Source organism: Schistocerca gregaria, chromosome 2, assembly GCF_023897955.1.
Source record: "Schistocerca gregaria isolate iqSchGreg1 chromosome 2, iqSchGreg1.2, whole genome shotgun sequence".
In the NCBI taxonomy this organism is placed as follows: Eukaryota; Metazoa; Arthropoda; class Insecta; order Orthoptera; family Acrididae; genus Schistocerca; species Schistocerca gregaria.
The window spans coordinates 141,635,746-142,789,178 of record NC_064921.1 but is presented as its reverse complement, the minus strand read 5'-3'; the positions used below and the strand labels follow the sequence as shown (position 1 = coordinate 142,789,178).

The 1,153,433-nt window shown below is 41.7% G+C and overlaps 15 protein-coding genes across 40 annotated transcripts; 11 read left to right on the top strand and 4 right to left on the bottom strand.

The window, feature by feature from the left end:
• The first annotated feature begins 6,114 nt into the window (after positions 1 to 6,114).
• LOC126336542 (uncharacterized) lies at positions 6,115 to 23,645 on the top strand. Its single transcript, XM_050000360.1, has 2 exons — positions 6,115 to 6,189; positions 23,124 to 23,645. The coding sequence occupies exons 1-2, from the start codon at positions 6,151 to 6,153 to the stop codon at positions 23,562 to 23,564; spliced, it is 480 nt and encodes a 159-aa protein (XP_049856317.1). The 5' UTR covers positions 6,115 to 6,150; the 3' UTR covers positions 23,565 to 23,645.
• Positions 23,646 to 96,284: 72,639 nt separating this feature from the next.
• LOC126335678 (proline-rich proteoglycan 2-like) lies at positions 96,285 to 101,518 on the top strand. The gene is made up of 2 exons (XM_049999135.1): positions 96,285 to 96,323; positions 101,150 to 101,518. Exons 1-2 carry the CDS (start codon positions 96,285 to 96,287, stop codon positions 101,516 to 101,518), a joined length of 408 nt encoding a protein of 135 aa, XP_049855092.1.
• A 54,185-nt stretch (positions 101,519 to 155,703) lies between these two features.
• Positions 155,704 to 197,850, bottom strand: LOC126336533 (proline-rich protein 2-like). Of its 4 annotated transcripts, none has more exons than XM_050000347.1 (3): positions 197,797 to 197,850; positions 192,683 to 192,776; positions 155,704 to 156,094 (listed from the first exon to the last, which is right to left on the bottom strand). In XM_050000347.1, the coding sequence occupies exons 1-3, from the start codon at positions 197,833 to 197,835 to the stop codon at positions 155,841 to 155,843; spliced, it is 387 nt and encodes a 128-aa protein (XP_049856304.1). In that variant the 5' UTR covers positions 197,836 to 197,850; the 3' UTR covers positions 155,704 to 155,840. The 4 variants fall into 4 exon arrangements, with proteins under 4 accessions (XP_049856304.1, XP_049856305.1, XP_049856302.1 ...); XM_050000348.1 differs by lacking the exon at positions 192,683 to 192,776 and having other exon boundaries at positions 155,704 to 156,040; positions 156,080 to 156,188; positions 197,797 to 197,844; XM_050000345.1 differs by lacking the exon at positions 192,683 to 192,776 and having other exon boundaries at positions 155,704 to 156,188; positions 197,797 to 197,844.
• Positions 197,851 to 223,923: 26,073 nt separating this feature from the next.
• Positions 223,924 to 703,328, bottom strand: LOC126336538 (proline-rich protein 2-like). 3 transcript variants are annotated; one of them, XR_007564974.1, is made up of 2 exons: positions 703,294 to 703,328; positions 223,924 to 224,366 (listed from the first exon to the last, which is right to left on the bottom strand). XR_007564974.1 is itself a non-coding variant. In XM_050000352.1 (2 exons), exons 1-2 carry the CDS (start codon positions 367,099 to 367,101, stop codon positions 224,058 to 224,060), a joined length of 348 nt encoding a protein of 115 aa, XP_049856309.1. In that variant the 5' UTR covers positions 367,102 to 367,116; the 3' UTR covers positions 223,924 to 224,057. The 3 variants fall into 3 exon arrangements, 2 of the variants coding, with proteins under 2 accessions (XP_049856309.1, XP_049856310.1); XM_050000352.1 differs by lacking the exon at positions 703,294 to 703,328 and adding an exon at positions 367,063 to 367,116; XM_050000353.1 differs by lacking the exons at positions 223,924 to 224,366; positions 703,294 to 703,328 and adding exons at positions 365,598 to 366,051; positions 367,063 to 367,144.
• On the top strand, positions 266,863 to 538,515 carry LOC126336532 (proline-rich protein 2-like). Of its 14 annotated transcripts, none has more exons than XM_050000334.1 (4): positions 266,873 to 266,920; positions 297,860 to 297,983; positions 298,023 to 298,058; positions 355,620 to 355,921. In XM_050000334.1, exons 1-4 carry the CDS (start codon positions 266,882 to 266,884, stop codon positions 355,784 to 355,786), a joined length of 366 nt encoding a protein of 121 aa, XP_049856291.1. In that variant the 5' UTR covers positions 266,873 to 266,881; the 3' UTR covers positions 355,787 to 355,921. The 14 variants fall into 14 exon arrangements, 13 of the variants coding, with proteins under 13 accessions (XP_049856300.1, XP_049856291.1, XP_049856288.1 ...); XM_050000335.1 differs by lacking the exon at positions 266,873 to 266,920 and adding an exon at positions 294,634 to 294,673; XM_050000331.1 differs by lacking the exons at positions 297,860 to 297,983; positions 298,023 to 298,058; positions 355,620 to 355,921 and adding exons at positions 332,771 to 332,912; positions 439,587 to 439,968.
• LOC126336541 (proline-rich protein 2-like) lies at positions 399,786 to 415,340 on the top strand. Of its 3 annotated transcripts, none has more exons than XM_050000357.1 (2): positions 399,786 to 399,864; positions 402,902 to 403,335. In XM_050000357.1, exons 1-2 carry the CDS (start codon positions 399,826 to 399,828, stop codon positions 403,178 to 403,180), a joined length of 318 nt encoding a protein of 105 aa, XP_049856314.1. In that variant the 5' UTR covers positions 399,786 to 399,825; the 3' UTR covers positions 403,181 to 403,335. The 3 variants fall into 3 exon arrangements, with proteins under 3 accessions (XP_049856314.1, XP_049856316.1, XP_049856315.1); XM_050000359.1 differs by lacking the exon at positions 402,902 to 403,335 and adding an exon at positions 414,907 to 415,340 and having other exon boundaries at positions 399,787 to 399,864; XM_050000358.1 differs by lacking the exons at positions 399,786 to 399,864; positions 402,902 to 403,335 and adding exons at positions 411,790 to 411,867; positions 414,907 to 415,340.
• On the top strand, positions 448,884 to 452,409 carry LOC126336540 (proline-rich protein 2-like). The gene is made up of 2 exons (XM_050000356.1): positions 448,884 to 448,933; positions 451,973 to 452,409. The coding sequence occupies exons 1-2, from the start codon at positions 448,895 to 448,897 to the stop codon at positions 452,252 to 452,254; spliced, it is 321 nt and encodes a 106-aa protein (XP_049856313.1). The 5' UTR covers positions 448,884 to 448,894; the 3' UTR covers positions 452,255 to 452,409.
• LOC126336537 (proline-rich protein 2-like) lies at positions 564,516 to 606,252 on the top strand. 2 transcript variants are annotated; one of them, XR_007564973.1, is made up of 3 exons: positions 564,525 to 564,561; positions 599,921 to 600,041; positions 605,306 to 606,252. XR_007564973.1 is itself a non-coding variant. In XM_050000351.1 (2 exons), exons 1-2 carry the CDS (start codon positions 564,523 to 564,525, stop codon positions 580,596 to 580,598), a joined length of 357 nt encoding a protein of 118 aa, XP_049856308.1. In that variant the 5' UTR covers positions 564,516 to 564,522; the 3' UTR covers positions 580,599 to 580,728. The 2 variants fall into 2 exon arrangements, 1 of the variants encoding a protein (XP_049856308.1); XM_050000351.1 differs by lacking the exons at positions 599,921 to 600,041; positions 605,306 to 606,252 and adding an exon at positions 580,281 to 580,728 and having other exon boundaries at positions 564,516 to 564,561.
• LOC126336531 (proline-rich protein 2-like) lies at positions 618,498 to 653,095 on the top strand. Of its 3 annotated transcripts, XM_050000328.1 has the most exons (3): positions 646,800 to 646,849; positions 652,528 to 652,651; positions 652,691 to 653,095. In XM_050000328.1, exons 1-3 carry the CDS (start codon positions 646,811 to 646,813, stop codon positions 652,900 to 652,902), a joined length of 375 nt encoding a protein of 124 aa, XP_049856285.1. In that variant the 5' UTR covers positions 646,800 to 646,810; the 3' UTR covers positions 652,903 to 653,095. The 3 variants fall into 3 exon arrangements, 2 of the variants coding, with proteins under 2 accessions (XP_049856285.1, XP_049856284.1); XR_007564971.1 differs by lacking the exon at positions 646,800 to 646,849 and adding an exon at positions 618,498 to 618,530 and having other exon boundaries at positions 652,528 to 653,095; XM_050000327.1 differs by having other exon boundaries at positions 652,528 to 653,095.
• Positions 691,027 to 750,363, top strand: LOC126336529 (proline-rich protein 2-like). Of its 2 annotated transcripts, none has more exons than XM_050000325.1 (2): positions 691,027 to 691,074; positions 749,815 to 750,363. In XM_050000325.1, exons 1-2 carry the CDS (start codon positions 691,036 to 691,038, stop codon positions 750,205 to 750,207), a joined length of 432 nt encoding a protein of 143 aa, XP_049856282.1. In that variant the 5' UTR covers positions 691,027 to 691,035; the 3' UTR covers positions 750,208 to 750,363. The 2 variants fall into 2 exon arrangements, with proteins under 2 accessions (XP_049856282.1, XP_049856283.1); XM_050000326.1 differs by lacking the exon at positions 691,027 to 691,074 and adding an exon at positions 748,705 to 748,761.
• LOC126336539 (proline-rich protein 2-like) lies at positions 715,965 to 717,626 on the bottom strand. Its single transcript, XM_050000355.1, has 3 exons — positions 717,577 to 717,626; positions 716,336 to 716,528; positions 715,965 to 716,227 (listed from the first exon to the last, which is right to left on the bottom strand). The coding sequence occupies exons 1-3, from the start codon at positions 717,613 to 717,615 to the stop codon at positions 716,127 to 716,129; spliced, it is 333 nt and encodes a 110-aa protein (XP_049856312.1). The 5' UTR covers positions 717,616 to 717,626; the 3' UTR covers positions 715,965 to 716,126.
• A 15,870-nt stretch (positions 750,364 to 766,233) lies between the features above and the next one.
• LOC126336534 (proline-rich protein HaeIII subfamily 1-like) lies at positions 766,234 to 767,800 on the top strand. The gene is made up of 2 exons (XM_050000349.1): positions 766,234 to 766,281; positions 767,321 to 767,800. Exons 1-2 carry the CDS (start codon positions 766,243 to 766,245, stop codon positions 767,642 to 767,644), a joined length of 363 nt encoding a protein of 120 aa, XP_049856306.1. The 5' UTR covers positions 766,234 to 766,242; the 3' UTR covers positions 767,645 to 767,800.
• Positions 767,801 to 782,583: 14,783 nt separating this feature from the next.
• On the top strand, positions 782,584 to 784,262 carry LOC126336535 (proline-rich protein 2-like). The gene is made up of 2 exons (XM_050000350.1): positions 782,584 to 782,639; positions 783,830 to 784,262. The coding sequence occupies exons 1-2, from the start codon at positions 782,601 to 782,603 to the stop codon at positions 784,151 to 784,153; spliced, it is 363 nt and encodes a 120-aa protein (XP_049856307.1). The 5' UTR covers positions 782,584 to 782,600; the 3' UTR covers positions 784,154 to 784,262.
• Positions 784,263 to 831,164: 46,902 nt separating this feature from the next.
• On the bottom strand, positions 831,165 to 905,301 carry LOC126335677 (IQ and ubiquitin-like domain-containing protein). The gene is made up of 4 exons (XM_049999134.1): positions 903,602 to 905,301; positions 889,214 to 889,343; positions 844,106 to 844,288; positions 831,165 to 831,341 (listed from the first exon to the last, which is right to left on the bottom strand). The coding sequence occupies exons 1-4, from the start codon at positions 905,299 to 905,301 to the stop codon at positions 831,165 to 831,167; spliced, it is 2,190 nt and encodes a 729-aa protein (XP_049855091.1).
• Positions 905,302 to 994,019: 88,718 nt separating this feature from the next.
• Positions 994,020 to 1,088,524, top strand: LOC126336528 (AN1-type zinc finger protein 4-like). 2 transcript variants are annotated; one of them, XM_050000323.1, is made up of 5 exons: positions 994,020 to 995,108; positions 1,057,480 to 1,057,681; positions 1,065,490 to 1,065,639; positions 1,076,442 to 1,076,562; positions 1,086,271 to 1,088,524. In XM_050000323.1, the coding sequence occupies exons 1-5, from the start codon at positions 994,946 to 994,948 to the stop codon at positions 1,087,828 to 1,087,830; spliced, it is 2,196 nt and encodes a 731-aa protein (XP_049856280.1). In that variant the 5' UTR covers positions 994,020 to 994,945; the 3' UTR covers positions 1,087,831 to 1,088,524. The 2 variants fall into 2 exon arrangements, with proteins under 2 accessions (XP_049856280.1, XP_049856281.1); XM_050000324.1 differs by having other exon boundaries at positions 994,081 to 995,108; positions 1,086,274 to 1,088,524.
• Positions 1,088,525 to 1,153,433: the final 64,909 nt, after the last annotated feature.

Here is a 1,153,433-nt window from a genome sequence, read left to right as displayed (position 1 = left end):
CCAAGATAACGTTGAAAATCCCCTTTTCATTGTCACTGAGGAGTGGTTTGTTGTGAACAATGCACTGAAGTAGTACTTTGATACAACTTTTTTACTCTACAATTTCGAAGTTTGGCACACTGATACATCTTTTCGTGGTGTTTGCATCCCAAGTTGTACTAAGGTCTGGTTGCTTACTGCTGAACGCCTATCCTCTAGGCGAATGGGTGTTTCATTGAAGATGGCGCCATTGATTTCGGTGGTCAGTTCAGGATGAGCTTGTCAAATTTGGTACAGTATGTCACCAGTCACTCTTCCTGAAGGGTGTCTATACCAGGTTTTGGATTCGATGAGTTACAAGGTTTTCTGTTTTCGCCGTTTCTCATGATAACTAAAGATCTCCTCCTCCTTTACGTTTGGGCATTGTCTAAAATATAAATCAAGTCAACTATTTACTAAAAAATGCACTAAGTACACTTTACACACTTTTCTCACTTTATTTTCGATTCACGTTCAGTGACTGTACCACTTTCACTACTCACGCTTAACTGTGTTTCTATTCACTCACTACACTACTTCTTCGGTTCCACCCTTCGCCACTCAGACTGGCATTCGAAACGCATGACGTGTCTTGGTCTTGCTTTATATACTACTATCAAAGGCTAGCCCCACCAGTGGTGAATTGCATAAAACACAAAAACCTTCGAACCGCCAGAATTTTCCAGAACATTTCACAACATTAGAGAGGGTTCTGGGATATTTCACAATGATCTGGGATGTTCCGGGATGTTTCTGAACATTTTGTAAACTTCCAGAATGTTCCAAACCATCCATGAACATTGTGAAAGATTTCGGAACATTCTGTAATGTTGTGAAATGCTCTCGAATGTCTGGAATGTTCTCAAATACTCTCTAATGTTCTAAAAACATCTAGAGGGCGAAACTTCTCGTCCGTTATATCTTCAAAAGCACGCACTTAAGGTAAAACGGCAACCTTCTTCATGGATGGGTGACAGAGGGCTACCGCACCAAGTAACTCCCGTGATCATACCCGGACTCGTTTCCGAGTTGTGACTGCACACACATTATATACTTTCTTTTATTATAGACATTGGTTTGAACTGATAATGAAATCAAGACGTTAAGATGTCGACAGGCGTTGATATATATCAACGGGGACAGTTGAAAATGTGTGCCCCGACCGGGACTCGAACCCGGGATCTCATGCTTACATGGCAGCCGCTCTATCCATCTGAGTCACCGAGGGCAGAGAGGATAGTGCGACTGCAGGAATTTGTCTCTAGCACGCTCCCCGTGAGACCCACACTCCCAACTTAATGTCCACACACTACATTCGTAGTGCCCCTGCCAATTACACTCGTTAATCGCGGCAGACAATCTTACCGAGTCCCGTAAGAACTCGGGCAATGCGTGTGCATCCAGCACAGGAGGAGGTCAATGGCCGGTTAGCCTTAACTATATGAAGTTGGTATCTGTTCTTTCGGTCATGTCCCAAAGAACAGATACCATCTTCATATAAATTGATTTTGTGCTCTCAGATTTTCACCTTTTCCGTTGTTTATGAAAGAACCTTCAAGGCACTTCCCTTCCGGATGAAAATATGCTCCGAACATGGCTCGACGGGTTCTTCGCCTCATAATCATGGGATTTCTACAGTCGTGAAATCTAGAAGTTACTTCAGCGTTGACACTGTTTTAAATAGTCGTGGAGAATATGTTATTGATGACTAAAGTCTATGTTACTTGTATCAACAAAAACGTATGGAAAAACGAACCTAATGTACCAACCCAATAGTTAAATTTCGAAAACATTTCTGCGCTGACTAGTTTTTCGTTTTAGCACAGTTGTGAAGCAACAGATAATTTAGAACACTGAGAGATGTGTGTTTCAAGCAATAATATCACAACTGCAATGATATTCCACCTAAATAATTTGACAAATAAAGTAAATAAGACAGGTCACCTTACGTACTTCGTCCGTTCGCATATTAGCTATTTTCTCTCCTATTCCTTTCCCAGAATTCAGTGAAGGAGCACTGCCTGTATGTCTCTGCATGCTCCTTAATCTCTGTTGTCTTATTCTCATGATCCCTACATTGGATACACAGTAATTATATATATATATCCTGGAAATTGAAATAAGAACACCGTGAATTCATTGTCCCAGAAAGGGGAAACTTTATTGACACATTCCTGGGGTCAGATACATCACATGATCACACTGACAGAACCACAGGCACATAGACACAGGCAACAGAGCATGCACAATGTCGGCACTGGTACAGTGTATATCTACCTTTCGCAGCAATGCAGGCTGCTATTCTCCTATGGAGACGATCGTAGAGATGCTGGATGTAGTCCGGTTGAACGGCTAGCCATGCCATTTCCACCTGGCGCCTTAGTTGGACCAGCGTTCGTGCTGGACGTGCAGACCGCGTGAGACGACGCTTCATCCAGTCCCAAACATGCTCAATGGGGACAGATCCGGAGATCTTGCTGGCCAGGGTAGTTGACTTACACCTTCTAGAGCACGTCGGGTGGCAAGGGATACATGCGGACGTGCATTGTCCTGTTGGAACAGCAAGTTCCCTTGCCGGTCTAGGAATGGTAGAACGATGGGTTCGATGACGGTTTGGATGTACCGTGCACTATTCAGTGTCCCCTCGACGATCACCAGAGGTGTACGGCCAGTGTAGGAGATCGCTCCCCACACCATGACGCCGGGTGTTGGCCCTGTGTGCCTCGGTCGTGTGCAGTCCTGATTGTGGCGCTCACCTGCACGGCGCCAAACACGCATACGACCATCATTGGCACCAAGGCCCATTCGTCCCTCCATTCACGCCTGTCGCGACACCACTGGAGGCGGGCTGCACGATGTTAGGGCGTGAGCGGAAGACGGCCTAACGGTGTGCGGGACCGTAGCCCAGCTTCATGGAGACGGTTGCGAATGGTCCTCGCCGATACCCCAGGAGCAACAGTGTCCCTAATTTGCTGGGAAGTGGCGGTGCGGTACCCTACGGCACTGCGTAGGATGCTATGGTCTTGGCGTGCATCCGTGCGTCGCTGCGGTCCGGTCCCAGGTCGACGGGCACGTGCACCTTCCGCCGACCACTGGCGACAACATCGATGTACTGTGGAGACCTCACGCCCCACGTGTTGAGCAATTCGGCGGTACGTCCACCCGGCCTCCCGCATGCCCACTATACGCCCTCGCTCAAAGTCTGTCAACTGCACATATGGTTCACGTCCAAGCTGTCGCGGCATGCTCCCAGTGTTAAAGACTGCGATGGAGCTCCGTATGCCACGGCAAACTGGCTGACACTGACGGCGGCGGTGCACAAATGCTGCGCAGCTAGCGTCATTCGACGGCCAACACCGCGGTTCCTGGTGTGTCCGCTGTGCCGTGCGTGTCATCATTGCTTGTACAGCCCTCTCGCAGTGTCCGGAGCAAGTATGGTGGATCTGACACACCGGTGTCAATGTGTTCTTTTTTCCATTTCCAGGAGTGTATATATTAGTTATGGTTCATCGGCCATTTGACCTTCTTCTGTGCGGATGCACAAACAGTGCCCGAACTCTTACGGTAATCGGCAGTAAAGCCGCGAGTAATGAGTATAATAGGCACTGGCTCTATGAATATAGTGCGGAACAATGAGTTGGGAATATGGGTCTCACGGAAGGCGTGCCATAGATAAGTCCCAGCAGTCGCATTATGTGTCGTCGGTGGCTCAGATTGATAGAACGTCTGCCATGTAAGAAGGAGTTCCAAGGTTCGAGTCCCGCTTGGGGAACACATTTTCAACTTCCCCCATTGACTTACATGAACAGCTGTATGCAGCTAAGGGTATTCTTTTAATTGTAAAAAAAAAATATGACTACTTCCTTAATAGCATGTTTGCAAACTAGTGGAATACAGCTGCGACTCTGTGGGGCCTCGATTCAAGGTTCGTTAAGAAGTTTCTTGAGTTGAATGGCGCCAGATGTCTATCTACACGTCACACAGTTTCTGTAACTCACGGCTCCCTGTAGAGTCCTAGATGCGTTTGATCGTCTTAAGAACACATTAATTCGGTGGCCAAGATGTAAACATTAGTTCAGAGACATGCTCCTCAAACCACAGTAGTACGGTTTTGTACCTTGTGACACGGAGAGTTATCTTGAACGAAGATGATGTCGCCGTCGGGAAATACACCGAGCATGAGGAGTTCTAAGTGGTCAGCAACAATGTTCACGTAGTCCACAGTTGTCTTTACGATCAGAAGTCCCATCGAAGGTAGAGCGCTACCTCCTACCTACCATGGACCTGCGTCTGTGGCGCGATGCACGTTACGCGCATCCTTTCGACTGCGCAGTGGTGTTTCCGAACACAACAATCGACCAGGCAGTAATTAGACTAAATTTACAACAAAAATGATTCGTTCAACAGATAATGAAGGTTGCTACTTTTCTGTAAGAATAATGTTTTTCTTGTGGTCTTCAGAGACTGGCTTGATGCAGCTCTCCATGCTACTCTATCCTGTGCAAGCTGCTTCATCACCCAATACGTACTGCAGCCTACGTCCTTCTGAATCTGCTTAGTGTATTCATCTCTTGGTCTCCCTATACGATTTTTACCCTCCACGCTGCTCTCCAATACTAAACTGGTGTCCCTTGATGCCTCAGAACATGCCCTACCAACCGATCCCTTCTTCTAGTCAAGTTGTGCCACAAACTCCTCTTCTCCCCAATTCTCTTCAATACCTCCTCATTAGTTATGTGATCTACCCATCTAATCTTCAGCATTCTTCTGTAGCACAACATTTCGAAAGCTTCTATTCTCTTCTCGTCCGAACTTTTTATGGCCCATGTTTCACTTCCATACATGGCTACACACCATACAAATACTTTCAGAAACAACTTCCTGACACTTAAATCTATACTCGATGTTAATAAATTTCTCTTCTTCAGAAACGCTTTCCTTCCCATTGCCAGTCTACATTCTATTTCTTCTCTACTTCGACCATCATCAGTTATTTTGCTTCACAAATAGCAAAACTCCTTTACTACTTCAAGTGTCTCATTCCCTGAACTAATTCCCTCAGCATCACCCGAGTTAACTCAACTACATTCCATTATCCTCGTTTTGCTTTTGTTGATGTTCATCTTGTATCCTCCTTTCAAGACACTGTCCATTCCGTTCAACTGTTCTTCCAAGTCCTTTGCTGTCTCTGACAGAATTACAATTTCATCGGCGAACCTCAAAGTTTTTATTTCTTCTCCATGGATTATAATACCTACTCGAAAATTTTTATTTTGTTTCCTTTATTGCTTGATCAGTATACAGATTGAATAACATCGGGGAGAGGCTACAACCCCCTCTCACTCCCTTCCCAACCACTGCTTCCCTTTCATGTCCCTCGACTCATGTTACTGCCATCTGGTTTCCATACAAATTATGAATAGCCTTTCGCTCCCTGTAAGTATATGTCGCTTTAATTCTGAGTAATAAATTTTAGCTAGTATTGAGAGTATAGTAAAACTGTGCAATCTTGTTAATTATTCTTTTATTAATAGTGGGTGAACTGTCCATCGTACAACTTTCTGTGGCAGCTTAACTCACTCAGAGCAAAAGAACTCACCTCACTATGGAATTAGGTTTTAGCCAACATTAGATATGTAAAATTCGTATTACTGAACTGAGAGAAATTCTGAGTTTAACGAGTGGAAATTATTAACTAAGGATGGTATATAAAGATAGACAAGAGGCTCCAGTGTGCACCCTGTGAGCAGTCTATGTGGCAACTGAACTATATGATTCGGTTTGAGCATAGAGTAGGTCGTCCAGCTGAACCCAACAAGGACTATTTGCTCACTTTACAGATGTACTTGTGACTAACAGGAAATGACGCAGTTGGCCGTGTCATGCGTGCTCCGCTTTCGTGAGGACAGGGAAGGTGAAGCCGTCGCATTATCAAATGACATGTGCGTATCAAAGAAACAAGAGTGTCTGCTAGTGACAGCCAGAAAATTCCGTGTGACGCAGAGGCGTGAGTTGCGAGAATAACCATTGTAAAACGAGCGTGATTATTTTCATGAAGTCGTGGTAAGAGCACGCAATGTGCAGACCTATAAAAGGTCTACATCTGCAAGAATTCGGCACACATCTAACAGCATGAGGGCCACAGTAGCAGCTCTTGTCTTGTGCCTTGCGGTGAGTAACTTTGTCCGAATGGTTTCGTATAAGCAAAAACTAAAGTAATCGTAATAGTTTTATGTTTCAAGAACGCCTATAAAGGAGTCCTGACATTAGCTCACGTTAGTTTGATACAGCCGAATGTGGTCTCAAAATGTTCAAATGTGTGTGCAATATTATGGGACTTAACTGCTAAGGTCATAAGTCCCGAAGCTTAAATACTACTTAACCTAAATTATCCCAAGGAGAAACACACACACACCCATGCCCGAGGGAGGACTCGAAGCTCAGCAGGGATCAGCAGCTCAGTCCATGACTGCAGTGCCCTAGACCGCTCGGCTAATCCCGCGCGGTGAATGTGTCTCTCAACTCTGGAAAATTATGTGAAGTCAAACATACAAGGTGATTTTGCTAAATGGACATAAACTGCAGGAAACTATTTCTGTAGGATACGGAGGAAAAATTGCATCTGGACATAAGGCTGGAAATTTACATCAAGGGATGTAAAACCACTTGAATGCGGAGATAAAAGATCTGACAGTGTCGGTTTCAGCGACTGAAAGCACACACAGACCACACCAGGAAAGATGGCATGCTCTGTCTTCTGTACTAGTGTGTTAGTGGTACGGTGCCAGCGAACCATGAGCATCGGTTCAGCCCCAACCTGTGGGCGGAGATTATTGGCGACTGCCTCATGCGACGAGGCATCCTTCCATGTCTCACAGGCGACGCAAATCTTCTCTTTCTGTGGGTGACTCGGCCTCCTCTTTTAAAAGATGTGAGTTTGTTGGTACGTAGCTGTTACAAGATGGTACTCCAGTTAACTTCAGCATTTCCGTGCAGAGTCATAGCATCAACGTCTACCCCGCCCACACATTGAGGCTCAACAGGTGCTGATGGTTCGCTGCCATCAAACTATAAAAGTACTTGTACAGACAGGACATATCCACTTGCTTGATCTGTTCTTGTGTGTGCTTTCCATCATTGAAACCTACACTGAGAAACACCTTTTATCTGCACCTTCATGTGGGTCTCGTACTTACCTTGGGACGTATCTCCGTCTCTGTTGCCACATGACATTTTTGCTGCTTATATTTTAAGAGAGAGTTTCCTGTAGTTTGTAGCCAAGTAACAGAATCACCCCGTACCATGGCACTGAAATGTAAATCAAAGTATTTATCTAGAGTTCAGTTCTCTCCAGCTCCTACTGCATTCTTCAGTAATCGATTTCTGATCGGATCAGAATATATTGTTGAATGTATAAAAATTGTTTAATTTCGCCTTAGGGCCTTTACATGTTCCGGTTTCCCATTGGTCCGTCCATCTTGTCCATGTCTTTGTAGACTGACTATCAAACTGGTTTGGCCTTGTTTTATTCAGGCGTTCTTGTACGCACCGAAACTGGTTGTTGGCGTTTTTTTATTCTTTTATCAATGATGCTTTCAACTTTAAGCTATTCACTTATGACTTCGCATAGTTTGGAGTCAAGCAGCGAATAATCTGTTACGATCACAGGAAAAGTAATGCAGGTGGCTATATTTCTTTCAGTACGGTAGATATTTTCCCTCCCGTAAAGAAATGTAGGTACACCAATTATATTCTCTAGCTTACGTAGAGTTTCATCCAATTTATGGACCAGCGTTCGTTGCGTTAAACGTCTAAATCTCCCAAGTATGATACAGGAATCCTGTGAGCTACTATATTTCATGGAAGCCCAAATACAAAAATTTCGAGAGTTCTCAACAAGTTTGCCTATTATTAGGATTCCACCATTGAACAGTATTGTTTAGCTTTGCTTCATAAATGTTTTCACCATATATTCTTTGACGAAGTGGTGCGTCATGATATTCATATTACGAGCTATATATAATTTTCACTATAATTTTTATTCAAACCGTTAATGACATCTGCTTCAATGAGACTAAAGAGCTGTTACTGCCCTTTGACCAGGATACGAGGTGTCTTAAGTAAGTAGCGCTCTTATACGAGGGCTGATCATACAGAATAAGACTTTCTTACAGAGGTTTATTTTCCATTTCAGTGTTTACATGATCTTGTTCAAAGAACTTGCCTACTACTTAAACGCACTTTTCACAGCGTGTGTGCCGGCCGCTGGTGGCCGAGCGCTTCTAGGCGCTTCAGTCTGGAACCACGAGACCGCTGCGGTCGCAGGTTTGAATCCTACCTCGAGCATGGATGTGTGTGAAGTCCTTAGTTAGGTATAAGTAGTTCCAAGTTCTAGGGGACTGATGACCTGAGATGCTAAGTCGCATAGTGCTCAGAGCCATTTTGGAACCATAGCGTGTGTGCCAGTCCTCGTACACATGTCGCATACTATTCCTTGTCTTTCCTTGAGAATCGCCTCGCTCTTATTGAACACTGCTTCAGAGTTCTGAAATCGAATTCCCCAAAGCTTTGCCTTTAGTTATGGGAATAAAAAAATAAGAGTGTACAAGATCGGGGCTATAAGTCGGATGCCGTACCCGGGTAATGTTGAATTGAGCCAGAAACTCCATGACTTGATTTGCGACCTGAGCCAGGGCATTGTCATGATGAAGTCGCTACCCAGTTCGAGAAACTTCTGATCGTTCCACTGCAATACGCTTCCTCGGGTTAGCCAATACTGACGTGTAGTATCGTGCTGTAACCAGTGTGATGGGAAACTGCATGCGGGTGAATCATTCCGTTGCTCACCATTACTTTCCCTGCGGATGGAACAACTTTCGTCTTTTTTGGTATTGGAGAATCTGTGCTGGCTCGTTTTCTCCTCAGGATCATAATGATACAGCCATGACTCACCGGTTTTAGTCGATTCCAGAAAGGCGCCCCTCTATCACTAAAGAGACGCAGCACATCACGGCTTGTCTCCATTCGCACACCCTTTTGTTCGGGAATCAAAAGACTTGCCCTTGACGACGGGCAGTAACACGCGATATGTGATCATGCATAATCGTAAAGACGCTGCCATATGAAATTGCCAACAGTTCACTGAGGTTAAGTAATGTTATCCGCTGATCCTCACGGACGGTCACAGCATCTGTGTTGATGTTGACTTCAGTCACCGCAGAAGCCGAAACGCTAAGCCCACTTGCTTAACACAGACCAATCGGTCTTCTTTGAGGTCCTTGAATCACCTCAATACTGTTGCACGAGGTTGTGCATATTCGCGGTACGTTTGCTACAGCTTAGTGACTGTAGTGAACCTAGAATTTTATTCCGCCGTACTTATCATCTCACGTCTCTCCATTGTTTGGTAAGCGAAATACAAAGAGCATCTACAAACTGGAACACTATACGAGAGTGCTGTCGCCTTTGGATATTATACATAAAAACACACACTTTTCAAATATACGTGGTACAGATAGGCAACTAATATGGAAGCTACAGGAAAAAATGAGTCTCAGTCTTTGCTGATCAGCCATCGTACTAAACAAACACAAAAGAACAATTTATCGCATGATCAGCAGTACCTTAATCTCTACTCATAGTCATGAATTAAGGATAATTGCAGAATGTGGTGCCACACAACGTGGCAGTAGCCCACATGCCACAAAACGTGCTGGCATACTCTCAATCAGGTGGTCGAACAGCTACTGGGTACAGCCTTCCATTCTTGCACCAGTGCCTGTCCGAGCTCCTGAAGTGTCCTAGAGGTTTGAAGACTTACAGCGATACGTCGGCCAAGAGCATCCCAGACGCGCACGACGGGGCTTATTTCTCGAGAACAGGCAGGCTACTATATTCGCCTGATATCTTTTGTTTCAAGGTACTCCTCCACAACGGGAGCTCGGTAGGGCCGTGCGTTATCATCCATCAGGAGGCAAGTGGGACCCACTGCACCCCTGAAAAGGCGGACATGCTGGTGCAAAATGACGTCCCGATACACCTGACCTGATACAGTTCCTCTGTCAAAGTCATGCATGGGTGCACGTGCACCAATCATAATCCCACCCCACACCATCAAACCACGACCTAAATACAGGTACCTTTCAAGGACTTTAAGGGGTTGGTATCTGGTTTCAGGTTCACGCGAGATGAAAATCCGGCGAGAGTCACTGTTCAGACTACACCTGGACTTGTCTGTGAACATAACCTGTGCTACTGTTCCAATGACCATATACTGTGTTCTTGACAATAGGCTTTATAGGCCCTCCTGTGACCAGGATCAGTAGAATGCACCTTGCACATCTCCGGGTGAGTAAACCATCTCTGTTCAGTCGTCTGTAGACTATGTGTCTGGAGACAACTGTCCCAGTGGCTGCAGTAAGGTCCCGAGCAAGGCTACCTTCAGTACTCCGTAACCATCTGCGGGCACTGATGGTGCGATATCGGTCTTGTTGTGGACATCCCGTACTGTAGCGCCAGGACACGTTTCCTGTCTTCTGGAATCGTTGCCATAATCTTGAGATCACACTTTGTGGCACACAGAGGGCCCGTGTTACGACCTGCTGTGTTTGACCAGCCTCCAGTCGCCCTAGTATTCTACCCCTCACAACGTCGTCAATGTGTGTTCTTTGAGCCACTTTCGTCAGCATTAGCACGCCTGAAAATGTCTGCACAGTTACTCGCTGCAGCGTACTCTAACATGCACCAACACACTCCTGCAGATGTAGACTGCTGCCAGCGCCACTGTGAGACGACTGCAGGTCAAATGCACCTCATGGTCATACCCTGAGGTGATTTAAACCCGCAAACCGTCCACCAGAGCGTTGTTTCACCATGTATCAGCATTATCCTTAATTTATGAGCATGAGTGTATCTTACAACATACGTCTCAGTATCATAAGGACCAACCACCTAGCGAAATCTTGGCTTTATTACTGTAGGCACAGGGAAATTCAAATCATTAACTAGTCGATTGTTTTTGTGCATTTAAGTTAGCATTTTTGGTCCAGTGTGAAAGGAATTTGCAATAACTGAGGTGTAATGTAAGAATTCCACAAAGGACAATTATTAGAAACTCATTTGATAAAAACAAAATCTAGAAGTGTCTGTTTTCTTGACGCTTACATCAACGTTCAAGTCATCAGTACTGCCACATAGTCACTAACTTCGCAGTACATCTTGGACATCAGTAGGTCATGATTAAATACTCCATCTTCTCGCTGAGCAATCGTAGTGCTTTATCCATACATTTACAATCCGTATATGAATTTCGAACCCTTTTTGCGTCTTCTACATACAGGAAACGAATCACTACACGTATTTCCTCCTCTAGATTTTAATTAACAGAAGAATTTTGAACAACAACAAACAAAAGCAGACTCTGATAAATACTCCCGTTATAGCGTCTATGGGTAGCCAATCAACGCATATACGCACCACACTTGCGCGTATTGCCAAACACCAGGCTCGGTTGTGTAGAGCTCACTACTTCTTTCTCTTAATTCGTATTTGCTTTATCTTTCCTTCCTTTAAATATTTTTTTCCTTACCAAACAGTGAAGCTGAGGAGTACAAAATTTCAGTACCAACACAGAGGCTGAAGAGATTATCTCCGATCACTCTTCGAAATTATTAGGTAGTATGGATGACATATAATGATCGAAATGTTATCCACAGTTTTACAGAAAGCGCGTTGCACTTATAAGAATCTAGGGTCATGAAGAGAAATAAGTTACTGAGAATTGAGTGAGACATGGCTGTAGACTATGATCGAGGTTTTCGACTGTACACTGAGAAAGCTACCAAGGAAAATTGCAAGTTAAGGTCAAGGTTCAAATGTATTTAACTTTCATGATATTATTATTATTTATTCTTCGTCCAGTGTCAACCTTTTCACATTAGAGTAGCACCTGCGACCTACATCCTCAGTTACATGCTGGATATATTCTAATACCAGCATTGCTCTACAGTTTTTACACTGTACAGCTCGATCTACAACCAAGGAAAATATGTATTGTCGTCCTGTCCCTTCTTGTTGTCAGTGTTTTCACATATTCCTTTCCTCGCCGGTTCGGTGTAGAGCCTCCTAATTTCATACCTTATCAGTCCATCTAATGTTCAACATTCTTCTATAGCACTGTGAAATGTCACCTCGCAGGGTGCGGCTTAACCAGACCAAGCACTTGAAAAGTCTGTCCAAGGTTTTAAGTACACATCATTCACCATTTGACACATTTACTACCATTAAGAAAACGCTATATATACCAAGAGACGCAATTTATGAGATCAGCGACAATTACCTTAAAGACTAATTAAAAAACGAACAACAGTTTCGATACCAACAAGTGTTATACAATAAAACAGCACCTTTTATCAAATTATAGCTCTTTACAGACAATCCCATAAATTGGAGACCTCTAATGTCAAATTACGACCAAATGTTATCGTTTATAACCACAGGCTTGGGAGCATGATAACGGTCTCAAATAAGTTGCATACAATTTTCGATTGCCTTTGATAAGAACGTTACAAAAATTCCCCACTGGGCTGACTCAACATTTAAACAACCATGAAACCGGCGCAAGACCGATCTCAGTTAACAAAGGGCGGCCAGAGTATTCGGCAGAGATAAATCCTTTTAGTACGACGCTTAAGGCACGCAATGTAGATTACATGCCTTTCTTCTTACAAGATATGAGCAGTATCATCAAACTCAAACACAACCCAACAGGGCGATGAATAAAAAACACCTGTTTACATCTGTGCACCACGCTGACGAAATACAGTCAACTTTGGCCCTACCAAGCACAAAGTTGCCAAAGTAAGTGCCGTTACAGTGCCAGAATTAAGAAAGCTAGCGGCAGAGGGAGGGGGGGGAGCTGTCACATTAAATAGACTTCTATCACAAAAGACTGAGCACTCTACAACAGGAGTAGCTTCAAATAGTAGTTTTAAAAAATGTTGCCCAAGTTGAAAAACGCATTACACTGTTAAAACAAGGGGTACCAAACTGGCATAAAATAACTGTCCATTTAGTCACTTAGAATGAGAAAACAGCCGTTTATGTGAAAGAGCTACTAGATTACAATTACATAAGTTCGCGAGTGGCGACCTCCACTCACTGCTTAGGTCTTTCGAATTAGGAAAACAATAGTTACAAGAAACAGTTAATAGATTACAGTTACATAATTTGTCGAGCAGCGGCTACCATGGCGGAGATGGTACTGTCTGGCGTGGTTTGTGGAAGCACAGATGAGAAGACACTACGGTCGAAGAGTCTCATAAGGCGGTATGCCACACTGTCTGTGACGGTGGAACAGACTAAAGGCACTTCTAGGTCCAGGGAACCACTGCACGCTCAACACTGCCTCACTTCTTGTGCTCAGTGAGTAATCACTATAGGAGACATGCATTGAAGTCACATCACAAATAATGAGTGAATAGAAAAATGATTCCAGAAATACTGCCAGGCTTGGACTAAGAACTTAAACAGCTAGAAATTTGCAACTCAGCACGGCTCCCCTACTACACTACTGGCCATTAAAATTGCTACACTAAGCACAAACGCAGATAATAAACGGGTATTCATTGGACAAATATATTATACAAGAACTGACATGTGATTACATTTACATGCAATTTGGGTGCATAGATACTCAGAAATCAGTACCCAGAACAAACACCTCTCGCCGTAATAACGGTCTTGATACGCCTGGGCATTGAGTCAAACAGAGCTATGATGGCGTGTACAGGTACAGCTTCCCATGCAGATTCAACACGATACCACAGTTCATCAACAGTAGTGACTGGAGTTTTGTGGCGAGCCAGTTGCTCGGCCACCATTGACCAGACGTTTTCATTTAGTGAGACATCTGGAGAATGTGCTGGCGAGGCCAGCAGTCTAACACTTTCCGTATCCAGAAAGGCCCGATCAGGACCTACAACATGCGGACGTGCATTACCCTGGTGAAATGTAGGGTTTTGCAGGGATCGAATGAAGGGTAGATTCACATGGCTCTGAGCACTATGGGACTTTTGAGGTCATCAGTCCGCTAGAACTTAGAACTACTTAAACCTAACTAACCTTAGGACATCACACACAACCATGCCCGAGGCAGGATTCGAACCTGCGACTGTAGCGCCTAGAACCGCTCTGAAGGGTAAAGCCACAGATCGTAACACATCTGGAATGTAAAGTCCACAGTTCAAAGTACCGTCAGTGCGAACAAGAGGTGACAGACGTGTAACCAATGGCACCCCATACTATCTAGCCCGGTGATACGCCAGTATGGCGATGACGAATACACGCTTCCAAGGTGCGTTCACCGCGATGTCGCCAAACACGGATGCGACCATCATGATGCTGTCAACAGAACCTGGATTCATCCGAAAACAAATGACGTTTTGCCAGTCGTGCAGACAGGTTCGTCGTTGAGTACACCATCCCGGCGCTCCTGTCTGTGATGCAGCGTCAAGGGTAACCGCACCTATGATCTCCGAGCTGAGAGTCCATGCTCCTGCAAACGTCGTCGAACTGTTCGTGCAGATGGTTGTTGTCTTGCAAACGTCCCCATCTGTTGACTTAGGGATAGAGACGTGGCTGCACGGCCCGTTACAGCCATGCAGATAAGATGCCTGTTATCTCGACTGCTCGTGATACGAGGCCGTTGGCATCCAGCGCGGCGTTCCCTACTACCCTCCCGAATCCACCGATTCCATATTCTGCTAACAATTGTATCTCGACCAACGCGAGCAGCAATGTCACGATACGATAAACCGCAATCGCGATAGGCTACAATCCGACCTTTATCAAAGTCGGAAACGTGATGGTACGTATATCTCCTCCTTACGAGGCATCACAACAACGTTTCACCAGGTAACGGTGGTCAGCTGCTGTTTGTGTATGAGAAATCGGTTGGAAACTTTCCTCGTGTGAGCACGTTGTAGGTGCCGCCACCGGCCCCAACCTTGTGTGAATGCTCTGAAAAGGTAATTATTTGCATATTACAGCATCTTCTTCCTGTCGGTTAAATTTTCTGTATGTAGCACGTCATCTTCGTGGTGTAGCAATTTTAATGGCCAGTAGTGTACATAAACCTAACTAAGCTAAAGACACCACACATGCCCGAGGCAGGATTCAAACCTGCGACCGTAGCAGTCGTGCGGTTCCGGACTGAAGCGCTTAGAACTACTCGGCCACCGCGGTCGGCAAAAGATGATTTCCAGGACTTATTTTCTGCACGATTTCACAGGGAACGAAGAATCACTGAGCCAATTTACTATAGTAACCCGACTCTCCTTTTATGGTGAGTTCTGGGTTCCACACAAAAACTCGGCCTCCTATTTTACGTTTACACTGCATACAGCCACGACTGTAACGCCACGTTCATTTCAGGAAGACTTGCTTGGAGCTCTACCTTCTTCGATTCCGGTGAATAATTTCCGTACTAACCTGTTGTGAAAGGTCATTAATGGACCATAAGTTAGCTGAAGGGTACTTCATCTGATACTGAACACAAAACCGAGCAAGGGTATCGAAAGATCCGACTTCTTTTGAGAACTTCTATGAAACTTTGGAAGTGAAAGCTGGAATGTTATCACTCACAAGAGACCTAGGTAGTCCAAAGGTGGAAAAAATACGTAGAAGGTGGCAAATGGTCAAAGGAGTCATAACCCCACTGCTCGGAATCAACCAGCAGAAACGGGAAAAAACACCAACAATCACCACAACGTACCTATTGCCAGCACGAGTACGAGGGAGGGGTCCTTTCGAAACAGTGAAAAGTTTCGCCATCGGACTATTCTCCCAGGTCTACAGTAAACGCCTCTCAAGCAAATCAGAATTGGGCTTAGCACTCTGCCAACTTTCATACTCCCCACCAATATCGCTATAGAGGTTTTATGAATACCCAAGTTACCACCCATCACTGCACAATGAAAGTACCAGAATACGGGACAGAAAACTTCCATGGGCAAACAAATCTTACGTGCGCTCTCGCTGTGCCAACCATAACTAAGTAGGCCTTTGTTTAGGCTATACCCAGAGATCTGTTCCTTTTGTTATAACCTCCGTTCAATCCTGGAAATTCTAGGGTCAAGATCTTGCTTCCACTTCAAATTAGTAGAGTTCAGAGACCTCCGTCCACACCCCTGTTGTTCAATCCTCGGAGAAACACCCCCCTCCACCCTCCTCTGCACCATGTGATCAAGAACTTCGCCTTATAACATGCGGCTTAAGGCATCCACCACCCTGCTGGGGCCCCCTAATATGGCTGACACTAAAACGAAAAGTGGAAACCCAAATCGCTCAGCGCGCTATTCTCCCAGTTTTGCAGGGATGTGCCAGAAGCCAGCTTAGGGCCTGATTATTCGTCTATAGAAAAGATTTCCTGTGCTCACGATAAAACTTAAATTTTCGAGGGCAAATAGAACTGCCAGTGTTTCCCATTCATAAACGTAATGTTTAGTTTCAGGTGGTAACAAGTTCGTAGAAGCGTACGCTATGGGATGCCGCTCCCCGTTTTGTTCTTACAGAAGAGTAGCCGTTCTTCTACACGTAGAAGCATCCATTTGGATACAAACAGGTGATCAAAGTCGCGGATAGCCAAACCGGGGGTAAAGGCCTCTTTAATTGCCTCAAAGGATGCCTGATGAACCTCGTCCCCAAGGAAAACAAATTCTTTCTTACAAAGGTCAATAAGGGACCCAGGTAACTGACCAAAATTGGAACAAACTTCCGAAAAAAATTGCCATGCCTGTACAATTAGCCACAGCCTTCTTATTTCTGACCGCAGGGATTCTATGGAAATCCTAGGGCGATCCTGATCGATCCTAATACCATAGTCAGAAACTAAATGCCCCAAAAATGATATCTTCCGACATGCCAACGTAATTCTGACTGGTTTGACGGTCAACGCTGCTTCCCTAAGACGCCCCAAAATAGCCTCCAATTGCTTCAAATGATTAGCGAAGGTGGCACTATAAACCACCACATAATCTAGACAGTTATACACACATTTAAAATTCAGATCACCCACAGCACAGTCTAAAAGGTGGTACAAAGCGGCCACACTAATAGACAAGCCAAAATGAACACATAGGTTCCAGTTCTTACAGAAGCTGGTAATATGTTTAGAGTCCTTGGATACCGGGATCTGATAATATACCAGACTAAGATCAAGAACTGTAAAGAACTTGGTCTCAGCAAACCACGTAAAACAATTATATAAATCAGACAAAAGTTCGGATTCTAAAGCAACCTTCTGGTTAACTGATCTATACTCAACCACCGTACTAAACTTCCTACTCTTGACTTTGCGTATTACAAATATGGACGATGCTTACGGTGATATAGGGGGTCTGATCACTCCACCATGTAACGTGCCACCAATCAAGTTCTTTATTTTGTGAGGGGATAGCCTATATCAAGAATGAGATTTTCACTCTACAGCGCAGAGTGCGCTGATGTGCAGGCTGTGGTTAAGCCATGTCTCCGCTATATCCTTTCTTTCAGGAGTGCTAGTTCTGCAAGGTTCGCAGGAGAGCTTCTGTAAAGTTCGGAAGGTGGGAGACGAGATACTGGCAGAAGTAAAGCTGTGGGTACCGGGCGTGAGGCGTGCTTCCGTAGCTCAGATGGTAGAGCACTTGTCCGCGAAAGGCAAAGGTCCCGATTTCGAGTCTCGGTCGGGGACACGGTTTTAATCTGCCAGGAAGTAGCCTTTATCAAGTTTGCCAAACCAGCACCTGATCAGTAAGGATGAACTTCTACTGAATCTTATCCGTTATGCCCAGCTTGTCGGTTAGGATCTGTGGGAAACGACTAAGAAGCTGCATCAGTTATTTTATGCACACATGCCACTGTGAAAGGCTCCGAGAACTCAACTGTAAATCTACATGACCACTTTGTAGTTAACATTTAAGTGCATGACCGAGGGTTCATCAACAACCTTAGGACTATTTCCCTGACGTTCCACTCCCGGACGTCGCATGGGAAACATGGACACTTAATTCCTAACGTACGAGCTATGAATTCTCTTCCTGTATTACGATATCTCCTTATGTAGGGTGGCACCAATAAAATATTTTCGCATTCAGAGGAGAAAGTTGCTGATTGTGAAAAAGTCTCGTCACAACGAAAAACAGCCTTGTTTTAATGATTGCCATGGCAATTGGCTTATCGCGTCTGTGACACACTGTCCCCTGTTTCTCGACGATACAAGATGGGCTGCTCTTCTTTGGACTCCTTCAAAGTCCTTCTCAATCCTGTCTCTTAAGGATCCCATACCCTCACAGCAGTACTCTAACAGAGGACGGACAAGCACAGTGTAGACCTGCTGCACATTCTAAGCCTACAGCCAATAAAACGCAGTGTTTGATTTGCATTCCCCACCATATTATCTACATGATCGTTCAGATATAAGCTGTTAATTGTAATTCCTATGTATATAACTGAACTGACAGATTTTACGTGTGTGTGATTTATCGTGTAACTGATATTTAACGGATTTCTTTTAGTACTCGGGGTATGACTTCGCACTTTTCCATATTCAGAGTCAGTTGCCACTTTTTTCACCATACAGATATCGTGTCTAAGTCATTTTGAAGTTGATAAAGGTAGCCAATTTAGCCCAGCGCACATCAAAACGACTGAATATTGTTTTTAGAGGTAGTGTCACCAACGTCTTTGGGACAGTGTACTGTATGTAATTTACAAACATAATCATTATACTCATTGCCTGTTGAACAGCTCGTCCCGTGTCTAACAGACGTTTCCGACCACTGATTCTATATTCCAAAATACACACTTTACAAATCACTACTTCCTGCATAATTATGACGCTAACGATTCCATAGCACACAATTTTAAACGTGGACATAGATCTTCCATGAGAACGTAATTAAAACATAGAAAGTAATAATTAGCTGGCGATTTATGTGGGAGTAATATGGAACCAGCAACTGTTTCCAATTTTGATACGACTTATGTTTCCATTATTAACTAATTGCCAAGACACTGCAAGCTCATCATCAGATGGAGGTGTCACACGAACGTTATGTGGCCCATATGCAGCTGGAGGCTATAGTCATGGTGATTCCACTGCCTTATACAAGTTTGGCCAAATACATTAACATGCTCTACAGTACACAGATACCACCTCTCAAGATGATAGGCAAGATCAAAACATTTCAGAAATTAAGCCGTTACACTCCAAGCAATAAATTCGTTAACACCAAATCCGACAAACATGACACAGGCAGCTACTAACGCATGGTATATTGACACGGAGATTACCGAACAACCCGAACCGCAGGCTGCCCTAGTCCGCTCCTACTCCACAAATGAAAAACGGACCACCAAATTCATAAACCACCACCTTCCCGCGGGTGGGCAAACGGAGAAGAATGGTGGGACGACCCCAAAACAAGACGTCTGGTGACCTCACCGTGAAAACAAGTAGAATTTAACAAGTAAATGAAACAACATATCACGCATTACTTAACTTCTAATAAACTGCTGTTTCTCGAGAAGACCTGCCGCAGCACCCCCGAATCGCTCTCCCGAACCGTCAGCTGCCAGCCGCTTCAACGGACGCAGGAAGGCGCGCCGATCTCTCGTTTCACGGAGTCGCAGCTCGCACCGGCCAGACCGATGTCGTGTGTTGACTCCTGTCGACTCGTGTCGACCGCGAAGCCACTACCCCTTTCTATACGGCGCGGCCCACTGGACTCACGTGGCGACTTAACATGCGCCGATGCTCAAGACAGACAAGTCATCTTGTGTCTCAGTGCGCGACCGACCGATCGATCCAACCGCCTTGACCATTGCCGGAGCAGACTGGAGGCCTAACGCGCAAAGTCAGATGCAGGAACTAAGCCCTGACCGAGCGACCACTCGCTGAGTTCTCTTACTGGCGTAGTGGAAAGACTCTCATTTTGCCGGCTTTAAAGGTTGATACTAGCACTTCGGACGACAGACAGACACTAACTGCCTAACAAATTCGGACGAGAGACAGGCTAGCAAGCTGGGGACGAGAGACTGACCCAGACTGACTCCAGGCGAGCTCATAGCGCCCCTTAAATGGACGTGAACAGTCTACCTTTCCCCTTTCCCACCATAGGGAGACACTATAGCTGCGATTGCCACAGCGGCGACACCACTAGAAATGGAGGGCGACTGCTTCACGCTACGCGCTGTGGCGCGCTCTTCAAAACGCAATTTTTACCATGGCTCAACCCCCATTTACGTTTGATGCTGAGGTGCTATTCCAGAAGATGGAGAGGTTTGGCCATTCTGTTCATGTATATGGAGGAATTTAAAGTAGGGTAAAGCGGCAGCGAGAATTTGGATCTAGGAGGGGGATGTGCCAGGGTAATCTGTGCAGTTGTGTAAATCACTGTGCCAAGGTAGCTTAGTGGCTAACGCACTTGCTTAGTAAGCTCATATTTCATCGAATAGTTTTGATCGGTCCTTAGTAGTTCCATCCTGAGACCGCACTACACACCAAAGCGCTTACATTATTTCAGTGTGGTTGCAGCCTCACTATATCCTTAGACTATGGTTGAAGCGTTTGAGAATGTTGACTGGAATACTCTCTTTCAAATTCTAGAGGTGTCAGGGGTAAAATACAGGGAGCGAAAGGCTATTTACAATTTGTACAGAAATAAGATGGCAGTTATAAGAGTCGAGGTACATGGAAGGGAAGCAGTGGTTGGGAAGGGAGTGAGACAGGGTTTTAGCCTCTCCCCGATGTTATTCAATCGGTATATTGAGCAAGCAATAAATGAAACAAAACAAAAGTTCAGAGTAAGTATTAAAATCCATGGAGAAGAAATAAAAACTTTGAGGTTCGCCGATGACATCGTAATTTTGTCAGAGACGGCAAAGGACTTGGAAGAGCAGTAGAAGAGAATGGACAGTGTCTTGAAAGGAGGGTATAAGATGAACATCAACAAAAGCAAAACGAGAATAATGGAATGTAGTCGAATTAAGTCGGCTGATGCTGAGGGAATTAGATTAGGGAATGAGACACTTAAAGTAGTAAAGGGGTTTTGCTATTTGGGGAGCAAAATAACTGATGATGGTCGGAGAAGATATAAAATCTAGACTGGCAATGGCAAGGAAAGTGTTTCTGAAGAAGAGAAATTTGTTAACATCGAGTATAGATGTAAGTGTCAGGAAGTTGTTTCTGAAAGTATTTGTATGGAGTGTAGCCATGTATGGAAGTGAAACATGGGCCATAAAAAGTTCGGACGAGAAGAGAATAGAAGCTTTCGAAATGTGGTGCTACAGAAGAATGCTGAAGATTAGATGGGTAGATCACATAACTAATGAGTAGGTATTGAATAGAATTGGGGAGAAGAGGAGTTTGTGGCACAACTTGACTAGATGAAGGGATCGGTTTGTAGGACCTGTTCTGAGGCATCAAGGGATCACAAATATAGCACTGTAAGGCAGCGTGGAGGGTAAAAATCGTAGAGGGAGACCAAGAGATGAATACACTAAGCAGATTCAGAAGGATGTAGGTTGCAGTAGGTACTGGGAGATGCAGAAACTTGCACAGGATAGGGTAGCATGGAGAGCTGCATCAAACCAGTCTCAGGACTGAAGACCAAAGCAACAACAACAACAACAACAACATGGTTGAATCGCCCAGATGGTGACAGCAGTGTCGAGCATTGTCAAGAAAGTTGTCGTGTTGCTCACGGCACAGTAATCTGTAGTTTCGAGTGCGAAATGTATAGGAATCAATGCCCCAAGGAAAAGGGTGGTTTCACTGACGCCCATTATGCCACCTCCTGAGGGCTTTTAGTATCGATTCTGCGAGTCGGTGTGTCTGAAAAGTTGTCCTTGGCAACGCATGAGAAAACCGCGTGATATCAAGGCTGACCTCTACCACAGTCATGGGAACGAGAGGTGAAATGTGGGTAACAGTGGGTATGACCTTCCCGTCGTGTGACACATCTAGATAGCGTTGAGCAGAATTGTTTTGAAATTTGTTGCCAGTCTGAAAACATTAATTCACATTAATCCTCACATGAACTAAGGTGTGACCTTTCTTCTGCATCTATCGACAGTACGCTGTGTGAAGCGTCCTCAAGCGCGAGGGTGTCGTCGATGAGCCCCACGCCTGTGCACCATCACAGAGGACTGTCGTAGGCACCTTAGAGCCAGATTTCAAAGTTAGGCACAGAAATGGGAAGCAATTACAGCGATTCTAAAAAGCGATCCTTAAAATTTTTTACAGTATATACTGTTATGAGGAAATGAAAACAGGTGGTTTTGACGAATTAGCTGAGATAACAGTATATATCTCAGTTATTTTGTCAAAACCGCCTCTTTTCATTTCCTAACTTTGCTTAATGCCACTACCTGCTGCCACGCCGCCATATTGTGCACACTCATTGATACTGACTGCGGTATGTAAATCCTCCGAGGTGGTACAGTTAACTGAATTAGCTACGTTTTGTAATTGCAAACCACTAGCAATAAATACTAATTCTTTTTATGAAATTAGATTCCAGATGAGGTAAGGTGAGTCGTTGGTTGCTCTAATGGAGTTTGCTGAATGTACTGCAGAGTGACCTGGTATATTAGTGAGTTATATCGTGGAGTACATATTGAGGGGCTTTCTGACTGCAATATTCGGTGGAATTCATATTCTGAACTTACGGTCTGATCTTAATTGTTCAAAAAATTGATTTCATATTCGAGGGAGCGCCCTTAATTGCACTACTTAGAGCTAGAAGCAAAGAAGGTACTCAATTTTCTGACAGTTTCTTGGCGAATTATGACTTATTGTTTGGTATATGAACAGTAAGCGATGCAAAATTCATTTCAACTGAGCGTAGTTTATGCATAGTCTATACAAATGTGTGTGTCAGGGACTATTCCGTTAAATATTCTAGGTCAGAAAGAGCTTCCAGTTTGTTTCTGGGGCATAATGTTTCGTATATTACTGCGTATCTTGATTTCTCACGTTTCTAATCATTTTTCAACACACACCTCACAATATGTACCATGATGTACTCCTCCAGACGTTTATCCAAAGTGTGTTCGTTTGTTTACAGGTGTCGAAGTGCACCAGCCAAACAACAGCGCCAGTTCCTCCATCGACTGGTCTGCCGCCCCCTGAGCCGACCGGCACTGACCTGCCGCCGCCAGAACCCACTGGCACTGACCTGCCGCCGCCAGAACCCACTGGCACTGACGCGCCACCGCCAGAACCAACTGGCAGCGAGCAGCCACCACCTCCTCCCAGTACTGAGGCCCCCGCACCTCCCGCAGAGCCGACGACGACGCCTGCACCTCCTCCCCCACAAAGAACCCCTTCTGGTGGAAGCGACCGCCGTCCATCTGGTGACCGATTCGGCTTTGGGCCGGGTTTCGGCACCGGCTTCTTCCCAGGATTCCGCCAGCGCTTCCCTTCTTTCAACACTGGATTCTTCCCAGGATTCAATGGCATATTTCCAGGCCTCAGGCCGGGTTTCTTTCCTGGCTTTGGACGCTAAAGACTATTCCATCGACTACTGAAGTTCTGTACACAATGCTGTTAAAACTTATGAGTCATTAAAGAAGCAATGAAAAATTAACGTACATTATTTCGATCGATCTGTTCTTCTTGAAGCCATATTTTATTAACACTGTCATAAGTGTGATTCCAAGACAACTTAGATGTAAAGAAAAATTTATAAAAGTGATGTGAATTTCGTTTTCAGTTCGTAGCTCCTGATGACAGTGAATAACGATCCGTTCGTTATACATGTGCGGTATCCGTTATTTCTGATATGTCTCAAAGAAAAAGACACAATTTTGATCCACTAGTCACTGTCAATTAAGGCACAAAGGAATTACAGACCTTGGTTGCTAGTGGGTGTTGATTTAAATCAATGGGTCAAGTTGAAATTTTGTGCTAACCGAGATCCAGTGCGAATGCATCTCAGGCTCGAACTGTTCGGGAATTCTTGGGTATTGTGCTTTTGCTCCGCTCAAACAATTAATCGAAAAAGGACCGTATCAGTTCCTGAAACTTTTGATGAAAAAGGAGTTCAGTGAGCAGCAAATATACATTGCTGGTCATTGAAATAGGAACAACATGAAGGATAGTGAATTATTGTGTGTGTACAGTGCAGTACAAAGAATGCATGATTAAAATTATATGCTACTCTCAGGTGCGCAGGGTACAAAATCTATTACAGAGCTGCCACTTCAGGCAGCTACAGTTTTTCTAATCCTTCTGGGTAACTAATCTAACAGCTTCGACGGGCTCTATGCCACAGAGTATCAATCGGATTAGGTAAATGGTGGTTGGTTCCATTCTATCGGCAACGCATGGCCATTGGTCTTAAATGGATGGTGGTGCTGCCCAGGGCACCAATCGCTCTGTATCTAAGTAGATAAGCACAGCAGGGACAAAATTCAGGGTTGCGTTATCTTGATGGAAGATAACGTCACGGGGACCTCGAAGATATGGCAGGACTACTGACCTCAGTACACAATAAATGTAGCAGCACCTGTCCAAATTACCACGTCTGCGAACGAATGGTGATCGTGCCGACTGGCCCCCAATGTAGTTGTGACCAGACGAAACTGCAACTGTCCAGCCATGACTGAGGGGGCCTTGGTTCTTTAATTACTCTGAGAGAAGGCTCATCAGACTGCGGCACATGAAGTATTAGTTCATTACGTTTTCACACGTCTTTGCCACAGCAGCACTGGTTAATTTACAACTGTGACTGACTAGCAAAGCGTCACTTAATGTGCTGATTAACAAACTGTCCCCTTGAGGTAAAATGTTCCACATTTACGAAAGTAAATGTTCCTATCAAGCTGACAATTCGTTGGTCTTGCAGAATGATGTTAACTTCTGCAGTTGAGGTTACGAACTGGGTCAGCTGTTGCATGCTTGACACCATGTTCACCTCAGCGTGAGGGTGCTGGTGTACTGAGGAGGAGGCATGGTGTTCTGGTGTGCCTCCCACTGGCTGTTGAGAATTGCAGCGGGCTCTCGGTATTGTCTGTGGTATTGATTCACGTGGCCGACTTTGGTGTGGCAGCGCGATCTCTGGACGACGTCTCACATAAAGCCACATCAGGTGCTCGGACCTTACGAGAACGCTGAGTATGGCCACGTTCGGTCTCTTAAGAGCATTCAGATGGATACACCTATCACGACTATGTACTCACAACCAGAATTAGTCTGAAAAGACTACGTGGAGCTACTCCTCTGTCGAGTGCCCTCTTGGGCGCACCATTGTCGGCACGCCTCTTTCTGCATTTGTGTCAAGACAGGCCGCAGCGTTGATCGCCATGAAGAAAGTCCGCAGCTCTACAGGAGTCGTCGTGCTCCCCCATGGATAACTATAGTCGACACAGCCTAAGAATATGCCTGGCTGGCAACTAGCAACGATTTTGCCAGCGAAGCGCTAACTGTCACTGGGGAAATCAGTAGCCATCTGCATAGCAGTGACAATAAGACGTTACCATAAAGACGTTTATAAAATCGCGTTATATGCCTGGTTGGGGTAGGCCCGAGACGGGGGTGCAACTGTAATGGGCATCTCAATTGTAACGTCTCAACATAACGACATCTCAATTATATCTTTACTATAACAAACCCATTTGTTGATTCCAACTGCGAGACGTAGCTGTACGATCCTGCTCGACTGAACAAGCAGTATGTCTGTCGTCTCGCGCACTAGTCGAGAGCGAATATGAACAATGTGACCAGCCTTAACCCAGTGATTTGGCACTAACGTCACAGTCTTGGGATCTTGATCAGTAAGAGTGTCAATATCGCAGAATGATAAACCCTAGTTTTGATAGGACTCGACCTAGCTGCTGTCGTACTAAGATGCGTACTGGTTGGCATTTATTCATTGTACATGTGGTATAACATGAGATTCTCACAAACAAACAACATTCAAATGCCGTTCCTTAATCAGAAATCCATACAGTGCTTCTTCGATTGTTATTCCATCCCTTCTCACCCCATGTGGGCAAGAGTGGGATGGGGATGGGCGTGGCCCTGCCAGCGGTACAATCAACCTGTTGTGCAGTCAGTAGGGATATTTTAGCTAGGATGCTAAACACAAAACAAGGAGACGTATTTACAATGAAATGAGAAAAATTCTTTTTTTAGTGTGATAATGATAGAATGGAAATAAATAATGCTGACTTGATAAATTGTTTAAAAAACAATGAAAAATCTGGACAGGCAGCACAGTTAAAAACGCTACAGAACACTTCAAGAAACTAACAGCACTTAGAAAACAATGAACGTGACAGAAGAGATACTGATGGTTAAAAACTCAGCGCTGGTCACTTTCACTAAAATTGGAATCGACCTGCCCTTGGATGGCAGATTGTTGATGATGGGGAAGGGAGTTTATGGAGGAAGATAGGAGAGTGTCACTGATGAGGACTGAGGATTGGTAAGAGGTGGTGATGAGTTAGGAGTCGCTGTTGGGAAATGAGGAAAGGGGATGGGTAGCTGCTATTGGGCTCTATAAATTAGGAACGAAAGGGGGGTTGAGGAGCAAGAGGTGAGAGGGAAAGGAAAGCGCGTGATATGAGGATAAGATGAGGAAGGAGCCCTGGGGTTGAGGGGGGGGGGGGGGGGGGGGGGGAGACTCAGAGTTGGTAGGATGGGTGTATATCAGGACACAGTTCATGGTCTGGGAGAGGGAGACAGTAGAAAGTCTTTGAGAGGGATGTGGAAGGTGTGTTGACGGAGGGTTGGTGGGATTTGTAGGTAGAGGGTTGGTTGCACACTGTGATTGGAGAGAAGAGGGAAAACAATAAGACTGCTGGAGTTTGCGGATGGTGTGGGTCACTAGAAACAGTTCCACAATCTTCAAATGAGTAGATATTCCTTCCATTGCTTCATTTTGCATGCACTCCGTCTCCCGCTCCCCCTTCCCACCGCTTTCGAAGATATTGTCTCAAGTGCCAAAAATGGTGCGGGTGGTAGAGGGGGCGCGTAATCTTGAGTCGGCAATATCTACGTCTTCAAAACACACACGCATTGGCTGAAAATGGATTTCTGTGCATGCACCACAAAGTTGCATCCGCTCTGTACGTATGAACTCGCACGTGATATTTTGTTGTAGATCCTCTCTGAAAAAGTAAATGGTTATTAATGGATCAATGGTTTTATCTGAGAGTGATTTCCAAAGAGAAACTGGGGGAATTTAGCCATTGTGGAACTCTGCAGTCTACTATAAGTTTCGTGTGCGACAAAATTTTTCTTGGCCGTCACCCATTTTAATCAAAATGGGAGAAATTTAATATAAGAACTGAATTAATCACTGAATTGGTAAGTAAAGCTAACATCTTACTTTTAAGATCCAAATGAATATATGGAATGAGCGTTTGGGAACAATTTAGGAACAAACGTTAAATCAAATAATTTATAGCAAGCAGGAGCTTACACTCCAACAAAAAGAATAGGATAATTAGACAAAAGTTTACTAATATAAGGCCTGCTTTTTGCGCTTCAGAAACGCCAGGTGGGATGTATTAAAAACAATCTTACGTGAGGGGAGGGGTTTGTCTGAGAAACAGGCATTACAGATTAACATAGTTTATTAAAATAAAACATCATAATAAAAATTTGCAAAGTAATTATAAACTATGATCTGTCGGTGCATGTTATGTATTTAATTAACTAGCTTATATTACTATTATGCGGAGTGCTGTGGTACACTGTAGTGATAAATGAAATATAAATGTTACTCGCGCATGGGAAAAGTTCACACAAACGTACACGATTCACACACAAGAATAGAGATAAAAAGAATTTTGCCCATCACAGTATGTAAGAGGCTGAGAGGTTCATCCCTATCGCTATGATTAAATTATTCTGGATAACAATTCTATGGAACATTTTCCGGCAAAAAAATTTATCTGCCTCACGTTTCACAGCGAATTAAGCTATGCTCGCGTGAAACACCTGTAAATGCTGTGAACAAAAAAAAAAAAAAAAAAAAAAAAAAAAAAAACAAACCTCGTGAAAGCTTCAAGAACACAAATTCAAACCGTATAGACACAAACAGCAAAACATTATCACGTGGAATAAAGAGTAAAACTTATTCACGATGGTACTGAAATTACAGATGGCGAAATCACCAGCAAGTGGTTTGAAAAAGCTACAAAATCTTAAAATTGAAATGAAATAAAAAGTAGAAAAAATAAAACACAAAAACACGAGAAAATTTCACACTTTCACTCCACTAAGGAGAAGTGAGATAACTATACTCCTGACTATGAAAAATATAAGAATCCGGCTACCGAATTTGGAAATGAACTAGCAGATCAAACGTGTACATCAGTTGGAACAGTTACACCTCATCACACATTAACACGCACTGCAGCGCAAAGTTGCGTTTAAGAGCACCATCTTCACTCACTAAAGGTCCAGTCCCGAGCGACAAGAGTACACTTTCCCTGCAATGCCCTTCCCCCAGGTTGCCGGAAGAGACCAGCGGCGTCCTTTCTGCTAACAGCTTAACTACTGTCGAATGAATACCGAAAGGGTACAAGTCTTCTTGAGTTGACTGAGAAAGATACGTTGGCTACACTGTTGCTGCCACAGCACATATGAGATAAATTCAACATACACACTCAATCAATCGTTCATACAAATGATAAAGAGAGAAAGAAAATTTGGAAGCATAAAATGTGGGTAATGTACATTGGATTGGATGCTTACTGGAGAAGTTGATACTTCAATGTGATTGTGCACCACTGAAGTACAAAACTAAACTATAAATAATTGAGCGCGACAGCACGAAATACACGTTAAATAGTATGAAACCAATCTGGCAGACACGTTTCAACAGAACATGAGCAGCATGTGGCTCGCGAGCAACGATTGGTTGACCAGTGCGCTAAAGTAACGATGCCGTTATATCTGCACAGCTTCTGCCTCAGCAATTGAAAACAGTAGAACACTAACAACTTTTCTTATCTTAAATAAACATTTCAATTGTTGTTACTTCGCTCTTTCTTCTTACCCAATAAATAAATAAATGAATGGATACGTTTATTTAGCTTTACGTAAGCAAGTAAAGTAAATGCAATCGTTCAACTTCCAGTAAATTGTCTTTAAAGAAATAAAAGTCCCTTACCAGTTCAGCCACTAATTAACATGAGGCGCACAACGATCTTAGGTGTCGCCTACAGGATATCTTAAAGCCAACATTTGTACCTAACAATAAATGTACCTTAACTCTCTATCCACCACTTTTCCATTAATAGTACGCTTCTTACTAGTGAACACAATGTAAATATGTAACGTAGCATGTGTGACAGTACAGAGTCCAGTAGCAATAATTTTTTGTCTTTCACACAGAAACGTTTACAAATTTTATCACCGTATTATCAAGGCTCTGCACATGTACTCATAACTTAGTGATCTGTTGAGATATCCATTAATGTCCATAGCTTATTACAATAAAGCTTAAAACAGGTACACAGTTTAGCAACCCCATTAATAATCAAACTTCCTTGACACACACCATTTTAAAAGCTGAAATATTCCTCTGAGTACTCATTGCAGTTTAAATATTTTTCAACATTTAGTTCACCATCATCATATACGTCCGTATACTGGCTAGGAAACAGAAATTATTTCTTAAACGTTACTTCGAGCTTATCCAGTGCTTTAAAGCTACCTTGGTACACCCTGAGAAAGGCCACGTGCAACAGTGGCCGAAACGTGGAAAGTTTTGCACACAGACCCAGAAAAAATTTTACTCTCTGTAACAATGGCTTTGGAAACCTACGTTTGCGTTCCTCCACTATCCCTCTCTTGGCCACAGGTCTAACAAATACTAATGCATCAGATATATTTTCCACAATAGTGAACTGACTGTTATGCTTAAAAGCTGCCACTTGTTTAGTTTCTACATACATTACTTGACTTACATTGTTAAACAGACATTCATTTGCATATTCGGGTACTACTGTTTGACCTACGGGTGTTCTCTTTATAAGGAAATTTGACATTTCTCTACCATCTCTTGTTCAGCTTCCTGGACAATATTTTTTCAGTTGGCGAGTTTCAGGTTTCAACACTTTTCTTGGGAATAGAGGAAGGTCCGTTTCACATATGATGTCTTATTCACAGAGTATGGTTCAAACGGGTTTCTAAGAGGGCCACAGATAAGAATTAATGGCAGGCCGATAACATTCTTCAAGATGGTACCCACAAGACAGGCCAGCACGGTCATAAACAAAGTTTAAAAAAACGCGCGACGTATTTCAGTGAGCTAATAACATGAAATTAACCGCGGGAATGAGGGGGCTTTGTGCATGAACAAACTAAAAACAAAAGATTAATAAAGGTAATATCATCGCAAAGCCACCAAAATAACGAAAATTAACGCAAACGAATACCTCCGCAGTAAAGTGAACGAAAATAAATAAACAGAAAGTAGGAAATTGGAGTCGAATAATTCACTTATCCTACATAGTTCAAACGAACACAGCGATACAAGATGCCCCTCTCACTGGGGAAAAAAAAACCATAAGCGATAAACTGCACACGCGAATTCCTCGTGATAAACTGAAACAAGATATAAACAACACACGAGTGAAATCACACTGTTTGCTGCACCCCTATAATTCAAACAAGGATAACAATAACCGACACCCTCCGCCCAACTACACCCCTGTCAAAAAAAAGAAAATATAAATAAATAAATAAATAAAAAATAAAAATAAAAATCTAGAAATGACAAACAGGAATTCCTTTAAAATATACCGAACGAAAAAAAACGCATTTGGAATCATATATTTGATTTCATCTTTGTAGTTCTGACGACGATGGATGCCAAACACATCCCCGTAAAAAACGACTTTATTGAAAGAACACATAAATTCTCCGAAGTCAATCAAAAGAAAATACAATTTTAAAAAAGCCGAGCCTTACTAAGAAAGAAAATTACCAGATCAAAAACCAAAAAAATAATTACCAATAAATACCACAGACTCGATTCCTTTCAACATAACAATCATTACAAACCGCATCACAAAAGAAGACATCCATCAGAAGCGTAAGCCACTGGTAACAACACGGCCCCTAGGAGAACACGCAGTTTCATATACGCAGTGCATCAACGACAACACATTAGAAAAAAGGGTCAAATATTTGTAAGAACGACATTTTAAATAACTTAACTACTCGTATCACAGACATACCTTTTATGCTACGTACTTATGTTCCTGGCTAACCTAGCCCTCAGCAAACTTGCCACATTACAAAAACAGCCTAATGATTGTGAGAAATAACATGATATCTATAATAACTAATAGTATTAGTAGCAACAGTTTAACTTGTACTGCTTTGTTTCTGCCTATCATTACCCTCGGAAATCGTACCAAATATAGAAACAAGCAACAAAATAATTGTGAGAAAACACAAATCACTATTAGTTTCTCTCAGGTTCCGCCAAAATCACACTCTCGTACATCACGAGATATTTAGAATAAACAGTACATTCTACAAGCATCATAAATTACACTCGTAAGAAAGACAACCACAGATAACTTTTAATAACAGTCCGCTTACATCCTTCGCAACGTAATCTCGTGATGTTACACGGGACGACATGGATCAAAGCAGACATGTGGAATCAGTCCGTGCGCTTGACTTTTTCGATAATCTCCAAGAATCGTTGCATATTGAAGACGCGACCTGCCTCCTAGAGATGTACATTGGTCAGCCAGAAAATTATGACAACCGACCTGCTATCGATATAAACCTGTCGACAGCAGCGTCACCTGACGCGGAATAACTGCTAGTCAGACACATGCACAGTGCATGTAGTATCAGTCAGTGTGCTGTACGTGTGTAGAAAAAGGAAAACGAGCGATCTATTTGAGTTTGACTGTGGACAAATTGTGATGGCCCGCAGGCTCGGCATGAGCTTTCGGAAACTGCATGACTTGTCGGGCGTTCGAGGAGAGCTGTGTTGAGTGTCTTCAACACGTGGCAAAACCAAGGTGAAACCACGTACAGATGGCCATCTCTCCTTGCAGAATTGTCAATGTCAGTGAAATTCGCCACCAGCCGTGTAACTTAAGATGTTATTTTATTTTAGTTTGAAAGCTACCAGTCTCATCATTTCATTATGCGATCTTCGGGCTCCGTATTCGCCTCTCCAAATGAACGAAAATAGGATATGAAGCCATAAATCACTGGACGTCGCGAATCCAGTAGCTACACTAGTACTTCATTCGAAGACTTGATGGAGGGTTGAACATGGGGCCTGAAGATGGCATAATGAAATAAAATAAAGTAACATCTTATGTTACACGGCTGTTGGTGAATTTCATTGCCACTGACAGTTACTTAACCAGCTAATGTACCCTGTCCATAATGAAACAACAGTTTACCTAGTTACAGATGTGGGACTCCATAAGCTGGTCAGACTGATAAAACAGGAAAAGCGGCGAACTGTGGCGGAACTAATATCAGACTTTAATGCTGGTCAGAGTACAAGTGTGTCCGGACACGCAGTGCCCGAATACTCTTAACGATGGGTCTCCACAGCCAACTACTCATGTATAGAGTGACAATTATTGAATTACATGGAAAAAAAGGAAATTATTACAAAGTACAGAGTGAACACACTTTATTTAATATGTAAACGGCACTACAGACATTCGATTTTAGGTTATGACATGTTCAATCCGTCCAACAACAATGGCCATGATGTGGAGCAGACGAATTGCCAATTTCTGCATGACCCACTGAAGTGTCGGAACATCGATGCTGTTGATGACCTCCTAAGTGGCTGTCTTTTGCTCATCAATAGTTTTTGGATTATTGCTGAACACGCCCCACAAAAAGGTATCGCACGTGTTCAGATCCGGAAAATACGTCTGCCAATCGAAGCCCATGCCAGTGGCCACTGGGTACCTCGGTACCGGAATGTGGTCCCCAAAATGTTCCTTCAGGACGTCAAACACTCTACTGCTTCGATGGGGTCGAGCTCCGTCTTGCATGAACCACATCTTGTCGAAATCAGGGTCACTTTGGATGATGGGGATGAAACCATCTTCCAAAACCTTCACATAGAGTTCGGTAGTCACCGTGTCATGAAAGAATATCGCACCACGGACACCCACTGAAGGTGAAGAGATTTCTCGATCTCGAAATGCGGACTCTCAGTTCCCCAAAGGCACCAATTTTGCGTATTGACGAACCCATCCAAATGAATGTCGACTTCGTGACGAAACCAAACCGCTTGCGCATACTAAGTCCCATCGTGCCCTGCGGCCAACCTTGGAATTTTTACGTCCTAAGACAAACCGTTCAGTAGTTATGATGATTTTATTTCATATAGTTCAATAATTCTCACCCTTTCTCTGCCAATGTTAATACCACGACAATGGCAACTACGACTGATATGGGCACGTGCCCAGCGGCTCTAGACTTTGAGGCAGTGGTAGAGCGTTGCATGGTCTTGTGAATACCGATACCTTCTTCGTCATGCCGATGGCAGGGACGAATCAGTCGTCTTCCAGGGAAACAGTTCCTTGACACAAGCACTGCGGAACGAAGACAACTTGCGGACGGGTTCATTATGCTCTGGAGGACATTCGCGAGAGCATCCGTGGGTCCACTGGAGCTCGTGCTACGCACCATGACGTCCAAGCAATATCGTACGCTGGTTGCAGAGGACGTACAGCCCTTCATGACAATCATGTTTCCTGATGGCAGTGGCATTTTTCAACAAGATAATGCGCCATGTCACGAGGCTAGAACTGTGATGGAGTGTTATCTCATGTAGGCTTTCACGGCCGGCGTCTTCATCAGTAAACACTTCCGGGCTAAATTACCGTGGTCGATCTGTAGAACTTCTTCTCCCTGACGTTTCGTTCTCAACTACGGAGAACATCTTCCGAGGTGAGTCGACGACTGGCTGGTAGGAGGTTGGGCCGCCGCTTATATGGAGATCGTAGAGGGCGCCACCGCACGTCACGTGGCGTCGATATGTAGCTATCTTTGGCTATCGTCTGTTCTCTCGATTGCAGGCAATCGATTGTCACGTGATTGATGCAACGTCGACCGGCATATTTTGTCCAATTTCAATCCTTCTTCTTTACGATTGCCTCTCTATACATACGTGTATAATAATGCGACGTCCTCGCTAGCACGCTTGTCTCACCGAATTTTATTTCGTGATCTCCATCATTAAAAACATGTTCCGCTACTGCCGATTTGTCGATATGTCCCAAGCGACAGTTTCTTTTGTGCTCCGTCAAACGTGTATTGATGCTTCTTTTTGTAGTTCCTATGTAAACCCTGCCACAACTACACGGAATTTTATATACCCCTGCGGTGGCTAGGGGGTGACAAGCATCTTTCGTTGATCTTAGGCACTCACTAATTTTCTTAATAGGTCTGAAAGTAGTCTCCACCTGAAAACTTGGCTAGTACTTTCCCAATGCGATCCGTGATGTTATGGATGAAGGGAAGAAATACTTTTCCAGCTGATGGTTGTTGCTGTCTCCTATTTTTAGGCATTTTTCTACTTGGGTGAAGTGCTCGGTTAATCTCGTTTTTCGTATAACCATTTTTCGCAAAAGCCATACGGAAATGATTTAGTTCTTCTTGTAAGTAGCCTGGTTCACAAATATTATTGGCCCTATTCACAAGTGTTTTTATGACCCCCCCCCCTCTTTTGCCTAGGGTGATGGTTTGATTTATTATGGAGGTAGCGATAAGTATGTGTACTTTTCCTGTAAACCTTGTGGCCTAAGGTCCCATCCGCCCGTTTGATAACTGATACATCCAAAAAGTTAAGTTGCCCATTATTCTCTTTTTACATGGTAAATTTGATCTTTGGGTTGATGCTATTTAAGTGCACCAGGAAATCATTCAAGTTCTCTTCCCCATAACTCCATATTACAAAGGTATCATCCACATACCGATACCACTTCGAGGGGCTTTTTGTGGCCGACTGCAGTGCTTGATGTTCAAAATATTCCATGAATAAATTCGCAATTACGGGGCTTAGGGGGCTTCCCATGGCTACCCCATCAATCTGTTCATAAAATTCACCATTGTACTGAAAATAGGTCGAGGATAGACAGTGCTGAATGCCACCAATCGTCTGATAAAACTGTCTTCCATTCCTACAGAAGTTAAAAAGTATCTTTGTAAAACGGAGGCTTATCCTCCGAGATTATATGGATTACCAAAGATACATAAGCCTGATGTTCCTTTGAGACCGATAGTCAGCGCAATTGGAGCTCCTACCCAAGAACTAGCCAGACACCTTGCTTCTTTGTTACAACCTTACATAGGCAAAACTGAGAGTCATATTAAAATCTCTCTACACTTCATTGAGAAACTGAGGGAAATTACTGTGGGTCCGAATGACATCCTTGTCAGTTTTGATATAGTGTCTTTGTTCACTTGGTTCCAGTTGATGAAGCTCTTTCTCATATAGCTGATACGTTCCCTACTGATATAGTGGCCTTGTTCCACAGTGAGTAGCGCAGCCAGCTGACAGCAATCCTTTTTCTCCGTAGCCGGGTTACACTGTTGATAGCCGCTTGGGGTAGCTGAGCGGTGCAAGACACCTTGGCACGGTCCGCGCGGCTCCCTCCGTCGGATGTTCGAGTCCTCCCTCGGGTGTGGGTGTGTGTGTTGTCCTTAGTGTAAGTTAGTTTAAGTTAGATTAAGTAGTGTGTTAGCTTAGGAACCGATGACCTCAGCAGTTTGGTCCCATAAGACCTTACAACAAATTTCCAAACACTGTTGATATTTCCTTTAAAAATAGGGATAGAATCTCACACGGAACAGTTTTACCAGACACCCTTAAACTGTGGATGATAGACAGTTCGTCGACCCTTTCTCTTAACTGAGGAATTCAAAGGTATCCTCAACAACCCATTATTCTGGTTGAGGAGAGATGAATCGTCGGAAGACACGATATTCAATGGAATAATTCTTAATTCGTGTTCTGTGCCTTCTTTTTCCAAATATCTATAAGATTTCGAGGTGTCAGTTATAACTCTGGTGCACTAGCAAAAGCTGATGGAAGTCCTTTTCTTTCATTTTGTGCAGCGCAACTGAAAAGGGAAATTTATATCAGCAGTCTTCTTAGAGAGTGACACGCCAGTCGGCACAGCTCCTCAGATCGTGGATTGGCAACAACCCATACTCACAACAAAACTGTAAACGATTGTCTGCACTGCACAATCAAAGAACTAACACCGCCACGTGAGACTAATAGAACTCGATGCTACACTGGATTTAATCATAACTATAAACAACTTTTTAAGACGTTCCGTTGTCAGCACAGAAAAAATATCGATATTGGGGGGCTCGAGGCAGCGCGTTCGATATGCAGGGTGATTAAAGTTAAAGTTAAACTTTCAAACCGCTGTAGAAACAACAGCACTGGTCAGAATGACATCAAATTGCAATGTAATATTATCGGAGGGGGAAAGGGTATGGCAGAAGAAAAATAAATAGTTACAAAATGTAGCAATAGATGGCTCTGTAAGCATCATAATTTAATTATGGTCGTCTACAAAGGACAAATGAATCAGACAACAATGCCTAAGGTGTTCGTTTGATGCAAACAAACTGTACAACTCAGTGCGCACGGGTGTACAGGTGTGATACCTTTAGTTACGTAAGCCCATCGACCACGGCAAAGTCGTATCACGTCGGATGGGAAAAATCGGTTTTTAATTGTCCTGAGGTCAAAAACTGCACAAGAAGCATCAATCAAAATGAAATCGGATTATTAATTTCCGCGTGACTGGCGTAAAACATGTTCAATATGATGTCCACCGTTTTCTGCAACAAGTAGAAATCGAGAAACAGCATTTCCCACAACTGATCGAAGTGTTTCCGGGGTCACGTTCAGAATGTGTTGCGCGAAGCGTGCCTTCAGTGCTGCTTAGTTTGCAATCGGAACACTGAAAACAACATCTTTCAGACAGCCCCACAGCCCGAAGTCACATGAATTAAGATCAGATGATCAGGACGGCCAGGGTGTAGGGAAATTAAGTCTGATAATTCTACCGCTTCCGAAATGGAGCTTCAGCAACTGCTTAACTGGATTTGCATTGTCGGAGGTACACCATCTTGCACGAAAAAGATCCCGTCCACACATCCACGCTGTTGGAAACCTGGAATGACGTGAGTGCGCAAAAGACACTCATAGTGCTTATCAGTGATGGTACATGTAACAGGACGGAAGCACCTGTCTCTTCGAAAAGACGTGGCTCTATGATAAATGATGCCATAAACCCGCACCACACATAAGCTTCTCAGGATCAAGTGGTACTGGTTGATTTGCGTGTGGATTTCCCGTTGCATCTATTCGACAGTTCTGTGTATTGACATATCCTGTCAGATGGAAGTGGGCTTCGTCTGTCCACAAAATCTTGCACGGCCAGTCGTTGTCCACTTACATGGGAGCGAGAAATACTAAATCAGTCTTCCTGGCAACTCAACTGGACGCAACTCGCGCACATGGGTAATTTTGAATGGAAAGCAAAGAAGGATGTTTGGTAGGATTTTACGCAACGTGCTCACGAGGATGTCCAACGTTGGGACAATTCTCTGTGAGCTACACGACCGCACACCACCCACCACTCGTCTCCTCCTGCACTGTGAAACGTCCCCTTTGAACAATTATACACTCTTGGAAATGGAAAAAAGAACACATTGACACCGGTGTGTCAGACCCACCATACTTGCTCCGGACACTGCGAGAGGGCTGTACAAGCAATGATCACACGCACGGCACAGCGGACACACCAGGAACCGCGGTGTTGGCCGTCGAATGGCGCTAGCTGCGCAGCATTTGTGCACCGCCGCCGTCACTGTCAGCCAGTTTGCCGTGGCATACGGAGCTCCATCGCAGTCTTTAACACTGGTAGCATGCCGCGACAGCGTGGACGTGAACCTTATGTGCAGCTGACGGACTTTGAGCGAGGGCGTATAGTGGGCATGTGGGAGGCCGGGTGGACGTACCGCCGAATTGCTCAACACGTGGGGCGTGGGGTCTCCACAGTACATCGATGTTGTCGCCAGTGGTCGGCGGAAGGTGCACGTGCCCGTCGACCTGGGACCGGACCGCAGCGACGCACGGATGCACGCCAAGACCGTAGGATCCTACGCAGTGCCGTAGGGGACCGCACCGCCATTTCCCAACAAATTAGGGACACTGTTGCTCCTGGGGTATCGGCGAGGACCATTCGCAACCGTCTCCATGAAGCTGGGCTACGGTCCCGCACACCGTTAGGCCGTCTTCCGCTCACGCCCCAACATCGTGCGGCCCGCCTCCAGTGGTGTCGCGACAGGCGTGAATGGAGGGACGAATGGAGACGTGTCGTCTTCAGCGATGAGAGTCGCTTCTGCCTTGGTGCCAATGATGGTCGTATGCGTGTTTGGCGCCGTGCAGGTGAGCGCCACAATCAGGTCTGCATACGAAGGAGGCACACAGGGCCAACACCCGGCACCATGGTGTAGGGAGCGATCTCCTACACTGGCCGTACACCTCTGGTGATCGTCAAGGGGACACTGAATAGTGCACGGTACATCCAAACCGTCATCGAACCCATCGTTCTACCATTCCTAGACCGGCAAGGGAACTTGCTGTTGCAACAGGACAATGCACGTCCGCATGTATCCCGTGCCACCCAACGTGCTCTAGAAGGTGTAAGTCAACTACCCTGGCCAGCAAGATCTCCGGATCTGTCCCCCATTGAGCATGTTTGGGACTGGATGAAGCGTCGTCTCACGCGGTCTGCACGACCAGCACGAACGCTGGTCCAACTGAGGCCCCAGGTGGAAATGGCATGGCAAGCCGTTCCACAGGACTACATCGAGCATCTCTACGATCGTCTCCATGGGAGAATAGCAGCCTGCATTGCTGCGAAAGGTGGATATACACTGTTCTAGTGCCGACATTGTGCATGCTCTGTTGCCTGTGTCTATGTGCCTGTGGTTCTGTCAGTGTGATCATGTGATGTATCTGACCCTAGGAATGTGTCAATAAAGTTTCCCCTTCCTGGGACAATGAATTCACGGTGTTCTTATTTCAATTTACAGGAGTGTACAAGACTATGCTTAAATTGACACCCCTTAGAAAAATTGTAGAAGACTGTTCTGAAACTAACACACAATATTTTTAGCGCAACGCAATCTGACTTTCAAAAATCCCTACCAAAAAAATGGCCCTGACTAACGTTAACGTTAACGTTTCACAAATCGCTTACCTCCCAAAAATCTTGGTTCCTCGAACTACTGCAATACAGCGAGCGCCACTACTGCCAGCTAAATAAAAGATTCAAACTACGGAAGGCACTAACTACTGCTAGGGATAATTAGCAAATGAAAGATTTTAATAGAGAACAAACAATGTATTTACCTTAATATCATCAAAAGTCATTATATATATAGCAGTTCATGACATCCAGTCTTACAAATTTCAAAACTCCGGCATCTCTCTCCCCACATACACCACTGCTGGCGGCTCACCTCCAACTGCGCAACGCTACGCGCTGTTAGCATCCAGCTGCCCAACACTACAATGGCAGACAACAATGCAAACTAGCCACAGACTGCACACAGCACAGCCAGTGATTTTGATACAGAGCGCAACGTTGCGTTACCAATAAGAAAACCTACACAGCCTCCTTACAACTGCTGTGGCCACTGCTTCCACTGACGTCGAATCAATTCGTTTCCTCCCTCTACCAGGTTGCACACCAAAAGAACCCGTCTTTTTGAATTTCCGAATCATTTTCTCCAGACTCACGGCAGTCATCGGCTCAATGCCTTTTCTCAAACCCTTCAGCGTTCGGAACTTCTGCAGAGCGACGTGTGCACAGTCATTAGCCTTGTAATACAGCTTGACGAGCAGAGGGCGATGCTGCATTGAGACAGTCATGGCGAACGTCGCAGATGTGAAAGGAGGAAAAGCCGTAGAGCCGGCGTGCCTATGACGACTTCAATGCGTCGTGCGCACTACATGTGTTTTCTGGAAATCTGTGGTAAGTTCCTATGGGACCAAACTACGAACGTCATCGGTCCCTAGGCTTACACACTACTTAATCTAACTTAAAGTATCTTAGGCCAAGGGCGACACAAACACCCACAACGCCTCCCTCTGTGGACGAGCGGTTCTAGGCGCTTCAGTCCGGAACCGCGCTGCTGCCTGCATGGATGTGTGTGATGTCCTAGGTTCGCAGGAGAGCTTCTATAAAGTTTGGAAGGTAGGAGACGAGATACTGGCAGAAGTAAAGCTGTGAGTACCGGGCGTGAGTCGTGCTTCGGTAGCTCAGATGGTCAGTCGGCTCTCAGCCGTGGGAGCGTGCGGACGGCCCCGCGCGCCGGCCCCGTGCTCCGCTGCAGGTTTGTTTACTTCCGCGTCGTAGCTTTAAGGCTTGTGTCCGTCCACCGTGAACAACATGTCGAACGCTTACCGCCGTGCGGCCCTTAAAGTTTCCTTCCCAGCTGAACATGCGCGACCTCGTGCACATGAAGTTGAATCGTTCCTACGTGAAGAAGTTCGTTTAGACCCTAATCACGTTATCGGAATCCATTTCTCGATCACGAGTAGTGTCGTTCATATTAAAATGACAAACACCGAGGTGTGCGAAGATGTTATTCGCCGCCATACCAATGGACTTAAGATCAAATACTCTGATGGTCACTTCGGAGCAGTAACACTTGAACTCGCAGAGTACGGTCAACGCACGATTAGGGTGTTTGAACTACCATTTGAAGCGCCGAAGGACGTAGTTGTCTCTGCGTTACAACCATACGGTAACGTCATCGGTTACGTAGAGGAAAAATGGCAAACCTTCACGACCTACCATGTCCTTAATGGTGTGCGTCAGGTGAAAATTGAACTGAAAAAACATATACAATCATACCTGACAATTGGCGGTGTGCGAGCCATTGTCATGTACGACGGACAACCCCGAACATGTGCGGGTTGTGGACAAGAAGGCCACGTCAGATCCGCCTGCATGCGACGCCGCCTGATCCAGACGCCGGTCGGCGAGGAAGCGTCCCCAGCGGTGATCACTCAGACCCCTGTCACATATGCCAAGGTTGCCCAGGGAGGTAGCACCTCTACACAGGGTCTTCCTGCTCTGTTGACGTCGTCTGATCAGGCAGATGCAACCGCTCCTGAGATTCCTTCTGAGGTGCCACAGACGCCAGATCCTGACCTGTCGAATCTTCACAGCACTGTGACTGAAAATGCTAATGAGATGGACGTTGATCCGGGAGTGGTACCTACTTCTGCTTTCCTTCAGACTGGTCCGGAGTCAGTCGAAAGCCACCCGCAATCAGACTCGGAACGACCTGTTCGAAAACAAAGGTCGACACGAAAGAGAAAGAAACGTAGCCGTACACCCCCTGATGAATCCATTCTACGGATGGATGCCAGAGATGCAGAACCGAAGATGGGCGACAAACCGCTCTATGATGTCCAAAAGTCTGATGCGAACGACCTGCCACAGGCGACCACTGGCAACGATCACCTCTCCTTACTGGCGCCGTCGCCCCCACAAGTCGACGTTGAAGAAAGTCTGTATGCTGAGCCGAAAACTACGTCTCCGCTCCACATGGATGATGTACACAGTCGGTACCCTACCGCAGTATCAGTCTCCTGGGCAGACGACGTGGAGATCGAAGGGACTGAGGTGGACGGTGCTGATGATGGGGCGCCCCCATCGGTTGCGCCCGCGCCCGCAAACTCTCCACAATAGCAACCTCTTCAGCGGACCGGCAAGATCGACGACCTCTCGCTCCTGAAGAAGCAGCCCCACCTGTGCCTCTGGGACTCCAACAGCAGCATTATCGTGTCGCAACGATTAACCTCGCGACCATTCGTGCGCCCCACAAACTAGCGCTGCTCCGCGATATGATTTATGATGCGGATATTGATATTGCGCTTTTTCAGGAAGTGCATGTCGCCGATTATTCACCACCACATGGCTTCACGGCGCATCTTTCTCCCGCTTCGGACACCGGTAGTGGTGTTGCCATCATCTTACGAGAAGGTCTTCCTGCCGAAGATGTCCTATACCTCCCCTACGACAGAGGTATGGCCCTTACTCTCTTTGGTGTACGCATCGTCAACATTTATGCGCCGTCGGGCTCCAGCTACCGTCGTGAACGCAATGGGTTCTTCGCAGATGAAGTTACACCCCGTTTTATGGGACCACACGAGGACTGGGTCATGGGGTGGAGACTTCAACTGCACCCAGCGACCTCTGGATCAATTGCCGCGTCACTCACCATGCGCAGCTCTGGAAACAGTCGTGACGCGGCTACAATTTGTCGACACGTGGAGACATGTTCACGGTGATCGTTTGGGCTTTACGTACTACACTGCGCACTCCTCTAGGCGACTGGATCGCATCTGCATCTCGCGATCCCTAATTCAACACATACGACAGGCTGAAATCTGGCCTGTTGCTTTCTCAGATCATGAGGCTTACTTCTGTGATGTTGTTCTCACAAGACAGGCAGTCTGGCACGGAGGTGGTTTATGGAAACTGAACACGGCACTTCTTAATTCACCTGACTGTCGACTTCTAATAGAAGACACTTGGATCACATGTAATAGACGCCGTCCCACGTATCCGTCTACCATATCCTGGTGGATCCAATGTCCAAAACCTGCTCTTCGAAAAACTTTGATCCAATATGGCAAAGATGTTGTCGCCTAGAAGAAGAGCACTATGGACTTTTACTACATGATCCTACGAGAATGCTCCACGATGGCAGCCTCCCCTGAGCGCCATACAAGGATGAACCATACTAAGGCCCAAATCTCCAGTCTCATGCGGAGGCATTTTGAAGGAGCGATAGTACAATCTCGTACTGCTGATCGCATGCCTCATGAACATCCGTCGATGTACCATATCATCCAAGAACGCCAAAATCGACGCCGAAAATTGATTCACGTCCTAACAGACCAAGAAGGGCGTCGTTACGTAACCCAATCTGCAATAGGGAATGTGCTTCACGCCCACTACCAGCAGCTCTACGCCGCAATTCCACACTCCCAGAGTTGATCGAGGAAGTCTCACAGCTCAACTTCGGTGGTATCCCAGGAGATGCGGCGATTGATTTGATGTCAGAGGTGACTGATGATGAAGTCCGCGATGCGATCCGGGCAGGAACCATCAATCGCTCCCCAGGTCCCGACGGTCTTCCCCTCGAATTTTATCGCAACTTCCGTGATTTGTTAGAGTCTACCTTCACCTCCATCTGTTGGGAACTGATGTCTCCGGAAGTACCTGTGCCGGACGCTTTCATGGAAGGAATTATTATTCCTGTACATAAACCGCATGGTGGCAACAATATCAGTGATTATCGGCCCCTCACCCTCCTTAACAGTGATATGAAAATCTTCACTCGCCTTTTGGCGGCACGACTTAAAACCGTTGCCCGATATGTTGTGTCGCCAGACCAAGCATCTTTGGGAGGGGATAATAATATCCGCACGGCTTTATGCCGCTACAGGGATATGATCGCCGTTACCCAGGCACAACGCCCCTCTGGGGCACTTGCGTCTTTGGACTTTAGTCAAGCTTTTGATAGGGTTGACCATTCGTTCCTTACGGCCGTTCTCCACCATATGGGTTTCCCAGTCGCCGTTATCACGGTAGTGATGCGCCTTCTGCGGGGTGCCTCTTCCAGGATTATGTACAATGGCAGACTCACTCCTCCGATAAAAATAGGTCGATCCGTACGTCAAGGTTGCCCTCTATCAGCGATTTTGTACACCTTTTCGTTGGAATCCTTGCTATGTGGACTCAGACAACGTTTGGTAGGGTTGTCCATAGATCGATACCGATTCTGTTGCACGTCCTGTGCTGACGATGTAGTCATCTGTTTACGTAATGCCGACGAGGTTCGAGCTGTTTTGACCTGGGTAGCGACTTATGGTGAGGCGTCAGGCAGCTCTTTAAACGTACGTAAGTCACAAGTTATGTTCATTGGCACGGGACTCTCTGTGGAGTGTGTTACACCTCTCACCACCGTTAATACCATTCGCTGTTTGGGAATAGACTTTTCATCTGACCTCCGGCGTTCAGCCGCCATCAACTGCCGACGCCTCACTTTAATGATTAGAGCAGGTCTTATGGACCATCTCCTTCGATCCCTAGATATTCTCAAATGAGCTCGATATGTAAATATATATATAGCGTCCCGAGTTCCCTATGTAGCACAGGTTCTACCTTTCCTGCTTACTGTGGCACCTCGCATGTTGGCAGCGATGGCATCCTTCGTCAGCTCTGGGCTGTTGTTCAAAGTTAACTATGCAACCCTTACTCTTCCCCGTGAACGAGGTGGGATAGGTCTGTTTCACGTGCCGGATAGAGCTCGCACCCTATTTGTCAGCTCCCAGATGACGGTATGGACACGATGCCCAACGAGCCTCACTGGTCTCCTCCTGACGGCATATACGCCGGCGTCACTGTCAGCCCCAGTGATGATCTCGGACGTTCCGGCCCAGTTCCATTATATATGATACTTCTTTCTTGAACTTAGTTATCTACGCGTCACCTTACCAAGACAGCTTTTACTCAAGACAAAGGCAGTATACAATGTCCTCCAATTAGGTCGTCCACCTAACCCGATTGAACAAAAGTTCCCCCAGGTAGACTGGCGTCATGTATGGCGCGCGGTTTTCGCCCGTTACCTTGACACAAATGTTCAATCTGTCTGGTACCTAACTGTCAACGGTAAGCAAATCAATCAATCCCGCCTTCATCGTATCCACCTCGCCCAATCACCTCCCTGTTCCACGTGTGGAGTGCCAGACAATGATGAACATCGATTTGTTTGCGGACCGGCGGCGGAGGTTTGGCACTTGATTCGTCTTATTGTCGCTTTTCTAACGCGGGACATTCCGGATCGGATTACTCCCCTTTCATTATTATTTCCGGATCGTGAATATTTTCCTCGGACAAAGACCAATGCTGTGAATTGGATTCACAGACATGCCATTCACTACCTATTTGGACAAACTGTAGACTCTGTACTCGATTTTTGGACATACCTCAATGACCGTCATTATGTCGTTGACTGTCACCCAAAATACAGAAAATTTTTCTCGAACTTCCTTGGGAGTGCTTTCCACGACCCGCCTCGCAGCTGTAATGTGTTAAGCCAAGAGAGAAGAACGTTTCCTGTTTGAACCAATGAACATTTCTGAACAATTGAACAAAACACATCAATTTCGAGAAGACGTGACTCAACATATTACCAGCGGGGCGCTGAAGGCCTCTGATCAATTACACAACAAAACTAAACAAAAACAAAAAATAATTATAACATAACAACAATAAAAATAAAAATAAAATTCAGAAAAAGGAAGATTTTGTTTTGTTTGTAAGGATAGCCCTAACTTTGATTTCCTATATTTGCCCTGGTATATATTCAGCTCTCTGGGGTAGGTTTAGTCTGGAACCAATGCCTGAAGTAGACCAGATTTTTTTTGGTTATAGGATGAAAAGTGGCGGTGGCACTTGGTTCTTTTTTTAGTTCCATTTTATTGAAGGGTTACCTAAAAAAAGGGAAAAAATATCAAAAAAGGGGTAAAAAAAGATGGTAGAGCACTTGTCCGCGAAAGGCAAAGGTCCCGAGTTCGAGTCTCGGTCGGACACACAGTTTTAATCTGCCAGGAAGTTTCATATCAGCGCACACTCCGCTGCAGAGTGAAAATCTCATTCTGGGTCCTTAGGTAAGTTAGGTTTAAGTAGTTCTAAGTCTAGGAGACTGATGATCTCAGATGTTAAGTCCCATAGTGCTTAGAGTCATTTGAACCATTTTGAACATCCATGCCAGTGGGAGGACTCGAACCTCCGAGCCGCAGCCGCGCGAGCCCTGGCAAGGTGTCTTAGACCGCAAGGCAGGTGTTTTCATTTACGTATTCTGACACATACAGTGCCATCTATTGATCAATTTTTCACAGTATTATTTTTTTCTTTTGTCACACGTTTTCCCCCTTCTACGATAATATTTGACGTCATTCTGACCAGTGGTGTTATTTCTACAGCGTTTTGAAAGTTTAACTTTAATTATAATCACCCTGTATATCGGTCGGAGGCCGGCTGCGTCTCCAATATGAAACGTTTCATTTAAATTACGGCCTCTTCTCGTAATTCACTTGTTTCTATTTGTATTTCAGATTTCAGTTCTTTGTGAAATATATTTTGACCCTCACCTGCTAGTTGTCAACTACAGTTCCTTACACGGAGCATCTAAGGATTCCAATTTAGCACTGTTAAGAGCCTATGTTACTAGTTAACTCTCTAAACATCCTTAGCATAGTACCAAGTTCACTCGGCGCTTCCTCATCCCCATAGTCGCTACCCTTGCCATTAGTTTCCTCCTCTTTGGATCTCACTGATACCTTATCGCTTATATCTTCAACACCAGCATTTCCAATATTTTCTGATGTAGTGTCCCAATTGCCTATTTCGTCCCAGAAAACAACCACTTTCTTCTTGTTATCATCCTTCCCTGCCATGGTTCTTTCGATTAATTATTAAAATACTTTCTTTAAAGAAATTACATCAAATTGTCAGCAATGACGTTGTAGCGCACCGCCGCGTACATCAGGCTGCGACTGGGCTGCGCTCACTACTGACGGGCAGCAACAGTGTGTAGACTCCAGACGTGGCCCACCGGACGTGCAGCAGCCAGACGCGTTGACGGAAGATGTCTCGCGAGCGTTGTTGATAGCGAAGTCGCCATTCGCCGCCACCGTCTGCGGCGCACGTCAGCGATTGGCCGATGATATCTAGAGGCAGTGCAGCATCCTGTCCCGGTTGGTTCTGAACTCACCAGACATGGCAGGGACTCGTTAGTGCTCCTGCGACAAAGAGAGCGAGCTAATGTTATCACAGCCCGTCTTTAGATCGTAGCAGTCAAGACTTCCGTGCCGCCCCAGAGAGCACGCCCTCAAACCACGGACCCGTGTCTGGAGAGTCAGTGGAGTACACCCAGTCTCGCCCAAGGCCTCTGTTGATCCCTCTACTCGCCCACTGCAAGTTGAAATTTCCACAAAATACCAGTCCACTGCCTATACTCCTGTCATCAATGTCGCCGGCGTGGCGTTTCTCCTATCAGTGTGTGTGCAGGTATATTCAAAACTGTCTACTTACACACTTGTAGTCCTCCGTGCGGAATTTTCCAAGAAGTGTTGCCTATCGTTTATCAGGCTACGAACGATATACTATGACGGAAAAAATATTATAATTTTTCCCATAAAGAGGTGGAGGCCATCCACGCCCACACCGGCATGATGGCCAACTCAATAGGTCTACTGCCATCTCTGCATAATGGTTAGTTTTCACTAAAGTGAGGTGTCGTAGGATGTGGGTACTGCGATGTTTGCGTCCGTGTGGTAAAGGTTAACCATTAATACACGCTCTTCTGGAGATAGATTTGGTCGAAGTTGAACGAAGGGTAGCGGTTTGAAGGGCAGAGGGAAAAAAGTGCCAAGGCAAGAGCAAAGGGAAAAAAAAACCTCTGCCATAGTTAGGTCGGGTGGTAAGGGCAGTAGCGGATGTCTTGCTGCCTGCGATAGGTCGTGCAAGAGTAGGCTTTGTTAGTAGTCGGTACCACGCATCTCGATTCCTTTGACATTGTACGGTGGTGTTGCTCGGAGGCTGCCTCTGGGTGCCAGTGTAGAGCTCTCGTTCAGTGTCAGGAACCTGCAACTGTTAGGTTTACTATCGTTTTTGTGTACGATAGGTCATATAGCGGATGCACAGTGTAAGGTGAGGTAGGTGGATTGTTTGTGCGTCAGTGGGAGAGCTCGTCGGTGTCCCTGCTGTGGCCTGTTGCTCGGCGCTAATGGTTCAAATGGCTCTGAGCACTATGGGACTCAACTGCTGTGTTATCAGTCCCCTAGAACTTAGAACTACTTAAACCTAACTAACCTAAGTACATCACACACATCCATGCCCGAGGCAGGATTCGAACCTGCGACCGTAGCAGTCGCACGGTTCCGGACTGCGGGCCTAGAACCGCGTGACCACCGCGGCCGGCTCGGCTCTAATAGCAGCTGGTAATTGCCAGTCAGTGGAAAAAGAAGGAATTACATCACATAAACGGAAGTTGGTAGGTGTGTTTCTGCGACAGAAAGATGATGTCCATTCAGATTTCACACCAGTCGCATATGAATTGCGCTAGTAGTGCCACTATGAGGATGCAAATCAAGTTTGCTTGAAATACATGCCGTATCTGTTGTGAAAATTAGTTACCTCTGAGACTGGACGTGGTGAGTTTCTGTTAGTCAAGAATGGGTTTAAGGCGACAGAAACGACTATATCTACACCCCAATGACTGTGAACGGAGTCATGTAATATGGCTACGAGTAGCTGGATGTTCCATCTGCAATACTGCTGAAAGACTTGGCAGGATGGTCAAGAGAACGTACGGTCGCAAGAAAACCGGAGTCTTGACGGCCACGTGGTGTCACCAAGAGGGAAGACGTTCGTTTTCGGTGTAAGGCTCTGGCCCACCGTACTGCAACTGTAGTAGCAATGTGAGCAGCAGTTGGCAACACAGTGACACAATGAACTGCTACAGATCGGTTATCTCAAGGACAGCTCCGAGCCACACACCATGTAGCGTGCGTAGCACTGGCCTCAAACCACCATTTGTGACTTGAGTGATGTCAGAGAGCTCACTGGAGTGTAGGGTGGAGGGCTGTTCAGTTTTCTGAAGAAAGTTGGTTCTGCCATAGTGCCAGTGACGGCCGTGTGCTGGTTAGAAGGACGCCAATTGGGTGCGTGCAAGTAACCTGTCCGCCTGCTAGACACACTGGACCTATACCTGGAGTTATGGCCTGGGGTGCGATTTCGTACGGCAGCAGGGTCCTTGACTGAAAATTTGTACGTCAATCTGGCTATTCGACTTGTTGTGCTATCATTTATGAACAACACCCCAGGGGATGTTTTCCAGCAGGATACCGCTCGCCCACAGACTGCTGTTGTAACTCAACATCCTCTACAGAGTGTCGACATGTTGCCTTGGCCTGCTCGACAACAGATCTGTTTCCAGTCAAACATATATCGGACGACAACACCAGCGCCATCTACAATCTGCATTAACCGTCCTTGTAGTGACCGACCAAGAGCAACAGGCGTGGAACTCTATCCCACAAACTGACAGCCGGCACCTGGAAAACACAATGCAGGCCCCTTTGCACTCAACATTCTCGCGTTTATGCCGGTTGTTAATGTATCAGCATTTAACATTTACAATGGCTTATCTCACTTTTAGATTAACGTGTTAAAAAAAAATGTTCAAGTGTGTGTGAAATCTTATGGGACTTAACTGCTAAGGTCATCAGTCCCTAAGCTTACACACTACTTAACCTAAATTATCCTAAGGACAAACAAACACACCCATGCCCGAGGGAGGACTCGAACCTCCGCCGAGACCAGCCGCACAGTCCATGACTGCAGCGCCTTAGACAGCTCAGCTAAGATTAACCTGTGATCCACTTAACATGTTACCTAGACAAATGAATTCCCGAAATTTCGTTATCCTACAATAATTTCTTTTTGGTGCAGATATTTTTATTTCCGTCAGTGGATATTGACCGTCGGAGTCTCTTGGCCGCAATATGGATATTTACTGTGGTGACTAGAGCGACGACAAAGGACGAACGTCTACTAAGTTAACGTTAGTGACAAACGAAACTAGTAATTCCACTTACTTTACTCCTCAGCCACATCTTTTTCATGGGCTATTCGTGAGTTTTATACGCAGCCGAAAGTAATCCTTGTTTCCCATAACCCAGGCACACTCCACATATGTCTCTGAGGAATACTGAGAGAGTGTCAGAGGGTTGAACTTTCCCAAGCATCCGCAAACTGTGGAAGTATAGAGACTGGAAGAGGTACAGTTCGTCCCTGTATTCCGATCGGCCCTCTTATTTAATCGGTGATTTGACAGATTTCCACAAACTTTTTACATTCTATGTGTGAGCAGATGACTCACCTGAAGAGACAAGTTCCACAGAATAATTTACAAAATCATTTTGGAATCCTCCTTTCTTCAAAGTGTTATGGGACTTCAAACCTTCTGTTATAACTTTGGTCCCTTCTAACATGAAATGTTAGATGAGAGGCACCAAAGTTCTGTTGTCCCTCGACTATAATCGAACTATGACGTACACTAGTGTCCAAAATTAAAACAACAAACCGCTATTTCTCCGTCATTTGCCTAATTCACAAGACAATCATACACACAGTCAACCAGACGTCCGTACGATCATATTCTGCACGGAAGATGGCATTGCTGTCAACGAACAACCATGCCAACGATGACGTCAGGGCACCTATGAAACGAGGTAGTGTTTGACCGGTAGGCCCACATTCACAGTCGCTGTGTACACTGTCACAGACAGTGCAGGATGGCACATAGAAGATGCCTACGAGACTGTGGTGGAGAGCAAGAGAAAGAAGGGAAGGAGGACAGATGCAAACTGATGTGATCCGATAGCTTAGTGTGAATCGTTCTATTGTTTGTCCGAAGAGGCGACAGTGGATACATATGGAAACTGTATCCCGAAGACAAGGGCAGAGCCGACCCCTTATGGCTTCAGAAGAGAGTACAGTTATTTGGCTGTAAGGGCAGGACAGCACTGCCTTAGTACTACATGACAACTGGCATGTGAGCTCGCAGCATTCACTGGATGCGTTGTATTGAGGCAAACGGTGGGCAGAATTATTGGGCAGAGTGGCCTTTACTGTCGGAGATCTGCTGTATGTCTACCTCTGATGCGTCTTCACAGAAGGAACGTCTACAATGGAGTCATCGATATGCCACCTGGGCGGTCGAACAGTGGACCAATGTTGTTTTCTCAGATGAGGCCCGATTCAGTCTGGGGAGTGATTCTCAATGGATACGCATCTGGAGGGAACATGGAACACGATTTCGGGTCCCAAAGTTTATGGAAAGAGTCCTGTATCGAGAAGGACTTCTAATAATGTGGACGGGGATTATGTTAACCTTTCGAACCACTCTTCTTGAAATTGTATGGGTGAAACTGCAAGGTTTAACTGCTGTCAGACATGGTGACTAGATCTCGGGATCTCATTTGGGGTTATTGCGATGTGCAGTGAGCCCAGATTTCGTACTGATTGACGATAATATTCGGCCTCATAGAACACGGGTGGTGATGTTTTCTTGGAAACGGAAGCTGTTACACGCATGGCGTGGACTGCTCACTCCCTCGATTTGAATCCCATACAGCATGTCTGGAATACACTAGGTAGACTGCTTGCATCACATCAGCCTCTACCAACTACTCTCCGAGATTGCCGGCGGCTCTGCAGGAAGAATAGGTGTTACTGCCTCAACATGAGATTTGATTTGATTTTATTTCTCAACGTGAGACTGATGACGTAATTCAGAGCATTCCCCGTCGTTGTCACGTCTGTAATGCTGCCAAAGGCGGTCACACTCCATACTGAGCAAATTACCCACTTGTCGGAATATGTACGCAAATCCGTCAAGTTGGAAAAAACGAAGAACATTTTCGTCTACCGTTATGCATGTTGCAGTTGTTTACGTTCTGTATTCTTTACATTGTTTCTACTTTACTACCACCTGTTTACACAGTTTGGATCCAAAATTAACCCAAACTTACCAAATTTCCGCTTGTTGCTTAATTTGAGACACCAGTGTATTTCCGGGATTCCCTTTCAGTGCCACCGAAGATCGATGTGTGTTCAATTTGGATTTTTTGTGGTTTTCGTGTGTTGTATTTCCGAGCTGCTATATGCAGTTCGTCTATTTCAACTATCTTGCTCTTCCACCGATAGTAAATCATCTGTGACTATTAGTATACTTATCGACATAACACTGAGTAGTTACAAATGGTGTTTGTCACAGAAGTCAGTTTCAGAAGCGGTCTGCTGTAAGATATAGTCTCTTACCAAACTCGAAACTAAAATAATGCTCTATTCGATGGTCAGTTTACAGTTGTCGAATCATGAAGTTTTTGTCATCGGTGATCTTTTGTGACGGTACGGTTGAAACGGGAAATGAGCATGGACGGCGTTCTTACGTTTCACACAGTTGTCTCCATGACAATCCACTTCATTCCTGAAATCGTCATTTGGCAACAGTCTATTATCCCAACAGAATTCTAAACAAGGTTGCACACTGCAGAATCAAGGAATTACGTTTCGCCAGGTAGGAATATCGGGACTCGAGACTAAAATGCCTTCATTCATTCCTCTTCGCATCCCCAAACGTTATACGATGTATTTCGTTGTGATATACATCGTTCAGAGCCCACGTGTTCAATAGGCTTCTTGAAAACTACCCTCACTACTCATGAAGTTATTAATGTCTTTGACCCAGATGAGACCAAGCGCAACAAGGGCCTAGTATTGAAATCCCCAGAATACGCAGGAAGGATTACTGAGCTGCATTGTACATTTATATGCCTTTTATCTGCACCTGAGTATGTTTTTAAAATCTCATCTTTCACACTTGAATTTTAACTTCAAGTCCTCAGAAATTACTGCTCCATCAAGAAACAAAAGTTCTTCGTTGTTTCACGAATGCTTTTAACGTTCAGTTAACTGTTGTACTGATTAGTAGTCGTCAATTCAGATCACACAGTTCCCTGTTAACACACGAATATCCTATCAACCAAGAAGAATCAATTACCTACTGTAACGTACTTTTAACATACACTCCTGGAAATGGAAAAAAGAACACATTGACACCGGTGTGTCAGACCCACCATACTTGCTCCGGACACTGCGAGAGGGCTGTACAAGCAATGATCACACGCACGGCACAGCGGACACACCAGGAACCGCGGTGTTGGCCGTCGAATGGCGCTAGCTGCGCAGCATTTGTGCACCGCCGCCGTCAGTGTCAGCCAGTTTGCCGTGGCATACGGAGCTCCATCGCAGTCTTTAACACTGGTAGCATGCCGCGACAGCGTGGACGTGAACCTTATGTGCAGCTGACGGACTTTGAGCGAGGGCGTATAGTGGGCATGTGGGAGGCCGGGTGGACGTACCGCCGAATTGCTCAACACGTGGGGCGTGGGGTCTCCACAGTACATCGATGTTGTCGCCAGTGGTCGGCGGAAGGTGCACGTGCCCGTCGACCTGGGACCGGACCGCAGCGACGCACGGATGCACGCCAAGACCGTAGGATCCTACGCAGTGCCGTAGGGGACCGCACCGCCACTTCCCAGCAAATTAGGGACACTGTTGCTCCTGGGATATCGGCGAGGACCATTCGCAACCGTCTCCATGAAGCTGGGCTACGGTCCCGCACACCGTTAGGCCGTCTTCCGCTCACGCCCCAACATCGTGCAGCCCGCCTCCAGTGGTGTCGCGACAGGCGTGAATGGAGGGACGAATGGAGACGTGTCGTCTTCAGCGATAAGAGTCGCTTCTGCCTTGGTGCCAGTGATGGTCGTATGCGTGTTTGGCGCCGTGCAGGTGAGCGTCACAATCAGGACTGCATACGACCGAGGCACACAGGGCCAACACCCGGCATCATGGTGTGGGGAGCGATCTCCTACACTGGCCGTACACCTCTGGTGATCGTCGAGGGGACACTGAATAGTGAACGGTACATCCAAACCGTCATCGAACCCATCGTTCTACCATTCCTAGACCGGCAAGGGAACTTGCTGTTCCAACACGACAATGCACGTCCGCATGTATCCCGTGCCACCCAACGTGCTCTAGAAGGTGTAAGTCAACTACCCTGGCCAGCAAGATCTCCGGATCCGTCCCCCATTGAGCATGTTTGGGACTGGATGAAGCGTCGTCTCACGCGGTCTGCACGACCAGCACGAACGCTGGTCCAACTGGGGCGCCAGGTGGAAATGGCATGGCAAGCCGTTCCACAGGACTACATCCAGCATCTCTACGATCGTCTCCATGGGAGAATAGCAGCCTGCATTGCTGCGAAAGGTGGCTTTACACTGTACTAGTGCCGACATTGTGCATGCTCTGTTGCCTGTGTCTATGTGCCTGTGGTTCTGTCAGTGTGATCATGTGATGTATCTGACCCCAGGAATGTGTCAATAAAGTTTCCCCTTCCTGGGACAATGAATTCACGGTGTTCTTATTTCAATTTCCAGGAGTGTATTTTCCTAGCATCATTATGTGTAGTGCAACTTGTATCCTCCGCGCCTATCCCTTTCAAGTATTTTAAATCAAATCAACATACAGTGCAATACAGAACTGACCTATCATGGCGGGCGGAGTATTATCGCCTTGTCACTGCACAAGCAATCCTGGCTGGGAACCGTATTCCTAGCGGTTCCGGATGCTGCTTGCTGTCGTTAGAATTCTTTCCCGAAGACAATTTTTGGAACAGAACTTGTGACTTCGTTCGATCGCTCAACATAGTTTTTCAGTACATTCTACTATCCTTACTATTCATTAGAGAAGTATTGAAACCGGCCCATCTACACGTTTCTGTGTCTGAACAAGATCAGGTAACGAGTACTGCACCCATCATTTCTGTTCGCAGTTTTATAGTTGTGAATGGTACTATTATTTTCAAATTATGATCTCATGTTAAATACAGTGTTAATAAGGTAAAAAGCTTACTGTTGTTACTTGATATAGTTGTCTCATTCACATTCTTCTTTGTTAATCTTGGATAAAGGTGCAACACGTTCATCCTTAATTGGTGCTGTGTGTGATACCTACAATAATTTCCACAATCAGATCCAAGTGAACCATCTGCAATAATTAAATACATATAAACAACTAAAAGATAAAATAAAAGATAAAAATATCTAGGACGCTCTGGCCCGGATATAAATTCACTGAATGAATCCAAGACTCTAATACATTCATCCACTGTCTCTGATGTGGAAAAAGAAGATGACAGAAAGAGAGCCGAAACATTCCTGGGTTTCAGATCCGCATGTTATGCAAACAACTTTTTTTTATGACTGCCCAAACACGTTTCAACACCTTTGTGCCATCGTCACAGGATATATTTATTCGTTATGTGCGACGCTCTTTATATTACCTTATATGCATAGCTTTTGACAGTTTAGAAGTATTCGTTCTCATTTGCATTCTCATTTGCTAATTTACTCATTTACTGGAAGCAAAGTCCGTTTGCTCCAAAGTATTGAGGATATTCGAATCCCGTCCGAATGGATTAAACTGGTAGCGCGCATCAAAAGAAGTCAATCGAACGTAATGGCTGATCTCGTGGATTTGTCGAAGGCGGAATTTTTTAATAAAAGACAAGAAAATTCAGTCAGACAACGAGCGCGAAGGTGAAAAACAGTACTGGTTCTTGTGGAACTTCACTCGGAAAATTCATTGTTTCACTTTAATAAACACAGTGTTTCTGTTGCTGCTGCGTGTCAAGTCCCTGTTGATAATGTTGACCATGTGTTGCAAACAGCTGATGTAGGTGACGAGGTTCATCCTGTATGCCTAGATTTCTGAGACTGTACCACATTAGCTACCAATAACAAAAATGTGATCGTATGGAGTATCTTCACTGAAGCGTAAATGGCTCAATGAATGTTTGATAAATAGGACCCAGTTCCTTAAGCCCCACGTGGAAACAAGAGTAATGCCTCGAGGAAGTGTCATAGCACCATTAGAACTCTCTGAGTGGCCTCTTTGGCCACTAATCCAAACGTCATGAAACTCAAGTTCCAACCCGCTCACTGTTAAAGTTTGAATAAAAATAATAAGTAATGGTGGCCGTTAACTTCCGCAGCACGAATTCACAATCACACAGACAACGATCTTGTCAAAAAAGGCAGAGAAAAGGAGAGGGCATCAGGGAACCCTATTGACCTTCGGTTCGGAAACCACACCTGATGGCGGAAAAATCAGCATTGATCAACAGTCTAATAGTTCAGACATAGAATTAAGCTCATCAGAATCCAAAACAAAAAATACCAAGAATTGCAGTTCACGTACATCTCCCATCATCAGTAAAAGAAGATGACAAACTAAAAAGTACATGATGGAACTGAATGGGTACCTCAGCACGTAAGGGGATGTGAAATCTAATAATCACAAGGAAATGGAGCACAGACGTGTGAGAGAATACAAGCGCAGCATTAGAAATGAGAAAGAAGGGAGTCTTGTCGACTTCTGCAATAAATTTCACCTGAGAATACCAGATCCACATAAAAATCTCAACAGGAGTTATACTTGGAGACAAGACATAAGAGGATACCAGCGTGATCGCAAAATGGCGGGGCAGAGGTTGCGAAATCTGATACTGGACCGTAAGAAATATCCAGAATAAGGTTTAGTGATGATGAAGAGTTAAGGAATTGTTCCGAAGAATCATGGTACAAGGAAGTGAGATACTGAATTATTGAGGAACGACTTTGTGCGTTCGAAGTGCTCTATCGTAGTAAATACTATCACAAATAACATCATAGTACTAGTAAGTAGTTTAGCGGAGGAGGAATGGACATTTCTAAAAACGGTAATCACAGATGTTGAACTCGTGGATATAGGCGCGAGGAAGGTAACTGTAAAGAGACTGTGGATAACAAGAGAAATGCTTCACCTGATTGAAAAAAAAATGCAAAAAAAGAAAGGAATACAACAATATACGTAACTTTTAAATGCACTCATTAGGAAGTGAGATGAAACTAAACTGAAATCACTGCAGGAAAACGCAATGGTCTCTGAAGGATAATTTTAGCAAACACAGAAGTCAAAAATACTATTGAAAAATTTATTGGAAGATCAGCGACCAAACAACTCAGAATAGACAAATATCTTTTCCTCGAAGGTTCTAAAGCCAGTAAGCGAGTAAAATCTATGGGCCTGGGCACTTGCCATCAGACTTTGTAAAGGAAGTATCCTATATAATTTCGATGATAGCAAACATAAACAATTGCGACAATTCTTGCGCAATCAGGTTAACAGCTTACGCATCCACCTTGCTTCCCTCAACAGAGTACAGATGACTATCAGTAATAATGTTGAAGATCTGCTAAACGACGATCAGGTTTTGATTTATGAAAGGTAAAAGCACGAGAGAGGGAGTTTTGACATTACTTTGATAACTGAAACAAGTTCTAAGAAAATTGAAAATACTTACACATGTTCATTGACCGGAAAATGCTATTGACAACATGAAGTGGTGCAAGATGTTTCAAACCCTCACAAAAATGGGTGTACACTGTAGAGAAAGAGGGATAGTACACGATATGTATAAACCGAAGAGTGACCAATGAGAATAAAGCACCGACAGCAGACTCCACTGTTTAAAAAAATTCGTGACGCAGGGAGGCAATCTTTTTCCTCTGTAGTTCTTCCTTTTCATCGAAGTAGCAATGAGGCGAATAAAAGTTTGGAAATGACATTAAAAGTTATGGTTAATCGATATCAATGATAAGATTCGCTGATGACATTGCCACCCTATGGAATGTGAGCAAGAACTGTAGGACGAGTTGAAGGGGACAAACTGAATCGTAGTTTTTCATAAGTTGTATTACAGAAGAATGTTAAAAATCAACTGAAATGGCAAGACAAAAAGAGTAGGGACAACAAAACACCAGGAAAGAACTGTGTAGGAAACATTAAACAGAAGAAATAGCAAGATGAAATGTGTTAACACATCACGAAACTACTAGAACGATTCGTGGGGGGCAAAAATTGTGTATTGAAATGTGTACATCAAACAACTCAGGACATTTGATGGAGTCGTGTCTGCTACGACGAAGACAATGGTACATGCGGTAGATGATTTGTAAGTTTTTTCATGAATATTTGGAAAACTCTGTCGCAATTTGAACATATTTTAAATTAGTATATGCAGATATTTTCACCACACAGCGTAAGTTATAATGAAAAATTAATGTATCATTCTTTAGGCTGTGTAGAATTTACGAGAGTGTAACATTTAATTTAAACTCATCACTACCGGTCACCGATGACGACAACTATACCAATGCCATCTAACAGTGAATTGTAGGACTATTGGGAACGACTTGAGCTATGCTTGAATTGGCGTGTTGGCATATATCTGTGCCTCTTTAATTCTACGGCAGTTGAGAAATAGAAATTAATAATGAAATTTTATGTCTGCATAATGTGACTAAGAGATGCAGGTATTAATATCTCTGTCTTCTTTTGTTAGACCTGCAGTAGGTAAAGTCTGTAATCAAATTGCATTTCTGTAGGAAATGTATTTTGTTCCGCAATCAATGTACAACACGTACAAATTCTGTAACAATGGAATTCAACAATACTTATTTTCGCTATAAGAGAGCGTAGGATATCGGATGAAATCGTTGCCTTCTTCTTCAAGTATCTAACATTTTTGTTGTCATTAACGTACTCTCCTTGGTGAATGTATTACATATTTTTAACTGTCGGAAGGACCAACCTTCGGTGAAATTAAAAGCAAGGGTGATAAGACTAGAAGTGCAATGCTCATCCCACTGTTAAATATAGAGGAGAAAGCGGATAGGTGGAAAGAGAACATTCAAGACCTCTATTTAATGGAAGACTTGTCTGATGATGTGACAGAGCAAGAGAGAGGAGTCGATAGGGACAAGATAGATATCCAGTATTATAACCAGCATTCAAAATATTTAAAAGAACATTGGAGGACTTAAGATCAAATCAACGCCGAAGTGAAACAACATTCCATCAGAATTTCTAGCATCACTAGAGGAATCGGTAGCAAAATGACTATTAACGATGATGTGCAGAATGTATAAGACTGGCGACAGACATTCAGACTTTCGGAAAAACATGTTCACACAATTTCGAAGGTAGCAAAAGGCGATAAGTGAAAGAATTATCGCATAATCAGATTAGCAGCTGAAACATCTAAGTTGCTGACAAGAATAATATGCAGAAAAATGGAAAAAATAAGTGAGAAATTGTTAGATGTCAATCAGTTTGGCTTTAGGAAAAGTAAAGTGATCACAGAGACTGTTCTGACGTTACGGTTCAAGTGGAAGTAAGACTAAAGAAAAGTCAAGACACATTCATAGGATCTGTCGACCTGGAAAAAGTGTTCAACAATGTCAAATGATGCAAGATGTTCTAAATTATAAGAAAAACAGGGGTAAGCCCTAGGGAAATACGGGTAATATACAACAAGTTCAAGAAACAAGACTGAAAGTAAGAGTGGAAGATCAAGAGCGAAGTGCTCGAATAAAAATATATGCATTGAAGAAGCATTGATGGAAATAAAAGAAAGGTTCAAGAGTGAAATTAAAATTCAAGGTGAAAGGATATCAATGATAGGATTCGATGACGCCATTGCTAACCTGAGTGAAAGTAAAGAAGAATTACAGATTGTGTTGAATGCAATTCATAAGGGTTAAAAGTAAATCGAAGACAGAGGAAAATAAAGAGAAGCAGTAGAAATGAGGACAACGAGAAACTTAACGTCAGGACTGGGAATCACATAGTAAATAAAGTTAAGGAATTCTGCTACTTAGACAGCAAAATAACTCAGGACAGACGGAGCAAGGTGGACATGAAAAGCAGACTAGCACTGGCAAAAAGGGCATTCCTCGTCAAGAGAAGTCTGCCAGTATCACATATATGCCTTGATCTGAGGAAGAAATTTCTGAGAATTCAGCAGTGTACGGTAGTGAAACATGGACTGCAGGAAAAGCGGAACAGAAGAGAATCGAAGCATTTGAGATGTGGTGCTGCACAAGAATGTTGAAAATTAAGCGGACTAACAAGATAAGGAATTATGACGTTCTCTAGACAATCGGCGTCGAAAGTGATATATGGGAAACACTGACAAGAAAAAGGGACAGTATGATAGTACATCTGTTAAGAAATAACGGAATAACTTCCGTGGTACTAGAGGGAGCTGTAGAGGGCAAAAACTGTAGAGGAAGCCAGCCACTGGAATACATTCAGCAAATAATTGAGGACGTAGGTTGCAAATTATAGCCTGAGGTTGGTACAGAAGGGGAATTCGCGGCGGGCCTCATCACCCTAGTCAGAAGACTGAGGAGACTCAAACTTTTATTTTTTAATTTTTTAGGTGTCAGTCTAAAGGATTAATTTATTTTAGAAAATTTACGTTAACTTGTAAGTATGCTGTGTAGGTTTTTATGTTGGTAACGCCACGTAGCGCTCTGTAGGAAAATGACTGGCTGTGCTGTGTGCAGTCTGTTGCTGGTTGGCATTGTTGAAATATTCTCTATTGTAGTGTTGGGCAGTTGGCTGTGAACAGCGCGTAGCATTGCGCAGTTGGAGGTGAGCCGCCAGCACTGGTGGATATGGGGAGAGAGATGGCAGAATTTTTAGAGTTTCCCATCTGGACGTGTGTCCATCAGAAAGAGCAGATTTGTAAGACTGGATATCATGAAATGATATATATATATATATATATATATAAGGTCACATATGTCATCTGGATAATATTGAATATGATCCCGGTTGAGGTAAAAGATTTCAAAACCTGTCCTAGCCCGTGCAGAAAATCTTTACTCAGAACATAAAACGTGTTTTTCTCTCACAAAACGTTAGGTGTGAAATGTTTTTTGCCATATATGGAAACAAGTTTCACCTCACTCTGCAAACCATCATTAGCTTTAGGTTCACTTCCGCTTACAATAAAACCAAGATAAAAAGGTTTACAGTCAAACGCCTTATTCTTAGTTTTACAATTACTTTCAACAGCAGGCCAGTCAGTTACCTTTTCTAATCATACTAACTGTTCAGGCTTACTATACATTACAAATTTGTACAGTAAGTGTTCATTCTCGTACACGTTCACCAAGAGACTCCAGCAGAAACAAATCCTTGCTAAGTAAATTGTTGAAGCTTACTGCTGCTACACAATATTTCGTCAGCAACTTCCTGTTCCTCGAAAAATTTTTAGAAGCTTTGTTATCATTAGATATTCTCTCGATTCTAATATTAATCTGATACACTAATGTTACTACCTTATTGATAGTAACATTACAATATCTATTTGAAAAAAACATTAATTCATTTTTAATCTCATAATGTCTAAATGATTTGATTTGTTCAGCATAAATACCAATTTTGCCACCATAATTAAATTCTATGTTTAACATTTCAGTGAACTGGTCTACCATTTACTCAATTTCCCAAGCCTTATAACAGATGGTCAAATACATTTACAATGAATCCGTTGCTTCTTTGGACGACATTTGCTCATTCTCCTCACCTTAGAAAAATCCAAAATCACTATTTCCTCATCAGCACAATTCTGCATCTGTCCATCACCTACTTTACATAAACACAATGCAAATATGACAATCTGCATGTACAATATTCGAGTGTGATATCAGTGCTTTATCTCCTATAGCCATTTCATTTGACACAAATATCACTAGGTGCCTATGAGTAATTGTAAAACCGGGTCTGTTTTTTACATTTACAGCAACTGTCTTCCTTCAACAATTCTCTTTAACATACATGAATTCTGCCACTAACATGCCCATCCAGATTCTTCAAACAAACTACATTTATGCACACAGTGCATTGTACCTATCAAATTCAGATTCAGAACAGAACAGCATAAATAGCACTTTCAGTGGGTTGTGTTCTTGCAGCTAGTGTTCAGGTATACACAGGACCAAAAGATCGTTAATTTCGTTCTCTAGCAGTATTTGAAATTCATCAGTATTATGTGTTAGCGTTTGCAAATTTTAGTGAAACACTACAAGGTCAACATTTAGGCCTGAAATTTGGGGCTTACTCGCTTTTGCTGCTTCATTTTGATGAGTCTTGGCTTGGTGTGTGGTTCTGAGTTGGGGTCCTTGTTCTTAGGTGTGCAGTTAAGTCCTTGTACAACATACAGGCTGTCTTCAAGCATCTATTGGGTTGCCTAGCAATGGGAGATTCTTCTTTTCTGCGAGTGAATGCCTGCAGGATTGTTGTTTCTCTTTCCTTCAGTTTGAGCTTTTTAGCTGAGTGTTTTTCCATTAAAAACCCACTCATTTTGTCCAGGAGTTTCCCTGTGTCGTTCTCCAGTAGCTGATGGTGACGCTGGGGATATTTTAGTTTCTTCTTCAGTAGGTAATTCTAATGTTAGTGCTACTTTCACATCTTTCTTGGTTTTTTTGTTTGTTTGCATATTTCGTTTGATTCAGTTCACACAGTTGTTGAAGTTTATGATCTTCTGTGACTGGTTTTATCTGTTGTAGAGGATAAGGGGTTTGTTTTAGGAAATATAGTGCGAAATTGTGATTTAGTGTGTTTCAGTGCATGATGCGCAAGCCTCATGGCAGATGGCGGACGAAGGCTGGCTGGCGCGTTTCTGATTGCATACGTCTACACAGCATTTCTTTCCCCTTCGTCACCACATGAAAACCACTTCCTCTCAGGAACCTGTTTACATCTACAATGCTGACTTACTACGCCCCAGCATCACATTTCAAATATTTTATTGTTTCAGTGTAACTCATCAAATCAATATAGAATTGAACAGAGTATGAGAATAACGTTGTTTTTTTTTTTGTATATTAGATCAGCAACACTCTCTGTGAAGTGTTGATTCTTGTTTCTGAAATCATTTGCTCCTAATAATCGTCTTTTGTGAATTTTACGATCTTGTGTTCCACAATATTAAATGGTGAATTTGCTTATATCAGTGAATACGTATCAGAGTCAGAATGCATTTTTTGGTTCAAGAGTCTCACACAAGCCCCTCAAATGACTTCCTGCTAAGAGACTAATTGTTTCGTTCATACCTCCAATAGTCTTTTTCAGCTTTTTTTTGTACTCATACTGTCTTCACCTGCTGTTCTTTGTTGATTTTTCGCGTATTTTACCAAACTGTCACCTACTGCAAACTGTATAATTTCTTTATGATGTGTTTCACTGATTTGTTTACATTTTTCAATGTCTGATTTCTTCCTCATTTCGCGCGTAATTTTGCACTTTTCATTGTAGTCGTTTTTCTGGATAACGAGTCTAAGTTCACTTGCTTTAGATTCCAGCGTTTTGAGCATCTTCAAAAGGCCACAGATTTCTTGTTTAAGTACATCTATAATTTCGGTTTTTCTCGAAACCTATTGCTTTAATTCCACAATATTTTTTGATACACTTACATTACCAGTAAAAGGCTGCTTTCTTTTCGATCTTGTAGCAACTGGACTACGTTTTTTAGTTTCATTGCACATGCACTGCAAGGACTTACACATTTTTGACAGCACTCTTTAGACTTTACACACAAGACACTCTCATTTGCACACAATTTACTGCCTGTTTTTTACCCGTCGCCATTCATATATATATATTGCTTTATAGATCTGATCATGTGTAATATAAATTGTGTCAATTAAAAGTCAAATAGTTTTTATGATAACTATTGAAAGTCAGTGTGAAGATTGATGATCGAACAACTGATAAAAACCAAGCAGGCAGTGTAGTAGGAGAAATGATTCTTGTAAAATTAAGGGAATTTTATTAACGTTGTAGACCTTTTAAGTCTTTTCAATTATAATATTATTTTATGAACGTTTTCTGACTTTTTCATGAAAGAAATATGTGCCAGTAGATTTATCAGTTCAGTTTCACATATCTTGTTCTGTATTTTTGGGTAAGACCCCAGTTTTGTGGAACACAGCTGTTAGAATAGGCTAGATGAGCATAACCTGTATGACCATACATGTTGACAATATTACATTTCACTGACACAGTAGTTTGAAACATAATTACTGCTGTATATACAATAGCACTAGTTACTGTAGTCTTGACTTATTACATTGACTTGTAAAAATGAAATAACTCAGCAGATGTGAAAATAATACAGTTAGGTTAATATTCAATATGAACTCTGTCTGTTATTGACTTCTGAAGTGAAATTCTCTTGGGTTTTGTATACGAGAAACCAAATATTTAACCCTATTTCAGATGTTGAACCTTGAAGTAGAGATGGGAAGTAAGAACGTCAGTTTTATGCATCAGATAGATACCCTTGTTTTAATACACCACTGTGTACAAAAGTTATGATATGATAAAAAATTAATTCTAATTTTATACCCTTAGATATTTAATGTTCTGTGCAAGACCAGATACATGATATCATGTCTTAATATCAGTAGCTAAAAGAATAGCTGTAACTTATTACATGTTAGTTTTCTAATCATAGAACCCATTTTTCTCCTCTAAAACATATACTTTTGTATAGAACAGGTCTTAATCTTCCCTATATAAATAATGATGATGTTCCAGATTGTTATGGTAGAGAATGTGAAGGAAAGTCTGTATGACATTGGAGACTGGAAGAAAATGAGGACTATACTATACCAATGACATGACAAAGTAAAAAAAATAGGGGCGAGAAAGGTAGACAACGAAAAACCATAAGCATGGGTCTGTTCAGAGAAAACAAATATGGTAAAACTGATACCAAAAATCTATTTGTAAGCAACAGAAAGTTCAGTGTAAGCACTGTGTCAGAAACTGTAATGGATATGTTGTCAATTCGATTGATATCTTTATTTACGCACTATAATATTTTGAACTTATAAGAAAATTTGACTGTTACTTGTCCTCTACTTTGATTATTTATGGCACATTAACGTCAGTGATGTCTATGTTACAACTTTTGTTACAAGACTTCATTTTTGTGACACAATCTTACTATCTCTTCCACTTTTTGATATTTTTTGTTGAATCATAAGCAAAATCTTTAATAATTCACAGCATACAGGTAGATGCATCAAATAAAGTTATCTTCGAGACAATTTGGAACCGAATATTATGTCGAATATCAGTGATGCTATCACAGTATTATAAAGCAAGCTAACTGATCGAAAACTGGATAAAATTTAAAAATTATTTTTGGTTTTTATTCTATGTGAACATAAACTCTGATTTGTTTTAATAATTCTTACTGGTTATGGCCAGTGTTGATTAATACACCAGTTCTTGTTCGGTATGTTTCAAATATACCTATTGTATACAACCTTGTAAATCAATATGTTTTTCCTTTGCCTTTTATGGTACGACAAATCACTGTAAAAGTTTTCAAAATTTCATGCATTTGAAATTATTTGTGAAAAGTGTTCCCACCATGTTAAATAATCATTATATAGAACACTAAGTCTCTGTCACACCACATCAGAACAGAAGTCCTTGGCTACAAGGAAGTTATTTCATGAGAAATAATGTGTTTTCATGAAATCTTTGCATTCAAAGTTATATGACATGACTACCTCTCAGGAGACTCATATGGTTCTCAAAATCTCATGCAAATCTTATGTATGAGAGGTACAATTATAACAACCTAATGCTGTCTCATTCTTTTAAACTAAATCATTCGATTCCATATCTTTAGTTGGGGAAACATCGAGTACCACCTTTGGCTGAATACTTGCTATCTTCAATTTCTTCTCAGGAATTCAGTTTTTCGTTACTTATTTGCTGGTTTGCTATTTCACTGCCCGTTTTATAAATTATGAAAATATTTTAGTGTGATATACATAATAAAAAAGAGGTTGGATCCAAAACGGTAATCATTCTGATTTCAATTTCTTTCTGACTCATCACTGTAATAAAAACAAGCAGAATAATATTCCAACAAGACAAAATATGCTTTAATGTAGTAAATTATTACATGAAATCAGATTTATTTCACTGATAATACTCAGATATATATCTGATATTTGTAGACTAACTGGAATTGTTATTCATGTGAGTTGTTACTTGAAAGCTGATTATTGAAAGAAAAAGATACCTGACATATTGCTGTGAAACTGCTAATTACTTATGTCATAATACAGTGAGATGGAACTAATTTATTTGGAACTGTTGTTGAAGCGATCTCAGAGATAGCTAGTATTGAAACAAAGAGTTTTTTTATAAATTGTCGATGTTAAAGTATCATTATCATTTTCAATCATTTCAAAACAAAGAACTAGAGTAACTCATCTCAGATCTTGAAAAAATCGAATCTACTCCTGGACTTCCGAAGCCATTCAAAAAGTAAAGTGCTGATACAGAATAGCCACACAGTGTTATTATTATTCATGCTGCAAAACAGTGATGATTGACTAAAATCCACATTATGACTTTGTTCCATTATTAGATGGACACCTATTGTCTGTGGATGTTATGAGGTCCCTTAGCAAATAAAATGAACATTTTTTAATTTGTTTAGTAACAATGTCGGTAGAAAAAGCTTACACCATTAATGTTCTGTCCAAGTGATATAATAAGATACATCTCAACAGTTCAATATTAATACTTATTTTCCATCTTGTCATAAGATTTATGTTTGTGTACAAGATGCTGGTGCCTGAATGGCTTCTTGGTTTCTAATTGTACTTGTCAACTACTGCTTGAAAATGGCAGAGTAGCCGAAACCGGCCATTGGAGAACTACATAATTTTTACAAAGATGGAAAATGACATTTCAGAAATTTTGTATGACTTTCGTAATTGCCGGACTATGATTGACCATATATTTCACAATACTAATCCAGAAGGATGAACGACGATATCGAACGAAATGTGCGCGCCTAGGACTCATATCTGACCAGTCTTCGGCAGCTAAACAATCACGCATCGAGATGGTTGCCGAAGCTTCCTGTGTCTCATGGTGTCCATGTCACCAAGTGATGTTGCTTTTATCAGGACGAAAAGACGACCTTCACGTTACTACTACTTTTGGACATCGGTTTATGTATGCACGAATCACAGTGTATAGCTCTGCAAATTTGCTGTATGCTTCTTAAAAAATTGTACTCGCTCTAATTCCTACAGGTATACTCAATACATCGACATTTTTACTTCGTATTTTTCTATCAGTCTTTTGACTGGCGTTGCCTGCAACGAATTACTCCCTTGTGGCAACCTCTCCACCTTAGAGATGCACCAAACATCCTTAAAAGTTGGCTTAATATACTCTAATCTCTACCTTCCTCTACTGGTTTCACCCTCTACAGCCCCCTCAAGTAATTCTCAGATAGCTCAATTCACATCCTATCACCCAGCCCTTTTCCTTGTCAATGCTTTCCACGTGTTCCTTTCCTCGGCGATTCTCTGTGAAGCCACATCATTCCTTACCTTATCAGTCCATCTAATTTTCAATATCCGTCTGTAGCACCACGTAACAAAGGCTTCTATGCTCTTCTGTTTTGGTATTCCCACCTTTCCCTAAAATTTACACAAGTTGTCCTGAAAATTTCGCATATCTTGCACCACATAACACGAATCCTATGAATATGTCTTGAGTTTATTTCATAAAACTGTACAACTATATATGAGATAAACATTAAATTAGCTAACTATAACTGTTGTGATCCTACAAGGTAGTAGATGTCCTCTTTCTTGTGTTTCACACCTACATAGTTCTAGGCAGTCATAAAGGTCAGTTAACTGACTGCAGCAGCTGCAGAGCAAACCAGTGAAAATGTATTGTTGATTTATTTACAGGTTATCACTCTAGTTACACAAACAGGCGTCTTTCGCGTGACATATTGACTGAATAACATTCGAACACACCAAAAAATCAAATTATTAAGGATATGGCTATAAACATTGAATTACAGCACCATAGGAAGCCGATTCCTGTAGACATTCAGTGCCCATGTTGCTCCGAAATGACGAACTGTAGCAGGATGATGGTGTATGTGACGAGAGTGGCCGTCGCCGCCGTCAGCAGTCTAGCGTCCACTGTGAACAGCGAGCACGCGCTGAACGCCATCTTGAAGTTCGTCACCTCGTGCGTCAGCTGTTGTAGCTGAGCGGTCACTGGATTCTCTCCTGGAAACATCATATAACGAGATTTACCAGGCTACAAACCGAGATCAATGACATAGGTTTTTTATGAATTACTTACCCAAAAGTAACCTAACTGTGAAAATGTTTGATAAATTATTGAAAGCAGTATATCTTTGACTTTTATTTCCGGCGAACATGCTTAGTTCCTAGCGTTCCCGCTAGGGGGGATGAGTTACTGCAACCGTCATCATTGAGTCATATACTGGCAAAGAGTGTGCACTGTCTTATTTATGGTTCCATGAACCGAAATCCGCTACAACAGTTCAGAGACAAATCTGGGCAAAATATCGCGAGCCGCTACCACAAAGACAAACTGTTACTAACTGATACAATCGTTTCACCGAACCTGTCTGTGTGTCACATACGACACTGGGTCAGTGCCGACCAGTACTCTCTAAAGCAGCAATTGAATTAGTTCGATAGTCTTACTTTTGTAGACTGGATTAGTCAATGAGACCAGCCCAGTTAGAACTGAATACACTTAATGGTACAGTGTGGAAGGTATTATGGAAACGCCTGTCGTTCAAACGACATCCACACTATCATCACAAAGTTATCGTGTACCTCCATAGGTATGTACCAATTTGGATTGGACATGGTGGGATAATATCCTCGCCACAAGGATCATCAGATTTAGCCCCAATGGACTTCTGAATATGAGGCTACAGTAAAAGACAGAGTGTCCATTCCTCCACTTCCAGGAAATGTCGACGAGCTGCGATAGCAGATAACACAAGCAGTTACCACCACACATGAAGATTTGCTTCATAGCATTTAGCAGAAAATTAATTACAGATGGTAGATTTGTTGTGTTACAAAAGGTAGCCAAAATGAACATTCTGAAATAAACTTGAAAATATACCGCATTCACAGCTGTATCAAACGTATCTGTAATTTATTTTCCTTTTTCACAATAATTAAAGGTTACTTTTCTGCAACATATTCACAAACACCCCGTAGATAAGGAAAAGGAGAGAACTTCTAGGTGGATAGTACTGCGAAGGTGACGCTAAAAGCAAAATTATCGCAGGAAATATATTAGATTGACACTTTTAACTAGGTTGCTTGCGTTCATAGCCTCCTATTTTTCGAGACTTATTATTGCATAACATTTTTTGGGCTTTGAGCTTAGTCGTAATGCCGTATTCATTGTCATCAAAATGGTTCATTAGATATGTTGAGCTGTTTCTGGACCGTACCAAGTTCTTAACAACGAGAGTTCTAACATCTGAAGGGATAAACCAATCGAAACTGAACGTAAGCCAGAACGCTAACGGAACACGCAAGGAGACAAGAGAGCAAACCGAGAAAGAGAATACCCCTAAACACACAAACTTGTGCGTGTGGAAGAATACAGTGACCAACAATGAAAACGTTTTGGGCTCAAAAACAGCTGATTGTTATGTACTTCCCTCTGCTGAATTTATGAACAACCACAAAAACGACGAATTAGCTTTATTTTTGGCAATAAAGTAACAAGTCACATTTTCAGAGTCTACATTTTCTGCTAAGGGAACATTTTATTTTTGAATCTGGCACACAGGTCAACTGACAAAACCCAATATCTTCACCCGCTTGTAAGTTGTAAAGATGCATTTTGTTAGTATGAGTGTAAGTTTAATACTGTTTCTCTTTTAATTAGTGCAGAATGTCTGGTGTTTTGAGACTTTTCTGACGTAAAATTTCTTAAAATGCTACGGAAATGCATAAATTCAGTGAATAATTTTCGTTATATTTGGACTGAGTAATTATTCGATCACAGAAACGGAATTTGACACCTCTTGTGAAAACTGTATATTGGCATTATTTTTGTGTGAGAGTAGGGGACCAGGGAAAATCATGGTCTTAATATATATGTTGCAACTCTTGTTCTGTTATGCACCGAAAATAACTGAGAAATAACAGGAAAAAGCGATCTTTGGTTGTTACTATACCTATGGTTTGGAGGGAGCATACCCGCCATATAGATAACTGTTAGTTCTGCATGACTTCACCTATAAAGGCAGGACTCTTGATGAAAGAAAGAAGAACAGTTCAATACCAAAATCTTCCATCTGCAATTCGACCTATTCCACATTCAGATACTTTATCAGTTCCTCCTCTACCCTCAAATTTGGAGGTAGAAATAGAAAATGAGGACAGTGAGGTAGAAGAACCCAAGGAGCTTTACGTCTCCCACTTGCAGGTAAAATCTTAAGAGGTCTGATAAATTTCATCATATTTTAATGGCATGCTACGATAATAGCATTTGATGTAAACGCTTCGAAACCACTATCCCTCGTAATTGCTCGAAAGCAGTTACACGCACGTCACAGTTTGGAGTGACATATTAGGTGCGACAATAGGTTAATGAGATTGATGTGAAAAAAAAAGTTGCTTACAACTTAAGTCAAGTTCAGTGTTGCATCCTTCAAATTAGTTCCCTTCTGATTCCACACACTTTTTCCAGCGCTTCTGCCATTGATGGTAACATTTCTGGAAATCATCTTCTTTAGTATCCTCCAAGACCCTCGTCACAGCTTTTTGGACATTCTGCGTTGTTTGAAAATGGTGTCACTTTACCGCCATTTTGGCTCTTGGAAATAGAAAAAAGTCGTATGTAGCGATATCTGGTGAATAAGGTGGCTGTGGTAGTAGCGAAATTTGTTTTGAGGTTAAAAATTGCTGTACTGACAGAGCAGTATGGCATGACGCATTATCATGATGCAGAATCCAATTATCAGCAATGTTGGCACAGACACAAAGAACTCTTTTACAGAGTCTTTCTAAAAAATTTTTATAGTAATATTGGTTCACTTTACGAACAATTCCCTTCGAATCAAGAAGCACACAAGCATGCATTTCACATGTGAGCTTGTTTTGGTCAACATTTTGAGCACCATTGACATAACCTCCTCTCCAAAAGCCTTCTGAAGCTTACTGTAAGTTGTCGTCGCGTTTTCAGCCAATTTAACGCAAAAATAAATGGCATACCGTTGCACATTATGCGGTTCCATTTCCATGACGAGAAACACAAACACGTGTCAACTTACTACAGCAAAATTCGCGACTGAGCAGTTGCATTGATGTGCCGCTGGGACTAGAGGCAGCTTATAGACCAAGGTCAAAGATATTGTGCCCACACAAGCCTGCAGGGTTGCCACATCCTGCAAAGAAAATCAGTCTCATTACTTTATTGTCGCACCTCGTAAGTGTGTTGCGTTAGTACCAGTAAGTAACTACATAAATCTCCATGGCCTTCAGCGAAACAACTCTACAGTTCCTGCTGTCATCAGTGTTGCAAGCTTAATTTACGACAAAAAATAGGATTTGCAATTGTGCATCCATAAACAACAAATTTCTTGCGAGTGAGATTGTACTGAATAAAATCAGCTTCTCGCTTCCCACCAACGGTGGACATATGAGCATAAAACGTTATTTCTATAACTATCATCCTATGGCACTTCTGCGTAACGTTTTTTTCTTTTTACCTCACTACATCTGCCTTTGGTTTGATGTCGAAATAATGCAGTCATTTCATATGTGTCACTTGCATTACAAGCTCCATCACCATACCTCACGTAGAGGACAAAAAGCTCGATATAAGAAAAAGAAATAGTTTTATATCTGTTGGTTACCTTTTCAATGGAATCAGGTAAATGCACTATGGTCATTAAAATCATCGAATTATATCTGCAATAATAAGATAATGCGATTATATCAGTAAAGAAAGAAGTAACTTGCAAATTTTATGAGTCTTCTCACAACTCATATGCTTATAAATCGTTCTGACACTCTGGTATTACACTCAGATGACGAATGTCATGAGATCCCTCCCAATATCTTATGAGACATTCTTTTGTCCGGTGGACTGCAGCAGCTCGACGTGGCATGGACTCAATAAGTTGTTGGGAGGCCCCTGCAAAAATATTGAGCCATAACTGCTAAAGCGTTGCCAGTGCAGGATTTTGGCACCAACTGAACTATAGACTACATCCCATAAATGTCAAATGGTATCTATGAAGGGTGATCAGGGTGGGCAAATCGTTCGCTTCATTTGTCCAACGCACAATGTTCTTCAAACCATCCATGAACAATTCTGGCCTGGTGACATGGCGCATTGTTATCCATAAAAATTCCATCGTTGTTTGGGAACATGAACTCCACGACTCCCTGGAAATAGCCTCCAAGTAGCAGAGCATTGCCATTTCCAGTCGGTAATCGGTTCAGTTGGACCAGAGCACCCTGTCCATTCAATGTAAACACAGCCCACGCCATTATGGAGTCAGCACCATCACGCACAGTATCTCCTTGACAACGGGGCACGACGGCTTAGCGGGGTTTGCGCCACACTCGAACGTTACCATTAGCTCTTAGCAACCGAAATCGGGACTCATCCGACCAGCCGTGAAGCGTTCAATCGATATGGAGACGTGACCAGGAGAGGCGCTACAGGCGATGTCGTGCTGTGAGCAAAGGTTCTCGGATCGTTCGTCTGGTGCCATAGCCCAGTAACACCAAATTTCGCCGCATGTCCCGCATTGATTTCTGCATTTATTTCAAACAGTGTTGCTTGTCCGTTAGTACACACAGCTCTACACAAGCACTGCTACTGTAAGCCATTAAGTCAGGACCATCGAACACTGCGTTGTCCGTAACTCCTGAAATTTGGTACTCTTGGTGAACTCTAGACACTGTACATCTCAGAATATTGAATTCCCTAACGATTTCCGAGATGGAATGTCCCATGCGTGTAACTTCAACTCCCATTCTGCATTTAAAGTCTCTTAATTCCCGTAGAGCAGCGATGATCAAGTCGGAAACTTTTTCACAAGAATCACCTGAGTACAAATTACGGCTCCGCCGATCCACATCCTTTTATATCTTGTGTAAACACTACTACCGCCCTCTGTACATATGCATATTGCCATCGCATGATTTTCGTCACCTCAGCGTGTGTGAGTGATCGAGCATACAATATTAACAACTAATGAGGACTTCTTCATCACATTTCATGTCACTTTTAGTTTCCCGTGTACTTAACGTATTTACTAACCTACATTCACTTAACGTATTTACTAACCTACATCTAACTGTAGTAGGAGATCCTCAGCAATTTCTGCCGAACGTTTCTCTTCATTTACAGTCATCTGACAAGTAGCTGCCAATGCAACCATTCTACAAAAGATGACAAAAAAGTCGGTGAACAGTGCAATGTCAATCCCATATCTCCTGGGCCCTCCATTATTTTCAAATGTGATAAACAATCTGTGGAAAACTGTTTCAATTGCAGCTGCCATTGAGTTCACTACCATTGCCGTGACTGGAATGCTGTACAAGCAGTTAGCACTGCCCGCTAGCTTCTTTAACCTCCAGTGAGCTATTTGTAGTTGTCTTAAACGTTCATTCATTTCGTACAAGTTGCTGTAAACAGAAGTCGAAAAAACATTGCACCAACGGGGCTTACGGAAGCAAATGTCGCTTACATAAAGAGGTGGTGAGCGAGAAATATTTGGCACGGGTTCACCGTTCAGTGTGTGTTGAAAGAAGTTCGCAAGTTTAGTATTAATGAAACGTAATCTGCGCCTGATAATGAAAACCAGGAACACGAACTGGCTAACGTACAACGCCGTGATTAATTCGGACACAGTGTGCACGGCGAAATCGAGGCCGATGGCAGCCCAAGAGCACGAGTGGGCGACTTGTAACGCAAACACGGACGACACGGTGACGACCGCCCAGATCCTGTCAGCGCGTCGACCAGCCCCAGAGTCCGACTGGAGGAGGCTGTCGATATCCCGCAGCTCGTGGACGAGCGAGATGAAGCGCGGACTGCGGGCGACGAGTGAGCTGACCAGGCAGGAGGTGGCTGCTGCGTGGTTCACCAGCACTCGGAGCATCAGACTTGTGGAACTCGTCCGGAAACGAAGGACAGCGGGGTCTGAGTTGTAGCCAATCACCGCGATGGTCGCCAGCGCCAGTATAAAAACCAGCCAGGCAGCTGAGCATGCGCGGGAGATGCGGCCCAACCACCGCGCACCAGTCTCATGGTACGGCGGCACCCCCAGCGCCAGCGACGCCACGTAAAGTGGACGCAGCGTCTGCAACGGGCTGAACTCGCTCTCCGCTCCCCGTGGTGTAGAGGATGATATCGTCTGAAAAAGAAATAACAGTTTAAAATACACCGGAGAGCCGAAGAAGCTGATACACCTGCATAATATCGTGCAGGGCCCTCTTGAGCATGCAGAAGCGCCGCAGCACCACTTGGCATAGACTCAACTAATGTCCGAAGTAGTGTTGGAGGAAACTGACACCATTAATCCTGCAGGTATGTTCATAAACCCGTAAGAACACGAAGGGGTGGAGATCTCATCTGAACAGCATGTTGCAAGCCATCCAAGATATGCCCAATAACGTTCATGTCTGCAATGTTTGGTGGCCAACAGAAGTGTTTAAACTCAGAAGAGTGTTCCTGGAATCACTCTGTAGCAATTGTGGACGTGTTGGACGTCGTACTGTCATGCTGGAATTGCCCAAGTCCGTCGCAGTGCACAGTGGACATGAATGGATGCAGGTGATTGGACAGGATGCAGCGTACGTGTATCCTGTCAGAGTCGTATCTAGACGAATCAGGGGTCCCACATCACTCCAACTCCATACACCCCACACCATTATGGAACCTCCACCAATTTGAACAGTCACCAGCTGACATGTAGAGTCCTCCGCTGATATGCAGGATCCATGTTGTCTCCATACCAGTACACGTCCGTCTGCTCGATACAATTTGAAACAAGACTCGCCCAACCAGGCAGCGTGTTTCCAGTCATCAACAGTCCAATGCTGGTGTTGACGGACCCAGGCGAGATGTAACGCTTTGCGTCATGCAGTCATCAAGGGTACACGAGTTGGCCTTCGGCTCCAAAAGCCCATATTGAGAAGTTTCGTTGAATGGTCGCACACGACACTGGTTGATGACCTAGCTCTGAAATATGCAGTGACTGCAGACGCGTTGCACTTCGGTCATCCTGAACAATTCTCTTCAGTCGTCGTTGGTCCCGTTCCAGTAGAATCTTTTTCCGGCTGCAGCAATGTCGGATATTTGATGTTTTACCGGATCCGTGACATTCACGGTACACTCGTGAAATGGCGGTACGGGATAATCCCCACTTCATCTAACAAATGCGCCAGACACTTGTTGCCTTATGTAGGTGTTGCCGACCGCAGCGCCTCTTTATATATCTTTGTATTTAAATCCGTGTGCCTACACCAGTTTCTATGGCACTGCAGTGTATGTGAAATAAATTGTGTTTATGACTTTAAATAGCTCACATGGACATATTTCATACCACATGGACATGTAACCTTCAGCATTGACTAGGGAAGGTGAAGATAAAACCCCTACCGAGTTTTTAAATGCTCTACCATCGATTCGCAATTCACAATCATGGAAACAACTGCTGATTGAAACTGGAGATACTCAAAAATTGACGCAAAAACTAGGTTCTTCCATTGTAATTCAGCTAGTGCACAAAATCAGCTATCCTTTTCGCACAGAATATCTTAGAGCTCAGAAGTAAGCTTAACGAGCTGCTTATTTGTGTTGAAGAATTAGAGCTGAGTAAACCAGCTGATGTAATCTTCCACTCTGAGCATCATGTGGCCAGTAGTACAGATGTGTTAAGTGTTAAAGGACTCAAGTTAGCCTCTTACTTCTGTAGAGAAAACATGGAGAAAGGAGGAGTTCTCACATTTTTCAGAAACTGTTTTGGTTTCAAGAATATCTATACTTAATAAATTTTGTTCAGAGCATCACTTACAAGCATGTCCAACATAAGTGCCATTTCACAATAACTCCTTTATAATAGTAAGATTTACAGAATACCTTCAGGGAACTTTAACCTCTTTATAAAATATCTGGAAGTTCTGTTGTCCCATCTCACAGTAAAAAAACAAGGAAATAGTGGTTGCTGATGATTTTAACTTCGGTTTATTGAAATGCTCCATCAGTGAACAGTAATTGCAATCAGTAATACTGTCATTCAATTTAATTTCTACTGCGAATTTTCCAACAAGGTTGCATAAACGCTTTGAGACTACTATTGATAATATCTTTGTAGACAAATCTAGGAAAAAAGTCGTATCACAAAAACGATAGTAAATCACCTTTCTTATCATGACATGTAGCAAATTGTGTTAAATATTGAAATTTCTCAGGATAAACAATACATTAAATAAGTGAAATACTGAGAATGTAGGAGATTGCTCAAAGACATAAACTGGATAGATGTATACAATACTTATGACGCAAATGGAAAATACAAAGCACTTATTAATAAAGTTACTTCCTCTTTTGAAAATTGTTTTCCCTTAAATATAACTCAAATGAAACAGAACTAAAAAAAACCATGGTTTACCCAAGAGATATATATACGATATGGGACAAGAAGGAGACTGTATCTACTATTTAGGAACAGTTATGATGTTAGCATTGCAATGCATTACAAAGAATACAGCAAAATATTGAAGATAATAATACAGAAATCTAAGTAGCTTTATCATGAGAAAAAGTTAACTACATCAGGCAACAGAATAAAAACTATGTGGGATATATTGAAGACAGAGACAGGTCGAGCCAAAAACGAAAAACGAAAGATAGCTCTAAAAATAAATAAGACTTTGGTAACAAGTGTATGTGGTGTTGTAAGCCTTTTAAATAATTACTTTTTTCTAATATGACAACTTGGGGTTATCGGTTATAGGAAACAGTGCAGTGGTGTGTCTAAGACCAGTCCTTAGAAATAACTTCAGTAAAATGGAAACGACACTCCTGTCTCCCAAAGAAGTAGTATCCTTTGTAAAATCCTTAAAATTTAAGTATTCTAGTGGTTATGCTAACATATCAATGAAGTTAATCAATGACTCTCATTCGAGGTAAGTTGTATTTTAAGCTATTTGTGTAATCAATCTCTTATCAGAAGAACATTTCCATACCAGCTAAAATATGCTGAAGTTAGCTCCTTTACAAAGAAGGGGATGAAGAGATACTATCAACCCACGAATAAATCTTACTTTTGCCAACTTTCCAAAAATATTTCGAAAGGTTGTATTTAAGTGTCTCCCTAAGCATCTGACTGCAAATAAAGTATTGTCCAAGTCACAGTTTAGGTTCCTTAAGGGTTCCAATATAGAGAACGCTGTTTACATGTATAGTGAGAAGACATATAATTCATTAGCTAACAAATTAGAGGCTACTAGAATTTTCTATGAGCTTTCAGAAGTCTTTCACTGTGTAAACAACAGGATTCTCTTATGTAAATTATAATATTTTGTTGTCGCTGACAATTCTGCGAAATGGCTCCAGTCTTACCTAACCAACAGGAAATAAAGGTATCATTCAGAAATACATGTGCAGTATGCAGTCAATCTTCATCTGATTCGGAATTAATAACGTGTAGTGTTCCACAACGTTCATTTTGTACCCATTGCTTTTTGTTATGTACATTAATGACCTCTCGTCTGTTACATTGACATATCCAAAGTTTGTTTTGTTTGCAGATGATAGAAAGATTGTGATAAGTAGAAAGTAAAGTACAGACTTAAAAAGGCTGCTAATCAAATTTTCACTGACATTAATGAATGGTTGTAAACTAATCCACTATATTAGCGGCACCACCGTTTAAGGTAGGAAAAACTTATTCGGTGCAATATTTCTAAGTGCACTAGTTAGAGCCAGGTGCAGGCCTGTTGACAGTAAGTTAAACTTACCAGCGGTTGCGAAGTAGAATGGAGGCCACAGGGTCGTAGAACCATTGGAAAGAATAAGTTATAGGCAGTTCTCTCCAGAGATGAGAAAATCAGCAAAGTCTGTTATTTATTACTTACACGTAATTTTTATGATTTTCTACCTGAACACTGTACACTGATGAGCCAACCAAACTGATACACCTGCATGGTGTCGTGTAGTTATCAAGGGTACAACAGTGGGCGTATGGCTCCGAAAGCCCACATCGATGATATTTCACTGAATGGTTAGCACGCTGACACTTGTTGATAACCCAGCACTGAAATCTGCAGCAATTTCCGGATGAGTTGCAGTTCTGTCACGTTGAAGGATTCTCTTCAGTCATCGTTGGTCCAGTTCTTGATATTTTTCCGGGTGCAGCGATGTCGGAGATTTGATTTTTTACCAGATTCCTAATATTCACAGTACATTAGTGAAATGGTCGTACGGGAAAATCCCCACTTGATCGCTACCTCGAAGATGCTGTGTCCAATCGCTCGTGCGGCGACTATAACACTACTTTCAGTCTCACTGAAATCTTGATAACCTGCCGCTATAGCAGCAGTAAACGATCTAACAAACGCGCCAAACACTTGTTACCATACGTAGGTGTTAGCGACCGCGGCGCCGTATTCTGCTTGTTTACATATTTCTGTATTTGAATCCGCATGATTATACCAGTTTCCTTGGCGCTTCAGTGTATAATGTAGAGTCTAAATGGAAGTATTAACGAGTTACTCGTCGATACTGCTGCATTTAAACTTCAGTTTCGAGTGAAAATAATTGTTCCATTTCGTCTAAAAATCTACACTGGCGCATTAGCGGAAAACGGCGAAATTGGGGCAAATCCCTGCAGGTCTTTTCTGGTAAGTCCCCTCAACGTCCGTAATGTGACGACAGTTCTTCAACGATAACCCTCGTAAAAGAAAAAATTCAACACACACTACGTAAGATAGTCTCAGCTGAATACGTAATTCCGCCATCAAAAATAAGGAGTTTGAGGTATCCATCAGGTAAAAAGGTTGAATAATCAGTCAACCAGTTACAAAATTATTTTTACAAACATAATAAATTATTAATAGAAAAATATTTGTGAGGTAAGCGTACTCACTTGTTGCAGCACATGATTGTACATTAGATTACATGAAGCCGAGTGGCTCTTGTTATATATAAAATTGACAAAACAAGAATTAACCCGGGCCATGACTTTAGATAGCTGCCAGATTACATTTGTCGCTTTTCCGTATGAATGCTCACTAGTAAATGCCCACAGGTAGAGGCTCTTGCCAACATAAAATTATTACAGGAGTCACAGGATAAAATATATGGGTAAGTTACGTGTACATCATGCCAGAGACTAAGCCCAACTGTTACAAATACACAGGCTCAAGTGACCAGAACAAATTCAGCTGCATATGGCGCTAAGTACATACGCGTAAGAACTGCGTCTTGCTTGTGTTGAATAACAGTATTTGAAATGAACGTAAGCTGAAATTTCCTCTACAAGGTTAATAAAAATGTAATATATTTACTGGTATACATTACACATAAAATTACTAAATCTTTTACTGACAGAATAATAATTGTACATAAATTCAGCGTGCGGAAGGCAGCAGGTCACTGTTACAAATGCATTGAGAAAGAAGAGCAAATAGAAGCTAAAACAACGTCACTAAAAGACAAAAATTCCCGTTTAACCCTACGGAAGCTTAAGCGATAAGAAAAATGGTGAAGCAGTGCGCGCTATACACATACTATTAATCACAGCATCTCGCTGCCGTTAAATAGCATAAGTTTACTTTAAAGCAATATGACAATTTCTTAAGCGCATCAACAAATGCAAGAAGTTTAGAGGTATACATTAAATGTAAAACTGTAAAACATTTATGAAGCAAAGTGATACTGCACGTAGCTTTTGTGCGCAGAACATAACAGTTACTTACTTCTGTTACCAAAAAGGTGGAGAACATAATAAATGTATAAAGTTACATCGCAACATAAAAAAGAGAATCTTCTGTTTAACTGTACCAATATCATTTTTGGAATATCCGCTATTGGAACATGAGTTGATAAGGCCACGAAAATTAAACCCAGTGTTACAAAATGAAATGACAGGAGCTCAACAGTGAAAAAAAAGTAATTTGAAGAAAACGACATAATCACCGATATTAGCAGATATCGATAAACACGTATTATGACACCGTGAGCAGCGGTTTAAATCAGTCAAGGAAGCGCTTCATCGCGAGTTGCAACTGATCGTTCAAAGTGTTACTGTCTCTCTTAGGAAGATGTTCATAAATTTCAAGTTCTTCTAGTAAATCCAATTTCCAGCCTTTTATTTTCTTACGTAACATTGTGGTTTCTTCTAATTTCATTGTAGAATGCTCTGAAATAAGTAAATGTTGAGAAAATGAAGAATTATGTATATTTCCTCCTTTCCTACCCAATAGGAGACACTTATATCTAACTTCAACAGCTCAGCCTGACTGATCTACATAATAGCTGGGGCAATCTTCACAGACGATTTTATAGACGCCTGAAATTGTGAATTGATCTTGTTGAGTTTTTAATGTGCGTACAAAATTTTTCTTCAAATTTTGTTTGTAGAGAAGGCAACTTTACAACAGTACTTTCTAGTCAGTAGACGCCTATTCCTGTAAGAAATATTACCTAAAAATGCTATCAAAATAACTTACCATTTCCCTCCTCATTACTTTTCGGTTTTTTGTCACCTGCTTTTGAAAATTTTTTGTTTGCGCTTTTGTTGCTAAGTATCTGGTAGACTACATGTTGTTTATAACAAGAAAATTAAATTTACAAAAGAAATTCAAAACAAGTACGGTAACCTAAATTTCCTTGACCTGAAATTAGGCCTACAGAATAGCAGTGTCACTGTCGGTATTCATAGTAAGACAAACTATTCTCATAATATCATTCCATAAGACTCTTCCCACCCACAGGCTCATAAAGTTACGTTTACCATAGAGCAATAAATCGTGTTTTACCAGTGGCACTTTCCCCATACGATTTTATGAATGAAATTAATTTGAATAAAACTATCAGTAACAATAATTTTCATAAACAATAAGAAACCACAATTTTATGTATGGAAATAAAGGGCTGGAAATCGAATTTATTAGAGGAATTTAAAATTTATAAACATCTTCCTAAGAGAGACAGTTGTAACATCCCCTTAGAAAAATTTATGATTGACTGTGCTGATAAACCTCTTACACTATTTGCTTTTCAAACAACTGAGCAAAACTGTACGTACTCAGACATTACTCTCTTTACTTATTCTGATCAACACTAAACTGACACACAATATTTTTAGCGCAACGCAGTCTGACTTTTAATAATCCCTACAAAAGAATGGCCCTGATTAACAATAACCTATACCTTTCATGAATCACTTACCTCACAAAACTCTTCGTTAGTCAAACTACAGCAATACAGCGAGAGCCAATACTGCCAGCTAAATAAAAGATTCTAATTACTGAAGTCACTAACTACTGATAGGCATAGTTAGCAAATGAAAGATTTTGATAGAGAACAAAAACAAACAACGTAGTGTTCAAAAGTCATTATATATATATTCATGACATCGAGTCTAACAAATTTACTGTCTCTGATTGACACACGTCCAGATCACCCACTCTGAAAACTCCGCCATCTCTCTCCCCACATCCACCACTGCCGGCGGTTCACCTCTAACTGCGCAACACTACGCACTGTTAACATCCAGCTGCCCAACACTACAATAGCAAACAACAATGCGAACCAGCCACAGACTGCACTCAGCACAGCCAGTGATTTTCATACAGAGCGCTACGTGGCGTTACCAATATAAAAACCTAAACAGCCTACTTACACGGTAACATTTTGAAGGATAAGTTGCAACTCGCTATCAAGCGCGCCTTGACGGGTTTCAGCCGCTGCTCATGGTCACATTATACGTGTTTACCGATCTCCACTAATATCGGTGAATGCATCATTTTCCTCAAATGACTTTTTTTATGTTGAGCTCCTGACATTTCGAAACACTGGGTTTAATTTTCATGGCCTTATCAACACATGTTCCTATGGCTGATATTTCGGAAATGGTATTGGTACATTTAAACAAAGAATACTCCTATCTATTGTTTATGTTTTCCCCCTTTTTGGTAAAAGAAGTAAGTTTTGAAACTGTTATCTTCTGCACACAAAATCTACGTGCAGTATCACTTTGGTACATAAATGTTTTATTGATATTACATTTAACGTATACCTCTAAAATTGTTGCATTTATTGGTGGGCTTTTATAAGAAATTGTCATGTTACTTTATTGTAAAATTATGCTACTTAACACCAGAAAGATGCAGTGCTTACGTAAATGTATACAGCGCATATTGCTTCACCATCTTCCATATCGCTTACGCTTCTATAGGATAAAGGGAAAGTTTTTTTCTTTTAATGACGTTGTTTGAACTTATATTTGCTCTTCTTTCTCAATGCATTTGTAAAAATGATCTTTTGTAAACAGAACTCTACCATCTACACGATGACTTTAAGTGCAATTATTATTCTGTCAGCGAATGTTTTGGTAATTTTATGCCTAATGTATACCAATAAATCTATTACATTTTTAATGGCCTTGTAGAGGAAATTTCAGCTTACGTTAACGTAAAGTACTGTTATTTAACACAAGGAAGACCCAGTTCTTACGCACATCTACTTAACGCCTACTGCAGCCTAATTAGTCCTGGTCGCTTGCCCCCTATATTTGTAACAGTTTCTGGCATGATGTAAACGTAACTTACGCATATATTTTGTCCTGGGACTTCTGCAACAATTTGATGTTGGCAAGAGCCTCTTCTACCTGTGGACATTTACTAGTGAGCATTCATTCTGAAATAGGATATATGTAATCTGGTTGCGCTCTAAAGCCATGGCTCGGGATAATTCTTGTTTTGTCAATTTTATATATAACAAGAGCCGCTCACCTTCATGTAATCTAATGACCATCATGTGACGTAACAAGTGAGTACGCTTAACTCACAAATATTTTTCTATTAATACTTCGTTAAGTTTGTGAAAGTACTTTTTTTAACTGGTTGTCTATATTTTTCGGGCTAACTCCCTCTGAAGAAGATACTTTTAGAAATGTCGAAACATAGGTCACGGACTATTAAACCCTTGTTTTGCAATTCGTTGGCTGATTTTTAAGCCTGTTCAGATTTACGCAATAACTGTTTCGCAACCTTGTTTAATATCTCTAGCAAAGCACTGTATAGGTGCTTTTATGTCGACACCCAGTATAGGACGAATGGAAGAAGAAACCATGGGAAAAAGAAAGCTTGCTGCTGACAAGGAAAGATGTGCCAAAGAATGAAAAGAGCGCGCCATAGAAACAAAGCGATGGAAATTAGATTTCTTTGTATTAATACCACTGCAGAGTCAGGTTCAGACTTCTCACATCATTGACAGTATCTCAGATATAAATGTGGACTTACTGTTCGGTGATAAAGTGTCTGAAGAAGATGAAGAAGAGGAGCATTGAACTTCAAGGAATAACCAGAGGACCTAACAAAGTACATTATTTACGAGGTAACTGGGTAGCTTAGCCTCAGTAATTAGACACTTTCTGGCTACCCTACTAAAGCTTCTTTCGTGGAGAAGAAAGTTTTAATTTTGTACAAGTATTTTCAATCATTATGTTCAATATTGTGTTGGATAACTTGGCTACAAAGCAGCAATTTCAGAAAGGGTTATTTGGCGTTTATTTACTATGGAGCCATCAATTTTACCCATGTTTATCTCAAATCAAAGATCAGCATGATATGGCTTTACCCCCATTCGTTGGTTAAAACCGTGCAATGTGTCTTTTAGCTAAATTGCAAATTTCTCTGTAATTAATCATGAGAGCTGGTACCCAGATGGGTTATGGGCAACAACCCAACCTGTAACTTTAATTAAAAAATCGCGGGAAAATCTACCGCACGTCGTGCACGATATTCGAAAAACTGAACATTGCGGGGCTTTACTATCACCTACCCCAAGTCGTGGCAGTGAAGAAGTGTCTAATTGTTTGTCGCTTGTATGGAAGCATCCTACGCTCGTGAGGGCTTCTGGCTGAGCTTGATTTCGCAGGCTGACAAAGTCGCAGCATTTTAACATGTCTGCCTCTCGGCCTCCACAGCAAAGCGTAGTCTTTTTTTTTCAATTAACAGTTTGCCATCTTGAAATGTGCGACCTATGTAAATGTTTGTATAATTATTCTAAATAACGGACCCGTATTCAAAACTTCGTATTTATTCAAGTACAAATCCAAAACGAACAAACTTTATATCAATGAAAAGAGGAAGCTTTTTAAGTTTTTTCATAATTTTGGTATCAGTTTTATAAATTTAATAATTTGTAATTAATTAGTTTTCAATAATTATTTGATAATTATAATTTCTGTGATAAATATCATAAACGTTTAATGTCGCCACCGCTGGCTGCACTGCAGTCATCGACGTGGTAGCCAAATTCGTCCCAAACACACGAAAGCGTATCTGCTGCCACTGAGTAGATGGCAGCAGTGATCCGGTTCCGCACATCGTTCAGAGTGGTTGGTAGAGGTGGAACGTATACAGTTTCTTTCACATAACCCCATAAGAAACTGTCGTAGGGTGTGAGATCAGGAGATCTCGGTGGCAAGAAGTGCAGAGGCGAGTCCTCAAGTCCCATGCGACCGATCTAGCGCTGAGGAAGGTAGTCATTTAAAAAGCCTAGTCCATCACGGTGCCAATGGGGCGGAGCTCCATCCTGTTGGAAAATGACGTCATGGGAATCTTCCATAACTCGAGGGAACAGTCATTGTTTCAACATGTCCAGGTACGTGGTTCCCATTACAGATCTTTCAGGAAAGAAAATTGGTCTGTAGACGTTTATACGGGATACGGCACAGAACACGTTTATCTTCGGTGAGTCTCTTCCGTGTTGCAATGGTGAACGTGGATTTTTCAAACTCCACATGCGAGCATTGTGTCTGTTGACTTCATCACTGAAAATTACACGCTGTAGAAATGCATCATCCTCCATCTTTGCTAGCACGTAACCACAAAATGCCAGACGCTTCTCTTTGTCATTGGAGTTGCGAGCCTGCCAAAATCTTTGAAACTTCCTCTTTTCATTGGTATAAGGCTTGTTCGTTTTGGATTTGTACGTGAATAAATATGATTTTTTTGAAAATGGGTCTACCATTATTATAACCTTGTATTCACATTGTCGGCTTCAGCAAGTAGTTGCTATATTCGGAGGTGAAACAGCCACTAAACAAACATATAACAAATAAGTTATCACTTCGAAAGTCATTAAGACTAACCAAAGTATTTCAATGTCTCAACTCTTTTTTACCGTGTGACGATGTAGTGTACGTTCATCGAAACTTTATAGTCTGCTTCATAATGATGGAAGTGCCCAATTACGTTTGTCGTATACGAATATATAGGGCGTCCGAGGAGTAATGGTCAGCATTCAGGGATATGACTGTGTCGGTCATTAGAAGCAAAAGGCTTCATATAGACATATACATTATTTAGAATGGATCCCGCTGCAGAGTGAAAACCTCATTCAAGAGTTATTTTTCAGGTTCCCATTTTTCTTCTGAGTGTGTAGTTCAACAACCTGCGATGGAACAGCAACACTTTGTTGCAGTAGTGCAGCCTAGTGCTACCACCAGCACACGGTGACGTTCTTCACAGATGAATGTCCCACGAGCACGAGTATTACAAAAATCACGGGTGAAAAACTTGTACCCATTTCACATACAGCGTGTCCACAATCTTCACATTGGCGACATTGCTACAAGATTCGAATTTTGTCACTGGTCAAATGACAATCGTCATTTGCTTCCATTAGTACTACTCACTCATGAAGCCTCGTTTACACTAATGGAATGAACAAGACACGTAATAACCATCGATGGTCACAGGAAAACCGACACACTCTACTGGAAACCAATATACAAACTTCTTTTTGGGTCAGTTTTTGGTGCATCATGATCACTAATATGTCATTTTACAGACATCAGAAAATTTTTGCATCACCTTGGTGCGCGAGTTCCGGAACCTCTGCAGAAATTGGAATAGACATCAACATAAACATCATTTCCGCCCTTTTTATTGCTCATGAAGACATTGCATGTTGTACCACCATACAGCGAGACCTTCAGAGGTGGTGGTCCAGAATTCTTTACACAGCGGTACCTCTAATACCCAGTAGCACGTCCTCTTGCATTGATGCATGCCTGTATTCGTCGTGGCATACTATCCACAAGTTTATCAAGGCACTGTTGTTCCAGATTGTTCCACTCCTCAACGGCGATTCGGCGTAGATCCCTCAGAGTGGTTGGTAAATCACGTAGTTCCGTAAACAGCACTTTTCACTCTATCCCAGGTATGTTCGATAGGGTTCATGTCTCGAGGACATATTGGCCACTCTAGTCGAGCGATGTCGTTATCCTGAAGGGAGTCATTCACAAGACGTGCACGACGGGGGCGCGAATTGTCGTACATGGAGACGAATGCCTCGCCAACATGCTGGCGATATGGTTACTCTATCGGTCGGAGAATAGCATTCACATATCGTACAGCCGTTACAGAGCCTTCCACGACCGCCAGCGGCGTACGCCGGCCCAACATAACGCCACCCCAAAACAGCAGGGAACCTCCACCTTGGTGCACTCGCTGGAAAGTGTGTCTAAGGCGTTGCTCCAAACACGTCTCCGACAATTGTCTGTTTGAAGGCATATGCAACACTCATCGGTGAAGAGAATGTGATGCCAATCCTGAGCTGTCCCTTCGGCATTTTTTGGGCCCATCTGTACCGCGTTGCCTTGTGTCGTGTTTGCAAAGATGGACCTCACCATGGACGTCGGTATTGAAGTTGGGCACAGTTGCTCATGAAGACATTGCATGTTGTACCACCATACAGCGAGACCTTCAGAGGTGGTGGTCCAGAATTCTTTACACAGTTTGAGTCGTAACACGACGCCCTGTGCCTCCACGAGAAGCATTATTCAACATGGTGGCGTTGCTGTTAGGGTTGTTCCGAGCCATAATCCGTAGGTAGCGGTCATCCACTGCAGTAGTAGCCCTTGGGCGGCCTGAGTTAGGCATGTCACCGACAGTTCCTATCTCTCTGTATCTCCTCCATGTCCGAACAACATCGCTTTGGTTCACTCCGAGACGCCTGCACACTTCCCTTGTTTAGAGCCCTTTCTGGCACAAAGTAACAACGCGATCGAACCGCGTTATTGACCGTCTAGGCATGGTTGAACTACAGACAATACGAGCCGTGTACTTCCTTCCTGGGGGAATGACTGCAACTGATTAGCTGTCGGACCCCCTCCGTCTGATAGGCGCTGCTCATGCATGGTTGTTCACATCTTTGGGCGGGTTCAGTGACATCTCTGCGCAGTCAAAGGGCTGTGTCTGTGATACATATATCCACAGTCAACGCCTTCAGGAGTTCTGGGAAGTGGGGTGATGCAAAACTTTTTTCTTTGATGTGTGTATAAGAGTTAATGATGGGACAAAATTACTTGCACTTTTTTCGAAAATTCGTGTACTGAACATCCTGCGTACATTCGCTTTCCCACTTCCTGCATGACGGACCCCATGACACATTATGCGGAAGTTACTCTTGCCCTTGAGTTTTGTACAGCAGTGTACTAACGATTAATTCTTATGTTACCGCTTAGATTCTCCTCGAAGGCATCATAACAGTACAAGAATTGGACCTTGCATTTAGCCGTACCGGTGGAAGAAACGATGTTTGTATATTCTTTGAGCTTTCTATTATGAGTTGAAGGAGTGGATGAGAAGAAGAACTGTAACAATGGGCCTCAACGAACTTCTTAGATTCCAGTTGTAATCTGTGGACAAAGGGTTATTCACAATCGTCCCTGATGATCACTCACAAAGATTTATTAATTATCGTGTCTGATGTTCACTCAAGAGAGGCAGAATTAATAGTGTTTTATGTTGTTTTGGAGCTTCCAACAGAAGGTCTTCCAAGTACACAGTATTCAGCAGCAAACCATGTGGCTCAAAGTACGCTGTAACATATCTTTGCTGCTTAATGATGGTTGCTATTATGAGCAGCAGCAACACGTTTCCAGGTTCTGGGCGACGGCAATTATTCTCCTGCCTAGATATAACAGACGAGCCTTCCCTTGAGCCGAATAAATGTGTGGTGGTTTGAGCTGATCCTGCTGGTCTCAAAGGCGAGTTACTTTCATGGGATAGCTGGTGTTTTCTAATACCCTTTGGGAAAGAAATAGCGGGAAGTGTTAAGTATAATATAATAATAATGGCATGTGGCTAGGGCCTCCCGTCGGGTAAAGTGTTCCCCTGGTGCAGGTCTTTCGAGCTGACGCCACTTCGGTGACTTGCGCGCCGATGGGGACGTAATGATGATTAGGACAACACAACACCCAGTCCCTGAGCGGAGAAAATCTCCGACCCAGCCGGGAATCGAACCCGGGCACTTAGGATTGACATTCCACTTTTTTTTTCACTCAGCTACCGGGGGCGGGATTGTTGTTAGTGCCTTACAGCGATTACTATGACCGTTAGCAGGAAATGGCGAATTGCAATGCATATATCCATTTTGTAATAACTTATGACGTCATAATCGCTTAAATACACATAAAATATTCAGTTCACGTTACCAGCATCAACAAGTAGTTGCGATCTTCAGATGTGAGAAATAGGCTGAAAAGCATCGTATATACAGGGTTCCCTGGAAGGAATGGTCAATATTCAGTGACATAATAGGAACGGTCATTTAAAGCAAAATTCTTCGTATGGATATATTCCCCATTCCGAATGGTTTCCGAAGTAGAACTCATTTAATGTGCTTTTTTATTCAATACATTATTAGGTTATACATGGACTCATGTGCAACATGCGTTTTATGATGTGTCAATCGAAGAATACGTATTTTTAGCACATTCATCTCTAAACATTAACGTACACGTCAACACAGTTGTTGTACAGCTCACAATAGTTCTTCGAACGTCCCGCAGCCGATTTCAATGCATTTGTATACTCTTGGGAGAACATGATATGTTGCTTGTCTGAGTGCCTCTGTACGTTCCATGATGGCGGCAGAGTCCGTAGTGCGAACTAAACAGCTCATTTGCGTACCATCTTTACTTTACACACCTCAGACTTCACTCAACCACAGAAATAAAGATCAAATAGTGTGAGGTCTGGCGCACTTTGTGGTCAATTAGCTGTGTTACCATGACCTATCCAGCAATTAGAGTAAGTGAAGTTGAGATGTTCCCTGCCACATCTGCCAAAATATGAAGAGGATACGTCATTCTGGAAATACACTACGGTCCGCGTGGTCAAAGGAACGTCCTCAAGTTGTTCAACTGACTAATTTTCCAAAAAATGTAAGTAATTTTGTCCCGCCTTTCGTTCTTCAAAAACGCTTCGAAATATCAATATGTTACCGATCATGCTGCACCAACCATCGATCGAATAACGATCTTGGAAATCGGTTTCCGACTTGGAGTGTTGGTTTTTCTGCGACCATCGGTGATTATCATGTGTGTATTTAATTCCAGTCCGCGTAAACGTGCCTTCATCAGTGAAGAGTATTAATAGAAACAAACAACGTTTGTAATTTTTCCATTGACGTAATTCGTGTGGCATTGTCGTCAGATTGTGGACATGTTGTATGTGATATTCAGTTTTCCGCGTGTGATATAGACGATCCAGGAGTTCGTGGGACAATCATACGTGCAGCAAGTCGCCGCGTGCTAGTAGTGGGACTACGCTGCACTATTCCAACGACGTGCTGGTGTCTCTTCACAACTTCACAAGTTGTTGAACTACACGCTCAGAAAAAAATGGGACTTTGAAGAAAGCCTGTTTCAAGCAATGTGCTAAAACTTTTGATAAACACCCTGTTGTTGTGGTCTTCATTCCTGAGACTGGTTTGATGCAGCTCTCCATGCTACTCTATCCTGTGCAAGCTTCTTCATCTACCAGTACCTACTGCAACCTACATCCTTCTGAATCTGCTTAGTGTAGTCATCTCTTGGTCTCCCTCTACGATTTTTACCCTCCACGCTGCCCTCCAATAATAAATTGGTGATTCCTTGATGCCTCAGAACATGTCCAACCAACCAATCCCTTCTTCTAGTCAAGTTGTGCCACAAACTTCTCTTCTCCCCAATCCTATTCAGTACTTCCTCATTAGTTATGTGATCTACCCATCTAATCTTCAGCATTCTTCTGTAGCACCACATTTCAAAAGCTTCTATTCTCTTCTTGTCCAAACTATTTATCGTCCATGTTTCATTTCCATACATGGCTACACTACATACAAATACTTTCAGAAACGACTTCCTGACACTTAAATCTATGCTCGATGTTAACAAATTTCTCTTCTTCAGAAACGCTTTCCTTGCCATTGCCAGTCTACATTTTATATCCTCTCTACTTCGACCATCATCAGTTATTTTGCTCCCCAAATAGCAAAACTCCTTTACTACTTTAAGTGTCTCATTTCCTAATCTAATTCCCTCAGCATCACCCGACTTAATTCGACTACAATCCATTATCCTCGTTTTGCTTTTGTTGATGTTCATCTTATATCCTACTTTCAAGACACTGTCCATTCCATTCAACTGCTCTACCCTACGATCAGGAAATCGAAGTGTCAGAAATTGCAGATTGTATTCTTCGATATCAGTTGGAGCACTACCATCGCAGAAGCCGTAAACGTAGCCCATATTTGCAAATTCAGCATTAGTGACATTCTGCGTGTATGACACTTCAGCCAGCACGTGTAGAAACACAGTTAAGCAATAGTTTTCTCTGACACTCTTTCAGTACCTCGCACAACAACACGCCATAGGCAACGATATTATTTGATGGCAGAAAAATATCACGAGCAAAGAGGTTAAAAGCTACGAGAAGGGTCGGGTGAGTAGACGCATATACGCGCCACTAGCCCAAAACAAATGTGTTCCCTCTCGGAAACCATTCGGAACAGGGCATACGTCCATATGAAGCTTTGTGCTTCAGATGAGCCTTCATGTCATATTCCTTAACGTTGACCAATCCTCTTGGCATAATCAGTACAAAGAAACTACCACGAAAGATGCTTTACGTAGTAGCGATGTTGTACCTCTCAAGGTTTACAGGCCAAAGTGCATAAAAGTGCGATATCCTCGTCAGTCAGCAAGGATGTTTGTAAGTCCCTTACCCGTTTCGTCATCTCAGCGCTCCACTCGTAGTTTGTCGACACTCACGGAGAACTGTTATGTGTGTGTTGGGTTCTCAGTGTATCGCTGTTTCCTAGCAACATCATGGACAAGTTCTCCAGTTACAGGAAACATGTCATATTAAAAGCAATTTCCTGATTGCTATCGTCACGGGTTCTCTCTCATCGATTGATGCCGTTCAGCTGCTCGCTTACTTTTTCCCAAACAGAAGATAGGAAGACCCATTTCTCACCTAGTCGGAAAGATTACCGTGCAAGTAATCAGCTCCGAAACATCTTCCTTCAATTTTCGCTTGGACAGTAACTAAACCTTTAAAAATATAATTTTTAACTGTCATATAAATTTGCCGATCTCATTCCTTACTACGAACAAGAGTGGGTGCGTTGTTGGAATTTATTAACCAGTAAACTGAGGTGATGAACGTCGTGGGATAGCGGTACGCACTGTACAAGTGGTGGTAGTATCGCATACACAACGTATAAAACTGCAATGCATTGACGGAGTTGTAAATTGGCTCGGATGATTCGTGTAAACAGGTTTCCGACGTAATCATGGCCTCACAACGAGAATTAACAATCTTTGAACGCGGAATGGTTGTCGGAGCAAGAGGCATGGGACATTCGATTTACGATATCGTTAGGGAATTCAGTACTTCACAGGTCTATAGTGTCAAGAGTGTGCCGAGAATAGCAAATTTCACGCACTATTCCTCATCACCGACAAAGCAGTGGCCGACGCCCTTCTCTTAACGACCGCGAGCAGCAGCGATTGCGTAGTATTGTCAGTGCTGACAGACGAGCAACGCGTAAATAACCACAGAAATTAATGGGGGACGTGCAGTGGAAGTATCCGTTATCACAGTGCAGCGAAATTTGCTGTTAATGGGCTATGGCAGTAGTCGACCAACACAGGTGCGTTGCTAACAGCACGACATCGTCTGCAGCGCCTCTACTAGGCTCGCAGCCGTATCGGTTGGACCCAACACGACAGTAAAACCTTGACCTGATCAGATGAGTCCCGATTTCAGTTGGGAAGAGCTGATGGTTAAGCTTGACTGTGGCGCAGGCCCCAAGAAGCCATGGACCCAAATTGTTAATAAGACACTGTGCGAGCTTGTGGTGTCTCCAAAATGGTGTGGGATAAAAGGAATGTACTGCGTCCTCCGGCCACCCGAACGGATCATTCGCTGGAAATTCTTATGTTCGGCCACTTGGAGACCATTTTCAGCCATTCATCGACTTCAAGTTTCCAAACAATGATGCGGCATTAACCGCGTCACAGTCATTCGCGATTGGTTCAATGACATTCTGGACAATTCAATCGAATGATATGGTCACCCAGATTACCCGAAATAAATCCCATCTAACATATATGGGACATAATCGAGAACTCAGTGCTTGCACAACTTCCTGCACCGGCTACAATTTCGCAATTATGGACTGTTATAGAGGCAGTATGGCCCAATATATTTCTGCAGGGGACTTCCAACGACTTGTTGAGTCCGTGTTATTTTGAGTTGCTGCAATACGCCGGACGAAAGTAGATCCGACACTATATTAAGAGATATCCAATGATCATTGTTACCTAAGTGCAGTTTACGAGCAAAATTTGTCGTTTCCGAAGTGCTCCCACCCTTGGCGTGAAAGCCATGATCAGGCCCATTTGGAAGTCAGATAAATTGCACCGTATCAGCAATAGGACAACGACGGCATCATTTTCTGCGTCCCCCACACACATTTATATACACTATATACACTACTGGCCATTAAAGTTGCTACACCACGAAGATGACGCGCTACAAACGTAAATTTAACCTTCAGGAAGAAGATGCTGTGATATGCAAATGATTAGCTTTTCAGAGCATTCACACAAGGTTGGCGCCGGTGGCGACACCTACAACTTGCTGACATGAGGAAAGTTTCCAACCGATCTCTCATACACAAACAGCAGCTGACCGGCGTTGCCTGGTGAAACGTTGTTGTGATGCCTCTTGTAAGGTGGAGAAATGCATACCATCACGTTTCCGACTTTAATACAGTTAGGATTGTAGCCTTTCGCGATTGCGGTTTATCGTATCGCGACATTGCTGCTCGCGTTGGTCGAGATCCAATGACTGTTAGCAGAATATGGAATCGGTGGTTTCAGGAGGGTAATACGGCCTCGTATCACTAGCAGTCGAGATGACAGGCATGTTATACGCATGGCTGTATCACATCGTGCTGCCACGTCTCGATCCCTGAGGGAACAGATGGAGACGTTTGCAAGACAACAACCATCTGCACGAACAGTTCCACGACGTTTGCAGCAGCATAGGCTATCAGCTCGGAAACCATGGCTGCGGTTATCCATGACGCTTCACCACAGACAGGAGCGACTGCGATGGTGTACTCATCGTCGAACCTGGGTGCACGAATGGCAAAACGTCATTTTTTCTGACGAATCCAGGTTCTGTTTACAGCATCATGAGGGTTGCATCCGTGTTAGGTGACATCGCGGTGAACGCACGTTGGAAGTGTGCATTCGTCATCGTCGTATTGGCGTATCACCCGGCGTGATGATATGGGGTGGCATTGGTTACACGCCTCGGCCACCTCTTGTTCGCATTGACGGTACTTTGAACAGTAGGCGGTACATTTCAGATGTGTTACGACCTGTGGCTCTACCCTTCACTCGTTCCATTCGAAACCCTACATTTGAGCAGGATAACGCACGACCGCGTGTTTCAAGTCCTGTACGGGTCTTTGTGGATACAGAAAATGTTCGACTGCTGCCCTGGCCAGCACATTCTCCAGATCTTTCACCAATTGAAACCGTCTGGTCAATTGTGGCCGAGCAACTGGCTCGTCACAATAGGCCAGTCACTACTCTTGATGAACTGTGGTATTTTGTTAAAGCTGCATGGGCAGCTGTACCTGTACGCACCATACAAGCTCTGTTTGACTCAATGTCTAGGCGTATCAAGGCCGTTATTACGGCCAGAGGTGGATGTTCTGGATACTGATTTCTCAGGATCTATGAGCCTATATTGCGTGAAAATGTAATCACATGTAAGTTCTAGTATAATATATTTGTCCATTTGGTGTAGCAATTTTAATGTCCAGTAGTGTAATTTCCACTACTAACGCTACCACCTGCCGTCTGTGAAAGATTGTCGTTCGTTGACGTCGAACATAGGTGGTGGTCACATTAATGTGACTGAACTTTTGTATCCCAAGGCGGTGAGTGGGTAGGAGCATGAAAAGGTAATGCACGTCGGTACTGCAAATACAGTTAAAGCACTTTTATTAGTGTATAAACATATGCAAGCGTATTACATAACTTTGCCACGTGGTCCGAAGTGTCCCGGCCGTCTGCTCTTAATCAAGTGGGGTGAATTTTCACTGGTGCTCGTAAAGCTGAACAGCGCCTGCTAGAAGGCGCTGTCGTCGTTGTCTGTCGTAGTGCTAACTTAACTGGCACTTAGGCCGTGGCTTCGTTGCTATCCATACCACATGAACCGTGTGCAGAATGGAATAAAGTTTAGAAATGTTAAATATTTCTTTCTTTAAAACAAGGTTTTATAAGTGGTATAAGCCTTTAGAAGTGTGCCCTGCAACCATTAAAGTCGACGATCGCGGACGCCCTACCTTATTATCAGCCGATGAAAAGGTGGAAAAAAAGTAAAAGAGAAGATTATGAAAGATAGCCGAATCACAAGCAGAGAAGTTACTGATGATGTTAACATATTTACTAGCTCATACGACGAACTTTTCCTAGTAATTTCGGATGTGAAATGTGTGACAGTAAAATTTGTTGCAAAATTGTTGAAGTTCGAACAATAACAGAGACGGATGGCATTTGCTGACAGTCACTAGATGAAGTTAATGACAATGGAGAACTACTGAAACATCTCATAACAAGTGTCGAAACATGAGTTATCTAATATGTCTTCCCAATATAAGCATTCTGGAGACTGAAAAATGCTCAACATGTGCGTTCAAATGTAATGGTTACGCTTACTGCCTTCATCGATTTTAACAGCCTAGTCAACAGCGAATCCCTGCCACAAGGTCGAACGATCAATAAGGAGAGCTGCTTACAAGTTCCACACCGTTTGCGGGAATCAATTCGACAAGAAACATTCCAGTTTGTGGCGGAAAAATTCATGACTTTTGTACCATCAGAACTCATCACACTTCGCAGCCTGTTCGTGAACTTTTAGCCAAACAAATTATCCAGTAATGAAAAAGTCTCTTTACGTTCGCTATACATGGACGCACCCAACTTTTTTCTCTTCCTAAAAGAAGGAGACGTTCATGGGCTGTCATTTGACAAGTTTATATGGTTAAGAATATCTCCCTGAGGGAGTTAAAAGCTGTCGTAAAGGTCGGGTTCCCTAAGTGCTTCGAAAATTAGAAAAGGCTCTGGCCTACGCATATAATAAGTAAATGGAGGCTGTTTTCAAGGGGATATTATTGATGTAGGCGAATAAAAACTTTCTTTCAAAAAATGATTCTGCTATTTCCTGACATATCCCATGTGTGCTGTGGACAGCGCCATATGAGATTACTCAGTTCTTTGAGAAGTGGTACTGACACTATCAACTGTCTTTGAATCCTTGTCAATGTTGGTGTCTGCCTAAAGGTAAAATGAAATTCGTACGGAAAGATTCAAGGCTACTTTCTTCGTATTAAGATATATTATCCGATCTCGTTTCAGTCACATCGGGAAATGAAAGAATCCGTCTTCGTACGTGATTACAAGCAACCACATTCAGAATATAGTCCGCTTGAGCAGACCTCGGGAGAAATGTAACTCCATCCTATGTCTGGAGTGCGGATCTTCGGCTGGTCGACTTCCAATAATACAATACCAACAGCCGTTACTTTGGTTTTATTTATTAGGCAACCAGTTTCGACATTACATTGTGTCATCTTCTGGCCTAGGTACATCGAGTAACCCTCGTGTTACAAACCAATGCAGCATTGTTTTTAGGGAGCGGCATGTGGTCAACACACCGTGCCCCCGTCCTTTTTCTGTTTTAGTGACTGGAGCAGCTACTTCTGATCCATTAGCTCCTCAATTGGCATCACAAGGTCTGAGTGCAACCCGCTTGCCAACAGCGCTGAACAGACCAGGACGGTCACCCATCCAAGCGCTTACCAAGACCGACAGCGCTTATCTTCAGTGATCTGGCGCGCACCGGTGTTCGCACTGCGGCAAGGCCGTTTGCACATTCAGAATATGCTTGACAGAAATTCCATATGTGGCGAATTAAAAAAAGTATGCTCTTTTCAACGTAGTGAGGCCGGAACAGTTGTGTTTTGCGTCATCGACCGATTCGCATACCTCGGTTCCATTATTGGAAGGTCACGCACGTTGCATCTTGCGCAGTGCGGGGTATTATAAGACGGTAGCTGCCTGCAGTGGGTGGCATACATCCACCAACATGAGGATAACTCTGGCCGCTCTCGCCCTGTGCCTTGTGGTGAGTAACACCTGCTGAGTACTCCGATAGCCGTGAAATGTTCTACGAGCATTAAGTTCAAATGGTTCAAATGGCTCTGAGCACAGTCCCCTAGAACTTAGAACTACTTAAACCTAACTAACCTAAGGACATCACACACATCCATGCCCGAGGCAGGATCCGAACGTGCAACCGTAGCGGTCACGCGGCTCCAAACTGAAGCGCCTAGAACCGCACGGCCACATCGGCCGGCGAGCATTAAGTGTATTACAATTAGTATTGGTTAGTGTACAACAGAAGGTGTATTGAGCTACACTCTATTAGGAAAGTGTTATTTTACTTGAAAAACTTTTCAGACTTTCGCCAGCCCTGTAATGGAAGTTTAATGTACGCTGACGGAAATAAAAATCGCAACATTATGAAATAATTAATGTAAAGTACATTTGTCTAGGTAACATACATTAGTGATTAACGTTTTAAGATCGCAAGTTAATTAAGGGTGAGAAAAGTCATTGCAAATGTGAGATGCTGGTTCGTTAATAACCAGTGTAACTACCAGAATTTTGAATACAAGCATGCAAATGTTCATGCAATGTGTCGCACAGGTGTCGGAAGTAAGTTTATGGGATGGAGATCCATGCCTGTTGCGCTTGGTCGATTACTACAGGGACGGTTAATTCTAGTTTTAGATGAGGCTGGAGTTGTCGTCTGATGATGTCCCATACGTGCTCGACTGGAGACAGATCTGGTGATCTAGCAAGCCAAGGCAACATGTCGACACTCTTAGATCATTTTGGTTTACAACTGTGGTATGAGAGAGAATGGTATTCTGTTGTAAAATGTCCCCTGGAATGATGTTCATGAATGGCAAGCAACAGATCGAACCGCCAGGCTGACGTACACATTCGCAGCAGTAAGCGATGGATAACCGCAAGAATGCTCCTGCTGTGACACGATATCGCATAGCTGACCATAACTCCAGGTGTAGCTCCAGTGAGTCTGGCATGGGGACAGGTTGGTTTCAGACTGGCCTTCTCCCAACCAACACACGGCCATCACTGGCACCGAGGCAGAACCACCTTCCATTGGTGAACGCAACTGATCAACGCTCCGACCTCCAGCAAACTCTCGCTTGACACCACCGAGGTCAGTATAATGCACCGTACAGGATTCTTGAAGTAATCAATTCGTCACATTTCGTTGTGTCATTGTGCTGTCAACTGCAGTTATTGTTAACAGACGCGGTACGTTGCGCCACATCCATGCACCGAACACGATGGTCTTCCTTCTCGGTAGTGCCACGTGGCCGCCCGGAGCCTGTTCTTATTATGACCGTACTTTCCTGCGATCTCGGCAGCCAGGAGTCATGTGTAGTGGCAACATTCCTGCTAAGTCTTTCTGCAGTATCGCGGAAGGAACATACAGCTTCTCGAAGCCCCACAGCAGGACCTCGTTTCAAACTCAGTGAGCTATTGACAATGGCGCCTTCTCCGTCTTAAAGGCATTCTTGACTACCATCATTTCACCACGCCCAGTCTAAAAGCTAGCTAACACCCACGACCGTTACAGCGCATATTTAAAACAAACATCTTCATAGTGGCGCTACTATTGCCAATCTTAAGCAATTGGCACGAAATATGAATAGACGTTATCTTCCAGATGTAGAAATACGCCCCCCCCCCCCCCATTTTCGTTTTCCTCGTACAAATCTTCTTGATGTTGGGATATTTTTTTTGGTCAGTGTATTTTCTTTTTCGAAATGCTAGAATTCGCTTCATGTGTGCTGCACACCTTTTTTGAAATTACAAAAATTACTCTGGATAATGTGAAAAACCGTTCCAAGGTACAGTACACCATGTGCCTCCAAAATCTTCACATTTAATAATTTCCACTCGATAAAACATTGTCAATACTTAATTTAACAGTCTTATGTGTTACAGTATTACTCTATTACACATCAATAATTAAGAACGAAAATCTAATTAAGAAGAGTTCAAGTTGAAAACATTATCAAGAAAAGTTATTGCCAACAAACACAAATTTCCATTTTCAAGACGAGGAAAATTGTCAAGGCACTAAAGAAACTTATTTCATTTGCAAGTACAATGTATTACATGGCAGAAGACCTCTCGTTTAGAGGTACAAGACGGCGCATCTTGATGAAATAGAAATTAATCAACACGTTGAGTAATTAGATTTTAAAATATGTAGAACTCAGCATAAAACTCTGCAACTGAAAAATTGGCAATATTCATCAAATAGCTTACGTATGCACTAGAGCAGTTAAATATTTAGAGCACGCAATATATACAAACACTGCACAGAACACAATCTCATGTCTCACACAACAAAATCATTTGAAAATGGAGCAAAATATTTATGGTGATCTCTGGAGAGCGTTCCTTAATGTGATTGATTATAAATTCGGTCGCTTGACTGAAACACTATCGATACAATACTATACCGTGGCGGTTGCAAATCGGAAGTTCCAGTTGATGACAACATCTGTGCCGTACAAATCTCGTCTAAGAAATGTGCCTAACATTTCCGATTTGATTATTGAAGTTAATTCATTTATGTTAATTCACTTACGTCGTAACGTTAACAGACAAATTTACATTAACAACGGTCTTGTAGACCTTGTCGTAACACGGTAACATTAAGAGTGCAATGATATTTCCAGTGTTAAACGCAAAGGAGTGAGCGGATAGGTGGAAAGAGTACATTGAAGGAGTCTATGAGCGGGAAGACTTGTCCGATGACGTGATAGAAGGAAAAACAGGATTCATTACAGAAGAGATAAGGGATCAACTACTAGAATCAGAATTTAGAACAGCTTTGGAAGGTTTAAGATCAAATAAGAATAATTTCTGAAATAGTTGGTGGAAGTGAAAGAAAAGGACTGTTCACCTTGGTGTGTAGAATGTTTGATCCTGGTGATATACCATCTGGCTTCCGGCAAAACCTCATTCACACAGTTTCCAAAATTGCAAGAGACGCAAGTGCGAGAATTATCGCACAATCATCTTAACAGCTCATGCGTCTAAGTTGCTGGCAACAATACAACACATAAGACTGGAAAAGAAAACTGAAGATCTGTCAGATGACGGTGAGTTTGGCTTTGGGAAACGTAAAGGCGTCAGAGAGGCAGTTCTGGCGTTGCGGTTGATAATGGAAGCAATACTAAAGAACAATCGAGATACATTCATAGAATTTAACAACCTGGAGAAAGCGTCCGACAGTGTTAAATGGTGAACATGTTCGACATTCTAACAAAAATAGGGGTAAGCTACAGGGGAAGACGGATAATATATCATATGTATAAGAGCCAAGAGCGAATAATAAGAGTGGAAGATCAAGAACGAAGTGTAAGATAGGAGGGATGTAGTCTTTGCTCTTTTCTGTTCAATCCATATATTGAAGAAGCAATGACTCTTTCTGTTCAATCCATACATTAAAGAAGCAATGACGGAAGTAAATGAAATGTTCGAGAATAATTAAAATTCAAATTGAAATTCTATCTATAATGAGATTCGCTGATGACATTTGACAGTAGGACATGCAAGAAGCAAAAGAATATCTTAATAGTACAGCATTATTTATTTTAATCGTTCCAGTGCCTCCCCTACGTAATCTATGGAAGTGTCTTTGGTGTACCTCGTTGTATGTTTGATATTGTTGACAAAAGAAGATGAAGAAACCTACTACCCCCATAGAGACTCGTCCTCTCTAACAGTACCAAATGGATTTCCAAAAATTGATGTCTTCATCTTAAGAAGAGGTTACCAATGCAAATGTTGCTTGCTTTCCCTTCTGTGCCGATGAGAATACAATAGAGGTTTAAAATTGCTTGCAGGGCAGAATCTGGCGAGCATAATACTTACACTAGCGTACTAACTAAATCTACCAAAATATTCTAACGACGCGAATTTAAAAAATGCTTTTCTCCTGACATACTACATTTTAAAAAATGAGTGATCCATTTTTGCTATACAAATTTAAAAATTATTTCTCTACCGAGGTTTTAACGAGCTAATCCTGATTGAACTCTTACACACTATTGTGCATTAGAGACATCGGGGATGCGCTTTTTTAGTACACTGTGCCTTAAATGGATGAGGTTAAACATCGAAGTTCTTTAGGAAAAAAATCTGTTGCTTGTAGGTGGAGCACAAAACAGTTACAGGCATACAGACAAATCTTGAAAATGTATAGAAAAGATTCTAAAGGGAGTACCTTATGAAGATACCTTTCTGACTATGACCCTGTAAAATGTGATAACAAGAGCTGTAGTAGTTACACGTTTCTTTGAATAGAGAACTGATAGTGTTAAGAAACGACTGGTTGTTTTAGACTGTCTATCACTTTCAGATAGGAAAAACTTCTATTCCAGCAGCTCACATTTCCAGTTCATTGTCTTCGAGTGTATTTATGAATCTTTCGTTAGAATTTAGTTTGTTTTTCTCGCTAAATACTGTCATTTATTCCAATAAAACAGCGATGTGTTCTTTGTAAATAATTTATACTTACTTTGAACCGGCCGCGGTGGTCTCGCGGTTAAGGCGCTCAGTCCGGAACCGCGTGACTGCTACGCTCGCAGGTTCGAATCCTGCCTCGGGCATGGATGTGTGTGATGTCCTTAGGTTAGTTAGGTTTAAGTAGTTCTTAGTTCTAGGGGACTGATGACCACAGATGTTGAGTCCCATAGTGCTCAGAGCCATTTTGAACTTACTTTGACAGTTTGCCTCATACAGTAAATTTTAATCTTCTTTTCTGCAAATGTTTATGCAGTTCTACAGTTGATACATATAGGATACATTTTTCTTATAAAAGCCTTCCCATTGTAGACATGCGCATGCCACAGTCAGGAGACGCCGCCAGGTCCTCCGACTGAAAGCCCAGAACCAACTAGTCCACCAGGGACCCCTACAGGAGGACCTCAAACAACTGGCCCACCAGGTCCACCAACTACTGGAGGTCCTGAACCAACTGGACCGCCAGGGACCCCTGCAGGAGGACCTCAAACAACTGGTCCACCAGGTCCACCAACTACTGGAGGTCCTGAACCAACTGGACCACCAGGGACCCCTACAGGTGGACCTCAAACAACTGACCCACCAGGTCCACCACCTACTGATGGACCTGGACCAACTGCCACATCAGGTGTAAGTACTCCATACCCTGATCCAACTTGGCCCACCTGGTACCATTTCTGAAACCACTCTGCCATTTCATGAGGTGGAACATCTTTCACGAGGAAGCACTTCAGAACTCGGCTTAACACGGAATTGGACTCTATATTGTTAGTTTATTGATGAATTTTGTATTTTTGCTTGTAGTTCCTTATTTATTATACAAGCAATGAAGAACCGAAAGTTGTGTCCGTTTATTTCTCGTTTTCACCACTGATTCTTGGTTATGCACTATACTGTATTTCTGAAAATTTGTTGATTTTTCTGGAATTCCAGTTTGTAGCTTTTATGTTGGATATACAAAACTGCAGTGTTATTTATAAGTCGTCGTAACACTCAAATCCAAATCCGAATGCAGGGTCGTCAATGAAATACAACATTTTCCACTGAAAGCTGATTATTACGAACGCCAACATACAGCCAGAACTGAACTGAGCTCCTGGGAAGAATTTGCACTGCAAAATGTACAAGTATTACAAACTATATATATACTAAATAATACTAAATAACAAATAATTGCCAAGGGTCCGGATCGGGCCAGCGACACTAAATACTAAGCCACACTGAGCGCACTGCAGTTTGCTGCGTTGCTCCCTTTGATGGCAAAATACCGACCAGATGTTTCAGAAGCCTCACTACATACGACTACAGCATCCTGGATATAGTCTTGACAGTGGTCCTCTGAACTGCAGAATGGTGGATCCTCACGTTCTGGTCGTGTGGACACATTCTCTCCATCATGATGACCACCACAGGTAGTCCCTCCCGTCGAAGATATGCAAAGTTTCCTTTATGCATATACAGGGTGTTCGGAAATTTCATAGGACTTGTGGAGAGGAATGAGTAAATAATATTTTGAACTGGAACCCATGTAAAAACATGTTGGTAACGTGACCACGTTCACAAGTAACTGACTAGGGGGAAACGGTACACCACTTAATTTACAGTTCCACTCATTAATAGCCAAAGAAATTGCTCGTGTACTCGTTGCCGGAACTTCAACGTGATGCACTAAGGTCTCTTCCAATTCTGGTGTACGGCGTCTCCTTGTAGCACTATACTTGCTGATGATGAAGGTACCCTTCCTCGAAACACTTGCGTACTTGTGGCGAGATGGGTATGTGATGGAGTCGGACGCTGTAGAGAATGAGCCTGATACAGGCGACGGGCAAAACATCCATTACAGTAAGCATCGCCATTCAGAAAGATCATCACGGTGTATTCTGCAAACGTATATTCAACCATGCTTTAACACACAAACACACGGGAATGAGGCTCGAACAACCTGAGAGAGGTAGGATCGACGTCAAGTAACATCAGCCGATCCTAAGTAACCACCACCCACCATGACTATCCTGTTTGCATACGCACCTGGCAATCATGTATTAAAACGGCTGCAGCACAGAAACGGTCTGTATCTGAACATGGGTTCCTATTCATAACTATATGCACTCATTCGCCTCTACAAGTCATATAAGCTTGAAACAGGAATTTCGGAATACCCTGCATGCAGAACAAAGTGCAGTTGTCTGTCTTGTCAAAAGCGTCCAGCTAGCACACCCTCTCACTGTTGTAATCTTACAAGAAAAACAGACCCCGCAATGCAAATTACCATCGTGGACTGGCTTTTGATTTTAGATACTTGTAGAATGTCTCAGGTCCTAATCTCTTCTCCTCTTCTCACCCGACCGCCCCCGGCCTCCTTCCCCACGTATGTGAAATGTGGTGCAATTTGAAACAATCACTTACATCAACACGGAGCTACCATAATTATTACTCACTAAAGCTATAATTGAAAACAAAATTATAGGCAGCAATCTGAATAATGGAAGAGAGTACAAACATTTCATGTTATTTGCATTATACTTCCGTCCAGTATGAAATACAATTTCATTTACAAATTCTCGAAACCTTTTGTCAATTCTCAATAATATTTTCCTGTACAATCTCTAAATAAAAGCATTGTTCAGGTCCACAAGCTCACAGATAAATGTCTCTCTGTTTCAAAAACCTCCAGACCTACAAATCGTAACCTCCAAACTCATAAAATTAATAACAATACTCTTTCATGTACTGAAAGGCCAAAAAATAAATTACATTGGGTTATAATTACAAGATGGCGTTTAACATTTTAAAAGTCTCTCACTCGTACAATGTTTATGTCACTCACCTTCTCAGTTGTAAGTCTGATGACCTCAGATGTTAAGTACCATAGTGCTCAGAGCCATCTGAACAATTTTTTGAGCTTAAATAGGATTTAAATGAAGAGGGATATGTTTTCGGAGGGGACGCTTGGGGGGCTGTGGGTACTGTAAGTAGAATGCTGTGTGTGTATTAGATTAAGGTTAAGATTTAGGAGAAAGTGACAATACCAGCTATAATGGTAACAGACAGTTTAAAGTAACCCCGTTGCCTGAGAATAATTATTACAATCATAATGCTCACGACGGGCAAGGCCCGTGGGAGATAAATTTTGAATGTAATTTACCGTAACAGTGAATGGAAATCAAGGAACAGTGGGAGAAGTAACATTCATAGGCCAAAGTGAAACTAGTGACTGCGTCAGCAGTGACCCGAACTATGGATGTATATCGGCCAGGACTGGAGAAGGAAATTGTCAACCAAACAAATAGCTGGTGGCGAGACTGGGAAAGGTATGGAACAGACAATGTATAGGTATGTATTACTGTGTATAGGTGGAGAAGGAATCATAGACAATTACTGGGGGAGGAGCTGTCTTTCAGAAGTGGAGGTGTGGCATGAATATAAAGTGAAATTACTAACTTAGAGAAGTTGTAAGAGGAACATAAGATACACGTGATTTTAGAGATATGTTGCCCTAGTGATTTAAATTAAGTGGAAGATTGTGAGAAATTTAGGGTATCGAATGGATAAAAAGCAATACTTGTGCCAGTAGAAGAAAATGAGCTTCGGACCTGTGGCAATTTAAGATTTAAGCATGCAGGAAAAGATTCAGTAAATGAGGCAGCTGCAGACTGTGGGATGCCAAGAGGTAGCGAGACAGAAGCATTAGCAGAAGAGAGTGTCGAAGAGAGAATGAAATGGAAAGGACACTGTCATGTTTCAGCCTCGGAAATACAAGTTGGTCTTCGGAGAAGTTTCTAACATATGTGATGATAATGAATGTGGTATTAATGAAAAAATCACAATATTTTGGGATTGGTGATGATAAAATCGTAAATATTGACGAAAATGAGAGAAACAATAGATTAAAGGAGAGATCTGGAACTGGCGATTTACTGATTCCTGAGTAACGAGAGATCCCACAGCAGGTTCACCCTGTTGCTTTTCCCTAGTCTCACAAACGCTTTGTAGTATTCTGCAACGATATTTGATCATATTATATGGTCTGACTGCGATTTCAGTGCTTCTTGGCTGTCTGAATGAATGCAGAGTCCACGATACTTGTAGCATACGCGCGTAATTTGATAGCAAATATTTCCGCATGGAATACAAAGTATAGTTGTCAGCTGCCTTAGAGAGATTGCTCTCTCATCTTCTCTGCATCCTGTAAACCCTGGACTCAGTAACTTTGTTTTGTTTCACGGAAGAATAGTAATTAAATTTAGGAATAAAATGTTGTTGCCGGCCGCGGTGGCAGAGCGGTTCTAGGCACTTCAGTCCGGAACCGCGCGACTGCTGCGGTGGCAGGTTCGAATCTTGCCTCGGACATGGATGTGTGTGATGTCCTTAGGTTAGTTAGGTTAAGTAGTTCTAAGTTCTAGGGGACTGATGAACTCAAATGTTAAGTCCCATAGTGATCAGCGCCATTTGAACCATTTGAACCGAAATTTTGTTAGAAATGGCTGGGACAACGGTAAGTAGAATGTATCCGCCGGGTACGCAGTGGTGGCGTAACCAATTTCAAGACGCAGAAGAACTGAACCACAAGCAGGCACGGAGCTTATTGTCTCGCAGTGTGCGACAGAGAACGTCAGGAATACCTGATTGGGCACTTGACAACGGTGCAGATTTGACACAACACTCTTCTGTAATGTGGATACTTGTAGCAGCTTCACCCAGGGATGGCACAAGAGCACCTTTCACGCTGCAAACTTTCAATAAAAGAACGCTCTCAAGCCCGGAAGTGTAACATTGAACCTGACAAGATCGCGGAATGCCTCAGTGAACGGAAGCACATTCAGTCATCTGCGTAGAGGTAGGGTGACCATACGTCCCGATTAATTGGGATTGTCCCATTTTTTGAGGCTCAAAAATTGGTCTCGACATTTTTTTTTATACAAGCATTTTGTCCCGATTTTCAAGGATTATTTTCAGTCATTTCAAAGTGGCTAAAATATTTTCTGAATGACGATTTTATAAACTATCAATTGAAACCGACATTCTGTACGTTGGTACCCCCTGATAATGTGCAGCTTAAGCACTATAATTGTTGCATACTCTTTATTTTCTTTGCTTTTGCTTGCTATTGTTGTGAGCACTCAGTATCCGTTTCGTGAAGTTCTAGCACGTCGTAGCGATGCCGAAACGAAAAACAAAGTTTTCGGAAGAGCTTCAGAGGAAATTTCCTTGCTTCATTGCTACAGACAATGACTATTCAGGAAAATGTAACGTATGTAACTGTGCTGTATCCGTGTCTCATGGTGATGCTCCAGATCTTAAGTATCATATGGAATCAGAGAAACACAGGAAGAATCTTCGATCGTCAGGACCCTCGCAAAAAAATAACGAGATATTTTGTAACATCAATTACACAGCAACAGAAAAACGTAGCTGCAGCAGAAGGAACCCTGCATTCCAAGTTGTTAAACACCACCAAAACTATCGTTCTAATGACTGCAGTGTTCAACAAAACAAAGAAAATTCCTGATTCTAAGATTGCAGAAAATGTTTCGTGTGGAAGAACAACGTGTGAAGCAGTTATCAACAATGTTATAGCTCCGCATCCCCAGAAACAGGTAATAGCTGCTGTAAACAGTGCAAGATACTTTTGAATACCTACTGATGCTAGCAACCATGGGCATCAGAAAATTTTTCCTCTGATAGTTCACTATTTTTCTGTAAGTGAGGGTGGACTGCAGACGAAATTGCTTGATCTTGATGAATTGGAGAAAGAAAAGTCTGAAACAATTTCCAATTATCTTTCTCATGTTATACAGTCATTCAGTATCATCTCAAAGTGTGTTTGCAATTGGTGCAGACAATACTAACTGTAATTTTGGGGGGTTCATGAAGAAAGAGGGTAATAATGTTTCCACACATCTGAAAGAAAAATTAAAAAACTCTAACATTGTTGGCATAGGTTGTCCAGCACATGTTGTTCATAACACTTTTCAAAGTGCTTGTGATGTTTTACCTGTTGACATTGACTGCATTGTCATGAAGTTGTACAACCAGTCTCATATTTTTTCTATTCGTGTTGCAGAACTCACTGAATTCTGTGAATTTGTTGGTGTCACTTACAAAAATTTACTTTCCTTTACCAAAACAAGGTGGCTTTCATTGTTGCCAGCCATCGAAAGGATCTTTAAAATGTATGAACCTTTGAAATCTCATTTTTTGTCACAGTGCCCTGCAATCTTAAAGAGTTTTTTCAGTGATCCTATATGAATGTTATTTACTTTTTGTACATTCACAAATGAGTGTTTTCCAACAATCCATTCAGAGCACTGAGAAACAGAATAATTCTATATGTGAAGTATCAGCAGTCTTAAATAAAGCTTTGACAAGTCTAAATTCAAGGAAACATGAATATTTTGTACCACTAAGTGTAAAAAAACTGCTGAATGATTGTGATGACCAGCCTGTTAAGAAATTTGACATAGCAGTATCAACGTTTTGTGATGCTTCAGTAGAATATTTATCCTCATTGTTATAGGGAATAGCTGAGTTTTCTGTATTCTAATGGATGATGCTCACAGAACCACCAGAATGGTCAGTAGGTGAAAATACTTTAATGTGGCTAAATGAAAAGGGCATTCTAGTAAATGATAAATAGTTCATACACAGTCATTTGTAAAACAACAAGTGGAAACAGACAATGAACAATGGTATCAGTTGATGGTACATGAAAATGGTGTAGGTTTTGCAGATGTTGCCAGCGTAATGAACAGTTCAGAGAATCGCTTAATATAGCGCGGTACTTCTTTTCACTCCCTGCCCACAATGCAAATGTTGAAAGACTTTCCAGTTTACTATCGTCACAGTGGACAGATGAGAGGAATAGATTTAGAGTGAGGAGCGTTAAATGTATTTTACCGACCTGTTTCATCTTCGAAGAAATATGATTGCAGTGTGGAATCCACAAAACCATAAATTCCTTGTGTTCACTAAGAACTTTTTTGTAATGGTTGTTACTGTATGTCTTTCTACATTCTGTGCTATAAATGTTACATTTCTTAATAAGTAAATTTCTGAAAACTTGAAATGTACTTCTTTCCAGTCTTTCCATTCTTTCTTTGGTTTTGTACACACACACATACATACACACACACACACACACACACACACACACACACAGAAATAGCAGTGAAGGCTACATTTGCAGAGGAAGAAGGTATGTTAGCACTAAAAGTGATATTTAACGAGAAATAAAAATTGTCCCACTTTTTGGCCAAGAAAATGTACGAAAGTCCCACTTTTGTCAGAAGAAAATATGTTCACCCTATATAGAGGGAAATAGGTCATCAACTGCTATAAGGCCCTCACTGCACTCCTGCTGGTTACGACGGTGACTGACTGAAGTTGATGGCCGAGCCAATCTTCCACGAATGAAGAATCGCCCTGCCGGTCTGCGAGCTGTTCAGCTTAGGCGTCGCCGCTCCTGGACAGTACCGCCTTACCAGCTGCATGTTGGCACAACCTCAGGTTGGCCTTCATTACATGCCAGCGGCAACAGGGGCAGGTCTATGTGGGCTTACGCGCCATCTCGACAAGCGGCAACAGGGGCAGCAGATTTATATGGGCTTACTCGCCATCTCGAAACTGGCAACAGGGCCAGTAGATTTCTGTGGCCGAGCTTCACTCAACGGGGGCAACGAGGCTCTGACAGATGTGCACAGCCACGCTCGGCTGCTGCTATGTGACGGCCGCCCCTCCCTCCTACGGCGGGGCCACAGCAATGACGTCAGACAATGCCAGAGCCTGCATCTGCAAATTCCTCGCCGGGTGCTCACGTCCTTCCCTGCTCCTTCTTGTAATGTAGGCTCAGCGTAGCCTCTGCTAGGCAGCACTCTGTAGAAGACAGAGTGATGGTAAAACTCTCATAAATAAATATCTGTCAATTGAATGATGTTTTATTTGCAGCCTGGCGCTCCACGTGGTCCCTTTACTGCACCTCCTTTCGTTATCCTACACTCACATAAGAGGCCGCAAATGGCTCCAAGCACTATGGGACTTAATATCAAAGGTCATCAGTACCCTATACTTACAACTACTTAAACCTAACTAACCTAAGGACATCATACACATCCACGCCCGAGGCAGCATTCGAACCTGCGACTGTAGCACCAGCGCAGTTCAGGACTGAAGCGCCTAGAACCGCTCGGCCACAGCGGCCGGCTAAGAGGTCGCATCTTGTGAGCTCCTACAGTCTGCTTTGATTCGTCAGAGAAGCGGGCTATGTCTCCTGAGCGGTATTGAGAACGTTCTTCCATTTCTCCCAAATTCCAATTGATACGTTTGTTTACTGACACAGCTGGAAGTTGTTATATAGTCAACTGGCCATTCTCCGATCATTGGTATGTTTATCAAATTCAGTACACTGGTGTGGTTGCCAGAGTTGCTAAAGGTTTCCAGTTAGCTTCAGTTTTTAAGCTGTAAGCTGCTGCAATAGCCTCCATTATAACCCAGAGGTGTAACTGGGGCATTTCCAGCACGGTTTTCATCCTAGCAAGACAATTTCTTCAATTTGACAAGGTACTTAACAGCCACATTCTGTTGTGCTTTATTCCCCCATACTTCAGCCCCATAACTAACCATATTCAGTGCTCTTCTAGTGCACATACAGGTAAGAGAACCTTCTGCCCAGGAAGTCTAGTGTGAGGTCCAAGATAGTTCTGCATACACGATTACAGCCAGATACACCGCTTTCCCCTCTACCGGTAGAGTTTTTTGAAAGAGATTCAGATTTCAGTACGTGTCCTGCATAAGCCTCCAAATGAATGGGACTACAACATTTTCCTTTGGAATTACCCTTGGATGATGCTTCCTGCATCAGTTTTGTACAGTGTTCAGTGTACAATGTGCCATTGTTAATGTCACAGTACTGGTAAATTTGACTAACATTACTGCTACTAAACCGTCTGGAAAAACTAACCAATAATATTTACCTCTTGATAAGTTTGTTCCCCCTCTAGGTTGCACAGTATTGGCATCAAATCCTATACTTGTAGACACCCGCCAGTGGCGTAGATCACCATTTTCTCAATCAACATTCTGGCTTCTACCTTTCGTTTACTCAGCGTGGTATTAATCAACCCATATATGGTGACCTAAATGTCGTGCTCTTCTGCAACTCTAACCATGGATGCGAAGGTCGTTTTGGTAAAAGCTTCTTCGATGTCCAGGAAGATGGACAGAGCAAGTTCCTGAATATGTGGTGCTTTTTTCACATTCCCAACAAAGTGATGCTGTTTCATATGATTTGCCTGGTTCGCATGTGTTCTCATGTAGAGGAAACTCAGTAACATCCATTCCCTAACATGCACATAAACCAGTTTTTATAATGTTTTTAGGAGGAAGAAAGACAGAATAGTCGGTTTCATATCATTAACCTTTTACGATCAGTTCTTCCTGACTTCAAACATTGGAAATGACCCCTGCTGATAGGCTGACTGTAAACAGTTTTCTAAGTATGAGATCATAATGGCAGACGTCACTTCAATTTTTGTAAGATTATGAGTTTACCTTTTGTTTTACTGCAAGCGAGAACCTCCCAGGGATTGAATTTTGGTCTGTGTTATCTACCAGGGTGCACTGAGGGAAATGAGTCTTGAGGAGCACATTCAGCATTTTATGTTTGCCATTGTATACTCACCATTCTCCTTTTTTAGAGAGCTGCCAGTATTAATTGGTATTCTAGGGAGAATTTTATGAAATCTGGCTGTGCCCTCTATCTTTTCACAGAATAATTTACAAGATGATAATTCCGGAGATTAATAGCACATTGTTATATGGCAAGGGCCGCCCATTGTTCTTTCCTTCTTAAAGCATTAAAAAAGTTTCTTACAAAAAGTCTTCTTGCTTCCTTCCTTTTCAGTTCCAGGTCATTGTTCTATCAAAGTATAGTACATTCCTGTCAGTACACTTCTGGGTGGTAATATAGTTTCCTAAGTATGAGGTCATAATGGCAAACTCAGACTTGATACATATATTCCGTCAGAAGAACTGAATAAATTCTTCACATTACCTGCATCCACAACTGAACTACAAACCAAAGAGAGACTAATTGATTACTTCCTCGGGGTAAACGACTGTTACGACGAAAAATTCCACCTAGAGAATGTTACTTGCACTAGAGTAAAAAAAGCCATCATGCGTATCAAATCAGCGTCTACTGATGACGACGATGAAACTGGCCCAAATGATGAAACTTCTGATTGTTAAACTACTGCCAACTATCACAGATACCTTCAACCACTCCTTAACCACAAGTGTTTTCCCCGAGGCCTGAAAAATGGCTCTGAGCACTATGGGACTCAACATCTTAGGTCATAAGTCCCCTAGAACTTAGAACTACTTAAACCTAACTAACCTAAGGACATCACACATACCCATGCCCGAGGCAGGATTCGAACCTGCGACCGTAGCAGCCCCGCGGTTCCGGACTGCAGCGCCAGAACGAGGCCTGAAAACAGAGACTACTTAAGCGACTACCTAAAAAGGACGTTGCTGCAGCAACCTCTGATTACTGACCTATTTGCACTTCTCCTGCACTGTCCAAGTATAAATTATACAGTCCATGAACAGCTAACAAACGGCCGAAATACAAATAGCCTACTAGACGAATACAAATCAGGTTTACGTAAAAAAATTGTTCAAATGGCTCTGAGCACTACGGGACTTAACTTCTGAGGTCATCAGTCTCCTAGAACTTAGAACTACTTAAATCTAACTAACCTAAGGACATCACACACATCCATGCCCGAGATAGGATTCGAACATGCGACCGGAGCGGTCACTCGGTTCCAGACTGAAGCCCCTAGAACCGCTCGACCACTGTGGCCGGCGTTTACTTAAAGATCGCAGAACAACATCTGCCTTCCTGAAGGTAACAGATGACCTAAAGCTTGCCGTGGATACGCAAGAGGCAGCTTATATGTGCTTCTTAGACTCTGGCAAAGACATTGCCACTGTCGACTTCGACCAATTACGTGGTAAATATAGCAGCTTAAATTTCGGACATAGCTTGTAACACAACACAGTGTCTAACATAGGAAATTTTCACAGTATTAACGTTGTAAATATTTTGCCAATATTTTCTTCTGAATGAGTACGATTATTATGTCATATACATGCAACATCTAAAACCAGAATTATGTACTAACATGCAGCAAACACGTTGGTCTAGTAGGGCGATTTGACCGTTCGACCGCTACGGTCGCAGGTTCGAATCGTGCCTCGAACATGGATGTGTGTGACGTCCTTATGTTAGTTAGATTTAAGTAATTCTAAGTCTAGGTGACTGATGACCTCAGACGTTAAGTCCCATAGTGCTCAGAGCCATTTGAACCATTTTGAACAAGTAGGGCGATTTGCTGTTGTGAACTGTCGTTGCTAGCGGTATGTAGTGCTGTACGTTGTAATGTATGAAACTTCCTGCAGATTAAAACTATGTGCCCGACCGATGGTCTAACTCGGGACCTTTGCCTTTCGCGGGCAAGTGCTCTATCAACTGAGCTACCCAAGCACGACTCACGCCCTGTCTCACAGCTTTACTTCTGCCAGTATCTCGTCTCCTACCTTCCAAACTTTACAGAAGCTCTCCTGCGAACCTTGCAGAACTCTGGAAACATCCCTCAAGCTGTGGATAAGCCATGTCTCCGCAGTATTCTTTCTTTCAGGAGTGCTAGTTCTGCAAGGTTCGCAGGAGAGCTTCTGTAAAGTTTGGAAGGTAGGAGACGAGATACTGGAAGAAGTAAAGTTGTGAGACTGGTCGTGAGTCGTGCGTGGGTAGCTCAGATGGTAGAGCACTTGCCAGCGAAAGACAAAGGTCCCGAGTTCGAGTCTCGGTCGGGCAAACAGTTTTAATCTGCCAGGAAGTTTCATATCAGCACACACTGCGCTGCAGAATGAAATTCTCATTCAGGAAGAACTTATGTTATGGCCAGGCACAATTATCCTGTTAACCGGGTACAGCAGAAAAACCTTCAAGATGAATTAATATGAAAGAAGAGCGTTTTGGGCCCAAAATTCTTTATTGCAAAGCGAAGCTAAAAACAGCCTGTTGCCATGCACTGTCGATGAGTATTACCTTACGCAACACCACCAGCCACTCGCTGAAGTAAGACCAGACGAGCTTTAATAATTAGAAATGTATCAAGGCTAGCCAGCGTATTAGTTTCACTTTCGAAATAATTACCAACTTAGCCGCGAGGAGTGGTCACACGGTTTGAGGTGCCATGTCACGGACTGTGCGGCCCCTCTGTTTGAGTCCTCCTTCGGGCTTGGGTGTGTGTGTGTTGTTCTTAGCGTAAGTTAGTTCAAGTTAGTTTAAGTAATGTGTAAGTTCTAATGGTTCAAATGGCTCGGAGCACTATGGGACTTAACTTCAGAGGTCATCAGTCCCCTAGAACTTAGAACTACTTAAACCTAACTAAGCTAAGGACATCACACCCATCCATGCCCGAGGCAGGATTCGAACCTGTGACCGTAGCGGTCGCGCGGTTCCAGACTGTAGCGCCTAGAACCGATAGACCACCTCGGCCGGCAGTGTGTAAGTCTAGGGACCGATAACCTCAGCAATTTCAACCCTTACGAATTCACACAAATTTGAATTTTGAATTACCAACTTAACGCTGTGTTACAAGCGCTTAAACCTGAACAATTCAGAAATAGTTTCCTATCCTCTCATTATTAATTGAAACCGAGTGTCACTGTTGACAATAAAACATCTAAATTTGCTGATCTGATTCAATTTTATTAACTGATTTAAAAAACTGAAAGTTATCAAGACTTTAGAAAACCTAATTGAGACTGATAGTTATCGATAATGGACTTCGTTGCTCAGCGAACTTGGAGCATGGGCCACCAAATGCCGGGAAAAGCCAGGCGGTGGTGTTCACGCACATACCCGACGCACTGCCGCAAGTACGGGTCATGGGAGGTCCCATCCCGTGGTCGCGCACAGTAAGATACCTCGGCGTCGCCCTGGACCGACACCTGACCTGGGGTCCACACATCCGGGAGCTGAGGGGCCGAGCGCTCGGACGGATGCGCTCGCTGTATCCACTCCTCAACCGCGCGACGACGCTGCCCCTCGCTGCGGCCTCTCGCACTATCTAGCACTCATCAGGCCGGTGCTGGAGTACGCTGCCGTGGTGTGGGCAAACACGTCATACACGCACCTTCACATGTTGCAACGAGTGCAGAACAAAGCCCTTCGGCTGGCGCTCCACCTGCCAATGGACTACGACACTCGCCTGCTGCACGACATGGGGGGAATCCCGCTGCTGAATCGTCGCTTCCGCGCGCTCGCAACGAATTCCTACGAGTTGGCAAGGACTTTACAAAACCCGCTGACCAGTGGACTGGGAAATCGACCCCACTGACGCCCAGCGACCAGATGGCCTGGCCTGCTGCTGGAATAACCTCCAGGCAGCAAGAGAAGAGGAAGACACTAAAGTGACAACGAGAAGACGAATGTAACAGAGAGGACCACACACCATTTGAGATCTACGGCGCAGGAACAGCAGGCCCTGCTTAACCTACTCCAAACGTGCACTGACTGCACGCGAGTCACGCACGCACGCACGCACTAATACTCAGCCATTATGACTAAGTAATTTCAGTGAGTTTTTAAAGGTTAACGCAGATCAGAATTTTTAATTTCTGTGTTTGATCAATAATTTCTGCTCCCATTTCCAAAATACGTAACACTGTCATGTAAGAGTTAAGCAGTACGTATTCAATGAAAGTTACACTACTGGCCATTTAAATTGCTACACCACGAAGATGACGTGCTACAGACGCGAAATTTAACCTACAGGAAGAAGAAGCTGTGATATGCAAATGATTCAGAGCATCCACACAAGATTGGCCCCGGTAGCGACATGAGGAAAGTTTCAGACCGACTTCTCATACACAGACAGCAGTTGACCGGCGTTGCCTGGTGAAACGTTGTTGTGATGCCTCGTGTAAGGAGGAAAAATGCGTACCATCACGTTTCCGACTTTGATAAAGGTCGGATTGTAGCCTATCGCGATTGCGGTTTATAGTGTCGCGACATTGCTGCTCGCATTGGTCGAGCTCCAATGACTGTTAGCAGAATATGCAATCAGTGGTTTCAGGAGAGTAATATGGAACGCCGTGCTGGATCCCTCGTATCATTAGCTGTCGAGATGACAGGTATATTATCCGCATGGCTGTAACGGATCGTGCAGCCACATCTCGATCCCTGAGTCAACAGATGGGGACGTTTGCAAGACAACAACCATCTGCACGAACAATTCGACGACGTTTGCAGCAGCATCGACTGTCATCTCGGAGACCATGGCTGCGGTTACCCTTGACGCTGCGCCGGCGATGGTGTACTCAACGACGAACCTGTCTGCACGAATGGCAAAACGTCATTTTTTTTCGGATGAATCCAGGTTCTGTTTACAGCATCATAATGGTCGCATCCGTGTTTGGCGACATCGCGAGGAACGCACGTTAGAAGCATGTATTCGTTTTCGCCATATTGGCGTATCACCCGACGTAATGGTATGGGGTGCCGTTGGTTACACGTCTCAATTACCTGCTGTTCACGTTGACGGCACTTCGAACAGTCGACGTTACATTTCAGATGTGTTACGACCCGTGGCTCCACTCTTCATTCGATCCCTGCGAAACCGTACATTTCAACAGGATAATGCACGACTGCATGTTGCAGGTCCTGTACGGGCCTTTCTGGATACAGAAAATGCACATTCTCCAGATCTCTCATCAATTGCAAACGTCTGGTCAATGGTAGCCGAGTAACTGGCTCGTCACCTTTTGATGCTGCACTGGAATGCTGGACGGAGTGGTCACGCCAATTTGGATTCCATCTCGCCGCCTACAGAATTCAAGGTAACGAGCGGCAGCCTTTTTTGTTGTCTTCTGTCGGCGTGAACACGTACCGTGTGATAGATTATTTCCCCAACGCGACGTAGCAACTCTGTCCTACGAAGAAATTTTGTCTGCATTAGATGCATATTTCAAAGAATCAGTCAGTGTAGTTGCGAAAAGGTATACCTTCTTTCGTACAAAACTACGGCAGGTCAGACTAATCGGGAGTGGGTTGCAACCTTGCAAGGCCTTACCAGGGATTGTGCTTTTGAGTGTCAATGTGGACTCCCTTATTCAGATACTTTGGTACGTGATGCAATTCTGATGTTCGTATAAGGGAACAGATTTTGAAACTAGTCAATCCCTCCCTTCAACAAGTGATGGACATATTGGATCGGCAGTACACACCTGACTTTGCTCAGGAATCATTTGAAACTTCGCCAGCAGTGTGTCAGGTTAACCGGCCCGCCGGGCGAGCTGCACGGAGCAGTAAACAGCCCTCGCGCCCGGCCGCGCGCTGCCGCCAGGCTATCAGCCACGTGTACCGCGCCAGCAAGCAAATGCAGTGATCAAATCGTGCCCGCGGTGTGCTACTAAACATTCGCGTGAGAATTGCCCGTCACGCCAAGCTATTTGCTTTTATTGTCATAAAAAAGGAAATGTTCAGAGTGTTTTCCAGAAAAAGCTCAGATCGGAAGCTTAAAATCGTTCCAGGCCCTTTGCTTCGCGCCGGAATCGGAATCGAACCAAGGATACTCAGGCTAGCGAAACTTCGCCCACGAAAATTCATGTAGTTCATTCCACTCCGTCCAGTGCCACTCTCTCTAACAGTGACTGTGTTCGTCCCAAGAATAGAGTGCGTCGACATCGAGGGAACTCTCGTCAACCCGCAAATGATTATGTAAAAGTGTCAGTTCACGTTGCACGAGACAGTCGCTCTTGTCGTCAGCAGGACAATAAACTTTTTGTGGACTTGGACATTAACGGCAAAGTGATACCATTCCGGCTCGATACCGGAGCTGCAGTTTCACTGATCAATCAAGACGCTTACAAACTGCTGGGCACACCTCCGTTGCGTGCCGCAAAATGTTAAGTTAACTAGCTATTCAGGTCAAGACATCCCTGTGTTAGGACAGTGCAGCCTTCTTGCAACATACAAAGGACAAACAAAACTTGTGTCATTTTACGTCCTTCGTTATTCTTCTGCAGTGAACTTGTTTGATTTCGATTCATTTCAGTTGTTTAACTTGTCTATAGTAAATCAGGTCCTATCAGTGAACCAGACTGTGCCTTCAGACAGTGTTTCTCGTCTATGTGAAGAATTTGCAGACATTTTTGCACCGGGCCTCAGTTGCGCTAAAAACTACAATGCACATTTGGAACTGAAAGTAAATGCGCAACCGAAATTTTTCAGGGCGCGCAATGTTCCCCACTTATTGCGTGATGAGGTCGCAAAAACATTACACGATTTGGAATCACAAGGTGTAATTGAACGTGTGCAGGCTTCTCTCTGGGCATCACCCTTAGTAATTTTGCCAAAACCTTCCAGCAAATTGAGACTTTGTGTGGACTTCAAGGCAACAGTGAATCCACAACTAGTGACTGCAACTTTTCCTTTACCCCGCCCGGAAGATCTTTTTGACAAACTGTGCCCGGGTAAATATTTTTCGAAGTTGGACCTAGCAGATGCGTACTTGCAAATACCGGTGGACCAAGAATCCCAGCGCGTTTTGGTGGTTAACACGCATCTTGGTTTGTATCGATTCAAACGACTGCCATTCGGCTGTGCATCCACCCTTGCATTGTTTCAGCAATATCTACAAACTGTTTGTGCGTCGGTCCCTACTGCAGCAAATTATCTGGACGATATTGTGATCTCCGGAAAGACGGAAACAGAACATTTGGCCAATCTCAGAACATTATTTCAGGTCTTGCGACAAAATGGTCTTCGCTTGCGGAAGGACAAATGTGTGTTTTTTGCTCGGGATTTGCCATACCTGGGAGATGTACTCAATGCCCAAGGCATACATCCCAGCCAACGCACCTCTGTACCATACAAGACTTGCTGTCGCCGCAGAACTTGAAGCAGCTACAGAGTGTACTGGAAAAAATCAACTATTATTAGAAATATATTCCGCATGCCTCTTCCATTTCAGCTCCGCTTCATCGCTTACGCCGTAAGGGTGTTCCGTTCGTCTGGACGACGGAATGCGAACGCGCCTTTCGCCAGTTGAAATCGGCGTTGCTTTCCAATACTTGCCTTACGCCATTCGATCCCCAGAAGCCCCTCTTATTGATGGTGGATGCATCGGATTTCGGGATCGGTGCTGTGCTTGCGCACAAAGATGGATCGCACGATCGCCCTATTGCCTTTGCGTCCAAATTGCTCTCGTCTGCTCAAAGAAATTATTCACAGATCGAGAAAGAAGCATTGGCTCTCGTATTTGGTGTTACAAAGTTTCATGATTTCTTGTATGGTCGTCACTCTACCATAATCACAGACCACAAACCTTTGACATCGCTTTTTCATCCGACCAAGCTTGTACCTCCACGTACAGCGCAGAAATTCATTCGCTGGTCTATTTTCCTCTCGCAGTACCACTACGATACCTTGTATCGGTCCACTGCTAAGCACGGAAACGCCGATGCGTTGGCCCACTTGCCTGTTGCTGAGGATAGGGCATTCGATTCCTCCTAACGTGCTTGTATGTTCATTAATGCGGCAACAGATGACGTGGTCGAATCGTTTCTGATTGATTTTCGTCGTGTTGCTGCAGTCACAGCTGCCGACCCTGTCCTTGCTCCCGTTTTGTTGCTACGCAATGGCCCTTGTCAAAGTCACGGATAGGGGACCCGTTGCTTCGCCGATTTTTTGCTCACAAGGAGAGACTTTTTGTACGACGTGGTGTTTAGCTGTTGCGTTCTGATAGTGATCAGTCCAGGGTCGTGGTCCCACGTTCGTTACAGTCCTCTGTCGTACAGCTTCTCCACCAAGGACATTGTGGTATAGTGAGAACGAATCAACTTGCTCGTCAGCACTGTACTTGGTTCGGAATCGATGCCTCGATTACGAATATGTGCTCTTCTTGCATGGTGTGTGCTGAACAACAATCAGCACCACCGCGGAAATTCTTTGCATGGCCAAAAGCCACTTCCCCTTGGCAACGCTTACACATCGATTTTGCTGGTCCATTCTGGAATGCTCGATGGTTCGTTGTCGTAGATTCATTCAGTAATTTTCCTTTTGTTGTCCGGATGTCTTCCACGACGTCATCTGCCAGCATCCTAGCGTTATCGGCTATCTTTTGCGTTGAAGGTCTTCCACAGACTATTGTTTCCGACAATGGCCCACAATTCATGTCCGCAGAATTTCAGTCATTCTGCAAGGCCAATGGTATTCAACATCTGACGTCCGCGCCGTTTTCGCCACAGTCAAACGGTGCCGCTGAACGATTGGTCAGGACTTTCTAGTCACAGATGTTGAAGTTGTAAAAATCGCATTCTCGGGAGGACACGTTATTGCTCTATTTGTCCTAGTATCGCTCTCAGCCCCGAGACGGTCGCTCGCCGTCTGAGTTGCTCCACGGTCGTCCTCATCGAACCTTGATGTCTTTGCTACGTCCGCCCCATCAGATTCCTGTGCAGCGGCAGACACCTGCTTTTGATCCAGGCGACGTTGTCTACTATCGCCACACTCGAAGGGCGCATTCTTCGCTGCCTCGGCAGCGCTATGTATCTGGTTTTTGGGGCCTCTGGTGAGGTGCGCCGGCATCTCTACCAGCTGCACCTCTGTCGTCGCACGGGATCTGCCGCTCGCCGTCTGCTTTCAGCGACGGTGCCGTCCGGTCAGCGCCCCGGGGACCCACCTACTGGCTCGCCTCAGCCCCAGGTGTTACCGACGCTGCCTTCCGTTTTGCCCCATGGCGACGCGCCGCCGCCACCGGAGCAGCCGCCGCCGCCGCCTGTTCTCCCGCCGGCGACGCCCGCAGTGGACGCGTCGCTGCAACCGCCGGGCCCATCCCTGGGTCACGCGCCGCCGATCGCTTCCCGTGACCAGTTGTCCTCCGACATGGAACTCTTGCCCGCTCCGGACCATATGTCGTCTTCGCCCGCTGGGCGCCCCGGCCCGATGGAGGTCGACCCTTCGGCCCCTCCTGTCTCTCTACGGGCGCATACACCGCATGTTGGCGTGCACCCTGGAGCAGGTTTTCAGGCGTTTCCTAGCTCCCCGCGGTCCGAATGGCAGGGTGCGGGAGGCACAGCCTCGCCGGTTGTTAGGCTCCCCACCTCGTCGCATACTTTAACATGCGGTCCTCCCCATGGCGGGCGGAAGCCTTATGCCACAACCGTACGCCGATTTGCGGGGGAGGAATGTGTTGTCACCGCCAGACACCGCACTTGCTAGGTGGTAGCCTTTAAATCGGCCTCGGTCCGGTAGTATACGTCGGACCCGCGTGTCGCCACTATCAGTGATTGCAGACCGAGCGCCGCCACACGGCAGGTCTAGAGAGACTTCCTAGCACTCAGCCCAGTTGTACAGCCGACTTTGCTAGCGATGGTTCACTAACTTCTACGCTCTCATTTGCCGAGACGATAGTTAGCATAGCCTTCAGCTACGTTGTTTCCTACGACCCAGCAAGGCACCATTATCAGTTATTATTGATATTGAATCATGTACTGTCAAGACCGACGTTCGTCATTAATGGATTTAAGTTAAGTATTCCACCAGCTACGTCCGTTTTTCTGAAGTCTAATTTCCTTGCCCTGTTCCAAACCTCACACCAGACTTTCGGCCTCCTCTAGTAACATGGTGTTGTCTCTCCTGCCTACCACAACACAATTTATTTCACAAACTGGGTGCCAAACTATTAACAGTCAAGTGCATATGCTTAGTGCAGTTGGCTTTACTGATTTGACGATTAGATAGATTTCATGTTGCTGTCAGCGAATTTGAATGTGAGCTCGAGTCAGTGTTTTTTGCCCGTTTCCCCCTGACTGTCTTGTTTTAATTATTATGTAAATACTTTCCTAAATTGATTAACAACTACACAATTATGTTGGTTCATACCAGGAGCTAACGACCGTTTACTACAACCATTACGATCTATAATACACCGATGAGCCAAAACATTACGATCATCTGCTTAATACCTTGTTTGGAACGAAATACATCTCTGATTCTGCACATCAGTGTTCCGACAATTTGTTGGTCGGTTTGTGTAGGTATGTGGCATTAGATGTCTATGCACAGGTTATTTGATTCTCGTAAATAAGTGGCCGCTGATTTAGGTACGTGGTGATGGCGTCCTATAGCGACCTAGACGGGTTCCATAGAATTTACATCACACAAAGTTGGTCGCGGAGATATCAACGTGGGGCATGGTAATGCTCCTCGAACCATTGTAGCACGATTCTGGCTCAGAAACACGGGCAATTATACCGCTGAAATATGACATTGCCATCGGGGAAGGCATCAAGCATGAAGGGATGCATGTGGTTCGCACTTGTCAGCGTGTTTTCGATTACCATCACGGATCCCATACAAGCGCAGGAGAATGTTTCCCATAGCATAATACTGATCCCATCACCCTGCGTCCGTGGCGCGCTGCATGTTTTGAGCCGCCATTCACCACGATGACGTCGTTTGTAGAGACGACCATCGACCTAGTGTAACAAAAATGTGATTCACCCGAAGAGCCGACATTTTCCCATTGATCGACGATGTAATCCCGATGCAATTGTAACTGACGAAGTCGTTGGGTTGACATGTGAACTCGTAGGGTGGTTTGTTGCGAAGCTCCATGTTCAACAACCAACGATGAACGGTATGCTCCAAAACACTTTTGCTTACACCATCACTGTGCTCTTTCGATAGAGATGCCACAGATCACCATCTGCCCTACTTTACAGAACAGACAAGCCTCCGAACTCCACATTCTGTGACATTTAGCGCCTAGTGGTAGTTTCAATGTCCTTCCGCCTCTTTTCGTAGATGCTCACGACAGTAGCACGTGGACATTCGACCAGCTTCGTCATTTTCAAAATACTTGTTCACAGGGTCTGCGTAATAATAATCTACCCTTTGTCAAAGTCGGTTATCTCAATGGATTCCTCCATTTGCAGCCCGTATCTTCGCTTCTGTGATCACCCGCCCGTCTGTGCTCCGCCTACATACATTCGTTACCTCTTCATGTGTCCGCAACGCCAGCAGGCGGCATCGAACATCGCGGCTGACAGTGGCCGTAATACTTTTGGCTCTTCAGCAGAAAAATTTTTAATTTCATTTTCCGAAATTTCAGTAACTGCTTGTAGTCAAAGTTCTTTCGGTCGTTGCTGCGGACAAGCACTCGAGCAATAAGGATTCGCTTATAACTAATTCTACATTTTTTATTTACTTTGTTCTTCGGAACCAATGCTTTTTCCCAGAAAACAGGGACAATTATTACAGCTACGGGGAAGTGTAGGTCTGTTATACGGGCAGTGCAATGGTTTTCCTCACATTTGATGTCTCGCCCTAATGCTATGTATTTGGCACCACAAGTTTCAATGCAGGCAGATAGTTTTTGTTTTGTTTCTATTTACAACATGCAACATTAAAATGTATTGTGTGTGTGTGTGTGTGTGTGTGTGTGTGTGTGTGTGTGTGTGCGTGTATTTGTGTGTGTGGGGGGAGGTGTAATGCTTGTGTAATACGAATGATAATGATGATGAGAGAAAGGAGCGCCTGAAATCCGATGCTGGCGCATGTGTAGGACTGATGACCTAAGCAGTTTGGTTCCATAAGATCTTACCACCTTAATACATGTGTAATGTCCGTGTTGTATGTTGAAGACGTGAGATGAGGAAAGATGAAACCTGGAGCCAACACATAGCACTCCTTTGAATAGCACAAGAGCTCAATCAAGCTTACTGTCTCCATCTAACGAATGATCACGGAGCAGTGTCACATACCCTCACTTCATGGGACAGTGTGGAGAGGTTTGCTATTTAAACCAGGACTTTGGCCTAAAGTCGGGTGATCAGGAACCTTACGCCATTACCTCTCCTCCCCTTCTTGGCCAAATACCGGCAGCGAATTTTTTTTCCACGACCACGATTCTAACCAGCTTACCACCGTGTCTAGCACCGCCTCACAAAGGTGCCTAAGGAGGCAAGTGAGGCATCTGAGCATCTGGTGCGGTACTAGGTCCTATATTCCTTTCGTTGTATTTCAGTTATGTGCTATTACTTTTGTCCTACTGCAGATAACACATGTACGCTGATGACCTCTAGTTGTATCTAAATGGAAAACATATAAACCTGAGGACAGACATCCAGAAGTTCAATACTGACCTGCGTGCACTATCAAAACTTGTACCATCTAAAACCCAAGTAGTAGTGGTTGCTCATTCTCGACCCATTAGTCTGAAATATCGTGAATTTGCGTCACGTTTGGCCAACGGCCTTGCCGCAGTGGTAGCACCGGTTCCCGTCAGATCACGGAAGTTAAGCGCTGTCGGGCTGGGCTACCACTTGCATGGGTGACCATCCAGTCCGTCGAGCGCTGTTTGCAAGCGAGGTGTACTCAACCCTTGTGAGGCAAACTGAATAGCTACTCCATGGAGAAGTAGCGGCTCTGGTGTCCGAAACTGACATACGTCTGGGAGAGCAGTGTGCTCACCATATGCCACTCCATATCTGCATCCAGTGACACTTATGGGCTGAGGATGACACGGCAGACGGTCGGTACCGGTGGGCCTTCATGGCCTGTTTGGCAGTAGAGTACGTTTAATTCTAAATGGGACAAAAATCAACTTTTCTGCCTTAGCAAAGAATCTTAGAGTAAGAACAGATGGAATACATGCACCACAAAAAGTTTTGCATCATCCCAGTTCCGAGAACTCCTGAAGATAGACGTTGACTGTGGATATTCTATTACAGACAAAGTTCCTATCACTGTTCAGAGATGTCACTAAACCCGCTCAAAGATGTAAACAACCATGCATAAGCAGCACCTATTAGACGGAGGGGGTCCGACAGCCGAGCAGTTCCAGTCATACCACCACCAAGAAAATACACGGCTCGTGTTGTCTGCAATTCAACCATGCCTAGACCGTCAATACCTCGGTTAGATCGCGTCCACGTTGTTACTTTGTGCCAGGAAGGTCGCTCAACAAGGCAAGTGTCCAGGCGTCTTGGAATGAACCAAAGAGATGATGTTCAGACACGGAAGAGATGACCGCTACCTACGGATTATGGCTCGGAAGAACATTGACAGCAAACGCCACTGTGTTAAATAGTGCTTTTCGGTGCAGCCACAGGACTGTGCGCAATAGGCTGTATGATGCGCAGCTTCTATCCCGACGTCCATGGCGTGGCCCAACTTTGCAACCACGACACCATGCAGTGCTGTACACAGAGGCCCAGCAACATGCCGAATGGACCGTTCAGGATTGGCATTACGTTTTCTTGAGTGATGAGTGTCGCATAAGCCTTCAACCAGACTATCCTCGGAGACGTGTTCGGAGGCAACCCCGTCAGGCTGAACGCCATAGACACTCTGTCCAGCGAGTGCAGCAAGGTGGAGTATTTAGGGTGGCGTTATGTGGAGCCGATGTACGCCCCTGGTGGTCATGGAAGGCGCGGTAACGGCTGTACGATATGTGAATGCCATCCTCCGACCGACAGTGCAACCATATCGGCAGCATATTGGCAAGGCATTCGTCTTCATGGACGACAATTCACTTACCCATCGTGCACATTTTGTGAATGACTTCCTTCAGGATAACGACATCGCTCGAATAGAGTGGCCAACATGTTCTCCAGGCCCGTGAACCCTGTCGAACAAGAATGGGATGGATTCAAAAGGGCTGTTTATGGACGATGTAACCCACCAACTACTCTGAGGGATCTAACCGTATCGCCGTTGAGGAGTGGAACTATCTGGACCAACAGTGCCTTGATGAACTTGTGGATAGTATTCCACGACGAATACAGGCATGCATCAACGCAAGAGGACGTGCTACTGGCTATTAGAGGTACCGGTGCGTACAGCAATCTGGACCATCACCTCTGAACGTCTCACTGTATGGTCGTACAACATGCAATGTGTGGTTTTCATTAGCAATAAAAAGTGCGGAAATGATTTTTATGTTGATCTCTATTCCAATATTCTGCACGGGTTCCGGAACTATCGGAAGCGAGGTGATGCAAAACTTTTTTAAGTTGTGTGCATAAACTGAACGGAACATATAACTGCAGTGTGCAAGAAGGCATCAGCATCTCTCCATGCCCCAAAAAAATACAAAAAGTTCTTCCCTCGTTGCTTTTAAAAGGGAACTAGTGCAAACACTTTTACATTCAATTATAGATCGCAGCGATGTTATATTGTGAGGTCTTTCTCAGGGGCCGGCCGTGGTGGCCGTGTGGTTCTAGGCGCTACAGTCTGGATCCGCGTGACCGCTACGGTCGCAGGTTCGAATCCTGCCTCGGGCATGGATGTGTGTGATGTTCTTAGGTTAATTAGGTTTAGGTAGTTCTAAGCTCTAGGGGACTGATGACCTCAGAAGTTAAGTCCCATAGCGCTCAGAGACATTTCAACCATTATCTTTCTCAGGCAAGCTCACGGTGCCTAGAACTCGTTATGAATGCCTCTGTTATTTCACCATCAAATGCACAATTATTCTGGCTCCCTTCAGACAAATGCAGAGCTTTCCCTACGTTCTGTCTTCTCTACTGTTTTATCAAAGTATGCTGCCCCTCATACTCCACCTCGACTTTGACGCTCTCGTCTGATCACTATGTCAAAAACACCGATTTCCATCACAGCAAAATATATTCTATCCCAGCCCATCTTTCAGCCACTTTCTCGAATTCATTCTCAGTAGCATGAACCCTAATAATCTCCCACTATATGTCAGAGAAATGAATAACACGTCCAGCTTCAGAAGGCAGTTAATGGCATATGTACTAAAGCAAAGAATAACGATCACCCTTGTCCCTGTACACACTCCTTACCCTCGTACCTCCTTCTTTCCAACCAGAACGTCCTCATTTCCCGGTACTCTTAGGTGACGCAGTCTCCTCATATTTCATTTCCCCAGAGTTAAGTATATCAAACATCTATTTTGTACACTTATAAATTCTTTTTATATCTCCTATTATCATTATTGTTATTACTGTAATTATTATTGTTATTGTTACTATTACTATGTTTATTAGTAGAGGCACCAGCAGTGGTAGTAGAAATACTGCCAGTATTAACTTTGTTAGTACATTGTCAGTATTATTTGCTCACATCGTCACTACAAACACTCATATCATTTTAATACTATGTGTCATATTAAAATTGTTATTTATTAGGTAACTATGATGTAAAAAGACTACCGTATATGTCACGTCATGAGGACTGGCATCACAAACAGTTCTTCATGATTCAGCTGTCAGAAGCTGTCTACCATCTCTTCATTTCCAGGATAGAGGGGAACTGTACTTGTAAGAAAGGTAAGCTGAGACAGTACAATTTCCCTTGTGGTACGTTCCTTTCAGTGCTTCATCTTCCTTTCGCTGCTTCATCCTGGTGGTCACTAAGTCCTGGAACAGAACACCATCAGTGGCATGAGGCTTGAAATGCCACCTCTGTGCAACGCAATTATGATCAGTTTTGAGAAACATTGTTGGCTGAGAATAATTATTACGATGGTGATGCCATGTATGGGCAAGGACCAAGGACGTAGATTTTGGAGTAATTGCCATAATAGTGAATGGGAATCGAGGAACAACGGGAGAAAAGATGGTATGAGACGAAGGGAAACAAGAGAACACATCAGAAATGGTCTAAACTGGGGCATGATATCTACCAAGACAGAATAAGGAAATTATTAACCAAAATAATAACGGGTGGTGAGGCTGAAAAATGATTGGAACAGAATATGTACAGGCAAACAATACTGCATATTGCTGGAGAACAAATAGTAGGGAATTATGGGGAGAGGAACTGTGTTCTTCAAGTAGAGGTATGAAAAAGGGCGGTTACTAACTTAGTGCAGTTGTATCAGTACGGGGAGAAGGAGAACAAGAGCACATGGAAAACTGTATCTAGAAGTGATACTCCAGACATGCCCCCACTGACTTAAATGAAGTGGAAGATTGTCAGAAATTTGGACTAAAGAATGAGCAACAAACAATATCAGTGCGAGTAGATATAAATGGGTTGTACAGAAACGGTATGCGGGACTTTTTAAACTTACTGGACTAACGAATGCTAATGCAAATAAGCGAAGTTGGGAATAAATAACTACAATTACCTTGTTGTATAGTAACCGTTTCACTAAACGGTTAAATTACAAAGAAAGATAAAATGAACTGCAAGAAATTTATACCTCGATGGACACAGAGAGCTGAAGGCTCAACTGGCTCGTCCAAGCACCTAGTTCTGACTAACAAAGCAAGCACACTATACATTTGAAATTTCACACGGTAAAATACACTAAAACCCATTAATTACATAGAACATTCAACATAACATAAATTCACTCTAGGGAACACGATTGATTACCGCTGAACAACACAGAAGGAAGGTTTGCGCCATGTGGTGCACAGCATAATGGCAAATTTATCAAATCAGAGGTGAAACCGAATGAATTCAAACGGCAGCAATAAATGAAAACATTGACACGAGAATCTAACCATGCACGCCTACACACTTAGGAATATCTACTGAACGTAATGTCAGCATTCTGGTAGCACAAAGAAAATACCAGAAGACACTTATTAAAATTGATAAATTGCACCATGACCTATCCTGCGTAACCTGTGGATCATAAGATGCACCTGTCATTGTAATAAAAAGTGAACTATACTACTTGAGATTGCCTGAAGACTTAGGCATCTGACTCTAAGCTCAGTGTTAAGCTATCGACCACACTCACCGACTGCCCAGCGTCAAGTGCTTAACTACCAGAGAACAACGAATCTCCACAGGTAAACAGAACAGACCAAAGGGGTTGCTTCCCGTACCAACCAACCCACTGTCGATAAAGATGACTTAGAAGGCACAAACCTCTTTGCTTTGACTGAACACCCAAAGTAATGTCAGCATCACTAGATTGGAAGCCTTTGTACACTAGATGTTCTGGTAGCACAAAGAAAATACCAGAAGACACTTATTAAAATTGGTAAATTGCACCATGACATATTCTGCGTAGACTGTGGATCATATAATGAACCTATCCCTGTAATAAAAAATTGACCATACTGATTACAGCAGGCAGCAAGTCCCATACAACTAGCTACGAATGGAAACATGAAAAATACATTTACACGCACATTCACACAGATTGTAATGAGAAAGATGTAAATCTAGTAGCATAAAATATATTCAATGTAAATCTAATTTAGGGCTTTCATGCGAACAATTAGGTAATTTAAGTATTTTTGTAGTGATTCAGTACACAGAGACCTTTCAGATGAAAATGACAAATTTTGAATCTGTTGCAGTTTCAGACTTAATCATGCAGGAAAATATTCGGTATGGTAATTGGTGCAGTTTATGGATGTCAAGAGGTAGAAAAACAGAAATAGTGTGTCAAAGAGGGAATAAAATCGAAAGGACAGTGTCATTTTTCAGCTCTGGGGGGGAAACTATAGAAACATAAATGATTCGTAAAGTTTGGTTATGAATGGTTAGTGATGGGCAAAGTTTTTTATGCTTGTGATGACTGTGAGAGGGGAAATAAGGGAAAGAATAAAAAATCACAATAATTTGGGACTGGTAGGGAGAAAATCATAAATATTGAAAGAAATGAGAGAAATAATAGAGTAAATGATTGGTATAAAACTCGGGTTTTGGTTCTCAAGGGGAGTTGGAGTGTAGGTATCAGTCTAAGGATATTTGGCAGCATTGAGAGAAGTAATTGGAGAAGAAATGAAATCGCAAATCGGAGGTGGTAGTGTATGAAATTAAGTCAGGATATTCTTTACCAAGCTAGAAACGAACCATATTGAGTCAAAGGGAGAAGTGCAGCAGCTTAAAGAGACGGAGAGTGAGACCAGTAAGGTTATAACAATAGAGGGAATTGATCACTAGGAAACATGTATAGTATGGTTGTTAGATGAAGACACAGATGAATATTTACTATAGAATGGATGAGTGTCTAAGAGAAGCCAGCCGCTAGTGGTCACTGAGGTGTCTGGGACACTGGAAGTGAAATAAGTCAGGAAGCAGTGACCTTGTTTGCATTTATAGTTGGAAAGAAAGAAATTGTGGATATTCTAGTAAGTGGGCTAAAAATTCTTGGAGCTATAGGTAGACTTGGTAAATCAGTTCGGAAAGAGGTATATTTGAATTTTACTATGGGCAGAGGAAGTTAGTAGAGAAGTTTGTCGTGGTGCCAGAGCTTACACTAAATATAATTTCAAGGATCGGTACCATTATTTATTTATTTATTTATATCTTATCTCTAGATGGTAGCTGACATGAGTTGCAATGAAAATGTCTATAACAGTACCTTGTGGTCAAAAGTAGCTTACTAATTATCTCATCAAGTCTGTTCTTCTTAAAAAGGTGGAGATGTGCATCATGTATCTAATGCGATATAATAGTGTTAACTCCATGGAGATGGACAACAGATGTTTCATTGTAAACAATAAGGATGATCGACAATATCGATCCCTCATACTCGGAGACCTGAAGTTTATATGCCCCTACATGGTTTCTGATGGAACTTGAGGTTTCTCGCAATAAAAAGTGTGGAATCAGTGTCATCTAATTAATACCAATCAAAAAATGTGTGACGCTAATATTCATTGACGTGGATTGTATTGGGACTGAACTACCGGAATACACAGTTTTTGTATATGGCATTGTTGAATCAACTTCCAATGTTTTGATACAATATTTTAGATCATTTTACCATGAGTACTGTTCTGCATAATTTTCTTGTTGAGCATAGGTATTTATTTATAGTATTTAGTCGTATTTACTAAAGCAATTAAACAAAAATTCGTTTCGTGAAATAAGCCACCATTTTTAATGTCTTGACCACTACTAATGATTCATACTAGTTAGTAATATAATTTATATAGTTTAGTTTTGCAAGTATTTAAACGTGTAGTTTTAGGACTACATTCCACTGAACAGCGATATCTGTGGAGGTGCGACATTTAGACTGTTACGCTGACAGTAATAAGAATATTGCTGGCACATGTGTGTTTTGGCGGTCACTTTTGTATAGTATAGCATGAGAAGCGGTGGGAAATGTAAAAACGTACACTGAGTAAAATATATTCTTGCGGAACAATATTTGCTGTATAACTGAATCCAGGATATATTTATCTGAAAGGCCTTGGGTTGGCGTCGTGAATAAATGCAGCTATGAAGTGCAGTAACCCATTGCAGCACTTCAAATGTCCACCAAGCTGAATGAGACGAAGCAACATGCACCAGCGATACTGGAGAGCACAAGAGAAAGTAACAAACCGTTGCAACGTTCAAAAAGAATGGCGAGCCCGTACTACCATTTAAAACGTTATACTGTCGCCCGTGGCAACTGCTGTGTTGGACGTCCAAACATGATTTGAAAAGAGCTGCAGGCTGATGCAGTGCACAGCAGAGTGTATGGCATGGGTGATGCGGGGTCAGCAGGACTAAAGCAATTGTGATTGAAGTGTAGAAATATGTAAATATGGGAGATCAATGAGTTTCAAACAGAGCTCCTTTCAGTGAATCATTTCCTGTGTGTTATTACCATATATGGTTATTTTCAAGAGCATTTACTTAAGAGGGTATCAGTGCTCTGTTTAAGCGGAATATTTGATTTGTGTGCGACTTCTTCAATTGTGTATTTTTTGTATAGAGATGATATGCGATTATCTTCGGATGGGCGCTTTCTTTCTGAATCGGTTGTAAAGTGGGACTCTCTTACACAAATAGACATATTTCCCAAACAGCTGGAGAATAGGACTAGCTGATGTTAGAAAAAAAGCGAGGGGAAGTCTGCTGAAGACTGTAGTGATTGTGGAGGTGAAGAATGATGCAATTGCAAAACAGATACAATGAAGGTGATGTGGTGATAGTTTACCACATTATCACTCTGTGAGTACTACATCCAGAAGCAAAAAGCTCTTTTCCATCGAGTCGACATTTTTTGCAACTAGCCTAAGTATCATTGTTTGGAATGTTTCATTTGTTAAACTTTTTGTAGACTAAGTTTGAGTGCTAATCCGACGTCCAAAACAGACCGCACTCGTTAAACCATTTTTTGACTTATGTGTTGAGCGTAAAAATCCATTCTGTTATTTGAAGAAGAAAAGTTAATTTTACTAAACAGATGAATATATGCTGTAAGCATCTGAATACGATATGGCTGAGAATATTCCAGATCTGAGGGAAGGCGCCTAAGAGCTTGAAGTGATGGGGAGCTTTCGCCATCAGTTGAACTGGCCTCGTGCACTGGAACATTCCCTGCTGGCAGCAACACAGTGCCAAGAGTGTGCAGAGAATACCAAATTTTAGACAAAAACCTCTCACCACGGATAAAGCAGTGCTCGACGGACTTGACTTAACGATCGAGAGCAGCGGCGCCTGCGTGCTTTCTTCAGTGCCAACAGACAAGCAACACTGTGTGAAACAACCCCCGATACCAATGTGTGACTCACGACGAACGTACCCATCAGGACAGTGCAGCAAAATTTCGTGTTAATGACCTAAGGCAGCAGACGATCGATGCAAGTGTCTTTGCTAACAGTACGATATCATCTGCAACGTCTCTCCTGGGATCGTGGCCATATCGTTTGGGCCCTAGGTAACTGGAAAACCATCGCCTGGTCAAATGAGTCCCGATTTCACTTGGTAAGAGTTGATGGTAGGGTACGAGTACAGTGCAGACCCCGCTCAGCCATTGACCCATTTTGTCAACAAGGCACTGTGCAACCTGGTGGTGGCTCCTTAATGGCGTGGGTTGTGTTTACGTGGAATGGAGTGGGCTCTCGGGTAAGTTCAGCTACCTGGAGGCCATTTGTAGCCGTTTATGGACTTAATGTCCCCAAACAAAGATGGAATTTTTTCTTATGACATTGCACCATATCAATGGGCCACAATTGTTCGCAGTCGATTTGAAGAATATTCTGTACAGTTCGAGCGAATGTTTTAGTCACCCAGATCGCCCGACATGAATACCATCGAGCATTTGTGGGACATAATCGAGAAATCGGTTCATGCACAAAATCCTACACTTGTACACTTTCGCAATTATGGAGGGTTGTAGAGGCAGAAAGGCTCAGTATTTGTGCAAAGAACTTCCTACGACTTGTTGGGTCCATGCCAGGTCGAGTTGTTGCTCTATCCCATGAAAAAGAGGCCCCATGAGATATGAGGAGGTATCCCATGATTCTGTCATATCAGTGTAAAAACAGACTACTTATAATAGCTATAATTATTAGTCCACGAAGAAAGTAAATAGTAACGTAAAATGTTGTTCAACACACTGTCCTCAGTCGTTACTATAAATATCTGCCCTTATACCCCTAATATCCTATATACAGAAAATTCTGAGAAAAATGTAAGCATTTAACTTCAATGGAATTGATATAAAACATTTCTAAGTATGGTGTCGAGTCACAATGCAAAAGAACTGTTGCTGGAGAAACCAATGTTTCGGCCACAACTACACTGGTCTTCTTCTGAGTCATCACTGCGACCGTCGCCGAAACGTTGGTTTCTCCAGCAAAAGCTTTTCTATTTTTTATTTCTTTTGCATTATGACGCGCCACCATACTCATAAAAATTTTATGCCAACCTGCTTTGGCTGCAGAAGCCTACACAGAAATCTGCCAACACATATAACAGGTGGTCACTTGTAGAAGCTCTGATAAATAGAAAAGAGGCTGCTTGCATTACTAAAGAAATATTCGTACTGACGTTTCTGTACATTGAACTGTACCATTACACTGTGACAATTTTGATTAAAATTGTTCCATTCAGTGTTCGTAGACAAGCGGTTTACTGTCGACATGCTCACGCTCCGGTGGAAAAAAGTTAACCTGTATAAATACTGAGAAAAGATCGAACTGGAGGAAGCAAAAGCATTGCGAGCTGTCATACCAATCAAGCACCTACTAAACTGCTTTGTTCTTTGGAATACATCACTTTATGAGATCCAGTAAGTGCCTGATGAATCTACAGTACACTGTCGTCTTGCAAGGCAGTCAGCAGTATTTTCTTATTAGAACAAAGGCTGAATTTCTAGGTGGTCGGGGGGGGGGGGGGGGAGTGGGGGGAGTGGGGAGGGGGGTATACCGTGAGTATGTTGCTCAGCCTGTAGTCGATTACAATCTACTGTAGCGGCAACTACTCTTAACAGTAACAACAAGCGCAGCCACGTAGAAATATGAAACTCTTGCTTTTATTCCAAAAACTTTCGTTTTCATTTTGCAATAAAACATTGTTCTCTCAGTACATTCTCGTACTAATTCTTTTCACTACAATGTTAAATGCTTCAATATTCACCCATAACTTCTTAGGTATGCCTCCAAACTCAGTCACCAAAATAAACTCCTGGAAATGGAAAAAAGAACACATTGACACCGGTGTGTCAGACCCACCATACTTGCTCCGGACACTGCGAGAGGGCTGTACAAGCAATGATCACACGCACGGCACAGCGGACACACCAGGAACCGCGGTGTTGGCCGTCGAATGGCGCTAGCTACGTAGCATTTGTGCACCGCCGCCGTCAGTGTCAGCCAGTTTGCCGTGGCATACGGAGCTCCATCGCAGTCTTTAACACAGGTAGCATGCCGCGACAGCGTGGACGTGAACCGTATGTGCAGTTGACGGACTTTGAGCGAGGGCGTATAGTGGGAATGCGGGAGGCCGGGTGGACGTACCGCCGAACTGCTCAACACGTGGGGCGTGAGGTATCCATAGTACATCGATGTTGTCGCCAGTGGTCGGCGGAAGGTGCACGTGCCCGTCGACCTGGGACCAGAACGCAGCGACGCACGGATGCACGCCAAGACCGTAGGATCCTACGCAGTGCCGTAGGGGACCGCACAGCCACTTCCCAGCAAATTAGGGACACTGTTGCTCCTGTGGTATCGGCGAGGACCATTCGCAACCGTCTCCATGAAGCTGGGCTACGGTCCCGCACACCGTTAGGCCGTCTTCCGCTCACGCCCCAACATCGTGCAGCCCGCCTCCAGTGGTGTCGCGACAGGCGTGAATGGAGGGACGAATGGAGACGTGTCGTCTTCAGCGATGAGAGTCGCTTCTGCCTTGGTGCCAATGATGGCCGTATGCGTGTTTGGCGCCGTGCAGGTGAGCGCCACAATCAGGACTGCATACGACCGAGGCACACAGGGCCAACACCCGGCATCATGGTGTGGGGAGCGATCTCCTACACTGGAGTACACCTCTAGTGATCGTCGAGGGGACACTGAATAGTGCACGGTACATGCAAACCGTCATCGAACCCATCGTTCTACCATTCCTAGACCGACAAGGGAACTTGCTGTTCCAACAGGACAATGCACGTCCGCATGTATCCCGTGCCACCCAACGTGCTCTAGAAGGTGTAAGTCAACTACCCTGGCCAGCAAGATCTCCGGATCTGTCCCCCATTGAGCATGTTTGGGACTGGATGAAGCATCGTCTCACGCGGTCTGCACGTTCAGCAATAACGCTGGTCCAACAGAGGCGCCAGGTGGAAATGGCATGGCAAGCCGTTCCACAGGACTACATCCAGCATCTCTACGATCGTCTCCATGGGAGAATAGCAACCTGCATTGCTGCGAAAGGTGGATATACACTGTACTAGTGCCGATATTGTGCATGCTCTGTTGCCTGTGTCTATGTGCCTGTGGTTCTGTCAGTGTGATCATGTGATGTATCTGACCCCAGGAATGTGTCAATAAAGTTTCCCCTTCCTGTCACAATGAATTCACGGTGTTCTTATTTCAATTTCCAGGAGTGTACATTGCGCAAAAGAATTAAAGGAACACTCTTATGAAACCGCACTATTTTCCACCATTGCGATAAATAATTTTCTGAATGATGCCTGCATATTTTTCTGTTATAGCACAAAAGCGTGGCACTCTGAAACTTCAGCCTCGGGCTGAGCGACGCTTCTAACTCTAAGGTGTCGAAACATGTGAAAGAAAGGCTAGAGCTCAGAACTTCACGCGAGGTGGTACCCAATTTCTCATTACTCCGTCCCAGTGGTACTGTGGACGTGTCAAACGATGAGAAGGTCATCACATCTCCCTTTACTTACATCTCACCCCATCTCTTGATGTCCCTGCAGTGTTCAGAACCGCAGTGCCCAGCGCTGAAATTACTGAATAAAACATTTCGGACACATCGACGCTCATAATTGACACAGAGAAACCTCACGAGGTGACATAAAGGGCGTGAATGAAACCACCACTTTCCTTGGGGCACACCTTTCGCCATCTCCTGTAGTGTGATCACAGAGGGGTTCAACATTGACATATGCCAGAATAAAACTGCAGAGAGTCCCTCTAAGAGCCCCGCATTTCGGCAACACCGTCAATACCACCACTGCAGCTTTGTTGAACACTTTAAATATGTGCCTGCACAGAGACGATTCTTAACCAAGTCCTAAAGCACGTAGGCATGCAAGCCCTTCAACACACTTCAGAAGCAGGTGCCAGAGCCGCAGCCTAGCACCACTCAGCTGAAGAATGTCGAGGGGTTGCCTGCCAGCAGGCACCTAGCAATTGGTCAAACATTGTCTCTGTGTCACTACATTGGTAAAGTGCTCAACATAGGCGTGTGGGAGGCCATGATTAGTGCACAGGAGGGTGTGAAACAGGAGGACCGAAATAGCATAATCACCTTTAGCTGCTTCAGGTCACGTTCGAATTTCGTTGAATAGTTTTGAACTGTCCCTAGTGATTCGACCACAGCGAAAACTGCAGTTTCACTACACTCCAAAGGCGTCGAGTCACGTTCAGTCATGTTGCAGCTACACGATATCATTAGAGACAGGTTCAGTCGCCCGGGGGAGGGAGGGGTCATCGGTTTTGAACGTTGTCGAGAACATCGTTCTGTTCCAAATCACACCGTAAATTACCGTTTTTGACCGCTAAATGTGTGTAAATGAACGCACCAGGGGAAATGATGGTTTCATTCACTCTCTTTATGCCATATTATTAGACCTTTGTATGTCGATTCTGAGAGTCGGTGTGTCTGAAATGTTTTCTTCAGCCATCCATTAGAAAACCACGTGAACGGTGGACGCCACTGCAGAGACGCCAAGAGAAGGGGTGAGATGTGGGTAAGGCGTGATGTGACGACCTTCCTATAATGTGCCGCGTCCACGGTGGCGTTGTGGTAGAATTATGATGAAATTTTGTTCGAACGTAACATCATTAAAAGACCTTACACCTTACATGAACTTCTGAGTTCAGGCATTTTTTCGCATGTTTCGACACCAAGCTGTACGAAGCATCACCGAGCCCGAAGTTGACGTAGCAGAGCGCCACGCTTGTGCACCATTAGAGAGGAAGCTTGTAAGCACCTTTGCGAAAATCTTAGATCTTCTGCATCTTAATGGGAGCAGATAATGGAGTTTCAGATATGTGACCTTTAATTCTTTTGTGCAGTGTCTTTATCAACCACAATGATAACGTCGATAAGGATAGAGGCTGAAGAAATTAGTTACAGGTTCTGTCACAACCAGGACGTGAGCCCAAGACTTCCGCTTACAAGGCAAATATGCTAAACTCTACATCAGCGTAGCATTGTGGCTTTCCCTAGTCCAAAACTCTTTCTAACAAGAACGTCAATTCATACCTTCAGTCCAAATTCTTCTTCCTAAATCATCGATATCTCCGAGGCTGTCCGTCACTGGAACAGCTCTCCAGCTTCTCTAAGTAACTGTAATTCCATCAGATCAACATTGGCAACTCTTCGGATAAAAGCCTACCCATATGGAAGATCTTCAAATCAGTGTTAAGTGAATGGCCATATGTCTTGTGACACTTGCTGCTGTCTGTTGTAAAGATGGCTACCAGCCACGTAGTGAATACCGTATAAGGTTTCCTGTTACTACTATTATAGTTCTGTAAGACTCCACGAAGGTCTGATACATTGAAATTTCGAACTGTTATCAACATTGTTGCATGTGTATTCTGGTGATTAGCTGAGACATGCAACCAGTGCTCTAGTTCTCCCCATAGATCTCAGCGGCATTGTGCTACAGCTTTTGAGAAGACCACCCTACTAAAGAAAGAAAATGTTCTTCTAATTACGATGAAATATTTCCTGCTGATAGAGAAAATACCCAATTAAAATTTTCCGCAGTGTGAAAACAAGTTTTCGCCTCAAACGTTTCTGTAGACATTGAGATTCATTTCACAGTCCATTACAAATACTGGTCCAGGATCAAATCTCGGAAACCGACATAAGACTAGTTTTATGACACTATAAAAGCTGCCAGTAAATACCGCATCTCAAGATCTGCAATTTCTCCACCCTTCCAGCTGAGTGACACACAAATTACAAATTACCGTGCTCCCTATTAAATGAAATCTTCTTCCACTGTCCCAGAGATCTATTACTAAGTTGTGTCCCCTCACAGTGACGTAGCGTTAATATCATTTTGGTTGGTGGCTTATGGGCAGCAGAACCACAGTAGAAATCTTATCGTTTCTCCATGGATCGTTTCTGTAAAACAGAAGTCCACTGGAACAGATGACATGAGTTTCTGGTGATATCTGTCAGACGAATCTATAAAATCGTTCTTCATATATACTTATGTCAAAGGACAGTGTTCTGTTTTAAAGTCGTTCTATAAGGGCATTGTGTCATTGTTGTTCACACAATTGAACCCACACTAACATATGCTCGGATTCAAAGTCAGACATCATGAAGAACACACTCACGGTGTAGATTCCGTTAGTGTAGTTTCTGAAACTGTTTCTTATGTAATCAAGAACTGAGTGAACTAAGAAGCTTAATGTATGTTTGTTTTAGTTTTGTTTTTCCAACAACTTCTTACATTTTTAAAGATTCATAAACCCAATTAAAACTTCCTTTTGGACAATTGGTTATCTATTACAGGTCACAGAACAGAAAATGTTTGTTGATGGTGTAATGTAATAGTCAAAAACGAATGGAAGGCGATGAAATCTCTTGATGTTTCACAGATAAATTGATACGAATTTTCTGAGTACAAAAACTCAAAAAAGCCCAAGTCTCCCACAAGGTGGCCCTGGTGGGCCACCAGTTGGTTGAGGCTCTCCAGTTGGTTGAGGACCTCCAGTAGGTTGGGCTTTTTGTTCAGGAGCACCAGTGAGTGGGTCAGTTTGCCAGTTGGCTCAGGACCTCCAGTAGGTTGATCTGTTGGTTCAGGACCTCCGGTTGGTGAGCCTGGGGGAACAGTTAGTTGAGGGTCTTCAGATGGTCCAGGAGGGCCGGGTGGAGTCTCCCTGACTGCGTCAAGCTGACACCTGTAGAAGAATTCGGTGCTGTAGGGCTCATCATAGACACAACTGAAATTAAGTAGTTCTCAAAATTCTTTCTGAAGAGAGTAATCGAACAGTGAGTTAGTGGAAATACATCATTAAAATGATGATGTGGCATTATACGACGTCTTTCTTTCCAGTTGAATTTTATGGGTCTATACACAGTACACTACAAATTGGAGTAATTCAACCCCAGTGTTAATTGAGCTGCAAGTAGAATCAGCCATTATTTGTAACTACTGTTGGTCATAGTTTGAAATAAGCACAGACATATGTATTGCTCGAAGCCACAGAGGACAGTTCGGATTTCTAGACTAGAACGAAATGATAGGGAAATGTTACATAACGTTCCTTCGAAAATACTGTGAGAATCACACTCGTTGGACTATCGGACCTTGGAGGGAGAGAAGCAGTAGTCGATATGTTTGAGCCCCTGTTTACATTCCTAAATACAGTAAGAACGAAGCAAGGTTTTCTTGGAAGCAAAATACGTAAATTATAAACAGATTTTAACATACAGATTCGGAAGTGTGCCATTTAGCAGCAGTTCATAGGGAGTGAAACTGTGTTCCTGTAATTTTTTTAATAGGAGTATAAATGGTAAACAAGTTCTTATGAAGTTTTTACAGTATACCTAAAAGTGAGATGTAGTCGTATGACGCAGAATGTTGTGTCATTCTATAACATTGCTGATGAGTAATACCTGAGGAAACGTGTTTAATCGATATAAATTTTCGCAACGTTACGAGTAACTGACTCATGTATCACCCAAGCTGTTGCCTGACACAACTAAATATTGTACCACAGCGTGGTTGCAGAGAGACATTGCCACAAACATGTTACAGATACAATACAGCGTATCACAAAATACACTTCAGGGCATATACGATCGCCTGCAATGGGTATACACACATAAATGTGCTATTGAAGATATATCGAGCATAAACTATGGTGAATCCTCATAGATTACCACTCACCACAAGCCACAGAAGGACAGCTATCATTTTTACCATCATGATGACCGAAGTGTAGCAGCAAGAGTGAGTTCCAGATCTTTTATAAGGCTCACTTTTGCGTCATTTGGATCCGTCGTAAGTCTTCATCAAAATACACGAACAGCGCTTGTAATTTGACTTAAATAATAGATATGGTTGTAAAACAATGGCACAGAGCACAGGTGCGACCTATTCAACACCTTATTGCCACTCATTTTGCCATGGATGGACGTTGGTTTCTTAGGTGTATAATAGTCTAAACACAATAATTTTGAACTGGAGAACCAACTTGTAGCTATGTCACAAGACTTGTTGTTTGTTGACAGAATAGAAATAGTCATTAACATTTCCCACAGTAGTCTCTGTAACCGATTTCCTACCTGTCAGTATGTAATATAGTCATTGGTGATGTGTATCTTCCACAGTATTAATTTCTAGATTAATTGCCACAGTAATAAGAAAGGGTTTGTTAGAAGACAGATTCGCTTATATTTATAACCAGATGATCTTACAGTGTCAATGAATTTACTGGTCTGTGTATTAGAGTTCTACCAGACTAAAATACAATAATTTTGTTTCTCCTTCATTTTTATAGCTGCATCTGCCATCTTAAACGGCTTAGTACGGGTATAAATTACAATTCTTGGTTACAGAGTTGAAATCTTGAAACTCTGATATGAAGAGTAATATGAGGTGATCAAGGGCTAAACTTGCAGTCTGGAGAAGTGTGGCTAAATTCCTGTCTAGTCATACAGATTTCTGTTTCGCTGTTTCCATAAATCAGTTGAAGTCAATGCCAGTATAGTTCGTCTGAAAACAAGACGGCCCATTTGCTTCCTCATCTTTGTCGATTTCAAGCTTGCATTTTGTATCTCATGATGTCTTCGTTAAATGGATGCTAAACTCTAATTTCTAATTCTTTGCGTTTCCAAAAGTACTTTGCTGCCTTCAGGTTGTGGAAGGTAGAGGGAGAGAGAGTGAGGAGGGTGAGGGGACAGGTTGTTCTCTGGGTGGCTGGTGGAGCAGAAGGAAATGCATCCCAGTTATTTATGGTAATACGGAAATCTCTCGATTAACAAATGGTAAAGGAAGTACATACCAGCTGACATCAACTTTTAAGTTTAAGGTTAGCCTCTCTCTATTGTAGGTTTACGATGGTTTGACATACCACAATGGAAAACTTGTAACCAGTGATTAAACTACAAGAAATCCTCGGATTTGTGGGATACGAAATGGATAGAAAATTTAGGAAACAGATCTAAGATGCGGCAAACCGCACAGTGGTGGATTATAGAATTTTGGCCGTGCAATCAGCTTCCTTTAACCTAACGGCATTTACAAAATGGTCCACGCAGTTTCGCAGTAAATTCACTATGAAGAAGAGACACCATCGATATTGGATGCCGACAGTATTTCATGAAAGCTGTATTTTGAGGAAACACTTAAGACACGGGTATCTTTGAGCACAGGATTGGTTGCTAACTTATCGTAATGTAAGATTCTTGCACCTAAAATTTTACTGCTAGGGACTAATACCAAGTAATGCACAGTGGACCTGCTATTGGAGATCTAGCCTCAGTTAGGATCAGTTCTAGATAGAGCTACAAGCAATGCAAATGAGTTTCTGAAAAGCAGCTACAATGCTGTCACGTGCTACGTAAACTGCAAGTCTGGATAAGAGATCGTATTGTATTGAACAGATGGCATAATATTTACAAATGCTAATTTCATTCGACTCGAATCTCGTCTCGAGACAGCTTAGAATGTGTATTACTATAGAGATTACTGTAATTTCAGCCATAAATGAGAACTAGTGGCATTTTGAATTATGTCAACCCTAAAAGCACTAAAAAAAATGAAATGGTGTTTAGGCTGCACTCTATTGAACACACACACACACACACACACACACAGACACACACACACAGTAAAAAAAAAACACTCATATCACAAAGCACAGAACATACATCAGCAGTGGAGTGACAGTCTGTACCGTTACATGCAACTCGGAAAACAGTCCGTAACCGCTTTGTCAGTAGCACGACTACTAAAAGAGACCTCCAGCAGTACTTTAGTAAGACTAACAGTGCCTGTAATGTTCTCAATATACTGTACGTAGAGGATTTATCAAAGAGGCTGGCATAACTAGAATTTTCTTTGAAGGTGCAATTGTTTAGAGAAAGGTTTCTGACAACCGGGTTCCCGGGTTCGATTCCCGGCGGGGTCAGGGATTTTCTCTGCCTCATGATGACTGGGTGTTGTGTGATGTCCTTAGGTTAGTTAGCTTTAAGTAGTTCTAAATTTTAGTGGAGTGATGACAATAGATTTGAACCATTTTTTTGAAAAGGTTTCTGCCTTGCGCGATCATAAACAAAGTCTTGAAAGAAATTTCCACTTGATGTATTGATTAGCAGCTCTCTTTAAATATGGGTAAATGCAGTTATTGGCAACATACGGAGCGCGCCTCATCGTTTAAGGGTTTTATAGTGATAATAGAACGAGCCCCTTACCGTACTGCGGTGGTTTTTGTTGTGACTGACTATTCGCAATTTTTCACAAACACAACTTTTATTGATGTAACTTCACAAGGCTGATGACTGAACATACAAACGAAAGGTAACAATAACGATGCCAGTAAAAGTCTCCTAATTTAGGCAAACAAAATTTCTATTCTTATTTTCCACAAAGGTTCGTGGTAAGACACTCACACACTAGTAACAGTCCAACTCAGGGACGAGGACATAATATTCCACAGTATACAGTACACAGTACACGAGGTCGGCATCCGGCGTGAACTGAACTTCTGGCCTGGTTCTAGCCCCTAAATAGCTGTCTCCAGCCAATCATGTTTTGGCGTAGTGATACTTTCTGCAAGCTGTGGCACGAGCTTTCGTGCAGGAAGTAGGAATGTCTGTTCCCATTATCTTGTATGTAAATAGCCGGTGTTTACCATGGTGCTTTGATACGCCTTGGAATTAGACAACCTCGTCCTCAGTGGTGTAATACTGGTTGCTGGCCCACAGGGGCTACCTTGGCTCCGGTATAACACTCCTCCCCCTTGGAAAAGCTGGTGCGACACAGGCGACCACGAGGGAAAGAGTACCAATATAGCCCGGTGCCATAGGCTGATCTGCAGTTAAGTCCTCCTGAAGGAGGTTGTGGAACCCGGCCGCCAGAGAGTAGGGTGCTGCTTTCTGCACGAGGCAGTTGGAACGCCGCAGTGGTGGCGGTTGCGAGGCGACATCGAGCTGGACAAGCGGGATGGGGACGTCCGCGTCATCCAACCGAGGCGGCGCCGAAGAAGGGCTGGGAAGTGGGTTCAGGGGAAGGTCCCAGAGCTGTCCCAGGTCTGGAGTATGCGACAGCGCTGGGCTATCATCCGGCATCTGCTGGCTATCTCTGGGAAGATCATCCACCAACTGAGGAGAGGGCATCAACATAGGCCCCAAGGAAGGGACTGGCGATGGGAGAGAGCCGGCGTTTGGGCTGCGGCTGCTCCGGCTGCTACCTTGTCTCTGGTAAAACAGTTTTTATTGTCACATCAATACTGACAGCTGTACTGTAGGCGCATCCACAACAGGGGGTTGACTGTGGAGAGAAGAGACAAACATGTGCTTGTAGAAGAGGGGCAGCAGCCTTTTGATTTGCTTTAGGGGCGCAGGTCTGCATGATTGACTGATCAGGTTTCATAAGGTTGGCCAACAAATTTTTTACTTTGGTGGTATGGGGAAAGGCTGAAAGCAAGGGGAAACCACAGCCCCTATTTTTCTTTATGGCATGCAGTTCTACTGCATGGTTAAAGCTTGATGGTATGCTGTTGAGTGATTCGGTAAAATATTTTGGCGGTAAAACACCTATTTGGACCTAGATGTGGTGACTACTCAGGTAGATACTATAATTAAGAAACAAAATTCTGTCATCCTACAGGTTGAAGCGTGGAATGTTACATGTAGGTTAGATAATTCAAAAACGTAAATGGATAGGTGGAAGGTAGGTGTAATGGGAATTGGTGAAGTGCGATGACAGGGAGAACAGGACTTGTGGTCAGGTGAGTAAATGGTTATAAATACAATATCAAGCCGGAGTAAGGCAGGAGTAGTCTAATACTTAATAGGAAAATAGGAAAATGGGTACGTTAGTATGAACAGTGAATGCAGTACCGTTGCCATGACGACACGAAACCAACAGTCATCACAATAGTCTAAATTTCTACGCCTACTATCTCTGCAGACGATGAAGAGATTGGAAGAACATATAAGAGAGATAAAAGAAATTTATTCAAATAGTTACGGGAGAGTAAAATTTCATTATGATGAAGGAAACCCCACCCCTTAGGTTTCCATGCTACAGAAAATTTTTCTATGTAATTTTTTTTACCTTGATATTCTCAAAATTCAGTTGACCTACATAGGAAGTAAGGGTTGATAACGTGCAGCTGTTGTCTATTCAGCTGTTGTTTATTCTGTGTACTATTAGTGAGGTAGTTCAGTTCCTTGCTGTTCACCTCAAGACTCAGAAGCATCTAAACGAACACGTAAATGATTTTTCGAAAAGTTCTGCAAGAAATTTTAGATGAAGATTCTAATTAAGAGAGTGAAAGTTAGGATGAGGATGGTATTACGAAATATGATTCAGATAGGGAAACTGACGTGGACTTTACAGACTATGAAGCAAATGAAGATAAAATAGCTTCAGGTAGTGACCATTAGGATGTGGCTGTGGTCCATTCTGCAAGAAGGTGGGTAATCACACAGACTAGAATACCTATGAAGTTTTTTGCATATATAGCAAGGGGAAGGCAGAGGTAACTTCAGGCGGTGTTTGCCATTCTCCTGGAGAAGCGCTGATATTACTTTTTACACCTGACATGATGAATGTTGTATTAATACATTCAAATAAAGCGGTAGTTAGGCTAAATCTTACTTCTACTTTCGAGAAAGATTTGTATGCCTATATAGAAATACTGATACTTATAGGTGCAAAGAAAGACAGTTCTGTCAATGTACATAATCTCTTGTCAAATCTAATTATTCGGCCTGTTTGTAATGGTATTATGGCAAGAGAAAGTTTCACGAAACTTGTTAGAATCATTAGGTTTGATGACAAAACTACCTGCCAGGAAAGAGATGAAGGAGACAAGTTCACAACAATGACGAAGTGAAAGATAGGTTTCCACTACTGTGCCGGCTGGGGTGGCCGAGCGGTTCTAGGCGCTTCAGTCTGGAACCACGCGACCACTACGGTCGCAGGTTCGAATCCTGCCTCGGGCATGGATGTGTATGATGTCCTTAGGTTAGTTCAAGTAGTTCTAAATTCTAGGGGACTGATGACCTTAGAAGTTAAGTCCCATAGTGCTCAGAGCCATTTGAACCATTTGAACCACTACTGTATAAACATGGAGTGCATCTCACCGTCTGTAAGATGTTCAGCTTGTTACAAGAACGCTACCCCTTCAAAGTATTTATGAAGGAGAACCCTGGCAAGTATGGCATCCTTATGTGCATGATGTCAGATGCAATAGAGAGATATGTTACGAATATGGGACTTTATGCAGGTAAAGAACAGAGTTTGTCCAAGGAAATAGAGTCTAACCAAAGAAGAACGAGGTTCTCCAGCTGCCACTAAAGGTCTGGCATTCCCTGTGAAAAAAGTTGTCAAAATATTACTGTAGACCCGTACTACACATAGATGGATTTGGCGGAAAGGTTATATCAAAACTGCAAAGCTGCTATAGTAGGAACTCTCCAGTCAAACAGGAAGCATATTCCATACATAATGAGAAACATGTCAAATCGAAAGCAATATTTGTCAATGTTCATATTCATGGGACCAACAACAGGTAAGCCACTAGTTACTTTGGCATCATATGTAGTAAAATAAAACAAAATATATTAAAATAAAATAAAAAACCTTGCTGACGTTATCAACAATGCACCAAGGCAAAGGCACTGAAGGAGAGAGGAATAAAACCCACGTAAATACGTGTTAAAATTCTACTACAGGTCGAACTGATCTCATTGATCAAATGGCTGTACAGCGGGAAGAGCGGAACAAAGAGATGGCATCTATCAGTGTTTTACTCTGTCATCGATATCTGTACTATCAATAGAACCACCATATTCATCCAAGTCTGAATGAAAAGAAACAGTATAAAAGGAAACTGTTTGTTGTGCGAGCTGGCTTGGAACTAGTGAAAGCGCAGGTAGCAGAATGAAGTACTGACGCAAGAGGATTACCTAACCAAACATTCAGTTAATGAAAAGTATTCTACAAAAGAAAATCAAAGAAATAACTAGAAATGGATATCAGCTTCCCGCAGGGAAAGGTCGGTGCCTTATTTATGTAAAAGAAGCTAAAACTAAGAAACAGGGGTACAACAATCTAAGTAAACGAAAACAGTATTGCGGACAGTGCCATAATCATTTATGTAACACCCATTCAGAAAGAACTGTGAAGTGTATCTCCTGCCTTCTTGTATAATGTATCCACACATTACTTTTTGTGTTATAATATGCCAATTTTTATTAATTGCAATAATTGTTTACAACTATTAACAATATTTACAGATCACTGTCTTCGGGAAAATACATAAATCTTTTATCAGTAGCTTATTTTAATACCACTGGCCACTGGTTCTTCATCGACTAACCTGTCCTCCCCCCCCCCCCCCTCCGGCATCCACGTTATAAAACAAAAAGGTTAGACGGCATAGGATTAATTAATGGTAGAACGAAGTACGTTGCTTGGACAGTGTAAGTTCATTAAATACAAGGCTACCTTTTAGAGTGCTCAGAGATGTAGAGTTGTCGTCTGTCACGATAGATCGGGACCGTCATTGCTATGGACCCTGCCCCGACATCCCGACAAGACCAAATTTTGTCATTATTTTGAAATATACTCTTGCGAGCTTGGCTCAAGTACTGAACCAACGCCACCTTTTAGTACGACATGCAAGTACAGCCTGAGTTAGTTTTATTTACGTCAACAATTTAATGTTGAGAAGGTCGTCTCACAGATGACGTTCCATGTTGCATATCCTGTAGTGACGATTCAAGCAGCTTCTGGATCTAGCGCCATTGTTCGAGAATATATAAGACTTGTCCGGTAGTAAGGGACTGGGGCTATTTCAGGTGCCTCACGTGGAAGAATAGAGAAGTCTGCGTTTGAATAGCGATTAATAAATGATTCATTCTAACCGTAATACCAACAACGAGTGCAATTTAGTAACGTTTGAAGTTTTGGTGCGGGTATATAGGCAATGAAACATATAGTGACTTCGATGTCTATAGTATTAATGTCTACTGTTTACCGTCCAGTTAAACTTATCATAGCTTACGAAAATGCTAAGGATGGAAAGATAAAGTGTCAGTTAATGGATGATTACACAAAAGAGCGGTCTTTTGTCAAGAAAGGACGTATGGCTCAGGAAGCGTTTTGTGAGATATCTAGCTGTTTTATCTCAGTAACTCAAGGAGGTACAGCAAATGCGAGACATCACATTTCCACCAGGAATAGTACAAATAGATTCGCGGTAGCATCAACATCGAAGCCTTTTTCTACATTCATGGTAAAGGAAGATACCCAGGAAGAATTGCTCGTTGCTGCTGCAGAATGGACAACAGCTTATAAAATTGTCAATCGTCATCAAGCCTTCAGATCTCATCACTGTCCGTTAAACCGAATGCCCCAATGTATCCTGACTTCGAACTTGCCAAAGCTACAGCTACTGTGAAAAATAGTTATCCACCACACTCCGCGTCCAGTTGCATAAAACAATTGTAAGAAGTTTCATTTTAGGCCATAGGCACCGACATCGAACCACATGGATGAAAAGATGTTTCCTTTAGCTGTTCAATACTTTACTGCTGAAACTGACGGAATACAACAGAAACTGTTGAAGTTTAACTCGCTGAGTAATGAAACATCGGAAACAATTGCAAAATTTTGTCTAGACACGTTAAGGTGACTGCAAATTCCATTACATAATAAATAGTTTTTTGTGGAGACAGTGCCAATACCAACTTTGGAGGTCTTTATCGACCGCTACTGGAGGCTAAACTGTCGGCATTGAAATAATCGTCATGAAAATATTTAATTATTTTTCAATATACACCGTAAGGACAGAGAAGCATAAAGAGTTCTACTTACGCGATGATGTCAATCATCAAACTCTTCTATCTCACTCAAAAACAAGATAGCTGTCGTTAATGCCCGTACTTGACATAATTCGTAAGCTTTGGACTCTATTAAAGCAATTTTATGACGTAGAAGACAGGCCAACTAGAATAATTTCAGGTTTTTAAGAAGTCCGATCAGTGAAATTTGCTTCATGTTTCTGATGTCGAACTTGGCTCTGTTTGAAAAAAATATAAAAAGCGTGGGGAAGTATAAAGCCTTGATAATTGAAATGAAAAATACATTAATCAACGCTCAAAGACGTTTCAGTGAAAGGAAGACTGCCAGTTTTATTAGTAAGCAAACGTAGATGAAACTGAACACATTAAAGAATGAGAACCCTAACCAAGAAAAAATCAATTTAACTTCTAAATTTGAGGAAGAATCAATGGCTTTCTATGCCGTAGTATCTGAATGCTTACAGTAATCGGCTATTTCTTGATTGGTTGACGCTATCCGAAACCGTAGACTGGGTGATGACTGAAAACACTATTATAAATACCGTACCTGACTAAAAATGGTATGAAGATTTCAGGCGACCAAATTCTTTTCAGGAACATGTATTACTGAAGCGCTATTTAGAAACCAAGCGTGATTCAGAAGAATGCAAGTCTAAACACTCCGTGGGAGAAAGATCGATTTCCTTTCTGTAGGAAACGGAGAATTATTAACGCAAATGCCAACTGCTAAAATTATCCGAGTATTTCTTTTCTATTCCCGCATACAACAGCACTGTGGAGAGCGTATTTTCGACTATGTGGGCCCAGTGAGCTTATTGAAGATATCGCCTGCTGTTGTGGACTGTGGAATCAATATTACACTGCAAGTTTTTATAAATGCATAAAAAGGGAAAAAAAGACGTGAAAAATATGGCTATGAACTAATCCTGCAGCAACACGTTTCACGTAACTGTGTTCTAAATAAAAATTAATTATATAACTTTTTACTTCATTTCAACACCAACATCCCAGAGCGTTCAGACGAGGTCACAGCTAGATTGGCAACCCTTGTTACAGGTGTAAGTAGGTTGTTTAGGTTTTCATATTGGTAACGCCACATAGCTCTCTGTATGAAAAATCACTGGCTGTGCTGTGCGCAGTCTGTGGCTAGTTTGCATTGTTGTATGCCATTGTAACGTTGGGCAGCTGGATGTTAACAGCGCGTAGCGCTGCGCAGTTGGAGGTAAGCCGCCAGCAGTGGTGGACGTGGGGAAAGAGATGGCGGAGTTTTGAAATTTGTAAGACTGGATGTCATGAACTGCTATATATATTATGACTTTAGATGATATTAATTACATTAATACATTGTTTGTTCTCTATTAAAATCTTTCATTTGTAACTATCCCTATCAGTAGTTAGTGCCTTCCGTAGTTTGAATCTTTTATTTAGCTGGCAGTAGTGGCACTCGCTGTATTGCAGTAGTTCGAATAACCAAGATTTTTGTGACGTAAGTGATGTGTGAAATGTATAGGTTAATGTTAGTCAGGGCCATTATTTGTAGCGATTACTTAAAGTCAGATTGCGTTGCGCTAAAAATATTGTGTGTCAGTTTAAGCACAGTATTGTATAATTTTTCTAAGGGGACATTTCACAGGACCACTACTGTTCTTTGCACTGGGTGGTCAGAAACAGTCTGATAAGCTTATAAGGGTGTTGCAGGTTAGGCTGTACAAGAAATAACTGTTAAGAAAAGAATACGATGCTTTGAACCGCTTTCGAAATAACTAGCGCTGAAGTTAGGCAATCATAGCCGTTGCACGCGCAAATTCAAGCCCCTCACCAGACACAGTATCAGTTGTTTTCATAGCGTAGATAAGAGCGCACGAGATTGCTCAACCTTTGTCTCGGGATAGATCCTTACTACCAACCAACGTCCATATACTGAAGCGCTCTCCTGTTCGGTTTTAGGAAACCAACGAAGACAACGTTGGCGGTACTGTCTCTGGCGCGCCGCTTGAATTTGACCGCGTAGTGGCCTGATTCGCTATTTTGAATGACAGTTGACTCGAAAGAGGCGCGACTTGTCGATTATATTCTTAACAATTACTTCTCAGCACAACGTCTCCTGAAACACATACAATTTTTGCAGAATGTTTCTTACCACACTATATAGTCCGTACATAAATGATTTGTGACAAACAGGGTGGCCAAAAATCTGCGACTTTTTGCTTATAATGCTGTAGTACACGGAAAAGTGTCCTCCTTGATGCATACGGAGGGAGGACGACGGCTCAGATTCGCAACTGCGATCTAGATTTGAGATCCTAGTGATTTATTTAACGCAAGTACTGAGTTGGTTCGTTTCAAAGGGCATGGCAGATAACCATCATTCTTCTGTAATTCATGGTTGTGATCGGTATTTGAAGAACCTGTGGCTGACAAAGACCCTTTTTTCAGGTGCAGTCGCTCGCTTGTTACAGATGAAGTCTTTTGGATCACAAGATTGGGCTTCACCAGGCGTGGGTGCACGGTAGTTGAGAGCTCAAATGTTAACTGCTGAATGGAGCCTCTTAGGGCTATGGCTGACAAAGAAGGAGGACAAATCTAGTGAGCACTTTGGGTACACACCAGAAGGAATTATTTCGGATGTGGAAAGGCTACTTCTGGAGTGGAGCTAACTGCAGTCATGTCGGTAGCAATGATGTGTGTTCCTTTGGAACAGAAGAGAATCTTTCAAGTTTTGGACAGCTAGGTCAAGTGGTAACAACTGGTGTATGTTGCAAAATTCTCGCTTGCGCCACAGCGTGGTGTGGTTTCAGGTGCCCACTACACGCAGGAGCTTGCTACACGGGTATTCAGGGTGATGTGGAATGAACTGGGTCGTTTTGTAGGTTAGAAGGTCTTGGGAAAGTGCAGAAAGGGTTTCAGTTTCATAGGGGTGTAGCAAAACACAGGAAGAGGGTTGGTATAGCAACAATCAATATTTTAGTTATTCACTCTCACAACTGTGTTGCAAAGAACCAGAGCTCAAAGCACTAATAAAAAGCACTGAAGCTTAAATCGTCATAAGTACCGAAAGATGACTAAAGCCGGAGATACGTTCAGCCAAAATTTTTACAAAAGGCTTAACATGTAGTAGAGTAGATTCAATGCAATTGGTGGCGGCGATATTGTTTGTGGTTAGAGGCTGTTTATCCTATAGCGAAACTGAAGTAGATAGTTCCTGTGAGTTGGTATTGACAAAGATTATGCTTAACATCCGAAATAAATTAATAATTGTTTCCTTTTACCGGCACCTAAGTCACATGATACAACTTCTCAACAGTTCAAAGAAAACTTGAGAATCATCACAAGTAGGTACCCTACTCAAAGAATTAAAGTTGTTGGTGACTTCAATCTACCCTCCATCTGTTGGCAAAAATACGTGCTCAAAGACGGTAACAGGTTTAACGGATCGTCAGAAATTGTACTAAATGCTTACCCCGAAAATTATTTTGAGCAGTTGGTTTAGGAGCCCACTCGAAGTGTAAATGGTTGAGAAAATATAATTGACTTCATAGCTACAAACAATTATGAGTAAATAGGGAATGTGATGATGGATATAAGCATTAGTGACTCTTTTTGTGGAGATATAATCACACAAATCGACGTAAGCGTTGAGAAATGTGTTAATTTTGAGAGTCATTGAGTATGTCAACTGTGCTCATAATGTCTTACGGCACAGACTGTCGATGATCGAACTCAGCGCTATATGCCCTTGAGAATTAACGTATTTGCGGCAACGAAAGAAAGTGAGTGGGATTATATTCTCTGTTGATATACCATCCTTGGCACTGGATTAATAATACGGATCATTATGGCCTGATATCCTGGAATAGTAAGACGTGTTACAGGAACGGATCTAATTGTACTGTTACACGGCAGCCTTTACTGAGTTAGAGAATTAAGTTTATTTAAGCGCTGAGGAGTAAACCTTGTGAATAGAAATACGAAAGTGGTTGTTTTGTTAAAGAGAGCTATCGTATAAATAAACATTCACTCAAATGTGAGAAATTTGATCATTTTAACATCGCCACGGGCTATGAGTGTTAGATCGAGACTGCAGGCAGTCCGGTTCCGTCACAATAGGCCATCTATACATTGCACTGTAATTTACTAATATTTTCTCCCTCCAAAACGGAGATGTAACATTCATACATACGGCAGTCTGCTACGAGTGCAGGTGGCCACGCATGTCTAACGCGAGAAATAAACTTAAATAAACTTTTCAGGAGAGTGGCGTGCAACAGCAGCGGCGGAGACTGCAGCTTCGTATCGCAACCACTTGATCGTGAAGGCGGCTTTACGAACTTACATCATACAATTAAACTGATCAAAAATAAGCATAGCTAGACAGTCCTGAAACCTTAGACACATTTAATGGCGCTCATAAATGCATTTAATGGCTCTCTTAAAACTTCTTTGTGAAGCACATTAACATATAATTTAACATTCACGTAACATGTGTTCCTGCTTTAGTATTTCAAGTTCAACATTCATTGCAGTAAATCGTTATTAGCCAACAGTGGGGTATACAAAATCACCTTTCTGATTGTGTATTTTAAATAGTTAAGATAAGATACAGTTTTTAGCCAACAGTGGGTATACAAAATCACCTTTCTGATTGTGACAAATATTACATCGGTAAGTTAGGGAGAGACATAGCAACTAGGCTGGCTGAACATGAACGCAGCTGGAGGTTGCAGAATTCTGACTCTGCAGTTGCTGAGCATGTAGTGAGTGGGGTCACAACTAGCAGCCAGTGCCCCATGTACTTCACTTAGCTAACAAAGGCGATAAACTCAACCTGCTGGAAGCTCTGGAAATTCACAAACTGCTAGCACACAGCCTAGATCTAATCCTTAATGGCCAGACAGCTCTACATTTCTCCTCTCCTAAACTTTATATAATCATGTCTGTTCTTCATTACTTCCCACACTGTCTGTTCCTACATATTCCCATTTTCCTGTATTCATTAAGTTCTTTTGTGTTATTGAAGTTTTCTAAGTATTCCATATTGCCTAGTTTGAATTGTTTAGACTTTATTTTAAGTGGTACTTGTATCACTGTCCATGTTTAACACTTCTTACAGTTGTCTCATCAAATATTGTTTATATTTTACTTGTTTCATTTATTTAATGCAAACTGTTACATAGTCACACGTTTCGATATACTGTGAATCTTAAAATGCAGTACAACCACACTCTAGAAGATTGCATTAACTCCGTATTCCCTCAAACTCCTCCATTTTCCTTCATTTACTTATTTCTGTTTATATTATTGTTATTGCTTAAGTCCCTTATATGTTCTGTACTTAACTGACTTACTATTTTTAATTGGTTTGTGTACACCTCTCCATGTTGTATACCTCATGATGTAGCCTTGTCAAGTACCAATTTTATTTTATTTTATTAATTTTGTTTAGTAACAGAAGATGTTATGTAGGCATGCTATTTCTATTTTATGTTAGAGTTTTTCCTGTATATTCCTTTTTTGTTTATTTAGTGTTAAATTTCTTTCTTTTGCATGGTATTACCACCACTAAGTCAAAGATGTTACTTATTGTACGTTTCTGTTTCAGTCTAGATATGTTACTTCTCTTCCAATGTTGTTTGCAATCATTGGAACTTCTGTGGAAACAATACTCAGTGAATGTCTGAAGATGGCCTTGTAAGCCAAAAACCGGTTACCACAATAAAAAATTAATACTTTAGAACAATATAAAACTGGTGCTTTTCATTTATTATAATGTTCTTCTACCAAGAACCGACGGAAGATCCTGTTAATATGATGAAAATGTAGGTTCTCGATTTCTTGTGAACTGAAATGGTACAGACTTTCTTCTCCAAATAATATACACACTAAGAGTTTAGCTTAATTTTATGGTCGGTATTTTTAATTTATTTTGTAAAAAAATAAATTTACACTGGCTTGCCACAAAATATTAGTTGTAGATATATAACAACCTATCTGTGTTACTTGTTGCTACAGTTGGAGAACATGGGGCAGAAGTCAAGTGTTTGAGATGGCGAGTCTCATGACTAGCGTAATATCTTTGTTGTTGGCTTTGTATTGTATCGTTAATACACTGCACTTATGACATGCCTCAAAATTGCATTTTTATGAGGTTCGAGCCTTCATGGATGTAAATAGTAATAAAATAACTACAGTTTTTGTAATAATGCTGACAACAGTCCTAGTAGTAATGAGGTATAAGGCATCGTCAACTATGACATTCTCTGCAAAAATGTTTCAGGCATATGAGGATCAGAAATCTGGTCCAAATCACGTTGCTCATTCTCTCATTCTGATTCCATGTAAGCCCATAGAGACACTTCTTTAGTAACTCAGAATTAGACCAGTCTCTTAAATTTTACTTTACAATACCCATGACAACAATTGGTAGACAGTAATTATGTACATAAACATGCTTTGATCCTTGGTACATATCATATTTGAACCAAGCGCCTGATCCTTTGAAACATAATCATGTAACGGTTCAAGATCTGTATGCAGAGCGAATTATACTCTTTGAAGTATATCATTCTACTACCACATACACCAAAGCAAATATCTGTCATTTTCTTCTGAAATTACTAAATTTGTATATGTCATTTATAGACAAGAAGAGAAAGAGGTGTGATTGCAGTAAGAATAAATATTTGCACTAGCAAGATAGACAAAGCACGGAACTTGCTTACAGAAGAGAGCTGAAGACACCTAATGACTACGAAAATCATACCAATTACCCTCGAATTCATGAACTGTAGTTAAAATTTCAAACATCATTTCCCACAAATATTCTCTTTCGCTATATAAGGAATATCTTCAAGTCAACTACTAGCTATAACGACCAACAATGTGCTGTATTTGTAGTGCATACTCACATATTTTATAATTGTTTTAATTTTTGTGTTGTAAAAAATGTATTACCTGAAGAATAATTACCATGGCATTGAAATTCTTTCGATAATAGGCGTCAAATGAAACCATCATACCTCTATACAAAATTATCTTTATAGGCCATACAGCATGTTCCATTGATTTAAAATGGCAGGTATAGTAGGGTTTAGGTTACCTGAAACGCTGCAGTATAATAACATATGCTGTGTGCTTAACCATGGCTCCAATAAGGTATTCTGTGCGAGAGAAATGTGCCTTTAAGTATCTGCACATGTTTTAGTTTTCTACTGCTAATATCTTTTCCCTACATACAAATGGGCATCAACACATTCTCATATTCATCATGAAAGACTCGTTTGGAAATTTCTGGAGAGCCAGCCTATAATAATTTGAAACTTTCAACTTGAAGAATTCCTTACTGAAAATTGATCACAAATACACAGTTCTTCTTTAGCCTTTCAAAAACTTTTCAGTGCTCCCAATTTTATATGGATGATTATGTATTACTCATAGCTGCATATTGCTTAGAGAGCCTTCTAGATTATTTCCACGGTACGAAAGATGCATCTGCTCTTTATCTCCTTAATGATTCGCAGTTTGTTATGCTTTTTTTTATTTTTTACCTTTAATGTCGTAACATTTATGTATCCATTCTGCTTCAAAAAGAAAGAATGTCAGTTCAGTGTGATTAAGTTTAGTGATTTCTATTTTTATTGATGATGGTATTCTCAACCAGAACTGACATTCATCTACTTCTACGAGCAGTCTAAAAGAGCTGTGTACCTATACCTTCTGTTATTGCTGCTATCTATGTTACTCTGAGTTCCGGTTAATATTCTTTCCAGAAGATATACTAGGATCTATGAAACATAAATTCCAGATCCCAGATAAATACTTTTGTTAGAAGGCAACTTACTATTAAATACTAATAGGCCCATTAAGTTTAAGAATCACACTATCCAACTAATTATAAACGTGTGCTAATTCACATACATAAAGAAGGGTAAAAAAATGTAAGTGAAAGATGTGCAAATTAATTTCAAAGGAATCACCTTAGATCACAGGGTGCATTACCGAACATCAAAGCCTGAATTTCGTTGAAAGATGAATTTATATTTTTCACCCTGACACACATCAGTCTTATTCTTTTATTACAGAAACTAAATGAGTGAACATGATCAACATTTATTGCCAATTGCTTCAATGAATCATAGAGAAATGTATGCATTCATACAAATTTGATGTAGTTTCCCGCCATTATTTGTTTTTCGTCAGAAATGAATCAATTCATAATGCACACATAGTCCATAACACGGACTCCTTCGGCCATGTACAGTATTTTTTTGAACTGCTAATCATATTTTGAAGAATGTGATGAGGCATGTAATGATTTCTGCATATTGGTATCATGTTTTTGGAGAACTGGTTGTATTTATAGTACACAGTAAATAAATGTTAATGGAGCTTTTTCATTGCTAGTTTAATCAGAATTAATTTTTATGTATCATAAGAACACTTCCATCAATTAATTCGACTAACTTCAACTAGAAAGAGTTGAAATCCTTTAATGTTTCCAGGCGCGCTAATCTTGCATCATTAGAAAACACCACGCCAAATACGGATAGGCGGCGCTGGTGGTCCAGTAGGTTGAGGTCCTCCAGTAGGCTGAGGTTCGCCAGTTGGCTGTGGGCCTCCAGTTGGTTCAGGCCCACCAGTTGGTTGAGGCCCTCCAGTTGGCTGGGGCTCTCCAGTTGGTTGGGGCTCTCCAGTTGGTTCAGGACCTCCAGTTGGTGGACCTGGTGGTCCAGTTGGTTCAGGGCCTCCGGTTGGTTGACCAGTTGGATCAGGACCTCCGGTTGGTGGGCCTGGTGGACCAGTTGGTTGTGGCCCTTCAGTTGGTCCAGGAGGGCCAGTTGGAGTCTCTTGACTGTGGCATGCTGATACCTGTATTGGAGTGTCATATTGTAAACTACATCATATATGTTGATGGCTATTAAGTGGTATTCCTTATGATGGGAGATTGTGCTAATGTAGTTTTGAAACAACGACAATGAATCGCTGAAATTATGACTTGTACTATTAGGAGTGAATCATAATTTGCGTCTGTTTGCTGTGACATGCATCAGAAATCTGTCTTACTGTTTCATTACAGAAAGTGAATGAGTGAACATGATCAACCATTATTGCCTATTGCTTCCAGGACCATATAGAAGCGTATGCATTGGACAAATTTGATGTAGTTTCTTGCAATTATTTGTCTTTGCCAGAAAGGAACTAACTACCGTTATGAAATACTTGATATCCCAGAAAATGTAATAAATAGATATAAAAGAAATAGTTTATAAATTATTTATATATATTCAATGCATTATTTTAAGAAGTGACCTAAAAGTAGTAGTTTAATTTTGTTGTCTTCTCAGCTAAATAACAGTTCCTGAAAAAGGCAGGATATAAATTGCGTATGACAATAATGAAGTCAAGTGTTCCTGAAAATCATGTACCTGTAGATATTCAATATGAACTTAAGTGTTAGTATATACAGGTATTTTCTAAAGCTCTTTGCTTGGAATGTGGCTCTGTACGGAAATGAAACATGGACGATAAGCAGTTCAAACAAGAAGCGAATACAAACTTCGGAAAAGTAGTACTTTAGAATTTTACTGAGGATTAGACGGATAGACCACATAACTATTGATGAGGTACTGAATACAACTGCAGAGACAAGAAATTTATAGCAAATCATTGTTAAAAGAAGGGGTCAGTTAGCAGGACACATCCTGATGGAGCCGTTTGGTAATGGAAGGAAGTTTTGGAGGGGGGGGGGGGGGGATTGTAGTGGGACGCAATGCATAACTTTATTAAGATGGTTCAAACGGGCAGACTTTGCAGTAGTTACACAGAGATGAAGAGGGTTGCTCAGCTTAGAGTAGCGTGGGGAGCTGCGTCAGACCAGTTTCCGACACTTCAAAGGAAGAGAAACGGCGTTGAAATTTAAATAATTTCTTTTTTTTCTGTTTTACAGAAATTATGTGGAAACAATGAGTTGCAAGATATGTGTACAAAATGACGATTCCTACCGGAAGATCAGCGTTGACCCTACAAAGAAGGTGGAGAACAATACAAGGTCGCTTCTGAAGGACGCAGATTTACCGGAGGGTGACGCTAAGAAATTGTTACCCCAAGGTCCGGTACCGCCTAGACTATATGGACTCCCGAAGTTTCACAAAGAGGGGGTACCATTACGCCCCATTGTCGGCAACATCAGGGCACCTACATATTTGTTGGCCAAATACCTGACGGGCATATTAAGTCCTTATGTGGGTAAATGCCTTCATCACATCCGTAATTCCGTAGATGTTGTTAAACGCCTTGATAGTTTCAGGTTGAATAAGGCAGATGTTATGGTGAGTTTTGACGTCGTTTCCTTGTTTACGAGGGTACCCCTGCGAGAGTCACTAGAACTGAGTAGTCAGAAGTTTGACGAGAAGACCACTGACCTTTTTAGGCATGGCTTGACTTCCACTTTTTTCTTTTTAATGGAGAATACTACGAACAAACGGAAGGAGTCGCAATGGGTAGCCCACTCTCACCGGTGGTAGCGAATTTGTACAGGGAGGACTTCGAGGAGGAAGCCCTGTCATCATCCTAATGGAAACCTACTTGCTTTTTCCGTTACGTGAATGACACGTTCGTCATCTGGCCACATGGTATGGATAAACTCCTTGACTTCCTTACACATCTAAACTCCATACACCCCAACATCAAATTCACTATTGAGACTGAAACGGAGCGTAAGTTACCTTTCCTTGACGTCTTGGTCAAGAGAAGGTCTGACGGCACCCTAGGTCATGGGGTGTATCGGAAGACAACGCACACTGATCTGTATTTGCACGCAGGCAGCTGCCACCACCCTGCACAGAGGAATGGGATACTTAAAACTCTAGTACACAGGGCGCGCACTATCTCTGACGCCGAGAGTCTACCCCAGGAATTGGAACATCTGAGAACTGTGTTTCGAAAAAATGGGTACTCAGAGTAGCAGATTTAACGTGCTCTCCGCCCAACCACTACAGCACAACTTGTGCAGACAGATGAAATCACGAGGGAGGAGGTAGGCACTGCGTTTATTCCATATACAGGCGCACTCTCGGGGAAAATCGCCCGCATTTTGAAAAAACACCGGGTCGGAACTGTGTTTTGTCCTCCGAATAAAACTCTTGCACTGGTGTGGAGCGCCAAAGATGACCTCCGTTTGAGGAAGGCCGGCGTGTACCAGATCCCGTGTCAATGTGGCAATTCGTATATTGGTCAGACGATGCGTACCGTCGAGGATCGATGCCGTGAACACCAGAGGCACACTCGACTGATGTACCCGAGCAAGTCGGCGGTCGCTGAACATTGTTAGTCGAAAATCATGCTATGGAGTATGAACGCTCGAGGATTCTGGTGCAGACGTCGAAATACTGGGACAGCGTTGTTAGAGAGGCCATCGAACTTCCTACCAATGACGACCTCATAAACCGTGACTGTGGCTATAATCTTAGCAAGGCTTGGGAATCAGCGATTGGGTTAATCAAGAGTAAATCGCGCAAACGTATAGTTGTGACGACCACGGCGGACAGAGCCATCACACCGACGTCATCACAGACGCCGTCGCAATCTGTTCCACCGCGTGACCGTGGCGCTGGGCGTGGACGGCGGAGGGAGCGCGCCGCGGGCGGAGGATATTTAAATCTGCCGCCGCCGCGACCGAACTCAGTTCCCCCTGAGCAGCCATAGCGTACGGATCTCCGTACCGGCACGTTCACAGGAGCTCGTTGGACACTGTAGACCGGCAGTACACCCGTGGGTATTTTGATTAGCTGTCATGTCAAGTTTTCGACTTTCACATAAAACAACACTTCAGATCTAGGTGTGTTTATTATTTTTACAGACTACCAGTTCTTAGAGAAAAACTCGTCTATGGAATATACAGAACACTTCTGAAGAAATGATGTTAAATTGGCTGTAAAACTTTCTTTGCTGTATGTCAGATATTCTGTGGTATTAGGGAAATGATCAAAAAGCTTTATTGACAGATACTCAGCCCTTTTGCAAGTCACTGACATGTTTAACAATGGATAATATAGGTTATTTCATTCTTCTAGTCTTGTAGGTGTGGATTAAAAGGCGAAAATGTACCGTAGGAGTAGGACACCACTGGCATTCTTACGTTCTGTGTACAAATATAACATATGAAACAAATACTTGTCGTATCCATGGTTTCTGAGGTTACTAAGCTGATTGATGATGCTGCTGATCAAGTCAAATACTCAAGGTGGCAGTGGTGGCAGGCGGGAGTGACATGTGAAGCATAACCTGAAGCACTTGGGAGAAATTCTGAACTGGATTAGTAGTGAGGGCGCCGACTATAAGGAGGTAACTCGTAAAAATGGCACAAAACAACCGACGTTAATGTTCGTGACAGTCTCAGTGCTGTTTCACGTCAAGGCGTTAGATTCGTAACGCAAGACACCAGCGTATGAAAATAATCAAAAAGAACAGACGTCAGTGTCTCATTCCCGACACCACAGTAGATTCTGTTGACACCACAAGTGTCTACACAGGGTTCCAGTTGAATTAGCATCAGGTCATCTTTTACTTACACTGTAGCGTCAATGGAACTGGTAAAAGATTGCGTATTCAAACACAGAGATTTGTAAACAGGTATAATAGGCGCTGCCGTCAGCAACGCCTATACAAGACAACTATTGTCTGGCGCGTGTGTCAGATTGTATTCTGCTGCTACAATGACAGGTTATCGAGATCTAAGTGAGTTTGAAAGTGGTGTTACAGTCGGCGTACCAGCAATGGGACACAGCATCTCCAAGGTAGCGATGTCGTGGGGATATTTCCGCACGACCATTTCACGAGTGTACCGTGAATATCAGAAATCAGGCAAATCATCAAATCTCCGACATCGGGGCAACCGGAAAAAGATCCTGCAAGAACGGCAGCAAAAATAACTGATGAGAATAGTTCTACGTGACAGAAGTACAGTCCTACCGCAGATTGCTGCACATTTCAATGCTGGGCCGTCAGCGTGCGAACCATTCAACGAAATATCATCGATATGGGCTTTCGGAGCCGAACGCCCACTCGTGTACCCTTGACGACTGCACGACACAAAGCTTTACGCCTCGCCTAAGCCTGTTAACTCCGACATTGTACTGTCCATGGTCGAACGAGTCTCGTTTCATATTGTGTCGATCTTATGAACGTGTACGGGTATGGAGAAAACCTCATGAATCCATGGACCTTTGCATGTCAGCAGGAGACAGTTCAAGCTTGTGGAGGCCTGCAATGGCTTTGGGGGTGTGCAATTGAAGTGATATGGGAGCCCTGATACGTCTAGTTTCGACTATGACTTGTGACACTTACGTAAGCATCCTATCTGATCACCTGCATCATGTCCACACTGCATGCCGACGGATTTAGTCAATTCCAACAAAACAATACGACAACCCACATATCCAGAATTTCTACAGAGTGGCTCCGGGGACACTCTTCTGAGTTTAAACACTTCCGAACCCCACAGACATGAACATTATTGAACATATCAAGATGCCTTGCAACGTGTTGCTCAGAAGAGATCTCTACCCCTCGTATTCTTTCGGATTTATGGACAGCCCTGCAGGATTCATGGTTTCAGTTGCTTTCAGCACCACTTCAGACATTAGTCGAGTCCATGCCACGTCGTGTTGCGGCACTTCTGCGTGCTCGCGGGGGCCCTACACGATGTTAGGCAATTTCTTTGGCTCTTAAGAGTAAAATAAGATTGCAATTATATTGCTATGGAATCAGTATCCTTCACAACTTTGCAATGGCACAAGACCTATAGAGATGATGCTGGGTCATTTAACTGAAGTAAAAATCTTAAAAGGATAGGTATGCAGTAAGTCTTTAAGTCATGCAATCCGCTCTTTTCAACATATCTTTCTTTTAATTTCAATGACCTTCAGTGTGGCCTTAATTGTCTATTATGATCAGTAAATCAAAGGGATAGTCTATTGGAGAGAATCAGATTACACCTAGGAAAACATGTTGCTTACGGCAGATTAGGTTCATAAATATTGTAGCACACTGACCATATACGACCATATTAATGTGAGATAGAACGGAGTATTTCAGCAGCATTGCCAGCAGGCTAGCGTAAGATATTCTCACTGTGATAATTCGACAAGGCCGATGCTCTGTAGCGAGGACTCAACAGGACTGCACAAAACTCGCACAGCAAGTGTCGCCGGCCGCGGTGGTCTCGCGGTTCTAGGCGCGCAGGTCGGAACCGTGCGACTGCTACGGTCCCGGGTTCGATTCCTGCCTCGGGCATGGATGTGTGTTCTGTCCTTAGGTTAGTTAGGTTTAAGTAGTTCTAAGTTCTAGTGGACTGATGACCACAGCTGTTAAGTTCCATAGTGCTCAGAGCCAGCAAGTGGCAAGGCAGATTTCCACATTGGTAGTGATAGTGGTGTTTTAGGGTACGTTACTGGTACTGGCGCATATGTACAACAAGTGTGGCACTGCCGACTGTAAGTACCAGACGATTTGCAACAAAATTATTCTCAGGTTGCATGACAAGATTGTGGCAGACAAGGTCGTCACATAGACCTGCAGCAGAAGTCACCAGTTTGAGGGCACAGCGGGGCAACAGCTCTACACACGAAGTCCCTCCCGGGTTTAGTGCCACAGTGCAGCAAGCAATCCCAGGTCTACCTCAGCAGCGAGGCAGACTCCTGCTCAGGATGCAGCTGGTCACTCTCCATGCGTGCCTGCCATCTACCACTGTCGCCTCTAAGCGATGGGCTTTTCCCACTGTGACACAACCGAGGCACCGCACAGGGCCGTAGCAGATACCGACGAGGATATACTCGTGGAAACCGTGCTGCCAGCTTATGTAACGAGGCCACTGGCGCACCGTAGAAACTCTGCGGCAGCATCATGGGGCATGCAGGCAGGCAGCCCAGCAGAATTCAGAGGCAAGACCTCAACTACCTGGTGTCCTACGTAGATGCTACAATAAAGAATTTCTGACCTTCTCTGGGACCTCTTGTGCCCACTCTTCATCTCCATCGCCCCTCCCTACCATGGGGGCGCTCTGTACACTGGCGGAAAGATTTCGTAGAATCAAGAAGGAATTGTGCGACATAAACGCAAGTTGGTAGGCGTGTTTCTACATATGAAAGATGATATCTATTCAAATTTCGCGCCAGTCGCATAAGAGTCACGCTAGTTGCACCAGGAAACGAATGTAAATCAGTCTTATAATTCGACCTGTCGTGCTGCCATTTATAAACGGCAAACCAGGTCGTGTTTTCCAACAGGATAACCCTCACCCACGTACCGCTGTTGTAACTCAATATGGTCTACAGTGAATCGCCATATTGCAGATAAGGCTCCAGTCGAGCACATGTGGGACATCATCGGCTGTCAACTCCAGCATCATCCACAAACAAGATTAACCGTAGATGTATTCACCAACCAAGTGCAACAGGCGTGGTACTCATTACCGCAAACTAACATCCGGCACCTGTACAACAGATCGCATACACGTTTGAACGCTTTCATTCAACATTCTGGCGGCTACACCGATTATTAATATACCAGCATTTCACATTTTCAATGGCTTATCTCGCACCTACGTTAACCCGTGATCTTGTGAAGTTCATCATTTAAATATGTTACCTAGGCAAATATAATCCCGAAATTTCATTACGCTACATTCATTATTTTTTGGTGTTTCGGTTTTTACCGTCAGTACATAATATTTAATTCGTCGTTCTGTTTAACATCACAGTGGAATAAATAAGCAAGCGAACTCGTCCTGGTAACCAGCTTCTAGAATACTGAATAAGATTCTTGCGTCACATGTGGTTAATTGTTCTCTTACTCTACAGCAATACTTTAAGGTTTTGATATATGATGAATTCAATGTTTATCCTCCGGATTAATTGCTGTGTTTTGATTTCCGATATGTACCTGTGTATTATCAGAGTTGTACTACTTAGATCTTAACCTCAACATTAGAGAGGTAAAGAGGCTGACCAAAAGAACATCACTTGAAGATAGGCTTTTGTAATGGATCACATCTGCTGTTCCTGGGAGCCTTTATGGACAGAACAAGCGAAAATTCAACCTCTCTAACGACATGACAAATGGTAACAAACACCTTGCACCCAAAAAGTACTGAGGCTGATTTTATAGCTGACGTACAAGCGATTTAGCGCACTAACCACGGCGGAAACCCTAAAAACTGTGAAACAGAGATACACATTCGACGATTCAGTCGTAAGCAGCCAGTGTTAAGAAGATAGTCGACTCGCGACCGTAATGTGTAGCCAGTGTTGAATCAGGAAACGTAATGGAGCAAGTATAAGTGTTCAAGAAGAGAAGAAAAGAGTGTACAAGGTGTGTGCCATTTGTCTTGACTCCTGAACGAAAACAACGATGCCTGGTCACCTGCCGTGACTAGATTGAAATGAAACACGTGGACAGTTCTTTCTTTGCTGTTATGAAATCAAAGCTATCGCAATATGACTAAACGCAGAAATTCACGTGAAGTGTTAACGATTTGACGCCATAACCGCCATTCAAACCAATGTGACACACCAGTTGAATAACCTCACAAAGACAGATTTCACTGACAGTTGCTCATTGGTGTACGAATGTTCTGTGCGTATTAATCAAGTGGGGAAGAGGAAGTGCATGTAGAACGCCTTAAGAGCTGAAACCACCAACTTAATTTATCTGTACTTTGTACTAATCCATTCTCGAAACTTTCTGGACTGATGTCGTACGATGGTGAGAGAGTGATTGCAGAAGTGACAATGTTAAATATTAGTCCAGTAAGAAGAAATACGATACTTATTTACCAAAATTATCCATTTATAGTTTATAACGATTCACAAGAAGTTGATGAATTTGGTACAATGTCGTAACTCTCTTAACTTGTACGTGTAGAACTAGTATGAATTCGCTAACAGATCCGACGAACTTGCAAATAATTTTCTACACTTAAATTTGATAATACCATCCTACAGGTACCTTTTGAAGCCTACAGTGTTTGCAAGTGAATGTAGAAATAACTACCAGTAAATTTAGGTAGAGCACAAATGTCGATAAAGTCTCGGTCCTTACTACTCACCACAAGACACAGGAGAAGAGCTGCCACTGTCGCCCTCATGGTGATGGAAGTGCTGAGGTGAACCCGTGCTGCAGAACTTTTATAAGGCTCTCCTCTGCGTGATGTGGAGTACTCGTGATTCCGTGACTCTTTAACAAAAGGACTGAGCAGAGACTGCAGTCCAAATGGGACAGTGGAGGATCTGGTTGTATCACAAGGTCACAGAGCACAGCTGCGGCGAACTGAATATCTTATTGTCGCTCAGTTTTTCATCGACAACCCGCTTGTTCCTATGTGGCTGCCTCAAAGAAATAATGGACCAACAAGTCATGACACTTTTTGTGTCTTGGTAGAACAAGAGAGAGGTCGTCTTAATCCGCTCACTCCTACATCGATCTGCTGATTCTCAAAGCCCAAACTAAGTCCTCACTATTTTCCAGTGTATTGATTTGAACAGTATCTGTAACATCGAAAAAGAAAGTGGTCATGCGTTAGCGTGGTTACGTACAACGTTATCTTACATATGTGCATGGTCTGATAATGTGGTATTAACGGTTTAAATGACTAATATACCTGTAGCTGCCCTGTGGAAGCTTATATTTGGAGTAAATCATCAACGCAATTTGTAGGGTAGGCATCCTGAAACTCATAAAGGAAGCACGTTTCTGTGGTTCAGGACTGGGTCATCATTCGGGAGAGTGTGGCCAGCCACATAGAGTTACACTAAGTGATCAATAGTATCCAGACGCCCCAAAAACATACGTTTTTCATATCAGGCGCACTTTGTTCACACTTAGTGCCATGTACTCCATATCAGCGACCTCAGTAGTCATTAGACATCGTGGGAGCGCAGAAAGGAGCACTCTGCGGAACACACGGACTCCGATCGTGGCGACCCGTCAAACCGACGGGAGGCCCTAGTCCCACGACTTGCTATGGCAGCAAGAGTGAAAGAAAATTAAGAAACGTTCACACGGTAGTATCATTGTGTGGTCGTGCTTTTCATGGAGGCAGCTTGCAGCCCTTTTGTTTTGCGTGGCACTATCATAGAGCAGGCCTACATTGATGTTTTAAGCACTTTATTGCTTTCCAATCTTGAAGAGCAATCCAGGGACTGCGACTGCATTTTTCTACCCGATCGAGCACCTGTTCCCAATGCACGCCTGTAGTGGAGTAGTTATACGACAATAACATCCGTGTAAAGAACTGTCCTTCACAGAATCCTTAGATGAATGCTATAGAACATCTTTCGGATGTTTTGGATCCCCGACTTCGTGTCAGGCCTCACCGACCGACATCGATACCTCTCCTCAGCGCAGAACGCCGTGAAGAACGGGCTGCCGTTCCCCAAGACGCCTTCGAGCACCTGACTGAACGTATGCCTGGGAGGGTGGAAGCTGTCATCACGACAAAGGGTGGGCCAAAAGCATATTGAATTCCAGCATTACTGGAGTAGTGCGCGATGAACTTGTAAGTCATTTTCAGCATGTAGTGTATAGGGGAAAATGGGTAATATACAGTATGTACAAAAACTACTAGAGAGCAATAAGACTGGAAGAGCTAGAAAGATGTGCTCGGATTAAATAGTGTGTAAGACAGGGATGTAGTGTTTCACCCCCACTTTTCGATCAGTACAACGAAGAAGCCATGTCGGAAATGAAAGAAAGGTTCAAGAGTGGGATATAAAATTGTAGGTGAAAGGATGTCAATGATGTGAGATTCGCTTCCTGCATTACTGTCTTCAGTGAAGGCGAAGAAGAGTTACAAGATGTGTTAAATGGAGTACAAAATATGGGGAAATGGGAATAGTAGAAACTTAGCTTCATAAATGGAGAACACGAAGCAGACGTAGTTATGTCGAATATGCTCCAAAATCCTGTATCAACCGCTACTGCAGGCTAAACGGTTGATACTGAGATAATGGTTATGAAAATATCTAATTATTTTTTAATATACACGGCAAGAGCAGGTAAGTTCAAAATGGCTCAAATGGCTCTGAGCACTATGGGCCTCAACTGCTGTGGTCATCAATCCCCTAGAACTTAGAACTACTTAAACCTATTTAACCTAAGGACATCACACACATACATGCCCGAGGCAGGTTTTGAACCTGCGACTGTAGCAGTCGCACGGTTCCGGACTGCGCGCCTAGAACCGCGAGACCACCGCGGTCGGCGCAGGTAAGTTCAAAGAGTTCTGTTTACATGTTGATGTCAATCATCAAACTCTTCTATCTTATTCCAAAACACGATGGCTATCGTTAATGCCCGTAGTTGAGATAATTCTTAAGCTTTGGATTCTATTAAACCAATTTTTTAACGTCGAAGACAGGCCACCTGGAATAATTTCAGATTTTTTCAGTAGTACGATCAGTGAAATTTGCTTCATGCTTCTACTGTCCAACTTGGCCCTGTTTGAAAAAAATATAAAAAGCGTGAAGAAGAATAAGATCTTGCTAATTCAAATGAAAAATATATTAATCGGCTCTCAAAGATGTCTTAATGAAGAGGAGACTAACAAATTTATTGCCATGCAAACCAAGATGAATCTGAACAAATTAAAGAATATGTACACGAATCAAGAAATAATCAATTTGAATTCGAAATTTGAGGAAGTGACAATGGCTTTCCATGCCGCAGTATTTGAATGCTTACAGTAATTGGCTATTTCTTGGAATAAATATCAAATATTTGATTGGATGACGCTATCCAAAACTTTAGATTTAGTGATGACTGAAAACACTATCATATATACCTGGCTAAACACGGTATGAAGATTTCTGGCGACCAAATTCTTTTCGGTAACATGTGTATCTGAAGAGCTATTTAGAAACTAAGCGTTATACGGAACAATGCAAGTCCAAACACTCCGTGGAAGGAAGTTGTATTTACTTTCTGTAGGAAACGGAGAATTCTGAACGCAAATGTCAACTGCTAAAATTATGCGAGTGTTTGTTTTCTATTCCCGCACACAACGGCACTGTTGAACGCGTATTTTTATCGGTGTGGACCCAGTGGGCTTATGAAAGATATCGCCTGCTGTCGTGGACTGTGGAATCAATTTTACGGTGCCAGTTTAACTACAAGATTACTTGCATCGAGTTTTTTTATAAATGCGTAAAGAGGTAAAAAGTCGTGAAAAATATGGTTATGAATTAATCCTGAAGCAACAAGTTTCACGTAACTGTGTTCTAAATAAAAATTAACTGTACAGGGTGATTCAAAAAGAATACCACAACTTTAAAAATGTGTATTTAATGAAAGAAACATAATATAACCTTCTGTTATACATCATTACAAAGAGTATTTTTTTTCACTCAAATACAAGTTCAGATATGTTCAATATGGCCCCCTCCAGACACTCGAGCAATATCAACCCGATACTCCAACTCGTTCCACGCTCTCTGTAGCATATCAGGCGTAACAGTTTGGATAGCTGCTGTTATTTCTCGTTTCAAATCATCAATGGTGGCTGGGAGAGGTGGCCGAAACACCATATCATTAACATACCCCCATAAGAAAAAATCGCAGTGGGTAAGATCAGGCCAGTGATGAAGTGCTCTGTCATGGGCTGCCTGGCGGCCGATCCATCGCCTCGGGTAGTTGACGTTCAGACGATAAGGTTTCATAACTAACCTCTTTCGTAGGACTCTCCATACAGTTGACTGTGGAATTTGCAGCTGTCTGCTAGCTCTGCGAGTCGATTTTCCTGGGCTGCGAACAAATGCCTGCTGGATGCGTGCTACATTTTCATCACTCGTTCTCGGCCGTCCAGAACTTTTCCCTTTGCACAAACACCCATTCTCTGTAAACTGTTTATACCAACGTTTAATACACCACCTATCAGGAGGTTTAACACCATACTTCGTTCGAAATGCACGCAGAACAACTGTCGTCGATTCACTTCTGCCGTACTCAATAACACAAAAAGCTTTCTGTTGAGCGGTCGCCATCTTAGCATCAACTGACGCTGACGCCTAGTCAACAGCGCCTCAAGCGAACAAATGTACAACTAAATGAAACTTTATAGCTCTCTTCATTCGCCGACAGATAGTGCTTAGCTCTGCCTTTTGTCCTTGCAGAGTTTTAAATTCCTAAAGTTGTGGTATTCTTTTTTGAATCACCCTGTATTATATAACTTTTTGCTTCGTTTGAATACCAACATCTCAGAGTCTTCCGACGAGATCCCAGCTAGATTGGCAACCCTAGTTATAGGACCACTGCTGTTCTCTGTAGTGGGTGGTCAGAAACAGTCTGATAAGTTTATAAGAGTGCTGCGGGGTAGGATGTACTAGAAAGAATTCGATACGTTGAACCGCTTTCGAGATAACTAGCGCTGAAGTTAGACAATCAGGCCGTTGCACGCGCAAATTCAAGCCGCCCGCCAGACACAATGTCAGATGTTCTCATAGCGTAGATAACAGCGCACGATATTGCTCAATCTTTGATCGGGATAGATCCTTACTACCAAGCCATGTCCCTATACTGAAGCGCCTTCCTGTTCGGTTTTAGGAAACCAACGAAGACAACGTTTGGCGGTACTGTCTCTGGCGCGCCGCTTGAACTTGAGCGCGCAATGGCCTGTCTGGCTATATTCGACGACAGTTGACTCGAAAGAGGCGCGACGTATCGATTTTATTTTTGACAATTACTTCTCAGCGCAACGTCTCCTTTTCAGAATGTTTCTTACCACACTGTATAGTCCTTACATAAATGATCTCTGACAAACAGGGTAAGCAGAAATCTGCGACTTTTTGCTCTTAATGCTGCAGTATAAGGAAAAGTGTCGTCCTTGAACCATACCGAGAGAGGCTGCGCAGTGGTCAACACACGAGACTTGCGTTCCGGAGGACGACGGTTCAAATCCGCATTCGGTTATCCAGGTTTGGGTTTCTCATGGTTTACATAGCGCAAATACTGGGATGGTTCCTTTCAAAGGGCATTGTCCATTTTCATCACCACCCTTCTGTACTCCATGGTTGTCATCAAAATCTGTCAAACAGGTTTTGGGCGCTACCTGTGGCTGACAAAGATCCTTCCAGAGGAAGTCTCTTGACCCACAAGATTGGGCATTCACCAGGGTTGGGAGTACGGTAGTTGAGAGCTCCAATGTCAACTATTTAATGGAGCCTCTTAGGGATATGGCTGACGAAATAGGGGAAGAAATCCAGTAATCACTTTGGGTATGTACCAGGAGGAATTGTTTCGGATGTGGAAAAACTACTTCTGGATAAAATGATCAGCATGGTGTGCAGCCAACTGCAGGTCGTGGCTCATGACGGTAGCAATGATGTGTGTTCCTTTGGATCAGAAGAGATTCTTTCAGGTTTCGGACAGCTAGGTGAAGTGGGAAAGACTGCCTTGCGAGAGGAAGAAAGAGCTGACGATCTGTGGCATCGTCGACAGCAGCGGTATCCTCTGATACATAGCCGAGTGGAGGGTTTGCATCGGAGGATCAGATGGTGTCCACTGCAAGCAGGTGGTTGCGGAATGAACTGGGCTGTTTTGTAGGTTAGAGGGTCTTGGAAAAGTGCAGAACGGACTTCAGCTTCCATGGGGTGTAGAACGAACACGGGAAAAGGGTAGGTACAGCAACAATCAATGTTTTAGTTATTCACTGTCAGAACTGTATTGGAAAGAACCAGAGCTCAAAGCGCTAATAAAAATAACTGAAGCTTAAATCGTCATAAGTACCTAAATCTGACTAAAGCTGGAGATAAGTTCTGCCGAAATTTCTAGTAAGGAAATAACATGTTTGAAAGAGCAGATAAATACAATTGGTGGCGGCGTCTTTGTTGCTGGTTAGAGGTAATTTGTCTTGTAGCGAAATTGAAGTAGATAGTTCCTGTGAGTTGGTATGGATAGAGGTTATACTTAACATGTGAAATAGTTTAATAATTGGTTTCTTTTACTGACGCCCAAGTCACGTGATACAGTTGCTAAACAGTTAAAAAAAAAAAAAAAAAAAGCTTGACTCTCATCATAAGTACCACATTCATACAATTATAGTTGGTGGTGTAGCCATCACCGTCGAATGTAGATGTTGGGGTGCAGTGGAGGAATGTTGGATGTGGTGGAAACTGCCAGGATGTGCCAAATTAAAACTAGGCCATGATCATCAAGTGTTTTATTATTCGCAGCTGCAGTACTGCTTTCCTCTTTGTCTACGTCACAGGGCCCATAGTGCCAAGGACGCCACTTTGCTGTCTGTAAAACAGCTTGGCGCAGAAGGACTAGCTCAGCGGCGTGCCGGCCATGTACAGCCACGGTGTTTTGACGACGCCAGGATGCAGCAGCAGCTGACTCAACGGTCTCCGTCCCCATTGCCTCAGTGCCACTCGTGGGGAGCAACAGGGTGGCCCATTGTGTGCTTTTTGGCATTCTGGTTCAGATCGCAGCGACAACAAGCGCCTGAGATCTGACAGCTAAATCTGCGGCCATCGCCTCAGGATGCCTCCGGCGTGTGTTGGGAGCCAACAAGACTTCCCGCGGTAGCGAGCCGTCGAGTGGCCCGCCGCTGGCTGGCTGGCTGTGGACCCCATGTTGTCCTCAGAGGGTCGAACCAGTGACCCGCCATGGACTGGAACGCTGGCGCTCCATCTGCTGCTATGTGTAGCCGGTGGTGTGACACACCGCACCATCCAGGAGAGCTGCGACACTTCAATGCCCCTTGATCCACGGCTGTGTGCCTCTGTTTTGCTAACACGCTACTCCGAGTCACGTACTCATAGCACCTATGTTGCGCCAGTGGGTCCGTTGTGCCTGTAACTTGCACCATGCAAACTGCTGCGTTTACTCTTTTCAGTGCTCTGCTGTCTCTGTGGCCTCCACTCTACTTTGAAACCGCTGGTCAGCATAACTTGCTGACAACAGGCCCACACTTGGCTGTAACTTGTGCGCTCAGAAATATTGCACCGAATCTAACTTTCCTGTATTTAACGGTGGTGTCACAACATTATTCCCCCCTTCGGAAAGACCCAGTCTACAGTTTGACCTCTAACTACTCTTATACTTCTTTGGCTCGGCATATACTTACGACATATTTACTACTACTATTAGAAAACAGATGTGGTCTAGTTCTATTAAAACACATTACATGAGACAAAACATAAAAATTCCTTACTGCATGACCACTACCCTTAATGTCCGATCAACACCTTACCTACCCGTCTTATGCCCTCGGTATCCAAACCAATGGGATTAAGAGTACCGTCGGTTTTTTCTTGGAATTGGCTCTCCACCTGATTAGAATGAAAACAACACACAACAATGTTAAGGCCGATATGGCATTTGGCACGGAGGTGCTCAGACAATCGTTGCTTATGGTTGCCTTTCCCTGCATTGAGTGACATGCTACACAAGCTGTTTGTCTGATATGTGCACCTCTTTCTTTGAAATGAACTGGTTTACGGATCTCAACAGACCTGGCTCCAGAGTTTGTATTAACAAATTCAGACTGTGCTTTAGCGAAACTCTAAAGTTTCTTCTGGCCAGTACAGCTGTGGCTGTGTGACATACAATTGTTTAACTCCTGAAATTGATGCTGGCAGATGGAAGGTTGGTCCTACTGTGTTATGTGCAGCTCCCCTCGAGCTCTATACGTTTCGCTTCTGAAAATACTCCCTACTCAAAACAACTTGCTGCTACTATCAAATTTCCGTAGGTGGAGAAGATCCAATGGACCCCGACCCATTACAAGCTCAAGTTTGGCTCCACAATGTCCGTTGGACAGTCTATTTCGTTCCTACTGGCTACAAATAACTGGACCGATCACGTATCCTGATTGGTCCTTATCACCCTTGCTGGACATACCATTACCTTTAGTCTTCAAAAAGATTGCTGTCCCCAGCAGACTCACAATACTCGAAAAAACATACAATATATGAAAATACAATGTCTGATTAATCTACGCAAACCCAATGTTACATAACAAGAAAACAAAAAACTACAAATACTCTACTACTTTCTGGGTCGCAAAGCATATTTGTAGTTTTGCTGTACTCTATGTTCGTGGTTTTCCCTGGGCTTAACACCTCTCTTCACTCTCTCTTTCTTCTTCTTCCCTTCCTGTGACATGACTGGAATCACATCCGGACAACCCTTAAATGGGCGCAGCTATCCAATATGTACTATCATTGTTCTAGTTGGCAGCTGAAGCTTAACATTAACGAGGGATGTGGTTTCAACTACTTGGTATGGCCCTTGATACCTCATCACGAACTTCTTCCTTTCCTTTTTGGCATATAGGGACTGCATATTCTATACTGTGGTAAACTTCCTTTCCACTTCACTGCATCTTCCTGCCTTTCCAAAGCCTTCATAATAGCCTTATGTACTCGTTTCCAAACACCCCAAATCGTCCTCGAGAATTGACGCAAAGATTCAATGGCTCTTCATTTCTGTAGCTTCACTAAATCAAACGGTGATGGCATTTTTCGCTTGTACACTATCTCAAACTGAGACAAACCGGTATTTGTATGGACTTTTGCATTGTATGCACATACAATATGCTTTAAATACTCGTCCCACTCATGGTGATAAGAATCCACATAAAAACTCAGCATCTTCCCTACTGTTCTGTGTACCCATTCTGTCCTTCTATTCGCCTGTGGATGCAACACGTTCGTCCTCAGCTTCTTTACATTCGATAATTTACACAGATCCTTCATTTAACCCTATTTGAATTTGGTTCTTGGTCAGTAATTATTGTCTCTGGTAAACCAAACTACAAAATCCAGTTGTTTATTAACGCTTGCACAACCATTGCTGCCTGTTGATTTGGCATAACCACCATCTTGTCATACCTCGAAAAATGGTCTATTATTGTAAGAACGAATCTGTTCGACTGAAAGGTCCTAAGACATCAATTGCCATCATAGGAAATGGACATGTCACCTCCGGAAATCATTGTAGCTGTATCTATTTGCGACTCAAATACGAGCTCTGCGCACATGGTGTACAATTCTTGACATACTTATTCACATCTACTTTCCTACCTCTCCACAAATAGCTCTCCACCACTCGTCTATTCGTCACTCTACTCCCACCATGACCAGATTACATGTAAAGATGTGCTTCTTTCAAAACCTCATCTCTCAGCTTCGCTGGCACTAATACCCTTGGCCCTAACTTCGTTTCCCTGCACAGAAGACCATCATACATATTAAATTGTGGCTATGTCTGATACAATTTACAATTGTTGTCAGCATCCTGTAATTCTTGCCATACTGCTAGGTCATAACCTATGATTTCTACATTTGCCACCTTTCTACTCAGTGCATCCGCATTACCGTGCTTCTTCCCAGGCTTGTGCACCACCTTGTAGTCGAATGCACTAAGCCTTACAGCCCACAGCCCACGTAGCGAGTCTAGTGGATGGACCCTTCAACCCCAACAACCATTTCAACGCAGGATGATCTGTCAACTACCCGAAACCTTCTCCCATATAAATAACATTTAAAATATGTGATTCCATAGATTACTCTAAGCATCTCCTTCTCTCTTGTTGAGTAATTCATTAACGCTGCATTCAACTGCCTAGAAACATAGGCTACAGGATGTTCTTTCCCATAAATTTCATGACTATGAGCACAGCCTAATGCTTGATCCGATGCATCACATGCAAGAATAAATTCGTTTTCAAAATCTGGAAACATAAGAACTGGACTTGATGTTAACATTTCTTTTAGTTTGTCAAAGACTTTTTTACACTCTTCTGTCCACTCAAATTTCACACACTTCCTTAACTATCGCGTCAATGGCTGTGCAATATGTGTAATACACTTCACGAACTTTAGGCAGAAATTACAAATTCCACCGAATGATTACAATTCCTTGTTTCGGCTCCCAAAAATCCCTTACAGGCTGTACCAACCTCAGGTCTGTTCGCACTCCATCCTTACTGCTGATATGACCTAAACATTTCACTTCTTCCAATGCAAACTGACACTTCCCCAGGCTCAACGGCAAACGAGTTGGTCTTAACCGCATGAAGATTTCCCTTAACCCACGTCTATGCTGCTCCATACTACTTGAGAACACTATAATGTCATCCAAATAGACAAGACGCTGCCATGTTTTCAAACCCCTCGGCACACTGTCTAGCAACCTCTGAAACGTTGCCAGAGCGTTTTTCAAACCGAATGGCATTCTGATGTACTGGTAATGGCCTCGGGAGCAGAGAAAGCAGTTTTTGGACGATCCTCTGGAGCCACCTCTAGCTGATGTTAACCATTTGTCAAATCCCATCGTAGGAAAGTACTGGCACTGACGTAAGTGATCCAACGTCTGTGATACGTTTGGAATTGGGTATGCATCCGTTACTGTCTTATTATTGGTGTATCGGTAGTCAAAACAGAACTTGTATTTCCTAGTTCCATCCATAGATTTTTTTAGGCACAACGACTATGCCCGATCCCCAGCAACTATTACTATGCTCCATAATACCGCCCTCAAGCTGCTGATCAATGAAGTCCTCTGCAATCGGCTGCAAATGTCTCGGTGGTTTACGGAAAACAGGTTTGTATCCTATGTTGAACTAATGGAGTTGCCGGTAATGGCCCTCGTGGAAAAAACAAATCTTTAAATTCTCACAACAATTCTTCCATCTGCTCTTTTTCTCTTCCTTTCAAATGCAGTTCTATCGGTAGTTAGTGGTTTATCGCTACACCTACCTCTAGAACACTAGTCCTCGTCATCTGGTACATGGAAATTCGCTACTAAAACTCCTTTTCCCAAATTCGCGTCAACAGCGCTAAAATTATCCACGTTCATGAGGACTACTCGCCTGTCGTTTCCCTCTTACACGGGTACAATAACATATTTCACAAAACAAACTCATGGATCAAAAAATTCATTACGCTCCAATGGTTCAATAACACATACCGTACCCACAAGTAGATTTGGCTCTACACTTACCCAAAGCAACTTCCCAGTGCCACTAAACACACACTTCTGCGAATTAAGCCTTAATGCTAATGTACGCGGGTCAATTGCTTTGTTCTTTACGTTGAACGCCCCTTCGCGACAGCTCCTCATCTACAGCAGTTACCCCTAGCTGAAATAACATTCCACCAAGATCCACAGTTCGTTGTCCATGGACAATTTTGGATGATGCAAGAAACCTACTCCTAGGATCATGTGGTAGCCCTCGCTTACTCGTGGTCCTACCTCCAAGCATGCATCAAATCGGACTCTCCCTATGCGAAAGTCAACTGTCACTTACCCCAAAGGTGTGACCTCCTTATCCCCCACTCCACGCAACCTATAACGTGGTGGTTCTTAACTTCCTTCGTCCCATTAAACTCTTAGTAGCCACTGATACTTGCGCCCTTGTGTCCAACAAATCTTAAACTTTTTAGGTCCTATGGATCCTAACATTGAATATTTCACCTTTACATTCATATTTGTAGCATTTAAAATAAACGGGAGCTGCCTTAGGTGGGTCTCCCTCTGTCGTTTAACGATTGTCCTCCTCTACTAACTCCACTTCTCTGCACTGTTGATTTCCACCCCTTCCTCTGATCTTAGGTGAGTGGGTACATTGCCTCTGCACATGTCCCATACGACCACACTCATAACATTTTATACCAACTGTAAACACTGTTTGTCTATCACGTACCCACACTGGCGCATCCATTTCCTCACATTGGATGGGAAGGTGAATGGCTGAGTACACGCACCTTCCCTGCCGTATGCGTCGGTAACACCCTCAAAAATACATCAAGTGCTCTTTGCTCGGCCTCCTGAAACGTAACACTATTCATTTCATCGCTCTGACCCAACTCGTAAGTATACTCGTTAATTTCTCTTATTCTGTCCGAATATTTCTCTACCGTTCCCCCTGTCTGTTGATGATTGCACTCAACCTCTCCCTAAAAGAGGCTCCTTCAACTTCTTAAACTGTCCTGCCTTCTTTACAGCCTCAGAACACCTTACATATGTCTTTGCTTCACCCATTAATCAAGTCTTGGCTACATGTAACAATTGTTCTTCAGAATAACCATTCATCACAGCTGAAGTTTCTAAGCCCTTCACAAACGAATGCACATCCTCAGATGTCTTGCCGTAAAATGAAATAATCAAACTCACGCAAGCTGGATCAATCACTTGCTGCGGCACCCTAGGCAACAACGATTGATCAGATGCAGTTTCCTGCTCACTCCTAGATTTTAATTCACTTCTCAACTGCATACTGTCTCTATTAACTGTGCTACTTTCTCCAACAAAATCCGTACCGTTTCTGGTTCCGGCTCACCTTGCGTTCTTGACTCTGCCATTGTGTTGCTTTCGTTCCCAGTTAGTCCCCTTTCAACCTATAAAATCCCATAGAAACAAAACATTTAACTACAAATATAAACTGACTTCCGACAGCTCAGTATCTGATCTTACGTTTTAGGTTGAGATAAATAAAACAATACTCAACCCAATACAAAAGTAATTAAATACTACAAAAGAAAAACACCTTACCGCCCCAAACACACTAACACTTGCTGTGGCAACACAAAGGAAGAAAACGCCCTACACTAAAAAAGAAAAATTGGGGGACACTCACCATATTTTGTGACTGTAGAGAAAGCTTTTGACAATGTTGACTGGAATACTCTTTTTCAAATTCTAAAGGTGGCAGGGGTAAAATACAGGGAGCGAAAGGCTATTTATAATTTGTACAGAAACCAGATGGCAGTTATAAGAGTCGAGGGGCATGAAAGGGAAGCAGTGGTTGGGAAAGGAGTGAGACAGGGTTGTAGCCTCTCCCCAATGTTATTCAATCTGTATATTGAGCAAGCAGTAAAGGAAACAAAAGAAAAATTTGGAGTAGGTATTAAAATTCATGGAGACGAAGTAAAAACTTTGAGGTTCGCCGATGACATTGTAATTCTGTCAGAGACGGCAAAGGACTTGGAAGAGCAGTTGAACGGAATGGACAGTGTCTTGAAAGGAGGATATAAGATGAACATTAACAAAAGCAAAACGAGGATAATGGAATGTAGTCAAATTAAATCGGGTGATGCTGAGGGAATTAGATTAGGAAATGAGACACTTAAAGTAGTAAAGGAGTTTTGCTATTTAGGAAGTAAAATAACTGCTGATGGTCGAAGTAGAGAGGATATAAAATGTAGACTGGCAATGGCAAGGAAAGCGTTTCTGAAGAAGAGAAATTTGTTAACATCAAATATAGATTTATGTATCAGGAAGTCGTTTCTGAAAGTATTTGTTTGGAGTGTAGCCATGTATGGAAGTGAAACATGGACGATAACTAGTTTGGACAAGAAGAGAATAGAAGCTTTTGAAATGTGGTGCTACAGAAGAATACTGAAGATAAGGTGGATAGATCACGTAACTAATGAGGAGGTATTGAATAGGATTGGGGAGAAGAGAAGTTTGTGGCACAACTTGACTAGAAGAAGGGATCAGTTGTTAGGACATGTTTTGAGGCATCAAGGGATCACAAATTTAGCATTGGAGGGCAGCGTGGAGGGTAAAAATCGTAGAGGGAGACCGAGAGATGAGTACACTAAGCAGATTCAGAAGGATGTAGGTTGCAGTAGGTACTGGGAGATGAAGCAGCTTGCACAGGATAGAGTAGCATGGAGAGCTGCATCAAACCAGTCTCAGGACTGAAGACAACAACAACAACAACAACAACGCAGGTGTTGGTCTCGAACGTCGTACTGTACAGACGACGCCTGGTATTCTGACACCAAATGTAGCTGTTACTGCGAAATGTAGTTGTTGGGGTGCTGTGGAGGAATGTTGGACATGGATGGAAACTGTCAGTATGCACCGAATTAAAAATCGGCTGTGATCTTCAAGTGTTCTATTATCCCCAGCTACAGTGCCACGTTTCTCTTTGTCTATGCCACAGGGTCCCACGATGTTGAGGATGCAACTTTGCTTTCTGCAGAACAGCTTGGCGCGACCCATGCAACATACTGTAGTGTGACAGCCGTGTACAGCCACAGTGTTTTGATTACGTCAGGATGCGCCGGCAGCCGACACAGCAGCCTCCATCCCCATTGCCACAGCACTGCTCGCTGCAAGCCGCAGGTCGGCACAGTGCCTGTTTCTTTGCCGGCATGGTTAAGATCGTAGCGACAACAAGTGCCCTCGATCCGACAGTCAAATCAGCGACCCTCGCCTTGGGATGCCTCCGGCGTGTGTTGGGAGCCGACAAGACTTCCTACAGTAGCGAGACGTCGAGTGGCCCGCTGCAAGCAGGCTACGGATCCCACGCTGGCCCCAGAGGGTCGAACCAGCGACCCACCGTGGACTGGAATGCTGTCACCCCATCTTCTGTTGTGTGTAGCCTGTGGTGTGACACACCCCGCCATCCAGGAGAGCTGCCACGTTAGAAAATCCGCACCTATTTATACTCGACCGTGCGCCTCTGTTTTGCTGACAAGATGCTCCGAGTCACGTCCTCATAACACCTAGGTTGCTTCAGTGGGCTCCTTCTGCCTGTAACCTGCGCCGTGCAAACTGCTGTGCTGTGCTATAGCCCTCTTGTATCAGCACGCTCTGAACGGAAGCTTATCGATATGCTGTCTGGACCAGAAGACTTACTTTTATTAAGTGCTTTAAGTTGCTTCGCTACACCGAGGATATCTGCTTCTGAGTTAGCATGTTGTTACATCTCCCCGATTCGAATTCTGGAATATTTACTTCGTCTTCTTTTGTGAATGAATTTCGGCAAACTATGTTTAATAACTCCCCTTTCTACATCTACATCCATATCTACATTCCGCAAGTCACCGAACGGTGTGTGGCGGAGGGCACTTTACGTGCCACAGTCATTACCTCCTTTCCTGTTCCAGTCGAGTATGGTTCACGGGAAGAAGACTGCTGGGAAGCCTCTAGAAACTCTCTAATTTTACATTCGTGATCTCCTCGGGAGATATAAGTAGGTGGATGCAATATTTCGATACTTCATCCAGAAACGCACCCTCTCGAAACCTGGACAGCAAGCTACACCGTGATGCAGAGCGCCTCTCTTGCAGAGTTTGCCACATGAGTTTGCTAAACATCTCTGTAACGCTATCATGCTTACCAAATAACTCCGTGTCGAAACGCGCCGCTCTTCTTTGGATCTTCTCTATATCCTCCGTCAACCCCACATGGTATGGATCCCTCACTGATGAGCAATACTCAAGTATAAATCGAACGAGTGTTTTGTAAGCCACCTCCTTTGTTGATCGACTACATTTTCTAAGGACACTCCCAATGAATCTCGACCTGGCACCTACCTTACCAACAATTAAATTTATACAATCATTCCACTTCAAATCGTTCCATACGCATACTGCCAGATATTTTACAGAAATAACTTCTACCAGTGTTTGTTCCACTGTCATATAATCATACAATAAACGATCCTTCTTTCTATGTATTCGCAATACATTACATTTGTCTATGTTAAGGGTCAGTTGCCAGTCCCTGCACCAAGTGCCTATCCGCTGCAGATATTCCTGCACTTTGTTGCAATTTTCTAATGCTGCAACTTTTCTGTATACTAAAGCATCACCCGCGAAAAGCATCATGGAACTTCCGACACTATCTACTAGGTCATTAATATACACTCCTGGAAATGGAAAAAAGAAGATATTGACACCGGTGTGTCAGACCCACCATACTTGCTCCGGACACTGCGAGAGGGCTGTACAAGCAATGATCACACGCACGGCACAGCGGACACACCAGGAACCGCGTAGTTGGCCGTCGAATGGCGCTAGCTGCGCAGCATTTGTGCACCGCCGCCGTCAGTGTCAGCCAGTTTGCCGTGGCATACGGAGCTCCATCGCAGTCTTTAACACTGGTAGCATGCCGCGGCAGCGTGGACGTGAACCGTATGTGCAGTTGACGGACTTTGAGCGAGGGCGTATAGTGGACATGCGGGAGGCCGGGTGGACGTACCGCCGAATTGCTCAACACGTGGGGCGTGAGGTCTCCACAGTACATCGATGTTGTCGCCAGTGGTCGGCGGAAGGTGCACGTGCACGTCGACCTGGGACCGGACCGCAGCGACGCACGGATGCACGCCAAGACCGTAGGATCCTACGCAGTGCCGTAGGGGATTGCACCGCCACTTCCCAGCGAATTAGGCACACTGTTGGTATCGGCGAGGACCATTCGCAACCGTCTCCATGAAGCTGGGCTACGGTACCACACACTGTTAGGCCGTCTTCCGCTCACGCCCCAACATCGTGCAGCCCGCCTCCTGTGGTGTCGCGACAGGCGTGAATGGAGGGACGAATGGAGACGTGTCGTCTTCAGTGATGAGAGTCGTTTCTGCCTTGGTGCCAATGATGGTCGTATGCGTGTTTGGCGCCGTGCAGGTGAGCGCCACAATCAGGACTGCATACGACCGAGGCACACAGGGCCAACACCCGGCATCATGTTGTGGGGAGCGATCTCCTACACTGGCCATACACCTCTGGTGATCGTCGAGGGGACACTGAATAGTGCAAGGTACATCCAAACCGTCATAGAACCCATCGTTCTACCATTCCTAGACCGGCAAGGGAACTTGCTGTTCCAACAGGACAATGCACGTCCGCATGTATCCCGTGCCACCCAACGTGCTCTGAAAGGTGTAAGTCAACTACCCTGGCCAGCAAGATCTCCGGATCTGTCCTCCATTGAGCATGTTTGGGACTGGATGAAGCGTCGTCTCACGCGGTCTGCACGTCCAGCACGAACGCTGGTCCAACTGAGGCGCCAGGTGGAAATGTCATGGCAAGCCGTTCCACAGGACTACATCCAGCATCTCTGCGATCGTCTCCATGGGAGAATAGCAGCCTGCATTGCTGCGAAAGGTGGATCTACACTGTACTAGTGCCGACATTGTGCATGCTCTGTTGCCTGTGTCTATGTGCCTGTGGTTCTGTCAGTGTGATCATGTGATGTATCTGACCCCAGGAATGTGTCAATAAAGTTTCCCCTTCCTGGGACAATGAATTCACGGTGTTCTTATTTCAATTTCCAGGAGTGTATATTGTGAAAAGCAATGGTCCCATAACAGTCCACGCTAGAGGTTACATTAACGTCTGTAGACGTCTCTCCATTGAGAACAACATGCTGTGTTCTGTTTGCTAAAAACTCTTCAATCCAGCCACACACCTCCAGCCACACAGCTGATCTGATATTCCGTAGGCTCTTACTTTGTTTATCAGGCGACAGTGAAGAACTGTATCGAACGCCTTCCGGAAGTCAAGGAAAATGCCATCTATCTGGGAGTCTGTTCCTAATATTTTCTGGGTCTCATGAACAGATAAAGCGATTTGGGTCTCACAAGATCGCTGAATCCATGTTGATTCCTACAGAGTAGATTCTGGGTTTCCAGAAATGACATGGTACGCGAGAAAAAACATGTTCCAAAATTCTACAACAGCTCGATGTCAGAGATATAGGCCTGTAGTTTTGCGCATTTGCTTGACGACCCTTCTTGAAAACTGGAACTACCTGTGCTCTTTTCCAATGATTTGGAACCTTCTGTTGCTCTAGAGACTTGCGGTACACGGCTGTTAGAAGGGAGGCAAGTTCTTTCGCGCACTCTGTGTAGAATCGAATTGGTATCCCGTCAGGTCCAGTGGACTTCGCTCTGTTGAGTGATTTCAGTTATTTTCCTATTCTTTGGACACTTATTTCGATGTCAGCCATTTTTTCGTTCATGCGAGGATTTAGAGAAGGAACTGCAGTGCGGTCTTCCTATGTGAAACAGCTTTGGAAAAAGGTGTTTTGTATTTGAGCTTTACGCGTGTCATCCTCTATTTCAGTGCCATTATCATCCCAGAGTGTCTGGATATGCTGTTTCGATCCACTTACTGATTTAACGTAAGACCAGAACTTCCTAGGATTTTCTGTAAGTCGGTACATAGAATTTTACTTTCGAATTCACTGCACGCTTCACGCATAACCCTCCTTACGCTAACTTTGACATCCTTTAGCTTCCGTTTTTCTAAGAGGGTTTGGCTGCGTTTAAAATTGCAGCGAAGCTCTCTTTGCTTTCGCAGTAGTTTCCTAACTTTGTTGTTGAACCACGGTGGGTTTTTCCCGTTCCTCACAGTTTTACTAGGCACGTACCTGCTAAAACGCGTTTTACGATTGTCTTGAACTTCTTCCATAAACAGTCAACATTGTCAGTGTCGGAACAGAAATTTTCGTTTTTATCTGTTAGGTAGTTAGAAATCTGCCTCCTATTACTCTTGCTAAGCAGATAAATCTTCCTCATTTTTTTATATTCCTATTTAATTCCATATTGAAGGATGCTGCAACGGCCTTATGATATCTGATTCCTTGTTCTGAGCTTACAGAATCGAAAAGTTCGGGTCTGTTTGTTATTAGTAGGTCCAAGATGTTATCTCCACGAGTCGGTTCTCTGTTTAATTGCTGGAGGTAATTTTCGGGTAGTGCACTCAGTATAATATCACTCGATGCTCTGTCCCTACCACCCGTCCTAAACATCTGAGTGTCCCAGTCTATATCTTGTCAATTGAAATCTCCACCTAAGACTATAACATGCTGAGGAAATTTATGTGAAATGTATTCCAGATTTTCTCTCAGTTGTTCTGCCACTAATGTTGCTGAGTCGGGAGGTCGGTAAAACGAACCAATTATTAACCTAGCTCGGTTGTTGAGTATAACCTCCACCCATTATAATTCACAGGAACTATCCACTTCTATTTCACTACAGAATAAACTACTACTAACAGCGGCAAACACGCCACCACCGGTTGCATGCAATTTATCCTTTTTAAACACCGTCTGTGCCTTTGTAAAAATTTCGGCAGAATTTATCTCTGGCTTCAGCCAGCTTTCCGTACCTATAACGATTTCAGCTTCGGTGCTTTCTATCAGCCCTTGAAATTCCTGTACTTTACCAACGCAGCTTAGACAGTTTACAATTACAATACCGATTGCTGCTTGGTCCCCGCACTTTCTGACTTTCCCCCGCACCCTTTTAGGCTGTTGCTCTTTCTGTACTTGCCCGAGGCCATCTAACCTAAACAACCGCCCAGTCCACGCCACACAACCCCTGCTACCCGTGTAGCCACCAGCTGTGTGTAGTGGAAGCCGAAACCCCACCACCCTATATCGCAAGTTGAGGAATCTGCAGCCCACACGGACGCAGAACTGTCTCAGCCTCTGATTCAGACACTCCACTCGGCTCAGCACCAAAGGTCCGCAGTCAGTCCTGTCGACGATGCAGCAGATGGTGAGCTCTGCTTTCATCTGGCTAGCGAGACAGGCAGTCTTCGCCAAATCAGGTAGCCGCCGGAAGCCAGAGAGGATTTCCTCCGATCCATAACGACGTACATCATTGGTGCCGACATGAGCGACCACCTGCAGAGGGGTGCACCCTGTACCCTTCATGGCACCCGGAAGGACCCTTTCCACATTTGAAATGACTCCCCCAGGTATGCAGACGGAGTGCACATTGGTTTTCTTCCCCTCCCTTGCAGCCATATCCCTAAGGGGCATCACTGCGCGCTTGATGTTGGAGCTCCCAACTATCAGTAAGCCTACCCTCTGCGATCGCCCGGATCTTTCAAAGGTTAGATACATTTAATGGCTCTCTTAAATACATTTAATGGCACTCTTAAAACTTCGTCGTGAAGAACATTAACATTTAATTTAACATTCACGTAACATTCGTTCCAACTTTAACATTTCAAGCCCTTTAGTGGTATTGTCATCGGTAATATTACCACTGGTATCGTACAGTGGAGGCCCTGATTGTGTCGTGCAGCTGATGCATCTCTTTGAATTTCTGGCGAACTTTGAGACAGAGTTTCGCTGGAGAAGTTACTAAAAGCATTTCGAGTTGAAGTCTGCACCAAGTTTCGAGATTCAGAAAAACATCGATGGAATTGGAGATTTTGTCTTGTTTTAAATAGGGCGTGATTTTTTTGTTGCAGCGTTCTGACGAGTTTTGTCTACAAAGGGGGATCAGCACTATCTTTTATTAATTTATTTTGTATAAATATCTCAAGTGCCTCCGATACTATTTCTCTACACTGACAAAGTTGGGATGAAGTAGAGGCTGTGTCTTTGGAAGGCGTCAAGCGAATTTTTGTTTGCTTGTTTAAGCAGATATATTCTACCTTTACATTTGATGGATTTGGATGTCGCAGTGTTGTCTCGCTTGTTTATGGTAACAGAAAAATAAAGGGAGATGAATGTTGAACTTGAAATGTTAAAGTTGGAACGAATGTTACGTGAATGTTAAATTAAATGTTAATGTGCATCACAAAGAAGTTTTAAGAGCGCCATTAAATGTATTTAAAAGAGCCATTAAATGTATCTAAGCTTTCAGGACTGCAAGATCCTGGCGGTCGCAGAGGGTGGTCTTACTGGCAGTTGGGAGCTCCAACGTCAGGGGCGTAATGGGCCCCTTAAGGATATGGCTGCAAGAGAGGGGCAGAAAAACAATCTGCACTCCGTGTGCATACCGGGGGGAGTCATTCCAGATGTGGACTGTCTAGCTATGCTTATTTTTAATAAGTTTATTTGTGTGATGTAGGTTCGTAAGGCCGCCGTAACAATCAACTGGTAGCGATACGAAGCTGCAGCCTGCGCCGCTGGTGTTGCACGCCACTCTCCTGAAAAGCTTATTGAAGTTTATTTCTCACATTTCTCACGTTAGACATGCATGGCCGTCTGCACTCGTAGCAGACTCTTGGATGTATGAATGTTACCGTTTCTGTTTTGGAGAGAGAAAATATGAGTAAATTACAGTTCCAATACAAAGGTGGCCTATTCTGACGGAACCGGATTGCATGCAGTCTCCGTCCAACACTCATAAACCCCCGGCGATGAGTGTCCAATCGTTTGCATAAGTAAACCTGAAGCACAAATTTCCATAGTTCTTAAAATGATCAAACTGCTCTCATTTTAATAAATATTTATTCATACGATAGCTCTCTTTAACAAAACAAGCACTTTCGTATTTCTAATTCCGTAACGGCTGCCGTGCAACAATACAACTAGATGCGCTCCCGTATCACGTCTTAGTATTCCCGTATATCAAGCCACAACGACCAGTATTATTAATAAAGTGCCAAGGATGGTATATCAGCAAGGAGTAACATCCCACTCACTTCCTTTTCCTGCCGCAGATACTTTAAATCTCAAGCGCGTACAGTGCGCTAGTTCGATGAACGACAGTCTTTGCCGTAACATACTGTCAACATAGTTCACATACACAATCAGTCTAAAACTTAACACATTTCTCATCCCTTACTTCTATTTGTGTAATTACATCTCCATAATGGTTCAAATGGCTCTGAGCACTATGCGACGTAATTCTGAGGTCATCAGTCACCTAGAACTTAGAACTAATTAAACCTAACTAACATAAAGACCTCACACACATCCATGCCCGATGCAGGATTCGAACCTGCGATCGTAGTGGTCACCTGGTTCAAGACTGTAGCGCCTAGAACCGCACGGCCACTCTGGCCCGCTACATCTCCATAAATAGAGTCATTAATGCTTATATCCATCATGACATTCCCTATTTGCTCAGCATTGTTTGTTGTTAGGAAGTCAAGTATATTTTCACAAACATTTACACTTCGAGTGTGCTCGTGATCGAACTGGTCAAAATAATTTTCGGAGAAAGCGTTTAGTGCAATTTCTGACAAAAACGTATTATCGGCTCTGAATACGTATTTCCAGCAACAAATGAAGCGCAGACTGAAGGCACCACTGTAGCAGCACCACCGTTTAGGATAGGAAAGTTAGATTCGATGCAATATTTCCGAGTGGACAGGTTACAGCCCGGTGTGGGCCTGTTGACAGTAAGTTATGTTGACCAGGAAACAAAATCGTAAAATTATACCCCTACACTACGCCACACCATCATCCCATCATCCCCATCCAGTGTCTGCAATAAGTGGTACACACTACCATATCTAGGTTAGAAATCACAGATTGTAGCCAAAGCACTGCAAGCCTGCAAGTATATGCTTTCCTACTATGTTAAGAACACTACAGACCAGTGCATTTTTAATAGCAAAGATATGATGCAGTTATTAGCCAAAAGCGGGTTGTACAAAATACCTATTACGATTGTAACAAATTTTACGTCAGTGAGTCAGGCAGAGACATAGCAACTAGTCAGGCTGAACATGAACACAGCTGAAGGTTCCAGAATTCTGACTCCAAACTTGCTGAGCATGTACTGAGTGAGGGTCACGACTACCAGCCAGTGCCCCATGTTCTTCCATTAGCAAACAAAGGCAATAAACTCAACCTGCTGGAAGTTCGGGAAATTAACAAACATCTAGCACACATTCCAGATCTAATCCTAAATGACCAGACACATCTCAACACCTCCCTTCTCCTACACTTTATATAATCATCTCTGTTGTTCATTACTTCTAACACTGTCTACTCCTACATGTTCCCATTTCCTTGTATTCATTAAGTTCCTTTGTTTTATTGAAGATTGCTTTTTATTCCATATACACCGTAGTTTCTATTTTTAAGGCTTTCTTTTAACTGACACTTGTATTACAGTCCATGTTTAACACCTTTTACAGTTTTCTCGTCAAATATTGTGCCGGCCGCGGTGGTCTAGCGGTTCTAGGCACTCAGTCCGGAACCGCGCGACTGCTACAGTCGCAGGTTCGAATGCTGCCTAGGGCATGGATGTGTGTGATGTCCTTAGGTCAGTTAGGTTTAAGTAGTTCTAAGTTCTAGGGGACTGATGACCACAGATGTCAAGTCCCATAGTACTCAGAGCCATTTGAACCATCAAATATTGCTTGTAGTGTACTTGGTTCATTTATTTAATGCAAACTGTTGCCCAGCCACAGGTTTGAATATAATGTTAATGTTAAAATGCAGTACCACCACATTCTAAGAGAATGAATTTACTGTATGTTCCCTCAAAGTCCTCCATTTTCCTGCATTTACTTATTTCTGTTTATGTTATTGATATTGCTTAAGTTCCTTAGGTTTTCTGTAATTACGCTGATAATTTTTTCTTCTTTTAATTGGTTTGTGTATCACTATCCATGTTTTTTACCTCCTGATGTAGCCTTGCGAAGTACTAATTTTATTTTATTTTATTAGCATTGTTTAGTACTGGAAAATATTATGCAGGCATGCTGTTCCTATTCTGAGTTAATGTTTCTCCTGTCTACTCCATTTTTATTTATTTACTGTTCAATTTTTTATTTTTTTCATTGTATGACCGCCACACTTTCAAAGATGTTTTAAGCATGTAGATACCGCATAAGTTAATAAGTGCCTGATCCACCATGGTACACAACACACGTCAGAACACTGTTGCAGAAGCAACGAAGAAACCATGCCAAATTCAGAAGAACGCAAAATCACCAAGATTGGCTAAGTTTCACGGAAGCTAGAAATTTAGTGCGGACGTCAATGTGAGATGCTTGTAATAGCTTCCACACTGAAACACTGCCTCAAAATATGGTAGAAAACCCAAAGAGATTCTGGTCGTATGTAAAGTATACCAGAGGCAAGAAACAGTCAATACCGAAACTGCGCGATAGCGATGGAAATGTTACCGATGAAGGTGCCACTAAAGCGGAGTTACTGCATAAAGTTTTCCTTAATTCCTTCACGAAAGAAGACGAGTAGATACTCCAGAATTCGAAACCAGAACAGCGGTTAGCATGAGTGACATAAAAGTAGACATCTTACGTGTTACGAAACAACTCAAATCACTTAAGAGAGGCAAGTCTTCTGGTGCAGAGGGTATACCAATAAGGTTCCTCTCAGAGTATGCAGAAATAATAGCGCCTTTCTTATCAATCATATACAAACTTTCACTTGACGAAAGGTCTGTTCCTAAAGACTGGAAAGTAGCACAGGTCACACAAATACTCAATAAAGGAAATAGGCGTAACCCATTGAATTATCGACCCATATCACTGACCTCAATTTGCAGTACGATTTTGGAGCATATACTGTACTCGACCACTATGAATGACCTTGAAGATAATTGCTTATTTATACAAAACCAACACGGATTCAGAAAATATCGTTCTTGTGCAACACAGCGAGCTCTTTATTCCCATGAGGTAATGAGTGCTGTCGACAAGGGATCTCAGATTGATTCCATATTCCTACATTTCCAGAAGGCTTTTGATACCGTTCCTCACTAGCGACTATTAATCAAATTGCGCGCATATGGAGTATCGTCTTAGTTGTGTGACTGGCTTTGTGATTTCCTCTCAGAGAGGTCACAGTTCGAAGAGATAGACGATAAATCATCGAGTAGAACAAAAGTGATATCTGGCGTTCCGCAAGGTAGTGTCATAGGCCCTATGCTGTTCCTGGTTTACATAAATGATCTAAGTGATAATCTAAGAAGCCTCCTTAGATAGTTTGCAGATGACGCTGTAATCTACAGTCTATTAAAATTATCAGATGGTCAATTCCAATTACCAAATGATCTAGAGAGAATTTCTGTTTGGTGCGAGAAGTGATATTTGTCACTACACAAAGAAAAGTGCAAGGTCATCCACATGGGTATTAAAAGAAATCCGATAAATTTTGGGTATATGATAAATCGTACAAATCTAAGGGCTGTCAATTCGAATAAATACCTTGGAACTACAATTACGAGGTACTTAAATTTGATAGACCACATAGATAATATTGTGGGGAAGGCGAAACAAAGACTGCGCTATGTTGGCAGAACACTTAGAATATGCGACAAATCCACTAAAGAGACAGCCTACACTACACTTTTCCGTCCTCTGCTGGAATATTGCTGAGCGGTGTGGGATCCTCACCACGTAGGATTGATGGACGACATCGAAAAAGTGTGAAGAAGGGCAGCTCGTTTCGTGCTACTGCGCAATAGGGATGAGAGCGTCACTGATATGATACACGAGTTGGGTTGGCAGTCACTGAAACAAAGGTGGTCTCCTTTGCGGCAAGATATATTTACGAAATTTCAATCACCAACTTTCTCTTCCAAATTCGAAAATATTTTATTGACACCCATCTACGTAGGGAGAAATTTCCATCATAACAAAATAAGAGAAATCATAGCTCGAACGGAAAGATCTAAGAGTTTCTCTTTCCCACGCGCTATTCTATATTGGAACTTTGAGAGGTAGTATGAAAATGGTTCGATGAACCCTCTGCCAGGCACTGAAGTGTGAGTTGCAGAGTATTCATGTTAATGTAATTGTAGTTTTTTACTCCTAGTATCTTTCCCCTACACACACAATGGGCTGCATCACATTCTCATATTCATCCTGAAAGCTCGATCGGAAATTTTTGGAGCCGACCTTGTATAACTTGAAACATTCAGCTAGAAGAATTTGTTACTGAAGTTTGATCACAAATTACACAGTTCTTATTCAGCTTTTCAAAAAATTTTCAGTCCACCCAATTTCATATGGATGGCCGTGTATTACTCAGAGCTGCGTACTGCATACAGAGACTTCAAGAATAATTCCACTGTAAAGGAGATGCATCTAGTCATTATCTGCTTAATAACTAGCACTACGTTATCTTTCTTTCTTTTTAATTTTTACTTTTAGTGTCGTAACATTCATGTAGCCATTGTGCTTCAAATAGAACGGAATGGTCAGATAGGTGTGATTTAGTTTAGTGACTTCTATTTTTATTGATGATGGTATCCAGAAACAGTACTGAGGACATTCATCTACTTATGTTGATCAATACTAGTATCTTTATGAATGCAGCTCAAGTTCTCACTAGCAACAGATTCCTTCTAAATGGCAGCCATGTACGAGCAGTCTAAAACATCTACATACTCATCCCTTCTATTATTGCTGTTACCTATGTTACGCTGAGTTCCAGTTAATATTCTTTTCGGAAGGTATGCTAGGATCTACGAAACATAAATTCCAGATCCCAAATAAATATTTTTGTTAAAAGGCAACATATTATTAAATACTAGTACGCCCTTGAAATTTAAGATTCACACTATCCAACTAATTATATACACTCCTGGAAATGGAAAAAAGAACACATTGACACCGGTGTGTCAGACCCACCATACTTGCTCCGGACACTGCGATAGGGCTGTACAAGCAATGATCACACGCACGGCACAGCGGACACACCAGGAACCGCGGTGTTGGCCGTCGAATGGCGCTAGCTGCGCAGCATTTGTGCACCGCCGCCGTCAGTGTCAGCCAGTTTGCCGTGGCATACGGAGCTCCATCGCAGTCTTTAACACTGGTAGCATGCCGCGTCAGCGTGGACGTGAACCGTATGTGCAGTTGACGGACTTTGAGCGAGGGCGTATAGTGGGCATGCGGGAGGCCGGGTGGACGTACCGCCGAATTGCTCAACACGTGGGGCCTGAGGTCTCCACAGTACATCGATGTTGTCGCCAGTGGTCGGCGGAAGGTGCACGTGCCCATCGACCTGGGACCGGACCGCAGCGACGCACGGATGCACGCCAAGACCGTAGGATCCTACGCAGTGCCGTAGGGGACCGCATCGCCACTTCCCAGCAAATTAGGGACACTGTTGCTCCTGGGGTATCGGCGAGGACCATTCGCAACCATCTCCATGAAGCTGGGCTACGGTCCCGCACACCGTTAGGCCGTCTTCCGCTCACGCCCCAACATCGTGCAGCCCGCCTCCAGTGGTATCGCGACAGGCGTGAATGGAGGGACGAATGGAGACGTGTCGTCTTCAGCGATGAGAGTCGCTTCTGCCTTGGTGCCAATGATGGTCGTATGCGTGTTTGGCGCCGTGCAGGTGAGCGCCACAATCAGGACTGCATACGACCGAGGCACACAGGGCCAACACACGGCATCATGGTGTGGGGAGCGATCTCCTACACTGGCCGTACACCTCTGGTGATCGTCGAGGGGACACTGAATAGTGCACGGTACATCCAAACCGTCATCGAACCCATCGTTCTATCATTCCTAGACCGGCAAGGGAACTTGCTGTTCCAACAGGACAATGCACGTCCGCATGTATCCCGTGCCACCCAACGTGCTCTAGAAGGTGTAAGTCAACTACCCTGGCCAGCAAGATCTCCGGATCTGTCCCCCATTGAGCATGTTTGGGACTGGATGAAGCGTCGTCTCACGCGGTCTGCACGTCCAGCACGAACGCTGGTCCAACAGAGGCGCCAGGTGGAAATGGCATGGCAAGCCGTTCCACAGGACTACATCCAGCATCTCTACGATCGTCTCCATGGGAGAATAGCAACCTGCATTGCTGCGAAAGGTGGATATACACTGTACTAGTGCCGACATTGTGCATGCTCTGTTGCCTGTGTCTATGTGCCTGTGGTTCTGTCAGTGTGATCATGTGATGTATCTGACCCCAAGAATGCGTCAATAAAGTTTCCCCTTCCTGGGACAATGAATTCACGTGACGCAACATTGGGCGACTTGCGCGACCACATGATGAGCACAACACACAGCAGCCTGGAATCGAACCCGGGCCCCAATGCGTGGCAATCCAACGAGCTGACCATTCAGCTATTGGGGCGGAGAGGGTAGGAAATATGAAAGCGAATGATGGGCAAATAGGTTTCAAAGGAATCTCCTTAGATCACAAGGTGCATCACAAAACATCAAAGGCTGAATATCGTTTTTTACCCTGACAAACATCAGAAATCAGTCTTACTGTTTTATTACAGGAAATGAATGAGTGAACATGATCAACTATTACTGTCGATTGCTTCAACTAATCATACAGAAAGGTATGCATTGAGGCAAAATTGATGTAGTTTCATACCATTATTTGTTTTTCACCAAAAACGAATCAAATCGTGAATCTTACATAGTCGGTAATACGGACTGCTTTGGCCATGTACAGCATCTTTTGGACCTGCTAATGATGAGGTGAAGAATTTGATGAGGCATGTAACGATTTCTGCATATTGGTATCATACTTTTGAAGAACTGGTAGATTTTACAGTACACAGTAAATAAAATGTTAATGGAGCTTTTTTATTGCTGGTTTAATCAGAAGTAATTTTTTTGTATCATAAGAACACTTCCATCAATTAATTCGGCTAACTTCAAATAGAAGCAGTTGAAATCCTTTAATGTTTCCAGGTGCGCTAATCTTGCATCACTAGAAAACAACACGCCAAATACGGCTAGGCGGCGCTGGTGGTCCAGTAGGTTGAGGTCCTCCAGTAGGCTGAGGTTCGCCAGTTGGCTGGGGGCCTCCAGTTGGTTCAGGCCCACCAGTTGGTTGGGGCCCTCCAGTTGGCTGGGGCTCTCCAGTTGGTTGAGGCTCTGCAGTTGGTTCAGGACCTCCAGTGGGTTGACCAGTTGGGTCAGGACCTCCGGTTGGTGGGCCTGGTGGACCAGTTGGTTGTGGCCCTTCAGTTGGTCCAGGAGGGCCAGGTGGAGTCTCTTGGCTGCGGCATGCTGATACCTGCAGTGGAATGTCGTATTGTAAACTACATCATATATGTAGATGGAAATTAGGTGGTATTCCTTCTGAAGGGAGATTAAGATTCCGGTAATGTAGTTTGGAAACGACGACAATGAATCGCAGAAATTATGACTTGTGACTATTAGGACTGTATCATAAGAGGCATCTTTTTACACTGACACATATCAGAAATCACTCTTAGTGCTTTATTACAGAAACTGAATGAATGAACATGTTCAACCATTACTGATGATTGCTGCAAGTAATCATAAAGAAATGTAAGCATTGATGCCAATCAGGACTGAATCGTCAGATGCGTTTTTTTACCCTGTCACACATTAGAAGTCAATCTTACCGTTTTATTGAAGAAACTGAATGTGTGAAGATGATCAACCACTATTGTCTGTTGCTTCAACGAATCACAAGTAGGCCTATGCATTGATGCAAATTTGATGTAGTTTCTTGCCATTATTTCTTTTTCGCCAGAAACGTAATAACACATAACTACTGTTACGGCATACTTGATATCCCAGAAAACGTAATAAAAAGTCATATAAGAAATAATTAATGAATTATTTATATCTGTCGAAAGCAGTAGCGAAAGAAGGGACCTAAATGTAATTTTTTTGTTTTCTCAGCAAAATAACAGTCGACGAAGAAAAGAGGATATAAATTACGAGGATATAAATTGCGGATATGCAAGATATGTGTGTAATAGTTCTAACAGTAGCGGGAATGTTAAGTTTTCGACCTTCACATGTCACTACACTTAAGAACAAGATGTTTTTATTATATTTACAGACTACCAGCTGTTAGAGAACAATTCGTCTATGGATTATACCGAACAGTTCTGAAGAAATGTGTTAGATTAGCTTTAAAACTAGCTTTGCTGTATGTCAAATATTTTATGATATTAGGGAAATGAGCAGAAATCTTTGTTGACAGATATTCACCTAGTTTCTACGTCACTGGCCTCTTTAATAATCGATAATATAGGTTTCTTTCTTCTAATATTGTACGTATGGATTAAAAGGAGAAATGTACCGTTGGAGTAAGACACCACTTGCATTCTTACGTTCTGGGTGCAAATATGACATATAAAAGTAATAATTGTCGTGTCCATAGAGTTTGGGGTTAATGAGTTGATTGGTGATGCTGTTGATAAAGTCAAATCCTCAAGGTGGCCGTGGTGGCAGGCAGGAGTGACATCTCAAACATAACCCTGCAGCACTTCGAAGAGATTCTGAACTGGATTATTGTCAATGAATAAACGTCACTAGCGGAACTAATAGTGAGGGCGCCGATTACAAGGAGGTAACTCGTAAAAATCTAAGGGATAGTCTATTGGAGAGAAGCAGATTACACCTAGGAAAAGATGTTGCTTACGGAAGACTAGGTTCAAACATACTGTAGCATACACACTATATACGACCATACTAATATGATCAATGACGGTGTTTTTCAGCAGCATTGCCAGCAGGCTAGTGCAGAATATTCTCACTGTGATAATTCGACAAGGCCGATGCACTGTAGCGAGGACTCAATAGGACTGCTCAAAGTCGCGCAGCAAGTGTCAAGGCACATTGGTAGTGATAGTGGTGTTTTATGATACGTTACTGGCACTGGCGCATATGCACAACAAGTGTGCCACTGCCGACTGTAAGTAATGGACGGGTTGTAACGAAATTATTCTCAGTTTTGCATGACAGGCTTGTGGCAGACGAGGTCGTCACATGGACCTGCTGCAGAAGCCACCAGTTTGAAGTCACAGCAGGGCAACAGCTCTACACACGAAGTCCCTCCCGGGTTTAGTGCCACAGCGTAGCAAGCAATCCCAGGTCTACCTCAGCTGCGAGGCAGACTCCTGCTCAGGATGCAGCTGGTCACTCTCCATGCGTGACTGCCACCTTCCACTGTCGCCTCTAAGCGATGGGTATTTCCCACTGTGACACAACCGAGGCACCGCACACGGCCGTAGCAGATACCGACGAGGATATACTTGTGGAAACCGTGCGGCCAGTTTATGTAACGAGTCCACTGGCGCACCGTAGAGGCTCTGCGTCAGCATCATGGGGCATGCACGCAGGCAGCCCAGCAGAAGTCAGAGGCAAGTCGGCCACTAACCTGGTGTGCTACGCAGATGCTTCAATAAAGAAATTTTGACCTTCTCTGGGACATCTTGTGCTCACTCTTCATCTCCATCACCCCTCCCTGCCATGGGGAAGCTATATACAATGACGGAAAAATATCGTAGTATCAAGAAGAAGTTGTACGACATAAACGAAAATTGGTAGGCGTGTTTCTACATCTGAAAGGTGATGTCTCTTCAGATTTCACGCCAGTCGCATAAGAGTCACTCTAGTTGCGCCACTATGAGAATATAAATCAGGTTGCTGGATCCTCCTTCTATGACATTGTAGAAACACTTGGTAGGAATGTAGCCACTGTATATGGTTGCTGGCAGCGGTAGTCACGACAACGTACAGCAGCAAGAGGCACGTGGCTCTACCGAGACGGAAGACAATCGTGTTCGGTGTATGGCTCTGGCGCATCTTACAGCATCTGCAGCATCAATTTCAGCAGCAGCTGGAACCACAGTGACTCAACGAAGTTACAAATCGGGTACTACAATGACAGCTCCGAGGAGACGCCTTGTAACGTGCACTGATCTCAAGCCGCCGCCATTTGCGATTTCCGTAGTGTAAAGAATGAGCTTACTGGATGGCATGGTGAAGGCCAGATGTGTTTTTTGATGAAAGCTGCTTGTGTCTCGGTACCTGTGATGGACGAGATCTCGTTAGAAGGAAGCCAGTTGAGGCCCTGCAACCAACCTGTCTGCATGCTAGACTCTTTTGACCTACGCCTGGAGTTATGGTCTGAGGTACAATCGATTTCGTATGACAAATGGACCACCCTCGCGGTTATCCCACCCAGCCTGACTGCAAAATTGTACGTCAGTGTGATGATTCGACCTGTCGTGCTGCCATTCATAAACGGCAATCCAGGGAGTGTTTTCCAATAGGACAGCACTCACCCATGTACCGCTGTTGTAGCTCAATATGCTGCAGACAAGGCTCCAGTCGAGCACATGTGAGACATCATCGGCTGACAACTCCAGCATCATCCACAAACAAGATTAACCGTCCTTGTATTCACCGACCAAGTGCAACAGGCGTGGAACTCATTACTGAAAACTAACAGCCGGCTCCTGTACAACAGATCGCATTCACGTTTGAATGCTTTCATTCAACATTCTGCCGGCTGCACCGATTATTAATGTACCAGCATTTCACATTTGCAACGGCTTATCTCGCACTTACGTTAACCTGTGATCTTGCAAAGTTTATAATTTAAATATTTTACTTAAGAAATTCTATTCCAGAAACTTCATTACTCTACATTAATTACTTTTTGGTATTTCGGTTTTTCCTGTCAGTATCTAATGTTTGATTCCTCGTTCTGTCTAACATTGGAGTGGAATAAATAAGCAAGAAAACTGGTCCTGGTAACCAACTTTTAGCATACTGGATAATATTCTTGCGTCACATGTGGTACATTGTTCCGTTTCTCTACAGCAGTACTTTAGCGTTTTGATATATGATGTTTTATGAAATCTCATATGCAGCCATATATTATCAGAATTCTACTACTTACGTTTTAACGACAACATGAGTGAGGAAAGGAGACTCAGTCAAATAACATCACTAGAAGGTAGGCTTTTGTATGGGGATCGCTGATGCTGTTTCTACTGAGCGTTTATTGTCAGAACTAGCGAAAATTCAACCTTTCTGATCACATGACAAATGGTACAAACGTATCTGAAACAGATGATAACCAGTATCTTGTACCCTGTCAGTGCACCAGGATACATAAAAAATGTAGATATGTAGACAGAAGCTCATTAGAAGCATTAGAAATTGAGCGCCAGTTCGACACGAGGAAGAAAAAGTGCTGGCATTTTTCTAAGCTCGCCGTGTATCCAAAAAGTTCTGATACTGATTTTATAGCTGACGTATAAGCGAGTTAGCGCAGTAACTACGGTGGCAACCTGAGCAACTGTAAAACACAGATATACATTCGACGAGTCAGTCGTAGACAGCCAGTGTCAAGTACATAGTCGACGTGTGACCGTCATGTATAGCCATTATTGAGTCAGAAATTGCAATGGAGCAACATCTCTTAGTGTTCAATGCATTCTTTAGAATGTCTTGAAGAGAAGGAAAGTATGTACAAGGTTTGTCCCATTCGTCTTAACTCCTGTACGAAAGCGACCATGCTTGGGCACCTACCGTGACTAGCTTGAAATGAAACACTGGGACAGTTCTTTTCTGGAACAAATCATCGCGGGTGTTGAAATTTGGTGTTATGAAACAGAAGCTATCGCAAAACGACAAAATGCAGAAATTCACTTGAAGTGTCAATGGTTTAACGATGCAACCGACATTCAAACCAATGTGACATACCAGTTGAACAACATTACAAAGAGAGATTTCACTGGCAGTTGCTCATGGGTGTATGAATGTTGTGTGCATATTAATCAAGTGGGGAAGAGGAGGGGGGTATGTAGAACAACTTAAGCGTTGCAAACACCAACTTAATTTTTCTGTACTGTGTACTAATCCAATCTCGAAACTGTCTGGAGTAATGTCGTACGATTTAGGAAATCCACCAGCAGTCACATGTGGGTGGTCAAACAGTGATTGCATCAGTCGCCCTGTCCAGTAAGGAGAAAGGTAATAATTATTTACCGAAATTATGCATGCATATTTTATAACTATTCACTCGAAGTTGCTAAATTTGATACCATCTCACAACTCTCATAATTTGTACATGTAGAACTAATACGAAGTCTCTTGCAGATCCAACGAACTTCCTACTAATTTTCTACCCTTAGATTTGAGAATACCATGTTACAGGTACTTTTTGAAGCCTACAGTGTTTGCAAGTGAATGTAGAAATAAGTACCAGTAAAGATACGTAGAGCACAAATGTCGATAAAGTCTCGGTCCTTGCTACTCACCACAAGACACAGGAGAAGAGCTGCCACTGTTGCCCTCATGGTGATGGAAGTGCTGTTGTGACCATGGGCTGCAGAGCTTTTATAAGGCTCGCCTCTGCGTGATGTAGACTACTCGTGATTCCGTGACTCTTTAACAAAAGGACTGAGCAGAGACTGCAGTCCAAATGGGACAGTGGAGGATCTGGTTGTATCGCAAGGTCACAGAGCACAGCTGCGACGAACTGAATATCTTATTGTCGCTCAGTTTTTCATCGACACCCGCTTGTTCGTAGGTGGCTGCCTCAAAGAAATAATGAACCAACGAGGCATGACGAGAGTACTCGTAACGAAACTTTTTGTGTCTTGACAGAACAAGAGAGAGGTCGTCTTAATCCGCACACTCCTCCATCGATCTGCTGATTCTCAAAGCGCAAACTAAGTTCTCACTATTTTCCAGCATGTTAATTTGAAGATCATCGGTGACATCGAAAAAGAAAATGATCATGCGATAGCGGGGGTTTTGAACAACGTTATCTTACATATGTGATTTCATGAAGTATATGCATGGTCTGATACCGTGGTATTAATGGTTCAAATGACTAATATACCTGTAGCTGCCTTGTAGAAGCTTATATTTGAAGTAAATCATCAACGCAATTTGTAGGGTAGGCGTCTTGAAGCTCATAACACAAGCATGTTTCTGTAGTTGTTCAGGACTGGGTCCTCATTTGGGAAAGTGTGGCCGGCCACACAGAGATACACTAACTGATCAAAAGTACCCGGACACTCCCAAAAACATACGTATTTCATATTACGTGCATTGTGCTTCCACCTACTGCCAGGTACTCCTTATCGGCGACCTCAGTAGTCATTAGACGTGACAGAGCAGAATGGGACGCTCTGCGGAACTCACGATCTTCGAACGTAGTCAGGATAATGGGTGTCGCTTGTGTCATACGTATGTAAGCGAGATTTACGCGCTCCTAAACTCCTCTAAGTCCACTGTTTCCGATGTAATAGTGAAGTGGAAAGGAGAAGGGACACGTGCAGCACGAAACGGAGAGGCTGACGTCGGCTGTTGACTGACAAACACCGCCGACAGTTGAAGAGCGTCGTAATGTGTAATGTGAAGACATCTATCCAACTATCACAAAGGAATACCAAACTGCATCAGGATCCACTGTAAGTACTATGACAGTTACACAGAGGTGAGATAAACTTGGATTTCAAGGTCGTGCGCCACACATCACGCCGGTAAATGCCAAACGACGCCTCGCTTGGTGTAAGGAGCGTAAACATTTGACGATTGAACAGTAAACAACGTTGTGTGAAGTGACGAATCACGGTATACAACGTGGCATTCCGATGGCAGGCTGTAGGTATATCGAATGCCCGGTGAGCATCATCTGCCAGAGTGTGTAGCGCCAACAGTAAAATTCGGAAGCGGTGGTGTAATGGTGTTTTTTATGGAGGTGGTTTCCACCCGTTGTTGTTGTGCGTGACACTATCCCACAGCAGGCCTACGTTGTTGCTTTAAGCGCCTTCTTGCTTCCCACTGTTGAAGAGTAATTCGGTAATGTCGACTGCATCTTTCAACACGATCGAGAACCAGTTCATAATCCGCTGCTTGTGGCGGAGTGGTTACACGACAATGGACTGTAATATAATGGACTAGCTTGCAGACAGTCCTGAAATGAACCCTATGGAATATCTTTGAGATGTTTTGGTGGGCCGAATTCGTGCCAGGCCTCACCGCCTGACATCGATACCTCTCCTCAGTGCGCCGCTCCGTGAAGAATGGGCTGCCATTGCCGAAGAAACGTTGCAGCACCTGATTGAAGGTATGCCTGCGAGAATGGAAGCTGTCATCCATACTGCATTCCAGCATTGCCAGTCGAGGGCGCCACTAACTTATAAGTCATTCTCAGCCAGGTGTACGGATACTTTTGACCACATAGTGTATGTCCTCCATGGATGCGATAAAAATGAATGCTGATGTGGATCCTGTGATAAGGGCAAGCCCCAATTTCTGCCCCGAGTTTATACTCATCAGTCTTGTGGTCTGTCCCTAACATGTTCGTTGTGACGTTAGTTGACAATCATTCTTTCCATCCTGAGCCTGAGAAGAGAGATTCCTCTTCATATTTTTATGCTGAACTGGCATTAAAATATCGTGACACCTAGATATATCATTACTAAACTGTATTCCAAAACTATGACTCTAGGAAATCTCTTTCCTGGTGCAAGGAAAATGGCGTAGCCAAGCCCTCTTCGCACATTAGTGCATCATAAATATTCTTCTTGTCTTATCGTTTCAGTCTTTTTGACACCACAGGTAACCCCGTCGAGCATTGTATTTCTACTCCTGCCCATAGAACCTCTTCGTCCTTCTCTTCAGCACTTCTTTCGAGATCGTGGGTATAATTTTGTCCGCTCCACTGGTGACTCCCGGTCGTTCTCCTAGCCTTCTGTGTCATTGATCTCTGGTGCTTTGCAAAATGTATGTACACTTGCCCCTTCAGTTTCCCAACTTCATCCACAATACTTCCTGTGTTTAACAACCTAACTGTTGCTCTCCTCTCGGTTTGTAATACCCACACTGTTTTCGTCATACTACCACATTAATCCCCATCACATATTCTGGGAGTATTAACGTTTTCCTGGTGCAAGTTGCAGGGGAACCCGTTTTCGAAGGCTGCGCCCCCAATGTGATACAATAGAAGCACCCGATCTACAGGTGGCGTCATATATGGTGGGCTGCGAACGTCCCTTCTCTTCACCCTACTGCACGCTCTGTGGGGTATGTCACCGTCGACGGTAAACAATCCTTCTTGTCTCCATGAAGTTCATCTGGCCGACTCTCCGCTTTGCAAGGTGGAGATCATCATCAGTAGATGTCTGGCAACTGGACCAGCGAATTCTGGCTTTCTTCCCACGTGCCTTTCTTGACACATTTACATCACACATGATAGCTTTGTTCCAAGATTATGCGTACTACTGGCAGGCGATGACTCACTGTGTGAAATGGTTCACACAGCGAGTTCACTCAATGAAAGAAAAATACTTCTCTGTAACAAACGAAAACAGCCACTAAAACACAAGGTGATCACTAGAATACAAACTACTTTCTTCTCTCTTACAAACATATGATATCCTCTCGCCCCTCTCGTTTGTTATGTTTAGGTAGAACTAATGGAATATGCATAGTTAGGGGGGCATGTCTGAAGTAGCGTAGATGCACATTTTTTTTTCTTTTAGGGTCAAAGCGGCAGTAGCAAATAGATACGTCATATTCGTAAGTTTCTTTTTAATCAGGGAAAGAGGGAAGACCAGTTGGTATCTGTAACAAAAAAACAGAGAGAAAAGAAAGTGTAGCGCTTGTGACTAGTAATCAAAACTACCTGGGTCCCAGTTGTGACCCTCGCCACTGCTTAAATTTTGAATAAAAATCATCAGCAATGTCAGCCGAAGACTTCTGGCATAAGAAGTCACCCTGGCTCTCTCAATGTCATTGTCAAAGTGGGTGGACGAGTGTATAGAGATCCAGATCAATCTCTTGCCCCATGGGGTAGGAAACCGCGCTAAAAAGGCGGAAGAATAAGGAGCAATCATCGGCATGAGGATGTAGAAAGCAGGGTAAACCACTACAATAAAGACACATAATGTGTATTCACAGTCCATTAGACCTGTAACTGAACAAGTTATCTCTCTGTATGCAAAAGATTCCGCAAAAGCCCCCCATCCTGATCTCCGTGCGAGGACTGTAGCAGGGAGTGACCGTGAGAATAAAACTGAATGACTAATGACAGGTTGACATCCTAAGAGTCGGGATGTAGAATATCAGAAGTCTCAACATGGCAGGGAAGCTAGAAAATCTGAAAAGGGAAATACTAAGGCTCATTCTAGATACAGTGATGTTTAGTGAAGTGGAGAGAAGACATAGGACTTCTGATCAGACGAGTATAGGGTAATATCAACTGCAGCAGAAAATGATATACCTGAAGTAGCTTTCGTTGTCAGTAGGAGGAGAGGCAAAGAGTGATTGCTGTGAACAGTCCAGTGATAGGGTTGGTCTCCACACAATCGAAATCAACTCAACACCGACAACAATGCTCAGGTACACATGGTTCATAATGGTTGAAATGGCTCTGAGCACTACGGGACTTAACATCTGTGGTCATCAGTCCCCTAGAACTTAGAACTACTTAAACCTAACTAACCTAAGGACATCACAAACGTCTTTGCCCGAGCGGTCGCGCGGTTCCAGACTGAAGCGGCTAGAAACGCACGGCCACACCAGCCGGCCGGTACACATGCAGATAGTAAAACTGTATGAGAATATCAAACGGATAATTCAGTACGTCAGAGGAGATGAAATTGCAATAGTCATTGAGGACTGGGATGCGGTTGAAAAGGAAGGCGCAGAAGAAGAAAGTGTTACGGGAGAATGTGGGTTCGATAGTTGAATGAGAGAAGGAAACGACTAATTGAGTTCTGCAATAAAATTCTGCTAGCAATAGCAGAAATTTTTTTTCCTAATCACTACAGGAGTAGTTATACTTGGGTAACACTGGAAGGGATAGAAATACACCAGCCGGAGCTTGGTCAGGCGAACATTTCGTAATCAAATATTGGACTGTAAAGCTTACCAAGGAGCAGATACAGATCCTGATCACAATTTAGTAAAGATGAAAAGTAGGCTGACGTCTAAGAGACTAGCATAGGCAGGAAGAATCAATGCACAGATCAGTAATCAGTGCATCTGTGGAGACAAGTACAGTTGTAGAGGGCATTCACAGAAGCTGCAAAGAAAAAGACAGGTACAAGGAAGATAATTGGGAATAAGCCATTGCTAACTCAGTAAATAGTTCAGTTGATCGACGAAAGAAGGAAGAACAAAAATGTTCGGGTAAATTCGTGGTTACTGAAATACAAGTCACTTAGAGATGAAATAAATAGGAAGTGCAAGTAAGCTAAGGCTAAATGTGAAGAAATCGAAAAAGAAATGATTGCCGGAAGAACCTACTCAGCAAACAGAGAGGCTGAAACGAACTTCAGGGAAATTAAAAGCAAAGGCGGTAACATTAAGAATTCCACGGGAGGACCACTGTCAAGCAAGTGACTCCAAGTGGGAAAATTAAGGCACAAACAGTTAGAAAGCTCAATCATAAAAGCTGCTGACAGGAATAATGTACAAAATAATGGAAAATAAATTTAGGATATGTTAGATGACGATCGGTTTGGCTTTCGAAAAGGCAACGACACCAGAGAGGCAGTTTTGTTGATTATCGCAGCAAGTCCGCGCCCGGTAGCTGAGTGATCAGGGCGACAGAATGCCAACTCTATGAGCCCGAGTTCGATTCCCGGTTGGTTGGTGACTTTCTCCGCTCAGGGGAAGTGGCGTCAAATTGAAAGAATTGCAAAACCGCTGAAGTGTCTACCCTACGGGAGGCTCTTAGTTCCACGACATGCTATGGCAGCAACACTGAAAGAAAAGTAAGAAACGTTCACAGGATGTGTTGATCTGAAAAAAGCGTTCTAAACTGTAAAATGGTACAGAATGTTCGAAATTCTGAGAAAAATGGGAGTGAGGTCCACTATCTGATCACAAGTATCCGAACACCCCCAAAAACATACATTCTTCATATTACGTGCATTGTGCTTCCATCTACTGCCAGGTACACCATATCAGCGACCTCAGTAATCATTACATGGGACAGAGCAGAGTGAGACGCTCCGCGGAACTCACGAACTTCGATGTAGTCAGGACAATGGGTGTCACTTGTGTCATACTTCTGTAAGCGAGATTTACACACTCCTAAACATCCCTAGGGCCACTGTTTCCGATGTGATAGTGAAGTGGAAAGGTCTAATGACTGACAGAGATTGCCAACAGTTGAAGAGGGTCGTAATGTGTAATATGCAGACATCTACCCAGACTACCACAACTGCATCAGGATCCACTATAAGTACTATCACACTTAGGCGGGAAGAGAGAAAACTTGGATTTCAAGGTCGGGCGCCAGCTGATAAGCCACACGTCACACCAGTAAATTACAAACGGTGAAAGTGATCTGCCAGCGTGTGTGGTGCCAACAGTAAAATTCGGAGACGGTGGTGTTATGGTGTGGTGGTGTTTTTCATGGAGGGAGCTTGCGCCTCTTGTTGTTTAGCGTGGCACTATCACAGAGCAAGACTAAATTGATGTTTTAAGCGCCTTCTTGCTTCCCACTGTTGAAGAGCAATTCGGGGATGACGATTGCATCTTTCAACACGATCGAGAACCTGCTTATAACGCACGGACTGTAGCGGAGTTCTTACACGACAGTAACATTCCTGTAATTGACTGGCCTTTACAGAATCCTGAGATTCTATATAGATCATCTTTGGGATGTTTTGGATAGCCGACTTCGTGCTAGGCCTCACCGACCGACACCGATACCTCTCCACCGTGAAGAAACTGCTGCCATTCCCCAAGAAGCCTTAGAGTACCTGATTGAACGTATGCCTTGGAGAGTGGAAGCTGTCACCAAAACTAAGGGTTGGCCAGCACCATACTGAATTCCTACATCACCAACGTGGGGCGTGATGAACTTATAAGTCACTCTCACCGAGGTGTCCGGATACTTTTGATCACATGGTGTGTAAGGGAGGACGTGTAATATACAGTATGTACAAAAACAACAAGGAAACAATATGACTGGAAGAACTAGAAAGATATGCTCGGATTAAATAGGATGTAAGCCAGGGACATAGTCTTTCGCCCCTACTTTTCGATCAGTACAACGAAGAAGCCATGACGGAAATAAAACAAATGTTCAAGAGAGGGATATAAAATTGTAGGTGAAAGGATGTCAATGATGAGGTTCGCTTACTGCATTATGTCTTCAGTGAAGGTGAAGAAGAATTACAAGATGTGTTTGTTGGAGTACAAAATATGGGGAAATAGGAATAGTGGAAACTTAGCATCAGAAATGGAGAACATGAATCAGATGTAGTTAAACAATTCTGCTACATATGCAGCAATATGTCCAATACACTCCACAATCCTGTATCAACCGCTGCTGGAGGCTAAACTGTTGACACTGAAATAATCGTCATGAAAATATTTAATTGTTTTTCAATATACACAGTAAGGACAGATAAGCTGAAAGAGTTCTGCTTACATGTTGATGTCAATCATCAAACTCTTCTATCTCACTTCAAAAGATGACTGTCGTTAATGCTCGTAGTTGAGATAATTCTTAAGATTTGGAGTCTATTAAAACAATTTTTTGACGTCGAAGGCAGGCCACCTAGAATAACTTCAGATTTTTTCAACTTATAACATGTTTCTGCTGTCGAAGTTGGCTCTGTTTGAACAAAATACAAAAAGCAAGGGGAAGAATAAAGTCTTGCTAATTGAAATGAAAAATATATTAATCGGCTCACAAAGATATCTTAATGGAGAGGAGACTAACAATTTTATTGCCATGCAAACCAAGATGAATCTGAACAAATTAAAGAATGAGAACACTAATCAAGAAATAATCAATTTGAATTCGAAATTTGAGAAAGTGACAATGGCTTTCCATGCCATAGTATTTGAACACTTAAAGTAATTGGCTATTTCTTGCAATAAATATGAAATATTTGATTGTATGACGCTGAAACGGTAGATTGGGTGATGACTGAAAACACTATTATGTATATCTGACTAAATACGGTAGGAAGATTTCTGGCGACCAAATTATTTTCAGGAACATATGTATCTGAAGAGCTAGAGTGACGGAAGAAATAGATAATCTAGCCAAAGAACCTAATAAAATACACAATGAAATCAAATTCACAGTAGAACATGAAACACCAGAAGGCATTAACTATCTTAATCTAACAATCTCAAATAAAAATCAGGACCATAAATTTCAAATTTTCGGAATGCCAACAACCACCAATGCTACCATACACAAATCCTCTTGCCATCCAGACCAACATAAAAAAGCATTCTTCAGAAGCATGGTTAATCACATGCATAAAATCCCAATGGACACAAGTGAAAGACAAAAAGAAACAGAAATTATTACATCAATTGCCTCTACCAATGGGTACAACCCTGCAATAATAGATAAACTAATCCATACAGCAGAACTAAATCAACCAACTGCTGAACAACCACCCACAAACAAGAAAACCACATTTGTTAGCCTCCCTTTCCTAGGGAAGATTTCTCACCAAATTGCCAACCTCTTCAAGACATACAACATAAAAATAAGTTTCTTCACCAACAACAATATACAAAATAAAATCATGCACAGCACCAAAACCACTATACAACAATATCAAAAGTCAGGCGTGTACAAGCTTACTTGCAACTCTTGTCAAAGTTTCTACATTAGACAAACTGGTAGAAGCTTCACAACAAGATTTAAAGAACTCATAGATGCACTCCGTCTTAAGAACCTGAACAAGTCCAGCTTTGCCTCACATCTTGCCCAACACAATCATTCTGCAAACAACATAGAACAGAATCTCTGAATACTACATTTTGCCACCAAAGGCACAATACTTGACTTTCTTGAAGAAATTGAAATATTTATCTACACAAATACAGCACCTGACTACCTACTCAATGATTACACTGAAATGAGAAACAATTTTTTTCTTCAAAACTTTGAAGATCTACTAGTTCAAAACAAGTAACCACAGAATGAACCCTCACCAGCTCCCCAACCCCCCTCCCAATAACCCACCCCTTCCCGCTCCTTACATCCTAACCACACCTTTGTCAATGTGATATACTACCACAGAATAACACATGTACCATATCTATAAATGTTAAAGCCCTCCATTTCTAACATAAATCAGTACTTTATACATATTAATTCTAGCTAGAACAAAACGAAGTTCCCTTTACCAATATCCCAGATCACTCTAATGTTAGAATAAAAATAAGTCAACATTTAAATAATTTGGACGTAATTTTTTAAATATTAAATGTACAGCCATACAAACAGCTTTAATCCATTACAATCACTATAATTCTTATACATATACCTTTTATCTAAAATAAACAGAATCTGCTCTTGATAAAACCCCACATCATGTTAATGTAACAACAGAAATAAGCTAACAGTTCATCTGAGGATTTGTTATTAATTTAAATATACAGGTCCTAGTCAGACAGTCAGCTGCACCTCACTGCAGATACAATAACTCTGTATTATTGATTCCTTGGGATTCATGTTAATGCCAAAAATGATAATTGCTATTAAAAATGTATTAAGTAAAAAGATACCTGTAATATACAAGTAGAAATTAAATATCAGATAACCTGAAATTTGCTCTTATAGTAATTTATTTATTTATTATATCTTGTGCTCTCATGTTATCGCCATTCTGATTAAAATACTTGCCCTTATATCGACTTTAACACTTGTAAGGAACAACAAATCACATCTCTATACAAAGTAGTCTAATGCCATATCTCTTTGTCAAGATCTTTGTTACAAGCAACAGTTGTAAAGCGCATGCTGGATGCTGGTAAAGTGTTACTGTCAACTAATATAGTTCGTGTGAAAGTGTTCTGGACATAAAAATGAAGGCAGACAGATACAAAATAACCGCATATACTGTCGCAGAACCAGCACCCAGCTTTATGCTACTACCAGTAATGGTGTAACTTCCCGGATCCTCCTGAAACCATATGAAGATGAATCTGAAAAGGTTCGAAAAGCGATTGATGTAATAAAGCATTACTATTGAAAAAAGTGACTGGTTGCAATTGTGTATAACTTATTTACATTCAATATACAGTCACAGTTCTAAAATATCCGTAATGAATAAGCATAACAGTCTGATAGGCTTATAAGTGTGTTGCAGGATAGGATGTACTAGAAATAACTGTTAAGAAAAGGATAGGATACGTTGCACCGGCTTCGAGGTAATTAGCGCTGAAGATAGCCAGTCAGATCGTTGCACGTGGAAATTCAATCTGTTCGCCGGATACAGTTAGTGTCAGTTGTTCTCATAGCGTCAATAACAGCTCACGAGATTGCTCAACCTTTGATTATTTGGGATGTGGAAAGACTACTTCTGGATAAAATGATCAGCATGGGGTGCAACCAACTGCACATCGTGGCTCATGTAGGTAGCAATGATGTGTGTTCCTTTGGATCAGAAGAGATTCATTCAGCTTTCGGAGGACAGCTAGGTGAAGTGGTACAGGTGTATAGCTTGGGCCATAGAGTGGTGTGGTTTCGGGTACCACATAATAGATTAGGTGTCCACTTGATGCAGGAGGCTGCTACATGGGCATTCAGGGCTGTGTGGAATAAACTGGGTCGTTTTGTACGCAGTTTCATGGGGGTGTAGCAAAACACAGGAATAGGGTTGGTATACCAACAATCAATATTTTAGTTATCCACTCACACAAGTTTGTTCCAAAGAACAAGAGCTCCAAGCGCTAATAAAAAGCACTGAAGCTTAAATCGTCATAAGTACCGAAAGCTGACTGAAGCTTAAGTAGAGCCGATTTTTTTACAAAGGACCTAACATGTAGTGTAGTAGATTAAATACAATTGGTTGGCGGCGATATTGTTGCTGGTTAGAGGTAGATCATTCTGTAGCGAGACAAGTTGATAGTACCTGTGAGTCGGTATTGACAAAGGTTATGCTTAACATCCGAAATAAATTATTAATTGGTTCCTTTTGCCGACACCCAAGTCTCACCATACAGCTGCTGAACAGTTCAAAGAAAACTTGAGTCTCATCACAAGTAGGTACCCTATTCAAACAATTACAGTTGGTGGTGACTTCAATGTGCCCTCCATGTGCTAGCGACAATACGTACTCAAAGTCTGTAATAGGTTTAAATCATCGTCTGAAATTGTACTAAATGCTTTCCAAGAAAATTATTTTGAGCAGTTGGTTTAGGAGCCCACTCGAAATGTAAATGGGTGAGAAAATATGCTTGAATTCTTAGCTACAAACAATTCTGAGTAAGTAGGGAGTGCCATGATGGATATAAGCATTAGTGACACTCTTTGTTGAGATGTAATTACTCAAATCGACGTAAGCGATGAGAAATGTATTAATTTTGAGAGCCATTGTGTATGTCAACTGTGCTGATAATGTGTTACGGCACAGACTGTCGATGGTCGAACTCATCGCTATACGTCCTTCAGAATTATTGTATTTGCGGCATCGAAAGAAAGTGAGTGACGTGATTTTCTTTGTTGATATACCATCCTTGGCACTGGATTAATATTGCTGAGCATTATGGCCTGATATACTGGAATAATAAGACGTGTTACAGAAGCGGATATAACTGTATTGTTGCACGGCAGCCCTTACGGAGTTAGAGAATTAACTTTATTTAACCGCTGACGAGTAAATCTCGTGAATAGAAATAGGAAAGTGGCTGTTTTGTTAAAGAGAGCTATCGTATAAATAAATAATTATTCATAAGTGATCAATTTGATCATTTTAACAACTATGGTAATTTGTGCTTCAGGTTTACATATACACACCATTGGACACTCATCGCCACGTGTTATGAGTGTTAGATCGAGAATGCATGCATTTCGGTTCCGTCACAATAGGCCATCTTTGCACTGGAACTGTAATTTACCAATATTTTTTTCTCCAAAACTGAGACTGTAACATTCATACATCCGACAGTCTGCTGCGAGTGCAGGTGGCCACACATGTTTAACGTGAGAAGTGTGAGAAACTAACTTAGATAAGCTTTTCGAGGGCGTGGCGTGCAATAGCAGCGGCGGTGGCTGCAGCTTCGTATCGCCACCACTTGATCTTTACGGCGGGTTTACAAACTTACATCACACAATTAAACGTATTAAAAATAAGCATAGCTAGACAGTCCTGATAGCTTAGACACATTTAATGGGTCTCTTAAATACATTTAATGGTTCTCTTAAAACTTCTTTCTGCAGCACATTAAAGTTTAATGTGACATTCACGTAACATTCGTTTCAAATTTAACATTTCAAGTTCAACATTCATTGAAGTCAATCGTCATTTAAATTTCTCTCCCATTATTTTTCTGTCGTCATATAAAAGCGAGACTGAACACTGCGGCATCCAAATCCATCAAAAGTATACGCAGAATATATCTGCTTAAACAAGCAAACAAAAATTCGCTTGACGCCGTCCAGAGACACAGCTTCTACATCTTCCCAAAGAGGTCTGCGTTGAGATATAATACCTGAGGCACGTGAGACATTTATACAAAATAAATTAATAAAGGAATGTGCTGATCCCCCATTGAACACCAAACTCGTCAGAACGCTGTTGCAGAAGCGTAAAAAAAAAGCACACCATATTAAAAACAAGACAAAATCTCCAAGTCTGGCGATGTTTTTCTGAAGCTCGAAACTTGGTGCAGACTTCAAAGCGAAATGTTTTTAGTAACTTCCCCAGCGAAACTCTGTTTCAAAATTTGCCAGAAATTCAAAGACATGCATCAGCGGCGCGCCACAATCAGTGCCTCCACTGTGTGATACCAGTGGTAATATTACCGATTACAACACCACTAAAGAGGAGTTTCTAAACACAGTTTACCGAAATTCCTTCACCGAAGAATACGAAGTAAATATTACAGACCTCGAATCGAGGACATCTGACAATATGCTAACTCAGAAGTAGGTATCCTCGGTGTAGCGAAGCAACTTAAAGCACTTAATAAATGCAAGTCTTCTGGTCTAGATAGCATATCGATAAGCTTCCTATTCAGAGCATGCTGGCACAAGAGGTCCATAGCAATTATATACTACCTCACACTCGACGAAAGATCCGTTGCAAAAGATTTAAAGTTTCATACTCCAGAAAGGAAATAAGAGTAAGCCGCTGCATTACACACCCATATCATTGACGTCTATATTCAGTAGGATTTTGGAAAATATGCTGTGTTTGAACATTACGAATTACGTAGAACGGTAACGGAGTATTGACAAACCATCAGGACTGATTCAGAAAATATCGTTCTTGTGGACCACAGCTAGCTCTTTATTCCCTCAAAGTAATCATTGCTGTCGACTTGGGATCTCAAACTGTTTCCATATTTCTAGGCTTCCGGAAGGCTTTTGACACTGTTCCTCACAATAGACTACTAATCAAATTCCGTGGCGATAGGGTATCGCTTCAGTTGTTCTACCTACATACATTATTACCTCTGAGCTAAATCACGGTTCGTAGTAATCGACGGAAACCCATCGAATAGAACTACTGATATCCAGCGTTCCCCAAGGAATTTTTACGGCCCTCTTCTGTTCCTAATCTACATAAACGACTTACGAGATAATCTGAGTAGATGTTTTAGGTTGTTTGCAGCTGATGCTTTTACCGTAAAGTAAAACCATCAGGAGTTCAAAACCACTTACGAAATATCCCAGACACGATAGCTGAATGGTACGACAAGTTGGAACTACCTTTTAGGAAAGAAACGTTTGAGGTCATCCACATGAGTTGGAAAAAAATGAATTAAAATATCGATTACATGATAAATCACACAAAATTAAAGGCTGTCAATTCGACTAAATACATAGGAATTACAATTACAAGCAACTGTAAATTGGATCTATCAGATAGGCAATGTTGTGGGCAAGTCACACCAAACGCTACGTTTTATTGACGGAAAACTTGTAACAGGCCTATTAAAGATACGGCCTACATTATGCTTGTTCGGCCTCTTCTGGAGTACTAGTGTGCTGTATGAGATCATTACCAGACGGGTAAGTTCAACGAAGGCAGTTCTGTTTGTATTATCGCAAAATAGGTGAGAGATTGTCACTGATATGATTTGAGAATTGAGTGGTTATATAAACAAAAGTTTTTTTCGCTGCGGAGAGATCTTATAACGAAATTACACTCTGTGAATCTGAAACTACTTTATTCTCGCCAAACCTACTTAGGGAGAAATAATTATAATAATGGAATAAGAGAAATAAGAGCTCGTAGAAAAAATGCAAATGTTCAAATGGTTCAAGTGGCTCTGAGCACTATGGGACTTAACATCTATGGTCATCAGTCCCCTGAAAGTGTTAATTTTTACCGCACGCTGTTAATGAGTGGAACGGTAGAGAAATACTCTGAAGGTGGTTCGAGGAGCCCTGTGCCAGGCATTTAAGCATTAATTACAGAGTAATCTCGTAGACGTAGATGTAGATGTTTTCTAAATCTACTACGCTTCAAACGTGTGTTTGTTTCCCATAGTCTATCTGCAGAGATTTTATAAGAACGAAAATATTTAATTTTAATTTGATTTTTATAAGACGATGGCAAAACGTTTTCTTCCTCGACAGCATTTTTTCTGGTGTTCCATTCATCCTTTTTATCCAAAGCGGAAGACAACGTCTGTGACGAAATGGTCATTCACTACTGCTGTGATGAACGTTTTTTCTCACTTGTGCAAACATAGTAATCTATTTCAAAGTCTGAAAACATTTTCTCACTGATATGCCAAAACCAGTTATTTCGTGATAGTCGAAGCTGTCTCGCTTCTGTTTTGTTGGATCTCATAATAAGCGGCGAACTTTTCAGTGTGTGGTCAGATTTTGTACGAAACATCTCACCCATAGGATTTGATTGTATAATTGTAGCTTACACTAACTAAGTACTCCAAGCACATATCACAAAGTACAATGTATTAAAATTTTGGATGTGTATAAGGATTTGATTAGATAATGGTAGCTTACACTAACTAAGTACTCCAAGCACATATCACAAAGTACAATGTTTTACAATTTTGGATGTGTTCAAATTTCTAGCTTATGGGTCTGTATGCTAGTTTGTGTAGAAACAGCTACTCCTTATCTGTGGGCGATGAACCAATGACATTTTCCAGATTATATTATTATTTATTAATGCCTTTCACTTATTGTTCTACAATTTCGCTAATATCTTCGAAGTCGCCGCCGTTAACGGGCCCTAGGCTTAAATAATAATGAAAATGTAATAAATGAAAAGCACCAGTTTGCTATTGTTCTACATCATTAATTTTTCATTCTGTTAACCGGTTTTCGCCTTAAAAGACCATCTTCAGACATTTACTGAGTATTGTCACCAAAGAAGTTACAATGTCTGGAAACAACATTGGAAGAGACGTTACTCGTCTAGACTGAAGCAGAAACATACAGTAAGTAACATCATTGACAGTGTGGTGGTAACGCATCGAAAAAGTAAAAAAAAATGGGCAGTACATAAATAAAAATGGAGTAGACAGGAAAAACATTAACGCAAAATAGGAACAGCATGCCTACATAACTGTTTCTATTACTAAACAATACTAATAAAATAAAATAGAATTAGTACTTCACAAGGCTACATCAGGACGTACAAAACATGGAGAGTGATACACAAACCAATTAATACAGAAAACATAACGAGCTTAAGCAATATCAGTAACATAATGTAAGTGCAGGAATATGGAGGAGTTTGAGGGAACATACAGTAAACGCAACCTCTTAGATTGTGGTGGTACTACATTTTAACATTAACAGTATATTCAAAGTTGTGGCTATAACTGTTTGCATTAAATAAATTAAGCAAGTACAATATAAAGAATATTTGATGAGACAACTATAAGAGGTGTTAAAATGGACAGTATACAAGTAGCAGTTGAAAAAAGGCGTTAACGATTGAAACTACAGTCTATATGCAATACATAGAAAACTTCAACAAATCAAAAGAACTTAATGTATACAAGAAAATGGGAATATGTAGGAACACACAGTGTGGGAAGTAATGAACAACAGAGATGATTATATAAAGTTTAGGAGAGGAAGTGAAGAGTTGAGATGTGTCTGGTTATTTAGGATTAGATATGGGTTGAGTGCTAGATGTTTGTTAATTTCCAGAGCCTCCAGCAGGTTGAGTTTATCGCCTTTCTTTGCTAATTGAAGTACATGGGGCACTGGCTGGTAGTTGTGGCCCTCACTCTTTGCATGCTCAGCAAATGCTTAGTCAGAATTCTGCAACCTTCAGATGTGTTCATGTTCAGCCAGACTAGCTGCTATGTCTCTGCCTGACGAACCGATGTAAAATTTGTCAGAATCATAACGTGATTTTGTATACCCTAATGTTGCCGTATAACTGCATCTTATGTTTGGTATTAAAATGCCCTGAGATGTAGTGTTCATAACATATTAGGAAAGCATTTAATTGCAGGCTTTCTGTGCTTTGGCTACAAACTGTGATACCACATCTCGATATGGTAGTGTACACCATTTCTTGCAGATAGTGGATGGGGAAACAGGTGAGGCATAGGGAAGGGGTATAATTTTCCGTTTTTGTTTCCTGTGCAAGACGTAGTCAATAAGAATTGGACTATAGCAATTGGCTGTGACAATAAATTTTATTGTAGCTAACTCTGCTTTAAATTCAGCTCTGGGCTTGGGGATATATATGAGACGGTGTATCATTGAGTGGAAAGCTGCATATTTGTGAGCTATGGTGTGTTGTGAGCAAGGAGTTATTGTTGTGGTTATTGTTGCAGTTTTTCTATAAATTTTGAAATAATGTGTGGGTTTACTGATGTCAATTGTAGGATCTAAGAGGTTTATGGATTTGTTGCCAATCTTCATTGTGAACTGAATATTATTATGTTGACTGTTATTGACCACATCTTGCCCCGGAAACAAAAAAGGAAAGTTATACCCCTCTTCTATGCTCCAACTGCTTCCCCATCCACTGTCTGCAAGAAATGGTGTACACTACCATATCTCGGCAAGGTATCACAGATTGTAGCCAAAGCACTGAAAGCCTGCAAGAGTATGCTTTCCTATTATGGGCTGCGTTGTTTGGGGAAGGTGACCAGATAGCGATGTCATCGGTCTCATCGGATTAGGGAAGGACAGGGGAGGAAGTCGGCCGTGACCCTTCAAAGGAACCATCCCGGCATTTGCCTGGAGCGACTTAGGAAAACCACGGAAGACATAAATCAGGATAGCCGCCCGCAGGATTGAACCGTCGCCCTCCCGAATGCGAATCCAGTGTGCTAACCACTACGCCACCTCGTTCGGTATCCTACTATGTTAAGAACACGTTAGCCCAGTGTATATTTGATAGCAAAGATAAGATACAATTGTAAGGTGTCAGGCAAATCTAACACCTTCCATGAAAACCCTGACATGATAAGCAAATCCAGTAGTATGTCACATAGCTCCGAATAAATCGTGACATTAAATTAACCAAATTAATACGAGTAACGAGTGACCAAATGGAATACCACAGACTAACACAAGAATGCCTAAATGCATGTCGTACCTTCCCACCGTGAGACCGACGCAGTTCCGAGGGGAGAAACGAGAACAGAAGCCGAGAGCAGAACCGTGTTAAGCTAGAAGGCCCTATGATAAGGGACGGACTGGACACCCACGTCGCCAACCTACCTCTAAGACTACCACCGGCACGTTTTAGCGTGAGACTTTTTCGCGTCAAGGACCACCTCTCAGCCCATGTTAAAAGCTAGAGCCCTCCAGAAAAACAGTATAGACCTTACGATAACGCTAAAAGGACCACTACCACCCGCAAGTTTTAGCGTGAGACTTTTTCGTGTGTCTGTTACATTAGGACCACCCTCCAGCCCATGTTAAAAGATAGAGCCCTCCAGAAGAACAGTACAGATCTTACGATAACGCTAAAAGAACCACACCAGCTGCAGGTTTTAGTGTGAGACTTTTTCGCGTCTCTGTTACGTTGCAAACTTTAAAAACATTGCCCCACCACGAAAAGTATAACGTTTCTCATTGGATAGACAGAATTTTTGTAGGCGGACCTTAAGGTTAACATTGAGACCCTGATTGGTCAGATAAAAAACACAGCCAGGTAGTTTTTTTTAACCAACTTCGGTAAATTGTAGTAAGGAGAAGTTAGGGAAGGGTTGCTTCCGAGATGGCGAGGTGAGCGGAGCTGTGCGCCGGCCGCTGCCCCCCTGAAGCTGCCTAAACACCGACAAGGTAATGAACGCACGCGATGCCGCATTTTTGAGTGCATAAGGATTCACTCAGAACTGCAGAAGTGTCATCTGTTAAATCCCCTTTTTGCGTAATAATAGTGTCGATCGTCAATTAAAGCTCATGGTGTTCACATTTGCCACTTGAAGTAAAAATCTGAAACGCGATGATTTCTCTGTTATATAGTTATTGAGAAGCCACATCAGCCACTGTAATTTACTACAAGTTAGGTAAGTAATTAAAGATAATCGAGGGTCACTGTAGACCATTTTGATAGTTTTCTCTTTTGTGAAGCTTAATTAAAACCTAGATTATAGACGTGATATGGCATAGGTCATCCTTCCATCCATTGTAGAACTTGGAAACCCATTCATGGAATATTTGTTCACATTTTTGTTGAACGCAGTTGGTTTTTACCATCCTGTATTAAAACACTTTCTTTTATCAATAGTGCAATTTATAAACAATGTTTTGTGAGTAGAATAAAATTTCCAATGGTAAACTTAACTGCTTTTTCGACGTTATTTTACCAGCTAATTAAAAACAGGAAAGCCTTGAACCCCCTCCACTAAATTTAGTTAGTATTAAGATGCTTTTACGGGGCGTGCAGTGGAGCTGACGCTGAGATCATTAAGTATTTGGTTATATCATCGCTAGTGTCACTGAACTCTTCTGAATTCAACATGTCATGTGTGGTCTGGCGTCTCCTTACCAGCAACAGGTCCCAGGTTCAAATTAGTCAATTCCCTAAAAAAACACGCTCAGAGCGTCGTTGCGCGAAAGTGGTATCGAGACACGATATAGAACAAACAGACACCACCATGAATGTTTAGACAGTTATTAGGCAACAGTGGGTTATACAAAATCACCTATTATGATTGTGACATATTTTACATCAGTGAATCAGTCAAAGACATAGCAACTGCTCTGGCTGAACGTGAATGCATTAGAGCATGTTCCCTCAAACTCCCTTATTTTCCTGCATTTACTTATTTCTGTTTATGTTACTGATATTGCTTAAGTTCCTTATGTTTTCTGTAGTTACAGTGATAATTGTTTCTTGTGTTAATTCTTTGATGACAATACTCAGTAAACGTCTGAAGACGGCCTTGTATGCCGAAGATCGGTTAACACAATGAAAAATTAATACTGTAGAACAATAGAAACTGGTGCTTTCCATTTATTATAGTGGGGGCAGAAGTCAAGTGATTCACTTTGAGATGGCGAATCTCTAGACTAACGTAATATCTTTGTTGTTGCCTTTATATAGTACCGTTAATACACTACGCTTATGACATGCCTGAAAATTGCATTATTATGAAGACCAAGCGTCCATGGATATAAATAGTAACAACATAACTAAAATCTTTTGTAATAATGCGGACAACACACCTACTTGTAATGTGGTATAAGGCAACAACAAGTACGATGTTCTCTGCAAAAACGTTTCAAGCATATGAGGATCAGAAATCTGGTATAAATCACGTTGCTCACTCTCTCATTTTGATTATGTGCAATCCCATGGAGATACTTCTTTAGTAAAACAGAATCAGAGCAATCTCTGAAAATTTACTTTACAATACACATGTCAACATTTGGTAGATAGTAATTATGTGCTATCGTCCTTGGTAACTATCATATTTGAACCAAGCGCCAGTTCCGTTTAAACATAATCCATATAACGGTTCAAGATTTGTAGGCAGAGCATATTACACTCTGTGGAGTATATCATTCTACTCCCACATACAACAAAGCAAATATTATTAATTGTCATGTTCTTCCGAAATCACAAAATCAGTTATATGTCTTTCACAGACGAGGAGAGAAAGAGGAGTGATTGGTGGGAAAAGACATATTTGCACAAGCAAGATACACAAAACACTGAACTTGCTTAAAGGAGGAGAGCTGAAGATTTACCTAATGACTCGGAATTTCAGACATCATTTTTCACAAATATTCTCTTTCGCTATATAAGGAATATTTTCAAGTCAACTACTAGGCATAACGATCAACAATTTGCAGTATTTGTACTGGATATTCACTATTTTATAATTGTTGTAATTTATCTAAAGAATAATTACCATTGCATTGAACTTCTTTTGAGAACAATCGTCAAATGAAACCATCATGTCTCTATACAAAATTACCTTTATAGGTCATACAGTATGTCCATTAATTTACCACGGCCGGTACAGGAGGGTTTGGGTTTCCTGAAAGTGTACAGTATAATACACTACTGGCCATTAAAATAACTACACCAAGAAGAAATGCAGATGATAAACGGGTATTCATTGGACAAACATATTATACTAGAACTGACATGTGATTACATTTTCACGCAATTTATATGCATAGATCCTCAGAAATCAGTACCCAGAACAACCACCTCTGGCCGTAATAACGGCCTTGATACGCCTGGGCATTGAGTCAAACAGAGCTTGGATGGCGTGTACAGGTACAGCTGCCCATGCAGCTTCAACACGGTACCACAGTTCGGCAAGAGTAGTAACTGGCGTATTGTGACGAGCCAGTTGCTCGGCCACCATTGACCAGACGTTTTCAGTTGGTGGGAGATCTGCAGAGTGCGCTGACCAGGGCAGCAGTCGAACATTTTCTGTGTCCAGAACGGCCCGTACAGGACCTGCAACATGCAGTCGTGCATTATCCTGCTGAAATGTAGGGTTTCGCAGGGATCTAAAGAAAGGCAGAGCCACGGGTCGCAACACTTCTGAAATGTAATGTTCACTGTTCAAAGTGCCGTCAAAGTGAACAAGAGGTGACGGAGACGTGTAACCAGTGCCACCCCATATCATCACGCCGGGTTATAAGCCAGTATGGCGATGACGAATACACGTTTCAAATGTGCGTTCACTGCGATGTCGCCAAACACTGATGCTACCATCATGATGCTGTAAACAGAACCTAGATTCATCTGAAAAAATAACTTATGCCATTCGTGCACCCAGGTTCATCGTTGAATGCACCATCGCAGGCGCTCCTGTCAGTGATGCAACGTCAAGGGTAAAAGCAGCCATGGTCTCCGAGATGATAGTCCATGCTGCTGCAAACTTCGTAGAACTGTTCGTGCAGATGGTTGTTGCCTTGCAAACGTCCCCATCGGTTGACTCAGGGATCGAGACGTGGCTGCACGATCAGTTACAGCCATGCGGATAAGATGCCTGTCTTCTCGACTGCTAGTGATGCGAAGCCGTTGGTATCCAGCACGGCGTTCCGTATTACCCTCCTGAACGCACCGATTCCATATTCTGCTAACAGTCATTGGATCAAGACCAACGCGAGCAGCAATGTCGCGATACGATAAACCGCAATCGCGATAGGCTACAATCCGACCTTTATTAAAGTCGGAAACGTGATGGTACGCATTTCTCCTCGTTACACGAGGCATCACAATAACAACTTTCTCTTCAGAATGAGAAAATATTTTGTTTACACCTAACTACGTAGAGAGAAATGATCATCATAATAAAATAAGAGAAAGCAGAGCCTTCCCCACAATATTATCTATGTGGTCTTTCCAGTTTAAGTTGCTCGTAATTTTTATTCACAGTATTTAGTCGAATAGACAGCCCTTAGATTTGTGCGATTTGTCGTATACCCAAAATTTCTTTTAGTAGCCATGTGGATGACGATGAACTTTTCTTTGTTTAGTGCCAATTGTCACTTTTCGCACCAGACAGAAATTCTCTCTAGATCATTTTGTAATTGGAATTGACCGTCTGCTAATTTTACTAGACGGTAAATTACAGAGTCATCTGCAAACTATCTAAGGGGGCTGCTCAGATTATCACGAACGACATCACGAGGCAGAGAAAATCCCTGACCCCGCCGGCAATCGATCCCGGGAACCCGGGCGTGGGAAGCGAAAACGCTACCGCACGACCATGAGATGCGGGCGCAAGTGCACATATATTTTGCAATGCACCAGAGATCAATGACACAGAAGGCCAGGAAAACGACAGGGAGTCACCAGTGGAGCAGACAAGATGATACTTACGATTTCGAAAGAAGGGAGGAAGAGAGGGATGAAGAGGTTCTATGGGCAGGAGTAGAAAACGCAGTTCACGATGGGGCCACCTGTGGTGTCAAAAACACCGAAACAAATAGGAAGGAGGAACATTTCTCATGCACCAATGTGCGAAGAGATTTTGACTACGCCATTTGCCTTGCAGAAGGAAAGAAATTTCATAGAGTCACAGTTTGGAAATACAGTTTAATAATTATATAGCGAGAATTCGGGATATTTTAAAGCCAGTTCAGAATAAAAATATGCAGAGGAATCTGTCTTACGAGGCTGAGGATGGAAAGAATGATACAGAGCTAACATCACAAACAATGTGTTAGGTATAGACCACAAGCTTGCAATGGATAAACTTGGAGCAGAAATTGCGGCTTGTCCTTATCACCGGAACCACATAAGCATTCAGCTTTATCACAACCACGGAATACATACACTATGTGGTCAAAAGTATCCGGACACCTGCATGAAAATGACTTAGAAGGTCATGGCACCCTCATTTGGTAATACTGGAATTCAGTATGGTTGATAGCTTCCATTCTCCCAGGCATACTTTCAATCAGGTGCTGGAAGGTTTTTTCGGGAATGGCAGCCCGTTATGCACGGAGTGCTGCACCGAGGAGAGGTATCGACGTCGGTCGGTGAGGCCTGGCACCAAGTCGGTTTTCCAGAACATCTCAAAGATATTCCATAGGCTTCATTTCAGGATACTGTGCAAGCTAGTCCATTACATTACAATCCATTGTCGTGTAACCACTCCGCCACAGGGCGTGCTTTATGAACGGGTGCCGGATCGTGTTGAGAGATGCAATCGCCATCCCCGAATTGCTCTTCAGCATTGGGATCCAAGAAGGTGCTTAGGTCATTGATGTAGGCCGTTCTGTGATAGTACCATGCAAACCTGGAAAGAAGGGCAGCTCGTTTCGTGTTATTACGCAATAGGGATAAGAGTGTCACTGATATGACACGTGAGTTGGGGTGGCTCCCACTGAAAAAAATGCGGTCTTTTTTGCGGCAAGATCTATTTACGAAATTTCAGTCAGCCACCTACTTAGAGAGATAATCCTTTTTTACCGCCTTTTTTTATAACTAGAAAAATTAAAACAATGATCATCATAATAAAATAAGAGAAATCAGGATTTGAACGGAAAGATTAGGTGTCCCTTTTTCCCACGTGTCATTCGAGAGTGGAATGGCAGAGAAGTAGTATGAAAATGGTTCGATGAACCCTGTGCCAGGCACTTACGTGTGAATTGCAAAGTAACCATGTAGATGTAGATGAAGATGTAGTTTTTTACTGCTAGTATCTTTCCCCTACGTACAAATGGACAGCAGCACGTTCTCATATTATTCATGAAAGCCTCGATCAGAATTTCTGGAGGCCCAACACTGAATGATTTGAAACTTTCAGCTCGAAGAATTTCTTACTGAAGTTTGATCACGAATTACACAGTTTTACTTTAGCCTTTCAAAAATTTTTCAGTCCACCCAATTTTATATGGATGTCCATGTATTACGCAGAGCTGAATACTGCATAGAGAGTCCTCAAGAATATTTCCACTGTAAAAAAGATGCATCTCCTTCATGACTCGCAGTATGTTATGTTTTCTTTTAAATTTTTTACCTTTAATGTCGTAACATTCATGTAGCCATTGTGCTTCAAATAGAACGGAATGGTCAGAGCGGTGTGATTAAGTTTAGTGACTTCTATTTTTATTGATGATGGAATCCTCAAACAGTACTGGGAACATTCATCTACGTATGTTGATGAATATTCGTATCTTGATGAATGCAACTTAAGTTATCACTAGTTACAGGTTCCCTCTAAACGGCAGCACCATCTACGAGCAGTCTAAAACAGCTACATACCTAACACTTCTCTTATTGCTGCTACCTATGTAACACTGAGTTCCGGTTAATATTCTTTTCGGAAGATATGCTAGGATCTACGAAACATAAATTCGAGATAAATATTTTTGTTAGAAGGCAACTTATTGTTAAATACTAGTAGGCCCATTAAATTGAAGAATCACACTATCCAACTAATTATATATGTGTACTAAGTGACATACATAAAGAAGGGCAACAATGGAAAAATTATCCTATGGCGTCAGAGGCCGGGAATTCCCCCAGGCGGGAAGTTCGGGCGCAAAGTGCAAGTCTTATTGAGTGCGACGCCACATTGGGGGACTTCCGCGTCGACAATGGGGATGAAATGAAGATGAGGACAGCACAACTTCCAACGCCGTGGAATCCAACCCAGGCCCCAATGCGTGGTAATCCCCCGAGCTGACCGATGAACTATTGGGGCGGACAGGGTAAAAAAAAATGTAAGTGAAAGATGGGCAAATAGGTTTCAAGTAAATCACCTTAGATCACAAGGTGTATCACAGAATAGCAAAGCCTGAATATCATTTAAAGATAAATTAGTTTTTTTTACCATGACACACATTAGAAATCAGTCTTACTACACTCCTGGAAATGGAAAAAAGAACACATTGACACCGGTGTGTCAGACCCACCATACTTGCTCCGGACACTGCGAGAGGGCTGTACAAGCAATGATCACACGCACGGCACAGCGGACACACCAGGAAGCGCGGTGTTGGTCGTCGAATGGCGCTAGCTGCGCAGCATTTGTGCACCGCCGCCGTCAGTGTCAGCCAGTTTGCCGTGGCATACGGAGCTCCATCGCAGTCTTTAACACTGGTAGCATGCAAAGATAGCGTGGACGTGAACCGTATGTGCAGTTGACGGACTTTGAGCGAGGGCGTATAGTGGGCATGCGGTAGGCCGGGTGGACGTACCGCCGAATTGCTCAACACGTGGGGCGTGAGGTCTCCACAGCACATCGATGTTGTCGCCAGTGGTCAGCGGAAGGTGCACGTGCCTGTCGACCTGGGACCGGACCGCAGCGACGCACGGATGCACGCCAAGACCGTAGGATTCTACGCAGTGCCATAGAGGACCGCACCGCCACTTCCCAGCAAATTAGGGACACTGTTGCTCCTGGGGTATCGGCGAGGACCATTCGCAACCGTCTCCATGAAGCTGGGCTACGGTTCCTCACACGGGGGTGTCGCGACAGGCGTGAATGGAGGGACGAATGGAGATGTGTCGTCTTCAGCGATGAGAGTCGCTTCTGCCTTGGTGCCAATGATGGTCGTATGCGTGTTTGGCGCCGTGCAGATGAGCGCCACAATCAGGACTGCATACGACCGAGGCACACAGGGCCAACACCCGGCATCATGGTGTGGGGAGCGATCTCCTACACTGGCCGTACACCTCTGGTGATCGTCGAGGGGACACTGAATAGTGCACGGTACATCCAAACCGTCATCGAACTCATCGTTCTACCATTCCTAGACCGGCAAGGGAACTTGGTGTTCCAACAGGACAATGCACGTCCGCATGTATCCCGTGCCACCCAATGTGCTCTAGAAGGTGTAAGTCAACTACCCTGGCCAGAAAGATCTCCGGATCTGTCCCCCATTGAGCATGTTTGGGACTGGATGAAGCGTCGTCTCACGCGGTCTGCACGTCCAGCACGAACGCTGGTCCAACTGAGGCGCCAGGTGGAAATGGCATGGCAAGCCGTTCCACAGGACTACATCCAGCATCTCTCCGATCGTCTCCATGGGAGAATAGCAGCCTGCATTGCTGCGAAAGTTGGATATACACTGTACTAGTGACGACATTGTGCATGCTCTGTTGCCTGTGTCTATGTGCCTGTGGTTCTGTCAGTGTGATCATGTGATGTATCTGACCCCAGGAATGTGTCAATATAGTTTCCCCTTCCTGGGACAATGAATTCACGGTGTTCTTATTTCAATTTCCAGGAGTGTATTTTATTACAGAAACTGAATTAGTGAACATGATCAACTATTATTGTCGATTGCTACAACGAACCATAAATAAATTTATGCATTGACTCAAATTTGATGTAGTTTCATGCCATTATTTGTTTTTCAGCAGAAACGAATCAATTCATGAAGCGCACATAGTCGGTAACACGGACTCCTTCGATCATCTACAGCATCATTTGGACCTGCTAACCATGTGGTGACGAATTTGATGAGGCATGTAATGATTTCTGCATGTTGGTATCATATTTTTGGAGAACTGGTTGATTTTACAGTACACAGTAAATAAAACGTTAATGGATCTTTTTCATTGCTGGTTTAATCAGAATTATTTTTTTATCCATCATAAGAACACTTCCATCAATTAATTTGGCTAAATTCAACTAGAAAGAGTTGAAATTATTCAATGTTTCGAGGTGCGCTGATCTTGCATCACTAGAAAACACCACGCCAAATACGGCTAGGCGGCGCCGGTGGTCCTGTAGGTTGAGGTCCTCCAGTAGGCTGAGGTTCGCCAGTTGGCTGGGGGCCTCCAGTTGGTTCTGGCCCACCAGTTGGTTGGGGCCCTCCAGTTGGCTGGGGCTCTCCAGTTGGTTGGGGCTCTCCAGTTGGTTCAGGACCTCCAGTTGGTTGACCAGTTGGGTCAGGACCTCCGGTTGGTGGGCCCGGTGGACCAGTTGGTTGTGGCCCTTCAGTTGGTCCAGGAGGGCCAGGTGGAGTCTCTTGGCTGCGGCATGCTGATACCTGTAGTAGAATGTCATATTGTAAACTATATCATAAATGTAGATGGAAATTAAGTAATGTTCCATCTGAAAGAAGATTAAGATTCCGCTAATGTAGTTTTGAAACAACGACAATGAATTGCCGAAATTATGACTTGTACTATTAGGACTAAATCATCAGACGTGTCCTTTTAAACAACCACACACATCAGAAATCAGTCATTGTTTTATTACAGAAACTGAATGAGTGAAAATGATCAACCATTATTGTTGATTGCTCCAAGCAATCATAAGGAAATGTATGCATTGATGCAAATTTGATGTAGAATCATTCCATTATTTGTGTTGCGGCAGAAAGGAAATAAGAAATAACTATTGTTATGGCATACTTGATATCCCATAAAATGTAATAAATAGTTATAAAAAAAAAAAGTCAATGAGTTACTTATATTTCTGAAAACATTAGTTTAAGAAGTGACCAAAAATTATTCGATTAATTTTGTTGTATTCTTAGAAAAATAACAGTCGCCGACGAGGAGAGGATATAAATTGCGGATGACAATAGTGAAGCCAAGTGTTACTGAAAAACAAAATTGTTGAAATCAAATATGAACTTAAGTGTTAGGATATATTTTCTTAAGGTATTTGGGTGGAATGTAGCCTGTACGGAAATAGCACATGGACTATAAGTAGTTCAAACAGGAAAGAATACAAGCTTCGGAAATGTAGTGCTTTAGAACATAACTGAGGATTATACGGATAGACCGAATAACTATTGAGGAGGTACTGATTGCAGTGGCAGAGACAAGAAATTCACAGCGCATCATTATAAAAAGAAGGGATCAGTTAGTAGGACACATCCTGAGGGGTTAGTTTGGTAATAGAAGGAAGTGTGAAGTATGGTGATGATAGTGGTGGTGGGGATTATAGTGGGAGAGCAACGCATCACTTTATTAAGCTGGTTCAAATGGGTAGAGCTTCCAGTAGTTACACAGAGACGAAGAGGACTGCTCAGGTTATACTAAGCACGGGGAGGTGCGTCAAACCAGTTACCGACGCTTCAAAGGAAGAGAAACGGTGATGAAGAACAACCTTTTTTTCTTTTTTATTACTGAAATTATATGGAAACAATGGAATGCATAATATGTGTACAATAGTTCTAATATCAGCGGGCACGTTAATTTTTCGACCGTCTTACATAACTACCCTTAATAACTAGGTGTTTTTATTATTTTTTACCGACTACCAGTTTTTAGAGAAAAATTCGTCTATGGAATATACAGACCAGTTCTGAATAAACGTTTTTAAATTAGCTTTAAAACTTGCTTTGCTGTATCCAGATATTTTATGGTATTAGGGAAATGATCAGAAACCTTTGTTGACAGATATTCAACTCCTTTCTAAGCCACTGACTTATTTAATAAGGGATAATATAGGTTATTTTTTCCTTCTAGTCTTGTAGGTATGGATTAAAAGGAGAAAATGTGCCGTTGGAGTAAAACACCACTGGCATCCTTACGTTCTGGGTGCAAAATTGACATATAAAAGATAGTTGTCGGATCCATAGTTTCTGGGGTTCCTGAGTTGATTGATGATGCTGTTGATGAAGTCAAATCCTCAAGGTGGCCGAGGTGGCAGGCAGGAGTGACATGTGAAGCATAACCCTGAAGCACCTGGAGCAAATCTGAACTGGATTATTGTCACTGCATAAAGTAGTGAGGGCGCCGACTACAGTGAGGTAACTCGTGAAAATGACACAAAATAGCCGACGTTAATGTTCATGACAGCCTCGGTGCTGTTTCGCCTCTAGGGTTCCAGTTGTAGTAGCATCAGATCATCTTTTACTTACACTGAAGCGCCAAAGAAACTGGCAAATGTTTGCGTATTCAAACACAGAGATATGTAAACAGGTAGAATATGGTTCTGCGGTCGGCAACGCCTATCAAAGACAACAACTGTCTGGCGCAGTTGTCAGATTGGATTCTGCTGCTACAATGGCAGGTTATCAAGATCTAAGTGAGTTTGAATAAGGTGTTATAGTCGGCGCACGAGCAATGGGACACAGAACATCTCCGAGGTAGTGATTAATTATGGATTATACCGTACGACCATTTCACGTGTGTACTGTGAATATCAGGAATCCGGCTTAACATCAAGTCTTCGACCTCGTTGCAGCCGGAAAAAGATCTTGCAAGAACGACAGCAACGGCGACTGAAGAGAATCGCTCTCCGTGACAGAAATGCAGTCCATCCGCAAATTGCTGCACATTTCAATGCTGGGCCGTCAACAAGTGTCAGCGTGCGAACTATACAACGAAATATCATCGATATGTGCTTTCGGAGCCGAACGCCCACTCGTGTACCGTTGATGACTGCACGACACAAAGATTTACTCCTCGCCTAAGCCCGTTAACACCGACATTGAACTGTTGATAGTCGGACGAGTTTCGTTTCATAGTGTATCGAGCTTATGAACGTTCACGGGTATGGAGACAATCTCATGAATCCATGGACCCTGCATATCACCAGGGTACAGCTCAAGCTGGTGGAGGCTCTGTAATGGTTGTGGGCGTGTGCAATTGGGTTGATATTTGACCCCTGATACGTCTAGATTCGACTCCGATTGGTGACGCTTACGTAAGCATCCTATCTGATCACCTGCTTCCACTCATGTCCTCTGTGCATTCCGACGGATTTGGTTAATTCCAACAGAATGATACGACAACCCACATATGCATAATTGCTACAGAGTGGCCCCAGGAACATTCTACTGAGTTTAAACACTTCCACTGGCCACCAAACTCTCCAGACATAAACATTATTGAGCACAGCGGGATGCCTTACAACGTGCTGCTCAGAAGAGATCTCTACCCCCTAGCATTCTCACGGATTTATTGACAGCCCTGCAGGATTTATGATGTCAGTTTCTTTCAGCAACACTTCAGACATTAGTAGTTCCATCACGCTACGTCGTGTTGTGTTGCGGCACTTCTGCGTTCTCACGGAGGCTCTTCAGAGGAAAATGAGATTTCAATAATATTGCTATGGAATCTATATCCGGCCAAATTTGCAACCGCACAAGACCTACAAAGATGACACTGGGTTATTTAACTGAAGCGAAAATCTTAACAGGATAGGTATGGAGTAAAACAGTTTTTATGTCATGCAATTCACTCTTTTCAACATATCGTGCTTTTAACTTCAGTGACCAGTGTGGCCTTCATTCTCTATTATGACCAGTAAATCAAAGGGACAGTCTATTGGAGATAAGCAGATTACACCTAGGAAAAGAGGTTGCTTACGGAAGATTAGATTCATACATACTGCAGCATACTGACCATATATTACCATATTAATGTGAGCTAGAACGGTGTATTTCAGCAGCGTTGTCAGAAGGCTCGCGCAGCATATTCTCACTATGATATTTCAACAAGCTCGTGCAGCAAGTGGCAAGGCATATTTCGACATTGGTAGTGATAGTGGTGTTTTAGTATACGTTACTGGTACTGGCGCATATGCACAACAAGTGTGCCACTGCCGACTCTAAGTAACGGACAGTTTGCTACGAAATTATTGTGTTTTGCATGACAGGATTGTGGCAGACGCGGTCGTCACATGGACCAAGTCAACGGTCTGAGGTCACATCAGGGCAACAGATCTACACTCTAAGTCCCTCCCGGATTTAGTTCCACAGCGCAGCAGGAAATCCCAGGTCTACCGCAGCAGCTCGGCAGAACCCTACTCGGGATGGAGCCAGCCATCTTCCTCTATCGGAGGATGGGCACCTTTAGGAGATTGGCATTTCCCACTGTGACACAAACGAGGCACCGCACAGGGCCGTAGCAGACACCGACGAGGATACACTCGTAGAAACCGTGCGGCCAGTTTATGTAACGAGGCCGCAGGCGCACCGTATAGAGACTGCATCAGCATCGTGTGGCATGCAGGCAGGCATCCCAGCAGGATTCAGAGGCAAGTCGTCCACTGACCTGGTGTGCTACGCAGATGCATCAGTGAAGAATTTTTGATCTTCTCAGGAACGTCTTGTGCTCACTCTTCATCTCCATGACCCCTCCCTGCCATGGGGAAGCTATATGCACCGACGCAAAAATATCGTAGTATCAAGAAGAAGTTGTACGAAACAAACGAAAGTTGGTAGGCGTGTTTTTACATCTGAAGGGTGATGTCTATTCAAATTTCCCGCCAGTCGCATAAGAGTCGCTCTAGTTGCGCCACTATGAGAATATAAATCAGGTTGTTGGATTCTCCTTGTATGACATTGTAGAAAGACTTGGTAGGAATGTAGCCACTGTATATGATTGCTGGCAGCGGTGGTCACGAGAACGTACAGCAGCAAGAGGCACCTGGCTCTACCGAGACGGAAGACAATCGTGTTCGGTGTATGGCTCTAGCGCATCTTACAGCATCTGCAGCATCAATTTGAGCAGCAGCTGGAACCACAGTGACTCAACCAACTGTTACAAATCGGGTACTACAATGATAGCTCCGATTCAGACGCCTTGTAACGTGCATTGATCTCAAGCCGCCACCATTTGCGATTTCCGTAGTGTCAAGAATGAGCTTACTGGAGGGCATGGTGAAGGCCAGATGTGTTTTTTGATGAAAGCTGCTTGTGTCTCGGTACCTGTGATGGTAACCCTCGCGGTTATCCCACCCAGCCTGACCGCAAAATTGTACGTCAGTCTGATGATTCGACCTGTCGTGCTGCCATTCATAAACGGCAATCCAGGGAGTGTTTTCCAATAGGACAGCGGTCACCCATGTACCGCTGTTGTAACTCAATATGCTGCAGACAAAGCTCCAATCGAGCACATGTGGGACATCATCGGCTGACAACTCCAGCATCATCCACAAACAAGATTAACCGTCCTTGTATTCACCGACCAAGTGCAACATGCGTGGTACTCATTACCGGAAACTAACAGCCGGCACCTGTGCAACAGAACGCATTCACGTTTGAATGCCTTCATTCAACGTTCTGGTGGCTTACCGATTATTAATGTACCAGCATTTCACATTTGCAACGGCTTATCTCGTACTTACGTTAACCTGTGATTTTGCAATGTTAATGATTAAAATATGTTACCTAAGCAAATCTGTTCCCGAAATTTCAGTACTCTACATTAATTATTTTTTAGTATTTCGGTTTTTACAGTCAGTATATAACATTTGATACTTCGTTCTGTCTAACATTAGAGTGAGGAAAAGAGACTGACCCAGATAACATCACTTGAAGATACGCTTTTGTAAGGCGATCGCTGATGCTGTTTCTGGTGAGCCTTTATGGTCCGAACTAGCGAAAATTCAACCTCTCTGATGACGTGACAAATTGTAACAAAAGTATCAGAAGCGGGTGATAGCATATATCTTGTACCCTTTCAGTGCACCACAATAGATAAAAAAATGTAGGTATGTAGATGGAAGATCATTAGAAGCATTAGAAATTGAGCGCCAGCTCGACACGAGGAAGAAAAAGTACTGGCATTTTTTTAAGTTCGCCGTGCATCCAAAAAGTTCTGATACTGATTTTATAGCTGACGTATAAGCGAGTTAGCGCATTAACTACGGTGGCAACCTGAACAACTGTAAAACACAGATACACACTCGACGAGTCAGTCGTAGACAGCCAGTGTCAGGTACATGGTCGACGTGTGACCGTAATGTGTAGCCTTTATTGAGTCATAAATTGCAATGGAGCGACATCTCTTAGTGCTCAAGGCATTCTTCAGAATGTCATGAAGAGAAGCAAAGTGTTTACAAGGTTTGTCCCATTCGTCTTGACTCATGAAAGAAAGAGACGATGCCTGGGCACCTGACATGAGTAGCTTAAAATGAAACACAGGGACACTTCTTTTCTGGAACAAATCATAACGGGTCAGGAGATTCGGTGTTATGAATGTTCTTGGGGTATTAATCAAGTGTGGAAGGGGAGGGGTATGTAGAACAACTTAAGCGTAGAAACCACCAACCTAATTTTTCTGTGCTTTATGCTAATCCATTCCCGAAACTTTCTGGACTGATGTCCTTAGATTTAGGAAATGCACAGGCAATCACGTGTAGATGGTCAGACAGTGATTGCAAATGATTTGGTACAATCTCCTAACACTCTTAATTTGTACGTGTAGAACTAATATGAAGTCGCTTACAGATCTGACGAACTTGCAAATAATTTTCTACTCTTAGATTTGAGAATACCATGTTGCAGGTACCTTTTGAAGCCTACAGTGTTTGCAAGCGAATGTAGAAATAAGTACCAGTAAAGAGACGTAGAGCACAAATGTCGATAAAGTCTCGGTCCTTGCTACTCACCACAAGACACAGCAGAAGAGCTGCCACTGTCGCCCTCATGGTGATGGAAGTGCTGAGGTGACCGTGGGCTGCAGAGCTTTTATAAGGCTCGACAACGCCTGATACGGAGTACTCGTGATTCCGTGACTCTTCGACAAAGGGACTTAGCAGAGACTGCAGTCCAAATGCGACAGTGGAGGATCTGGTTGTATCACAAGGTCACAGAGCACAGCTGCGACAAACTGGATATCTTATTGTATTTCATCGACACCCGCTTGTTCGTAGGTGGCTGCCTTAAAGAAATAATGAACCAATAAGTCATGACGGGAGTACTCGTACATGAAACGTTTTGTGTTTTGGCAGAACAACAGGGAAGCCGTCTTAAGCCGCACACTCCTTCATCGACCTGCTGATTCTCAAAGCTCAAACGAAGTCCAGTGTGTTAATTTGGAGATTATCTGTCACATCGAAGCAGAAAGTGGTCAAGCCTTCCCGAGGGGTTTCGTACAACGTTGACTTATATATGTGATTTCAAGAAGTATGTATAGGATCTCGTACCGTGGTATTAACGGTTTAAATGACTAATATACTAGTAGCTGCCTTGTAGAAGCTTATATTTGAAGTAAATCATCAATGCAATTTGTTGTGTAGGCTTCCTGAAACTCATAAAGTAAGCACGTTTCTGTAGTTGTTCAGGACTACGTCCTCATATGGGAGACTGTGGCCAGCCACATGGAGTTAGAGTATGTGATCAAAAGTATCCGGACAGCCCCCAAAACGTACGTATCCATATCAGGCGCATTTTGCTGCCACCTACTGCCATCTGTTCCATATCAGCGACCTCAGTAGTCATTAGACACCGTGAGAGATTAGAATAGGGCAGTCCGCGGAACTCACGGACTCCGCACGTGGCGAATGGTCTACCAGACGGGAGGCCCTAGTACCACGACTTGCTATGGCAGCAAGAGTGAAAGAAAATTAAGAAACGCTCACAGGATGTGTTGATCTGAAAAAAAGCGTTCGAACCCTATAAAAAGGTATAGGATGTTCGAAATTCTTAGAAAAATACGAGTGAGGTACACTGTCTGATCGTAAGTATCCGGACACCCCCCAAAACATACGATTTTCATATTACGTGTATTGTGCTCTCACCTATTGCCAGGTACTTCATATCAGCGACGTCAGTAGTCATTAGACGTGACAGAGCAGAATGAGACTCTCCGTGGATCTCACGAACTTCGAACATATTCAGGTGAATGCGTCTGTGGGCGAGATTTACAAACTCCTAAACATCCATAGATCCACTGCCTCCGATGTGATAGTGAAGTGGAAACATGAAGGGACACGCACAGCACAAAAGCGTACAGGCCGACCTCGTCTGATGACAGAGACCGCCGACCGTTGAAGAGGGTCGTAATGTGTAATACGCAGACATCTATCTATATTATCACAAAGGAATTTCAAACTGCATGAGAATCCACTGCAAGTACTATGACAGTTAGGCGGGAGATGAGAACACTTGTATTTCAAGGTCGGGCGCCTGATCATAAGCCACACATCACTCCGGTAAATGCAAAACGACACGTCGCTTGGCGTTAAGGAGCGTAAACATTGGACGATTGAACAGTGGAATAATGTTGTGTGCAGTGACAAACCACGATATACATTGTGGCGTTCCGATGGCAGGCTGTGGGTATCGCCAATATCCGGTGAACGTCATCTGCCAGTGTATGCAGTACGTAGTAAAATTCGTAGGTTGTGGTGTTAAGGTGTGGTTGTGTTCTTCATGTAGGGGACTTGCACCCCTTGTTGTTTTGCGTGGCACTATCACAGAGCAGGCCTACATTAATGTTTTAAGCGACTGCTTGCTTCCCACTGTTGAACAGCAATTCGGGGATTTCGATTGCATCTTTCAACACGATCGAGAACCTGTTCATAATGCGCGGCCTATGGCGGAGTGGTTACACGAGAATAACATTCCTGCAACGGAACGGCCTGCACAGACACCTGACATGAATTATTTAGGACTTTTTGGAACGCCGACTTGGTGGCAGGCCTCACCAACCGACATCGATACCTCTCCTCAGTGCAGCACTCCGTGAAGAATGGACTGCCATTCACCAAGAAGTCTTCCTGCACCTGACTGAAAGTATGTCCATGAGAATGGATATTGTCATCAAGGACAATGGTGGACCAACACCATATTGAATTTCAACATTACCGATGGAGGACCTACAAAATTGTTAGTATTTTCAGCCACGTGTCCGGATACGTTTGACCACATAATGTACGTCCTCCGTGGTTACGATAAAGATTAATGATGATGTGGTTCCTGTGATAAGAACAAGCCGCAATGTCTGCTCCACGTTTATCCATTTCAAGCTTGTGGTCTGTCCCTAACACGTTCGATGTGTCCTTAGTTCTGAATCATTCTTTCCATCCTCGGCCTCAGAAGACAGATTCCTCTGCATATTTTTATGCTGAACTGACTTTGAAATATCGCGACACCTCGATATATAATTACTAAACTGTATTCCAAAACTATGTCTCCCGGAAATTTCTTTCCTGGTGCAAGGGAAATGGCGTAGCCAAACGCTCTTCGCACATTAGTGCATGAGAAACGTTCCTCTATTCCTTTCGTTTCAGTCTTTGTGGCACCACAGGTAACCCCGTCGTGAATTGCGTTTTCTACTCCTGCCCATAGAACCTCTTCATCCTTCTCTTTCGACTTCCTTTCGGGATCCTCAGTATTATTTTTCTGCTCCATTGGTGACTCCGTGTCGTTTTCCTGGCCTTCTGTGTCATTGTTCTCTCGTGCATTGCAAAATATATGTGCATTTGTCTCCTCAGTTTCCCAACTTCATCCACAATTTCTACCAATATTTCCTGTGTTTAATAACCTAACTGCTTCTTCCCTCTCCCATTGTCATACACACACACTTTTGGTCATGCTATCCACATTCATCCTCATCACATGTTCTGTGAATCTTACACTTTTCGTGTTACAAGTTGCAGTGGAACCCTTGATATAAGGCTGCTCCCTAGTGCGGTGGAATAGAAGCAGCCGATCTATAGGTCGCGTCATATACGGTGGGCTATGATCGCCCCTTGTCTTCACGCTACTGCACGCTCTGTGAGGTGTGTCACTGTCAACGATAAACAATCGTCCTTGTCTCGACAATTTCATCAGGCCGACTCTCCGCATTGCAGGGTGGAGATTACCAGCAGTAGATGTCTAGCAGCTGGTCAGCGAATTCTGGATTTCTTCGCACGTGTCATTCTTGACGGACATACGCCTCAACTCATACCATTGTTCCAAGATTATGCATACTTCTGGTAGGCGAAAACTCACTGCGTGAATTGGTTCACACAGAGAGTTCACTCAAAGAAAGAAAAATTGCTCTCTGTTACAAACATCAACAACCACTAAAACGAAACGTGATCGCTATTATACAAAATACTTCCTGCTCTCTTAAATACATAAGATAACCTCTCGCTTCTTTCCTTTCCACGTTTGTTGTATTTAGGTAGATCTATTGAAATAGGCGTAGTTAGGGGAGGGGAGCATGCCTGAAGTAGCGTGGATATCATTTTTTCTTTTAGGGTCAAAGTGGCTGTAGCAATTAAATACTTCATCTTCGTAAGATTCTTTGTAATCAGGGGAAAAGGGAGGACCAGCTGCCACCTGTAACAAAATAACTGAGAGAAAGAAAAGTGAAGTGCTTTTGACTAGTAATCAAAACTTCCTGGGTCCCAGGTGCGACTCTCGCCACTGCTTAAATTTTGACAAAAAGTCATCAGCAATGGCAGTCGAAAACTTCTGGCATAAGAAGTCACCCTGGTTCTCCCAACGTCATTGTCAAAGTGGGTGAATGAGTGGACCGAGATCCAGAGCAATAACCATCGGCATGAGGCTGTAGAAGGCAGTGCAAACCACTACATTAAAGACACATAACGTGTATCCACTGTACATGAGACCTGTAACTGAACAAGTGTCATGATGATCTCTTTGTAGGCAAAAGATTTCGCAACGGCCCCCCTCTCCGGGAGATGACTGCCGAGAGGAGACCAAGAGAAAAAGACTGAATTACTAATGAGAGGATGACGTTCTAAGAGTCTGGCTGTCGAATATCAGAAATCTCAACATGGCAGGGAAGCTAGAAAATCTGAAACTGGAAATGCTAAGGCTAATTCTAGATACAGTCGTGTTCAGTGAAGTGCATTGGAGCGAAGGCTAGGATTTCTGGTCATAGGGTAATATCAAATACAGCAGATAATAATATACCCAAAGTAGCATTCGTTGTGAATAGGAAGATAGGCAAAGAGTAAGTTGCTGTGAGCAATTCAGTGACAGGTTTGTACTCCTTAGTGTCGACAGCAACTGAACACCGACAACAATGCTCAGATATACATGGAGATAGGAAAACCGTATAAGAATTTCGAATGGATAATTCAATACGTAAAGGGGAGATGAAAGTGCGATCGTCATTGAGGATTGGGAGGCTGTTGAAAGGCAAGAAGCAGAAGAAAACCTTACGGGAGAATGTGGCTTTGATAGTTGAATGGAAGGAGGAAAACGTTAATTGAGTTCTGAGATAAAATTCGGCTAGGAATAACAAAAAAAATTTTCCGAATCGCAAGAGAAGGAGGTATACTTGGAAAAGACTGGAAGGGATAGGCATACTCCAGTCAGTGCATGGTCATGCGAAGATGTCGAAATCAAATATTGGACTGTATGGCGTACCAAAGAGCAGACACAGACAATGATGACAATTTGGTAATGATGAACAGTAGGCTTAAGTTTAAGAGAGTAGCCAGGAAGAATCAATGCACAGCTTAGTAGTCAGTTCAGCTATCGAGGTAAGGACAGTTGTAGTGCGCATTCACACAAGCTGGAAGGAAAAAAAGAGGTACGAGGAAGTCATCTGGCAACAAGCCATGGCTAACACAATAAACAGTTCAGTTAATCGACGAAAGAAGGAAGAACAAAAATATTCCGGCAAATTCGGGGTTACTGAAATACAAGTCACTTAGTGATGAAATAAATAGAAAGTGCAGGGAAGCTAGGGGTAAATGTGAAGAAATCGAAAAAGAAATTATTGTCGGAAGCTCCTACTCAGGATACAGAGAGGCCGAAACGATCTTCAGGGAAATTAAAAGCAAGGACGATAACATTAAGAATGTTATGGGAATACCACTGTCAAGCAAGAGCCAACAAGTGGGAGATTGATCGCACAAGTAGTTAGACAACTCATGTATCCAAGATGCTGGGAGGAATGATACTATAATAATAGAAAAGAGAACGAGGTCGTGTAAGGAGCGTAAACATTGGACGTTTGAACAGTGGAGAAACGGTGTGTGGAGTGATGAATCACGATACTAAATGTGACGAACCGATGGCAGGCTGTGCGTATGGCGAATGCCCGGTAAACGTCATCTGCCAGAGTGTATAGTGCCAATAATAAAATTCACAGGCTGTGGTATTATGGTGTAGTCCTGTTTTTCATGGTGGGAGATTGCACCCCGTGTTGTTTTACATGGTATTACCACAGAACAGGCCCACATTAACGTTTTAAGCACCTCCTGGCAGCCCACTGTTGAAGAGCAATTCGGGGATGGAGATTGCATCTTTCAACACGATCCAGCACCTGTGGCGGTGTGGTTACACGACAATGGACTGTAATGTAGTGGAGTAGCTTGCACAGTGTCGTGAAAAGAATCACATGGAATATCTTTGAAATGTTTTGGGACGCCAACTTCCTGCAAGACCTCACCGACCGACATAGTGCCTCAGTGCTTCAGTACGTGTAGAATTTGCTGCCATTCCCAAAGAAACCTTCCAGCACCTGACAGAAAGTATGCCTGCGAGAATGGAAGCTGTCGTCCATATTCAATTCCAGCATTACCGATCGAGGGTGCCACGAAATGCTAAGCCATTTTCAGGCAGGTGTCCGGATACGTTTGACCACATAGTGGGTGTCCTCCGTGGTTGCGATAAAGTTCAATGCTTATGTGTTCTTGTGATAAGGAGGCGCAGCAATTTCTGCTTCAAGTTTATCCATTTCAAGCTTGTGGTCTGTCCCTAACACTTTGGTTGTGATGTTAACTGCGTATCATTCTTTCCATCCTCAGCCTAAGAAGGGAGATTCCTCTGCATGTTTTTATGCTGAATTGGCTTTGAAATACCGCGATTTCTCGCTATATAATTGCTAAATGGTATTCCCAAACTATGACTCTATGAAATATCCTTCCTTCTGCAAGGCAAATGGCGTAGCCAAGCTCTCTTCACGCATTAGAGCATGAGAAATGTTCCCTTTTCCCTTTTGTTTCGGTGCTTGTGACACCACAGGTAGCCCTGACGTGAACTGTGTTTTCTACTACTGCCCATAGAACTTCTTCGTCCTTCACTTCCACCCTTCTTTCCGCTCCACTGCTCACTCCCTGTCGTATACCTTGTCTTCTGTGTCATTTATCTCTGGTTCAGTGCAAAATATATGTGCACTTGCTTCCTCAGTTTCCCAACTTATCCACAATCTCGACCAATACTTCTTGAGATTAACAATCCAACTCCTACTTGCCTCACGGCTTGTCACTCCAGCTTACTCTCACACTCCTCATCACATATCCTGCGAATCTAACCGTTTTCAGTCTGATTTTCCTCATACAAGTTGCAATGTGATAGAATAGAAGCAGCCCATCTATATGGTGGGCTGCGAACGTCCCTTCTCTTGACACTACTGCGCGCTCCGTGTGGTATGTCACCGTCAACGGTAAACAGTCGTTCTTGCCTCCACAAAGCTCACCTCGCCGACCCTCCGCCTTGCGGAGAGGAGATCACCAGCAGTAGATGTCCAGCGAATTCTGGCTTTCTTCATGCGTGCCACACTTAACACACTTACACCATAAATGCTCTTGGGATAGGCATAGTTAGGGGTACATGTCTAATGTGCCGTTGATGTTACTTTTTCTTTAGGGTCAAAGTGGTGGTGGCAAATAGATACTTCTTCTGCTGTAGTTTCCTTTATAATCAAGAAAAAAGGAAGGCTAGCTGCCATCAGTAATAAATGACACTGTGAGAAGAAAAAAATATAGAGTTTTTAACTAGTAATGAAAAAGTCCTGGATTCCAGATGCGAACTTCTCCGCTACTTAATTTTTTCCTAAAAATCATGAGCAATGGCGGCCGAAGAAATCTGGCATAAGAAGTCACCCTCGTCCTTCCAACGTCATTGTTAAAGAGGGTGGAGGAGCGTACAGAGATACAGGGCACTCTCTCACCCCATGGTGTAGGAGACTGCCCCTAAAAGGCGGAAGAATCAGCAATGTCAGCAATGATCACCGGCATGAGGATGTAGAAAGCAATGAAAACCACTCCTGTAATGGCACGTAACTTGTATCCCTAGTACATGAGACCTGTAACTGAACAAGTGTCATGATGATCTCTCTGCAGGCAGAAGATTTCGCAACGGCCGCCATCCAGATCTCCGGGTGAGGACTGCCGAGAGGAAATGACCGTGAGAAGAAGAGCGAATGACTAATGAGAGATTGACGTTCTAAGAGTCGGGTGTGGAATGTCAGAAGTCGTAACATGGTAGTAAGATAGAAAATCTCAAAATGGAACTGTTAAGGCTCAGTCAAAATACAATGGAGTTTGGTGAAGTGAAGGTGAGAGAAGACAAGGATTTCTAGCCAGACGAGTACAGGGTCATGTCAACAGGACAGAAAATGATATACCGGAAGTAGGTTTCATTTTGAATAGGACGATAGGCAAACAGTTCAGTGATAGGGTTGTTCTCCTCAGAATCGACAGCAAATCAACTCCAGCAACAATGCTGAGGTATACATGGAGATGTCGCAAGCCGAAGGAGAAGAGATAGGAAAACTGTATGAGAATATTGAAGGGGTAATTCAATGTGTAAAGGGAGACGATAATCTAATAGTCATTTAGGAGTGGAATACGGTTGAAGGAGAAGGAGCAGAAGAAAGCTTTACGGTAGAATATGGGATTGGTAGTTCTGCCATAAATATCGGCTAGCAACAGCAAATACACTCCTGGAAAAGGAAAAAAGAACACATTTACACCAGTGTGTCAGACCCACCATACTTGCTCCGGACACTGCGAGAGGGCTGTACAAGCAATGATCACACGCGGGGAACAGCGGACACACCAGGAACCGCGGTGTTGGCCGTCAAATAGCGCTAGATGCGCAGCATTTGTGCACCGCCGCCGTCAGTGTCAGCCAGTTTGCCGTGGCATACGGAGCTCCATCGCAGTCCTTAACACTGGTAGCATGCCGCGACAGCGTGGACGTGAACCGTATGTGCAGTTGACGGACTTTGAGCGAGGGCGTATAGTGGGCATGCGGGAGGCCGGGTGGACGTACCGCAGATTTGCTCAACACGTGGGGCGTGAGGTCTCCACAGTACATCGATGTTGTCGCCAGTGGTCGGCGGAAGGTGCACGTACCCGTAGACCTGGGACCGGACCGCAGCGACGCACGGATGCACGCCAAGACCGTAGGATCCTACGCAGTGCCGTAGGGGACCGCACTGCCACTTCCCAGCAATTTAGGGACACTGTTGCTCCTGGGGTATCGGCGAGGACCATTGGCAACCGTCTCCATGAAGCTGGGCTACGGTCCCGCAAACCGTTAGGCCGTCTTCCGCTCACGCCCCAACATCGTGCAGCCCGCCTCCAGTGGTGTCGCGACAGGCGTGAATGGAGGGACGAATGGAGATGTGTCGTCTTCAGCAATGAGAGTCGCTTCTGCCTTGATGCCAATGATGGTCGTATGCGTGTTTGGCGCCATGCAGGTGAGCGCCAAAATCAGGACTGCATACGACCGAGGCACACAGGGCCAACACCCGGCATCATGGTGTGGGGAGCGATCTCCTACACTGGCCGTACACCTCTGGTGATCGTCGAGGGGACACTGAATAGTGCACGGTACATCCAAACCGTCATCGAACCCATCGTTCTACCATTCCTAGACCGGCAAGGGAACTTGCTGTTCCAACAGGACAATGCTCGTCCGCGTGTATCCCGTGCCACCCAACGTGCTCTAGAAGGCGTAAGTCAACTACCCTGGCCAGCAAGATCTCCGGATCTGTCCCCCATTGAGCATGTTTGGGACTGGATGAAGCGTCGTCTCACGCGGTCTGCACGTCCAGCACGAAGGCTGGTCCAACTGAGGCGCCAGGTGGAAATGGCATGGCAAGCCGTTCCACAGGAGTACATCCAGCATCTCTACGATCGTCTCCATGGGAGAATAGCAGCCTGCATCGCTGCGAAAGGTGGATAAACACTGTACTAGTGCCGACATTGTGCATGCTCTGTTGCCTGTGTCTGTGTGCCTGTGGTTTTGTCAGTGTGATCATCGGATGTATCTGACCCCAGGAATGTGTCAATAAAGTTTCCCCTTCCTGGGACAATGAATTCACGGTGTTCTTATTTCAATTTCCAGGAGTGTAAGTGCTTTCTTCACGAACCACAAGAGGACGAGATGTTCTTGGATAACACCGGCAGATATAGGAAGACTCCAGTTAGAGCAAGGTCAGGCAAAGATTTCGAAATCAAATATTGGACTGTAAGGCGTACCAAGGAGCAGATACAGACCCAGATCACAATTTAGTAATGATAAAGAGTAGTCTGACATTTGAGAGACTAGCCACGAAGAATCAGTGCATAGCTCAGTAGTCAGTTCAGTCTTAGAGGAAAGGGCAGTTATAGAGGGAAATCACAGAAGCTGGAAAAAAAAGATAGGTACAAGGAAGGTCTGTGCGAAGAAGCCATGGCTAACACAAGAAATAGTTCAACTAATCGACGAAAGAAGGAAATACAAAAATATTCCCGGACTTCGGGGATACTGAAATACAAGTCACTTAGGGATGAAGTAAATAGGAACTTCATGGACGATAAGGATAAATGTGAAGAGATCAACAAATAAATGATTGTCGGAAGAACTGACTCATCAAACCGAGAGGACGAAGAGATATTCTGGGAAATTAAAAGAAAAGACGGTAACATTAAGCATGTAGTCGGAATACCACTGTTAAGCAAGAGGCTACGGGTGGGACTACAATCGCACAAGCAGGTAGACAGGTGATGCATCCAAGCTGCGAACAGGAATAATAAAATAATAAATATGTAAAATAACGGAAATAAAATGAGGATCTGTTAGATGGTGATCTGTTTGGCTATAGCGTTCGACTATGAAAAATGACACAAGACGTTCGTAATTCTGAGAAAAATGCTGGTTAGCTATAGGAAAAGACGGGTACCATAAAGTATGTACAAAAACTAAGAGGGAACCGTAAGACTGGAAGAACAAGAAAGTAGTGCACTATTTAAATAGGACGTAAGACAAGGATGTAATATTTCGCCCCTACTCTTCGACCTGTACAAGTAAGGAAATAAATGAAACGTTCAAGAGTGTGATTAAAATTCTAGGTAAAAGGATATCAATGTTAAGATTGCTAATGAGAATACTCTCTTCAGTGAAAGTGAAAAAGAACTACAGGTGGTGTTAAATGGAATGGACAGTCTAACTTGCCGGCCGCGGTGGTCGTGCGGTTCTGGCGCTGCAGCCTGGAACCGCGAGACCGCTACGTTCGCAAGTTCTAATCCTGCCTCGGGCATGGATGTGTGTGATGTTCTTAGGTTGGTTAGGTTCAACTAGTTCCAAGTTATAGGGGACTAATGACCTAAGAAGTTGAATCCCATAGTGCTCAAAGCCATTTCATGACGTGGCAGCAGCTAGAGGTGCCCCGACAGCGGTGCGCTCAACATCAACATGAAGAAGTAGCGCCACGTCGCCCTAATGACGAGTTCCAGTTGTGACGATAGCATCAAGATAGACATATACGTATATGGAGCCACTAAGGAGACATCGTCGTACGCTCCCAAAGACCTGGCGTTATGGTGTGGAGTGTCTCTGAGTGCAGGACACCATAACTTGTGGTTTTCAAAGCTTGTAATTTTGACAGTATGCATGATATTACTAACGTGTTAAGGCTAGTGGCATTTTTCTGCATTTGAGGTCTCCGTGACGCTATTTTTTTAACAATATAAGACAATTAGGCATGTTGCTGTCATCACAGATGGTATTTGACTGTTTCTCTGACCAGCCCATTTCCCAGATAACTAATTCACTGGAAACATCATGTCACGGGTTGCCGTGCCAGAGGCATGCTACCACTCGCCAGCAACTACAATTGGTAAACTCTGACATCTCTGACATACACACTGACAGAAATTAATTCGCGGAACATTAGTCAAGAATGTCTAAGGCAACAAACACGCCATTATCAATACCTCACTGAGTTTGAGCAAGGTCATGTAATAGGGCTACGAGAAGCTGGACGATTCTTCTGCGAGACTGCAGAAAGACTTGGCAGGAATGTAGCCACTGTACATGATTGCTCCGACCGGTGGTCACGAAAATATACATAGTCGCAAGATGACCAGACTCCGGACAGAGAGGCGCCGCTGTAGCCGCGCGGTCACCTTAGCTTAAGTTACTTTAAGTTAGATTAAGTAGTGTGTAAGCCTAGGGAACAATGACTTCAGCAGTTTGGTGCCATAGCAACTTACCACAATCAATCAATCCGGACAAGTAGCTTGACACTACCGAGACGGAAGACCATCATGTTTGGCGTATGGCTCTGACGCATCATACTACGTCTGTAGCAGCAATCTGAGTAAGCAGTTGGCATCACTGTGATACAGCGAAGTTATGAAGCGTTTACTTCAAGGACAGGTCCGAGCCAGACGTCCTGTAGCATGCATTTCATTGACCCCACACCAACGCCATGTGCGATTTCTGTGGTGTCGAGCGAGAGCTCGTGGGAGGGCAGGGCGAAGTGCCAGGGATGGCCGTGTTTTGGTTAGTAGAACTCCAGCTGAGAGTGTGCAACATAATTATCTGGCTACTACACACACTAGAACAACACCGGGACATATGATCTGGCGTGGAGTGCGATTTCATATGGCAGCAGGAGCACTGTTGTTGCTATCCCACACGTCCTCACGGCAAACTCATACCTCAATCTGGTGATTCGGCATTTTGTGCTGCTATTCAGGAACACCATTACAGCTGATATTTTCCAACGGGATAACGCTCATCCATACATTTCTGTTGTAACCCAATATGGTCTACTTGATCGACATATTGCGTTAGCCTGCTTGATCACCAGATCTGTGTCCAATCGATTGCATATGGGACATCATGGAAGGACAACTCCAGCGTCGTCCACAAAATGCGTTAATCATCGCTGTATTGACCGAGAAAGTGCTTCATTCCAGGAACTGAGATGGGGCTCCTTTACAACAGAAAGGATGCACGTTTGTATGCTTGCATTCAATATGTTTGCGGTTACACCAGTTATTAATGTACCAGTATTTCCATTTTGCAATGGATTATCTCACGCTTATATTACCCACTGATATTTCAATGTTAACCACTTAAATATGTTACTTAGACAAATGCATTCATGAAATTTCATCACTCTGCATTAATTATTTTTCGCTGCCTTGATTTTTTTCTGTCCTTGTAACTGATGCAGCATAGAATGACGTATCCTTGTCCTTCATTCAAGTTCTGTTCGATTCGATGCCTAGCTGGAATGAGCAATTGTTACTACCAGAGGTTGCCCTCTACCCACAAAATTTTTCTCTCTGTACGTCTCTAAATCATCTACACTCCTGGAAATGGAAAAAAGAACACACTGACACCGGTGTGCCAGACCCACCATACTTGCTCCGGACACTGCGAGAGGGCTGCACAAGCAAAGATCACACGCACGGCACAGCGGACACACCAGGAACCGCGGTGTTCGCCGTCGAATGGCGCTAGCTGCGCAGCATTTGTGCACCGCCGCCGTCAGTGTCAGCCAGTTTGCCGTGGCATACGGAGCTCCATCGCAGTCTTTAACACTGGTAGCATGCCGCGACAGCGTGGACGTGAACCGTATGTGCAGTTGACGGACTTTGAGCGAGGGCGTATAGTGGGCATGCGGGAGGCCGGGTGGACGTACCGCCGAATTGCTCAACACGTGGGGCGTGAGGTCTCCACAGTACACCGATGTTGTCGCCAGTGGTCGGCGGAAGATGCACGTGCCCGTCGACTTGGGACCGGACCGCAGCCACGCACGGATACACGCCAAGACCGTAGGATCCTACGCAGTGCCGTAGGGGACCGCACTGCCACATCCCAGCAAATTAGGGACACTGTTGCTCCTGGGGTATCGGCGAGGACTATTCGCAGCAGTCTCCATGAAGCTGGGCTACAGTCCCGGACACCGTTAGGCCGTCTTCCGCTCACGCCCCAACATCGTGCAGCCCGCCTCCCGTGGTGTCGCGACAGGCGTGAATGGAGGGACGAATGGAGACGTGTCGTCTTCAGCAATTAGAGTCGCTTCTGCCTTGATGCCAATGATGGTCGTATGCGTGTTTGGCGCCGTGCAGATGAGCGCCACAATCAGGACTGCATACGACCGAGGCACACAGGGCCAACACCCGGCATCATGGTGTGGGGAGCGATCTCCTACACTGGCCGTACACCTCTGGTGATCGTCGAGGGGACACTGAATAGTGCACGGTACATCCAAACCGTCATCTAACCCATCGTTCTACCATTCCTAGACCGGCAAGGGAACTTGCTGTTCCAACAGGACAATGCACGTTCGCATGTATCCCGTGCCACCCAACGTGCTCTAGAAGGTGTAAGTCAACTACCCTGGCCAGCAAGATCTCCGGATCTGTCCCCCATTGAGCATGTTTGGGACTGGATGAAGCGTCGTCTCACGCGGTCTGCACGTCCAGCACGAAGGCTGGTCCAACTGAGGCGCCAGGTGGAAATGGCATGGAAAGCCGTTCCACAGGACTACATCCAGCATCTCTACGATCGTCTCCATGGTAGAATAGCAGCCTGCATTGCAGCGAAAGGTGGATATACACTGTACTAGTGCCGACACTGTGCATGCTCTGTTGCCTGTGTCTATGTGCCTGTGGTTCTGTCAGTGTGATCATGTGATGCATCTGACCCCAGGAATGTGTCAATAAAGTTTCCCTTTCCTGGGACAATGAATTCACGGTGTTCTTATTTCAATTTCCATGAGTGTACAATTTGAATTTCCATTTCTTGTGTGTGTTTTCCTACTAAACTGTATACCATTTAAGTAAAATTTCGTTATATGCTCTCTTCCTGCTCTTGCAGTTTTAATGGCCAGAGTGTATTGTACACGACTGAAAAAACCGGACAACAGAATACACTTGGGCAGAAAAACGTCAGTGACGCAGCATAATCGTGAGAGGTGAAAGATAAGGCGATATGTTACAGAATCGCATCATCCCTAGCCTGGCTGATAAACAGCTGCTGTATGCCGCCCCACCCTTTATTGGTACGCTTGTGAAAGATCTCTTGCGCACATCGTTTAGTGGGGGTCGCGCGCTGAGCCCTCACTCCCAGTGTGCTTGGCCTCCCAGATCCACATATCTCAGTCCGTGCGATTATTGGTTGTGGGGTTACGTGAAGTCGCAAGTCTACCACGATCGTACAGTCTTATTAGGGATGCCGAAGTACAATATTTGATGGCAGTTTTCCACCACATGTTCTGATGTGTATCGTGCTATACACAACATTGTCTCTCTTGTACGGGTATTAGCGATCAATGACGGCCGACATGTAGGGCATTTGTTATAAAGAACATTATATTTTGCTAAAAGTCAATTGTTGGCGGATTATTGGTTTCTCATTTCAAATACCTGTATGTGTATCAATTTTCACCTCTCTACCTTTATTATTCCGTGAAGTATTGAACTGTCAAACTTTAACGGAATTTTGCGCGATCGTCCCATTCTTCTATGTGAGTCAGTGTTTTACTTGGAATCTTTGTAACCAGGCCAGGTGCTGACTGAAACTTGCTTCCGTATTGGAACACATATTCGCATGCCTCAGCTCACAAGAAGGATTGGCAGGTGAGATGAGCAGGTTGCTAAAAGGTTTTGAGCACAAAATTGACCGGTGGATTCCATGCAGCCACTTACAACTACACTGGATTGCGACAGGTTACGCCATTACCTTTGCATGCATATGATCGTAGCTGACGATCAGCCTTAGGCTTCACAAACAATGTCAGAGATTCTTCAAAATGTTTTTTGTCATAACCAAGAAGCACTGTTTTGGCTATTTCCACGAATAGTACTACAAAATTGACAAGTTGAAAGTCAGTGGCTGAAGGCTGTAGTTAACAAAGAAACAAGTTGGTAACATAAAATGAAAATGCTAGGTCTCGTTGCGACTGTCTTGAAGCAATGTTCAACTAAATGTTCAGGTTATCCATCAGTTCATGTGGCGACTGAGGGCGTTGTACGTATCAGTGGTGGACATCGCGGTGTCGGCGTGGGCTGGATATTCAAACTGTCATCGGATGGTCGTGAACTGGTCTAATTACTGTCTGAAAGCGAGGATATGTTTAGATCTATTGTGGAAAGAAGTAGGTCTTCGCGATCCAGGACCTCTTGTGGCGCTGCCAACGCCGCCTAGTAACAAACTATGAAAACTGCCTTGCAGCGTGATGTGGTTGCCTGGCAGTGGGGCAGTCCTCGACACTGGGAAGCATGATGTGTTGTCGACATTCGATATCAATGACACGTGAATGTGGTGTGATGTGAAGCCCCCCTGGTGGGTTAATTCCGGACTGGATGGGCGAATCTCGAGGTTCTGTACATACAGAGCTTTTCTTTTCTCTTCTTTTCTTTTCTTTTGAGTCATCATTCTTCTGATTGGTCTGATGCAGCCCACCACTAACTCATCTCCGGTGCCAACCTCTTTATCTCACAATAGCACTTGTAACCTACGTCCTCAATTATTTGTTGGATGTATTTCAATCTCTGTCTTCCTCTACTGTGTTTGCCCTCTACAGCTCCCTCTAGTACCATGGAAGTAATTCCCTGACGTCTTAACAGCTGTCCTATTATCCTGTCCTTTCTCCTTGACAGTGTTTTCGCGGTATTCCTTCTCTGATTCTGCGCAGAAGCTCCACATTCCTTATCTTATCAGTCCACTTAATTTTCAACATTGGTCTGTAGCACCACGTCTCAAATGCTTCGATTCTCTTCTGTTCCGTTTTTCCCACAGTCCGTGTTTCACTAGCATGTTCCAAACGTGCATTCTCAGAAATATATTTCTCAAATTTAGGCATATGTTTGATATTAGTAGACTTCTCTTGGTCGGGGATGCCCTTTCTTCCAGTGCTAGCTCTTTCACCGTCCGTCACTGTTTATTTTGCTGCCTAGCAACTAGAATTCCTTAACTTCAGCTACTTCGTGGTAAGTACATTCTTGTTTCATTTTCTACTTTTCATTGCTTTCTTCTTTCTGCGATTTACTCTCAATCCACATTCTGTACTCATCAGACAGTTCATTTCATTCAGCTTTCATTTAATTCTCCCTTATTTTCACTCGGGATACCAATGTCATCAACGAATCGTATCATTGGTAACCTTCCACTCTGAATTTAATCCCACTCTTGAAACTTTCCTTTATTTCCATCATTGCTTTTTCGATGTTCAGATTGGATAGTAGAGGCGATAGACTACAGCCCGGTCTTACACCCTTTTTAATCCGAGCACTCTTTCTTGTTCGTCCACTTATATTATACCCTCTTCGGTCTTGTACACATTGTATATTACCCGTCAGTACTTCCAACAATCATTTCTTTTTCGATTTCTTTACATTTCTCCTGCAGTCATTTCATCTTAGCTTCCGCGCGCTGCCTATTCATTTCATTCCTCAGGGAATTTTATTTCAGTGTTCCTGAATTTCCCTGAATATTTTTACACTTCCTTCTTTCATTGCTCAACTGAAGTATTTCTTCTGTTACCCATGATTTCTTCGCAGTCACCTTCATTGTACCTATGTTTTTCTTTCCAACTTCTATGATACCCTTTTTAGAGATGTCCATTGCTCTTCACGTGTACTGCCTACAAAGCTGTTCCTTGTTGCTGTAGGTCTTTGTCCTTTCTCCTTCCTTGTTCCAAGCCCATATTCTCCTGTGCCCCTTGCCCTACAACTGCTTCCATTTCCCCATCTCCCTTAACTTTGTGTACTACCCTTTCCATATCCTCATATAGTTTCTCTATCTCTATCTTCAGCTTGCACCTTCGGTATGTATACCTAAACTATCAACGTTGGTGTTCGTTTGCCACCGATTCTGATAATAACAACCCTATCACTGAACTCTTCACCTTAGCTTCTTATTCATAACGAACCCTACTCCTGTTATACCATTTCCTGCAGTTGTTGATCTTAGCCGATACTCATCTGACCAGAAATCCTTGTGTTCTTTCCATTTCACTTCACTGACCACTACTATATTTATACCGAACCTTTGGATTTCACTTTTCCGACTTTCTAGCACATTCAAACTTCTGACATTACACAATCCGACTCGTAGTACATTATCGTTTCGTTTATTACTCAATGGTTTCCCCATGATCACCTCCTCTTTGGCAGACCTCTCCCGCACATCAGAATTAGGGACTATACCGGAATCTTTTGCCAATCGAGAGATCATTATAACAATTTTTTTCAGTTGCAGCACACATATTCCGTAGATACACATAACGTGTGCTTGATACAGTGATTTATTTATTTTATTTATTTATTTATGCATTTATTTTACCTGGCAAGATTAGGGCCTTCAGGCCCTCTCTTACACCTAACCAGGCATACTCAGATTGAACGAGTTACAGTTACTAAATAACATTAAGAACATTTAACGTATTATGCAGTATTGATGTCAAACGAAAAAAAATTGAGACTATAACAGTAGTACAATGATAGTTATAACAATAAAAATAATTATAACAATCAACGATAATAATGATAATAATAATGATAATAGTAATAATAATAATAATAATAATAGTGACTAAGTATATGAAAGTAAACATACATTTCTTTTGTGAATGTCAGTTAGTTGGGAATTTTCTCGTTATATTCTTGCAGCTTGTGAGTTATTCTCATCGAGCAGAGACATAAGACGATAGAATGGGGTGAAAGAGATATATAAGAGGTAGATAGGTTTGAGGAAGAGAAAAAGAATGGTAAAATTCGAAGCTGTGATGGAGAGAAGAAAGAAAGAGATGTTAGGGGCACAACAATGGTGGCTATACCGTCCCTAATATGTAAGTTTTGAGTTCCCTCTTGAATGTTGAGTAGTTCTGGATAAGACGCAGATCACAGGGGAGTGCGTTCCATAGTCGTATGGCTGAGATGGAGAATGACACGGAGAAAGATTTTGTGTTATGTAAAGGTACAGCCAAGATGATAGACGTATCCGATCTGGTATTGCGATTGTGGAATGCTGATAGATGTTTAATGTGAGAAGATAAGTATTGAGGGCACCAGCGGCTAAGAAATCGATGAAGTAAGCACATCGTGTGGAGATCGCGTGCCTTATGTGGGCGTATCCAACCTAGCTGGGAGTATGAAGGACTGATATGATCATACAACCGAATATTGCACACGTATCTGACGCAAGCATTCATCACTAGCTCGAGGCATCTAGAATTTTCACTATTCGTGCCGTGTTGAACTACATCGCAGTAGTAAAGATTAGGCAAGACTAGTGTTTGGACTAATTTTTGTTTAACATGGGTTGGAAATATTTTTCTAAATTTTTGAATTGCATGTAGGGAGGAGAGCGATTTCCGGCAAGCTGTGACTGTTTGTTCTTCCCAGTTTAGGTGTTCATCCAAGATTATTCCAAGGTCTTTTACTGTTTTTTGGTATGGTAGTTGGGTACCATTGAGGAGTATTTTAGGGACCGTTTCGCGAAAGTACCGGCTGATTAACTTTGGATGAGATATAAGTGTGACCTGGGATTTCTTGGGGTTTAGTTTCAGACCTAGGTTCTGTGCCCATCGAGAAACAGAGCAAAGATCTGCGTTCATACTCGCTACTGCGCCAGCAATGTTTTTGGGGCTTGCACTTATGTACAGTTGGATGTCGTCAGCATATAGATGGTAGCTGCAGGAGTGAATCACTGAAGAAATATCATTAATATACAGTGAGAAGAGTAGTGGACCAAGGACGGAGCCTTGGGGAACTCCAGAGTGCACGCTTTTCCATGATGACTTTTCCGACCCACAAACAACTTGTTGACTTCTGTTTTTGAGGTAGCTGTCGAACCAGTGTATTGCGCTGATTGAGAAATTCAGCTGTTTCATTTTAATTAGTAATATATCGAAGTCAACTGTGTCAAAAGCGTTGCTAAAGTCAAGCAGTGTTAGGATAGTAGCTTCACGTCTGTCCATAGCATGTTTAATGTCATCAGTTACTTTGATTAATGCAGTTGCTGTACTATGGTGCTTTCGAAAGCCTGACTGATATTCGTCATGGATGTTATGAGTTTTGAGGTAATCCGTCAGCTGTTCATGGACGATGTATTCTAGGGCTTTAGATATTGCAGGTAGTATGCTGATCGGCCTGTAGTCACCTGGCGACTTAGGGTTGTCAGTCTTGGGTATAGGCTGGATTAAACTTTGCTTCCACTCAGTAGGATATATACTACTGACAAGAGACAGGTTGAAGATGTCTGTGATAATTGGAATAATAGTGGCTACGACGTTTTTAATCATGCCAATGCTCACTCCATCATTTCCTACTGCCTCGGAAGAGATTCTCATAATTGCCTTGTGTACTGTGCCGGTAGTGACATGTTTTAGGAAAAACTTGTCTCTCAAGAGATTGATATCTTGGGGCTGGTAATTTGTCGCTGCGTGGCAGATTACAGCTGTTGAGAAGAAATCGTTTAATTCTTCTGCAGACGCTTGATAAACAGCGTCATATCTTCGCTTCCCTATACCGAAACTGCGCAGCTTTTTCCACAGTGCAGCAGGTTTTGATATGCCGCATACGACAGAGCGGGCATGTCTGATTTTGGCATTTCTCACGCTTTGCTTCGTTCTGTTTCGGAGTTTCCTATAAGCTTCGTACGCCTCGGGAGTTGGGTTACGCTTGAAGGCCCTGTGTGCAGCATCACGTTTATTCATTAACTGGCGTAATGCAGTGGTGAGCCATGGAGCAGGAGCTCTCTTTACCTTGACAGTGCGTTGAGGAGCATGTTTATCATACAGTGCAATAATTTTGCTACATAATTGCCGATTTTTTCCGTCTAAAGTCGGTTCATTGCTTATATCATGCCAAGGGATGTCTGAGCAATCCTTTTGAAGAGCGTCATGGTTAACATTTTTTAAGTTTCTGTAGGTTACCAAGTGAGATTTTTCTTTGGTAGTATGCACTGAGTAATTTAAGAATATCACGTCATGAGCAGAGAGTCCCGGAGCAGATGTCTGATTGGCGCGGATTATTTTATCTGGTCGCTTTGTTGCTATTATATCTATGAGTGTGTGGCTGTGTGACGTGTGGTGAGTTGGGTCCAGCGGTGTTAAACTCATATCATTGGAGTGGAACAGTCGCCTTAGTTTTTCGGCAGAGGGAGATTTTAACTGTAAGTCGATGTTTGTGTCGCCCATAATGATTATGTGTTCATACTGTGTCACGAGTGAGGACAGGGCAGACTGAAAGGAGGACATGGCACCGACGTTTGGAGGTTTATAGATTACTCCAATTAGCAGTTTCTGATTTGATGTATTTATTTCGAAAAACAAGAACTCTGCTTCTCCTTCGCCCTTTGCATCCGATGTGCATAGTACAGTAGGTGTCAGATCAGAGCGAACATAGGCACCCACACCACCCCCGCGTTGTGTTTCACGATCTGCCCTTAGGAGAGATTTAGATTGCCTTCTGCATCCCTGTGCCGTTGGTCATTGCCGGTTCTTCCGCCTTTATGGGTAGTTTCCCACCGAAGAGCAAAGAGAATTCTCTGCTCCTCAGTCGGCCCCTCCACCCTCGTTGGAATGGTCTTCAACAGGATGAGGGTGACTTCTTATGCTGGAAGTCTTCGGGCGCCAAAGCTGATTATTACCGTATTTACTCGAATCTAAGCCGCACTTTTTTTCCGGTTTTTGCAATCCAAAAAACCGCCTGCGGCTTAGAATCGAGTGCAAAGCAAGCGGAAGTTCTGAAAAAAGTTGGTAGGTGCCGCCACAACTAACTTGTGCCGTCGAATATACGTAGCGCTATACAGGCATGCTTTGTAGGCACAAAGATAAATACTGGCGCCAAAACCTCTGCGTCAGTAAATAATTTTTTTTAAAAAAAAAGGTGGAAGACGAGTTTTTTTTCTCCGCCCCGAGTTTCGAGCACTGCATTGTCATACGTTATCCAACGAAGTAAATACAAATTCCGTATTGTTCATCTTCGAATGTAGCAGACTTTCGATGTACTACAAAAATCCGACTGGCAAGACTGTTTGGGACGTTTGTCAATATGGCCAACTGTACGTTCTGAATTTTGTTCTACCTGTGAGAAGAGATGGTTGCTAATAGGAACCTGATGAAATGTGAATCACATGCAGTATTCTCTTCACCATAAGAATAATACGAATATAAAATTTTTGCCATGTATTGTTTCGTGTTTGCTGCTATCTCATTTAAATCCTGTCTGCCTAATAAACTACGAAAGTAGAGTGAGACAACAGCAAACACGGAAGAATATAGTATCGTGTCATGTTTATATTCGTATTATTCTTATGCCTAATAGTGAGACAGTCAGAAATGAAGCACGGAAACTGATTAGATTTTTAAATCTAATATGACTCAAATTTCTGTGCAGAATTTGATGTACTAAAGAAGGGGCCGCAAAGATTTTCAAACGGAGAAAAATTTTCGCCTAACTCTCGTTCAGAACATGTTCAATCATACGCAGACTATTATTTGGTTCTTGTTGATCATTATCAAAGAAAGCAGCAGTGTAAGTAACGCCGGCCGCGGTGGTCTCGCGGTTCTAGGCGCGCAGTCCGGAACCGTGCGACTGCTATGGTCGCAGGTTCGAATCCTGCCTCGGGCATGGATGTGTGTGATGTCCTTAGGTTAGTTAGGTTTAAGTAGTTCTAAGTTCTAGGGGACTAATGACCACAGCAGTTGAGTCCCATAGTGCTCAGAGCCATTTGAATCACTTGAAGTGTAAGTAACAACAAATAGCAGTGTCTTGCCATTGTTTCGCTAATGAGACGATTCCTCTCTCTCTTTTCTTTTTTTTTTTTTTTTTTTTTTATTGTAAGCGGCGGTAGCGCGCACAAAAGCAAGCCGTGCCGCGAGCGGCGACAGGCCGTAAACACGCACTATCAGAATGCGACAAACAATGCATGACACAGTACAACAATGCATTTTCAGCTTAGAGTGACGTAAACACCTATAACAAAGAAAACGGCACTTATCAGATTAAAGCACCATCAGCAATCGATTCAAACCAGACGAAGCACGTGAAAAAGGAAGGGTACCTGTATAAATACGGACGGACCGCCTGACGCATAGCAATGGTTACCTGGTAAAGCTTAACTGCTAAGCTTACGACTAGAACCAAACTACTGTAGCTGTATCGTCATTCATGCGACCTAAATTGTGTCTCATATTACAATGGACCAACTTTGTTTCGATTTGGAGGTGCTGCCTAAAACTCTTCTCTCTCCTTGAATTTCGAGTCTCAAATCTCAGGTGCGGCTTAGATTCGGGAATTTTTTTTTCCTTTATTTCGAGCGGCTTAGATTCGAGTGCGGCTTAGATTCGAGTAAATACGGTAATCAAAATTTAAGCGGTACAGGTATCGATCCCGAAACCTAGGGCATTTTGATCAAGGACCCTACCCCGAGACCACGGGTGCAGGTAGACTTACCAGCCACTAAACGACACAACAACGTCTTTAAAATATTTCAGAAACTGGATGCAGAAGATAGTTCAGAAATTAAGTAGGAAGAAATACAGGATACCCCAGGCAGATGACAGATACATAGTCTTCAGGGCACACTGTTGGCGCAAAACGATTTATTTTTGAGAAACATGCTGAAGTACTGGAAAACTGGAACGAGGTCTGCGGACCTGGCTATATCGAACAATTTAAGCACAGTACTACGTAGAATTTGAACAAGTATACAGAAGTACTCAATCGTTGTCAAAAGGGCACATGCAGTTTGTTACACAATTGACTGAACAGACCAAGAGGTAAGTCACAGTTAAAATGACTAGAAATATAATTATAAAGAAAGTTCTTCGACAACAGATGCGATGCTTTGTAAGAGCTCGTCATTTGAGTTGCAAGCAACACACTTAAAAATCTTCGCAACTGTCATCACCATTAACTCCGAATACTACTATCTGACAACTCTACTTATCGAAGCCAATATCAGTAGTGTGACGAAGATAATTAACAGCTAAGACGCAGATGAGTGAAGAATTTGTAATGTATGAGGATATTGAGCTAGACATTACATTAGAGTGGAAGGAAATAGCGCATCTACAGAGGTTGTCACTACAGCACTCAGGTTGCAGTAACCAATCTCGCAGCTCGATGAAACCAGCAAATCAATGAGTTAAGCGAGACGAAATCTTCAAAGGTCCCTCAGAATTGGGTACTGTCCGTTGACGCATGGCATACATCGAAGCAACGAGCCCCAGGAATGAAGCTCAAATCACACATTATTATATCATTTCTCATAATCATACAAATATACACGCTTATAACCTTTGATGACAATTTTTGTTTGTTGTAAAGTTATTTTAGTCATACTGTAACTATACTTTCGTGCATAAAATGCAATCTAATGTCGGATGTAATCCTGGAAAATAGGTTCTACACGAAATTCAACTTATGTGGCTTATCATCATGCAGTGTTACCAGTAAGAAGTATTAAAGCATGTAATTTGCAAAAACAGTTCTTATGTTAGAGTTGGGAAGAAATTAATATGAAGATATTGTTATCATCACCATACACCATTTCATCTCCATTCACGGCAATGGTTTCCTTTAGATTTCTTCATGCATTGTGATTTTCAGCTATTTCCATCCATGTTGGTTAAGGATGTTTTCAAAGGTTGCTGGCTCCATATGCAGCCCGATTCTGACTTTGATGTGGCACCTCCAACAATGCGAAACTCTTACTGTCTCCACAGAATACTCACTTTTTTTATGCAGACTGCAGCGTGATCTACCCAATTAACATCCATATCACCTGAAGTAACAGAAGTACGTTATTGCTTTCCAAGTAGGTACTACTTTAGATGTACCAAAACATCTCAGGTAGATGCTATTGGCATTGCTCCTTTCAGGCAAATTGTTTGTTACAATTGTTTAATGAAATTAAGTCTCTCTCTCAAGTTTGGCATTCGTGTTACACATCAGAGCCAAGTAACTGCTTTTTGAAAAGACGCTCACCATTGTCCCCACCTCTGCTTAGAGCCAATACTTTAAGTGTGGTAGATATTCTACCATACGTGCGTGACAGTTTACAAATGTCGTCCTACATTCCTTCATATCAGTTCATAATTTTAAAATTTTTGTGGGGACCAAATGTAATTTCTGAGAAGCTAGTAGTCATAGCATTTTTCTACAGAAAACTCACAAAACGAGTGTACATTATCGAATTTCGTATGTCAGCTCCGTGTGTGCTCTCGGGCCGAATTTCCTATGTAGCAACTAGATTCGTTTCCAACCTTTGAATTTCTTATACTAAGCTTTCTTACAGACAAACAAATGATGAAAATATCAGAAAAATTGGATGACTTATTCAAGTCAACGAACTTCAGAAACAGATCAAGTCAATAAAACGTTGATCCAACTCTGAGCCCACAAGTAAGTTATGCAAGCACCGACAGACTGTGTTGTTGGATGTCCTCCTGATGGATATCGAGCCACATTCTGTCCAATTGGGGCACTGGATCGTCAGAATACTGAGATGGTTGGAGAGCCCTGCCCGTAATGTTCCAAACGTTCTCAGTGGGGAAAGATTCCTTAACTTTGCAGTCCAAGGTAAGGTTTGGCAAAGATGAAGACAAGTGGTAGAAACTCTATGTGCGGCTGGGCATTACCCTGTTGAAATGTAAGCCCAGGATGGCTTCCTATGAAGGGCAACAAAATGGAGTGTAGAATATCGTCGACGCACCACTGTGCTGTAAGGGAGATTCGGATGAAATGAAACGACCCCCGAGACCACCACTTATGGTTATCGGGCCGTATGGCGTGCGATAGATTGGTATCCCACCGCTGTCTGAAGCGCCTCCAAACAAGTCTCCGCTGGTCATCGAAACTCAGTTCGAAGCGGGCCTCATCACTGAAGAAAATTGTATTCCAGTCAGTAAGATTCCAGGCCGAATGTACCTGACACCATTGCATACGGGCTTGTTGGTGTAACGAAGTCCATGGTGGTCGGTGCAAGAGGAGCCGTGAGCTCATTCCCCTTTATTCGAGCAGCCTGTTAATGGTTCCTGTGGCCACTTGACCACCGGTTGCTTGTCGTATGGACGATAATGATGAATCCGAGGCTTTGAGTGCCTCGGTCTTCATGTTCTGTCGTCTCTTTTGGTCAACTGCTTCCTTCTTGACGCTGTGTTCGGCCATGGTTCACTCACTGCCTGCCAACATCGTCGAATAGTGGCATCGCCCCTATTCAAATGTCAAGCGATTCGCCGATTACTCCGACCAAACCAGAAGGCCTCTCCCAGATGCTCATGTCTGCGTACACCGTTAACGTGCCTGTGTGTGAGGCATGGTTAATGTCCAATTCAGCATACGGAATGAAATTTTGCAAAGACATTATGGCCTGATATCAACTAGTCTTTGCCAACTGCACGATGAAACTGCACTGCAACGTCACACATTCATGCATCAGTTGCCAAAGTTTACAATATTGCATATTCCGTCGATATCAGTATGCATATTAATTACTGGCCAACTTCTATATCTCCTTCCTCGTGAACTACTGCTCAATACACATCGAATACGAACAATAGTTACTACTAAGAGAATAAATAACAGTTGAAATTAACATTATTGGACAAATATCGCTTGTGAAGTCTTGAGATTATATACGCTGAAGAGTCAAAGAAACTGGTACACCTGCCTGATATCGTGTAGGGCCCTCGTGAACACGCAGAAGTGCTGCAGCACGACGTGGCATGGACTCGACTAATTTCTGAAGTAGTGCTGGAGGGATCTGACACCATGAATCCTGAAGGCCTGTCCATAAATCCGTAAGAGTACGAGGGGCTGGAGATCTCTTCTGAACAGCACGTTGCAAGCATCCCAAATATGCTCAACAATGTTCATGTCTGGGACTCCTCGCAGCTAGCAGAACAGTTTAAGCTCAGAAGAGTGTTCCTGGAGCTATGCTGTAGCAATTCTGAACGTGTGAGGGGTCACATTGTCCTGCTGGAATAGCCCAAGTCCGTCGGAATACACAATGGACATGAATGGATGCAGGTGATCACCTGGATTCTCATATACGTGTCACTTGTCAGAGTCGTATCTAGACGTATCAGGGTTCCCATATCACTCCTACTGTCCATGAGCCACACCATTACAGAGCCTCAAGCACTTGAACAGGCCCCTGCTGACATGCAGTGTCCATGAATTCATGAGGGAACCTCCATATTCGTAGACGTCCATCTGCTCGATTCAATTTGAAACTAGCCTTGTCCGGCCAGGCAACATGTTTCCCGTCACAACAGTCCCATGTCGCTGTTGACTGGACCAGGCGAAGCGTAAAGATTTGTCTCGTGCAGTCGTCAAGGGTACAGGAGTGGGTCTTCAGTTCTGAAACACTGTATCGGTTATGTTTGGTTGAATGGTTCACACACTGACACTTGTTGATGGCCCAGCATTGAAATCTCCACCAGTTTGCGGAAGGGTTGCACTTCTGTCACGTTGAACGATTCTCTTCAGTCGTGGTTGGTGCAGTTCTTGCAGGACCTTTTTCCGGCCCCATCGATATCGGAGATCTGATGTTTACCCTGGTAACTAACGAAATTTTGTTTACATAGCATACAGTTTCGAAGGAAAACACACACACAAACTCGTGATTCAAATTCTAGAGATGTTTATTTAGGGCGCAAACACATGGAAGTCGCAGGGTATCATGTCCGCGTGGTCAAGCTGATGTTGAAACTGCTCCCAATTGAAGATGGACCGTATATTTCTTGTGACCTTGGAGACGCGTGGATGCGTGTTATCGTGGTGGCGCAGAATAACTCCACCCCCCCCCCCCCCCCCCACAACGAGCAGGCCAGACTGTTTGCTCTTGGGGACTTGTGTAGGCTACGGAGTGTCTCACACTGCAAGTCACTGCTAATGGTTTTTCCGTGCTCGAGAAATTAGATGAGTATCGCACGTCGTTTGACAAGAAAGTCGGTGAGCACCGCCATATCATGAACATGTAAACTGCTTATCTCTTTTTAGTTTTTTGGCGAATAATCAGCATAATTGCTGTTTGTCATATTTAACCACAAATGGCACGCCAGGTTAGCCGACAGCGCTAACGCGCTGCTTCCTGGACTCAGGTTGGCGCGCTGGCCCTTGGTCGACAAGGGCCAGTGTGCCGGCCAGCCTGGATGTGGTTTTAGGTGGCTTTCCACATCCCGCTAGGTGAATAACGGGCTGGTCCCCACATTTCGCCTCAGTTACACGCGTCGTAGACGTTTGCACTATTTCACGATTTTCACTAGGTGCAGACAGATAGAGTACAATGATTCTGTCCCGGGAGGAGGGGGGGGGGGCGGTACAGGGTGGCGGCAGGAGGGGCATCCGGCCACACCTTCAAATTAACATGCCAAATCCGATTTAACCACGCCGACTCTGCGCAAACTGCGGTACAAAGGCGCAAGCGAAAGAATATTTAACCACAAATGTCTTATGTCCTTTACGACGAGCATCTAACACAGTAACTCATTTGTGAAATAATCAGACGTTTGAAGGTGTTTTATATACGGGAGGTAGAGTTCAGCTTCTCGTAGCTGAAACGGCATAATTAATTTCCAGTAAGGTGCTTCAGCGCCCTTCTCGTAGCCCTATTTCACGACCTCGTTCATACTCTGTGAGGTGTTGATAATGGCGTCTTTGTTGTCTTACAGACATTGTTGACGAACATCAACGCACGACGTCCCATCTCAAACGTAACGAATGCTCACGACCACTACAGCTTGCAGTTAAAGCAAATCTGATTCGCATCGTTGTAGTGGAGCTACTGGTGCCACTGGTATGGAACTGGCGTGAAATATCTATAGACAGCATCTGTCAGATGAAGAAGCATGCATGTCTCAAAACTCATTCTTGATACTGCAATTTCTTTCCGCCAGTATATATGTCAGAGTTTATCTATTATAGTTACTGGCTGTCTCAGCACCGAGTGACCAGATTGCAGTGGATGAGGCATCTTGAAAATGCGCTGGTCAGAGAAGCAGTCAAACACCACCTGTCATGACAGCAACATTCAGTGTTGTCTTATGTTGTTAAAATAGCGTCATGGAGTCCTCAGAGGGAGAGAAGTGGCACTAGCCTTAACGCGTTAGTAATGTCGTGCTTGCTGTCAAAATTACCAGCCACGCAAATCGCAAGTCATCGTGTTGTCTGCCCAGAGGTGCTCCATACCATTCCGCCAGGAGTTTGGCACTGTGTGACGATGTAGAATGCGATCTATCAAAATCTATCAACATACGTTCTCCTTGTGGTTTCCGTATAGAGATACTAACTTGATGCTTTCGTCACAACTGGAAGTCTCCATAAGACTGACGTGGTGTCACTCGTCTGTCCGGTTCTGATGTTGAGTGCCCACTGTCGGCACACCTCCTGCTGCTGCCACGTCATTGGAAGCCTCAGCAATATTCGCCCTGCTGCCAGGCACTAGTGCTGTGAGTCTAGACACTTGCCGTGCTGTTTACGAGCCTATTTACCGTCTCAGGCTGCCAGACGTAGCTGCACTGTCTTACACGGTCGACCAACGATGTGCTTGACCTCTCGAGAGCTAGTTGTGTGAAGATGAAGCCGCTGATGTTACGCAATGCGTTCAACGTCTCTCTCCTGAACCGATAGATTCTATATCTGCACTTCAGTCACGGCGTACCGATCATTGCGAGCAGGAATATCGCGGAAAGACAAACTGCAGTTTTGAAATGCCATGATACAACCGCTGTCGAATTCCAACACTTGCTGGTAGACTTTTCACCTTCTTACGAGACGTATGACATTATCTCCATATGAAAAATAAATCTTCAAATCCGGTACCTGGTCCATATGTGTAGAATGCATGCGTTGTTACTCCGACCTACTTTGTGAGTGTCTGCTAAAATGCTTATCATTTGCATATGCAGTTACGTTCACTGTCCAGTCTTGTTAATGTGATCATCTGTCAAAGGCTTAAGTAACTAAATTTTGTGGCGTGAACCAGTGCGAGACAATCGAGCAGAGAACCAATGAGGTTGTGGAAGGAATCGACACGGATGTGCAGCAAGGCTAACTCCATTGTCATGACCAGCTGCGCTAGGTCTCTCAGTTGATCCGTTGTGAATACTACCTGACAGACTAGGTTTCATAGATTCTCGACTGGCAATAAATCCAGGGCCTGTTCTCTTCAGACCACGCACGCACACTGTGAGATGTATGACACATTGCATTGTCCTGCTCGGAGGTGCTATTGTGCGAAGGAAAAACAAAATGCATATAGGGGTGCACATGCACGACAAGGATGTATGCATTTTTGAGATGAGCAATGCAGCATTCCAGTATGAAGAGTTCACTTAGGGAATGCCACGAAAATATTCCTCAGAACATAACGCTCCTTCACCAGGCCGTGACCCTTCGCTTTCAGACATTTCACGCCGTAATATCCAACGGCCATCTGTCCGGTGAAGCATGAAACACGATCATCTGAAAAGGCTACCTGTCACTATTCCAGTTGCAGTACTGGCGTGCAGATTCTAGTCTTCCTCGCAGATGAAGAGGAGTCAGCATGAGTCCATATGGTCGTTGAGGAGACGCTGTTGGATGCCAATGATTCATATAGGCTGTCAGTCGCACGAGAGCTGAAAGTCTATTTGCCGGTACACACCACAGGCTTTGGTCATCCTTGTCATCTACGCTGCCGTCTGACATCTGTGCATGGCTACTGCGAGCTGATGTCGAGCATAGACGGTGATAACACACATATAATTGCAACGAAGAGAGCGTATATGATGTGGCTAATGCACTATACCTATCGCTACTAAATATTCAGTATCAAATCAAAAGTGTCTGGACAGTTATCAGTGGACATTAACATGCGGGGTCTTGACCTCTTCACGTCTTGAATTCTACCTTCAATGAGGTATCTGTAGGTCTGTCGAAGAATGGCCCGTTCTTCCAGAAGAGCCGAAACTGATCTCTGGTCACGAAAGTCCATTTCAGGAATGATACTGGCTTGTGAGATGGTGCATCGTCTGCAAACTCATCCTTGACTGTACACAATAAAACGTGCTGTAAAGTGTGTTCTCATGATACCTGATTCTGCCTCTTTCTAAGTGTAATATGAGTACCACACTTTAACCACTAATAATGCCATCATACTATAACACCTCCGCGCTTCACTGTTGACACGACACACGACGGCAGGTAACTTCGTCCAAGCTTTAGCTAAATACAAATCTTCCATCGGATTTCCACAGAGTATAGTGTGCCTCATCAGTCCAGACCACCTGTTTCCGGTCGTCCACTTTCCAGTAGCGTCGCTCTCTATTGCACCTCAGATGAGGTGCTGCTCGACCACTACATCCCATTCTTTTTAATTCCCTACTGGCAGTCAGTACGCTAGCAGGACTGCTTGAAGAGCTACTGAACTCACGTGCGATTTCAGCCACTCTTGGAGTGCTTGCCGTTCCCTGCCTGTTAGTACGTGAGGCCTGCCTGGTCTCAGTTCGTCTGATGTCGTCTGATGTTATTCTTTCGCGTTTCCACTTCACCATCACATCACAATTGGACCATTTGAGTGCTTTATTAGGATGTAAATGTTACTAAGGTACTCGTTACTCAGGTGACATCTGGTGCCTGGTCCAAATCTGAGGTGACTGAGGTCTTCTGATAGACTCATTCTGCTGTTACTGCTTTTCTGTTGACAAAACAGTACCCCCGCCTTCTTTTATAGTGACAGGTCCGTCTCTCGTGACATTTATTGGTCATTTCTGCGCTACGTAAGGGTGTCCGAGTGCTTTTGTAGAGATAGTATATCTCGTCTGTGATTAGGTGGAATATATAACTGTGAGAAATGAAGAAACAATTATCTATAGGGGACACATCCAACTATGTTCTCTCCCCATAAAATCTTCTGGGAAAAATGTTTATTTTGTCTTGTAAAATATACAAAGAGAGAAAATGAAAGTCGTGATTTAATTTCGTGTCGACCGCGGGATTTCTACTGACATATCTATGACAAGGCTAGCAGGAGGTAGGGAATTGAACGAGTCCTATTGACAAACACTCTCACAGCATTTGCCTTGTTAGTGTCACGGATCCACATACAACGAAATTGTGAAGGACATAAACGTATTTGAACTTCTGCCTCCTTCATATGAGTTTAGTATCTTAATTATTATTTTCTCCCTTTCATAGGCTACCTCGCATAAGAGCATCGAGTCGTCTTTTTCTCAAGAATATGAATTCATGTATACAACATCGTTGGCGTTTTTTACACCTTAAGGTGTGCGTCATGAAACCAGGATCTCCATTGGTATACGCCATCTAGATCTCTATTTCTTAGTAATGATGGCTAGTTTAGATGTGAATAACAATTCAAGAGCGGGCCTAAGTTGTGAAAGGGAAGAATAATGTGCAACTATACACAAGTTACAGGAGTGTAACACTGCATAAATAATATCAACTACAGGGTGTTTCACAAGTTATCTTACACACTTCAAGAGCTTGTAGAGGAGGCTTAGGAAATCTCGTTGTACATAGGAATCCATGTCTGGAAACGGTTAATTCCCATGTTAGAAGGAAAATAACAGCTACACAGTCCACATTATCAGAGTTCTCACTCCTTTGATGTGGCCCTACCACGAATTCCTCTCATGTGCGAACCTTTCCATCTCGGCGTAGCACCTGCATCCTATGTGCAGAGCTATTTTCTAGGTGTATGCCAGTTCTGACTTCCTGTCTTCCTCTACATTTTTTACCCTCTACAGCTCGCTATAGTACTGTTGACTCCTTTTAACACATACAGTAATACTTTTCGCTTTCGCTGAAGACCGTAATGGCATCAGCAAATCTTATCATTGTCATTTAATCCCGTTCTTGAACCTACTTTCTATTTCCGTCATTGCTTCTTCGTTGTACAGATTGGAAACTAGTGGCGAAAAACTACATCCTGCCTTACACCAATTTTACAGTAATCCGTGTACTTCTTTCTTGCTCTTCCAGCCTTATTGTTCCTTCATAGTTTTTGTACATACTGTATGTCACCCGCCTTTTCTAATAGTTCACCCGTATTTGTCTCAGAATTTCGAGATGTTTGTACCATGTTACAATGTCGAACGCTTTTCTCAGGTCAACAGATCCTGTGAACGTCTCTTCATTTTTCTTCAGCCTTGCTGTCATTATCAACTGCAACATCAGAACTGCGTCTCGGTTTCTTTGCTTTTCCTAAACACAAACCGATCGTCATGTAACAGATCCTCATTTTCTTTTCTATTATTTTGTATATTATTCCTGTCAGCAGCTTTGATGCATGAGCTGTTCGATAATTCTCTCACGTGTAGGCTCTTGCTTAACAGTGATATTCCGACTGCATTCTTAATGTTACAGTCTTTGCTTTTAATTTCCCTGAAGGTCGTTTCGGCCTCTCTGTCTGCCGAGTCAGTTCTTCTGACAATCATTTGATTGTCGATTTCTCCACATTTATCCTTAGCTTCCATGCACTTCCTATTCATTTCATCCCTAAGTGACTTGTATTTCAGTAGCCCCGAATTACCCTAAATATTTCTGTAATTCCTTCTTTCGTCGATCAAATGAACTATATCTGTGTTGGTCATAGCTTCTTCGCAGTTACCTTCCTTGTACGCACCTTTTTCTTTCCACCTCCTGTGAATGCACTCTACAACTGTCCTTACCTGTATAACTGAACTGACTACTGAGCTAACAATTGATTTTTTCTGGCTAGTTTCTTAAACGTCAGCCTACTCTTCAAGATCACTAAATTGTGATCTGGATCTTTATCTGCTCCTTGGTATCACTTACAGTACAATATTTGATTTCGTAATCTTCGCCTAACCATGCTTGGTTGGAGTCTTCCTATATATACCGGTTCTGTCAAAATATATCACCTTCTCTTGTGATCTTGAAGAAACAGTTTGCAATTGCTAGCCGAAATGTATTGCAGAACTCATTTAGTAATTCTCCTCTATCATTCAGTTACCAAACCCATATTCTCCCGTAACGTTTCTTCTGCTCCTTCCCCTTTAACCGCATTCCAATCCTCAATGACTATTAGATTTTCATCTCCCTTTTGGTAGTGAATGACGAGTTCAGTTTTCTCATACAGATTTCCTATTTGTTCTCCTTCAGATTACGGCATCTCCACGTGCACCTGAGCGTTGTGGTCGGTGATTATTTGCAGTCAATTCTGATGAGAACGACCCAGTCACTGAACTGTTCCCTATAACACACTCTTTGCTTATCTTCCTATCTCACAACAGATCCTACTTTCGACATATCATTTTCTACTGTAGTTGTTATTACCCTATAATCGTCTGACCAGAAATCTTTGTCTTCTCTCCGTATCACATCACTGAACATCACTGTGTCTAGACTGAACCTTAGAATTTCCTTTTTCAGATTTTGTAGTTTTCCTGTCATGTTCAGACTTCTGACATTCCACACCCCGACATTTAGAACCTTTCATCGGTCATTTAAACTTTTTCTCATGGTCAGCTCCCCCTTGGCAGTCCTCTAATGGAGATCTGGATGGGGGACTGTTCCGGACGTGTCACGATGACACTTAATCAATTACAGGTCTCACGTACTATCGATACACATTATGTGTTTTAATGCAGTGGTTTCCATTGCCTTCTTCATCTTCATGCCGCTGATCATTCCTGATTCTTCCACCTTTTAAGGGCAGTTTTCTACATCATGGGGCAAGAGAGTGCCCTGGATCTCTTTTCTCTCCTCCGCCCTCTTTAACAATGACACTGGCAGGACGAGGGTGTCTTCTTATGCCAGAAGTCTTCGGCTGCCGTTTCTGATGACTTTTATTCAAAATTTAAGCAGTGAGGAGGTTCGCACCTGGAACCCAGGACGTTTTGGTCAATAGTGAAAGCTCTATACTTTCTTCTTCTCACAGTTCTGTTTATTGCAGATGGCAGCTAGTCCTCCTTCTTTTCCTGATTATAATGGTACTACACGGTGGAAGGATCTATTTGCCACCGCCACTTTGACAATAAAAGAAAAAGTAACGTACACGCCACTTCAGACATGTACTCCTAACTACGCCTCTCCCAATAGCTCTACCTAAACAGAACAAAGGTCGTAAGGAAAGGGGCGAGAGGGTGTCATATATTTGTAAGAGAGACGAAGACATTTTTTCCTTCTACTGATCATGTTGCGTTTTTCTTGGTCTGTTAATGTGTGTAAGAGAGGAGACTTTTTTGGTCTTTTTAAGTATCATGTAGCTTTTTTTAGTGAGAAATATATGATCAAACACCGAAAAATGGGGCATCTGACGACATCACCTGCGTTTAGCAGTGACATTCCAGATAGGTGGTTGGTCGTAGGAAGCACTCCAGAGGAAGTTGGAAAAGTACTGCCTGTGTAATGTCCGCGAAAGTCCATTAAACGAGAACGCCTTCCTTGCCAGTTGTAAAATAACACCGTACTGCAAGGGCACGGAACCAACTGACACAGTGATTATTCGTCTGCCTGGTGATTTCCACCCCGCAAAGCGGAGAGTCGGCGAGGTGTTTGCCGTTGACGGTGTGTGCATTAGTGGCAAGATTAGGAACGATCACAGCCCGCCATGTATGGCACCACCCGTAGTTCTGGTGCTTCTATTATATCACATTTGGGGTGCAGCCTTACACCACGGTTGCCCCTGCAACTTGTATATGGAAAAGTCAGACTGGATGGGTCAAGATTCGCAGGATATATGGTGAAGATGAATGTGGACGGAATGACCAAAAGAGCATGGAAAAAATGGGTATGACACCCGAAGAGACAAGTAGCAATTGAGTTGTTAAACTCAGGAAGGATTGGTTAAAACTGAGAATGAAGTTGAAAAACTGAGAAAGCAAATGCACATATATTTTGTAATGCACCAGAGATCAATGACAGAGAAGGGCAGGAAAACGACAGAGAGTCACCAACGTAGCGGATACAATGATACGGAAGATCTCTAAAGGAGGGCGGAAGAGAAGGATGAAGAGGTTCTGGGGCAGAAGTAGAAAACGCAGTTCACGAGGGCCGAACCGAGAGGAAAAGAAGGACATTTCGCATGCACTAATGCGCGAAGAGAGATTTGCTATGCCATTTGCCGTGCACCACGAAACAAACTTCCAGGAGTCATAGTTGTGGAATACAGATTAGAAGGAAAGAACGATTCGCAGTAAACGTCACGACAACGAATGTGTTACAGCCTGACCACAAGCTTGAAATGGATAAACTTGTGGCAGAAATTGTGGCATGTCCTTACCACTTGAAGTAAATCAGCATTCATGATTACGGAAAACATGGAGGACATATGTCTCTATGACTTGACAGGGTTTTTATCCACACTCTTTGCGCAGGTGTGTAAAGTCCTGATGCAATGCAGGACCTTACTTACTTTAAGAGTTTCAAGATGCCTACCCCACAAATTGCATGGTTGATTTACTTCAAATAGTTTCTGCAAGGCAGCTACAGCTATATTAGTCGTTTAAATGGTTCATACCACGGTACCGGAACATACACATACTTCTTGAAATCACATTTGTAAGATAACGTTGTATGTCGCCCCCGCATCACATGGCTATTTTCTTTTTCGACGACGTTTCCTGAAGTTAATAGCTGCATCACGACTTGTTAGTTCATTATTTCTTTGAGGCAGACATCTAGGAACAAGCGGGTGTCGATGAAAAAATTGAGCGACAATAAGATATTCAGTTCGTCGCAGCTGTGCTCTGTGACCTTGTGATACAACCAGATCCTCCACCGTCGCATTTGGACTGCAGTCTCTGTACAGTCCCTTTGTTGAAGAGTCACGGAATCACGAGTACATAGCCCAGTAGCGAGCCTTATAAAAGCTCTGCAGCCCACGCTCACCTCAGCACTTCCATCACCATGAGGGCGACAGTGGCAGCTCTTCTCCTGTGTCTTGTGGTGAGTAGTATGGACTGAGACTTCATCGACATTTGTGCACAACGTATATTTACTGGTACTTGCTTCTGCACCCACTTAAAGCACTGAGTGCTCAAAATGTACCACAAATTTCTGCCTGTAACATGCAATCCTCGAATCTAAGGATTGGAAAATGTTTGCAACTCCGTCGGTTCTGTAAGCGACTTCATATTAGAATTCATATTGAAATTGTATCAAATTCATCAACTTCGTGTGAATCGTTTATAAACTATACACGCATAATATCAGTAAAAAATCTGTATCCTCCTTCTTACTGGATCGATATTTGCGAGGGTAACAGCTGAAATTCGTGTCTGCGCATGAGCACGTTAACACTGGCGGATTTCTTAAATCGTAAAACAACAACCCAAAAAGTTTCGATAATGTATTAGTACAAAGTACAGAATAATTAAGATGGTGGCTTTAATGCTTAAGGGTTCCTACGTACCCCTCCCCCACTTGGTTAAAAGGCACATAACATTCACACACCCATGAGTAACTGTCGGCGAGATCTATCTTTAGCGTGTTGTTCAACTGATGTATCCCATTGGTTTGAAAGTCGGTTATGTCGTCAAAGCGTTAACACTTCACGTGAATGTCTGCACTTTGTCATGCTGCAGTGGCTTCAATTTCATAACACCAAATCTCATCACCCGTCATGATTTGTTCGAGAAAAGAAATGTGCACGTGTTTTATTTCAAGCTAGTCACGACAGGTGACCAGGCATCGTTGCTTTAGTTCATGAGTCAAGACGAGTGGGACAAACCTTGTACACACTTTCCTTCTGTTCAGGACATTCTCAAGACTGCCTTAAACACTTAGAGATGTTGCTCCATTGCGATTTCTGACAAAACAGTGATTATACTGTACGATCGCACGTCGACTGTGTACTTGACACCGCCTACTTACCTGCTTAAACTGATTCGTCGAATGTATGTCTGTGTTTTTTAGTTGTTCGGGTTGCCACTGTTGTTACTGGGCTGATTCGCTTATACGCCAGAAATAAAATCAGTCTAGAAATTTTCTGGATGGTCGGTGAATGTAGAAAAATGACATCAGATTTTCTTCCTCGTATCCAGCTGGTCCTCCATTTCTAGTACTTCTGATGATCTTGCATCTGCATATCTACATGTTTTTATGAATGATTACGGGATATTTGTCATCATCTGTTTCAGCATACGTTTCTCGCCGTTTGTCATGTCATCAGAGAGGCGGAGCTTTCTCTAGTACTGCGCATAAAGGCTGACCTACCAGAACATCAGTAATTCCTTTACAAGAGCCTACTTTCAGGTCTATTGTTGGGTCAATCCTTGTTCTTCACTCATGTTGTGGTACAACTCTGATGATACACAGCTAAATATGAGAATTCATCAAACACAGCGACTAATCACGAAGATAAGAATTGGATTCGTCATGAATCAAAACCCTAAAATATTGCTATAGAGTAATAGAACAAGAGTATTATTTAGTGTACTAGAAGCTCGTTACCGGGAGTAGTTGGCTTGCTTATTTATTCCACTCTGATGGTAGACAGAAAGAGAAATCAAATCTTATACAATCACGAGGAAAACCGCAGCTTCAAAAAATAAATAATGTCGAGTAATGAAATTTCGGGAATAGATCTGCCGAGGTAACATATTTGAATAATTAACATTGCAATATCACAGGTTAACGTAAATGCGAGATAAGGTATTGCAAATATCAAATTTTGGTGATCAGTAACCTGTGTAACGGTTAGATTGTTGAATGCAAACACGCAAACGCGAATGCCTTGTGTTGTACAAATGCCGGATGTCTGTTTCTGGGATGGTGTTCCACGCCTGTTGCACTTCATCAGTCAATACAAGGACATTTAATGCTGTTTATGGACGACGCTAGAGTTGTCGTCCGATAATGTCCCACAAGTGCTCAACTAGAGACAGATCTAGTGATCGAGAAGGCCAAGGCACATGTGGAGGCTGTAAACCATGGTGGATTACAACAGCAGTATATGGACGAGCGTTATCCTTCTGGTAACAGCTGTAGGTTGCAAGTGCTACTCTGAGATGAAGAGGTTAGCACAGGAAAGGAATTCGTGGCGGGACGCATCAAACCAGTCAGTAGACTGATGACAAAAAAAACAGCTGTTTATGAATGGCAGCACTGCAGGTCGAAACACCAAACAGATGTTCATATTTCCACTCAGGATGCGTGGGATGACTAAGAGACCGCTGGTGCTTCCACACAAAGTGCCACTCCACACCACACCATAATTCCAGTTGTAGGTCCCGTGGTTGTAGCATGCCAATAGGTAGGTTGCAATCCCTTGGATGGCCTCCAGCCAACCACCACACAGCGATCACTTGCACCGAGGTGGAACCAGCTTTCATCAGAGATCACACAGACTTTTGCCCTGCCCCTTATGGGCTCTAGGTTGACAACACTGACGTCGCTAATGGCGGTGGTTTGGTGTCAGTCGAGTGGACGCTACAGAGCATCTGCCGCAGACCAGTCCTTCAATTAACTGATTTATAACAGTTCGTTCTATCATTGTGGTGCACATCTGCTGCAGAGATTGCTGCTGCAGATGCAGTACGATGTGCCTGAGCCAGTCATCGTGTACGATGGTCTTCCCTCTCGGTAGTACCACATGGCTCTTCGGCACCCAATCTTCTTGCTACTGTATATTCTCGCGACCATCGCTGCCAGAAATCATGTGCAGTGTCCACATTCCTGTCAAGTCTTTCTGCAATGTCGCGTAAGCAACATCATGCTTCTCGAAGCCCTTTTATATGACCTTGTTCAAAGTCAGTGACGTGTTTCTGGCGAAACACAAATAATGGCATGGTACTAACTCAAATTGGCATCAATGCATACATTTCTTCATGATTACTCGAAGTAATCATCAATAATGGTTGAACACGCTCATTCATTCAGTTCCTGTAATAAAGCAGTAAGACTGATTTCTAAAATGTGTCAGTGTACAAAGGTGCATCTGATGACACAGTCCTAATAGTCACAAGTCATTATTTCTGCGATTCATTGTCTTTGTTTCAAAACCACATTATCTGAATCTTAATCTCCATTCAGAAGGAATACCACTTAATTTCCATCTACATATATGATGTAGTTTACAATGTGACATTCTACTACAGGTATCAGCATGCCGCAGCCAAGAGACTCCACCTGGCCCTCCTGGACCAACTGAAGGGCCACAGCCAACTGGTCCTCCAGGCCCCCCTACCGGAGGTCCTGATCCCACTGGTCAACCAACCGGAGGTCCTGAACCAACTGGAGGTCCTGAACCAACTGGAGAGCCCCAGCCAACTGGAGAGCCCCAACCAACTGGAGGACCACAACCAACTGGTGGGCCTGAACCAACTGGTGAACCTCAGCCTACTGGAGGGCCTCAACCTACTGGACCACCAGGGCCACCTGGCCGTTTTTAGCCTGGTGTTTTTTAGTGATGCAAGATTAGGGCACCTGGAAACTTTAAATGATTTCAACTTTTACTTTTATAGTTGACTTCAACTGCGTTAATTGATGGAAGTGTTCTTATGTGTCATAAAAACCAATTCTGATTAAATCAGCAATGAAAAAGCTCCATTAACGTTTTATTTACTGTGTACTGTAAAAGCAGCCAGTTCTCCAACAATATGGTACCAATAGGTAAAAATCATTACAGGAGTTACTATCGGTTCATACCTCATCAAATTCTTTACCACTTGATATGCAGTTCCAAAAGATGGTGTACGTTGCCTAAGGAGTGCGTGTTACCGACTACATGCACTTCATGAATTGATATGAGCAAATGTCATATTTTCAGGAAACACTCTTGCCATCTATAAAAAGCCGTGTTCAAAGTTTACTGATACATAACCTTTGAACGATATTCAGGCTTTCGTGTTCTATAATTCAACTTGTGACTTATGATGATTTCTTTGAAAAAATATTCCCCTCTTTCAGTTACTTTTTTTTACCTCTTTTTATGCATGAGAATTAGTACACATATGTAATTAGTTCGATAGTGCGAGTCTTAACTTTCATGGGTATCCTATTACTTGATTAATATGTTGCCTTCTAATAAAAATGTTTATCTGGGATCTAGACTTTATATTTCGTAGATCTTAACATATCTCTAAGAACGATTATTAATCGCAACTCAGTGTAACATGAGCAGTAGCAATTGGAACGTTCCAAACGATAGCTAAAGCTTCTAATTCAGTAATGGAATAATTTTTTTCAGATTTTGTTAGCACCCGCCCAGCAAAAGCAATGGTTTTCTGAACAGTAGTGTCATTTTCTATGGCTTCTTGAAATAAATGGGCACCAAGACCGATGTAACAAAAATACGTAACAAACTGCTGAGGATTATGTTGTTCCCATGAAATTTAGCTTCTAATGAACGCTGCCGAAGAAATGTTCAAACCAAAAGGAACTTTCCGACATTGATAACAAAGGCCGAAACAAAGAAATGCTGTGTATTTTCTACATTATGGATGAAGTTCGATCTGATAAAAGCTGGATCTGACATCAATAGAAGACAACACTTTTACACCATTAAAATTTTAAAGAAGTTCCCTCATCGTTTGCGGCCTGTCTGTTTCAGGAATGATGACAGTGTTGATTTGTCTCGAATCTAAGACAAGTCTGATCGATCCATTTTTCTTCCCAACAACACGTAATGAATTGTTGTATGAGCTTACTGCAGGCTCAATAATGCCCTCGTCAAGCATAGATTGTATTTCTGTTCTAACGCGGTCCCTATAATGTGCTAGAATTACGTATGGTCTAACACAAAATTTAGTATGCTCACGAACACGAAATTGGTATTGAAATCCCTTAATTGTTCCTGTTTTGTGAGTAAAAACTGTGGAATGTGCTTGTAAAATCTCAAAAAGGTCCTGCCTATCAGTGTCATTACAGTTCTCAATTGTTTGAATTTTATTCTGAATTAACTCATTGGTATGAAATATGCCGTCGATATCATTCTTGTCAGTACTTGTAGAGTGATTGTTATTGTCTAGTTCTGTCAAAAATTCCGAACTTTTGTCTAACAGAAGGTAAAGTCGATTAATTTCCTCGTCATGGTTTGAGAGCCAATCTTCAAATTTCTAAGCTATTGACATACCTTCTTTCTCTAAACTTATTTCAGCATCGTAAAAGTTTAAGATTGCTTTGTATTCATTTAAAAAGTCTACTCCCAATATAATTTCCATCGACAATAATGGAACAATAAGGAATTTCATAGAGAAGCTGTGGCTTTGACAAAAGAATTCTAAGTTGGTTTGTTGGCGTACATCTACACTTTTCACAACGATTGCACCTTGTAATTTAATCTTACGTAAAGGAAGTGTGGGGCAATCGATCGATTTGTTGCATTTGATAAAGGCTGTTTCACTAATTACTGAAATGGGACTGCCGGAGTGAAGTACTGCCGTAAATTTCACTGTATTTACTGTAATGTGAATCACAGGATATGCACTGTTGTTATGTTTTACGTCGTGTTCCTGGAGTAAGATGTCCCTAATGTCTTCCATTTTTACCTAATTACTAGCCGCGGCAGCTGCGTCGTCAGTTTCATGCGTACGTTTTGTGACTGCCAGCGGTGTGAGTCATTGCCTATTGTCTCTTTGTTGGCGCGCGTCGTTATTGGGATTTGGAGACCTAACTTCTACAAATTCACCTTGTCGAGAGGGCGCTGCGCTGTTTGAATCCCGCCAGTTATGATGAAATTCAGGTCTGTCGTTTGTCGGTAGTTTACATAGTTTCTTTTTTGTCGGTCATGTGGTGGAGAATTTCTCCCGGAGTCGTAACTGCGTGGTGGACCGTTGCGTCTGTCGTTATTCTGTCTCCCTTGATAATAATTATTTGGTTTGCATATTGTCTGTTTCTTTGATTGTCTCTGTGATAGTCATTAATGTTGTGGTTGGCAGGAGAACCAACCGAAAAAGGAGGCCGAAATGCACGCGCCTCAGGTCACGCAGGCTGGAGTGAGGTCTGGAACAAGACAAGGGAATTAGAATTGAGAAAAACGGACGTAGCTGCTGGAATACTTAACTTTAATCCATCAATGGAGAACGTCGCCCTTTATGGTAGATGATTCACAATATCAATAGTACGGATACTGGCGCCTTGCTGGGTCGTAGCAAATAACGTAGCTGAAGGCTATGCTAACTATCGTCTCGGCAAATGAGAGCGTAGAAATCAGTGAACCATCGCTAGCAAAGTCGGCTGTACAACTGGGGCGAGTGCTGGGAAGTCTCTCTAGACCTGCCGTGTGGCGGCGATCGGTCTGCAATCATTGATAGTGGCGACACGCGGGTCCGACGTATACTACCGGACCGCGGCCGATTTAAAGGCTACCACCTAGCAAGTGTGATGTCTGGCGGTGACACCACAATTATCGCGGAGAGGTGATCTTTCCCTGTAATTATTACTACTCTATCAACGGTTGTCATACGGGTGGTGTCATTTTTGGTCACGATTTACCTTGTAAAAATAGCCTTGTCGTGTCCAGGTATTATTTCTTTCATTGAGGAAATGTGACGGATGTGACCTGTAATACTTGTGTTCCTGTTTTCGCGTCCCGCGGTTTCAGTGTCACTTCCAATTCTTGTAACAGTCCCTGAAAAGCTTCAATGTCTTCTTTGCAACATCCTGCCAAAATAACAAGTCGTAAATGTTCAGTCAATTTGATGAAGCAAATGAGGATGAGTTCTGAGGGGCTGTATGGGTTTGACAGCTACTGATTCTTGTGCAACATGTCTTCAAAATATTTCACAAGACTGGAAAATTCAGATTGTTGGAAAAGTTTCATCATTATGATGCTATGTTTTACTTGGTCTTTCTGTGATAGTGAACTAATTTCCTCCATGTGTCTTTCTGAACCAATTTTCAGAGTATCTACTGTGTCCTTTAAGTTTTCCTGAGTTTTTGCAAGTAGCGTAACCGAATCGGTAGATGCAACTGAGTCAATTTTAGCCCGTAAGGTCTCGTGATTTTCATGAACAATAGTTTGCAGTTCTTTTATGGCTGCTTCGTGATTCTGTAATGCATTTTCATGCCCCGAAAAAATAGGTTGAAAATGCTCAAAAATTTGTGTCTTTACGTCATTACAGACTTTCTGACTTTTCGATTCAATGTTATGTAACTCAGTAGTTAAATCTTCACGCGTTTGTTCAAGCGTGGTGTCTAACTTTTGAAGATTTGTTCCACTGTGTCTAACTTTTGAAGATTTTGTTCCATTGTGTCTAACTTTCGAAGATTTTGTTACATTGTGTCTAACTTTTGTAGCTTTTGCTGTGTTTGTCTCTGCTTTGTTCCATCGTGTCTAACTTTTGAAGCTTTGGTCCCATTTGTTGTATTAATTGTAATAACAATGCACTGGTGTCTGAAACATGTTCCTCAGTGCTTTTCAGCAGTGAATTTGCACCGGCAACATTCACATTTTGAAAAGCCGAAAATGTGTCTTGACTTATTTGAGAACACGGTGAGGGACCCAAAAACCAGAATCTACAGTATTTGCGAGATTGTGTCCTGTCATTTCGGATTCCTGAGGCGAGCTGTTGCTGACCGATCGATCGATAATGCTTCCCTGTTCACTAATTGTTTCACTGTCTACACCATTATTTGCAGCCAATTCCATTTCCTTATGCACAATTACGAAATTACTACCTTGAGCATTAGTTAATTCATTACACGGTGGCGCTAACACACTGCTTTCGTCTTCATTGTCATTTCTCAGTTTACTTTGGAGCCTAGTATTACGGTTTCCCCACGCCATTATTCTCACAATATTTCACACGAGAACACAGAAAAGCACAATTTGAAGAGCAAAAATAAGAGAACACATTAACATATCATTAAAAATAATATCTCGTTAATTTGCAAGCGCACCTGCGAAATACTTGGTGCAAATCTACATGCATGCCACAACTGTTTTACTGTACAACAATGAAAAACTACAACTACAAAGGAAATTCTCTCTATAATTACACGCTAGCAATAAGCACTAGCTCCACTAATTACACAAACTACAAGAAAAAATCAGAAGATTCCAGTGTGGTATCCTTTGCTAAGGGTTGACATATGAAACGCCCCCTTAGAAAAATTAATGAATTACTGTGCTGATAAACCTCTGACATTATTGGATTTTCAAATAGCTGAGCAGAACTCAACGTACTCAGACATTTCGCTCTTCCCCTATTCTGATCAACACTAAACTGACACACATTTTTTTTTAGCGCATCGCAATCTGACTTTCAATAATCCCTACAAAAGAATGGCCCTGACTAACATTAACCTATACCTTTCACAAATCACTTACCTCACACAAATCTTCGTTACTCAAACTACTGCAATACAGCGAGCGTCACTACCGCCAGGTAAATAAAAGATTCAGACTACTGCAGGCACTAACTACTGATAGATATAGTTAGCAAATGAAAGATTTTGATAGAGAACAAACAATGTATTCACCTTAATAGTGTTCAAAAGTCATAATATATATAGCAGTTCATGACATCCAGTCTTACAAATTAACTGTCTCTGATGGACACACGTCCAGATCATCTGCTCTCAAAACTGCGCCATTTCTCTCCCCACATCCACCACTGCTGGCGGCTCACCTCCAACTGCGCAACGCTATGCGCTGTTCACAGCCAACTGCCCAACACTACAATAGCAAATTCCAACAGCGCCAACCAGCCACAGACTGCACACAGCACAGCCATTCATTTTCATACAGAGCGCTACAAGGCGTTACCAATATAAAAACCTAAACAGCCTACTTGCACAATGACAAAATGGATGGGTACGAACTTCTTCTTGACTTCTCTGACGTGGTGCAACCATTTACAAGGAACATGTCGCTAATGAGAAATTAAGCCTTTTTTATCAAGATGTAAATAGTAATCAATATGAGTAGATGACTCTCCTCAGTATTGTTTTAGGGTACCATCACCAATAAAATAGAAGTCACTAAACTTAATCATACCGATGTGACCATACCGTTCAGTTTGAATCAGAATGGCTATGTGAATACTACTACATTAAATGTAAAAGGTTAAATAGGAAAGAAAATGAACTGCGAGTCAGGAAATAACAAGCAGATACATCAATCTTTACAGTGAAAATATTCATGAAGGCTCTCTAAGCAGTATGCAGCCCTGAGTAATACATAGCCATCCATTTCAAATTGGGTAAACTGAAATATTTTTGAAAGCCTAAAGAAGAACTTTGTGATTGCTGATTAAATTTCAGTAAGAAATTCTTCACCCATAACGTTTCAATTATTCAAGATTGGTTTTCCAAAAATTTCCGAACTAGCCTTTCGTGATGTATATGCGAATGTACTACTGCCCATTTGTATGTAGGGGCAAGATATTAGCACTACATGAACTTAACGCATGTCCACATATTGAAAGGCTCATTTTTTCTCACATAGCATACTTTAATGTAACACGAAGGGGACCGTTGTCAAGCACAAACAATACGTTATTATACTGCACGCTTTCAGGAGACTCAAACACTGCAAAGCCAGCAATGCTAAATTAATGGACATTTTATATTGTGCTGCATGGCCAGTAATGATAATGTTGTATAGAGAGATGATGGGTTCGTTTGACGCATGTTCTCAAAAGAAATTCAACGCAATGGTAATTATTCTTCAGATAATCCTTTTTAATGTCCTTTTTTGTAAGTAGAAAAATTAAAACACTGATAATATGAGTCAATTGACATGCAGTACAAATAGCAGAAACTGTATGTCATTACCGCTAGTAGTAAACTAAAAGTGTTCCTTATATAGCGAAAGAGAATATTTAGGAAATTATGTTTGAATTTTTAACAACAGTTCATGAATGCTTTGCCTGTCTTGCTTGTGAAAGTATTTCTTTTTCCTCGCATCACTCCTCTTTCTCTCATTGTTTATCTATGACATTGTTGTGTACATAGTTCCGCGTAGTCAGCGCGTACACACCTTTCCCACTAGAGCGCGCCCCGCTAAGCACAACAGCACAGGCGCAGCGCTCGTCCGTCTCCGCACTACGAGATGGTGCTGTCTTAGAGACGGACCAAATTCTGCTTTCGCCGATCCGTGTATTAATATGTCTCGCAGCCAATGAGATTGCTGCTAACGTAGAACCTTTTCTCCTCGCGCAGTGATACCTGAATGTTCAAGGTATTATAACAAGTGTACAGACCTCCGATTAGTCAGTCTGTATTAGTCTGCATTAGTCTGTAGTCAAGTTTCAGTCTGCGCCTAATAAGATTATCATAATCTTGTACATAGCCATGAAGAGAAATGTATAGACACTTTGTCAAGTATCAGAGATATGTGAGAATAAGATTAACGTACCAAGACGAATTGTAAATAGCATCCAGAATCAAGTAAATAATGTTTATGATTTTTATTATTTTAGTAAATGTGTGTGAAAATTAATCAAGTTCTGTTTAAAGTTGGTCACCGTCAATCTGCTATTCTAAGCGTGCAAGTGGCATATCTATCGTCTGACCTAACGGCAGAAGATAAACACGCCACGATAAGACCACGAGACATATTGCTGACACTCGCCTACTTCGTTAGAGCGACAAGTCAAATAATCTGATGGTGTGTGTGCCGCAGGTCTTACAGTACGCACACCACAGACGTATTACTGATTCGTGATTTCAATAGAACATGACACCTAATAATATTCTCTTTAGTGCATATGACACTAGAATAGTATACTTTAAAGCGTATAATGTGCTCCACCTACAAACCTTCAACCATTATATGGATTATGTTTAAATGGGACAGACACTTGTTTGGAATACATTAGGTATCAACGACCAAAGTGTGTATATGCGCTTAACTACCCCTACTAAATATTGTCTTGGGCATTATAAAGTAAATGTTCAGAAATTGGTCTGTCTCTGAGTTACTAAATAAGGGTCTCCAACGGATTACATGGAATCAGAATTAGAGAGTGAAGAACGTGATTTTTACCAGATTTCTGATCCTCATGTACTTGAAACTTATTTTTGCAAAGAACGTCGTAGCTGATATGATCTTATACGTCATTAGGGATAGGAGCGTTGTCAGCATTATTACAAAAAACTGTTGTTATTTTGTTACTGATTACGTTGATAAATGCTTGATCTTCATACAGAAACTATTTTCAGGCATATAATAAGTGCAGTGTACTAACGATACAGTACAAAGGCAACAACAAAGATATTATATTATTCTTGAGGTTCCCCATTTTAAACTGCAACATGTGAGTGCTGTCCCACGTTCGCCAACTGTAGGAAGATGTAACATAGATGGTTTGTTGCATATCTCCAACAAATATTGTATGAGAAGCCTGTGTATATGTACTTTCTAGAAAATAAAATAAAAATACTGTACTTGGAATTAAGCTTAACAAAGGCTAAGTAAATTTTGAGAAGAAGGTCTCTACTATTTCAGGTCACAAGAAGCACAAAAATTAAGTTTTTATTTTTACGTAGGTCCAAGAAACGTTAATGACGGCGACTTCGAAGATATTAGGGAAATTGTGGGATAATAAGGGAAACGCATCAATAAAAAAGAATCTAACCTGGAAAATGTCATTCGTTTATAGCACACAAATAGGGAGTAGCTGGTACTACACAAACTAGCATATCAGCGCATACAAATCTATAAATAGCCAAAATTGTACAACATTGTACTTTGGGATATGTACTCGGAGTACCTAGTCAGTAGTAAGCTACAATAATACAACCAGATCTTGTGTATCAGATGTTTCGCACAAAATCCGTCCACATACTGAAAACACAGCAGCTTTCATGAGGCCCAAGGAAAGAGAAACGAGATAGCTTGGGCTGTCAGGAAATAATTGATCGTGGCACATCACTGAGAAAATGTTTTCGGACTTTGAATTAGGTCATTACGTTTGGACAAATTTAAAGAAAAATACAACATTCATCTCAGCAGCAGTGAACGAGCATCTCATCACAGACGTTATCTCTCGTTAAGGACGAAAAGGAAGGGTGAGACACAGGGAAAAGCTCTGTCGACGAAGCAAAAGTTTTACCGCTGACTCATAAGAATCAGATCTCAACTAAACATTTTCGTTGTTATAAAATCGCAGCAGACAGTCCATGGAAAGCAAATGTACGTTTATAGTATTGTAGATTTAGAAAACATCTACGCGACTAATCTGTAGCTGACAGTTAAGTTCTTGCAATGGATTCCTCAAACCAGCTTCAGAATATTTATCTACCGATCCACTCTTTAACAGCATGTGGGGAAAATGAACACTCACATCTTTCTGTACTAGCATATATTTCTGTTATTCCATCATGATGATCATTTCTTACCTTGTAGGGTTGCGATGATAAAATGGTTTCACACTCTGAGCAGATAACTGGTAATTGTAATTTCGTTATACGATCTGACGGCAACAAAAAACACTTTTGTCTTAATGACCATCAACCTCTGTAATCATATCCGTGACAGTCTGTCCCCTGTTACACGATAATACAGCGCAGCACAGCACTATTCCATCAGTGGACATATAAGCACAGCGTAGGTCGTCTCTTTAGTAGACCTGTTGGGAGGATTCTGTCCATAAAACGTAGTCTTTGGTTTGCTTAACTAAATGGCTCTGTCAACGAATAGCGACGACGGAAGCACCTGCTCAACTGTTAGTGCTGCCACACGCCAACTGTGCGTAGCTGTTGCGCTGATGTCGAGCACAGACAGTGATAACACAGATAACAGTGCATCGAAGAGCGAGTATATAAAGTGTCAAATGTACTATACGAATTGCTAGTAAGTAGACACTATCTAATAAGAAGTATCTGGACATATTTCTGTGGATATTACTATGCTCGATCTTGCCTCTTGACGTCTTGGTCTCTACTTTCATTGAGGTATCTGAATTTCTAGCGAGGAATAGCAGCCAGTTCTTACTCAAGAGCCGCAACCAGTGAAGATAGTGAAGCTGGACGCTGGGGTACGGAGCGGCCCTGATGTTCTAACTCATTTCAAAGTTGTTCCATTTGGATTCAGGTAGGAAGCATTCGCACGGCAGTCCATTTCGGGAATAATGCTGTCTTTTAAGTGGGTCCATCGTGTCCAAACCGAATCTCTACACAATAAACCATGCTTTAAAGTGCGTCCATATGATGCTACATTCAACATTTTCCTAGGCGTAATATGGATACCACAATTATAACCATTAAAAATGCGACCATACTGTAATACCATCTCCTCTGTGCTTCTCTGTTCACACATGCTGGTAGGTAACTTCATCCAGCCCTCCGCCAAGTACAAATCTTCCATCAGATTATCACAGAGTGTAGCATGATTCATCGTTCCAGACCACCTGTTTCCGGTCAGCCACTATCCAGCAGAATCGCTCTGTATGGCGTATGAGGTGCTGCTCGACCATTGCATCCCAACCTTTTCAATTCCCTACTGGCAGTCACTGCACTTGCTGAACTGCTGGTAGCGCTTTTGAACTCACGAGTGAATCCTTGCTTCGATTTCAGGCACTTTTGCAATGCCCGGAGCTCTACTTGCTCTCAGTTTACCCGTGGCTGTTCCTTCTCGTTTCCACTTCAACATCACGTCAAAATTAGTCCATTTGTGCGGTTTATTATGGTTTAAATGTTACTGAGGGATTGGTTACTCAGGTGACATCTGATGCCTGGTCCAAATTTAAAGTGACTGAGCTCTCCCGACCGATGAGATACTTTATCTCGTCTGTGGTTCGGTGGAATATATATCCGTGAGAAATCAGGAAACAGTTATCTGTAGCGGACATATCCAGGAATGTTCTCTCCCCATCAAGTCTTCTGGGAAAGATGTTTATTCTGTCCAGGCAAACATAGTAAGAGAGCAAAATGGAAACTGAGTTTTAATTTCCTGTCGACGACAGGGTCACTGCTAACATAGCTATGGGGAAGGGAATTGGAGTGAGTATTATTGACAATCAGTCTCACAGCATTTGCCTTGAGAGTATCAGGGATCCACAGAAACCGAAATCTTGACGTTCAGAGGGTCTTTGAACCTCGATACCCTTTAATACGAGTCTACTACCTTTATTATTATCTTATCCCTTTCATAGGCTACCTTGCATAAGAGCATCGACACGTTATTTTCTCAAGAATGTGAATCCATCTGTACAAATTCGCTCACGTTTCCTGAAACTTAAAATGGTTCAAATGGCTCTGAGCACTATAGGACTTAACAAGTGAGGTCATCAGTCCCCTAGAACTTAGAATTACTTAAACCTTACTAACCTAAGGACATAACACACATCCATACCCGAGGTAGTATTCGAACCTGCGACCGTAGCGGTCACGCGGTTCCAGACTGAAGCGCCTAGAACCGCTCGGCCACAGCGGCCGGCCGTAAAACTTTAGGTATGCGTCATATAACCACGGTCTCCGTGTATGTACGCCATCTAGATCTCAATTTACTATTGATTGTGACTAATTTAGATCCACTAGCAATTCAGCTTCAGGTAAAAGGGAAAAACGAGCTCGAACTACACAAAAGTTACGGGAGTGGAACACTATAAGTAATGCTACCTACAAGGTGTCTCACAAGTCATCTTACATGCTTCAAGGGCTTGTAGAGGGGACTTAGGAGATATCGTTTTTCATAGGAGTCTATGTACAGAAACGGTTCATTTCCATGTTAGAAGGGAAACAAGAGCTAATCAATCGCACGTCATCAGACTGCTTTCACGTGGCCCCATCACGAATTCCTCTCATCTACCAACAACTCGGACTAGCACTTGCAACCCACGTCCACAGTTATTTTCCAGGTCTATGCCAATTCTCTGTCTTCTTCTACAGTTTATCCCCTGTACAGCTACCTATAGTGCTATGGAAGTCATTCGCTAATGTCTTGACGCATGCTTTACCATCAAGGCGCTCCTTCTTGTCAGTGATTTTCATATAGTCCTTTTATATCCGATTCTGTCCCTTCTTCTTCACATTGTTTCTTTCCTTTCCAATTCTTAATCTTATCAGTGAACTAATTTTCTACATTTTTCTATCGCACCGCATCTCAAATTCTTCGATTCTCTTTTGTTCTGGTTTTTGCACTGTCCATGTTTCACTAGCACACAAAAAGAAAACTTCCTCTTCAAATTAAGGTCTATGTTTGATACTAGTGAACTACTATTGACCAGTGATGCCCTTCTTGCCAGTGCTTGTGTGCTTCTTATATCCTCCTTGGTTCATAGGTCATGAGTTATTTTGTTGCATATCCAGCAGAATTCCTTAACTACGTCTGCTTCGTGCTCTACATTTCTGATGCTAAGTTTCCATTATTCCCATTTCCCCATATTTTGTATTCCATTTAACACATTTTGTAATTCTTCTTCAACTTCACTGAAGACAGTAATGCAATAAGCGAATCTCATCATTGACATCATTTCACCTAGAATTTTATATCCCACTCTTGAACCTTTCTTTTATTTTCGTGATGGCGTATTCGTTGTATAGATCGAAGAGTAGGGGAGAAAAAAAACATCCCTGTCTTACGCCCTATTTAATCCGTACACATCTTTCCAGTTCTTCCAGTCTTATTGTTCCCTCGTAGTTTTTGTACATACTATATACACTCCTGGAAATTGAAATAAGAACACCGTGAATTCTTTGTCCCAGGAAGGGGAAACTTTATTGACACATTCCTGGGGTCAGATACATCACATGACCACACTGACAGAACCACAGGCACATAGACACAGGCAACAGAGCATGCACAATGTCGGCACTAGTACAGTGAATATCCACCTTTCGCAGCAGTGCAGGCTGCTATTCTCCCATGGAGACGATCGTAGAAATGCTGGATGTAGTCCTGTGGAGCGGCTTGCAATGCCATTTCCACCTGGCGCCTCAGTTGGACCAGCGTTCGTGCTGGACGTGCAGACCGCGTGAGACGACGCTTCATCCAGTCCCAAACATGCTCATTGGGCGACAGATCCGGAGATCTTGCTGGCCAGGGTAGTTGACTTACACCTTCTAGAGCACGTTGGGTGGCACGGGATACATGCGGACGTGCATTGTCCTGTTGGAACAGCAAGTTCCCTTGGCGGTCTAGGAATGGTAAAACGATGGGTTCGATGACGGTTTGGATGTACCGTGCACTATTCAGTGTCCCCTCGACGATCACCAGAGGTGTACGGCCAGTGTAGGAGATCGCTCCCCACACCATGATGCCGGGTGTTGGCCCTGTGTGCCTCGGTCGTATGCAGTCCTGATTGTGGCGCTCACCTGCACGGCGCCAAACACGCATACGACCATCATTGGCACCAAGGCAGAAGCGACTCTCATCGTTGAAGACGACACGTCTCCGTTCGAAATTCATGAGTTACGCGGAGCTTCCCATCCTGCTCTGTCACGTCTAATGAATATTGAGGTCGCTGATTTGGAGTATCTGGCAGTAGTTGGAAGCACATTGCACGTAATATGAAAAACGTATGTTCTGGGGGGTGCCCGGATACTAATGATCAGATAGTATACCTCACCCGCATTTTCCTCAGAATTTCGAACATCCTGTAACATTTTACAGTGTCGAACGCTTTTTTTCAGATCAACACATCCGGTGAACGTTTCTTAATTTTCTTTCAGTCTTGCTCCCATAACAAGCCGTGGGACTAGGGCCTACCGTCGAGTTGACCGTTCGCCGGTATTAATGTTTTCGATTTGACGCGACTTCGGCTACTTGCTTGTCGATGGGGAAGAAATGATGATGATTAGGACAAAACAACACCGAGTCCCTGAGCGGATAAATTTTTCGACCAACCAGGAATCGAACTCGGGTCCTTAGGATTAATATTTTGTCTCGCTGAACACTCAATTACCGGGAGCGGATTGCTGCCATAATCTACCGCAACATCAGAACAGCCTCTCTGGTATCGCTGTCTTTTCTAAAGCCAAACCGATCGTCATCTAACATGGCCTTATTTTCTTTTCCATTGTCTTATACATTATTACTGTCAGCAGTTTGGATAAATAGCTTGTCTAAGAGCCTGTGCCTTAATCCTCCCAATTGTATCCTCTTGGTTGACAGTGGTATTCCCATAGCATTCTTAATGTAACCGCCTTTGATTTTAATTTCCCTGAAGATCGTTTCAGCCTCTCTGTTTGTTGAATAGTTTCTTCTGACAATCATTTCTTTTCCGATTTGTTCACATTTATCCTCAGCTTCCCTGCACTTTCTATTTATTTCATCTCTAAGAGACTTGTATTGTAGTAACCGCGAATTTCCCAGAAAATTTTTGCTCTTCCTTTTTCCTCGATCACCTGAACTATTTATTGTGTTAGCAATGGCTTATTCCCAATTGACTTCCTTGTACCTTTATTTTTCTTTCCAGCTTCTGTGAATGCCCTCTACAACTGTCATTACCTCTATAGCTGAACTGACTAGTAAGCTGCGCATTGATTCTTCCTGACCACTCTCTTAAACTTAAGTCTACTGTTCATCATTACTAAATTGTGATCAGTATCTGTGTCTGCTCTTTGGTACGCCTTACAGTCCAGTATTTGATTTCAAACTCTCCACCTGTTCATGCTTTGACTGGAGTATTCCTATACCTTCCAGTCTTTACCAAGCATACATCCTTCTCTTGTGATCCGAATTTTATTGCAGAACTTAGTTAGTCTTTTCTTTCTCTCATTCAAATATCAAGTCCACATTCTCCCGTAAAGTTTTCTTCTGCTCCTTCCCTTTCAACCGCGTCCCAATCCTCAATGACTGTTGCTCTTTCATCTCCATTTACATATTGAGTTATCCGTTCGATATTCTCATACAGTTGTCCTATCTCTATGTATAACTGAGCATTGTTGCCGGTGTTAAGTTGATGTAGATTCTGGGGAGAATAACACTATCATTGAACTTTTCTCATTAACTCTCTCTTTGCCTATCCTCCTCGTCACACCGAATGCTACTTCGGGTATTTCATTTTCTGTTGCAGTTTATATTGCCCTATACTCGTCTGACCAGAAATCCTAGCCTGCTCTCCAATTCATTACACTAAACACCTTTGTATCCAGAATGAGCCTTAGAATGTTAGCCATCTTTATTGCATCAAAATGTTCGAGGACTGAGTAATAAAATTAATGAATTAACTATCTGCGTAGATGAATTAGAGTCTTCAAGCCCAGCTGACATAATATGCCTCTCTGAACATCATGCGACCACTGGTATAGAACTTTTCAGTGTTACATGGTTTAGCTTAGCATCTCACTTTTGTAGATCAGAAATGGAGAAACGAGGAGTTGCCACATTCATCAGGAACTGTCATAAATTTAACAACATAGACATTCATAAATTTTGCCTAGAACAGCATATGGAAGCATGTGCAACAGAAGTAAAATTTCACAAAAATCCTTCATAATATTAAGTGTATATCGAACACATGCAGGTAACTTTAATCTGTTCGTAAACCACCTTGAAGCTGTACTGGCCCATTTAACAACCAAAAACAAAGAAATAGTGGTTTCTGGTGATTTCAATGTAGATTTCCTTAAAGACTCTCCCAATAAGAACTTATCTCAGTTAGTAACACTATCATTCAACTTAATTCCCACTGTAAAGTTCCCCACTAGGGTAGCCAATTGTTCACATACCGCCATTGATAATATCTTTATAGAAAAGTTCAATGACCAAAATTGTATTACAAATTCAATAGTAAATGACCTCTCAGATCATGGCATGCAGTTCATTCTGTTAAATGTTAATACTGAACAGGATATAAAATCTGTTAAATCTGAGCTCAAGAGGGTAATCAATAAGCCAAAAGTTGATTATTTTAGGACACTACTCAGAGACATCCACTGAACTGATGTTAACAGTGCTCATGGCATGAATGAAAAATATAACACTTTTGCTAATAAAGTGCTTACCTTTTCCCAACACTGTTTCCCCCAAAACTTACCAAGGTTGGAGCAAAGTCTACAAAGAAGCCATGGATTACTTAAGGAATAGGGGTATATTGTAAAACAAAAAGAAAACTGTATCTGTCAGTCCGGAACAGTTGTGATGTTGATGCTATAGTGCATTACAAGAAATACTGCAAAATATTAAAGACTTAATATGGACATCAAGGCAAATATATTACAAGGAAAAGATAGTCATATCAAATAACAAAATAAAAACAATATGGGATATAGTGAAGTAGGAGACTGGTAGAACCAGGCATGAAGAGGAACAAATAGCACTAAGAGTAAATGATACATTGGTGCAGTACTTTTTAACGAACATTTTATCACTCTTACTGAAAAGCAGGAGTTGTCAGATTCAGTAGAAGGTGCTATGGAATACCTCAGACTAGATATTTCAAGTTACTTCCATGATATGAATTTGACCCTCACTACCCCAGCAGAAATAAAGTCCATCATAAAATCTTTAAAATCAAAAACATCTAGTGGATGTGAAGAAATATCAACAAAGTTAATTTAAGAATGTGATTCTGATCGAAGTAACATGTTAATCTATCAGTGTAACCAGTCGTTTAATAGTGAAATATTTCCTGAATGGTTGAAATATGCTGAAGTTAAGCCACTGTTTAAGAAGGGAGATAAAGGAACAGCATAAAATTTCCGTCCAACTTCACTGTTGCCAGCAGTCTCAAAAATTTTAGAAAAAGTAATATACAATCTGATTTATAACCATCTTATCTCAAATAACATACTATCAAAGTCACAGTTTCGATTTCTAAAGGGTTCTGATATTTAGAAGGCTATCCACGCTTACAGTGAAAATGTGCTTAATTCATTAGACAAAAAATTACCGGCAACTGGTATATTTTGTGATCTATCAAAGGCATTTGGCTGTGTAAATCACAATATCCTTTTAAATAAATTACAAAATCACAGTGTAACAGAAAATGCTGCAAAATGCTTCAAATCTTATATCTCTGGCAGGAAACAAAGGGTGTTATTAGGAAAGAGACTTGTATCAAGCTATCAGGCATCATCCAAATAGGAACTAATTACATGTAGGGTCCCACAAGGTTCCATTTTGAGGCCCTTACTTTTTCTTGTGAATTGACAGCCTACAAGACGAAAGTATCAGAACACTCTTTGCGGCCAGGATGGAAAGGAAACTGGTTGAATCATTTGAAGGAAGTACAGAGGAAATATATGACTATATAAAATGTTATGTGAAAATCATAGCAACAGAGGTGTTGGGTAAAAAAGATAGAAACCACGACCATGCAGCAGAGTGGTGGTCAGAGGAACTAGAGGTCCAATATACAAGGAAAAAAAGAATGATGTGATGAAAAAAATAAGGATGGCCAAAAATGAAGCATGGGAAAGAACGTGTGCCAAGGTGAATAGCAAATTAGTATTTGGGAGATCAAAAGAAGCATGGTCAGTATTGAAAGGGCTTCGACAGGGTACAAAAAGCAAAACTAATCTCCAACTGATAACACAATAGGAATGGGAAGAGTATTTTCAAGAATTATTAAATGAGGACAGAGAAGAATATCTCGAAGAAGGAACAGGGGAAGATAAAGGACATGAAGATGATGAGATCCAGATTTAAGAAAGTGAAGTACTTCAGGCGTTGAGAACAGGAAAGAATGGTAAATCACTGGGACCAGGCAATATCAATCTGGAGTGTCTGAAATATGGTGGTGACAAAATTGAGAAACTGATAACACAGCTCTTCAACAAAATGATACATGGAGAGTCAATAACCAACGAGATGAACCTAGGTTACAATAATACAATATTTAAGAAAGGGGATCGCAAAATTTGTTCCAACTATCGAGGAATTTGTGTTACGAACACATTAATGAGAATTTTTGCAAAAGTAATTAAAACAAACTGGAAAAAATTTTAGAACCCAAGAAGAATAATGTGGATTCACGGCTGGGAGATCATATGTAGACCATATTTTCACATTACAACAGATTTTGGAGAAACATAGGGAAAAATCAAAAATATAGGATTAATTTTCATAGATCTAGAAAAAGCGTATGACACTGTTCCCAGAAAATTACTTTGGAGAGCACTACATATGGAAAACATAAACCCTTCCTTGATTAAAATAATACAACAGATGTATAAAGATAACATTTGCTAAGTGAAAGTTGGTAATAAACTTTCACAGAAATTTAGAACAAGCAAACGCCTTTTACAGGGCTGTCCCATGTCACCATCATTATTTATAATCTATATAGATATTAGCCTTAGAACATGGTCTTGTAAATGAAACAGTATGGGATTAGAAATAAGAGATGGAGTTTACCTACACCATTTATTATTTGCTGATGATCAAGTAGTCGTAGCACAAGATGGGGAGGATGCTAACTATACTTGCAATCAACTAGCAATAGCATACAAAACTTGGGGTTTGAAGATTAATTACTAAAAAACAGAATACTTCACTAATGATTCAGATGAGCTATACATTGAAGGAAAGAAAATCAAAAAGATAAACACTTTCTGTTATTTGGGATCCATTTTAGAAAACGAGGGAAAATTAGAGTCAGAAATCAAGAAAAGAGTTAGTAGCGGACGGAGGGTCATTGGGATGCTTAACTCAGTCTTATGTAGCAGGAATGTAATGAGCAGAACTAAAAAATTAATGTAGAAATCCATATTAGAGAGTGTGGTTCTGTATGGAACGGAGACCTGGACAATTAACATGAATCACATTAAAAAATTACAAGCTCTAGAGATTGACTTTTGGAGAATATCGGCAAGAATCTCCAGGATAGAAAATATAAGGAACACCGAAGTAATAAGGAGAATGGAAATAAAAGAAAGAATATATGACGTAATGGATAGGAAGAAATTACAGTGGTACGGGCATGTACGACGAATGGAGAAAACCAGAATACCAAAATTGATACTGGAGTGGGAACCGGAGGGGAGAAGAAGAAGAGGACGACCTATGACCATCTGGATCCAAAATGTACAGCACACAATGAGGAGAATGGGCGCAGAGGAAGAAGACACACAAGATCGAAACACCTGGAGAAATATTTTGAGAATATTGTTTAATAACGGTTATAGTTTGTATTGTAATTTCCAAGTAAATTATTATGTTGGAGATAAGCCTCTGTAATGAGGAAAACCTCATAATAATAATAATAAAAGAATACTTTTTCTTGTTTATATTAATGACCTTTCATCAGTAACATTAGCAGATGCACAAGTTCGTTGCAATAAATAGCAAATCAAGAGTAGTCTTAGAAAGATCAGCTAATAAAATATTTGTTGACATTAATCACTGATTCCTAGCCAGTTCTTTGTCACTAAACTTTGAAAAAACACACTACATGCAGTTCAGAACTTGTAAGGGGTGTCCCACGAGTATATGCCTAACATACGATGAGGAGCACATAGAAGAAGTGGACAGTGTTAAATTCTTGGGATTACAGGTTGATAATAAATTAAATTGGGAGGAGCACACCATAGAAATGCTGAAGCGTCTTAACAAATCTCTGTTTGCAATGCGAATTGTGCCAGACATAGAGGGATATAAACATGAAAAAGCTGGCATACTATGCTTACTTTTTTCCATAATGTCATATGGGATTATGTTTTGGGGTTAGTCATCAAGCCAGGCTAAAGTTTTCTGGGCACAGAAACGTGCAGTAAAAGTTATATGTGGTGTGAAGTCAAGAACATCCTGCAGAAGCCTGTTTAGGGAACTAGGGATACTAACTACATGTCCCAATATATTTATTCCTTAATGAAATTTGTCATTAAAAAATATATAACTTTTTCTAAGCAACAGCTCAATTCATGGAATCAGTACTAGAAATAAGAATAATGTTCACAATGATTTAAAGTCACTTAGTCTTGTACAAAAAGGTGAGCATTATTTAGGAACACACTTGTTCAATAACTTGCCAGCAGCCATAGCTTAACAACCAATGAAATTCAGTTTAAAAGAAAACTAAACGATTTATTGGTGGCCAACTCTTTCCATTCCATTGATCAATTTCTCAGTAAAACCAACTAATATAACTTCTGCACAATTTCAGTGCAGTAATGTGTTCATTGTCAATGTGTGTGTGTGTGTGTGTGTGTGTGTGTGTGTGTAAGTACAATCTAACTTCTACACCATTTCTGTGGAGTAATGTGTTCATTGTATTATAGTAGTTGTATTACACGTTTCTTAGCCTATAAAGAAATTTAAAAAAAAATTAATTCAGTGCATTAGTATTTCTAAAATAACTCTCTCATTTACTGTTCATTAAAAAATGGCAATCATTCGACTTGGGACCTGTGGAATGGTACATTAGCTTATTTGTTTTAGTTGTAAATATGTGTCACGTATTGTTGTTTTTCTGATATGTTCTACAACCTGTAGGACTTCCTTACAATGTATAAATTAGAATGAAAGTAAATCTAATGTAATCTCAGGATTTCCTTTTCAGATTTTCTAGCTTCCCTGCCACGTTCAGACTTCTTCAATTCGACAACCCGACTCTTAGAACGTCAACCTCTGATTAGTCATTTTGTCTTTTTCACATGATCACCTCCCCTTGGCAGTCTTCTCCTGGAGATCGGAATGGGGGACTGTTGCGAAGTTTTTTGCCTACAGAGAGATTATCAGGACCCTTGTACAGTTACAGGTCTCATGTACTGTGGATACACACCACGTGTCTTTAATGTAGTGGTTTACACTGCCTTCTAAATGCTCATCAGAATGACTATTGACTATTCTTCCGCCTTTTTGGCGCAGTTTCCTACCCCATGGGGCGAGAGATTGCTCTGGATCTCTGTCTACTCGTCCGCCCACTTTGACAATGACTCTGAGAGAGCCAGGGTGACTTCTTATGACAGAGGTCTTCGGTTGCCATTAATGGGGATTTTTATTTAAAATTTAAGCAGTGGTGAGTTTCGCACATGGGACACAGGACTAGTCAAAAGCGCTACACTTCCTTTTCTCTAAGTTTTTTTCTTACGGATGGCAACTGGTCCTCCCTTTTTCCCTGAATATAAAGGAACTTACGAAGATGCAGTAAGTATGTGCTTTCGCCACTTAGACGCTAAAAGAAAAAAATGACATCTACGCTACTTCAGACATGCCCTCCTAACCACGCATTAGTCCGCCCCGGTAGCTGAGTGGTCAGGGTGACAGACTGTCAATCCTAAGGGCCCAGGTTCCATTCCCGGCTGGGTCGGAGATTTTCTCCGCTCAGGGACTGGGTGTTGTGTTGTCCTAATCATCAACAATTCATCCCCATCGACGCGCAGGTCGCCGAAGAGGTGTCAAATCGAAAGACCTGCACCAGGCGAACGGTCTACCCGACGGGAGGCCCTAGCCACACGACATTTCCAACCACGCATTCTCCAATAGCTCTACCTAATCATAACAGACGAGGAAAGGAGAGGGGTGAGAGGTTACCATATGTTTGTAAGAGAGAAGAAAGTATTTTGTATTCTAGTGGTCCCGTTGCGTTTTAGTGTTTGTTTATGTTTGTAACAGAGAAGAATTTATCTTTCTTTGAGTAAAGTCGCTGTATGAACCATTACACATAATCAGTCTTCGCCTGCCAGTAGTACGTATAATTTTGGAACAAAGGTACGTAGCATTTGAGGCGTAGGTCTGTCAAGAAGGGCACGTGTGAAGGAAGCCAGAATTCGCTGGAGTAGCTACTTTTGTTGATCTCCACCCTGCAAAGCGGAGAGTCTGCCAGATGAACTTGGTCGTGACAAGAACGATTGTTAACCGCTGACGTTGACATACCACACAGAGCGTGCAATAGGGTGAAGACAAGGGACGTTCGCAGCCCACCATATATGACGCCAACTGTAGATCGGGTGATTCTCTTGTATCACATTGGGGTTGCAGCCTTAGACCACGAGTTCCCCTGCAACTTGTACCAGGAAACGGGTAAAATTTGCAGGATACGTGATGAGGATGAATGTGGGTAGTACTACCAGAAGAGTGAGGATACGCCAAGCCGAGAGGAAAGCAGCAGTTAGGTTATTAAACACAGGAAGTGCTGGTCGAAATTGTGGATGAAGTTGGGAAACTGAGGGGGGGGGTGTGCACATATATTTTGCAAAGCACCAGAGATCAATGACACAGAACACCAGGAAAACGGAAGGGAGTCGCCAGTGGAGAGGACAAAATGATACTGACGATCTCGAAAGAAAGACGAAAGAGAAGAATGAAGGGGTTCTATGGACAGAAGTAGAAAACAAAATTCACGACGGTGTTACCTGTGGTGCCAAAAGACCAAAACGAAAGGAAAAGAAAAACATTTCTCATGCTCTAATGTGCGAAGAGAGCTTAGCTACCCCATTTACCTTGCAGCAGGAAAGAAATTTCCAGGAGTAAAAGTTTTGGAATACAGTTAATTATATATCGAGGTGTCGCAATATTTCAATGTCAGTTCAGCATAAATATATGCAGAGGAATCTCTCTTCTGAGGGTGAGTCACATCGAATGTGTTAGGGACAGACCAAGCTTGAAATGGATAAACTTGGAGCAGACATTGCCACTTGTCCTTATCACAGGAACCACATCAGCATTCACCTTTATCGCAACCACGGAGGACATACCCTACATGGTAAAAAGTATCCGGACGCCTGGCTGAAAATAGTAACTAGTTAGTGGCGCCCTCCATCTGTAATGCTGGATTTCAATATGGTGTTGGTCCAACCTTGTTCTTGATGACAGCTTCCATTCTCCCAGGCATACCTTCAATCACGGTCAGGAAGGATTCTTGGGGAATGGCAACCCGTTCCTCACGGAGTGCTGCACTGACAAGAGGTATAGATGTCGCTCGGTGAGGCCTGGCACATCCCAAATAAGTTCTATAGGAATCAGGTCAGGACTGTGTGCAGGTTGGTCCATTACAGGAATGTTATTGTCGAGTAACCACTCCGCCACAGGTTGTGCATTATGGACAGGTTCTCGACATGCCCGAATCGATCTTCAACAATGGGAAGCAAGAATGGGTTTAAAACATCAATGTGGGACTACTTTGTGATAGTGCCACGCAAAACAAGTGGTACAAGTTTCCTCCGTGAAAAACACGACCACACAATAACACCACCGCCTCTGTTGGCACCACACACACAGGCAAACGACGTTCACCGTCCATTCGCCATACCCACAGCCTGCCATCGGATCGCCACATTGTATACCGTGATTTGTCACTCCACACAACGTTGTTCCACTGTTCAATCGTTCAATGTTTACGATCCGTACAACAAGCAAGGCATCATTTGGCATTTACCGGCGTGATGTGTGGCTTATGAGCAGGCGCCCGATCTTGAAATCCAAGTTTTCTCACCTCCCGCCTCAGTATCATAGTCCTTCCAGTGGATCTTGATGCAGTTTGGAATTTCTTTGTGATAGTCTGGATAGATGTCTGCTTATTACACAATACGAACCTCTTCCACTGTCGCTGCTCCCTGTTAATCAACAGATGAGGTCGGCCTGTACGCTTTTGTGCTGCACATATCCGTTCATGTTTCCACTTACTATCACATCAGAGACAGTGGATCTAGGGATGTTTATAAATCTCGCGCACAGTCGTATGACCCAAGTGACACCGACTAACCTGACTATTAGTTCGTGAATTCCACGGAGAATCTCATTCTGCTGTGTCACGTCTAATGACTACTTAGGTCGCTGAGATGGAGTACCTGGCAATAGGTGGAAGCACAATGCACGTAATATGAAAATCGTATGTTTTGGGGGGTGTCCGGATAATTATGATCAGATAGTGTACCTCACCCGCATTTTACTCTGAATTTCGACCATCCTGTACCATTTTATATTTTTGAACTCTTTTTTCAGATCAACACATTCTGTGAGAGTTTTTTTTTTTTCAGTCTTGTTGCCATAGCAAGTCGTGGGACTAGTGTCTCCCGTGTGGTATGCCATTCGGCCCATTCGGAGTCCGTGAATTCCGCGGAGTGCTCCATTTTCTCTCTCACGGTGTCTAATGACTACTGAGGTTGCTGATATGGAGTACATGGCAGTAAGTGTCAGCAAAATGCGTCTGATATGGAAAACGTATATTTTGGGTGTGTCCGGATACTTTTGATCGCGTAGTGTAACTCTATGTGGCTGGCCACACCCTCCCAAATGAGCATTCAGTCCTGAACAACTACGGAAACGCTTTTGCTTTATGAGTTTCAGGATGCCAACCCTACAAATATTATTGAAGATTTACTTCAAATGTAAGATTCTACAATGCAGCTACAGGTATATTTGTCATTTAAATCGTTAATACCACGATACAAGACCATACACGTGCTTCATGAAATTACGTATGTAAGATAACGTTGTACGTCACCCTCAGTAACGCATGACCACTTTCTTTTTCGATGTGACAATCTCCAAATTAACACATTGGACTTAGTTTGAGCTTTGAGAATCAGCAGGTCGATGAAGGAGTGTGCGGCTTAAGACGGCTACTCTCTTCTCGTGTCAAGACACAAAACGTTTCATGTACGAGTACTCCCGTCATGACCTGTTGGTTCACTATTCCTTTGAGGCAGACATCTAGGAACAAGCGGGTGTCGATGAAAAACTGAGCGACAATAAGATATTCAGTTCGTTGCAGCTGTGCTCTGTGACCTTGCGATACAACCAGATCCTCCACTGTCGCATTTGGACTGCAGTCTCTGCTAAGTCCCTTTGTTAAAGAGTAACGGCATCACGAGTACACCACATCACGCAGTGGCGGGCCTTATAAAAGCTCAGCAGCCAATGGTCAAAACAGCACTTCCATCACCATGAGGGTGACAGTGGCAGCTCTTCTCCTGTGTCTTGTGGTGAGTAGTATGGACTGAGACTTTATCGACATTTGTGCACAACGTATCTTTACTGTACTTATTTCTATATTCGCTTGCAAACACTGTATGCTTCAAAATGTACCTGCAACATGGTATCCTCGAATGTAAGGGTGGAATATTATTTGCAACATTTTCGCATCTGTGAGCTACTTCAAGTTAGTTATACACGTAGTAGTTCAGAGAGTGTACGAGATTGTTAAAAGTAATTTCAGTAAATAATCGGCATCTTTCTTCTTACTGGAGAGGGTCACAGCTGCAATCACTGTCTTACCCTTCACACGTGATTACCGGTGGATTTCCTAAATCGTACATCAGTCCAAAACGATTCGACAATAGATTACTACTAAGCACAGAAAAATTAAAATGTTGGTTTCAACGCTCTAGGTGTTCTACATCCCCTTTCCCTGTCCCACCTGATTACAAGGTTCAAAAATGGTTCAAATGGCTCTGAGCACTATGGGACTTAACTTCTGAGGTCATCAGTCCCCTAGAACGTAGAACTACTTAAACCTAACTAACCTAAGGACATCAAACGCATCCATGCCGGAGGAGGATTCGAACCTGCGACGGCAGCGGTCGCATGGTTCCAGACTGTAGCGCCTAGAACCTCTCGGCCACTCCGGCCGGCTGATTACAAGGCACAGAACATTCATACACCCATGAGTAACTGTCAGTTAAGTCTGTCTATGACCAGTTGTTCAACTGAATGTCTGTTATGTCGTCAAATCGTTAAAACTTCACGTCAGTTTCTGCATTTTGTCATTTTGCGATAGCTTTGATTTCATAACACCAAATCTCATCACCTGTGATGACTCGTTCGAGAAAAGAATTGTCCACGTATTTCACTTCAAGCTAGTCACGGCATATGCCCAGGCACCGTTGCTTTCGTTCAGGAGACAACCCGAATGGGACAAACCTTGTACACACTTTCCTTCACTTCAGGACACTCTCAAGAATGGCTTAAACACTACATTGCGATTTCTGACACAACAACGACTACACCGTACGGTCGCACGTTGACTATGAACTTAACAATCCCCGCTTACAACTGACTCGTCGAATGTACATCTATGTTTTTAAGTTGTTCAGGTTGCCGTCGTAGCTACTGCGCTGAATCACTTATATACCAGTGATAAAATAAGTCTTGGAACTTTTTGGATGGACGGTGAACGTCGAAAAATGCAAGCTGATGTTCTTCCTCGTGTCGATCTGGTGCCCCATTTCTAATGGTTCAAATGCTCTTGCATCTCCATATCTACATTTTTTATGAATTCTGGTGCACTGAAACAGTACAGGATATTTGTTATCATCCGTTTCAGTACATGTTTGGTGCAGTTAGTCATGTCATCAGAGAAGTCGAATTTTCACTAGTTCTGACACACCAGACGCAGCATCTGTGATTTCCTTCCAAGAGTCTATTTTCAAGTCATGTTATTTGCTTCAGTCTCCTTTCCACACTTGTGTTGTGGTAAAAATCAGAGTTCTACTACTCTGGTGATACACAGCTATATATGGAAATTCAACAAATATAGCGATTAATAACGAAGATGAATGTTGAACTCATCATATATCGAAACCCTAAAGTATTGCTATAAAGTAACATAACAATTTACCACGTGTGATGCAAGAGCATTATTTAGTGTACTAGAAGTTGGTTACTAGGAAATTTCGCTTTCTTATTTTTTCCTCTCTCATATAAGACAGAAATAGGAATAAAATATTATGTACTTCCGGGGAAAACCGCAACAACAAAAAATTATTAATGTAAAGAAATTTCGGGAATAGATTCACCTACGTGTCATATTTAAATCATTAACATTGCATGATGACATGTCAACGTAAGTGCGAGATAAGCCATTGCAAATGTGAACCGGTGTAACCGTCAGACTGTTGAAGGCAAGCACGCAAAGTTGAATACACTGTGTTGCACAGGTGCGGATGTCAGTTTTTGAGATGAGGCTCCACTCCTGTTGGACTTGGTCAGTGAATACATGGACGGTTAACGCCGTTTTCTGGACTACGCTGGAGGTGCCAGCCGATGATGTCCTATACGTTCTCGACTAGAGATAGATCTGGCGATCGAGAAGGCCAAGGCACATGTGAACACTGTAGAGCATGTTGGGTTACAACAGCAGTAAGTGTACGAGCGCTATCCTTTTGGTAAAAGCTACTCATGAATGGCAGCACTGAAGGTCGAATCACCAAACTGATGTCCATACTTCCAATCAGGGTGCGTAGGAGGACCACGAGACTGCAGGTGCTGCCATACAGAGTGGGAGTCCACACTAGACCATAATTCCAGTTGTAGGTCCCGTATGTGTAGCACATCAATAGATAAGTTGCAGGTTCTCGTATGGCCTGCAACTAACCAACACACAGCGATCACTGGCACCGAAGCGGAACCAGCTTTCATCAGAGATCACAACAAACTTTTGCCCCTCCCCTTATGGGCTCTAGATTAATAACACTAACGTCGCTAATGGCTGTGGTTTGGTGTCAGTCGAGTGGACGCTACAGAGCATCTGCCGCAGACCCGTCCTTGAATTAACCAATTTATAACAGTTCATTCTATCATTGTGGTGCCAACTGCTGCTCAGATTGCTGCTGCAGATGCAGTACGATGTTCCTGAGCCAGACACCGAGCACGATGGTCTTCCCTCTCGATAGTACCACATGGCTCTTCGAATCCCAATTTCTTGCTACTGTATATTCTCACGAACATCGCTTCCAGAAATCATGTGCAGTGCCCACACTCCTGCGTAGTCTTTCTGCAATGTCACGGAAGCAACATCGAGTTTCTCAAAGCACTTTTATTCGACCTTGTTCAAACTCAGTGAAGTGTTTCTGGCGAAACACAAATGACGGCATGGTACTAACTAAAATTGGTATCAATGCATACATTTCGTTTTGCTTACTAGAAGTAATCATCAATAACGTGTGAACACGTTCATTCATTCAGTTTCTGTAATAAAACAGTAAGACTGGATTCTAATAAGTGTCAGTATAAAAAGACGCAGTCCGAATAGTCACACATCATAATTTCTGCGATTCATTGTCTTTGTTTCAAAACTACATTAGCGGAATATTAATCTCCATTCACACGCAACACCACTTAATTTCCATCTACATACATGATTTATTTTACAATATGACATTCTACTACAGGTATCTGCATGCCGCAGCCAAGAGACTCCACCTGGCCCTCCTGGACCAACTGACGGGCCACAAACAACTGGTCCACCAGGCCCACCAACCGGAGGTCCTGATCCAACTGGTCAACCAACTGGAGGTCCTGAACCAACTGGACCACCAGGTCCACCAACTGGAGGTCCTGAACCAACTGGAGAGCCCCAACCAACTGGAGGCCCACAACCAACTGGAGGCCCTGAACCAACTGGAGGGCCCCAACCAACTGGTGAACCACAGCCTGCTGGTGAACCTCAACCTACTGGACAACCAGGGCCGCCTCCCCTGTTTTAGAGTGGTGTTTTCTACTGGCGCAAGTTTAGCGCATCTGGGAACGTTAAAGGATTTCCGCTTTTACCTTTGTAGTTGACTTTGACCGAATTAATTGATGGAAGTGTTCTTATGATTCAAAAATATCAATTCTGATTAAACTAAAATGAAAAAGCTCCATTAACCTTTTTATTTACTGTGTACTGCTAAAAAAAACTATTCTCCAAAAATGTGGTACCAATATGTAAAAATTATTACAGGAGTTGCTATCGGTTCGTACCTCATCAAATTTACCACTTCATTAGCAGTTCCAAAGGATGCTGTATGTGGCCGAATGAGTCCGTGTTTCGGACTAAGTGCACTTCATGAATTGACATGAAGAAATATCATACTTTCAGGAAACACTCTTGTCATCTATAAAAAGCCCTGTTAAAAGTTTACTGATACATAACCTTTGAACGATATTCACACTTTGATGTACAGTAATAAACCTTGTGATCTAAGAAGGTTTCATTGAAACCTATCTACTTCTCCTTCAGTTATAAATTTTTTACCTCTTTTTATCTATGAGTATTAGTAAACGTATATAATTAGTTTGATAGTGTGATTCTTAAATTTCACGGGTATTCTGTTATTTTATTAATAAGTTGCCTTCTACAAAAACATTTGTGTGGGATCTGCACTTTATGTTTCGTAGATAACAGCTTATCTTCTAGAACGAATATTAACCGCAACTCAGCGTAACACCAGCAGTAGCAATGACAGAAGGGACGGGTTCGTGCTGCCAGTTACAGGGAACCTGACGCTAATGAGAAATTAAGCTGCATTAATCAATATATGAGTATTAATCAGTATGAGTAAATGACTAGAAATTGAATTCACTAAACTTAATCATGCTGTATGACCGTTCCGTTCAGTCTGAACAAGAATGGCTGTGTGAATTCTACAACATTAAATGTAAAACATTGAACAGGAAAGAAAACAATCTGAGAGTCATTAGGGAAATAGCGAGTGATTGCATCTTCTTTACAGTGGAAATATTCCTGAAAGTTCTCTCAGCAATATGCAGCTCTGAGAAATACACAGCCATCCATATGAAATTTGGTACATTGAAACATTTTTGAATGTCTAAAGAAGAAATACGTAATTGTTGATTAAACTTCAGTAAGAAATTTCTCAACCATGAAGTTTGTAATTATTCAAGGTTGGTTATCCAAACATTTCCGAACTAGGCTTTTGAAATGCATATGAGAATTTACTGCTGCCCATTTGTATGTAGGAGCAAGATATTAGCACTAGATAAACTTAACGATGTCCACATATTTAAAGGCTCCTTTTTTCTCGCATAGCATAGTTTAATGAAACATGAAGGGGACTATGGTTAAGCACAAACAATTCGTTATTATACTGCCCTCTTTCACGAGACCCAAACACTGCTATATCAGCCATGTTAAATTAATGGATCATATTCTACTGTGCGGCATGGCCTGTAAAGATAAAGTTGCATAGAGAGTTGATGAGTATGTTTGACTCCTGTTCTCAAAAGAAATTCAAGGCAGTGGTAATTATTCTTCAGATAATACTTTTGTAAAACTAGAAAAATTAAAACAATGATAAAATGTGCCAAATTATAGGCAGTACATACACGGCAAATTGTAGGCCGTTATCGCTAGTTAACTTGAAAATGTTCCCCATTTAGGGAAAGAGAATATTTGCGGGAAATGACGTTTGAAATTTTAAGAACAGTTCATGAATTCATTAAGCAGCTTCAGTGCTTTGTCTATCTTGCTTGTGCAAATATTTCTTTTTCTTCCCATCACTCCTCCTTCTCTCAATGTTTATGAAGGACATAATACTCTTTACGTCGTAGTTGACGTTATCTTATACCTCATTAGACCTAGGAGTGTTGTCCACGTTATTACAAACAACTGTCGTTATTTTGTCACTGATTATTTCCATGCAGGCTTGATGTACATACAAAAGCAATTTTCAGGCATGTCATAAGTTCTGTGTACTAACGATACAATACAAAGGCAACAACAAATATATTGCGTTAGTCTTGAGTCTCGTCATCTCAAACTGTCCCACGTGCGCCAACTGTATGAACATGTAACACAGATGGTCTGTTGTATATTTTCAGCTAATATTTTATGAGAAGCCTGCGTAAATACACTTTTTAGAAAATAAATTTAAAATGCCGTACTTAGAATTAAGCTAAATACAAACTATGTATATTATTTTGAAAAGAATGTCTCTTCTATTTCAGTTCACAAGACACACAAAAACTACATTTTCATTATTACCTAGGTCCAGAGACCTTTAATGATGGCAGCTTCGAACATATTAACGAAACTCTGGAACAATAAGTGAAAGACATCAATAAATCATAATATAATCTGGAAAATTTCATTAGTTTATAGCATACAAGCAGGGAGTAGCTCGTACTACACAAACCAGCAAATGAACCCATAACCTATATATTTACAGACAATCAAACTTGTACAACATTTTACTTTGCGATATGTGCTCGGAGAACGTAGTCAGTAGTAAGCTACAATAATACAGCCAAATCTTGTGTATCGCTGACCACACACTGAAAAGTCCGGAGCTTTTATAAGGTCCACGGAAAGAGAAACGAGACAGACAGCTCGGACTGTCAGGAAATAATTCATCGTGGCACATCAGTGAGAAAATGTTTTTGGACTTTGAAATAGGTCATTACGTTTGAACAAGTTTCAAAAAACAGAAAAAAACGTTCATGTCAGCAGCAGTGAAAGAGCGTCTCATCACAGATGTGATCTTTGGTTATGGAGGAAAAGGAAGGGTGAGACATTGGGAAAAACTCTGTCGACATCATGAATCATAATAATCAGATCACAACTATATATATATATTTTTTTTTTGGTCAAGAGTCTACTGACTGGTTTGATGCGGCCCGCCACGAATTCCTCTCCTGTGCTAACCTCTTCAACTCAGAGTAGCACTTGCAACCTGCGTCCTCTATTATTTGCTTGACGTATTCCAATCTCTGTCTTCCTCTACAGTTTTTGCCCTCTACAGCTCCCTCTAGTACCATGGAAGTCATTCCCTCATGTCTTTGCAGATGTCCTATCATCCTGTCCCTTCTCCTTATCAGCGTTTTCCACATATTCCTTTCCTCTCCGATTCTGCGTAGAACCTCCTCATTCCTTACCTTATCAGTCCACCTAATTATCAACATTCGTCTATAGCACCACATCTCAAATGCTTCGATTCTCTTGTGTTCCGGTTTTCCCACAGTCCATGTTTCACTACCATACAATGCTGTACTCCAGACGTACATCCTCAGAAATTTCTTCCTCAAATTAAGGCCGGTATTTGATATTAGTAGACTTCTCTTGGCCAGAAATGCTTTTTTTGCCATAGCGAGTCTGCTTTTGATGTCCTCCTTGCTCCGTCCGTCATTGGTTATTTTACTGCCTAGGTAGTAGAATTCCTTAACTTCATTGACTTCGTGACCATCAATCCTGATGTTAAGTTTCTCGATGTTCTCATTTCTACTACTTCTCATTACCTTCATCTTTCTCCGATTTACTCTCAAACCATACTGTGTACTCATTATACTGTTCATTCCGTTCAGCAGATCATTTAATTCTTCTTCACTTTCACTCAGGATAGCAATGTCATCAGCGAATCGTATCATTGATATCCTTTCACCTTGTATTTTAATTCCACTCTTGAACCTTTCTTTTATTTCCATCATTGCTTCCTCGATGTACAGATTGAAGAGTAGGGGCGAAAGGCTACAGCCTTGTCTTACTCCCTTCTTAATACGAGCACTTCGTTCTTGATCGTCCACTCTTATTATTCCCTCTTGGTTGTTGTACATATCGTATATGACCCGTCTCTCCCTATAGCTTACCCCTACTTTTTTCAGAATCTTGAACAGCTTGCACCATTTTATATTGTCGAACGCTTTTTCCAGGTCGACAAATCCTATAACGTGTCTTGATTTTTCTTTAGCCTTGCTTCCATTATTAGCCGTAACGTCAGAATTGCCTCTCTCGTGCCTTTACTTTGCCTAAAGCCAAACTGATCGTCACCTAGCGCATTCTCAATTTTCTTTTTCATTCTTCTGTATATTATTCTTGTAAGCAGCTTCGATGGATGAGCTGTTAAGCTGATTGTGCGATAATTCTCGCACTTGTCAGCTCTTGCCGTCTTCTGAATTGTGTGGATGATGCTTTTCCGAAAGTCAGATGGTATGTCGCCAGACTCACATTCTACACACCAACGTGAATAGTCGTTTTGTTACCACTTCCCCTAATGATTTTAGAAATTCTGATGGAATGTTATCTATCCCTTCTGCCTTATTTGACCGTAAGTCCTCCAAAGCTCTTTTAAATTCCGATTCTAATACTGGATCCCCTATCTCTTCTAAATCGACTCCTGTTTCTTTTTCTATCACATCAGACAAATATTCACCCTCATAGAGGCTTTCAACGTATTCTTTCCACCTATCTGCTCTCTCCTCCGCATTTAACAGTGGAATTCCCGTTGCACTCATAATGTTACCACCGTTGCTTTTAATGTCACCAAAGGTTGTTTTGACTTTCCTGTATGCTTAGTCTGTCCTTCCGACAATCATATCTTTTTCGATGTCTTCACATTTTTCCTGTAGCCATTTCGTCTTAGCTTCCCTGCACTTCCTATTTATTTCATTCCTCAGCGACTTGTATTTCTGTATTCCTGCTTTTCCCGGAACATGTTTCTACTTCCTCCTTTCATCAATCAACTGAAATATTTCTTCTGTTACCCATGATTTCTTCGCAGCTACCTTCTTTGTACCTATGTTTTCCTTCCCAACTTCTGTGATGGCCCTTTTTAGAGATGTCCAATCCTCTTCAACTGTGTTGCCTACTGCGCTATTCCTTATTGCTGTATCTATAGCGTTAGAGAACTTCAAACTTATCTCGTCATTCCTTAGAACTTCCGTATCCCACTTCTTAGGGTATTGATTCTTCCTGACTAATGTCTTCAACTTCAGCCTACTCTTCATCACTACTATATTGTGATCTGAGTCTATATCTGCTCCTGGGTACGCCTTACAATCCAGTATCTGATTTCGGAATCTCTGTCTGACCATGATGTAATCTAATTGAAATCTTCCCGTATCTCCCGGCCTTTTCCAAGTATACCTCCTCCTCTTGTGATTCTTGAACAGGGTATTCGCTATTACTAGCTGAAACTTGTTACAGAACTCAATTAGTCTTTCTCCTCTTTCATTCCATGTCCCAAGCCCATATTCTCCTGTAACCTTTCCTTCTACACCTTCCCCTACAACTGCATTCCAGTCGCCCATGAGTATTAGATTTTCGTCCCCCTTTACTTACTGCATTACCCTTTCAATATCCTCATACACTTTCTCTATCTGTTCATCTTCAGCTTGCGCCGTCGGCATGTATACCTGAACTATCGTTGTCGGTGTTGGTCTGCTGTCGATTCTGATTAGAACAACCAGGTCACTGAACTGTTCACAGTAACACACCCTCTGCCCTACCTTCCTATTCATAACGAATCCTACACCTGTTTAACCATTTTCTGCTGCTGTTGATATTACCCGATACTCATCTGACCAGAAATCCTTGTCATCCTTCCACTTCACTTCACTGACCCATACAATATCTGGATTGAGCCTTTGCATTTCCCTTTTCAGATTTTCTAGTTTCCCTATCACGTTCAAGCTTCTGACATTCCACGCTCCGACTCGTAGAAAATTATCCTTTCGTTGATTATTCAATCTTTTTCTCATGGTAACCTCCCCCTTGGCAGTCCCCTCCCGCAGATCCGAATGGGGGACTATTCCAGAATCTTTGGCCAATGGAGAGATCATCATGACACTTCTTCAACTACATGCCACATGTCCTGTGGATACACGTTACGTGTCTTTAACGCAGTGGTTTCCATTGCCTTCTGCATCCTCATGTCGTTGATCATTGCTGATTCTTCCGCCTTTAGGGGCAATTTCCTACCCCTAGGACAAGACAGTGCCCTGAACCTCTATCCGCTCCTCCGCCCCCTTTGACAAGGCCGTTGGCAGAATGAGGCTGACTTCTTATGCCGGAAGTCTTCGGCCGCCAATGCTGATTATTTATCAAAATTTAGGCAATGGCGGGGATCGAACCCGTGACCAAAGACGTTTTGATTATAAATCAAAGACGCTACCCCCCCTTTTTTTTTAAAGTCTTATTTTGTTCGCTTTCGTTCATTGCATTTGCTTGGGGCGGACGCCGTAAGACATCTGTTTCAGTTCGTTGATGATCGGTGCACTCAGTTATTTTAATACAGACGGTATCTAAACATCTGACCGAACACGCTGAGATACCGTGCCAGCAACCCCAAGACCACGGGTCAGACAGTCTACTGAAAGGTAAAATACGTCTGTAGTATTGTAGATTTAGAAAACATCCACATCTCCATGTACGTGACTACTGTGTAATTCACGCTTAAGTGTCTGGTAAAGGATTCTTTGAACCACCTTCAGAATATTTCTCTACCGTTCCACTGTTTACCAGCAAGTGGATAAAAAGAATACACACATCTTTCTGAACGAGCTCAGATTTCTGTTGTTCTATCATGATGATCATTGCTCCCTAAGTATGTAGGCGATAATAAAAAAGGTTTCACACTCAGAGGAGAAAACTGGTCATTGTAATTTCGATATAAGATCTCACTGCAACGAAAAACCCTTTTGTCTTAATGACCACCAAACTATTTTATCATATACGTGACAGTCTCTCGCCTGTTTTCCGATACATACAGAACAAAAATAGTCCAGCACAGGACGAGCAAGCACAGCGCAGGCCGTGTCTTTAGTAGAACTGTTACAAGCTTCCTGTCGATAAAACGTAGTCTTTGATTTGCCTAAATAAATGGCTCCACCAATGCATAACAGCAACGGATGCACTGTTATCCTCACAGCCATGACAAGTCTTATATAGCCTCAACTGTTAGTGCTGCCAACTGCCGTCCATGCGTGGCTACTGCTTTGATGTCGAGCATTGATGGCGGTAACACTGATAATAGTGTATCGAAGAGCGAGTATATGAATTGGCAAATGAAAAACACCGCATCGCTACTAAGAATACACTATCTAATCAAAAGTATCTGGACATTCATCAGTGGACATTTATGTGCGGGGTCTTGCCATCTTGACGTCTTGGACTCTACTTTCATTCAGGTATCTGACCTTCTGGCGAGGAATGGCAGCCACTCTTCCTCAAGAATCGCAACCAGTGAAGATAGTGTAGCTGGACGCTGGAGTCTGAAGCGGCCTCCATTTTCTGACTCATGTCAAAGTTGTTCCATTGGATACAGGTCGGAAGTCTTCGCACGCCAGTCCATTTCAGAAATAATACTCTCTTTTAAGCGGGACCATCTACTCCAAACTGAATCTCTACTGTACACAGTAAACGATGCTTTAAAGTGTGTTCATATGATGCCACATCCAAATTTTTCCTAAGAGTAATATTGGTACCAGAAGTGCAACCACAAAAAATGCGACCACACTGTAATACCATCTGCTCTGTGCTTCACCGTTGACACATGATGGTAGGTAACTTCATCCAGCATTTCGCCACATACAAATCTTCCATCATTTTGCAAGAAGGCTCTTTACGTGTATAATATATATACACATTATGCCTTCTGAACACTATTAAGGTAAATACATTGTTTGTTCTCTATCAAAATCTTTCATTTGCCAACTATGCCTATCAGTAGTTAGTGCCTTCAGTAGTTGGAGTCTTTTATTACCTGGCAGTATTGGCGCTCGTTGTATTACAGTAGTTCTAGTAACGAAGATTTTTGTGATAAGTGATTCATGAAAGGTAAAGGTTATTCTTAGTTAAGGCCACTCTTTCGTAGGGATTATTGAAAGTCAGACTGCGTTGCACGAAAATATTGTCTGTCAGTTTAGTGATGATCAGTATAAGTAATGAGAAATCTGTCTATCGACGTCCAGTTTTGCTCAGCTGTTTGAAGATCAAATAACGTAGAAGTTTACCAGCAGAGTCACTTATAATTTTTCTATGGGGAAGTTACAATACGGTCAAATAATGCAGCATGATTCATCGTTCCAGACCACCTGTTTCCAGTCATCAACTATCCAGCAGAGTCGCTCTATATCGCACCACAAATGTGTGGGTTATGAGGTGCTGCTCTGACATTGCACCCCATCCGTTTAAATTCCCTACTGGAAGTCACTGCATTTGCTCAACTGCTGGTAGCGGTTTTGAACTCACGAGTGAATCCTTGCCTCGATTTCAGGCACTTTTGCAATGCTCAGAGTCCTGCCTGGAGTCAGTTTACATGTGGCCGTTTCTTCGCGTTTCCACTTCAACATCACGTCAAAATTAGTCCATTTGGGCGCTTTATTTGGGCGTAACTGTTACTGAGGGATTCGTTACGCAGGTGACGTCTGATGCTTGGTCCACATTTGAAGTGACTGACCTCTCCTGACCCACTCATTCTGCTGTCTGAATGCTTTTGATCAGGTACTATATCTCGGCTGTGCTAATGTAGAATATATAACTGTGTGAAATCAGGAAACAGTTATCTGTAGCGGACATATTCAGAAATGTTCTCTCCCTATAAAGTCTTCTGGGAAAGATGTTTATTCTGTCCAGTCCAACATAGTAAGCGAGAAATTGGAAACTGAGTTTTGATTTCCTGTCGATGACGGGTTCACTACTAACATAGCTATGAGGAAGGGAACTGGACGAGTACTATTGACAATCAGTCTCACAGCATTTGCCTTGCGAGTGTCAGGGATCCACAAGAAGCGATATCTTGACGGTCAGAGGTTATTTGAACTTCGGTCCTCTTTAATACGAGTCTAGTACAATTATTAATATCTTATCCCTCTCATAGGCTACCTTGCATAAGAGCATCGATACGTTATTTTCTCAAGAACGAGAATCCATGTATACAACATCGCTTACGATTCCTAAAACTTAAAATGGTTAAAAAGTGGTTCAAATGGCTCTGAGCACTATGGGACTTAACATCTGAGGTCATCAGTCCCCTAGAACTTAAAACTAATTAAACCTAACGAACCTAAGGACATCACACACATCCATGCCCGAGGGAGGATTCAAACCTGCGACCGTAACGGTTGCGCGGTTCTAGACTGAAGCGCCTAAAACCGCTCCGTCACAGCGGGTGCCCTTAAAACTTAAGGTATGCGTCATGTAACCATGATCTCCTTTTATATAAACCATCTAGATTCCTATTTATTATTAATTGTGAGTAACTTAGATCGACTAGCAATTCAGCCTCGGAGATAAGTTATGAAATGGCAGAAAGAGCTAACTACACAAAAGTTACGGTAGTGTAACACTATAAGTAATGCTACCTAAGGGTGTTTCATAAGTCATCTTACACACTTCAAGAGCTTTTAGAGGGGACTTAGCAGATCTCGTTTTACATAGGAATCAATGTCTGGAAACGGTCGATTACCATGTTAGAAGGAAAATAAGAGTTACTCAGACGCACTTCATCAGAGTTCTCACTGCTTTGATGTGGCCCCACCACAAATTCCTCTAATGTGTCAACCTTTCCATCTCGGACTAGCACTTGCAACCAACGGCCACAGTTATTTTCTTGGTGTATGCCAGTCTCTGGCTTCCTGTCTTCCTCTACAGTTCTTACCCTCTAAAGCTCGCTACAATACTATTGATTCCTTTTAACACATCCTGTAATACTTTTTCACTTTCACTGAAGACAGTAATGGCATCAGCGCATCTTATCATTGTTATACCTTCACCTTGAGTTTTAATCCCGCTCTTGGACCTACCTTTTATTTCCGTCATTGCCTCTTCGCTGTACAGATCGAAAAGTGTAATATGTGTACTTCTTTCTTGGTCTTCCAGTCTTATTGTTCCCTCATAGTTTTTGTACATACTGTATACTACCCATCTTTTCCAATAGTTCACCCATATTTCTCTCATAATTTCGAACATTTTGTACCATGTTAAAATGTCGAACGCTTTTCTCAGGTCAACAGATCCTGTGAACATGTTTTGATTTTCCTTCAGCCTTGCTACCATCATTAGCTGCAACATCAGAATGCCTCTCAGGTTTATTTGCCTTTCCTAAACCCAAACCGATCGTCGTATAACATATCCTCATTTCCTTTTCTATTACTTATTAATCTTGTCAGTAGCATTGATGCATGAGCTGTACGGTAATTCTCCCAATTGTAGACTCTTGCTTAACAGTGATATTACGACTGCATTCTTAATGTTACCGTCTTTGATTTTAATTTCCTTGAAGATCGTTTCGGCCACTCGGTTTGCTGAGTCACTTCTTCAGACAATCATTTGTTTGTGTTTTTCTTCAGATTTATCCTTAGCTTCCATGCACTTCCTATTCATTTTATCCCTAAGTGACTTGTATTTCAGTATCCCCGAATTTCCGTGAATATTTTTGTACTTCTTATGTCGATCAAATGAACTATTTCCGTATTGGCCATACCTTCTTCGCAGTTACCTTCGTTGTACGTAGCCCGCATCTCGTGGTCGTGCGGTAGCGTTCTTCCCACGCCCGGGTTCCCGGGTTCGATTCTCGGCGGGGTCAGAGATTTTCTCTGCCTCGTGATGGCTGGGTGTTGTGTGATGTCCTTAGGTTAGTTAGGTTTAAGTAGTTCTAAATGCTAGGGGACTGATTACCTAAAATGTTAAGTCCCATAGTGCTCAGGGCCATTTGAACCTTTGTTTTTTTTCGGTGTACTTAACTTTTTCTTTCCACCTTCTGTGAATGCCCTCCAAACTGTCCTTACCTCTATAAACGAAGTTACTACTGAGCCATGCATTGAATTTTCGTGCCAAGTTTCTTATACGTCAGCCTATTCTTCAACATCACTAAATTGTGGTCTGGATCCTTATCTTTTCCTTGGTATGACTTACAGTCCAATATTTAATTTCGAAATCTTCGCCTAACCATGCTCTGGCCTGAGTCTTCGTATATATACCGGTCCTGTATAAGTATATCAACTCCACTTGTGATCTTGAAGAAAGTATTTGCAATTGCTAGGCGAAATGCATTGCAGAATTTAATTAGTCACTCTCTCATTCAGTTACCAAACCCATCTTCTCCCGTAACGTTTTCTTCTGCTCCTTCCCCTTTAACTGCTTTCCATTCCTCAATGGCTATTAGATTTTCATCTCCCTTTACATACTGAATGACCTGTTCAATACTCTCATACAGATATCCTATCTCTTCTCCCTCAGCTTTGGGTTTCTCCATGTATACCTGAGCGTTGTCGTCGGTGTTGATTTGCTGTCAGTTCTGATGAGAACGACCCTATCACTGAACTATTCACAATAACATACTCTTTGCTTATCTTCCTATCTCACAACAGATCCTACTTCCGACATATCGTTTTCTACTGCAGTTGTTATTACCCTACACTCGCCTGACCAGAAATCTTTGTCTTCTCTCCGTATCACTTCACTGAACACCACTGTGTCTAGAGTGAGCCTTAGAATTTCCTTTTTCAGATTTTCTAGCTTTTCTATCATGTTCAGACTTCTGACGTTACACACCCCGACTTTTAGAACCTTTCATCGGTTATTCAATCTTTTTTTCATGGTCACCTCCCCCCTTGGCAGTCCTCTCCTTGAGATCTAGATCGGGGACTGTACCGGATTCTTTTGCCTGTGGAGAGTTCATGGTGAAACTTGTTCAGTTACAGGTTTCATGTACTATCGATACTCATTATGTGTCTTTAATGCAGTGGTTTCCATTGCATTCTACATCATCATACCACTAATCATTGCTGATTCTTCCATCTTTTAGGGGCAGTCTCCTACACCATGGGGCAAGAGAGTGCCCTGGATCTCTATTCTCCCCTCCGCCCTCTTTGACAATGACGTTGGCTGATCGAGGGTGACTTCGTATGCCAGAAGTCTTCGGCAGTCATTGCTGATGACTTTTATTCAAAATTTAAGCAGTGGCGAGGTTCGCACCTGAACAGAGGACGTTTTCATCACTAGTTAAAGCTCTATACTTACTAGTTCTGACAGTTTTTTTTTTTTTTTTTTAATTTCAGATGGCAGCTAGTCCTTCTTCTCCTGATTATAATTGGACTACACAGAGGAAGGATCTATTTGCCACAGCCACTTTGACAATAAAAGAAAAAGTAACATACACGCCATTACAGACATGTACTCCTAACTACGCCTCTGGCAATAGCTCTACCTAAACACAACAAAGGTGGTAATAAAAGGGGCGAGAGGTTGTCATATATTTGTAAGAGAGAATAAGGTATTTTTTCTTCTACTGATTATGTTGCGGTTTTTTGTGGTTTATTAATGTTTGTAACAGGGAAGGTCTTTTTTTTCTTTTTAAGTATCATGTTGCCTTTCTTCAGTAAGAAATCCATGACCGTCTTCTCGAAAATAAAAAAGGATCATTGTATCAAACATCGAAAAATGGTGCATCAGACGAGATCACCTGCTTTTTGCTGGTCGTAGGAAGCAATCCAGAGGAAGTTGGAAAAATAATGCCTGTGTAATATCTTGCGTCCGCGAAAGTCTAGAAATCGAGAAAACGTTTCTTGCCAGTTGTAAAATAACACCGTACTGCAAGGGCACGGGACCAATTCACACAGTGAGTATTCGTCTGCCGGTGTTACACGTAATCCTGGAACAAAGGTGTCATGTGTGGTGTAAATCGTGCAAGAGTGGAACGTTTGAGGAAAGTCAGAATTCGCTGGACCAACTGTCAGACATCTACTGCTGGTGATCTCCACCCCGCAAAGCGGAGAGTGGGCGAGGTGGACTTGGTGGAGATCAGAAAGATTCTTTACGTTGACGGGGACATACCAACGGAGCGTGAATTAGTGTCGAGACTAGGATCACAGCCCTCCTTATATGGCACTACCTGTAGTTCTGGTGCTTCTATTCTATCGCATTTGGGGTGCAGAACTAGACCACGAGTGCCCCTGCAACTTTTATGTGGAAAATCAGACGGGAAAGGTCAATATTCGCAGGATATGTGATGAGGACGAATGTGAACAGAATGACCAAAAGAGTATGGGAAAAAATGTGTACGACAAGTCGAGTGCCAAGTAGCAATTGGGTTGTTCAACTCAGGAAGGGTTATTCAAAACTGAGAATGAAGTTGAAAAACTGAGGAGCCAAATGCACATATATTTTGCAATGCACCAGATATTAATGACAGAGAAGGGCAGGAAAACGATAGAGAGACACCAATGTGGAGGACAAAATGATAGGGAAGAACTAGAAAGAAGGGCGGAAGAGAAGGATGAAGAGGTTCCGAGACAGAAGTAGAAAACGCTGAACCGAGAGGAAAAGAAGAATTTTCTCTTGTACTAATGCGCGAAGAGAGATTCGCTATGCCATTTGCTGTGCACCACGAAACAAATTTCCAAGAGTCATAGTTGTGGAATACAGATTAGAAGGAAAGAATTATTCGCAGTAACCGTCATGACAGCAAATTTTTTACAGCCTGACAACAAGCTTGAAATGGATAAACTTGGGGTACAAACTGTGGCGTATCCTTACCACATGAAGTACATCAGCACTCATCATTAAGGCAAACACGGAGGACATATATTTCTATGACTGGCCACGGTTTTTAACCACACTCTTTCCGCAGAACCTTACTTTCTTTAAGAGTTTCAGGATGCCTACCCTACAAATTGCACTGATGATTAACTTCTAATATTTGCTTCTACAAGGCAGCTACAGCTATATTAATTGTTTAAATGGTTCATACTACGGTACGGGCCATACACATACCTCATGAAATCACATTTGTAAGATAACGTTGTATGTCACCTCCTCTATCACATGAATATTTTCTTTTTGGACGAAGTTTCCTGAAGTCTCCACAGATAGCTATTTCGTGACTTGTTAGTTCATTATTTCTTTGAGGCAGACATCTAGTAACAAGCGGGTGTCGATGAAAAAGTGAGCGACAATAAGATATTCAGTTAGTCGCAGCAGTGCTCTGTGACCTTGTGATACAACCAGATTCTCCACCGTCGCATTTGGACTGCAGTCTCTGTACAGTCCCTTGGTTAAAGAGTCACGGAATCACGAGTACTCCACATCACGCAGTGGCGACCCTTACAAAAGCTCTGCAGCCCATGGTCACAACAGCACTTCCATCACCATGAGGGCGACAGTGGCAGCTCTTCTCTTGTGTCTTGTGGTGAGTAGCAAGGACCGAGACTTTATCGACATTTGTGCTCTACGTATCTTTTCAGGTACTTACTTCTACATCCACTTACAAACACTGAATGCTTCTATATGTACCACAATTTTCTGTAACATGCAATTCTAGTATCTAAGGGTTGGAAAGTGTTTGAAAATTTGTCGTTTCTGTAAGCGACTTCGTATTAGATTCACACGTAAAAAAAAATAGAGTTAAGAGATTGTACCAAATTCATCAACATCGTGTGAATCGTTTATAAACTATACATGCATAATATCATTAAATAATCTGCATCCTCCTTCTTAGTGGATCAATATTTGCGAGGGTGACAGCTGAAATCCGTGCCTGACCATCCAGACGTTATTACTGGACGATTTCTTAAATCGTAAAGCATCAGTCCTAAATGTTCCTAGAATGTGTTGGTACAAAGTAGAGAAAAATTAAGACGGTGATATTAATGCTTAAGGTATCCTACGTACGCCTCCCCCACTTGATTACAAGGCACAGAACATTCACACACCCATGAGTAACTATCAGTGAAATCTATCTTTGACGTGTTGTTGAACTGGTGTGTCCCTGTGGTCTGAAAGTCTGTTATCTCGTCAAAGCGTTATCACTCCACGTGAATTTCTGCACTTTATTATTCTACAGTGGGTTTCGATTTCATAACACCAAATCTCATCACCCGTGATGATTTGTTCGAGAAAAGAAATGTCCACGTGTTTCGTTTCAAGCTATTCCCGCCATGTGCCCAGGCATCGTTGCTTTAGTTCATGAGTCAAGACGAGTGGGACAAACCATGTACTCACTTTCCTTCTCTTCAGGACATTCTGAAGAATGCCTTAAACACTTAGAGATGTTGCTCCATTGCGATTTCTGACACAACAGTGATCACACCGTACGGCCGCACGTTGACACCGCCTACTTACCTGCTTAAACTGACTCCTCGAATGTATGTCTGTGTTTTTTAGTTGTTCGGGTTGCCACTGTAGTTACTGGGAAAATTCGCTTGTACGCCAGAAATAAAATCAGTCTCATAATGATCTGGATAGACGGTGAATGTAGAAAAATGAAGTCAGCTTTTCTTCCTCGTGTTGAGCTGGTGCTCCATTTGTAAAGCTTCTAATGATTCTCCATCTGCATATCTACATTTTTTATGAACGATTACAGGATATTTGTTATCATCTGTTTCAACATACGTTTGTCGCCATTTGTCATGTCATCAGAGAGGTTGAAATTTCTCTAGTTCTACGCATAAAGGCTTCCCCAGCAGAACATAAGTAATCCTTTTACAAGAGCCTATTTTCAGGTGATAGTGTTGGGTCACTCCCAGTTCTTCACTTTTGTTATTGTAAAAATCAAAGTAGTACAACTCTGATGATACACAGCTAAACATGAGAATTCAACAAACATAGCGACTAATCACGAAGTTAAGAATTGGATTCATCATGAATCACAACCCTAAAATATTGCTATAGAGTAATAGAACAAGAGTATTGTTTAGTGTACTAGAAGCTCGTTACCGGGAGTAGTTGACTTGCTTATTTATTCCACTCTGATGGTAGACAGAAATGGAAATCAAATCTTATATAAAGACGGAGAAAACCGCAATACCTAAAAGTAATTAACGTCGACTAATGAAATTTCGAGAATAGATCTGCCGAGGTAACTTATTTAAATCATTAACATTGCAATATCACAGATTAACGTAAATACGAGGTAAGATATATCAAATGTTGGTGCATCAATAACCTGTGTAACGGTTAGATTGTTGAATGCAAACACGCAAACGCGAATGCATTGTGTTGTATAAATGCCGGATGTCTGTTTCTGGGATGCGGTTCCACGCCTGTTCACTCGGTCGGTCAATACAAGGACGGTTAATGCTGTTTGTGGATGACGCTAGAGTTGTCGTCCTATGATGTCCCACAAGTGCTCAACTAGAGACAGATCTGGCGATGTCGAAGACCAAGGCATATGTGAACACTGTAGACCGTGGTGGGTTACGACAGCAGTAAGTGGACGAGCGTTATTCTTTTGGTAAAAGCTGTTTATGAATGGCAGCACTTCGGGTCCAAACACCAAGCTAATGTGCATACTTCCACTCAGGTTGTGTGGGATGCCAACGAGACTGCTGGTGCTGCCATAGTGGCAGTCCACAACAGACCATAATTCCAGTTGTAGGTCCCGTGTTTCTAGCACGCCTATAGGTAGGTTGCAGTCCCTTGGATGACCTCCAACTAACCAACACAGAGCGATCACTGGCACCGAAGCGGAACCAGCTTTCATCAGAGATCACAACAAACTTTTGCTCTGCTCCCTTACTGGCCCTCGCTTGACAACACTGATGTCGCAGATGGTTTAGTGTCAGACGAGTGGATGCTACAGAGGGTCTGCCGCAGACCCGTCATGGATTAACCAATTTATAACAGTTATTTCTATCACTGTGGTGCCAACTTCTGCTCAGATTGCTGCTGCCGAGGCAGTGCGATGTTCCTGAGCTAGACACCGAGCACGATGGTCTTCCCTCTCGGTAGTACCACATGGCTCTTCGGAACCCAATCTTCTTGCTACTGTATATTCTCACGACCATCGCTGCCAGAAATCATCTGCAGTGTCCACATTCCTGTCAAGTCTTTCTGCAATGTCACGTAAGCAACATCCTGCTTCTCGAAGCACTTTTATATGACCTTGTTCAAAGTCAGTGACGAGTTTCTGGTGAAACACAAATAATGGCATGGTACTAACTCAAATTGGCATCAATGCATACATTTCTTTATGATTACTTGAAGTAATCATCAATAATGGTTGAACATGTTCATTCATTCAGTTCCTGTAATAAAGCAGTAAGACTGATTTCTAAAATGTGTCAGTGTACAAAGGTGCATCTGATGATACAGTCCTAATAGTCACAAGTGATGATTTCTGCGATTCATTGTCTTTGTTTCAAAAACTACATTAGCAGAATCTTAATCTTCATTCAGAAGGAATACCACTTAATTTCTATCTACATATATGATGTGCTTTACAATATGACATTCTACTACAGGTATCAGCTTGCCGCAGCCAAGAGACTCCGCCTGGCCCTCCTGGACCAACTGAAGGGCCACAACCAACTGGTCCATCAGGGCCACCAACCGAAGGTCTTGATCCAACTGGTCAACCAACTGGAGATCCTGAACCAACTGGACCACCAGGTCCACCAACTGGAGGTCCTGAACCAACTGGTGAACCTCAGCCTACTGGAGGGCCTCAACCTACTGGACCACCAGGGCCACCTGGCCGTTTTTAGCCTGCTGTTTTCTAGTGATGCAAGATTAGCGCACTTGGAATCATTAAATGATTTCAACTGCATTAATTGATGGAAGTGTTATTATGTGTCATAAAAACCAATTCTGATTAAACCAGCAATGAAAAATCTCCATTAACTTTCTATTTACTGCGTACTGCGATAGCAGCCAGTTCTCCAACAATATTGTATCCATATTTAAAAATTATTGCTGCAGTTACTATCGGTTTATACCTCATCAAATTCCTTACCACTTATTTTGTAGTTCCAAAAGATAGTGTACGTTGCCAAAGGATTTCATGTTACTGACTATATGCAGGTCATGAAATGATAAGAGCAAATATCATATTTTCAGGGAACACTCTCGCCATCTATAAAAAGTGCTGTTCAAAGTATACTGATACATAACCTTTGAACGATATTCAGACTTTGTTGTTCTGTAATACAATTTGTGACCTAAGATGATTTGTTTGAAACATATTTTCTCCTCCTTTTTATGTATGAGAGTTAGTACACATATAGAATTAGATCAATAGTGCGCATATTAATTTTCATGGGTCTTCTATTATTTAATTAATATATTGCCTTCTAATAAAAATATTTATCTGGGATCTGGATTTTATGTTTTGTAGATTCTAGCATATCTCCCAGAATGGATATTAACCGCAACTCAGTGTAACAGCAGTAGCATGATGAGAGATTAAGCTCTATTTATCAAGATATAAATAGTAATCAATATGACTAGATAACTCTCCTCACTATTGTTCTAGGATACCATCACCAATAAAATAGAAGTCACTCAACTTAATCATATCGATCTGACCACACCGATCAATATGAAGCAGAATGGCTATGTGAATGCTACAACATTAAATGTAAAAGATTAAGTAGTGTAATACATTGTGGTCTCCTGATCTTGATTGCTTACATATTCTGCCCTCACAATCATATTCCGCACATCAAGATGCTTCATTCAAACCCAAAATCGATTAGATAAACTCAATGTTGTATGAATTCATGTAAACAGTATGCATATAACAATAAATCGCAAGGTTGAAATACTCGAGGCTGGCGTACACACACACATTCATGACACAACAGTCACAAAACCTTTTAGTTCAGGAGAGGCAGGACGCCGGTCCCTTCAGAGAACGAGTAAACCTATCTACGTTGGCGGCAGACTGCGTTTGCCCAAGCGAAAGGGAGAACAACCCCGTGTTCGGCTTAAAAGCAAATTCCGCTACACTGTGTTGGAGCGCCCAGCCTATACATTCTTTACAAACATAGCACACAGTTTCAGAGGTTTTCACAGGGACAAAGCAAACGCCAAACGCCGATGCTACAGTTCTCTGGATTGGTCGCCCTAAACCTAATGTCATTCTCCAGTTTTAGAATAACAATGCTGATTGGCAGACGATGTTCCTTACACCTTGAGCTGAAGATGTAATGGAAGAGACCGAAAGATATACCCCTTCACGTCTGGCGTGAAGAGGGGCCGTTCCATTATCGCTCTTGGAGCGAGGAAACGTAACGAGAGCGAGTGTGCTTGTACGTGTACTCAAAGAGCAAGGAACAAGTCTCTCCTCAGTACTTCACTGGGAGAGCACCTCTGTCGAGAGTGAATCGGAGTGCGACTCTATATTGAGTCCTTGCTATTAAGCGTTGTTCAATATGCTGGCCGCCACACTTATTGTGTGGTGTGAATGGACAGAGTTATAGTTAAACGCCTGTGAGCGAATTTTTGAGTGGCATCACGGTGGATTGGTTATGTGTTCGGTGTACCACGCCAATAGTTAGACTAGGGGCGAATAGGATACCTTGACTACATCAAGGCGTAGGAAGAGTTGGATTGGCGAACGTCAATCCAGATAGAACCAGAGTTATTTTATTTGGCAGCAGAGATCACGCAGTTAACAGTCATCACAGATTACGGTATTGTAGGCTACAACTCTTGCGAGCCCCATATTTCCTCCACAACAGTACACTTCACTGCATTTCACACGTGACAGCCTCGACTGTACCTAGCAACATTCTAATGGATAATTATTCAAGATGAGTAGGTGTGGCTCTCAGCCATTTTGCCAAGTCAATAACAATCTTAAACTTTGTATAGAAATTTCATTGGCGAATCCTATCCTTAAGGGGTAACTTCACATTCCGAAAAAAGTCAAAATAACTTGTTCAGTTCATAACTAAAAGTGCCATTTGATTTCTTATAAATTTTGCAAAAAAAAATAATTTTCGTTACTTTCATGTTTTTCTTACACTGACTAGCGCTACTCCAGTACCCAAGAATCCCATTAGTTATGTAAGAAATTTTGTGAATTTTTGTGTCATTTCCTTACAGCGGACGACTCCAAAAGATATTTATTGCTGATAGTTTTTCAGGCATTTCTCTTTAGAACGTTAGGAGCAACTTTCTGACTTCTGTAGTAGTGTGGGGGTGGAAATTGCATCTTGCAGGAGCCACAGGGTATAGGGTACAACTCAGATTAATCTGTTGCACAGAATGACAGAATAGCAGCCACATGCTCACAATAAGAAACAAAATGAACTGTGTGTCATTAATTAAATACCGAGTAGACGCATCTTTCTTACAACGGAAATATTCTTGACCGCTCTCTAAGCAATATTCTGCTTTAAGTAATACACAGCCATCTATTTCAAATTGGGTAAACTGAAATATTTTTGAAAGTATAAAGAAGAGCTATCTGATTGCTGATTAAACTTCAGTAAAAAAATTCTTCAACCATGACGTTTCAAATTATTGAAGGTTGGTTTTGCAAGAATTTCCGAACTAGCCTTTCGTGATGTATATGAGAATGTACTACTGCCCATTTGTATGTAGGGGCAAAATATAAACTTAATGCATGTCCACATATTTACAGGCTCATTTTTTCTCACATAGCATACTTTAATGTGACATGGAAGGGACCATGCTTAAGCACAAGCAATACATTATTATACTACACTCTTTCAGGAGACCCAAACCCTGCTATAGCAGCCATGTCAAATTAGTGGAACATTTTCTATTGTGCTGCATGGCCTGTAATGATAATGTTGTATAGAGAGATGATGGGTTTGTTTGACGCATTTTCTCAGAAGAAATTCAACGCAATGCTAATTATTCTTCAGATAATCCTTTTTTCATGTCCTTTTTTATAACTAAAAAAATTGAAAACAATAATAAAATGTGTCAATTGACAGACAGTACAAATATCACAATGTGTACGTCATTATCGCTAGTTGTTAACTTGAAAATGTTCCTTATATAGGGAAAGAGAATATTTGTGGGAAATGATGTTTGAATTTTTAACAACATTCATGAATGCTTTGCCTGTCTTTCTCGTGAAAGTATTTCTTTTTCTTCGCATCACTACTCTTTCTCTCATTGTTTATGAATGACATATTACTGATTACATGATTTCGATAGAACATGACACCTAATAATATTCGCTTTGGTGCATATGACACTAGAATGGTATACTCCAAAGCGTATAATGTGCTCTGCCTACAAACCTTTAACAGTTGTATGGATTGTGTTTAAATGGACCAAACACTTGGTTTGAATACAATAGGTACCAATGACCAAAGCATGTATATCCGCTTAATTGCTCCTACTAAATATTGTCATGGCATTATAAAGTAAATTTTCAGAAACTGGTCTGACTCTGAGTTACTACATAAGTGTCTCCAAAGGATTACACGGAATCTGCATTAGAGAGTGAAGAAAGTGATTTTTACCAGATTTTTGATCCTCATGTACTTGAAACTATTTTTGCAAAGAACGTCGTAGTTGATGTGATCTTATACCTCATTCATTAGAGGTAGAAGCCTTGTCCGCATTATTACAAAAAACTGTTGTTAGTTTGTTACTGATTACGTCCATAAACGCTTGATCTTCATACAGAAGCTATTTTCAGGAATATAATAAGTGCAGTGTACTAACGATACAACACAAAGGCAACAACAAAGATTTTATATTATTCTTGAAGCTTGACGTAATGTTAGCGACAGCCTCGGAAAGTGCACAAGTCCTGCCCAATCGCCCCCCTCCACACCAATCCATATCCTAAGCTCCGCCCATGGTCTACCGCATTTTCCAACATCAAAATTGTTCGTATCACAAATATGCTGGTCATAACAAGGGAGAAAATCAGTAGTTAGTTAGAAATACAGTTTTTCCGGTACCATTGTGAAAAGAATTAGAAATATGTTGAAACTTCCTGGCAGATTAAAACTGTGTGTTCGACCGAGACTCGAACTCGGGACCTTTGCCTTTCGCGGGAAAGCGCTCTACCATCTGAGCTACCGAAGCACGACTCACGCCCGGTACTCACAGCTTTACTTCTGCCAGTATCCGCCTCCTACCTTCCAAACTTTACAGAAGCTCTCCTGCGAACCTTGCAGAACTAGCACTCCTGAAAGAAAGGATATTGCGGAGACATGGCGTAGCCACAGCCTGGGGGATGTTTCCAGAATGAGATTTTTCACTCTGCAGCGGAGTGTGCGCTGATATGAAACTTCCTGGCAGACTAAACCTGTGTGTCCGACCGAGACTCGAACTCGGGACACGTTCATCGCTCCCTACATCGGTAATGCTGGAACTCATTATATTGTTGGCCCACCCTTAGTCTTGATGACAGATTCCACTCTCCCAGGCATACATTCAGTCAGGTGCGCGAAGGCTTCTTGGGGAATGGCAGCCCATTCTTCACGGAGTGCTACACTGAGGAGAGGTATCGATGTCGGTCGGTGAAGCATGGCACGAAGTCGGCGATCCAAAACATCCCAAAAGTGTTCTGCCGCATTCGGCTCAGGATTCTGTGAAGGCCAGACCATTATAGGAATGTTATTGTCGTGTAACCACACCACCACAGGCCGTGCGTTGTGAACAGGTGCTCAGAGCCATTTGATTTTTGCACCAGAAATCATAGCCTTCTCTCCAATTCACTTCACTAAGCACCACTGAATCTAGAATGAGCGTTAGCATTTCACTTTTCAGATTTTCTAGCTTCCCTGCCACGTTGAGACTTCTTAAATTCGACAACCCGACTCTTAGAGCTTCAACCTCTGATTAGTCATTCAGTGTTTTTCTCATGGTCACCTTCCTTTAGCAGTCGGAGATCGGGATGGGGGACTGTTGCGAAATATTTTTCCTACACAGAGATCAATAGGACACTTGTTCAGTTACAGGTCTCATGTACTGTGGATACACGTTATGTGTCTTTAATGTAGTGGTTCACACAGCTCCGGCCGCGGTGGTTTCGCGGATCTAGGCGCTCAGTCCGGAACCGCGGGACTGCTACGGTCGCAAGTTCGAATCCTGCCTCGTGCATGGATGTGTGTGATGTCCTTAGGTTAGTTAGGTTTAAGTAGTTCTAAGTTCCAGGGGACTGATGACCACATATGTTAAGTCCCATAGTGCTCAGAGCCATTTGAACCATTTTGTTTAGACTGCCTTCTACATTCTCATGCCGATGATTATTGACTATTCTTCCGCCTTTTAAGCTCAGTTTTCTACGCCATGTGGCGAGAGATTGCTCTGGATCTCTGTCCACTCATCCGCCCACTTCGATAATGAGGTAGAGAGAGCCAGAGTGACTTCTTATGCCAGATGTATACGGCTGTCATTGATGATGATTTTTATTTAAAATTTAAGCAGTGGCGAGGATCGCACCTTTGACCCAGGACGTTTTTATTACTAGTCAAAACGCTACACTTTCTTTTCTTTCAATTTTTTTTGTTACAGATGGAAACTGGTCCTCCATTTTTCCCTGAATATAAAGGAACTTACTAGGATGAAGTAAGTATGTGCTCTCTCCACTTTGACCCTAAAAGAAAAAAATGACATCTACTCTTCTTCAGACATGCCCACCTAACTACGCGTATTCCAATAGCTCTACCTAAACATAACAAACGTGGAAAGGAGAGGGGTGAGAGGATATCATATGTTTGAAAGGGAGAAGAAAGTATTTTCTATTCTAGCGATCACATTACGTTTTAGTGCTTGCTTATGTTTGTAACAGAGAAGAATTTATCTTTCTTTGAGTAATGTCGCTGTGTGAACCATTGCACATAATCAGTCTTCTCCTGCCAGTATTCCGCATAATTTTGGAACAAAGGTATCATTTGAGGCGTAGGTCTATCAAGAAGGGCACGTGTGAAGGAAGCCAGAATTCGCTGGACCAGCTACTGCTGATGATCTCCAAACTGCAAAGCGGAGCGTCGACCAGATAAACTTTGCCGAGACAAGAGCGATTGTTTACCGTTGACGGTGACATACCACACAGAGCGTGCAGTAGGATGAAGACAAGGGACGTTCGCAGCCCACCATATATGACGCCAACTGTAGATCGGGTGATTCTATTGTATCACATTGGGGTTGCAGCCTTAGACCACGAGATCCCCTGCAACTTGTACCAGGAAAAGGGTAAAATTTGCAGGATACGTGATGAGGATGAGTGTGGGTAGTACTACCAAAAGAGTGAGGATATGCCAAGCCGAGAGGAAAGCAGCAGTTGGGTTATTAAACACAGGAAGTGTTGGTCGAAATTGTGGATGAAGTTGGGAAACTGAGGAGGCAAATGCACATATATTGCACTGCACCAGAGGTCAATGACACAGAAGGCCAGGAAACCGGAAGGGAGTCACCAGAGGAGCGGACAAAATGATACTGACGATCTCGAAAGAAGGGCGAAAGAGAAGGATGAGTTGGTTCTACGCGCAGGAGTAGAAAACGCAGTTAACGACAGGGTTACGTGTGGTACCAAAAGACCGAAGCGACAGGAAAAGAAGAACATTTCTCATGCTCTAATGTTCGAAGAGAGCTTAGCTACGCCATTTGTCTTTCACCAGGAAAGAAATTTCAAAGAGTCATAGTTGGAGAATACAATTTAGTAATTATACACTGAAGAATCGCGATATTTTACATCCAGTTCAGCATAAAAATATGCAGAGGAATCTCTGTTCTGAGGCTGAGGATATAAAGAATGATTCCGAACTAACGTCAAAACGAATGTGTCAGTGACACACCAAGTTTGAAATGGATAAACATAAGCAGACATTGCGGCGTGTTCTTATCACAGTAACCACATCAGCATTCATCTTTATCGCAACCACAGAGGACATACACTATGTGGTCAAAAGCATCCGGACACCTGACTGAAAATACTATCAATTTCGTGGCACCCTCCATCGGTAATGCTGGAACTGAATATGGTGTTGGTCCACACTTGGTCTTGATGGCAGCTTCCATTCTCGTAGGCATACATTCAATCAGGTGCAGGAAGTATTCTTGGGGAATGGGAACCCATTCCTCACGGAGTGCTCTACTGATGAGAGGTATACATGTCGGTCGGTGATGCCTGGCACGAAGTCGACGTTCCGAAACATGCCAAATAAGTTCTGTAGGATTCACGTCAGGACCCTGTGCAAGCTGTTCCAATAACAGGAATGTTACTGTCGTGTAACCACTCCGCCACAGGTTGTGCATTGTGAATAGATTCTCGATCAGGTTGAAAGATGCAGTCCACATCCCAGAATTGCTCTTCAATAGAGGGAAGCAAGAAGGCGCTTAAAACATCAATATAGGCCAGCTTTGTGATAGTGCCACGCAAAACAACAAGTGGTGAAAGCCTCCTCCATGAAAAACACCACCGCATCCGAATTTTACTGTTGGCACTACACACTCTGGCAGATGACGTTCACCGGAATTCTCCGTACCCACAGCCTGCCATCGGATCGCCACGTTGTGTACCGTGATTCGTCAATTCACACAACGTTGTCCCACTGTTCAATCGTCTAATGTTTGCGCTGCTTACACCAAGCGAGTTGTCGTTTGGCATTTACCGGCGTGATGTGTGGCTTATGAGCAGGCGCCTGACCTTGAAATCCAAGTTTTCTCACCTCCCGCCTAACTGTCATAGTACTTGCAGTGGATCCTGATCCAGTTTGGAATTCATTTGTGATAGTCTCAAAAGATGTCTGTGTATTACACACTACGACCCTCTTCAACTGTCTTCGGTCTCTGTCAGTCAACAGACGAGGTCGGCCTGTACACTTTATACTGCATGTGTTCGTTCACGTTTCCACTTCACTATCACATCGGAGACAGTGGTCCTAGTGATGTTTGGGAGTATATAAATCATACAGACGTATGACACAAGTGACAACCATTCACCTGACTACATTCGAAGTTCCTCTTTGTTCGAAGTTCGTGAATTCCGCTGAGCGTCCCATTGTGCTGCGTCACGTGTAATGACTACTGAGGTCGCTGAAATGGAGTACCTGGCAGTAGGTGGAAGCAGAAGGCACGTAATATGATAATCGTATGTTTTTTTCGGGGGGGGGGGGGGGGGTGTCCGGATACTTATGATCAGATAGTGTTCCTCACCAGCATCTTCTCAGAATTTTGAAAATCCTGTACCATTTTACGGTGTCGAACGCATTTTTCAGATCGACACAGCCTGTGAACGATTATTAATCTTCTTTCAGTCTTGTTGCCATAGCAAATCGTCTAACTAGGGTCTCCTGTCCGGTAGACCTTTCGTCACTTTCGTAATCAGTAAATTCCGCGGAGTACTCCGTTCTGCTCTCTCACGATGTCTAATGACTACTGAGGTACCTAATATGGAGTACATGGCAGTAAGTGTCAGCAAAATGCGCCTGATATGAAAAACGTATGTTTTGGGGGTGTCCGGATACTTTTGATCACGTAGTGTAACTCTATGGGGCTGGGCACACTCTCCTAAATGCGGACCAAGTCCTGAACAATTACAGAAACGATCTTGCTTTATGAGTTTCAGGATGCCAACCCAACAAATATTATAGATGATTTACTTCAAATATCAGATTATACATGGCAGCTACAGGTATATTTGTCATTTAAATCGTTAATAGCACGGTACAAGACCATGCACATACTTTGTGAATTCACATATGTAAGATAACGTTGTACAAAACACCCGCTAACGTATGAACACTTTCCTTTTCGATGTGATAGATAATCTCCAAATTAACACACTGGACTTAGTTTGAGCTTTGAGAATCAGCAGGTAGATGAAGGAGTGTGGGCTTAAGACGACAACTCTCTTGTTGTGTCAAGACACATAAAGTTTCATGTACGAGTACTCCCGTCATGACCTGTTGGTTCATTATTCCTTTGAGGCAGACATCTAGGAATAAGCGGGTGCCGATAAAAAACTGAGCTACAGTAAGATATTCAGTTCGTCGCACCTGTGCTCTGTGACCTTGTAATACAACCAGATCCCCCACTGTCGCATTTGGACTGCAGTCTCTGCACAGTCTCTTTGTTAAAGAGTCACGGAATCACGAGTACACCACATCACGCAGTGGCGGGCCTTATAAAATCTCAGCACCCAATGGTCAAAACAGCACTTCCATCACCATGAGGGCGACAGTGGCAGCTCTTCTGCTGTGTCTTGTGGTGAGTAGCAAGGACCGAGACTTTATCGACATTTGTGCTCTACGTCTCTTTACTGGTACTTACTTCCACATCCACTTGCAAACACTGTATGCTTGAAATTGTACCACAATTTTCTGTAACATGCAATTCTCGAATCTAAGGGTTCTGTAAGCGACTTCGTATTACATCCACACGTAATAAAAAGAGAGTTATGAGATTGTACCAAATTCATCAACTTCTTGTGAATCGTTTATAAGCTATATATGCATAATAACAGTAAATAATCTGTATCCTCCTTCTTAGTGGATCAATATTTGCGAGGGCAACAGCTGAAATTTGTTATTACAGACGTTATTAATGGATGATTTCTTAAATCGTAAAATATCAGTCCTTAAATTTCCGAGAATGTATTAGTACAAAGTACAGCAAAATTAAGTCGGGGATTTTAATGCTTAAGGTACCCCTTCCCCCTCCCCCACTTGATAACAAGGCACAGAATATTCACACCCCATCTATTTTTGACATGTTGTTCAACTGGTGTGTACCACTGTTTTGAAAGTCGGTTATGTAGTCAAAGCGTTAACACTTCACATGAATTTCTGCACTTTGTCATGTGCGGTAGCTTCGATTTCGTAACACCAAATCTCATCATCCGTAATGATTTTATCAAGAAAACAATTGTCAACGTTTTTCATTTCAAGCTATTCACGCCACGTGCCCAGGCATCGTTGCTTTCGTTCATGATTCAAGACGAATGAGACAAACCTTTTACACACCTTCCTTCTCTTCAGGACACACTTACAGATGTTGCTCCATTGCGATTTCTGACACAACAGTGATTACAATGTACAGTCGCACGTCGACTGTTTACTTGACACCGCCTACTTACCTACTTAAACTGACTCGTCGAATGTATGTCTGTGTTTTTTAGTTGTTCGGGTTGCCACTGTTGTTACTGGGATAATTCGCTTGTACGCAAAATAAAATCAGTGTCGGAATTTTCTGGATGGACGGTGAATGTAGCAAAATTCCATCAGATTTTCTTCCTCGTTTCGAGCTGGTACTCCATTTCTAATGCTTCTAATGATCTTCCATCTCCATTCCTTCAGTTTTATGAATGATTACAGGATATTTATTATCATCTGTTTCAGCATACGTTTGTCGCCGTTCGTCGTGTCTTCAGAGGGATTTAAATTTCTCTAGTTCTGCTCATAAAAGCTGACCTAGTGCAACATGAGTAATCCCTTGACAAGAGCCTATTTTCAAGCTATATTATTCGGTCAATTCTTGTTCTTAACTTATGTTGTGATAAAAACTAGCCGACCGCGGTGGCCATTCGGTTCTAGGCGCTGCAGTTGGGAACTTCGGGACTACTGCGGTCGCAGGTTCGAATCCTACCTCGGGCATGGATGTGTGTGATGGACTTAGGTTAGTTAGGTTTAAGTAGTTCTAGGGAACTGATGATCTAAGACGTTAAGTCCCACAGTGCTCAGAGCCATTTTTTGATAAAAGTCAAAGTAGTACAACCCTGATAATACACAGCTAAATATGAGAATTCAACAAATATAGCGATTAATCACGAAGATAATACTTGGATTCATCATCAATCAAAACCCTAAAATATTGCTATAGTGTAATAGAACAATGTAGCACATGTGACGCAAGAGTATTATTTAGTGTACTAGAAGCTCGTTACCGGGAGTAGTTCGCTTGCTTATTTATTCCACTCTGATGGTAGACAGAAAGAGAAATCAAATCTTTTATAACGACGGGGAAAACCGCAACGTCAAAAAGTAATTAATGTCGAGTAATAAAATTTCGGGGATAGATTTGCCGAGGTAACATATTTAAATCATTAACATTGCAAGATCACAGGTTAACGTAAGTGCGAGATAAGCCACTGAAAACGTGAAATGCTGGTACATCAATAATCGGACTAGCCGCCTGAACGTTGAAGGAAAGCATTCTGACGTGAATACGATCTGTTATACAGCTGCCGGTTGTTAGCTTGCCTTAATGAGTTCCACGCCTGTTGCACTTTGTCGGTGGATACATGGACGGTTAATCTTGTTTGTGGATGATGCTGGAGTTGCCAGCCGATGACGTCCCACATGTGCTCGACTGGAGCCTTATGTGCAGTATGACGACCCACTGTAGACCATATTGAGTTGCAACAGCGGTACATGAGTGGGCGTTATCCCGTTGGATAACACGACCTGGTTTTCCGTTTATAAATGGCAGCACGACAGGTCGAATCATCAGACTGACGTAGAATTTTGCAGTCAGGGTGGGTGGGATAGCCGCGAGGGTGGTCCAATTGTCATACGAAATCGATTGCACCGTACAGTCCAGCATGCAGACAGGTTGGTTGCAGGCCTGCATCTGGCATCCTTCTGACTATGCCCTCCAGTGAGCTCTTTCTTGACACTATGGAAATCGCAAATGAAGGTGGCTTAGGATCAGTGGAATGCACGTTACAAGGCGACTGGCTCGGAGGTGTCATTGAGGTACCCGATTTGTAACAGTTCGTTGAGTCACTGTGCTTCCAGCTGCTACTTAAATCGCTGGTGCAGATGCTGTACGATGCGCCAGCGCCGCACACCGAACACGATGGTCTTCCGTCTCCGTAGAGCCACGTGGCTCTTGCTGCTGTACATTCGCGTGACCATCGCTACCAGCAACCATATACAGTGGCTACAATCCTACCAAGTCTTTCTACAATGTCACAGAAGGAAGATCCAGCAACCTGAATACATCCTTAAACTAGCGCAACCAGCGGGACTCTTATGCGACTGGCGCGAAATTTGAATAGACGTCACCTTTCAGACGTAGAAACACGCCTACCAACTTTCCTTTATGTGGCACAACTCTTTCTTGATACTACAATACAGAGCGTCACCATCGCAGAGAGGGGTGATGGATGTGAAGAATGAGCACAAGAGGTCCCATAGAAAGTCAAAAATTCTTGACTGAAGCATCTGCGTAGCACACCAGGTCAGCGGACGACTTGCCTCTGAATCCTGCTGGGATGCCTGCCTGCATGCCCCACTATGCTGACGCAGAGTCTCTACGTTGCGCCGGCGGCCTGGATACATAAGTTGGCCGCACTGTTTCCGCGAGTGTATGCTTGTCGGTATCTGCTACGGCCCTGTGCGGTGCCTCGTTTGTGTCACAGTGGGAAATGCCCATCGCTTAGAGGCGCCCGTCCTCCGATAGAGGAAGATGGCTGGCACGCATGGAGAGTGACCAGCTGCACCCTGAGCAGGGTTCTGCCTAGCTGCTGCGGTAGACCTGGGATTGCCTGCTGCGCTGTGTTACTAAATCCGGGAGGGACTTAGTGTGTAGATCTGTTGCCCTGCTGTGACCTCAGACCGGTGACTTGGTCCATGTGACGACCGCGTCTGCCACAATCCTGTCATGCAAAACTGACAATAATTTCGTAGCAAACTGTCCGTTACTGAGAGTCGGCAGTGGCACACTTGTTGTGCATATGCGCCAGTACCAGTAACTTATACTAAAACACCACTATCACTGCCAATGTGAAAATCTGCATGCCACTTGCTGCACGAGCTTGTGCAGTCCTGTTGAGTCCTCGCTACAGTGCATCGGCCCTGTCGAATTATCACAGTGAGAATATCCTACGCTAGCCTGCTGGAAATGCTGCTGGAATACACCGTTCTAGCACTCATTAATATGGTCATATAGGGGCAGTATGCTATAGTAAAAATGAACCTAGTCTTCTGTAAGCAACATCTTTTCCTATGTGTAATCTGCTTATTTACAATAGATTATCACTTAGATTTACTGATCATAACAGAGAATAAAGGACACACTGAAGGTCATTGGAGTTAAGAGCAAGATATGTTGAAAAGAGTGGATTGCAGGACATAAAGACTGTTTTACTGCATACCTATCCTGTTAAGATTTTCACTTCAATTAAATAATCCAGCATCGTCTTTATAGGTCTTGTGTTAATCCAAAGTTGTGACGGATATAATTACCATAGAATACAATTGAAATCTCATTTTACTCTGAAGAGCCAAAGAAACTGCCTAAAATCATGTAGGGCCCCAGCGATCACGCAGAAGTGCCACAATACGACAATACGACATGGCATGGATCGACTAATGTCTGAAGTGGTGCTGGAAGGAACACTCACCATGAATCCTGCAGAGCTGTCCATAAATCCGTTATAATACGAGGTGGTAGGAATCTCTTCTCATCCGCACGTTGCAAGGCATCGAGATATGCTCAATAATGTTTATGTCCTTAGAATTTGGTGGCCAGCGGAAGTGTTTAAATTCAGAAGAGCGTTCCTGGAGTCACTCTGTAGCAATTCCACATAAGTGGGTTGTCGTATTGTTCTGCTGGACTTGACGAAATCTCTTTCGGAATACACAGTGGACATGAATGGATGCAAGAGATCAGATAGGACGCTTATATAAATGTCACCAGTCAGAGTTGTATCCACAAGTATCAGGGGTCCCATATCACTCCAGTTGCACACGACCAACACCATTACAGAGCCTCCAACAGCTTGAACCGTCCCATGCTGATATGCAGGGTCCATAGATTCTTGAGGTTGACTCTAAACAAGTACACGTTCATAAGCTCTGTACCGTATGAAACGAGACTCGTCCGAACCATCAACAGTCCAATGTCTGTGTTAACGGGCTTAAGCGAGTCGTAAAGCTTTGTGTCGTACAGTCATCAAGCGTACACGAGTGGGCGTTCGGCTCCGAAAGCCCATATCGATGATATTTCGTTGAATGGTTCATAAGCTGATACTTGTTGACGGCCAAGGATTGAAATCTACATCTACATCTTGCACACGACCAACACCATTACAGAGCCTCCAACAGCTTGAACCGTCCCTTGCTGATATGCAGGGTCCATAGATTCTTGAGGTTGACTCTATACAAGTACACGTTCATAAGCTCTGTACCGTATGAAACGAGACTCGTCCGAACCATCAACAGTCCAATGTCTGTTTTAACGGGCTTAAGCGAGTCGTAAAGCTTTGTGTCGTACAGTCATCAAGCGTACACGAGTGGGCGTTCGGCTCCGAAAGCCCATATCGATGATATTTCGTTGAATGGTTCATAAGCTGATACTTGTTGACGGCCCAGGATTGAAATCTACATCTACATCTACATTCATACTCCGCAAGCCACCCAACGGTGTGTGGCGGAGGGCACTTTACGTGCCACTGTCATTACCCCCCTTTTCTGTTCCAGTCGCATATGGTTCGCGGGAAGAACGACTGTCTGAAAGCCTCCGTGTTTGCTCGAATCTCTCTAATTTTACATTCGTGATTCCACGGGAGGTATAAGTAGGGGGAAGCAATCTGCTGAAGGACTGCACTTCTATCACTTAGAAAGATTCTGTTCGGTCGTTGTTGCTGCCGTTCTTGCAGGATCTTTTTCCGGCTGAAGCGGAGATGGAGATTTGATGTTTTCCCGGATGCCTGATATTCACGGTACACTGGTGAAATGGTCGTACGGGAAAGTCCCTACTTCATCGCTACCTCCTAGATACTGTGTCCCAACGATCGTGCGCCGACTATAACACCACGTTCAAACTCACCTAGATCCTGCTAACCTGCCATTGTAGCAGCAGAAACCAATCTGACAAAGGCGTCAGACACTTGTTGTCTTATATAGGCGTTGCCGAGTGCATCGCCGTATTCTACCTGTTTACACATCACTGTGTTTGAATACGCACACCTTCACCAGTCTGTTTGGCGCTTCAGAGTAAGTAAAAGATGATCTGATGCTACGTCAACTGGAACCCTGTCCAGACATTTGGGGTGTCAATAGAGTCTACTGTGAGAATGAGACAGTAACGTCAGTTCATTTGCTTCTCTTCATACGCCGATGTCTTTCGTTACAGATCAAACTTCTAGACGTGAAACAGCACTGAAACTCTCATGAACGTTAACGTCGGTTGTTTTGTGCCATTTTTACGAGTTACCTCCTTATAGTCGGCGCCTTCACTACTAGTCACGATAGGAATGTTTATTCATTGAAAATAATCTAGTTTATCCGATTTTCTCCAGGTGCTTCTAGGTTATGATTCACATGTCACTCCTGCCTGCCACAAAGGCCACCTTGAGGATTTGACTTCACCAACAGCAACACCAATCAACTCATTAACCCCTAACATTATGGATACGAAAGCTATTACTTTTATATGCCATATTTGCACCCAGAACATAGTGGTGTCAACTCCCAATATACATTTTTCTCCTTTTAATCCATACTTACAAGAGTAGAAGAAAAAATAACTTATATTATCCATTATTAAAGAGGTCAGTGACTTAGAAAGGAATTGAGTATCTGTCAACAAAGATATTTGATCATTTCCCTAATACCATAAAATATTTGAAATACAGAAAAGCAAGTTTTAAAGCTAATTTAACACCATTTCTTCAGAACTGTTCGGTATATTCCATGACGAATTTTTGTCTCAGCACTGGTAGTCTATAAAAATAATAAAAACACCTAGTTCTTCAGCGTAGTTACATGTGAAAGTCGAAAACTTAACATGACCGCTATTGTTAGAACTATTGTGAACGTATTTTGCAACTCATTGTTTCCACATAGCTTCAGTAACAAAAACGGAAAAAAGTTCAAATTTCATCACCGTTTCTCTTCCTTTGAAATTTCAGAAACTGGTTTCATGCAGGACCCTGTGCTGAGCAGTCCTCTTCGTCTCTGTGTAACTACTGGAAGCTCTACGCATTGGAAACACCTTAATAAAGTGATGTGTTGATCTCCCATTACAGTCCCCCCTCGCTCAACACACTTCACACTTCCTTCTATTCCCAACCTGACCCATCAGGATGTGTCCTGCTAACCGATCCCTTCCTTTATTAATGACGTGCTATAAATTTCTTGTCTCTGCATTTGTATTTAGTACCCTCCTCAATAGTTATTCAGTCTATCAGTCTAATCCTCTAATCAAGGTTCTGAAGCAATACTTTTCCTAAGCTTCTGTTCTCTTCCTGTTTGAACTACTTGTCATCCATGTTTCATTTTCGAACAGGGCTCCATACCACACAAATACCTTCAGAAAATATGTCCTAACACAATATCAACAATTTTGTGTGTTTCAGAAACACATGGCTTCACTGTTGTCATCCGCAATTTATATCCTCGCAATTTGTATCCTCTATTCTTCGGCGACTGTTATTTTGCTGAGAAAACAACAAAATTACTTTTAAGTCCCTTCTTAAGCTCACACTTTCAACAAATATAAATAATTCATTATCTTTTTTTATAACTTTATATTACATGTCCTGAGATATCAAGTATGCTGCAACAGTAGTTATTTCTTATTTCGTTTCTGGTGGAAAACAAATAATGGCAAAAAACTACATCAAATTTGTATCAACGCATAAATTTCTTTGTGAATCCTTGAAGCAATAGACATATAATGGTTGATCATGTTTCTGCAGTTTCGGCAAGAAAACGGTAAAACTGATTTCTTATGTGTGTCAGTGTAAAAAAAAAAAAGGCATCTGATGATTCAGTCCTAATAGTACAAGTCATAATTTCTGCTATTCATGGTCGTCATTTCAAAACTACATTAGCGGAATCTTAACCTCCCTTCAGAATGAATACCACTTAATTTCCATCTACATATATGATGTGGATTACAATACGACATTCCACTACAGGTATCAGCATGCCGCAGCCAAGAAACTCCACCTGGCCCTCCTGGACCAACTGAAGGGCCACAACCAACTGGTCCACCAGGTCCACCAACCGGAGGTCCTGATCCAACTGGTCAACCAACTGGAGGTCCTGAACCAACTGGAGGTCCTGAACCAACTGGAGAGCCCCAGCCAACTGGAGGGCCCCAACCAACTGGTGGGCCTGAACCAACTGGAGGCCCCCAGCCAACTGGCGAACCTCAGCCTACTGGAGGAATTCAACCTACTGGACCACCAGCGCCGCCTAGCCGTATTTGGCGTGGTGTTTTCTAGTGATGCAAGATTAGCGCACTTGGAAACATTAAAGGATTTCAACTGCTTCTATTTGAAGTTAGCCGAATTAATTGATGGAAGTGTTCTTATGATACATAAAAATTAATTATGATTAAACCAGCAATGAAAAAGCTCCATTAACACTTATTTACTGTGTACTGTAAAATCAACCAGTTCTCCAAACATATAGTACAATATGCAGAAATCATTACATGCCTCATCAAAATCTTGACCACATCATTAGCAGTTCCGAAAGATGCTGTACATGACTGAAGGAGTCCGTATTACTGACTATGTCAGCTTCATGATTTGATTCGTTTTTGGCGAAAAATAATTACTGGCATGAAACTACATCAAATCTGCATCAATGCATACCTTTCTTTATGATTCCTTGACACAAATCGACAATAATGGTTGATCATGTTCACTCATTCATTTTCTGTAATAAAACAGTAAGACTGATTTAGAATATGTGTCAGAGTAAAAAAATTAATTGATCTTTCAACGATATTCAGGCTTTGATGTTCTGTGATGCACCTTGTAATGTACGTTGACTCCTCTGAAACCTATTTGCCCATCTTTCATTTACATATTATTTACCCTGTCCGCCCCAATAGCTGAACACACCCATATCATTGACGTCGATATGCAGTAGGATTTTGGAAAATATGCTGTGTTTGAAGATTACGAATTACGTCGAAGGTAACGGGGTACTGACAAACCATCAGGACTGATTTAGAAAATATCGTTCTTGTGAAACACAGCTAGCTCTTTATTCTCACGTAGTAGTCAGTGCTGTCAACTTGGGATCTCAAATTGACTCCATATTTCTAGGCTTCCAGATGGCTTTTGACACTGTTCCTCACAAGAGACTACTAATCAAATTCCGTGGCGATAGGGTATCGCTTCAGGTGTTCTACCTAGATACATTATTTCCTCTGAGCTAAATCACGGTTCGTAGTAATCGACGGAAAACCGTCGAATAAAACTACTGATATCCAGCATTCCCCAAGGAATTTTTACTGTTACTAATCTACATAAACGATTTACGAGATAATCGGAGTAGATGTTTTAGGTTGTTTGCAGCTGATGCTTTCATTTACCGTAAAGTAAAACCATCAGGAGTTCAAATCCAATTACAAAATATCTCAGACACGATAGCTGAATGGTACGATAAGTTGGAACTACCTTTTAGGAAAGAAACGTTTGAGGTCATCCACATGAGTTGAAAAATAAATTAATTAAAATATCGATTACATGATAAATCACACAAAATTAAAGGCTGTCAATTCGACTAAATACATAGGAATTACAATTACAAGCAACGGTAAATTGGAGCCATGAGATAGGCAATGTTGTGGGCAAGTCACACCAAACGCTACATTTTATTGACAGAAAACTTGTAACAGGCCTATTAAAGATACGGTATACATTGTGCATGTTCGCCCTCTGCTGGAGTATTAGTGTGCTGTATGAGATTATTACCAGACGGATAAGTTCAAAGAAGGCAGTTCTGTTTGTATTATCGCAAAATAGAGGAGAGATTGTCACTGATATGACTTGAGAATTGAGTGGTTATGTAAACAAAAGTGTTTTTCGTTGCAGAGAGATCTTATAACGAAATTACACTCACCAAATTTCATCTGTGAATCTGAAACTACTTTATTCTCGCCAAACCTACTTAGGGAGAAATAATTATAATAATGGAATAAGAGAAATAAGAGCTCGTAGATAAAATGCAAATGTTCAAATGGTTCAAATGGCTCTGAGCACTATGGGACTTAACATCTGTGGTCATCAGTCCCCTGCAAGTTTTTATTTTTCCCACTCGCTGTTAATGAGTGGAACGGTAGAGAAATACTCTGAAGGTGGTTCGAGGAGCCCTGTGCCACGCATTTAAGCATGAATTACAGAGTAATCTCGTAGACGTAGATGTACATGTTTCCTAAATCTACCACGCTAAAAACGTGTGTTTGTTTCCCATAGTCTATCTACTGAGATTTTATAAGCACGAAAATATTTAATTTTAATTTGATTTTTATAAGATGATGGCAAAACGTTTTCTTCCTCGACAGCATTTTTTCTGGTGTTTCATTCATCCCTTTTATCCATAGCGAAAGATAACGTCTGTGACGAAATGGTCATTCTTTGCTGCTGTGATGAACGTTTTTTCTCACTTGTGCAAACATAGTAACCTATTTCAAAGTCTGAAAACATTTTCTCACTGATATGCCAAAACCAGTTATTTCATGATAGTCGAAGCTGTCTCGCTTCTGTTTTGTTGCACCTCATAATAAGCGGCGAACGTTTCAGTGTGTGGTCAGATTTTGTACGAAACATCTCACCCATAGGATTTGATTGTATAATTGTAGCTTACATTAACTAAGTACTCCAAGCACATATCACAAAGTACAATGTATTACAATTTTTGATGTGTATAAGGATTTGATTGTATAATTGTAGCTTACACTAACTAAGTACTCCAAGCACATATCACAAAGTACAATGTATTACAATTTTGGATGTGTATAAATTTCTAGCTTATGGGTCTTTATGCTAGTTTGTGTAGGAATAGCTGCACCTTATCTGTGTGCGATGAACCAATGACATTTTCCAGATTATATTATTATTTATTGACGCCTTTCACTTATTGTTCTACAATTTCGCTAATATCTTCGAAGTCACCGCCATTAACGGGTCCTAGGCCTAAATAATAATGAAAATGTAATAAATGAAAAGCACCAGTTTGCTATCGTTCTACATCATTAATTTTTCATTCTGTTAACCGGTTTTCACCTTAAAAGGCCATCTTCAGATATTTACTGAGTATTGTCACCAAAGAAGTTACAATGTCTGCAAACAACATTGGAAGAGACGTTACTCGTCTAGACTGAAGCAGAAACATATAGTGAGTAACATCTTTGACAGTGTGGTGGTAATGCATCGAAAAAGTAAAAAAAAAAGAGGCAGTAAATAAGTAAAAATGGAGTAGACAGGAAAAACATTAACGCAAAATAGGAACAGCATGCCTGCATAACTGTTTCTATTACTAAACAATACTAATAAAATAAAATAGAATTAGCGCTTGACAAGGCTACATCAGGACGTACAAAACATGGAGAGTGATACACAAACCAATTAACACAAGAAACAATTATCAATGTAACTACAGAAAACATAAGGAGCTTAAGCAATATCAGTAACATAATATAAGTGCAGGCATATGGAGGAGTTTGAGGGAACATGCAGTAAACGCAACCTCTTAGATTGTTGTGGTACTGCATTTTAACATTAACAGTATATTCAAAGTTGTGGCTATGTAACTGTTTGCATTAATAAATTAACCAAGTACAATATAAAGAATATTTGATGAGACAACTATAAGAGGTGTTAAAATGGACAGTGTACAAGTAGCAGTTGAAAGAAGGCGACGATCGTAGAGATGCTGGATGTGGTCCTGTGGAACGGCTTGCCATGCCATTTCCACCTGGCGCCTCAGTTGGACCAACGTTCGTGCTGGACGTGCACACCGCGTGAGACGACGCTTCATCCAGTCCCAAACATGATCAATGGGGGACAGATCCGGAGATCTTGCTGACCAGGGTAGTTGACTTACACTTTCTAGAGCACGTTGGGTGGCACGGGATACATGAGGACGTGCATTGACCTGTCGGAACAGCAAGTTCCGGTCTAGGAATGGTAGAACGATGGGTTCGACGACGGTTTGGATGTACCACGCACTATTCAGTGTCCCCTCGACGATCACCAGAGGTGTACGGCCAGTGTAGGAGATCGCTCCCCACACCATGATGCCAGGTGTTGGCCCTGTGTGCCTCGGTCGTATGCAGTCCTGATTGTGGCGCTCACCTGCACGGCGCCAAACACGCATACGACCATCATTGGCACCAAGGCAGAAGCGACTCTCATCGCTGAAGACGACACGTCTCCATTAGTCCCTCCATTCACGCCTGTCGCTACACCACTGGAGGCCGGCTGCACGATGTTGGGGCGTGAGCGGAAGACGGCCTAACGGTGTGCGGGACCGTAGCCCAGCTTCATGGAGACGGTTGCGAATGGTCCTCGCCGATACCCCAGGAGCAACAGTGTCCCTAATTTGCTGGGAAGTGGCGGTGCAGTCCCCTACGGCACTGCGTAGGATCCTACGCTCTTGGCGTGCATCCGTGCGTCGCTGCGGTCCGGTCCCAGGTCGACGGGCAAGTCCACCTTCCGCCGACCACTGGCGACAACATCGATGTACTGTGGAGACCTCACGCCCCACGTGTTGAGCAATTCGGCGGTACGTCCACCCGGCCTCCCGCATGCTCACTATACGCGCTCACTCAAAGTCCGTCAACTGCACATACGGTTCACGTCCACGCTGTCGCGGCATGCTACCAGTGTTAAAGACTGCGATGGAGCTCCGTATGCCACGGCAAACTGGCTGACACTGACGGCGGCGGTGCACAAATGCTGCGCAGCTAGCGCCATTCGACGGCCAGCACCGCGGTTCCTGGTGTGTCCGCTGTGCCGTGCATGTGATCATTGCTTGTACAGCCCTCTCGCAGTGTCCGGAGCAAGTATGGTGGGTCTGACACACCGGTGTCAACGTGTTCTTTTTTCCATTTCCAGGAGTGTATTTACTTCGTATTCTTTGGTGAAGGAATTTCGGTAAACTGTGTTTAGTAACTCCCCTTTAGTGGTGTTGTAATCGGTAATATTACCACTGATATCACACAGTGGAGGCACTGATTGTGGCGCGCCGCTGATGCATGTCTTTGAATTTCTGGCAAATTTTGAAACAGAGTTTCGCTGAGGAAGTTACTAAAAGCATTTCGCGTTGAAATCTGGACCGAGTTTCGAGCTTCAGAGAAAGATCGTCAGACTTGGAGATTTTGTCTTGTTTCAAATATGGTGTGCTTTTTTTATGCTTCTGCAACAGCGTTCAGACGAGTCTGGTGTACAATGGGATATCAGCACTGTATTTTATTAATTTATTTTGTATAAATGTCTCAAGGGCCTCAGGTATTATATCTCAACGCTGACCTACACTCCTGGAAATGGAAAAAAGAACACATTGACACCGGTGTGTCAGACCCACCATACTTGCTCCGGACACTGCGAGAGGGCTGTACAAGCAATGATCACACGCACGGCACAGCGGACACAGCAGGAACCACGGTGTTGGCCGTCGAATGGCGCTAGCTGCGCAGCATTTGTGCACCGCCGCCATCAGTGTCAGCCAGTTTGCCGTGGCATACGGAGCTCCATAGCAGTCTTTAACACTGGTAGCATGCCGCGACAGCGTGGACGTGAACCGTATGTGCAGTTGACGGACTTTGAGCGAGGGCGTATAGTGGGCATACGGGAGGCCGGTGGACGTACCGCCGAATTGCTCAACACGTGGGGCGTGAGGTCTCCACAGTACATCGATGTTGTCGCCAGTGGTCGGCGGATGGTGCACGTGCCCGTCGACCTGGGACCGGACCGCAGCGACGCACGGATGCACGCCGAGACCGTAGGATCCTACGCAGTGCCGTAGGGGACCGCACCGCCACTTCCCAGCAAATTAGGGACACTGTTGCTCCTGGGGTATCGGCGAGGACCATTCGCAACCGTCTCCATGAAGCTGGGCTACGGTCCCGCACAACGTTAGGCCGTCTTCCGCTCACGCCCCAACATCGTGCAGCCCACCTCCAGTGGTATCGCGACAGGCGTGAATGGAGGGACGAATGGAGACGTGTCGTCCTCAGCGATGAGAGTCGCTTCTGCCTTGGTGCCAATGATGGTCGTATGCGTGTTTGGCGCCGTGCAGGTGAGCGCCACAATCAGGACTGCATACGACCGAGGTACACAGGGCCAACACCCGGCATCATGGTGTGGGGAGCGATCTCCTACACTGGCCGTACACCTCTGGTGATCGTCGAGGGGACACTGAATAGTGCATGGTACATCCAAACCGTCATCGAACCCATCGTTCTACCATTCCTAGACCGGCAAGGGAACTTGCTGTTCCAATAGGACAATGCACGTCCGCATGTATCCCGTGCCACTCAACGTGCTCTAGAAGGTGTAAGTCAACTACCCTGGTCAGCAAGATCTCCGGATCTGTCCCCCATTGAGCATGTTTGGGACTGGATGAAGCGTCGTCTCACGCGGTGTGCACGTCCAGCACGAACGCTGGTCCAACTGAGGCGCCAGGTGGAAATGGCATGGCAAGCCGTTCCACAGGACTACATCCAGCATCTCTACGATCGTCTCCATGGGAGAATAGCAGCCTGCATTGCTGCGAAAGGTAGATATACACTGTACTAGTGCCGACATTGTGCATGCTCTGTTGCCTGTGTCTATGTGCCTGTGGTTCTGTCAGTGTGATCATGTGATGTATCTGACCCCAGGAATGTGTCAATAAAGTTTCCCCTTCCTGGGACAATGAATTCACGGTGTTCTTATTTCAATTTCCAGGAGTGTATTAGGGAAGAAGTAGAGCCTGTGTCTTTGGAAGGTGTCAAGCGAATGTTTGTTTGCTTGTTTAAGCAAATATATTCTGCGTATACTTTTGATGGATTTGGATGTCGCAGTGTTCAGTCTCGCTTTTATATGACGACAGAAAAATAATGGGAGAGAAATTTAAATGACCATTGACTTCAATGAATGTTGAACTTGAAATGTTAAATTTGGAACGAATGTTACGTGAATGTCACATTAAACTTTAATGTGCTGCAGAAAGAAGTTTTAAGAGAACCATTAAATGTATTTAAGAGACCCATTAAATGTGTCTAAGCTATCAGGACTGTCTAGCTGTGCTTATTTTTAATACGTTTAATTGTGTGATGTAAGTTTGTAAACCCGCCGTAAAGATAAAGTGTTGGCGATACGAAGCTGCAGCCACCGCCGCTGCTATTGCACGCCACGCTCTCGAAAAGCTTATCTAAGTTAGTTTCTCACATTTCTCACGTTAAACATGTGTGGCCACCTGCATTCGTAGCAGACTGTCGGATGTATGAATGTTACCGTCTTTGTTTCGGAGAGAAAAAGCATTGGTAAATTACAGTTCCAGTGCAAAGATGGCCTATTGTGACGGAACCGAAATGCATGCATTCTCGATCTAACACTCACAACACGTGGCGATGAGTGTCCAATGGTGTGTATATGTAACCCTGAAGCACAAATTACCATAGTTGTTAAAATGATCAAATTGATCACTTATGAATAATTATTTATTTATACGATAGCTCTCTTTAACAAAACAACCACTTTCCTATTTCTATTCACGAGATTTACACGTCAGCGCTTAAATAAAGTTAATTCTCTAACTCCGTAAGGGCTGCCGTGCAACAATACAGTTAGATCCGCTCCTGTAACACGTCTTATTATTCCAGTATATCAGGCCATAATGTTTAGCAATATTAATCCAGTGCCAAGGATGGTATATCAACAAAGAAAATCACGTCACTCACTTTCTTTCGATGCCGCAAATACAATAATTCTGAAGGACGTATAGCGATGAGTTCGACCATCGACAGTCTGTGCCGTAACACATTATCAGCACAGTTGACATACACAATGGCTCTCAAAATTAATACATTTCTCATCGCTTACGTCGATTTGAGTAATTACATCTCAACAAAGAGTGTCACTAATGCTTATATCCATCATGGCACTCCCTACTTACTCAGAATTGTTTGTAGCTAAGAAGTCAAGCATATTTTCTCACCCATTTACATTTCGAGTGGGCTCCTAAACCAACTGCTCAAAATAATTTTCTTGGAAAGCATTTAGTACAATTTCAGACGATGATTTAAACCTATTACAGACTTTGAGTACGTATTGTCGCTAGCAGATGGAGGGCACATTGAAGTCACCACCAACTGTAATTGTTTGAATAGGGTACCTACTTGTGATGAGACTCAAGTTTTCTTTGAACTGTTCAGCAGCTGTATGGTGAGATTTGGGTGTCGGCAAAAGGAACCAATTATTAATTTATTTCGGATGTTAAGCATAACCTTTGTCAATACCGACTCACAGGTACTATCAACTTCAGTCTCGCTACAGAATGATCTACCTCTAACCAGCAACAATATCGCCGCCAACCAATTGTATTTAATCTACTACACTACATGTTAGGTCCTTTGTAAAAAATTCGGCTCTACTTAAGCTTCAGTCAGCTTTCGGTACTTATGACGATTTAAGCTTCAGTGCTTTTTATTAGCGCTTGGAGCTCTTGTTCTTTGGAACAAACTTGTGTGAGTGGATAATTAAAATATTGATTGTTGGTATACCAACCCTATTCCTGTGTTTTGCTACACCCCCATGAAACTGCGTACAAAACGACCCAGTTTATTCCACACAGCCCTGAATGCCCATGTAGCAGCCTCCTGCATCAAGTGGACACCTAATCTATTATGTGGTACCCGAAACCACACCATGCTATGACCCAATCGAAAAATTAGCAACCTACACCAGTCTTTACCACTTCACCTACCTGTCCTCCGAAAGCTGAAAGAATCTCTTCTGATCCAAAGGAACACACATCATTGCTACCGACATGAGCCACCATGTGCAGTTGGTTGCACCCCATGCTGATCATTTTATCCAGAAGTAGTCTTTCCACATCCGAAATAATTCCTCCTGGTACATACCCAAAGTGATCACTGGATTTCTTCCCCTATTTCGTCAGCTACAGCCCTAAGAGGCTCCATTAAACAGTTGACATTGGAGCTCTCAACTACCTACACCCACCCCTGGTGAATGCCCAATTTTGTGGGTCGAGAGACTTCCTCTGGCACAGGGCGAGCCACTGCACCTGACAAAGGATCTTTGTCAGCCACAGGTAGCGCCCAAAACCTGTTAGTCAGATGGGGATGACAACCATTGATTACTGAAGGGTGGTGATGAAAATCGAACATGCCCTTTGAAAGGAACCATCCCGGTATTTGTGTTAAGTAAATCAGGAGAAACCAAAATCTTGATCACCGAATGCTGACCTTAACAGTCGTCCTCCCTAATTCAAGTCCCGTGTGTTGACCACTGCGCAGCCTCTATCGGTATGAATCAAGGAGGACACTTCTATATATACTGCAGCATTATCAGCAGAGTCGCAGATTTCTGCTCACCGTATTTGTGAGACATTATTTATATATACAGGGTGGTAAGAAACAGTCTGAAAAGCTAGCAAGGGTGTTTCAGGAGACGTTGTGCTGAGAAGTAATTGTTAAGAATAAAATCGATACGTCGCACCTCTTTCGAGTCAACTGTCATCGAATATAGCCAAGAAGGCCGATTCGCCAGAGACTGTTCCGCCAAACGGTGTCTTCGTTAGTTTCCTAAAACCGAATAGGAGAGCCCTTCAATATATGGACGTGGTAGTAAGGATCGGTCCCGATCAAAGGTTGCGCAATCTCGTGCACTGTTATTGACGCTATGAGAACAACTTAGACTAACTGTATCCGGCGAACAGATTGAATTTCCGCGTGCAACGGTCTGATTGTCTATCTTCAGCGCTAATTACCTCGAAACCGGTGCAACGTATCGTATCCTTTTCTTAACAGTTATTTCTAGTACATCCTATCCTGCAACACACTTATAAGCTTATCAGACTGCTATGCTTATTCATTACGGATATTTTAGAACAGTGACTGTATATTGAATGCCACTTTTTTCAATAATAATGCTTTATTACATGAACCGGTTTTAGAACCTTTTCAGGTTCATCTTCAGATGGTTTCAGGAGGATCCGGGAAGTTACACCATTACTTGTAGTAGCATAATGCTGGGTGCTGGTTCTGCGACAGTATAGGCGGCTTTTTCGTATCTGTCTGCCTCCATTTTTATGTCCAGAACACTTTCACACGAACTATATTAGTCTACACAGTGACACTTTACCAGCATCAAGCATGCGCTTTACAACTGTTGCTTGTAACAAAGATCTTGACAAAGAGGTATGGCATTAGACTACTTTGTATAGAGATGTGATTTGTTGTTCCTTACAAGTGTTAAAGTCGATATAAGGGCAAGTATTTTAATCAGAATGGCGGTAACATGAGAGCACAAGATACAATAAATAAATAAATTACTATAAGAGCAAATTTCAGGTTATCTGATATTTAATTTCTACTTGTATATTACAGGAAGTTTTTTTTATTTAATACATTTTCAATAGCAATTATCGTTTTTGGCATTAACATGAATCCCATGGAATCAATAATACAGAGTTATTGTATCTGCAGTGAGGAGCAGCTGACTGTCTGACTAGGACCTGTATATTTAAATTAATAACAAATTTTCAGATGAACTGTTAGCTTATTTCTGTTATTACATTAACATGGTGTGGGGTATTATCAAGAGCAGATTCTGTTTATTTTAGATAAAAGGTATATGTATAAGAATTATAGTGATTGTAATGGATTAAAGCTGTTTGTATGGCTGTACATTTAATATTTAAAAAATTACGTCCAAATTATTTAAATGTTGACTTATTTTTATTCTAACATTAGAGTGATCTGGAATATTGGTAAAGAGAACATCGTTTTGTTCTAGCTAGAATTAATATGTATAAAGTACTGATTTATGTTAGAAATGGAGGGCTTTAACATTTAGAGATATGGTATATGTGTTATTCTGTGGTAGTATATCACATTGACAAAGGTGTGGTTTAGATGTAAGGAGAGGGAAGGGGTGGTTTATTGGGAGGGGGGTTGGGGAGCCGGTGAGGGTTCGTTGTGTGGTTACTTGTTTTGAACTAGTAGCTCTTCAAAGTTTTGAAGAAAAAATTTGTTTCTCACTTCAGTGTAATCATTGAGTAGGTAGACAGGTGCTGTATTTGTGTAGATAAATATTTCAATTTCTTCAAGAAAGTCAAGTGTTGTGCCTTTGGTGGCAAAATGTAGTATTCAGAGATTCTGTTCTATGTTGTTTGCAGAATGATTGTGTTGGGTAAGATGTGAGGCAAAGCTGGACTTGTTCAGGTTCTTAAGACAGATTGCATCTGTGAGTTCTTTAAATCTTGTTGTGAAGCTTCTACCAGTTTGTCCAATGTAGAAGCTTTGACATGAGTTGCTAGTAAGCTTGTACACACCTGACTTTTGATATTGTTGTATAGTGGTTTTGGTGCTGTGCATTATTTTATTTTGTATTTTGTTGTTGGTGAAGAAACTTATTTTTATCTTGTATGTCTTGAAGGGGTTGGCAATTTGGTGAGAGAACTTCCCTAGGATAGGGAGGCTAACAAATGTGGTTTTCTTCTTTGTGGATGGTTGTTCAGCAATTGGTTGATTTAGTTTTGCTATATGGAATAGTTTATATATTATTGCACGGTTGTACCCATTGGTGGAGGCAATTGATTTAATAATTTGTGTTTCTTTTTGTCTTTCACTTGTGTCCATTGGGATTTTAAGCATGCGATTAACCATGCTTCTGAAGAATCCTTTTTTATGTTGGTCTGAATGGAAAGAGGATTTGTGTTGGTAACATTGGTGGTTGTTGGCATTCCGAAAATTTGAAATTTCTGCTTCTGATTTTTATTTGAGATTGTTAGATCAAGATAGTTAATGCATTCTGGTGTTTCATGTTCTACTGTGAATTTGATTTTATTGTGTATTTTATTAAGTTCTTTGGCTAGATTCTCTTGAAATCCAAGTTTTCTCTCCTCCCGCCTAACTGTGATAGTACTTACAGTGGATCCTGATGCATTTAGGCATTTCTTTGTGGTAGTCTGGGTAGATGTCTGCATATTACACATTACGACTCTCTCTTGAACTGTTGGCAATCTCTGTCAGTCATTGGACCTTGCCACTTCACTATCACATCGGAAACAGTGGCCCTAGGGATGTTTAGGAGTGTGTAAATCTCGCTTACAGAACTATGACACAAGTGACACCCATTCTCCTGAGTACATCGAAGTTCGTGAGTTCCGCGGAGCGTCCCACTCTGCTCTGTCCCATCTAATGATTACTGAGGTCGCTGACATGGAGTACCTGGCAGTAGGTGGAAGCACAATGCAAGTAATATGAAGAACGTATGTGTTGGGGGTGTTCGGATACTTGTGATCAGATAGTGGACCTCACCTCCATTTTTCTCAGAATTACGAACATCCTGTACCATTTTACAGTTTAGAACGCTTTTTTCAGATCAACACATCCTGTGAACGTTTCTTAATTTTCTTTCAGTGTTGCTGCCATGGCAAGTCGTGGGACTAAGAGCCTCCCGTAGGGTAGACACTTCACCGGTTTTGCAATTCTTTCAATTTGACGCCACCTCCCCTGAACGGAGAAAGTCACCGACCAACTGGGAATCGAACTCGGGCTCTTAGAGTAGGCATTCTGTCGCTCTGATCACTCAGCTACCGAGGGCGGACATGCTGCGATAATCAACAAAACTGCCTCTCTGGTGTCGTTGCCTTTTCTAAAGCCAAACCAATCGTCATCTAACATATCCTAATTTTCTGCCCCATCATTTTATACATTATTCCTGTCAGCAGCTTTTATGATTGAGCTTTCTAACTGTTTGTGCCTTAATTTTCCCACTTGGAGTCACTTGCTTGACAGTGGTCCTCTCGTGGAATTCATAATGTTACCGCCTTTGCTTTTAATTTCCCTGAAGATCATTTCAGCCTCTCTGTTTGCTGAGTAGGTTCCGGCAATCATTTCTTTTTTGATTTCTTCACATTTAGCCTTAGCTTACCTGCTCTTCCTATTTACATCATCTCTAAGTGACTTGTATTTAAGTAACCACGAGTTTACCCGAACATTTTTGTTCTTCCTTCTTTCGTCGATCAACTGAACTATTTACTGAGATAGCAATGGCTTACTCCCAATTACCTTCCTTGTACCTATCTTTTTCTTTGCAGCTTCTGTGAATGATCTCTACAACTGTCCTTGTCTCTACAGCTGCACTGATTACTGAGCTGTGCATTGATTCTTCCTGCCTAGGCTAGTCTCTTAAACGTCAGCCTACTGTTCATCTTTACTAAATTGTGATCAAGATCTGTATCTGCTCCTTGGTAAGCTTTACAGTCCAATATTTGATTACGAAATGTTCGCCTGATCATACTCCGGCTGGTGTATTTCTATCCCTTCCAGTGTTTCCCAAGTATAACTACTCCCGTAGTGATTCGGATTTTTTTTTTTTTTTTTTTTTGCTATTGCTAGCAGAATTTTATTGCAGAACTCAATTAGTCGTTTCCTTCTCTCATTCAACTCTCAAACCCACATTCTCCCGTAACACTTTCTTCTTCTGCGCCTTCCCTTTCAACCGCATCCCAGTCCTCAATGACTATTGCAATTTCATCTCCCCTGACGTACTGAATTATCCGTTTGGTATTGTCATACAGTTTTCCTATCTCTATGTGTACCTGCATGCCGGTGTGGCCGTGCGTTTCTAGGCCCTTCAGTCTGGAACAGCGTGACCGCTACGGTCGCAGGTTCGAATCGTGCCTCGGGCATGGATGTGTGTGATATCCTTAGGTTAGCTAGGTTTAAGTAGTTCTAAGTCCTAGGGGACTGATGACCTCAGATGTTAAGTCCCGTAGTACTCAGAGCCATTTGAACCGTTTTGAACCATGTGTACCTGAGCATTGTTCTCGATGTTGAGTTGATGTCGATTGTGTGGAGACCAATCCTATCACTGGACTGTTCACAGTAATCACTCTTTGCCTATCCTCCTACTGAAAACGAAAGCTACTTCCGGTATATCATTTTCTGCTGCAGTTGATATTACCCTATACTCGTCTGACCAGAAGCCCTATGTCTTCTCTCCACTTCACTAAACAGCACTGCATCTACGATGAGCCTTAGTGTTTCCCTTTTCAGATTTTCTAGCTTCCCTGCCATGTTGAGACTTCTGATATTCTACATCCCGACTCTTAGGACGTCAATCTCTCATTAGTCATTCAGTTTTATTCTCATGGTCACTCCCTGCTACAGTCCTCGCACGGAGATCAAGATGGGGGGCTTTTGCGGAATATTTTGCATACAGAGAGATAACTTGTTCAGTTACACGTCTAATGTACTGTGGACACACATTATGTGTCTTTAATGTAGTGGTTTACACTGCTTTCTACATCCTCATGCCGATGATTGCTGCTTATTCTTCCGCCTTTTTAGCGGGATTTCCTACCCCATGGGGCAAGAGATTGATCTGGATCTCTATACACTCGTCCACCCACTTTGAGAATGACGTTGAGAGAGCCAGGGTGACTTCTTATTCTAGAAGTCTTCGGCTGACATTGCTGAAGATTTTTATTCAATATTTAAGCAGTGGCGAGGGTCACAACTGGGACCCAGGTAGTTTTTAATTACTAGTCAAAAGCGCTACACCTTCTTTTCTCTCGGTTTTTTTTTTTTTTTTTTTTTTTTTTTTTTTTGTTGCAGATGGCAGCTGGTCTTCCGTCTTTCACTGATTATAAATAAACTTACGAATATGACGTAGCTATTTGCTACTGCCGCCTTGAGCCTAAAAGAGAAAATGTTCATCTACGATACTTCTGACATGCTCCCCAACTACGCATATTCCAATAGCTCACCTTGCGTTTTAGTGGCTGTTTTCGTTTGTTACAGTGAAGTATTTTTCTTTCATTGAGTGAACTCGCTGTGTGAACCATTTCACACAGTGGGTCATCGCCTGCCAGTAGTACGCATAATCTTGGAACAAAGCTATCGTGTGTGATGTAAATGTGTCAAGAAGCGCACGTGGGAAGAAAGCCAGAATTCGCTGGTCCAGTTGCCAGACATCTACTGATGATGATCTCCACCCTGCAAAGCGGAGAGTCGGCCAGATGAACTTCATGGAGACAAGAAGGATTGTTTACCGTCGACGGTGACATACCCCACAGAGCGTGCATTAGGGTGAAGACAAGGGACGTTCGCAGCCCACCATATATGACGCTACCTGTAGATCGGGTGCTTCTATTGTATCACATTGGGGGCGCAGCCTTCGAACACGGGTTCCCCTGCAACTTGCACCAGGAAAACGTTAATACTCCCAGAATATGTGATGGGGATTAATGTGGTAGTATGACCAAAACAGTGTGGGTATGACAAACCGAGAGGAGAGCAACAGTTAGGTTGTTAAACACAGGAAGTATTGGTCGAAATTGTGGATGAAGTTGGGAAACTGAAGGGGCAAGTGTACATACATTTTGCAAAGCACCAGAGATCAATGACACAGAAGGCTAGGAGAACGACCGGGAGTCACCAGTGGAGCGGCCAAAATTACACCCACGATCTCGAAAGAAGTGCTGAAGAGAAGGACGAAGAGGTTCTATGGGCAGGAGTAGAAAATGCAATGCTCAACGGGGTTACCTGTGGTGTCAAAAAGACTGAAACGATAAGACAAGAAGAATACTTATGATGCACTAATGTGCGAAGAGGGCTTGGCTACGCCATTTTCCTTCCACCAGGAAAGAGATTTCCTAGAGTCATCGTTTTGGAATACGGTTTAGTAATGATATATCTAGGTGTCACGATATTTTAATGCCAGTTCAGCATAAAAATATGAAGAGGAATCTCTCTTCTCAGGCTTAGGATGGAAAGAATGATTCCCAACTAACGTCACAACGAAAATGTTAGGGACAGACCACAAGACTGATGAGTATAAACTTGGGGCAGAAATTGGGGCTTGCCCTTATCGCAGGATCCACATCGACATTCATCTTTATTGCAACCATGGAGGACATACACTATGTGGTCAAAAGTATCCGTACACCTGGCTGAGAATGACTTACAAGTTAGTGGCGCCCTCGACTGGCAATGCTGGAATGCAGTATGGATGACAGCTTCCATTCTCGCAGGTATACCTTCAATAAGGTGCTGCAAGGTTTCTTCGGGATTGGCAGCCCATTCTTCACGGAGCGCTGCACTGAGGAGAGGTATCGATGTCAGGCGGTGAGGCCTGGCACGAATTCGGCGTTCCGAAACATCTCAAAGATATTCCATAGGGTTCATTTCACGACACTCTGCAAGCTAGTCCATTATATTAAGGCACATTGTCGTGTAAACACTCCGCCACAGGCCGTGGATTATGAACTGGTTCTCGATCGTGTTGAAAGATGCAGTCGACATTACCGAATTACTCTTCAACAGTGGGAAGCAAGAAGGCGCTTAAAACAACCATGTAGGCCTGCTGTGTGATAGTGTCACGCAAAACAACAACGGGTGGAAGCCCCCTCCATGAAAAACACCACCACACCATAACACCACCCCCTCTGAAGTTTACTGTTGGCACTACACACTCTGGCAGATGATGCTCACCGGGCATTCGAGATACCTACAGCCTGCAATGGGAATGCGTCGTTTGGCTTTTACTGGCGTGATGTGTGGCTTATAAGCAGGCGCACGACCTTGAAATCCAAGTTTTCTCACCTCCGCCTACCTCTCATAGTACTTGCAGTGGATCCTGATGCAGTTTGGAAATCCTTTGTGATAGTCTTGATAGATGTCTCCAAATTACATATTATGACTCTCTTCAAGTATCTGTCAGTCAACAGCCGAGGTCGGCCTCTCCGCTTTGTGCTGCACGTGTCCCTTCATCTTTCCACTTCACTGTTACATCGGAAACAGTGGACCTAGGGATGTTTAGGAAGGTGTAAATCTCGCTTACAGACGTATGACACAAGTGACACCTATTATCCTGACTACGTTCGAAGTTCGTGAGTTCTGCGGAGCGTCCCATTCTGCTCTGTCACGTCTAATGACTACTGAGGTCGCTTATATGGAGTACCTGGCAGTAGGTGGAAGCACAGTGCACGTAATATGAAAAACGTATGTTTTTCGGAGTGTCCGGATACTTTTGATAGTGTACGTCTGTGTGACGGGAAACACTCTCTCAAATGAGGACCCAGTCCTGAACAACTACACAAACATGCTTGCGTTATGAGCTTCAGGATGCCTACCATACAAATTGCGTTGATGATTTACTTCAAATTTAGCTTCTACGAGGCAGCTACAGGTATATTAGTCATTTAAACCATTAATACCACGGTATCAGACCATGCATATACTTCATGAAATCACATATGTAAGATAACGTTGTTCAAAACCCCCGCTATAGCATGATCATTTTCTTTTTCGATGTCACAGATGATCTTCAAATTAACATGCTGGAAAATAGTGAGAACTTAGTTTGCGCTTTGAGAATCAGCAGATCGATGAAGGAGTGTGTGGATTAAGACGACTTCTCTCTTGTTCTGTCAAGACACAAAAATTTTCGTTACGAATACTCTCGTTATGCCTCATTGGTTCATTCTTTGAGGCAGCCACCTACTAACAAGCGGGTGTCGATGAAAAACTGAGCGACAATAAGATATTCAGGCGTCGCAGCTGTGCTCTGCGACCTTGCGATACAACCAGATCCTCCACTGTCGCATTTGGACTGCAGTCTCTGCTCAGTCCTTTTGTTAAAGAGTCACGGAATCACGAGTACTCTACATCACGCAGAGGCGAGTCTTATAAAAGCTCTGCAGCCCATGGTCACAACAGCACTTCCATCACCATGAGGGCAACAGTGGCAGCTCTTCTCCTTTGTCTTGTGGTGAGTAGCAAGGACCGAGACTTTATCTAAATTTGTGCTCTACCTAAATTTACTGGTACTTATTTCTACATTCATTTGCAAACACTGTAGGCTTCAAAAGGTACCTGTAACATGGTATTCTCAAATCTAAGGGTAGAAAATTAGTAGGAAGTTCGTTGGATCTGTAAGCGACTTCATATTAGTTCTACATGTACAAATTAAGAGCGTTGTGAGATGGTATCAAATTTATCAGCTTCGAGTGAATAGTTATAAAATATGCATGCATAATTTCGGTAAATAATTGTTACCTTTCTCCTTACTGGACTGATGCAATCACTGTCTAACCATCCACATGTGACTGTTGGTGGATTTCCTAAATCGTACGGCATTACTCCAGACAGTTTCGAGAATGGATTAGTACAAAGTACAGAAAAATTAAGTTGTTTTACATACCCCTCCTCTTCCCCACTTGATTAATATGCACACAACATTCATTCACCCATGAGCAACTGTCACTGAAATCTGTCTTTGTAATGTTGTTCAACTGGTGTGCCACATTGGTTTGAATGTCAGTTGTATCGTTAAATCATTAACACTTCACGTGAATTTCTGCATTTTGTCATTTTGCGATAGCTTCTGTTTCATAACACCAAATCTCATCACCTGTGATGACTTGTTCCAGAAAAGAACTGTCCGCGGGTTTCATTTCAAGCTAGTCACGGCAGGTGCCCAAGCATGGTCGCTTTCGTACAGGATTCAAGACGAATGGGACAAACCTTGTACATACTTTCCTTCTCTTCAAGACATTCTGAAGAATGCATTGAAAACTTAGAGATGTTGCTCCATTGCCGTTTCTGACTCAATACTGGCTACACATTACGGTCACACGTCGACTATGAACTTGACACTGGCTGCTTACGACTCGTCGAATGTATATCTGTGATTATTTGTGTTTTTTTCAGTTGTTCATGTAGCCACCGTAGTTACTGCGCCAACTCGCTTGTACGTCAGCAATAAAATCAGTCTCAGAACTATTTTGATGCACGGTGTACTTCCAGCACGTTTTCTTCCTCGTGTCGAGCTGGCGCTCAATTTCTAATGCTTCTAATGAACTGCCGTCTACATATCTACATTTTTTGATGTATCCTGGTGCATTGAAAGGGTACAAGATACTGGTTATCATCTGTTTCAGATACGTTTGTACCATTTGTCATGTGATCAGAAAGGTTGAACTTTCACTAGTTCTGACAATAAACGCTCAACAGAAACAACATCAGCGATCCTCTTACAAAAGCCTATCTTCAAGGGATGTTATTTGAATCAGTCTCTTTTCCTCACTCACGTTGTGGTTAAAACGTAAGTAGTAGAATTCTGATAATATATAGCTGCATATGAGATTTCATAAAACATCATATATCAAAACGCTAAAGTATTGCTGTAGAGAAACGGAACAATGTACCACATATTGTCCAGTATACTAAAAGTTGGTTACCAGGACCAGTTGGCTTCCTTATTTATTCCACTCCAATGTTAGACAGAACGAGGAATCAAACATTATATACTGACAGGAAAAACCGAAATACCAAAAACTAATTAATGTAGAGTAATGTAGTTTCTGGAATAGATTTTCTTAAGTAAAATATTTAAATTATAAAGGTTGCAAGATCACAGGTTAACGTAAGTGCGAGATAATCCATTGCAAATGTGAAATGCTGGTACATTAATTATCGGTATAGCCGGCAGAATGTTGAATGCAAGCATTCAAACGGGAGTGCGATCTGCTGTACAGGTGCCGGCTGTTAGTTTGCGGTAATGAGTTCCACGCCTGTTGCACTTCACTGTAGACCATATTGAGTTACAACAGCGGTACGTGGGTGAGCGTTATCCTGTAGAAAACACGAGCTGGTTTGCCGTTTATAAATGGCAGCACGACAGGTCGAACCATAAGACTGATTTACATTCGTTTCCTGGCGCAACTAGCACGACTCTTATGCGACTGGCGCGAAATTTGAATAGATATCATCTTTCACATGTAGAAACACGCCTACCAACTTTCGTTTATGTCGCACAACACCTTCTTGATATTACGAAAACTCTCCGTCAGTGTATATAGCGCCCCCATGACAGGGAGGGGTGATGGAGATGAAGAGTGAGCACAAGAGGTCCCAGAGAAATTCTTTATTGAAGCATCTGCGTAGCACACCAGGTCAGTGGCCGACTTGCCTCTGACTTCTGCTGGGCTGCCTGCCTGCATGCCCCATGATGCTGACGCAGAGTTTCTACGGTGCGCCAGTGGCCTCGTTACATAAGCTGGCCGCACGGTTTCCACGAGTATATCCTCGTCGTCATCTGTTACGGCCCTGTGCGGTGCCTCGGTTGTGTCACAGTGGGAAAAGCCCATCGCTTGGAGGCGACAGTGGAAGATGGCAGGCACGCATGGAGAGTGACCAGCTGCATCCTGAGCACGAGTCTGCCTCGCTGCTGAGGTAGACCTGGGATTGCTTGCTACGCTGTGGCACAAAACCCGAGAGGGTCTTCGTGTGTAGAGCTGTTGCCCTGCTGTGACCTCAAACTGGTGGCTTCTGCAGCAGGTCCATGTGACGACCTCGTCTGCCACAAGCCTGTCATGCAAAACTGAGGATAATTTCGTTACAACCCGTCCAGTACTTACAGTCGGCAGTGGCAAACCTGTTGTGCATATGCGCCAGTGCCAGTAACGTATCATAAAACACCACTATCACTACCAATGTGCCTTGCCACTTGCTGCGCGACTTTGAGCAGTCCTATTGAGTCCTCGCTACAGTGCATCAGACTTGTCGAATTATCACAGTGAGAATATTCTGCGCTAGCCTGCTGGCAATGCTGCTGAAAAACACGTTTATTGATCACATTAATGTGGTCGTATATGGTCAGTATGCTACAGTATGTACGAAACCTAGTCTTCCGTAAGCAACATCTTCTCCTAGGTGTAATCTACTTCTCTCCAATAGACTATCCCTTAGATTTTTACGAGTTACCTCCTTGTAGTCGGCGCCCTCACTATTAGTCACGATAGTGATGTTTATTCATTGACAATAATCCAGTTCAGAATCTCTCCGAAGTGCTTCAGGGTTATGCTTGAGATGTCACTCCTGCCTGCCACCACGGCCACCTTGAGAATTTGATTTTATCAACAGCATCACCAATCAACTCATTAACCCCAAACTCTATGGATACGATAGTTATTACTTTTATATGTCATATTTGCACCCAGAACGTAAGAATGCAAGTGGTGTCTGACTCCAACGGTACATATCTCCTTTTAATCCATACGTACAATATTAGAAGAAAAAACCTATATTATCCATTATTAAACAGGCCAGTGACTTAGAAACTAGGTGAATATCTGTCAACAACAATTTCTGCTCATTTCCCTAATACCGTAAAATATTTGACATACAGCAAAGCAAGTTTTAAAGCTTATTTAACACATTTCTTCAGAACTGTTCGGTATAATCCATAGACGAATTTTTCTCTAACAACTGGTAGTCTGTAAAAATAATAAAAGATCTTGTTCTTAAGTGTAGTTACATGTGAAGGTCGAAAACTTAACATTCCCGCTACTCTTAGAACTATTACACACATATCTTGCAACTCATTGTTTCCACATTACTGCAGTAATAAAAAAGAAAAAAAATTGTTCAAATTTCATCACCGTTTCACTCCCTTTGAAGTGTCAGAAACTGGTTTGACGCAGGTCGCCTGCAAGTCTAACCTGAGCAGTCCTCTTTGTCTCTGTGTAACTACTGAAAGCTCTACCCATTTGAACCACTTTAACAAAGTGTTGTTGTGCTCTTCGATTACAGTCCCCCCCCCCCCCCCTTCAGTACACTTCACACTTCCTTCTATTGGCAACCTGACCCCTCAGGATGTGTCCTATTCACCGACCCCTACTTTAATAATGAGGTGCTATAAATTTCCTGTCTCTGCAATTGTATTCAGAACCTCCTCAATAGTTATTCAGTCTATCCATCTAATCCTCAGCAAGGTTCTGAAGCAATACTTTTCCGAAGCTTCTGTTCTCTTCCTGTTTGAACTACTTATCACCCATGTTTCTTTTTCGTACTGGGCTAGATGCCACACAAATACATTCAGAAAAATTGTCCATACACTGAAGTTCATATTCGATACCAACAATTTTATGAATTTCAGAAACACATGGCTTCACTATTATCATCCGCAATTTATATCCTCGTAATTTATATCCTCTTTTCTTTGGTGACTGTTATTTTGCTGAGAAAACAACAAAATTACATTTAGGTCCCTTCTTTCGCTACTGCTACAAATATTAATAATTCATTAACTATTTCTTATATAACTTTTTATCACGTTTTCTGGGATATCACGTATGTCGTGACAGTAGTTATTTCTTATTACGTTTCTAGCGAAAAAGAAATAATGGCATGAAACTACATCAAATTTGCATCAATGCATAGGCCTACTTGTGATTCGTTGAAGCAACAGACAACAATGGTTGATCATCTTCACACATTCAGTTCCTTCAATAAAACGGTAAGATTGATTTCTAATGTGTGACAGGGTAAAAAAACGTATCTGACGATTCAGTCCTGATTGGCATCAATGCTTACATTTCTTTATGGTTACTTGCAGCAATCATCAGTAATGTTCATTCATTCAGTTTCTTTAATAAAGCAGTAAGAGTGGTTTCTGATATGTGTCAGTGTACAAAGATGCCTCTTATGATACAGTCCTAATAGTCACAAGTCATAACTTCTGCGATTCATTGTCGTCGTTTCAAAACTACATTAGCGGAATCTTAATCTCCCTTCAGAATGAATACCACTTAATTTCCATCTACATATATGATGTAGTTTACAATACGACATTTCACTACAGGTATCAGCATGCCGCAGCCAAGAGACTCCACCTGGCCCTCCTGGACCAACTGAAGGGCCACAACCAACTGGTCCACCAGGCCCACCAACCGGAGGTCCTGATCCAACTGGTCCACCAACTGGAGGGCCTGAACCAACTGGAGAGCCCCAACCAACTGGAGAGCCCCAGCCAACTGGAGGGCCTCAACCAACTGGTGGGCCTGAACCAACTGGAGGCCCACAGCCAACTGGCGAACCTCAGCCTACTGGAGGACCTCAACCTACTGGACCACCAGCGCCGCCTAGGCGTATTTGGCGTGGTGTTTTCTAGTGATGCAACATTAGCGCACCTGGAAACATTAAAGGATTTCAACTCTTTCTAGTTGAAGTTAGCCGAATTAATTGATGGAAGTGTTCTTATGATACATAAAAATTAATTATGATTAAACCAGCAATGAAAAAGCTCCATTAACATTTTATTCACTGTGTACTGTAAAATCAACCAGTTCTCCAAAAGTATGAGACCAATATGCAACAATCATTACATGCCTCATCAAATTCTTCACCGCATCATTAGCAGTTCCAAAAAATGCTGTACATGGCCGAAGGAGTCCGTATTACCGACAATGTGAGCATCATGAATTAATTCGTTTCTGGCGAAAAACAAATAATGCTGTGAAACTACATCAAATTTGCATCAATGCATACCTTTCTTTATGATTCCTTGAAGGAATCGACAATAATGGTTGATCATGTTCACTCTTTCATTTTCTGTAATAAAACAGTAAGACTTATTTCTAATGTGTGTCAGGGTAAAAAAAAACAGTTGATCTTTCAACGATATTCAGCCTTTGATGTTCTGTGATGCACCTTGTGATCTAAGGAGATTCCTTTGAAATCTATTTGCCCATTATTCGCTTACATATTTTTCCCCCCTCCGTCCCAATAGCTGAACGGTCAGCTCATTGGATTGCCACGCATTGGGGCCCGGGTTCGATACCAGGCTGCTGTGTGTTGTTCTGTCCTCCTCATGTGGAAGTGCAAGTCGCCCAATGTTGCGTCGCACTCAATAAGACCTGGACTTGGCGCCCGAACTTCCCGCCTGGCAACTCCCGGCCACTGAAGCCATACGATCACTTTTTCCATTTTATACTATTATTTATGTATGTGAACTACTATACATATATAATTAGTTGGATAGTGTGATTCTTAAATTTCAAGGGCCTACTAGTATTTAATAATAAGTTGCCTTCTAACAAAAATATATCTATTTGGGATCTGGAATTTATATTTCGCAGACCCTAGCGTATCTTCCGAAAAGAATATTAACAGGAACTCAGCGTAACATAGGTAGCAGCATTCTTAGAAGTGATAGGTATGTAGTTGTTTTACACTGCTTGTAGATGGTGTTCTCATTTAGAAGGAGCCTGTCGCTAGTGAGAACTTAAGCTGCATTCTTCAAGATGCGAATATTTATCAATATAAGTAGATGAATGTCCTCAATACTGTTTGAAGATAACCTCATCAATAAAAATAGAAGTCACTAAACTTAATCACAGCGATCTGACAATTCCGTTCTATTTGAAGCACAATGGCTACATGAATGTTACGGCATTAAAGGTAAAATATTGATAAGGAAGCATAACGTAGTGTGAGTCGTTAAGGACATAATGAGCAGATGCATCTTTTTACAGTGAAAATATTCTTGAAATCTCTCAATGCATTACGCAGCTCTGAGTAGTACCACAACAATAATCCATATAATAATAATAATAATAATAATAATAATAATAATAATAATAATCCAATAATAATAATAATAATAATCCAATAATAATAATAATAATAATAATAATAACAGTTACATTGCAGACCCATCCACAGTCCCTGATACACTTACACAACGAATATCTTATCTCAAACTTAAAGATCAAGCTGACGCAGCAAACCCATCAAAATATCATCTCATAACATGCCTACCAACAATATACAAAATATTAACTTCAGTTATTGCACTGCAATTAATGACACATACAACACAGAACAAAATTATAAATGAAGAACAAAAAGGCTGCTGCAAAGGAGCACATGGATGTAAAGAGCAACTCATAATAGATGCAGAGGTGACGTATCAAGCTACAACTAAACAAAGGTCGCTACACTATGCATACATTGATTACCAAAAAGCTTTTGATAGTGTACCCCACTCATGGTTACTACAGATATTGGAAATATACAAAGGAGATCCTGAATTGATACAGTTCCTAAACATAGTAATGAAAAATTGGAAAACCACACTTAGTATCCAAACAAATTTAAATAATATCACATCACAGCTAATACAGATTAAGTGTGGAATATACCAAGGAGACTCATTAAGACGTTTCTAGTTCTGCCTTGCTCTGAACCCACTATCCAACATGCTAAATAATACAAATTTTGGATATAATATTACTGGAACATACAAACACAAAATCACACATTTGCTATACATGGATCATCTAAAACTACTGGCAGCAACAAATCAACAACTCAACCAATTACTCTAGCTAACAGAATTATTCAGCAATGATATAAATATGGCTTTCGGAACAGACAAATGTAAGAAAAATAGCATAGTCAAGGGAAAACACAATAAACAAGAAGATAACTTATTGGATAAAGACACCGACTGCATAGGAGCGATGGAAAAAAGAGATGCCTATAAATATCTAGGATACAGGCAAAAAATAAGAATAGGTAATACAAATATTAAAGAAGAACTAAAAGAAAAAATAGACAAAGACTAACAAAGATACTGAAAACAGAATTGACAGCAAGAAACAAGACAAAAGCTATAAATACTTATGCTATACCAATATTGACCTATTCATTTGGAGTAGTGAAATGGAGTAACACAGAACTAGAAGCACTCAATACACTAACACGATCACAATGCCACAAATATAGAATACATCACGTACATTCACCAACAGAAAGATTCACATTAAGCAGAAAGGAAGGAGGAAGGAGATTTATAGACGTAAAAAACCTACACTATGGACAGGTAGACAATTTAAGAAAATTTTGTATAGAACGAGCAGAAACTAGCAAAATACACAAAGCAGTCACTCATATAAATACATCAGCTACACCATTGCAGTTTCATAACCACTTCTACAACCCTACAAAACACTACATCGCAAGCACACATATCGTCTAACACAGCCACACACCGATCATGACGCTTCCAACACGTGGCTAAGAAAAGGCAATATATACAGTGCGACGGAAGGGTTCATGATTATAATACAGGATCAAACAATAAACACTAGATGTTACAGCAAGCATATTATTAAAGATCCCAATACCACAACAGATAAATGCACACTTTGCAAACAACAAATAGAAACAGCAGATCACATCACAAGTGGAGGTACAATACTATTAAATACAGAATACCCCAGAAGACATGACAATGTAGTAAAATAATACATCACCAACTTGCCATACATTATAAACTAATAAAATAACACGATCCCATATATAAGTATGCACCACAAAATGAAATACTGGAGAATGATGAATACAAATTATACTGGAACAGAACCATTATAACAGATAAAACAACACCACATAACAAACCTGACATCATACTCACCAATAAAAAGAAGAAATTAACACAACTAATCGAAATATCCATACCCAATACAACAAATATACAGAAGAAAACAGGAGAAAAAAATTGAAAAATACATCAACTGGCTGAGGAAGTCAAGGACATGTGGCATCAGGATAAAGTTGACATTATACCAATTATACTATCAGCTACAGGAGTCATACCACACAATATCCACCAGTACAGCAACGCAATGCAGCTACATCCAAACATATATATACAACTACAGAAATCTGTAATTATTGGTACATGTTAAATTACCCGAAAGTTCCTGAATGGAATGTAACATATACCGTACAGTTAAAAGGAAGTCACGCTTAGTCAAGGTCCGCGTCACTTTCCATTTTTAACCACACATAACGTCTGAGAAAGGAAAGAAATAATAATAATAATCCATATAATAATCCATATAATAATAATCCATGTAAAATTGGGTCGCCTCAAAAATTTTTGGGAGGCTAAAGGAGAACTGTAATTTCTGATCAAACTTCAGTAGGAAATTCTTCAAGCTAAACATTTCAAATTATTCAAGGATGGCTCTACAAAAATTTCCGATCGAGGCTCTGAGCACCATGGGACTTAACTTCTGAAGTCATCAGTCCCCTAGAACTTAGAACTACTTAAACCTAACTAACCTAAGGACATCACACATATCCATGCCGAACCTGCGACCGAAGCGGTCCCGCGGTTCCAGACAGTAGCGCTGAGAACCGCTCGGCCACCCCGGGCGGCGAGGCTTTCATGATGAATGTGAGTATGTGCTGCTGCCAGTTTCTGTGTCGGGGAAAGATACTAGCAGTAAGAAACTAAATCTGCATCTACACGGTTACTCTGCAATTCACATTTAAGTGCCTGGCAGAGGGTTCATCGACCCATTTAACTCTCGAATGGCGAATGGGAAAAAGGAACACCTGATCGTTCCGTTGGAGACTGCGCTTTGTTGGCAGAACATTTTAAAGATGCGACAAACCCACTAAACAGACACCCTACATTACACTTATCCGTGCTCTGCTGGAATATTGCTGAGCGGTGTGGGATCATTACCAGGTACGAGTGACGGAGGACATCGAAAAAGTGCAAAGAAGGGCAGCTCGTTTCGTGTTATCGCGCAATAGGGATGAGAGTGCCACTGATATGATACACGAGTTGGTGGCAGTCACTGAAACAAAGGCGGTTTCTTTGCGGCGAGATCTGTTTACGAAACTTCAATCACCAAGATAATACACTACTGGCCGTTACAATTGCTACACCAAGAAGAAATGCAGATGATAAACGAGTATTCATTGGACAAATATATTATACTAGAACTGACATGTTATTACATTTCTACGCAATTTGGGTACATAGATCCTGAGAAATCAGAAGGCTTTTCATACCGTTCCTCACAATTGACGATTAATCAAACTGCGTTCATATGGAGTATCGTCTCGGTTTTGTGACTGGATTCGTGATTTCCACTCAGAGATGTCACAGTTCCTGGTGATAGACGGTAAATCATCGAGTAGAACAGAAGTGATATCTGGCGTTCCACCAGGTAGTGTAATAGACCCTCTCCTGTTCCTGATTTACATATAAACTACTGTCCATTAAAAATTGCTACACCGCGAAGACGACGTGCTACAGATGCGAAATTTAACCGACAGGAAGAAGATTCTGTGATATGCAAGTGATTAGCTTTTCAGAGCATTCACACAAGGTTGGTGCCGGTGGCGGCACCTACAACGTGCTGACCTGAGGAAAGATTCCAACGGATTTCTCATACTCAAACAGCAGTTGACCGGCCTTGCCTGGTGAAACGTTATTGTGATGCCTCGTGTCAGGAGGAGAAATGCGTACCATCACGTTTCCACTTTGATAAAGGTCGGATTGTAGCATATCGCGATTGCGGTTTATCGTATCGCGACATTTCTGCTCGCGTTGGTCGGGATCCAATGACTGTTACTAGAATATGGGATCGGTGGGTTCAGGAGGGTACGCCGTGCTGTTTCCCAACGGCCTCGTATCACTAGCAGTTGTGTGATGTCCTTAGGTTAGTTAGATGTAAGTAGTTCTAAGTTCTAGGGGACTGATGACCATTGATGTTAATTCCCCTAGTGCTCAGAGCCATTTGAACCATTTTTGAAGAAAAAGTGCCTGATATCGAGGCAAGTATCCACTCGTGAGTTCAAAAGCGCAACCAGCAGTTGAGCAAGCGCAGTAACTGTCAGTAGGGAATTGAAAAGGATGGGATGCAATGGTCGAGCAGCACCTAATACGCCATACATTGGAGGTGCAATATAGAGGGATCCTGCTGGATAGTTGATGACCGGAACAGGTATCTCGAACGATGAATCATGCTACACTCTGTGATAATCTGACGGAAGATTTGTATTTGGCAGAAGGCTGGATGAAGTTACCTGCCATCATCTTTCAGCAGTGAAGCACAAAGCAGATGGTGTTACAGTATGGTCGCATTTTAGTGGTTATACTTCTGGTAGCCATATTACTCTTAGGAAAAGTTTGAATGTGACAGCATATGGACACACGTTAAAGCATGGTTTAATGTGTACAGTAGAGACGCAGTTTGAAGGCGATGGACCCACTTAAACGACAGCATTATTCTTGAAATGGACTGTCATGCGAAGACTTCCTACCTGAACCCAATGGATCAACTTTGAGATGAGTCAGAACATCGAGGCCGCTCCAGACCCCAGCGTCTATCTTTACTATCTTCCCTGTTTTCGTCTCTTGAGGAAGAACGGGCTGCCATTCCTCGCCAAAAATTCAGATACCTCAATGAAAGTAGAGATCAAGCCGTCAAGAAGGCAAGAGCCCGCATGTTAATGTCCATTGATAATTACCCAGATACTTTTGATTAGATAGTTTGCATTTGCCAATTCATATACTCGCTCTTCGATACACTATTATCAGTGTTACCGCCATCAATGCTCGACATCAAAGCAGTAACCACGCACGGACGGCAGGTGGCAGCACTAACAGTTGAGGCCATATAAGACTTGTCATGGCTGTGAGGATAACAGTGCATCCGTTGTTGTTATGCATTAGTGGAGCCATTTATTTAGGCAAACCAAAGACTACGTTTTATTGACAGAAAACTTGTAATAGTTCTGCTAAAGAGACGGCCTTCATTGTGCTTGTTCGTCCTCTGCTGTACTATTGCTGTTCCGTATGCGATCATTACCAGACATATAAGGTCAAAGAAGGGCAGCTTTCTATAATCGGAAAACAGGAGAAAGACTGTCACGGATATGGTAAAAGAGGTTGGTGGTCATTAAGACAATAGTGTTTTTCGTTGCGGACAGATCTTATAACGAAATTACTATCACCAGTTTTCTGCTAAGAGTGTGAAACCATTTTATCATCGCCACCCTAGATAGGAAGAATGATCAACGTGATAGAATAACAGAAATCTGAGCTCGTACAGAAAGATGTTAGTGTTCATTTTTCCCACATGCTGTTAAAGAGTGGATCGGTAATAAATATTCTGAAGGTGGTTCGAAGAATCCATTGCCAGAACCTAACTGTCAATTAAAGATTAGTCGCGTAGATGTAGATGTTTTCTAAATCTACAATACAACAAATGTACATTTTCTCTCCAAGGACTGTCTGCTAAGATTTTATAACAACGAAAATGTTCAGCTGAGATCTGATTTTTATGACTCAGTGGCAAATCTTTTGCTTCGTCGACAGACCTTTTCCCGGTGTCTCAACCCTCCTTTTCCTCTGTAACGAAAGATCACATCTGTGATGAGATGCTCGTTCACTGCTGCTGAGATGAATGTTGTATTTTTGTTAATTTGTTCAAACGTAATGACCTAATTGAAAGTCCGAAAACATTTTCTCAGTGATGTGCTACGATCAATTATTTCCTGATAGTCCGAGGTATCTCGTTTCTCTTTTCTTGGACCTCATAAAAGCTGCAGACTTTTCAATATGTGGACAGATTTTGTGCGAAACATCTGATACGCAAGATTTGGTTGTATTATTGTAGCTTACTACTGACTAGGTTCTCCGAGTACATATCCCAAAGTAGAATGTTGTACAATTTTGGCTGTTTATAAATTTGTATGCGTTGAAATGCTGGTTTGTATAGTACCAGCTACTCCCTATTTGCCGGCCGCGGTGGTCTCGCGGTTCTAGGCGCCCAGTCCGGAACAGTGCGACTGCTACGGTCGCAGGTTCGAATCCTGCCTCGTTCATGGATGTGTGTGATGTCCTTAGGTTAGTTACGTTTAAGTAGTTCTAAGTTCTAGGGGACTAATGACCACAGCAGTTAAGTCCCATAGGGCTCAGATCCATTTGAACCATTTGAACTCCCTATTTGTGCGCTATAAACGAATGACATTTTCATGGTTATATTATTATTTATTGATGCGTTTCCCTTATTATCCGACAATTTCTCTAATATCTTCGAAGTCGCCGTAATTAACGAACCCTGGACATAGGTAATAATGAAAATGTAATTTTTGTGTTTCTTGTTAACTGAAATAGTAGAGACTTTCTTCTCAAAATAATATGCCTAGTTTTTGTTTAGCTTAATTGCAAATACGGTATTTTTAATTTTTTTAGAAAGAATATATACACAGGCTTCTCATAAAATATTAGTTGTAAATATGTAACAATCCATCTGTGATACATCTTCGTACAGTTGGCGAACGTGGGACAGCAGTCAAATGTTTCAGTTTGCAATGGCGAGCCTCCAGAATAATATAATATCTTTGTTGTTGCCTTTGTATTGCATCGTTAGTACACTGCACTCATTATATGCCTCAAAATAACTTCTGCGTGAATATCAAGCGTTCTTGGACGTAATCAGTAACAAAATAACAACAGTTTTTTTGTTATAATGCGGACAACGCTCCTAGCTCTAATGACGTATAAGATCACATCAACTCCGACGTTCTCTGCAAAAATTTTCAAGTATATGAGGATCAGAAATGTGGTAAAAATCACGTTCTTCACTCTCTAATTCTGATTCCGTGTAATCCTTTGAAGACACTTATTTAGTAACTCAGAGTCAGACCAATTTCTGACGCCCATGACAATATTTAGTAGGAGTAATTAAGCGCATATATATGCTTTGGTCGGTGGTACCTATTGTATTCGAACCAAGTGTCTGGTCCATTTAAATATAATCCATATAATGGTTCAAGGTTCGTAGGCAGAGCACATTACACGCTTTGGACTATACCATTCTAGTGTCATAAGCACCAAAGCGAATATTATTAGGTGCCATGTTCCATCGAAATCACGTTATCAGTAATATGTCATGCATAAACAATGAGAGAAAGAGGAGTGACGCGAGGAAAAAGAAATACTTTCACAAGCAAGACAGGCAAAGTATTCATGAACTGTTGTTAAAAATTCAAACATCATTTCCCAAATATTCTCTTTCGCTATATAAGGAACACTTTTTAGTTTACTACTAGCGATAATGACATACAGTTTCTGGTATTTCTACTGCCTGTCAACTGATGCATTTTATCATTGTTTTAATTTTTCTACTTACAAAAAAGGACATTGAAAAGGATTATCTGAAGAATAATTACCATTGCGTTGAATTTCTTTTGAGAACGTGCGTCAAACAAACCCATCATCTCTCAATGCAAACATTATCATTACAGGTCACGGAGCACAATATAAAATGTCCATTATTTTGAAATGGCTCGTATAGCAGGGTTTGTCTCTCCTAACAGAGTGCAGTATAATAATGTATTTCTTGTGCGTAAGCATGGACCCTTCCACGTCACATTAAAGTATGCTATGCGACAAAAAATGAGCCTTAAGTATGTGGACACGCGTTAAGTTTATGTAGTGCTAATATCTTACCCCTACATGCAAAAGGGCAGTAGTACATTCTCATATACATCACGAAAGGCAAGTTCGGAATTTTTGGATAACCATCCTTGAATAATTGAAACGTTATGGATCAGGAATTTCTTACTGAAATTTAATCAGCAATCACAAAGTTCTTCTTTAGCCTTTCAAAAATATTTCAGTTTACCCAATTTGAAATCGATGGCTGAGTATTACTTAGAGGTGCATATTGCTTAGAGAGCCTTCATGAATTTTTCCACTGTAAAGAAGATGTATCTGCTCGATATTTCCTTAGTGACTCGCAGTTCATTATCTTTCCTATTTTATCTTTTACAATTAATGTTGTAGTATTCTGATTCGAATTTAACGGTATGGTCAGATCTGTATGATTAAGTTTTGTGACTTCTATTTTATTGGTGATGGTACCCTAAAATAATACTGAGCAGAGTCATCTACTCCTGTAAATATGATATGTACTCATATCAATTTATGAAGAGCACGTAGTCGGTAACACGTACTCCTTTGGCAACGTACAGCATCTTTTGGAACTGCAAATCAAGTGCTAAAGAATTGGATGAAGTATGAACCGATAGTAACTCCTGTAATGATTTTTACATATTGATATCATATTGTTGGAGAACTGGCTGCTTTTACAGTACACAGTAAATAAATCTCTTGTGTAGCTTTTTCATTGCTGGTTTAATCAGAACTGATTTTTATGAGACATAAGAACACTTCCATCAATTAATACAGTTAAAGTCAAAAAGCTGAAATCATATAACGTTTCCAGGTGCGCTAATCTTGCATCACTTGAAAACACCAGGCTAAAAACTGCCAGCTGGTCCTGGTGGTCCAGTAGGTTGAGGCCCTCCAGTAGGCTGAGGTTCACCAGTTGGTTCAGGGCCACCAGTTGGTTGTGGCCCTCCAGTTGGTTGGGGCTCTCCAGTTGGTTCAGGACCTCCAGTTGGTGGACCTGGTGGTCCAGTTGGTTCAGGACCCCCAGTTGGTTGACCAGTTGGATCAGGACCTCCAGTTGGTGGACCTGGTGGACCAGTTGGTTGTGGCCCCTCAGTTGGTCCAGGAGGGCCAGGTGGAGTCTCTTGGCTGCGGCATGCTGATACCTGTAGTAGAATGTCATATTGTAAACTACATCATATATGTAGATGGAAATTGACTGGTATTCCTTCTGAACGAATACGATTCTGCTAATGTAGTTTTGAAACAAAGACAATGAATCGCAGAAATCATGACTTGTGACCATTAGGACTGTATCATCAGATATTTGTATTGATCGACCAAATGCAACAAATGTGGAACACCATCCCAGAAAAGGTTTGTCCCATTCATCTTGACTCCTCAACGAAAGCAACGATGGCTGGGAACATGACGTGACTAACTTGAAATGAAACACGTGGACAATTCTTTTCTCGACCAAATCATCACGGGTGATGAGATTTTGTGTTATGAAATCGAAGCCACTGCAGAATGACTAAGTGCAGAAATTATCGTGAACTGTTAACGCTTAGACGACATAACCGAATTTCATACCAATGGGACACACCAGTTGAACATGTCAAAGACAGATCTGGCTTACAGTTACTCGTGGGTGTCTTCATGTTCTTTGCCTTGTAATCAAGTAGGGGAGCGTGGAGGGGTAGGTAGGATACCTTAAGCGTTAAAACCACCATCTTACTTTTTCTGAACTTTGTACTAATACATTCTCGAAACTTTTTGGGCTGATGTCTTACGATTTTTGAAATCCGCCAGTGTTAATGTGTGGATGCTCAGACACGGATTTCAGCTGTTACCATCGCAAATATTGAACCAGTAAGAAGGAGGATGCAGATCATTTACTGCATGTATAGTTCATAAACGATTCACACGAAGTTGATGAATTTGGTTCAGTCTCACAGTTCTTTTCATTTGTACGTGTGGAACTTAATATGAAGTTGCTTATAGAAACGACGAAGTTGCAAACACTTTCCAGCCCTTAGATTCGAGAATTGCATGTTACAGGCAGAAAATTGTAGCACATTTTGGAGCATTCAGTGTTTTAAGTGTATGTAGAAGTAAGTACCAATAAAGATACGTGGAGCACAAATTTCGATAAAGCCTCAGTCCTTACTACTCACCACAAGACACAGGAGAAGAGCTGCCACTGTCGCCCTCATGGTGATGGAAGTGCTGAGGGTAACATGGGCTGCAGAGCTTTTATAAGGCTCGCCATCGCCTGATGTGGAGTACTCGTGATTCCGTGACTCTTTAATAAAGGGACTGTGCAGAGACTGCAGTCCAAATGCGACAGTAGAGGATCTGGTTGTATCACAAGGTCACAGATTACAGCTGCGACGAACTAAATATCTAATTGTCGCTCAGCTTTTCATCGACACCCACTTATTCCTAGATGTCTGTTTCAGTGAAATAATGAACCAACAAGTCATGACGTAGCTGTTAGCTGAGGGTTCACGAAATTTCGTCGAAAAAGAAAATATTCATGTGATAGCGGGGGTGACATACAACGTTATCTAACAAATGGGATTTCATGAAGAATGTATATGGTCCGGTACAGCGGTCTGAACGATTTAAACAACTAATATAGCTGTAGCAGCCTTGTAGAGGCATATATTTGAAGTAAATCACCAATGCAATTTGTTGGGTAGGCATTCTGAAACTCTTAAAGGAAGTAAGGTTCTGCAATGGTTCAGGACTGGACCCTCCTTCGGAAAGACTGTGGTTAAAAACCCTGGACAGACAAAGAGACATATGTCCTCCATGTTTTCCGTAATGATGAATGCTGATGTAGTTTATGTGGTAAGGAAATGCCAGAATGTCTACCCCAAGTTTATCCATTTCAAGCTTGTAGTCAGGCTGTCTTCGCGCATTAGAGCGTGAGAACAGTTCTTCTTCCCCTCTCGGTTCTACCCTCGTGGACTGCGTTTTGTACTTCTGCCCCAGAACCTCTTCATCCTTCTCTTCCGCCCTTCTTCCGAGATCTTCCGTATCATTTTGTCCGCTACATTGGTAGCTCTCTGTCGTTTTCCTGCCTCCGTCATTGATCGCTGGTGCAGTGCAAAATATTCTCAGTTTTTCAACATCATTCTCGGTTTTGACCAGTCCTTCCTGAGTTTAACAACTCAATTGCGGACGCAAGACATTACACAGGCAGAACTTTCCCAACTTCCTCTGGAGTGCTTCCCACAACCAGCCGCCTATCTGGAATGTCAATGGAAAAAGCAGTTGATCTCGTCAGATGCCCCATTTTTCGATGTAAAATACTATGATGCTCCTTTATTTTCGCGAAGAGGGTCATGGATTTCTCACTGAAAAGAAGCAACATGATACTTAATAAGACAATAAAATCTCCTCTGATACATACATAAACAAACAAAAAAACGCAACATCATCAGTATAAGAAAAAAATGCCTCTCACCCATTTCCTTACCACCTTTGTTATGTTTAGGTAGAGCTATTGGGAGAGGTGTCGTTAGGAGTACATGTCTGAAGTGGCGTATATGTTACTTTATCTTTTATTGTCAAAGTGGCGGTGGCAAATAGATCCTTCCACCATGTAGTACCATTATAATCAGGAAAAGAAGGAGGACTAGCTGCAATCTGTATTAAACAAAACAGTGAGAAGAAGAAAGTATAGAGCTTTCATTATTGACCAAAACGTCCTGGGTTCCAGGCGTGAAACTCCTCACTACTTAAATTTTGAATAAAAGTCATCAGAAATGGCAGCCGAACACTTCTGGCATAAGAAGACACCCTCGTCCTTCCAGCGTCATTGTCAAAGGGGGAGGAGAAGAGAAAAGAGATCCAGGGCACTCTCTTGCCCCATAGTGTAGGAAACTACCCCTAAAAGGTGGAAGAATCAGCAATGATCAGCGGCATGAAGATGTAGAAGGCAATGGAAACCACTGCATTAAACACACATAACGTGTATCGATATTACATGAGAACTGTACTTGAACAAGTGTCATCATGATCTCTCCATAGACAAAGGATTCAAGAACAGTTCCCCATCCAGATCCCCAGGAGAGGAGTGCCAAGGGGGAGGTGAGAATGAGAAAAAGATCGAATAACCGATGAAAGGTTCTAAAAGTCGGGGTGCGAAATGTCAGAAGTCTGAACATGATAAGAAAGCTAGAAAATCTGAGAAGGGAAATTCTAATGCACAGACTAGACCCAGTCGTATTCAATGAAGTGAAACGGAAAGAAGACAAAGATTTCTGGTCAGACGAGCATAGGGTATTATCAACTGCAACAGAAAATGATGTATCGGAAGTAGGACTTACGGTGAGTAGGAAGATAAGCAAAGAGTGTGTTAATGTGAACAGTGAAGTGATAGGGTCGTTCTCATCAGAATTGACAGCAAATCACACCTACGACAACGTTCAGGTACACATGGAGATGCAGTAAGCTGAAGGAGAAAAGATAGGAAATCTGTATGAGAGAATTGAACTCGTCATTCAGTACTTAAAAGGAGATGAAAATCTAATATTCATTGAAGATAAGAATGCGGTTAAAGGGAAAGGGTCAGAAGCAAACGTTACGGGAGAATATGGGTCTGGTAACTGAATGATAGAGGAGAATAAATAATTTAGTTCTACACTACATTTCGGCTAGCAATTGCAAATTCTTTCTTCAAGAATCACAAGAGAAGGTGATATATTAAGACAGGACCCATATACACTCCTGGAAATTGAAATAAGAACATCGTGAATTCATTGTCCCAGGAAGGGGAAACTTTATTGACACATTCCTGCGGTCAGATACATCACATGATCACACTGACAGAACCACAGGCATATAGACACAGGCAACAGAACATGCACAATGTCGGCACTAGTACAGTGTATATCCACCTTTCGCAACAATGCAGGCTGCTATTCTCCCATGGAGACGATCGTAGAGATGCTGGATGTAGTCCTGTGGAACGGCTTGCCATGCCATTTCCACCTGGCGCCTCAGTTGGACCAGCGTTCGTGCTGGACGTGCAGACCGCGTGAGACGACGCTTCATCCAGTCCCAAACATGCTCAATGGGGGACAGATCCGGAGATCTTGCTGGCCAGGGTAGTTGACTTACACCTTCTAGAGCACGTTGGGTGGCACGAGATACATGCGGACATGCACTGTCCTGTTGGAACAGCAAGTTCCGTTGCCGGTCTAGGGATGGTAGAACGATGGGTTCGATGACGGTTTGGATGTACCGTGCACTATTCAGTGTCCCCTCGACGATCACCAGAGGTGTACGGCCAGTGTAGGAGATCGCTCCCCACACCATGATGCCGGGTGTTGGCCCTGTGTGCCTTGGTCGTATGCAGTCCTGATTGTGGCGCTCACCTGCACGGCGCCAAACACGCCTACGACCATCATTGGCACCAAGGCAGAAGCGACTCTCATCGCTGAAGACTACACGTCTCCATTAGTCCCTCCATTCACGCCTGTCGCGACACCACTGGAGGCGGGCTGCACGATGTTAGGGCGTGAGCGGAAGACGGCCTAACGGTGTGCGGGACCGTAGCCCAGCTTCATGGAGACGGTTGCGAATGGTCCTCGCCGATACCCCAGGAGCAACAGTGTCCCTAATTTGCTGGGAAGTGGCCGTGCGGTCCCCTACGGCACTGCGTAGGATCCTACGGTCTTGGCGTGCATCCGTGCGTCGCTGCGGTCCGGTCCCAGGTCGACGGACACGTGCACCTTCCGCCAACCACTGGCGACAACATCGATGTACTGTGGAGACCTCACGCCCCACGTGTTGAGCAATTCGGCGGTACGTCCACCTGGCCTCCCGCATGCCCACTATACGCCCTCGCTCAAAGTCCGTCAACTGCACATACGGTTCACGTCCACGCTGTCGCGGCATGCTACCAGTGTTAAAGACTGCGATGGAGCTCCGTATTCCACGGCAAACTGGCTGACACTGACGGCGGCGGTGCACAAATGCTGCGCAGCTAGCGCCATTCGACGGCCAACACCGTGGTTCCTGGTGTGTCCGCTGTGCCGTGCGTGTGATCATTGCTTGTACAGCCCTCTCGCAGTGTCCGGAGCAAGTATGGTTGGTCTGACACACCGGTGTCAATGTGTTCTTTTTTCCATTTCCAGGAATGTATATAGGAAGACTCCAACCAGAACATGGTTAGGCGAAGATACAGAAATCAAATATTGGCCTGTAAGTCGTACCAATGAGCAGATAAAGATCCAGATCACAATTCAGTAAAGGTGAAGAGTAGGCTGAAGTTTAAGGGACTAGCCAGAAAAAATCAATTCATAGCTCAGTAGTCAGTTCAGTTATAGAGGTAAGAACAGTTGTAGGGGGAAATCACAGATGGTGGAAAGAAAAACTTACGTACAAGGAAGGTAACTGCGAAGAAGCTATGGCTATTACGGAAATAGTTCACTTGACCGACTTAAGAAGGAAGTACAAAAATATTCACGGAAATTCGGGGATACTGAAATACAAGTCACTTAGGGATGACATGAGTAGGTAATGCATGGAAGCTAAGGATAAATGTGAAGAAATTGACAAACAAATGACTGTCATAAGAACTGACACAGCAAAAAGAGAGGCCGAAACGACGTTCAGGGAAATTAAAAGCAAAGACTGTAACATTAAGAACGCAGTCGGAATATCACTGTTAAGCAAGAGTCTACACGTGAGAGAATTATCGAACAGCTCATGCATCAAACAAAGCTGGGTTTAGGTTTGGGTTTAGGAATGGCAAAGAAACCTGAGAGGCAGTTCTGATGTTGCAGTTGATAATGGCAGCAAGGCTGAAGAAAAATCAAGACACGTTCACAGGATCTGTTGACCTGAGAAAAGCGTGCGACATTGTAACATGGTACAAAATGTTCGAAATTCTGAGAACAATACTGGTGAATTATTGGAAAAGACGTGTACTATACAGTATGTACAAAAACTATGAGGGAACAATAAGACTGGAAGACCAAGAAAGAAGTACACAAATTACTGTATAATTGGTGTAAGGCAGGATGTAGTTTTTCGCCACTAGTTTCCGATCTGTACAACGAAGAAGCAATGACGGAAATAGAAAGTAGGTTCAAGAACGGGATTAAATGACAATGATAAGACTTGCTGACTTCAGTGAAAGCGAAAAGTATTACTGTATGTGTTAAAAGGAGTCAACAGTACTATAGCGAGCTGTAGAGGGTAAAAAATGTACAGGAAGACAGAAAGTAAGAGACTGGCATACACCTAGGAAATAGCTCTGCACGTAGGATGCAGGTGCTACTCTGAGATGGAAAGGAATTCGTGGTGGGGCCACAATAAAGCAGTGAGAACTCTGATGACGTGGACTGTGTAGCTGTTATTTTCCTTCTAACATGGGAATCAACCGTTTCCTGACATGGATTCCTATGTAAAACTAGATTTCCTAAGCCCCTTCTACAAGCTGTTGAAGTGTGTAGGATAACTTGTGAAACACCCTGTAGTTGATATTATTTATACAGTGTTACACTCCTGTAACTTGTGTACAGTTGCACGTGATTCTTCCCTTTCACAACTTAGGCCCGAAATTAAATTGCTATTGACATCTAAACTAGCCATCATTAATAAGATATCTAGATCTTGATGGCGTATACCAATGGAGATGGTTTCATGACGCACACCTTAAGCTGTAAAAAACCTCAACGATGTTGTATATATGGATTCACATTCTTGACAAAAGAACAACTCGATGCTCTTACGCGAGGTAGCCATGAAAGGGAGAAAATAATAATGAAGATACGAAACCCATATTAAGGAGGCCGGAGTTCAAATCAGTTTATGTCCGTCACCTTTTCGTTATGAGTGGATCCCTGACACTCAGAAGGCAAATGCTGTGAGAGTGCTTGTCAATAGGACTCGTTAAATTCCATAGCTCCTGCGAGCCCTATCATAGATTTGTTAGTAGTGACCTGGCGGTCGACAAGAAATTAAATCACAACTTTAATGTTCTCTCTTTGGATGTCTTCCTAGACAAAATAAACATGTTTCCCAGAAGATTTTATGGGGACAGAACATAACTGGATATGTCCCCTGAAGGCAATTGTTTCTTGATTTCTCACAGTTATATATTACACCCCATCACGGACGAGATATACTATCTCTACAAAAGCATTCGGACACCCTTATGAAATGGAGAAATGACCAATAGTTGTCACTAGAGACGGACCTGTCACTACAAAAGAAGGCAGGGGTACTCTTTTGTCAATAGAAAAGCAGTAACAGCAGAAACAGTCGATCAGGACGGCTCAGTCACTTCAGCTTTGGACTAGGAGTAACGATTCCCTTAGTAACATTTACACCCTAATAAAGCGCTCAAATGGTCTCAATGCGATGTGATGGGTGAAGTGTAAACGCGAAGGAATAACAACAAACGAACTGAGACCAGGCAGACCTGACGTACTAACAGGCAGGGAACGGCAAGCACTCCAAGAGTGGCTGAAATCGCATGTGAGTTCAGTAGCTCTTCAAGCAGTCCTGCTAGCGCACTGACTGCCAGTAGGGAATTAAAAAGAATGGGATGTAGTGGTCGAGCAGCACCTCATCTGAGATGCAATAGAGAGCGACGCTACTGGAAAGTGGACGACCGGAAACAGGTGGTCTGGACTGATGAGGCACACTATACTCCGTGGAAATCCGTTGGAAGAATTGTATTTAGCTGAAGCTTGGACGAAGTTACCTGCCGTCATGTGTCGTGTCAACAGTGAAGCGCGGAGGTGATGGTGTTATAGTATGATGGAATTATTAATGGTTAAAGTGTGGTACTCATATTACGCTTAGGAAGAGGCTGAATCAGATATCATGCGAACACACTTTACAGCACGTTTTATTGTGAACAGTCAAGGATCAGTTTGCAGACGATGCACCATATCACAAGCCAGTATCATTCCTGAAATGGACTTTCGTGACCAGTGATCCGTTTCGGCTCTTCTGGAAGAACGGGCTGCCATTCTTCGACAGACATACAGATACCTCATTGAAAGTAGAGATCAATATGTGAAGAGGTCAAGACCCCACATGTTAGTCTACTGATAACTGTCCAGACACTTTTTATTGGATAGTGTATATTTAGTAGCGATGGGTATAGTGCATTAGCCACATCATATACGCTCTCTTCGATGCAATTATATGTGTGTTATCACCGTCTATGCTCGACATCAGCTCGCAGTAGCCATGCACAGATGTCAGACGGCAGCGTAGATGACAAGGATGACCAAAGGCTGTGGTGTGTACCGGCAAATAGACATACAGCTCTCGTGCGACTGACAGCCTATATGAATCATTGGCAACCAACAGCGTCTTCTCAACGACCATATGGACTCATGCTGACTCCTCTTCAATGCGAGGAAGACTAGAATCTGCACGCCAGTACCGCAACTGGAATGGTGACAGGTAGCCTTTTCAGATGATCGTGTTTCATGCTGCAGCGGACAGATGGCCGTTGGATATTATGGCGTGAAAAATGTCTGAAAGCGAAGGGTCACGGCCTGGTGAGGGAGCGTTATGTTCTGAGGAATATTTTCGTGGCATTCCCTAAGTGAACTCTTCATACTGGAATGCTGCATTGCTCATCTCAAAAATGCATACATCCTTGTCCTGCATGTGCACCTCTACATGCATTTTGTTTTTCCTTCGCACAATAGCACCTACATCCACCCACATCCACATGACTACTCTGCAATTCACATTTAAGTGCTTGGCAGAGGGTTCATCGAACCACAATCAGAATATCACTCTACAATTCCACTCCCGAACAGCGAGCGGGAAAAACGAACACCTAAACCTTTCTGTTCGAGCTCTGATTTCTCTTATTTCATTTTGATGATCATTCCTACCTATGTAGGTTGGGCTCAACAAAATATTTTCGCATTCCGAAGAGAAAGTTGGTGACTGAAATTTCGTAAAAAGGTCTCGCCGCGACGAAAAACGTCTATGCTGTAATGACTTCCATCCCAACTCGTGTATCATATCTGCCACACTCTCTCCCCTATAACGCGATAATACAAAACGAGCTGCCCTTTTTTGCACCCTTTCGATGTCCTCCGTCAATCCCACCTGGTAAGGATCCCACACCGCGCAGCAATATTCTAACAGAGGACGAACGAGTGTAGTGTAAGCTGTCTCTTTAGTGGACTTGTTGCATCTTCTAAGTGTCCTGCCAATGAAACGCAACCTTTGGCTCGCCTTCCCGACAATGTTATCTATGTGGTCCTTCCAACTGAAGTTGTTCGTAATTTTAACACCCAGGTACTTAGTTGAATTGACAGCCTTGAGAATTGTACTATTTATCGAGTAATCGAATTCCAACGGATTTCTTTTGGAACTCATGTGGATCATCTCACACTTTTCGTTATTTAGCGTCAACTGCCACCTCACACACCATACAGCAATCTTTTCTAAATCGCTTTGCAGCTGATACAGGTCTTCGGATGACCTTACTAGACGGTAAATTACAGCATCATCTGCGAACAGTCTAAGAGAACTGCTCAGATTGTCACCCAGGTCATTTATATAGATCAGGAACAGTAGAGGTCCCAGGACGCTTCCCTGGGGAACACCTGATATCACTTCAGTTTTACTCGATGATTTGCCGTCTATTACCACGAACTGCGACCTTCCTGACAGGAAATCACGAATCCAGTCGCACAACTGAGACGATACCCCATAGCTCCGCAGCTTGATTAGAAGTCGCTTGTGAGGAACGATGTCAAAAGCATTCTGGAAATCTAGAAATACGGAATACCTACGAGCAGGACAATGCAATGTGTCATACATCTCACAGTGTGCGTGCGTGGTCTGAAGAGAACAAGCCCTGGATTTATTGCCAGTCGAGAATCTATGAAACCTAGTCTGTCAGGTAGTATTCACAACGGATCAACCGAGAGACCTAGCGCAGCTGGTCATGACAATGGAGTTAGCCTTGCTGCACATCCTTGTCGGTTCCTTCCACAACCTCATTGGATCTCTGCTCGATTGTCTCACACTGGTGCATGCCACAAAATTTGGTTACTTAAGCCTTTGACAGATGATCACATTAACAAGACTGGACAGTGAACGTAACTGCATATGCAAATAATAAGCATTTTAGCAGATACTCACAAAGTAGGTCGGGGTAACAATGCATAGATTGTACATATAAGTACAGATTACACAGAGGGATTCTCAGTCAAATACCGGAATTGAAGTTTGATTATTTATAGGGAGATGACGTCATACCTCTCGTAACAAGGGGAAAAGTCTATGAGTATGTGTTTTAATTCGACAGTGGCGGGATTATGGCTTTTCAAACTGCAGTTTGTCGTTAAGCGATATTTCTGCTCGCAATGATCGGGAATCCACGACTGTCATGCAAATATGTAATCTGTGGGCTCAGGAGAGACGCGCCGAACGCATTGCATAACATAAACGGCTTCACACTACTACCTCACGAATGGACAAGCACATCGTTTGGTCGACCGTGTAAGACAGTGCAGCTACGTCTCGCAGCTTGAGACGATAAATAGGCTCGTAAAGAGCACGGCAGGTGTTAATACTCCCAGCACTAGTGCCTGGCAGCAAGGCGACCATTGTTGCGGCTTCCAATGACGTGGCAGAAACGAGATGTACGCCGACATCGGCACTCAACATCAGCACCGGACAGAGGGTAGACACCACGTCACTCTTATGGAGAGTTCCAGTTGTGACGAAAGCATCAATTTAGTCATATCTGTGTACGTAGACACCAAGGAGAACGAATGTTGATTGATTTTGATAGATTGCATTCGACATCGTCATACAGTCCCAAACACCTGGCGTAATGGTATGGAGTATCTCTGGGCAGAGAACACGATGACTTGTGCTTTGCGTGGCTTATAATTTTGACAGCAAGCATGACATTACTAACGTGTTAAGGCTAGTACCATTTCTCTGCCTCTGAGGACTCCATGACGCTATTTTTTAACAACATAAGACAACACTGAATGTTGCTGTCATTACAGGTGGTGTTCGACTGCTTCTCTGACCAGCGCATTTTCAAGATGTCAATCTGGTCACGCGGTACTGAGACAGCAAGTAACTACAATAGATAAACTCTGACATATATACTGACGCAAAGAAATTGCAATATCAAGAATTATTTTTGAGACATGCATGCTTCTTCATTTGACAAATGCTGTCTATCCATATTTCACGCCAGTTCCATACTAGTAGCTCCAGTAGCTCCACTATAACGATGCGAATCAGGTTTGCTTTAATTGCAAGCTGTAGTGGTCGTGAACATTCGTTACGTTTGAGATTGGACGTCGAGCGTTGATGTTCGTCAACAATGTCTGTAAGGCAACAAAGACGCCATTATCAACACCTCACAGAGTATGAACGAGGTCGTGAAATAGGGCTACGAGAAGCTTAATGATCCTTCTGCGATACTACAGAATGACTTGGCAGTAATGTAGCCACTGTACGTGATTACTGGCAGCGGTGGTCGCGACAGTATACGCTCCCAAGATGACGGGGTTCCGCTCGCTAAGTTGCCACTACCGTGACGAAAGACCATCTTGTTGGTCGTATGGCTATGGCGCTTCGTACTACATCTGTAGCAGAAATCTGAGTAGCAGTTGGCACCACTATTACACCACGAACTGCTATAAAGCGATTACTTCAATGACAGCTCCGAGCCAGACGTCCTTTTGCATGCATTCCATTGGCCTCAGACTAGCGCCGTGTGCGATTTCTGACGTGTCAAGCGAGAACTCGTTGTCGGGCAGAGTGAAGTGCGAGTGATGGCCACGTGTTGGCTAGTAGGAGGACAGCTGAGGGCCTGCAAGCTGCCTATCTGTGCCTTACACGCACTGGACCTACACCTGGAGGTATGGTCTGGGGTGGAGTGCCATTTCATATGGCAACAGGAGGTCTGTCGTGATTATCCCACACATCGTCACTGCAAATTCGTCCGTATAGTCTGGTTTACCTGTTGTACTGCTATTCATGAACAGCATTCCAGTGGATATTTTCCAAAGGGGCAACGCTCGTCCACATATCACTGTTGTAACCCAATATTCTCTACATGATTGACATATTGCCTTAGCCTGGTGTATCATCAGATCTGTCTCCAATCGAGCACATATGGGACGTCATCGGACGACAACTCCAGCGACATCCACAAACAGCATTAAGCATCCCTCTACTGACCGACTGGCATAGAACTCCATTCCACAAACTGACATCCGCCCCCTGAACAACACAATGCATGCACGTTTGTATGCTTGCATTCGACATTCTGGCGGTTACACCGTTTATTAATGAACCATATTTTCTCTTGTTTTGTGTCTTATCTGATGCTTAGCTTATTCGAAGAGCTTGCATTGTTAACCAATTAAATAATTTTCGTAGACAAATGCATTCTCAAAATTTCATTCTCTACATTAATTATTTTTCGCCGCTGCGATTTTGTTTTCTGTCCGTGTAGTTGAAGCAGCATAGAATGACGTAACCGTATCTGTCATTCAAGTTCTGTTCGACTCGATGACCAGCTGGACTGAGGAATTGTTAATACCAGAGGTTGCACTCTGTCTACAAAATTTTCCACTCCGTACATCTCCAAATCATTTACAATTTCAGTCAGGAGTTTGTGTGTGTGTTTTTTCCTGTTAAACGGTATGCTATGAAAACTAAATTTCGTTATTTAACCGGTTAAACATCAGATTTCCAACATCGCTGCGGCCGCAAAAAGTTCCTGCAAGAACTGCACCAACCACGACTGAAGAGAATCGTTCAACGTGACAGAAGTGCAACCCTTCCGCAAACTGCTGCAAATTTCAAGGCTGGGCTGTCAACCAGTGTCAGTGTGTGAACCATTCAACCAAACATCACCGATACGATCTTTCAGAACCAAAGGCCCACTTCTGTACCCTTCATGACTGCACGAGACAAAGCTTTACGCCTCGCTTGGTCCAGTCAACACCGACATTGGACTGTTGTGACGGGAAACATGATGCCTGGTCGGACAAGGCTAGTTTCAAATTGAATCGAGCAGATGGACGTCTACGGATATGGAGATACCCTCATGAATTTATGGACACCGCATGTCAGCAGGGGCCTGTTCAAGTGCTTGAGCCTCTGTAATGGTGTGGGTCATGGACAGTAGGAGTGATATGGGAACCCTGATTCGTCTAGATACGACTCTGACAAGTGACACGTATATGAGAATCCAGGTGATCACCTGCATCCATTCATGTCCATTGTGTATTCCGACGGACTTGGGCTATTCCAGCAGGACAATGCGACCCCTCACACGTTCAGAATTGCTACAGCATGGCTCCAGGAACACTCTTCTAAGATTAAACTTTTCTGCTAGCTGCGAAAAGTCCCAGACATGAATATTGTTGAACATATTTGGAATGCTTGCAACGTGCTTTTCAGAAGTGATCTTCAGCTCCTCGTACTCTTACGGATTTATGGACAGGCCTTCAGGATTCATGGTGTCAGATCCCTCCAGCACTACTTCAGAAATTAGTCGAGTCCATGCCACGTCGTATGCAGCACTTCTGCGTGTTCGCGAGGGCCCTACAAGATATCGGGCAGGTGTACCAGTTCCTTTGACTCCTCAGTGTATTTAATCTCAAGACTTCTGAAGCGATATTTGTCCAATAATGTGAATGTCAACTGAGTTAGTAATTCTCTTAGTAGTAACTATTGTCTGTATTCGATGTGTATTGACCAGTAGTTCAGGACGAAGGAGTTATACAAATTGGTCAGCAATTGATATTCACACTGATATCGACGGAATATGCAATATTGTAAACTTTGGCAACTGGTGCATGAATGTGTGACGTTGCAGTGCAATTCCATCGTGCTGTTGGCAAAAACTAGTTGATACCACGGCATAATGTCATTGCAAAATTTCATTCCGTGTGCTGAGTTGGACATTAACCATGCTTCACAGACAGCACGTGAACGATGTACGCAGACATGAGCATCTGGGAGAGGCCTTCTGGTTTCGTCAGAGTAATCGGCGAATCGCTTGACATTTGAGTAGGCGCGATGCCACTATTCGACGATATTGGCAGGCAGTGCGTCAAGAAGGAAACGGTTGACCAAAAGAGACGATGGAACATGAAGACCGAGACACTCAAAGCCCCGGATTCGTCATTATCGTCGATACAACAAGCAACCGGTGCTTCAGTGGCCACAGGAACCATTAACAGGCTACTCGCAAAAAGGGGAATGAGCTCACGGATCCCCTTGCACCGACCACCATGGACTTCGTTAGACCAACAAGCCCGAATGCTGTGGTGTCAGGTACATTCGGCATGGAATCTTATTGACGGGAATATAATTTTCTTGAGTGATGAGGCCCGCTTCGAACTGAGCCCCGAGGACAGGCGAAGACTTGCTTGGAGGCGCTTCAGACAGCGATGGGATACCAATCGATCTCACGCCATACGGCCAGATAACCATAAGTGATGGTCTCCAGAGTCGTTTCATTTCATTCGCGGCTCCCTCACAGGTCAGAGGTGCGTCGACGATATTCTACACTCAGTTTGGTTGCCCGTCATGGGAAGCCATCCTGGGCTTACAGTTTTACAGGATAATGGTGAGGGTCTTCATCCTTGCCAAACCCTACCTTGGCCTGAAAAGTTAACGAATCTTACCCCACTGAGAACGTTTAGAACATTACGGACAGGGCTTTCCAACCATCTCAGTAGTCTGACGATCCAGCGCCCCAATTGGACAGAATATGGCACGATATCCCTCAGGCAGACATCCAACAACACAGTCTGTCGGTGCGTGCATAACTTACTTCTGGGCTCAGAGTTGGACCAACGTGTTATTGACTTGATCTGTTTCTGAAGCTCGTTGACTTGAATAAGTCATCCAATTTTTCTAATATTTTCTTCATTTGCTTGTCTGTAAGAAAGCTTAGTACAAGAAATTCAAAGGTTGGAAATGAATCTAGTTCCTACATAGGAATTTCGGCCCGAGAGCACAAGCATAGCTGGCTTATGAAATTCCATAATGTATCCTAGAAGCTGTGATTCGTGACACTAGTGGTGTGAGTTTTCTGTGGCAAAATGCTATGACTTATAGCTTCTCAAAATTTACATCTGATTTCCACAAAAATTTGATAATCAACAACTGATTTGAAGGAATGTGAGACGACCTTTGTTAACTGTCACGCACGTATGGAAGAATAGCTACCACACTTAAAGGATTTTCTCTATGCAGATGTGGAGACAATGGGTAGCGTCGTTTCAAAAATCAGTTGCTTTGCTCTTTTATGTAACACGAATGCCAAACTTGAAAGAAAGACTTAATTTCATTAAGCAACTGTAACAAACAATTTGCCTGAAAGGAAAATGCCAATAGCATCTATCTGAGATGTTTTGGTACATTTAAAGATGATTTCATAAGTAGCACCTACTTGGAAAGCAATAACGTATTTCTGTTACATCAGGTGATAAGGCTGTTAATTGGGTAGTGTATCCTGTGGGGACAGTGGGAGTTTCGCATTGTTGGAGGTGCCACTTTACAGTGAGAATCGGGCTGTATATGGAGCCAGCAACCTTTGAAAAAATCTATAACCAACACGGATGGAAATAGCTGAAAATCATAATGCGTAAAGAAATCTAAAGGAAAGCATTACCGTGAATGGAGATGAAACGGTTTACGGTGATGATAATAATCTCTTCATATTAATTTCTTCCCAACTGTAACATACGAATTGTTTTTGCAAGTTACATGCTTAAATCCTTGTTACTGGTAACACTCTATGATCGTTTGCCATATAAGTTGGATGTAGTGTGGAACCTATATTCCAGGATTACATCCGACATTAGACTGATTGGTTTTATGCAAGAAAGTATAGTTACAGTATGACTAAAATACGCTTTACAACAAACAAAAATTGTCATCAAAGATTATATTTATCCATATATGTATGATTATGTGAAATTATAGAATAAAATTATAGAATAAATATAGAAATTATAGAATAATTCTTGTGGCTCGTTGCTTCCGTGTATGCCATGAACCAACAGACAGTACCCAATTCTGAGGGAGCATTGAAGATTTCATCTCGCTTAACTCATTAATTTGCTGGTTTCATCTAGCTGTGAGATTGGTTACTGCAATCTGAGCGCTGTAGTGACAACCTCTGTAGATGTGCTACTTCCTTCAACTATAATGTAATGTCTAGCTCAATATCTTCACACATTACAAATTCTTCACTCATCTGTATCTTAGCCCTTACTTATCTTCGTTATACTAGTGATATTAGTTTCGATAAGGACAGTTGTCTGACAGTAGTGTTCGGAGATACTGTTGATTACAACTGCGAAGATTTCTCTTACAAACCACCGTGTCTCTTGTCGAAGAACTTAATCTTTCGTTATAATTAGATTTCTCGTCATTTTAACTGTGACGTACCTCTTGGTCTGTTCAGTCAATTCTGTAACAAACTCCATGTGCCCTTTTGACAACGATTGAGTACTTCTGTATACTTGTTCAAATCCTACTTAGTACTGTGCTTAAATTGTTCGATATAGCCACGTTCGTAGACCTCGTTCCAGTTTTTCAGTACTTCAGCATGTTTCTCAAAAAGAAATCGTTTTGCGCCAACAACATGCCCTGAAGACTATGTATCTGCCATCTGCAATGTGGTATCCTGTCTTTTTCTCCTACTTAATTTCTGAACAATCTTCTGCATCCAGTTTCTGCAATATTTTAAAGAAGTTGTGTAGTTTAGTGACTGGTAAGTCTACCTGCACCCGTGGTCTCGAGATAGTGTCCTTGATCAAGATATCCTCGAGGTAGTGTCCTTGATCAAGATATTCTAGGTTTCGGGATCGAAACCTGCAGCACTTAAATTTTGATTAATAATCAGCACACCCTCATTCGGTTGAAGGAGTCGACAGAGGTACTGGGCATTTTTTTTACTTTGGTGTGGGAAGCGGCCCATAAAGGCGGAAGGATCAGCAGTGATCAACGGCACTGGGGTGCAGAAGGCAGTGCAAATCACTGCATTAAATACACGTAATGTGTATTTACAGGACATGTGAACTGTAACTGAAAAGAGTGCCACGATAACCTTTCCATTGGCAAATGATTAAGGAATAGCCCCGAATTCTGATCTGCGGGAGGGGGGACTGGAATACAGTTGTAGGGCAAGGAGCACAGGAGAATATGGGCTTGGATCAAGGAAGGAGAGAGGAGAAAGATCTACAGCAACAAGGAACAGCTTTGTAGGCAGTACACGCAATGGTCATCTCTAAAAAGGGAAATCATAGAGGTTGGAAAGACAGAAATAGGTACAATGAAGGTGACTGCGAAGAAATCATGGGTAACAGAAGAAATACTTCAGTTGAGCAATGAAAGAAGGAGGTGCAAAAACATTCAGGGGAATTCAGGAACGCAGAAATACAATTCCGTGAGGAATGAAATGGATAGGCAGTAAAGGAAAGCTAAGATGAAATGACTGGAGGAGAAACATAAATAAATCGCAAAATAAATGATTGTTGGAAGTACTGACGGGTAATTTACATTGTGTACAAAAGCCAAGAGGGTATAACATAAGTGGACGACCAAGAAAGAGTGCTCGGATTAAAAAGGGTGTGAGACCGGGATGTAGTCTTTCGCCCCTACGGTCCAATTTGAACATCAAAGAAGCAATGATGTAGATAAAGGAAAGTTTCAGGAGTGGGATTAAAAGTCAGAGTGGAAGGTTATCAATGATATGATTCGCTGATGACATTGGCATCCAGAGCGAAAATAAGGAAGAATTAAATGATCAGCTGAATGAAATGAACTGTCTGATGAGTACAGAATGTGGATTGAGAGTAAATCGGAGAAAGACGAAAGCATCTCTCAGGACTATGCTGCGTCACTGACTTTTTTCTCTCCAGTGTCCTCTGTTGTCCGTTTTTTTCAGTCGTTTTTGGTTTCAATGAAAACCCGTGTCATTTCAAGTATGTTGCCATGTTTTAATTCATTACCTACATTATTCCGTGAGCTTGTGCATTTTCGAATTGAAACTTACCTTTGAGTCACCGTGTACAATACACTCTAGCCATTATTACTGCAAGAGCAGGAAGAGAGCAAATAACAAAATTTTACTTATATACTATACAGTTTAGTAGGACAACACACACACAAACGGGAAATTGAAATTGTAGATTATTTAGAGATGTACTTTGTGGAGAGAGTGCAACATCTGGTAGTAACAAGGTAGTGTCAAGGTGCTGTCCGGATTGATAGATTGTGGTAAGTACCGATCATTGCGAGCAGGAATATCGCGGAACGATAAACTGCAGTTTTGAAATGCCATGATACCACCACTGTCGTATTCCAACACGTGCTGGTAGACTTTTCCCCTTCTAACGAGACGTATGACATCATCTCCATATCACAAATCAATCTTCAAATCGGCATCTGGTCGATATATGTAGAATGTATGCGTTGTTATTCCCACCTACTTTGTGAGTGTGTGCTGAAATGCTTATCATTTCCATATTACGTTAGACTGTTCATTCCATTTAACACCACCTGTAATCATTTTTCACTTTCACTGAAGACAGTAATGTCATAAGCGAATATTAGCATTCATATCCTTTTACCTAGAACTTTAATCACACTCTTGAACGTTTCGTTTATTTGGTTCTCCATTGTACAGATCGAAGAGTAGGGGCGAAAGATAACATCATTGTCTTACACCCTATTCACTTCTTTCTTGTTCTTCCAGTCTTATTGTTCCCTCATAGTTTTTGTACATACTCTATACTACTCGTCTTTTCCTATAACTCAACCGCATATTTCTCAGAATTACGAACGTGCTATGTCATTTTACATCGTCGAACGCTAAAGCCCAACTGATCATCGTCTAACGGATCCTCATTTTCTTTCCCATTATTTTACATATTTGTTATTTTATTATTCCTGTCAGCATCATGGATGCATGAGCTGTCAACATGCTTGTGCGATAGTTGTCCCACTTGTAGGCTATTGCATAACAGTGGTATTCCGACTGCATTCTTTATGTTACCGTCTTTGCTTTTAATTACCCTGAAGATCGCTTCGACCTCTTTGTTTGCTGAGTTAGTTCTTCCGACAAGCATTTATTTTTCGATTTATTAACATTTATCCTTAGCTTCCATGCCTTTCCTATTTATTTCAGCCCTAAGTGTCTTGTATTTCAGTATCCCCAAATTTCCGTGAATATTTTTGTACTTCCTTCTTTCTTCGAACAACTGAACTATTTCTTGTGTTAACCATGGCTTCTTGGCAGAGACCTTCCTTGTACCTATCTGTTTCTTTCCAGCTTCTATGAATTCCCTCTATAACTGTCCTTTCCTCTACAACTGACCTGAATACTACGCTATGCACTGATTCTTCGTGCCTAGTCTCTTAAATGTCAGACTACTCTTTATCATTACCAAATTGTGATCTGCATCTGTATCTGCTCCTTGGTACGCCTTACAGTCCAATATTTGATTTCGAGATCTTTTCCTGACCTTGCTCTAACTGGATTCTTCCCATATCTCCTGGTCTTATCCAAGAACATCTCGTCCTCTTGTGGTATTTGAAGAAAGCACTTATTGGCTGTTGCTAGCAGAAATTTATGGCAGAGCTACCAATCCCATATTCTCCCGTAAAGTTTTCTTCTGCTCCTTCCCATTCAACCGCATTCCAGTCCTCAATGACTAGTAGATTTTCGTCTCCCTTTACACACTGTATTACCCGTTCAATATTCCTATCTCTTCTCCTTTGGCTTGCGACATCTCCATGTATACCTCACCATTGTTGTCGGTGTTGATTTGCTGTCGATTCTGAGGAGAACAAAACTAATACTGAACTGTTTGCCTATCGTCCTATTCACAACGAACCCTACTTCCGGTATATCATTTTCTGTCCAGTTGATATGACCCTGTACTCCTCTGGCTAGAAATCCTTGTCTTCTCTCCAGTTCACTTCACTAAAAACCACTGTATTTATATCGAGCCTTAGTATTTCCATTTTCAGATTTTCTAGCTTACTACCATGTTACGACTTCTGACATTCCACACCCCGACTCTTAGAACGTCAACCTCTCATTGGTCATTGAATATTTTTCTCATGGTCATCTCCCCTCGGCAGTCCTCTTCCGCAGATCTGGATGGGGGACTGCTGCGAAATCTTTTGATTACAGGGAGATCATCATGACACTTGTTCAGTTGCAGGTCTCATGTACTAGGGATACCCATTACGTGTCCTTAGCGCAGTGGCCTCCATTGCCTTCTACATCCTCATGCCGGTGATCGTTGCTGATTCTTCCGCCTTTTAGGGGCAGTCTCCTACACCATGGATCTCCTACACCTGGATCTCTGTCCGCTCCTCCATCCTCTTGAACAATGACGTTGGAAGAACCAGGGTGACTTCCTATGTCAGATTTCTTCGTATCCCTTTGCTGATGATTTTTATTCAAAATTTAAGTAGTGGAGAGGTTCGTATCTGGAATCCAGGACTTTTCCGTTACTAGCCAAAAACTCCATACTTTTTTCTTCTCGCAATTTCTTTTATTATAGATGGTAGATAGCCATTTTTTTTCCTGATTATAAAGGTAACTACAACGGAAGAAGGATCTATTTGCCACCGCTACTTTGACCCTAAAAGAAAAAGTAACATCAACGACACTTCAGACATGTATCGCTAACTACGCCTATCCCAGTAGCTGTACCTAAACATAAGAAGGGTGGAAAGGAAAGGGGCGAAAGGATATCATATGTTTGTAAGAGAGAAGAAAGTATTTCGTATTCTAGTGATCATGTTGCGCTTTAGTAAATGTTTATGTTTGTAACCGAGAATTTTTTTCTTTCTTTGAGTAAACTCGCCTGCCAGTACTATGCATAATCTTGGAACAAAGGTATTATTTGAGGCACAGGTCTGTCAAGAATGGCACGTTTGAAGTAAGCCAGAATTCGCTGGACCAACTACTGCTGATGATCTCCACCTTGCAAAGCGGAGAGTCGGCCAGATGAACTTGGTCGAGACAAGAACGATTGTTAACCATTGACGGTGTCATACCACACAGAGCGTGCAATATGGTGAAGACAAGGCATGTCCGCAGCCCACCACATATGACGCACCCTACAAATTGGCTGCTTCTATTCTATCACACTGGGGAGAAGCCTTATATCAAGGATTCCTCTGCAGCTTGTAGCAAGAAAGGGGTGAGATTCAAGGAATATGTGATGAGGATGAATGTGGGTGGTATGACGAAAAGAGTGTGGGTATGACAAGCCGAGAGGAAAGCAGCAGTTAGGTTACCAAACAGAGAAAGTACTGGTAGAAATTGTGGATAAAGTTGGGAAACTGAGGAGGCAAGTGCGCACACATATTGCAAAGCATCAGAGATCAATGACACAGAAGTGAAGGAAAACGGAAGGGAGTCACCAGTGGAGCGTACAAAATGATACCGACGATGTCGAAAGTAGGGAAGAAGATAAGGACGAAGATGATCTATGGGCAGGAGTAGAAAACGGAATTCACGACGTGGCTACGTGTGGTGCCACAAAGGCCGAAACGAAAGGAAAAGAACCGCCTAGAACCGCTCGACCAAGGAGGCCGCCCGTAAAACTTAAGGTATGCGTCATGTAATCACGATCTCCTTTTATATAAGCCATCTAGATTCCTATTTATTATGAATTGTGAGTAACTTAGATAGACTAGCAATTCAGCCTCGGAGACAAGTTATGAAATGGAAGAATGAGCTAACTACACGAAAGTTACGGTAGTGTAACACTATAAGTAATGCTACATAAGGGTGTTTCACAAGTCATCTTACACACTTCCATAGCTTTTAGAGGGGACTTAGCAGATCTCGTTTTACATAGGAATCAATGTCTGGAAACGGCTGATTACCGTGTTAGAAGGAAAATAAGAGTTACTCAGACGCACTTCATCAGAGTTCTCACTGCTTTGATGTGGCCCCACCACAAATTCCTCTAATGTGTGAACCTCTCCATCTCAGACTAGCACTTGCATCCTACGGCCACAGTTATTTTCTTGGTGTATGCCAGTCTCTGACTTCCTGTCTTCCTCTACAGTTCTTACCCTCTGCAGCTCGCTATAATACTATTGATTCCTTTTAACACATCCTGTAATACTTTTTCACTTTCACTGAAGACAGTAATGGCATCAGCGCATCTTATCATTGTTATACCTTCACCTTGAGTTTTAATCCCGCTCTTGGGCCTACCTTTTATTTCAGTCATTGCCTCTTCGCTGTACAGATCGAAAAGTACGGGCGAAAGACTTCATCCTGACTTACACCCATTTTACAGGAATCTGTGTACTTCTTTCTTGGTCTTCCAGTCTTATTGTTCCCTCATAGTTTTTGTACATACTGTATATTACCCCTCTTTTCCAATAGTTCACTCATATTTTTCTCAGAATTTTGAACATTTTGTACCATGTTACAATGTTTAACGCTTTTCTCAGGTCAACAGATCCTGTGAACGTGTCTTGATTTTCCTTCAGCCTTGCTACCATCATTAGCTGCAACATCAGAATGCCTCTCAAGTTTCTTTGCCTTTCCTAAACCCAAACCGATCGTCATATAACATATCCTCATTTCCTTTTCTATTACTTTGCATATTAATCTTGTCAGTAGCATTGATGCATGAGCTGTACAGTAATTCTCCCAATTGTAGACTCTTGCTTAACAGTGATGTTCCGACTGCATTCTTAATGTTACCGTCTTTGATTTTAATTTCCTTGAAGATCCTTTCGGCCTCTCGGTTTGCTGAGTCACTTCTTCAGACAATCATTTGTTTGTGTTTTTGTTCACATTTATCCTTAGCTTCCATGCACTTCCTATTCATTTTATCCCTAAGTGACTTGTATTTCAGTATCCCCGAATTTCCGTGAATATTTTTGTACTTCTTATGTCGATCAAATGAACTATTTCCGTATTGGCCATACCTTCTTCGCAGTTACCTCCGATGTACGTAGCCCGCATCTCGTGGTCGTGCGGTAGCGTTCTTCCCACGCCCGGGTTAGGTTTAAGTAGTTCTAAGTTCTAGGGGACTGATGAACTAAAATGTTTAGTCCCATAGTGCTCAGGGCCATTGGAACCATTTTTTTTTACGTAACTTTTTCTTTCCACCTTCTGTGAATGCCCTCCACAATTGTCCTTATCTCTATAAATGAAGTGACTACTGAGCCATGCATTGAATTTTCCTGCCCGTTTGTCACTCCATCAGAGAGGTTGAAATTTCTCTAGTTCTGCAAGTACAACATAAGTAAACCCTTTACAAGACCCTATTTTGAAGTGATATTATTGGGTCAATCCTTATTCTTCACTCATGTTGTGGTAATAATCAAAGTAGTGCAACTCTGACGATACACAGCTAAATATGAAAATTCAACAAACAGCGATTAATCACGAATATAAAAATTGGATTCATCATGAATCAAAACCCTAAAATATTGCTATAGAGTTATTGAACAACAATGTAGCACATGTTACGCAACAGCATTATTTAATATACTAGAAGCTCGTTACCATGAGTAGTTCGCTTGCTTATTTATTCCACTCTGACAGTAGACAGCAAGGGAAATCAAATCTTATATACTGACGGGGAAAACCGCATCACCAAAAAACAAATAATGTCGAGTAATGAATTTCAGGAATAGATTTGCCGAGGTAACATAGTTAAATCATTAACATTGCAATAGCACACATTAACGTAAATGCCAGATAAGGTATTTTAATTATCAAATGTTGGGACATCAATAAACGATGTACGGTCAGATTGTTGAACGCAAGCAAGCAAACACGAATGCATTGTCTTGTACAAATGACAGATGTCAGTTTCTGGGATGGGGTTGCACCCCTGTTGCACTTGGTCGGTCAATACAAGGACGGATAATGCTGTTTGTGGACGGCGCTAGAGTTTTCAACCGATGATGTCCCAAGGCACATGTGGACACAGTAGAGTGTAGTGGGTTACAACAGCAATATGTGGACAGCGTTATCCTTTTGGTAAAAGCTGTTTATGGATGGGAGCACTGCAGGTCGAATCACCAACCTGATGTGCATACTTCCAATCAGGGTGTGTGGGAGGACCACGAGACTGCTGGTGGTGCCATACAGAGTGGCACTCCACACAAGACCATAAATCCAGTCTTAGGTCCCGTGTGTCTAGCCCGCCAATAGATAGGTTGCAGGCACTCGGATGGTCTCCAAAACACAGCCATCACTGGCACTGAAGCGCAGCCAGCTTTCATCACAGATCACAACAAACTTTTGCCTTGTCCCCTTGCGGGCTCTCGCTTGACAACACTGACGTCGCAAATGGCGGTGGTTTGGGGTCAGTCGAGTGGACGCTACAGAGGGTCTGCCGCTGACCCGTCCTTGAATTAACCAATTTATAACAGTTCTTTTCATCATTGTGGAGAAAACTTCTGCTCACATTGCTGCTGCCGATGCAGTACGATGTGCCTGAGCTAGACATTGAGCACGATGGTCCTCCCTCGCGGTAGTACCATACGGCTCCTTGGAAACCAATCTTCTTGCTACTGTACATTCTCGCGACCATCTCTGCAAGAAATCATGTGCAGTGTCCACACCCCTGTCAAGTCTTTATGCAATATCACGTAAGCAACATCCAGCTTCTCGAAGCTCTTTTAAACGCCCTTGTTCACACTTGTTTCTGGTGAAACACAAATAATGGCATGGTACCAACCCAAATTGACATCAGTGCATACATTTCTTTATGGTTACTTGAAGTAATCATCAATAATCATTGAACATGTTCATCCACCCAGTTTCTGTAATAAAACAGTAAGACTGATTTCTAATTTGTGTAAGTGTAACAAGATGCATCTGATGATACAGTCCTAATAGTCACAAGTCATGATTTCTGCGATTCATTGTCTTTGTTTCAAAACTACATTGGCAGAATCTTAATCTTCATTCAGAAAGAATTTCTTCATATATGATGTGCTTTACAATGTGACATTCTACTACAGGTATCAGCATGCCGCAGCCAAGAGACTCCACCTGGCCCTCCTGGACCAACTGAAGGGCCACAACCAACTGGTCCACCAGGGCCACCAACCGAAGGTCCTGATCCAACTGGTCAACCAACCGGAGGTCCTGAACCAACTGGACCACCAGGTCCACCAACTGGAGGTCCTGAACCAACTGGAGAGCCCCAACCAACTGGAGGGCCACAACCAACTGGTGAACCTCAGCCTACTGGAGGTCCTCAACCTACTGGACCGCCAGGGCCGCCTGGCCTTTTCTAGCCTGGTGTTTTCTAGTGATGCAAGATTATCGCACCTGGAAACGTTAAAGGATTTCAGCTTTTACTTTTATAGTTGACTTTAACTGCGTTAATTGATGGAAGTTTTCTTACGTGTCATAAAAATCAATTGTGATTAAACCAGCAATGAAAAATCTCCATTAACGTTTTATTTACTGTGTTCTGTATATGCAACAGGTTCTCCAAAAATATGCTACCAATATGTAAAAATTATTACATGAGTTACTATCAAATCATACCTCATGAAATTCTTTACCACATGATTTGTAGTTCCAGAAGATGCTGTACGTTACCGAAGGAGTCGGTGTTACCGACCACGTACACTTCACGAATGGATATGAGCAAATTTATCTTCAGGAAACACTCTTGCCATTTATAAAAAGCCCTCTTCACATTGTACTGATATATAACCTTTGAACGATATTCAGGCTTTGATGTTCTGTAATACAACATGTGACCTGAGATGATTTCTTTGAAATCTATTTTCTCCTCCTTCAGTTCAATACTTTTTCCTCTTTTTACTATGGGAAATGGTACACATATATAATTAGTTCGATAGTGTGAGTCTTCAATTTCATGGGTCTTCTTTTGTTTAATTAATATTTTCCCTTCTAATAAAAATATTTATCTGGGATTTCCGTAGATCCTAGCGTATCTCCCAGAACGAATATTAACCGCAACACAAACCTAGCATATCTCCCAGAACGAATATTAACCGCAACTCAGTGTAACTTCAGCAGTAGCAATGACAGAATGGATGGGAACGAACCTCTTTTTGACTGCTCTTACGTGGTTCAACCATTTACAAGGAACATGTTGCTAATGAGAAATTAAGCTCTATTTATCAAGATATAAATAGTAATCAATATGAGTAGATGACTCTCCTCATTATTGTTTTAGGGTACCATCTCCAATAAACTAGAAGTCACTAAACTTAATCATACCGATATGACCATACAGGGCAGAATGGCTATGTGGATGCTAGTACATTAAATATAAAAATTAAATAGGCAAGAAAATTAACTGCCAGTCATTAAGGAAATAACGAGCAGATGCAATTTCTTTACAGTCGAAATATTCTTGAAGGCTCTCTAGGCAATATGCAGCTCTGAGTAATACACAGCCATCCATTTCAAATTGGGTAAACTGAAATATTTTTGAAAGTCTAAAGAAGAACTATGTGTTTGCTGATTAAACTTCACTAAGAAATTCTTCAACCATGACATTCCAAATTATTCGAGGTTGGTTTTTCCAAAAATTTCCGAACTAGCCTTTCATGATGTATATGAGAATACTCTACTGCCCATTCATATGTAGGTGCAAGATATTAGCACTACATAAACTTAACGCGTGTCCACATATTTAGAGGCTCACTTTTTCTCGCATAGCGTACTTTAATGTGACATGGAAGGGACCAATCTTAAGCACAAGTAATACATTATTATACTGCACTCTTTCAGGAGACCCGAACCCTGCTATGCCAGCCATGTCAAATTAATGGACATTTTATATTGTGCTGCCTGGCCTGTAACGATAATGTTGTATACAGTGATGATGAGTTGGTTTGAGGCATGTTCTCAAAAGAAATTCAACGCAATGGTAGTTATTCTTCAGATAATCCTTTTTTAATCTCCTTTTTTATAACTAGAAGAATTAAAACAATGATAAAATGCGTCAATTGACAGGCAGTACAAATACCATAAATTGTACGTCATTACCGCTAGTACTTAATTTGAGAGTGTACCTTATATAGCGAAAGATAATATTTGTGGGAAATGATGTTTGAATTGTTAACAACACTTCATGAATGCTTTGCCTGTCTTGCTTGTGAAAGTATTTATTTTTCCTCGCATCACTCCTCTTTCTCTCGTTGTTTATGAATGACATATTATTGATTACGTGATTTCGATAGAAAATGACACCTAATAATATTCGCTTTGGTGCATATGACACTAGAATGGTATACTCCAAAGCGTATATAATGTGCACTGCCTACAAACCTTGAACCATTATATGAATTATATTTAAACGGACCAGACACTTGGTTCGAATACAATAGGTACCAACGACCAAAGCATGTATATGCGCTTAATTACTCCTATTAAATATTGTCATGGGCATTGTAAAGTAGATTTTCAGAAACTGCTCTGACTCTGAGTTTCTAAACAAGTGTCTCCAAAGGATTACACGGAATCTGAATTAGAGAGTGAAGAACGTGATTTTTACCAGATTTCTGATCCTAATATACTTGAAACTTTTTTTGCAGAGAACGTCGTAGTTGATATGATCTTATACCTCATTAGAGCTAGGAGCGTAGTCCTCAGTATAACAAAAAACTGTTGTTGTGTTGTTACTGATTACGTCCATGAACGCTTGATCTTCATACAGAAGCTATTTTCAGGCATATAATAAGTGTATGTTATTCTTGAGGCTCGCCATTTAAAACTGAAAAATTTGACTGATGTCCCACGTTCGCCAACTGTACGAAGATCTATCACAGATGGATTGTTACATATTTCCAACTAATATTTTACGAGAAGCTTGTGTATATATACATTCGCCAACTGTAGGAACGTGTAAGACAGATGATTAGTTATATATTTCAAGCTAATATTTTACGAGGAGCTTGTGTATATATACCTGTTAGATAACAAATTAAAAATACCGTACTTGGAATACAGCTAAACAAAAACTAAGTATATTATTTTGAGAAGAAAGTCTCTACTATTTCAGTTCACTAGAAGCACAAAAATTACATTTTCATTATTACCTAAGTCCAGGGAACGTTAATGACAGCGATTTCGAAGATATTAAGGAAATTGTGTGTATTAAGGGAAAGGCATCAATGAATAATAATACAACGAGGAAAATGTCATTCTTTTATAGCACACAAATAGGGAGTAGCTGGTAATACACAAACCAGCATATCAACGCATACAAATTTATGCACTGCCAAAATTGTACAACATTGTGCTTTGGGATAGGTACTCGGAGTACCTAGTCAGTAGTAAGCTACAATAATACAATCAAATCTTGTGTATCAGATGTTTCGCACAAAATCCGACCACACACTGAAAAGTCCGCAACTTTTATGAGGTTCAAGAAAAGAGAAACGAGATAGCTCGGACTGTCAGGAAATAATTGATCGTGCACATCACTGAGAAAATGTTCTCGGACTTTCATTTAGATCAATATGTTTGGTCAAATTACAAAAAAAACAACATTCATCTCAGCAGCGCTTAACGAGCATCTCATCACAGACGTGATCTCTCGTTATGGAGGAAAAGGAAGGATGAGACACCGGGAAAAGTTTTGCCACGTTTGTCATAAGAATCAGATCTCAACAAAAAATTTTCGTTGTTATAAAATCTCTGCAGACAGTCCATGTAAAGCAAATGTACGTTGGTAGTATTGTAGATTTAGAAAACATCTACATCTGCATCTGCGTGACTACTCTGTAATTCACGCTTAAGTGGGTGGTAAAGGATTTTTCGAACTACCTTCAGAATATTTATCTACCGATCCACTCTTTAACAGCATGTGGGAAACTTGAACACTAACATCTTTCTGTACGAGCTCAGATTTCTGTTATTCTATCATGATGATTATTGCCCCCTAAGTATGTTGGCGATAGTAAAAAAGGTTTCACACTCAGAGGAGAAAACTGGTCATTGTCATTTCGTTATAAAATCTTACTGCAACGAAAACCCCTTTTGTCTTAATGACCACCAAACTTTTTTATCATATCCGTGACAGTCTTTCTCCTGTCTTCCGATAGTAGAAAGCTGCCCTTCTTCATGCTTATCTGTCGGGTAAGGATCCCATACAGAGCAAAAAAAGTCCACCAAAGGACGAACAAGCACAGTGAAGGCCGTGTCTTTAGTAGAACTGTTACAAGCTTTCTGTCAATAAAACGTAGTTTTTGGTTTGCCCAAATAAATGGCTCTGCTAGTGCTTAACGACAACGGATGCACTGTTATCCTCGTCGCCCTGACACGCCTTATATACCCTTACCTGCTAGTGCTGCCACCCGCCAACTGTGCGTGGCTACTGAGTTGATGTCAAAGCATTGATGGCGATAACACAGTTAGTAGTGTATGGAAGAGCGAGTATATGAATTGGCAAATGCAAAACACCGCATCGCTACTAAGAATACACTATCTAATCAAAAGTTTCTGGACATTCATCAGTGGACATTTATGTGCGGGGTCTTGCCATCTTGACGTCTTGGACTCTACTGTCATTCAGGTATCTGACCTTCTGGCGAGGAATGGAAGCCGCTCTTCCTCAAGAGTCGCAACCAGTGAAAATAGTGAAGCTGGACGCTGGAGTGTGGAGCGACCTCGATGTTCTGAATCATGTCAAAGTTGTTCCATTGGATACAGGTCGGAAGTCTTCGCACGCCAGTCCATTTCAGAAATACTACTGTCTTTTAAGCCGGACCATCTCCTCCAAACTGAATCTCTACTGTACACAGTAAACGATGCTTTAAAGTGTGTTCATATGATGCCACATCCAACCTTTTCCTAAGCGTAATATTGGTACCAGAAGTGCAACCACAAAAAATGCGACCACACTGTAATACCATCTGCTCTGTGCTTCACCGTTGACACATGATGGTAGGTAACTTCATCCAGCATTTCGCCACATACAAATCTTACATCATTTTGCAAGAAGGCTCTTTACGTGTATAATATATATACACTTTATGACTAATGAACACTATTAAGGTAAATACATTGTTTGTTCTCTATCAAAATCTTTCATTTGCCAACTATGCCTATCAGTAGTTAGTGCCTTCAGTAGTTAGAATCTTTTATTTAGCTGGCAGTATGGCGCTCGTTGTATTGCAGTAGTTTGAGTAACGAAGACTTTTGTGATAAGTGATTCATGAAAGGTAAAGGTTATTCTTAGTTAAGGCCACTCTTTCGTAGGGATTATTGAAAGTCAGACTGCGTTGCACTAAAATATTGTCTGCCAGTTTAGTGATGATCAGTATAAGTAATGAGAAATCTGTCTATCGACGTTCAGTTTTGCTCAGCTGTTTGAAGATCAAATAACGTAGAAGTTTACCAGCAGCGTCACTTATAATTTTTCTATGTGGAAGTTACAATACAGTCAAATATTGCAGCATGATTCATCGTTCCAGACCACCTGTTTCCAGTCATCAACTATCCAGCAGAGTCGCTCTATATCGCACCTCAAATGTGTGGGTTATGAGGTGCTGCTCTGACATTGCACCCCATCCGTTTAAATTCCCTACTGGAAGTCACTGCACTTGCTCAACTGCTGGTAGCGGTTTTCAACTCACGAGTGAATCCTTGTCTCGATTTCAGGCACTTTTGCAATGCTCAGAGTCCTGCCTGGAGTCAGATTACCTGTGGCCGTTTCTTCGCGTTTCCACTCCAACATCACGTCAAAATTAGTCCATTTGGGCGCTTTATTTGGGCGTAACTGTTACTGAGGGATTCGTTACGCAGGTGACGTCTGATGCTTGGTCCACATTTGAAGTGACTGACCTCTCCTGACCCACTCATTCTGCTGTCTGAATGCTTTTCATCAGATACTATATCTCGCCTGTGCTAATGTACAATATATAACTGTGTGAAATCAGGAAACAGTTATCTGTAGCGGACATATTCAGAAATGTTCTGTCCCTATAAAGTCTTCTGGGAAAGATGTTTATTCTGTCCAGTCCAACATAGTAAGCGAGAAATTGGAAACTGAGTTTTGATTTCCTGTCGATGATGGGGTCACATCTAACATAGCTATGAGGAAGGGAACTGGACGAGTACTATTGACAATCAATCTCACAGCATTTGCCTTGCGAGTGTCAGGGATCCACAAGAAGCGATATTTTGACGGTCAGAGGTTATTTGAACTTCGGTCCTCTTTATTACGAGTCTAGTACAATTATTAATATCTTATCCCTCTCATAGGCTACCTTGCATAAGAGCATCGACACGTTATTTTCTCAAGAACAAGAATCCATGTATACAACATCGCTTACGATTCCTAAAACTTAAAATGGTTAAAAAATGGTTCAAATGGCTCTGAGCACTATGGGACTTAACATCTGAGGTCATCAGTCGCTTAGAACTTAAAACTAATTAAACATAACGAACCTAAGGACATCACACACATCCATGCCCGAGGGTGGATTCAAACCTGCGGCCGTAACGGTTGCGCCGTTCTAGACTGAAGCGCCTAAAACCTCTCCGTCACAGCGGGTGCCCTTAAAACATAAGGTATGCGTCATTTAACCATGATCTCCTTTTATATAAGCCATCTAGATTCCTATTTATTATTAATTGTGAGTAACTTAGATCGACTAGCAATTCAGCCTCGGAGATAAGTTATGAAATGGCAGAATGAGCTAACTACAAGAAAGTTACGACAGTGTAACACTATAAGTAATGATACCTAAGGGTGTTTCACAAGTCATCTTACACACTTCAAGAGCTTTTAGAGGGGACTTAGCAGATCTCGTTTTACATAGGAATCAATGTCTGGAACCGGTCGACTACCATGTTAGAAGGAAAATAAGAGTTACTCAGACGCACGTCGTCAGAGTTCTCACTGCTTTGATGTGGCCCCACCACAAATTCCTCTAATGTGTCAACCTTTCCATCTCAGACTAGCACTTGCAACCTACGGCCACAGTTATTTTCTTGGTGTATGCCAGTCTCTGACTTCCTGTCTTCCTCTACAGTTCTTACCCTCTACAGCTCGCTATAATACTATTGATTCTTTTTAACACATCCTGTAATACTTCTTCACTTTCACTGAAGACAGTAATGGCATCAGCGGATCTTATCATTGTTATCCCTTTACCTTGAGTTTTAATCCCGCTCTTTGGCCTACCTTTTACTTCCGTCATTGCTTCTTCGCTGTACAGATCGAAAAGTAGGGGCGAATGACTACATTCTGTCTTGCACCCATTTTACAGGAATCTGTGTACTTCTTTCTTGGTCTTCCAGTCTTATTGTTCCCTCATAGTTTTTGTACATACTGTATATTACCCCTCTTTTCCAATAGTTCACTCATATTTTTCTCAGAATTTTGAACATTTTGTACCATGTTACAATGTTTAACGCTTTTCTCAGGTCATCAGGTCCTGTGAACGTGTTTTGATTTTCCTTCAGCCTTGCTACCATCATTAGCTGCAACATCAGAATGCCTCTCAGGTTTATTTGCCTTTCCTAAACCCAAACCGATCGTCATATAACATATCCTCATTTCCTTTTCTATTACTTTGCATATTAATCTTTTCAGTAGCATTGATGCATGAGCTATACGGTAATTCTCCCAATTGTAGACTCTTGCTTAACAGTGATATTACGACTGCATTCTTAATGTTACCGTCTTTGATTTTAATTTCCTTGAAGATCCTTTCGGCCTCTTGGTTTGCTGAGTCACTTCTTCAGACAATCATTTGTTTGTGTTTTCCTTCAGATTTGTCCTTAGCTTCCATGCACTTCCTATTCATTTTATCCCTAGGTGACTTCTATTTCAGTATCCCCGAATTTCCGTGAATATTTTTGTACTTCTTATGTAGACCAAATAATTTCTGTATTGGCCATAGCTTCTTCGCAATTACCTTTGTTGTATGTTACTTTTTCTTTCCGTCTTCTTTGTATACCCCCCACAACTGTCCTTACCTCTATAAACGAAGTTACTACTGAGCCATGCATTGAATTTTCCTGCCAAGTTTCTTATACGTCAGCCTATTCTTCAACATCACTAAATTGTGATCTGGATCTTTATCTTCTCCTTAGTATGATTTACAGTCCAATACTTGATTTCGAAATATTCGCCTAAAGCATGCTCTGGCCCGAGTCTTCGTATGAAAAACTGAGAAGGCAAATCCACATATATTTTGCAATGTACCAGAGCTCGATGACAGAGAAGGGCAGGAATACGACAGAGAGACACCAATGTAGCGGACTAAATGGTACGGAAGATCTCGAAAGAAGGGCGGAAGAGAAGGATGAAGAGGTTCTGGGGTAGAAACCGCGCTTCACGAGTGCCCAACTGAAGGAAAAGAAGAACATTTCTCACGCTCTAATGCGTGAAGAGAGATTCGCTATGCCATTTGCTATGCCATTTGTTTCAGGATGCCTACCCTAAAAACTGCAGTGATGATTTACTTCAAATATATGCTTCTACAAGGCAGCTACAGCTATAATGGATATTTAAGTGGTTGATAGCGCGGTTCCGGAGCATACACATACTTCATGAAATCACATTTGTAAGATATTGTTGTATGTCACCTCCGCTATCACATTACTATTTTCTTTTTGGACGAAGTTTCCTGAAGTCTCCGCAGATAGCTATGTCGTGACTTGTTGGTTCATTATTTCTTTGAGGCAGACATGTTGTAATAAGCGGGTGTCGATGAAAAAGTGAGAGACAATGAGATATTCAGTTCGTTGAAGCTGTGTTCTGTGACCTTGTGATACAACCAGATTCTCCACCGCCGCATTTGGACTGCAGTCTCTGTACAGTCCCTTTGTTAAAGAGTCACGGAATCACGAGTACTCCACATCACGCAGTGGCGAGCCTTATAAAAGCTCTGCAGCAGATGCTCACCTCAGCACTTCCATCACCATGAGGGCAACAGTGGCAGCTCTTCTCCTGTGTCTTGTGGTGAGTAGTAAGGACTGAGACCTTATCTAAATATGTGCTCTACGTATCTTTACTCGTACTTACTTCCACATCCACTTACAAACACTGAATGCTTCAAAAGTACCACAATTTTCCACCTGTAGCAAGCCATTCTCGAATCTAAGGTTTGGATAGTGTTTGAAAATTTTTGTCGGTTCTTTAAGCGACTTCATATTAGTTCCAGACGTGCAAATACAGACAGTTGTGAGATTGTACCAAATTCATCAACTTAGTGTGTATCGGTTTTGAACTATACATGCATAATATCAGTAAATAATCTGCATCCTATTTCTTACTGGATCAAGATATGCGAGGGTAACAGCCAAAATCCGTGTCTGAGCATCCACACGTTATGACTGGTGGATTTCAAAAATCGTAAAACATCATTCCAATAAGTTTCTAGATTATATTAGTACAAAGTACAGAAGAATTAAGATGGTGGGTTTAATGCTAAAGCATCCAACGTACCCCTCAACCACTTGATTACAAGGCACGTAACATCCACCCACTCATGAATAACTGTCAGCGAGATTTATCTTTGACATATTGTTCAACTGGTGTTTCCCATTGGTTTGAAAGTCGGTTATATCGTCAAAGCGTTAACACTTCACGTAAATTTCTGCACTTTGTCGTTCTGCAGTGGCTTCGATTTCATAACACGCAATCTCATCACCAGTGATGATTTGTCGGACAAGATAACCGTCCACGAGTTTCGTTTCAAGCTAGTCACGGCAGGTGCCCAGACACCGTTGCTTTCGTTCATGAGTCAAGACGTATGGGACAAACCATGTACTCACTTTCCTTCTCTTCAGGACATTCTGAAGAATGCCTTAAACACATAGAGATGTTGCTCCATTGCGATTTCTGACACAACAGTGATTACACCGTACGGCCGCACGTCGACTATTCACTTGACACCGCCTATTTACCTGCTTAAACTGACTCCTCGAATGTATGTCTGTGTTTTTTAGTTGTTCGGGTTGCCACTGTTGTTACTGGGCTGATTCGCTTATACGCCAGCAATAAAATCAGTCTCGGTACTTTCTACATTGTCGGTGAATTAAAAAAATGCCATCAGATTTTCTTCCTCGAGTATAGCTGGTACTCCATTTCTAATGCTTCTAATGGTCTTGTACCTGCGTATCTACATCTTTTATGAAAGATTACAGGATATTTGTTATCATCTGTTTGCAGCATACGTCTGTCGCAGGTTGTCACTCCATCAGAGAGGTTGAAATTTCTCTAGTTCTGCAAGTACAACATAAGTAAACCCTTTACAAGACCCTATTTTGAAGTGATATTATTGGGTTAATCCTTATTCTTCACTCATGTTGTGGTAATAATCAAAGTAGTGCAACTCTGACGACACACAGCTAAATATGAGAATTCAACAAACAGCGATTAATCACGAATATAAAAATTAGATTCATCATGAATCAAAACCCTAAAATATTGCTATAGAGTAATTGAACAACAATGTAGCACATGTTACACAACAGCATTATTTAATATACTAGAAGCTCGTTACCATGAGTAGTTCGCTTGCTTATTTATTCCACTCTGACAGTAGACAGCAAGGGAAATCAAATCTTATATACTGACGGGGAAAACCGCATCACCAAAAACTAAATAATAGCGAGTATTGAATTTCAGGAATAGATTTGCCGAGGTAACATAGATAAATCATTAACATTGCAATAGCACACGTTAACGTAAATGCCAGATAAGGTATTTCAAATATCAAATGTTGGGACATCAATAAGCGATGTAACGGTCAGATTGTTGAATGCAAGCAAGCAAACACGAATGCATTGTCTTGTACAAATGACAGATGTCAGTTTCTGGGATGGGGTTGCACCCCTGTTGCACTTGGTAGGTCAATACAAGGACGGATAATGCTGTTTGTGGAAGGCGCCAGAGTTTCCAACCGATGATGTCCCAAGGCACATGTGGACACTGTAGAGAGTAGTGGGTTACAACAGCAATATGTGGACAGCGTTATCCTTTTGGTAAAAGCTGTTTATGGATGGGAGCACTGCAGGTCGAATCACCAACCTGATGTGCATACTTCCAATCAGGGTGTGTGGGAGGACCACGAGACTGCTGGTGGTGCCATACAGAGTGGCACTCCACACAAGACCATAAATCCAGTCTTAGGTCCCGTGTGTCTAGCCCGCCAATAGATAGGTTGCAGGCACTCGGATGGTCTCCAAAACACAGCCATCACTGGCACTGAGGCGCAGCCAGCTTTCATCACAGATCACAACAAACTTTTGCCTTGTCCCCTTGCGGGCTCTCGCTTTACAACACTGACGTCGCAAATGGCGGTGGTTTAGGGTCAGTCGAGTGGACGCTACAGAGGGCCTGCCACAGACCCGTCCTTGAATTAACCAATTTATAACAGTTCTTTTCATCATTGTGGAGGCAACTTCTGCTCACATTGCTGCTGCCGATGCAGTACGATGTGCCTGAGCTAGACATCGAGCACGATGGTCTTCCCTAGCGGTAGTACCATACGGCTCCTTGGAAACCAATCTTCTTGCTACTGACATTCTCGCGACCATCGCTGCAAGAAATCATGTACAGTGTCCACACCCCTGTCAAGTCTTTCTGCAATATCACGTAAGCAACATCCAGCTTCTCGAAGCTCTTTTAAACGTCCTTGTTCACACTCAGTGACGTGTTTCTGGCGAAACACAAATAATGGCATGGTACCAACCCAAATTGACATCAGTGCATACATTTCTTTATGATTACTTGAAGTAATCATCAATAATCGTTGAACATGTTCATTCACTCAGTTTCTGTAATAAAACAGTAAGACTGATTTCTAATTTGTGTAAGTGTAACAAGATGCATCTGATGATACAGTCCTAACAGTCACAAGTCATGATTTCTGCGATTCATTGTCTTTGTTTCAAAACTACATTAGCTGAATCTTAATCTTCATTCAGAAGGAGTACCACTTAATTTCCATCTTCATATATGATGTGCTTTACAATATGACATTCTACTACAGGTATCAGCATGCCGCAGCCAAGAGACTCCACCTGGCCCTCCTGGACCAACTGAAGGGCCACAGCCAACTGGTCCACCAGGGCCACCAACCGAAGGTCCTGATCCAACTGGTCAACCAACCGGAGGTCCTGAACCAACTGGACCACCAGGTCCACCAACTGGAGGTCCTGAACCAACTGGAGAGCCCCAACCAACTGGAGGGCCACAACCAACTGGTGAACCTCAGCCTACTGGAGGTCCTCAACCTACTGGACCACCAGGGCCGCCTGGCCTTTTCTAGCCTGATGTTTTCTAGTGATGCAAGATTATCGCACCTGGAAACGTTAAAGGATTTCAGCTTTCACTTTTATAGTTGACCTTAACTGCGTTAATTGATGGAAGTGTTCTTATGTGTCATAAAAATCAATTGTGATTAAACCAGCAATGAAAAAGCTCCATTAACGTTTTATTTACTGTGTTCTGTATATGCAACAGGTTCTCCAAAAATATGCTACCAATATGTAAATATTATTACATGAGTTACTATCAGATCATACCTCATGAAATTCTTTACCACATGATTTGCAGTTCCAGAAGATGCTGTATGTTGCCGAAGGAGTCGGTGTTACCGACTAAGTGCACTTCACGAATGGATATGAGCAAATTTATCTTCAGGAAACACTCTTGCCATTTATAAAAAGCCCTCTTCACATTGTACTGATATATAACCTTTGAACGATATTCAGGCTTTGATGTTCTGTAATACAACATGTGACCTGAGATGATTTCTTTGAAATCTATTTTCTCCTCCTTCAGTTACATGTTTTTTCCTGTTTTTATTATGGGAAATGGTACACATATATAATTAGTTCGATAGTGTGAGTCTTCAATTTCATGGGTCTTCTTTTATTTAATTAATATGTTGCCTTCTAATAAAAATATTTATCTGGGATTCCCGTAGATCCTAGCATATCTCCCAGAACGAATATTAACCGCACCTCAAACCTAGCATATCTCCCAGAACGAATATTAACCGCAACTCAGTGTAACTTCAGCAGTAGCAATGACAGAATGGATGGGAACGATCCTCTTTTTGACTGCTCTTACGTGGTGCAACCATTTACAAGGAACATGTCGCTAATGAGAAATTAAGCTCTATTTATCAAGATATAAATAGTAATCAATTTGAGTAGATGACTCTTCTCAGTATTGTTTTAGGGTACCATCACCAATAAAATAGAAGTCACTAAACTTAATCATACCGATATGACCATACGGTTCAGTTTGAAGCAGAATTGCTATGTGGATGCTAGAACATTAAATGTAAAAGATTAAATAGGAAAGAAAATTAACTGCAAATCATTAAGGAAATAACGAGCAGATGCATTTTCTTTATAGTCGAAATATTCTTGAAGGCTCTCTAGACAATATGCAGCTCTGAGTAATACACAGCCATCCATTTCAAATTGGGTAAACTGAAATATTTTTGAAAGTCTAAAGAAGAACTATGTGTTTGCTGATTAAACTTCAGTAAGAAATTCTTCAACCATGATGTTCCAAATTATTTGAGGTTGGTTTTTCCAAAAATTTCCGAACTAGCCTTTCGTTATGTATATGAGAATACTCTACTGCCCATTCATATGTAGGTGCAAGATATTAGCACTACATAAACTTAACGCGTGTCCACATATTTAGAGGCTCACTTTTTCTCGCATAGCGTACTTTAATGTGACATGGAAGGGACCAATCTTAAGCACAAGTAATACATTATTATACTGCACTCTTTCAGGAGACCCGAACCCTGCTATGCCAGCCATGTCAAATTAATGGACATTTTATATTGTGCTGCCTGGCCTGTAACGATAATGTTGTATACAGTGATGATGAGTTGGTTTGAGGCATGTTCTCAAAAGAAATTCAACGCAATGGTAGTTATTCTTCAGATAATCCTTTTTTAATCTCCTTTTTTATAACTAGAAGAATTAAAACAATGATAAAATGCGTCAATTGACAGCCAGTACAAATACCACAAATTTTACGTTATTATCGCTAGTACTTAATTTGAGAGTGTACCTTATATAGCGAAAGATAATATTTGTGGGAAATGATGTTTGAATTATTAACAACACTTCATGAATGCTTTGCCTGTCTTGCTTCTGAAAGTATTTATTTTTCCTCGCATCACTCCTCCTTCTCTCGTTGTTTATGAATGACATATTATTGATTACGTGATTTCGATAGAACATGACACCTAATAATATTCGCTTTGGTGCATATGACACTAGAATGGTATACTCCAAAGCGTATAATGTGCTCTGCCTAGAAACCTTGAACCATTATATGAATTATATTTAAACGGACCAGACACTTGGTTCGAATACAATAGGTACCAACGACCAAAGCATGTATATGCGCTTAATTACTCCTATTAAATATTGTCATGGGCATTGTAAAGTAGATTTTCAGAAACTGCTCTGACTCTGAGTTTCTAAACAAGTGTCTCCAAAGGATTACACGGAATCAGAATTAGAGAGTGAAGAACGTGATTTTTACCAGATTTCTGATCCTAATATACTTGAAACTTTTTTTGCAGAGAACGTCGTAGTTGATATGATCTTATACCTCATTAAAGCTAGGAGCGTTGTCCTCAGTATAACAAAAAACTGTTGTTGTGTTGTTACTGATTACGTCCATGAACGCTTGATCTTCATACAGAAGCTGATTTCAGGCATATAATAAGTGTATATTATTCTTGAGGCTCGCCATTTAAAACTGAAAAATTTGACTGCTGTTCCACGTTCGCCAACTTTACGAAGATCTATCACAGATGGATTCTTACATATTTCCAACTAATATTTTATCAGAAGCCTGTGTATATATACTTTCGCCAACTGTAGGAACATGTAAGACAGATGATTTCTTGTATATTTCAAGCTAATATTTTACGAGAAGCTTGTGTATACATAACTGTTAGATAACAAATTAAAAATACCGTACTTGGAATACAGCTAAACAAAAACTAAGTATATTATTTTGAGAAGAAAGTCTCTACTATTTCAGTTCACTAGAAGCACAAAAATTACATTTTCATTATTACCTAAGTCCAGGGAACGTTAATGACAGCGATTTCGAAGATATTAGGGAAATTGTGGGTACTAAGGGAAAGGCATCAATGAATAATAATATAACGAGGAAAATGTCATTCGTTTATAGCACACAAATAGGGAGTAGCTGGTACTACACAAACCAGCATATCAACGCATACAAATTTATACACTGCCAAAATTGTACAACATTGTGCTTTGGGATAGGTACTCGGAGTACCTAGTCAGTAGTACGCTACAATAATAGAATCAAATCTTGTGTATCAGATGTTTCGCACAAAATCCGACCACACACTGAAAAGTCCGCAACTTTTATGAGGTTCAAGAAAAGAGAAACGAGATAGCTCGGACTGTCAGGAAATAATTGATCGTGCACATCACTGAGAAAATGTTCTCGGACTTTGAATTAGATCATTACGTTTGGACAAACTAAAAAAAAAATACAACATTCATCTCAGCAGCGGTGAACGAGCATCTCATCACAGACGTGATCTATCGTTACGGAGGAAAAGGAAGGATGAGACACCGGGAAAAGTTTTGCTACGTTTATCATAAGAATCAGATCTCATCACACACGTGATCTCTCGTTACGAAGGAAAGGGAAGGATGAGACACCGGGAAAAGTTTTGCTACGTTTGTCATAAGAATCAGATCTCAACAAAAAATTTTCGTTGTTATAAAATCTCTGCAGACAGTCCATGTAAAGCAAATGTACGTTGGTAGTATTGTAGATTTAGAAAACATCTACATCTACATCTGCGTGACTACTCTGTAATTCACGCTTAAGTGGGTGGTAAAGGATTTTTCGAACCACCTTCAGAATATTTATCTACCGATCAACTCTTTAACAGCATGTGGGAAACATGAACACTAACATCTTTCTGTACGAGCTCAGATATCTGTTATTCTATCATGATGATTATTGCTCCCTAAGTATGCTGGCGATAGTAAAAAAGGTTTCACACTCAGAGGAGAAAACTAGTCATTGTCATTTCGTTATAAAATCTCACTGCAACGAAAACCCCTTTTGTCTTAATGACCACCAAACTTATTATCATATCCGTGACAGTCTTTCTCCTGTCTTCCGATAGTAGAAAGCTGCCCTTCTTCATGCTTATCTGTCGGGTAAGGATCCCATACAGAACAAAAATAGTCCACCAAAGGACGAACAAGCACAGTGAAGGCCGTGTCTTTAGTAGAACTGTTACAAGCTTTCTGTCAATAAAACGTAGTTTTTGGTTTGCCCAAATAAATGGCTCTGCTAGTGCTTAACGACAACGGATGCACTGTTATCCTCGTGCCCCTGACACGCCTTATATACCCTTAACTGCTAGTGCTGCCACCCGCCAACTGTGCGTGGCTACTGAGTTGATGTCAAAGCATTGATGGCGATAACACAGATAGTAGTGTATGGAAGAGCGAGTATATGAATTGGCAAATGCAAAACACCGCATCGCTACTAAGAATACACTATCTAATCAAAAGTTTCTGGACATTCATCAGTGGACATTTATGTGCGGGGTCTTGCCATCTTGACGTCTTGGACTCTACTGTCATTCAGGTATCTGACATTCTGGCGAGGAATGGAAGCCGCTCTTCCTCAAGAGTCGCAACCAGTGAAAATAGTGAAGCTGGACGCTGGAGTGTGGAGCGACCTCGATGTTCTGAATCATGTCAAAGTTGTTCCATTGGATACAGGTCGGAAGTCTTCGCACGCCAGTCCATTTCAGAAATACTACTGTCTTTTAAGCCGGACCATCTCCTCCAAACTGAATCTCTACTGTACACAGTAAACGATGCTTTAAAGTGTGTTCATATGATGCCACATCCAACCTTTTCCTAAGCGTAATATTGGTACCAGAAGTGCAACCACAAAAAATGCGACCACACTGTAATACCATCTGCTCTGTGCTTCACCGTTGACACACGATGGTAGGTAACTTCATTCAGTATTTCGCCACATACAAATCTTCCATCATTTTGCAAGAAGGCTCTTTACGTGTATAATATACATACACATTATGACTTCTGAACACTATTAAGGTAAATACATTGTTTGTTCTCTATTAAAATCTTTCATTTGCCAACTATGCCTATCAGTAGTTAGTGCCTTCAGTAGTTAGAATCTTTTATTTAGCTGGCAGTATTGGCGCTCGTTGTATTACAGTAGTTCGAGTAACGAAGATTTTTGTGATAAGTGATTCATGAAAGGTAAAGGTTATTGTTAGTTAAGGCCACTCTTTCGTAGGGATTATTGAAAGTCAGACTGCGTTGCACGAAAATATTGTCTGTCACTTTAGTGATGATCAGTATAAGTAAAGAGAAATCTGTCTATCGACGTCCAGTTTTGCTCAGCTGTTTGAAGATCAAATAACGTAGAAGTTTACCAGCAGAGTCACTTATAATTTTTCTATGGGGAAGTTACAATACGCTCAAATATTGCAGCATGATTCATCGTTCCAGACCACCTGTTTCCAGTCATCAACTATCCAGCAGAGTCGCTCTATATCGCACCACAAATGTGTGGGTTATGAGGTGCTGCTCTGACATTGCACCCCATCCGTTTAAATTCCCTACTGGAAGTCACTGCACTTGCTCAACTGCTGGTAGCGGTTTTCAACTCACGAGTGAATCCTTGCCTCGATTTCAGGCACTTTTGCAATGCTCAGAGTCCAGCTTGGAGTCAGTTTACATGTGGCCGTTTCTTCGCGTTTCCACTTCAACGTCACGTCAAAATTAGTCGATTTGGGCGCTTTATTTGGGCGTAACTGTTACTGAGGGATTCGTTACGCAGGTGACGTCTGATGCTTGGTCCACATTTGAAGTGACTGACCTCTCCTGACCCACTCATTCTGCTGTCTGAATGCTTTTGATCAGGTACTATATCTCGCCTGTGCTTATGTAGAATATATAACCGTGTGAAAACAGGAAACAGTTATCTGTAGCGGACATATCCAGAAATGTTCACTCCCTATAAAGTCTCCTGCGAAAGATGTTTATTCTGTCCAGTCCAACATAGTAAGCGAGAAATTGGAAACTGAGTTTTGATTTCCTGTCGATGACGGGGTCACTACTAACATAGCTATGAGGAAGAGAACTGGACGAGTACTATTGAGAATCAGTCTAACAGCATTTGCCTTGCGAGTGTCAGGGATCCACAAGAAGCGATATCTTGACGGTCAGAGGTTATTTGAACTTCCGTCCTCTTTAATACGAGTCTAGTAATATCTTATCCCTCTCATAGGCTACCTTGCATAAGAGCATCGACACGTTATTTTCTCAAGAACGAGAATCCATGTATACAACATCGCTTACGATTCCTAAAACTTAAAATGGTTAAAAAATGGTTCAAATGGCTCTGAGCACTATGGGACTTAACATCTGAGGTCATCAGTCCCTTAGAACTTAAAACTAATTAAACATAACGAACCTAAGGACATCACACACATCCATGCCCGAGGCAGGATTCAAACCTGCGACCGTAACGGTTGCGCGGTTCCAGACTGAAACGCCTAAAACCGCTCCGCCACAGCGGGCGGCCCTAAAACTTAAGGTATGCGTCATGTAACCATGATCTCCTTTTATATAAGCCATCTAGATTCCTATTTATTATTAATTGTGAGTAATTTAGATCGACTAGCAATTCAGCCGCGGGGATAAGTTATGAAATGGAAGAATGAGCTAACTACACGAAAGTTACGGTAGTGTAACACTATAAGTAATGCTACCTAAGGGTGTTTCACAAGTCATATTACACACTTCAAGAGCTTTTAGAAGGGACTTAGCAGATCTCGTTTTACATAGGAATCAATGTCTGGAAACGGCCGATTACCATGTTAGAAGGAAAATAAGAGTTACTCAGATGCACTTCATCAGAGTTCTCACTGCTTTGATGTGGCCCCACCACAAATTCCTCTAATGTGTGAAGCTCTCCATCTCAGACTAGCACTTGCAACCTACGGCCACAGTTATTTTCTTGGTGTATGCCAGTCTCTGACTTCCTGTCTTCCTCTACAGTTCTTACCATCTACAGCTCGCTATAATACTATTGATTCCTTTTAACACATCCTGTAATACTTTTTCACTTTCACTGAAGACAGTAATGGTATCAGCGCATCTTATCATTGTTATACCTTCACCTTGAGTTTTAATCCCGCTCTTGGGCCTACCTTTTATTTCCGTCATTTCTTCTTCGCTGTACAGATCGAAAAGTAGGGGCGAATGACTACATCCTGTCTTACACCCATTTTATAGGAATATGTGTACTTCTTTCTTGGTCTTCCAGTCTTATTGTTCCCTCATAGTTTTTGTACATACTGTATATTACCCCTCCTTTCCAATAGTTCACTCATATTTTTCTCAGAATTTTGAACATTTTGTACCATGTTACAATGTTTAACGCTTTTCTCAGGTCAACAGATCCTGTGAACGTGTTTTGATTTTCCTTCAGCCTTGCTACCATCATTAGCTGCAACATCAGAATGCCTCTCAGGTTTATTTGCCTTTCCTAAACCCAAACCGATCGTCGTATAACATATCCTCATTTCCTTTTCTATTACTTATTAATCTTGTCAGTAGCATTGATGCATTAGCTGTACGGTAATTCTCCCAATTGTAGACTCTTGCTTAACAGTGATATTACGACTGCATTCTTAATGTTACCGTCTTTGATTTTAATTTCCTTGAAGATCCTTTCGGCCTCTCGGTTTGCTGAGTATCTTCTCCTTAGTATGATTTACAGTCCAATACTTGATTTCGAAATATTCGCCTAAAGCATACTCTGGCACGAGTCTTCGTATGAAAAACTGAGAAGGCAAATCCACATATATTTTGCAATGTACCAGAGATCGATGACAGAGAAGGGCATGAATACGACAGAGAGACACCAATGTAGCGGAATAAATGGTACGGAAGATCTCGAAAGAAGGGCGGAAGAGAAGGATGAAGAGGTTCTGGGGTAGAAACCGCACTTCACGAGGGCCGAACTGAAGGAAAAGAAGAACTTTTCTCACGCTCTAATGCGTGAAGAGAGATTCGTTATGCCATTTGCTGTGCACCACAAAACAAATTTCCAGAGTTATAGTTGTGGAATACGGATTAGAAGGAACGAATGACTCGAAGTAAACGTCACGACAACGAATGTGTTACAGCCTGACCACGAGCTTGGAAAGGATAAACTTGGGGTAGAAATTGTGGAGTGTCCTTACCACAGGAATCACATCAGCACTAATCATTATGGCAAACATGGAGGACATATGTCCGTATGCCTGGCCAGGGATTTTAACCACACTCTTTCCGAAGGAGTGTCCGGTCCTGAACCATTGCTACCTTACATTCCTTAACAGTTTCAGGATGCCTACCCTAAAAACTGCAGTGATGACTTACTTCAAATATATGCTTCTACAAGGCAGCTACAGCTATATTAGACATTTAAATGGTTGATAGCACGGTACCGGAGCATACACATACTTCATGAAATCACATTTGTAAGATATTGTTGTATGTCACCTCCGCTATCACATTACTATTTTCTTTTTGGACGAAGTTTCCTGAAGTCTCCGCAGATAGCTATGTCGTGACTTGTTGGTTCATTATTTCTTTAAGGCAGAAATGTAGTAACAAGCGGGTGTCGATGAAAAAGTGAGAGACAATGAGATATTCAGTTCGTCGCAGCTGTCTTCTGTGACCTTGTGATACAACCAGATTCTCCACCGTCGCATTTGGACTGCAGTCTCTGTACAGTCCCTTTGTTAAAGAGTCACGGAATCACGAGTACTCCACATCACGCAGTGGCGAGCCTTATAAAAGCTCTGCAGCAGATGCTCACCTCAGCACTTCCATCACCATGAGGGCAACAGTGGCAGCTCTTCTCCTGTGTCTTGTGGTGAGTAGTAAGGACTGAGACCTTATCTAAATATGTGCTCTACGTATCTTTACTCGTACTTACTTCCACATCCACTTACAAACACTGAATGCTTCAAAAGTACCACAATTTTCCACCTGTAGCAAGCCATTCTCGAATCTAAGGTTTGGATAGTGTTTGAAAATTTTTGTCGGTTCTTTAAGCGACTTCATATTAGTTCCAGACGTGCAAATAAAGACAGTTGTGAGATTGTACCAAATTCATCAACTTAGTGTGTATCGGTTTTGAACTATACATGCATAATATCAGTAAATAATCTGCATCCTCCTTCTTACTGGATCAATATATGCGAGGGTAACAGCCGAAATCCATGTCTGAGCATCAACACGTTGTGACTGGTGGATTTCAAAAATCGTAAAACATCATTCCAATAAGTTTCTAGATTATATTCGTACAAAGTACAGAAGAATTAAGATGGTGGGTTTAATGCTTAAAGCATCCAACGTACCCCTCAACCACTTGATTACAAGGCACGGAACATCCACACACTCATGAGTAACTGTCAGCGAGATTTATCTTTGACATATTGTTCAACTGGTGTGTCCCATTGGTTTGGAAGTTGGTTATATCGTCAAAGCGTTAACACTTCACGTAAATTTCTGCACTTTGTCGTTCTGCAGTGGCTACGATTTCATTACACGCAATCTCATCACCAGTGATGATTTGTCGGACAAGATAACCGTCCACGAGTTTCGTTTTAAGCTAGTCACGGCAGGTGCCCAGACACCGTTGCTTTCGTTCATGAGTCAAGACGTATGGGACAAACCATGTACTCACTTTCCTTCTCTTCAGGACATTCTGAAGAATGCCTTAAACACATAGAGATGTTGCTCCATTGCGATTTCTGACACAACAGTGATTACACCGTACGGCCGCATGTCGACTATTCACTTGACACCGCCTACTTACCTGCTTAAACTGACTCCTCGAATGTATGTCTATGTTTTTTAGTTGTTCGGGTTGCCACTGGTGTTACTGCGCTGATTCGCTTATACGCCAGCAATATAATCAGACTCAGAGCTTTCTGTATGGTCGGTGAATGTAGAAAAATGCCATCAGATTTTCTTCCTCGAGTATAGCTGGTACTCCATTTCTAATGCTTCTAATGGTCTTGTACCTGCGTATCTACATCTTTTATTAAAGATTACAGGATATTTGTTATCATCTGTTTGCAGCATACGTCTGTCGCCGTTTGTCACTCCATCAGAGAGGTGGAAATTTCTCTAGTTCTGCAAGTACAACATAAGTAAACCCTTTACAAGACCCTATTTGAAGTGATATTATTGGGTCAATCCTTATTCTTCACTCAGGTTGTGGTAATAATCAAAGTAGTGCAACTCTGACGATACACAGCTAAATATGAGAATTCAACAAACAGCGATTAGTCGCGAATATAAAAATTGGATTCATCATGAATCAAAACCCTAAAATATTGCTATAGAGTTATTGAACAACAATGTAGCACATGTTACGCAACAGCATTATTTAATATACTAGAAGCTCGTTACCATGAGTAGTTCGCTTGCTTATTTATTCCACTCTGACAGTAGACAGCAAGGGAAATCAAATCTTATATACTGACGGGGAAAACCGCATCACCAAGAACTAAATAATGTCGAGTAATGAATTTCAGGAATAGATTTGCCGAGGTAACATAGTTAAATCATTAACATTGCAATAGCACACGTTAACGTAAATGCCAGATAAGGTATTTCAAATATCAAATGTTGGGACATCAATAAACGATGTAACGGTCAGATTGTTGAATGCAAGCAAGCAAACACGAATGCATTGTCTTGTACAAATGACAGATGTCAGTTTCTGGGATGGGGTTGCACCCCTGTTGCACTTGGTAGGTCAATACAAGGACGGATAATGCTGTTTGTGGAAGGCGCCAGAGTTTCCAACCGATGATGTCCCAAGGCACATGTGGACACTGTAGAGAGTAGTGGGTTACAACAGCAATATGTGGACAGCGTTATCCTTTTGGTAAAAGCTGTTTATGGATGGGAGCACTGCAGGTCGAATCACCAACCTGATGTGCATACTTCCAATCAGGGTGTGTGGGAGGACCACGAGACTGCTGGTGCTGCCATACAAAGTGCCACTCCATACAAGACCATAAATCCAGTCGTAGGTCCCGTGTGTCTAGCCCGCCAATAGATAGGTTGCAGGCACTCGGATGGTCTCCAAAACACAGCCATCACTGGCACTGAGGCGAAGCCAGCTTTCATCACAGATCACAACAAACTTTTGCCTTGTCCCCTTGCGGGCTCTCGCTTTACAACACTGACGTCGCAAATGGCGGTGGTTTAGGGTCAGTCGAGTGGACGCTACAGAGGGTCTGCCGCTGACCCGACCTTGAATTAACCAATTTATAACAGTTCCTTTCATCATTGTGGTGGCAACTTCTGCTCACATTGCTGCTGCCGATGCAGTACGATGTGCCTGAGCTAGACATCGAGCACGATGGTCTTCTCTAGCGGTAGTACCATACGGCTCCTTGGAAACCAATCTTCTTGCTACTGTACATTCTCGCGACCATCGCTGCAAGAAATCATGTGCAATGTCCACACCCCTGTCAAGTCTTTATGCAATATCACTTAAGCAACATCCAGCTTCTCGAAGCTCTTTTAAACGCCCTTGTTCACACTCAGTGACGTGTTTCTCGTCAAACACAAATAATGGCATGGAACCAACCCAAATTGACATCAGTGCATACATTTCTTTATGATTACTTGAAGTAATCATCAATAATCGTTGAACATGTTCATTCACTCAGTTTCTGTAATAAAACAGTAAGACTGATTTCTAATTTGTGTAAGTGTAACAAGATGCATCTGATGATACAGTCCTAACAGTCCCAATTCATGATTTCTGTGATTCATTGTCTTTGTTTCAAAACTACATTAGCAGAATCTTAATCTTCATTCAGAAGGAATACCACTTAATTTCCATCTTCATATATGATGTGCTTTACAATATGACATTCTACTACAGGTATCAGCATGCCGCAGCCAAGAGACTCCACCTGGCCCTCCTGGACCAACTGAAGGGCCACAACCAACTGGTCCACCAGGGCCACCAACCGAAGGTCCTGATCCAACTGGTCAACCAACCGGAGGTCCTGAACCAACTGGACCACCAGGTCCACCAACTGGAGGTCCTGAACCAACTGGAGAGCCCCAACCAACTGGAGGGCCACAACCAACTGGTGAACCTCAGCCTACTGGAGGTCCTCAACCTACTGGACCACCAGGGCCGCCTGGCCTTTTCTAGCCTGGTGTTTTCTAGTGATGCAAGATTATCGCACCTGGAAACGTTAAAGGATTTCAGCTTTTACTTTTATAGTTGACCTTAACTGCGTTAATTGATGGAAGTGTTCTTATGTGTCATAAAAATCAATTGTGATTAAACCAGCAATGAAAAAGCTCCATTAACGTTTTATTTACTGTGTTCTGTATATGCAATAGGTACTCCTAAAATATGCTACCAATATGTAAAAATTCTTACAAGAGTTACTATCAGATCATACCTCATGAAATTCTTTACCACATGATTTGCAGTTCCAGAAGATGCTGTACGTTGCCTAAGGAGTTGGTGTTACCGACTACGTGCACTTCACGAATGGATATGAGCAAATTTATCTTCAGGAAACACTCTTGCCATTTATAAAAAGCCCTCTTCACATTGTACTGATATACAACCTTTGAACGATATTCAGGCTTTGATGTTCTGTAATACAACATGAGACCTGAGATGATTTCTTTGAAATCTATTTTCTCCTCCTTCAGTTCAATACTTTTTCCTCTTTTTACTATGGGAAATGCTACACATATATGATTAGTTCGATAGTGTGAATCTTCAATTCCATGAGTCTTCTTTTATTTAATTAATATGTTGCCTTCTAATTAAAATATTTATCTGGTATTTCCGTAGATCGTAGCGTATCTCCCAGAACGAATAGTAACCGCAACTCAGTGTAACTTCAGCAGTAGCAATGACAGAATGGATGGGAACGAACCTCTTTTTGACTGCTCTTACGTGGTGCAACCATTTACAAGGAACATGTTGCTAATGAGAAATTAAGCTCTATTTATCAAGATATAAATAGTAATCAATATGAGTAGATGACTCTCCTCAGTATTGTTTTAGGGTACCATCACCAATAAACTAGAAGTCACTAAACTGAATCATACCGATATGACCATACGGGGCAGAATGGCTATGTGGATGCTAGTACATTAAGTATAAAAGATTAAATAGGAAAGAAAATTGACTGCCAATCATTAAGGAAATAACGAACAGATGCATTTCCTTTACAGTCGAAATATTCTTGAAGGCTCTCTAGGCAATGTGCAGCTCTGAGTAATACACAGCCATCCATTTCAAACTTGGTAAACTGAAATATTTTTGAAAGTCTAAAGAAGAACTATGTGTTTGCTGTTTAAACTTCAGTAAGAAATTCTTCAACCATGACATTCCAAATTATTCGAGGTTGGTTTTTCCAAAAATTTCCGAACTAGCCTTTCATGATGTATATGAGAATACTCTACTGCCCATTCATATGTAGGTGCAAGATATTAGCACTACATAAACTTAACGCGTGTCCACATATTTAGAGGCTCACTTTTTCTCACATAGCATACTTTAATGTGACATGGAATGGACCAATCTTAAGCACAAGTAATACATTATTATACTGCACTCTTTCAGGAGACCCAAACCCTGCTATGCGAGCCATGTCAAATTAATGGACATTTTATAATTGCTGTCTGGCCTGTAATGATAATGTTGTATACAGTGATGATGAGTTTGTTTGAGGCACGTTCTCACAAGAGATTCAACGCAGTGGTAGTTATTCTTCAGATAATCCTTTTTTTTCTCCTTTTTTATAACTAGAAGAGTTAAAACAATGATAAAATGCGTCAATTGACAGCCAGTACAAATACCACAAATTGTACGTCATTATCGCTAGTACTTAATTTGAGAGTGTACCTTATATAGCGAAAGATAATATTTGTGGGAAATGATGTTTGAATTATTAACAACACTTCATGAATGCTTTGCCTGTCTTGCTTCTGAAAGTATTTATTTTTCCTCGCATCACTCCTCTTTCTCTCGTTGTTTTGAATGACATATTATTGATTACGTGATTTCGATAGAACATGACACCTAATAATATTCGCTTTGGTGCATATGACACTAGAATGGTATACTCCAAAGCGTATAATGTGCTCTGCCTAGAAACCTTGAACCATTATATGAATTATATTTAAACGGACCAGACACTTGGTTCGAATACAATAGGTACCAACGACCAAAGCATGTATATGCGCTCAATTACTCCTATTAAATATTGTCATGGGCATTGTAAAGTAGATTTTCAGAAACTGCTCTGACTCTGAGTTTCTAAACAAGTGTCTCCAAAGGATTACACGGAATCTGAATTAGAGAGTGAAGAACGTGATTTTTACCAGATTTCTGATCCTAATATACTTGAAACTTTTTTTGCAGAGAACGTCGTAGTTGATATGATCTTATACCTCATTAGAGCTAGGAGCGTTGTCCTCAGTATAACAAAAAACTGTTGTTGTGTTGTTACTGATTACGTCCATGAACGCTTGATCTTCATACAGAAGCTATTTTCAGGCATATAATAAGTGTATGTTATTCTCGAGGCTCGCCATTTAAAACTGAAAAATTTGACTGCTGCCCCACGTTCGCCAACTTTACGAAGATCTATCACACATGGATTGTTACATATTTCCATCTAATATTTTATCAGAAGCCTGTGTATATATACTTTCGCCAACTGTAGGAACATGTAAGACAGATGATTTCTTGTATATTTCAAGCTAATATTTTACGAGAAGCTTGTGTATATATAACTGTTAGATAACAAATTAAAAATACCGTACTTGGAATACAGCTAAACAAAAACTAAGTATATTATTTTGAGAAGAAAGTCTCTACTATTTCAGTTCACTAGAAGCACAAAAATTACATTTTCATTATTACCTAAGTCCAGGGAACGTTAATGACAGCGATTTCGAAGATATTAGGGAAATTGTGGGTACTAAGGGAAAGGCATCAATGAATAATAATATAACGAGGAAAATGTCATTCGTTTATAGCACACAAATAGGGAGTAGCTGGTACTACACAAACCAGCATATCAACGCATACAAATTTATACACTGCCAAAATTGTACAACATTGTGCTTTGGGATAGGTACTCGGAGTACCTAGTCAGTAGTAAGCTACAATAATACAATCAAATCTTGTGTATCAGATGTTTCGCACAAAATCCGACCACACACTGAAAAGTCCGCAACTTTTATGAGGTTCAAGAAAAGAGAAACGAGATAGCTCGGACTGTCAGGAAATAATTGATCGTGCACATCACTGAGAAAATGTTCTCGGACTTTGAATTAGATCATTACGTTTGGACAAACTAAAAAAAAAATACAACATTCATCTCAGCAGCGGTGAACGAGCATCTCATCACAGACGTGATCTCTCGTTACGGAGGGAAAGGAAGGATGAGACACCGGGAAAAGTTTTGCTACGTTTGTCATAAGCATCAGATCTCATCACAGACGTGATCTCTCGTTACGAAGGAAAGGGAAGGATGAGACACCGGGAAAAGTTTTGCTACGTTTGTCATAAGAATCAGATCTCAACAAAAAATTTTCGTTGTTATAAAATCTCTGCAGACAGTCCATGTAAAGCAAATGTACGTTGGTAGTATTGTAGATTTAGAAAACATCTACATCTACATCTGCGTGACTACTCTGTAATTCACGCTTAAGTGGGTGGTAAAGGATTTTTCGAACCACCTTCAGAATATTTATCTACCGATCCACTCTTTAACAGCATGTGGGAAACATGAACACTAACATCTTTCTGTACGAGCTCAGATATCTGTTATTCTATCATGATGATTAATGCTACCTAAGTATGCTGGCGATAGTAAAAAAGGTTTCACACTCAGAGGAGAAAACTGGTCATTGTCATTTCGTTATAAAATCTCACTGCAACGAAAACCCCTTTTGTCTTAATGACCACCAAACTTTTTTATCATATCCGTGACAGTCTTTCTCCTGTCTTCCGATAGTAGAAATCTGCCCTTCTTCATGCTTATCTGTCGGGTAAGGATCCCATACAGAACAAAAATAGTCCACCAAAGGACGAACAAGCACAGTGAAGGCCGTGTCTTTAGTAGAACTGTTACAAGCTTTCTGTCAATAAAACGTAGTTTTTGGTTTGCCCAAATAAATGGCTCTGCTAGTGCTTAACGACAACGGATGCACTGTTATCCTCGTCGCCCTGACACGCCTTATATACCCTTAACTGCTAGGGCTGCCACCCGCCAACTGTGCGTGGCTACTGAGTTGATGTCGAGTATATGAATTGGCAAATGCAAAACACCGCATCGCTACTAAGAATACACTATCTAATCAAAAGTATCTGGACATTCATCAGTGGACATTTATGTGCGGGGTTTTGCCATCTTGACGTCTTGGACTCTACTGTCATTCAGGTATCTGACCTTCTGGCGAGGAATGGAAGGTGCTCTTCCTCAAGAGTCCCAACCAGGGAAAACAGTGAAGCTGGACGCTAGAGTGTGGAGCGACCTCGATGTTCTAAATCCTGTCAAAGTTGTTCCATTGGATACAGGTCGGAAGTCTTCGCACGCCAGTCCATTTCAGAAATAATACTCTCTTTTAAGCGGGACCATCTACTCCAAACTGAATCTCTACTGTACACAGTAAACGATGCTTTAAAGTGTGTTCATATGATGCCACATCCAACCTTTTCCTAAGCGTAATATTGGTACCAGAAGTGCAACCACAAAAAATGCGACCACACTGTAATACCATCTGCTCTGTGCTTCACCGTTGACACACGATGGTAGGTAACTTCATTCAGCATTTCGCCACATACAAATCTTCCATCATTTTGCAAGAAGGCTCTTTACGTGTATAATATACATACACATTATGACTTCTGAACACTATTAAGGTAAATACATTGTTTGTTCTCTATCAAAATCTTTCATTTGCCAACTATGCCTATCAGTAGTTAGTGCCTTCAGTAGTTAGAATCTTTTATTTAGCTGGCAGTATGGCGCTCGTTGTATTGCAGTAGTTCGAGTAAGGAAGATTTTTGTGATAAGTGATTCATGAAAGGTAAAGGTTATTCTTAGTTAAGGCCACTCTTTCGTAGGGATTATTGAAAGTCAGACTGCGTTGCACTAAAATATTGTTTGTCACTTTAGTGATGATCAGTATAAGTAATGAGAAATCTGTCTATCGACGTCCAGTTTTGCTCAGCTGTTTGAAGATCAAATAACGTTGAAGTTTACCAGCAGCGTCACTTATAATTTTTCTATGTGGAAGTTACAATACAGTCAAATATTGCAGCATGATTCATCGTTCCAGACCACCTGTTTGCAGTCATCAACTATCCAGCAGAGTCGCTCTATATCGCACCTCAAATGTGTGGGTTATGAGGTGCTGCTCTGACATTGCACCCCATCCGTTTAAATTCCCTACTGGAAGTCACTGCACTTGCTCAACTGCTGGTAGCGGTTTTGAACTCACGAGTGAATCCTTGCCTCGATTTCAGGCACTTTTGCAATGCTCAGAGTCCTGCCTGGAGTCAGTTTACCTGTGGCCGTTTCTTCGCGTTTCCACTTCAACGTCACGTCAAAATTAGTCCATTTGGGCGCTTTATTTGGGCGTAACTGTTACTGAGGGATTCGTTACGCAGGTGACGTCTGATGCTTGGTCCACATTTGAAGTGACTGACCTCTCCTGACCCACTCATTCTGCTGTCTGAATGCTTTTCATCAGATACTATATCTCGCCTGTGCTAATGTACAATATATAACTGTGTGAAATCAGGAAACAGTTATCTGTAGCGGACATATTCAGAAATGTTCTGTCCCTATAAAGTCTTCTAGGAAAGATGTTTATTCTGTCCAGTCCAACATAGTAAGCGAGAAATTGGAAACTGAGTTTTGATTTCCTGTCGATGATGGGGTCACATCTAACAGAGCTATGAGGAAGGGAACTGGACGAGTACTATTGACAATCAATCTCACAGCATTTGCCTTGCGAGTGTCAGGGATCCACAAGAAGCGATATTTTGACGGTCAGAGGTTATTTGAACTTCGGTCCTCTTTATTACGAGTCTAGTACAATTATTAATATCTTATCCCTCTCATAGGCTACCTTGCATAAGAGCATCGACACGTTATTTTCTCAAGAACAAGAATCCATGTATACAACAAGGCTTACGATTCCTAAAACTTAAAATGGTTAAAAAATGGTTCAAATGGCTCTGAGCACTATGGGACTTAACATCTGAGGTCATCAGTCCCTTAGAACTTAAAACTAATTAAACATAACGAACCTAAGGACATCATACACATCCATGCCCGAGGGTGGATTCAAACCTGCGGCCGTAACGGTTGCGCCGTTCTAGACTGAAGCGCCTAAAACCTCTCCGTCACAGCGGGTGCCCTTAAAACTTATAGTATGCGTCATGTAACCATGATTTCCTTTTATATAAGCCATCTAGATTCCTATTTGTTATTAATTGTGAGTAATTTAGATCGACTAGCAATTCAGCCTCGGAGATAAGTTATGAAATGGCGGAATGAGCTAACTACAAGAAAGTTACGACAGTGTAACACTATAAGTAATGATACCTAAGGGTGTTTCACAAGTCATCTTACACACTTCAAGAGCTTTTAGAGGGGACTTAGCAGATCTCGTTTTACATAGGAATCAATGTCTGGAACCGGTCGACTACCATGTTAGAAGGAAAATAAGAGTTACTCAGACGCACGTCGTCAGAGTTCTCACTGCTTTGATGTGGCCCCACCACAAATTCCTCTAATGTGTCAACCTTTCCATCTCAGACTAGCACTTGCAACCTACGGCCACAGTTATTTTCTTGGTGTATGCCAGTCTCTGACTTCCTGTCTTCCTCTACAGTTCTTACCCTCTACAGCTCGCTATAATACTATTGATTCCTTTTAACACATCCTGTAATACTTTTTCACTTTCACTGAAGACAGTAATGGCATCAGCGCATCTTATCATTGTTATACCTTCACCTTGAGTTTTAATCCCGCTCTTGGGCCTACCTTTTATTTCCGTCATTGCTTCTTCGCTGTACAGATCGAAAAGTAGGGGCGAAAGACTACATCCTGTCTTGCACCCATTTTACAGGAATCTGTGTACTTCTTTCTTGGTCTTCCAGTCTTATTGTGCCCTCATAGTTTTTGTACATACTGTATATTACCCCTCCTTTCCAATAGTTCACTCATATTTTTCTCAGAATTTTGAACATTTTGTACCATGTTACAATGTTTAACGCTTTTCTCAGGTCAACAGATCCTGTGAACGTGTCTTGATTTTCCTTCAGCCTTGCTACCATCATTAGCTGCAACATCAGAATGCCTCTCAGGTTTCTTTGCCTCTCATAAACCCAAACCGATCGTCATATAACATATCCTCATTTCCTTTTCTATTACTTTGCATATTAATCTTGTCAGTAGCATTGATGCATAAGCTGTACGGTAATTCTCCCAATTGTAGACTCTTGCTTAACAGTGATATTACGACTGCATTCTTAATGTTACCGTCTTTGATTTTAATTTCCTTGAAGATCCTTTCGGCATCTCGGTTTGCTGAGTCACTTCTTCAGACAATCATTTGTTTGTGTTTTCCTTCAGATTTATCCTTTGCTTCCATGCCCTTCCTATTCATTTTATCCCTAGGTGACTTCTATTTCAGTATCCCCGAATTTCCGTGTATATTTTTGTTCTTCTTATGTAGACCAAATAATTTCTGCATTGGCCATAGCTTCTTCGCGGTTACCTTTAATGTACGTAACTTTTTCTTTCCGTCTTCTGTGTATACCCTCCACAACTGTCCTTACCTCTTTAAACGAAGCTACTAATGAGCCATGCATTGAATTTTCCTGCCAAGTTTCTTATACGTCAGCCTATTCTTCAACATCACTAAATTGTGATCTGGATCTTTATCTTCTCCTTAGTATGATTTACAGTCCAATACTTGATTTCGAAATATTCGCCTAATGCATGCTCTGGCCGGAGTCTTCGTATGAAAAACTGAAAAGGCAAATCCACATATATTTTGCAATGTACCAGAGATCGATGACAGAAAAGGGCATGAATACGACAGAGAGACACCAATGTAGCGGACTAAATGGTACGGAAGATCTCGAAAGAAGGGCGGAAGAGAAGTATGAAGAGGTTCTGGGATAGAAACCGCACTTCACGAGGGCCGAACTGAAGGAAAAGAAGAACTTTTCTCACGCTCTAATGCGTGAAGAGAGATTCGCTATGCCATTTGCTGTGCACCACAAAACAAATTTCCAGAGTTATAGTTGTGGAATACGGATTAGAAGGAACGAATGACTCGAAGTAAACGTCACGACAACGAATGTGTAACAGCCTTACCACGAGCTTGGAAAGGATAAACTTGGGGTAGAAATTGTGGAGTGCCCTTACCACAGGAATCACATCAGCACTAATCATTATGGCAACCATGGAGGACATATGTCTGTAAGCCTGGCCAGGGTTTTTAACCACACTCTTTCCGAAGCAGGGTCCAGTCCTGAACCATTGCAACCTTACATTCCTTAAGAGTTTCAGGATGCCTACCCTACAAATTGCACTAATGATTTACTTCTAATATTTGCTTCTACAAGGCAGCTACAGCTATATTAGACATTTAAATGGTTGATAGCGCGGTTCCGGAGCATACACATACTTCATGAAATCACATTTGTAAGATATTGTTGTATGTCACCTCCGCTATCACATTACTATTTTCTTTTTGGACGAAGTTTCCTGAAGTCTCCGCAGATAGCTATGTCGTGACTTGTTGGTTCATTATTTCTTTGAGGCAGACATGTTGTAATAAGCGGGTGTCGATGAAAAAGTGAGAGACAATGAGATATTCAGTTCGTTGAAGCTGTGTTCTGTGACCTTGTGATACAACCAGATTCTCCACCGCCGCATTTGGACTGCAGTCTCTGTACAGTCCCTTTGTTAAAGAGTCACGGAATCACGAGTACTCCACATCACGCAGTGGCGAGCCTTATAAAAGCTCTGCAGCAGATGCTCACCTCAGCACTTCCATCACCATGAGGGCAACAGTGGCAGCTCTTCTCCTGTGTCTTGTGGTGAGTAATAAGGACTGAGACCTTATCTGAATATGTGCTCTACGTATCTTTACTGGTACTTACTTCCACATCCACTTACAAACACTGCATGCTTCAAAAGTACCACAATCTTCTACCTGTAGCAAGCCAGTCTCGAATGTAACGTTTGGATAGTGTTTGAAAATTTTTGTCGGTTCTTTAAGCGACTTCATACTAGTTCCAGACGTGCAAATAAAGACAGTTGTGAGATTGTACCAAATTCATCAACTTAGTGTGTATCGTTTTTGAACTATACATGCATAATATCAGTAAATAATCTGCATCCTCCTTCTTACTGGATCAATATATGCGAGGGTAACAGCCGAAATCCGTGTCTGAGCATCCACACGTTATGACTGGTGGATTTCAAAAATCGTAAAACATCATTCCAATAAGTTTCTAGATTATATTAGTACAAAGTACAGAAGAATTAAGATGGTGGGTTTACTGCTTAAAGCATCCAACGTACCCCTCAACCACTTGATTACATGGAACGGAACATCCACACACTCATGAGTAACTGTCAGCGAAATTTATCTTTGACATATTGTTCAACTGGTGTGTCCCATTGGTTTGAAAGTCGGTTATATCGTCAAAGCGTTAACACTTCACGTAAATTTCTGCACTTTGTCGTTCTGCAGTGGCTTCGATTTCATAACATGAAATCTCATCACCAGTGATGATTTGTCCGACAAGATAACCGTCCACGAGTTTCGTTTTAAGCTAGTCACGGCAGGTGCCCAGACACCGTTGCTTTCGTTCATGAGTCAAGACGTATGGGACAAACCATGTACTCACTTTCCTTCTCTTCAGGACATTCTGAAGAATGCCTTAAACACATAGAGATGTTGCTCCATTGTGATTTCTGACACAACAGTGATTGCACCGTTTGGTCGCACGTCGACTACGCACTTGACACCGCCTACTTACCTGCTTAAACTGACTCCTCGAATGTATGTCTGTGTTTTTTAGTTGTTCGGGTTGCCACTGTTGTTACTGGGCTGATTCGCTTATACGCCAGCAATAAAATCAGTCTCGGAACTTTCTGCATGGTCGGTGAATTAAAAAAATGCCATCAGATTTTCTTCCTCGAGTATAGCTGGTACTCCATTTCTAATGCTTCTAATGGTCTTGTACCTGCGTATCTACATCTTTTATGAAAGATTACAGGATATTTGTTATCATCTGTTTGCAGCATACGTCTGTCGCCGTTTGTCACTCCATCAGAGAGGTGGAAATTTCTCTAGTTCTGCAAGTACAACATAAGTAAACCCTTTACAAGACCCTATTTTGAAGTGATATTATTGGGTCAATCCTTATTCTTCACTCATGTTGTGGTAATAATCAAAGTAGTGCAACTCTGACGACACACAGCTAAATATGAGAATTCAACAAACAGCGATTAATCACGAATATAAAAATTGGATTCATCATGAATCAAAACCCTAAAATATTGCTATAGAGTAATTGAACAACAATGTAGCACATGTAACACAACAGCATTATTTAATATACTAGAAGCTCGTTACCATGAGTAGTTCGCTTCCTTATTTTTTCCACTCTGACAGTAGACAGCAAGGGAAATCAAATCTTATATACTGACGGGGAAAACCGCATCACCAAAAACTAAATAATGTCGAGTAATGAATTTCAGGAATAGATTTGCCGAGGTAACATAGATAAATCATTAACATTGCAATAGCACACGTTAACGTAAATGCCAGATAAGGTATTTCAAATATCAAATGTTGGGACACCAATAAGCGATGTAACGGTCAGATTGTTGAATGCAAGCAAGCAAACACGAATGCATTGTCTTGTACAAATGACAGATGTCAGTTTCTGGGATGGGGTCGCACCCCTGTTGCACTTGGTAGGTCAATACAAGGACGGATAATGCTGTTTGTGGACGGCGCTAGAGTTTTCAACCGATGATGTCCCAAGGCACCTGTGGACACTGTAGAGAGTAGTGGGTACAACAGCAATATGTGGACAAGCGTTTTCCTTTTGGTAAAAGCTGTTTATGGATGGGAGCACTGCAGGTCGAATCACCAACCTGATGTGCATACTTCCAATCAGGGTGTGTGGGAGGACCACGAGACTGCTGGTGGTGCCATACAGAGTGGCACTCCACACAAGACCATAAATCCAGTCTTAGGTCCCGTGTGTCTAGCCCGCCAATAGATAGGTTGCAGGCACTCGGATGGTCTCCAAAACACAGCCATCACTGGCACTGAGGCGCAGCCAGCTTTCATCACAGATCACAACAAACTTTTGCCTTGTCCCCTTGCGGGCTCTCGCTTTACAACACTGACGTCGCAAATGGCGGTGGTTTAGGGTCAGTCGAGTGGACGCTACAGAGGGCCTGCCACAGACCCGTCCTTGAATTAACCAATTTATAACAGTTCTTTTCATCATTGTGGAGGCAACTTCTGCTCACATTGCTGCTGCCGATGCAGTACGATGTGCCTGAGCTAGACATCGAGCACGATGGTCTTCCCTCGCGGTAGTACCATACGGCTCCTTGGAAACCAATCTTCTTGCTACTGACATTCTCGCGACCATCGCTGCAAGAAATCATGTACAGTGTCCACACCCCTGTCAAGTCTTTCTGCAATATCACGTAAGCAACATCCAGCTTCTCGAAGCTCTTTTAAACGTCCTTGTTCACACTCAGTGACGTGTTTCTGGCGAAACACAAATAATGGCATGGTACCAACCCAAATTGACATCAGTGCATACATTTCTTTATGATTACTTGAAGTAATCATCAATAATCGTTGAACATGTTCATTCACTCAGTTTCTGTAATAAAACAGTAAGACTGATTTCTAATTTGTGTAAGTGTAACAAGATGCATCTGATGATACAGTCCTAACAGTCACAAGTCATGATTTCTGCGATTCATTGTCTTTGTTTCAAAACTACATTAGCTGAATCTTAATCTTCATTCAGAAGGAGTACCACTTAATTTCCATCTTCATATATGATGTGCTTTACAATATGACATTCTACTACAGGTATCAGCATGCCGCAGCCAAGAGACTCCACCTGGCCCTCCTGGACCAACTGAAGGGCCACAGCCAACTGGTCCACCAGGGCCACCAACCGAAGGTCCTGATCCAACTGGTCAACCAACCGGAGGTCCTGAACCAACTGGACCACCAGGTCCACCAACTGGAGGTCCTGAACCAACTGGAGAGCCCCAACCAACTGGAGGGCCACAACCAACTGGTGAACCTCAGCCTACTGGAGGACCTCAACCTACTGGACCACCAGGGCCGCCTGGCCTTTTCTAGCCTGGTGTTTTCTAGTGATGCAAGATTATCGCACCTGGAAACGTTAAAGGATTTCAGCTTTCACTTTTATAGTTGACCTTAACTGCGTTAATTGATGGAAGTGTTCTTATGTGTCATAAAAATCAATTGTGATTAAACCAGCAATGAAAAAGCTCCATTAACGTTTTATTTACTGTGTTCTGTATATGCAACAGGTTCTCCAAAAATATGCTACCAATATGTAAATATTATTACATGAGTTACTATCAGATCATACCTCATGAAATTCTTTACCGCATGATTTGCAGTTCCAGAAGATGCTGTATGTTGCCGAAGGAGTCGGTGTTACCGACTAAGTGCACTTCACGAATGGATATGAGCGAATTTATCTTCAGGAAACACTCTTGCCATTTATAAAAAGCCCTCTTCACATTGTACTGATATATAACCTTTGAACGATATTCAGGCTTTGATGTTCTGTAATACAACATGTGACCTGAGATGATTTCTTTGAAATCTATTTTCTCCTCCTTCAGTTACATGTTTTTTCCTGTTTTTATTATGGGAAATGGTACACATATATAATTAGTTCGATAGTGTGAGTCTTCAATTTCATGGGTCTTCTTTTATTTAATTAATATGTTGCCTTCTAATAAAAATATTTATCTGGGATTCCCGTAGATCCTAGCATATCTCCCAGAACGAATATTAACCGCACCTCAAACCTAGCATATCTCCCAGAACGAATATTAACCGCAACTCAGTGTAACTTCAGCAGTAGCAATGACAGAATGGATGGGAACGATCCTCTTTTTGACTGCTCTTACGTGGTGCAACCATTTACAAGGAACATGTCGATAATGAGAAATTAAGCTCTATTTATCAAGATATAAATAGTAATCAATTTGAGTAGATGACTCTTCTCAGTATTGTTTTAGGGTACCATCACCAATAAAATAGAAGTCACTAAACTTAATCATACCGATATGACCATACGGTTCAGTTTGAAGCAGAATTGCTATGTGGATGCTAGAACATTAAATGTAAAAGATTAAATAGGAAAGAAAATTAACTGCAAATCATTAAGGAAATAACGAGCAGATGCATTTTCTTTATAGTCGAAATATTCTTGAAGGCTCTCTAGACAATATGCAGCTCTGAGTAATACACAGCCATCCATTTCAAATTGGGTAAACTGAAATATTTTTGAAAGTCTAAAGAAGAACTATGTGTTTGCTGATTAAACTTCAGTAAGAAATTCTTCAACCATGATGTTCCAAATTATTTGAGGTTGGTTTTTCCAAAAATTTCCGAACTAGCCTTTCGTTATGTATATGAGAATACTCTACTGCCCATTCATATGTAGGTGCAAGATATTAGCACTACATAAACTTAACGCCTGTCCACATATTTAGAGGCTCACTTTTTCTCACATAGCATACTTTAATGTGACATGGAAGGGACCAGTCTTATGCACAAGTAATACATTATTATACTGCACTCTTTCAGGAGACCCGAACCCTGCTATGCGAGCCATGTCAAATTAATGGACATTTTATATTGTGCTGTCGGGCCTGTAATGATAATGTTGTATACAGTGATGATGAGTTTGTTTGAGGCATGTTCTCACAAGAGATTCAACGCAATGGTAGTTATTCTTCAGATAATCCTTTTTTAATCTCCTTTTTTATAACTAGAAGAATTAAAACAATGATAAAATGCGTCAATTGACAGCCAGTACAAATACCACAAATTGTACGTTATTATCGCTAGTACTTAATTTGAGAGTGTACCTTATATAGCGAAAGATAATATTTGTGGGAAATGATGTTTGAATTATTAACAACACTTCATGAATGCTTTGCCTGTCTTGCTTGTGAAAGTATTTATTTTTCCTCGCATCACTCCTCCTTCTCTCGTTGTTTATGAATGACATATTATTGATTACGTGATTTCGATAGAACATGACACCTAATAATATTCGCTTTGGTGCATATGACACTAGAACGGTAGACTCCAAAGCGTATATAATGTGCTCTGCCTAGAAACCTTGAACCATTATATGAATTACATTTAAACGGACCAGACACTTGGTTCGAATACAATAGGTACCAACGACCAAAGCATGTATATGCGCTCAATTACTCCTATTAAATATTGTCATGGGCATTGTAAAGTAGATTTTCAGAAACTGCTCTGACTCTGAGTTTCTAAACAAGTGTCTCCAAAGGATTACACGGAATCTGAATTAGAGAGTGAAGAACGTGATTTTTACCAGATTTCTGATCCTAATATACTTGAAACTTTTTTTGCAGAGAACGTCGTAGTTGATATGATCTTATACCTCATTAGAGCTAGGAGCGTTGTCCTCAGTATAACAAAAAACTGTTGTTGTGTTGTTACTGATTACGTCCATGAACGCTTGATCTTCATACAGAAGCTATTTTCAGGCATATAATAAGTGTATGTTACTCTTGAGGCTCGCCATTTAAAACTGAAAAATTTGACTGCTGTCCCACGTTCGCCAACTTTACGAAGATCTATCACACATGGATTCTTACATATTTCCAACTAATATTTTATCAGAAGCCTGCGTATATATAATTTCGCCAACTGTAGGAACATGTAAGATAGATGATTTCTTGTATATTTCAAGCTAATATTTTACGAGAAGCTTGTGTATATATAACTGTTAGATAACAAATTAAAAATACCGTACTTGGAATACAGCTAAACAAAAACTAAGTATATTATTTTGAGAAAAAAGTCTCTACTATTTCAGTTCACTAGAAGCACAAAAATTACATTTTCATTATTACCTAAGTCCAGGGAACGTTAGTGACAGCAATTTCGAAGATATTAGGGAAATTGTTTGTACTAAGAGAAAGGCATCAATGAATAATAATATAACGAGGAAAATGTCATTCGTTTATAGCACACAAATAGGGAGTAGCTGGTACTACACAAACCAGCATATCAACGCATACAAATTTATACACTGCCAGAATTGTACAACATTGTGCTTTGGGATAGGTACTCGGAGTACCTAGTCAGTAGTAAGCTACAATAATACAATTAATCTTGTGTATCAGATGTTTCGCACAAAATCCGACCACACACTGAAAAGTCCGCAACTTTTATGAGGTTCAAGAAAAGAGAAACGAGATAGCTCGGACTGTCAGGAAATAATTGATCGTGTACATCACTGAGAAAATGTTCTCGGACTTTGAATTAGATCATTACGTTTGGACAAACTAAAAAAAAATACAACATTCATCTCAGCAGCGGTGAACGAGCAGCTCATCACAGACGTGATCTCTCGCTACGGAGGAAAAGGAAGGATGAGACACCGGGAAACTTTTGCTACGTTTGTCATAAGAATCAGATCTCATCACAGACGTGATCTCTCGTTACGAAGGAAAGGGAAGGATGAGACACCGGGAAAAGTTTTGCTACGTTTGTCATAAGAATCAGATCTCAACAAAAAATTTTCGTTGTTATAAAATCTCTGCAGACAGTCCATGTAAAGCAAATGTACGTTGGTAGTATTGTAGATTTAGAAAACATCTACATCTACATCTGCGTGACTACTCTGTAATTCACGCTTAAGTGGGTGGTAAAGGATTTTTCGAACCACCTTCAGAATATTTATCTACCGATCAACTCTTTAACAGCATGTGGGAAACATGAACACTAACATCTTTCTGTACGAGCTCAGATATCTGTTATTCTATCATGATGATTATTGCTCCCTAAGTATGCTGGCGATAGTAAAAAAGGTTTCACACTTAGAGGAGAAAACTGGTCATTGTCATTTCGTTATAAAATATCACTGCAACGAAAACCCCTTTTTTCTTAATGACCACCAAACTTTTTTATCATATCCGTGACAGTCTTTCTCCTGTCTTCCGATAGTAGAAAGCTGCCCTTCTTCATGCTTAGCTGTCGGGTAAGAATCCCATACAGAACAAAAATAGTCCACCGAAGGACGAACAAGCACAGTGAAGGCCGTGTCTTTAGTAGAACTGTTACAAGCTTTCTGTCAATAAAACGTAGTTTTTGGTTTGCCCAAATAAATGGCTCTGCTAGTGCTTAACGACAACGGATGCACTGTTATCCTCGTCGCCCTGACACGCCTTATATACCCTTAACTGCTAGTGCTGAGACCCGCCAACTGTGCGTGGCTACTGAGTTGATGTCGAGCATTGGTGGCGATAACACAGATAATAGTGTATGGAAGAGCGAGTATATGAATTGGCAAATGCAAAACACCGTATCGCTACTAAGAATACACTATCTAATCAAAAGTATCTGGACATTCATCAGTGGACATTTATGTGCGGGGTCTTGCCATCTTGACGTCTTGGACTCTACTGTCATTCAGGTATCTGACCTTCTGGCGAGGAATGGAAGCTGCTCTTCCTCAAGAGTCGCAACCAGGGAAAATAAGTGAAGCTGGACGCTGGAGTGTGGAGCGACCTCGATGTTCTGAATCATGTTAAAGTTGTTCCATTGGATACAGGTCGGAAGTCTTCGCACGCCAGTCCACTTCAGAAATAATGCTGTCTTTTAAGCCGGACCATCTCCTCCAAACTGAATCTCTACTGTACACAGTAAACGATGCTTTAAAGTGTGTTCATATGATGCCACATACAACCTTTTCCTAAGCGTAATATTGGTACCAGAAGTGCAACCACAAAAAATGCGACCACACTGTAATACCATCTGCTCTGTGCTTCACCGTTGACACATGATGGTAGGTAACTTCATCCAGCATTTCGCCACATACAAATCTTACATCATTTTGCAAGAAGGCTCTTTACGTGTATAATATATATACACTTTATGACTAATGAACACTATTAAGGTAAATACATTGTTTGTTCTCTATCAAAATCTTTCATTTGCCAACTATGCCTATCAGTAGTTAGTGCCTTCAGTAGTTAGAATCTTTTATTTAGCTTGCAGTATTGGCGCTCGTTGTATTACAGTAGTTCGAGTAACGAAGATTTTTGTGATAAGTGATTCATGAAAGGTAAAGGTTATTGTTAGTTAAGGCCACTCTTTCGTAGGGATTATTGAAAGTCAGACTGCGTTGCACTAAAATATTGTCTGCCAGTTTAGTGATGATCAGTATAAGTAATGAGAAATCTGTCTATCGACGTCCAGTTTTGCTCAGCTGTTTGAAGATCAAATAACGTTGAAGTTTACCAGCAGCGTCACTTATAATTTTTCTATGTGGAAGTTACAATACAGTCAAATATTGCAGCATGATTCATCGTTCCAGACCACCTGTTTCCAGTCATCAACTATCCAGCAGAGTCGCTCTATATCGCACCACAAATGTGTGGGTTATGAGGTGCTGCTCTGACATTGCACATTGCACCCCTACTGGAAGTCACTGCACTTGCTCAACTGCTGGTAGCGGTTTTGAACTCACGAGTGAATCCTTGCCTCGATTTCAGGCACTTTTGCAATGCTCAGAGTCCTGCCTTGAGTCAGTTTACATGTGGCCGTTTCTTCGCGTTTCCACTTCAACATCACGTCAAAATTAGTCCATTTGGGCGCTTTATTTGGGCGTAACCGTTACTAAAGGATTCGTTACGCAGGTGACGTCTGATGCTTGGTCCACATTTGAAGTGACTGACCTCTCCTGACCCACTCATTCTGCTGTCTGAATGCTTTTGATCAGGTACTATATCTCGCCTGTGCTTATGTAGAATATATGACCGTGTGAAATCAGGAAACAGTTATCTGTAGCGGACATATTCAGATATGTTCTCTCCCTATAAAGTCTCCTGCGAAAGATGTTTATTCTGTCCAGTCCAACATAGTAAGCGAGAAATTGGAAACTGAGTTTTAATTTCCTCTCGATGACGGGGTCACTACTAACATAGCTATGAGGAAGGGAACTGGACGAGTACTATTGACAATCAGTCTCACAGCATTTGCCTTACGAGTGTCAGGGATCCACAAGAAGCGATATCTTGACGGTCAGAGGTTATTTGAACTTCCGTCCTCTTTAATACGAGTCTAGTACAATTATTAATATCTTATCCCTCTCATAGGCTACCTTGCATAAGAGCATCGACACGTTATTTTCTCAAGAACGAGAATCCATGTATACAACATCGCTTACGATTCCTAAAACTTAAAATGGTTAAAAAATGGTTCAAATGGGTCTGAGTACTATGGGACTTAACATATGAGGTCATCAGTCCCCTAGAACTTAAAACTAATTAAACCTAACGAACCTAAGGACATCACACACATCCATGCCCGAGGCAGGATTCAAACCTGCGACCGTAACGGTTGCGCGGTTCTAGACAAGCGCCTAAAACCGCTCCGTCACAGCGCGTGCCCTTAAAACTTAAGGTATGCGTCATGTAACCATGATCTCCTTTTGTATAAGGCATCTAGATTCCTATTTATTATTAATTGTGAGTAATTTAGATCGACTAGGAATGAGCGTCGGGGATAAATTATGAAATGGAAGAATGAGCTAACTACACGAAAGTTAAGGTAGTGTAACACTATAAGTAATGCTACCTAAGGCAGTTTCACAAGTCCTCTTACACACTTCAAGAGCTTTTAGAGGGGACTTAGCAGATCTCGTTTTACATAGGAATCAATGTCTGGAAACGGTCGATTACCATGTTAGAAGGGAAATAAGAGTTACTCAGACGCACTTCATCAGAGTTCTCACTGCTTTGATATGGCCCCACCACAAATTCCTCTAATGTGTGAAGCTCTCCATCTCAGACTAGCACTTGCAACCTACGGCCACAGTTATTTTCTTGGTGTATGCCAGTCTCTGACTTCCTGTCTTCCTCTACAGTTCTTACCCTCTACAGCTCGCTATAATACTATTGATTCCTTTTAACACATCCTGTAATACTTTTTCACTTTCACTGAAGACAGTAATGGCATCAGCGGATCTTATCATTGTTATACCTTCACCTTGAGTTTTAATCCCGCTCTTGGGCCTACCTTTTATTTCCGTCATTGCTTCTTCGCTGTACAGATCGAAAAGTAGGGGCGAATGACTACATCCTGTCTTGCACCCATTTTACAGGAATCTGTGTACTTCTTTCTTGGTCTTCCAGTCTTATTGTTCCCTCATAGTTTTTGTACATACTGTATATTACCCCTCCTTTCCAATAGTTCACTCATATTTTTCTCAGAATTTTGAACATTTTGTACCATGTTACAATGTTTAACGCTTTTCTCAAGTCAACAGATACTGTGAACGTGTTTTGATTTTCCTTCAGCCTTGCTACCATCATTAGCTGCAACATCAGAATGCCTCTCAGGTTTATTTGCCTTTCCTAAACCCAAACCGATCGTCATATAACATATCCTCATTTCCTTTTCTATTACTTTGCATATTAACCTTGTCAGTAGCATTGATGCATGAGCTGTACGGTAATTCTCCCAATTGTAGACTCTTGCTTAACAGTGATATTACGACTGCATTCTTAATGTTACCGTCTTTGATTTTAATTTCCTTGAAGATCCTTTCGGCATCTCGGTTTGCTGAGTCACTTCTTCAGACAATCATTTGTTTGTGTTTTCCTTCAGATTTATCCTTTGCTTCCATGCCCTTCCTACTCATTTTATCCCTAGGTGACTTCTATTTCAGTATCCCCGAATTTCCGTGTATATTTTTGTACTTCTTATGTAGACCAAATAATTTCTGTATTGGCCATAGCTTCTTCGCAGTTACCTTTGATGTACGTAACTTTTTCTTTCCGTCTTCTGTGTATACCCTCCACAACTGTCCTTACCTCTATAAACGAAGTTACTAATGAGCCATGCATTGAATTTTCCTGCCAAGTTTCTTATACGTCAGCCTATTCTTCAACTTCACTAAATTGTGATCTGGATCTTTATCTTCTCCTTAGTATGATTTACAGTCCAATACTTGATTTCGAAATATTCGCCTAAAGCATGCTCTGGCCCGAGTCTTCGTATGAAAAACTGAGAAGGCAAATCCACATATATTTTGCAATGTACCAGAGATCTATGACAGAAAAGTGCAGAAATACGACAGAGAGAAACCAATGTAGCGGACTAAATAGTACGGAAGATCTCGAAAGAAGGGCGGAAGAGAAGTATGAAGAGGTTCTGGGGTAGAAACCGCACTTCACGAGGGCCGAACTGAAGGAAAAGAAGAACTTTTCTCACGCTCTAATGCGTGAAGAGAGATTCGCTATGCCATTTGCTGTGCACCACAAAACAAATTTCTAGAGTTATAGTTGTGGAATACGGATTAGAAGGAACGAATGACTCGAAGTAAACGTCACGACAACGAATGTGTAACAGCCTTACCACGAGCTTGGAAAGGATAAACTTGGGGTAGAAATTGTGGAGTGCCCTTACCACAGGAATCACATCAGCACTAATCATTATGGCAACCATGGAGGACATATGTCTGTAAGCCTGGCCAGGGTTTTTAACCACACTCTTTCCGAAGCAGGGTCCAGTCCTGAACCATTGCTACCTTACATTCCTTAAGAGTTTCAGGATGCCTACCCTACAAATTGCACTAATGATTTACTTCTAATATTTGCTTCTACAAGGCAGCTACAGCTATATTAGACATTTAAATGGTTGATAGCACGGTACCGGAGCACACACATACTTCATGAAATCACATTTGTAAGATATTGTTGTATGTCACCTCCGCTATCACATTACTATTTTCTTTTTGGACGAAGTTTCCTGAAGTCTCCGCAGATAGCTATGTCGTGACTTGTTGGTTCATTATTTCTTTGAGGCAGACATGTAGTAACAAGCGGGTGTCGATGAAAAAGTGAGCGACAATGAGATATTTAGTTCGTCGCAGCTGTCTTCTGTGACCTTGTGATACAACCAGATTCTCCACCGTCGCATTTGGACTGCAGTCTCTGTACAGTCCCTTTGTTAAAGAGTCACGGAATCACGAGTACTCCACATCACGCAGTGGCGAGCCTTATAAAAGCTCTGCAGCAGATGCTCACCTCAGCACTTCCATCACCATGAGGGCAACAGTGGCAGCTCTTCTCCTGTGTCTTGTGGTGAGTAATAAGGACTGAGACCTTATCTGAATATGTGCTCTACGTATCTTTACTGGTACTTACTTCCACATCCACTTACAAACACTGCATGCTTCAAAAGTACCACAATCTTCTACCTGTAGCAAGCCAGTCTCGAATGTAACGTTTGGATAGTGTTTGAAAATTTTTGTCGGTTCTTTAAGCGACTTCATACTAGTTCCAGACGTGCAAATAAAGACAGTTGTGAGATTGTACCAAATTCATCAACTTAGTGTGTATCGTTTTTGAACTATACATGCATAATATCAGTAAATAATCTGCATCCTCCTTCTTACTGGATCAATATATGCGAGGGTAACAGCCGAAATCCGTGTCTGAGCATCCACACGTTATGACTGGTGGATTTCAAAAATCGTAAAACATCATTCCAATAAGTTTCTAGATTATATTAGTACAAAGTACAGAAGAATTAAGATGGTGGGTTTACTGCTCAAAGCATCCAACGTACCCCTCAACCACTTGATTACATGGAACGGAACATCCACACACTCATGAGTAACTGTCAGCGAGATTTATCTTTGACATATTGTTCAACTGGTGTGTCCCATTGGTTTGAAAGTCGGTTATATCGTCAAAGCGTTAACACTTCACGTAAATTTCTGCACTTTGTCGTTCTGCAGTGGCTTCGATTTCATAACATGAAATCTCATCACCAGTGATGATTTGTCCGACAAGATAACCGTCCACGAGTTTCGTTTTAAGCTAGTCACGGCAGGTGCCCAGACACCGTTGCTTTCGTTCATGAGTCAAGACGTATGGGACAAACCATGTACTCACTTTCCTTCTCTTCAGGACATTCTGAAGAATGCCTTAAACACATAGAGATGTTGCTCCATTGTGATTTCTGACACAACAGTGATTGCACCGTTTGGTCGCACGTCGACTACGCACTTGACACCGCCTACTTACCTGCTTAAACTGACTCCTCGAATGTATGTCTGTGTTTTTTAGTTGTTCGGGTTGCCACTGTTATTACTGGGCTGATTCGCTTATACGCCAGCAATAAAATCAGTCTCGGAACTTTCTGCATGGTCGGTGAATTAAAAAAATGCCATCAGATTTTCTTCCTCGAGTATAGCTGGTACTCCATTTCTAATGCTTCTAATGGTCTTGTACCTGCGTATCTACATCTTTTATGAAAGATTACAGGATATTTGTTATCATCTGTTTGCAGCATACGTCTGTCGCAGGTTGTCACTCCATCAGAGAGGTTGAAATTTCTCTAGTTCTGCAAGTACAACATAAGTAAACCCTTTACAAGACCCTATTTTGAAGTGATATTATTGGGTCAATCCTTATTCTTCACTCATGTTGTGGTAATAATCAAAGTAGTGCAACTCTGACGACACACAGCTAAATATGAGAATTCAACAAACAGCGATTAATCACGAATATAAAAATTGGATTCATCATGAATCAAAACCCTAAAATATTGCTATAGAGTAATTGAACAACAATGTAGCACATGTTACGCAACAGCATTATTTAATATACTAGAAGCTCGTTACCATGAGTAGTTCACTTGCTTATTTATTCCACTCTGACAGTAGACAGCAAGGGAAATCAAATCTTATATACTGACGGGGAAAACCGCATCACCAAAAACTAAATAATGTCGAGTAATGAAATTCAGGAATAGATTTGCCGAGGTAACATAGTTAAATCATTAACATTGCAATAGCACACGTTAACGTAAATGCCAGATAAGGTATTTCAAATATCAAATGTTGGGACATCAATAAACGATGTAACGGTCAGATTGTTGAATGCAAGCAAGCAAACACGAATGCATTGTCTTGTACAAATGACAGATGTCAGTTTCTGGGATGTGGTTGCACCCCTGATGCACTTGGTCGGTCAATACAAGGACGGATAATGCTGTTTGTGGACGGCGCTAGAGTTTTCAACCGATGATGTCCCAAGGCACCTGTGGACACTGTAGAGAGTAGTGGGTTACAACTGCAATATGTGGACAGCGTTATCCTTTTGGTAAAAGCTGTTTATGGATGGGAGCACTGCAGGTCGAATCACCAACCTGATGTGCATACTTCCAATCAGGGTGTTTGGGAGGACCACGAGACTGCTGGTGCTGCCATACAGAGTGGCACTCCACACAAGACCATAAATCCAGTCGTAGGTCCCGTGTGTCTAGCCCGCCAATAGATAGGTTGCAGGCACTCGGATGGTCTCCAAAACACAGCCATCACTGGCACTGAGGCGAAGCCAGCTTTCATCACAGATCACAACAAACTTTTGCCTTGTCCCCTTGCGGGCTCTCGCTTTACAACACTGACGTCGCAAATGGCGGTGGTTTAGGGTCAGTCGAGTGGACGCTACAGAGGGTCTGCCGCTGACCCGACCTTGAATTAACCAATTTATAACAGTTCCTTTCATCATTGTGGAGGCAACTTCTGCTCACATTGCTGCTGCCGATGCAGTACGATGTGCCTGAGCTAGACATCGAGCACGATGGTCTTCCCTAGCGGTAGTACTATACGGCTCCTTGGAAACCAATCTTCTTGCTACTGTACATTCTCGCGACCATCGCTGCAAGAAATCATGTGCCATGTCCACACCCCTGTCAAGTCTTTATGCAATATCACGTAAGCAACATCCAGCTTCTCGAAGCTCTTTTAAACGCCCTTGTTCACACTCAGTGACGTGTTTCTCGTCAAACACAAATAATGGCATGGAACCAACCCAAATTGACATCAGTGCATACATTTCTTTATGATTACTTGAAGTAATCATCAATAATCGTTGAACATGTTCATTCACTCAGTTTCTGTAATAAAACAGTAAGACTGATTTCTAATTTGTGTAAGTGTAACAAGATGCATCTGATGATACAGTCCTAACAGTCCCAATTCATGATTTCTGTGATTCATTGTCTTTGTTTCAAAACTACATTAGCAGAATCTTAATCTTCATTCAGAATGAATACCACTTAATTTCCATCTTCATATATGATGTGCTTTACAATATGACATTCTACTACAGGTATCAGCATGCCGCAGCCAAGAGACTCCACCCGGCCCTCCTGGACCAACTGAAGGGCCACAACCAACTGGTCCACCAGGGCCACCAACCGAAGGTCCTGATCCAACTGGTCAACCAACCGGAGGTCCTGAACCAACTGGACCACCAGGTCCACCAACTGGAGGTCCTGAACCAACTGGAGAGCCCCAACCAACTGGAGGGCCACAACCAACTGGTGAACCTCAGCCTACTGGAGGTCCTCAACCTACTGGACCGCCAGGGCCACCTGGTGGCCTTTTCTAGCCTGGTGTTTTCTAGTGATGCAAGATTATCGCACCTGGAAACGTTAAAGGATTTCAGCTTTTACTTTTATAGTTGACCTTAACTGCGTTAATTGATGGAAGTGTTCTTATGTGTCATAAAAATCAATTGTGATTAAACCAGCAATGAAAAAGCTCCATTAACGTTTTATTTACTGTGTTCTGTATATGCAACAGGTTCTCCAAAAATATGCTACCAATATGTAAATATTATTACATGAGATACTATCAGATCATACCTCATGAAATTCTTTACCACATGATTTGCAGTTCCAGAAGACGCTGTATGTTGCCGAAGGAGTCGGTGTTACCGACTAAGTGCGCTTCACGAATGGATATGAGCAAATTTATCTTCAGGAAACACTCTTGCCATTTATAAAAAGCCCTCTTCACATTGTACTGATATATAACGTTTGAACGATATTCAGCCTTTGATGTTCTGTAATACAACATGTGACCTGAGATGATTTCTTTGAAATCTATTTTCTCCTCCTTCAGTTCAATACTTTTTCCTCTTTTTACTATAGGAAATGGTACACATATATAATTAGTTCGATCGTGTGAGTCTTCAATTTCATGGGTCTTCTTTTGTTTAATTAATATGTTGCCTTCTAATAAAAATATTTATCTGGGATTTCCGTAGATCCTAGCGTGTCTCCCAGAACGAATATTAACCGCAACTCAAACCTAGCATATCTCCCAGAACGAATATTAACCGATACTCAGTGTAACTTCAGCAGTAGCAATGACAGAATGGATGGGAACGAACCTCTTTTTGACTGCTCTTACGTGGTTCAACCATTTACAAGGAACATGTTGCTTATGAGAAATTAAGCTCTGTTTATCAAGATATAAATAGTAATCAATATGAGTAGATGACTCTCCTCAGTATTGTTTTAGGGTACCATCACCAATAAAATAGAAGTCACTAAACTTAATCATACCGATATGATCATACAGAGCAGAATGACTATGTGGATGCTAGTACATTAAATATAAAAGATTAAATAGGAAAGAAAATTAACTGCCAGTCATTAAGGAAATAACGAGCAGATGCAATTTTTTTACAGTCGAAATATTCTTGAAGGCTCTCTAGGCAATATGCAGCTCTGAGTAATACACAGCCATCCGTTTCAAATTGGGTAAACTGAAATATTTTTGAAAGTCTAAAGAAGAACTATGTGTTTGCTGATTAAACTTCACTAAGAAATTCTTCAACCATGACATTCCAAATTATTCGAGGTTGGTTTTTCCAAAAATTTCCGAACTAGCCTTTCATGATGTATATGAGAATACTCTACTGCCCATTCATATGTAGGTGCAAGATATTAGCACTACATAAACTTAACGCGTGTCCACATATTTAGAGGCTCACTTTTTCTCGCATAGCGTACTTTAATGTGACATGGAAGGGACCAATCTTAAGCACAAGTAATACATTATTATACTGCACTCTTTCAGGAGACCCAAACCCTGCTATGCGAGCCATGTCAAATTAATGGACATTTTATATTGTGCTGTCGGGCCTGTAACGATAATGTTGTATACAGTGATGATGAGTTGGTTTGAGGCATGTTCTCAAAAGAAATTCAACGCAATGGTAGTTATTCTTCAGATAATCCTTTTTTAATCTCCTTTTTTATAACTTGAAGAATTAAAACAATGATAAAATGCGTCAATTGACAGCCAGTACAAATACCATAAATTGTACGTCATTACCGTTAGTACTTAATTTAAGAGTGTACCTTATATAGCGAAAGATAATATTTGTGGGTAATGATGTTTGAATTGTTAACAACACTTCATGAATGCTTTGCCTGTCTTGCTTGTGAAAGTATTTATTTTTCCTCGCATCACTCCTCTTTCTCTCGTTGTTTATGAATGACATATTATTGATTACGTGATTTCGATAGAACATGACACCTAATAATATTCGCTTTGGTGCATATGACACTAGAATGGTAGACTCCAAAGCGTATATAATGTGCTCTGCCTACAAACCTTGAACCATTATATGAATTATATTTAAACGGACCAGACACTTGGTACGAATACAATAGGTGCCAACGACCAAAGCATGTATATGCGCTTAATTACTCCTATTAAATATTGTCATGGGCATTGTAAAGTAAATTTTCAGAAACTGCTCTGACTCTAAGTTTCTAAACAAGTGTCACCAAAGGATTACACGGAATCTGAACTAGAGAGTGAAGAACGTGATTTTTACCAGATTTCTGATCCTAATATACTTGAAACTTTTTTTGCAGAGAACGTCGTAGTTGATATGATCTTATACCTCATTAGAGCTAGGAGCGTTGTCCTCAGTATAACAAAAAACTGTTGTTGTGTTGTTACTGCTTACGTCCATGAACGCTTGATCTTCATACAGAAGCTATTTTCAGGCATATAATAAGTGTATGTTATTCTTGAGGCTCGCCATTTAAAACTGAAAAATTTGACTGCTATCCCACGTTCGCCAACTGTACGAAGATCTATCACAGATGGATTGTTACATATTTCCAACTAATATTTTATGAGAAGCTTGTGTATATATACATTCGCCAACTGTAGGAACGTGTAAGACAGATGATTAGTTATATATTTCAAGCTAATATTTTACGAGAAGCTTGTGTATATATACCTGTTAGATAACAAATTAAAAATACCGTACTTGGAATACAGCTAAACAAAAACTAAGTATATTATTTTGAGAAGAAAGTCTCTACTATTTCAGTTCACTAGAAGCACAAAAATTACATTTTCATTATTACCTAAGTCCAGGGAACGTTAATGACAGCGATTTCGAAGATATTAAGGAAATTGTGTGTATTAAGGGAAATGCATCAATGAATAATAATACAACGAGGAAAATGTCATTCGTTTATAGCACACAAATAGGGAGTAGCTGGTAATACACAAACCAGCATATCAACGCATACAAATTTATACACTGCCAAAATTGTACAACATTGTGCTTTGGGATAGGTACTCGGAGTACCTAGTCAGTAGTAAGCTACAATAATACAATCAAATCTTGTGTATCAGATGTTTCGCACAAAATCCGACCACACACTGAAAAGTCCGCAACTTTTATGAGGTTCAAGAAAAGAGAAACGAGATAGCTCGGACTGTCAGGAAATAATTGATCGTGGCACATCACTGAGAAAATGTTCTCGGACTTTGAATTAGATCATTACGTCTGGACAAACTAAAAAAAAAATACAACATTCATCTCAGCAGCGGTGAACGAGCATCTCATCACAGACGTGATCTCTCGTTACGGAGGAAAAGGAAGGATGAGACACCGGGAAACTTTTGCTACGTTTGTCATAAGAATCAGAGCTCATCACAGACGTGATCTCTCGCTACGGAGGAAAAGGAAGGATGAGACACCGGGAAACTTTTGCTACGTTTGTCATAAGAATCAGATCTCATCACAGACGTGATCTCTCGTTACGAAGGAAAGGGAAGGATGAGACACCGGGAAAAGTTTTGCTACGTTTGTCATAAGAATCAGATCTCAACAAAAAATTTTCGTTGTTATAAAATCTCTGCAGACAGTCCATGTAAAGCAAATGTACGTTGGTAGTATTGTAGATTTAGAAAACATCTACATCTACATCTGCGTGACTACTCTGTAATTCACGCTTAAGTGGGTGGTAAAGGATTTTTCGAACCACCTTCAGAATATTTATCTACCGATCAACTCTTTAACAGCATGTGGGAAACATGAACACTAACATCTTTCTGTACGAGCTCAGATATCTGTTATTCTATCATGATGATTATTGCTCCCTAAGTATGCTGGCGATAGTAAAAAAGGTTTCACACTCAGAGGAGAAAACTGGTCATTGTCATTTCGTTATAAAATCTCACTGCAACGAAAACCCCTTTTGTCTTAATGACCACCAAACTTATTATCATATCCGTGACAGTCTTTCTCCTGTCTTCCGATAGTAGAAAGCTGCCCTTCTTCATGCTTATCTGTCGGGTAAGGATCCCATACAGAACAAAAATAGTCCACCAAAGGACGAACAAGCACAGTGAAGGCCGTGTCTTTAGTAGAACTGTTACAAGCTTTCTGTCAATAAAACGTAGTTTTTGGTTTGCCCAAATAAATGGCTCTGCTAGTGCTTAACGACAACGGATGCACTGTTATCCTCGTCGCCCTGACACGCCTTATATACCCTTAACTGCTAGTGCTGCCACCAGCCAACTGTGCGTGGCTACTGAGTTGATGTCGAGCATTGGTGGCGATAACACAGATAATAGTGTATGGAAGAGCGAGTATATGAATTGGCAAATGCAAAACACCGCATCGCTACTAAGAATACACTATCTAATCAAAAGTATCTGGACATTCATCAGTGGACATTTATGTGCGGGGTCTTGCCATCTTGACGTCTTGGACTCTACTGTCATTCAGGTATCTGACCTTCTGGCGAGGAATGGAAGCCGCTCTTCCTCAAGAGTCGCAACCAGGGAAAATAGTGATGCTGGACGCTGGAGTGTGGAGCGACCTCGATGTTCTAAATCCTGTCAAAGTTGTTCCATTGGATACAGGTCGGAAGTCTTCGCACGCCAGTCCATTTCAGAAATAATACTCTCTTTTAAGCGGGACCATCTACTCCAAACTGAATCTCTACTGTACACAGTAAACGATGCTTTAAAGTGTGTTCATATGATGCCACATACAACCTTTTCCTAAGCGTAATATTGGTACCAGAAGTGCAACCACAAAAAATGCGACCACACTGTAATACCATCTGCTCTGTGCTTCACCGTTGACACACGATGGTAGGTAACTTCATTCAGCATTTCGCCACATACAAATCTTCCATCATTTTGCAAGAAGGCTCTTTACGTGTATAATATACATACACATTATGACTTCTGAACACTATTAAGGTAAATACATTGTTTGTTCTCTATCAAAATCTTTCATTTGCCAACTATGCCTATCAGTAGTTAGTGCCTTCAGAATCTTTTATTTAGCTGGCAGTATGGCGCTCGTTGTATTGCAGTAGTTGGAGTAACGAAGATTTATGTGATAAGTGATTCATGAAAGGTAAAGGTTATTGTTAGTTAAGGCCATTCTTTCGTAGGGATTATTGAAAGTCAGACTGCGTTGCACTAAAATATTGTCTGCCAGTTTAGTGATGATCAGTATAAGTAATGAGAAATCTGTCTATCGACGTCCAGTTTTGGTCAGCTGTTTGAAGATCAAATAACGTTGAAGTTTGCCAGCAGCGTCACTTATAATTTTTCTATGTGGAAGTTACAATACAGTCAAATATTGCAGCATGATTCATCTTTCCAGACCACCTGTTTCCAGTCATCAACTATCCAGCAGAGTCGCTCTATATCGCACCTCAAATGTGTGGGTTATGAGGTGCTGCTCTGACATTGCACCCCATCCGTTTAAATTCCCTACTGGAAGTCACTGCACTTGCTCAACTGCTGGTAGCGGTTTTGAACTCACGAGTGAATCCTTGCCTCGATTTCAGGCACTTTTGCAATGCTCAGAGTCCTGCCTGGAGTCAGTTTACCTGTGGCCGTTTCTTCGCGTTTCCACTTCAACATCACGTCAAAATTAGTCCATTTGGGCGCTTTATTTGGGCGTAACTGTTACTGAGGGATTCGTTACGCAGGTGACGTCTGATGCTTGGTCCACATTTGAAGTGACTGACCTCTCCTGACCCACTCATTCTGCTGTCTGAATGCTTTTGATCAGATACTCTATCTCGCCTGTGCTAATGTAGAATATATAACTGTGTGAAATCAGGAAACAGTTATCTGTAGCGGACATATTCAGAAATGTTCTCTCCCTATAAAGTCTTCTGGGAAAGATGTTTATTCTGTCCAGTCCAACATAGTAAGCGAGAAATTGGAAACTGAGTTTTGATTTCCATTCGATGATGGGGTCACATCTAACATAGCTATGAGGAAGGGAACTGGACGAGTACTATTGACAATCAATCTCACAGCATTTGCCTTACGAGTGTCAGGGATCCACAAGAAGCGATATCTTGACGGTCAGAGGTTATTTGAACTTCGGTCCTCTTTAATACGAGTCTAGTATAATTATTATTATCTTATCCCTCTCACAGGCTACCTTGCATAAGAGCATCGACACGTTATTTTCTCAAGAATTAGAATCCATGTATACAACATCGCTTACCATTCTTAAAACTTGAAATGGATAAAAAATGGTTCAAATGGCTCTGAGCACTATGGGACTTAACATCTGAGGTCATCAGTCCCCTAGAACTTAAAACTAATTAAACCTAACGAACCTAAGGACATCACACACATCCATGCCCGAGGCAGGATTCAAACCTGCGACCGTAACGGTTGCGCCGTTCCAGACTGAAGCGCCTAAAACCGCTCCTCCACAGCGGGCGGCCCTAAAACTTATAGTATGCGTCATGTAACCATGATTTCCTTTTATATAAGCCATCTAGATTCCTATTTGTTATTAATTGTGAGTAATTTAGATCGACTAGCAATTCAGCCTCGGGGATAAGTTATGAAGTGGAAGAATGAGCTAACTACACAAAAGTTACGGTAGTGTAACACTATAAGTCATGCTACCTAAGGGTGTTTCACAAGTCCTCTTACACACTTCAAGAGCTTTTAGAGGGGACTTAGCAGATCTCGTTTTACATAGGAATCAACGTCTGGAAACGGCTGATTACCATGTTAGAAGGAAAATAAGAGTTATTCAGACGCACTTCATCAGAGTTCTCACTGCTTTGATGTGCCCCACCACAAATTCCTCTAATGTGTCAACCTTTCCGTCTCAGACTAGCACTTGCAACCTAGGGCCACAGTTATTTTCTTGGTGTATGCCAGTCTCTGACTTCCTGTCTTCCTCTACAGTTCTTACCCTCTACAGCTTGCTATAATATTATTGATTCCTTTTAACACATCCTGTAATACTTTTTCTCTTTCACTGAAGACAGTAATGGCATCAGCGCATCTTATCATTGTTATACCTTCACCTTGAGTTTTAATCCCGCTCTTGGGCCTACCTTTTATTTCCGTCATTGCTTCTTCGCTGTACAGATCGAAAAGTAGGGGCGAAAGACTACATCCTGTCTTGCACCCATTTTACAGGAATATGTGTACTTCTTTCTTGGTCTTCCAGTCTTATTGTTCCCTCATAGTTTTTGTACATACTGTATATTACCCCTCCTTTCCAATAGTTCACTCATATTTTTCTCAGAATTTTGAACATTTTGTACCATGTTACAACGTTTAACGCTTTTCTCAGGTCAACTGATCCTGTGAACGTGTCTTGATTTTCCTTCAGCCTTGCTACCATCATTAGCTGCAACATCAGAATGCCTCTCAGGTTTATTTGCCTTTCCTAAACCCAAACCGATCGTCGTATAACATATCCTCATTTCCTTTTCTATTACTTTGCATATTAATCTTGTCAGTAGCATTGATGCATAAGCTGTACGGTAATTCTCCCAATTGTAGACTCTTGCTTAACAGTGATATTACGACTGCATTCTTAATGTTACCGTCTTTGATTTTAATTTCCTTGAAGATCCTTTCGGCATCTCGGTTTGCTGAGTCACTTCTTCAGACAATCATTTGTTTGTGTTTTCCTTCAGATTTACCCTTTGCTTCCATGCACTTCCTATTCATTTTATCCCTAGGTGACTTCTATTTCAGTATCCCCGAATTTCCGTGTATATTTTTGTACTTCTTACGTAGACCAAATAATTTCTGCATTGGCCATAGCTTCTTCGCAGTTACCTTTGATGTACGTAACTTTTTCTTTCCGTCTTCTGTGTATACCCTCCACAACTGTCCTTACCTCTATAAACGAAGTTACTACTGAGCCATGCATTGAATTTTCCTGCCAAGTTTCTTATACGTCAGCCTATTCTTCAACATCACTAAATTGTGATCTGGATCTTTATCTTCTCTTTAGTATGATTTAAAGTCCAATACTTGATTTCGAAATATTCGCCTAAAGCTTGCTCTGGCCCGAGTCTTCGTATGAAAAACTGAGAAGGCAAATCCACATATATTTTGCAATGTACCAGAGATCGATGACAGAGAAGGGCAGGAATACGACACAGAGACACCAATGTAGCGGACTAAATGGTACGGAAGATCTCGAAAGAAGGGCGGAAGAGAAGGATGAAGAGGTTCTGGGGTAGAAACCGCACTTCACGAGGGCCGAACTGAAGGAAAAGAAGAACTTTTCTCACGCTCTAATGCGTGAAGAGAGATTCGCTATGCCATTTCCAGTGCACCACAAAACAAATTTCCAGAGTTATAGTTGTGGAATACGGATTAGAAGGAACGAATGACTCGAAGTAAACGTCACGACAACGAATGTGTTACAGCCTGACCACGAGCTTGGAAAGGATAAACTTGGGGTAGAAATTGTGGAGTGTCCTTACCACAGGAATCACATCAGCACTAATCATTATGGCAAACATGGAGGACATATGTCTGTATGCCTGGCCAGGGATTTTAACCACACTCTTTCCGAAGGAGTGTCCGGTCCTGAACCATTGCAACCTTACATTCCTTAACAGTTTCAGGATGCCTACCCTAAAAACTGCAGTGATGATTTACTTCAAATATATGCTTCTACAAGGCAGCTACAGCTATATTAGACATTTAAATGGTTGATAGCACGGTACCGGAGCATACACATACTTCATGAAATCACATTTGTAAGATATTGTTGTATGTCACCTCCGCTATCACATTACTATTTTCTTTTTGGACGAAGTTTCCTGAAGTCTCCGCAGATAGCTATGTCGTGACTTGTTGGTTCATTATTTCTTTGAGGCAGACATGTAGTAACAAGCGGGTGTCGATGAAAAAGTGAGAGACAATGAGATATTCAGTTCGTCGCAGCTGTGTTCTGTGACCTTGTGATACAACCAGATTCTCCACCGTCGCATTTGGACTGCAGTCTCTGTACAGTCCCTTTGTTAAAGAGTCACGGAATCACGAGTACTCCACGTCACGCATTGGCGAGCCTTATAAAAGCTCTGCAGCAGATGCTCACCTCAGCACTTCCATCACCATGAGGGCAACAGTGGCAGCTCTTCTCCTGTGTCTTGTGGTGAGTAGTAAGGACTGAGACCTTATCTAAATATGTGCTCTACGTATCTTTACTGGTACTTACTTCCACATCCACTTACAAACACTGAATGCTTCAAAAGTACCACAATTTTCCACCTGTAGCAAGCCATTCTCGAATCTAACGTTTGGATAGTGTTTGAAAATTTTTGTCGGTTCTTTAAGCGACTTCATATTAGTTCCAGACGTGCAAATAAAGACAGTTGTGAGATTGTACCAAATTCATCAACTTAGTATGTATCGGTTTTGAACTATACATGCATAATACCAGTAAATAATCAGCATCCTCCTTCTTATTGGATCAAGATATGCGAGGGTATCAGCCGAAATCCGTGTCTGAGCATCCACACGTTATGACTGGTGGATTTCAAAAATCGTAAAACATCATTCCAATAAGTTTCTAGATTGTATTAGTACAAAGTACAGAAGAATTAAGATGGTGGCTTCAATGCTTAAAGCATCCAACGTACCCCTCAACCACTTGATTACATGGCACGGAACATCCACACACTCATGAGTAACTGTCAGCGAGATTTATCTTTGACATATTGTTCAACTGGTGTGTCCCATTGGTTTGAAAGTCGGTTATATCGTCAAAGCGTTAACACTTCACGTAAATTTCTGCACTTTGTCGTTCTGCAGTGGCTTCGATTTCATAACACGAAATCTCATCACCAATGATGATTTGTCCGGCAAGATAACCGTCCACGAGTTTCGTTTTAAGCTAGTCACGGCAGGTGCCCAGACACCGTTGCTTTCGTTCATGAGTCAAGACGTATGGGACAAACCATGTACTCACTTTCCTTCTCTTCAGGACATTCTGAAGAATGCCTTAAACACATAGAGATGTTGCTCCATTGCGATTTCTGACACAACAGTGATTACACCGTTTGGTCGCACGTCGACTACGCACTTGACACCGCCTACGTACCTGCTTAAACTGACTCCTCGAATGTATGTCTGTGTTTTTTAGTTGTTCGGGTTGCCACTGTTGTTACTGGGCTGATTCGCTTATACGCCAGCAATAAAATCAGTCTCGGAACTTTCTGCACGGTCGGTGAATTAAAAAAATTCCATCAGATTTTCTTCCTCGAGTATAGCTGGTACTCCATTTCTAATGCTTCTAATGGTCTTGTACCTGCGTATCTACATCTTTTATGAAAGATTACAGGATATTTGTTATCATCTGTTTGCAGCATACGTCTGTCGCCGTTTGTCACTCCATCAGAGAGGTTGAAATTTCTCTAGTTCTGCAAGTACAACATAAGTAAACCCTTTACAAGACCCTGTTTTGAAGTGATATTATTGGGTCAATCCATATTCTTCACTCATGTTGTGGTAATAATCAAAGTAGTGCAACTCTGACGACACACAGCTAAATATGAGAATTCAACAAACAGCGATTAATCACGAATATAAAAATTAGATTCATCATGAATCAAAACCCTAAAATATTGCTATAGAGTAATTGAACAACAATGTAGCACATGTTACACAACAGCATTATTTAATATACTAGAAGCTCGTTACCATGAGTAGTTCGCTTGCTTATTTATTCCACTCTGACAGTAGACAGCAAGGGAAATCAAATCTTATATACTGACGGGGAAAACCGCATCACCAAAAACTAAATAATAGCGAGTATTGAATTTCAGGAATAGATTTGCCGAGGTAACATAGATAAATCATTAACATTGCAATAGCACACGTTAACGTAAATGCCAGATAAGGTATTTCAAATATCAAATGTTGGGACATCAATAAGCGATGTAACGGTCAGATTGTTGAATGCAAGCAAGCAAACACGAATGCATTGTCTTGTACAAATGACAGATGTCAGTTTCTGGGATGGGGTTGCACCCCTGTTGCACTTGGTAGGTCAATACAAGGACGGATAATGCTGTTTGTGGAAGGCGCCAGAGTTTCCAACCGATGATGTCCCAAGGCACATGTGGACACTGTAGAGAGTAGTGGGTTACAACAGCAATATGTGGACAGCGTTATCCTTTTGGTAAAAGCTGTTTATGGATGGGAGCACTGCAGGTCGAATCACCAACCTGATGTGCATACTTCCAATCAGGGTGTGTGGGAGGACCACGAGACTGCTGGTGGTGCCATACAGAGTGGCACTCCACACAAGACCATAAATCCAGTCTTAGGTCCCGTGTGTCTAGCCCGCCAATAGATAGGTTGCAGGCACTCGGATGGTCTCCAAAACACAGCCATCACTGGCACTGAGGCGCAGCCATCTTTCATCACAGATCACAACAAACTTTTGCCTTGTCCCCTTGCGGGCTCTCGCTTTACAACACTGACGTCGCAAATGGCGGTGGTTTAGGGTCAGTCGAGTGGACGCTACAGAGGGTCTGCCGCTGACCCGTCCTTGAATTAACCAATTTATAACAGTTCTTTTCATCATTGTGGAGGCAACTTCTGCTCACATTGCTGCTGCCGATGCAGTACGATGTGCCTGAGCTAGACATCGAGCACGATGGTCTTCCCTAGCGGTAGTACCATACGGCTCCTTGGAAACCAATCTTCTTGCTAATGTACATTCTCGCGACCATCGCTGCAAGAAATCATGTACAGTGTCCACACCCCTGTCAAGTCGTTCTGCAATATCACGTAAGCAACATCCAGCTTCTCGAAGCTCTTTTAAACGTCCTTGTTCACACTCAGTGACGTGTTTCTGGCGAAACACAAATAATGGCATGGTACCAACCCAAATTGACATCAGTGCATACATTTCTTTATGATTACTTGAAGTAATCATCAATAATCGTTGAACATGTTCATTCACTCAGTTTCTGTAATAAAACAGTAAGACTGATTTCTAATTTGTGTAAGTGTAACAAGATGCATCTGATGATACAGTCCTAACAGTCACAAGTCATGATTTCTGCGATTCATTGTCTTTGTTTCAAAACTACATTAGCTGAATCTTAATCTTCATTCAGAAGGAGTACCACTTAATTTCCATCTTCATATATGATGTGCTTTACAATATGACATTCTACTACAGGTATCAGCATGCCGCAGCCAAGAGACTCCACCTGGCCCTCCTGGACCAACTGAAGGGCCACAGCCAACTGGTCCACCAGGGCCACCAACCGAAGGTCCTGATCCAACTGGTCAACCAACCGGAGGTCCTGAACCAACTGGACCACCAGGTCCACCAACTGGAGGTCCTGAACCAACTGGAGAGCCCCAACCAACTGGAGGGCCACAACCAACTGGTGAACCTCAGCCTACTGGAGGTCCTCAACCTACTGGACCGCCAGGGCCACCTGGTGGCCTTTTCTAGCCTGGTGTTTTCTAGTGATGCAAGATTATCGCACCTGGAAACGTTAAAGGATTTCAGCTTTTACTTTTATAGTTGACCTTAACTGCGTTAATTGATGGAAGTTTTCTTACGTGTCATAAAAATCAATTGTGATTAAACCAGCAATGAAAAAGCTCCATTAACGTTTTATTTACTGTGTTCTGTATATGCAACAGGTTCTCCAAAAATATGCTACCAATATGTAAATATTATTACATGAGTTACTATCAGATCATACCTCATGAAATTCTTTACCGCATGATTTGCAGTTCCAGAAGATGCTGTATGTTGCCGAAGGAGTCGGTGTTACCGACTAAGTGCACTTCACGAATGGATATGAGCAAATTTATCTTCAGGAAACACTCTTGCCATTTATAAAAAGCCCTCTTCACATTGTACTGATATATAACCTTTGAACGATATTCAGGCTTTGATGTTCTGTAATACAACATGTGACCTGAGATGATTTCTTTGAAATCTATTTTCTCCTCCTTCAGTTACATGTTTTTTCCTGTTTTTATTATGGGAAATGGTACACATATATAATTAGTTCGATAGTGTGAGTCTTCAATTTCATGGGTCTTCTTTTATTTAATTAATATGTTGCCTTCTAATAAAAATATTTATCTGGGATTCCCGTAGATCCTAGCATATCTCCCAGAACGAATATTAACCGCACCTCAAACCTAGCATATCTCCCAGAACGAATATTAACCGCAACTCAGTGTAACTTCAGCAGTAGCAATGACAGAATGGATGGGAACGATCCTCTTTTTGACTGCTCTTACGTGGTGCAACCATTTACAAGGAACATGTCGCTAATGAGAAATTAAGCTCTATTTATCAAGATATAAATAGTAATCAATTTGAGTAGATGACTCTTCTCAGTATTGTTTTAGGGTACCATCACCAATAAAACAGAAGTCACTAAACTTAATCATACCGATATGACCATACGGGGCAGAATGGCTATGTGGATGCTAGAACATTAAATATAAAAGATTAAATAGGAAAGAAAATTAACTGCGAGTCATTAAGGAAATAACGAGCAGATGCAATTTTTTTACAGTCGAAATATTCTTGAAGGCTCTCTAGGCAATATGCAGCTCTGAGTAATACACAGCCATCCATTTCAAATTGGGTAAACTGAAATATTTTTTAAAGTCTAAAGAAGAACTATGTGTTTACTGATTAAACTTCAGTAACAAATTCTTCAACCATGACGTTCCAAATTATTCGAGGTCGGTTTTTCCGAAAATTTCCGAACTAGCCTTTCGTGATGTATATGAGAATACTCTACTGCCCATTCATATGTAGGTGCAAGATATTAGCACTACATAAACTTAACGCGTGTCCACATATTTAAAGGCTCACTTTTTCTCGCATAGCATACTTTAATGTGACATGGAAGGGACCATTCTTAAGCACAAGTAATACATTATTATACTGCACTCTTTCAGGAGACCCAAACCCTGCTATGCGAGCCATGTCAAATTAATGGACATTTTATATTGTGCTGCCTGGCCTGTAATGATAATGTTGTATACAGTGATGATGAGTTTGTTTGAGGCATGTTCTCAAAAGAAATTCAACGCAATGGTAATTATTCTTCAGATAATCCTTTCCTAATCTCCTTTTTTATAACTAGAAGAATTAAAACAATGATAAAATGCGTCAATTGACAGGCAGTACAAATACCATAAATTGTACGTCATTATTGCTAGTACTTAATTTGAGAGTGTACCTTATATAGCGATAATATTTGTGGGAAATGATGTTTGAATTATTAACAACACTTCATGAATGCTGTGCCTGTCTTGCTTGTGAAGGTATTTATTTTTCCTTGCATCACTCCTCTTTCTCTCGTTGTTTATGAATGACATATTACTGATTACGTGATTTCGATAGAACATGACACCTAATAATATTCGCTTTGGTGCATATGACATTAGAATGGTATACTCCAAAGCATATAATGTGCTCTGCTTACAAACCTTGAACCTTTGTATGAATTATGTACGTGGCTACTGAGTTGATGTCGAGCATTGATGGCGATAACACAGATAATAGTGTATGGAAGTGCGAGTATATGAAGTGTCAACTGCAAAATGCCGCATCGCTACTAAGAATACACTATCTAATGAAAAGTATCTGGACATTTATCAGTGCAGACTGATATATGGGTTCTTGCCTTCTTCACGTCTTGACCTCTGCTTTCATTAAAGTATCTACATTTCTGGCGGAGAATGGCAGCCCGTTCTTCCTCAAGAGCCGCAACTAGTGAAGGTAGTGACGCTAATAGCTGGAGCGGCCTCGACGTTCTGACTCATCTCAAAGTTGTTCCACTGGGTTGAGGTCGGAAAGTCTTGGTACACCACTCCATTTCAGGAACAATTCTGTCATTTAAGCGGGACCATCGTCTCCAAACTGAATCTGTACTGTACACAGTAAACCATGCTTTAACGTGTGTTCATATGATGCCACATTCAACTTTTCCTAATCGTAATATGGGTACCAGAAGTGCAGCCACTAAAAATGCGAACACACTGTAACACCATCTCCTCTGTGCTTCACTGTTGACACATGATGGCAGGTAACTTCATCCAGCATTTCGCCAAATACAAATCTTCCATTATATTGTAAGAAGGCTCTTTAGGTTTTTATGTTCCACCACTGACTGTGCTGTGTGCAGTCTGCGGCTGGTTGGACTCTGTTAGAATATTCGCTAGTATACTGCTGGGCTGTTGGATGTGAACAGCACCTAGCGTTGTGCAGTTGGAAGTGAGGCCCAGCAGTGGTGGATGTGGGGAAAGAGATGCCAGAGTTTTGAGAGCGGACGATTTGGACGTGCGTCCGTCAGAAAAAGGAAATTTGTAAGACTGGATGTCATGAATATCTTTCTGAACACTATTAAGGCAAATACATTGTGTTTCCCTATTAAAATCTTTCATTTGCTAACTATGCCTATCAGTAGTTAGTGCCTTCAGCAGTTAGAATCTTCTATTTAGCTGGCAGTATTGGCGCTCTTTGTATTGCCGTAGTTGGAGTAACGAAGCTTTTTGTGATATGTGATTCATAAAAGATAAAGGTTATTGTTAGTTAGGGCCATTCTTTCGAAGGATTATTGAAATTCAGATTGCGATGCGCTAAAATATTGTGTGTCAGTTTAGTGGTGATCAGTATAAGTAATGAGAAATCTGTCTATCGACTTCCAGTTTTGCTCAGCTGTTTGAAAATCAAATAACGTAGAAATTTACCAGCACTGTCACTTATAATTTTGCTAAGGGGAAGTTACAATACAGTCACATAGTGTAGCATGATTTATCGTTCCAGACCACCTGTTTCCAGTCATCAACTATCCAGCAGAGTCACTCTATATCGCACCTCAAATGTGTGGGTTATGAGTGCTGCTCGGGCATTGCACCCCATCCGTTTAAATTCCCTACTGAAAGCCACTGCACTTGCTCAACTGCTGGTAGCGCTTTTGTACTCACGAGTGAATCCTTGCCTCGATTTCAGGTACTTTTGCAATGCTTGGAGTCCTGCCTGGGCATTTGAAGTGACTAACCTCTCCTGACCCACTCATTCTGCTGTCCGAATGCTGTTGATCAGATACTATACCTCGCATGTGCTTAGGTAGAATACATAACCATGTGAAATCAGGAAACAGTTATCTGTAGCGGACATATCCATAAATGTTCTCTCCCCAAAAAGTCTTCTGAGAAAGATGTTTATTCTGTCCACTCAAACATAGTAAGAGAAACAATGAAAACTGAGTTTTAATCCTGTCGATGACGGGATTACTACTAACATAGCTATGAGGAAGGGAACTGGGCGAGTACTATTGACAATCAGTCTCACAGCATTTGCCTTGAGAGTGTCAGAGATCCACAAAAGTGATATCTTGACGAGCAGAGGGTCATTTCAACTTCGGCCGTCTTTAATACGAGTCTGGTATCATTATTATTATCTTATCCCTCTCATAGGCTACCTTGCATAAGAGCATCGACACGTTATTTTCTCAAGAATGAGAATCCATCCATACAACATACCTCACGATTCCTAAAACTTAAAATGGTTCAAAAATGGTTCAAATAGCTCTGAGCACTATGGGACTTAACATCTGAGGTCATCAGTCCCCTAGAACGTAAAACTAATTAAACCTAACGAACCTAAGGACATCACACACATACATGCCCAAGACAGGATTCGAACCTGCGACCGTAACGGTTGCGCGGTTCCAGATTGAAGCGCCTAGAACAGCTCGGCCACAGCGGCCGGCCCTAAAACTTAACGTACGCGTCATGTTATCACGATCTACTTTTATATAAGCCATCTAGATTTCTATTTATTATTAATTGTGACTAATTTAGATCGACTAGCAATTCAGCCTCGGGGATAAGTTATGAAATGGAAGAATGAGCCAACTACACAAAAGTTACGGTAGTGTAACACTATAAGTAATGCTACCTAAGGGTGTTTCACAAGTCCTCTTACACACTTCAAGAGCTTTTAGAGGGGACTTAGCAGATCTCGTTTTACATAGGAATCAATGTCTGGAAACGGCTGATTACCATGTTAGAAGGAAAATAAGAGTTACTCGGACGCACGTCGTCAGAGTTCTCACTGCTTTGATGTGGCCCCACCACAAATTCCTCTAATGTGTCAACCTTTCCATCTCAGACTAGCACTTGCAACCTACGGCCACAGTTATTTTCTTGGTGTATGCCAGTCTCTGACTTCCTGTCTTCCTCTACAGTTCTTACCCTCTACAGCTCGCTATAATAGTATTGATTCCTTAACACATCCCGTAATTCTTTTTCACTTTCGCTGAAGACAGTAATGGCATCAGCGCTTATTATCATTGTTATCCCTTCACCTTCACTTTTAATCCCGCTCTTGAACCTACCTTTTATTTCAGTCATTGCGTCTTCGTTGTACAGATCGAAAAGCAGGGGCAAAAGACTACTCTTGTCTTACACCCATTTTACAGTAATCTATGTACATTTTTCGTGGTCTTCCAGTCTTAATTTTCCCTCATGGTTTTCGTACATACTGTATATTATCCGTCTTTTCCAATAGTTCACCCGTATTTTTCTCAGAATTTCGAACATTTTGTATCATGTTACAATGTTTAACGCTTTTCTCAGGTCAACAGATCCTGCGAACGTTTCTTGATTTTTCATCAGCCTTGCTGTCACTATCAACTGCAACATCAGAACTGCCTCTGAGGTGTCTTTGCCTTTCCTACACCCAAACCGATCGTCATGTAACAGATCCTCCTTTACTTTTCTATTATTTTGTATATTATTCCTGTCAGCAGCTTTGCTGCAGGAGCTGTGCGATAATTCTCCCACTTGTAGACTCTTGCTTAACAGTGATATTTCGACTCCATTCTTAATGTTGCCGTCTTTGCTTTTAATTTCTCTGAAGATAGTTTCGGCCTGTCTGTTTGCTGAGTGAGTTCTTCAGACTATCATTTGTTTGTCAGTTTCTTCACATTTATCCTTAGCTTCCATGCACCTCCTACTCATTTCAACCCTAAGTGACACGTATTTCAGTATCCCAGATTTACCCTGAAAATTTTTGTACTTCCTTCTTTCGTCGATCAAATGAACTATTTCTGTATTGGCCATAGCTTCTTCGCAGTTACCTTCCTTGTACGTAACATTTTCTTTCCGCCTTCTGTGAACGCCGTCTACAACTGTTCGTTGGTTGTTTTGGGGAAGGCGACCAGACGGCGAGGTCATCGGTCTCATCGCATTAGGGAAGGACGGGGAAGGAAGTCGGCCGTGCCCTTTGAAAGGAACCATCCCAGCATTTGCCTGGAGCGATTTAGGGAAATCACGGAAAACCTAAATCAGTATGGCCGGACGCGGGATTGAACCGTCATCCTCCCGAATGCGAGTCCAGTGTCTAACCACTGCGCCACCTCGCTCGGTAACTGTCCTTAGCTCTATAACAGAACAGACTACTGAGCTACGCAGTGATTTTTCCTGGATACTTTGTTAAACGTCAGCCTACTCTTCAACATTACTAAATTGTGATCTGGATCTTTATCTGCTCCTTGTTACGACTTACAGTCCAATATTCGACTTCGAAATCTTCCACTGACCATGCCCTGGTTGGAGTCTTCCAATATATATACCGGTCCTGTCTAAATATATCACTATTCTTGTGATTCTTGAAGAAAGTATTTGAAACTACTAGCCGAAATGTATTGCAGAACTCAATTAGTCATTCTCATCTTTCATGTTCAGACTTCTGACATTCGACAACCCGACTTTTAGAACCTTTTTCACATGGGCATCTCCCCCCTTAGCAGGACTCTCCTGGAGATCTGGATGGGGGACTGTTCCGGAATCTTTTGCTTATGGAGAGATCATGATGGCACTTGTTCAATTACAGGTCTCATGTACTATCGATACACATTATGTGTCTTTAATGCAGTGGTTTCCATTGCCTCCTGCATCTTCATGCCACTGATCCTTCCTGATTCTACCACCTTAGGCGCAGTTTCCTACTCCATGGGGCAAGAGAGTGCCCTGGATCTCTTTTCTCCCCTCTGCCCTCTTTGACAATGACGTAGGCAGAACGAGGGTGCTTTCTTATCCTAGAAGTCTTCTTCTGCCATTGCTGATTACTTTAATTCAAAATTTAAGCAGTGGCGAAGTTCGCACCTGGAACGCAGGATGTTTTGATCACTAGTTGAAGCTCTATACTTTCTTCTTCCCACAGTTTTGTTTATTACAGATGGCAGCTACTCTTCCTTCTATTCCTGATTATAAAGGGACCTACACGGAGGACGGATGTATTTGCCACCGCCACTTTGACAATAAAAGAAAAAGTAACATACACGCCATTACAGGCATGTACTCCTAACTACGCCTCCCCCCAATAGCTCTACCTAAACATAAAAAAGGTGTTAAGGAAAGGGGCGGGAGGATGTCATATATTTCTAAGAGAGAAGAAGGTATTTTTTTCTTCTACTGATCATGTTGCGTTTGTTAATGTTTGTAACAGATGAGGTTTTATTTTGTCTTTTTAACTATCATGTTGTTTTTTTCAGTGAGAAATCCATGACCGTCTTCTCAAAAATAAAGGAGAATCATGGTATCAAACATAGAAAAATGGTGCATCAAACGAGATCAACTGCTTTTGCAGGGACAAGCCACATAGGTGGCTGGTCGTAGGAAGCACTCCAGAGGAAGTTGGAAAAATATTGCCTGTGTAATGTCTTCCTAAGAAGAGGGATACGGAAGTTCTAAGGAATGACGAGATAAGTTTGAAGTTCTCTAACGCTATAGATGCAGCAATAAGGAATAGCGCAGTAGGCAACACAGTTGAAGAGGAATGGACGTCTCTAAAAAGGGCCATCACAGACGTTGGGAAGGAAAACATAGGTACAAAGACGGTAGCTGCGAAGAAACCATGGGTAACAGAAGAAATACTTCAGTTGATTGATGAAAGGAGGAAGTACAAACATGTTCCAGGAAAATCAGGAATACAGAAATACAAGTCGCAGAGGAATGAAATAAATAGGAAGTGCAGGGAGGCTAAGACGAAATGGCTGCAGGAAAAATGTGAAGACATCGAAAAAGATATGATTGTCGGAAGGACAGACTCAGCATACAGGAAAGTCAAAACAACCTTTGGTGACATTAAAAGCAACGGTGGTAACAGTAAGAGTGCAACGGGAATTCCACTGTTAAATGCAGAGGAGAGAGCAGATAGGTGGAAAGAATACATTGAAAGCCTCTATGAGGGTGAAGATTTGTCTGATGTGATAGAAGAAGAAACAGGAGTCGATTTAGAAGAGATAGGGGATCCAGTATTAGAATCGGAATTTAAAAGAGCTTTGGAGGACTTACGGTCAAATAAGGCAGAAGAGATAGATAACATTCCATCAGAATTTCTAAAATCATTAGGGGAAGTGGCAACAAAACGACTATTCACGTTGGTGTGAAGAATATATGAGTCTGGCGACATACCATCTGACTTTCGGAAAAGCATCATCCACACAATTCCGAAAACGGCAAGAGCTGACAAGTGCGAGAATTATCGCACAATCAGCTTAACAGCTCATGCGTCGAAGCTGCTTACAAGAATAATATACAGAAGAATGGAAAAGAAAATTGAGAATGCGCTAGGTGACGATCAGTTTGGCTTTAGGAAAAGTAAAGGCATGAGAGAGGCAATTCTGACGTTAGGCTAATAATGGAAGCAAGGCAAAATAAAAGTCAAGACACGTTCATAGGATTTGTAGACCTGCAAAAAGCGTTCGACAATATAAAATGGTGTAAGCTGTTCAAGATTCTGAAAAAAGTAGGGGTAAGCTATAGGGAGAGACGGGTCATATACAAAATGTACAACAACCAAGAGGGAATAATAAGAGTGGACGATCTAGAACGAAGTGCTCGTATTAAGAAGGGAGTAAGACAAGGCTGTAGCCTTTCGCCGCTACTCTTCAATCTGTACATCGAGGAAGCAATGATGGAAATAAAAGAAAGGTTCAGGAGTGGAATTAAAATACAAGGTGAAAGGATATCAATGATACGATTCGCTGATGACATTGCTATCTGAGTGAAAGTGAAGAAGAATTAAATGATCTGCTGAACGGAATGAACAGTCTAATGAGTACACAGTATGGTTTGAGAGTAAATCGGAGAAAGACGAAAGTAATGAGAAGTAGTAGAAATGAAGTCAATGAAGTTAAGGAATTCTGCTACCTAGGCAGTAAAATAAGCAATGACGGACGGAGCAAGGAGGACATCAAAAGAAGACTCGCTATGGCAAAAAAGGCATTTCTGGCCAAGAGAAGTCTACTAATATCAAATACCGGCCTTAATTTGAGGAAGAAATTTCTGAGGATGTACGTCTGGAGTACAGCATTGTATGGTAGTGAAACAAGGGACTGTGGGAAAACCGGAACAGAAGAGAATCGAAGCATTTGAGATGTGGTGCTATAGACGAATGTTGAAAATTAGGTGGACTGATAAGGTAAGGAATGAGGAGGTTCTACGCAGAATCGGAGAGGAAAGGAATATGTGGAAAACGCTGATAAGGAGAAGGGACAGGATGATAGGACATCTGCTAAGAGATGAGGGAATGACTTCCATGGTACTAGAGGGAGCTGTAGAGGGCAAAAACTGTAGAGGAAGACAGAGATTGGAATAAGTCAAGCAAATAATTGAGGACCTCGGTTGCAAGTGCTACTCTGAGATGAAAGGTGGGCAGAGGAAAGGAATTCGTGGCGGGCCGCATCAAACCAGTCAGTAGACTGCGTCCGCCAAAGTCTAAAAATCGAGAAAACGTTTCTTGCCAGTTGTAAAATAACACCGTACTGCAAGGGCACGGAACCAATTCACACAGTGAATATTCGTCTACCGGTATTACACGTAATCCTGGAACAAAGGTGTCATGTGTGCTGTAAATTGTGCAAGAGCGGAACGTTTGAGGAAAGCCAGAACTCGCTGGAACAACTGCCAGACATCTACTGCTGGTGATCTCCACCCTGCAAAGCAGAGAGTCGGCGAGGTGAAGTTGGTGGAGAGAAGAACGATTGTTTGCCGTTGACGAAGACATACCAACGGAGCGTGAATTAGTGTCGAGACTAGGATCACAGCCCGCCTTATATGGCACTACCTGTAGTTCTGGTGCTTCTATTCTATCACATTTGGGGTGCAGAACTAGACCACGAGTGCCCCCGCAACTTGTATGTGGAAAATCAGACAGGAAAGGTCAATATTCGCAGGATATGTGATGAAGGCTGAATGTGGACAGAATGACCAAAAGAGTATGGGAAAAAAGGATTAACAAGAGGAAAGCCAAACATCAATTGGGCTGAAAGTTCCTGGCTGTTTACAACTGTGTGCCTGACCGAAACTCGAACTCGGGACCTTTGCCTTTCGCGGGCAAGTGCTCTACCGTCTGAGCTACCTAAGCACGATTCACGCCCGCTCCTCACAGCTGTACTTCTGCCAATATCTCGTCTCCTACCTTCCAAACTCTACAGAAGCTCTCCTCGCAGGAGAGAGCACTTGCCCGCGAAAGCCAAAGGTCCCGAGTTCGAGTCTCGGTCGTGCACACAGTTTTAATCTGCCAGGAAGTTTCATATCAGCGCACACTCCGCTACAGAGTGAAAATCTAATTCAGAAATTGGGTTGTTAAACTCAGGAAGGATTGGTCAAAGCTGAGAATGAAGTTGAAAAACAGAGAAGACAAATGCACATATATTTTGCAATGTACGAGAGATCAATGGCAGAGAAAGAAAGGATAACGACAGAGAGTCACCAATGTAGTGGACAAAATGATACGGAAGATCTAGAAAGAAGGGCGGAAAAGAAGGATGAAGAAGTTCGGGGGCAGAAGTAGAAAACGCAATTCACGAGGGCTGAACCGAGAGAAAAGAAGAACTTTTCTCATGCTCTAATGCGCGAAGAGAGCTTCGCTATGCCATTCGCTATACAGCACGAAACAAATTTCCAGCAGTTGTAGTTGTGGAATACAGATGAGAAGGAACGAATGATTCGCAGTAAATGTTACGACAACGAATGTGTTACAGCCTGACCACCAGCTTGAAATGGATTACCTTAGGGTAGAAATTGTGGCTTGTTCTTACCACAGGAAGCACAACAGCATTCATCATGACGGCAACCATGGAGGCAACCGCACTCTTCTCGAAGGAGGGTCCAGTCCAGAACCATTGTAGAACCTTACTTTCTTTAAGAGTTTCAGGATGCCTGCCCTACAAATTGCACTGATGATTTACTTCTAATATTTGCTTCTACAAGGCAACTACAGCTATACTAGTCGTTTAAATGGTTCATACCAGGGTACCGGACAATACACATACTTCATGTAATCACATTTGTATGATAACGTTGTATGTCACCTTCGCTATGACATTACTATTTTCTTTTTGGACGAAGTTTCCTGAAGTCTACGCAGATAGCTATGTCGTGACTTGTTAGTTCATTATTTCTTTGTGGCAGACATCTAGTAACAAGCGGGTGTCGATGAATAAGTGAGCGACAATAAGATATTCAGTTAGTCGCAGCAGTGCTCTGTGACCTTGTGATTATACCAAATCCCCCACTGTCACATTTGGACGGCAGTCTCTGCTCTGTCCCTTTGTTAAAGAGTCACGGAATCACGAGTACATCACGCAGTGGCGAGCCTTATAAAAGCTCTGCAGCACGGGCTCACCTCAGCACTTCCATCACCATGAGGGCGACAGTGGCAGCTCTTCTGCTGTGTCTTGTGGTGAGTAGTAAGGACTGAGGCTTTATCGAAGTTTGTGCTCTACGTATCTTTACTGGTACTTGCTTCTGCACCCACTTAAAACACTGAGTGCTCAAAATGTACCACAAATTTCTGCCTGTAACATGCAATCCTCGAATCTAAGGGTTGGAAATTGTTTGCAACTCCGTCGGTTCTGTAAGCGACTTCATATTAGTTCCAGACGTGAAACTGTATCAAATTCATCAACTTCGTGTGAATGGTATATAAACTATACACGCATAATGTCAGTAAATAAGCTGTATCCTCCTTCTTACTGGATCGATATTTGTGAGGGTAACAGCTGAAATTCGTGTCTGAGCATGCGCACGTTAAAACTGGCGAATTTCTTAAATCGTAAAACAACAGTGCAAACGTTTCGAGATTGTGTTAGTACAAAGTACAGAAAAATGAAAATGGTTGTTTTAATGCTTAAGGTGTCCTAAGTACCCCTCCCCCACCTATTTACAAGGCACAGAACATCCACACACCCATGAGTAACTGTCAGTGAAATCTATCTTTGACATGTTGTTCAACTGGTGTTTCCCATTGGTTTGAAGGTCGGTTATATCGTCAAAGCGTTAACACTTCACGTGAATTTCTGCACTTTATTATTCTACAGTGGGCTCGATTTCATAACACCAAATCTCATCACCCGTGATGATTTGTTCGAGAAAAGAACTGTCCATGTGTTTCGTTTCAAGCTATTCACGCCATGTGCCCAGGCATCGTTGCTTTAGTTCATGAGTCAAGACTTATGGGACAAACCTTGTACACACTTTCCTTCTGTTCAGGACATTCTCAAGAAGGCCTTAAACACTTAGAGATGTTGCTCCATTGCGATTTCTGACACAACAGTAATTACACCGTTTGGTCGCACGTCGACTATGCACTTGGCACCGCCTACTTACCTGCTTAAACTGACTCGTCGAATGTATGTCTGTGTTTTTTTGTTGTTCCGAAAGCCACTGTAGTTACTGGGCTGAGTCACTTATACGCCAAAAATAAAATCAGTCTCGGAATGGACGGTGAATGTTGAAAAATGCCATCAGATTTTCTTCATCGTGTCGAGCGGGTACTCCATTTCTAATGCTTCTAATGATCTTGCATGTGCATATCTACATTTTTTATGAATGATTACAGGATATTTGTTATCAATTGTTTCAGCATACTTTTGCCGCTGTTTGTCATGCCATCAGAGAGGTTGAAATTTCTCTAGTTTTGCGCGTAAAAGCTGACCTAACATAACATTAGTAATCCCTTTACAAGAGCATATTTTCAAGTGGTATTATTGGGTCAATCCGTGTTCTTCACTGATGTTGTGGTAAAAATCAAAGTACTACAACTCTGATGATACACAGCTAAATATGAGAATTCAACAAACATGGCGACTAATCACGAAGATAAAAATTGGACTCATCATGAATCAAAACCCTAAAATATTGCTATAGAATAATAGAATGATTTAGCACATGTGACGCAAGAGTATTATTTAGTATACTAGAAGCTCATTACCAGGAGTAGTTCGCTTGCTTATTTATTCCACTCTGATAGTAGGCAAAAAGGGAAATCAAATCTTATATACTGACGGGGAAAACCGCAACACCAAAAAATAATTAATATAATGTAATGAAATTTCGGGAATAGATTTGCCTAGGTAGCATATTTAAATCATTAACATTCCAATATCACAGGTCAACGTAAATGCGAGATAAGGTATTGCAAATATCAAATGTTGGTACATCAATAACCGATGTAACGGTCAGATTGTTAAATGCACGCACGCAAACGCGAATCCATTGTGTTGTAGAAATGCCGGATGTCGGTTTCTGGGATGGTGTTCCACGCCTGGACGGTTAATGCTGTTTGAGGACGACGCTAGAGCTGTCATCCGATAATGTTCCATTCGTTCTCGACTAGAGACAGATCTGGCGATCGAGAAGCCCAAGGCACATGTGGACACTGTACACCGTGGTGGGTTACAACAGCAGTATGTGGGGGAGCGTTATCATTTTGGTAAAAGCTGTTTATGGATGGCAGCACTGTAGGTCGAATCACCAAACTAATGTGCATACTTCCAGTCAGGGTGAGTGGGATGACCACGAGACTGCTGGTGATCCTACACAGAGTGGCAGCCTGTATGCGTGGCCGAGCGGTTCTAGGCGCTTCAGTCTGGAACCGTGCGACCTCTATGGTAGCAGGTTCGAATCCTGCCTCGGGCATGGATGTGTGTGATGTCCTTAGGGTAGTTAGGCTTACGTAGTTCTAAGTTCTAGGGGACTGATGACCTCAGATGTTAAGTCCAATAGTGCTCAGAGCCATTTGAAACGTTTTTGAATAGAGTGGCACTCCACACTAGACCATAAATCCAGTCGTAGGTCCAATGTGTGTCTAGCACGCCAATAGATAGGTTGCAGGCCTCCAACTAACCGACACACAGCCATCACTGGCACCGAGGCGGAACCAGCTTTCATCAGAGATCACAACAGACATGTGCCGTGCATCCTTACATATTCTTGCTTGACAACACTGACGTCGGAAGTGGTGGTGGCTTAGGGTCAGGCGAGTGGACGCTACAGAGTGTCTGTCGCAGACACGATTTATAACAGCTCGTTCTATCAATGTGGTGCCAACTGCTGTTCATAATGCTGCTGCAGGTGTAGTACGATGTACCTCAGCCAGACACTGAGCACGACCGTCTTCCCCCTCGGTAGTACCACATGGCTCTTCGGATCCGCATGATACAAGCTCAAATTGGCATCAATGTATACGTTTGCTTAAGATTAATTGAAGAAACCATCTATAACGTTTGAACCAGTTCATTCATTCAGTTTCTGTAAACAGTAAAGCTGGTTTCAAATATGTGTCAAAGTAAGAAAATGCCTCTGATGATACAGTCCTAATATTCACAAGTCAAGATTTCAGCGATTCATTACCGTCGTTTCAAAATTAACATTATCTTAATCTTATTCTTCGTTCAGAAGGAATACCACTTAATTTTCATCTACATATATGATGTAGTTTACAATATAACATTCTACTACAGGTATCAGCATGCCGCAGCCAAGAGACTCCACCTGGCCCTCCTGGACCAACTGAAGGGCCACAACCAACTGGTCCACCAGGCCCACCAACCGGAGGTCCTGATCCAACAGGTCAACCTACTGGAGGTCCTGAACCAACTGGACCACCAGGCCCACCAACTGGAGGGCCTGAACCAACTGGAGAGCCCCAACCAACCGGAGAGCCACAACCAACTGGTGGGCCTGAACCAACTGGAGGGCCCCAACCAACTGGCGAACCTCAGCCTACTGGAGGTCCTCAACCTACTGGACCACCAGGGCCGCCTGGGCGATTTTCATCTGGTGTTTTCTAGTGATGCAAGTTTAGCGCACCTGGAAACGTTAAAGGATTTCAGCTTTTTCTTTCGTAGTTGGCTTCAACTGCATTAATTGATGGAAGTGTTCTTATGTGTCCTATAAATCAATTCTGATTAAATCAGCAATGAAAAAACTTTACTAACGATTTATTTACTGTGAACTGTAAAAGCAACCAGTTCTTTAAAGATATGTTAAATTCATTACATTAGTTACTATCGGTTCATATATCATCAAATTTTTTACCACTTGATTTGCAGTTCCAAAAGATGCTATACATTGCCGAAGGAGTCCGTGTTAGCGGCTAATTGCACTACATGAACTGATATGAGCAAAAATCATACTTTCAGGAAACACTCTTGTCATCTATAAAAAGCCCTGTTCATAGTTAACTAATACATAACCTTTGAACGATATTCAGGCTTTGATGTTCTGTAATACAACTTGTGATCTAAGATGATTTCTTTGACACTTCTTTTCTCCTCCTGCAGTTACATATTTTTTACCTCTTTTTATGTATGAGAATTAGTACACATGTATAATTAGTTTGATATTGTCAGACTTAAGTTTCATAGGTCTTCCATTATTTAATTAATATGTTGCCTTCAAATGAAAATATTTGTCTGGGATCTGGACTATATGTTTCGTAGATCCTAGCATCCCAGAACGAATATTAACCGCAACTCAAACCTAGCATATCTCCCAGAACGAATATTAACCTCAACTCAGTGTAACATCAGCAGTAGCAATGACAGAATGGATGGGTACGTACCTCTTTTTGACTGCTCAAACGCGGTGCAATCATTTACGAGGAACATGTCGCTAATGAAAAATTAAGCTTCATTTATCAAGAGATAAATAGTAATGAATATGAGTAGATGACTGTCCTCAGTATTTTTTTAGGATACCATCACCAATTGAAATAGAACTCACTAAACCTAATAATACCAATGTGACCATTCCGTTCAGTTTGAAGCAGAATGGCTATGTGAATGCTATAACATTAAATGTAAAAGATTAAATAGGAAAGAAAAATGAACTGCGAGTCATTAAGGAAATAACGAGCAGGTACATCTTCTTTACAGTGGACATATTCCTTAAGGCTCTCTAAGCATTATGTAGCTCTGAGTAATACACAGCCATCCATATGAAATTGGGTAGACTCAAAAAAATTTTAAAGTCTTAAGAAGAACTGTGTGATTGGTGATTAAACTTCAGTAAGAAATTCTTCAACAATGACGTTTCAAATTATTCAATGTTGGTTTTCCAAAAATTTCCGAACTAGGCTTTCGAGATGCCTACGAGACTGCACTACTGTACATTTATATGTAGGGGAAAGATTTAGCACTAGATAAACTAACGAATGTGTACATCTTTAAAGGTTTATTTTTCTCGCATAGTATACTTCAACGTAACATGAAGGGGACCATGGCTACGGGCAAACAACACGTTATTATACTGCGCTCTTTCAGGAGACCAAAGCACTAATAGCAGCCATTTTAAATTAATTGAACGTTTTCTATTGTGTTGCATGGCCTGTAAAGATAATTTTGTATAGAGAGACGATGGGTTTCTTTGACGCCTGTTCTCAAAATAAAGTCAACGCAATAATAATTATTCTACAGATTTTACTTATTTAAAATAAGAAAAATTAAAACAATGATGAAATGTGCCAATTGATAGGTAGTACAAATATCGCTAGTTGTAGGTCATTATCGCTAGTAGTTGACTTGAAAATGTTCGTTATATATAAAAAGAGAATATTTCTGGGAAATGATGTTGGAAATATTAACAACAGTTCATGAATTCTTTAAGCAGGTTCCGCGCTTTGTCTCTCTTGTTTGTTCTAACATTTCATTTCCTCCTATCGCTCCTCATTCTCTCCTTGCTTTTGAATTACGTATTATTGAATACGTAATTTCGAGAGAATATGACACCTAATAATATTCGCCTTGGTGCATATGACAGAATAATGGTATACTCCACAGCGTCTAATGTGTTCTGTCTACAAAATTTGAACTGTTATATGGATTATGTTTAAATGGACCAGACACTTGGTTAAAATAGAATAGGTAACAAGAACCAAAGCAATGTATATGAGCATAATTACTGTCTATCAAATATTGTCATTATAAAATAAATTTTCAGAGACTGGTCTCACTCTGAGTTACTAAATAAGTGTCTCCATGAGATTACACGGAATCAGAATGAGGGAGTGAGCAACATGATTTGAACCAGATTTCTAATCCTGATATACTTGAAAGTATTTTGCAGAGAACGTCGTAGTTTATGTTATCTTATACCTCATTAGAGCTAGGGGCGTTGCCCACATTATTACAAACAACTGTCGTTATTTTGTTACTGATTGCTTCCATGGAGGCTTGATCTACATACAAAAGCAATTTTCAGGCATGTCATAAGTGCTGTGTACTAAAGCAAAGGCAACAACAAAGATATTATGTTATTCTTGAGGCTTACCATCTCAAACTGTCCCACGTTCTCCAACTGTAGGAACATGTAACACAGGTGGTTTGTTATATATTTTCAGCTAATATTTTACGAGAAGACTGTGTAAATATACTCTTTAGAAAATAAATTTAAAACGCTGTACTTAGAATTAAGTTAATCATAAACTACGTAAATTATTTTGAAAAGAAAGTGTCTTTTATTTCAGTCCACAAGAAGCATAAAAACTGCATTTTCATTATTACGTAGGTCCAGGGCCCTTTAATGACGGCGACTTCGAAGATATTATCGAAATTGTGGAACAATAAGTGAAAGGCATCAATAAATCAAAATATAATCAGGAAAATGTCATTAGTTTATAGCACACAAATAGGGAGTATCTGTGCTACACAAACCAGCATATGGACATCTAACCTATAAAATTAGACATATAATTGTACAACATTGTACTTTGGGATATGTACTCGGAGTAATTAGTCAGTAGTAAGCTACAATAATACTGCCAAATCATGTTTATCAGATGTTTCGTACAAAATCTGACAACACACTGAAAAGTCCGCAGGTTTTATGAGGTCCAACAAAGGAGAAAAGAGATAGCTCGGACTGTCAAGGGATAATTGATTGTGGCATATCAGTGAGAAAATGTTTTCGCACTTTCAATTAGGTCATTACGTTTGGACAAATTAAAGAAAAAAATACAACATTCAACTCAGCCGCAGTGAACGAGCATCTCATCACAGACGTGATCTTTCGTTCCGGAGGAAAAGGAAGGGTGAGACACCGGAAAAAGCTCTGGCGACTAAGCAAACTTTTTGCAGTTCTTTGAAATCAGATCACCACTAAACATTTTCTTTGTTATAAAATCTCATCAGACAGTCTATGGAAAGGCAAATATAAGTTTGTAATATTGTAGATTCAGAAAACATTTACATCTAAGTGACTACTCTGTAATTCGCGCCAAGTGCCTCGCAAAGGATTCTTCGAACCACCGTCAGAATATTTCTCTACCGTTCCACTCTTTAACAGCGTGTAGGAAAAATGAATACTCACATCTTTCTGTACGAGCTCTGATTTCTGTTATTCCATCACGGTGATCATTTCTCTCTATGTTGGTTTGCGATAATAAAATGGTTTCACACTCAGAGAAGAAAACTGGTCGTTGTAATTTCGTTATAAGATCTCACCACAACGAAAAACACTTTTGTCTTAATGACAGTACAACTCTTGTATCATATCCGTCAAAATCGCTCCCCTATTTTGCGATAATAGAAAAAGAGCTGCCCTTCTTTGACCTTATCTGTCTGGTAAGGATCTCATACAACACAGCAATACCCCCAACAGAGGACGAACAAGCACAGCGGAGGTCGTGTCCTTAATAGGCCTGTAACAGTAAAACCTAGTCTTTGGTTTGACTTCCCCACAACATTACCTATCTGATCGTTCCAGTTTACCGTTGTTTGTAATTGTAATTCCTACGTATTAAGTCGAATTGACAGCCTTTAATTTTGTGTGATTAATCATGTAGTCGAAATTTAAAGAATTTCTTTTTGTACTCATGTGGATGACCTCACACTTTTCTTTACTGAGAGATAGTTGCAACTTTTCGCACCATTCACCTAATTTTGTAGTTGGTTTCGATCTCTTGATGGTTTTACTATACGGTAAATGACAGAATCAGCTGCAAACAACCTAAGAGTTCTGCTCAGATTATCTAGTAAATCGTTTATGTAGATTAGGAACAGCAGAGGGCCTATAACAATTTCTTGGGGAATGCTGGATATCGCTTCTGTTTTACTCGATAATTTTCCGTCGATTCTGCGAAGCGTGATCTTTGTGAGAGGGAATAATGCATCTAGTAGCACAACTGAGGCGATACCGCATCGCCATGCAATTGGATTAGAAGTCTCTTGTGAAGAACGGTGTTAAAACCCTTCAGGAAATCTAGAAATATGCAATCAATTTGAGATCCCCTGTCGACAGCACTGATTACTTCGTGGGAATAAAGAGCTAGTTGTGTTTCACAAGAACGGTATTTTCTGAATCCATCCTTACGATGTGTCAATATCCCGTTACCTCCGACGTAATTCGTAATGTTCGAACACAGCAAATTTTCCAACTGAAAATCGACGTTATTGATATTGGTCTGTAATTCATGAGTATGTAAGTTTCCAGTCTTCTGGTACGGATCTCTCGTCGAGCGAGAGGCTGTATATGATTGCTAATTATGAGTCTATTGTATCAGCATGCTTTGAAAGGAAGCTTATTGGTATCCTATCTGGAACAGAAGAGTTGCCTGTATTAAGTGCTTTAAGCTGCTTCGCTACACCTAGGATATCTACTTCTGAGTTAGCATGTTGACAGTTGTTCTCGATTCGAATTCTGGAATATTAACTTCGTCTTCTTTTATGAAGAAATTTCGGGAAACTCTGTTTAATAACTCCGCTTTTGTGGCGCTGTCACCGGTATTACTACTCTGGTATCGCGCAGTCAACGTACTGATTGTGTCTTGCAGCTGATGCATCTCTTTGCATTTTCTGGAAAATTTTGAGGCAGAGTTTCACTGTGGAAGCTAGTAAAAGCATTTCGAATTGTAGTCCGCACTAAGTTTTGAGCTTCAGTAAAACATCGCCAGTCTTGGTCAGTATTGTTTTAAATATGGCACGCTTCTCGTTGCTTCTGCAACAGTGTTTCAGTTTTGTCTGCAATGGTGGCTTACACAATCTTTTATTAATTTGTTTTTTATAAGTGTCTCAATTGCCTCAGATACTATTTCTCTACATTAACATAGTTGGAAAGAAGTGGACGTTGTGTCTTTGGAAGGCGTCGAGCAAATCTTTATCTGCTTCTTTAAATAGACTTTTTTTTTTATTTGGTGGATTTAGATGTAGCAGTGTTCAGTCTTGTTTTTATATGACGAGAAAAATAAAGGGAGAGGAATTTAAATTCCGATTTACTTCAATAAATATTAAACTTGAAATGTTAAATTGGGGTGAATATTACGTGGGTTAAATGCTAATGTACTTCACAAAGAAGTTTTCCCCCTTAATTAAGAGAGCGTTTAAATGTATCTAAGCTTTCAGGATTGTCCAGCCATGCCTATGTTTAATACGTTTACTTGAATGATGTAGGTTCGTACAGTCGTCGAAATGATCACGTGGTAGCGATTAGAAGCTATGGCCTCCTGAAAAACGTATTTAAGTTTGTTTCTCGTGTTAGACATGAGTAGGCACACACACTTTTATCACACTCTGGGATGTATGAATGTTATCATCTCGGTTTTGGAGGGAAAAATATTGGTAAACTTCAGTTTCAATGCAAAGATGACCTATTTCGAAGAAACCGGAGCGTGGAGGCTCGAACTAACACTTATAACGCAGCAGAGAGAAATGTCTAATCGTGTTCAAATTTTCAAAGTTGGGAAAATGATGAAACTGATCGCCTTTGAATAACCCTTTATTTATACGCTACTTATCTTTAACAAAGCAAGCACTTTCGTATTTCTGTTAACAACATATTACGCCTCAGCGGTAGGTTTTTTTATTTTAACGACGCCGCCACGTAGCGCTCTGTATGAAAATCACTGGCTGTGCCGTGTGCAGTCTGTGGCTGGTTGGCATTGTTGTAATACTCGCCATTGTAGTGTTGGGCAGCGGCAGCTGGATGTGAACAGCGCGTAGCGTTGCGCAGCTGGAGGTGAGCCGCCAGTGGTGGACGTGGGGAGAGAGATGGCGGAGTTTTGAAATTTGTAAGAATGGATGTCATGAACTGCTATATATATTATGACTACCCCACAAAAAAATTTTACAAATTGTTTTGGGCAGTGGCCAATAATGATTTGATAAAATTTTTCATAATTACTATAACAAAGATATCAAATGCACACACTTATTGATACAATGTTGGTCAAAAGCTAAAATTTTCTCACAGCCTAAAGATAGTCCTGATCATTCATCAAAGTAAAATTGCAGTGTTTTTCTCAAAGTCTGAGTAGTGAAAGAAAATGCACATGGAAGTAGTGGATTTCCATGCAGTCTTGAAGAAGTAGTGTTGTCCTTCTAACGGAAAGACAGTGCTGACTCTTGACATGCAGACAGGTAATGGGCCACAACAGAGCAAACCCACAGCAGAGTCAGTCGAAGTTTTAAAGAATATTGGTAGGTAGGTGGTCACAGAGTAGACCCATTGTCGTCCTGGTAGAGATTACGGTATTGGTGGGCCACCAGAGGTGCAGACCCACTGCAGTCCTTGTAGAAATAATGGTATTGGTGGATCATCAAAGGTGTAGACCCACTGTAGTCCTTGTAGAAATAGTGGTATTGGTGAGTCATCAAAGGTGTAGACCCACTGTAGTCCTTGTAGAAATAATGGTATTGTTGAGTCATCAAAGGTGTAGACCCACTGTAGTCCTTGTAGAGATGGCTAGCAGCCAACTGTTGGGACTGTGCAGGTGCACAATCACCATCGAAGAGTCTTGTGACCAATATAGCAAGTCCATAACCACCACTTGTGCACTCACAAAATTTGTTTTTGAAATGTCCTTAGAACCAGAAATGCTGTTATCCAGTCCCTTGCTGAATTATTAACACACGTGCAAACACTATCAGTCCCTACTTCTCACATATTGTCCATATACTATGACCAACAGAAATGTGTGCAGTGAAATGTAACTTACAAGTTACTTAATTTGATGAACAGGTGTCAATTACAATTTTATAACATGAGAGTACAATAACAAAGGTACAAAATATATCATTGAAGAACATAATAGTACAGATAACATTTGCAGTTATACATGCTTTACAAAAGAATCTAAATAACATATACACCAGTGTTACAGGAATTGTGACAGGAGCACATACATAAAAAATCAGAATAAATTTCGAAACATCAACTTCACACATGAGCATTAAAACAGAACAGAATAAATAATTTCTAAACATATTTACAAAGAAAACGACATATTATTCATGCAAATTATATTTGAGGATAACAGTATTTCTCATCATAGTGAATGTAGCTGAATATTAGAAAATTCTACAACATAAGTCTTATCAGATGAACATATAAAGACAGGAAGAACATAAATACACAAGGGTACACAAACACATAGTGGGATAACACAAGGAAAGGGCAGGGTTTGTTTTACTACAGTATTTTGCAAACAAAACTTTCTTTACTTCTCGGAGATCTCCCTTCGTTCTTCATTATTTAAAAAAAGTCCTATCTATACCTGCTTTCTGTACTTTTCTCATATAACCTCTCAGTGCATTTCTTCAAATTCATCGCAACTCATCCTCTTATATAGGTTACCCCCTCTTAAGCTAACTTAAATCTACTGAGCTCAGATGCTTAACTAAGGGACGAGGCAATGCAGCAGCACAAAACAAGTTACACAAACAGCAATGATAAAAAAAATGGAAATTGGCAAAAAAGGCAGCAATATTACAACTAATATAAGGCAATGCGCAGCAAACAAGAAAAATAAATCAGTAATAAAATTGGCTTAACCTAGTAATACAAAGTGACATTCAGTAGCACTATGAATGGCAAACAGCCGCAGCAAATGCTATAACTTATACCTAAACATGACAAAGCTCAAGCAGAAAAAAATGTTACACTAAAGACAAGAATGCAGATAAGGACAATGTCTATTCACATCTTAATGTTTATGCAATTAAAGTGGTGCACCACAAAAACTAATGCCACAACAAATTACCAAGTACTTGAAAAGAAAATTATATATACAGTTACTGTTATTAGTCGCTTCTTATTGCTCTTTCCATTCCAAGAGCTCCTTTTTCGAAGAATGTAGATCATAAAATAATTATTTAATAGATCTGTCGACAGAAAGTGTTCACATTAGCAAATGCATTTAATTTTATAAAACCAATGCTGCAACACAGCTGGAAAACACATATCAAATGAAATAAGCAACTATGGACAAAGCATAAAAATATCATTCAATAGTCATGTGACATTTCATAAGTTAGTATAATTCTCTCAACTCTCGTAGAAAGACGTTTGTTATAATCAGGTGTCAGATGTAAGTATCTTTCTCAGTAATGAGCGTGTAGTATTTGTGGTGCTTTCTACAAAGGAATGTCAATAGCGAGGATAATGGCCTCCTTTTTCTTCACCTGTGCTCTGAAAGGCACACACTAATGGCTTTCTTTTGTCAGGTGGTTGTCGCGCAGCTGGGTGCCCACGACGCATTACGTGCAGGTGGTAACTTAACTGTCTTATCGAAATATTTACGACACCAGTTTCCGCTATACAGTGGCAGTCTCATAAAAAAAAATTCACAGGTCAAGAATTTGCGTTACACATCTGTTGAAACAAAATTCTATTAATATAACAGTGTCCAAAAAGTTTTCGTCGGCATTGTAATACATTCAAGCATTTACATACATTTCATAACTCTTAAAGTACGATTCTTGGTTTTCAACAACCTTTTTCACAAACCAGAGTCCCTAACCACTACTCATTATTCCTTACCTTATTCGTCGACACTTCTTCAATATTTCATCATAACAGATACGTAGCATAATCAAATAACTCATATAGCATCAGCTTATTGATCATAAACATACCGAAACAGCATAATACACATATTCATCGTAATAATAACATCATAACACCTCAGTCAAATCTCAAAATCGTTGTAGCTTCCTCCAATAATGTCAAAACCTAAAAAAAATTCTCTGCTCATGTCAAAAGTGTCATCTACCTCAAACGTACGTTAAAAATCATGATCTCATACCAAATATGTCATTCAAAGCTCTCATAGTATCACAATGGTTCCGAAAAAATATGAACAGTTCACAAAGTACAGACAAAATACAATTTCGTAAGTGTGAAGTTATCCAACTGTGTAATTGCGTAAACATCTGTCACTGACGTAGGATTTGCGTTGGAAGAATAGCCTTGTCATGTCCAGTTATTATTTCGTTCATCGCGGAATTGCGACGGATGTGACCTGTAGTGATTGTTTTCCTGTTTTTACATCCCGCGACTGTCTGTGTCAATTTCTAATTGTTGTAAGAGTCCCTGAAAAGCTTCAATGTCGTCTTTGCAACGCCCTGCCAAAATAATATGCCGTAAATGTTCAGGCAATTTGATTAAGCAAATGCGGATGAGTTCTGACGGGCTGTATGGGTTTGACAGGTACTGATTCTTGTGCAACATGTCTTCAAAATATTTCACAAGACTGGAAAATTCAGATTGTTCGAAATGTTTCATCATCATGATGCCATGTTTTACTCGGTCTTGTATGGCTTGGGACCAATATGCTGAGAGGAAGGCATGGTAAAATTCTCCTTCACTGTGGCGGCAATCGTGAATGACCGATCGCATTCTTACAGCTGGTTCATTCTCTAAGTAGCCACACATAAATTCTAATCTGTGCTCTAGTGACCAGTTGGGAGGAAAACAATGAGAGAATTGATGGATCCACGCTTGTGGATGAATGTCGTTGCCAGAATTCTAAAATGTTTTGAATTTACATGTAGTAATGAACAGCTTACAGTCAAAATCATCGTGTCCGCGGGTCGCATGTCGGTCATTGTTACGTCGTTTCGGCGGTTCCATCTCAAAATTCGGTGTACTTTGCCAATTTCTTTCATAATCTCCAAAGTGCCCCGTGTTATTATTTTGTGGCAGTTCCGTATTTTTATGTCCCTCTTCCCGTATTGGAGTGCGAGTGTCCTCTGAAATACGTAATTCTTGTATTACCTGTGTCAGCTGATCTTGTACTTCCTGGATTTATCTTTGGTGTTGCGTATTAATTTTATTCTGATTTTGTTTGAATTTCCTAATTTGTTCGAACTCTTCTGTGTCATTAAAGACTACCGGTTTTGTGTCATTCAGATTATCATCTACCTTCGTAGATAAATTATTTAGCTGATCCGAAAGTTCAACTACTTTCTCTGATAATGAACTAATGTCCTCCATGTGTCTTTCTGAACCAATTTTCAGAGTATCTACTGTGTCCTTTAAGTTTTCTTGAGTTTTTGCAAGTTGCGTAACCAAATCGGTAGATGCAACTGAGTCAATTTTAGCTTGCAAGGTCTCATGATTTTCATGAACAATAGTTTGCAGTTCTTTTATGGCTGCTTCGTGATTCTGTAATGCATTTTCATGCCGCGAAAAAATAGGTTGGAAATGCTCACAAATTTGTGTTTTTACGTCATTACAGACTTTTTGACATTTCGATTCGATTTTATGTAATTCAGTAGTTAAATCTTCACGTGTTTGTTCAAGCGTATGTTCCACTGAGTCTAACTTTTGAAGCTTTTGCTCCATTGCGTCTAACTTTTGCTGTGCTTGTCTCTGATTTTGTTCCATTGTGTCTAACTTTTGAAGCTTTTGTTGTGTTTGTCTCTGATTTTGTTCCATTGTGTCTAACTTTTGAAGCTTTTGCTGTGTTTGTCTCTGATTTTGTTCCATTGTGTCTAACTTTTGAAGATTTTGTTCCATTGTGTCTAACTTTTGAAGCTTTTGTCCCATTTGTTGCATTAATTGTAATAACAATGCACTGGTGTCTGAAACACGTTCCTTAGTGCTATTCGGCAATGCATTTGAACCGGCAATATTCGCAGTTTGGAAACAGAAAATGTGTCTTGACTTATTTGAGAAAGCGGTGAGGACGCAAAACCTGAATCTACAGTATTTGCAAGAATGTGTCCTGTCATTTCGGAATCCTGAGGCGAGCTGTTGCCGACTGATCGATCGATAATTGTTCCCTGTTCACTACTTATTTCACTGTCTACACCATTGTTTGCAGCCCGCTCCATTTCCCTATGTACAATTACCAAATTACTACTTTGAACATTAGTTAATTCATTACTCGGTGGCGCTAACACACTGCTTTCGTCTTCAGTGTCATTTCTCAGTTTACTTTGGAGCCTAGTATTACGTTTTTCACACGACATTATTGTCACAACATTTCACACGACAACACAGAAAAAAAACAATTTGAAGAGCAAAAATAAGAGAATACATTAACATAGAAAATAATATCTAGTTAATTGCAAGCGCAGCTGCAAAATACTTGGTGCAACTCTACATGCATGCTACAACTGTTGTATTGTACAACAATGAAAGACTACAACTACAAAGGAGATTCTCTCTACAATTACACGCTAGCAATAAACAAAATCTACATTAATTACACAAACTACAAGAAGAAATCAGAAGATTCCAGTGAGGTATCCTTGGCTAAGGGTCGACATATGAAATGCCCCTTAGAAAAATTTATACAAGACTGTGCTTAAACTGACTCACGATATTTTTAGCGCAACGCAATCTGACTTCCAAAAATCCCTACGAAAGAATGACCCTGACTAGCATTAACCTATACGTTTCACAAATCACTCACCTCACAAAAATCTTCGTTACTCAAGCTACTGCAATACAGCGAGCGCCACTACTGCCAGCTAAATAAAAGATTCAAACTACAGAAAGCACTAACTACTGATAGGTATAGTTAGCAAATGAAAGATTTTAATAGAGAACAAACAATGTATTTACCTTAGTAGTCATAATATATATATCACTTCATGACACCAATTCTTACAAATTTCAAAACTCCGCCATCTCTCTACCCACGTCCACCACTGCTGGCGGCTCACCTCCAACTGCGCAACGCTACGCGCTGTAAGCATCCAGCTGCCTCTGCTCAACACTACAATGGCAGACAACAATGCAAACTAAACACACACTGCACACAGCACAGTCAGTGATTTTCATACCGAGCGCTAAGCGGCGTTACCAATAAGAAAACCTAAACAGCCTACTTACACAGGTAACATGTTTCCAGTCACCAACAGTCCAATGTCGGTGCTGACTGGTCCAGGTGAGGCGTAATGCTTTCTGTCGTGCAGCCATCAAAGCTACACGAGTGGGTCTTTTGCTCCGAAAGCCCATGTCGACGATGTTTCGTGGAATGGTCCGTACGCTGACCCTTTTTGAAATCTCCAGCAATTTGCGGTAGGGTTGGACTTCTGTCACGGTGAACGATTATCTTCAGTAGTCGCTCTTGCAGGATCTTTTTCCGGCCACAACGATGTCGGAGATCTGATGTTTTACCAGCTTCCTGATACTCACGGTACACTCGTGAAATGGTTGTACGGGAAAATCCCCACTTCCTCGCTATGCCGCATCGCTGGTGCGTCGACTATGACACCATGGTCAAACTCATCAAACTCACTTAAATCTTGATAAACTGCCACTGTAGCAGCAGTAACCGATCTAACAAATGCGCCAGACACTTGTCTTACATAGGGGTTGCCGACCGCAGCGCCATATTCTGCCTGTTTACATATCTCTGTATATGAATATATGTGCCCAGTTTCTTTGGTGCTTCAGTGTATATCCACTGTTGAATACGCATGCTCAGTTTCTTTGGTGCTTCAGTGTATGAACTCTGGCGATCGTGGACGAGGCGAGCTGAATGAACTGGGATCATGTTATGCTGGAACACAGGAGCAGCATCACCGGTGGGAAACGAACATTGTACCATGAGATGGACCTTCTCATCTATAATGGCCACATAATCCCTGGCAGAATTGCGACCTGTCAGGCCGCGGGACTCATGGAATGCCACAATAAGGCTGCCAAAATTATCACTGAACCAACGCCATGTTTCACTCTTTGGACGCAAACTCGGCCACAGTTAAGAAACAGTGTGAAACAAGGCTCATTCGACCAAATTACTTTTTCGAATAGCTCCATAGTCTAGGTTTTGTGGCTTCGGCAGTAAATTTTCCTGTTATGGGTATTGGCGTCACTGATGTGTTGTTTTGAAATTTCAGCTCGCTCTGCAATTCCTTGCGTATGGAACTTCCATCGCGTTGCTTTGGCGCTGAATGGCTTCGCGAGAGCAATATTCAGTTCTACAGCAGTTGCTCTCCTATTTTTCATCACAGTCCTCTTCAGTAACCATCTGTCACGATCACTCAACAAATGATTTCGTCTGTGTTGTGATTTAAGAATGACGTTTTCCTCTTTCCTTGTATACAGTATAAGTCTTCGATATGAGCATATCTTGAAACACTGAACTTTTCGACTACCATGGTTAAGGAAGCATCTAAAAGACGAGCATCAATAATCTGCCTACTTTCGAAAAAGCTTAGCTACGACTTAGTGCACTCTGAACTGAGCAGAACTCTGTTCTAACTACGATTGATTCAGCATGTTGAGATTTCACGGTTGCCGTTCGTGGTACAGCAGCACAATCTGCAGGCTTAGCTAGCACCAGCATTTATCTCCAATCAGGCATTTCCCGTGGTGATTCTATATTTTAGTACAACCCCTGTATATTTCTTGGAGCACGTTAACCGTGAAAACAACAGGGTTTTTAGAGGAGCTGCGTTTTTCGAACTTCGTAGTCTTTTTTATGTTTGTATTGGTGCTGTAAGGTACAGGATTTTGAAAAAAATAGGACCTAACTTTCAGTTATCATCTGAGTTTTGCTTTAAGGAATATTATTGGTATAGTTGTTGTTTTGGTGGTGGTCTGCATTCTGTAAACTGGTTTAAGTGAGCTCTTCACACTAGTCTATCCTGTGCAGGTCTCTCCCTCTCTGAGTACCTGCTGCAGACTGTAATTAAGCTGTGGTCTCACTCTACAATTTTTACCGTGCTGTTTCATCCAGTACCATTTAGAACATTCATTGATACACAAGGATGTGTTCTATCATCTGATCCCACGTTTTAGTCAAGTTATGCAACAAATATCTTCTTTTCGGTTTTATTCAGCCCTTTCTCATCGTTTATTCGATTTACCCATCTAGACGTAGCATTGTTCTGTAGCACCTATTTTCAAAATCATGTGTTCTCCTCTTGTTTGAGCTTTGAAGTTATGTAAGGCAATGCATCTTGGCAATTTGTTCATAAATTCCTAGGTCAATATCATGAACAGATAAGGTGTTAACCCAGTAGATTATTAATAACTCAATCGATCTAGGGGGGAAAATCACCTAAAACTTGCAACGCAAATATTGCGCATATGGAAAGTGATATTGATGTGCAGTTTTCACGGAATGGATTGGTTATCAGGGACTCCTATTATTAGCCAATAAACAGATTATAGTAATACTTGGAAAGTGTATTTTTTGTGCAAACATACACTTTTCTACCTCCCCCAATGAACCATGGACCTTGCTGTTGGTGGGGAGGCTTGCGTGCCTCAGCGATACAGATAGCCATACCGTAGGTGCCACCACAATGGAGGGGTATCTGTTGAGAGGCCAGACAAACGTGTGGTTCCTGAAGAGGGGCAGCAGCCTTTTCAGTAGTTGCAGGGGCAACAGTCTGGATGATTGACTGATCTGGCCTTGTAACAATAACCAAAACGGCCTTGCTGTGCTGGTATTGTGAACGGCTGAAAGCAAGGGGAAACTACGGCTGTAATCTTTCCTGAGGGCATGCAGCTTTACTGTATGATTAAATGATGATAGTGTCCTCTTGGGTAAAATATTCCGGTGGTAAAGTAGTCCCCCATTCGGATCTCCGGGCGGGGACTACTCAAAAGGATGGCGTTATCAGAAGAAAGAAAACTGGCGATCTACGGATCGGAGCATGGAATGTCAGATCCCTTAATCGGGCAGGTAGGTTAGAAAATTTAAAAAGGGAAATGGACAGGTTAAAGTTAGATATAGTGGGAATTAGTGAAGTTCGGTGGTAGGAGGAACAAGACTTTTGGTCAGGTGACTACAGGGTTATAAACACAAAATCAAATAGGGGTAATGAGGGAGTTGGTTTAATAATGAATAGGAAAATAGGAATGCGGGTAATCTACTACAAACAGCACAGTGAACGCATTATTGTGGCCAAATTAGATACGAAGCCCACACCTACTACAGTAGTACAAGTTTATATGCCAACTAGCTCTGTAGATGACGAAGAAATTGAACAAATGTATGATCAAATAAAAGAAATTATTCAGATAGTGAAGTGTGACGAAAATTTAATAGTCATAGGTGACTGGAATTCGGTAGCAGGAAAAGGGAGAGAAGGAAACGTAGTAGGTGAATATGGACTGGGGCTAAGAAATGAAAGAGGAAGCCGCCTGGTACAATTTTGCACAGAGCACAACTTAATCATAGTTAACACTTGGTTCAAGAACCATAAAAGAAGGCTGTATACATGGAAGAAGCCTGGAGGTATTGACAGGTTTCAGATGGATTATATAATGGTAAGACAGAGATTTAGGAACCAGGTTTTAAATTGTAAGACATTTCCAGGGGCAGATGTGGACTCTGACCACAATCTATTGCTTATGACATGTAGATTAAAACTAAAGAAACTCCAAAAAGGTGGGAATTTAAGGAGATGGGACCTGGATAAACTAAAAGAACCAGAGGTTGTACAGAGTTTCAGGGAAAGCGTAATGGAACAAATGGCAGGAGTGGGGAAAAGAAATACGTTAGACGAAGAATGGGTAGCTTTGAGGGATGAAGTAGTGAAGGCAGCAGAGGATCAAGTAGGTAAAAAGACGAAAGCTAGTAGAAATCCTTGGGTAACAGAAGAAATATTAAATTTAGTTGATGAAAGGAGAAAATATAAAAATGCAGTAAATGAAGCAGGCAAAAAGGAATACATACGTCTCAAAAATGAGATAGACAGGAAGTGCAAAATGGCTAAGCAGCGATGGCTAGAGGACAAATGTAAGGATGTAGGGGCTTATCTCACTAGGGGTAAGATAGATACTGCCTACAGGAAAATTAAAGAGACCTTTGGAGATAAGAGAATCACTTGTATGAACATAAAGAGCTCAGATGGAAACCCAGTTCTAAGCAAAGAAGATAAAGCAGAAAGGTGGACGGAATATATAGAGGGTCTATACAAGGGCGATGTACTTGAGGACAATATTATGGAATTGGAAGAGGATGTAGATGAAGATGAAATGGGAGATACGATACTGCGTGTAGAGTTTGACAGAGCACTGAAAGACCTGAGTCGAAACAAGGCCCCTGGAGTAGACAACATTCCATTGGAACTACTGACGGCCTTGGGAGAGCCAGTCCTTACAAAACTCTACCATCTGGTGAGCAAGATGTATGAGACAGGCGAAATACCCTCAGACTTCAAGAAGAATATAATAATTCCAATCCCAAAGAAAGCAGGTGTTGACAGATGTGAAAATTAGCGAACTATCAGTTTAATAAGTCACAGCTGCAAAATCCTAACATGAATTCTTTACAGACGAATGGAAAAACTAGTAGAAGCTGACCTCGGGGAAGATCAGTTTGGCTTCCGTAGAAATGTTGGAACATGTGAGGCAATACTGACCCTACGACTTATCTTAGAAGGAAGATTAAGGAAAGGCAAACCTACGTTTTTAGCATTTGTAGACTTAGAGAAAGCTTTTGACAATATTGACTGGAATACTCTCCTTCAAATTCTGAAGGTGGCAGGGGTAAAATACAGGGAGAGAAAGGCTATTTACAATTTGTACAGAAACCAGATGGCAGTTATAAGAGTCGAGGGGCATGAAAGGGAAGCAGTGGTTGGGAAGGGAGTGAGACAGAGTTGTAGTCTCTCCCCGATGTTATTCAATCTGTATATTGAGCAAGCAGTAAAGGAAACAAAATAACAATTTGGAGTATGTATTAAAATCCATGGAGAAGAAATAAAAACTTTGAGTTTCGCCGATGACATTGTAATTCTGTCAGAGACAGCAAAGGACTTGGAAGAGCAGTTGAACGGAATGGGTAGTGTCTTGAAAGGAGGATATAAGATGAACATCAACAAAAGCAAAACGAGCATAATGGAATGTAGTCGAGTTAAGTCGGGTGATGCTGAAGGACTTAGATTAGGAAATGAGACACTTAAAGTAGTAAAGGAGTTTTGCTATTAGGGGAGCCAAATAACTGATGATGGTTGAAGTAGAGAGGATATAAAATGTAGACTGGTAATGGCAAGGAAAGCGTTTCTGAAAAAGAGAAATTTGTTAACAAAGAGTATTGATTTAAGTGTCAGGAAGTCATTTCTGAAAGTATTTGGAGTGTAGTCATGTATGGAAGTGAAACATGGACGATAAATAGTTTGGACAAGAAGAGAATAGAAGCTTTCGAAATGTGGTGCTACAGAAGAATGCTGAAGATTAAATGGCTAGATCGCATAACTAATGAGGAAGTATTGAATAGGATTGGGAAGAAGAGAAGTTTGTGGCACAACTTGACCAGAAGAAGGGATCGGTTGGTAGGACATGTTCTGAGGCATCAAAGGATCACCAATTTAGTATTGGAGGGCAGCGTGGAGTGTAAAAATCGTAGAGGGAGACCAAGAGATGAATACAGTAAGCAGATTCAGAAGGACAAGGGTTGCAGTAGGTACTGGGAGATGAAGAAGCTTGCACAGGATAGAGTAGCTTGGAGAGCTGCATCAAACCAGTCTCAGGACTGAAAACCACAACAATAACAACTCCAGGTGTATCATATATATTGTTTAGTTATGAAGCCACATGTACTAATCATGGTCAGGTAAACCGCGGAAACATGCACTATTGGTCTGTACACAAACCGCGCTGATATCGCGAAAAGGAACGTCGGCGTCCGTGGAGTGTAAACGTGTGGTGTGGGATAGTGAACCATCAGCTCATAGACACGTTTTTTATAGACGGAACACTGTTGCAAGTATCGCAGCCTTCTCACAGACCATCTTCCACAGATGCTAGAATACGTTGGCCCTGCAGACTAGGTGGAACCTGGAGCACCAACCTGATGGCTGTGCAGCCCACACTGTAAGACATTCTACTACATTTGTTTCCAAATTGTTGGACTGGAAGCAGAGGCTGGCCCGTTCCTTAGTTTTTACAACTATGGACATTTTTCTGTGGGAAAAGCTGAAAGACGCTGTCTATAAGAACATACCAACCACATCTGATTATATGCAATGACGTATTACTGGAGTCTGCTCGGACATCTCCTCTCAAATGCCAGACTGGAAGCGTGTACTGCCGCTGCTGGTGGCTATTTTGAACACAACATGTGATAGTCAGTTGTCTCGTTATTGGTCAGAATCCACATAACTAGTGTATGCACATGTGTTGTTCTTTAGTGTCTGCTTCCACAGGTCTTGTACAAGTCTCAATCTTCGAACTTTTCAAAATACGATATATCGTAAACGACTCGCAATAGAATCCTGAAACAAACACCACTGACATTCTAATTTACCCTACTTTTAGTGTGTTAATGTCAACAGACATTGTTCCATTTTAAAAGTGCAATCTTGCGCAAAAACTACACTTTCTAAGTATTATTACATGCTGACAATACGAGCCCTTGACTACCACACCGATTCTGTGAAAACCGTATACCAATAGCACTCTCCATTTTCACAATATTAGCCGTATTAGTTTTAGGGGATTCAATCTGTGTATTACGCAATGAGAAAAACTCCACGAAGGTAGTAATTGCTACTCTGGATACCTACAGTTATCAATACGTAAGAATGGGTGGATGTTATTGTAAATCAAAATCAGGTCTGCTGCAGGTCTGAAATCTACTTGGTGCTTCCAGAGAAAGTAAGTAACCCCGATGTTTCCATGATAATAATGAATTGCAGCAAATTTTCAAAATTGCCTCATATCAATCCGTGTTCTGCTAAAGTATATTCATCTTTCAGAATTTATTTCAGAATGTGATTCTCGATAAGCAACTATTGAAAAGTTGACAGATTAAAATTGTGTGCCGGGCCGAGACTTGCCCGCGAAAAGCAAAGGGTCCCGAGTTCGAGTCTCAGTCCGGCACACAGTTTTAATCTGCCAGGTAGTTTCATATCAGCGCACACTCCGCTGCAGAGTGAAAATCTCATTATTGAAAAGTTTCGAGCATACTGAAAGTCTTAAAAGAAACAACTCTAACGAATAAGCCTCGTAGGCTGAAATTTCAGGAACAAGTAAACTTCTCGTTTTTCAGTTATCACAATATTTTAAATTTCTATCATAATGACACGGTAATATTTAAAAGTAACATGAATTCAAGTAGTTACAATTTTTAAACTTGATCATTTTTGTCACCTGCTTCCGTCAGTAAATACTTTTTAATGTGTGTTTCTCGCAGAGATTTTTTTGCGCAACAGCAGATTTGCTTCAAGTTCTACACGTCAAAAATTCTAAGGTTGAGTAAAAAATTAACAAATACTTTTTAATGCTAATTCAATGAAACACGAATTAAAACAGTAACATGAGAATACTATAAATGAGCTGAAGATACTTTAGTGGGCATCATGTAGGCAAAATTGAAGACTTGCTTCAATTAGATATTTGTGCTGTTTCATTAGAAAACACCGCGCCAAAAGCGTCCAGGACCTCCTGCGGGTGGCCCTGGTGGTCCAGTAGGCTGAGGTCCTCCAGTAGGCTGAGGTTCACCGGTGGGCTGGGGCCCTCCAGTTGATTCAGGACCTCCAGTGGGTTGACCTGTTGGCTCAGGGTCTCCAGTTGGCGGGCCAGGTGGTCCAGTTGGTTGTGGTCCTTCGGTTGGTCCAGGAGGACCTGGTGGCGTTTCTTGGCACCTGCATGCTGACACCTGTGACAGGATTGTGTAATACAACTCAGTGTCTGTAGTTAAGATTTACGTAGTTGGAATCTGTGAACAATTAGTTTGTTACTCACTGTGAATCCTGTCAGTCTTTAATTATATGCACTTTTCAGGCACATGTGAATCTGTTTGTAAATACTTATTCTCGACCTTTGAAATAATTGTTGAAGAATGAAGATATCTAAGAAGCAAGATTCTTTTAAAAATGTGTACCCTGTTTTATTAGTTATTTGTATTAACCTGCTGTATGATGACTCAACCATGACTGAATCATCTTTGACAGTGATCTAAGGAAATGGAGAAGAATATGTAAGTTAAGGTACTTATTGGAGACTCGTCAGTAGGCCCTACTCAGCGCAAGGCAGAGGAGAAGGACTGCCACTGTCGCCCTCGTGGTGCTGAAGGATGGTTGAGACCAGGGACTGTCGGCCGTTTGTAAGTCGCACTATTGCGTGACGTACTCCTGTCGTGACCGAGCGACAAAAGGACCGAAAATAGACTTCAATCCTACTGATATGATGCAATATCTGTCTCTCTTCCAAGGTTACAGAATACAGCTGCGGCTGCCTTCACAATGCACGTTTCTTCCGTCTTTGTTTCAATTTGGAATACTATACGGGTAATATTTTGGCAACTGAGTAGCTGATAATTTCATCGTGTGCAGTTTTATATTTATCCTACCTGACGCCGATAGGATTGTAACATTCATTTTTAAGCATATACTTATTACGAAGAAAGTTCTCTAGTTTGTCGTTCTGTAGAATGATGGCAGCTGAAGAAGCTACTTCTTTTGAGTATAGCCGGTCGAAGTGGCCGTGCGGTTCTAGGCGCTACAGTTTGGAACCGCGTGTCCGCTACGGTCACATGTTCGAATCCTGCCTCGGGCATGGATGTGTGTGATGTCCTTAGGTTAGTTAGGTTTAAATAGTTCTAAGTTCTAGGGGACTGATGACCACAGTAGTTACGTCCCATAGTGCTCAGAGCCATTTGAACCATTTTTTTTGAGTATAGTCCATAATAAGTCTAAGACCTCCCACTATACTGTCAAGTAGAATTCCGCGGAGTTTATTTTAAACATTTCATACAGCCTATAAACATTTCATACAGCCTATATTTTTCTTTTTATACAACTTGAGCTGCATAGTGATGGTTTCTGTGGAGCAGAAAGACGCAGCGTGTTGCCTATCCTGGTGTTGTTCTAGGCATATGTTTTACATTTTACATTATGGACGCCTACGCATGTACCTCGTCGTTATTCTACATATACATATACATCTACATCATACTCCGCAAGCCACCTAATGGTGTGTGGCGAAGGGTACTTTCGGTACTACTTTCTGATCCCTCCAACCCTGTTGCACTCGCGAACAGTGCCTGGAAAGAATGGTTGTCGGTAAGCTTCTGTAATGGCTCTAATTTCTCGAATTTTCTCCACGTACTCAATACGCGAGATGTATGTGGGGGAAGTAATATGTTTCCCGACTCCTCCTGAAAAGTGCTGTCCCGGATTTTTAGTAGTAAATCTATCCGTGATGCAGAACGCCTCTCTTGTAACGTCTGCCAATGGAGTTTGATTAGCACCTCCATAACTCTCTATCTCGCTATCTAAACGATCCCGTGACGAAACGCGCCGGTCTTCATTGCATCTTCTCTACCTCTTGTAAAAGTCGTCCCTGACAGGGGTCCGAGATAAATGAACAACGTTTCTTCGCGGAGCATAACGATATAATAAAACAATTTAAACCGTAGTTTAAACATTTTGCAGTTTAAATTATTTTATGCACTGGGCGCAAATACCAGTCATAAAATGAAGATTTCTAAACAGAGCTGAAAGGTTTTACGTTACAGACTTCTTGCATGGTTCTTCTTTTTAACTGTTACATTTCGGTATATTTACGGTTTTGAAGGGAACACTAATTTCTAATGCCAGTAGATTCGAGATAAATAATCCATATAAAGCGTTTCAGCACATCTGCAGAGTAACACCTTCGGTCAAATATTAATTTACCACGCATCCAGTCTATTGACTTGACAGGGCTTTCCTTCTCCTACATTTTTAGCTTCGAATCCGTGATACAGCTTCGGGTTTGTGCATTTATGCTGGCCTTCTGACTGGATTGTCTCTTTCTGGAGCATGAGGGTCCATCATCAGTATCTCAGTCTCCTCTGCATTTACCACTGACTCAGCATTCCACTTTGTTCTGTTTTGATCTGGACTACAGAGAAAGGCTTGATTGCTAATCACTTTAAACTATTCAAAGACTCCATAGCTCCTGTGACGAACACTATCCTTTCTGTATATAGCTGAATTTCATGCCTCTGACCAGGATTGCTTAGGCCCACTAGATTGTAACATACACTGTGACATCTCAAAAATTATGTCAGTTCTTTGCACAGCATCATTCTGTCCTGCGCAATAGCACACACTAATCTGAAGCTCAATTCGATTCTCACTGAGAAATGAATCGAACTAAGAGTTCATGAATTCAGTTCTACTGTCTGATCTAATAGGTTTGACGTTTGCACCAATATTATTTTTACCTATGTTTTAAATTCACAGAAAAAATCTATTGTTTGTTCTCTACTCTTGAGAAAGTAACATAATGTCCTCCTGGAATAATCATCCACCAGTATATACATGTACTCAGCCGCAATGTGCGACTTTTTCTCCGTGATACCCCACAAATCCACCTTCACCAAGCCAATTACCTCAGACGCAAGTTGTTCTCCAGCCTAAGGACATGGAAATTTAGACATTTGCACTTTTCAACAGGTTCAGAATCACAGCACTCCAACTTTATACCTCCAGTTTGTAAACATAACTTATGTAAAACGTGAACTCTCTAACATCAGCAAATCTGCGAGGCTTTAACTGTTCCATTTACTAACTTTAGTAACAATTATAGCACGATCAAAGTTTTTTTGTATATAAATACCATTTGACTGTTCAAATGGTTCAAATGGCTCTAAGCACTATAGGACTTAACATCTTAGGTCAAGAGACCCCTAGGCTTGGAACTACTTAAACCTAACTAACCTAGTGACATCACACACATCCATGCCCGAAACAATATTCGAACCTGCGACCTTAGCAGCAGCGCGGTTCCATACTGATGCCCCTAGAACGGCTCGGCCACAGCGGCCGGCCATTTGACTGTGATCCAGAACAAGGTAGTTCATCAATTTTCAACATTTTATAGCCATCTTTCTCAATGACAACATTTATGCCTTTCTTAACCAAAACAATCAGCAACTCGTAGTCTTGCATAAAGTGGATCCCCGGGTTCGATTCCTGGCTGCGTGCAGAATTTCTCACTGGATATGGAGATCACAGCGTCCCCAGTGAGGTAATAAGAAAACACTTAAAAATAGTATTTATAAAGAAGAGACATTTAAAACTTGAATGACACAGGTCTTTTCTATAATGTACCCGTCATATAATAATTTCTCTATGTAAGTTTCGAGTGCAAAGAAATATAACAAAATGATCTAAAGAGACGACAAAATACGCTCTTTTGTTAATTTTTTAGTCGTCTTCACTTCTCTTGTCTTGGTTGAGTGTAGACGGATATCTTGAGAGTGCTGGCAAATGTAAGCAGATAATATATTGATTTAATATTATTGTGCGCTTTTAATTTGTAAGAGGTGATCCCGATTTCATGTCCGCCTTCCTTGAATTAACCTGTATTCACGTAATTTACAGTTCAGCAATCACAGCGGCCGATGCAGCCAACGACGCCATTACGTGGCGATATTGACTTATGAAAAATTAGCGGAAGCGAAAAACTCGCCCGCTATTACCATGATATTAATTTTTCTCCACAGCCGTCGACGTTGCAGAAAATGCGTAGCTTTAAGATTCTTATTTTCAGTACCATAGCCGAGAGTCAGAGTCAGGACTCCGACTACAATCAATGGTTAACGGAGGTAAGGAAAAATACTCTCGCGCCTGTGTGGGCCGCAATTGTAATTAATAACTAAGGATCTTTTGCTTTAAAGTGAACTGACTATCCGAGGAAATTAATATGAAAAGTTTATTCCAACGTTCAACTTGTATGCTCATGTTTTAAGATTCAGCGTGCCTAACATTCATTAACGTAACAATTAATTTAAGATTGATATTGTTAAAAAGGAGAACTTCACAAAAGCATTTAACCGTAAATCAAAATTTAATGAAATATCATTTTTATTAAGGTCCACCACGTAAGTCGACAACAATCAAAATAATAATAATAATAATAATATATTAAATCACGACGGCCGACGGACGCGAGATTGGCGCCGCGCTTTGGGGCGCGATCAATATGATTCTGTTGTAGTGAATGTAATTAAGTATGTGTCTAATTGTTTTAAAATATTAATGCCTATATGAATTCTTTTACATGTACAACAACAAAACCACACCCTGAGGAGATCTGGAGAAGAAAAAGTGTAGAAAAGAAAAAAGATTACCAGAAAGAAAAATAAAGGTAAGGCCTATTGTGCAAGCATCCTGTGTAGCTCTGTGCGGAATATCGTACCCATATGCACATGAGATACCTTCGGTGAAAAAACAGTAAGTAAAGCGCAAATTAAACTTTGTGTATTTATATGTTTATTTTTGTAGGGGATAATTATTCGTGTGTGTATCAGTGTTAAAGATTCGTCAGTGGCTTAAAGTGAATTTACTTTGGGTAAGATACGACAAGCTAAAGCATCCGTACCAGACGAACAAAATTTTGTTAATATGGAAAGTGAGGGTCATTTGCAATACGCAAACGAATCCCAAGTCACCGCCTCGGGTAACATAATTTCCGGAGCGGGGGCGAGGATCTGTGGATAGTGAATGACGCTCCACAGTAGAATGGGAATAGAGTAACAACTCCACTGCCTGGGCAGGGGGGCCAATCGAGTGCTAGATTAAGCGGGGCACCAGGATACTCACCGCTTGCAGTCCCTTTCGCTGAATTTCTGCGTAGGCTCGAAGAAAGAGATAGGGAAAGAGACGGAAAACTGGCTCAGATGCTACATGAGCAGCAGAAAAAATTAACGCAAATGCTACATGACCAAGGGAAAGAATTTACGCAAAAGCTCAGTGAGCAAGAGCAGCGCAGTGAAGCGAAACTAGATCGTATCCAAAGCGAACTTGCCGAGATGCGGGACGCTTGCAAAGAAATACCCGATCTTGTGCAAAGCTTAGCCAGCGAGATGCAAATATTACAGACATCGCAGGCTAGGCTTGAAGACTATGTCCAGACTTTAACCAACCGCATGGATTAATGTGGAGATAGACGCAAGGAAAAGTATTGACGCATATTTGGAAGTGCAAGCTCAAAAAGTCGACAAAGAATTTAATGAATGGCTAGAAGTAAAGGATCACGAGATATCTGCAAAGATTGAAAGCGACGTAAAAACAGCTGTAGAACAAGCGACTGCGGCCGCGAGTGTAAATGTTGACGCTAGCGCTGCCGCACTACACGCCGAATAAACACAGATCAAATCCCGTGTGACAGCGGAGTTGCCGAATGGGCAACAGGAGGTCGCTCGGAGGCTGCGTTGGAAAGCAATATAAACAGTGGCGGACAGATAATGAATCCAACTCCGTGTACTGATTACTATAGTAACGCAGACGGTATGCAGGGTGCGAGTGCGCAACCGCAGCCTAATGTGAATTATGAGCACGAATAACATGCGATACCGTGCAGCGCACATCACGAAGTAACGAATGTCACAGAATGTAGCATTCAGATGTGCAAAAAAGAGGACAATGTAATAAAACACAGACATTCCAACCCTTCAATAGCGAAAAACGAAATGTCCACCCTGTGGTATTTATTAAGAGCGCTAGGAATGTCTTTCCCAGGACATGGACGGAAAGACAAAGAATACAGTTCGTGGTCTCCTTTATTCACGGTGACGCGGAACTGTGGGCCATCGACGTGTCCGAAAAATGTCTAATGATGCAACAGTTTGGAGGTGCTTTCTTGCAAAAATTCTGGTCCGATAGCCTCCAAGAAAGACTACGAAAGGAGTTGTACAGTCCAGAATTGTACAATCCTAAGATGGGAATGTTGCGCAAATATTTTGAAAAGTATATAAACAAAACCAGTTACTGGGACGAGCCAATGTCCGATAGTGACTTAATCAGATTAATAAAAACGAAGTTGCCCAGTGAAATTAAAAGATATTTCATCAATGTGCCGGAAAACGATATAGAACAATTCATGGAAATAGTGGATTCTGTTGACTTATTGATCGAAGATATGAAAACCGAACACAAGTTGAACCATGCAGGCTGTAATCAACAAAAAGCCGATTACAATGGCAGCCACAGTAATGGTAGTAACTTAGTACCAAATGGTAACAGGAATAGGCAAGAGCAACGGCAATAGAATCGAGGCCCAAACAATGGCAATGGTTACAACGGCAACGGTTATAATCGTCAAAATCGGAAGGGACATCATGATGGACGCATGACTAATGGATATATTGGTAACGGCAATCCGCAATGGCGGAACAACCGAAACCAGTGGCGTGGTTGTAATGAACCGACACCACAGTGACAACAAAACACAGCGCCACAATGGAACGCCAACCCAGATCCATCACAGAACATGTCTGGAAGTTACAACCGACCACCGCAAAACCAGAGCCATACACAATATCAAAATACACCATCGGGGAGGCAGGGCGGCCAACCCAACAGTAGCAACAACAACAACCAGAACCACAATGTGAGGTTAGTGGAAGTGACAGACAACTGTCAACCCACTAATGCTCATCCGTTAAACTCAAGACAGCCACAATACGCTCTCCGTTGTAGGCTGCAGGATGGTGTAGTGATCGCACATTCACGGATGACAGCCATAACCTTTGTATGCTGAGACACAATGAGGGAATAAAAATAGAAATGGAACTTGTAGACATACCGCAGAAATGTAACCGAACCGACAAAAGTGTTGTGCAGGCTGTGTTGCAAGCAGATATGTACGGAGCACCAGTACAGATAATAGTCGATACCGGTGCGTCAACCAATGTCATGAGTGCAAATTTTTACAAGTACTGGAGTCAAAATAATGGAATACCAGTATTGCCAGTGAAGAATTGTCGTGTAACAGGTGCAATAGGTGCACAATCTCATATCATAAAGCAACAGGTGCAAGTCGAGTTTACGGTAGAAAATGAAGCAATGAAAAGCTCGTTCCTAGTAGTTAAGGGATTAGGTGTTGCTTGCATCCTGGGGATGGAATTTTTACGCCAGAGGGACGCAAAAATCGACCTCTTGTGCGAGGAAGTAAGCCTTGTGAATGAGGGTATACGTGTAATTTTGCCCTTGTTGAGGACACGGGTAGTGCACGGTAAATATTGCCGGAGCTTTCAGTCGAGATTCGAAGGAATGCAGGTAATGAATTTATATTCTGACTTAAGTAGAAGACAAGCATATTATAAAGAATTTATTACTGAAGACAAAGAGGAGAAAAGGAAACTGATAGCCATGAATGTCAGGGAGTCAGAACATTTAACTGAAGCACAACAAAACGAATTGACTCAGCTACTTACAGATTATGAGAATGTGTTTTCGGAAAAACCCGGTGTTATCGAGGGCTACACCTATAATATCGAAGTGGTACCTCACGGTACTTTCTGTCACGCAAACTACACCACCCCGTGGTCAAAGAAGGAGGCAGTTACGAAGGAAATAAGAAAAATGCTTGATTAGGGGATAATTGAACCATATGTATCCCCGTACAGCAGTCCGCTCGTTGCCGTAGCGAAAGCGGACGGCAGTATACGTCTCGTGCTTGACGCTCGAGACATTAACAAAATAATTGTACCTGTCAGAAAACGTGGATGAACAGATACAGAAGTTTTATGGAGTTAAATATCTGACCTCTGTCGATATGCGTTCGTCGTATTGGCAAATCCCGCTAACTGAATCATCAAGAAAGTACACTGCCTTTGTGTTTGCCGGCAGAAGTTACCAATTTAAAGTTTTACCATTTGGATTAAATGTTAGTGCAGGTGTCTTCATTGCAGCGCTCGATACAGTATTAGGACCAGATTTGTTGGACCGAGTAACGTTGTGTGCCGATGACTTATTAATAGCTACTCCCGATTGGGAAAGCCACATGGACACGCTGAGATGCGTACTAAAAAGATTTTCTGAGGTAGGCGTAACAGCAAACCTCGCAAAATCCAAATTTGGCAGGGAGAGAATAAAATTTCTTGGTCATATAATATCACCTACAGGTATTGTGCCCGATCCGGAGAAAATGACGGCAATTGAGAACTTCTCTCCTCCTAGAACCAAGAAACAGTTAAAGGCATTTCTGGGTCTAGTGTCATTTTTCAGACAATTCATACCTGACCAGCTTTTAAATGATAATACCCTGTTAAATTGTTAAGAAAGAATACACCCTGGATATGGAATGAACTGTGCCAGCAGTCATTTAAGCAAATACGACAAGCCCTTCTAATTGCTAATCTACTGTCACATCCTGACATGTCAAAGGAATTTTGCCTTGCTACAGACGCTTCCACTGTCGGACTAGGCGCTTGTTTATTCCAAATCGAAGAGGAAGGTGGAAACAAGAACGTAAGAATAATCGGTTTCCGAAGCCGAGTGTTGTCAAGTTGTGAACGATCATATACAGTCACCGAACTCGAAACACTACCAATACTATGGGCCATGAAGAAGTTCAGATACTATGTGTACGGAAAAAATGTAAAAATTTTCTGTGATCATCAGGCCTTTAGTTTTTTGCTGACATGCAAGTTAATGCACGACAGGGTGACTAGGTGGGTGCTTGCTCTGCAGGAATATCAATTTCAAATAAGAAGTTCAGAAACTATGTGTAAGGAAAAAATGTAAAAATTTTCTGTGATCATCAGGCCTTTAGTTTTTTGCTGACATGCAAGTTAATGCACGACAGGGTGACTAGGTGGGTGCTTGCTCTGCAGGAATATCAATTTCAAATAAGAAGTTCAGAAACTATGTGTAAGGAAAAAATGTAAAAATTTTCTGTGATCATCAGGCCTTAAGTTTTTTGCTGACATGCAAGTTAATGCACGACAGGGTGACTAGGTGGGTGCTTGCTCTGCAGGAATATCAATTTCAAATAAGATTTTCAGATACTATGTGTAAGGAAAAAATGTAAAAATTTTCTGTGATCATCAGGCCTTAAGTTTTTTGCTGACATGCAAGTTAATGCACGACAGGGTGACTAGGTGGGTGCTTGCTCTGCAGGAATATCAATTTCAAATAACGCATATAAAAGGTTGTGACAACGTAATGCCTGATGCTTTGTCACGGTTGCCGCAAGGGCTGCCTGAGCTAACAACAATACTAGAACAGGCAACAGAGTACAAAATTTTAGTTATGAAAGACCCTACTTGTCGAAAAAAGTTCCTGCAGGCGTGCAAGCAACTGCCTAGTTTACAGGACGAAGATCACGCCTTGGGAAAACTCAAACAAGAACTCCTAGCTTCGGGTGGAAATCAGATAGGTAGCCATTATTCTGTGCAAAATTGGGTATTATATTACCTGGAAGGATGTTAACAAGGACCTGCGGTGTATCTGTGTACCGGAAGTATTTATCAGTGATTTAATCTGGAACGTGCACCTTTCGTGAGGACACGTGGGCATCGAAAATTCTAGAGCGCTTCTCGCAAGACAATGTCATTTTAAGAATATGATAAGAATAATTCAGAATGTTTCACGGACATGTGTAGTTTGTCATAGGACGAAACCTACAAATCTGCCCACTGTAAGTGAGTTGCACCCTGTTGTTCCTAACAAACCATTACGACTAGTTTCTGTTGACATTCTAGGGCCACTACCCACTAGCAGAGGTGGTGTGAAATATATATTTGCTGTATAGGATGCCTTTTCCAAATTTCTAAAATTGTATCCCGTAAAAGCTTCAACGGTCACACCCCTCATTCAGAAATTACGAACAGATTATTTTGTTAATGTTGGCAAACCACATATCATATTATCCGATAATGCCACCTATTTTACTGGTCTCAAATGAAAAATGTTTCTACAAGAGCAAGGTATTAAACACATTTTTGTAGCTCGATTTCACCCGGAGAGAAGTCTGGTAGAGCGTGCCTTTAAAGCGTTGAACAGGTTCATGAGAACTTACATTCCGAATCGCCACACCAAGTGGGAAGAATACGTTCCGACTTTTGAGGAACTCCACAATAGATTGTGACATTCAGCCACCAGTTATACTCCACGAGAAGTCATGTTTGGAAAGAATGAAACCGACAGCTGGCTGTCACCATTACCAACTGTACCACGACAGGTTGTACCTCAGGAACAAATTACAGCTGAGACTTTAAATAACTTAACGAGGTGCGCGGAGCGTAGAAAGGAGAAGCACGACAAGAAAATAAAGAAGGTAACAGTGTATCAACCAGGTGATTTGGTGCTAATAACGACTCATCCCAAGTCATCTCTGTTAGCGAAAAAGAATAAGAAATGGCAACCGGTGTATGCTGGGCCCTACAAAATCATAGACATACCACATGGATGTAGCTATTTGTTGGGTGACGTAGAATCGGAAGAGATCAAAGGACTCTATCCATACAAAGACTTAAAGAAGTTCGCTCAGTAGAGCAGCGTTTACGTGTATGAGTAGTAGGTTAAGTTTATAGTGTATTTTTTCTGTGAGTAAATGTTCAGATTGTAGTGTAACATTTAAAAACAGTGAGGCACACAAGATTAGCGCGATTCAATTTTGTAGGTGTTAAGGAATAACAGTATTTTTAAGCAATTGCATTTTAAAAGAAAAAATGAACGTAGGTTTAAAAATAATTTACAAATTTCATTTTTAAAAATGCTTTAAAAATATTTTTGAAAAAAAATTCAACAGCATGTAATGATGAAAGAATTTTTCATTAGTGTGTCATGAATATTTTTGAACTGTAGTAGTAATGAAACTTATGAAATTCAATATTATAATGTATATGTTGTTCCATGTATTTATGTCTATACCGATCTTGAAATATGCTCAATCATAATTTACTAAACAACATGAGTGCAGGTTGTACATCACCTAAGGTACCTCATGTGTTGTGGAGAGAAGGTACAAAGCAAATCAGTAAACGCAACTACCGCCAAGCACTGTTAAAATATATTGCCAGCTGCTAAGGCAGAGATTTGCACGAATTTATCGTGTAAACAAAAGTCACAAATCTAACATTAATCTAGGAACTTGCACGCTAGGCCTAGATTATAAAATGTGTACAATAATGCGAGAGGCAAGGCCTGGCTCTGGAGGGCAAGTACGCAATGACTGGGCAGACATGACATGGGGACTTACCTCAGATGAGACGGAAACACAATTGTATAGTCAAAAAATCTGAAGGCAAGTACGACTCTAAGTGGAAAATGAAAAGAGAAAATTACTACAAGAGACTGGTAAAATCCAGCACGAGCCAAATACCAGTACAGACTGAATGAAATACATTAGTGTTTGTGAACTAATCGAAACAGTCACTTTAAGCAGTGTGAAAAACTGTGAAGTGCTAGTATTGAACGTTCAACAGCAGTGAGGACGCCAAACGCCAATATTACGCACGAAAAACTGTGAATTTACTTATAAATGTGAATTGTTAACGTGAAGTGAACCCACAGTCAATATTTTTGGGACAGACTGTAATTTCAGTGAGTACAACAATGCGAGATTGGAATGCGATGCGTGGACTGCTGCAAAACAGCGACCGCAGAAACGGCGAGTGTTTGTGCTAAGCTCGTATTGGGACACTCACCAGTGCCTGCGAGTGCGGCGAAAACATACATAATTTTGTCAAGACAATAACTTACGTGTAATGGAAACAGTATTGCATCAAAACTGCATTCACGGGAGAAGATCCATGTCATGTATGCTGCAGGACAGTGCTAGCTTGACACTCGGAAACTGGCGAAAACTTAACAACAACTGCGACACTAATAAATGCTTCTTTCCCACTAGCGTAACCATCTGCAGCGGGAAACAAATATTACGTTGGTTGTGTGTATGTTTCATTGACTACGTCGGAGATGCGTAGCAGAGCTGACTCCTGCCAACAAGTGCGGGGGGCGGATATCATCCCACTCCATCACGCCCGGCCGAGACAGAAACGCATCGCCAACCGTGCAGCCGATCAGCTGATTCTGACGTTCCGCGACGGCGAGAGACACGCTAGCGTCGAGCGGGCGTTGACCTCTCCGCAGCCGCCGCGAACGCCGAGCACCGAACATACCAACCGGTGCTGTCGCGAGCTATACGTCGGGGCGTAGAGCATCAACGACACCGCAATCAATTGTTATAATGACCTCATTTCTTTGCATAGTACAGCTAAACATTATTCGTAATGTATGCACATCCTGTATTCCAATGACATCCCATAAACAATTAAGTGAAAGTAACCAAAGTAGTTAGTCTGTCGCTCCGCCGAGGTTTTCTCCAGGGTTTCCCTACGGCCGCGCCAACTGGGGACCGAACAGTTGACACCCCTGGGACTTCAAGTACTACAGACTAACTCGTGATTGTATACCTTTGAACACTGCAAAAGTTGCAACTCTAAAAAGAAGCAGCCAAAATGAAACTGATTGTATTCGATGTCCTTTTGTTTCGTATATGACTCTACACGTAAACAATTGTGTCTTATATTGTTATGTAAATAACTTTATCTGTATTACACTTTGTGTACAAAGCACAACAACTTAAACATACGATGTGACATAAGTAAACTGTGAAAGAAAAATCTGCGTGTGGGCACTGTTTACATGAAATAGGAAATATTTATGTCAAAAACACGAACATATTTTATGACATAAACATTTCGGAAGGCAATATAGCGTCCCCAGTGAGGTAATAAGAAAACACTTAAAAAACAGTATTTATGAAGAAGAGACATTTAAAACTTGGATGATACAGGTCTTTTATAATGTACTCGTAAAATAATAATTTCTCTATGTAAGTTTCGAGTGCAAAGAAATATAACAAAATGATCTACAGAGACGACAACATACTCTCTTTTGTTAATTTTTTAGTCGTCTTCACTTCTCTTGTCTTGGTTGTGTGTTGACGGACATCTTGAGAGTGCTGGCAAATGTAAGCATATTTGTATGAGTTAAGCAGATAATATATTGATTTAATATTATTGTGCACTTTTAATTTGTAAGAGGTGATCCCGATTTCATGTCCGCCTTCCTCGAATTAATCTGCATTCAAGTAATTTACAGTTCAACAATCGCAGCGGCCGATGCAACCAACGACGCCATTACGTGGCGATATTGATTTATAAAAAATCAGCGGAAGCGAAAAACTCGCCCGTTATTAACAAAATATTAATTTTTCTCCATAGCCGTCGACGTTGCAGAAAATGCGTAGCTTCAAGATTCTTATTTTCAGTACCATAGCCAAGAGTCAGATCCAGGACTCCGACTACAATACAATGGTTAACGGAGGTAAGGAAAAATACTCTCGCGCCTGTGTGGGGCGCAATTGTAATTAATAACTAAAGATCTTTTGCTTTAAAGTGAACTGACTATCCGAGGAAATTAATATGAAAAGTTTATTCCAATGTTCAACTTGTATGATCATGTTTTAAGATTCAGCGAGTCTAACATTCATTAACGTAACAAATAATTTAAGATTAATATTGTTAAAAAGGAGAACTTCACAAAAGCATTTAACCGTAAATCAAAATTGAATGAAATATCATTTTATTAAGGCCCACCACGTAAGTCGGCAACAATCAAAATAATAATAATAATATATTAAATCACGAATGCCGACGGACGCGAGATTGATGCCCCTAGAACCACTCGGCCACAGCGGCCGTCCATTTGACTGTGATCCAGAACAAGGTAGTTCATCAATTTTCAACATTTTATAGCCATCTTTCTCAATGACAACATTTATGCCTTTCTTAACCAAAACAATCAGCAAATCGTAGTCTTGCATGAAGTGGAGCCCCGGTTTCGACTCCTGGCTGCGTGGAGGATTTCTCACTGGATGTGGAGATGGAGGGGTGTGTGCTCAGCACACTGCTCTCCCAGCCGTGTGTCAGTGTATGAGACCAGAGCCACTACTTCTCGATCAAGTAGCCCCTAAATTTGCCTAATAAGGACTGAGTGCACCTCGCTTCCCAACAGCGCTGGGCAGACTGAATGGTCACCCGTCCAAGTGCTATTCCAGCCCTACAGCTCTTCTCGGGACTGGGCATGTTTATTGACCTCATCATCGTTTCGTCATCATCGATGCGAAAGTCACCAAAGTGGCATCAAATAAATCTTGTACCAGGCAGCCAAACTCTCCACATGGGAATTTATGGCCAAATATGGCATGTGCACCATTCATCTCATTAACTAAAACAGACTGAAAAAACCATTCTGATTGAAGGTATAGCCTACTGGGTGAACTGACAGTAAAACATGGACAAGAATAACTTTTCTGATTGAAGCCATTTTCTACCAGATGAACTGAGAATAAAAGCACTTTATTTTTTTAAAGAAAAATCTACCATTTGACAATCATTAGTTCATTTATTTTACACATCCATTCTCAAGTGTACTTTGAACAGAAAGTTAATAAGGTTTACATATGATATAGTGCAGTGCATAGAAACAATAGTTATTATGTACGTGAAAACATTATTTATATGTCAAAATGTATCTGACCTGTTTGTGACATGTCATTGTCGAAAAGCCGGTCGGAGTGGCCGTGCGTTTCTAGGCGCTACGGTCTGGAACCGCGTGAGCGCTACAGTCGCAGGTTCGAATCCTGCCTCGGGCATGGATGTGTGTGATGTCCTTAGGTTAGTTAGGTTTAAGTAGTTCTAAGTTCTAGGGGACTGATGACCACAGCAGTTAAGTCCCATAGTGCCCAGAGCCATTTGAACCATTGTCGAAAAAACATTTTTGGTCTTATAGCTCAGCTGTCATTATTATATACGAACACATATCGGAGATACAGATGTGGCTGACACTGTGGAAAATGAGCTAATATATTTATGTGACCTGCAATCGTCACTTCTGTTCATCAACTGATGTTGACATAAGAAAAAGCAGAGACAGAGATTATAACAAAGCGACATGACTGTGTGAGCCACTTGATTTTTGCTTTACCCGGACTATTACCTATTACCAAGAAAGGGAAGGTGGATATTTCTTTAGCTAAATACTTAACATGTCACAATAATACACGTTAATAACAGCAACCTAGAAGTATGCATTATAATAATCCACATTCAGAGTGTAAATCATTACAGGTGCACAATACGTTTTTATTTCACAACGGTCGTGTGTCTGCAATATTATAAAATCGTAATTCACTGATTCGTGGAGGCTTCCATAAAAGACGTCACACCTGTGCAACACGTTGCGCGACCCACGTGAAGTGGTAGGATTGCTTCAAAACGGCTTCCTGACCAGAGCTCCTGAATGACATTCGATACCCATTTCTAAAACACAAAAGCCCCCCAAGAGAAGACGACTGTTGGGTCAGAGGCACTACATAGTGCCAGAGGGGGGTGGGGGGGGGGGGGTGGATGACAAGGGGAAAGACAGGTAACAGAGTGTTAGGGTTGTTCATAATGGCTCTGAGCACTATGGGACTCAACTGTTGTGGTCATTAGTCCCCTAGAACGTAGAACTACTTAAACCTAACTAACACACATCCATGCCCGAGGCAGGATTCGAACCTGCGACCGTAGCAGTCGCACGGTTCCGGATTGCGCGCCTAGAACCGCGAGACCACCGCGGCCGGCGTTAGGGTTGTTGGACGGGAAGGAGAAGAGGAGAGTTGAGGTTGGCTGAGAGATGGAACAGATTTGGGAGTATGTTCCATGTTCTGCACTCTTTGATATGTACGCTTTATTAATTTTCAGTTTAGCATGAAACTGATAATGGCTACAAATCGGAAATGATTATAGAGTGAAATTGTAAGTAGGCTTTTTTATTGGTAACGCCGCGGCCACGTAGCGCTCTGTATGAAAATCACTGTCTGTGCCGTATGCAATCTGTGGCTGGTTGGCATTGTTGTAATACTCGCCATTGTAGTGTTGGGCAGCGGCAGCTGGATGCTAACAGCGCCTAGCGTTGCGCAGTTGGAGGTGAGCCGCCAGCAGTGGTGGACGTGGGGAGAGAGATGGAGGAGTTTTGAAATTTGTAAGAATTGGTGTCATGAACTGATATATATATTATGACTATTAAGGTAAATACATTGTTTGTTCTTTATTAAAATCTTTTATTTGCTAACTATGCCTTTCAGTAGTTAGCGCCTTCAGTAGTTTGAATCTTTTGTTTAGCTGGCAGTAGTGGCGCTCGCTATATTGCAGTAGCTTGAGTAACGAAGATTTTTGTGAGGTAAGTGATTTGTGAAAGATATAGGTTAATGTTAGTCAGGGCCATTCTTTCGTAGGGATTTTTGGAAGTCAGATTGCGTTGCGCTAAAAATATTGTGTGTCAGTTTAAGCACAGTCTTGTATAAATTTTTCAAATGGGACGTTTCATATGTCGACCCTTAGCCAAGGATACCTCACTGGAATCTTTTGATTTTTTCTTGTAGTTTGTGTAATTAATGTAGATTTTGTTTATTGCTAGCGCGTAATCATAGAGAGAATTTCCTTTGTAGTTGTAGTCTTTCATTGTTGTACAGTACAACAGTTGTGGCATGCATGTAGTTTTGCACGAAGTATTTCGCAGCTGCGCTTGCAATTAACTAGATATTATTTTCAGTGCTATGTTAATGTGTTCTCTTATTTTTGTTCTTCAAATTGTGTTTTTCTGTGTTGTCATGTGAAAAATTGTGACAATAATGGCGTGTGAAAAACGTAATACTAGGCTCCAAAGTAAACTGAGAAATGACAGTGAAGACGAAAGCAGTGTGTTAGCGCCACCATGTAATGAATTAACTAATGTTCAAAGTAGTAATTTGGTAATTGTGTATAGGGAAATGGAGCGGGTTGCAAATAATGGTGTAGGCAGTGAAACAATTAGTGAACAGGGAAGCCTTATCGATCGATCGGTCGGCAACAGCTCGCCTCAGGATTCCGAAATGACAGGACACAATCTTGCAAATACTGTAGATTCAGATGTTGCGGCCTCACCGTTTTCTCAAATAAATCAAGACACATTTTCTGCTTATAAAAATGCGAATATTGCCGGTTCAAATGCACTGCCGAATAGCACTGAGGAACATGTTTCAGACACCAGTGCACTGTTATTACAGTTAATGCAACAAATGGGACAAAGGCTACAAAAGTTAGACACAACGCTTGAACAAAATCAGAAACAAACGGGACAAAATCTTCAAAAGTTAGACACAATGGAACAAAATCAGAGAAAAACACAGCAAAAGCTTCAAAAGTTAGACACAATGAAACATAATCTTCAAAAGTTAGACACAATGGAACAAAATCAGAGACAAACACAGCAACAGTTGGACACAATGGAACATAATCTTCGGAAGTTAGACACCACACTTGAACAAACACGTGAAGATTTAACTACTGAGTTACATAACATTGAATCGAAATGTCAAAAAATCTGTAATGACGTAAAAACACAAATTTGTGAGCATTTTCAACCTATTTTTTCGCGGCATGAAAACTCATTACAGAATCACGAAGCAACCATAAAAGAATTGCAAACTGTTGTTCGTGAAAATCACGACACCTTGCAAGCTAAAATGGACTCAGTTGCATCCACCGATTCGGTTATGCAACTTGCAAGAACTCAGGAAAACTTAAAGGACACAGTAGATTCGATTTCAACACAAATGGACACTTTGAAACTTGGTTCAGAAAAACACACTGAGGAAATGTGTTCACTATCGGAGAAAGTAGCCGAACTTTCGGATCAGTTCACTAATTTATCTACGAAGGTAGATGATAATCTGAATGACACAAAACCGGTAGTCTTTAATGACACAGAAGAGTTCGAACAAATTAGGAAATTCAAACAAAATCAGAATCAAATTAATACGCAACACCAAAGAGAAATCCGGGAAGTACAAGATCAGCTGACACAGGTAATACAAGAATTACGTATTTCAGAGGACACTCGCACTCCAATACGGGAAGAGGGACATAAAAATACGGAACTGCCACAAAATAACAACACAGGGCACTATGGAGATTATGAAAGAAATTGGCAAAGTACACCGAATTTTGAGATGGAACCGCCGAAACGACGTAACAATGACCGATATGCGACCGGCCGACACGATGATTTTGACTATAAGCTGTTCATTACTACACGTAAATTCAAAACATTTAAGAATTCTGGCAACGACATTCATCCACAAGCGTGGCTCCATCAATTCTCTCATTGTTTTCCTCCCAACTGGTCACTAGAACACAGATTAGAATTTATGTGTGGCTACTTAGAGAATGAACCAGCTGTAAGAATGCGATCGGTCATTCACAACTGCCACAGTGAAGGAGAATTTTACCATGCCTTCCTCTCAGCATATTGGTCCCAAGCCACACAAGACAGAGTAAAACATGGCATCATGATGATGAAACATTTCGAACAATCTGAATTTTCCAGTCTTGTGAAATATTTTGAAGACATGTTGCGCAAGAATCAGTACCTGTTAAACCCATACAGCCCGTCAGAACTCATCCGCATTTGCTTAATCAAATTGCCTGAACATTTACGGCATATTATTTTGGCAGGCCGTTGCAAAGACGACATTGAAGCTTTTCAGGGACTCTTACAAGAATTAGAAATTGACACAGACAGTCGCAGAATGCGAAAACAGGAAAACAATCACTACAGTTCACATCCGTCACAATTCCGTGACGACAGAAACAATAATTGGACACGACAGGTCTATTCTTACAACGCAAATCGTGACTAAAACAGACACCACCCGTATGACAACCACTGGCCTAGTAATAATAATTACAGAGAAAGATCGCATTTCCGTAGTAATGAATATGACAGAGACAATCATGGAAACAGACAATATGGCAACCAGAACTATTATCATCACGGGAGACGGAATAACTTCAGACGCAACGGTCCAGCGCGCAGTTACCATTCAGGGAGAAATTCTCCACCACGTGACCGACAATAAATTAATTACAGAAATTACCGACATGACGACAGACGATATGATCTTAACGACAGACCTGAATTGCATCAGAACTGGCGGGATTCAAACAGGGAAGGGCCCTCTCAGCAGGGTGAATTTGTAGAAGTTAGGTCTCCTAATCCCAATAACGACGCGCGTCAACAAAGAAACAGACAATGACTCGCACCGCAGGCAGCCGCGTGCGCCGGCTGGCTCAGAGAAAAATAACATAAGCTAACCTTGAGCAAAATTCCAGTGTTCCTTACCGACGTAACCACATTATAATTGCGTTGAAGTTGAAACTCTGCGTACTAGGAAGAGTAAAGGTTTACACCACATTTCACATGTAAAACCGTTTATTGAAAGATAATCTGCTTTTTAACTTTGTCTTTGCCATAAAACATTTCACTTCACATTTCTAGTATGCTTTGTCACACTTAGAAACTGTTAACATGCAACAATGTTTTGAAGTTTACTATCCAGTCTAGAACCTACGGAACATATTTAGACAGTATTTACGAGTGCATTGTTATAGTGAACAGACATCACTGTGTTATTTCGTGTGTACATTCTTGCTTGTTAGTTGCACGATTACGTAACGACTATAAGGCTCACATACTTAGAACAGTTACCAGTACCGCTAATGAGATTTTAATGCAACATTATGGTTTACTTGAAAATAATTTCTGGATTTAAAGTACTTTCTGTGAGATACCAGATGACTCAGTAGTTAGTTTATGTGACAGCTACACGATTTTATCACGTCGCTACTAATAAGTGACAATTTACAATGTTGCTTTTGCTCTGTATCTGTTTTATATCTGCACAGTTTTTCTGTATTATTCTGGAAAGTAAAACATGTTTTAGTAGTAACTTTGTGGCATAGCTACAATGAGACAGCCTTTTCTGTAGCACAACAATACGTTACAGTACAGTACTTACTTCATCACGGCAATAAGCGTGGTAACTACGATATCTATATGCAAAGCATTTCACTTTTGTTTATCATAAGGTAAGTACATTGACTTCTGTAGAACTTAGCTTTCGGAGGACAATAACTACGACACTTCCATAGAGATTGTCTTACAGCAAGACGCACATTTAGCACTACAGGACACGCATTAAACTATTTATTTTTCAACATATTTGAATTACAAAGAAAGCTTTCCCTGATACATTTCATTTCATTGCTGTAATCTGTAACACCTGAGGATATAATTACATTAATCCTCAGGGGGGTACACGCTTACTTTGTGGACCATGTGTTTGGCAAGCACAAGGACCCCTAGCTAATATGGTATTTGCTTATACAACTTTACACATCGGTACCATATTTCTCTAACACAGAATTACACAGCTATCTGATTATTTGACAGAGAAACAAACATCTTTTTACTATGTCAGTGACACATGTTTAAGCAATTACGCAGGTGGATAACTTCACATTTATGAAATTGTATTTTGTCTGTACTTTGTGAAATGTTCATATTTTTTCGGAACCATTGTGATACTATGAGAGGTTTGAATGATGTATTTGGTATGGGATCATGATTTTTAAAGTACATTTGAGGTAGATGACACTTTTGACATGAGCAGAGAATTTTTTTAGGTTTTGAAATTATTGGAGGAAGCTAGAACGATTTTGAGAATTTGACTGAGATGTTATGATGTTATTATTACGATGACTATGTGTATTATGATGTTGCGGTATGCTTATGATTAATAAGCTGATGCTATATGAGGAATTTGATTATGCTGTGTATTTACTATGATGAAATATTAAAGAAGTGTCGACGAATATGTATATGTGTAATAAGGTAAGGAATAAAGAGTAGTGGTTACGGACTCTGGTTTGTGAAAAAGGATGCTGGAAACCAAAAATCGTACTTTAAGAGTTATGAAATGTGTGTAAATGCGTAAAGTATCACAGTGTTGTCGAAAATTTTTTGGACGCTGTTAAATTTATAGGATTTTATTTTCTACACATTTGTAACGCAAATTCTCAATTTTTATATGAGACTGCCACTGTAGCGGCAACTGGTGTCATAAATATTTCGATAAGACAGTTAAGTGACTACCTGCATGTAATGCGTCGTGGGCACCCAGCTGCGCGACAACCACCTGACAAAAGAAAGCCATTAGTGTGTGCCTGTCAGAGGCACAGGTGGAGAAAAAAAAAAGAGGCCATTATCCTCGCTATTGAGATTCCTTTGTAGAAAGCATCGCAAATACTACACGCCCAAACTTGAAAACATATGATTACACTGTGGAGCACTTAATTTATGATATTTACTAAAATGCCTAATGAAACAACGAGAAACATTTCATGGCTATTGTCCTGCTAGTTGAGAGAAATGCCATGTGGCATGCTTTATGCATTTATTTACTCATTTTGTTTAATATCTAGTTTCTAACTGCACTGAAGCATTGGTTAAAATAAATTTTATGGATGTACTAATATCAATATTTTATGCCTACAGATCCAGTAAATAATAACTGAATGATGTACTTAAAAAAAACGAAGTAGCACAAAAAGACATTTCCCTTCACAGAAATTGCATACAAATTGTCTTTTCAAGTACACAGTAATATTATTTTACAATAAATTTTTGTGGTGCACCAATTTAATTGCATAGACATTAAGATGTGAATAGACATTGTCCTTATCTGCATTGTTGTCTTTAGTGTAACATTTTTTCTGATTGAGCTTTGTCATGTTTAGGTATAAGTTATAGCATTTGCTGCGGCTGTTTGCCATTCATAGTGCTACTGAATGTCACTTTGTATTACTAGGTTAAGCCAATTTTATTACTGATTTATTTTTCTTGTTTGCTGCGCATTGCCTTATATTAGTTGTAATATTGCTGCCTTTTTTTGCCAATTTCCATTTTTTAACATTGCTGTTTGTGTAAATTGTTTTGTGCTGCTGCATTGCCTCATCCCTTAGTTAAGCATCTGAGCTCAGTAGATTTAAGTTAGCTTAAGAGGGGGGTAGCCTATATGAGAGAATGATTTGCGATGGATTGGAAGAAATGCATTGAGAAGTTATATGAGAAAAGTACAGAAAGCAGGTGTAGATAGGACTTTTTGTAAATAATGAAGAACGAAGGGAGATCTCCGAGAAGCAAAGAAAGTTTTGTTTGCAAAATACTGCAGTAAAACAAACCCTGCCCTTTCCTTGTGTTATCCCACTATGTGTCTGTGTACCCTTGTGAATTTATGTTCTTTCTGTCTTTATATGTTTATCTCATAAGACTTATGTTGCAGAATTTTTCTAATACTAAGCTACATTCACTATGATGAAGAATACTGTTATCCTCAAATATAATTTGCATTAATAACATGTTATTTACCTTGTAAAGATGTTTACACATTATTTATTCTGTTTTGTTCTAATGCTCATTCGTGAAGTTGATGTTTCGCAATTTATTCTGATTTTTTATGTATGTGCTCCTGTCATAATTCCTGTAACACTGATGTATATGTTATTTCGATTCTTTTGTAAAGCCTGTATAACTGCAAATGTTATCTGTACTATTATGTTCTTTAATGATATATTTTGTGCCTTTGTTATTGTATTCTCATGTTATAAAATTGTTATTGACACCAGTTCATCATATTAAGTAACTTGTAAATTACATTTCACTGCACATGTTTCTGTTGGTCATAGTATGTGGACAATATGTAAGAAGTAGCGACTGATAGTGTTTGCACGTGTGTTAATAATTCAGTAAGGGACTGGATAATAGCATTGCTGGTTTTAAGGACATTTCAAAAACAATTTTTGTGAGTGCACAAGTGGTGGTTATGGACTTGCTATATTATCCGCAAGACTCTTCAATGGTGTTTGTGCACCTGCACAGCCAAACAGATGGCTGCTGGCCATTTCTACAAGTACTGCAGTGGGTCTGCACCTCTGGTGGCCCACCAATACCATAATCTCTACCAGGACTACAATGGGTGTACTCTGTGATGACCTACCTAACAATATTCTTTAAAACTTCGACTGACTCTGCTGTGGGTTTGCTCTGTTGTGGCCCATTACCTGTCTGCATGTCAAGAGTCAGCACTGTCTTTCCGTTGGAAGGACAACACTACTTCTTCAAGACTGCATGGAAATCCACTACTTCCGTGTGCATTTTCTTTTACTACTCAGACTTTGAGAAAAATACTGCAATTTTACTTTGATGAATGATCAGGACTGTCTTTATGGACTGTGAGAAAATTTTAGCTTTTGACCAACATTGTATCGATAAGTGTGTGCATTTCATTTCTTTGTTATTGTAATTATGAAAAGAATTTTCAAATCTGTATTGGCCACTGCCCAAAACAACTTGTAAATTTTTTTGTGGGGAGCATGGGGCTATGTAAGTAGGCTGTTTAGGTTTTTTTATTGGTAACGCCGCCGCCACGTAGCTCTCTGTATGAAAATCACTGTCTGTGCCGTGTGCAGTCTGTGGCTGGTTGGCATTGTTGTAATACTCGCCATTGTAGTGTTGGGCAGCGGCAGCTGGATGCTGACAGCGCGTCGCGTTGCGCAGTTGGAGGTGAGCCGCCAGCAGTGGTGGACGTGGGGAGAGATGGCGGAGTTTTGAAATTTGTAAGAATTGGTGTCATGAACTGATATATATATTATGACTACTAAGGTAAATACATTGTTTGTTCTCTATTAAAATCTTTCATTTGCTAACTATACCTATCAGTAGTTAGTGCCTTCCGTAGTTTGAATCTTTTATTTAGCTGGCAGTAGTGGCGCTTGCTGTATTGCAGTAGCTTGAGTAACGAAGATTTTTGTGAGGTAAGTGATTTGTGAGACGTATAGGTTAATGTTAGTCAGGGCCTTTCTTTCGTAGGGATTTTTGGAAGTCAGATTGCGTTGCGCTAAAAATATTGTGAGTCAGTTTAAGCACAGTCTTGTATAATTTTTCTAATGGGACGTTTCAAAATCAATGAACAGTGTACATTCAAATGAAGGAAATTTATTTCAAAAAATTCTATATGACTGTGATAGCCTATTAAGAAAAGATTAATAACATATCCCCTTCGCTTCACTTACTAATTCAACTCTAGCAACATATTTCACAGTCTTCTGTTTGCCATTTTCTGGTCCAAGACCTTGAAACGATCTTTTCCTTGAGGTCATGTGTTATGGTGTTCTGGAATCATTGGTGCACGAGTTCTGGTTGAAAACCGTCGCACCAAGTGCATAAAACAATGACTTGTCTGCTCTTTTGGAAACCTTTGACAATTGTTGCCTCTTTGAGACAGTGGAACTTGATATGTACATACTTCTGCAAATGCAACATGTTATTTTGTTCGTTTTTCCTCCGCCTTACAAGGCTTTGTGAAGAAAACATTATCGCCACCACTTTTGTCTAAATTGGGTAGGATTTCACAGTTTAGCATCTTTGATTTGCAATTTTTCTATTTGAAATTTTCATCCATTATTCTGGACTCAATACTCATCCGCTAAGACAGACAAACTTTTGGTAACAATAACTGAAGAGAACTTCACAAGCCAAGATCGCTAAAAGCGCATTTTACTGGATGACCGGTTCCGAAGGACCTGTGCTGTCATCGTCGGATTTTGTATCCCGCCTGGGCGGGCGAGTAGATAAGGAACAGGAACGGAAAAGGTACTAATCTCTCGGTACTGCAGATACAGTTAAGCACCGTTACTAGTGGATAAACACATGCAGCCCGCATCTTGTGGTCGTGCGGTAGCGTTCTCGCTTCCCACGCGCGGGTTCCCGGGTTCGATTCCCGGCGGGGTCAGGGATTTTCTCTGCCTCGTGATGGCTGGGTGTTGTGTGATGTCCTTAGGTTAGTTAGGTTTAAGTAGTTCTAAGTTCTAGGGGACTAATGACCATAGATGTTAAGTCCCATAGTGCTCAGAGCCATTTGAACCATTTTTGAAACATATGCAAACAGTTTACATAACTTGCAAGGTGGTGCGAAGCTGAAGCGAAGTGTCCTGGCTGGCTGCACCTGATGAAATGGGCTGAAGCAGTCGCGTAGCTAGTGGACCTCGACAGCGCCAGTTAGAGGGCGCTGTCGTCTGTGTCTCTCGTAGTGCCAATCTAGCAGAGAGGCATCGTAGCTGTCGATATCACAGCGGATCTTATGCTTCAAAATATTTTACAATATGTTGTCCATTATTGTTGCAAGTTGCTTCACATTGCATACGGATAAAATATTTAAAAAATTTTAAGGGATAAGTTCCCATGATGACAGTATAGCACTGTGAAACCGATCATCCAAAAGGTTGCTTTCTTTGCAATCCTGCTTTGGAAGTTTTCTTCAGTTGTCATACATTGCAAATCTTCCCCAGACTGACAGTGTCAGGTATATATAAGTTTTGGTAAGGTTGGTTGGTTGGTTTGGGGAAGGAGACCAGACAGCGAGGTCATCGGTCTCTTTTGGTAAGGCTCTCAGTATAATGAGTGCAATTAGTTCCTCATCAACTGGTTTGCTACCCTTTGCAGGTTTTGGCAACAACTAGGATGTCAGTTTTGTAATTCTGATCATTTCCTTAAAATTTGGATAACGTAGTATCCAGCAGAGCTTCCCAGAGTCATCCAGCTAGCTTCATTCTTGCCAGCGACGAGTTTTCCAGGGTGCTACAAGCTTTCTTTGTGTTCGTTGTTTTTTCCACATGTCCATACAGAGATTTATCCACATCCAAAGAAAAAGCGTCCACGAATCTTTATCCTTTTCTGCATTTGTAGCAGTACTTGCAATCATAGAAACAGATGATCTGTTTGCTCCCTTAGCAATTTACACACATCTGAAAATTTCAGAACTTGCACCCATGCCCCATTACAGAATTCAGTAATTTTTCACGCATTACAATTTCTTTGTAAATTTCCATTGTTCTAATCATCCTTGCCTTTTAGTTTGTCCACCACTGAAGTGGTAGTTTCGTTAACCTTAATTTTGAGGACTTTTTTCGAAACCTGAACTTACGGTTACAAAATCACTTAAGTGCTTTTGCTTCCAAAAGACAGAAACAAAATATAACGCATAGATACGGGAGTACAATCACCGATGAGTCTGACAAAGCACTAAACCATAGGAAGTATGAAAAAAAATGTAGTTGTTGATTTATTTATTCCTGTCAGCACGACATACGCAGTTAACGGAACAGATTCTTGTTAATGATGTTATGAATAAATAACAGTTACATCGTGCATTATATTTATATTCACAGATCAGTATTACATACTATCTGCAGGCCAAAAAAGAATTACTAGTACAAAGATAATCCATCGCCTAGTAGATGGTTACTGAAAAGAGAAAATAAGGTTTCAGATTGTCGATATAACAGCATAACTCAGTCACACATTTGATATTTCAGTGACAGTTCACGCCTCAACTACCATCTGCTATCGTTGTTGCACTCATAATGAAGACAGCGTAGTCTGTCAATTAATGTAGACATCGACCAGAATGCAAGCAATACCATTTATTGTATACCTATTTACGATTTGTCGGTGCAGCTACTCCCGTAAACAGCGTCGCCGACAGTCTCCTAGTTTGCACGCCTAGCAGAGTGAGAAAGGCTTTCATGTCATTGACCTGCATCAACGCTAAAATGTTGGGGAGAAATTAAAATAAAATAACGACCTACTGTACACACCTCGACAATATTCTCTAGGAACCTATAGCGAAATTGAAGTAGACAGTTTATGTGAGTTGGTATGGGTAGAAGTCATTATCGGCAACCAGTATAAAGTAATAAAGGGATCCTTTTACCGATTTTACCTGAAAGATTCAAAGAAAACCTGAGTCTGATTTCACATGTACCAGACTCCAATTTATTCTCAATATGTTGGCGAAAATACATCCATAGCAACTGAGAGATTAACACCAAATAAATTAACAAACTACGGAGCTGATCCCCCTTTGTACACAACACAGGCCAGAACACTTGCAGAACCAACGAAAAAAGCATGCCAAATTTGTTGTTGTTGTTGTTTATTATGTTGTGATCTTCCGTCCTGAGACTGGTTTGATGCAGCTATCCATGCTACTCTATCCTGTGCAAGCTTCTTCATCACCCAGTACCTACTGCAGCCTACAACCTTCTGAATCTTGGTCTCCCTCTATTATTTTTACCCTCCACATGGCCCTTCAATACTAAACTGGTGATCCCTTGGTGCCTCAGAACATGTCCTGCCAACCGATCCCTTCTTCTAGTCAAGTTGTGGATTTTAATACCTACTCAAAATTTTTCTTTTGTTTCCTTTACTGCTTGCTAAATATATAGATTGAATAACATCGGGGAGAGGCTACAACCCTATCTCACTCCCTTCCCAATCACTGCTTCCTATTCATGTCCCTCGACTCTTATAACTGCCATCTGGTTTCTGTACAAATTGTAAATATCCTTTCGCTCCCTGTATTTTACCCCTGACACCTTCAGAATTTGAAAAAGAGTCTTCCAGTCAACATTGTCAAAAGCTTTCTCGGAGTCTACAAATGCTAGAAACGTAGGTTTGCCTTTCCTTAATCTCTCTCCTAAGATAAGTCGTAGGATCACTATTGCCTCACGAGATCCAATATTTCAACGGAATCCAAACTGATCTTCGCCGAGGTTGTCTTCTACAAGTTTTTCCATTCGTCTGTAAAGAATTCGAATTAGTATTTTGCAGCTGTAAGTTATTAAACTGATAGTTCGGTAATTTTCACATCTGTCAACACCTGCTTTCTTTGGGATTGGAATTATTCTATTCTTCTTGAAGTCTGAGAGTATTTCTCCTGTCTCATACATTTTGCTCACCCGATGGTAGAGTTTTGTCAGGACTGGCTCTCCTAAGGCTGTCAGTAGTTCTAATGGAATGTTGTCTACTCCAGGGACCTTGTTTCAACTTACGTCTTTCAGTGCTCTATCAAACTCTTCACGCAGTATGATATCTCCCATTTCATCTTCATCTACATCCTCTTCCATTTCCATAATATTGTCCTCAAGTACATCGCCCTTGTATAGACCCTTTATATACTCATTCCACCTTTCTGCTTTCCCTTCTGAGCTTGAAACTGTGATTCCAACTGAGCTCTTGATATTCATACAAGTGGTTCTCTTTTCTCCAAAGGTCTCTATAATTTTCCTGTAGGCAGTATCTATCTTACCCCTAGTGAATAAGCCTCTACATCCTTACATTTGTCCTGTAGCCATCCCTGCTTAGCCATTTTGCACTTCCTGTCGATCTCATTTTTGAGACGTTTGTATTCCTTTTTGCCCGCTTCATTTACTGCATTTTTATATTTTCTCCTTTCATCGATTAAATTCAATATTTCCTCTGTTACCCATGGATTTCCACTAGCCCTCTTCACAACGTAAACGATATGGCAGACAATCGGAGCAGTCGTTTTAGTTTGTTTGCAGATGATGCTGTGTTTATCTTCTAGTAATGTTATGAGAAGATGAAAACAAACTTCAAAACAATTTACATAAGATATCTGTATGATAATAAAACTGGCAATTGTCCCTAAATAATGAAAAGTGTGAGGTCATCCACTTGAGTGCTAAAAGGAATTTATTAAACATCGGTTACACAATAAATCAGTCAAATCCAAAGGCCGTAAATTCAACTAAATACCTACGAATTACAGTCACGAACAGCTTAAATTGGAAAGAACACATAGAAAATGCTGTGAGGAAGGCGAACCAAACACTGTGATTTATTGGCAGCACTAAGGAGATGTAACAGATGTACTAAAGAGACTGCCCATATTCTGCATATCCGTCACCTTCCTGGTACTGCTGTGCAGTGTGAGATTGACGGAGTAGACAGGGAAGAAGAGCACGTTTCGTATTATAGAGAAATAGGGGAGAGAGTGTAACGGATGTGATACAGGATTTCTGGTGGACATCATTAAAACAAAGGCGTTTCTTGCTGGAGCGTGATCTTCTCACGAAATTTCAATCACCAACTTTCTCCTCCGCTTGCCGACATACTGTAATATCCCCACAGCAAATACCCTCTACCACGCACCAATTAATCATTTTCAATCAAACCATCCACATTCATTCACTTTGGAAAAGCTATATGATCTGCTTTTCTCGTAAAATATGCGGCGACAGCTCGTCGACGAAGTATTTTCTAGTGCGTTTATTCTTTGAAATAACAGAGATGCATTTATGCATTCTCCATGGTTGTTAGAGTGGTAACTAGGACAGTTTCTGCAGTATCTGTTGAGGGATTGATGTGTTTCTGAGAAATACATATTCTGCTTTTCTCCTCGCTTACTGTATAGACTTATGTGTGAAGGTGAAGGGATCTTAAAGACAACAGGTACACGTCTATACAGACAAGACATTACACAGAGATAGCGGCTAGCTGCATTTACCATCTATTCTTAGATTAAAGAGACGGCAACTTATTATCCGAACATTTAAAATGTTAAACTACGCAAAAGAAAAAGTTCGGGAAACGATCATCATAATAAAATAGGGAAAATCAGAACTCGCACGATAAAATGGAAATGTTCGATTTTTACGGGCGCTGTTCGAAAGTGGAATAATAGAGCATTATTTTGAATGTAAGTCGATGAACTCTTTGCCAAGCACTTGTGTGTGATTTGCAGAGTATGTATGTAGGTGTAGATGTAGATATAGGATTGAAGTAGCTGATTTGTGTAATGTTGTACTACCTTAATTAGACTGAAGTTAAACTATAGCAGGAAGCCTCGTGACAATGATAGTAGTCGTTATAGCGTTATTTTTGATATCTCAAGAGCACTTTCTGGTTGCATTCTAGCTGAGAACTTTCACAGATAACACTTCATATGCCACGAACTACTCTGAGAAGACCACCTAAATATGAATGTGTGCGAGACTCACGTTTGTCTTTGTTAGAAAATTCTCTGTTTCCTTCTTATACCAAGAGACTGTTCACAGTTATACTTTTCTTTAATTTGCCTCCCGTCACCCACGGTATTTACACAGTAAAAGGAAACCTTCGTTATTCGGGCACTTTTTTCAGGAAAAAAATCTTATCATTCATTTGTGTGAGCAGTATTGAGAAAAGTTTGAAAGAATGAATCAAGGACAACACAACCAAAATTTCTCACAGCACTACTTTTCTTGCCTAATTCGTAGCAGTCGTTATCGTACTTGAGACCTGTATCGAACTTGAGATTTATATGATGTGATTTATCCCTCCAGTACGACGCTCAAAAATGCATGCTGGTGATGATGAGCATCAGTTGTTATCTCAGGTGATAATGGAGGCACGTAAGCAATCTTTGAAATTCAGATACTTAGCGTGTATTTGTGCATGTGTCACTGAATAATCAGGTGCCCTCACTAATGCTTGAGCCTACAGTCTAAGAGAAGGAGTCATGGCAGTCGCCGGCCATAATCATGCATTCCGGTCACTAGACAGTGGAACTATTAAGTGAACGTTGCAAAGCTAAATGTATATTATATAATGGAAATCATTAAGGGTATCCAAGTGGATGAATGTTCCTACACATCGAACAGCTTACAAGGTTATCGACAGGAAAAACAGAATTGAGTGACTCCCAACCGTCTGTACCGTGTCAGGTGGACTGAGGAGTTCGTGAAAGGCCATACACAATTTGCGTGGCTTGTTGATGACTGGTATATCCATCTAGTACTCGGTTAATTTAGTGGGATGCACTTCATGTAAGGCATCTAAAATGCGGATTCTTTCAATTTAATTGAGAGTCTCCCTTCTCAGTTAAGTAGTAGAATAATTAGAGAATTTAAACAGACACAAAGACAAATCCTAAATTAAGGCATTTGCGCAAATACGTTTTTTACTCATTAGTCTTCTGACAGGTGTGACGCAGCTCGCCACGAATTCCTCTCCTGCGCCAACCTTTTCATTTCAGAGTAGCACTTCCAACCTACGTTATCAATTATTTGCTGGATGTATTCTAGTCCCTGTCCTCCCGTACAGTGTTTGCCCTCTACAGCTCCATCTAGTACCAAGGAAGTCATTCCCTGATGTCTTAACATTATGTCATATCATCCTATCTTTTCTACTTGTCAGTGTTTTCCATATATTCCATTCCTCTCTGATTCTGGGCAGAACCTCCTCATTCCTTATCTCAACAGTCCACCTAATTTTCAACATTCGCTTTTATCACAACATCTCAAATGCTTCGATTCTCTTCTGTTCCGGTGTCCCCAAAGTCCGTGTTTCACTACCATACAATGCTGTGCTCCAAGTGTACATTCTCTGAAATTTGTTCCTCAAATTAAAGCCCACATTTGGTATTAGTAGGCTTCTCTTGCTCTTTTTGTCAGTGTTAGTCTGCTTTTGATGTCCTCCTTGTTCCATGCGTCATTGGTTACTTTGCTGCCTAGGTAATAGAATTCCTTAACATCGTCTACTTCGTGACCATCAATCCTGATGTTGAGTTGCTCGCTGTTATCGTTTCTGCTACTTCTCATTACTTTCGGCTTTCTACGATTTACTCTCTCATTAGACTGTTCATTCCATTCAAAAGATGATGTAATTCTTCTTCACCTTTTCAGTGAGGATAGCAGTTGCATCAGCGAATCGTATCATTTGTATGCTTTCAGCTTCAGTTTTAATTCCACTCCTGAACCTATCTTTTATTTCCACCATTGCTTCTTCGATGTACAGATTGAACAGTACAGGCGAAAGACCACATCACTGTCTTAAGCCCTGTCCGAGCACTTCGTTCTTAGGTCGTCCACTCTTACTCTTTCCTCTTGTACATACGATTGTACCCGTCTCTCCCTATAGCTTATCCCAATTTTCTCGGAATTTCGAACATCTTTCATAATTTCACATTGTCGAACGCTTTTTCCAGATCGACAAATCCTATGAACGTGTCTTGATTTTTCTTTAACCGTCCTATTATCAACCGTAACGTCACAATTGCCTCTCTGGTACCATTACCCTTCCTAAAGCCAAACTGATCGTCATGTAACACATCATCAATTGTCATTTCGTACAGCCTAGTTGAATTTAAGAAAAGGAATAAAAAACTGAACTTGTGCGAGTATATCTCGTGCTGTGAAAGGTGTGTGGGTGGGGGAGTGTTTCTGTACAAAGACAGTTCTCTGTTATGTTTACATAGAAAGTTCATCCATCCCCCATCCCGAGGATCGAGAATCTCTACGATTTTTATCAGTTATCGACACTGATATTTTGAAGATATAGATCCGGGAATTCCAAGACTTCTGGGAACGTTTTAAGTCTGAAGTCGAAAAACAAATCAAAAATAAATATTTTTTGAGTGATGCAACTACAAATTAACGAAGTTTTGATTTTTTTTCCTTTACTTATACGGTGAAGCCTTGCTCCTTGCCAAATTTCGTGATTCTAGGCCAACGGAAGTATCCTGTAGGTTTTGAAGAGTGAGTTAGCGAGTATCAAAATACCGGGTGATCAAAAAGTCAGTATAAATTTGAAAACTTAATAAATCACGGAATAATGTAGATAGATAGGTAAAAATTGACACCGAAAAAAAGTCCACAAAATTTCCGACAGATGGCGCTGGACAGTAAAACGTCAGTGACTGCGCATGACAATCGTGTATAAAAGGAGCTGTAATGAGAGAGAGAATCAGATGCGCCAGCAGTCGCAGCACGTTGACGTTACCTGAAAAGGCGCTTTTAGTGAAGCTGTATTATCAGAATGGGGAGTGTGCTAGTTCAGCGTTACGATCCTATCACCATAGGGAGGGGATTCGAACGGGTAAAGGTCCGTTGACAAATGCAGCTGTGGCAAGAATGATTTCGAAGTTCAAAGCCACGGGTTATTTAGACGATAGACCCCGTAGTGGACGACCGAGCACAAGGCGTAATGCTACTGAGACAGTTCAGGAAGATATTGAGACTGTAGAGGGTTCGTCTATGCACGGGGAAGTCAGCGCTCGTGCAGTCGCACGTCGCACCGGCAATCCATACACTATTGTTCAGTTGGCACTGAGGCGTACCCTCCGATGCTATCCGTACAAAATCCATCGGCATCATAAACTGTTACCTGGTTATTTAGTGAAGCGGAGGGCATTTGCGGTGTGGTCGTTTCAAAAGATGGCGGAAGATGACGATTGGTTGAGTAACGTGTCGTGGACCAACGAATATCATTTCACGCTCCGAGGGTCTGTCAACGCCCACAGCTGCAGAATTTGTGCTACCGACAATCCTAGAACTGTCGCGGAAACTCCATTGCACGACGGGAAAGTCACGGTATGGGTTGGATTAATCACATCTACCGTTATCGGGCCTTTTTTATTCGAGGAAATGCGTGATTCTGGTTTTGTAACTGCTACCGTGATGGGTGATAGGTAAGTCGATATGTTACAGAATCGCATCATCCCCAGCCTGGCTGATAAACACCTGCTGGAATGTACGATGTTTATGCAGGATGGCGCTCCACCCTATACTGCTAGACGCGTGAAAGATCTCTTGCGCGCGCCGTTTGGTGATGATAGTGTACTGTCACTCTTGGCCTCCCAGGTCCCTAGACCTAAGTCCGTGCGATTATTGGCTTTGGGGTCACCTGAAGTTGCAAGTGTATTGTGATCGGCCGAGATCTCTAGGGATGCTGAAAGACAACATCCGACGCCAATGTCACACCCTAGCTCCGAACATGCTTTACAGTGCTGTTCACAACATTGTACCTCGACTACAGCTATTGTTGAGGAATGATGGTGGACGTATTGAGCATTTCCTATAAATAACATCATCTTTGCTTTGTCTTACTGTGTTATGCTAATTATTGCTATTCTGATCAGATGAAGCGTCATCTGTCGGACATTTTTTGAATTTTTGTATTTTTTTTGGTTATAATAAAAACCCATGTCATTCCAAGCATGTTTGTCACTTTGTACCTCTCTATCCTCTGTATCTACATTATTCCGCGATTTACTCAGTTTTCAAATATATATTTTTGTACCTCTCTATCCTCTCTATCTACATTATTCCGTGATTTACTCAGTTTTCAAATATATATTGACTTTTTGATCACCCGGTATGTGATGTAAAGGGCCGTATGTTTTGCTCACACTGACTTAGAAGTTTAAGTCAACCTATTTATGAGATAAAGGGATCTTAGTAGACACAGACGGACGGACAGTAAGACAATCAGATAAAAAATAACAAACAAACCTTTGTTTCGTGTAACTGAGATACCAATCAACAAATTTAGGATAACTAAAGGAATTTAGTTGTACTATGAAGCCTTTCGTCGTGCAAAATTTCATGATTACAGGCCAACAGGAATCACTCCATAAGTTTTGAGGCGTAGATTTGCGAGTGTCAAAATATGTGACATAAACGGCCGTATCTTCAGTTTGCATTGTCTTACATGCTTCAATTTCTTACATCGCCGAGGAACCGTAGGCTGGATACGCCCACCCGATCCCCAGAAAAAAGGTTTTAACAAAGACGGAGAGCAAAGTGAGGCTATAAGATTTCCGTTTTTACCGAGTGAGTTACAGAAAACAAAAAAGAGTCATCGATTATCATGGTTGCTGGATTATGGGCTTAGACGTGGCAATCAACGAGATCAAAGTGTGCGTTACTGCAGTAGTTCCCCCCGTCAGGAAGAAGCATCATTAGTAAGGTAGCATTTGATGAATGCATACAGCGTTTCAAAAATGAGTTAGAGAAACGACTGAAAAGCGTATGCCTGCACTGGTGATCAGTAAGAAAGGAGACTTCGTTTGTGTATCCTTGTTTTCGTACGCTACAGGGGTGAGAACGCAATGTGGAAAATAGATGGCTGTGGTGTGCCGCATTCGCTGAGATCCGACGGTAATCTACTCTGTCTTGTTTTTGAGTTTCTGCTGAAGTAACGGTGGATGAGTTGTATGGGATCTTAGATGCTACTTCACGCCGTATGCGGTGACAAGTTGTAAAGATTCTTCCTTGTTGGTAGATGACAAACGACGCCAACTACTTGAATGGTCATGCAAACAGACAGTGTGCTGGAAAGTCTAGCGCTCAGTGGGAGCTATTTCTAAGCCTTGCGCTAACTGAAATACCTCTTCCAACAATGGGTGTGGAACAGATAATGCACTGGATCCAATCTGTTTATCCGGAGACAATCGGACAATAATGTCACATATATGCGGACCCGTATAGAAACTGGAGCCACTGTCGCCATCATATTGCTGGAGCATAGCTGAGAGCAGGGAATGTGAACCTTTCGTCACAGCATTGCGTGATATACTTCTGTCTTGACTATAGAAGAAAGGTACCGGTAGAAGACTTTAAACTTTCTAATGTAACGGAACATCTGCATGTCACCCAAAGCAACATAATACAGCAGCAACTGTCTTACTAGTTGTCGTTTCCTCCTCTCTTTGTTACAAACTGGAAAGGTCAACCGAAACTCATATGGCACCTTAGAATTTAGTACTTCTGAAGTGTGCAATAATTCATAACGGACGTGACTGCTGATGGTGGAATTGTAACATTTACAGATCAGCCTATGCTTAATACAAAGAAAGATATAACATGTGGCATTCTGTTGTAGAGAGATAATAGTCGGCGGAGAGTAGTTGTCATTAAGGCTCTGGTCAGCAAATTGTCAGTTTAAAAATGTAATGATCGTGTGGCATTGATGGCCGGGAGTTCGGCCGCCAGGTTGCAAGTCTTATTTCAGGTGACGTCACATTTGGCGACTTGCCTGTCAGTGATAGCCGGCCACTGCGGCCGAGCGGTTCTAGGCGCTTCAGTCCGGAACCACGCGACCGCTACGGTCGCAGGTTCGAATCCTGCCTCGGGCATGGATGTGTGTGATGTCCTTAGGTTAGTTAGGTTTAAGTAGTTCTAAGATCTAAGGGACTGATAACCTCAGATGTTAAGTCCCATAGTGCTCAAAGCCATTTTTTTTGTCGGTGATAATGAGGACAGCACGACAATCAGTCCACGACCGGAGAAAATCTTCAATCCGGCCGGGAATCGAAACCACGCCCGCTGCATGACAGGCAAGCAAGTTACCACTCAGCTAAGCAGGCAGACATCGTCAATGTGACCTCAGTCAAACCCCGATTCCTCTTCTCTGTTATTCGTGATCCTTGAGCACCTATTTTTGTCCCTAGTGTAATAAAGTACGTAGTCATTCTCAGTGAATCATATCATGATAACTACACTCGATACATGGAAGAGGACAAAGATGGGTTGAAAATGTTATTCCCGTGAAGTATAGCACTGGACCTGTTCCTCTCCAAACCCCGTGGGCGTGACAGACCAGTCTATCACGGAATCGACTGTCAGAGGCGGTATTCCTACCTGCAAATTCTTGGTACGTTTGTATCTTTGTCTGGATTAAAGAGTATTGCATGTAATGGAACTCAGACAGTGCTTTTATTGGTAACACGGGCAGCTACCACAGCTCCCGCGAATAGCTGCATGTAGTTTGGTGTAAACAAAAATGTCGTGACTAGTAAAAATTTGAATACTCCTGACGCACTTCCGTGCAGGAGCCATAAATGTTAGGACGATTAAGGCTAAGCATAAGCTACTTTTACCGCGATAAAGTGATACATGCACAAATATACGCTATTCATTTGAATTCCATAGATTGTATTCATACCTCCATTATCACCTGAGATATCGACAGTCGCTGTTCATCATCCAGCCTGAATTTTCGAGCATCGTACCGGAGGGCTAAATCACATCACTTGAGACATCAAGCAATATAAAGGCTGCTACGAATTAGACAAGGGAAGCAGTACCTTGGGAAAGTACTAAAGAAAAATCTCATGTCCACCAATGAGCCTAGATTGTTTCCCTAGGAAAGATGCAATCACGTACATATTGAGAAATCGCACATGTTCTCATCCGGACAAAGCAAGTGTTAATTTCAAATGTACTGCTATATCACCCATGCATAGTGACCTTCCGCCTAGGACATTGATGAGTTTCAGAAAAAAAATAGTGAAAACACAGAACCTGCTGACCTTCTTTGAACTTTCTCAATGCACCCCATTAATCCTATCTGGTAAGGATTCAACAACTCGCAGAAGTATTATAAAAGAGGACGGACAAGCGTAGAGTAGGTAGTATCTTTGGTCGATCTGTTCTGCCGATAAACTGCAGTCTTTGGTTCGTCTTCCTCACAACATTTTGTATGTTTTCTTTCCAGTTGAAGTTGTTTGTAATTGAGTCGTGCGTCGAAACATTCCACAAAGTCTGGTATTTTTCAACTTCGTGCCTCTCTGGTGGAATCGCTGGTTGTGTAGAATCTCTTTGCCAGACATGCTTGTGATGCAAATGGGGTCCGCGAGGCGGCGTGGCTCGGACAGCGAAAGAGTCGCGAGTTAGCAGCGGCACGAGGAAGGTGACGAGCGGGGCTCTGGGCAAGGAGAGGTCCGTGTATGCGCCGGAAAACGACTTGCCCGCACCTGGAGTGATAGGCGCGGCCTAGTTGTAGTTGCGAGCCGCTGTTTTGGAACTGTAATTTGGAAAGGAGCTCCTCTTTCGCGTGCAAGAGCTCTTCGGTTGCACAATACTGGTTTTGCCTGAAGGAGATCGGTGGTTAAAGCAACTACTGGTGATCTGTACAGCCGTCACTATACTGTCGTTGCGCCATGGTTGCATTGAGTACTGGATAACTCCACGTGAAGCGATTAACTTTATTATTGAGTACTTGCCCATCTGTGTGATTTAGTTGTTCACCATACAAGATTGTAATTGAGTCTGTTCTTGTGCGACGCCATTAGTTCCACTTTTTCGTGACTGCTCATTTGTTTGTTTTAACTTTTTATGTTTCAAAGTTGTCATTGAATTTGCGCTGGTGGGGCCCACTACTTTTATGAATGTGTTCAACCAGTCGTAACTGATTTTTGTTTCAGGTCTTATAGCGCCAATTTAATTATGAGTGTAATGCATTGCCAGGAAGTGTGCCAAAGACGTGTGAAATAACATAAAATGGAAAAATTACGGTCTGTAAACCCACTGACGCAGCAGCGGATGAACTCTAATGCTGCAGATTTACCTTTTGAAACTGAACTATTCATACCTCTTAATTTGGCATTCTTCTGTAGAAGTTTGTACCTAAACTTGTTTGAAACTGTTGGGTGCTCCTGTACAGTAAATGAGCAAATTTTAAACTTTGGCACAAGAAAAGATGGCAAGTACAAAACTTGTGACAAGGTGATCCCGCTGTAATTTGCAGTGTACTTCAAGTGCTTTGTTCAATTGGATTTATCTCAATACTGTTTTTAGAATTGAATTACTGTCAGTTTTGTATCACAAATTTGTTTAAATGTTACTAGACGCATTTTTAAAAAGCCCTGGGCATTGGAACTTTTATCACAAATAGTTATCAATCTTGGTTGAAACTTCTAATTGATATTCTAATTACTTTGGGTTCTTCTTGGACACTACTGTAACACCGGTATTTTGGCCTTGATGTTGCATCAGTGTAAATATTATTAATTGAGAGTAAATCTCGTCATGGGTACCCATTAATCGAAGAAAATACAGGAGTCAGAGAGTATGCTTCCTAATAACTCTTGAATAACAAATGATTGTTAAAAAATTTGTTTCAAAGGATGTCTGAATTCATGTAAGCCAGGCACTTAACCACTCCTTAGTAACTCCCACCACATCAATAATTGAAATTCCAAGTTATTTAGTTGAATGTACGGCCCTTAGATTTCACTGATTTATCGTGTAACCGAAGTTTAACGGATTCCTCTTAGTACTCATTTGGATGAAGTCACGCTTTTAATTAGGATCGACTGTCAATTTTTGCACCATACATATATCTAATTGGTTTTTATCTTATGATGACTTTACTAGACGAAGACGGCTGCTCAGATTGTCTCCAAAATCGTTTATACTGATAACAGACATACGTATAACTTGGTGAACGCCACAAACCACTTCTGTAGTACTCGATTACTTTCCGTCAGTTACTACGAACTGTGACCTCTCTTACAGGAAATCACGAATCCAATTGCATAACGGAGACGATATGAGAGGCATGGTTACGAAAGCTTTCTGGAAGTCTGGAAATACGGAATCAGTTTGAAATCTCAACACTTCTTGTGAGGTAAGAGCTAGTTGTGTTTCACAAGAACGGTGTTTTCTAAATCCGTGTAGACAGTTTGTCAATAGACCGTTCTCTTCGAGGTAATTTAGAATGTTCGAACACAATATATGTTCAAAAATTCTGCTGCATATCGACATTAATGACGTAGGCCTGTAATGTATTGGATTACACCTATTGCCTTTCTTGAATATTGGTGTGACCTACACAACTTTCAAGTCTTTGATTACGAATCTTTCTACGACCGTGCGGATGTTTATGATTGTTAAATATGGAGCTGTTGCATCAGCGTACTCTGAAGGGAACCTAATTCGTATACAGTCTGGATCGGAATACAACCTCTCATTAGGTGATCGAAGTTACTTCATTACTCTTAGGATATCAACTTCTAAGCTGCTCCTGTCGGTAGCTGATCTTGATTAGAATTTTGTAATTTTTACTTCGTCTTCTTTCGTGAAGGAATTTCGGAGGGCTGTGTTTAGTAACTTGGGCTTTAGCAGCACTCTCATCGATAGTATTTCCATTGCTGTCGAGCAGAGAGGGCACTGATTGTGTGTTGCCGCTAGCATACTTTACGTACGACCAGAATCTCTTTACGTTTTCACTCAGCTTTCGAGGCAAAGTTTCGTTGTGGAGTTATAAGCATCTCGCATTGAATTCCATGCTAAATTTCGAACTTCTGTAAAAGATCGCCAATCTTGGGGATTTTACGTTTGTTATATCTGGCATGCTTTTTTCGTTGTTTCTGCGACTGTATCAGACTTGTTTCTTGCACCGAGGAGCATATGCTCCGTCGTTTGTTAATTTATTTGCTATAAATTTCGCAATTTCTGTCGATACCATTTCTTTCAATTCAAGCCACATCTATTCTACACTTAATTTCGAACTAGTGTAGATTATCTCTTAGGAAAGCGTCAAGTGAATTTTTATCTGCTTTTTTTTTAATGGGTGTATTTTTCGATTATTTTTGGAGGTTTTTGGATTTGCGGTATTCAGTCTCGATACGACAACCTTGTATTCACTAATCGCTGTATACATTTTGATGCTCGTTGTTAGCTCAGGGTTATTTGTTGCCAAGAGGTCAAGAGCGTCTTCACAACATTTTCCTATTGGAATGGGATCATACACTAACTGCGTGAAATAGTTTTCAGAGAATGCGTATAACGTAAGTTCGGAAAATGGTTTATGCGTACCTCTGGATTTAAACATATATTTCCACCAACATATCCAGAGTAAGTTGTATGAGTCGGGTACGTGTCTGAAATTAGACTCAAGTTTTCTTTGAACCTTTCAGCTATTCTTTCATTTGAGTTGGAAGGTGAGCAAGAAGATCCACTGATTATTATATTCCGATTGCCAAGAATGACCTCTACCCACAGCAACACACATGCACTATCTACTTCAATTTCGCTACAAGATACTACAGAATCCTTGAGAAAATGTGGCTGTTATTTTATATTGTAGAGGCGTGTATAGTAGACCATTTTTTTGTAATTCCGCTCCAAGATTTTAGCGTTGGACCAGGTTAAGGACATCTAAGCCTTTGTCACTCTACTATTCGTGCAAGCTACAGGACTGTCCCCGAAGACGTTGATGGGAGTAGCTGAACCGACATAAACAGAAACACAGTGAACTGTATTGGTGCTTTCTGATCGCAGTCTCTGTTAATTAGGAGAGAACGCTGTCTTCATAATGTCTCCAACAACGAAAGCAGGTGGTATTTGTGGTGAACGGTCACTGAAATATTTTTTGTGACTGAGTTATGTTGTATGTTGGGTATCTGGACCCTCATTTTATCTTTTCTGTAACCATCTCGTAGGTGATAGATTATTTTTGTACGCATGTTTCTTTTTTCTGCTCTATATACGATATAGTTCTGATAAGTGAATACAGATCTTATGAACGGTATAACTTTATCCATTCAAATCATCATGAACAAAAATCTGTGCCGTTAACTGCATATGTGTGTGCTGGTAGGAATAAATAAATGAACAGCTGTATTTAATTACGAGAGCGCGTTTTTCGTCATACTTGCTGTGGTTTAGTGCTTCGTCAAACTCATCGGTGACAGCACTCCCACGTCTTTTCATTTTATTTTCTTTTATTTGTTTTTTGCTTTTATTTTTTGGAAGAAAAAGCAGTTAAGTCATTTAGTGGCTGTAAACTCTGATTTCCAAAAATGTCCTGAAATTTAAGTTGATGGAATCCGCCACTCCATCGGTAGAAAAACTAAAAGGCAAGGATGATTAGAACAATGGAAATTTGCGATGAAATTCTTATGCGTGAAAATTACTGATCTCTGCAATGGGGCGTGGGTGCAAGTACAGCTATGAAAGCAGAAAAGGATACAGATTCATGGACCCTTCAGCTTTTTCATGTGGATAAATCTTTGTATGCACATATGGAAAACACAACGAAAGCAAAGGAAGCTTGGGAAACGCTGGAAAACTCGTTGCTGGCAAGAATAAAACATGATGGACAACTCTGGGATGCTCGGCTGAATACTATGTTATCAAAATTGTAAGGAAAAAATCACAATTACGTAACTGACATACTGGGTGTAGCCAGAAAACTGTAGAGCATGGGGAAACCAGTTGATGATGGATTAATTGTATTCATTATGCTTAGTGGCTTACTAAAAGTTACATATTCCTGACATTGTCAGACTGAGGACGATTTGCAGTGTATTGTAACTGAAGAATACTTCACAAGGCAGGATTGCTAAAAAAAAGCATCCTATTGGATGACCAGTTTCACAGAGCTATCTTGTCATCATCGTTTCTTATTCCTTAACATTTTTTAAATATATTATCCTCGTGCAACGTGAAGCAACTTGCAACAATAATGGCCAATATATTGTAAAAGATTTAAAGTGTAAGATCCGATGATGATAGCGTAGATCTTTCGGAATCGTTCACCGAGTAAAATGCGTTTTAACCGATCGTGTGAAGTCTTCTTCAGTTATTGTTACCAAAAGTTTGTCTGTCTTGCCGAAGGCGTACATACTCAAGTACAATGGATGAAAATTTCAGGAAAATATCAAAACAAAGATGCTAGATGGAAATATGGAAGACTACCACAACTTAGACAAAGGTGGCAGTGATAATGTTTTCTTCACAAAGCTTTGTAAAATATCACACATAGATTTTAAAATACACAGGGGAAATGACAAAAAAGGATGTTTCATTTCCTGGAAGTATGTACATATGACGCTGGGCTGTCTCTAAAGGCAAGAGTAATCAAAGGAGGACTCCGGGAGGGTAGTTAGGTCATTGTTTCATGCATTTGGACTTACAGATTCTTACCAGAATGATTAGATCATTGATACCAGGGCGTCAGGAAACATGATTTCGAGGAAGGGATTGCTTCAAGATTTTGAACCAGAAAACTGCAAACACATAACTGCGAAGTGTGGTGTTAATACTTGATTAATTAGTGAAGTGGTTGGCTATATCCCCAGAGATGTTATTCTTGCGGACGCCTTAGCAGCTAATTTTTTGCCAGTTTATGTTTTGGTTAATGAAACGAATTGTGAATATGTCATATTTTCCTGGGAGTTCCCTTCTGGGAGTTTGACAACCGGGTGCAAGTCTCTTTACTTGATACTACTTCGTCGGTTTTCGGACCGATGGTAAAGTGATGATGAGGATAACTTACATACTCTGTCCCAAGCAGAGAAAATCCGCCACGGAGCCGGTAATCGAAACCGGTGACCATGACTGGAAATCTATAGCGCTAACCACAAGTCCACGAGTTGCTGACAGTTTTGGTTAACAAAGGTGTAAATACTGTCTTTGATATATATGGATGTAAGATGTTGAAAAGCAATGAGCTTCTTCGTTCTGGATCAGAGCCAAATGTTATTTACAAACTACAAAATTTTGAATCTGTGTAAACTGAGCACTCAGTAGCTGGCAGTGAAACTAGTAACATGGAAGCCTTATAGCGTCGTGGATTTTCTCAGATTAGAGGTGACGATGTTCACAGCGTGGAGGCATAAAGCTGGAGTGTTGCGATTCCGAAAGTGTTAACAAGTGTAAATGTCTAAATTTCGCTGGTAACTACATACATTTGAGGTGCTTGGTTTGGTGAAGATGGATTAAAGGCATACCACTTAGCAAATGTCACACATTCTGGCTAAGTAGCTTTATATATTGTGAATAATTATTCCAGGAGGACGTTCTTTTACTTTATCAAGGATAAGGAACAAATATATGATTTTTTCTGTGAATTTAAAACTTGGACAGTAAACAGGACTGGTGCAAACAACAAATCTATTCGAGCAGACAATGGAAACTGAATTTTTGAACTCTTAATTTGATTAATTTCTCAGACGGAATCGGACTGAGTGCCCTACAGTCCTGGACAGAACAATGTTGTAGAAAGAACTGACAGATTAATTTGTAAGATGGCACAACGCATGTTATTTGATTATTGGACATAGATGTGTGCAATACCGCTGTTTACATAGGGAATAGTGTTCCTCACAGGAGTTATGGAAGGGTAAAGTGTCTTCTTTTTAAATAATTTAAAATTTGTTTGTTTTTCGGTTTCTTTTTTGCGCAGTTTGCGCATATGCAAGTTGCACAGATTGATTTCCGTCTTTTGCTAAGATCAGATACGTTTCGCTTTATTCTAAAGCATCTTCAGTGGTCACTGCAATAACATTTTTTTTTCTCGTACAGTTTGGTTTGCTGTGATCATGCACAGTTTGAATGCTTTACTTACTACCGTAAAGGAAAAACTCATATAGTTACAGTGACAACTGAAGAGCTTTAGAATAAAGCGAAACACATTGGTCTTAATAACACTTTCATTACAGTAGCATAAGACTGAAATTAGCCTATACAACATGCATTTATAAGTGTTCAGTTATTACGTCCCTCTCCATATTCCACCACAAAATTGAACAAAGTAGAATGTTCGGTCAGTGGCAGATGCAGAGAGACTCAGATGCTGCCGATGGAACCTGATGTTTCAGAAAGTGACCATCTATTTCTAAGGTCAGCCCATGTACCCAAACACAGTGGGTCACATATTTTTGGTAAGTGTTTTCCAGTTTGATTGAAGATCCTGTGAATCTGGAGGACGGCATGTTGAGGAGTGAAAGAGGGAACTGGATAAAAGCCATGAAAGAGGAAATAACGTCTTTGCAGAAGAAATGTTTTTGGGAATTTGTGGACCCACCTAAGAGTAAAAGTATAGTAGGATACGAGTGTGAATTTAAGACGAAAAGGAATATACTAAAGGGCGGCACTCAATCATGCTAGCCGTATTAGTAAAAGATTTGGTCAAAAGTTTGGTACAGACAAAGTGGGCTTAGAGCTCTCATTAGTGAAACTGTAAGTATTTATCTTAAGATTAATAACTTTGATGTCTAAGTTATTTTCTATATTGGGACTTGGTGAAAAACATTCTATGAAACAATCAGAGAGTATTATATCAAAATCTGATAAACTAATCAAAACATTTATGATTTTGAAAAAGTGATTTACACATCGGAACGAAAAAGGCAAAAATTCTAGGTTAAGCTGTAAACACTAATGAAGGTTAAGAAATCAGGTAAAAGTTTTGCAGTTGTTACTTTGTATGCTGGTGATTTTTACGTCTTTGTAATAATAGAGTGATTAAAGAGAGGCTGTACCACATGTCATTTGAAGTTAAAAATCTAAGAGAAAAAAAATTGTCAGGTCATGTGCATAAAACTGGGAGGAGCGTAATTTAACATTTGAGCAGAAGACTTATATTGAATATGTTCTGAAACTCTTTAGTATGTTTGATTACACTCCTGCAAAAACACCAATGGAGGCTGGATTATAGGTTTGGGGTGTGCAGGGTGTTAAGGTTCAAGTGCTATGTCATGAACCTGTGGGTTTGCTGTATATCTGTATCAATAGATGGCTAATAGGGGCTATGGTCCCAGTTGTAGCTTACCCCTCTTATGGTTTCCAAGGTACCAAAAATTAGATTATCAATATTTCATACATTTATTGACCGAATTTAAAAATTTTAAATGCTGTGCTATTCCACTCATTCAGATCTATTACCACATCAAAGATTTAATACAATAAGCTAAGTACTACATTTAGAAATTGTGTATAAGGACTGAGGCAGCGTAACTCATGAAGTGCAAAATAGACCAGGTTAAGCCCTGGAGAGTTGAACCACTAGGTTACACTGACCAGCGGCGTATTTCACAAATGCGCTGCTAGAGAACAGCTCTCTCTCTCTCTATTTGGGAGGAAGCCCTGCAAAAGTGTTGATGTTGTTTTCGTGTTAGCTCTGGAGAAAAATCACATTCTCAGCTCTGGTAAGCCGACAAGTGTTATTTAGTAACATTATTTTAGTGTTTAGGCTTAGTTTGCACAATATTAATTCAGTTTTTTTTTTTTTTTTACTGCGGGCTTGATTTCTAAGTATGAAATTAAACTTAAAATGGCCACCGAGTTCGTAACCTGTAGACTGAAGTCATGGTGGTCCATCTTTTTTGTGCACTCAGGAGAGGTTGACCAGTGTTATTTGGAAGAAATGGACCGCTTTTGTTAATGTGGGAGAGATGAAGCGCAATTAAATTTAGCTTAAAGGCATGTGGAATAATCCCACTGAAGATGATACAGTCCCTGACTGGTGCTTAATTGTCGGAAGATACGTCTGTGCTAAGAAATGGTAGAGCAGCACTCACTTATAGGCCAACCAACCACATCGAAGTCCATCAAAAGACCTAGTGATCCCAAGCCCATCAGTAGAGCAGAGTTACCTGCAGAAGTTAAATTCCTTCACTTACACAACTTCAGATACCACTCCTACTCAAACTAAATCTTCAAAACTGACTACTGCTAAGCCACCACAGACATAACTTTTGGAAGAAATATCACCTGTTCATTCTATTGATAAAACCATGAGTTGGAAGAGAAAGGCAACAACTGTATTCTAATGGACAAACTCTGCTGAAAATACTGAAGCTCTAAATAAAAAGAGGAATAAGAAAAGAAAGGAAACAGAAAAAATGTGCAGAAATATCACTAAAGGTACATGCTAGTGATGAGAAAAGGGAAAGAAGAAGCTAAAATAGAAAAATATTGCATAGAACTTACTGTATCCATCAGATGCAGACAATATAGATGATCACGAAAATATCTTTGATGAATGAGGTAAAGGTGAATGTGTTGGGTCTTTTGAAATCTATTACGAAATTAATAAGCATGCCAACTGGATTCAATGTGTTTCTCGTCCACAGTGGTTGCATGAATGTTGTTCAATATTTGGAAATAAATTAATTGTGGTGAGAGAAAGATAGGTTAGTGCTTGCACAAAACCAACAATTCATTAGAGAAGCCAATGTTCAGTCAAGATTTATAATAAAATCATAATATTGCTTAAACTAAAATATTTAGTAATGTAATCTTGTGTTCATTACAAGATATTCTAAATAAAAGTATGTAATTTTGATTAATTCTGTGCTTTTCTGTACCTATTTTTATATGGTCCATCTCTCCCAGTACACTGGTCCATCTCATACACCTATGAGTGAGATGGACAACTCATGTATATTTTCATTTTACCATACTTATTTTAAGCGATTGTGTGTCAATAATATATTGTAGTTAAATAACGTTCTATATTCACACTTCCAGGAGACAAAAAAGCTGAGGACCACACAAATGTTATGCTGAAAAAAAAGTGGTCCAACTCTCACGAACTTACTGTGTATTCAACCAACAAACTTTATGCATGATTTCAAGCCTTTATGAAATTTTTTCTCCTCGACAACACCCCCACCTTCCACACAAAATGTTGAAAGGAGAAAGATTATCGCTTACTACATTTTAGCTTTTTGTGCACTAAATGTGTAGCGCCACGCATGATATTTTAATTTATTACTTGTTTACAGCCAATTTTATCCGTTGTACATATATCACTGAATGTGGCTGCAAAATTGGTTTATTATACGACACATAGTTCGAGAGATATGACACTTTATAGATGAGAGTTTGATCCGTTAATGTATTGGGGGTGTAGTGTTTACTAGTCAATACAAGACCTGACACTTGGTATGCAGCAATTATCTTAATCTACTATAATTGTAAGTATAATATTGTGTATTGCAGGTCAGCAAAACGAGTCCTCCGTTACTGAATGATACTATGAATTATGGATTTATGTTTAACAATGGGGACTACAAAGATAGGCATGTAACTGGCTTTGTTGCTCACATTTTGAAGACGTTTTAACTAGTTGGTTGTCACAATATGGCAGTGCTTTTCTACAGGGGAAAAATATAATTTCCTGGGAGAACACGAAACTGATGGATATTGTCACATCAAGTACTGAAGCTGAATATGCAACTTTAAATTGTGCAGCCAAAAAGGCAGTGTATTTGAGACAGCTAACAGGGAATTGGAATCGACAGCAAACCAACGCCGACGTAAAGGGAGACAAGAATCTAATAGTCCTGAGGGACTGTATTGCGACTGCAGGGGAAGGAGTAGAAGAAAGTGTTCAGGGAGAATACAGTCTAAGTACTAGGGATGGGCGTGGAGAAATACTAATTTTCTGCAACAAATTTTAGCTAGTAATAGTGAATACTCTATTCAACAATCACATAGAAAAGATAGGGAGATATGGAAGAGTTCAGTTAGATTACATCAGGGTCAGGCAGTGGTTTATAAATCAGGTAATTGATTGTAAGACGTACCCTGGAGCAGATATAGACTCAGATAATTTAGTGGTGATGAAGAGTTGGTTTATGTTCAAGAGACTACCCAGGAGGAATAAACGAACAAACCAGTGGGATACGGAAGTAATACGGAATGAAGAAGCATACTTGAAGTTCTATTGGGCTACAGATACTGGGTTAGCTCAATATTCAATTCCATTGAAGAGGAATGGACGTGTCTAAAAAGTCAATCACAGAAACTAGAAAGAAAAACATAGAAACAAAGAAGGTAACTGCGAAGACACCATGGGTAACAGAAGAGACTGATCAAAGAAGAAAGTACAAATATGTTCACAGAAATGCAGGAATACAGAACTACAAGCCACCTAGGAACGAAATAAACACGGAGCTAACGCGAAATGGCTGCATGATAAATGTGAAGAAATCAAAAAAGAAATTATTGTTGGAAGGACTTATTCACCATACAGAAAAGTGAAAACAACCTTCAGTCAAACTAAAAGGTGGGGTGGTTACATTAAGAAAGCAACGGGAATTTCACAGTTAAATGCAAAGGAGAGAGTGGATAGGTGGCTAAAGTAATTGAAGGCCTCTATGAGGGGGAGGACTTTTTTTATGACGCGCTAGAAGAATAAAGAGGAATCGATATAGAAAAGAATGCGGATACAGTATTTCAATCAGAATTTAGAAGAGCTTTGGAAGACGTAAGATCGAATAAGACCTTACGGACAGACAACATTCCATCACAATGTCTAAGATTACTTGGATAGGTGGCAAGATAACGACCACTTACTTTGGTGTGTAGAATGTATGAGTCTGGAGATGTGCCATCGGATTTTCCAAGAAACATCATCCACACATTTACGAAGATTGCAAGAACTGACAAGTGCGAGAATTATTGCACAATCAACCTAACAGCTCATGCAAATAACTTGCTGACACAGATAATATACAGAAGAATGGAAAAGATAATTGAGGGTGGCGATCAGTTTGGCTTTAGCAAATTCTGACGATGCGGTTGATAATGGAAGGAAGACTAAAGAAAAATCAAGACACATTCATAGGATTTGTCGACCTTGAAAAAGAGTTTGACGATGTAAAATGGTGCAAGGTATACAAAATTCTGAAAAAAATCTGAGCGAGCTATACCGAATGCCCGGTAATAGACAACATGCACAAGAAGTAGGAGAGAACAATAAGAGTGTATGACGAATAACGAAGCACACGGATTAAAAAGGATGTAAGAGAAGAATTTAGTCTTTCGCCCTCACTGTATAATTTATAAATCGAAGAAGCAATGATGGAAATAGAAAGTTCCATGAGTGAAACTGAAATTCAAGGTGAAAGGATATCAGTGACGCTATTCGCTAATGATACTGCTATCCATAGTGAAAGTGAAGAAGAATTACAACATCTGTTGAATGGAAGGAACAGTCTAATGAGTGCAGAATATAGATTGAGAGTAAGTCGATGAAAGACGAAAGCAGTGAGAAGTAGCAGAAATGAGAACAGGGCGAAACATAACTTCGTAATCGGGGATCACGAAATGGCACAAGTTCAAGATTTCTGCTGCCTAGGCAGCAAAAAATCCGTGACGTACGTATAGAGGAGAACATAAAAAGAAGACTAGCACTGTTGGAACGCGCTTTTCTGGCCAAGGGAATTATACTGGAAAAGAACATACGCCCTGATGTGAGGAAGGTATTTCTGAAAATGTATCTTTGGTGCAGAGCACTTTATGTTAGTGAAACACTAGCTGTGGGAAAACCGGAATAGAAGAGAATCGAAGCACCTCAGATGTGGTGCTACAGAAGATCGTTATAAATTAGGTGGGCTGTAAGGTATGCAACGAGGAGGTTCAACGCAGAATAAGAGAGGAAAGGAAGATATGGGAAACATTGACAAGAAGAAGGGACAGAACGGCAGGACACCTGTTAAGACATCACAGAATAAGTTCCATAGTACTAGAGGGAGCTGTACAGGGTAAAAACAGTAGTGGAAGACACAGATTGGCATACATCGAGTAGATAATTGAGGATGTAGGTTGTAAGTGCTACTCTGAGGTGAAGAGGTTGGCAAAGGAGAAGAATTCGTGGCGGACGGCATCAAACCAGTCAGAAGACTGATGACGTAAGAAAAAAGTAAAACAAAAACAGTTCATGGCTACCAGAGTCCTATTAGACTGTCAGAAAATTCTGTGTTGCATTCCACATTGAAAAATGTTTGCGCGAAAGGACATTTTATTAGGCAATGGTTCAGTTGACGTGATCCTGCAATAGAAGTGTGATTGTTGTTACATACTTGCAATCAAAGGCAGATCCTACTGATCTTGTTCATATGTTCTCCGAAAAAACCAATGCAAGTTGTGTGAAAAGAAAGATATAACCTGTATTAAATATTTAAAAATAAACGTTTCGGAATTATATCAGTGCTATTGACAATCACTAGAGTAATGGAGCATCCAACGAAATAATTAGTTACTGCACGGTGGGATAGAACTAAGACATAGTAAAAAGTAGGAAGAATATAGAAAAGAAATACTGTTGGATATTGTAGTGAGAGGTCATAGATGAATTATGAACTGCACTCATAAAGACAGAACGACACTCTAGAGAACTTTCTTCATAATAAGAATATGCTTAGAAGTGAATGTTTCATTTCTATCACCGTCAATAAGAATAAAAACTAAAATGCACACGTTAGAATTATGAATTATTTGGCTGCCAGAAATTTCCTGTTTGGTAACCCAAATAGAAAGAAAAATTGCAAGAAACGTAAACTGTGAAGACCGTCGAAGTTATATTCTGTAACGTTGAAAGTCAAACAGATGTTGCATCAGATGAGTAGGTTTCAACTCTATTTTTCTTCCTTTTGTCGCTCGGTCACGACACGAGTACATCACGCAATACTGCAACTTATAAAAGGTCGACATTCCTACTCTCTGTCATCCTTCAGCACCATGAGGGCGACAGTGGCAGCTGTTCTCCTCTGCCTTGCGGTGAGTAGCGTTTACTGACGAGTCTCCAATAAGTATCGTAACTTAGGTAATTTTCACGATTTCGTTATAACAGATCACCGTCCAAGATGATTGAGTCATATTTTCACTATCATTCATCCAGTTCATATAATAACAAAAAATAGGGTATACATTTTAAAAAATCTTGGTTCTTAGACCTCTTCACTCTTCAACAGTTATTTCAGATGTTAGCAACAAGTAGTTACACACAGATAGATATGTATCTGAAAAGTATACATATTTAATGAATGGTAGATCCGACAGAGTGTAACAAACTAATTGTTCACAGATCTTTTTATGTAAGTACATAAATCTTAATTACAGACACTGAGATGCGTTACACAATTCTGTCACAGGTGTCAGCATGCAGGTGCCAAGAAACGCCACCAGGTCCTCCTGTGCCAACTGAGGGGCCACAACCAACTGGACCACCTGGCCCATCAACTGGAGGTCCTGATCCAACAGGTCAACCTACTGGAGGTCCTGAACCAACTGGACCTCCAGGAACACCTACTGGAGGCCCTGAGCCAATTGGCCAACCCACTGGAGGTCCTGAACCAACAGGAGGGCCCCAGCCCACCGGTGAACCTCAGCCTACTGGAGGACCTCAGCCTACTGGACCCCCAGGGCCACCTGCAGGAGGTCCTGGCCGCCTTTGGAGCTGTGTTTTCTAATGAAACATCACAAATATCTTATTGAAACAAGTCTTAAATTTTGCTTACCTAGTGCTCACTAAACTCTCTTCAGCTTATTTATAAAGTATTGTAATGTTACTGTTTTCATTCATGTCTCATTAAATTACAATAAAAAAAGTCTTTGTTAACTTTTTACTCAACCTTAGATTTGTTGAAGTGCAGAGGCTTAAGCAAATCTGTAGATCTGGGAAAATTCACTGCAAGAAACACATTAAAATTAATTTATTGGTGGAAGCACATGACACAAATGATTACATGTAGAAATTTTATTAAATGTCAGTAATTTTTACATATTATCGTGTCATTAAGATAAAAATTCTCTTGGCAGAGTAACAGAAAAATATAAGTACTTTTTTCAGATTTTCAGCCTAGGAAGCTTATACACTAGAATTGTTTCGTCTAAGGTTTTAGGATGCTCGAAACGTTTCACAGGTAGTTTATCGAGATTACATCCTGAAATAAATTCTGAAAAATTAATACACTTTACTAGAATATGGACTGGTTGAAAATTAGTCTTAATTTCTTCTTATAATGGAAACATTATCACTAGATGATTACTTTTCTCTGAAAGTACCAAGGAGATTGAAGGCGTGTAGCAATACTGATTTTGATTTATGATAACATCGACCCAATCTAAAATATTAATAACTGCAAGTGTCCAGAGTAGCTGTTACTACCTCTGTGGAGTTTTTCTTATTGCACAGAGTGAATCACCTAGAGCTTGCACAGCAAACATTGAAGAAACGGAAAGGGCTATTGAAGTGCTTTTGTCGCAGAATGAGATCAAATAGTGAAAGCAGCAGTGCCAAAGAAGCAAAACGACAAAGCCCAGTAGAAAGACTTGAATAACACAGGAGATACTACATTTAACTGACGAAACGTGGATATACAAAAACGCAACACTGGAAGCAGATGAAAGGGAATAAGGACGTCTGAAACACAGATTGAAATGAAGTGTAATATAGCTAAGCAGCAATGGAGGGAGATGTCGCCTATAGGAAAATAAAGAGACCCATGGAGAAAAGAGGAGCTGTTGAAGGAAATTAAGAGCTCAGATGATAAGCCAGTACTAAGCAATGAAGGGAAAGCTGAAAAGTGAAAGCAATATGTAGAAGGATTGTGCAAAGGAGATGAACTTGAAGACAATGTTAAACAAATGGGCAGACGTAAATAAATATGAAATAGAAGATGTGATACTGTCATAATAATTTGAGAGAACACTTAAAAATCTAATTCGAACCAAGGCCCCTGGAGTAAACGACATTCGCTCAGAATTATTGGGAGACTTCGGAGAATGACTGTGACATATAAGGCAGTGAGAATACCTTCTGACTTCAAGAAGACTTTAATACCTCCTATTAAAAAAGTCAGGTGCTGACAGTTGTAAATATTACTGTACTATTAATTTTTTAAGTCATAGTTGGCAAATATTGCTACGAATTATTTACAGAAGACCTTGGAGAAATCAGTTTGGGTTCTGGAGAAATCTGCAAATATGCGAGTCAAAACTGACTCTAAAACTATAGATGCGGGGAAAGCTTCGCACATTCATGATTGGCCAACACTCTGAAATTCTAATGGTGGCATGGATAAAATACAAGGAGCGAAAGGTTTGTCGTAGCTTGTACAGAAACCAGACCGCTTTTATAATAGTCGCAGATCATGGAAAGAGAACAGAAGTTGAGAAGGTTGTGAATAAATTTTGTGGCCTCTCACCAACGTTATTCTAACTGTAAATTGAGCAGTTTGTAATGGCACCAAGGAGAAACCTGAAACGTCAGTTTCAGTTCACGGGGAAGCAGTCAAAACGTGTAGATCTCTCAGACATGGCAGAGGATTTATAAGAACAGAACTCTCGAAATAGTTTGTGAGGTGAAAATCATCAAAAATTAAAAAAAAGGTAAGGGAATTAGTGGAATTAAAATTGAGTGATGCTGGAGGGGTGGGGAATTAAATTAGGAAATAAAACACTAGAAGTAGTAGATGAGTTTTATTATGTGAGCAGTAAAATAAATAGAGAGAGTATCAAAATCAGACGGGCAATATTGAGAAATAGATTTCTGAAAAAGAGGAACCTGTTAGCATCAAATGTTAGTGTAATTATTAGAAAGTCTATTATAAGTGTTTGTCTGGAGAGTAACCTTGTATAGAAATGAAATGTGGATGGTAAATAGTTCAAACAGAAGTAGTATAGATGATTTTGAAAAGAGGTGTTACAGAACAATGCTACATATTGATGGATACATCGAATAAGTAACGAGGAGGTACTGAATAAAACCAAAAAGGGGAGATATTTATCGCACAAGGTGGCTGAAAGAAGGAATCAGATGCATGTCTTGGTGCATTAAGAAATATTCTAAATGGTAAGGAGGGAACAATAGGGGTAAAAATTGTAGAGGGAGACCACAGCTCAACTATAGAATGCAGTGAGTACTCAGAGAAGGAGAGACTTGCACAGGATAGATAAGCTTCGAGAGCTGTTTCAAAACAGTCATCGGATTGCAGATCACAACAACAATAACAACAAATTCCCTAAAAGCAAAACCCAGACGATAACTGAAATTTATACAACATGATTAGGGGAAGTCCTATTTTTTCATAATCCTGTATCTTACAGCGTCAATACAAAGAGAAACTAAAAGCACTATATTCCTAAAATCCATTTAGTTTTCATAATTAACGATCTCCAAAAAATATACGAGTTGGGCAAAAATATGAAAACACCATGAGAAACGCATGTTTGAACACAAATGCAGCTGAGCTGGTATATTTGACCACGAACGCCACATGTGCAATATCCATCATACGTTGTGTCAGTCGTAGTCTGAACAGAGTTCCGTGTAGTAGTGAGCGCATTGTGTCGGAGCAAAGTGAATTCGAAGGTGGGCAAGGGACTGGTGTTCGTATGGTGGGCGCTTCTGTAACCATGGAACGTTTGTTGCCCGGCGGTGATGCTGAACCTGTGATTCAGGATTCCTGTTCACACAACTCGCATCATCCAGCACTGGACGAATTGTCACACTTCTCCTGGTTACCATAGTCTCCAGATCTCAGTATTATGGAGTCTTTGTGGTCCACTGTGGAGAGAAGGATGCGTGATCACTACCGACCTCTATCGTCGTTCGCCTGAAGTTGCCACAGTTTTCCAGTAAGAATTGTATAAAATTCCCTTGACAATCATACCGGACCTGCGCCGTATCAGGATGGTAATGTGTTTTCCCATTATTCGTTCAGTCCCTGTATGACTGATTATAAATACACGGTTATCAGGAATAACTGAAATGATTTCACAGATTTTCTGTAGCTGTACTATTTTACATATTTTTACAGGGCATACTCAAGAAGTTTTTTTTACGTGTTACAAGGGCTCCCTTACTGAATATGCAGGTATCAAGTTGATAATCATGTTCTTTCCACGTTAGATGCTGAAAATCCCTATCAATCTATTCAAAAGCACTGTTAATATGAGCTCGTAGTTCTGGTAGCTGTTTTGGTAGAGTAGGTGAAAAAACTGAAATTTCACATAACCCCACAAAAAAAATCATATGTGGTTAGTCAGGAGGGTATAGAGACCGTCAAATGAATTGCCGATCATCAACCCCACCACGATCGATCCATCGGTTTCTCAGTTGCACCATACTGTTGGTAGATAAAGTCCACATTTAATCGACTGTACCAAAGTTTATTAAAAGGTACCCCCGGTTAACTCAACATTTAAATCTGTAATCAGTGACCACATGAAACCATCGCTTGTGACGACGGTACCGTATTACTAAATGCCCGGCAGTGTGCTAATAGAAAAGTTATTCAGAACTTTACGTCAAGCTATAGCCAATTGAACTTTGATATCAAACTATCATTCTGCAATGAACGAAGAACTAAATGTTATAAGTGTCCACAACAGCAGCAAATATATGTCATGTGTGAGGACAATAATTGTTACCAACGTTAACTATTTGTCATTCCTACGTTTTAAGACATTACTGATAATAATTTGTGTGTGTGTGTGTGTGTGTTTTGCAGTATGTGCTCGACCTCCTCCTGAAGTAATCTAGACTTGCTACGATACACTACATAATCTACTGCAGAGGGCGATGTGAAAATTAATCTCGAACCAGTCTTTGAAACGGACGTGGTTTTTATGAAGTAAAAAGATAACAGTTCGATGTGTCAGATGGTGAAACTAGATTTGCCTCTTTAGGGATTCAAATGAGTCACATAACACAAGAAACTCCACTGAAACCAGTTGAAATGCAAAGTGGGATTGTAGGGATGTCAGATTGAATTCAAGTGCCATTTCCTTACATTGAATATACATCTACATCTACATGATTACTCTGCAATTCACATTTAAGTGCTTGGCAGAGGGTTCATCGAACCACAATCATACTAACTATCTCTCTACCATTCCACTCCCGAACAGTGATCGGGAAAAACGAACAACTAAACCTTTCTGTTCGAGCTCTGATTTCTCGTATTTTATTTTGACGATCATTCCTACATATGTTGGTTGGGCTCAACAAAATATTTTCACATACGGAAGACAAAGTTGGTGACTGAAATTTCGTAAAGAGATCTCGCCGCGACGACAAACGTCTTTGCTTTAATGATTTCCATCCCAACTCGCGTATCATATCTGCCACACTCTCTCCCCTATTACATGATAATACAAAACAGGCTGCCCTTTTTTGCACCCTTTCGATGTTCTCTGTCAATCCCACATGGTAAGGATTCCACACCGCGCAGCAATATTCTAACAGAGGACGAACGAGTGTAGTGTAAGCTCTCTCTTTCGTGGACTTGTTGCATCTTCTAAGTGTCCTGCCAATGAAACGCAACCTTTGGCTCGCCTTCCCCATAATATTATCTATGTGGTCCTTCCAACTGAAGTTGTTCGTAATTTTAACACCCAGGTAATTAGTTGAATTGACAGCCTTGAGAATTGGACTATTGATCGAGTAATCGAATTCCAACGTATTTCTTTTTAAACTCATGTGGATCACCTCACACTTTTCGTTATTTAGCGTCAACTGCCACCTGCCACACCATACAGCAATCTTTTCTAAATCGCTTTGCAACTGATACTGGTCTTCGGATGACCTTACTAGACGGTAAATTACAGCATCATCTACGAACAATCTAAGAGAACTGCTCAGATTGTCACCCAGGTCATTTATATAGATCAGGAACAGCAGAGGTCCCAGGACGCTTCCCTGGGGAACATCTAATATCACTTCAATTTTACTCGATGGTTTGCTGTCTATTTCTACGAACTGCGACCTTCCTGACAGGAAATCACGAATCCAGTCGCACAACTGAGACAATACCCGATAGGCCCGCAGCTTGATTAGAAGTCGCTTGTGAAGGACGGTGTCAAAAGCTTTCCGGAAATCTAGAAATACGGAATCAACTTGAGATCCCCTGTCGATAGCGGCCATTACTTCGTGCAAATAAAGAGCTAGCTTCGTTGCACAGGAACGATGTTTTCTGAAACCATGCTGATTACGTATCAATAGATCGTTCCCTTCGAGGTGATTCATAATGTTTGAATACAGTATATGCTCCAAAACCCTACTGCAAACCGACGTCAATGATATAGGTCTGTAGTTCAATGGATTACTCCTACGACCCTTCTTAAACACTGGTGAGACCTGCGCTATTTTCCAATCTGTACGTACACATATATCGGTGAGCGAGTAGTTGTATATGATTGCTAAGTAGGGTGCTATTGTATCAGCGTAATCTGAAAGGAACCTAATCGGTATACAATCTGGACCTGAAGACTTGCCCGTATCAAGCGATTTGAGTTGCTTCGCAACCCCTAAGGTATCTACTTCTAAGAAACTCATGCTAGCCGATGTTCGTGTTTCAAATTCTGGAATATTCCATTCGTCTTCCCTGGTGAAGGAATTTCGGAAAACTGCGTTCAATAACTCCGCTTTAGCGGCACAATCGTCGGTAACAGTACCATCGGCACTGTGCAGCGAAGGTATTGACTGCGTCTTGCCGCTTGTGTACTTTACATACGACCAGCATTTCTTTGGACTTTCTACCACATTTCGAGACAATGTGTCGTTGTGGAACCTATTAAAGGAATCTCGCATTGAAGTCCGTGCCAAATTTAGCGCGTCTGTAAATTTTAGCCAATCTTGGGATTTCGCGTTCTTCTGAACTTCGCATGGTTTTTCCGTTGCCTCTGCAACAGCGCTGGGACCGGTTTTGTGTACGATGGGGGATCAGTTCCATCTCTTACCAATTTATGAGGTATGAATCTCTCAATTTCTGTTGTTACTATGTCTTTGAATTTGAGTCACACGTCGTCTACATTTGCATAGTCAGTTCGGAAGGAATGGAAATTGTCTCTTAGGAAGGCTTCTAGTGACACTTTGTCCACTTTTTTAAATAAAATTATTTTGCGTTTGTTCCTGATGGATTTGGAAGGAACGGTATTGAGCCTAGCTACAACGACCTTGTGATCACTAATCCCCGTATCAGTCATGATGCTCTCTATTAGCTCTGGATTATTTGTGGCTGAGAGGTCAAGTGTGTTTTCGCAACCATTTACAATTCGCGTGGGTTCGTGGACTAACTGCTCGAAATAATTTTCGGAGAAAGCATTTAGGACAATCTCGGAAGATGTTTTCTGCCTACCACCGGTATTTTTGCCAACATATCGAGGGAAGGTTGAAGTCCCCACCAACCATAACCTTATGACTGGGGTATTTAGTTGTTACGAGACTCAAATTTTCTCTGAACTGTACAGCAACTATATCATCGGAGTCTGGGGGTCGGTAGAAGGAGCCAATTATTAACTTAGTTCGGCTGTTAAGTATAACCTCCACCCATACCTATTCGCACGGAGTATCTACTTCGACTTCACTGCAAGATAAATCACTACTGAGAGACACAAACACTCCACCACCAATTCTGCCTAATCTATCTTTCCTGAACACCGTCTGAGACTTCGTAAAAATTTCTGCAGAACTTATTTCAGGCTTTAGCCAGCTTTCTGTATCTATAATGATTTCAGCTTCTGTGCTTTCTATTAGCGCTTGAAGCTCAGGGACTTTCCCAGCACAACTACAACAATTTACAACTACAATTCCGACTGTTCCTTGATCCAAGCATGTACTGTATTGACCATGCACCCTTTGAGATTGCAGCAAACCCCGTACTTTCCCGAGGCCTTCAGACCTAAAAAACCGCCCAGTCCACTCCACACAGCCTCCGCTACCCGTGTAGCCGGCAACTGAGTGTAGCGAACTCCTGACCTATTCAGCGGAACCCGAAACCCCACCACCCTATGGTGCAAGTCGAGGAATCTGCAGCCCACACGGTTGTAAAACCGTCTGAGCCTCTGATTCAGACCCTCCAACCGGCTCTGCACCGAAGGTCCGCAGTTGGTTCTGTCAACGATGCTGCAGATGGTGAGCTCTGCCTTCATCTCGTAAGCAAGACCGGCAGCCTACACCAAATCAGATAGCCGTTGGAATCCTGAGAGAATTTCCTCAGACCCAAAGCGACACACGTCATTAGTGCCGACATGTTCCACCACCTGCAGCTGGCTATACCCTGTGCTCTTCATGGCATCCGGAAGGACCCTTTCCACATCAGGAATTACTCCATCCGGAATGCACACTTAGTGCACACTGGATTTCTTCCCCTCCTTAGCCGCCATATCCCTAAGGGGCCCCATTACGCGCCTAGCATTGGCGCTCCCAACTACCAGTAAGTCCACCCTCTACGATTGCCTGGACCTTTAAGGCTGAGTATCATCCTCTGAAATAGGGCAGGCAGCTGCATCTGGCTCAGCCAGAGACAGTACCTCAAACCTGTTTGTCAGACGCACCTGGGAGGCTTTCTGATCAGCCTGCCACGCCTCGGAATGACCTCCCAATCGTCCACAGGCAAGGGCTCAGCCCCACTGCGAGCAGCAAGCGGGGCAACCACAGTGGCAGACCGATCTGGGGACAGACGGGACGGTGTTGACATCCCCGTGATACCCAAGTCCGGCTCCCCACAATGGTGCCCATTGGCAACAGCCTGAAGCTGCGCGACCTAAGTCAGCGCTGCCTGAAGCTGTGAGTAAAGGGATGCCAACTCAGCCCTCATCCGAACACAGCAATCACAGTCCCTGTCCATTCTAATCGATGTTGAACAACAGTTACTGAAACACGAGTCCGTGCCTAGATAACGCAAGGGAAACACGCAAAGAATGTATGAACTAACCCGTACAAATGCCTAACGACTGCGCTACAATCTGCCTGAATTTACGATTATAGTAACTAAAACTCGAAATTACACCTCCTATACGAAACTCACAAGCAATTTAAGTAAGAATCTACGAAGTAAACACAGAAAAGAAGTTATACACGTATCTTTCTGCGCTGTTGATGTGCACCAACTGGGAGCTCAGGCCACACAGAATCAGATAGTAATTAATTAAGGAGTAGTTTAAAGCATGAATTACGATCTGGTAATAACGAACAGTATAATAAAATGGACTGTAATAACGAAGAATTGAGAGATAAATTGAATTCAGAGTTAAGTTTGAAAACTGAGTCTATTCATAATGCACTGAGGGATGAAACGAAATCCGACATAGACAGTTTGAATTATAAAACTGAGTCTAATCGTCATGATTTGAAAATCAAAGTAGCGCAACATTTATCTGAATTGCACAACATTTTTAGAACCGAAATCCATGATGTTTACAATGAATTCAAGAAAAATACTGATCTGTTAGTAGAGAATTTTTCAAGAAGAATTGGGAAGGAATCCGAACTCTGCTTTATTCAATTTGACGAAGTAAATCCTGAAAGGTAGAAACAAAAGAACGCCAAGAAGACGATTTGAGCACTAGCATTGTTAACACAGAATGTGGAGCAATCTCTGGTAGTCTGTCGGACACAACTGTGCAACACGTGGTTTCTGTTGATGGCGCTTTCATTGGATGTGGGTAATTTTTCGGTTTTGATCAAGACAAGCTAACACACACATTTGATGTTGTGTTGCCGTATGTGTGGCCTGAGACCAAGAAAATTTCCTTCATTCGAAGTCGTTTGTCTGGATATGCTTTGTGTTGGTCAGTTGATGTTTCACTACGTAATCAAACTTTACTTGAGCTCGAGTCTGATTTTGTGAGTGAATACTAGTCCCACAATAAGCAAAATGACGTACTGAGGCATTCTGGGGTAGAAAGTATAAACCTGGCCATTAATCTATTAAAGAATTCAGTAGGAGGCGGGTTTCGTGTCTGTCGAATTCTACAGAAAAGATGAAACCGAAAATGACAACAATGGGCTAGAATTGTTCTATTTGAAATTGGTATATAGGTTAGAAAATGCAGCTGGAAACAGAATTATGATGACCCTGTGAACGTCAGTGTAAATATATTTGTAACAGAAAGAGATCTTTTTAGCTGTAAACAGATTGAGAAACGTTTGCACGATAAATTTAATAAGTTTCCTGTCCTAAGTAAAATAATAAACCGTATTACAGAGTTAAAATTTTTTTATATAATAGCGAAATGTCTAGTTGATAATGGGAGTGAGACAGTACACTGTCCCAAGCATTCTTTGATCCTATTACCAACAGTTAGGTGAACCAAGGGTAACTGGTTTAAGAATTGTATGAGTTACTGGAAAAATACCTAAAGCAGTAAAGAAAGAAACTTTCATATGAAGGAAAAGATTATACAGGGTGAAAACTATTTAAATGACAAATTCTGGGAGGTTGTAGGGGACATCAAAACAAATATTTTTCCTTAATTTTTTTTTTTCTATGAGGAGTATTTAAACCGGTAGAGGAAGATTCCTCTGGCGACAAATTAATTTTTTTATGACCAACAGGCAACACATTAACACAACCAAATTTCAATTACAGTAGATTTTCAAAAATGCCTCCATTGACACGTAAACAAAGGTTACACCGTCTGTCTGACACGGGCAAAAACCCCAGGAGTATCCTGAATTGTTCCTGCTGCTGCTACTATCCGGGCATCCAGATCTTCTTCTGATGCAACTGGAGTTGCGTAAACAAGGTTGACCATTTCTCCCCACACAAAAAAAGTCCAGAGGGAACATATGTGGGGATTGAGCAGGCCATGGTACAGGACCACCTCTGGCAATCCACGTTTCTGGGAACCGTCGGTCCAGGAATCGACTCACACGATGACTGAAATGTGCCGGCGTCCCGTCATGTTGGAACCACATGCGTTTTCTTGTAGGGAGCGGGGCGTCTTCCAGCAATTCTGGCAATGCTCTGGCGATAAAATTGTAATAGTGCATGCCATTTAATGGCCTAGGTAGCAGATACGGCCCAATTAAACAGTCCCCAAGAACACTGACCCACACATTTACGAAGAACCGCAGTTGATGAGCGCTAGTAACTGTGACTTGTGGGTTATCCTCACTCCAAACATGCGAATTGTGCATGTTGAAGGCTCCATCACTCTCGAACGTTGCTTCATCGGTAAGCAACACAGAGGATAGAAATGTAGGATGCATTTCACACTGTTACAGGTACCACTGCAAAAACTTTGCTCTGGGTGGATAATCAACTGGTTCCAGGTTGTGGCCACACTGTAAGTGAAATGGACGTAACAATTGTTCTCGAAAGGCCTGTTCTTAGATTCGTCTGATTCATCCCCATGTTATGTGCGATTGCACGAGTGCTGATTGAAGGACCCCGCTCCACATGCTGCAAGACAGATTCTTCAAATTGGAGCGTTCTTACCGTGCGACGGCGTCACTGTCCAGGTAACCTGCTAAATGACCCGGTCTCACGCAGACGTTGTTACACAGCAGCAAAGGTCGTATGATGCGGGAAACGGCGATTAGGATATTGTTGTTGATAAACCAGCTGTGCAGCTCGTCCGTTGTGGTGCGCTACGTAGTACGCACCAACCATGTCAGTGTACTCACTCCAGGTGTATAGATCCATTAGTAAACAGAGACAATGCACTACTTCACTGGTGGACTGCAGCTGCCTACAACTGAAGAGCGTAATACGGCCTCTAACAACTGAAGAGCGTAACACGGCCTCCACCAGTTTAAATAATCCTCATAGGAAAAAATGACATTAGGGAAAATTATTCGTTTTGATGTCCCCTACAACATCCCAGAGTTTGTCGGTTTAACTACTTTTCACCCTGTAGATCACCCTTATTCAATTGTGTCAAGTTTAAGTGTGGATATGTTAACTGTCACTGATTTCTTCTCAAAGTAGAACGAAATATTGACTTTGATCACAGACAAGTAGTGTTAAATTCGTCAAACTCTGATGTAATTAAGAAGCATTTCATTGGAAAGCACAATGAAATTGAATCATGGGAAGCATCCATTACAGTCATGAAAAATAGGGGGTACTTGAAGAAAGATATTAAACCACTTAGAATAATAGGTAAATCACATGCAAGTGCGTACAGACTTTAATAAGAAAGAATTGGGACTCAAAAACATAGGGGAATCGAAAAAATTTATAGATAATAGCAATTAACAGACGGTAGGGAATTTGCCAGTCTTTGGCGGACACACAATGTGGCTTATGGTGCAGTCTCAGCTGAGTGAAACTTTATTTTCATTTTCAGGATAATTTCTTCTTATTTTTCTTACCAGTGGAGTAGAGTATGTAGGGAACTCTTTGGCAGATAGTCATTTTGATATATTGTGCTTTCCCGGCTGAATGAAACCTTTTTTCCACTTTTTGGTTTCATTCCTTCGTCTTTTTAACCATTGTTAATAAGATTCGTATTTCTTTATGTATGTATGTCGGCTATTACTACGTAGGGACTTACAATGTGAGATTTATTCACCGTTTCAAACAAAACTAAACTCCTTCCGAACAGGCCATGAAGGCTCAACGCCACCGACCGGTCGCTGTGTCATCCTAACCCCACAGGAGTCACTGCATGCGGATATAGAGGGGAATTTTGATGTACTTTATTTGTGACATAGCAACCCCAAGAGGAGAGTTTGCGTTAGTGGATTTACAATTTTCATTGAAATTCTATGATTTCTAGAAAGGAGAAGAAAAGAGAATGATAAACATGGGAATAAAAGTTGAAAGTAGGATTGGTTGGGAAGTTTGTAAATACTGTGCTTGAAAAGTTATAATAATTTAAGTTTTCTAGAACCTATGAAATGATGTTTCCATGAAGTTTTATTTTAAAAATTGGTAGTTTGTTATTATGAGAGACCATAAAATCTATCCGAATAGAGGCATACGAAATTGAACTATTATTATCTGAAGGATGTATGAGGAAGTGGCATGATGCACATGCCAGAAATGTGTGTAAGTGGGTCAGTAGACAGACGAAAGGAACAGGCAATGTATTATAAGAAAAAAATAGAAATGGAGAATATTTTAGGAGATTTATGTTTATATTTATTTCCCTCATGTCTGAATAAAGTGTTTTAAAAACTCGTACATTCGCTGTAAGGTGAAAGGGCAGCTAAGAAGTAAGAATTAACAAATGGGCAGATAAAATGCGAGCGGGCGGTTGTGACCGAGCGGTTATAGGCGCTTCAGTCCGGAACTGCGCAGGTTCGAATCCTGCATCGGGCATGGATGTGTGTGATGTCCTTAGGTTAGTTAGGTTTAAGTAGTTTTAAGGTTTAGGGGACTGATGACCTCAGATGTTAAGTCTCATAGTGCTCAGCCATTTGAACCATTTGATAAAATGCGTTAAAGAAATGGACATTATTGAGAAAGGCGAATGTAATAAACACAGCTTTCGATAAAGATAATGGCAATGCAAAGAAGCTGCAGACAAAGAAATTATTTCCATAGTAAACAAATCCATATTCTAATTGAGTCATACAAAGATGCGAGCTCACTGCTGTTTTAACTTTACGAAATAAAGAAACTACTGATTTAATAATACAGTGCAAACTACTGATATGTGACAGAGTAAGAAGGTCGATAAGGTCATATTAAAGGTAAGTAAAAATTCTGTAATGAAGAGAATTCGTGACTCAGGCTCAGTAACAAAGTAAAAATATAAATTTATAAAATGACAGCATTCTGAATTTTGAGAACGATGTATTATCAATAGCAGCCTTGAGAAAATACGTAATCGGGAACAGAACCCTTCTTTCCGTTAACGTCTAAAAGAATTATACAGATAAGAAGACAGAGAACGTATATTTTAAATTTATTTTTTCCTCCCGTTGAGTATTCAGAGAACAGAAGCTGAATCTGTGCTATCTCTTTATCAGAGACATGGAGGCCTCAAGCACCTGCAGCCTGTGAGCTATGTGAAGAAAAACTGCGAGGAGAACACTGGACAAAGTGAATTCTCCCCTTCCTTTTCTAAATTAATATAGTGAGGAGAAGGATGCACAAGAGCATGACTTACTCCTCAGTCCAACGTAAGTAGCGCATGGAAGGTCATTATGATGCTCTCCAAACTACCTACGTTTGGTAAAGCAACAATGGAATACTATACTTTGTTTGCGTGAAGGGTTCGTGCTTTTTTCTGGAATATCGACTGAAACAAAATAAACAACAATCAAAAAATTGGAAATAAAAATCTGATTCTACCATATTTATGTATCTATACAACTGTATGTTTATGGTGATTTTTATTTCATTATACAATAGCGTTTTGAGTATACAGTAGTGAATAAGAGAATGCCTAATGATATTAGTAGGATTATGCAGCACTTGCTTCAGGTTTTAACGTTATGTTAAAATTTTATTATGAATTTAAATAGGGCGTAATGTGTGGCAACGTAGCAGTGGTGGCGAGCGAGTGAGATCGGTAATTTCCCATTGCTCTGCCCAAACATAATTTAGCCGCATCTTAAGTGTGAATAGGCACTCAAACAAATCATTGTGCGCTTTACTAAACTAAAATTAACTGTTGAATTAATGTCACACTACTTAGATATATGATGGAACAATATTCCAGTGTTACATATATTGAATTTCAGCATGATCCGCTGACTAGTTTCCACAAAAATCCAGTTTTTAGAAAAATATGCGCAGTAGTTGTGATAGAAAGTTTTACTATTGGAATTAGGTTCAGTTTTAAATAAAAACATACTGTGAAGTTTCTGTGGAATTATCTCTTTTAATTTTCGAGTTGTTAAGTAAAAACTAATTTTTTACTGGGCTTGCTAAAGACTTCATAGATTAACTAGCCCTTTCAAATATGATGAAACTCAAGCACTACGACGGGTTACTGGTAAGTCCTTGGCTTTTCATAGTTAAAATTGATGTAGATCAATTATGATGTTTTTTTTCCATTAAACCTTGCTTGTCCTGTACATTATCTGTGATAGTAATTGTGAAGCAGCAGTACTGGTTTTTATTTTTCTATGCAATTTGAAGCGAACATGGTGCGAAAAAATAGAGGTATCACAGTGAAAGAGAATCGTGCTGTGATAAAGCATCTTTTTACAAAAGAGTACACAGCCGAACAAGTTTCTGATGATACGTCTGGTGTATTGAGTGGTAACTGACCTTCCTATTCAACTATCAAGAATGGAGTTCTGCATTTAAAACAGGGCGTCCGCGAAGGCCAACTCAAGTCACAGTTCTGCAAACGTGGATGGCCATCATTCCATAATCATGGGTAAATGAAATATAACCACTGAAAAGATAGCAGAGACCGTGGGTGTATACAGAGCACGTGTTGACCTTTTTATTCTGGAGATTTTGGACATCAGAAACCTCAAAGCCAAATAGGTTCCCAATTCTCTCATTGGAGACCAAATAATGAACTAGTAGTTGTTTCACAGTCCATTCTGATACAAATTCACCGGGATACTAGGGGATTCTTGGGTCGTCTCGTCACCAAAAACGAGGAATGCAAATACACTTATGATCTAGTGACCAAAGAACAGTCCAAAGTAAGGAGTCACCGTGGTTCCCCATGTCCACTGAAGCTCTGGACACAAATATCAGCAGAAATATCGCTCGCATCCGACTTTTGGAATAAAGATGGAATCCTGTTTATTCACTACTTGCCGCGTGGGATTAGCCGAGCGTCTAAGGCGCTGCAGTCATGGACTGTGCGGCTGGTCCCGGAGGAGGTTCGAGTCCTCCCTCGGGCACGGGTGTGTGTGTTTGTCCATAAAATAATTTAGGTTAAGTGGTGTGTAAGCTCAGGGACTGATGACCTTAGCAGTTAAGTCCCATATGATTTCACACACATTTGAACATTTCGAACATTCATGACTCACAACATAGTAAAACCATCACAGCAAAGTACTTTGTTGACCTTTTCGACAATAACTGTAGCAATAACTTGTCTCCTAACGTCGAGGAAAGCTGAGAAACGGAATCTTATTTCTGCATGTCAATGACCTCCTCACAAGGCAGCCACCACACAGCCAAACTTGGCAGACGTTGTAGAAATGTATACCAGCAGTTTTTCGTTTTGAAAATGTTATTTAGGCTTAAAGTTTCAACTCCTCAGTAACGTACACTAACGACTGGAATACTCCAGACCTTCGCTGCATTGGGGCCTGAAGTAGCTTAAAGTTTTTAAACGTAATGTGTGAGGATGTATACACTCTAAAACTAAAACAACGACGCACCACGAAGGAATTATCCAAATGGGACGGAAATCCCTTGATGTGATATTCATCTACAGACGATCAAATGATTACAATTTCACATAATTTGACTATGTGATCAACAGAAACAGCTCCACAAGCTAAGCACGTCAATAACGCTTTGGTCCACTTCTGGTCCTTACGAAATCATTTATTTGGCTTGGCACTGTTTGACTGAGTTGTTGGAGGTCTTACTGATGGATGTAGTGCCAAATTCCGTCCAGTTGGCGAGTTCTATCCTCAAAGTCCCAAGCTGGTTGGAGGGCGCTGCCCATAACCTCCAAAGTTCTCAAGTGGAGAGAGATCTGTCGACTTTGCTGGCCAGAGTGGGATTTGACAAACTCGAAGACAAGCAGCAGAAAATCTCTCCGTGTGCGAGCGGGTAATGTCTTGCTGAAATATAACTTGAGGACTGTATGAAGGACTCCTGGTTGTCGGTCGGTATGGCGGGTATCGCGGGCGACAGTCAAGTTGGTATCTCACCGCTGAATGGGGCATCTCTAGACACGTATTTGCTTGTCAGCGGTGCTCATATCGAAGCGGAACGCATCACTGACGACAATTCTACTCCAGTCAGAGCGATTGCAGACCAAAGACGTGTCTGGAGACTCCCTGGACAGCGGTGGTTAATTAAGTCCCGAATTGCTTTTTCACCGGTCAGCAAGCTTTTGAAGGCTTCAATAGGAGGTAACTGTTTCTCTAACAGAAAAATTTCATCAATTGCATGCTAGCAAGGAAAGAAATCTGACTTTCTATCAAATTAAACTGCTCACTTCTCATTATCATTATTTTCTGTTGTTCAGTATTACACACAAATGAAAATTATCTCTTTCTGTCACTTCTGTTTGCCTGAAACGGTCTTTGCATATGTGGAAAATACTGGTACAGCTCAAAATCTTTCATTCGTTGCTGTAACTTCAGTGCACATTGAATGCAATACCGTGCGGTTTGGACACACCAATTTCATAAGAAATACAGGACTACAGCAAACATTCGACGTGTGCGTAAATGCAAAATGATAAATTTAATTGTTTGTTGTTTTTTTGGGGGGGTCATGAGTCTACTGACTGGTTTGATGGGGCCCGCCACGAATTCCTCCCCTGTGCTAACCTCTTCATCTCAAAGTAGCACTTGCAACCTACGTCCTCAATTATTTGCTTGACGTATTCCAATCTCTGTCTTCCTCTACAGCTCTCTCTAGTACCATGGAAGTCATTCCCTCATGTCTTAGCAGATGTCCTATCATCCTGTCCCTCCTCCTTACCAGTGTTTTCCACATATTCCTTTCCTCTCCGATTCTGCGTAAAACCTCCTCATTCCTTACCTTATCAGTCCACCTAGTTTTCAACATTCGTCTATAGCACCACATCTCAAATGCTTCGATTCTCTTCTGTTCCGGTTTTCCCACAGTCCATGTTTCACTACCATACCATGCTGTACTCCAGACGTACATCCTCAGAAATTTCTTCCTCAAATTAAGGCCGGTATTTGATATTAGTAGACTTCTCTTGGCCAGAAATGTCTTTTTTGCCATAGCGAGTCTGCTTTTGATGTCCTCCTTGCTCCGTCCGTCATTGGTTATTTTACTGTCTAGGTAGCAGAATTCCTTAATTTCATTGACTTCGTGACCAGCAATCCTGATGTTAAGTTTCTAACTGTTCTCATTTCTACTACATCTCATTACCTTCGTCTTTCTCCGATTTACTCTCAAACCATACTGTGTACTCATTAGATTGTTCATTCCGTTCAGCAGATCATTTAATTCTTCTTCACTTTCACTCGGGATAGCAATGTCATCAGCGAATCGTTTCATTGATATCCTTTCACCTTGTATTTTAATTCCACTCCTGAACCTTTCTTTTATTTCCATTATTGCTTCCTCGATGTAAAGAATGAAGAGTAGGGGCGAAAGGCTACAGCCTTGTCTTACACCCTTCTTAATACGAGCACTTCGTTCTTGATCGTCCACTCTTATTATTCCCTCTTGGTTCTTGTACATATTGTATATGGCCCGTCTCTTCCTATAGCTTACCCCTACTTTTTCAGAATCTCGAACAGCTTGCACCATTTTATATTGTCGAACACTATTTTCCAGATCGACAAATCCTCTGAACGTGCCTTGATTTTTCTTCATCCTTGCTTCCATTATTAGCCGTAACGTCAGAATTGCCTCTCTCGTGCCTTTACTTTTCCTAAAGCCAAACTGATCGTCACCTAGCTCATTCTCAATTTTCTTTTCCATTCTTCTGTATATTATTCTTGTAAGCAGCTTCGATGCATGAGCTGTTAAGCTGATTGTGCGATAGTTCTCGCACTTGTCAGCTCTTGCCGTCTTCGGAATTGTGTGGATGATGCTTTTCCGAAAGTCAGATGGTATGTCGACAGACTCATATATTCTACACACCAACGTGAATAGTCGTTTTGTTGCCACTTCCCCTAATAATTTTAGAAATTTTGATGGAATGTTATCTATCCCTTCTGCCTTATTTGACCGTAAGTCCTCCAAAGCTCTTTTAATTCCGATTCTAATGTGGATCCCCTATCTCTTTTAAATCGACTCCTGTTTCTTCTTCTATCACATCAGTCAAATCTTCTCCCTCATATAGGCTTTCAATGTATTCTTTCCACCTATCTGCTCTCTCCTCTGCATTTAACAGTGGCATTCCCGTTGCACTCTTAATGTTACCACCGTTGCCTTTAATATCACCAAAGGCTGTTTTGACTTTCCTGTATGCTGAGTCTGTCCTTCTGACAATCATATCTTTTTCGATGTCTTCACAGTTTTCCTGCAGCCATTTCGTCTTAGCTTCCCTGCACTTTCTATTTATTTCATTCCTCAGCGACTTGTATTTCTGTATTCCTGATTTTCCCGGAACATGTTTGTACTTCCTCCTTTCATCAATCAACTGAAGTATTTCTTCTGTTATCCATGGTTTCTTCGCAGCTACCTTCTTTGTACCTATGTTTTCCTTCCCAACTTCTGTGATGGGCCTTTTTAGAGATGTTCATACCTCTTCAACTGTACTGCCTACTGCGCTTTTCCCAATTGGTGTATCTATAGCGTTAGAGAACTTCAAACGTATCTCGTCATTCCTTAGAACTTCCGTATCCCACTTCTTTGCGTATTGATTCTTCCTGACTAATGTCTTGAACTTCAGCCTACTCTTCATCACTACTATATTGTGATCTGAGTCTATATCTGCTCCTGGGTACGCCTTACAATCCAGTATCTGATTTCGGAATCTCTGTCTGACCATGATGTAATCTAATTGAAATCTTCCCGTACCTCCCGGCCTTTTCCAAGTATACATCCTCCTCTTGTGATTCTTGAACAGGGTATTCGCTATTACTAGCTGAAACTTGTTACAGAACTCATTTAGTCTTTCTCCTCTTTCATTCCTTGTCCCAAGCCCATATTCTCCTGTAACCTTTTCTTCTACTCCATCCCCTACAACTGCATTCCAGTCGCCCATGACTATTAGATTTTCGTCCCCCTTTACTTACTGCATTACCCTTTCAATATCCTCATACACTTTCTCTATCTGTTCATCTTCAGCTTGCGACGTCGGCATGTATACCTGAACTATCGTTGTCGGTGTTGGTGTGCTGTCGATTCTGATTAGAACAACCCGGTCACTGAACTGTTCACAGTAACACACCCTCTGCCCTACCTTCCTATTCATAACGAATCCTACACCTGTTATACCATTTTCTGCTGCTGGTGGTATTACCCGATACTCATCTGACCAGAAATCCTTGTCATCCTTCCACTTCACTTCACTGACCCCTACTATATCTAGTTGAGCCTTTGCATTTCCCTTTTCAGATTTTCTAGTTTCCCTACCACGTTCAAGCTTCTGACATTCCACGCCCCGACTCGTAGAACATTATCCTTTCGTTGATTATTCAATCTTTTTCTCATGGTAACCTCCCCCTTGGCAGTCCCCTCCCGGAGATCCGAATGGGGGACTATTCCGGAATCTTTTGCCAATGGAGAGATCATCATGACACTTCTTCAGCTACAGGCCACATGTCCTGTGGATACACGTTACGTGTCTTTAATGCAGTGGTTTCCATTGCCTTCTGCATCCTCATGTCGTTGATCATTGCTGATTCTTCCGCCTTTAGGGGCAATTTCCCACCCCTAGGACAAGAGAGTGCCCTGAACCTCTATCCGCTCCTCCGCCCTCTTTGACAAGGCCGTTGGCAGAATGAGGCTGACTTCTTATGCCGGAAGTCTTCGGCCGCCAATGCTGATTATTTATCAAAATTAAGGCAGTGGCGGGGATCGAATCCGTTTTGATTGTGAATCAAAGACGCTACCCCTACACCACGGGTCCTGCTTCTTTGTTGTATAAGACTAATTTTTTTGAACTGTTTCTCTGCTTTGTGGATGATTCTTTTAACTGCCTGAACACTGTGCGCACAAGTGAGTGTGCATCTAACTTTCCATTAGAATAAAACTAGCACATTCACATACAGCAACTGAATGCTGATGAACAGTTATGACACTGGCTACCAAGGAATGAGTTTATGTAATAGCAATGGTATTTATTTATACTAGCGATCCGATACGTCAGTAGACTTATATCTTTCTCACGATGGTACTTCGTGACAGGGTGGTACAACTAGAAATTCTTACTCATCTCTCCTGTCTTCCACATTCATCCATTCATAATGAGAATGCCGTGGATATTTACAGAGACATCTTCATTTTCTTTTTCGAAAATATGAAGACGTCTCAGCTGTTATGGAACGGTATGTTGCCAAAGTTTAATTTGTTTGCATACAGAACACTTAGAAACATGTTGTGCTTCCTTATTTACAAGACAGAATCCGGCTGAATCTAACCACTTATGACAGACATTGTCCTTCGAATTAGTTATTGCACATTTATCTGCTATCACTTTTGGCAGAATTGCGTATAGTTCTGCATAAACACTGTATTTTCATTAACACATAGCTGAACTATGTCCTTTAACAACCAGCCAGAATCTCTCTCTGATAAGTCTCAAGCTTCTGTAACAGCTTATCAATAGCATTACTCAAGCACAACTCGTCACTGATTTCGGACTGTGTTAAAACAGAATTCCTTGTGTTGAAGTACATTTTCTTTATTTCACCAGACTTAGGCAAGATAAAGTGGCAGTCTAGTGGGAAGTTGATTTTAAGATGTTTAGTTGGATGAACTATGTTATGAAAAATGTGAGGATCGCCATCCAAGAAATGTCTAGGTTCTGTAAACACAACCCTGTTAGCTATCACACCTGTACATATTCGATTTCTAAATGCAGACTCAACAGTAACCCACCGAGATCATAGGCTGCATCTAATTTAGTGAATTTTTGTGCTGGTTGACCCATTACTACTAACATGACACCAATACATTTTATTTGGTTCGTCTCAAAGTCAGCAACGCTTTTCATGATGTTCAGCCTACCGAGAGACTTGTACATCTAGAAAAAAGTCTCTGTAGTCCTTCAACTGCTGGTCTGATCAGGTACTAGACGTGTACAGTTAGCAAATTCTGCAGCACTGAGTGATAAACATCCCCGTGTTATAGCAAGTAAGTAAGTTTGGAAAAGACATCATAGTTGCGTTCTTAGATATTCCAAGGTCTGAAAACACAGTAAACTGTCAAATAAATGCAACTCTTGGAGACATATAACTACTATTCATGCAGAAGAAAACAGAAGATTGTAAAAGGTTAAGGCGAAACGACTGCAGGAAAATATGAAGAACTCGAGAAGGAAAGGACTGTCGGAAGAACTGCCTCAGCATACAAAAAAAGAACCTTCGGAGAAATTAAAAACGAGTTTGGTAACATTAAGAGTGCAACGGGAATTCCTCTTTTAGACTCAGAGGAGAGAGTGGATAGGTCGAAAGAGCACATTTAAGGCATCTATGGGGGGGAAGATTGTCTGATGTGATAAAAGAAGAAACAGGAGTCGATATAGACGGGATAGGATATCAAGTATTAGAATCAAAATTTAAAAGATCTTTGGACGACTTAAGACCAAATAAGCGAGAAGGGATAGATAGCATTCCATCAGAATTTCCTAAGTCTTTTGGGGAAGTAGCAACAAAAAAACTATTGATGTTGGTGTGTAAAGAATGTGCGAGACTCGCAATATACCATCAGATTCTCGGGAAAAGCATCTTCCACATAATTCCGAACATGACAAGAGCAGATAGGTGCGAGAATTATCCCACAACCCACATAACACCTCATGCATTCAAACTGCTGACTACAATGATGTGCACAATAATGGAAAAGGAAATTGGGGATATGTTGGATGACGACTAAATTTGCTTTAAGAAAAGCAAAGGCAACAGAGAGGTAATTTTGACACTGCGGTTGGTAATGGAAGCAACAATAAAGAAAAACCAAGAGACGTTCATAAGACTTGTCGATCTGGAAAAGGCATACGACAATCTGAAATGTTGAACGACGTTGTAAATTTTGAGAAAAAAAGGGGTAAGCTAATGGAAAAGACGTACATTACACAATATACAGCGTGGTCCATTGATAGTGACCGGGCCAACTATCTCACGAAATAAGCATCAAACGAAAAAACTACAAAGAACGAAACTCGTCTAGCTTGAAGGGGGAAACCAGATGGCGCTATGGTTGGCCCGCTAAATGGCGCTGCCATAGGTTCAAATGGTTCAAATGGCTCTGAGCACTATGGGACTCATCTTCTGAGGTCATTAGTCCCCTAGAACTTAGAACTAGTTAAACCTAACTAACCTAAGAATATCACACACATCCATGCCCGAGGCAGGAATCGAACCTGCGACCGTAGCGGTCTCGCGGTTCCACACTGCAGCGCCTAGAACCGCACGACCACTTCTGCCGGCGCTGCCATAGGTCAAACGGATATCGACTGTTTTTTTTAAAAATAGGAACCCCCATTTTTTGTACATATTTGTGTAGTACGTAAAGAAGAATGAATGTTTTAGTTGGACCAGTTTTTTCGCATTGGGATAGATGGCGCTGTAATAGTCACAAACGCCCATGGTATCACGTAACACTCCGCCAGTACGGACGGTATTTGCTTCGTGATACACTACCCGTATTAAAATGGACCGTTTACCAACTGCAGAAAATGTCGATATCGTGTTGATGTATGGCTATTGTGATCAAATGCCCAACGGGCGTGTGTTATGTATGCTGCTCGGTATCCTGGACGACATCATCCAAGTGTCCAGTCCGTTCGCCGGATAGTTACGTTATTTAAGGAAACAAGAAGTGTTCAGCCACATGTGAAATGTCAACCACGACCTGCAACAAATGATGATGCCCAAGTAGGTGTTTTAGCTGCTGTCGGGGCTAATCCGCACATCAGTAACAGACAAATAGCGCGAGAATCGGGAATCTCAAAAACGTCGGTGTTGAGAACGCTACATCAACATCGACTGCACCCGTACCACATTTATATGCACCAGGAATTGCATGGCGACGACTTTGAACGTTGTGTACAGTTCTGCCACTGGGCACAAGAGAAATTACGAGACGATGACAGATTATTTGTACGCGTTCTATTTAGCGACGAAGTGTCATTCACCAGCAGCGGTAACGTAAACCGGCATAATATGCACTACTGGGCAACGGAAAATCCGCGATGGCTGCGACAAGTGGAACATCAGCGACCTTGGCGGGTTAATGTTTGGTGCTGCATTATGGGAGGAAGGATAATTGGCCCCCATTTTATCGATGGAAATCTAAATGGTGCAGTGTACGCTGTTTTCCTACGCTCTGTTCTACCGATGTTACTATAAGATGTTTCACTACATGACAGAATGGCGATGTGCTTCCAACATGATGGATGTCCGGGAGATAGCTCGCCTGCGGTTGAAGCGGTATTGAGTAGCATATTTCATAACAGGTGGATTGGTCGTCGAAGCACCATACCATGGCCCGCGCGTTCACCGGATCTCACGTCCTCGGATTTCTTTCTGTGGTGATAGTTGAAGAATATTTGCTATCGTGATCCACCGACAACGCCTGACAACATGCGTCAGCGCATTGTCAATGCATGTGCGAACATTACGGAAGGCGAACCACTCGCTGTTGAGAGGAATGTCTTTACACTTATTGCCAAATGTATTGAGGTTGACGGACATCATTTTCAGCATTTATTGTATTAATGTGGTATTTACAGGTAATCACGCTGTAACAGCATGCGTTCACAGAAATGGTAAATTCACGAAGGTACATGTATCACATTGGAACAACCAAAATAAAGTCTTCAAACGTATCTACGTTCTGTATTTTAATTTTAAAAAAACGTACCTGTCACCAACTGTTCGTCTAAAATTGTGAGCCATATGTTTGTGACTATTACAGCGCCATCTATTACAAAGCGAAAAAAGTGGTCCAACTAAAACATTCATATTTCTTTACGCACTACACGAATATTTAATAAAAAATAGGGGTTCATATTTAAAAAAAATTGCAGTTGATATACGTTTGACCTATGGCAGCGCCATCTAGCGGGCCAACCATAGCGCCATCTGGTTTCCCACTTCATGTTAGACGAGTTTCGTTCTTTGTAGTTTTTTCGTCTGACGCTTATTTCGTGAGATATTTGGCCCGGTCACGATCAGTGGACCACCCTGTATACAAGAACCGAGAGAGAATAATACCCCTGGATGACCAAGAACGATAAAAAATGGTGTAAGACAGGAATGTAGTCTTTCGTCCCTACTCCTCATTCTATACATCGAAGCAGCAATGATGGAAATAAAAGAAAGATTCAAGAGCGGAATTAAAATTCATGATGAAAGGATATCAATGATAAGATTCTCGGATGACATTGCTATACCGTTTGAAAATGAAGAATAATTACAGGACCTCTTGCATGGAATCAAAAGACTAATGAGTGCAGAATATGGATTGACAGTAAATGGAAGAAAGATGAAAGTAATGAGAAGGAGCAGAAATGAGAACAGCGCGAAACTTAACATCGTAATGGGGAATCACGAAGCAGATCAGGTTCAAGGGTTCAGCTACCTACGCAGCAAAATAACCCATGACGAACGAAGCCAGGCGGACTAAAAAGCAGATTGGTACAAGTAAACAGGTATTTCTGGCCGAGAGAATTATACTGATATCAAACACATGCCTTAATTTGAGGAATAAATTTCCGAGAATGTACGGTTGGTGCAGAGCATTGTGTGGTAGTGAAACCTGGACTGTGGGAAAACCGGAACAAAAGAGAATGGAAACATGTAAGATATGGTGTTACAGAGGAAATTAGGTGGGCTGATAACGTATGCAATGAGAAGGTTCAACGCAGAATCAGGGAGCGAAGGAATATATGGGAAACAGTGATAAAAAGAAGGGACAAGCCGATAGGACATCTATTAAGACATCAGGGACTAACTTCCATGGTACTAGAGGGAGCTGTAGAGGACAAAAACTGTAGGGGAGGACAGAGATTGGAATACATGCAGCGAATAATTGAGGACGTTGGAATACTAGGTAAATGCAATGAATCAGCTAAACAGATTTCTTACAAGCACTGGTGAGACGTATCGATTAATATTGCTCAGGTACGCTTGACCAATACCAGTTAGGAGTAACAGGGGATGTTGAACTTAAAAACAGTACGGCATAGGTTCGTGCGCCAGATGGTAGAGCGTCGCGCCAAAAAAACTAAAGGTGCAGACTCTGTAAAATAGAAGCCAGCAGATCCACAAAGATATACAAAATTTCAAGAAACACTCTTAAGTCACGAATGTAGGAATACACTACAACCCCACCCTTCCTCTGACAGGGACCGTGAAAACATGTTTACAGAGTGTAGAGAGGCGTTGATGAAATCAACTTTCTATACAGGAGTGCATCGGAAACCAACTTCAATGTATCTTACTATGAGAAGTAACCTCTGCCAAGTACTTCAAAGTGATTTGCAGAGTATAAATGTAGATGAACATGTAGGCGAAAATGTACCTATAGAAGTGGTTTAATATAAAATGAAAGTGCCTCTATTTTTTAAAAAGAACTTGGGCATTGATTAGATTCTGTTGAAACATCCACTTTGACTGTTATGAAGTTCAGGGAGCATGTATCGAGATAAATAATTATCTCGTATAATAAAATGCTCATAGAGCTAGAGTGATGCAGGAAAGGAGTCGGACTGGACCCTGAGAGAGCATAGTTACATAGCAAAACTTGCTGTGAAAGAACATCTTCTCTCCTTCTCATTCCAGAAATTTCTTCACAATAAGAATACGCACACCCGTAAAGGTCTCTGCGCCATCACACCCTTTTATGTCATACATTAAAAGCGCATTTGCTGTAAAAAATAAAAGCTCGGGTGCCATGCGAGCATAACTGTACGTTTCCACACTGTAGTAAAGAGAGTACGAAAGCTGTTAACACCTTCACAGTTGTGTTCTGTAGCCTCTGGAAGCAACCTGATGTTGCGTTATATCAGCAATATTCAGGTCTATTTTCGAAATCTTTGTTGTACAGTCACGACAGGAGAACGTCACGCAACGCTGTGACACATAAAAGACATGCATTCCCTGATCTCAGCCATCCTTCAGCATCATGAGGGCGACAGTGGCAGCTCTTCTCCTGTGTCTTGTGGTGAGTAGTCGCTACTGAGGCGTGCTCAACAAGTATTGCCACTCTTGCTTCTTTTAATCAAACCATTAGGTATATCAACGAGTAGATATTGTCGTTTAGGCCTTATTGTCACTATTATCGATCACAATTTCATGTCCTTATCACCATGCAAAGATGAATTCTACGAAATTTCATACTGTTCACTTACGAACTAGATACGACTTCTGTGTGTACAGGGTGTTTCAAAAATGACCGGTATATTTGAAACGGCAATAAAAACTAAACGAGCAGCGATAGAAATACACCGTTTGTTGCAATATGCTTGGGACAACAGTACATTTTCAGGCGGACAAACTTTCGAAATTACAGTAGTTACAATTTTCAACAACAGATGGCGCTGCAAGTGATGTGAAAGATATAGAAGACAACGCAGTCTGTGGGTGCGCCATTTTGTATGTCGTCTTTCTGCTGTAAGCGTTTGCTGTTCACAACGTGCAAGTGTGCTGTGGACAACATGGTTTATTCCTTAGAACAGAGGATTTTTCTGGTGTTGGAATTCCACCGCCTAGAACACAGTGTTGTTGCAACAAGACGAAGTTTTCAACGGAGGTTTAATGTAACCAAAGGACCGAAAAGCGATACAATAAAGGATCTGTTTGAAAAATTTCAACGGACTGGGAACGTGACGGATGAACGTGCTGGAAAGGTAGGGCGACCACGTACGGCAACCACAGAGGGCAACGTGCAGCTAGTGCAGCAGGTGATCCATCAGCGGCCTCGGGTTTCCGTTCGCCGTGTTGCAGCTGCGGTCCAAATGACGCCAACGTCCACGTATCGTCTCATGCGCCAGAGTTTACATCTCTATCCATACAAAATTCAAATGCGGCAACCCCTCAGCGCCGCTACCATTGCTGCACGAGAGAACGATATAGTGCACAGGATAGATGACGGCGATATGCATGTGCGCAGCATTTGGTTTACTGACGAAGCTTATTTTTACCTGGACAGCTTCGTCAATAAACAGAACTGGCGCATATGGGGAACCGAAAAGCCCCATGTTGCAGTCCCATCGTCCCTGCATCCTCAAAAAGTACTGGTCTGGGCCGCCATTTCTTCCAAAGGAATCATTGGCCCATTTTTCAGATCCGAAACGATTACTGCATCACGCTATCTGGACATTCTTCGTGAATTTGTGGCGGTACAAACTGCCTTAGACGACACTGCGAACACCTAGTAGTTTATGCAAGATGGTGCCCGGCCACATCGCACAGCCGACGTCTTTAATTTCCTGAATGAATATTTCGATGATCGTGTGGTTGCTTTGGGCAATCCGAAACATACAGGAGGCGGCGTGGATTGGCCTCCCTATTCGCCAGACATGAACCCCTGTGACTTATTTCTGTGGGGACACTTGAAAGACCAGGTGTACCGCCAGAATCCAGAAACAAATGAACAGCTGAAACAGTACATCTCATCTGCATGTGAAGCCATTCCGCCAGACACGTTGTCAAAGGTTTCGGGTAATTTCATTCAAAGACTACGCCATATTATTGCTACGCATGGTGGATATGTGGAAAATATCGTACTATAGTGTGTCCCAGACCGCAGCGCCATCTGTTGTTGACAATTGTAACTACTGTAATTTCGAAAGTTTGTCTGCCTGAAAATGTACTGTTGTCCCAAGAATATTGCAACAAACGCTGCTCGTTTAGTTTGTATTGCCGTTTCAAATATACCGGTCATTTTTGAAACAACCTGTATATGCGACACTTTTAAACTTAGTGGTCCCTTTCAGCTGAAGTACTCGTTTGACTTTCTTGATAGAGGTTTTACGGGCGCTCGGTTATGCCATCAGAAACGGAAGGAATGAAACATTCTTCTTAAAGAATCCGGCAGTAAGAATCACACGCTAAGAGATCTAGCGAGTGGTATAGTTATGTGCACTAGTTATCTGCGTAAAACGAACCATCAAGCAATCGATCTGGTGCATTTTCATGTGCACTCATGAACAGTTGTCTTAGAGGCTTACAATTTTTCCAGTAATAATTATAAAGTATTACGGTTGGGGCGTACGGAATCCGAGAAAACCTCCAACCCTTCTGCCGAGAGCTATAGTTTGTTTCTAACTAGCGGGAATTTTAACAGCAGACTGACGACACGCCGTGCATAGCACAGCAAATATCTTGTCTGTTTAAAGGTGAACAGCAAAATCTGTGGAGCACTTTTACCGTCCTGCCTCTCTACACCCAACACGTCTACCTTTGCTCAGTGTATGTCAAAGCCTACGAGAATGCGATGGAGCCGGCCGTTGTGACCGAGCGGTTCTAGGCGCTTCAGTCTGGAACCGGGCGACCGCTACGGTCGCAGGTTCGAATCCTGCCTCGGGCATGGAAGTGTGTGATGCCCTTAGGTTAGTTAGGTTTAAGTAGTTCTAAGTTCTAGGGGACTGATGACCTCAGATTTAAGTCCCATAGTGTTCAGAGCCATTTTATTTGAATACGATGGACCTAGCAACACCACAGGAGGTGATATGTTTTTAACTATTGCGATGACACTGCTAATTATTCGTACTTGTTGTCATTGTGCCTTTCAGTTCGAAGACTGGTCTGATGCAACTGTGTACGCTAGTGCCCCGTTTCTCAACATGTTTTCTTTTCCTTTGTGTCACACAAGAACGTTTCAGATCCAAGCGACACTCCTACATGCGATTTTTTCCTAGGTACAAAAAAAGCAAACACGTAATGTAAATACAATATATTCCTGAAATTATGAAACGACTGTGAGATACTAATTTTACAAATTTATTACGTGAGAGTTTTTAATAGGAACATATGAACATTTTATCGTCGGAATACTAGAATTGCTACACACCCGACCGTACTTGCGACACACCAGTTTGTCGCGTCACGGAGGTTGGGGGCTGAGAAGCTCTGCGCTAATCTATCCTGCCTAAACCTCATCATCTCTGAAAAACTGCTGCAACCTATATACGTATGAACCTCTTCTCAGCACTCATACCTAGATCACGCTCTACAATTTTTAACCCCTGGCCCCCTTCACCCGCCCCTTCACACACACTTCACTTCAGCAACAAATTCACGATTCCTTAAAGTTTCATGATGTGTACTTCAGCCATTCGCTTCTTTTAGTCGAGATATACCATAAATTTCTTTTCTTTTTCCAATTCGAATCAATGCCTCCTAATTAGTTACCCCATCTACCTATATAATTTTCAGCGTACTCCTGTAGGGTCACATTTCAAGAGTTCCGTTCTTTTTTTATCTAAACTGCTTATCGTCCACATTTCATTTCCACACAAGGCTACACTCCAGACAAATACCTTCAGAAAAGGCTTCCTGGCACTTCGATTTATGTTAGATGTTAACAAATTCCTGTTTTTCGGGAATGCTTCTCTTGTTTTTGCCGGTGTGCTTTTTATATTCTCTCACCTCCGCTCACCATCAGTTAAGTTGTGGCCAAAATAGTGAGACTTGTCTACTACTTTTGTGTCTCTTGTTCCCGTATTATCGTATGATTTAATTCGGCTACATTCCATTATCTTCTTTTACTTTTGTTGACGATCATCTTACAATCACTTTTCAAGACACAATACATTCCGTTCAACATCTGTTCCATGCCTCTTGCAGTCTCTGGCAGAATTAGCAGAATTTGCACATTATCACCAAGCGTCAAAGATTTTTATTTCTTCTCCGTGATATTTAATTCCTTTTTTAGCATTTCTTCTTGGTTTCCTTTACCGCTCGCTCAGTCCACGGTTTCGTTAATACAGGCAATAGACTACAATATTATCAAACTCCCTTATTAACCACTGTTTGGTTTTCATGTTCTTCGACCCTTACAAGTGCGATCTGATTTCTGTACTAGTTGTAAATAAACGTTCACTCCCTGTATTTTATCACTGCTACTTTCAGTGTTTCGAGAAATGTCTTCCACTCGTTAATATCAAAGCTTTAGCTAAGTCTATACATACCAAAAGCTTTAGCCAAGTCTACAAAGGCTTTAAAGGTTGGTTTACTTATTTTAGCCACGTGGAGTGGCCGCACGGTTAGAGGTACCATGTCACGGACTGCGCAGCCCCTCCCGCCGGAAGTTCGAGTCCACCCTCGGGCATGGGTGTGTCTGCTGTTGTTCTTAGCATAAGTTAGTTTATGTAGTCTGTAACTCTAGGGACCGATGACCTCAGCAGCTTGGTCCCTATTAATTCACACGCATTTGAACTTCTTTTAACCTGTGTCATAAGTCGTTTGGTCAGTATAGCATCATATGTTCCGAAATATCTTCAGAACCTGAAACTTCCTGGCAGATTAAAATTGTGTGCCCAACCGAGACTCGAACTCGGGACCGGTCCCGTGTTCGGGTCTCGGTCGGGCACACAGTCTTAATCTGCCAGAAAGTTTCATATCAGCGCACATTCCGCTGCAGAGTGAAAATCTCATTCTGGAAACATCCCCCAGGCTGTGGCTAAGCTATGTCTCCGCAGTATCCTTTCTTTCAGGACTACTAGTTCTGCAAGGTTCGCAGGAGAGCTTCTGTAAATTTTGGAAGGTAGGAGACGAGGTACTGGCAGAAGTAGAGCTGTGAGGAGCAGGCGCGAGTCGTGCTTCGGTAGCTCAGTTGGTAGAGCACTCGGCCGCGGAAAGCAAAGGTCCCGAGTTCGAGTCTCGGTTGGGCACGCTGTTTTAATCTGCCAGGAAGTTTCCTATCAGGGCACACTCCGCTGCAGAGTGAAAATCTCATTCTGGAAATCTTCATAACCTGATTTTTCCTGAGGACGTCTTTTGGCAATTCTTCTGTTCTTCTGTAAATAATTTGAGTCACTATCTTACAATTATAACTTATTAAAGTGATTGGAAATATTCGCACCTGTCAATACCTGTCTTTTTTTTTTGGAATTCCAATTATTGCACTCATATTCAGAAAAAGAAGAACGCCTTGGACGACTAGAGAGCATGACGTTCATTTTCACTGGACGTATACATTAGCATTAGTACGTTCTGCAGAAAGGATTAGCATTTGAAGCATGTCGGCCTGCTGGTTTAAGGTTAACATCGACAGCGCGGCGCAACACAACCAACCGCTAAAATGTGTCTGTCGCTCCCATTGTCGCTGTAAAACAGAAGGTAAGGATATCAGCGTGACTTGAGCAGACGTGCAGATTGCATCACAAACAAATGCCCGAATCGTGTCGTCAAATCAATGAGTTTGAAAGAGGACGCGTTATTGGTATGGGAGAATGTGATGTATCCATCCGCGAAACAGATGGTCGTGTAGGAATCAGTGTTTCGCCAGTGCAACGGGTGTGTAGAGAATGGTTCAAAAATGGCCGTAGAACACGATGATATGGTTAGGCCGCACCACCCAGACCACCACCATGATCGCCACCAAGCCCCTCACCCCCTCGCCCGGAAAGGTCAACACCCTTATCCTAACGGCGTTGCAGGACAGATCTGCGTAATCCTCGGCTCTGGCGCAACTCTGAAACAGTGGAACACATCGTACACTATCAGGGGTGACAGTTCGCTTTTTATTACTTCTCCACCTACCTTTGAGGAATATGGAGAAACATGCTAGACACCAACTGGTGTATGGCACGATGTCACTGCGGACGAATCAAGGTTCTGTTTCTTTTAAAATTACGATCGCATTTTGATTCGCCCCAGACAGGGGGAGCATCATCACAGTGACTGCATTTGCACAAGACATATAGCGCCAATTCAAGGTCTTATGGTGTGGGATGCTATTGGGTATCACCACAAATCATAGCTGGTGCATGTCCACTGTGAATAGTGTGCCCTACGTGAATGACATCCTGCTACCTTTAGCAATACCCTTTCTGTACAACACAGCGGACACCACTTTTCAGCTAGCCAATGCACGACCACATGTTTCTGCATGAACACGTAAAACGTACCTTCTTGGTGTCACGGAATTCAGCCGTTTTCCCTGACCCGCCAGATCACCAGACTCGTCACCAATCGAAACTGTGTGGGACATGGGGAAACGACATACGCAGCGCTGTGAACCAATGCCAACCACCACAAATGAACTTTGGAACCAGGTGAATGAAGCATAGATGACTATACCACAGGATGCCATTCGCACCTCATACGCGCGAATGTCATCACGCATGGAACAATTTATGAGGGCCCATGGCGGACCCTGTGCGTACTAAGCAACACGACATATGCTGAACCGAGGTGACTGACATGCTAATAGTGTCTGCATTACATACTTTATGCGTGTCCTGTGAATATGAATGTCCTCCCTCTAGTCGTTCAAGGTGTTCTGCTTTTTCTGGACACGAGTGTACATTCCTCTGGAAGTCAGGCGATATTTTGTTTACCTCATACGTTTTGCACATCAAATGGATTAGTTTTGTCATGGTTCACTCTCCCAAGTATCTCAATAATTTTAGGGGAATTTCGTACGTATGAAACAAATACTATTTCTCACACTGTACCCTATTATATAAACAGAACAGGACGCACTAAGAGAAAAGCTCGCTGTGGTTAACCATTTTCTTTCTTTTTTTTAGATATTAGAAAACTATTCACTATTTATTACAATGCTTTTCTTCTTGTCGTCAGATTTTCAGTAACTGGAAACAGCTCAATAGCATCCATACGTTGTCAATGCAATAGACAGCCTTAGAGTGACGCATTGTAGCTTTCATAGGTACAGATCACTCCCTGATGCCTTGACATCATGGTGTTATGCGGGAGTCGGCAACGTATTCACTCCTATGGAAGAAGCAGTCCGTTGCATCGCGGCTGGAACGTATTCATTTCTCCGCCAGTAGCTGGCAGGGACTGAGAACTGCCAAGTACATATACGTTTCTCCGCTCTCTCGCGGGATCCGAGAGAAGTTTCAAGGTACGAATCTGTCGTGCACTCTTCTGAGTAGTTACGTACTTCCGTATTATTCAAAAATGACTTACTCTAACCAAGTCAATTAGAGTAGCTTTACTTCTGGTTTTGCGTGTAGAAGGGAATCTGTTTTTAAATGTGAACACTATTTATTGAAACAATATGATACCATTGCTTAGCCTCTTCAATGAGTAAAAATTAAAATTCATTAACTTTACTTTCGACGTCTGTCTTTCAACTGGTTTGGAGCAGTCCACCACGAATCATTCTGCTGTACCAACGTCTTCATTTGAAACTAAGACTTGGAACCAACGTCCCCAGTTACTTCTCGGATATATTCCAATTTCTGTCTTCCCATGCAGTTTATATCTTCTACAGTTCCCTCAGTACCATCGAAGCTGTTCTCAGGCGTCTTAACACATTCTGGCATGCTGTTTGTTCTCCACAATTTCCATATGTTCCCCTCGCTGCCGATTCTGCGGAGAAGCTCCAAATTACTTACCATCCCAGCAGCCCGCATCTCGTGGTCGTGCGGTAGCGTTCTCGCTTCCCACGCCCGGGTTCCCGGGTTCGATTCCCGGCGGGGTCAGGGATTTTCTCTGCCTCGTGATGGCTGGGTGTTGTGTGATGGCCTTAGGTTAGTTAGGTTTAAGTAGTTCTAAGTTCTTGGGGACTGATGACCATAGATGTTAAGTCCCATAGTGTTCAGAGCCATCCCAGTACATACTATTTTCAACATACTTCCACAGCGTCACATCTCAGACGCATCGATTGTCCTTATAAACTAGAAAATTAATACTGCCGGTACCATGTTGCTCATCGTAATATTATTCCAGTTCTTCAAACACGCTGCATATGCCATAAAATGAAACGAAGAACCACAAATTCACATTTCAAGGCCACTTTTTTATTGTTCTCCTTACGTAAATACAAATTCACCCCACAAACAGCGACAATAATACGAAGTTTACAAAAATATTCGTTTCTGACTGTCCATGCTATGTTCACGACTCGATCTCTGTCTGTTAGAGCCATCCGCTACGGCCGAGCGGTTCTAGGCGCTTCAGTCCGGAACCACGCTGCTGCTACGGCCGCAGGTTCGAATCCTGTCTCGGGCATGGAAGTGTGTGATGTCCTTAGGTTAGTTAGGTTTAATTAGTTGTAAGTCAAGCGGACTGATTACCTCAGATATTAAGTCCAATGGAGCTAAGAGCCATTTGAACCATTTGTCTGTTAGATTTCAGAAATGACTGGCAATGATACTTAAGCGCGCAGGAGAGCGAAGCCAAAGTTACTCTCAAAACGTATCAACTACAAAGATACAAGTATAAGACCACACAAACAAAAACTATAGTAACATTACATGCAAAGCATCATACGTGAGGGAGGTTCGCTACTTGCAGTGTTACATTCTCTGTTCCAGTTTTCTCGTAATCTGTGTTTCACGTTCATACCATGCTGTGCCCCCGAAATGTATGGTACACACTAAGAAATTTCTGCCTCAAATTAAGATGAATGTCTGACACTACAGAGTCCGATAGAATTAAAGGATCACTTTTTTCGAAACGACTCCAATTCCTTCCATCGCGACGTATAAGATTTAAATTTGGCTGAAAGGTAACTGCAACCCTCCTCTGTAACGATACAGGAGTGCGAAGCCCTGTGACGTCAACCTCTGGCTCGCAGACGCATCAAACAGCAACACGTGGACCCATGCGAGATATAACTTCATGAGGTGTAAGTTGGGTTATTGATGTCAGATTAGTACCAAATTTTATCACAAATCTTCCCAACGCCACCGTGGACGTGTCACACTATGGGAAGGTCGTCATAGCCCCTCTCACTCACACTTCACACCTTCTTTTGGAGGTTAGAACGGCGACGCCCAGCGCTGAAATCACGTGGCTTTCTTATGTTTCGCCGAAGAAAACATTTCAGACAACCCGCCGCACAGAAACGACATCAAAAGGCCTCTGGGCGTGGCTTAAAGGGCGTTACTGCAATCACCGCTTAATGTAAGGTGTTTATTCTCATTCATTTTGTGGTCGCGCAACGACTGTTCGTGGTGCAACGAGTAACGACGTTCTTGACAATATTTGATACTTCTGATACCCCACAGACGCTTGAAACCTTCTCTAAAAACATCGTGGACCAGCAACAGCCCTTTGGAGTGCAGTGCAGTCCTACCTTTTGCTGTGGTGTGTAGCCTGGAACTACAATAGACCGTTCAAAAGCATTCAACGAAATTTGAACGCGATTCGAAGCAGCAAAGGAAGCATATGCGTTTTCAGTCCTCCTATTTTCCGCGATCCTGTGGCGTGATCTTGCACGGGTGTGACTCTGACGTTTGCGTGAATAAACGGCGAACGGTCCCCGTAAGAGCCCCAGTTCGGTAACATCCTCAGTGCCACCCACACTTTACAAATGTACCTGAACAGAGAAAACCCGTGAGGAGAGTCCTAGACACCTGCAGATAGGCAACAAAGTGACACATCTCAGTTCTGGCATGCCTACTGGCAGGATGTCTATAAACCACTACGAATTTGTACAGTGTACACTGGAATGGCTTCTACTGAATCAACCTCTCCTAAGTGTTACAATCAGTGCAGCAGAGAACTCATGCTGTAGCTTCCGTGACAAAACATCCACTACTGTCAACAGAACAGTTTATTCAGAATTCCGGCGGTGCGGTTCTAGGCGCTGCAGTCTGGAACCGCGAGACCGCTACGGTCGCAGGTTCGAATCCTGCCTCGGGTATGGATGTGTGTGATGTTCTTAGGTTAGTTAGGTTTAACTAGTTCTAAGTTCTAGAGGACTAATGACCTCAGAAGTTGAGTCCCATAGTGCTCAGAGCCATTTGAACCATTTTCAGAATTGCTGCTAAAAGCAATACGTCATGATTTAGTCACGATCCAGAGAACTCTCTCCGTCAGCCAGCAAGTGTGAGAACACAGTTTGTCAACTGTATAATAATTTAACTTCGACCTTCCAGTGCGTGATGAGAGATACATGTCATGCAGTGAAATTGCATGCACCACCTTCGTACTGAGTATTTTAGTAAGAGCCCTATCCTAGACTTTTCCGTTGAGACGTATTTAGCCCCCAGATTAAAAACATTTCAGTTCTCTTTGTCGATAGGTGAAATCTGTTTATTAAAACATAAATGTAGATTATCAGAGTCTTATGAAATATTAATATCTTCTGTGATCCTGTTCGGCATTCACACTATATTGTTTGACGCAGTCGCAACAAACACAGTTACGTACAAATGGCTCTGAGCAATATGGGACTTAACATGTGAGGTCATCAGTCCCCTAGAACTTTGAACTACTTAAACCTAACTAACCTAAGGACATCACACACATCCACACCCGAGGCAGAATTCCAACCTGCGACCGTAGTAGTCGCGAGGTTCCGGACTGAAGCGCCTGGAACCGGACGGCCACAGTTACGTACACTACCTGACCAACAGCATCTGGACACTCCAAAGTAATACGAAATTGACCACTAGGGGTCATGAGAGGCGGCCGCGACAGTATAAAAGGAGGCGAAGAATATTACGTTGTCAGCAGAGAAGCAGTAATAGCAGACTGGGAGGTCACGACAGCTCACTGACTTCGAATATGAAGTAGTCATTGCATATCACTTGAGTAACAAATCCATCAGGGGCACTTGAACCCACTTAAAGCCGTCCAGGTGGAGTGTTGGTGAGGAGACTGTGACGTGCAAACGTGCAGGAGCAACCACAGCAGAGCGGGCGGACCTCGCGTGGTTATGGGCTGGGACCGTCAGCCATTGCGCACGGTGGGTGTACACAGCGATGTGAAATCAGGGTGAGTTACAAAGTCCTACCAGCTGTCAAGATAGCACAATTACGGTGTGTATGGCGTTAAAAGAAATGCGTTAAATGGTTGAGCACCACCTCATAAGCTCAAGAGACAACAGGGACATCACGGTACAGTGTCAAAGTCCAAAGAATATTCGAACAAAAAAACCGAAGATTTAGCGAAATGAGAGAGCAAAGCAATGGTATATAATGAGAACAATACGAGAATAGAGCGAAGACATAACTGAATGCAGAGCCGCGGCGTGGCTAACTTCATGATAAGTCCGCGAGCTCCAGGACTTTCGAGTGGCTCACCGGGGCGAGACGCCATATAAGCCACACATTTCTGTAGCCTGTGTAAAGAGCTACGCTACTGGACATTTGATGACTCGGAAGGAGTGATTCATACTGACGAATCACGCTATTACCTGTGGCAGTCCGATGTAAGCAATTTGGGTTCGACGAATGCTTTGAGAACATACCTCTCATCATGTGTGGTGCCAGCAGTGAAGTAAGTTACAAGTGACATTTTGGTATGGGACTACTTTCCGTGGTTATATGTTCTCCAGATATTGTGCTTTGCAATACGCTAAATGCGTAAGGACATGAATATATTTTATGGCAATGTGTACTGTGTACAGCAGAGGAACAGTTCGGAGGCCTCGATTGATCAGTATGACGATGCACCCCGTCATGAACAAGCATTTGTGAGGCAATGGTTTGTGCACAATAACACTGATGAAATGGACTCGTCTGCTCAAAGTCAGGACCTGAACCCAATGGAATATATTTTTAATGTTAGATCGACTTCTCACTACACACCATCGTCCTACAGCACCACCTTCTGTGAAATGGGCTCTTGAGGAAGACTCAGCCTACCATTCCACAAACATTCAGATACCTCATTCAAAATGTCCCTAGCAGAGTTCAAACCATGATAAAGGCAAAAAATGGTCGCATCTCATACTGTTCTCCACTCATGCCTGTCTAGATACGTTTGTTCTGATTGTGTTTCTGTAGAGCCAGATTTTTTAAAGACCATTCCACTTTATTTATGGACGGAACATGTTACCTATGACGAAAAATTTTGCTTTGAGGGAGTCAACGTTGATAGAACGCTATGTTCAGACCTTACATGGGGAAATTTATGAGAGTTGTAGTTCTTTTTTAAGAACGTAAACTATTTGGCAAACGAGGCTATAACATTCATGGCTCAATGTCAAACATTCATTCAACAGCACATAACTAAAATGCAACCTAAAACGTCTCAGGATGTTCATTCAAATAACGTCATGTTGACGATCATTAACAGCTTCATTATCAAATGGTAGTTGATACCACAAATATTTTATGGTATCACACACATATAATTAATATAACATTGCTTGTTGTTGTTGTTGTTGTTGTTGTTGTCTTCAGTCCTGAGACTGGTTTGATGCAGCTCTCCATGCTACTCTATCCTGTGCAAGCTGCTTCATCTCCCAGTACCTACTGCAACCTACATCCTTCTGAACCTGCTTAGTGTACTCATCTCTCGGTCTCCCTCTACGATTTTTACCCTCCACGCTGCCCTCCAATGCTAAATTTGTGATCCCTTGATGCCTCAAAACATGTCCTACCAACCGATCCCTTCTTCTAGTCAAGTTGTGCCACAAACTTCTCTTCTCCCCAATCCTATTCAATACCTCCTCATTAGTTACGTGATCTATCCACCTTACCTTCAGTATTCTTCTGTAGCACCACATTTCGAAAGCTTCTATTCTCTTCTTGTCCAAACTAGTTATCGTCCATGTTTCACTTCCATACATGGCTACACTCCAAACAAATACTTTCAGAAACGACTTCCTGATACATAAATCTATATTCGATGTTAACAAATTTCTCTTCTTCAGAAACGCTTTCCTTGCCATTGCCAGTCTACATTTTATATCCTCTCTACTTCGACCATCATCAGTTATTTTACTTCCTAAATAGCAAAACTCCTTTACTACTTTAAGTGTCTCATTTCCTAATCTAATTCCCTCAGCATCACCCGATTTAATTTGACTACATTCCATTATCCTCGTTTTGCTTTTGTTAATGTTCATCTTATATCCTCCTTTCAAGACACTGTCCATTCCGTTCAACTGCTCTTCCAAGTCCTTTGCCGTCTCTGACAGAATTACAATGTCAATGGCGAACCTCAAAGTTTTTACTTCGTCTCCATGAATTTTAATACCTACTCCAAATTTTTCTTTTGTTTCCTTTACTGCTTGCTCAATATACAGATTTAATAACATCGGGGAGAGGCTACAACCCTGTCTCACTCCTTTCCCAACCACTGCTTCCCTTTCATGCCCCTCGACTCTTATTACTGCCATCTGGTTTCTGTACAAATTATAAATAGCCTTTCGCTCCCTGTATTTTACCCCTGCCACCTTTAGAATTTGAAAAAGAGTATTCCAGTCAACATTGTCAAAAGCTTTCTCTAAGTCTACAAATGCTAGAAACGTAGGTTTGCCTTTTCTTAATCTTTCTTCTAAGATAAGTCGTAAGGTCAGTATTGCCTCACGTGTTCCAACATTTCGACGGAATCCAAACTGATCCTCCCCGAGGTCTGCATCTACCAGTTTTTCCATTCGTCTGTAAAGAATTCGCGTTAGTATTTTGCAGCCGTGGCTTATTAAACTGATAGTTCGGTAATTTTCACATCTGTCAGCACCTGCTTTCTTTGGGATTGGAATTATTATATTCTTCTTGAAGTCTGAGGGTATTTCGCCTGTCTCATACATCTTGCTCACCAGCTGGTAGAGTTTTGTCATGACTGGCTCTCCCAAGGCCGTCAGTAGTTCTAATGGAATGTTGTCTACTCCGGGGGCCTTGTTTCGACTCAGGTCTTTCAGTGCTCTGTCAAACTCTTCACGCAGTATCGTATCTCCCATTTCGTCTTCATCTACATCCTCTTCTATTTCCATAATATTGTCCTCAAGTACATCGCACTTGTATAAACCTTCTATATACTCCTTCCACCTTTCTGCCTTCTCTTCTTTGCTTAGAACTGGGCTGCCATCTGAGCTCTTGATATTCATACACGTGGTTCTCTTCTCTCCAAAGGTCTCTTTAATTTTCCTGTAGGCAGTATCTATCTTACCCCTAGTGAGAAGCTTCTACATCCTTACATTTGTCCTCTAGCCATCCCTGCTTAGCCATTTTGCACTCCTGTCGATCTCATTTTTGAGACGTTTGTATTCCTTTTTGCCTGCTTCATTTACTGCATTTTTATATTTTCTCCTTTCATCAATTAAATTCAATATTTCTTCTGTTACCCAAGGATTTCTAGCAACCCTCGTCTTTGTACCTACTTTATCCTCTGCTGCCTTCACTACTACATCCCTCAGAGCTACCCATTCTTCTTCTACTGTATTTCTTTCCCCTATTCCTGTCAATTGTTCCCTTATGCTCTCTCTCAAACTCTGTACAACCTCTGGTTCTTTCAGTTTATCCAGGTCCCATCTCCTTAATTTCCCTCATTTTTGCAGTTTCTTCAGTTTTAATCTACAGGTCATAACCAATAGATTGTGGTCAGAGTCCACATCTGCCCCTGGAAATGTCTTACAACTTAAAACCTGGTTCCTAAATCGCTGTCTTACCATTATATAATCTATCTGATACCTTTTAGTATCTCCAGGGTTCTTCCACGTATACAACCTTCTTTCATGATTCTTAAACCAAGTGTTAGCTATGATTAAGTTGTGCTCTGTGCAAAATTCTACTAGGCGGCTTCCTCTTTCATTTCTTAGCCCCAATCCATATTCACCTACTATGTTTCCTTCTCTCCCTTTTCCTACACTCGAATTCCAGTCACCCATTACTCTTAAATTTTCGTCTCCCTTCACTATCTGAATAATATCTTTTATTTCATCATACATTTCTTCAATTTCTTCGTCATCTGCAGAGCTATTTGGCATATAAACTTGTACAACTGTAGTAGGTGTGGGTTTCGTATCTATCTTGGCCACAATAATGCGTTCACTATGCTGTTTGTAGTAGCTTACCCGCATTCCTATTTTCCTATTCATTATTAAACCTACTCCTGCATTACCCCTATTTGATTTTGTGTTTATAACCCTGTAGTCACCTAACCAGAAGTCTTGTTCCTCCTGCCACCGAACTTCACTAATTCCCACTATATCTAACTTTAACCTATCCATTTCCCTTTTTAAATTTTCTAACCTACCTGCCCGATTAAGGGATCTGACATTCCACGCTCCGATCCGTAGAACGCCAGTTTTCTTTCTCCTGATAACGACATCCTCCTGAGTAGTCCCCGCCCGGAGATCCGAATGGGGGACTATTTTACCTCCGGAATATTTTACCCAAGAGGATGCCATCATCATTTAATCATACAGTAAAGCTGCATGTCCACGGGAAAAATTACGGCTGTAGTTTCCCCTTGCTTTCAGCCGTTCGCAGTACCAGCACAGCAAGGCCGTTTTGGTTAATGTTGCAAGGCCAGATCAGTCAATCATCCAGACTGTTGCCCCTGCAACTACTGAAAATGCTGCTGCCCCTCTTCAGGAACCACACGTTTGCCTGGCCTCTCAACAGATACCCCTCCGTTGTGGTTGCACCTACGGTACAGCCATCTGTATCGCTGAGGCACGCAAGCCTCCCCACCAACGGCAACGTCCATGGTTCATGGGGGGAGGAACATTGCTTATGAAAGCAAAATATTACTTTCTTTGAACATCCGTCTGGGCTGGATCCAGACAGTAAACTTTCTGTGAGCTCTACGTTGTACGTGCATAGCTCATTTTGACTAGCACTTGCCCATGAAACGCAAAGATGAAGGCATTGAGTCCCATTCTGACAGAAAATTTAAATCTGTCAGGTACTGTTGAGGATTATTATGCTTGTTATCTAACTGAAACATGATCTAACTCTTGATTATCTGATGCCAAGAACATTAACAAACTAAAATTTCAGAGGGCATATTGTAGACCACAGGGCTCATGTCAACAGACTACATCATTATATTCTGCTGCAGGTGACAGCATGCAGGTGCCAAGAGATTCCACCTGGCCCTCCTGGACCCACCGAAGGGCCACAACCAACTGGCCCACCTGGTCCACCAACCGGAGGTCCTGACCCTACAGGTCAACCTACTGGAGGTCCTGAACCAACTGGACCACCAGGACCACCAACTGGAGGTCCTGAACCAACAGGTCAGCCTACTGGAGGACCTGAACCAACAGGAGGGCCACAACCAACTGGTGAACCACAGCCTACTGGAGGACCGCAGCCCACTGGACAACCAGAGCGGCCTTATGGGGGACCCAGCAACGGTTTCCTCGGTATCTTCTAATTAAACAGCACCAGAATCTCACCTGAAGCATAACTACAGATCTTCCTTCCTTCCTCTTTGGCCACTTAATTTATTGATTTGGATTTTTACTGTTTCTGTTATTTCTCATTAAATTAGCAATGAAAACGTTTTTGTTTAGTTGTTTTGTATTACTGTGACACTGATTGATTCATATCAGGAATGTCTCAGATCAAATCACTGGGAGCAGCTATTGGCATAAAATGTTCGCTGGAAGAATGGATATCATGCACTAAGAAATGGGGAAACACTAACTACCAGCATTTCAAATTCTTTATGTTGTCATAAAAACAGTCTGGACACCAGAACGTCTAGATGAAGAAGCGCCTGCATTCCTACCTTACTACCTACAAGGCTAATTCAATCTAATTCCAATGTGTATTCGTCCTTACTGTTCCCTGTTGTCCTAGGAAGAAGGTGTTGTAGTTATGAGTTGCAAGTAATGAGTTGTTTAGCTATTCTTATGCCTATTCTGTGGTTTGTATAGAGTATGCCTCAGTCTCTTCCAACTTAATTTAGTCGCTAAAATCTAAGGTTAAGCGCAAGTGTTCTGAACAGCAACTGCTAAACTGACAGAGCTGATTTGCTCGAATCCTATCTCTCTTATAATCCCTCCTTCTAAAATGTTCTGTGCTACTGTATTTCAAACAATATTTAAAAACCTCTGAGAGCGAACAAGTTAACACAGTAAACAGAAGATTTCCTTAACTTGTATTTGTCCAAGCATACGAAGACTCATTATAAATAATGTAGGAAGAAACAGAGTCCAACTTTTACTACAGTAACAAGCATGAGTCTTTCTAAACTAAAACATGAACGATGGAGCCAGAGCTGTGACTAGGCAGCGTCTGCACAGCATCAAGTACAGAAGAAGCTTCAAGAGCGAAGGCATATGGGTTCCGCCAACCGTCACATAACGTGGCAGTAGGGAGCGCTCATGGTACGGAGCCGCTGGAAGCGTGGCCCAGTGGACGTGCCGAATCCTGCATGATATCTATCAGGTCCAATGGAAACTTCCGATTCCACTGTCAACTTTGATGCCCACGGAATAGTATCTATATGTGATACCATAGTTTATTCTCATCACCGGCTGACAAGAGTACTGTTTTCAGCTGTTAATAATGGTTATCACCTCCATAACAAATAATAATTCGTATGGTTGCAAAGCATTAACCTGGCGTAATATACTGTAACGTCCTCCTTTTTTTGGATAAAATCGTTGTCTGTTGCACTGGCATAACGAGGACCAGGTAATTCGTCCCCATAAGTCAACGTACTGTTGCTAGTGATATATGGCATCTGACAAGCCCATTTCAGGATATACTGGGGATTATCTATGAATAGTCAGCCTTTCTTTCATTTAGTACACAGGCCATGTTGGCATTATCATATCAAAAAAAAGCCATCCTTGTAACGGGTGAACTGCATGCGCCTCAAGATCTTCCGCGTTTACACGGGATACTCCTAACTCCTACACACAATACTGTGTAATATCACACTTCGACAGCTCACTGCAAGATGGACCATAGCTGAGGCAAGGTAGCGATCCTTCGAGGACGGCAATTCTTGGTCATAGGCACACATTTCAGTCCTTAGTCACTCGTTATTGGATCATCTGGATTAATAATTTGTGCTTGGAAACTGATTAGTCTACGAACATTAAAGCAACTGGACATAACACATTGACCTTCATCGGCCTCCATTTTACCAGTCACATTTCCGTGCTGCTCGGCTGGCATTTGACCGAACAGGCAATGATAGCTGTGTTCTTTCAATCTTACTGGTCCTCACAAACGCACATCTGTGAGCCACGTATACTTGCACAACCGACTGCAGTGTCACTAGTTTGCACGTTGCACAGAAGCACTATGAAAAACAACGTACTCCATGATAGAGAGAATCGATTCACTTTTCCTTGGATTGTTTCTTTACTGTGTTTCTACGTCTACATCTACATCTACATACAAATTTCGCAATCAACCATATGGTGCGCGGTGGAGAGTACTCGTACCACTACTAGTCATTTCCGGTGTTACTCCCAATCAGAGCGAAGGAAAAACAACCGTCTACATGCGTCCGAGAGAGGCGTAATCTCTCTAATCGTGTCTTCGTCGTCCTAACACGAAATGTATGTTGGTGGCTGTAGAGGCTTCCTACAATGAGCCACAATTCCCGGTTTTCTAAATTTTCTCAATTATGCAGCTCCAAAAGAACATAGCCTTATCTCCCGCTGATTCCCATTTTACTTTTCGAACCATCTCCATAATACTTGCATGTTGTTAAAAACTACAGGTGACAGATTAGCAGCCTGCCTCAGGGCCGGTTCTATGACTTCCCTTAATTCGACCATCTGAGGATGGAAAATAGTCTAACAGTACTCAACAACTGGTCGCACTAGCGTGTTACATGTTCGTCCCTTTACAGATTAACCACGCTTTCCTAAAATTCTGCCAATGAAGTGAAATCGTCCATCCGCCTTCCCTACTACAGTCCTTACATGTTCGTCACATTTTATACTGCTTTGTAACGTTACGCCCAGATATTATTTGATCGACGTGATTCTGTCAAGCAGGACACCACTAATGCTGTATCCGATTATTATGGATTCGTATGTCCTATTCATGTGCTTTAACTTGCCTTTTCTACATTTAGAGTTAGCTGCCATTCATCACACCAACTATAAATTTTGTCTAGGTCATCTTGTATTCTCCCACAGTCACTCAAAGACGACACGTTCCCACACACCACATCATCATCAACAAACAGTTCCAGAATGCTGCTTACTGTGTCTTCCAGGTCATTTACCCATACAGAAAATAACAGCGGTTCTATCACACTGTCCTTGGTCACTCCTAACGATACCCTTATCTCTGATGAAACTCCTGGATTCTATTACTTAAGAAGTCGTCGAGTCACTCACATACCTGGGAAACTATTCCTTGTTCATTCGTTAACATTTGGCAGTGTGGCACCGTGTCAAGTGCTCTACGAAAATCAGGAGATATGGAATTCGACTGTTGCTCTTCATCTATGGTTCACTGCCTCTCATGTGAGGAAGGAGCTACAGTTCCCTCTTGTGTTTGAGTTTATATATTGTAACTTTGTCACTTGTAGATAGTGAATGGAGCTATGGACCTTAGAAACTGGACTGCCAAGTGGAGAAATCGGAACATTTTCGATATATTCTTCTGAGTTCACTAGAGGCGAGACAGCAGCAAAGATAACCAGAAACATTTGCGCTATGTTTGGGAATAATACAATTGGACAGAGAACGGCCTGAAAATGGTTTTCTCGTTTTAGGGAGGACCGTTTTGACATTATTGACTCTCCACGTTCAGGATGACCATCGCGGTAAGACGAAGATCGTTTAAACGCATTAATTCACAATGATGCACGTCAGTGTACTCAAGAACTGGCAAGTATGATGAACTCTGATCGGAATGGTTGAGTCCAAACAAAACTGCAACTTCCTGCGCAAAATCCTGGTCACGCCCACAAAATACAATGTTATGTATGTAATGGAACAGCGACGGTATAGTGGACCATGAGTTGCTTCCCCAAGATGTAACCATCATTGCTGACATTTATTATCAGCAAGTGAGACGCCACGCAGACGCAGTCCAAGGTGAACGCCCAGGAAGACTGCATGAAGTAAAGCTACTCCATAATTACGCTCGCCTGCATTCTACGAGACCAATAAAAAACGCTATTCTGGGTTGGGAAGTCATTCTGCACCCATCTTATTCACCTTATCTCGTGACCTCAGGTGTTCTCATGTTCCGCTCTTCATTGAAAAATCTTCAAGAAATTCCCTTTCTGGATCGAAATGCACTCTAACGTGACCAGTTCTTCGTCTGAAAACCACGGGATATCTTCAGACGTGAAATCGAGAAGCCACCCAAGCGCCAGCAGAATGATGTAAATACTGAAGGAGAATGTGTTCTTGATGCCTAACGTATCTGTCATGAGTATCTGTTGTATTTATCAAACTTACGGAAAAACGGTACGAACTTATGCACCGACATAATATATTCGAAATGAGAATACGTTCAAGGATACTGCACGCTGACGCTGAAGCTGAAAAGACGAGCCTATCCTCGACTCGAGGTGGTGCAGTTTAGACAAAATTTGCCATTCCTGCGGTTTCTGTAAAAGAGAGAAAGATATATTACCAGTCTTGTTGATTGGTCCTAGCTGGTGTAACCTGAAAAAGAGAAAGACACACTCTGTTGAGGGATTAGTAAAATTTAATCCCTCAGCAGGTCAGGCGAACGCGTAGTTGGCCTGTGATGAGGTTGTTGGCCCAGTCCACGGATGAGCCGGTTGCGGGAGCGTCCCGTCTTCTCGTAGAACTTCCTGGCGATGGCGCGAAACCTGTCTCGGAGAGGCAGGATCCCGGTGTCCTCGTGGAGTTGGCGCGTCGAGAAGCGCCTCGGAAGATGCACAACAGTCGTCAGGGCGAGTTTCTGCATGCGCTGCAGAGTCACAATGTGAGCATCTGCCGCTTTCCCCCCCGACCACGGCCGCATACTCTAACAGTGGACGAACCAATGTTAGGTAAATGGTGATGCCGTGTTGCGGTGGCAATGACGACTGCGGGTTTAGCAACGGATACAGAGCGCGAAGGCGTCCTATTGCTCTCCCTTTCACATCGAGGATGTGATGCTTCCAGCCTGCGGTCTTGGGTAGCCCCTAGGTATTTCGCCGTTTCACTCCATGCGATAGATTCTCCCATGATTTCGACCGGCGTAAGCCCTGGTGGCAAAAGTCTTCGGATGAAGACGACTGCCTGGCCCTTTGTGCAGTTAAATTTCAGCCACCACTTTGTTGCCCATGAGCCCACGGCGTCGCACCAGCGTTGGAGGCGGTTTCTCAGCACTTGGGCGTTCATGCTGCGAGTGAACAGGGCTGTATCATCAGCGTACAGCGCCAGTTCGACTCCTGCCACTTTCGGCGCGTCGGCAGTGTACAGGGAGTACAGCGAGGGGCCGAGAACCGACCCCCGCGGCGGATACTGCAGGAAACTGATGTTAAAGATATTGGTCTTAATTTTACCCTTTTTATTTACAGGGAGAACCTGCGCTTTTTTCTAGTCTCTTGGGTCTTTGCGCTGGGAGATATTCACGATAAATGCAAGGTACCTAAGGGATCATGGTTGTAGAACACTCATTATGAAACCGAACTGAGATTTCATCAGGAGCTCACGACTTATTTGCTTTCGATTGTTTCTCTACACCAGCGATGGCTATTACTATATCTTCCATACGGGAGTCTGTGCGGTTTTCAAGCGACGGCATGCATGTCCGATTCTCCTGCGTGAACGACTTCTTAAATGCGAAATTTAAAACTCCTATCTTCTACTACCGTAGCAGACTGGTCAACGAGCGATTGGATAGAAACCTTAGAGCCAGTTTGCGATTTTACGTAGGACCAGAATTTTCTCCGGTTCTCGGCAGCATCTATGACGGTGGTAGTTGAAAAGTATCGCTCATCGCTCTTTTTATAAGCGCCGAATTTCCATTAAGTTTTGCCTGTCGTCATTTGCGCCTTTTTAAAAACGAGAGTAGAACAACCTTTGCTTCCTCAGCATTTTTCGAATTTGGTCGTCAAACAAGGGTGGGTCTTCTCCGTCCAACTGGGATGTTAACAACTGTCCGTCTCCTATTTCTAACAGCAATACTCTTGTAGCCTTCTTGATTGGTTTAATAACTTAAGGAGCCAAAGTCGCTATGATGGCATCTTGGTCACTAATCCCTGTCACTACTCTGACCGCGGGTTCCCGGGTTCGATTCCCGGCGAGGTCAGTGATTTTCTCTGCCTCGTTATGACAGGGTGTTGTGTGATGTCCTTACGTTAGTTAGGTTTAAGTAGTTCTAAGTTCTAGGGGACTGATTACCATAGATGTTAAGTCCCATAGTGCTCAGAGCCATTTGAACCAATCTATTCTGACGCCGTAGATTTGGCAGGCCTGCGTGCAGCTACGACGTCTAAAATATTTCCACTACATGTAGACTGTCGAACCACCTGCTCAAGACATTTTTCGATAAACGTGTTCAAAAGAACGTCGCAAGGACTGTTTTTATGTAACCCCTGTAATGAATCCACAGACGTCCATGACTATCCTCGTTAAGTTAAAGTCATCTCCAAATAATACTGCATGGTTTGTGTATTTCTGCATTACTAATCTTAGACCTTCTAAAATCTCTACTATGAACATGATCTGATCGCTGTCTCCGAGTGTTCTCGCGTGTGCACATCAGAGAACCCCCTCAGCCTCTCACCTAGCCTAAACAAGCCTCATGTACAAGTACTCTGCTACCCGAGTAGCTGCTTCCTTTGTGTAGTGCACCCCTGACCTATCACGAAGAGCCCTAAAATTTCCGGCTCGATAAAACAGCTCCAGAAATTTGCAGTCAAGAGTGTCACAGAGCAGCCAAAACCTTTGTTTGTTGAGATCCACACTTGGTTTCAAATCAAAGAACGCCGATCGACTCCGGCAACAATACTGCAAACGTCGAGCTCCACTTGCACCCCACGTACGAGGCCAGCAGCCTTCAGCACCTATACCAAACGCCAGAGTCCAAGCTACACGTGTCGTTTGTGGCAACGTGAGCCACAACCTGCAGACGATTGCACTGTGCACTCACGGTAGCCGCAATATACACCGCATCCACGTCTCGGATGAGGCACCCTAGCAGACATACCGAATGCGTATTGGCTTTCGTTCCTGCCCTGAAAGTTTTTTGCCAAAGTTACTCCATAACACGCCTAATAGTGGAGCTCCTGATATCTAGTAAACCCTCCATTCGTGTGCTCAAACCATGCCCAAGGAGCGGCCACCTGTCCACTCACAGGGCGAATGGGTGAGACCAGCAGTCTACCTCCACATTGGTCCTCTTCCTCGAGCGACGCGAACAGTTTAACACCTGACAGTCACCCTCCTGTGAGAACGGATGAACAGCGTCGGGTACACTGCTAGGTGCCTCGGCAACAGGTTCAAATGGTTCAAATGGCTCTGAGCACTATGGGACTCAACTGCTGTGGTCATTAGTCCCCTAGAACTTAGAACTACTTAAACCTAACTAACCTAAGGACATCACACACATCCATGCCCGAGGCAGGATTCGAACCTGCGACCGTAGCAGTCGCACGGTTCCGGACTGCGCGCCTAGAACCGCGAGACCACCGCGGCCGGCTCGGCAACAGGTCCCGTGAGTGAAACCTGGATATGCAACTTGCTAACCTCCTGACGTGTCACCAATGGAGGCTGACCCCTTATGAGCTGAGATGCTGCTTGTTCAGAAGAAGTGACAACTGCCTGACAAGACTTAGCAATTATCAGAACGCGAGAATTAACCTCTTAAATAGAGAGAATACAGGCACGAAATTTAAGAAAATACTACTAAGAAAGCCGGCCGCTGTGGCCGAGATGTTCTAGGCGCTTCAGTCCGGAACCACGCTGTTGCTGCGGTCGCAGGTTAAAATCCTGCCGCGGGCATGGATGTGTGTGATATCCTTAGGGTAGTTAAGTTTAAGTAGTTCTAAGTCTACGAACTGATGACCTCAGATGTTAAGTCCCATAGTGCTTAGAGCCATTTGAACTACTAAGAAAACACAAAAGAAGCTAGGTATGCAACTTTCCCTTACCAGCTGTGTACCAGGTGACAGTAGGGGCCTGACTGTTTTAGAATTCGAAGACCATACTAGGCTTAGGCTATAAAGTGCAACAAAAGACCAGCATGAAATTCTATAACACAAAGGCGGCTGTTCTCACAAGAATCAACAGCAGACCGACAACGGCAACAAAAATTCAGGTACACAACACTATGTCACAAGCAGAAGATGAAGAGACTGAGAAAGTATACAAGGATATTGAACGCGTAATTCACTATGTAAAAGGAGATGACAATCTCATAATCATCAGCGACTGGAACGTGAAACTAAAGAGTTAGAGAGAAAATGGACTTGGCAGTAGAAATGAGTGAGGAGAACGGCTAATTGATTTTTGCAATGCACTGTTAAAAAGTCGCAGCAGCAGGCGGAATATATGAAAAAGGTCTGGAGATGTGGGAGTTTCTAGCTGGATTGCATCTTCGTCAGACTGAATCTTAGAAAGTGGACTGCGAGTCATGCTCCTGGTCTGTATAAACACAGATCACAATGTAGTGATGATGGAAAGAAGACTCAAGTTTAAGAGAATCTTCCGGGATGGGTAACTCGTGCTCTGAGAAGTGATGAGATCCGTTTGAAGTTCACGAAGGCTTTAGATTAGCTGTCATCATAGTGATTGATCACTTGTGGCCACAATCAAATATTTGTCCGTCCCACAGTTCTCACCCCTATGTTATAATACTATGCATCTAGTAACAAACAGCCGCAGCCAAAAACGAGAACTAACGTTACGATCTTCTTTTCCCGCTCAGAAACAAAAACATACTTACAGAAATAGTAGTATTTCAAGGTGTGCTTAATTTTAATTGACATTCTTGAAATCTGCCGTGAGCTAAGAACAGTTGATCGCTTACCTCAGGGGGCAGAGGAATAAATAGGCTAACACCGCCACTGCAGAATTAGAGATTGTGAGAGGACGAATGTTTTATTGTTATTCTTCTAGTACCGACAATTCACGGGCATGAGCGACTCGTACCAATCACCTACTGTGGAATAAATTTGGACACGGAAGTAACATGGATTTGTGAACGTGCATTACATATATGGTCATCTTCAAATGTGGTATTTATTTGTACAAAAGAACATTAAATTCAAGAAAAACGTCATTCAAAACATCTATGATCGTGTCTCGTATTGGATAAAGCACTTAAATGTGTATATAATTACTATTATTAATTAATTAGCCACGCAGGGTTAGCCGAGCGGTCTAAAGCGCTGCAGTCATGGACTGTGCGGCTGGTCCCGGCAGAGGTTCGAGTCCTCCCTCGGGCATGGGTGTGTGTGTTTGTCCTTAGGATAATTTAGGTTAAGTAGTGTGTAAGCTTAGGAACTGATGGCCTTAACAGTTAAGTCCCATAAGATTTCACACACACACACATACACACACACACACACACACACACACACACAATCAATTAATGGTTCACTAACACATTAGGCAGCTACATGCCACAAATTACGGGTCGCTGAGCGTGGTAGCAATCTGAAACAGAGAACAATCGACATAATTCTGAATGGTGACGACTTTTAACGATTAGCACCTCGGGACAGCAGCGAACGTATCACACCCTTACTATAGCTAACCTACTAGCGGATCATAACATTCCAGTTTATGTAGATTCCGAATAAACGACAATAACAGTGCATATCTGGCCCAAGTCGCCATTCCTCAATGTTATTATCTTCTCTTGAGCAAAAGCGTTTGGCAACCACTGCTGTAGATACTGCAACAATGAATACAACAGTAGGTATTTCAGTTGAAGAGGTACGATCATCTCTAAAATGGTCAGTCACAGAAGCCAGACGGACAAAAATAGGCACAAGGAGGAAACTGCGAACAGACTGTGGGTAACAGAAGAGAGAGATCGACATAAGACGATATACAAATATGTTCAGAAACTAGCAGGAATAAATCGGTATAAATCACTTAGAAATGAAATCGAACTGCATGGAACCATGGAGAAATGGCTGCAGGAAAAATGTGAAGAAATCGAAATGAGATTAGCCATCAGTAGGAACACAATGGAAATTCTGGCTCAAAAATGCACGCCGGCCATTCCTTCGCCAGAGGCAATGCGAGTGTGAGGAGAGTGCATCCTCAGCAAAACCCACACAGAATCGCCAGCAAGCGTAGCCTAGTATTTTTCTTCTATAAATAAATTAAACAGCCGATAAGAGAGTTTCCTACATCAAGCATTCATTTGGGGGGAGGGGGGGGGGGGGTCGTGATATCACTCTTGTCCAGAGATGATGACAACCGTGTTATTCAATGCATATACTTTGCTTATCTGCATGCAGTCAAGTCCTTAAAGATGTAGTCTCTGAAACCTATCACATGATACAATCTATACGACTGTATACGTGCGTGAAGGACATGGAATAGCCTGTCTGCCATGGAAATTAAAACAGACGTTATAGGTATACAGTAGATCACAAGAAAAACATATATATGTAGCCCAATTTATATGGAATGTTATACTGTCGTAATCCAACCCCAAATAATAGTGCACAATAACATTTACATAACACACCTATTACATTTAGGCTACAATTTCACCTTTGTTACACACTTATAACAAGAAAGTCACATTTTCATAATACAGCTACAGCACACTGATTACAACATGATACATCTAGAACATATACATTACGCAATCAGTTTCATAATACGACTACAACATTTAGGTTAGATTTTCAATTTATCTTTTTATGTCTATAACATACAGGTTACAATTTCAGTACTATATTGCAATCTTGTATGATACATTATATGAATTTGTGGTGTCTGTTTTTTCAGAAATGTCCAAAAGAACACACACCACTCAGAATCCGCAGCTGTGACACATGCTATACAAATTGAAGAGAGAGGGGGAGAAAGGAGAAGAAAGAAGGGACTACTGATGTCAGCTGCATCGAGTCTTTATGTGGGACCAGTGCAATGAGTGAAAATGTGGGCCAGAACGGGATTCAAATCTGGGATCTCCTGCTTGCTAAGCAGTTGCTTTAAACACTGTTTATTGTAATTGCCTGGACTATCTCAGCACACCTCTAACCCAACCCACATTCCCACCTCGCACCATCTATCCACAACCCCCATCCATGTCCTCCATGCTTGCTACTTTGAAATTCCTTAAGATGGTGGACTCATTGCCTGACCAGGTGAATCACTCATATGGATGTTTGGTGTGGTCTGCATTTGACATTAGTAGTCCCTTCGCTTTCCTTCCCTTCCTTCCCCCTCCACCTTCTATTTACACAATATGTATCACAGCTGTAGAATTCCGGTATAACTATGTGCAACATCCTTTAGTTGGTTCCTGTGATGTAGTGGGGTAGACAGTTTCCAGAGCTATGAAGAAAGAAAGTGAATGATCACAATCTGGCGACCTACCTTCCCTCACACTTCTAACCTCCATAACCACCCCACTCACCCTGTTACATCTCAGAACGCAGTTTATCCCCTAGTACAACTGTGCTGCACTTAGACACGGTACACACACTTAATAATCATTCTTAATCCACTTTATTTAACAGTAAATTATAACTTTACACTATAAAAAGACTTTATTTCACAATCTACAAGTTTTCCATCTCCTGCAACTTGGAAACTATTAGTCCTAGATAAAAAAATTAACAGGACTTTTTCTTAGGAAATGTAATGTAATTTATATGATATTGTCCAAAGATCATTGTGCACACCACAGTAAGCAATAAGCATCAGTATCAAATGCATTAGTGATGTCTCGCTGCAATCCACAATTACGAATGGGAAATGCTAAAGAAGACACACCCTCTCTCTCAACACTCTCTCAGCACAGCAGCGTCCTCTCACAGAAGTCAATATAGAGGCGAGCACGGAAGCTGTCTGCCCACAACGTGAGCTGAGATGAAGGAGTCAACAGCATCAAGTAAGACTAAAGAGTTATTCAAGTCTCCGATGGAAAGTATCGTAATGTTGAACACTCTACTTCAAAAGAACAGTTCATTAATTAGTGCATCACGTTTTAAATTATCAAGCTCTCCTGTGGCAAAGGATTATATCAAGTTAAGTATATCTTTTTATCATTCACGTAATAAAGTGAACATATATTTGATATGCTGTAGGGCATTTGAACCATCACCCAGAGCAATCAGAGAACCGACAGTTATGGTTACACGATTGTTGTTTTGTCTGGCCACAACAGTTTAATTTCATACTGGCAAACATTTTTCTTAAAAGATGCCGCTTCGAATTATTCAGAAAAGACATAAAAAATGAGCATTAAGCGCGCCTACAGCTGAACGCTTACACCCAATCGGTAGGGATTTTTAGTATGTTGTTCATCACACTCCCTCCTACCAGTGTACAGAAATTTGCGACTAAATAATTTTTTCGACTTTGTTTGGTCTTCGTTGACTAGGCTATTTGGCCAAAAGTGCCAATTTATATTGCTTTGTAGTCTAAACTGTACGCAGCTTGGATCGAATTACTGATAGTCAATTTATAAATACTTCGTTCATGAGCGTTCATACATTTCGCTCTACGTATTGTGCATTATGCTTCATTTTCAAGGATGTACATTTTTGGATTGGGTCCTCCAAACTATGTAATAATCTAATTTGACTTTCAATAGACCCACTTTTTATATTGACATATGGGATGTTATAATTATATTTGTCAGGATTAGACGGAGTTTTAAACCACTTATGCAAAAAACTTTTAATAGCATCATAGGTCTTTTAGGTTGTTACATGATACAATAAGCTATCCATGTTCGTTTAACACTTTTAAACATTGCCTGCTTCAGATTTCGCGATCTAGAAGTTGTAATGGAAACCTACAAACAAAGTGTTATACAAACATGAAATAGCCATTCCAGCAGCTATTGATTTATCAGTAACAACATTAAATCTACTTAATTCATTTGCAAGCTACTTTTCATTAGAATCAACACTGCTCTTGACATTCGGTCTTTCAGTCAAAACAGTATCTACCTTTACTCCTTACTAACTTCACATTATTCATTTTTGCTCATTAGCATAGTTATACCTAAAACACAATTTTTCAAGTATTTGAACAACTTTTTTATCCTTCATCGCATTCATGCAGTTCTCATCAATAATATCGATATACGGTTTCATCCTGGGAGCTTGGCAGAATGACGAGCTGTGGCGAATTTGGCATAGTATAAGCTTATTAACTAGACATTCCTTTAAATTCCTTTAGACAAGAACATGATATTTCTTATAAGGTCATATGGAAATGAGTTGCTTTGGAACCCACAGCTTCTTGGTGCTAGATAGTGGTACATATTTCTCTGGACATGATGTTTAATAAGGGGAAAGTTCATGGAGATTTTCTTGGTACTCAAGATCCACTTATAAACAGCATCCTGTGTCTGAATCATCTGCTATATTCGTTTCACCAAAACCCTCCACAGTCATCCATCCAAAATCAAAGGGTGGTAGGTATTGCAACATTGCTCACCCATACAGATTGTTAACATCAAGATTTATAATAGAAGATTTATCCTTACTATCACTGTAATCAGTCCTGATCCTGTTCTTTGTAACTGCATGTCTATGTGAGTAGTGAACAATACCACCTATGCTGCCATCCTCAACGAATCGTAATTCTTCTACGTCTACAAGAAGTTGCAATTTTATATTAGTAGAATTCAGCAATCATACCAGTCCAGGTTAGGACACATAATAACCCAGATCTAGCTCATATGTTTTAAGGCAGAGTACGTGGAGATTTTCAAACTCATCAGCGAAAAGGAAAACGTCGGTTTTCAAACATAAGTTAGAATAATCTTCTAATGTATTGCATCGAAATAACCTCAACATTTTCTATGCTTTTTTAGTAATCTAATTCTTCGCTTTTTTCACCAGTTATCAAGTTTCTGAATACTTCGATTGGCAGTAACGTTCGTAGCTCGTGCTCAAGTGGCGAGCGTTTTTGCCTCTAGGTCATGGGGTCCCAGGTTCGATTCCCCGCCAGGTTGGAGATTTTCTCTACCTGTGGACTGGGTGTTTGTGTTGTTCTCATCATTTCATCATCATCATTCGTGACAGTGGCTAGATTGGAATGAGTAAAACAATTGGACTGTGTAAAAATTGGGACTTTGTGCAGCCACTGGCAGCGAAGTTCAGCGACCCATAAACCAAACATCATCATCATTGGCTGTAACTGTTCCACTAACCAAATAGATTCATCAGTTACATGCTAATAAGGAATGGTGTTTCCTTATTGAACAATTTAAATAACCTGTCTCCAGGTAAAAACTCTATTGCTACTATCAATTTTTCAGATTTCAAATAACAGTTACCTTTTTCTGGAGGGCGTACCAGAAAGTTCATTGAATCTACAAGCTGAAATTTTGTTCATATAGATTTAGCGAAAGTTTCACTTTTTCCATATTTGCTGCAATCACAGAAATATAATCGCTAGTTTTTTAGTCGTTTCATTATAATTCGTTAGAATGTGAAACACAACTATTTTTGTAATTTAAATTGCAACCGTCACCTGTAGCTTCAAGGATTCTGCCTTTAAAATGACAGAGATCTCTGTATTTCACATCTACACTCCTGGAAATGGAAAAAAGAACACAGTGACACCGGTGTGTCAGACCCACCATACTTGCTCCGGACACTGCGAGAGGGCTGTACAAGCAATGATCACACCCACGGCACAGCGGACACACCAGGAACCGCGGTGTTGGCCGTCGAATGGCGCTAGCTGCGCAGCATTTGTGCACCGCCGCCGTCAGTGTCAGCCAGTTTGCCGTCGCATACGGAGCTCCATCGCAGTCTTTAACACTGGTAGCATGCCGCGACAGCGTGGACGTGAACCGTATGTGCAACTGACGGTATTTGAGCGAGAGCGTATAGTGGGCATGCGGGAGGCCGGGTGGACGTACCGCCGAATTGCTCAACACGTGGGGCGTGAGGTCTCCACAGTACATCGATGTTTTCGCCAGTGGTCGGCGGAAGGTGCACGTGCCCGTCGACCTGGGACCGGACCGCAGCGACGCACGGATGCACGCCAAGACCATAGCATCTTACGCAGTGCCGTAGGGGACCGCACCGCCACTTCCCAGCAAATTAGGGACACTGTTGCTCCTGGGGTATCGGCGAGGACCATTCGCAACCGTCTCCATGAAGCTCGGCTATGGTCCCGCACACCGTTAGTCAGTCTTCCGCTCACGCCCCAACATCGTGCAGCCCGCCTCCAGTGGTGTCGCGACAGGCGTGAATGGAGGGACGAATGGAGACGTGTCGTCTTCAGCGATGAGATTCGCTTCTGCCTTGGTGCCAATGATGGTCGTATGCGTGTTTGGCGCCGTGCAGGTGAGCGCCACAATCAGGACTGCATATGACCGAGGCACACAGGGCCAACACCCGGCATCATGGTGTGGGGAGCGATCTCCTACACTGGCCGTACACCTCTGGTGATCGTCGAGGGGACACTGAATAGTGCACGGTACATCCAAACCGTCATCGAACCCATCGTTCTACCATTCCTAGACCGGCAAGGGAACTTGCTGTTCCAACAGGACAATGCACGTCCGCATGTATCTCGTGCCACCCAACGTGCTCTAGAAGGTGTAAGTCAACTACCCTGGCCACCAAGATCTCCGGATCTGTCCCCCATTGAGCATGTTTGGGACTGGATGAAGCGTCGTCTCACGCGGTCTGCACGTCCAGCACGAACGCTGGTCCAACTGAGGCGCCAGGTGGAAATGGCATGGCAAGCCGTTCCACAGGACTACATCCAGCTTCTCTACGATCGTCTCCATGGGAGAATAGCAGCCTGCATTGCTGCGAAAGGTGGATATACACTGTACTAGTGCCGACATTGTGCATGCTCTGTTGCCTGTGTCTATGTGCCTGTGGTTCTGTCAGTGTGATCATGTGATGTATCTGACCCCAGGAATGTGTCAATAGTTTCCCCTTCCTGGGACAATGAATTCACGGTGTTCTTATTTTAATTTCCAGGAGTGTATTTACATGAAAGTTTCATAGATATGCCATATTTCTGCTGCTCAAAACGCCTCTTCCATACCAATAATCACCTGCTTGTTTTGCAATAAATAATTTTTTTACTCTCAGCAATCTGCTGTCCCTGTAATGCTAAACAAGTGCAGTCAGCTCTTCGGTAGAGCTGCAACTATGAATTTTCGTCACTTTGAATGCAATGTACGTAAAGTGTATTTTTGTGCAATTTGTGCCCATGAATTTAGTTACTAAGAGGTAGTTGCAGCTAGAATTCGATGTCTGCAATAATGACAAATGGTGACATTAATTACTTGTTTGATGAGTCAAATTATATGAACTGTTTCTCTGGCTTTGGTATGATCCTTCTGACTGACTTAAACTGTGTGCAGTCAACCAAGTGTGCATCTTCCTTTTCGCTAGAATGAAAATAGCACAGACAATTCTCATAATATAGCTGAATTCTGATGAACTATTGCTACTAATTGCCATCAGGACAAGGTCCTTTATGTAGTACGAGCAATGCTATGTATCTACATCTACAATGAGGTGACAGAAGTCATGGAATACCTCCTAATATCGTGCGGGACCTCATTTTGCCCAGCGTAGCACAGCAACTCGAAGTGGCATGGTCTCAATACGTCGTTGGGAGTCCCCTGCAAGAAAATACTGAGCAATGCTGCCTCTATAGCCGCTCCTAATTGCGAAAGTATTGCCAGTGCAGGATTTTGTGTAAGAACTGATCTTTCGATTATGTCCCATCAAGGTTCGATGGGATTCATGTCGTTTGATACGGGTGGTCGAATCATTCACTTGAATTGTCCAGAATCTTCTTCAAAACAGTCGTGAACAATTGTGGCCTGGTAACATAGCGCATTGTCATGCATAAAAATTCCATAATTGTTTGGGGGTATGAAGTCCTTACTTACTTACTTAATTCCTTTTATTCCGATGTGGAGCACAGGGCACATATTAGAGCTCTCCATCTGACCCTTTTCGTTGCCATCTTCTTGATGTTACTTCAGTAGTGGTCAACGGCTGCCACCTCAGGTTCAACAGTCCTGCGCCAGGTCGACCATGGTCTGCCTCTTCTCCTTGCTCCTTGTGGGTTCCATTCTAAAGCCTGCTTTGGAATATGTTGCGAGCCTGTTCTCAGGGTATGTCCAATCCATCTCCATTTAGTTTCTTTTACGGTTATCTCTGGTTTTCGTTGTTGGGGGGCGTTGCCATAGATCTTGGTTTCAGATAACATTTGGCCGGCGCACTCCCAGTATAGTCCTCAATCATTTATTAATGGACGTTTGTACTCTTGTTTTAATTTGTGTTGTCACCTTACATGTCTCACACCCGTAAAAGAGAACAGATTTTACATTTGAGTCAAGGATTTTAAGCTTTACCTTTAACAATATTTCGCGAGATGTCCAAACTGGTCACAACAGTGTAAAGGCTCCTTCTGCCTTCTTGATCCTATTTTCGACGTTTTCCGTCGCCCCTCAGTTTTTGGAAACAATACTTCCCCGATACAAAAGCCCTCCACCTGCTCAATCTCCTCTTCTTTCACGGCTAGTGCGTTCTTGTTCTTACTGTTCATCCTAAGCTCTTTAGTCTTTGCCGTGTTTATTTTTAATGCAACTCTGTGAGCTTTTGTTTCCAATTCCTTAAGCTTCTCACTTATGTCCTTGAAAGTGTTGGACAGAAGTCAGATATCGTCCGCAAAGTCCAGGTCCTCCAGGCGATCATATAAAGTCCACTGTATATCTCTCCTTTTCTCTCGGGTTACCTTCTTCAAGACACCATCCAATGTTAGCTAAAACAGCGGTGGTGAAAGCAAACACCCCTGCCTTACTCCAGAATTTAAAATGGATGGTTCTGAGAGATTTCCATCATGTTTCACCTGACAAGTATATTCTCTGTACATCATCTTCACGATACTGATGATCCTTCGAAGTACTCCGTAACTCAGTATTGTTTTCCAGATGGCTTCACGCTGCACCCCATCAAAGGCTTTTTCAACCATGGATTGCTCAATAATGATCCTCAAGGTGTTGATTTGGTCTCTGCATGATTGGCTTTCTCTAAAACCAGCCTGTTTTTTTCCTGTCTTCGTCCCTTCACCGAATGTGTTCCTGTTTCTATGCGTATGAGCGCTGATGACCACGCTGTTTAGCGCCCGTAAACCTCAAACGCGCACACACACACACACACACACACTGTTTTTTTCCTGAGCTTATAATCCATGGGCACTCTGAGACGGTTTAAAACAATCGTTGAAAATATTTTACTGGGTATTGACAAGAGTGTGACGCCACGCCAGTTGTTGCACTCTGTCACGTCTCCTTTCTTGAGTAAATCAATAAGGAATAATTCCCTTCCTCCAATCTTCCGGGATGGTTTCTGAAGTCCATGAATGGCTGCAAATGGTCTCCAAGTAGCCGAAGATAACCATTTCCAATCAATGAAGGGTATATGTCTTGTTCCAACTAAAATTCTGCATTCAAATTCTGTTAATTCCCGTCGTGCGGCTATACTCACGGTGGAAACTATGCACATGAACCACCTAGGTGCAAATGACAGCACTGCCCTTTTGTACAATGTGTACACGATACTATCGCCATCTGTGTAACTGGATTTCCCTGTCCCATGCCTTTTACCATCTCATTCTGAAGCATTACACGAACAGACCCACATAATCTAACGTCGCAAAAACGACGCAAAGCACAAAGATGTGCATTATCTACTTATTTCCTGTAAATTTCTTCAAATCTAAATAACGTATGTAAATTCATTTTGGAAAACGTAATTATTGTTTCATAAATACTATTTCAGAGATATAGCGGCAGTCAGCCTGCGGGTGATTGCGATCGATTGTAATACCTTTTTTTTCTTTAGAAAGTAAGTGGAGACCGTTCCTGCTCGGATCTCTCTCTCTCTTGTCTATTAACATGTAGACTGATAGGACTACTATAGAACCGTTCCTTGCGTATCACTTATTAATCTATCTTTTATGTAGATAAATGTGATGTAAGTGTCATATGTTAGCATTAACACCGTTTGCAATTAATGTAAAGTAGTTAAGTCTCATAAGTTCTCACTTTAACAGCACTCCTAATGCATGGTACATGAACTGTTTTTAGTGTTTTATTGTTAATAGACGCTTAACGGATCGTGCAGTGGAGACGCAATGGCCGAATACAATCAATATTCTGACACTTATTCATTTACAACTTGTTACAGCTCCCCTTCCAGATCATCACGAAGCGTTTTTCAAACTTCAATGCAAGTGCAATGAACCTTAAGTGATTTGGCCAGTCTCCAAGAAATGATTCCATTTCGCCCGTAAATAACAGATACCGGACCAACAATACTGGTGGTGGTATTAAAAGATGTAATCTTTTCTAAATTTTATAGTGTTTGTCTAGAAGTCAGTTTGGCCACTTACAAAGATGCATCTACCATCAACAATGGCTGTCTGGTCCAGTTGAAATTGACGGTTTACTTTCCAGTGATTATTGTTTGTATTTCAGGTCAAATTATCATTCATTTTAGTAATCTTGAGTGAGCAGACGCGTCACTTTGGAGCCCAGCGTGGGCCTCGAAGAAGTAATTATACATGAACTACATATGTTTGTTCTCTTTCTCATGTATCCAATCTGTAGGAGGACTAACTACCCTACAAATCTGATGTTACTGCATACAGAAGGAAATTGCATGTTAAGCGGCACATATCCAAGAAATCAGAAAATCATTCCAATCCTTACACCCTGGGCTGTAAAAAAGGTAAGGGACCCCAGTACTGCAAGCCTGCCTTTGCATTTCGACAACTTCTTCCATAATTCAGGTATTTAATGTATGACTAATTACGTACAGGATCTGTAAAGAATTATTTTCATTGATGTTCATGTACAAGATTTCCTTATAAAGCACTGTTGTATAAGAAGCTTCCAAAATGGTTGTTTTTCACAGCGTGTCAGCAAGATGAACAGTCAACAAATCTGGTGTCTCTATAATTAGGCATCCATCTTGTCTTTCGCAGTTGTAAATTATTTTTGTACAGTGTTTATGTATTTGTTTGTTGATTTCATAAAGTGAGATTATTTCGATAAGTGCAAATAATTTTAACTTCTGTTGTCTACTGTGTGATTATGACAAAAGTCGGAAAGCTTGAAAGCACAGATGCAAAACAGGAAAAACAAAACCAGACTCTAATCAATGGTAACTATGCAGCCGAGCGAACTGAAATATCAGAATCTGGAATAGAAAATGTAAATGCCTTTTTTGAGGGAGCGGATGTGCAATCGCAAATTTGCGAAACTTTCATGTCGCCAGTATAGTTATCTTCCCCATTTGACGATTTGATTGCTAGAATTACTGCGAGTTTCACGCAAATTGTTGAAGAACAAGGTTTAGATATTGCCAGAAAACAATCTGAAAATTTTCTGCAACGAAGTTTAGCTATTGCGAAAGAACTAGAGGACAGAATCGAAAAAACAACTATCTGAAAATTTAAAATAACTAAATATCGCAATCGCGAAACATCAGCGCATAAGATTGGACACAAACTTCGATCCAGTAGTGAAAGATACAATACACGGATAACTACCACGCTGGACGAAATCAAAACAGCAATTTCAAATTTGACAAAGACGTACCGCGAAATACCTCGTCTCGTAAATAAATTATCAGATGATGTCACGGACACAAAACACAAGCAATATAAAATAAGGACTAAAGTCTGGAACCTCGCTAGCGAGATAAATAAGGTGTCTTTTCAGCAGGGTCAGAAGGTGGCACAAAATCTGACTGCTCAGGGAGGAAAATAATATACATCATTAAAGAAATGGGCTTCGAAAAGAGATACTGGAAAAACGGAAAACCCGAAGAAGAAGTACGTGTGGCGGAGCAAGTTATAAGCGCGGAAGTTGTGTTCGAGCCAAGAACTGCAGGCGAAATTATTCGCACGGAACTTCATGAGATGCAGATAATTTTAGAAGAAGATTTCCCCAATGGCACAACAATGTTAATTCTTATGTAACCTATCTCCAACAACAGGTCGAAAGAGTTGTTAACATACCGCGGGACACAATACAGACGACCATGCACATGCCGCAAACATGCGGGAATGTACCAATGTACAACCCACAAGTACAAAATGAAACAGAATCTTATGGTAGACGTACAGGATGCAGTTACGATTCTGCGGGCGCAGCACTGACATTACCAGCCGTGCTTTCGGAAGAAAGCCTTCTTAAGCACAAGCAGCTTCAGTGTTTATTCCAGGAAAAAGTTTCCACGTCCGGTGAAATTTATATGCATGATAATTAGTTTTAAGATCGTATTGCCAAAGACATGGAACGAACGATAGAAAATTCAGTTTGCCGCCTCGTACATGCAGGGCTGAGGTAACGGCAGAAACCTGTTCAACGCATAAACAGTTCTATCACGCATTCTTAAACAGATATTTGTCACCATACATTCAAGCACGTCTAACACGTGAAATATTCAACCCGGAGACTTACAATGCCAAACAAGAAAGTATTCGGAAATATTTTGAAAAGTACATTGGAAAGACACGGTGTTGGGACAATCCCATGTCAGACAAAAAAGTGATAGGAATTTTAAAAGGCTAATTGCCAATCAGAATTCGGGAATAGCTAACAAACACACCCGAAGGCACTTTGCAGAACTTTTTATCTGTGGTGGATTCGCTTGACGTAATTCAGAAAGACATGGGAAGTATGAATGGCAAGTGCGGTTACTTCCCGCAACATCACACGAACCACAACAATGGCAGGAAACAGCAACAGTGCCACACCTACTAGCACAGAAATGACGGCGCGCATGCACAAAGCCAGAACGGTTCCGGATTTGTGCGTCGAAATAAAAACAATAACCACGGGTATCAACCCATGTATCAGAAAAACAGACACACGCAAAATCAGGGATACTGGCAGCAAAACCAAAACCAAAACGGGTTACTTCCCGCAACATCACACGAACCACAACAATGGCAGGAAACAGCAACAGTGCCACACCTACTAGCACAGGAATGACGGCGCGCATGCACAAAGCCAGAACGGTTCCGGATTTGTGCGTCGAAATAAAAACAATAACCACGGGTATCAACCCATGTATCAGAAAAACAGACACTCGCAAAATCAGGGATACTGGCAGCAAAACCAAAACCAAAACGGGAGTCAATGGCAGCCTAATTTTCGGGGCCCACCGCTGGCAAATGTTTCACAGCCGCCTCCCGGCTGGCAAGACTAGAAGACTGGCAGCGTCAAGCCAGATGTAATAACCAACCATTTCAAATATTTGAAGCTACCGGCGAACACCATCAACAACAAAATCTGGCGTCAAACTAAAAGCGATTCTATCCTGCTCCTGGAAATCGGCCACGGAATGGAATGTATAATGAATAATGAGTAATGCTATGACGAACAAGATTCGCTTTAACGAAGGAGCTGGCATAAGGGATGAGTTATATAACGATACAACGTCTAGTACAGAATGTTACGAACAAATTCAGGCAGGAGTAAACCCTGTAGTAGATGGAATACCAACAACCGTCATTACAAACACGGGGGAGAAATTTAATGTATTTGGTTTAAATTTTTTAATAAGACATGTGAGATGAGAAAAGCTCCGACTTTGCCTGTGCAGAATTGTGTTTTATCGGGGGCCATTGGTGCACGGACACAAAGGATTGAAAAGCAGCCTCAGATTGAAGTGTTATCTGAAAACAGAGCTATGGAATGCACATTTTTCACCGTTGAGTCTCGCCTGTTAGGTAGGGAATTTCTAGGCAGGCGGGATGCAAAGGTCGACCTCCGGAGTGGAGCCTACCAAATAAATGTTGGAGGTAAAGAGTTTATTTTGAATTTGTCGCGCACTGAGGCACGGCAGAGCAAATATTGCCAGAACTTTAAATTAAAGGTTAGAGGCAGCAAGGTGTTGCCGGCAGATAGTCATCTTGTTGATTATGAAAATCGCAAGCAAGGCACGAGGAACAGAATACCTTAGCGAACATCAGAAAGCTAAGTTGTCCGATTTGTTATTATCTTGAGGAAACGTGTTTTCTTGTAAACATGGAGTCATAAAAGGATACGTTTAAAAGATGAATGTGGTTCCTCACGAAACATTTTCATGTCAAACTTTCCATTCCGTTGTCAAAAAGGGAGGTAGGTAAACGGGAAGCACAAAAGATGCTTGCCTGGAATTCTATACAAACACCCTTATCACATTCTCGGATGTTCAAAGGTAAACAAGACTAAAGGATTGCACCGCTACCACGATCTGAAAAGATCTATCTAGTAAAGATATATATTTAAGCATTTTGAAAAACTTGTTAATAGTCTGTACCTGCAAAACTATTGTGTGATGAATGCGTGAGTGTGTATTTTACTGTTGCTTTTATCCTATACTATTTTGTGTTGTCAAAAATTGACAAGACACTATTATTTGTAATGTGAAAATGACTGCATGGCTATGCCTTGCTGACGAAGTGTTTAGCAGTAAGCTCAATATCTTAAGTATGAAGCGTCATAATAAAGGAGTTCATTCATGTCATGAACATTAACCTAGATGTAGGTATTTTATTGTTATCAGATGAAAGAATTTAAAACAAACCTGAGACCACTGACAGAAACTCAGTAAACGTCAAACAGTGACAATTCTTTCAATATACAAAAAAGGCGTGCTATGCATGAAAGAAAACCAAACACATCTGTATTATGCAGTTTCCAAGTAAGAGTATTTACATGACAGTGCACAGTATGCACAGAATTTCGTGGTTAGCTTTGAAAGCTAGCAAAAATTAGCTATCGAACAAATGTCTTTAGGACAGAAAATGTATTGCTTGCTTCCCATTTTTGCGTTTTTTGTAAGAGATAAGATGTCATTGTATTTTTCTTTGCATATTTATTGCATTTTTCTCATATGTGTATGTATGAGATGGTATTTAAGTAGGGATGAGCCATACCTTTTTTACGTAAAGGTTGAAATCTCGGTTAGGATTTGATTCTTTGCCATGATCGTTTGAATCATTCGCGTTTTGCTGACGCTTTGTCACTTAAATTTCCGTCTTGTAAAGTTAGAAGCCTCGTGTCACGTAACAGACGCTGCTTCACAAGTGTGGATCCCAATCTTTCACTCTTGAACCAGTTAAATGTTTAACATAGCGAGGCAAGAAAAGGTATCTGAACGTAGGATCATAAACAAAGAACATGAATATATTAAAATCAGAGCAAACAAATTGTCAGTTTTGTAAACTGTAAATATCAACATTTCACAAAGCGAAATAATGCAAGGATGAGACTAAATTCTCTGCAAACAATTGTGTAAGTGAAATTGCACAGAGTAAATAACAGAGAAAAACGCAACTTCGAAGATCAGGAAAAGCTTTCTAAGACATAAGTATCACGACCTACTACCGAAGTGAACAAGCGAGACTAATGTCAACAGCGCAGTACTCACCTTCGGCAAGCAGTTCACGAAGAGACTAATGGTGAAACAGCAAACACAGTAATCTGGTATCGACGGGATGCTAGAAAACACAGACACAATTCATAAAACACTCATACGTATGCAAACGTAGTGTTTCCATACACGTTCGCTGATCTATTTTGCAGCCGACAGCACTGTTGAGTGAGGGATGTACCCGATACTAATTGTTAGTGTGCGATGTTGAGAGCATGTTTTAAATTTACAACCGTTAACGTGAGTGACTGGCTAAATACACACATAAAAAGACACTCGTGCTGCGCACTGTAAATATTATGTTAGCGCAATGTGTGTACCGTGAAAACCGAACTCCAACGGCAGTGAACACACTTCGATTCGTGCCATCTAGCCACGGACACATGCCTTACCAACTTTAGAAAAATGAATAACACAAGTTTAAGCAAACTTATAAATACCTAACATTGAGTGCCCTTTGTGCAGATTAACAGTCAATCAATAATTACTGTACAGTCCAGCTTAACGTTTTGCAGCAACTATCAAACAATTGATACTGCTGTTTCTATGTTTTCCATAAATAGTCTCAGCTGCTGGTGAACGAGATGGCGACACTGCAGCTGCTCGTTTCTTGACAAACCTGCCACGAGAGTCAGATGTCATGGCAATCTGACAGCTGAGCCCGTCATGTGCTTTCGAGGTGCAGATGCAAACATTCCATCAGGAACGGATGGAGCGCCTCTCATACGTTAGCACCAGCACACGTCTGGAGCCGCGGAACGGCAAAATACAACAAACCTTTGCAATTCCATCTAGCAACAGAACAACGAGGGTACTTAGCTTTATACTCATCATATTGTCGAAATTCTACCGCTCCACACCTTCAACCGCCGAACATCAAGACAAAAGCAAACCTTTGTAATTCCATCTAACAGCAGAACAACGAATCTACATAGCATTGTCTCATTCGTGTCATCGAAATTCTCCGGCTCCTCATTTATAACCATCAATCTTAAAGACATCACCAAAATTTTTAAATCCATCCCATTAGGACAACGAGGCTAACAGTGTATAAAATCAAAACCATCGAAATCAACAGAAATCAGCAACAAAAAATAGACTATCAAATAACAAAAATCTACCAAACGTACCAATTTATGTAAAACCTTTATCATTCTACCATATATTGTATGTACTCTGATTTACTGAACTCCGATTTGTATAACTAATATAATGTTTTGTTTACCTATATCTTTGCACATATAATTAGTTTTTGTAATTGACAGTTATATGAATGGTTGTCTGTACAAACAATTTCAAATGCTGAAACGTGTTGTATGAACAACGGTACAGGCAAAAATGAGTCCTTTTTAACTGTAGCAACAAGAACATAAACATTTTTCAAGCTATCTGCCGAATCATTGAAGGCAATTTATTAATCAAATAACTTCGAAGCATTACATGGATAGATTCAAGAAATTTCTTGTTAATTTAACATCGCAAAAACGACGGAAAGCACAAAAATGTACATTTATCTATTTATTCATCGAAAATATCGTCAAATCTAAATATCGTAAGTAAATTACTTTTATGACATGTAGCAATTTTTCACAAATAGTATTTCAGAGGTATAGCGGCAGTCAGCCTGCGGATGAATGGTGAGCTATTGTAATACGTTTTCTTGCTTTAGAAAGTAAGTGAAGAGCGTTCCTGCTCGAATCTCTCGCTCTTGTCTGTTAGCCTTTAGTCTAATAGGACGCACTATAGTTGCGTCCCTGAGGTATCATTTGTGAAGACAAATGTGATGTGTCACGTAGCACCATTTGCAATTAAATTAATGTAAATTAGTTAAGTTTCATGATTTATCTTTTTAACAGTGCTCCTAATAGATGTATGATACATGAAATGTTTTAAATATTTTAGTGTTACAGTCAGCGACTTGTAGCAGCTTAACAAATTGTGGCGTGGAGACACAATGGCCGGATACAATCAGTATTCTGACACTCATTCATTTGTAAACTTGCTACAGCGTCACTGAGATTAATTCCTGATCATCACGAAGCGTTTTGCAAAGTGTAATGCAAGTTAGGAATCTTAAATAATCCTGCAACAGTCCCCAAGCTATGGTTCCATTCCGCCCGTAAATAACAGATACCAGCCCCGCAAGACTGGTGGTGGAGTTAAAAGATGTAATCTTTTCTAAATTTTGTAAAATTTTTCTAGAAGTCAATTTCACCACTAACAAAGATGTACACAACATCAACAATGGCCATCTGCTCCAGTTATTTTTAAGTTTTTATTTCAAGTGATTAATTTCAGTTTCTATTTAAGATCAAATTACCATTTATTTTAGTAATCTTGCCTGAGCAGACACTTGTGGTGTACCTCTACAATTACATTACTGCTTTGCAATTCACAATGAAGAGCCTGGCAGAGAGTTCATCGAACCGCACTCCAAATGTTTCTGTACCATTCCACTCTTGAACGACATGCGTTAAGAACACTTAAACCCGTCCGTGAAAGCTTTCAGTCGTCCTATTTTATTTTGACGATCATTTTTCCCTGTGTAGATGGGCAACAATAAAATATTTTCCCACTGGAGGAGGAATTGCTGACAAATTTTGAGAAATGATCCTGCTGAAAAGAAAAACGTATTTCTTTCACTGATTGCCACCACAACTAGCTTATCGGTTTTCTTTCGACACAATATCATCTACGTGATCGTTCCAATTTAAGTTATTCGTAATTTTAATACCTGCGTATTTAATTGAATTCTGTAGACGCATTAGCACTCTGCAACATCAAAACAGTTACATGATTCCCATGACTGTAGCTTGTGACATACAATGCTTCAACTCAAAATTCTTAATCATTTCTCTTGTCTTCCACAGTGATCCTCTCATAATCTGAATAATGGATTTGGTAGACATTTACAGAGACGCCTTTGTTTTGTTTTTTGAAAATGTGAAGTTTCAGCTTTGTGTGGAACAGAATGTTGGAAAAGTTTAGTTTTTTTACATATAGAATATGTAGAAAGACATTGTGCATGCTTATTTATAGGTCTCAATGCATGTAAAATTGACCACTTAAATCAAGCATCGTCTTTTGACTGGACGTCTATTATTGCATGTCTCTCTGCTACCATTTTTGGCAGTTTCGTGTATAGTTCTGCGTTAAATAATTTATTCTCGTTTACAGTGATACGCAGTTGAACTATTTCCGCCATGTCGAGACAGAATCTCTCTCACGGAGAGTCTCAAGTTTCTTTGAACCGTTATCAGTAACATTGGTCGAGTACCATTCATTACTGCTTTCAGATGGCATAAAACTCTCCCACTTCCAGGCTTCTCACCTGAATGAACTGACCGGTATAATTACGACATGAGATCACTCCTCAGAGGCAAGTGCTCATTAACAATGTCACGCTATGGAATTTAATAAAAACCCGATCTGTTATATAGAGCCCTAAGCACTGTATCCTGAATAGGTCTCAATGAACACCTACTCTTGCACGTGTTTTGTAGGCGCGTCCACAAAACATCCAATGTTGCTTCAGGAGGCCCTGAACGAACTAGCTGCCGACCGACCCATCTCAAACATTATCGACGGATGATATGTGAGGAAAACGGGCAGGCCAGGAAAGCAGGGGTAGCCGTCGTCTTTCGAAGAAGGTTTGTACATGCCTCGTCAGATGCGGCCGGGCGTTGTTCTGCTAAAATACGACATGTGGAACGGCCAGGAGGAGGGTCAGTGCCTCGGGCTATAAGGCTTTCCTCATGTAGCGGTAGCTCTTCAGACTGGCCTCAAGAAACAGGAGGCGAGATCGTGTCTTACAGGCAATGGCGCCCCAAACCATCACTCTTCGAGGTTGTCCAGTATGCTTCTCCTCACTACAGTCTGCCTGACTGCGTTCACCACGACGGCGTGCGTGCCAGCCTGTGTGGCCACCACTGTACGGCAAGTTGAAGCGGGACTTGTCCGATAGCACTACATTGACCATACAGCCCGCTAGTGTCGGCGTTCACGTGCCCATTGCAGTCTGCAGCGTTGGTAGGCTCTGGTCAATGAAAGCTGGTAGGGCGTCCCACCAATCAAGCCCTCAGAAGACGGCGTCGAAGCAGACACATCCACTCCCGTTACAGTATCCCAACGTCGTACGAACACTGTGGACGAATCTGTTCTGTTTGTCACGGTCAAGTGGACAAGATGGTAGTCATCTCACAGTACCCTGTCGGCGCTCTTCTCTTCATTCGTTCCACATACACCTCACTGCTGAAGCACCGTGCCCTGAGCGAGCAGCAGTCTCACGGAACGACAGACTCGCCCCCTCCCTGGGGCCTTCCCGCCCCCCTCCTCTCCCAAGAGACCATTCGTTCTGCTTCCTGCTAATGCGCTCACATGCCGATATTCCAGCCTGTGATATCGGCGATGCACTTGGTTACATGTATCCACTTCGAACGAGGACTCCGCACCGACTGAGCTGTTGGGCCTAAGTTCACGCCATCTCTCTGCCATTTAAATCACTTATTATGGTTTCACAGTTCTACACGTCCGGACCGCAGCGACGCACGGATGCACGCCAAGACCGTAGGATCCTACACAGTGCCGTAGGGGACCGCACCGCCACTTCCCAGCAGATTAGGGACACTGTTGCTCCTGGGGTATCGGCAAGGAGCATTCGCAACCGTCTCCATGAAGCTGGGCTACGGTCCCGCACACCGTTAGGCCGTCTTCCGCTCACGCCCCAACATCGTGCAGCCCTCCTCCAGTGGTGTCGCGACAGGCGTGAATGAAGGGACGAATGGAGACGTGTCGTCTTCAGCGATGAGAGTCGCTTCTGCCTTGGTACCAATGATGGTCGTATGCGTGTTTGGCGCCGTGCACGTGAGCGCCACAATCAGGACTGCATACGACCGAGGCACACAGGGCCAACACCCGGCATCATGGTGTGGGGAGCGATCTCTTACACTGGCCGTACACCTCTGGTGATCGTCGAGGGGACACTGAATAGAGCACGGTACATCCAAACCGTCATCGAACCCATCGTTCTACCATTCCTAGACCGGCAGGGGAACTTGCTGTTCCAACAGGACAATGCACGTCCGCGTGTATCCCGTGCCACCCAACGTGCTCTAGAAGGTGTAAGTCAACTGCCCTGGCCACCAAGATCTCCGGATCTGTCCCCCATTGAGCATGTTTGGGACTGGATGAAGCGTCGTCTCACGCGGTCTGCACGTCCAGCACGAACGCTGGTCCAACTGAGACACCAGGTGGAAATGGCATGGCAAGCCGTTCCACAGGACTACATCCAGCTTCTCTACGATCGTCTCCATGGGAGAATAGCAGCCTGCATTGTTGCGAAAGGTGGATATACACTGTACTAGTGCCGACATTGTGCATGCTCTGTTGCCTGTGTCTATGTGCCTGTGGTTCTGTCAGTGTGATCATGTGATGTATCTGACCCCAGGAATGTGTCAATAAAGTTTCCCCTTCCTGGGACAATGAATTCACGGTGTTCTTATTTCAATTTCCAGGAGTGTATATACCTCCAACTGCGCAACGCTACGCACTGTTAAAATCCAACAGCGCAACACTACAATAGCATAAATTCCAACAATGGAAACCAGCCACAGACTTCACACAGCACAGTCGATGATTTTCATACAGAGCGCTACGTGGCGTTACCAACATAAAATCCTAAACAGCCTACTTACAGAGTGTCTTTCTCGCCTCCAGGTCCGACCTCCAATCCCGAAAGCGTTCAGCAAGAATGTAGTAATGTGAATCTTTTCTCTCGAAAGCCAGAACTCCCTCTTCCTTTAATGCCAAAATCCGAATGCCTAAAAAGTGCTCTCCTGCACGTGGCCAGAGTATTTCGTGCACCTACAATTTCCTATCCAAAAAATTACTAGCCCAAACCAAAAAATTCAAACGGTCACTGGAACACTAAACGAAGTTAAAACACTGAATGAAAATTTTACAGAAATATTTTACTATAAACAATAAGAAACGTCAGTTGAAAACTAAAGCACGAAATTTACTAAACGACTTCAACGCACAGAAAACTCTAAAAAACACAGTAAGCGAACGTTTCCAAAAGCTTATTAAATGATTATTTCGCCATACACGACACGAAACTACTAAATTTAGTAACTGTGTAACATGCACAAATAAGTTTGTCAGTACTTAGTTTTATAGCCGCTACAGCTGTCGTGAACGCCGCAAAATATAAACACGTGGCGTGAGGCTTAGACGAACGACGTATGTACACCCACGAATAATAGACCACTCGAGGCAATAACACAGGAAGAAAGACTGAGATTAATGAAAATCCACTAATAAGTTACTTTTACAGCAAATATTAACACAAATAACTTTAAAATAAGTAACTGAAGACAAACTTTATACAACGTTGGCGAATAATTTCAACGGCAGTCCAGCACACATGACGTCCCACCAAAGACCCAAAACTACTACAGCTAAATTCCAGAGTCCCAGTAGCATAGATTTTTACAATAATTCTGATCGACTGTGTCCATTTAGAATGTAATTTCACCATCCCCAGTAGCAAAGTTTTTACAATAATAATAACTCTAATGGACTGTATGCACATCAAAAAATAATCTGACATGGATGGCTAGAGGCCAACGGCATAAGTTTTTGATGTATTGTATCCTCCTCCAGCGACTCTGTAAAAGGTACTCTCCTAGTCAACTTCTCTACCGCCCTCCTCTGTCCAACAAGATGAACTCAAGACTAACATCACAGGCTGCTACCAATAACAAATTGTGCTTTTCCCACTGGCGGGTTTTTGTCATCATCAGAAAGCAAAAAGGAAAAAAAAGTTCTACTCTTTAGTGTCAACTTAGCGGTCAACAAGCCGTGTAATACAGTCACAGTCGATGGTGTTTTTTGGTGCGCTTTCTAAAGATGCTATCAGCGGCCGGAAATTATGCTTTTGCATTCCCAACAAAATAGCGTTTCTCAGAAGTCCTTCACACCACTGGCAAGTTTTTCTCCTCCTCCTGAGAGAGAGAGATATGTGGGCCAGAGGTTGGACTAGGGGGAATCGTAGGGATCTGATCTGACATCACAACTGCGTCCTGAGATATTGTCCTAGACCCTGGTGATCGACTGATGAGCACAGCAGGTAAGTCCCATAGTTCTCAGAGACAAGAGCCCTGGTGATCTGCGATCCAGCGCCTAGGAACTGCCCATCTGCCCGCACGAAGCCCATTCTCCCATTTTCTCCCTGCCATGAGTTAACTGCGAAGCTTATTAAAGGAATCTGCCATCTGCGCCTCAAGGGAACAACCTCTGTAACAGTCTCTTGCTCCATAGCGCTCTCCTATCCTGAATGCCACAGCGTCCACTCATGCATGAAATTCCAAAAGAAAAGAAAAAGCACAGAAAGATAGTACTACATCTGCCATCATTGTCATATTCGTCCTTGCCGTTCTAAGTACAATTGTCCCATTATACATGTCGTTAGTGTGTTACTGCAGTCCAGTCCTACTTACATGGATGAGATGTGGACAGCCAGAAGAGTTAGTCTCATCTCAAGGTGTAAGAGGCAGTCAACTAGAAATGAGACAGATCGAAAAAAGTAAATAAATTGTGAATATATTGACTTCCAATCAATACCCTCTGAAAAATGATGGTGACTGATTTTATTGTGAATGAAAAATGAAATCAGTAAATTGTAGTTGTAAACTGTAATTGTAGCTTGGGCTCACTGCCTCCTCCAAGCCTATGATTGTTTTTATTCTGAGTCTGAGAGAATTTTCCAAATTCAGATTGATCTGAGGAGGCACTGGAACTAAACCTGTGTCGTTCCACTCCAAAGGCAGTGATGCCAGTTGTACAGCTGTGGAGGTGGTCGATTTTAATGTGTGTGTATGGCAACCTATAAACATGATACTGACGACTGTGTATGAGTGGTGAAATGCAAAAACATTAAATGTGATTCTGTATTTATGTGCAACCAATGCAAATAAATTGAATGTGAAAACATTGTACGATTTCAACTCTAAATATTCCTTTTTGTATCTGGAATTTATGTAATTTCCTATGTCAAATGATGTATGTGAATATCCTCGATCAGGATTGGTTTATTTGTATGCAGTTAATCAAGTGAGCGTCTAATTTCCCTTGGAAAGTAATCATTTTTATATCTAGAGTATTATTGTATTGTGTATGTGGGGAAAAATGTAAAACATTTAATTTTTGTTACTGGCTATGTATGAAAATGGATATTCTATGAGCATGATATAGGATGTGGAAATTGCTGGCGTTATTCTGGACGAGTTAGAAGTTTAACAATACAGAAAGTGCCAGGAAACCAGTCTAAAGTTTTACACTTAGCTCCAAGAGGTCCTTTACAGTATTTAAATAGCACAAATTAACAGCTACTGAAATGAAGCTCATAAAATTACTATGGAATTATTCATAGTCAAGACTCGAGGGATCTGCATCTTTGTATTTATGTATTTAGTTATTCTCACAGGAAGGAAACTTGTTTTGCTTAAAGCAACATGAATAAAATATAGATTTTGAATTGAAGTAATATATGGCACCAACAGCACTTTACAGCTATATTTGACCACTTTTCATAAATCATGTAATAGAGTAAATATTACTCTAAAATACGTATAGAACCTATTAATCAAATCTTAATGTTACTTTGCGATACTCAGAACAGGGCAGAACCTTTTTTTGTTAGCCAACCAGAGAATCAATGCTCTTATATAAAACACAAATGCAGTTTAAAAAGATGTAGCGTGATATACTTCTCTAGGACACAACCTCATACCACATGAATCGAGAGTAACACAGATGAGAACCACCACTAAGATACTCAATTTTGTGAACACAACAAAATTTCTTCAGAAAGACTCTGTTCGAATACTATTTCAGCACAAGGAAAAGGAACCATCTTGAATCGCCTCTACAGAGTTTTCGAATCCACAGAGCCGTCCACTCGCAAGACGGTTCACGTTGGCCTCTGCTAGCGGCTATGTCTTCTTGAACCAGTTAGCTGCAACCGTCACTTCCACGTGGAGTCGTATCGCAAGTCACCGATGTAGCCCATGGCAATAAGCCGCGATTGGTACACATCCCAGTGGTAGAGAGGGAGGACATCCAGTGTTGCATGACCGACACATCATGAATATCTATGTTCCCTCTCCACCCTCTTGCTTCCTTGTTGGCAATCCCTAACTGACCATCTCAGAACGCATGCTTGACTTAGCCACTCGTCAAAGAGGCTGCTTGTAGATCCCACCACTAGTTGCAAGACCTCTCTGAGGTCAATAGTTGTATCCGTTTAGTAACGGTTCAAAAATCTGTAAAAATATTAAATATAAAAACGATGTACAACTCAAGCTCCGAATGTCCCCAGTAGTAGGTAGAATATGTGTGACAGGCTACGCTAAATAATGTGCGTATACGTACGCAATCAACCAAGTCTTTCATTAATTGTCTTTGGAATGTAAGCTTTTTATAGTCCCGGTAGCTGAATCGTCAGCGTGACAGACTGTCAATCCTAAGGACCCGGGTTCGATTCCAGGCTGGGTAGGAGATTTTCTCCGCTCAGGGACTGGGTGTTGTGTTGTCCTAATCATCATCATTTCATCCCCATCGACGCTCAGGTCACCGAAGTGGCGTCAAATCGAAAGACCTGCACCAGGCGAACGGTCTACCCGACGGGAGGCCCTAGCCACACGACATTTCCATTTCCACAGTAAATTTTATATCTAGAGTGCTTTATATTCGGTTTTGCTATCATCAGTGAGGGTGAAGAAGAATTGCTCGGCCCACAGAGTGGATGAAAAGTCAAAGGAGCACTCACAATGCACTGAAATTAAGCTCAAGATAGACGAAAGTAATGAAGAGTAGAGAGAATGAAGTTAACAATCAACATAAAACACAATTAAGGACAAAGAAGTAGACGAAGTATTATCTTGGAAGCAAATTAAGACAAGGGTTAAGACAACAGGGAACAGCTTCCATGTTATAAAAGTGAGGTATAGAGCGCAAGAATTATACATCACAGAAGTAATTAAGAAACTAGGGTGCAAGTGGCACTCTGAAATGAAGAGGATAATACATGAGAGGGACTCGTGGCGGACCATATTAAATCACTCGGAAGTCTGATGACTGAAGTAAAAAAATCAAGCATTGCCATGCCTAAAACGATGGTACAAACACGTTGACATACAAAACAGTTTCCAGTCTTCTTGGACAGAACGGATAAATACAGGTCCTGTGTGGTTTTCAAAAGAATATTATTCTGTTCTTCCTGCAATATAGTTGTACGTTCAAGTGACGATGACGGAGATGGATCACGCACGCTTCTTTTCAAAACAGACTTCAAGGGTGCAATAATATTCAGATCACGTGACAGTGGTGGGCAGGGGAAATGCTCAGTTCATCCTCGTGTTCATAAACCCAGTCCTGGATAATGCAAGATGTGTGAACATGGGCCATGTCACCTTGTCATCACGGGTGAGCGAAAGTAGTCACATAATCCTTGGCTGTATGTCATCTTGCAGAGTAACCATGTGGCCCACGGAATACCACGATATGACTGCCCAAAACATCACAGAACCACCAGCACTTCGGCACCACGCATCAGTGACGCGTGGTTTTGGAATTCCAGTCACTGAGCAGTTCTCTGCTTATGGATTCCCTTCCATGTTTTTTGTGTTAACGGCTTCGTGGGACAGACATTTGGCTCTGCAGTGACATTTAAAGCTATTGCCCCCTTATTTTTCGTCACATTCCTCTTCAATGACCATCCGTCATGATTACAAACACTTTCTTCCATGTCGTGACTTAGCAGATGATGTTTTTATGTTTTCCCCGTATGCAGTGTAACTCTTAGATACGGCGCCTTTCGAAGTACCAAACACTTCGGCTTCTTTTGTTACTAAGGTACTCGCCCAATGGGCATCAATAACTTGGCCACGTTTGAATTCACTTAGCTCCGACATAATACACTCACAACTACGCAGAACATTGTTGTACCCACGACTGACACTTGCAAAGCATTGAGGACATACCATAGATGATGTTCATGATCAAGTACAACTGCGCAACTAGCAGGCTTGGTCAGCATTTGCATTTATGTTCAAACATGGGTTTCTCGCGATGTTTCCATATTTCTGTGCAACCCTCGTACCTTGATGCAACGATTTGTTATGATATGAAATGGAATGATGCCGTAGACTCAACCGTAATTAAATCAGACTGTAGCCTATCGTTAATTGGTAGGATACTAGAAAAACGCAATGAATATGCAAATCACATTGCTTACAAAGCATTCGTACGACTTATCCTAGAATAGTGCTAAAGTATGTGGTACCGATACCCAATAGGAGTGACAGGGACTGATGAACCTAAACAAAGAATGGAATCACGAATTCTCAATGGTTTCTGGGACAGATCGCAGAGCGTCACACCAAAAAGCTAGAACTGCACTCTAGAAGATAGACGCCTACTATTCCTCGAAAGTAGAAAATTTCAAGAAACGCTCTTCAGTCATGAATGTAGGAATATACTACAATCCCTCTGTTTCGCAGTCGTAGGGACGGTGAGGACAAGAGTACATCGTGAACAAAACCATTCATGAAATCATATGCTCCATGCGGTAATGGGACGGCGTCTAATTTCGTCGTAGAGTGAGAACTAACCTCTGCCAGGCACTTCGCAGGGATTAGCATAGTTTAGATATACACTCCTGGAAATAGAAAAAAGAACACAATGACTCCGGTGTGTCAGACCCACCATACTTGCTCCGGACACTGCGAGAAGGCTGTACAAGCAATGATCACACGCACGGCACAGCGAATACACCAGGAACCGCGGTGTTGGCCGTCGAATGGCGCTAGCTACGCAGCATTTGTGCACCGCCGCCGTCAGTGTCAGCCAGTTTGCCGTGGCATACGGAGCTCCATCGCAGTCTTTAACACTGGTAGCATGCCGCGACAGCGTGGACGTGAACCCTATGTGCAGTTGACGGATTTTGAGCGGGGGCGTATAGTGGGCATGCGGGAGGCCGGGTGGACGTACCGCCGAAATGCTCAACACGTGGGGCGTGAGGTCTCCACAGTACATCGATGTTGTCGCCAGTGGTCGGCGGCAGGTGCACGTGCCCGTCGACCTGGGACCGGACCGCAGCGACGCACGGATGCACGCCAAGACCGTAGGATCCTACGCAGTGCCGTAGCGGACCGCACCGCCACTTCCCAGCAAATTAGGGACACTGTTGCTCCTGGGGTATGGGCGAGGACCATTCGCAACCGTCTCCATGAAGCTGGGCTACGGTCCCGCACACCGTTAGGCCGTCTTCCGCTCACGCCCCAACATCGTGCAGCCCGCCTCCAGTGGTGTCGTGACAGGCGTGAATGGAAGGACGAATGGAGATGTGTCGTCTTCAGCGATGAGAGTCGCTTCTGCCTTGGTGCCAATGATGGTCGTATGCGTGTTTGGCGCCGTGCAGGTGAGCGCCACAATCAGGACTGCACATGACCGAGGCACACAGGGCCAACACCCGGCATCATGGTGTGGGGAGCGATCTCCTACACTGGCCGTACACCTCTGGTGATCGTCGAGGGGACACTGAATAGTGCACGGTACATCCAAACCGTCATCGAACCCATCGTTCTACCATTCCTAGACCGGCAAGGGAACTTGCTGTTCCAACAGGACAATGTACGTCCGCATGTATCCCGTGCCACCCAGCGTGCTCTACAAGGTGTAAGTCAACTACCCTGGCCACCAAGATCTCCGGATCTGTCCCCCATTGAGCATGTTTGGGACTGGATGAAGCGTCGTCTCACGCGGTCTGCACGTCCAGCACGAACGCTGGTCCAACTGAGGCGCCAGGTGGAAATGGCATGGCAAGCCGTTCCACAGGACTACATCCAGCATCTCTACGATCGTCTCCATGGGAGAATAGCAGCCTGCATTGCTGCGAAAGGTGGACATACACTGTACTAGTGCCGACATTGTGCATGCTCTGTTGCCTGTGTCTATGAGCCTGTGGTTCTGTCAGTGTGATCATGTGAAGTATCTGACCCCAGGAATGTGTCAATAAAGTTTCCCCTTCCTGGGACAATGAATTCACGGTGTTCTTATTTCAATTTCCAGGAGTGTAGATGAATATCTAGACGAAGTTGTATCTGTTGATGTATTTGAATCTAAAATGCAATAGCCTGTACTCCTTTTTAAAATTAATTTACGTACAATCATCAGACTGTGTTCATATACCCACTGTTACTGTCGTGAAATTAAGGGAGCATGTATTGGAATAAGTAATTAATTCATGTTCCTTGAGGAAGAGTAATTCAGAATAGGAATCTGACTTGGCACTGTATCGCATGGGTTGTACGGCAGATCCTGCTGTCAAACACAACTCATTCGAGAACTTTCTTCACAATAAGAATACCCATACCTGCAAAGAACTCATCTCCATCACACCGTTTTAAGTCATACATTGAAAGTTCGTATGTTGAAATCAATAAATATTTCGGTGCCATGCGAGTATCAACGTACGTTTCCAAATTGTAACGAAGAGAGTACTTAAACTCTTAACACCTCCACGGTTGTATTCTGTAGCCTATGGGCGCATCCAGATGTTGCATTATATCAGTAAGATTCAGGTCTATTTTCGGTAGCATTGTTGTACAGTCACGAAAGGAGAACGTCACGCAACGTTGTTACACATAACAGACCTGCATTCCATGATCTCGGCCGTCCTTCAGCACCATTAGAGCGACCGTGGCAACTTTTCTCCTGTGCCTTGTGGTGTGCAGTCGCTACTGAGGCGTGCTCAACAAGGATGAACGTTCTTGTATTTTTTAATTACACCATTAGGTATACATAATAATTAGAAGTTGTTGGACGTATTCAGAAGAACATATTTCCGACATTATTATTCACTATTTAATGTTCCTATCGCCTTCTTAGCTTACACTTACGTTACACTCAGTGGCCTCTTTCAGCTGAAGCACTCGTTTCAGTTTCTTGATGACAGTAGTTTACTTATTCTCGGTTATGGCATTAGAAATAGGAGGAATTAAAGATTCTCCTTTTAGAACACGGAAGTAAGAAATCACATACTGACAGATACGATGAGTGTTGTCTGCATAAAATTAATCGACCTGGTACCTTTGGATATACGTTCATTTGCAATTGGTTTAGACGTCTATGATTTTACCAATAATAACGATGAAATATATAGAAAACTCTAGTGATAATAGTATTTATAATAATTTGTTGCAGTTCTTGGAACATCACTTTAGCAACCCCCCCCCCCCCCCAATAAATTTCCGTTCAGAGAAATACAGCATTTCAAAAGCATTCACCAGAAAATGTGAGAACTATGTGGGTTGTGCAATTGATCTGAGAACAATAATAGGAACAAACTTTCATAACACTGATAATTACATAATTTACGCAATATAAAATCTTACAGGGAAGCCATCGTTCTCACCAAGTCATTTAGCACAACGCCTGCGCACACCGGTCTGAAGCCTATAGCTATGTCAGAGAGTAAATGTGGAGTGCATATCCAAAGCAGCTATATTACAACGTAATTCGTAATAACACAGGCACTGAAATATCGTATTTATCCGCCGACACCGGGCGAGCGTCTTTCAAGTAAAATATCTCACCCTTACTGGAATACACATAATAGATCTACGAGTACAGGTCGTAGACACATGGTTGACGACATATGGAAGTTTGGGTATGGTTGTGGGTAGTACACGGATAGCCAAACGGTAAAGTGACCACACGCGATTAGCGGGAAATCAGGGTTCGAGTCGCGGTCAGGCACCAACTTTAAGTATAGTCATTCTCTTCTATAGCTAATTGTTGCCTGTGTTCTCAACTGCAAACACATTTAACGTAGTGGAAGTTTTGGTCTTACGTTATGTCATTAAACGGATCAAAGCCATCTGTCCCGACACTGTGTGACCATAATGGCAGTGAAACGGAGGAGAACAATGAGAAGACCGAAATATTAAGCATCTTTTTTCCAAAACTGTTCCACACAGGAAGATCGTCTACTGTAAATCGTGGCACGAACGGCAGAATGGCTAATATCGAAATAAGTGACCATGGGATAGAAAAGAAATTGATATCGCTCAGTGGAAGGAATACCACTGAATCTGATGGAATAAAAATTCGATTCTACATAGAGTATGCGAAAGAACTTGACCCTCTTCCACCAGCTGTGTGCCGTAGGTCTTTGGAGGAGCGAACTGTTCCTGATAACTGGAAAAAAAGCACAGATAATTCCTATTTTCAACATTGGTATCAAATAAACGCACATAACTATAGGCCTGCATCTCTGACTTCAGTCAGTTGTAAGATTTTGGAACATGTTTTATGTCCACGTATTATGATATCTCTGAAGGTGTAAAATCTCCACTGTAGGAACCAACAAGGGTTCCGAGATCAACTATCTTTGAGATCCAATTCTCTGTATTCGTTCACGGGACCCAGAAAGCAGCAGATACAGGTGCGCACGTAGATGCCGTCTTCCATGAGTTCCGAAAGGGATTCGATACAATTCCCCACTGCCACCTAATGAAATAAATATGAGTATACGGAGTATCATACCAACTGTGTGATTGGACTAAAGAGTTTCTAGAAAACGGAACACAGCATTCAGTCTGAATGCAAAGAAGTCTTCAGACGTAAAAGAGCCACATAATGCTATAGGGCCATTACTTTTCGCAATATATACATAACTACGTAACAGATAACGTCGGAAGTTCCATAGGCTTTGCATGCCAATTCTTTTTGTACAGAAAAATCGCGAAGCTATTAAATTGTAGCGAATTGCAGGAAGACCTGTAGAGGATCGGCCCTTGGTGCAGGCCGTGGCAGTTGACACTCATCAACAGACGTAACGTACTGCTCATTCATTGACAGGGAGACCCTTTATTGTACTCGTATTATTACACATTCGCAGAAGAACCACTGTAAACAGTTTCTTCCATAAAACATCTAGGAGTACGCGTACTGAGCGACATGAAATCGAACGAGCATACAAAATTAATTGTAAGTAAGACACAAGCCTGCCTGAGATTCGTTGGGAAAATCCTCAAGAAGTGTATTGCATCAAACAAAGAAAGTAAGTTTCAAAACATTCGACCATTACCTAACCGCTGCTGGTAAGCATGCGGTTCGTAGCAGATAGGGTTGATAGAAGAGCAGCGCATTTCGTTACAGGTTCAATTAGAAGGCAGGAAAGCTTCACAGAGCTAGTCAGCCAACTGCAGTGGCAGAAGCTACAAGACAGGCGTTATGCATCACATTGCACTTTATTGTTGAAGATTCGACAATGTACGTTGCTAGAAGACTCAACAAATATATCGCTTCCTCTCACGTACATCTCGTGAGAAGACAACGAAGATAAAATCAGAGATTCGAGGCCACGCGGAGATAATGTGCGACACTGGAACAGCAAAGCGGGGAAGTGAGAGTGAAGATGTAAATTTAACTGGCGTAAAGAGCGAGTCGGGTGGACAATGGATGGCTGGAAACGAGGATTTGGAGTTATGAGTCACGCTATATCCTGTGGCAATCCGATGACGGCTTCGGATTCGACGAATACCTGTAGAACATTACTCGCCATCATATGTAATGCCAAAAGTGGAGCACGAAGGAGTTGATGAATTATTATGGGGGCATTTTCGTGGTTATGATGTGCATCACTTGTCGCACTGAAGAATACGACAAATTCGGAAGGATATGAACACACTTTATAGCACTGTGTACTATGTGCAGTAGAGCAACTGTCGGTGACGATGATTGATTGTGTCAGCGTGCACATTGTCATAAACGAGTACTTGTGTGCCAGCGGTATGTGTAGAATAACATTCCTGAAATGGGCTGGCCTGCCAAGAGTCCTTACCTGAACCTAATGGAACAATTACTTGATGAGTTAGGTCGACTTCGCTCTAGATCCCAGTGTTCTACCTTCTCTGAAATGGTCTCTTGAGGAAGAATGGGCCTACATTGTATGAAGAATGGTCCTGTTATTCCACAATCGTTAAACACCTCACTGAAAATGTCCCCAGCGGAGATCAAGCCGTGATAAAGGGAAAGGTGGCCAAATCCCATTCATATTATTGTCTACTAATACCTCCAAATATCTTTGATCCGATAGTGTCTGTGTGCAGGCCTAGATTTTTGAAGTCCATTGCACTTAAATGATGTGTGGAAGTTGTTTACCTGTGATGGAAAAATTGCCCTGAGGAAGAAAAAACCGAATTTATGTTCATACCTTGGAGGGTAGAGTGTAAGAGAGTTTTAACTCTTGTTTAAAAGCATAAACGACTTAGGAAACGTAGCTATAATTTCATTACATGTAATACTGTTGACTCAGTGTCAAATGGTCATTACTGAGAGGGTAAAACACGTTTCAGTTCCAGTTCATTCCTCTGTTCTTATACAGAAATACAAAGTTATTCTCAGTATTTACCAAGTCTGTTTAATAATCCAGTCTACAATACATAACTAAAATGCGACCTAAGACTTCTCAGGACACCCTTCCCCATAACATGTTGAGGATCATCAACAGCTTCATTATTCAATGGCAGTCGATACTACAAAAATTGAATGACATGGCACACAGATAATTAATATAACCCAGCGTATGAAATTAATCAAATGATTTATTTTCAAACATCTGCCAGAGCTCGACCAAGAAGCTATAATTTCCGTGAGCTGTGAGGGTGAGTTGTAAGCTATGCCTTCATAGCTCATTCCAGACAATATCATATAATTCTGATGCAGCTGACAGCATGCAGGTGCCAGGAGACTCCTCCTGGCCCTCCTGGACCCACTGAAGGGCCACAACCAACTGGCCCACCTGGTCCACCAACCGGAGGTCCTGACCCAACAGGTCAACCTACAGGAGGTCCTGAACCAATGGTCCTCCTGGACCACCAACTGGAGGCGCTGACCCAACAGGTCAGCCTGCTGGAGGACCTGAACCAACTGGAGGGCCACAACCAACTGGTGAGCCATAGCCTACTGGAGGACCTCAGCCTACTGGAGCACCAGCACCACCTAGCAACATTTTGCTCGGTGTCTTCTAACGAAACAGCACAAGAATCTCACATGAAGCATAACTACAGATCTTCCTTCCTCCTTGGCCACTAAATACACCTTAATTTATTGTTTTGGATTTTTATTGTCACTTTTAGTTTTGTATGTCTCATTAAATCAGCAACTGAAAGCCTTAATTAGGTTGTTTTATTCTGCTGTGAAACTGATGAAGTTATGAGATTGATTGAAATAAAAATGTCACAGATTTAAGTCACTGGCAGCAGGAAATGGCAGAAAGTATTCTTTGGGAGAAGCGCTGGGCTATAAAATGTGCAAACACAAAAGATTACAAATTCGATCATTTTTATCTTATCATGTGATGGAGAGGAACAGGTTTGTACCAGAATTTTACAACAGGGAGAAGTGTATGCGCTGCTGCTAGGGCCTCTTAGGGGCTATAAGACTACAAGGGTAACTCATTTAAGTCCACTGGGTATTTGTCATTCATGTTTCCTGTTCTCCAAGGAAGAAAATGTAGAAAACAGTCAAACAGTTGGCTGTTAGATCTGTGCGCCTATGCTGTGCTATGTATAGAGTATCTATGAATCGCTTCTAACTTAATTTAGCTGGCAAACTCTTGGGTAATACTAACTGCATATTTTCTGAGCAGTAATTGCTACACTGGCAGAGTCACTGTGCCTTTAACCTCTTCTTTTAACATATTCTGTGTTTCTGTATCTCAAACCTCTGAGAATAGTAACAGTAAATTGTGGACTAATATTGCATAAACGTTCCACACAAGAAAGAAACACTCAGATTCGCTTTTATCTTCAGGCATTTCTACCAAAAAGTTTTTGTTAGAATTTAGAATAACAATTTATAGGTCAAGTTAACTATAGGTGCACTGCTATTTCCTACTAGTGTTCACTAAAAACTTTTTTTTGTTTATGACTATTTGATTGGAAGGTAATATTTTCCTCTTTGTGTTTGACAGTCAAATACAGCCAGAAAATCCAATCAGCTGATTAATTTGTATTTTATGTTTTTGCTGTTACTGACTGAGAAAAGAACTTTCAGCATGTGCTGATAATTACTATCGCTTGCATAGCAAGTGAACAACGTTTTTTCGCTTGCAAAATAAGGACCTGCGGGTTTGTGGTAGAATGTCCCTTTTCTGTAATAACATCGTTAACTGTCGCACTGGCAAACGAGACTCAAAGTTTTCTTCCCTATGATTCTGCATATTCGCTGTTTCTCGTGGAAGATGGCTTTTTGCCAAGTCAATTTGAGGCTACACTGGAGATTATCTACGAAGACAACAACGTTTCCTTCGTTTAGTCCACTGGTCATGTTAACGTAATCAAATCAAAAACGTCACTCCTTTGATAATAGATGAACTGTTTGCACCTATTTATACAGCAAGGTAATGAATCTTTCTGTGCACATACTGTATGAGGCAAACAGCGTTTCTATTCCATCGTTGACGGCAATTCTCGGCCATAGGCATACATTGCACTCCTTAGGCACTCCTAAATACATCATCTAGATTACGAGCTGGTGGCTGTAAACTGATAAAGCAGTCTACAAACATTAAAGCATCCGAACTGCAATTAATGACTTTTACTTGCCTATATTCTTCCAATCACCTTCCACTGCACCTCGGCTGACACTTCAGGGTTCGACACCATTTTGCTGCATAGACACTGATGGCTTTGTTCTGTCACTCTGACTGCACCATTCTTGCTCTCCTCATAAACACACAGCTGCGAGATATGTATACTTAAGACAGGCGATTACAGTGCCGCTAGTTTGTTTATAGAATATAACTACAATGGCAAACGAGCCATATACATAGAAAGAAACTCAGCGAGCAATTCAAACAGCAAGGAAGATAACTGTTGTTGGCCAGAACAATGTATGGTAATACCGATTTGCAATGGAACAAGGTGTTACAGGGGAATAATCGTAATGAATAGGAAGGTAAACTTGAGAGCGAGTTACTGTGAACAGTTTAGTGACAGGGTTGTTCTCATCAGAATAGACAGCAGAGCAGCACCTGCAGCAACAGTCTAAGTATACATCCCTACATGATACGCACAAGATGACAGAGAAAATAAATGAACATAATTATCTAAAAGGAGATTCATAATTATGAAATCATGAGGGACTGGAAAATGGTAGTAGAGGAAGAAACTAAAGAAAGTGTTATGGAAGAAAATTGTACCAGAACTGAGAGAGGAGAAAGAAAGTTTCGCAGAGCACGGACTCATTTTACTCTCTCAGTCACAGCCCAGTATTTTAGTACCATAAAAAGCGAAAGATCCAATCACAGAGTATCCTGCATCAAGGATATACTTTGCATGTCTGCATAAGGCCGAGTTAAACATGCGCTCTCTGAAACCTATAAAACAGACTTATTGATTTAGAGATTCTCTGCTAGGCTACAAAGTTTACACGTTCACGTGTTACCTGTAAAAATACGGAGTGCATGACTGTTGTTGAAGAAAGAAGAGTGGGAAGAGATCGTGACTTTAAATTAATTTGTAATTCGTGTCGTTATGAATTTTCATTTTCCTCTTCCAAAAAATAACTGACGCTGGTACCTATGAAAGCAATTTTAGGTTATCATATGTTCTGAGATGCCTTGGACAGGGCAGGGAAGGAGATAATTTATTGTGTGGTTTTCTGAACATGCCTCCACCTCATGCAAGGTTTGAAAACGTAAATAAAAAATGTCTGATGCTGTATGCGATACTGAAAAAGTTTCTATGAAGAACGAAGTGCTGGAATTGGCGGAAATAAACCAAAAAGAAACAAATCCTGGGGTAGATAATCACGACAATCAACCTCCTACAAATGTTACTGACCTGCATTTGTCTATAGATAGGACCTGGATGAAATGGGATCACACATCTCCGTATGGAGTTGCATCTGTTATTGGTATTGACTCGGGTAAAGTTTTAGATGTAGAAATTTTGTCTAAATACTGCCACCAGCGTACAACAAGGAAAATGTCCACCAATGAAGACAGTGAGAAAGAGGGGCAAGAAAAGCATGCAGTAGCATGCTCTAAAAATTTTAGTGGTTCAAGTGGAGGCATGGAGAATGCTGCAGTTGTGAGGATGTTCTCCGGATCTGAGGACCATTATGGTGTTAGGTATACTAAATACCTTGGCGATGGGGACTCCTCTTCATTCAAAGCTTTAACTGATAAAAATCCGTAAAATGCAACAATAGAAAAGCTGGAATGTCTTGACCACATCCAAAAGAGGCTTGGCGGTAGGCTTCGTCGCTTGCTGAAAGAGAAAATAGGTGAAGTACTTGAGGATGGAAAAAACTAGGAGGTAAAGGCAGGTTTACTCTGAAAGAAATTGATTCTCTTCAGTTATTAGATGGGAGAGCTAACAGGAAAAACACACATAGCTTAGAGGCAATGAGGAGTGCTGTGTGGACAATTTTTTTCACAAACTATCCACTGACCAAACACCAGTGCACAATCTGTATCTGGAAGACGATTGATGTAAGTTCAGCAACAGAAATGAGATGTATTCATATAAACACTCATTACCAGAACCTGTTATGAATACAGTTAAGCCAACATACAGGTTTCTTGCAAACCATGATTTATTGAGGAAGTGTCTTCACAGAAAGACACAAAATGCTGGTGAAAGCCTCAATAATTTAATTTGGATTAGATGCTCAGAAGGGACATTCTGTGGACTTCAAGTATTCAAAATAGGTGTCCATGATGCAGCTTTATGTTACAATAACGGAAATAATGGCAGAACTGAAGTGCTGAAGAGAGTTGGTATAGATCCTGGTGTGTTTCCAACAAAAGCATTTTACGAGAGCAGGGCCAAGAAAGCTAACAGATCAGTGTCTTACCTGCAAATACAGGCCAGGCAGATTCAAAGAAGAGAGAGGAGAAACCTGGAGGATGAGGAGTATCAGTATGAAGGATTTTAAAATTGAGGGAAGCTTATTACATGTATAAGTATTAGAAGAAAATCTTTGAACCACATTTTCTTTGTTTTACCATTTTTACGTTATTACAAGCCTTTTCTCAAAAAGTATATGTGCTTATGCTACGAAATTTTCAGAAACTGTTCACAACCTGTTGCTGTCTCCCTGGAACTAAAAAATACGAGATCCTGCAATTACATACTGATCTTAGGATGACTGTATGTAGAAAAAAGTTATTTTGGATTTGCAAAATTTAAAACTGTTAAGGATACAATTTGTACCATAAGTTAATAACCTTAGTTCAATGGTCTTATAACTTTCTCATAACACTACAATAAAATTTTCAGATTAATTATATGATTAGAATTTGAGTTATGACTTTTTATAAAAAAGACAATAAAAATTAAAATTTTAAAATTTCTGGCAAAATATTAATCGTGCATATTTTATAATATTTTTCCTTTAAAACACAGCTCTTTTGCTTTACACATGCAGAATTTTAGATTTGTACATTAATAAATGGTATTTATAATGGTTTTTTAAATAAAGGATTACATTTTCTGTCACATCCCCCCCCCTTAAAAAGGGTGTAAAATAAGGACGTAGATTTTGGCCCCTACTGTTCAGTCTATACAATGAAAAGGGAATGACAGATACAAAAAGGAAGCTTCATGAGCGGGGTTAAAATTCAATCTAAGAGGATAGCAGTGGTAAAATTTGCTGATGAGACTGTTATCAGTGAAAGGGAGGAAGAATTACATATACTAATGAATGGAATGAAGAACGATGTAGACGAAGTTCAGCAATTTTCTTTACATTTGGAGAAAAAATATCAAACGACACACAATGCAATGAGGGTATAAAAAGAAGATTCACAAGCTAAGAGGGCATTCCTATACAAAAGAAGTTTACTAGCATCAAAAACAGCCCTTAATTTTAGAAAGAAATTTCTGAGAATGTACATGCATCCTAATGAATCATAGCTTTTTCATACGCCAGAAGCGAATTATAGTGAGAGAGCCATAGATTGTTCTCTTCATTGTACTTCCTTGTACCTATGTCAGCACCGGCGCAGTGTCGGAATAGTTATTAACGGATTTGACATTCTTAATTTAAGCGACGTCCAGAAGCCCTTCCTGTCGATATCTCATTACCCGTGAGCATGAATATGTGTAACCCCGACCATCTGCATGTAGCGTTGTTCATGTGAAAGTCAGCGAAACTTTTCCAAATGTTTTCTAATCGTGTAACTAAGCGGGACTTGGGTACCAGTCCGGTATTCATCTCGTGCGATGCTGAAAACCGCCTAATGAAACACACTCTGGCTGGCTGTCACATCGACCTTCGACCTTAATTCACCAAGCGAATTCGATCTGGGTCCAGTGCATCTCCTCATCCCAGGAACTGCTCTATGAGGTGGAACCATAGAATGATGTTAAAATATGGGTGACCTGATAAGATAAGGATGAGGAAGTTCTCCAAAGAACAACTGGAAAAATTGACAAGAAGAAGGGATAGAATGATAGGACATTTGTGGAGTAACTTCCATGTTACTAGGCGTGCTGCAGAGGGTAAAAAGCGTGGTAGATGACAGAGGTTGGAGTATACCCAACAAATAATTGAGGATGTGGAGTGAAAGTGCTATTCTCAGATGAAGAGATTGTCACAAGATAGACGGCGGGCTGTATCAAACCAGATAGTGGACAGATGATTCCAAAAAGATAGACTATTGTTTTGAAACAGCTGGTGCCAACGGCGAATGCTTTTTTGAGCTGTAGCAGGTCCAGCGCCGCACCCTTATACTATTGTAACTGGGTTGCATATGTTGAAATGCGGGATGTGAAACGCCTTTTGATGCTGTGCTGTAGCCTTTTGACTCCACGCACGTCGTGTCATCAACGAGCTATTAAAGAGATAATATCTGTAAAATCGTACAGGAATAATACTCCAATTGAACTCACGTAATACTGTTTGTAGACTCATTCAATATTCTTCACACATTAATCAGTGAATAATACATAACCACATACAAATCGTGGTGTGCGCAGAGTGCACTCGATGGTGAACGTTTCATTGGATTACATAGAACACGTATTGGAACCATTAATTTTCCAAAAAGTATTAGATGAACTGGGAAACTTAATTTACTATTAATAGATCTTAATTGTTCATCATTTATACTTTTACATTGAGTTATAACTTTCGTTGTTTTCCAAAAGAAGTTTTCATACAGTTCGCAATAGCGGAAATAAAGATGGAGAATTTTCGTTTCTGTTTTAATGAGAAAGAAATTTGCAATGAAATTTTCAATAATTTACGATGACTTTCATTAGTAATTTCTGTTAGGACGTAACACAAATTGCATGGATAAAATTTCTTGTTGTTCGAGAGCCCTGATAAAGTACAATACACATATACAACGCAAAAACCACCAGGTAGCCCAGAAGGTGGCCAGGGGGCCTAGTTGGCTGAGGTCCTCCGGTGGGTTGAGGTACATTAATTGGCTGGGGCCATCCAGTCGGTTCATAACTTCAAGCAGGTTCACTTGTTAGCTCAGGACATCCCGTTGGAGAGCCTGGTTGTCCAGCTGGTTCAGAACCGCCAGAAGAATGGCTTGTTGGCTCAGGACCTCCAGTTGGTGAGCCACGTGGACCAACAGGTGCAGTGGCCTCCAGTTGGTCTAGGAGGTCCAGGTAGAGTCTCCTGGCTGCGGCATGGTGATACCTGTCTGTCTTTTCAGACGAACGGCTGATGATAATCACTGCTCTCGTCTATTCATACTGAATTTTGCCTATTTCGAGATAATCAGAGAAGCCACGAACATAAAAGCTTCGTTATTCCCACCTAGTAATGTTATCATTTGCAGACAACTCCATTTTAAATATTAGGTAATTATTTACGATATATTTTATGCCAAAAGCTTTGGAAACCATTTCAATTACCATGAGATATTTTTACTTGCTTAAGTGTACGACAACAGTCCATAAACGTTTGCTGAAACTGTTGTCAACTTGATCTGATAAATTTACCTACAGTTGTGCAGACAACCTGTGTAAGTTTTTGTCAATGGACACATATATAAACTAAGGAAAGAAGTCAGAAAATTTCGATTTTTGAAGGAAATTCGTCGAGAACGATTTAAAAGTGCCAGAATTGCCTTAACTAATTTAGCAAGATCTGTAGATTTATAATTCATTTTCACTTTCACTGAGGATCGGAAAGTCATCAGCGAAAGTTATTACTGATATCTTTTTACCCTGAATTTTAATTCCACTTTTGAACCTGTCTTTTATTTCCATTATTACTTCTTGAATGTACAGATTGAGCAGAAGGGGTGATAGCCTGCTTCCCTGTATTACAGCCTTTTTAATACGAGCATTTCTTTCTTGGTCTTCCAATCTTATCGTTCCGTCCTTATTGTTGTACATATTGTGTATTAACCCTCTTTTCCTACAGCTTAGCCTTATTTTTCTCAGAATTCCGAATATCTTGCAGCAGCTAAGATTGTCGATCGCTTCCTCCAGGTCGACAGATCCTATAAACATGTTTTGATTTTTCTTCAGTCTTGCTTCTGCTATCAATCGCAACGTCAGAACAGTCTGTGGGGTGCGTTTACCTAAAGTCAAATTAATCGTCAACTAACAGACTAACAATTTACATTTAAATTATTTTCTATATTATTATTGTAAGCAACTGGCTTGTACGAGCTGTTAAGCTGATTGTGCTATAATCCTCTTGCTTGTCGGCTCTTGCTATGTTCTAAATTGTGTGGATAATGATTTCCCCAAAGTCTGTTGGTATCTCAGCAGTGTCATACCTTCTACACACCAAAGTGAATACTTGTTTTGTTGCCCCTACCCCCAATGATTTTAGAAATTCCAACTGAGCTTTATTTAGCCCTTCTGACTTATTCGATCTCGAGTCGTCCAAAACTCTTTTAAATTCTGATTCTAATACTGGATCCCCTCTCTCTTGCTTGTCGACTCACGTTTCTTTTTCTGTCACGGGCATCAGACAAGTCGCGCACCTCGTACAGGCCATCAATGTCCTCTTTTCACCTATCTGCTCTCTCTTCGGCACTTAACCGCGAATCTCCCACTGCACTCTTAATGTTATCTCCCTTGCTTTTAATTTCACTGAATGTTGCTTTGACTTTACTGTGTGCTGAATCAGTCTCCCCGACAATCGTTTCTTTTTGGATTTCTTCACATTTTCACGAAGACATTTCGATTTAGCTTCCCTGTACTTCCTACTTATTTCATTCCTAAGTGTCTTATATTTATGTACTCCCAGAACATTTTTCTTTCGTCGATCAACAGAAGTATTTTTTGATACCCATGGTTTCTTCACAGTTACCTTCCTTGTACTTATGTTTTTCTTTCACTTAACTGTCTACTGTGCTATTCAGTAAGCGTATCTCTTTGTTCATTAGTATATCTGTATCCCACTTTTTGCTCATTGATTCTTCCCCACTACTCTTTTAAATTTTTATCCTCCTTCTCATCATCATTACTAATTTGTGATTTGAGTTTATATTTGCTCCTTCGTAAGTCTTACAATCCAATATCTGACTTCAAAATCTCTGCCTGACTATGATGCAATGTAACTGAGATCTCCCCGTCTCTCCCAGCCTTTTCCAAATATACCCCCTTGTCTTGTGATTCTTGAATAGTGAGTTCACTTTTACTAGCTGCAATTCATTGCAGAACTCAATTAGTCTTTCTCCCCTCTCACTGATATTACCAATTCCATATTGTCCCGTAATCTTTTCTTCTACTCTTTCCTCTACAATCGTATTCCAGTCCTCCATGACTATTAGATTTTCTTCTTTCTTTACGTACTAAATTACCCGTTCAGTATTCTCATACACTTTCTCTACCTCTTCATCTTTTGATTGCGATGTTGGCATGTACCCTTGAACTATTATTGTCGGTGTCGGTTTGCTGTCAATTCTGGTGAAGACAGCCCTATCGCTGAACTATCATAGCAGCTCACTGTCTGTCCTACCCTCCTATTCATAACGAATCATACTTTGGTAACACAACTTTCTTGTGCTGATGATATTACCCTATACTCGTCTGTCTTCTTTCCACTTCAGTTCACTGATAACCACTATATCTGGATGAAGCCTTTGTAGTTCCCTTTTCAGATTTTCTAGCCTCCCTACCACGTTCAAACTCCACGACCCTACTTGTAGAACGTTACCCCTTCGTTGATTAATCAATCATTTCTCACGGTCACCTCCAGGAGATCTCGGGGGGGGGGGGGAGTAGTTTTTTGTCAATGGATAAATCATCATGATACTTTTTGAATTACACACAGGTCTTGTGGATAGGCGTTATCTGTCTTTAAAGCAATGATGCAGTATGAGCAGAACTGAAGACGATGTCACGGAGGTTAAGACACGCGACTCCAAAATAGGAGGACCGCACTTGAAATTTCATACGTGCCACTGCACTGCGGTTATCCTAAAACACTGACAGTTTTGTTCCACGTCTTTGTCTGTCAAAGTTTGTGCTATGCCTCTAATTTATCTACTTATGAGGGTATGCCCAAAAGCAATGCCTTCTATTTTTTATGTGAAAACTCTCACAGCTTTTTAAACAAAACAAACGTTATTATCATTCGAAGACTTGATCCTTCATGTCTACGTGTTTGGAGCTCTCTGCTGCCAGAAGGCTCCGAATTGTAGCGTGTAACATGGAAGTGTGTAACATAACTATGTCGGTGCGTGAGAAACAGCTTGCTGTAACTGAGTTTCGAATTCCGAAGGTTCTTCACACACTGAGCATCCTCCTCCGGCTTCCGGGTTTCACTGTCATCGATCATCCTCCATTCAGTCCCTATATGCCCCGTCCATTTGATTTAAAAACTTAAAGAACGCCTCCGAGAATTTCATTTTTATAGTAATTACGTGGTGCAAGCAGAAATGAGGTTATGGCTCCGTCAACAAAGTCAGACATTCTACAGTGACGGTATCAACAAAATAGTCTCTAATTGGGAAAAACTGTTTGTCGCCATGGTGATTACGTTGAGTAATAAATACCTCGACGTGGAGAATAAAGATGCAGAATGTTAATAACATTTGTTTCATTTAAGAGTTTCCACATATAAATTCAGAGGCATTACTTTTCTGTACGCCTCTCCATTTATTTGTTTAAACTGGTCAGATTACAGCCTTCAGATCCTTTCTTAGATCGGCCTAAGACTTCACAGCTACAGTATTTTCTTTTTATATCTTAGTTACGTAACAAGTGAAATAAAATTATTGCGATAAATAATGATGAACAGTAATAAAAGAATTTTAAAAAAAATGGATGTATCTAATGATAATGTGTTAACAGTACTGACTAAGAACTGATAACATTAATACTAACAATACTGTGGCTAATACTACTACTGTTTCTGCTGCTGCTAATACGCTCAGCGTCTTTTCACCAGGAGGTGCAGCTGTAAACGTGCTCCTGTAACTCATAATCGTTGATTGTACACCACTGACAAAAGCTAGAAAATTGATGACAAACAACCATGACTCATACAAACAAAGACAAAATTATCGCAGTTGTACCATGCACCCACTCCAAAGTGGCTACCAACCGCACAGATTCTGGTGAGCTTGGACTTTTATAGAAGAGAACAAGTTGGAGTGCTCTGGTAAACTTTCACGTAAAGCACACGCCTACATTGACACTTTCAACGTTCAGACAATTATTCGAGCAGGAAAAATACATAATCTCACAACAGAACTCCGAAGCAGAAAATTCAAATTCTAATCCTACAGGAAACACGTTTCATAGGTACAGAAACTATAGACTACAACGATTTCAAACCAAAAACATCAAAACATCGAAAGACCTGATCGCTCTTTACAAGGAGCCAAAACACCCTTGACGGAATCAATAATGTGGAAATACACTAGAAGGGGCATTTCAAAATTCAGAAGAAATACAGAAGAAATTCCTCAAAGTTCGCAAACAAACATCCAAGTGTTTAAGAGAAAGTAAACGAAAATATGTCATGACTAACTGGAGTCAATTGAAGACAACTTCAAAAATTACGACACACAAGATGTTTACAAGAACTTTCTGAACTTTCTGAAAGGGTACGCATCACAGAACGTCTGTTTCGAAAACAAGATGATAAATTTCCATTGGCAACTAAAGACAATTGCCAAGAACTAACCACATATTTTTCTCTGCTTTTCGAGATAAATTCTCGACAATAAATCCAGAAATGACAACAGAAAATTCGTCACCACCAACACAAGAAGAAAGTTTTACACATATCAAGAAACTTAAAAATGACAAAGCATCAGGACAGGACAGAGCTGTAGCTGAAGTGTTGAATAATTTAGACCTAAACTCACTCAAAGAAATTACACAACAGTAAGAAGCATTCGGCAAATCGAAAAAATCCCGGTGACTGGAAGACTGCTTTAATCCATTTACTAGATAACAAAAGGCAGCAAATCAGATGTAAAAGACTATAGAGGGATCTCTTACTTACCGGTCGCCTAAAAAATCCTGTCAGCTTGTCTCTTGAATAGAGCATAAAAGCAATCAGAGTCCAAATTAACAGAAGATCAACGAGAATCCATACTGAACAGGTCATGCCCAGAATAAATGTTCAACCTCAAAATGCGAGCCCATTGACAAAAACCTCTAGTATGCACATTTGCAGATTTCAAAAAGGCGTACGATTCAGTAGACAGGCCCTCACAACTCCACATTTTAGAACAGAGGGGGACTAGATCCCAAAACACACGAGAACTCATGAAACCGACACTAACTGTCACGAAATCTCAAGTCAAATTTATGGGGAAATCTCAGAACATTTTCACATTCAAACAGGTGTGAGACAAGGAGATGGATTCTCTTCTTCAACGCCGTCCTAGAGAAGGCTATGGAAGGATGGAATAAAACTCAAAAAAAGTGGGTTTTGGATGTAAAATCGCCTCCAAAGAGTAAAAAAAAAAAGAAGCACTTGACTTAGTCCAAAATTTCTACCACAAAAAATCCATATAAAGACAGACCAAAATTTGGTCTTCAAACATAGTCATAAAACCAATAGCCTTCTACGCAAGAGAAACACTGAAGCTTAACAGAAAACGTGAACTTGAAGAAACCAAAAAAGGGGAGACAAAGATCATTATGAAAATTTTAGGAGCAAGACATACCCAGTTCGGTTACAGGCTATAGTCATTCAAAACAGCAGAAAATTTTTTCAAATGCCGAAATTGTTTTAAGAAAGGTGAATGAAATTATTTGCTCCTCGCAACAGACTCCAGAAAACCGACTGACAAAAAGGATACTAGACTACGTAACATCACTTAAGAACTGAACACCTTGGCTGAAATAAGTACGACCTCAACGACGCAAACATAAGACCAACCGACGTTTTAGAAAGTGATATCATGATGACGCTAAGCAGACAAGTTGGAAGTTACACCAGAGCAATCAAAACAAGAAAAGTACAGACCAAAGTGGTCGGAAGAACGTAAACAAGCCTTCTCAGAATGAATGAAAGTCTGTTGGAACAAGAATTATTGCTATTTGCTTACCGCAAAAACACAAACATCCGCCGATAGTGAAAAATGTGTTCTGTGAATTATAAAAGTCTGCATAAACTTAATTTTGCGGTAGTGGAAAACACTTCTTTTAGTTTCACTACGTCTTGAGAAGACGGAGGGCTCTCAAAAACTGAGTACCAACTCAGTTTTTTCTGAAGGTTTCGATGAACTCGAACTTGATAAACACAAATTGACCTTACGGATAAAGCAGAAATTTTTTTAAGTGGACATATGTGGATAAATTCAGTGTCCTCCGCTGGATGCCAGAGTTCTTCATTAACTGGTGATAATTTCCTTTTGTTTGCAGCTTCGGCTTTGTACAGCGTGACAAGGAAAATATAACAGAATATTTAGAGCAGGAATGGCGACTGTGACAAACCTAGACTCTATCTGACGTCAGCAGGCATCATTAAATCAGCGATGAGCGGCACAGAACTCCTTTACACAGTTCAAAAATATTTGTTCAGTTGAAGCCCTGAGACGTAAAACGGCATAAATGCACTGTTTTTCTGGGAATAATTGAGTCTGGCATCGATTTCTTTGCACTGCCTTACACAAAATGAGTTGTGTAAGAAGGTACAAATTTATATTCGAGAACCACTGTAATTGAATGAAAATATGATTGTTGTTGTTGTTGTTGTGGTCTTCAGTCCTGAGACTGGTTTGATGCAGCTCCCCATGCTACTCTATCCTGTGCAAGCTTCTTCATCTCCCAGAACCCACTGCAACCCACATCCTTCTGAATCAGCTTAGTGTATTCATCTCTTGGTCTCCCTCTATGATTTTTACCCTCCACGCTGCCCTCCGATACTAAATTGGTGATCCCTTAATGCCTTAGAACATGTCCTATCAACCGATCCCTCCTTCTAGTCAAGTTGTGCCACAAATTTCTCTTCTCCGCTATTCTATCCAATACTTCCTCATTAGTAATGTGATCTACCCATCGAATCTTCAGCATTCTTCTGTAGCACCACATTGAAAAAAATGTGCAGTTCCTAGACAATGGTTGATTTTGAAGAGTGAGTAAATGGAAAAAGCGCACAGTTTTTGTGTACAGTATTAGTACTGAAACGAAATATCGTTAATTCGCTCATTATTACAAAAATGTATTTTAATGTGTATTCGGTCGACCTAGAACAAATGCATGCCCTAACGTTGAGTAACTCAAAATGCAGGCACGCTGTGTTAATAGAAGTGTCTAAAGAAAGGAACTTCAAACTGAACTTAAGATTCACAAATAGAGATCTGTGAAGTTTTTCTATTAAAAAAAAACGGGATAAGTTAGTAATGCAAGAACATTTTTCTAAGCATTGTACTAATGAAAGCACCAGTTCTAATAACTGAAGTTACTTATTGCCACCAGTTGCAGCTGCACATGTTTGGTATTAATCAAGTATCCGATGGCTATGCCTGCTTGTATTTCTACAATGAACTGGTAGATAAGAAGACCCCAAAACGAAAGTTTCATTACTGCTAGACTTCATTGAAATGATATCAGCACTAATATTAATAATTTTTTTTAAGTGGACATATGTGGAAAAATTAAGTGTATAGTTAGTGACTCACCCCGTATATTACCCATCTTTCCCTATATACAGGGTGATCCACTGATAGTGACCAGGCAAAATATCTCACGAAATAAGCATCAAACGAAAAAACTACAAAGAACGAAACTCGTCTAGCTTGAAGGGGGAAATCGAATGGCGCTATGGTTGGCCCGCTAGATGGCGCAGCCATATGCCAAACGGATATCAACTGCGTTTTTCAAAATAGGAACCCCCATTTTTTATTACTTATTCGTGTAGTACGTAAAGAAACATGAATGTTTTAGTTGGACCACTTTTTTCTCTTTGTGATAGATGGCGCTGTAATAGTCACAAACGTATAAGTACGTGGTATCACGTAACTCTCCCCCAGTGCGGAAGGTATTTGCTTCGTGATACATTACCCGTGTTAATATGGACCGTTTACCAATTGCAGAAAAGGTCGATTCGTGTTGATGTATGGCTATTGTGTTTAAAATGCCCAACGGGCGTGTGCTAGGTATGCTGCTCGGTATCCTGGATGACATCATCCAAGTGTCCGGACCGTTCGCCGTATAGTTACGCTATTTAAGGAAATAGGAAGTGTTCAGCCACATGTGAAACGTCAACCACGACCTGCAACAAATGATGATGCCCAAGTAGGTGTTTTAGCTGTTGTCGCGGCTAATCCGCACATCCGTTGCAGACAAACTGCGCGAGAATCGGGAATCTCAAAAACGTCGATGTTGAGAATGCTACATCAACATCTATTGCATCCGTACCATATTTCTATGCACCCGGAATTGCATGGCGACGATATTGAACGTCGTGTACAGTTCTGCCCCTGAGCACAAGAGAAATTACGGGACGATGACAGATTTTTTGTACGCATTCTATTTAGTGACGAAGTGTCATTCACCAACAGCGGTAACGTAAACCGGCGTAATATGCACTACTGGGCAACGGAAAATCCGCGATGGCTGCGACAAGTGGAACATCAGCGACCTTGGCGGGTTAATGTTTGGTGCTGCATTATGGGAGGAAGGATAATTGGCCCCCATTTTATCGATGGCAATCTAAATGGTGCAATGTATTCTGATTTCCTACGTAATGTTCTATCGATGTTTTACAAGGTATTTCACTGCATGACAGAATGGATGTCCAGCACATAGCTCGCGTCCGGTTGAAGCAGTATTGAATAGCATATTTCATGACAGGTGGATTGGTCGACGAAGCATCATACCATGGCCCGCACGTTCACCGGATCTGACGTCCCCGGATTTCTTTCTGTGGGTAAAGTTGAAGGATATTTGCCATCGTGATCCACCGACAACGCCAGACAACATGCGTCAGCGCATTGTCAATACATATGCGAACATTACGGAAGGCCAACTACTCACTGTTGAGAGGAATGTCGTTACACGTATTGCCGAATGCATTGAGGTTGATGGACATCATTTTGAGCATTCATTGCATTAACGTGGTATTTACAGGCAATCACGCTGTAACAACATGCGTTCTCAGAAATGATAAGTTCACAAAGGTACATGTATCACATTGGAACAACCGAAATAAAATGTTCAAACGTACCTACGTTCTGTATTTTAATTTAAAAATCCTAGCTGTTACCAACTGTTCGTCTAAAATTGTGACCCATATGTTTGTGACTATTACAGCGCAATCTATCACAAAGCGAAAACAGTGATCCAACTAAAACATTCAATTTTCTTTACGTACTACACGAATATGTAATAAAAAATGGGGGTTCCTAATTAAAAGAGCGTAGTTGATATCCGTTTGACCTATGGCAGCGCCATCTAGCGGGCCAACCATAGTGTCATCTGGTTTCCCCCTTCAAGCTAGACAAGTTTAGTTTTTTGTAGTTTTTTTCCGTTTTACGCTTATTTCGTGAGATATTTGGCGCGCTGACGTCCAATAGACCACCCTGTATGTTTTTCTCAGAATTTTGAAGATCTTGTAACGTTTTACATTGTCATATGCATTTTCGAGGTCCACAAATCCTATGTTGTCGTGTGCCTTGGCCCTCAGTAACCGTCTGTATCTGTCCTGTGATCTGCGTATGACTCTGCCCAGTTGCTGGGGTACTAGGCGATGTTTTCTCACAACAGGGCTTGTCAGCAGCGGTGGACGGCGATATAGGGCGGTATTCTGCAAGCAATTGTGAAATTTTCTGGCAGTGGTGTGGACAATTGGAGGTCTGGGTTCATGGAAGATGTGTGAGTGCACTGCTGGACAGAACACAGGTGGAAGGCACTGGCCTGGCCAGTGGAGTGTTACTGGCGCCATCAGACGTGTTGGAGTTAACTGTCAGCTACTTGACCGTTGGAAGAAGCGAGCTTGCTCGGGGAATCGTTGCGTGGCTATTGCGGCAACTTTATAGTGAGTCCTTTTCTTTAACGGACAGTAATTTTGTTCTCAACTAGCCTGTGGTCCATTGCTTCCTTGTTCCCTTCGGATGTAGCTGGTATTTGTGGTCATTTGTTCAATATTCTGTGGTGTGTGGAGGCATTCACCTGTATTTTTCTATGTTTAGCTGACTTTCTGGACATGTAATCACGAATTCTGCAAATGTGGATTGTAAACTATATGTTGATTCCTACCAACCAAGTTTCTGGGCAGTGTTGCTTGGATGAATGTGTACACAAGCCTTCACGTACTATTAAAATTTTTGTGTAATCTTCTTATGTGGTATGGTATTATTCAGTGCTTGTCAGCCATGTTTTCTTCATTCCTGTTTTGCCTTAATTACAACAGTGTTTAATTCTTGCTTATATTTGTGAGTGAGCGCGTTTGTGTGTGTGTGTGTGTGTGTGTGTGTGTGTGTGTGTGTGTGTGTTTTACGGGACAGGTTAGACATTATTTAATACATTGTTTACTGAATTCAATAAAGAGGCCTCACTATATGTTTTGATTGATTTTATGTATTAGTAATGTAAATTCCTCATACATCTGTGTAAAATATACCTGTTTATGCAAGACAGCTAACCATCTGATTCTAGTGAATCCACATTACCTGTTTTAGCTGTTTGTCGAACTGCTCACCTGTGTAAATAATTTATTGTATATTTACGTATATTTGCTCGGTTACTGCAGTTGTTTGCTTGCCGGTAGCCCCAGATATTAAGTGTTTGACTCACTTTGGCTATCTGTATTTCAGTTGTACATTATGGTATCCAGGGGACCTACATCTAGTTTTCCTTATGATGTCTACAGCCGATTCCTTGTAAAACCCGCTTAAGTAAATTTAAGCAATACATCTAGATGCGACTTCTAGTATAAGGTGGCCTCCTGTATGTTCCAGACGTTTTGTCGTGAAGGCCTCACGTGTTTCACGACTTGTACCCGATGTTTTCGTCGTCCTCTTCCTGCCGAGGCAGTGTTTGAACGTACGATTAAGGTCCCTTAAAATGATTACTAACGAGTATCTAGTATTCTTGACCAAATTCCGTGTAAATACTATAGCATCTTTGGCCAGTGTGAAAGTTGTTTGCATGACCATCGGCAGTTGATTCCGTTAGCCTGTGTCGGTCGTAATTGTTACTGTAGTTTTTTGGATGGAAAACATTTATTCACTTAAGGTTGATCAGTGTTGCCATGAGATGGTCTTCAGGGGCGAGGCATCTTACTTCTTAATTAAATTTAATTACTGGGAAGGGCTTCGCCATAGTTCATTGTGCCGTAAGCCGTTTGTGCAGTTGCTCAGCTTAGTTATCGTCCTTGACCTATAATTGTCTGTAATATCAACGACGTATGCCAATTAATAACTCTTGTTGCAACTGCTTAATACTTTAAATTATTTTGATAAGAAAAGGAAGGAGATTTTATTTGAGGTTCAGCAACATTTTAAATTATCGTTTTCCAGCCACGCATATTAACAACTGTATTTACTGGTATGGTGAGCCTTGGGTTTGGTTGTCTTATTTATTAGTGATCAGTGCTCCCATTATTAAATTGTGTATTTTACTAACTGTAAAGTATTCTATTGTTGTTAAACAAAGTTCTGTTTATGTATAAATGCAGTTTAGTTAACACAGCACATTACTACTCTGCTGCCTCTCCCTGCTGCCTCAGTGTCGTCTACTTGCTGAACAGAATCTCACATACCGATTCTAAGGCATAGCATTACCGCATCAGATGGACGCGATCATTTTATTTTAAGCTTCTGCAATCAGGCCTGACACTTCAAGTATTTGCTGAATGTCCTTCTAAGACGCAAGAATTCAACTGTGGAATAACCTGCTTAATACCAGAAGAAACTATCTTATTGTCATCATATTTAAAAATAAGCACACACAAACTTACATCCATCGACTTACACGAAAGAAGTGCGCCCATCATCCAATCAGAAGGGATGTAGACAGTTTAAACGTAGAAATAAATAAACAAGCAAAAAATACAAACTTAAATACAATTTTGTAATAGTATGGTTACATACACTAGCCCATGACATTAACAAGCATTATGCTATCGTAAAACTTAGCTAAACACAGAAATCTGAAAAGAATCAATGGGGAAAAATTGGGATCCTGAGCTAATGAGTAACTGTGAGCTATGTTTGCAGTTTTCTAAAGCCGTCCCCTCAGGGGACGAAGAGCTCGTGACGTCACAGCGTGGAATTCGCGGCCCACGAGAAAGACAGGCCGTGGTACTTACATCACAGTACGTGTCAGTGCAGGTCCTACGAGTGCGAGCACTCGTCTCCGACAGGGATCGATAAGTTGTTTCACATGCGTTTAATATTTTTTGACTCATCGTTGAAGGGCATACAAGCCCTCAATAGCACACGACAAAGTAGGTACCTTTCAAATTACATATTAATTTGCCGTGCGCCCTGCATAGAGCTGAGCGTTCGCGAAGTTTGGCGGACAAGCCGACTAGTGTGACGTCACAAGTTCGTTGCGGTGTCAATATATCTCGTTGCCCTCGTTCCAGGACACTGGGAAGCGTCAGATAAGGAATCTGGCATGTCAGATGTTTTTCCTGTGCTAGAGGAACGTGGCGAATGAGATACGACATCATTTTAAGTCACAAGCAAAACGTAGGGGCCACAATACTGATTGGCGTTAAAGTCGTATTTGGTTGGTTTTCTTTCTCATAGAGTGCTGGCCGGAGGGGCCGAGCGGTTCTAGGCGCTACAGTCTGGAACCGCGCGACTGCTACGGTCGCAGGTTCGAATCCTGCCTCGGGCAAGGATGTGTGTGATGTCCTTAGGTTATTTAGGTTGAAGTAGTTCTAAGTTATAGGGGACATGACCTCAGAAGTTAAGTCCCATAGTGCTTAGAGCCGTTTGAACCATTTGAACTTTCTCATAGAGTACTTGGTAAGAATATAAGCAATTTCACAGCATCAGCAAACGAAGGATCTCTCGAAAAACGGTCGTTTTAGCTGCAATTTTTTATTATAAACTGACAGGAAATTACATAACGATAGGTAAAGGCTTTCTGTAGTTGATGGTTTTAGTGTATAACTAGCGTGCTACGAAAGTATGCCATTTCAACGCTACGTCACAATGATGATCTATCTTTCAGGTAAAATCTGCACATTAAATGTCAAATAACATTTGTAAATACATTCCTTAGAAACTGTGTGTCATCTACGGAAAATCGCTTGCTATGTCGAAGCTATAGCACAGTTGCCAGGGTTCTGTGTTCTGGAATTAAGAAGATAAGGTTACTACATTTGCGCCCAACTTATTCCAAATTTTTTTCACCTTTGGTTTTTTAAAGGATTCTGGGACTTTATTATTAATTGAAGAGAAATTTTGTCTCAATGTCGTTATAATAAATAATGTATTCTTTCTGCAAAGGCCAACGAACGGGCTGGAATGTTTCCCCAGTGATCAGAAATCTTAACATAACTGCCAGTCTATGCCTGAAGCAATCAAAAATTGCATAGTGTATGTTTTTGCTATTATGAAACTTTCTCTAAATTATACACTATGTGTTCAAGAATATCCGGATAACTGCGCCCTCCAACGGTAATGCTGGAATTCAATATGGTGTTGCCCCCCCTTAGCGTTGATGACAGCTTCCACTCTCGCAGGCATATGTTCAATCATGCGCTGGAAGGTTACTTGGGTAATGGAAGCCCCTTCTTCACGGAGGTATCGATGTCTGTCGGTGAGGCCTGGTACGAAGTCGACTTTCCAAAACATCCCAGAAGTATTCTATAGGATTCAGGTCAGGACTCTGTTCTTGCCAGTCCATTATAGAAATGTTACTGTCGTGCACCACTCCACCACAAGCCGTGCATTATGAACAGGTGCTCGATAGTGTTGAAAGATGCAATCTGCATCATGGAATTGCTCTTCAACAGTGGGAAGCAAGAAGGTGCTTAAAACATCAACTTAGGTCTGTGCTGTGATAGTGCCACGCAAAGCAACAAGGGGTACAAGCCCTCTCCATGAAAAACACGACCACACTATAGTACCATCGCCTTAGAATTGTACTGTTGGCACTATGCACGCTGGCAGATGGCGTTCACCGGGCATTCGCCAAACCCACACCCTGCCGTATTGTGTACCGTGATTCGTCACTCTACAGAACGTTTTTCTACTATTCAATCGTCCAATGTTTACGCTCCTTACATGAAGCGGGGCGTCGTTTGGCATTTATTGGCGTGATGTGTGGCTTATGAGCAGCCGCTCGAGCATGAAATCCAAGTTGTCTCACTTCCCGCCTAACTGTCACTGTGCTTGTAGTGGATGATGATGGAGTTTGGAATTCTTGTGTGATGGTCTGGACAGATGTCTGCCTGTTACACATTACGACCCGCTTCAACTGTCGGCGGTCTCCGTCAGCCAACAGACGAAGTCGGCCTGTACGCCTTCGTGTTGTACGTGTCCCTTCACGTTTCCACTTCACTATTACGTCGGAAACAGTGGACCTAGGGATGTTTAGCGATGTGGAAATCTCGCGAACAGACATATGACACAAGTGACATCCAATCACCTGACCACGTTCAAAGTCCTTGAGTTCCACGGAGCGCCCCATTCTGCTCTCTCACGATGTCTAATGACTACTGAGGTCGCTGATATGGAATACTTGGCAGTAGGTGGCAGCACAACGCACATGAAAAATGAAAACCATATGGTTTCTTTGCGGGGGGGGGGGGGGGGGGTCTGGATACTTTTGATCACATAGTGCATGTCTAGGGATGAACTGGCTCATGTTTGTATCTTGGGGTAATTATTTCTGTTTCAATTATGGTGAGCAGCTTCGAAGAGATCTGCTTTTCCGAACGAATTTCCTACGAAACGAATCTCGATTTTGAAACCTATGTGATGAAGTACGTTATTTCATGATGTTTGAAGCCAATGCGACATCGAGAATATGGATGTAACGCATGCGTAAACTGATATTAGACACTACAACAAACACCGACCAAACAGCCTCGGAGGCCCAACGGTACCTACCGGCCTCCGTGTTACCCGCAGTCCGTAGACGTCACCGGGCGGGGATACGGACGGGCATGTGGTCAGCTCTCCGCTCTACCAGCTGTTGTCAGTATTCGTGACGGTGCCGCTACTTCTTAGTAAAGTAGCTCCTCAGTTGCCCTCATAAGGGCTGAGTCCATCCCGCTTGGCAGACCGAACGGTGACCCACTTAAGTGACAGCCAAGCCCGACAGCGCTTAACTTCGGTGACTTGGCGAGAACCGGTGTTACCACTGTGACGAGGCTGTTGGCGACAGTTAACTAATAACTTCTAGCAGTATGTATCTCAGGTCTCTGTACAGCATTATGTAGTTTCCTCTAGTAGCAGTTCTCTATTCAGGCCATCAAAGGGTCGATTATCTTCTTCGCGATTTCCTCGGCTCTTCTTCGACAATCGCTAACAGTGTTAACGCAACTGTTTGGCACGCGGCCCTTTTCATAAAGACACTCCATTGTTTTGCGAGCGTCCACCTCAACGTTAGCCGCCTCATGCCGTATGAGGAGGACTGTAAATACTGTCATATTGAATACTGCAGTAGGCACTTAAATGAAGAAGAATGTACGTCTCTAAAAAGGGCAATCTGAGAGGATGGACACATAAAGAATGGATATGGAAGAAAACTTCGTTAACTGGAGAGATACTTCAATTGACTGATGAAAAAAGTTCAGCAGTACTTTGGAAGACTTGAGATCAAATAAGGCGGAAGAAATACAAAACGTTACCTTGGAATTTCTAACATGTGGGGAGAAGTGACAACCAAACGACTACGCAAGTTGGTTTGCATGGTCTATGATTCTCGAGATATACCATCAGACTTCCGGGAAAATATCAGCCACCAAATAAAGAAGATAAAAATTGGAAATAATTCAGCTACTATCTTGGCCAAACGATGATGAGAGTGGTACTCATCGAAACGCTGCGAAATTTCAGTGCAACCATCTGGATGGACCCCGAGAAGATTTCGTAATAGTATCGTCAGCTTAACAGCTCATGAACCAAAGCTGCTGCCGAGAGTCATACATAGAAGAAAGGCTAATGGAGCAAGGCTTAAGAAGAATCAACAGCGTTCGTAGGATTTATTGACCTAGAGAAAGCGTTCGACAACGTGAAATGGTGCAATGTGTTCGAAATTCTGAGAGATGTAGGAATGAGCTATAGGGGAATATAGGTACTGTACAATATGTACAAAGACCAAGACGGAAGAATAAGAATGGAATACCAAAACCAAGTGCTCAGGTTTAAAGGGGGGTAACACAAGGATGTAGTATCTCGCCGCTACTGTTCGGTCTGTACATCGTAGAAGCCGTGACGGAAGTGAAAGTTTAGCAGTGGGCTTAAAATTCAAGGTGAAAGAATACCGTTGATAAGAATCGCAGATGAAATTGTTGTTCTCAGTACATGTTAAGAATAGTTACAGGCCCTGTTAAACGGAATGTACGTCTAATGAGTACAGACTATACATTAAGGTTTAACCGAAAAAATACGAAATTAATTAGTAGCAACAGAAATGAGATAAGCGATAAATGCAAGTTCAGAATTGTTGCCAATGAAGTAAACGAAGTCAATAAATTCTACTACGGAGAAAGCTTCATAAAATGTGACGGACGAAGCAAGGAGTATGTAAAAATCAGAGTAACACTAAAGTAGATGGCTTTCCTTGCTAAAAGACTCTACTCGTATCCAACATCGGTCTCAATACAAGGAATAGGTCGGTGTGGCCATGCGGTTCTAGGCGCTTCAGTTTGGAAGCGCGTGACCGCTACGGTCTCAGGTTAGTTAGGTTTAAGTAGTTCTAAGATCTAGGGGACTGATGACCTCAGAAGCTAAGTTCCATGGTGCTCAGAGCCATTTGAACGAATACAAGGAACAAATTTGTGAGACTGTGCGTTTGGAGCACAGCATCATATAGATGTGCATCAAGGACTGCGGGAAAACCGGAAAAGAATACAATCGAGGCGTTTGAGATATGTTGCTGTACAAAGATGCTGAAAATTATATGGAATGGTCAGATAATGAATGAGAAGGTCTCCGTAGAATCGATGGAAATAGGAAAATATCTGGACTGAATGTTAAGACATCAGGAAATGACTTCCGTGATACTATCTGGAGGTTTAGAGGGTAAAACTTGTAGAACAAGACAGAATTGAACACATTTCACAGGTAATCGACGAAACAGGTTTAAAGAGCTGATCGCAGATGAAGAGGTTGGCACAACCAGGATTCGAACTAGCTTAGTAGCGGGTTGAGCGAAAGCACACAACCGTGCGTTAGCGATCTCGGCCACGGAGGTGCTTACGTTTCCACTTCGTAACAAAGAGAGGGCGAGAAATGTTAAAACCGTCATAGCTATGTTCTGTACTGTTTGCAGGCACCCAGATGTTGCATTATATGAGTAATATAAAGATCTATTTTCGGTAGCTTTGTTGTACGGTCACGCCAGGAGTACATCACGCAGTGCTGAGATAGATAAAAGGACTGAGTTCCCTGGTCTCGGCCACCTTTCAGCAACATGAGGGCGACAGTGGCAGCTCTGCTCCTGTGCCTTGTGGTGAGTAGTCCTTACTGTAGCATACCCAGTGAGTGTTGTAGCTATAGTATTTTTTAATCACACCTTTAGGTATATATCGTGATTAGGAATTGTCGGCCAATTCTAAGGACATATTTTCATTATTTTTGAACAAGATTTAATATTCTTTTTGGCGTCTTAAGTAGGGACTCGCCAAGTTTTATAATGATCGTAAGGGAACAAGAGTCCCAAGTGCAGTACGATAAATATACACTTATTGGTCCTGGTACGTTGGTTCTATTTTGAACTGCAATTTCCTTAACCTTTAATACAAATGGAGATGAAGGACTTGGCCCATACAGTGACCATTTCATTTCAACATATGTATTTGCATCATAGATAAATCATTAAGAGAATTACAATCATAAATCATATAATAATTTCTTTAAGAAACGCCATTCAGGCAAACTTTATAAACTAATTGTTATATAATACCACAAATGAATTAATCTCTTTAAAAACGTTTCGAAAAACCGCCATTCGGGCTATTTCCACGTAGATTGAAAACCGCCCCTCCCGGGCGAGATATTACCAAACAACTTTACAAAGTTATAGACAGTTTAATCAATAATAACCCAGTTATTTCCCCATCAAAATTGACGTACGCCACTAAGGCTGAATTGCACCGCAATTTTAGAAAACTGTTTCAATTAAGACACATTCTTCTAGATTTTCCTCAAATATTTAAAATATTTAACCCGGGCAACCTTGCAGAGCCACCACAAGTTTTAGAAAACTGCAGTTTGTACAATAACTGAGGACCGAGACTGCGAGGCCGCGACTTGGCCACGAAAGGTGGAGGCGACTGAGTACTTATCTTCGAATTAAGATGTCGACTCCGTTTGTACTTCCACCCCGTTCATAACACCGAAATCGGAACCAAACAGCACACGCGAGCTCAGGCGAAGTACACCTCCCGTACGCCCGCTAGTAATTTAAAAGGGGAGGCTCTGCACTTCGGTGGCCCACTGCTTCCGATCTCTGAAACATAAATCAGAAGGGACAACAGGGAACCAAACAACCCTTCCTTCACCTTAATACTCAAACTTATACAGAAAACTACTTCGATAAAATTGACAATAATAAAACTGATTTCATTCCTTTAAGCAGAACCACGTACACGAATGATGCAAATGGAACTGGCTCATTAAATCCCAAGCATCAAATGGGGCACCTTATGTGGGCCAGCTGAAGTAAGAACAATACTATCAAGGAGCGAAGCACACAATAAGAGGCATGAAATATCACATCACAGTCCTTGCAGCGCTTTGATGCCTCAAGAGCAATCATCCTTATATTTCACTAATCGTTGGTAGGACTTGAATTACTTAACTTGGTGCCAGCTGCTGGATCGATGTAGCGAAGACACCAAACGTTACTTAGTCCGATAGTAACAAGCTATTTTCAAGATTCTTATCTCTCATACTAATATATTTTCCCAAACTTGGAGTGAAAATTTGAAATGTACGTATGTAAAATCAGCCCTTGACTACCAGTACATTGATTCGAAGAAAAACCTCCATTACTAGAGTCAAGTGATTTGAGCAATAATATGTTTTTACCTACCGTGGATTGTAGCAGCAGATAGAAGAGACGTACTGCACGCTGCAACAAACAACTCACCTTTTCAAATCGGAACCACACGGCGCCACACGTGTGACTTTGCTCTGTCACACAGCCTAGAGATTTCGGCGGTTGTACGAAGTCGTGCTGAAAAATAAAACAAACGTTATTAACATTGTACATCTTTACTCTTCATGTCTACATGTTTGCAGCCGTCTGCCGCTAGAGGGCTCCGAATTGTAATGTGTAACATGGCGATATGTAACGTAACTATGTCGGACCGTGGGAAACAGCTTACTGTAATCGATTTTCGAATTCCGAGAATTCGCCAAATGACAGACCATACACGAGTGCTGCGACATCTGCAACAATCCGACGTCTTGGATTCACACTGTCATCGATCATCCTCCATGCCGTCCTGACTTGGCCCCATTCTATTTTCATCTGGTTCCAAAACTTAAACAACGCCTTTGAGTTATGAAGCTGTCCAAGCAGAGGTGAGGCTGTGACTCCGTCAAACTTTGTGTTCGTTACAAGGGTGTCTGAGCTGAGAAAAAATATGTGTACATAAAGAATAAAGATGTAGAATGTTAATAACGTTAGTTTTGTTCACATAAAAAATTCGGAGGCATAACTTTTCAGCACGTCCTCGTACCATTACGATTGGACATGGGCGACTTTTAACTATTGAAATAATACTGTTAATCGTACGTGTTCTTATTGTTGTCATGATTCTATCCTCTGTAAGCGTCTTCGTTTCCGAATAACTGCTCCAAATTTAATCCGTTTGAACCTGTTCACAGTAGTTAGGACTAGTCTCCCTCTATACTTTGTATCCTCCTCCCCCTTCCCCTATTTCCCGCACTCTCAGTTACACAAATCCATGATGCCTCATAATGTATCTTATTATCTGATCCCTTCTTTCAGTTAAGTTGTGCCATAAACTCTTTTCCTCAGATTTGATTAAGTATCGCCTCAGTAGTTGTTCCATCTATCCATCTAACCTTCACCATTCTTCTGCAGCACCAGATTTCAGATGCTTCTATTCTCTTCTAGTATCAACTACCTGTCGTCCACGTTTCCCTTCCGCACAAGGCTACCCTCCAGTCAAATACCTTCAAGAAAGGTTTCCTAACACACATATATGTATTAGATGTTCACAAATTCCACTTACTCTCAAATAATTTTCTTACTGTTGCTAGTCTGCATTTAATATCCTCTCTGTTCCTCCCATTTCCAGTTAAAGTTCTTCCTAAATAACAAAACTCGTTCACTACTTTTAGTGTACCGGCTCCTTACGTAACTCGCCACTAGCGCCTGATTTAATTCGACTACATCCAATTAGTAGGTTCCACCTTTGTTGATCTTTATCTAACACACTATCGGTTCTGTTCAACATCTCATCCGACTCATTTGCCGTCTCTGGCAGAAGTACAGTATCTCAGCAAACCTCTAGTTTTTATTTCTACTCCCTGACTCTTCGATTCTCTTCTTTTCCGGCTTTCCCTCAATCCATGATTCTCTTCGACACAATGCTGTGTTCCAAACGTACATCCTCAGAAATCTCTTTCTCGTATTAAGGCCTATGTTTGATACTAGTAAACTTCTCTTTTCCAGGAATACCCTTTCGGTCAGTGCTTTATACGTCCTTCTATCGTCCGTCAAGAGTTACTATGCTCCCAATGTAGCACTTTAGCGGCCTCAATTTCTATGTTAAATTTATACCATTTCTCCTTACTTTTGTTTTCTTCCGTCTACTCTCAGCCCACGGTGAGTACTCATAACACTCTTCATCAAATTCAACAAACCTTTCAGACTTTCGCTGAGGTATCAATATCATCAGATTATCGTTGATATGCTCTCAACTTGAACTTTGATCACACTCCTGAACTTCCTTTTTTCATTGCAGTTTCTCGATGTATGGATGAACAATAAGGACGAAAGTCTGCATCCCTGTCTAACAACGTTTCTAATCAGATCACTTCGTTCGTGGTATTCCTTTATTACTTTTCCTTCTTGGTTATTGTACACATTATATATTTACATTACCCATCTTTCCCTGTAGCTTACCCCGAATAACATAAAACATTTGCAAATTATTGCTACAGTAGTGTGAATTATGTAGCTATTTTCAGCACACTTCATAGCCTACGTGGAAACTATTAAATAAATTATATGTTCTGAAGCCTATCGCCTACTTGGTACTTCGTCGTTGGAATTTGTTATGTGCAATTAATACCTTAGCTCGTCTCTAAGCACCGTCAGTGGGTTATCAAAATATGAATGGGGGACGTATAAACTGATAAGACATTTCATACGGTACATGGTGAAAGCGTAGTACGAACACATCGAAAATCCATATTAAAGGTAAAATAAAATAGACCATCGTATATTCTATTAGCTAGTGGTCATAAATTCTCATAAAACTTCTGCCAGTCAGTAGTTAATTTGACTACAGTCTGTTACCGTTGTAATTTGTACGGATTACATTTTAATCGCTTCAATAGAATCATCTGCTTGCCGATGTTACTAACGCTAAGGCCCCGAACTGACTTTTCAACTTCCATAAGGAAACATCCAGTTCTTTCAGTAGGACAGGATTTTCAGAATTCCAGTTAAAAGACAAGTTTAGTTAGTAATTTTAAGCGTTATTGCAAGAGTAAAAGTGAAAAACAAAACGTTCATTCAAAATGGGTCAAATGGTTCTGAGCACTATGGGACTTAACTGCTGTGGTCATCAGTCCCCTAGAACTTAGAACTACTTAAACCTAACTAACCTAAGGACATCACACACGTCCATGGCCGAGGCAGGATTCGAACTTACGATCGTAGCAGCAGCGCGGTTCCAGACTGAAGCGCCTAGAACCACTCGGCCACAACGGCCGGCTGAAACGTTCATTAATGTTAAAACTAATCTCGTATAGATATCTCGTAAACTCACTCGTTCGACATCGTTTGGATAAAAAAAAATGTTGAAATGATCTGTGAATCATGAAACAAGCTAACTAACTAGTTCCTTCGAGCACATCAAAGCAAACACGAGCTACAATACATATTAAGGTGATCATTGTCTTACACAATAAACAACTCATTTCCATGTGGAAGGTATCTACACTTCATTCGCAGAGTTAAGTAATTTCAATTTCTCGTTGAAAAGTTGCAAATGTCTTATAAGTTCAGAAATGGTGAAAATATAAGTTCATGAAAGAGTCTTATCATCTGTGATCATACAGAACATTCACATTATAGTGTGTGGGGCAATCGCAATACACACAATTATGTATATCAGTTGTGTTACTTTTTAATCACTGTTCTGCTCTATTGACGAATAGAAGTTTGGATCTATGATACAAAATTTGGCTTTTAGGGAGTAAAACGTTGATGCACTGCATCGCTCATATCTTTACAGAGAAGTGTAAGAAATTTTTAATTCTTGTTTAAAAGTGTAAAATACACGCAAAGGGTAATTTAAATCTCATAACAGGAAATATTGTTTGCTCAAATTAAACGCCCATTTCCAATAGTAGTGAATCACGTTTCAGCGTCAGTTTATTCCTCTATTCCTTTATAGTAATAAGAAATTCTTCTAGGTATCCCCCAAACGATTGAAAATTATATTCGTAGAGTAAATATCTAAAATGCGACATAAAATATACTTAAACAGCGCTTTCCACAATACCAAGTTGAGGATCATTAACGGCTTCGTTATCCATTGGCAATTGATAAGACAAAAGACGTGTCTAACTAAAACATCGAATGACATTCAACACAGATAAATAATATAACACAGCGTATGAAACATAGAAATTACTTGTTTTAAATCTCTGCCAAAGCTCAGTATACTAAAATTTCTATGAGCTGTGACAGTGGGTCTTACAACATGTCTGGATAGCACAGTCGGGCATGCAGTTGCCCACAAAAGGCAAATGTTCTGGGATCGAATCCCGTTGTGGTACACATCTTAAATCTACCAGGATGTTTTTGTCTAATTTGCATCTCATTGTCTGATTGACTGGACTAAAGCACCATAACATGCTAACATTTCACAGAGCATTTTATCTACAGACTATGAGATACATCACACAATTCTGTTGCAGGTGACAGCATGCAGGTGCCAGGAAACTCCACCTGGCCCTCCTGGACCAACTGAGGGGCCACAACCAACTGGACCACCAGGCCCACCAACTGGAGGTCCTGATCCAACAGGTCAACCTACTGGAGGTCCTGAACCAACTGGACCACCAGGCACACCAACGGGAGGTCCTGAACCAACTGGACCACCTGGCCCACCAACTGGAGGTCCTGAACCAACAGGTCAACCTACTGGAGGTCCTCAACCAACTGGAGGTCCTGAACCAACTGGAGGGCCACAACCAACTGGTGAGCCACAACCTACCGGAGGACCTCAACCTACTGGACAACCAGGGCCAGCTTCTGGGAGACCTGGGCGCATTTGGTTTGGTATCTTCTAATGAAACAGCACTAGAGTCTCACTGAAGCATGACTACAGCTCTTCCTTCCTCTTGGCCACTAAAGTCTTTTTAATTTATTGATAAGGATTTTTATTGTTACTTTTGATACGTTATGTTGTTGTTGTTGTGCACAAACAACAACAACAACATATGTTGATTAGTTATGTCTCATTAAATTAAGATTGAAAAACTCTTCGTTTGGTTCTTTTATTTTACTACCACATCGCTAATGTTTTCTGATTGACTCAAAGCGGAAACGTCACAAATACAAAACATCACTAGGAGCTTCAAATGGTACACAGTACTCGCTAGGAAAAGCAGATGTCGCTAATGACGAACTGTGCAAACACTAACGATTGGAACTTGAATTTTTTTTTCAGGATGTCATCATTTGCCTTTACAATACGATATATAAGCCAGAATACCTGAAGAGAAAGACGTGTATGTGTTCCTGCACTATTACTTACAACGCCAATTCAGTCTATGTCTCCTATGTTTTCTTCCTTAGCGTGTCATATTGTCCTAGGTAGAAGCCGTGGAATTTCTGAGTATCAAGTGGTTGGACGTTCACTTGTCACATTCTTACACCTATGCTGCCTTGTGGACAGAGAATGCCTGGATCTCTTCTGAATTAATTAAAATTTCACACTCTCATATAATAGCAACCAGTAGCTCTTCTAAATAGCATTTGCTATACAAATAGAGCCGATGTCCGCGAATCATAGTGAACTTGTAACCCCTTCTTTTAAGACAGTATATTCTCCGCTGCTGTATCTCGAACAACGTTAAAAGTTTGTGAGAAAAGTCAGTAAGAGGGCAATTTTGACTGCTATTGTAATAACATTTCAACAAAACAACAGAAACTGAGGTGTATTTCCAACGTCATGCATTTATCTCATAAACCTTAGAATTACAGTTCATAGACTAAATTAATAGCACTAGCATTATGCTATCTTACATTCGATAGTCTTCAGTATCGATGTTCGTCGTAACACGTATGGTTGCTCATAAATATAAGTAAAGCCAACAAATAGTCATGGAGCTACTGTTATGGGTGTGAAAAATACCACACAAGCAACGCACTTGCTGCTAACAGCTACATTGGTTACAACACTGAAGCGCCAAAGCAACTGCTATAGGCATGCGTATTCAAATACAGGGATACATAAACAGGCAGAAAACGGCGCTGCGGTCGGCAATGCCTATATAAGACAACCAGTGTCTAGCGCAGTTGTCAGTTACTGCTGCTACAAAGCCAGGTTATCAAGATTTAAGTGAGTTTGAATATGGTGTTACAGTCGGCACGTGTGCAATGGGACACAATATCTCCGAGAAAGCGATGAAGTGGGTATTTTCCTGTACGGCCATTTCACTAGTATACCGTGAATATCAGGAATCCGCTAAGACATCAAATCTCCGACATCGCTGCGGCCAGAAAAAGATCCTGCAAGAACAGGACGAACGACGACTGAAGAGAAGCGTTCAGCGTGACAGAAGTGCAACCCTGCCACAGATTGCTGTGGAGTTCAGTGCTGGGCCATCAAGAAGTGTCAGCATGCGAACCATTCGACGAAACATTGCCGATATGGGGTTTCGGAGCCGAAGGCCAACTCGTGTACTCTTGATGCCTATGACACAAAACCTGGGTCAGCACCGACATTGGACTGTGATAACTGGAAACATGTTGATTGGTCGTACAAGTCTCGTTTCAAATTTCATCGAGCGAATGGACGTGTACTGGTATGGAGACAACCTCATGAATCCATGGACCCTGCATGTCAGAAAAGGGGACTATTCAAGCTGGTGGAGGCTCAATAATGGTGTGGGGTGTGTGCAGTTAGAGCGGTATGGTACCTCTGATACGTCTAGCTCAGACTCACAGATGGCACGTACGTAGGCATCCTGCCTGATCACATGCATCCATTCATGTCCATTGCGAATTCCGACGCACTTGGGCAATTCCAGTCGGACAATGCGACACCCCACACGTCCAGAATTGATACAGAGTGGTTCCAGGAACACACTTCTGAGTTTAAACACTTCCGCTGGGCACCAAACTCCCCAGACAAGAGCATGATTGAGCATAAGTGGGTGCCTTGCAACGCGATGTTCAGAAGAGATCTCCACCCCCTTGTACTTTTACGGATTCATGAACAGCCCTGCAGGATTCACGATGCCCTTTCCCTCTACCATTATTTCAGATATTATTGAAGTCCATGCTACGTAGTGTTGCGTTACTCTACTTGCTCGCACGGCTCTGCACGATATTAGTAGGTGTACCAGTATCTTAGGCTCTTCACTGTATAATCAGTAAAACTTTCCAGAAAGGGTAAGTAAAATATAAACCACTGTCACACCACCACCTAACACGAATTTATTATCGAGTATACAGAACATATTTTAGTGAAAATAATGCACATGAGAGAGTCTTTTATCTCTGTGACCTAGTTGAATTTGAACTTAAAGTGCATTTGGAACTGTTCTTCTGATATATTGTCTGGTGATGTATACTGTCTAACAGTTCACCTTCTGTGACGTCTGACGCCACGTCATATAAAACTAGTAATGGCGTCATTTCCTTCACAGCTGTCTGTCTGCTTCAGTTTTTGTATCTGAAAAAATTCTCACTGTTCCGAATAAATTAGTCCATTATAAATGCATTCATAGTCAGTCTTATGTTAGTAATGTGAATTTAATCCTTTTTGGGTCGTACTGTTTTTACAAATGTTTCCTTTACTTTCCTTATATCCTATGATTATTTAGGCTTTATCGTGACGGTTGTAGTTTGTTTCTGCAATGTCTCGATGACATCCTCCCACGGTGCTTTGGAAGTTGTAGTACTCACTACTGCTCCACTTTTTTTGTAGAGTTTTGGTTTTTCAGGCGTATACTTTGTTGTAGTTCAAGTATTCCGAACACTGGTGCAGTTTGGTCCACATCCCCTAAGCTGGAGCTGAGCCATTTCTTTGGAGTTCTCTCTCAAGGTGTGCAGGAGAACTTCTGTGAAGTTTGAGAGGTAACAGAAGAGGTACTATGGGACTTAAAGCTGTGAGGCCAAGTCATAAGTCGTGCTTTGACAGCTCAGTAGGTATAGAGTTTGCACTTGAAAGACTAACATTCCAGGTTCGAATCCTGGTCTGTAACAAAGTTTTAATCTGCAGGTAAGTTCCAGATCATTGTACAGTCCATTAGAGAGTAAAAATTCAGTCACGAAGTTACAGCTGTCAATAATTACGTCTAAAAAAGTCCTTCGAGGCAACCAAAATTTTCAGTTTAGGACGGTATGTTAATGGATAGCTCCGCTGATAACTTGTTTGAAATCGTCCTGAAGCAGTACAAATACACTACTGGCCATTAAAATTGCTACACCAAGAAAAAGTGCAGATGATAAACGCGTATTCATTGGACAAATATATTATACCAGAATTGACTTGTGATTACATTTTCAGGCAATTTGGGTGATTAGATCCTGAGATATCAGTACCCAGAACACCCACCCCTGGCCGTAATAACGGCCTTCATACACCTGGGCATTGAGTCAAACAGAGCTTGTGTACAAGTACAGGTACAATGTACAGCTGCCCATGCAGCTTCAACATGATACCACAGTTCATCAAGAGTAGTGACTGGCGTATTGTGACGAGCCAGTTGCTCGGCCACCATTGACCTGACGTTTTCGATTGGTGAGAGATCTGGAATATTTGCTGGCTAGGGCAGCAGTCGAACATTTTCTGTATCCAGAAAGGCCTGTCCGGGACCTGCTACATGCAGTCGTGCATTATCCTGCTGAAATGTAGGGTTTTGCAGGGATCGAATGAAGGGTAGAGCCACGGTTCGTAACACATCTGAAATGTAACGTCCACTGTTCAAAGTTCCGTCAATGCGAACAAGAGGTGACCGAGACGTGTAACCCAATGGCACCGCATACCATCACTCCGGGTGATACGCCAGTATGGCGATGACGAATACACGCTTCCAATGTGCGTTCACCGCGATGTCGCCAAACAGGGTTGTGACCATCATGATGCTGTAAACAGACCCTGGATTCATCCGAAAAAATGACGTTTTGCCATTCGTGCACCCACGTTCGTCGTTGAGTACACCATTACAGACGCTCCTGTCTGTGTTGCTGCGTCAAGGGTAACCGCAGCCATGGTCTCCGAGCTGATAGTCCATGCTGCTGCAAACGTCGTCGAACTGTTCGTGCAGATGGTTGTTGCCTTGTAAACGTCCCCATCTGTTGACTCAGGGATCGAGACGTGGCTGCACGATCCGTTACAGCCATGCGGATAAGATGCCTGTCATCTCGACTTCTAGTGATGCGAGGCCGTTGGGACCCAGCACGGCGTTCCGTATTACCCTCCTGAACCACCGATTCCATTTTCTGCTAACAGTCATTGGATCTCGACCAACGCGATCAGCAATGTTGCGATACGATAAACCACAATCGCGATAGGCTACAATCCGACCTTTATCAAAGTCGGAAACGTGATGGTACACATTTTTTCTCCTTACACGAGGCATCACAACAACGTTTCACCAGGCAAGGCCGTTCAACTGCTGTGTGTGTATGAGAAATCGGTTGGAAACTTTCCTCATGTCAGAACGTTGTAGGTGTCTCCACCGGCGCCAATCTTGTGTGAATGCTGTGAAAAGCTGATTATTTGCATATCACAGCATCGTCTTCCTGTCAGTTAAATTTCGCGTCTGTACCACGTCATCTTCGTGGTGTAGTAATTTTAATGGCCAGTAGTGTAGTTGTTGCCTGTTATTTAGGAGACGTGACTTGAAACACATCCTACACTCTTGTGATCTCACAGACGTTCTGTGGTAAAAAAACTGGAACTTCTTCCGTAGGTCGTTGGAGGAGCGAAGCAATCTCAGAGTGTGGAAAGAAGCGCAAGGCAACTAAGTGTGTTGTCGCTAGGTATTAAGACATTGCCGTAAACTGAAAATCTCCGGTGTAGGAATCAACGATCCCGTGAAACCACGCTCACTCTGTTGGTCCACGAGACCCAGGAAGCAGTAGTAACGACCGCCTAGGCTGATGTGTTCCTAGACTTCCGAGAGGGATTCGCTAGCGTTCCGCACTGTCACATAATGAACAGTAAGTGAGTGTACGGAATATCAGACCTGCTGCGTGTATTGAATAGTACCTCATAAAAATCTAAACGTAACAATCAGTTTATAACAGCAAGACCGCAGCACTTGATTAAGTAGGTTGTAATAAAGATATCTAGTCTTTCGCCCCTAATGTTAAAACTACAGGGTGGTCCATTGATCGTGACTGGGCCAAATATCTCACAAAATAAGCGCCTAACTAAAAAGCTACAAAGAACGAAACTTGTCTAGCTTCATTGGGGAAACCAGATAGCGCTGTGGTTGGCCCGCTAGATGGGGCTGTCATAGGTCCAACGGTTATGAACTCAGTTTTTTTTTAAATAGGAACCCCCATTTTTATTACATATTCGTGTAGTACGTAAAGAAATATGAATGTTTTAGTTGGACCACTTTTTTCGCTTTGTGGTAGATGGCGCTGTAATAGTCACAAACATATGGCTCGCAATTTTAGACGAACAGTTGGTAACAGGTAGGTTTTTTAAATTAAAATAAAGAACTTAGGTACGTTTGGACATTTTATTTCCATTGTTCCAATGTGATACATGTACCTATGTGAACTTATCATTTCAGAGAACGCATGCTGTTACAGCGTGATTACCAGTAAATACCACATTAATGCAATAAATACTCAAAATGATGTCCGTCAACCTCAATGAATTTGGCAGTACGTGTAACGACATTCCCCTCAACAGCGAGTAGTTCGCCTTCCGTAATGTCCGCACATGCATTGACAATGCGCTGACGCATGTTGTCAGGCGTTGTCGGTGGATCGCGATAGCAAATATCCTACACCTTTCCCCACAGAAAGAAATCCGAGGACATCAGATATGGCGAAAGTGCTTCGACGATCAATCCACCTGTCATGAAATATGCTATTCAGTACCGCCCTCCCATAATGCCGCACCATACATTAACCTGCCAAGGTCGCTAATGTTCCACTTGTCGCAGCCATCGTGGATTTTCCGTTGCCCGATATTGTATATTATGCTGGTTCACGTTTGTGAATGACGCTTCGTCGCTAAATAGAACACGTGCAAAACATCTGTCATCGTCCCGTAATTTCTTTTGTGCCCAGTGGCAGAGCTGTACACGACGTTCAAAGTCGTCGCCATAGAATTCCTGGTGCATAGAAATATGGAACGGGTGCAATCGATGTTGATCTAGCATTCTCAACACCGAAGTTTTTGAGATTCCCGATTGTCGTGAAATTTGTCTGCTACTGATGTGCGGATTAGCCGTGACAGCAGCTAAAACACCTACTTGGACATAATCATTTGTTGCAGGTCCTGGTTGACGTTTCACATGTGGCTGAACACTTCCTGTTTCCTTTAATAACGTAATTATCCGGTGAACGGTCGGGACACTTTTATGATGTCGTCCGGGATACTGAGCAGCATACATGGCACACGCCCGTTGGGCATTTTGATCACAATAGCCATACATCAACACGATATCGACCTTTTACGCAATTGGTAAACGGTCCATTTTAACACGAAACAAATACCGTTCGCACTGGCGGAATGTTACGTGATACCACGTACTTATACGTTTGTGACTATTACAGCGCCATATATGACAAAGCGAAAAAAGTGGTCCAACTAAAACATTTATATTTCTTTACGCACTACACGAATATGTAATAAATAGCGGGTTACTATTGTTAAAAAACCAGTTGTTATCCGTTTGACCTATGGCAGCGCCATCTAGAGGGCCAACCATAGCGCCATCTGGTTTCCCCCTTCAAGCTAGACGAGCTTCGTTCTTCGTAGTTTTTTCGTTTAATGCTTATTTCGTGAGATAATTGGCCCGGTCAAGAAGCAATGAAAAGGAAGGTTTAAGAGTGGGATCGAAATTCAGAGTGAAAATATAAAAATTATAAGATTCGCTTATGACAGGCGTCCTCAGTGAAAGGAAGGAAGAATTACAGAACCTGTTCAAGGGAATGAATAGTATACAGAATACAGAATGTGGATTGATAGTAATTTAAGGGAGTCTGCTACCTTGGAAGCAAAATAAAACAAGAGAGACGAAGCGAGGAGGATAGTTAAAGCAGATTAACACAGCCAAAGACGGCTTTAATATATACCTGGCCATAAGGAATATACTGGTATCAAACATCGGCCTTAATTTGAAGAAGAAATTTCGGAGAGTGTGTATTTGGATCCTCATCTGATGACGACATGGCTCACGTCACGGACATCGCGCTGGACAGTATACTGTGTGACACTGTACCGCAAGTACAGCATGACTCCGCGAAGCAAAGCCCGAAGAACAGGTCTGCACCAGACACAGAGGCCAAACACCGGAAGGAGAAGTACGAAGACCGCTGACGTCATCGCAAACAAGCCTTAGAAGAAATACGTCGTATCAAACAGCTGCTTCAGGAGGATACAGACGATGGTTCTGAGGAAGTATCACCATCTGACTAAACCACCGAGCGACAGCAACAGGTCCTCGTGGAACAGTAAATACGGATTGTGACTCTATGGAATGCCTGCCTATTGATGACACCATTGCTAACGAGGCTCTTCAACCAGTTTAGCGCAGGGAGACCCTTCACCACGGTGCTGCTCAGGCACTGTAACGAGCTGCGCAACCGATACTTGTTACTACAAGCGGAAGTGACACCCCAGCTGGAGCGTCGGCGCAGGAGCTACCCTGTCATTGAAGAGATTTACTTTTAACAGTGTGTACATTCTGAGGTTTGATTAATGTAGCCAATTTTTTTATGCCTCTTTTCGATTTTCTTCTCGACGTTATTTTTGACCGCCGACCTCCTTCGGTCCCAAAGGCGCCAAATATCCACCTATAGCGATTTACAAATGTGCCAACCATATTAAGCTGTGCCGCGACCTTAAGGAACAGATTTCTGGTGGAGGTGTTCGACTTTTGCAAGAATCGACAGTTACCATTTCACACGTGCCAAGATGTCACCAGCAGGGATATGAAGGTTGTAGTCAAAGATTTGCCACCATCGATTACTGTGGAGGAAGTGCACAAAGACCTATAAAAGCAAGACTTTGCCAAAATATTGTAGACCAGTTCAAGCGTAAGACGCAGGGAAAGCCCATCCCACTACCAGTGTACGCTGTGACACTACCAAAAGGAGATAAATTGATACCATATATGGAGTCCGCTATGTGCAGTCGGCGAAAGTGTGGGTGGAGGTTCTGCAACGAACCGTTCCAGTGTAGACGTTCTCAATGTTGAACACACACATCTAATTATTGTTGCCTTCCCGCTCATTGTATTAAATGTGGCTCCACGCACCCCATTACTGAATGCACACTACCTCCAGACTCACCTCCTGGTTGCCAGGGCCCACATGCTGCTTTTTGGGAAGGCTGCAGCGAATTTCAGAAAGCTCTCAAGACGTCCTGCACAACCACAGACGGAACCTCCAACTGTTCCGGACGGTGTAAAAACTTGTAATGTCTGGCATTACTGGCCTCGCTCTCAAAACGCCCCCCCCCCCCCCCCTACTCTCCTCCACCGCCGCAGGGCCAAGTGTGGACTACAGCTACAACACGGGAGGGACGAACGATTGCTTCAGCAATGGAGGGTGTACAGCGTGACACTGGTCGTTCACCAACAAGGGCGTCTCGGGACAAAGATGCGGATGCTGCACTTAATGAAGTGACAAATGGTTCAAATGGCTCTGAGCACTATGGGACTTAACATCTGAGGTCATCAGTCTCCTAGACTTAGAACCACTTCAACCTAACTAACCTAAGGACATCACACAAATCCATGCCAGATGCAGGAGTCGAACCTGCGACCGTAGCCCATAAACAGCCCTTTTCAATCTATCCCACGCATGTTCGATAGTGTTCATGTATGGAGAATATGCAGGCCGCTCTAGTCGAGCGATGTCGTTCTCCTGAAGGAAGTCATTGACAAGATGTGAACTATGGGGGCGCGAATTGTCGTCCACGAAGACGAATACCTCGCCAATATGCTGCCGATTGCTTGCACTATCGGTCGGAGAATGGCGTTCACGTATGGTACAGCCATTACGGCGCCTTCCATGACCACCAGCAGCGTACGTCGGCCCCATATAATGCCACCCCAAAACAGCAGAGAACCTCCACCTTGCTGCACTCGCTGGATAGTGTGTCTAAGGAGTTCAGCCTGACCGTGTTGCCTCAAAACACGTCTCCGACGATTGTCTGGTTGAAGACATGTGCGACACTCATCGGTGAAGAGAACGTGATGCCTATCCTGAGCGGTCCATTCGGCACGTTGCTGTACCCATCTTTATCGCGCTGCATGATGTCGTGGTGGCAAAGATGGACTTCGCCATAGACGTCGGGAGTGAAGTTGAGCGTCATGCAGCCTATTTTGCACAGTTTGAATCGCAACACGACGTCCTTTGGTTGCACGAATAGAATTATTCAACTTGGTGGCGCTGCTGTCAGGGTTCCTTCGTGCCATAATCCCTGGGTAGCGGTCATCCACTGCAGTAGTAGCCCTTGGGGCGTCCTGAGCGAGGCATGTCATCGACAATTCCTATCTCTCTGTATCTACTCCATGTCCGAACAACATCACTTTGGTTCACTGAAAGAAGCCTGGACGCTTCTTGTGAGCCCTTCCTCACACAAAGTAACAACACGGATGCGATCGAACTGCGGTACTGACCGTGTAGCCATGGTTGGAACTACAGACAAAACGAGCCGTGTACCTCCTTTCTCGTAGAATGACTGGAACTGATCGGCTGTCGGACTCCCACCGTGTAATAGGCGTTGCTCGTTTATGGTTGTTTACATCTTTGGGCTGGTTTAGTGACATCTCTGAACGGTCAAAGCGACTGCGTCTGTGATACATTATTCACAGTCAACGTCTATCTTCAAGAGTTTTGGCAACTGGGGTGACGCAAAAGTTTTTTTGATGTGTGTATTACAAGGTTACGGCAGTTTACAACTTGCTTCTAACTTGCTATTTCTACATTGCAAAATATTTGTTAACAGATGATACGCAAGTGTGTAGTAAAGGTCTAAATGTCTTAACAATAGTATTTTGCAGTGAATAATAAACCTGTGATATACTACCTACGTCAAACACTGTGATATTGCGAAGCCTGCTAACACTTCGTTACTCAGTCAGGGCACTATATAAAACTAGTAATGTGTCTACCGAACAATAAATAGTGTTGTAGTCTATGTGTATGACTTACATGATCAGTACTTAAAACTATATACAGATAGAACACAATTTTTTCTTATGTGCATGTTACCTATTATTTACTCCCATAATGTGGTGTATAGAACTCTAGTTGCCATCACTTTAGAAAACGAGTAAATGATAAAAGCAATACACTGCAGGGCACTATTCGGAAGTTTAAGAATGAAAAAAGTGTCTAGAATGAAATACAATGTAAAAATCTACTGTTAGTTATAGTGAAAAAATTTCTGTAACCACCATGGAGTTCTAAAAAGCACCTTAATACCATCTTCTTTAGTGAGGGAGATGTATTTCTGTGCATTCTATTAGATCTGTAAGACAAGCAACATACATATGGTTTTTCTGCATAGTGTTACTCCATACTCCAAAACCATTTCGTTAGCGAGAATATTTATTGTTGATATGAGATAGTTCAGTACAGGCCAAAGTGATGTGACTAGGGCCTCCCATCGTGTAGGCTATTCGCCGGGTGCAAGTCTTTCGATTTGACGCCACTTCGGCGACTTGCGCGTCGCTGGGGATGAAATGATGATGATTAGGACAACACAACACCTAGTCCCTGAGCGGTGAAAATCTCCGACCCAGCTGGGAATCGAACCCGGGCCCTTAGGATTTACATTCTGTCGCTCTGACCACTCAGCTACTGGGGGCCGACCAGGCCAAAGTGCCTTCATACTAGTATTCTTTGGGGAATAAGACGGTGTTTCTTAACACTGTGGAAGACCGTCTCTGTTGATAAAAAATGTTATTTCACAAAGGTTTGTTTTACATTTGTATGGCTTCACACTGAAATCACGAATCATTACTGTTAGTCAATTTTTTTTAAGGAAGTGTTAAGATCACGGTGTAATCGTGTCCATAATATTAACAGTTTATCCATAGTGGCAATATCAGTGGCAGTCTCTGTCCTGGTACAGAATGCTGTTTTATGGTGGTGTATCTCTTTAACGAAAAAGTCTTTTGTACATACATAACTGTGCAGCATTTTGCTAACTCATTCAAAATGTTTACTTATCTTCTATGTCTCTAATGTCTGATCTACTTTGTAAACTAATGTTTGTTAGTTTTTCTTAAGGTTTAGCAAGAAGTACACTGTCTTTGTTCTACTGATTTTCGTTTATTTCATACTGGTTTTCGGATTATTGGGCGATCTTTAGAAAAGAACTGGGTAGTGTCTGAAAGGGACCTAGTTCCTAGGTAACCAAGCATTATATAGACCACTTGCACAGAGTGTTGTGCGTAAAACTTGTTTCTTATCATTGAAATTACATTTTACACAATAGAAAATGTTAAGTACAATAAATAATTAAACTACACAATATTACAAGTCAAATGGTTATAACGCTAAAGTTTGTGAGGTCTAGACATTAGCTGAGATACAGTTAAACTGAGCATCCTTCATTTATGACGTGCAACAAGCATGTATTTTAATATTATACATTAAACTGTAGCCAACTGACAGTAATGTACACAACCTTACAGTATTAAAGGTTATAAGGTTATGACTCCATAATGTGTGAGGTCGTGACATTGGTTGAGAGCTGTCTGAACACTAGTAACTTAAGTTGAGCAGCAAACATGTTTTACATTGTAAATTACATTTATGAAGTGGGCAATATTTAAAACAGCACATCGTTTAAATAAACTATATTATAATACTACAAATTACATTGTTAAAGTTTTTGAGGTAAGGGAGGTAAGGAAGAGGAAATTCTATTGTTTCTTTTTTTATATAGCAGTATGTGCCATTCCGGTGGGTTGTAGGTATGTGGCTGGATGGTTGCGTCATGTGAAGCTGTAAAGTGGGATGTGCTCATCCATAATTTAACATTTAGAATCACCTAGGGATTTTGAGCTAAATAAATCTTTTTTGTCAAAAAATGGTTCAAATGGCTCTAAGCACTATGGGACTTAACATCTGAGGTCATCAGTCCCCTAGACGTAGAACTACTTGAACCTAACTAACCTAAGGACATCACACACATCCATGCCTGAGGCAGGATTCGAACGTGCGGCCGTAGCATCAGCGCGGTTCCAGACTGAAGCGCCTAGAACCGCCCGGCCACAGTGGCCGGCTCTATTTTGTCCTTGCTGTTGAATAAGTTAGAGCTGTGGTGCCTCATACATATAATGAAGTTTTGTAATTGCTTGATTTTATGAATTTTGGATTGTTTGCCAGATTTATTAAGTAAAAGTGGTGTCTGCAAAATATGTTGCAACAAACTGTATATTGCTCAGACTAGTGGGCTGTAACAACTAGACTGACTGAACATGAATGCAGCTGGAGATTACATAAATCAGACTCCACTTTGCTGAACAAGTGCTGAAGGAAGGATACAGATACAAAGTACACACAAAGTAATACATGTAGCAAACACAGGAAGGAAGCTAAGCCTGTTAGAAGGTTCTGATGTAAACAGACCTTCAGCTCAAAATACCCATGTGGTTCTAAATGAAAAATTATAGCTGAGCACATCCCCATTTTCCAGCTTCACATGATACAATCAACCAGCCACATACCCACAACCCACCAGAATGGTACATACTGCTATATAAAATAAAAGAACAATAGAATTTCCTCTTCCTTACCTTCCTTACCTCAAAAAATTCAACAATGTAACTTTTAATAATGTAATATTATGTACTTTAACGATATACTGTGTGTAATTTCGCCCACTAAAAAAATGTAATTTACAATGTAGAACATGTCTGTTGCTCAACATAAGTTATTAGTGTTCAGACAATTCTCAACCAGTTTCACGACCTCACAAACTATGAAATCATCGCCATATAACCTGTAATACTCTAAGATAGTGTATTTTAATATTGTGCTTCTCAGCCAATGTAGAGACCCAACAAACTTTAATTTTATAATCATTTGACCTGTAATATTCTGAAGTTTAATTATTTATTGTCTTTCATATTATCTATTGTGTACAGTATAATTTCGACATTAAAAAAAAAGTTTGACGTATATCACTCCATGCAAGTGGATTCTGTCTTTGCTTATAATGTTTGGTTACCTAAAACTAGGTCCCTTTCAGACACAAGTCAGTTCTTTTCGGAAGATCGTCCAATAAGCCTTAACCTAATATGAAATAAACGAAAATCAGTGGAACAAAAACAGTGTATTTGTTATTCGATCTTAAATACGGAATTGTTTTACCAAGAAGTAACAGAACAATACCTAAATAACATTTATGTGTAGTACTAAATGTCTCAGTAGTTTCGCATTTTGTTACTGGGACACTTAGGATGGTAACAGATGCACAAAAGAGACTGTTTACACTACGCCTACCAGTAACTGAGAGCATTCAGAGTTTTAAAATATGGTATACTGTATACTATGTTATCAAAACAGGAGAAAGTAAAAAAATGCATGTCAACTTGATTAGATGGCCGTGGAGCGCGATTTTGTAAGAATCGAGACGCACAAAGCTCTTTTTAAAATAGTTCAAACTAACACACGCACCTACTATGTACTAACAAACAATGTAATGCAGTCCACCTCTACTGCAATCCATGTCTTTTAGTGTATATAAGGACTGGCTTTGGCAACTAGCATTGTATACATAGGGATGTTCATCTGATTAGATATCTGGAAGAAGAAGAAGGAGGAGGAGGTGTTTTTCTGCAAGCACTTTTAAGATACTCTGGTGGAGTAGGAAATTTGTATCATGGCTGGATGCTACAGAAACCAACCCACACCTGATAGGGTAACCAATAAGAAAGCGAATATCTTTATTAATTTGCACATCCATTTACACACAGAATATGAAAAATCAGCATATGAAAGGAGAATGCAAGATATCGGCACTAATGTAAACACTGATGGAAAAAAGTGACATGTTGTTGTCGTTGCAGAAAACAATGGATTCAAGCATGTGTACATTAGGCGGTATACGAAAAATCTGTTTATAGATTATTATTCCTGTTCTGATATTCTTACGAGAGTGTGGATATATTGTATCAACATGTGGTGGACTGGACATTGTTCATATTGCTGCCCCACAAGCCTTAAGAAATATGTCTGTAACTGTTATTGCTCTCACAAATAATGTTATTCTGCATGCCTTAAGAGACACACCGAGCGAGGTGGCGCAGTGGTTAGACACTGGACTCGCATTCGGGAGGACGTCGATTCAATCCCGCGTCCAGCCATCATGATTTAGGTTTTCCGTGATTTCCTTAAATCACTCCAGGCAAATGCCGGGATAATTCCTTTGAAAGGGCACGGCCGACTTCCTTCTCCTTCTTTGCCTAATCCAATGAGACCGATGACCTCGCTCTCTGGTCTCCTTCCCCAAACAACCCAACCCAACCCCAACCTTAAAGGACATAAGCAAGGCACAAAATAGATTAAGCAGGTACTTATAAAAGAAATTGCCTTCTTAAGTGCAGTTAACGTGAAAAACAGAAAATGGAAGAGATCGAAATAAAATACGAAAACTGGGGTATTTGTTGAAAAAGTTGCCACAAAGCAAAATTATGAACAACTACACGAGAAACAGCTACCAATGGACAAGCGAAGTTTACACGTAATTTAAAAACAAATATGTGGAAAAATCTAGACACGAATAGGGAACGCAAATACTAATGGGCAGTGATCACATGTTTGTGTTCTTGACGAAAATGAACGGTTCATGGGTATACACTGCATTAAAGATTATGTGAAAAAGATACATTCATAAACCTCCATTCCCAATAGAATATGCTTAAAACATTCAGCAAATAAAAATAACTACATGATCTCAGTTAGTGGCAGACGTGGTGTATGGAGTCTCTTTAGCACATTTGTTATATGTGCTAAGTGGTTCAGTAAATAGTACCTCCTACTACTGAGACATGTAGTAACACACATCAGTTTACATGATACTTCGGACGTGAGAGATGTAGAAGATAGACACTTTAGATACCTGCTTACTTTACATAAAATTACAGATACAGCATCACAGATACCAAGGTAGAGTTAGCAGTACGCTTTATAGTTATATATGCCCAAGGGATGTAGCTGCGTTCTTTTTTATTTATTTTATTTTTTTATTGATATACCACAAATCAGCATTCTATTGTAGTTTCAGAAGATGAGGTGCAGATTGACCAGCAGTGAACTCTTACAGTACAGTGGGTTTCCGTTCCTGGAAGTAAGAAAGATATAGCTAGGTTCCTCAGGATGGCGAATTTTTTTGGTAAATTTGTGCTGAATTTTGCACAACTGCTCGCACCACCATATCACCTAAAATGGAAAGTATAACCGTTTATTTGGGGAGGATCACATCATACTTCATTCGATTACTCCGAAAACAGCTCTAGCTAATGCCTGGTCTTGGGAGTCGCTAACATTGAACACAAATTTATATTACAAACTGATGCATTAAGTTCTGATATTGCAGCAGTTCTGCTTCAGGAGTTTCAAAGCGAGAGAAAGCCCAGAGGCATGCTTCAAGTCTCATCTGAGGCGGAAATAACGTATTCAGTTAATGAACTGGAAGGGCTGACAGTCTTGTTTGGCGTCGAGAGAATTAAGATTTATTTGGAGGCTAGTTCTTTCTTATTCGACACAAATAATCATGTGTTGTCTTGAGTTTCGGTACGTGCATAAAAAGTGGGTATATTAGCGAGGTGAGCAGTTCACATATCTGCGTTCTATTCTGAGGTCTGTCATTTTAGGGCGAGTGACAACCACGCTGTCGATATCTTAAGCTGTACATTTGAACAAGAAGAAGAGCCGCGGGAATTTTCGTCTGATTAGATGAACGAATTTTGTGTTGGGGCAATCCGAGGGATGATTAAGTGAAACTGGGGAGCAGCTGGAGACAACATTTTGGGAGCGCATAGGAAGGAGGCTGCTGGATATAACAGGGGTAGGCGTCCCATCAGTCTGCGAGTTGGTAATTTGGTTTATCTAAAAAAAAATTGGGTGCTGAGTAAGGGCACCGAAAGGATTACATCTGAAATGATGCCTCATTACTTGTGTCTGTATGAGATGACCAAGGTACTTTACCCAGCCACATTCCTAGTCCACAATGCATTAAGTGCAAGATTGTCAGAACACATGTCAGCCAACTGAAATTGGTAAAGAAACTGATCCTTAGGAAAAGTCAGAGCGTGGTTCCCCGTCCTCCACTTCTGTTTCTGTTTAAGAAGAGGAGGACTGTGCTGTGCGCTAGCTATCGTTGCGTTTAATAACTTCTCTTACATTTTTATTCTCTTGTACTTTTATTATTCCCAAAAACATCTTACACATTTCGACATTCCGTCAGTTGCGAAGGCTGTTGTTGTTGTGGCCTTAAGTCTCGAGACTGTTTTGATGCAGCTCTCCGTGCTAGTCTATCCCATGCTCCCGTGCAAGCTTCTTCATCTCCATGTAGCTACTGCACCTTACATCCTTCTGAATCTGCTTAGTGTATTCATCTCTTCATCTTCCTCTACGATTTTTACCCTCCACGTTGCCCTCCAATACTAAACGGGTGATCCCTTGATGCCTCAGAACGTATCCTACCAGCGGATCCCTCCTCCAAGTTCTGCCACAAATTCCTCTTCTCCCCAATTCCATTCAGTACCTCCTCATTAGTTACGTGATCTACCCATTTAACCTTCAGCATTCTTCTGTAGCACCACATTTCGAAAGCTTCTATTCTCTTCTTGTTTACACTGTTTATCGTCCATATTTCACTTCCATACATGGCTACACTCAATACAAATACTTTCGGACAAGACTTCGTGACACTTAAATCTATACTCGATGCTAACAAATTTCTCTTATTCAGAAACGCTTTCCTTGCCATATCCAGTCTACCCATTTTATATCCTCTCTACTTCGACCATCATCAGTTATTTTACTCCCCAAATACCAAAATTCATCTACTACTCTAGGTGTCTCATTTGCTAATCTAATTCCCTCACCATCACCTGATTTTATTCGGCTACATTCCATGATCGTTGTTTTGCTTTTGTTGATGTTCATGTTATATCCTCCTGTCAAGACACTGTCCATTCCGTTCAACTGCACTTCCAAGTCCTTCGCTGTCTCTGACAGAATCACAATGTCATCAGCAAACCTCAATTTTTTTATTTCTTCTCCATGGATTTTGTTCCTACTCCAGTTTTTCCCTTTGTTTTCTTTACTGCTTGCTCAACATAAAGGTTGAGTAACATTGAGGATAGGCTACAACCCTGTCTCACTTCCTTCCCAACCACTGCTTCCCCTTCATGCCCCTCGGCTCTTACAACTGCTGCCTGGTTTATTTACAAATTGTAAATAGCCCTTCGTTCCATGTTTTAGTCCCCTGCCACCTTCAGAATCTGAAAGAAAGTATTCCAGTCAACATTGCCAAAATCTTTACCTAAGTCTACAAATGCTAGAAACGTAGGTTTGCCTTTCCTTAATCTGTCTTCTAAGATAAGCCGTAGGATCAGTATTCCCTCTCGTGTTTCAGCATTTCTACGGAATCCAAACTGATCTTCCCCGAGGTCGGCTTCTACCAGTTTTTTCCAATCGTCTATAAAGAATTCGTGTTAGTATTTTGCAGCCGTGACTTATGAAACTGATACTTCGGTAATTGTCACACCTGTCAACACCTGCGTTCTTTGGGATTGGAATTATTATATTCTTCTTAAAGTCTGAGAGTATCTCATACATCTTGCTCACCAGATGGAAGAATTTTGTCATGACTGGCTCTCCCAAGGCTATCAGTAGTTCTAATGGAATGTTGTCTATCCCAGGGCCTTGTTTCGACTTAGGTCTCTCAGAGCTCGGTCAAACTCTTCACGCAGTATCATATCTCACATTTCATCTCCATCTATATCCTCTTCCATTTCTGTAATATTGTCCTCAAGTATATCGCACTTGTATAGATCCTCTATGTACTTCTTTCCACCTTTCTGCTTTCCCTTCTCTGCTTAGAACTGACTTTTCCGTCTGAGCTCTTGATATTCATACAAGTTGATCTCTTTTCTCTAAAGGTCCCTTTAATTTTGTGTAAGCAGTATCTACCTTGCCCCTAGTGATATATGCCTCTACAACCTTACATTTGTTGTCTAGCCATCCTTGCTTAACCATTTTGCACTTCCTGTCAATCTCATTTTTAAGACGATTGTTTTCCTTTTTGCCTGTTTCATTTACTGCATTTTTATATTTTCTCCTTTCACCAGTTAAATTCAATATCTTTTCTGTTACCCGAGGAGTTCTAGTAGCCCTTGTCTTTTTACCTACTTGATACTCTGCTGCCTTCACTATTTCATAGCTACCCATTCTTCTTCTACTGTATTTCTTTCCCCCATTCTTGTCAATTGTTCCCTAATGTTCCCTCTGAAACTCTCTACAACCTCTGGTTCTTTCAACTTATCCAGGTCCCATCTCTCAAAATTCCTTTCTTTTTGCAGTTTCTTCAATTTTAATCTACAGTTCATAAACAATAGATTGTGATCAGAGTCCACATATGCCCCTGGAATTTAAAACCTGGTTCCTAAATCTCTGTCTTACCATTATATAATGTATCTGAAACCTTCCAGTGTCTCCAGGCGTCTTCCTCGTATACAACTTTCTTTCATGATTCTTAAACCATATGTTGTCGATGATTAAGTTACGCTCTGTGCAAAATTATACCAGACGGCTGCCTCTTTCATTCCTAACCCCCTTTCCATGTTCACCTACTACTTTTCCTTCTCTTCCATTTCCTACTATCGAATTCCAGTCCACCATGAGTATTACATTTTCATCTCCCTTTACTATCAGAATAATTTCTTTTATTTCACGATACATTTCTTCACTCTCTTCGTCTTCTGCGGAGCTAGTTGGCATATAAACTTGTACTACTGTGGTAGGTGTGGGCTTCGTGTCTATCTTGGCTGCAATAATATTCACTATCTGATCGTAGTAGCTTACCCGCACTCGTATTCTTTTATTCATTATTAAACCTACTCCTGCATTACCCCTAGTTGATTTTGTAGTTATATCGATATATTCACCTGGTCAGAAGTCTTGTTCGTCTCGCCACCAAACTTCACTAATTCTCACTATATCTAACTTTAACCTATCCATTTCCCTTTTTAAATTTTCTAACCTACCTGCGCGATTAAGGGATCTGACATTCCACGCTCCTATCCATACAACGCCAGTTTCCTTTCTGCTGATAACGCCGTCCTCCTGAGTAGGACCTGCCTGGAGATTAGAATGGGGGACTATTTTACCTCCGGAATATTTTACCCAAGAGGATGGCATCATCATTTAACAGTACAATGAAGCTGCACGCCATCGGGAGAAATTACAGCTGAAGTTTCCCATTGCTTTCAGCCATTCGCAGTGCCGGCACAGCAAGACCGTTTTCGTTGATGTTGCAAAGCCAGATCAATCGTCCAGACTATTGCCCTGCACTACTGGAAAGGCTGCTCCCCCTCTTCAGGAACCATACGTTTGTCTGGCCTCTCAACAGATAAACCTCCATTGTGGTTGCACCTACGGTACGACTGTCTGTAATTACAATGAAATGAACACCCTTAGCTGCTTACAGGCCTTGACGTACGTCAACGGGGACAGATGGAAATGTGTGCCCCGACCGGGACTCGAACCCGGGATCTCTTGCTTACATGGCAGAGCTACCGAGTACACAGAGGATAGCGCGACTGCAGGGATTTACCTCTGGCACGCCTCCCGCGAAACCCACATTCTCAACGTATTGTCCCGCACTACATTCGTAGTGCTCCCGCCCATTATACTCATTACTCGCGGCGCGTTGCCGATTCCCGTAATAGTTCGGGCACTGTTTGTGCATTCGCACAGAAGAAGATAGTCAAGTGGCCGGTGAGCCTTAACTATATATATGTACTAAGATGGTATCTGTTCTTTCAGACATGTCCGAAAGAACAGATACCATCTTAGTATATAGACCACTATATCGCTGAGGCACGCAAGCCTCCCCACCAACGACAAGTATCAGAAGATATGAAAGTATGCTAGATTTCACCATTGATTAGAGACATAGTATGGCGAGCATCGTAGTGCTTTATAGCTTACCAGTGTTCTGTCAATCACATAAAATTGGTCATCAGATACGTTGTATCTCGTTAACATTTTCAATTCCGAGGGGACAGACGATGCCAAGTGGTGTAAATCGCTAGGTGGCACCGGATGCGTGGTAAACGCTGCATATACTTGATTGCAACTACAGTTCATCGTTAAATCGTATAAAATAATTTCGTCAATAAAGAATTCACGGAAATCATTTTGCAGTGTTTCACAAAAACTATCTCTTTACAAAACATTGTGTGACAGATCATTTGTGTGGTGGAAAATACACTCCTGGAAATTGAAATAAGAACACCGTGAATTCATTGTCCCAGGAAGGGAAAACTTTATTGACACATTCCTGGGGTCAGATACATCACATGATCACACTGACAGAACCACAGGCACATAGACACAGGCAACAGAGCATGCACAATGTCGGCACTAGTACAGTGTATATCCACCTTTCGCAGCAATGCAGGCTACTATTCTCCCATGGAGACGATCGTAGAGATGCTGGATGTAGTCCTGTGGAACGGCTTGCCATGCCATTTCCACCTGGCGCCTCAGTTGGACCAGCGTTCGTGCTGGACGTGCAGACCGCGTGAGACGACGCTTCATCCAGTCCCAAACATGCTCAATGGGGGACAGATCCGGAGATCTTGCTGGCCAGGGTAGTTGACTTACACCTTCTAGAGCACGTTGGGTGGCACGGGATACATGCGGACGTGCATTGTCCTGTTTTAACAGCAAGTTCCCTTGCCGGTCTAGGAATGGTAGAAAGATGGGTTCGATGACGGTTTGGATGTACCGTGCACTATTCAGTGTCCCCTCGACGATCACCAGAGGTGTACGGCCAGTGTAGGAGATCGCTCCCCACACCGTGATGCCGGGTGTTGGCCCTGTGTGCCTCGGTCGTATGCAGTCCTGATTGTGGCGCTCACCTGCACGGCGCCAAACACGCATACGACCATCATTGGCACCAAGGCAGAAGCGACTCTCATCGCTGAAGACGACACGTCTCCATTCGTCCCTCCATTCACGCCTGTCGCGACACCACTGGAGGCGGACTGCACGATGTTGGTGCGTGAGCGGAAGACGGCCTAACGGTGTGCGGGACCGTAGCCCAGCTTCATGGAGACGGTTGCGAATGGTCCTCGCCGATACCCCAGGAGCAACAGTGTCCCTAATTTGCTGAGAAGTGGCGGTGCGGTCCCCTACGGCACTGCGTAGGATCCTACGGTCTTGGCGTGCATCCGTGCGTCGCTGCGGTCCGGTCCCAGGTCGACGGGCACGTGCACCTTCCGCCGACCACTGGCGACAACATCGATGTACTGTGGAGACCTCACGCCCCACGTGTTGAGCAATTCGGCGGTACGTCCACCCGGCCTCCCGCATGCCCACTATACGCCCTCGCTCAAAGTCCGTCAACTGCACATACGTTTCACGTCCACGCTGTCGCGGCATGCTACCAGTGTTAAAGACTGCGATGGAGCTCCGTATGCCACGGCAAACTGGCTGACACTGACGGCGGCGGTGCACAAATGCTGCGCAGGTAGCGCCATTCGACGGCCAACACCGCGGTTCCTGGTGTGTCTGCTGTGCCGTGCGTGTGATCATTGCTTGTACAGCCCTCTCGCAGTGTCCGGAGCAAGTATGGTGGGTCTGACACACCGGTGTCAATGTGTTCTTTTTTCCATTTCCAGGAGTGTAGACTGTTACCCTCATGTACTCTAGCGCGCCTCAGCGTCTTCTTCCAACGTGCTATATTCGACCACTCGAAAGATCTGTTATACATTCTTTGGAAGGAAATACCTTTTTGTAAAGCATTGTAAAGTGACGTCCGTAAACTGCTTACAGATGACGTTGTTTTATTCGATGTAACGATGCAAATGTAGTTGTAATCAAATATATGCCATATGTGCCACGTATCCAGTGTCACGTAGGGGTTTAGTCCCCTTGGCTTACAATTTGTCCCTTTGTAGCAGTTGACACTTGTCGCGTGATTGAAAATGCTGAAGAGATACAATGTACCTAATGAACAATTTTATATTATTTACATGACGTTGGTAAACTAGAAATCTATATGCTACTCGTCATACTTTTTCTCGTATCAATGGTGTAATGTAACATACTTTCATATCTTCTGATAGCAATTTTTGTGTTTTATAGTCTTCGAAACTGACGGAATATCGAAACACGTAAGGTGTTTTTGAAATAATAAAAGTGTAATCAAGACATAAGAAAACTTATTAAAAGTGCATCCAAATGGTCGCTTCATCTCAAAGCATTTTCATGCAAATCGCAGCAAATCTTTTCCTTCACTCTTACTTGTCGATCTTTCCGTATCTTGCTGCCTGTTTGAACTGATCGACTATGGTCTTTAGTATTCCCTACAGAGGGTAGCGAGGGCACAGAGTTGTGCTATTTAGACACGTGCTTGGTGTGACGACAGAGTTCAGCTGAGCGTTTAAGGCTTCACATTTGCTATGCATGCTGGTACACGCGCCTCGTAGTGTGTGTGTCAAGTAAAGGGCGGCGTCTGAGAATGTGTGTGTCAAGTAAAGGGCGGCGTCTGTGAATGTCAGTTTTTGAGATGTCGAGGGTATTCTTCACTCAAGCGAGTGTGGGCATGCATTGGGGATGCCCTGTCAACGCAATGAGGTGCATTTGTACGGATCAGCTATCATTCTGGAATATACAGGAGAGTTTAATTCTAGCCAGTACAGTGGCACGTTCTCAGCATTGTGACAAGCCAATAATGGGAGGCATGGCTGTATTTTATGGCTCTGGTAGTCTCTCGCCAAGGTGTTGTTATCGTTAAAGTCGGAGGCAACTGTAATATTCAAACTGTGTGCTGAATAAAGATAAATTTTAAGAGAATTACACATGAGCATGACCAATGTCAGAAGTTGCCTATTTTTATGCAATACACCACCACAATGCATCAGCAAAGCCAGCCATTTGATGATGATAATTTGTCTAGAAGCATCTTAGGATTGGTGGCGGTCTCTAGCTAGAAGGTATGTTTTATCTGTCCCTGGCAATTCATGGCGTGGGTCGGTTATTAAATTTATTAGCATGCATTTATGGGGGCATTTGAAATCTCTTGTCTACACAACCCCGGTACCAAATGTAGAGATTCTTCGAGCATCAGCGCACCCGGGATTCCATGCGACGGAGGGTGGATGCATGTATCCTCGCTAACGGAGGACATTTTGAACATTTTCTGTAACAAAGTGTTTGAAGTCACGCTGGTACGTTCTGTTGCTGTTTCCGGACACATGTCCACATAACATATTTTCTTTCCTTGTTGGCAAGGAATGTTTCCTGAAAGTTTGGCCGCACCTTTTTGTAACATCCTGTATATATATTATGACTTTTGAACATTATTAAGGTAAATACATTGTTTGTTCTCCATCAAAAGCTTTCATTTGCTAACTATGCCTATCAGCAGTTAGTGCCTTCAGCAGTTAGAATCTTTTATTTAGATGGCAGTATAGGCGCACGCTGTATTGCAGTAGTTCGACTAACGAAGATTTTTGTGATGTAAGTGATTCTTGTAAGCTATAGGTTATTGTTATTCATGGCGATTCTTTTGTATTGATTATTGAAAGTCAGATTGCGTTGCAAAAAAAAAAAGTGTCAGTTTATTGTTGATCAGGATAAGTAAGTCTGAGTACGTTCAGTTTTGCTCAGCTGTTTGAAAATCAAATAACGTAAGAGTTTTTCCAGCACAGTCATTCTTAATTTTTCTAAGGGGATGTTTCAACCGCTGTAATAGGACAGAACGAAGGAGACTGCAGCTGTGAGACAGGAAACCGAGAGATACAAAGAGACACTGACAATGAATTGGACTAAATGAGAGAGCGAGAAGGGAAATAGGAGTGGATGATTATTAGCGACTTTTAGCTACGGACTAATCGACATGAGCCAGATCCAGCTAAGAGAACTTGTTGGAATGGGAGGTAAGTAGCATGCTAAAGAGCATGCGGATATATTCGCAAGCCAAAATTTTTGAGAAAAATTAAAGGTGTTGAGGAAGGCATAAAGGTGTTGAGGAAGGCATAATGAGGCAGCTGGTAATCCCCCTTTTTATTCAAATTCTTTTAAGCCTTACAAAGATTGTCATTCCCGTCGGGGTCAGGGATTTTCTCTGCCTCGTGATGACTGGGTGTTGTGTGATGTCCTTAAGTTAGTTAGGTTTAAGTAGTTCTAAGTTCTAGGGGACTGATGACCTCAGAAGTTAAGTCCCATAGTGCTCAGAGCCATTTGAACCATTTGCACTGGTGGCAATGTATGTTAATACTTACAACGAGGGCTGTCGAATGAGAATGGACAATGTGGTCCCAAGCTAGTCATCACAAAACTGAAAATATAAAATTTAGTAATCAGAGTTGGTGGTCTTCGCTTCTACACTATGTTGGACCTTAATAAGAATGATAACAAGGGAAGTTACGTATTACTCAAAAGTCATCACTTACAATGATTCTATGAAGATAAGAATGGAATAAGAAATCTACATCTTTTGAAATTTCGATGGAATCCTGGCTCAAGTGCAATCTTAAGGTCACTAATGAATTATTGGGATTGAAACTGGCCAAAGGATTTTTTTTCACTGTCTTAATGGTCCGAGAAAAATGAAAAATTTCAATACAGAGAATCCTGTCAAGTATCCACCGATGTGTAAATAGGTCATCAATATCTTTGATGGCCCAAGAGTTAATTGAGGTGAAAAAGTGCAATCCTCCGCTTTATATAGAGTTAGGAGCTAATAGATGGTATACTATGTGCCATGAATTGTTTTCCTGTTTCTCAGATAATAATTGAGACATAGAAATAAAATCCTTTGGCAAGTTTCAGTATCAATCTTTCACTGTTGCAAATATCCTGGGGTATAGGTTCCCGCCAAAATTTCGCCGGAAGTAACGACTTATTTTTCCCTTACATCTTTTCAGAAAAGTGGCATTAGAAATGAATTTGAAGATAATACGAAACTTCTCTTCATGCCACGTTAAAAGCTGCTTCGTTTTCCCGAACACAGTACAGTTTACAAAGTCTCTATTATTTTCCCAAAATCGACAAATACTGGTTTCTGTCATGTCCTATTATTAGCACTATTGATCGTCAACACTCAAACTCTCTCCTATAGCCAATTTGTTGAAGGTCCTCCTCATTTGATCGAAAAATTAAAATCTGTCTGGCTGGAGCCAAGAGATATTATAATCAGTTTTGATGTTGTGTCACTACTGTTTACTACCGTTGCTCGGAATGAGGTGCTGTTACAGTAGGAACGTATTTTCACAATGGATATGGCAAGTCTTTTCATAAACGGTTTCACGTCAGCTTACGTTCAGTGGGACAAGAAATCCTATGAGCAAACAGATAGCTTGGATACAGGGAACCAATTAGAGCAGTTACAGCCTTCAGACGGCCAAGAAAGTACTGGTACTGTGTTCAGCTATACATATGAGGCAACAGAGTAAATAATCCTGTAGAACATAAGCTACATAGTGTTTTTCATCTATTATTATCTTGTTCTACCAAGAAGCGACGGAAGGTAGTACACTGCTGTGCAAAATAAAAGCAACAAACAGAAATTTTTCACGAATGCATTTATTTTGCCACAAAACAGTATAAACAGTCGATAGTAAAGTAGAAACAATGTAAATACACTACTGGCAATTAAAATTGCCACACCACGAAGATGACGTGCTATAGACGTGAAATTTACCGACAGGAAGAAGATGCTGTGATATGTAAATGATTATCTTTCCAGAGCATTCGCACAAGTTTGGCGCCGCTGGCGACACCTATAACATGCTGACATGAGGAAAGTTTCCAACCGATTTCTCATACACAAACAGCAGTTGACCGGCGTTGCCTGGTGAAACGTTGTTGTGATGTCTCGGTTAAGGAGGAGAAAAGCGTACCATCACGTTTCCGACTTTAAAAAAAGGTCGGATTGTAGCCTGTCGCGATTGCGGTTTATCGTATCACAACATTGCTGCTCGCGTTGGTCAAGATCCAACGTTTGTTAGCAGACTATGGAATCGGTGGGTTCAGGAGGATAATACGGAACGCCGTGCTGGATCCCAACGGCGCCGTATCACTTTCGGTCGTGATGACAGGCATATTATCCGCATGGCTGTAACGGATCGTGCAGCCGCGTCTTGATCCCTGAGTCAACAGATGGGGACGTTTGCAAGACAACAATCATCTGCACGGACAGTTCGACGACGTTTGCAGCAACATGGACTATCAGCTCGGAGACCATGGCTGCGGTTACCCTTGACGCTGCATCACAGACAGGAGCGCCTGCGATGGTGTACTCAACGACGAACCTGGGTGCACGAATGGCAAAACGTCATTTTTTCGGATGAATCCAGGTTCTGTTTACAGCATCATGATGGTCTCATCCGTGTTTGGCGACATCGCGGTGAACGTACATTGGAAGCGTGTATTCGTCATAGCCATACTGGCGTATCACCCGGCGTAATGGTATGGGGTGCCATTGGTTACACGTCTCGCTCACCTCTTGCTCGCATTCACGGCACTTTTAACAGTGGACGTTACATTTCAGATATGTTACGACCCGTGGCTCTACCCTTCATTCGATCCCTACGAAATCCTACATTTCGGCAGGATAATGCACGACTGCATGTTTCAGGTCCTGCACTGACCTTTCTGGATATAGAAACTGTTCGACTTCTGCCCTGGCCTGCACATTCTCCAGATCTCTCACCAGCTGAAAAGGTCTGGTCAATGGTGGCCGAGCAACTGGCTCGTCACAATACGCCAGTCACTACTCTTGATGAACTGTGGTATCGTGTTGAAGCTGCATGGGCAGCTGTACCTATACACGCCATCAAAGCTCTGTTTGACTCAATGCCCAGGCGTATCAAGGCCGTTTTTACGGTCAGAGGTGGTTGTTCTGGGTACTGATTTCTCAGGATGTATGCAGCCAAATTGCATGAAATCACATCTCAGTTGTAGTATAATATATTTGTCCAATGACTACCCGCTTATCATCTGCTTTTCTTCTTGATGTAGCAATTTTAATGGCCAGTAGTGTAATACTGAACGGAGACAACTATGACATGCATGACGATAGACAAAAATGTTCTTCGTTTTTTCCAACTTAAGGGATTTGCACACACAGTCCGCCATCTGATTAACGTGCTCAGTATGGGGTGTGATCATTTCTGGCATCAATACAGGTCTGACAACGACGGGGAATGCTGTGAACGATGTCATCTGACTGATGTCGAGGCAATAACGCCCATCCTCCCTGCAAAACTGCTCACAACCGTTGGAGAGTGCTTGATGGATGCTGACGGGATGCAGTCCGTCTCGTGCATCCCGGACGCCCGGACGTGTTCCATCGGGTTTAAAACGGGAGAGCAAGCAGATCACGTCATGCGTGCTGCATCTTCCGTTTCCAAGAAAACATCAATCAACCGTACTCTAAGATGACGAGCATTATCGTCCATCAGTATGAAGTCTGGGCCCGCACACCTTGCAACAACCGCGCATGAGGTTCCAAGATCTCGTCACGATCCATGACAGCACTTACACCTTGCTGATTCACCCGTATACTTTCGCGAAGAGGTGTTCGTGTTGTCAACATAATCCTTGCCCACACCATTAGGAATCCTCCCCTATGTGGCCACTCTCCACAATATCTGGATCCCAAAATCGTGTTCAATGTTCCCTCCAGATGCGAATCCGTCGAGAATTACTCTTCATACCACATCGGGACTCATCTGTGGAAACAACAATATCCCATTGTTCGACGGTCCAGGTAGCATGTTGGCGAGTCTACTCTAGACACTCCCTTTCGTGAAGGCATGTCAGAGGTACACAAACAGCATACGTGCGACGATAAAGGCCACTCTGCGGAAGTCTTCTGTATGCCGTTTGCCTCCATATAAGACGTTCAGTGGATGCGGAGAGGTGAGATGCTACTTGCCGTGCAGTATTAAGGCGATACTGTCACGCACTTACAGCCAAATAACGGTCCCCTCTTTCACATGTCACATGTGGTTGCCCCTGCCCTGATCTTTGGGATACAGTTTCAGTCTCTATAAACGTTCGCCACATCCGCGAAACAACATAACGATTCACGATAAGCCATCGGGCCACATCAGTTTGCGACTGGCCAGCTTCATTCTTGCTATGGCCATCCACAGTAGTGAGTATGGTAGGCGTCTTCTCTGTGCCGTTACTACACCGTCTGTGCATGCGTACACAGCGGTTGTGGATGTGGGGCTACCTGGCAAGCACTACCCCGTTTGATAGGTCCCTGACATCTTCGTTGGTGTAGTTGTCGATTGACCGAAATGCAGTCTTCCTTGCAGAACAGTATTGTACGGACACCAGTTGACAGTTCGTTCGATTATATTATGAATTAGACACAGGACGCGGAAATACCGGTTTTTTTGCTTTAATTTCTGGCGCCAGTGTAATCTGGGAAGAAAAACGACATGCAACGAGGTACTCTTGCCTACAACAGGTATGACCAAAAGCACAGCATAAAGAGACAAAAATGACTTAGATCATCACAATTAAAGAAGATCTTTAAAATAAGTTACTGTTGCTCTAGAAAGAGCCTACGCAAAATTTTCAAAACAGTTACAGTTTAACTACCATGAAATCACAAAAAATTACATTTCTGCATATAAGATAAGTTTTTTAATAGATTTATTCACTAATATGAGAAGCTGACATTTCTGAGACAGTGTAACTTAACAGTTATTTACACTCTTGGAAATTGAAATAAGAACACCGTGAATTCATTGTCCCAGGAAGGGGAAACTTTATTAACACATTCCTGGGGTCAGATACATTACATGATCACACTGACAGAACTACAGGCACATAGACACAGGCAACAGAGCATGCACAATGTCGGCACTAGTACAGTGTATATCCACCTTTCGCAGGAATGCAGGCTGCTATTCTCCCATGGAGACGATCGTAGAGAAGCTGGATGTAGTCCTGTGGAACGGCTTGCCATGCCATTTCCACCTGGCGCCTCAGTTGGACCAGCGTTCGTGCTGGACGTGCAGACCGCGGGAGACGACGCTTCATCCACTCCCAAACATGCTCAATGGGGGACAGATCCGGAGATCTTGCTGGCAAGGGTAGTTGACTTACACCTTCTAGAGCACGTTGGGTGGCACGGGATACCTGTTGGAACAGCAAGTTCCTTTGCCGGTCTAGGAATAGTAGAACGATGGGTTCGATGACGGTTTGGATGTACCGTGCACTATTCAGTGTCCCCTCGACGATCACCAGAGGTGTACGGCCAGTGTAGGAGATCGCTCCCCACACCATGATGCCGGGTGTTGGCCCTGTGTGCCTCGGTCGTATGTAGTCCTGATTGTGGCGCTCACCTGCACGGCGCCAAACACGCATACGACCATCATTGGCACCAAGGCAGAAGCGACTCTCATCGCTGAAGACGACACGTCTCCATTCGTCCCTCCATTCACGCCTGTCGCGACACCACTGGAGGCGGGCTGCACGATGTTGGGGCGTGAGCGGAAGACGGCCTAACGGTGTGCGGGACCGTAGCCCAGCTTCACGGAGACGGTTGCGAATGGACCTCGCCGATACACCAGGAGCAACAGTGTCCCTAATTTGCTGGGAAGTGGCGGTGCGGTCCCATACGGCACTGCGTAGGATCCTACGGTCCTGGCGTGCATCCGTGCGTCGCTGCGGTCCGGTCCCAGGTCGACGGACACGTGCACCTTCCGCCGACCACAGGCGACAACATCGATGTACTGTGGAGACCTCACGCCCCACGTGTTGAGCAATTCGGCCGTACGTCCACCCGACCTCCCGCATGCCCACTATACGCCCTCGCTCAATGTCCGTCAGCTGCACATACGGTTCACGTCCACGCTGTCGCGGCATGCTACCAGTGTTAAAGACTGCGATGGAGCTCCGTATGCCACGGCAAACTGGATGACACTGACGTCGGCGGTGCACAAATGCTGCGCAGTTAGCGCCATTCGACGGCCAACACCGCGGTTCCTGGTGTGTCCGCTGTGCCGTGCGTGTGATCATTGCTTGTACAGCCCTCTCGCAGTGTCCGGAGCAAGTATGGTGGGTCTGACACACCGGTGTCAATGTGTTCTTTTTTCCATTTCCAGGAGTGTATTTATCTAACTTTAATATGTTCATTTTACAACTGGAGAATTTAAAATGTGAGAACTATTGTAATTTTAAACTGGTGTCCTAGCGAAAAGAACGATTCTGGTGGACGTAGTGGAGACTTTCAGGCATTTAGTGACCGATTTCCAACATCCAATATGGTAGCACAGGCCAAGGAAACAAAAATCCAATACAAGAGTTTAGCGTCCTGGAGCCTTTATCTGAAGGTTTGGGAGAAAGGACGGAACTCAAGAGAAAAATACTGCGCAGATTCACTGCCAGGAGACGCCCTGGAAAGAGCACTGTCCCGAAATAATATCATCTATTTCTCCTTATTACTGCAAGTTCCCATACCATTAGTAACAGATTTATGACAGTTAAACTATTCAGAAATATAAAACAGAAAAAAATGTGAACGTGACAAAGGAACAGGGAGGCTACATAAATCCGCTAACCCATCCCCAGGGGAGGAAGAACCATAGGGTCGAAGAAAGGAGACACCCACATCGCGTTCCATTATCCGCCGTCTACTCTTGGGCTCGTTTTCTCTGACGGTCTTGCTTTCCGTAACTTCTTGATAGCTGAGAAAAGCCCAGAAATCAGTTGCATTCCAGATTGTAATACTACCCTACGTCTTGTTTTGTGATGTAACGACATCCCTTGGCAACAGTATAATTCAATGAACTGTCTCATGTCCAACCACTGTGGCGGGAACTTTCGTTTCATACCAGTGTTTGAAAACTCACAACTCTATGTGATCGTCTCTGCTAGGGTACCAACATCCTTAAAAGGCCGAATAACATCGTCAAATCTATTTTAATATATGTTTACTGATATAAAATAAACGAATGTCTACATAGTACACCACACTCCACAACGTTTCTCTCCTCTTTGAGCCACCTCCTTGGGCTAATTTTAAGTATTATGGAAAGCGATCGCCGCTACATTCTTCCGTCAGCGCCTGGTAGGTCCAGAGAGTGAGACGAGATTAGCGTCGGTATGCAGTACGGCTAATACTGCATTTCCTCCAGCGAATGAAAAATGAAGGACCTGTCTTATCGCCGGCCGGTGTGGCCGTGCGGTTCTAGGCTCTACAGTCTGGAGCCGAGCTACCGCTACGGTCGCAGGTTAGAATCCTGCCTCTGGCATGGATGTGTGTGATGTACTTAGGTTAGTTAGGTTTAAGTAGTTCTAAGTTCTAGGGGACTAATGACCTCAGAAGTTAAGTCGCATAATGCTCAGAGCCATTTGAATCAACCTGTCTTATACTTTTTTTAGGCTTAGCAGAGTTCCGAAACAGGGTGAGAACTTACTGTGACCAGGAGAAACTGCTTTCGTCCGGCCATAACTGTCGATTCTTTGATTTGTCTGGGAAAAGGTTTATCAAACTAGAACACATGAAAGATTAGTTCATTTTATTACATTAATGAATAAAAGATTTGCATAAATTTGATACACTTCTTTGTCACGTGATTGCTTGATAATTTACAACTGCTATTGGCTATGAAAACATCATCTGATGCACAGATTGACAAACTGTTCTCTCGTAGTACAAAATCTGACATTTACAAAAGATTATTTCAACAGAAACCTGTCACTGCCCTGCACTATGATGGTGACTGTTGTAGCTGGTTTCTAGAACAGCTCTGAGCTCGTGCATGCTGACACTACAGTGATTCTCGTTGCCGCATTCCAACGTTCTGTGAATGGTACCACGATGTTGCACGTGTCATTATGAATATTAAAATCTGAGTCACTGCAGTCAAAAATTGTAAATAAATTACATACCTGCTTTCAACAAAAGTTTCATAACACATTTATGCAGCAATAACACTACATGGGACTTACGAAAGTCTTATACGTTTACCTGTAGGACAGCTCGGGGCAGAATAGGTTAACGGCCATGACGGGATTGAGCTCTTTTCTACACTGGAGAATGCGGACCTACTGTAGTGACATGTAACTACGTCTCTCAATGGACGAGAAGGTGTGGCAGCTATTTTAACTTAGTTTGGAGTATGACTTGTGAGTGATCGACTGTCTTTCACGTTGACAGTTGCGTAATTATAACCATTGGCGAACTTCAACGCAAGTTAATACGTTAACTGTCAACTGAAGACCATTACATAACATGTGATCTTAAAGTACATGCCGTTCGCTGTACAGTAGTTATATAATATTAACAGATTCTTGATGTTAAGAGGGAACTACAGGATGCTGTTGCGAGCACGGCAAAAAAAGAAAGAAGGTGTAAAGAGGTCATATTTTTCAGGACAGAGAAGTCAGTTGCAAAAAAACTGTTTTAGAAAATTGAAGCTAAAAAATATAGCTCTACCCAAAATTAAAAAGGACAAAAGAGAGGAGATGGAATGTTTTAACAAGAATAAAAGAGAGAAGATGATGGAGCAGAGTGAATCAGAGAGACAGGAATTTTAGGTGTCTATTGTGGGGTCTTATGCTACTTTTATAACTAGGACTAGGCCGCATGCCTGAAATGTTTCAATTGGACACATTATTTGTATGCCGGCATAGACATTGAAAATGAAAAAAATTGCAATTTGGGAATACTGTTAGAAAGACTAATAGCTGTAATTTTGATGGTTACTAAGCAGTGAGGATGTTTAAAATTACATTAAAATATTATCTTGTTCTTAACAACGATTTTGTTGAAGATTCCTTTTCCACAGTGTAAACTGTTCGTTAAACAACCTTATATCTTAGTTTTAAGATAATATTCATAATATTTCAACGTTTACGGAATAATTTCACAAAAATTACCCAATCCTATTCGGTACCGCGGTTAATATGCAAGCACTTCTTTGAAAAACATTTTAAAAAATCAGACAATAGCTTTTTAAGTAATTTTCTAGTGAGATACGTTAGAATATACTAAAAGGCGAATTTCTACATAATTAAGAAGTGATTTCTTGGTTGTCTTATTTTTTATAAATTGTTAAACATTAAGTATTCTGTTTAGCCCCGAGTTTCTCTACTTACCTTCAGCCAGCCCCGTCCCTAGTAAAAATGGGAATTTCATCGCATCCCCATGTGTTGGAGTTTTGCGTAACTCTGCTAAACAAATTCAAACCTTAGTTATTTGGCATCATCATTGAAGTAGCGTGTCCATGAGCTGCACACTACACGGAAGACAACTTTGTGTAACACTTTTTATAAGTTTGATGACTGTTCTGCTGAATCTATTGCTGCAGCCCGCAAAAGTTTCATGTGCAAACTGTAAATTTTTAAAGTTTTAATCCAGCCGTAGTCAGGTAGTGGATGCCAGCTCGCCCAATGTGCTAATCAAGTAAGCCATTGGGCGCTACTGTTGGCATTGCGTCAAAACACTCCGGCTTTACGTTGGTATATTACGTGAGAGCCTAGAAATTATTTTCCCCAAAGGCATCCACGCTCAATTACTGCTCCGCATAAAACTCGTCCTTTGTCTGTGTTGCATCATTGTTCACATTCCATCGCATCTGTACTTCACGATAGTATTCTAGGCACACTAGCTGTAAATTTCCGATTCGTTCGCAACCACATCTTGTCAGAGAAACACATGCTGAAGCTTGAACGTCTCTGATAACCGCCTAAATAAAAAAAAAATTGTCGGTTTTCCACCATCAGTAATGCCACTGATCTTACAGTGAATTTCCTGTGAAGCGATTTCATTCATACGACACTCTTTAGTCCTCTTAACCAAACGGATTGCAGCTCCCACTCTGTACAAACCACGAATGTTCTGCTCTCTGCTTCATGTATCCGTATATCACGTCTGCACGTAATTCTTTATCACTTAATTTTCAGACTCCTGTATAACTAAACTGCAAGTGGTGAATTTTCCGTGTAGATATGGCTAACCAACATGAAAACCCAGAGAAATATCTTAACCATGACGATTAGCTTTCACCATAGTTGAAAGGTCTTCTGCCCAACTTTATCCCCTCTTGTTTCGAAAAATGTATTTCATTTACAACCTACCATCGGCTTCTGCATAGCTTTTACTACACTCCATAAGGGAACGACCTCATGAGGACAACATCACATTCTTATATATGCAACTCATCAAAGACTTGGATTATACTCTACTAAGAGGTTACTTTGATAAATTTTATGAGAAATGAAACTCTAATACAGAAAATTTGAAATTTGACACTATACTGCTACAAAGTATAAGAGATTTACATGTACCAATATTGATGTATGCAGATGAAGTTCATAACCCAATGTTATTGCAGATGTGTAATACGTATATCGCACAGCAATATGACTTGAATGTGTAGAGCAAAACAATACGAATTTCGGTTGGTAGGAATGAAAATATAATAATAACCAAAGTTTACCGAAGTTAGCTACTAAATTCACATTGAGTTGAAATGTTTCTCTAAGCGGTGAATCCGGTGTAAGGACGGGTAGAACATGTACAGACAACGTACATGGTAAAAATTGGTTCTGTAACAACAATGATCCCGAACTGATTGTGGTACCGTGTGACCCTTATTACCAGTCATACTGATTTTATCATTTAAGAGTTTATGCACTAGTTGCTCCGAAGCGTTGCTAAGGACAAAACAATACGTGAGAAGGAGAAAGACAGGTCAGTGTACATTGCTTAAATATAATTCCTAAAAAATACAATTTGATAACTTTCAAATTAGCAGTAAAACTAACTGCATTCAGATGAAAAGTTGTTATTACATGCAGAATAGACGTGAATGGAAATTATTAGAAGAAATATAGCCTTTGAGTTGTTGGCTCAGTACTACGTGCTACTGCAGCAACAGTTACATCACGGTTAAAACGTTTTTATACCAGGGACTGTATGGTTCCACTAGAATAGACTACAGACAGGAAAAATTGTATGATTCTCTGACGCATACTACGACTCACTGAAACATGTAATGCGTGGTAACAAAAATCAAATTAGGTAAAATACAGGAAGCGTAGAATTATTTCATTGCACAGGAATTTGAACCACACTCTTCAGAATTGCACGTGCATTGCCTATATCATTGTACCACAATGCCGGCCGGGGTGGCCGAGCGGTTCTAGGCGCTACGGTCTGGAACCTCGTGACCGTTAAGGCCGCAGGTTCGAATCCTGCCTCGGGCATGGATGTGTGTGATGTCCTTAGGTTAGTTAGGATTAAGTAGTTCTAAGTTCTAGGGGACTGATGAACTGAGAAGTTAAGTCCCAAGTGCTGAGAGGCTCAGAGGCATTTGAACAATTTTTTTGCACCACAACGGTAGGCATTCGAGTTTCAGGAAATGCTTTTGGAATGTATTTCATTAGTGCGGCAAGACAAGAAGCGAGTAATTAAATTTACAACAAAGAAATCAAATCATATCACATGATGGTTCCGGGTCGTTGTTTTAAGCTAGCGTTTGATTTAAAAATAATACGAATGAATGCGCACCAGGAACCGCCCTAACAGTTCCCAGCATCTTCTGCGTTCTTCTGAGACGTGACTTCGTGTTCTGTGCAGCATTAGCAAAAGTTATGATTTCATCATATTTTAATACTACGTAATATATTAAAGATATTCGGAGGATATTGTTACTTTTCAGTTACGTTGTCTTATGGTGGGTAGAATGCATATTTTGAAACCTAGTTACACGCCGTGTGGAGCCATACTTCGTGGATGGTGAGCCGTCTTGTACCTGAAAACACGAACAGAATATATTGCGTAATGCACTGAGCTTCTCTAACCCCTTAGTAATTTTCCCTGTCTTAAAAATGGGAACTGTATTACTTACCAATAGCTGCTATTTCTAAATGTTTTCAACATATTAGTGATTTATGACAATTCTTCTTCTCAATGTAATTGATCTTACTGATTATTGGTGTGTAGTATAGTAATAATGTAACACGTAGGATATTAAATAAGATACCGACAAGATTTTCTCGACTGCAACACTTTTAAATTTGAACCGAATATTCGTTCCCAGGTACGTGATTAAACGTTTCCATGTAGAATTTATGTCACGGAAAATAAAACACTGATTGTTCAGATGTGTGTGAATCCGTAAGGGACCAAACTACTTAGGTCATTGGTCCCTACTTAAACTTCATGCTAAGAACAACACACACTCCCCATGCCCGAGGGAGGAGTCGAACCTCCGGCGGGAGGGTCCGCTCAGTCCGTGACATGCCTCAAACACTGCGGCCACACCGTGTGACAAATACTCTTGTTATGGAATTCCTTGACGGGCGAGAGAAAGGTTCAAAGACGGCAAACCTGAGCAAAAATACAGATAAATGCAATTCATCATCAATATCAACGGATATAAATTACATATTCACACAATTATGAGTTTAACATCTATTAACATCGTGAGGCACGTTACATCAAGAGCCACTATAGCCTCTGCAGGCGTCACCGTTCGAAGGTAATTCACCGAACAAACCCAACATTATTACAACGTAAAAAATATACGTAAGGAATGAAAAGAAATCATCGACAACTCGATCTCGTTTTTGTTCTGCTTGGCAACACTGAATAAGTAACGAAAGAGGACGCAACGTGTTAGGACGTCCTCTCCTCGAAAAATTTGTCACCAATTCTTTATTTACAGTCTCTGAAAAGAAAGATACAAACATTCATACAAACTTGTGCTTATTATAATAGGATATTATCACTAAATTATATTATAACTAAATTCCACTTCCACATACATTTTTTCTAAAGGCAAGATGGACAGAAACGTTGGCTTTCTCTGCAACAACCAGGCAAGAAAATACGACGCAGAATGGCGAGAAGAAATGAGATACCGTATAGTTTCCTTAACAGCAAAAGATATAGAGTTCGCTTCCGTTAGGCCGCTTTAGCATAAAAGTCTCCGACCAAATGATTTTTTTATGATTTTAATTAGAAAACGTATTTTTACATAGAAGAAATAAACCGAAATTCACAATACATCAGAGTATTAATATGTTTCTATCGCTATTTTTCATTTCAGTCTTTTCACAATTATGAAGTCTCATAGTGGCAATCTATACATATATGACGTTATAATGACTATGTTATGGCTGTACCTTGGGACAGCTTTTCAAATTATGAAAAACCATACAGCAAAACACATCAAGTGAATACTAAAATTTCAGAATAGGGCCAAAAACTTGTATTGAAGAGAAAATCTAAATGTGTTCCAATGAACAACACTCCGCCCTATTGTAGCACACAGAGCAGGACAGACATGTGGTGTATGAAAGCATGTATTTATGATTTTGTGGGTTCTAATCTACGTTTGAACACTTCCCACTGCCAAAAGTAGGTAATAGTGATAAGTGAAGAACAACAAAATGATTATATGGAGTACTGCCATGTCTGAATCTTCCACTGCTCTCCTAATACGCGAAATATTCCGTATTGCCACCTCATAATACAAATGTAGCAGCTACCTCGTCACTGTTGGATACTCCTTTTCAAAAGTAGGGTTTTCAGGCAGTTAAGACACCTAAGATGAAAAAATGAGCGACAATATGCTGTTCAGTTCGTCGCAGCTGTGCCGTGTGGCCTTTTGATACAAAAAAAAATCTCACTCGGATTGCAGACTCTGTTCGCTTCCTTTGTTGAAGAGTCACGCAATCGCGAGTACTCCACATAAGGCGTTGACGAGCCTTACAAAAGCTCTGCAGCCCGCGCTCACCTCAGCACTTCCATCACCATGAGGGCGACAGTGGCAGCTCTCCTCCTGTGTCTTGTGGTGAGTGGTGTGGGCTTTAGATTGAGAAAATATAAATAGAAACTCGTGCTTCATATAACTCTACTAGTACAGTCACGTCTATACCCTCTGTGGAGACGATTGTAAATCTAAAAACAAGCATTTACTTGTACCGATGTTTATGTTCATAGTATTCTATCCCAAAATATAAATGAGAAAATATGATAATTTACACGCATTTGCGGATGATATAGTAACTCTGATCGTAGTTGTACTCAACACAGATCAGCCGAAAGTGGCAGAACTGAGAGGAGGAAGAAGGTCTAAGGTTTACATGTTCGAAAAATAAATAGAACTTCTTCAAACCAGATGCAGGTTGTCCAGTGAGAGCAATGGTTGAGATACTGCGATTGCACTCAGGACGTAGGCAATCAAATCCCCGTCCAGTCATCCAGCTTTCACTCTCCGTTGTTCTCCTGAATCGCTTAAATCAAATTCCGAGCTGTTTCCGTAGATAAAATTCGGTGGATTCGCTGAAGAAATCCGGGGCTGTGATTCGGCTCTAATGAGCGTGCTATCAACAAGTTGTTAGTCGGTAATCTTCATTTCTTCTTCCTTTCGTTCCGTATGTAACCCGTATCAGATTCTATACAGAATAAACATATTGATGTAACATTTTACGGTAAGTGTGTCAGAGTGTTGTTGACAGCAGTTTCAGCAAACATTTATGACAAGCTCCCATACCTCTCATTGAGGCGAATGTCCTGTATAGCTATAACTGGTTAATTTCGCACTTAACTTTAAGTAATAGGTCTTCATTGGTCATCACGTCTTTGAAAAGTTTGCAGCTGATTTGTAAACAAAATGAGATTAGAGAAGTTCTCATACTCGTTACTTCTCTGCACGATGTTCATGAAGGTCCTCTACAAAGATGTCAAAAGCAATGCCTCATTCCACTTCTCGATACTCTGAAGTGTGAAGTTCCATCCACCTTAAGTCTAAGCTGGCCTTTATAACGAATCATAAGTGGCTCTGTAAGTGGGTACACAGTTGTACCCCTTCTACACAGTTGTTGAATAAAACTACAGTTCTCTGTATACTACCTAGCAAGAAAGCATAGTATGGCTCAAGTGTCCAGCACATACTAGAAACTGCACTGTTTTCGAATAATCTTGCGTTCATAACGTTGCTGCCAACTAGTTTAAAAAAGAATTTATCATGTAGTTTATGGAACACCATTGTACGACAGGTGTCAGCATGCCGCTGCCAGGAGACTCCACCTGGCCCTCCTGGACCAACTGAGGGTCCACAGCCAACCGGGCCACCTGGCCCACCAACTGGAGGCCCTGATCCGACAGGTCAACCTACTGGAGGTCCTGAACCAACTGGACCACCAGGCACACCAACAGGAGGTCCTGAACCAACTGGGCCACATGGCCCACCAACTGGAGGTCCTGAACCAACAGGTCAACCCACTGGAGGTCCTCAACCAACTGGAGGGCCCCAACCAACTGGTGGACCTCAGCCCTACTGAAGGCCCACAGCCTACTGGCCCAACAGGGGCACCAGGACCGCCTTCTGGGGGACTTTGGGGTTTCTGAATTCCTGCACACGCATCTGCAAAACATCAAGACATTTCAGCCATGATACTTACTTTTAACTCTACCTGATTTTACAGATAGAAGTGTTCTGGAAATCGCTTTGTAAAATTATTTCTCATTAAATCAGCATTGAAAAATCTCCATGAATGTTTCCGTCATTTGTAAAGTGTAACGAATAACCTACTAACCCAAAAAATAGTAACTCTTTGAACTTGATGTCAAAAAAGCTGTGACAGTTTCATAAGTCATCCAGTTCTTGACTGTGTAATTAGTTGCATCAGTATGTACTCTATATGATGAAGTGTCCTAATCTTGCACCACGTCAGGCTATGTATAGAAGGATATTTTAGTGTGACATTCAAGTGTAAACATTATAGACCCATTTTCTGATACAATGAGTGCACAAATGAAATTACATGATTTCTCCTGGCGTATGACAGTAGCGCGATCTTAGAGACGATATTTGGCATCTAGCACCAATGTCAAAACCAAACTGAATCGAACAGTTGTCGTATAAGCTCTTGAGATCTATTTCCGTTTCGTCTTAGCGACAAAGATTATGACAGTGATCTGCCATCGCATATATGCTAAATGTGTAATTAAACCTCTCACGAGGGATCGCCAAATGTGACTCCATCTCCTCATAATTTCAATGTGTTCGTGGGACCTAGTATGGTCTATTTTGAAATACATTTTTACAGTTCTGAGTTACGCATACAGAAGTTTAACAACGATTTCAAATAATCAAAGTACCGTACCTCAATTTTCTTAATGAAGTTGTAAAATCTAGTCCACGGATGATTCTACAAAATTAGTGCTTTTACCATAACTACACACAACGACAAAGTGGCGAAGTAGGATTTACATCAGGCGAATTTGGTCGTCGAGGTGACAGTGTCAGTTCACTATAACGCTCGTCAAACCACGGTATGAAGGTTTTGGCTCCGATACACGGAGTATTTTACTGCTGAATGATTATATCGCCGTTGGGGAAGACGTGAACGGCCAAGGGATGCAGTCGGTTTGCAGCTATCAGTGTGTCTTCGATTACTAACACAGGTTTAATGGAAGCACAGGAGAATGTCTCCTGTAGCATCATACTGTTCCCACTCAGCTGTGGGCTGTGTCCCTGATTCGGTGCACGTTTCTAGCCACCGTTCATCTCGATGACGGCATTTGTGGGCACGACCATCGACCTAGTGTAGCAAAAATGTGATTCACCCAGGGAGCCGACACATTTCCATTGAAATACGGTCGAAACCGATGGCCCCGTGTCCATTGCAATCGTTGTTCACTAAGTCGTTGAGTCACTATGTGAACACTTAGGGGTCGTTCGCTGCAGAGCTCCATGCTCGAAAATGTACTACGAACGGTATGCTCTAAAACACTTGTGTGTGCAGCAGTATTGTGCTCTTTCGCCAGAGATGCCACAGGTCACCATCTATCGTATTTTACTGAGCAGACAATCCTCCGAACCCCACATTCTGTGAACAGTCGTGGACGTCCAACTGTTCTTCTACCTCTTTCCCTAGACCCTCATGACAGTAGCACTTGAACATTCGACCCTCAGGCTGTAGCTAATCCATGTCTCTAGAATACCCTTTCTTCCAGGAGTACTAGTTCTGCAAGTTTCGCAGAAGAGCTTCTGTGAAGTTTGGAAGGTAGGAGACGAGGTACTTTCGACTCTAAAGCTCTAGGGAGGGGTTGTGAATCATGCTTGGGTATCTCAATTGGTAGCGCACTTGCCCGCTAAAGGCAAAGGTCCCGAGTTTCAGTGTCGGTCCGGCACACAGATTTAATCCACCAGGGATTTTCATATCAGCGCACACTCCGCTGCAGAGCGAAAATCTCACTCTGGAAACGTTCCTTATTGATTTACACTTTATTTTTTCCCATCAGTCATGGTGCGCCTTTTGACTTACCGTTATAGTATTAAGTGTGCAGTACTCTGGCCTGACAATCACTAGAAGAGTAATCCCTGCACAGTACAGGGCAATTTCCCAACTGCTGTCCTCACGTGTGTCGACGGCCAGGAGTGTGTTCTTCAAGGACAGCCCTGGATGACGTGGTTTCTGTGGAAGGACGATATAAACACCACGTATATTGGCAAGCAATTGGTGCCTTTATGTGCAGAGTATCTATCATCACGAAAATTGAGCTACCAACATAGCAATGTTCGTCTCCACAAGCGGTCTCATACCTTCCATCGTTGAAGTGGGCTTCCAGGCACTCCCAAAAATATCACATTTTCCTGACTTGACCCCATATGATTACCACATATTCGGGTCTATGAAGAAACCTCTACACGGATATCATATTTTGGACTTTCACAAATTTCGGAAAGGTGGTTCGAGAAGGGTTCAAAATGTTTCAAATTGCTTAAGCACTATGGGGCTGAACATCTGAGGTCATCAGTCCCCTAGACTTAGAACTGCTTAAACCTAACTAATTTAAGGGCATCACACGCATACATGCCCGAGGCAGGATTCGAACCTGCGACCGTAGCAGCAGCCAGGTTCAGGACTAAAGCGCCTAGAACCGCTCGGCCACAACGGCCGGCTCGAGGAGGGCCTTCAGAAGTTAAAATGACGAAGTCAGGTGAATACGGTGGATTTGGCAGCACCTAGTAGCCCATTTCAGCGACGGTAGAAGTGGTTTGCCAACTCGTATGGGGACGAGCTTTGTCAACTTGCAAGAGCATATTTAATGAAGATGCGCACTCTCCGCCCACTGCCACTAATCACTCATTAACACCCTCTGTTTTTACACATTCCTTTCACAACAATTTCTCTGGTTTTGATAATGTCACTTTGCATGTAACAAATACGGTTGGGAAAGTGGGTTGTACTGGGTAGGGATTACATGTCTAGTGACTGTCGTGTCAATTATGGTTAGAACGTAGTTCTACTTACTTGTAATAATAGTTGTATCATTATTGTGTAATTGAACTGTGTATCCCATATACACTGATAAGCTAAAACGTTACAACCACTAACCATCGCGACACTGGATGCCCCTGGTGGCGTTATGGGCATGTGAGGAGTTAACAGAAGTACATAAGAGGAGCAGACAGGTACACGGAATCAGCCTGGCGAAGATATGGCCTGGAAATGGGGAAATACATTGAGATAAGCGTCTTTGAAAAAGGTCAGATAATTACTATGGAGAGACTGTGGACGGGTATCCCGAAAACGGTATAGCTGGTCGAATGTTCAAGTGTTACTGTCGTAAGAGTCTACGGAAAGAGATAGAAGGACAGTGAAACTGCCACTAGGAGCTAAAGGGTTGGACGTCGACGACTCTTTACAGAATGTGGGGTTTGGAGACTTCTCCGCTTTGTAACGTAGGATAGCAGGTGACCTGTCCCATCTGTGTCAAAAGAACACAATACTGCTGCACACACTAATGTTTCGGAGCACTCCATTCATGGTACATTGCTGCGCAAGGAGCTCCGCAGTAGACCACCTCTCCGTGTTCACAAGTTGACTCAGCTACGTCGTCAGTAACGATTGCAGAGGACACGGGACCATCGGGTTTGGGCCGTCGGTCTGTGGGAATGTGTCGGCTCTTTGGGTTAATCACATTTTTGCTACACTAGGTCCATCGTCCTCTCCACAAAGGCCGTCATCGAGGTTAACGGCGGCTCGAAAGGTGAATCGCATCACGGACCTAGCCTGATGCAAGCAGTATTATGCTACAGGAAACGTTCTCCTGCGCTTGCATGGGCCCTTCGTTAGTAATCGAAGACACGCTCACAGGTGCGAACTACCTGCATCCCTCCATACTTCACGTCTTCATCAATGGCGATGTCATCCAATTGGTTCAAATGGCTCTGAGCACTATGGGACTTAACATCTCTGGTCATCAGTCCCCTAGAACGTAGAACTACTTAAACCTAACTAACCTAAGGACATCACACAACACCCAGTCATAACGGGGCAAAGAAAATCCCTGACCCCGCCGGGAATCGAACCCGGGCATGGGAAGCGAGAACGCTACGCATGACTACGAGCTGCGGACGGCGATGTCATCATTCAGCAGTAAAATAGTCCATATGTCGCAGCCAGAGCCATCATACAGTAGTTTGAGGAGCATTATAGCGAACTCAGACTGACATCTCGACTACTAAATTTGCCTGATGTAAATCCTATGGAACCCATTTAGATCACTATAGGGCGCCACCACCGCGTATTCAAATCAGCGGCCCGTTATTTACGCGAATTACATGACTTGAGCGTAGACATCAAACGTCACATACCACCAAAAGCCTACCATCCAACTGTCGAATTCCTAATACCCAAAATCAGTAATGTATTTTGTTCCAAAGACGGACAAACAAGCTATTAAGCATTTGATCATAATATTTTGGGTCATAAGTGTAACTTGATATTATTCTATGTTATGTGAATACTTACATAGATATATTTCGCCACTTCGTCGTTGTGAATAGGTACGGTAAAAGCATTGACTCTAAAGAATTATTTTACTCCTTCATTAAGAAAAGTAAGATGATTTTGGTAATTGCAGTCATCGTTAAACTTCTGGAAACGCTGCCATATCTGTATGCTTAACTCTGAACTGTAAAAATGTATTTCAAAATAGACCGTAATAGGCCCCACGAACACATTGAAATAATGAGGAGATGGAGTCAGATTTGGCGATCTCTCGTGAGAGGTTAAATTACATATTTATGTTCTACGCTATGGCAGGTTACTGTCATAATCTTTGTCGCTAAGATGAAACAGAAACGAAATTCAAGAGCATGTCTGACAACTGTTCTATGCAGTTTAGTTTTGACATTCGTACTAGTTGCCAAATATTGTCTCTAAGATCGCGCTACCGTCATACGCCAGGAGAAATCACATAATTTCATTTGTTCACTTATTGTACCAGAAAATAGGTTATAATGTTTACATTTGAATGTTACACTGAAATATCCTTGGATACCTAGCCTGACGTGGTGCAAGATTAGCACATTTCATCATATAGAGTACACACTGAAGTCACTAATTACACAGTCAAGACTGCATAACTTACGAAACTGTCACAGCTTTTTTGACATCAAGTTCATCCCCCTCATAAAGAGTTACTATTTTTTGGGTTAGTAGGTTATTCGTTACACTTTACAAATGACGGAAACATTTATGGAGATTTTTCAATGCTGATTTAATGAGAAATAATTTTACAAAGAGATTTCCAGAACAGGTAGAGTTAATCGCAAATATTACGGCTGAAATGTCTTGATGTTTCGCAGATGCGTGTGTAGGAATTTAGAAACTCCAAAGTCCCCCAGAAGGCGGTCCTGGTGGCCGTGGTGGGCCAGTAGGCTGTGGGCCTTCAGTAGGCTGAGGTCCACCAGTTGGTTGGGGCCCTCCAGTTGGTTGTGGACCTCCAGTTGGTTGACCTTTTGGTTCAGGACCTCCAGTTGGAGGGCCAGGTGGCCCCGTTGGCTCAGGACTTCCAATAGGCTGACCTGTCGGATCAGGACCTCCAGTTGGTGGGCCAGGTGGTCCGGTTGGCTGTGGCCCCTCAGTTGGTCCAGGAGGGCCAGGTGGAGTCTCCTGGCTGCGGCACCTGTAGTACAATGGTGTACTATTAACTACGTGATAAATTCTCTTTTAAATGAGTTGGCAGCAACATTATGAACGCAAGATTATTCGAAAGCAGTGCAGTTTCTGTTATGTCCTAGAAACTGTAATGAGATTAGGCTTTCTCGCTAGGTAGTATACAGAGAACTGTAGTTTTATTCAGCAACTGTGTACCCACTTACGGAGCCTCTTAGGAATCGTTAGAAGGGGCAACTTAGATGTATGGTGGATGCGGCTTCATACTTTCGAGGATCGAGAAACAAGCATCGCTGTTGGCATGACATATTACTTTTGACATCTTCGTAGAGGACCTCCATGCTTATTCTGTATAGAATCTGTTACGGGAAACATACGGAACGAAAGGAAGAAGATAAGAAGATTAACGACTAACAACTTGTCGATAGCACGCTCATTAGAGACGAATCACAACCCCCGATTTCTTCAGCGAATTCGGCGAATGTTATCTAAGGAAACAGCATGACATTTGATTTAAGCGATTCAGTGGAACAATGCAGAGTGAAAGCTGGATGACTGGAGGGGATCTGATCGCCTACGTGCCGAGTGCAGTCCCTGAATCTCAACCACAGCTCTCTCACGTACTGTGAACGGACAACCTGCATCTGGTTTGAGGAAGTTCTATTTATTTTTCGGAAAAATAAATTTTGGACCTGCTTCCTCCTCTGAGTTCTGGTACTTTCAGTTGATCTTTTTCGTGTAGAATTAATATCAGAATTACTATATCCGTGTCATTCTCCATCTCAGCCATACGACTATGGAACGCGCTTCCCTGTGATCTGCGTCTTATCCAGAACCACTCAGCATTCAAGAGGGAACTCAAAACTTACATATTAGGGACGGTATAGCCACCATTGTTGTGCCCCTCTCATCTCTTTCTTTCTCCTCTCCATCACAGCTTCGAATTTTACCATTCTTTTTCTCTTCCTCTAACCTATCTACCTCTTATATATCTCTCTCACCCCATTCTATCGTCTTATGTCTCTGCTCGATGAGAATAACTCACAAGCTGCAAGAATATAACGAGAAAATTCCCAACTAACTGACATTCACAAAAGAAATGTATGTTTAGTTTACTTTCATATACTTAGTCACTATTATTATTATTATTATTATTATTATTGTTATTACTATTATCATTATTATTATCATTATTATTCTTGATTGTTATAATTATTTTTATTGTTATAACTATCATTGTACTTCTGTTATAATCTCAATTTTTTTTGTTTAATATCAATACTGCATAATACGTTAAATGTCCTTAATGTTATTTAGAAACTGTAACTCGTTCAATCTGAGTATGCCTGGTTAGGTGTAAGAGAGGGCCTGAAGGCCCTAATCTTGCCAGGTAAAATAAATGCATAAATAAATATATCATCCGCAAATGCGCGTAAATTATCACGTTTTCTCATTTGACTGCACAGAACTGTGAGGACACTCCCTCGCCCCCCTCCTTCACACGCCTTCCGCATTCCTCATGCCAGACCCTCTTGTCACCGTCAACCACGACCCGCAAACATCGGTCGGCAGCCTCCTCGGGCAATCAACACCTGAACGCACCAACTTGCATATTGCACATGCAAATGTCCAGTCTCTGCCAGCTCACTTCGACGAGTTCAAATACATATTTCAGACTGCTGATATACACGTAATACTTTTGTCAGAGACTTGGCTCAAACCAAGTATTCCTACAACTTCCGTAAACCTAGATGGCTATATCTTTCTCAGGCACGACAGATGCAACAGACGAGGGGGCGGAGTAGGGGCGTACATACGCTCTGATTTGTCACCTACAGTACTACACACATCCGACAACAATGTAGATAAACAAGTGGAATATATGTTCATAGAGATCAAATCGCTTAACAGAAAGTGCTTAATATGTGTCCTTTACAAACCTCCTAAAGTAGGTGGGTTCGCCTGCTTCTAAACTGCCCTCTCTAGTCTCGAATCGTCATATGAACATGTAATTGTAGCAGGTGACACTAACATTAATTTTCTGTGCAATAGTCCTTCCACTGGGAAATTTAAGAGGATGCTTTCTTCCTCAAATATGACGCTATTTCAGCTGGCACCTACTCATCACACGACTACCAGTCACACTTTCATTGATATATTCGCAACGAAATCTCCGAACAGAATAATCCGCACCTCTCAAATATCTGCGCCTGGCATGTCTGCCCATGACATCATTTCCATGACGTATTCACTAGAATGTCCTAGAAAGAAACAAACACTGTCTACATACCGAGATCTCAAACGCATAAATTTGCCTGAACTCGAAACTGAGGCACAAGAAATAGTTTGGGGGATGACCTCTACTCCCCTCATGGACATAAACGACAAACTCCAGGATTTCACTAACAAAATTACTCGACTGTACGACAAATATGCTCCAATAAAGACCAGAAAAGTAAAAAGGCAACCTGCACCATGGCTGACTGATGAACTAAAACAGCTCATGAATCTCAGAGATGCTGCACATCGAGCATACAAGATACACCCTACACCTGAAAATCATGCTGTATACAAGCAGAAACGAAACAAAGTCAGTCAAGCGGTGAGAAACGCTAAGCTCAGACAGGCCCGTACATTAGCTGACAATAGATGCAGGCCAGCTATCCTGTGGAAAAATCTTCGTAGTCTCGGTTTAGGCAAAATAAAAGTTGCAGAAAATCACATGGTCCCAGCTGAAAAACTAAACCGATTCTTCACGTTACCTACAACCAAAATTGTACCGCAAAAAAAAAAAAAAAAACAGAGTATCATTGATTACTTCATGGGGTTGAACGACTGTAGCAAAGAAAAATTCTATCTACAGCACGTCACTTGCAGTACCGTCAAGAAAGCCATAATGCGGATTAGATCAGCAACTACTGGACATGATGGTATCAGTATCCAGATGGTAAAACTTATTATTGACCAACTACTGCCCTCTATAACAGACATTTTCAACGATTCATTAATCACAAGTGTTTTCCCTGAGGCCTGGAAACTGGGACAAATTAAGCCACTGCCTAAAAAGGACATAGCCACAGCACCCTATGACTACCGCCCCATCTGCCTTCTTCCTGCACTATCAAAGGACTTAGAATATATAGTTCATGACCAGCTCACCATCTACCTCACTACTAACAACCTACTAGACGAATACCAATCAGGTTTCCGTAAACATCGAAGCACAACATCTGCTCTGATAAAGGTGACAGATGACCTGAAACTTGCCATGGACAGACAAGAAGCGACTATCATTTGCTTCTTATATTTCAGCAAAGCATTTGATACTGTCGACTTCGACATCTTACTGGCCAAACTTAGCGGTCTAAATTTCTCACCAAGTGCAGTGCAATGGTTTCGCTCATACATGACGTCTCGTCAGCAACGCGTCCTATCTGGGAATATAAAATCACAATGGCGGCAGGTAATGTCAGGCGTTCCCCAAGGCTCAGTATTAGGTCCTATACTCTTCTCTCAGTATGTCAACGATGTGTCATAGGTTCTGACCTATTGCAAGTACCATATGTATGCTGATGACCTTCAGTTGTATTTAAGTGCGAAACCAAGCAATCTCAAGAAAGCTATTGAAAATTTCAATACTGACCTCGATGCACTGTCAAAATGGGCACAGGACATAGGTCTAAGACTAAACCCATCTAAAACACAAGCGGTACTTGTTGATCACTCTAAGCTCATTAGCCCAAAACATCGGGAATCCTTACCACCTCTTATCCTAAATGGAACAAATATTAACTTCTCTCCCTCAGCAAAGAGTTTGGGAGTAATAATAGATGAAAATCTAAATTGGACAGAGCACGTAACTGCAGTGTGCAAAAAAGCATCAGCATCCCTTCATGTCCTACAAAAATATAAAAAACTCTTCCCTTTCGATCTGAAAAAGAAATTAGTACAAACGCTTATACTCCCAATCATTGACTACAGCGATATTATCCTACAAGGCCTCTCTCAGGAAAATTCCCGACGTCTAGAACTGGTCATGAATGCCTGCGTCCGATATATCTGTGATGTTCGACTTTTTGATCACATTTCACCAGCATATGCAAAATTGTCCTGGCTGCGTGCAGACAAACGACGAGATTTCCATACACTCTGTCTCATCTACTGCCTTCTAAATGTAAAATGTCCCTCATATCTCTCCTCGTCCCTAACGCTCATGTCGGAACAACATGACAGAAACACACGTTCCCATTATAATAAAATCCTCTCCGTTCCACTGCATCGCTCAGTCACCTTCTCCAAGTCCTTTACAGTAGAGGGAACCCGACTCTGGAATAACCTTCCTCGTTATGCTAGAGAACTTAAAAACATGTCCAGCTTCAAAAAACAGTTAATGACGTATCTACTTAAGCAACAGTAATGCCTTCCTTTGTAAATGAATGCACTTCACCTCATTACTTCCCTCTTTCCCCCTCCTTAAATCCCCATTCCCCAAAACACGCTAAACTAGTAATAATCTACTTTACACACCAAGATATTATGTACATCTGCACAAACCTTCATTACTATTGCCAATCCTTCTCATGTTTGTCATTATTATTTGATTTTTTTACTGTTATTGTTATTGCTTATTATTGATTTTATCATAATCTGTATGTATAGCACCTGCTGTAAAAATACTGCCAGCATTTAGTTTATTAAGTCTTAGTCATGTTTATCATTACATTTTATTATTGCTTTTATCATAATCTGTATGTATAGCACCTGTTGTAAAAATACTGCCGCATTTACTTAATTACAGGTAGGTCTTAGTCACTACTCTTTATTCATATTGTCACTAGAGTAAGCTGATGTGTGAAATGCTGCATGTGTGGAACACTGGTCCGATGTAAGAGAGGGCCTGATGGCGATAATCTGATCAGGTTAAATAAATAAATAAATAAATAAATATTATGAAGATAAACATCGGTACAGGTAAACACTTGCTTTTACTTATACAGTCGTCTCCAGAAAGGGTGTAGACGTGACTGTACCAGTAAAGTTACATGAAACACTAATTTCTATTTGTATTTTCTCAGTCTACAGCCCACACCACTCACCACAAGACACAGGAGGAGAGCTGTCACTGTCGCCCTCATGGTGATGGAAGTGCTGAGTTGATAGCGGGCCACAGAGCTTTTATAAGGCTCGCCAACGCCTGACGTGGAGTACTCGTAATTTCGTGACTCGAACAAAGGAAGCGAACAGAGTCTGTAATCCGAGTGAGAAAGTGGACGAACTGGTTGTATCACAAGGCTACACGGCACAGCTGCGACTAACTGAACAGCATATTGTCTCTCTTTTTTTTCATCATAGGTGTCTTGACTGTGTGGAAACCCTACTATTGAGCCGGCCTCAGTGGCCGAGCGGTTCTAGGCGCTACAGTCTGGAACCGCGTTACCGCTACGGTCGCAGGTTCGAATCCTGCCTCGGGCATGGATTTGTGTGATGTCCTTAGGTTAGTTAGGTTTACATAGTTCTAAGATCTAGGAGAATGATGACCACAGCAGTTAAGTCCCATAGTGCTCAGAGCCATTTGAAGCCTACTTCTGAAAAGGAGAATCCAACAGTGACGAGGTAATTGTTACGTTTTTATTATAAGGTGGCACTACGAAGTATTTAGCGTTTTCGGAGTGCAGTGGAAGAGTCAAACTTCGTATAATCATTTTGTTGTTCTTCACTTATCATCAGTGTTAATACGTAGATTAGTACTCACAAGATCATAAAAACATGATTTCATGCACCACATGAATGTTCTGCTCAGTGTATTAGAGTAGGGTAGAGTAGGACTGAGCGTTTTACATCGAAGACATTTAGACTTTAACTTCTAGAGAGCCTTGCAAGACCAGTTGTATATATTTTCTTGTTCCATTTATAAATGTTAGAATTCATATGATGAATTTTTCTTAAGTTAGAGACAATATCCCTGACACTAAGTTTTTTCCACGTGGGAAAATCTGTCACAAAGTACGTCCATAACATGTTCATTATAACGCTATTTATGCTAGCCATGAAATGGATATATACGTTCCCCCTTCTGAATGTATGACAGCAAAAAGATTGAAATGAGAAATACCGATAGAAACATATTAATGCACTGATATATTGTGCACTTTTTATTTTGTTTTTCTACGTAAAAATAAGTTTCATAATTAAAATCCTAATAAAACCTTTTCTCAGATACTTTTGTTAAAGTGGCCAAAGGGACAGGAACTCTGTATATCTACTGCTGTAAAACAAATGATGTGGCATGTCACTTCTTCTCGCCATTCTGTGGCGTCTTTTCTTGTCTGGCTGTTGCAGAGTAAGCACACGTTTCTATGTACTTCGCCTTTAGATAAAATATAAGTCGTTTTTTAAATGTGTGATAATATCCCATTAAAATAACCATAACTTTCTATGAATGTTGGTATCTTCCTTTTGCGAGAGTGTAAAGAAGGGATTGGTGACAAATTTTTAGAGGATAGAAGAACGGAAGACGTTACATGTTTTTTCGTTACTTATTCAATATCGCTAAGCAGAACCATTGTGAGATTGGATTTTGTATCATTTCATTTCAATCCTTACGTATATTGTTTACGTAAGAGTCATTTTGGTTGATCGTTCAATTATATTAGAACAATGACATCGGCAGTCACTTCAGTGACTTAATGTTTCGTGCCTCACGATGTTAATAGACGTTAAGCTCCTAATTAGTGAATACGTAACTTAATCTGTTGACAGTAATCATTAATTTCAATTATTTGTTTTTTTTATCAGATTTCCGTCTTTGGACGTCTGCATAATAATCAGTAATTTACTTTTCCGTGAAATACTGGGAAAAGTTTTCATAGTAGTATTAACCCTGACGATTCTCTTGCACTATACATTCTAGACAGAAACGTTTCATCATGTTCCTAGGGACGAACATTCTGTTTATATATATAGTCTATCTGTAAACTCAAGAGCGAGCAGCGCTTTTGGTGGGGGAAGTGCCTTTCCCGGAAGAACCCTGCCACTGGCCTACAAGGCACCTATCTAGCGGTGTAGTTCGGTGTGCAGTAATATACGTCGTTTCTGTTCGTGGGATCTTAGTTGCCAATCGTTGTTTTTGTGTACTCACTGATATACTTCAGTATCCGGAAGTGATGGATAATCGCCATGCATTGCAAGAAAACGTGCAGAATACGTAGGAGATATTTGCGCAGAACGAGCGTTAGATCGTCTCTAACGTTATTACAGCTTGTGTTAAGGAGGCTACACAAAAAGAACTGTTGCCTAATATTACCAGTCCCAATCAAAGGGCTGCAGTTTATGCAAACGTCAGCCTCGCCAAAATAGGACGCATAAGGAAGGAACGCGAAAATAAGGCGCATCCTTTACTGGAAGCGCCGCGAAAAAAACTAATAATTTAGGGAGGAAACCCATCGTTATAGACGGTTTCACAAAATTGGTCATTCAACAAACGAGGAGGACTTTTACATAAACCAAAAAATAATGCCCACATTACGGAAAATACTGGCGTGAAACAAAAAAATACATTTTCGTTGCAGAAAGATGTTTTACACAAGATATTGTGTGAAATGGGATTTACCGGGAAATACTTTTCAGACTTGTTTACGAAGACAATGACAAAAAAAGCAGTACGAATCGAACTAATACAACACACGTAATTATAAATTTCTAGTTACTTTTTAAACACTCTTCGTGTTGCAAGAATTGTTAAGTTTTAATGCAGCCCTTTAAAGAAAACTTCTACCTTTTAGTAGAAACACAAAGTAAGAACAAGCCTTAAATTCTACAGACTGATTGCACTATATCTGGTTCGTCTTACGAATAGAGGACATTCATACGAATAGGTATTCGGTTCTATATTTGTAGTAGAATCCTGACTTCCGTTCTTATGTTAATATTATTTACTCTATAATGTTTTGTGTCGAAGAAGCTATCGTCTTTTGTTTTCCTTATACTCTTAACGCATTTGTCTAAAAATAAACGCAGACGGGACGTGTCTGTACACGGCGTCGCCACAGATTTAAAGGGCGCGCCTCGGCAAGGGACTGTACTACGTTGTGGAACAGCCTGTAGGAGCGCCCTGTGACGTAGCAGGGTAGGCAAAGTGGGGACTCGCGCGCTCGCTCTTCAGTTTCTCGACAGACTAAAAAAGTGTTGCAATCGAAAAAATCTTTCCAATGTCTTATTTAATATCCTACTTCACTACACACCAGTAATCTTTAAGTGAAATCAAATGTTGGAGAACGGTTGTCAAAAACCATTATAGGTTGAAAACATTTAGGAACATAAACCATTGGTAAGTAATATAGTTTCCAATTTGAAGCAAGAAAAGTTATTAAAGCGTTAAAGAAACTGAGTTCATTTGGAAATGTATCGTGTTCTATGATAGGAGACCGTCTTGTGTTTCCAGATACAAGACGGCACACAACCGACGAAGTGTGGCCTAAACGTCCACAAAGTATGTAACTAGGTTTAAAATTATACAGCATTTTACTCACCATAAGACTCTGTAATCGAAAAACTAACACTACCCTCTAAATAACTTCAGTATATTACATAGCACTTAAATATTAAGAAATGGTAATTTTTGCGAATGTTACGAAGAATATAATATCGTGCCTAACAACGTAGAAAATGTAAACTGCTAGGACAGTCCCCAGTGCGCATTACTTCCTATTGTTTTTAAATCAGTCAATGGACTAAAACAACGACCAGGGACCATCACGTGATACTAGGTACATCATAATCGAGACGTAACATTCTCCCCTATGATTCGATTTCATTGCTCCCTTCTCGTTTTAGCCACACTACTGACATCCATTCCAAATGCACACTCCTGGAAATGAAAAAAAGGACACATTGACACCGGTGTGTCAGACCCACCATACTTGCTCCGGACACTGCGAAAGGGCTGTACAAGCAATGATCACACGCACGGCACAGCGAACACACCAGGAACCGCGGTGGTGGCCGTCGAATGGCGCTAACTGCGCAGCATTTGTGCACCGCCGCCGTCAGTGTCAGCCAGTTTGCCGTGGCATACGGAGCTCCATCGCAGTCTTTAACACTGGTAGCATGCCGCGACATCGTGGACGTGAACCGTATGTGCAGTTTACGGACTTTGAGCGAGGGCGTATAGTGGGCATGCGGGAGGCCGGGTGGACGTACCGCCGAATTGCTTAACACGTGGGACGTGAGGTCTCCACAGTACATCGATGTTGTCGCCAGTGGTCGGCGGAAGGTGCACGTGCCCGTCGACCTGGGACCGGACCGCAGCGACGCACGGATGCACGCCAAGACCGTAGGATCCTACGCAGTGCCGTAGGGGACCGCACCGCCACTTCCCAGCAAATTAGGGACACTGTTGCTCCTGGGGTATCGGCGAGGACCATTCGCAACCATCTCCATGAAGCTGGGCTACGGTCCCGCACACCGTTAGGCCGTCTTCCGCTCACGCACCAACATCGTGCAGCCCGTCTCCAGTGGTGTCGCGATAGGCGTGAATGGAGGGACGAATGGAGACGTGTCGTCTTCAGCGATGAGAGTCGCTTCTGCCTTGGTGCCAATGATGGTCGTATGCGTGTTTGGCGCCGTGTAGGTGAGCGCCACAATCAGGACTGCATACGACCGAGGCACACAGGGCCAATACCCGGCATCATGGTGTGGGGAGCGATCTCCTACACTGGCCGTACACCTCTGGTGATCGTCGAGGGGACACTGAATAGTGCACGGTACATCCAAACCGTCATCGAACCCATCGTTCTACCATTCCTAGACCGGCAAGGGAACTTGCTGTTGCAACAGGACAATGCACGTCCTCATGTATCCCGAGCCACCCAACGTGCTCTAGAAGGTGTAAGTCAACTACCCTGGCCAGCAAGATCTCCGGATCTGTCCCCCATTGAGCATGTTTGGGACTGGATGAAGCGTCGTCTCACGCGGTCTGCACGTCCAGTACGAACGCTGGTCCAACTGAGGCGCCAGGTGGAAATGGCATGGCAAGCCGTTCCACAGGACTACATCCAGCATCTCTACGATCGTCTCCATGGGAGAATAGCAGCCTGCATTGCTGCGAAAGGTGGATATACACTGTACTAGTGCCGACATTGTGCATGCTCTGTTGCCTGTGTCTAAGTGCCTGTGGTTCTGTCAGTGTGATCATGTGATGTATCTGACCCCAGGAATGTGACAATAAAGTTTCCCCTTCCTGGGACAATGAATTCACGGTGTTCTTATTTCAGTTTCCAGGAGTGTATTTTGTAGAATTATTTCGTGAAACTCTAATAGCCTAGAGATGTGGTACAATCATATGTGCACTGGACGTGCATTTCTAAGACATAGGGTTCAAGTTGCTGTCCAGTCAGACAGTTCTACGCTTCCTGTATTTTACTTAATTTGATTTTGGTTTCCATGCACTACGTGGTTCACGGAGCGGTCCCCTAGTATCTACATCTACAGCTGGATATATACTCTGCAAATTACCGTGAGATGCGTGGCAGGGGGTACGTCTCATTGTGCCAGTTATTAGGGCTTCTTCCTGTTCCATTCCCGTGTGGAACGCGGGAAGAATGATTGAATCTCTCTTTGGGTGCAGTAATTGTTCTAATCTTATCTTCACTATCCCTATGTGCGAGATACGTAGGACGATGTAATACATTTCTAGAATAATCATTTAAAGCTTGTTTTTGATACTTTGTTAATAGACTTTCTCGGGATAGTTTAGGTCTGTCTTCAAGAGTCTTCCAGTTCAGCTTCTCCAGCATCTCTGTATCCGATCAATATCCCCTGTTAGTCCTATTTGTACGTATCCCACACACTTGAGCAATATTCTAGTATCGATGTCACGAGTGCTTTGAAAACCGTCTCCTTTGTAGATTGACTGCATTTCCCAGTATTCTACCAATAAAAAGAAGTCTACCACCTGCTTTACCCACGACAGATCCTATGTGATCATTCCATTTGATATCCCTACAAAATGTTACAGCCTGGTACTTGTATGATTTTTCCGATTTCAACAGGACTCGTGCTATGTATCACAGAATCACACAAATTTTCATATTGGCTTTTCTTGTGCAATCATCCAGTATCTGCTATTAAAAACGTTTTGACCGTGATGTAATTGTTTCTGTAGTAACACGTAGGAGTAAGACAACTCAAAGCCTATATTTCTTCTGTTCATTTCCATTCACGACGCTGTTAGTTTTACTGCTAAATGTGAAAATTATCTAATTGTATTTTTTAGCAGTTACGTTTATGCCGTGGAGACTGACCCTCATTCTCCTTCCCACGTATTATTTTCTCCTTTGCAAAGCTTCAAAACAACTACTCCGTTAACTCTTAAATGATAAATCAATATTATTGATATGATAATAAGGAGAGGTCACACGATGTAACTTTGTGTTCCCGATCATTGTTGCCACAGAACCTATTATTATCATTTACGTTCTCTGTACATAACCTAACTGTCCTTACACTGCATTCTCCCTTCAGAGAACTATTCCAGTAATTAATGTTCGCTCAATGTGAATTTGGTAGCTGACTACAGTAAACTTTCCTTAGCCTCACATCTTCCTTCTTACAAATGGAAGCTCGTATGGTTTTCCTCTTCTGATTTAAGGATTGGATTGTTTCGGGGAAGAGACCAAACAGCGAGGTTATCGGTCTCATCGGATTAGGGAAGGATGGGGAAGGAAGTCGGCCGTGCCCTTTCAAAGGAACCATCCCAGCATTTGCCTGGAGCGATTTAGGGAAATCACGGAAAACCTAAATCAGGATGGCCGGACGCGGGATTGAACCGTCGTCCTTACGAATGCGAGTCCAGTATGCTACCACTGCGCCACCTCGCTCGGTCTGAATCAAGACCTATTGGTCTGTGATATATGTATTACACATCTGCAACAACAACGAGTCTGAACTGCATCTCCAAGCTTCAATACCGGTACATGTAAATCTATCATACATCGTGGCAGTATCGTGTCAAATTTCACATTTTCTAGATTAGTTTTATTTCTCATAAAATTTGTTTATTGAACTTCTTAGTAGAGTTTAATCCAACTGTTTACTCCGATGAATCAAATATCGGAGAATATGATAGTGTCCTTTTGAGGTCGCCCTTTATGGTGATAGGAGAATGCTACTCAGGAAATGAAATACCTTTTTTCGGAACAAGGGGAGAAAAAGTTCGCGAAGGATCTTTCAAAAGTGGAGAAAGCTAATGTTCGTAGTTAATGTATCCCTCTAGGTTTCACGTATGTTTGACATTCCTAGAGAAAAAATTCATCGCTTCAAATTTAATTACACGAAACCCTTAAAATTAACGCATAAAAAATTATCTCCAAACATGATATACGGATATACGACGTAGACATTAGAGCATGTGTAGTTCGTACAAAATGGGCTCTGCAACCAGTTTGGTTAAGGGGACTGAACGGGGCTGCGTAATCAAATAGCTTCCTAGGAAATTCACTACGAGTACATTGACATTATTGATAGTGGAAATGGACAATTTGTTTTGAACGCGGTTACTAGAGACATTCAAGTTGAAGCATTGGTTTCTACGGCATCAAGCAGAAAGAGTATGTCTGCGAAAGTATCGGAATTTTGTACACTTTTTGTGAAAGGCAAAATCACTTGGCTTTAAGATCTTTATTCCAATAATTAGTTTCGACAGAATCATGCTGTCAATTTGAGACTGGCACTACACTTTGTGTATAATGTTCACTTAGATGTGTCGTCGACGTTTTGAGAACTAAGTGTAAATACATTGAGAAACTCTACAAGGCTCGTCGTTTACTTTTTTAATGTATCTCTACTTGGTTCTCAAAATGTCGACGACACATGTCTGTGAATGTATACGTAAAGTTTAATGTCAATCTGAAGATAAAGACACGATTCCGTCGAAACTAGTAGTTTGGCGTTCACAATATCGGAATTCACACCTAATTTTACTAAAACCTTAGCGTTAAATATAGATATGAAGGAGTGCGGGGTGTCACTTGTGAACAGTCGTGCAGCACAGATAAATGACGGGGTTTATGCAGAGCACTAGGTGAGCGCAGAAGCCTTTCCGGAAAATAACTGCAAGGCTCTCACTTCCTACACCAATGACAAGCTTCGCAGGGAGACCGCGGTGCTTTCAACAGATTCGAAAACCATTTTACTTCAACGAAGCAGTTAAAAGTGGAATCTTTTTTCTCAGCTCTCCTACATATACGGATATAATTTCATGTGTAATACCTACTTTGGAAACAGAAACATACACTAAAACTTGTCGAATAAGAAAGATGTAAGCTAGGCAGCTAGATCACGATGAAGTCTAAATCACAGCGAAGAATTAGGCGACGTATTGAGACAGCAAGGGGTGTGAAATGTACGAAACACCGCTTCATAGCGGACTCCCTCAACAAGTTGAACCACAGTTCACATTGAGGTTTAATTTGACGCAACTAGCGTGATACACTTTCTAAATTCATGAACATACTAATATTTGGTAATTACAGCCATAAAATAACTATGAGTCAGTCATTGGCTCATGGAGTATTGGCAAGAAGGTATCATTTGCAGGAATTCATTGATATATTGACAAAGAGAGGGGTGCCAATACGAACTGCCTATGACGAACTGTTTCAGATAGGACAAAGCCCGGTTTGAACAAGTGTACCGAAGTACTCAAGAAATCCTTGAGAGGTCTCAAAGGAAATATGTAAAATATCTAAGTGAATAGGCAAAAGAATACTGAAAAGGTAAAATAGCTACTCACTTATATAAAATGTTTAAGTACTACACAAGTTTATAACAGCACATGAAGGATAATTCTTTTAGAATATGACCAATCTACGTAATATCACTATGGGATCGGAACTGTGCTTTTACAGTATCCTCAATTGTGATCAACCCAGTGTCTCCCAAATCTATTAAACAACCATTTTAGAACCAGTTTGTCCTTACCCAGAATGAACGAAATCAAACAATACGTAAGGAAGTTGAACACGAACTTAAAATGCAATCTACAACCAGTCACGTGGTTCGACTGACACGTCTATCTGTAGTACAATGTATTGCAAGTCGCAACGCGTATCGTGTCGTACACTGAAGTGACAAAGTAATGGGACAGCGATATCCACATATACAGATGGCGACAGTATCGTGTACACAAGGTGTAAAAGGGCAGTGCATTGGCGGAGCAGCCATTTTTACTCATTTTGAAAATCTTTCCGACATTATGGCAACACGACGGGGATTAGCAGGCTTTGAAAGCCAAATAATAGTTGAAGCTATAGGCACGGGAAATTCCATTTCGTGAATTGCTAGGGAATTCAATATTCCGACGTCCACAGTGTCCAGATTGTGCCGAGAATACCATATCTGAGGCATTACCTCTCATCACGGCAACGTAGTGGCCGACGGCCTTCACTTAACGACTGAGAGCAGTGCCGTTGCCGTAGAGTTGTCAGGGCTAACAGGCGAGCAATATTGCGTGAAACAGCAGCAGAAATCAACTTCGGTCTTACAACGAAGTTATCCATTAGGATAGTACACCGAAATTTCTCGTAAATGGACTGTGGGACCAAACGACCGACATATGGCCCCTGCTGTCAGATGAAACCCGATTTCAGTTGCTAAGAGCTGATGGTAGGGTTAGAGTGTTGCGAAGATCTCCCAAAGCCATGGACGTTGTCAAGTTGTCAACAACTCTTTACATGGACTGGGCTCTCTGGTCCAACTGAACAGATCATTGAGTTTAAATTGCTACATTCAGCTACTTGGAAATCATTTGAAGCCATTCATGAACTTCATTTCCCAAACAAGAATGTAATTTCTATGGATGACAAGGCACCATGTCTCTCGGCCACAAATCTTCGCACTTGATTTGAAGTACATTCTATAGAATTCGAGTGTATAATTTGGGCACCCAGATCCCCCTACATTATCGGACATAATCGAGAGATCAGTTCATGCACAAAATCCTGCACCGCCAGCACTTTCCCAACTACAGGTGCCTATAGTGGTGGAACACGCCCATATTTCTGTAGGGGACTTCCAGCGAATTGTTGAGACCATGCCAGGTCGAGTTGCTGTACAGTGTCGGATAAAAGGAAATCGGACGCGATATTAATAGGTATCTCATGACTTTTGTCACCTCAGTCTATATTGTACATGTCTCTGCGAATGGCGTCTTAGACGGCACAGAAGCAACCCACCACTTCGGAGCACATACCACAGTTCCTGTTGTATCAATCTGACCAGTTTATGTCCACAGTTCGTGGTCTAGTGTCGAGCGTTACTGCCTCTGGATCAGAGGGTCCCAGTTCGATTCCTGGCCAGGTTAGAGATGTCTCTTCTTAGAGACTGGGTGTTTTTGTTGCCTTCATCATTTCATCATCATCATCGTCGTCGTCGTCATCTGTCACAGTGACTGGATTGGACTATGTAAAAAATTGGACTGTGTAAAAGTTAGGACTTCGTGCGGTTGTTGATGACCGCGCTGTTGAGCTCACCACATACCAAACATCATTATCATCTGCCGAGCCTATGAGGTCTGATATCTGTAATGAGGCGCTGCCACCATACGACATTTCGTCGTGGTTTCATCTTGGTTTCGCCACGTGTCGAAGACACACCATAGCACTCCTTGAACACCAACAAGTTGAGCCGTTTCCGAAATGCTCTCGCCGAGCATCCGGGCCATCATAATCTGCCCTCGCTCGAACTCGGATAGATGACATGACGTATCCCTTCTAGATAAGGACAGCACGATCTCTGATACTACGTGAACCGTAGGCCTGTCTGACTCGCAGTCGTTCCTCGCCAGGTGACGCTGCTATCACCTAGACAGGTTTTTTATACACAAATCAAAAAACGTTTCGTATTACCTCGACTCCGAGAGTTCCGGAACCTGTACAGAAAATTGGGATAGAGATAAACATCATTTCTGCCCTTTTTATTGCTCATGAAAACCACACATTGCACGTTGTTCCACCATACAGCGGGTCCATCAGAGGCGCTGGTCCAGATTTCTAAACACACTGGCACCTCTAATACGCAGTAGCACGTCCTCTTGCATACCTGCATTCGTCGTGCCATACTATCCACAAGTTTATCAAGGCACTGTTGGTCTGAATTGTCCCACTCCCCAACGACGATTTGGCATAGATCCATCAGACTGGTTTCTGGGCCACGTCGTCTATAGACAGCCCTTTTCAATCTATCCCACGCATGTACGATAGGTTTCATATCTGGAGAGCATGTTGGCAACTCTAGTCGAGCGATGTCGTTATCCTGAAAGAAGTTATTCACAGGATTGCACGATGGGGGTGCGATTTGTCGTTCATGAAGACGAATGCCTTGCCAATATGATGCCGACATGATTCCGCTGTAAGTTGTAGGATGCCATTCACATATCGTACAGCAATTACGGCGCTTTCCATGACCACCAGCGGCGTACGTTGGACCCACATAACGCCACCCCAAAACAGCAGGGAGCCTCCACCTTGCAGCACTCGCTGGACAGAGTGTCTAAGGTGTTCGGCCTGACCGAGTTGCCTCGAAACACGCGTCAAGTTGAAGGCACACGCGGCACTCATCAGTGAAGAAAACGTGGTGCCAGACCTGAGCTGTCCATTCGGCATGTTGTTTGGCCCATCTGTACCGCGTTGCATGGCGTCGTGGTTGCAAAGATGGACCTCGCCATGCGCGTCATGCAGCATATTTCGCACAGTCTGAGTCGTAACATGACTTCCTGTGCGTCCACGAAAAGCATTATTCAACATGGTGGCGTTACCGTCAGGGTTCCTATTAGACAAAATCCGCTGTTGGCGGTCAGCAACTGCAGTAGTAGACCTTGAGCTTGTCATCGACAGTTCCTGTCTCTCTGTATCTCCTACATGTGCGAATATTTGGGAGTGAATCCACAGACGGGTCTCCTGTTCCAGCATCACTTGATGCATCAGCACCCCCCCCCCTCCATTATTCAGGGTTATACCACTACTTATTTACATATATTTGCCCACTTTGTTATTGTGGATACATATAATAGTCTTAATTCAGAAGAACTTCAGTTCTTCACTAAGAAAATTAAACTACTAAAGAATATCAGAAGTCGTTATTAAGTCTCTGGATACGCTGCTGTGTCTATATGTGTTACTGAGATGCATAAAAATATATTTCAAAATAGACAGTACCTACTCCCCAGTACACACGAAACGTCAGAGGTGATGGAGTCACTGCTGGTGATGACATTTCCTGAGTAGTTATCTAACATACTTACCTGATACTCAATGGCAGGGACACTACCATAACCCACGTAGCTAAAATAAAGCAGAAGTACACTTCTAGAAGATTTATGACGACTATTCAGTGCAGTATTGTTACGACATTGGTGCTAGCTGCCAGTTATTGTCTCTAAACTACCACTTGCGACGTACTCCAATAGACATCGCACAAATTTCTTTTTTCAGTCATTCTACCAGAAAAGACATCTATAACTGGTACAAAGGAATGCCACACTTATATATCTTTGGATTCATAGCCTAGGTGGCGAAGTGCACACTCAATGAGGAATTGGAAAACTTCACAACATATAGCATATTCTGAACTTACACAGAAAGGTTCTGGATGAATTATGAAACTTCTATGCCTGTATTAACCTTACCTTGATCTCAAACTCATTATCCTGCAAAGGGTTTACAGTTTTCGACCCAACAGGCTATATGTTACAGTTTACAGAAGATAGAACATTTATGGGGATTTTTAGGTGCTTATTTAATGACAAAACATTTTACAAAGTGGTTCACAGAACACTTCCATCAGTAATTTCAGATCCAGTTAATTGTAAATATCAAGTCTGAACCCTCTTGATGATTCACAGATGTAATAATGTCAACGATAAGAGTCCACCAAGTCAAAAAAGCCAAAGTCCCCTAGAGAGTGGCCCTGGTGGCCCTGGTGGGCCTGTAGGCTGTGGTTCACCAGTTGGCTGGGGTCCTCCAGTTGGTTCAGGACCTCCAGTAGGGGTGCCTGGTGGTCCAGTTGGTTGAGGACCCCCAGTAGGTGGACCTGTTGGTTCAGGACCTCCAGTAGGGGTGCCTGGTGGTCCAGTTGGTTGAGGACCCCCAGTAGGTGGACCTGTTGGTTCAGGACCTCCAGTAGGTGTGCCTGGTGGACCAGTTGGTTCAGGACCTCCAGTAGGCTGACCTGTTGGATCAGGACCTCCAGTTGGTGGGCCAGGTGGTCCAGTTGGTTGTGGCCCTTCAGTTGGTCCAGGAGGGCCAGGTGGAGTCTCCTGGCTGCAGCATGCTGCCAGCTGTAGTGCAATGGTGTGCTATGTAGTACATCTTGCATTCTCTTTTGGATGAGTTGGTAGTAACAGTATAAATGCAACACTATTCGACAACATTGCAGTTGCTAGTATGTACTAGCAACATGAGTCACATAGGCTTTCTCGCTATTTGGTATACAGAGAAATGTACTCTTACTCAAGAATGTTGAACGTCTCATGGGCCTCTAGGTAGCATAAACTTATACCTGAATGACGAATATCTTGGGGACTGTCATGTGCGCGGAGCACAGAAGTAACTAGTATGAAAGCTTCACTAGTCCCGACAAACTGCGTCAGTTGTAAAAATTTTACAGACTAGGTGAGTAACGACGAAGTGCAAAATCATCCAGTTATGTCTTCTTGTGGGATCTGACAGTTGGGCATAAACGTTTGCTTAAACAGCTATCAACAATAACCTGATATCGCAAAATGTTACTTCGGTATTATTATTCTATATATAATTCGTCGAGGGCACATACACAAACAGAGGAAGAAGGAAAGAAGATTAAAGATTAACAACTTGTTGATAGCGGGATCATTAGAGACGAGGAACAACCTCACATTTTCATGGGAATCCTCCGTATTTTATCAAAGGAAAGAGAGCAACATATGCTGTAATTGGTTCAGGGGGAAAACATAAATCAAATGCTGGATGATCAGCGAGGAATGTGAACGCCACTCTCCCGTACTGATACCCCAAGATCTCAACCTCTGCGCTCGCTCGCACTGTGAACTGACACCCTACAGTCGGTTTGATGGAACTCCACCTTCTCAAGGAAAAAATCAAGTGTAGACTTGCTTCACGTGCTGATGTCTGAATCAAAAAAGTGTCAACAAATGCGTATCATAATAAAGAGTTCCCTTTTATGTGCGAGAACACAATGTTATGAACACAAAAATCTGTACCAATAAATATTCATTCTTACGTCTACAGCTGTCTGTAGATAGGATGTGGACGTGAATGTGCTAGTAATGGAATATGAAGCACAAATTTCTATTTCAATTTTATCTATCTTCAGTCCTCAGTACTCACCAAAAGACACAGGAGGAGAGCTGCCACTGTAGCCCTCATGGTGATGAAAGTGCTGAGGTGAGCGCGGCCCACAGAGCTTTTATAAGGCTCGCCAACGCCTGATGTGGAGTATTCGTGATTCCATGACTCTTCAACAAAGGAACCAAACAGAGACCGCAACCCAAGGCAGACAATGGACGATCTGGTTGTAGCACAAGGCTACAGAACACAGCTGCGACCAACTGAATAGCATGCTGTCGTTTAGTTTTTCGTCGATATATGCATGTCCCACATTGTCAAAACCGTCTGAAAACTTCACTTTTGGAAAGGAAAATCCAACAATGATGACGTAGGTGTTACGTTTATGTTACGAGGAGACAGTATGTCATTATTTGCTTTCTCGGAGAGAAATTGACAAGTCAACCTGGAAAAACTCTGTATAATCGCTTTCCAGGTAGTCGTGGCCTATCCTAACACTCAACTGAAACCAATTGCTAATACTCACACAGTTATAAATATTTCATACCCTGCAAAAATGGATGTTCTGGTCATTGTATTAGAGCAGGGGAGAATGTTGTATTTCGAACTCTGTTTAGACTTCGGCGTCTAGCCAGCCCTGCAATAGAAGCATCATATATATTTTTTATTTTTTTAAGTGATAGCATTCACTTATGTGTACTGCAGTCTCTTTCTGTTACTCGGGCTAAGTAAGTTTATGTTCGAAATGTGAAAAACTGTCCAAAATTAAAGCATAATAATGCAGCTAGGATTAAATACTTTACTCAGATTTGAAAGTCTTCCAGTCGACATAATCATCTAAATAACGCATTTAATAGCCTACGTGTTACATCAGCACCCTACTACATACTGATTATTAGTAAGTGAAGCCAAGTTAAAAAGTATTATAAAAACCCAGGTACAGGTGGAAAACTATTCGAAATAGAAGCTGTTGGCAACTAACACAGATTTCCGTTTTAGAGACGGGAAATTCCTTAATGAAACTCAGTTCAGTTGCAAATATGACGTGTTTCATGCAGGCAAACCATCTTCCATTTCCATATACAAGATGGTGTGCGACCGACGACGTATGGTTTATCCATCTCACATTCTGTAACAAGTTTTAAGAATATATAGCATTTTAATCACTTTAAAACTACGCAACTGAAGATTTAACAACATCCTCCAAATAGTTTCGCTATATGATACATCAGTTACATGTGTAGAAGTCATCATATCTACGAATTCTACACACAACACAACCTGATGTTCCACTACAACAATCCGGGAGACACTCCAGAAACTGCATATGTCGGTTTCTATCACGCATTCCTCCATATATCGTTAAGTCTTTCATTAGATTAAAATATCGACCAGGGAAACATCATACATTCCTAGGTACACTATCCTCCAGGTGCATCACTCTTACCTATGATTCTATTTCATTGTATCAACTCTAATTACTCCCGTCTACTTTTATCGCACCACTAATATCCACTACAAGCGTATGTTGCAGAGTTATTTCCTGAAATTCTGATTCCTAGCAAGGCTGAACAATGATGTAGGCACTAGAGTGCTTTTCTATTGACCAGTCTGACCGGTCTGACAGTTATTGGTTTTCTTTATTTAACCTGTTTCGATTACCGTCAATTTTTTGTGTTCACACAATACATGGCCTCCCTAGTCCGTGACATGGAACCACACGAATGGTCATCTTTGAGAGCCATTCACGTCGAACCATCGAGTAGGTGGTATTATAACGTTTAGACCTTGATGTAATTATTGCTGCAGGAATACTTAATATTAAGAGTACAACTGAGAGGCCGATATTTTCTTAAATTAATTTTCATTGAGGATTATTTTGCATGTGGTATTACCTTTTAATCTGAATGTCTTCGTATTACTGTTGGTATCTGAACTGTATATTGTAACAATTATATTTAACTTGCGGATATTGCTCTTTACTTTGTGTCCTCACATATTATTTGTTCGTTTGTAAAATTTTGGAACAGTCAAACAATGAAATCAATATAGATGTTAGAAAGAAGAGGTTACGTGCTGTTACTGTGATTTGAGTTCATGATCATTCTTGTCACAGAACTTATTTTTATCACATATTTTGAGTGTACATGGCCTAACCATCCTTACACCGTATTCTTCCATTGTACAACCATACCAGAGAATAATAAACAATTAAGAGTGGATTTTGTAGCTGATTGTTGAGAAGTGTGTATTGGGGAAAGTTTGCTTACCTCTTTATCTTTGTTCCTACAAATCGAAAACTATGTGGTGTTTATCTACTCTACCAGTTACTATATGATGATTCCAAGTTTTATTTGCTATATAGTTTCGTAGAGTTCATTCCAACACTTTAGTCTTAGGTATTTGAGAGTAGTGTAATACACTCCTGCAAATTGAAATAAGAACACCGTGAATTCATTGTCCCAGGAAGGGGAAACTTTATTGACACATTCCTGGGGTCAGATACATTACATGATCACACTGACAGAACCACAGGCACATAGACACAGGCAACAGAGCATGCACAATGTCGGCACTAGTACAGTGTATATCCACCTTTCGCAGCAATGCAGGTTGCTATTCTCCAATGGAGACGATCGTAGAGATGCTGGATGTAGTCCTGTGGAACGGCTTGCCATGCCATTTCCACCTGGCGCCTCAGTTGGACCAGCGTTCGTGCTGGACGTGCAGACCGCGTGAGACGACGCTTCATCCAGTCCCAAACATGCTCAATGGGGGACAGATCCGGAGATCTTGCTGGCCAGGGTAGTTGACTTATACCTTCTAGAGCACGTTGGGTGGCACGGGATACATGAGGACGTGCATTGACCTGTTGGAACAGCAAGTTCCCTTGCCGGTCTAGGAATGGTAGAACGATGGGTTCGATGACGGTTTGGATGTACCGTGCACTATTCAGTGTCCCCTCGACGATCACCAGAGGTGTACGGCCAGTGTAGGAGATCGCTCCCCACACCATAATGCCGGGTGTTGGCCCTGTGTGCCTCGGTCGTATGCAGTCCTGATTGTGGCGCTCACCTACTCGGCGCCAAACACGCATACGACCATCATTGGCACCAAGGCAGAAGCGACTCTCATCGCTGAAGACGACACGTCTCCATTCGTCCCTCCATTCACGCCTATCGCGACACCACTGGAGGCGGGCTGCACGATGTTGGTGCGTGAGCGGAAGACGGCCTAACGGTGTGCGGGACCGTAGCCCAGCTTCATGGAGACGGTTGCGAATGGTCCTCGCCGATACCCCAGGAGCAACAGTGTCCCTAATTTGCTGGGAAGTGGCGGTGCGGTCACATACGGCACTGCGTAGGATCCTACGCTCTTGGCGTGCATCCGTGCGTCGCTGCGGTCCGGTCTCAGGTCGACGGGCTCGTGCACCTTCCGCCGACCACTGGCGACAACATCGATGTACTGTGGAGACCTCACGCCCCACGTGTTGAGCAATTCGGCGGTACGTCCACCCGGCCTCCCGCATGCCCACTATACGCCCTCGCTCAAAGTCCGTCAGCTACACATACGGTTCACGTCCACGCTGTCGCGGCATGCTACCAGTGTTAAAGACTGCGGTGGAGCTCCGTATGCCACAGCAAACTGGCTGACACTGACGGCGGCGGTGCACAAATGCTGCGCAGCTAGCGCCAGTCGACGGCCAACACCGCGGTTCCTGGTGTGTCCGCTGTGCCGTGCGTGTGATCATTGCTTGTACAGCCCTCTCGCAGTGTCCGGAGCAAGTATGGTGGGTCTGACACACCGGTGTCAATGTGTTTCTTTTTCCATTTCCAGGAGTGTATCTTCATGAAGTTGTGATTCTCCCTATGGTGAATAGAAGAATGTCACTGAGGAGTAGGTAGTAAATTGTAAACAACAGGGAAAAAATTGGAGGGAAGGAAGTTTCATCTATTGCGAAAGATTACCGTCGAGGTTAGTATATTCATTGGGTTTGAAGGTTGGTTCGTTATATATCTCCGGAAAATCCACTAGTTGCAAATAAACTACATGGAACCCAAAAAATTAAGGGATATACGATGTAGAAAATATTACTTCCGTAGTTTGTAGAAAATGGGCACTGATTAAGAAGAATTAAAGACGCAGAATGAATTTAGTCGCTTTGTCAGAATTTCACTGTAAGGGAACTGTCATTACCGATATTGAAAAGTGGACAATTTTATATGTAGCCTGGCCTTAGTCACACTTTCAACTTGCAGCAAGCGTTTCAAAGAGAGCAGGAGTGTTTACAGGTGGTACGAACATATTATTAGCGAAGCATGTAGATACGAAGAAGTGCGGAGTGACATTTGTGAACAATGAAACAGCACAGTTGAAGAATGAGTTCTATGCACAGGAGGAGGTGACCGCGGAAGCCTTCCAGAAAATGTCTGCAAGGCTCTCACTTGCTATACAGATGGCAAGTTTGGAGGAGACACAGTGATGCATTTTGCAGATCCAAGAAACAGTGTTTTTCAGGGGTTTTCATATTGTGCGACGCTTCCAAGGGGCAAAGCAGAGTTATTGATAGATACGCTATGTTTCCACAGTTCCATGCACAAAAGTTGAATAGTTCTGCAAAATTACTTAAAAATTATGATCACTATTCTCAACTGCTGAATAGCTATTATTAGAGATGGACAAATTCGTTCACCTTTTGGAACTAGAGCACTGGTCGTTCCTCTTTAGGAATTGATCATTTTACTCATTCACTGTGCGGTTGTTCCCGGCGGAGGTTCGAGTCCTCCCTCGGGCATGGGTGTGTGTCCTTAGGATAGTTTAGGTTAAGTAGTGTGTAAGCTTAGGGACTGATGACCTTAGCAGTCAAGTCCCATAAGATTTCACACACATTTGAACATTTGAACTCATTCACTGACTCTTTGTTACGTAATTCTGGATTTTGGGTAGATTTTCAGGAGACAAAAAACACAAGTAACTTAGAAGTGAATATCCTTGGACCAGTGAAGCAACTTTAGTCCCTCAATAAAAGCAAATTGTCTTGTCTAGATTGTGTACTAATTAGTTTCCTTTCAGAATATGCTGATTCGATAACTCTGTACTTAACATACATGTACAAACGCTCGCTTAATGAAGATCTGCCCTCAAAGACTGGAAAGTTGCCGAGGTCACAGCAATATTCAAGAAAGTCAGTAGGGATAATCCACTAAATTACAGGCCCATAATTAATGTCGATATGCAGCAGAAGTATGGAACATATATTGTGTTTGGCCATTATCGATTACCTCCAAGGCAACTGCCTATTGACACATAGTAAACACGAATTTAGAAAAAAAAATCCATCTATCTATTTGAAATCGCTTATGGATACCATTCAGCACTTCGTGTGAGTAAGGAGCTAGCGTTTCAACAACTAGCCCCTTACTCACAGGAAGTGCTGAATGATATCCACAAGCGATTTCAAATTGGTCCCGTATTTCTCGATTTCCTGAAGGCTTTTGTGCCCGTTCAAAGTGTTGTCAGAGTCAGGCCTCAAATGTAACAAAAAGAAGTGTGTATTCTTGCAGACTGAAACTGAGTACTTAGTTCATGTGATCAATTCCCAAGGTGTTCATCCGACACCGTCGCACTTGCACGTTATTCGTGACCTCAGACATCCAAGAAATTTCTCGGGACTGCAATTAGTACTAAGGAAGCTGACCTACTACTTCCGCTTCATTCCCCATGCGCCTCAAACTGGGGCGCTCTTTGATCGTCGTCGACGCAAGATTGTACCTTTCGTGAGGTCCCACGAATGTACATTGCATTTCAGAAATTGAAAGACGCTGTGCTCAGCGAACGTTGTCTAATCAATGTCGCTCTAGGTAAACCAGTGGTCTTGGCCACTGACACTGTCTCATATGGCAATGGCGTGCTAATTTCGCACGGGGTTGGTTGTGTAGACAGACCAATAGCTTTCGGTTCCTAACTTCTCAACAAGGCTCAGAAAAATTTTTCGCGGGTAGAGAAGGACGTACTTGCAATCATTTATGGAGTGACAAAATTTCGCCGAGATCTGAATGGAAGGCAATTCTACTTAGTCACGGCCCACTGCTGCAGTCACTTTTCAACCGACCGATCCTGTTTCAAACCGCACCGCACAGAAACTGCAGTTATGGGCTCTTACTCTCTCGCATTATCAGTACGAGATAATTTAAGGGCCCACATCTCAGGACGACACTGCAGACATGGTCACGCATATTCCCGTGGGACTGCATGCAGACTCTGCCACATCAGAAGCACAACGTTGTCACATTGATGTACAGGAGTTAGATGCTCTTGATCAATTCCCCTCAGATCACAGGTAGGTCGTCCAGGCAACGACAGCAGACCTGGAGTTGCAGATTGTGTTGTGCTACGTCCACACATGCTGGCCTCCCTTAATGAAAAAAAAATAATTAGCCCAATGATTCGCCGATACTTTGCGTGTAGGCAATAATTGTCAGTGCTTCAAGGTTTCTCTTATTACGCACTGAATCAGAACACTTATGTGTGATGATCAGAAGGCTGTCCAGAGACATGTACTCAGCTTGGTTCACCAGGATTACTGGAGCGTCGTCTGCACGTAACAACTAGCTCATAGACACTGCCCTTGGCTTGGCATGGACGCTCAAATATGACGCAGTGCCAAGCTTGTGAGGAAAACCAGGCAGCCCACTCTCAACCATTCTTTGAATGGCCAAAATCAGAGGCACCTGATCAACGCGTTCATATGGACATTGCTTAGCCCTCCTGGAACATTCATTCACTGATTGTCGTCGACGCACATAGCAAGTTTCCTTTTGTTATGCCCATGAACCAAAATCGACACGACTGTTTTTGCAGTCCATATTTTGCATTGAAGGTCTTTCAGAGTTGTTAGACAACGGACCTCAATTTGTATGGGCAGAATTGAAGACTTTTGTGCAAGTAGGGGCATTTGTAACATCACCAGTGCGCATTTTCACCCACATCAAATAGGGAATTGGAGCTTTTAGTGTGCATTTTCAAACAGCAGATGGACAAACTACACATCCACCACACATGGAAACAAGCTTTGTTGCTCTGCTTCTCGTCTTACCGCTCCCAGCCCCGCAAAAGCCCTTCATCAGTGGAGTTGCTTCATGGACAGCACCACCACAAATTGTTTCAACTGCTGCTCCACCCACTCAGGCAATGAATAAAGCTAATCAACAGTTTTTATTTCATAATGAATGGTAGACGGAAGACCTTGCAGCATGGCAATCTTGTAAAGTTATTAGGTAGATCCAAGTTTCTTGACATTGTCTGGATGGTTGGCAGCGGTGGCAGTGCAACAAACTTTGCCTTTGAAATTTTCGTGATCCTGCTGCTGAGTATTCATTTACACATTTGTTGCATGTCCCTATGATGCTGCCTATACTCCATCCGGCGACCTGGGGTTCTGCGTCGGTACTACAAGATTCCTAACACATGGACCCATTGCTGACACCTCATCCAGCACCGAATGGACAACAGACGTCTTCTGGGGATGGACCACTCTGTGTAGCGGACTACCAAATGGTCGCCACCTGTATAACAACACCGTTGGTGTTCAACATCATGAAGATTGCACTCCATTTTCGGATGCGGGAGTGAAGCTACAGACGGGTCTCCTGTTCCCGCATCACTTGATGCATCAGTACCTCCCCCCTGTGAGTTAACGAACATTGCGCTCTCATTTAAAGATATGGGCGATTGGGTCAGCCTACAGCAAATGTGAAACGAACTCTGTCGTCCAGGACCGCGTGCCACAAAGGACTCAGATTCACCACGAGATGGGGAAACACCCAGGCGTCTATTGTCTATTGAGACCTAACCACTGTAGTGTGCGAGTGTGACAAACGAGAACCTACGTCGTAGGGAAACCCAGTAGAATCCGTGTGTGGCCAAGGAGACGTATCAGTGTTAAATATGATGGACCTAAGATCGGCCATAAAGGGAAACAGTTAGGAAAAATATTTAACTCTGTACTAATCCAGGGAATCAAGCCACAGCGATTTTAATCTGCCATCCTCCATAAATTCTCGTGGTGGTCCCAAGAAAACTTGAATATTGGTCTATAATAGTTTAGGATTTACTGTTAAAGTGAAATTCACAAGTTTTGTAACAAACACCAGAATGCTTAAATCTAAACGCTTTAGTCGATCTTAATGCTCGACATTTCATAAAGAAGCGAATCATTAAAATGACAGATGTTGTAAACATCAACTCTGTAACTTTATTTACTTAAGAGATATAGAAAATTTAAATTATCAGTATTTTTAGTTGAGCATCAGATCATCATATCCTCCACACAAAACACATTGAATGATGACAGGATTAATCATTAGGTAATAGAATATTTAGGGCATAATAGTTACTTTTTTCCTTTATTTATTTATCAGAAAGCCCACTGGTGCAAGGCTATTAGCCGTGGCATCAAAACTAAGGAGGAAATGGTGTTGGTTTTATGTAAAAGATTTTGTTGTAGTTGTTGTTGTTGTGGTCTTCAGTCCTGAGATTGGTTTGATGCACCTCTCCATGCTACTCAGTCCTGTGCAAGCTGCTTCATCTTCCAGTTCGTACTGCAGCCTACATCCTTCTGAATCTGCTTAGTGTATTCATCTCTTGGTCTCTCCCTACGATTTTTACCCTCCACGCACCTCTCCAATACTAAACTGGTGATCCCTTGATGTCTCAGATCATTTCATACCAACCGGTCCCTTCTTGTTGCCAAGTTGTGTCACAAACTCCTCTTCTCCCTAATTATATTCAATACCTCCTCATTATTTACGTGATCTACCCATCTAATCTTCAACATTCTTCTGTAGCACCACATTTCGAAAGCTTCTATTCTCTTCTTTTCCAAACTATTTATCGTCCATGTTTCACTTCCATACATCGCTACACACCATACAAATACTTTCAGAAACGACTTCCTGACACTTAAATCTATACTCCATGTTAACAAATTCCTTTTCTTCAGAAACGCTGTCCTTGCCATTGCCAGTCTACATTTTATATCCTCTCTACTTCGGCCATCATCAGTTATTTTTCTGCCCAAATAGCAAAACTCCTTTACTACTTTAAGTGTCTCATTTCCTAGAATAATTCCCTCAGCATCACCTGACTTAATTCGACTACATCCCATTATCCTCGTCTTGCTTTTGTTGATGTTCATCTTAAAGCCTCCTTTCAAGACACTGTCCATTCGTTTCAACTGCTCTTCCAAGTACTTCGCTGTCTCTGACAGAATTACAATGTCATCGGCGAACCTCAAAGTTTTTAATTCTTCCCCATGGATTTTAATACCAACTCCGAATTTTTCTTTTGTTTCCTTTATTGCTTGCTCAATATACAGATTGAATAACATTGGGGAGAGGCTACAACCCTGTCTCACTCCCTTCCCAACCACTGCTTCCCTTTCGTGCCCCTCGACCCTTACATCTGCCATCTAGTTTCTGTTCAAATTGTAAATAGCCTTTTGCTTTCTGTATTTTACCCCTGCCACCGTCAGCATTTGAAAGAGATTCTTCCAGTCAACACTGTCAAAAGCTTTCTCTAACTCTACAAATGCTAGAAACGTAGGTTTGCCTTTCCTTAATCTTTCTTCTCAGATAAGTCGTAAGGTCAGTATTACCTCACGTGTTCCAATATTTCTACGAAATCCAAACTGATCTTCCCCGAGGTCGGCTCCTACCAGTTTTTCCATTCGTCTGTAAAGAATTCGTGTTAGTGTTTTGCAGCCGTGACTTATTAAACTGATAGTTCGGTAATTTTTACATCTGTCAACACCTGCTTTCTTTGGGATTGGAATTACTATATTCTCCTTGAAGTCTGAGGGTATTTAGCCTGTCTCATACACTTTGCTCACCAGATGGTAGAGTGTTGTCAGGACTGGCTCTCCCAAGGCTGTCAGTAGTTATAATGGAATGTTGTCTACTCCCAGGGCCTTATATTGACTCAGGTCTTTCAGTACTCTGTCAAACTCTTCACGCAGTATCATATCTCCCAATTTATCAACATCTACATCCTCTTCCATAATATTGCCGTTAAGTACATCGCCCTTGTATAGACACTCTATATACTCCTTCCACTTTTCTGCTTTGCCTTCTTTGCTTAGAACTGGGTTTCCATCTAAGATCTTGATATTCATGCAGGTGGATCTCTTTTCCCCAAAGGTCTCTTTAATTTTCCTGTAGGCAGTATCTATCTTACCCCTCGTGAGATAAGCCTCTACATCCTTACATTTGTCCTCTAGTCATCCGTGATTAGTCATTTTGCACTTCCTGTCGATCTCATTTTTGAGACGTTTGTATTCCTTTTTGCCTGCTTCATTTTCTGTATTTTTATATTTTCTCCTTTCATCAATTAAGTTCAATATTTCTTCTGTTTCCCAAGGATTTCTACTAGCCCTCGTCTTTTTACTTACTTGATCCTCTGCTGCCTTCACTACTTCGTTCCTCAGAGCTACCCATTCTTCTTCTACTGTACTTCTTTCTCCCATTCCTGTCAATTATTCCCTCATGCTCTCCCTGAAACTCTGTACAACCTCTGGTTTAGTCAGCTTATCCATGTCCCTTCTCCTTAAGTTGCCAACTTTTTGCAGTTTCTTCAGTTTTAATCTACAGTTCATAACCAATAGATTGTGGTCAGAGTCCACATCTGCCCCTGGAAATGTCGTACAATTTAAAATCTGGTTCCTAAATGTCTTACCATTATATAATCTATCTGAAACCTGTCAGTATCTCTAGGCTTCTTCCATGTATACAATCTTCTTTTATGCTTCTTGAACCAAGTGTTAGCTATGATTAAGTTGTGCTCTGTGCAAAATTCTTCCAGGTGGCTTCCTCTTTCATTTCATTACCCTAATCCATATTCACCTACTATGTATCCTTCTCTCCATTTTCCTACTCTCAAATTCCAGTCACCCATGACTATTAAATTTTCATATCCCTTCACTATCTGAATAATTTCTTTTATCTCATCATACATTTCTTCAATTTCTTCGTCATCTGCAGAGCCAGTTGGCATATAAAGTTGTACTACTGTAGTAAGCGTGGGCTTCGTGTCTATCTTGGCCACAATGCGTTCACTATGCTGTTTGTAGTAGCTTACCGGCACTCCTATTTTTTATTCATTATTAAACCGAGTCCTTCATTACCCCTGTTTGATTTTGTATTTATAGCCCTGTATTCACCTGACCAGAAGTCTTGTTCCTCCTGCCACCGAACTTCACAATTCCCACTATATCTAACTTTAACCTATCCATTTCCCTTTTTAAATTTTCTAACCTACCTGCCCGATTAAGGGAGCTGACATTCCACTCTCCGATCCGTAGAACTCCAGTATTCTTTCTCCTGATAACGACATCCTCTTGAGTAGACCCCACCCGGAGATCCGAATAGGGGACTATTTTACCTCCGGAATATTTTACCCAAGAGGACGCCATCATCATTTAACCACACAGTAAAGCTGCATGTCCTCAGGAAAGATTATGGCTGTAGTTTGCCCTTGCTTTCAGCCGTTCGCAGTGCCAGCACAGCAAGGGCATTTTGGTTAGTGTTACAAGGCCAGATCAGACAATCATCCAGACTGTTGTCCCTGCAACTACTGAAATGACTGCTGCTCCTCTTCAGGAAGCACACGTTTGTCTGGCCTCTCAACAGAAACCCCTCCGTTGTGGTTGCACCTACGGTACAGCTATCTGTATCGCTGAGGCACGCAAGCTTTCCCACCAACGGCAAGGTCTATGGTTTATCGTTTATTATTTAATTGATATTACTGTTACTTTGTTATAACGTGAAAGTGGCCAGGCTTTGATTATTTAAATATGTTAAAATGTAAAACAATGTAGAACAAGCAGTAGGCAATCACATGGACAGCTTCAGGAAAGGGAACCGATATAGTCAGTTGAGTGTCGGTGTTCGGCGCGCGGGAAAACGCGGCCGGAGACGGGCAGGGAGGAACAGTTCTGGCGGAGACACCGAAGGGGACAGTTCGAATTGAGTCGCGAAAGCCGACAGTCGGTGTTTAGGCAGCTAGGAAGTGAAACGACTTAGAAAGTTTCACGTTGTGTGGTATCGCGGGACTCAGTCTCTGAGCGGTGAGTAGCCGCACGCCTGATGTGAACTCTAGTTAACGAGGTGGAGTATCGAACTTGTAATTCGCAATGAGACTGTGAATGATCGAACCGTGTGAAATGTATATGCTCTCGAGTGGAACAGTGACTCTAAATACGACCACTTTCGCTATTAGTTTGCTTTCTGAATAAACAATAGTCTAACAAAATCGCAATTATGGGGTCTACATCACTTATGGGTTGTTAATTTAGTTGCCGATATTGTTATTACTGTTATTATATGTTAAGTTAACTTTATATTTCGCAAACTTACCATCAGCCAGAGAATTTGACCAAACGATCACAAGTGTCTAGTTTAGGGTGTGTAATGCGACAGATGCGGTTCAACCCCTAGACGAGTTTAAGCCAAGACATTTCGACGAAGAGGCAGAACGTCTATGAGATGTTAGCTCGCACCCCTGACATAGTTGCAATACCTGACACTACATTATGGTCGTCATGGGGTAAGGGGGGCGGGGGCGGGGGAGGGGGAAGTATTGTGTCCTCCCCAATGGATGTAACTGGGGCTGATGCACTGAAAGCTTGTATCTGGCGCCACGGTCGGCGCTTTTAGTTTCGCCGCCAACCGCAAGTGCGGCCCACTCAATCACTAGCCGCCATCAATCAGATGGAGTTCTGCATCGTGATACGTGGCGGCCACAGGCAGCAAAGGGTTCCTGTCGGGTTGGCGTACGACAGTTCTAATACAGAGTTCACCGTGTTCTCCTGGCTAAGCCTCTTCTTATTTCCAGCTATTATGGGCTATGAAGAAAACTCTGCTCAGACATCATATCTCAGATTTCTAGGAACTGCGTGGGTCGACAGACTGCAGAAATGAGTTTCGCCGAGGGACTACTAAAGTTAAAGACGGTAACTCAGGAAATCACAGATGATGTGGGAGTACCTGCAAACCAATTATAGCGACGGCAGATGTTGTTTTCCGACACATATGGCGGAGGGGGGGGGGTCGTGTTGCAAGTGGAGTTATCGTCTCGGTGCACACTCACCACACATTGCCACCAATCTCCTGCTAATAGCCACAGTGTTTACATCCCCTTTCCACATTAACCGTATTTTGCAGCAACTCCTTGATATTTTCACTCCGTGAAAGAAGATGGAAAATTCGCCAGTACTGTTAGTGGATTGCACTTCTAGTAATTATCCCGCCATATTCGGTTAGACCAAAGTACAACGTACTTGAAACTGTATTCGTGCAGGTATTATTATTTTCTAAATGAGTTGCTCGCGTCTGATAACTTGACATTATTCTGTGTTATACCACTACATATTTACACAAATTTGCCACTTTGTCGTTGTGGATACATATCATAATAGTCTTAATTCAGAAGAATTTCAGTTTTTAATTAACAAAATTAAAACACTAAAGAATATCAGAAGTCGTTATTAAGTCTCTGGATACGCTGCCGTGTCTGTATGTGTTACTGAGATGAAGAAAAATATATTTCAAAAAAAGACGGTACCTACCCCCAAGTACACATGAAAGGTCAGAGGTGATGGAGTCACTGCTGGTGATGACATTTCTGGAGTAGTTATCTAACATACTTACCTGATACACAATGTCAGGGTCTCTACCATAACCCACGTAGCTAAAATGAAGCAGAAGTATACTTCAAGAAGATTTCTGCCGCCTGTTCAGTGCAGTATCGTTTCGACATTGGTGCTAGCTGCCAGTTATTGTCTCTAAAATACCACTTGCGTCATACTCCAACAGACATCACACAAATTTGTTTTTTCAATCATTATTCCAGAAAAGACACCTATAACTGGTACAAAGGAATGCCACACTTATATATCTTCGGATTCAAAGCCTAGGGGGCGTTGTGCTCATCCAATGAGGAATTAGAAGACTTCGCAACATAGAGCACATTCTGAACTTACACTGAAAAGTTCGGGATTAATAATAAAAACGTCTATGTCTGTGTTAACTTTACCTTGATCTCAGGCTCATTGTCCTGGAACGGAGTTACAGTTTTCGATCCAATAGGTTATATGTTACATTTTACAAAAGATGGAAACATTTATGAAGATTTTTAGATGCTCATTTAATGACAAATTTTACAAAGCGATTCACAGAACACTTCCACCAGTAAAGTCAGATCCAGTTAATTGTAAATATCAAGTCTTAACTCACTTGATGTTTCACAGATGTAATAATGACAACCATCAGAGTCCACCAAGTCAAAAAAGCCAAAGTCCCCCAGAGGCTGGCCCTGATGGCCCTGGTGGTCCTGTAGGCTCAGGTTCACCAGTTGGCTGCGGTCCTCCAGTTGGTTCAGGACCTCCAGTAGGTGTGCCTGGTGGTCCAGTTGGTTGAGGACCCCCAGTAGGCGGACCAGTTGGTTCAGGACCTCCAGTAGGCTGACCTGTTGGATCAGGACCTCCAGTTGGTGGGCCAGGTGGGCCAGTTGGTTGTGGCCCTTCAGTTGGTCCAGGAGGGCCAGGTGGAGTCTCCTGGCTGCGGCATGCTGCAACCTTTAGTGCAATGGTGTGCTATGTAGTACATATTGCATTCTCTTTTAGATGAGTTGGTAGTAACAGCATGAATGCAACACTATTCGACAACATTGCAATTGCTAGTATGTACTAGCAACATGAGTGACATAGGCTTTCTCACTATTTGGTATACAGAGAAATGTACTCTTACTCAGTAACTGTTGAACGTCTCATGGACCTCAAGGGAGCGTAGACATAGCGGATATGACGAATATCGTAGATGACTGTCATGTGCAACTAGTATGAAAGCTTCGCTAGACCCAACAAACTGCATCAGGTGAGTAACAAGGAAGTGCAAAATTATCGAGTTATGTCTTCTTGTGGGATTTGACAGCTGGGCATAAACGTTTGCGAAAACGGCTATCAACAACAATCTGCTATACTTACCACAAAATGTTAATTCGCTATCATTATTCTGTATATAATTCGTCGGGGGCACGTTCGCGAACAGAGGAAGAAGAAAAGAATGTTAAAGATTAACAACTTGTTGATAGTGGGTTTATTAGAGACGAAGAAAAACCTCACTGATAGCCCAGTATCTCAACCTCTGCGCTCGCTCGCACTGTGAACTGACAACCTACAGTCGGTTTGATGGAGCTCCACTTTCTCACGGAAAATATAAAGTGTGAACTTGCTTCACGTGCTGATGTATGAATTACTAGAGTGTCTACAAATGCGTAACATAATAAAGTTTTCTCTTTTATATGCCAGAACAGAAAGTTATGAACACAGAATCAGTACCAATAAATATTCATCGTTGCGTCTACAGCCGACTGTAGATAGAATGTTGACGTGAATGTGCTAGTAATGGTATATGAAGCACAAATTTGTATTTGAATTTTATCAGCCTTCAGCCCGCAGTACTTACTACAAGACACAGGAGGAGAGTTGCCACTGTCGCCCTCATGGTGATGAAAGTGCTGAGGTGAGTGTTGGCCACAGAGCTTTTATAAGGCTCGCCAACGTATCATGTGGAGTACTCGTGATTCCGTGACTTTTCAACAAAGGAACCTAACAGAGACTGCAACCCAAATCAGACAATGGACGATCTGGTTGTATCGCAAGGCTACAGAACACAGCTGCGACGGACTGAATAACATATGATTATGTTACGAGTTTGGAAGATGTCACACTTTGCTTATTAGGAGAGCAATTGAAGAGTCATCCTGGAGTAACTTTGTATAATCGTTTTCCAGGCAGTCGTGGCCTAATCTAACACTCCTCTGCAACCTACTGTTAATACGTAGCTCAGTACTAATACAGTCACAAATACTTGATTTCACGCAAAAGTGGATTTGGTCAGTGTGTTACAGCAGAGGAGAGCGTTGTAGTTTTAACTCTATTCAAACTTTGGTCTCTAGCCAGCCCTGCAATTTTAAGCAGTTTATATTATTTTATTCGGTTTTGAAATGACAGCAGTCAGTTATGACACTGCTTTCTTTCTGAAAAAAATTTCCGATGTACAACAAAGCCATGTACCTAGGAAGAAATATTATATTCAGATTTAAATGTGCTGCAGTAGACATAATCTTCTAAATACTGTCTTTAATAATCTACGTACTCTACAACACACCCATTATGAGTAACTGAAATCAAGATAAGTTGTATCAATTACCAGGTACAAGTTGAAAACAATTTGTAATAGACGCTATAGGCAAATAAAACAAATTTCCATTTCCATGCCATGGAAAATTGTTGGTACGTTAAAGAATCTCAGTGAATTTCCAAATATCACGTGTTTCACGATTGCAGACCATCTTCCATTTCCATAAACAAGATGCTGCCCGACCGAGGAAGTCTGGTTTATCCATCTAGACGTTCTGTAACTAGTTTTCAAAATATCCAACATTTTTCTCACCATAAAAGTCTTTAACTGAAGAATTAACAATAACCTTCAATCAGTTTTACCATATGCTATAACACTTACATGTGTAGAACTCGTCATATTTACAAGAGCTACACACAACACAACCTGATGTTTCCCTACAACAAAGCTGTAGAAAAGCCGGAAACTGTATATGGCGGTATTAGCACGCATTCCTTTATAGCTTTTTTAGTCAGACATAACATTAAAACATCGAGCAAGGGAACGACGGACATACTTAGGTACGCCATGCTCCAGATCCAACACTCTTACCTTCAGTTTTGTAAATTTAATTACTCCCCTTTTCTCTTCGAGCCCACTTCTAATATTTTGTAGAGTTATTTCCCGAAATTCTGATTCCTGGCGACGTTGTGCAGTGATATGGCCACTGGAGTGCATATCTAAGGAGTATGGTTCAAATCGTTGTCCACTCCGGCCGTTTTTGTTTTTCTGCATTTAACGTGATTCGATTATCGTCAGTTTTGGTTTCCACACACTACACGGTTCACGACAGTGGCCTTTCTAGTCTATGATAAAGAACTACACAAATGTTCATGTCTGAGAGCCATTCTTGTCGAACCATCCAGTAACTGGTATCATAAAGTTTTGACTATGGTGTAATGATTGTTGTAGTAATAATTAATATTAAAAGAACAACTAAAAGGCTACATTTTCTTAAATTGATATCCCTTGAGGACTATTTTGCATACGGTATTACCTTTTAATGTGAATGCAGTTAGTATTACTGCTGGATGTGGAGATAACTGAATTCTATTTCGTAGCAGATATATTTAACGGTTGACATTGCCCTTTACTCCCAATGTATTATTTCTTCGTTTGTAAAATTTTGGAACAATGAGTCTATATGTTGTTAAATAATGGAACAATGTAAATGTCATAAAGCAGAGGCTACACGCTGTAATTATAATTTGAGATCTCGATAATTTTTTCACAGAACATATATAAGATACTATATTTATTTATTTATTTCTCCGCAATATCCTTTCTTTCAGGAGTGCTAGTTCTGAAAGGTTCACAGGAGAGCTTCTGTAAAGTTTGGAAGGTAGGAGACGAGATACTGGCAGAAGTAAAGCTGTGACAACGGGGCGAGAGTCGTGCTTGGGTAACTCAGATGGTAGAGCACTTGCTCGCGAAAGGCGAAGGTCCCGAGTTCGAGTTTCGGTCCGGCACACAGTTTTAATCTGTCAGGAAGTTTCATATCAGTGCACACTCCGCTGCAGAGTGACAATCTCATTCTGAAACCATACTCCTTGTTGTCGGCCCATATAATGAAGCAGTTGGTGAATTGGGCTGTAATATGCAGGGACTGCACTTCAAGTGCTTTTGCTCCCATTTACAGTTCGACCATAGTACAACATTCTTGCAGTTGTAATGATGTTGGTATTGCTAGTTTGGAAATTAATTTGCGTGCCTTATAAATTATTATTATCCTATGTTATATGAATACTTATCTATCTATACTTTGCCACCTTGTTGGTGTGAGTAAGTATGGTAAAAGGATTGCTTTCAAGAATTATCTACGGATTAGGTTTAACTTCTTCATTTAGAAAACTAAGATTCTTAGGATTATTTGTGGTCACTGTTAATCTTCTGGATATCCTGCTATTCCTGTGTGCTATACTGGGAGGTGTAGAAATGTACTTCAAAATGGACACTACTAAATCCCAAGTACACACAGATGTATAGAGGTGTTGGAGTCACACCTGGCGATCTTTCGTGAGTACTTTAATTATGTATTTATCTGTTAGACGATGGTTGGGTCACTGCCATCAAAAGGGTAAAATGGCTCTGAGCACTATGGGCTTAACATCTGAGGTCAGCAGCCCTTTAGAAATTTGAAGTACTTAAACATAACTAATCTAAGGACATCATACACATCCATGCCCGCTGCAGGATTCGAACTTGCGAACGTAGCGGTCGCGCGGTTCCAGACTGAAGAGCCTAGAACCGCTCAGCCACACTAGCCGGCCACTGCCATCCCAGGAACCAATGATAAACATGCTAACCAAATCGGAATGCTCATAGGTAGCGATAGTCGAAGAAAAACGCAGACCTCTTTGCATCTCTCCAAGCATTGACAAAAGTTGTCTAAACTGCCACAGAGACAGACAAGTGATTTACACTTGCGCCTAGGGACAGGAGAGTCTAGCGCGGACTGTATGAGCTGACGACCGGTTGGACTCGGGTGATCTCGGGTCTGTAGCCAGTAGAGCTCTTCCTGGTGGCAGACATTAAAAGATTATATCAGCCTTTCGGTTAAAAATAGTTCAAATTGTTCTGAGAACTATGGGACTTAACATCTGAGGTCATCAGTCACCTCAACCTTTCGGACTTGAAATTGTTTGATGCATCCAGCGCGAAATTCAAAATTGTATGTTAATAATTCAGGTTTTAAATCTCGTGTATGTTATCACAGTCTTCACATTAGGGTATGGTTTATATTCTCGTTAACCTAGGATAAATTTTTCTTTAAAAAAGTGTTCCAGTTGGTTAATCACAGGAGAACATAGGAAGGGCTATACAAAGAACATAAATTTAGTAGTAAATTCACTTTTATTACAATAACATCGTGACAAAATAGGAAAAATAGACATTTGTCACGTAGAACACAACTTTCAGAGTGGAGAGTTATTCTGGTATCTGTAATTATAACTTGAAGTCTGCTTTAGATTTGTTTCACTTTGTCCCATGTACGGGGTACACTGAAGCAGTTGCTGGGGCACAGTGAGACGAACATGTTTATCATTTCAGCTTGTATCATTTATTTTATTGGAAGCAAAAACACTCATTAGCATAACAATTATTGGACATTATCACTTAAAAAACTACATCTATAACCCGAAAATTATGTAGGCTACTTCGGCATTGATTATAAAAACTTGAGTGATTCACAGTAGCAGAACAAAAATGTCCACAACTACAAATAAATACAAAAGTTAAATAACTTTTTGGAGATGAGCTGTAAAATTTAACTCATATGCCTTTCATGGTTTTCGGGGACTCACCATTGATGCCCTATTCTGGCCCCGTCCAATTACGGGTACTCTACGGGAAAAGTGCAGAATTCATGACGCTAGGCAGGTGTCAACATATGAGACCCACTGGAGCCTGTCTAATGCCTCTGTGATGCTATGATCCCCCTTTGACACCTGTCCAGACTGACTGTAGTAGTCTCTTATATTTGTAGTCCACTGCATAACGATCCCAGGCATTTCATTATATCCATGAGACGTAAAGCTACTACCCATTCTCCTGTTAGTCCAACGCCAATATTCACCACCACAGACTTGTCCACATTTATGCAGCTGTCAGTGGCCATTTCACTCTAAAACCACATGCATATCATTTTCAGTCTACACTAGTAGCACCAAGTCATCCACATACGCTTCGTACTGAAATGTGTGTCCTCGCAAAGTCAATGCTGTCAAGCTGTGATAAAGGCTGAAAAGCAATGGGTAAAGGGACAGTGCATGTAATATCACAAATAGAAGACGCCTTTGCCTGACTTATCTCACTATAACGAGAGATTTCATTATACGTCCATTGACGAGCACTTTGGAGGAAGCACTGTAGAACAGCTGCATCACAACAGTGATAAACGGTCATGAAACCGGATGTGCATCAGGACTTCTGCAAGATAGGTGTGGCTCACTTTATCGAAGGCTTAATCGACGCTAGTGCTCCATGGAAGCTGGAGTTGTGAAATGACGATACTCACCAAGGGCTGTCTGGACGTTGTTTGTTATCTGTGGCAACTAGGGTTTAATCGAGTGATATGACTTCTATATCTACATCTACATCTACATGACTACTCTGCAATTCACATTTAAGTGCTTGGCAGAGGGTTCATCGAACCGCAATCATACTATCTCTCTACTATTCCACTCCCGAACAGCGAGCGGGAAAGACGAACACCTAAACCTTTCTGTTCGAGCTCTGATTTCTCTTATTTTATTTTGATGATCATTCCTACCTATGTAGGTTGGGTTCAACAAAATATTTTCGCATTCGGAAGAGAAAGTTGGTGACTGAAATTTCGTAAAAAGGTCTCGCCGCGACGAAAAACGTCATGCTGTAATGACTTCCATCCCAACTCGTGTATCATATCTGCCACACTCTCTCCCCTATAACGTGATAATACAAAACGAGCTGCCCTTTTTTGCACCCCCTCGATGTCCTCCGTCAATCCCACCTTGTAAGGATCCCACACCGCGCAGCAATATTCTAACAGAGGACGAACGAGTGTAGTGTAAGCTGTCTCTTTAGTGGACCTGTTGCATCTTCTAAGTGTCCTGCCAATGAAACGCAACCTTTGGCTCACCTTCCCGACAATATTATCTATGTGGTCCTTCCAACTGAAGTTGTTCGTAATTTTAACACCCAGGTACTTAGTTGAATTGACAGCCTTGAGAATTGTACTATTTATCGAGTAATCGAATTCCAACGGATTTCTTTTGGAACTCATGTGGATCATCTCACACTTTTCGTTATTTAGCGTCAACTGCCACCTGACACACCATACAGCAATCTTTTCTAAATCGCTTTGCAACTGATACTGGTCTTCGGATGACCTTACTAGACGGTAAATTACAGCATCATCTGCGAACAACCTAAGAGAACTGCTCAGATTGTCACCCAGGTCATTTATATAGATCAGGAACAGTAGAGGTCCCAGGACGTTTCCCTGGGGAACACCTGATATCACTTCAGTTTTACTCGATGATTTGCCGTCTATTACTACGAACTGCGACCTTCCTGACAGGAAATCACGAATCCACTCGCACAACTGAGACGATACCCCATAGCTCCGCAGCTTGATTAGAAGTCGCTTATGAGGAACGGTGTCAAAAGCTTTCCGGAAATCTAGAAATACGGAATCAACTTGAGATCCCCTGTCGATAGCGGCCATTACTTCGTGCGAATAAAGAGCTAACTTGGTGCAATACTCTTCGGTGGCGTGCTGCTAATAGCTTGTGAATATTTTAATGTTGCAATTAAGCAGCGTCAGTGGTCGATAGTTCTATATCTGTGTGTTACCAGAGAATTTGTGAACCAAGATCATCAGCCCCTCCACAAAAGCTGGCGATAAGGTCATGTCAAGTCACATTAAGCCGTGTCAGATAGCAGTCCATCAGGGTGCCATCACATAGCTAAAGGTCCTGTAAAATACCAAAGGGAGGCCATTTGGTCCCAGTGATTTATTCGCCTCCCCTACCAATGCTCTCCACCACGTTTTCCCCTTTAATCTCCTGTGCTACAATCGTATCTGTAACTTCGGTGATGGCCGACACATCGGTATCCAAGTGGAGCGTAATGTCTTACAAATGTCTATTTCTTGTTGCGATGTTAGGTATCTGCCATCATCCGTGTCCATAGCATGTCGTCCTTTCTTTTGGTGGTGATGTCACACATCGACGGGCATTCTCCTGTAACCTGCTCTAGTGTCCGTGTCCTGACCACAGCACATTCCAGATGGCTATAATTTTGGCCCTAGTTCGTTGTTCCTCCACTTGCCACTCCAGAGCAGGAGGCACTTTGTTGGCGCATTTCCGTAGCACATTGAAACAGGAGTCCATCGTGTGACGTCGTCACACTGTCTGCTAACTAGCATATGGCACGGCCTAGTGCCGGTTTGGCACAATCCATTCACCAAAGGAGGGTGGTGGGATACGCCCAGAGGCGCCGTTTGCAAGAGCTCAAAATATATTCAATGTCTTTTCGACAAGCTGTGTCTCTCAAGTTGGCGACGTTTATTTTCCAAGGACTGTGGTTACACCACACCTCCTGCCACTGGAGGGATATCGTACATATTATCGACTTATGGCCAATTTAGCTGTAGGCCACTTTTCCACTTCGAGGATGTCAGCGTTAAGATTGTGTGTAACATATCGCCGGTCGAGACGACTAGTGGAATGGCTCGTCTTATGGATGTATCCAGAACGGAGGTCATGGACATGCTCCCAGGTGTCAACCAAATGAATATTCTGTACTAATATTCGTAGTTCAGGACACGGGACATATCGAGGAAATTGATCTTTCTTTGCAGGTACATAAATAAAATCGCCGCCAGAATAAAATGGTTGTGCTGAACTTGGAAGAGCAGGGCAATTTCCACTGGAAAGAAGTGGCAATGGTCTCATCTCCTGTCTGTATCAGGCGGGGCATAGATGTTGATAAGTGGTTCTTCAAGCCCCTAACCCCTGTCCTGATGATAGGTACAGTAAATCCACTGCCGTTAAGCCTCCTCTGAGAAGTGCTGCTGCGTTGTTCTCAGTTTCAGAGGTGTGTGATGCGTAGGATTCGTACCAGCACATGCTAGGAAATTCGTCACTGTACATTTCTTGTGGGAGGACGATGTCGATGTCTGCTGCTTGAAGCACACCTTTGAGCAAAGACTTCTTAATCTGAGACTGTATGGCATTGATATTATAGAGGTGAGCCCATATGCTTGTCTTCGTTCCATCACATGTTATCGGCCATTGTAGCTTGTGCCATCTGCTTTTGTATTGACATGTTACATGTCCTGCCCGCCGTCGGTGGTTATATTTATAATTTTAGAGGACCGCCCCACCACCGTGTCGCCTTCTACAACCGTTAGCGCGTCACTTTCACAGTCATCAGCCCTGTCTCCTTGGGACAACTTTGCTGTCGGCTGGGTCTTTCCAACCCCACTTGTTTGTTTCGTCTCATCGACTGCCTTGTTTCGGCAGCCAACTGCCGGTAGCTCTGCATTGTCAACCTCTTGAGGTTGCTCTAGATGTTTGCTGCTGTCGGTATGGCGGTGCTCTGGTCGTGAGGTTCGGTACCCTCTGTGAGGTGGCCGCATTTCTCGGCCTTTTCTTAATGGTCGCCCTTCACAGTCGGTCGACGAGGTGAGGCGTCGTTTCTTAGGCTGTTTTGGGAAGCGTTGCTTGCGGTTGTGCGTTTCTATAAGCGAATGTGGGCGTCCGTTTCTGTTGCCACTGCGGTCTGAGATAAAGGCATACATTGGCACTATCCGGTTGTCAAGTCCATTTTCTCTTCCGATCTCTGTATTATAGGTATCGGTGGCTGCCACTTGGCGAGGGGCGTCGCAACTGCAACCAACCTCGCGTCGTTATTCACCGTCGTCGGCTCTTCGAGGGGACTGTCCAGCTGTTGTATGAGGTCACTGTTTACTTGGGCGTCCATCCGTAACACATCTGCACGTGGAGAGGACGTCGCAAGAGGTCAGCTGTCGGTACTTATACAGTTCTCCGTTTGAGACATGCTGAGCAGAAGTGGCCTTCCTGCCCACAACCTGAGCAAGTTTTCGGTTGCCCATCATAAATGACTATCGCTCTTGTGATACGGCACACCTTTCGTGACCTCGATCTGTATTTGTCGAAACTCATTAACTATCGGGTACGTCGTATAGGTTGCCCATTTTTCTGGTATGTGACTGAGCACCTTGCCGTAGGGTTGTGGCGCGGCAACCTCAATGTCAACCGAGATCCTTCTTAATCCAAACCCTAACGATCAATAGCTACCGCTCCAACACGGCGGACAAAATGTTTAAATTTAAGTCTTTGATGTCGCATTCGATATTGCGACGCACTGCGTCGTTGGTCTCTAGATCTAAAAAGCAAGCACTAGCTAAGACTAAGAGCAAATGAATCACAGTGCGTTCGAAGCTTTGCGGAGGAACATAAACAGACGTCCGTACCGTACGATTGCGGACAGGAGACTTGCATGCGTGTCCGAAGCAACTGTGCATTGTACTTCTGAACAGCGCAGGTGGTGGGGTATTGTATTTATCCGCCAACACCGGGCAACCAACTTCCAATTAAAATATTTCCCCTGTACGGGAAGATACATAATGAATATGCGAGTACAGATTGTTCACCCATGGGTGACGACATGAGGAAATTCAGGTATGGCTATGAGTCGTACTTGGACAGCCTAATGGTAAGGTGACCGCGATAAACAGGAAATCCAAGCTCGAGTCCCGGTCTGCCAAAACGTTGTCGTCATTCCATTACATAGCTTAGAGTTGGCCATATTCCACACTGCGAAAATATCTTACGGGTGACAGTGAAAGATAGATCAGATTTGTGTTACGCTTCTGTGCAATGGGTGAGTGATGATAATACCGAAATGGCTGCAAAGTCATCGGCCTTTCTGCTATACACAGGACTGATCGTGAAATTTGTTTTTCGAGCACCATCTAAGATCAGGATACTTTTAGGTTCCGTGTAGGATGATCATGGGTCGCCAAGGTGGGTGTCTAATGTTTTCCTTGCAGTTGAGGCATGTCACATATTGGTGAGACTATCAGTACTGTGGAGGAGAGATGTCCTGAGAATAAGGGCAACACGATTCCAACAGCAGAGCACATTTGCATTACAGAGCATTGGTGCCGGTTATCGTATGGAATGGAACAACACGGGGATTCTGGCACGCATTTCCAGCTATTGGGAAAGAGTTATTATGGAAGCAGTTGGAACTAAATTGGCATGTAACCTTATAAATACAGACAGTAGTTTTCTTTTTTTTAAATTCTGCATGCATTCCTGCACTCTTCCTTGTCAAAAAACAGAGCGACAAAGTTAATGCTACCACGCATGCTCGTTATTAATTTCACTATCTATAACTTCTGACGTCGGTCATCTTTGGTTTGTGATAGCGTTAGTCCTTACAGTGTGTGTGTTTTTTTTTACCCTTCAGCAATTTCCCTGCAAACCGCTGTTTTTAATTCACTTGCACAAACCTTACTTGCTGCTGTTATGCCTTCTCCCGTCGAAATATCGGCGTTTGGCGACAGCGTTACCCGGCTGCATTCGGTAAGTTGTGTGACCTGATGTTTGACTTCATGCGTAAAATACGGAACGTTTTTCAGCTTCTGACTGATCAAAACCTAGTTATATTTCCCTGTAACGAGTGCCACGTCGTCAAAGTTTTGAAAAAAAGGTATTGTTTCTTTTCGCTTCTTAAATTTCGACAATCTCCCATCATATTTGTATAGTTTCCGCTGTTACTGATACAAACCTTCCAATTTTAGTATGGAGTTTCTGAGCTCCTGTGTCGGAAGTCGTTAAATTTCCAAGAAAAAAATTCAAATCCTATCTAGTATCACATTTCAATGCCTAGTTAATTTATACTTCTAGATACTGTAAACTGTTAATTTTGGTTTGACAGATGATGGTTTACTTCCAGTTATTTCGTGCTAGTAATGCCCACATAAACATACGTAAGTTTCAGTAAACGAACATCGTACTTTCTACAACTGCGAGCTTCTCTCAAAAGTGAATGGGGGTCCGAGTTGTCCGCGTTGAGTGTTGAACGGGTTCCGTAATCCGTGACTCCGTTCAGCTTGTCCTGGACTCTCCCTACTTGGTTTGCGGTCACTGGCCTGACACGTCATCCAGCTGCTCTGAGAACACATTCACCTAACGTCATCGAAGTAAACAACCTATCTACACTAGGTAATCAACGAATTTATCCTGTAGAAGTAATTATTTTGCATATCGTCACCTGGTATTGTTCATCTACATCTACCTCTACAAGGCTGCTGTGCAAATCATTCTCAAGTGCCTAGGGGGTTCATCGAAACACCTTCACACTCACTCGCTATTATTCCATTCCCGAAAAGCGCACGTAAAAACCGACACCAACATCTTCTCGTGCGAGATCTGATTTCACCTATTTCATTGTGATGATCGTTCCTCTCTATGTAGTTCGGCGTCAACAAGAAGATTTTTACGTTCGGAGGAGAAAGTTGGTGATTGAAATTTCGTAAAAAGATCCCGACGCAGTCCTGTATATGTCCGTTGCACTCTCTCCACTATTTCTCGATAGTAGAAAACGTGCTGGTCTCCTTTGAACTTTCTCGATATATTCCGTCAATACCAAATGGTAAGGATCCCACATCGAGCAGCAGTACTCCAAAACAGGACGGGCAAGTGCAGTGTAGGCATTCTCTTTCGCAGATCTGTTGCATCTTCTAAGTGATCTGCTAATAAAACACAGTTTTTGGATCACCTTTCCCATAACATCTTCTTTGTGTTCTTTCTAATCGAAGTCGTAATTGTAATTCCTAGGTCTTTAACTGAATGTACGGTCTTTAGATTTGACTGATTTATAGTCTAACCGAAGTTCAATAGATTCCATTTAGAACAAACGTGTATGACCTCACACATTTCATTATTTACGGTCAATTGCTAACTTTCGTGCCATACAGATGTTCTATCTAAATCTTTTTGCAGTTGCCTTTGATAAGTTGACGACTTTACTAGACGATAAACGATAGCAACATGCGAAATAAGATAAGACGGGTGTTCTGATTATCTCTTAAGTCGTTCATATATATAAGGAACAGCAGAGGTCCTCTGGGAATGAGAGACATCACTTCTGGTTTACTCGATGGCTTACCCTTAATTACTACAAACTTTAACCTCTCTGAAAGTATAACAGGAATCCAGTGACACGATGTTCCATAAGCATGCAATTTGATTACAAGCTTCTTGTGAGGTGCGTTGTCAAAAGCCTCATGGACGTTGAGAAATACGGAAAATTTTGAAATCCCTAGTCGATACCACTCAACACTTCGCAAGAACGATGTTTTCTGAATATGTGTTGATTATGTGTCAATAAGCCGTTCTCTTGGAGGTAATTTATAATGTTCAAATAGTATATAAGTTCCAAAATACTACTGCATATCGACGTTAATGATATGCACCAGTAATAATAAATGAAAAGCACCAAATTGGTGCTTTTCATTTATTATTATATTGTTGTTCTACAAGGAACCGACGGAAGATTCTGTTAATATTATATGAACCAGTAATTTAGTGAATAATCCGTATTAATTTTCTTGAATATTGGTGTGACCTGAGAATTCTCCACATTTTGACTACAAGATTGTTAAGTATGGAGCCACTGAACCATCATACTCTGAAAGGAACCTAATTGGTATACATTCTGGACTAGAAGACTTCCCTTTATTGAGTGCCTAGAGTTGCTTCGTTACTCCGTAGAAATCCTCATGTAAGTTACTCATTATTGTTGTTTCCTGCAAATTTATATACCATGAAAAACTAGATAGCAAAGGATAGGTAAACGAGTAAAATGGACAATATCTACAAACGAACGACGACTACTCAACTAATTCCCAAAGATGAACGAGTCTGACCTTCTCCAATAACAGCTGTTCAGCAATTCAGAATTCTAATCACAATTGTTTCACGAAATTCTCAGAACTATATAAATTTGAAGAGAGAACGGTAGAAATATAGTGTGTGTATTAATAACTTAGCTACGCCCCTTCGAAGTGTAGCACAGTTTGAAAACCCCTAATAAAAACTGTTTCTTACACCCGTTGAATGCAAAACGGTCTCCCTCCAAGTAAGCTGTATAGCATTCGAAAGCCTTGCAGACATTTTCCGGAACGCTTCCGCAATCACCTCCTGCCATGTATAGAACTCATTCCTCATCTATGATGATAGATTGTTCACAAATGTCACCCTCCGCTCCTTCATATCTGTATGTAACGCTAATAAAATATGTGTACCGTCTGTAAAAATTCCAGTTCTCATTAAAAAGCATGCCACAGCTACATAAAAGATCATAGTATTTTCAATATATATTTTTCCTCATAGCAAAATTCTGGCGAAGCGACTGAATTCATTATGCACCTTCTACACCCATTAATCACATCGACTAATTTTCTACAAATTACGAATGTCCTCCTTTCAACATCATAAATCCGTGTTTCACATCAGCAGATTAATTTTTATATCTTAATATTTTGGGTTCTATGTAGTTTAATTGGATGTAGTGGATTTTCAGTAGAGATGTAGCAAATTAATCTGCATCCGATATGAATACCTTAACTTTGAAGATTAGCTTTCGCCATAGTTGAAGTTCTTACCGACCACTTTTCGCTTCCAGTTGCTTCGAAAAAGATATTTCATTTCCAATTTACTACACACTGCTGCTGGCATTCTTCTATTAAACAAATAAGGACGACCCCCAACTTCATGAAGCGGGTACGGTATTCCCAAATTCCTAATTTCATAAGAATAAAGGTTGGAGTAAACTCTACAATCCAGAAAACCTGAAATTTGGCACGATCCTGCCACGAAGAATAAAAGCTTTACATGTACCGATATTGCAGTACGGAGGAGATACGCAGGACAGAAGTTAACTGTAGATGTATACTACGTATGGCAACTGGTATTCAATGAGTCGATAAAAATCATATGGTTTTCGATTTGTAGGAACTATGACAGGGAGATATGAAAAATTTTCCTAACGTAAATTTCTCAACAATCAGCTACAAAATCCACTATGAGTTGTAATTATCCACTGGAATGGTTGTCTAAAGGAACTTGCCATGTAAGGACGGTTAGGTCATGTACAGTGAACACATGTAATAAATACATGTTCTGTGTCAAAAATAATCGAGAACTCAAATTAAGATTACAGCATATAGCCTCTGCTTTATGACATTTATATTGTTTCATTATTTAACAACATATACACTCATTATTCCAAAATTTTAAAAACAAAGAAATAATACATGGGGAGTAAAGGTCAATGCCTACCGTTAAATATATCTGCTACGAAATCGAATTCAGTTATCTCCACATCAAGGTCATGTACAGTGAACACATGTAATAAATACATGTTCTGTGTCAAAAATAATCGAGAACTCAAATTAAGATTACAGCATATAGCCTCTGCTTTATGACATTTATATTGTTTCATTATTTAACAACATATACACTCATTGTTCCAAAATTTTAAAAACGAAGAAATAATACATGGGGAGTAAAGGTCAATGCCTACCGTTAAATATATCTGCTACGAAATCGAATTCAGTTATCTCCACATCAGCAGTAGTACTAACTGCATTCAGATTAAAAGGTAATGCCGTATACAAAATAGCCCTCAATGAAAATCAATTTAAAAAATATATAGCCTTTCAGTTGTTCTCTTAATACTAATTATTACTACAGCAACAATTACACCATAGTCAAAACTTTATGATAGCAGCTACTGGATGGTTTGACAAGAATGCCTCGCAAACATGACCATTTGTGTGGCTCTTTATCATAGACTAGAGAGGCCACTACCGTGAACCATGTAGTGTGTGGAAACCAAAACTCACGATAATCGAATGAGGTTAAATGCAGAAAACCAAAAACTGCCGGAGTGGACAACGAGTTGAACCATACTCTTTAGAAATTCACTCCAGTGGGCATTTCAATGTACAACCTCGCTATGATTCAGAATTTCGGGAAATAACTCTACAAAATACATTTGTAATGAATATTAGAAGTGCTGCTATAAGAAAATGGGAGTAATTAAATTTACAAAAATGAAAGTCTGACTAAAGAACATATTAAGGAATGAGTGCAGTTTCCAGCATTTCTATTAGTTTGTTGTAGGGAAACATCAGGTTGTGTTGTGTGTAGTTCTTGTAAATATGACGAGTTCTACACATGTAAGTGTTATATCATATGGTAAAACTGATTGAAGGTTATTGTTATTTCTTGAGTTAAGGACTTTTATGGTGAGGAAAATGTTAGATATTTTGAAAATTAGTTACAGACGTCTAGATGGATAAATCAGACTTCCTTGGTCGTGCACCATCTTGTTTATGGAAACGGAAGATGGTCTGCAATCATGAACCCGTGATACTTGGAAATTCACTGAGATACTTTAACGTACCAACAATTTTCCATGTATCGAAAATGGAAATTTGTTGTATTTGGTTATAGCTTCTATTACCAAACCTTTTCAACTTGTAGCTGGTTCTTGATAACACTTCTCCTTAACTTTATTTCAGTTACTTATAGTTGATGTGTTGTAGAGTATTAACGTAAGACGTAGAATATTAAACATAGTATTTACAAGATTATGTCTACTGCAGCACATGTCAATCTGAATATAATATTTGTTCCTAGGTACATAATTTTGTTGTACCTTGGGACTTTTTTCCACATTTGGAAAAAAAAACTTTATTAGACAGTAACTTTTATAGTTTCAGAAAAGGGAACAGTACACATAAGTGACTGCAGTCATTTCAAAATCGAATAAGAGAATATAAAATACTTCAAATTGCAGGGCTGGCGAGAGACCAAAGTCTGAATACAGTTCCAACTACAACTCTTTCTTCTGCTGCAACACACTGGCCAGAAAATACACTTTTGCGTGAAATGAAGTATTTATGACTGTGTGAGTATTGAGCTACGTATTATCAGTAGGTTGCAGTGTAGTGTTAGATTACGCCACCACTGCCTGGAAAACGATTATACAAAGTTTTTCCGGGTTGACTCTTCAATTGCTCTCCAAATGAGCAAAGTGTGACGTCCTCCCAATTCGTAACATAAACGTAACAGCTACCTCATCATTGGATTTTCCTTTCCGAAAGTAGAATTTTTTGACGCTTTTGACAACCAGGAATTTACAGTTATCTGTTGAAAAATAAGCGACCATATGCTATTCAGTTCGTCTCAGCTGTGTTCTGTAGCCTTGTGATACAACGAGATCGTCCATTGTCTGACTCGGGTTGCGATCTCTGTTCGGTTCCTTTGTTGACGAGTTACGTAATCACGAATACTACACATCAGGCGTTGGCGAGCCTTATAAAAGCTCTGTGGCCCACGTTCACCTCAGCACTTCCATCACCATGAGGGCGACAGTGGCAGTTCTCCTTCTGTGTCTTTTGGTGAGTACTGCTGGCTGAAGATTAATAAAATTCAAATAGAAATTTGTGCTTCATATGCCATTACTAGCACATTCACATCAACATCCTGTCTACAAACAGCTGTAGACGTAAGGATGAGTATTTATTGGTACTGATTTTTGTGTTCATAACATTATGTTCTCGCGTATAAAAGAGAAAACTTTGTTATGATACGCATTTGTTAACACTGTAGCGATTCATATATGAGCACGTGAAGCAAGTCTACACATTATTTTTTCGGTAAGAAAGTAGAGCTCCATCAAACCGACTGTAGGTTGTCAGTTCACATTGCGAGCCAGCGGAGAAGTTGAGATATTGTGGTATCAGTTCGAGAGAGTGCCAAATTCCTCGCTGATAATCCTGCTTTTGCTTTATATTTTACCCCTGAACCACTTACAGCATATGTTGCTCTCTTTCCTTTGACAAAATACGGAGGATTTCCATGAAACTGGGAGGTTGTTCCTCGTCTCTAATGATCCCGCTATCAACAAGTTGTTAATCTTTAATCTTCTTTCCTTCTTCCTCTGTTCGTGTATGTGCCCTCCACGAATTATATATAGAATAATGATAGCGAAGTAACATTTTGCGATAAGTATATCAGATTGTTGTTGATAGCTGTTTTAGCAAGCGTTTATGCCCAGCTGTCAAATCCCACAAGAAGACATAACTGGATATTTTTGCGCTTCCTCGTTACTCACCTCGCCTGTAAAATGTTTGCAAGTGATGTAGTTTGTTGGGACTAGCGAAGCTTTCATACGAGTTACTTCTCTGCTCCGCGCACATGACAGTCCTCTACGATATTCGTCATATCCGGTATAAGTCTATGCTCCCTAGAAGTCCATGAGACATTCAACAGTTCTGGAGTAAGAGTACATTTCTCTGTATACCATATAGGGAGAAAACCTATGTGGCTCATGTTGCTAGTTCAAACTAACAACTGCAATGTTGTCGAATAGTGTTGCATTCATATTGTTACTATCAACTCATCCAAAACAGAATGCAAGATGTACTACATAGCACACCGTTCCCCTACAGGTGGCAGCATGCCACAGCCAGGAGACTCCACCTGGCCCTCCTGGACCAACTGAAGGGCCACAACCAACTGGTCCACCAGGCACACCTACTGGAGGTCCTGAACCAACAGGTCAACCTACTGGGGGTCCTCAACCAACTGGACCACCAGGCCCACCAACTGGAGGTCCTGAACCAACTGGTCCACCTACTGGGGGTCCTCAACCAACTGGACCACCAGGCCCACCAACTGGAGGTCCTGAACCAACTGGTCCACCTACTGGGGGTCCTCAACCAACTGGACCACCGGGCAGCCCTACTGGAGGTCCCGAACCAACTGGAGGTCCCCAGCCAACTGGTGAACCTCAGCCTACAGGCCCACCAGGGCCACCCTCTGGGGGACTTTGGCTTTTTTGAATTGGTGGACTCTGATGGTTGATGTTATTGCATCTGTGAAACATCAAGAGAGTTCAGACTTGATATTTACAATTAACAGAATCTGACTTTACTGATGGAAGTGTTCTGTGAATCGCTTTGTAAAAATTTTTGGCATTAAATGAGCATCTAAAAATCTCCATAAATGTTTCCATCTTCTGTAAAGTGTAACGAATAACCTATTGCGTCGAAAACTGTGACTCCTTTGCTGGATAATGAGTTTGAAATCAAGGTAAAGTTAACACAGACATAGGAGAAGTTTTATAATTCATCCAGAACTTTTCTCTGTAAGTTCAGAATGTGCCCTACATTGCGAAGTCTTCTAATTCCTCATTGAGTGTGCACTTCGCCACGTAGGCTGTGAATCCAAAGATATATAACATTCCTTTGTACCCGTTATAGATGTCTTTTCTGGTAGAATGATTGAAAAAACAAACTTGTGTGATGTCTATAGGAGTACGACGCAACCGTCAGAAAACTTCTAGAAGTGTACGTCTGCTTCATTTTAGCTACGTGGATTATGGTAGAGACCCTGCCATTGTGTATCAGGTAAGTATATTTGATAAATACTCAGGAAATGTGATCACCAGAACTCCATCGCCTCTGACCTGTCATGTGAACTTGAGAGTAGGTATTGTCTATTTTGATATCTACTTTTATGCATCTCAGTAACACATATAGACATGGCAACGTATCCAGAGGCTTAATAACAACTTCTGATATTCTTTGGTATTTCAATTTTCTTCATGAAGAACTGAAATTCTTCTGAATTAAGACTATTATGATAAATAGCCACAACAAAGAGGCAAATATATGTAAATAAGTAGTGGTATAACCCAGAATAATGTCACGTTATGAAGCGCGAGCAACGTATTTAGAAAATAATAATACATGCACAAATACAGTTTCAAGTACGTTGTACTTTGTTCTAACTGTATGTTTCGGGATAATTACTAGAAGTGCAATCCACTCACTGTACCGGCGAATTTTCCGTCCTCTTTCACTCAGTGTAAATATCTAGGACAGGGCTGTAAAATAAAGTTTATATGGAAAGGGGATGTGAACATTGTGAATATTAGCAGGAGATTGGTGATAATGTGCGGCGAGTGTGCACCGAGACGAAAACTGCTCCTGCAACATGACCTATCTCGCCCCTTTATGAGTCGGAAAACAACAGCTGCCGTCGCTAAAATTGGTTTCCATCTACTGTATTTTCCTGACATGGCAACATAAGCTTCAGTAGTCCCTCGTCAATACTCATTTCTGCAGTCTGTCGACTCACTGAAAGGAAAGCTAATCGCAATTCCTAGAAATCTGAGATATGATGTCTGTGCAGAGGTTTCTTCATAACCCCAAATAGTAGGAAATAAGAAAAGATCGAGTCAGGAGAACACGGGCATCCCGTAGTAGAACTGTCTTACGCCAACCCGACAGGGACCCCTTGCTGCCTGTGGGGGCCACGTATCACGAAGCAGAACTAAATCTGATTGACGGCGGTGCGGAGATTGGTTGGGCCACAGTAGCGGTTGGCGGCAAAACTAAAAACGCCAAAAGCGCCGACCGTGGCGTCACACAGGCTCTCAGCGCACCAGCCCCAGTGACGACCATTCCATAATGTAGTGTCAGATATTGCGGCTATGTTGGACATGGGGAAGGGGGAGAGGTGCTGATGCATCATGTAATGTGGGAACAGGAGACCCGTCTCTAGCTTCACTCCTGCATGCGAAAAAGAGAGAGACAGGAACCGTCGATGACATGCCTCGCTCAGGCCGTCCAAGGGGTGCTATTGCAGTGTCTGACCGCTACCTACCCTCATCGTGCACATCTTGTGAGTGACGTCTTTCAGGATAACGACATCGCTCGACAAGAGTGGCCAATACTATCGTCCATGAGTGGGATGGATTGAAAAGAGCTTTTTATAGACGACGTGACCCAGAAACCAGTCTGATGGATCTATGCCAAATCGTCGTTTGGGAGTGGAACAATCTGGACAAAATGTGCCTTTAGAAACTTGTGGATAGTATGCCATGACGAATACAAGCCTGCATCAAATGGTTCAAATGGCTCTGAGCACTATGGGACTCAACTGCTGTGGTCATTAGTCCCCTAGAACTTAGAACTACTTATACCTAACTAACCTAAGGACATCACACACATCCATGCCCGAGGCAGGATTCGAACCTGCGACCGTAGAAGTCGCACGGTTCCGGACTGCGCGCCTAGAACCGCGAGACCACCGCGGCCGGCAAGCCTGCATCAAAGCAAGAGGACGTGCTATTGCGTATTATAGGTACCGGTGTGTTTAGAAATCTGGACCAAAGTCTCTGAAGGGACAACATGCAATGTGTGGTTTTCATGAGCAACAAAAACGGCGGAAATGATGTTGATCTCTATCCCAATTTTCTGTACGGGTTCCGGAATTCTCGGAGTCGAGTATTACAAAACTTTTTTGTTGTGTGTATAAGAAACCTGTCCAGGCGATAGCAGCGTCACCTGGCGAGGAACGACTGCCAGTCAGACAGGCATATGGGTTATGTAGTATCAGAGAGCGTTCTGTCCATATGTAGGAGGGAGAAGTCATGCGACCTATTTGAGTTCGAGCGAGGGCAGACTGTGATGGTCCGGATGCTCGGCGAGGGCATTTCGGAAACTGTACAACCTGTTGGTGTTCAAGGAGTGCTAAAGTATGTCTTGGGGAAACCAAAATGAAACCACGTCCAGATGTCGTGTGACTGGGCGGCAGCACCTCATTACAGATATCGTACCTCATAGGCTGGGCAGATGATAATGATGTTTGGTATGTGGTGAGGTCAACTGCGCGGTCATCAACGCCTGTACAAAGTCCTAATTTTTACACAGACCATTTTTTTACATACTTCAATCTAGTCACTGTCACGAATGTTGATGATGATGATGATGATGATGATGATGAAATGATGAGAACAACACAAACACCCGGCCCTCCGGAACAGAAAATCTCCAACCCTGCCGAGAATCGAACCTAGACCCTTTGATCCAGAAGCAGCAAAATAAAACAGGAACTGTGATACGTGCTTAGCCGTGGTGGGTTCTTTCTGTGCCGTCTAAGGTGCCATTTACAGTGACATATACAGTATAGACTGCGATGACGAAGGTCACAGCATACCTCCAGGTCCGATTTCCGTTTACCCGATACAGTGCAGCAACTCGACGTGGCATGGTCTCAACAAGTCGCTCAAAGTTCCCTGCAGAAATACTGACGCAAACCACCTCAACACCTTCTGTACCTCTCGACTGTGTGCGATAAGCGTTCAATGAGATTCATGTCGGGCGATCTGGGTGCCAAAATCATTCACTCAAATTCTCTATAATGTACTTCAAATCAGCTGCGAAGAATTTTGTCCTAGTGATATAGTGCATTGTCATTCATAAAAATTACATCCTCGTTTGGGAACGTGAAGTTCTTGAATCCCTTCAAATGATCTCCAAGTAGCTGAATGTAACAATTTATAGTCAATGATCTGTTCAGTTTGACCAGAGAGCCCAGTTCATTCCGTGTAAATACAGCTTACACCGATATGGAAGCACAACCATCTTGCACAGTGCCTTGTTCACAACTTGGGTCCATGGAAATGGGAGGTCTTCGCCACTCTCTAAGCCTACCATCTGCTCTTAGCAACTGAAATCGGGTTTCATCTGACCAGACCACGATTTTTCAGTAATCTCTGGTCCATCCGATGTAGTTACGAGCACAGAAGAGGAGCTGTAGGCGTCGTCGTCTACTGGCACAGCCCATTAACGCCAAACTTCGGTGCACTGTCCTGACGGACACGTTCGTTGTAAGATCGACATTGACTTCTTCGGCTGTTTCACGCAATATTGCTCGGCTGTTAGCCCTGACAACTCTACGCCAACGGCACTGCTCTCAGTCGTTAGGTGAAGGCCGTCCGCCACTGCGTTGCCGTGATGAGGGGTAATGCCTCAGATATGGTACTCTCGGCACACTCTGGACACTGTGGATGTCGGAATATTGAATTCCCTAACAATTCACGAAATGGAATGTCCCGTGCGTATAGCTTCAACTATTACTCGGCTTTCAAAGTCTGCTAATTCCCGTCGTGCTGCAATAATGTCGGAAACCTTTTCAAAACGAGTAAAAATGGCAGCTCCCCCAATGCACTGCCCTTTCACACCTTGTGTACACGACACTATCGCCATCTGTATATGTGGATATCGCTGTCCCTTTATTTTGTCTCCTCAGTGTACGATAGGATACGCGTTGCGGCTTGCAATACATTATACTCCAGATACACGAGTCAATCCGACCACGTGACTGCCTGTAGCTTGATTTTTAAGTTCTGTTCAACTTGCTGGCGTGTAGTTTGATTTCCTTCATTCTCGGTAAGGATAATCTGGTTCTAGAATGGTTGTTTAATAGATTAGGGAGAGGCTGGGTTGATTGCAGTTGAGGATACCATAAAATCACAGTTCCTATCCCATAGTGATATTACGTAGATTAGTCGTATTCTGCTCGAATTATCCTTGATGATCTGTTATAGACTTGTGTAGTACTTAAACATTATGTATAAGTGACTAGCTATTTTCCTTTTTCAGTATTCTTTGGCCTCTTCAGTTATGTCAAGGATTTGTTGATTACTCCTGCATACTTGCTCAAACCGGGCTTTGCCATGTCCGAAACCAGTTCGTCGTAGGGTCAGTGACTGACTCATGGTTGTTTTATGGCTGTAATTGCCAAATTTCATATGTTTATAAATTTGGAAGGTGTATCATGCTACTTGCTTCAAATTCAGCTTTAATGTGAATTTCGGTTTAACTTGTACAGGGAGTCCGCTATGAAGCAGTGTTTCATACATTTCACACTCCTTGCTGTCTTCATACGTCGCCTAATTCTTCGCTGTGATTTAGACTTCACCGTCATCTACCTGGCTAACGGACATCTTTCTTATTCGACATGCTTTAGCGTATGACTTTGTTTCTAAAGTACATATCACACCTGACGAATGGAAAAACTAGTAGAAGCCGATCTCGGGGAAGATCAGTTTGTATTACGTAGAAATACTGGAACACGTGAGGCAATACTGACCTTACGACTTATCTTAGAAGAAAGATTAAGGAAAGGGAAACCTACGTTTCTGGCATTTGTAGACTTAGAGAAAGCTTTTGACAATGTTGATTCGAATACTCTCTTTCAAATTCTAAAGGTGGCAGGGGTAAAATACAGGGAGCGAAAGGCTATTTACAATTTGTACAGAAACCAGATGGCAGTTATAAGAGTCGAGGGACATGAAAGGGAAGCAGTGGTCGGGAAGGGAGTAAGACAGGGTTGTAGCCTCTCCCCGATGTTATTCAATCTGTATATTGTGCAAGCAGTAAAGGAAACAAAAGAGCAATTCGGAGTAGGTATTAAAATCCAAGGAGAAGAAATAAAAACATTGAGGTTCGCCGATGACATTGCAATTCTGTCAGAGACAGCAAAGGACTTGGAAGAACAGTTGAATGAAATGGACAGTGTCTTGAAAGGAGGGTATAAGATGAACATCAACAAAAGCTAAACGAGGATAATGGAATGCAGTCAAATTAAGTCGGGTGATGCTGAGGGAATTAGAATAGGAAATGAGACACATAAAGTAGTAAAGGACTTTTGCTATTTGGGGAGCAAATTAACTGATGATGGTCGAAGTAGAGAGGATATTAAAATGTAGACTGGCAATGGCAAGGAAAGCGTTTCTGAAGAAGAGAAATTTGTTGACATCGAGTATAGATTTAAGTGTCAGGAAGTCGTTTCTGAAAGTATTTGTATGGAGTGTAGCCATGTATGGAAGTGAAACATGGACAATAAATAGTTTGGACAAGAAGAGAATAGAAGCTTTCGAAATGTGGTGCTACAGAAGAATGCTGAAGATTAGATGGGTAGATCACATAACTAACGAGGAGGTATTGAATAGGATTGGGAAGAAGAGAAGTTTGTGGCACAACTTGACGAGAAGAAGGGATCGGTTGGTAGGACATGTTCTGAGGCATCAAGGGATCACCAATTTAGTATTGGAGGGCAGCGTGGAGGGTAAAAATCGTAGAGGGAGACCAAGAGATGAATACACTAAGAAGATTCCGAAGGATGTAGGTTGCAGTAGGTACTGGGAGATGAAGAGGCTTGCACAGGATAGAGTAGCATGGAGAGCTGCATCAAACCGGTCTCAGGACTGAAGACCACAACAACAACATATGTAGGAGAGCTGATAAACCAGATTCCACTGTAATTGCTCAGTTTAAGTATAATGGTTACCGAATCTGTTGAAAGCACCGCGATCTCCCAGCGAAGCTTGACTTTGGTGTAGTATGTGAGAGCCTTGCAGTTATTTTCCGGAAAGGCTTCTGTACTCACCTACTGTTCTGCATAAAACCCGTCCGTTATCTGTGCTGCACGATTGTTCACAAGTGACACCACGCATTCCTTCGTATCTATACTTAATGCTAACGTTTCAGAAAATTAGATGTGAATTCCGATATTGCGAACACCAAGACCACTTGATTTTAAAGTCTTTATTCCAACTAATAGTTTCGACTGAATCGTGCCACCATCTTCAGACTGGCATTAAACTCTTCGTACATTCTCACATACATGTGTCGTCGACATACTGAGAACCAAGTTTAAATACATTAATGAACTAAACGACGAACCATGTGGAGTTTCTTAATGTACTTACACTTTGTTCTCAAAATGTCGGCGACACATCTACGTGAACGTTACACACAAAGTGTAGTAGCAATCTGAAATTGACAGCTCGATTCTGTCGATACTAATAATTGGAATAAAGATGTTAAGGACAAGCGATTTTGGCTTTCACAAAAAGTGTACACAATTCCGGTACTTTCACACACGTATTCTTGCTGCTTGATGTCATAGAAACCATTGCTGCAACTTGAATGTCTCTAGTAACCGCGTTCAAAACAAATTGTCCATTTCCACCATCAGTGATGTCAATGTACTCATAGTGAATTTTCTATGATGCAATTTGATTATGCGGCACCTTTCATTCCCCTTAACGAAACTGATTGAAGAGCCCATTTTGTACTAATTTCACATGTTCTAATTTCCGCGTCGTATATCCTTATTTCATGTTTGAAGATAATTTTTTATGCCTTAATTTTCAGGGTTTCGTGTAATTAAATTTCAACTGGTGAATTTTTCATGTATGCATCGTAAACAAGCCTGAAGCCCAGAGGGATACATCAACTCTGACCAATTGCTTTCACCACTGTTGAAAGGTCCTTCGCCCAACTTTTTCTCCCCTTCTTTCGAAAAAGGTATTTCATTTCCAATCTACCATCTACTCCTGAGTAGCATTCTCCTATTCACCAGAAAGGACGACTACATGAGAACGCTATCATGTTCTCATATACTTAAGTCATAGGAGTAAACGGTTGAGTTAAGTTCTACTAAGAGGTTCATTTAGATTTACATGTACCAGTATTGAAGCATGGGATTGGAGCTCAGACCCATTGTTTTTGCAGATGTGTAATACGTATATCACAGAGCAATAGGTCTCAAATCAGAAGCGAAAAACCATACAAATTTCCAGATGTAAGAAGGAAAATGTGAGGCTAAGTAACGTTTAGTGTAGTCAGCTACCAAATTCAAACTGAGCGAAAATTAGTTACTGGAATAGTTCTGTCAAGGAAAAATGCAATGTAAGGACGGTTAGGTCATCTACAGACAAAGTAAATGATAATAATAGGTTCTGTGGCAACAATGATCGGGAACTCAAAGCTACATCGTGTGACCTCTACTTATTATCAATAATGCTGATTTATCATTTAAGAGTTTATGGACTAGTTGTTTCGAAGCTTTGCAAAGGACAAAATCATATGTGAGAAGAGAATGAAGGTCAGTCTCCACGGCATAAATGTAACTGCTAAAAAATACAATTCGTTAATTTTCACATCTAGCAGCAAAACTAACTGCATGTGGATGGAAAGGTGGTATTATATGCAAAACAGTCGTGAATGGAGACGAACAGAATAAATACAGGCTTTGAGTTGTTGTCTTACTCCTACCTGTTACTACAGCAACAATCACATCACGGTCAAAACGTTCTTAATACTAGGTACTACATGATTTCACAAGAGTAGCCGATGTGAAAATTTGTATGATTCTGTGACACATACTACGAGTCACCGTTGGAATCGGACAACTCATACGAATACCAGGCTCTAACACATTGTAGGAATATCAAATGGAATGTTCACATAGGTTCAGTCGTGGGTAAAGCAGGTGGTACACTAAGTTTTATTGGAAGAATACTGGGGAAATGCAATCAATCTACAAAGCTGACGGTTTACAAATCACTCGTGAGATCGGTACAAGAATATTGCTCAAGTGTGTGAGACACATACCAGATAGGACTAACAGGAGACACTGAACGGATACAGAGAAGGCCAGCTGTGTAACACTCATGGGAGAATGTAACAGAGATGCATCTAAGAGCAGGATACTTTTAGGTTCCTTGTAGGACGATCATGGGTCGCCAACGTGTGTGTCAAATGTTTTCCTTGCAGTTGAGGCATGTCACATATTGGTGAGACTATCAGTACTGTGGAGGAGCGATGTCCTGAGAATAAGGGCCGAGAACATTTGCATTACAGAACATTGGAACGGGGATTCTTGCATGCATTTCCAGCTATTGGGATAAAGTTATTATGGAAGCAGTTGCAATTAAATTGGCATGTAACCTTACAGATACAGACAGTAGCTTTCTTTTCTAAATCCTTCATTGAATTCTGTCAAAAAACAGAGCGACAGAGTTAATGCTATCTCGCACGCTGTTTCTTGATTTCTCTATCTATAACTTCTGACGTCTGTCATCCTTGGAACGCGTTTCAGCTTCTGATTGATCAAAACCTGGCTATATTTTTCGGTAACGTTTGCTACGTCGTCAATGTTTTGAAAAAAGTTTATGTATCTTTCGCTTGTTAACTTTCGACGATCTCCCACTATATTTGTGTGTTCCTGAAACAAACCTTCCAATTTTAGTCTGTAGTTTATGAGCTCCTGTGACGGAAGTCGTTAAATTTCCAAGAAAAAATTCTAATCCCAATTTCAAGGCGTAGTTAATTTGTACTCCTAGATGTTGTAAACTGTTAATGTCGGTTTGACAGATGACTGTTTACTACCAGTTATTTCGTGCTAGTAATGCCCACATAAATATACATAAGTATCAGTAAACGAACATCGTACTTTTTCCAACTAAGAGATTCTCTCAAAAGTAAATGGTGGTCCGGGTTGCCCGCGTTGAGTGTTAAACGGGTTCTGTAACCCGTGACTCCATTCAGCTTGTCCTCGCCTCTCCCTGCTTGGTTTGCGGTCACTGGCTTCACACGTCATCCATCTACTCTGAGAACGCATTCAGCTAACGACATCGAAGTAAACTACCTGTCTACATTAGATAATCAATGAATTTATCATGCAGAAGTAATTATTTTGCATATCGTCACCTTTTTTTTTTTTCATCTACATCTACCTCTACAAGGCTGCTCTGCAAATCACACTTAAGTGCCTGAGAGAGGGTTCATCGAACCATCTGCACACTAACTCGCTATTATTTCATTTCCGAAAAGGGCACGTAAATACCGACACCTACATCTTCTCGTGCGAGCTCTGATTTCACCTATTTCATTGTGATGATCGTTCCTCTCTATGTAGGTCGGCGTCAACAAAAAGAATTTTACGTTCGGAGGAGAAAGTTGGTGATTGAAATTTCGTGAGGAGATCCCGACGCAACAAGAAACGCCTTTGTTTTGATGATGTCCACCTGAAGTCCTGTATATGTCCGTTGCACTCTCTCCCCTATTTCTCCGTAGTAGGAAACGTGCTAATCTCCTTTGAACTTTCTTGATATATCCCGGTAATCCCCGCGCAGCAAGATTCGAAAAGAGGACGGACGAGTGTAGTGTAGGCATTCTCTTTAATAGATCTGTTGTACTTTCTAAGTGTTCTTCTAATAAAAAGCAGTTTTTGGATCACCTTCCCCACAGTATCGTCTATGTGTTCTTTCTAATTCAAGTCCTAATTGTATATCCGAGGTCCTTAATTAAATGTACGGCCTTTAGATTTGACTGATTTATTGTGTAACCAAAGTTTAATAGATTCCATTTAGAACAAATGTGTATCACCTCACACTTTTCATTATTTACAGTCAATTGTCAATTTTCAAGCCATACAGATATCCTATCTAAATCTGTTTGCAACTGCTTTTCATCAGTTGACGACTTTACTAGACGATAAACGACTGTATCACGTAAACTAAGACGGCTGTTCCGATTATCTCCTAAATCGTTCATATAGGTAAGGAACGCAGAAGTCCTTATCACTACCTCCGGGAATGAAAAAATCACTTCTGTTTCCCTCGATGACTTACCCTTAATTACTACGAACTGTAACTTCTCTGAAAGTAAACAGGAACCCAGTCGCACAAATGAGATGATGTTTCATAAGCATACATTTTGATTACAAGCCGCTTGTGACGTGCGGTGTCAAAAGCCTCCTGGAAATTAAGAAATACAGAAATATTTTGAATTCCCTTGTCGATAGCACTCAACAATTCACAAGAAAGAAGTTTTCTGAATATATGTTGATTATGGGTCAATAAGCCGTTCTCTTCGAGGTAATTTATAATGTTCAAATACTATATAAGTTCCAAACTACTGCTGCATATCGACGTTAAAGATATGCACCAGTAATTTAGTGAATAAACAGTATTAACTTTATTGAATATTGGTGTGACCTGAGAATTTCAAGTTTTTGATTACATATACTCATCGAGCGAGCGATTGTACACGATTGGGAAGTATGCAGCTACTGAACCATCATACTCTGAAAGGAACCTAATTGGTATACAGTGTAAGGAGTCAGGCAAATCCAACACCTGCCATGAAAACCCTGACATGATAAACAAATCCAGTAGTATGTCACGTAGCTCCGAATAAATCATGACATTAAATTAACCAAAGTAATACGAGTAACGAGTGAGCAAATGGAATACCACAGACTAACACAAGAATGCCTAAATACATATCATACCTTCCCACCGTGAGACAGACGCAGTTCCGAGGGGAGAAACGAGAACAGATGCCGAGAGCAGAACCGTGTTAAGCTAGAAGGCCGTACGATAAGGGACGGCCTGAACACCCACGTTTCCAGCTAACCACTAGGACCACCCCAGCTGCAAGTTTTAGTGTAAGACTTTTTTGCGTCTCTATTACGTCAGGACCACCCCCAGCCCATGTTAAAAGCTAGAGCCCTCCAGAATAACAGTATAGATCTTACGATAACACTAAAGGACCACACAAGCTGCAAATTTTAGCGTGAGAGTTTTTCGCGTCTCTGTTACGTTGCAAACTTTAAAAACATTGCCTCACCACGAAAAGTATAACGTTTCTCATTGGATAGAAAGAATTTTTGTAGGCGGAGCTTAAGGTTAACATTGAGACCCTGATTGGTCAGATGAAAACACAGCCAGATAGTTTTTTTAAAACCAACTTCGGTAAATTGTAGTAAGGAGAAGTTAGGAGAGAGTTGCTTCCGAGACGGCGAGGTGAGCGGAGCTGCGCTGTCCGCCGCCCCCTGGCGAACACCGACAAGGTAATGAACGCACGCGATGCCGCATAACAGCGCATAAAGCTTCACTCAGAACTGCAGAAGTCTCATCTGTTACACCCCGTTTCTGCGTAATACTAGTGTCGATCGTCAATTAAGCTCATGGTGTTCACATTTGCTACTTGAAGTAAAAATCTGAAACGCGATGATTTTTCTGATGCATAGTTATTGAGAAGGCACACCAGCCACTGTAATTTACGACAAGTTAGATAAGTAATTAAAGATATTTGAGGGTCACTGTAGACCATTTTGATAGTTTTCTCTTTTTTGAAACCTAATTTAAACATAGATTATAGATGTGATATGGCATAGGTCGTCCTTCGATCCATTGTAGAACTTGGAAACACATTCAGGGAATATTCGTTCACATTTTTGTTGAACGCATTTAATTTTTACCATCCTGTATTAAAACATTTCCTTTTATCAATATTGCAATTTATAAACAATGTTTTGTCAGTAGAGTGAAATTTCCAATAGTAAACTTAACTCTTTTTCGACGTTATTTTACCAGCTAACTAAAAATAGGAAATCCTTGAACCACTTCCACTAAATTTAGTTAGTATGAAGATTGTTTTACAGGGAGTGCAGTGGAGCTGACGCTGAAATCATTAAGTATTTGGTTATATCATCGCTAGTCTCGCTGAACTCCTCTGAATTCTACATGCCATGTGTGGTCTGGCGTCTCCTTACCAGCAACAGGTCCCAGGTTCAAACTAGTCAATTCCCTAAAAAACACGCTCAGAGCGTCGTTCCCCGAAAGTGGTAGGGAGACACGATATAGAGAAACAGACACCACGCAGAATGTTAGAATAGTCTGGACCAGAAGACTTCCCTTTATTGAGTGTCTGGAGTTCCTTCACTACTCCGAAGAAATCCACATGTAAGTTAGTCATTTTCGTTGTATCCTGCGAATTTATATACCATGCAAAACTAGATAACAAATGATAAGTGAGCGAGTAAAATTGACAATATCTACAAAGGAACGAGGACTACTCAACTAATTCCCAAAGACGAACGGGTCTGACCTTCTCAAATAACAGCTGATAAACAATTCAGAATTCTGATCACAATTGTTTCACGAAATTCTCAGAACTATTCAAATTTGTACAGAGAACTGTAGAAATATAGCGTGTGTATTAATAACATTGCTACGCCCCTTGGAAGTGTGGCACAGTTTGAAAACCCCTGATAAAAACTGTTTCTTACATCCGTTGAATGCAAAACGGTCTCTCTCCAAGCTTAGCATCTGTATAGTATTCTAAAGCCTTGCAGACATTTTCCAGAACGCTAGCGTACTCACCTCCTGCCATGTATAGGACTTATTCTGCATCTTTGCTGATCCAGTGTTCACAAATGTCACCCTCCGCTCATTCGTATCTGTATATAACGCTAATAATATATGTGGACCACTGTAAAAATTCCTGCTCTCATTAAAACGCATGATGCAGCTACATAAAAGATTGTCGAATTTTCAATATTTTTTTTTCCTCATAGTACAATTCTGGCGAAGCGACTAAATTCATTCTGCACCTTCTATTCCGCATAATCACATGGATTAATTCTCTACAAATTACGAATGTCCTCCTTTCAACATCATAAAACCGTGTTTCACATTTTCAGATTAATTTTCATCTCTTAATTTTTTGGGTTTCATGTAGCTTAGTTTGATGTAGTGGATTTTCAGTAGAGATGTAGCAAATTAATCTCCATCCGATGTGAATACCTTAACCTTGACCATTAGCTTTCGCCATAGTTGCCCTCCTTTCATCCCCCTTGCTTCGAAAAAGATATTTCATTTCCACCTTACTACACTCTGCTGTTCGCATTCTTCTATTCACCAAATAGGGACGATCCCCAGCTTCATGAAGAGAGTACGGTATTCCCAAATTCCTAATTTCCTAAGAATAATCGTTGGAGTTAACTCTATGACACTTTATGGAAATAAAACTCTTATCCAGAAACTCTCAAATTTGGGACGATTCTGCCACGAAGCATAAAAGCTTTACATGTACCAATATTGCAGTATGGAGGAGACGTTCAGGAACCAAATTAATTGCAGATGTATACTACGCATGGCAACTGGTATTCAATGCGTCGATAAAAACTAACTAAGATAGGAAGATAAGAAAAGTTTCCTAAATATAAATTTCTCAACAATCAGCTACAAAATACACTATGAGTTGTAATTATCCACTGGAATGGTTGTCTAAAGGAACTTGCCATGTAAGGACGGTTAGGTCATGTACAGTGAACACATGTGATAAATACATGTTCTGTGACAAAAATTCTCAATAACTCGAATTAAAGTTACAGCTTGTAGCCTCTGCTTTATGTCATTTATAATGTTTCATTATTTAACAAAATATAGACTCATTGCTCCAAAATTTTACAAACTAAGAAATAATACGTGGGGATTAATGAGCAATGCTACCGTTAAATATAACGGCTAGGAAATAGAATTCTGTTATCCAAACATCCAGGAGTAATACTAACTGCATTCAGATTAAAATGTAATACCGTATGCAAAATAGCCCGCAATGTAAATCAATTTTAAAAGATATAGCCTTTTAGTTGTTCTCTTAATAATAGTTATTACTACAGCAATAATTACAACAAGGACAAAACTTTATGATACCAAGTACTGGACGGTTCATCATGATTGCCTCTCAAACGTGACCATTTGTGTGGTTCTTTATCATAGACTAGATGGGCCACTACCGTGAACCATGTAGTGTGTGGAAACCAAAATTGACGCTAATCGAAACCGATTAAATGCAGAAAAAACTGCCAGAGTGGACAGCGATTTGAATCATACTCCTTACAAATCACTCTAGTAGCTATATCATTGTACAACCACGCTAGAAATCAGAATTTCGGGAAATAACTCCACAAAATACATTTGTAATGAATATTAGAAGTGCGGCTCAAGGAATAGCGGAGTTATTAAATTTACAAAAATGAAAGTTAGAGTGTCGGATCTAGTGTATAGCGTACCTAAGTATGACTGACGTTCCCTTTCTCGATGTTTTAATCTAATGTCTGAGTAAAGAAACTATTAACGAAATGCGTACTAAAACCGCCATATGCAGTTTCCATTTTTTCTACTCGTTTGTTGTAGGGAAACATCAGGTTGTGCTGTGTGTAGCTCTTGTAAATATGACGAGTTCTGCACATGTACGTGTTATATCATATGGTAAAACTGATTGAAGGTTATTGTTAATTCTTCAGTTAAAGACATTTATGGTGAGGAAAATGTTGGATATTTTGAAAACTAGTTACAGAACGTCTAGATGGATAAATCAGACTTCCTCGGTCGGGCACCATCTTGTTTATAGAAATGGAAGATGGTCTGCAATCATGAACCCGTGATGCTTGGAAATTCACTGAGGTTCTTTAACGTACCAACAATTATCCGTGTCTCCAAAACGGAAATTTATTTTATATGTCTGTAGCTTCTATTACCAAATGTTTTCAACTTGTATCTGGTTCTAGATAATATTTCTTCTTAACTTGATTTTAGTTACTTATAAATGATGTGTTGCAGAATACCAATGTAAGACGTAGATTATTAAACACAGTATTTACAAGAGTATGTCGTCCACTACTGCACATTGAAATTTAAATGTAATATTTCTTCCTAGGTATATTGTTGTACCTTGGGACTTTTCTCCACATTTTGAAAAAACCCTTCTTAGCTAGAGTAATTGTAATAGTTTCAGAAAAGAAAACAGTACACATAAGTGACTGCTCTCACTTCAAAACCGAATGAAAGAACATAAAATCCTTCAAATTACAGGGCTGGCTAGAGACCAAAGTCTGAATAGAGTTCCAACTACAACACTCTCCTCTGCTGTAACACATGGGCCAGACAATCCACCATTGCGTGAAATGAAGTATTTATGACTGTATGAGTACTGAGTTACGTATTAACAATACGTTGCAGTGTAGTGTTAGGTAAGTCCACGACTGCCTGGAAAACGATTATACAAAGTTTTTCCGGGTTGACTCTTCAATTGCTCTCCAAATAAGCAATGTGTGACGTCCTCCCAATTCGTAACATAAACGTAACAACTACCTCATCATTATTGGATATTCCTTTCCGAAAGTAGGATTTTTCGACACTTTTGACAACCACGTTTTTGCAGTTATCTGTGGGAAAATAAGCGACAGTATGCTATTCAGTTCGTCGCAGCTGTGCTCTGTAGCCTTGTGATACAACCAGATCGTCCATTGTCTGACTTGGGTTGCGGTCTCTGTTCGGTTCCTTTGTTGACGAGTCACGGAATCACGAATACTCCACATCAGGCGTTGGAGAGCCTTATAAAAGCTCTGTGGCTCACGTTCACCTCAGCACTTCCATCACCATGAGGGCGACAGTGGCAGCTCTCCTTCTGTGTCTTCTGGTGAGTACTGCGGGTTGAAGATTGATAAAATTCAAATAGAAATTTGTGCTTCATATACCATTACTAACACATTCACGTCTACATCCTACCTACAGACGGCTGTAGACGTAGGGCTGAGTATTTTTTGTGTTCATAACATTCTGTTCTCGCATATAAAAGAGAAAACATTGTTATGATACGCATTTGTGGACACTATAGTGATTCATATATCAGCACGTAACGTAAGTATGCACTTTATTTTCGATAAGAAAGTAGAGCTCCATCTAACCGTCTGTCGGTTGTCAGTTCACAGTGCGAGCAATCGCAGAGGTTGAGATATTGGGGTACCAGTTCGAGAGAAAGGCGTTCAAATTCCTCGCTGATCATCCAGCTTCTGCTTTAGATTTTACCCCTGAACCACTTAAAGCATATGTCGCTCTCTTTCCTTTCATAAAATATGGAGGAATTTCATGAAAATTTGAGGTTGTTACTCATCTCTAATGATCCCGCTATCAACAAGTTGGTAATCTTTAATCTTCTTTCCTTCTTCCACTGTTCGTGTATGTGCCCTCGACGAATAATACATAGAATGATGATAGCGAAGTAACATTTTGCTATAAGTATATCAGATTGTTGTTGTAGCTGTTTTAGCAAGCATTTATGCCAGATGTCAAATCCCACAAGAAGACATAACTGGATATTTTTGCGCTTCCTCGTTACTCACCTCGCCTGTAAAATGTTTGCAACTGATGCAGTTTGTTGGGACTAGCGAAGCTTTCATACTAGTTACTTATCTGCTTCGCGCACATGACAGTCCCCTACGATATTCGTCATACCCGGTATAAGTCTATGCTCCCTAGAAGTCCATGAGACATTCAACAGTTCTTGAGTAAGATTAAATTTCTCTGCATACCAAATAGCAAGAAAACCTATGTGGCTCATGTTGCTACTACATACTAACAACTGCAATGTTGAGAATTGTGTTGCATTCATATTGTTACTGGCAACTCATCCAAAACAGAATGCAAGATGTACTACATAGCACACCATTGCACTACAGGTGGCAGCATGCCGCAGCCAGGAGACTACACCTGGCCCTCCTGGACCAACTGAAGGGCCACAACCAACTGGTCCTCCTGGCCCACCAACTGGAGGTCCTGAACCAACAGGTCAGCCTACTGGAGGTCCTGAACCAACTGGACCACCAGCCACACCTACTGGAGGTCCTGAACCAACTGGTCCACCTACTGGGGGTCCTCAACCAACTGGACCACCAGGCACCCCTACTGGAGGGCCTGAACCAACTGGAGGTCCCCAGCCAACTGGTGAACCTCAGCCTACAGGCCCACCAGGGCCACCCTCTGGTGGAAGTTGGCTTTTTTGACTTGGTGGACTCTGATGGTTGACATTATTGCATCTGTGAAACATCACGAGAATTCAGCCAAGATATTTACAATTAATTGGATCTGACTTTACTGATGGAAGTGTTCTGCGAATCGCTTTGTAAAATTTTTCGTCATTAAATAAGCATCTAAAAATCTCCACAAATGTTTCCATCTTCTGTGAAGTGTAACGAATAACCTATTGGGTCGAAAAATGTAACTCCTTTGCTGGATAATGAGTTTGAGATCAGGGTAAAGTTAACACAGTCATAGGAGAAGTTTTATAATTCATCCAGAACTTTTCTGTGTAAGTTCAGATGTGCTCTATGTTGCGAAGCCTTCTAATTCTTAACTGAGTGTGCACTTCACCACCTAGGTTATGAATCCAAAGATATATAAGTGTGGCATTCCATTGTGCCTGTTATAGATGTCTGTTCTGGTAGATTGATTGAAAAAACAAATTCGTATGTTGGCTATTGGAGTACGATGGAAGTGGTAATTTAGAGACAATAACTGGTAGCTAGCACCAATGTCGAAACGATACTGCACTGAAGAGTCGCCAGCAATCTTCTTCAAGTATACTTCTGCTTCATTTTAGCTACGTGGGTTATGGTAGAGACCCTGCCATTGTTTATCAGGTAAGTATGTTAGATAACTACTCAGGAAATGTCATAACCTTCAGTGACGTCATCACCTCTGACCTTTCATGTGTACTTGGGAGTAGGTACTGCCTATTTTGAAACATATTTTTATACCTCTCAGTGACACATACAGGCACCGCAGCGTATCCAGGGGCTTATTAACGACTTCTGATATTCTTTAGTATTTCAATTTTCTTAATGAAGAACTGAAATTCTTCTGAATGAACACTATTATTATATGTAGCCCCAACAACAATGTGGCAAATATATGTAAATAAGTAGTGGTATAACCCAGAATGCCTGTCGATGACATGCCTCGCTCAGGCCACCCAATTGCTACTACTGCAGTGGCTTACCGCTGCCTACGGATTATGGCTCGGAGGAACGCTGACAGCAACGCCCACCATGTTGAATAATGCTTTTCGTGCAGGCACTGGAAGTCTTGTTACGACTCAAACTGCGCGCAATATGCTGCCTGATTCGCAACTTCACTCTCGACGTCATGGTGAGGTCCATCTTTGCAACCAAGACACCATACAGCGCGTACGGATGGGCCCAACACATGCCGAATGGACTGGCTTCACGTTCTACATCTACATCTACATGACTACTCTGCAATTCACATTTAAGTGCTTGGCAGAGGGTTCATCGAACCACAATCATACTATCTCTCTACTATTCCACTCCCGAACAGCGAGCGGGAAAAACGAACACCTAAACCTTTCTGTTCGAGCTCTGATTTCTCTTATTTTATTTTGATGATCATTCCTACCTATGTAGGTTGGGCTCAACAAGATATTTTCGCATTCGGAAGAGAAAGTTGGTGACTGAAATTTCGTAAAAAGGTCTCGCCGCGACGAAAAACGTCTATGCTGTAATGACTTCCATCCCAACTCGTGTATCATATCTGCCACACTCTCTCCCCTATAACGCGATAATACAAAACGAGCTGCCCTTTTTTGCACCCTTTCGATGTCCTCCGTCAATCCCACCTGGTAAGGATCCCACACCGCGCAGCAATATTCTAACAGAGGACGAACGAGTGTAGTGTAAGCTGTCTCTTTAGTGGACTTGTTGCATCTTCTAAGTGTCCTGCCAATGAAACGCAACCTTTGGCTCGCCTTCCCGACAATATTATCTATGTGGTCCTTCCAACTGAAGTTGTTCGTAATTTTAACACCTAGGTACATAGTTGACTTGACAGCCTTGAGAATTGTACTATTTATCGAGTAATCGAATTCCAACGGATTTCTTTTGGAACTCATGTGGATCATCTCACACTTTTCGTTATTTAGCGTCAACTGCCACCTGACACACCATACAGCAATCTTTTCTAAATCGCTTTGCAACTGATACTGGTCTTCGGATGACCTTACTAGACGGTAAATTACAGCATCATCTGCGAACAACCTAAGAGAACTGCTCAGATTGTCACCCAGGTCATTTATATAGATCAGGAACAGTAGAGGTCCCAGGACGCTTCCCTGGGGAACACCTGATATCACTTCAGTTTTACTCGATGATTTGCCGTCTATTACTACGAACTGCGACCTTCCTGACAGGAAATCACGAATCCAGTCGCACAACTGAGATGATACCCCATAGCTCCGCAGCTTGATTACAAGTCGCTTGTGAGGAACGGTGTCAAAAGCTTTCCGGAAATCTAGAAATACGGAATCAACTTGAGATCCCCTGTCGATAGCGGCCATTACTTCGTGCGAATAAAGAGCTAGCTGCGTTGCACAAGAGTGATGTTTTCTGAAGCCATGCTGATTACGTGTCAATAGATCGTTCCCTTCGAGGTGATTCATAATGTTTGAATACAGTATATGCTCCAAAACCCTACTGCAAACCGACGTCAATGATATAGGTCTGTAGTTAAATGGATTACTCCTACTACCCTTCTTGAACACTGGTGCGACCTGCGCAATTTTCCAATCTGTAGGTACAGATCTATCGGTGAGCGAGCGGTTGTATATGAGTGCTAAGTAGGGAGCTATAGTATCAGCGTAATCTGAAAGGAACCTAATCGGTATACAATCTGGACGTGAAGACTTGCCCGTATCAAGCGATTTGAGTTGCTTTGCAACCCCTAAGGTATCTACTTCTAAGAGACTCATGCTAGCAGATGTTCGTGTTTCAAATTCTGGAATATTCCATTCGTCTTCCCTGGTGAAGGAATTTCGGAAAACTGCGTTCTATAACTCCGCTTTAGCGGCACAGTCGTCGATAACAGTACCATCGGCACTGCGCAGCTTAGGTATTGACTGCGTCTTGCCGCTTGTGTACTTTACATACGACCAGAATTTCTTCGCTATTAAAGGCATCTCGCATCGAAGTACGTGCCAGATTTCGCGCGTCTGTAAATTTTAGCCCATCTTCGGGATTTCGCGTTCTTCTGAACTTCGCATGCTTTTCCCGTTGCCTCTGCAACAGCGTTCGGACCTTTTTTGTGTACCACGGGGGATCCGTTCCATCTCTTACCAATTTATGAGGTATGAATATCTCAATTGCTGTTGCTACTATATCTTTGAATTTGAGCCACATCTCGTCTACATTCGCATAGTCAGTTCGGAAGGAATGGAAATTGTCTTTTAGGAAGGCTTCTAGTGGCACTTTATCCGCTTTTTTAAATAAAATTATTTTGCGTTTGTTTCTGATGGATTTGGAAGAAATGGTATTGAGCCTAGCTACAATGACCTTGTGATCACTAATCCCTGTATCAGTCATGATGCTCTCTATCAGCTCTGGATTGTTTGTGGCCAAGAGGTCAAGTGTGTTTTCGCAACCATTTACAACTCGCGTGGGTTTGTGGACTAACTGCTCGAAATAATTTTCGGAGAATGCATTTAGGACAATCTCGGAAGACGTTTTCTGCCTACCACCGGTTTTGAACAAGTATTTTTGCCAACATACCGAGGGTAGGTTGAAGACCCCACCAACTATAACCGTATGAGTGGGGTATTTATTTGTTACGAGACTCAAACTTTCTCTGAACTGTTCCGCAACTGTATCATCGGAGTCTGGGGGTCGGTAGAAGGAGCCAATTATTAACTTAATTCGGCTGTTAAGTATAACCTCCACCCACACCAATTCGCACAGAGTATCTACTTCGACTTCACTACAAGATAAACCACTACTGACAGACACAAACACTCCACCACCAATTCTGCCTAATCTATCTTTCCTGAACACCGTCTGAGACTTCGTAAAAATTTCTACAGAACTTATTTCAGGCTTTAGCCAGCTTTCTGTACCTATAACGATATCAGCTTCTGTGCTTTCTATTAGCGCTTGAAGCTCAGGGACTTTTCCAGCGCAACTACAACAATTTACAACTATAATTCCGACTGTTCCTTGATCCAAGCACGTCCTGTAATTGCTTCACCGATGAGTGTCGCATATGCCTGCAATGTGACAGTCGTCGGTGACGTGTTTCGAGGCATCCCGTAAAGGCTGAACGCCTCAGACACACTCTCCAGCGAGTGCTGCAAGGTTGAGGTTCTCTGCTGTTATGGGGTGGCGTTATGTGGGGCCGACGTACGCCGCTGGTGGTCACGGAAAGCGCCGTAACGGCTGAACGATATGTGAATGGCATCCTCCGGCAGCATATTGGCGAGGCATTCGCCTTCATGAACGACAGTGCGCGCCCCCATCAAGCACATCCTGTGAATAACTTCTTTCAGGATAACGACATCGCTCGACTAGAGTGGCCAACATGTTCTCCAGATATGAACCCTATCGTACATGCGTGGGATAGATTGAAAAGGGCTGTTTATAGACGACGTGACTCAGAAACCAGTATGATGGATCTATGCCGAATCGTCGTGGGGGAGTGCGACAATCTGGACCAACAGTGCCTTGATTAACTTGTGTATAGTATGCCATGACGAATACAGGTATGCATCAATGCAAGTGGACCAACGCCTCTGAACGTCTCGCTATATGGTGGGGCAACATGTAATGTGTGGTTTCCATGAGCAATAAAAATGGCGGAAATGATGTTGTTCTGTATCCCAGTTTTCTGTACAGCTTCAGGAACTCTCGGAGTCGAGGTAATACAAAAATTTTTTTGATGTGTGTATAAAAAAACGCGTCCAGGCGATCGCACCGTCACCTGGCGAGGAACGACTGCCAGTCAGACAGGAGTACAGTTCATCTAGTATCAGAGAGCGTGCTGTTCATATGTAGGAGGAAGTCATGCGATCTATCAGAGTTCGAGCTAGGGCAGATTGTGATGGTCCGGATGCTCGCAGAGAGCATTTAGGAAACTGCACAACTTGTTGGTGTTCAAGGAGTGCTATGGTGTGTCTTCTACAAGTGGCGAAACGAAGTTGAAACCACGTCCAGATGTCGTGTGGCTGGGAGGCCGCACCTCGTTACAGATATCGGTCCTCATAGGTTGGGCAGATGATAATGATGTTTGGTGTGTGGTGAGCTCATTTGTGCAGTCATCAACGCCCATACAAAGCCCTTATTTTTACACAGTCCAGTTTTTTACATAGTCCAATCTAGTCACTGTCACGGATGATGATGATGATGATGATGATGATGATTAAATGATGAGGACAACACAAACACCCAGTCCCCCGGAAGAGAAAATCTCCAACCCTGCCGGGAATCGAACCTGGACCTGTGATCCAGAGGCAGCAACGCTGGCCACTACATCTCGAGCTGCGAACTTAGACTGAGCAGACTGATAAAATAGGAACTGTGGTACGTGCTGCACCCTGGTGGGTTGCTTCTGTGCCGTCTAATGTGTCATTTACAGTGACACGTACGGTATACACTGAGGTGACGAATGTCATAGGATACCTCCTGTTCCGGTTTCCTTTCACCCGATACGGTGCAACAACTCGACGAGGCATGGTGTCAACAAGTCGCTCAAAGTCCCCTGCAGAAATATTGGTGCAAGGCCCTCAATACCTGTCTGTACCTCTCGATTTTGTCCGCTAAGTGTTCAATGACATTCACGTCCTGAAATCTGGGTTCATTCTCTAGAATGATCTTCTAATCAACTGCGAAGATTTCTGGCCGAGAGACATGGTGCCTTGTCATCCATAGAAATTACATTCTTGTTTGGGAACATGAAGTTCATGAATGGCTTCAAATGATTTCCAAGTAGCAGAATGTAACAATTTACACTCAATGATCTGTTCAGTTGGACCAGATAGCCCAGTTCATTCCATGTAAACACAGCTTACACCGTTATGGAGGCACAACCATCTTGCACAGTGCCTTGTTCACAACTTGGGTCCATGGAAATGGGAGGTCTTCGCCACTCTCTAAGCCTAGCATCTGCTCTTAGCAACTGAAATCGAGTTTCATCTGAGCAGACCACGATTTTACGGTAGTCTCGGGTCCATCTGATATGGTTACGAGCACAGAAGAGGAGCTGTAGGCGTCGTCGTCTGCTGGCAAAGCCCATTAACGCCAAACTTCGGTGCACTGTCCTAACGGATACCTTCGTTGTAAGACCGAGATTGACTTCTTCGGCTGTTTCACGCAATATTGCTCGCCTGTTAGCCCTGACAACTCTACGGCAACGGCACTGCTCTCAGTCGTTGCCGTGATGAGAGGTAATGCCTCAGATATGGTATTCTCGGGACACTCTGGACACTGTTAATGTTGGAATATTGAATTCCCTGGCAATTTACGAAATGGAATTTCCCGTGCGTATAGCTTCAACTATTATTCGGGTTTTAATGTCTGCTAATGACAGCTCCGCTGATGCACTGCTCCTTTAAACCTTGTGTAGACGATACTATCGCCATCTGTGTATGTGGATGTCGCTGTCCCAATACTTTGTCACGTCAGTGTACGATACGATACGCGTTGCGGCTTGCAATACATGATACTACAGACAGAAGAGTTAATCGAACCACGTGACTGCCTGTAGCTTGAGTTTTAAGTTTATGTTCAACTTCCTTGCGTGTCGTTTGATTTCCTTCACTCTCGGTAAGGGTAAACTGCTTCTAAAATCGTGTTTAATAGATTTGGGAGACATTGGGTTGATCACAGTAGAGGATAATATAAAAGCACACTTCCGATCCCGTAGTGATATTACGTAGATCGGTCATATTCTGCTAAAATTATCCTTGATGTGCTGTTATAGACTTGTTTAACACTTAAACATTTTATGTAAGTGACTAGCTATTTTCCCTTCTCAGTATTTTTTGGAATCTTCAGTTAGATCTTTTATATATTTCCTTTGAGACCTGTCAAGGATTTGTTGATTACTCCTACACATTTGCTCAAACCGCGCTTTGTCCTGCCCGAAACCAGTTCGTCGTAGACAGTTCTTTCTGGCCCCCCTCTCTTTCTCAATATATCAATGAATTCCCGCAAACGATTCCTTCTTGTCAATACTCCATGAGCCAATGACTGACTCGTGGTTGTTTTATGGTTGTAATTACCAAATGTTTGTATGTTTTTCAATATAGAAAGCGTATCACGCTCTTTGCTTCAAATTCAGCTTTAATTTGAATTTCGGTTTAACTTGTAGAGGGAGTCCGCTATGAAGCGGTGTTTCGTACATTTCACACCCCTTGCTGTCTTCATACGTCGCCTAATTCTTCGCTGTGATTTAGACTTCACCGTCATCTACCTGGCTAACTTACATCTTTCTTATTCGACATGCTTTAGCGTATGATTTTGTTTCTGAAGTAGATATTACAAATGAAATTATATTCATATATGTAGGAGAGCTGATAAACCAGATTCCACTGTAACTGCTCAGTTTAAGTATAATGGTTACCGAATCTGTTGAAAGTACCGCGGTCTCCCAGCGAAGCTTGACATTGGTGTAGGATGTGAGAGCCTTGCAGTTATTTTCCGGAAAGTCTTCTGTACTCACCTACTGTTCTGCATAAAACCCGTCCGTTATCTGTGCTGCACGATTGTTCACAAGTGACACCACGCATTCCTTCGTATCTATACTTAATGCTAACGTTTCAGAAAAGTGTACACAATTCCGATGCTTTCGACACATGTTCTTCTGCTTGATGTCATAGAAACCCTTGCTGCAACTTGAATGTCTCTAGTAACCGCGTTCAAAACAAATTGTCCATTACCACCATCAGTAGCGTCAATGTACTCATAGTGAATTTCCTATGAAGCGATTTGATTATGCGGCACCTTTCAGTCCCCTTAACGAAACTGATTGAAGAGCCCATTTTGTACGAACTACATATGTTCTAATCTCAGCGTCGTATATCCTTATTTCATGATTGGAGATAATTTTTTATGCCTTAATTTTCAGGGTTTCGTGTAATTCGATTTCAAGTGGTGAATTTTTCGTGTAGGAATCGCAAACAAACGTGAAACCCAGAGGGATACATTAACCATGACTATTAGCTTTCACCACTGTGGAAAGGTCCTTCGCGCAACTTTTTCTCCCTTCGTCCCGAAAAAGGTGCTTTATTTCCAACCTACCATCGACTCCTGAGCAGCGTTCTCCTATTCACCAAAAAGGTCTACCTGAAGAGGACACTATCACATTCTCATATAATTGATTCATGGGAGCAAACAGTTGGATGAAACTCTACTAAGAGGTTCATTTCACAAATTTTATGAGAAAACTCATCTAGAATTGTGAAATTTGACACGATACTGCCACGATGTAAGATAGATTTACATGTACCAGTATTGAAGCATGGGGATGGAGTTCAGACACATTGCTGTTGCATATGTGTAATACGTATATCACACAGCAATAGGTCTCAAATCAGAAGAGAAAAACCATACAAATTTCCATTTCTAAGAGGGAAGATGTGAGGCTAAGGAACGTTTAGTGTAGTGAGCGACCAAGTTCAAACTGAGCGAAAATTAGTTACGGAATAGTTCTCTAATGGGAGAACGCAATGTAAGGACGGTTAGATCATGCATAGACAACATAAATGATAGTAACAGGTTCTGTGGCAACAATAATCGGGAACTCAAGTTAATGTTACATCGTGTGACCTCTACTTATCATCAATAATGCTGATTTATCATTTAAGAGTTTATGGACTAGTTGTTTCGAAGCTTTGCAAAGGACAAAATAATATGTGAGAAGGAGAATGAAGATCAGTCTCCACAGCATAAATCTAAATGCTAAAAAATACAATTCGATAATTTTCACATCTAGCAGCAAAACTAACTACATGTGGATGAAAAGGTGATATTATAATCACAACAGTCGTTAATGGAGACGAACAGAAGAAATATAGGCATTGAGTTGTTATCTCACTCCTTCGTGATACTACAGCAATAATTACATCACGGTCGAAAAGTTTTTAATACTAGATACTGGATGATTTCTTAAGAGTAGCCACTATGAAAATTTGAATGATCCTGTGACACATAATACGAGGCACTGTTGGAATCGGACAGCTCATACGAATACGAGGCTGTAACACTTTGTAGGGATATCAAATGGAATGATCACATAGGTTCAGTCGTGGGTAAAGCAGGTGGTATACTTCGTTTTACTGGAAGAATACTAGGGAAATGCAATCAATGTACAAAGAAGACGCTTTACAAATCACTCGAGAGATCGGTTCTAGAATGTTGCTCAAGTGTGTGAGACACGTACTGGATAGGACAAACAGGGGATATTGAACGGATAGAGAGAAGGGCAGCTGTGTTACACTCATGGGAGAGTGCAACAGAGATGCTGGAGAAACTGAACTGGAAGATTCTTAAAGACAGACGTAAACTATCCCGAGAAAGTCCATTAACAAAGTTTGAAGACCCGACTTTAAATGATTACTCTAGAAGTGTACAACAACCTCCTATCTATCGCTCACATACGGATAATGAAGACAAGATTAGAATAATTACTGCACGCAGTAAGATATTCAATCATTTCTCTCGCGTTCAATACGTGAATGGGACAGGAAGAAACCCTAATAATGGACACAATGAAATGTTCCCCCTGCCATGCACCTCACAGTAATTTGCAGAGCACAAATCCAGATGTAGATGTAGATACTAGGGGACCACTCCGCGAACCATATAGTTTGTGGGAACCGAAATCAGATTAGGTAAAACACAGGAAGGGTAGATCTCTCTAATTGGACAGGGGCTTGAACAACATCTCTTAAGAGCGAACGTCCAGTGCATCCCTAGGCATGTTTCATGAAATAATTCTACAAAATACATTTGGAATGGATATCAGTAGTGTGGCTAAAACAAGAAGGGAGCAAATAAATTTGTAGCAATGAAATCGAATCATAGGGGTTAATGTTGCACCTGGGTTGTTGTTTTAATCTATTATGATTCAAAAACAATATGAAGAAATGCGCACTAGGAACCGCCTTAGCAGTTTCTGTTATCTTCTACGTTGTTGTGACACGTGACATTCTGTTCTGTGCATCATTCGCAAAAATTTCACGGGCCGGGCTAGCCGAGTTCTAGGCGCTACAGTCTGGAACCGCGCGAACGCTACGGTCGCAGGTTCGAATCCCGCCTCGGGCATTGATGTGTGTGATGTCGTTAGGTTAATTAGGTTTAAGTAGTTCTAAGTTCTAGGATACCTATGACCTCGGAAGTTGAGTCCCATAGTGCTCAGAGGCATTTATGCAAAAATTTCGATTTCTTCATATTTAAGTGCTATGCAGTATATTAAAGTTATTTACAGAAGAATGTTGTGCATTTTTAAACGTACCGTGTGGACGTTTAAGCGATACCTCGTCGGTTCTGCGCCGTATTTCATGTGGAAACACAGTATGGTCTCCAACCGCATAACACGATATATCTCCAAGAGCACCGAGTTTCTTTAGCGTTTTGATGATTTCCCTTGTTTTGAAAATGGGAACTGTATTACTTGCCAATAGCTTCTACTCCTAAATGTTTTCAACCTATAACTGGTGTCTGATGACACTTTTCCATAATTTGTTTTCACTTACTGATTACTGGTGTGTAGCGGATAGAATATTAAATAAGAAACTGTAAAGATTGTTTCGACTGCAACATTTTTAAATCTGAACAGAACATTCGTTCCTAGGTACATGATGAAACGTTTCTCACTAGAACTTATATTGCAAGAGAATGGTCTGGGTTAATACTACACTCCTGGAAATTGAAATAAGAACACCGTGAATTCATTGTCCCAGGAAGGGGAAACTTTATTGACACATTCCTGGGGTCAGATTCATCACATGATCACACTGACAGAACCACAGGCACATAGACACAGGCAACAGAGCATGCACAATGTCGGCACTAGTACAGTGTATATCCACCTTTCACAGCAATACAGGCTGCTATTCTCCCATGGAGACGATCGTAGAGATGCTGCATGTAGTCCTGTGGAACGGCTTGCCATACCATTTCCACCTGGCGCCTCACTTGGACCAGCGTTCGTGCTGGACGTGCAGACCGCGTGAGACGACGATTCATCCAGTCCAAAACATGCTCAATGGGGGACAGATCCGGAGATCTTGCTGGCCAGGGTAGTTGACTTACACCATCTAGAGCACGTTGGGTGGCACGGGATACATGCGGACGTGCATTGTCCTGTTGGAACAGCAAGTTCCCTTGCCGGTCTAGGAATGGTAGAACGATGGGTTAGATGACGGTTTGGATGTACTGTGATCGCTCCCCACACCATGATGCCGGGTGTTGGCCCTGTGTGCCTCGGTCGTATGCAGTCCTGATTGTGGCGCTCACCTGCACGGCGCCAAACACGCATACGACCATCATTGGCACCAAGGCAGAAGCGACTCTCATCGCTGAAGACGACACGTCTCCATTCGTCCCTCCATTCACACCTGTCGCGACACCACTGGAGGCGGGCTGCACGATATTGGGGCGTGAGCGGAAGACGGCCTAACGGTGTGCGGGACCGTAGCCCAGCTTCATGGAGACGGTTGCGAATGGTCCTCGCCGATACCCCAGGAGCAACAGTGTCCCTAATTTGCTGGGAAGTGGCGGTGCGGTCCCCTACGGCACTGCGTAGGATCCTACGGTCTTGGTGTGCATCCGTGCGTCGCTGCGGTACGGTCCCAGGTCGACGGGCACGTGCACCTTCCGCCGACCACTGGCGACAACATCGATGTACTGTGGAGACCTCACGCCCCACGTGTTGAGCAATTCGGCGGTACGTCCACCCGGCCTCCCGCATGCCCACTATACGCCCTCGCTCAAAGTCCGTCAACTGCACATACGGTTCACGTCCACGCTGTCGCGGCATGCTATCAGTGTTAAAGACTGCGATGGAGCTCCGTATGCCACGGCAAACTGGCTGACACTGACGGCGGCGGTGCACAAATGCTGCGCAGCTAGCGCCATTCGACGGCCAACACTGCGGTGCCTGGTGTGTCCGCTGTGCCGTGCGTGTGATCATTGCTTGTACAGCCCTCTCGCAGTGTCCGGAGCAAGTATGGTGGGTCTGACACACCGGTGTCAATGTGTTCTTTTTTCCATTTCCAGGAGTGTATTATGAAAACTTTTCCCAGTATGTCACGGAAAAGTAAAATACTGATTATCAATCAAACGTTCAAAGACGGCAAACTGAGCAAAAACATAGATAAATGAAGTTAATGGGTACTGTCAACGGATTAAATTACGTATCCACTGATTAGGAGCTTAAAGTCTATTAATATCGTGAGGCACAAATACATTGCGACCGGTCGGGGTCGCTCGTCAGTGTTGCTGTTAACGACCACACAGAGGCCGCGTCACTCTAGTTGAAAGTCAGTTCCTGAAAGTTCATGATTAAAATTATCGGGAGTTCAGGATATTCAGTCTACTTGCAGAGAATTAGATTAACTCTGTTTTTTTATTGCTATTGAAACACATGAAGTGCCTATCAAGTCCGTATTTAATATGGTGAAACGTCATCATTGAAAGTGGCTGTCTGTACAATAAATATTCACTGTAAAGCAGCCAGAATTTTAGGAAGTCCGACCCGACATATTTTCACGTTCTACCAGTCACAGACCCACAACTATTCGCGAGTTAAACATTCGGTCGTTCCAGTGGTCTTCTTCATAAGAAGTGCTGGCCAAAATATTCCGTACAGGGCACGAAACACGCCACGTGGAGTTTTTGCTACGATCAGAAAGTTCACACGCTCATATCTCTCAAACTATTTAACTTAGAAACACCAAACTTTCATTTAAATGTTCGTCACTCCAGTCGCTTCAGTCACGATATGATCGAACCGAAATTTGCTCACTATTTCCTCATCTTACAGAGTATTTTTAAGGAGCAGTCTAACATCGTGTTATCCGTAGGCCGACTAGCAAGCGACTCCCTCGAGGTATTCTCCTCTCTGCCCACTCCTCTATTCACGCGGGAACAGCTTTGTCTGATTGGCTGTTCATCTAAACGACCAATCAGAACTCACCTTCCTGATCATCCTCGCGGAAAATCTTACCTTATCCATCATTAATTTAATAGTAATTAATTTCGGCAAAACTTCAGTTTCGTGTATCATGTATAATCAAAATAAGCAAAGTGCGAAATGTTCTTCAAACTGATAAATAAACTTACTCCCCCTCCAACTTCCATTCTGGCTGCTTTTATACAAAAGCATGTTCACACAAACATACGTCACCTGAATCTGGTTGCAACATAGCTTTCCCATGGCTCGGATGTTCAAGGTCATTATCACGCACTCACACAACATAATTTAATCAAACAATAATGTTGACCAATTTCTGTATTACGTAATGCTAAGCGACTAAAGTTTGAAACATAAAATTCTAGTTGATTGATTTTTGTGCACTGACGACTTTGTAATGGCTTCAAATGATTATGAAAGTCAATCTGTTATTGTTCCTAACTTGGTTTTAAATAACAGGTTTAGGTTTTAGAACTTTTAGGTAATTCTCTTTATCTCCGGAACTATAATAAATAAAAATCTGAAATTTCGATAGCACCATTCCATTAATAACAAATAAGGCTGTGTACCAAATTTGAACAGAATCGGGTAATGACTAATGTGGATTATTTAGATTCGTAGAGGGTATAAATCTTCGTATCGACTGAATGTTACGCTATGCAGTTCTCACGGCAGGCAGCGTTAGTTCTGCTGTGAGCAGAGCGAAAAAACATAGACATCCTGCACCACCGTACTACACGGCTGCGTGCCTTACTGCAATGAATGTTATCTCGTATTAACTCGCTGCGTTACAACATCAGACTATTGAAGCGATTGCCGATGGTAATTGACCGATCAACCTAAAATGACTCTTACGTAAACAATATACGTAAGGAATGAAATTAAATGATACAATATTCGATCTCACGTTTGTTCTGCTTAGCGATATTGAATAAGTAACGAAAAACCATTTAACGTGTTCGGTTCTTCTATCCTTGAAAAATTTGACACGAATCCTTTCTTTACGGTCTGTGAAAAGAAAGATACAAAATTCATAAAAAGTTATGGTTATTATAATGAGATCTTATTTGGTTTGATACTATGATTATATTATACTTACATACTTAAAAAGGAGTAATCTTTTATCTAAAGCAAAGTGCATAGAAACGTGTGCTTACTCTACTACAGAAAGAGAAGAAAAGACGCCACGAAATGGCGAGAAGAAATGAGATGCCATTTCATTTGTTTTACAGCAATAGATATACAGAGTTCCTATCCCTTTGGCAACTTTATCAAAAATTATTGACCAAACAGTTTTGTTACAGTTTTAATTATGAAACGTATTTGTACACAGAAAAACATATATGCATAATATATCAGAGAATTTATATGTTTCTATTGGTATTTGTCATTTCATGCATTCTATGGTTAAAAAACCACATGGGGCAATGTATATATAAATTTACTGGCTAGCATAAATAAAGTAATAACGAACATGTTATAGTCGTACTTTGTGATAGTTTTTCACACGTGGAAAAAACGTACTGTCCCGGTATATTGTGTGTAACCTAAGAAAAATAATAACACTTAATATCAATGTCAAAAGTTGATGTTAGTGGTAAGTGTTGAGCAACAAAACGAATATGTGGAGTGTAGCGCAGTTTGACTCTTCGGCTGCTCTCGAAAGACGCAAAATATTTCATAGTGCCACCTCATAATACAAACGTAACAGCTACATCGTCACTGGTGAATTCTCCTATTCGAGAGTAGCGTTTCCAGGCATTAACTCACCTATGATGAAAAAATGATCGACAATATGCTGTTCAGTTCGTCGCAGCTGTGCCGTGTGGCCTTGTGATACAACCAGATCCCTCACTACCTCACTCGGATTGCAAACTGTTCGTTTCCTTTGTTCAAGAGTCACGGAACCACAGGTACTCTACATCAGGCGTTGGCGAGCCTTATAAAAGCTCTGCAGCACGGGCTCACCTCAACACTTCCATCACCATGAGGGTGACAGTGGCAGCTCTCCTCCTGTGTCTTGTGGTGAGTAGTAAGGACTGTACATTGTGAAATACAAATAGCAACTCATGCTTCATGTAACTTTACTGCTACAGTCACGACTACACCCTCTGTAGAGGCGGCTGTATATGTAAAAATAAGATTTTACTTGTACCGATGTTTCCGTTCATAATATTCAATTCTGGAATATAAATACGAAAACGTGATAATTTACACGCATTTGGGTATGCTATAGGAATTCCCATCTTAATTCTACAGAACTCAAGGCAACAGAAAGTGGAACTTAGAGAAGGAAGCAACTCTAAAATTTATATTTTCAATAAATGAATAGACCTTCTTCAAACCCGATGCTGGTTGTCCATTGAGAGCTGTGGTTGAGATACTGGGATGGAACTCGGCTCGATGGCGATCATATCCCCATCCGCTCATCTAGGTTTCACTTTGTGTTATTCTGCTGCATTATTTAAATCAAATGTCGCACTGTTTCCTTCGATAAAACTGGGAGTATTCGCTTAATAAATATGGGGTTATGATCCATCGCTCATGAGCGCACCATCGACAAACTGCAAGTCGTTAATCTTCTTGTCTTCTTCATTTCGTTGAATATGTACCCATGAACAGATCCCATACAGAATAAGTATACTGATGTAACATTTTACAATAGGTGTGTGAGAGAGTTGTTGAAAGTTGCTTTAGCAAATATTAACAGCAAGCTGTCATACTCCTCATTGAGGGGAAGTCCCCTGTAGCTATAATGGGTTAATTTTGTACTTCACTTTATATAATAGGTCCTGATTAATTGTCTCTGAAAAGGTTGCAACTGATATGTGTACTAAATGAGATTAGGGAAGATCTCATACATGTTACTTCTCTACATCATGACCACGAAGTTCCTCTACAAAGATGTCAAAAGCAATACGTCATGCCAATACTGATGCTCGTTTCTCCATCCCCTAAAGTATGAAGCTTCATTGACCGCATGTCTAAGCTGGCCTTTATAACGACTCCTAAGTAGCTCCATAAACGGGTACACAGTTGCTTAATAAAACTACAGTTCTCTGTGTACCACCTTGCAAGAAAGCCTAATATGGCACCAGGGTCTAGGGCATGCTAGAATTTGCACTGTTTTCCAATAAGCTTGCTTTCATACTGTTCTTGCCAACACATTCCAAAAAAATGTATCATACAGTTTGTGGCACACCATTGTACTACAGGTGTCAGCATGCCACAGCCAGGAGACTCCGCCTGGCCCTCCTGGACCAACTGAGGGACCACAACCAACCGGACCACCTAGACCACCAACTGGAGGTCCTGATCCGACAGGTCCACCAACTGGACCACCAGGCACACCAACTGGGGGTCCTGAACCTACTGGACCAACTGGCACTCCAACTGGGGGTCCTGAACCAACAGGTCAACCCACTGGAGGTCCTCAACCAACTGGAGGGCCCCAACCAACTGGTGGACCACAGCCTACTGAAGGCCCACAGCCTACTGGTCCACCAGGACCACCGTCTAGGGGACTTTGGGGTTTCTGACTTCCTGTAAACATTTCTGCAAAACATCATTAGATTCCAGCCATGATATTTACGATTAACTCTACCTGATTATACAGATTATTTCTCATTAAATCACAATAGAAAAATCTCCATAAATGTTTCCATTATTTGTAAAGTGTAACGAATAACCTACTGCCAAAAAAATAACTCTTTAGGAGGGGGATGAATTGGATATGAGAGACATAAGTACAGTTTCATAACTCATTCAGTTATGGACTGCGTAATCAGAAACTTCAGTGTGTACTCTATGTGATGAAGTGTCCCAATTCCTTAATGACTGTGCCATGCGCCACTTCAGGCTACGTATCCAAAGATATGTTAGCGTAACATTCAAGTAAAAACATTACAGACTTATTTTCTGGTACAATGAGTGAACAAATGAAATTGTATGACTTCTACTGGCGTATGACGGTAGCGCGACTTTAGAGACAATATTTGGCAGCTAGCACCAGTGTCAAAACTAAACTGCATATAACAGTTGTCAGACATGTATTTCTGTTTCACCATAACGACAACAGTTATGGCAGTGATCTACCATCACATAAAAAAAGAAATATGTAATTTAACTACTCAGGAGGGATTGCCACTTGTGACTCCATCATCTCTTTATTTCAACGTGTTCTTGGGACTTAGTATGGTCTATTTTGAAATACATTTTTACAGTTCTGTGTAACGCATACAGAAATGGTAGGTGATTAAAATTCTTCTGGGTAATATGCCGCGTCATTTCTAAAAAACTAACAACAATAATAAAGCCTACGTTCTTATAGAAATGGTAGGGTTTACATAAGTTTAAAAATGACTCCAAATTATCAAAGCACTTTACTTTTCTTAATGAGGGAGTGATATTTAGTCCATGGACAATTTTTGAAACCCAATGCTGTTACCATACCTACTCACAACGACAAAGTGGCGAAGTATGTCTAGCTAAGTATTCATATAAGATACAATAATATCAAGTCAAATTTATGACCTAAAACAGTATATCACCTGTTTAATAGCTTGTTTGTCCGCCTTTGGAACGAAATACATCGTTCATTGTGCTTATCGGGCATTCGACAGTTTGATGGTAGGGTTGTGGTGGTATGTGACATTTGATGTCTACGCACAAGTCATGTAATTCGCGTAATAACGGGCCGCTCATTTACATACGTGGTGATGGCGGCCGGAAGTTATATAAATCGGTTCTATAGTATTTACGTCAGACGAATTGGTCGTCGAGGTGTCAATGTGAGATCGCTATATTGCGACTCAAATCACTGTAGGACGGTTCTGGTTCCGAGACATGACTAATGATACTGACGAATGATGACATAGCCGCAGGGGAAGACGTGAAGGATGAAGGGATGCAGGTGGTTCGAAGCTGTCAGAGTATCATTGATTATTAACACAGGTCCCATGCAAGTACTGGAGAACATCTCCCAAGGCATAACACTGCTTCCATCAATAAACGTCCGTGAAGCGATGCACTTTTCGAACCGCCATTCACCTTGATGACGGCCTTTGTGGAGAGGACCATCGACCTAGTGTAGCAAAAAAGTGTTCACCCAAAGAGCCGACACGTTCCCACTGACCGACGGTCTAAACCCGATGGTACCGTGACCACTGCAATCGTTACTGATGACGTAATTGAGTCAACATGTGAACACGGAGAGGTGGTCTGCTGTGGAGCTCGATGATCAACAATTTACCATTAACGGTGTGTTCCAAAACATTTTAGCGTGCAGCAGTCTTGTGCTCTTTTGGTTGAGATGGGACAGATCACCATCCATCCTACTTTACAGAGCGGAGCAGTCGTCGACGTCCAACCATTTACGTCCTAGTGGCAGTTTTACTGTCCTTCTATCTCCCTATGACTTTTTCGAGATACTCATCCACAGTCTCTCCACAGTAATAATCTGTCCTTTGTCAAAGACGCTTATCTCAATGGATTTTCCCATTTTCAGGCCATATCTTCGCTAGGGTGATGCCACGTACCTGTCAGCTCCGCTTATGTACTTCTGTTACCGCGTCATTTGCTCGCAACGCCACCAAGAACATCCAACGTCGCGGTAGTTAGTGGTTATAATGTTTTAGCTTATCAGTGTATATGGCATTCACAGTTCAATTACACGATAATAATACCACCATCAATATAGTTCCAAGTATGTAGAACTACAGACTAACCGTAAGTGGTACGACATTTACTAGACATGCAGTCACTACCCAGTAAACCCACTTTCCCAACTGTATTTGCAATGTGCTAAGTGAGATTGCCAAGGACAGTGAAATTTCTTTCGAAGGTGATTGTAAAAACAGCGGGTTTTCATTGGCGATTAGTGGCAGTGGTGGAGAGTGCACACCATCATGAAATGTGCTCTTGCAACATGACGAAGCTTTCCCCTTACGATTCGGGAAACCATGGTTATCATCGATGAAGTGGGCTACTTGATACTGCCACATCCACCGTATTCTCCTGACTTCGTCATTTTAACTTTTGAAGGCGCTCTTTGAAACATGTTTCCGAAGTTCGTGAAAGTCTAAGAAATGATATCCGTATAGAGGTACTTCATAGGTCCAAATATGTGGTAATTAGATTAATTAGATGGGGTCAGGTCACTAAAATGCGATATCTGTGGGAGAGCCTAGAAAACCCACTTCAACGATGGCAGGCATGAGGACGCTTGTGAAGACGAGCATTGGCATGTTGCTAGCTCACTTTTTGTGATGATCGACACTCTCCACATATCGGCATCAATTGCTTGCGAATATCCGTACTGTTTACACCCTCCTTCCATAGAAACCACGTCATACAGGGCTGTCCTTGTAGAAAAGACTCCTGGCCGTCAACACATGTCAGGACAGCATTTGGGAAATTGGCCTGTAATGTGCAGGGATTACTCTTCTAGTGAACTCCTGCCACCTGCTGTCAGACCGAAGTGCTGCACATTTACAAGTGCAATGGTGATTCAAATGGCGCACCATGCCTGATCAGAGAAAATAAAGTATAAATAGATAAGGAACGTTCCTTGTATCTTCGTTTCCCTAATAATTTTTTTTTTAGCCTCGAGAGTATCTCTGTTCAAACCAGTGGAAGTGATATCAGGTGTTCCCCAGGAAAGCGTCCTGGGACCTCTGCTGTTCCTGTTTTATATAAATGACCTGGGTGACAATCTGAGCAGTTCTGTTAGGTTGTTCGCAGATGATGCTGTAATTTACCGTCTAGTAAGGTCATCCGAAGACCAGTATCAGTTGCAAAGCGATTTGGGAAAGATTGCTGTATGGTGCGCCAGGTGGCAGTTGACGCTAAATAACGAAAAGTGTGATCTGATCCACATGAGTTCCAAAAGAAATCCGTTGGAATTCGATTACTCGATAAATAGTACAATTCTCAAGGCTGTCAATTCAACTAAGTACCTGGGTGTTAAAATTACGAACAACTTCAGCTGGAAAGACCACATAGATAACATTGTGGGGAAGGCGAGCCAAAGATTGCGTTTCATTGGCAGGACACTTAGAAGACGCAACAAGTCTACTAAAGAGACAGCTTACACTATACTCGTTCGTCCTCTGTTAGAATATTGCTGCGCGGTGTGGTATCCTTACAAGGTGAGATTGACGGAGGACATCGAAAGGGCGCTAAAAAGGGCAGCTCGTTTTTTATTATCACGTAATAGGGGAGAGAGTGTGGCATATATGATACGCGAGTTGGGATGGAAGTCATTAAAGCAAAGACGTTTTTCGTCGCGGCGAGATCTATTTACGAAATTTCAGTCACCAACTTCCGCTTCCGAATGCGAAAATATTTTGTTGAGCCAAACCTACATAGGTAGGAATGATCATCAAAATAAAATAAGAGAAATCAGAGCTAGAACAGAAAGGTTTAGGTGTTCGTTTTTCCCGCACTGTTCGGGAGTGGAATGGGAGAGAGATAGTATGATTGTGGTTCGATGATCCCTTCGCCAAGCACTTAAATGTGAATTGCAGAGTAATCATGTAGATGTAGATGTAATCGTTCATGAGAAAGGAATATTTTCAGAATATTTCCTCCCTGAAATTTACATGTGGGATTGAAGAATAAAGTGTTAGATGTGCGTCAGTAAGAAACAGAATCATAACATTGTCACCTCTCAAAACTTACCATTGTATGACACAGAACTCAGAATTTCGTTACAATTTCTAGTGTAGCGGCACCACCGTTTAGGATAGGGAAAGTTAGTTTTGTGAAATACTGATAACACAAGTTACAGCCAGGTGTGGGCCAGTTTGCAGTAAGTTACGCATACCAGCTGTTGCCAAGGCAAATAGAGGCCACAGGGGCATAGACCTGCCGGAGAGGGCGCACACAGCAGTTTCCATGGCGAAAGTCACAGGCAGAAGAGGGCGACTGGCCAACCTAAGTGTTACGCATACGTGACTCGGAGCTGCGCGCTTGGCAAAACTGGGGCGCACAGCCAAGTATAAATAGGTGCTGTTTTCTTATGAGATACAATCAAGTATACCAGCTCTCCTGGATGGCGAGGCGTGTCACACCACCGGGCTACATGCAGCAAGAGATGGGGCGACAGCCAGCCAGGGCGGGCCACATTTCGGCTCGCTACTGCAGGCAGTCGTCTCGGCTCCCGACACATGCCAGGGACTTCCGAGGCGCGGGCCGCAGTTACAGACGCTGGATAGCGGGTGCTTGTTGGTCGCCGTGATCTCAGCCACGCCGGCGAGGAGAAGGAAGCAGCTGGCCGCCCGTGGCCCACACCAAACAGCGCTGAGTCGGCAGGGACGCAGACCGCCGAGTGAACCGTGGCATCCTGACGACGACACACTCTGCTGGCGTTCAAGGCCGGCACGACACAGCGTTGTCTTAAACGGGCCGCTGGGACACTTCCTCAACATTGCGGGGACCAATGATGTGGACCGAGGTGAACGGAGCAGTCTAGTGGAAACAAATAAATCATTTGGAAAGTTCTCGCCGAGTTTTAATACAGCACCTCCTGGCACCCATCCACTGCATTTGGTGTCAATATGCCACATTTGGCGTCTGGTACCACAACATGTGTTGTCAGAATAGCGGACGTCGTCTGTCCAGTACGGCGTTTGAGCCCACTGCCTGCAGTACACCCACAAGATGTGGTGAGTGCTGACAAAATTGTTATTTTTAAGTGTTGGACGTTTTCTTTCTTTTTTGTTTTTTCGAGTATGGCTCCTGGCAAGCCCCATTTTTAGATGTTTGCTTGGGAATATTATTTTTTCAGAGTAAGTGTTAGTGTATTTGGGGCATTAAGATTTTTTGTGGCGTTTAATTACTTTTGTATTGGTTTATGATGACCCTGAGTGTGATGATACGGAGCTGTAGGAAGTCAGATTATTCTTGTACTTAATCCCAAAACAAAACGACTAACTAGGAACGAAAGCAACACAATGGCAGAGTCAAGGATGCAAGGTGTGTGGGAACCAGAAGCGGTGCGGATTTTGATGGAAAAGGTAGCACAATTCAAAGCGGACAATACACAGTTGAGAAGTGAATTAACATCTGGAAGTGAGTGAGAAACTGCATCTGATCAGTCGTTGCTGCCTAGGGTGCAGGAGATTGATCCAGCTGCCGTGAATTTAATTATTCCGTTTTCTGGCAAGACATCTGAGGGTGTGCGTTCGTTTGTGGAGGACTTGGAGACTTCTGCGGTGATGAATGGTTGGTCTGATGAGCAGTTGTTACATTTAGCCAAGATTAGATTAATGGGTTGAGCGAAGATATATGTAAGGTGTTCTGAGGCCTTAAGGAAGGCAGGACAGTTTAAGCAGTTAAAGAAAGGGCTTTTACAAATGTACAAGAAACAGAATAGCGCTCGGTACTTTAGGGATAGATTAGGTACAATGACAAAGAGACAGGGGAGACAGTGGAGAAATTTGCAGACAGGACAAGAGAAATTAATGAGTATACTTACGAGTCGGATCAGAGCAATGAAGCAAATAGTGTTTTGTTGCAGGAGGCTGAGCAAAGGGCAACTGTATTTTTGAGAGGGTTACCGGCGCATAGGTCACTGAAAGTGCGTGAAGGGAACCCGAAAGATTTGTATTTGGCCATTCAGCTGCCAATTCAATGTGAGGAAATAGACGTGGGAACAGGGGTATGTGAGAAGCAAACAGTATTTGCAGCGGGTATAAAATGTTATAAGTGTGGTCATATGGGACATGTACAGAGGCAATGTACCCAGTCACCGAGGAATAGAGGAAGAGGTGGAAATCAGCAGCGTGGAGGATGGAGAAGTGGAGTTAGTAGAGGTGGGCAATAGTTAAACGGCAGAGAGGTCCCAAGACCCACTTAAGGGAGCTCCTATTTAATTTCAGTGCTACGAATATGTATGCAGAGGTGGAATGTTCAGTGGTAGGATCTGTAGGAACCAAAAAGTTTGAGATTTTGTTGGACATAGGGGCGCAAGTGTCAGTGGCTACTAAGAATATAATGGGACGAAGGAAGCTTGACCCACCACGCTGTACGTTGCGTGGAGTGGGAGATAAGGAGGTCACACCTTTGGGTCGGTGTCAGTTGACTTTCGCATAGGGAAAGTCCGATTTAATGCATGCATGGAGGTGGTACCACATGATCTTATGAGTAGATTTCCTGCAACAACATCATGAAAAAATTGACCTTGGACAACGAACTGTGGAACTTGGTGGAATGTCATTTCCGCTAGCAGAAACTGTTGTCGATGCAGAGCTGTCGCTAGGGCGTTCAACGTAATGGACAACCCAATTGAACCGCGTACATTAGCATTACGGCTTAGTTAGCATGAGTGTGTGTCTAGTGGCACCGAGAAGTCGCTTTGCGTAAGTGTGGAGTCGAATCTACCTGTGGGTACAGTATGTGTTATTGAATCATTGAATAATAATGAAGATTTGGGTTCGTTGGGTTGTTTTGCGAAACGTAATGTTGTACGCGTACAGGAGGGGAACAACGGACGAGTAGTTCCTTTGAACGTGGATAATTTTAGCGCTGTAGATGCGAATTTTAGGAAAGGAGTTTCAGTAGCAAACCTGGTTGTGCCAGATGACCAAGACTGGTGTTCGAGAGACAGGCAAAGCGACCAACCTCTGACTGCCGATAGAACTGCATTGCGTGACGAAATTAAGCATTTGAAAGGAGACGAGACACTGCTGTGGTTTCAAACCCCTCAGGATACTATATGGAAGAATTATTGTGGGAATTTAAGAATTTGTTTTTTCCACAAGGGCCGTTGCCAGCAACTCCATTAGTTCAACATAGCATACCAACAGGTAATGAAGCACCTGTTTACCGTAAACTATACAGAATACCGAGGTATTTGCAGCAGATTGTGGAGGATTTCATTGATCAGCAGCTTAAGGACAGTATTATAGAGCATAGTAGTAGTTGCTGGGGAGCGGGCATTGTCGTTGTGCCTAAAAAAATCTACGAATGGAACTAAGACATACAGGTTCTGTTGTGACTAACGATACCTCAATAATAGGACAGTAACGGACACATACCCATTCCAAACATATGAGAGACATTGGATCACTTAGGTCAGTGCCAGTACTTTTCTACGATGGATTTGACAAATGGTTGCCATCATTTAGAGGTGGGTTCAGAGGATAGTCCAAAAACTGCTTTCTCTACTTATGGAGGCCATTACCAGTACATCAGAATGCCATTCGGTTTGAAAAACGCTCTGGCAACGTTTCAGGGGCTGCTAGACAGTGTGTTGAGAGATTTGAAACCACCGCAGTGTCTTGTTTATTTGGATGATATTATAGTCTTTTCAAGTAGTATGGAGTAGCATAGACAGCGGTTAAGGGAAGCCTTTATGAGGTTAAGAGCAGCTTGTTTGACATTGAGCCTGGGGAAGTGTCATTTCGCATTAGAAGAAGTAAAATATTTGGGTCATATTATCAGTAAGGGAGGAGTGCGAACAGATCCGAGGTTGGTACAGGCGGTAAGGGATTTTCAGGAATTGAAAACAGTTAAGGAAGTGGAGTCATTCATCGGAATTTGTAATTTCTATCGAAATTTCGTGAAGGGTTTTGCAGATTTAGCACAGCCGCTGACGCGATTGTTACTGAAGGATGTGAAATTTGAGTGGACAGAAGAGCGTCAGAAAACGTTTGACAAACTGAAAGAAGTGTTAACATTAAGTCCGATTCTTGAGTTTCCAGATTTTGAAAAGGACTGTATACTAGCATGCGATGCATCGAATCAAGCATTAGGATGTGTTCTTAGCCAGGAAATTCATGGGAAAGAACATCCTGTAGCCTATGCGTCTAGGCAATTGAATGCAGCAGAGAAGAAATACTCAACAACACAGAGGGAGATGCTTAGCGTAATCTATGGAATCACATATTTTAAATGTTATTTATATGGAAGAAAATTTCGGGCAGTGACAGATGATGCTGCGTTGATGTGGTTGTTGGGGTTGAAGGATCCATATGTACGACGGTCTTCTGTGCAGGGAAACAAAGTTAGGGCCAAGGGTAGTAGTGCCAGCGAAGTTGAGGGATGAGGTTTTAAAGGAAGCACATGATCACGTGTTATCCGGTCATGGAGGGTGTAGAGCGGCTAATAGGAGAGTGGCTGAGAGGTATTAGTGGAGAGGTAGGAAAGGAGATGTGGATCAGTATGTCAAGAATTGAATACAAAGTGCGTAGAGAGCAGATTTGACTCGGAAACAGATACAGCTACAACGATTACCAGAAGCAACATGTCCATTCTCTTTGCTGGGTATTGATGTCTTAGGTCCTTTTAGGCGAACACCATCGGGGAACAGATTCGTTCTGACAATAAAAGACCATTTTTCGAGGTACATGGAGATGGTGGCTATGCCAAATCAACAGCCAGTAATGGTCGTGCAGGCGTTAGAAAACAGCTGCATTTTGAAGTTCGGTGTACCGGAGACAATAATTACTGACCAAGGGACCAACTTCATGTCGTATTTAATGAAAGTAAAGAAGTTGAGGACGAGAGCGTTGCATCCACAGGCGAACGGAAGGACAGAACGGGTACATAGAAGAATCGGGAGGATGATGAGTTTTCATGTGGATTCTCATCACCATCAGTGGGACGGGTTGTTTTTGTTGTGGTCTTCAGTCCTGAGACTGGTTTGATGCAGCTCTCCATGCTACTCTATCCTGTGCAAGCTCCTTCATCTCCCAGTACCTACTGCAACCTACATCCTTCTGAATCTGGTTAGTGTATTCATCGCTTGCTCTCCCTCTACGATTTTTACCCTCCACACTGCCCTCCAATGCTAAATTTGTGATCCCTTGATGCCTCAGGACATGTCCTACCAACCGATCCCTTCTTCTAGTCAAGTTGTGCCACAAACTTCTCTTCTCCCCAATCCTATTCAATACCTCCTCATTACTTACGTGATCTACCCACCTAATCTTCAACATTCTTCTGTAGCACCACATTTCAAAAGCTTCTATTCTCTTCTTGTTCAAACTAGTTATCGTCCATGTTTCACTTCCATACATGGCTACACTCCATACAAATACTTTCAGAAACGACTTCCTGACACTTAAATCTATACCCGATGTTAACAAATTTCTCTTCTTCAGAAATACGGGTATCTAAAGCATATTGTATGCGCATACAATGCAAAAGTCCATACAAATACCGGTTTGTCTCCATATGAGGTAGTGTAGAGTGAAAAATGCCGTCACCGTTTGATTTAGTTAAGCTACAGTAAGAAAGGGCCTATGAATCTGTACGTCAAATCACAAGGACAATTCGGGATGTTTGGAAACGGGTACAAAAGGCGTATACAAAGGCTTTGGAAAGGCAGGAAGACGCCGTAAAGCGGAAAGGAAGTTTACCGCAGTATGAAGTGGGGCAATGGGTAATGCTGTCCAGCCCCTATATGCAAAAGGGGAAAACGAAGAAGTTCCTCACGAGGTATCAAGGGCCATACCAAGTTGTAGAAACCACACCTCCCGTCAATGTTAGGCTTCAGCTGACAACTAGAACGACGATAGTACACGTTGGGCGGCTACCGCCACTTAAGAGTGGCCCGGATGTGATTGTGGATGTGTCGCAGGAAGGAAAGAGGAAGAAAGAGGGAGTGAAGAGAGGCGCTAAGCGCAGAGAAAACCAGTAAGATAGAGTACAGCATGAAGTACCGTATGCTTTGCGATCTAGAAAGTAGTAGAGGATTTGTAGTTTTTTTTTTGTTTTCGTGTCATATATCATTGGGTTTGCGTAGAGTAATCAACCACTGTATTTTCGTACGTGTGTTATCGAGTATTATGAGCCTGCTGGGGCAGCAGTCCTTCCGAAGAGGGAGGAAGGTTGATGGTGATCCCTATCCTCAGGTCGCTGCAAGGGTTTAAAAATGGTTCAATTGGCTCTGAAACGTGTTTATTGCACTAGTTCACGTATGGTAAATTTAAGGATGAAAGTAGTCACACAATTGGCGTTGGGTTAGATCAAAAATAGCGAATTTTGGGAGGAAAATCTGTGAAGCTGCAAACATGGAACGGACGAGCCATTTTTAGCCAGAAGGCAAGGAATAGACTGTCCAGTGGACACTGTGGAGCCAAAATTGAGCTTGCAACGAGTCAGGATGCATTGGATCTTCTCCACCTATAAGAATTTGGTAGTAGTAGAAAGTTGTTTCGAGCAAGGAGTGTTTACGGAAGCAAAACGTATAGAGCTCGAGGGGAGTGGAATTTTAATCAAATGGTTCAAATGTCTCTGAGCACTATGGGACTTAACTGCTGTGGTCATCACTCCCCTAGAACTTAGAACTACTTAAACCTAACTAACGTAAGGACATCACACACATCCATGCCCGAGGCAGGATTCGAACCTGCGACCGTAGCAGTCATGCGGCTCCAGACTGTGGCGCCTAGAACTGCACGACCACTCCGGCCGGCGAATTTTAATCAATGGAACTAAGTGTCACATAATAGGACCAAACTTCCATCTGCCACTGTCAATTTCAGGAGTCACACAATTGAATGTTACGCAGCCACGGCTGTCCTGGCCAGAACCACTTTAGAGTTTTTGCCAAGGCACAATCTGACCTTGTTAACTCAATCTCTGGAGCCATGTCTGTTGAGATCGGTAAACCAGTCCATTTTAAAGCAAGAGGGGCGCATATCATCCTTACAGCTTGTTCAACATGTCGCGCAGTATAGGGAAAGACAATGGCAAATAACGATCATTTTGAACACCTCTGTGCCAAGTGTCATCACAGCTTTGTTATGTGTTGTTTTCTTTCAGAGAGCTAATTCCAAGAGGGAACCACAGGTAGACCAATTCCCAGTGGATTGGATACCGACGATGTGAGACGAGTAGGTAAGGGGTTGGTCGAGAAGTGGTCGTCCAGTAAGGAATTTTTACGTTTTGTTTCTTGTCATGGTTTTAAGAGGGCACTAGACCACATTTAAGTTTTCTAGCAGTAAGGAAATATGCCATAGGTGCCGACCTAAACAAGTTAAGAATTAACCGAAGGTCGACCCGGGGACCGGGTCTTTCTGGAAAGGGGAATAATGTAGTGGCACCACCGTTTAGGATATGGAAAGTTAGATTTGTGCGATGCTCAAAGCACGAGTTACAGCCAGGTACGGGCCGGATTGCAGTAAGTTATGCATACCAGCTGTTGCGAAGGCAAATAAAGGCCACAGGGGCGTAGAACTGCTGGAGAGGGCGCACACAACAGTTTCCATGGCGCAGGTCACAGGCAGAAGAGGGACACTGGCCAACCTAAGTGTTACGTGTATCTGACTAGGAGCAGCGCGCTTGGCAAAACAGAGTTGCACAGCCAAGTATAAACAGGTGTTCTTTTCTTACGAGATTAATTCAAGTGTGACAACTCTCCTGGACGGCGAAGCATGTCACACCATCGGGCTACATGCAGCAACAGATAAGTCGACAGGGTCCCAGTCCACGGTGGGTTGTTGTATCGACCCCCAGAGGCGACGCAGGGTCCGCAATCAGCCAGGGCGTGCCACTCTTCGGCTCACTACCGCAGGCAGTCACTCGGCCTCGGATCCTGACACTCGCCGGAGACTTCAGAGGGCCGCAGATACGAACTCTGGATAGCGGGTGCTTGTTGGTCGCCGTGATCTCAGACACGCTGGCGAGGAGAAGGATGCAGCTGGCCGTCTGCGGCCCTCTCTGAGAAGTGCTGAATTGGCAGGGACACAGACCGCTGAGTCAAATGCAGCATCCTGATGATGACACACTCCGCTGGCGTACAAGGCCGGCACGACACGGCATTGCATTACACAGGCCGCTGGGGTACTTACTCAGCATTGCGGGGCCAAGTGAGGCGGTCTGAGGTGAACTGATCACTCTACGTTTGTATTATGAGGTGACAATAAGAAATATTTTGCATGTTAGGAGAGCGGTGGGAGTGTTAAACTGCGGAGCATTCCATATAATCGTTTTGTTGTGATTAATACTCACAAGATCGTAAATACATGCTTTCATGCACCATATGAGTGTCCTGCTCAGTGTGCTAGAGTAGGTCTGAGTGTTACACACTGGAACAGTTTTAGACTTTCGCATCAATACAATTTTCTGGTCCTAAATTGAAATTGTAGTATTCACTTAATGTGTTTTCGTCAAAAGTAAGGTTTTTCAGAATTGGAGAAGCTATTCCAAGGTATAGCCGTTACATAGTCATTATAACGTGATACATATATACACTCCTGGAAATGGAGAAAAGAACACATTGACACCGGTTGTCAGACCCACCATACTTGCTCCAGACACTGCGAGAGGGCTGTACAAGCAATGATCACACGCACGGCACAGCGGACACACCAGGAACCGCGGTGTTGGCCGTCGAATGGCGCTAGCTGCGCAGCGTTTGTGCAACGCCGCCGTCAGTGTCATCCAGTTTGCCGTGGCATACGGAGCTCCATCGCACTCTTTAACACTGGTAGCATGCCGCGACAGCGTGGACGTGAACCGTATGTGCAGTTGACGGACTTTGAGCGAGGGCGTATAGTGGGCATGCGGGAGGCCGGGTGGACGTACCGCCGAATTGCTCAACACGTGGGGCGTGAGGTCTCCACAGTATATCGATGTTGTCGCCAGTGGTCGGCGGAAGGTGCACGTGCCCGTCGACCTGGGACCGGACCGCAGCGACGCACGGATGCACACCAAGACCGTAGGATCCTACGCAGTGCCGTAGGGGACCGCACCGCCACTTCCCAGCAAATTAGGGACACTGTTGCTCCTGGGGTATCGGCGAGGACCATTCGCAACCGTCTCCATGAAGCTGGGCTACGGTCCCGCACACCGTTAGGCCGTCTTCCGCTCACGCCCCAACATAGTGCAGCCCGTCTCCAGTGGTGTCGCGACAGGCGTGAATGGAGGGACGAATGGAAACGTGTCGTCTTCAGCGATGAGAGTCGCTTCTACCTTGGTGCCAATGATGGTCGTAAGCGTGTTTGTCGCCGTGCAGGTGAGCGCCACAATCAGGACTGCATACGACTGAGGCACACAGGCCCAACACCCGGCATCATGGTGTGGGGAGCGATCTCCTACACTGGCCGTACACCTCTGGTGATCGTCGAGGGGACACTGAATAGTGCACGGTACATCCAAACCGTCATCGAACCCATCGTTCTACCATTCCTAGACCGGCAAGGGAACTTGCTGTTCCAACAGGACAATGCACGTCCGCATGTATCCCATGCCACCCACTGTGCTTTAGAAGGTGTAAGTCAACTACCCTGGCCAGAAAGATCTCCGGATCTGTCCCCCATTGAGCATGTCTGGGACTGGATGAATCGTCGTCTCACGCGGTCTGCACGGCCAGCACGAACGCTGGTCCAACTGAGGCGCCAGGTGGAAATGGCATGGCAAGCCGTTCCACAGGACTACATCCAGCATCTCTACGATCGTCTCCATGGGAGAATAACAGCCTGCATTGCTGCGAAAGGTGGATATACACTGTACTAGTGCCGACATTGTGCTTGCTCTGTTGCCTGTGTCTATGTGCCTCTGGTTGTGTCAGTGTGATCATGTGATGTATCTGACCCCAGGAATGTGTCAATAAAGTTTCCCCTTCCTGGGACAATGAATTCACGGTGTTCTTATTTCAATTTCCAGGAGTGTAGATTGCAGCTCATTGACTACATAATTGTGAAAAGACTTAAATGAAAAATGCCAATAGAAACATATTGATGCTAAGATATATTGGAAATTTTGGTTTTGTTTTCCTATTTAAAAATACATTTTGTAATTAAAATCATAATAAAAACGTTTGATCAGAGACTTCTATGCTAAAGGGTCCAAACGGTAATGAACTCTATATCTTTTGCTGTAAAACAAACTATATGGTATGTGAAACTTCCTGGCAGATTAAAACTGTGTGCCGGACCTAGACTCGAACTCGGGACCTTTCCCTTTCGCGGTCATCTTCTCTACCGACTGAGCAACCCAAGCACGACTCACGACCTCTTCTCAGAGCTTTAGATCCGATAGTACCTCGTTTCCTATCTTTCAAACTTCACAGAAGCCCTTCTGCGAAACTGAAGGCCCACAGCCTACTGGCCCACCAGAGCCACCAGGACCGCCGTCTAGGGGACTTTGGGGTTTCTGGCTTCCTGTACACATTTCTGCAATACATCAAGAGATTCCAGCCGTGATATTTACGATAAACTCTACCTGATATCACTGATGGAAGTGTTCTGGAAATCGCTTTGTAAAATGATTTCTCATTAAATCAGCATCTTAATAAATGTTTCCATCATTTGCAAAGTGTAACGAATAACCTACTAGCCCCCAAAAAATACCAACTCTTTAGGAGGGAGATGACGTCAAAATAGCTATGACAGGCATAAGTACATTTTCGTTGCTCATTCAGTTCTTCACTTCATAATCACTATCTTCTGCATGTACTCTACGTGGTGAAGTGTCGTAATTTCTTTCTGAGTGTGACCTGCACCGCGTCAAGCAATGTGTACAAGGATATGTTAGTGTTATATTCAAGTGTAATCATTATGGACCTACTTTCTGGTACAATGAGTGAACAAATGAAATTGTATGACTTCTAGTGGCGTATGACGGTAGCGCGACTTTAGAGACAATATTTGGCTGCTAGAACCAGTGTCAAAACTGAACTGCATGTAACAGTTGTCAGACATGAATTTCTGTTTCACCATAACGACAACAGTTATGGCAGTGATCTACCATCACATAAAAAAAGAAATATGTAATTTAACTACTCAGGAGGGATTGCCACCTGTGACTCCATCAGTTCTTTATTTCAACGTGTTCTTGGGACTTTGTAAGGTGTCAGGCAAATCTAACACCTTACATGAAAACCCTGACATGATAAGCAAATCCAGTAGTATGTCACATAGCTCCGAATAAATCGTGACATTAAATTAACCAAAGTAATACGAGTAACGAGTGAGCAAATGGAATACCACAGACTAACATAAGAATGCCTAAAAGCATGTCGTACCTTCCCACCGTGAGGCAGACGCAGTTCCGAGGGGAGAAACGAGGACAGAAGCCGAGAGCAGAACCGTGTTGAGCTAGAAGGCCCTATGATAAGGAACGGACGGCCCAGCCTACCTGTACAACTACCACCCGCACGTTTTAGCGTGAGACTTTTTCGCGTCTGATGTATGTCAAGGACCACCCCCAGCCCATGTTAAAAGCTAGAGCCCTCCAGAAAAGCAGTATAGATCTTACGATAACACAAAAAGGGTCACTACCACCAGCAAGTTTTAGCGTGAGACTTTTTCGCGTGTCTGTTACATTAGGACAATCCTCCAGCCCATGTTAAAAGATAGAGCCCTCCAGAAGAACAGTATAGATCTCACGATAACGCTAAAAGGACCACACCACCCGCACGTTTTAGCGTGAGACTTTTTAGCGCCTCTGTTACGTTGCAAACTTTAAAAACATTGCCCCACCACGAAAAGTATAGGGTTTCTCATTGGATAGACAGAATTTTTGTAGGCGGAGCTTAAGGTTAACATTGAGACCCTGATTGGTCAGATGAAAACACAGCCAGATAGTTTTTTTTAAACTAACTTCGGTAAATTGTAGTAAAGAGAAGTTAGAAGAATTGGTTCCGAGACGGCGAGCTGGATGGCTGCTGCGCCGGCCGCTGCCGCCCTGACGCTGCCTAAACACCGACAAGGTAATGAACGCACGCGATGCCGCATATTTGAGCGCATAAAGCTTCACTCAGAACTGCAGAAGTCTCATCTGTTACACCCCTTTTTTGCGTAATACTAATGGTGATCGTTAATTAAAACTCATGGTGTTCACATTTGCCACTTGAAGAACAGATCTGAAACGCGATGATTTTTCTTTTATATAGTTATTGAGAAGCCACATCAGCCACTGTAATTTACGACAAGTTAGATAAGTTATTAAAGATAATTGAGGGTCACTGTAGACCATTTTGACAGTTTTCTCTTTTGTGAAACTTAAATTAAACCTAGATTATAGATGTGATATGGCATAGGTCATCCTTCGATCGATTGTAGAACTTGGAAACCCATTTAGGGAATATTCGTTCACATTTTTGTTGAACACAGTTGGTTTTTACTATCCTGTATTAAAACATTTCCTTTTATCAATAGTGCAATTTATAAACGATGTTTTGTGAGTAGAATAAAATTTCCTTTTTCGACGTTATTTTACGAGCTAACTAAAAATAGGAAAACCTTGAACCATTTCCACTAAATTTAGTTAGTATTAAGATTCTTTTACAGGGAGTGCAGTGGAGCTGACGCTGAGATCATTAAGTATTTGGTTATATCATCGCTAGTCTCACTGAACTCTTCTGAATTCTACATGTCATGTGTGGTCTGGCGTCTCCTTACCAGCAACAGGTCCCAGGTTCAAACTAGTTAATTCCCTAAAAAACACGCTCAGAGCGTCGTTGCGCGAAAGTGGTAGGGCGACGAGATATAGAACAAACAGACACCACCATGAATGTTTAGAACTTAGTATGGTCTAGTTTGAAATACATTTTTACAGTTCTATGTAGCGCACACAGATATGGTAGGGTTTGCATAAGTTTAACAATGACTCCAAATTATCAAAGCATTTTACTTTTCTTAATGAGGGAGTAATATTTAGTCCATGGATAATTCTTCAATCCAATACTTTTACCATACGTACTCACAACGACAAACTGGCGAAGTATATCTATCTCAGTATTCATATAACGCAGAATAATATCAAGGTACACGTATGATCCAAAACATTGCGGCTTGTTTGTCCGTCTTTGGAACGAAATACATCACTGATTCTGTGATTCTGCGTATCAGTCATTCGATAGTTTGATGGTAGGGTTGTGGTGGTATGTGGCATGTGATGTCTACGCACAAGTCTTGTAATTCGCGTACATACCTGGCCGCTGATTTGCATACGCGGTGATGGCAGCCAATAGTGATCTAAATGGATTCCATAGGATTTACATCAGGCGAATTTGATAGTCGAGGTGACATTGGGAGTTTGCTGTAATGCTCCTAATACCACTATATAAAGCTTCTGGTTCCGAGAATAGACAATTGTACTGCTCAATGATGACACTGCCGCTGGGGAAGACGTGAAGGATGAAGGGATGCAAGTGGTTCGCAGCTGACAGTGTGTCTTCGATTACTAACACAGGTCCCATGCAAGCACAGGAGAACGTCTCCCATAGCATAATACTACTCGCAGCAGGCTACTTCCGTGTTGCGATGCACGTTTCGAGCCGCCGTTCACCTCGATGAAGAACTTTGTGGAGGCGACCATCGACCTAGTGTAGTAAAAATGTGATTAACTCAAAGCCGACAAGGTTCCATTGATCGACGGTCGAAACTCGATGGCCTGTGTCCACTGTAATCTTTATTGACGATGTCGTTGGGTCAATATGTGAACACGTAGAGGTGGCCCGCTGCAGAACTCCATGCTCAAGAATGTACCATGAATGTGTGCCTCGAAACACTTGTTTGTACAGCAGTATTGTGATCTTTGGACAGAGATGCGACGGATCACCATCTGTCCAACTTTAGAGAGCACACTAGCCTACGAACCTCACATTCTGTAATATGTCGTGGATGTCGAACCATTTAGCCCATAGTGGCAATTTCACTGTTCTTCTGCCTATTTCCATAGACGTTCACGATAATAAAAATTGAACATTTGACCTGTCGCGCCGTTTTCCAGATACTAGTTCACTCGTTCTCCACAATAATAATCTGCCCTTTGTTAAAGAGGCTTATCTCAATGGAGTTCCCCGTTTGCAGGCCATATCGTCGCTAGGGTGGTGCCACGTACCTGTCTGCTCCGCTTACGTACTTCTGTTACCGCGTCACGTGCCCGCAACGCCACTATAGACATCCACCGTCGCGGTAGTTAGTGGTTATAATGTTTTAGCTTATCAATGTATATGGCATTCACAGTTCAATTATACAATAATAATACCACCATTATTTCAATTCCAAGAAAGTTGTATTACGGTCTAACCGTAAGTAGCACTACAATCACTAGAAATGTAACGCCGAGCAGTGCAACCCTCTTTCCCAACTGCTTTCGTTACGTGAGCAGAAAACATAGAGTGAGATTATCAAGAACAGCGAAGTTTCTGTGGAAGGAGGGCATAAAAACAGCGGCTGTTCATGTATTATTAGTGGCAGTGGGTGGAGAGTGCCGACAGTCACAGCTGTTTACGGATTCATTCAGTTTCCTTATAGCTCAAAGGGCAGAATCTGACGTAAATTCAGTAGAAACTACATCGCCAGTTTTTTTTTTTGTTTTGCAAAGATACAGAAATAAAATGTTAAAGCTTTATTTTCATAGCGGTTTCCTATTTACGTGTTGCTCTCTCCGTGATGAGCAACAGATAAATCATAAGCATACACTTGTGGATTCAAAGTAAAACACGTAATAACATGTACAGAACCATACAGGGGTGGAGGGGTCAAAACGTTTCCAGTCTAACAAATAAAAAATTACTCAAATTTCATAATGGCAGTTTATTTTTCAATATAATACCTGGTCCCCCCTGAACCATGGACCTTGTCGTTAGTGAGGAGGTTTGTGCGTCTCAGGGAAACAGACAGCTGTACCGAAGGTGCAACCACAAGGGAGGGGTATCTGTTGAGAGGCCAGACAAACGTGTGGTTCCTAAAGAGGGGCAGCAGCCTTTTCAGTAGTGGCATGGGCAACAAGTTGGATGATTGACTGACCTGCCCTTGTAACATCAACCTAACGGACTTGCTGTGCTGGCAATGTGTACGGCTGAAAGCAATGGGAAACTACAGCCGTAATTTTTCCCGATGGCATGCACCTTTACTGTGTGGGTTAAATGATAATCGCGTCCCCTCGTGTAAAATGTTCCGGGAGTAAAATAGTCCCCCATTCGGATCTCCGGGCAGGAACAACTCAGGCGGACGTCATTGTCAGGAGAGCCAAAACTGGCGTTCTATGCATCGGATATCCTTTAATTGGGTAGGTAGGTCAGAGACTTTAAAAAAGGGAAATGAATAAGTTAAAGTTAGTTGGAGAGGGATTAAGTGAAATTCGGTGGCAGGAGGAACAAGACTTGTGATCATGTGAATGCAGCATTATAAATACAAAATCAAATAGGGGTACTGCAGGAGGTTTATTAATGAATAAAAAACAGGAGCGCAGGTAAGCTACTACGAACTGCAAAGTGAACGCATTATTGCAGGAAAGATAGACACGTAGTCACGCCTATCACAGTAATACAAGTTTATATGTCCACTAGCTCCGCATATGACGAAGAGATTGAAGAAATGTATGATAGATAAAAAAGATAGTGTTGGGAGACGAAAAGTTAATAGTCATCGGGGACTAGAAATCGATGGCAGGAAAAGGAAGACAAGGTAAATTGGAGTTAAAAATTGGACTGGGGGTAAGCAATGAAAGAGGAAGCCGCTCAGTAGAATTCTGGAGAGAGCATAACTTAATCATAGTTAACATTTAGATTAAGAATCATAAAAGAAGGTTGTATACGTGGAAGAGGCCTTCAGACACTGGAAGGTTTCACATTGTTTATATGTTGGTAAGACAGACATTTAGGAACCAGGTTTTAGCCGGCCTGGGGGGGCCAGCGGTTCTAGGCGCTACAGTCTGGAACCGTGCGACTGCTACGGTCGCAGGTTAGAATCCTGCCGAGGGCATGGATGTGTGTGATGTCCTTAGGTTTTTTAGGTTTGTAGTTCTACGTTCTAGGGCACGAAGACCTCAGAAGTTAAGTCCCATAGTGCTCAGAGCCATTTGAACCATTTGAACCAGGTTTTAATTTGTAAGACATTTCCAGGGGAAGATGTCAACTCTGACCACAACCTATTGGTAATGAACTGTCGATTAAAACTGAAGAAACTGCAAATAGGTGGGAATTTAAGGAGATGGGACTTGGATAAATTGAAAGAATCAGAGGTTGTAGGAATGGGTGGAATGGTGAAATAGTGAAGGCATCAGAGGATCAAGTACGTAAAAAGATGAGGGCTAGCAGAGATCCTCTAGTAACAGAAGAGATGTTGAGTTTAATTGATGAAAAGAAAAAATTTAAAAATGTAGCAAATGAATTAGACAAAAAGGAATACAAACGTCTCAAAAATGAGATCGATAGGAAGTGCAAAATGGCTAAGCAGGGATCACTAGAGGACAAATGTAAGGATGTAGAGGCATATATCATTAGGGGTAAGATAGATACTGCCGACACGAAAATTAAAGAGACATTTGGAGAGAAGTGAAATACTTGTATGTATATCAAGAGTGCACATGAAAAATCAGTGCTAAGAAAAGAAGGGAGATCAGAATGGTCGAAGGAATATGTAGAAGGTCAATACTAGGGCGATGTACTTGAGGACAATAGTATGAAATGGAAGAAGATGTAGATGAAGATGAAATGTGAGATATGATATTGCGTGAAGAATTTAACAATGCACTGAGAGACCTAAGTCGATGCTACGCCCCAAGAGTAGACAGCATTCTACACAACTACTGATAGCGTTGAGAGAGCCAACCCTGACAATGCTATACAATCTGGTGTACAAGTTGTATGAGACGGGCGAAATACCCTCAGACTTGAAGAAGAATATAAAAATGCCAATCCCAAACAACGCAGTTGTTGACCGGTGTGTACATTACCAAACTATCAGTTTGATAAGTCACAGCTGCAAAATACTAAAACGAATTATTCACATCCCCAAAAACTGGTAGAAGCCGACCTCGAGGTTTATCAGTTTGGATTCCATAGAAATGTCGGAACACGTGAGGCAGTACTGACCCTATGACTTATCTTAGAAGATACATTAAGGAAAGGCAAACCTATCTTTCTAGCATTTTTAGATTTAGATTAAGTTTTTGAGACTGTTGATTGTAATCCTCTCTTTCAAATTCTGAAGGTGGCAGAGGTGAAATACAGGGAGTGAATTGCTATTTACAATTTGTACAGAAACCAGGTGGCAGTTATAAGAGTCGAGGGCCATGAAAAGGAAGCAGTGGTTAGGAAGGGAGTGAAACAGGATTGTAGCCTTTCCCCAATGTTATTCAGTCTGTATACTGAGCAAGCAGTAAAGGAAACAAAAGAAAAACATGGGGTAGGAATTAAAATCCACTGAAAAGAAATAAAAACTTTGAGGTTTGCCGATGACATAGCAATTCTGTCAGAGACAACGAAGGACGTGGAAGATCAGTTGAACGGAATAGACAGTATCTTCAATGGAGGACATACGATAAACATCAACAAAAGCCAAACGAGGATAATGGAGTGTAAACGAATTAAATCAGGTGATGCTGAGGGGATTAGATCGGCAAGGAAAGCGTTTCTGAAGAAGAGAAATTTGTTAACATCGAGTGTAGATTCAAGTGTCAGGAAGTCTTTTTCTGGAAGGATTCGTGTGGAGTGTAGCCGTGTATGGAAGTAAAACATGGACGACAAATAGTTTAGTCAAGAAGAGAATAGAAACTTCCGAAATGTTGTGCAACAGAAAAATGCTGAAGATTAGATGGGTAGATCACATAAGGAATGAGGAAGTACTGAACAGAATTGGGGAGAAAGGAATTTGTGGCACAACGTGACTAGAAGAAGGAACCAGTTGGCAGGACATGTTCTGAGGCATCAAGGGATCACCATTGTATTGGAGAGCAGCGTGGAGGGTAAAAATCGTAGAGGGATACCAAGAGATGAATACACTAAGCAGATTCATAAGGATGGAGGGTGCAGTAGTTTTTGGAGATTAAGAAGCTTGCAGAGAATAGAGTAGCGTGGAGTGGTGCTTCAGACCAATCTCTGGACTGAAGACCACAACAACAACATAATCCTCTCGGATAATTTCTGAAAACCATTCAAATATAAGGTCTTCGATTTTAAGTCCAACCAAGCGCTCACAGAATCAATCACTGCATCATCATTGTCAAATTGGCATCCTTTGAGATCTTTTTTTAGATTTGGGAAAAGAAAAACGCCTGATGTAGCCAAATCTGGAGAATATGGCGGATGACGGAACAATTCGAACACGCAGTCTCGCGCAGTTTCCAGTATTGCGAGGGCTCTGGGCGACGGTGCGCTGTCCCGAGCACTAATTTTACGCGCCTTCTTTTATTTATCTCTTCTCTCAAACAACGCAGGAGGGTTCAAAAGTATGAGGCATTGATAGTTACGCCCTTATGCAGGTAATCCACCATAATTACCCTTCTGCATCCAAGAAGACCGATGACTTCATCTTACCGGCTGATTTTTGCACCCAGAATTTCTATGGCTTAGTGGATAAAGGAAGTTTCCAATGTTGCGGCTATTGTTTTGTTGTGAACCCATATTTCATCCATAGTCACATACCTAGCAAGAAAGCTGTCTTCATTCATTTGACATTGTCGGACGGTTTCTTCACAACACTGCACACGCCCCGTCTCTGATGCATGTCTATTGGAACCTACCGAGATGAAAGTTTTCGCATTCCCAAAATATCGACAACAATGTGATGAACACTCCCATGAGAGATTCCAAATGTGCTTTCAATGTACTGCAGCGTTGTTCAACGATCCTGCAAGGTCGTATCATGAATTCCAAACTATAAACTACTATTGCGATTCCGTTCTGAAGCAAGTGTAGGAGGGCGTTCTTGGGGAAGGGGAAGTGCATGGATTATGTTGTTCTGAAATCCTTAAATCAGCGATTCAGGGTACAGAACCGGTCCCTTTCTGAAGCAGGAAAATGGCTTTACTGCTACCATCCGACTCTTACTGACTTTAGCACCCCCTCGGCCTACTGCGTCCGCATGTGTCGCACTGTGTGATCGTGTGCACAGTACACAGGGGTTGACAGCAGTGACTAATTTCTACACTTTTAGATGCTTTAACGCTCCTGTTCAGCAATACACCCCCCTCCCCTCCAAGCTATTAAAAACACTAATCACTAGTTTCGATTTTTTAAGACTTGCTGTAAAACTCACAATGAGAAATATTTTTTTACAAAATACTGTTGCGTTTTAAGAAAATAATTTCTTATGATCACAACAATAAAACCAGAGGCTTTAATCCAAATGACAGGTACTATCGTCTGTCCGCGCGGCAGTGTCACTTTTCTCCGTAGTTCTTATTGATACACAAGTACGTGCTATTCATGACTGTTACGTCATGTTCTCAACTGGTACCAGCTGCAGCTTCTGAACAGTTGCATTGTAGCTGCTCGGCAAACATGTGTCCAATATTAATAAATAAAGCATTTAGCGATGAATTACCAAGAAGGAGTATCGTACACTGGTTGCAGACCACGTACACCCTATAAGCACGATAATGGCCGTTGTCACTAGGCCTGGAGTGTGATGGAGTGGTTCGAGGAACACAGCGGCGAGTTCAAGCTGATGTGCTGCCCCCCCCCCCCCCCCCCCCCCACACACACACACACACCCGCCAGATACGAACCCGACTGAACATAACTGGGATGTGATTGAACGTGGCGTGATAGCTCATCATCCTCTTCCGCGGAGTTTACGGGTGTTAGGTGACTTGTGTGTGCAGATGCGATGCCATCTCCCTCTAGCGATCTACAAAGGCCTCATTACTTCGATGCCACGACGCGTCGCTGCTGTTATCCATGCCGAAGATGGACATACCGACTGTTAGGTGGTCATAGTATTCTGGCTGATCAGTGCAAACAGTATTATTTCTTATTGATGATATCAGCTCCGCAACATTAATTCTCCACGTACTGCCATCTTAACTTTGACAGTTTCAACCAAAAGGGAAAGGGTAAGCATCTGGGCTCCATGAAGCTCGGAATCAAGCGACGATACACCGAGCTTGTAGAGCAATATTCTGAAACGCCTTTACTGTACCACTGAAATAGGACGTTGTGCTGGAGGTGGGAATCTGTTTTCTGTATCCCAGGTAGTAATACTGTTCCCATTGTTTTTCGTTCTTTCAACAATTCTTAAAGCTTGTGAATTCTCTCACGTTGCTCTTCGTACACGCTAACGTGCATCCGTACTGTTGAACAAGAAAAATGCTACCTGTCGTCGGCCGGTAATCGTCTTGGTCCTACATTGTTGAGTAAATTATTTTTCGTTTTCGTCACTGTCACCAGCACCATCTTCCTGTTGACTTTCCCCGTCCTCATCAAGTTTCGCTACATTTCTGTTGTAGACAGAGGGCTCGGTGTGCCTTGCTTATTGTGGCAGCTAGATGTTCCACTGCAGAATCACGGTTGGCTCTAATACATCGTCGTAATTGACAGTCAGTTCAGGACCTGGGGCACGTAGAATTCCTAGGATTACTTTAAGTCATACCGTTAGCCCAAGCAGTGTGTAATTTTACAACATGAGGCAAGAAAACAGTTCACAGCCTTCGCCGTACCAGAAATACATGTTGCGAAAGGAGGTGGTAATTGCTTGTTGTATTTTTACAAGACTGGCAGGAAGAGCTGGAAATAAATAATTAACAGAGACTAAGGATTAAAACTGTCTTCTGGCACCACCTGACGTATGTGCATTTTTCCATGGAGTCAATCCATCAATGCGTTTGCTGCGGTTCAGTGTCTTCCCATTTTAGAGTTCAGAGAAAGATGCCCGTTTCTTTAAAGTATCTTTCAATGTGTACGTGTCTGTCGAGCAAATTGGAATTCTAAATAATACGTTAATTTAAGCGCAAGCGGATGAATCCTTGAGATGTGTCGTCTTCTCGTCTGCTGAGATGTTTCACAAAGTGTGGACAATTCATCCAAAATGCCTTACTTTAGTACAGTTTGAAAGGTTGAATATGTTTACTAATTGGTAAGATTTTGTAGAACCTAGAACCTTCATTAACTAGTTAGATAGACTGACACAATGATTTTGTAAATAGGATATGTATTTAAGTGTTAGGAAGCGTTTACTGAATATGTTTTCTTTTTCTAGAGAGCAGCACACACACTAAGCGAGTGGGAGCTTTTGAAACGTGATGCTACAGAAGAATGGTGAAGATTGGGTAGATCAGATAGCCTTAAGCAGTTGTGCTGAAATGTATTGAGGGGAAAAGAAATTGATGACACAACGTGGCTAAAAGATGTGATCAGTTGATAGGAAACATTCTGGTCCATCAAGGTCTGTCTAGTAAAAGACGAAAGTGTGTGAGGTAGGAATTTTGACAGAGTGAGGCACGTAAGAGAGCCCACCTCCAGAATGAATATATTGCCCTGCGAGTTTCGCCAACTTATAGCACACAATATGGTGAGTTTCTTGACGTTATCAAGTAATCACCGAATTACGAACCGACTTTGCTTTTTTCCCTAATGGAACTATGTGTTTCTTTTCTGTGAAATTTGAAAGGAGCTTCTAATTCACTTCTGCGAATAACATGTAGTGTCAAGGTAACAGCGCCACAAACCAATGTCCCGCCGTCAGGAGATTGATTGGTTGGTTGTTTGGGGGAATAGACCAAACAACGAGGTCATCGGTCTCATCGGATTAGGAAGGACGGGGAAGGAAGTCGGCCGTGCCCTTTCAGAGGAACCGTCCCGGCATTTGCCTAGAGCGATTTAGGTAAATCACGGAAAACCTAAATCAGGATGGCCGGACACGGGATTGAACCGTCGTCCTCCCGAATGCGAGTCCAGTGTGCTAACCACTGCGCCATCTCGCTCGGTGCCGTCAGGAGAAGAGGTCCCACGAACTTCTATACCAAACGTAAGCAAACGCGTAACTGGGATATGGCTCTTGTGTTTACTTGTGCGCTTACAACCTGTCAGTCTGTGTTCTGCTGTTGCGGCAATCAGGTAATTTGCTCGTAAATCTACTGAGACATTCACGATACATACAACAATCAAACAAATTAATATCCTTTATGGCAAACTATTAGAACTGCGGTGCGGTTGTAAGCTAGTAAAGAATGTCCAGATCGTGCCAGTCACTCACCATCTTTCATTTCAAATATTATTACAAAATTCTAGAAGTGTGAAGAGCAAAATATGCCAAGCAGAAAGCGGAACAACTGATGAAAGAAATGAAACCAACATTTCAGCAGCAGTAACCCACTACGTAAATGTAAGAGGCGTCTCGGAAGTACGAAAAGGATCGACCAAACGAGTGTTCTGCGTACACTACATTCCATCGCGTTTCATCCACTTCGCATTTCACTGCATCTACAGCTTTATGGCAGTGTCTTCCAGAATAGGTAACAGTTCTCAGAATGTTATCAATATAAAATGCACAGTGATGCGGCATATCTATTCAAAATTGTGTTTAAGGTTGAAGTATCGATTACAAACTGTGGTCAAGTCAATCTTCGCAATATGCACTAATCTTCAGATGAAAATCCACGCTGATTCAAAAAGTGGTTAAAAACAGCGCTCTTGGCCTGTCAATGTTTGGTGCTTGTTTTCAAGGGCCGCGTCATCTGTCGCTGCTTTATTCATGGAATTCAAACTAAATACACTCCTTTATCTCGAGTTCCTAAGATGTGCTGCTGCTGCAGTTATTGGAAGGCATCCCACTGGACAAAAGGCCATCGGTGTGGTTTCAACATGACGGATCTCTGTCTCATTCGCACATGTAATGACGAGCCCTCTTGAAAGAACATTGGGAGAGAATTGGAAAGGTCATTCAGGAAACGCAAAATAGTCTGCATACTTAAAAAGTTAACACTTCTATACTTTATCTGAGGTCTTTTAGGGAACACACGATACTTCCAAAGGCATGTAGTGCCTTACAACTCGGGCCTGTGTTGCCGTCAGATGAAATTCCTGTTGGATGAATGTGGTAAATGAAATTCAACGTCAGTATTGTTTCTCCAACTTTATAGCATGTAGGGATACTCGAGGTCAATATTTTGAGCACTAGGTATGATAACCGTGATAACAAAAACAAGAACCGTACCTGAGTTACCTATTGATCTACATTTGGTGTAACATGGCAGACGTTTTTGGAACCTATTCTCTTGACGACTGGACAGACGTACGCCGCGCTGTTGACAGTATTCGATCAAACCTCGTACATGTTATGTCGTTGACGTTTTCATAGAAGCTTCGAGCGGTTCTAGGCGCTTCAGTCTGGAACCGCGCGACCACTACGGTCGCAGGTTAGAATCCTGCCTCGGGCATGGCTGTGTGTGATGTCCTTAGGTTAGTTAGGTTTAAGTAGTTCTAAGTTCTAGGGGACTGATGACCTGAGAAGTTAAGTCCCATAGTGCTCAGAGCCATTTGAACCACACCTCCATACATTTATTCATTGCAGAAAAATTTTTGCATCACCCCGGGTCCCAGATCTCCTGAAGATAGATGTTGACTGTGAATGTTGTATCACAGACACTGTCCCTATGACTATTGAGACATGTCACTAAACCCGCTCAAAGGTGTAAACAAACATGCATGAGCAGCGCCTATTATACGGAGGGGGTCCGACAGCCAATCAGTTCCAGTCATTCCTCCAGGAAGGACGTACACGGCTTGTGTTGTCTGTAGTTCAACCATGCCTACACGGTCAATATCGCGGTTCGTTCGCGTCTGCATTGTTACATTGTGCCAGATAGGACTCTCAGCAAGGGAAGTGTCCAGGTGTCTCGGAGTGAAACAAAGCGATGTTCGTCGGACATGGAGGAGATACAGAGAGACAGGAACTGTCTATGAGATGCCTCGGTCAGACCGGCCAAGGGCTACTACCGCAGTGGTTGACCGCTACCTACGGATTATGTCTCGGAAGAACCCTGACAGCAACGCCACCATGTTGAACAATGCATTTCGTGCAGGTACAGGATGTCGTGTTAAGACTCAAACTGTGCACAGTAGGCTGCATGGTGCTCAACTTCACTCCCGACATCCATGGCGACGTACATCTTTACAACCATGACACCATGTAGCGCGGTACAGATGGGCTCAACAATATGCGAATTGACCACACAGGATTGGCATCACGTTCTCTTCACTGATAAGAATCGCATATGTCTTCAGACAGACAATCGTCGGAGACGTGTTTGGAGGTAACCCGGTCAGGCTGAACGCCTTAGACACACTGTCCAGAGAGTGCAGGAAGGTGGAGGTTCCCTGCTGATTTGGGGTGGCATTATGTGGGGCCAACGTACGCTGCTGGTGGTCATGGAAGGCGACGTAACGGCTGTTCGATGCGTGAATGCCATCCTCCGAACAATGGTGCAACCATATCGGCAGCATATTGGCAATGTATTTGTCTTCATGGACGACAATTTGCGCCAATCGTGCACATCTTGTGAATGACTTCCTCCAGGATAACGACATCGCTCGACTAGAGTGGCAGCATGTTCTCCAGACATGCCAGGGATAGATTGAAAAGGGCTGTTTATGGACGACGTGACCCACCAACTACTCTGAGGGATGTACGCCGAATCGCCGTTGAGGAGTGGGACAATCTGGACCAACCAGTGTCTTGACGAACTTGTGGATAGTATGCTACGACGAATACAGGCATGCATCAATGCAAGAGGACGTGCTCCTAGGTAAGCAGGTTCAAGTGGACGTAGGGTTGCAGTAGTTATTCAGAGGTGATAGACTAGAGTGGAGGAACCAGTTTTCGGACTGAAGACCACAACACCAAAGAAATATAGTATGAAACCTTACTGAAAGTCTTTTTTTTACTTTAATTTGTTGCTCTAAGATATTTTGAGAGCATTTAAAAAATTGTTTGTCGTTCTTATCAAGTTTGTCCTTCACAGATAAAGATAACAGTATTAAAACACCGCACATGTTTTTTGGAGAAACGACAATTTAAGATTGTTAACCAGAAACTTTAAAAAACAATGTTTATAAGCCGATATTCGATTATATTTCACCGGGTGGTTATAACTAAAATTTGTCTATTAACACGTTATAAGTGGAAACTAATTACCGTACGAGTACCAAACTTAGTAGCATTAATGTCCAGAATATGGTGTACATGATTACCAGGCGTCACAGCCAACTATGGCCACAAGGTGCCCTGATCAGTCATCGCGATTCATAGTCTCACACGTCTGTGAGTGCACAACGCAGTGCACTTGTTGAAGCGTCAGCATGAGATTGAACAAAAGGAGCAAGGCATTATTGATGAATCTCTACTATCAAAACACTAACGCTGCAGCTGCACTTCAAGAATATCGCCGTCTGAAAGGATTAAAGAGGGGTCTGCTTTCGCTACCCGCGGCGCGGAGCATGATGAAGAAGTTCGTATCAACTTGAGAACTGGGCGTCGCCGTGGGAAGACGCCGACGAACGGTTGAACCACAGGTGGCTGATGAAATCGCTGTTGCTATGGCAGACAACGCTGCTCGCAATTCCTGATCGTCAGGCAGTGCGCATGCTGCGTGACGACAGTTGAATATCCCGTGGTGTACTGTAGGCAAGATGCTTCGAACCATTCTCAAATGGTATCCGTACAAGATCCATATCGTACAGCAGCTGCACCAGAGGACGGACAACGACGTGTCGACTTTGCTCTCCACTTCCTCACAAGGACTGAAGTTGACAAGGACTTGCCCTCAACCCCCCTTCCCCCCATGGATAAACGAAGCTCATTTTTCTCTGACAGTTGAGGTGAATATACAGAATTACCGAATGTGGGGATCTTCACCTCTGGTCACTGTGCATGAAGTTCCTCTGTATGGTGAACGTGTCACCGTATGGTGTGACTTCACGGCTATGTTCACCATTGGCCCATTCTTTTTTGAACACGTTGGCGCTCAAGGACCAAAGACATGCAGTGTGCCTGACCAGCGTTACTGCGATATGGTTCGCCAGCATCTCATACGCGCCCTGCAGCAGAGAGACGTATCGAACTCAACAGTTTTCATGCAAGAAGGGGCCCCTCCGCACATCGCTCGTTAAACTCACTTGCTTCTCCGAAACACATTAGGAAACAACCGAATTATCAGCTGTTTGTTTCCAAACGCTTGGCCGGCACAATCACGTGATCTCACTCCCTGAGATTTCTGTTTGTGGGACTACCTGAAGGACAGGGCTTACCAGGGGAACATTCACACATGTGCTGATCTGAAGGACAGCATATAAAGAGAGATCAACAGGTACTTACGAACATGCTTCGTTCTGCTCTGCAAAATGCAATCCTGCGCTTTCAGATTCTTCTGGACAGTGACGGGCGTCATATTGAACCCATTTTGTAGCAGTAATGGTGCCGGAATATTATAACATGATGTACCGTAGCAGCACATTAAAATTATTTCAGTTGAATTGATTATGATTATTTCTCTTTCCCACGACCTTCACATTAATCCTACGAAGTTTGGTCCTCGAACGGTAATTAGTTTCCGTGTTATAACGTATTTAATAGGAAAAGTTTAATTATAACCATCCGGTATTTACACGAAATGTTTTGACAGTTGCGATTATGGACAATCATCAGCCGCATAATGGAGTAACGACAATGAAAGTTTGTGCCGGATCGGATTCCCCACTTACCGCGAGCGGTCGTCTTACCATTAAGTTAATCCAGCGCGACTCACGTGTCATGTTTGTTTACTCAGTACTCGGCCGTTTAGCGCGCGCCGGCTCAGACGTATACACTGAATAGCCAAAGAAACTGGTGAATCTACCTAATCTCGTGTAGGGCTCCGCGAGCACACAGAAGCTCCGCAACACGTCATGGAATGGATTCGACTGATGTCTGAAGTCGTGCTCGAGGGAAATGAAACCATGAATCCTGCAGGGCTGTCCATAAATCCGCAAGAATATTAGCAGGTGGAGATCTCTTCTGGGCAGTACGTTGTAAGGCATACCAGATATACTCAATAACGTTCATGTCTGCGGAGTTTGGTGCACAGCGGAAGTGTTTAAACTCAGAACAGTGTTCTTGCAGCCACTCTGTAGCAATTCTGGGCGTGTGGGGTATTTCAGTGTGCTACTGGAATTGCCCAAGTGTGTCAGAATGCACAATAGACATGAATGGATGCAGGTGAGCAGACAGGATGCTTACGTACGTGTCATCTGTCAGAGTCGTATCTAGACGTATCAGGGGTCCCATATCACTCCAACTGCACATGCCCCACACCATTACAGAGCCTCCACCAGCTTGAACAATCCCCTGCTGACACGCAGGGTCCATAGATTCATGCGGTTGTCTCCATACCCGTACACATCCATCCACTCGATACAATTTGAGACGAGCCTCGTCCAAGCAGGCAACATGTTTCCAGTCATCAACAGCCCAATGTTGGTGTTGACGGGCCCAGGCGACGCGTAAAGCCTTATGTCGTGCAATCACCAAGAGCACACGACTGGGCCTTCGGCTCCGAAACACTTGTTGATGGCCCAGCATTGAGATCTGCAGCAATATGAGGGAGGGCTGTACTTCTGTACTTCTGGCGCCGTTCTTGCAGGATCTTATTCCGGCCTCAGCGATGTCGGAGACTTGATGTTTTACCAGCATTCCTGATGTTCACGGTACACTCTTGAAATGGTCTAATTTTACAAATGGTTCAAATGACTCTGAGCACTATGGGACTTAACATCTGTGGTCATCAATCCCCTAGAACTTAGAAGTACTTAAACCTAACTAACCTAAGGACATCACACACATCCATGCCCGAGGCACGATTCAAACCTGCGACCGTAGCGGTCACGCAGTTCCAGAATGAAGCGCCTAGAACCACACGGCCACACCGGCCGGCCGATCATCGCTATACTTTTATCCTTTGCAAGCAGTATAGTCTATGTCAAGATCACCAACGATGCAACGTGTTAACGGATCCTTCGGGAAACAAAACAGTGCGCCCGCTTCTCCCACGCTGATGCCTATGTGGGTACTGTGGACGTCAATCGCGCAAGTTTGTGACTCTGTACGATAACGATCTTTGAACTTCCATTTGAACTACCAGCAGCAGAAGTCGATACAGCTCTTCACCCCTACGGCATGGTATAAAGACATTTGCAAAAAATGGACGCAGTTCCGAACATGTTGTTGTTGTTGTTGTGGTATTCAGTCCTGAGACTGGTTTGATGCAGCTCTCCCTGCCACTCTATCCTGTGCAAGCTTCTTCATCTCCCAGTACCTACTGCAACCTACATCCTTCGGAATCTGCTTGGTGTATTCATCTCTTGGTCTCCCTCTACGATTTTTACCCTCCACGCTGCCCTCCAATACTAAATTGGTGATCCTTCGATGTCTCAGAACATGTCCTACCAACTGATCCCTCCTTCTAGTCAAGTTGTGCCACAAGCTCCTCTTCACCCCAATTCTATTCAATACCTCCTCATTAATTATGTGATCAACCCATCTAATCTTCAGCATTCTTCTGTAGCACCACATTTCGAAAGCTTCTATTCTCTTCTTGTCTAAGCTATTTATCGTCCCCGTTTCACTTCCACACATGGCTACACTCCATACAAATACTTTCAGAAACGACTTCCTGACATTTAAATCTATACTCGATGTTAACAAATTTTTCTTCTTCAGAAACCCTTTCCATGCCATTGCCAGTCTACATTTTACATCCTCTCTACTTGGAGCATCATCAGTTATTTTGCTCGCCAAGTAGCAAAACTCCTTTACTACTTTAAGCGTCTCATTTCCTAATCTAATTCCCTCAGCATCACTCGATTTAATTCGACTACATTCCATTATCCGCGTTTCGCTTTTGTTGATGTTCATCTTATACCCTCCTTTCAAGACACTATCCATTCCGTTCAACTGCTCTTCCAAGTTCTTTGCTGTCTTTGACAGAATTACAATGTCATCGGCGAACCTCAAAGTTTTTATTTCTTCTCCAAGGATTTTAATACCTACTCCGAACTTTTCTTTTGTTTCCTTTATTGCTTGCTCAGTATACAGATTGAATAACATTGGGGAGAGGCTACAACCCTGTCTTACTCCCTTCCCAACAATTGCTTCCCTTTCATGTCCCTCGACTCTTATAACTGCCATCTGGTTTCTGTACAAATTGTAAATAGCCTTTCGCTCCCTGTATTTTACCCCTACCACCTTTAGACTTTGAAAGAGAGTATTCGAGTCAACATTGTCAAAAGCTTTCTCTAAGTCTACAAATGCTAGAAACGTAGGTTTCCCTTTCCTTAATCTTTCTTCTATGATGAGTCGTAGGGTCAGTATTGCCTCACGTGTTCCAACATTTCTACGGAATCCAAACTGATCTTCCCCAAGGTCGGCTACTATCAGTTTTTCCATTCTCCTGTAAAGAATTCGCGTCAGTATTTTGCAACTGTGACTTATTAAACTGATAGTTCGGAATTTTCACATCTGTCATCACCTGCTTTCTTTGGGTTTGGGATTATTATATTCTCCTTGAAGTCTGAGTGTATTTCGCCTGTCTCATACATTTTGCTCATCAGATGGTTGAGTTTTGTCAGGACTGGCTCTCCCAAGGTTGTCAGTAGTTCTAATGGAATGTTGTCTACTCCGGGGGCCTTGTTTCGGCTCAGGTCTTTCAGTGCTCTGTCAAACTTTTCACTCAATATCCCCCATTTCATCTTCATCTACATCCTCTTCCATTTCCATAATATTGTCCTCAAGTACATCGCCCTTGTTTAGGCCCTCTAAACACTCCTTTCACCTTTGTCCTTTCCCTTCTTTGCTTAGAACTGGTTTCCATCAAAGCTCTTGATATTCATGCAAGTGGTTCTCCTTTCTCCAAAGGTCTCTTTAATTTTACTGTATGCAGTATCTATCTTACCCCTAGTGAGATAAGCCTCTACATCCTTACATTTGTCCTCTAGCCATCCCTGCTTAGCCATTTTGCACTTGCTGTCGATCTCATTTTTGAGACGTTTGTATTCCTTTTTGTCTGCTTCATTTACTGAATTTTTATATTTTTTCCTTTCATCAATTAAATTCAATATTTCTTCTGTTACCCAAGGGTTTCTACTAGCCCTCGTCTTTTTTACCTACACTCCTGGAGATGGAAAAAAGAACACATTGACACCGGTGTGTCAGACCCACCATACTTGCTCCGGACACTGCGAGAGGGCTATACAAGCAATGATCACACGCACGGCACAGCGGACACACCAGGAACCGCGGTGTTGGCCGTCGAATGGCGCTAGCTGCGCAGCATTTGTGCACCGCCGCCGTCAGTGTCAGCCAGTTTGCCGTGGCATACGGAGCTCCATCGCAGTCTTTAACACTGGTAGCATGCCGCGACAGCGTGGACGTGAACCGTATGTGCAGTTGACGGACTTTGAGCGAGGGCGTATAGTGGGCATGCGGGAGGCCGGGTGGACGTACCGCCGAATTGCTCAACACGTGGGGCGTGAGGTCTCCACAGTATATCGATGTTGTCGCCAGTGGTCGGCGGAAGGTGCACGTGCCCGTCGACCTGGGACCGGACCGCAGCGACGCACGGATGCACGCCAAGACCGTAGGATCCTACGCAGTGCCGTAGGAGGGGACCGCACCGCCACTTCCCAGCAAATTAGGGACACTGTTGCTCCTGGGGTATCGGCGAGGACCATTCGCAACCGTCTCCATGAAGCTGGGCTACGGTCCCGCACACCGTTAGGCCGTCTTCCGCTCACGCCCCAACATCGTGCAGCCCGCCTCCAGTGGTGTCGCGACAGGCGTGAATGGAGGGACGAATGGAGACGTGTCGTCTTCAGCGATGAGAGTCGCTTCTGCCTTGGTGCCAATGATGGTCGCATGCGTGTTTGGCGCCGTGCAGGTGAGCGCCACAATCAGGACTGCATACGACCGAGGCACACAGGGCCAACACCCGGCATCATGGTGTGGGGAGCGATCTCCTACACTGGCCGTACACCTCTGGTGATCGTCGAGGGGACACTGAATAGTGCACGGTACATACAAACCGTCATCGAACCCATCGTTCTACCATTCCTAGACCGGCAAGGGAACTTACTGTTCTAACAGGACAATGCACGTCCGCATGTATCCCGTGCCACCCAACGTGCTCTAGAAGGTGTAAGTCAACTACCCTGGCCAGCAAGATCTCCGGATCTGTCCCCCATTGAGCATGTTTGGGACTGGATGAAGCGTCGTGTCACGCGGTCTGCACGTCCAGCACGAACGCTGGTCCAACTGAGGCGCCAGGTGGAAATGGCATGGCAAGCCGTTCCACAGGACTACATCCAGCATCTCTACGATCGTCTCCATGGGAGAATAGCAGCCTGCATTGCTGCGAAAGGTGGATATACACTGTAGTAGTGCCGACATTGTGCATGCTCTGTTGCCTGTGTCCATGTGCCTGTGGTTCTGTCAGCGTGATCATGTGATGTATCTGACCCCAGGAATGTGTCAATAAAGTTTCCCCTTCCTGGGACAATGAATTCACGGTGTTCTTATTTCAATTTCCAGGAGTGTATTTGATCCTCTGCTGCCTTCACTATTTCATCCCTCAAAGCTACCCATTCTTCTTCTGCCGTATTTCTTTCCCCCATTCCTGTCAATTGTTCCCTTATGCTCTCCCTGAAGCTCTGTACAATCTCTGGTTCTTTCAGTTTATCCAGGTCCCATCTCCTTAAATTCCCACCTTTCCGAGCATACCCTATCCTAAATGGAGTCCGACAGGTACGAACTGAACTTAAAAAAAAACACGTCCCCTCATATTTCCATATCGGCGGTTGCCGTGCCTTCGTCATTTAGGCCTGACAACGAAGGACATGTTCCAGATGCGGGGATGATCCAAATGCATCCAACACCGCATCACGCAACTACCAGCTGCAGACATGGCGCCGCCGTCGCAGCCGATACTGCTTCTCGTGGATTACGTTGCCGCCCTCACGACTGCGCCCGTTTCACTGCAGCATCCAACACTCCCTGATGACCCAACGCAGCATTCTCCCATGCGGCAGAAAGATGAAACACCCGTTCTACGTGTTGCGCACTCCACTCCGACAACGCCGCTCCCGTCGACGGATGACGATGTCCATGACGATGAAACGATGATAGACTCGTTGATCGTGCCAACTGCTGCCTTTTCGCAAGAGCGTCGTGAGTCGCTGCCTTCATCTGACACAGGGGTGCATATAAGAAAGCAACGATCCCCAAAGCGCGGACAGTGAAGGTGCAGAGCAACTTCAGAACCAGTTGAGGGGCAGCCGCCGGAGAACAGGGACTCCACCCGCGAAGATGATGCTCCCACAGAGGCATCCGCCGCCGGCTACAGAGTGGGAACGCAGAATGGGACTGAGGAAGTTTCGTATGTACCCACAGCTCAAGGATCAGACATCGATACGCGAGACGGACTTTGCTCTCCACTTGCTGGAGTGCAGATACCCATCCCGCTTCCCAAGTAGACGGTAGGAGTTGGTTTTGCTATGTGATCAATGGCGGGGAGGAGTAGGGGGGGGGGGGGTGCAGGACTATGACACCACGTAAACTACATCAACAGGAACCGCGCCGATGGCGCCGGCACCTTAGGAACGGTTCCAGCCGAGGAGTTGGTGGAGACCAGTGGTGACGAAATAGCTTGGTCCTCAATAGAAATTTCCGACCTAATGAATAACTTGGCATCCGCAGTTCGACAACAAGCTTATCTTATCGCCACAATTAACCTCAATATGTTTGGAACAACGGTGAAGACCAATCTGCTGCGAGAGATGCTTCATACGTCAGATGTTGACTTTGCTTTATTTGCAAGAAGTGCAACTCCTGTTCCTTCCAGACTTCTGTGGTTGTGCGACATATATGACACCTAGTGATCAGTGGCAATGGTACGGCGTTACTATAATCCGTTCATCATAAAAATAAACCTGATGTAAACAAACACTATTTCAAAAATCGTGTACAGTCACACCATCTGCAGCGTTGTGCTCTGATTGTCGCGCTGTCAATGCGCAGTATGAAAATGACTTGAGGCTGCTTTCTGTTCTGTAGTGAAGCACGCGCGTGTATCACGATTAAAAAGTGCCGAGAAATAGGATGTTCTTAACGTCTTTCATAAATTTACGTAGATAATCAGCTTTGAAATCCCCCCCCCCCTCTCCGGCTGTATACAATGCGCATTGAATGTGTAGCGCAGGTGGTTGCGTAATAGAATAAGAACCAAATGCGATTATCTGTGCGTTGGTTTAAATCTCCCCCTAACCATTATTTTCCTCGTTCAATTTGAAATACCTACATCTCGTAATTATAAAACTCATCTTCATTTTTTTATGAATAATTCCCGTCTTCTCGTTTCTAATTATGTACTGGACGCTAAATTCCTGTTTCCATTTCAAATACAAATTCTTAATTATCGATGTTTTATGAAAGACTGTTCATACAAGTTGTTTAAATTAAGAAAAAATAACAATTCAATTTTTAAGGCAACAGTGAAATCCAAATCCTCTTTATTTGGACTATGCCCATCGTTTTATACCATAGAGGTGGATAAGTATCGAAGAAATATGAAAAAAAAATCATTTTCATAGCATCGAGCACATCATATGAATGCTGCATATTTACATTGGTACTGTACCATTAAAATATGACCCCAGCAAAACTGATTTGGAGACTGTTAAACTGCCAGACGTACTGGAACTAACGCAAGCAGCTTTTTCAGACGTCACTGCCGAACGCTGGCGCGATGTAGAATGGCTCGTCACGAAAGAGGATGAGAAAATGGTGCGCCTGGATGGCTTCGTGGATTCTGTTGTTGATAGGCTCGTTATCAAAGTAGCAGGTGACACTTCCAGAACTGAAATGTATTTCTCGGATTCGGATAATGAAGGAGCTAAGAGATTACCAGACTGTATGTAAGTAATACCTTCAGTGGCTTCAATATTTAACTACACAGTGATGATGATGTTCAGATGTGTGTGAAATCTTATGGGACTTAACTGCTAAGGTCATCAGTCCCTAAGCTTACACACCACTTAACCTAAATTATCCTAAGGACAAACACACACACCCCGGCCCGAGGGAGGACTCGAACCTCCGCCAGGACCTGCCGCACAGTTCATTACTGCAGCGCTTTAGACCGCTCGGCTAATCCCACGCGGTGTTTGAAAGTATATACAACACAACTTTATTTTCGTGAGTCTACGTCGAATTGACTGAATAACCACGAAAAGTCACAATCACAAAGCCAGTAAGAATTTCCTACTGGGGGCAACAAAAGATAACTTCTTAGTTTCCTACAAGAGTCCATGGTAACACACACTTAATTCTAAGTCCTATTTCGATGGCGATGACGTAGTTTTCATGGAGACGCCCTTGAGGTCGGTATTCGGCGTGAACTGACTCCGCTACTGGTTCTAGCCTTTAAATAGTATTGGTCAGCCCATCAGATGTTGGTGTAGTAGTACTTCATGCAGGCCAGCTCTAACTCCCTCTGCAGGAAGTAGTACACGGAATGTCTGTTTCCAAAACAGCCGATGTTCACGCCTTTGGGCCTAGGCAACCCCGGTCCTGTGTCGTGTTAGATGAGTTGCCGGCCCGCAGGGGCTACCTTGGCGACGGCGTAATAACGAGGAAGAGACTCAAAAATGCAAATGGCCCCTGGTGAATTTAAGGATTTGGTAGCTCTCGCCACATTATGTCGCCTCCGAGCTGCTATGATCTCAGTTGACTTCGACCACGCTGTTGACAAAGAGCACCACAAGTGCATTTTTACACTACTGACCATTAAAATTGCTACACCATGAAGATGACGTGCTACAGACGTGAAATTTAACCGACAGGAAGACGGTGTTGAGATATGCAAATGATTAACTTTTCACAGCATTCACACAAGGTTGGCACCGGTGGCGACAACTACGACGTGCTGACATGTGGAAAGTTTCTAACCGATTTCTCATACACAAACAGCAGTTGACCCTCGTTGCCTGGTGAAAAGTTGTGATGCCTCGTGTAAGGAGGAGAAATGCGTACCATCACGTTTCCGACTTTGATAAAGATCGGATTGTAGCCTATCGCGATTGCGGTTTATCGTATCGTGACATTGCTGCTCGCGTTGGTCGAGATCCAATGACTGTTAGCAGAGTACGGAGTCGGTGGGTTCAGGAGGGTAATACGGAACGCCGTGCTGGATCCCAACGGCCTCGTATCACTAGCAACCGAGATGACAGGCATCTTATCCGCATGGCTGTAACGGATCGTGCAGCAACGTCTCGATCCCTGAGTCAACAGATGGGGACGTTTGCAAGACAACAACCATCTGCACATACAGTTCGACGACGTTTGCAGCAGCATGGATAATCAGCTCGGAGACCATGGCTGCGGCTACCCTTGACGCTGCAACCCAGACAGGAGCGCCTACGATGGTGTACTCAACGACGAACCTGGGTGCACGAATGGCGAAACGTAATTTTTTCGGATGAATCCAAGTTCTGTTTACAGCATCATTATGGTCGCATCCGTGTTTGAAGACATCGCGGTGAACGCACATTGGAAGCGTGTATTCGTCATCGCCATACTGGCGTATCACCCGGCGTGATGGTATGGGATGCCATTGGTTACACGTCTCGGTCACCTCTTGTTAGCTTTGACGGCACTTTGAACAGTGGACGCTACATTTCAGATGTGTCACGACCCATGGCTCTACCCTTCATTCGATCCCTACGAAACACTACATTTCAGAAGGATAATGCACGACCGCTTGTTGCAGGTCCTCTACGGGCCATTCTGGATACAGAAAATGTTCGACTGTTGCCCTGGCCAGTACATTCTCCACATCTCTCACCAACTGAAAACGTCTGATCAATGGTGGCCGAGCAACTGGTTCTTCACAATACGCCAGTCATTACTCTTGATGAACTGTGGTATTGTGTTGAAGCTGCATGGGCAGCTGTATCTGTACACGCCATCCAAGCTTTGTTTGACTCAATGCCCAGGCATATCAAGGCCATTATTACGTCCAGGGGTGGTTGTTCTGGGTACTGATTTTTCAGGATCGATGCACCAAAATTTCGTGAAAATGTAATCACATGTCAGTTCTAGTATAATATATTTGTCCAATGGATACCCGTTTATCATCTGCATTTCTTCTTGGTGTATCAATTTTAATTGGCAATAGTATAGTCCACATAATCTTTCCATCTGACTAACTCGACATAATTTTGCGCCTCTTACGCATAACATTATCCCATGTTCTTGTAAGTCGACCTACGGAGGATCTTTTGCATATCTGGCGTTCGGTTTGATAAGGATGCCCACTCTCCATGATTTTTTCGTCATCTTACTTTACCTGCTCATAGGAGGGCTCAAACTCTGACTTTCGATGATTACGTGGAGGGGCCACATCTTCCACTGCAAAGCGTATGCTGATGATTTTCTACTGCTGGTCCGATCAAGTGCTGAGGGGTGTTCCATACTTGAATGGATTAAGCGATATGGATTGGCGGCGAGAAGCCACATGAATGTAGCCAAGTCGGCAACGATGCATATCGGAAGGGACCTGCAGGGGAACTGCGTGGCACCTCTCCCACATATGGATGCAATCAGATATTTCGGTATTTCATTTAAATGAGATGTGTGTCACATGGCTACGACGAACAATTTTCGTCCTCTGCAGGCGACACGCACAAAACTGCACCAGAATCTTCTTCGATTTATGGATCGCCTACAATGTGTCCATTATCTTAACCTTCACGTGGCAAGCAAGTTTATACACATGGCTCAGGTTCTCCCACTACCAGCAGGGATAGCATGCACACTACAGGAGGGTTTTGGGTATTACCTTACTGCTAGATTGCTATTTAAAGTCCGCTGCGACACCCTAACCCTCCCTGCCCGTGAAGATGGACTGTGACTTATAAATGTATGAGTGTAGGCTGCAGCCTCATACTTGTTCATATTAGTGAAACAGTGGACCTGCCAACATACTTCACTTACGAGAAGGCTATTGGAGGAACTAATGGCGGCATCCAACCTTCCACCTGTTACAATTGCTTGCATCACTCCCTCTCTTTCCCATGTCTCGTCATTCATTATCGAATATAGCTACGTGCCCCTGTATCTGTCCACCACTCGAGCTTCGAAGGTTTGAGATGTCTCTCATTTGCTGTCGAGATCCATACCTCGCAATGTGATGAGAGTAAAAACCTGTCCACACTATGGCCTGTGGTGTGGAGAGAAGTCCAACAACCCTTCCTATCTACACGGGGATGACTAACGTGGAACTGTGCAGTCAATTGGAAGTACGTAACGCAACACAGTTTGCACGCTATTGGGCTAACAGATTCTTCCATCTGCCTACAGTGCCACCTCCTATATACTAACGGACACTGTTTCACATGTGGAGCAACGTTTGACATATGGATACTGGTACAGAAGATCCTCGCCTGTTACTTTCATGCCCCGCCTCACACGACAGAGCCGCAGATCCTCTTATGCCCGGAGGATACTTACTTCCTGACCGTAAAGACTCACCCTATCACATGATTTAAAGGCATGTCCATCAATTACTTATTCTGCGATGATGAGGAGATGGTTCTTGATTATTGACAATATTTACAAGATAATCGTTATCAACGACTTTTTGCAAATTATTTGTGCAGTATCATCATCCCCCCCTCCCCCTACACACACACACACACACACACACACACACACACAAACACACAGTTGGGGTGTACTGAGATAAATACGACCCCTGTAGTGGAACGTGACACGAAGCGAAATAGTTATCGACTTGGTACCAATGAACATTGTCCGGAGATGGGAAGCGCATGTGGAATGGAGTGTCGCATTTGTTTTCCATTATTATTTTGATTTACTATGACCGTGTTGTCATTGTTAAGTAATACAACTGTAAGAATTTCCGTACTCTTATTTCTTTTTGATGTTTTGAGTTCATCCATATGTTGAAAGATGGATGCACGAAGTAAATGTGGGTAAAATGTTTATTTCATATTGAGATTATGTTCTTTAATTTGTTTGTAACGCCTTCTTACTAACAGAAACAGTTTCTATTACAATTGTAACCGCAATTTTGGAGCTTAAGAATAAAATAAACAAATTTACAAAAAGATTGTAAAAAATCGTGAGGCGACAGCTCGCGATAAGTGGGAAATCTAGGTTCGAGTTCTAGTCCATCACAAATTTTCAGTGTTGTCATTACATTCTACAGCTCATTTGACATATTCACAACTGGCAATACATTTAATGGCAGTACGTCTCGTGAAATTGGTCAAAAATTGACATTTTCCGATTATTATCTCTCAATAATGTTTTATCTCTCCTGAATAATTTGATGAATCATTTGTCGATTAATTCCAGCAGGAAGTGTAGTTTCTATCATTGCAAACTTAATAGTGCAAGTGTAAAATAATCCAGTCATTCTGCTCTTACTTCCTTAAGTATCTCTATCTCCGGAACTATTCAAATTAGAAGGCTATGGTTTTCATTATTTACTCCTTCAATTCATGTTAATGTTTGTGTTAAGAAGCTGGATGTAGTGTGTAAACAGAAATGGCGATATTTCACATGCATTTTGTGGAGTTACTTTGTGGTTGTAGTGTTTTATAGATTATGAACTGTAACCACTGTGGTTTGGTGCGTTATTATACGTTCTTATGGTGTACCTCTTTCAACATGACGTAAAGAAAGGGCGTTTCTATGGAAATCAGCATACATCTGAATCACAGACACCTGATAAGAACAGGCCCACTAGTGCTTCGAAGAGGAAACTTCGAAAGCATGAGGATTTCTTACTGGAAAAGAACAGCATGTAAACAGTTTACGTTTTATTAGATTTGTGTGTGTTAGGACAAGTTTTATAAGATACTATCTCATGTAAGGTTTTTGGTGGGCAAATTAGCATCTGTGAGGACACATCTGCAAGGACTGGACTTACTAACAAATTTGTTATTCAGTGCAAAGTTTGCAGGCTTTCTACATCATTTTGGACTTCTCAAAAATGCATGAATGACTTGTTTGAGAGCAATGTTAGATTCTTGTATGGAATGTGGTGTACAGGAAAAGGACTGACTTCAGCTCAAGTATTACGTGCAAATCTAAACTTGCCAAACTCACCAACCAGATCAATTATGTACACCGAAGTAATTGGTGAATGTGTCAAATCTGTCACTGTAGCTTCTATGAAAGGTTTTTCTAAAGAAGTAGCATTAAGTAACACAACATATTTACCTGTAGCAGAAGAGAGGCCACACATCTAAAAATTCAGTTGCAAGTGTCACTAGTGTAGACACAGGTAAAATTTTAGAGACACAGGCAAAATTTTAGACATCGAACGGCTCACTAAATACTGCCATCGCCGGCCTGAGCGGCCGTGCGGTTCTAGGCGCTATAGTCTGGAACCGGGCGACCGCTACGGTCGCAAGTTCGAATCCTGCCTCGGGCATGGACGTGTGTGATGTCCTTAGGTTAGTTAGGCGACTGATAACATAAGAAGTTAAGTCGCATAGTGCTCAGAGCCATGTGAACCGAATACTGCCATCAGTGTAAATCAGTTGGCAATGGAACAAGTGAAAGTCATAAATCAAATTGTGCTAAGAATTTTGAGGGAACTAGTGGGGATGTGGAGGTTATTGCAGTTGTTTCTGTGTTCAGACGCTCACAGCAGGAGAGAGGTGTGTGCTACACTGAGTATTTGGGGAGACGGTGATTTGAAGGCTTTAAGATCAGCAGTGGAAAGTCAACCTTATCGTGAAAAGCATATTTTAAAGATTGAATGTGTGGGCCACGTTCAAAAACGGATTGGAACACGCCTTCGACAAGGAAAAGAGAAGATATCAGATGGAAAGACTCTAAATGGTAAAGGAAGACTTACAGAAAAAAACATTGATGGACTCTAGCAATATTATGGAATGGCAACAGGAAACAATACACATGATCTACAAGGGATGAAAAGAGCAGTGTGGGCTACATTCTTCCACAAATTATCCACTGATGATATACGTGTACATGGTCTTTGCTCATCCAGTTCTGACTCATGGTGCAAGTACCGCAAAGCTTTGTAGGAATGAAAACTATATGCTTGGGTGTTTGTAACGCTATGATGAGAAGATCGTAATAAGGGAGGAATTAGGGTACTAGAGCAACTTGGTATTACTCTAGGACCCAACATACTGCAAGCCTCCCAGCTAATGGATCGACTCAGAATTATAAAGGTCCAGCGTGCAGCAGAGGAAATAAATAAAGAAGCAAGAGGCAGTAAAACAAAGGTTTGCAAGGTTATCAAAAAGAGGATCCAGATAATGTTTATTATGGGCCTGGCTCTTTCTAGGAGAACACATGACTCCATATGTGAGTTAACATCAAATGAAAACGTTTAAACTTTATTTCCTGAAAATGACTTTTTTAAAGATTTGACCCATTATCTCATGAACTATTACAGATAACTACATATAATTTTACAAATGGTTCGCCGGCCGCGGTGGCCGTGCGGTTCTGGCGCTGCAGTCCGGAACCGCGGGGCTGCTACGGTCGCAGGTTCGAATCCTGCCTCGGGCATGGGTGTGTGTGATGTCCTTAGGTTAGTTAGGTTTAAGTAGTTCTAAGTTCTAGGGGACTTATGACCTAAGCTGTTGAGTCCCATAGTGCTCAGAGCCATTTGAACAAATGGTTCAAATGACTCTGGGCACTATGAGACTTAACTTCTGAGGTCAAACTAACCTAAGGACATAGCACACATCCATTCCCGAGGCAGGATTCCAACCTGCAACCGTAGCGGTCGCTCGGATCCAGACTGTAGCGCCTAGAACCGCCCGGCCACTCCGGCCGGCTCTAATTTTACACTATGTTACCTCTTAGTATACTGCTGCTGCTGCTTAACCACCAAAGCATTTCTAGCTATAATGGTTTTTTACTTACAGAAGCAAAAGTGAATTTAAAAAATTGAACTTAAATTTTAGAAAATCATAATTAATTAATTATTTGTCTGTATGTTATCATTCTGATTCAGTAATCAGAAAAGGATTCCAACTATACTTTCTAAAATTTTAAATCTCTATCAAAGGTTCTGAGACAATGGATCATCAATATTGGAAACTTAACACTTTAGGCATATTGTGTACGTATCCCCCTTAATGTGTCTATAGTTAATTTTTAGCTTCGACAATGATGACCTTTTCATGACATTTATGTCATTGACCAACATCCGACCTGTCAGTCAGCAAGACTCGGCGGAACCAGAAGCACCTCTGAAGATAATCGCCGTACCTCTGCACTAAGTATCAGGAACAAAACAGTTTCATAGCACGGGACAACATGGAGGATTGACCAAGTAATAAAGAACCCATCGTCAAAGCCTACTCTCATAGTAATAGCTGGGCAAAGAAATGGAAGTAAGAAGTTATTTTGTTTTGTAGAAGCAGGAGAAACTTTGTCAATATTTTCTGCAAACATGACTACTATGAGTATTTCTCCTCCTATTTGAGGCACTCTGCTGGCGAAACTTTTTATCACCACTGGAGGTGCAACTGCCAATATCCGTCTCGGTCACAGAGGTTAGAAATTATTAGATATAGGCTCCCAGGTAGATGCTATTTTCCTAGACTTCCGGAAGGCGTTCGATACAGTTTCGCACTGTCGCCTGATAAACAAAGTAAGAGCCTACGGAATATCACATAAGCTGTGTGGCTGGATTGAAGAGTTTTTAGCAAACAGAACACAGCATGTTGTTATCAATGGAGAGACGTCTACAGACGTTAAAGTAACCTCTGGCGTGCCACAGGGGAGTGTTATGGGACCATTGTTCTTCACAATATATATAAATGACCTAGTAGATAGTGTCCGAAGTTCCATGCGGCTTTCCGCGGATGATGCTGTAGTATACAGAGAAGTTGCAGCATTAGAGAATTGTAGCGAAATGCAGGAAGATCTGCAGCGGATAGGCACTTGGTGTGGGGAGTGGCAACTGATCCTTAACATAGACAAATGTAATGTATTGCGAATACATAGAAAGAAGGATCCTTTATTGTATGATTATATGATAGCGGAACAAACACTGGTAGAAGTTACTTCTGTAAAATATCTGGGAGTATGCGTACAGAACTATTTGAACTGGAATGATCATATTAATTGTTGGTAAGGCGGGTACCAGGTTGAGATTCATTGGGAGAGTCCTTAGAAAATGTAGTCCATCAACAAAGGAGGTGGCTTACAAAACACTCGTTCGACCTATACTTGAGTATTGCTCATCAGTGTGGGATCCGTACCAGATCGGGTTGACGGAGGAGATAGAGAAGATCCAAACAAGAGCGGTGCGTTTCCTCACAGGGTTATTTGGTAACCGTGATAGCGTTACGGAGATGTTTAGCAAACTCAAGTGGCAGACTCTGCAAGAGAGGCGCTCTGTATCGTGGTGTAGCTTGCTCGCCAGGTTTCGAGAGGGTGCGTTTCTGAATGAGGTATCGAATATACTGCTTTCCCCTACTTATACCTACGGTGGAGATCACAAATGTAAAATTAGAGAGATTTGAGCGCGCACGGAGGCTTTCAGACAGTCGTTCTTCCCGCGAACCATACGCGACTGGAACAGAAAAGGGAGGTAATGACAGTGGCACGTAAAGTGCCCACCGCCACACACCTTTGGGTGGCTTGCGGAGTATGAATGTAGATGTATATGTAGATGTTAGTGGCGGCCAGCGGTAGTAAAATGCCGTGGCTACACGCTGGAAGGAAAAGAATGACGTTATTGTGAGTGCGGTATAATTGCGCAGCGTACAGCGAGCAGCAGCGGCGGGCAGCCTAGGGCTGGAAGGCATCGGCGGGTAGCCTAGGGCTGGAAGGCATCGGCCTCCAGTGTGGGCGGGCAGTAGACGACGTCGTCCTGCACCTTCTCCCACGCCCCGCTGTGCCGGAAGCGGCGCTCCGCCTCCGCCAGGTTCCGGAAGCGCTGCCTGGCCAGCAGGTGCCGCACCCGCACGTCCTCCACGAAGCCCGGCTCGTACACCTGCCATGAATAAACACGTACAGTGTTTTCACATGACCGCATCGAGTTTCTAATGATACTGCTCAACGCTAACTCTCGCTGTTTACTAAAAGAAGCAATGCCAGTATTAACTTCATTAGTTCACAGTCAAGATTATTTACTCACATCGTCTCTGGAGACACTCAAATAATTTTAATACTATTTCTCATATTAATGATGCTATTTCTTAGGTAACTGTGAAGGAAGAAAAAGAGCTCCGTATGTGTGAAATTCTTGTCCGACGTGGGCCTGATGCTCCTAATCAGATCAAATGAAATAAATAAATAAACAAATAAATAACCGATGCAATAGTTTAATATACAACATGGTACTTAATGTAATTCATATACAGGATGGAGAAAAATTCTGTGGCGAAATTTGAACGCTGTATAGCTGATGCCAGTAGGAACCAAAATTACTAATGTTGGCCGCGGGATTACCCTGTTGCTGGATACTCTGGACAATGCACGACCGCGAATGCTTTGCCTGCCGGAGACCGCGATGTACCCAAGGCAGCCTTCGCGCTCGGTGGTAGCGCACCAGCCTTCCACTCTGGGACCTGTGGGCGAGTACGCCGGGGTCCCGGCACATCCATTGTAGTTTCCTGGTAAGACGTACTGGGAAGAAACCCGTCAACGGCTGTTAGTGAGCGTACAGGAAGTCTTCCACAAATTATGTCAGCCCTGAAAAGGTCCTTTTTTGTAGCTAGGACATTGTTTACATAAAGCAGGTGCTCGAGCTGGCGACCCTCTGACGCGACAGAAGCTTGGTAACGTCGAACGGTGTTTTGTCGAACTCTTTCAAAGATTCCTGGCATTGCCCTGATGTGATTGGTGGCATGTTTCCACATGGTTCGCGTCCGGATGGGTGAACTAGAACCTTGAAGAATCCCCACAGGAAAAGGCCGATGGCATGAGGTCTGGCGATCACGGTGGCCATGTGCTACGAGCACCTCTGCCGATTACGCGGCCATCGAAGAATTCATTTAAATATCCGCGCACAGCACGCCTGCAATGTGCGGGCGCCCCATCATGCTGCAACCACATTCGTAGCCGTATGTCCAAGGAAACATCTTCCAACAGGCCAGGTAGAGTTTCTTGCAAAAAGTGAAGGTAATATGCCCAGGTAAGTCGAGGACGTAGACGGAACGGCCCAATCAGATGATCACCCACAATGCCTGCCCAAATGTTGAGCGAAAATCATTCCTGGTGTCCGTGGACGTACGTGACATGAGGATTTCCCCTTCCCAATAATGAACGTTTCGAGTGTTGTAAAGGCCATCCCGAGGGAAGTTGCACTCGTCGGTAGACAGCACAATGGCAGGGAAGTCGTGATCTCGTGCAACATGTCGCAAAAACCACCGGCAAAACCCTAGTCTGTGTTCATAGTCCGCCACATGATTATAAGTCTTGGTCAGGGTGGAAACTAAATGGATGCTGGCTGTCATCCTTCAAAACCTCCCAGACTAACCGATGAGTGACCCCTATGTCGTGTCGAACCGCTCGAGTACTTGTCGTAGGTGCTTCCTCGAAGCGCTCGAGAATAGTTCCTTGAAATGGAGCACCCTGTCGTGTTCGAGGTCTTCCAGCATCACTATGATATCCCGCTAACGAGTCTGTTTCGCCAAGTCACCGGGGAATTGCTGTAACCGTCTGTGGCTGTGCGTGACGTCTTGCTGGGTGGCGTTCCTCATACAACCGTCGAGGTTCATGCGCATTACCGTCGGCTAGTCCATAAACAAAGACCATATCAAGTTGTTCTTCAAACGAATACTGCGCCACCATGCTTACTGTATGAGTAAATCACACGAGATGTGTGTGTGCTCCGAAGCGAAGCGAAGCTGATGTGAGGTGGAGACAAACAGCAAGACCTATTCGACACGTGTGCGTATCACGTTGGGGCAGTAACGTGGAGAGAGACGTTTGTATGTGTGAACCGACAACCATAGCGCTGCCCGTCAACCGACGAACGGCAACAGGGCAGTCCCATGGCCAATCGGAGTGCATGGCGTCAAGTTTCCGTTGTTTAAAAATGGTGCGCTGTCGACCTACACAACATTTTCTACTGGCGTCAGCTATCCAGAGTTAAAATTTCGTGACACAATTTTTCTCTAACCTGTATAATTTTCTTTACGCCAGTTTTTATAACTTGCATATCATTTACACCACAAATACATTTCTATCATTACTACACTGACCAAAAAATTGTGGCACCAAAAAATAATTAATGTAGAGTAACGAAATTTCTGGAATACATTTGTGTAGGTAACATATTTAAGTGATTAACATAACTAGATCACAGATTAATGTAAGCGCGAGATAAGGCATTGCAAATATGCAATGCTGGTACATTAATAACAGGTGTAACCACCAGGAGGCTGAATGTAAGTACGCAAACCTACATGCATTGTGTTGTACAAGCGCCGCAGTCAGTTTGAGTAATGGAGTTCCATGTCTGTTGCACTTGCTCAGTCAATATACAAACGGTTAATGCTGTTAGCGGACGACGCTGGAGCTGTCGTCCTATGACGTCTGAACGTGCTCGATTGGAGGCAGATCTGGTCATCGAGCAGGCCAAGGCAACATGTCAACGCTCTGAAGAGCATGCTGGGTTACAACAGCGGTATGTGGTCGAGCGTTATCCTGTTGGAAAACACCCCCTGGAATGCTGTCATAAGTGGCATCTCAACAGGTCGAATCACCAGAGTGACGTACAGTTTCGCAGTCAGGGTACGTGGGATAACCACGAGGGTTCTCCTCCTGTCATACGAAATCTCAACCTAGACCATAACCTCAGATGTGGGTCCAGTGTCTCTAGCTCAGCGACGGGTTGGTTATAGGCCCTCAACTGGCCTCTGTCTAACCAACACGAGGCCATAACTGGCACTGATGCAGAACCAGTTTTCGTCGGAAAACACAACAGACCTCCTCCTGTGTAGTGATCCATGCCATTCATGGAAGAGCATGCATCATGTATGTCAATTGTAGAGCTCAGAATAAAGATGTCCGTGATCGCAATTAGTTTGTAAACATCGGGCCACATACTGTGGGGAAGTACAACCATCAAAAAGTCTTGCATTACCTAGGTTCGGCTAGTTCCGGAACTAGTAAAGAAAAATGGAATATAGATTAACATAAACATCATTTCTGCCCTTTTATTGTTCATGAAAATCACACATTTCTTGTTGTAACGCCATATAGTGAGACCTTCAAAGCAGGTGGTCCACATTGCTGTACACATCGGTACCTCGAATATTCAGTAGCACGACCTCTTGCACTGATGCATGCCTGTATTCTTCGTGGCATACTATCCAATAAGATCAACGTACCAATACCAAAAGAACTTCAGATTGTCAATTGTAAATAGCATCCAGAACCAAGTTAAGTAATTTTTATGATTGTTATTATTTTAATAAATGTGTGTGAAAATTAATCAAATTCTGTTTAAAGTTGGTCACCGTCAATCAGTTACTCTAAGCGTGCAAGTGGCATTTCTATCGTCTGAAGAGTGACAAGTCAAATAATCTGATGGTGTGTATACTGAAGGTCTTACAGTACGCACACCACAAGGTCCATGAACATGTTAAAGATTTGCACATGGACGTAGATAGTTTTCATAAACAGAATGTAAGTTGGTAAAAAATCAGATGTCAGATGCCCAAACGCGCTTAGAAATTTTAGAACAGAGAAGCGACAACGGTGATTTCATGTATTCGCATGAAATACATTCAAGTTTGGAGGAAAAAATACAAGAATTGTTAGATCATACATTTCAGGAGTCTTCACGCACTTTAGAAAACGGGCAGTTTTCCTGGGAGGAAGTCACAAAAACACCAGTGAGTTTAAAAGACTGTGAGACGAATTGGAAAAAGCTAGAAGGAAACAGAGAAAGTCAAGTTAAAGCTACATATTCCGATGCAACAACACTATTAGAGGAATTACAGTTGGGAAGCGAGATGAACTTTTATAAGCATTTTCCAAAGTTTAAACCAGATAGGGAAGTACATCCAGACTATCATCCAGGTTATTATCACAAAAGTGGGATGACTCTACAAAGACAGATTTCGTTTTGAGTTATTTGCTACGGGGCGCTGCTGAGTGGGGCAACGCCCATTCGGAAGAGTTTCCTCGTGGGACGATTTTCAGGAGAAATGACACCATGAATCCTGCAGGGCTATCCATAAGAGTACATGGGGTGATCTCTTCTGAACAGCACGATGCAAGGCATCCCAGATATGCTCAATAACGTTCATGTCTGAGGAGTCTGGTGGCCAGCGGAAGTGTGTAAACTCAGAAGCGTATTCCTGGAGCCACTCCGTACCAATTCTGGACGTCTGGGGCGTCGCGTTGTCCTCCTTCAATTACCGAAGTCCGTTGGAATGCACACTGGACATTAAAGGATGCAGGTAATCAGACAGGATGCTTAGGTACGTGTCACCAGTCAGAGTCGTATCTAGACGTATCAGCAGTCCCATATCATTCCAAATGCACATGCCCATGCCCCACACTTTTATAGAGCCTCCACCACGTTGAACTGTCCCCTACTGACATGCAGGGTCCATGGATTCACGAGTTTGTCTCCATACCCGTACACGTCCATCCGCTCAATACAATTTGAAACAAGAACTCGTCCGACCAGGCTACATGTTTCCAGTCATCAGCAGTCCAATGTCGATGTTTACCGGTCCAGGCGAGGCGTAAAGCTTTATGTCGTGCTGTCATCAAGAGTACACGAGTGGGCCTTCGGCTCCGAAAGCCCATATCGATGATGTTTCGTCGAATGGTTCGCACGCTGACACTTGCTGTTTGCCCAGCACTGAAATCTGAAGCATTTGTGAAAGGGTTGCACTGCTGCCACGATTCGTTTCAGTCGCCGTTGGTGCCGTTCTTGCGCGATCTTTTTTCAGCCGCAGCGACGTCGGAGGTTTCCTGATTTTACCGCATTCCTGACAATCACAGTACACTCGTGAAATGGTCGAACTGGAAAAATCCTCTCTTCATCGCTATCTCGGAGATGCTTTGTCCCATCGCTCGTGCGCCGACTATAACACAACGTTCAAACTCCCTTAAATCTTGGTACACTGCCACTGTAGCAGCAATATCCGATCTAACAATTACGGCAGACACTTGTTTTTTTATATAAGCATTGCCGAACGCAGCACCACATTCTGCCTGCTTGCATATGGTATTTCTGTATTTGAATACGCGTGCCTATACCAGTTTCTTTGGCGGTACAGTGTATTATGTTTAGCATGTAGTTAGTTGTTTGTTTGACATCGCGTCGAGTGGATGTATTCTGTGAAGAAGTGTACTGAAAGTGCAATAAACTCTTGAAAGTATTGAAAAAAACGTGCAAGCTTATTATACTTTACTGAAAGAAGTTGTAAATCTAAACCGATCCCTGGAATTGTTTTTTGCGAGCAGGATCAACTTACTAAATATACTGTTCCCCCTCCCCGCCCCTCTCCCGGATGGTATGAGTAGTAAAGGGCTATCAACAGAATATAAGTAAAATTCTGTTATGATGATGTCAGTTTTAGTTGTCAGATAATCTAATCTTTTCTTCTTATTTGTTTTGAAAGCATGAAGAAATCTGTTGCAAAAAAAAATCAGGGAAAATACTTGTGAGGTTTACTAACTAAAATAATTTTACTAAGTCGTAATTTTCGATGTAGTAAAATAAGAGGCAGGATAGAAATTTTCGCTTGTGATGTTAAGATGGTGGTTCAAAAGAAAGGTATCAAATTCTTTGCAAGAACAGGTTTTTACTCAATAAATCGAACAGATATACGAAATTAATAAGACACTGGTACATATTACTTTCCCACTTAATCGCCATGGTTGCGTAAGCATTTGTTACCAACATTTTGAGGCCGATATAAGAGACAGCAGGGTCTTGATATGAAAGGCATTTCTCAACGTACTCCTGAACGTTCACATCGTTTCTGAAGTGTCAACTGGCCAGATGTATAGTTATCGGTTCGAAGAAATGACATGAAATTCACATCGTTTCTGAAGTGTCAACTGGCCAGATGTATAGTTATCGGTTCGAAGAAATGACATGAAATTCGCTAGGTGCGGGATCAAGGCTTTACGGAGTGTTCAAATACAGACACACTTTTCCAGCAGCAGACGACATTCGGTCAGAACTGTTAAGATCCTTGGGAGAGCCACCCACGACACAATTATTCCATCTTGTGTGCGGCATATATCAGGCAGGCGAAAAAAGCACGGATTTCAAAAACAGCGTAATTGTCATAGAAGGCAGGTGATAATAGATGTGAATATTATCGAACCATTATTTTAATAAGTCATAGTTGCAAAATACTGACACGAGTTATTTGCAGAAGAATAGAAAAGCTAGTGGAATACTACCTTGGGATAGATCAGTTTGTGTTTCGGAGAAATGTAGGAACACATGAAACTGTATTGAACCTACCACTTACCTTAGAAGAAAGACTGGAGATAGGCAAACCTAGCAGACAGCATCTGCAGATTTAGAGTCAGCTTTTGACAGTGTTGACAAGAGTGTTCTCTTTGAAATTGTGACATTAGCAGTGGTAAAATAAAGAGAGCGAAAAGTCATCTATAATTGTATAGAAACCAGAAGCAGTTATAAACAGAAGCAGTTATAAAGCAGGACACGAAAGAGAGGAGTATTTGAGAAGGGAGAGAGATATTGTTATAGCCTCTCACTGATGTTTTCAATCTGAACGTTGAGCAAGCAGTAAAGAAAACGAAGGTGAAATTTGGAAAGGAAATTTACGTTCCGGTAGAAGAAATAAAAACTTTGAGGCTTGCAGATGACACTGTAATTCTGTTATAAGACGGCAAAGGACTCGGAGGAGCAGTTGAACGGGTTGAATGATATCTTGAAAAGACATTATAAGATGAACATCAGTAAAAGCACAACAACAGTAATGGAAAGAACAGGTGATACTGACTGAATTAAGGAAATAAAATACAGACTAACAATATCAAGAAAAGCATTTCTGAAAAAGGGGAACATAAAATTTAAATATTAGGAATTTTTTATGAAGGCGTTGTCTGGAGTATAGTTTTGCACAGAAGTGAAACGTGGAAGATAAGCAGTTCAGACAAGAAGATAATATAAGCTTTTGTCCAAACGGTTACATGACCAGTGTCAATACAAAAGGTGTATTAATTGAGGATGCATTACTTGACCTCACTGTCAAGAAATTCTTAAAATCCGATGATCTGTCATCACATTTTCTGCTGCCATCATGCTGAGCACCAAGACTCCCTATTTTTCGATAGACAGCACCAGAGGCACAGAGTTGGAGAGGCGTAATGTTAGGAAATAAAACGGGTATCTCTCCCACTGCTACTCGCCTCAACGTCACATATAATCATGTCAGGAAGTGGAAACTATTCGTAGCACATAATGCATTCAGAACCTTACATGTAAACAAATGCTGACTGACTGAAAATAAAACAGATGAGTTGCGAGTTAGCTACGTCACATAGCATCCGATGGCAAATGCAACTCATAACTCAGAGGACGTGTTGAAAATGCTATGGTCCTTAAAATGATACCTTGAATGTTGTCCTAAAATACCACGTAGGCAGGAGAGAGCGATCGGTATAAACGCCAGTTATGCGTCCCGAAAATGTTAACATGTTTAATGTCCATCAATTTATTGCCGTCTGCACTGTTTACTATTGACAATTTCAAACAGCTGTGTCTCTGAAACCATTAAAAACAGAACATTCCTCTATATGTTTTTTTAGGATGGTTCAATCTACAACCTCCAAAGATATGAAGACTGGAAATGGAAAACGTTCTAAGTATCGAAATCTCACATTTGTCAGGAGAGTGAGAAAACAGTGTATCTCTGTTTGTACTTAACTGACTTGTATCCACCAGACTGGGAAGGTATTCTGATACTACAGAATTATGCTACTCATCTCACCATCCAAAACAATAATGAGACAAATCAGAAATTAACTACTTTAGTAAGAGCATTCTAAGTGCCGTGTCAAGAAACTGACTACGTCTAAGTGTCAATAAGAAAGTTCTTGTTCTAGGTGCCATCAACACCCAGGCACTATGTTTTACTTGTAATAAAGTAAGTATGGAAACACGGCAGTAATTTTTTAACTGGTAGAACTGCAGTCAAAAAAACCGTTTCTCACGTCTTCTGAATTCTGGAGTTCCCGAGGGAGACACTTGGCACAAAAACCAGGCGCCATCTAATAAGGCATATCTGAAACACTTTCTCCATGATTTGGCACCTGCATTAACTCTAGGAACATGCAATAAGATGCCGAGAACGCAATAGCAGGGAAGAAGAGTTTTGTGAAAAAATGACACTTCGAATGTTTTTCATTGCCAACCTTCATGAAAAACCATGTATATTTACATTTCACTTCACACTGTTGTATTATATGCCTTCTTTTTACTCTTCTCGTAGTATCAATAGGATTTATCAACCACCTGTCTTGTGACACCTAAAGTTATCTTCTTTAGGTTGTCGTCCACTGCTTTGATAAGAATATTGTTATACTGGATATTATTCGGTTACATGTGCAGAAATTTTTATATGTGTTACTTTAACACGTACACACATTAGTGTGCTGGTTGTTTCTTCTCTGTATCGAACAGTCTTCCCATAAACAAGTCGCAAACCTTACGACCTGTTGTTTTCTGCATTCTCGTAACTGCACTTCTAAGTGGACTACACCTGTCAGTATAGACTAACCATTTAGCGGCTACGCATCCACACTTCAACACTTGACTTGCTGCCCAGGAGAAAAATACAATGTCTTCCTCTTGCCACACATACTTGGAGATATTGATCAACCTAAAAATATGACTTGTAATAGCTATAATTATTAGTCTAAAAACGACATAAATATTTATGTAATGCTCTTCACTACACCATCCTCAGTTACCAGTAGAAATATCTGAACTCATACCTTTTACACCCCATATACGCCACCTAAAAGCTGCTTCTAACCACTATTTTCCTGCATCTGGTTGCGACTATTTCCTCTTCATTTGGCAGACCTTGATGACGAAATAGCAGTTGCAGGAAAATAAAGTGAATGAAGTTTTATACCAGTTCTTTGTTAGTTTATATCATAATTCCATCTTTTTCTGTTCATTCTAGTGATCCAGAATACATCATATAGCGTTTCTTAGATTAATGCTCTGTTTCTTGACTTCCAGAAAGCCTTCATCCAGTTTCGTGCCATACTTACACAATATTCGCAAAACTATGTTACTGAACTGAAGACTTATAGAAAATCGTTGTTGATGGAGACAAGTTGGGAGAAGCGAAGGTAATATTTTGTGTAACTCAAGAAAATGTGGTATGCTTGCTTTTGTTCAGCACATATACGGGAAAACAGTTTGCCGAAAAAGTTCCGAGAATGGTTTTATGCATAGCAAATAAGCGACATCAGCGCAGTAATTACGGTGTCAGCTTGAACTAACAACCACAAACAACAGATGTGCATTTGACCAGTCAGTTGCGAACAAGCAGACGCATTGAGTCAACATGGTTGTGTCACGAATCGCAATGAACTGAAGATGCCTAAGTCAAGTACTCGAGATTTCTCCATAATGTTTTGAAGAACAGAATAATGTGTGTGAAGTTTGCCCCACACACCTTGACTATTGAACAAAAAACAACGACGTGTAGATCATTGTTGCAATCTGACTGAAATGTAAAACGTGGACAATTCTTTTCTAGAAAAAAATCATCACGGGTGACGATACTTGATGTTTTCAATATGAACCTGCCATGGATAACAATATATACAACATTTTCAAGAAGGACTTTTCTGACAGTTCCACATGGTTGTATGAACGTTCTTTACGTTGTACTCGTGAAGGGGAGACTATGTAAAAGACATGACGCATTAAAACTAACATCTTAATTTTTTTATAGTAAAGACAGCCCACTCGTTGCAATGGATTTTATAGTCGAATTGACCATGGTTTCGACTCCTAAACTAAGGGAGTCTTCACCAGAATTCTTTACTGTAAAAAATATTTTCACGGTTGCTGCACACAACTATGTTTAAAGTTGTAAAATCTTAAATTTTCTCTATTTATTTATTAATCCAGTCTCGAAACTTTATCGACTGACCTAGCAAATAACGGCTTTACACCTATGCGGCTGTTCGCAGAAGATGTGACTGTATGTACGCGTTGATATCATTAGAAAATTGTTACGAAATGCGAGGAGTCTTACATAAGATCTTCGCCTGGTGGAAGTATTTACTCCTGAACCTCAACATAATTAAACGTAATGCAAGGCACGTAAATAGACGAAAAATGTAAAGTCGTTTGGCTAACGATCGGCAATTACTGTTTGACAAACACTAAGTACTAGTCTGAGTTATGATGATAGGATTGCAGAAAAATCAGCTGTGAGGAAGGTAGCTTACGTATTTAGATCTATCATAAAGAAACTACAAAATTTTAATTCACACATTACCAAGGCGGCTTATAGAATCTTTGTTTGACCAATGCTTAAGTACGGTTCGTCGATCTGGAATTCTTAAGAATTGATTAAAGGATGTATTGAGATTCTAAGAAGAGCTCCACTTTTCGTTAATGGCTCATTCAATAAGTGCGAAAGCGTCACAAAAATGCTCAACAAATTCCAGTGCGAGCTGCTATATCAAAAGCTTTGTGCATCACAGAGAGCTCTATTTTCAATATTCTTAGAGTCCACTTCCCAGTAACAGTCAAAGAGCAAATTACTCCTCCCCCTCCGCAATATGCATGTCATGTAATGATCACGACAGTAAAACTCGTCTCCCTCTACGATTTTTACCCTCCACGCTGCCCACCAATACTAAAGTGGTGATCCCTTGATGCCTCAGAACATGTCCTACAAACCGATCCCTTCTTCTAGTCAAGTTGTGCCACAAGCTCCTCTCCTCCCCAATTCTATTCAATACCTCCTCATTAGTTATATGATATACCCATCCAATCTTCAGCATTCTTCTGTAGCACCACATTTCGAAAGCTTCTATTCTCCTCTTGTCCGAACTATTTATCGTCCATGTTTCACTTCCACACACAGCTACACTCCACACAAATCCTTTAAGAAAAGACTTCCTGACACTTAAATCTATACTCGATGTTAACAAATTTCTCTTCTTCAGAAACGCTTTCCTTGCCATTGCCAGTCTACATTTTATATCCTCTCTACTACGACCATCATCAGTTATTTTGCTCCTCAAATAGCCAAACTCCTTTACTACTTTAAGTGTCTCATTCCCTAAGCTAATTCCCTCAGCATCACCCGAGTTAACTCGACTACATTCCATTACCCTCGTTTTTCTTTTGTTGGTGTTAATCTTGTATCCTCCTTTCAAGACACTGACCATTCCGTTCAACTGCTCTTCCAAGTCCTTTGCTGTCTCTGACAGAATTACAATGTCATCGGCGAACCTCAAGGTTTTTATTTCTTCTCCATGGATTTTAATACCTACTCCGAATTTTTCTTTTGTTTCCTTTACTGCTTGCTCAATATACACATTGAATAACATCGGGGAGAGGCTACAACTCTGTCTCACTCCCTTCCCAACCACTGCTTCCCTTTCATGTTCCTCGACTCTTATAACTGCTGTCTGGTTTCTATACAAATTGTAAATAGCCTTTCGCTCCCTGCAATCTTCAAAATTCGAAAGAGAGTATTCCAGTCAACATTGTCAAAAGCTTTCTCTAAGTCCACAAATGCTAGAAACTTAGGTTTGCCTTTCCTTAATCTAGGTTCTAAGATAAGGCGTAGGGTCAGTATTGCCTCACGTGTTCCAATATGTCTACGGAATCCAAACTGATCTTCCCCAATGTCGGCATCTACCAGTTTTTCCATTTGTCTGTAAAGAATTAGCGTTAGTATTTTGCAGCCGTGACTTATTAAAGTGATAGTCCGTAATGTTCACATTTGTCAACACCTACTTTCTTTGGGATGGGAATTATTATATTCTTCTTGAAGTCTGAGGGTATTTCGCCTGTCTCATACATTTTGCTCACCAGATGGTAGAGTTTTGTCAGGGCGGGCCCTCTCAAGGCTGTCAGCAGTTCTAATCGAATGTTGTCTACTCCCGGGGCTTTGTTTCGACATAGGTCTTTCGGTGCTCTGTCAAACCCTTCACGCAGCATCTCCCATTTCATCTTCATCTACATTCTCTTCCATTTCCATAATATTGCCTACAAGTACCTTGCCCTTGTATAGACCCTTTATATACTTCTTCCACCTTTCTACTTTCCTTTCTTTGCTCAGAACTGGGTTTCCATCTGAGCTCTTTTCTCCAAAGGTCTCTTTAATTTTCCTGTAGGCAGTATCTGTGGAACAGAAATAAGTCACAACGTCGACGTCGCTCGAAATCCTAGCTCCAGAATCATCTCATTTGGTTTCCGCTGTTTGAGAAGAATGAGCTGCCATTCTTCCACGACTTTCAAACATTTCATTAAAAATATACCCTGCAAATTTCAAGCCATCATCAATTGAATTGGAACATGGGCTAACAATATTGACAGCAGAACTCTCCACTATGCACAATGCATTTCTTGTAGAGTCTCGCACTGGAATTTGTTGAGCATTTCTGTAATGCTCTCGCGCCGATTAAACAAATCAGTGACGGCAAGCGGGGCTCTTCTTAGAATCATCTCTATATCTCGCATGAAATGAACTTCTTAATGTTTGCGGTAAACCGCCGTGCCGTAGCTTGTACAGACGCAGATGCAGGTCGAGGACAAACCTTGTGGCTCGTGACGCGCACGTGGGCGCGGGCTTCCGCGTCTGTGAGCAGGACGCAGTTCCAGGGCGCCCAGTCTTTGCCCACGTCCCAGCGAGACATCCGCAGGTCGCGCACGATCTTGTTCTCACTGAGGATGGACCGCGCGTGCCAGATGTTCCTCACCAGGTAGTGGAAGTCGTCCTCCTGCCACACAACGACACCAGCCCTCTCAATATTTTTATCAGTTTAAATATATTACCCTCCATAAGTTTGGAAACACATGCTGCCTACTACAGCAGAGCAAGATGGGAGTGCTATGTGTGAGTTCAAAATGTTCAAATGTGTGTGAAAACTTAGGGACTAAACTGCTAAGGTCATCAGTCCCTAAGCTTACACACTACTTAACCTAAATTATTCTAAGGACAAACACACACACCCATGCCCGAGGGAGGACTCGAACCTCCGCCGGAACCAGCCGCACAGTCTATGACTGCAGCGCCCGAGACCGCTCGGCTAATCCTGCGCGGCTATGTGTGATTTATTGATTGTAATACAGAATAACATGCTCAAAGAACGATTAACAATGATAATATTGGTTAAAAACAGTCTTGGTTGCAATTTTAGTTTTTTTATTTTTCAGCGACGCGTTTCGCCTTATTTAGGCATCTTGAGGTTATCTTTTCTAGATGGACGGGTTATGCAGATCTTGGTGCCTCTCGCGTCCATCTAGCAAAGATAACCTGAAGATGTCTAAATAAGGCGAAACACGTCGTTGAAAAATAAAATTGCAACCAAAACTGTTTTTAACCAATACTGTTAAGCACTGGTTTGCTGTATGCCACATATGGATTGGAAGATTAACAATGATACTTACAGTATTGTACAGATAATTATTGTACATATACATACATATTGCTATTACTGAGCTTTATATAAACTGATTAACTTGTCCAAACAGTTCTACTAAACACGCTAGGTGGCGTCAGTAGCCGCACGACTGTGTAGAGGGACGTTGTTTACAAGTCTGTTCGATTGTAGTTCCGTTTGTATGAAGGTGGAACATGCCGCGAAAGAAGGTAGTACAAATGGACAAATTATTCAAATGGCTCTGAGCACTGTGGGACTTAACATCTGATGTAATCAGTCTCCTAGACTTAGAACTACTTAAACCTAGCTAACCTAAGGACATCACACACATCCGTGCCCGAGGCAGGATTTGAACCTGCAACCGTAGCAGCAGCGCGGTTCCGGGATGAAGCGCCTAGGACAGCTCGGCTACAGCGGCCGGCGAAGGTAGTACACATGCAGCGAAAGTAATAGAAAATTGCCCCAAAATGCCAGATTCATAATTTTTCATGAGTAAAGATAATAATTAGGCACCAGTAAGGCAACACAGTTCGACAAATATCAAAGAAACTGAAGATTTCCGTCAGCAGAGTTGTCAAGGCCATAAAGCGACATCGAGCTACAGGCTCCTACGATATTCGACCTCGCTCAGCAGCAGCCAGGAAAATAGCGGAACACCAGGAAAAGTATTTGATAGTTACTAGTAACGGTAAAGATTCGTAATTGTCCGTGAATTGACTGCAGAACAAAATGCAACTAGGGATACACCAGAGAGTGAGACAACAGTGAGACGCCCCCTGGCCGCCAGGTTTATGTAGCAGCAAGGGCGCCATTGTTGTGGCGCGTGAATGCCTAAGGGATCAAACTGCTGAGGTCATCGGTACCGTTGTTGCAGCCTATTAAGAGGAAGAAAAGATTTAAATAGGCAACAACACACCAACATTGGACAGCAGGGGATTGGGGCAGAGCCTTATTCACTGGTGAATCCAAATTCGAAATACTTGGAAGTACACGCAGTCAGTACCGTTTACCTCATGAACGCTTGAATCCTCAGTGTGTAATTGCAACTGTGAAGCATGGAGGGTGTTGTGTGATGGTATGTGGATCTTTCGGAGGGAAAAATGTTGGACATTTGGTGAAAGTACGTGAAAAAATGAACCAAAAGAATTATCATGCCGCTATCCAGCAACATGTCAAGATATGTGGTTTGCGTCTGGCTGGCAAAGAGTTACTCCTACAGCAAGAAAAATACATTCCGCTTGTGTCATAACTATGTGATACCTCTAGAGGTTCAGAAAAATCTGCTAAACAAGGAACGGCCTCTGTCGCCCGTACTATTGGGTAAGCTGGACAAGAGGATCCGAAAACGGGGACTCATGAGTCAGGTACACTTGTGGGAAGTCCTGCAGCAAGAATGGAGACTAATTCTAACTGAAACGTTGGAAAAATTGACCCAACGCATATCGAGTGTATGTAAGGCAGTGTAAGCGTGGCTGTTTTGGGGAATCTAAAATTTAATAGTTGCATTTACCTATGAATTGTTTGAGCCTCAAAACATTTAGAAAACAATTAAATGCAGTTTTATAATGTATTTTCTTCCCATTGTCCATAGTCCCCTGGTGTTTCCAAACTTATGGAGGGTAGTTTATATACCACGACAGTCATATCTAACATATATGCAATTACTAAAAGTTTGTGATGTGCTCACATGGAACGAAAAAACTTGAAGAGGCCCTGGAACAATTATATTCCATCCATTCTAATTTAAATTCGCAATGGCATTTCAAAAAATGATCAGCTACCTTTCCTAGAGTTGTTGGTTAAGAGAAGACCAGGGAAATCCCTTAGCTCGCTATGAGCTCTAACCCCACGTCTCGAGACATCCATCACAAAGAAATTCGATACTAAAGACAGTTCCACTTTCTGACAAGGAGATCATAACCGGAGAATTACAACACCTATCAATAGCGTTCCAAAGGAATGGGTACTGAGATCGGCAAATTGAGCGATCGTCGCAGTCACAATCAAAAACGCCTGAGAAAAGAGTTGTTAAGACTGGCAAAAAACCTTATGCTGACCCAACATCTGGTAAAAGCGGTAGACTCCTACAGAAACACTATACCCAGCGTACTTCGCTCCAGTCAACATACATGAAAACCTTTACGGGTATTGTTAAAGACACTCGAGGTCTCCAAAAGCCTAGTATGTACGGGATTCCATGCGAATGAGGCATATCTTATATGGGGCACACTATTTGTAGGCTAAAAGAACACCTAGAAGTTAAACATTAGAGCGGATCTCCTTCAAACCAAGAGGGATATAAACTAGGAAACATGGCTATATATATATATATATATATATATATATATATATATATATATATATATATATGTGTGTGTGTGTGTGTGTGTGTGTGTGTGTGTGTGTGTGTGTGTGTGTGTGTATCTTCTCGTTATATAAGAATAATCCTGCTCCTCCTTGTTCTTTTTATTATTCTGGGTGCCTTGGAAAGACATGGTACTGCAAAGTGAGAGTACCACAGAGTAAGATAGTACAGATAGTGAGTATATGGTGTACACCGTAGAAGTGAAATTATGAGAGTGTAAAATTGTAAAAATATGAAGATGAATGTGAAATTTCGTGTGGACGTCAAAGTATGTTGGCAAAAATACTTGTTCAAAACTGGTGGTAGGCAGAAAACGTCTTCCGAGATTGTCCTAAATGCTTTCTCCGAAAATTATTTCGAGCAGTTAGTCCACGAACCCACGCGAATTGTAAATGGTTGCGAAAACACACTTGACCTCTTAGCCACAAACAATCCAGAGCTGATAGAGAGCATCATGACTGATACAGGGATTAGTAATCACAAGGTCATTGTAGCTAGGCTCAATACCATTTCTTCCAAATCCATCAGAAACAAACGCAAAATAATTTTATTTAAAAAAGCGGATAAAGTGCCACTAGAAGCCTTCCTAAAAGACAATTTCCGTTCCTTCCGAACTGACTATGCGAATGTAGACGAGATGTGGCTCAAATTCAAAGATATAGTAGCAACAGCAATTGAGATATTCATACCTCATAAATTGGTAAGAGATGTAACGGATCCCCCGTGGTACACAAAAAAGGTCCGAACGCTGTTGCAGAGGCAACGGAAAAAGCATGCGAAGTTCAGAAGAACGCGAAATCCCGAAGATGGGCTAAAATTTACAGACACGCGAAATTTGGCACGTACTTCGATGCGAGATGCCTTTAATAGGTTCCACAACGAAACATTGTCTCGAAATTTGGTAGAAAATCCGAAGCAATTCTGGTCGTATGTAAAGTACACAAGCGGCAAGACGCAGTCAATACCTTCGCTGCGCAGTGCCGATGGTACTGTTATCGATGACTGTGCCGCTAAAGCGGAGTTATTGAACGCAGTTTTCCGAAATTCCTTCACCAGGGAAGACGAATGGAATATTCCAGAATTTAAAACACGAACATCTGCTAGCATGAGTCTCTTAGAAGTAGATACCTTAGGGGTTGCCAAGCAACTCAAATCGCTTGATACGGGCAAGTCTTCAGGTCCAGATTGTATACCGATTAGGTTCCTTTCAGATTACGCTGATACTATAGCTCCCTACTTAGTACTCATATACAACCGCTCGCTCACCGATAGATCTGTACCTACAGATTGGAAAATTGCGCAGGTCGCACCAGTGTTCAAGAAGGGTAGTAGGAGTAATCCATTTAACTACAGACCTATATCATTGACGTCGGTTTGCAGTAGGGTTTTGGAGCATATACTGTATTCAAAGATTATGAATCACCTCGAAGGGAACGATCTATTGACACGTAATCAGCATGGCTTCAGAAAACATCGCTCTTGTGCAACGCAGCTAGCTCTTTATTCACACGAAGTAATGGCCGCTATCGACAGGGGCTCTCAAGTTGATTCCGTATTTCTAGATTTCCGGAAAGCTTTTGACACCGTTCCTCACAAGCGACTTCTAATCAAGCTGCGGAGCTATGGGGTATCGTCTCAGTTGTGCGACTGGATTCGTGATTTCCTGTCAGGAAGGTCGCAGTTCGTAGTAATAGACGGCAAACCATCGCGTAAAACTGAAGTGATATCAGGTGTTCCCCAAGGAAGCATCCTGGGACCTCTTCTGTTCCTGATCTATATAAATGACCTGGGTGACAATCTGAGCAGTTCTCTTAGACTGTTCGCAGATGATGCTGTAATTTACCGTCTAGTAAGGTCATCCGAAGACCAGTATCAGTTGCAAAGCGATTTAGAAAAGATTGCTGTATGGTGTGTCAGGTGGCAGTTGACGCTAAATAACGAAAAGTGTGAGATGATCCACATGAGTTCCAAAAGAAATCCGTTGGAATTCGATTACTCGATAAATAGTATAATTCTCAAGGCTGTCAATTCAACTAAGTACCTGGGTGTTAAAATTACGAACAACTTCAGTTGGAAGGACCACACAGATAATATTGTCGGGAAGGCGAGCCAAAGGTTACGTTTCATTGGCAGGACACTTAGAAGATGCAACAAGTCCACTAAAGAGACAGCTTACACTACACTCGTTCGTCCTCTGTTAGAATATTGCTGCGCGGTGTGGGATCCTTACCAGGTGGGATTGACGGAGGACATCGAAAGGGTGCAAAAATGGGCAGCTCGTTTTGTATTATCACGTTATAGGGGAGAGAGTGTGGCAGATATGATACACGAGTTGGGATGGAAGTCATTACAGCATAGACGTTTTTCGTCACCAACTTTCTCTTCCGAATGCGAAAATATTTTGTTGAGCCCAACCTACATAGGTAGGAATGATCATCAAAATAAAATAAGAGAAATCAGAGCTCGAACAGAAAGGTTTAGGTGTTCGTTTTTCCCGCTCGCTGTTCGGGAGTGGAATAGTAGAGAGATAGTATGATTGTGGTTCGATGAACTCTCTGCCAAGAACTTAAATGTGAATTGCAGAGTAGTCATGTAGATGTAGATGTATTGTTATTCATGTTTTTATCTCGTATAGTTTACGTTAAGGAAATCTTCGTTTGTTGTTTGATATTTATCTAAGGGTGATAAATTACATTTTTACTAAATTAGATGAGTGGATGTTATGTTATATGCAGAAATGTAATTGACATTATGTACGCCCTGACTAAAAAATGCTGTGTAAATTGTTTCCAGATGGATTAATAAAGAAATAAAAACAGTAGAAGAGAGATGCAAAACATCAGCGGCATCCGACTGAAACAACCAAATAAATCAGTTGTCTCTGTAGACCGCCGAGGACGACCTCGCTCATAACTATGAAATGAAATACTACGAAATCAGTAACGTGACGCAAACGCCATATTTCTGTGACAGTGTAACTAAGAAGTCTATCGAAATGAGGATGTCGTAAAATCTAATAAACACGGATGGATGTTTCAATTTGAATGGAACTTGTGCCTCTATGCCGATCCCTCGGCCATCACATCCACCTGAACTGGGAAATGTTACGAGAGCGTATCCTTCAGTTCATAAGACTTCACGCAAACCTGACGTCGTTTTGAAGTCGTACGCTCTATGGAAGACAAAACGTCCTGACTATCGACTTTCGTAATCGCTCGGTTCACAACACGTGAAGCAAAGAGCGACGTTCAAAACAACAACGCTCACCTCAAGTAGAGAGAACTCAAAGTAACGCTTTGTCTTTAATGCAGGATACGGTAACCTCGAAGCTACAGTGTTTTTAAATGTGTAAAGTTCTGCATTCTTGTGGACTGGGCTGTGAATAGGGGAGAGACTGAAGCATTGTTAACAATTAACCATTTTCCCTAAAACGCCTTCATCAACCCCGAAAGTGAAAGACTTACTGATTTATATATAAAAAGAATTACATAAAAGTAAAAAGCTGAAGCCAGCCAGCACTGAATCCAGTAACGCATATACACTGTGTGATCAAAAGTATCCGGACACCCCCCAAAAACATAGTTCATCATCTTAGGTGCATTGTGCTGCCACCTAGTGCCAGGTAATCCATATCAGCGGCCTCAGTAGTCATTAGACAACGTGAGAGAGCAGAATGGGGTGTTCCGCGGAACTCACGAACGTGGTCAGGTGATTGGGTGTCACTTGTGTCGTATGTCTGTACGCCAGATTTCCACGCTCTTAAACATCCCTAGGTCCACTGTTTCCGATGTGACAGTGAAGTAGAAACGTGAAGGGACACGTACAGCACAAAAGCGTACAGGCCGACCTGGTCTGTTGACTGACAGAGACCGCCGACAGTTGAAGAGGGTCGTAATGCGTAATAGGCAGACATCTATCCAGACCATCACACAGGAATTCCAAACTGCATCAGGGTGTAAGAAGCGTAAACATTGGACGATTGAACAGTGGATAAACGTTGTGTGGAGTGCTGAATCACGGCACACAATGAGTCGAACCGATAGCAGGGTGTAGGTATGGCGAATACCCAGTGAATATCATCTAGCAGCGTGTATAGTACCAACAGTAAAATTCGGAGGCGATGGTGTTATGGTGTGGTCGTGTTTTTCATGGAAGGGGCTTGCACCCCTTGTTGTTTTTCGTGGCCTATCACAGCACAGGCCTACATTGATGTTTTAAGCACCTTCTTGCTTCCCACTGTTGAAGAGCAATTCGGGGATGGCGATTGCATCTTTTAGCACCATCGAGCAACTGTTCATAACGCATGGCCTGTGGCTAAGTGGTTACACGACAGTAACATCCCTTTAATGGACTGGCCTGCACAGAGTCCTGACCTGAATCCTATAGAACCCCTTTTGGATGTTTTGGAATGCCGAATTTGTACAAGGACTCATTGACCGACATCGAAACCTCTCCTCGCTGCAGCAGTCCGTGAATAATGGGCTGGTATTTCCCAAGAAACCTTCCAGCACCTGATTGAACGTAAGCCTGCGAGAGTGGAAGATGTCATCAAGGCTAAGTGTGGGCCAACACCATATTTAATTCCAGCATTACTGATGTAGGGCGCCACGAACGTAAGTAGTTTCACCCTGGTGTCGGGATACTTTTTGATCACATAGTGAATTCATATATACGACAACTTTCATTAAGGTGTCTCAACAAAATAAGTTCATTTTTAGACACTCTGAAAACTAATTTCGTGAGTTGGTTTGTAAGTAGAAAGAGTGGGTAGCCATTCTAGTGGACGACTGAAAGTAGCAACTCACTTATCTTATGTCCAATGAATAAATGCTGTTTCAAAACACCAACACATTGAGGATCTCTCGCAAACACGTTGGTATTGGTAAAATTTGTTGTAACAAAATGATGGAAATGTAGTTCTGGTGGTTAAAGATGTAAGGTGTCAGGCAAATCCAACACCTTCCATGAAAACCCTGACATGATAAGCAAATCCAGTAGTATGTCACATAGCTCGGAATAAGTCGTGACATTAAATTAACTAAAGTAATACGAGTAACGAGTGAGCAAATGGAATACCACAGACTAATACAAGAATGCCTAAATGGATGTCGTACCTTCCCACCGTGAGGCAGACACAGTTCCGAGGGGAGAAACGAGGACAGAAGCCGAGAGCAGAACCGTGCTAAGCTAGAAGGCCCTACGATAAGGGACGGACTGGACACTCACGTCGGCAGCCTACCTCTAAGACTACCACCCGCACGTTTTAGCGTGAGACTTTTCCGCGTCTCTGTTACGTCAAGGACCACCCCCCGGCCCATGTTAAAAGCTAGAGCCCTCCAGAAAAACAGTATAGATCTTACTATAATACAAAAAGGGCCACTACCACCCGCAAGTTTTGGCGTGAGCCTTTTAGCGTGTCTGTTACATTAGGACCACTCCCCAGCCCATGTTAAAAGATAGAGCCCTCCAGAAGAACAGTATAGATCTTACGATAACGCTAAAAGGACCACACCAGCTGCAGGTTTTAGCGTGAGAGTTTTTCGCGTCTCTGTTACGTTGCAAACTTTAAAAACATTGCCCTACCATGAAAAGTATAACGTTTCTCATTGGATAGACAGAATTTTTGTAGGCGGAGCTTAAGGTTAACATTGAGACCCTGATTGGTCAAATGAAAACACAGCCAGATAGTTTTTTTTAAGCAACTTCGGTAAATGTTGTAAGGAGAAGTTAGAAAAGAGTTGCTTCCGAGATGGCGAGGTGAGCGGAGCTGTGCTGCCCACTGCCGCCCTGACGCTGCCTAAACACCGACAAGGTAATGAACGCACGCAATGCCGCATTTTTGAGCGCATAAGGCTTCACTCAGAACTGCAGAAGTCTCATCTGTTACATCCCTTTTCTGCGTAATACTAGTGTCGATCGTAAATTAAAGCTCATGGTGTTCACATTTGCCACTTGAAGTAAAAATCTGAAACGCGATGATTTTTCTGTTATATAGTTATGGAGAAGGCATATCAGCCACTGTAATTTATGACAAGTTAGATAAGTAATTAAAAGTAACTGAGGGTCACAGTAGACCATTTTGATAGTTTTCTCTTTTGTGAAACTTAACTTAAATGTAGATTATAGATGAGATATGGCATAGGTCATCCTTCGATCGATTGTAGAACTTGGAAACCCATTCAGTGAATATTCGTCCACATTTTGTTGAATGCAGTTGTTTTTTACCATCCTGTATTAAAACCCTTCCTTTTATCAATAGTGCAATTTATAAACAATGTTTTGTGAGTAGAATAAAATTTCCAATGGTAAACTTAACTGCTTTTTCGACGTTATTTTACCAGCTAACTAAAAATAGGAAAGCCTTGAACCCCTTCCACTAAATTTAGTTAGTATTAAGATTCTTTTACAGGGAGTGCAGTGGCGCTGACGCTGAGGTCATTAAGTATTTGGTTATATCATCGCTAGTCTCACTGAACTCTTCTGAATTCTACATGTCATGTGTGGTCTGGCGTCTCCTTACCAGCAACAGGTCTCAGGTTCAAACTAGCCAATTCCCTAAAAAACACGCTCAGAGCGTCGTTGCGCGAAAGTGGTAGGGAGACACGATATAGAACAAACAGAAACCACCATGAATGTTTAGAAAGACATAATTTAATTGAAGAGTTTTGTTTAGAAAAGAATTGTCCTAAAAGAACTAGCTCGTGAATTGCGTTTTATACTTTATGGATAGTGGAGACTAATTTACCTTTTAATTCTTTTGTAATTGTGTGTCTTCTCTACGCTTTTTATTCTGAGTGGTAGTTTTTTTTTTACCTGATGATCAACATATTTTGAATATTTGTTTGCATTTACGTGTTTCGTGCTTAGTTTGTAACTACGTGACTATGACTACTCAGTCCTGAGAGAGAGAGAGAGAGAGAGAGAGAGAGAGAGAGAGAGAGACAGAGACAGAGAGAAAGCACTCTTATTTATAGGCAATATGGAATAATACAAAACATACTTTTATTAAATTAATAAAGAAGTTCCAACACCGTTTAGAAACGCGAATGTGAAAAAAATATTCGTAGTGGCAGGATATGAACAAGCTATATGGTTGCATATCACTTCAGAACTACACGCTTAAAACCACTACAGTGCTGTGAACCAATAACATTGGCAGCTTTGTACTAGAACTTACAGCTCATCAAGACTTTAACTGTCGATACGTCAACATGACGTTTTTAGTTATAACAAATCGTAGCAAGAACGAAGTGTTTTTACAAATGTTCAATGTGCCGTTGCCGCGAAACGCAAGTTGAGATGCGAGATTTGTTGTTGTTGTTGTCTTCAGTCCTGAGACTGGTTTGATGCAGCTCTCCATGCTACTCTATCCTGTGCAAGCTGCTTCATCTCCCAGTACCTACTGCAACCTACATCCTTCTGAATCTGCTTAGTGTACTCATCTCTCGGTCTCCCTCTACGATTTTTACCCTCCACGCTGCCCTCCAATGCTAAATTTGTGATCCCTTGATGCCTCAAAACATGTCCTACCAACCGATCCCTTCTTCTAGTCAAGTTGTGCCACAAACTTCTCTTCTCCCCAATCCTATTCAATACCTCCTCATTAGTTACGTGATCTATCCACCTTATCTTCAGTATTCTTCTGTAGCACCACATTTCGAAAGCTTCTATTCTCTTCTTGTCCAAACTAGTTATCGTCCATGTTTCACTTCCATACATGGCTACACTCCAAACAAATACTTTCAGAAACGACTTCCTGATACATAAATCTATATTCGATGTTAACAAATTTCTCTTCTTCAGAAACGCTTTCCTTGCCATTGCCAGTCTACATTTTATATCCTCTCTACTTCGACCATCAGCAGTTATTTTACTTCCTAAATAGCAAAACTCCTTTACTACTTTAAGTGTCTCATTTCCTAATCTAATTCCCTCAGCATCACCCGATTTAATTTGACTACATTCCATTATCCTCGTTTTGCTTTTGTTAATGTTCATCTTATATCCTCCTTTCAAGACACTGTCCATTCCGTTCAACTGCTCTTCCAAGTCCTTTGCCGTCTCTGACAGAATTACAATGTCATCGGCGAACCTCAAAGTTTTTAGTTCGTCTCCATGAATTTTAATACCTACTCCAAATTTTTCTTTTGTTTCCTTTACTGCTTGCTCAATATACAAATTGAATAACATCGGGGAGAGGCTACAACCCTGTCTCACTCCTTTCCCAACCACTGCTTCCCTTTCATGCCCCTCGACTCTTATGACTGCCATCTGGTTTCTGTACAAATTATAAATAGCCTTTCGCTCCCTGTATTTTACCCCTTCCACCTTTAGAATTTGAAAAAGAGTATTCCAGTCAACATTGTCAAAAGCTTTCTCTAAGTCTACAAACGTAGGTTTGCCTTTTCTTAATCTTTCTTCTAAGATAAGTCGTAAGTCAGTATTGCCTCACGTGTTCCAACATTTCGACGGAATCCAAACTGATCCTCCCCGAGGTCTGCATCTACCAGTTTTTCCATTCGTCTGTAAAGAATTCGCGTTAGTATTTTGCAGCCGTGGCTTATTAAACTGATAGTTCGGTAATTTTCACATCTGTCAGCACCTGCTTTCTTTGGGATTGGAATTATTATATTCTTCTTGAAGTCTGAGGGTATTTCGCCTGTCTCATACATCTTGCTCACCAGCTGGTAGAGTTTTCTCAGGACTGGTTGTCCCAAGGCCGTCAGTAGTTCTAATGGAATGTTGTCTACTCCGGGGGCCTTGTTTCGACTCAGGTCTTTCAGTGCTCTGTCAAACTCTTCACGCAGTATCGTATCTCCCATTTCGTCTTCATCTACATCCTCTTCCATTTCCATAATATTGTCCTCAAGTACATCGCCCTTGTATAAACCTTCTATATACTCCTTCCACCTTTCTGCCTTCTCTTCTTTGCTTAGAACTGGGCTGCCATCTGAGCTCTTGATATTCATACACTTGGTTCTCTTCTCTCCAAAGGTCTCTTTAATTTTCCTGTAGGCAGTATGTATCTTACCCCTAGTGAGATAAGCTTCTACATCCTTACATTTGTCCTCCAGCCATCCCTGTTTAGCCATTTTGCACTTCCTGTCGATCTCATTTTTGAGACGTTTGTATGCGAGATTACGGAATCCAATATGGTCTCTCCCACGTCACGTTTGTGCGAATTTTGTGAACTGTGGATTACCGTTGCAAGACGTGCGTTCCACGAGCTACCAGTGCAGACTGTGGAAAACAAAAGAGTATCAAAGGGCGTAGAAGGCGTCGGAAGTCGAATTCATCTATATTAGCGGCGTGAGACCAACAAAGCAGCCTTCTGAATCTACTTACTGTATTCATCTCTTGGTTTCCCTTACGATTTTTACCCCCACACTTCCTCCAGTATTAAATTGATGATCGCTTGATGTCTCAGAATCCGTCCTACCAATCGATCCCTCCTTTTGGTCAAGTTGTGCCACAAATTTCCTGTCTCTCCAATTACATCAGTACCTCTTCATAAGTTACGTGATCGACCCATCTCATCTTCAACATTCTTCTGTAGCACCATATTTCGAAAGACTCTATTCTGTTTTTGCCTAAACTGTTATTCGTCCATGTTTCACTTCCATGCGTGGCAACACAAAGACCTTCGGAAAATACTTTGTAACACTGATATCTACATTCGATGTTAACAAATTTCTGTTCTTCAGAAATGCTTTTCTTCCCATTGCCAGTCTACATTTTATATCCTCTCCACTTCGACCATTATAACTTATTTTGCTGCCAAAATACCACAACTCACCTGCTACGTTAAGGGTTTCGTTTCCTAATCAAATTTTCTGAGCATCGCCGGATTTAATTCGACTACATCCCACTATCCTTGTTTTACTTTTGTTGATGTGCAATGGGATTAAAAACAGAAAAAACTTCAGCACCTTATCTCCGAACACAAGATAGAGTCACTGCTTGTCACAGAAAGGTATCTTAGAACAACAGAAGAATTCCGACTACGAAATGTGATCGGAGACAGAACGGACAGGCAGATCAGGCAGGGTGGCGGAACAGCCATCTTTCTCTCCTAAGTTGTAACTATTAATTCGAAAATTTGAGGGCAAATAAACTACTTTCGCTATACTTAGGATGGATTGCTTGAATGGAAGACTAAGATTTTCCATAAATCGTTACCAACTATGACAAAGCTATTATTGGTGGCGACATTAATGGCGCCGGCCGGTGTGGCCGAGCGGTTCTAGGCGCTTCATTCTGGAACCGCGCGACCGCTACGGTCGCAGGTTCGAATCCTGCCTCGGGCATGGATGTGTGTGATGTCCTTAGGTTAGTTAGGTTTAAGTATTTCTAAGTTCTAGGGACTGATGACCATAGATGTTAAGTCCCATAGTACTCAGAGCCATTTGAACCATTTTTTTAATATATATTAATGGCAAGCACTGATCTAGGAAGTCGCGAAGTGTCAATCCGAAAAGTGTACAGTGCACTGCACTAGAAATGCAGCTGGATTTCGCAATCTTTGGTCCTGAAGAGCCGATACATATCTCAATGGTGACCGATCACCCTCCGGATGTACAGCACATAGTGCTTGCCAAAAACGTAAGACGAGACTGAGAATTCAAAATGTTGAATGATTTCTCGTCGGGTCACTACCCAGTCCACTGTGTAATACATTGATCCACTATGGTTGCATGGAACTGGACCAAGAATTAAACGAACGAAGCCAATAACAACGTTATTCGAGTAACAGCACCTGTCCTATGAGGCAACCGTCGTGATGGGGCAGATTGATACAGCGATTGACTATTCGAGTAACAGCGCCTGTCCTATGAGGCAACCGCCGTGATGGGGCAGATTGATACAGCGATTGACTACTTCCCTACTGTCCCTGATTGAAAAAGTAAAGCTCCAAAAAAAAAATCGTTACTCGAAAATATGGCAGGAAACCCAAAACCCACTACACCACACACAAATGCGTTGGCTACAACGGGATAGATATATTGTGCAATGGAAGTACAAAATGGCCAGTTTCTTGCTGCAAAGTAAAGAAGAATGGGGACTAGTAAGGAAACTACCTGACGAGGAGCCACAGAAATACCCTCTGCGGACTAAGTGACCTCTCTGCGGACACACTGAGCGAAGCAGAGGCGTTGCCACGACATTTGCGGAATAAATATCATTTATACAAGAGCGCCATCCTGTTGCACAAAGACTCGCCACACTATCTGGAGTTAGAACCATTCTCAGGATTGTAAACAATACCAAGGCGCCGGGCCCGGATAAAATATCAAACACGCAACTAAAGAACCTCCCTCGAAAACCACTGGTTTTACAAACCCGGATTTACAACTCCTGCTTACACACTGAATAGTCTACTTGCCGGACAAACATGAGAACGCAAAAGTGATTTCTGAAGAAAAGCGCTTTTATAGCTATCAGCGGCACACATTCAACTTTTTTAAAAACTTTTCGGCTTTTACAACCATCATCACTGAAAGACTAAACAAAAACAGAAAAACGTATGAAGTATATACAGACGAAAAGATTGAAAAAAATTTATTTACATACGTCAAAATCACTGTCAGTACTTACAAAGCAGTGCCTCAGATGACTCAATCACACAGACAGGTTGAGTAAATACTACTGATAGTTAACAGGTGAACGTCATCATCAAAGGCGTATGTAACCAAAGATCACCAATGACTCTAATGCCAAAGAGTGAATTAACACGGAGGTATAGTAAGAGGAGATGGCTCTACAGACTTGAGCTGTACGTTGCTTTGAAGCCGTCGCCGCCATGTTAGATGCATGAAAACAATTAACAGACTACTGCTTACGATTGCTTTCTGTTTCTAATTCTTGTCATGTGCACCTTACAGTTAGGAAATGTTACTGTGCTTTAGTGAATAACACATTGTCAGGGAGGCATTCTCAGACTTGTTTCGTTCATAAACGCATATTTGGCACAGTTACACGACGAATTTCATCTCGTCAATGTAACTGTTTTTCTTTTACGTTTCGGATAAACAAAAACAGAAGTATATAATGTGAAAAAGTTGGTATCGTAGCCCAGCATTTTCCTTAATACAGACTGAGGAAAGCCGGCCGGAGTGGCCATACGGTTCTAGGCACTACAGTCTGGAACCGCGCGACCGCGACGGACGCAGGTTCGAATCCTGCCTCGGGCATGGATGTGTGTGATGTCCTTAGGTTAGTTAGGTTTAAGTAGTTCTAAGGTCTAGGGGACTGATGACCTAAGAATTTAAGTCCCATAGTGCTCAAGGCCATTTGAACCATTTTTGAGACTGACGAAACTTGTTCAGCCTGTGGTCTCTCCCAGAACACGCTGAGAAAATATTTTGCTATGTTTAGTCGGTTTCCAATCTTCCCTTTTAGCAGCGTTCACCCAGAGAGCTTTTAGGGTTGGACTCATACGAAATCTATTGCCAAATGACAGAAATAAAAACATTACAGTAAAAGTAAACAGCGCAATCTAAATTCACATATGTAAAAGAAAATACTGCTTGAAAGAGTCCATCTGTGAAGAAATTTGAGAGTTTACGCTTTAGACTATATTAGAATGATTAGTATAGCTGTAAATGAAGCAAATTCCCATTTTTGATGAAAACGCTTCCAACAAGGGCTAATGTTTGGGGCGACTCAAATGGCGGATGTCGGATTGAAGTTTGTGACGCCATGACTATTCACAACTTATTGTGTGTGTGAAATCTTATGGGACTTAACTGCTACGGCCATCAGTTCCTAAGCTTACACACTTCTTAACCTAAATTATCCTAAGGACAAACACACACACTCATGCCCGAGGGAGAACTCGAACCTCCGCCGGGAACTCTTTTTTTTATACCTCCGCGGTGAAAACATATGACGATCTATAATAGGGTCATTAGAAGAAATCAGAGTGTACAACTGATAACAAGACCAGTGCAATGGTGTGGTTAGTATCAGTATAGCATAAAGGAAACAAGCCTACATGACGCCACTTCGTAAAATACGGCAACCAAATAAATCGTAAAGATTATGCCTTGTAAAATATATTTTTGCGTAGCATAATAAGAAGTCATTGTATAAAGTAATTAAGATCAATCATCTTGTCAACCAAGTAAGGCAATGACATAATCTCATGTTTAAGATACAATATCATACATTACCGAACTATCAGTTTAATAAGTCACGGCTGCAAAATACTAACGCGAATTCTTTACAGGCGAATGGAGAAACTGGTAAATGGCGACCTCGGGGAAGATCAGTTTGGATTCCGTAGAAATATGGGAACACGTGAGGCAATACTGACCCTACGACTTACCTTAGAAGCTAGATTAAGAAAAGGCAAACCTACGTTTATAACATTTGTAGACTTAGAGAAAGCTTTTGACAATGTTGACTGGAATACTATCTTTCAAATTCTGAAGGTGGCAATGGTAAAATACAGGGAGCGAAAGACTATTTACAATTCGTATAGAAACCAGATGGCAGTTATAAGGGTCGAGGGGCACGAAAGGGAAGCAGTAGTTGGGAAGGGAGTGAGACAGAGTTGTAGCCTCGCCCCAATGTTGTTCAGTCTGTAAACTGAGCAAGCTGTAAAGGAAACGAAAGAACACTTCGGAGTAGCTATTAAAATTTGTGGAGAAGAAATAAATACTATGAGGTTCGCCGATGACATTGTAATTCTGTCAAAGACAGCAAAGGACTTGGAAGAGCAGTTGAACGGAATGGACAGTGTCTTGAAAGGATATAAGATGAACTTCAACAAAACCAAAACGAGGACAATGGAACGTAGCCGAATTAAATCGAGTGATGCTGAGGGAATTAGATTAGGAAATGAGACACTTAAAGTAGTAAAGGAGTTTTGCTATTTGGGGAGAAAAATAACTGATGATGGTCGAAGTAGAGAGGATATAAAATGTAGACTGGCAATGGCAAGGAAAGCGTTTCTGAAGAAGAGAAATTTGTTAACATCAAGTTTAGATTTAAGTGTCAGGAAGTCGTTTCTGAAAGTATTTGTATGGAGTGTAGTCATGTATGGAAGTGAAACATGGACGATAAATAGTTTGGACAAGAAGAGAATAGAAGCTTTCGAAATGTGGTGCTACAGAAGAATGCTGAAGATTAGATGGGTAGATCACATAACTAATGAGGAGGTTTTGAATAGAATTGGGGAGAAGAGGAGTTTGTGGCATAACTTGACTAGAAGAAGGGATCGGTTGGTAGGACATGTTCTGAGGCATCAAGGGATCACCAATTTAGTATTGGAGGGCAGCGTGGAGGGTAAAAATCGTAGAGGGAGACCTAGAGATGAATACATTAAGCAGATTCAGAAGGATGTAGGGTGCAGTACGTAATGGGAGATGAAGCCGCTTGCACAGGATAGAGTAGCATGGAGAGCTGCATCAAACCAGTCTCAGGACTGAATACCACAACAACAATATCAAGTGTCATTCTTTGCAGCCAACAAATTGCAAGTAACAAACGTAATAATTTGCACATAGTAACAGTAAATTTTATCGTCAGGTCACACATTAAATGCATAATTGAATCATTATGTAAAAGTCATTAAATTTAAAAAAAATGTGCCATTAACATTGGATACTAGTAACAGTAAGATCAACCAGCGCGTATATAAGACAAAAAGCTGGTTGCAGTTATAGAAGCAAAACACATTAGGGAATTATGTAATATATGGATCTACATAGCTGCATTACAGGTCAATAATAAAACATGAATATAACATAACTTATATCTCGGGCTACAAATGACGTAAAACTTAGACTTTGGGTCACCACAGACATAAAACTTTGACCTCGGGCTAGTGGTGACAAGAGTATGACAGTTTGTAAGTTAAATATGTAGTGCTTACATTTCAGCTAATCATACAAACAGAAACATTTCCACCAAACTGTATACAATTATATCATTTGTACACAGTTGTGTCAACTGTATCAACTAATCATACAAACGGAAAAATATGAATGAAAGCAATCATTTTGTGGTGAAGTTCTTCTTGTTATGTAAGGGTGAAACAAACGTGAAAAAAAGATGTCTTGCATAAAGCGGAATTTCTCATCCCATAAATGAAAGCGTATACAAGATAGATAGACATTAGTGATTTAAGTACAAAAGACGACGATGGACACCACAGCTAACTGCCGCCCAATAAGTCTCATAAGCGGGCTTACCAAAGTATTCGAAAGTATTGTCAAGAAGAGTAATGAAGACCCTCTCACCATAGGTAAAACAATGCATCCAGAAAATTTCGGATTCCAACGAAAGGTCTTCGCAGAAATACACCTGCTACACCTGACTGACTGAACAAATCACCTAGAATTTTAAATTATCTAAGTTAGCTGCCGCCGTCTTCTTGACCACTGAGTGTGCGTTCGACAAAGTCTAGAAAGAGAAGCTACTTAGGCAATTACAGGAGTTCGCTAGTAGACGAGACAGCTACGACCATCTAATCGGCAGCTTTCTTCACAACACACGTTTCGCAGTCCATATCGAAGTACATAGGCCAGGCGTTTAAGCTTTTACCTCCGGTCTACCACAAGCAACAGCGCTGTCTCCTCTCCGTTTACTGTTTGTGTCAACGACACACCCAGGTGTCAACGACTCACAACAGGTGCAGAGCGCCCAGTCCGCGGATGGTAAGGCGTTCTTCTCCAATGGCAGAACCCACATGACCAGCACCCGCCGACTCCAACGACAATCGATTTCACAAGGACTAGTGTTGGAAACACAAAGTTAAGCACAAAGAAGAAAACTGCTGTCTTCTACAGCAAAAAACAACCAAAGTTACGAGACACGTTGCAACAGTAAACGTGAACATACCATAGAGTCCAACTGTCCGGTATTGGGTTTGGAACAACACTTGTCCTTCCTTCCACAAAGTTGTTGAGGAGCTTAGAACTAGATCATGTCAATAGCAAGGAAGTTCATACTCATCTTCCTGAGCGACGAATTAAGGGTGACAGCAAAATTCGACTATATAAGTGTACGCTGTTATCGAAAATACTATATGATAGTTTCGGTAAGAGCCTAACCAGTTAAACTAGAGTCCATGAAATGCATACCATGGATTCTAAAAGGAAACTGGTATTCGAAAATAGCAGACTAAAACCACGTCTCTCGCACGGACATGCGGGACATAACAATACGGAAATGCTCAACAACTCCACATAGCCAGGATAGACCATGTAGGGTAAGTCAGGGTGATATGGTCAACCGGTTGAAATGGTAAATTGGTTTAATTATTTACTGGCTAAGCAGATGTTTCTGTATGTCTGCATGCCAACAGTCTATGATCATCCGTGCAGTGTGCACATGTTGAAAAGCAGCTCCGTTTTAAACACCGTAAGTACTTTGTACAAAACTGTTTTCGATGCTAAATAATTTTATATGCTGCATGCATTTGTAGATGTTACTTCAGGTAGCGTAGTCCACGGGGTATTTTTTGATATATTCTGCCTTCTTATTCTGCTTATGTACTACATAACCTAGAAATCGTTGCGTCTAGTGTTTTGAACTTCTTGCCGTGCAATTCACCGTTTCACCCGTAGAAAATGGGAGAAATGGTCAACTCTGGCAGGGGTGATACGGTGAAGGACTTTTCTTATGTGTTAAGTGTAAAGCTTGTATTTAGCTACATCCCAACCAGGATTTTTGAAAAGTCATGAAATGTTAGCGTTTCCTATCCCATCCGAGAGTAATATTCTGTTTTATCCGTCGTCTCAATACAATCGTTAATTTAAAAATTAGTTTTTATATATTTTTTGCGAGTACAGTTTGGTTTGCCAGTGATTAAGAAAGTAAATGTTCTAACTTCCGCCATTGTTCCAGGCAAAGATGCCTACGTTTTACAAAAGACAAAAAGGATCCAGCCGTGCTGATTGCACAGAGGAGCAACTCAACGATGCCGTAAAAGAGGTACAAAACGGAATGAGCCAAAATAAAGCCTCAAAGCAGTTTCACGTTCCATGGTCAACGCTGAAGAGATGATTAGCAAACGGGTGCTTTACAAAAAAACCTTTGGGTGGGCCGCCTGTACTAACACAAGAATGTGAGAAAAAGTTGGTAAAACATATCATAAAATTACAAAACTTCAGATTTGCACCGACAAGGGCAAAAGTACGTACCATGGCATATAAACTAGCTGAGAAATATAACCAACATCACAAATTTAACAGAGAAAAGGAAATTTCTGGAATGGACTGGCTACATTTATTCTTAAAAAGAAATCCGGAACTCTCAGTCCTCAAATCGGAAGGAGTTTCACAAGCACGGTCAAGGGGTTTAAGTACGAAAAAAGTTTCAGACTATTTTTCATTGCTGCAGAACATCTTGGTAGAGCATAACCTCTTTGATAAGCCGGGAAATATATTCAACGTAGATGAGTCCGGACTTTAGCTGAAAAATAGACCAGGTCACGTGTTGGGAGCAAAGGGGTCTAAGAGCATTCCAGCGATAACATCCGGTGAAAAGGGTGAAACCATATATGTAATCGCTTGCTGCAGTGGAGAGGGCATGTTTTTACCCCCAGCTTGTGGTTTGAAGGGAAAAAAAATGAAAAGTCCGAATACAAGGACGGTATGCCGCCGGGTTCCACGATTTTCATGTCACTAAAGTCGGCGTACGAAACAACTGATATTTTTCTTCTGTGGCTAAGGAACCATTTTGCACCGAGGAAGCCTGAGGAAACATCGTGCTTATATTGGATGGACATAGCTCTCATAGTTCTCATAGCTCGTTAGAGTTTGCAGAAGAAAAAAACATAATTTTGCTCTGTCTACCCAGCCACACCACACACTATCTGCAGCCGCTAGACAGAGCATTTTTTAAAGCTCTGAGATCCTATTATTACAATGCTTGCAATTCGTACATTAAAATGAATCCAAATAGAAACATTTCCAGACCAGTGTTCGGAGGACTGCTTACAAAGGCATGGGTACAAGCAGCTACAACAGAAAATGCAATATTGGGGTTCAGAAGCACAGGAATCATCCCGTTTAATCCTGATGTCATCCCCGAATACGCGTTTTTAACATCAGCTTCAGATCAACATCAGGAAAACAACGAACGACATGAAAACAGACCTACTTCATCTCGACCAAGTTGTTCGCACTGGCAGGAGATACCTAATCCCTCGGAAGAAGCAACTACAGACGTAGATAACGATCAGGGACTTGAACACATACAAGCTTCACCACAACCGGGCTGAACGCAACGGGCTGAAAATCCACAGGAAAACTTACAACCTTCAAATGGCTCTGAGCACTATGGGACTTAACATCAATGGTCATCAGTCCCCTAGAACTTAGAACAACATAAACCTAACTAACCTAAGGACATCACACAACACCCGGTCATCACGAGGCACAGAAAATCCCTGACCCCGCCGGGAATCGAACCCGGGAACTCGGGCGCGGGAAGCGAGAACGCTACCGCACGACCACGAGCTTGCAGCCTTCGTCAGAAGCAACAGATATGACCTCGACAGTTGCAACGGAAGAATCTCAAATAACCCCTGGCAAACTCTTGGACCGTATTTCGCCGATACCTATCCTAGATAAAGTTGCATCTGCAAAGAAGAAGTCCAGAGCTTTAGCTGAGGTTTGGACTTCTCCAGAAAACATTGACAGCCTGCGAAACAGAAAACGACAAAATGAGTCAGTGAAGTGTACAGAAAATGCTAAAAAGAGGACCAAAGGAGAAACCGTAACCAAAGCAAAAACCGTAACCAAAAAGACTACCAAAGGAATTATCAAAAAGAAGCAGCGTAAGAAACGAAAAGCGTCTACCACTGACACCGAATCCGACTCGTCGCTGGATAACCAATTGCAAGACGATGACGACGACGCGAGTGATGAAGAGTGTTGTTGTGTAGAGTGCGGTGAACTGTACAGTTGCACTAAAAAGGATGTGGATTGGATCAAATGTATCAGCTGCCAAAGCTGGCTGCATAAAGACTGTTCTAAACATAAATCTATGCATGACGTATGTGGCAAAAACCAGGGGAAATAAATTCACCATTTCACCCAAACGGCATTCGCCATTTCACTCATATACATGGGTGAAATGGTGAAACTCATAAAAATAAGTTTTTTTTTACCTTTTATAGTGCCTTAAAGAGGATGTGGTACTGTTAATGTGTTACTTATGTATTTTGTAAAAGGAGAGTGTTTTTATTTTGTTCAAATAAACAATTTTCTTGTCTTCTACGAGGCTCAAATTTAGTGTTCACCATATCACCCTGATTTTCCCTACATAGAACTGTCAGGCAACTAGAACAAACGGGCACAACAGATCCACGCCTCTGTCATAGATACGAAGTTCCAAAGCCGTTAACTCAGGTGGTGCAAAACGAATCTTTTAGAACAACAGTGTCAGAGGTAGTCTTCCAAACCCTTCTCTTGCTCCTTCATGTCCCCACCGAAGTGTAAGAAATGAAAACGCTACCGAAGCCTCAACTTATAGGCAAACAAGATGTGAAGGTCGTCAGAAGGCGATTGAACTTCGACAACACACGGAAAAAAACAATAGTTTACTGTGTGGTTGGACTCCAGGTAGCGAATACACATAACACCTCGATTCACGGCACCTGGTTCGGTCGCTGAAATATTGAGCACAAAATGGAAACAGGAACGCAGCTGAACAACCAGAAGTACACCATTAACTAAAGTCCATTATCATGTTCAGAGGCCACGCGATGTTGACTGGCCGTTTTGTCGTTATCTGCCAATGGTGTCACAAGAGACGAGTTTGCAGAGGTAACTCACCTTCTTCCCGACAACAAATGTCAATTTTTCCAAGCCGGAGCAAATGTGCCTCGTCCCTCCACCCCCTTAATTGTTCTTATGAGACTGAGTACATCCAGTTCCAGTCAGCCTACTAGGGAAAGCGAACAGCCATATGGGGAATCGGATACAGCTTCTCGCATGGCACTTGACCGCTCAGCTGATGGCGTGTGAAGAGATCGGGAGGAAGTGTCATTGTGAGACTGAGCAGAATAAGATCGCAAGTATCTCCACAGGAGGAACAACGAAGTGACTATATTTTTTTATTTATTCTCGTATCAGAAACATACATATTATACACAGTTATGACTGTATTAGTTTTGCCCAAAATGTAGCCATTGGAAAAAGTGCAATTTCTGTTCCTTGATAAAATTCATCCTCTATGAAGAAGGCTGGATACAATCGACATTGAAGCATATAATGAACAGTCCGGTCTTCTCTGCAGTCTCACCGAGTATATGTTGATCAGAGTAGCCTTTGATCGGGAAACTCCAGATCTCAGTCTATTCAGGGCCTATCAAGTCGTCCATTTCTCACCATAGCTAAAAACTCTTTTCCAGCTAGAGAGAAGACAGGTCGTAGGCCTAGTTCAACCTAGCTTTGTTGTCAGTGGTCCTAAGAGCTGTCGACGTTCTAAGAAACTCCACCTTGACATCATTCGTAGCCACAATATTTCATTCCCCTTTTTTTTAAAAAAAAAAAGTTCTTAATTGGATTCATATCATATCTAGTTTATCTTCGTTATATATATGCTGGCCATCAAGAGTTTAGATTTGCTATCGTTCCTTTTAAACTCCTCTTATTTTAACATTGTTGTCAAACTCAGTATGTTTTGCTGGCAGCCATTATATCAAAACAGTAGACTACAAAGCTTTTATGGACTGAGTAAGGGGATTTAATGTTGTTGACTGGAAAAGTACTTGAAAGCTAAACCAAGGAACTAGAATAGCTGAAGGTTTGCTTACAATGACTCCTCGTTAAATGCAGAATCTTCTTGTCTTAACGATTGTGCAGAAATTCATTTCTACAGTGCTAAATAAAGAACGACACACCGAGAGAATATCCTGCTTGAACGTTCACTGTAGGAAATAAGTAACGCTATTCTAGATTCACTGTGAAATTTCTTAGCGACATGGATAACGTATTTTGTGAGTAACATTGTCTTTCATTGTACAGCGTAGTACAAAGTAATCTTGGTACTGGAGACAAACGTGAATCATGTCTTCACAAGTGAAATAGAAATCCCTTTACCGTAGAAATGACACACTGTAAAACATGAAGCTGCTATATAATTTATTTTTAATTGTACGACAGATTTAGGTCAGAGTCCATTACCCAGTACATTATGGATAAAGGACAATGTTGTTCAATAGCTACTAGAAAAGAGTCGCTGATCGAAACTGGTCGTCCACTTAAAAGAAAATTATACGGCAGCTCCATTCGTTACAATATCTCATTCTTGCGATTTATCAAAATTGTGAAACACAATCAAAAATGGGTCAAATGACTCTAAGCACTATGAGACTTAACATCTGAGGTCATCAGTCCCCTAGAACTTAGAACTACTTAAACCTAACTAACCAAAGGGCATGACACACATCCATGCCCGAGGCACGATTCGAACTTGCGACCGTAGCAGTCGCGCGGTTCCAAACTGAAGCGCCTAGAACCGCTCGGCCACAGCGGCCGGCTGAAACACAATCGACAAAAGCTATTTTAAATCTGTTTTATACATTAGTAACTATGTGAACAAGTATATTACAAATTTTAGTATGGAATTTATGAACCTAACCTAACCTAACCTAACCGCTTGTAACAGAAATAAAAGTAATTACTTTTGTCTCATCCATGTTTTGCTTCTACTTGTTTTCGAAATTCCTAACATCATGAGTTACACGAGTATTTTGAGAAAGTTTGTCACATGCTCAGTACAGTGCAAAAAAATGTTCAAATGTGTGTGAAATCTTATGGGACTTAACTGCTAAGGTCATCAGTCCCTAAGCTTACACACTACTTAACCTAAATTACCCTAAGGACAAACACACACATCCATGCCAGAGGGAGGACTCGAACCTCCGCCGGGACCAGTCGCACAGTCCATGACTGCAGCGCCTGAGACCGCTCGGCTAATCCCACGCGGCTATACAGTGCACAAACCAAGCTAGACTTTTTAAGAATAGGTGCGCCATCTTCCGCTGTCCGTTCACGTTTAACATTTCTGTCCATATGTGATGCTCTGCAGATTTATTCAAACGACTTGCTAAAAAAATGCCACAGTTACTCGCAGTAGCGTAAGGTGATGTAATTTCTTCAGGTTTCAACCTTCTTCTCGTCTAAGAAAGCACTAGGTGTCAAACTGTCAATATACATCAACTGCAGCAGCTTATGAGTATACTTCTGTGTCATCCTCATTCAGTAAACAGTTGCTGAAAACATCATCTTGTCTTTCTCGAGAAATCGCAGCTGATTCATTGATTCCGAAAATGCTGTTTCTTTTAATTTTTTCTGTGAATTTTTGTTTTATTTTCAGCCTTCAGCAAGAGGTACTCTTCAATCATATGTCGATTTAGTTTCTTTCTGTACCTATTTCTTATCTCGTTAGTAGCAGGTGAAACCTTTCACCATCCCTATTTCTTCAATTCGCATAATTTTCCAAACATCTACGGACCTTAAGATACGAACGATATCCGTTCATGATACTGGCGTTTTTAAATTAATCAGTTTTAATTTAATTCCAGTCAGCCAGCAGAAACATCTGCACTTTTTCTCTTACTGACTTCTCGCTACCCGAATGCCTTTGTCAGTTTTTATATTTTAGACCCAATGGAAATTCAGAATTACGAGGGTCACTACAAAAGAAATGCACACTCTTTTTGCAAAAATACAGTTTTCATTCTGCATGTGCCAAAGTTTTACAGTGTGTATATACATCCTTCCCGCTTGTTTTCAAACTTAGTTCAACCTGTTCCCGTGAGTGGCGCCGTCACAGCATGTCTTCCAGATGGCTGCTACACTTGACATTCGTCAGAAGCAACGTGCTGTCATAGAATTCTTGTGCTGTGAAAACGAGACTGTGGGAAACATCCACAAGAGGTTGAAAAAGGTGTATGGAGTACAGTTAGTAGGTGGGAAAGCAGGTTACGTGATGAAAGCGGGCACGGCAATATTGAGGACTGTCCTCGTAGCGGCAGGCCTCGTACTGCACATACTCCAGACAATGTGCAGAGAGTTAACGAATTGGTGACTGCTGACAGACGCATCACAGTGAACGAATTGTCACGCTACGTTGGGATAGGGGTAGGTAAGTGTTTGCAGAACACTGAAAGTGTTGGCGTTAAAAAAGGTTTGTGCCAGGTGGGTTCCCAAGATGTTGACAGTGGCTCACAAAGAAACAAGAGAAACGGTATGCAGCGAACTTTTGGAACAGTACGATAATGGCGGACATGAATTTCACGGAAGAATTGTGACAGCTGTTGAAACATGGCTCCATAATTTTTCACCAGAGACAAAGAAGCAATCAATGGAGTAGGATCATACAAATTCACCCACGAAAAACAATTCAAAACCACACCTTCTGCTGGAAAAGTTATGGCTGTGGTGCTTTTCGATTCTGAAGGACTCTTGCTTGTGGACATCATGCCAAGTGGAACCACCATAAATCTGATGCATATGTGACGACACTGAAGAAACTTCAAGCTCAACTGAGTTGTGTTCGACCACATCGGCAAAAGCAGAATGTTTTGCTGTTGTATGACAATGCACGGCCACATGTCGGTCAAAAAACCATGGAAGCGATCACAAAACTCGGATGGACAACACTGAAACACCCGCCTTACAGTCCTGACCTGGCTCCATGTTACTAGCAATTGTTCATGAAGTAGCCTCCCCTCCCCCTCCTCCACAGATTAGAGAGTGAGATATGCCTTCTGCTGCTGCTAATCGTCGCAGTACGGTGGTCTGAGGGTCTTCTTCACCGAACGTAGCATATGAACCTCCAAGTCAGGTGTGTGGTCTGCGTGGGGCCTTCCACTGTCAGTCTTCCGAGGTGCAAGGGTAACTGTGTCCCTCAGACGCTATAAAAGCCTGACAAACAGCTTGTCAGAGGGCATTCTGTGCTGTGGATATTTTTCAGCGTAAAGGACACGGGCTCGCAGGCTACGTCCATCTGCTAAACCATCCGCCACTTCTCTTATCCATTGCTAAGAATTGGTGGTAGAGAGAAAATGCAAATGTGCTACACCATTTGTACGTATAACAGCGCAATAACAGTAAATACATAAGTGAATTCGCGTTTGGAAGGAAGTAAAGCACCATGATACGTACCCAGAGTTGACAGTGCTGCATAATAAGGTATACAAACACAACGAAAACTGACACGATTCGAATCACACAAGTGACCGCCGACCAGTTAATGGTAGACAGAGTACTGTGAGTAAGACATTATAAATCCTGCTGACAGATCTGATGAAGCACCAACGCAACGTCTGTGCGAATATCCGCAACCGAGCGTCGTACAGCCCTTCCTATAAACACGTGTTTTTGTCGGGAAGTGCGCGTTTCCGGACCCATGTTTATTGGAGTTATTTTTCTTTTTTGGATGAGTACTACTGCCTCTTAAAGTATTCTACACTTTTTTTAACACCATGAAGGACACATAATCTATCGCGTCGAGAAACAAACTCAGATTGGCGTAAAAAAACCTTGTAAGCTGCAGTGCATGGGCGCGGCGCTATTTTTGTGTATTCTCGCCCTCTTATGCCACCAGCTTAGTCGGTCAGCTGTTTAAAATTATCTTATTTCGTAAATTATGAAAAGAGTTAGTTTGCTTTTCCTCTGCAGCATTAGTTTATTGTGTTAACCGGCTTTCAGCTTATGAGGCCATCATCAGACATTTACTGACTACTGTCGCCAAAGACGTTACAATGTTTATAAACGACATTGGAAAAGAACTTACACATCTACACTGAAGCACAAACGTACAGTAAATGATATCTTTGACAGTGTGGTGGTAATGCAATGAAAAAGTAAAAAGTTGAACAATAAACAAATATAAAGGGAGTAAACAGGAAAACTTTTAACACAAAACTAAAAAAAACGTGCCTGCATAACAGTTTATGTTAATACACAAAATTAATAAAATAAAATAAAATTAATACTTGACAAAGCTACTTCAAGAGGTATGAAACATGGAGAGTGGTATACAAACCAATTAAAAGAAAGAATTACCATTTGTAACTACAGTATATATGAAGAACTTAATCAGTATCAATAAGATAAACAGAAATGAATAAATGTAGGAAGATCGAAGAACATACAGTAAGTATCAGCTTTGAGAGTGTGGTGGTACTGCATTTTAAAAGTAAAAAGTCGAACAATTTACAAATATAAAGGGAGCATACAGGAAAAACATTAACACTATACTCAAAAACTATGCCTATATAACAGGTTGCGTTAAATAAATGAGCAAAGTACAATAAAAACAGTACCTGACGAGACAACTTCAAGAGGTATTAAACCTGGAAAATAAGAACCAATTAAAAGAAATACTTAACAATGGCAACTATATGGCTCACATAGTCAAATTCAATGCAATAAAAGAACCCAATGAATACAGGGAAATTGGGGAATATGTGGGAACATACGTAATTTAAAATTTTTCCTGAGAGCAATGAAGGAAAAACACTTTTGTAAAAATTATGTAAAAGGTAATTACGTTTACTATTCGACCTTAACTTAGCTCTCACTAGCACAGTAGTCTCGTAGTAAGGAGGTCACAAAAACAAAATGATTTAATTTTTAATTTTGCTCTGTTAAAATTCACAAAACTTACAGAAATGTCAATTTTACAGTTTGTAAGTACTAAAACGAGGCACATTTTAGTGAGAAAAATGTGTGAACTTCAAGCGATTAAAACCGACTAGGCCTTTGCCATATGAGGGTGAGAGGATATTCAAAATCTCGTGCGGCGCGCATGCGCTGTAGCCTAAATTCATTTTACAGGCCAATTAGAGGGTTCTTCTGGCTTGACAGACTAAAAGTGTCAAAAAAAAAAAAAATCGTCTCCAGTTCCGCTACGTGACCGCGGTACGTTGTAAACAATTGTGGCGGTTACAAGAAAAGTGGTGTAACTGACAAAAACGCATACTTGGACACATGTGTACCATATGGTAGTGGAAGAATCGATCTATGTGGTTGCAAAGGGATGTAGCTATATGTAGTGATTTGAACTACTTCCTATACGTTATATGAAGAACTACTGAACAAGAAATTAATTTACTCATAGTGAGCTCGAAGAGATGATCTGTATTGATTACTTACGAGAAGAAGAACTTCTGTGCTGAGATCGCTATAAAAAACTTTATTGTAGATAACCAGTTTCGTTAAAACTAAGCTACCGTGTAATAAAATTACAAGAAGTGCTAAAATAGTTAAACAAATAATGTTACGTTAACCCATAGAAGAACCAAATGACAATATACCTTCATAAAGGTTACTATAAACATCCTGTGCCAGTTACTTTTTTTTGACGTCATCGCTAAATAAGCGACAAACATAGTTACTAAAAAGAAAAATAATTTTTTAATGCTTACTGTAAAAATAGAAGTTAGACTCTATCCTAAAAAAGTACTTGTAGTTTTGTAATAATATAACTCAAATATGGTAAATATGATGTGTAGGGTTTCTTTGAAGTGTCCTGTCTTGAAGAAATCATCCAAAATATTTAATAAACATTTCAGAATTACATATGTATGTATATTTGGAATCATGGTTGGTTTTAATTACATATTTGACATTTACTGATAGAATCCATATGTTACAGCGACACATATTGTGATTGTGGTCAGTTCGTCTCACAGGCTGGTTGTTATCAGTCTCGTGGTAACCTGGCAAACATCACATGTTATTACGGGAATGATATTTTGGCGAACTGTGATGAACATAGTAATTTTAATTTTGACGTGCCAATGCATAGCACATTTCATGCTTTATGTACCTGGAAATTCAAGAGAAAGATTTTGTGTGTAATTGACACAAGATGTTTGTAATAACTTTTATGAAGGTATGGTGTCATTTAGTTCTTTTATGGATTAATGTAGCACTATTTGTATAACAGTTTGTAGCACTTCTTATAATTTTATTACGGATCTGAAGAGTCAGCCGGTTATCTGCGACGAAGTTTTTATTGGGATTTCAGCTTAGAAGTTCTTTTTCTCCTAAGTGAATAACAAGTGTTTTGTTTTTGGATCCGTGTTGTGATCAGGTGTTTCGGTACGTTACAATTTGCTGGATTAGAAGCTGTTTTTGCAAAAAAAGCATGAAGAAGAAGAGGAACATATTAATAAAAATGGAGATGATGAACAAACATCATTAAGTTTTGCATTTATATCATTAGGCATGCCTCACTGAAGACCATTTACAAGTTCCTGATTTAAAGCTACTCCTTTACGAAATGTTTTATAAAACTGCCCTCAATTATGACAAGAATTTTGACTTCATTAACTTAAAGACGATCAAACCCAGGATGCCCAAGCTCAGTGACAATGTGGTTGAATGTACTGTCACTACCTGCCATAACAACAGAGAAATATCAGAATCAGCAGCAGTTACTTCAGTTTGTTCTTCTTATTTACCATCCATTCTACATATATTCTACATATATCTTAAGCACAAATAGAAATCGTCTCTTTCCAAATGACCTAGGAGATAATCAGTAAGTAGAAGACCAAACACACAACCGATAATGGCGTCGATAATGGCGTGGTGACATCTGATGATGCTATGTGGGACTTCTGTAACAAACACATAGGCACTTTCTGTATTAAAAACATTTGGGAGTACACGTATGTGTCTATTCTAAGAATTTACTTAGAAATTTATGTTTCTGTATGTAACATTGTTTATTCATTTCCCTTATCGACTCCATTCTATGTATAATCAATAAAAGTTCTGTGTATAGACTAATGTAATTAATGAAAATGATACAGAATATTATATTACATTGTCGTGGTTCATTCAAAACTTGATATTAATGTGATCCAAACGTAAGTAAGGGGAATCTTTGGAGGCAGACAGTTTGAGTGCTAACTAGGTTATTGTTAAAACATGACGGAGCACAACATCTTGAATTTAATTCATTGATCTTTTATGCACAGCTTCATTAATAACAACTGCATATAATGGTTATTGAAGAAACTGTAACAAACGAACATACCGTTTAAAATGCGCTATAAAGTTCGAAGATTTTTTTCACAGAATCATGGTTTTGTCGCTTACTGCCCTTTGCTTTTAACCGCCTCAGTTGTGGTTTACAACCTGCAGACATTATCTTCCACACCAGCCCACGCTTTCGCCAGGCACGTAGCCATAAAATTCATTGACATTGGACAAGTCTAGTTAGTTCCGTAAAAGTACAAAGACTCGGATCGAAGCAAATGACAAACCTTTGCGATTGATTCATTCGATGATGTGCCATGCAGACACAGGCTATCTCAAAACGATTCATAAGGTTTCTAAATCAATTATGATGGAAAATTGGAGGGAGTGTTAATTTTGTACATGGAAACTAAAATTTCATCGTAGCGCTAGTTGTAAGCTGCCAGTTCAAGTGATTGTGTCCGTGTGTATGTCCTTCCCTTCTGCCGACTTTGGATGAATTGAAGAATCGCATACCAGCAGCAGTGAATGCAATAATTTCGGGTACACTCACAAAAGTAAGGGATGAGCTTGACTCTTCGTCTGGATGTTTTTCGTGCTTCCGGTGGAGAACACATTCAATATTTCTGGAAGATAAATGAAAACTTTGATTCCAAACCCAGTTGTAAAAAATATGCCAAGACTGTATGTGCATAGGGGGAAAAGAAAACCTTGTAAAATTGACGTGTTCTTTTGAAAACAAAAACTTTGAAGTCCATTGCCTAAGTTACAATTCACCCGACGTTTTTATCTAAATTCATGAAGAATATACAGTCTTGTGAAATCAGATGAATCTTTTTGAGACACCCTGCGTTTCAGGTGATAGTAACTGTTTCGTTACAATGCTGTGTTTGCATTGCTTTGAAATGCCAGTCATTTATTTACATCAATATATTTGATTTTTGGCAACAGGTTCTTTCTCTGCTAATGAGCACATAGTGCTGCTTGTCGGAGCGGTCTGAGACGCTGCAGTCATGGACTGTGCGGCTGGTCCCGGCGAAGGTTCGAGTCCTCCTTCGGGCATTAGTGTGTGAGTGTGTTTGTCCTTAGGATAATTTAGGTTAAATAGTGTGTAAGCTTAGGGACCGATGACCTTAGCAGTTAAATCCCATAAGATTTCACACACATTTGAACTTTTTTGTGCTGCTTGTTCAACGGCAAATCTGTTAATCACTCCGTATATTAAAATTCGTGTCACAGTATGTGTCCAATAAATGGCGGGAATGGGTTATCCCGGACAATGGGAAAGAGGGCTTTTAGGCGGTCGTATGGCCAGGAACGGTGATGGCGTATGTCTTGCATTCTAGAAAACTGGGACTCGTTGGCTCCGAGTCTATGCAATGTGTAGATTACTAGTGTGGGAATTGCTGGTGTCGGAAGTCAAGATATAACGAACAATGAAGCAACGTTGTTCGATCACATTTTTTACTGAAATCAACAAATTTCCTACAATATTTTCCGATACGATAGGCAAGACTTACAAGGGCGAAGATACGTCCAGTGTTTTTGTGCGCCGTAGAGAATTCAGAGGTAACTAGGAATACTTTGTAGATCAAGAAATCGCTGGGCATGCGACATCGACCCGAACTGATGAAAATGTGGCCCAAGTCAGAGAAATTCTGAACTGTTATCATCGGTTAAATATTCATTTGACAGCGTAAGAGTTGAATTTAGTGGAATCCACAGTGTACTTAATTTTCAATGATGATTGGCATACGTGCAACATGTGTGTGGAAGAAGTGCCAAAGGTTTTTTAAGGGGCATCCGAAGGAACAATGTGTCACGAATTTTCGTGAACTACTGGAATGTTTGGAGATCAGTCCAAATCTTTTGGATGGCGCGACAAAACAGATGTTTCGTACAATCTTGAGACCAAAAGACAAGGTGCTGAGTGTCACATGAGAGAACATTTGGGGATTACTATCCGACGCGTCCGAAGATGGATCGCTGATACCTGAACGCTCCATCAGGACAATGTGTACAGTCACACGTCACCGACTGAGGAGGAGACACTCGCCAAACGCAACGTCGCTCCCTTCTTCAATCATCCTACTACCCAGATGAAACGTGGGACTTAGGGAAAGCAGGAAAAGGTGTGGAAGGGGCCTAATCAGTTAACGTTGGTTGCACAGTTAACACATACACTTTATATAAGGAAATAATTTTTTTAAACAATCATTTTAAAATAATGACAGTAACACAAGCTACACTGGCGGCTGAAGGCCTTATTAAGAAAGAATTCAAAATTATTCGTCGGCTGCAGGCCACAAGCAATAGGAATAATTTAAACAAAATATTATTTTCAAACAATTGACACAATCAGACCAAATAAAAAAAGTGGGAGTGATCCACAGACAGTGCTCCAAGGATCGACCTGAGGAAAGTCCCTATAGCTGCGTAAGCGGGGAGACAGGCAGCCTAGAGTTATGCTCACCTAACAGGATGGCAACTCAAACTAGGGACAATTTAAACGTCGATCATTGCTCCTACAAAATCCACCTAACGTGTGATAACCAGTACAACGATGGAATAAATCAAGCGAGGGCGAAGTGACAGACAGCACTGCGTCTTCATAATCCGGTGTTTAAAACATCGAAAGGCAGAAGAAACCACCACCAACAAAGTAGACAAAAGAAACCACAGTCCACACCGCAATCAAGGAGGCTGTCGAACTACACGTCATACCGGACAGCATCGGCAAGACGAGGAAAAGTACACTGCTGCAAAAATACGCTAACCCCAGGGCAGGTAACTGGGGCGTTAGCGGCCACTAGGCAGTAAAATACCACTGGTTGCATTTCACCAAACAATAACACAAAATTCAAAACTAATACAGGGTGTTTCAAAAATGACCGGTATATTTGAAACGGCAATAAAAACTAAACGAGCAGCGATAGAAATACGCCGTTTGTTGCAATATGCTTGGGACAACAGTACATTTTCAGGCGGACAAACTTTCGAAATTACAGTCGTTACAATTTTCAACAACAGATGGCGCTGCAAGTGATGTGAAAGATATAGAAGACAACGCAGTCTGTGGGTGCGCCATTCTGTACGTCGTCTTTCTGCTGTAAGCGTGTGCTGTTCACAACGTGCAAGTGTGCTGTGGACAACATGGTTTATTCCTTAGAACAGAGGATTTTTCTGGTGTTGGAATTCCACCGCCTAGAACACAGTGTTCTTGCAACAAGACGAAGTTTTCAACGGAGTTTTAATGTAACCAAAGGACCGAAAAGCGATACAATAAAGGATCTGTTTGAAAAATTTCAACGGACTGGGAACGTGACAGATGAACGTGCTGGAAAGGTAGGGCGACCGCGTACGGCAACCACAGAGGGCAACGCGCAGCTAGTGCAGCAGGTGATCCAACAGCGGCCTCGGGTTTCCGTTCGCCGTGTTGCAGCTGCGGTCCAAATGACGCCAACGTACACGTATCGTCTCATGCGCCAGAGTTTACACCTCTATCCATACAAAATTCAAACGCGGCAACCCCTCAGCGCCGCTACCATTGCTGCATGAGACACATTCGCTAACGATATAGTGCACAGGATTGATGACAGCGATATGCATGTGGGCAGCATTTGGTTTACTGACGAAGCTTATTTTTACCTGGACGGATTCGTCAATAAACAGAACTGGCGCATATGGGGAACCGAAAAGCCCCATGTTGCAGTCCCATTGTCCCTACATCCTCAAAAAGTACTGGTCTGGGCCGCCATTTCTTCCAAAGGAATCATTGGCCCATTTTTCAGATCCGAAACGATTACTGCATCACGCTATCTGGATATTCTTCGTGAATTTGTGGCGGTACAAACTGCCTTAGACGACACTGCAAACACCTCGTGGTTTATGCAAGATGGTGCCCGGCTAGATCGCACGGCCGACGTTTTTAATTTCCTGAATGAATATTTCGATGATCGTGTGATTGCTTTGGGCTATCCGAAACATACAGGAGGTGGCGTGGATTGGCCTCCCTATTCGCCAGACATGAACCCCTGTGACTTCTTTCTGTGGGGACACTTGAAAGACCAGGTGTACCGCCAGAATCCAGAAACAATTGAACAGCTGAAGCAGTACATCTCATCTGCATGTGAAGCCATTCCGCCAGACACGTTGCGACGGGTCAGGCTCTTATCGCGCAGTTTCCTTTCCCTGAAAGAAAATCCACCTACCTCGTTTCTTAGGTAGTTGCTGCACTCGCCTCTCCTGATAGCAGCTACTGGAAAAATTGCAGAAAAGCAGTGTTGAAGAAACTGCAATTTAATAGCCGCTCACCGGAGGCCGCGATACATGTTTGCTGAAATACAATCTATGAGCAATCTTCCTAAATAAATTGAGTTATTGGAATGGTAGTAATTGTTTACTCAAACGAGAACGCGAAGTTGGTAATTCTATTTAAGCTCTTTATTGTCTTTAAGCCTGATCATCAGCCCGCTAATCTACATTTGAAGAAAGTTCAGTTCACAATTCTATCCACACTCAAACCCCGCCAGAATTAGCTTTCAAAGTTACGGAATTTACTTAACTGCAACACAGACGATTTTCTAACATACACGTTTGCAGTCGATGTTCAATAATAGTTCGTTTTTTAACGTTAATGCTCGCCATAAGCACTTAGTAAAAGTTTACGAAGTACCGCCACGCTTTTAATTATTAAAGTTACTCGCGTCTTTCGCGGAACGAAAAGTCACAACTCGCTCAAACTCACACTACGCGTTACTGGACTCTTCCAGTCTCAAATCGCACAGTACCGAACCGATGAAGCCGTTTTATGACTTCATTTTACACATTATTCGCGAGGACACATCAAGCATGTCTCTTCTCGATCACAGTTCCTTCGCGACTCCTCATCCACTCGCGACTCACTCTCCTAGTCTGCCAACCGTCCTCGCATCTCATTGGCTCACACATCACACAGCCAATCAGAATTAACTCTTTGGGTGCGCCTCGCGCCAAAATCTAGCACGCACCAGTCATGACTTCTGAATCATTTACGTCATGATTTCTTGTTACACAAAATTTACTGTATAATTTAACAAACCGAAAGGAAAACTAGACTTTACTTTATTTCCAGAAATTATTTAAATACTCGCGAACGTTCTGGCTGCTTGTACAATACCATACACTCTTGGACATCCGACATTCACTAAGATGGGGAACCACTGGCGACTCTGTTCCCACGGTTACATCGTCTGAACACTTGCGAGTTCCAACCTAGATTTTATACACTTGCAAAGAATGGCGAATGTCCCTCTTTCATTCACTCAGGCACACTCATTCACTCTCACCTACTCATATAAAATAACTGTTCACAAAAATTCAAAACATTTATGGTTTTAACAAAGTTATAGGTGAATTTCTAAAAGTAAAATTCTCAAAATAAATACAAAAGCACGGAAGGTGATTTTGTTTCATAGTTGGATGGTCACTGAAGGTGATCTATACATAATGGTATTTATTTAGACTCGAAAATTGTAGAAATTTGCGTTTTCTGTAAGATTTTTCTAATTTCCAAAATATGCAGGTTTCAAAGCTCAAATTTGGATGACTTATTTTTATTCATAACAGAAACTAGTATATTAACTTTTAATTTCCTCAGGTTCCTCAGTTAGAAGTTATTAAAGATGAAAGTTCCACGTTATACACGCGGCTAGTTAGCGCACAGGTCTTACATTCTCACGGTACAGACATGCCATATGGTCGTGACGTCAGACGAACGGACACCGGTAATCTGCCCGCTACAGCACATATGCTAATCTGATGGCTACTTTACAGTCTGTCTACATTTCACAGTAAATATTTGATAGAAAACTGTGCGCTCGCACTAGTTGCGACGCCACACACCTCCTGAGGAAACTAAATTTTTTCATTCATGACAAACTTTTAGTTTTCTAAAAAAATTTCTATTAAAGATTTACTCAAACAGCTATTTAACATTTATAGTTCCTGTACATCAATCATCCACTTATACCTAGGGCTGACGACCTACAAAACATCTTATATCTAAACATGCACTTTTATCATCATTCAAAAAAAATTTTTCAGATTACAAAATTCTATTTACAAATTCCTGAAAGAGAAAACAAACCTAAATACTATCTTGATGTACGTCACACGCACACTAACACTACTATCGCTATGGTGAGCGTCACTTTTTTACCACTTACACTTAAGATTTTGATAGCACTCGTAGTTCGACCGGGTCCTGCTTGGGAGGTCCATTTCAAGTCTCGTGCTACCACCTCTGTTTACTTCGGCGCACCTGAAACATCAGCTGGCCTCAGTTCCCTTTCTAACTGCTACGTCTTAACCTACAGCAGCGATAAATGGCGCTATCTGCTTGACTCTAAAGTCTCATATTTCTGATAAAATTTACTTTACAGTATGTACAATTTTCAAATTTTTTTTTTTTTTTTTTTTTTAAGTGAAAAGTGAATTGACTTTCCTAATGCAGTACCGAAGTGGCACATTTACTCTTTAATTACTTCTTCATCTCATAATCAAACAAGTTATGGTTACATAAGAAATACTAAGAAAAACAATTCCTACAAATAGTTCACAAATACATAATAAATCTCCGCCAGCACTGGTGACTCTCCAGTTCCTGTACAATACACAACAATATAAAATATACACAAAATTATCAATATTACAATTCTGTCTCCAGGCAATCTCCTGTAGTCCTGTATCATAAATTAAACACTGAAAAATACATATTTACTTATTCATTTATCAACACTACAATCCTTATACTAATCTCTACGACAAACTTGGGGAGCTTTGTGTGTCTCTGGTCAAAAATGGAATCGATGTCATGGGTACTTTCCTCATCTCACATATCTGGAGTTACTTCAATTTCTTGTCAACATCAGGTTTTCTCTAGTCACATTCGGGTTTAATTTACAACTCTCATACTCATACTTCACACACTCAGGTTAGTATTTGTTAAAGCGTTTCCTACTAATCTGTGAAACCTCGTTACCCATACTTTCTAACATACATCCACCTCCTGAGTTACCAACGTCGCCTCAGCTCTGTTTACATTCGTAGCCTCACTTCCTTTTGTTTACAAACATCTCCTCTGTTTACCAACAAACGCCACCTCTGGTTACCAACATTAAGCTTTTTATTTACTCACCTTCGTAGCCTCACTTTTTCCTAATATCGAGCTAGCCAAACACTATGCTCATTCTTTCTCCTTTTCTCACATATTTCTCTTCATTTGACAGTCAGTCCTGCTGCACTGTCCCTTTAACTTAACTTCCTTTACCCCTTTGACAGTCAACCTTGTTGCACTGTACCTTTACTCATTTTACCACTAAATCACCTCCTGAGGCTCTGACTTCATTGAACAGACAGTTTTGCTGTACTGCTCCATTTCCTTTCCTAAACATTAGCTTAATGCTACGTCTTAACATATCGTTCTGTTACTTAACAAACAGCTTCAATGTTCGTCACCATATTTTCTGAGGCTCTTACATTTCTTAGTTATTTTACCTTTCTAAGGGCATTACTCACACCTTAGGCCAAACATTTACTTTACTGAGACTTATTACTTATCTGAGGTATCTTAATCCTTTTTGATTTTCTCTTACACTCATTCCTTACGCTTAACCTATACTGCACTGAGGTTCTTTCCTACTCATTACTTAAACACTTTATCACTTAAAAACTACGATAGAGAAGAAGGAAAGACGATAGAATTTTAGTTCTGAATGAAAGAAGAGGTAGGTTGACAATACGGAAAAGAAAGTGGAAGAAATATTGTCAAACGACTCGAGACCTAGTGCTCGTCACGCACTTAGCTCTGCAAAGAGTGCAAAGCTCTCTGAGGTATCTACTCACTCCTGGCCACGTCTCTCTTTAGTAATTTCTCCTCGATCCTATTTCTGACACTCACAAGCTCAGACGGATCCTCTACTTTTTTGCCACCGTACTCATTATAGCCCTCCAAGAATTTCTCTGTTTTACAAATACATATAGGAAAATCATTCTGCTCAGGATCCTCACATAGCTGCTTACCAATGAAAGGTATAGTAATTAGTTTACCCTTAATTTTTACCATAACATCATTGGTAGAAAAATTCACCCATCCTTCATATTTATTCAAAAAGTCAGCCCCCACCAACATGTCTACACTCAGTCCATTTATAACTAAGAAGTTCTGTCTTATTTCTACTTCCTTAAATGCTATGGGTAGAAACACTTCCTGTTTTACTGTCTTCTTAGTCTTACCGGTTGCTACTACAATGTTCAAGCCACTTACTGGCATCTTAACAATCTGTTTACTGTTAGGGAGTTCATTTACCAAGTTCTGGGATACTGCACAGACTTCCGATCCAGTATCTATCAAACATTTAACTGGTTCATTTAATACTCTTAGCTCTACTATCGGTTGCCCTAAGTACTCTTTATTTATTTTGGGTTCTGCTTCCTCCAATAAATCTTGCACAATTTCTCTCCTTTCGAAGCCTGTCTTTTGGGTGGCAATCACATTCACACTTACAGGGTTTATTTCATGCTTATTATCACCCTCAATTCTAGTGGCAGCTCCTATTAGCCTATCCACTATTGCTAAGTCAAAACATTTTTCCAATGTTTCCCCCTCTTTCTCATTAACCTCCTTTTCTACGACCCTATCCAAGGCGTCGTCATTAACCTCTACCTCCTCCTCTAATCTATCCTCTTCTTCGTAACTATCTACAACATCAATTATCTTATCAAGCACAGTCACAACCCTGCCATTATTACTGTTCTCACCCCTATCCGACAGCTCTTCATTAGTTTTACTGTGCATAATGTCTTTCTGATTATTACCCTTATAACTAGTACTTAGTTCTTCAATAAGTGGCTTCTTATGATTATTCTTACAGTTAATTGGTTCATTAACCTCCACTTGACTTAAAGCTACTATCTCTGTCTGTTTTACGTTATCCTCCCTAAATTTTGTAGCAACAACATTTATGTTAGGTGGTCGTTCAGGCTGCTTTCTTATGAATGGTTTTGCCAGCGGATTTAACTTTAAACGCTGTTGCCTACGATCGCCAGCACACTCGTAGACAATTAATGGTTTTCCGAGCGCGGTGCGTCATCACTATGCCTCCAGCTGACCGCCTCACCTCCTGACATCTGTCGGCCGCTGTCATACTGCTCGCGTTCATTGAACCTGTTAACATATGTTCTTCCTCTACCACGTGAACTGCCACGGTATCCGCCGCCTCTCTGAACACCCATCCTATTAATGTTTACATCCGCGCGATTGTCATTCTGCCTAGCAGGCGGGCGATGCTCCCTCCTCATGTTTTCTTCTTCTTTTTGGACGGATTCAACCCTTTCTAAATACTGTACGAACTTGTCAATGTTATCTCGGGGCGCAGATATGATCTTAGTTTTCCAGTTCCACGGTAGCTTATTTTCTACCCCTAATATGATCTGTTCTGTTTCTAACTTATTACTAAGGTAGGACAGAGTTGTTACCCACCTTTGAACAAATCGTTTGATGCCCTCTCTCTTGGGGTCATACTTCTCTCCCGACCAGAACCGATTAAGAACATCCATCTGCTTTCTCTTTCCCCAGTATTCCTCAAAGAACGCTAATTTAAATTCTGACAATTTCGCGTATTTTTCAGAGGCTAAATTCCCCCATACTCTGGCCTCTCCCATCAAATTTGAAGTGATAAAGCCTATCTTTTGTTTATCGCTCCATACTTTCGGCAAAACGTCTTCAAAATCGTTCCAAAATTCTCTGGGGTGCATGTTCTTACTTGGGTCAAATTTTAAAAACTGTCTGTGGGTAACATACGCAACCTCGGTAGATTCAATTATTCCACTGGAAATTATACTACCACTATGGTTAGAAACACACTGTTCTACTTTGGTTAGTCTGCATTCATGCCCACAAAGTTGCTCATTCACACTTTCACTGAAATGGCTTATGTGAGTCTCTAAATTATTGACCTTATTTACAACTTGCTCTCCAAGTTTCTCACACCGAATTTTGGTATCATTTACTTTACATTCTAAGGCGGCATGATTAATTTCATTGGAATTCTCTACCACTTTTATGTGCTCACATACTTTATCTAATTCTGCATCAACATGGGATTTAAATTGCTGTTGATCCTCAGTAACCTGTTCGATTCGTGTCGTCAATTCACTTTGCACTTGAACAATATTTTCTGTACATTCTAGTTTAACCTGCTGTATTTCAACATTTACTTTACTACTGAGCACTGCTAAATCTTGCTTCCAACAGTCTCTGAGATCGGATATTTTGGAATCTAAATCAGCGCCCATTTTAGTCATCTCATTACTTAAATCAGATCCTAATTTAGACATTTTTGAATCCATTTGTGACATATTAGTTTCCAATTTTGATATACTGGAATCCATTTTTGACATACTGGAATCCATCTTACTTGACATATTGGAATCCAACACGTTCATCTTAGTTAATAGATTCATCAGCATACTGGCGACATTATCCTTCGCCCCCTCATTTGCTGATACAATGTCCCTATTAACATTAACTACCGGCATGGGTAACTGTAACTCACTGGGCACTGACATATTTGGATCTGACTCCAAACTATAATTAACATAGGATGAATCAGTCAAACTACTACTGAAATTGGGTTGAGACACGTCTAAACTAAAATTCATGGGGTCATTTTCCCCTGTCTCCATCCCACTATCACAACTTAGTTCCGCCTTTTTGTCACTTGGTTGAAACTCAGCCATTTTTTCTCAGTTTGACTCCACAAACACACAAAGTTTTCAAAAGCACTGTACTTAACTTTGTGCTTCGGCGTGCTGCGTTGCTGCTAGATGAAACTGCGGGTCCGTTCACCATACACTGCAATGCTGTACCAGTTTCCGGGCCCCCGCTCGAATCAGCGCTGCCAACTGCCACTGCTGTCGTCGCCTCTGCGTAGTCTCCGTAGCTCGTCGTCTGCCAGACGCCGTCGTAGACTGCTATTCCAATCGGCGCGTAGTCACCGAAAAATTCTTCCGTTCCGTACAACACATTACAGTTCACGGACACTTTCACTGTCCTTCCTATTCACGTGGCGATATCAATTTGTACGCTACACAGTTCCTACACATAGCGAGCACTTCTGTATTGTCCGGTAATTGTCACTACTGCTTTTTTTTGAAATTCACTGGAATTTACTATTTTTATTTCCCGGCCGATGCACCACTTGCGACGGGTCAGGCTCTTATCGCGCAGTTTCCTTTCCCTGAAAGAAAATCCACCTACCTCGTTTCTTAGGTAGTTGCTGCACTCGCCTCTCCTGATAGCAGCTACTGGAAAAATTGCAGAAAAGCAGTGTTGAAGAAACTGCAATTTAATAGCCGCTCACCGGAGGCCGCGATACATGTTTGCTGAAATACAATCTATGAGCAATCTTCCTAAATAAATTGAGTTATTGGAATGGTAGTAATTGTTTACTCAAACGAGAACGCGAAGTTGGTAATTCTATTTAAGCTCTTTATTGTCTTTAAGCCTGATCATCAGCCCGCTAATCTACATTTGAAGAAAGTTCAGTTCACAATTCTATCCACACTCAAACCCCGCCAGAATTAGCTTTCAAAGTTACGGAATTTACTTAACTGCAACACAGACGATTTTCTAACATACACGTTTGCAGTCGATGTTCAATAATAGTTCGTTTTTTAACGTTAATGCTCGCCATAAGCACTTAGTAAAAGTTTACGAAGTACCGCCACGCTTTTAATTATTAAAGTTACTCGCGTCTTTCGCGGAACGAAAAGTCACAACTCGCTCAAACTCACACTACGCGTTACTGGACTCTTCCAGTCTCAAATCGCACAGTACCGAACCGATGAAGCCGTTTTATGACTTCATTTTACACATTATTCGCGAGGACACATCAAGCATGTCTCTTCTCGATCACAGTTCCTTCGCGACTCCTCATCCACTCGCGACTCACTCTCCTAGTCTGCCAACCGTCCTCGCATCTCATTGGCTCACACATCACACAGCCAATCAGAATTAACTCTTTGGGTGCGCCTCGCGCCAAAATCTAGCACGCACCAGTCATGACTTCTGAATCATTTACGTCATGATTTCTTGTTACACAAAATTTACTGTATAATTTAACAAACCGAAAGGAAAACTAGACTTTACTTTATTTCCAGAAATTATTTAAATACTCGCGAACGTTCTGGCTGCTTGTACAATACCATACACTCTTGGACATCCGACATTCACTAAGATGGGGAACCACTGGCGACTCTGTTCCCACGGTTACATCGTCTGAACACTTGCGAGTTCCAACCTAGATTTTATACACTTGCAAAGAATGGCGAATGTCCCTCTTTCATTCACTCAGGCACACTCATTCACTCTCACCTACTCATATAAAATAACTGTTCACAAAAATTCAAAACATTTATGGTTTTAACAAAGTTATAGGTGAATTTCTAAAAGTAAAATTCTCAAAATAAATACAAAAGCACGGAAGGTGATTTTGTTTCATAGTTGGATGGTCACTGAAGGTGATCTATACATAATGGTATTTATTTAGACTCGAAAATTGTAGAAATTTGCGTTTTCTGTAAGATTTTTCTAATTTCCAAAATATGCAGGTTTCAAAGCTCAAATTTGGATGACTTATTTTTATTCATAACAGAAACTAGTATATTAACTTTTAATTTCCTCAGGTTCCTCAGTTAGAAGTTATTAAAGATGAAAGTTCCACGTTATACACGCGGCTAGTTAGCGCACAGGTCTTACATTCTCACGGTACAGACATGCCATATGGTCGTGACGTCAGACGAACGGACACCGGTAATCTGCCCGCTACAGCACATATGCTAATCTGATGGCTACTTTACAGTCTGTCTACATTTCACAGTAAATATTTGATAGAAAACTGTGCGCTCGCACTAGTTGCGACGCCACAACGTTGTCAAAGGTTTCGGGTAATTTCATTCAGAGACTACGCCATATTATTGCTACGCATGGTGGATATGTGGAAAATATCGTACTATAGAGTTTACCAGACCGCAGCGCCATCTGTTGTTGACAATTGTAACTACTGTAATTTCGAAAGTTTGTCTGCCTGAAAATGTACTGCAGATCCAAGCATATTGCAACAAACGGTGTATTTCTATCGCTGCTCGTTTAGTTTGTATTGCCGTTTCAAATATACCGGTCATTTTTGAAACACCCTATAACAGTCGGTACAAGACGGCTGATAAGAGTCCGCCAACTCGACACGCTCCACTTGCTGCTGTTCGTCTCATGGCGAACCGCGAGCAGCGGCGCATGAACAAATGGCGTGATCACAAAATAGTGGAGGTTTCACTTTTTGATTAATGTTCACTCAACTCAACGTCCTGGGTCCGGTGGACAACAGCCCCTCCATCCGGCATTGGCTGCGTGCCGCCAGCGAGCTCGGCATGTCCTCGCGCTACCAGACCTCTCTGCTGCTCCGTCCCAACCAAACTCCTGACACACTCCACCCGGAAAACACCTCACTCCCTTCCAAAGATAATACGGGTACTAGATATCGTTAAACGCTGCTGCTGCCACTCGTGGACAGACAACGCAAGCAAATGTAGTGGCGCCAGTAACAGAAGAAGAAAACGAGACGCCACTATCCTTATTACGTGATGGCAACCTACCAACGGCAACAACGTGAGCCGCACACGGCTCACCAGATTTAACTATCTCGCAGCTTAAATCAAAATCAGCCAGAAAAAGTACCGTTTCGAGAAGACTGAGGAGGGACCTGTTTACACGACGAGGTTCCCAAGCAATTCCGCCTTGCTCAGTTCCAGGGAAGCTTAAAGAGTGGACGGAACATTGGCAGCGATTTATTAGTGCAGGAGCATCAGATTCTGCAGAATATTAATTTGATACTGTACCTGCATGATGAAGGCCACAGAAGAGAAACACCGGCGACGTTTCTCATCTCTCCGCAAGGCCCGCAGCATGAAGCTGTACGGAGTGAGGTCCGTCCTCGAAAGCGACGCTTTCTCCAACCACCGGCACGACCTGCGACAGCAAGCGACTCACTCCGCAGAAAACGGGCTCCATCGCACTTTAAAAAAAGATAGGTATTTAATGGTAAAACACTTGTATCGACTGCCGAAGTAATTGTATTTTATCATCTCACGAAGCGTTTCGGGGGGAACGCCATCACCGGACCTGTGACGTGAAACGCGGGATAAAAGACAAAATATTGAAAGGGAACATTGCGACAACGTAGCAAAGCGATTAACATGTACATAAAAATCAATACAGAGTATCTTGACACTTACAACGCCACAACACTAGGAGTGCCCAACTGACATCCGCATTTGAACACTGTACACAGAAAACAACTTCAGCAGTAGGTGGCATTATTCACAGCAATGCCTACGACATCAGGCATGATTATTATTTGACAGCACATACCGCTTATCCTCTCCTTCAGCATCTTAACTGTTTCATCCATGACACTAGATGCCTTTACATCATTATCTACACTACTGGCCATTAAAATTACGACGACTGCTACGGTCGCAGGTTCGAATCCTGCCTCGGGCATGGATGTGTGTGATGTCCTTAGGTTAGTTAGGTTTGAGTAGTTCAAAGTTCTAGGGGACTGATGACCACAGCTGATAAGTCCCATAGTGCTCAGAGCCATTTGAACCGTTTTTTGAAAATTACTACACCACGAAGATGACGTGCTACAGACGCGAAATTTAACCGACAGGGAGAAGATGCTGTGATATGCAAATGATTAGCTTTTCAGAGCATTCACACAATGCTGGCGCCGGTGGCGACGCCTACAACGTGCTGACATGAGGAAAGTTTCCAACCGATTTCTCATACACAAATAGCAGTTGACCGGCGTTGCCTGGTGAAACGTTGTTGTGATGCCTCTTGTAAGGAGGAGAAATGCGTACCATCAAGTTTCAGACGTTGATAAAGGTCGGATTGTAGCCTATCACGGTTGCGGTTTATCGTATCGCGACATTGCTGCTCGCGTTAGTAGAGATCCAATGACTGTTAGCAGAATATGGAATCGGTTGGTTCAGGAGGGTAATACGGAACGTCGTGCTGGATCCCAACGGCCTCCTATCACCAACAGTTGAGATGATAGGCATCTTATCCGCATGGCTGTAACGGATCGTGCAGCCACGTCTCTATCCCTCACTCAACAGATGGGGACGTTTGCAAGACAACAATCATCTGCACGAACAGTTCGACGACGTTTGCAGCAGCATGGACTATCAGCTTGGAGACCACGGCTGCAGTTACAGTCGAATCCAGTTTCTGTTTACAGCATCATGATGGTCGCATCCGTGTTTGGCGTCATCGCGGTGAACGCACATTGGAAGCGTGTATTTGTCATTGCCATACTGGCGTATCACTCGGCGTGATGGTATGGAGTGCCATTGGTAACACGTCTCCGTCACCTCTTGTTCGCATTGACGACACTTTGAACAGTGGAGGTACATTTCAGATGTGTGACGACCCGTGGCTCTACCCTTCATTCGATCCGTGCGAAATTCCTACATTTCAGCAGGATAATGCACGACCGCATGTTGCAGGTCCTGTGCGGACCCTTCTGTATACAGAGAATGTTCGACTGCTGCCCTGGCCAGCACATTCTCCAGATCTCTCACCAATTGAAAACGTCTGGTCAATGGTGGCCGAGCAAGTGGCTCGTCACAATACGCCAGTCACTACTCTTGATGAACTGTGGAATCGTGTTGAATCTGCATGGGCAGCTATATCTGTGTACACGCCATCCGAGCTCTGTTTGTCTCAATGCCCAGGCGTATCAAGGCCGTTATTACGGCCAGAGGTGGTTGTTCTGGGTGCTGATTTCTCAGGATCTGTGCACCGAAACTGCGTGAAAATGTAATCACATGTCAGTCTAGTATAATATATTTGTCCAATGAATACCCGTTTATCATCTGCATTTCTTCTTTGTGTAGGAATTTTAATGGCCGGTAGTGTACATACATCCTCCTCAGCCCATCATACGTTGCGTGGCGGAGGATACCCTGTGCCAGTACTAGTCATTTCCCTTTTCTTCCAAACAGAGCGAGCATAATATGACTGTCTTTATGGCTCCGTACAAGCTTTATCTTATCTTCGTGGTCCCTTGGCGAAATGTACATTGGCGGTAATAGGATCGTTCCGAAGTCAACTTCATATGCCGGTTCTCTAAATTCTGTCAGTAGCGTTCTTCGACATGTAAGTCGCCCTCCCTTCGGGGATTCCCATTTGAGTTCCTGTAGTATCTCTGTAACACTTGCTTGTTGGTCAAACGCATCGGTAACAGCCCACCTCTGAATTGCTTCGACGTCTTCGTTTGATACGACCTGGCGAGGATCCCAACCACTCTAGCAGTACTCCAGAATGGGTCGCACTAGTGTTCTATATGCAGTCAGTTTTACAGACAAACCACACTTTCCTAAAACTCTCTCAATAACCTCTACTGGTTCAGAGTTACAGATAGCAGAGATGTATTGTACCCTCATACTGAAATACTCTCAGCTTCCTACATTCAGCTAGAAATACAAAGTACTGAATTATCAGCCCAATATCTTCTGTCATCCCGGAGGGTAGGATCCGTTATTCACTTCTCCTACTGGCATCTCCCATCTGATTGCATCAACGTTGCTGTCCTCATCCAAACTACTCACCGGCAGTTCCTAAATGAGAGGGGGGGGGGGGGGTGGCTTTGTTTACTTCTGTGGGGAATCACTACCTTGGTGTGTGACCCTTGGACATGTAAAAAACCAGTTCGACGACGTACTTATTGCCACGGTTTCGAAGTGTGCCCTGAAAAACCTAGAAAAACAGCAATGGAACACCAACACTATCCGACATGTGCTTAATGTAATTCACTTAATCCACCAATGTGAAAACCGACATAAACATGTCCAATTATTACGTATGAAGGTCCCTCTGGTGTCTCGTATAACGAGTTGGTGAACCACCTAGAGAAACAAATTGTGACTATTGGTCAACCGTCACAAAAAAAAGAACTTTTAAGAAGCATCCCCCCCCCCCCACCCACGCGCCAAAAAAAAGTTTCCACTAATGAAGCTATCTATTTTTTTAAAATAGGCGTCACACCTTTACTTTAATGTGCATCTGGCTAGAACATGACTGTTGTCCTTCACATTTTCATAGGATGAAAATTCAGTACAACGAGCTGAGGTTCCTCATCTCAGCCATGTGACACTTGGGTGTTCGCGTTACGGCAGACAAGCGCGAATTTTTCCCAGGGCTTTGGTCAGAGTTGGAATTTCCCAACATATATCTGTGACAGACCTGTCTCGGCAGCTGTCCACAGCGAACTGTTAGTATTGGCCTGTTTCTGCAAAAACTTTGTATGCAGTTACAAATAAGCCGTAAAGGATTCGTCGTGAGAAGATAATACATGAACTATGTTGAATGTATAAAGTTTATCCCTTTGCGCGTAATGTAATATGGCTATGTTATAAACAATATTGTATACCAAGTCTGTCATTACTCACTTCTCTGGCTGAACGGTTAACGCCAAAGGCCAACAGATAAATTTAAACTATCGTTATTTGACAAATGCTCATTAAAAACTGCGCATATTATTTGGATCCTATATATTCGAATAAAAAATATAATTAATAAAAGGGATGAAATCTGTACTAACAGGTATTAGCTGCGCCACTCAAAGCTGCTGGAATTTGAACATAGGAAAGTGCCACACTTCGGAATAGCTCAGTAAATAAATATCAACCTAAATTGTTAAGAGCAACAGTACACGGCAAAATTAAATTATAAATAGAGTATTATGTATATATAACTTCAAAATGTGGAAGAGAGAGAAGGGACACTTATTACTATTACGAGGAACCACCAATAATTATGGCCTAGTAGCAGGTAATACTTAAATCAAGATCATCAGTCACTAAAACAAATTATAGTACAAAACACTGACCACCTGGCATCACATTTAAAAATTTGTACAAACAGCTCCGAAGCTGCAATCGTAGCTGCTGGAATACGGTGCATGTCGAAATTCAGTCTTGTTGTTAGAAATTTGTAAACGCAGTGACTGATAATCTCTGTGTTTTGTACTATAATTGTAATGATTGATTTTCATGTAAGTGTTACGTCCTACTAGGCCATAAATATCAGTGGTTTCTCTTAACAGTAATAAACGTCGTTACGCATATTTAAAGTTTTAGATTTATTGAACTGTTTATAATTTTGATTTATACAATTCCTATTGCTTTCAAACATTTTGAAGAAATTTATATACTGTGCGATTTCAGTATGTGCCACTTTCCTTCACTTCAAGTGGTCCTCGACAGAAACAGTTTTTGTTCTATATACCAGTGTTTAAAACGGCTCTCTTCTGAACAGCGTTATGGAAACTCTGTGCGTTAAGATATAAATCGGTATGCGTTGGTATATAGAGCAAATACAGTTTCTGACTAGTACCACTTGGAGTCCGAAATTGACCATCTGAAGTATGTGTTTCGAAAGAATGGCTATAGTGCACGGGATAGAAAGGTAGCGTTCTTCAAGAAAAGGAAACGCGAAAATGCTGCACACTCCAGGATGAAACATCGGTTGCGGTTCTTCCTTTCTGTGGCGCTATATCCAGTAAAATAGGAAGAGTCACGGGGTATAAGACCTATCTTTTGCCTCCTAAGAAAATTAAGGAGACGATGCACCCTATTAAGAACAGTCTCGGCGTTCGGGTCCCTGGAACTTATAATACCCCCTGTGAGTGTGGAAGTAATTATATAGGTCAAACCATTTGTATCGTTCCCAACCGCTGTGCAGAACACCAACGGCATATTAAAAATAGAGAACTAGAGAAATCGGCACTTGCGGAACACAGCCTCGCGAACAACCATAACTGTTCGATGAAACAAAAATTTTGTCCCTGCTTCCACATACTGCGATTCTGTTATTAAGGAGGCTTTTGAAATAAGAATGAGCGAGAAGAACTGTAACCGTGATAGCGAGAGAAGCACCAGCTCATAGCAAATATCTAGATAATGTGATGACTGTGGCTTCTGATACTGGACTACCACAGTGCGAATGGACTGAAAACGGCGTAGCGTGTACACACGTTGCTTCTCTCAACTGTGCATACTGTTTCATTTGGCTGCCTTTCAATCATTTCATCAAAGCTCCACATTTGCACCTCTGTGGTGAATAAGGGAAGCACGTACCACGATACAGCAACTCCTATTTCGGAAATTAACTTTATAAATACTGCACGATTTAACAATTTTTTTTTTCAAGCAGATGTTACTTTCTTGGAAATGAACACCTCATTTATGAGTCTCGTGCATGTGCTGATCACAAATGTCTCTTGTTTCTGCGACGACTCCAGCTTCAGTAGTCGTTCGATTCGTTAATCTTCAAATATTAATTGTACACAGATGCAGAGTTTTACCGATAAATGACGGTCATGGGTTGTGTAACAGACCAATATCTGTTTTTTAAAATCAAATTTATTCGCTTTTAGCCCTTCGGACTGAGCTATTTCCATTCTTAGAAAATGTTTTCGTTGGAACACGTGAGTACTTAGGAAACACCAAATTCAAGTGATCTTTCGTCCTCCAAGCTAAAACCCCGGTGCTCCTTCGCTCGTGAGCGACGAGTAAGCGCTATGCAAGACGCAATTTTAGAGGCCTCCGAGTCGTGTTTTAATCAGCAAAAATTAAAGCACATCGTCCAGGAACACGTTGTGAAATACCAGAGCCACATTCGCCTACTGCAACCCAGCAGATCCGCTGTTACAGAACATTGAGTTTCGACGGGTCATTCACTTTCCTACAGACAAACTAAAATTGCTGCCCACAACTTCAAGTTTCATGACTCCATCAATCAGGAATGTGTGGAAATTCGGTCGGCAGAAGGCCTCGTGGTTATTGTTTGAGGTACCTCTGTGACTGTACGGCACTGAGTGAAAATTTCTATCTGCACACCAGAGCAAATGCGTGCAATGAGGAATGTCATTAGCATTCGTCAGCAAAAACTTTTTTACTGACCCCTCGTACTCGTTGCTGATAACTCAGTTGCAAGATTCTTGCCTCAAATTCTGCTCTGTTCTGTCTCTGGTTTTTCTCACATCACGGTTATTTATAACATCACGGTTAGTTATTAGTAAGCAGTAACACAGAATGGGTGAATGTTCCAGTTCGTACCAGAGTGATACACATAGTTGTCTGCTGGTGGTGTGTGGGCGAGGTGACTGGCAAGAGGAGGCACTCACCCAACCCCGCAACCCCCCCCCCCCTCCCCCCGGAATCTAAAATAAAGGGTTTTTATTCATATAATGAGCGAATAACCATTATTTCTACGGATATAGTGAGTTTTTTTGTATCACCTTGAATTTTAGTTCTTGTGGCACGACATGTCACGTAACTGACCAACTTAAATATGTATAAAAAAGGAAATTTTTACGCTCTTCCTCCCTGGAAAAAACTCTGCAGACGCCCATGTGCACACCTAGTGTATAGTGTCTCAGGATGTATTGTACAAAGGCACAATGACGCAACGGACTTCTTTGGTTGCTATGATCATCACAGCACTTTTGTACTTGAACATATACGTCTACGAGAATCGCTGCATTAATACAGTGAGACAGTGCATTCTCGCAGTAAAAGGTATGCTTGAATAGCCGAACCTAAAGAACACGTGTTAAACGGGATGAGTGTCAGTTCAGTAATCGGCACGTTGTACATCACAACATGAGCAAAAGCAAAACAACTGTTTTGAGAATGCCCCGTCAACAATAACTACATACCACCCACTGAAGGTAGAAGTCTTTCAAACAACGTACTTCTCACGTTGAGTGTAATTTGTAAATTGATTCCTAAACAATGTGCAGAAAACAGAATTATCGTGCTTCATATTATGAAGAAAATAAGTTTTATATAACTCAAAGACAGTCAAGTCTGTCTTATGTATACCCTCCCTTGCCTGCTGATGATACTGTAGGCTGAAATTGGTAGCAGAAAATGTTTCGTTTGTCAGCAGCTCCGTCTGCACAAAAATTGTGAAGCATTTTGTAAATATGTTGTGTTTATAAAAGCAGCGATGGGTCAAAGACATTTATAAAAATGTCTTACGCATATCTTTTACACATCATACTACACTACATTTGTGAGAGCTGAAACCTTGAGGCGGAGAGCAAAGGAGTGTCAAAGAGCACCATGAATCCCTAGACACGCTTTCTCTTCAATCATGTCACACATTCCGTATTCTCGCACCAGTAGTTATGTCCTTGTATTTTCTCTATACGACTATCACGAAAGTAACTAGGAGAACAAACCGAATGAATTATTTTGCAACGAGTCCTTGGAAGTCAAAGGTTACTGACATCAAAACACTGAGCAAAAACGCCTTTTCATTGTCTGAATGACTGTCGCTACACGCCGTAATCTTCCTCTATACGAAACAGTGGACTTAGAAACAAAACAAATGACTAAAAAACTGTAAGTTGATTTTTTGGAGTCAGTTATTAATAATATATAATATTTTAGATTTCCTTCTGGGAAACAACTACGTAAAGTACATAATAAAAATTTATTCGGCACAGATCCTTGTAAATATATGGTTTAGAATGAAAACAACCAAGTAGTATTAATTCACTCTGAATTTTCATTGTTCAGAAAACTCTCCAATTTCTTCTCCTCGTATACTGTATAGCAATACTGTTATGTGATCATGTATACGAGCATTATTATTTCCAAGAATCTTTTAGCATGTTTATCGTACAGATAATTCCAATGTTATTTCAGCTCGCATTCTTCTCAACAATTCAAGATTTAAATTTAATTAATTAATTTATAAATTCAAATTAAGGAAAAAAGAAAAAATGTACAAATAAGTTTCTAAAAAAAGAGGTTGCGCCTTTATATGATATCTAGTTTTGCTGAGAAAGAGATGGTATAAATGCTGTAGACCAAAAATCACATTTGCTCTCTAAGTTAAATAAGTCTAGTACCCTGTTGGTTGCCTTGAAGATGAGAGGAACTTTTTCCTTTTCCTATTATCCATTTTGAGTTTGAGCTCCGCCTCTTCGTCAATGGGCCGTTAATACCGTAATCCCCCATCCTACAGTCTGAGAACGTATAGAGCCACAAGAACTAAATTTGACCGCAATTACACAAACTTTATTGTGCCTTAAATCATTGATAGGTATCCACTTAATATTTTCTAGGCAGATAGCTTTGATACTGAAATTGTTTGCATACTTCATTAGTACATGCTAAGTACTTGTTTCTATATTGCTAGCATGAATGTCACCATTTTTTTATTCAACAACCTGTTTGTTTGTATTCTTATTGTAAATTCGGAGTATTCAACTAGTTTTTTATTCACGTATCATTACCATTAATGTTATTTTGTCACTGAAGAAGACAATCTGAAATAAGAAAAAATTTGAACGACTGAGAAAATCTTGTTAGAAAGCAAAAAAAAAAAAATTATCAGGAAAAAGGCAAAATTATAACTTCTCAAAACTGTGTAACCAAAATAAATTATCAGAACCACAATAATTCACATTGCGCTTGGCAACGCTAAATCTGCAATTTTGTAGGATAGTAGACAATCCCTGAGAATTTCGCAAGAAATTAAAATCTATAACCAAAATTACAAGAGGAGGCGATCGACCCCTCTAGCCTCCCTTGGAGACGTCAATGGTGGCAACGGAAGTAAGTTAATAAACTATAGTTTTCTGCATTGTTCGAAGAGTAAAATAATGGCTGATGTGTAGCTAACTTACGCACTCCGTTAACAATGGTTGTAAGCTGGCGTGCTAATATTAATAGTTAGGTTGCGGCTGTCGACATGTGTAAACGTCCTGCTTAAGAAGCGCAATGTGTGTCGCATAACTAACTGAATCACATGTATCTGAGCTGCTGTAGTTGATAAAGTTTACGTAAACATGTCCAAGGTTTACGTGTATTTAGAACTAAGAACATAAATATGACACACGGGTCTCATTTTAACGTCACAGTAAAAATTTAAGGTGAATAATCTGCTACGGTCGACTTTGATAACTGTCGAACTGTAGCCTATCGCTGTTGCGGTTTATCGTATCGCGATATTGCTGCTCGCGTTGGTCGAAATCCAATGACTGTTAGCAGAATATGGAATCGGTGGGTTCAGGAGGGTAATACGGAACGCCATGCTGGATCCCAACGGCCTCGTATCACTAGCAGTCGAGATGACAGGCATCTTATCCACATGGCTGTAACGGATCGTGCAGCCACGTCTAGATTCCTGACTCAACAGATGGGGACGCTTCCACGGCAACAACCATCTGCACGAACAGCTCGACGACGTTTGCAGTAGCATGGACTGTCAGCTCGGAGACCATGGCTGCGGTTACCCTTGACGCTGCATCACAGGCAGGAGCGCCTGCGATGGTGTACTCAACGACGAACCTGGATGCACGAATGGCGAAACGTCATTTTTTCGGATGAATCCAGGTTCTGTTTACAGAATCATGATGGTCGCATCCGTGTTAGCCGACATCACCGTGAACGCACATTGAAAGCGTGTATTCGTCATTGCCGTACTGGCGTATCACCGGCGTGATGGTATGGGGTGCCATTGGTTACACGTCTCGGTCACCTCTTGTTCGCATTGACGGCAATTTGAACAGTGGACGTTGCATTTCAGATGTGTTACGACACATGGCTCTACCCTTCATTGGATCCCTACGAAACCGTACACTTCAGCAGGATAATGCACGGCCGCATGTTGCAGGTCCTGTACGGGCATTTCTGGATACAGAAAATGTTCGACTGCTGACCTGGCCAGCACATTCTCCAGATCTCTCACCAATTGAAAACGTCTGGTCAACAGTGGCCGAGCGACTGGCTAGTCACAATACGCCAGTCACTACCCTTGATGAACTGTGGTATCGTGTTGAAGCTGCATGGGCAGATGATAAAAGGGTATTCGTTGGACAAATATACTAGACCTAACATGTGATTACATTTTCACGCAATTTCGGTGCATAGATCCTGAGAAATCAGTACCCAGAACAACTACCTCTGGCGTAATAACGGCCTAGATACGCTTGGGCATTCAGTCGAACAAAGCTCGGATGGCGTGTACAGGTACAGCTGCCCATGCAGATTCAACACGATACCACAGTTCATCAAGAGTAGTGACTGGCGTATAGTGATGAGCCAGTTGCTCGGCCACCATTGACTAGACGTTTTCAATTGACGAGAGATCTGGAGAATGTGCTGGCCAGGGCTGCAGTCGAAAATTTTCTGTATCCAGAAAGGCCCGTACAACATGCGGTCGTGCATTATCCTGCTCAAATGTACGGTTCCGCAGCGATCGAGTGAAGGGTAGAGCCACGGGTCGTAACACATCTGAAATGTAACGTTCACTGTTCAAAGTGCGGTCCATGCAAACAAGAGGTGACGGAGACGTGTAACCAATGGCACGCCATACCATCACGCCAGGTGATACGCCAGTATGGCGATGACGAATACACGCTTACAATATACGTTCACCGCGATGTCGCCAAACACGGATGGGACCATCATGATGCTGCAAACAGAACCTGGATTCATCGTAAAAAATGACGTTTTGCTATTCGTGCACCCGAGTTCGTCGTTGAGTACACTATCGCAGGTGCTCCTGTCTGTGATGCAGCGTCAAGGGTAACCGCAGCCATGGTCGCCGAGCTGATAGTCCATGCTGCTGCAAACGTCGTTGAACCGTTCGTGCAGATGGTTGTTGTCTTTCAAACGTCCACATCTCTCGACTCAGGGATCTAGACGTGGCTGCATGACCCGTTACAGCCATGCGGATAAGATGCCTGTCATCTCGACTGCTAATGATGTGAGGACGTTGGGATCCAGCACGACGTTCCGTATTACCCTCCTGAACCCACCGATTCCATATTCTGCTAACAATCATTGGATCTCGACCAACGCGAGCAGCAATGTCGCGATACGATAAACCGCAATCGCGACAGGCTACAATCCGATCTTTATCAAAGTCGAAAACTTGATGGTACGCATTTCCTCCTTACACGAGGCATCACAACAACGTCCCATCAGGCAACGCCAGTCAACTGCTGTTTGTGTATGAAAAATCGGTTGGAAACTTCCCTCATGTCAGCACGTTGTAGGTGTCGCCACCGTCGCCAATCTTGTGTAAATTCTCTGAAAAGCTAATCATTTGCATATCACAGCATCATCTTACTGTCGGTTAAATTTAGCGTCTGTAGCACTTCATCTTCGTGGTGTAGCAGTTTTTATGGCCAGTAGTTTATTTCGTATGTAGTTACCGTCGCAGTGAAATAGGTCTTTGTTTTAATGAGTTTCACACCAATTCTCGTGTCATAACCGTGACACTCTTTCCCCTATTTCGCGCCAATACAAAACGAGTTGCCCTTCTTTGAACTTTTTTGATGTGTCCAACACAGCGCAGTACTACTCCAGAGTGGGACGGAGGAGTTTATCGCAAGCAGTTTGTTGAGTAGATTCCTTTCGTCTTCGAAGTGTTCTTCAGATTAAATGCAGTCTTTGGTTCGCCTTCCTCAAAACGTTCTCTTTGTGATGGAAATTGCTCTACCGACTGAGCTGCCCAAGCATTACTCACGACCCACCATCACAGCTTTACTTGCGCCAGTACCTTGCCTCCTAGTTCCCAAACTTCACAGATGTCTTAGTAACTGCAATTTCTAGGATGACTTGACATCCTATAAATTTGTGTAATTTATCATGTAACTGAAATTTAAAAAACTTTCTTTCTGGCATTCGTGTGAGGGATCTCACGCCATTCATTGTTTGAGATCAGTTGCCGCTTTTCACACCATACAAGCATCGTGTTTAAAACATTCTGCAATTAGTTTTCATATTCGGAAGACATCATCATCTGAAAAAGTCTAAGAGAAACTTCTGACAGACTAAGACTGTGTGTCAAACCGAGACTCAAACTCTATAGCTTTGTCTTTCGGGGGAAATTGCTCTATCGATGATAAAGCACAGCTTTACTTCCACCAGTATCTTGTCTCCTGCTTTCCAAACTTCACAGAAGCTCTCCTGCGGAACTTGCAAGATTAGTGCTCCTGGAAGAAAGGATTTTGTGAAGACATGACTTAGCCACAGCTTACTGGATGTTTTCAGTATTGAAAGGGTCGCAGGACAGCTTCTATGAAGTTTGAAATGTGGGAGACGAAATACTGGCGGAAGTAAACCAAAGAGGACTCGTCGCGAGTCGTGCTGGAGCAGCTCATGTGGTAGAGCACTTGCCATCCAAAGCCAAAGGTCCGGAGTTCGAATCTCGAACCTTGCAAGACTAGCGCTCCTGGAAGAAAGGATATTGTGGAGAATGGCTTATCCACAGCCTGGTAGGTGTCTTGCAACGTTCGAAGGAGGGCTTCTATGAAGTTTAAATAAGTGGGAGAAGAGGTACTGCTTTACTTCCGACAGTACCTCGTCTCCCACTTGGGTCGCGCTGGAGTATCTCAGTTGGTAGAGCATTCGCTAGCGACAGGCAAAGGTACTAAGTTCGAATCTTAGTCCAACAAATAGTTTTAATCTGCCAGGAAGTTCATATCAGTGCACACTCCGTTGCAGAGCGAAAACTTCGTTCGGATTGATTTGCTCCTACATACACTACTGGCCATTAAAATTGCTACACCATGAAGATCACGTGCAACAGAAGCGAAATTTAACCAACAGGAAGACGATGCTGTGATATGCAAATGATTAGCTGTTCAGAGCATTCACACTAGGTTGGCAACGTTGGCGACACCTACAACGTGCTGACATGAGGAAAGTTTCCAACCGATTTCTCATACACAAAGAGCAGTTGACCGGCGTTGCCTGGTGAAACGTTGTTGTGATGCCTCGTGTAAGGAGGAGAAATGCGTACCATCACGTTTTCGACTTTGATAAAGATCGGATTGTAGCCTATCGCGATTGCGGTTTATCGTATCGCGACATTGCTGCTCGCGTTGGTGGAGATCCAATGACTGTTAGCAGAATATCGAATCGGTGGGTTCAAGAGGGTAATACAGAACGCCGCGCTGTATCCCAACGACCTCTTATCACTAGCAGTCGAGATGACAGCCATCTTATCCACATGGCTGTAACGGATCGTGCAGCCACGTCTTGATCCCTGAGTCAACAGATGGGGACGTTTGCAAGACAACAACTATCTACACGAACAGTTCGACGACGTTTGCAGCAGCATGGACTATCAGGTCGGAGACCGTGCCAGCGGTTACCCTTGACGCTGCACCACAGACAGGAGCACCTGCGATGGTGTACTCAACGACGAACCTGGATGCACGAATGGCGAAACGTCATTTTTTCGGATGAATCTAGGTTCTGTATACAGCATCATGATGGTCGCAACCGTGTTTGGCGACGTCGCGGCGAACGCACGTTGGAAGCGTGTATTCGTCATCGCCATACTGGCGTATCATCCGGCGTGATGGTATGGGGTGCCATTGGTTAAACGTCTCGGTCACCTCTTGTTCGCATGACGGCACTCTGAACAGTGGACGTTACATTTCAGATATGTTACGACCCGTGGCTCTACCCTTCATTCGATCCCTGTGAAACCCTACAATTCAGCAGGATAATGCACGACCGCATGTTGCAGGTCCTGTACGGGCCTTTCAGGATACAGAAAATGTTCGACTACTGCCCTGGCCAGCACATTCTCCGGATCGCTCACCTCTTGTTCGTATTGCGGCAATTTGAACAGTGGACATTACATTTCAGATGTGTTACGACACATGGCTCTACCCTACATTGGTTCCCTACGAAACCGTACATTTCAGCAGGATAATACAGGACCGCATGTTGCAGGTCCTGTACGGGCATTTCTGGATACAGAAAATGTTCAACTGCTGCCCTGGCCAGCACATTCTCTAGATCTCTCACCAACTGAAAACGTCTGGTCAATAGTGGCCGAGCGACTGGCTCATCACAATACGCCAGTCACTACCCTTGATGAACTGTAGTATCGTGTTGAATCTGCGTGGGCAGCTGTACCTGTGTATACGCCATCCAAGCTCTGTTTGACTCAACGCCCAGGCGTATCGGAGCCGTTATTACGGCCAGAGGTGGTTGTTCTGGGTACTGATTTCTCATTATCTATGCACCCAAATTGTGTGAAAATGTAGTCACATGTCAGTTCTAGTATATATGTCCAGTGAATACTCGTTTATCATCTGCATTTCATCTTGGTGTAGCAACTTTAATGGCCAGTAGTGTAAATGAACAGAATTGACGATAAAATGTGCCACCAACCTGCAGAACTGCAGCTGCTCGTCGCGATTCCCGGGCAGGAACTTCTCCCGCGGCAGCAAGTTCTGGCAGCGCACGCACAGGGAGAGCGAGAACTCCAGCCCCTTGTAGCTGTACTCGAGCGAGTACTTGGCCACCTCCGGGTTGAACTCCGGCGTCTTCATGAGCTGCAGGAAGAGGCTGCGCAGGCGCGCCCTCAGCGCCTCCAGCTGGTCGGTGTTCAGGCCGCGCACCAGCAAGTCGCACTCGCGGTCCACCAGCTCGATGATGTCGTCGACCAGCGGCGGCTCGCGGTGCACCACCAGCGCGTCCTTGACGGCCATCAGCAGGTCGACGCGGCTCTCCAGCGGCGCCTCCTCGCGGCACAGCGCCGAGTACAGCTCCCTCAGCTCCCTCGCCCTCTGGTTGCGCAAAGTGTCCATCGACACCTTCATCCCCTTGTAGCCGGTCCAGGTCATGGGCTCGGCACACCTGTCGATCACTTCCAGCTCCTTTCTGCGCAGCCTCTCCTGCTTCACGGACAGCCTCTGTTTCTCGATCTCGAACAGGTTCTTCACCTCCTTCTCGAGCACCTGCGCGTACTCGGCGCACTTGGTGGCCTGGGCCTTTTGCGACCGTCGGATGCGGTCGACCTCCGCAGACCGCCACTGCTCCACCGCGGAGTACAGCATCTCGAAGTCGGCGCGCCTGCGCGGGAAGGTGCTCTTAACGATGTCCGCCTTCATCCTGGTCTCCCTGGCCTCGACCCGCAGCCTCTCCTGCTCGGCCTCCCTGGCGACGCGCCGGCGCTGTTCCTCGCTGGCCCGACTGATCATCCTCCTGATAAGCCACGCGCGCACGTACCGCTGGATGACGCGCACCTTGCGCTCCAGGTCTCGGCGCCTTTCCTGCTCCTCCGCCGTCACGTATTCCTTCGCCGTCTTGATGACGTCGCCCTTCCAAGGGATGTAGTAATCCCTGCGATAGTTCTGCGTCGCCCTGTCACACACTGTCATCTGCTGCTCGTCTCGCCACCAAGCTGTCTGAGTGTCGCGGTCGTTCTTCTGCTTGTACGGCTTTTGTGGAAAAGGTTGTGTCTGAGAGAAAGCGTGGTGGTATTCGACAGCGGTTTCCTTATGCCGAAAACCACCGAGGAACGGTTTCTTTGCAAGCTTCCAGACAATTATTACTCTCACCTCTTTGAATTCCCCGTATTCCACCTGGACTCTAACTCTAATGATGCGCTTGTTTCTCATTTTCTCTGGAACGTTGCTCAGTAGCACTGGGTAAAAGGGATCCGCTGAAGTAATTTCCATGATAGCAATTTGTGAAGTACTGAGTCCTAGTGACTGTAGCGAGGACTCATCCGATAGCATCTCTCCATTCAATGTCAGAACAATCACGGAAGTTGGAATTTCAAATGCCTCTGATAAAACTTCCTTTACTTTAGAGATTGTAGTTACAGGCCAGAATTCCTCGACGAAGCAAGCCCCAGTTTCCATCATGAATTTAACTGTGACACGATCGAGGTTAGTTGGCTGATAGAAGGAAGACTCTTCTCCAACGTAACGATGTTCCTCAAAAAGTCGCCGGATTTCCTCGAGCGTGGCTTCGCTCCTAGCAGTCGACGTGGTGCTTTCATTTGGGGTACATAGACACTCCCCCTCTTCATCCAAGCTGCTTACATCTTCCGGCAAAGCATCTTCTTCTATTATCACGTCCATCTCCGCTGACTCTTATTAATTTGCAGTTTCTGAATAAAAAGACACTATCAATAATAACAAAAGTATTAAGGTATAAAGCAAAACTGCAGAGTGAATAAAGTCAGCAGGATGGAAAATGTTGAAAAGTGTAAAATATCAGAATAAAATTACAGTTAAACGCAGTCAAGAAAAAGCAAACTGGGATAAGAGATTGCCAATGAGATAACCAAATATCACCAAATGGAGTGACAAGATAAAGCCTACAGGAAATTTAGAGCATTCCAGTTGTAACGTACAGCTGTCTGTAATTATCGGAGATCAAGACACAATGTTACTGAAGCCTAACGAGTAAATGACTACACGGCATAAACAGCACATCGAAGCTCTCTGTAGTGAACAAATATCAAAATTCGACATGTGTTTGAAGTGCTTAAAGATGAAAAGACAACCGGTATTCTTGACATCTCTACAGAATTCACCAAATTACAGGAAAAAGTGTTCAACAAAATTAATGAATGCTATGAAAATATTGTCTTACCAGACGATTTGATAAACAGCAATTTAAAAATATAGCAAAGGCAGTTGACAAAACCAATTACGGAACACTGCATGTCCTTTCTCGTGTCTCTGAAGATATCTCCTTTCTCTTGCCTCTCAAGATACTCCTTAACATACGTAACAAAAGTTCAATAAAAAGAAAAGCCCATCAGTCCATTGTAGCAGAACACTCTGGGTTTAAAATAGCTGCAAGAACAAGAGAAGCAATTACAGACTCGCATCCGACGCTGGAAGGAAGTTCAAAAACGACCAAGTGGTCCCGTTTCTGTTTCTATAATGAGGAAGAGACTTTCGTTTATTTCAACTAGACTAGTGTTTTCTCACTATGGAGAAAACTGGGCCGGTTCAAAAGAATAATTTATAGCTTACATAATAAACGGACCACTAAAACCTGTATGAATGTGATTAAAAATGAGGAAAAAATCAGGAAAGCAGTAAAGTTGGAAATTCCTGTGCCTTCATAGCTGTATAACATGTAGACTGAAGAATCCGTATAAAACAGGAAAGGAAACACAACAAATATTAAATCAAAAAGTACAAATATACACTACATTAAACTTGCTGACACATAGTGATGGTTGCAGATTCAAAATGGAAATTAGCATAAATAAATGACATGCTACCTGATGCACAAAAACAGAAAATTATAGTAATGGTGATTAGGAATCATGGTCAATTGACTAATATTTAGATTAAAGTTCATAGCACTAAAACTAATCAAGTAAAGCCTGCTGATACATTGGCAGTATGATTACAAAAGATAATAGAGATTTCAGGCAAACAAAGAGAATAATAGCACCACCGTACATACATTAACGGCTCAAAAACGTATTTTCACAAGCACACAAATCAATGTGTAAATACGGAAATCCTTCACAGATTCATTTCTACGGGGTAAACATTTATATGGGTGTGAAATCGGGACACTGGAGAAACAATGTAAGACCTGGCAGGAGGTAACAGAAATGTGAATATGGCGGAAAATGACCCATAATTCTGTATAAAAACAATATCTACAAAACTGGGAAAACTACTTGATGTAAAGGAGGTCAGAAGGCAAATAAGAACGATACAGATAAATTTATAGAGACAAGGAAGTTGAAATTCATGGAACGTATGTTTAGCCACAACTTTTTCATAAACGTGTATGAAGGCACGTTATTAGGCAGAATTCAAGAGGACATCCTAGAAAAATGGACTATGAAGACATCACGACCAGAACAAGATGCGCCAAGTATGAGAAGATCAAAAGAGTAGCAAAAGACACAACAGAATGGTTGGTAGTGAATGAATGAAAATAGCTTTCGGTGGAGTACATCAATCGGAACTGACATTACAACTATAAATACACATTGCAAGCATAAACACGAACTTTCATCAGTCATATAGCAGACTACCCAGGAAGCAACCTACGCTAGGACATACACTGAAGCGACAAAGAAACTGGTATAGGCATGCGTATTAAAATACAGAGATATGTAAATAGGTAGAATACGGTGCTGAGGACGGCAACGCCTATATACGAGGACAACAAGTGTCTGTCGCAGTTGTTATATCGGTTTCTGGTGCTACAATGGCAGGTTATCAAGTGTAAGTGAGTATGACCGTGGTGTTATAGTCGGCGCACGAACGATGGGACACAGCATCTTCGATGTAGCGATGAAGTTGGGATTTTTCCATACGACCATTTCACGAGCATACCGTGAATATCAGGATTCCGGTAAAACATCAAATCTCCTACAGCGCTGCAGCCAGAAAAATATCCTGCAAGAAAGGGACCAACGACGACGGAAGAGAATCATTCAACATGACGGAAGTACAACCCTTCCGCAAATTGGTGCAGATTTCAGTGCTGGGCCATCGACAAGTGTCAGCGCGCGAGCCCCTACTCGTGTACCCTTGATGACTGCGCGACACAAAGCCTTACGCCTCGCTTGGGCCCGTCAACATCGTCAGTGGACTGTTGATGACTGGAAACCTGTTGCCTGGTCGGACGAGTCTCGTTTCAAATTGTATCGACTGGATGGACGTGAACGGATCAGCATTTCAGTCCCTGTTGGAGGCTCTGTAATGGTGTGGGACGTATGCAGTTGGAGTGATATGGGACCCCTGATACGTCTAGATACGACTCCGACAGGCGAAGCAAACATAAGCATCCTGTCTCATCACCAGCATTCATTCATGTTCATTTTGCATTCCGATGGACTTGGGCAATTCCAGCAGAACAATGCGACACTCCACACGTCCAGAATTGCTACAGAGTGGCTTCAGGAACACTGTTCTGAGTTTGAGCACTTCCGCTGGTCACCAAACTCCCCAGACATGAACATTATTGATCATTTCTGGCAAGAGATCTCCACCCCTTGTGTCTTACGGATTTAGGGACAGCTCTGCTGGATTCGAAAGGCGTCAGTTTCCTGCAGCACCACTTCAGATATTAGCAGAGTATTGTTGCACTTTTGCGTGCTTGCGGGGGCCCTACACGTTATTAGGCAGGTGCACAAGTGTCTTTGGCTCTTCAGAGTAAATAACAGTTAAATCAAATACGCTGGGACTTAACAAAGTAAGAGCATTGCGCAAGAAGAGTAGCGCATCGTCAGATGAGAATATACGTTATGGGTTTCCTGCAGCCTCAGTTCTGCTGCGGTACGGATAACATATCCACACAGAGTGCGACCGAAATGGTGAGAAAACCTGAACCGTATTCCAAAGTTTAAGTACGCAGGACAGTGCGATTCTTGTGGGTAAAACGTCCAAGCTGCAAGCAGATTCGCTATGGAATTCTGTCGGAAAGTAGACGAAATGGAATGCAGCGTCCAGCACTAACGAAATCGTGCCAACAATACAACTAAGGCCGCACAGACGTGGGTCATGCTGAGCGGGAGTCCAGACCGTCACCATGCGATTCCATCTTTTCGGCAAGCTGAAAGAACATCTGGGCTTTTCCAACGATGAGGACGTCCAGACAGAGATTCTCGAATGGCTCCGTGACAAAGGCGCGGATTGCTGTCGTTAAGGAACTGAATGATTGGTAGGCCGTTCCAACCGTTGTTTACAGAGACTTGGTGACTATGTTGAAAAATACTGTCATGTATCTGTGCCACTGCAAACTGTAGTGCAGCATTAAGTAGAAGTTACTTGGTCTGTCGTTGTTGTTGTGGTCTTCAGTCCAGAGACTGGTTTGATGGAGCTCTCCGTGCTACTCTATCCTGTGCAAGCTTCTTCATCTCCTCAGAACATGTCCTACCAACCGATCCCTTCTTCTAGTCAATCTGTGCCACAAATTTCTCTTTTCCCCAATTCTTTTCAATACCGCCTCATTAGTTACGTGATCTACCCATCTAATCTTCAGCAGCCTTCTGTAGCACCACATTTCGAAAGCTTCTATTCTCTTTTTGTCTAAACTATTTATCGTCCACGTTTCACTTCCATACATGGCTACACTCCATACAAATACTTTCACAAATGACTTCCTGACACTTCAATCTATACTCGATGTTAACAAATTTCTCTTCTTCAGAAACGCTTTCCTTGCCATTGCGAGTCTACATTTTATACCTGCTCTGCTCCAACCATTCTCAGTTATTTTGCTCCCCAAATAGCAAAACTCATTTACTACTTTAAGCATCTCATTTCATAATCTAATTCCCTCAGCATCACCCGATTTAATTCGACTACATTCCATTATCCTTGTTTTGCTTTTGTTGATGTTCATCTTATATCATCCATTCAAGACAGTCCATTCCGTTCAGCTGCTCTTCCAGATCATGTGCTGTCTCTGACAGAATTACAAAGTTTTAATTTCTTCTCCATGGATTTTAATTCCTACTCCGAATTTTTCTTTTGTTTCCTTTACTGCTTGCTCAATATACAGATGGAATGATATCGGGGATTGGCTACAACCCTGTCTCACTCCCTTCCCAACCACTACTTCCCTTTCGTGCCCCTCGACTCTTATTACTGCAATCTGGTTTCTATACAAATTGTAAATAGCCTTTCGCTCCCTGTATTTTACCCCTGCCACCTTCAGAATTTGAAAGAGAGTATTTCAGTCAACATTGTCAAAAGCTTTCTCTAAGTCTACAAATGCTAGAAACATAGGTTTGCCTTTCCTTAATCTATTTTCTAAGATAAGTCGTAGGCTCAGTATTGCCCCACGTGTTCCAACATTTCTATGGAATCCTAACTGATCTTCCCCGAGGTCGGCTTTTACCAGTTTTTCCATTCGTCTGTAAAGAATGCGTGTTAGTATTTTGAAGCCGTGGCTTATTAAGCTGAGAGTTCGGTAATTTTCACATCTGTCAACACATGCTTTCTTTGAGATTGGAATTATTATATTATTCTTGAAGTCTGAGGGTATTTCGCCTGTCATAAAAGCGCGTAATTCACTTTTTGAAGTCACCGCGCATATAAAAAAATCTTAAAACTACACCTTTGTATTACTTCTCCACCCAATCAGATTCAACTATTTCTGATACATCGTAACTTATTGAAAATGTTCCCAGCGGAGGTTCGAGTCCGTCCTCGGGCATGGGTGTGTGTGTTTGTCCTTTGGATAATTTAGGTTAAGTAGCGTGTAAGCTTAGGGACTGATGACCTTAGCAGTTAAGTCCCATAAGATTTCACACAGATTTGAACATTTTGAACTTATTGAAAAATACCCCTTGTATCAAATTCAGCCGCCTTAGAATACTTGCTGAAGTTCGTTGTTTGAGTCAAAGTTTATGGAGCATAGCCACTTTCTCACATGTATAAAGAAGCGTAAATCACATGGGATTAGGTCTGGGCTGTAGAACGCATATTCAAAACAGTCCGTTGGAAAAGACACAACAACTCACGTGCTTGCCGGGCAGAGTATGGCTGAGAACCAAGGTGAACATTCGTCCCTCGAATCTAAAACAAACGACGCCACTGACGCCCAACTCATCACTCATCGTATTCGGTAAAAATACAGAACAGTTTTTGCTACTAAAAATCATTTTTTACGTAAGGCAGGAATTTCAATTGCTGCGCTCATTTTGAACGGTGACTGTATGTCAAAGAAATGCAGTGTGGTTTTCTCGTCAGTACAGCTCGAAGTACACTGACTAACTGCATCAGTCAGTACAGTGACACTACCAAATTCTTGGATAGTTTTGCCGCTAAAATTTATATTTTACATACGTCGAGAATTACAATTCCATTGCCGACCGCGTGTCATATACTGCCAATTCCGTCATTGGATCTACATCTACATCTACATCTACATCCATACTCAGATAGCCACCTGACGGTGTGTGGCGGAGGGCACCTTGAGTACCTCTACCGGTTCTCCCTTCTATTCCAGTCTCGTATTGTTCGTGAAAAGACAGATTGTCGGTATGCCTCTGTGTGGGCTCTAATCTCTCTGATTTTATCCTCTCTTCGCGAGGTATACGTAGGAGGAAGCAATATACTGCTTGGCTCCTCGGTGAAGGTATGTTCTCGAAACTTCAACAAAACCCCGTACCGAGCTACTGAGCATCTCTCCTGCAGAGTCTTCCACTGTAGTTTATCTATCATCTCCGTAACTCTTTCGCGATTACTAAATGATCCTGTAACGAAGCGCGCTGCTCTTCGTTGGATCTTCTCTGTCTCTTCTATCCACCCTATATGGCACGGTTCCCACACTTCTGAGCAGTATTCAAGCAGTGGGCGAACAAGTGTACTGTAACCTACTTCCTTTGTTTTCGGATTGCATTTCCTTAGGATTCTTCCAATGAATCTCAGTCTGGCATCTGCTTTACCGACGATCAACTTTATATGATCATTCCATTTTAAATCACTTCTAATGCCTGCACCAGATAATTTATGGAATTAACTGCTTCCAGTTGCTGACCTGCTATACTGCAGCTAAATGATAAAGGATCTTTCTTTCTATGTATTCGCAGCACATTTCACTTATCTACATTGGTATTCAGTTGCGGCGTTAGGGAGAGGTGTGTCGTCAATTAGCTCCTCAACCGGCATCAAAAGGCTAAGTGCAACCTTCCAATCGTCTCCCCAAGAAAAAATTACCTGGCAGCTACGGAAATCGAACCCAGATCCTCCGCATGGCAGTCAGCTGATAACGTTTTCCACGGAGTTGTTCCTGCAGTTCTGGAAACAAACCGAAGTCTGTTGGGCTCATATCAGGACTGTGTTTGTGGGTACGGAAGTACAGTATTTCCCTTCCATATTTGTCAAGCGTTTCTCTCACTGGTACGACAATAAGCGATCTTGCATTACCGTGTAAGATGGGGACACCTGCTGCAAACATATCAAGGCTTCTTTGATGAATTTTCAGATGCAAGACTTCTCATAGAAAAACCTTGCATTATACGCCTGTTTCCAGCTATGACTCCATTCATGTCATACGCACAGATTATCTTCCGTGTCAGTCTGTTGAAGTCGATGGCCTTCCTCTTCTTGGGTTGTCCTCAGTGCTTACCCGACCTTCAAAGAAACAAGCAGACCATCGTGATGCTGTGCTATCATCCGCTAAACTATTCCCACACGTCTTTCACAAAGCGGTATCAATTTCTGTAGGGTCCTTTCCACGAAGGGATTCGATCTTACTGTAAGAATGCTGTGATCCGACCTGATTCGGTTTCAGGTTCCATTTTAAAACTGATTTACACACGACACAGCCACAAGAACGAGGAAACACATATACCACCGTCGCACCTAAAGTCTCGCTCACAACTGATATGAATTTCAACTTGATCATGCCAACGTAACGCACGCGCAAGCGCAGTGTGTGGGACTTCTGAAATGGCCCGCACAATTATCAAATTTAACGACCATGGAAAAGCGACTATGAAACAGGAACATCAACGAGACCACCTGTTTCACACATTGGTGATACATTTTAAACTCATCTGACGGAGTATGGTAAATAAAAGAAAATATCTAGTAAACTTCCGTTACGGAGTTTGCGCGCTTCCCGATAAGAATTAAAACGAATTGGACATGAGACAGGTCAGCGTTAAAATCGTACGTCATATTTTGTAAGACGGCAAGAACTATGCCCCTTACGTGAAGTCATTAAAGATCACCTAACTCACATTGAGCGAACAGTAGGGCTGAACAAAATGACTGATAAGCACAATGCATCTTGTAGAGGGTATAGTATGGACGTATTGGAATAATTAATGTCGGGTGATGGTTTTAAAGTAATTCACATGACATGAAAACTTTGTGGAAACGAGTCGGTTTCCTGGACGCTAGTTTACCCCAGGGAAGTATTTAGAGTTGACCGTGGCCGGCTGTGGAATGGCGAAGGGAAGCGATAATAGGCAGCTTAAGGCGGCTCAAGCTCTGAGAAAGCGGTAACGCGGCGCGGCCTCCAGCCGCCTTAAGGTGAGTGATAGCATGGGTGGATGACCCCGACCCCATACTGGTGTACCAGGAAGCAGTCGGAGAACTTGTACGCCTGTTGATAAATGTCCGTCGTCCCGTTTTCAGGGAAACATGCGAGAATGCCGCGCAAAGCTACGGTAGAGCGGTCATTACAGGTCAAAATATGCGTGTTCGTGACTATAGCAACTTCACGCTGAATTCACGATCCATAAAGTCTGAAGTAAATCAGAGAAGAGCGACAGAATGAAATACGCCAGCCTCCGATGGAAACGTAGGACCGAGGAATTTGAAGCACTCTCCTGGGAGTCAGAATTCCAGAAAAATTGGTGTTTGTGCAGACGCTAACCTTGATGGGTAGCCTGGGAGGAGCTAAATAGAAGAAGTTGAGAGTAAGGGAAATTTTGTGGGAATTTGTTCACTTCCCAGAGCAGGCATTGGTCGGTGCAGGGAAGCGACGCATAATTAACGCGACTTGCGCTGCAATTGGCGTAAGTGATTTTGCTGGAGGGGAAACCGAGGTGAACAGCGGACTGGGAGAAGTCCCCGTGGAGGTCTTTCGTTCCCAGCTTGCCTAGAGTGCGGACGTGGCGTTCTTTACTCAGCTTGCCTGAGAAAGAGTGAGCATCTCTGCAGTTTAGGACTTAGAAAATGGAACGATTGAGCTTGGAGATAGAAAGTTTTGGTTCAGCTATGTACTGAGCAAGATAGCTAGGAGTGAATAGACGAGGGCAGCCTTCCAGCACCACGAGGTCGGCCGACGTCCACACAACGACGCCGCTCCGCCACGCTGTATTCAGTGATATTGCGCCCGCTCCGGCCAGTGATTAATTTGTTGGATCATGTCGGCAAAGTTTCCATGAGGGTTTCATGGGCCGTGTATTGTAGAGTTCTTCTCGCACTTCGCATTACGCCTGGGTCAGTTGATAGGAATTAATTTTGAGTTATCGCGCTTTACTCCACGCAAACGCAATTTATTACCACTGCCTGATAGGAGAGTCTTGTAATGTGATGATTGAAGGCCAGGAGTTAAAATAAATTTGTGCTAATCGACTGCATCTGTTTTCAATCAAGTAGTTGAAATCCCAAGTCACTTTCTTAATTAATTTTATGTTCAACATTTGCATCTGGTGTTCAATAGCTGAATATAACATCAATGTGCACCCCTTTTTAATTAAAAGTGATCAATTCTGAATAAATTAATGTCAACACTGCCACCGGAGTTCAATCAGGAGTCACAGGGCCTTATTACTTTTCTGCATTATCCGATATTGCGGCAGTTTTGCACTCTCTATTGATATGTTAGTCAATTAGTTGGGGTGAACACACGCCAAAACCAGTTAATGGATGGGTGGGGTGTTACAGTTTTAAAAGAAACAAAATGTAGTGCTCATACCAAAAGACTCTTACATGCATTAAGTGAAAACCAACCATGTAATCAGTACAGTGACTGCTTTCAGTTCACTGAACACGAAAATAAGGACTTCATAGGGAACATGTTTCGACCTAAAAGGCAAGTATATCTGGGTTTAATGTCCCGTCGAAGTCGCGATTGGAGACGGAGCAGGAGCTTCGGGGCTAGAGACGGACCCCAAGGGGTAGAATAGGGAAGGACAGGTCGTGCTCCGTCAGAGGAACTATCCTAGCATTCGCCTTAACTGATTTAAGGAAGTCACAGGAAAACTAGATCTAGACGGTCGGACGAGGATTAGAACCACCGTTCTCCCTAAAACGAGTCCAATGTCTTAACGCTGCGGCACTTCGCTCGGTATTTTTCGATTTGACCAGCCATAAGAAACCGACCTGGTGCAGTAAATCAACATAATTGTGTACAAAGATTTTTAATGGAGAAAGGAGTCATTAAAAGATTTAATGTGCGGTACTGGTTGTGATCTGTTGATCTAATTAGACAACTGAGGCGCTGAGAACCATAAGGGCCTAAACTGCACCGTCGTCGATTTTGAGACTATAGCACATATGCATGCTCCTGGCATCTTTTGATCTTATGGTGAGCCAGCGATATCAGTACTGTAACACAACGCTGTATATATGAACATACGCGAAAAGCTGTCTCACGGATTTCTCTGATGTTAATTCCCATAAATGGCCAAAGCATAAACTTTCTTTACGCTCACTAGCTACGCTAACGTCTATTTCTTCATAAAAGCTGGAAGCTCTTGAAGGAGTGCTCCCACACATAGCCTCATATTCCTTGGTTTCAGTAATCCAGTTCGTAAAACTGACGCTTAGAACTTCAGAACGGTTTCAGCAATCCAGTCCGTAAAACTGACGCTGAGGACTTCAGAATCTTTAAGAGTCTAACGAACCTTATTATCAAACAAAAAGGTGACGTTTCAGAAATTATACACTGATAATTTTCAATAGGTTGTCACGAACTGTTATTTAAAGCAACATATTCTTCATAGGAGTCATGGGAGGGCATCATTTCTTCACGTCAAGTTGAGGGAGGCCAAAAATTGTTATTTCCCCAAGTTTGTAGATGTCTTGCAAAATCTGGTAACCAAATACGTAAACGGAAGGAAAGTATCAACTTTGAAACATACAGGCTTAACAAGAGTAGTTGAAACAGACAGACATAAGAAGACTACTAGATTTCGTGCCTAAAGTGGACAGACAGTTTTATCTGAATCTCAAGCTGGAGAATGTACTTAATGAAAATGATGATAACGCGGATCATGAACTGTTGGGATAGGACATAATTGTGTGTGGTACATTTAGTATGAGTTCTTTACGTTCTGATTTTACACTCCTGGAAATTGAAATAACAACACCGTGAATTCATTGTCCCAGGAAGGGGAAACTTTATTGACACATTCCTGGGCTCAGATACATCACATGATCACACTGACAGAACCACAGCCACATACACACAGGCAACAGAGCATGCACAATGTCGGCACTAGTACAGTGTATATCCACCTTTCGCAGCAATGCAGGCTGCTATTCTCCCATGGAGACGATCGTAGAGATGCTGCATGTAGTCCTGTGGAACGGCTTGCCATGCCATTTCCACCTGGCGCCTCAGTTGGACCAGCGTTCGTGCTGGACGTGCAGACCGCGTGAGACGACGCTTCATCCAGTCCCAAATATGCTCAATGGGGGACAGATCCGGAGATCTTGCTGGCCAGGGTAGTTGACTTACACCTTCTAGAGGACGTTGGGTGGCACGGGATACATGCGGACGTGCATTGTCCTGTTGGAACAGCAAGTTCCCTTGCCGGTCTAGGAATGGTAGAACGATGGGTTCGATGACGGTTTGGGTGTATCGTGCACTATTCAGTGTCCCCTCGACGATCACCAGAGGTGTACGGCCAGTGTAGGAGATCGCTCCCCACACCATGATGCCGGGTGTTGGCCCTGTGTGCCTCGGTCGTATGCAGTCCTGATTGTGGCGCTCACCTGCACGGCGCCAAACACACATACGACCATCATTGGCACCAAGGCATAAGCGACTCTCATCGCTGAAGACGACACGTCTCCATTCGTCCCTCCAGTCACGCCTGTCGCGACACCACTGGAGGCGGGCTGCACGATGTTGGGGCGTGAGCGGAAGACGGCCTAATGGTTTGCGGGACCATAGCCCAGCTTCATGGAGACGGTTGCGAATGGTCCTCGCCGATACCCCAGGAGCAACAGTGTCCCTAATTTGCTGGGAAATGGCGGTGCGGTCCCCTACGGCACTGCGTAGGATCCTACGGTCTTGGCGTCCATCCGTGCGTCGCTGCGGTCTGGTCCCAGGTCGACGGGCACGTGCACCTTCCGCCGACTACTGGCGACAACATCGATGTACTGTGGAGACCTCACGCCCAACGTGTTGAGCAATTCGACGGTACGTCCACCCGGCCTCCCGCATGCCCACTATACGCCCTCGCTCAAAGTCCGTCAACTGCACATACGGTTCACGTCCACGCTGTCGCGGCATGCTACCAGTGTTAAAGACTGCGATGGAGCTCCATATGCCACGGCAAACTGGCTGACACTGGCGGCGGCGGTGAACAAATGCTGCGCAGCTAGCGCCATTCGACGGCCAACACCGCGGTTCTTGGTGTGTCCGCTGTGCCGTGCATGTGATCATTGCTTGTACAGCCCTCTCGCAGTGTCCGGAGCAAGTATGGTGGGTCTGACACACCGGTGTCAATATGTTCTTTTTTCCATTTCCAGGAGTGTAGTTTCACATTCATTATAAACTACACAGTTCAGTCAAAAAGATACAATTGCCACTAGCCCATAATATGAAAATTTTATGGATTAAGATTGCAAAGAAAGCAGGTGCTGACAGGCGTGAAAATTACCGAACTATCAGTTTAATAAGTCACGCTAGCAAAATACTAACACAAATTCTTTACAGACGAATGGTGAAACTGGTAGAAGTCGACCTCGGAGAAGACCAGTTTGGATTCCGTAGGAATGTAGGATCACGCGAGACAATACTGACCCAAAGACTTATCTTAGAAGCTAGTTTAAGGAAAGGCAAACCTACATCTATAGCATTTGTAGACTTAGAGAAATCTTTTGACAATGTTGACTGGAATACTCTCTTTCAAATTCTGAAATTGCAGGGGTAAAATACAGGGAGCGAAAGGCTATTTACAATTTGTGCAAAAACCAGATGGCAGTTATAAGGGTCGAGTGGCACGAAAGGGAAGCAGTGGTTGGGAAGGGAGTGAGACAGGGTTGTAGCCTATCCCCGATGTTATTCAATCTGTACACTGAACAAGCAGTAAAGGAAACCAAAGAAGAATCTGGAGTAGGAATTAAAGTCCAGGGAGAAGAAAGAAAAACCCCGGGGTTTGCTGATGACATTGTAATTCTGTCAGAGACAGAAAAGGACTTGGAAGAACAGTTGAACGGAATGGACAGTGTCTTGAAAAGAGGATATAAAATTAACATCACCAAAAGCGAAAGGAGGGTAATATAATATAGTCTAATTAAATCAGGTGATGCTGAGGGAATTAGATTAGGAAATGAGACACTTAAAGCAGCAGATGAGTTTTGCTATTTGGGCACCAAAATAACCGATGATGGTCGAGGTAGAGAGGATATAAAATGTAGACTGGTGGTGGCAAGGTAAGCGTTTCTGAAGAAGAGGAATTTGTTAACTTCGAGTATATGTTTAAGTGTCAGGAAATATTTCCTGAAGGTATTTGTGTGGAGTGTAGCCAAGTATGGAATTGAAACGTGGACGATAAACTGTTTAGACAAGAAGAGAATAGAAGCTTTTGAAATATGGTGCTACAGAAGAATCTTGAAGATTAGATGGGTAGATCACGAAACTAATGAGGAAGTACTGAACAGAACGGGGAAGAAGAGGAATTTGTGACACAACTTGACTAGAAGAAGGGATCTGTTGGTAGGACACGTTCTGAGGCATCAAGGGATCACCAGTTTAATACTGGAAGGAAGAGTAGAGGGTAAAAATAGTAGAGGGAGATCAAGAGATGAATACACTAAGCAGATTCAGAAGGATGTGGGTTGCAGTAGTTACTCTGAGAAGAAGAGGCGTGCAGAGGATAGAGTAGCATGGAGAACTGCATCAAACCAGTCTTTGGACTGAGGATCACAGCAACAACAACAACAAGGATTAATATTAATAATAATCCTAAGTATTAATTAAAATTTCATAACGTAAAGTGGGTTGGTGATTTTGTATAGGAAATGTAGGACGTTAAGATTTGGTTAAAAAACAAGTCAAAACAATGAGTTTGCCTACAAATTTGATTCTCAGAAATACGTATTTCTCTCAAAACTTTGTAGCTGTGCTTTTAGCCCTTATGGTACTCAGAGCCTCAGTGTTTTTTAAAGACATTATAATTGGCCAAGTTTATTTAGAAACAGTGGCGAGTGGGTCGTACCAGCAATATTGTAACATTTCATTGTGATAAGGAATCTCACCCCCGACAGAATGGCGCTCAATCATATTACCACCAAGTAGAAACTTACCTTCTGAAAAATATGTTAACATGAGGAGGAGCTATTTGAATATCCGTCACTGCGTCTGTATTTGACATTACTGCAATTCCACCTCGGTGTAAGTGCAAACAGTGCTCTGGTACACACATATACTTAGGAGACAGAACTTTCGTAATATTCTCATGAGTTATAAAACCCTGCTTTGTAGCGGATGGCACCCTCTTCTCGCCTTTTCGCCCTGGTGACACTTCGTGGCATCAGCTCGACAAGGTACCAAACCATTACTGCTCAGCAGTCGCTCACAACTTTTGAAGGTTTAACGTAACTGCTCCCATGGTTCGCACATCTACCTCGATAATCTCTGAAATGTGCTCAGTAAAGCTGACGCCTGTTGACTTGCGAGGGAGGGTACACAAGCGTCCTCCAGTCCGTGGATCGTCCCTCGACATGTATCAAATTTTACTGTGATTCATCAGTCCAGGGGACCTTTTTTTTCATGTTCCGAGCCCAATAGCGATGCTTATGCTCTCATGCTAATCTCTGTGGCCTGAGAATTTTAGTGAGCAAAGGTAAACGATCTGACACATAGCGTCAGCAACAACCTGCGAGTTTGCTGACGTTACTTTAGTGTATAGGAAAGTGTCGTAGTGTCGTCTTTCAATAACTGTAGGACCATACAACATGAATTAGACGGAATCTCTATTTGGTGTAATGGATGGCAACTTGTTCTAAACGTGAAAAAGAGTAATTTATTGCAGATGAGTAGAAAAAATAATGTTTTGCTCGAGTACAGTATTAGTGGTAAGCTGCTTGGCACAGTCAAATCGATTAAATATCTAGGTTGAACGTTGGAAAGTGACATGAATGTAACGAGTGCGTTAAGTCGAGAATAGGTAAGGTGAACGATCACCGTCAGTTTACTGGGATAATTCTAGGGAAGTGTAGCTCATATATAAAGAGACTGCGTACAGAACACTTGTACTACCCATTCTTGAGAACTGTTCCACTGACTAGAATCTCTATCCGGTCTGATTAACGGAAGGCGTCGAAACAATTCAGAGACGTATTGCTACATTTGTTACCCGCACGTGCGATCAACATGCAAGTGTTACGGAAATGTTCCGTGACCTCAAATGCGAATCCTTGGAGTGCAGAAAACATTCATATTAGGAAAGTTTAGAGAACTGACTGCGACTAAATGCATAACGATTCTACTTGCCATCCACGCACACCTCACGTAGTTGTTCAAACAAATTTCGGGCTTGCAGCCGGTCGTCGTTCAATACTTCGCACGATATTTCAACTGGGCACCTGCCAGTCATCTTCAGGTGAGCCGTCGCAGACTGGCGAAAACGTCCTCCGTTCTGCAATATATACCGTACTGTAACTATTCTGCCCATGCGTCGAAAACTTGATAGATGAACCACACTGCCCGCCGACAGCGCCCTCGCTGGTGGAATAGCGGAACTCAGTCGCCCTCTGCGTTGCTGTTTGCCACGGCCGTCGACGCACTCTGTCGTGTTCGATTTGAGCAAATTGTGGAGATGATGGGATTCCATGCACTGTGCACCACACGCACCGTGAAAGAACACTGCACTGAACGTCAACGTTACACCCGCCTTTTGCAGCCAAGCAAGTCCGCTATTGCTGAATATTGTATTTCTACTGGACATTCAATGGAGTGTGAGAAAACAATGATTCTGTCCACAGCAACGTCTTTTTGGGACTCCATTATTAAAGAATCCATATAAATACGACTGGCGGAAAATCTGTTAAACAGTGACAGCGGCTACTAGCTGGACAGTGCATGGAATCACATCATCTCCACGATTTGTTCAAATCGAAGGCGACAGAGTGCGTCGATGGCCGTGACAAACAGCAACACAGAGGGCGACTGAGTTCCGCTATTCCACCAGCGAGGGCGCTGTCGGCGGGCAGTGTTGTTCATCTATCAAGTATTCGACGCATGCGCAGAATAGTTACAGTACGGTATATATTGCAGAACGGAGGACGTTTTCGCCAGTCTGCGACGGCTCACCTGAAGATAACTGGCAGGTGCCCAGCTGAAATATCGTGCGAAGTGTTGAACGACGACCAGCTGCGAGCCCGAAATTTGTTTGAACAGTCAATTCGTCGGAAAATTTTAAAATTCACACCTCACGTAGTGACGGCAACGACAAGATAAATCAGGGCTCATATGCAAGCATAAACTATCAGATAAAATATATCCGGTCATTCCTTTGTAATGCAGAATTGGCCTCAAGATGTCACGTGAGACGGATCCGCCAGAACAAAAGGAGGCGGGCGTATTGTGTTGTCAGCAGAGAAGCAGTAACAACAGACTGTGTCGGCCAGGTGAGCTCAGTGTCTTCGAATGTTCGTCAGTTGGATGTAACCTGAGCAAAAAAACCATCAGAAATATTTCAACTGCAAGGGTCTACGGGGTGCACGCAACTGTGCCGTACGTTAACACGCGCTCGCCAGCCGACCTGTCTGGAATGCTGACAATTTGCTTGCTCAGCAGACGCGCGTCCGGCCGCACTAGACGGAGAGTACGCGGCTGGCCACCGTCCGCAGCGCGCGGTATTAACTAGCGCGGCCTCGGGCGCGCATTTTTCTTGGCTCACCATGGAGCCTTTCGATACTATCGTAATTAGCCAGTGTTAGGATGTCAGACACAGTGACGATGGGTGCGCGTAGCGTGTATGTTTTATAATCCGCCTTTGTTAATAAAACTGTTTAAACGTACTTCTCGTGTTCGCATTTTGCCATACCTCAAGAACCCACCGCTTACAAATCCTGACAAAATATTTGTGTAATTATCATCCGGGGCAACAACACAAACTACCCCCTTATACAACCTTTCTAAAACCGCGTTGTGAAGTGGAAACGCAAAGAACAACTTCTGCTAAACCAAGACCTAACAGTGCTGACGGGAAAATAGAATGAAATCAGTGGAAAGGCTCAGTGGTGAGTTCCAAATTGCTACTAGCAGCCCAGCTAGCACAATGACCGTGCATAGGAAGTTTAAATAAAGGAAGTACAATGGTCGAGCTTCCAGTGATAAGCGACACTTGAGGTGGTGTAAAGAGAAACGCTACTGGCCAGTGGCTAATTGGAAACGAGTGATTTGAAGTGATAAATCACTTTGTATCCTTTCGCAATCCCATGGAAAAGTTCATAAATAATGATTGTGCGTATCAGCGTGACGATGCTCCCTGTCATAAAGCAGCATCTGTAAGGCAATGATTTGCGGTCAGTAATATTCCTGAAACGCACTGGCCTGCCTATATTTACGACCTAAACCCGATGAAACACCTTTAGAATGAGTGAGAACTTTGACTTCGCTCCAGTCATTAATCATGAGAATATTAAGAAAGTTCTGTCTCCATATCCATACATTTATAGCACATACCAGTGTTTGGACTTACACCAGAGTGAATTGCAGTAATGTTAAATACAGACATAGTGAGGGATATTCAAATCTCTCCTCCTAACGCTGAAATATTTTTCAGATAGTATGTTCTTGCTTGGTGTTAATTTGATGGTACGGCATTCTGTAGCATGTCAAACTTGTTTTAAAAAAGAGAAAATAAATAATTGACGCTCTGACCCAAAACACAGACATAATGTTCTGAGAGAAATACATATTTCTGAAAATCAAATTTGTGGGCAAACCAGCGTCCAATATCACTACCTCCTCTGCGTTCGTCTCTTGAAGAAGAATGAGCTGCCAGTCCTCCACAGACAATTGCAGCCTGTTGTCATCCAGACTTTGCCATAGTCTGAGCCATTCACGCGCTGTTGCAAAGCATGACACTCGACGCTGACTCCTGTCATCAATTTATTGTTACCCACAGAAATTCGTTGACTAGTGGCGTAAATTTCCCCGAACAGAGGCGCTTGTGGTATGTTTCACTTCACTCTATGTTTAATCCGCGAGACCCCGGAATTTGTGGTGCACTCATGACAAGATAACGCAAGTTCAGCACGTGGATAACACGGAAGATGGAGTCTCCTATAGGTTGGACACTTACTAACAAACTATGATCAGATGTACTGACTGACGCGTCATGTCCAACTTCTGTTGTCAAGCTGACGGTTAGTACACGATCTGACAACATTCCAGTCTCATGTGACACCGACTTACTCCGTAATATTAGTATGTACACACACGTTTTTTTTTCATTTGCTATAATTCGTAGGCTTAATTTGATACCTAATGCATACTGGATGTCCCAATTTTTAGAGTCAAAATTACACAAGCGGTAGAAGATTCTAAACTGAGTATTATGAAATAAGAAAACAGTGGTCAGAAACCATTATTTCAGGTTTATGACATCTGTGCTACCAAACTCTCTACACTTTTAATTGATCACAGATGAGACCTCTTACAACTATGATGTCGGTTTCAACTGCAGCAACAACCGTCTCTGAAGCGGCGAGAAATCTATACGCCATGGTGGTGTTGAGTCACCACAACTATTCTCTATCAATCAGTTCGAATTACACAGAATCAACCAGTAGAACTTCCTTGCCCCCACCCCATTTTGTATGGAATACGTCAGCTGACGTTCACTGAAGGTGTAACTGTTATCTCTCGTTATCAGCAAGGAGATGTTGTTTTAACACAACTGTGCACCATCTCAATTCGATATTAACGCCCGAGAGAATCTAAATGGAAGTATACTCTCATAGTTGGTTTGTACAGGATCAAAACACCCTGCAGATAATAGCAGCGTATCACGGTTTAAAAGAAATATATCCAACACAGTTGGAGAAGAAATTCTGAAGGTGTGTAAAGTTAGTGTAGGTAGTATAGGAAAAAAAAAGTTGATATGCTAATGACATTGCAGTACTATAAGAATAGGAAAAAACTGATCATTGAAAACTGAAGACCCAACAGAAAATTTTGAAAATTTACATAAGACGCCATAGATAGCAGGGAATTCACTAACAGTGACATACAAAATAAGGAGTCTTGCAGTGGTAGATATGAATGATGACAAAGACAGTAAACTGCATTTCAGCACCAAATAGCTATCTAAAGCTACTGCTTTATGTCCACAGTGCTGTAATTACTTTGAAATATTTTACATTCTATCCCAGTAACTGGCTCTCTCAATTTGCTCGAGAGCTTTCTGCTGAAAGCATGCCGTCTTTCTTCCAACTTTTCCAGTGTAAATTCCCTGAAAATCTCAGTAAAACTGTCGCATAGAATTGGTTACACTACTAATGCCAAATTCCCTCGAGTTCTCACTATAAGCTAATTTAATCACGAGCCAAAATACTCAAACAATACTCGATAATAGTTCGTCCAAGGGTCTGACAAGTGCTTCTGTATCGTAACGTTCCTCCAATAAACCAAGTTTTCAAATGAATTATTCAAATAAGCACTGAATGGAACAAATATTTTGTAGAAAGACTGGCTCCAGAGAGGTAGATACTTTACAAAATAACTTCACAAAAAAATTCATTAATGACAAGAACAGGAAACCACTGCTTCTTACAATTATACAAGGAAAATTTACATATGTTTCAAAATTTACATATATTAGTACCACTGCCACAAACCTAGAATTTAAGGACCAAAGATGAAGGATAAAAAAAATGTTCAAATGTGTGTAAAATCTTACGAGACTTAACTGCTAAGGTCATCAGTCCCTAAACTTACACACTACTTAATCTAAATTATCCTAAAGACAAATACACACACCCATGCCCAAGGGAGGACTAAAACCTCCGCCGGGACCAGACGGAGGGATAAAAGAATGCATATTGAATTAAAATTTCATTGTGAGGACTCAAATATCTAATCTGTTTTTGAGGACCTTTTCATGGGGCGCCAACAGAAATAAGACAAAATAAGGAGTCTGTGTTGACGCTGTATTTATTAACAGGATAGTTGAAAATTCGTCTTGAGCTATACGGTTAGTTACGTAGCCGAAATGACAGTTACATGGGGTTGGGCGAACCACAGGAAACTGCATGCACAACCTTTAGGAAGTCAGTGGGGTGGTAATCGAGAGCTTCAAGAGAAACTTTGGTGGGTACTGCTGCACTTCTGGTACCGACAGAGCGGAAGACATCTGATGTCACAGCAAATTTCTAGCCCAAGTTAGCGTGACGTTGGACAGCTGGTACAGCAAACAACAGCTTAATCAGAGGTTGGCGTACACTTAAAATCACGGGTATAACATTATTAATTAAAATCGATTTAAAATGCAACATTGTCTTAAGTTGCGTAGTCTGTAGTTTTATCAGGTGTCAATCTGTCCTCGTACATCGGCGTGGGACAATGGCTTTTGGCGCTACATTCTTATGGTATAAAGCATACATCCCGTGGTCAATTTCTGTACTGTTAATAGTCATGAGGTTATGATTCTGGAAGAGGATAGATAAAGATCATGTTCTCCACGGATACTCATAACATGGAATTACATACTAGATGCATCAAAGATCTAAGGTGTCGATAGCATAACTTGCGTTGACACAGCGTTGGCTAACACCTGTCAAATTACTAAGGTCAATACGATTACCACTATCAAAAACATTGGGTACTCAAATATATGTTTACACTGGGTACGGTGAATGTTGATCGATCAGATAAGAGGCAAGGAACAATGCTGCAGTGGTGAAATGAAAGATGTGTTCTGTTGTGAAGAATGAGGCGTGGGTTCAACTTCTACTACAGGAATCGAAAACGCAGACGACAGAATGGAATCACACATTGCCATTGTCGAAGAAAATTTCAAAATTACGCAAGAAAATTGATGATAAGAGTTTTTGGAGTCACGAGGGCGTGATCCCAGTGTTTTGGCCGAGAGACAAACAATCTAATCTGTACAATACATCAGCCCCTAAAGAAATTTGTAACAACTTTCAGGAAGCATCCCCAATAAGAAGCAATTGTACTTTTGCATGACAAAACAAAAACGCATACGAGTGGGTAAGATATTGTAAAATTGGCGTTATGTCTTTATCTACCACACATTCCACATGTAGATACATCAGATAAAAGTCTTTTCGAGTCTCTAGAGAAATTTCAGCGTGATTGTCGCTTTGAAGATACAAAAAAATCTGAAAAATTCCGCAGGCTAATGGCTGAACAACAGAAACACTGATTTTTACCGCACGGAAATACATAGTCTTGTTCGAAGGTGGGTAGCGACTCTTGTAAAGATGGACATTCTGTTGAAAAGTCGAAAATTACTCGTGAAGGTTATAGCTACATGCCGTACAAACTTCACCTCGTGTTTTTCTTTTTTTCGTCATTTACGATAAAAATATATTAAGAGGCATTACTTTATGAGCGTCTTTCACAGAAGCAACAACGGAAATGAACCGACGATACAACAGTAGTCAAAATGAAGAACTCAAAAGGAATATTTAAAAAATTGGTGCTATTTTTAATCTAAAACGACGTTCCGTTTTACCATGCTAGCTGAGGCCTGTCACGGATGAACTATGGCTCGAAACTTTGCGTTCCATGAGATGGATGATATTTCATTTCGTACAAATTTCGTGTCCCATGTCTTCTTCATTGGATGACTGAACGTCATGTTGTGTCCACGCCGCTGCGTCTGCGTTTAATGTGGTAGAGGTGCACAAAGTGGGAACTACTAAATGCTGAAGACATGTGCAACACTATGAGAAATGAAAAGCTTCTCCAACTACAGAGTATTTTCTGCAACAATTTGCACACATAAAATTCTACAAACATATTTATCGATAATATAATGAACGGTGTAACCTTTTTTCAGTTGTTGAACGTTAATTTGTTCTAAATATACATCTTTGTTAAGCTTTCGCTCACCTACAGTTTGGTCCTTGTGACTCAAAGGGTTATATTTGGAAAACTGATAACCATAAAGCAAGTCCATAACAAGCATGCAAATGTGATACTAAAGAATGGACTGCTTTTGTCGTTTATGATGAGGGATCTGTTCCTTACCTTCCTGCGACACGTAGGCTACCTGAATTTGTTACGGCCCCGCTACGGTGTTAGCTGCCAATCAGGGGCTACCTCTTTTACTCACAGCAAGGAATGGGTAATCTGCTCTACAAGTAACATTACAGGAGTAACTGAGGCACTGAGCTTGTACCTCAGAGATACTGATGTATGCTTACAAAGATATTGCTATACGCTTTCACAGATTTTATTGCATTTTTGTGGTTAATTAGCTACTGGACTAATTTGAGCAACGCTAAATTTTCACGAAAATCTTTACCAGAGGTTAGGTGACAGAATCAATTTGTAATGGCACCACACCATCACTTCTAATTTTGAAACATTTTCAAGGCTACAAAGCAACAAAATTCGTAATTAAGGTAAACTGACGGAAAATAAAGATGCGCCTTGAAGATATAGTCGTTCGTCAATGTAACTTTGTACACTACACCCCATTGGTGTATATTTAAAGGATTAGAGCTTCAGATCTCTGCAACCGGTAGAACGGCTATCTGAATGCATCAGTATTGTCGTGTTTAATGTTGTTACCAGACCTAGTAGAGTAGGCTATACGAGGTCCGTTCAAAATATTCCGGAACGTTCATAATTTCGCGCCAATGGTGTATTGGAGCGAAATGCGGTTGGCATCCCTGCACACGCCAGTATTTAATGTGTAATTGCCGGAAGTTTCATTGTTGTATGTCTATTAATTATTGTTCAGTGCAGCACTGAATAGAATGTTGTGTTGCACAGTTTGCGAATTTCGAGATGGCAGAGTTAGAGGAGCAACATGTCCGCATTAAATTTTGCGTGAATCTCAAGAAAACCTTTACACCACCAAATGATGAGTACGTAAGCCGTACTCGATGTACAAATGGTTCACATGGTTTAAAAATTCGGAGAAAAGTCAAACATGACCCTCGTTCAGGATTCTCTTCGACATTTCATGTCAGGAACATCAAGGAAATTGTGAGTGCCAATCGAAGACTGACTGTCTGAGAGACTGCAGAAGAACGTAACATATCAGCTGGATCATGTCATGAGATCTTGACACAGCATCATGGACTACATCATGTTGCCTCCAAGTTCGTCCCAAAGCTCATGAATCAAGACCAGAAAGACCTTCGCCTCGCAATCTGTGAAGAGCTTTTGTATCGCGCAAATGAAAATGAGATGTTCCTTAAGAGAATCATAATAGGTGATGAGACGTGGGTCTATGGTTATGATGTTTAGACCGAGGTTCAACCTTCACAATGGGTCAGGAAAGGTTCTCCAAGACCGAAAAAGGCTTGTCAGGTCAGATCAAATGTCAAAGTCATGCTGATAGTTCTCTTTGACTTTGAAGGATTAGTTCATCATGAACTCGTACCACAGGGACAAACTGTTAATTGATGGTACTAGCGGAACGTATTACGACGCCTCTGAGAAAATGTGAGAAATAAACGGCCTGACACGTGGCGAGACAATTCATGTCTCTTGAATCACGATAATGCAACGGCAGAGTCATCCCTGATGGTGCATGACTATTCCACAAAAAACGATATCACTGTGCTGCTTCATTCTCTGTGCTCTTCAGACTGCAGACTTTTTTTTACTTCCAAAGTTGCAAAACCCGATTTGCAACGACGTACGAGATAAAAGGAAATTCGCAAATGGCGCTTCACCCAATCCAGCAAGAGGCGTAGCAAGACTGCTTCCGGAAGTGAAAATGGCGTTGGAAGCGGTGTATCAATTGTGGAGGAGTTCATTTGGAAGGGAAGGAGACCATGCACAATAAGTAAAAAGTAAGTGTGGAAACATTTTGTGGAGAAAGTTCCGGAATTTTTTTAACAGACGTTGTATGAGGGGCGTGAACAGCATTAAATGTTGAGTGCACATTGTGCAGGACATGAAGACGCTACATACTCGTCAGAGCCAGAGTTATCGGCAAATGACAGAGTTTGAGAAGTATCTCATTGTGAGTCTCCCGTAGTAAGTGGGTGTGTTGGGTGCACTCGCAGATAATTTAAGGATGTTTTTCATTTTCTTATAAACAATTAGGCTGAGCACACTAGCAATTTACTTACTAACAATTTTATAAATGGATGCAAACCAACACACCCACAAAAAATAAATTTTTTTAAAAATTTTCAATCAATATTGTGCAACCTCGAAAAGCTACACAACGAACCCCAGATCATGAAATTCGTTATTATTACTTTTAGTTCTCTTCATTCCTCTATATTTTAGTTTAATGTCACCAACTTTAAAAAACTGGAAGTTCCAGTTATCTATTATTTTATGGAACCATTCTGGCAAAATAATTTTAAATTTACTATCGAGCTGGAGAGAAATTTTATCTCCATATCTAGTTTTTAAACGTTCACAGTCAGTAATGTAATACCACTCTTTTAACTCAAGCTCACTAATCTTTTTAAACAGATTAGAATTGCTTGCATTATTGAGCTTCTTCAGTAGAGTGTCCATTTATATAGAACAAAATTTTTATAATTTTTTAAATTTTTAATCTTTATAAATATGACTAATGTGTGGGATGAATCTCAGTTTGACATCTTTGCCAAAAGAAGTAATAATCCAAGAGAGAAACAAGTTGAGTGTAATACTTGCAAAAAATATTTTTATCAGTCATTAACTATAGAACACTAGAGTAGTCAGAATAATACTGAACGTCTTAGTTTTTTAAAGAGCGTTTATGGAGAACAATACAAAAAGTACTTCGATAGCTATGGGGAAATTGATATAGAAATATAGGACGAAATATAAAACTCCAATTCTCTCTTTTCTATGATTTTAAAGCAAACATAAATTCTAATTTACCAATTAATAATCTCCCTACAAAATTACATTAAAGCCTAATCTTTACTTTTAAAAGTTTTTCGCTCTATAACCAGAATTTTAGATAGTACAGAATATAACAAAATGCAACTAACTACTTTATATTATTTATATAAAAATATGGTATGAGTTTTATTGGAGAGATTCAATAGCCATAAGGCACTGTATCAAAGTTATCTAGAACAACTCTTTTGTCATACTGAAAGGAGAATTCTTTCTTAACATGTTTATTGACTAGGTTTTTAGTATCAACATCTCTTGTTATCTGATTGTACTCTAATTGTATGTTTTCTTTCACTTCATTCTCAATTAATCTAATCATAGATTTACCATTCAGCTTTGAATATTCTTGTAATTTGAATCCTTTCACCTTCGTTTCTGTTTTTCCATCATAATAATAACTTTTCGGGCCTGTCGAAGCCCAATCCGTAATCCAATTATTTCCTAATTCATTATTCCATACACCTAACATACAACCTGTTTCCACAGTATTTTTACCATTATCAATGTATACGAGAGAATCAGCATCAAAATATGCAGCAGATTCTCCTAGCTTATCCAACATATCACACAATCTAAGCCTTGCATTTGATGTAGTAAATGCAGCTATGAAAATATTTGTAGCTGCATCGTTTTCCACATAATAATCCTTGAAATTGTACCTCATCTGAACCATCTGCTCTGTAATAAAATTGACATCTAAATTATCTAATCTGTCATCCAACAGTATCTCATAAAAACGCTGTAAACTGGATACACATTCTATTTGACTCATGTTTTGCCTTTGCCCAAATTTGCCCCATAACGAATTCAGAAAAATCTTAGCAACAGCTCGCTTTCCAGGATTTTCCTTTATCCTATAACGATCCAAGTCTATGTCCAATTTCTCTTCAACTGTTTTGATGTATTCTTCGTCGCTTTCAAAATTTTGTGAACTGGTATCTAATTTTATTTTCGTAAAGTCTTTTACATAACTTTTTAACAATTTGTTGCTTTTGTTTCTGAAATGCTTTACTTCATAGACTTCTAAAACGTTATATCCTTTTTCTACAGGTTTCTTTACTTCATCTGTCACCCAAGTTCCAGTAAAACTTCTTTCTTCATCACTGTGATTGCATTTACTTGTTTGGCAGATTAAAACTGTGTGCTGGACAGAGACTCGAACTCGGGACCTTTGCCTTTCGCGGGCAAGTGCTCTACCAACTGAGCTACCCAAGCACGACTCACGTCCCGTCCTCACGGCTTTACTTCCGCCAGTACCTCGCCTCCTACCTTCCAAACTTTACTGAATCTCTCCTGTGAACCTTGCAGAACTAGCACTCCTGAACGAAAGAAGGTGAGGCACTGGCAGAAGTAAAGCTGTGAGGAGGGGGCGTGAGTCGTGCTTTGGTAGCTCAGTTGGTAGAGCACTTGCCTGCGAAAGGTAAAGGTCCTTAGTTCGAGCCTCGGTCTGGCACACAGTTTTAATCTGTCAGGAAGTTTTATATCAGCGCACACTCTGCCGCAGAGTGAAAAATCTCATACTTATTTGTTCTTCTGCGCAATTAACACACAAAGGAAACAATAGTTTTTCATTTTTATCGATTTGCACGTGTACAGGCAAAACAGGTTGATACTATCATATAGGAACCAATACTTTACATTTTATTAAACCATACCAGTTTTAGAATAATATCTTGGTCTATATATTCTTCTTTCATGTCGCTCAGGGTAATAATCACAATGTTGTACAATAAGATAAAGACTACATACATCAATACATTTCATTTTTGTGGTAAAACCATTTCCTTTAACTCTTAATTTTATTGCATTTGTTCGCCCACCATAAAAAGTATCTCTTGGATTCAATGGTTCGATAACTTTCTGGTAACTGTTTGAGATTTTTATAGTCTGCTGAGTTCAACCAATCACATTCCCACATTTCCACTAAATTGTATCCAGCATTTCGTATTTCTGCGCTTCTTGTTAAAGTCTTTTGATAAACGTCATCCATCGTCTCCTTATTTTTATTGTTAATCTTTCACTTTTGAAACATTTTTACATCCATGCCAATAACAACAATGGTATTGATAAACAGTATTAGTTTCCTTATCAAATCCACCTACTTTTGCTCCTGCATCTCTTACTTTTTCACCATTAAGAGCATGTTGAATGTTGCTATTATTTAAACTATTCAACCAAGCTATTGATTTGAGACCTGAACCTTTCCCTGCGAGTTGAATGATCAAATAACTTACGGGTTTGCTGTCGGGTGACGTCGTCGACCACCGCCGATATTTCGACAGGAGCACACCCTGCCATTCTCAAGGCACAACTGCAAGGAGGAAGCAATGTGCAAGGGAATTTAATACCTTAGTTCACAGAGGCGAAACAAGGAAGATACCACACACTGAACAAGTAACTGCAGAGTCAATACACAACCAAAGATAACCAACATCAGAAATATCGATAGTAAGTACTAATCAACAGGTGAGGTAGCACTAATTCTGTCCCTCTTTTTTTATGATAGACAGAGCCGGATTCCAAGCAGCAGTTAAACAAAATCCACCATCTCTGTTTATAAGGTTGCTTGATAGTTTGATTTCAACAGCTTCCTTAATAACACTATCCCAATAGATGGACGTGCAAGCCAGAATCTCCGTGTTGTTGTATTCCATAGGATGACCAGTGTCAAGGCAATGTTCTGCAATAAAGCATTTGCTCGGCAGCTGTAAGCGTGTGTGACGTTTATTTTCAATACACCGGTCCTCCACAGTCCTGATTGTCTGACCAATATATGACAAGCCACAACTGCAAAGAATACGATAAACACCAGCCTTACGCAAACCAAGATCATCTTTTACGGACGCCAACAGGGCCTTAATCTTAAAAGGTGGTCGAAAAACACATTTAACATCATATTTCCGCAAAATGAAGCCAATCCTGTTGGAAATGCTTCCTGCAGAAGGCAAAAAGGCCGTAGACTTAGGTGCCATTTCGTTGTCATCGTCAGTCACCCGTTACACTGAAGGCTGATAGCGCAACGCACGTTTGATCTGGCTCTCACTATAATCATTCTGACGAAAGGTGACTTAGAGATGTGATATCTCAGCTGTCAAACTTTCAGGGTCTGAGATAACGTGGGTCCTGTAAACCAAAGTACGAAGTACTCCTTCACGCTGAGCTGGATGGTGACAACTATCAGCTCGCAGATACAAGTCAGTGTGAGTAGGCTTCCTATAAACAGAATGTCCCAACGTACCATCAGTCTTCTTTCTGACCAGTACATCAAGGAAGGCAAGGCATCCATTATTTTCCGCCTGCATAGTGAATTGAATATTCTGGAGGATTGAATTCAGGTGTTCCAAAATCCGGTTTAAATTCTCACTACCACGAGGCCAAACAACAGAAGTATCGTCTACATATATGAAAAACACGCAGGTTTCAAGGTCGCTGACTCCAATTCACGTTCCTCAAAGTCCTCCGTAAACAAATTGGCAACAATAGGTGACAACGGGCTTCCCATTGCAACTCCCATCAGTCTGTTCGTAGTACTGATGATTGAATAAAAAGTAAGTGGAAGTGAGTACATGTCGAAACAAATTTGTTAACTCGCACCAAACTTAATCTCAATTAGCTGCAACGAATCAGAGAGAGGAAGGCGAATGAAAAGAGAAACCACATCAAAACTGACTAAAATATCAAAGTCATTCAAATGCAATCCCTGCAATCGACATAAGAAGTCTGCAGAGTTCTTAATTTGGTGTTCACACCTACCTACTAGTGGGCTCAACAAACTAGCAAGATGTTCAGCTACACGGTATGTCGGAACACCAATATTAGAAACAGTAGGCATCAATGGAACAGCCTCCTTATGGACCTTAGGGAGGCCATATAATCTAGGTGGTACAGCACAGTAAGAATTAAGACTCTTGATAGTCTCCTGTGACAAAGAACTTTTCTTCAGAAGGTTATTAGTCTTCCTCTCAACACTCTTAGTAGGGTCAGCACCGATTTTGCGAATCAGAAAGTAGACACTGCATCTTTTGAATGTAATCGTGCTTTTTCAATAAAACCGCGGCATTTACCTTGTCCGCAGGTAAAATAACAATATCAGGATCCATTCTGAGTGAACGTAAAGCAGCCGCCTCAGCTGCTGTAGTGTTACACTTGGGTAGACGGCCCCCAGTCAACACACGACAAGCTTCCCTCCTAACCTCTTCCGCAGCCTCGGAAGGTAGTTTATAAACAGCCTGTTCAACAGAACTAATAAAATCAGCGACTAGCAAACTCTTTGGCGTCGGTGTGAAATTCAACCTTCCCCCATCACAGACAAAACTGCGTCGTCAAACGTTTTCTCCGTGAAATTGATCACAGAGCGTCGAGAATTAAAATTAGAATTAGACACTGAGCCAAGGAAACGTTCAAACTTCGCCGAATGAGGAGCAGTTACAGACTGAAATCCCCAGTCACTGCGACCAAGAGGCACCGACCACCCAATCCCAAGAAAATTCAGAAACATTAGACGCCATCATTAAATGATGCTGGAATAATTCTTTAGAAACAAAATCTAATTGACGGCGAGTATAGTGGATCCTTTCACGAACAAGAGTTAAACCAGCACCTTGCTTGATGCGATTGACGGCAGGAGAATTAATATGATGCACAACCTTAGCAAACGTTGGAATCACACTAACAATGTTTACCTCTACGGGGAGGAAATGTATCACTGCTTGAGCAGGTTGGATAAACTTCGCAGCAGTAGAGTAAGGTTGGAATGTGCGTTATCGTTTTTATTGAAGTGTCGAAATCGTATTTCGAACGAAAGTTGCATCCGCTAAGGCGGCGGAGACACGAGCTACAAAGCTTAACGACCTGACAGAGCCACGAACAAAAGAAGAGCAATACTGGACTTAAGAACGAGATCGAGACAGAAGGCCAGAACATGGAGCCCGGTTTAACGAAACTGTTCCTCTGGCAAGGGCCAAGTCGTCAAGCCCCGATGCCACGTCCCACCCTACCGGAGCAAATACACTGCACTCCGCCCAACTGAAACATCAACTACAACATCACACTTGTGATTGCACATCGAAATTACATGAAAGAATAAAACATGACATTGAAACGTGAAGGCTCACCAATTTTTTTTCTCAACCCTTAAAAATTCATTTAAATACTGCAATACACGCGTAAATAAGACTGTTCCTTGAAACGTATAGCAACAGCCGAGTATTACCTTAAACGGGCAAGAGTCCACCAGAACTATACCCGGGCCGGTGAAACATGTCACTTGACAGCCCGCGTGTGGTTGGCTATACTGCGATTGCGAAGTTGCAATAGCTGCCACCACACACCCCCACAACTCCGAAATGCGTTTTGTAAATGTAAGCTATAATCAACGTTTATATGTTAAGTGCAACAAAGTACGTTTTTCTAACAATGGAGAGAACGACGACAGGGTATAAGCGTTTGATAGTATATGAACCGGGAAAGAAAAACACCCGAAGTTAATGACAATATCTATGAAAAGTCGTTCCAAATTGTTACCGTAATAGCTGTACATAAAACGTCGTATAATAATGTAAACCTAAGCATACCAAAGAACACGCTATCAACACTCATAGAAAGAAATAAAGCAAAACGTGCATAGCCTTCCCGATTGCAGAGAGAAAGTATTAATTCTGTATGCATTTACACTCACCAATCGACGATGTCAATGGCGCAGTTCCATCCAGTTCCCCTTCACTATCATCGGAATCGGCGCAAAAACTGTTGTCTTCATCATCATCATCATTAAGAGAAATCATTAATTGTTCGTTTTCATTTATAATGCTGTCTGTAGTCTGTGCTTCTCTTATGAGTTTAGCAGCATGGTCTTCTTTTTTCCTCCGTGAGGTAGGTCTACAGTAGCAAGACCTTCACTTAGCAGTCTTTCCACTTCTCTAGTACAATTTCTAATTTACGCCTTGACTTCACTCCAAACCAAATCAATTAGATTAAAATGGCAGTGATAAGGCGGTAGTCTAATTACCAAGTGACTCTGTTCGCTTGCAATTTCATCTAAAAGGTATTTAGGCGTCACAGACTTATTTTGTTTTACGAGCGAGTATAACAGCAGCTTTGTCAGTCTCATGTACGCAGCAATGTCTCTCGCCTGCAACCACTGTACCATAGTTTCTTTACGGTCACTAGTGGTGGGAGTTTTAGCTTATATTCCTGAGAAGAAAACTGTGTGCCGTTGTCAGTGGCAATAATTTCGGAAGTCTTCCAATAGAAAAGACCTTTGACTAAGCCTCAACAGTCTTTGCTGAAGATATCGATGGCATCTGTATCACAAATGAAAATGTGGTGAGGGCACCGACGAGAAAGAGCCAGTAGCTTCCGAAAAACGGTCCTGCAAGGTGAGTACGCAGACACGATTGGATATTTGTTGCCTGTCAGATCTGGCCGTAATAAAGGCCTTGATACGCCTTGGCATTGAGTCAAACAGAGCTTAGATGGCGTGTACAGGTACAGCTGCCCATGCAGCTTCAACACGATACCACAGTTCATCAAGAGTAGTGACTGGCGTATTGTGACGAGCCAGTTGCTCGGCCACCATTGACCAGACGTGTTCAATTGGTGAGAGATCTAGAGAATGTGCTGGCCAGGGCAGCAGCAGAACATTTTCTGTATCCAGAAATGCCAGTACAGGACTTGCAACAGGCGGTCGTGCATTATCCTGCAGAAATGTAAGGTTTTGAGAGATCAAATGAAGGGTAGACCCACGGGTCATAACACATCCGAAATGTAACGTCCACTGTTCAAAGTGCTGTCAGTGCGAACAAGAGGTGACCGATGCGTGTAACCAATGACACCCCATGCCACCACGCCGGGTAATACGCCAGTATGGCGATAACGAATATACACTTCCAATGTGCGTTCACCGCGATGTAGCCAAACACGGATGCGGTCATCATGATGCTGTAAACAGAACCTGGATTCATCCGGAAAAATCACGTTTTGCCATTCGTGCACCCAGGTTCGTCGTTGAGTACACCATCGCACGCGCTCCTGTCGGTGATGCAGCGTCAAGGGTAACTGCAGCCATGGTCTCCGAGCTGATAGTCCATGCTGTTGCAAACGTCGTCGAACTGTTCGTGCAGATGGTTGTTGTCTTGTAAACGTTCACATCTGTGACTCAGGGATCGAGACGTCGCTGCACGATTCGTTACAGCCATGCGGATAAGATGCCTGTCATCTCGACTGCTAGTGATACGAGGCCGTAGGGGTCCAGCACGGCGTTCCGTATTACCCTCTTGAGCCCACCCATTCCATATTCTGCTAACAGTCATTGGATTTCGACCAACCCGAGCAGCAATGTCGCTATACGATAAACCGCAAACGCGATAGGCTACAATCCGATCTTTATCAAAGTTGGAAACGTGATGGTACGCATTTCTCCTCCTTACACGAGGCATCACAAAAACGTTTCACCAGGCAACGCCGGCCAACTGCTGTTTGTGTATGAGAAATCGGTCTGAAACTTTCCTCAGGTCAGCACCTTGTAGGTGTCGCCAACCTTGTGTGAATGCTCTGAAAAGCTAATCATTTGCATACCCCAGCATCTTCTTCCTGTCAGTTAAATTTCGCGTCTGTAGCACGTCATGTTCGTGGTGTAGCAATTTTAATAACCAGTAGTGTATTAACGACACAGTCGACAAGATATCGTAACCCAGATACGTTTGTTCGAGTCTTGGAAAAAGAATAATTTCAAAAGGTATTTCAAAACATTTTATTATTATTTTTGCACACACAGTATTAAGATCATTTAAAGTTGTTTTTCCAGGTCTTGTCTCCTCTCCATAATCCTGATAATTATTATGTAAGCTCTGTTCAGTTTTCTTTTTATAATCTGTCTCTACATTTCGTTAAACGTATTTCTCATTAGTCATATATATATTTGTCGAAGCCTTAAAAACATCAACAAACCTCACTTTAAAGGCACAGGTGCCATCGTAACACCCAGCTCAATATGTTCTGTTTAGAGGCATTAGTGTTACTTCGGAAGTACTCATGGAATAAAATGTTTATATCTTTCCACCATAGCATGTTGTAGCTAAAGCATTTGCAGTTGTTCACAATTGTTTTAAAGAAAGGAGGTATTTCCTGATTACCATCTTCAGCGTCTTTAAGGATAATATTTCAACTGGGGCTTGCACAATGGACGAAACAGATACGAGCTGCTAATTTCATGATTTTTTTTATTGTAGACCAGTATATAGCTACTGATAATGGAAGCTCTGTCATGATATAGACGCGAAATTTAATCAGATCTAGTTCATTTCGCTTTGTAGATGCAATTGTTTGATATGGGTAAAATATCTCTGAGTACAGGTAAGAAACCAAAGGCGAAAGGGGAGCAGGTCATCAAATTCTTCAACTACATTTGAGCTTACAGCATTAAATAAATTTGACGTGTTATCATTAGTAGGAGGAGAACAAACTCATCCAATTATAGGTCACAGTAGTGCTACAGGGCTCTAGTAAAGAAAGTCAGCGCAGGTGGGTACTAACAGATAGTAGAAGAGAAAAAGTCTTGCTGCTTCGTAGTAGCCATGGGAGGGATATAATCCGGATGATACAGGTCATATTAAGAACAGGGTAGCAGGTTACAAATACTTTGAAGCCAAGTGTTAGTCTTGGCCAGGTGAATGAAGGTACAGGGAATTTATGCAAAGACTACGGCAAAGAGAATCAGGTTTTTGTAGTAGATGAAGAGGGAAACAGCTGTCCAACGACAGGGATTATTGCATTAGGGATGACGTGGATAAAACAGGAGTAGCGACTACACACACAACTGTGAGTTTTGTGGAGGTCCTACAGCGCTATGACCAGCCTGGGTCAACACTGCTGTGTCGCCTGAACACTGAGTTGAGTAGGTTGCTGCTGACTGAAATGAAATCTCGTATGAGCGCAACAACAGAAAATTTAGAGCGGCCCACCATCACTCAACGTAAGATCTCTGTGGTTACTGGTGTCAGGGAGAGTCCTTTTTTAAGCTAGGATCAGCGTTTAGGGAACCAAGTCAAAATAACAGAAGAACCTCACAAAATGCTTAAGAAATCATTGAAAGGTATGATTAGCTTATTTTATTAAAATATTAGCGGATTGAGTAATAAGGTAGAAGTGCTTGTTGTGTGTTTGGAAAATTTAGAGAGCTCAGAAAACATAGACGTACTGTGCCTATCGGAGCACAACAGGATTAGGTAAGTTACATGTAACAGATTACGCTCTAGCAGCTTACTTGTACAGAACTGCTGGAAAATGAGGTGTTGTTACATATATTCAGACAGAACACAAGTTCAAGGACATTGAAACAGTTACACTTTCCAGTGGTCAGAAAATAGAAGTGTGTGTTTGTGAAGTATCACTGAAAAATATCACACTTTTAATTGTGACTGTATATAGACCCAAAGGAGCTATTTACGAGAAATCTCGATTCCTTCCTATGCTATCTGTCAGACAGCAGCTAGCAGCTGGTAGCAAAAAATCTGGAAATCGTATATGGATCCTACAGTTTGATCTCGGTAATTAACTTTCCAACATGGGTGAATGAAGACAGTAGGACCTTAACTGTCAAGGTTTTCTTTGATGAAGATCAAAGCAGGAGAATACCTGCTTACACAGTGACAAATGCTGGCTCTGAACTTGATGCAAGTTAGGATAGATAAATTAGTGCCTTACAGTAAGGGTACTGCCCAGTGGAAATCAGAATAATTAAGGACTCCAGAATAAATGTTTTAAAAATAATTTACAAGAGATAATATGGGATAAAATTTATAATGAAAAAAATGCTAACATAAAATGTAATGTATTCCATCACAAAATCATATGATTACTTGAAGATATATTTCCAAATAAGCTAATTAGAAAGGATGTTAAACAGCCATGTAAAAAAAAACATGAATCACTAGAAGGATTAAAGTATCTTGTGAAAGAAAAACTGAAATGTATCTGTTTGCAACAGCAACAGGGATCCTGCAGCAGTTGAACACTGCAAAACTACTCAAAGCTACAAAGAAAAATTATTAAAAGCAAGGGACAAGTACATAATGTCAGAAGTCAGTAATTCAGACAGCAGTTTTAAGGCTATATGGGCAGCAGTGAAATCAGAGACAGGTTAGCCAGCAACAAAACAGGATGACACCACAATTGAACTGAATGAAAGGGCTATAAATGATGTCACAGGTAGCAAATATATTTAATCATCATTTCTTAAATATTGTAGAAAGTATAGGAAAAACAGTTCAAGAGAAAAATCACAGCAGTATGTTGAGAAAGCAACTGTCATTAAATTCAGTCCATGAATGTATCACTAATTTCTCCATCTAAAATTACGAAAATTACACATTCTCTCAAAACTAAAAACCTTCCATTTTTCATGGCGTTTCCAACAGATTACGAAAGATTTGTTCGCATATAATAAGCCTGGTCTTATCTGAAATATGTAAGAGATCATTAACACAAAGCATCTATTCAGAGACACTGAAATATGCCATCGTCAAACGCCTATTTCAAAAAGGTTATAGGAGAGATATAAATAACTACTGACTTGTTTCACTGCTGACATCATTTTCCAAAATTTTTGAGAAGGTGATGTATTCTAATATAGTATCAACCTGAGTAATAACAATATCCTCATCAACTCACAGTTGGGATTTCAGAAGAATTGCTATAACGCCATGTACAAGTTCACACACCAAATATTTCAAGCATGAAATAATAAAATACAGTTGGTTGATCTTTTATGAGACCTGTCTAAGGCATCTGACTGTGTGAATCACTGTATTCTTCTAGATAAATTGGAGTTTTACAGGATTATGGGTATAGCCAACCAATGGATAATGTCCTATACAACCAGAAGAATTCAGAAACTTGTGCTTCATAATTGGAACAATGAACAGGAAGTCCAGTAACATTATTCCGATGCAAGAAATCACAAATGGGGTTCCCCTAGGCTCATCCATAGTTAAACTGTTTTTCCTCATATATGTAAATGGTATTCCTTTTAACATACAACAAGCAGAATTAGTTCTTTTTGTAGATGACACTAGTCTTGTAATCAATTCAACCAACATACAGAAGTAGAAGAAATGGTAAACAATCTCATTAAGTGTCGTTGACTGGCTTTCTCTGAGTGATCTCGCCTTCAGTTTTAAAAAGATACAACATTTTCAGTTCTGCACATCCACGGTACCCATGATAAGTGTTACACATGTTGAGAAAACAATAAAGAGGGTGGAAACATCAAAATTCTTAGGTGGTCACATTGATGAGAATTTAAACGGGAAAAAGCACATTTTGGAACTCCTAAAGGAACTTGGTTCAGCCATATTGCACTTAGAATCATTGCAAATCTTGGGGAGAGACAAATCAGTAAGTTGATATATTTTTTATATTTTCATTCAGTAATGTCATATGGAATAAAGTTCTGGTGAAACCAATCTTTATCGCTCAAAAACGTGTTGTAAGATAATATGTGATGTTCACCCCCAATAACCTTGTAGACATGTGTTTAAGGAGTTGCATATACTGACTACTGCTTCAAGTGTATTTATTCCTTCCTGAAGTTTGCTGTGAATAAGTCACATCAGTGCAAAGGGAATAATAATGTACATAATTACAATACCAGAAGGAAAAATGACATTCATTACTCCACATTGAAGTTGTCTTTAGCACAAAAAGGGGTGCACAGTGCTGCAACAACATTTCTGATCACTGAGCCAGCGATATAAATTGTTTTACAGATAGTAGAGTATAATTAGAAAACAAACTGAAAAAATTTCTCCTTGACAACTCCTTCTGTTGAGCATCTGCATATTAAAAAATCTGATAAATGTCCAACATGTAGCCATATTTAAACATTAATTTGTGATGTGAATGTAAAATGATTCATTCCACATCATTACAATTTATCTTGCAAAATTATTCATGGAACACGAAACTAACTAAAGAGATGAATTACAACTTTTCATGATGATCTCATGACAAAAGACTGTCTTCATTAAAAATAAAGTATCTGTAACATAAACGTGTACAAATCGTCACAGATTGGTAATATATTATACTCATTTGACCTTGAAACGATTTGTGCAGATCTGTGTCACATTTTGGTAGCATTAAATGACTACCATATAAGTATGGAAATGTGATACTGAGAGCAGATGAATGAAGAAACCCAGATAACAAATTATTCAACGTCCCACATAAATTAGTCAAGTTGTGTATCACAAGAAACTAAAAAACTATGTCAGTATAAGCAGAAAACTGCAAGTCTTATCAAGGGTGTAATGTCACAGTTTCTTAATTTTTTCAGCTATAGATCTGGGGGTACTAAATCCAGGATGAGAGAATACTTAACACAGTAAAGTTAAGATTTCCTTCAGTTTTTCGATCTGTGAGCTTGCAGTTTGGTAATGGAAGAGATGAAAAACAGACAGTATCTAGGTTTCCAGTGAAAGTGAAAGCTATAGGAAAAGCAGTTATGCTTTATAAACGAGCATGTAAGCACTTAGCTAGCAAACTAATCATTGCAGTAGTGACTAATAATACAAATAATTCACAAGTAAATTCAGCATGATAATTCTGTGCACCTGAAGGAAGTAAATCGATATCATTTAGTTGCCAAAAGTACTATGTCAAGACCATACACTCTATCACATAGCAACCAATCTATACTGACATCAAACAGGTGAACTGTATAACAGAACCACAGCAGACACTCCAACAGACGACAATGCGGAAGTTTTGTCACCCCCCCCCCCCCCCCCAGCAGTGTGATCACCACCAGAGGTCGCTGACGCCACAGACCTACTTGCCTCCATGGGGTCACTTGGCCACAAATAGACCGAACCCTGTCCTGGTGCCTGCATGGTATTTAGGCTGACAATCGGGCTGTGCCAGATCAGATCAGGCCTTAGAGTTCTCAGCGCCAGGAGCCGATCACAGTAATGGTTCAGTAATCAGAATTCTCTCTAAGGAATCATCATAATCTTAAACACCATACTCGAGCGACCTACCTTCACCATGTGGAGTACCATCACCCAGTGTCACAAAGACCTGGTCTCTGCACCACGGATTTGTGTGGACTTGTTATTGGTCATTGTAGTGCTGTGTGTTATTAACTTGTCATTTAAGGGAATGCAGAAAGTAACTCTGACATTTTCTTGCTGCCTTTTGCCCAACAGTCAGTTACTGTGTAACTTAAGTATTGAGTGAGCTTACCTACCCACTGCTCCTGTAGAAACTTACTAGAATATTCAGTGTATTTCTTTCTTTATTAATAATCTCGTTTGGCACTGTTTACGTGGGCTGTGTTCTCACTGCGACTCAAGTGATGTAGTACATATCAACTGGGGGTGAAGTGTTTGTTTGTGTTGAACTTAGATTTCATGTACGTGCTATCTCCCAGCTAGATGGTGTTTCTTTTCTTGGAACTCCCATTTTTCGAGTGAAATGACATTTACTTTCTGTTCCACCATGGCTGAACAAACAGCCACCGAGCTGATAGACGTTGTTTCCCAAATTTTACTGCTTCTCCAAACTAAGCGACAGACTCAACATCTGCTGCTAGAGAAAATGCCTCCCATCAACATGACACAGTTGGAACTTTCCAACCCCTTGTCACACATCGCTACACTGGTGAAAGAAATGGTCGCACCATCACTCCAGCCATTCAATAAAAAGATTGAGCCATGGATAAACTATTTAGCATGGCTTAAACGGCTTTTGCTGTCATATGGTGTAGCAAGTGACATACAGCAGCGTGCATTGTTTTTGACCTATGCAGGCCTGGAAGTGTACCATTTTCTCTAGCAGCTCAACCCCAAGGTCAATCTGTATGCCCTCTAGTACGAACATCTGAAGTCTTGTTTACTAACTATTTTGACTCACAGTTGCACACTGCAGCGGCCTGTCACAAGTTTTTCAGCTGCCATAAGCTCAGTGGGCAATCGTACAAGGATTTTAACCCACAGTGCAGACAATCATATGCTACGTCTTTAGTTCTGGATATGATCCTATACATTCCTGTGATTATTTTCTTAAACTTAAGGACACTTCAATAGAAATGCGTCTTTCCATTAATAGGGCTTCTGAACGATCTATTAGTTCTGTATGGACCTGGACTGAGCCCCTCATGATTACAAGATAACGAAGCATGGAGTACGATGGTGAAGGCCAGTTGGCACTATCTGCACTAAAAAAAAATAGTATTAGCAATACATACAATTAATCGAATCACATTTGAATCACTTTCTCTGTGGCCACTGCAAGGCCAGTGGTAACAGGACATAATCTAGTAGCTGCTGACCAATACACCTCAGCCGATTCTCAAGGTTCTTGTCTCTGTTGCAGTTGCTCACACACCACCTCGGTGTCATACAGGGTAGTGGATGGCAGACGTAGCTCATACAGTGACATCAAACATCAGATCATGGATTGATTTTTTTCAGAACGCTCTCATAGACATCTAAGGTGTATACCTAAATGAACTCCAGCAGCGATACACAGAGTGTAGATGGTAGTGCAGAACTATGGCACGATGTCTCCACCAGAAGTAGGTTGTGGGCTCCAGTATCTCCTCACAGATGTAAGTCAGGGGCAACAGCATTGCTCAAGCTTGGCCTCCGCACCGACTGATGAAAAAACAGTGCAGGCAGGTGACGTCCCCCAACAGCTGCACACATGCATAAAGCGTCAATAGTACAACTATCACCACGCCAAATGCTTGGCCTATGGGAAAACAGGCCACAAGACAGAAGAGTGCGAACCTCCTCACAATTTAATGTGGATTACGCTCGCCTGGACCGTTCGAATTCAGGATCACATAAGGCATCTGTTGTTTTTTCTCCTTACGTACTACACATGCAGGCCATTCTTCCAATATCTGATAGACTTCTCACACTGCCAGCAGCTGTGAAGACAGTGTCAGGGACTTTCGACATCGATATAGGCTCTTCAACAAACATTTTCTATTGGGAAACATATCGTTGACTGAGCTCTCCTCCATGTTCTCCAAACAACTTAAGAGCTACTGAAATGACATTATCAGGATCCATGACCAATATTGCGCACAAGTTAAATACCAGGCAGCCTCATTTGCAGCTCACTGACTCATGGTTAATTCGATGGGGCCAACAAGCATTCTGGGGTTAGACCTTGTCAACGACCAGGGGTTGGAAGTCCATGATTCCACTAATGGTGTTCAAACCTTCGTGGCGAGTTCCCAACTTGGGGACCTTTTCTCCAAACATGAATCAGTTTTTTCAAGTCTCTCAACTGGTATCACAGGATTTGAGGCACATGTTACACTCCTCCATCGGCTACATCCTGTTTCTTTTAAGTGTGCAATGTTTCTTTTACACTCAGGGATAAGCTCCAGACTAAGGTCTAATCCCTACAATATGAGAGCATCTTGACCCCAATATCTAACCGTCAGTGGGCCACCTCCATTGTCATAATTGTAAAACCAAATGGTTGGCTAAGGATTTGTGGAGTCTTAAAAACCACTATTAACAACTAATCCACTGTGGATACCTGCCTGATATCTAAAGTAGAAGACATCAGTGCAAAAATTGATTTACACAATGTGTATTTCCAACACCTGCTCGATGGGGAGTCCAGAAACATCTTAGTCATCAACACTCCATTTGAACTTTTCTAGTCCAACTGTATCTCCTTTTGTGTAGGCAGTGCACTGTCTATCTTTCAGTGCTACTTAGAGCATCTCATGCAAGAGGTCCCAACGACAGCCAGTTACCAAGACAACATTATTAACACTGGTAAAATTGCTCAGGAACTAGCCACCAACTTAGGCTCATTATTTCAACTGCTTCCGCTCTCCAATCGCCAGTAAAACAAGTACAAATACTATTTTTTTGTACCACAATGCCGAATTTCAGTGCATCAGGTATCCGACACACTCCCTACGACATACAGGCTGTCTAGAAGCTCCTGGTCCCCAGTGACACTTCATTCCTCTTACTGCAGCCTTCCCTGAACCACTTCACGAGCTAATGCAGAAAAATGTGTAGTGGAATAGGTATCCTGCCTCAACAAGGTTTTCCGGGATCTCAAACATGCTCATCTTTGTCCAACCTGTCTCACAGTATATGACCTGTCCAAGCCTTTGATTGTGGCAGCACATGGAAACTAAGGCATGAGAGCGGACTTTTCCCGTGAAGTCTATGAGGTAGAACGCCACAATGTATTTGATTGAAAGAAACTAATAGAAGTACAATGCTACTATAGCAAAATGCAGACAGAAACCCTGGCTTTATCCTCTCCCTGAAGGAGTTCCAAAATAACGTGTGTGGAAGACAATTTACAGGTCCACAGCACAACACGCTAATTCTGACATCCTCTCATGACTACCTCTTGGCCAAGACGTGGACTTCGACTGAAGTCTGTTTTCATGCAGATACTGAAGCTGAAGAAGTGGTGGCAAATTTCCCTCTAGAGTCGACATTCATCGCCTGCCAGGCTTTAGAAGACCTATTCATTTGACAAGTCATTCACTTAGTGAACTATAATTGGTCAGCAGATCGCAAACAATTGGCTAACCCAGAAGTATAAGTATATTGGTATTATCAAAACGAACTGTCAAATCTCAACAGTTATCAATTACAATTGATGTAACTGCATGGCAATTCCATAATTCCATAAGCTGTCAGACGACTTATTCTGCACATCCTCCAGAAATGTTATTGGGGAACAGTGCCAACAAAAAGACTGTCTTGCCGAAATGTTTATTGGAGGTGTATAGACAACGATATAACTAAATTGGTTGCTGCACGTAGCAGCTGTCAGACAAAAGAGACTGCTCCAGTGTGACGGTATTTTCCCTGGAAAGATGCTTCATCAACGAGATCTCATCACCATCTTGGATACTCTTAGTTAATTTTCATTGATACAGGCAGGGATTTCCCATTATTATCCCACATGTCCTCTACATTCGCGACAAAAACAATCCAACCACTGGCCCGAATTTTTTCTGTCAAATGGCTCCCAGAAACCATTGTGACATATAATGGTCCAGTACACAGCTGCCAAATTTGATGCCTTCTGTTTTAGAAAATGGCATCGCCTGGATGCACACAGCAACTTTCCATCCAGCATCCAATGAAATGACGGAGAGGTTTGTCTTATGCATCTGTGAGGTCAGGCAGTCGTCGAAGTGTAGCTTCAAAACAGCTCCAGATGTTGCAAGCCCTCCAACCGAGAGTCTTCTATAGCTTTTTTTCCAGAGTGGGACATCTCAGCATCCAGTACCATCAACAATAACCTGCAATCACCTCCACACCAGGCTGTATGGTCTTTGAACGCCTGTGACGTCAGCCATCCTCCACCCCGCTTGCCCACATCCATGGAAGTCGGCAGCAGCCCTCCAGGTTCTCTGGTTCCAAGGATGTATCATACCACTTTACGAAATCTTATCACGTAAGGAAAAACTGAGTGCTATAGAGAATGTGCCTGCTCCATGAGTGAGGAAACAGCTTCAATTTCTCTAGGATTAACCTGATTTTATGACAAATCAGTTGTTGAATAGTGAGCTGTTACTCAATCTTTATAACACATACCGTGTTTCTGGTCTATCAAATGTCAACTAGTGTTTGACAGAATCAAACAGGCACCTCTAACATTGAAGTTACTGCACAATCCTGATACATCAACAGATTTCTGTTTACCCACTGAAGCCTCATGCATTGGTTTAGGTGCTTGTCTCTTTCAAATCAAAGAGTTGAGGGCAAACCTATCATTTGCAACATCGGTTTCACCAGTTTGACATTATTCAACTACAATAGGCAGTATATCACTGAAGAAGCAGTGGCAGTTGTACAAACGTTCAAAAAGTTTCAATTTTCCTTTCTGACATATACACAAAAGTCTGCTGTGACTACCAAGCATTAAATATTATACAAATTTCTAAGCTATTACATGCAAGTTTGGCCAGACGGTCTTTATTCCTGCAGGGACATACCAAACCAAAGACTAATATAGTGCCAGTTGCTCTTTTGTAACTTTTGCAAACTTATCACAGAAATCACAGAATGACCTGCAGATTTTCGAGTCCTCTTTATAAAGACACCACTCCTAGAAAATACCACTTATACAGGACCCCTCGAGTGTGCCGCCATTCGTTCAATCTGTCGTAAGGCTCTAGAATGAGATTTTCACTCTGCAGCGGAGTGTGCGCTGATATGAAACTTCCTGGCAGATTAAAACTGTGTACCCGACCGAGACTCGAACTCGGGACCTTTGCCTTTCGCGGGCAAGTGCTCTACCAACTGAGCTACCGAAGCACGACTCACGTCTGGTACTCACAGCTTTACTTCTGCCAGTATCCGTCTCCTACCTTCCAAACTTTACAGAAGCTCTTCTGCAAAGCTTGCAGAACTAGCACTCCTGAAAGAAAGGATATTGCGGAGACATGGCTTAGCCACAGCCTGGGGGATGTTTCCAGAATGAGATTTTCACTCTGCAGCGGAGTGTGCGCTGATATGAAACTTCCTGGCAGATTAAAACTGTGTGCCCGACCGAGACTCGAACTCGGGACCTTTGCCTTTCGCGGGCAAGTGCTCTACCAACTGAGCTAGCTGTGAGTACCGGACGTGAGTCGTGCTTCGGTAGCTCAGTTGGTAGAGCACTTGCCCGCGAAAGGCAAAGGTCCCGAGTTCGAGTCTCGGTCGGGCACAAAGTTTTAATCTGCCAGGAAGTTTCATGTCGTAAGGCTCATTTGTAGATATTGTGTTAACAGTTATGATAGGAAAAACAATAGCTGCACGAGCAGGTGCAGAAGTCAACATTCTAGTGGATGTATGTATTACACTTCACCAAATGGATATCATCGACATTCAAGAAATGTTCAAAACAAACCATTAATTTGCACCATGAACACCGGATGAAAAATGGCACGCCACTCTGATCTCAAAGGTTCGCGCCAGCAAGATCGAAGGTGATCTCCTTGTGAGTTACAAACCATGCAGGATGTTCATCTAGATATCCACTCTTAAAGGATGCATATAGAATCATGTTGGTGTAGAGTTCGTGAGGCATACGTTGGCCAGTGTGCAGTGACCAGTTTTCGTCCAAAATGCTGAGCGAGTTCATTCGTTTGTTCGGAAGGGGAAAGCAACAGGAATTGCCCACTTTCGGTTGGTTGCCTACGAGCCGCGACAACAGAATCGAGGCGCATGCTCTGCAGTCTTTCGAAGACGATTTTACGGAAACTGTTTGGTAAAAATTTCATTTTTGGATTACTTTATAGCTTTACATCTCAGTTCATGATGACGTGCCTTTCATTTCGTTAATAGTCATAGTTACTGACATTTGCATTTCAGTAAGACACTAAGCGACATTCGAAACAGTTCGCAATAAAAAATAGTGGTCTTTATGATCTTGTGTTTGGTGCATATTACATAATATGTTGCTGCATATGAAAATTACATAAAATATTGAATTTTTCTTTAAACTTAGGTGAAAGTTTCTATCTCTCACCAATCTCAAGAAAATTAATATTTATAGAGCACTCATTTTTCATCGTGTGTACCAGCGATAAAGTCAGAATGAAAGATCCACAACATTCCTCACATTTCATAAACGGCTTCAGATATCGGAATGACGTTTTGGCAAATGCTAACAAGCAATGAGGAGAATAGTTTGTCATTTGGTTATTAGACACAACGGCATTATCTGCCGTGTTATTCCACTAACTACAGACCTTTCTCGTGAAAGGATGTGATTTTTAGGTGCCATCGATATCTGGTGAAATGACAAATGCGTTGGGTTTTGGAACAACATAAGTGAAGACACTACACGTTTGTTTTAGTACCGAGGACGTGCTTTTTGATAAGCTATTGACCTTACTTTTCCCCAGTTCCTCAATTGATAAACTTAATAAACCACTGTTTCAAAATTCTCAGGTAATTGCGTATGCACATATGTTGGTGAGGTGACATTGTGTAAACTCCGCTGTATTTTGGAAAAAGAAGTAAATTTTAATGTGGGAACATGTAGGTTTTACTCAAAATTCTCCACTTATGACGCATCTCTGAGAGTCACAAATGGTTAACAAATCAGGTGAAAATAAATCAGTGCTTTTGTGGTATTTTCTACGGAATTCTTTTTAGATATTAACCAAAGTAGAGGTGACAGTAGATCTTTTCGAATGGTCATCATGCAAGTGTAGGCGTGGAGGGGCTCCACTTAATATTTACAAAAAATGTGAACATAGGCTTCTGTTTAGTTGGAGCTTTTCCTCTGTACTCGCCATTTCCCTTACAGTGCGTTGACCAAACCCCACCACTAATACTCGCCTGACACGTATCCCGCCGACTGTGCATCTACTGGCCAAGTTATACTGTGTGCATTCTAATGGGTTGATGAGAACTGATGGAATGTGATGGCATACAATCAAATACACACGTCTTCTGTACAGTTTATCCTGAAACTGGATATCTTTCAAGGCACAACTACAGATAGTGTGAAACTATGTTTTATAGGCATGGAAAAAACAAACATAAAGAGGGTGACTTTACCTTGTGGTTCCAGGTGGTATGAACTGCAATGTCGCACCTTTGTCAGGAGGGGTAGTTTGCTCTAAAGGAGTATGATTTTTAAATGCAGACACAAAATCGATAAAAACCAAGCTTTTTGACCGTCTACTGACGAAAAGCAGTACACATATCATAGTCATAGTTCTTTTACTCCTATTTTCCCATCCTTCGTTCTGTGACGTAAACAATACCTACTGCCCTTGCTAGATCATGCACACAACGAAGAATTGTGGAGGCCCAAGCGCCTCCAAGTTCTCGCAGCAGAAAATATAACTTCCAGCGAATGTACCATCCAAATTAACAGTTGGCATAATTGTGTACAAATGTGTTGAGACATAGATGTTAGTTGACCTTGACAACTCTAATTTGGAGCGTTCCTGTCATATGCGTTCCCTCTTCAAATCCCGATTGGTTGGAGTTGAAAACAAATTCCTTGATCAAATACGTTTGTTTATGTCACGGACAAATTTTTGGGGTCGATTCCGCAGTTTGCTGTTGGCCATGAAATTCCTTGATGAAATACGTTTGTGTATGTCACGTACAAATTTTTGGGGTCGATTCCGCAGTTTGCTGTTGGCCATCAAGCTGACGCTTTGTTTGAAATTCCTTTATTTTACGTTTTTCAATTCTGTGTCGCTGTTCGAAGTTATGCAACCATCCACTACTTCCCTTGAAATCACTGTAATTTTTGCCATGTGCAGTTTCATGTACGTACTTTAGTAAGTCACTATCAAACACACCCTGTAAATTATATCAAGCAGCCTTGAAATGTGCAAACACCAATTTTTGCAACAGATGCACATTGTCCTCCCTTGAATATGTGTAGTTTTTCTTATGCCTCTCACTCTCTTATTGGTGCAGACTTCTTCGAAATCTGTTCATAATTTGTTTTACTATGTTGCAGATTATCTTCCTTGTACACTATTATACTTAATACCCTCTCCTTGGACAATGATACTCCTTAAGTACGTTTCATTGGAGACGGGTTTTATGGTTCCCTGTCTAACAAGGGTCACGACTACGTGGCTCAACATCTGTTTTAATATCAGTGTACACCTCATGTACATTGTCCACGCAGTTGAATGTATGTGACATCACGCATTCCACTGTCTCACCTTCCTGGAACGTTAGTATTTCATTCGCCACTTCTTTCTCAGTCTATGAAATTCCTTGGGTTCCTTACTGACGAAATGCTAACTTTGACAATTGTTGTTGTAGATATAGTGCCCAGTGTTTGCTCTGTTTGTGATTGCCATTGCTCTGGTTTCTATTAACACCACTAGCCCTGTGGCAATGTTGTGAGTTACTCATCAACTAAGCAGTTGAACTGGGCTCCATAGCCTCATGTTGTGCTCACCGCTTGATACCTCAGTCCTACACCCTGCTGCCATTAGCAGCCAATATTGTGGCTGCATGGCAGACAATACGTGGGGCATTGAATGCTATAAATATCATTGGCCTTTTGTGACCCCATACTCAATCAGTTCCTTGTTAGATATATGCATACACATGGATTCATGGAAGGATACTGATCCCATGTGGACCAATGTCAACCAGCTCTTCACCCAAACTAGCACAGCAGTATCAGATCCACAAAATTGTTTTGTCCTACAGGCGTAATCCATTTCAAAACACTGTTTGTTTGTGTGTCAACTAATTATAAAACGAATTTAATGTGATATATCCACCACACCTGGGACCACTTCGGAGTTTTAAATGTGGTCATAAGATTAATCAATACTCCAGAATGAGTAATCAATACTGCTAATTCTCCAATATAAAAGAAATATGTAGCCAGTGTGAAAATCTTATACTATTTGTCAGAATGAAAAACACCAAATAGAAGCTGTCGCATTGAACTGTATCGAATTCTGTTCCCTAAACCTTGTGTGGATTGATGTCACAGGCCTGTAACTGCACATATCTGAGGGTGTGAATTATACAGTAGCATAATACATCTGTTTTCCAGGCATATTAAACTGTACATGATTAAAAGTGCTCTGAGTGCTCCTAGCATTTGGAGACTTGTAGAAGATTACATACCAAGATTTAGCTAACATAAGTCCATATTGTCTGAAAATGCAACCAATTTCACCAGCAGACACTGGTGAACCTTCTTTGAGAGCCCAAAATATTAAACACATTCTTGTGTCATGGTTCCATCCTGTGGCTAATCCTTTTGCTTCTTACGGATTCAAAATATTTAACACACACTTGTATTGTGGTTGCACCCTGAGACTAATCCTGCTGTGAGGGTCTTCAGAGAGTTCGGTAGGCTTATTTGATCTTATTGTCTGCGTAAACAAACAGACTGGATTAAATTACTGACACCTTTTGAATAAATGGTAAATAACAGGCCCCATACTCTGATGATCTACACTTACAATGAGTTAATGTTGAAGAAATTGAAACAGAATGAGTGGATGGATCCAGTTCATTGTATCCCAAGAGATGATATTTCGTGAGGTAAGAAAATGAGACAAGCACTTATAACATTAACAGATAGAGGTAACCAGAGAAGGAAAAGGCTCTCTGGTGTACAAAAGTTGGAAGTTAAAGGAAAGGTGCTTCTGTGAAGTCGCCCTAAATCAGCTTTCCTTTCAAAGAAAAATAAAAAGTGGCAGTTTATATGCTAAAGACCTTCTGAAATCAACAGGGTTCTGCATTCAGGAACCTATTTGGTGCTGCATTCAAAAACAAAACAAAAAAATCGATGATTAAACCCTCACAGGTTATAAAAATATGTTTTCAATGAAAATGTATATACATCTTTAGATCATAAGTATTCTTATGTTCTACTATGGTATGTGTTACATGAACTAAGCATTACTTTTATCTTCCAGCAAAAGCTGTTATGTAAGGACATGTGCAAACATTAATTTTAATGAAAATTCTGGACAGTATAACTTCTGTGTATCTGATGCTTTGAAATATGCTGACTAAAGCTTCAGGTATAATTGAAGGTCAAAGACGTATTGTAAAAGGATTCTGATGAACTGTGATGGTTAACAGTGACTGTGTGATTGTATTTTGCCAAAAGATGTTTCATATGTGTACCTGTTGACAAATATTCATGTGAAGAAACATTTTGCGCTGTTCTGAGAGAATGAAATAAATGTATGGATTTCTGTTATGTGTACTTATGTATATATAGTTACATTACATTACTATATTATTAGCACATTGATTTGATTTTCTCTTCACATTTCTAGTTGGTCCCCTCCCCCAAACCATCCAACCAATGTTTCTAGTGTTTGTGTTCTGAGACCTACAGATAATGGACTGTTTAGTTATGAGCTTTGATGACACTAGCTTGGGCGAAATCTATTTCGAATGTAGGATGTATTTTTCCATATTAGAGTTCTTATTTGATTTTTTTTCTTCTTCCGTGTTATTAAGCCTTGGTTCTACTTCGAGTGAATGCAAGCAGGGATAACTGTTACCTAAGTAGGCAGTGGTATCACTACTACCTTATTCTGCATGTACTATGTGTGACTTGTGTCCCTGAGCATGTCATGCAAAGTTGTGAACTAGGATTGAACCTTGGAGCAGAGGTGCAAGGTACTCCAACAGACATAAGTAATGTATATTGTAGACATGTGCTTTTACTCATTGCACAGTCAATATTAATGTCATTAGAGATCTGAGCCTGGGTGGTAGTCTTAATACTCAATAAGAACAACACTATTGCACTACAAACAATTTATGTGAAAATAATGTGTATATGTGAAAGTTTATTCCAGTGAAAAACAATACTTCAGCAAATGTAAATAATACTGAAGAAAACAGTTGCATCTGCTGAGATTTGTGCTTTGCCGCTTACCTTTTGCCAAGTAATAAACTGGAACCTCTCTGCCTGTGCAACATCCTGAACATTACATAAACACACAAAACAAATAAAACAAATACTCCATGAGCCATGTGCCAACAATGTTCACTTGTCGCTAGGCAGACTGGACACAAGGCCACTCTGGCCAGAGTAACAACAATACAAACTCTGTGTGAAGAGATTTTAACGCTTGCAGTGCCAAGGGAGAGTGAGTGTTTTGTGCCCATCTTGTGAAAATATCGTAATCTAGTCTGGTAGTTTAAATTTTAAAATTCTGAGAAAATAATTGTTGTTTTTAACGATTTCTTGTATCAGATTCTGCAAATTTTAAATTTTCCTATAAAACTTCACCCAAAAACTTAAATGTTAGGAGTGGATGTGACTTTTTGCAAACAAGTATCATATTCACATTTTCAGGTTCAGGACTCACACAGTGTAAACATAACGGAAAAAATCACTGGTGTTGCTAAGATTGTGCTAGAAGATATGTTCAGGTACTGAATCCTAGTTCTACATCACTACATAGTATATGTTAATAAAAGTTTTTTAGTTGTTTTTCCATTGGTGGGCACAATGCACTCCCCTCTTAGTATTACACATTATGGAAAATGTGTTGGTATTGCTAAGGTTAATGCCCTGTAATGTATGGGAGGAACCAACTGCTCATTCAAAACGAATTATGTATGTAATGTATAACTCAACTCTACAACGATGATAAAGGATTGCACATGTGATATATATGGACAGCTATGAAGGATTAGCAATGGTAAAACGATGTCACAAGTTAGTAGACGAAAGGCTGTGACCTGCTTATTTTCCTAGACGATATAAGAAATTGAAATTTGTGATAAGGACTAAGGGACCAAACTGCTGAAGTCATCAGTCCCTAGACTTACACACTAATTAAACTAACTAAGCTAAGGACAACACACACGCCCAAGCCCGAGGGAGAACTCGAAGTCCTGACAGCGGGTGATACAAGAGAAAGACATGTATTCTGCCGAATAGTGTGTAAAAGTCTATGTACGCAGGCCCTACTGTACTTTAATTTCAGTTATATATTTAATCTGTTACAATAGTATCTCTGCTTCTGTATGCTAACAATCGTCATCTTCCATATATCTTTGTGTGTTATTCATCTGTATTTATAAATGTTTCATGTAGAGTACCCTAAGATATGCAGACTGGTAGTTTGTGATGAGTTGTTACTAGTCCACCTTGAGGATCCTCTTTGCTGAACCTTATGCACCCATTTCTCTGGCCTACATATCACTACACACCACTTGCAATCAACCACAATCTATAACAGTTATGCTGTGATCTACGACATATGTACTACAGCCTACAACTTCTGTACTACAATCGTCTATGTTATTCTACTACATGTGTATCACAGTACCATGCGATTTGCATTAACCACTGTTCACTTGAGTCAATAACCATGCATTATCTGAAGTCATATTATTTTCACCTCAAGAAATAATAACGAGTGTAGTAGGTAGCAGGACTATTTGAACCAAGAAGCTAAGAAAAGACAATAACAGTTGTACGTATGTATATATGCACTCTTTGGTAGTTAATATCTTTCGAACAAACGACATATCGTTCAATTTTGCGTGGTAGCATAGTCCAGTGTTCCCTCATCAGATCTTGAGCGCGTTTTCTAGCAGATGACAATGCAGCAATGAATGAAGTAGATTGTCGTTTGAGCAATGCAAGGGTATATTAAAGGGATACTGGAAGCAGGAAAACATGATGGAGGTAAATGACAATGGCATAGTGTGTACAGAACTCAGCCACCAATAGGTACAGCAATTTATCTTATGCGCGATAAATTAGAAGCAGACGGTACTGCCTAGGATGTGCGTAAGGAAGGGTCCAGCTGATCAAAAACATCAAGAAATCCAGCTTCCAGCGCAGTTATGTTGCAACATCTTACTAGGTCATGTCAGAAATCTATGATGCAGGGTGCACGTCAAAGCAGGGTAAGCTGATCAAGTGTACAACGAATTCTGAAGGCTGCAAATCGGAAAGTGCACATTCTAAGATCGCGGCATTCTATGAATGAGAACGACCCAGATCTAAGGATGGAGTAGTGCGAGTGATTCGAAGGTACTCTTTGCAAGGATGAACGGCTTGCAGGCATGGTTATCTGGTCTGAAGAGACGCAATTCAGCTGAATGGCACTACAAATAGGCGCAACTGCGTGTTCTGAGCTGCTGAAAAACCTCACTTTCATGCAGACAAACATGTTAATCCACCAGGTGTCAATGTGCGGTGTGGTCTGTCATCGTGTGGTTTAGTTACCTGTTATTTGAAGGTCTCATAATGGTGATGTGTATGCTCATATGCTGCAAACATCGATTTTTACCTGCCATCGGAGAGGTGTCTGTTAATGAGAGATTTTACCTAGAGCAATATGGTGCTCCACCTCAGATACACATGGGACATCAGAGACTACTTGGGCAGGTGGTTTTTGCCGAGCGGTTCTAGGCGCTTCAATCCAGAACCGCGCTGCTCGGGTACGGTTGCAGGCTCGAATCCTGCCCCGGGCATGGATATGTGTGATACCCTTAGGTTAGTTAGGTTTGTGCAGTTCTAAGTCTAGGGGACTGTGACCTCAGATGTTAAGTCCATAGTAATTATAGCCATTTGAACCATTTTTCAATTACTTGGACAAAAATGTACCTGGATAATGGATAGGTCGAAAAAAGCTGTTGAGTACCCACCATGGTCTCCAGACCTCACACCTCTTAACTTCTAACTATGGAGGACATTGAAAATGAATTTTTTTCAACAGGAGCCAGCTACACTGAACGAGCTATGAGAAACTACTGAGGCATCCTGTGTAGCTATCATACCAGCAATATACCAGCCATAGTTTTGTAAACAGTACAACGGCGTTGACGTTGTTTGGGTGCTAATGGGTGTCACTTTGAGCACATAAAATAACCTTCTGCTCATGCAAGAATTGTAATGGTGTATAATTTAGTCCCATTATTTTTTACTATCAAAGAGTGTCTACTTTTTCTGGATCTCTCTGTGATCAAAAGTATCCGGACACCCTCGAAAACATGCGTTTTTTTTATATTAGGCGCACTGTACTGCCACCTACTCCCAGATACTCCATATCAGCGACCTCATTAGTCATTAGACATCGTGAGAGAGCACTCTGTGGAATTCACAGAATTCGAACATGGTCAGGTGATTGGGTTTCACTTGTGTCATACGCCACTACGCGAGATTTTCACACTCCTAAACATCCCTAGGTCCATTGTTTCCGATGTGATACTCAAGTGGAAACGTGAAGGGACATGTACAGTACAAAGGCGTACAGGGCGACCTGGTCTGTTGACTGACAGAGGCCGCCGACAGTTGAAGAGGGTCATAATGTGTAATAGGAGACATCTATCCATTCCATCACACAGGAATACCAAACTGCATCAGGATCCACTACAAGCACTATGACAGTTAAGTGGGAGGTGAGAAAACTTGGATTTCATAGTCGAGCAGCTGCTCATAAGCCACACATCACACCAGTAAATGCCAAACGACGCCTCGCATGGTGTAAGGAGCATTAACACTGTATGATTCAACAGTGGAAAAACGTTGTGTGGTGTAACGAATCCCGGTACACAATGTGGCTATCTGATGGCAGTGTGTGGGTAGGCCAAATGCCCGGTCAACGTCATCTTCCAGAAGGTGTAGAGCCAACAGTAAAATTTGGAGGTGATGGTGTTATTGTGTTGTCGTGTTCTACATGGAAGGGGCTTGCATCCATTGTTATGTTGTGTGGCACTACTACAGCACAGACCTACATGGATGTTTTAAGCACCTTTTTGCTTCCCACTGTTGAAGATCAATTTGGGGATGGTGACTACATCTTTCAACAGGATCGAGCATTTGTTCATAATGCATGGCCTGTGGCGGAGTGGTTACACGACGATAGCATTCCTGTAGTGGACTGCCCTGCACAGAGTCCTGACTAGAATCCTATAGAACACCTTTAGGATGTTTTGGAACGTCAACTTCGTGCCAGGCCTCACTGATCGACATTGATACCTCCCCTCGGTACAGCACACCATGAAGAATGGGCTGACATTCCCCAAGAAACCTTCCAGCACCTGATGAAACGTATGCCTGCGTCAGTGGGAGCTGTGATCAAGGCTAAGGGCGGGCCAACACCATATTGAATTCCAGCACCACGAACTTGTAAGTCATTTTCAACCAGGTGTCCGTATACCTTTGGTTATATATATATATATATATATATATATATATATATATATATATATATATATATATATATACTCCTGGAAATTGAAATAAGAACACCGTGAATTCATTGTCCCAGGAAGGGGAAACTTTATTGACACATTCCTGGGGTCAGATACATCACATGATTACACTGACAGAACCACAGGCACATAGACACAGGCAACAGAGCATGCACAATGTCGGCACTAGTACAGTGTATATCCACCTTTCGCAGCAATGCAGGCTGCTATTCTCCCATGGAGACGATCGTAGAGATGCTGGATGTAGTCCTGTGGAACGGCTTGCCATGCCATTTCCACCTGGCGCCTCAGTTGGACCAGCGTTCGTGCTGGACGTGCAGACCACGTGAGACGACGCTTCATCCAGTCCCAAACATGCTCAATGGGAGACAGATCTGGAGATCTTGCTGGCCAGGGTAGTTGACTTACACCTTCTAGAGCACGGGATACATGCGGACGTGCATTGTCCTGTTGGAACAGCAAGTTCCCTTGCTGGTCTAGGAATGGTAGAACGATGGGTTCGATGACGGTTTGGATGTACCGTGCACTATTCAGTGTCCCCTCGACGATCACCAGAGGTGTACGGCCAGTGTAGGAGATCGCTCCCCACACCATGATGCCGGGTGTTGGCCCTGCGGTTCCTGGTGAGTCCGCTGTGCCGTGCGTGTGATCATTGCTTGTACAGCCCTCTCGCAGTGTCCGGAGCAAGTATGGTGGGTCTGACACACCGGTGTCAATGTGTTCTTTTTTCCATTTCCAGGAGTGTATATATATATATATATATATATATATATATATATATATATATATATATATATAGGGTACAGGGTGTTTCATTGATCGTGACCAGGCCAAATATCTCACGAAATAAGTGTCAAACAGAAAAATTACAAAGATCTAAACTTTTCTAGCTTGAAGGAGGAATCCAGATGGCGCTATGGATGCCGACTAGATGACGCTGCCGTAGGTCAAATGGATATCAACTGCGTTTCTTTTTAAAATACGAACCCCCATTTTTTATTACATATTCGTGTAGTACATAAAGAAATATGAACGTTTTAGTTGGACCACTTTTTTCGCTTTGTCACAAACATATGGCTCACAATTTTAGATGAACAGTTGGTAAGAGGTAGATTTTTTAAATTAAAATACAGAATGTAGGTACATTTGAACATTTTATTAAATGTGATACATGTACCTTTATGAACTTATCATTTCTGAGAACGCTTGCTGTTAGAACGTGAGTAACTGTAAATACCACATTAATGCAATAAATGCTCAAAATGATGTCCGTCAACCTCAGTGCATTTGACAATACGTGTAACGACATTCCTCTCAACAGCGAGTAGTTCGATTTCTGTAATGTTTGCATATGCATTGACAATGCACTGACGCATGTTGTCAGGCGTTGTCAGTGGATCACGATAGCAAATATCCTTCAACTATCCCCACAGAAAGAAATCCGGGGGCGTCAGATCCGGTCATGAAATATGCTATTCAATACCGCTTCAACGGCACGCAAGCTATGTGCCGGACATCCATCATATTAGAAGTACATCGCCATTCTGTCATGCAGTGAGACATCTTGTAGTAACATCAATAGAACATTACGTAGGAAATCAGCATACATTGCACCATTTAGATTGCCATCGATAAAATGGGGGCCAATTACCCTTCCTCCCATAATGCCGCACCATACATTAACCCGCCAAGGTCACTTCTCGAGCCATCGTAGATTTTCCGTTGCCCAATAGTGCATATTAAGCCGGTTTACGTTACTGCTGTTGGTGAATGACGCTTCGTCGCTAAATAGAACCCGTGGAAAAAATCTGTCATCGTCCCGTAATTTCTCTTGTGCCCAGTGGCGGAACTGTACGTCGCATTGCAATTCCTGGTGCAAAGAAATATGGTACGGATGCAATCAATGTTGATGTAACATTCTCAACACCGACGTTTTTGAGATTCCCGATTCTCGTGTAGTTTGCTAGCAACTGATGTGCGGATTAGCGACAGCAGCTAAATCGCTTACTTGGGGATCATCATTTGTTGCAGGTCGTGGTTTCCGTTTCACATGTGGCTCAACATTTCCTATTTCCTTAAATAACTTAACTATCCGGCGAACTGTCGGGACACTTGGATGATGTCGTCCAGGATACCGAGCAGCATACATAGCACACGCCCGTTGAGCATTTTCATCACAATAGCCACACATCAACACGATATCGACCTTTTCCGCAATTGGTAAACGGTCCATTTTAACACAGGTAATGTATCAGGAAGCAAATACCGTCCGCACTGGCGTAATGTTACGTGATACCACGTGCTTATACATTTGTGGCTATTACAGCGCCATCTATCACAAAGCGAAGAAAGTGGCCCAACTAAAACATTCATATTCCTTTGCGTACTACACGAATATGTAATAAAAATGGGGTTTTCAATTTAAAAAATGCATTTTATATCCGTTTGACCTATGGCAGCGCCACCTAATGGGCCAACCATAGCGCCATCTGGTTTTCCCCTTCAAGCTAGATGAGTTTCGTTCTTTGTAGTTTTTTCGTTTGATGCTTATTTCGTGAGATATTTGGCCCAGTCACTATCAATGGACCACCCTGTATACATATATCACATTCTTACAGATTGAAGTCATTTTTGCAAACCATTTGAGCGTTATAGTCATACTCTATAAGGTACTACCTTAAAAGCTATAACCAAATCATAAGTTGAGCTCGCAGTACAAATTTAAAGAAAAATAAATCTGCCCTAATTCTGTACTACACAATTGATGACCTCATCCTTGGTTTTTATTCTTGCATTTTTCTATTGGACCTTGACCAAATTGTGAAAAACAAACTATAAACAATAATCCCTGGCATTTAAATGTTCCAACCTCTGCCAGTTACAGTGCATAATGAACTTTCTTTAATCATAAAACTGTATGTGGTAATATAAAACAAACTGAATGCTATATCTCACTTACTACAAACTACCAAGCAAAATTTCTTCTCTACAGTCATTTACATACTTATCGAAACAATTACTTGAAATTCTATACTTGTATAATCTAAAATAACTTCTATACTTCATACTGATGGTGAATTGACAAATTTAGTAATCTGAACCTGTATGTTCTACATATGCGAGACTAAGTGTTATATAACAGCAGCAATACCTATAAAGAAAAAGAACTGCATGAATCTTAGAATGGTGAAAGCCATAGTTACTTCTAATTTATATTTTCCCCATTCAGAGGCTGTGTAGGAGATTTCCAAAAAATTTCTGATGATGTACATATGTATGAAAAATCATCATCTTGCCTATATTTCTCCTACTTTTTATCAGTGACAATATATAACTACACCTATATTGTATAAAATATTTATATTACGGCTTCATAATATAAGTGCCAAAAGTACTACATTCTGCTCCATTTCCTTTTTGTTATTCTGAGCTAACTGGAATTCATGTAAGTCTTTGCCATGCAAATCCTTGCTACTTGTAATTTTGATGAAATGTACTACACTGGTTGTATTTCAGCTAATTATCTGTCTAGTTGTTATTGTTTGTAGGAATAATTAGTCACATATCATGATGAAAAGCTACTAGAGGGTGTTTTTCAGAACTGCAGCCTTTATTTTCTGATGGCCGAATGATCAAGTGATATTGCAGCTCTGTTGTTAAATGTGTTGTTATTCAGGTCGACCCTGCTTTGTTTGGTGATGTTGTCCACGCATCTGGTCAATAACAAAAGTCTAAGTACTTGTGTAAATAAATTTTGTCCATACTAAGGGTCTCAGATAGTAAATGCATGCAATATCTATAATGACATGGACGTTGTGGAAAGCTGTAAGTAGAGTGAGAAAAATTTACTACATTGCTTGAAATTGACATTTGTTTAGTAAAGACCAGTGTTCCAATATTCTTATTAATTCAGAAAAGATTAGTGATCTCCAAACTGAGTGCAAAAACGTTATTCTATTAATGAAGCATAAGACAACAATCTGGAAATTAATTAATTCAAATTGCCAATTAACATCAGAAAGAATAATCATTGCATTAAAGGAGATAAACTCATTCAACAATAAAACAATGAACGAGAGTTACGTCACTATCATGAGAGAATGCCTCAATGTGAAAGAAAACTGCAATGTTACATATAGACTTGGACTTGCTAGTGAAGTTGCAGAACTCAAATCCATAATAGATTAGAGTTTACAGAACTGATTTCAATCTTCTTCAGTAGTTAGCTATACCTGAGCTGAAAATGTTATTGATTTGTGCCGTAATAACATTTATGATATGGTTGTTCTTTTGTCATAGCTTTGCAATTGAGTAATATTGTAATTTGGGCCATGAGATGGATGATCTGCTGAAGAAGAACTCACCTAAAGCTGTGTAGAAAAACTTTACGGAAGATGAAAAGTCGGTCCATTGCAAGCTGTTATTGTGTAATTCAAATTTTGCGTTTTGTTTCCTTTTTAAAAATTATCCCTGACACTGTGAACATTTACTGAAAGCCCAAACCACCCCTTATTCACATAAAATGCTTTACACAAGATAGCCTACAAGAACTTATCTCATAAAGCCTGATACAAGATAAACATTCATCTTAACTTTGTCAGTTTTTTAGAATAGTCTTTTCAAGTGAAGTATTTCAGTCATGCCATAAGGTCAAATTACCTCAATTCTGATAGCTAGTTTTAAGTAAAATTGATAATTAACTAAAATATCAACAAGCTATATATACATCTACATACATACTCCGCCACACGCAACATGGTGCACGGCTCAGGATACTTCATACCACTGCTAGTCATTTCCTATCCTGTTCCACTCACAAACAAAGCGAGGAAACAGTGACTGTCTATATGCATCCATATGAGCCCCAGTTTCTCATATCCTATCTTTGTGGTCCTTCACAAAATGTTCGTTGGTAGTAGTAGAATTATTCTGCAGCCAGCTTCAAATGTCACTTCTCTAAATTTTCTCAATAATATTTCATAAAAGGAACATGTTTCCTGCAAGGAGTCCCATTTGAGTTCCCGAAGCATTTCTGCAATACTTGTGTGTCTATGGAATCTAGTGGTAACATTTCTAGTAGCATCCATAAACTACATTGATGTCTTTCTTTAATCCAACCTGGTGAGAATCACATTTGGATACTTCACTCACTGATTCATTGAATACTGCAGAACCACACCTAAAATGGGAATTATTTATCATCATATTGACAATATGCATGACAGTTAATCTATCACTTTTTTAACAATTTTAGTACAAAATTCAGTTTTTACTTAATAACTCGGAAGATAAAAGACTTAGCTCCACAGAAACCTCCACAGTATGTTTTTATATAAAACAGAGTCGAATTCCAGAATCACAACTTTCTTTCATTAACATTACATCCTTTTTAGATTTCGTAAACTGTGGATTTTGCGGAAATTAATCAGCAGGTAATGTTCAAATTCAATATGTGTGACATTGGTATGGCTTAACATCACCTGGAAAACTATTTTGCGGCAATTTAAATATTTAATTTTACTGTAGACTGTTGCACGATTCTTTGTCTGAGTACCCATGGATGCATGAAACACAGCTGGCTTGGACTTGGGCTGAGAGACAGGGAAATCCCAATCTCAATCACTCACCACTGTTTCTATGTAGCTAGAGCACTTGCTGCTCCATAACGTGTATATCATTTGTCTAAAAACATAAATCCATCTCGACTTTGCAATACTACCAGGCTTTCAGTGAAAACAATGATGAACAGTATAATCCAAGCTACAATTTTAAATGAAAAACTTACAGGACAAGATGTATTTTTGTCACACATCCCTATGATGCTCACAGATACACCATTAGAATTCAAACATTTGGCTTCTCTGATGCTACTTGCTATTGCAATGACTGCCAACAACGTCTAGCGACAATAGCTACAAGGCTGTGGACTAAATCTGTCAAATCCATGCTTCTCACTTGGATAGCTGTATGTGGCCTGCTCATATCTCAGAAAACCATCTGATACATTCATGTACACACCATGTAGCTAAAAGCAGTTCAATAAACAGAATTTAACCATAAACTACATCTTTCTAAGAATGTCATTGCAATGAATGTAGTCATTTGTTTGTAATATACAATAAGTTAAGAAACATGCCTCAACATCAGAGATGAACTCAGCAACTGCCTGTTGGATGAACGCTGACAATGACCGAAATAATCAAATTACAGTAAAGTATTGGCACTAATAACAATTGTAGTTGACTTCTATATTGAATTTATTCTAAAGTTACAGCAATGTCAACAACATTTCACAAAAGTGCTTTGAGAACTCGAAAGGCAACGGAAATCAGAATGATTAACTCATTATATTTGTGAAATCTTCTGTGAACAAAACTATAATTTTAATGGTGAACAACAGATATGTACTCCAAATGGAAATTCAATAAAAAATCTTTTTGACGTTGAATTTCACAGTACTAATCTCAATAGATTTCAGATGAACTTGTTAAGATCAAAGTACATTTCATTTCAATGTGCAAAAGAATGTGGATAGATAAATTAGCGTCCTTTAGTTTCATATACATAAGAGTATACAAAATATTGATTAAAAATTTAATTTACTGTTTAAAAAATTGAATTACAGAAAATATGCACATTTTTTATTAAAATTTTCTCACAAAGTTGGAAATATTTCTAAAAAGTATTTCATAACTAAAGCTTTTTGCATAGTGAGTGTAGTCAAAATAAAGTCGGGTAACCACCAATTGTTTGTAGATCATCATTTCTCTGACTTTCTCCACTAGAGTGGGAACCAGCAAAAACCATAAGAACGCTGTACTTTTTATTTCTCATCATAAGATGAGTATTTCTAGAAGTGAAGATAGCAAGTTGAATCCTACAGAATAGACTGTTGATTGTATTGCCTACCGTGCAACCTGTACCCTCTAGTCCCAATTTTTTTGTACATGACCATTAACAACTTACTTCTACCCCATAGAATAGACTGTTGATTATATCACATACCACACCACTCATACTTCCAAGTCTCCAGTCCTCTGTAAGACACTCTCAACAACATAAGTGACTGAATGCTTAATACTTACAATCCTGTAATTGTCATTTTGCATAGGATGTCATTCAAGACATTAATTTCTTGATTTATTGCTGATCCTTCGCAATCTCATAGGTTTTGTTGCCTGCATAAATGCCAAGAAATTCAATCATAGCAGTACAATGGTACAAGTGAGAAGAAAGAAAAACTGGAAGCTCTCATGTAGGTAACGTTTTCATTCTAGTCTGCTGCAAACACTTACACTACATTTTGCCTACCACTGTGATGGGCATGGTAGACGGTATTTCACATTGTATGACTTATTAACGCTCCTTTCCATTCCTTTCGTGTACGTTGTGTTGGACGAATGGCTACTTAAATGCCTCTGTGCATATTTTGTTAGTCTAATCTTGTTTAGAAGTTTCTACAGGAGATACACCAACAACCAAAAGTTTTTGCTCACACATGAAAAAACTGTATACTTTATTTCATAGTACAAACGCAGCACACAAACTAAACAGACCAAGAAAATGAATACTTTCTCTCTCTATCGTTAAGTGCAATACAGAATTATTTAGATTTTACCCTATTCAAAGAGTCCATCATTTACCCTAAGGAGAGCTGCACAATAAAACGTAACTATGCATTAATTTACTCATAGTAGCTGGCAATCTGTCACAGCAGAAATCCTGGAAAACAGCAACTGTAGGTTTTTACTGTTGTTGTTGTGGTCTTCAGTTCAGAGACTGGTTTGATGCAGCTCTCCATGCTACTCTATCCTGTGCAAGCTTCTTTATCTCCCAATACCTACTGCAACCTACATCCTTCTGAATCTGTTTAGCGAATTCATCTCTTGGTCTCCCTATACGATTTTTACCCACCACGCTGCCCTCCAATACTAAATTGGTGATCCCTTGATGCCTCAGAACATGCCCTACAAACCGATCCCTTCTTCTAGTCAAGTTGTACCACAAATTTCTCTTCTCTCCAATTCTATTCAATACCTCCTCATTAGTTATGTGATCTACCCATCTAATCTTCAGCATTCTACTATTTTTATTTTTAAAGTTTATCTTTACATTTTACTATAAAGTAAAAACAATATTTAATCCAGTATAATGTTTCACCTGAATGTTTATTACAGTCTCAAAGTAAATAAAATCATCTTGACAAATTTGAAATAAGTTGTATCATACTTACGATAATGAAATGAATTACACTCAGCAAGCTACATATTTTTTGTCCAAATACACACAAAGTTCTGATCCCTTTGCCAATGTGGCTGTATCTTTTTATACGTTCTTAACAATCCCAAACAATCCTCGGCATTCTTTAGAACCATTTTTTGATTAATTAACAATTAAAATTGACATAGAAAAACTGAAAATACCATATCTAAACGTATTTTTACTCCAGAACAGCTAGTACACTACGATATTAGTACATGCCTGTTATTTTATTCGAGAATAACTTCTCGAATATGTATTTACAATAATACATTTACATTTGTTATTAAGTACTAGAGACTCCCTTCAGGGGAATTGTTCCCTTCATTTACAGAGCTTCTACACTTTGAAGTGAATGAGATTAAACAGTTATTTTTTCAGTTATAATTTTTTCGTGATGAGTTCCATATTTTATTTCATGTGCGATCCTGAATTAGACTGGAAAATGTTCATTTTAAGTGGATCTTAATGGACTGTTACGTTTCAACACCCCCAAAAAGGATTTGTGAAACTGAAAGTTGAACAAAACATTTTCTGACAGATCTATGTAACAGTACTCATTTTGCAATCAGTTTAATGAACAAACAATTTGCAAAAAAATATGAGCAAGTAAATATGCTAAATTATCATAAATTATTTTGTATCAGATTCAACTAGATTAAACAAAATATCAATTAATAGCACAGAGAAAGAATGAGTTAATTCACAGAATTTGTCTGCAGCTTGTATTACAACATAAATATGAGGTAAACCTATTTCAATCAGAAAATTATCTATTGGAAGTTAGCTGAATTGGCGTTGTTTCTGTATATTTATGTCTGTCATTAGAGCCTCTAGGTTCTCCTGAGTGTAATGGAGACAGTGGTGCGTATAACTCTTTCTCAACATTGTTGATGCATTGAAGAACGAGCGTTAGTATTGGATACTACAGTACTCAAAATCCATATTAGTATTATTTAGCCACCTCCTATCTTTGGCAAATACACCTAGTATTAGACCATAATATAACAAAGTGTTCAGTCTCCTCTATGTGCAATGAAGAGCACTGAACTGAAGAATACTATAGATCTCTGCTTGTAGGAAGTTCTTCGTTGCAAAAACCTAAAATGTGGCTCATACTACACTCCTTATAACCATCATATATCGCGTAATTCATTGTTTTGAATAAAATAGTTCAATTCAGCAACATTCCAACTGTTGATAGTTCAACATTTCCTGTCTTAAATCTCATATTGCAATTTTAACTTGTTCTTTGATAACATATCACTAAAATCATACTAGTACGAAATTTTCAAGTGCTATGGCACTATTCTCTGCAATTTCTATCTAAAAGCATAATTCATCTTACATGTATAGAATGAAATGTCTGACCAATGTCCAATCATTCCATTCTTTCATTTGTCAAGACACTTCCGATTCTTCATTTCTGTCTTTTCAAAACATAAAATGATTATTTTTATTAGTATTTACGCAATTACAATCATTTCCTCTACCTTGGCAGTATGTGTTAACATATAGTGGTCACACTCCACAACAGCCATGAAACAAAGTTGTGATAGAGAGTAGGCCATTTCTCATGACAATTAAAAAAAAGAAAAAACATTATCCATGGTAGTACAGAGTGTAATAGGTGAGTCATTCCTAATGATAATATATTAACAAACATTAGTAAGTGGGCCATTCCTCACGATAACTGAACGAAACATTATGCATGGTGATTCTGAGTATAGCAAGTGAGCCATTCCTCCATAATTAACAAACAAATGTAAGTGAGCCATTCCTCCAGATATTTTACAGACATTATACATGGAACTACAGAGTGTAGTAAGTGAGTCATTTCTCATGATAATATATTAACAGAGCATATTTGCATGTAAGTAATTGTTCATAACTTTGAATGCTGGTATAAAGCAAATGAAAAAAAAATACATACAACAAACTTAGACATTGATAAATATAGAGAGTAGGGAATTGAGCCATTCCTCACAATAATTAAGAAAACATTATGCATGGTAATACTGAGTATAGTAAGTGAGCAATCCTTCAAGATATTTGACAAACATTATGCATGGTAGTACAGAGAGTAGTAGGTGAGTCATTCCTCATGAGAATATATTAGCAGAGCATATTTGTATATAAGTAAGTGTTCTCAACCTGGAGTGCTGGTATATAGCAAAGTAAATACATAAGTAAATGTTTACCATTTGGGTGACAACATACAACAAAATCAGATATAAATAAATAATACAGTATGACAGAGCATAGTTACATCTAATAACACATTAGTTTGATTCCTGGTTCCACCTATAATATAGGCTTTAGTCAGTTAATAGCCTGACATAGTAAATGAGAAGAATCTCAGCGATAAGGACATATGCATGTGGACAGAGGCAAGAATAGCTTAGCACTCTAATGAGAAGTAAGAAATTAAATAGAAGATTCACAGTGTTGAAGTTGAAGAAGAAAAGACAACAGGCCCATAAGACAAGAAACCCCCCCCTACCCCTCTACCCAGGACCCCCACTCTTCCAGTACCTCACTGTGGTGCCAGAGGGGGAAATGAGTTAGGCATTGCCTGCAGAATGAACTTGCCACAGCTTCACCTTCCCAGTCCCCTAACATTAACCCCAACACTCCCTACTGACTGATAAATTAAGGGTGAACAATTAGCATTCTGGAGGGTGGAGTAAATGACATATGTAATGCTGTATTAGGTAACACAAGTAACAAATGCTATATCCTACCAGCTGATTACAAGCAGTTCCACTACTATCTTGGTTTGATCAAACATAATCCAGTCCATATAAATGAATTATTGAAACTTGTGATATATCTAAGACATAAACATGAAAATACTAAAGCGAGGTACAGAATTACTGTGTTCCTCTGATATCGGTTGCTGCTCAAACAGAAATTATTACATAAACATGAAAATATAGAAATAAGGTAGCCAAATGCATCTAATTACAGCATATCTCATTTCAACAAATAAACAAAGTCAATTGCCTCATTGGGCAGATCATCCAGCTGTTACAATGTTCACATTATGTGAAGTACTTTCTTATGCATTAAAATATTTGTTAAACACCACAGAGTCAAGTGTGATAATGAGAAAAGAAAATTTGTTACACTTTCAAAATTAAGCAGGAGGCAGGCCTGAGATATAAAATTAAAGTTACTGGAATCTCAGCCAAGTAATATACAAGTTCACTTTCCAATTGACAAGACATATATAAGTCTTACATTAATTTCAAGGACATATCTCATGCATTTATAATGTTAGAAAATTTTATATAAGGCAAAGATAAAAGATATATAGATATATATGTTTCTCAAGTGGCAGTACATATAAACATACAGTCGTTAGCAGAGTGATAGAATCAATTATAGTTATAACATTGCTGTTAATAATAGCTGGGGTAGGCAGTATGCCACAAAAAAAACAGTTTACCTCTTGGACAATGAATGATTACAGAGAATTAAGTTGCCTGTGACAGTGCATCATGGTATAATATATGTCAGTACATCACAAGTTCTAATTTTGTGTCTGTAAGTTGTACATCTAATTAAAGTAAATATATTTCTTTTGAAAATAAAAGAGCATTGATAATGAGTGGTTACTGAGAACCATGTTGCATGTAACAGTATATCATTGTATTAAGCATAGGTAGAAAATATTTCAAACAGCAGCACATACAGATAAACTCTTATAAGCTTGGGAATACATTGACAATGGGTGATTAAAAGAATTATATTGCATGTAACAGTATATCATTATATTAAGTCTAGATATATCAGATTGAACAAAATGACTATAGCTTGCATCGAATCAAGTGAAAGTAGTTGTCAAGTAACTTACAAGAAATAGTAATGGTTAGTCTTTTAGACACCTAGTTTCATGGATGAATTTTGTTAGTTTTCAACTGTTGAAATGTACTTAGACATAATAACTGTACCACTTGTAGTATCAAATGTCCTTATTTCTTTACAAGTCCAACTCAGACTTTTGAGTAACTGAACCAACATGAACATATTAGGTCAGAAAACCACATGGATGGTTAGCGGAATTTGCACACAATAACTGTCAAAGGCACCTTATTCTCATAGCATAGATGTAGTCATTCCAAATTTTCAGCCTTTTTCAGTGGTAACTGCAAGTCAACATGGTTACATGTAACTGTAAAGTTCAATTTACACTGGTAAATTGAGTATCGCAGGTTACTTCCACAATATGTACTGCTCAACAACTAGCTGACAGATTTCTCATTGATCATCACCATATTTGACATAATGCAAAATCATCAGATACAACAGACTGGAAAACTGGGCACAGGTAAGGTATATTCCAACATCGATTAAGGCAGAGGGTAAAGTACCAGTGTTTACATATGAATGGGTTAATGGTTCAAATGGCTCTGAGTAATATGCGACTTAACTTCAGTGGTCATCAGTCGCCTAGAACTTAGATCTAATTAAACCTAACTAACCTAAGGCCATCAAACACAACCATGCCCGAGGCAGGATTCGAACCTGGGACTGTAGCAGTCGCTTGGCTCCAGACTGTAACGCATAGAACCGCACGGCCACTCCGGCTGGCTGAATGAGTTAATGTTAGGAGTAAAATGATTAGTTCACCTATTCTAAAGGTATGAGAAATATATATTTCCTCATCAGTTATGTATTAATGAACCAACTAGACTTCAATTGAAAGTAGATGTCTGCAAGAATCATAACTATACCATGAATTCAAATCCTCAATCTTTAGCTTTTCCTTTGCTACTTATTACATACGAATGTCAGTGGACATCAGAGCATTTTCAAGAAGATATTGGAGAAACTTAACCAGTTTTCATTAAGAATCAGATTGTAAGCTAACATTTGCGTATGCTGAAAAGCATTGACTTCCTGTAACATACAGCAGTATTGAAGAGTACCTAACTCAAATATTTTGTATCACATGAAGTTGATAGCTGAGCTGTTTTTTTTTTCAGATTTGTGTCGACATTGTGACAAAGAACACCTCGTATCTATACTAAGGAGATAGCATGACTTATACAGATACCAGACATGTAGCAAACATCATCCCTATCTTATAATATTAAGCTGGCAAAAAAATAAGTATGTAAGACTACCAATAATTGATCATAATGGTCACTGAAATGATAGAAATAAGATGAAAATAAAACTGTGTGAATCTCAAATCCTGGGAATCAGAAACACTTCTGTCCCATTACTATCTCGAACATAAAATTCCATTTTCTTTATGCTCCACAGATGTAAACATTTAAGTAATCCAAGCATAATAAATTTCTTTCTAATAAACGTTTGTTTGCCAATTATACAGTAAATCTAATAAATGTTAAGGACAAGATCATGACATAGAGTATTTTCATACTTGATAGTTAATCAATGTCTATCCAGTGACTTTTACATAATAGGTATAGTAACAGGACAAACCAAATGAGAGCACATATATAAGACTACAAACAGTCTAACCTAATTGTGATCACATCTCAGTTGTAAAGTGATAGAGTGTCACTATAACAGCACATATATCTTAAGTAAACTTCACACCAACTCTAAACATTTCCTCAACTTTTCATAAAATCATCAGCACAATGTGACTATTATCAGCACAATGAGAGTATCATATCCAAAATGTCATGTGACGGAGCTTCATTATAATTGCACAGACATAATAAGTAAATATTACACCAACTCTTGTCAAAATTCATACTCTGGTTGTATTATTAAACCACACATTATTAAACCCACCCAAAGTTTGTGTTAGTATCTAGATAACCAGAAAAAGATAGCTGACGTAGTATGACATATGTGCACTAGTTCCTTTTGGCATCCAGTCTAACTATTTGTCCAAATCAGAAAGTGGAAGAGGGTGAGTTTTTACAGAAAAGTAAGAGAGGATGTGACTTTACGAGGAAAGAGTCACACCAGCTCTGAGCCTTCGGTTCACCTCCCCCAAATTGCAAAAAGGACCATGCAACCTCCTGAGGAGGTAGAATGATTTGAGGTTGTCATCATTTGAAATAGCATCTGTTCTTATTGTCCTCACACATTTGTTATACTTGTCACTACATGTTTCATCAGAATTCATAGCTTTGATAGAATCACACAATATTTTTGAACACCATCTGTCAGATATTTAATATCCATACCACACAAAGAGTCAGTCACATCATTTGCTTTTTCATTGAAAGTTTCATGTAATAAATCCTGTTCCTTCACATTGAAGGATCATGTACTAAATTACTCTGTTCATATTTTACTGGTACACATTAGCAAATCATTACATAAAGAATCTTAATAAGAAAAAAAGGATATCATATTTTTAAATACTGGTTTCTAAAAAAATTTTAATTGGTGTTTTTGCACTCTAAGTTAAGTCCCCGGTCGAGATATTGTCTTGTGTCTTACAAATTGCACACTGTATACACTAGGATAGTAAAAGGGGAGTGATTCCAGAAAATAAATATGGAGTCACTGGCTGGGGCAAGGACGCATATGTCACGTGGTGTATCTATGAAAGTACCACAGATCCCCTACCTGTTAAATTTCACCACAAAGCTACTGAAAAATGTTTCTGAGAGGATGTTCACCCCCAGATTTTTCCTTGACTATACACTGCACAGGATGTATTCTCAACTATTTCAATTCCTCAAATCACTATTTAACTCATAATTTATGATGGACATAAGAATTCAAAAAAGATGTACAAATATTCATTAATAGCAAAAATGAAAATAAATTTCCTCTTATTGGCTATTTCACATTCACTGGGTTAAAGTACTCACTGTAGAGTTTGCTAATGTATACCATATGATCTTCACTGCGTAAAGTAAGATGCATTACAAACAAAATTTCCAATGGTGTGTGAAATATCAAAGAACAAATATCATGATGCTAAATGGGTGACTAAGGTTGTCTGCACAATTTCAGCTGTGTCACGTTCCTAAGTCCAAATAACAACAAATTCAAATGATCCTACATAAAAATCGAATAACCCCCACTCTATGACAGGTAAAAGCGTACACAAATGTTCAGACATACCCTTTTCAACACTCTCTCTATGAATAGACAAAATATGGGTAAAAATATGCAAATATTCACACATAAAAGAAATATGAATATAAACTACAAAAAAAATTTACAGTAGTGGCTTCAAATGTGTTAAGTTATCTGATTTCTCACTTCTCAGTGTTTGAATTTGCAAAAAAGCAGAGGACATTAATAGAGCTTTTTATGAGTTGTAATTGTCTTTCAATTAGTGTTTTTATTATTATTGGGTCAGAATATTCATAACGTGGCATGACAAGGTGTACAACACGGATTTGTATGTGTGGCATAGAGTATACATTCTTCAAAACAAGTTTACTATTTGCGGGTTGTGTATTCAGTTTTGTGGTACTTTCATTAACTGGGTAGTTGTTTTTGTAAAGCTCCCTCAAATCTGTCTGCAAGCTACTGATTTGAACACACACATTTCCATCCTCCACTACTTGCACACATTTACTGATTGAATTACTATTATGTACTTGTCCAAATTTCCAAAACAATTTTCCTTTCCTAAATGCACATTTTGAGAAATTTCATTTATAACTTCAAACTTTTGATCCCCATATTGACATTTGTTACTACAGTCACTAAGTACACTTAGTACATTATCACTAATTAGATCTTCTTTTCCATTTTCACCAACACATTCACACACAACATCACTGACATCAACTGGTAACATTAATCTATCAGGCACTGCTTTACTGGTTTCTAACTCATTACGCGAACTACACCAGAATTTCCAGAATCATTCAGCATCAAATCATCAACTTTAACATCTACATATACCATCCCATCTACCTCTGTAAGTAAGACATCAGTATGAACATAATTATCATCATCATCTGAAACATTCTCATCTGAAACATTATCATCACACTTAATATTATTTTCACACCAAACTCATTTCTCTCTTCACTCGCTTCTTCAACAACCTCAACACTGTGTACTCTGTTCAACCACATCTTCATTTTCCTGTCTATTACCTACTGCAATTTCATCTGGAATTATTCTGTCATTTTCATTTCCATTGCCAAGCACATGAACACCAGCTTCCACACATACAGTACCATATCAGCTTTTTCACTCATTTCTTTATTTATTTCTTTATTTTATCCTTCTTTCAGCATTAACATGCAATCGATGTCGTCAGAAGACAGTCACTCAACATTCCCACTGTACCATACTCATCAGATCTGTTCTCATTACTATCAACAACTACTACTGCATTACTACTGTTAAAGAAATTTGTCAAAATGTTTTCTTCTTTTCTTTTCTTCCTTTGTTCATCTTTGTTTTCAGATAGAAAATTCTCCCAAAATTCCCTTTCAAAATTTATTCTGTTCACTTCAGGTTGTCTTGTGGATGTATAGTTTTGGTATGTCCTGTTTGTTCCACCTCTTCCCTTTCTGAAATTTCAGGCTCTGTTTCTATTTCTACTGTCATCTTGCCTGTCATTATAGATTTCATTTCTTTCCCAGGCTAAGTCTATAATGTCTACAAATCTCAATAGTGCTGTCAGGCCCATAGGCCAAACTCCACTCTACCCTGTGTGGCAATCTACATTTTAAAGTATCTTTTTGGATCCTTTCATCAAATGGTTTATGAAGATATAGTAAAGTTCTTAACCGCTGTTCATGAAAGGTTTCCATGCTACCATTAATTTGCTTGAAATTTGGCCCATTAAAATATTCTGACTTAATTCTGGTTTGTCTAGTTTCTGACCAGAATTTGTTCATGAAAGCTTGTTCTACCTCATTAAACGACATTTCGGGTTTGATTGATTGGTTCACTCATGAAAAAGCCTCCCCATCTAAAAACTTTTTAAAAAAATTTAATTTTCAAGGTATCGCTCATTTTATCATTGGAATTCTCTTTTATCTGCTACATGAAATCAACTGGATGTATATTGCCATCCTCTGTGAATGTTTTAATGTTAACATTGTTCGACAATGTACTGTTACCAGGTGACTACAGAGAGATTTCACAGTGACAGAAACTTCAAATTCTTGGAATTTAGTTTTGAAGTCCGAAATTTCGCCTAAACAAATGCCTACATCTTCTTTTAATTCTGCGAAATTGTCATTTGCAATTTAGTGAAATTTTGTATACTTTGGTCTGTTTCTGTGAATTTCTTTACGAAATTTTTGTTAAGCTTTTTCAATTGTAACACTTCAACAGTAGCAACTATTTCGAAATTTTCCATGGAATCTAGCCTCTCTTCGAAATTTTGGTATTGCTGTTTTGAAGGTAACAATTTCCCCTTCTATGGTCGAAACATTTCTGGTATTTTCATTCACTTTTTCCTGGCATTTTTATAAATTCTCTTTTGTCTCAAAAAATTTGGATTCCTTGTTTGTCTAATTTTTTATCGATCGAATCAAGCTTTTGATGAAGGGTGATTCTATGCTCATCGGTTGACCGTTTTTATTCTTCCATAAGCTTAACGAACCTATCCAAGGCTGATACATTAGGTTCAAATCCACGAAAGGGTGAACATACACTACTGTGATCACTATCCTCTCCGATTTCATTCTCCTGATTAACTACCATTGTATTATTATCAGTAATATCTACGCCATTTTGAATGTTTCCATTAGCCTCCCCATTATAGTCAACTTCCCTATTGTTGTTAACCTCACTGTCATCCTCTATAATGACAATGTAGATGAAAAAACAATTTCCAAAAGTAAAAATTCAAATATGTTTTGTACTTACAGTTAGTTCTCCAAGTTGCGTTTTCACACAAGTATCATTAAGTCCTTTGCAGTGTTACTCACTTTCTTCATTGTCCATTTTTCGAAAAAATGGAATAATATTTCAACAAGCGAATTAACTCTGAAACAAAATACAATTAGTTTACAGAATTACACTGCATCCGAACTCCATACACCACATAAAATGTTACTATGCGTTAATTTAATCATCCTAGCAGGCAATCTGTTGCAGCAGAAGTCCTGGAAAACAGCAACTATAGGTTTTTATTATAAAGTTCTGGAAGCTATATCTTTTCTTTTCAAATACACACTAAGTACAGACCCCTTTGCCAATATGGCTGTAACTATTTATACTTTCTTAACAATACCGAACAATCCTCAGCATTGTTTAGAATCACTTTTTGTTTAATTAACAATTAAAATTAACATAGAAAAGCTGAAAATACATATATAAATGTGTGTTTACTCCAGGACAGCTAGTACACTACGATATTAGTACATGCCTGTTATTTTATTTGAGAATAACTTCTCGAATACGTATTTACAATAATACATTTACATTTGTTATTAATTACTAGAGACTCCCTTCAGGAGAAATGTTCCCTTCATTTACAGAGCTTCTACACTTTGAAGTGAATGAGATTAAACAGTTATTTTTTCAGTTATAATTTTTTCATGATGAGTTCCATATTTTGTTTACTTGTGCGATCCTGAATTAGACTGGAAAATGTTCGTTTTAAGTGGATCTTAATGGGCTGTTACATTTCAACAAACTCTTGGTATTCTGAACATAAGATTTTGTAGCGTTGCTTGCAAATATTGTATTCCAACATGTCCGTAAATCATTCTATAGATCTTCAATATTATACACACATCAAAAGAAGTTTTGCATCAACCCAATTCCCAGAACTCTTGAGTATAGACGTTGACTGTGGATATTGTGTCACAGACACAGTCCCTCTGTCTGTTCAGAGATGTCACTAAATCCGTCCAAAGATCAAAGATATAAACAAACATGCATGGACGGCGCCTATTAGACGGAGGGGGTCCAAAAGCCCACCAGTTCCAGTCATTCCACTAGGAAGGAGGTACACGGCTCGTGTTGTCTGTAGTTCAAATATGCCTAGATGGTCAATACCGTGGTTCGATCGAGTCCGTAATGTTACTTTGTGCCGGGAAGGGTTCTCAACAAGGGAAGTGTCCAGGTGTCTCGAAGTGAATCAAACCCAATATTGTTCACACATGGAGGAGATACTGAGAGACAGGAACTGTCGATGAAATGCCTCGCTCAGGGCGCCAAAGGGCTACTACTGCAGTGGATGACCACTATATGCTTATTATGGGTAGGAGGAACCCTGACAGCAACACCATCATGATGAATAATGCTTTTCGAGCAGGCACAGAACGTCGTGCTACGACTCAAACTGTGTGGAATAGGCTGGATGATGCGGAACTTCACTCAGAACGTAGATGGCGAGGTCCATCTTTACAACCATTTAATGCGGTATAGATGGGCCCAACAACATGGACTGCTCAGGATTGGCCTCACATTCTCTTCACCAATGAGTGTCGTATATGCTTTCAACCGACAATCGGTGGAGATGTGTTTGGAGGCAACACGGTCAGTCTGAACACCTAAGACATACTGTCCAACAAGTGCAGCAAGGTGGAGGTTCCATGCTGTTTTCGGGGCGGCATTGTGTGGGACCGACGTACGCCGCTGGTGGCCATGGAAGGCGTCGTAATGGGTGTATGATACGTGAATGCCATCTTCTGACCGTTAGTGCAACTATATTAACAGCATATCGGAGAGGTACTCCTCTACATGGACGACAATTGGCGCTCCCATCGTGCACATCTTGTGAATGACTTCCTTTAGGTTAACAACATCGCTCGACTAGAGTGGCTACCAAGGTCACCAGACATGAACCCTATCGAACACGACTGGAATAGATTGAAAAGGGCTGTTGATGGACGACGTGACCCACCAACCACTCTGAGGGATCTACGTCGATTCGCCGTTGAGGAGTGGGACAATTTGGACCAACAGTGTCTTGATGAATTTGTGGATAGTATGCTATGAAGAATACAGGCATTTATCAATGCAAGAGGACGTGCTGCTGGGTATTAGAGGTACTGGTGTGTTCAGCAGTCTGGACCACCACCTTTGAATGTCTCGCTGTATGGTGGTACAACATGCAATGTGTGGTTTTCATAGGCAATAAAAAGGGCGAAAATGATGTTTATGTTGATTTATATTCCATGTTTCTGTACAGGTTCCGAAACTCTCGGAACCGAGGTGATGCAAACTTTTTTTGATGTTTTTATTACCTCAGTTTTCTGTACTCTCTGTCAAGTTCTTCCCAAAAGAGTCAAATGGGATTTAAGTCAGATGACTGACTTGACCAGAATGTGTTCATCAGTTCTCCACATTTATCTTCTATTGACATACCCCCTGCACAATTTAGAAGGATGTTTCGGATCATTATCCTGCTACAGAATAAACATGTGACCTATAAGTCTCTTGCCAGACAAAACTGCATTGTCCTGTGATATTCTTCCTCCTTTTATGTTCCATTATTATCACTAGACCACTGATTTTATCACCCACAAAACATCCCCACACTATGTCTGACGCTCAACCATGCTTCACCATTTGTGTCATGCACTGTCTTCATATTTTCTCCACAAAGTCGACGAACAAACATTCAACGATTGCTTCCAAAAACTGCAAACTTAGCTTCTGCCATGAATAACACTTTGAACCATTGTCATCCACTCTAGTTTTTATGTTGCTGTGCCCATTATAATCTGTTCATCTTATTTTGTTTGTAGAGTGAAAGTTTTTTGGTCTCTGGTGCACCCCTTTGAAATTTTTTCACAAAGATGGCATTGCACTGATGAGATAGAGATTGTAGCAGCTTGTATACTCTTTACTTCCCTGCGAATTTCAGGTGCAGTATGACTCCTCAGAAGTTTACTCTGATTAGGGTAGATTAGATTAGATTAGATTAATACTTGTTCCATAGATCATGAATACAACACTTCGTAATGATGTGGAACGTGTCAGGTTAATAAAAGATGTCTGTATAAGATATTACATTACACAAAATATTGCATGACACTAATGTTTAAGATAGTTTTTTATTTATTTATTTCCCCCCCCCCTTCATTTATATCTAAAAATTCAGCCAATGAGTAGAAGGAGTTGTCATCTAGAAATTCTTTTAATTTATTTTTAAATGTTGGTTACCAGACTGCAGGATCTTATAGAAAGAGCGGAAAATCATGGAATAAAGACCCTGGACCGACTAATCTATACTGAGGCTAAGAGGAAATATGAACGACTCCATCCTGTGCGTATGTCTTCCTCATATGCCGCAGCTACGACAACCGTGATAGCCCCATCAGTTCCAACAAATTCCAGTTGGCTCACTGAGCCGTACAACGCCACATGCCCCCTTGCTCATGGAGGCGTCACTACTCACCCTGTTGCTCCTGCACCACCTACCTCGGGAGCAACACCCTCCAACCCATCAGGGGCGTCCGTCCCCGCTTCTAAGCCTGAGAAGCGTTCCACTTCTTCATCTCCTCTCACTCGCAAGGTTTTCACAATTGGGAAGGATGACGCCCGGAAGTGGCATAAGTGCCCACAAGCAGCTGGTTGTAGGGCTCCGTGATCCTCCTCCGTCCAGGAGACTAGATCAGTGAAGTACTCCCAGCCAGTGAAATCCAAGTAACAGCGAGAAAAGTCCAAGAAGAAGACCTCCAAGATGAAAGAACTTCTGGTGGCACCCAAACCACCGCAACCTAGAAGCTCTGCGTCTGAGAGCAAGGTAGAGATTCTGGCGTCTGCTGAGGACCTAAATCTCGCCGGACTCTGACACAATGGATGTCACTTGAACAGGTACTCAATTAGTGGCAGCAGGTGACCCAGTGGCGTAATCTGCCTTTCGGTCCCTTCACACCTTTCTCGGCCGTGGACAATATCTTCCTCCAGTGGAACTGCAGCTGTTTTTTCCACCACCTTTCTGAGCTCCAGCGACTTCTCAGCCTTCACACTTTCCTCTGCATAGCTCTTCAGGAAACTTGGTTTCTGACAATGCGAACCCGTGCCCTCCGTGGATGTTGGGGTTATTGTAGGAACCTGGCAACTTATGAGAGGGTATCTGGTGGCGTCTGCATCTACATCCTTCACTCCCTTTACAGCAAGTCTGTCGCTGTTCGGGTGTGAATGCCTCAGACTGTTACTATCTGCAGATTAGATTAGATTAGATTAATACTTGTTCCATAGATCACAAATACGACACTTCGTAATGATGTGGAACGTGTCTGGTTAATAAAAGATGTCTGTACAAGATATTACATTACAAAAAATATTGCATGACACTAATGTTTAAGTTAGTTTTTTTTTAATTTTTTTCCCCTCCCCCCCCCCCTTAAGTTATATCTAAAAATTCAGCCAATGAGTAGAAGGAGTTGTCATCTAGAAATTCTTCTAATTTATTTTTAAATGTTGGTTGACTATCTGTCAGGCTTTTGATGCTGTTTGGTAGGTGACCAAAGACTTTTGTGGCAGCATAATTTACCTCTTTCTGTGCCAAAGTTAGATTTAACCCTGCATAGTGAAGATCATCCTTTCTCCTAGTGTTATAGCTATGCACACTGCTATTACTTTTGAACTGGGTTGGATTATTAACAACAAATTTCATAAGTGAATGTATATACTGTGAGGTTACTGTGAGGATCCCTAGATCCTTAAATAGATGTCTGCAGGATGACCGTGGGTGGGCTCCAGCAATTATTCTGATTACACGTTTTTGGGCAATGAATACTTTTCTACCCAATGATGAATTACCCCAGAATATGATGCCATATGAAAGCAGTGAATGAAAGTAGGCATAGTAAGCTAATTTACTGAGATTCTTATCACCAAAATTTGCAATAACCCTAATAGCATACGTAGCTGAACTCAGGCGTTTCAGCAGACCATCAATGTGTTGCTTCCAGTTTAACCTCTCATCAATGGACACACCTAAAAATTTTGAAAATTATACCTTAGCTACAGACTTCTGTTCAAAGTCTATATTTATTACTAGAGTTGTGCCATTTACTGTACGGAACTGTATATACTGTGTTTTATCAAAATTTAAAGAGAGTCCATTTGCTGAGAAACGCTTCATAATTTTGTGAAAAACATGATTTACAATTATATCACTTAGTTCTTGGTTTTTGGATGTTATTACTATACTTGTATCATCAGCAAAAAGAACTAACTTTGCATCTTCATCAATGTGGAACGGTTAGTCAGTAATGTATATCAAGAACAGTAAAGGACCTTAGACTGAACCCTGTGGGACCCCATACTTGATAGCGCCCCAGTTTGAGGAATCAGCTGTTGTTTTAACATAGTAACTCATTTTCCCTGTATGATGTTATTCAGGGTCTGCAATATCACGAAAACTTGCTTTGGTATCAGTTTGCTTGAACTGCTACAGCTTATAGACCTCTATATATTGGGCTATGGGAACTTCTGTTGCTAGTGTCTTTCTAGAATAGCCTTCCTGATATAAAGCTACAATTACAACACTGTATTAAATTCCGGTATCCCCATTCTGTCCCATTATGGTTCAATATGGTACTATAATGATCAGGTATACAAACACACTGCTAGAAGCACCAACATTCTGGAACCTAATGTGAACTACTTGCTACACTCTGTGTAGGAATAAGGCCCATTTTAATAGAAAATGTTAGGTAAAGGCATGTTAGTATTGTTATGGATACTGATCAGTGCCCCTCTATGCGAACAACCAGTCAAATACACAACAGACGTGCTTAGTCTTTACATGTTTACCTATGTTTGGTTATCAGAACAGGAGTATGATAGAGTATTCAAAATGGAATCCCTGCCTTAACTACAAATCCATAGTTGTGATAGGTAAACGAAATCTTTTGGCTGGTAGTGTATATGTAAGGTATTGTAATATACTTCTACATTCATTTCATAATGCTGAATCTTCAAAGAAGGCTTTCACAGATAGTTGGAATCTATCTCCATGTGGCTGCTAGTTCCTATTTTTCAGATATCATCTGCACAACGCTCTTCCATGAATCATACAAACTTGTAATCATATGTTCTGCCCTTCAGTATAAGTTCAGTATCACCTCATGGTTCTATTTGGTAGGAGTCCCACACATTTGAGTAATATACCAAGATGAGTTTCAAGGGTGTATTGTAACGCCCTCATTTGTAGACCAACAGCATTTCCACAGTACCCTACGAATGAATCAAATTCTACTCCCTATTTTACCTATGACTGAGCCTATATAGTTTTCCCTACAAATTGTTATACAAACGAATCTGTATAGGAGAGGCCTTAATGAGCGAGAAAAAAACTCTTATAAGAGAGTCTAATCGTCAGGCTGCATCATTTTCACTCCATAAAACCTCTACAGCGGGGAAGGTAGAAACCTTCCTATAAGTCAGAGTCGTTTTTCATGCTTGGAACTCTGTAAGTGGGACCACCTGACATTCCACTTCTATAAGCGATTGTAACTTGAGGGAAATACAGAGAAACAATTTACCTAAGTAGTTATTTTACGCAGAATTTTAAATACATATGCAGTAAACATTTGTCTATTGTTAAAAATGACTGAATCTACATGCATTATAACAAACTGGAACCTAATGTGAACTAAGTGTGTGGATATGAGACGTAACAGTTTGGCTTACCTAAACACGCCTTTTACAAGATCTTTATAAGAAAAAGATGCCACATCAACTCTGTATTCTGGGGGACATGAAAATATTAAGAGAAATACACTCCTGGAAATGGAAAAAAGAACACATTGACACCGGTGTGTCAGACCCACCATATTTGCTCCGGACACTGCGAGAGAGCTGTACAAGCAATGATCACATGCACGGCACAGCGGACACACCAGGAACCGCGGTGTTGGCCGTCGAATGGCGCTAGCTGCGCAGCATTTGTGCACCGCCGCCGTCAGTGTCAGCCAGTTTGCCGTGGCATACGGAGCTCCATCGCAATCTTTAACACTGGTAGCATGCCGCGACGGCGTGGACGTGAACCGTATGTGCAGTTGACGGACTTTGAGCGAGGGCGTATAGTGGGCATGCGGGAGGCCGGGTTGACGTACCGCCGAATTGCTCAACACGTGGGGCGTGAGGTCTCCACAGTACATCGATGTTGTCGCCAGTGGTCGGCGGAAGGTGCACGTGCCCGTCGACCTGGGACCGGACTGCAGCGACGCACGGATGCACGCCAAGACCGTAGGATCCTACGCAGTGCCGTAGGGGACCGCACCGCCACTTCCCAGCAAATTAGGGACACTGTTGCTCCTGGGGTATCGGCGAGGACCAGTCGCAACCGTCTCCATGAAGCTGGGCTACGGTCCCGCACACCGTTAGGCCGTCTTCCGCTCACGCCCCAACATCGTGCAGCCCGCCTCCAGTAGTGTCGCGACAGGCGTGAATGGAGGGACGAATGGAGACGTGTCGTCTTCAGCGATGAGAGTCGCTTCTGCCTTGGTGCCAATGATGGTCGTATGCGTGTTTGGCGCCGTGCAGGTGAGCGCCACAATCAGGACTGCATACGACCGAGGCACACAGGGCCAACACCCGGCATCATGGTGTGGGGAGCGATCTCCTACACTGGCCGTACACCTCTGGTGATCGTCGAGGGGGGACTGAATTGTGCACGGTACATCCAAACCGTCATCGAACCCATCGTTCTACCATTCCTAGACCGGCAAGGTAACTTGCTGTTCCAACAGGACAATGCACGTCCGCATGTATCCCGTGCCACCCAACGTTCTCTAGACGTTGTAAGTCAACTACCCTGGCCAGCAAGATCTCCGGATCTGTCCCCCATTGAGCATGTTTGGGACTGGATGAAGCGTCGTCTCACGCGGTGTGCACGTCCAGCACGAACGCTGGTCCAACTGAGGCGCCAGGTGGAAATGGCATGGCAAGCCGTTCCACAGGACTACATCCAGCATCTCTACGATCGTCTCCATGGGAGAATAGCAGCCTGCATTGCTGCGAAAGGTGGATATGCACTATACTAGTGCCGACATTGTGCATGCTCTGTTGCCTGTGTCTATGTGCCTGTGGTTCTGTCAGTGTGATCATGTGATGTATCTGACCCCAGGAATGTGTCAATAAAGTTTCCCCTTCCTGGGACAACGAATTCACGGTATTCTTATTGCAGTTTCCAGGAGTGTAGAAGCATTGATTTTCCTAATTTTGATCAGAATATTGTGGAACGAATCAAACAAACCCTTGCTAAAAATATTCTCATAGGTGGACCACTGTTGCAAGTAAAAGCTCATGACTTTGGTAAAACAGAATTTTTCAACTATCAGTGGTTGATTAGACAGTTTTAAAAAGTAACCATGGAAACAGACCTTTGGATCAAGGTGTATGTAAGCCAAGAAGGGAGATGGCCTTGCCTAGACTGAGAATAGGCACTGACTGGTGCCAAGGGGCAAGACAGACTGCCATCTTTTTGAAGCCGAAACAAGGGTTCCTCCCTTAAGACACTGTGTGAAACTTGCCCTCTCTACTTAAAGCCACTGAATTTACGATCAGATTTCAGTACGTATTTGGATACAACATACTTCTGTGGAGGAATGCTCATAATCAGACAATTGAGAACCTAATTTGTTGATGCTTATTCGTCGAGCATTGATTACATCTTGGCGAAACAAACGATCATTTTAATTTAAATCGAACTATTAGCTGTTACAGTTAAAAGTACAAACAGCACAAGATTCTTTCAATAATTTCACTTCCAAAAAGTACAATTCTGAGCGCATAACCACCAAAATGACGCTTCTTAGTCAGAAGAAATGTATAATAGTGTATGAAAATTGTTGATTGAACTTATGTGCAACTAAACATCATCACTCAAATCAAAAGCTTACACTTGATTTCACTTAAATTTATCTTTGTCTCTCTCAGAAATTTTACCTCTTCTACGAATGTTTAAGTTATTCTATACACCATCAATTTCATTTGAAATTTTGCACAGTCAGGAATATATGTTTCAGCGTTGATTTTAATTAGCCATTATAGTCACTGGTGTTCAGTTATGATGTCTGTAAAAAGGAATTTTAACAACAAATGGGTTACATATTTAAATGATTGTTTTATATGCTACAAAACAATACTCCAGCGCTTTATGAAACTAAATTTGTATTTCACTTGCAGAAAGAAAACAAATTTGAAACTTTTTAACCAGCACACTAAACACCTTTTTCCAAAGCTGTTTCACAGAGGAAGACTGCACTGCAGTTCCTTCTCTAAATCCTCACACAAACGAAAAAATGGCTGACATCGAAATAAATGTCCATGGAATAGAAAAGAATTGGAATCACTCAACAGAGGAAGTCCATTGGACATGACGGGAAACCAATTCGATTCTACACAGAGTACACGAAAGAACTTGTCCCCCTTCTAACAGCCGTGTACCGCAAGTCTCTAAAGGAACGGAAGGTTCCAAGTGATTGGAAAAGAGCACAGGTAGTCCCAGTCTTCAAGAAGGGTCATCGAGCAGATGCGCAAAACTATAGACCTATATCTCTGACGTCGATCTGTTGTAGAATTTTAGAACATGTTTTTTGCTAAAGTATCATGTCGTTTTTGGAAACGCAGAATCTACGCTGCAGGAATCAACATGGAGAGAAGTCTTCGGAAGTAAGTGTGATTTCAGGTGTGCCTCAGGGGAGTGTCGTAGGACCGTTGCTTTTCACAATATATATAAATGACCTAGTAGATAATGTTGGAAGTTCCATGTGGCTTTTCGAAGATGATGCTGTAGTATACAGAGAAGTTGCAACATTAGAAAATTGTAGCAAAATGCAGGAAGATCTGCAGCGGATAGGCACTTGGTGCAGGGAGTGGCAACTGGCCCTTAACATAGACAAATGCAATGTATTGCGAATACATAGAAAGAAGGATCCTTTATTGTATGATTATATGATAGGAGAACAAACACTGGTAGCAGTTACTTCTGTAAAATATCTGGGAGTATGTGTGTGGAACGATTTGCAGTGGAATGATCATATAAAATTAATTGTTAGTAAGGCAGGTACCTGGTTGAGATTCATTGGGAGAGTCCTTAGAAAATGTCATCCATCAACAAAGGAGGTGGCTTACAAAACACTCGTTCGACCTATACTTGAGTATTGCTCATCAGTGTGGGATCCGTACCAGATCGGGTTGACAGAGGAGATAGAGAAGATCCAAAGAAGAGCGGCGCGTTTCGTCACAGGGTTATTTGGTAACTGTGATAGCGTTACGGAGATGTTTAGCAAAATCAAGTGGCAGACTCTGCAAGAGAGGCGCTCCGCATCGCCGTGTAGCTTGCTCGCCAGGTTTCGAGAGGATGCGTTTCTGGATGAGGTATCGAATATATTGCTTCCCCCTACTTATACCTCAGGAGGAGGTCACGAATGTAAAATTAGAGAGATTCGAGCGCGCACAGAGACTTTCAGACAGTCGTTCTGCCCACGAACCATAGGCGACTAGTACAGAAAAGGGAGGTAATAACAGTGGCACGTAAAGTGCCCTCCGCCACACACCGTTGGGTGGCTTGCAGAGTATAAATGTAGATGTAGATGTAGACATTGTCGTTCGAAGATAATTAGATTGCGATATTCGCATTTACTTTTGTTTCTGTGAGAAAAAGACTCTCAGCATTCTCACTCCATGAGCCACACTAGACTGTAATACCAAGTGATTATCTGCTGGTGACCACTGATGTCTCCTGAGAGCAATGAAGTTCAGAAATAAAGTCTTGTTTAAATACTTATCCATAACTTCACTCCTAATTAAATCAATAAATTCCATGGAGATACATACTACATTACTTCTGAAACTAGGTGCCACTTATTGTTCTAAGATGTGAGAAGTAAGATGAAACCCTGGCATATTTCATATACTCTTATAGAATAAAAGTTAAGAACTGATGTAAAAGACCTCAGATCTGAGCCACATTTTGTAAGAACAACAGAACATGTTGTCTTGGAAAACTGAAGTGGCAACTCTTCATTTAATTGGGCATTCTGAAAAGTCCCCCACCTGTTAATGAAAACATAATTTATGGTTTGAAACAAGTTTTATGTTTGAACATAAGCTCCTCTCATATCAATACTTTTCATTCAGAGGTGTTCCAGTGCCATTACCCCAAGGTCCGGTACCGCCTAGACTATATGGACTCCCAAAGGTTCACAAAGAGGGGGTACCATTACGCCCCATTGTCAGCAACATCAGGGCACCTACATATTTGTTGGCCAAATACCTGACGGGAATAGTAAGTCATTATGTGGGTAAATGCCCTCATCACATCCGTAATTCCGTGGATTTTGTTAAATGCCTTGATAGCTTCAGGTTGGATGAGTCATATATCATGGTGAGTTTTGATGTCGTTTCCTTGTTTACGAGGGTACCCCTGCGAGAGTCACTACAATTGATTAGTCAGAAGTTTGACGAGAAGAACACTGAACTTTTTAGGCATGTCTTTACTTCCACGTATTTTCTTTTTAATAAAAATATTACGAACAAACGGAGGGAGTCGCCATCGGTAGCCCACTCTCACCGGTGGTAGCTTCGAGGAGGAAGCCCTGTCGTCATCCGAATGGAAACCTATTTGCTTTTTCCGTCACGCGGACGACACGTTCGTCATCTGGCCACATGGTATGGATAAACTCCTTGACTTCCTTACACATCTAAACTCCATACACCCCAACATCAATTTCACTATGGAGACTAAAACTGAGGGTAAATTATATTCCCTTGACGTCTTGGTTAAGAGAAGGTCTGACGGCACCCTAGGTCATGGGGTGTATCGGAAGACAACGCACACTGATCTGTATTTGCACGCAGGCAGCTGCCACCACCCTTCACAGAGGAATGGGATACTTAAAACTCTAGTACATAGGGCGCGCACTATCTCTGACGCAGAGAGTCTACCCCAGGAACTGGAACATCTGAGAACTGTATTTCGAAAAAATGGGTACTCAGAGTGGCAGATTCAACGTTCTCGCCGCCCAACCACTGCAGCACAACCTGTTAAGATGGATGAAATCACGAGGGAGGAGGTAGGCTTTTATTCCATACACAGGCGCACTCTCGGGGAAAATCGCCCGCATTCTGAAGAAACACCGGGTCGGAACTGTGTTTTGTCCTCCGAATAAAGCTCGTGCACTGGTGGGGAGCGCCAAAGATGACCTCGGTTTGAGGAAGGCCGGGGTGTACCAGATACCGTGTCAGTGTGGCAAGTCGTATATTGGTCAGACGATGCGTACCGTCGAGGATAGATGCCGTGAACACCAGAGGCACACTCGACTGATGTATCCGAGCAAGTCGACGGTCGCTGAACATTGTTTGTCGGAAAATCACGCTATGGAGTATGACCGCACGAGGATTCTGGTACAGACGTCGAGATACTGGGACAGCGTTGATAGGCCATCGAAATTCGCACCAATGACGACCTCGTAAACCGTGACTGTGGCTATAATCTTAGCAAGGCTTGGGAACCAACGATTGGGTTAATCAAGAGTAAATCGAGCAAACGTATAGTTGTGACGACCACGGTGGACAGGGCCATCACACCGACGTCATCTCAGACGCCGTCGCAATCTGTTCCACCGCGCGACCGTGGCGCGGGGAGCGCAAGCGGAGGTAGCGCGCCGCGTGCGGAGGGTATTTAAATCGGCCGCCGCCGCGACCGAACCCAGTTCCCCCTGAGCAGCCATAACGTACGGAGAACAAGACGAGGATTCTTCTCAAGGACGCAGATTTACCGGAGGGTGACGCTAAGAAATTGTTACGGGCTCAGTTAGGTAAGCAAGTGCAAGAATGGGTGCAATTGTGGAACTACTAGCAGCGGATCTTGTTCTATGAAACATGAATTGAGGATCTCGTTTCTCAATGGAATAAATATCTTAACATGTAGGGGTGACTACTTTTGAATGGAATCATTCAATAGCACTGTTGCGGCAGGTGTTCGGTTTTTGTTTGACTGCCCCTCATTTTTAAAAATAAGCAAAATTACAGTTAATACATGTACAGTAGAAAACATACTACCACAATATTGATAACATAAATCACGACTGTGATTTTTATATTTAGAAGAGGTGGGAACCTTATTTTGAGGTCAGAAGAAAAAAGAAATCCCTTGTATGACATCCTAAATAGAGGATCATATAAAAAAATCTGTAATGGCAGTAATGACAGTAACAACGCAAGTGCTAAAAATGTGTCTAATATATGTAACTTTGTCTGGATTTTGAACGAAAACAAAAACAAAGCATCAACACTTTGTGCAATGCAGCAAGTGAGATGCATGATTATAAGACAATCTTGCATGACAGGGATGTCCATTATTACATATACAAGCAAACGAAATGCATTACGAAGAAAGCACTGCTGTATGAGAAAATAATGGCAGCAAGATCACCAATAGCTTTGTTAATTGTCACTTTTTGTCTGGCTCATAGTCAAAATTTCACAAGTGTAATACTGCAAGGAAGGAGTCAAAATATGTTACAAATCATATCTGAAATAGCATTGCTTATGTCAAAGTTTCAAAAACACCATTTAATCTGTCAGCCAAAAAAGTCATTTGAAAACCATGATGTCCACTGTTACTCTTCAAGAAAAGATTCACAGTAAGACAGAAGCTTACTCAAACCATATGGGTGCCATAACAGTTGTCAAAGTAGTCAAGGAATCCACCTCCCACGGGTCCACAAAATATTATTGAACCGAACATGGTAGCAGACACAATGCAAATGTGTCCAAAGTAATTTAACTGTTCACAGGTGTAAGGGCTCTGCTGCTTGACTATGACAGAAATATGCAGGCTTCGATGGCAAAGGAAACATTTATGGGGTGGTTGAAAGAAGTTGATAAGAAAATGAAGAGCTACAGAAAAAATCATTCTTTTTATTCACACCTGCTTTGTTCACATAGATTTTCCAATACTCATGGTCATAGTAAGTTCTAACTGTTGGATCATGGTATCTTACATACGTTTTTCGCTGTAGAGTGTAGACAGCCTCCAAGATGGTGCCTCTATGGAAGCGGTTTGCACAAGCAGACAGCTAAAGTCTACACAAATGGCGACCACACTAGATGTTGCTTCTCTCACAGTCGAAAACTACAGAGGTCGGCTTAGGAACAAAACAACAGTACTTCTAAGAAGCCCCACATTAAAGACATGGGTTCTCAGGTTCACGTTTGCAAGTTAACATAGAAGGCTCAGATAGAGACAAATGCGAGCAGCTTAGTAGTTTAGCGATGGATAATAATATAGACATTGTAGCCATGCATGAAACACACTTAGAAGATGACTAACAAACAGATGTTTGAGGAGAAATTTTTGGACATAGGATTGTAGCTGGTTTAATATCTGACGTCTATGGTTCCATAATGTACCCAAGAGATGTACCTTTTGATGTCAAAGGACTGAAAACCTTTCAGTCTGCAAGATGGCAAACTGATACAATACCAAATCTTTGCACAGTAGCAACAAATAATTCAGGAACTTCTTTGCAACACACAAGCTGAGTTCTGCCGAGCTTCGCAAAGAGCCACCAGAGACAAGTAATACTTAACATAAGATTACAGCTGCCTTTAGTAACCAAAGTGTAATTTGAGGAAAGCAAACTGTGATGGAAGCACCAAAGAGATGAACCCTCACATCCAATGGATCACCCCCACAGCAAAAAATTACTCTCTGTTCACTGCAGTATTGATCACAGCAGCAAAATTCAACATACCTTGGAGGCTGAGGAAGAAATATGTTCCTTGCGGGAACCACGCCACAGAATAACTGTACATGGAATACTAAGACGAGTGACCAAAAACTATGAGAAGGCGTACAGCTATCAATGAACAAAAAACGTAAAGCGAGATGGGAAGAACTAACAGAAAAATCTAGACTTCATGTACTGTAGCCAGAACTTGTGGTTTGTAATAGGTAAATTAGGAGCTGCAAACAATTTACAAACAGGAAACTTAGATGTCTTCATCTTAGATTGCCTTACATATAAAATAATGAGCACAAGAAGTTCCCCTGTACTGTAAGTTCAAAGATGAAACAAAGCGACATATAAATGAACTAAATACTTAAGTTGAAGAAGATACCAGTGTCTCTGTTTCGTTCACAGAGCCCGAATTAGAAAAGGCCATAAAAAAGCTATTGCCTGTAGCATCGCTAAGTGTCTGCTATAAGCTATTAGAAAAGCTCATCTATAACAGAATATTGATGAGGGTGTCCTTTCCTACGAGGCAGGATTTCATACAGGGCATAGCTGCTGTAAGCACATCATGACTTTAAACTTACATAAAATAAATTTCTTTTCTTTTTCTCTATAATCACAAAATTTCCTGGTCCTTAGACTTCTGGATTCAGCAATCGGTATTGAGAAATCGATTTACGAAATCCCGTTTTGGGAGCCCCATGTAAATGCCATGGTTGTTGATGATTGTGTTAGCACGCCCTAGAGTAGAAATAACAACGATTATGATGACGATTGTACAAACAAAACAAAAAGTTTTAATTGCGATAGAGACAGTCTACAGATTTCAGGAACTTATCAATTTATACCGATCAGTCAATGTTCAATGTAAGAAAATGAAAAAAAAAACCAAAGAGACTGTCAGTTTTTTTAATTAAACATATCATTGTACATAGTATTTTTTTAGGTAATCATGTTACAAGTCGTTACTACAATCCTTGAATATGAGTGTATTTCTTATCCTGTTTCTAATCTTCTCTTAAACTATCCTGAAAGCCTTCCTTAACACAACGATCTGTCTGCGCAAATGTTTGTACATGAAATAGATTGCTGCAAATGTGGTGGGTTCACATGAAACAAGTTCCTATCCACTGCTCACCCGCCATCTGTCGGTGTAGAAAAGAAATTTCAGTGGCAAGCGACTGCGCTCTCATAACTTCAAAATTTACTTTATGTATTCAGATATAGAAGAAATTCTACCGTGGTCTGTGTTCGCAATTTGTGTTACAAAACAGTTGCAAACAAAATGAAAGGCGCAGGAAGACTGATCGAAGTGCCCTGCTTATGAGGTCGTAGTTCTCGCACATAAATTCACTTCATGAGTTGCAGGGCGAACCCAATGACCGCTGTAATTATTTGCAGGTGGATTTGGAAATGTGTGGTTGTCTTTTGACACTCATAACTCCTCAAATAATATGAAAAAATACTTGTAGGCGGACAGCAGTTTCTGCACATGAGAGCCTCTTAGTGACTTTAAGATTCCTAGAATCTGGAAGTAGCCACAAATATCTAGAATTTTCTACTGCAGTTTCGAAACAGAGACTGAAAGACATCATATCCTACATATGCGAAGCTATTTACCCATCCTGCAGGATGACTTCATGAAGGAAAGTACAGTATTGAACCTCAGTTCTGAGTTACAGATAATATTTTTACAGTTTTAGACGTGTTTGAAGCACAATATATTCTTACAAATTGTATACGGTGTCAGTGAGCTACAGTTTACTTCGTTACTTAGTTGGGATTTTCTGATCCCTGCCTAAAGTGTACCAAGAATCTGTAGGATTTTTGCACCAGAATATATAACTTCGTTCTGAACTGTAGACAGGGATTCCCAGTTTATATGGAAATTTTTACTTCTAGTATTGTGGTAGTGAATTCTACAGTTCGCCTCTGAAGCACTTTAGACACAATCTACATATTATATCAGGAAGTAAAACAAGCGTAATTATCTGTATGTCCCTAAAGCCACTCTTTCTACGTATTTCATTTTCAGTTTAATACAATATTCCGACAGAGCTCATCCTTAGAGCAAATAGGGCCTACTCTTTATTTATTTATTTATTTGTCCGGCGCCAGATCGAATAGATTACATTCCTGTGTTTAGTTCTTCGCCGTAAATAGTCTGCAATGAATTTATTTATCGTTTTCATTGCCGTTCCTCTGCTCAACCGCATACTAAAGAATTGTAAGCAGTTACTTTCTTATGTATGTTGCTGAATTCTCTCCTGTTAATTTTTCACATACGTATATGACTCGTGTACATTTCTATACATTCGGCAATGACCTCTCTATACCACTTACGTGTACCTGAAGTTTTAAAATTCACTATGCACACTCGGACGAGAAAGTTTGGACAGAAGAAACGTCTAACTCAAACACGTTTGCGCGCCAAAATTATGACGATCTCCTGTGTTCACACTTGGACTTGTCTGTGCAGGTGTGATTTGAACCCACAGATTTAAGCAGTTTCGCTGAAACCTCCAACTCCAGGTGTCTCATATCCATGCAAATCTCCTATTCATACTGAACGATCTGTCTGCGCAGCAGGCATAATGTGCGCAAACATTTGCGCAGACAGATTGTTGCGTGTGGACGGTCCTTACTAAATAGACATTATAATCGGCTCTGTTAAAAATATTCTGTTATGAGCACTTCCGTAATTAGAACTCCACCTTGGAGATTTCTCCAAAAAATTGTAAATAATCGTCAGCGACACTTCGTGCAGAAAAAACTATAATTTACGAGTTGTCTTGAAAGTTGTTCAGAAAATTGAGGTCATAGTATTTGAATATTTTATTTGGTACTTTGCACTATTCTTCGTCACAATAATCTTCAGCTAGTTTGCTAATTAAAGCCGATTTCTTATCCATAACAGGATTGTGTATTTAATTACCTACAACTTTTGAAATACTGAAAACGCTTTGTAAATAAAAACGTTTTATAGGCAGAAGCTGTGTTCTGAAATATGACCGTCATTACCATTGGCAACCCTGCAAGATTCTTTGGAGTTACTAAAGAAACTAAAAGATGGTTTAGAAAGATTTGTTTGTGAATTGAAACTGTGAAACAAAAAAATATATATTGTTGATTCTGTTGATTTAATCTACACACGAGTTGAACGTTCGTAAATTACAGGTTATAAACTCACTGCTCTCTGACAGCACCGAACTTGATTTGCTCTTTACACATTTAACTTCAAAACTGCTGAAAGCAATTGTGAATATAATAAAGTCATAAGTGAAGTACTTGTCCGAATAAATCTGCTTCATTGGAAAATAAAATATCAAGCTCATCGGGACATGTGTACAGTGATATAACGTCAAAAAATGCAATGTTCCGTAAATTATGCGGATACGCCATACACAGTTCCGCAGTGTTCCTCACAGAATATAGATGATGATTAATATTGCGCATTTAAGCGATTAGATTGGGAAAAGTGCAAATGTATGATGTCGCAGCATGGATCACGGCCGAAGTATCGGTCATCATTGCAACAAGAAGGAACGATGGATCTTTTCATTGAAACACTTACGGGAACAGCATTCGAAATGACAGTGTCACCCTTCGATACAATAATGTCCATCAAATCTAAAATCCAACGAGTTGAAGGTAAGAAACTAATGAACGACTTATGTTGTAGCTGTACTTGTTATCACAATAGTAATGAGCAACCTATAACTGAGTTAACATGTGGGTTAAAATTGTATGTGACATCAGAGGCAACCTTGATTTTAGAAACCAGATTACAAACACCGGATCGAAATTGCCCTAGCCGTACATTTAATTGTAACATTTCACTATTTCCTGAATGAATGAGAGGAGAGTACTTGTTTTGCTTTTCTTGGCCCCTTATTTATGAGATTTTCCTTTTCTGATACATTAGTGAGAAACTGTTTAATTTTAACTTCTGTTTTTGTTGAATTTTTGCCGTAATTACATGACCTATTATTAGGCTCATTTGCGAACCTGCATAACTGTACCTTAAAAGTTAAGTGCAATTTCCTTTTGTACATAGGTCTCAGCTGTCAGACTCTATCTGCCCTTCCCCCTATATAAAATGGTAACCCAAATACAAATTGATGGAGCTCTAATCATAATTATCTGCTTACCATTGCTTAGTGAGGCGAGCAATATATTTGTACTTGCAATACTGTATAACTTAAGGTGTTCCTAAATAATATAATCATTTGCATATTTGATACTTACCATTATTGTTCATAGGACACCTTCTGTTGAGAAACACAGTATTTTATCAGAGCTTGCTTATGTATTCATGATCATCGTAGAATTTTCATTGTAAATGAACTAGCATACACTAAAGTTCATTCTTAGAGCACTTTGTCGCCCACACAACAAAATGAGCTATGGAGAGAATGTGTGTGGTAAACTTAACAGGGCAACACAAAACATATCACATAATTGGTATTTCATATAACTAGAGCATGTATCTGCAGCTTTGGCTTTGGGAAGGAAGAGTACACAGACTCCCCTACCTTCTGACCTTATTATTTCTCTCATTGTGTTTTATTATTGTCATTTGAATCGACGTGCACCAAGTTTGTAGTCTTCTCATTTTTACTATTGTTAATCTCCTGGCTAGAAGGCATTCTCTACTGTCATTTTTGCACTTCAACTGGTTGGTGCAGGGGAGGGGGGGGGGGGTGGAGGATGACATAGGAAACAGGTGGTTTTTCTCTCACCATAGATGAGCTCTGGGAGATCCTTTGTCTAGACTAACCTATGTACAAACACAACCTGTATATTTTTACTTCTCCTTTAATTATTGCTTAGTTCTAGCATCGTATTGCTTTCAATGCCTTGATTTTTACCATTCCTTTCATAATCCAATTAAATTTCTGGTGGACGTCACTATAAGCAAAATTTTATTGTACAAAGTTGGTTAGTCAGTGAAGTAGACTATTTTAAATCCATAGGACCAAGGCTAGACAGACAGCCTTTTTGAAAGTATCGAGCTCAAGATAGTGTGCAGAAAGTGAATGCTGTCATCTTCACTATTAGAGTAATCTCCTGTGTGTCTAACACTGAAATACGAAGCCTTTAGTGTGCTTACTTTCACTTTGTAATTTCATTTGGTGTTGTATTTTGGGGCAACTCTGTGTACTCACCAAGAATATTCTTAGTCCAGAAATGGACTGTCAGGTTGATCCAAGGTGTCAGTTTGCAAACTCCATGGAGGTCTTTGTTCAGGTGTCGTGTGCAGCTCAAACTGTGCCATAAGTGTACATATATTCCATCATGGGTTTTGTTGTGGGCAGTAATGGCTCATAAGAAGAAAATATAACATTCCCTCACTGAAAAATATGTGGAAAAATGGGCTCAACTGAAGAATGGGATACAGCTTGTTGGCTTTGACCAGTGACATCATATTTGTCGTAAATGAGCCATAGATGATAAATCAGTTATCTTCTGCATCAGAATGTCATCGTAAATTAAAATAAATGAATGTGTTATTAAGAGATAGATACTGTGTAAACTTTTTGCCATTTGTAGCAGTTTTAAATAATTTGTGTATCGTTTTGAAGCATACCTTTGTGTGGCAGTAAGTTGTTCCAGTGGCTGTTTCCTCTGCAACTTTTTCGTATCCTATTCAACTGAAGACTAGGATATTAGTACTAGTGAAAGCAAAATAAGTGACGGCATCTTGTACCTCAGTTGAAGTATGACGGTTGTGTCCTATTGTTTAGTTGACCTGTATACGTCAGCTGAAGTACAGGTTACAAATTTAATGTTTGTCACTTTTTTCACCTTCACTAGTACTAGCATCCTATTCTTCAGTCGATCTGTGTAGGATACAAGTATAGGGTACAAATTTTACATTTGTCGCTTTTTTCGCTATCACAAGTAGGCCTACTAGTATCCTATTCTAGGTCAGCTGAAGAATGTGATACTAGGACTTTCTGTTGCAATAAAAGCAATATATGTAACATTACATTCAAAGTATATAGACATGTGGTATTTATCCATGATCTGTTTTCTCTGTACTGCATTCCTCTGTTTGTCAACATTTGTCTAGCTATCTTTGCAATGTATCATCTGTGATAGCGCATGACGTCATTTTTCAGAGTTGACAGATTGTATTCCCATTCTTCAGTACTCCCAATAAATGATATGTGCTATTCAGTGGGTTTCATTTTCAGTCGACTTTCAGCAGGATTCTTTCCTATAGTTGTTCTGAACATGTGTTATGCACATGTGGCGCAAGGTTAGGTTCACTGGTAGATTGGAGACAAGTCATTGTCTTGAGTAAAGAGGGCAAGTAATTTATCATCAATACATGCATTTCACGAATGTGGAGTAGATTCCAAGACAAAGGAAACATTTAATAGCAGTATGAGCAAGGTTGACAGTGTACAACCAGACATCACCAGGATTATTTTCTTGTGTTATGTATGTAAAAATGTCCACCTGTCATAACACATGCCCTGGTTAAAGACTTCATAGATCACACATGTCCAATGATACTGTATATTTGCAGCAGATTTCTGTAGTCATGGCAGTCACAGCCTGGATATATTATTTTGACAAGATAAAGTCATGTTAGCTGTAAGTTCTTAACAGCTTCTTCTTTTCTTCTGTGGTGGTCAATCCAAGGGTTGGTTTACAACAGCTACAATGGCAGCTTGCCTCCATTCTGTGCGTCTTTCAGCTTTTCTCTTCATTTCTTTATAGGTGTTACATCCCACATCTTTCACGATTTGATCCATGTACCTCAGTTGTGGTCTTCCTCTTGGTCTTTTTCCCTCTATGATTGTGTTCAGGAGTCCTTTATGTCTTAATAGATGGCCTGTAAATTGCACTCTTCTTTTAACAATGAAACTCCAGAAGCTTCTCTTCTCACCTGCTCTTTCCATAACCACTTCTTAACAGCTAAAGCGGACGTATCTTGTGAAAATGAAATACTGGATATTGTCACCTTGATGAGGTCATCCTGTATTCTTAATTACAGCCAGATGTGTTCCCGTCACACAGAGGCACCTTCTGGCTCATTAAGTGAACGTTTTATCTTGTGCACCATGGATGGACTTATGAGCAGTTAGGTGATAATCTGATTGCAGATGAAATGTGGTTTAGCCTGGAAAATTATTTTTGCAGTAAGTTAATCTGATACACCCCTTTGACATGCTTTAACCTTGCCAATATTGTAGAAAAGGACTGATATGCCAGAGCGTGTATTCTCATCAAAAGTGGCTTTGCGTTAGCACACATGCCATTGTATGTCTTTTATAGGGATACTAAGGAGACTGTGGTCTATAGGAGTGGGAGCCTATGGTAATGCAAGTGCCTCTCATCTGATGGATGATAAAACTTGAATACTTGGTCTGGCCTTGTGTATGAGTATGTATAGAATCAAAATAATCTCCAGTGCATCTAACGCTGAAACATGAAGGCTTGTTTACTGTGTTTACTTTCACTTTATTATTCCACATGGTGGTATATTTTGGGACAACTCTGTGCACCCACTAAGAATATTCTTAGTCCAGAAAAGGACAGTCAGATTGATCCACGGTGTCAGTTTGCAAACTCCATGGGGGCCTTTGTTTAGGTGTCGTGCGCAGTTTCAGTTGTGCCATCCATGTACACACATTCCATCACAGGATTTGTTGTGAACAGTTTTGACTCATTAAGAGGAAAATACAATCTACCTTCAGTGAACACTAGATGGAAAAATGATATACATTATTCAGCAGGTTTCATTTTCAGTAGACTTCTGCCAGAACTGGAATAATTGAGTAGTAAACCTAAGTGTTAACATCTAAGTTGAAGAATTTCATTTGCTATCTGTACACGAGTTCTTCTAACTTTTTTCTTGGCTATGTTATTTATTAGTATACTCTGTTTTTTTATTAATTCTTTGTTTATAAATTTTGGAATTAGCATTCTGTAAACTATGTTCAGAACATTTCCATGAACAAGTAGCCTCCTGTTGTAGCACCAAGATTTTAGGCATTTCCGCAAGTGCACAAATCTTATTTCCATATGATCTTAAGAATAATATGAGGGGATATATTGCTACGCACCATACAGGGGTGGCACTTAGTCACAGATAGACACAATGCAAAAGACTGCGAAACATTTAAGCTTTCAGACAAAAAAAGTTTTTCTGAAACAAAAAACATACACACTCTTTACAAGCACAACCGGCACACACATGGCAGCTATCTCTGGGTTGTGGTGCCCAACTGGTGACTGTGACCTGTCTCTGATGTGAGTAGCAATCTACTGGGGTGAGTAGTGGGGTTAAAGAGGCGCCATGGGGTGAGGAGGAGGGGAGGAAAGGATGAAGAAAGATACTGTGCTGCCTGTTTTATGTCTTCATATACATCCATACTCTGCAAGCCACTGACGGTGTGTAGCGGAGGGTACTTTGAGTACCTCTATCGATTCTCCCTTCTATTCCAGTCTCGTATTGTTCGTGGAAAGAAAGATTGTCGGTATGCCTCTGTGTGGGCTCTAATCTCTCTGATTTTATCCTCATGGTCTCTTTGCGAGATATACGTAGGAGGGAGCAATATACTGCTTGACTCCTCGGTGAATGTATGTTCTCGAAACTTCAACAAAAGGCCGTACCGAGCTACTAAGCATCTCTCCTGCAGAGTCTTCCACTGGAGTTTATCTATCATATCCGTAACACTTTCGCAATTACTAAATGATCCTGTAACAAAGCGCACTGCTCTCCGTTGGATCTTCTCTATCTCTTCCACCAATCCTATCTATTATGGATCCCACACTGGTGAGCAATTTTCAAGCAGTGGGTGAACAAGTGTACTGTAACCTACTTCCTTTGTTGTCGGATTGCATTTCCTTAGGATTCTTCATGAATCTGTCTGGCATCTGATTTATCAACGATCAACTTTATATGATTATTCCATTTTAAATCACTCCTAATGCCCACTCTCAGATAATTTATGGAATTAACTGCTTCCTGTTGCTGACCTGCTATATTGTAGCTAAATTATAAAGGATCTTCTTTTATGTGTATTCGCAGCACATTACACGTGTCTACATTGAGATTCAATTGCCATTCCCTGCACCATGCGTCAATTCGTTGCAGATCCTCCTGCAGTTCAGTACAATTTTCCATTATTACAACCTCTCAATATACTACAGTATGATCCGAAAAAACCCTCAGTGAACTTCCGATGTTATCCACAAGGTCATTTATGTATGTTGTGAACAGCAACGGTCCCACAACCCTCGCCTGCAGCACACCTGAAATCACATTTACTTCAGAAGACTTCTCTCCATTGAGAATGACATGCTGCATTCTGTTATCTAGGAACTTTTCAATCCAGTCACACAATTGGTCTGATTGTCCATATGATCTTACTTTGTTCATTAAACGACTGTGAGGAACTGTATCAAACGCCTTGCAGAGGTCAGGAAATATGGCATCTACCTGGGAACCTGTGTCAAAGGCCTTCTGAGTTTCGTGGATGAATAGCGCAAGCTGAGTTTCGTGAGATTGTCTTTTTCGAAACCCATGCTGATTCCTACAGAAAAGTCATTACACTCGAACATAATACGTGTTCCAAAATTCTACAACTGATCGACATTAGAGATATAGGTCTATAGTTCTGCACATCTGTTCGAAGTCCCTTCTTGAAAACGGGGATGACCTGTGCCCTTTTCCAATCCTTGGAACGCTACTCTCTTCTAGAGACCTATGATACACCACTGCAAGAAAAGGGGGGGGGGGGGGGGGCAAGTTCCTTCGTGTACTCTGTGTAAAATCGAGCTGGTATTCCGTCAGGTCCAGCGGCCTTTCCTCTTTTGAGCAATTTTAATTGTTTTTCTATCTTTCTGTCATCTATTTCGATATCTACCATTTTGTCATCTATGCGACAATATAGAGAAGGAACCACAGTGCAGTCTTCCTCTGTGAAACAGCTTTGGAAAAAAAGACATTTAGTATTTCGGCCTTTAGTCTGTCGTCCTCTGTTTCAGTATCATTTTGGTCACAGAGTGTCTGGACATTTTGTTTTGATCCACCTACCACTTTGACATGAGATCAAAATTTCTTAGGATTTTCTGCCAAGTCAGTACATAGAACTTCACTTTTGAATTCATTGAATGCCTCTCGCATAGCCCTCCTCACAATACATTTTGCTTCATGTAATTTTTGTTTGTCTGCAAGGCTTTGGCTATGTTTATGTTTGCTGTGAAGTTCCCTTTGATTCCATAGCAGTTTTCTAACTCGGTTGTTGAACCACGATGTCTCTTTTCCATATCTTACGATCTTCCTGGCACATACTCATCTAATGCATATTGTACGATGGTTTTGAACTTTGTCCACTGGTCCTCAACACTGTGTACTTGAGACAAAGCTTTTGTGTTGAGCCGTCAGGTACTCTGAAATCTGCTTTTTGTCCCTTTTGCTATACAGAAATATCTTCCAACCTTTTTTAATATTTCTATTTACGGCTGAAATCATTGATGCAGTAACCGCTTTATGATCACTGATTCCCTATTTGCGTTAACTGTTTCAAATAGTTCGGGTCTGTTTGTCACCAGAAGGTCACATATGTTATCACCACGAGTCTGTTCTCTGTTTAACTGCTCAAGGTAGTTTTCAGATAATGCACTTTTAAAAAATTCACTGGATTCTTTGTCCCTGCCACCCATTATAAATGTTTTGAGTCTCCCAGTCTATAGTCGGCAAATTAAAATCTCCACCCAGAACTATAACATGGTCGGGAAATCTAATCGACATATTTTCCAAATTTTCCTTAAAGTGCTCTGCCACAACAGTTGCTGAGCCAGGGGGCCTATGGAGACATCCAATTACCATGTTTGAGCCTGCTTCAATCGTGACCTTCACCCAAATTATTTCACATTTCGGCTATCAGTCAATTTCCTTCGATACTATTGCACTTTTTTTCGCCATAAACACCTCCCCGTTCACTATCCAGCCTGTCTCTATGGCTCTATGGTAACCTGAGTTTAGAATTTCATTACTGTTTACATCTGGTTTCAGCCAACTTTCTGTCCCTACACTATGTGGACATTGTGACCCTTTATTAATGAGAACAGTTCTGGGACCTTTCTATAGACGCTCCTGCAGTTTACTATTACCACATTAATATTGTTATTCCCTGTTGCGTTTTTCCTACTGCTACCTTCTCGCGTCTGAGGAGGCGTCTTGCTGGGCCTAGGGAGGGAATTCTCTAACCTAAAAAACCCACATGTGCACTCCACACATACTCCGCTACCCTTGTAGCCGCTTCCTGCGTCTTGTGCATGCCTGACCTATTCAGGGGGACCCTACATTTCTCCACCCGATAGCGGAAATCGAGAAATTTGCACCCCAGATCTCTGCAGAATCGTCTGAGCCTCTGGTTTAAGCCTTCCACTCAGCTCCAAACCGGGGGACCGCGATCGGTTCTGGGAACGATACTACAAATAGTTAGCTCAGATTCCACCCCGTGAGAGGCTTTCTGCCTTCACCAACTCCACCATCCACCTGTATGAACTGAGGATGACCTCTAAATCCAGATGTCAGGAGTCACTGGTGCCGACATGAGCAACAATTTGCAGTCAGGTGCACCCAGTGCTCTCTATCGCCGCCGGTAGGGCCTCCTCCACGTCTCGGATGAGACCCTCCCGGCAAGCAGACAGAGTGAACACTGGCCTTCTTCCCCGACATTTCAACTATTTTGCTAAGGGGCACCATCACCCACCTAACGTTGGAGCTCCCAATCACTAATAAACCCCTCCCCCCCGTGTGCCTGCTCGGACCTTGCTGAAGTAGTGGCCACATGTCCACTCACAGGCAGAGCGGGCAATGCCACATGACCAGCCTCTACATTGACCCTGCGCCTTGTGCGTCACGAATGCCGCTGAACCTGCCTCTTGGGGAGAGGGTGGCCCAACTGCGCCTGGTACCTGTGAAAATGTCTCGACAGCAGGGACCGTGGGTGAAGCATGTAACACCTTGGGTATACCATGCGTCGCATAAGACTCCCCACTGCTGCTAAATTTCGAGGCAGCAGCCTGAAGACGGCTGACCGCGGCCATCAACACATTCAGCTGTTCCTGAACAGTGGGCAGATCCTCCTGCGTCCGTACACAGCAGTCACACACCCTATCCATCCTAAGAAATCAACAATTTACTGTAGAGAGTTAATCAACTTTTAACTAGACTGCTAATTCACTAAAGGCAGCTGACTAAACTGTTGTTACTAGACACTTCTTGTTGAAAACAATGAAAATAAGCACTACTGGCACTACAGCTGACTAAAGGGACTCTGACTGTATTCAAAACAAACACGAAATCTATGGTACAATATTACTAGTACTCGAAAATTAAAGCTTCCTAAAAGCAAAAACACATGTAAGAAAAATACAGTTAATACTTAAATTAACGTAGATCTCTGCACAGCAGGTGTGAAGCAGACGGCAGTTACGCCGACACTGTTGGAGTGTGCAGCGACATGGTGGGGTCACGACAGGCTGTTAAGTGCAGAGTCAGGAGGCTGTGCTGGAGAGGGGCCATGGAAGAAGGGAGAGAAGAAAAGTAGAGAAGGGGAAAAAGACAAGTAGGAGTAGTGGTGAGATAGAAGGTGTCTGAGCTTGAGTCAGAGCAGTGTGGGAGATAGGAAGGTGGAGGATAGGGATTAGTGAAGGTTGAGGTTGGGGTGGAAGAGTGGTTACTGGAATGAAGAATGTGTTGTTGGGAGAGTTTCCACCTGTGCAATTCAGAAAAGCTGGTGTTGGTAGGAAGAAATTAGATAGCACAGGCTGTAATGCAGCCAGAGAAGTGAAGCATATTGTGTTGTGCATGTTTAGCAGCTGGTTGGTCCAGCTGTCTCTTGGCCAGATTTTGGTGTTGGCCCTTCATGCAGACAGACAGCTTATTAATGGTGATTCAGTAGTTTGTAGATTGCAAGACTGGTTTCACAGGTAGACCTGCCTTTGATGGGATAAAGATGCCTGTGACAAGACAAGAGTAGGTGGTTGTGGAAGGATTTAAGGGACAAGTTTCACATCTAGATCAATCTCAGGGATATGAGTCATAATGCAAGGGATTGGGAGCACGAGTGGAGTAGTGATGGACAAAGATACTGTGTAGGTCCAGTGGGTGGTGGAATACCACTGTGGGAGGGGGTGTTGGGAGGATACTCTTCATTTCAGGACACAAGGAGAGGTATTTGAAATGCTGGCAAAGAATGTAGTTCAGTTTCTCCAGTCCTGGGTGATTCTGAGAATCACAAGAGGAGTGTCTTCAGTCCTGGGTGGGTCTGAGTCATGAGAGGAGTGCTCTTCCGTATCCATACAGTGGATCTCTGAGAGGTGGTAGGTGACTGGACAGAGGAGTCATTAGAACTCTGTTTCTGTATGAGGTTTGCAGGTAATTTCAGTCTCTTATAGTCTCAGTGCGACCCTTGGCATATTTGGAAAGAAACTGCTCATCACAACAGATGTGATGACCTCTTCTGATCTTATCCTTGCAGTCCCCCAGTGAGTAATAGGTAGGGGGTTGTAATATATTCCTAGAGTCACTCTTAAAGCCAGTTCTTGAAACTTTGTTAACAGACTTTATCAGGACAGTTTGTCTGTCTTAAGGGGACATGCTCGTAAAAATGACCAAAAATTTGAAAAAAAAATTATTGCTCTATAAAAAAGAGCTTTTGATGCTCGTTTCAAAAATGTATAGTCTGTGGGCATTATTCTTTTCCGTTTGTTCTTAAGTTGAGGTTTGTAATGTTGCACAAATATATATATTGCTTATGCAATGCAATGTATTGGAAGAAGAAGAGGAGCTGCCCAGGCTTTTTGTGCAGTGATGGATTTGCCTCCACCTCTACTGAGGTTTGACAGATACAATAAATTAATAGATAATGCTTTATGTGGTGTAAGTGAACATTCAATGAAAAGAGCAGCAGAAGAAGCAGTAGCCTTCTCTGAGAATACAGACCTTGTAGTAGCATTTGATGGATCTTGGCAGAAGAGAGGTCATACTTCTCTGAATGGGGTTGTAACTGCCACATTTATTGAAGCTGGTAGGATACTAGATTATGAATGTCTGACAAAGCACTGCCAGGGTTGTTCAAGTAAATTTATTGGCACCCATGTTTGTGTAAATAACTTTGATGGCCCAAGTGGAAACATGGAAATGAAAGGCGTTGTAAACATTTTTAGAAGATCAGAGGTTAGGCAGGGTGTGAGGTATGTGGGCTACCTTGGGGATGGAGACTGTAAATGACACACTACTGTTGTTAATGACAGACCATATGGGGAAACTCTGATAGAAAAGCCTGCATGTGTTGGTCATGTACAAAAAAGAATGGGAGCTCAGTTGGGAAAATTATGTAAAGGCTTCAGTGAAAAAAAACTGTCAGACGGAAAACACATAGTGGTCCAGGTTATCTTACAAAAAGTGAAATTGATTCTTTGACCCAATATTATGCACTAGCAATAAAGAGAAATGTAGGAGATTGGGAGAACATGAGACGAGCAGTTTGGGCAGCATGGTTTCACAGAGTGTCAACAGATGAAACCCTACAGCATGGTTGGTGTCCAAAAGGGGAAGATTTGTGGTGCAAGTACTGGTTGAGCAATGCTACAGGCACACAATATACCCACAAGCATTCCTTACCACCTGCTGACATAGGGATCTGGCAAATAAATGTATGCATGGTCCCTCTCAGAATGCAAATGAAACCTCCAACAGCTGTATATGGAAGAGAATAATACCCAAAACTGTATTTGTTGGGCTGACAGTGCTGAAGATTGGTGTAATGGATTCAATAATTACTTTCAATGATGGTGCAATTTCAAGGATCAATGTTATGAAGAAATTGAACATCCAGATGGGAAGGAATATGACTTCAGCTCTAACTGCTATTGATAAGCGGCAGGTAACCGAAGCACAGACAGCTGCAGAAGCTGCTATCAAGGAGTCAAGGATAAAGAAATGAATGAAGATAGAGTGTATGGAGGATAAGGAAACAGGAGGACAAGTGGAGTATGGAGCTGGAATGTTCTCAATGAACATAGTGGTAAGTTAATAAATCTGTAAATCTTGTTTTGCAATTTACCAAAAACTTGAATTTTCATCATTCAGGTATACTTTTCTCCTATATGACTGAAGTTAAACTCACAAAAAAATCGGTAAAGTTATTTAGTGTGACCTCCTCTACCTCCCTTGCCTACTATTTCCTTAAAAATTTAGATGATGATGATGATGATGATGATGATGATGATGTCAGTTATATTTGAGGTACATTTTTAAATATTTTTGTTGTAATAAAATAAATTACTAGTCTTTTTCAAAAATCAGCATCAGGGAAGGAAATTGGAGGCATAAAACACTTATGTGTATGTTGTCTGTACTCTGACTCTCTTTCCAAGCTGTGCAGTCAGTATTCCCAAAGAAAATGGTACCGCAGTGAAATAGTATTCCGTTTTTCTTACTATTATAAATATTGTTATCAGTAGCAAAATATAATAAATATCTCAATTATTTTTTGGGAGATGCTTTGACTAGTGACCGTAATTATGTATAAGAATTTTGAGTTATCTCTCACTTATAGATCAGTTGCATGAGGGTGAAGATAATGCTAAAAATGCAGCCCGTTCAGGAGCATGTCCTCTTAAGGAATCTTCCAGTTTAGTTCCTTCAGTATCTCTGTGACACTTTCCCCACAGATCAAACAAACCCATGACGATTTGTGCTGCGCTCCTCTGTATGTGCTTCTCAATATCCCCTGTTAGTCCTGTTTGGTATAGGTGCCACACACTTGAGCAGTATTCTAGAACTGGTCACATGTATGGTTTGTAAGCAGTCTCCTTTGTAGACTGATTCTACCAGTAAAACCAGGGTCTACCACCTGCTTTACCCGCGATTGAGCATATATGATCATTTCACTCTATATCCCTACAAAGCATTAAAAGGCATTTGTACGAGTTGGCAGATTCCAACTGTGACACTTTGATATTATAGTCACAGGATACAATTTTTTAAGTGCACAAGTTTACATTTCTGAACATTTAAAGTGAGTTGCCAATCTTTGCACCACTTTGAAACTTTATCAAGATCTGATTGAATATTTATGTAGCTTCTGTCTGACAGTACTTCATTATAGATAACAGCATCATCTGCAAATGTCTGAAGTTACTATTGCAGGTCATTAATATACTAATGAACAGCTAGGGTCCCAACACTGGCGTACACCTGACGTTACTTCTACATTTGACAGTGACTTTCTATCCAACATAACATGCTGTGTCCTCCCTACCAAAAAGCCCTCAATGCAGTCACAAATTTCGCTTGATAACCCATATGATCATGCTTTCAATAGTAAGCATAGCTGTGGTACAGAGTCACACACTCTTCAGAAATCAAGATATAATGCATCCACCTGACTGCCTTGCTTTCAGTATCTTGTATGAGAAAAAATGACAGTTGGGTTTCACATGATTGGTGGACTTTTTTTTTTTTTTTTTTTTTTTTTTTTTTTTTTTTTTTTTTTTTTTTTTTTTTTTTTTTTTTTTGCTGGTTGGTATTGAGAAGGTTATTCTGTTCATTATGTATGAGCTCATGACATGTTCTAAGATTCTACAACAATCCAATGTCAAGGATATTGGACAGTAGTTTTGTGGATCACTTCTACTATCCTTCTTGTAGAGGGGTGTGAATTAATGCTTTTTGTTCCAAAGAATTGGGCTTGGTTATTTGTTCAAGGGATCTACAATAGATTATAGTTAGAAGAGCTGCTAATAATCTCAATTTCAATGTAGAATCTCACAGGGATTCCATCAAGCCCTATGGCTTTTCTCTGTTGTAATGATTTCAGGTGTTTTTGAACACCACTGACGCTTACAGTGATTTCACTCATCTTTTCAGTGGTATGAGGAATTAATTGGGGCAGTTCTCCTGGGTTTTCCTGTGTAAAGGCCCCCCTTTGGGTTCGGGGATTAGAATAGGCCCGTGGTATTCCAGCCTGTCGTAAGAGATGACTAAAAGGAGTCTCAAATGTTTCGGCCTATATGTGATGGTCCCCTCTTGGGTTTGACCTCCATGTTTCCAAATTATTCCGAAGAGAGAGCCATTTGGGGAAGGATGCCCTTCATGGTGCATTGTGTCCATTGTGCATTGAGACCTGTAGCCAGCTTTCGCGACGTCGCATTGCCGTCTTGCTCATTCTCCATCTCTTGGGCGAGGATACATTCCTGGGTGCGATTTCCACCATGCATTGTGCAGTGTTGCTTTTTGCGGAGACGACGACCATGAACTTCCTTGCACCTAATATCCAGCACGGTAGCCAGTCCGTTGTGGTGGGGCCGCCATGTACCCTGTTGGTTGTAGCCCCTTGTCAACACAGGGATCGCTCTGCTGATGCCTGCGCCGTTAACTCCCTACATATGCCAAGGAGTAGATGCCTATCTCCCTGGGGCATCAGGGCTCCTGGCAATGGCCATCCTGCCAGGTGGTCCTTGCTGAGGCTGGGTGGCGCCCGTGGGGAGGGCCCTTGGTCAGAGTGGGTGGCATCAGGGCAAATGCCACGCAATGAAGCGTGGTACACCATCTCTTGCTGGTGGCCATCTGTCAGCAGTCTCTAAGCGTTCTCGGGCTCAATTCAATGCTCAGAAATATGATCCCAAATCGTTCCTCTCCGTGGCCACACTGGGAGGAGCGTAAGGCTCAGGATGGTCCCGGTTCCTAGTTTGTACGAGAGCTGATGGGGAGTCTTTCATGTCAACAAAGCCTCAATTCTTCGTAGAACATTTAGAGGACAAGTTTGGGTAGGTGGAGGGCTTGCCCAAAATGCGCTCTGTGTCAGTATTGATAAAAGCGGCATCCTCTGCCCAGTCATGAAGGTTACTTTCTTGTGACAAGTTGAAGGATGTTTCAGTTACCACCACACTCCATAAGAGTTTAAATATGGTCCAGGGTTATTTTCCATAGGGACCTTCTTTTGCTGTCTGATGACAAGCTGCGCGCTAATTTAGACTGTCGAGGTGGTCATTTCATCCGGTGCATTCATTGGGGTCCAAAGGATAATCAGATGGCTACCGGTGCCTTCATCTTGGCCTTAGAGGATGATACATTACCGGAGAAGGTCAAGGTGATGGTCTACCGCTGCAGTGAAATTTTTTCACAAAGATGGCATTGCACTGATGAGATAGAGATTGGAGCAGCTTGTATACTCTTTACTCCCCTGCGAATTTCAGGTGCAGTACGACTCCTCTGAAGTTTACTCTGATTAGGTTAGATTAGATTAGATTAATACTTGTTCCATAGATGATGAATACAACACTTCGTAATGATGTGGAACGTGTCAGGTTAATAAAAGATGTCTGTATAAGATATTACATTACACAAAATATTGCATGACACTAATGTTTAAGTTAGTTTTTTATTTATTTATTTCCCCCCCCCCCCCCCCCCTTAATTTATATCTAAAAATTCAGCCAATGAGTAGAAGGAGTTGTCATCTAGAAATTCTTTTAATTTATTTTTAAATGTTGGTTGACTATCTGTCAGGCTTTTGATGCTGTTTGGTAGGTGACCAAAGACTTTTGTGGCAGCATAATTTACCTCTTTCTGTGCCAAAGTTAGATTTAACCCTGCATAGTGAAGATCATCCTTTCTCCTAGTGTTATAGCTATGCACACTGCTATTACTTTTGAACTGGGTTGGATTATTAACAACAAATTTCATAAGTGAATGTATATACTGTGAGGTTACTGTGAGGATCCCTAGATCCTTAAATAGATGTCTGCAGGATGATTCTGATTAGACGTTTTTGGGCAATGAATACTTTTCTACTCAACGATGAATTACCCCAGAATATGATGCCATATGAAAGCAGTGAATGAAATTCGGCATAGTAAGCTAGTTTACTGAGATTCTTATCACCAAAATTTGCAATAACCCTAATAGCATATGTAGCTGAACTCAGGCGTTTCAGCAGCCCATCAATGTGTTGCTTCCAGTTTAACCTCTCATCAATAGACACATCTAAAAATTTTGAAAATTTTACCTTAGCTACAGACTTCTGTTCAAAGTCTATATTTATTACTAGAGTTGTGCCATTTACTGTACGGAACTGTATATACTGTGTTTTATCAAAATTTAAAGAGAGTCTGTTGGCTGAGAACCACTTCATAATTTTGTGAAAAACATCATTTACAATTACATCACTTAGTTCTTGGTTTTTGGATGTTATTACTGTACTTGTATCATCAGCAAAAAGAACTAACTTTGCATCTTCATCAGTGTGGAATGGTAAGTCATTAATGTATATCAAGAACAGTAAAGGACCTAAGACCGAACCCTGTGGGACCCCGTACTTGATAGCGCCCCCCCCCCCCCCCCTGTTTGAGGAATCAGCTGTTGTTTTAACATTACATGAACCACTTATTTCAACTTTCTGCATTCTTCCAGTTAAGTTTGAATTAAACCATTTGTGCAGTGCCCCTCTCAAACCATAATGATTTAGCTTATCTAAAAGAATTCCATGATTTACACAATCTCTATCTTCTACCGGATGGTGATGTCCCACAGCATGTCCTGGTAGTGCTGATAGCCCAATTGCCGCCCGCCACCTTTTCTGTTACTGGGCGACTTCAACACCCATAACACTCTGTGGGGTTGCTTGGTGGCAACAGGCCGAGGCAGCATCGTTGAGCAAGTATTGTCACAGTTCGACCTTTCTCTTTTAAATAATGGTGCCTTCACACAATCAGTGTGGCGCAGGGCTCGTACTCGGCCATCGACCTTTTGATCTGAAGCCGTAGCCTATTACCATCTGTCCAATGGAGTGTACATGACAACTTGTGTGGTAGTGACCACTTTCTGATCTTTCTGTCACTGCCACAGCATCACTCTTCTGAGCGCCACTATTGAGCCTCTTTCCAATGACACCATTGATGTGGTGGTTCACTCAGTCACCACCGGAATCGCTACTGCCACAGGATCTGCCATTCCATTTTCTTCTGGGTCCCCTCAGTGGAGGACTGTGCCTTGGTGGTCGCCTGAGATCGCTGAGGCGATTAAAGATCACAGGTGGGCACTCCAGCGGCACAAGCGGCATCCCTCATTGGAACACCTCATCGCCTTTAAATGGGTCTGTGTGCGAGCCCGCCGATTCATTCGCCAACATGAGCAGGAGTGCTGGGAAAGATATGTCTTCACCATTGGCCTCCGTACCTCTCCATCGCAGGTTTGGGCCAAGATTAGGCGACTCTACAGCTGCCAGACCCCAGTCAGCGTACCTACGCTTTCACTGAATGGAGCAAACTGTACTGACTCCAACACAATTTGCAAACTGCGTAGCGGAGCGTTTTGCTTAGAGTTCCGCTTCTGTGAATTACCCACTGGCCTTCCGCTCCCTGGAAGAGCGGTTGGAATGTCGGAGCCTTTCATTTCACACGCTTCACCTTGAATCATACAATGCTCCATTCCGTGAGTGGGAATTCCAAACTGCCGAAGCTGCTTGCCTTGATACGGCTCCCGGGCCAGATCTCATCCACTGTCAGATGCTAAAATACCTCTTAGTGGACTGTCAGTGACGCCTCCTTGAACTTCTCAACCGTATCTGGGTTGAGGGTGAGTTCCCGTCGCGTGTTGAAACCTGTCAAGAACGCACTGTCGGTGGACAGCTACCGTCCCATTAGCCTCACCAACATTCTTTGCAAGTTGCTCAAACGTATGGTGAGCCAGAGGTTGAGTTGGCTACTTGAGTTTCGGGGCCTTCTGGCTCCGTCCCAGGCTGGGTTCTGTAAGGGCCGTTCTGCCACCAATAATCTGGTGTGCCTGGAATCTGACATACCTCCAGCCTTTGCCCGCCATGAGCATCTGGTCGCCATCATTTTTGACATGCGGAAGGCATATGATACGACATGGAGATATCACATCATCTCTACGCTTCATGGTTGGGGTCTTCAAGGTCCACTCCCGATTTTCATATAAAATTTTCTGTCGCTTCATTCCTTCCAAGTACGAGTTGCAGCCTCCTGTTATAACCTTTAATCACAATAATTGCGTGGATATTCACACTCTCTCTTAGAAACAATAGCTGATCACATGATTACAACTCAGTCTCTCGTATTCGACTGCCGTGCCGTGACATGCGGCCGGCGCCGTTCGTAGCTAGGTGGCGCTCCCGCGCTCATCCGATTTGCGGAGCGCCTCTATCGCCGTTTGTGCGTACTGTCGTGGCGGCACTGTTAAATGTCGTGGCACTATCGCAACACTTTTCCCCCCTTGAAAAAAATAAACACTCACTTCCTTGGAGACATGGACAGCGCAGAGACATCCATGGCCTCTTGTGAGGCCCCGAGGAGACCCCGCGCAGAGACACGAGAGTATGGTCGAAAATGTCCAGGACAGAAGCTCGTGCATGGAACGTGCCTCCTGGATGAGATGATGGGTGAAAACTCCGGAGCAGCATCCATAGGTGTCATTGACCTGGGAGTGTGCTCCAGCGAGAGGGGTCCCGGAGAAGGCGGCGTCGCGACTGGGGCCGGTTGCGGAGTACTTGGAAGCGGCAGCGACGGCGGCTGCATCAACACGGACGGTAGATCGGCTGCAGCGACAGGACTGGCGTCTCGGGCTGGTGGAGGCGAAGGATGGGGCGGTGGCACCGGCGTGGCCACCACTCGTAGGCGCATCTGGTCGTAATGGCGAACAACCGTGCTGTCGCTCGTACGGATTTCACAAAGCCGGCGGCCACGAAGAGCCTTGACCACCCCTGGAATCCGTTTAGGGCGAGATCCATACCCTCGTGCCCACACGTCGGCGCCCACCGAGTATTTTCCTGCACTAGGGGACACAGTACAAGGCCTGACAGGGTGAAGCAGATGCAGTAGAGTGCGCGGTTGGCGGCCATGCAAGAGTTCAGCAGGGCTGCGATCACCCAGAGGCGTGATGCGATAAGAACTCAGAAATTGCAGCAGGGCGTCATCTGAGGAATAATCACTAAGGAATTTTTTCATCTGGCATTTGAAAGTGCGGACAAGGCGCTCGACCTCCCCATTCGATTGCGGATGGAAGGGAGGTGCGGTAACATGATGAATCCCTTGTCCAGTACAAAAATCATGGAAGGCCTGCGAAGAGAACTGAGGGCCATTGTCCGTGACGATCGTGGATGGAAGACCTTCTAGCGCAAAGATTTTGGACAAAGCCAGCGTCGTCGCCGCAGTGGTGGGCGACGGACATCTAACAACAAACGGAAACTTCGAGAAGGTGTCAATCAACAGTAGCCAATAAGTACCGAGGAAGGGGCCAGCAAAGTCAGCATGCACCCGTTCCCATGACTGAGCTGGATCAGGCCACGGAGAGGGCATTGTACGAGGTGCCGCCAGTTGTTGAGCACACTGGCCACATGCAGCAACCATATGGGCGATGTCCGAATCAATACCGGGCCAATAAACGTGCCTGCGGGCCAGGGATTTAGTCCGAGAAATACCCCAATGGCCTCCGTGCAACAGTTTGAGAACATCTTTGCGAAGAGAGGCTGGCACCACGACCCGTGGAGATGCGCCATCCGTGGCCAGAAGAACAACACCATCACGAACAGACAGACGAAGGCGCAAGGCATGGTAGTTGCGAAGGGGATCCGATGCCCGGCCCTTGGTCCTGTCCGGCCAACCTCGTTGAACAGAACCGATCACCCGACGCAGGACCGGGTCCCGTGCAGTAGCCGACGCGACCTGCGAACCTGTAAGTGGAAAGCCCTCGACCGCACGACGTTCTTCCTCATCAATGTGGAAACAGAGGAGTTCATCACGATCGAAAACAGGGGCGGGGCCCATCGGCAATCGCGACAATGCATCAGCGTTGGCGTGCTGGGCCGTGGGCCATAGTGAATCTCATAATGAAAACGAGACAAGTATAAGGCCCAACGTTGCAGGCGGTGAGCTACCTTATCCGGAAGTGACGCCGAGGGGCTGAACAGAGATACCAGCGGTTTGTGGTCGGTGATGAGGTGAAACTTAGAACCATACAGAAAAACGCTGAACTTTTTTAGAGCATAAATGATAGCGAGCGCCTCCTTTTCGATTTGAGAGTAACGCCGTTGCGCCTCGTTGAGGGTCTTGGAAGCATAGGCGATGGGTCGTTCCGACCCATCCTCATACCGATGGGCGAGAACAGCCCCTAGGCCATACTGTGACGCGTCAGTCGCCAGAACCAAGTGCTGACCCGGACAGAATGTGGCAAGACAAGGCGCCGACTGCAAATGAGCCTTCAGGCGGACAAAAGCCTGCTCACACCCGTCGGGCCAACAGAAGGGGACATTGTTGCGTAACAGCTGATGCAGAGGATAAGCTACCGCCGCTGCGGATGGAATGAATTTGTGATAATAAGCAATCTTGCCTAGAAACGCCTGAAGTTCTTTGACCGTAGACGGCCGGGGTAGAGCGTTAATGGCCGCAACGTGCTCACGGAGAGGGCGTATACCCTCACGGGACAAGTGGAAACCAAGATACTCAATGGAGAGTTGGAAGAACTGTGACTCGTCCAGATTGCACCTCAACGCAGCCGAATGCAAAACCCGAAACAGTGAACGTAAATTACGAAGGTGCTCCGTAGTGGAGGCTGGCGTGACAACAATGTCATCCAGATAGTTTATGCAGCCGGGAACGGAAGCCGTGAGCTGTTCCAAAAACCGCTGAAAAATGGCCGGTGCGCTAGCGACGCCAAATGGTAATCGCTGGTACTGATACAACCCACAAGGAATGTTGATAACGAGAAATTCCTTGGAAGGAGCGTCCAACGGCAACTGATGGTACGCCTCCGATAAGTCAAGTTTGGAAAAGAACTGGCCCCCAGCGAGCTTGGTAAACAACTCCTCAGGACGAGGAAGAGGATAAGTGTCAATGAGGCTCTGAGCGTTGACAGTGGCTTTAAAGTCACCACACAATCGCAGACTCCCGTTTGGTTTAGAAACCACCACGATCGGCGATGCCCATTCGCTGGAGGTAACCGGAAGGAGAATCCCTGAAGCTGTTAACCTGTCTAGCTCAGCCTTGACAGGTGCACGCAACGCCACCGGAATAGGGCGTGCCCAGAAAAACTTAGGGCGAGCCGTAGGTTTAAGAGTAATGTGGGCTGCAAAATCCTTGGCACAACCCAGACCAGCAGAGAACATGGACGAAAATTCACAACACAATCCATCCAGCTGTTGATACGGAATGTCCTCAGATATGAGGTGCACATCATCATCAATGGAGAACCCGAACAACTGGAAAGCATCATAACCGAACAGGTTTTCAGTGCCCGCATGATCCACCACATAAAACGTGAGGGGCCGAACAACAGACTTGTAGGCAGTGGAAGCATCAAACTGGCCCATGATAGTAATTTTCTGCTGATTATAAGTCCTCAGATTGGCGTAACTGGAGACAAAGGAGGGGAGCCCAACGCCAAATACGTGCGAGAATTAATGAGAGTTACTGCAGAGCCAGTGTCCACTTGCATGCGGATGTCTTTATTCAGAACACAAACAGTAACAAACAACTTATTTGTTTGAGAAAGCACACAGTGAACATCCATGTCCGACGCCTCGTCCTCGTCGACAGGAACTTTATGGGACTGACACACAGAAGCAATGTGGCCTTTTTTCCTACATGAATTACACGTGGCCCAACATTTTGGACACGCTGCCCTGTCGTGCTGTACAAAACCACGGGGGCAAGAAGGAAGCGCGGAACGAACCGGCTTCTGTGGTTGCTGGTTTCGCTGCGAACGTTGCGGCCCAACGCGACGTTGTTTACGCGAGTGAACCGCTGCCACATCTTCGTTCTCCTGTGCAACAGGCAAATTGTCCTTGTCGAGAGTTCACTGTACAGCGCCTACATCACACCACGCGTCTATTTGCACGCCAGCAGCGTGAGACACTTCAAAGGATTGAGCGATGCTTAGAACTTCCGACAACGACGGGTTTGGCAGTTGTAGGGCACGTTGCCGATCTTCTTTATCAGGAGCAAGCCGTAGAATAGCATCCCTAACCATTGAATCGGCATAAGACTCGTGTTAGTGTCCGTGACAAACTGACATTTCCTACTCAGGCCGTGTAGCTCCGCCGCCCAAGCCCGGTAAGATTGATGGGGCTGTTTACGACACCGGTAGAACGCCATGCGGGCGGCAACGACGTAGGTGTTTTTTCGATAATAGGCAGACAATAAGTCACACATTTCTTGGAAGGACAGGGAGGCTGGTTCCCGCAGAGGGGCTAACTGAGATAGCAGCTGATAGACTCAAGGGGAAATCCAAGATAGAAATAACGACTTACACATAGGAGCGTCGACAACGCCGAAAGCCAAGAAGTGTTGCCGCAAACGCTTCTCATAATCCTCCTAGTCTTCAGCGGCCTCGTCGTAAGGAGGGAATGGAGGCGGAGAAGAGGAAGACAGACGATGAGTAAGCGACGTCGACAACGCCTGAATCGCTGTCGTCAGCTGTGTTTGTTGAGCCTGAATAGTAGCCGTCAGCTGTGTTTGTTGTTCAATGAGCGCTTGCATAAGCTGTTCCATGTCTGCCCCGTCACGAACACGCAAATCCACAACGCGGTGAAAATATCCCGACCTCGTCGCCAAAAAGTGTTATAACTTTTAATCACAATAATTGCGTGGATATTCACACTCTCTCTTAGAAACAATAGCTGATCACATGATTACAACTCAGTCTCTCGTATTCGACTGCCGTGCCATGACATGCGGCCGGCGCCGTTCGTAGCTAGGTGGCGCTCCTGCGCTCATCTGATTTGCAGAGCGCCTCTATCGCCGTTTGTGCGTACTGTCGTGGCAGCACTGTTTAGTCCCTCCCGAGTCCAGGAGAATGGGGTACCGCAAGGATCTGTCTTAAGTGTCTGCCTCTTTTTGATTGCAATTAATGGGCTCGCTGCGGCGGTGGGAACGTCTGCCTCATTTTCTTTGTATGCTGACGACTTCTGCCTATACTATAGCTCCACTGGCATTGGAGCTGCTGAACGGCAGCTGCAGGGCGCTATCCAAAAGGTACAGTCTTGGGCTGTAGTGCATGGCTTCCAGTTTTCGGCTGCCAAGACCTGCATTCAGCATTTCTGCTGATGACACACTGTTCACCCTGAGCCATGGCTTTATCTCGATGGCAAACCTCCTGCTGTGGTGGAGACGCATCGGTTTTTGGGATTAGCTTTCAATACCTGTTTGACTTTGGCTGTCTCATATTTGGCAGGTTAAACGAACATGCTGGTGGCATCTTAACGCTTTTCGTTGCTTGACTCACACCAGCTGGGGTGCTGATCAGTCTACCCTTCTACGGTTGTACCAGGCATTAATTCAATCCCATCTAGATTATGGGAGCCTATCTTACGGTTCAGCATCCCCTTCTGCATTGCAGTTGCTGGACCCCATCCTTCATAGCAGGATCCGACTCTCCACTGGAGCTTTCCGGATAAGCCCTGTTGACAGCATACTTGTGGAGGCAGGTGTCCCTCCATTGCGGTTCCGGTGCCAACGATTACTGGCCGCTTATTCTACACACATTTGTAGCATGCCCAGGCATCCCAATTATCGTCTCCTGTTCCCTCAGTCAGTCGTCAATCTTCCGGAACGGCGGCCGTGGTCAGGGTGTGCGATTGCGGTTCACGTCAGAGCTCTTCTCTCTGGGCTTGAGGTTTTCTGTCTTCCACCTCTTTTCCAGGCCCCTGTGCATAAATCCCCTTGGTGTGTGTCCCACCCGTGCCTTCAGCTCTATTTGGCACAGGGCCCAAAGGACTCAGTCCCTCCTGAGGCCCTCTGCCACCACTTTCTTTCAATCCTTGCTGCGTTTTAACGCTCTGACGTTGTCTATACTGACGGTTCGATGGTTGCTGGACGTGTCGGTTATGCTCTCACTCTACAGGATCACTATGAACAACACTAATTGCCGGCTGGCTGCAGTGTTTTCACTGCCGAGCTAGTCGCCATCTTTTGCGCCCTAGAGTATAACCACTCCTGCTCAGGTGAGTTCTTAGTTATCTGTAGTGACTCCCTGAGTGGTTTACTAGCTATCGACCAGTGTTTCCCTCGCTCTTGTCTGGTGATGGCTACCCAGGAGTTCCTTTGCCCGTTGCGGCTGCTCTGTGGTCTTTGTGTGGACCCCGGGTCATGTAGGCATCCTGGGAAATCAACGTGTTGACACACTGGCCAAATAGGCTGTCGGTGCACCAGCCTTGGAGATTGGCCTTTCGGAGAGTGACCTCAGGTCAGTTTTGCAGCAGAAGGTACTTCGCACCTGGGGTGAATAATGACGCGCCCTTCCTTCATCCAACAAACTTCGTGCCATCAAGGAGGCTACAGATGCGTGGCACTCCTCCATGCATGTCTCTCGCAAGGACTCTGATACCCGGATGACACACAGCTATTTATTGCACCACAAGGACCCACCTTTATGTCGCTGCGGGTCAGCTTTGACTGTGGTCCACATCTTGTTGGACTGCCCGCTTTTAATTCCGCTCAGGCAGACACTTGCACTGCCTGACAAGCTTCCTGCACTTTTATCAGATGATGTTGCGATGGCGGATTTAGTTTTAAGTTTTATTCGTGCAGGGGGTTTTTATTGCTTGATCTAAGTGTTTGTTCTTTTTTTGTGTTGAGTCTGGCCTTTGGCCTATGATTTTAGACTGGGGTATTTAGTGTGTTTCTTGTTGGTTGGCTTTTCCTTTTTTGTTTCTATGGTCGGCCAACCACTGTCACACTCAGTGTGATTTTAATTCCTTTTGTCTGGTCTCTGCCCATGTCTTTCTTGACCTGTGTCGTCTCTTTTCATCTCCATTGTTTGTTTTTATTCCTTGTGGGGGTTTCAAGCTCATGGAAAAAGGGACCGATGGCCCTAGTAGTCTGGTCCCTTCAATCCCACCAACCACCCAACCTACCTACCTTCATAAAGGAAATTTGAAAACAGAGCTAAGCATTTCAGTTTTTACTTTGCTACCCTCAATTTCCATTCCTGTTTCATTCACTAGTGTCTGGACACTAACTTTGGTGCCACTAACAGCCTTTTACATATGACCAGTATTTTTTAGATTTTGTGAACTTTCATTTGATAATATTCTGCTACTGTAGACATTGAAGGCATCACACATTGCTCTCTTGACATCCAAACACATTTCGTTCAACATCTACCTATAGCCATACACTTTGTTTTACACATATTACTCAGTAATCTCCATTTCTGTAGAAGTTTCTTTACAGTGTTTGTATACAACTGTTCTACATATCTATCCAGTGCATGGTCAGCTATTCTTTTAAACTTGAGCCATAGTTCCTGTACATGCTTCTGTCCTGTACTGAAAGTTTTGAGTTCCTCATTGAGGTTTGAGACTACTGACTTTTTATCTACTTTACTCAACATATTTATCTTTCTGCTTGGTATAGTTGTCCTTTGTACTTTGGTGATCATTGTTGCCACAACAACACCATAGTCGCTGATACCAGTTTTAATGGGAACATATCCATTCGCACATACACAGACACAAGCAGAAATGTCTGCTTGTGTCTGTATATGTAAGGATGGATATGTGGGAGGGGGGGCCTCGCGCAAGTGTATACATGTCCTTTTTTCTCCTTAAGGTAAGTCTTTCCGCTCCCGAGATTGGAATGACTCCTTACCCCCCTCCCTTAAAACCCACATCCTTTCATCTTTCTCTCTCCTTCCCTCTTTCCTGATGAAGCAACCGTTGGTTGCGAAAGCTTGAATTTTGTGTGTATGTTTGTGTGTCTATCAACCTGCCAGCGCTTTCATTTGGTAAATCACATCATCTTTGTTTATATATATAATCACTTATAAACTCACATGGGAAGTATATTTAAATATAATCTACACCGGTTGAAAATGTTAAAAAATTTACATGCATTACTTCAAGATCTAATAAAATCAGTAATTGTTTTGTATAAAAGGCTGTGTATTGCTGTGTTATAAAGGTTAAATTACGTGTTTGTGTTGGTAGCACTGTCAAAAACAGTATTATATCGTTTCGTAGTATAAACACATGTTGTATGTCGAAGTGCTAACGTTTTTCTGAGGAAAAGTGATGAATACATTGGTAAATCTCTCAAAAAGTAAAGTATGATGTCGAAACAGTGTTTTTAAGACACACTGGTTTCATGGTTATAGATTTTCGAATGAAAGGAAACATTGTATTCAACGTATGGCGTGTGAAGTTACAGACAATGAAAAACAGGCAAACTCATCAGTATCTAGAGAAACACCTATTAGTGCTTCAAAGATTAAAATAAAATGTTGTGATACACAGTTTTCTCAAAACAAAAGTGATGTAAATGGTAGGTTAGGTTATATTCTGATAGATTTACACATCCTAACAAGGGTGTTAGGTGAATGTGTGTGTGTTGTAAAATATGTGGAGGGCTAGTTAGTTTACATGAAGACATTGAAGTATCAAATGGACAAGCCTGGAACTTATCATTAATTGTGCCATTTGCAAATATACTCATTCATTTTGGAATTCTCATAAGTGCAAAGATAATTATTTTAAGTAAATGTTAGGTGGTTTTATGGATTGAGAGCTATTGGCAAAGGACACACTGTAGCAGAAACAATGTGTGCCGTGATGAATATGCCATGCCCACCTTGTAAAATCGACAAGTATGCAGGGTTTATTGGAGGTGCTGTGGAATATGTTGCATGAGAGTCAATGAAGGGAGCTGCAAATGAAGCTGTTGAAATAAATGATGATATGACTGACATACCAGTAACTTTTGATGGTACTTGGCAGAAGCATGGCTACAGTTCTAAGAATTCTGTTGCTATGGTGACCATTGTGGATACTGGAAAGGTAATATATTTCCAGATTTTAACCAAACATTGTTGTAAGTGTACATCATGGAATGAAGAAGGGCATATCTGTGACAGAAATTATGAAGGAACAAGTGGTGGTATGGAGGCCTCTGCAGCTGTTTTATTCAATCTGTGAACAAAAAGGGAGTGTGTTACACTAAGTCCGTAGGTGATGGAGACTCAAAAGCATATAACAGTGTAGTAGCCACTCAGCCGTATGGTGAGAAGATTATCGCAAAACTGGAATGTTTTGGTCATGTGCAGAAGAGGCTGGGCACCAGGTTGAGGAATTTGAAAAAAAAGTTTGAGTGACAAGAAACTTTCTGATGGTAAAACCTTAAGAGGCAGGCTGACAGACAAAATGATGGATGGCCATTAGAAATAATACTGAGGATTTGTTGAAAACTGAAGCAGGCAGTATGGGCTACCTTCTTCTGTGGACTGTCAACTGATGAAACACCAGTACACCACATTTGCCCTCCTGGACCTGATTCATTGTGCAATTACTGCAATGCCCAGTACTCACAGTTCATACAGCCATAAACATTCCATCCCAGCAGCAGTCATGGATATCATAAAACGTATTTACAGAGACCTGGCAAACCCTGAATTACCGAAGAAATGTCTGCATGGTCAGATTCAAAATCCCAGTGAGTCGTCCAATAATCTTTTATGGACTCACTTACCAAAATATGTTTTTGTTGGAATGAAGACACTAAAGTGAAGGGTCAGCGATGCTGTTATTGATTTTAATGATGGCAACATTGGTGGGGTGAAAGTGCTACAGCATATGGGAATTAACCCTGGAGCAAACTGCATCAGAGAACTTGAACAGATGGACAAGGTTCGCATATGAAGTACAGTGGCCACTAAGGAGTCCAGAAAGAAGAAAAGAAGAAAAAACTTGGAAAAAGACCAAGAGGATGATATACAGTATGGTGCAGGGTGCTTCTGACTGACTACACATAAAAAAAATCAAGCATATATTAAGCGAGTTACAGTCTTTTGAAACTTTAGAAGCAATTCCTGTAAATTACATTTTCTGTTGCATTTTCCTCTAAATCTCAGAAACCACTTTGAGAAGAGTATTCAAATTTTAAGGGAGTAATAACATACATACCCTGAACTGAAAGAACATAATGTTATGTATAATTAAAATTATTTCAGATAATGTACAAAAAGTACGCAAAATTTTAGCTGAGTAATTAAAAAAAAATGTATTTCTGAAAGCAGTGGCTGGAATGCAATTATTGTAGTTCAGTAGACTCAAAACATACAGTTTACTGTCCTGTAAAGGTTTCATGTCAGTGGCTGCAGTGCTTCCTGAAATACAGGGAAGCCAAGTCACTAAATTTGACTTTGCCAGGATAGGGCGTTCCAACTCCCCTTAGTTCTTAAGCATTTTTATTGCCAGATTGAGAAGCCAGACTAAAAAAATTCTGAGTTCGTAAAACTGAAGTGATCTTTAAAATCCCTGAAAATTATCATTTGAATTTTCTTCTTCTTAACCATTGTCCTCTTTGTATGTAACATGGCCTTCACTGTCGTCGAAAGCGTTACTTATACCACATTTCTTGAAAGATTTAACAATAATGGCTTCTCTCACTCTAGACCATGACTGTTTTATCCACTGACACACTAGTTTGATTGTAGGTCGTTTTCAAAGCTCCCTTCACTGTGAATTCATGTTGGGTTTTATCCATCAGCCACTTGTTCCATTCCTCTTTTATACTAGTATACACTTTAAATGGTTTATTTATGGAGACATCAAGAGGTTGCAGTTGTGAAGTAAGTCCTTCCGTAATAACAGCAAGCTTTGTATTTCTGTGTCTCAGTTTCTCTTTCGCAGAATTTTTCAAATGGCTACTAAGCTGATGTAACACAAGAAGAGAACTCTCTAATAAAGCATCTTTCCTTCTCCTATGCATTCTGTTAATCCATAATTTCATACCAGCCCTGCCCATCCAACCCTTGTCATTTACATGAACAACCCACATGACGGTATTTCAGAAGGTTTTGGTATTGTTTTGTGCGTGAAAATGATCACTGGATTAAGCTTACTACCAACAGCACGACATGAAAGGACAACAGTGTAGCAAATTTTTTTCATGTCCATTTTTTGCAGTTACGGTTTCAGCATCTTTCATTCCAACACTTGTTTACGCTACACATAAAGTGTCAGAGGTGTTTTGTCCATATTCGCTATTTGGCTTAGTTCCACATTGATTTTCTTTCAATGTTCAATAATAAAGTAATGGAAAGATAATATTTTCTCTTTGTACTCTTGTATCATTTTCTGAGATATTTTGGTTTTATTTCACATGCTAAGTCCATGAGGCTTCACAAACCGGTAGCACGAACCAAATCCACCCTTAAAGTATGGTAAGTTCCACTGTAGTATAGGGATACACACTGCATTCACCTGGTGTCCTTTGCTACCATTTCCCTAAGGGATACCATCATTCGCTATTCATTTGAACTGCTGACGATTAATAGACCCCTACCATTTTGCATTTACCTCTTCTTAACACCAGATAGAACTGGTGTCCCGATCAATACAACACCATGAGTCCTCCCTGGTCCCTGTCCACCCTGTACTGGAGACCTAGATCTACCATTGATACGCCACTCGCAGTCAAGTGGATGAATAATGACAAATCCTGTATTTTCTACAGAGGAGATGGAACCTGCAGGAGAGGAGAGTACTTGGGGTATCTCTGATACCTGTATCACAGCTACACGACTCTGAAGAACTCTTCCAACACACTGATTCACAGTAGCTGCCAACTATTTGACAGTAGTTAAAGCAGTTTCCAGCTGTTTGAGAACAGTATTCACATTGGGGCTGCATTTTGACGAGTGCAATGTATTACAGGGCAGTGGAAAAAAAAAAAAAAAAAAAACTTTAAAGTAAGCTCCTTAATTATCTTTTATTCTGTTGAGTTAAAAGCTTGCTAATTCCCTGTAAGAACTGAAACAAGTACACAAAATGAGGTTTCTATTAAAGTAACACAAAAACCTATGGCAAAAATTACTAGTTTCCTAAAACATTTTGAGGTTAGTTATAGTTGGTAACAAACTTGGAAACAAAGTTGTTATATGACAAATGTAGGTAATATATAGGGCTGCTCCTCGTTAAGGAGCATCTATCCTTTACATGTTGTTGTTATTCCAACCTGGACTTTACAGTGTTTCATTTTTTCCCTTAAGAGATTAAGCAGGTACAAACAGCTGTTAACAATTCTATTATTCCCTTCCTCCAGGAAGAGAGAAAGTAAGTTTTGTTCTGCTGAGTATAAGGTCATATGGAAGCTGACAGTTGAAGCAGTCACGGCCAAGTGAAAATAAAGGAACTAAGTTGGGAGATGAAAAGGACAGAGGTTTGTCACACAGAATGTAGCACAACAGACTATACCTTTGAAGGCCATTACATCAATGTTTAGGCAGAAATACACATCAGAAGGGAATTAATAGTTGGAAGGAAGCAAGCAAGCAACAGTAAGCTGTGGTAAGTAAATGTAACTGTTTTCCTATGGAACACATTACTTCTCCAGCTATATAGGCTGGAATTATGGTCATACATGAACAAATGGGACAGTATTCTGTCAAATAATGGCTTTTCAAAGAGTTATGGCATTCCCAAACCTGTGCAGATAGAATATCATTTACTGTATACTACATTTACCATCATCTTTCTTGCTTGCTGACAGAATGGCATCCTTTGGACTGTATGATCAGTTTTGAGTATAAAAGTGTGCAGTGTATTTGAAATTACTGTACTGTCAGTATGGTCACTTGAGCTGACAGAAGTAATTTTTGTAACATCATAACATAATGACTAATGTCTAAACTGTTCCCCCTCCTGCATCCACAAAATCACTTTGCAATTGATTACCTTCAGGAGGCGAAAGCTCAATACTGTTGATAGACGCATTTAAAAGTAAGAAACTATTCCTAGCTTGGAGAGAGGTATATGTTGAGGATGATGGATAGGAGGGGCGGGTCACTCAGATACATGGATGACATGATCTTATCTGTGTGAATACGAAGAGAAACAGAAATGAAACATATCTCCACCCCCCACCCCCTCTTGCAGGGTTCTGTAACTCTGTCACAACGAGCTAGTGCTGCATTTCCTCTTCATTTCCCATATTGCTTCATTTTCCTTCTTCAGCTATCTGTTGTGTGTCTCGGTTCACCCCAGCACTAAAAGTTTTACACTGACCTTACTATTTCTTATCTTCTGACTCAGATTGCTCGCTTTACTTTCTTCTATCATCTTTTTAGCAAATTAAAGTGTGGTACTCCAGCACATCCTTTCATCCCGCCATCCCCCTGGACTAAACCTACGTTAAACAACCTCACTCCCATTTACTTTTCAGTCTTCTCCTCTTTCCCTTTCCTCTTTAGCCATTCATGCATCTTTCCATCCTACATCTTTATACTATACACCTCTTTACTTCTGTATGCATCCTCTTTGGCTTGAAGCTGGCAGAGTACCTGCAGTAGAATATCTTTGGCTTCCCTCTGACAACCATGCCTCCATCCTTGCTACCTTCCCTGTTTTCCTTTCCCTGTTGCTTCATAACCTGGGTTGTGAGTAACTAAATCCACTTTCCCTTCTTCCCTTTCTTTCCCCTCTCTCCTCCCTGATGAAGGAACATTTATTCCGAAAGCTAGGAGCTTAAATTTTCGGTTGTTTTTTGTGTCTCTATCGGCTGTACTGAGCTGAGGTAAGTACTGGCCAGCCCCTCTATCTCTTTGTTAGTAATTGTTTCACATCTTTATATGAGATTTTCCATTAATTATTTAGATCACCTATATGGTCCACATTCTTCATTGTTTTGTCCCTTTTGTTAGCTATCACTTACATCTGTCATCTAAACACCTTCTCTTCTTCAGTGTTTTATTTTCGTCACCAACTGTGCTAGTTTCATTTGCCTCCTATTGTCTTGTTCGGTTTATAGTCCACTTCTCTTTTTCTATTTATTGATTTATTTATTTAACATTCCATAGTTTTAACGTTCGTTATTTGCTGTTTTCCAGCCAACAATCACTGCCAACAATCTCTTCCACACCTATCAGTATCATCCAATTCCGTCGATTTCGTGTTGCTGGTGATATTTTCGTGCCATTGCCTATCTTTCTCTGCCACAGGAAACATTTCTTGGAACATTTCTGCGCCACCCGCGAACCTTTTTGCGTCACGCGCGATCTTTTTTGCGTCACGCGCGATCTTTTTTGCGTCACGCGCGATCTTTTTTGCGTCACGCGCGATCTTTTTTGCGTCACGCGCGATCTTTTTTGCGTCACGCGCGATCTTTTTTGCGTCACGCGCGATCTTTTTTTCGCTACTCGCTATATCTGTTTTTGAGCAGCGTGTGTTCTTTTTCCCCTGATCTGGACATACCTGCTTGGTCTGGTCAACTTTTTCCGTATTTTTCTTATTCGGTGGTCTTTCTTTGGTATTTAACGTTACCAACACAATTTCTTTCTTCCTCGCCCTTCCTTCCGTGTTTTATTCCTTCTTATGACTACTATTCTAACTTTAGTTATTTAATTTCCCTACCCACCAGTTACCCACTATGTACCCTAATCCTATACCACATTATTTACATTCATTCCGGAAACATGCATTTACCGTAGCCAAACTGCAATCCCACATACTTTTCCTCCGTTCCTGCTTAACCTTTGGAATTACCCCTAAAGGACTTACCTTAAAAGTTCCCATCTCTGGGTGCAATTCCTCCTTCCACCAATCTCTCCTGGACTTCCAGAACCTTCAATCCTTAGCCCTTACCCAACTTGTCCTGAACCTCTACACTACTTCATGTAACCACCACTCCCAACAGCTCCTCTCTCTCTTCAAAGTCCTCCACCTCTCAAACCCTTGCTTGGAGAACACACTCAGGAACATCATCCTAGAAGCCAGCCGCAAACTTGAGTCCCATGCCACACACCACCTGAAAAAACTATCCACAGTGCTAGTGCAACACCTAAGAAGTGGGGTCCCTCTCCCTATCCCTCACAAACACCAACCACAACAGAACCGTCAACAAACCCCTCTCATAGCCAACAAACCTAGCCTAGCCACCCTACTCAATCTCCCCATCCCAGCACATACCCCACACAGACCAAATCTCAACTATAACCACAGTCAAATGCCACATATCACCAACTCCAATTCAGTTCTAAACCTCTCATCCAGATCCCTCTCTCCTCAAGAGACATCTGTTCTATCAAAAGGCTTAACCTTTAGCCCCACACCTAAATTCAACCACACTGCCCTGGTTAAAGATCTCCTCTCTTTCACCCGGAACCTCAACTGGAAATATCACTTCACCACCCAAACACAGCCCCCAAATACTAGACCCAGTGTTGAACCTTGTTTAGAACAGTTCCGACCGCCTTCTCAAAGGGATCCTCCTCCCCTCCCCCAAAACCATCCCTTGCAGACGTTTCAGGAATTCCTCACATCCAGTGTTGCCTCCCAGTCCTTCTTGAAGAACATTCCGACAACCCCCAACATCACCCCAGCTGAATCCCGTGCCATTAAACAGCTGAAAACAGACCGCTCTATTGTAATCCTTCCGGCGGATAAAGGCTCCACAACTGTGGTACTTGACCGTGTGGAGTATGTGGCAGAAGGACTGCGTCAACTCTCCGACACCTCAACCTACAAAGCTGTTACCCTGGATCCCATTCCCTCCATTCAGACTGAGCTGCAGAAAATCCTAAAAATCCAAGGTCCCTCACAAGGCCTCACAATGGCTTCCATAGACTTACTCACTCCACCTGAGCCACGTACCCCTACCTTCTACCTATTACCCAAAATCCACAAAGAGAACCATCCTGGCCGTCCCATTGTAGCAGGCTTCAAAGCCCCAACAGAACGTATCTCAGCTCTGGTAGACCAACACCTCCAACCTATCACCTGCAGGCTCCCATCCTACATCAAGGACACAAACCACTTCCTAGAACGCCTCAAATCAATTCCCACTCCTCTCCCACCTGAAACCTTTCTTGTCACCATAGATGCTACATCCCTTTACACAAACATCCCACACACCCATGGTCTCTCTGCCCTTGAGCACTACCTCTCCCAACGCCCACCCGAAGATCTTCCAAAAACCTCGTTCCTTATCACACTTACCAACTTCATCCTCACCCATAATTACTTCACTTTTGAAGGCCAGACCTACAAACAAATCAGGGGAACTGCCATGGGAACCAGGATGGCTCCATCCTATGCCAACCTCTTCATGGGCCGCATGGAGGAGGCTTTCCTGAAGACCCAACAGCTGCTTCCCCTGGCCTGGTATAGGTTTATAGATGACATCTTTGTGGTCTGGACTCATGGTGAAGAAACACTCCTTAATTTTCTCCATAACCTCAACTCCTTTTCGAATCTGAATTTCACCTGGTCCTTCTCCAAAACCAAAGCCACCTTCCTGGATGTTGACCTTCATCTTGTTGAAGCTCACATCCACACCTCTGTCCATATCAAACCCACCAACAAACAACAGTACCTTCACTTTGATAGCTGCCATCCATTCCACATCAAACGCTCCCTTCCCTACAGCCTAGGTATTCGTGGCAAACGTATCTGCTCCAGTGACGAATCCCTCAACAATTACACCAATAACCTGACCAGTGCTTTCCTCTCCCGCAACTATCCTGCAGACCTTGTCCACAAACAGATCTCCCGAGCAATACATTCCTCCCCGTCCAACAACAATATTCCTAGCCTCAGACCACACAGAAGCATCCCCCTTGTCACCCAATATTATCCTGGCCTCGAATACATCAATAAATTACTCCGCCAGGGATATGACTTTCTCAAGTCAACCCCTGAAATGAGATCATCCCTTGACAAAATTCTCCCCACACCACCCAGAGTTGCCTTTCGTCGTCCCCCTAACCTCCGTAACATCCTTGTTAAACCCTGCAATATTCCCAGACTACCTTCTCTACCCAGCGGTTCCTACCCCTGTAACCGACCCCGCTGCAAAACCTGCCCCATGCATCCCCCCACAACCACCTACTCCAGCCCCGCTACTAGGAAAACATACACAATTCAAGGAAGGGCCACGTGTGAGACTACACATGTCATTTATCAGCTGACATGCCTGCACTGCACAGCCTTTTACATCGGTATGACAACAACTAAACTGGCTGAGCGCATGAACGGACACAGACGAACTGTCCGCCTAGGAGATGTCCAATACCCAGTAGCGGAGCATGCCCTCCAGCATAATTCTAGGGACCTAGGAACCTGCTACACTGTACGTGCCATTTGGCTTCTCCCACCCAACACCAGTCCCTCTGAACTGCGGAGATGGGAACTTGCACTCCAGCACATCCTTTCATCCCGCCATCCCCCTGGACTAAACCTACGTTAAACAACCTCACTCCCATTTACTTTTCAGTCTTCTCCTCTTTCCCTTTCCTCTTTAGCCATTCGTGCATCTTTCCATCCTACATCTTTATACTATACACCTCTTTACTTCTGTATGCATCCTCTTTGGCTTGAAGCTGGCAGAGTACCTGCAGTAGAATATCTTTGGCTTCCCTCTGACAACCATGCCTCCATCCTTGCTACCTTCCCTGTTTTCCTTTCCCTGTTGCTTCATAACCTGGGTTGTGAGTAACTAAATCCACTTTCCCTTCTTCCCTTTCTTTCCCCTCTCTCCTCCCTGATGAAGGAACATTTATTCCGAAAGCTAGGAGCTTAAATTTTCGGTTGTTTTTTGTGTCTCTATCGGCTGTACTGAGCTGAGGTAAGTACTGGCCAGCCCCTCTATCTCTTTGTTAGTAATTGTTTCACATCTTTATATGAGATTTTCCATTAATTATTTAGATCACCTATATGGTCCACATTCTTCATTGTTTTGTCCCTTTTGTTAGCTATCACTTACATCTGTCATCTAAACACCTTCTCTTCTTCAGTGTTTTATTTTCGTCACCAACTGTGCTAGTTTCATTTGCCTCCTATTGTCTTGTTCGGTTTATAGTCCACTTCTCTTTTTCTATTTATTGATTTATTTATTTAACATTCCATAGTTTTAACGTTCGTTATTCGCTGTTTTCCAGCCAACAATCACTGCCAACAATCTCTTCCACACCTATCAGTATCATCCAATTCCGTCGATTTCGTGTTGCTGGTGATATTTTCGTGCCATTGCCTATCTTTCTCTGCCACAGGAAACATTTCTTGGAACATTTCTGCGCCACCCGCGAACCTTTTTGCGTCACGCGCGATCTTTTTTGCGTCACGCGCGATCTTTTTTGCGTCACGCGCGATCTTTTTTGCGTCACGCGCGATCTTTTTTGCGTCACGCGCGATCTTTTTTGCGTCACGCGCGATCTTTTTTTCGCTACTCGCTATATCTGTTTTTGAGCAGCGTGTGTTCTTTTTCCCCTGATCTGGACATACCTGCTTGGTCTGGTCAACTTTTTCCGTATTTTTCTTATTCGGTGGTCTTTCTTTGGTATTTAACGTTACCAACACAATTTCTTTCTTCCTCGCCCTTCCTTCCGTGTTTTATTCCTTCTTATGACTACTATTCTAACTTTAGTTATTTAATTTCCCTACCCACCAGTTACCCACTATGTACCCTAATCCTATACCACATTATTTACATTCATTCCGGAAACATGCATTTACCGTAGCCAAACTGCAATCCCACATACTTTTCCTCCGTTCCTGCTTAACCTTTGGAATTACCCCTAAAGGACTTACCTTAAAAGTTCCCATCTCTGGGTGCAATTCCTCCTTCCACCAATCTCTCCTGGACTTCCAGAACCTTCAATCCTTAGCCCTTACCCAACTTGTCCTGAACCTCTACACTACTTCATGTAACCACCACTCCCAACAGCTCCTCTCTCTCTTCAAAGTCCTCCACCTCTCAAACCCTTGCTTGGAGAACACACTCAGGAACATCATCCTAGAAGCCAGCCGCAAACTTGAGTCCCATGCCACACACCACCTGAAAAAACTATCCACAGTGCTAGTGCAACACCTAAGAAGTGGGGTCCCTCTCCCTATCCCTCACAAACACCAACCACAACAGAACCGTCAACAAACCCCTCTCATAGCCAACAAACCTAGCCTAGCCACCCTACTCAATCTCCCCATCCCAGCACATACCCCACACAGACCAAATCTCAACTATAACCACAGTCAAATGCCACATATCACCAACTCCAATTCAGTTCTAAACCTCTCATCCAGATCCCTCTCTCCTCAAGAGACATCTGTTCTATCAAAAGGCTTAACCTTTAGCCCCACACCTAAATTCAACCACACTGCCCTGGTTAAAGATCTCCTCTCTTTCACCCGGAACCTCAACTGGAAATATCACTTCACCACCCAAACACAGCCCCCAAATACTAGACCCAGTGTTGAACCTTGTTTAGAACAGTTCCGACTGCCTTCTCAAAGGGATCCTCCTCCCCTCCCCCAAAACCATCCCTTGCAGACGTTTCAGGAATTCCTCACATCCAGTGTTGCCTCCCAGTCCTTCTTGAAGAACATTCCGACAACCCCCAACATCACCCCAGCTGAATCCCGTGCCATTAAACAGCTGAAAACAGACCGCTCTATTGTAATCCTTCCGGCGGATAAAGGCTCCACAACTGTGGTACTTGACCGTGTGGAGTATGTGGCAGAAGGACTGCGTCAACTCTCCGACACCTCAACCTACAAAGCTGTTACCCTGGATCCCATTCCCTCCATTCAGACTGAGCTGCAGAAAATCCTAAAAATCCAAGGTCCCTCACAAGGCCTCACAATGGCTTCCATAGACTTACTCACTCCACCTGAGCCACGTACCCCTACCTTCTACCTATTACCCAAAATCCACAAAGAGAACCATCCTGGCCGTCCCATTGTAGCAGGCTTCAAAGCCCCAACAGAACGTATCTCAGCTCTGGTAGACCAACACCTCCAACCTATCACCTGCAGGCTCCCATCCTACATCAAGGACACAAACCACTTCCTAGAACGCCTCAAATCAATTCCCACTCCTCTCCCACCTGAAACCTTTCTTGTCACCATAGATGCTACATCCCTTTACACAAACATCCCACACACCCATGGTCTCTCTGCCCTTGAGCACTACCTCTCCCAACGCCCACCCGAAGATCTTCCAAAAACCTCGTTCCTAATCACACTTACCAACTTCATCCTCACCCATAATTACTTCACTTTTGAAGGCCAGACCTACAAACAAATCAGGGGAACTGCCATGGGAACCAGGATGGCTCCATCCTATGCCAACCTCTTCATGGGCCGCATGGAGGAGGCTTTCCTGAAGACCCAACAGCTGCTTCCCCTGGCCTGGTATAGGTTTATAGATGACATCTTTGTGGTCTGGACTCATGGTGAAGAAACACTCCTTAATTTTCTCCATAACCTCAACTCCTTTTCGAATCTGAATTTCACCTGGTCCTTCTCCAAAACCAAAGCCACCTTCCTGGATGTTGACCTTCATCTTGTTGAAGCTCACATCCACACCTCTGTCCATATCAAACCCACCAACAAACAACAGTACCTTCACTTTGATAGCTGCCATCCATTCCACATCAAACGCTCCCTTCCCTACAGCCTAGGTATTCGTGGCAAACGTATCTGCTCCAGTGACGAATCCCTCAACAATTACACCAATAACCTGACCAGTGCTTTCCTCTCCCGCAACTATCCTGCAGACCTTGTCCACAAACAGATCTCCCGAGCAATACATTCCTCCCCGTCCAACAACAATATTCCTAGCCTCAGACCACACAGAAGCATCCCCCTTGTCACCCAATATTATCCTGGCCTCGAATACATCAATAAATTACTCCGCCAGGGATATGACTTTCTCAAGTCAACCCCTGAAATGAGATCATCCCTTGACAAAATTCTCCCCACACCACCCAGAGTTGCCTTTCGTCGTCCCCCTAACCTCCGTAACATCCTTGTTAAACCCTGCAATATTCCCAGACTACCTTCTCTACCCAGCGGTTCCTACCCCTGTAACTGACCCCGCTGCAAAACCTGCCCCATGCATCCCCCCACAACCACCTACTCCAGCCCCGCTACTAGGAAAACATACACAATTCAAGGAAGGGCCACGTGTGAGACTACACATGTCATTTATCAGCTGACATGCCTGCACTGCACAGCCTTTTACATCGGTATGACAACAACTAAACTGGCTGAGCGCATGAACGGACACAGACGAACTGTCCGCCTAGGAGATGTCCAATACCCAGTAGCGGAGCATGCCCTCCAGCATAATTCTAGGGACCTAGGAACCTGCTACACTGTACGTGCCATTTGGCTTCTCCCACCCAACACCAGTCCCTCTGAACTGCGGAGATGGGAACTTGCACTCCAGCACATCCTTTCATCCCGCCATCCCCCTGGACTAAACCTACGTTAAACAACCTCACTCCCATTTACTTTTCAGTCTTCTCCTCTTTCCCTTTCCTCTTTAGCCATTCATGCATCTTTCCATCCTACATCTTTATACTATACACCTCTTTACTTCTGTATGCATCCTCTTTGGCTTGAAGCTGGCACAGTACCTGCAGTAGAATATCTTTGGCTTCCCTCTGACAACCATGCCTCCATCCTTGCTACCTTCCCTGTTTTCCTTTCCCTGTTGCTTCATAACCTGGGTTGTGAGTAACTAAATCCACTTTCCCTTCTTCCCTTTCTTTCCCCTCTCTCCTCCCTGATGAAGGAACATTTATTCCGAAAGCTAGGAGCTTAAATTTTCGGTTGTTTTTTGTGTCTCTATCGGCTGTACTGAGCTGAGGTAAGTACTGGCCAGCCCCTCTATCTCTTTGTTAGTAATTGTTTCACATCTTTATATGAGATTTTCCATTAATTATTTAGTACTCATTATCAGGTTTGACTCCTGCTTTTCTTCTTTCAAAACTTTTGCAGTTGTGTGGGTCATAGGGGAAGGACACTTTGTAGGTCACACTATCACCCTATCCATAATCTATGATGACAACCTGCACATTGTCAGTATTTGGACAACCACTCCAGCAAAAAAATGAATGTGATAACCAATGCAGTGTGCTGGAGTTTGTTGTGCACCCTCTCAACAGTTAGCCCTCTGTCAATGCAGATCTCATGCAGGTGATGCCCAGTCTGTTACTTAGTCACATACGCCAAGAAGTAGAGCCTATCCTTTAGGGGCAACAGGATTCTGAGCAATTAATTAGTTAATTAATTAATTCACTGTGTTCTGTATACCTCATCAAGAAGGAGAACCTTCTGGCATATGGAATGAATCGAGGTAGACATTAAGCAGGCATTGTAGAAACTTAATGCGTATACTGTAATAGCAATAAATTACGTTTTTCACACTTGTTTCCTCCTCAGTTTTATTTTATAGCTGTTATTTATCTGCTGTTAGTAATTTAATATTTACTCGGACATTGCTGTCACCCATGGAGAGAGCCTCCAATCAGAGTGGCAGCAGTATGGTGGACAACTCTCAAATGAAACAAATTAAATTTGCCCCATGTAATGGCCATGTGGAACTAACTCTCAGTGAGTGGGAAAAGAAAATTTAATATGGAACTGCCATGGCCACAACTTGGGACAAGACACTGTCCAGCAAACAAGACATAAAAGAATTTACACTATATTTAGTTTTCTCTAGGACAGTTGGTGATACTTTTAAAACAACAAAACCTATGCTTTTTTGTGATGGTCATTGAAGGAAGTTCACTAAAAGTAAGAGTACGTGGAAAAGAAATGTGGAAAGTATCCTTATTAATTAAAGCAGCAACTGAAACACAATCTCAAACACTCCAAGCCTGTACTGAGCTAGGATTTATCCCTGTTACTATTACCTCATAAAAAAGCCTGAGTGTGACCCAAGGCAATGTCTTTCACTAAGATCTAACCCCCCACTCTAATGTTTATTTTGTACAATGCATATGGAGAGGACCAAAGGAAAACAGAGTGGACAGAGGTGCTTCATATTTGCATTTGAATGACATGGCATACTGGAAAAAGTAAAATTCATGGTGACCCTGTGGTGTCAAATGCTAAAATCGACCCACAGTAACTCCTCCCTGCCATGAGAGGTGATTAACAGGAGTCTTGTACCTACTCAAGGCTTCACATTGTTGACTCAGCTATTACTAGGACAGCTGTCATTATTATCTCACATCATTATTTCTCTCTCAACCATTTTGGCTTAGTTACTTATGGTCCCCTTTTAAGATTTGGCGTCCACTTTTCTAAATTCACAGAAAATCCGGGTGTTTGGAACAAGACATCTTACATGCCTCATTATCTGTTGGTGGTGTGCTGTGATCTCATGCACCTACTATTAGAGTGGATTTGTGTTTGTACTTTTCCATCTCCATAGCCGTGTGGTCAGCATAGAGGGCTGCCATGTGGAGGATCCAGTTTGAATTCCTGGTACTACCAAGGATTTTTTTCATGGGAGAACAGACACAGGGCCAAAAGAGGAGATTCGTAATTGAGAGGTAGCAGCTCTAAGATCTGGAAAGTTTGCAAAAAGTCCAGCAGAGTGTTGTGCTGACCACACCCCTCCGTAATGCATCCACATTGCAATGGGTGACACAGCAGCTGGCCAATATCCCTTGGGCGAACAAGGATTGGACGAGGAGCACATTTCTGCCTGAAAGCCAGTGCTGTCATGTATTCTCGCACATGGAGACTGCTGTCAATGCTAGGATGGCACTGCTGATGCTTGAACTGCAAACACCCCTCTAACTTAACTCGGACTTTAAAATCATAACACTGACTGTGAAACAGTGAATGAATGCAACTGGTGTTACATAAAATACTAGGAAAACACCAATATGGTGCAGTACCTGGCTGCAGTGTAATATCAGCTGCCTGTGACCTATGGGATATCATCTGTACACAGTTGGACAAGAGAGACTCCGGCACAATATTATTTTTAGGTTTGAAAAAGCATATGACCGCATAAACCATGAATATCTGATTAAGGTACTGGCAAAGATGGGTTTCGGCCAATGTTTCATCAAACTATTACAACACTTCATTTCCAAAGCCACATTATATATCTTGATTAATGGCCACCTGTCCGACAAAATTGTAATTAGGAGATCTACCAAGCAAGGCTGCCCCCTATCAATGGCATTATACTCCATTGCGGTAGAATCCTTACTTGTAAGCATAACCCAGCAATCACTTGAAATCAACAGTGGCTTGCATTGCTTATTCCAACGATGTCTGCTTCGCAGTACGATCAATAGCAAATCTGATGGAAGTGGACAACTTCATCACTGGCTTCAACACAATCACTGGTGCAAAACTAAACAAGAGCAAGGTGACAATGTTGCATGTAGGAGGAGGCATTGATGATGGTATCCATCTCAATTGGTGTGCAATGAGGGCACAACACAAATCTCTGAGTCTGCTGGGGTACAGTACCAGACATAATGGCAACAAAAAACCAGATAAAAATGCTGCACAAGGTCAGAGCGGCAACATGCATTTATTCTGATAGGGAATTAGATCTTCTGCAAAGAGTACACACAGTCGGAATATTTGTACCGAGCAAAATTTACTTTTGGGCCAAATCCTACCAGTCTCAAATCACCTAGCAGACAGCATGCAGAAGGCATTCTGTTGGTATGTCTTCAGAGGCCGCATTTTCAAAGTAAGCTTTGAAATGTTGTTTTGTAGGGCAACCACAGCCAAACCTCGACATTTTTTCAAAGAAAATTCCGCACTGGCTTTATGAATGATTTTTGTTAAATCTGCAACTGGTTTCGCACCACTTATCAGTGCATCCTCGGTCAATATATGCTATTTATAACATAGTAACGTTGAACATTGCCCTGTAGTCACTCCCCACCATTCATGTCCGATATACAGTCATCTGGTGAAAGAGGTTGTTAAAATGTAAAAATTTATTTTTTTTGAAAAAGGGACTCCTCTCAACTTGCAAGGTCATTTCTGCTCTCATCATTTAAAAAAATTTAAAAAAGATTTTTAAATTTTAACTACCGCTTTCAACAGATGACTGTATATTGGATGTGAATAGTGGGGAGTGGCTACAGGGCAATGTTCAACATTACTATGTTATAAATAGTGTATATTGCCTGAGGATGCACCGATAAGTGGTGCGAAACTGGTCACAGATTTAATAAAAACCATTCACACAGTCAGTGCAGGATTTTCTTTGAAAAAAGCATTGAAATGTTGACCTTATCAATCTCACGAGGCGGGATTCATCTCGTCAGTGCCAGACATAAGTGTCAGACATTACTAATAAACCGTATGCATAAAACTATCACCAATGGCACACAGAGCTTAAGAACTTAACACTAAATTGGAAGCCATGCAGTATAATGCCACCAGTTATTGAAGCTATGATACCCAAGCTTTTACCACATTAGACTCTACTACTGTGAGTTTCGTTCCATACGACAAGCTGACAACATTCATCCACCTTATATCAATGCAAAAATCTATAGTTTTCTCACAACAGATGGTAGAGAAAACTGTGTCATTCAAAAATACCTGCAAGCTAAGTGGAATACCGTCTGACGAAACATCCATAGCTCTGTATTGCTATCACATGTCCGGACTACATGGTGTCTGATCATCGACGACAGAGTTCCAACCAGTGAGAACATCCACTTGAGCCCCACACCCCGTGTATATGCAGTCACATATACACCTTAATTCACAGGTTCACCTGTTGTCGCAGTACACATGCCAAATAGAGACAATACTTGACCACACGGTTCCACCCAACATCGACATCATGGAATTAACTAGACCAGAAAAATTAAGATAACAGTGCAGGAATCAAAATGCCACCATTTTGATTTTAGATCACACAGCTGCTTATATTATCAGTCACCGTTGCACAACACTTGAAGAATACTGTGCATGTATGGAACACAAACATGCAAAGATAAGAGGACAAAGAGATTACGTTGACACGTATGGTAACATGTTGGAAATTATGGTGCTGATATGAATAAATTTATTTTAGTCACTATTTAGTACAAAACAACATACCACAAGAACATGGAAAAACCAGCAAAGCTAACAGAACTATACTATGTAAATGTTCTTATTATTTCCAATTCTTTTATTTCATCCGGCAAGGAGCCAGTATTAGTTTCTACAAGAAGCCATTTTAAATCATCAGAAGATAACTTTCATCTACTTGAAGACAGGTATCACTTGCCATGCTGACATGGCACTATTCTTTTTACTTATGGAAAAGGTTAAGAAAAATACAAGAATACAAAAAAGAAGATTTCTGTTTCACAGCTGCCCAGAAGATTATTTTGTGAGCGATAGCAGGGTATTGCTTGAAATTTGTTTCTGCTTCTGATGGCTTTTTCAAGCTCCTGTTTCTGCCATTACAAATATCATCATCCTATATTTATGTGCAAGACAAAATATTTTTCAACAAGAATATTTTGAAGGTTTGATAACTAACCAGCCCATTGTGGATTACTGCACTGGTGTGAGGAATATTAAAGATTCTGAAAGACTCTTTCGTAAGATCCACGTGTTGCCACCTGTATACAAGGGATTAATTTATCTTTGTGGTTCAATGATGGATGTGGAACAGTTTACTACAGGGAAGGAATTCTTTACTTTAAAGTACTGTTTGAACATAAAACTATTGGAAACAGTGCAAAAATAATTTTGGTGAATCCTGTTCTTAATCCTTACAAACTGTAAATTGTATGGGCATTTAGCACATATTTGTGTCTTCACATACGAAGAAAATTTTTCTATAAAGTGAACTTAAGGTGCAGTTTGCACATTTAACTATTAGGTACAGTACAGAAATATTTCCTTTGTGAATCTAGCACAAGTTCTTTTAAAATGTTAATTGTGTTTGCATTCAGTGCTTATGTATGTATGTATACATTAAAATGCTCATAGGTAACAAAAAAATATATACTGAGTAGTAGGTGCCTATCCGATCTACTGGCCATTATACCATGTATCCTTTGCCATGGTGACATGGCAAACCTAGGGAGAGCCTCCAATCAGGATGAGGGGCACCAGGACAGACGCTCCACAATGAAACAAATGAAACTTACTCATACCAATGGCAATGCCAACACGGCCATCTCAGGATATAGAAAACCAGGTTTCAATGCAGAAACTTAGATATCTGTGGTGTTTCCATCTCTGATCACACCATGATGCCATGGTGATTCCATGGTGACTCATGTTACATTTTGAAATCAATGTTTTATTATGTTGACTTGTTATTAATCTATAAACCATATTTTCTTTTGTAAATCATCATTACAAATTGTGTTACTCAGGCAAAGATCTTGAAGTGCTGTTTAAGCAGGAAAGAGCATTAAAATTAAAGAACAAGAATGTAATGTATGTTGTGACAGATGTTACAAATTTGGGACACCCTATTCCTAATGTGCATTTGAGGTCAAAAGTGTCCTCAAACTATTAGGAGTGTGGATCTAGTTTTTATCACAGAAAATGCATATTAGGTTGGTATTCAAATCAAAGAGTTACAGATTTCTAAAAATATTTATACCATGTGAAAATTGTAATATATTGAAAAAGGCGCGTGACTTGATGTTACATGACTCATGTTACTTGCTGCTTCTTGCTAGAAAGACTTTTTTCCTACAAGCAGAGAAATGAAAATATGACAATGTGTGCCAAATAAGATAAACTTAAAATTTCACTTTTCAAACACTATGAAAAATTATAAGAGCATGGCATCTGGGAAAATGAACTGTAAATTCAATTAAAAGCCAGAGAACAGAGAACTGAGAATATTATCTTGCATTGACAACATCAAGTGCATCAATTTTCTTTATAATTTCACCACATTTTACAGGCCATTTCCAATAGTGCCCAGAACACTCCATTGCACCGATTAAGTAAGAATTTCCAAAAACTGTACCTACTTCTCCAGCATTGAGTTTACTGTCATATTCTACTTTGTACCAGTCTCCAATTTTCACACATTCTATAGCTTCTTCAGTATGATGATCCGCAGCAGAAGAATTCTTTGGAGACAGCAGATATGTTCGTAGTACTCCTTTCTTGTAGTGGAAGCAAAGAATGCTTTTTATGTTTGGTACTGATGTTGCTGAAGAAACTACTTGAGCCAGATTAAGTTTCACATTTATTCCTTGAATTTCATCCATAAATACATGAAAAACCTGCATAGTTGTTGGTACTTGCAGCTACCTGAGCGAAATTTGATGCATCACTTACTATGAATTTTCAGGTAGATGCAGCATTCCCCACTAGCCTTTCTGGAACTGCACCAATTCCATCTATGGCTCCTTTACAATGGAATTTAGTAAATAAGTTCTAATAGATTTCCACATTATGAAATGATGGAAATTGAGACACGGCAGCAGTAATATATTTGTTTTTAAATTGTGAGGCAGATCGATCTTGACAAGATTGAAATTGTCTTCACATTTTCAGGTATAGTTGACAGTACCATGCTAATGTAAGCAATTGCAGCAATTTAGCCATGGCTTTATCCAGAGCACTGTGTGACTTATACGGTGACAAACCTGATTTACTAGGTTGCTGATCTTGCATCCTATGTTTTCTAGCTCTCTCCCTATTTTTAGTTCTTCTTTCTTCAACTAACAGTCCTTGCTTATGTTGACTCAACTGTGGAAACGTTTGTTTCTGCTTCTGCTGGCTTTTTCTAGCTTCTTCCAGATGCTTTTTAAATTCTTCATATTTTCCTTCACTTTTTAACATTTCCCCCCTCCTACTTTGTCTTTCTGCTGCTGCTAAGGGCATCCTCTTCTTCTAATCTAAAAATAATACAACTGTGACTCAGATTATGTGACTCACTTTACAAATCTAATTTTCTGTTCTTACAATATTGGTTGAAATTGGGAAATTTTTAGAAGTGATATTAGGTACACATTCACACTAAGAAGTAAATTACTGAACAAGGTAAAGTTATCTCTAATATCTGTCATGGTATAAAAACTTAATTACATGAAAGTAACTGTTGTTACACGAAAGTTCATGCTGTTGTATTTTATTGTTTATCCCAACCTATAATTTACCTACTTCAGTTTTACACTCTTTGTGCAATATGTTATGGTATATAGCAGTAATATAAAAAATGATATGCTAATTCTAATATGTCAGTTAGTTGAAATGAAGGTCCAAAATCTCCAATAATTCACTCTATCACATGAAAAACATACGGCATTATAAAAATGGCTACAGGTTATGGAGGGAAAGCAATAATGGGCCACAAACCATTGTTGCCATACAGTAAAAGGTCCAGCCTTTTCAAAAGATATATAAAAGTACCAAATTTTAAACTTTTAAATATCGTAAATGTATTCTACTTTAAATGGAATATCCCAGCAAGAGAATCAGGCAAGAAGAAATGGAGATAAACAGTTCGCCCAGTATTTGGAATGCTCCAGTACCGATGGAGGTTCTTTTGCAACAGTGAAGTCACTGTTTTTCATTGAAAATGTTGAGGGTAAGCTTGGGGAAGTTGCTGCAACAAAGAAAATGACTTCCATTGGGACAACAGATGAATAACTGCACACTAACCTAGAGCAGTGTGTGGTAAATTTTGTTAGTCACATTCAGAGAGGATGATAGGGAAGACACTTGACTTTGTGTCTGAGCATTCAGTGAAAATTTTTTACCCGAGTAGGTAAGGTAATTGTGCATAGGCATGATCTCAAGCCCTACTTCCATACATCTACTGATGCATGAAATGTCTGTTGTCTGGACACATGTCCTCCTGCCATACAAATCAACCTACTTATGGTATGTTTGGAAGGACAGTGCATGAGCATAGGCATTGCAAAGGACCCCCAACGTGTGTATACAGCCCAGGATACCACACTTTCATTCACTAACAAGTTTAGTTCTCAAGGAAGAAGAAGAGAATATAAAACACTTGACCACCTGCGATATGAAGATGCTGAAAAAAGTTTTAATGACTCCTTCTAATAAACATGACAGCAAACTTCACCAAAATTATTTAAAAAAAACCACTCCTAGCTTGATGACAGTGAGGCATCAAACACCAGCTCCTCACCCTAGCTGCATATTAAAGTCTGTTACACAGTTGAGGGAGAGAACATCAACTCTCTCAGTTCATCAGACCCACAGAACAAATGGTAACCATCCCACCGGTGCAGCCAGATACACACCATTCTCCTCTGGCATTACCAAGAAAGAGGACATCTACCAAGCTGCCCCCCTCCAATGATGAAACAGACCAGAAGTCTAATGCCAGCCAGTGCCTGCAAGAGCCACAGGCTGCAGGTCATAGAAAAGAGCAATCATCTTCTCTCCCAGAAGCCAAGACAGGAAATGCTCAAAGAAACAGAAACCTTACAGGGAGAAAAAGGAAAAATCAAGAGAGAAACCAGATTCAGCTCTTCAATTGATCTGGCTCACATTCCCCCTCAAGATTGAGCCTTGTTAGTACCAAGGTAGACCTGAGCAGTCAAGTGGAGCACAAATCAACATCAAAATAATTCATAATGTAGTTTCCTTTTTTCTGTTTCCCTACATTCCAGTCTATTCAGTTCAGTGTAATTGTAATAGCTACCTTCGTCAACTGACTGAACACTTTGACTTATGGCTTCTTACTCGACAGTTGGTGTGGTAACTCAGACACTGACTGAGGTCTGAAACTCAATTTCCTAATATTAAACATATTCAAATCTTGTTATTAATGAGGGGGTATCTGGAGGAGTCTGCGTGCTTATACGTTGGTCAGTTTCAATGAGCAGGTGCCTATAAACACTGCATTAGAAGCTGTGGCAGTGTTTATCTACTTTTCAGTTGGGATAATAGTGGGTAATATCTCTCTAACCAGAGAGAGAGAGAGAGAGCAAGCAGGAGTGTTTGGTGTTTGGAATAGTACATATTGTCTATGAGGGCTCATACCTCATTGTTTCAAGTGTGGACTAAACTCGATTGCATCTGCAGCCACCAACCATCCACAGTAGTTTCTGGCACCTCCCTCAGTGGCAACATCTGTAATGATCACTGCTCATTGCTGAATGTTCTAAGACACACTTCACCAAAGCAACCAGCTGTAATGACTATCATCCTAATTCACTAACTGGGAAATACATGGTGGATCAAAACTACTTATCCTTCCACGTATAAGGCTTGTAAACTTACAGTGTTCCATTTAGTGCATGGGAGCCCCACAGAGCTTTAGCAGAGTGTTGAGACAGCCCCTGGCCTGATAAAATCCATTGACAAATACTTAAACACCTTATAAATGACAGTGTACAACACATCATCAGGGTTTTCAGTCATATTTGTCAAGGAGAGTTTCCCCTCCAATGTTGGGAGAGTGTTAGGTTTCCTTTCATAAAACCAGCGAAAGGCCTACCAATTTTGTCTTAATTATTGACCTATCTCTTTAACAAATGGGCTCTGTTGGTGTGTGGAAGTAACGGAAAATTAATTGCAATTTCAACGCAGTCTTTGGGCACTCTGCTTCATCACAGGCCAACTGATACTCCTGGAATCTGCATTGCAAAAAGATTTTGGACATTGCCAACAACTGATACCCCTGTTCTTTGATTTTCAGAAGGTGTGTGATAGTACTTGACGGCATCACATCCTCTCAACATGGCTGAGAGCAGTTTTCAATGTTGCTTACCCACATTTATACAGAATTTCCAATCTCTCTGACCAGATAGGTTCAGCTCACATATAGAGAATTTCCTATCTCTGTGGCTGTTTTGGTTCCAGATAGTTTGAGCTCTGAGCAACCAACATGTGCTGGAAAGGAGTCCCTCAAGGATCAGTTTTGAGTGGAACCCTCTTCACCTTTGCAAGCAATGGCATCGTCACTGCCATGGACAGTGGTCTCACTTTCACTGTATGTGGATGACCTTTGCCTGTATTACAGCCCCACAACATTATGCATCGTAGAGTGCCAACTTCAGAGAGCCACACACAAAGTATGAAACCGGGACCTGAATCATCGGTATCCATTTTCTCCCATACCCACGTCATGCACTGTTGTCAACTCAGGACTGTGTCAGAACTTTACCTGGGTAACCAATTACTTGAAGTTGTTGCAGATTTAAAATTTTAGGCCTTTTATTTAACAATAAGTTAAAATTGTTATCACATGTATGTCAGCTAAAGGCAAATTGCATGAGGAAACAGATACCCTTTGATTTATAGAATGAAATTTCACTCTACAGCAGTGTGTGCGCTGATATGAAACTTCCTGGCATATTAAAACTGTGCCGGACCGAGACTCAAACTCGGGACCTTTGCCTTTCGCGGGCAATTGCTCTACCGACTGAGCTATACAAGCACGACTCACGCCCCATCTTCGCAGCTTTAATCCTGCCAGTACCCTTCGATTTGTCAGCAACCCTTACTGGGGAGCTGACCACTCAGTTCTTCTCCAAGTCTACAAAGCTTTTGTCTTAGGCCACTATGGATGTGTTGTTTACGGATTGACCATGCCATAAGTACTGGGCTTGAAATATCCTGTACACTACAGTGGCATGCGATTGGGAGCTGGAGTCGTCTATTCAAATCTCATGGACAGCCTCCTGTTTCAATAGGGTAAGTTGCCAACAACTCTTTCATCATGTTACTTGATTCTCTTTCACGACAAACAGATCAGACTGTTTATGAGCTACCCAAAAATATGTTAACGAGTTCGGGCTACATTTGGAGGGTTTGTGTTGGACCGCCAACTTCCCTCTTTTTATCTCTATACACAGAGTTCTCCTTCAGCATCCCCCCACCCAATGACGTGAACCCAATTCTGTGATTTCGATGGATTGCGTCTGCTCAAATGAAAATACAGACTCCACCAATCTCTGACACTTACTTCATATGATTCTTCATGACTGCCACAATCTGAAATGCATCTACACAGGTGGACTGAAAGTCAGTGATAAAGGTGGCTATGCTTTTGCCTATGCAAGGGAGCACAAAAAACATTCTGTGCCGAGTGCAAGCAGTGTGTACACTGTAGAGTTGGTAGACATATCTCACACTTCGGAACACATCAAAATTCTTGCAGCAAAGAGCTTCCTGGTTTGTAGGACCTCCATTAACTGCTTGCAAGGAATGTATCAGTGCTTCCCCAGAAACATTTTTGTCACTTACACCCAAGATTTGGTTGACCTCCACAGCTTCAGAACCATTATAAAATTCGTCTGGACACAGAGCCACATGGGCATACTGGGAAATGAACTCGCTGAAAAATTAGCTCAAGAAGCAGTCACAAGAGACAAACTTGTACTCAGAGTACAGATACTGAAATATGTTTGCAACTGAGACATCAAATTTTGAAAACATGGGATATGAAATGGCAAGCTACTGCAAGCCTTGACAAGCCGAAGGCAATCAGTGGGACCATCAAGGCATGACATACTTCTCTCCAAGCCTCTCAGAAAGATACAATTATTCTGTGCTGACTGTGCGTCAGCTGTAACAGATTTACCCACAAGTTCCTTTTGCATCAAGGTGATTCATCTCATTGCACTTGGGGTCGACCTCTCATGGTAGCCAATATTCTCACAGTGTGTACCCTACTGACTAATCTGAGACAAGCCATGAATCAGTCTTACCTCCCTGACCATGATACTTGGCAGACAGTGGCATAGCTGTTAAAAAAAGTCATACTTTTCCTGATAGAAACTGGGTATTAACAAAAAAAATTTAATGCACCTCAATGTTAGGTGTCAGATATGGATGTGGAGGGAGCACCTCTCACCCTGATATGCCCAGAATGGTTTCCAGCTGCGTCCTCCCTCAACACTGCCATGCATTTTTAAATTTCTGTGTAGCTATTTATTTATCTAAGTGTTTAAGCTACTAAACACACTAATCAAGTCTTCATTTTCTCACCCTATTTTCGTCATACTGATTCTGATGACTCTTCCTGGTGTATCCTTCAGTTACATTGGTGTGGAATGTGCATGGAGTGTGTGCTTCCTGCCACAGATAGCTGTCATAGGTAGCAACCAGCTGTGGTCACTTCCACAGCAGCAACCATTACCCGCGACTGGCTACAGGTTTAAGCTGTCTAGGTTTTATCTCACTTTCAACCCTCTGAATTAAATGTTTACTAGTACAGAGCTTGCAACCTGCCTACTATCAAAAACTATCACTTATTTATGAGCAGATAAAGTTATTTAATATGTGCTTCAGGGGGCATTGATCAGAACTTATATTGGAAAATACTTATTGTAGATCTTCTCAAACAGTTGAGTTTACCATTTGCCCTATTATGCCTAATTGATATGAGTGTGATCACCATGCATCTAATGAAAGGAGCAGGAACCATTGGCATCCACAGAATTTATTAGTTATGGTGTGTCTGATGTCTAGTTGGAACCCTTTGAAGAGAGATGTTTTTGCAAAATTTGTGTTCATATCCACTGGATGAAACTGGACAGTAGGAGTGTTGTGCTTGAAAGTAAGGCCTCTGAATTCTTTATTCTGATCTCAAAGTCAGTTGAAGCGTTACACATCATGCATATTATTCGGTTGACTTTACCACATTTGCTGCCCTCAGGGGCTCAGCATACATTTGCCGAATACGTGCTTTGCGACTGTGGGGTTCATGAGTTGGGGACTGGTAAGCACTGTCAGTCATCTGTCATTGTAAGCTCTGGGCATGCTTCAACAAGCACTGAGCAGTGTGGCAGTGGAACATTGTGTGTCTTAGGGAACAGGGATCTTGGCTTGACCACCCAGATCCCAAGGTTGGAATAAACCTGCATTAAAAAAACCTCAATCTCAAGGTGTGCTGCAAGCTGATGAGATACGTGGCTGTTGAGATGGAACAGTCATTAGCAGGCAACCTCTGGGGAACCTGCTGCCCCTTAGTTGTATAAGGCTTACTCAAGCACATCGGACTCTGTCTGAGTGGACCCTTATTTCCCTAGCTGCTCATGGGACCAAGGTGGAACCCTTGAAATCATCTCCTCCTCCTCCTCCCAGTGGAAAGGATATACCACATAGGGTAACTACACCCAATCCTCCATAAGAATGAGGGAGGCTAGCCCTCCTGATAATTGGAATCATTTGAATTATAGTATAAGGGCTCAAGGAGTCATAAATCAGAATGTAATTTTGATGATGAAGAGGAAGGAAGTGATGTTTGAAAAAGTATCCCCCCTTCTATATCCATAAAGACTTGGAAGGACTTGCTGGAAGCCTGAAGTCTATAAAGCAGCTGAGGTATGGTTCCCTACTGGTAGAGACTAAGAGGGCAAAGCATGTGGAACTACTCAGGAAGTCTGAAAAATTGAGTGAATATGACATAATTGTTGAATTGCATAACTCTCTTAATTCCAGCAAGGGTGTGGTCACATTCTGTGACATTACGGACATCGACATAGCCGAACTTAAATCGGAACAGGCATTACAGGGAATAGTGGACATAGAGCAAAGGATGTGTAGGAATAATGGAGAAATTGAGAAGACTGCTACCTTCATTGTGACATTCAGTTCTCCAATGCTGCCTGACCACATCATAACAGGCTTCTTCTGACTTAGAGCTAGGCTTTATGTACCTAACCCCATGTGCTGGTACAAATGCCAGCATTTTGGTCACACAACTCTTGCAGGTTGCAGGTGTGAAGCAACCCATGAAATGGATTGACTGTCCGCATAAAGCAGTCTGCATTAACTGCTCTGGGAGCCATCCATTCTGGGGCCAAGACTGCCTTATTTTTGCAGAGAAATGAAAAATACAGGATCTAAAAGTTATCAGGTGGATCCCGTATGCAGAAGCCAAAAAGGCAAATAAGGTTATGACACCTCCCATCTTTACCACTTCTTATGCTTCAATGGCTTAAAACCTGTTACTTGCATGCGTACATGCCAAGGAAAAATGAGTAAGGATGAAGCAATCCAAGAAGCTGCCACATAAAATGCAAGCAACAATTCTGCACTGAGTGTCAAAAAAGACGCACGACAAGCAGAGTGCCTCTCAAGACCTCTACCCTCTCATCCTCAAAGGGACAGGGTGCAGGCGTAGGTTCATGACATTGGGTCAGAAGCTGTCCTGAGCACCATCAGACATCATTAATTCATGTCTTGCTGATGAGAAGGACACCATGGAGCTAGATGTCTTGGATCCAAGCAGCCCCTCCCTATTGCTCTAGAAGTCATCTCTGCAGTGCAAAGATAGGGTAAATTAAAACCCACATCGATGAAAACGCTGCTATACTACAGTGAAACCTGCAGGGGTTCAGGACACATATGGAGTCTCTTTTCTTAGGGTAGACCACTGTGTCTGCATCTCCAGGAGACTAATTTCCGTCAGTTGTACACTCCTGAGCTACAAGGCTATGTTGTTGTTGTCTTCAGTCCTGAGACTGGTTTGATGCAGCTCTCCATGCTACTCTATCCTGTGCAAGCTGCTTCATCTCCCAGTACCTACTGCAACCTACATCCTTCTGAATCTGCTTAGTGTACTCATCTCTCGGTCTCCCTCTACGATTTTTACCCTCCACGCTGCCCTCCAATGCTAAATTTGTGATCCCTTGATGCCTCAAAACATGTCCTACCAACCGATCCCTTCTTCTAGTCAAGTTGTGCCACAAACTTCTCTTCTCCCCAATCCTATTCAATACCTCCTCATTAGTTACGTGATCTATCCACCTTATCTTCAGTATTCTTCTGTAGCACCACATTTCGAAAGCTTCTATTCTCTTCTTGTCCAAACTAGTTATCGTCCATGTTTCACTTCCATACATGGCTACACTCCAAACAAATACTTTCAGAAACGACTTCCTGATACATAAATCTATATTCGATGTTAACAAATTTCTCTTCTTCAGAAACGCTTTCCTTGCCATTGCCAGTCTACATTTTATATCCTCTCTACTTCGACCATCAGCAGTTATTTTACTTCCTAAATAGCAAAACTCCTTTACTACTTTAAGTGTCTCATTTCCTAATCTAATTCCCTCAGCATCACCCGATTTAATTTGACTACATTCCATTATCCTCGTTTTGCTTTTGTTAATGTTCATCTTATATCCTTCTTTCAAGACACTGTCCATTCCGTTCAACTGCTCTTCCAAGTCCTTTGCCGTCTCTGACAGAATTACAATGTCATCGGCGAACCTCAAAGTTTTTACTTCGTCTCCATGAATTTTAATACCTACTCCAAATTTTTCTTTTGTTTCCTTTACTGCTTGCTCAATATACAGATTGAATAACATCGGGGAGAGGCTACAACCCTGTCTCACTCCTTTCCCAACCACTGCTTCCCTTTCATGCCCCTCGACTCTTATTACTGCCATCTGGTTTCTGTACAAATTATAAATAGCCTTTCGCTCCCTGTATTTTACCCCTGCCACCTTTAGAATTTGAAAAAGAGTATTCCAGTCAACATTGTCAAAAGCTTTCTCTAAGTCTACAAATGCTAGAAACGTAGATTTGCCTTTTCTTAATCTTTCTTCTAAGATAAGTCGTAAGGTCAGTATTGCCTCACGTGTTCCAACATTTCGACGGAATCCAAACTGATCCTCCCCGAGGTCTGCATCTACCAGTTTTTCCATTCGTCTGTAAAGAATTCGCGTTAGTATTTTGCAGCCGTGGCTTATTAAACTGATAGTTCGGTAATTTTCACATCTGTCAGCACCTGCTTTCTTTGGGATTGGAATTATTACATTCTTCTTGAAGTCTGAGGGCATTTCGCCTGTCTCATACATCTTGCTCACCAGCTGGTAGAGTTTTGTCATGACTGGCTCTCCCAAGGCCGTCAGTAGTTCTAATGGAATGTTGTCTACTCCGGGGGCCTTGTTTCAACTCAGGTCTTTCAGTGCTCTGTCAAACTCTTCACGCAGTATTGTATCTCCCATTTCGTCTTCATCTACATCCTCTTCTATTTCCATAATATTGTCCTCAAGTACATCGCCCTTGTATAAACCTTCTATATACTCCTTCCACCTTTCTGCCTTCCCTTCTTTGCTTAGAACTGGGCTGCCATCTGAGCTCTTGATATTCATACACGTGGTTCTCTTCTCTCCAAAGGTCTCTTTAATTTTCCTGTAGGCAGTATCTATCTTTCCCCTAGTGAGATAAGCTTCTACATCCTTACATTTGTCCTCTAGCCATCCCTGTTTAGCCATTTTGCACTTCCTGTCGATCTCATTTTTGAGACGTTTGTATTCCTTTTTGCCTGCTTCATTTACTGCATTTTTATATTTTCTCCTTTCATCAATTAAATTCAATATTTCTTCTGTTACCCAAGGATTTCTAGCAGCCCTCGTCTTTGTACCTACTTTATCCTCTGCTGCCTTCACTACTACATCCCTCAGAGCTACCCATTCTTCTTCTACTGTATTTCTTTCCCCTATTCCTGTCAATTGTTCCCTTGTGCTCTCTCTGAAACTCTGTACAACCTCTGGTTCTTTCAGTTTATCCAGATCCCATCTCCTTAATTTCCCACATTTTTGCAGTTTCTTCAATTTTAATCTACAGGTCATAACCAATAGATTGTGGTCAGAGTCCACATCTGCCCCTGGAAATGTCTTACAACTTAAAACCTGGTTCCTAAATCTCTGTCTTACCATTATATAATCTATCTGATACCTTTTAGTATCTCCAGGGTTCTTCCACGTATACAACCTTCTTTTATGATTCTTAAACCAAGTGTTAGCTATGATTAAGTTGTGCTCTGTGCAAAATTCTACTAGGCGGCTTCCTCTTTCATTTCTTAGCCCCAATCCATATTCACCTACTATGTTTCCTTCTCTCCCTTTTCCTACACTCGAATTCCAGTCACCCATTACTATTAAATTTTCGTCTCCCTTCACTATCTGAATAATTTCTTTTATTTCATCGTACATTTCTTCAATTTCTTCATCATCTGCAGAGCTAGTTGGCATATAAACTTGTACTACTGTAGTAGGTGTGGGCTTCGTATCTATCTTGGCCACAATAATGCGTTCACTATGCTGTTTGTAGTAGCCTACCCGCATTCCTATTTTCCTATTCATTATTAAACCTACTCCTGCATTACCCCTATTTGATTTTGTGTTTATAACCCTGTAGTCACCTGACCAGAAGTCTTGTTCCTCCTGCCACCGAACTTCACTAATTCCCACTATATCTAACTTTAACCTATCCATTTCCCTTTTTAAATTTTCTAACCTACCTGCCCGATTAAGGGATCTGACATTCCACGCTCCGATCCGTAGAACGCCAGTTTTCTTTCTCCTGATAACGACATCCTCCTGAGTAGTCCCCGCCCGGAGATCCGAATGGGGGACTATTTTACCTCCGGAATATTTTACCCAAGAGGATGCCATCATCATTTAATCATACAGTAAAGCTGCATGTCCTCGGGAAAAATTACGGCTGTAGTTTCCCATTGCTTTCAGCCGTTCGCAGTACCAGCACAGCAAGGCCGTTTTGGTTAATATTGCAAGGCCAGATCAGTCAATCATCCAGACTGTTGCCCCTGCAACTACTGAAAAGGCTGCTGCCCCTCTTCAGGAACCACACGTTTGTCTGGCCTCTCAACAGATACCCCTCCGTTGTGGTTGCACCTACGGTACGGCCATCTGTATCGCTGAGGCACGCAAGCCTCCCCACCAACGGCAAGGTCCATGGTTCATGGCTATGTACTCCACAAAATGGATGACCTGAGTGGAGAGAGAACGATCTATTGACACGTAATCAGCACGGCTTCAGAAAACATCGCTCTTGTGCAACGCAGCTAGCTCTTTATTCGCACGAAGTAATGGCCGCTATCGACAGGGGATCTCAAGTTGATTCCGTATTTCTAGATTTCCGGAAAGCTTTTGACACCGTTCCTCACAAGCGACTTCTAATCAAGCTGCGGAGCTATGGGGTATCGTCTCAGTTGTGCGACTGGATTCGTGATTTCCTGTCAGGAAGGTCGCAGTTCGTAGTAATAGACGGCAAATCATCGAGTAAAACTGAAGTGATATCAGGTGTTCCCCAGGGAAGCGTCCTGGGACCTCTACTGTTCCTGATCTATATAAATGACCTGGGTGACAATCTGAGCAGTTCTCTTAGGTTGTTCGCAGATGATGCTGTAATTTACCGTCTAGTAAGGTCATCCGAAGACCAGTATCAGCTGCAAAGCGATTTAGAAAAGATTGCTGTATGGTGTGTCAGATGGCAGTTGACGCTAAATAACGAAAAGTGTGAGATGATCCACATGAGTTCCAAAAGAAATCCGTTGGAATTCGATTACTCGATAAATAGTACAATTCTCAAGGCTGTCAATTCAACTAAGTACCTGGGTGTTAAAATTACGAACAACTTCAGTTGGAAGGACCACATAGATAATATTGTCGGGAAGGCGAGCCAAAGGTTGCGTTTCATTGGCAGGACACTTAGAAGATGCAACAAGTCCACTAAAGAGACAGCTTACACTACACTCGTTCGTCCTCTGTTAGAATATTGCTGCGCGGTGTGGGATCCTTACCAGGTGGGATTGACGGAGGACATTGAGAGGGTGCAAAGAAGGGCAGCTCGTTTTGTATTATCACGTTATAGAGGAGAGAGTGTGGCAGATATGATACACGAGTTGGGATGGAAGTCATTACAGCATAGACGTTTTTCGTCGCGGCGAGAGCTTTTTACGAAATTTCAGTCACCAACTTTCTCTTCCGAATGCGAAAATATTTTGTTGAGCCCAACCTACATAGGTAGGAATGATCATCAAAATAAAATAAGAGAAATCAGAGCTCGAACAGAAAGGTTTAGGTGTTCGTTTTTCCCGCTCGCTGTTCGGGAGTGGAATAGTAGAGAGATAGTATGATTGTGGTTCGATGAACCCTCTGCCAAGCACTTAAATGTGAATTGCAGAGTAGTCATGTAGATGTAGATGAGAGAGCTGGAGGAGGTGTAGGCATATTTGTCAGTACCGACTACCACTCCTCGCCTCTCCCCCTTACAATGAATTTACAAGCAGTTGCCTTAACAGTGCACATGCATCATCCATTCACAATATGTTGCCTTTACCTGCCCCCACATTATGTACTCGATGAAGAGGCCCTAACCAACCTTATTATCCAGCTCCTGTGCCCACTTCATCCTCTGCGGTGATTTTAATGCACACAATGTGCGTAGGGGCTCTGCAACTGCCTGCCCCAGGGGCAGAGCAGTTGAGAGGCTTCTCATGTCATCATTCACATACTTGCTAAATACGGGACAGAGCACACATTTCTACACAGCAACTGGGTCATTCTCTGCCATTGATCTCTCATTTTGCTCTACAGCTTGTACTTACACTGCTCAAATGGAAGTGGTTGATGACTTGCACAGAAGTGATCACTTCCCATTCTGGATTCACCTGCCAGATGGAGAGGAACCCAAAAGGAAACTGCCATAATGGGTGCTCCGTAGAGCAGACTGGACACTTTATAACCAGTTGGCCCAGTTTGAACATTGTGGCAATGTTGAGACATGGGTGGATCATATTACCAAAATGATCTTCCGTGCCAGTGCAGCATCCATTTCACAGTCCATGGGATAATTCAAGAGGCAACTTGTCCCTTTGTGGAGTGATGAATGCCACCCTACAATAAGGACCAGGCATGTGGCTCTACATAGACTCAGTTGTCGACCAACTGCAGAGAATCTTGCAGCCTTTCTGGTGGCGAAGGCAAAGTGTTGCCTGATTATTCAAGAGAGCGAGAAGAGGTTGTGGCAACAGTTCCTGAACACCATTGATTGTTCCATGAAGAGTTCCGATATATAGGAGACCATCAGGAATATTTCTGGGAGAGAAGGGAGTGTTCCAAGGCTGCTGTAATGGGGAACGGCACTCTCCAAACCAATTCGCGAGACGTTGCCCAGACTATGGTGGCCTATTTTGCCACAAGTACTGCAACCGCCAGACAGGATCCAGATTTCCTGTGCCAGAGTGGTTGCTGAGAGTAGTTGTTTGGACTTACGGTCCCCCGCTGATGAAAATTACAACTGCCCATTTTCCCTTTGGAAACTGGATTCTGTATTGTCTGCTGCTCGTGACACATCTGCTGGTCATGATAGAATCTATTACAGTAAGCTGCAGCACCTCACTAGGTGAAACAGACATCCTCCTGGTACTTTTTAATGTCATTTGGGCATCGACTCATTGTGTGAGGCAGTTTTAATTCCTCTTTAAAAATGTGGAAAAGACTGTAGATGCTCAAGTACTTGTTGTAGTGTTTTCCTCACTAGCTGCACGGGGAAGACCTTGGAGTAGATGGTTAACTGCCACCTCGTCCGGATCTTAGAATCCAGGTAACTCCTTAGTTGCTTTTAGTACGGGTTCAGGAGGTATCTCTCCACCTTTGATAATGTGGCCCTCCTGTAGGCAGATATAAAACAGGCTGCCCTATGCCAGCATCACCTTCTGGATTTATATTTTCACATCGAGGGAGGCCTACGGTACTACATAGAGGCATCTTATCCTCGAGCAGCTTCACGAATGAGGTTTTCATGGAAGTCTTCCCATTTTTATCCGGTCCTTTCTCTTGCCATGGTATTTTTGATATCGAGTCGGTAACATCCTTTCTTATTGCGTTGAAGAAGAGAACGGTGTCCCTCAAGGTAATGTTTTTACCTGTAACTGTCTTTGCCATAGTTATTAATAGTATTACGTCAGTAGTGAAAAGTCCTGTCAAGTGTTCTTTGTTTGTGGATGACTTCTCCGTGTTTGGCTCTTCTTCAAGCCATGCTATGACAAAACGTCAGTTGCAACTAACTCTTCGACATTCAGATGAATGAGCGCAGAAGAGTGGTTTTAAGTTCTCAACCAAGAAGTCTGTGTGTGTTATTTTTAACCATTGTTGTTCCATTTTAAACTTTCTTGAGTTGGAGATGAGGGACTTTGTTCTTACTTCTAAAGATGCAGTGAGGTTTATAGGCCTCATATTTGACTGTAAACTTACACGATTGCCACATCTTATGAACCTGGAAAAATGTCGCCTTAAGGATCTAAGTATTTTAAAATGTCTTGAGCACAGTACATGTGGAGGAGATAGGACTTGTCTGCTGTGGTTTTACAGGACAGTTGTGCGATCTCGGCTTGATTATGGGTACTTGGTGTGTGGGTCTGCGAGACCTTTTTATTTAAAGATGTTAGACATGGTGCACCATGAAGGGATTCGATTGGCCCCTGTTGCGTTCAGAACAACCCCCATACCAAGCCTCTGTGCAGAGGCTGGTGAACCACTATTTCACATCAGACGACAGCTGCTTACGATGCGCCAGGCATATAAAACACTGTCCACACCATACACACCCACATACCATACCATTGCTTGGGATCCAGTGGAAAGGCTTTTTCGTAACCGGAAATGGGCAACAAGGCCCTAAGGGATTCATGCACAGGAGTACCTTTTGATATGGATGTGGCCAGTCTTCATGTTTTACATTGCAGTTGGAGCAGTTTTCCACCTTGGCTCCCCTGGAGGCCCAGAGTTATTATAGATTTGACCAATTTTAAGAAAGCTCATATATCAGATTTTACATCTCGATCTGTTTTTTAACATTTTAGATATACAGCACAGTTTCACAGTAGTGTATACTGATGGCTGCAAACAAGGCAATTCCCTTGGCTGCTCTGTCATGTTCTTGACCATGTCGCTGGGATTCGCCTTTGTAATGGGAATACAGTTTTCTCAGCAGAGCTCCACGTGATCCAGAAGGTACTGGAGCAGGTGTGTCATATTCAGGGCAGACAGTTTCTCATCTCCTTCAATTCCCACAGAACCATACAGTTGTTACAGAATCTGTGCCCAGCTGAAAAATTAGCCCAGCTGATGTATGACCAACTATACATTCTCCACCGGCAGATAAAGCAGGTGTCATTCTGCTGGGTGCCAGGTCATGTAGGGATACAGGAAATGAACAGGCGGAATGGGCTTCCAAGGAGGCCTGCGGAGGACAAGATGTGGCAAATTTTCCTGCTGTTTCCTTGTAGGCTGTCGTTTCTGCATTATATAGGAAGTTCATGCAGGTGGGGGGGGGGGGGGGGGGGGGGGAGGAATGGCTGGCAGTGATGGACAATAAGCTGCAGTTGGTGAAGTTAACTATCCGGCCATGGTGTTCCTCCTGCCAGTTACTCAGGCGGGATGAAGTGACCTGTACACATCTTCCCATTGGGCACTGTCCTGTTACACGTGGCTTCTTACTATGGTGAGAGGATCCCCTGTTTTGTGATGCTTGTGGTGTGCAAATCACCATATACCATATTTTAACAGATTTGCATTTTATACTGAGATGCAAGGGAAGGGGCAAATATCATTGGTGTCTGCCCTTTATTGTACCTGATGATGAGATGAATGTGACTAAAGTTTTGTGATGTGTCTGGACCGTGGCCTAAGCTTTTAGGCTGGAGGTTTTAGTGTGTTGCAGAATGGCTGGCCTCTCATTTTTTTATTCTTGCGGTCAGCGAGATACATCTATCTGATGTATTGTTTTAACTACGAAAGGAGGGAGCACCAATGGAGTTCTGTCATAAAGGATCACCAACACCAAAAAGTTAAAGACCATGCCATCAACAGGCAACATCATGCTCACAGTGTTCTGAGATATTCAAGGTGTGGTCCATTTGGAATTCATGCCTAAGGACACCACCATAAACTCTGCGAGGTACTGTGAAAACCTCAGAAAACTGAAAGCACGAATTCAAAGAGTTCGTCCACGCCTGGAGAACCCTCTCGTTCAGCATGACAGTGCCAGACTACACAAGAGCTCTGTGATGTCTGCAACATTCATACTGCTTGGGTTCATTGTTCATCCTCCATGCCGACCCAACTTGGCCTTATCTGATTTTTACCCAAAAGTTAAAAAACACGTTGGAGGACTTCACGTTTGTAGTGATGAAACAGTACAAGCAGAGGTGAGGTCTCTGTCAAAAAAGTCAAACATTCTGCAGTGATGGTATCAACAAACTGATCTCTCGTTGGGGGAAACATTTTCATCATCAGCTTGACTATGTTTAAAGATAAATGTGTAGCCATGAAGAAAGAAGATGCAGAATGTTGATAAAGTTAGTTTTGTTTAAAAATCTTTAAGAGTGTTCACATAAAAAATTCATGGGAATTACTTTTCAGCACATCCTCGTAGATTTTTTTAGTATTGTACATTGTTTAATGTAATAGAAAGACTTCTTACTCAGAGCTTTTATTCTTAGATTCTTCATTAACTGAGTTTCATATTTCTTTCAGGAATCCCTGTTTCTCAGCAACATCTTCTGTACAACCTACAGGAACTTGATGACTCTTCATGCTTGATAGATTATTCAATTAAAGATGGAGCAACACTTAAGCTTGTGCTCTCGATGCGTGGAGGACCAATCAGCACAAGACGGCTTCCACCAACTGATGATACCACCTGGAAAGAATTAAGAGATTTTGTTGAAAGTAACAGGTAAAGTATACACATATATTGGAAGTTATTAGATTTTATACAGTTTTTTGTATCTTGACATAGCTTTGTGAACATTGTTCTGTAATTTATTTCTTGCATCTGTACTGAATTTTTCACAACTCTCTCTCTCTCTCTCTCTCTCTCTCTCTCTCTCTCTCTCTCTCTCTCTCTGTGTGTGTGTGTGTGTGTGTGTGTGTGTGTGTGTGTGTGTGTGTGTGTGTGTGTGTGTGTGTGAGTGCATGCGCGCGCGCACTACTTTAAAACTTCCATGTTGATTAAAATTGTATTCTGGACTGAAACTGGAACCCATAACTTTGCTTTCCGTGGGCAATACTTTGACTGACTGAGTTATCGCATGCAATTCATGACTTGTCTTCACACCTTGAATTCTGCCAGTAATTCTCCATGCTTTCCAAACAATACAATAGCTCTCTGGCATGATCTGTGGGATGAACACTTCTGGAAAAGGCTATTATGGAGAAATGGATTTGCCACAGCCTAGAGCAGGCCTGTGTATTGATCTAGTGGTATGATGGGAGGAGTAGTAGTGAGGGTAAGAGAGGGGAGTGGCATTGGAATAATACAGCTTCACAAAACTCTGTGGCTGATTGTAATGTTACATGGAGCTGTATCACTTCAGTCACTTATTAACATGTGTCATGGAAAATTTATTTACTAAGACAGTTGTATTAATGAGAAGTGACAATGAACTGAAATGTACAGCTACTTTAATATTTTAATAAAGCAAAGAACATGGGGCAACTAATTATGAAACGTGATATTTCTTAGGATTAATGAAGCTCTATGATGAATGATGTTTTAGGATGAAATTTGAATTGAAAGAAATTTGTATTTTGAAACCATTTTATTTAAACATTAAAATTAAAAATGTAGGATGTCACTGAATATTAGGTATTTTGCTTTTCACTAAAGCATCAATATCTGGTACCAGTTTCTGAACAGTGCTAATTCAAAGAAAAGCTTTTAAACAAAAGTGAGCTTCTGTGTTTAGATTTCATTCTCTTCATAGCAGAAAAAAGTTGTTGATGTAATTATATTGATCTGAACATCAACGTAATCAAGCTACAGCCTTATAAGGCCATGGAAATTTCTCTTGAGGATAATTCATATAAAAGTCATGGAGAAGACCACTGAGTATATTTTGATACTGTTCAAAATACTGCTGTGTTCCCATCGCTAAAGATGACAACATGGAAAAATGAACTGTGTTCCCACTTCCTAGATGTCTATTCCACAGAGTGGGTTTCATCTTAAAGCTCTGAATGTGGTCGTACATCTCAATTATTAACTTGTTTTTATCCTGCAATGCCAAATTCAAAGCATTTGTATGATGCGTAATATCACACAGGAAGGCCAAATCTGCTATCCACCATTCGTTTTTCAATTCAGCAACAACGTTACTACTCATTTCCGTGAATGTAACTATCTACTCTGAAGTTAAAAGAAAATCTCTGACTCCTTACCATGACTCAGCCAGCATATTTCACTATGATACGTTATATCACCAGTGTGCTTTCCAAGTCTTTCTGAAAGGTTTTGAACTAGCGATATTTGAGAGCATGTTGGTGGATAAAATTTGTTGCACACTGACAACATTTATCACTTCCCTCATGTTCACACTTACAGCACATAAATTCCCTTGATGGAGAATGCAGTGTGTTTCAAAAATCTCATGTGGGATGTACAACAATTTTAGTACCCCTCATAAAGAGCCTCAAAACCAATATTTCGGCCATGTGTAGCCACTGCACAGCCTGTAGACACAGCGGTGTGAGATTCTTCCATTGCAGACCCATATTTTCAGAACTCTTGCATACAAGTTAGAACATCTGCCCCTGTTGAATTGTTTTTCATTGATACTTACTGTAAAGAAGACATTTCAAGTTACAGAGTAAATCTTCTATGGTGATGAGACTACTATCAACTCAGCGAGTGTAAATCACCAACTGAGCTGTCAGAAATGTCTTACACTCATCCAGTGCCAAAGAAAAGGCAATAAAATTTTTTGCAAGAACCACTACCTTATCTGAAATGTTATTTGCAATTTCTTGAATTCTGCATCCTTAAATTCTGCATTGAATGGTTGACAGAGAGAGTAACCACTTAGAACTCTTGAAGTCTCTCACGAGCTCCAGACACCAACATGCCTTTATAAACTCTCCTTCAGTGAAACTACACAGTTCTTTGGTGATCTGAAGAGCAGTATGGTAACATGCTCAAAATGCAGGTGTATTTGTTGAATGTTCCTCCTGAAAACAAAAAATAGATTTTCATAGTGAAAATTTTGGAGAAGATTATTCAGACATATCACTTAACAGAGCTTGCACTTCTACTTCTTGCTCTTTGCCTTCCAAGTGTCCTTAATCTTGTGTGTGGAAGGTATGATAATGCCTTTGTAAATTGTTTGGCTTATTTAGAGACTGACTGCTCATCTCTGCAGATGCGACGACCACGGGTGGCTAGGCTGTACGGAAGTGACTTCTTGGTATGAAATGGGTGGCAGCTGTCAAAGTGGAGGTATTGCTGGTGGTTAGTAGGTTTGATATGGACGGAGGTACTGATGTAGCCATTTCTGAGGTGGAGATCAACATCTAGGAAGGTGGCTTTTTGGATTGAGTAGGACCAGGTGAAGCAAATGGGGGAGAAGTTGTTAAGGTTCTGGAGGAATGTGAATAAGTTGTTCTCACCTTCAATCCAGATAGCAAAGATGTCATCTATGAATCTGAACCAGGTGAGGGGTTTAGGATTCCCAACAAGCCACCTTCCCACATGTTGACCGCCACCTCAGAGATGGCTACATCAGTACCTACTAACCACCAGCAGTACCTCCACTTCGATAGCTGCCACCCATTTCATACCAAGAAGTCCCTTCCGTACAGCCTAGTCACCCGTGGTCATCATATCTGCAGTGACGAGCAGTCCCTCTCTAAATATACTGAGGGTCTCACTGAAGCCTTCACTGACTGTAATTATCCTCCCATCCTTGTACAAAAACAAATCTCCCATGCCTTATCTTTCCAGTCTCCCACCACCTCCCAAAGTCCCACAGAGGAGCATTCCCTCGTAATTCAGTACCATCCGCAACTGGAGCAACTGAATTACATTCTCGGCCAGGGTTTTGATTACCTCTCGTCATGCTTTGAAATGAGAAATGTCCTACCCACTATCCTTTCCATCCCTCCTACCGTCGTATTCTGCCGTCCACCGAACCTACACACTATACTCGTCCATCCTTACACAACCCTGCTCCCAATCCCTTACCTCATGGCTCATACCCCTGCAATAGACCTAGCTGCAAGACCTGTCTCGTACATCCTCCTACCACCACCCACTCCAGTCCGGTCACTAACATCACCTATCCCATCAAGGGCAGGGCTACCTGTGAAACCAGTCATGTGATTTACAAGCTAAGCTGCAACCACTGTGCTGCATTCTATGTAGGCATGAGAACCAACAAGCTGTCTGTCCGCATGAACGGCCACCGACAGACTGTGGCCAAAAAATAAGTGGACCACCTTGCAGCTGAACACACTGCCAAACATGATACCCCTCATCTCAATGACTGCTTCACAGCCTGTGCCATATGGATCCTTCCCACCAACGCCAGCTTTTCTGAATTGCGCAGGTGGGAACTTTCCCTGCAATACATCCTACATTCCCTTAACCCTCCTGACCTCAATCTTTGTTAGTCACTGCCCTCACCCATCCAGCCTCCTTCAGCACTACACAGCCGTCATTCCACCGCCACAACCAGTCTTTTAATTTATTTTTATTTCTCTCCTTTTTGTTACTTACCTCCTCCCCCCTCCACACCTTCCCCCCTGCCCTCCGTCTAAACTGAAACACTTCACTGTCCGCCACTCCCACCATACTATCCCTCCCCCTCCCCACCCCAGTCTCCTCCTTACCCCCATCCAGTCGCCACTCCCATCATGCACTGGTGCTGCTGCTCGAAGTGTAGTTTCAGCTCTCTAAGACTGCAGATGTGTGTGCAAGTTGCGCGCGCGTTTGTATTTGTGTCTACTGCTGACAAAGGCTTTGTGTGAATCGTTTTATCGTGCCTGTTGCGACTCAGCATCTCCACTATATGGTGAGTAGCAACTTTCCTTCTCTCTTATTGTTACATTCCATCCTGGATTTTACATTGTTTGATGTTTAAAGTTGACATTGTCATTAATGGAATGTTATATCCTAATCCTCCTCACTTCTTTTGAATGTCAGTAATAAAGAAGTAATTCACCTAGGAAGGAGGAAGAGCATTTGGTAAATCCATACTAGTATTATAAATGCAAAATAAATCATATGTAATTTCATCTGTTACACTTTCTTGACAATACCGCTGAACTGATTTTAATGAAATGCGCAGATAGCTTAAATGCTGATGAATAACATAGGCTACTTTAGCAAGTGTGTAGTACAAGATATTTACTTATTTGAAGACCATGATGCAAAATAGGGAGAGACAATATTACTCTTTGGGAAAAAAACTGTTTAGTCTTTGACTTTGAACTTATATCCTATTGTGAAACTGTTCTACATAATATGATTCAATGTAATGGTTACAATGCTTATAAAAACCACAAAGTGTTCAGTCCATACTTCCATCCTAATATCAGTCACAAACCTCTCGCATTTTAGCTGATTAGTGTGTCTCACCGCTTGTAGATTCTGAGAAACTAATGACAATAGTGTTGTGATTCTTCAATTTCTCTAGGCGTATTTTATGTTGAAATAAATCTCGGGTGAATAGCCTGGTATGAGTGTGCATAGGACACAGTGTTTTGGCAATTGACCACGTTGCCATCATCAGGTGCACTGATGTACTGACCGGCGGTGGGAGGCGCCATGTATATATAGGACAATCCCCCTCCCACTCCTCCCTCAGGCGCTTCCTATGAGTCGGTGTAGTCCACGCCCTGCGCGCGGTCCAGGTACAGGAGAACGGACGCTGTACCTGGACCGCATGCGGGGCATGGACTGCACCGATTCATAGGAAGCGCCCAAGGGAGGAGTGGGAGGATGGCGCCGGCCCACCGCCGGTCAGTACATCAGCGCACCTGATGATGGCAACGTGGTCGATTCCCGAAATATTGTGTCCTATGCACACTCATACCAGGCTGTTCACCCGAGATTTATTTCGTGACAATAGTGTCGTTTAAAGGCTGTACGACAAGCAGAGAGAGGTCATGTCTTTACGTGTAGAATGTGGAAGGCTGAGAGTGAGACAGCATTTGATTATGATGGGCAAGTGCAGCAGCAAGTAACAGGCGCACACACATGAGGGCAGATGACTTAATACACATACAAGTAACATCAAATTTGCAGTGCATTGAACTACAAATTATTTATTTTCTTCTTTTGTCAGTTTACTGCTATTTAATAATTTAGAAACTCCACATTTTAGTTTAGTACCACCACTCGTCATAACAAAACTACTGACACGTATCAACTGCTTGTGCTCTTGTGTTCCAGTCAACAAGTCACTGCCAATATTCATGCTTGACACAGAGTCCCCCCTGCATTATGTGCAGTTGTGTTTCATAATGGCAGTTTACAATGGGGAGGAATCTCTCCATAATGCCACAGTTCTTTTACACTAACAAGCATTTACACATCCACCAGTACACCAACTTGACACAAGTTATGCATCGACAGACTGGAGCAGAGCTTGGCAAAATGTTCATCAAAAGCTCTATTGTCAGATGTCAGTTCCACTTGGTTTACTGTAATCTGTGTGAAGTTTCCTACTGTAGTGAAGCTGAACATCATCAGTCTAACATCAGATCATGTACAGAAAATGTAGATTCATTTGTTCAGAAGAAAATGCAATTTGGTCACGGACAAGAAAGAAACGGACATTAATTACCAGGATGAGCCTCTACCACCATCAGTTTGAATGTGGTTTTCGAACCGGACTGGCGCATGTTTCTTGGGACAAAACACCACTCACAGGCTTGGTATGTGATTCATTTCACTCACTATTAAATTGCCACAGTTACTCCGGACGTACTGGACTACCAGTCTTACGTTCAACAGCGACATTGGAGAAAATAAGTTTAATCATTCCAAAAGCTTTTAATCATCTCTTGTCGTTTCCACTCACAAATTATACAACTTGGAATTCAGTGAGGACTGACGACACTTTTTGAATGCTAGTGATCTTTAATGAATCAGAATGAATATCAGAAACTCGAAGAAAGGACTTTTTTTTATTTTTTCTATTTTAAACATGAAGAGATTTAATTTCCAAAATTAACTAACTACAAAGAGGAGAGGGGAAAAAAAGCACATTGACTAGTGATGTGGGAGTCACCAAAGTTACATCAAATAAATTTGTTGCATATTGTACTTGTTGTAATAATGTGAATATGCCCATGTCCCACTGCACGAACTGTGTGGATATGCTATGCTTACCCAGACAAGCAGATATGATAACATAGCTGACTTTATTGCCTGTACAACAGCTTACTTACCGACGATCCATGATCTTTACAAAACTATTGATAAGTGAGCACAGCCATGGGTAACAGCTAGTAACGGAAAAAATAAGAAATGAACATGTGTGCTATATTTCATTATCACAATTATCTCTCAACGCAGCTGTGATCACTGTCAAACCTAGATAGAATTAATAATACTGACAATTGTTTGGATGGAACATTTAAAATAAATTTCTGAAAACATTAATTTGACAGTTCAAGGAACCATCTTGGCATTCATCTTGAGCGATGTAGGTAAATCGTGGAAACCTAAATCTGACAAGCATTTGAATCATTGTCACCCCAAATAGAATTCCAGAGTGTCTACATTGCGCCACCTTGTTCAGTCCACTGAGGAGACAGATAAGTGAAGTTGCCATAAAATATAAAATGATAACATCGAATGAAACAATAAGTTTACTGTTACCAGTCACTGTTTGACTGTTTATTTATCTCCACAATGCATTTCAAAGGTTTGAATCTCCATCAGGTGTATATACATTTGTTAGTATGGCATGTGTTGTGTTACAGTTTTTGGAGCAACCTGTGGCAATGTCTCCAGCAGTTTGTTTATAAAGTATGACAGTGTACAAGTGATGTGTTAAGACAGTGAAAGGAACCTGTGACTACTGGGGACAGTCACACAAGTTCCTCCAAAAATCTTATTCAACACACGTGTATCTCATACAAACCTGATGATGGACATTTAAACCTTTGAAGTGCATAGTGGAGATAAAGAAACAGTGATTGGTAACAGTGAACTTGTTGTTTCATTTGAAATCAATAACAACCACGGTAAAGCCTAACCTGCATTTAAAAATAAAATATTGACTGAAAAGCCAATACATTCTTACTACTCTGTGTGCTTCTTGGGAATGCACATTCAAGCATTGGAACACAGTAATGAATTTAGATGAATGTGTAGCACTATGTAGTATTTTGTGAGTACTGTCATTAACAATTAAGAACAAACTGCTGCTGATCATTAGGACAGCATTCTAGCTAGTAAAATATCTGGTGCCAGAGAAATTAATGTTTATCAAGTACTTACATTATTTTGACCAATCTTTGCTGTAATTACAAAAATAGTAATGCAAAGCAGTTGAAAATCATTTTAATTTTAAGCATATTTTTAATATTTGCTCTAATAAATTTACTGTAACTACATGAAAACTGCATAATAACTTCATTATTTTATGCTTGAGAAAAACCCACATTTCTGATGGTATTGTGTACTGTATGCAGGTCATTGATGAATCTCAGGAATGAGGTAATACTCTGTTTATAAATTTGGCATCTTTGTTTCAGGGAGGATGTTTTTGAACATTTACCACCAGGATGTCGTGTTACAGTTCTTGTATTTAAAGATGGAGATCATGTTAATTTGTTTAGGGTGATTGAAAATGGTGATGGAACTTATTCTCCGCTTTCTGAATCTTGGAGCGGCTCATCCATTCGGTATGACTTCTGTTATTTTGTAAAGAAATGCTTTTATTAAAGTTTTGTTTCAAAATGCAATTAACAATTCTTTGGAAATTGTTCATAAAAATATATTCTATGAGAGACAATAAAAAGGTTGAGAATTACTGTATTAGTGTTACGGATAGAACTTGAAAGGGAATGTATTCTTTTACTGCTTCTTACCACATACCAGCAGGAACATCGGTGTAGGGAAGGTGATGACATCTCTATTATGCTATAAAGCTTATGGACAGTAGGTATGAGACACATCTGGAATATTTGTGTGGCTCGTGTCTTAATTACGTAGCTGTAAGAAGTGTGTACCAATAGGTTTCCAACTAGTGATTGCCAGGTGCAAATGGAATGTTTACACCAGTAGAATCTCATTTACAAGGATATCTTATGGATTTGTCCTCTTCTATTTTCTTCGTACTTACAGGACATGAAGGTCTTTGCCCGGACATCAGTATCTTAAAGCAGTACATCAGTCGTTAAAAGAGGTCCAAGAAATCCTTCAGAGAAGGAACATGTCTTCCAAATATGTAAATAATAAAAACAGTTTTTGTTACATTTGTGGCTAATTCAATTTAAAAGTGCAGAGGCAAAACTGGACTTTTCTAATTAGAGAGCTTATGACTGTTATGTTGACAATGAAATAGACCAAAATAAGTTTTGAGCTCCAGAAATCTGTTGTGCCAAAAGTGTAACCTTATTTACTGGCTAATTAAAAAAAAATCCATCATATGCCCTTTGCCATTCCTTTGATAAGCGGGAATCATGTAAGAGACTACTGCTTCTAATAATTAAAAGTATTCTGGCTCAAGAAAGCGGTCTGTGTGCGTGAGGTTGATTGCTTGTGTGAATGTGTGTGTGCTTCTTTTATGAAGAAAGCTTTGGTAGAAAGCTTAATGTGTAACAGTATTTTCGTTGTGCGTGTCTGCAACTTAACATGTCATCTTTATGATGAGTAGCAATCTGTCCTTTTCATAGTATCGTAGACTGCTACTTCTGAATGACAAATATATCTGGAATTAGTCCAAAGTCCAAACATACTGTTAAATATCCGTCTTTACAATCAGTGAATTGTCCAGTGTCTCTTGGGTCAGGCCTTCCCATACCATCTCCACCAGACGACAAAAATGTGGCAGATTATTTTGAAAATGTTGATGACATTAGTGAATTACAATAGAGTGCCCCATTGTTTATGAAAGGAGCTATTACAAATGAACCTCACTTTTTTAATAGAGGAGGGTCTAAATTTACTTGGTTTATTTTCTCAGGTTACCTAAAAGTAAAGCAAAGTTAGTTACTTCAAGAAAGGCAACACATGCTCAATGGCACCAAAGTGAGTTCTTTCCTTCGGTGCCAAAAAGGGATTTGAACATCTATTTTCTAAACAGGATGACCCAGTTGATCCTTTGGAGGAGTTACTGGGTGATGAGTATGTACCTAAAGATTGGAGTTAGTTCATTGGCTCCTTGAAAACCAGCTTGAAAGGTTTTGCTGCATAATGAAAATAAGTTTCCATCCATTCCTACAGTTCACACAGTTGGTATGAAGGAAAGTTACATGAACAGGCATTTCTTGCAATACATTTTCTGATATGATGTCTGTGGAAGATAAGTGCAAGTTTCAAAGTGTTAGCTATTCTGCATGGAGTACAATTTGGCTATAAATTTTTTTGTTGGTTCTTGTGAATGGGGTTTAGCAGAGATAGAAGCAATAATTAGATTAAGAAAATCAAGCACTAATAAATGCTGACAAAATCTTATTGCCTCCATTACATGTCAAACTAGGTATGACTAAAAATTTTGTGAAGTGAATGAATGGATCATGATGGGATTGCATTTCTATTTTTAAAACCAAGTTTTTAAAGGTCAGTGAAGCAAAATTAAGAGGGAATATTTGTTGGTCCTCAGATTAAGAAACATATGAAAGGCTCACAGTTTGAAAATCAAGAATTGGCTGCATGCTTCTCTCTCAAAAATGTTGTCATAACTTAGGAAATTGCAGATCTAAACATTATACAGAACTAAACAGTGAGTTGATTGTGAACTATGGTAATGGGATGTAATATGTCATTGAAAACACACATTAGATTCCCATCTTGATTCCTTCCCTGAAAACCGCGGCACGGCCAGTGAAGAACATGGCAAGCATTTGCGCAAGAACATTACTGAAATTGAAAAATGCTACTTGGGAAAATGGATTCCAAATATGTTGCCAGACTGCTGTTGGAACTCAGTGTAGTAAAAAATTTGCTTCATATACAGTGTAGCCCGCCCCCCCCCCCCCCTCCCCCCCGCCCCCAAAAACCATGGACCTTGCCGTTGGTGGGGAGGCTTGCGTGCCTCAGCGATACAGATAGCCGTACCGTAGGTGCAACCACAACGGAGGGTTATCTGTTGAGATGCCAGACGAACGCATGGTTCCTGAAGAGGGGAAGCAGCCTTTTCAGTAGTTGCAAGGGCAACAGTCTGGATCTGGCCTTGTAACATTGACCAAAACGGCCTGGCTGACCTGGTACTGTGAACGGCTGACAGCAAGGGGAAACTACGGCTGTAATTTTTCCTGAGGGCATGTAGCTTTACTGTATGATTAAATAATGATGGCGTCCTCTTGGGTAAAATACTCCGGAGGTAAAATAGTCCCCCATTTGGATCTCCGGGCGGGGACTACTCAGGAGGATGTCGTTATCAGGAGAAAGAAAACTGGTGTTCTACAGATCAGAGCGTGGAATATCAGATACATTAATCAGGCAGGTAGGTTAGAAAATTTAAAAAGGGAAATGGATAGGATAAAGTTAGATATAGTGGGACTTAGTGAAGTTCGGTGGCAGGAGGAACAAGACTTCTGGTCAGGTGACTACAGGGTTCTAAACACAAAATCAAATAGGGGTAATGCAGGAGTAGGTTTAATAACGAATAGGAAAATAGGAATGCGGGTAAAAACTACTACAAACAGCATAGTGAACGCATTATTGTGGCCAAGATAGACATGAAGCCCTTGCCTACTACAGTAGTACAAGTTTATATGCCAACTAGCTCTGCAGATGATGAAGAAATTGCAGAAATGTATGATGAAATAAAAGAACTGGAAATGTGGGATGTAAGGGGAGTGATATTGATGTCATATGGCAGTTGGTTCAAGAATCATGAAAGAAGATTGGATACATGGAAGAACCCTGGAGATACTAAAAGGTATCAGATAGATCATATAATGGTAAGACAGAGAATTAGGAACCAGGTTTTAAGTTGTAAGACATTTCCAGGGGCAGATGTGGACTCTGACCACAATCTATTGGTTATGACCTGTAGATTAAAACTGAAGAAACTGCAAAAATGTGGGAAATTAAGGAGATGGGATCTGGATAAACTGACTAAACCAGAGGTTCTACAGAGTTTCAGGGACAGCATAAGCGAACAATTGACAGGAATGGGGGAAAGAAATACAGTAGAAGACGAATGGGTAGCCCTGAGGGATGAAATAGTGAAGGCAACTGAGGATCAAGTAGGTAAAAAGACGAGGGCTAGTAGTAATCCTTGGGTAACAGAAGAAATATTGAATTTAATTGATGAAAGGAGAAATTACAAAAATGCAGTAAATGAAGCAGGCAAAAAGGAATACAAACGTCTCAAAAATGAGATCGACAGGAAGTGCAAAATGGCTAAACAGGGATGGCTAGAGGACAAATGTAAGGATGTAGAGGCTTATCTCACTAGTGGTAAGATAGATACTGCCTACAGGAAAATTAAAGAGACCTTTGGTGAAAGAAGAACCACTTGCATGAATATCAAGAGCTTTGATGGAAACCCAGTTCTAAGCAAAGAAGGGAAAGCAGAAAGGTGGAAGGAGTATATAGAGGGTCTATACAAGGCCAATGTACTTGAGGACAATATTATGGAAATGGAAGAGGATGAAATGGGAGATATCATACTACGTGAAGAGTTTGACAGAGCACTGAAAGACCTGAATCGAAACAAGGCCCCCGGAGTAGACAACATTCCATTGGAACTACTGACGGCCTTGGGAGAGCCAGTCCTGACAAAACTCTACCATCTGGGAGCAAGGTGTATGAAACAGGCGAAATACCCTCAGACTTCAAGAAGAATATAATAATTCCAATCCCAAAGAAAGCAGGTGTTGACGTGTAAAAATTACCGAACTACCAGTTTAATAAGCCACAGCTGCAAAATACTAACACGAATTCTTTACAGACGAATGGAAAACTAGTAGGTGTGGACCTCGGGGAAGATCAGTTTGGATTCCGTAGAAATATTGGAACACGTGCGGCAATACTGACCCTACGACTTATATTAGAAGCTAGATTAAGGAAGGGGAAACCTACGTTTCTAGCATTTGTAAACTTAAAGAAAGCTTTTGACAATGTTGACTGGAATACTCTCTTTCAAATTCTGAAGGTGGCAGGGGTAAAATACAGGGAGCGAAAGGCTATTTACAATTTATACAGAAACCAGATGGCAGTTATAAGAGTCAAGGGGTATGAAAGGGAAGCAGTGGTTGGAAAGGGAGTGAGACAGGGTTGTAGTCTCTCCCCAATGTTGTTTAATCTGTACATTGAGCAAGCAGTGAAGGAAACAAAAGAAAAATTCGGAGTGGGTATTAAAATCCATGGAGAAGAAATAAAAACTTTGATGTTAGCCGATGACATTGTAATTCTGTCAGAGACAGCAAAGGACTTGGAAGAGCAGTTGAACGGAATGGATAGTGTCTTGAAAGGAGGATATAAGATGGACATCAACAAAAGCAAAACGAGGATAATGGAATGTCGTCGAATTAAGTTGGGTGATGCTGAGGGAATTAGATTAGGAAACGAGACACTTAAAGTAGTAAAGGAGTTTTCCTATTTGGGGAGCAAAATAACTGATGATGATCGAAGCAGAGAGGATATAAAATGTGTACTGGCAATGGCAAGGAATGCGTTTCTGAAGAAGAGAAATTTGTTAACATCGAGTATAGATTTAAGTGTCAGGAAGTCTTTTCTGAAAGTATTTGTATGGAGTGTAGCCATGTATGGAAGTGAAACATGGACAATAAATAGTTTGGCCAAGAAGAGAATAGAAGCTTTCGAAATGTGGTGCTACAGAAGAATGCTGAAGATTAGATGGGTAGATCACATGACTAATGAGGAAGTATTGAATAGGATTGGGGAGAAGAGAAGTTTGTGGCACAACTTGACCAGAAGAAGGGATCGGTTGGTAGGACATGTTCTGAGGCATCAAGGGATCACCAATTTAGTATTGGAGGGCAGCGTGGAGAGTAAAAAATTGTAGAGGGAGAGCAAGAGATGAATACACTAAGCAGATTCAGAAGGATGTAAGTTGCAGTAGGTACTGGGAGATGAAGAAGCTTGCACAGGATAGAGTAGCTTGGAGAGCTGCATCAAACCAGTCTCATATTGCCTCACGTGTTCCAACATTTCTACGGAATCCGAACTGATCTTCCCCGAGGTCAGCTTCTACCATTTTTTCCATTCATCTGTAAATAATTCGCTTTAGTATTTTGCAGCTGTGACTTATTAAACTGATAGTTCGGTAATTTTCACATCTGTCAACACCTGCTTTCTTTGCGATTGGAATTATTATATTCTTCTTGAAGTGTGAGGGTATTTCGCCTGTCTCGTACAACTTGCTCACCAGATGGTAGAGTTTTGTCAGGACTGGCTCTCTCAAGACCGTCAGTAGTTCTAATGGAATGTTGTCTACTCCCGGGGCCTCGTTTTCACTCAGGTCTTTCAGTGCTCTGTCAAACTCTTCACGCAGTATTGTATCCCCCATTTCATCTTCATCTACATCCTCTTCCATTTTCATGATATTGTCCTCAAGTACATCACCCTTGTTCAGACCCTTTATGTACTACTTCCATTTTTCTGCTTTCTCTTTTTTGCTTAGAACTGGGTTTCCATCTGAGCTCTTGATATTCATACAGGTGGTTCTCTTTTTCTCCAAAGGTCTCTTTAATTTTCCTGTAAGCAGTATCTATCTTACCCCTAGTGAGATAAGCATCTACATCCTTACATTTGTCCTCAAGCCATCCCTGCTTAGCCATTTTGAACTTCTGTCGGTCTCATTTTTGATCTTCTGCTGCCTTCACTACTTCATCCCTCAGAGCTACCCACTCTTCTTCTACTGTATTTCTTTCCTCCATTCCTGTGAATTGTTCCCTTATGCTCTCCCTGCAACTCTGTACAACCTCTGGTTCTTTCATTTTATCCAGGTCCCATCTCCTTAAATTAGCACCTTTTTGCAGTTTCTACAGTTTTAATCTACAGTTCATAACCAATAGATTGTGGTCAGAGTCCACATCTAACCCTGGAAATGTCTTACAACTTAAAACCTGGTTCCTAAATCTCTGTCTTACCATTATATGATCTGTCTGATACCTTTTAGTGTCTCCAGGGTTCTTCCATGTATCCAACCTTCTTTCATGATTCTTGAACCAAGTGTTAGCTATGATTATGTTGTGCTCTGCGCAAAATTCTACCAGATGGCTTCCTCTTTCATTTCTTAGCCCCAATCCATATTCACCTACTATGTTTCCTTCTTTCCCTTTTCCTACTGTCGAATTCCAGTCACTCATGACTATTAAGTTTTCGTCTCTCTTCACTACCTGAATAATTTCTTTTATCTCGTCATACATTTCTGCAATTTCTTTGTCATCTGCGGAGCTAGTTGGCATATAAACTTGTACTACTGTAGTACTCATGGGCTTCGTGTCTATCTTGGCCACTATAATACATTCACTATGCTGTTTGTAGTAGCTTACCCGCACTTCTATTTTTTTTTTTTATTCATTATTAAACCTACTTCTGCATTACCCCTATTTGATTTTGTATTTATAACCCTGTATTCACCTGACCAGAAGGCTTGTTCCTCCTGCCACCGAACTTCACTAATTCCCACTATATCTAACTTTAATCTGTCCATTTCCCTTTTTAAATTTTCTAACCTACCTGCCCGATTAAGGGATCTGACATTCCATGTTCCGATCCGTAAGAAGTCAGTTTTCTTTCTCCTGATAACGACGTCCTCCTGAGTAGTCCCCACCTGGAGATCCAAATGGGGGACTATTTTACCTCCGGAATATTTTACCCAAGAGGACGCCATCATCATTTAACCATACAGTAAAGCTGCATGCCATCAGGAAAAATTACGGCTGTAGTTTCCCTTTGCTTTCAGCCGTTCGCAGTACCACAACAGCAAGGCCATTTTGGTTAATGTTACAGGGCCAGATCAGTCAATCATCCAGACTGTTGCCCCTGCAACTACTGAAAAGGCTGCTACCCCTCTTCAGGAACCACACGTTTGTCTGGCCTCTCAACAGATACCCCTCTGTTGTGGTTGCACCTATGGTACAGCTATCTGTGTCGCTGAGGCACGCAAACCTCCCCACCAACGGCAAGGTCCATGGCTCATGGGGGGGGGGCCTTTAACATTAAAAAACTTAAATTTTGCTGCATGTGACTGCTCTTGGAAATTGATGCTTGGGCACTGAGTGTCAAAGCTAACTAATAAGTGTGAAGAAAATTGGAGGGGGGACATACTGTAAGGTCCCTTGGTAGGGGGGAGGGAGGGGGGGAGAGAGAGAGAGAGAGAGAGAGAGAGAGAGAGAGAGAGAGAGAGAGAGAGAGAGAGAGGGAGGGGGGGGGGGGGGGGGGGGGGGGGAGATACAACTTGCTGCAGACTGTGCCAACATGGGGAAGGCTGGGAAAAAGCAAACAGAAATGTAGTATTTCTATAAATTCTTCCTTAACTAAGTGAAACGAAAAAGAAACTGCTCTGGGCTTCCCTCTTCCACTTGCCCTCCCCCCTTTCTGCCCCTTTACATTTGATGCTTCTCTTGGTCCCTTCATATTACTGTACTCAAAATGTGGTTTGATCTAGCTATGTATTACAACATTTGTGACAGACTCCCTTGTACTCCAGATACTAACTCTTTGGAGAGCAAGCTCAGGCCATAACTATGTGTTAAAAAGATCACACCCAGGTATAGGTCGAACTGTGATTTTCTTGAACTGTACTCATTTTGCCTGAGAACAGTGTAAGGACATTGTGCTACCTGTCTCTTGACTGGTGGTGCCTTCAGTTGTCAATTTCTAAAATTATTTCGAAAGAAACTTTAGCCGGCATAACAGCTGTTGTCTTAAGTGGCTGAGGCAATATCATCACACTGATGTAATTCTGCTGCAAATATGTCAAGTTTGTTGAGTGAGAAAGAAATTTTGGATGCTCAGTAGGAAGAAATCGCTCAATTATTCATCTTCCACTTTTTTCTTGGGAGGATAGTTGTAGTTTCTGACATTATTTTCGAATTTGTAACCTATCAAAGAACTGAAGTAAAAATGAAAAATAAATCTCGAAGCTTAGCCCGGTTATACTGTGTATTAACTCTCAAAAAAACATTAGTTGCGTATGTGCCTGTAATGCCTTAAGCAATGGCATAAATGGCGGTTTTCCTAGGCCCAATGTTCCTCTAAGTTGCCAGCCTCCAAAATGTTAACATTGGTTTTAGATCTATTTATGTAGTAAATGAAAGCTGAAATTCATTTTAAATATGAACTGAGCTTATGAAGAAACACAAACAAAAAGTTTTTGCCATTTCCTTAGATTATGAATTAACTCTTAGAACAGAATAGAGGCAGAGGTGTTATGGAAATTTGGCAGTAATGCACATAGACATAACAATCATACTACAAATGGAGAAAACAGCATGTGAAATTGATAGATCATAAACTTTGCATGATGAAATTTAGCATTGGTTTGTAGAGAATGGAGTCAGTACAGTAGGGAATCTATAAAACAGTTGTACTCCATTTTTATCATCCCAATAGCAGGTGGTATGGGATGGGTTGTGTGACAAGTGCAGTTCTGAATGCTGCAAGTATATTGCTAGTTGAGATTACTGTAGAAGAAGAGTGTGTTAGTGCTACAAAAATATTGCATAATGGTAGGGCATAAATGAGTATCTTTAAAGTACCTATAGAAAATGTCATTTGGGTTGTGTAAATAGACAAAAATTATTAAGTAGAGTTGTGGAAGGCCACAGTAAGAACTGCAAAAGTATATAAATTATGACATAACACCATGGAGTGTATTGGTGTCAGTAAGGGTGATTTCGGTTAAATTAGAAATTTTTCAGTATGCAAATAGTTGTTGGTGATTGTGATTTTACTACAACAAGAAACAGTGATACTTGCCCACTGTGATAACGCACAGACTGCTTCATCAGGCTTTTGCACACAAGGAACTCACAAATGGCATAAAAAGACATTCACTGTTCAACAACAATGATTTTTGGTGCTACAGAACTGTATGATTACATAGATTTAAATATAAATCATTGTCTTTTGATATGAGAAAATTTGCAACTAAGAGCACAAAGGGCAAAGAAAATGTGCACAGTGTTTCAGTATATGTCAACATCACAGTTTGGTGCTTCAGCAATGCTTAGGAATGTTGGTGAATATTTGTTGTTGAGTAGTATGCAGGGGAGAGGGGAAAGAAATCTGTAGTCATCATTTGATAGAGGCAATGCCATCAGACAAGCAGCTGTTTTGCTTTCATTTAACATGGCATATTTTGCAAGAAATAGCTTAATTTGGCACACACCATTTAGGAAAAGGTCTCCATTTTCTGTTTTTCGTTCAGAATCATAACTTTTTTCTGTAAATTATTTGTGTAATCTTACGTTTAGTGTAAAGAAAAATGAGTATTCTAATTTTAAATTGTTGTGAAAACTTTCAAACATTTTTAATTTCTTGTTTTTCAACATTCTAGCCTGTAACTTCCTAGACCACAGCAATAACATGTTCATAAGCATCTACACAAGTTTTTACCAGTTTCATTTCACCTATAAAATTTCTCAGCATGCTTTTTCAATACTTAAATGGCTTCAGAGAAGTCTTCTTTCAAACTGCCTTGAATTTGACATTCACAGTTGACCTTTTGATCTTCTCAGTTAAGTTGGATGATGCACCTTACAATTGAATTTTCAGTTTTGGGAAGAGGAAAGAGTCTGTAACTGACAAATCTGATTAGTAACAGGTGTGGGACAACATTGTGATTTTCTTTTCAGTGAGGACTTTGCAAGTCATTACTGCTTGGAATTGTACAGCAAGAGAGAGTCACAAAAGGTGGAGAGATTTGAGCAGACTTGGATGCAAACTAGAAAATGTTTAAACACTGCCAGATAGGATTCCTTATTTACTCTTCTAGGTGTATTGACATTCTTTAATGTGGAAGCAAAGTGGTATTCCCAGCAGACTTTTATATGTAACTGTGTGAATGTGGTATTGAGGAAATAAAACGGGAAGATTGGGATTTCAAAAAGCAAATATTATTTACCAACAATGGGGAATAGATTATTGCCACTGAAATTGCTTATCCTGCAAATGACAACCAGCATACTGAACAAAATATTATGCACTCATTAGAAGCGGGAGACTAATGAAATAAAGAAACTTCTTTAATTGGTTATCATATGAATTCAGGAAATTAACATGTTACAATTTTCCCTGGTTATTATGAAGCCACGTTAAGTTTATAAACAAATTGGGGGACATAGATTTCTCAATAGAAGATCATTGAAAATGTGTTACTTAATAATTTTTTCATTGGATGAAAAGCTAGTATAAGTGAAATTCTGTCATATAGTTAATTTAATAAATATTTTCATGTGCTTGTAATTATGTATTTCTTTATGTATCATTATTTAACAAAAGTAGCATGCACTACAAGATGTTGTCTCCTGCTGTCATTTTGAAATATCATTCTATGCAGAAATTTGTTTGCTGAGGATGACCCAGAAGAAAATGCAAAAAAGTTCCATGAGAATTCTGTTACGATGGGAAAAATGCGTGACCTGCGCAGTAAGATGGAAGCATTGTCACTTCAGAGAAAGGTACATTGTAAAGTTAATTTGAATACTCTGGAAACTATAGCTTCTGGAATTTTTAAAGATTAGCTTGCAAGGATAAAGGGACATAGCTTAAACTGTGTCAAATGAAGGTGAGGATTAAAATTTTTTCAGGGGCAGGAAAGATCTCTCCAAACTTAGGGACAAAAGAGAAGCTTGGTGAACCGAAGGATTAGTGAATAACAATACTATATCAGTTGAGTTTCACACATTTAAAAATTCCAAAAGCTAAACATATTCATGTGACTTCCAGTTTACATGTCTGTTGGTTCTGTTCCTGTTTCTGTTGCTGGTGAGTATACACTTCACTTCTTTCGCAAATATAGCAGACAATTTTTTGAAAGGTGTATAATTTTGCTAAGTTTCTTTGATGACTCTATTATTGTAACGTCAGTCATTTAGAATAATTGTTTACAGTACAGATCTTAACAGTATGCTGCTGCATGAAGGTTTATTTTCAATTAAAAAAGCACTCAACATCATCATAATTTCTTTGTTGCCAAGAGGACTGGTGTGTTATGTTGTACAATGTTGTAAATTGATAGAAAATTGGTTTACACTCTATATCAAACTGCTTATTGTTTACTTGTGCATAGAAATTCTGATAGCTTTGCCTGAAGTTCCTTGATTCTTTATAAAACAGTACAGGAACACAGACATGTAAGAAATCTGTTCCTTGAAATTAATATGTGGTAAAGAGAATGGGAGATAAAAGTATTGAGAACTTTTTGAAAAGAGTAAGTGCCATGTTATTCATTTTTCTATATGTTTTCTGTAAATTGCATTTTTTAAATTACCACTAAGCCGTGCATAATGCAACAGCTGAAATGAAACAGATGTAATTCATACATGAACAAGGAAATCAATTACAGTAAGTGTGTAAGTTCCATTGAACAACACAGTTATACAGGTATAGTAAAAGCTGTAATTTATATAATCACCACTAATCATTTCATTGAGTATGTATTCACATATATGCATTGTACAGCAGGCATGGGCAACCATCTGTGACCCATAGGTTTGTGTCACATACTTACTTATGCACACGGGGTAGGCCGCCTCATCACTTGATGCAACAGCAGAGCTCCTAGTGCATGAAGTCAGAACTGTAGTGTCTGTGACGTTAATTTTTATTGGCTAGTACACCAAATGAAGGACACCGCATTCATGACAATCCATGTGTTTTTGAAAGTACATTCATTTTATGTCACACGATCTTCAGATGTTAACATTTATTTACATTTCATGAGGTTTTTGCAATACAGAATATTCGCCTTAGAAACCTCCATTGCAAAACTCTAAATGCCATTAGTAAAGAAACAATTTTCACGGCATGTAAATAAATGTAAACATCTGAAGATGTGAATCCAATCCTCTTGAAATAACACGATGGAAAACTAAATACTTACAGTTGCAGATAATTCATTATAAATTACCTTCTGTTTCAACAACTGCTGTGTTCTAATACGTCCTGAGCAGAGGACAGTGTGAGAATCTCACTTTCAGTACCTTGTGATTCATCTGTGGGCTGGATTGAAACCAATTGCTGACCAGATGCTGCCTGTGGGTCACTGGTTGCCCACCCACATTCTACAACTTTTAGTTTTATAACATTATTTATGTATGGCAGTATGTCTTCCAAAAATCTTGTAAAAGTACAAATTACTATATTCTTGTTTGAAGATAGTCACCGATGACCATAGCAGTCTGGTCCCTTTAATTCCACAAGATAGTCATGTGCAAGTAAGATGAGGAAAAGTGTCCTGATTTTTCGAACGACAAGTGTAGTTTAAATTACTTTATTCTTGTTTGAAGATAGTCATGTGCAAGTAAGATGAGGAAAAGTGTCCTGATTTTTCCAACGACAAATGTAGTTTAATAAGATGAAATTTAAACTGATGATTGTAATATGTTTACGAACATTGACAACACATTTACCTCTACTTGCACTGTGAAAACCTACCTCCCCCCCCCCCCTCCCTTGTGTGCGTGCACACGCACACACACACGAACAGCATGAGAATCAAAAACTCTATTGCAGAAATAGTAGTAACAATTCACTTTCACTGGTATTTCTGGTGTGAAAGATGTTATAAGTGATAAACAAAATCTATAAAAGAATATACAAATGTCATATATTTGTATTAAATGAAAAAGTTATATGAACAATATTATTCTTGTGACGGTTCCTACAAACTTGAAGAAAATAAAATGTTACTTTTTTTTAGTATTATTTTTAATGTTCTTGTAACCAAAGACTTTCAGATATTTGGAGCTTTGTTGTTCCTGATTTTTCCTACCATTAATTTCCTCAAGTTTCACTTACATGACAGCAGAAAACTAATGTAGTGGTTAGAATGCCAAACCTGTGTTCAGCAGAAGGGGTTCCAATCCTTGCCCAGCAAACTTAGTCTGAAAAATAAAAGAGAGCTACTGACAGAAATGAAGCATGAAGGAAGTGTGACTTGCCAGAATAGCTGGTTTTGAGTCCTAGTAGAGTGCACAGTTTTAATCTGCCCAGAAGTTACAAAATGGCATGTACTTCACTGTGAAGTGAATGTTTAATTCTAGAACTACTACATTAAGTTATTAACCTGTCAGGTCCTTTCGACTTGATTGATTAATGCTGTGCTTCTGGATGTTCTGCTGAGCTGTTATTTCCATTTTATGCATAATATTTTGAAAAATGACCCAGCCATCGTCCTCAGTAGATGCAAATTATGCTGTTTATGTACCCTGTGCCTTGCCTTCAACCAGACTGTTAATTTTCTTTGTCTCGCACAGCTGTTTATAGCAGAGTTTGATTCCTGACACCTACTATACCCTTTGATGCTCATTAGTTTTTCAGAGCTCGCCCTGATATTTGTGAAACACAAATCCTCTCAGCATTTTCTAACTCTGGTGGATGTGATGACCGATGAGATTTAATAGACTGAGTGCAGGACCCCAAGTGTCATTTAAATTGAAACCTCTGACCCTTCTAATTCTGGTTTTCTGACATTATTATTTCAATACTCTTCAGTCCTTTCATTACTACAGATGAGCTCTTTTCATTCTGTGATGAGGCTGCTTTTGTTATGTCCGCACTGCTCACCAAATGCTGGTACCTGTGCTGAGAGACAGTGTTCCAGCTGATATGAAATACTAATTGTCCGATTTTTCAAAACCTATTAGGTGAAAAAAATTTGAGTTTTGCACATCTTACTGACTGATATCTGCTCTAGGTAAAGAACGGAATTTCTTTTCATTATCCATCATCCTTGCTGCACTGCATCAAATAAAATAACACATGCATGAAATTTTAGTGTGTATGCAGAAGTAAAAATGCATTGCATGAAAGTTGTGTGTACTTTATCTTAGCTTATAGACGGCAGTGAATGAAATGTAGGTAAGAAATAATAATTTTATTTTAAATTGAGAGCAGAATGAGATTTCATTTCATTCTCAAGTTATTGAGGTTTATGTCCGAAGGACAATAGTTCACAACGTGCCCATTTATGTCCTTGCACATCGCAGATCATATTGTCGTAACAATCATCATATCTCATAAACAACTCAAAATATCAAAATGAGGTTTTCTGCAAAATAGCGTGCAATGAGGCACGTAAGTTGTATGATAAATACTCAAAACTTCTTTTTTCATCAAGATATGAAAGTAAATCGTGTGCACCAGTGAGAGATCGGCGGCTTGGGAAGCGTTTATAGAGAGTAGAAAAATCCAAGCGGCATGCATATACACATCCATAACACCTTGGGAATGGCGTAGCAGGCTTGTACATGCCCGCACCAGCAAAAGGGTTAATTATGCTGCTCCAGAAACTTAGCATCTGAACTAAAATACTGGTCTCATCATGTTTCATTTCATGATTATATTCAACATAGCACTCAGTGTCAGCTGATTTGCTTGGTTACTGGTTGGGTGTGTCACTGAAGTTCCATGTATCTCTTCTTGACTGTACTGATAGTCTGCCCCATGTAAGACATGCCACATTCACATGGAATGTGATACACACCCAGCTTTCGAGATCTAGATTGTCTTTAATATTATGAAGCATAAATTTTACCGTAGTTGAATGGAGAGAAGTACGCTGGATGCCATGTTTCTGTAGGAGTCTACCAATCCTTCTGGATATTGGGCTAGCATAAAGTACATAAGTAGTTTGTAGCTTCACTTTCTCAGTCTCTCTCTTCTTCTTTCTCAGGCATTCTTGATTTTGATTGCATCACCCATTCAGTTTGATGATCTGAATATCTATTCTTTTGAAACACTATTCATAGGTGTTGTAATTCTTCAGGGGGCTTTTCTTGCTTGAGAGTGTTTGAGCTCTGTGGGCCAGAGTCTTTAGCACAAAACTGGCCCAGTACAGAGGTTAGTGTGTGTAGGTTCTGTATACATACTGTATTCCAGGGATCTGTCCATTCTTCTTGTAACTTCCACATCAAAGAAAAGTACTTGGTCCTCTTTTTATATTACGATGTATAAAGTTTCATTGTTCTAGAAACTCGAACCTTCTTCGCTCTTTGTGGCCATACAAAAAATTTGTCATCCACTTACTGATTGAAACAGGCTGCTTTGAACTTGGCAGATTGTAGTGCTTTAGCTTCAAACTCTTCCTTGTGTAGCTTCACCATGATGGACTACCCATCACCATATCTTCATTTTTATCATACAGTATTATTTTCCGTCAAACGGTTAATGCTGTAAGTTGATATCGGAACATGTCAAAAAGTTCTTTACTGCAGTTAGTTTCAGTAAATCATAAACTGACGATAATATCCTTATCCTGTAGCTCCAGTTGACTGAGACAATGTACAAAGTCAGCGGAGTTGTGAATTTTTCTTCACACTTCCCCCATATATTCTCTGAGAATGCATTTCTGGTATTTTACTGGCTGGTATGTGGGTTTGCCAATATTGCTAACTATGGGTCTCAGAGGAATTCCTTCCTTTTGTTCCTCAGGAAGGCCATATAGGCATGGTAGCACTGCTGCTCATGTTTCAAAATCCTTAGTGATGATGCTTGGCAAACTGACTCAGTGGGAAGAGTCATTATCATCCTCTCGATTTTATTTATAGGATGAACAACCATCCGTCTATATATATATTGCATTCAAAAGATCAAAAATCATCTTATTATAGTATATACATAACATTAGGACAGTAGAGTTGCCCTTATTGACTGGTAAAACTACAGTTTCCTTGACGTTTTGCAGATATTGCAATGGTACTCATCTCCCTTGGAGATCGATCTTAGCATTGGCACCTTGGTAAGTGCTCTACAGCTTTGTGGTGAACTCTCTTGAATATGATGATGAAATGAAATACGATGAGACTGGTATCATGGTTCAAACACAAAGTTTCTTTGCCATCATAATTAAAGAATCTGTTGAAATAAAGATGTCAGGAAACCTAATAAGAAGGGACAGAGGTTTCAATTTAAATGATGTGTGGAGTCCAGCACTCAATTTATTAAAATCTCATAAGCTGCCACATCCAACAGAGTTGGTAAATGTTGAAAAAATGTGCATTTCATGGAATATCAGTGCGAGCTCTGAAAAACAAGAGCATTGTGGGCATCAGGATCATACTCAGCTATAAACAGCACCACAAGACAAACAATAGTTCACAGTGTGGTTAAAATCCAAACAGCAAGTACACATAACAGCAATACTCGCAGCACCTGAAGAAGATTGCTGGATCAGTCATCAAAATATTGTGTATAAAAATGAAATAACAGCTTGGCAGCACACCTAGAAATACACCATTAATCTTAAGTTAGGATTTTTTGTGCCGTTGTTCTGGAATTTGAACAATCAAGTGTGGTAAGTCGCAATTATCTTATTACATTTTCAGTCAACTTCCATACTAATAACATCCAAACCAGAGTAATCCTTGCATGAGTCATCTGCTTAATTAGGCTTCACATTTATAAAATCACTAAGGTTTTCTCCACCTGGGTGAGCACGTCTCTGTTATAAAAATGGAGACTTTTTTTCAGTTGTGGTCGGGCTAGACTATCATCAGTTTAATACTGTTGGAAAAATTAATAATTCACAAGCTGTTTGTTGTTCTTGATACTATGATAAATGTACTTAACTGTAGCTGCCAATAATCAGTTTCTTGCTCAACAGAGAAAAGAGGTGATTGATTCAGAGGATGATTCTCTTAACTACCAAATTAGATAGTTTTATCATGTAGTAAATTTAAAGACAAATGAATTTGAGAATTTTCAAGTGTTTACAGCTGTAAACTTATTCTAGCTATTGACAGTCATTATAATGTAGCACTTTTAACATACAGTATCATGTAGGTTGGCACCACCATTCATCATCAGAATATATGGCAGTAGCCCATTCATTTTAAGTATATAGACACAATCTGGGTTTTTCCTGTAGTAAAACCAGCCAAATCCTTTTGGGAGGTTTACTGATTTCAATTATTTACTGTAATTCGACTTGTTCTTGGCCATTTAAAAATTTATTTCCACATGTAGCTCTTATATTTGTTCGATCATTTTTATGTTAATATTTTGCATCATAAACAATTATCTTCAGTTTTTGATTATATAAAATGAAGGTTTTTCTGTGTCACTTGGATTGCCTGTATTCACGTTTGATATAAGCCTGGCGTGTCTAACTTCAGTTTTTAATAGCAGTTTTTAATTAGTCATCCCATCATGCTGTTTCTTTTAAAATACTTATTTAACTCCATCACTCACATAATTTCTTTATAATTGCTGCCATCACCTCTTGTAGAGTATCCCAACTCTTCATTTGGTAATCTGTTTCCCTTTCAGGGACACAGAGTGAGATGGTGCAGTGGTAAGACACTGGACTCATATTAAGGAGGCCACTAGTTCAAATCCTCATCCAGCCATCCACATTTAGGCTTTCCATGATTTCCCTAAATAATAATGCAAGGACAGTTTCTTTACCCATCCTTCCCCAATCCGAGATTGTGCTTCACCTCTGATTTCCTTGTTGTCAACTAGACATTAAACCCTATTTTTCTTTCCTTTCCTTCCTTTCTTTCAGTAACAACCTACCACTATTCCCTTTTGTTTCTTCTTCCCCACCAAGTTTTTATTTTTGGTTACAAAGTTGACGGAGCTTTTTCAATATTATATATACAAATCTCACTCCGTGATCTCCATTTGTATGTTCACTTGATATTGCACTACCTGACCCAAAAAAAAGGCACTCAGAAGACATGGGATGATGTGTATGTAAAATCATATACACGTATACACCATCAGCATGTGTGTAAATGATAATAGAGTTGCAGTTCTCTGTTGTGATAGTAGAACATCCACCAGAGTACATTAGTGTTATCTTTAGTATTGTCACCACGCCCCATAGATTATATAAAGGATACGAACAGCAAACAATGTTGGAAAGGTGTGGTGGTGTTTACTCATGTGACACAATGTTATGAGCACCTGACAGTGTTTGAAAAGAGCATCATTGTGGATCTCCATTTGGCCGGCTGATCAAATCTTGCAATATCCAGATTTGTGAGCCATTCAGGCTTGACAGTGGCCCGTTGTTGTATTGCATGGGAACATGAGAACAGGCATCAAGGTTCTGGTTGGCCATGTCTGACCCCCCCAATGGAGTGTTACAGTACTGGGTACCAAAAACATCATAACCTCTTCACATCTTTGCCTGCCTTTCGACAATAAGTAATGGACTCCCCATAACATTCTATGTCACGCCACATCCTTGGTTGGAGACTAGCATCAACTAAACTGCAGAATTAGCATCCCATACATGGGCTGCCCTTGACACCACAATACAAATGGCTCCATTGAAGTGTTGCCATGACCAGGAAGAAGGACTGCTGATTAATGGTGAATCACGCTCCTGCACTACCACAGATCTTCGTAAGTGAATGTGACAGCAACCTGGAGAGAGTTCCATTGTTCCAGTGCAATGTTTCAGAGAGGCACTGTGGTGGTCCTTTTTGCAACATGATTTGGAGAGCCTGGATATGATGTCAGGTCATAATTGGTAGTGTCAGGAGCAACTCACTGTGGCAGTACAACAATACATAATGGACGTCTTGCAGTTTTGTATCAGTTTTAAGGTGCCATTTTTCAACAGACAATGCTCATCTACACATGGCGTGTGTGTCTATGAATTGTCTGCATGTTGTTGACGTACTCTTGTGGCCAGTGGGATCCCCAGATCTGTCCCCAATAGAAAATGTGAGGAACCTTTTGTGTCAACTCCTTGCCAGTGTTAGTAGCCAAGATATCAATGACCAGTTACAACAGTCGTGGATAATCTTACCTCTAGAGAGGATACAACAGCTTTATGACATCCTTCCCAATGTGCATCAAGGCCAGAGGGGGTGCAACATTATACTGATAAGTGGACTCACACTGCTAAGTTCTGTGTAAGTTGGACTTGATTTTGTTATCAGAGAAAGAACATCACATACCCTCTCAACCAGTAAAGTTTCACTTCATTTTCACCTCATTTTATGGATGCTTCACTTTTTTTGCCAGGCAGTGTACTTTAATACCACTGATAATCTTCCAGGCTTTGGGATATGTTAAAATATATCAGTGATAGTTCTACTTTTAGCATCTTAACTGTAGTGATTGTTGGTTTTAATTCATATAACTGACAGTTTAATTGTTCATTGAATAGGAAACTAAATTTCACTGTAAATGTGTGGGTCTTTAAGTTATTTGAACATTCCTCTCTATCATCATCATCATCATGATTAATATTATTTTATTCATCAGCCAATGATCTCTTTATCCAAGAGGGATATTACTCATTGCAGTTTTATTCTACTTGGTCTCATTAATTCCCAAACTAAGTAATTTTATTCTTTCCACTTCGGTTATTCAAAGCCCAAATTCTGCAGAGGTGTATCTCCTGGTAGTTAGCTACTATCATGTGCACTTATTACAAGATGCACTATAGCATAAATTATGAGTTAATCCATCTCTGACCTCCAATACTAAATATAATTACTCGAGTTCCACCAATTGCCGCTTTTAAGGTTTCTTGCAGGTCCTCATATTCGTAGCAACATGCACATGCCTGCACAGGCAGTAACCTACTTCATACTGTAGACAGTCTCCCTCACCTTTCACGAAGGATTAGACTTTTAAAGAAATAGTTTCTATGATAATAATGTGGAGGAAAAAGAGATTGCTATATTCCATAGAGATGACACATTAAGCTGCAGACGGGCACAACAAAGAGACACTTGCACATTAGCTTTCAGCCACAGCCTTCATCAGAAAAACGTGCACACACATACATTCATTCACACAAGCAAGCACACGTTATGCACACATTACCACCATCTTTAGCAGCTCGGGCCAGAATGCCAGTATTCTGGTCCGAGCTGTTGGAGATGGCAGTCGTGTGCTGTGTAAGGGGTGTGTGTGTGTGTGTGTGTGTGTGTGTGTGTGTGTGTGTGTGTGTGTGTGTGTGTGTGTGTTTTTATCTTTTTTTTAAGTGTCTTTTAGTTGTCTGTCTTCAACTTAATATGTGATAAGTAGGAATCTGTCCGTTCCTTACCTTGTTGATATTCTAACCTGGAGTTTTCATTGTTTGTTTAGTTTTTGTGATAATGTATTCTTTTTTTAAAATTCATTTTCCATTTAGGTGTCTGAGTTGAAGTTTAACAAAACACACGTATGTAATGGAAATCTGTTAAATTCTGTTTCAGCAGCCCAAGAAGTCTGCACCAAGAGTACTCTCGGCAAAGAAGTCATTACTTCATGTTCGTAAAGGGACACCAAGACCGTGTAACAAACCATTCTCACAAGAACATAGAGAGGACGTGAAAGGAAGAGCATCACAGAATTTTCTTCAACTTCCACCACTGGTGTCACCACCACCACCACCACCACCACCACCAGCAGCAGCAGCTTCATCATTATCATCACCACCATCAGCAGCAGCAACACCAGCAACGTCAGGAGCAAATCTATCCATGCGATTTCGACTAGCTCCTTTAAATACCAGCCTTAGTTCTAAGACTGCTGTGGATGCAAATCAGCCAGACTGTTGTGAAGAAAAATCTCTGGATAATAAACAGAACTTTCAACTCTTAAATAACAGTAATCAGATTCACCATACTTTAAAGAAAGAACCAAAAGAATTAGAAAAATTACACAGTCTTTCACCTTTGGCATCTAGCACAGTTAAACACATAATAAACAAAAGATCAAGTTACTCAGGAGTTCACAGTGGTAGTAGTTCTAGTCGTGATAATGTCCAGAAAAATAGTGAATGGAATAGAAGGAGTCTGCCATCATTGGAGAAGCACAAGTCAGAAATGAAAAGGTCAGGTAAACAGTCTGTTAATCATGTTATGGTTAACAGAGGTAAAAATACAAATGTTTTGGGCACTTCAAACATAGCGATTGTTGAAGAGGAAGGTGATTCCAGTGCTGTAAATGTAGACCCAGATTTTTCACCACCATCAAATGCCATACCGGTTCCTTCAAAAGAAGCAACCACATTTACTTTGTCTCAGGTTCCACGAGAGAGAATAACATCTGTTGGTAGTGGTAGGTATCGTGTGTCTCGTCTTGTTTTGGATGAAGAATGCCGTCCAAAAACGTCCCCTGACAAACTATCACAGCATGAAAAATCAACTCTTGAAATGTGGGGAATTTTGACAGACACAAAGTGGCATAGGCATCGTAGACGGTCATCTCATTGTAATTCAAGTGTTGATTTACTTGGATTCCCTGCCAATAAAAACAAGGACAATGAGAACCCTGTAGCTCATAACAGAGTAAGTGATGAGAAGCCAGTGTCATTCAGGTCATCACTGTCTGATCTACCAGCACGTTCACCAAAGTTTGGTCGAAAAAGTTTGAATAGCAGTGTGGATGCTACCAAAGAACAGAAAAGATCAGAATGGTACCAACCAATGGGAGCAGAAAGATCTGTGTGTAAGCCACTGCTTCATCTTAGCCCAAAAATGAATTCAGAGGGAAATACTTTACAGATTCTACCAGTCCTTGAAACAAAGTTACCTCATTTGTCTGTTTCTGAGGCACCACTTCCCAAGAAACCTATGCGCATTCGCTGTGCTGAATGCAAGAAAAGGCTTAACATTACTAACACATACACGTGCCGTTGTGAGAAAACCTTCTGCTCTGCACATCGCTACTCGGAGTTGCACAGCTGCACTTATGATTACAAGTCTGAGGGCCGAAAGCTGTTGGAACAGTCTAATCCACTGGTAACTGCACCAAAACTTCCCAAGATTTAGTTCACACGAAAAAATGGACGTTCATTTAAAAAAAATCTTCCAGAAATTGTATGTATATAATGTAAAGCTTGTTGTCTAGTGTACTCAAAGGTAATGTAAACTGTAATATTAACTTTTTTTTTACAAATCAGTTGCTGCCTTTTGTATTGTCCTGATGGCTTTGCTATTAATGAAGTACTGTTGTTCAACTTCTGTTAATTTGATTAAATTTTTTATCATTCAGATATATTTTCTTTTCTGGTGGTGCATCTAAATACCACACACACACACACACACACACACACACACAAATTTTTAACAAATTTTCTCAGCAAAATACTCTTAGAATATCGGAAATACAAAGAATTTAAGAATTTTTATAGGTATATTGAGTCTTGAGTCTGAAGAAGTTTAGAACTTTGGGATAATATAAAACTTCTGCTGTCCAAGCTGTATGATTTTTCAATGTTGACATTGATGTAGTGTTTCAGATTCAGATCAAATTTTCTCCAACTTCTGTGCTTCTCAAGGTGTTCTCCTGTAATTGGCTTTGAAATATAAACACAGTATTAATTATTACTGAGCTGCCAAAAAGTATTTATAAAGAACTGTCCATTACAACAGTACTTAAAGTGTTATAAGATACAAATGTTAGCTAATAAATTCTGTGATCTATGTAAGCATAATAAACTATTTGCATTGTTGTTTTTCGTAATTTCCAGTATTTTTTCTTTTTTTCTCCTTTGTTTCTCCCTCCCATCCTTACCCCTCCACAGAGATATTTCGTTGCAAGTTTCAGTGAAGAGGGAAATTTTAAATTTTTCAATATATGGTCACTGATAATATGATTGAATGGAATTTCACCTACCATTGCCTTCCTCTCATTTAAGTTGTAGGGAATGGTAATTAGAGAGAATTTCCTGATATAATTTCTTATGATATTTCATTTTGATAGTATATGTGTGCAGCATGCTTGGGTACAGTTTCTATCAGCAGATGCCAATTTGGAATGTTGTTATACATAAAAACTGGCTGAGATTATTATTTCATATTTTTCTGAAATAAAGATATTGACATTGAGGCTTAAGATATGTAAATAAAGACGTCAAGACTGAAAAACGGGTTTTGATGACAGATAGTCCATCAAAAAAGGAGATGGTCAATAAACTCATTGTAACGGTATTCCTTTTGTTGGCTCTGCAGAAATATTATTACCTAAATGTACCATCTCTGTCTGCCTGGAAAAAGATGCAAGCTGAAATTAGTCACTGACCTAATATACGTGCACACTATATAATATATGTGGTTCAGCCAAAACTCTTTCTCATTTGTACAATGATAAGAATGCCCACTCATAATATTGGAATGAATCTATACTAGATCACTGCACGGAAAACTACGTCATACATCAGCGCACTATTTTGCAAGAGAGTGATTCCATGGAGGGCATTTTAGGAGTTTTGGATAACATGAGAAAGAACTCGGAACATTATTCTATGATACCACTTTACAAGTTTTAATAAAACTAGGTTACACTGGATTACAGATGGGAGATTAGGAGATGAACAGAGGGAGGGGAGGTGAAGGGAGATAGATAGGGGGAGGAGCAAATGAACAGAGAGGGAGGAGGAGATGAACAAAGAAAGGGAAACAGATGGGAGGATGAGAGTGTAAAATATATCCAATGCCCATACATATTTAGCAGTTGTGAAGCATTGACAGATTCTTTAGTAAAATGTAAAAACAACGAAATGTTGTTGCGTCATTTGAGTAGTATTAGACATCCGGCAGATAAGATAAATACTCTTAGTACATATTTTTACGAGTTTGGTTCAGGGTAGTGCTGCCTGTGAATCAAAACAATCAAACTAGTCAGTCAAGTGTGGGATGCCAGTATTATAAACTCAATCTTGAAAATCTGAAGATGATCTTAATGATCGTTTTTATGCTGAAGATACTGCATATGATTTATCTGATTCAAGTAAGGTTTCTCTAACTTCTTATATTGTATACATATTATGTTAGCATAATGTATCTGATGAAATAACATAATACAGTAAAAACTCGATTAACCGTCACTCTTTAAACGGTCAGTTTCTGTTAACCATCACTGCTGTAACATCTTAATAATACTGTAATAACAGAATGCTCTAAGGTGCAGTGACACGTTCGCTTTGTTTATTTACTCTATTTTAGTGGGAAATGAACAAATGAATGTACCCGCCCGCCGTAGAATGTTACATAAAATATGACCTTCAGTTGACGTGCTAACACATCTCCCCCTTTTCTTGTCTTTGCCTCACTTGTGAGTCAACAATCATCACTGGATCAGTTTCCAGTTGTGGCGAGAAGACTGTAATTGTCGCAGTGTATCTAACGGGCTGTGTTGTGTTACGCATTTTCCACTTGAATAAGCTTGATTGACTAATATTTTACACTATCGTATTTAGTGCAGGTATGTGTGATACTGTGACTTGATAAAATGTCTGAAAAACGTAAACGTGTTGTTTTAGGACTTAATCAAAAACTTGAAATTATAAAACGCTTAAGAAAGGGCGAAACTGCGACAAGTGTAGTGCTGATTTATGGTATTGGAAGAACAACAGTTAACGATATAAAACGTGATGCTGATAAAATAGAACATGTGTCAACAATGCAGAGCGTAGATGGAGATGTATGAACAAGAAAGACAATGAAACCTGGAAAATATGATGAATTGGACACTGCAATGTACCGATGGTTTATACAAGCAAGAAGTCGGGGGATTCCACTTTCAGGGCCTATAATAAAGGCCAAGGCTGTTGAAATGAACAACAACTTGATGGTGACTCGTCTTTTAAAGCAAGTATCGGATGGCTCGACAAGTTTAAATTTCGCCATGGCATTCGCCAACTTGATATCAGTGGAGAAAAACTCAGCGCGGATAGCTCTATAATTACTGAGTTCCGGGAAGAATTTAAAGAAAAAATGGCTGAATTGAATCTTGTAAGGGAGCAAGTTTACAATTGTGATGAAACAGGGCTTCATTGGAAGGCTTTACCACAAAAGACATTAGCATCACTCTCTGAAAAAGCTGCTCCAGGTTTCTACATCTACATCTACATCTACACTCCGCAAGCCACTTGACAGTGTGTGGCGGAGGGTACCCTGAGTACCTCTATCGGTTCTACCTTCTATTCCAGTTTCGTATTGTATGTGGAAAGAAGGATTGTTGGTATGCTTCTGTGTGGGCTCTAATCTCTCTGATTTTATCCTCATGGTCTCTTCGCGAGATATACGTAGGAGGGAGCAATATACTGCTTGACTCTTCGGTGAAGGTATGTTCTCGAAACTTTAACAAAAGCCCGTACCGAGCTACTGAGCGTCTCTCCTGCAGAGTCTTCCACTGGAGTTTATCTATCATCTCTGTAACGCTTTCGCGATTACTAAATGATCCTGTAGAAGCGCGCTGCTCCCTGCCGCCGTTGGATAAACAGCTGCAGCAGCAAGTCGTATAACCCTAGCTTACTTATTTGTTAGATAGTTTAATTAATTTCTTTGTGTGTTTTTGGGTACTTGCATTGTTCAATTCATATATTTCAGCTGTATTATAGTATTTGAGGGTTGTAGCATTGCGCCTTAGTATCTGAATAGTGTAAATTCGCGTATTCGTCTGTCTTCTGTTTTTGTTTTGAACAGCCAGTGTCGGTTGGTCACAGCTATTGTGCTCCCTGCCGCCGTTAAATGAGCAGCTGCAGCAGCAAGTCGTATAACCCTAGCTTACTTATTTGTTAGATAGTTTAATTAATTTCTTTGTGTGTTTTTGGGTACTTGCATTGTTTAATTCATATATTTCGGGCGTATTATAGTATTTGACAGTTGTAGCATCGCGCTTTAGTGTTTACTTGGTAGATTCTTTTTTAAATTGCGTGAGAGTTTCGTATAGCAGGTGCAATTTCGAGTTTTAGTTACTGTAATCGTAAATTCAGCAGATTGTAGCGCAGTCGTTAGGCATTTGTACAGGTTAGTTGATACATTCTTTGCGTGTTTCGCTTGCGTTATCTAGGCACGGACTCGTGTTTCAGTAACTGTTGTTCAACATCGATTAGAATGGACAGGGACTGCGATTGCTGTGTTCGAATGAGGGCTGACTTGGCATCCCTTCGCTCACAGCTGCAATCAGTGCTGACTTCGGTCGCGCAGCTTGAGGCTGTTGCCAATGGGCACCACTGTGGGGAGCCGGACTTAGGTATCACGGGGATGTCAACCTCGTCCCGTCTGTCCCCAGATCGGTCTGCCACTGTGGTTGCCCCGGTTGCTGCCCGCAGTGGGGCTGAGCCCTCGCCTGTGGTTGATTGGGAGGTCGTTCCAAGGCGTGGCAGGCGGCGAAAGGTGTCCCCGGAGGCTGATCAGAAAGCCTCCCCGGTGCGTCTGACAAACCGGTTTCAGGCACTGTCTCTGGCTGAGCCAGATGCAGCTGCCTGCCCTGTTTCAGAGGATCATTCTCAGCCTTCAAGGTCCGGGCAATCGCAGAGGGTGGGCTTACTGGTAGTTGGGAGCTCCAATGTTAGGCGCGTAATGGGGCCCCTTAGGGATGCGGCGTCTAAGGAGGGGAAGAAATCCAGTGTGCATTCCGGGAGGAGTCATTCCTTCCGGATGCCATGAAGAGCACAGGGTGCAGCCAGCTGCAGGTGGTGGCACATGTCGCTTTGGATCTGAGGAAATTCTCTCTGGATTCCAGCGGCTATCTGATTTGGTGAAGGCTGCCGGTCTTGCTTACGAGATGAAGGCAGAGCTCACCATCTGCAGCATCGTTGACAGAACCAACTGCAGACCTTTGGTGCAGAGCCAGGTGGAGGGTCTGAATCAGAGGCTCAGACGGTTTTGCGACCGTGTTGGCTGCAGATTCCTTGACTTGCGCCATAGGGTGGTGGGGTTTCGGGTTCCGCTGAATAGGTCAGGAGTTCACTACACTCAGCTGGCGGCTACGGGTAGCGGAGGCTGTGTGGCGTGGACTGGGCGGTTTTTTAGGTTAGAAGGCCTCGGGAAAGTACGGGGTGGGCTGCAATGTCAAAGGGTGCATGGCAATTACAGGACGTGCTTGGATCAAGGAACAGTCAGAATTATAGTTGTAAATTGTTGTAGTTGCGCTGGAAAAGTCCCTGAGCTTCAAGCGCTAATAGAAAGCACAGAAGCTGATATCGTTATAGGTACAGAAAGCTGGCTAAAGCCTGAAATAAGTTCTGCAGAAATTTTTACTAAGTCTCAGACGGTGTTCAGGAAAGATAGATTAGGCAGAATTGGTGGTGGAGTGTTTGTGTCTGTCAGTAGTGGTTTATCTTGTAGTGAAGTCGAAGTAGATACTCCGTGTGAATTGGTATGGGTGGAGGTTATACTTAACAGCCGAATTAAGTTAATAATTAGCTGCTCCTACCGACCCCCAGACTCCGATGATACAGTTGCGGAACAGTTCAGAGAAAGTTTGAGTCTCGTAACAAATAAATACCCCACACATACGGTTATAGTTGCTGGGGACTTCAACCTACCCTCGGTATGTTGGCAAAAATACTTGTTCAAAACCGGTGGTAGGCAGAAAACGTCTTCAGAGATTGTCCTAAATGCTTTCTCCAAAAATTATTTCGAGCAGTTAGTCCATGAACCCACGCGAATTGTAAATGGTTGCGAAAACACACTTGACCTCTTAGCCACAAACAATCCAGAGCTGATAGAGAGCATCATGACTAATACAGGGATTAGTGATCACAAGTTCGTTGTAGCTAGACTCAATACCATTTCTTTCAAATCCATCAGAAACAAACACAAAATAATTTTATTTAAAAAAGCGGATAAAGTGTCACTAGAAGCCTCCCTAAAAGACAATTTCCATTCCTTCTGAACTGACTATGCGATTGTAGACGAGATGTGGCTCAAATTCAAAGATATAGTAGCAACAGCAATTGAGATATTCATACCTCATAAATTGGTAAGAGATGGAACGGATCCCCCGTGGTACACAAAAAAGGTCCGAACGCTGTTGCAGAGGCAACGGAAAAAGCATGCGAAGTTCAGAAGAACGCGAAATCCCGAAGATGGGCTAAAATTTACAGACGCGCGAAATTTGGCACGTACTTTGATGCGAGATGCCTTTAATAGGTTCCACAACGAAACATTGTCTTGAAATTTGGTAGAAAATCCGAAGAAATTCTGGTTGTATGTAAAGTACACAAGCGGCAAGACGCAGTCAATACCTTCGCTGCGCAGTTCCGATGGTACTGTTACCAACGACTGTGCCGCTAAAGCGGAGTTATTGAACGCAGTTTTCCGAAATTCCTTCACCAGGGAAGACGAATGGAATATTCCAGAATTTGAAACACGAACATCTGCTAGCAAGAGTTTCTTAGAAGTAGATACCTTAGGGATTGCGAAGCAACTCAAATCGCTTGATACGGGCAAGTCTTCAGGTCCAGATTGTATACCGATTAGGTTCCTTTCAGATTACACTGATACTATAGCTCCCTACTTAGCACTCATATACAACCGCTCGCTCACCGATAGATCTGTACCTACAGATTGGAAAATTGCACAGGTCGCACCAGTGTTCAAGAAGGGTAGTAGGAGTAATCCATTTAACTACAGACCTATATCATTGACGTTGGTTTGCAGTAGGGTTTTGGAGCATATACTGTATTCAAACATTATGAATCACCTCGAAGGGAACGATCTATTGACACGTAATCAGCATGGCTTCAGAAAACATCACTCTTGTGCAACGCAGCTAGCTCTTTATTCGCACGAAGTAATGGCCGCTATCGACAGGGGATCGCAAGTTGATTCCGTATTTCTAGATTTCCGGAAAGCTTTTGACACCATTCCTCACAAGCGACTTCTAATCAAGCTGCGGAGCTATGGGGTATCGTCTTAGTTGTGTGACTGGATTCGTGATTTCCTGTCAGGAAGGTCGCAGTTCGTAGTAATAGACAGCAAACCATCGCGTAAAACTGAAGTGATATCAGGTGTTCCCCAGGGAAGCATCCTGGGACCTCTGCTGTTCCTGATCTATATAAATGACCTGGGTGACAATCTGAGCAGTTCTCTTAGATTGTTCGCAGATGATGCTGTAATTTACCATCATTACAGCATAGACGTTTTTCGTCGCGGCGAGACCTTTTTACGAAATTTCAGTCACCAACTTTCTCTTCCGAATGCGAAAATATTTTGTTGAGCCCAACCTACATAGGTAGGAATGATCATCAAAATAAAATAAGAGAAATCAGAGCTCGAACAGAAAGGTTTAGGTGTTCGTTTTTCCCGCTCGCTGTTCGGGAGTGGAATAGTAGAGAGATAGTATGATTGTGGTTCGATGAACCCTCTGCCAAGCACTTAAATGTGAATTGCAGAGTAGTCATGTAGATGTAGATGTTGGATCTTCTCTATCTCTTCTATCAACCCTATCTGGTGCGGATCCCACACTGCTGAGCAGTATTCAAGCAGTGGGCGAACAAGAGTACTGTAACCTACTTCCTTTGTTGTCGGATTGCATTTCCTTAGGATTCTTCCAATGAATTTCAGTCTGGCATCTGCTTTACCGACGATCAACTTTATATGATCATTCCATTCAAAGTACAAAAAGATCGCATCACTGCTATGGTTTGCGCAAAGGCGACCGGCAATCATAGGCTACCCCTACTTGTGATTGGGAAATCAAGAAAACCTCGTGCAGTCAAGAATTTCAATTTGAATGTTCTCCCTGCACAATACTATGTCCAGAAGAGTGCTTGGATGGATCAATCAATTTTTTTTCTGACTGGTTTCACAAACTATTTGTACCTCAAGTTAGAGCACATTTGGCTGATAAAAAGTTGCCACAGAAAGTGCTATTGCTATTAGACAATGCCCCAACGCACCCTACTTGTGAAATGAAAAGTGATGATGGCAACATAACGTTTGTTCTCATCTGATGAATCAACATCTGTAACACAGTTTTGGAGGTCTTACAGTATTAAAGATGCCATTTTCAATGTTGCCAGTGCATGGAGTGATTTGTCAGTGTCAAATCTCAAGAACGGCTGGAATAAACTTTGGCCTCAACCTAGAGGTCAAGAATCGGAGGAACCTGAGTGTGTGACAGTTGACGAGATGGTTAATTTGTGCAATAATTTACAAATCAGCACAAATTTGACATCAGAAGAAGTATCAGAGTGGTTAGAGTGTGACAAAGTGGACGGGGGTTTTCAAATTTTCAGTGATGACGAAATTGTTTCCAGCGTAAGTGCCACCAAAGAAGAAGAAGGGGCTGGTGAAGACGAGTGTTTAAACCATGAAGAAAAACAAACTATTAGCCATTCAGAGGCCGAAACAATGCTGTCCAAGTGTATAGAATGGTTTGAAAGTCAAGAAGAGGCTAATGCAACATAGGCACTACTGCTCCGAAAAATACAAAATATTGCCGCAGTGAAAGCTCGAACATAAAAAAGGCAGAAGAAATTGACTGACTATTTCCAAGCTAGATAAACTATTTCACCTGTAAGTTTATAGTACAGTGCAGTACTGTACATTGCATATTTTGCAACTTTTGTAGCTACTGTATGGATGTTTTTATCATGTAATAAATAGTTTTATTTGCTATTACAATCGTGTTTAATCTGTTTTCGCTCTGAAATATTATTATATTACTGTGAGAGTGATGTGTGTCTATGCATAAAATAATTGATTGAGGTTATGTTTTGGAGGAATACAGTGTTTCTGTTATCTGTCTATTCGCTCAGCCGTCACGACCACAGTCCTGAAGATGACGGTTAATTGAGTTCCCACTGTACAATGTTATTTTTCTTTTCAATATTTCTCTGCTATTATGTTAGACAGGGTGTCGTGTGTAACCAAGTTTCCACACAAGACGGAACTATTAGAAATATTAAATCATTCTCATAATTTATCCTTCCTTTTCACTGTATTAGAGACTTAAACTCTTCCCCCCTCCCTCCATTTACTCATAAACTGTAAAGAACAAGCTAGAATTCTTTCTTTCTTTCTTTCTTTCTTTCTGCTCACCCCCTTGAATAAGGCAATTTTTTTCACGCCCTGCAATGATGAGAGGCATAAAAGAGGGACATTATTTAAAAATTAATTAATAAACTTCATTCTAAAGTAAGAAAAAACTGTTTTACTTTGTTTCTTGAGCTACAAGAGTAGACAATTATTCGGAAAATTCCTGGCAGTGAATAAAGGAGGCAGAGATAACAGGCTGGCACTGGGGTAAGTAGATTTACATAAGTGACTGGCACTCAGAGAGTTAATACTAAAGGAAGGGGTAAGGTTTTTGCAATGACATATTGGTATGATGTGTTCAGGCAGTCATCTGGAATAATTTGGGAAACCCCAAATCAGAGTGACTATCATGTAAGCCAGTCTCTATCCTCTAAATTCACAGTGTTTATTCTTCACAGTGCATTTTAGTGATTACAGTTAATTGTATTGAGACACAAAAGCAAGGCTAAAGTTCTCAAATCATCAGCCATTTGTTATCTACTGTCAGATAAAAGCCTCCTCTAGGTACTACTATTCGTTACATTTTTCAGCTATGCACATGTAAGATACTGCTACATGTGTTCTGTTTACTCCCATTAGGTAACCATCTCAGCCCTTCCTTATTTCTTGAAATCTGGAAAGAACTTACTTAGTCCATTTGCCTTTCTTCATTGATTTTCTATATACATCAAGAAAGTGTCATCACCGCAGTTCCCAGAATTGAAGATAGATGTGGACTGTGGATATTGTATCACAGACACAGTCCCTTTGACTGTTCAGAGATGTCACTAAACCCGCCAAAAGATGTAAACAACCATGCATGAGCAGCGCCTATTAGACGGAGGGGGTCCAACAGCCGATCACTTCCAGTCATTCCACCAGGAAGGAGGTACACGGCTCATGTTGTCTGTAGTTCAACCATGACTAGACGGCCAATACTGCTGTTCATTCATGTCCGCATCATTGTGCCAAGAAGGGCTCTCAACAAGGAAAGTGTCCAGGCATCTTGGAGTGAACCAAAGTGATGTTGTTCGGACATGGAGGAGATACAGAGAGACAGGAACTGTCAATGACATGCCTCGCTCAGGCCGCACAAGGGCTACTACTGCAGTGGATGACCGCTACCTACTTATTATGGCTCAGAGGAACCCTGACAGCTATGCCACCATGTGTTTTTTGTGCAGGCACAGGACATCTTGTTACGACTCAAACTGTGTGCCATATGCTGCATGATGTGCATCTTCACTCCCGACGTCCATGGGAAGGTCCATTCTTTGCAACCATGACACCATGCAGGACTGTACAGATGGGCCCAACAACATGCCGAATGGACCGCTCAGGATTGGCATCACATTCTCTTCACCGATGAGGATCGCATATGCCTTCAACCAGACAATCGTCGGAGATGTGTTTGGAGGCAACCCAGTCATTCTAAATGCCTAAGATCCACTGTCCAGTGAGTGCAGCCATGTGGAGGTTCCCTGCTGTTTTGGGTTGGCATTATGTGGGATTGACGTACGCCGCTGGTGGTCATGGAAGACGCCATACCGGTTGTACAGTACGTGAATGCCATCCTCCAACTGATAGTGCAACCATATCAGCAGCATATTGGTGAGGCATTCGTCTTCGTGGACGACAATTCGTGACGCCATCATGCACATCTTGTGAATGACTTCCTTCAGGACAATGATATTGCTCAACTAGTGTGGCCAGCATGTTCTCCAGACATGAACTCAAACAAACGTGCCTGGGGTAGACTGAAAAGGGCTGTTTATTGACGACGTGACTCACCAACTGCTCGGAGGGACCTACGCTGAATCGCTGTTGAAGAGTGGGACAATCTGGACCAACTGTGCCTTGATGAACTTGTGGATAATATGCCACAACAAGTACAGGTGTTCATCAGTGCAAGAGGACATACTACTGGGTATTAGAGGTACCAGTGGGTACAGCAATCTGGACCACCACCTCTGAAGCTCTCACTGTCTGGTGGTACAACAAGCAGTGTGTGGTTTTCATGAACTATAAAAAGGGTGTAAATGATGTTTATATTGATCTCTATTCCAATTTTCTGTACAGGTTCTGGAACTCTGAGAACAGAGGTGATGCAAAACTTTTTTTTAATGTGTGTTTTGTGGCTGTAATTAAGTTTTCCGTTCCTATCTGTCCCCTGATCCACTTATTCTTTTTCCTCTCTATCCTAATGATTGCACACATTGATCATTCCATTTCTAGCAGTGCAATTCCGTCTAAATGTCTATCACTTTAAAAGTCCTTGCCTCATTGTCATAAGTTTGTTCTCTTAAACTCTCTGCTAATACATCTATTTTAGAGAATTACACTTAACGAGCTAAAACATTATAACCACTGCCCACTGGGAAACTGAATTCTGTGTGATGGAATCGCAGGGGTGACACAGTGATGAAAGCAGAAATGAATGGGGAATCATTCTAGTGACAATACAGGGTGCAAATGGGGAAATACAATGACAAAAGTTACTTTGACAAAGGCTAGATTGCTATGGCCTTGGTTCCGGGGATGGACATCTCAGAAATGGTGAAGCTGGTTGGCTATTGACATGGTACTGTGATGAACATCTGTGGAAAGTGAGTGAACAGTGATTAACTATGAGTAGACAAGATGTTTGACATAAATACTTCATCACAGTACATGGTAGCAGAATGCTTGCTTGCTCTGCAAAGCAGTATGGCATGGGGACGGGCATCTCAGAAGTGGCGATGCTGGTCAGCAGCTCACATAACACTGTGATGGGCAATGATTAAACTATGAGTAGAAAAGGTGTTTGACATCCATGTCTCATCACAAGACATGGTGGCCGGATGCTTGCTCCCTCTACGAAGCAGGATAGGAAGTGATCTGTTGTAGATCTGATGACAGAGTGCAGTACTAATATAGGCACAAGTGTTCCAGAACATACTGTTCAGCACATACAGTTAACCATGAGGTCCACAGTACACAAGACCTACATGTTCCCGTACTGACCACTGTGCAAGGTGGTGCAAGGGTTAGCACACTGGAGTTGCATTCGGGAGGATGCTGGTTCAGACCCATGTCTGGTCATCCTGATTTAGATTTCTGCTATTTCCCTAAATCGCTTCAGGCAAATGCTAGCACGGGTGACTTCCTTCCCCAATCCATTGGGTGTAATGACCTCACTGTTTGGTTCCCTCCACCAAATTAACCAAGCAACCCATATTGACCCACTGACATCATTAATTATGATTGTAGTGAGCACAGGATCATCAAGATGGGCCCATGGATCAGTGGAAATGTGTCACCTGGTCAGATGAATCACACTTCTTGTTAAGTCAGGCAGTTATCCAGATGAACAACTGCTTGAAACACGCACTGCACAGTGGTTCCAAGCTGGTCAGGGTGGTGTTATGCTATGGGCAACATTCTCCTGGGCTTCAATGGGACCTTCCATTATAATTGAAGACACCATGACGGATGTGGACTATGAAAATAATTGCAGACCACTTGCATCACTTCATGCTTGATGTTTCAAGAGATAACACTGGCATCTTCTAGTAGGACAGCTGTCCATGTCACAAAGCTAAACTTGTGCTACAGTGGTTTGGGGAGCATGATAGCGAACTTGTGTTGATTTTCTGGCCAAACAAATTGCCCATGGGATGGATATCTGGGGTGCTATCAGACACAAACTCTATACCCAAAGACCACAGGCCCATAATTTATAGGAATTGTGTGTCCTGTGCATAGCAGTCACTGCTGTAGTGCATTTCAGAAGTGAACCTTCATGTTACTAAGCAGGTGATCGTAATGTTTTTCCATGTCAGTGGAAGGGAACCTAATTTTTTACATGAGAAGTGGAAGTCATTTTCCAGAACAAAGGCCTTCAACATGGTTTTGAAAACATGTGATTTGTCATTAACAGCCCTCAACTGTGGTAGAAGTACATTGAAAATATTTGTTACAGAGTTTTGTAGGATTGTATGACTTGTAGTTAAGACTGTTTTCCAAAAATAAATAAGGTTCCTTTGTTTTACAGTCACTGACCAGTTGTTATTGTCCCTCATAAACAGTTGTTCTAATGAATCACAAATCTCATCAGCAAGTTGATGTACTGCAATATCAGTGTAAGAATTCTCAGCCTACATTGACATGGTAATCAGAGAATTGACTCATGAAGATAACATCTTAGATCTGCTGGTGACAGACCCAAACTTTTTGACTCAGCACAGTACAAGGAATCAGTGATCATATGGCTATTGCAGCATCACTGAACATGGCTATAGACAGGAATACCAAGAAAGGCAGGAAGATCTTTCTCTTTGGCAGAAGTGGCAAGAAACAGATTTTAGATTACCTGAGTAGTCAGCACAAGAATTTCATCTCTGGCACTAACAGGAGTATCAATATGAAGATGATATCTTCTTTCGGACATGTCTGAAAGAGCAGATACCATCGGTGACCATGCAGCGCTCTAGAATGAAGTGATAATTAAATCAAGACCCTAAGCTGACGACAGGGGACTCTGTAAGATTGTCTGCTGCGAGTAATGAGTGTAATGGGCAGGGGCACCATGAATGCAGTGTGTGGACATTAAGATGGGAAGGTGGGTCTCATGGGGAGCGTGCAAGGAATAAGTCACTGCAGTCGCACTACCCTCTGTGCCCTCAGTAGCTCAGATGGATAGAGCGTCTGTCATGTAAGCAGGAGATCCCAGGTTCGAGTCCCAGTCGGGGCACACATTTTCAACTGTCCCCATTGATGTATATCAACGCCTGTCGACAGCTTAGGGTCTTGATTTAATTATCATTTCATCAGGAGTATCAAAGGAGAAAGGTCAAGAGCATTTTACAATACACATTAAACAGATATGTTCTAAGCAAAGTTGTAAGGGATGGAAAGACTCATTGTGGTTCAACAGCCGCATTAGAAAACTGTTACAAAAGCATAGAGAGCTATGCTGTAAATTTAAACTTAGCAAAAGCCTCACAGATAAACAAAACTTAAACTAAATCAAAATTAGCGGAAGGAAAGCCATCCGTGAAGCATTTGACAAATTGAAAAGTAAAATTCTGTTTAATGACTTGACAGAAAATCCTAAGAAGTTTTTGTCTTATATTAAATCAGTGAATGGAATGATGCCATTTGTCCAGACACAATGTGGCCATATTGGCACTGAAACGGAGGATGACACAAAAGGCCAAAATACTAAACACCTTTTTCCAAAACTGTCAAACAGTAGAAAATCCAGGATGGAATGTGACAGTATAATGAAAAGGACAGTTGCTACACACCATATAACAGAGACACTGAGTCGCAGAAATGCACAACAAAAAGACTGTTGGAAAGTTAGCTTTCAGCTAACAAAGCCTTTGTCAAAAACGGACAACATACACACACACTCATGCAAATGCAGCTCACACACACCTGACCACAGTCTCTGACAGCTGGAGTCAGACTGAGTGATTGCATTTGCAGTGAGAGAGAGAGAGAAAGTGTGTGTGTGTGTGTGTGTGTGTGTGTGTGTGTGTGTGTGTGTGTGTGTGTGTCAAAGGCCTTGTTGGCTGGAAGCTAACATTCCAATAATCTTTCTGTTGTGCCTTTCTGCTACTCAGCATCTCTGCTATATGGTGAGTAGCAAGTATCCTTTTCATTATATTGTTGTTTTCCAAAACTGTTTCACACAGGAAGTTACCTCTTTCAAATCATTGCATGAATGACAAAGTGGCTGATATCAAAATAAATTAGCAAGGGATAGGAAAGCAACTGTAATTCCTCAAGAGAGCAAAGTCCCTGGACCAGACATGATACGAACACTATTCTACTTAGAATATGTGAAAGAACTTGCCACTTTTCTTCCAGCAGTGTGCCGTAGACCTTTGGAGGAGCAAAGTGCTCCTGGTGGTTGGAGAGAAATACAGGTCATAACCCATTTTCAAGGAGGATCATCAAACAGACACACAGAACTGTAGACCTCTATCTCTGATGTTGGTCAGTTGTAGACTATTGGAAAATGTTTTATGGTCACATATAATGACATTCCTGGCAGCCAAAAATCTCCTCTGTAAGAACTAACATGGTTTCCAAAAACAACAATCATACCCAGCCAGCTCTGTTCATCTGTGAGATCCAGAGATCAGTAGATCAGGCACCCCGGTAGAGGCCATGTTCCTTGACTTCTGTACTGGATTTGATAGAGTTTTACACTGGCTCCTAATTAACAAAATACGAATGTGTGGAATATCAGATCAGTGGTGTGATTTCTAGCAAACAGAATACAACACATCATTCTGAACAGAGAGAAGTCTTCAGACGTGCCACAGGGGGTTGTTATAGAACCATTACTTCAGACAATGTATGTAAATGACCAAGTAGATAATGTCAAAAGTTTCTCGAGGATTTTTGTGGATGATGCTGTTGTATACAGAGAAGTCACTATGCTAGAAAATTGTAGCGAAATGCAGAAAGTGCTGCAGAGGATCGATGCTTGGTGCACAGAGTGGCAATTGTCCATTAACATGTATGAATATAACATACTGCGAATACATAGACAGAAAGGCCCTGTGTTGTATGATTACACAATTTCAGAAAAATGATTGGAAGCAGTTTCATAAAATATCTAGGAGTGTGTTTATGGGGTGATATGAAATGGAATGGTCACGTAAAATGAATTGCAAGTAAGGCAGATGCTAGACTGAGTTTCGTTGGAACAATCCTCAGGAAATGTAGTCCACCAGCAAAGCAAGTAGGTTACAAAACACTTGTTCAATCAATACTTCAGCATTGTCCATCAGTGTGATATCCATACCAGATAGGACTTATAGGGAAACACAGAAGGTCCAGAGAAAAGCTGTGTGTTTTGTTACAGATTCATTTAGTAAGTACGAAAGTGACACAGAGATGACCAACCAGCTGCAGATGCAGCAAGAGTGGCATTCTGCATCATGATGTGGATTTCTGTTCAAGTTCTGAGAGTATGCATTCCTAGATGAGTCAAAAAATATATTGCTTCCTCCTACATATACCTCACAAGAAGACCATGAAGATAAAATTAGAGATATTGAAGCACACATTGAGGCTTACTGGCAATTGTCCTTCCCGGGAACTGTTTGCAACAGGAACAGGGGAAAAGACAGTGGTACAGTAAGTACCCTCCATCACAAACTGGGGCTTGTGAAGTATAGATGTAAAAGTGAATGAATACCAAATAAGGTCTAGACTGTTGGCTGGCTTTTGGGCCAAAATTCCACCTGAATGGAGTTGCCCAAAATATTGTCCTGTATGATGCAATGGAATGAAAGAGTGCAAAAATAAAAGCTTCTGTGTATCACTTGTGCCCACTGTGGAAAAAATGTGTTGTGTTTTATTGTTATTAAGAATCAGCTTATTAATTGTGTATCAAAAGTTAATATCTACAAGCAAAAGATCTTTAGAATTATTTAGTACTGCTGGATACAAATCACTGACATATATCAGGAAATAACTAGTCCTATTATTTTATGTTGTGGAAACTGCCATGTTACTGTTTACCATCCCGATATCATCTCATTTTTTTGAAGATTCACAACTACTAATTATGGGTGTGTGGTTCTCAATCCTCTTTCTTTTTTAAAAAAAATTATTGTGTGTTTTTGTGACAAGGATTTGCCTTTAGAGAACAAAAACGGTCATTAGTTCTCATATTCACGTTTGTAAAGATATGTATGCTATGTAATAACAGGAAAGCAGTAAAAGTAAGTCAAACATAACCACATGATTTTCAATATATAGATCATTAAAATAGTTGTTAAAACAGAAAAAGGTAATACTCAAGCAGTCAAAATTACTAGTTGAAATTTTTCAACTATTAGTTTGCTCTATCTGTGTGACAGGAATAATTCGCTTTTTTGTATCATAAACCTCTTTCACAATATTCTTGTGATTACAGGAAATTTCTGTTTTCAGCCATTTATAGAATGGAAGTAATTCTAAACCTCTTAGTGCTTTGTGTCTCCAATTGTGAGTTGGGGAGTGTGATTTGTAATTATGGCCATTGTGTCAAAATGCCTCAAAGGGTCAGTGTGTGCTTAGATAGTATGTAGAAAGTCGCTTTACAAGAAAAGTGTCATTGACATAGAAAGTTGCTTGTTGAATTGATGTATGCCACAGTAATGTTATTTTACCATTCGATTGCTACATAAGGCACCAGATCTGCATCATAGTAGCTGCCTACATATTAGTAGCTACTTACATATTATGATTCTCAGATTTCCCAATTAAAATGAATCAGTGAGGCATACTGCATTTTTGAGGCAGCTGGGAGGCCAGTATCAACCAGTACAGTACAAAACAATATCTGTATCAATAAATTTGACCTCTAGGTTTCCATTACAAACAACAGTACAAGCATCTCAGTAGCCTGATGGACAAGGGATCAGATAGCATGAATCCTGAAGAAGTGGCATCAGATTCTCTTCGTCCACAAGTGCAGGATTTGTCTGACACATAGTAATTGTTGTAGGAGAGAGTGGAAGCTGCCAAGTATCAATGTATGTCTCAGATATACATTCTATGGCTTCAGTAGTGAGATGTTTCAGTCATGTTCAGGGATAGGTAAAATGTACAGAAATCAGATGCCTCTTGTCACTAATGAGGGTTCATGCATTATCTGAACTGGGCCCTCCAAACTATTGTCCAGCCTTACTGTCAACATTTTGGCACTGGGTTTGTTTTTAAGGACAACAATACACAAGCACACTGCATCCAACTTGTGATTAACCTTCTCCAGGAGGCAGAAATCAATTGAATGGAATGGCCTCCAATGACTGCTGACATGAAGTTGACTGAGCGTGTTTGGGACCAGCTGAAACTTTGTGTCTGCCATTGCAGGAACCCTCCATACTGGATGGCCACCAGAGGACTACTGTTGAAGAGTGGAACAGGCTGAAATGAAAAAATCTCAACCACTCTGCAGACGGCATGCCAAAGAGCACCTACCCATGTTACAGTTCACTGTTTAGAACAACAAAGTATCGAATGTTACCCAGCAGTGGACTTTCTTTTCTCAGATGTGCCCTTTTGAACAGGTTACCTATATTTGTATCGCTGTTTTGTTTTTATTTATCAGGGACATTGCTTTTTAAAGTTTTTTATGGGTTAAAGTTTCATCCCTTAGTCCCATTTGTGACGGCAAAACAGATTCTTTCAATCTGTTATGTTTCTTTCTATTCCCAAAAATAACTAATTTCTTTTTCTAATTTTTATCTTGCTGTCAATACATTTATCAACTGGTATGCACTGTTAGCTGCAACACGCAGAAGATGTGCTTTGATGGTGCTGCACATTTTCTTGATATTGAGTGAGATAAACTCATGCTACAGTGTTCTTCTCCAGCATACCAGTGTAGAAGTTTGCACTGAAACAGCAAAGTAAAAAAATCCATGCAGGTCACATGTTTGTTTATACATAAAATCCGAATTCAGAATTTTCCCTTGCGTGAGGCATTGTGTTCAAGATTCATGTCCAGTTGTAATTCTAGATTCATGGATTTTAGTGCTGACATTGCTTCTGCTTAATCTTTCATTGATTGTGTTGATACCCATTTGCATTGTGATACATTGCGGAATTTTGAACATTCACGAGTGCTGCAATAATCTCCTCCTGTTATCGTCAATCGAAGGCTTAAACTTATTTGTGATCTTTTAAAATCTTTGTGAACAGTAGGCCTCTCCTCATTCAGAAGAATCATTCTCTAATTTCATTGTATACTTGCATGAGAAATAGGTAAATCACAAGAATTTGTGGATGCTTACAAAACTATATTTTTGTAAATTACCAGTATGAATGTTTTTGAATTACTTATTTCATAGCAAATCAGCATTTGTGATTCACAGTTACTGCCAAAGAGTAGATCATCCCAAATTTCATTATATAAATGCAAATAAACAAGTTTTTTTGAGAATTTGTGGAAGTTACCATTGTCCTATGAATAATTTGTAATACATCAGTGTTTGTAATTTTCTACTGTAGCAAATATTATAACTAACATATTGTGTTATATCTAGCTTTCCCTTAAAGAGGAGTATGTAATAACCACATTTATCATAAATGAACTCTTATTTTGGAGTTTGTTAATTACTATAATTAACCCCATAAAGTTTTAAGAAATTAGTAATTTTACCACAGGTTTTTCTGTTGCCTTAGTAGGAATCTTATTTTGTGTATTTTCTTCAAGTTGTATAGGGAATTAGTAATTTTTTGGTTCAATAGATATAAAAAATGGTCATCAGGTTTAGTTTATTGTTTTTTCTTCACTGTCCTGTAATACATTGAACCAGCCAAGTGCAGCCCCACTGTGAATGCTGTTCTCGGACATGGGATGAGTTGGTTGACTTTCATAAGCAGATGGAAACTGCCCTGACTACTGTAAAACAATTAGCTGCTGTGAATTGGTATGTTGAAAGAGCTCCCAAGAGTCATGTACAGGGTGTCTCATGAAAGATGTCCAGGAGGGATTCATGGGTCACGTGGTGCACTTGCTGGCTGTCACCGCTGCATTTGCTGGTTGTGGCTATCCATAGTTCTCAGATATCAATACTTTGCACATGCCCCCTATACTGTACAAATGAGTGTACTGGTGTTTCATTTTGAGCTTTTCTGGCAAGTTTAATCACTTCAAATATTATTTGCCAGATATGATTATTATAACTGCTCTGAGTCTGAGGATTTCCCTCCCATATGACACTGGGCACAGTTCTCAGACAGAAACACCATGTGTATTTCTTCTATACTGTGTGACTTAGTGTTTTGGTTTGAGTTTTCTGTCAAGTTTACATTTGGTATCCTTTGTGTAAAGGATCACCGAGTGTTTCTTGTGGTGAACTATGCAAAAACGGAATCATATGTGTAATGTTGGCTTGAATTCATGGAAAATTTCCCGGAGTGCATGATTCGATGATACACAGATTAGTGAAGAAATTTCAAGAGCCTGGATCTGTATTACACAAACAAAGGCCTAGAGAACCTAGTGTTTCAACCAAACATAAATTAGATGAGATAGGGGAGGCCTCGGAAAGGAGGCAGAGAATATCTGCACCATTCAGCACTTCAGACCAGTGTTTCAAGAGCATCTGCTCACAAAGCTATGTATAAACTGAAAGTGAAACCATACGAAATAAAAGTAGCGCATCAGCTGAGGAACTCAGATACTGTTGTTCAACATTGTTATTGCAACTGGCTGTTACAGTCTCTGCATGATGGGAAAGTTAATCCTCAGATGACTTTTTTCTGATGATTCACAGCTGCATTTGCTAGGGTATGTAAATTCTCAGAACAGTCAATGCTGGAGCCCTGAAAATCCTCAGGAATTACATCAACCGCCTCTAAATGATGTGAAAAGGGATGTGGTATGCAACTAGTGCAAGACGAGTTAATGGACCAATATTTTTCCATGAAACATTATTTTCTTACAGGAATGTGAACAACATATTACATCCTTTTATTTTCAAGAACCAACATCCAACAAAAAGATGTATAGTTATTTCATGCAGGACAATGCAATACCACACATCACCAATGTTCCTGTGACAGCAATATGAAATGTTTTTAATGACAGGATAATTGACCACCCTCCTCATTCTCCAGATCTAAATATGTGTGATTTTTATCTTTGGGGACTGTTAAAAGACAAAGTGTATGCAGCAGCCAATCCTCACTCACTCAGGGAGGTGGAAGACAGGGTTCCACTAGTTATTTTCCAGATTTCAGCAACTGAAATTCTTTGAGAATTTGCTAATGTGCTCAGGAGATATCAGGCTGGTCTTACGACAGAGGGACATCATTTTGAGCACCTACTGTAAATAAAGGTAAGTTTAAGTTTATCAGATGGCAACAATGTTTGTGCATAGCTCAGGGGAAGGCCGTAGCAATGGCTGGTGGGCACAGTGGTGGCAGCCAATGGATGCAGTGGCAGCAGCTGTTGGCCATGCCGCGTGACCCGTGAACCCCTCATATGCGTCTTTTGTGAGAAATCTTTGCTTGTACATGTACTAAAGGTACCTCAGGTACTGTCCTCTTCTGTGGATCCTGTCTCCTTTCCAGAAAATACAGGATCTGTCATGACTTGTCCACTTGACTGTAAGTAGCATTTCAATGGTAGATCTAGGTGGGGACCAGGGAGGACTCAAGGTATTATACAGATCGCCCTAACCAACAACGTTGAGGTGCTGTCTTTCATTAAAACTGAAATTGAGCCAGTTCTTCTGTTTTGTCTGGTGACAAGAGGGAGCAAACACAAATAGGGCAGGTGTCTATTAATCATTGACAGTTCAAACATACAGCGAACGATGGTATCCCTTAGGGAAATGGCAGCAAGGGGCAGGAAAGAACACCAGGTGTACACCTGGGGGCCTCATTCAACATGTTGAAGAGGCTATTCCTGTAGCCATTGAGGGAACAGCATGCAACTAACTGCAGATTGTGGTACACAATGGAACAAATGATGCTTGTCAACTAGGCTCTGAGTTCGTATTTAGGTCATTCCAGTGACTGCAGAGAATTTTGAGAAGACCAGCCTTGTGCAAAGAGTTTCAATGAAGCTCACAATTTGCAGCATTGTTCCCAGAATTTATTGTGGCCTCTTGGTTCTGAGCTGAGTAGAAGTGCTGTAACAAGCTAGGCTGCCACTTTCTGTACTTCTGCCATAGGGTTGACAACTGTATAGTGCCTTAAATGGATCAGGTGTGCACTACACATCAGCAGCTGCTAACCAGATAGCTGGCTATGTGTGGGGTGCACACAATGAATTTTTAGATTAGGCAACACACCATCCAGTCCAGATAACAATAGCTGTAAGAATCCCAGAAGTATAAGTGCAAGGTAGAAGGAAATACCTCCCACAGGCGAGAATATTAAAATCCTAGTGGTTAAGTGCCAAAGCATTTACAACAAAGTGACAGAGTTCAAAATGATCCTGAAAGGCAGTAAAGCTCATATAATACTAGGTACAGAAAGCTGGTTGAAACCTGAAGGTGATAACAATAAGGTTTTTGGGAAAATTTAAGTGTATAGGCTAATGGGAGATGGAGGTGGTGTATTTGTCACAGTAGATAAGAAACTCAGATTCACTGAGACAGAAATTGAAGCTGCATGTGAGATTTTTTCGTCGGAACTTAGTATCAAGACTGGTCATAAAACTGTAGTTGGATCCTTCTGTCGGCCACAAGACTCATCTTCTGATGTAACCGAAAACTTTACAGAAAACCTCAGCTTGCTTATATGTAAACTCCCAGGCCATATTGTAATCTTTGGTTGAGACTTGAATCATCCAACAATTAATTGGAAATATTACAATTTTGTTAGTGGTATGTGTGATAAGATATCCTGTGAAACATGCCTTCTCTGAAAACTACCTAGAACAGATAGTTTGGACCACGACTCATGATTGAAAAATATTGGATCTAATGACAAATAGACTGCACTTCTTTGAGGGTGTCCACATTGAAAGTGGTATTAGTGATCATTAAGCAGCTAAATAAAAAATTGGTAGTCTCATACTCCAGTAAGTAACTTGAAACTCTCAGCATAGGGAAGGAGCATGTAGAGGAACTGTGGTTCAAGTTTAAAAGAATAGTTGATTATGCACTGGATAGACATGTACCCAGTAGAACAGTTAATCATGAGAGGTGCCCTCCATGGCATATAGTCACTGCAAAGATACTTCTAAAGAAACAGAGACTATGGCATAACAGACATAAAACCAAGCATAGGACTCTAGGTAGAGAGATGCTGAATGAAACACATTTGGCTGTCAAGAGGGTAATGTGTGAAGCCTTCACTAACTGTCATAGCAGAATATTGTCAAATGATCTTTAACAAAACCCAAAGAAATTCTGGTCATATGTAAAGGCTGTTGCTGGCACCAAAGTTAGTGTCTAGTCCCTGGCAAATAAGACAGGAACTGAAATTGAGGATAGCGAGAAAAAGCTGAAATGCTCAATTACATTTTCAAATGGTACTTTACAATGGAAAACATGGGAGAATTGCCACAATTTGATCCTCATACCACTGAAAAGATGAGTCAAATAACTATTAGTGTCAGAGATGTTAGGACACAGCTGAAATATTAAAACTGAACAAAGCTCCAGGACCTGATGGAGACCCTATCAGATTTGATACTGAATCTGCAGCTGAGTTAGCCCCTCTTCTAACTATAATCTATAATAGGATCTGTCAAAGAAAAAGGCAATGCCCAGTTCTTGGCAAAAAGCACAGATGACACTTGTAGGTATGGCAGTAGAAATGATTCACAAAACTACCATCCAGTATCTTTGACATTGATTTGTTGTAGAATAGTAGGACATATGCTGAGCTCAAACATAATGAGGTGTCTTGAACATAATGACCTCTTCCATGCTAACCAGCACAGATTCCAAAAAACATTAGTAATGTGAAACCTAACTTGCACTTTTCTCATGTGACATACTGAAAGCTTTCAATCAAAGCAGTCAGCTAGATGCAGCATTTTTTGGGTTCCAAAAAGCATTTGACTACGTATCATGCCTATGCTTGTTGTCAAAAGTTTGATCATGTCTAGTATCAAGCGAAATTTGTGATTGATTTGAGGACTTTTTGGTAGGGAGGACACAGCATGTTGTTATGAATGGAGAGTGATTGTCAGATGTAGAAGTGATTTTGGGTGTGCCTCAGGGAAGTGTGTTGGGACTCTGGCTGCTCATGTCATATTTTGACGACTTTGTGGACTATATTAAAAATAACCTCAGACTTTTTGCAAATGATGCAGTTATTTATAATTATGTAAAGTCTGAAAGAAGCTGCATAAATATTCAGTCAGATCTTGATAATATTTAAAAGTTGTGGAAAGATTGGCAACTTACTTTAAATGTTCAAACATGTGAAACTGTGTACGTCACAAAATGAATCCTCTTGTTTACATGAATAAGCAGGGTACAGCAAATTATAGTTAATTATTTGAAATTAATAATTAGTGTGTTAATTAAGGCTGAACCCACAGGAGCTAAACATGTGTTTGCTTGGTATGGGCTTGGTGATACTGGGGTTCCTGAGCTGGGGCTGGTAAGTGTCACTAGTCCTCTGTTACTGTAAGCTCTACTCATGCCTCAGTGACCACCTTGTGGCACACCAGTGGAAGTTAGCATGTCATGAGGAATGTGGATCTAGGCTTTACTATCCAGATCATGGGGATGGTGAAAACATGTATTAAAATCCCCTCAATCTCAAAATGTGCTGTACACTGATGAGACATTGCTGTTGACTTGGAATAGAAATTAGTGGGCAATCTCTTGGGAATCTTACTCACCTCATTTGTATAAGGCTTACCTATGCATGCAAGGCTCTGTCCAGGTTGACTTTTATTGCCCCAGCTGCTTATGGGACTGGGATAGATCCTTCAAAATCTTCTGTTCTTCCTCCCAATGGAAACAGTGGGCCATTGATAGGTACCAACACCCAATAAAACAAGGGGCCTCATGTGTCAGTCCTCCAGAATTGGAGATTACACAGGCTTTTCCAGTGTCGAGTAACAGCACACATGCTGATGGCCAGAATGTGTTTCTTATAATAAAAAGGAAAGAGGGCAACTTTGAGAAAGTTTTGTCTTTTTATGTATAAAAACTTTTAGAAAGAATTGCTGGAAGTTTAAAATTTGTCAAGCACTTGCGAAATGTGACCCTGTTGGGAGAAACATCTGATTTCCAACAAGTGAAGAACATCCAGAAATCTCAATGTCTCAGGGAATATGCAATAGAAAGTGAACTGCCCAACATCTTGAACTCTAGCAAAGGTGTTGTGACGTGCAGTGATGTGGTTTATATTCCTCAAGAAGAACTGAAAGCTGAGTAGTCCCAGAAAGGCATCGTTGATATACAGAACATAATGATGATGGTGTATGGCAATCTCATGAAATTGGACTCATTTACGCTGACTTTTAGCAGCACAAAACTTCCAGAGCACATTAAGGATGGTTTTATTTCCCTCAGCATTTGGCCTTATTTTCCACTGTTTTACATGCCAATACTTTGGGTACACCAAGTTGTAAGGGAGAAGTTATCTGTGGGAAACATGGTAAGGCCACCCATGAAGGTGTCAGTTGTTCTTAACCTCCAAATCATCATATCTTGAGTAGGAACTGTACGTCTTCCTTGAAGAAAGGAAGATATAGGAGATCGAAACAACTAAGTTTACCTTGTATGCTGAGGCCAAAAAGACATATAAGGCTATGCAGCCCCCAAAGCTTGTCATTTCCTTTGCATCTGTTCTTAAACAGCCAGTTCAAAAGACCAATATTGCTACACAAATGGAGGTTGCTAGTGCCAGTGCTAGTACCTGCATTTGCCAGTGCACTTGTCTAGCTGCAGTTCCTTCAAAGCCTACACTTCTTTCCATAATATCAGACAAGGCCATGGTTGCTAACATTGTGGAGATCCCTGCTCCTCCAAAGGTTCAGTCTGGTCCACTGTCCAGCACTGCCACTACCACTGCCATGGTTGTCATTCCGAATCCTACCCAGGGCAAAAAATCAAAGGCCAAGCATGCATCATTGACAGAGTTGGGAAGTAAATAGTCTGATGATGTTGACATAATCCTATCTGATGTCTCTCTTGACCCTTTGTAGGGCTAATGGACCTTGATCTCAGACTGGGGTAATCATCCTATCTGAAAACTGAGCACCCACCCCCCTTTACAGGCTCCCTTCTCCATTGGAAAGATGGGGTGAAAGTGCAATCCATATGATAGATGGCTCCCATATTAGAGTAGAATATTAATGGGCTTAGGGCACATGTGGTGGAAATGAAAGTGCTAGCGCAGGATCATCCCCTGTCACTGTGTTTACAAGACACATATTCTAAAGCCACTGATGCTCCTGTGCTACAGGGCTATACCCCTTCACTGGAAGGTTGATCTGACTGGGAACAGAGCCCACAAAGGGGTTGCTGTGTTTGTCAACAATGCATATCACTCCTCTGTTCTCCTCCTGGTTACTGACATGTAAGCAGTTGTTGAAATTCATGTGTTGGGGAGGTTCAACTGTTTGTTCACTGTATCTACCTCTGCAAGATGCAATAGACTCTGAGACTCTCACAGATCTTATGGGACAACTGCTGTGACCATTTTTCCTACTGGGAGACTTCAATGCCCATCATGTCTTGTGGGGCTTGACCTCTACTTGCCCTTGGGGTTGGGTTTTGAAGAACCTCTGATGTCTAATGAGCTGTGCATCCTCAGCACAGGTACTCATACTCATTTCTGTACTGTTAATGGGCCATTCTCAGCCATCAACCATTCATTCTGCTCTCCAGCCCTTGTAGACTGTTCAGTGGGAGGTCATTGATGACCTTGATTCCACTGACCACTTCCCATTCTGCGTTCACCTGCTGGATAGAGCCAACTCTTCTCAATGGGTGTTCATTGACAACCTTCGATCCAGTGACCAATACCCACTCTGCATTCACCTGCTGGATGGAGCACTGACTGAAGAGAATCCATCAACACGGATGGTCAGCAGGGCTAAGTGGATGCTGTTCAGCCAGCTGGCTGTGTTTGAACACTGTGACAGCATCCAGGAATGGGAGGACCACATTACACGTGTGGTCCACCATGCCTCTGACTTATCCATCCCAAAGTCCTCAGGTCATTTTAGGAGGCTCACTGTACCTTGGTGGACCAATGAGTGGTGCTCAGCAATCCATATCAGGTGTGCAACTCTTAGAAAGTTTAAGTACCCACCCAACAGCATTTTGAGTCACAAGGGCCAAGACTCAATGCGTTATGAAGGAGAGCAAGAAAAAATCATGGTAAGTGTCCCTGGACTCAATCAATCATTCCACTTTTCTATGAAAGTATGGTAAGGCATCAGGAGGATTTCTGGTAGACACAGTCTTTTACCAATAGCAGCAGTGCTGAAATGGGTGTATCCAAATGATGCCTGGAGAAATTGCACAGATGCTGGCAGAGCATTTTGCAAAAACTACTGTCAATACCAGCCAGGATCTACCACACCATTGTAAGGGGGCAAGCTGGACTTACATTGAGAGTAGCTAAGGAGTTGCCTAGTCTCTAACAACCAGACAGGATGACCATAACAACTCACTCCAGGGTCTTTCCTACACAGCTCGTCAAGGCAATACTCTGGTAACTATGGGACATGTGCTATCCTTTCCTGGTTTGAGAGGAGGTATCAAATTTGCCTCTCTCCACAAGTTGGGGAAGTGATCTGTCTGCCACGTGAAACTAAAGCAGTTGAGAGGGATTTCCTTTGACACTGCTGGCAAATGTCAGTACCAGATTTGGTCGTGACTGGGTGCAGTATCATGAGTCTCAGATAGTGTTGATTCCAGCTCCCTCCTGGAGAAAGGGTAGTTGGAAGATTCATAATTGTTGGATTTCAGTCCACAACAACCTAACCCTCTAGAGAAGGCTATTCAGCCGCCTTTCCTACATAAGTATCTCTGAACTGACATATTCTTTGATATCAGTAAGCATATGATACTACACACTACACAGTATTCTCACACAGCTGTATCAATGGGGCTTTTGTGGCCTCCCCCTCTTCATATAGTCTTTTCTGTCTCAGCTGTTTATAGATACCAAGCCGGTAACATGCTGTCAGATTATTTTGAGTAGGAGAATGCTGTCCCTCAGGGCAGTGTTTTATTAAATGTTATCCTCTTTGCCATAAGTATCAATAGTTTCTCATCTACCATATGGAGTCTCATACAATGTTCCTTATTTGTGGGCGATTTTGCATTTTTTGTTTCTCCTCAAGTGTCACAACAGTGACTCGTGAGTTGCAACTTAAGGTGTGGAGGTTAGAATTGGCTGCAAAGACGAGTTTGCAGTTTTCTGCAGAGAAGTGTGTGTGTGTTCATTTTTGTTTGGGTTCATTTTAATCATTCTCATCATATTTGTAATTTTCCTGACCTGCATTTGAGGGACACCATACTACAATTTAAAGACTCAGCATGGTTTCTGAACCTCATTTTTTACTCCAAGTTATTGTGGTTACCACACCTGAGAGACCTGGGAGCTTATAGGTCTAGCCCTGTACCCAGTCTCTGTGTGGAGGCTGGGGAGCCACCACTCATTATCTGGTGGCAGCTCCTCACGGTGCATGAAGCATGCAGATTCCTTGCAGCTCTAATTCATCTGCATGCCATACTGTAGGTTCTTTGCCTCTAGAATGCCTTTCCACCATTGTCCATGAATAACAAGACCTTTTGGGATCTGAGTGCAGCATGTGCTGGAGTCCCTTGGCGAGGATCACGTCCAACCCCAAACCAGGGCTGTAACTGCCTGCCACCCTGGTTACCAAAGAGGCCCAGGATAATTTTAGATTTACTGCACCTCGACAATTGTAGATTTAGTGCAGTTGTAATACCGGTTGATCAAAAAGTTAGTATAAATTTGAAAACTTAATAAACCATGGAATAATGTAGATAGAGAGGTAAAAATTGACACACATGATTCGAATGACATGGGGTTTTATTAGAACCACCCTATATTGCTAGACACATGAAAGATTTCTTGTGCACATCATTTGGTGGTGATTGTGTGCTCAGCCACCACTTTCCTCATGCTTGGCTTCCCAGGTCCCCAGACCTCAGTCTGTGCGATTATTGGCTTTGGGGTTACCTGATGTCGCAAGTGTATCGTTATCGACTGACATCTCTAGGGATGCTGAAAGACAACATCCGACGCCAATGCCTCACCACATGCTTTACAGTGCTGTTCACAACATTATTCCTCGACTACAGCTATTGTTGAGGAACAATGGTGGACATATTCAGCATTTCCTGTGAAGAACATCATCTTTCCTTTGTCTTACTCTGTTATGCTAATTATTGCTATTCTGATCAGATGAAGTACCATCTGTTGGACATTTTTTGAACTTTTGTATTTTTTTGGTTCTAATAAAACCTGATGTCATATCAAGAATGTATGTCAATTTGTACCTCTCTATCTACATTATTCCATGATTCATTCAGTATTCAAATTTATACTGGCTCTTTGATCACCCAGTATATTGTACATTCCTTGCTACTGTAGTGTTATCTTGAAGCTGTGAGAAAGGAGGACAGGCGCTCCAAGGTGTGGAAGCAGAGACGATGCCAGGGGCAGGCGAAACTAGGAGAGATATTGTTACATGAAGTAAACCATAAGGGGAGAGCCTTGCAAGAATGCAGACACCCCCAGACGTGGTCCCATGGCACTAGTTACTCTTCAAGGAATTAACATGTAATTTCATATGTTGTCTATATGCTGTGGTAGGTTGCCACCATAGAACTTTGTAACCAACAGGCACGTACTAGCATATAAAGCCAGCTTGTTACCAGCCCTGAGAACAGCAACATCAGTAGGCTCACAAGGGTTAGAAAGAGAGTGAAAATGTCAAAAAACTGTTGACCTAGTAGTCCCTACTCAGGGCAGCCTGAGGGGCAGGGCTAAATGATGTATTACAGTAATCTTGCAAGCCTTATTTGGCAGAGCAGTTACGTTTTGCTTTCAGCTGAACAATGTTGATACCAAATATGGACTTAGTTAGTGCAACTGCCTTCGGAGCAGTAGTGGGGACCTAACTAAACCATGATTGGCAGGCGCCTGCAAGAGACCTGCGGGATTGGCTGGGTGACTTTAAATGGGAAAAACAGTGCCCCCATGCAACTCTTTAAAACCCCTAGATTCCACATTTTGGCGAAATTCTCAGTGAGATGATCTGGGCACCGAATCCATGTTCGTCGACTCCAGCCTCAGTCCAGCTCTGCATAAGTCTGCTCCCTCACTTGGAGTCCCTCAGTGTACAGTGTCACATTCAGAATGTTTTGTTTTGCAACCAAGTTGTTGCCTTAAGATGCTGCTAGTGTTTGCTACTGTGATTAGCATCCACTCCTGGGACTTCTGCATTGGATTCTGTTGTAATAGTGTAATTCATGCTTTTTCTAACCTAGAACTAGCCTCCAGTGTATTTGTTAGTCCTGTCTGGAATAAACAACTATTTCAAAATCCTGTCTGTCCAAGAGTCTGCACAACGAGTTCCCTACCAACCTGCATTTCTAGTAAATGCTCGTACCGGTGTTGGCTCAGATAGAAGAAAACAATCAAATGCCTTCACTCTGAATTGTCCCTCTGACTTTTGCTCTGGACCACTTGGGAGCACAGACTGACCAGTAACCCCTTTTCTCCCTCTCCCACCTATGTCAGGACACGTCACAGTACAGGAGAGATTGCACTCCTGTGTGTGTTTTGATACTGTATTTTATGGCATTTTAACTGAGCATCACAACTCTGTAGCTGTCTTTACAGATGGGTTGAAACAGTGGACTCCATGTCTTCATTGGTTGCTCTGTTGTTTTCCCTGATCATGTCCTCAAAGCCTGATTGCCTCAACATTTTACTGCCTTCGATACATGATTATATATGATCTTGCAGGCACTGGAGCTGATGAGGTGTAAATTTCTTGTCTGTTCTCATTCTTTGGGTGTAATTCACTCACTACAATGCTTGTACCCAGCAGATAAATTAGTCTACAATATCCAGGACACCCTCCACCAACTGCAGCGGTTGGGGAGGGAGGTGTCATTCTATGGGTTACAAGGGTAAGAGGTTATTGTGGGGAGTGAAAGGGCTGATGTTGCAACCTAGAACATGTGTCATGGTCCTCAGTTAATTCACTGTGCATCTCCCTGCATTCTCTCTCCTTGCTGTTGAGGTGCAGAGTCAGGTGTCAATTGGAAGACAAATGGATGGATGTGACTGATAATAATCTGCATCTAGTAAAGCCCACTAATAGCCATTTCATATCTCCTCACAGCTACAAAGATTGGATGAGGTCCTTCTTACTCATCTTCACATAGGCCACAGTCTTTGTTCTTGTCCTGGTGGGATGACCCTAAAAAATGTGGTGCGTAGGTGTACAGATCATTGTGCACCAAATTTTACTAGACTGTATGTTATTTTGAGATCAGAGGGCAGTGTCAGATTTGATGGCACATCTGCTCTCTATTTTAAGTGACACTTAATGGGTGTGGTTAGAATTTTAAAGTTTTGTGAATTGTCCAGCTTGTTACTGAAAATTCTAGGGAGATGTTCTTAATCTGTTAAAAGGTTGACTGGCTCACCCATGTTTTTGTAAGTAGTCAGTTAGTCTCACTTCCCTGTGCCTTTTTTTGCTATTATATTGTTTTATTTCTGTTTTACTCCCATGTCTAGCTTCTTTCACCCATCTCTATTGTATTAAGGCCGGTGAGATAGAGCAATTGTGTGGGTCAATGCAAATTAGGTGGGAGAGAGTGAATGAGTGTCATTTTAAAGGTTTCCTTTTCACAGTGTGATAACAATTTTAATTATTTTATCCACATTAATTTCTTTTAATATATGTAAAGGCACTTATCACCTTGATGTTGAGCACTCATGAGGTCAAAACACACACACACACACACACACACACACACACACACACACACACACACACACACACATACACACACACCATTTTGCACAGAAAAGTAGTCAGAAGTCAGAATCTAACAGTGGTTAGGCCAAAATCTGCAGTGAACACTGTTAGTGGCATAGAACTTAAAGTTTAATTATTTTGGAAGATAATTAGTTTCAGGAGAGGTGCAATGCTTAGCTTTCAACTGGTGTAGGTCATATTTCACAAATATACCAATTACCGATAGCTCATAAGGTTTTGCATGTTGCAAGCTGTAATACTGACATCAATTACTTGTATACTCAAATTACAAATGCCATAATAAAAACTAATTATGTCAATGCAAAAATAATGACAAAACTGATAATCTGAACAATAAATTTAAGTGAAATTAAATCTAAATAAAGCCTTGAGATTTTCATGCATGTTTTATATCTACATTCGTACTCTGCAAACCAGTGCAAAGTGCTTGGCAGAGGATATGTTGCATTGTGCCAGTTATTAAGGTTTCCTCCTGTTACATTTACATATGGAGCACAGGAAGAATGGTTGGCTGAATAACTCTGCACTTGTACTCATTATCCCCACGTGAGTGATACATAGGGGGTTGTCGTATATTCCTAAAATCATCATTTAAAGCCTGTTCTTGAAGATACATTAATGAACTGTCTTGAGATAGTTTATGTCTATCTTCAAGAGTCTTTCAATTCAGTTTCTTCAGCATCACAGTAACTTTTCCACTGGGTCGAACAAACCTGTAACAAATCAAGCTGCCCTTCTCTGAATATGTTCAATATCCCCCATTAATCCTGTTTGGTATGGGTCCCACACACTTGAGGAATATTTTGGAATGGGTCATACAAGTGATTTGTAAGCAATCTCCTTTGTATACTGATTGCATTTCACCATTATTCTACCAGTAAACCAAACTCTACCACTTGCTTCACCCACAGCTGAGCCTATGTGATCATTCCATTTCACATCACTACAAAATGTTACACACGATATTTGTTTGAGTTGGTCAATTCCAACTGTGACTCAGTGATATTATAGTCAGAGGATAATATGTTGTTTTTTTTTCATTTTCTGAAGTACAGAGTGTCCTTGTGTATTTCTAAATTTCTGATAAGTAATATTTTTTATAGCCTAAAATTCTACTGGTGCTTATATTGCATCAAAAACAGTTATATTCAACCTAACATTTTTAAAGCATTATGTAGTTTCAAAGTATCAATTTTTTCTTTTGCCTATCTTTGTAATACTGTCTCGATCACAACACCTCCAGTTCACCATTAGGAAGCCCACAACTACATATTATTTCAGGTGCCCTCCCAATGTTGGCTCACTCCACAGTCATGCACATTCTGTTCATGAAAATACACACATTAGCATCTGTGAATCTCAAGAACTTTAATATTTAGAGCAATTACTGTAACTCAAATTAATGAATATTTTAACTCATCTGTGTTATGATGAACAAGTCGTGTAGAAAGTTATTTGCCAATGAAATAAATGACTGTTGGACACGTTGATGCTCATTATGGACTGACATAATTGAATTCCCACAGTGCAGTTTTTGTGTGATAAATTATTATAGGACTGAAGTAAGTGCAGACTGTGAAGTTCTTATTAAAATGTGTCTGTCTTCTCTGGCTATAAAGAATAGACAACTTGCTGTTTACTGATGATCATAATTTGGTTGCTTATCTCTTCATGGCAATTAGGCTCTCTGTAATGTCAGGGTCAATTCATTTTGGTTAATTAAGTCTACTAAATGATGTGGCCAAAACTAAAAAGTGTGGGTAGTATCGTATTTCTTTGCACCACAAAGATCACATAACATTGATTCAACAAAATCTGAAACAACTCTAGCCATGTCAAGGTTGCTGTCACTGATCCTTACATATCTTACAATAATTGAAATATAAGTACATTCATTATATAGAACAGTAATTTTGAAGTTTACAGTTAAAAGTTGATTGATTTTCCAAAAGAAGTTACAGAATCTGGATTTATAATTTGTTATGGTCTTTTCAGAATAATAAGCATGCTGAAATATTACAGTTTTCATTGCCAAATTACATGAAATACTTTTTCACAATAATGTTTGATTTTGAAATGATTATAACTTTTTAAGTACAGGTTTGTTTTTGATACTAAAATGAATCCTTTACACATATCTGGACAGTAATTAGAATAACTTTTCTGTGTACGAATTTTGTAAATACAAGTTTTATCATTGGTTTGCATTTGTTACACATATTTTTGCACTGAAGCAACATTTAGCCAATATTCTACAACATTTCATTATTATTTAGCTCCAGGTATGTCAGTTTCATTAATCCAGTCAACTAATATAGACGCAATGTGTGCTTATTAAGTTATATAGGTTTGTATATACACCGGGAATTAGTATGAGCTACTACTATACAGTCTGTATCACATGCCTTCTTATGTGTCATCGCTTTCTGTTTACTTTGGCACACACACCCAAGCTATTGCACATAAGAATGATGGGTAAGACTTTATCACAGTATGCATGTAACAAAGCAAGAGTATGTTATACAATAATTTTGTTGCCTGCATCTATTTGCGTTGCAAATTGGTTATGAGTATTATTGTTAAGCGTATAACATAAATCTGCTAACCAAAGAACAATTTAAACAAGTATTTACACAATGTCTTTACTTAAATTATTAAACATTACTTTGTTGTAAATTAATTGTGATGTTTGCGTCTATTTGTGTTGCAAATTGCATGTATTATCGCTAAGCATATAACATAAATTTATTAAATAAAGAACAATTTAAACAAGTATATACACAATGTCTCTGCATAAATTATTAAAGATTACTTTGTTTCACATATGTGGTTCCTCCATGTCCTTTCTCTTCTGAGTAGAATGAGTAATACAATGGGAATTTGTAATCAGCATGTCATCAGGTGGAATCTCATTTCTTCTTGAGTCTTTTTAGAATGTTTCTTTTTCTCTGAAACAACATGCCATTTCTATAACCAATAGCTCAGTCAGAACACAACAGATAATTTATAAAATTATTGAAACACAATGGAAATCTTACAAGTTTGAATGGTATAAATTAAAATTAAAATAGCTCAACAAATTGTACTATCTACTAATTCAGGTATAATGCTAAATGATATCGTATATACATTCTTAATAAGTAGAGCATTTCCTACAGTGTAATTTATGAAAACAGCTGCTCTGTTCTCCAACCAAAATGGATCATATGATAGAATATTTTGTTCCAGCAGTGGGGGTGCACGTAGGTCATGTGAAGCCAAAGTTTACAAAATGAGGTAATAATGAAATGTAAAACTAACTAAATTCAATTCTGGTGCTTTTTCAACTTATCTATAGGCAAGCACAGTGTAATATTATGAATAAACTTAGTATTTTCTGCATCCTCTATCTTTCATATCCATGATGTGATATTATCTTCCACATGAAAATCATCATCATGAAAATCAAGTATTTACACTTTCAGTAATCACTTCATCTTCTTGGAAAGTTGTAAATTGCATTTACTCTTAATAACATGTACTCAGCTTCAGTGCTAGCCAATATTTTCCAGTATGGCACTTCATACAAATAAGTTTTAGTGTAATAGTTTCATAGTTCATTCTGAACAGTCTTGTAGTAGAGTCATCAAATGTAGTATTTCAAATTCGCCATACACAGCTATGATACATGGCATTTTTGTACAAATGGTTAAAGGCATATACACATAAGTCAGAGTAAAATTCAAACATGTAGCATCACATGTAATCTTATGTTAGTTCTTCTTTTACAAAAGTATAGTTCATTTGTCATATCAAAATTTCTCTCCTTTCCTCCACATATCTCCACAAGTGTAACAAAACTCTTGTATCTACATCCAAGGAACCTTACATCTCCTTCATTTGTTTGCCATTGAAATTAATGAAGGTGGGCAAAGACTAATCATGAAAAACCTTCACAAAATTGTTAATGCGCATGGACGTGTTAGTTATTTATCTGCAGACTTTACAATTCATCTTGATTCAGCATAAATACATTCTCATAAAAACTGCAAACCAATAGTGTAGTATTGTATTTTCACAGTGTATCACAGATATAGCAGTTTCAAAGTACATAATGCTTGTAACATGAGTAATAACTGTAGTGACAATCCATATATTCACATAGTATGAGTCATGATTTCACATAAATACATAAATGTCTGTGATCAACCCATGCGTAAGTTGTGTGGGTGTACAACCATAACCATCAAAGTGTTAAGACTTCTGAGCATTTCTTATAAATTGTGTCACAAGTAATAAAATATTAGTTGATAAGTGTCCAATTAATTCTTAAAGGCTTTTTGTGTGTACATTGTATAAGGACAGTGTGTGTATAATATATTTCAACATAAGTGACAATATTCCATATGTGTGTTCAACAACTTTTCGAAGTGTACCTATTCAGCATCATGAGGAACTACAAATTGTCTACGATTCATTAGGATGACTATGTATGTAGTTTGAACTGTAGGCATCTGATTTCTTTCAGTGATGTAAGACATTCTTTTTTTAGGTGCATAGACATATATTATGATATTATCATTTCTGACAAGATTTCACTTGGAAGACAATTTCATCACAAACATATAATGAGAGTGCTATTATCAGTAAATGTGTATCATTTGCAGTGTATTTCCTTGGCTTACTATGCCATAGCTTTAAGTAAATGTAGTGTGTATGTAAATATATTTCTCTTGCACATCTCTTTTATGTGCATAGACATATATTGTCATAATATCATGTCTGACAACGTTTTGCATGAAAGACCCTTTAGCCCAAACAAAGAACGGGAGTGGTATTATCAGATGTAAATATGTATCATTTACGATGTAAATAAAATAGAAAGAAACTTCCACATGGGAAAAATATATTAAAAACAAAGATTCCAAGACTTACCAAGCGGGAAAGCGCTGGTAGACAGGCACAATAAAATAACACACAAATACACACACAAAATTGCTAGCTTTGGCAACCAACGGTTGCTTCTTCAGGAAAGAGGGAGGCAGAGGGAAAGACGAAAGGATGTGGGTTTTAAGGGAGAGGGTACCACATCCTTTCATCTTTCCCTCTTCTTCCCTCTTTCCTGAAGAAGCAACCGTTGGTTGCGAAAGCTAGAAATTTTGTGTGTGTGTTATTTTATTGTGCCTGTCTACCGGCGCTTGGTAAGTCTTGGAATCTTTGTTTTTAATATATGTATCATTTACAGCGTATTTCCATAGTGATAAGTAAATGTAGTGTTTATGTAAACATATTTCTCTTCCACATCTCAAATCATTCAACTCAGGAATGAACCTCCAAACCAGTTCTCTCTCTCTCTGTATATGAGAGTCTGAGTGATTTTATATTTGCAAGTAATTATAACTGTCTTGTGCACAACTGAGGATACAGCATCATACTGCTGTTGGCTGGATATTGTTTTTGTTGTTTTTGTTTACAGGGCTTCGAGCAAGTGGTGTGGTATTTTCACATATTTCCTTTGCTTGAATGGTGTTAGGCCACAAAAAAATCACAACCAGTTACAAACTCTTCATAATGCTCATAGATTGACATTATAGTACTTTAAATAGATCATATACTAACAAAGAGATGGAGGGGCTGGCCAGTACTTACCTCAGCTCAGTACAGCCGATAGATACACGAAAAACAGAACCAAAAATTTACATTCCTAGCTCTCGGAACAAATGTTCCTTCATCAGGGAGGAGAGAGGGGAAAGAAAGGGAAGAAGGGAAAGTGGATTCAGTTACTCACAATCCAGGTTATGAAGCAACAGGGAAAGGAAAACAGGGAGGGTAGCAAGGATGGAGGCATGGTTGTCAGAGGGAAGCCAAAGATATTCTACTGTAAGTACTGTGCCAGCTTCAAACCAAAGAGGATGCATACAGAAGTAAAGAGGTATATAGAATAAAGATAAACACAACTATGTAGGATGAAAAGATGCGTGAATGGCTAAAGAGGAAAGGGAAACAGGAGAAGACTGAAGAGTAAATGGGAGTGAGGTTGTTTAATGTAGGTTCAGTTCAGGGGGATGGTGGGATGAAAGGATGTGTTGGAGTGCAAGTTCCCATCTCTGCAGTTCAGAGGGACTGGTGTTGGGTGGGAGAAGCCAAATGGCACATATGGTGCAGCAGGTAGCTAGGTCCCTAGAATTATGCTGGAGGGCATGCTCCGCTACTGGGTATTGGACATCTCCTAGGCGGACAGTTCGTCTGTGTCCGTTCGTGCGCTCAGCCAGTTTAGTTGTTGTCATACCGATCTAAAAGGCTGTGCAGTGCAGGCATGTCAGCTGATAAATGACATGTGTAGTTTCACACATGGCCCTGCCTTGAATTTTGTATTTTTTACAGGGCTGGAGTAGGTGGTTGTGGGGGGGATGCATGGGGCAGGTTTTGCAGCAGGGTCGGTTACAGGGGTAGGAACTGCTGGCTAGAGAAGGTAGTCTGGGAATGTGAAACAAATACTAACTAAACTTTTTACTCAAGGGAAGACTTGAACCAAGGACCTCTCATTACGCAGCTGTGCACGCTAACCACGAGACTGGGGCACTCCTGAACTCACACTATCGTTGATCTTGCTTACCTTGCGCATGGACTACTCAGTTTGTATATTTTGCTTATTTTTTTCATAGTTCCACACAACTTCTTCCTGTTTTCTCGATTGATCTGTGTTCAGTTTAACAAGGCCTATCCACTGTGCCAACTTATAACTAAATCTGAGGGGGGTGCAATGGGGAGTTTCCCTTGTAAGTAATTTATAGTGTAACTCCATCCGAACAGGCCTTGGAAGGCCCAACAGTACCGACCTGCCGCCATGTCATCCTCAGCCCACAAGTGTCACTGGATGCAGATATGGAGGGGCATGTGGTCAGCACATTGCTCTCCTGGCCGTATGTCAGTTTACGAGACCAGAGCTGCTACTTCTCAATAAACTAGCTCCTCAGTTTGCCATATAAGGGCTGAGTGCATCCCGCTTGCCAACAACACTCGGCAGACTGGGTGGTCACCCATCCAAGTGCTAGCCAAGACCGACAGGCTAACTTCAGTGATCTGACAGGAACCAATGTTACCCTGTGACAAGGCTGTTGGCAATTTAAAATGTATTACCCACAATTCATGGGGGGCAGACAGGACTGTCTGCTCCAATTTTATAGAGCCTTCATGTGACAAAGGGAGATAGATTTCCTTTCAGACTTGACTCTCAAGTACATAACCTGATATCCCTTCATTGATTCTCACTCTCTACACATTCAGTCCCTACTGGTAATCTACACAGTGCATCAGCAGTTACATTTTACTTTCCTTTTATGTATTTTATTGAATAACCAAATGGTTCCAAGAGTAGTGCCCACCTTGTAGGTTTACTGTGATACAACTTGCAGTCAAGCAGATAACTTAAAGCCTTATGAACAGAATATACTACAGCTTTATGTCACCATAAATAGTTTCTAAACTTGGTGAAACCAAGTAATTCTTTTCTGTTACAATGTAATTCTTGTCATGTTTTTGTAAGGTTCTAAATACAAATTCTATAGAATGATATTCTGCCTTTCCATTCGCTACTTTCTGTAATCTGTCATCATTGGTGGAGATTAACTGTCTGACAATCAATTGGGAAACTTACAGTTTTCTTAGTGGTGGGCTTGCTAAGACATCTTGTGAAACATTAGTAAATGCCTTCTCTGATAACTATCCAGAAGAGATAGTTAGGAATCTCACTCATGATGGCAATATATTGGATCTAATGGCAACAAAGAGATCTGACCTCTTTGAGGTTGTCCACAATGAAACTGGTATCAGTGAACATGACACAATTGTGGCAACAATACCTAAGTACAAGGGACAACTAAAACAAGCAGAAAGACATATATGTTAAGTAAACTAGATAAAAAAATCAGTAGTCTCATATCTCAGTGAGAAACTTGAAACTTTCACCACAGGGCAGAAGCATGTAGAGGAGCTATGGCTCAAGATTACAAGAATAGTTGGTCATGCACTGGATAAATATGTACACAGTAGAACAGTTCATAATGGGAGCAAATCTCCATGGTACACAGTCTCTTTAAAGAAACTTCTAAAGAAACAGAGATTACTGCATAATAGGTGTAAAAGAAACTGTAGGGCTATGGATAGAGAGCTGCTGAATGAAATGTGTTTGGCTATAAAGAGAGCAATGTATGATGACTTCAGTGACTATCATAGCAGAATATTGTCAAATGATCTTTCACAGAACCCAAACAAATCCTGGCTGTTAGCACCAAAGTTAGTGTTCTATCCCTATGGAATGAGACAACACCTAAAATTGAACGTAGCAAAGTAAAAGCTGAAATGCTTAACAACATTTTCAAATGTTTCTTTACAAAGAAAACCCAGAAGAATTGCCTGAATTTAATCTCATAACTCTGAAAAGATGAGTGAAATCACAATTAGTGTCAGTGGTGTTGAGAAACAGGTAAAATATTAAAACTAAACAAAGCTCCAGGGCTTGATGGAATCCCTGTCAGATTCTATACTGAATTTGTGGCCCCTCTTCTAACTATAATCTATTGTAGATCCCTTGAATAAAATAATGTGCCCAGTTCTTGGAAAAAAGCATAGGTGAAACTTGTCCACCTGTCTACAAGAAGGGTAGTAGAAGTAATCCACGAAACAACCATCCAGCATCTTTGACAATGATTTGTTGTAGAATCTTAGGGCATATTCTGAACTCAAACATAATGAGGTATCATGAACAGAATAACCTCCTTCATGCCAACCAGCACTGATTCCAAAAACATGTCATGTGAAACCCAACCCACACTTTTCTCATATGACATACTGAAAGCTTTCGATCAAGGCAGTCAGATAGATGCAGTATTTCTTGAGTTCCAAAAAGTATTTGTCACAGTACCACACCTACACTTATTGTTATAACTTCAAGTTGAACAAATATATTTCAAGGAAGATGCAATACATGAAAGTCACAGATCAAGTAAACAGAGTAAGACGTGTGTACACATTAACAGTCAAATCATAACTGAGTCCAAGTCTAGTGGCCGCTGGCTCGCTGGCCGCTTAGGTGCTGCTGCTGCTGCGTGGCTGGCAGACAGCGCCGCATGTAGAGGATGCGCGTAACTGTGCGGCGGCACTTTAAAAGATCGGTGAGTCACAACACTTTTCCCCCTTTTGAAGTTTTTGCACAGGTCTTGATGGAGGTGGCCTGTAGATTGCTAACATCCATAGGTGTTGTTTGACTGGCCATAAAGTCTCGAGGAGGAGGCTTCCCGTACGGATGGAAATGTCACCAATGATAAAGGGTTGAGATGACAGGAGACGTGGGGATTGAATCTGCTGGGGACCCATGCACCAATCTGACTGTTGTGGCAAGTCTGGTTGTTATAACAGGAGACATGGGCGATGTGTCCGCGTCCGTAGGAGGCGAGTAGAGTTGCTCCGACATATGATGGTCATCTGGTTCCTGCATGGGCACGTCTCCTGGTGGCATCAGTTCTTGTGCTGTCACCGATGTGATGGTGAGAGGACTGCGTTGTGAGTAATGAGAGATTCCAGTATCCCGAGTGTCAGGCAGAGCCGAAGGTGGTGTAGTGGCATCCGGAACAGGCGTTGCCGGCACACGAAGCCAAAGCTGGTCCGAATGACGCACTGCAACACCCGTGTCTGTCTGGATTTCATACAGGCATTGGCCATGGTGTCATAAGATGCAGCCGGGACTCCATTTTGGCCACCTGCCATATTCCCGTACTCATACAAGGTCATCTGCGATGAATCGGCCAAGCGAAGGCACCGGCGACTGTGAGGTGGAAGGCTGCAGAAGATGATGTAGCATGCAGGGCTGTCGGCCATGTAGGAGCTCAGCCAGGCTGTGGTCGCCCATGGGGGTGAAATGGTAAGAATCTTGACATTGGAGAAGCTCATTATCAGCAGCAGAAGAAGTCAGGAGTTTCCTCATCTGAGCCTTAAATGTGCGGACCAGTCGTTCAGCCTCACCGTTTGACTGTGGATGGAATGGAGGGGCCATGGCATGCCTGAAGCTGTGACAGGCACAAAAATTTGCAAAATCAGAAGAGGCAAATTGTGGACCATTATCAGTAACAATAGTAGAGGGAAGGCCTTCCAAAGAGAAAATGCGAGAGAGAGAACTGGTGGTTGCCGCGGTGGTTGGCAACATGCAACAGACAATGAAAGGAAAGTTAGAGTAGGCGTCAATAACGAGAAGCCAATAAATACCTAAAAAAGGTCCCGCGAAGTCAGCATCAATATGCTCCCAGGGCTTCTCAAGCGAAGGCCACGGTGACAAAGATGACTTCGGGGTGGCGGCCTGTGATGCACAAGGCCCACAGGCAGTGACCACGTGTGCGATTTCAGAGTTGATGCCGGGCCAGTACACACGACGGCAAGCCAGAGATTTTGTGCGAGAGACACCCCAGTGTCCTTGGTGAAGGAGGCACAAGACTGAAGCATGCAAAGAGACAGGTACCAAAATTCGCGGCGAAGCATTTTTGGTGAGGCGGGTAACGTAAAGAGTAGTAGTTCTGCAACGGATCAGATCTGGCCAACCCTTCTGAATACAGCATAAAACCTTGGAGAGGGTAGGGCCAGAACCCCCGTAGCAGCCGCCAGCCAGTCCCCGGTGATGGGGAACCCATCCACAACCCGCTGCTCGGCAACATCCAGGTTTAAACACAAAAGTTCGTCCCTATTGAATGCCAGATCAGGACCCATGGGAAGGCGAGACCGTGCATCAGCATTCGCATGTTGAGCCATCAGCCGAAAATGAGTCTCATAATTGAAACAAGACAAGTAAAGAGCCCAACTCTGTAGGCGGTGTGCAGCCTTGTCGGGAAGTGACGTTGATCAAGGAAACAAGTGGTTTGTGATCCGTAACAAGATGAAATTTGGATCCATAGAGAAAAACACCAAACTTATGAAGAGTATAAATAATGGCCAAAGCTTCTTATTCAATTTGGGAATACTTTTGTTGGACATCCGTGAGCATTTTGGAGGCATAAGCAATGGGTTGTTCAGAACCATCAGAAAAACAGTGCGCAAGGACTGCACCAACCCCGTATTGAGAGGCGTCTGTGGCAAGAACAAGATGTTGGCCAGGTCAATAAGTAGCAAGGCACGGGGCCTGTTTCAGCATAGTCTTCAATTTCTGGAAAGCCGCATCATATGACACGGACCAGTGAAAAGACATGTTTTTATGCAACACGCAATGCAACGGCTGAGCCACAGAAGCAGCAGATGGTAAAAACCTGTGATAGTATGCTATTTTCCCCAAGAAGGCCTGCAGTTCCTTAACAGATGTAGGGCGAGGAAGGGCATCGATCCCAGCGACAGTTTGCTGAAGTGGGCGAATACCATCCCAAGAGAGTTGAAACCCCAAGTATGTGATAGATGCCTGAAAAAAAAATTGATTTTCATATCTGTAAGATATGAAAAACTGTGCGGAGATTTTGAAGATGTTCGTCAGTGGTGGAGCCAGTGACAACAATGTCATCCCGGTAATTTATACTCTGAGGGACAGTGAGCAATAATTGTTCCAAGAATCACTGAAAGAGAGCAGGGGTGCTGGCAACCCCGAATGGCAATCGTTGGTATTGATAGAGGCCGAAAGACATGTTAAGGACCAGAAACTGCCGGGAAGCAGCGTCCAGAGGAAGTTGATGATAAGCTTCTGACAGGTCAAGTTTAGAAAAATACTGCCCTCCAGCAAGTTTAGTGAACAATTCTTCAGGTTGATGCATAGGGTAAGTGCCGATAAGGCATTGAGCATTTACAGTGGCTTTGAAATCACCACAGAGATGAACATCACCATTTGGCTTAGCAACGAAAACAACATGAGATGACCACTCACTGGAAGTGACAGGAAGCAAGCAGTGAGATGATCCAGCTCCCATTTGACCTGATCATGAAGGGCCACAGGAATGGACTGAGCCCAAAAAAACTTAGGCCGAGCAGTGGGTTTGAGCGTGATATGAGCTTCAAAGTCGTTTGCATGGCCTAACCCAGGAGAAAAAAGGGACAAAAAAGTCGTCGACAAGGAATTCAATTGAGCAAAAGGAATAGCATCAGAGACAATATTGACAGAGTCATCTATGGAGAACCCAAATACGTGAAAGGCATTGAAACCAAAAAGATTCTCTGGGTTACTATGTTTGACCACAAATATGGGAACAGTGCAAATGACAGATTTGTAAGATACCTCAGCATCAAATTGTCCAAAGAGAGAAATCTTCTGTTTATTGTAAGTCCATAATTGCCTAGTGACAGGTGACAGGATTGGAGAACCCAACTGAAGATATGTCTGAGAATTGATGATAGTGGAGCAGAACCAGTATCCAACTGCATGCAAACATCTCGACCAAGTATTTGGACAGTGAGGAATAACTTCCCTGAAAGGGAAGAAGTACAATTGATAGACAACACAGAATCAGAATCAGTGTCATGTTCATGAACATCATGTATGTGATTGGATTTGCAAACAGATGGCTCATGAACCTTTTTTTTGCATTTGTGACACACGGCCCAATGGTGTGGACAATCTTCTCGTGAATGTTTCGTAAAACACCGTGGACATGAAGGAAGTTGCCGTGGGTTTTGCTGCAGTTTCTTAGAGGTTTGTTTATGGGCAGGCCGAGGCTGCACTTGGGAGCATACTGAGGCCACAACGGATGGTGGAGACATGCCACATGCTTCGTCAACATCGCACAGAGGTTGTACTTCCCCGACGTCGCCCGATGCCTCTATTTGCACTCCAGCAGCGTGAGAAATTTCAAAAGACTGAGTGATCGACAGGACTTCATCTACAGACAGATTTGCCAACTGAAAGGCGTGTTGCCTAACTTGTTTGTCAGGTGCCTTGCCTAACTTCTTTGTCAGGCACCAATCAGCATCCCGTACCATGGAATCGGCTAGGATTCTTTGTGAACTTCAGTAACAAATTGACACTTTCTACTGAGGCCATGAAGTTCAGCAGTCCAAGTGTGATAGGATTGATTTGGTTGTTTTTGACAACAATAAAAGGCAACATGAGAGGCTACCACATGCATTTGCTTTTGAAAATAGATGAACAGAAGTGAGCACATTTCAGCAAAGGACAAAGATACAGGATCTTTCAAAGGAGCCAATTGTGACAACAACCGATACATCTGAGGTGAAATCCATGAAAGGAACAGAGACTTACATGTTTGTTCGTCCATGCCATGAAATGCCAAGAAGTGCTGTTGAAGACATTTTTCGTAATCAGACCAGTCTTCCGCCGTGTTGTCGTAAGGAGGAAAAGGAGGTAGAGACAACAACGAGAGACGCCCCGCATTTGATGCTGTGACGAAATCATGAATCGCATTTGTGAGAAGCGTTTGCTGTTCTATGAGACCTTGCAATAGTTGCTCTAAAGTAGCCATGGAAACATGTGGGTCAATGATGGAAAAGGAAAATCACTACCTCGTCGCCAATTGCTATAACTTCAAGTTGAACAAATCTATTTCACGGAAGATGCAACACATGAAAGTCACAGATCAATTAAACAGAGTAAGATGTGTGTGCTCTTTAACAGTCAAATCATAACTGAGTCCAAGTCTAGCGGCTGCTGGCTGGCTGGCTGCTTAGGTGGCGCTGCTGCTGCATGGCCGGCAGACAGCACTGCATGTAGAGGACGCGTATAACTGCGCGGCGCCACTTTGGAAGATCAGCGAGTCACAACACTTAATTTCAAAAGTACAGTCACATGGAATGTCAAGTGAAATTTGTGACTGGACTGAGGAAAAATGCAGCATGTTATCTTGGTTGGAATGTTAGCACCGATATAACTTCAAGTGTGGCCCAGGAAAGTGTGTTAGTTTTCATGTTTAATTATTTATTTTGGTCCAACATCAAGTAATTACAAAAAGTTTTTTTTGTTCCAGTCTTCTGGATAAGTCAGAGACTTATTTACTAAAGTTACATATTATCTACACAACTTTTTCTAAATTTAGTTGAGAGAACAATGTTACATATATGGACTATACATAAAATAATTTGCTATTGCAATACATAGATTAAGGAATTTACAGTTTGTGACACAGTCTTCAGATCTGAGATTCAAATATTTACAGTTTATGACACAGTCTAAGATCTGAGATTTGTATATTTTTAGATAGATGGTCTTCCATCATACGGATTTACTAAATCTAGAAACTCGTCTGTTGAATACGCAGAACTGTTTTGGAGCAATAATTTTAATTTACTTTTTAGTTCTGTAATGGGCAACTTGCAGACATAATTCAGTAGTTTTATGCCTGCATAGTGAGGTCTTTCCTCATAAAATGTTGTTCTATGAGAGATGTTGTGGGATCTCTCTCTACCTCTAGTATTGTGATCGTGTATCTCTTTATTAAGTGTTTTGTCACTGTTTACTGCGATAATGATTATCTTAAGTACATACGGGATATGAACAGTTAGTATTTTGTATATTAATGATCTTTCAGATAATATTAATAGTAACATCAGGTTTTTTGCAGATGATACAGTTATTTGTAATGTAGTGCTATCTGAAAGAATTTCCAGAAATATTCAGTCAGATCTTGATAAGGTTTCAAAGTGGTGCCAAGATTGGCAACTTGCTTTAAATGTTCCTAAATATAGCACTATTCACTTCACAAAACAAAACAATCTAGTATCCTATGACCATAATATCAATGAGTTACTGTTGGAATCGGCCAACTCGTACAAATACCTGGGTGTAACACTTTGTAGGGATTTGAAATGATCACATAGGTTCAGTCATGGGTGGTAGATTCCAGTTTATTGATAGCATGCTGGAGATGTGCAATCAGTCGACAAAGGATATTGCTTAAAAATCAGTTGTGTGACCAGTTCTAGAATATTGCTCAAGTGTGTGAGACCCCTACCAAATAGGGCTAACAGGGAATAATGAATGTATACAGAGAAGGGCAGCATGAATGGCCAAAGGTTTATGTAGTCTGTGGGAGAGTGTCACACAGATATTTACAGAATTGAACTGTAAGACTCTTGAAAATGGATGTAAACCATCCCAAGGAAGTCTGTTAACAAAGTTTTAAGAACCGGCTTTAAATGGTGATTCTAGAAATATACTACAATCCCCTATATCTTGCTCACATAGGGATTGAATCCTGCACCTTGCTCACCTAGGGCTTTTGAGGATAAGATTAGAATTATTATTGCAGATACAGAGGCATTGACACAATCATTCTCCCTCCACTCCATACAAGGGTAGAATGCGAAGGAACCTTAATCACTGGTACAATGATATGTTCCCTTTGCCATGCATCTCACAGTGGTTTGCTGAGTACAGATGTAGATGTAGATATAGATATGAGTGAGCTCCCACTCCACTATCATTGCTGTCAGTCATTAGGCAATATGGTAATGACAAATCTGCTCATTGTAGAATTTTGCTATCACATAACTGTCCTTTTTTATTTCATTAAAAGCTTGCTGGCATTCCTTACACCATTTCTACATGACATTTTTCCTAAAAATGTTATTCAAACAAGGTGCATTCAAAGCTTGATTTCTTATGTATTTTCTGTGAAAACCAGCTAAGCCAAAAAATGATTTTAACTCCTTCTTTGACTTAAGGGCTGGAAATTTTGCTATGACTAATATTTCATCACTGTCAGGCAAAATTCCTTCCTTTGTAATGCTGTGACCTAGAAATTTCAACTGTTTCATAGTAAATTTACATTTTTTCAACTTTAATGTCGTGCCTCCTTTCCTTAACTTTTCCCTAGCTCTTTTAATAATTCAGACTGCTCTTCCCAATTTTTATAAGTTATTAACATATCATGTGCATATATTATCAATATAGCAAGTAATTGTTTTCCCAGAATAAAATCTAAATCTGTTATAAACATCACTACAGAAATGTTTAATTGTAAAATGTAAACTTTCACGGCCGGAACTGTCATGATTAATAAAATTCTTTTCCGGGCTATTATGCCGTGGTCTGATGGATTTCGCATTGTAACCTGACGTTTCGTCCCCATCTGCGGAGGACATCTTCAAGGGGGTTCGTGGCTTCTGTTAACTTCCGAAACACACACTGTCTCACTACTGACTGCAGCAAATTTTTGTTTTCGCGTGCTCCCGCGCATAGGCGTGACGTCACATGTTTTGAATACGCGAGCGCAATTGGCCGTTGTCGGTTGCCGCCGTCCACTGTTGCTATCATCCCATGGCGGAAGACTGGTACACATCTTCTTCAGCACCGGCATCCAGATGTCATTCAATTTCACGCCCTCCTCCTTCCTATTAAAATTCCTGGGGTGTTTCATAATCTCTATAGCCTCTCTGTAAAGCCTTTCATGATATCCGCTTGTGGCTGCCAGTACTTGAGTTCTATCAAAATAAATGTGGTGGTCTCCTGACTGCAAAGCGTGTTCCGCAACAGCTGATCTATCAATCTCTCCCCTTCTACAATTGCCCTTGTGCTCTTCTAGTCGTTTTTTGACCGTTCTTTTTGTGGTACCCACATATACCTCCCCACAACTACACGGGATCCTGTAAATTCCTGCTTTTTCCAGCGGTTTACGAGCATCCTTAGCCAATCTCAGGTGTTCTTGTATCTTCCGGGTAGGTTTGTAAATCACCGTGATATTCTGTTTTTTCAATATTTTCCCTCTGCGGTCAGTGACGTCCTTAATAAAAGGCAGGAAAACTTTCGAAAGTAGTACAGCAGCCCATGTTTCCGAACATGTAGGTTTTGTTTCATTTAAACTCATCACAGAATGGTTTACTATGGCTCTAACAAGTTTTTTTTATAACCTTACAATAATTATGACTGAATTTAGCTACTGTTGTTTGCTGGATTTTCATAAATTATGATTAAAGATTTACATTTCTGATTAACTAAATAGTCCAATGATTTTCTTTTTTAAAACAACTATTAGATACAAAGATAATTTCTGTTCAACTATTCTGGCTAGTTTGCTTAAATATGGAATTCTATTTTGGTAACAATATTTTAGCTAAATATCATAATTATTCCAGAATTAAATGAGCACAAATGTTGCAAATATGTTTGTGTCATTAGTTGTTAGAATACTTGCCTTTGTATCTTTTCAATCTACTTTTTCAGGAAGTCAGTAATTGGGTACATGTTTACACATGAACAGACACAACAAAATTTAAAATTACTGATGTTTTGTAATTAGCACAGTTTTTAGATGAACTAGTTACTTCATTAACTCCTGATATCCAAAGGAATGTAACAGATGATAAAGTTGGCTAAGCTCTGAGTAATATTCAAGATTTAAGGCACTGTGTTTGTCATATAAATGATAACGTTGAAGATATCACAAAATTTGAAAAATATAATAATTTTAGCGGGAAGAAAAATTTAACACTAGGAAGGAATCCACCTGCTTTGTTATTGATATATGTGGTTACTATGTATATGTATATTGGACTGTGTTTTAAATCTTTGTCCCTACATGCTGTTCCCAGTCACTCCCAGTTCATTTACTTGTGTGTGTAAGCTAACATGTAGCGAAGTGTACCAATGTGAACCAATACAGTAAATTATATTATGTGAACAAATTTATCATGTTCTCAATATCCATAGAACCTCAACAGGTTATGGGCCCAGATACACAGATAACCGATCATTAAAAGTATCAGGAATCACTATTCAAAACCCATGTGTCATGATTCAAAGTCCAGTGTGCTGTTGCTCACAAATAAGAATCATTCGAGTCCACAAATATGGTGACAAATTATCTAATTAATGTGCTGAAGCTAAAGGGATGTGAGAACTACTGAGATTGGGTGTTCACTATCAAAAATGTGCTTATTCTCAATGGATTGGCGAAGTGTATCTCAGAAGTAGTTTCATCAGAAGATTCGAAGGCCAAAACAAAGATAATTCTTATAATTGATCCATCTTTATATGTGAACATAAGATAAGCAAAAACGATAGTGGACTTGTGGAAGAAACTGGAATCAATGTTTGATGACTGGTTTTGCGAGAAGAATAAATTTATTGAGAACACTGATATTAACACATCTAGAAAAATGTGATTCAATGATGAGCTATGTGAACCAGATAGTAGATAATGATCAGAAATTATGTGGAACAGGTTTTGCTATTAATGATGAATGCATTGGTTCGTTATTGCTAGCAGGATTGTCAGAAAAATATTCTCTCATGATAATGGCAATTGAGCACTCAAGAATGCAAATGCAATGGACACAATCAAAAGTAAGCTTCTTGACATGGAAGAAGAGATCACCATGACTGGTAGTGCTTTTAAGGCCAAAAGTTGGCAAAGTAAACCAAAGTTTTCTCACTGAAATGGAAATACAGTTGGAAACCAAAATAAGAAGCACATTGTTTGCTATAAATGCAAGAAACCAGGACATTTTAAAAGTAAGTGCCCTAACAGTGAAAATGACGCAAGACAAAACAAAACTTCAAATGTTTTCAGTGCAGTATTTATAAGTGGCTCTTTTGACAGGAATGACTAGTGTGTTGATTCAGGTGCTAGTGTGCATCACACAGCAAATGGAGAACAGATAAAAAACAAAGTGAATGATGTTAACATTCAATAGATGATGGCTGCAAATCAGACAGAAATCTCTGGAGAAGTTAGTTCAACAACAGTGGTTGGGAAGAACTTTTTTGATATTACTGTAAGAAATGTTATGTGTGCTCCAGAACTAACTATAAATTTGCTCTCTGTGAGCAGGTTAATTGAACAAGGAAATTTTGTTAAATTTGGTAGTGATCAGTGCAATTATTTATAACAAGCATAAGGAACTGGTTACAACTGCAGATCTGATTAATGGTGTATACAACCTAAATGTTGACAGAAGAAGTGATTTTTTTGGGAATGATCACAACATCTGATTGGCATAGAAGATTAGGTCACCTAAATGCAAAGGATCTTATTAAAATGAAAAATGATACTGTAGAAGGAATGGTATGTGAAGACATCAACATCAACATTAGCAAGCAAAACTGTGAAATATGCAATGAAGGTAAACAAACACAGGCAGCCTTTTCCACTTGGAGGCACTAGAGCCTCTAAACCACTTGAAGTAGTACATGCAGACCTGTGTGGACCAATGGAGGTTATGTCATCAAGTGGTGCAAAGTATTTTTTTTCATTTTGGAAGATGATTACACCAGAATGGGATTTGTGTATTTTCTGAAGACAAAGAATGAGACTTCAGAAAAATTTCAAGAATTTCAGAAAATGGTGGAGAATCAGCAAGAAAGGAAAATCAAAACAGTAAGAACAGATAATGGAAAAGCATTCTGTTGTGTGAATTTTGACAGTTTGTTGAAAAAACATGGTATTATACATCAGTTATCCAACAGCTATACATCAGAACAAAATGGTTTGGCAGAAAGGTTAAATAGAACTGTTGTAGAAAAGGCAATATGTTTACTATTTGATGGCAGACCTGAAAAAAGATTTTGGGCTGAAGCAGTTAATAGTTTAGTATACTTGCAAAACAGATCAGTGAGTTCAAGTTTAGGGAATAAAACACCCTATGACCTATGGACCAGCAGGAAACCCAACATTGGTAATCTCAGAATAATTGGAGGCAAAGTCATTATGCATATTTCCAAAGTCAAGAGATCAAAATGGGATAAAAAGGCAAAAGAAATGTTATTAGTAAGATACAGCAACACTACAAATGGCTATAGACTCTTTGACCCTGAAGCAAATGATCTAGTGATAAGCTGAGAAGTGATTACAATGGAAAATGGAAGTGATGCAGAAACTGAAATAAAGAATCGTGAAGAAATCACCACTTCAGTGGGAGATAATGAAGAAAATGAAAAGTCTGATAGTGTATTAAGAGAGGACTTACACGATGTCTCAAAAAAAGCAGTCACATCAGAGAAAGAAACTGATGATAAAAAAATGTGTTATGCAAGAAGTTAAAGTGAACAATATCAGAAGATCACAAAGGCAACCCAAACCAAATGTAAGATTTGATGATTACAAGGTTTATTTTTCTGCTGGAACTTCAGATCAGCTCGAGGATCCAACAACCGTGCAGGTGGCCCTTAGCAGACCTGATGCAGAAGAATGAAAACGTGTTATACATAAGAGATATAGTCGTTTGAAGCCAACAATGCCTGGGAAGTAGTGAACATTCCACAAAGTGCAAGTGTTGTGCAGTGTAACTGGGTGTTTCAGACGAAAATCAACAGTGAAAGTGAAGAACAGCATCGCGCTATACTAGTGGCAAAAGGATTCGCTCAGAAACCTGGAGTTGATTATGATGACACCTTTTCTCCTGGGGTGAGGCATTCAACACTTAGACTTCCAATGGCTTTATTTGTTGAACTAGATTTGAACATTATACATCTTGATGTTAAAACTGCTTTTTAAATGGCATTCTCAAAGAGGATATTTTCTTACAACAAACTAAAGGAGTAAATCTTTGTAACAATAAAAGAAAGATTTTGAAGTTAAAAAGGGCTATGAATGATTTTAAACAATCATCCAGAGTATGGAATGAGAGAGTAAATGATGTCTTAAGCAGTATAGGCAAAAAAGATCTGATTTAGAACCTTGCTTCTTTACAAAACATACAGATAAATGCTTAGTTGCTATGGTAGCTTTACATGTGGATGACTTTTATATTTTTTCAGATGACTTAAGTGAGACTGAATTTTTGAAAAATAAGTTAGGAATGGCTAAACATTGTTTGGGGATGTAAATCAAATATGATAAAGCAAATGGAGATTTAGCTTTAAGTCAAGAGAATTATATTGATCAGTTATTGAAAAAAATTCATAATAGATTGTAAAACTGTAAAGACTCCTATTGAAACAAAGTTTGATTTTCTAAATGAAAAAGAAACTAAAACTAGTGATGTACCTTATCAAGTCTTAATTGGTAGCTTAATGTATTTATCAGTACTTACCTGACCTGACATCTTTTTCAGTGTGAGCTACTTAAGCCAGTTGAATAATTCTTATTCTGAAACACATTGGATGTGTGCTAAGCAAATTTTGAAATATCGAAAGCAAATTAAGAATGATGGTCTAAAGTTTAGGAAAGGAGATTCAGATTTATGTGTTTATGTAGATGCAGATTGGGCCAGTTGTCCTTTGGACAGAAAATCATACGCTGGTTTTATTTTCAAATTATGTGGGCTTGTAATGTCATACCAGAGTGGTAAGCAAAAAACTTTTGCTCTTTCTAACACAGAAGCTGAATATATGATTCTTTCAGAAGCTTGCTGGGAGGCTATTTATTTAAGGAACTTGTTACATGAACTGATCAGTTATAATAAGTATGTCACATTATTCAATGATATTCAGAGTGCACTGAACTTATCTGTAGATACTCCCAATCATTAAAAAATGAAGCACGTTGATGTTCGACATCATTTTATAAGGGAATTTGTGTCCAATGAAGTTGTAAAAACTGTTTACTTACAAACAGCTAACATGCATGCTGACATAATGACAAAGGGATTGAAAAAAGAAAAACATTATGATTTTATGGACTGTATAGTTCTAGGTATTTTTTAAGAAAATCATTTAAATGTTTTGAAGTGGGGGTGTTGAGGTGGCTAAACCTATTTATTTTATATCGATATGTAGTTAACTATGTATATGTATCTCTGACTGTGTTTTACATCCTTGTCCCTACACGCTGTTCCCAGTCATTCCCTGTTCGTCTAACTGTGTGTCTAAGCTAACATGTAGCAAAATGTACCAATGTGAACCATTACAATAAACTATATAATGTGCACAACTTTATCATGTTCTCAATATCCATGGAACCTCAACAACATCAACATCAGAAACAGTAAATATTCCATCTACATCTAATACGTCTTCAGTCATAACCTTACATAAACCAAATTCATCAGAAATGTCTGATTCCACCCATCTGCTTTGACCCATGACATCACCAATATGGCGGAAATGACCATTCACCATGACTCCAATATGGCAACTATGATGCCATTACATAAGTATGGCAACAAACATGAAAACATCTTCCTCCAAAAATATAATCAAACTAATGGGACAAGCACGGGAAATTTGTGGTTTATGTGTGGGGACAAACTAAATATAAACACATATAAACACACACCACCATCCCATACCATGCAACACAATGACATAAATCGACAACACAAAATTCTCAAATTCCGCTACACTCACAAAATCCTCAGGAATCAGACACTTCCCTTGACCTATATTGGTCAATAGAAGTTGATGATATCACAAAACACATAGCTACGATTGCACATTGGAAATGTACACTTCCCTTGACTTATATAGGTCAACAGCACCTCACAATATGGGAAAAACAGCTACAATCACACATTGGAATCGGACCCTTTCCTTGACCTACATAGGCCGACAGCAGCTGACAGTACCACAATAAACACAGCTACAACCGTGCATTGGAATCAGACACTTCCTTGACCTATATAGGTCAACAGCAGCTCATGATACCAAAACACCTCACACCTATGACTGCGGATTGGAATCGGACACTTCCCTTGACCTATATAAGTCAACAGCAACTCATGATACTAAAACACACATAGCTATGACCATGCATTGGAATCAGACACTATATAGGTCAACAGCAGCTGACAATACCAAAACATACACAACTATGACTGTGTATTGGAATTGGACACTTCCTTCACCTACATAGATCAACAGCACCTCACGATACCAAAACACACACATAGCTATAAGAACATATTGATATCAATCACTTCCCATTCCCTATAAAGCTCAAAAACAACTAATGATACCAAAAAAATTTTAATCAAGTACTTCCCCAAAGATATCTAAATCAACCCCAAGTGCCAATACCAAAACATCAACCACCAACACACACAGAAAATACCACTGACCAAACAACACAGAAATACTCCACCAACCATCATAACAAACGAAAAATACACCCCTAAAACATGACTACTTACCAGGAAAGAATTCTGGCGGTACACACAAGGTCAGACACCACAATCACAAAAAGCCACATCCTCAAACACACACACACACACACACACACACACACACACACACACACTAACAAAAAAAACCAAAACAAACTCCCAACCCACCCACAACCTATCAACCCCCCCCCCCCCCCCCCCATGCAACCTCCACCCTCTCCCCAAAATCAAAGATCCATCAACAAATAAAAACCAAAAAATAAACAACTCTCAATCGCATACTACAACTCATAAATAACTGCAACAAAACATATCCTCCATAACATAATCATAAAACAACCACCACCCCCCACCCACCTACCTACACAAACATTACTAACAACTACATCCCACCCCTCCCTCACCCAATTTGGCCTATACATTTTACTAATAGCCCTTAAAAAATCCAAAAAACAACAATACTCATATAATTGAGACTGAAGGTTAGAAGAGCAGCTCTTCCCCCTCCCAATAACTGACTCAACCAACCCCCAAAACTCCTCTATCGTATTTGTACATGCACCAGTCTTGTAATTCTTAAATTCTAAACTATGTATAACAACTAAATGATCATACCCCCTCTGGCCCAATCAGTTTATGATGCTTTTTTATCTTAAAAAATTAAATAGCATCATAAACTACTGTGCTACCCTCCTCTATAAACTCCTCAATTAATCCCACCAATTCCCTTTTCATTCACCCCTCCAAAACCCTAAAAACACACACTGAAAAACCACCCCCAGATACAAAAGCTCCCCACACCCATAAACCAACGGAAACTTACCCCTCCCATACTTCCTCTTCCCAAACTGCAGCTTGTCAACATCCACGACTACCCCAGGCCCACCCAACTTATTCCTCTACTAAATATATTCAGAACAAACTTCCCTACAAAACAAAAACGAGTCATACACCATCCTCCCACTAACACCAGTCTCATGTGCACAAAAACTCTGGGAGGATCTATAACAAAAATAATACATCATCAACACTGTCTCTTGCATGCCCAATCTAGACCTCTCAAACCAGGTACCACCCCTTATGGAGCACCATATGTTGTCCCTAAGGCACAACCACATGTAGCAGTCCCTGGCCCGAGATGCCAGAACTCTGACCAACTGCATGATCTGCCGACACGTGCCGCACTTCACCACTTCAGCCAACAGACCAAATAATTGTAAGGATTTTATCAGGGATAGCATATCATCACCCATTTCCAACTGCAAATGAGAACTGTTGTATTTATCCATCATATCCATACCTAACAAAAGCAGCAACAAATTAAATTAAACGATTCATCACTTGACACACAGCAAACAGCACTACAATAACTTAGACACAACAAAAACTTAATTCTTAACTCGCTGAAACCAATTTCTGTCAAAAACCAGTCACAGACGACACCTGAACAGATCAAGCAGCAACACCAAAATGAATCCAATACACCACATACCACACAAACCATAAACACACCACCAGAAGACACCACCAACCTCAACAAAATGACATCTATAAACACAACACACTCATAAACTAAACTCCATGCCGCCGTGACGTCACATGCCATAACACCCGTATGTTACAGGTCAAAGCCAACAAGTGGGATTGGACACCTCTGTCGACCCCCATTTTCCTCATCTCCCACTGAAATTTCATTGCTTGATACACAGTAAAGATTTGCTAGAGATTCTCCATCTGGTTCTATTGTAACACTATGAGTAACCTTTTCTGATCTTCTTCAAACATATCTATCTTCATAACCTTCAAGAACTCCCAGTCAGAACATAAGCTATTCATTCTACATTTATTCCTATTTTTGTTCTGTTTGCAACATGGTTCAAAATTTTCTCTCCTCTAAAAGGGTATCAATATTCATGTTATAATAGTTTTATAATAGTTCACCTAATTTCTTCTGTTTCTGCTCACCCAAAACTATCAGGTTTCCAATGCAGCAATATTTACTTTACTGGATTATTATCTCTGTTTTCAAATCTGTTGTGGTTAAATGGTCTATTATCCTCTCCCTAAAGCCTATTCCTATTGTCATGTGGCCTGTTATCATTTCTGTTTCTACCATTCCATAAAGCAGATCAGTAAGCCAACCCAAAATTTTATTCACCTATCATCACCACATCTATCAGGCCTAACATTCAACTCATTTTGTACTGTTCCCAATCACAGAGATCTGAAAAATCTCACATTGACCCCATTGCCACTTCATTTCTGCACACAGCTGATCATGTACCAAGAAATCAATGACCAAAAATTTCTGTCATCTCTGATTTGAGTGTGAACTTTTGAGTAGCTATGATGTAACCTGCGTCCTGTTACAACATACTGTTGACACTTTTAGCTGTGAATCTTTCTTCCAGTTCAGCTAATTTTTTGCAAACATTCCCTGCATACATGCATCTATACTGCTAGTTACAGCTTTTTCTTCTTCAACTACTTTATTGTTAGTCAAAAGTAACTGATTTTTAGTTTTACTTTCTAAGTTGTTGATTTTACATTCATAATTTTGATCATTTTGACCTATTTCTGATCATAACAAATTGCTTCCATTCTTTTTGATCTCATGGAGTATTTCAAAACTTTTATTAATTCTCTGAAGGGTTTCTGTGAAATTTGTTTTAAAATTGGATATTTAGCCTTCTACAGTACCAATTTGTGCCTCAATTTGGATGTGCTCTGATTCTACAACTAATTTATAGTTATTGAGACCATGTCTTACTTCATTAACTTTAACATAAGTCTTTAAAAATATGTTCCTTCATTCTTTTATTTTGGAATTTGTAGCCTCAGTTTTACTGCCCAAATCATTATTCAGTTCATTTATTTTGACTCTTCCATTGTACTGCCCAGGTCATTATTTGTTTGCACTAAACTGTTGTTTAGTTTACTTTTTGTTGCATCAATTTCATTATGTGCTGTCTGAAACTTATTTTTTGTTTGCTTGAAACTCTTCTATTGCTTTTTAAACTGTTCCTACATACATGTCAATATCTGTTTCACACCATCAACATTTGGTTTCAAAAGCTCCCTGTGATCCCAACCCCAACTGCAAACATACTAGTATTTTCGCCTATATTTTCTTCTTCCCAACTTTGATCTAGTTTGTTATTATTGTCCAAAATTTCATCCACTTCACTGTGGCTATCATTACGTTCTGAACCATCATTTGGTACTAAACTGTTATTAATTACTTCAGCCTGATTTGCCATTTTTAACTTCTGCAAAAACACTTCACAACCCTAAAGAAAAAGTTTTTCACATGACCTACAACACTGTCTTTCACTACAGTACAAAAGAAAAGAAAAATTATGGTCAAAGTGCTTATCTTTTCTTACTCCCTGCCTCCCTTATCTTATGATCTTCCAAAAACCCCACGAAACCCAGAGCTGAAACAATCCCAGAACACTGTTGTTAACCTCTCCATCAAAATCCTCAGTCCCACAGAAGTTTCAGTCCTATCCAAAGGCCTCAAATTCCCAGATTTAACCATGTTGGACTTGTGAAAGACCTATTTTTGTTCTCCTGCTCCCCACAGTGGAAACACTTCTTTGCTAACAGCTCCTCCGATGAAGCCAATCCAGTCCCAACATCGAACCCTACCTATCTGAATTCTTACCAGCATCCAACTGTGGCCCTCCCACACTCCCACCGAACCATCCCCTGGTCATCTTCCAGTCATTCCTAACCTCCAACCTGGCCTCACCATCCTTCCCCAGGGCCCTCCCTAAGAGCAACAACCTTAAAAGAGAAGAGAGGACTGCCCTACACAATCTAAAAATGAGCCCTGACCTGATCATCCTTCCAGCAGACAAAGGTTCCACCACTGTTGTGATGAACTGGAGTGATTACCTGGCAGAGTGCTTTGCCAGTTGTCTGATACCTCCATCTACAAGCTCTACCAAAGTGACTCCCTCTCAGAAATCCATCCTAACCTCCGATACCTGGTGAAATCTTTAGGTCCTTCGCAGAACCTCTCTCCTGAATCCATCTCCCAGCTAACCTCAACAACAGCCCACACATCTGTCTTCTACATGATCCCCAAAATTCACAAATCTAACAATCCTGGGCACCCCATTGTGGGTGGTTACAGTGCTCCCATCAAAAGAACCCCAGTCCTTGTTGATCAACATCTCCAACCAGTTGTCCAAAACCTAGCCTCCCACATTAAAGATACCAACCACTGCCTGCACCACCTCTCTACCATTCCTCTACACCCTTACCTCCTGGATCCCTATACTCATCACTGTCAATGCATCCTCCCTATACACCAACATCCCTCATGTCCATGCCATGGCCTTGATGTGATTGAACACTATCTCTCCCAATTACCTGTTGATTCCAGACCTACTACTTCATTACTCATACAACTAACCAACTTCATCCTGACTGATAACTACTTCACATTTGAAGGGAAGGTATACAAACAAATTCATGACACAGTCATGGGCACCCTTATGGCATCTTCCTATGCCAGTTTCTTCATGTGCCACCTAGAAGAAACATTCCTAGCTTCCCAAAACCCCAAACCCCTTGGCTCAAAATTATTGCTGATGTCTTAATAATTTGGCCCAAGGCCGGGATGCCTTATCCTCGTTCCTCCATAACCTCGACACCTAATCTCCCATCCACTTCACCTGGCCCTCCTCCACTCATCATGCCACCTTCTGAAATGTTGCTCTTGTCCTCTCAGATGGCTCCATCCACACCTCAGTCCACATCAAACCCACAATCACCAACAGTACCTACACTTTGACAGCTGCCACCCCTTAGACACCAAAAAATCCCTCCCATATAACCTGGCCACCCATGGTAGACACATCTGCAGGCAATATCCTCCAGGCCTAACTTGCAAATAGATCTCTCATGCTATATCCTCACACACAATTTATCCTTAGGTCTATTCCAAAAACCAGCCACAAAGAAGCACTTCCTTTGTCACCTAATACAACCCTGGAATGAAACAACTGAACCACATCCTTTATCAGGGCTTTGATTTATTTTTATTTACACATGAAGTTCCATAAAACCAAATTGAGGGGCAAATCTCCAAGGTCATGGAACGTATGAGTACATGAAATTACAACATAGAAGTAATAACAGATAAAAGTAAATGTTTATGAACCCAAAAAAAGTCTTGCCATAAGTTTAAGTAAATGCAATCAACAATATAAAACAAGAATCAGTTTAATTTTACAAGGAGCTCCTTGACAGAATAGGAGTGACTCATGAGGAAACTCTTCAGTTCTGATTTGAAAGCAGGTGGGTTTCTGCTAAGATTTTTGAATTCTCGTGGTATCTATCATTGTGCCCTGAAATGAGGAAAATCCTACTCAAGATACTTCCAACCCCTCCCAAAGTGGTATTCCATCATTCATCCACCCTCCACAACATCCTAGTGCAAACCTTTGCCACTCCCTCTCCCATCCCCTGTGATGGGGATAATACTCCTGTGTAAGACCCAGATGCAAGACCTGCCCAATAAACCCACCCGGCAACACATACTCCAGACTGATCACAGGCTTATCCTACCCTATTAAAGGCTGGGCCACCTCTGAAAGCAACCATGTTATATACCAGGTCTGCTGCAATCACTGCACAGCATTCTACATTGGTATGACAACCAACCAGCTGTCAACTAGAATGAATGGCCACTACCAAACCATTGCCAAAAACAAGGTGGGCCACCCAGTAGCACAGCATACAGTTTCAATGGCTGCTTCACTACCCATGCTATCTGGATCCCCCCACCACCAGCAGCTTTTCTGAGCTGTGCAGATGGGAGATATCCTTACAGTACATCATTCACTCCCATAACATTCATGGCCTAAGGTAATGCAGTGCCTCCACCCCTCCTCCCCACCCTCTACCCAATATTGTGTGTGTGTGTGTGTGTGTGTGTGTGTGTGTGTGTGTGTGTGTGTGTGTGTGTGTGTATGTGTACACACACATCCCCTGCCCTATTATCCCTACCCAGTTTGTGTCTGCACATCAGCTAGTGGTTGTGTGCTCATGCTCTAGTCTTTGAAATCACCTGTCCAGCTGTCTACCACCTGCGCCTCCACCTACACCCCCTAGATAGTCCACAGATGGCCCCCCACTCTCTCACAAGCCACTAGACACTTCCCCCCAACCTCCTCCCTTCCTCCTTCCTCCCCCCCCCCCCCCCCTACTTCACCCCACTACCGCACCTTACTGGAAAAAGGAAGGAGTTGACAGTCGACTGAGCACAATGTAGGGAGACAGGCATGTACATGTGAGAGAGTGTGTGTCTATTTGCATGTTTTACCTACAGGTGTGAAAAAAGAAGTCTATTCTGAAAGCTGGTGAATCTCTGTATCTTTTATTTGTGTAGCTACTGACGATGCAGCACCCCTGCCTTTCAGTGAGTCATTTCCTTTATTCCTGAATTATTTATAATTCTCAGTCATATCTTTCTGTACATGATCTTAAATTTAAAATCATCCATTCTCCTCCCTCTCTGATAGATAATTATTTAATAATATATATGAACCTGCCCAATGACATCTACAGTCATGTTTGAAACTGACAGTCAGCTCTTACACCTCAGCTTGACCGATGCACAAAATCCACTTCTGCACTCCAAAGACACAGTGCAGCTGCTGAGTTTGACAGTGTGGGGTGAAGAAGAGAATGAGAGTAGCATATGTCTCCTATTCTGAGCATTGGGGCAACACTCTGGTATATATCTGCTGGAGCCTCTGCTTCCCCTCTTGCTGTTGAACCTCATCAGAGCATGGTTCCTCTTCCTCCTCAGTCATTCTGACAACATGACACATAAATAGCAGAGTTTGAATATAATTCATAGCTACACTATTCAGTAACCTGTACCTATTGTTTCAATAATCCCTGTAAGCCGAGTCTAGTCAGCAACAACAAGCAGGAGTTTTCTCTTGTTTGTTTCATTCACCAGTATTGTGACCAGCTTTTTCTGTTTGTCACACAAGAGTGTTCAATATATAGTTGTGAGTCTGAAGATGAGAGTTCACAAGTGTGCAGAGACTACAATAAAAAGTCAATACGTGTGATATTTCAGTGCAGAGATTTAGGGAAACTGGTTTGTTTTCTATGTCTACTAAAATAAGCTCTGTATCAAAGATTTAAAGAGAATTGGGCCAGAAATCAAGTTACTTAAGGAAAACAAATGTAAAGAAATTATAAGAATTTTCAAATACGACATATATGAGAAAGTAGATTGGATATGTGATTGTGCTATCATAAATAAATTATACAGGTTCTGTGTTTGTTGTCTGCAAAAGAGTATGCTGGGTGTGAAATGATTTGGACGCTAAGAGCTACTGATGATCTCAGACATTTATCATACAAGATAAAAACAAATCAGCAGTCCAGATCACATATGACTGCACGGCTATAGTACAATACTTTAGAAATGCAAGAAATTGGACAACAGCTGGATAGTGCTTATGGGCAATCGATTGAAAGACACAAGGATTTGCAAATATTTTTATGTACTCTTTTAGTTCTGAGCTCAAACTTTGTGGACACAATGAATGCAGTGAGTCATCAAATCCAGAAATTTTCAGCAGCTTCTAAATTTCATGCTGAATTTGATACTGCACTTAGTTTTCACCTTTTAAAGTCTACTGTTTTCAAAAGAACATGTAAACATGTTCACATTTTTTCCTGTGTGCTGGAGCTTTACCACAACTGAGCAAGACAGGAAATTGTATTTGTTATCACAGATAAGACAATGGTATTTCAACAGCGTCACAGTTTGTCATAGTTATCAGATATGCTTTCTCAGAGGGCAAACCCGCATAAAGGTTTTAGCATCATTTTACTCTTGTCTGGGTGCTGTTTAAATGGCACAGTATACAGTTGTTAGGAGGTACATTGTATGAGACATTTCACAGTTACTCAGCACCAGATAACTGGCACACAGTTGCCATGCTGTTGCTCTGGGAAGCCGACAGCCACGACTGTCCCAGCTGACTGACGGTGACAGCATATCAAACTGATCAATGGAGAGGTGGCTGTGAGGACTTGTTGTGGTTCACTTCTGGTGGTATTGATGTCTGTTGTTCTAGTGTTCTTTGCTTGTGTATTCTTTCATGTGAAATGAAACTTGTTCTTACCTGTTTTATCACTGTGGAGGTACACATGGAAGTACTACTTACATTAGTACATGACCAGCTCATTTTATGGGACAGACTAAAGATTTTTGGAAGGGCAGAATCATTAGAAGAAGCACTTGAATACAGGTATTCAAATAATTAACCAATGGTTGTAAAGAGATTGGTGAAAATCAAAGAAAAAATGACCCATCTCTAACTGTGGTAAAGATCTGTAAATGTATAACTGGTGGCCATTTCTCTGAAAGAAACATTCCAAATTAACATGAAATAAAGTTTATGCCATGTTTTTCAAACAGACAACATAAATTGGTTGCGCAGTAGGTAATTATATTTTTGAATAAAACAAAACAAATTAGTATCACACTAGCCATCTACCTCTTACTGAACATTTCTACAGTGAAGAAATCCATCATCCCACTACAACCAAAACACTCAGGGAAGAAGTTGAAACCTTTAAAAAACCAGCATTACTCAAAATGAGAAGAAAGGGAACCAGATTCAGCTGAACTTGAGGTAATTAGCATCTTGAAGCACAAGCCAGATCGGAATAATTCTGTCCTTCGACAGTTAGACAATGAATAAGAAGTGGAATTCCAGCCGACAGTGTTACAGTTCATTTATAAGGTAAAAAAGAACACAAAAAACATTAGCAAATGCGAGTGTGGTAGCTTATCCTTGAACATCCCATGGATACCATTCAGCTTGTGGTAGCCAGTACCTTACCTTACAGCCCTGTTATCAAGACTTCACAGGAACATTTTGAATTCCCCCAGTGTCTCAGACCACTCTGAAGCCTCATCACTTGATTCATTTGATTTCTAAACTAATATATAAAAATTTTTCTTGAGTATCATGCAGGAACACTGCACTGACAAACAGCATCACTGACAGTCAACCAGAACTCTCTGACAGTCAGTGAGGCTTACTGCTTCAGTCACTTGTCTTGTGTATGCTCTGTGCTAAAATAAAAGTATTCTACAATGTATCTTGGTTGTGTGATTATTCACTCCATCATTGCCTGTGCACTATAGAAACACATTTGTGATCTCTGACTACCATGTTCGCATGCAGTTTCAGCATTTTTCATGTCATGATGTCAGACACTAAGGATGATATGACAGATGCAGTCCATATGATAAAATGTGACAATGATACTTGACATTAGTGTCAACCCTGCTGAACAATGGAATGTAACAAACAATGTACTTTGTGATCACACTTGATACCCTGTTCCTTTTGCAAAGTGGGCTACATCTGAGCCACAGCAACCCAACCAATTGAATTTAAATCTACTCATTTTCCAAGGGGACATCAACCACACTTTGCATGAATCTGGCTGCATCATAACATAATGCAGCTGCCTGAATTGCCTCTCACATCGTCCATCTTGCATCATGCTATGTTGTACACAAAATTGCTTAACCATAATTCTGAAACAAGCATTGTCTTGAAAACCTACTGGCTACAGAACAATTCTCAGACTACCACCATTCTGGCCAGACCATCCAACATTATGATTCACCATTGTGGATAGCATTTTCACATAACGTGACATGATCAGTGATGGCACCAAACTTGTTATTTTATTAAGCCACTTTAGGGAACATGCAGACATAATAATAATAATAATAATAATAATAATAATAAAGATTTTACTGTCTTTAGGCCATTACAGCAACTGACAACGTCAAATGAAGTTACAATTTATAATACAGTGTGATAAGGTATTGACTGCTGAAGTATTTTAGCTTATATTACAATAAATGTACAGTGGGTCATCTGTTGGATTACTGCATTTTACAGTTGAAGAATTCATTGATATCATAGAATGGGTGGGCAATAAACCATTCATGCAGTCTTTCTTTGAATGTATGTTCAGGAAGATCCTGTATATCATGTGGCACCTTATTAAATAGTTTGTGCCCTGTGACGTCATAGCTATTTATTGATTTTGATAATCTGTGGTAAGGCATGTATATTTATTTATTTATTTATTTATGCATTTATTTTACCTGGCAAGATTAGGGCCTTCAGGCCCTCTGTTACACCTAACCAGGCATACTCAGATTGAACGAGTTACAGTTTCTAAATAACATTAAAGACATTTAACGTATTATGCAGTATTGATGTTAAACAAAAAATTGAGATTATAACAGTAGTACAATGATAATTATAACAATAAAAATAATTATAACAATCAAGAATGATAATGATAATAATAATAATAATAATAATAATAATAATAATAATGATAGTGACTATGTATATGAAAGCAAACATACTTTTCTTTTGTGAATGTCAGTTCCATTGTTAGTTGGGAATTTTCTCGTTATATTCTTGCAGCTTGTGGGTTATTCTCATCAAGCAGAGACATAAGACGATAGAATGGGGTGAAAGAGATATATAAGAGGTAGATAGGTTAGAGGAAGAGAAAAAGATTGGTAAAATTCGAAGCTGTGATGGGGAGTAGAAAGAATGAGATGGGAGGGGCACAACAATGGTGGTTATACCGTCCCTAATATGTAAGTTTTGAGTTCCCTCTTGAATGTTGAGTAGTTCTGGATAAGACGCAGATCACAGGGGAGTGTGTTCCATAGTCGTATGGCTGAGATGGAGAATGACATGGAGAAAGATTTTGTGTTATGTAAAGGTACAGCCAAGATGACAGACGTATCCGATCTGGTATTGCGATTGTGGAATGATGATAGGTGTTTAATGTGAGAAGATAAGTATTGGGGGCACCAGTGGCTAAGAAATCGATGAAGTAAGCACATCGTGTGGAGATTGCGTGCCTTATGTGGGCGTATCCAACCTAGCTGGGAGTATGAAGGACTGATATGATCATACAACCGAATATTGCACACGTATCTAACGCAAGCATTCATCACTAGCTCGAGGCATCTAGAATTTTTCCTATTTGTGCCGTGTTGAACTACATCGCAGTAGTAAAGATTAGGCAAGACTAGTGCTTGGACTAATTTTTGTTTAACATGGGTTGGAAATATTTTTCTAAATTTTTGAATTGCATGTAGGGAGGAGAGAGA

Excerpts from the sequence above, each read along its gene's own strand:
- LOC126336542 (XM_050000360.1), top strand. The coding sequence starts at position 6,151 with ATGAGGGCCACAGTAGCAGCTCTTGTCTTGTGCCTTGCG. Across the intron at positions 6,190-23,123 it reads CTCTTGTCTTGTGCCTTGCG|GTGTCGAAGTGCACCAGCCA; the intron begins GTGAGTAACTTT and ends GTTTGTTTACAG.
- LOC126335678 (XM_049999135.1), top strand. The coding sequence starts at position 96,285 with ATGAGGATAACTCTGGCCGCTCTCGCCCTGTGCCTTGTG. Across the intron at positions 96,324-101,149 it reads CTCTCGCCCTGTGCCTTGTG|ACATGCGCATGCCACAGTCA; the intron begins GTGAGTAACACC and ends TTCCCATTGTAG.
- LOC126336533 (XM_050000347.1), bottom strand. The coding sequence starts at position 197,835 with ATGAGGGCAACAGTGGCAGCTCTTCTCCTGTGTCTTGTG. Across the intron at positions 192,777-197,796 it reads CTCTTCTCCTGTGTCTTGTG|GTATCAGCATGCCGCAGCCA; the intron begins GTGAGTAGCAAG and ends ATTCCACTGCAG. Across the intron at positions 156,095-192,682 it reads ACCAGGCCCACCAACCGGAG|GTCCTGATCCAACTGGTCAA; the intron begins GTCCTGACCCAA and ends CACCAACCGGAG.
- LOC126336532 (XM_050000331.1), top strand. The coding sequence starts at position 266,882 with ATGAGGGCGACAGTGGCAGCTCTTCTCCTGTGTCTTGTG. Across the intron at positions 266,921-332,770 it reads CTCTTCTCCTGTGTCTTGTG|GTATCAGCATGCCGCAGCCA; the intron begins GTGAGTAGTATG and ends ATTCCACTACAG. Across the intron at positions 332,913-439,586 it reads AGGTCCTGAACCAACTGGAG|GGCCACAACCAACTGGTCCA; the intron begins GTCCTGAACCAA and ends GACCAACTGAAG.
- LOC126336538 (XM_050000352.1), bottom strand. The coding sequence starts at position 367,101 with ATGAGGGCGACAGTGGCAGCTCTTCTCCTGTGTCTTGTG. Across the intron at positions 224,367-367,062 it reads CTCTTCTCCTGTGTCTTGTG|GTATCAGCATGCCGCAGCCA; the intron begins GTGAGTAGTAAG and ends ATTCTACTACAG.
- LOC126336541 (XM_050000359.1), top strand. The coding sequence starts at position 399,826 with ATGAGGGCAACAGTGGCAGCTCTTCTCCTGTGTCTTGTG. Across the intron at positions 399,865-414,906 it reads CTCTTCTCCTGTGTCTTGTG|GTATCAGCATGCCGCAGCCA; the intron begins GTGAGTAGTAAG and ends ATTCTACTACAG.
- LOC126336540 (XM_050000356.1), top strand. The coding sequence starts at position 448,895 with ATGAGGGCAACAGTGGCAGCTCTTCTCCTGTGTCTTGTG. Across the intron at positions 448,934-451,972 it reads CTCTTCTCCTGTGTCTTGTG|GTATCAGCATGCCGCAGCCA; the intron begins GTGAGTAGTAAG and ends ATTCTACTACAG.
- LOC126336537 (XM_050000351.1), top strand. The coding sequence starts at position 564,523 with ATGAGGGCGACAGTGGCAGCTCTTCTCCTGTGTCTTGTG. Across the intron at positions 564,562-580,280 it reads CTCTTCTCCTGTGTCTTGTG|GTGACAGCATGCAGGTGCCA; the intron begins GTGAGTAGTCGC and ends ATTCTGCTGCAG.
- LOC126336531 (XM_050000327.1), top strand. The coding sequence starts at position 646,811 with ATGAGGGCGACAGTGGCAGCTCTGCTCCTGTGCCTTGTG. Across the intron at positions 646,850-652,527 it reads CTCTGCTCCTGTGCCTTGTG|GTGACAGCATGCAGGTGCCA; the intron begins GTGAGTAGTCCT and ends ATTCTGTTGCAG.
- LOC126336529 (XM_050000325.1), top strand. The coding sequence starts at position 691,036 with ATGAGGGCGACAGTGGCAGCTCTCCTCCTGTGTCTTGTG. Across the intron at positions 691,075-749,814 it reads CTCTCCTCCTGTGTCTTGTG|GTGGCAGCATGCCACAGCCA; the intron begins GTGAGTGGTGTG and ends GTTCCCCTACAG.
- LOC126336539 (XM_050000355.1), bottom strand. The coding sequence starts at position 717,615 with ATGAGGGCTACAGTGGCAGCTCTCCTCCTGTGTCTTTTG. Across the intron at positions 716,529-717,576 it reads CTCTCCTCCTGTGTCTTTTG|CTGGCAGCATGCTGCAGCCA; the intron begins GTGAGTACTGAG and ends ATTGCACTACAG. Across the intron at positions 716,228-716,335 it reads AACAGGTCCACCTACTGGGG|GTCCTGAACCAACTGGAGGA; the intron begins GTCCTCAACCAA and ends CCCCTACTGGAG.
- LOC126336534 (XM_050000349.1), top strand. The coding sequence starts at position 766,243 with ATGAGGGCGACAGTGGCAGCTCTCCTTCTGTGTCTTCTG. Across the intron at positions 766,282-767,320 it reads CTCTCCTTCTGTGTCTTCTG|GTGGCAGCATGCCGCAGCCA; the intron begins GTGAGTACTGCG and ends ATTGCACTACAG.
- LOC126336535 (XM_050000350.1), top strand. The coding sequence starts at position 782,601 with ATGAGGGTGACAGTGGCAGCTCTCCTCCTGTGTCTTGTG. Across the intron at positions 782,640-783,829 it reads CTCTCCTCCTGTGTCTTGTG|GTGTCAGCATGCCACAGCCA; the intron begins GTGAGTAGTAAG and ends ATTGTACTACAG.
- LOC126335677 (XM_049999134.1), bottom strand. The coding sequence starts at position 905,301 with ATGGACGTGATAATAGAAGAAGATGCTTTGCCGGAAGATGTAAGCAGC. Across the intron at positions 889,344-903,601 it reads GAGCAGCTGCAGTTCTGCAG|GTCGTGCCGGTGGTTGGAGA; the intron begins GTTGGTGGCACA and ends TTGCTGTCGCAG. Across the intron at positions 844,289-889,213 it reads CTGTGGCCTTCATCATGCAG|GAGGACGACTTCCACTACCT; the intron begins GTACAGTATCAA and ends GTTGTGTGGCAG.
- LOC126336528 (XM_050000323.1), top strand. The coding sequence starts at position 994,946 with ATGATGTCGCAGCATGGATCACGGCCGAAGTATCGGTCATCATTGCAA. Across the intron at positions 995,109-1,057,479 it reads TAAAATCCAACGAGTTGAAG|GAATCCCTGTTTCTCAGCAA; the intron begins GTAAGAAACTAA and ends TATTTCTTTCAG. Across the intron at positions 1,057,682-1,065,489 it reads GATTTTGTTGAAAGTAACAG|GGAGGATGTTTTTGAACATT; the intron begins GTAAAGTATACA and ends TCTTTGTTTCAG.